This window comes from Alternaria ventricosa (genome assembly GCF_023758065.1).
Source record: "Alternaria ventricosa strain BMP 2768 chromosome Unknown scaffold_4, whole genome shotgun sequence".
Classification (NCBI taxonomy): Eukaryota; Fungi; Ascomycota; class Dothideomycetes; order Pleosporales; family Pleosporaceae; genus Alternaria; species Alternaria ventricosa.
Window position 1 is genome coordinate 785,695 of NW_026055684.1, and position 1,077,587 is coordinate 1,863,281.

The 1,077,587-nt window shown below is 51.0% G+C and overlaps 351 protein-coding genes across 351 annotated transcripts; 171 read left to right on the forward strand and 180 right to left on the reverse strand.

The window, feature by feature from the left end:
• Positions 1–19,308: 19,308 nt before the first annotated feature.
• On the reverse strand, positions 19,309–19,904 carry J4E93_002939 (uncharacterized protein; the record flags this gene model as incomplete). The annotated part of the gene is made up of 2 exons (XM_049340879.1): positions 19,309–19,420; positions 19,480–19,904. The coding sequence occupies 2 exons, from the start codon at positions 19,902–19,904 to the stop codon at positions 19,309–19,311; spliced, it is 537 nt and encodes a 178-aa protein (XP_049201761.1).
• A 1,320-nt stretch (positions 19,905–21,224) lies between these two features.
• Positions 21,225–24,830, forward strand: J4E93_002940 (uncharacterized protein; the record flags this gene model as incomplete). Its single annotated transcript, XM_049340880.1, has 3 exons — positions 21,225–22,737; positions 22,786–23,129; positions 23,181–24,830. The coding sequence occupies 3 exons, from the start codon at positions 21,225–21,227 to the stop codon at positions 24,828–24,830; spliced, it is 3,507 nt and encodes a 1,168-aa protein (XP_049201762.1).
• Positions 24,831–25,476: 646 nt separating this feature from the next.
• J4E93_002941 (uncharacterized protein) lies at positions 25,477–26,721 on the forward strand (the record flags this gene model as incomplete). Its single annotated transcript, XM_049340881.1, has 1 exon — positions 25,477–26,721. The coding sequence occupies one exon, from the start codon at positions 25,477–25,479 to the stop codon at positions 26,719–26,721; it is 1,245 nt and encodes a 414-aa protein (XP_049201763.1).
• A 93-nt stretch (positions 26,722–26,814) lies between these two features.
• On the reverse strand, positions 26,815–28,695 carry J4E93_002942 (uncharacterized protein; the record flags this gene model as incomplete). Its single annotated transcript, XM_049340882.1, has 1 exon — positions 26,815–28,695. One exon carries the CDS (start codon positions 28,693–28,695, stop codon positions 26,815–26,817), a length of 1,881 nt encoding a protein of 626 aa, XP_049201764.1.
• Positions 28,696–30,195: 1,500 nt separating this feature from the next.
• J4E93_002943 (uncharacterized protein) lies at positions 30,196–30,839 on the forward strand (the record flags this gene model as incomplete). The annotated part of the gene is made up of 4 exons (XM_049340883.1): positions 30,196–30,212; positions 30,287–30,337; positions 30,435–30,759; positions 30,807–30,839. 4 exons carry the CDS (start codon positions 30,196–30,198, stop codon positions 30,837–30,839), a joined length of 426 nt encoding a protein of 141 aa, XP_049201765.1.
• A 318-nt stretch (positions 30,840–31,157) lies between these two features.
• On the reverse strand, positions 31,158–32,282 carry J4E93_002944 (uncharacterized protein; the record flags this gene model as incomplete). The annotated part of the gene is made up of 1 exon (XM_049340884.1): positions 31,158–32,282. The coding sequence occupies one exon, from the start codon at positions 32,280–32,282 to the stop codon at positions 31,158–31,160; it is 1,125 nt and encodes a 374-aa protein (XP_049201766.1).
• A 1,401-nt stretch (positions 32,283–33,683) lies between these two features.
• Positions 33,684–35,163, reverse strand: J4E93_002945 (uncharacterized protein; the record flags this gene model as incomplete). Its single annotated transcript, XM_049340885.1, has 2 exons — positions 33,684–34,515; positions 34,568–35,163. The coding sequence occupies 2 exons, from the start codon at positions 35,161–35,163 to the stop codon at positions 33,684–33,686; spliced, it is 1,428 nt and encodes a 475-aa protein (XP_049201767.1).
• Positions 35,164–36,533: 1,370 nt separating this feature from the next.
• On the reverse strand, positions 36,534–37,868 carry J4E93_002946 (uncharacterized protein; the record flags this gene model as incomplete). Its single annotated transcript, XM_049340886.1, has 1 exon — positions 36,534–37,868. One exon carries the CDS (start codon positions 37,866–37,868, stop codon positions 36,534–36,536), a length of 1,335 nt encoding a protein of 444 aa, XP_049201768.1.
• Positions 37,869–38,612: 744 nt separating this feature from the next.
• CSR1 (phosphatidylinositol transfer protein csr1) lies at positions 38,613–39,444 on the reverse strand (the record flags this gene model as incomplete). Its single annotated transcript, XM_049340887.1, has 4 exons — positions 38,613–38,808; positions 38,860–38,966; positions 39,017–39,186; positions 39,249–39,444. The coding sequence occupies 4 exons, from the start codon at positions 39,442–39,444 to the stop codon at positions 38,613–38,615; spliced, it is 669 nt and encodes a 222-aa protein (XP_049201769.1).
• Positions 39,445–40,326: 882 nt separating this feature from the next.
• Positions 40,327–42,056, forward strand: J4E93_002948 (uncharacterized protein; the record flags this gene model as incomplete). Its single annotated transcript, XM_049340888.1, has 5 exons — positions 40,327–40,408; positions 40,462–40,524; positions 40,574–40,622; positions 40,668–40,749; positions 40,794–42,056. 5 exons carry the CDS (start codon positions 40,327–40,329, stop codon positions 42,054–42,056), a joined length of 1,539 nt encoding a protein of 512 aa, XP_049201770.1.
• Positions 42,057–42,408: 352 nt separating this feature from the next.
• On the forward strand, positions 42,409–44,326 carry J4E93_002949 (uncharacterized protein; the record flags this gene model as incomplete). The annotated part of the gene is made up of 2 exons (XM_049340889.1): positions 42,409–42,414; positions 42,470–44,326. 2 exons carry the CDS (start codon positions 42,409–42,411, stop codon positions 44,324–44,326), a joined length of 1,863 nt encoding a protein of 620 aa, XP_049201771.1.
• A 673-nt stretch (positions 44,327–44,999) lies between these two features.
• On the forward strand, positions 45,000–47,029 carry J4E93_002950 (uncharacterized protein; the record flags this gene model as incomplete). Its single annotated transcript, XM_049340890.1, has 5 exons — positions 45,000–45,061; positions 45,131–45,250; positions 45,307–45,523; positions 45,577–46,717; positions 46,776–47,029. 5 exons carry the CDS (start codon positions 45,000–45,002, stop codon positions 47,027–47,029), a joined length of 1,794 nt encoding a protein of 597 aa, XP_049201772.1.
• A 360-nt stretch (positions 47,030–47,389) lies between these two features.
• J4E93_002951 (uncharacterized protein) lies at positions 47,390–47,969 on the reverse strand (the record flags this gene model as incomplete). Its single annotated transcript, XM_049340891.1, has 2 exons — positions 47,390–47,668; positions 47,775–47,969. The coding sequence occupies 2 exons, from the start codon at positions 47,967–47,969 to the stop codon at positions 47,390–47,392; spliced, it is 474 nt and encodes a 157-aa protein (XP_049201773.1).
• A 2,947-nt stretch (positions 47,970–50,916) lies between these two features.
• On the reverse strand, positions 50,917–52,815 carry J4E93_002952 (uncharacterized protein; the record flags this gene model as incomplete). Its single annotated transcript, XM_049340892.1, has 1 exon — positions 50,917–52,815. The coding sequence occupies one exon, from the start codon at positions 52,813–52,815 to the stop codon at positions 50,917–50,919; it is 1,899 nt and encodes a 632-aa protein (XP_049201774.1).
• Positions 52,816–54,495: 1,680 nt separating this feature from the next.
• Positions 54,496–57,744, reverse strand: J4E93_002953 (uncharacterized protein; the record flags this gene model as incomplete). The annotated part of the gene is made up of 2 exons (XM_049340893.1): positions 54,496–57,523; positions 57,581–57,744. The coding sequence occupies 2 exons, from the start codon at positions 57,742–57,744 to the stop codon at positions 54,496–54,498; spliced, it is 3,192 nt and encodes a 1,063-aa protein (XP_049201775.1).
• A 399-nt stretch (positions 57,745–58,143) lies between these two features.
• J4E93_002954 (uncharacterized protein) lies at positions 58,144–58,896 on the forward strand (the record flags this gene model as incomplete). Its single annotated transcript, XM_049340894.1, has 1 exon — positions 58,144–58,896. One exon carries the CDS (start codon positions 58,144–58,146, stop codon positions 58,894–58,896), a length of 753 nt encoding a protein of 250 aa, XP_049201776.1.
• Positions 58,897–61,787: 2,891 nt separating this feature from the next.
• Positions 61,788–64,749, reverse strand: J4E93_002955 (uncharacterized protein; the record flags this gene model as incomplete). The annotated part of the gene is made up of 2 exons (XM_049340895.1): positions 61,788–62,159; positions 62,218–64,749. 2 exons carry the CDS (start codon positions 64,747–64,749, stop codon positions 61,788–61,790), a joined length of 2,904 nt encoding a protein of 967 aa, XP_049201777.1.
• Positions 64,750–65,735: 986 nt separating this feature from the next.
• On the reverse strand, positions 65,736–66,775 carry J4E93_002956 (uncharacterized protein; the record flags this gene model as incomplete). The annotated part of the gene is made up of 3 exons (XM_049340896.1): positions 65,736–66,224; positions 66,274–66,693; positions 66,758–66,775. 3 exons carry the CDS (start codon positions 66,773–66,775, stop codon positions 65,736–65,738), a joined length of 927 nt encoding a protein of 308 aa, XP_049201778.1.
• A 3,646-nt stretch (positions 66,776–70,421) lies between these two features.
• On the forward strand, positions 70,422–71,753 carry J4E93_002957 (uncharacterized protein; the record flags this gene model as incomplete). Its single annotated transcript, XM_049340897.1, has 1 exon — positions 70,422–71,753. The coding sequence occupies one exon, from the start codon at positions 70,422–70,424 to the stop codon at positions 71,751–71,753; it is 1,332 nt and encodes a 443-aa protein (XP_049201779.1).
• Positions 71,754–72,674: 921 nt separating this feature from the next.
• J4E93_002958 (uncharacterized protein) lies at positions 72,675–73,550 on the forward strand (the record flags this gene model as incomplete). Its single annotated transcript, XM_049340898.1, has 1 exon — positions 72,675–73,550. One exon carries the CDS (start codon positions 72,675–72,677, stop codon positions 73,548–73,550), a length of 876 nt encoding a protein of 291 aa, XP_049201780.1.
• Positions 73,551–75,793: 2,243 nt separating this feature from the next.
• J4E93_002959 (uncharacterized protein) lies at positions 75,794–77,560 on the forward strand (the record flags this gene model as incomplete). Its single annotated transcript, XM_049340899.1, has 5 exons — positions 75,794–75,999; positions 76,064–76,222; positions 76,280–76,471; positions 76,521–76,827; positions 76,877–77,560. The coding sequence occupies 5 exons, from the start codon at positions 75,794–75,796 to the stop codon at positions 77,558–77,560; spliced, it is 1,548 nt and encodes a 515-aa protein (XP_049201781.1).
• A 1,386-nt stretch (positions 77,561–78,946) lies between these two features.
• Positions 78,947–80,649, forward strand: J4E93_002960 (uncharacterized protein; the record flags this gene model as incomplete). Its single annotated transcript, XM_049340900.1, has 3 exons — positions 78,947–79,766; positions 79,968–80,399; positions 80,528–80,649. 3 exons carry the CDS (start codon positions 78,947–78,949, stop codon positions 80,647–80,649), a joined length of 1,374 nt encoding a protein of 457 aa, XP_049201782.1.
• A 1,540-nt stretch (positions 80,650–82,189) lies between these two features.
• On the reverse strand, positions 82,190–82,917 carry J4E93_002961 (uncharacterized protein; the record flags this gene model as incomplete). Its single annotated transcript, XM_049340901.1, has 2 exons — positions 82,190–82,639; positions 82,690–82,917. The coding sequence occupies 2 exons, from the start codon at positions 82,915–82,917 to the stop codon at positions 82,190–82,192; spliced, it is 678 nt and encodes a 225-aa protein (XP_049201783.1).
• Positions 82,918–83,806: 889 nt separating this feature from the next.
• J4E93_002962 (uncharacterized protein) lies at positions 83,807–85,052 on the reverse strand (the record flags this gene model as incomplete). The annotated part of the gene is made up of 5 exons (XM_049340902.1): positions 83,807–83,965; positions 84,019–84,032; positions 84,092–84,259; positions 84,317–84,459; positions 84,514–85,052. 5 exons carry the CDS (start codon positions 85,050–85,052, stop codon positions 83,807–83,809), a joined length of 1,023 nt encoding a protein of 340 aa, XP_049201784.1.
• Positions 85,053–85,499: 447 nt separating this feature from the next.
• J4E93_002963 (uncharacterized protein) lies at positions 85,500–86,528 on the reverse strand (the record flags this gene model as incomplete). The annotated part of the gene is made up of 1 exon (XM_049340903.1): positions 85,500–86,528. The coding sequence occupies one exon, from the start codon at positions 86,526–86,528 to the stop codon at positions 85,500–85,502; it is 1,029 nt and encodes a 342-aa protein (XP_049201785.1).
• Positions 86,529–88,718: 2,190 nt separating this feature from the next.
• On the forward strand, positions 88,719–89,893 carry J4E93_002964 (uncharacterized protein; the record flags this gene model as incomplete). Its single annotated transcript, XM_049340904.1, has 3 exons — positions 88,719–89,055; positions 89,108–89,413; positions 89,463–89,893. The coding sequence occupies 3 exons, from the start codon at positions 88,719–88,721 to the stop codon at positions 89,891–89,893; spliced, it is 1,074 nt and encodes a 357-aa protein (XP_049201786.1).
• Positions 89,894–90,254: 361 nt separating this feature from the next.
• On the forward strand, positions 90,255–92,153 carry J4E93_002965 (uncharacterized protein; the record flags this gene model as incomplete). Its single annotated transcript, XM_049340905.1, has 5 exons — positions 90,255–90,284; positions 90,364–90,698; positions 90,800–91,425; positions 91,651–91,679; positions 91,731–92,153. 5 exons carry the CDS (start codon positions 90,255–90,257, stop codon positions 92,151–92,153), a joined length of 1,443 nt encoding a protein of 480 aa, XP_049201787.1.
• Positions 92,154–92,926: 773 nt separating this feature from the next.
• On the forward strand, positions 92,927–94,564 carry J4E93_002966 (uncharacterized protein; the record flags this gene model as incomplete). Its single annotated transcript, XM_049340906.1, has 1 exon — positions 92,927–94,564. The coding sequence occupies one exon, from the start codon at positions 92,927–92,929 to the stop codon at positions 94,562–94,564; it is 1,638 nt and encodes a 545-aa protein (XP_049201788.1).
• Positions 94,565–94,991: 427 nt separating this feature from the next.
• J4E93_002967 (uncharacterized protein) lies at positions 94,992–95,472 on the reverse strand (the record flags this gene model as incomplete). The annotated part of the gene is made up of 2 exons (XM_049340907.1): positions 94,992–95,225; positions 95,287–95,472. 2 exons carry the CDS (start codon positions 95,470–95,472, stop codon positions 94,992–94,994), a joined length of 420 nt encoding a protein of 139 aa, XP_049201789.1.
• Positions 95,473–96,854: 1,382 nt separating this feature from the next.
• On the reverse strand, positions 96,855–98,806 carry J4E93_002968 (uncharacterized protein; the record flags this gene model as incomplete). The annotated part of the gene is made up of 3 exons (XM_049340908.1): positions 96,855–98,010; positions 98,058–98,456; positions 98,574–98,806. The coding sequence occupies 3 exons, from the start codon at positions 98,804–98,806 to the stop codon at positions 96,855–96,857; spliced, it is 1,788 nt and encodes a 595-aa protein (XP_049201790.1).
• A 621-nt stretch (positions 98,807–99,427) lies between these two features.
• Positions 99,428–100,277, reverse strand: J4E93_002969 (uncharacterized protein; the record flags this gene model as incomplete). The annotated part of the gene is made up of 2 exons (XM_049340909.1): positions 99,428–100,173; positions 100,229–100,277. The coding sequence occupies 2 exons, from the start codon at positions 100,275–100,277 to the stop codon at positions 99,428–99,430; spliced, it is 795 nt and encodes a 264-aa protein (XP_049201791.1).
• A 3,021-nt stretch (positions 100,278–103,298) lies between these two features.
• Positions 103,299–104,717, reverse strand: J4E93_002970 (uncharacterized protein; the record flags this gene model as incomplete). The annotated part of the gene is made up of 2 exons (XM_049340910.1): positions 103,299–104,324; positions 104,376–104,717. 2 exons carry the CDS (start codon positions 104,715–104,717, stop codon positions 103,299–103,301), a joined length of 1,368 nt encoding a protein of 455 aa, XP_049201792.1.
• Positions 104,718–105,086: 369 nt separating this feature from the next.
• J4E93_002971 (uncharacterized protein) lies at positions 105,087–106,148 on the forward strand (the record flags this gene model as incomplete). The annotated part of the gene is made up of 3 exons (XM_049340911.1): positions 105,087–105,122; positions 105,174–105,967; positions 106,013–106,148. 3 exons carry the CDS (start codon positions 105,087–105,089, stop codon positions 106,146–106,148), a joined length of 966 nt encoding a protein of 321 aa, XP_049201793.1.
• Positions 106,149–108,369: 2,221 nt separating this feature from the next.
• Positions 108,370–112,365, forward strand: J4E93_002972 (uncharacterized protein; the record flags this gene model as incomplete). The annotated part of the gene is made up of 7 exons (XM_049340912.1): positions 108,370–108,820; positions 108,879–109,491; positions 110,411–110,939; positions 110,990–111,351; positions 111,400–111,493; positions 111,915–111,966; positions 112,019–112,365. 7 exons carry the CDS (start codon positions 108,370–108,372, stop codon positions 112,363–112,365), a joined length of 2,448 nt encoding a protein of 815 aa, XP_049201794.1.
• Positions 112,366–113,796: 1,431 nt separating this feature from the next.
• Positions 113,797–115,172, forward strand: J4E93_002973 (uncharacterized protein; the record flags this gene model as incomplete). The annotated part of the gene is made up of 3 exons (XM_049340913.1): positions 113,797–113,812; positions 113,863–113,954; positions 114,006–115,172. The coding sequence occupies 3 exons, from the start codon at positions 113,797–113,799 to the stop codon at positions 115,170–115,172; spliced, it is 1,275 nt and encodes a 424-aa protein (XP_049201795.1).
• Positions 115,173–115,990: 818 nt separating this feature from the next.
• Positions 115,991–117,306, forward strand: J4E93_002974 (uncharacterized protein; the record flags this gene model as incomplete). Its single annotated transcript, XM_049340914.1, has 3 exons — positions 115,991–116,033; positions 116,091–116,456; positions 116,513–117,306. The coding sequence occupies 3 exons, from the start codon at positions 115,991–115,993 to the stop codon at positions 117,304–117,306; spliced, it is 1,203 nt and encodes a 400-aa protein (XP_049201796.1).
• Positions 117,307–117,460: 154 nt separating this feature from the next.
• J4E93_002975 (uncharacterized protein) lies at positions 117,461–118,973 on the reverse strand (the record flags this gene model as incomplete). Its single annotated transcript, XM_049340915.1, has 2 exons — positions 117,461–118,576; positions 118,626–118,973. 2 exons carry the CDS (start codon positions 118,971–118,973, stop codon positions 117,461–117,463), a joined length of 1,464 nt encoding a protein of 487 aa, XP_049201797.1.
• A 907-nt stretch (positions 118,974–119,880) lies between these two features.
• On the forward strand, positions 119,881–120,780 carry J4E93_002976 (uncharacterized protein; the record flags this gene model as incomplete). Its single annotated transcript, XM_049340916.1, has 1 exon — positions 119,881–120,780. One exon carries the CDS (start codon positions 119,881–119,883, stop codon positions 120,778–120,780), a length of 900 nt encoding a protein of 299 aa, XP_049201798.1.
• A 45-nt stretch (positions 120,781–120,825) lies between these two features.
• J4E93_002977 (uncharacterized protein) lies at positions 120,826–121,769 on the reverse strand (the record flags this gene model as incomplete). Its single annotated transcript, XM_049340917.1, has 3 exons — positions 120,826–121,252; positions 121,303–121,651; positions 121,703–121,769. The coding sequence occupies 3 exons, from the start codon at positions 121,767–121,769 to the stop codon at positions 120,826–120,828; spliced, it is 843 nt and encodes a 280-aa protein (XP_049201799.1).
• Positions 121,770–122,122: 353 nt separating this feature from the next.
• J4E93_002978 (uncharacterized protein) lies at positions 122,123–123,928 on the forward strand (the record flags this gene model as incomplete). Its single annotated transcript, XM_049340918.1, has 4 exons — positions 122,123–122,438; positions 122,485–123,244; positions 123,292–123,529; positions 123,587–123,928. The coding sequence occupies 4 exons, from the start codon at positions 122,123–122,125 to the stop codon at positions 123,926–123,928; spliced, it is 1,656 nt and encodes a 551-aa protein (XP_049201800.1).
• Positions 123,929–124,734: 806 nt separating this feature from the next.
• J4E93_002979 (uncharacterized protein) lies at positions 124,735–126,704 on the forward strand (the record flags this gene model as incomplete). Its single annotated transcript, XM_049340919.1, has 3 exons — positions 124,735–125,278; positions 125,326–126,380; positions 126,525–126,704. 3 exons carry the CDS (start codon positions 124,735–124,737, stop codon positions 126,702–126,704), a joined length of 1,779 nt encoding a protein of 592 aa, XP_049201801.1.
• A 1,713-nt stretch (positions 126,705–128,417) lies between these two features.
• J4E93_002980 (uncharacterized protein) lies at positions 128,418–130,891 on the forward strand (the record flags this gene model as incomplete). The annotated part of the gene is made up of 3 exons (XM_049340920.1): positions 128,418–129,271; positions 129,320–129,989; positions 130,040–130,891. The coding sequence occupies 3 exons, from the start codon at positions 128,418–128,420 to the stop codon at positions 130,889–130,891; spliced, it is 2,376 nt and encodes a 791-aa protein (XP_049201802.1).
• Positions 130,892–130,932: 41 nt separating this feature from the next.
• On the reverse strand, positions 130,933–133,118 carry J4E93_002981 (uncharacterized protein; the record flags this gene model as incomplete). The annotated part of the gene is made up of 2 exons (XM_049340921.1): positions 130,933–131,460; positions 131,520–133,118. 2 exons carry the CDS (start codon positions 133,116–133,118, stop codon positions 130,933–130,935), a joined length of 2,127 nt encoding a protein of 708 aa, XP_049201803.1.
• Positions 133,119–134,702: 1,584 nt separating this feature from the next.
• On the forward strand, positions 134,703–135,814 carry J4E93_002982 (uncharacterized protein; the record flags this gene model as incomplete). Its single annotated transcript, XM_049340922.1, has 2 exons — positions 134,703–134,994; positions 135,042–135,814. The coding sequence occupies 2 exons, from the start codon at positions 134,703–134,705 to the stop codon at positions 135,812–135,814; spliced, it is 1,065 nt and encodes a 354-aa protein (XP_049201804.1).
• A 631-nt stretch (positions 135,815–136,445) lies between these two features.
• Positions 136,446–137,508, forward strand: J4E93_002983 (uncharacterized protein; the record flags this gene model as incomplete). Its single annotated transcript, XM_049340923.1, has 3 exons — positions 136,446–136,815; positions 136,870–137,339; positions 137,401–137,508. The coding sequence occupies 3 exons, from the start codon at positions 136,446–136,448 to the stop codon at positions 137,506–137,508; spliced, it is 948 nt and encodes a 315-aa protein (XP_049201805.1).
• A 596-nt stretch (positions 137,509–138,104) lies between these two features.
• J4E93_002984 (uncharacterized protein) lies at positions 138,105–139,480 on the reverse strand (the record flags this gene model as incomplete). Its single annotated transcript, XM_049340924.1, has 4 exons — positions 138,105–138,648; positions 138,704–139,064; positions 139,118–139,250; positions 139,319–139,480. The coding sequence occupies 4 exons, from the start codon at positions 139,478–139,480 to the stop codon at positions 138,105–138,107; spliced, it is 1,200 nt and encodes a 399-aa protein (XP_049201806.1).
• Positions 139,481–141,826: 2,346 nt separating this feature from the next.
• On the forward strand, positions 141,827–143,724 carry J4E93_002985 (uncharacterized protein; the record flags this gene model as incomplete). The annotated part of the gene is made up of 2 exons (XM_049340925.1): positions 141,827–141,986; positions 142,040–143,724. The coding sequence occupies 2 exons, from the start codon at positions 141,827–141,829 to the stop codon at positions 143,722–143,724; spliced, it is 1,845 nt and encodes a 614-aa protein (XP_049201807.1).
• A 461-nt stretch (positions 143,725–144,185) lies between these two features.
• On the forward strand, positions 144,186–145,486 carry J4E93_002986 (uncharacterized protein; the record flags this gene model as incomplete). The annotated part of the gene is made up of 2 exons (XM_049340926.1): positions 144,186–144,266; positions 144,341–145,486. The coding sequence occupies 2 exons, from the start codon at positions 144,186–144,188 to the stop codon at positions 145,484–145,486; spliced, it is 1,227 nt and encodes a 408-aa protein (XP_049201808.1).
• Positions 145,487–146,795: 1,309 nt separating this feature from the next.
• J4E93_002987 (uncharacterized protein) lies at positions 146,796–147,686 on the forward strand (the record flags this gene model as incomplete). The annotated part of the gene is made up of 2 exons (XM_049340927.1): positions 146,796–147,096; positions 147,277–147,686. 2 exons carry the CDS (start codon positions 146,796–146,798, stop codon positions 147,684–147,686), a joined length of 711 nt encoding a protein of 236 aa, XP_049201809.1.
• Positions 147,687–148,478: 792 nt separating this feature from the next.
• J4E93_002988 (uncharacterized protein) lies at positions 148,479–153,797 on the reverse strand (the record flags this gene model as incomplete). Its single annotated transcript, XM_049340928.1, has 3 exons — positions 148,479–149,443; positions 149,490–150,911; positions 150,962–153,797. 3 exons carry the CDS (start codon positions 153,795–153,797, stop codon positions 148,479–148,481), a joined length of 5,223 nt encoding a protein of 1,740 aa, XP_049201810.1.
• A 1,210-nt stretch (positions 153,798–155,007) lies between these two features.
• J4E93_002989 (uncharacterized protein) lies at positions 155,008–156,824 on the forward strand (the record flags this gene model as incomplete). The annotated part of the gene is made up of 2 exons (XM_049340929.1): positions 155,008–155,503; positions 155,683–156,824. 2 exons carry the CDS (start codon positions 155,008–155,010, stop codon positions 156,822–156,824), a joined length of 1,638 nt encoding a protein of 545 aa, XP_049201811.1.
• Positions 156,825–157,391: 567 nt separating this feature from the next.
• On the forward strand, positions 157,392–158,572 carry J4E93_002990 (uncharacterized protein; the record flags this gene model as incomplete). Its single annotated transcript, XM_049340930.1, has 2 exons — positions 157,392–157,465; positions 157,516–158,572. The coding sequence occupies 2 exons, from the start codon at positions 157,392–157,394 to the stop codon at positions 158,570–158,572; spliced, it is 1,131 nt and encodes a 376-aa protein (XP_049201812.1).
• A 613-nt stretch (positions 158,573–159,185) lies between these two features.
• Positions 159,186–160,314, forward strand: J4E93_002991 (uncharacterized protein; the record flags this gene model as incomplete). Its single annotated transcript, XM_049340931.1, has 2 exons — positions 159,186–159,307; positions 159,423–160,314. The coding sequence occupies 2 exons, from the start codon at positions 159,186–159,188 to the stop codon at positions 160,312–160,314; spliced, it is 1,014 nt and encodes a 337-aa protein (XP_049201813.1).
• An 848-nt stretch (positions 160,315–161,162) lies between these two features.
• On the reverse strand, positions 161,163–161,839 carry J4E93_002992 (uncharacterized protein; the record flags this gene model as incomplete). Its single annotated transcript, XM_049340932.1, has 2 exons — positions 161,163–161,370; positions 161,517–161,839. The coding sequence occupies 2 exons, from the start codon at positions 161,837–161,839 to the stop codon at positions 161,163–161,165; spliced, it is 531 nt and encodes a 176-aa protein (XP_049201814.1).
• A 776-nt stretch (positions 161,840–162,615) lies between these two features.
• On the reverse strand, positions 162,616–165,748 carry J4E93_002993 (uncharacterized protein; the record flags this gene model as incomplete). Its single annotated transcript, XM_049340933.1, has 4 exons — positions 162,616–164,928; positions 164,975–165,209; positions 165,265–165,504; positions 165,555–165,748. 4 exons carry the CDS (start codon positions 165,746–165,748, stop codon positions 162,616–162,618), a joined length of 2,982 nt encoding a protein of 993 aa, XP_049201815.1.
• A 636-nt stretch (positions 165,749–166,384) lies between these two features.
• On the reverse strand, positions 166,385–167,127 carry J4E93_002994 (uncharacterized protein; the record flags this gene model as incomplete). Its single annotated transcript, XM_049340934.1, has 3 exons — positions 166,385–166,630; positions 166,686–166,985; positions 167,038–167,127. 3 exons carry the CDS (start codon positions 167,125–167,127, stop codon positions 166,385–166,387), a joined length of 636 nt encoding a protein of 211 aa, XP_049201816.1.
• A 2,430-nt stretch (positions 167,128–169,557) lies between these two features.
• Positions 169,558–170,161, forward strand: J4E93_002995 (uncharacterized protein; the record flags this gene model as incomplete). Its single annotated transcript, XM_049340935.1, has 2 exons — positions 169,558–169,735; positions 169,809–170,161. The coding sequence occupies 2 exons, from the start codon at positions 169,558–169,560 to the stop codon at positions 170,159–170,161; spliced, it is 531 nt and encodes a 176-aa protein (XP_049201817.1).
• Positions 170,162–170,310: 149 nt separating this feature from the next.
• Positions 170,311–170,863, reverse strand: J4E93_002996 (uncharacterized protein; the record flags this gene model as incomplete). Its single annotated transcript, XM_049340936.1, has 3 exons — positions 170,311–170,505; positions 170,571–170,712; positions 170,778–170,863. 3 exons carry the CDS (start codon positions 170,861–170,863, stop codon positions 170,311–170,313), a joined length of 423 nt encoding a protein of 140 aa, XP_049201818.1.
• Positions 170,864–172,990: 2,127 nt separating this feature from the next.
• Positions 172,991–174,367, forward strand: J4E93_002997 (uncharacterized protein; the record flags this gene model as incomplete). Its single annotated transcript, XM_049340937.1, has 1 exon — positions 172,991–174,367. One exon carries the CDS (start codon positions 172,991–172,993, stop codon positions 174,365–174,367), a length of 1,377 nt encoding a protein of 458 aa, XP_049201819.1.
• Positions 174,368–174,418: 51 nt separating this feature from the next.
• On the reverse strand, positions 174,419–176,231 carry J4E93_002998 (uncharacterized protein; the record flags this gene model as incomplete). Its single annotated transcript, XM_049340938.1, has 3 exons — positions 174,419–174,685; positions 174,736–176,125; positions 176,194–176,231. 3 exons carry the CDS (start codon positions 176,229–176,231, stop codon positions 174,419–174,421), a joined length of 1,695 nt encoding a protein of 564 aa, XP_049201820.1.
• A 1,312-nt stretch (positions 176,232–177,543) lies between these two features.
• Positions 177,544–178,234, forward strand: J4E93_002999 (uncharacterized protein; the record flags this gene model as incomplete). Its single annotated transcript, XM_049340939.1, has 3 exons — positions 177,544–177,714; positions 177,761–178,092; positions 178,144–178,234. The coding sequence occupies 3 exons, from the start codon at positions 177,544–177,546 to the stop codon at positions 178,232–178,234; spliced, it is 594 nt and encodes a 197-aa protein (XP_049201821.1).
• A 2,702-nt stretch (positions 178,235–180,936) lies between these two features.
• Positions 180,937–182,773, forward strand: J4E93_003000 (uncharacterized protein; the record flags this gene model as incomplete). Its single annotated transcript, XM_049340940.1, has 3 exons — positions 180,937–181,093; positions 181,144–182,350; positions 182,401–182,773. 3 exons carry the CDS (start codon positions 180,937–180,939, stop codon positions 182,771–182,773), a joined length of 1,737 nt encoding a protein of 578 aa, XP_049201822.1.
• Positions 182,774–183,076: 303 nt separating this feature from the next.
• Positions 183,077–184,423, reverse strand: J4E93_003001 (uncharacterized protein; the record flags this gene model as incomplete). The annotated part of the gene is made up of 1 exon (XM_049340941.1): positions 183,077–184,423. One exon carries the CDS (start codon positions 184,421–184,423, stop codon positions 183,077–183,079), a length of 1,347 nt encoding a protein of 448 aa, XP_049201823.1.
• A 470-nt stretch (positions 184,424–184,893) lies between these two features.
• On the reverse strand, positions 184,894–186,177 carry J4E93_003002 (uncharacterized protein; the record flags this gene model as incomplete). The annotated part of the gene is made up of 3 exons (XM_049340942.1): positions 184,894–185,522; positions 185,575–186,013; positions 186,079–186,177. 3 exons carry the CDS (start codon positions 186,175–186,177, stop codon positions 184,894–184,896), a joined length of 1,167 nt encoding a protein of 388 aa, XP_049201824.1.
• An 874-nt stretch (positions 186,178–187,051) lies between these two features.
• On the reverse strand, positions 187,052–188,392 carry J4E93_003003 (uncharacterized protein; the record flags this gene model as incomplete). Its single annotated transcript, XM_049340943.1, has 1 exon — positions 187,052–188,392. One exon carries the CDS (start codon positions 188,390–188,392, stop codon positions 187,052–187,054), a length of 1,341 nt encoding a protein of 446 aa, XP_049201825.1.
• Positions 188,393–192,656: 4,264 nt separating this feature from the next.
• J4E93_003004 (uncharacterized protein) lies at positions 192,657–193,232 on the reverse strand (the record flags this gene model as incomplete). The annotated part of the gene is made up of 1 exon (XM_049340944.1): positions 192,657–193,232. One exon carries the CDS (start codon positions 193,230–193,232, stop codon positions 192,657–192,659), a length of 576 nt encoding a protein of 191 aa, XP_049201826.1.
• A 460-nt stretch (positions 193,233–193,692) lies between these two features.
• On the forward strand, positions 193,693–194,427 carry J4E93_003005 (uncharacterized protein; the record flags this gene model as incomplete). Its single annotated transcript, XM_049340945.1, has 1 exon — positions 193,693–194,427. The coding sequence occupies one exon, from the start codon at positions 193,693–193,695 to the stop codon at positions 194,425–194,427; it is 735 nt and encodes a 244-aa protein (XP_049201827.1).
• A 362-nt stretch (positions 194,428–194,789) lies between these two features.
• On the reverse strand, positions 194,790–196,565 carry J4E93_003006 (uncharacterized protein; the record flags this gene model as incomplete). Its single annotated transcript, XM_049340946.1, has 4 exons — positions 194,790–195,352; positions 195,407–195,690; positions 195,740–196,197; positions 196,251–196,565. The coding sequence occupies 4 exons, from the start codon at positions 196,563–196,565 to the stop codon at positions 194,790–194,792; spliced, it is 1,620 nt and encodes a 539-aa protein (XP_049201828.1).
• Positions 196,566–199,192: 2,627 nt separating this feature from the next.
• Positions 199,193–201,380, forward strand: J4E93_003007 (uncharacterized protein; the record flags this gene model as incomplete). The annotated part of the gene is made up of 2 exons (XM_049340947.1): positions 199,193–199,512; positions 199,559–201,380. 2 exons carry the CDS (start codon positions 199,193–199,195, stop codon positions 201,378–201,380), a joined length of 2,142 nt encoding a protein of 713 aa, XP_049201829.1.
• A 1,589-nt stretch (positions 201,381–202,969) lies between these two features.
• Positions 202,970–204,169, forward strand: J4E93_003008 (uncharacterized protein; the record flags this gene model as incomplete). The annotated part of the gene is made up of 1 exon (XM_049340948.1): positions 202,970–204,169. One exon carries the CDS (start codon positions 202,970–202,972, stop codon positions 204,167–204,169), a length of 1,200 nt encoding a protein of 399 aa, XP_049201830.1.
• An 82-nt stretch (positions 204,170–204,251) lies between these two features.
• J4E93_003009 (uncharacterized protein) lies at positions 204,252–206,709 on the reverse strand (the record flags this gene model as incomplete). Its single annotated transcript, XM_049340949.1, has 4 exons — positions 204,252–205,388; positions 205,453–206,188; positions 206,237–206,391; positions 206,569–206,709. The coding sequence occupies 4 exons, from the start codon at positions 206,707–206,709 to the stop codon at positions 204,252–204,254; spliced, it is 2,169 nt and encodes a 722-aa protein (XP_049201831.1).
• Positions 206,710–208,379: 1,670 nt separating this feature from the next.
• Positions 208,380–209,318, forward strand: J4E93_003010 (uncharacterized protein; the record flags this gene model as incomplete). The annotated part of the gene is made up of 1 exon (XM_049340950.1): positions 208,380–209,318. One exon carries the CDS (start codon positions 208,380–208,382, stop codon positions 209,316–209,318), a length of 939 nt encoding a protein of 312 aa, XP_049201832.1.
• A 243-nt stretch (positions 209,319–209,561) lies between these two features.
• J4E93_003011 (uncharacterized protein) lies at positions 209,562–213,082 on the reverse strand (the record flags this gene model as incomplete). The annotated part of the gene is made up of 5 exons (XM_049340951.1): positions 209,562–210,277; positions 210,325–210,588; positions 210,635–211,547; positions 211,591–212,343; positions 212,807–213,082. The coding sequence occupies 5 exons, from the start codon at positions 213,080–213,082 to the stop codon at positions 209,562–209,564; spliced, it is 2,922 nt and encodes a 973-aa protein (XP_049201833.1).
• Positions 213,083–213,573: 491 nt separating this feature from the next.
• Positions 213,574–216,588, forward strand: J4E93_003012 (uncharacterized protein; the record flags this gene model as incomplete). The annotated part of the gene is made up of 2 exons (XM_049340952.1): positions 213,574–213,585; positions 213,634–216,588. 2 exons carry the CDS (start codon positions 213,574–213,576, stop codon positions 216,586–216,588), a joined length of 2,967 nt encoding a protein of 988 aa, XP_049201834.1.
• A 6,652-nt stretch (positions 216,589–223,240) lies between these two features.
• Positions 223,241–224,227, forward strand: J4E93_003013 (uncharacterized protein; the record flags this gene model as incomplete). The annotated part of the gene is made up of 1 exon (XM_049340953.1): positions 223,241–224,227. One exon carries the CDS (start codon positions 223,241–223,243, stop codon positions 224,225–224,227), a length of 987 nt encoding a protein of 328 aa, XP_049201835.1.
• A 71-nt stretch (positions 224,228–224,298) lies between these two features.
• J4E93_003014 (uncharacterized protein) lies at positions 224,299–226,415 on the reverse strand (the record flags this gene model as incomplete). Its single annotated transcript, XM_049340954.1, has 2 exons — positions 224,299–225,230; positions 225,650–226,415. The coding sequence occupies 2 exons, from the start codon at positions 226,413–226,415 to the stop codon at positions 224,299–224,301; spliced, it is 1,698 nt and encodes a 565-aa protein (XP_049201836.1).
• Positions 226,416–228,491: 2,076 nt separating this feature from the next.
• J4E93_003015 (uncharacterized protein) lies at positions 228,492–229,886 on the reverse strand (the record flags this gene model as incomplete). The annotated part of the gene is made up of 1 exon (XM_049340955.1): positions 228,492–229,886. One exon carries the CDS (start codon positions 229,884–229,886, stop codon positions 228,492–228,494), a length of 1,395 nt encoding a protein of 464 aa, XP_049201837.1.
• Positions 229,887–233,964: 4,078 nt separating this feature from the next.
• Positions 233,965–237,489, reverse strand: J4E93_003016 (uncharacterized protein; the record flags this gene model as incomplete). Its single annotated transcript, XM_049340956.1, has 1 exon — positions 233,965–237,489. One exon carries the CDS (start codon positions 237,487–237,489, stop codon positions 233,965–233,967), a length of 3,525 nt encoding a protein of 1,174 aa, XP_049201838.1.
• A 2,153-nt stretch (positions 237,490–239,642) lies between these two features.
• Positions 239,643–241,894, forward strand: J4E93_003017 (uncharacterized protein; the record flags this gene model as incomplete). The annotated part of the gene is made up of 3 exons (XM_049340957.1): positions 239,643–239,710; positions 239,757–239,808; positions 239,858–241,894. The coding sequence occupies 3 exons, from the start codon at positions 239,643–239,645 to the stop codon at positions 241,892–241,894; spliced, it is 2,157 nt and encodes a 718-aa protein (XP_049201839.1).
• A 2,458-nt stretch (positions 241,895–244,352) lies between these two features.
• On the reverse strand, positions 244,353–246,170 carry J4E93_003018 (uncharacterized protein; the record flags this gene model as incomplete). The annotated part of the gene is made up of 1 exon (XM_049340958.1): positions 244,353–246,170. One exon carries the CDS (start codon positions 246,168–246,170, stop codon positions 244,353–244,355), a length of 1,818 nt encoding a protein of 605 aa, XP_049201840.1.
• Positions 246,171–248,091: 1,921 nt separating this feature from the next.
• Positions 248,092–249,165, reverse strand: J4E93_003019 (uncharacterized protein; the record flags this gene model as incomplete). The annotated part of the gene is made up of 1 exon (XM_049340959.1): positions 248,092–249,165. The coding sequence occupies one exon, from the start codon at positions 249,163–249,165 to the stop codon at positions 248,092–248,094; it is 1,074 nt and encodes a 357-aa protein (XP_049201841.1).
• A 1,231-nt stretch (positions 249,166–250,396) lies between these two features.
• On the reverse strand, positions 250,397–252,182 carry J4E93_003020 (uncharacterized protein; the record flags this gene model as incomplete). The annotated part of the gene is made up of 3 exons (XM_049340960.1): positions 250,397–251,353; positions 251,462–251,467; positions 251,565–252,182. 3 exons carry the CDS (start codon positions 252,180–252,182, stop codon positions 250,397–250,399), a joined length of 1,581 nt encoding a protein of 526 aa, XP_049201842.1.
• A 1,671-nt stretch (positions 252,183–253,853) lies between these two features.
• Positions 253,854–254,242, forward strand: J4E93_003021 (uncharacterized protein; the record flags this gene model as incomplete). The annotated part of the gene is made up of 2 exons (XM_049340961.1): positions 253,854–253,965; positions 254,022–254,242. The coding sequence occupies 2 exons, from the start codon at positions 253,854–253,856 to the stop codon at positions 254,240–254,242; spliced, it is 333 nt and encodes a 110-aa protein (XP_049201843.1).
• A 164-nt stretch (positions 254,243–254,406) lies between these two features.
• On the reverse strand, positions 254,407–255,842 carry J4E93_003022 (uncharacterized protein; the record flags this gene model as incomplete). The annotated part of the gene is made up of 2 exons (XM_049340962.1): positions 254,407–254,831; positions 254,891–255,842. The coding sequence occupies 2 exons, from the start codon at positions 255,840–255,842 to the stop codon at positions 254,407–254,409; spliced, it is 1,377 nt and encodes a 458-aa protein (XP_049201844.1).
• A 2,670-nt stretch (positions 255,843–258,512) lies between these two features.
• J4E93_003023 (uncharacterized protein) lies at positions 258,513–260,573 on the forward strand (the record flags this gene model as incomplete). The annotated part of the gene is made up of 4 exons (XM_049340963.1): positions 258,513–259,335; positions 259,389–259,515; positions 259,573–259,984; positions 260,037–260,573. 4 exons carry the CDS (start codon positions 258,513–258,515, stop codon positions 260,571–260,573), a joined length of 1,899 nt encoding a protein of 632 aa, XP_049201845.1.
• A 1,880-nt stretch (positions 260,574–262,453) lies between these two features.
• J4E93_003024 (uncharacterized protein) lies at positions 262,454–263,461 on the forward strand (the record flags this gene model as incomplete). Its single annotated transcript, XM_049340964.1, has 1 exon — positions 262,454–263,461. One exon carries the CDS (start codon positions 262,454–262,456, stop codon positions 263,459–263,461), a length of 1,008 nt encoding a protein of 335 aa, XP_049201846.1.
• A 367-nt stretch (positions 263,462–263,828) lies between these two features.
• On the reverse strand, positions 263,829–266,099 carry J4E93_003025 (uncharacterized protein; the record flags this gene model as incomplete). Its single annotated transcript, XM_049340965.1, has 1 exon — positions 263,829–266,099. The coding sequence occupies one exon, from the start codon at positions 266,097–266,099 to the stop codon at positions 263,829–263,831; it is 2,271 nt and encodes a 756-aa protein (XP_049201847.1).
• Positions 266,100–267,143: 1,044 nt separating this feature from the next.
• On the forward strand, positions 267,144–269,276 carry J4E93_003026 (uncharacterized protein; the record flags this gene model as incomplete). The annotated part of the gene is made up of 1 exon (XM_049340966.1): positions 267,144–269,276. One exon carries the CDS (start codon positions 267,144–267,146, stop codon positions 269,274–269,276), a length of 2,133 nt encoding a protein of 710 aa, XP_049201848.1.
• A 1,530-nt stretch (positions 269,277–270,806) lies between these two features.
• On the forward strand, positions 270,807–271,616 carry APT1 (adenine phosphoribosyltransferase; the record flags this gene model as incomplete). The annotated part of the gene is made up of 2 exons (XM_049340967.1): positions 270,807–271,404; positions 271,456–271,616. 2 exons carry the CDS (start codon positions 270,807–270,809, stop codon positions 271,614–271,616), a joined length of 759 nt encoding a protein of 252 aa, XP_049201849.1.
• A 657-nt stretch (positions 271,617–272,273) lies between these two features.
• J4E93_003028 (uncharacterized protein) lies at positions 272,274–272,843 on the forward strand (the record flags this gene model as incomplete). The annotated part of the gene is made up of 4 exons (XM_049340968.1): positions 272,274–272,316; positions 272,373–272,386; positions 272,448–272,615; positions 272,673–272,843. 4 exons carry the CDS (start codon positions 272,274–272,276, stop codon positions 272,841–272,843), a joined length of 396 nt encoding a protein of 131 aa, XP_049201850.1.
• Positions 272,844–273,257: 414 nt separating this feature from the next.
• Positions 273,258–274,473, forward strand: J4E93_003029 (uncharacterized protein; the record flags this gene model as incomplete). Its single annotated transcript, XM_049340969.1, has 2 exons — positions 273,258–274,027; positions 274,284–274,473. 2 exons carry the CDS (start codon positions 273,258–273,260, stop codon positions 274,471–274,473), a joined length of 960 nt encoding a protein of 319 aa, XP_049201851.1.
• Positions 274,474–274,988: 515 nt separating this feature from the next.
• J4E93_003030 (uncharacterized protein) lies at positions 274,989–276,382 on the forward strand (the record flags this gene model as incomplete). The annotated part of the gene is made up of 3 exons (XM_049340970.1): positions 274,989–275,705; positions 275,754–275,868; positions 275,916–276,382. The coding sequence occupies 3 exons, from the start codon at positions 274,989–274,991 to the stop codon at positions 276,380–276,382; spliced, it is 1,299 nt and encodes a 432-aa protein (XP_049201852.1).
• Positions 276,383–276,476: 94 nt separating this feature from the next.
• On the reverse strand, positions 276,477–277,925 carry J4E93_003031 (uncharacterized protein; the record flags this gene model as incomplete). The annotated part of the gene is made up of 3 exons (XM_049340971.1): positions 276,477–277,633; positions 277,689–277,836; positions 277,896–277,925. The coding sequence occupies 3 exons, from the start codon at positions 277,923–277,925 to the stop codon at positions 276,477–276,479; spliced, it is 1,335 nt and encodes a 444-aa protein (XP_049201853.1).
• Positions 277,926–279,079: 1,154 nt separating this feature from the next.
• J4E93_003032 (uncharacterized protein) lies at positions 279,080–280,428 on the reverse strand (the record flags this gene model as incomplete). The annotated part of the gene is made up of 2 exons (XM_049340972.1): positions 279,080–280,266; positions 280,425–280,428. The coding sequence occupies 2 exons, from the start codon at positions 280,426–280,428 to the stop codon at positions 279,080–279,082; spliced, it is 1,191 nt and encodes a 396-aa protein (XP_049201854.1).
• An 848-nt stretch (positions 280,429–281,276) lies between these two features.
• Positions 281,277–282,921, reverse strand: J4E93_003033 (uncharacterized protein; the record flags this gene model as incomplete). Its single annotated transcript, XM_049340973.1, has 3 exons — positions 281,277–282,239; positions 282,576–282,698; positions 282,751–282,921. The coding sequence occupies 3 exons, from the start codon at positions 282,919–282,921 to the stop codon at positions 281,277–281,279; spliced, it is 1,257 nt and encodes a 418-aa protein (XP_049201855.1).
• An 882-nt stretch (positions 282,922–283,803) lies between these two features.
• On the reverse strand, positions 283,804–286,686 carry J4E93_003034 (uncharacterized protein; the record flags this gene model as incomplete). The annotated part of the gene is made up of 2 exons (XM_049340974.1): positions 283,804–284,163; positions 284,623–286,686. 2 exons carry the CDS (start codon positions 286,684–286,686, stop codon positions 283,804–283,806), a joined length of 2,424 nt encoding a protein of 807 aa, XP_049201856.1.
• A 3,066-nt stretch (positions 286,687–289,752) lies between these two features.
• On the forward strand, positions 289,753–290,881 carry J4E93_003035 (uncharacterized protein; the record flags this gene model as incomplete). The annotated part of the gene is made up of 2 exons (XM_049340975.1): positions 289,753–289,756; positions 289,884–290,881. 2 exons carry the CDS (start codon positions 289,753–289,755, stop codon positions 290,879–290,881), a joined length of 1,002 nt encoding a protein of 333 aa, XP_049201857.1.
• A 212-nt stretch (positions 290,882–291,093) lies between these two features.
• On the reverse strand, positions 291,094–291,758 carry J4E93_003036 (uncharacterized protein; the record flags this gene model as incomplete). Its single annotated transcript, XM_049340976.1, has 3 exons — positions 291,094–291,192; positions 291,257–291,375; positions 291,461–291,758. The coding sequence occupies 3 exons, from the start codon at positions 291,756–291,758 to the stop codon at positions 291,094–291,096; spliced, it is 516 nt and encodes a 171-aa protein (XP_049201858.1).
• Positions 291,759–293,425: 1,667 nt separating this feature from the next.
• J4E93_003037 (uncharacterized protein) lies at positions 293,426–294,248 on the reverse strand (the record flags this gene model as incomplete). The annotated part of the gene is made up of 2 exons (XM_049340977.1): positions 293,426–294,061; positions 294,138–294,248. The coding sequence occupies 2 exons, from the start codon at positions 294,246–294,248 to the stop codon at positions 293,426–293,428; spliced, it is 747 nt and encodes a 248-aa protein (XP_049201859.1).
• Positions 294,249–295,637: 1,389 nt separating this feature from the next.
• On the reverse strand, positions 295,638–296,910 carry J4E93_003038 (uncharacterized protein; the record flags this gene model as incomplete). The annotated part of the gene is made up of 2 exons (XM_049340978.1): positions 295,638–295,657; positions 295,707–296,910. The coding sequence occupies 2 exons, from the start codon at positions 296,908–296,910 to the stop codon at positions 295,638–295,640; spliced, it is 1,224 nt and encodes a 407-aa protein (XP_049201860.1).
• A 2,849-nt stretch (positions 296,911–299,759) lies between these two features.
• On the forward strand, positions 299,760–301,030 carry J4E93_003039 (uncharacterized protein; the record flags this gene model as incomplete). Its single annotated transcript, XM_049340979.1, has 2 exons — positions 299,760–300,335; positions 300,386–301,030. The coding sequence occupies 2 exons, from the start codon at positions 299,760–299,762 to the stop codon at positions 301,028–301,030; spliced, it is 1,221 nt and encodes a 406-aa protein (XP_049201861.1).
• Positions 301,031–301,856: 826 nt separating this feature from the next.
• On the reverse strand, positions 301,857–303,854 carry J4E93_003040 (uncharacterized protein; the record flags this gene model as incomplete). Its single annotated transcript, XM_049340980.1, has 3 exons — positions 301,857–302,840; positions 302,889–303,760; positions 303,812–303,854. 3 exons carry the CDS (start codon positions 303,852–303,854, stop codon positions 301,857–301,859), a joined length of 1,899 nt encoding a protein of 632 aa, XP_049201862.1.
• A 3,372-nt stretch (positions 303,855–307,226) lies between these two features.
• Positions 307,227–309,198, forward strand: J4E93_003041 (uncharacterized protein; the record flags this gene model as incomplete). The annotated part of the gene is made up of 5 exons (XM_049340981.1): positions 307,227–307,382; positions 307,431–307,725; positions 307,775–308,151; positions 308,202–308,427; positions 308,483–309,198. The coding sequence occupies 5 exons, from the start codon at positions 307,227–307,229 to the stop codon at positions 309,196–309,198; spliced, it is 1,770 nt and encodes a 589-aa protein (XP_049201863.1).
• Positions 309,199–312,230: 3,032 nt separating this feature from the next.
• Positions 312,231–314,330, reverse strand: J4E93_003042 (uncharacterized protein; the record flags this gene model as incomplete). Its single annotated transcript, XM_049340982.1, has 1 exon — positions 312,231–314,330. One exon carries the CDS (start codon positions 314,328–314,330, stop codon positions 312,231–312,233), a length of 2,100 nt encoding a protein of 699 aa, XP_049201864.1.
• A 486-nt stretch (positions 314,331–314,816) lies between these two features.
• On the reverse strand, positions 314,817–315,733 carry J4E93_003043 (uncharacterized protein; the record flags this gene model as incomplete). Its single annotated transcript, XM_049340983.1, has 3 exons — positions 314,817–314,858; positions 314,907–315,378; positions 315,432–315,733. The coding sequence occupies 3 exons, from the start codon at positions 315,731–315,733 to the stop codon at positions 314,817–314,819; spliced, it is 816 nt and encodes a 271-aa protein (XP_049201865.1).
• Positions 315,734–316,247: 514 nt separating this feature from the next.
• Positions 316,248–316,697, reverse strand: J4E93_003044 (uncharacterized protein; the record flags this gene model as incomplete). The annotated part of the gene is made up of 2 exons (XM_049340984.1): positions 316,248–316,456; positions 316,553–316,697. The coding sequence occupies 2 exons, from the start codon at positions 316,695–316,697 to the stop codon at positions 316,248–316,250; spliced, it is 354 nt and encodes a 117-aa protein (XP_049201866.1).
• A 375-nt stretch (positions 316,698–317,072) lies between these two features.
• Positions 317,073–318,588, reverse strand: J4E93_003045 (uncharacterized protein; the record flags this gene model as incomplete). The annotated part of the gene is made up of 2 exons (XM_049340985.1): positions 317,073–317,957; positions 318,007–318,588. The coding sequence occupies 2 exons, from the start codon at positions 318,586–318,588 to the stop codon at positions 317,073–317,075; spliced, it is 1,467 nt and encodes a 488-aa protein (XP_049201867.1).
• A 439-nt stretch (positions 318,589–319,027) lies between these two features.
• On the forward strand, positions 319,028–319,979 carry J4E93_003046 (uncharacterized protein; the record flags this gene model as incomplete). The annotated part of the gene is made up of 2 exons (XM_049340986.1): positions 319,028–319,091; positions 319,342–319,979. 2 exons carry the CDS (start codon positions 319,028–319,030, stop codon positions 319,977–319,979), a joined length of 702 nt encoding a protein of 233 aa, XP_049201868.1.
• Positions 319,980–320,224: 245 nt separating this feature from the next.
• On the reverse strand, positions 320,225–321,028 carry POA1 (ADP-ribose 1''-phosphate phosphatase; the record flags this gene model as incomplete). The annotated part of the gene is made up of 1 exon (XM_049340987.1): positions 320,225–321,028. One exon carries the CDS (start codon positions 321,026–321,028, stop codon positions 320,225–320,227), a length of 804 nt encoding a protein of 267 aa, XP_049201869.1.
• A 577-nt stretch (positions 321,029–321,605) lies between these two features.
• On the forward strand, positions 321,606–322,569 carry FES1_1 (hsp70 nucleotide exchange factor fes1; the record flags this gene model as incomplete). Its single annotated transcript, XM_049340988.1, has 4 exons — positions 321,606–321,885; positions 322,045–322,133; positions 322,188–322,338; positions 322,388–322,569. The coding sequence occupies 4 exons, from the start codon at positions 321,606–321,608 to the stop codon at positions 322,567–322,569; spliced, it is 702 nt and encodes a 233-aa protein (XP_049201870.1).
• Positions 322,570–322,758: 189 nt separating this feature from the next.
• On the reverse strand, positions 322,759–323,741 carry BCP1 (Mss4p nuclear export; the record flags this gene model as incomplete). The annotated part of the gene is made up of 3 exons (XM_049340989.1): positions 322,759–323,304; positions 323,356–323,592; positions 323,646–323,741. The coding sequence occupies 3 exons, from the start codon at positions 323,739–323,741 to the stop codon at positions 322,759–322,761; spliced, it is 879 nt and encodes a 292-aa protein (XP_049201871.1).
• A 591-nt stretch (positions 323,742–324,332) lies between these two features.
• On the forward strand, positions 324,333–326,006 carry GUA1 (GMP synthase (glutamine-hydrolyzing); the record flags this gene model as incomplete). Its single annotated transcript, XM_049340990.1, has 2 exons — positions 324,333–325,920; positions 325,969–326,006. 2 exons carry the CDS (start codon positions 324,333–324,335, stop codon positions 326,004–326,006), a joined length of 1,626 nt encoding a protein of 541 aa, XP_049201872.1.
• Positions 326,007–326,737: 731 nt separating this feature from the next.
• Positions 326,738–329,516, forward strand: J4E93_003051 (uncharacterized protein; the record flags this gene model as incomplete). The annotated part of the gene is made up of 2 exons (XM_049340991.1): positions 326,738–327,841; positions 327,891–329,516. The coding sequence occupies 2 exons, from the start codon at positions 326,738–326,740 to the stop codon at positions 329,514–329,516; spliced, it is 2,730 nt and encodes a 909-aa protein (XP_049201873.1).
• A 545-nt stretch (positions 329,517–330,061) lies between these two features.
• Positions 330,062–343,135, forward strand: RO1 (Dynein heavy chain, cytoplasmic; the record flags this gene model as incomplete). The annotated part of the gene is made up of 1 exon (XM_049340992.1): positions 330,062–343,135. One exon carries the CDS (start codon positions 330,062–330,064, stop codon positions 343,133–343,135), a length of 13,074 nt encoding a protein of 4,357 aa, XP_049201874.1.
• Positions 343,136–343,502: 367 nt separating this feature from the next.
• J4E93_003053 (uncharacterized protein) lies at positions 343,503–344,639 on the reverse strand (the record flags this gene model as incomplete). The annotated part of the gene is made up of 1 exon (XM_049340993.1): positions 343,503–344,639. One exon carries the CDS (start codon positions 344,637–344,639, stop codon positions 343,503–343,505), a length of 1,137 nt encoding a protein of 378 aa, XP_049201875.1.
• Positions 344,640–344,828: 189 nt separating this feature from the next.
• On the reverse strand, positions 344,829–345,538 carry J4E93_003054 (uncharacterized protein; the record flags this gene model as incomplete). Its single annotated transcript, XM_049340994.1, has 2 exons — positions 344,829–345,471; positions 345,534–345,538. The coding sequence occupies 2 exons, from the start codon at positions 345,536–345,538 to the stop codon at positions 344,829–344,831; spliced, it is 648 nt and encodes a 215-aa protein (XP_049201876.1).
• A 427-nt stretch (positions 345,539–345,965) lies between these two features.
• On the reverse strand, positions 345,966–347,624 carry J4E93_003055 (uncharacterized protein; the record flags this gene model as incomplete). The annotated part of the gene is made up of 1 exon (XM_049340995.1): positions 345,966–347,624. One exon carries the CDS (start codon positions 347,622–347,624, stop codon positions 345,966–345,968), a length of 1,659 nt encoding a protein of 552 aa, XP_049201877.1.
• An 848-nt stretch (positions 347,625–348,472) lies between these two features.
• Positions 348,473–349,240, forward strand: J4E93_003056 (uncharacterized protein; the record flags this gene model as incomplete). Its single annotated transcript, XM_049340996.1, has 1 exon — positions 348,473–349,240. One exon carries the CDS (start codon positions 348,473–348,475, stop codon positions 349,238–349,240), a length of 768 nt encoding a protein of 255 aa, XP_049201878.1.
• A 70-nt stretch (positions 349,241–349,310) lies between these two features.
• J4E93_003057 (uncharacterized protein) lies at positions 349,311–350,732 on the reverse strand (the record flags this gene model as incomplete). The annotated part of the gene is made up of 1 exon (XM_049340997.1): positions 349,311–350,732. One exon carries the CDS (start codon positions 350,730–350,732, stop codon positions 349,311–349,313), a length of 1,422 nt encoding a protein of 473 aa, XP_049201879.1.
• Positions 350,733–352,111: 1,379 nt separating this feature from the next.
• On the forward strand, positions 352,112–353,097 carry J4E93_003058 (uncharacterized protein; the record flags this gene model as incomplete). Its single annotated transcript, XM_049340998.1, has 3 exons — positions 352,112–352,502; positions 352,551–352,774; positions 353,011–353,097. 3 exons carry the CDS (start codon positions 352,112–352,114, stop codon positions 353,095–353,097), a joined length of 702 nt encoding a protein of 233 aa, XP_049201880.1.
• A 362-nt stretch (positions 353,098–353,459) lies between these two features.
• On the forward strand, positions 353,460–353,941 carry J4E93_003059 (uncharacterized protein; the record flags this gene model as incomplete). The annotated part of the gene is made up of 2 exons (XM_049340999.1): positions 353,460–353,842; positions 353,890–353,941. 2 exons carry the CDS (start codon positions 353,460–353,462, stop codon positions 353,939–353,941), a joined length of 435 nt encoding a protein of 144 aa, XP_049201881.1.
• Positions 353,942–354,312: 371 nt separating this feature from the next.
• On the forward strand, positions 354,313–354,906 carry J4E93_003060 (uncharacterized protein; the record flags this gene model as incomplete). The annotated part of the gene is made up of 1 exon (XM_049341000.1): positions 354,313–354,906. The coding sequence occupies one exon, from the start codon at positions 354,313–354,315 to the stop codon at positions 354,904–354,906; it is 594 nt and encodes a 197-aa protein (XP_049201882.1).
• A 405-nt stretch (positions 354,907–355,311) lies between these two features.
• J4E93_003061 (uncharacterized protein) lies at positions 355,312–356,618 on the forward strand (the record flags this gene model as incomplete). The annotated part of the gene is made up of 2 exons (XM_049341001.1): positions 355,312–356,299; positions 356,422–356,618. 2 exons carry the CDS (start codon positions 355,312–355,314, stop codon positions 356,616–356,618), a joined length of 1,185 nt encoding a protein of 394 aa, XP_049201883.1.
• A 952-nt stretch (positions 356,619–357,570) lies between these two features.
• On the reverse strand, positions 357,571–358,147 carry J4E93_003062 (uncharacterized protein; the record flags this gene model as incomplete). The annotated part of the gene is made up of 2 exons (XM_049341002.1): positions 357,571–357,986; positions 358,051–358,147. The coding sequence occupies 2 exons, from the start codon at positions 358,145–358,147 to the stop codon at positions 357,571–357,573; spliced, it is 513 nt and encodes a 170-aa protein (XP_049201884.1).
• A 644-nt stretch (positions 358,148–358,791) lies between these two features.
• J4E93_003063 (uncharacterized protein) lies at positions 358,792–359,417 on the forward strand (the record flags this gene model as incomplete). Its single annotated transcript, XM_049341003.1, has 2 exons — positions 358,792–358,796; positions 358,889–359,417. 2 exons carry the CDS (start codon positions 358,792–358,794, stop codon positions 359,415–359,417), a joined length of 534 nt encoding a protein of 177 aa, XP_049201885.1.
• Positions 359,418–359,896: 479 nt separating this feature from the next.
• On the reverse strand, positions 359,897–361,731 carry J4E93_003064 (uncharacterized protein; the record flags this gene model as incomplete). The annotated part of the gene is made up of 5 exons (XM_049341004.1): positions 359,897–360,027; positions 360,081–360,904; positions 360,951–361,212; positions 361,268–361,477; positions 361,527–361,731. The coding sequence occupies 5 exons, from the start codon at positions 361,729–361,731 to the stop codon at positions 359,897–359,899; spliced, it is 1,632 nt and encodes a 543-aa protein (XP_049201886.1).
• Positions 361,732–363,500: 1,769 nt separating this feature from the next.
• On the reverse strand, positions 363,501–364,062 carry J4E93_003065 (uncharacterized protein; the record flags this gene model as incomplete). The annotated part of the gene is made up of 3 exons (XM_049341005.1): positions 363,501–363,597; positions 363,646–363,928; positions 363,981–364,062. 3 exons carry the CDS (start codon positions 364,060–364,062, stop codon positions 363,501–363,503), a joined length of 462 nt encoding a protein of 153 aa, XP_049201887.1.
• Positions 364,063–365,195: 1,133 nt separating this feature from the next.
• J4E93_003066 (uncharacterized protein) lies at positions 365,196–366,860 on the forward strand (the record flags this gene model as incomplete). The annotated part of the gene is made up of 1 exon (XM_049341006.1): positions 365,196–366,860. The coding sequence occupies one exon, from the start codon at positions 365,196–365,198 to the stop codon at positions 366,858–366,860; it is 1,665 nt and encodes a 554-aa protein (XP_049201888.1).
• A 596-nt stretch (positions 366,861–367,456) lies between these two features.
• J4E93_003067 (uncharacterized protein) lies at positions 367,457–368,377 on the forward strand (the record flags this gene model as incomplete). Its single annotated transcript, XM_049341007.1, has 1 exon — positions 367,457–368,377. One exon carries the CDS (start codon positions 367,457–367,459, stop codon positions 368,375–368,377), a length of 921 nt encoding a protein of 306 aa, XP_049201889.1.
• Positions 368,378–368,668: 291 nt separating this feature from the next.
• On the forward strand, positions 368,669–370,785 carry J4E93_003068 (uncharacterized protein; the record flags this gene model as incomplete). The annotated part of the gene is made up of 2 exons (XM_049341008.1): positions 368,669–370,468; positions 370,780–370,785. 2 exons carry the CDS (start codon positions 368,669–368,671, stop codon positions 370,783–370,785), a joined length of 1,806 nt encoding a protein of 601 aa, XP_049201890.1.
• A 540-nt stretch (positions 370,786–371,325) lies between these two features.
• J4E93_003069 (uncharacterized protein) lies at positions 371,326–372,315 on the reverse strand (the record flags this gene model as incomplete). The annotated part of the gene is made up of 1 exon (XM_049341009.1): positions 371,326–372,315. One exon carries the CDS (start codon positions 372,313–372,315, stop codon positions 371,326–371,328), a length of 990 nt encoding a protein of 329 aa, XP_049201891.1.
• A 526-nt stretch (positions 372,316–372,841) lies between these two features.
• J4E93_003070 (uncharacterized protein) lies at positions 372,842–375,187 on the reverse strand (the record flags this gene model as incomplete). The annotated part of the gene is made up of 1 exon (XM_049341010.1): positions 372,842–375,187. The coding sequence occupies one exon, from the start codon at positions 375,185–375,187 to the stop codon at positions 372,842–372,844; it is 2,346 nt and encodes a 781-aa protein (XP_049201892.1).
• A 1,110-nt stretch (positions 375,188–376,297) lies between these two features.
• J4E93_003071 (uncharacterized protein) lies at positions 376,298–377,047 on the reverse strand (the record flags this gene model as incomplete). The annotated part of the gene is made up of 1 exon (XM_049341011.1): positions 376,298–377,047. The coding sequence occupies one exon, from the start codon at positions 377,045–377,047 to the stop codon at positions 376,298–376,300; it is 750 nt and encodes a 249-aa protein (XP_049201893.1).
• An 846-nt stretch (positions 377,048–377,893) lies between these two features.
• Positions 377,894–380,537, reverse strand: J4E93_003072 (uncharacterized protein; the record flags this gene model as incomplete). The annotated part of the gene is made up of 3 exons (XM_049341012.1): positions 377,894–379,312; positions 379,359–380,395; positions 380,462–380,537. The coding sequence occupies 3 exons, from the start codon at positions 380,535–380,537 to the stop codon at positions 377,894–377,896; spliced, it is 2,532 nt and encodes an 843-aa protein (XP_049201894.1).
• Positions 380,538–383,885: 3,348 nt separating this feature from the next.
• Positions 383,886–384,235, forward strand: J4E93_003073 (uncharacterized protein; the record flags this gene model as incomplete). The annotated part of the gene is made up of 2 exons (XM_049341013.1): positions 383,886–383,910; positions 383,964–384,235. The coding sequence occupies 2 exons, from the start codon at positions 383,886–383,888 to the stop codon at positions 384,233–384,235; spliced, it is 297 nt and encodes a 98-aa protein (XP_049201895.1).
• Positions 384,236–384,678: 443 nt separating this feature from the next.
• J4E93_003074 (uncharacterized protein) lies at positions 384,679–385,335 on the reverse strand (the record flags this gene model as incomplete). The annotated part of the gene is made up of 1 exon (XM_049341014.1): positions 384,679–385,335. One exon carries the CDS (start codon positions 385,333–385,335, stop codon positions 384,679–384,681), a length of 657 nt encoding a protein of 218 aa, XP_049201896.1.
• A 442-nt stretch (positions 385,336–385,777) lies between these two features.
• Positions 385,778–386,516, reverse strand: J4E93_003075 (uncharacterized protein; the record flags this gene model as incomplete). The annotated part of the gene is made up of 3 exons (XM_049341015.1): positions 385,778–386,011; positions 386,064–386,427; positions 386,473–386,516. 3 exons carry the CDS (start codon positions 386,514–386,516, stop codon positions 385,778–385,780), a joined length of 642 nt encoding a protein of 213 aa, XP_049201897.1.
• A 372-nt stretch (positions 386,517–386,888) lies between these two features.
• J4E93_003076 (uncharacterized protein) lies at positions 386,889–389,188 on the forward strand (the record flags this gene model as incomplete). Its single annotated transcript, XM_049341016.1, has 2 exons — positions 386,889–388,538; positions 388,622–389,188. The coding sequence occupies 2 exons, from the start codon at positions 386,889–386,891 to the stop codon at positions 389,186–389,188; spliced, it is 2,217 nt and encodes a 738-aa protein (XP_049201898.1).
• Positions 389,189–392,200: 3,012 nt separating this feature from the next.
• On the reverse strand, positions 392,201–392,997 carry J4E93_003077 (uncharacterized protein; the record flags this gene model as incomplete). Its single annotated transcript, XM_049341017.1, has 2 exons — positions 392,201–392,885; positions 392,966–392,997. The coding sequence occupies 2 exons, from the start codon at positions 392,995–392,997 to the stop codon at positions 392,201–392,203; spliced, it is 717 nt and encodes a 238-aa protein (XP_049201899.1).
• Positions 392,998–395,774: 2,777 nt separating this feature from the next.
• J4E93_003078 (uncharacterized protein) lies at positions 395,775–397,808 on the forward strand (the record flags this gene model as incomplete). The annotated part of the gene is made up of 2 exons (XM_049341018.1): positions 395,775–397,060; positions 397,121–397,808. 2 exons carry the CDS (start codon positions 395,775–395,777, stop codon positions 397,806–397,808), a joined length of 1,974 nt encoding a protein of 657 aa, XP_049201900.1.
• Positions 397,809–399,072: 1,264 nt separating this feature from the next.
• J4E93_003079 (uncharacterized protein) lies at positions 399,073–401,190 on the forward strand (the record flags this gene model as incomplete). Its single annotated transcript, XM_049341019.1, has 6 exons — positions 399,073–399,256; positions 399,312–399,345; positions 399,394–399,655; positions 399,703–399,829; positions 399,881–400,345; positions 400,397–401,190. The coding sequence occupies 6 exons, from the start codon at positions 399,073–399,075 to the stop codon at positions 401,188–401,190; spliced, it is 1,866 nt and encodes a 621-aa protein (XP_049201901.1).
• A 656-nt stretch (positions 401,191–401,846) lies between these two features.
• Positions 401,847–402,875, forward strand: J4E93_003080 (uncharacterized protein; the record flags this gene model as incomplete). Its single annotated transcript, XM_049341020.1, has 1 exon — positions 401,847–402,875. One exon carries the CDS (start codon positions 401,847–401,849, stop codon positions 402,873–402,875), a length of 1,029 nt encoding a protein of 342 aa, XP_049201902.1.
• Positions 402,876–404,160: 1,285 nt separating this feature from the next.
• Positions 404,161–405,071, reverse strand: J4E93_003081 (uncharacterized protein; the record flags this gene model as incomplete). Its single annotated transcript, XM_049341021.1, has 2 exons — positions 404,161–404,613; positions 404,700–405,071. The coding sequence occupies 2 exons, from the start codon at positions 405,069–405,071 to the stop codon at positions 404,161–404,163; spliced, it is 825 nt and encodes a 274-aa protein (XP_049201903.1).
• Positions 405,072–405,318: 247 nt separating this feature from the next.
• J4E93_003082 (uncharacterized protein) lies at positions 405,319–407,184 on the reverse strand (the record flags this gene model as incomplete). Its single annotated transcript, XM_049341022.1, has 1 exon — positions 405,319–407,184. One exon carries the CDS (start codon positions 407,182–407,184, stop codon positions 405,319–405,321), a length of 1,866 nt encoding a protein of 621 aa, XP_049201904.1.
• Positions 407,185–407,970: 786 nt separating this feature from the next.
• On the reverse strand, positions 407,971–409,513 carry J4E93_003083 (uncharacterized protein; the record flags this gene model as incomplete). The annotated part of the gene is made up of 4 exons (XM_049341023.1): positions 407,971–408,556; positions 408,617–408,841; positions 408,968–409,172; positions 409,225–409,513. 4 exons carry the CDS (start codon positions 409,511–409,513, stop codon positions 407,971–407,973), a joined length of 1,305 nt encoding a protein of 434 aa, XP_049201905.1.
• Positions 409,514–412,325: 2,812 nt separating this feature from the next.
• Positions 412,326–413,903, reverse strand: J4E93_003084 (uncharacterized protein; the record flags this gene model as incomplete). Its single annotated transcript, XM_049341024.1, has 1 exon — positions 412,326–413,903. One exon carries the CDS (start codon positions 413,901–413,903, stop codon positions 412,326–412,328), a length of 1,578 nt encoding a protein of 525 aa, XP_049201906.1.
• An 819-nt stretch (positions 413,904–414,722) lies between these two features.
• J4E93_003085 (uncharacterized protein) lies at positions 414,723–416,394 on the reverse strand (the record flags this gene model as incomplete). Its single annotated transcript, XM_049341025.1, has 6 exons — positions 414,723–414,880; positions 414,934–415,427; positions 415,477–415,915; positions 415,965–416,034; positions 416,088–416,213; positions 416,263–416,394. 6 exons carry the CDS (start codon positions 416,392–416,394, stop codon positions 414,723–414,725), a joined length of 1,419 nt encoding a protein of 472 aa, XP_049201907.1.
• A 1,455-nt stretch (positions 416,395–417,849) lies between these two features.
• J4E93_003086 (uncharacterized protein) lies at positions 417,850–418,652 on the reverse strand (the record flags this gene model as incomplete). The annotated part of the gene is made up of 2 exons (XM_049341026.1): positions 417,850–418,587; positions 418,644–418,652. The coding sequence occupies 2 exons, from the start codon at positions 418,650–418,652 to the stop codon at positions 417,850–417,852; spliced, it is 747 nt and encodes a 248-aa protein (XP_049201908.1).
• A 1,025-nt stretch (positions 418,653–419,677) lies between these two features.
• J4E93_003087 (uncharacterized protein) lies at positions 419,678–420,910 on the reverse strand (the record flags this gene model as incomplete). Its single annotated transcript, XM_049341027.1, has 1 exon — positions 419,678–420,910. One exon carries the CDS (start codon positions 420,908–420,910, stop codon positions 419,678–419,680), a length of 1,233 nt encoding a protein of 410 aa, XP_049201909.1.
• Positions 420,911–422,127: 1,217 nt separating this feature from the next.
• J4E93_003088 (uncharacterized protein) lies at positions 422,128–423,782 on the forward strand (the record flags this gene model as incomplete). The annotated part of the gene is made up of 3 exons (XM_049341028.1): positions 422,128–423,102; positions 423,152–423,399; positions 423,446–423,782. The coding sequence occupies 3 exons, from the start codon at positions 422,128–422,130 to the stop codon at positions 423,780–423,782; spliced, it is 1,560 nt and encodes a 519-aa protein (XP_049201910.1).
• Positions 423,783–424,226: 444 nt separating this feature from the next.
• On the forward strand, positions 424,227–425,405 carry J4E93_003089 (uncharacterized protein; the record flags this gene model as incomplete). The annotated part of the gene is made up of 2 exons (XM_049341029.1): positions 424,227–424,436; positions 424,488–425,405. 2 exons carry the CDS (start codon positions 424,227–424,229, stop codon positions 425,403–425,405), a joined length of 1,128 nt encoding a protein of 375 aa, XP_049201911.1.
• A 168-nt stretch (positions 425,406–425,573) lies between these two features.
• On the forward strand, positions 425,574–426,878 carry J4E93_003090 (uncharacterized protein; the record flags this gene model as incomplete). The annotated part of the gene is made up of 3 exons (XM_049341030.1): positions 425,574–425,577; positions 425,729–425,738; positions 425,993–426,878. The coding sequence occupies 3 exons, from the start codon at positions 425,574–425,576 to the stop codon at positions 426,876–426,878; spliced, it is 900 nt and encodes a 299-aa protein (XP_049201912.1).
• An 830-nt stretch (positions 426,879–427,708) lies between these two features.
• J4E93_003091 (uncharacterized protein) lies at positions 427,709–429,307 on the reverse strand (the record flags this gene model as incomplete). The annotated part of the gene is made up of 3 exons (XM_049341031.1): positions 427,709–427,851; positions 427,900–429,112; positions 429,161–429,307. The coding sequence occupies 3 exons, from the start codon at positions 429,305–429,307 to the stop codon at positions 427,709–427,711; spliced, it is 1,503 nt and encodes a 500-aa protein (XP_049201913.1).
• Positions 429,308–432,282: 2,975 nt separating this feature from the next.
• On the reverse strand, positions 432,283–434,311 carry J4E93_003092 (uncharacterized protein; the record flags this gene model as incomplete). Its single annotated transcript, XM_049341032.1, has 2 exons — positions 432,283–433,792; positions 433,839–434,311. 2 exons carry the CDS (start codon positions 434,309–434,311, stop codon positions 432,283–432,285), a joined length of 1,983 nt encoding a protein of 660 aa, XP_049201914.1.
• Positions 434,312–434,962: 651 nt separating this feature from the next.
• On the reverse strand, positions 434,963–437,215 carry J4E93_003093 (uncharacterized protein; the record flags this gene model as incomplete). Its single annotated transcript, XM_049341033.1, has 1 exon — positions 434,963–437,215. The coding sequence occupies one exon, from the start codon at positions 437,213–437,215 to the stop codon at positions 434,963–434,965; it is 2,253 nt and encodes a 750-aa protein (XP_049201915.1).
• A 1,201-nt stretch (positions 437,216–438,416) lies between these two features.
• Positions 438,417–439,527, reverse strand: NBP35 (cytosolic Fe-S cluster assembly factor nbp35; the record flags this gene model as incomplete). Its single annotated transcript, XM_049341034.1, has 2 exons — positions 438,417–439,366; positions 439,443–439,527. 2 exons carry the CDS (start codon positions 439,525–439,527, stop codon positions 438,417–438,419), a joined length of 1,035 nt encoding a protein of 344 aa, XP_049201916.1.
• Positions 439,528–440,234: 707 nt separating this feature from the next.
• On the reverse strand, positions 440,235–443,533 carry J4E93_003095 (uncharacterized protein; the record flags this gene model as incomplete). The annotated part of the gene is made up of 3 exons (XM_049341035.1): positions 440,235–440,370; positions 440,418–443,380; positions 443,528–443,533. 3 exons carry the CDS (start codon positions 443,531–443,533, stop codon positions 440,235–440,237), a joined length of 3,105 nt encoding a protein of 1,034 aa, XP_049201917.1.
• A 3,284-nt stretch (positions 443,534–446,817) lies between these two features.
• On the reverse strand, positions 446,818–447,972 carry J4E93_003096 (uncharacterized protein; the record flags this gene model as incomplete). Its single annotated transcript, XM_049341036.1, has 2 exons — positions 446,818–446,876; positions 446,931–447,972. 2 exons carry the CDS (start codon positions 447,970–447,972, stop codon positions 446,818–446,820), a joined length of 1,101 nt encoding a protein of 366 aa, XP_049201918.1.
• A 1,170-nt stretch (positions 447,973–449,142) lies between these two features.
• J4E93_003097 (uncharacterized protein) lies at positions 449,143–450,962 on the reverse strand (the record flags this gene model as incomplete). The annotated part of the gene is made up of 3 exons (XM_049341037.1): positions 449,143–450,098; positions 450,154–450,873; positions 450,929–450,962. 3 exons carry the CDS (start codon positions 450,960–450,962, stop codon positions 449,143–449,145), a joined length of 1,710 nt encoding a protein of 569 aa, XP_049201919.1.
• Positions 450,963–453,325: 2,363 nt separating this feature from the next.
• On the reverse strand, positions 453,326–454,375 carry J4E93_003098 (uncharacterized protein; the record flags this gene model as incomplete). Its single annotated transcript, XM_049341038.1, has 3 exons — positions 453,326–453,528; positions 453,578–454,018; positions 454,078–454,375. The coding sequence occupies 3 exons, from the start codon at positions 454,373–454,375 to the stop codon at positions 453,326–453,328; spliced, it is 942 nt and encodes a 313-aa protein (XP_049201920.1).
• Positions 454,376–455,566: 1,191 nt separating this feature from the next.
• Positions 455,567–456,389, forward strand: J4E93_003099 (uncharacterized protein; the record flags this gene model as incomplete). Its single annotated transcript, XM_049341039.1, has 2 exons — positions 455,567–456,002; positions 456,055–456,389. The coding sequence occupies 2 exons, from the start codon at positions 455,567–455,569 to the stop codon at positions 456,387–456,389; spliced, it is 771 nt and encodes a 256-aa protein (XP_049201921.1).
• Positions 456,390–456,735: 346 nt separating this feature from the next.
• On the forward strand, positions 456,736–457,637 carry J4E93_003100 (uncharacterized protein; the record flags this gene model as incomplete). The annotated part of the gene is made up of 3 exons (XM_049341040.1): positions 456,736–456,744; positions 456,809–456,895; positions 456,945–457,637. The coding sequence occupies 3 exons, from the start codon at positions 456,736–456,738 to the stop codon at positions 457,635–457,637; spliced, it is 789 nt and encodes a 262-aa protein (XP_049201922.1).
• A 470-nt stretch (positions 457,638–458,107) lies between these two features.
• Positions 458,108–459,026, forward strand: J4E93_003101 (uncharacterized protein; the record flags this gene model as incomplete). Its single annotated transcript, XM_049341041.1, has 2 exons — positions 458,108–458,554; positions 458,610–459,026. The coding sequence occupies 2 exons, from the start codon at positions 458,108–458,110 to the stop codon at positions 459,024–459,026; spliced, it is 864 nt and encodes a 287-aa protein (XP_049201923.1).
• A 315-nt stretch (positions 459,027–459,341) lies between these two features.
• On the reverse strand, positions 459,342–460,430 carry J4E93_003102 (uncharacterized protein; the record flags this gene model as incomplete). Its single annotated transcript, XM_049341042.1, has 1 exon — positions 459,342–460,430. One exon carries the CDS (start codon positions 460,428–460,430, stop codon positions 459,342–459,344), a length of 1,089 nt encoding a protein of 362 aa, XP_049201924.1.
• A 1,811-nt stretch (positions 460,431–462,241) lies between these two features.
• Positions 462,242–464,267, forward strand: J4E93_003103 (uncharacterized protein; the record flags this gene model as incomplete). Its single annotated transcript, XM_049341043.1, has 5 exons — positions 462,242–462,586; positions 462,635–462,793; positions 462,845–463,627; positions 463,676–463,975; positions 464,025–464,267. The coding sequence occupies 5 exons, from the start codon at positions 462,242–462,244 to the stop codon at positions 464,265–464,267; spliced, it is 1,830 nt and encodes a 609-aa protein (XP_049201925.1).
• Positions 464,268–465,043: 776 nt separating this feature from the next.
• On the reverse strand, positions 465,044–465,787 carry J4E93_003104 (uncharacterized protein; the record flags this gene model as incomplete). The annotated part of the gene is made up of 1 exon (XM_049341044.1): positions 465,044–465,787. The coding sequence occupies one exon, from the start codon at positions 465,785–465,787 to the stop codon at positions 465,044–465,046; it is 744 nt and encodes a 247-aa protein (XP_049201926.1).
• Positions 465,788–467,753: 1,966 nt separating this feature from the next.
• J4E93_003105 (uncharacterized protein) lies at positions 467,754–468,923 on the forward strand (the record flags this gene model as incomplete). The annotated part of the gene is made up of 1 exon (XM_049341045.1): positions 467,754–468,923. The coding sequence occupies one exon, from the start codon at positions 467,754–467,756 to the stop codon at positions 468,921–468,923; it is 1,170 nt and encodes a 389-aa protein (XP_049201927.1).
• Positions 468,924–469,191: 268 nt separating this feature from the next.
• On the reverse strand, positions 469,192–471,273 carry J4E93_003106 (uncharacterized protein; the record flags this gene model as incomplete). Its single annotated transcript, XM_049341046.1, has 2 exons — positions 469,192–470,891; positions 470,940–471,273. 2 exons carry the CDS (start codon positions 471,271–471,273, stop codon positions 469,192–469,194), a joined length of 2,034 nt encoding a protein of 677 aa, XP_049201928.1.
• A 2,692-nt stretch (positions 471,274–473,965) lies between these two features.
• On the forward strand, positions 473,966–476,351 carry J4E93_003107 (uncharacterized protein; the record flags this gene model as incomplete). The annotated part of the gene is made up of 2 exons (XM_049341047.1): positions 473,966–474,114; positions 474,179–476,351. The coding sequence occupies 2 exons, from the start codon at positions 473,966–473,968 to the stop codon at positions 476,349–476,351; spliced, it is 2,322 nt and encodes a 773-aa protein (XP_049201929.1).
• A 311-nt stretch (positions 476,352–476,662) lies between these two features.
• J4E93_003108 (uncharacterized protein) lies at positions 476,663–478,366 on the reverse strand (the record flags this gene model as incomplete). Its single annotated transcript, XM_049341048.1, has 2 exons — positions 476,663–477,789; positions 478,360–478,366. 2 exons carry the CDS (start codon positions 478,364–478,366, stop codon positions 476,663–476,665), a joined length of 1,134 nt encoding a protein of 377 aa, XP_049201930.1.
• A 1,105-nt stretch (positions 478,367–479,471) lies between these two features.
• J4E93_003109 (uncharacterized protein) lies at positions 479,472–480,252 on the reverse strand (the record flags this gene model as incomplete). Its single annotated transcript, XM_049341049.1, has 4 exons — positions 479,472–479,489; positions 479,551–479,738; positions 479,788–479,995; positions 480,055–480,252. 4 exons carry the CDS (start codon positions 480,250–480,252, stop codon positions 479,472–479,474), a joined length of 612 nt encoding a protein of 203 aa, XP_049201931.1.
• Positions 480,253–481,286: 1,034 nt separating this feature from the next.
• Positions 481,287–482,702, forward strand: J4E93_003110 (uncharacterized protein; the record flags this gene model as incomplete). Its single annotated transcript, XM_049341050.1, has 1 exon — positions 481,287–482,702. One exon carries the CDS (start codon positions 481,287–481,289, stop codon positions 482,700–482,702), a length of 1,416 nt encoding a protein of 471 aa, XP_049201932.1.
• A 391-nt stretch (positions 482,703–483,093) lies between these two features.
• On the reverse strand, positions 483,094–484,689 carry J4E93_003111 (uncharacterized protein; the record flags this gene model as incomplete). The annotated part of the gene is made up of 4 exons (XM_049341051.1): positions 483,094–483,448; positions 483,503–483,519; positions 483,574–483,857; positions 483,972–484,689. The coding sequence occupies 4 exons, from the start codon at positions 484,687–484,689 to the stop codon at positions 483,094–483,096; spliced, it is 1,374 nt and encodes a 457-aa protein (XP_049201933.1).
• A 1,823-nt stretch (positions 484,690–486,512) lies between these two features.
• Positions 486,513–488,210, forward strand: J4E93_003112 (uncharacterized protein; the record flags this gene model as incomplete). The annotated part of the gene is made up of 1 exon (XM_049341052.1): positions 486,513–488,210. The coding sequence occupies one exon, from the start codon at positions 486,513–486,515 to the stop codon at positions 488,208–488,210; it is 1,698 nt and encodes a 565-aa protein (XP_049201934.1).
• A 287-nt stretch (positions 488,211–488,497) lies between these two features.
• On the forward strand, positions 488,498–489,139 carry J4E93_003113 (uncharacterized protein; the record flags this gene model as incomplete). The annotated part of the gene is made up of 1 exon (XM_049341053.1): positions 488,498–489,139. The coding sequence occupies one exon, from the start codon at positions 488,498–488,500 to the stop codon at positions 489,137–489,139; it is 642 nt and encodes a 213-aa protein (XP_049201935.1).
• Positions 489,140–489,592: 453 nt separating this feature from the next.
• Positions 489,593–491,241, forward strand: J4E93_003114 (uncharacterized protein; the record flags this gene model as incomplete). Its single annotated transcript, XM_049341054.1, has 2 exons — positions 489,593–489,597; positions 489,879–491,241. 2 exons carry the CDS (start codon positions 489,593–489,595, stop codon positions 491,239–491,241), a joined length of 1,368 nt encoding a protein of 455 aa, XP_049201936.1.
• Positions 491,242–493,152: 1,911 nt separating this feature from the next.
• J4E93_003115 (uncharacterized protein) lies at positions 493,153–494,765 on the reverse strand (the record flags this gene model as incomplete). Its single annotated transcript, XM_049341055.1, has 2 exons — positions 493,153–494,641; positions 494,698–494,765. 2 exons carry the CDS (start codon positions 494,763–494,765, stop codon positions 493,153–493,155), a joined length of 1,557 nt encoding a protein of 518 aa, XP_049201937.1.
• A 453-nt stretch (positions 494,766–495,218) lies between these two features.
• On the reverse strand, positions 495,219–497,056 carry J4E93_003116 (uncharacterized protein; the record flags this gene model as incomplete). Its single annotated transcript, XM_049341056.1, has 3 exons — positions 495,219–496,536; positions 496,593–496,942; positions 496,997–497,056. 3 exons carry the CDS (start codon positions 497,054–497,056, stop codon positions 495,219–495,221), a joined length of 1,728 nt encoding a protein of 575 aa, XP_049201938.1.
• Positions 497,057–497,691: 635 nt separating this feature from the next.
• Positions 497,692–500,325, reverse strand: J4E93_003117 (uncharacterized protein; the record flags this gene model as incomplete). Its single annotated transcript, XM_049341057.1, has 3 exons — positions 497,692–498,335; positions 498,399–499,143; positions 499,204–500,325. 3 exons carry the CDS (start codon positions 500,323–500,325, stop codon positions 497,692–497,694), a joined length of 2,511 nt encoding a protein of 836 aa, XP_049201939.1.
• A 1,085-nt stretch (positions 500,326–501,410) lies between these two features.
• On the forward strand, positions 501,411–502,712 carry J4E93_003118 (uncharacterized protein; the record flags this gene model as incomplete). Its single annotated transcript, XM_049341058.1, has 2 exons — positions 501,411–502,113; positions 502,363–502,712. 2 exons carry the CDS (start codon positions 501,411–501,413, stop codon positions 502,710–502,712), a joined length of 1,053 nt encoding a protein of 350 aa, XP_049201940.1.
• A 528-nt stretch (positions 502,713–503,240) lies between these two features.
• J4E93_003119 (uncharacterized protein) lies at positions 503,241–503,681 on the forward strand (the record flags this gene model as incomplete). The annotated part of the gene is made up of 1 exon (XM_049341059.1): positions 503,241–503,681. The coding sequence occupies one exon, from the start codon at positions 503,241–503,243 to the stop codon at positions 503,679–503,681; it is 441 nt and encodes a 146-aa protein (XP_049201941.1).
• A 1,651-nt stretch (positions 503,682–505,332) lies between these two features.
• J4E93_003120 (uncharacterized protein) lies at positions 505,333–507,553 on the forward strand (the record flags this gene model as incomplete). Its single annotated transcript, XM_049341060.1, has 2 exons — positions 505,333–505,397; positions 505,450–507,553. 2 exons carry the CDS (start codon positions 505,333–505,335, stop codon positions 507,551–507,553), a joined length of 2,169 nt encoding a protein of 722 aa, XP_049201942.1.
• Positions 507,554–509,682: 2,129 nt separating this feature from the next.
• On the forward strand, positions 509,683–511,685 carry J4E93_003121 (uncharacterized protein; the record flags this gene model as incomplete). The annotated part of the gene is made up of 3 exons (XM_049341061.1): positions 509,683–509,986; positions 510,039–510,515; positions 510,568–511,685. 3 exons carry the CDS (start codon positions 509,683–509,685, stop codon positions 511,683–511,685), a joined length of 1,899 nt encoding a protein of 632 aa, XP_049201943.1.
• A 2,719-nt stretch (positions 511,686–514,404) lies between these two features.
• Positions 514,405–514,815, forward strand: J4E93_003122 (uncharacterized protein; the record flags this gene model as incomplete). Its single annotated transcript, XM_049341062.1, has 1 exon — positions 514,405–514,815. One exon carries the CDS (start codon positions 514,405–514,407, stop codon positions 514,813–514,815), a length of 411 nt encoding a protein of 136 aa, XP_049201944.1.
• Positions 514,816–517,336: 2,521 nt separating this feature from the next.
• J4E93_003123 (uncharacterized protein) lies at positions 517,337–517,619 on the reverse strand (the record flags this gene model as incomplete). The annotated part of the gene is made up of 2 exons (XM_049341063.1): positions 517,337–517,484; positions 517,549–517,619. The coding sequence occupies 2 exons, from the start codon at positions 517,617–517,619 to the stop codon at positions 517,337–517,339; spliced, it is 219 nt and encodes a 72-aa protein (XP_049201945.1).
• Positions 517,620–520,289: 2,670 nt separating this feature from the next.
• On the forward strand, positions 520,290–521,709 carry J4E93_003124 (uncharacterized protein; the record flags this gene model as incomplete). Its single annotated transcript, XM_049341064.1, has 2 exons — positions 520,290–521,297; positions 521,347–521,709. The coding sequence occupies 2 exons, from the start codon at positions 520,290–520,292 to the stop codon at positions 521,707–521,709; spliced, it is 1,371 nt and encodes a 456-aa protein (XP_049201946.1).
• Positions 521,710–522,558: 849 nt separating this feature from the next.
• On the reverse strand, positions 522,559–523,797 carry J4E93_003125 (uncharacterized protein; the record flags this gene model as incomplete). Its single annotated transcript, XM_049341065.1, has 1 exon — positions 522,559–523,797. The coding sequence occupies one exon, from the start codon at positions 523,795–523,797 to the stop codon at positions 522,559–522,561; it is 1,239 nt and encodes a 412-aa protein (XP_049201947.1).
• A 971-nt stretch (positions 523,798–524,768) lies between these two features.
• On the reverse strand, positions 524,769–525,417 carry J4E93_003126 (uncharacterized protein; the record flags this gene model as incomplete). The annotated part of the gene is made up of 2 exons (XM_049341066.1): positions 524,769–525,337; positions 525,414–525,417. 2 exons carry the CDS (start codon positions 525,415–525,417, stop codon positions 524,769–524,771), a joined length of 573 nt encoding a protein of 190 aa, XP_049201948.1.
• Positions 525,418–525,578: 161 nt separating this feature from the next.
• Positions 525,579–526,193, reverse strand: J4E93_003127 (uncharacterized protein; the record flags this gene model as incomplete). The annotated part of the gene is made up of 2 exons (XM_049341067.1): positions 525,579–526,036; positions 526,142–526,193. 2 exons carry the CDS (start codon positions 526,191–526,193, stop codon positions 525,579–525,581), a joined length of 510 nt encoding a protein of 169 aa, XP_049201949.1.
• Positions 526,194–526,646: 453 nt separating this feature from the next.
• J4E93_003128 (uncharacterized protein) lies at positions 526,647–527,257 on the reverse strand (the record flags this gene model as incomplete). Its single annotated transcript, XM_049341068.1, has 2 exons — positions 526,647–527,200; positions 527,254–527,257. The coding sequence occupies 2 exons, from the start codon at positions 527,255–527,257 to the stop codon at positions 526,647–526,649; spliced, it is 558 nt and encodes a 185-aa protein (XP_049201950.1).
• A 51-nt stretch (positions 527,258–527,308) lies between these two features.
• J4E93_003129 (uncharacterized protein) lies at positions 527,309–528,025 on the reverse strand (the record flags this gene model as incomplete). Its single annotated transcript, XM_049341069.1, has 2 exons — positions 527,309–527,740; positions 528,017–528,025. 2 exons carry the CDS (start codon positions 528,023–528,025, stop codon positions 527,309–527,311), a joined length of 441 nt encoding a protein of 146 aa, XP_049201951.1.
• A 107-nt stretch (positions 528,026–528,132) lies between these two features.
• Positions 528,133–529,514, reverse strand: J4E93_003130 (uncharacterized protein; the record flags this gene model as incomplete). The annotated part of the gene is made up of 2 exons (XM_049341070.1): positions 528,133–528,782; positions 528,830–529,514. 2 exons carry the CDS (start codon positions 529,512–529,514, stop codon positions 528,133–528,135), a joined length of 1,335 nt encoding a protein of 444 aa, XP_049201952.1.
• Positions 529,515–530,028: 514 nt separating this feature from the next.
• On the forward strand, positions 530,029–532,302 carry J4E93_003131 (uncharacterized protein; the record flags this gene model as incomplete). The annotated part of the gene is made up of 1 exon (XM_049341071.1): positions 530,029–532,302. One exon carries the CDS (start codon positions 530,029–530,031, stop codon positions 532,300–532,302), a length of 2,274 nt encoding a protein of 757 aa, XP_049201953.1.
• A 1,934-nt stretch (positions 532,303–534,236) lies between these two features.
• J4E93_003132 (uncharacterized protein) lies at positions 534,237–534,941 on the forward strand (the record flags this gene model as incomplete). Its single annotated transcript, XM_049341072.1, has 1 exon — positions 534,237–534,941. One exon carries the CDS (start codon positions 534,237–534,239, stop codon positions 534,939–534,941), a length of 705 nt encoding a protein of 234 aa, XP_049201954.1.
• A 3,675-nt stretch (positions 534,942–538,616) lies between these two features.
• On the forward strand, positions 538,617–540,478 carry J4E93_003133 (uncharacterized protein; the record flags this gene model as incomplete). Its single annotated transcript, XM_049341073.1, has 4 exons — positions 538,617–538,934; positions 538,993–539,342; positions 539,396–540,123; positions 540,171–540,478. 4 exons carry the CDS (start codon positions 538,617–538,619, stop codon positions 540,476–540,478), a joined length of 1,704 nt encoding a protein of 567 aa, XP_049201955.1.
• A 1,201-nt stretch (positions 540,479–541,679) lies between these two features.
• On the forward strand, positions 541,680–543,176 carry J4E93_003134 (uncharacterized protein; the record flags this gene model as incomplete). The annotated part of the gene is made up of 3 exons (XM_049341074.1): positions 541,680–541,967; positions 542,021–542,087; positions 542,191–543,176. The coding sequence occupies 3 exons, from the start codon at positions 541,680–541,682 to the stop codon at positions 543,174–543,176; spliced, it is 1,341 nt and encodes a 446-aa protein (XP_049201956.1).
• A 69-nt stretch (positions 543,177–543,245) lies between these two features.
• J4E93_003135 (uncharacterized protein) lies at positions 543,246–544,305 on the reverse strand (the record flags this gene model as incomplete). Its single annotated transcript, XM_049341075.1, has 2 exons — positions 543,246–544,188; positions 544,244–544,305. The coding sequence occupies 2 exons, from the start codon at positions 544,303–544,305 to the stop codon at positions 543,246–543,248; spliced, it is 1,005 nt and encodes a 334-aa protein (XP_049201957.1).
• Positions 544,306–544,908: 603 nt separating this feature from the next.
• On the forward strand, positions 544,909–546,853 carry J4E93_003136 (uncharacterized protein; the record flags this gene model as incomplete). Its single annotated transcript, XM_049341076.1, has 3 exons — positions 544,909–545,040; positions 545,102–545,850; positions 545,899–546,853. 3 exons carry the CDS (start codon positions 544,909–544,911, stop codon positions 546,851–546,853), a joined length of 1,836 nt encoding a protein of 611 aa, XP_049201958.1.
• A 1,383-nt stretch (positions 546,854–548,236) lies between these two features.
• J4E93_003137 (uncharacterized protein) lies at positions 548,237–549,311 on the forward strand (the record flags this gene model as incomplete). Its single annotated transcript, XM_049341077.1, has 2 exons — positions 548,237–548,264; positions 548,326–549,311. The coding sequence occupies 2 exons, from the start codon at positions 548,237–548,239 to the stop codon at positions 549,309–549,311; spliced, it is 1,014 nt and encodes a 337-aa protein (XP_049201959.1).
• A 407-nt stretch (positions 549,312–549,718) lies between these two features.
• Positions 549,719–550,465, reverse strand: J4E93_003138 (uncharacterized protein; the record flags this gene model as incomplete). Its single annotated transcript, XM_049341078.1, has 2 exons — positions 549,719–549,888; positions 549,931–550,465. The coding sequence occupies 2 exons, from the start codon at positions 550,463–550,465 to the stop codon at positions 549,719–549,721; spliced, it is 705 nt and encodes a 234-aa protein (XP_049201960.1).
• Positions 550,466–550,670: 205 nt separating this feature from the next.
• Positions 550,671–551,845, forward strand: RPL9B (60S ribosomal protein L9B; the record flags this gene model as incomplete). Its single annotated transcript, XM_049341079.1, has 8 exons — positions 550,671–550,681; positions 550,827–550,900; positions 550,955–550,962; positions 551,018–551,065; positions 551,119–551,202; positions 551,267–551,328; positions 551,501–551,666; positions 551,717–551,845. The coding sequence occupies 8 exons, from the start codon at positions 550,671–550,673 to the stop codon at positions 551,843–551,845; spliced, it is 582 nt and encodes a 193-aa protein (XP_049201961.1).
• Positions 551,846–552,279: 434 nt separating this feature from the next.
• J4E93_003140 (uncharacterized protein) lies at positions 552,280–553,765 on the forward strand (the record flags this gene model as incomplete). The annotated part of the gene is made up of 4 exons (XM_049341080.1): positions 552,280–552,284; positions 552,575–552,795; positions 552,850–553,370; positions 553,421–553,765. 4 exons carry the CDS (start codon positions 552,280–552,282, stop codon positions 553,763–553,765), a joined length of 1,092 nt encoding a protein of 363 aa, XP_049201962.1.
• Positions 553,766–554,594: 829 nt separating this feature from the next.
• On the forward strand, positions 554,595–555,430 carry J4E93_003141 (uncharacterized protein; the record flags this gene model as incomplete). Its single annotated transcript, XM_049341081.1, has 4 exons — positions 554,595–554,724; positions 554,799–554,850; positions 554,973–555,156; positions 555,263–555,430. 4 exons carry the CDS (start codon positions 554,595–554,597, stop codon positions 555,428–555,430), a joined length of 534 nt encoding a protein of 177 aa, XP_049201963.1.
• A 928-nt stretch (positions 555,431–556,358) lies between these two features.
• Positions 556,359–558,167, forward strand: J4E93_003142 (uncharacterized protein; the record flags this gene model as incomplete). The annotated part of the gene is made up of 1 exon (XM_049341082.1): positions 556,359–558,167. One exon carries the CDS (start codon positions 556,359–556,361, stop codon positions 558,165–558,167), a length of 1,809 nt encoding a protein of 602 aa, XP_049201964.1.
• A 1,409-nt stretch (positions 558,168–559,576) lies between these two features.
• CLP1 (Cleavage polyadenylation factor subunit clp1) lies at positions 559,577–561,127 on the reverse strand (the record flags this gene model as incomplete). Its single annotated transcript, XM_049341083.1, has 2 exons — positions 559,577–560,139; positions 560,296–561,127. The coding sequence occupies 2 exons, from the start codon at positions 561,125–561,127 to the stop codon at positions 559,577–559,579; spliced, it is 1,395 nt and encodes a 464-aa protein (XP_049201965.1).
• A 560-nt stretch (positions 561,128–561,687) lies between these two features.
• Positions 561,688–563,383, forward strand: J4E93_003144 (uncharacterized protein; the record flags this gene model as incomplete). The annotated part of the gene is made up of 2 exons (XM_049341084.1): positions 561,688–561,854; positions 561,904–563,383. 2 exons carry the CDS (start codon positions 561,688–561,690, stop codon positions 563,381–563,383), a joined length of 1,647 nt encoding a protein of 548 aa, XP_049201966.1.
• Positions 563,384–563,888: 505 nt separating this feature from the next.
• J4E93_003145 (uncharacterized protein) lies at positions 563,889–567,282 on the reverse strand (the record flags this gene model as incomplete). The annotated part of the gene is made up of 2 exons (XM_049341085.1): positions 563,889–564,838; positions 564,888–567,282. The coding sequence occupies 2 exons, from the start codon at positions 567,280–567,282 to the stop codon at positions 563,889–563,891; spliced, it is 3,345 nt and encodes a 1,114-aa protein (XP_049201967.1).
• A 2,077-nt stretch (positions 567,283–569,359) lies between these two features.
• J4E93_003146 (uncharacterized protein) lies at positions 569,360–572,656 on the forward strand (the record flags this gene model as incomplete). Its single annotated transcript, XM_049341086.1, has 1 exon — positions 569,360–572,656. The coding sequence occupies one exon, from the start codon at positions 569,360–569,362 to the stop codon at positions 572,654–572,656; it is 3,297 nt and encodes a 1,098-aa protein (XP_049201968.1).
• A 109-nt stretch (positions 572,657–572,765) lies between these two features.
• Positions 572,766–574,417, reverse strand: J4E93_003147 (uncharacterized protein; the record flags this gene model as incomplete). The annotated part of the gene is made up of 2 exons (XM_049341087.1): positions 572,766–573,846; positions 573,897–574,417. The coding sequence occupies 2 exons, from the start codon at positions 574,415–574,417 to the stop codon at positions 572,766–572,768; spliced, it is 1,602 nt and encodes a 533-aa protein (XP_049201969.1).
• A 703-nt stretch (positions 574,418–575,120) lies between these two features.
• J4E93_003148 (uncharacterized protein) lies at positions 575,121–575,937 on the forward strand (the record flags this gene model as incomplete). Its single annotated transcript, XM_049341088.1, has 2 exons — positions 575,121–575,437; positions 575,493–575,937. 2 exons carry the CDS (start codon positions 575,121–575,123, stop codon positions 575,935–575,937), a joined length of 762 nt encoding a protein of 253 aa, XP_049201970.1.
• Positions 575,938–576,169: 232 nt separating this feature from the next.
• Positions 576,170–577,039, reverse strand: J4E93_003149 (uncharacterized protein; the record flags this gene model as incomplete). Its single annotated transcript, XM_049341089.1, has 1 exon — positions 576,170–577,039. The coding sequence occupies one exon, from the start codon at positions 577,037–577,039 to the stop codon at positions 576,170–576,172; it is 870 nt and encodes a 289-aa protein (XP_049201971.1).
• Positions 577,040–577,735: 696 nt separating this feature from the next.
• J4E93_003150 (uncharacterized protein) lies at positions 577,736–579,096 on the reverse strand (the record flags this gene model as incomplete). The annotated part of the gene is made up of 3 exons (XM_049341090.1): positions 577,736–577,974; positions 578,026–578,795; positions 578,843–579,096. The coding sequence occupies 3 exons, from the start codon at positions 579,094–579,096 to the stop codon at positions 577,736–577,738; spliced, it is 1,263 nt and encodes a 420-aa protein (XP_049201972.1).
• A 2,483-nt stretch (positions 579,097–581,579) lies between these two features.
• J4E93_003151 (uncharacterized protein) lies at positions 581,580–583,091 on the forward strand (the record flags this gene model as incomplete). The annotated part of the gene is made up of 6 exons (XM_049341091.1): positions 581,580–581,775; positions 581,825–581,847; positions 581,913–582,141; positions 582,194–582,293; positions 582,349–582,621; positions 582,677–583,091. The coding sequence occupies 6 exons, from the start codon at positions 581,580–581,582 to the stop codon at positions 583,089–583,091; spliced, it is 1,236 nt and encodes a 411-aa protein (XP_049201973.1).
• A 390-nt stretch (positions 583,092–583,481) lies between these two features.
• J4E93_003152 (uncharacterized protein) lies at positions 583,482–584,356 on the reverse strand (the record flags this gene model as incomplete). The annotated part of the gene is made up of 2 exons (XM_049341092.1): positions 583,482–584,252; positions 584,300–584,356. 2 exons carry the CDS (start codon positions 584,354–584,356, stop codon positions 583,482–583,484), a joined length of 828 nt encoding a protein of 275 aa, XP_049201974.1.
• A 593-nt stretch (positions 584,357–584,949) lies between these two features.
• J4E93_003153 (uncharacterized protein) lies at positions 584,950–586,422 on the forward strand (the record flags this gene model as incomplete). The annotated part of the gene is made up of 2 exons (XM_049341093.1): positions 584,950–585,388; positions 585,440–586,422. 2 exons carry the CDS (start codon positions 584,950–584,952, stop codon positions 586,420–586,422), a joined length of 1,422 nt encoding a protein of 473 aa, XP_049201975.1.
• Positions 586,423–586,981: 559 nt separating this feature from the next.
• On the reverse strand, positions 586,982–587,584 carry J4E93_003154 (uncharacterized protein; the record flags this gene model as incomplete). Its single annotated transcript, XM_049341094.1, has 2 exons — positions 586,982–587,325; positions 587,374–587,584. The coding sequence occupies 2 exons, from the start codon at positions 587,582–587,584 to the stop codon at positions 586,982–586,984; spliced, it is 555 nt and encodes a 184-aa protein (XP_049201976.1).
• Positions 587,585–588,131: 547 nt separating this feature from the next.
• Positions 588,132–589,147, forward strand: J4E93_003155 (uncharacterized protein; the record flags this gene model as incomplete). Its single annotated transcript, XM_049341095.1, has 3 exons — positions 588,132–588,166; positions 588,225–588,901; positions 589,122–589,147. 3 exons carry the CDS (start codon positions 588,132–588,134, stop codon positions 589,145–589,147), a joined length of 738 nt encoding a protein of 245 aa, XP_049201977.1.
• A 671-nt stretch (positions 589,148–589,818) lies between these two features.
• On the reverse strand, positions 589,819–595,832 carry J4E93_003156 (uncharacterized protein; the record flags this gene model as incomplete). The annotated part of the gene is made up of 6 exons (XM_049341096.1): positions 589,819–589,875; positions 589,925–591,712; positions 591,760–592,295; positions 592,350–592,422; positions 592,715–595,179; positions 595,229–595,832. 6 exons carry the CDS (start codon positions 595,830–595,832, stop codon positions 589,819–589,821), a joined length of 5,523 nt encoding a protein of 1,840 aa, XP_049201978.1.
• Positions 595,833–597,304: 1,472 nt separating this feature from the next.
• On the forward strand, positions 597,305–600,702 carry J4E93_003157 (uncharacterized protein; the record flags this gene model as incomplete). Its single annotated transcript, XM_049341097.1, has 2 exons — positions 597,305–597,527; positions 597,578–600,702. 2 exons carry the CDS (start codon positions 597,305–597,307, stop codon positions 600,700–600,702), a joined length of 3,348 nt encoding a protein of 1,115 aa, XP_049201979.1.
• A 4,677-nt stretch (positions 600,703–605,379) lies between these two features.
• J4E93_003158 (uncharacterized protein) lies at positions 605,380–606,036 on the forward strand (the record flags this gene model as incomplete). The annotated part of the gene is made up of 2 exons (XM_049341098.1): positions 605,380–605,404; positions 605,486–606,036. The coding sequence occupies 2 exons, from the start codon at positions 605,380–605,382 to the stop codon at positions 606,034–606,036; spliced, it is 576 nt and encodes a 191-aa protein (XP_049201980.1).
• Positions 606,037–606,617: 581 nt separating this feature from the next.
• Positions 606,618–606,985, reverse strand: J4E93_003159 (uncharacterized protein; the record flags this gene model as incomplete). The annotated part of the gene is made up of 2 exons (XM_049341099.1): positions 606,618–606,677; positions 606,752–606,985. 2 exons carry the CDS (start codon positions 606,983–606,985, stop codon positions 606,618–606,620), a joined length of 294 nt encoding a protein of 97 aa, XP_049201981.1.
• A 1,788-nt stretch (positions 606,986–608,773) lies between these two features.
• On the forward strand, positions 608,774–612,045 carry J4E93_003160 (uncharacterized protein; the record flags this gene model as incomplete). The annotated part of the gene is made up of 4 exons (XM_049341100.1): positions 608,774–608,821; positions 608,899–611,125; positions 611,177–611,516; positions 611,571–612,045. The coding sequence occupies 4 exons, from the start codon at positions 608,774–608,776 to the stop codon at positions 612,043–612,045; spliced, it is 3,090 nt and encodes a 1,029-aa protein (XP_049201982.1).
• A 583-nt stretch (positions 612,046–612,628) lies between these two features.
• J4E93_003161 (uncharacterized protein) lies at positions 612,629–614,122 on the reverse strand (the record flags this gene model as incomplete). The annotated part of the gene is made up of 1 exon (XM_049341101.1): positions 612,629–614,122. The coding sequence occupies one exon, from the start codon at positions 614,120–614,122 to the stop codon at positions 612,629–612,631; it is 1,494 nt and encodes a 497-aa protein (XP_049201983.1).
• A 1,375-nt stretch (positions 614,123–615,497) lies between these two features.
• J4E93_003162 (uncharacterized protein) lies at positions 615,498–620,162 on the reverse strand (the record flags this gene model as incomplete). The annotated part of the gene is made up of 1 exon (XM_049341102.1): positions 615,498–620,162. One exon carries the CDS (start codon positions 620,160–620,162, stop codon positions 615,498–615,500), a length of 4,665 nt encoding a protein of 1,554 aa, XP_049201984.1.
• Positions 620,163–620,683: 521 nt separating this feature from the next.
• On the forward strand, positions 620,684–621,774 carry J4E93_003163 (uncharacterized protein; the record flags this gene model as incomplete). The annotated part of the gene is made up of 2 exons (XM_049341103.1): positions 620,684–620,805; positions 620,862–621,774. The coding sequence occupies 2 exons, from the start codon at positions 620,684–620,686 to the stop codon at positions 621,772–621,774; spliced, it is 1,035 nt and encodes a 344-aa protein (XP_049201985.1).
• A 361-nt stretch (positions 621,775–622,135) lies between these two features.
• J4E93_003164 (uncharacterized protein) lies at positions 622,136–622,785 on the forward strand (the record flags this gene model as incomplete). The annotated part of the gene is made up of 2 exons (XM_049341104.1): positions 622,136–622,409; positions 622,469–622,785. 2 exons carry the CDS (start codon positions 622,136–622,138, stop codon positions 622,783–622,785), a joined length of 591 nt encoding a protein of 196 aa, XP_049201986.1.
• Positions 622,786–623,568: 783 nt separating this feature from the next.
• J4E93_003165 (uncharacterized protein) lies at positions 623,569–625,264 on the reverse strand (the record flags this gene model as incomplete). The annotated part of the gene is made up of 3 exons (XM_049341105.1): positions 623,569–624,920; positions 624,969–625,155; positions 625,232–625,264. The coding sequence occupies 3 exons, from the start codon at positions 625,262–625,264 to the stop codon at positions 623,569–623,571; spliced, it is 1,572 nt and encodes a 523-aa protein (XP_049201987.1).
• A 2,606-nt stretch (positions 625,265–627,870) lies between these two features.
• J4E93_003166 (uncharacterized protein) lies at positions 627,871–631,038 on the forward strand (the record flags this gene model as incomplete). Its single annotated transcript, XM_049341106.1, has 8 exons — positions 627,871–627,971; positions 628,025–628,159; positions 628,240–628,962; positions 629,012–629,265; positions 629,610–629,625; positions 629,677–629,704; positions 630,155–630,302; positions 630,581–631,038. 8 exons carry the CDS (start codon positions 627,871–627,873, stop codon positions 631,036–631,038), a joined length of 1,863 nt encoding a protein of 620 aa, XP_049201988.1.
• A 9,160-nt stretch (positions 631,039–640,198) lies between these two features.
• Positions 640,199–641,413, reverse strand: J4E93_003167 (uncharacterized protein; the record flags this gene model as incomplete). The annotated part of the gene is made up of 2 exons (XM_049341107.1): positions 640,199–641,166; positions 641,224–641,413. 2 exons carry the CDS (start codon positions 641,411–641,413, stop codon positions 640,199–640,201), a joined length of 1,158 nt encoding a protein of 385 aa, XP_049201989.1.
• Positions 641,414–641,906: 493 nt separating this feature from the next.
• ATG18 (autophagy protein) lies at positions 641,907–643,390 on the reverse strand (the record flags this gene model as incomplete). The annotated part of the gene is made up of 4 exons (XM_049341108.1): positions 641,907–641,961; positions 642,016–642,886; positions 642,931–643,293; positions 643,345–643,390. 4 exons carry the CDS (start codon positions 643,388–643,390, stop codon positions 641,907–641,909), a joined length of 1,335 nt encoding a protein of 444 aa, XP_049201990.1.
• A 3,889-nt stretch (positions 643,391–647,279) lies between these two features.
• Positions 647,280–649,392, reverse strand: J4E93_003169 (uncharacterized protein; the record flags this gene model as incomplete). The annotated part of the gene is made up of 3 exons (XM_049341109.1): positions 647,280–648,054; positions 648,118–648,628; positions 648,696–649,392. 3 exons carry the CDS (start codon positions 649,390–649,392, stop codon positions 647,280–647,282), a joined length of 1,983 nt encoding a protein of 660 aa, XP_049201991.1.
• A 1,028-nt stretch (positions 649,393–650,420) lies between these two features.
• Positions 650,421–652,257, reverse strand: J4E93_003170 (uncharacterized protein; the record flags this gene model as incomplete). The annotated part of the gene is made up of 2 exons (XM_049341110.1): positions 650,421–650,947; positions 651,000–652,257. The coding sequence occupies 2 exons, from the start codon at positions 652,255–652,257 to the stop codon at positions 650,421–650,423; spliced, it is 1,785 nt and encodes a 594-aa protein (XP_049201992.1).
• A 1,133-nt stretch (positions 652,258–653,390) lies between these two features.
• J4E93_003171 (uncharacterized protein) lies at positions 653,391–655,658 on the forward strand (the record flags this gene model as incomplete). The annotated part of the gene is made up of 1 exon (XM_049341111.1): positions 653,391–655,658. One exon carries the CDS (start codon positions 653,391–653,393, stop codon positions 655,656–655,658), a length of 2,268 nt encoding a protein of 755 aa, XP_049201993.1.
• A 4,251-nt stretch (positions 655,659–659,909) lies between these two features.
• J4E93_003172 (uncharacterized protein) lies at positions 659,910–660,483 on the forward strand (the record flags this gene model as incomplete). The annotated part of the gene is made up of 4 exons (XM_049341112.1): positions 659,910–660,024; positions 660,082–660,119; positions 660,185–660,242; positions 660,302–660,483. 4 exons carry the CDS (start codon positions 659,910–659,912, stop codon positions 660,481–660,483), a joined length of 393 nt encoding a protein of 130 aa, XP_049201994.1.
• A 4,405-nt stretch (positions 660,484–664,888) lies between these two features.
• On the reverse strand, positions 664,889–666,136 carry J4E93_003173 (uncharacterized protein; the record flags this gene model as incomplete). Its single annotated transcript, XM_049341113.1, has 4 exons — positions 664,889–665,108; positions 665,160–665,398; positions 665,449–665,907; positions 665,957–666,136. 4 exons carry the CDS (start codon positions 666,134–666,136, stop codon positions 664,889–664,891), a joined length of 1,098 nt encoding a protein of 365 aa, XP_049201995.1.
• Positions 666,137–669,911: 3,775 nt separating this feature from the next.
• Positions 669,912–671,915, reverse strand: J4E93_003174 (uncharacterized protein; the record flags this gene model as incomplete). Its single annotated transcript, XM_049341114.1, has 3 exons — positions 669,912–670,658; positions 670,717–671,262; positions 671,325–671,915. 3 exons carry the CDS (start codon positions 671,913–671,915, stop codon positions 669,912–669,914), a joined length of 1,884 nt encoding a protein of 627 aa, XP_049201996.1.
• A 2,612-nt stretch (positions 671,916–674,527) lies between these two features.
• On the forward strand, positions 674,528–675,794 carry J4E93_003175 (uncharacterized protein; the record flags this gene model as incomplete). Its single annotated transcript, XM_049341115.1, has 5 exons — positions 674,528–674,648; positions 674,702–674,886; positions 674,936–675,093; positions 675,141–675,399; positions 675,447–675,794. 5 exons carry the CDS (start codon positions 674,528–674,530, stop codon positions 675,792–675,794), a joined length of 1,071 nt encoding a protein of 356 aa, XP_049201997.1.
• A 1,805-nt stretch (positions 675,795–677,599) lies between these two features.
• J4E93_003176 (uncharacterized protein) lies at positions 677,600–678,586 on the forward strand (the record flags this gene model as incomplete). Its single annotated transcript, XM_049341116.1, has 2 exons — positions 677,600–677,945; positions 677,997–678,586. 2 exons carry the CDS (start codon positions 677,600–677,602, stop codon positions 678,584–678,586), a joined length of 936 nt encoding a protein of 311 aa, XP_049201998.1.
• Positions 678,587–679,741: 1,155 nt separating this feature from the next.
• Positions 679,742–681,350, forward strand: J4E93_003177 (uncharacterized protein; the record flags this gene model as incomplete). Its single annotated transcript, XM_049341117.1, has 2 exons — positions 679,742–679,921; positions 679,989–681,350. The coding sequence occupies 2 exons, from the start codon at positions 679,742–679,744 to the stop codon at positions 681,348–681,350; spliced, it is 1,542 nt and encodes a 513-aa protein (XP_049201999.1).
• A 3,282-nt stretch (positions 681,351–684,632) lies between these two features.
• On the forward strand, positions 684,633–686,793 carry J4E93_003178 (uncharacterized protein; the record flags this gene model as incomplete). The annotated part of the gene is made up of 5 exons (XM_049341118.1): positions 684,633–684,994; positions 685,043–685,477; positions 685,528–685,790; positions 685,835–686,398; positions 686,450–686,793. The coding sequence occupies 5 exons, from the start codon at positions 684,633–684,635 to the stop codon at positions 686,791–686,793; spliced, it is 1,968 nt and encodes a 655-aa protein (XP_049202000.1).
• A 1,708-nt stretch (positions 686,794–688,501) lies between these two features.
• J4E93_003179 (uncharacterized protein) lies at positions 688,502–689,462 on the forward strand (the record flags this gene model as incomplete). Its single annotated transcript, XM_049341119.1, has 2 exons — positions 688,502–688,600; positions 688,686–689,462. 2 exons carry the CDS (start codon positions 688,502–688,504, stop codon positions 689,460–689,462), a joined length of 876 nt encoding a protein of 291 aa, XP_049202001.1.
• A 390-nt stretch (positions 689,463–689,852) lies between these two features.
• J4E93_003180 (uncharacterized protein) lies at positions 689,853–690,425 on the reverse strand (the record flags this gene model as incomplete). The annotated part of the gene is made up of 1 exon (XM_049341120.1): positions 689,853–690,425. One exon carries the CDS (start codon positions 690,423–690,425, stop codon positions 689,853–689,855), a length of 573 nt encoding a protein of 190 aa, XP_049202002.1.
• A 658-nt stretch (positions 690,426–691,083) lies between these two features.
• J4E93_003181 (uncharacterized protein) lies at positions 691,084–692,361 on the reverse strand (the record flags this gene model as incomplete). Its single annotated transcript, XM_049341121.1, has 1 exon — positions 691,084–692,361. One exon carries the CDS (start codon positions 692,359–692,361, stop codon positions 691,084–691,086), a length of 1,278 nt encoding a protein of 425 aa, XP_049202003.1.
• Positions 692,362–692,944: 583 nt separating this feature from the next.
• TUB4 (gamma-tubulin) lies at positions 692,945–694,476 on the reverse strand (the record flags this gene model as incomplete). The annotated part of the gene is made up of 4 exons (XM_049341122.1): positions 692,945–693,334; positions 693,383–693,772; positions 693,819–694,413; positions 694,469–694,476. The coding sequence occupies 4 exons, from the start codon at positions 694,474–694,476 to the stop codon at positions 692,945–692,947; spliced, it is 1,383 nt and encodes a 460-aa protein (XP_049202004.1).
• Positions 694,477–694,790: 314 nt separating this feature from the next.
• On the reverse strand, positions 694,791–696,041 carry J4E93_003183 (uncharacterized protein; the record flags this gene model as incomplete). Its single annotated transcript, XM_049341123.1, has 4 exons — positions 694,791–695,357; positions 695,406–695,585; positions 695,633–695,820; positions 695,873–696,041. The coding sequence occupies 4 exons, from the start codon at positions 696,039–696,041 to the stop codon at positions 694,791–694,793; spliced, it is 1,104 nt and encodes a 367-aa protein (XP_049202005.1).
• Positions 696,042–697,426: 1,385 nt separating this feature from the next.
• Positions 697,427–699,394, reverse strand: J4E93_003184 (uncharacterized protein; the record flags this gene model as incomplete). Its single annotated transcript, XM_049341124.1, has 1 exon — positions 697,427–699,394. One exon carries the CDS (start codon positions 699,392–699,394, stop codon positions 697,427–697,429), a length of 1,968 nt encoding a protein of 655 aa, XP_049202006.1.
• Positions 699,395–700,347: 953 nt separating this feature from the next.
• On the reverse strand, positions 700,348–701,402 carry J4E93_003185 (uncharacterized protein; the record flags this gene model as incomplete). The annotated part of the gene is made up of 4 exons (XM_049341125.1): positions 700,348–700,707; positions 700,757–700,892; positions 700,953–701,325; positions 701,378–701,402. The coding sequence occupies 4 exons, from the start codon at positions 701,400–701,402 to the stop codon at positions 700,348–700,350; spliced, it is 894 nt and encodes a 297-aa protein (XP_049202007.1).
• Positions 701,403–701,619: 217 nt separating this feature from the next.
• Positions 701,620–702,567, reverse strand: J4E93_003186 (uncharacterized protein; the record flags this gene model as incomplete). The annotated part of the gene is made up of 2 exons (XM_049341126.1): positions 701,620–702,282; positions 702,337–702,567. 2 exons carry the CDS (start codon positions 702,565–702,567, stop codon positions 701,620–701,622), a joined length of 894 nt encoding a protein of 297 aa, XP_049202008.1.
• Positions 702,568–703,103: 536 nt separating this feature from the next.
• SPE3 (putrescine aminopropyltransferase) lies at positions 703,104–704,197 on the forward strand (the record flags this gene model as incomplete). Its single annotated transcript, XM_049341127.1, has 4 exons — positions 703,104–703,134; positions 703,202–703,382; positions 703,434–703,822; positions 703,920–704,197. 4 exons carry the CDS (start codon positions 703,104–703,106, stop codon positions 704,195–704,197), a joined length of 879 nt encoding a protein of 292 aa, XP_049202009.1.
• A 1,684-nt stretch (positions 704,198–705,881) lies between these two features.
• Positions 705,882–707,825, forward strand: J4E93_003188 (uncharacterized protein; the record flags this gene model as incomplete). Its single annotated transcript, XM_049341128.1, has 1 exon — positions 705,882–707,825. One exon carries the CDS (start codon positions 705,882–705,884, stop codon positions 707,823–707,825), a length of 1,944 nt encoding a protein of 647 aa, XP_049202010.1.
• A 3,039-nt stretch (positions 707,826–710,864) lies between these two features.
• J4E93_003189 (uncharacterized protein) lies at positions 710,865–711,999 on the reverse strand (the record flags this gene model as incomplete). Its single annotated transcript, XM_049341129.1, has 4 exons — positions 710,865–711,190; positions 711,246–711,627; positions 711,683–711,801; positions 711,831–711,999. 4 exons carry the CDS (start codon positions 711,997–711,999, stop codon positions 710,865–710,867), a joined length of 996 nt encoding a protein of 331 aa, XP_049202011.1.
• A 932-nt stretch (positions 712,000–712,931) lies between these two features.
• J4E93_003190 (uncharacterized protein) lies at positions 712,932–714,747 on the forward strand (the record flags this gene model as incomplete). Its single annotated transcript, XM_049341130.1, has 3 exons — positions 712,932–713,144; positions 713,205–713,918; positions 713,968–714,747. The coding sequence occupies 3 exons, from the start codon at positions 712,932–712,934 to the stop codon at positions 714,745–714,747; spliced, it is 1,707 nt and encodes a 568-aa protein (XP_049202012.1).
• A 380-nt stretch (positions 714,748–715,127) lies between these two features.
• J4E93_003191 (uncharacterized protein) lies at positions 715,128–716,545 on the reverse strand (the record flags this gene model as incomplete). The annotated part of the gene is made up of 5 exons (XM_049341131.1): positions 715,128–715,605; positions 715,661–715,757; positions 715,821–716,129; positions 716,183–716,206; positions 716,254–716,545. 5 exons carry the CDS (start codon positions 716,543–716,545, stop codon positions 715,128–715,130), a joined length of 1,200 nt encoding a protein of 399 aa, XP_049202013.1.
• A 4,583-nt stretch (positions 716,546–721,128) lies between these two features.
• J4E93_003192 (uncharacterized protein) lies at positions 721,129–724,904 on the reverse strand (the record flags this gene model as incomplete). Its single annotated transcript, XM_049341132.1, has 3 exons — positions 721,129–721,811; positions 721,861–724,710; positions 724,814–724,904. The coding sequence occupies 3 exons, from the start codon at positions 724,902–724,904 to the stop codon at positions 721,129–721,131; spliced, it is 3,624 nt and encodes a 1,207-aa protein (XP_049202014.1).
• Positions 724,905–725,756: 852 nt separating this feature from the next.
• RPL5 (60S ribosomal protein L5) lies at positions 725,757–726,904 on the reverse strand (the record flags this gene model as incomplete). Its single annotated transcript, XM_049341133.1, has 4 exons — positions 725,757–726,423; positions 726,475–726,628; positions 726,679–726,751; positions 726,896–726,904. The coding sequence occupies 4 exons, from the start codon at positions 726,902–726,904 to the stop codon at positions 725,757–725,759; spliced, it is 903 nt and encodes a 300-aa protein (XP_049202015.1).
• Positions 726,905–727,385: 481 nt separating this feature from the next.
• ARP2_1 (Arp2/3 complex subunit, actin nucleation center) lies at positions 727,386–728,881 on the forward strand (the record flags this gene model as incomplete). Its single annotated transcript, XM_049341134.1, has 4 exons — positions 727,386–727,610; positions 727,670–727,816; positions 727,876–728,667; positions 728,717–728,881. 4 exons carry the CDS (start codon positions 727,386–727,388, stop codon positions 728,879–728,881), a joined length of 1,329 nt encoding a protein of 442 aa, XP_049202016.1.
• A 1,888-nt stretch (positions 728,882–730,769) lies between these two features.
• J4E93_003195 (uncharacterized protein) lies at positions 730,770–731,405 on the forward strand (the record flags this gene model as incomplete). Its single annotated transcript, XM_049341135.1, has 1 exon — positions 730,770–731,405. One exon carries the CDS (start codon positions 730,770–730,772, stop codon positions 731,403–731,405), a length of 636 nt encoding a protein of 211 aa, XP_049202017.1.
• A 15,481-nt stretch (positions 731,406–746,886) lies between these two features.
• Positions 746,887–750,243, reverse strand: J4E93_003196 (uncharacterized protein; the record flags this gene model as incomplete). Its single annotated transcript, XM_049341136.1, has 1 exon — positions 746,887–750,243. The coding sequence occupies one exon, from the start codon at positions 750,241–750,243 to the stop codon at positions 746,887–746,889; it is 3,357 nt and encodes a 1,118-aa protein (XP_049202018.1).
• Positions 750,244–757,514: 7,271 nt separating this feature from the next.
• J4E93_003197 (uncharacterized protein) lies at positions 757,515–758,817 on the forward strand (the record flags this gene model as incomplete). Its single annotated transcript, XM_049341137.1, has 3 exons — positions 757,515–757,692; positions 757,740–758,052; positions 758,103–758,817. 3 exons carry the CDS (start codon positions 757,515–757,517, stop codon positions 758,815–758,817), a joined length of 1,206 nt encoding a protein of 401 aa, XP_049202019.1.
• A 1,982-nt stretch (positions 758,818–760,799) lies between these two features.
• J4E93_003198 (uncharacterized protein) lies at positions 760,800–762,834 on the reverse strand (the record flags this gene model as incomplete). Its single annotated transcript, XM_049341138.1, has 7 exons — positions 760,800–760,989; positions 761,042–761,723; positions 761,774–761,853; positions 761,905–762,113; positions 762,169–762,338; positions 762,391–762,548; positions 762,596–762,834. 7 exons carry the CDS (start codon positions 762,832–762,834, stop codon positions 760,800–760,802), a joined length of 1,728 nt encoding a protein of 575 aa, XP_049202020.1.
• Positions 762,835–768,360: 5,526 nt separating this feature from the next.
• Positions 768,361–769,024, reverse strand: GPX1 (glutathione peroxidase gpx1; the record flags this gene model as incomplete). Its single annotated transcript, XM_049341139.1, has 3 exons — positions 768,361–768,558; positions 768,637–768,902; positions 768,982–769,024. 3 exons carry the CDS (start codon positions 769,022–769,024, stop codon positions 768,361–768,363), a joined length of 507 nt encoding a protein of 168 aa, XP_049202021.1.
• Positions 769,025–770,279: 1,255 nt separating this feature from the next.
• Positions 770,280–771,936, reverse strand: J4E93_003200 (uncharacterized protein; the record flags this gene model as incomplete). The annotated part of the gene is made up of 3 exons (XM_049341140.1): positions 770,280–770,829; positions 770,878–771,864; positions 771,932–771,936. The coding sequence occupies 3 exons, from the start codon at positions 771,934–771,936 to the stop codon at positions 770,280–770,282; spliced, it is 1,542 nt and encodes a 513-aa protein (XP_049202022.1).
• A 4,074-nt stretch (positions 771,937–776,010) lies between these two features.
• J4E93_003201 (uncharacterized protein) lies at positions 776,011–776,451 on the forward strand (the record flags this gene model as incomplete). Its single annotated transcript, XM_049341141.1, has 3 exons — positions 776,011–776,166; positions 776,233–776,363; positions 776,415–776,451. 3 exons carry the CDS (start codon positions 776,011–776,013, stop codon positions 776,449–776,451), a joined length of 324 nt encoding a protein of 107 aa, XP_049202023.1.
• Positions 776,452–776,973: 522 nt separating this feature from the next.
• J4E93_003202 (uncharacterized protein) lies at positions 776,974–777,924 on the forward strand (the record flags this gene model as incomplete). Its single annotated transcript, XM_049341142.1, has 2 exons — positions 776,974–777,120; positions 777,172–777,924. 2 exons carry the CDS (start codon positions 776,974–776,976, stop codon positions 777,922–777,924), a joined length of 900 nt encoding a protein of 299 aa, XP_049202024.1.
• A 416-nt stretch (positions 777,925–778,340) lies between these two features.
• Positions 778,341–779,202, forward strand: J4E93_003203 (uncharacterized protein; the record flags this gene model as incomplete). The annotated part of the gene is made up of 2 exons (XM_049341143.1): positions 778,341–778,377; positions 778,466–779,202. 2 exons carry the CDS (start codon positions 778,341–778,343, stop codon positions 779,200–779,202), a joined length of 774 nt encoding a protein of 257 aa, XP_049202025.1.
• Positions 779,203–780,215: 1,013 nt separating this feature from the next.
• Positions 780,216–781,502, forward strand: J4E93_003204 (uncharacterized protein; the record flags this gene model as incomplete). The annotated part of the gene is made up of 1 exon (XM_049341144.1): positions 780,216–781,502. The coding sequence occupies one exon, from the start codon at positions 780,216–780,218 to the stop codon at positions 781,500–781,502; it is 1,287 nt and encodes a 428-aa protein (XP_049202026.1).
• Positions 781,503–782,645: 1,143 nt separating this feature from the next.
• J4E93_003205 (uncharacterized protein) lies at positions 782,646–783,228 on the forward strand (the record flags this gene model as incomplete). Its single annotated transcript, XM_049341145.1, has 2 exons — positions 782,646–783,134; positions 783,187–783,228. The coding sequence occupies 2 exons, from the start codon at positions 782,646–782,648 to the stop codon at positions 783,226–783,228; spliced, it is 531 nt and encodes a 176-aa protein (XP_049202027.1).
• A 1,221-nt stretch (positions 783,229–784,449) lies between these two features.
• Positions 784,450–786,105, reverse strand: J4E93_003206 (uncharacterized protein; the record flags this gene model as incomplete). Its single annotated transcript, XM_049341146.1, has 2 exons — positions 784,450–784,712; positions 784,770–786,105. 2 exons carry the CDS (start codon positions 786,103–786,105, stop codon positions 784,450–784,452), a joined length of 1,599 nt encoding a protein of 532 aa, XP_049202028.1.
• A 1,165-nt stretch (positions 786,106–787,270) lies between these two features.
• Positions 787,271–789,481, reverse strand: J4E93_003207 (uncharacterized protein; the record flags this gene model as incomplete). Its single annotated transcript, XM_049341147.1, has 3 exons — positions 787,271–788,883; positions 788,952–789,357; positions 789,425–789,481. The coding sequence occupies 3 exons, from the start codon at positions 789,479–789,481 to the stop codon at positions 787,271–787,273; spliced, it is 2,076 nt and encodes a 691-aa protein (XP_049202029.1).
• Positions 789,482–789,726: 245 nt separating this feature from the next.
• On the forward strand, positions 789,727–790,121 carry J4E93_003208 (uncharacterized protein; the record flags this gene model as incomplete). Its single annotated transcript, XM_049341148.1, has 3 exons — positions 789,727–789,781; positions 789,838–789,962; positions 790,017–790,121. 3 exons carry the CDS (start codon positions 789,727–789,729, stop codon positions 790,119–790,121), a joined length of 285 nt encoding a protein of 94 aa, XP_049202030.1.
• Positions 790,122–790,375: 254 nt separating this feature from the next.
• Positions 790,376–792,125, reverse strand: J4E93_003209 (uncharacterized protein; the record flags this gene model as incomplete). Its single annotated transcript, XM_049341149.1, has 2 exons — positions 790,376–790,607; positions 790,660–792,125. 2 exons carry the CDS (start codon positions 792,123–792,125, stop codon positions 790,376–790,378), a joined length of 1,698 nt encoding a protein of 565 aa, XP_049202031.1.
• A 2,883-nt stretch (positions 792,126–795,008) lies between these two features.
• On the forward strand, positions 795,009–796,427 carry J4E93_003210 (uncharacterized protein; the record flags this gene model as incomplete). Its single annotated transcript, XM_049341150.1, has 2 exons — positions 795,009–795,016; positions 795,056–796,427. The coding sequence occupies 2 exons, from the start codon at positions 795,009–795,011 to the stop codon at positions 796,425–796,427; spliced, it is 1,380 nt and encodes a 459-aa protein (XP_049202032.1).
• A 296-nt stretch (positions 796,428–796,723) lies between these two features.
• J4E93_003211 (uncharacterized protein) lies at positions 796,724–797,623 on the reverse strand (the record flags this gene model as incomplete). Its single annotated transcript, XM_049341151.1, has 2 exons — positions 796,724–797,157; positions 797,239–797,623. The coding sequence occupies 2 exons, from the start codon at positions 797,621–797,623 to the stop codon at positions 796,724–796,726; spliced, it is 819 nt and encodes a 272-aa protein (XP_049202033.1).
• A 568-nt stretch (positions 797,624–798,191) lies between these two features.
• Positions 798,192–799,936, reverse strand: J4E93_003212 (uncharacterized protein; the record flags this gene model as incomplete). Its single annotated transcript, XM_049341152.1, has 4 exons — positions 798,192–798,676; positions 798,977–799,402; positions 799,457–799,520; positions 799,829–799,936. The coding sequence occupies 4 exons, from the start codon at positions 799,934–799,936 to the stop codon at positions 798,192–798,194; spliced, it is 1,083 nt and encodes a 360-aa protein (XP_049202034.1).
• A 319-nt stretch (positions 799,937–800,255) lies between these two features.
• On the forward strand, positions 800,256–801,825 carry J4E93_003213 (uncharacterized protein; the record flags this gene model as incomplete). Its single annotated transcript, XM_049341153.1, has 5 exons — positions 800,256–800,286; positions 800,340–800,360; positions 800,418–800,506; positions 800,552–800,789; positions 800,837–801,825. 5 exons carry the CDS (start codon positions 800,256–800,258, stop codon positions 801,823–801,825), a joined length of 1,368 nt encoding a protein of 455 aa, XP_049202035.1.
• A 187-nt stretch (positions 801,826–802,012) lies between these two features.
• On the reverse strand, positions 802,013–803,097 carry J4E93_003214 (uncharacterized protein; the record flags this gene model as incomplete). Its single annotated transcript, XM_049341154.1, has 3 exons — positions 802,013–802,673; positions 802,732–802,897; positions 802,950–803,097. 3 exons carry the CDS (start codon positions 803,095–803,097, stop codon positions 802,013–802,015), a joined length of 975 nt encoding a protein of 324 aa, XP_049202036.1.
• Positions 803,098–803,606: 509 nt separating this feature from the next.
• On the forward strand, positions 803,607–804,668 carry J4E93_003215 (uncharacterized protein; the record flags this gene model as incomplete). Its single annotated transcript, XM_049341155.1, has 3 exons — positions 803,607–803,664; positions 803,723–804,158; positions 804,212–804,668. 3 exons carry the CDS (start codon positions 803,607–803,609, stop codon positions 804,666–804,668), a joined length of 951 nt encoding a protein of 316 aa, XP_049202037.1.
• Positions 804,669–806,027: 1,359 nt separating this feature from the next.
• ARF6 (ADP-ribosylation factor, Arf Arf6) lies at positions 806,028–806,876 on the forward strand (the record flags this gene model as incomplete). Its single annotated transcript, XM_049341156.1, has 5 exons — positions 806,028–806,121; positions 806,168–806,353; positions 806,456–806,602; positions 806,656–806,771; positions 806,832–806,876. The coding sequence occupies 5 exons, from the start codon at positions 806,028–806,030 to the stop codon at positions 806,874–806,876; spliced, it is 588 nt and encodes a 195-aa protein (XP_049202038.1).
• A 1,139-nt stretch (positions 806,877–808,015) lies between these two features.
• Positions 808,016–811,899, forward strand: J4E93_003217 (uncharacterized protein; the record flags this gene model as incomplete). Its single annotated transcript, XM_049341157.1, has 6 exons — positions 808,016–808,295; positions 808,587–809,777; positions 809,825–810,078; positions 810,137–810,910; positions 810,964–811,434; positions 811,483–811,899. The coding sequence occupies 6 exons, from the start codon at positions 808,016–808,018 to the stop codon at positions 811,897–811,899; spliced, it is 3,387 nt and encodes a 1,128-aa protein (XP_049202039.1).
• Positions 811,900–812,433: 534 nt separating this feature from the next.
• On the reverse strand, positions 812,434–814,550 carry J4E93_003218 (uncharacterized protein; the record flags this gene model as incomplete). The annotated part of the gene is made up of 4 exons (XM_049341158.1): positions 812,434–813,884; positions 814,021–814,033; positions 814,092–814,203; positions 814,366–814,550. 4 exons carry the CDS (start codon positions 814,548–814,550, stop codon positions 812,434–812,436), a joined length of 1,761 nt encoding a protein of 586 aa, XP_049202040.1.
• A 2,937-nt stretch (positions 814,551–817,487) lies between these two features.
• Positions 817,488–819,578, forward strand: J4E93_003219 (uncharacterized protein; the record flags this gene model as incomplete). Its single annotated transcript, XM_049341159.1, has 3 exons — positions 817,488–817,998; positions 818,052–818,331; positions 819,182–819,578. The coding sequence occupies 3 exons, from the start codon at positions 817,488–817,490 to the stop codon at positions 819,576–819,578; spliced, it is 1,188 nt and encodes a 395-aa protein (XP_049202041.1).
• A 640-nt stretch (positions 819,579–820,218) lies between these two features.
• Positions 820,219–820,954, forward strand: J4E93_003220 (uncharacterized protein; the record flags this gene model as incomplete). Its single annotated transcript, XM_049341160.1, has 2 exons — positions 820,219–820,242; positions 820,349–820,954. The coding sequence occupies 2 exons, from the start codon at positions 820,219–820,221 to the stop codon at positions 820,952–820,954; spliced, it is 630 nt and encodes a 209-aa protein (XP_049202042.1).
• Positions 820,955–821,289: 335 nt separating this feature from the next.
• Positions 821,290–822,677, forward strand: J4E93_003221 (uncharacterized protein; the record flags this gene model as incomplete). Its single annotated transcript, XM_049341161.1, has 3 exons — positions 821,290–821,374; positions 821,531–822,079; positions 822,133–822,677. The coding sequence occupies 3 exons, from the start codon at positions 821,290–821,292 to the stop codon at positions 822,675–822,677; spliced, it is 1,179 nt and encodes a 392-aa protein (XP_049202043.1).
• A 7,548-nt stretch (positions 822,678–830,225) lies between these two features.
• On the forward strand, positions 830,226–833,176 carry J4E93_003222 (uncharacterized protein; the record flags this gene model as incomplete). The annotated part of the gene is made up of 5 exons (XM_049341162.1): positions 830,226–830,412; positions 830,472–831,196; positions 831,810–831,859; positions 831,915–831,967; positions 832,167–833,176. The coding sequence occupies 5 exons, from the start codon at positions 830,226–830,228 to the stop codon at positions 833,174–833,176; spliced, it is 2,025 nt and encodes a 674-aa protein (XP_049202044.1).
• Positions 833,177–833,294: 118 nt separating this feature from the next.
• J4E93_003223 (uncharacterized protein) lies at positions 833,295–835,379 on the reverse strand (the record flags this gene model as incomplete). The annotated part of the gene is made up of 1 exon (XM_049341163.1): positions 833,295–835,379. The coding sequence occupies one exon, from the start codon at positions 835,377–835,379 to the stop codon at positions 833,295–833,297; it is 2,085 nt and encodes a 694-aa protein (XP_049202045.1).
• Positions 835,380–835,730: 351 nt separating this feature from the next.
• Positions 835,731–838,700, forward strand: LIG4 (DNA ligase (ATP); the record flags this gene model as incomplete). The annotated part of the gene is made up of 1 exon (XM_049341164.1): positions 835,731–838,700. One exon carries the CDS (start codon positions 835,731–835,733, stop codon positions 838,698–838,700), a length of 2,970 nt encoding a protein of 989 aa, XP_049202046.1.
• Positions 838,701–838,783: 83 nt separating this feature from the next.
• Positions 838,784–840,335, reverse strand: J4E93_003225 (uncharacterized protein; the record flags this gene model as incomplete). Its single annotated transcript, XM_049341165.1, has 2 exons — positions 838,784–839,487; positions 839,534–840,335. The coding sequence occupies 2 exons, from the start codon at positions 840,333–840,335 to the stop codon at positions 838,784–838,786; spliced, it is 1,506 nt and encodes a 501-aa protein (XP_049202047.1).
• A 3,045-nt stretch (positions 840,336–843,380) lies between these two features.
• On the reverse strand, positions 843,381–845,178 carry J4E93_003226 (uncharacterized protein; the record flags this gene model as incomplete). The annotated part of the gene is made up of 3 exons (XM_049341166.1): positions 843,381–844,761; positions 844,812–844,849; positions 844,900–845,178. 3 exons carry the CDS (start codon positions 845,176–845,178, stop codon positions 843,381–843,383), a joined length of 1,698 nt encoding a protein of 565 aa, XP_049202048.1.
• Positions 845,179–845,912: 734 nt separating this feature from the next.
• J4E93_003227 (uncharacterized protein) lies at positions 845,913–847,105 on the reverse strand (the record flags this gene model as incomplete). The annotated part of the gene is made up of 3 exons (XM_049341167.1): positions 845,913–846,679; positions 846,733–846,864; positions 846,919–847,105. 3 exons carry the CDS (start codon positions 847,103–847,105, stop codon positions 845,913–845,915), a joined length of 1,086 nt encoding a protein of 361 aa, XP_049202049.1.
• Positions 847,106–847,793: 688 nt separating this feature from the next.
• J4E93_003228 (uncharacterized protein) lies at positions 847,794–849,434 on the reverse strand (the record flags this gene model as incomplete). The annotated part of the gene is made up of 1 exon (XM_049341168.1): positions 847,794–849,434. The coding sequence occupies one exon, from the start codon at positions 849,432–849,434 to the stop codon at positions 847,794–847,796; it is 1,641 nt and encodes a 546-aa protein (XP_049202050.1).
• A 376-nt stretch (positions 849,435–849,810) lies between these two features.
• J4E93_003229 (uncharacterized protein) lies at positions 849,811–851,154 on the reverse strand (the record flags this gene model as incomplete). Its single annotated transcript, XM_049341169.1, has 1 exon — positions 849,811–851,154. One exon carries the CDS (start codon positions 851,152–851,154, stop codon positions 849,811–849,813), a length of 1,344 nt encoding a protein of 447 aa, XP_049202051.1.
• Positions 851,155–851,820: 666 nt separating this feature from the next.
• Positions 851,821–853,470, reverse strand: J4E93_003230 (uncharacterized protein; the record flags this gene model as incomplete). Its single annotated transcript, XM_049341170.1, has 1 exon — positions 851,821–853,470. One exon carries the CDS (start codon positions 853,468–853,470, stop codon positions 851,821–851,823), a length of 1,650 nt encoding a protein of 549 aa, XP_049202052.1.
• Positions 853,471–853,777: 307 nt separating this feature from the next.
• J4E93_003231 (uncharacterized protein) lies at positions 853,778–855,273 on the reverse strand (the record flags this gene model as incomplete). The annotated part of the gene is made up of 2 exons (XM_049341171.1): positions 853,778–854,613; positions 854,664–855,273. 2 exons carry the CDS (start codon positions 855,271–855,273, stop codon positions 853,778–853,780), a joined length of 1,446 nt encoding a protein of 481 aa, XP_049202053.1.
• Positions 855,274–858,913: 3,640 nt separating this feature from the next.
• Positions 858,914–860,240, reverse strand: J4E93_003232 (uncharacterized protein; the record flags this gene model as incomplete). The annotated part of the gene is made up of 6 exons (XM_049341172.1): positions 858,914–859,093; positions 859,139–859,248; positions 859,295–859,651; positions 859,697–859,846; positions 859,899–860,022; positions 860,073–860,240. 6 exons carry the CDS (start codon positions 860,238–860,240, stop codon positions 858,914–858,916), a joined length of 1,089 nt encoding a protein of 362 aa, XP_049202054.1.
• Positions 860,241–860,708: 468 nt separating this feature from the next.
• On the reverse strand, positions 860,709–862,413 carry J4E93_003233 (uncharacterized protein; the record flags this gene model as incomplete). Its single annotated transcript, XM_049341173.1, has 2 exons — positions 860,709–861,095; positions 861,142–862,413. 2 exons carry the CDS (start codon positions 862,411–862,413, stop codon positions 860,709–860,711), a joined length of 1,659 nt encoding a protein of 552 aa, XP_049202055.1.
• Positions 862,414–863,282: 869 nt separating this feature from the next.
• Positions 863,283–864,194, reverse strand: DID4 (ESCRT-III subunit protein did4; the record flags this gene model as incomplete). The annotated part of the gene is made up of 6 exons (XM_049341174.1): positions 863,283–863,414; positions 863,462–863,670; positions 863,718–863,766; positions 863,813–863,873; positions 863,926–864,140; positions 864,189–864,194. The coding sequence occupies 6 exons, from the start codon at positions 864,192–864,194 to the stop codon at positions 863,283–863,285; spliced, it is 672 nt and encodes a 223-aa protein (XP_049202056.1).
• Positions 864,195–864,807: 613 nt separating this feature from the next.
• On the forward strand, positions 864,808–870,422 carry J4E93_003235 (uncharacterized protein; the record flags this gene model as incomplete). The annotated part of the gene is made up of 3 exons (XM_049341175.1): positions 864,808–867,166; positions 867,214–867,568; positions 867,980–870,422. 3 exons carry the CDS (start codon positions 864,808–864,810, stop codon positions 870,420–870,422), a joined length of 5,157 nt encoding a protein of 1,718 aa, XP_049202057.1.
• An 845-nt stretch (positions 870,423–871,267) lies between these two features.
• On the forward strand, positions 871,268–873,017 carry J4E93_003236 (uncharacterized protein; the record flags this gene model as incomplete). The annotated part of the gene is made up of 3 exons (XM_049341176.1): positions 871,268–871,766; positions 871,814–872,494; positions 872,914–873,017. The coding sequence occupies 3 exons, from the start codon at positions 871,268–871,270 to the stop codon at positions 873,015–873,017; spliced, it is 1,284 nt and encodes a 427-aa protein (XP_049202058.1).
• A 532-nt stretch (positions 873,018–873,549) lies between these two features.
• Positions 873,550–875,125, reverse strand: J4E93_003237 (uncharacterized protein; the record flags this gene model as incomplete). Its single annotated transcript, XM_049341177.1, has 2 exons — positions 873,550–873,955; positions 874,008–875,125. 2 exons carry the CDS (start codon positions 875,123–875,125, stop codon positions 873,550–873,552), a joined length of 1,524 nt encoding a protein of 507 aa, XP_049202059.1.
• A 728-nt stretch (positions 875,126–875,853) lies between these two features.
• On the reverse strand, positions 875,854–876,436 carry CYN1 (Cyanate hydratase; the record flags this gene model as incomplete). The annotated part of the gene is made up of 3 exons (XM_049341178.1): positions 875,854–875,875; positions 875,923–876,359; positions 876,407–876,436. The coding sequence occupies 3 exons, from the start codon at positions 876,434–876,436 to the stop codon at positions 875,854–875,856; spliced, it is 489 nt and encodes a 162-aa protein (XP_049202060.1).
• Positions 876,437–877,162: 726 nt separating this feature from the next.
• On the forward strand, positions 877,163–880,749 carry J4E93_003239 (uncharacterized protein; the record flags this gene model as incomplete). Its single annotated transcript, XM_049341179.1, has 6 exons — positions 877,163–877,279; positions 877,513–877,790; positions 877,844–878,598; positions 878,688–879,184; positions 879,232–879,493; positions 879,548–880,749. The coding sequence occupies 6 exons, from the start codon at positions 877,163–877,165 to the stop codon at positions 880,747–880,749; spliced, it is 3,111 nt and encodes a 1,036-aa protein (XP_049202061.1).
• A 336-nt stretch (positions 880,750–881,085) lies between these two features.
• On the reverse strand, positions 881,086–882,184 carry J4E93_003240 (uncharacterized protein; the record flags this gene model as incomplete). Its single annotated transcript, XM_049341180.1, has 2 exons — positions 881,086–882,015; positions 882,071–882,184. 2 exons carry the CDS (start codon positions 882,182–882,184, stop codon positions 881,086–881,088), a joined length of 1,044 nt encoding a protein of 347 aa, XP_049202062.1.
• Positions 882,185–882,454: 270 nt separating this feature from the next.
• On the forward strand, positions 882,455–884,449 carry J4E93_003241 (uncharacterized protein; the record flags this gene model as incomplete). The annotated part of the gene is made up of 2 exons (XM_049341181.1): positions 882,455–882,555; positions 882,607–884,449. 2 exons carry the CDS (start codon positions 882,455–882,457, stop codon positions 884,447–884,449), a joined length of 1,944 nt encoding a protein of 647 aa, XP_049202063.1.
• A 173-nt stretch (positions 884,450–884,622) lies between these two features.
• J4E93_003242 (uncharacterized protein) lies at positions 884,623–885,042 on the reverse strand (the record flags this gene model as incomplete). The annotated part of the gene is made up of 1 exon (XM_049341182.1): positions 884,623–885,042. One exon carries the CDS (start codon positions 885,040–885,042, stop codon positions 884,623–884,625), a length of 420 nt encoding a protein of 139 aa, XP_049202064.1.
• Positions 885,043–888,451: 3,409 nt separating this feature from the next.
• On the forward strand, positions 888,452–889,759 carry J4E93_003243 (uncharacterized protein; the record flags this gene model as incomplete). The annotated part of the gene is made up of 2 exons (XM_049341183.1): positions 888,452–889,676; positions 889,728–889,759. 2 exons carry the CDS (start codon positions 888,452–888,454, stop codon positions 889,757–889,759), a joined length of 1,257 nt encoding a protein of 418 aa, XP_049202065.1.
• Positions 889,760–891,433: 1,674 nt separating this feature from the next.
• On the forward strand, positions 891,434–892,009 carry J4E93_003244 (uncharacterized protein; the record flags this gene model as incomplete). The annotated part of the gene is made up of 1 exon (XM_049341184.1): positions 891,434–892,009. One exon carries the CDS (start codon positions 891,434–891,436, stop codon positions 892,007–892,009), a length of 576 nt encoding a protein of 191 aa, XP_049202066.1.
• A 658-nt stretch (positions 892,010–892,667) lies between these two features.
• J4E93_003245 (uncharacterized protein) lies at positions 892,668–895,633 on the reverse strand (the record flags this gene model as incomplete). Its single annotated transcript, XM_049341185.1, has 2 exons — positions 892,668–895,021; positions 895,069–895,633. The coding sequence occupies 2 exons, from the start codon at positions 895,631–895,633 to the stop codon at positions 892,668–892,670; spliced, it is 2,919 nt and encodes a 972-aa protein (XP_049202067.1).
• A 510-nt stretch (positions 895,634–896,143) lies between these two features.
• Positions 896,144–897,619, forward strand: J4E93_003246 (uncharacterized protein; the record flags this gene model as incomplete). Its single annotated transcript, XM_049341186.1, is given in 3 exon segments — positions 896,144–896,221; positions 896,238–896,437; positions 896,485–897,619. 3 exon segments carry the CDS (start codon positions 896,144–896,146, stop codon positions 897,617–897,619), a joined length of 1,413 nt encoding a protein of 470 aa, XP_049202068.1.
• A 267-nt stretch (positions 897,620–897,886) lies between these two features.
• Positions 897,887–898,632, reverse strand: J4E93_003247 (uncharacterized protein; the record flags this gene model as incomplete). The annotated part of the gene is made up of 3 exons (XM_049341187.1): positions 897,887–898,102; positions 898,152–898,316; positions 898,396–898,632. 3 exons carry the CDS (start codon positions 898,630–898,632, stop codon positions 897,887–897,889), a joined length of 618 nt encoding a protein of 205 aa, XP_049202069.1.
• A 50,029-nt stretch (positions 898,633–948,661) lies between these two features.
• J4E93_003248 (uncharacterized protein) lies at positions 948,662–949,550 on the reverse strand (the record flags this gene model as incomplete). The annotated part of the gene is made up of 3 exons (XM_049341188.1): positions 948,662–949,140; positions 949,186–949,207; positions 949,257–949,550. 3 exons carry the CDS (start codon positions 949,548–949,550, stop codon positions 948,662–948,664), a joined length of 795 nt encoding a protein of 264 aa, XP_049202070.1.
• Positions 949,551–950,715: 1,165 nt separating this feature from the next.
• On the forward strand, positions 950,716–952,146 carry J4E93_003249 (uncharacterized protein; the record flags this gene model as incomplete). Its single annotated transcript, XM_049341189.1, has 1 exon — positions 950,716–952,146. The coding sequence occupies one exon, from the start codon at positions 950,716–950,718 to the stop codon at positions 952,144–952,146; it is 1,431 nt and encodes a 476-aa protein (XP_049202071.1).
• Positions 952,147–954,162: 2,016 nt separating this feature from the next.
• Positions 954,163–955,872, forward strand: J4E93_003250 (uncharacterized protein; the record flags this gene model as incomplete). Its single annotated transcript, XM_049341190.1, has 8 exons — positions 954,163–954,165; positions 954,219–954,355; positions 954,407–954,616; positions 954,667–954,815; positions 954,872–954,909; positions 954,962–955,116; positions 955,175–955,721; positions 955,774–955,872. The coding sequence occupies 8 exons, from the start codon at positions 954,163–954,165 to the stop codon at positions 955,870–955,872; spliced, it is 1,338 nt and encodes a 445-aa protein (XP_049202072.1).
• A 362-nt stretch (positions 955,873–956,234) lies between these two features.
• On the reverse strand, positions 956,235–957,881 carry J4E93_003251 (uncharacterized protein; the record flags this gene model as incomplete). The annotated part of the gene is made up of 1 exon (XM_049341191.1): positions 956,235–957,881. The coding sequence occupies one exon, from the start codon at positions 957,879–957,881 to the stop codon at positions 956,235–956,237; it is 1,647 nt and encodes a 548-aa protein (XP_049202073.1).
• Positions 957,882–959,865: 1,984 nt separating this feature from the next.
• Positions 959,866–960,404, forward strand: J4E93_003252 (uncharacterized protein; the record flags this gene model as incomplete). The annotated part of the gene is given in 2 exon segments (XM_049341192.1): positions 959,866–959,872; positions 959,890–960,404. 2 exon segments carry the CDS (start codon positions 959,866–959,868, stop codon positions 960,402–960,404), a joined length of 522 nt encoding a protein of 173 aa, XP_049202074.1.
• A 962-nt stretch (positions 960,405–961,366) lies between these two features.
• Positions 961,367–962,811, reverse strand: J4E93_003253 (uncharacterized protein; the record flags this gene model as incomplete). The annotated part of the gene is made up of 2 exons (XM_049341193.1): positions 961,367–962,683; positions 962,749–962,811. The coding sequence occupies 2 exons, from the start codon at positions 962,809–962,811 to the stop codon at positions 961,367–961,369; spliced, it is 1,380 nt and encodes a 459-aa protein (XP_049202075.1).
• A 2,320-nt stretch (positions 962,812–965,131) lies between these two features.
• J4E93_003254 (uncharacterized protein) lies at positions 965,132–968,024 on the forward strand (the record flags this gene model as incomplete). The annotated part of the gene is made up of 6 exons (XM_049341194.1): positions 965,132–965,212; positions 965,260–965,385; positions 965,433–965,564; positions 965,610–966,176; positions 966,224–966,410; positions 966,544–968,024. The coding sequence occupies 6 exons, from the start codon at positions 965,132–965,134 to the stop codon at positions 968,022–968,024; spliced, it is 2,574 nt and encodes an 857-aa protein (XP_049202076.1).
• Positions 968,025–968,803: 779 nt separating this feature from the next.
• J4E93_003255 (uncharacterized protein) lies at positions 968,804–969,604 on the forward strand (the record flags this gene model as incomplete). Its single annotated transcript, XM_049341195.1, has 1 exon — positions 968,804–969,604. One exon carries the CDS (start codon positions 968,804–968,806, stop codon positions 969,602–969,604), a length of 801 nt encoding a protein of 266 aa, XP_049202077.1.
• A 2,402-nt stretch (positions 969,605–972,006) lies between these two features.
• On the forward strand, positions 972,007–974,050 carry J4E93_003256 (uncharacterized protein; the record flags this gene model as incomplete). The annotated part of the gene is made up of 4 exons (XM_049341196.1): positions 972,007–972,033; positions 972,086–972,304; positions 972,357–973,397; positions 973,451–974,050. The coding sequence occupies 4 exons, from the start codon at positions 972,007–972,009 to the stop codon at positions 974,048–974,050; spliced, it is 1,887 nt and encodes a 628-aa protein (XP_049202078.1).
• Positions 974,051–974,922: 872 nt separating this feature from the next.
• Positions 974,923–977,382, forward strand: J4E93_003257 (uncharacterized protein; the record flags this gene model as incomplete). Its single annotated transcript, XM_049341197.1, has 2 exons — positions 974,923–975,571; positions 976,451–977,382. The coding sequence occupies 2 exons, from the start codon at positions 974,923–974,925 to the stop codon at positions 977,380–977,382; spliced, it is 1,581 nt and encodes a 526-aa protein (XP_049202079.1).
• Positions 977,383–977,811: 429 nt separating this feature from the next.
• J4E93_003258 (uncharacterized protein) lies at positions 977,812–979,191 on the forward strand (the record flags this gene model as incomplete). Its single annotated transcript, XM_049341198.1, has 1 exon — positions 977,812–979,191. The coding sequence occupies one exon, from the start codon at positions 977,812–977,814 to the stop codon at positions 979,189–979,191; it is 1,380 nt and encodes a 459-aa protein (XP_049202080.1).
• Positions 979,192–979,806: 615 nt separating this feature from the next.
• J4E93_003259 (uncharacterized protein) lies at positions 979,807–980,709 on the forward strand (the record flags this gene model as incomplete). The annotated part of the gene is made up of 1 exon (XM_049341199.1): positions 979,807–980,709. The coding sequence occupies one exon, from the start codon at positions 979,807–979,809 to the stop codon at positions 980,707–980,709; it is 903 nt and encodes a 300-aa protein (XP_049202081.1).
• Positions 980,710–980,784: 75 nt separating this feature from the next.
• J4E93_003260 (uncharacterized protein) lies at positions 980,785–981,996 on the reverse strand (the record flags this gene model as incomplete). Its single annotated transcript, XM_049341200.1, has 1 exon — positions 980,785–981,996. One exon carries the CDS (start codon positions 981,994–981,996, stop codon positions 980,785–980,787), a length of 1,212 nt encoding a protein of 403 aa, XP_049202082.1.
• A 295-nt stretch (positions 981,997–982,291) lies between these two features.
• On the reverse strand, positions 982,292–983,897 carry J4E93_003261 (uncharacterized protein; the record flags this gene model as incomplete). The annotated part of the gene is made up of 2 exons (XM_049341201.1): positions 982,292–983,257; positions 983,304–983,897. 2 exons carry the CDS (start codon positions 983,895–983,897, stop codon positions 982,292–982,294), a joined length of 1,560 nt encoding a protein of 519 aa, XP_049202083.1.
• A 374-nt stretch (positions 983,898–984,271) lies between these two features.
• Positions 984,272–985,912, reverse strand: J4E93_003262 (uncharacterized protein; the record flags this gene model as incomplete). Its single annotated transcript, XM_049341202.1, is given in 2 exon segments — positions 984,272–985,889; positions 985,908–985,912. 2 exon segments carry the CDS (start codon positions 985,910–985,912, stop codon positions 984,272–984,274), a joined length of 1,623 nt encoding a protein of 540 aa, XP_049202084.1.
• Positions 985,913–986,972: 1,060 nt separating this feature from the next.
• J4E93_003263 (uncharacterized protein) lies at positions 986,973–988,137 on the reverse strand (the record flags this gene model as incomplete). Its single annotated transcript, XM_049341203.1, has 2 exons — positions 986,973–987,684; positions 987,740–988,137. 2 exons carry the CDS (start codon positions 988,135–988,137, stop codon positions 986,973–986,975), a joined length of 1,110 nt encoding a protein of 369 aa, XP_049202085.1.
• Positions 988,138–989,795: 1,658 nt separating this feature from the next.
• Positions 989,796–991,202, forward strand: J4E93_003264 (uncharacterized protein; the record flags this gene model as incomplete). The annotated part of the gene is made up of 1 exon (XM_049341204.1): positions 989,796–991,202. The coding sequence occupies one exon, from the start codon at positions 989,796–989,798 to the stop codon at positions 991,200–991,202; it is 1,407 nt and encodes a 468-aa protein (XP_049202086.1).
• Positions 991,203–992,180: 978 nt separating this feature from the next.
• J4E93_003265 (uncharacterized protein) lies at positions 992,181–992,678 on the reverse strand (the record flags this gene model as incomplete). The annotated part of the gene is made up of 1 exon (XM_049341205.1): positions 992,181–992,678. One exon carries the CDS (start codon positions 992,676–992,678, stop codon positions 992,181–992,183), a length of 498 nt encoding a protein of 165 aa, XP_049202087.1.
• A 2,016-nt stretch (positions 992,679–994,694) lies between these two features.
• Positions 994,695–996,360, forward strand: J4E93_003266 (uncharacterized protein; the record flags this gene model as incomplete). Its single annotated transcript, XM_049341206.1, has 2 exons — positions 994,695–994,721; positions 994,783–996,360. The coding sequence occupies 2 exons, from the start codon at positions 994,695–994,697 to the stop codon at positions 996,358–996,360; spliced, it is 1,605 nt and encodes a 534-aa protein (XP_049202088.1).
• A 1,124-nt stretch (positions 996,361–997,484) lies between these two features.
• Positions 997,485–999,410, forward strand: J4E93_003267 (uncharacterized protein; the record flags this gene model as incomplete). Its single annotated transcript, XM_049341207.1, has 3 exons — positions 997,485–998,246; positions 998,297–998,624; positions 999,166–999,410. The coding sequence occupies 3 exons, from the start codon at positions 997,485–997,487 to the stop codon at positions 999,408–999,410; spliced, it is 1,335 nt and encodes a 444-aa protein (XP_049202089.1).
• Positions 999,411–1,000,119: 709 nt separating this feature from the next.
• Positions 1,000,120–1,005,716, reverse strand: J4E93_003268 (uncharacterized protein; the record flags this gene model as incomplete). Its single annotated transcript, XM_049341208.1, has 3 exons — positions 1,000,120–1,000,316; positions 1,000,370–1,000,519; positions 1,000,571–1,005,716. 3 exons carry the CDS (start codon positions 1,005,714–1,005,716, stop codon positions 1,000,120–1,000,122), a joined length of 5,493 nt encoding a protein of 1,830 aa, XP_049202090.1.
• Positions 1,005,717–1,007,435: 1,719 nt separating this feature from the next.
• On the forward strand, positions 1,007,436–1,008,358 carry J4E93_003269 (uncharacterized protein; the record flags this gene model as incomplete). Its single annotated transcript, XM_049341209.1, has 2 exons — positions 1,007,436–1,008,048; positions 1,008,096–1,008,358. The coding sequence occupies 2 exons, from the start codon at positions 1,007,436–1,007,438 to the stop codon at positions 1,008,356–1,008,358; spliced, it is 876 nt and encodes a 291-aa protein (XP_049202091.1).
• Positions 1,008,359–1,009,415: 1,057 nt separating this feature from the next.
• J4E93_003270 (uncharacterized protein) lies at positions 1,009,416–1,011,965 on the forward strand (the record flags this gene model as incomplete). Its single annotated transcript, XM_049341210.1, has 1 exon — positions 1,009,416–1,011,965. One exon carries the CDS (start codon positions 1,009,416–1,009,418, stop codon positions 1,011,963–1,011,965), a length of 2,550 nt encoding a protein of 849 aa, XP_049202092.1.
• A 2,383-nt stretch (positions 1,011,966–1,014,348) lies between these two features.
• Positions 1,014,349–1,014,945, reverse strand: J4E93_003271 (uncharacterized protein; the record flags this gene model as incomplete). The annotated part of the gene is made up of 1 exon (XM_049341211.1): positions 1,014,349–1,014,945. One exon carries the CDS (start codon positions 1,014,943–1,014,945, stop codon positions 1,014,349–1,014,351), a length of 597 nt encoding a protein of 198 aa, XP_049202093.1.
• An 862-nt stretch (positions 1,014,946–1,015,807) lies between these two features.
• On the reverse strand, positions 1,015,808–1,017,727 carry J4E93_003272 (uncharacterized protein; the record flags this gene model as incomplete). The annotated part of the gene is made up of 1 exon (XM_049341212.1): positions 1,015,808–1,017,727. One exon carries the CDS (start codon positions 1,017,725–1,017,727, stop codon positions 1,015,808–1,015,810), a length of 1,920 nt encoding a protein of 639 aa, XP_049202094.1.
• A 1,922-nt stretch (positions 1,017,728–1,019,649) lies between these two features.
• Positions 1,019,650–1,021,206, reverse strand: J4E93_003273 (uncharacterized protein; the record flags this gene model as incomplete). Its single annotated transcript, XM_049341213.1, has 3 exons — positions 1,019,650–1,019,904; positions 1,019,954–1,020,750; positions 1,020,798–1,021,206. 3 exons carry the CDS (start codon positions 1,021,204–1,021,206, stop codon positions 1,019,650–1,019,652), a joined length of 1,461 nt encoding a protein of 486 aa, XP_049202095.1.
• An 886-nt stretch (positions 1,021,207–1,022,092) lies between these two features.
• Positions 1,022,093–1,023,652, reverse strand: J4E93_003274 (uncharacterized protein; the record flags this gene model as incomplete). Its single annotated transcript, XM_049341214.1, has 3 exons — positions 1,022,093–1,022,285; positions 1,022,338–1,023,146; positions 1,023,197–1,023,652. 3 exons carry the CDS (start codon positions 1,023,650–1,023,652, stop codon positions 1,022,093–1,022,095), a joined length of 1,458 nt encoding a protein of 485 aa, XP_049202096.1.
• Positions 1,023,653–1,024,016: 364 nt separating this feature from the next.
• J4E93_003275 (uncharacterized protein) lies at positions 1,024,017–1,025,411 on the forward strand (the record flags this gene model as incomplete). Its single annotated transcript, XM_049341215.1, has 1 exon — positions 1,024,017–1,025,411. One exon carries the CDS (start codon positions 1,024,017–1,024,019, stop codon positions 1,025,409–1,025,411), a length of 1,395 nt encoding a protein of 464 aa, XP_049202097.1.
• Positions 1,025,412–1,026,090: 679 nt separating this feature from the next.
• On the forward strand, positions 1,026,091–1,027,011 carry J4E93_003276 (uncharacterized protein; the record flags this gene model as incomplete). The annotated part of the gene is made up of 3 exons (XM_049341216.1): positions 1,026,091–1,026,157; positions 1,026,309–1,026,592; positions 1,026,655–1,027,011. 3 exons carry the CDS (start codon positions 1,026,091–1,026,093, stop codon positions 1,027,009–1,027,011), a joined length of 708 nt encoding a protein of 235 aa, XP_049202098.1.
• Positions 1,027,012–1,031,765: 4,754 nt separating this feature from the next.
• Positions 1,031,766–1,033,404, forward strand: J4E93_003277 (uncharacterized protein; the record flags this gene model as incomplete). Its single annotated transcript, XM_049341217.1, has 5 exons — positions 1,031,766–1,031,876; positions 1,031,933–1,032,062; positions 1,032,113–1,032,180; positions 1,032,231–1,032,658; positions 1,032,708–1,033,404. The coding sequence occupies 5 exons, from the start codon at positions 1,031,766–1,031,768 to the stop codon at positions 1,033,402–1,033,404; spliced, it is 1,434 nt and encodes a 477-aa protein (XP_049202099.1).
• A 1,786-nt stretch (positions 1,033,405–1,035,190) lies between these two features.
• Positions 1,035,191–1,036,637, forward strand: J4E93_003278 (uncharacterized protein; the record flags this gene model as incomplete). The annotated part of the gene is made up of 3 exons (XM_049341218.1): positions 1,035,191–1,035,452; positions 1,035,505–1,036,243; positions 1,036,295–1,036,637. 3 exons carry the CDS (start codon positions 1,035,191–1,035,193, stop codon positions 1,036,635–1,036,637), a joined length of 1,344 nt encoding a protein of 447 aa, XP_049202100.1.
• Positions 1,036,638–1,038,532: 1,895 nt separating this feature from the next.
• J4E93_003279 (uncharacterized protein) lies at positions 1,038,533–1,040,960 on the reverse strand (the record flags this gene model as incomplete). Its single annotated transcript, XM_049341219.1, has 2 exons — positions 1,038,533–1,040,803; positions 1,040,856–1,040,960. 2 exons carry the CDS (start codon positions 1,040,958–1,040,960, stop codon positions 1,038,533–1,038,535), a joined length of 2,376 nt encoding a protein of 791 aa, XP_049202101.1.
• A 1,020-nt stretch (positions 1,040,961–1,041,980) lies between these two features.
• Positions 1,041,981–1,044,254, forward strand: J4E93_003280 (uncharacterized protein; the record flags this gene model as incomplete). Its single annotated transcript, XM_049341220.1, has 5 exons — positions 1,041,981–1,042,101; positions 1,042,152–1,042,506; positions 1,042,556–1,043,687; positions 1,043,733–1,043,927; positions 1,043,976–1,044,254. 5 exons carry the CDS (start codon positions 1,041,981–1,041,983, stop codon positions 1,044,252–1,044,254), a joined length of 2,082 nt encoding a protein of 693 aa, XP_049202102.1.
• A 2,256-nt stretch (positions 1,044,255–1,046,510) lies between these two features.
• J4E93_003281 (uncharacterized protein) lies at positions 1,046,511–1,048,405 on the forward strand (the record flags this gene model as incomplete). The annotated part of the gene is made up of 3 exons (XM_049341221.1): positions 1,046,511–1,046,592; positions 1,046,644–1,046,873; positions 1,046,927–1,048,405. 3 exons carry the CDS (start codon positions 1,046,511–1,046,513, stop codon positions 1,048,403–1,048,405), a joined length of 1,791 nt encoding a protein of 596 aa, XP_049202103.1.
• A 756-nt stretch (positions 1,048,406–1,049,161) lies between these two features.
• J4E93_003282 (uncharacterized protein) lies at positions 1,049,162–1,050,428 on the reverse strand (the record flags this gene model as incomplete). Its single annotated transcript, XM_049341222.1, has 2 exons — positions 1,049,162–1,050,279; positions 1,050,335–1,050,428. The coding sequence occupies 2 exons, from the start codon at positions 1,050,426–1,050,428 to the stop codon at positions 1,049,162–1,049,164; spliced, it is 1,212 nt and encodes a 403-aa protein (XP_049202104.1).
• A 1,282-nt stretch (positions 1,050,429–1,051,710) lies between these two features.
• Positions 1,051,711–1,063,981, reverse strand: J4E93_003283 (putative Hybrid PKS-NRPS biosynthetic cluster; the record flags this gene model as incomplete). The annotated part of the gene is made up of 4 exons (XM_049341223.1): positions 1,051,711–1,054,643; positions 1,054,702–1,056,501; positions 1,056,555–1,059,769; positions 1,059,885–1,063,981. The coding sequence occupies 4 exons, from the start codon at positions 1,063,979–1,063,981 to the stop codon at positions 1,051,711–1,051,713; spliced, it is 12,045 nt and encodes a 4,014-aa protein (XP_049202105.1).
• Positions 1,063,982–1,066,780: 2,799 nt separating this feature from the next.
• Positions 1,066,781–1,067,923, reverse strand: J4E93_003284 (uncharacterized protein; the record flags this gene model as incomplete). Its single annotated transcript, XM_049341224.1, has 2 exons — positions 1,066,781–1,066,960; positions 1,067,249–1,067,923. The coding sequence occupies 2 exons, from the start codon at positions 1,067,921–1,067,923 to the stop codon at positions 1,066,781–1,066,783; spliced, it is 855 nt and encodes a 284-aa protein (XP_049202106.1).
• A 2,311-nt stretch (positions 1,067,924–1,070,234) lies between these two features.
• J4E93_003285 (uncharacterized protein) lies at positions 1,070,235–1,071,554 on the forward strand (the record flags this gene model as incomplete). The annotated part of the gene is made up of 1 exon (XM_049341225.1): positions 1,070,235–1,071,554. One exon carries the CDS (start codon positions 1,070,235–1,070,237, stop codon positions 1,071,552–1,071,554), a length of 1,320 nt encoding a protein of 439 aa, XP_049202107.1.
• A 486-nt stretch (positions 1,071,555–1,072,040) lies between these two features.
• J4E93_003286 (uncharacterized protein) lies at positions 1,072,041–1,073,336 on the forward strand (the record flags this gene model as incomplete). The annotated part of the gene is made up of 2 exons (XM_049341226.1): positions 1,072,041–1,072,048; positions 1,072,085–1,073,336. 2 exons carry the CDS (start codon positions 1,072,041–1,072,043, stop codon positions 1,073,334–1,073,336), a joined length of 1,260 nt encoding a protein of 419 aa, XP_049202108.1.
• Positions 1,073,337–1,073,365: 29 nt separating this feature from the next.
• On the reverse strand, positions 1,073,366–1,074,612 carry J4E93_003287 (putative secondary metabolism biosynthetic enzyme; the record flags this gene model as incomplete). The annotated part of the gene is made up of 3 exons (XM_049341227.1): positions 1,073,366–1,073,903; positions 1,073,977–1,074,387; positions 1,074,452–1,074,612. 3 exons carry the CDS (start codon positions 1,074,610–1,074,612, stop codon positions 1,073,366–1,073,368), a joined length of 1,110 nt encoding a protein of 369 aa, XP_049202109.1.
• Positions 1,074,613–1,074,994: 382 nt separating this feature from the next.
• Positions 1,074,995–1,076,326, forward strand: J4E93_003288 (uncharacterized protein; the record flags this gene model as incomplete). Its single annotated transcript, XM_049341228.1, has 1 exon — positions 1,074,995–1,076,326. One exon carries the CDS (start codon positions 1,074,995–1,074,997, stop codon positions 1,076,324–1,076,326), a length of 1,332 nt encoding a protein of 443 aa, XP_049202110.1.
• Positions 1,076,327–1,076,744: 418 nt separating this feature from the next.
• Positions 1,076,745–1,077,404, reverse strand: J4E93_003289 (uncharacterized protein; the record flags this gene model as incomplete). Its single annotated transcript, XM_049341229.1, has 2 exons — positions 1,076,745–1,077,284; positions 1,077,351–1,077,404. 2 exons carry the CDS (start codon positions 1,077,402–1,077,404, stop codon positions 1,076,745–1,076,747), a joined length of 594 nt encoding a protein of 197 aa, XP_049202111.1.
• Between the last annotated feature and the right edge of the window lie 183 nt (positions 1,077,405–1,077,587).

Below are 1,077,587 nucleotides of genomic sequence, written 5' to 3' on the forward strand. Positions count from 1 at the left end.
TGCTAGCCTTGCCTTACTATAGCGCGTTTGCGCGTATTATAGACTACTTAACTAGTCTTAGCTTTACGTACAGCGCGGAAAATCTAGTAGTATACACTATCGCGATTATAGTCTAGAAAGCTGCTAAATAAAGCTACTAGCTAGTAGACGTAATAGTAATATTAGGTTTAGTAGGTATAAGTAAAAATGTATGCGCAATAGCGCAAGATAACCTAGAGAGATAGAAGGTACTTAAATGTAAGCTAGCTAATTAAGAGAAAGCTAGAAACGTATAGGCTAACGCAATATATCTAATAATTCTCTTTTCTCTGCGCGAAACTCTATCTTCTTACCTACACTTTACTCTAGAGCTTAGCTTTTAGTATTACACTATCTACTAAAGTCTATATTTATCTACGTAGACTAATTTACTACTTTATAGTTTAGACTTCTACTAAACTTAGCCTATCTACTACCTAAGCACGTAAGTTTATATAATAATACTACTAAAACGTAATATAGAAAGAAAGAAGGCTAAAGACGCAGAAAAATAGATACGCAGAGCACTTGTATTTATTACTAAGTCTAACGTATTTAATATGCTACGTTATACCTATTTAGATCTACCTACGCTTTTAGTAATTTAAGGTAAGTTAGCTTCTCTACACTCTATAGTTAGTTAATTTAATAGTTAATACTTAGGTAATAAAAGTGCACTAGCTAATAGTGCTCTTCTTCTTTATTCTAAAGAGATAAAGAGCCTCTTTCTTACTAAAAATCTAACTACTAAACTCGCGACTACTATAGACTGCATTCGCTAAAAAGATATATAGTTACTACTATTTAATATTAAAAGCTGTTTGCAAGAGAGAAAATATATAAAGTTTAGGTAATTATATATTCTTTTTATAGTCTAAGTATTACTAGAAGACCTAATAAGTATCTATATTGTTCTCTAGCAGTTTTAGCAGATAGTTTTAGATATTAGCTATCTTAGCCTATATCGCGTTTAGACTAAGAATATTTCTTATACGCTTACTTTATTAGTAGAAGCTACGTAGAAGAAGACTGTTTAGTATTAAAATCTATCTAATAATATAATATTCTATAGATAGTATGTTCTAAAGCCTAATAATAATCTAGATATACTACGTTATAGTTATATCTAATAGAATACTGCGCTTAAAAGTGTTACTATGTTTTGCAACTATCTTACTAGTTTCTCTAGTCTATAACTTCTTTGTAACTCTATAAGCTTATTTATTATAGATATAGTTCTAGTTAAAAATAGCTATAAATAGTATTTTATTAAGTATAAAGCTATTTTATTAGAAAAATAGTTACTTAACTAGTTTTAAGATTTACTAAACTAGCATTTTCTTACGCTATACTTAGTTAGAGATAAAATGTTATTTCTATTCTCTTAATCTAGTAATAAGAATAAGTATGTCTAGTATACACAAGAACTGTGTAAAGTAGAAAAAATTACACTAGAGATATACGCTGCGTGTCTAATAGACGTATATATTTATATAAATAATTAGAATAGCCTTTTAAACTATATAATAGCGTATAGTGCTAGCGTATAAAAGATACTTAAAATATAGTAGGCTAATACTTTAAGCGCTAACAAATATAAGGTAAAGAAGGTCTAGTATAATTAATAAAACAAAAGTACTATAGATTATTTATATAGTTAATTTTATTAGTATCTAAACGTATAGTCTTACGTGTACCTAGAGAACAGATTTGTTATAATACCTGTTAGTTACTTATAGAGCACTATAGTTGTCTTTGTAGTTACTTATAATTAGTTCTAACTTAAGCGTACTATTTTTATAGAAACTAAATAATTTCTATATTCTTAGTCTAGCTCTTACGCTTATTATATTAATTTATGTATTAAATTATAGTTGTTAGTAATAAGCTATATTCTATAAGACATCTACTTCTTATACCTTTTTATTACTATCTAGTCTTCTATATCTATCTATTAAGCCTATATTGTAATCTCTATTATTATTAGAAGAGGCAACGTATAGATTATAGACACAAATGCTCTGTATATATATATACCTCTTCTAGTAGAATCTTATATTACGTGTAGCTCTAGCGCAGAAAATCTTAATAATAGTAAGATTTAGACGTATAAGAAGATAGATAGATCTAGAAATCTCTTACTAGTCTAAGAAGAGACCTATACTTTATCTATTAAGTTCTTCTCTTTATATAGTAGTAATATGTAGCTATATTTATAGAACTTCTTAATATTTACAGACTATAACACTAAACTTTACTAGCTGCTATAGAGCTAGTAGTAGTATAGTCTCTCTAGAAGAATACTATTTCTAAAGCGCTTTCTAGTTTGTAATTACTATTTTAATAACCTAGAAGAATATAATATAGAAAAGTCTTATAGACTATATACGTTAAATAAGATAGTGTATATCTAGAAGAAATGCTTATTTTATAAACAATCTAATTAGTGTAATTAATAAGATAAATGCAACAAAGCCTACGTCTCTAATAGATATAACGCACTATAGCTTTCTAATACAGAGTAGAATGTATATAGTGTAGATATAGTAGTAGTAGCATAGCTATTATAAAACTAAGTTATAGTATATAACTACTACGTAGAAATCTACTATACGCCTATACTATATATTCTAATTAAGAGGCAATACTTAGTTTATAAACGTTTAGCTTATAAGTTCTATATATATATAAAATATAGTAAGTTTAAAACGTATAAACTACTTAAGTACTACTACTTATATTATAAGTAGTATAAAAGCTTATAGCTCGCGAGTTAAGAGCACTAGAAGTAAGAGGTAACAGATTGCTAACTTCTGCATTCTACTTTTATATCTAAAGATATAGCGCAGGTTTCTAAAGCTAAGAGTATTACTACTTATTCTATACTTATAGTAATACACTGCTTAGGTGCTAATTATAAAGAGGTAATAGATAGAAGTATACTTATCTAGGTAGTTTTAAAGCTCTGTAATTTATAAAAGACTTTATTATTTAGCTTATACGTAAAATTCTCTTTGCAAGTAATAGAGCTGCTAAGCTATAACTTCTATTATATTTAGTTATATAGTACTATCTTTAAGGTAAGAATTTATACTTCTAAGGTTATAAATATAGAGTTTACGTATACTATACGCACGTAATGCGAAGAAATAGTCTAAACAGGCCTAGTAGGTTTAAAGCAGAGTATAGTGCGGACTCTAAGATAATCTCTCTAATTCTCTAACTTTTACTACTCTACTTCTTAAATTACTTAGACTTCTTATAGTAGCTTCTATACGTAGGTTTAACCTAGATAACGTAAAAAGATTTTAAACAATTAGTATAATAGATAATAAGAGATTATAGCTTTAGAAACTATAGCTAGTTCTAGAAAAGTATACTACGCAAAATACTATTATTTTAAAGTAGGTGCGCTATAACTACTAGATAGTAGCTACGTTTTACTAAGAAGATATAGATAAAGTTAGTAGTCTCTGTTTTAGACCTAAAATATATACTTAACAAAGAGCTTACTACAAAGAATAACTCTAGTAAACTCGCACTATAGATTCTCTATGCACAAGACTACTTTTAGAGAAAGAAAGAGTAGGCGCTATATATAGAATAAGTTAAATAAGTGCATTTCTTCTAAACTTATAATAGTGTAGCGCTATTAGCCTATAATTATAGACTAGATATAATTAAGTAGTTTAGAAAGAGCTAGCTCTAGGTTGTACAAATTCTGCGATTAAACAAATTAAAAGATATATTATTAGTACTCTCTAAGAAGCTCTATAAGTGTGCCTTAAAAGTTTCTAAACGTATTCTAAACACTAGAGAGTCTAGTAGTAAGGCTTAAACACTATACGTATAGTCTAGTGCTAATAGTAATTAGATCTTGTACTAGCTATACCTTCTTAATAGCTAATTAATAAGTTCTCTCTTATATCTTATACAATCTAGTATTAGCTACTTAATCTAATTATCTCTATACTTAAAGAAAAGATAAATAGAGAAGGCTTAGAGAATAGTATAAAAGAGATTTGTAACGCACTAAAATTATTTTACAATACACTTGTTAAGAAAAGATAAAACTATATATAGAAGAGCGTATAAGAACTATATAATAGCTAGTATTTATAATATATATTACTAGAAAAGCTAATATATATATGTAAATATTAGTGCTAGTTACTATTACGCTTAGCTATAACTCTAGGTTAAGGTATTCTAGCTCTGTTATTCTTAGATAGCTTACTTAGATATTAACTATAAGTAAAGTAGAATATATTTAAGGCTATAGTAAGGCAAAGAATTAGCTTCTTAAGACTCTTAGCCTATAATATAGCCTATATACCTAGATTTAATATTAGTCTAGACTAGTATAAATAGAGTAGTTACAAGAGTAGTACTCTTACCTCTACCTCTAGATTAATTATTTCTGCCTTACAAACCTGTTATTCTATTTACTAGTTCTTGTACGCTTAGAACTTAGTGTAGATAGCGTACCTATCTTACGCTTAGAAGAAGGCTGCTAGACTTAAGTAAAGTTTTTTAGTTTAGCTTTATTCTTGCTTCTATTTCTAGACAAGTTCTGCTTTGCAATTTACTTTCTTACTTTTATTACTAGCTTCTTTATTACTTCTAGTTTTTCTTTTTCTTTCTTTCTTATTAACTCTAATTAAGAGGCGATGTAATTATTATAGTAATTATTTATAATCTTGCTCTAAGTCTTATACACCTTTTCTAATATTTAGTAGTAAAGGTTTACTTATAGAAGGCTAAGAATGCTATAAGTAGATATATAGAATCTATCTAGTTTAGTCTCTTAGAATCTGTTCTCTTAGTGTAGTTTAAGTTTTTTAGTGCTATCTACTAGCTAATATAGATAGACTATAGTAGGTAAGAACTTATGCTGCTTTAGAATTTACTACTTAGCTCTAGGCTTATATCTATAAAGGTTAAGCGCGATTACTAGTAAACTTATATAATTAGTAGAGATAAGAGACGCGTTTGTCTACACTTACTTAATAGCAGGAATCTAGCTACGTAGTCTATACATAATAGCGCGCGTCGCGAATATACTTTAGTTCTACGCTTTTCTTAACGTTGCACTTGCTAGCGAGGCGCATAAGAAGACTAATTTACTAAGATAGATTAACTCTGCTATACAATTATTATACTTATATTTTCTATCTAGTCTATTACCTAGAATCTACGTAACCTAGTAGAGTAGTTTCTTATTATAAATAACTTAGTTAATAAAGACTACTAGAATCTGCGTAACTTAGATAATATACTTATAAATAAGTTGCATGCTACGTTTTGTATTTCTATTATCTTAATATACTACGTAGTAGACTATACTAGTCTAGTTCTTAAAAGCTTATTACTGCATTTTAGAGTTAGTTACATTCTTGTCTATACTATCTAGTAGACACCTAGCTTCTTCTTTAAAAAGATTCTACAGAGCCTTAAATAACTCTCTAGATCTAGTAGTCTTACTAGTAAGAACTTTCTTAATATCTCTTGTTATAAGCTCTAGTTTCTAGAAAGTCTTAAGAAGTTTATTAAATAGCGTTATTAATATAAAAAAATAAACCTTAAAGCTTATTCTACTAAGTAGCGTTTACTAATAATGTTAGAGATAACTTTCTATATTAAATTTATAATTATATATCTTCTTCTACTAAAAGTATGTATTATATAAAATTATAGTAGAGTTAGGTTTAAGTTCTAATATATAATGTCTTAGATATTAATACTTTATTTATACTTAATAGTTTTAGGCTAGCTCTAAATCTAGATATTAGCTTAAAAAGTCTTCTAGAAAGGCTGTATTAATAGTATAATCTATATAGGCTTGTATAGTAATATTCTATTCTATAGTCTAGGTAGAATAGAGTAGTCTTTCTCTTATAAGATAGCTAAAAGTTAAGTTAAGTAGAGTAGTAAGAGTAAGGCTAGTGTTAGAAGTAGTAACTAGGCTTAGCGCTACCTTAGGTTAAATAGTAGATATATAGTAACGTATAGAAAGTAGTAAGTAATCTCTAGGTTAAGTTAAGCAGTGCGATAGGTAAGAGTAGACAGTAGTAGAGAGCGTAGTAAGTAGGTTAGATAATATAGATAAAGAGCGTAAAACCTAGCTTAAAAGAGAAGTTACTAAGTTTAAGAGCTTTCTACCTAGTTGCTAGCATACACTACCTAACGCTTATTTTATTTACTATCTAGGTAATAAGCCTTAATTCTCTCTAAACTAACAGCTCTGCTCTTAGAAAGTCTAGAAGAGAGATAATTATTGCGTAGACCTACGAGGTTATATTACTACTATTACTACTACCTCTGTTCTTATATATTAAGCATGCTACCTTCTATATCTTTATAATCTAGAACGTTTAGCTTAGTAAAGGCTTATTAAACTTTAATAGTAGTATAGTAATTAGCGAGACTTTAGTGTAGCTATCTTATAGTAACACGAAACTACTCTAGTAACTACTAAGAACTTAGAGAGTGTAAGAAGCTATTTATATTAGAATAGGCGTAAAGTAGTTTCTATATATTAGCCTATTAGGTATAACTACTAGAACGTTTAAATATAAGTAGCTCTGTTGTATATAGTATATAATCTATAACAGCGTTTAGGTAGTAAATCTACTAGATAAGAAGAGAACTATAAGCTATGTATTTGTTTTATTTATGCTTAGCAAGGTTTGTCTAGTAGTAATTATAATTAACTAATAATATACTAATATTCTTAGAAGAGATTATAATAATAGAGCTATAAATATTATAGCCTTCTAGGCTAAACATATTAAAAAATAGTAGGTAACTAGCGTTATAGATATTAAAACGCTTAAATTTAGATAGTGTAAGAATTAGGCTGTAAGAAGAACTAGCTCTATACTTAGTATAAACAAGAGTAGGCACTACTATAGTAGACATTAGTAGATAACTAATAGTACGAGAAGGTTAGTTTAATAGAAAGAAAACCTTCTTCTCTCGCTTACTCTACTAATAGCGATAATAGCTAAAGTCTACTATTAGGTACTCTTAAGCTAAGATAAAGAGTAGTCTAGACCTGCGTAGAGTACATTATATTATAATATTACAAAAGTACTTCTCTATAAAGTAGCTTAACTCTTAAAATAGTCTCTTAGGCACTATTAGTTATACTATAGTATTAACTTATAATTATGTCTGCAAAGAGCGTTGTAGTTAACTAGCCTAATAGAGATATAGAGTGTCTTAAACTATATAATATACGTACTTAACTTAGTTGCTATCTATATCTATTACGTAGTAATAGTAATAATATAAGAGTATATAGTCTAGCGTAGCGTATATATTTATAGATGTGTAAAATGTATCTAGTAGTTACTTCTTTAGAATAAAATAGAACTTCTTAACTATAGCGCTAGTGTAGTGTTGCTTATATTAAAGCTTATACTAGAGAAAGTTAAATCTTAACGTATAAAGGTTAGAAAGTAGAAACTACGTAATTCTTTAACATAGATAAGAAGCGCTTACTATTTCTTAGTAGTAAAGTACTATCTTATAGTCCTGCTAGTAATAGGCTAACTAATAGTAATCTTCTTATTACTATAAGCTTACTTAAAAGAATTAATTTTATATTATATAAAGACTTAGCGCTGTATTAATAGCTAATAGCTTCTATATTATAGCAGCTCTTTTAGTAGATCTATAGAAATAAGTAACTTAAAGTCTGCTAGGCAGAGCTATACGTTAATAAAGTTAAAGTCTATAGAAGTAATCTCTATAGCTTTAGCTATTCGCACACCTCTCTATATATCTACTATACTAACGTAACCTAAGCTATATTAAGTCTTTTTATCTAGTATAAGATATTTATTTATATTTACTAGAGTTAGGTGCTAATTCTTAAACTTAACGCTAGTGTAGAGGTTTATATAGATACTAGTTGCGCTTTAGACGTAGTTATAGATCTAAGATATTACTTATAATAGTAGATAAATAGGTATTTAATATAGTACGTTGTATAGACTAAGGTATCTATAGGCTATTAGGTAAATAAGAGCTTTGCGAGTAAGGTTAACTACTATATTTCTCTTCTTAGCCTTAGTTTTCTAAGATAACGTTTACGCGTAATAATTTAGATATAGCTTAATAAAACTAGAATCTATAGTATATATACTAATATAAAACTAAGCTAGCTACTACTATTACGTAGTAGTAATATAGACCTAGTGTTCTGCAGTACTAGAAAAGGTTCTCTTACTATTAAAAAGTAGCAACAACAATTTAGTAAGCCTAGAGGTAGTATCTAAGTTATTATAGCTCTTGTTGTACGCCTTATTAAGCTTCTAGAATTACTTACTATAAGTACTATAAAGAGGTACTAACTCTATTAAGTAGTCTACTGCGCTATTAACAGCGCTAAACTTAAATAAGTAGTAGATATGCAGGTAAGTAAGAAGAATTTAAAAGATTTTCGCCTTGTAACGTACTCTCTAATTTAGAATAATTAAGGAATAAAGTTTATTAAGAGTAGAGTAAGATACTATACTAGACTACTAGCGTAGTAGAGGCTATATTAGAAGGTACGTATAGCACTTATAATAGAGCAGTATATAGAGAATAGTTTTATTTACTTATAATTTGCAAAGTGTAGACTTAACTATACGTTGCGCTAGTTCTAATTACATAGTATAGAATTAGTAAGATTAGTATTATAAGTATATTAAGAATATATCTATGTCTACTTAGTGTAACGCTTAATATTATAGAAAAGAGACCTAGACTACTTACGCATTATAGTTGTACTAGAAGAGAAGTAGCTAATTAATTATATATAGTAGGTAAGGTAAGAATTAAATTTATTATAGGCTACTAGTTAATTAAGAATAAGAAGAAAGTAGAAGTAGTTATTAAGTCTGTATTAGATGTGCGTAACTAGATAGACTTTAAGAGGCGCTTTATTAAGAAGAAGTATTAGTATATTATTATAGAAACTAGCAGAGACCTATATACTATATAATAAAGCGTTCTAAATGCGTAGCGTCTAACACGCGTAGTTAAAAACAAGAGTAAAATAGAGTGCGCTAACATCGCTATAGTTAGCCTCTAGAGGTAATTTATAGTAACTAAGTTAGAAAGAGCTAACTATAAAGTAGCGCCTACCTATAAGAGTAGAGAATAATACCTTAATAACTTATTTGTGCTTTAGCGTTATTAGGTTAGAAGGTAGAAGAATGTTCTGCGTCTAGTTAATAAGCTACTAGTTTTAACTATAGTTAACACTCTTACGTGTACATTTAGAGAGTAGTATAAGAACACTAATAAGATTAGTATTTGCAGAGCTAAAATCTATTAGACCTTATTAATAAAAAAATTAATAATATACTACTCTTATAAGAAGTAGAATTACTTTATATAAATATATCTATTATCTTTATAGTACGCTGTCTTACGTTATATAACTATAACGTTTAGTAAGTATTAGATTGTTTAAAGAAGTCTTAAACTAAAGTCTTAGACTTTATATTTAATATCTTTATTAGATACCTTACCTATGCCTACGTTGTTAGCCTTTTTAGTTCTTTATTCTTCTTAACAACTATTAGGTAGTAAAAGCTATACTAGCTAATTAATATAGTTTGTACGTATACTAAAGAATAGAACTAGGTATAATAGTGCTAGATAAGATAGTAAAAGAAAGAGGTTATAAGCAAGAAAGCTACTAGGCTTACACGTCTAGTGTATAGCGTAATAGAGATGCTCTAGATTTATAAATTAGAAAGGCATAAAGCGTTTCTATTTACTATAGGTAGAGTTGTCTTTCTATAGATCTAGAAAGGTATTAAGCTACTAACTACAATCTAAGCTAGATAGATTCTGTTTGCCTAAAGGCTATATTTCTATAATACTCTTAAGCTCTTTAGCTATTAAGAGGTATATATACGTGCTAGTATAGAGAAGAACGTAGAAGGTGTGCTTTATAGAGTATAGTTAATAGGTCTTATATAAGGCTATCTAAAAACAGCTAATTAGAGTATTATTAGCGAGTAGATTTATAAGATAGTTATAGGCTATATACTAGGTACGTTGCGAGCTACACTTAAAGTTTATATAGCTTTACTTGCTCTAAGTAAAGTTTATAAAAATAAGAGTAGAATATTTAAGTCTATTAGTTTTAGAAAAGGCTTACTATTATTCTAGATATAATACTTACTTAAGTCTAGAGTTACTATAACGCTCTATAACCTTGCTAGCTATGTTGCGATTTAGAAGATACTAGAAGAAACCTCTATACTACTAGCCTATAGAGAGTATTTTGTTCTTCTAGTTCTTGTAATTCTTAATAGTATTTAGGTTCTAGGCAGCGAATTTATTAAATACTAGTGCTAGAATCTTGTTAAGCAGCAGCACTCTTAGCTTTATTACGTTAGGTGTTTTGTTATAGATAGTAGTGCTAATAAATATAGGTAATAGAAGAAACTATATAAAATAGCGCCTTGTACCGCTAGGTAGCTTATAGAGTAGTTTTAACTAGAATAACGTAGATTACTTCTAAGTAGAAGATAAGACGCTTATTACTTAAGCTGTAGCGCTAGTTACTTCGCAAAACGTAGTATAGGTAGGTAAGTTAGCGTCTAGACTCTAACTTAGATTATAAGTTACGTATTGTATATATATATACGTGTACGTGCACAATTCTATATAAAGCTTACTACTCTTATACTATAAGTTCTAATATAGCTATATACTAAATTATTTATTCTACGTTTAACACTACGTAACATAGCGCACTACTATCTAACTATTACTACTTATCTTAGCGAAGTAGCTTGTCTAGACTACTCTAATTGCAGCGTATAGCTTTAGTATGTCTACAAAGTGTACTAGGTAATACTTAATACAGAGCCTCTTGCTGCGTAACTCTACGTAGACAATTTTGTAGCTCTTCTAAGTTAGTAGAATAATCTTAAACTTACTTAACTTATTATATACAAGCTCTACCTAGAAGTGCTAATATCTAGTAACTATCTTAAAGGCCTTGTTTAAGCACGTCTCTAACTACTAACCTATTTTAATTTAAAGGTAATAAATAAAGCGCTAGTAGAGAGTAAAATGCATTATAAGAAAGAGTTAGAGAAGTTATAGAACGCTAATATGTATTAAGTAGGTCTACTTCTATTAGATTATAGTACGCTAGATAAGAAGAAGAAGAAAAAAGTATAAGTGTAGCTAAATACTACCTCTTTTAAAGACTAGTGCTATAAGAAGTATTACCTGCGTATAGACACTTATTATAATGCTAACGTGCCTCTAGAATTATAAAGCGCTATTTATTGTTAGCTAAACAGCACTAAGCCTTCTACTATAACTACTTATAACAACCTCTATTAGTCGCTTCTACTATAACTATTGCGTAGCCTTTCTATAGTAAACTATATCTAACTATATACTACTATTCTATAATGTAAAGATAATTAGCGTATAAATAATACAGAAGGTTATAGCGAATAAAAGAGAGAGTGCTAAAGAGGCTAAATTTGCTAGCTATATACTATAGTTCTACTATTCTTATAGGTAATCTATATAATATATAGCTCTCTAGCGAATACGCTTATTATATAGTAAATGTAATATAAGGTACTTTCTATATTTACTATTATATAAGGTTCTATTATTGTTCTTCTACCTTAGTGTATAGAGAAGGTATATAGTAGAGCCTTAATTCTAGCCTATTGTGCGTTTAATTTGTTAAGCTACTAACTACTAAGTACTTCTATAATTGCTTTTAGTGTGTTAATAGCAACTTGTTTCTAGCTAGTCTACTACTAGAGAAACTTCTAGCCTTTCTTGCTCTAATAAAGACTTCTACTACTAGTAATAGCCTTAGCGCTACGCTATATATAGAGTAAAAGGCTTCTTGTATTATATTCTTTATATATATTAATAGTCTTGTTAATAGTATATTCTAGGTCTAAGATTTTAATATTATAATAGGTGTTTTGCTGTTAAGGTATATTACTAGTTAGAGAATAGTAAAGACTGCTCTAGGTATCTGCTATTCTAATACTATTAGAACAACGTCTTATTACTAGTAATATCTATATTATAAGTAAGATATAGCTTAGTCTATATAAAGACATTACTATAAATTAAGACACGTTAGGTAGTATAGCAGAATAAGCCTGTATAATATTAAAGTTAAGACTTGTTTCTTACTTTTTTTATTATAATTTAAATATCTAAGCTACCTATTCTTACCTAGCTAGCTTCTAATAATTAGCTCTATATCTAGATATTTATTTTAGTTATTATAATCTCTAAACACCTCTGCGCGCTATTTAAGAGAACTTAGACTACCTCTTTATATAATATTGCACGAATAAGCTATAAAGTCTATTACTATTCTTATTAGCCTCTATTATGTCTTTAAGATTCTGTATATAGTTAACTAGTTTAGTAACTATAGTTATGCCTTTAAGATTCTATGTATAGTTAGCTAGTTTACTATATATTCTCTATTGCTAACTCTGTATACCTATCTACTTAGCTAGGCTTCTATACTAGATTACTAGTTATTGCTTCTAGAACGCTATTAGGCTAGACTCTTAGAGACTACTCTATTCTATCTTATAGCTATTAACTTTATACAGCGTAAGGCCTAGTAGTAAAGCTATTTCTATATATTATTAAGCTATATCGCACTAGTAGAAGTCTTTCTTATTCTTAACTAATTCTATAACAAGTACTCTACCTAGTAATAGTATCTATTTCTAACTAGAGAGCTAGACTACTATATTAGCTACTATAGTTAGGCTTAGTATACTAAAGTATGCAATTGTATTTACTGCTAAGAAGTAACGTTAAAGAATATCTATAGAAAGGTATATAGAGTACTCTAGTGTCTAATTAAATAGGCGATGTTTGCTAGTACGTTAGTTAAAGAGTTTAAGAAGATAGATAATGTAGGCTATAGAGAACTACTTATTATTAATTAGTTCTTAAAGAACTTAGGTTAGGCCTTATTATTTATAGTTAGATACTAGCATAATACTACTCTTATCTCTAGAGTAGATAGCTAATATAAGGTTAATCTCTTAGTAGATAATTTAGTTAAAGGTTGTGTCTAATAGAGTTCTACTTAGAGCGTAGGTAATAGGTATAGAAGATAGTAACGTAGGTAAGCTTAACTAGTAGTTATTTTAGTCTAGATTATTAGATAGAGAGGTTATAATAACTATAGTTGTAGTAGAATCTTAGTAGAGTATAGTAAGAGTAAAGACTAGAAGAGAAGAGCGTGCTATACTTTTAAGCTAAAGAGATTTCTAGTAAGCTATAAAGTAATTATATTTACTTATAGAGTTGTACGCTTTATAATCTTATTTCTATCTAGTATAAGCTATAAAGAAGTTAATCTATATAAGGTTTATCTTAGAACTAGCAGCTTATTATAGCTTTGTAGTCTTCTAACTTATAGTATAAGCTATAAGAAGGTAGAGCTGTAGAATTTACCTTAGTTTAATCCGCTTACGCACATTCTACTAAGAGAAACTACTCTCTTTCTCTTATAGTGCTTCTACTCTAATAGTTACGTAGGTTTATATAAGAGCTTAGAGTCGCTAAAGTATTTATTAAGTACTATAGGCGAATTTGTTTTATAAATGTAAAGTGCGATAGAGTATATACGCTAGAGTTAAGCTTTAAGCGCTATTACAATATAGGTAGAAGGTATTATAGGCGTAAGTATAATAAGAATCTTAATAGCTATAAAAGCTACTATAATATAGATCTTTATATCTAGCTATAGCGCTGCCTCTTTAAAGATTTGCTTACGTGTCTTAGAAATAGTAGCTAGTAGTAGCTACCTATATTACCTTAGAGTTGTTTAAATAGAGCTGCTACTCTATCTTATACTTACACTTACGCTAATACTAACTATTTATATATTAAACTTAGAATTACTCTAAGCTCTCTTATTGTGTATATACTATCTAATACATGCTTTTACTATACTCTTATATACTAGTAGAAGAAAGCGTTACGCGATACTATAATATAGGCAGAAATAGTAGGTTATTAAGAGAGAAGAGAGGCGTAGATATCTCTTAAGTAAGCTCTTATAAGAGAGAAAAAACATATAGTATTATTATATACTTTAATATAAGTACACGCGTTACACTTATTAGAGTAACTATAGTAGGTGTACAAAATAAAATAAGCTAAATAGTCTTAGTAAATATAATAAGTACCTTGTAACGCACTTTAGAGTCTTAGAAGTTTAGGCTATACTACGCTAGACACTAATCTTGCAGACCTAGGCATTTACTATAAGTATAGTAATTATAACTTATATATTATAAATAGAATCTACTAATAAGCTATATAAAGATAGTAAATTAGTAGAGAGAAAGGTCTAAAGCGCCTAAAGCCTGTATTATTGTTAGATAGAACCTATCTAGTGTCTTACTATACTACTCTCTTGTTATAAGATTCTCTAATACCTACTACTCTAGCATAGTGTTATAAATTTCGCCTATTCTAAACTAGTGCATTTTCTAGATCTTAATCGCTTCGCCTAGTAATGTATTAAGTTTTCTAATTAATATTAAATATTCTTAGTATATTATAATCTTCTTATTATATTACCTTAGTTCTATATAAGTATCTATAATAACTACTATACTTTCTCTTAGACTCTTTGCTTTAGTATAGTAAGCTAACCTTAAGACCTATTATAACTTAATACAGTCTTTAGAGGTAGTAAGAGTAGTACTAGTGCTTAATCTTACTACTTTAAGAAACCTAGTAGTAATACTAATACGCTACTTATTCTTCTGCAAATTTGCTAAAAGAGTGCTAAGTATCTTTAATATATATAGGTAGTAATATAGATTTGTAAGCACTATTAGGTAGAGAATCTTTGTATATATATAGATAGTAAGTTAGTGCTTAGCCTCTACTATAGCGGAGATAGAACTATTAGCGCTAGATAGTAAGTTAATAATGCTCTTATTAAGCGCGGCAACGTTAATACAGCCTATTATCTAGCTATAGTATTCTACTCTTCTAACCTTCTAATTAGGTAGAACTCTATACAATCTCTAGAGCTATAATATCTACACTAACTAGACAAGGCTAGCGCATGCAATAGCAAAGATTATAACTTTACTCTACGTTCTAGGTAAAGAGAATAAGGCTTTAGTAGGCTCTGCTACTTATTAGCACTCTACCTAGGTATTATACCTTGCGCTAACTAGGCGTTTTAATTAGAAACTCTACTATTAGCGGTGTTAACTAGAAGTTCTTTACTAGTAGACTTAGATTTTATTACAGTTTGTAAGTTCTGTAGTAACTAAGACGCTTTGTTTACTCTACTAGCTCTTTATCTACTACTTATAACCTACGTTAGACTTATAAGAGCTAGCGCTTCTTATAGAGATTAGGTAGGTAAGTTATAGCTAGGCGCCTATATAACTATGTCTAACTAATATTATATCTTCTATAGTTTTAGAGTAGGTATTATTATATATAAAAGTTATATTATATTTATAGAAGAGAGAGGTAGCTTACTTAGAACTATACCTAGGTATAAAGGTAAAGTAGACAATAAAGAAAATTTTACACTTAAACTTACCTTTTCTACCTCTAAAATACCTTTACTTCTCTACTTACTTTTACCTACCTATAACTATCTATTATGTCTTATACACAATAGGCACTAAACACACTACGCTCTAGCTAGAAAGACACTACACTAGCTAGTTGCGCTAAGTAACTTAAAGACATAGCTATAACTCTTAGAGATAAGAAGCTATTACTCTATCTATTCTATAAGATCTTATACAACCTTATATAAGAGTTTCTTAAAGATATAGATAAGTAAAATATTAGTAAAAATTCTAGTTTTAAAGATATTAATAGTGTCTCTAACAACTCTTTAAAAGTTCTATAGAGGTAGGTCTAGAGTTAGAAGCACGTATTCGCTAAGTTTAATAAGGTCTCTAATACTAGAGTATAGGTAAATGCATTGTAGTTAGTATATTTCTACTTTCTATTACCTGCGTCTAAGCTTTGCTAATAGAAATAGATCTTTACTATTATTTTTAGTCTTGTAATAGTTATAGATAACTAAACAAAGTAGCTATGTTAGTAATATATACTTATCTATTTACCTACTTAACAAAGCTCTTAACTAGCTACTCTTAATTTGCCTAGTTCTATATTAAAACTATTTATTTATATCTCTATTAATGCTAGTTATAGAATATATAGGTATTATTAATCTTTCTTTATATATGTATAAAGCTAAGATATTATTATAGCTTTTGTAACTGTGTATAGGTAGCTACACAAAGTAATATATTACTATATTATTATCTTAGTTAGATTGTAGTTTCTGCTTTTATTAATATTTATCTTATAAGTAGTAGTCTAGCACTCTTATAGCTAATATTTAGGCTTATATTATAGTAGTATTTACTAATAGCTCTATATCTATTACTTACTTCTATATTCTACTCTATCTACTAGATAATCTTCTTGCAAGAACTTCTTTGCACAATAATATGCCTCTTTATATAGTCTTTGTCTTTATTACTCTTATTACTCTTGCGGTTATATTAGGTACATTTACCTACTCTATACTATACATTATTAACTACCTTAATAATATATCTAGTTTATAAATAGATACTATTATCTTACTTAGAAAGCTCTACTAGACAGACTTCTATATATTAGAGGTTAAACATTAGATTAGCTTAGCGTTTAATATTATAAGTATAGTGTATAGTTTCTAAGTTCTTTATATGTGCTAATTACCTTATATAGACTACCTTTTGTATAATTATTAGAACTATACCTTCTTATATTACTAATAGCCTTACTATTATACTTAATACTATTATAAATACTACTATAAAAGTCTATATAACCTTTGTCTATGTTCTCTACGTTGTTTATAATATCTTTAGTGCAGCTATTAGCCTCTGTTCTACTCTTTATATCTAGTGCTAAGATTCTTAGATTACTAACGTAATCTTTGCTACGTTAGTTCTTGTTATTATTATAATACTCTTGCTCTAGGTTTAGATATTATTCTATATAATTAGGTTTCTAATTACTATAGATATATAGCTTATTATAATAGTTATACGCATAACTCTAAAGTAGATAGTTATCTTAGTAGGTACTGTATGTATTACTAGAACAGCACTTTACTACTCTACGCTTTAATTAGTAGCTCTAAGTTAGTAATAGGTTATACTTAGTTGTAAAGCAGCAATAATAGAGCAATAATAGAGCGATAATAGAGCGATAATAGAGCGATAATAGAGCGATACGAGATGTAAGATATAAGATGCGATGCAGGTAGTCTGTATTAGAAAAACGCTTAGAGAATTAATTATTACTTTTAGTTAAGGTATAATATAGCTAAGGCTGCATTTAATACGTAATTTAAATATATTAAGTATATGTTGCAAGCAACAGTATATATATTTTATTAGCAAACTAATTCTACAGCGTAAACTAGTCTAAAAAGAGTAAGGTCTATTACTAGTATATAAAAAGACGTATTTCTAAAAAAGTTAAAATCCTACGTTTAGAGGTATAGGCGTTAGGTAAACTAAGGCTTAGATTCTTAGCGCTACTGCCTTTAGCGTAGTTAAAGCTTTTAAAATTTAGAGTAGTAAGGCAACTATTCTATAAATACTAATATCTACCTACACTATAGCAGAAAGAATTATAATATAATTATATATTCTTAATAGCTTATAACTAACTAAGCTATAGATTATAAAGTAATAAAATACTAAAATCTTAGCTTACAAAATTGTGCTTCTATATATATACTCTCTATTCTCTACCTCTATTTTTATTTTATAGCTTATAGTAAAATTAGAGATCTAAAGACTTATTAAAGACATAAATAGTAGCTTAAATCTAATACTAAAAGCTATACTAGCACACTAAATAAGCTCTTAACTACGTTACTACTCTTTTATAAGTTTTTCTAGCGTTAGTAAGTCTAAAGCTAATCTTATTACTAGTTATATTGTCTTTCTTTATACCTATATTAATTATATTCTTATACTATATTGCTTATTAAAGCTTTTATAGACTACTCTAAGACTACTACTAAAAAAAAAGCTCTTAGTTAGACTATTCTAGTAATTATTATATAGACTATTATTAAGGCTATTATAGAGGCTATTATTAAAGCTCTTAAGACCTACTTTACTTATCTTATATTACGTTCTAAGACTACTAAGACTATTACTACTATTAATACTATTAATACTATTAAGATTATTATACTACTACTATAAAGGCTTTTAATATATAAACTAAGACCTTCTATAGTTCTCTATTATAGCTAAGCTTTTAAGTAACTTACTAGTAATATATAAGAGTTTTTTTACAGGCTATGCTTACTCTAAAGAAAGTAATAGAATAGTTATTATATTACTAGTATTACTCTTCTTACTTAGAGTAATTTATTAATTATCTATGCTATCTATACTTATAACTTTATATATAAGCTTAGGCTATAGACAGCTCTACTTATAAAGATAAAGGTAGCTATTATATACTAGCGTAAGGCGTTTATTAAAATTCTTAGCTAGAGTAGTAATAAATAAACTAAAGAGAATAAAGTATTTAAGGCCTACCTCTAGTATAATAATACTATTAAATAAATAGCAGCTATATTAGCGTTCTACTATTATAGTCGCCTTTAAGAACTAAGCTATAATAAAGTAGTTATCTTTGTTAGCTTAAGTTATATTATGTTAATAGCTAAAGATTAAATATAGTAAGGCGTTAAAAAGTTTCTCTTCTTAGTAAGGCCTTAAAAGTAATATATTATTAGTCTATATAGAAGCCTTAGTGCTAATAGCAATATACACTAAATATATTAAAATTTTAAAATCTCCTAGCAGTCCTAGGACGAAAGCTAGGCGTCTTTTAACGTCTTTTCACTAAACGGAGTCTGCAAAATCGGGCATAAGGCACCGACAGTATATATATATAGAGATAAGTATAAGGTACAGGGCCCCTGTAGCCTGCTCGCGAATAGGTAGGTTAAATAATGTAGGGCTCAGCGCGCTGAGCCCCTGGCGCCGCATTTAACACGTAAAAACATTCACTTCGCATACCAATCTATGGATACAGTCATCGATTGAAATTCTAGGATCAAGATTGCAATGGAAGAAAGCCGCTCATATGATTCATCTTCATTGCTCACGCGTTGCTATTACTTTGCGCGGACCGACCCATCCATCTCGACGAATAGTCAGACATCCAAGTCCAGCACCACTACTGCGAAATGTCCTCAATCTTGATTTCGCCTGTACCGTTCAAGAAGTCCATCTTGCCAACATCAACGCCCTTCATTCTCAGTATGTCATACGCAGTCACGATGTGGAACCTAAGATCATCAGCAAAACTTCTTTACAAGCCTGAACCCTCAAGCGTATCTTCACTTACCACATGTTCGGATGCGCAAACCTGGTGACATAATCCAGCGCCGGCAGCCTCATCTGCTTGACACCGCCAAATTTGACGACGACCTCGTCATCATGCTTACCCTCGAAGTCCTTCTCCGAGAAGCCCTCAAGATACCTGATAGTCTTCTCGACGCGAGCCAGTAACTCTGGGAAGGTCTGCTCTTCGTCGGGTAGAGTTATGCCTTCCAAGGCGGGGTTCACGCGAGAAGGAATGAACTTGGCGGCGTCGGTGAAACGGTAGACCTGGTAGCGGAAGTCCTTCATATCCGGGTGGATAGACGCAGTGAGGAAGTCATTGGGGTCGGTGGCTTTGGCGTGCTCGTAGCCTTTGTTGATGAAGAAGTGTGCGTTCTTGAGGCCGGCGATGACAGGAGCGATGGCGACCTTGTGGAATGAGAGGGCCATGTTGGGTGGTGGTTTGAGGCTTGAAGAGCGTATTGAAAGGGTGAGGATAGTGGCAGTTTGAGTTCTTGTTGATGAAGTTGATTGATACTAGTAGTTGCCCTGGCGGGGTAGTCGACTATTTATGCTCCACTTCTTTCCATCTCGCACCTTCTCTCAGCCCTGGAGTACTTCGTACATCAAGCTCACTACGCTCCACTTGGCATCAGCACTCCACCGTTCAGCTCGAAGCGGACCAGTCTTACTCGAGTGGTTACACGACTGGCGGTGATTACGGCCTGGATTACAAAGCGGGTGGGTTGCAATCTGGTGAGCCTTGGTGTTTGACCAATCAGATCGTGACGCGATTGACCGGACCCACTTTCGCACCGTCGGCGCGAGGCAGCGACAGGAGAGATACGCGACTGCGGTGAGACTACACACGACGCAGGGCCAATATGTTCAATTTGCGCCCTTTTTTCATTGGGCCATTGCCCTGGTCCAGATATATGAGTGTGCTGACAAAAGTCGCAGAGTTCCGCGCGGTTTAGGCCTTTGGGTGCCTGATACCGATCAAACCTCAACTTCTCTGCGCGAGGAAAGTGCGCCTCGCTTTCCTTCTGCGACGAACATACGGACGAACACTCGTGCGATTTCTTCGCGAAACTCTAAACGCACGTGTCTTGGTGCAGCACGTCCTCGACATACAGGTCAGCTTGAGCAGTCGTCACTACCGATATGGAATGGGGATCGCGCGTGCCGGTAAGCAGGCAGCGATGAGATAGGGCGTCAAGAAGACCTTCCTTGCAGTACACGTGGAAAACCGTTTGGCCTTACTCTGATCAGATTAATTGCTAAGCCAGCATTGGATCGAGCCTGACGAGTGCCAACGATAAAGTCGGTGATCTTGTTCCAAGCAGTCCGCCGGTGGAACGGATTCCTCTAATCTTGAGCCATATGCAGGTGCCAGTTGGTTCCCATCAACCCTACATCGTACAGTCACTACTTCGAATTGTGCTCTGCGTAATGATGGCCGCTTGCTCAAAGTGAAAACTATTCAAGCAAGTAGGGCCCATGAATAGTCGAAAGTTTTGCGATTGACATGCGCAAATTGCTTGCTCTAAGACAAGTAGGTCTTGGGTTTTCTACCTACTAAACATGTCACACGATTGTGTCCCGCTTGCTTAGCAGTTTGGGTCAATCGGTACCGAAATATAATGATGCTATGATGGCACTGAACAGAATCCACCACATCCAGATCTTTACCTTCACTGGCATTAGTTTATCTTCACATCAAGCTCGTTTCTTGATTCTCATTGCACACAACGCCCCAGTCCGATCGATATGCCACCCAAGAAATGCGGCAGCAAAGCCCCAGCAGGCAAACAGCTTAACGACGTGACGAAGTCTGAGTTGCTTGACGAGATTAGAGCACCCAAGTTCACCGGAAGCAAATGCATGAGGTGCGACGAGTTCGACCATGGTCATATCAACGAATGCAACGCCAACGCCAATTCCAAGCACTGGTCAAAGGGTCTTGGTAATTTCGCGGACAAGCAGGCTGTCGAGAAGTTGTTCCAGGCCGAACGTGCGAAGGTCATTGCGGACGGAACATACACTCCTGTCAAGCAAGTAAGCAAGCCTGTAGCGCAGGATCAACCCAAATCCGACAACAAGATAAGGAACAAACCTCAGAATGTTGTGTCTACTATTCCAGAAGACCCCGCATCCAGCAGCGCCCTGGACGAAAAGCCCGCGACACCCGTCAAGAAGAGGACGCCTATCGAGACTGAAAATGTTGGGAAGGTTATCTACACGAAGGACGAGACAAAAGCCGAGAATGTCCAGGGTGATATACCCAAAGATGGCCTAGCAAACGTCGCAACACAGCACAAAGGTTCAGAGCCATCGAAAGGCGAGTTCAAAGTGATCACAAATTATGTGCAAGTGCGCAAGGTACCTTCTCAACTCCTCACATATGCTTTGACCTTCTATAGACCAAGTCGCGACCCACAGAGGCCCAACGCCCGCGTAGAGCTCAACAAGCGACAAGAAATTGGACGCGTATTCGATGCGATGATCGAGAAAGATGTGCTGGAACTGGACCGGAACCGGAAGACATGGGCAACCGACTACAAGAGTCTTTGGTGCGACACTGCTCTCCAGGGTCCTCACGGAGATCAGGAAGAGTGGGATACGGCGAAGTTTGACTGCAAACTCCTTGATGGTCGAATATATGACGACGTATACGCAACTGTGAGGAAAGGTGTAGTCTTGAGCGATATCGACGACGTCCTTCGTAAGGAACACATCACCAAAAGCGCCGACTACATTCGGGCTCTGAATGCTCATGTTGCGGAATGTGTCCGCAAGTACAACGAAGAGAAGGACCAATCGATCACCCAGCTTGGCGCGAACAAGTTCTACCTTGATCGAGGTTTTACTGAAATGGTCGATAAGAACTCCAACAGCTTGGGCTTGCGCGCAGTTCGCGGTTACTACATGTCAATAAGGCCTGGAGCGCTAGGTCCTCTGCTCAACATCAATGCAGCGACAACGGCCTTTTTACCTCCAATACTGGTATCGGACTTGTTGGCTACATCGCTCACTCAAAATGCTATCGAGAAGATGTTGAGGGGCAAGCGCGTTAGGCTCATTTATCAACGACAAGAGTTCCAAGAGACCAAGGACGCTGGATTCTCCATGAACGACGAACTCCCGCGCACGAAAGTCTTTCAACAATTTGGTTTACCTGCGAGCAAGCAGAGGTTCTTCACAGTTCTTGCTAACGACAAAGGCGCCAAGGTTGACGTCAGCCCGACGGATCATGGTACCACCGTCATCCAATACTTCAACAGTGAGATAATCCCAGACTCTCCATGTTATGCCATGCTAACAGCTGTAGACATGAAAGCAGAAATGCCAAGTAGCCCGTCACCTTCCCACCTTCTATGCGTCAATGTCGGCAAGCGCGTTCAATCATCTAGATCAAAAGATGCAGGCAAACCAGCATTTATGCGTCAGCAGACGTTAGACGGCGCTCAGTGGATCCCCGCTTGTTTACTCGAGATCCTGCCTTTTCAACCAATGACAGGGCAAATGAGCCCGAAGCATACTGCCGAGATGATGAGGCATGCCTTACACTTGCCCGCGGAGAACGCAGCCTTGATTGATCAAGAGGGCCTGCGAATCCTTGGTCTCAAAGATCAGATCGAGGATCAAGAAGACACGACTAGCAAGAAGTATCTCGTAAGTTCCAATGGCGCAGATGCTTTTGATCGTTGACTTACAGATCGCCAGGACCAAGGCTTTCAGCTCGACAACAAACTGATATCATTGGCCGCCAGGTCTTTGGAACTTCCCCGTCTGTTGTACGAGAAGCGCGGTGACCCCAAAGTCGAACACACCGTCAGTACACAGCCTCATACAAAATTCCAGCCGCTTATCAAAGTTGACCGGTCAGCTTGGAATCTTCAGGATGCAGCATTCATCAAGCCCGGAACGCTGAACAAACTTCACGTCGTCGGGCTGCCGAAATGTCGTCAAGAACTCAAGTTGGCTATTGTCAAGAAGGATTTCACTGAGCAGTTGTGTACTCACCATGTTCACACCACGCCTGGAGACCATGCTGAACAGTTGGGGGAATTTAAAGGAATCGAAGAAGATCTCAAATCCTGGTTCACCATGTGCCAGCGGAATGACTGCAACCTTCTCTTGTTGGCCGAGAAAGACTTCGACAAATACGCAAAGATCAAGCGGACCAGCGATTTCGAAGGGTACCACACCATCTGCGCTATCGGCAGCAAAATCCAAGATGACAGGAACAATGATCATAACAAGACCGGCAATCGTTGGCAGCATCTCTCCAACCTAGCCCTCAAAGTCAATTTGAAGTTGGGTGGGGACAATCACTGGCTTGACAACGAGATGTTGGATAAGCTACTAGGTGGAGAGGAGTCCAGACGAAGCACCATGATCTTAGGATCAGATGTCACCCACCCCGGCAACGGCTCGAAGACTGGTACGCCCAGCATCGCCGCCGTTGTTGGTACCGTTGATGCTCAATTCATGAGCTATCGCGGTTCGATGAGACTTCAAGCTGGTGGCCAAGAACAGATCGATGAGGCGAATCTCCGCAGTATGGTCAAAGAACGGCTTGAGACTTGGAAGTCGTGTAACGATGACAAGCTTCCGACCAGGATCTTGTTCTATCGCGACGGTGTCTCTGAGTCGCAGTTTGCCAACGTGGAGAAGTCCGAGATCCCGCAGATCAGAGAGGCGTATGTTGAGGCTGGAGGCAATGCCAAAGACCTCAGTGTATGCTTCTTCGTTGTCAGTAAACGTCACCATACACGATTCTACGCTGCCACTAAGAACGAAACATACCAGTCTCGAGAGAAGACCCAGGGCGTGTTCCGACACTTTCAAAACGGCAACATCAAAGCTGGCTTACTTGTAGACAGTGTGGTCACGGCGCCTTATCCCCTGAACTTCTTCTTGCAATCTCACACTGCGATCAAAGGCACCGCACGTTCAGCCCACTACTACGTACTCCAGAACGACACCGACATCGGGGCCGCGAACCTGCAGGAGTTGACCATGATGCTATGCTACACCTTTGGGCGATCGACGACCGGTGTCTCGTACGCAACCCCGGCATACGCCGCGGATAGGTTATGCGACCGCGGCAGATCTTACATTCGTCACTGGGCAGAGGATGAATTTGCCCATCCTATCTTTGAGTACGACACGTACTATGACGGAGACGGAAAAGAGCGCAAGCCCACCAACGTCGAGATCTTATCCGAGAAACGAGTGATGGTTGACAAGCTCTTGCACTCTCCCGAGGTCTGGGGCAAGAACTACCACGACGACCCAACTGACAACAGTAAACCGCTCAGGCTGAACCCGTGGCACCCAAACCTTGACCAGGGTATGTTCTGGATGTAAGAGGAGATTCGGATTGCGCGGCAAGAGGCTATCCGACTATGAATTCCCGATGGGTATGGTGTCTTTCTTTTCTTCGCTTGTATCCTTTGTAGCCGTATGAGTGAGTCTTTCTGGGTTTCCTGTTGCTCTGGTGGTTCATTCCCTATGTTTCGGTGCGTTGCATCTTGTATTTCCGTCCTTTGGTGCTCCTTGTCATCTTCCCGTTGTCGCGTGCTCTTTTTGCTTTACTTAGACTTCGATTCGTACTCTCATTCAATAGACTTGTCAATTCGCTCAAGTATCGTCAAACTTGCGTACTCTGCAGATTCAGGCGCCTCGAGGATCTTGTATCATGTCGCGACGCGACAGCATCGTCGCGATGATGAAAAGTCGGAAGGCTCGCGCGTTGGCTCATCCCACGTTCGCACGAACGGGAAGTTGACGCGTCGTCCCGAGATCGGCAAGCCATAGCTCCCACGCTACATCGTCGCCGTCATCATCAACCTTATAGCCGAATTAGAGATAGGTTTGCCGAAGCAATGAACAAGATGGCTGATCCCTGGTTTCCTTCAATATCCGACGATTTTGTCGTCCTCCCTGAAGACCCATATACACTCGCATCGCATCACGTCCCGTCGCATCGTGCTGCCCTGCCACACCGACCAAAATGACGGACACGAAGACTCCCCACGATCTGAACTGCCTCACCATCGGCGAACTCGAGAAGCTTGCCGCAGAGCGCATGGACAAGCAGACACGCGACTACTACAATGAGGGTGCAGACTCTGGATCGACGCTCCGCGAGAACATTGACGCATACCAGAAGTACCGCATCCGCCCACGCGTGCTTCGCGACATCTCCTCCATCGACACGACCGTAAATGTCTTCGGACACAAGAACAGCATACCCCTCGGTGTCGCACCAACTGCTATGCAATGTCTCGCACACGACGACGGTGAACTGGCGACCGCACGCGCATGCGCCAACAAGGATATCGTAATGGGCCTGAGCAGCTTCAGCACAACCAGCCTCGAAGACGTGAAAGGCGCATTGGGCAACCACCCAGGAGCCCTACAACTCTACCTCTTCGAAGAGCGCACGCAAAGCCAGAAGCTCATCCAACGCGCCAAGAAAGCCGGCTACAAAGCTGTCATGCTCACGGTCGATACTCCAGTCCTCGGACGCCGGAACTTAGAGATAAGAAACCAGTTCAAGCTGCCGAAACACCTCAAAGTAGCAAACTTCAACCGCGATGAGAAGCACGACGAGGGTGTGAAGGTCGAAGAGAAAATCACCTCACCATCCACGGAAGCGAACGAATCGCGCAAACGAAGCGAGATCCCCAGTGCCACCGACAGCAACAAGAGACAGCCGCCAAAAGGTCCAATAAGCTTCCACACCCACGCACCCAACCCAACACTCTGCTGGGAACGCGACATAGCCTGGCTGAAAGAACAATGTTACCCCGAGATGGAAGTCTGGGTGAAAGGCGTCGCGACAGGCGAAGATGCACTACTAGCCTGCCATCATGGCGTCAACGGTATCGTTGTGTCGAATCACGGTGGGCGACAACTTAATGGCGCATTGGCTACCATCGATGCGTTGCCTGAAGTCGTTGCTGCTGTGCATTCACAGGCCGGGAAGAAAATTCCTGTACACGTTGACGGAGGAATCAGACACGGAACGGACGTATTCAAAGCACTCGCGCTGGGTGCGGACTTCGTCTGGGTTGGCAGGCCGATACTTTGGGGATTGGCATACAAAGGGCAAGAAGGTGTTGAACTGGCGCTGAGGTTGCTGAGTGATGAATTCAAGTTGTGCATGGGACTTGCGGGTGTGACAAAGGTTGAGGACATTGGACCAGAGTACCTGGTCAAGATGGATCGAAGTGGATTTGTGAGTCGTCTTTAGAGACTGTGAGCATACCTTGCTAGGTAGCTCTGGATCTACATACTATTGATACGACTTTTGTACATACAAACGGGCTCGGATATGTTACGATACCTACGCCGCCTGTCTCCTACTCTCGATGAAGTCCACGTAGTCGAAGAAACTCTTCTTGTACCTTCGCACTTGCGTCGTGCGGTTCACAGTCTGGATACCAAACTGCTGGTCGTAGTCACCAAACTCCCAGTTGTCGGCCCACGACCAAGCAAACGCGCCAATAAAATTAACACCGTCTTCCCAGATCGCCTTCAGGCCTTCATTCAGATACGTTTGGTAGTACCAGCTCCTTGGGCTGTCGAACTCCTGGTCTGCTTGCTCTTTTTGCGCCTCGGCGAAAACAGGGAAGCCGAATTCAGTGACGGCCACCGGAGAACGCCATGTGTTCCAGAGATAATTCAGGTAGGTGCGGAAATAGCTGGGTGTCAGATAGACATATGATTGACTGCGGTATCCGATGTCCCAGCCAGTGGTGGTGAGAGTGCTCTGAGTTACGCAGTAAGGTCGGAGGGGATGAGTGATGTTGGCAGCGCAGTCAGCGATGGTGTCATTCGGTGGTGGACTGACTACTGTGGCAGTGTACGGTTGGATCGAGAAGAAGTCTGCAGTGCCGTTGACGTATTGTAGATCTTCTTGGCTCAACGGTACGTAGTCGTCAACACTACTCTTGAATGATTCCGGGTAGTCTGTTCCGAGGAAGATAGGGTTGGCAAAGGTAGCTAGCTGGAAGGAGTTGAAGTGATTGGCAGCGTCGACGTCAGCGGGGTCATCTGGATTGCGTGGGACGCCAAAGTTGTCGTTGAATGTAAGCGACATCTTTCCAGTTCCACCAATATCATCGTGGTAGAAGTGGTGGAGTCTTGCATGAGCTTTGATAACAGCATCAATAGACTTTCCGTTCCGCGCACCCAGGAGGGGCTCGTTGAAGGTCCACCAGATTGGCACACGGTCAGCAAAATGTGTCATGACAATCTTTCCGTATTCGACGAAAGCATCCTCCCACGACACATTCTTGTAGCTGCATTGGAAACAAGAGTCCAGATAGCCAATACCTCCAGTTCCGGGCTTGATAAAGACATCGCTGATGTTGTTGTAATATTGGAAAGGAGAGTCGTTGTGGTAAAGCATGACAGCGGGATGCATGCCTTTTTCCAAGACGAAGTTGATAAGATCGTCGTAGTGCGAGAGACCTTGCTTGTTGACTGGTGTGCCTGGTAAGATGAACGGCAGAATTCGAGTCCAAGGAATGGAGAATCTGTAATACTTGATGCCCATGGCAGCAATTCGTTCGATGTCTTGCTTGTACAAGTAGTAGTGTTCGTTCGCGATCCAGTTCGGCGCTTGGCCCGGGTTGTTCAAGGCAGCAACGTCGTTGTGAACGGGTGTCCGTCCCTCATCTGCGACGGCTCCCTCGATTTGGACAGCTGATGCCGCCACGCCAAGCATGAAGTCTGCAGGGAAGGAGTAGCATTGCTGGGGTACCAGTGGCTCAGGTGGTGGCAGAATGAGCTCGCTGGTCGGTACTGGCGTCGGTTCAACTGTTGTAGAGTACATCCCGGTCGTGAAGTTGACCCATGGCACGGTCGTCCAGAGAGCTGTCCAGGATGCGTTTCCGTATGGATTCCCCAGGTCGGTCGGTGATGCGGTGACATTTGAGTTCCAGTTGCCCCATTGTGTTGTCGTCAGATTTGGCACCAAGCTACTGAGCGACGCGTACGGTGGTGCATAGGTAGTAGTGGTAGTGGGAGCTGGGGCAGATGTTGCTGTACGAACAGTCTCGGTCTGTGTGAAGCTGAACTCTCTGAAGGTGTACGAGGGCAGTGCAGTCGCATATGTTTGATTTGCCGAGCATTGCGGTCGCGAGACAGGTCCTTCAGCAGGGACGTAGACTTGCTGAGCGAGAGCCACAGCGCCACACGCAAGAAGTGCTTGAGGCTTCATGATGATGGCCAAGGAGCGCTTGATACATCTTGGTATTCCCTGCGGAGCTCTTTATACCTCTGTGGCTTTTCAATCGGACCGTGGGGCTGATTCTGACGGTGGTACTCATCGTCATCGGCATGTACAATCGCTTGTCGCTTCGCAAAACCTCGCAGCCCTAGTCCCGTCGTGAATTAATACGAAGGGCGTGGTGCGGCCTTGATCCCTTTCCGGGGTTTGGCGGATTGAATTCCTCGGTCGAGTTCGGTCGGGCCCAATTTCGGTAGTGCCTGGGTGCTTTGCGGGGGCTTGCGGGGTCGAGCTTGTTGTGATGACGAGCGGGATGCAACGTCTAAGCTCCAACGTTGCTTTTCATGTCATGAATTGACCAGGCTTATGGTCCTAGCAAGTCTCGGGGTTTCTGAGTGGTCGTTCACGTTGTTGCTTCGCCGGCCTTACGCGAACAAGATTAGCATGTTCTCCGCAGAACATACTTCCAGGGTTTAGATGTTCCCTGTTTGTGCCGGCAGGTCAACGCGTGTTCAACCCTCGGTCTATCATTGCGCGACACCGCCAACTGACAACCGAAACTTCGCGGATGGATGATCGGATGAATCGAGTGCCCATAGCAATGTTTTCTCAGTCTCCGCCAACAGACTTGCTGCCAAGACAAGGGACGAAACGTCTGAGTCAGGTGCATCGGACTAGCTATCACATTCGCTCATGCAGCATCCTGCTCCTGCGATATGTCTTTACCAAACAGCTTGACTTTGAGCTGCTCAATCCGCGTAACATCTCGGTATCAAGATGGGCTCATGTCAAGGACGTGTCGCGCTTTCGACTTCATTTGACCACCCACCTTCAGAACCGAGTTCTTGAGAGATCAAAGAAGAGGGTCTAAAGTTGTGGACTACAGGTGAACTTGGAGACCTGAGGTAGGTTTCTGTTTAATGCATGCATCTGTTCCAACTTTGACCTGTGATGGACTTTTTTCGGTTGTCTGGTCGCCTCGATCCTGACAAGAAAGTGCAGCTCGCGCTGTCAGGATGTCGCGCTGGCCCATTGACTGAGGAGATTCTCGATGAATGGTAGATTTCCATATTTCTTGTTTCGAACGGGCATATGTTGGCACCAGTCAAAGCACAGTCTGAGTGTTTGCAGCTCCTTTCGCTTCAAAGCATGGCGGATTTCGTGGTTTTTGAACAGGTCATGCTCGCAGCCACGACAGGTCCACGAACGGAAGGGAACACGTAGAGATCATGGTTCGTAAAGACACTGAAATATGATAGCGCAAGCGTATAGTTGGAGGTATGGGCATCCCCAAATGTAGTGTGAGCAGTCTTGGTGTTGGTGTTGGTGTTGGTCTCGAGAAGCAAAAGATGACGCTAGCGGGGTCCGTGCGCCCACACGAATTTCGTCGTTGCCAACCCACTTGCCGAACTTCACGACGCTCACGACAACTCCAGCGACGACGCACCCGAAACCCGCCCAAATCGAATATCCCCCCGATAATCTACCAAAATGTCTGGAAAGCGCGGGTACGTAGTCCTCAGCCACAAAATGGGCAGCTTGAGGCTGTCATGCAGAGGAATGCTGGCTAACGAGTGTGCAGTCGAGGTTCTACCTCCGGTAACAAGCTCAAGATGACTCTTGGTCTGCCAGTGTACGTTTGACCCCGATGCGATCGCTCCGCCGAAAACCTTTCCGTTCGCGAACACGCATACAAGGCACACAGGGAATGCAGGCTAATAGATGCACAGCGGCGCCGTCATGAACTGCTGCGACAACTCCGGTGCCCGCAACCTGTACATCATCTCCGTCAAGGGTATCGGTGCGCGTCTCAACCGCCTGCCCGCTGGTGGTGCCGGTGATATGGTCATGGCGACCGTCAAGAAGGGAAAGCCCGAGCTGAGGAAGAAGGTCATGCCCGCCGTCATTGTCCGCCAGAGCAAGCCATGGAGGCGAGCAGACGGTATCTACCTGTACTTCGAGGACAACGCCGGTGTCATTGTCAACCCCAAGGGTGAAATGAAGGGCTCCGCCATCACTGGACCCGTCGCAAAGGAGGCCGCTGAGCTGTGGCCGGTACGTGTGCACCCGCCACCAACAGAATCAACACTAACAACATCCAGCGTATCGCCTCCAACTCCGGTGTCGTCATGTGAGGTGTCTCTTTTCCTGCTTTCGATCACATTCATGGGTTTACGGGCACGGCGAAAATGCATTTACGGGGTGAAGGATTTGGGAGACGACATTGCAACCACGATTAGCAATGGGACGACCTTCACAATACCAGTCAAATGAACATTACGACCAAAACCACACTTTTGTTCCTTATTGCAGTGACGGATGAGTGACATGGCGGCAGTGCGCCAACAGGATCAACAGCACAAGGAGCGCATTGAGGAAACGTTTTGCGATGGTCGGACTCTATTGATAGATCTGACTTGAAGACAGGAAGTACGTACTAAACACACGCACATCTAGACCCTAGGCTCATCGGCTGAGCACGAACTCCTATCGCACGCAAGCATCTGAAAGTCCGCCTCCTCGACAACGTCCTGCGCCCATCGCATCTGTATCATACTTCTCGCCCCAACCTCACGCTTCCTCTGCCCACCCACGAACTTCAAGTTCTCGTTTCCAACAACACCCGTCGTGACAACACCAGTGCTCGGCGCACCGATTCCTTGCACCTGGCCATTGCCGCCCTGCATGACGTTCGCATAGCTCGACGACATGGTCTGTACTCCAGACACGAAGTCCTGGCCGTCGAATTCGCAATGTCCTCCCGCAGGTGTGTTGTCCACTGTCTGCAATGTGTTGACCTGATCCGCGCTCAAACCTGCATCAGCACCGAGTTGCTCATAGGCTGCAACAGCCTGTGGAATGCTACCCTGAAGCAACTGGAGCTCACTCTGTGTAGATTGGAAGTGGATCCTTGTCTGAGACATGACTGTGGCCGCGTTCTGGAAAGCGACTTGTGGCGGCATGCCACCGCAGTTAAGCTCGACAGCCGAGTTGGCGTAGTTTTGCATCTGTGCTGGGATGAAAAAGCCGGACATCATCAGCGATCCGCCCGAGACACCTGTGAAGACGATGTTGGACATGTTGACTGCAACCCGTTGCGGCAATTCGGTTTGGATGAAGTCGTTGACGGCCTGAGCGTGTGCTACGCCATCTGTACGTTGAAGACCCGAGCCTCCTCCCCAGAACAGATTCTTGTCGGGCGCCAGGAGCGCAACACCCATGGTGTTGGCCTGAACAGCTTGGTTTGGCATGTCGAAGAAGCTCTGTCCACCGTCACCGTGGAGCAACACGTTCGCACCCAGGGTGCCGTTCGCCGATGTAGCTGCCGCACCAGGAACGCCCGAAGCTGGAAGGAATTGATCTGCCGGTGCGGAGATCTTGAATCGGATAGGCAGGTTGTTGACCATGACCGTGTCATCCAGGATCATAGAGCCATCTGTGGCTGTAGAGATCCCCTGGGGCACCTGAGCTGCTTTTTGAAAGGCCGTCGCTTGTTGTGCGTTGCCGTTACCGCCGCGGTTGCGTTGTGGCAGCGCCGAAGTGAGAGAAAGCAGCGAGAGAGTGATGAGTCCATACATGATCGCGACAACGAAGAGCTCAATAGATGTAATAGAAATTAGGTTATTGAAAGGATGGACCGGCCAGGAAGAAGAATCGAAAGAAGGGTAGCAGACAAGAGATACCGCACGGCAGTATAGCGGGAAGAGAAGAAAAGAAAGAAGTGTGGGGGATTCCCATACATCTATACTGCATGAACTGCATGCTACAAATCACGAAAAGGCCTCGAGCCTGCGAAACACAGTTTCTTTCACTCCTAAACGCGTACGGGTATAGCCAAGCCTACAGGTCAGAGCTTCGCCTTGACTCCCTTGAGCTTGACTTGACTGATTTCCACCACTCAGCGGTGTGGTCTGGACGAAACTTATGGAAGCTGTGTTTGATGCGCGGATCTTGCAGCAGCTGTGGTTTGAGCTTGGAGGCCTTGGTGTTTCGGGCCGGGGCTTGGCGTACGATTGCAGGTAGCGAGGGTTTACAGAGCTACTTGGAGCGCGCCGAGCGTACGAGAACTGCTATTCATAATTGCATCTAGCTTTAGGCATTGTTGGAGATGTTGCGATGTTGACCGGCGTAAGCGGCAAAAGGAGCATCTCGGTATGGAGGGTCCGTGCACCGCACTGAGGCCGCCATGATCTGCAGGCATGATTCTCCCGCCGTCAGTTACACTTTCGCGTACTTGAACTGCTTCCTTCTAATAAGTTCTTATGATCACTGGATCTATCTCCCGCATGTGAAAAAAGGATACAGACATTTTGTCTCTGTAGTAGTCTTTAGGCCCAAATTGTGAAAAGCCTGGGTACGAACAAACATCAGGACTTCATGTTCCTCACAATCGACGCGCTGTTATGTGAGCAAAAACAATTGACCTCATAACTTCATCCAATACTAAGAGAGGCAAAAAGGAGATCACTGGATGCCACCTGGCCGAATCGCTATAATATTGTTAGTAGTGGAATTTGAACCGAGCGCGGTTCAACTTACAACGACCGATCTTCGCATATCGTAGAATTACAAGTGCGACGCTTTACCACTTAGCCAAGGAGGCAATTGTTGATGACTAATAAAAATTAAATGGTACATATCGACACGTCAAATGTGGGCAAGAGTACGTTGACGTTGTAAGCGAGGTTGTGGGGCGGCAGCGAGAATGACTACGAGTGGAGTTGAGGACTATTCGACTGGAACAGTTAGGGCCACAGAGAGAGAAAGCAATGCAAGTAATGTGTGACCTTAACATTGATATCTGATGGATAATCTCTCAAACAAAACCGCTATGCAAAATGCCTAAAAGTTCATGATAAAAAAAAGGGTAGCTGTGATGCTAGGTGTAGCTTCCCAATCGTTCCTCCAAACGCCACGCTTATGCTCATACAAATGCCTCGCTTCATAAATCGTCAATCTCGAGAATAGCAGGGGGGAATCTAGGCAAGGCCGAAAACACCCCTCAACCGCCTCCAGAGCTCCTTGCCCATGGCCTTTCGGGTATCCTCAGTACGGAGCGCAGCCTCCTTGTTCTCACTCGCCCTCCTGAGCAGGAAGTTGAGACATTCGGTTGTAGTACCCCAAGTCATGCACTTGACGACCTTGGCCTGAGTGTCCGCCTTCATAGTCTCGTCCTGGACCAGAGCCTGAGAGATCTCGTCGGCCATACCCTGGAGTTGGGCATAGGTGAGACGAGGCAGGTTCTCTGGGGAGGTAGAGAGCATTTGCTGGGCGCGGATCTTCTGGGCGGCTTGGACGGAGGCGAGGTTGTGGGTTGCGAGGACAATGTTGACCTTGGGGAAGGGAGTGCCTGGTGTAGGAGCGGGAACCTTGTCGGTCCATTGCTGGCGGACGACGGCATCAGCGAGGGCATCGTAGTTGGCGTCAGTTCCGGCTTTGGTGTCAAAGGTGAGGTGCTTGGGCTCAGAGGTGAGGTAGGCGCCGCGTACAAGCTTGACACCGGCGATGTAGCCTTTCTTTGAGGCGCGCTCAAGGTGCTCGGCCAGGCGCTTCGAGATGTCGCGCAGGTAGCATTGGTATGTGATGTAGAGAACTGCACGACCGTTCTCGGGCTTGTTGTACTTCTCCTGCAGGGCTAGTGTCCACTTCTCGAGTCCACGGTTGGTTGCCTCTTCTTCGGCACCGGGGAGGAGGCTGACACCCTTTGCGGCGGCGGCATCGCAAGCTGCTGTGATGGCATCCCACATCTCAGGGGTGGCATCTTGCTGGTTCTGGAGGAGGTTGAGGGCATGGCGACCGAGACCGGACCATCTATGCATTGGTTAGTATATGCTTCTGTCCAAGCCATCGAGGCAAGACTTACTTCAGTCCAACAAAGTCACCCTCCTTCGCCATATCGACGCTCTGCAACATTCCCTTCCTCCACACCTCAATCTCCATCTTGGTCTCTTCTGCAGTCGGTGCCTTTCCACCTAGAACCTCCAGCGCATACTCGAAAAGGATACCGCCGTATCCAAGTGTACGCGCGAACTCTGTGTTCCTAACAACCTCATCCTTCTTCTCACCGACGCAGTACTGGGCGTAGAAAGTCTTCTTGAGCAAGTTAGACAGCACCGGGTTACGCTCGATGCTCAGGAGGAAAGACTTCGAGTCTAGCATGCGCCGTAAGATGCCGAAGCAAGCATTAAGCAGCAGAGGCCGTGATGACACAGCTGTGATGAGGTAGGATCGGAGGACAGTCTCGGTAGGTAGGCGTCCAAGGACTGCTTTTGTCTGCGCTATTTGCGACTCTGGCTGTGTCGACAGGAGATGTGAGGTCGAAACTTGTGATGAGGCGGGGATGGAGACATTCTGTCGTGCGCTCTGGGAGACGTAGCGCGGCGTCTGTGCAAGGGTTCGGGATGTGTGTGCGAGTGCGAGGCTCTGGAAGCGGTGGAGGTTCTGTCTCCGGATCATCATCTTGGAATGTGGATGTAGTCTGGCGCTCAAGTGGTTGTGTGAAAGGTGGTGTAGTTTGCACTCGGAGTTGGTGAATCGGCACGGGGAATATGTTTTCGGATTTTGCAAACTTGAGAGGGCGAGCAATTCTGGAGGTCTTGTGACTTGCTTTTCATTGTGGTGAAGGCCATATATACCATGGTTGGTACTCTTGGTGCTCCACGATATCGCACGCGATGGCTCGGCTTGCGTCGGATGCGGTCATGTCGCACTAGTGCAGCTTCATTGTTGCTCCAGATGGTGCCAGACTGACGCAGACGCCGGCTTATCGCCCGCGCTAGACGGCCCGATGATTGGACAATGCCGCAACGCGTTCCTGTGGAGTAAACGACATGTCTGGCATTCATGGCGATGAGACGGTGTTGAGGTTTGTTGCCGGGTGTGATGTAATGACCTTTGTAGAGTTCGTGAGAGACTCATCGTGCCTGCTTCCCGTGTAAGCCGGTGACGTAGCATCATCAATCTCCCGTCTGCGATCCCTTGCTTTTGCCATGGCTTTGACCTCCAAGCTGCCATCGTGACCTTCGCAATGCCTGTTACCCCACAGTCGGCGAAATGCACAACCAGCCGCTCCTCACACTAGCGTCATCTTGCCAGCACAGCTCCATTCGCGATCTGTGTTGGGTTTGCCGCCCACGCTGAGAGCCGAGCGTAGCCATGGCGGCATCGCTCAAAGCCCAGGACCAGCCCCCAGCATTCAATTCTTCTGACCACATCATCTCCACTCAGACTCTGGATCGGTACCACGCGCACCGGTATCGGATATTATGGAGAAGAAGCAAATTTTTGTCATGGCTTGATGTTAGCATGGGCGACCGCGAAGAGGGCCGTTCTGGCTGCGGAAAGCGTCGGGGACCCACAATCACCCACGCCGACTATGTTCCAGTCTGGCTTCGCGTCTTTTCCAGCTGATGATACGATACCAGCTTGCACTTGGTAATTTCACTGCGGAGACGCGTCTTGACGAGTGCTTGAGATCCCCAGGTCACCGCATTCTGTTGTGTACGCGTCTGCCAATCCGTTTACTAAACGTCGAAGCTAATTTCCCACGCAAGCGTCAGGTGATGACATTTGGGTCTTGGCCACCAAATTATAGAGCTTATCCCCAAACAAAATTAAGCACTGACTAGAAGCACCTATGCGTCTTCTGCTGCTTCTGGTTCTCCACTTTTCCCCAGAATAGATCCCAATCCAGGTGCTGTCCCAAGCTGGCCCTCTCAGGCACATGGCACGAAAGCGGATAGTCACTGTCCTTTCTTCAAGTTCGCGTTTATAACAATCTATAACACCAAAACTGCTCCTACCAACATGCCACGACAAAGCGACTTTCATCAAACAGCACCAGCTCCAGCTTTCGGCATCTGCGCCCCATCCTGTCCAACCTGCACATCACCATCACCATTTGCACTCTCCTTACTCGCTCCTCCTTCAGCCAACGCTTTGAAAGCGTGGAGGAAGTCATTCTTCAAGTCCTCCCAATTCTCCACGCCCACACTGACCCTTAGCAGCCTCTCGTCCACATCCGCATCGCTCATCCTGCGCCACTCGATCAAACTTTCCACCCCTCCTAAACTAGTCGCATGGTGAAAGAGACGCAGGTTGGAGGGAAGAGACCGTGCCTGTTGGCTGCTCTTCATGTAGATGCTGAAGACGGGACCGAAGCCATTTGGCATCTGCTTCTTCAACCACGACATGTCCTTCTCTTGCAAACTCGCGTGCGCGACCTTGTGCACGACTTTCTTTACCACATCTGCGTCGTCTCCCTTGCCATTGAGTGAGTCTTGCAGCCAGCGAACAAGGTTTTCCGCGTTGCTGCTCTGTCGCTGAACGCGCAAATCAAACGTCCGGAGACTTCGCACGCCGAGCCAGCCCTCTAGACTACCTAGGACTGCACCCAGGAAAATACGCTCAGCACGTAGCGTCTTAGCTTGCTTTAGTCCTTCCGGCCCCTTTGCAGTGGCCAGGATACCGCAAAGCATATCGCTGTGACCACCGATGTATTTTGTACCAGAATGCATAACTACATCTGCGCCCCACAACAACGGATCCTGTAGACCTGGTGGCGCGAATGTAGCGTCAACGCTGAGGAACGCGCCCCGCTTGTGCGCTCGGGCGGCGTACTTTGCTATCTCGAAAGCTTCTCCTGTGGGGTTCAAGGGTGTCTCGAGATGCACGAGATCGCCTTTCCCTAGGCCTGCAGCGTCCCAAGCAGCATCATCGGCATGGAGGTCCACGGTCTTGACGCCGTGCATCTTCTTGTGCAAGTCGATCACGCCATGGCAGCCATGGTAGCCACCGCTGATGGCGATAACTTTGGGAACAATGTTGACGAGCAAGGCATGGAAAGCGCTGAGGCCGCTTGTGTAGCTGACAACATGGTTTGCTAACCCGGATTGCCCATCCAGGTCTTCCTGTTTTGCATCAGGGTAGATCAAAGGCGCTAGGATTGTCTCTAGGCGATTGGTACTGGCCGATGCGAGGCGGGAGTAGATGAGAGGGGTTTGTAGGTCGACAAATTCGCCTTCTTTCGGGACGGGTTGGAGCTCTGATGGGTCGTGCGGATACCGGAAGGTAGTCGATGTGTGAATTGGTGGAGCGACATCGCTGAGGACATTGATGCGGTCGTCGCCATGGACTCCGTGTGTTGAAGGGTGGTATGCTGACATGATGATTGTGGATGTATGACTCCGAGATCTTCAGCAGGCAGATAGCGACGTCTGCAGTATCGCGATCGTGTTGGATGCTGTACGGACGTTAATCTGATGATAATTGACACAGCCTTTTCTCTGTCATGTCAACGGCGACGAATGACCCTATGTTAATGGAGAACACGCATATCACGATGACTAAACGAGTATTGCGACATCACGCCCTATACGGCGAAAATTGCGGACCATGGCCGCTAGATCTAACCGTTCACGCGATTGGAGTGGAGCTTTGCCGGCAATTGTGGACACAGGCGTAGCATGAGCTGGGGAGTGGGTATGAAGCTATGAAGCTTGTGCAGCGCTTGGTGGAGTCTCGAACACCTCGTCGATGTATATGTACTTCAACAGGTACTTGTATACCCGCGAGGTGGCATAGGGACATCACTCAAGGAATGTTCTTCCGCGCGAGCTCTTGTAGTGCGGAATGACCGGAGATATGACGAGTGCGGGGTAAACTTTTGCCCCTCCTCGCGACAAAAAAAGTCGCAGACAGCAGCGCACCTGCGCCGTGAAAGACAGGGTCTGACAAACATATCAGAGTAATCACATGCGCACGGAAATGGGGAATCCCGCTCATCGATAGCCTCTCGAAGAGTTATGGAACCTTGTTGACCATTACTACTGAATCGCAAGCTGTCTATTGCACAAAACTCCTTCTCAGATAGTCGACCATAGTTACATTCCACTCTCACCGCAGAGTATCTACTGGGCTCCGGCATCCGTAATGGTGGGTACACCCTCCTTGTACTTGATGTTGCCGTTGCTGGAGCCGCAGGCCTCGATCGCTCGGACAACCTTGTAGGATTCGACGTCGCCGTCGGGAACGCCACCGAAGACGACGTGCTTGCCGTCGAGCCATGAGGTAACGACGGTGGTGACGAAGAACTGGGAACCGTTGCTGTGACGCGTTAGCCATGACTCCGCTAGTCCGTGGGTGTGTAGAACCTACGTGTTGGGGCCGGCGTTGGCCATGGAGAGGAGGAAGGGGCGGTTGTGCTTCAACTTGAAGTTCTCGTCGGCGAACTGGGGACCGTAGATGCTCTTACCACCTGTGCCCTACTGCCTGTTAGCCAACTGTCCCTGTGGTATGTCGAGGCAAGACTCACATTGCCGCGGGTGAAGTCACCGCCCTGAAGCATGAAGTCGGGAATCACGCGGTGGAACTTTGAGCCCTTGTAGCCAAAGCCCTTCTCGCCAGTGCAGAGAGCGCGGAAGTTCTCAACCGTCTTGGGGACGACATCGTCGAAGAGCTCGAAGTTGACACGGCCGGTTTGCGCTGGAGGTATACAAAGTCAGCAATTGCAAGTAACATGCTATTACAAAGCTGGCAGGAGCTACCTTTGACATCACCTTGGCTAGTGACGTTGCCAGCGTTGTCGACCTCGACGGTGGGACCGGTCCAAGAGCAATCAAAGTAAGCCTTGATGGCCATGTTGTATGCCGAGGGAGTGAAGAAGCGTTTGTTGATAGGAGCGCGCAGTTGGGGACCTGCACGGAAAGCTGAAAGAGCAGAAGCTCTCGGAAGGTGGGGCATGATGCAGCGCGGGGTGTGAGTCTAACCTGATAGGCAGTTAGGTCATGGAGCTTGGCAGTGAATCGTGAGATAGCAGGTAATTTTCTTCTGGGAGATGCTGCAGCTTTGGAGCTGAAGTCCGGTGCCACTTTGTTGGCTGTGAACTCAATTTAGAGCTACCCAGAACTGCTGAATCGCTATGACGACCCAAGGATTGAGGTGTACAGATCCAACGGTGGCAACTTACAAAAGTATACGAGGAGGAATCGGGCCGCTATGCAACACGATATGCAATACGGAAGAGATATAATACAATTGATGGACTACCGACGAGAGGCAGCAGGTGTAGTGTCGGATGGATGACCAGATGGAAAACTTTGGATACCTCAAGCTTGTGCACAAGTCTAGCGCGTTCCCCGATTCGGCGCTTCATCGCTCACGTCAATCGTGGGACTCTGCATGGGACCGGCCCGCTCTGGAATTGATATCCGCTTCTGCTCGCACTGAGAAGAATACCGATGCCCATTGAGTCACGCTATATCCGTATGACGAGTCGTACCATTGTCGAAGTAGTGTTGGTGTCAATTCCCAAAGCCGGCAAGGTCCGAGCTCGCGTCACGTGAATTTGGGCTGCTGTCGGACTGTCTACGGTGCATGCACTTCACAGGTTGGCTTGCTGACAGGGTAAACGCATTCCTGTAATTGAAGACATCTGCATCCTTTCCGATTGATCTTTCCTGTCACACGCACATCCCAAACGCAAGCACCCGATCCGACTTCCCGAAACTCGTGCAAAGCGCCCTCGGGGGTCCGCTACCGAGACCGTGGGCGATAGCTGCCAGCCCAACTACAGTACACCCACATCGCCAAACCGCCAGACTTACGCGCCAGAATTCTGCAATCATGGATCTAAACAGCTTGAAGGACCAAGTGAGCAATCTCACGCTCTACGACCTCAAGGCCGGATTTCGCAAGGCCCAAAATGGTAGGCTGAGGGGACGCATGAAGCCAGCTGGCCAATGCTAACGCGCTGCGCAGCCGTCATGAACTACACGGAGATGGAGGCCAAGGTCCGCGAGGCGACAAACAATGAGCCATGGGGTGAGCGAAACCTCGTGCGCCGCGAAGGCTTCCGCTGACAGATGGCAAGGTGCATCCTCGACTGCGCTACAGGAGATCGCCAATGGAACCTTCAACTAGTAGGCGATGCCTGAGGAGCTGGTGGACCACGGCTAACAGAGCAGCCAACTACTGAATGAGATCATGCCCATGATTTACAAGCGCTTCACCGAGAAGGCCTCGGAGGAATGGAGACAGATCTACAAGGTACGTTGAGCGCTCTGTGCCACCACCGTCGCTAACAGACCCAGGCCCTGCAACTTCTCGAATACCTGATCAAGAACGGTTCCGAACGAGTAATCGACGACGCGCGCTCTCATGTCTCGCTCCTCAAGATGCTACGGCAATTCCACTTCATCGACTCCAACGGCAAGGATCAGGGCATCAACGTGCGCAACCGTGCCAAGGAGCTCGCCGAACTCCTCAGCGATGTCGATCGTATCCGGACTGAGCGCAAGAAAGCGCGAGCGAACCGAAACAAATTTGGCGGTGTCGAGGGCGGAGCAGGCATCGGCATGGGCGGCTTCTCGGGGGGCAGTGGAGGTGGCAGCCGCTACGGAGGCTTTGGTAGCGAGCAGGCAGACTATGGCGGCTACAGAGGAGAGGTCTACGGCGACGGCGGTGGCTTCGGGGGCAACCAGTCTGGCTTCGCAGACACGCAACAGAGGCGCGACAAGTTCGACGAATACGACGAATACGACGAGGGCGAGAGTGCCAGCTCAGCACCAGCACGGCGGAGAGAGCCTACAGCGAGTCACACAAAGAAAGAGGTCAAGAAGGAGGAACCCAAGCCGAAAGCACCTGAGCCAGTCGTCGACTTGCTTGCGTTTGACGATGAGCCCGCGCCCATGTCTACTTCAGCAGGGAAGCAGCCTGTCACTGCTGCAAGTGACGACTTTGGCGACGACGACGATTTCGATGACTTCCAATCTGCGGCACCGGCAGCACCTGCATCCAAGCCAGCTGCTTCAGCTTTCAACGTTGCGTCTCCTGCCTCGACCTCTCACATTACTTCGTCAACCCAATTCGCCGCACCGCAGGCTCAGTCTGCTGCGCAGAACAACAATCTTAGCAACTTGTTTGCGACCGTCTCGCCACCACCCGCTGCGAACAAGATGAGCGCGCCTCCTTCCATGACGTCGAGCTTCTCGCAGCCACCACAACCCACGGGATACCAAGCGGCCGGCCCGAACTACTTCACTTCCGTTCCTCAGCCCGCGCCCCAATCAGGAGCATCTACACCTTCTGTCATGTCACCAGGTGGTCGCATTGGCGGAGGAGCTGCTCCCAAGAAAGCCGGCGGTGACGCTTTCGCTTCTCTACTTGCTGGAGCTGCGCCAAAGAAGTCTTCCACGCCAACACAAAAGGTCACCATGGGGGATTTGGCAAAGCAAAAGACGTCACAAGGACTCTGGGGTGCCCCTGCTTCCGCATCCAGCACACCTGCCCCTGCCGCACAACCATCGCAGTCAGGGTCCAAGCCTGGCGGCGCTTTGGGCGACCTGCTGGGCTAGATGCCACAACAGTGTGCAATTCTTTATTTGTTTAGCTTGAAGATACAAAATGCGGCGTATGATACTATGACAGTCGAGAAAAAGCGTAATAGACGATCTCATATCTGAAAACCGTGATGATGAAGACCGTAAAGACAGTGATGGTTCTCCGCAAATGCGCCTCTTTGATTGGCTGTTACCACCCCCTGCATCACCTCCGCGGCCAAGACGCTGTCGACGCGCGCGCAGCGTGTGGCATGTGAAAACAACAGCACCGTCCCCTTTCCGGACCCGAACATGCATAGATGCAGCTCTCGAGATTTCTTTTCCGCGTCGCCCTGCTGCTATGTCCGATAGCCTTGATTGGCACGACATGGCTGTATTTATACCCCGTTTTTCACGGCTGCGCATTCCCAAAGCCCCCAGCCACGCAGGCGCAAGCCAATGCACCCTTCCGTCTACTATCTCTCGGTGATCCCCAGCTCGAGGGTGATTCTTCGCTCCCCGATCCGAATGCGCTCGTTTTTCCGTCGATCGAGAAGCTCGTACCGAATCTGCGCGATGCAGCCAACTTCACCCACAGACGAGACATCGTAGAGAAAGCAGCAAGAGGTGTTGTCAAAGATGCCGGCAGATGGCTTGAGGGGAAAAGGAAGGCTGTAGATCTGTGGGGCAACGACTGGTATCTGTCGCATATCGTAAGAAGCCTACGATGGTGGACTGAACCCACACACATCAGTGTGCTTGGTGACTTGTTGGGCAGTCAGTGGGTCACAGATGGCGAATTCATGAAGCGAGCAGGGCGCTATTGGAACGTTGTCATGAGGGGATTGGAGAAGGTGCCGGATGCCATCTTTGGTGCTCTTGAAACCGAGAAGAAAGAACAGCCGCCAACAGAACCTAGAACGGAACAAGAGGTTCCAGGACAAGAGGCGATAGACGAGGAGCAGAAACCAGAGAGGAAGGCACTGTGGGGTGGTACAACGGAAGTGTTGGGTGCTGATCAAGACTGGGAGAAGCGCGTCATTAACATAGTTGGAAACCACGACGTTGGTTACGCTGGCGACATCGACGAGTCGCGTATCGAGCGATTCGAAAAGGCCTTTGGAAGTTCCAACTGGGATATCTGGTTCACGCTCCCTGACGCACTGCGCTTGAACAAGACCAACAAACCGGCTACGCAAGACCTGCCCAGGCCTCCGACACTCCGCCTCATTATCCTAAACTCGATGAATCTCGATACACCCGCCTGGTCCTCCGACCTTCAGACCGAGACCTACTCCTACATGAACCACATCATAACCAGCTCCCTTCCAGTCGATGACAAGACACACGCTACCATACTCCTCACCCATATTCCGCTCGAGAAGGAGGAAGGTGTCTGTGTTGACAGCCCATACTTTGACTTCTTTGAGGAAGGTCAAGGGGTGAAGGAGCAAAACATGCTTTCAGACCATGCTAGTAAGATCGTCCTTGAGGGGTTGTTTGGCATGAGTGCGAATAAAGATGCGGAGGGCCAGGGGCAGGGCAGGAGGGGTATAATACTCGACGGGCATGATCACGCTGGCTGTGATGTCGTACATTACATTCGTCAGCCCGGCGTGGACGATTCGTGTCAAGTGGCCCATGTGAAGAGAGAGGAGGCGTACTGGCCAGCGAGCACTACGAATGCGACCATGATTGCTACTTCGATGGATATCGATGGCGTCGACATCAACTTGGTAGCCGCTAACGATACCATTGCCGAATCCGATGTAGCCTCGGACGAGACAGCATCTGAATCTGCACCAGAGCCTACTTCAGAGCCTGAACCTGAACCTCCCGCACCACCGAAATGGAAGGCTCGTCGCTTCCCTCCGCGTCCATACGACATCACCCCGGCCAACGAGTGCACTTCCATTAACGATGTCCCTCACATTCGCGAGATCACGTTGCGCAGTATGATGGGAGAGTACTCGGGCTACGCGGGTTTTCTATCAGCGTGGTTCGATGAAAGCAAAGGCGAGAAGGGCGAGTGGGTCTTTGAGTTTAGCACGTGTGGAGTCGGGGTTCAGCATTGGTGGTGGGGTGTACACATCGTTGACCTAGTCGTGCTGCTCTGCCTATTGGTCGGAGTTCTGGTGAGTATTTACGAACGCTTAGCTGTGGATGGCAGACAGTCTGCGATGAACAGAGTTATGAAGAAGCAGGAGGTGGAGTCGACTAAGACCTCAACGGCTTCGAAGACCATTGTATATTCGACGCGTGAGAGGACGTCTTCGGTCACGGAAGTTACGAAACGAAGGATATAGATGCGTATGTAGGGCCTATAACTATACAGCAGGGCTTCCAAGAGCTGCGTTCTTTAGATCGTCGTACCTGAGCTCAGTAGACTAGTGTGCATACCTAGGTAGACCCTTCGGATACATGGGTTTACCCCGCAATGCAACTCCACGCGCCAGCGTGCAAGTCTCCACGATCGGGCACTAAGGCAAAGAGCGCTATACTTCGATCTTCCCTGCTTCATTCGTCCGCCTCTCGTGCTACCCCAGTATTCTGAGCCCTGTGTCCTGGCTTTCTGTCTCGACAACCAAGAAGATGGACTAGGCCCGAACCTTAAATGCTGCGTGATCGACGTGTTCGGACTCATTCCGCTCTCCTGGCAAATGGAGGCCTACATAGAGGGGGACGATACGTATGCGTGTAAGCAAGATGAAGCAAGTCTTCCAAATGCTTCACATCTGCTTGTGTCATTGGCTCATCCTCAGTAAAATCTACAAGTCGACGAAGTCTAGCTAGGCACAGTAGCCACTCAGGTCCAACACTTTCGGTGTCGTAGAACCATATCCGGTTGCGCTACCGTGCATCGCGGTCACATTCCGTGGCACATAGCTCTGGACTGACTAGGCGACTTTATATGGACTCTGACCTCGTGCTGCGCATCGGGAGTCAAGTCTCCTCTATCAGTCAGTCGCAATATTAGCCATGTCTCTTGAACGCGTCGATTCGGTTGACCCTACAGAGGTGTACGACTACATCATTTGCGGGTAAGTCGACCTCCTGTGAAAGCATCTACAATGTTCCCCGAAATACTCTTACTGACATTTATCCGTCAGTGGCGGCACATCAGGCTGTGTAATAGCAGGCCGTCTCGCCGAAGATCTCAATGCCAAAATTCTTGTCCTAGAAGCCGGGCCCGACAATGCCGATCTTGAAAATGTACATATGGCGGGAGGGTAAGCCAACCCCTTGTGGTTTCGTCTACTTCTTCATGCTGAGTAAATCGCCGCAGATGGAGCCAGAATTTCGACAAAGAGACAGACTGGAACATCGTCACGGAGCCCATGCCTAAAGTCGATAACCGACAGGTCAAGGTCAGCAGAGGACGCTTCCTTGGTGGATCGAGTGGCGTGAACGGCACGCTTTGCATACGAGGCACAAAGCAAGATTATGACGATTGGGAGATGGATGAGTGGACTGGTGATAAGATGTTCGAATACATGAAGAAGGTCGGTTCTGGAAGTACGAAGACCTGGGAGCATGCAAGCTGACCCTAATACAGTCCGAGACCTTCCACGAGAAGGATTGGCACAAAGCCGATATGTCTGTTCATGGCTCGTCAGGGCCTCTGCACATCGAGCCCCACGACCTCGCACCCATATCTGAACGTGTCAGGGAAAGTCTTGTCGACAAGGGTCTGCCTTACCACGCGGACATGTTCTCAACCGGAGAGACGCCACATGGATGTGGCGACGTGCCACGGACAGTGCATCAAGGTATACGAAGTACCGCCGCCGACTTCATCACCAAAGGCTATCGACGGGAGAATATCACGATCAAGACTGAGGTGACTGTTGACAAGCTGCTATTCAGCCAGGATTCCGGAGACCTTGCAGCAACGGGTGTCGCTACCATATCCAAGAACGGTAAGAAGCTCGATTACCACGCGAGAAAAGAAGTCATCGTTGCAGCAGGCGCATACTGCAGCCCACCCATCCTGATGCGCTCTGGTCTTGGTCCAAAGGAACAACTGGAAAAGCATGGTATCGAGTGTCGCGTCGATCTTCCAGGTGTAGGAGGCAATCTTATGGACCACATTCTCTGCTTCATCTTCTACGAAGTCTCGGAACCCAACCTCACGAACGATCACCTCGCATACCACGACGACGCCATGACCTCCACCTACGCGTTATACAAAGAGAAGAAAACAGGCATCTTATCTACCTTCCCTTTCGGCATCTTCGGCTACGCGCGCCTAGACGAGCGCCTCCAAGACTCACCCTTGTGGAAGGATGCTCCCCGTCAACCCGGACGCGACCCCATGGGCCTCACCCCCTCGCAACCAAACATCGAGTTTTGGAACACTGAACTCTACGGTGGACCCAAACAATACGCCGACTTCCCTGTCGATCACAAACAAGCCTTCGCCATGTGTGCCCTGCTCTTCAACCAGCATAGCAGGGGTAGCGTGACGCTGAAGTCGGCTGATCCATTCGAAAACCCCATTGTGGATCATGCGTATCTGGAGGATCCACTGGATATGCTGGTTATGACTGAGGCATGCCGATTTGCGAACGAAATTGTTACGCAGGGGAAGGGGACAAGAAGTCTGATAAAGGGGAGTTGGCCTGATGCCCTAGCGCATCATGGCTTTGAGACTAGAGAGGAGTGGGAGCCGCATGTTAGGGAACATGCTACTACCTGTAAGTCGCTTCCATGTTCATGAACAAAAGTGAAAAGATACTAACGTGGTGGATGTAGGTTACCACGCATCCGGTACCTGCGCGATGGGTAAAGCGGATAACCCCAATGCTGTTCTCGACTCGCGACTCCGTGTGCGCGGTGTCAGGAATCTACGCGTGGCGGACGTGTCTTCCATTCCAAAGGTTAACAATGGGCATACACAGATGGTGGCGTATGGTATTGGTGAGGGAGCTGCGGAAATGATCAAGGAAGATGCTGCTGGGAATCACTTCTTGAAGCTTACTGCTGATGTCAAGAGCATGGCAGTGTAGTGAGCTTGACGTACAAGAAGAGGCCTGGGGAGAGAAAGGATCCATAATAGCGAGGCCTCAACGACATCTAGTTGTCTAATGATATCATTCATCTCCAAGTCGACTCTCTCATGAACCTATGCATCTTCGTGTTTGCAATGTGCTCCGTCTCAAGCGTGTAGAGCCGACCCCTAATAACCGCCTCCGAACCCACCACGGCCACGGTTTCCACCTCGTCCCCTACTGGATTCACCACGAGGACCCGGTGCAAAAGCAGGCGGTGCAACAGGCCCCTGAAACCCTGGCGGCGGTGCCATACCGCGAGTATCGCGCCTCTGCTTGTCAGTCTCATCTCGCTCCAGCAAAAGTCCATCCTATATCTTACCAGTTGGGGTACTTCATCAGCGAACGACCAGATGCCCAAGTCATTCTTCGCTGCTTTTCTTGCTGGGCGACCAACTCATAGGCGTCTTGTAACCCTCGGGCTGCTTGGAGAGGCGGGAGAACAAGACCGCCCCACTTCTTGTAATGGCGGATTAATAGGAGGTCGACCAAGGCTGCGTTGCTGATGATGGACTCGACGCCGGGATGGCAGTCGTCAGGATGGGTTATACCCCAGACAATCTGGTCCATGGCGTTGACGTTATTCTCGATCAGATCCTGATGATTGTTAGTGATTAGTAGGTAGATACGTGGGTGAAGGTGAAGGTGAAGAAGAAGTGAAGTAGTATTGACAACGATGAAATTGAACATGGAAGGAACTTACGATGGCGTTGCTGACGCCCACAACAGTAACGACATCCCGGCCGTGAACGTGGTTTGGAGTTTTTTGCTTATACGTGCGCCAATGTGCTTCGACGCTGCCGTCAGCGTAGGCCTCGAAGTCGTTGACCTGATAACCAGTTGGGCGGTCACTCTCCAGACGGTACACGAGCTCGTTGGTTGAGGTGTTGTTGGACATCTTGTCGTATTTTGTCGATTGTGAGATAAGAGAGGCGGTATTCCAAAAGGTGATGCTGAAAATGGAGATGCTTCCGTTGATATAGAAGGAAAAGAAGAAGCAAGCGTTTGAGGAGGGTAGATTATATACAAGCAAGAACTCCCACCGTTTGGCGCTTGAACAGGCAATCCGCCGTCACGTCGAGAAGACGGAAGGTGAGAGCGTCGGTCACGCTGGATGTTGAGAAGCAAACGCCCTTGCAAGCGACGGTCACCTCGGCTAGAGATCTCAGGAGAAACGCATAATGAGAGGCACCCAAACGTGAAAGAGAGGTCTGGAGAAGGACTTACTTATAGTGTCGTCGTGTCGGCTTAGCAGGCACATCATATGTCACCTGGGAGTATGTGTTGTCATAACTTGACCGAGTGAGTAACTATCCTGATATGTAGCAATCAAGGCAGTCCAAGCGCGTATGTTCCGCCTTACTGGCATCTTCGGAAGGGACGTCAGGTGTTCATTGTGCTAGGTGCCAGGTTTCGTAATCTCTCGTTCGCCACCGCCAAAGGCTCGATCAAATCAGCATGGAGATCTTATATAGCCCGCAGTTAGGTCTGAGCAGTAGGGCAACATTTCATTGCTCAGGTCAGTGCTCGTAGTCACTAGTCACACCGCGGAGACCCTGTGATCCACCTAGTGCGTTCTCTCCTCAAACTCCTTGATTTGACGATACTTCTCGTGTCGAGAGGACCTAATTATATGGGTACATATGGCTCTGAGGATTGCGATCTCTCTCATTTAATAAGGAGTACCTTTGCGTATGTAGTAGTTTTGTATTTCGGGAGTTATAAGTGGCTTGTCTTGCTCTGCGTTATCGCAGTACTATAGATAGGATAGAAGGGAACTAGAATATCGAATCGCACACCGCAGTGAGTCAACGGTCGAGGAATATATAAGGGTACATATGGATTTTGGAAGTTGTAAGTCGCTCGTCTGCGTCGCGTTACCGCAGTACCATAGGACGAGATAGAAGAACCAAAGTATGCATCGCACACTCTGAGTCAGAAGAGGGCAATATAAGATGGTCGCCGCTGCGTCTTCGTTGCTTGCACAACGCACACACAACTATTTCTCTCCTCAAAACCGCAAACACCCGCGATATTTATCTTCCATACGCACTACAGGTCAATCCAAGCCCCCCAACTTCCAAATATTCTCAATATGGTGCGACGAGCAGCAAAACCAAAGCCCGAAATGAGCTACTCCAATTACATCGCTTCCGAAACAAGACTCGCTAGGCTTGAAGTTGACGACATGCCAAATTATGCGGCCATGAGTTATTCGGAACTTTGCGAGGAGATGAAATCGCGCGGGATGTTCCAAGGTGGAGAAAAGCAACGGATGATCAACATGCTTGAGCGTCAGTTTCGAGAGATGCACATGGAACACACGAGAAGGCCGGTTCGTCAGGCTAAGCGTCGTCTTCGTGAGCACCCAGAGATGATGCTTACCAGCGAATTCAAGAGGGATCCTTCCAGAATCTCTTTCACGGACTTGCCTGGTGAGATCCGAAACATGATCTATGATCTCGCCCTCTTCGAACCTCTTTCGGGCGATTTCGCACAAGCTGGAAACTGGGAGATGACTGCCAGCAGTGGTCGCTTATTTCTCTCTCGCTACCGGACATATCATCTGGAATTAGATCTTGGCGAACTCCGCTATGACCGCACCATCTCAGCGTTGCATGTTGTCGGAGCCTTGGACAAGCAGATCCGGAAAGAGGTTCAGACCTTCTTTTGGGCTCAAACCCATATCACGATTGTCCTAGAGAATTATCACCCACAGGGCTACTGCTCCGTCGTTCGCCGGTTCCTCGAAAGAATCGGCCCTCTAGGTAGAAGCGCCCTCGCCGGCTTCACTGCGCAAGCGAGGTATACAGATAATGCGCAAGCGCGGCCCCACGACTATCAGACTATGCTCGCGTTGCTTCGAGAGTGCAAAAACTTGCGGACACTGGATATGTGGCTACCTATGCACATGGTAATGGGTTCCCCCGATCGGACGGCGATGGAACAATTCTTCCTGCATGGTCAGCCTTTGGTCAGTCCTAGCGTCGAGGCTCTTGTAGGCGCATTGCATTCGATTCCGCAGCTTGGCTTTGTGCGACTACACACAGAGCATACGGACAATGTAAGGCACTACCTTCATCATAACGATTTTGACGTCTTCGCACTGACGGGGGTACGTGAAGAGCGCCTGGTCCAGGAAGTCTGCAGGCGCCTTCAGGGGCGTAGAGACGTCGAATTCAACATCGTGGGTAGCATGAATCAGGTGGAGAGTTACGAGGAATGGCTATCACGCAAGGCGGAAGACATACTCTGGTAATGGAGAAGAGCTTACGCTCACTCGGTTTCTTCCTCCTTGTGTAGAGCGTTGTGTAGTTAAGATGACTGTAGCTATGTTTGGCTTCTTCGCGGTGGCAGGTAGCGTGCTATCACCGAGCACGTAGAATGCTTTTTGAGTTAGTTCGAGATATGAAGGTATTGGGGGGGGATAACAAGTAATGATGAAATCGATAGTGGCTAAAGATACGATATTCAGTGCGTGTGCAGATGCTTAGCCGAGGAACGCCGTTGGGGGAATTCTGAGGAAGCTTGTCAGAAACACGCGACGCGGCTGGCAGGGAAGACGCGTCTCGCTTATTAAGCACGCTACTCGCAACTCGCGTGAACAGCATTCCTTTTCTCTCTGCCGCATGTCAACACTTTGGAAATATCATTACATGCTACGCGATTCGCGCACCCAACAGATGACATCTACCGTTACGGTCCGACTGTGATGCGCAGCGGAACAGACAGCACATCGAAGAACAAACAGAGGCATGGGTATCAACAAATACATTAAGCTATCATGACTTTAGGACCGTCTCGTTAAGTCGTCATCTATCTAAGCGGTTCGACAGCGCGCCCCCCTATTCATACCTCAAACCGTGTCCGAACTTGAAGACAGGGTTCTCAGTATCGAACGGCACATCCTCCTTGCTCGCCTCGACCGCCTCGTCGCTCCTCGGGAGATCGAACGGCAGCTTACCCTCCGGACCGCTACCGTCAACGCCGAAGATAACATCGAGGAAGGCTTGCGGGCTAGTACCGTAGTTGACCATAAGGGCTTGGGCTTGCTCGGCAATCTCGGGCACAGCAGCAGGGCGGTCAAGGAAGATATCAACAATGGTGGGGACGGCAGCGTAGATGGCTGCTTGGCGCGCCTTCTCAGTGCTGTTGTACTCGAGAGAGCCAGAGTGGTAGTTCTTCTCGAAACCACCCGGGCGGGGTTCGTAAGGGGCGGCCATGCGGAGGAAGGCGTAGTCGGCTTCTTCAGGGGTTGCGACGACAGTCAGGTCGCGGGCCTCTAGGTAGGTGCTGTTGATACCTTCGACGTAGAACTTGGCCTTGGAGCAGTCGGAAGCCTTCAGTGGGAGAATGGAATCCTTGTTGGTGAGCAGAGTAACGGACTTCTTCTGGGCCTCGTATCCGGCCTCGACCCATTCTTTCTTAGCAACGTTAGCCGCGGCGGCCTCGGGATCCACGAAAGGGTTGTCGAAGAGACCGAGGATGAACTTCTCGCGGAGAAGACGGCGAACCGACATGTCGATGCGCTCCTCACTCACGATGCCCTTCTCCACCAACTCGAGAACGAGATCAGTGCGCTCCTCGCCACCCATCTGGTCGGTGCCAGCGTTGATAATCTTCTCGGCACGCTCGAGTTCAGTCAGGTTCTCCGCACCCCAAGCACGAGCTGGCATGTCTTGTCCGTTGATGACACCGTCGGTGATGAGACCCCAGTCGCTGACGACGATTCCGTCGAAACCAAGCTCGCCTCGGAGAAGGTCGGTGACAATGCCCTTGTTCATGCCAGCGGCGACCTCCTCGTACTTGGTGCCCATAGGCCTGGAGTAGTAAGGCATCATCTGCCTTGCGCCAGCTGCGATAGCAGCCTTGAACGGGATGAGATGATGCTCGAAGTTGTTTCCTGGGTATGTGGCATTCTTGCCGTAGGTGAAATGGCTGTCCTCACCGTCTTCGACCGGCCCACTTCCAGGGAAATGCTTTGAGACGGTCGTCACGGAATCCTTTCCGAACTCACCAGGGCCATGGAAGCCCTTGATGTATGCGACCACAAGCTCAGCGGTCAATGTGGCGTTCTCGCCCATTGTCGTGGTGATCCTGGCCCATCTCGGTTCGGTGGCTACGTCAATCTGAGGGTGCAGTGCAGACCTGATACCGACAGCCTTGTACTCTTGTCGTGCAATGTCCGCAAAGGTGTGGATGAGCTCAGCGTCACGTAACGCTGCCAGTCCCAAGCTTCCGGGCCACTGCGAGAACTTGACTGCAGCGATCTGACTGCCGGTGGCATCAACAAAAGTGTGCCTTGGATCTGAAGAGAGCGTGACTGGTATGCCGAGCCTGGTGTCTAGGGCCATCTCTTGAAGAAGGTTGTGCCACCGTGCAGATTGGCGTACATCGGTTATGGCACCGTTGAGGTTGAAGTGTGTCATGTGCTTGCCTTTGATTGAAAGCGCAGTTGTGTTCGATAGGGTTCCGTTAGGTCCTGGGAAGTTGATCTGCTGGAAGAGCTGTCCGGCCTTTTCTTCCATGTTCATGCGCTGGATGAGATCCTCCACACGCTCATCCACTGATAGGGAAGCATCGCGGTATGGTGCCGAGTCCATCTCTGTTGACCGCGATGTCATTCGTGGGTATGTGCCACCACTTGAAGCCGGAACGCGAATGGCGGTTGACATGGCTGTTGCAGCAAAGAACAGCGTTGTGAAGGTGTTCAGCTTGCGCTGACTGCGGTTGCGAGCGACCATCTTGCCGGTAGTATGAGTTGAGGCACAAGGTAAAGGATGAGGTCGGATGCTACTGACCACTCAGTCGGCGGCCTTGACCCCAGGTATTTGTACTCTGGCTTCAAGGTACCCCGTCACGATGCGTTGCCGACATGTGCGCTACGTCCGAGGGACTTTGAAGCTTTGCTTCTACTTGGGGAAACCTCGGGTAGGCCGTTGTCTTGGACCCGTACCAACAACCAGCTTCTCATCGAACTTGGCGCAGTCGAGATTGCCATTAGCTGGAGCCGACGATTTGCCAAGGCGATGAGTGTGGAGTGCATTGTGGGGGAAACGTGGGTCGGGGTAAAGCCCCCGAAGCTAAGCCCTCATTTCCCGCCGAATACTGGTCCGGCAGATTGGTGATTGGGTGCGCGCACACGCTACGAATGCTCATGACATATAACGAACGGTTCGACACACCCTTTCGAGCTGGTAGCTCAGCTGTCATGTGAGCAAGCAAAAAACTGCGCACCCTTGGTCTGACGCGCAACTCCACATTCCGCCCTTCGTAAATGACTCGACATTCACGATTACGGAGCATTTGAAAAACGTCCGATCCGGGGGCGTACCGCATGCCGGTTACGAGAAGTCGGTGCCTTCTCCAGAATAACTCTGCTGTCAGTGAGTAGAATCCGAGTGAGGATGGTGTGTCTTGGTGGTAAAGGAAGACTATCCCCCCTTTGTCTTCGCAAAGGCGCGTCGGAGTAGACTGCAAATCTCGTCGTAACGTTTGGCGCAATGTTTTCTACGCCCGTACCCGGCCGAAATTTTGGAGCCGCAATCCCGGTACAACGAGGATACCAAGGCCATCATCGCCATGGCAAAGCTAGCCTCCTTAGCACTGTAACCACCGCCATACCACTGCGGAGGTACTCGCTGGATTCCGACACACATCCGCGTACCGCTAGACGAAGTCCAGAAAAGCCCCTCCGTTTCCGCTAGCTCTTCTTTGTCTTGACTCGACCACCCTCTCGGCTTCTACTTCCACTGGTCGGGAAGATGTGCTCGTGCCGACGTGGAGGATATGCACTATGATGCACGTTGTTCCCCGCGGTATGCTTTAGCCAACGAGGGTTGCATCTTGGCTAAAGTTCGGATCGCAGCCCGGCAGTGATGCGAAAGTCTGGAGGGTGGCTCAATGGCACTACTGGGAGCGCGCGCAGGCCCTGGGTCTGCTGGTAATTCCAGTCGATCCGGATGAGATGCCTCTTCATAGATGCGCTTGGTTCGATAGTCAGAAGAACACATCGAGGAGCGAATGATACATGGTAAATAACCCATGAAGATACAAGGGACGACTGAGACGAAGGTAAGAGGCAACAGCAACAGCCTTGCCTGGATCGGTACATTACCTGCGTATCGCTTGCACCACGAGCCATTTACTTTGCACGGTATATTTCTACTGATTTTCCCATGTCAAGGCTGAAATCCGCAAATTGGCATTCTTGGGCGTCGTGGTGATGTTTGGAAAGCTTTGATTTAGTGTAACCGAGTGGCTGGGTGCGATTGTGGGGTTAGCGAGCCGGTGCAGGAAGGTGCGACGTAACGCAACGACAATCACGGCATTATATTTTTGGACGATACGGATATCTACATTGACGAATGCCTCCTCTAGGACATCTAAGCGATTGCGCGCGACACACGGAGTGACTGTGCAGGCTATTTCGATGTACCAAGATCACCCATCATCTGCCTCCTCCGCCCACGATAGAAGCGCTCGAGCATCTTCCTCCTCTCCTCTTGCGTACTGCTTTCCACAAGCAGCGCAAACTCCACCGGATCGTCAAAGCCCATACTCTCCGCCATGCTACAGAACTGCCGCTTTCGCACATCCTCGCTCGGCCTATACCGGTAATTGATCTTGAACTCGCCTTTCGTCGCACTACCAGTAACATGGACCTCGTCGTCTTCAGCGTCGGTCTCATCCCCATCATCCCGATTACTAGATCGATGCTGCGATTGAGATTGCGACTGTGTACCCTGGAAGACGCGTTTGCCCGCAAGATCGATGTCGTTGCGTACCTCCATGGCCTGTTTACCTAGTCGAGCTTCTATCTCGCTGCGTCCGATGACCTCTGAGTTCTCGTGCGTATATTGAACTCCAGCCTTCGCAAGAATTGCGTTGATTGGATCAGGCCCAGTGCGCCTTGTGGCTCTCATCTTGCCCTTGCCACCAGTGGTTGTAGATAGAAGTGAATCAGCGAACTTCTTGATACCGGCGATATTAGCGTCGTCATCAAGGCCGAGATTCTTGTTGGAAAGTATATCCTCATCCTCAGAGTCGTACTGCGACTCATCGACATGGAAGTCATAAGCGTTGACGCCGGCTTTTGATTCAGCAACGTTCGTCTTGTGCATGATGTCGCGAAGCAGCACGCTGTGCTCTTGGAAGGTGAAGAGGTTTTCCAGACCAAACAGCTCGCCCTTTTTGGTGGATTGATCCATCACACCCTTGAAATAGCGACGTTCTTCCGAAGCATTATATCCAATGTTGGCTTGCTGTTGCTTGTAGATCTGACGAGCGTAGACGACCTCCTCGATAGTACCACTTGACACTAGTCGAAATACCTCAACGTTGCGTGTCTGACCAATGCGGTACGCTCGGTCTTGTGCCTGCAGGTCATAGGCTGGATTCCAATGCGGATCCATCACGACAACCTTGTTAGCCGACGTGATGTTCAGACCCACCCCTCCTGCCTTAGTGCTGATTAAGAACACGAACTGGTTGGGATCTGCGTTGAAGTCTGCAACAGCCTGGGAGCGATCTTCGTACTTCATGCTGCCATCAAGGTACGAGAAGTTGTACTTGGTACCGTCGACATCGAAGAGACCTCTAAGTAGCCTCAACAGGCGAACGGAATGTGAGAAGATAAGGACCTTGTCGCCATTCGAGTGCCAGAAGTCGAGCAGTCGCCGCAGTACTTTCCACTTCCCACAGAACTCTCGCTGAGATTGCACCAAGATGTTGTCGCGAATCTTCCAAAGATCGTCGTACGTGTTCGGACAAGCTATCTTCAGTGTTTGGAGATCTTTGGCTTGCTTCTCTGAGTTCTCATGTGACATTGGCACGATCAAGGCCAGGTGATTTGCGAGTTTCTGGAATGTGACCATGCAGGGAAAGATGAAGTTTGACCACTTCTCGCCTTCGATATCGGCGTAACAGCAGGAACCTCTGCTTTTCCCGGACCCACAATCGCACTTTTCTCTCGAAGTGCGTATGTACTCACACTTGTCGCTTTCAAGGAAGGTTCGATAGGCGTCAGCTTGAGTCTCGGTGAGCTGGCAGAATATGACGCGATCGCTCTTCTTCGGTAGCTGGTCAGCGATCAAAGTCTTCATACGTCGAAGAAAGACACTGGGTAGAATATTGTGAACGAGATCCTGAGCTCGACTACGCGAGTCAGCAAGCTGAGCGTTGGTGGCATCGTGAGCCTGGCCTAGCTTCAGCGGAAGGCTGATCTTCTGCTTCCACTCCTGGGCTGACCCGTATGCGCCAGGTCGTACCCAGTTGAGGAGGTTCCAGAGCTCTTCGTATTTGTTCTGAATCGCGGTACCTGTCAACCCAATGCGACACAGTGCGTTGATCTTGTTCATCGCTTTGGTGATCTCGGCGTCTTTGCTCTTGATTTGGTGGCACTCATCAGCGATAACACAGTCCCAATCGATGGTGTTGATTTCGCTCTCATGATTGCGGTATGTCGTGTATGTCGTGATCATAATCTCTAACCTGCCCTTAGCGGCAGCGCCGAGGACGCCTTTCCGATCTGCTTTGTCGGGGCCATGATATTTGTAGACTTCCCACCAGCCCCACTTGGAGAGCTCGTCTTCCCAATTTTGCATGAGCGTACCAGGGCAGACGATGAGAACCCGCGGATACCAATGAGCCTTGCCCAGTCGACGGATCTCTCGCATGCATTTTGCATCGCGCTCAGTGCCCGTCTTACCAAAGGCTGCTGTAAGGAATGCGATGACCTGAATAGTCTTTCCCAGTCCCATGTCATCACCTAGGATTGCACCGGTCTGCTTGACAAACTTTCCATGCAAGAATTGGACGCCTTCAACTTGGTAGTCGCACAACCATTGAGCAATGGGGCCTGGTATGATTCCATGCGACTCGCGGAGTCTGATGTCCTTCTTTTCGCGCTGCTGCTGTACGGAGTCGTCTAGTTTTGGCTTCTCTTCAGTGCCCACGTTGTACCAGTCAACGTCGTGATAACTGGGAGGGTATCGCAGTCCAGATTCGTGCAACTTCTTGAGTGTTTTTTGTCGCGATATGAAGTAGTCAGGAATGGGGTCGTCTAGGAAAGCTGTCGCGCCCTCATCATCGGCTAAGGTGTCGGTACTGAAGCCTGTTGGACCATAGCCATTTTTCTTGGGTGGAGGTCTGCGACCCACGATGCTGGTTGCAGCCGTTGCTTTGCTCTTCTTTTCACTGCGAATTCGGTTGGTTTCAGCAGTGGTACGCTTCCGTTTCTCGGTCTTGCGTCCCGTCCATTCTTTGTGAAAAGCCCTTGGATCGTACTCGGCTTCCAACAACTCATCGTCATCGGTGCCTGAGCTAGTGACATCTCGAGTTCGTGGTTCTGGTTCATCCAATGCATCGTCATCGTTATGATCGTCCTCTTCGTCTTCGTCTTCTGTGACCTCGTCTGTAGCCCTTTGCGACTGAGTCTGGCTCTGAGTCTGGCTTTGGGTTAGGACTACCAAGTATTAGCACATGATCAAAGGTCGAGGAAACATCGACTGACCGTCAATATACTGGGAGAGATCCAAACCTTTCCTAGACGCTTTGATGATGTCAAGATCGTCATCTCCCGCGCCGTCGCTATCACCAAAGCTCTCGCCGCTTTCAGCGATGGCTCTTATCCCTTTTTGAGGATCCTTTAACTTGTCACGACTAAAGGACATGATGGCTGAGATGGCGGGTAGCAGGGGTCGTTCGTGAACGCTGTGTGATTTTGCTCAGCTTATCACTGGTACCGGCGCTTGACAATCGCATATTGGCGCACGGTCCTGATCTGCGGGGATTCTCACGGAAGGAAGCACCTGGAGTGGAGCGTGAAAGGAAGCGCCACCAACCTGGCCAAACACGCTAACACGCTCTCACGTGAAAGCGGGGCGCGACTAGCAGCAGACCCCTGCAAGAACTTCCGCCAAAATCTGGAGCTCGAGCCTGCAAGCCCGCATCATCGCGCGCAATTGCACGCCCTGCCAAAATCAGCTGTCTTCACGAACCACAGTCACGAATCGGCGAACCGCGTCGCGCAATATACAGCCCTACTTTCACAATCCTGCGACACCGCCAAGATGCCGCTAGATACCAGCACCTACTCTCTCGCGCTCCTCCGCCTCGATGGCCGCCGCTGGAACGAACTACGCCGAATCCACGCGCAAATCTCCACGCAAGCCGCCGCCGATGGCTCGTCATATCTCGAGATGGGCAACACCAAGATCCTCGTTTCCGTCACCGGACCCGCAGAAGGCAAACAGAGCGGGCAAAGAGGCGGCGCAGACAAGCAGGCCAAAGTTGAGGTCGAGATAAATTTCGCGGGCTTCAGCGGTGTAGAGCGGAGGAAGAGGAAGAGTGATAAGCGGACAAGTGAGATGGAGCACTGCCTGAGGTCGGCGTTTGAGGGCGTGTTGCTGCTGCATCTCTACCCGCATTCGACGATTACGTTGAACGTACACATCATTTCACAGGATGGGTCGCTGTTGGCAGCGTGTATTAATGCGTCAACATTGGCGCTTATCGATGCGGGTATACCAATGACAGATTACCTGGTCGCTTGCACAGCCGCTTCTTCTGCTTCTGCGTCAGCGGCGGACAACGCGTCTGCCGATGACCCGCTGTTAGATCTCAACAACCAGGAGGAATTGGAGCTGCCGTTCTTGACGGTAGGGACATTGGGGGATACCGACAACGTCGCTGTATGCGTCATGGAGACTAGGGTACGAATGGAGAGGTTAGAGGGTATGCTGGCAGTGGGTATCGAAGGATGCAAGAGGATGCGTACCATATTAGACGATGTGGTCAAAGGATACGGCAAGAGGTTTGGATGAAGAAGAAAAGAGGAATGGATTCTACCAAACTGTCGTCTCAGCACGACGTCTCAGCGCGGCATTCAAGACAACACGCACGCAACGAGTCGGACACAGCGAAACGTCTCGGATGTGGTGTCTAGAAACATCGAAACTGTGCGAGACTTAGGGCGGAAGACTGAATGCGTTTTCATGTAAACCTCGATGGGAGGCAGCGCCGGATTGCTCCATGAAAGAGCAACAATCTTGGAACGACGAAATTAAGATCCATACAGGGCCTTTCACTACTTCTGCTTTTATTCTGACGGACTCCATGTGCTAACCAAGTCATGGTCTATTGCTATACAGGTCACCCGATAACCATACCACACGCCCAATCTAATCATTCCATACTCGGTAAAGCAAATCACACCACATATCGTTCTCGAGATGTTCCAAACCAACACTTCCACTGTAGCGTTTGGATCTATGAGAAGCTGCAAGTTCAACAGTGACATTGATACCAGCACCGATCAAGTCTTCCAACAGCTCAACGACCTGGGCATGCAAATCACCTGGCTGAGTGTCATCTAGCCATTCCACGAGATCCGCCTTCAGGGTAAGCGTAGCCGGTCGCTGCAGTTTATACAGGGTGCGCCAGCCTCCCGGCAATCCTATGGAGTCATCGGATCCCACACGTGCTTCCGAATATGCAGGACGTATTTCGACTTCTACGTGGCGGATATGTCGGGCAGAATTCAGACCAGGCAAACCCCAAATCTCGCTTCCCGTGTTGACGAGACCCTGACAGTTGCCATCAAGCTCGAGGCCGAAGATGCAGCAATGATGCCACTCTTCAGCTAATTCGACAAGTGTTTCATTGCCTACATATGTGATGTCGCGAAGATGTGGGCAGTCTTTCAGTACGCCTTCTGGATAGGGCCAAGATGCCAGGAAGCTACCAGCATCTTGGAAAACTGATGCATAGACCATATTTCGTAGCTCGCGGGGTAACCGCGATTGCATCTCTGTGCACAAGCTAAGACACGATGATTTTGCCCAGTTCTCGACGTGTTTGCGCGCTTTGTCTCGCAGTGTTGCACTCTGCATCGCGTGGCGTTGAGCTTCTCTCAGCATACTGTTGTTGGGATTTATGAGTAGTTGCACTGCAAGTGAAACCGCAGTACTTACCTGGAGACAAGAGCCGGATCGAAAGTCGTATTAGTTTTTGACATGCTGGGGATAGAACGAGTTGCGGAAGTTGATGTATGAAACATGAAGTAACGGGTTGTTCGCAAAAGCCAGGTGCCCAGGTGGAGATCGAGGCTAAGCGTGGCTAGTCTCGATCGGGCTTTGACTAGCCGGAACTAGACATAATCGAGATACCTAGGTGTTTTCTCAAACCCGTTCATATTGAACATGATCCTTTGGAGCGAGTGACCCTGTACCTTATTTCACTGTCGGAGATGCGCCCCACGAACCAGCTTCGACCAACCTTCGCTATCAAGATGTTCCAATCCCACTTTTACAGGCTCCGCTTTGTATACCTTAACAACGACGCCCACGCCGGAAGCAATCAACCGCTTTAACACTGGGAAAACCCTTCTGGACATTGTATTGACGGAGGTCTTCATGGGATCTCTCTTCTCACCATGATAATACCAATCTTCGAAGTAGATACCGATTGTGAAGGTCGCCGGTTGCTGCAGTTTCGCAAGTTGCTCGAAGTCCGATGGCAGAAGGAGCTCGTCCCCAGCTTCCACAGCCTGGTATCTTATGTTGTTCTGACGATCTCCGGGGGTTAGAGTCATGTATACGTGGCGTATCAACCGAGCGGGATCAAGTTCAGGCAGTGCCCAGGTTTGGTTGCCGAATAAGAGAGCCACGGTAGCATCACCGAGGAAATTGAAGACTGAGTGCCGATACCACATTTCCGCAAGTTCAGTAATTGTTTCTTCGCCGAGGAACAACTTGTCGCCGATATGGGGATTGTGGGACACAATGTTAGCTGGATCCGAAAATCCCAAACCGTGTGCATCGTCGTCAAGGTAGCAGGTCTGAGGTTCTCCAAGTAGGGCTTCGTAGACCATATCTCTCAGCTCGCGAGGCAATTTCTCTTGCATCATCAAGCAGAGAGTAAGACACTCAGATTTTGAGTACTCCTCGATCTTTACTCTCACTTCCACTCTACGTCGATAACGCTCGCGAGTCGATTGTTGAGGCTTGGTTGAGAGACGTGCAACATCCCTTAGCATACTACCAAGCTTGTTAGCCACCAGAATTAAGTAATAGAGGTACCAATTACGCCGATATATGTGCTCGATCGGATTCCCTCGCTGATATTGACATTGTGGGCGAGCGACTCTGAGGGCAGAGTTACGTTGGCTAGGTATGCAACGAAGCCGGGCGGCGAGATCAATATATTTGACTGGGATAATGGACAATGCAGTCAAATTGCCTACGCGGGAGCAGTTGGGTGAAGTAAAACAAAGAAAGCACAAGCTACCGGGTGAGTGTCGATGGTCTAGGCTCCAGAGTACGCCTTCCCAAATGAAGCTAGCGCATTTCAAGTGATTGCACGCGGGCAGGAGGCTCATCGTCGCCATGTAATACAGTTTGAAGAACAAGAGAAACTACACTCATTCCCTCGTGAGTTCGTGGAAGAGATCAGAACGTACAAGAAGCCGCCATCATGAGCAAGGAGATCTAATATTCCAAGTAATACATCGCTAATACACCGAACAAAAGCCTGGTATCTTGCGTATATGCGAAAACCCCCACCCAGAGACACACACAATCAGGTCGACATCCGTATCGTAGTTCTGCTCTATCATGAGCCAATATACACGCTTTCGTAGATCAGCCAAATGTATCGCCGCGGCCGTCTTAACATACACCATACACATAGTATCCATACAGAGTCATCTTCCTCATCACTTCCTCACATTTCCCTTGCCATCTCTCCACCTCCCATCACTAACGCAGATGAATTTGACGTTTCTTCCGCGGCTCTTCACGCTCTCTACACCACCAGCTTCAATCCATCGACCGAGGTTCTTGCATTGACTGACGTCGAAACGTTCGAGATCTCTGCAGCCCTCAACGACGGCTTCAACACCAGTGCCGGTGACGCGGACACAACCTCGCACAGAGAGGTTTCGGAGTTCGAGGAGGTGAAGGGATATGCAGCGAAGAGAAGTATCCGAGACGGCGGAGCCACAGAAGGCGAGGTTGAGGTGCGTAAGTGAAGGGAGGCCGAGCGCAAGGACTTCGGTCGCGGTGTCAGACAGGGCGCAGCAAAATGACTGGTATGCGTTAGTAAGGAAATTCTGTTTAACATCAGATGGAAGATAGTAGACTTACGAGATCCAGTTCCTTTAGCCCTTTCGCTGCGTTCGTCAGGTACACAATTGCGTTGTCGGTCAGATATGTGCAGTCTGCGAGACACAGCTTCGTCAGCCGTGGAAACGGATAGACACTCCAGTGTTGGAAGCCAACATCGGTAATAGTCGTGCATCTCGTAAGGTCAATGCTCTCGATGCGGTTTGCTGCATGGACGGCGATATGTGCCATACTGCGATCGGTAATGTGCTTGCAGTAGCTCAGCGTGAGACGTCGCAGCTTCGGACATCCAACAACAGTACCAGGTGGTAAAGGTTGCGGAGCAGGCTGATTAGCACCCTTTCCTTGTCGGCGACCATTTATCTGAGCTTGGTGTTGCGCATGCGCCATTGCCATTTGAGGTGGCATCTCTGGGACCACCCACCCTATAACTCGAGCGAGAAGGTTGTCGCCTACTTTCCTGCAATTGCTAAGATCGACCTCCTCAAGACCCTTCGCCTTCTGCACCATCTCCAGTACAGCTGGTCCAGTGATGTCCCACACGCTCTTCATCCGCCAGATTCTCACGCTCGGACCGCAAGTCTTTGCCAGCTCGGCGAAACCCTCGTCTGTCACGTGGAAGCAATTACTGATGTTGATGTATCTTGGACGACTGCCTACGAATGGGCATATTACGTCTACAAGCGATCGATCCGTGACTTTGCGATTGTATTTGCTAAGATCAAGGTCGTGGAGTATATCCGGCGACTCTGATATCAACTTGTTCCAGTGCGAGGAGATTACACGCAACTTCATCAGCTCGTGTATGTCTAGATTCGCGAGAATCTTAGTGAGCACTTGATCCGACAGTATGCCCCTTCCATATCTACTTGGTCTGTTGACTAGGCGAGGGCGTTTATAGTCGAGTGGCATTTCTGGTGGAGTGGACGCATGCTTCGATATGGAGAACGATGGTGATGGGGAAAGAGGCGAACCACCGGGCGATGGTGACTTGGGGAAATCTGTTTTTGCCGGGCTGGATGGTGAGTCTGGTATTGATCCTGGTGGGGGTGGAGCTAGTGAGCCTCTCCTTGACCTCGACCTGACATTGTCCAAATCGACATTTAGAAATGGGTCTGGATCATATGGTTCCATCATCTTCTCGTCTCTCCGGGTGGGTGTCACCGGATTGTCGATGTCGATGGTGTCATTGAAAGTGACAGTTGGCACACTCTTCTTGCGTCGTGGTGTACGGGGTATTATGTGGTCCGCTATGGCTAGATCGTTGATGTTGGGGGTACTGTTAGCGTCCAGCATGTGTACATCTTCGTCTTTGGCGGTCCGTAACCGCTCTTTCGCGACCGACTCGACCTGTCGGCGTACGTCTGGAGTGCACTTCTCCCAGAGGTGGTTCAAAGTGTCACCGCTGATCATGAGACATTCGACAGCCGATACGGAGCGGACCGTAGCGGTGCGGCGTGGTGCAAGCGAGAGACTGACGACCTCGCCAAAGTATTGCCCGGGCCTTAATCGGGCCTTTACTTCCTGGAAATGTTGCTCGCCCGCGGCGATGGACTTTCGACGACCTATGGGTGAAGTGGTACCGTTCTGCTCCGGTACATTCATGCTGATGACCTCAACCTCGCCTTTCACGATGAAGAAGACGTCACGCCCTTGGGTGCCCTGTTTTATTATGTCTGTGAAAGGATCAAACGAACAGGGCTGCGCGCGCATGCCAATGAAATGGAGAATGTCGTCGGGCAGCTCGGAGAAGAGAGGCAGCTCTTTGAGCAGCGGCCGCACATGAATGCTGCCGCTTCCAAAGGCACTATGGGCAATGGCTTCAGCGAGACCCGGACTGGGAGACTTCCTTTTCTTGAAGGCATTGATCTCGCCTTCGCGTAGAGTGCCGCTCTCGGCCATGATCACGTCGCCATCTTCGCGGTCGCGCTTGCCTGTGATCTGACGCATGGGTATCGCAGGACGCTTGCCTCCCAACTCTGACTTCTTGCGCTGCAGAATAGCCAGTCGTTCCTGCGCCTCGTGCATGATGGCCACTTCCACTTCGGGGAACGCGGGCAGCTCCTTCATAAGGTCCTCCTTGTTCAGGCGCACTACCAGCGAGCGCATGTTGGCTATGATGGTGGCGGTGCGGGGGATGTCCATGAGGATACCGATCTCGCCAAAGAACGCACCGGGCTTCAGCTCCGCGTATGTGCTCTCCTGGTCCCGCGATGTCACACGCACAGCTCCGCGGACCAGCCAGTACATGGCCTTGCCCGTCTCGCCTTCGGTGAGAATTGTGTCATGAGGCTGGTATAGCTGCGGCTTCAGGTGCAGGCCAACCTGGGTGAGGAAGGAGTCGGGGGCTGCCTGGAACAGCGGGAAGGAGCGTAGGCGGTCGAGCAGGTCTAGCGGTAGACCCTGGATTGTCGAGGCGGCCAGCGGGGAGGGACGTATCGGGCGGGCGGGATTGGAGTCGCTGTCGTATGCGCGTACCATGGCAAAGGGATCAGGCACCGGCACGCCGCCATGAGCCCGCACGGGACCTCCTCCAGGCCTGTATCGGCGCATCGTCGTGTTGGTGGCCGGCAGCGGCGCCAGAGGCAAACTTGCCGGTTGGGAAGGAGCGAGGGGCAGGTGTCAGACGGTTAGGGAAGGAGCTCGTGCGTGGTGGGGAAGGGGCGATGCAGTTGTCGGGCAGTCACCAGCTCATGGTGGTGCGTGGGTATGCGCGGTGCAGCAGCTCGAGTGTCTCTGGGTTGCGAGATGATTGCTCGGCGAAGGAGCGAGATGCAGACGAAGCGCGGCGGGTGGGTAGCACAATGACTGAGCAATGCTGCAGCTGGGCGGGCGGAAAGCTTGGGTCAGGGCAGCTCGGGAACCTGCAGTGGGTCGGTGCGTGCTGGCTGCTGTGTAGTGTATAATTTCTTGTGACTGAAGCGTGCTGCTCGGAGAGATGATGGATAGATTGCGGGACGAGGCTTGGTCCCGCAACGCGGTGGATCAGCCTAACCTTCTACTAGGCTTCTCGAAACCGCATGCCAGCCTTAGCTATAACACCGAGCTCAACCTTGCCTCTTATCATGGCTATCAAGCTTGGAAATATCTACACAGTGTCTGCTACACCCGCTTCCGCTGCAAAACTTCTCCACACCCTTCAGAAGCCTTCTGGAATTTCTTTATCGGCAAAAAAGCACAGAGATGTGCCTCGTGTGTCGGCTATTATTACGAACGGCAGCCCACCACCGCACCGACAGTCGGCCCCCTGGCGCCTCCTGTGAACTTCCACCGTCGCGTGGCCCCTCCCCTTCGCATCAGATCACGTCGCAGACATGGCTCGCACGTCGCACGTCATTCCCGCAGCAAACGTTTACTGCTCCTGCATGTCATCCATTTTTCGTCAAATCGTACAAAGGTATCGTGTTCCAGCTTGCGCCATCCCTAACTCCATACCGGAGCCTGAAAATTTCGCCCCTAAGAAATGTCGCGCACGCCTGGCGCCAGCCCCCAAAGTCCCGGATACCTTGTCAGCCCGGGCCCACCATCCTGAAGCATGTCTAGTATCTCCTTCGGTCATCGCGCTCATATCTGTCATCGTACCTATCGTCACGGTCGTATCGGTCGTCCCTCCTGCGATCATTTCTGCGCTTGTTGTCGTCGTAATCCTCCTCCCAATCACCGTTCCTTTGCTGCTCCTTCTTCCTTTTACGTTCGTCCCAATGGCCCGCGGCCTCTTTTGCACCAACACCGCCTATGATGGCTCCAGCAATCGTTGCGACAGTGTCGTACTTCTTGCCTTTGGTCGCTTGGTTGCCTGCTATGCCGCCCACTAATGCGCCACCAACAGTCGCAATCAGACGGCTCTTCATGTCATCACGAGACCGAGAGCGCGAGTTAGACCGACGGCGTCGCGTTTCTCGTCGGCCTTGTCGCTCAGAGCGCGGCGGAGACCAGGATGAGCCTCTACGTTGGGTGCCTGGTCTACCGCCGGCGCCCCCGTATCCGCGTTGTTGACCGTAGTCAGGCTGACTTTGCTGTGGGTATGGCTATTGTTGGTTAGCTTAAGTCTTGCATACTGTTCAGAGTAGAGCGCACTGCTACCTGCATGTCGCGGGTGTCACTCGGTCCGTCGCGACCACGCGGGACTTTAAACCCTGGTCCCGGCGCCCTGTGGTCGTTCTGTTCCGTCTCATAGTACCGATCGTCTGGGCCATAACGGTCTTGTCTGTAGTCTGGCGCATACATCTCTGGGTCCGAGTTGTAGCCGTCTACAATTTTCGGTACAGAGCGAGGCGAAGTGTACTCCTTGTCGGGATGCCGCGAAGCGTTCTGAGCCGGGTAGGACGACTGCTGTGCGTTTTGAACGGGTGGGCCCTGTGCGTTTTGCTGGTATTGATTTGACTGCGCCTGTAGCTTGCGTTTCTTCTTTCCTGGTTTGGGAAACGCCGGAAGACGATCGTAGGTTTTATCGAAGTACTTGTCGGTGAATCTGTCAAGACCCTCGAATCCGAGCTCCTGTTTATCGAGAAAGCAAATCAGCAGGTCGCACGCTTGAGAGGACGTCTGCAGGGCCACGCACCACCATCTCTTCTGCCATAGTGACTAGACCCTTGGGGTTGGTCTTTCCGGTAGATCCGTGTCGGTGTTACGTCCGCGAACCGCTTATTCGGATAGCAAAAGTACTGAATGTGTCGACTGACTGGCATGCCCAGTCTCTTAACGTTTAATCCCGCTTGGCGGGAACCCCATGATGCCTGTTTTCATGCGTTTTTGGTATGACGTAGGGCGGTGCTAGTTGGGAAGAAGCTAGAGGTTTGGCGTAGCGCCGTCGCTCATCAGGAACGGGTGTCGGCACGCCGGGGTCTGAATGCGATCATTGCGCAGGCAAAGGCGTTCTCGCGGCGTTGGCCATGCCGGTCTGGACGTCTTATCGAAAGCTGTATGGCTCTCTCTCAAGCTGATGTTGATGACAACCTGCTATTTCTGTGCGCTACAACAGAAGTCTCTCGCAGAGCCTGGAGCCCAAGGAAACACGGACAAGCTGCATCATCACGCGAAGCACACCACAGTTGTTGCAACCACTTTCTCGTCCTACCTCGACCCATCAACATATCAGTTCCCAAAACCCACAATGATTCACATCGAAACGAAGGCGCGCGAAGTTGAGGAATCAATCGGGTATATCTTCTCTGACAGGCGCATTGCTGTCGAGGCTGTCCAAATGGCTGCTCCGCAGATTGCGCTGATACACAACGGTGCCTTTCTTGGCCTAAATAATAACAAAAGGTTGTCTGTAATGGGCGATGCAGTGCTCGCCAAGGTGCTGTGTGGTGCCTGGTTCGATGCTCGCAATCCGAGTGGTAAGAAACGCTTTCCTTCAGCACATGTACTGCGGGGTACTGAAGATGCCAGGCCAAGTGCTTTCTCAGGCGCAATGGACGCAAATGCGCAACGAATCGTTGAGCAACGATGCGCTGGCGCGCCGGGCACACCAGGTTGGTCTCGATGAATGCGTCATTACGGCTGACAGCAAGCCTGTCGTGTCTCCGAGAATGGCGGCCCGACCTTTGAAGCTGTTATTGGTGCGGTTTATCAGGATGGTGGAGATGCGGCCGTCCAGCGCGTCATGCAGTCTCTCGGTTTCTTCGACCATCAGCTCCTCACGGTAACGTCTCAAATCCTCCTGTTCCCGTTATGAATAGCGATGCTATATTGACTGATGTGCAAACTTCTAGATCCCCGCATAGCTGTGGCTGAGATCTGCTGGACAAGGCAACCCCAAATTCTCTTAACGAATAGTTGGCGTCTCATTCTGCTTCTCACTGCGTTTGCGCCTCCGCGGGGAGACTGGAACGCAAGGAAAAGACGTTCCTGGGGCGCCTCTTTGTCGCTTCGATAATTCGGGGATGTCTCGACCATCAAATCTCAGCCACAGCTGCGCCGCACCCGCTTGGATCTACCAGCCTACGCTCTCGGGTTCCGCTGCGCCATTATCAACGTGTCTTCTGCATATGGTTTCTAATGCATGCAGCAGAACGGCACCCCCTCTGCAGGCACGTAAGCGTTTGCCTGCAGATCTCAAAGATCCAAGGTATGATAGGAAAGAATGATCTGCCTTGTGAGGGACACCTGAGACTAGCATTCAACATCTGGTCTCCCGAAAGTTTTCTTGATGACAAGACCCCTGCATTCAACTGCGATGATGATGGGCAGTCACTTTGTGTCTCTCTAGGCTTGTCATTCGTCCACACAATGATTCAGTAACCAATATCAATTCTTGAACCAGATAGCATTTTTACGCCCACGTACAGCAACTCTCTTCTCAGCATCGTTGCTCCGCAAACAACTCTTAAACGGCTTCCTTCATGAGTGGCCGCTAGAATCTGGATACTGGTACGCTCAAGCTTTCTATATCGAGGCACCATCACCGGCTGAAAGATCGTCACCCCTCCTGCCGCATTTGTCAACGCCAGCCACGTAGTGGTTACACAAAGGACTGCGGGAACATAAAACCGGTCAGCGGTGGTGTGGCAATCAGGCATCAGTGTTAGCCAGATACAAGAAACGCCTTTTTCTTGTCACCCATTCAGTGTTTTCTCATCCAGCCTAGCCACTCATCCCCCCAATTCTTTTTTCACAGGTACAAACACCATCATGCTCATGTCCATCGACGAGAAGATTTCCGGCGTCGAGTCCATCTTTGGCCGGGTCTTCGACGACAAATCCTATTGCGCTTCAGCGATACAGATGCGGGACACTCAGGCCACATACCTCGACTATGGAGGCTCGAACCGGCTTGTTTTTCACAACAGGCGCCTCGAACTGATGGGCGACCGTGTCCTTGACACTGTCTTATGTCAGAAGTGGTTTCAGGCTCAGAACGCGGACGGTAAGTGATACACGAGGTGATCATAGGTTATGCATAGTAATGAACATAGGACATGTCCACCCGATCCGTTCTTGGGCTTCACTGCGCAGTTCTCTTGTGGACAATGTTCCTCTTGGACAGCGAGGCGTCGCGCTCGGTCTTGACGCCTTGATCGTCACCCAAGGTGGAACTGTCGCGTCGAACTCCCCTAAGATGGTGGCTGCAGCTTTTGAAGCCATCATTGGAGCAGTGTTCCTTGATGCGGGGGATCAAGGCTTGCAGGCTGTTCACAATGTTCTCGAACATATAGGGTTCTTCCGTCACCCCATGCTATCGGTAACGTCTTTGCGGCTCCCCATCCTTTGCTTTTGAACACATACAGTCGTGAACTAACGTGCCAAATCCTAGCTCCCTAACATGGAAGACTCCCGGAGGCCCGACAAGAGGAAATCCGGGGTGGCCCGCGTGAAGGGGTCTAGAGCTCTTCTTACTGTCTACTGAGAACACTATCAGGGTCTTTGTCAACTCGTGCAGTTATTGAGGCTAGCTCTACGAGTAGGTACAGACCCTGAGAAGATTCAGCTTGACGGCAGAAGAGCTCCAGACCCCTTCACGCGGGCCACCCCGGACGTCCTCTTGTCGGGCCTCCGGGAGTATATCATGCTGGCTGGAGATGCGAGCTTGCACTGTGGTTACATTAGTCAAGCCTCGGACTGCTGGTGTATACCACGGCATCGTCCTTTTACTAACATCTTGTGATAGAACACCACTCAGTGAGCTTTTCCATCAGCCGCAGCTGAGATGAAAGATCCGAAGCGTGCGCCAGGGTAGTGCGTGAGTTGGACATTGCTTGCATGGAATTCTACCTTGGGTCTATCTCATCTGCACACAAATAAATGCGCGAAGATCTTCAGATAAAACTGCTTTCATTTATCGTTCTTGTCTTTCCATTGTTACTCACTGTATACATTCTCTTATACCAATAACCTGGGCAATCAACTATGTTTGCCCTACCAACGTCCCCTTGACGTACTTCTAGTACGTCTTCAAATGATCGTTGAGCATGCGAGGCGTAGGCTTCACCCTTCTTGTCCTCTAGTGGTGTCGTCGTCGGAAGTGCTGGCATCGGCGACGCCAACTTTTCTTCACCACTTCACTTGCGATCGCTGGATCGCGGTTTCATCCATAACTTGCTACTCACTGGTACCTAGAAGTGCCACGCAGACACGACGAGCCTATCACAATGATTCTATATATCTGCACAGTTGCTTCACTATGCTAAATTGCCAATTGGTACTTCAACTTCAAGGTTCATGTTGCTCTCGCTTGTACGTCTGAATCACAACAACCGAAGCGATACACAGTGACCCACAACATGTCTGACCCATCTCACGATCCGAAGCTATTTGCGCGGATAGAAGAACGTGGGGAACATGAAGCCGGAAATGTGTACTGCCAGAACGCAGAGACGATTGATGATCTCTTCAATAAAGTCATTGGCGCTATTCATCCCGAGGTTCTCGCCGCCATCAAGGCGGGAGGAGCCGATCTTGGTGAGTTCACCATGGACAATATGGACCTTGAGTCCTGGCAGATTGATATTCCCCTCTCACCGGAGCAGACCGACAGCCAGTACCATCAGCTGCCACAGTGGCACGAAGAACGAAATTCGTACAACGAGATACGCTATACACCAACAGAGCCGAATGAAACGAGTCTGCACGATGCTCGTGTAGCCGCCATGGTCGCTCTTGCTAGAACTCGCCAGCATGTGCAAACATCTCAAGGTTTGTTCAATGAGCCGCAGACGTTACCGACAACACCACAACACATTTATCCGCCACACACCCAAGAAAGAGTACCGTGCACGCAACAACAGTCACAGCCACAGCCACAAGACCAAGCCATGCGGGATATATCGCAACAACAGATAGCCGGACGCCCGTTCATGGCATTGCAGCCAACAGTACCAATCTCCGAGCCGATGCAAGATCAATCGTGGCGTCCAAATTTCACACGTCCAAAGACGCCACAAGTAGCAATTCCTGCTTTCTCAAAGGCGCCCACTCAGGTACCACGCGCAATTGCCGCCGCTCCCCCCCAAAGCATGCATTTCGCCAACTTCGCTGAAGCACAACGAGCGGCGGCCACCCGTGTCGTTCACCATAACTATCATCCTCTGGCGAATGACAGCAGCTTTCCCCAAGACCAAGCAGCTCGCAGATTCTACATTCGTCAGCTGTACGACGCCTTCACCGACATAACCCAATGTATCGACAGCGCCACTGTTGCCAATTTCGATCTTCGGTGGGCTACTCTCTCGTCCGGTACCTCACCATACACACCAGCCATGATCACCACGGTCTGCCACGCCCTCCTCTCCATCGCCATCGACCTGCACACCCATGGCCCCATCTCTCTCAATGTCTACGACCAAGGCAAGTTGGAGAACGTGTACAAGTACCGCAATCTCACATTCAGTGCGCGAGTCGACAAGGTGTGTGAGCTGATGCGCATCAGCAAGGCTAGGTGTGGGAATCTGCTCAAATTTGAGGGACTGGAGATGGTGGTTGCTACGGCGCCGTTGCTCATTAGACAGACGAGGAGTAACTATCACCACAATCGGAATAGACAGGATGATCTTGTTGCGGGTAAAGAGACGGAGGCTGGGGAAATGGGGTATGATGACGATGAAAATGAGGATTAAAATGGGTAGTAGTAACAACTTCCGTCCTTCCTCGCAAGATCGCGTCTTCGTCTGTTCCAAATTTAGCTGGGGCGGATCGTTGTACTGGTGCTTCTCTCAAAATGTTGGCATTGTCATGGATTCGTAGTAAAATACATGAACCTTTTATCGTCTCGCAGATTTGTTCGTCTTTTGCTTAGATGTGCTTTGCACATTCTAACGTGACCCGATAGCACACGTCCACTGACCACTGTGGCTACTTCGTGGATGATAGTTTGCAATCGAACGGGTGCTCTTTCATTGAACGATGCGACTTTCGTGGGCTGTGATGTTTGTGGTTGTGATGGTGAGCAACGTCTCTGCCCTGGTGGCCTGATCATCGACGCGTGACGTCACTTTTAGCCAAGACTGGTACGTGCTCCGAGCTGCACGCGTGTTCGGTACGTGGCTTCCCTCTGATTCGCGTTACTGCAAACTGGCGAACTCTCGCAAAGCGATGATCATCTTCGCTCTCGCTGCTGTCCGGAGACTTCGGAGAAGAAACACCAAATCTCGAACTGGAATTCCTAGCTTACTCTGATTTCGCGCACTGCATCGCCTTGCGACGCGACGCACTACCTCTTACGATGACTAGTTTCATGGGCATTGATTCTGGCTCGTACCGTCTTAACGTCTCGCGTGTCTGCTTCATTTGAGAAGACCAGATCAATGCGTTCCATTCACCGCTCGGGGGTGCTGGTGTTTCACAATGTTGCGCTGCTTGCCCCTAGCGTTCACGCGATCATTCCTTCGCCTGGCAAGGTGCCCAGGTGCATTCACACCACCTGCCTCTTATGGTAAAATGCGCCTTCTATTTCAGGTTGAGACTATCAGCATACATCGCCGAGACACAACTCAACCCCAATCTAGGACAGTATCATAGTCAGACACACAGATCCAAAGATGGTACCTCCAAAATCACAGCAACAGCAGGAGCAGGACGCATGGGATGCTCGGAGGGTTTCGTGGCTTCTCCCTGAAGCAAGAGTGTATTCGTCTCCCATGATGTCAACAAACTACGGCAATAACTACGTCAAGTACGGCAACATGAGTCCACATATTGGCTACGCTCAGGATACGCCAGCTGTCAACCCAATATTCGCGCCTCAGTACTCTGCTCAACAATTTGACCAACATAGTGTTGTTGCGCCGCCTAATACTCACCGAGGCACACAGAGCTACGCACACTCTGCTCACCCGTCCGAGATGTATGCTTCTCTTGATGAGGCTATGGCTGCCATGCCGTCACCTGATTGGAGCCCACCCTTCAACGACGACACCCTTCCAACATCAGATGCGCGCCGCCAGCAGTGGGTCCAAAGGCTCCTCGATGCCGTCAACAACGTCAAGTATACCCAAGGCAACAAAGGCAAAGACTTCCAGAAGCGTTGGAGTGATCCCGTGACAGGGCCAAGTAACTACTACCTCTTTCTGAATAAACTCATCCTTTGCTGGAAAATTGAGGATCTAGTAGAGCGCTTGCACCGGTTTGGGCCGTCGGTACTGCATTCCTTCGACGATAATTTCTGGGAGTCAGCAGGGCGAACACGGGGCTGGACGTTCCAACACCGAATGAATCAGATCACAGAACTGCTCGCTGTTTCCAAGACTAGATGCGACTCCTTGCTCGGCGGCAGTACTCTGCAGAACATCGTAGCTAACCCAGGGGAGCGCGCCGTTGCAACCAGGACACAAGCAAGGCAGAATGCGAAGCGTGGTAAGACACTGAAGGTTGGCCGGGTGGCGAAGAAACGGAAGGCAAGAGGGCATCAAGGGTAGGCATTTTCTTTAGCAGTGTAAAGAATGATCAACGGGGTACTTCGTGAGTCTTGGTATCAAGCCTTGGTATTCCGATTAACGGACTTATTTTCCAGTGAACTGTCGTGACGTTGTAGCGAGGAGCGATAGGTTTTTTTCCTGATGCGGAACTGAATACCAGTGAGTCCGATCTTGTCGTGACCGCGATCGGTGTGATGGTCGTGACTACCACATCTTCGTCGGAATACGGCACCGGATAGCCATCATATACTCATCATACTATGCTCAACGCCTTCAACTAGTCCATCTGAATGTTCGCTACTACTATGCCAACGCTTGTCTCGCTCCATCAAGTCGACTTAATATCGCCCAGAAGAAGTGTTTCCGGATCATTCGAGGAAGTCGAACGATCTACATCCCGCGTAGACGCATGGATTTGCGGCCGCGGTCAAAAGCAGTTGCCACATCCGAACTAAGAGCCGCACTCATGCAGGGCCAGGAGCTACCGGGTGGATTCGCACGGCGTGTGATTGGTGTCGCTGCCAGGGCCGTGTTCGGTATTTTCGCCTCCCCATATCCCCGCTGTGCCTAGATCTGTGCCAAGTTAGAAGAGTAGAATGCATGATGCATGCGCAAGTGGGTGATCTGGCTAGAGCGAAAGTCAAGCCAGCCGTTTCAAAATTAGACAGACCCTTATCTCTTGAGAAGGTTAACCATTGTAGGTCTTCCGGTGAAGATGGGGTTGTGGCTTGCGTCCGTTCGAGCTATGCAAATCTTCGGCTAGATAGTGGTAGTTCATACCGAATTCAACTATTGCGAAGGATTTCAATCAGGCACAATCTCGGCGCGTATAGCCAAAGTCTCGGGCCTGGAGCCGGAAGCCGTAAAGCAATGTGGCCTCCGTGGGCGCATGCCATCCTCAGGCCACAACTGTGGATACGATATTATGCAATTGTTACCACGTCCAAGAGTACACACGAGTAATTGTAGTCGTTTCGGCGTTTGAACTCGGAGTCTTGGTGTGAAGGATTTAGCGAGGACACGGGGGGCCTTCCCCCGTCCAAACGTTATCGCCTCCGCCGTCATCCCCACACCTCTCCTTCATCCACCCAATCCTGAGCATCTACCAAACCATATTTGGTCTTTTCGCGCATCAGCAAGGTTGAGGTCAGGTCATGTTAGCCAGCACACCTCTACCGCCAAGACCGGATTGTCCCCGCTCACACTTCACGTCTCGTGCGCGCTTGTTGTTCACTCTGCCGCGTGCGCGAAACATCCAACTACCCGGGGACCGCAAGCCGCACCATCGGGCCTTGCACCAGTGCTTAGTCCGCACATAACACCAAAAACAGTCCAGACCAACAGTTTGACCGGATGCGTATTGTCCGATCACTAACAATAGCTGAAGGCGCGGTGTTGGGACGTTGTCACGGACCTCCATGAACAAAGGATGGGTGTTGAAAGAAGCCCACTCAAGGGCGCTCGGCTGACGACGAAGCATCTTGGCCGTCGTATGTGCCGTTCTCCATCTTGGCTTACAACGAGGCGAGAAAAGCTTCGGCAGCCGCGGCGGCACAGCTCTTCGCTGCGGGGTCAGTCGCCAAGTTTTGTGGCTGCTTCACTGGCTCGAAGCTTCTTTGCGAGCAAGTCTCGCGAGGAAGCTTCGCCAGCGCTTACGGAGCTTGGTCGGACACAAGCACAGAACGGTTTTCGGTGCTACTACGCATATCAACGAAGTTGTTGTGGTGTGGTCGCGCAATCTGTAGTCGGAAAGTTACCACGTTTGCGGGAATTCGAAAGGGCGACCCCATGGGGAAGATGTCAACGGCGTCGTAGGATCGTCACACCCACTTCTTTCCTCCGCTCTGAGAGAACGCACTGATACGTCCGATCCGACCCCGGGACATGTTCTGTTTTGTCACTTGCGCAAAAGCGCTAGCTTGGCCCACCGGAAGGCTTAGTGTAAAATAGCGCTCTTGGCGGACCGGAGATGGTTACATTCACGCAAATCGTCCAACAACAATTCTGCACGGACGGACTTGGCAGAACTTGGCTCGCATCAAGACTCAGCGGCTGACTGACATGGGCGTTGACAGTATCGTTACGAGGCGTCCTGGTCAGCCAAGATGAGTCCGGGTATATATTGAGCTGCCCCGCGCTCGATCTTGAAATCAGCAGTGCGATCGGACTTGCGCCTACATCTACAGGGCAGTCTTCTTACCTTCTCATTGCCTCCAAGCTCAACTCAAGTTACCACTAGCACCATGGCGAGCACCAACCGCCCAGCAGACCCATTGGCAAAGGGTATCATCCCCACCGCCAAACAGAGTCTCAAGGATCTCTTCACTTGGGACCAACGTGTAGTGGTTCGCAATGACTACGGCGAGGAGCACTGCGAGTGGCAAAAGCCAGAGCCTCTCAAGAATCCCATCAGCCTGTTTTCTCAACTCAGCTTAAAGGATTGGCTTTAGTAAGTTCTGACTGTAAGAAGTGCATGTGAGACATATACTGACTTCGTACCTCTACGTCTGCAGCTTCCTTGTCGGATTCCTCGCATGGACTGCCGATGCCTTTGACTTCCACGCGCTGTCAATTCAGACTACCAAGCTTGCCGACTACTACGACACCTCGAACACTGCTATCTCGACGGCCATCACCCTGACACTGCTTCTCCGCTCGGTCGGCGCTGCTATGTAAGTAATTGCCGATGTACGAACTGCATGTGAGACAGACACTGACTTCATACTAAGGTTCGGCGTGGCCGGCGACAAGTTCGGTCGAAAGTGGCCCATGGTTCTTAACATGATCATCCTGGGTCTTCTCCAGGTTGCTACCATCTACGCTGGAACTTTCCAGCAATTCTTGGCTGTACGGAGTCTCTTCGGTCTCTTCATGGGAGGTGTTTACGGAAACGCCATCTCCATGGCGCTTGAGAACTGCCCGTAAGCACATCTGATTAATTACATGAAAGTCCCGTACTGACATTCGCAGGGTCAACGCCCGTGGTCTCATGAGTGGTATCTTACAGCAAGGTTACTCATTTGGTTATGTGCTCGCAGCTTGCGCCAACTTGGGTGTCGGTGGTGCGACCAACACTTGGAAGACCGTCTTCTGGGTCGGCGCCGGTTTCTCGATCGCTGTCGGTCTCATCCGCGTATGCTTCCCTGAATCGAAGCAGTTCTTAGAGGCAAAGAAGGCTGGACACAAGAAGGCGCCCGGTGCCTTCTGGGCCGAGACAAAGCAGATGCTTCGCAAGGAGTGGAAGATGTGTGTCTACTGCATCATCCTCATGACTTGGGTATGATAAGCCGATTATAAGTTGATGGAGTAACGCTAACATCCACCAGTTCAACTACTACTCCCACACTAGCCAGGACAGCTACACTACTTTCATGAAGGAGCAGAAGCATCTCAGCCCCGCAGGTGCTACCCGTGCTTCCATTCTCATGAAGACCGGTGCTTGCGTTGGTGGTACCATTCTTGGATACACCTCGCAATGGTTCGGTCGTCGCCGCATGATCGTTTGCGCTGCCTTGATCTCCGCTTGCCTCATCCCCGCATGGGTCCTCCCCACAACTGAGCGTGGTCTATCCGCTTCTGGTTTCATGATCCAGTTCTTCGTCCAGGGTGCTTGGGGTGTCATTCCCATCCACTTGAGCGAGCTGTCACCGCCTGCTTTCCGATCCTCTTTCGTCGGTATCACCTACCAGCTCGGAAACATGATTTCCTCGCCCTCCGCTCAGATCGTCAACGCCGTCGCCGAGGCCACTATGATCAGCACTGCAAAGGGCGAGCAGTCTCCCGCTTACGGACCAGTCATGGCTGTTGCGACTGCAATCATCGCTCTCGGTATTGCTGTCACTACTGCTCTTGGCCCCGAGAAGAAGGGTCGTCACTTCGAGGAGGCTGGTCCTATCGGTGCCAACATTGAGCCAGTCAAGGATATTGAGACTGGCAGTATGCACAGCGAGAAGGATGGCGTTAAGGCAGTTGAGGTCGTTGACGGCTCCAACCACAACGAGAAGGCTTAAGCATGCCCTTCCACCAGATCTTGTCTGCAGTGCAGAGCATGTTGAGCGGTTGAGCCGCTGGCTGATACCCACAATGATGATACCAAATAGGTCCATATGACCATGAGATATGAGGAATGAATAAGAACATGAACAACGATAATTCCCTCGCTTTCTCGTGCTTTGTGTGCCATGCTCAACCATCATTACTAACACCGCATAATACCTCTCGCGCATTTCACGTAATGTGCTTCATGCTCTCCACATACGCCCTGCGCATGCTCCACCGTAGAACGGAGCAGAGCCTCATGCACTCTTCCCTTCCGCACGTGGTCAGTACCAAGATCGCCCAGATCTGACTACTGTAATTGGGTGGATACAGTACCGGAGGCCTTGTTCGGTTCCGAGTCATGTCGGAGTAGCAATGGTCCGATCGCGGCGTTTGCCTGACAAGGTATACCGAAGCCTGCCAAGTTTACGGGTAGAGTGGCACGGTGGTGGGGGGTCGCGATGTTGTTTTTCCAGCGGAATGTGTCTGCTTTCTGATTGTACTCTCTAATGCTGATGTAATGCTAATAGGTGACCTACAGTGGTAGCGCGAGCTGGCTGGTGGCTAATAGAGTTGGACGGCTTGCCTAATTGCGCCACAGATGAGCTTATCAAAGCCCGCGATTTCCCTATCGCTAATGGGGAGCTTGCGCTCGGGAACTTCACGCTGTCTCATTGCTTGATCTCACGCTCCATCTCTTCATGGTGTATACATCCTCGTCAATCTCTCCCGAATCATGCAACAACTTCTTCAAATGAAGTTGCGTCCTAAGGCGTACTTGCTGCGTGAATAGGCTGTCGCAGGTGCCTTCGTAACAGCTCACCCTGGTCTTTGCTGAATGGAAGCAGATGGTGCGCAAGGAGCGAACTGGGCGTATCTACCTTGCCATGACCGCACATTTAGCCTATTGGCAAGGCAGACATGCGCTCTGCAATGGCGCATGTGGTGTTACGATATGCAGCCAGCTATCGAAGGCCGCGTCCCAGGTCAGCGTGCAGTCGCGGGGGTTGGCAGACTCAGCCCCAACCACAATCAAGCAGCTTACAAGACCGCGTCAACTTATCATGAGCATAGCCTCAAAGAGTCAGGTTGATAGCATTAAGAAGATTTCCTGACGCCCCCGCACTCTCCAGAGACGCACCTGTGGAAACTCTTTGCCCAACCAAGATTTTTGCACCAGAATTGCAACATCGTCAGCCTCTCGTTCATCTACGCGGGATCAAGTGCCTACTTCTATATCTTGTGTCATTCTTATATTGATCATGGAAGTCACAGGCGTGGTCATTGGGGCTGTCGCACTTGTTAGTGTTTTTGAGACTTGTGTAAAGCTCCTGTCACATATCGGTGCGGCAAAATCGATGGAGAGCGATTACATGCGGCTCGAGACGAAGTTCGACTTCCAAAAAACGATCTTACTACAATGGGCGGATCGAGTGAAGCTCCAGGACCAAGAAGAGTATGATGACCGACTTGATGACCCACACATCGGTCCCATGGTCATGCGCGGACTGGAGTGCATTCGTCAGCTTCTCGAAGACGGGCATGCATTACAACAACGTTATGGAGTTAGGCCGGTCAAAGAGGGTGAGACAACTGTATCACCATCAGTTGTCAGTAGCCGTCTTATGTCCCATTTTCGCCAGAAGTCGCAGGCGCTTCGTTTGCGGCGCAAGGATCCGCCGTCTCAACCAGATCTGTCCAAGTTGCCCTACGATCTTGGCTCCGCGGAAGAAGAGAAAGGAGAGCCAAGGTTTGCGAAGATCACCTGGGTAGTCAAGGACAAGGAGCAATTCGAAGGCCTAATCAGGGAACTTTCTGATCTCATCAACGATATCGACCGCGTCGTACCACCCCGTGGACTTGAGGATATAACACGCCACGCTTTGAGCAACGAGATCCAACGACTACACAATATTCCCAACCTCAGATCAATCTTGAATGCTTTAATCGACGATAGCGAAGGACTTGCCGATGTCACAAGGCAAACGATCGATGCAACGTGTAAACAATCAATCCTCAATCGCCTTTGGTTTCGCTTGATAGACAATCGAAAAGACCTCATCTCCGAAGCACACTCCAAGACTTTCGAATGGGCTATTCATCCACCCACTTCAGAGGATATGTGGGACAACCTTGGTGAATGGCTACGATCAGGATGTGGTAGCTATTGGATATACGGTAAGCCGGGAAGCGGCAAATCTACGTTGATGAAATATTTGTATAGCCATCCCAAAGTCACGGAATATTTGCAGCAATGGGCAGGCGATAGAAAGTTGACGATAGCTTCCTTTTTCCTATGGAATCTTGGGAGCGTCGAACAGAAATCACAACAAGGCCTTGCACGAGGGCTTCTGCATCACGTACTGAGTCAGAACCAAGCACTCATTCCAGTCGTGCTTCCACACATGTGGCAAGAGGCTCAAAACGGTGCTCCGGAACTCGGACTTCCTTCGGACATTGAAATGCAACATGCATTCCAACGCCTCGGAACCGAATCAACGAATGGCGCCTATGCCATTTTCATCGATGGTCTCGACGAGTTCACAGGAGACCTTATGAATGGTATCTCGTTTGTACAAAGCTTTGCAAACTTTCCCGATATCAAGATACTTCTCTCCAGCCGGCCCTACGATACATGCGAGGCAGCTTTCTCCGAAAGACCAAAACTGGGGTTACATGATCTTACCAAACACGACATAGAAACGTATATCAACGATACGATACGCTCTCATCGCTATGTGGCAGACTACATGTATGCAAATGGAGCTGTAGTTGATCACTTGATCAAAGATTTGCGAGACAAAGCCGAGGGTGTGTTCTTGTGGGTTGTCCTGGCTTGCCGCACCTTGATTGCGGGGTTCGTAGCGGGCGATAGAAGAAAGGAACTTCAGCAGCGAGTTGATGAGCTTCCACCAAAGCTTAACGCTCTCTTTCGCCAGATACTGGATGGTCTTCCAGCTCGCGATCTCTCGCAAACTGCCAAACTCTTGCGAGTTTGCTACAACAGCAGTTTGCTTCAAATCTCCGATTCGGTCTCCACCTTGGCATTAGCATGGGCTGATGAGAAAGAGATGGACAGCACCGCGATGGGAGGCTTTACACAATACTCAACTGATGAAATGCAGGCACAGTGTACACTATTGGAGCGCCGTCTACGCAGCCGCTGCAGAGGGCTGTTGGAGATACATCGCCACTCTGACGGAGCGTCTCCTACTGAATCCAGCGGAATAGAGACATCTTCTGTGGGTTTCATGCATCGAACAGTGTTCGAATATCTCAGCGACCCAACCGTCTGGGAAATGAAATGTCTGCAGGTGCATGATGATGGATTTGACGCTACAGCGGTCCTATCATATATGTCGTGCTATCTCCTGTACCTTCAAGAAGAGCCAATTCGTACGAAAACAAACCTTTTAAAACAAACCCTGGCGTATGTACAGCATATTGATCGAACATCACCGTCACAAACACCACGCATCCTCGACCGATTCGCACTTGCGCTAACGGACCCGCGTCTTACATCGGGAAAGAGAAAGAGGGAGCAGTTCTTTGACTCCTCGGGCAATCACCTTTCACTATCTCACGCAACTCTAATATTGGCTGTGGAAGCCGACTTGATAGGTTGCATCCGGGAGCAAGACGTGCGCTCATACAACGCCTCTCGGAGACAGCAAGATGTGCGCACATCTAATACCTCGCGGAAGTATCACGATGACCCTGTTGAAAAGTCCCACATACCATACCAGGACGATCCCGTCGAAGGGATCGGTCTACTTTACCCTGACGACCCCACTGAAGGGTCCAATCTGCTGTACCATGCCATCAAAAGTCCTCTGATGCGCAAGTTCGGCATCCATGTACCATTATCGGCAGCCATGATCGCTACTCTCATCGAATGTGGGTGCGATCCAAATGAGAGCGTCCTCGGTAATGCTCATGTGATGACTACTCCCTGGGAAACATGGAAGACGTATACCATGCGACACAACTCCCTCCAGATGGCTTTGCGGGCCGCCGAGATAACAGCATCATTGATTCGTGGTGGTGCAATGCTCAAGCCTCCAACTCCCAACGGTCTTACTGTTCAGACGGCTGATAAAGATTGGCGTTCCGAGATTATCAGTGCGACTGGAGTGTGGTTGGATATAGCGGAAAATTCGACTCAGAAGAGTTTGCATGATTGTGAGAGGTTAAGGGAGTGTTGCAATGAGATCGTACAAGCGGTCGTAGCCAGTCATGGAGTGATTGTGGTTGGCAGCAGGGGACGATTGGCAGTGTAGTTGCTGAGAGCAACGCATGATGCTCTACTCAAGTATTTACTGTTACTTCCTGAACAGACAGTCACAGCGAAAACCTGATAGCAAGACTCAGATATGACTTGGCAGAGTGATTGCGACGTCCTCAAGATCTGCAAGTCGTGCGTAAGGAAAGTTAGTATCCATGACTTGGACCAAACTAGTGGCAATGTAGACTTCGTGGTATGTTCAATTCTGTTCTTGACGCAGGTGCCACGAGAAGGGAAGGTAACCCCAGTTAAAACCTCTCGCCTTACGTCATTACCATAGGCTCGTACCTCACTTCTTAGCCATCTCCGCCTTCCATTACGCGAGGGGCGTCTTGCCGCTCGACCTTCCCAGCGATTTGGTGAACTCGTGAGCGTTGGCAGCGCCTCTCTTGGACCGCAGCGGGAGTGCACGAGGAGGCTTGAGTGTGTCCTTGTGTTCATGAACCACAGCTCCAATCTCAGCCTTCTCCTCATTTTCCTCTGCAACTTCCTTCTCCTGCGCTTTCTCTTCGCCATTGTCGTTCTCCACCACCTCATCTCTCTCTAGATCAATCATGCCAAGAAGAGGATTTACAGGCTTCTCCTCAGTCTCATCCTCATCTTCGTCCTCGCTCTTCGCATTATCTTCGTCTGTGCGTGCCATCTCAGCTCTCTCTTCATCAGTCATACCAGTAAGAGAATCGATGAGCTTTTCTTTAACCTCATCCAGCTCTTCGCGCACCACGGCTAGCACCTCGATCAAAGCCGGGTCGTTTTGGTATCTTGCCTTCACTTACGTTAATGCGTATCTCGAATGCTGTTTACACATCGACATACCTTAAACATGGCTTTGCTGTACATGTCCTCTGCGAACAATCGCCAGTATTCTGCCTCCCTCCATTCGCCCTCGGCGCAGGCAATCAGGAGTGCGTTTTCGATAATCCAGTACCATGATATGTAGCCAACTTGGAGGTTTAACTTCGCTGCTGCGATTGCCTGTTCGGGGTCGACATCAAAGAGATCGCTGGCGGCTTCGTATGCCTCTTCGTTCGTTTTCGGCGGCATTATAGGGATCTTAAGGTGCGCCAGCCCTGGCGGTTATAAGGAGGTTGAAAGGGTATGGGAATGCGGGGTGTAGTGATGCGAGGGAATATCGCGGAGAAAACATCGAAATCCACGCCAAGACCCTGCAAACGCGAGGCGGGTGCGTGCTGCGCACAAACTTTTCCCCTTGATAGACGAAATATCAGAAAATCTCCGCCTGCAGGAAATCTACCTGTACATAAAGTCGATCCGGACTCCAGTCAAATCGAGCCAGCCGAGCATAGCGGATACTTGGGTTTCGCTGAAACAACCATGATCATGATCCGCGCTGGTGCAGATGTAGCAGGCTATGGGGTATATCTGAAGAGATTAGCTTACAGATGGATGAGAAAGATGGGAAAATCATCGTGTGTGAAAGACCAGGAAAGAATGAAGGAGCTCTGGAACGAGATGGAACAAGCAGTGGTAGCCGATCAGCAGGAGGATTGGAGCGTACCGGATTGCAACTCTGATTCCGATTGAAGCTGTGTGCAGTTTCGTCTACGGAGCCTTTGTCTAGCGCAACATCATAAAGTGATACACCTTGATATTGTCAGTCTCTATATCATCGTCAGTATCAGTTGCAGTTAGGCTTGAGCTCGTTCAACGTACCATACACTCAATGACACGCCACGATTGAACCACGGCCGAATGCAAGTGAGAAAGGTTACCTCGGAGACTGGGAAAAGTAAGGAGTAGATGAGTTTCGACTGTTTTTGCTCATTTGAAGTGTGTAATATTGGCAAAAAGACCAAGGAGAGGAGTTATATACAGCTATAGCCAAAAACGCATAGCATATTCAACGAAGACGAAGAACGAGCAAGTCTCTCTAGTAACCTGCAGGCTTCCCCATGCCAGAATTCCCAGATGTTTACTTCCTCCTGTTCTGGCTCATGCCCAGGATCTGGACCATGCGGACGAAGATGTTAATGAAGTCCAACTCGAGCGAGATGGACTCATTGACGGGATCCTTGGGGATCAAGCCGCGCTCGGCCTGGCGCGCATGGTTGAGCACCTTCTGTACATCGTACTGCAGAGAAGTCAGTATACGTTTCAAAGGCATTTCGTGAGGTCTGATCGTACTAATGTGAAGCCACCTGTTGTCAATATTAGCGAATGTCTCATAGGCAATACGGGCGAGGGGAAAGAGGCTGACCAAATACGGCAAGTCCACCATATAGCCAGATGTTCTCGGTGAACATAAGTGTGCGGGCAGCGGTGGCGGGAATGACGAGTGGAGCGAGGCCAGAAAGCGCCACAATGGCCACGCCGCCCAAAAGCGGTGCTCCTAGGTAGAGGTACTTATCCGTCTTTGCAGTCGCACCTGAAGATACGAAGTCAGTATGTGTCTAACATGCACTTCGTACGGGCCACAACTTACCAACGAAAGCGATTGAACCCATCATTCCAGCAGTGTAGAGACCGGCGCGAGCGAGGATGGCAGGGTGCATGAAAAAGAGGGGTGACAGGAGGAGGGCTTGGGTACCGTTGAAGGCAGTCCAGAGGGCGTACTTTTGAACGTAGCTGCGTCGGGTTAGCACATCTAGTCTGCAAAACAATATCGATCTTCACACTTACTTAGACGGCGAGGTAGCCATAGTTCCATACATTGTGCCGATGCTTCCAACCAGACCAACTCCAAGTACCAGCCATGGGTTTGCGCTCATAAGCCTGAAGCTCCAGCCGTTCATGTGCAGCGCGCGGGCAGCAATGCCGATCATTCCAATACCGAGGCCAGTGTGCATGAAGGTGTCGTTGAGGTATTCGCGCTCGAATGGCGGCATGCCGCCATCCTCGCGTGTCTCGCGGTTGAAGATAAAGTTGATGCCTAAAAGGGTGGCACCGAAGATGCCGGCTCCATACAGCATGCGCTGTCGCAAGTCGCCCTGTGCCACCGGGTTGTATGCAGCCTGCTGGTATCCGCGTCGGAACGCTTGCTGAAACTTGGAAACATTGTGCGATGTCGATACCGTGGGCTTTGCGGGGCGGAAGAAGTGCGACTGCTGCTTCAGTGGCGTGTTGTGGAATGCGCGGATCGTGAGGGTTTGCGGTGCTTTCGGCGATGCTTGTCGCAATGTTGCCGTGATGGCGAACGGTCTCCGTAAGAGGGACGCCATGATGTGTGTGTGCCTTTGCGATGTTGTTGTCGATGGGGAGGTGGAAGGCGGCGTGATAATATAGGTGAACGGGTAATGACGTTTTGCGCGGTGGAAAGCGCGAGAAATGCCAAGCCGCCTTAACTCCGAGGCGTGTTCACGCTATTTGCTCGACCACGGGGTCATGCATTTGTCACTTCACAGTCATGATGAAAGAGCCTATTCAGGTGACATATCGTGTGCATTGCTCTGACTAGATTTCGGAGTGGCACACTCAACTTGTAGGAAAGCGTTGGAAGCTGTGGGCCAGACCAACGGCGGTGGTAACACAGCGTAATAGGTTCCTCATAACACTTACACGTCTATCGCGAACTATTCTCTTTCGACTCCAATTCCAGATTGTCCTTCTCTTCGGTTCTCTTGCTAGCAATACAAACGTCACTCTTGCGCCGCGATGCTGCCCTGTACTCAACAGCGTAAGGAAGAGCCTGAACGTCGATGATCCGATGGAGGGTAGTCAGATTTCTGACTCCTCGAGGATGTCCTGTACAGTAGCAAGCTTTTGATACCCATCAAGCTACGATGTGAGTTATGCGTGCTTGGTGCCGGTTGGAAGGGAATGCGTGGTAATGCCGTAATTTCATCATCCCGGCTGTACATCGATGTCAACTTGCTGCGTGAACTTCGCGGCGGTGTCTGGAGCTTGACAGGCATGGGGGCATTGATTTTATCGAATTCTACGACGTGTTCTTTGATGTCGCTGACCGCATCATGATACATCGTAGTGGGATCGGATGTCTTGATCCGGGTAATTCTGGCGGGAATCCGGCGAAGCCCCGGCGTATATGTTTCTGGCTGCTCATCTGGAGAAAGACTTGGAACATCATCCACATCTGGAGGAGGGGGATGTACAGACTTCGGTATCGTCTCAAGTAGATCGAAGTTGAAGTTGAAGCCAGAGAAACGGCTAGGTGACTTCCAGAACTCGTTCGCGATAAGAGGAGGGCCAAGCATGTCTACATCTTTCTGGTATGCGTCCCAACGTCCCTGCGTTTCGCGAGCAGCGCCCTCTGCGCTTCTGATTTGAGACCGCTTGCGGTGGCCGGCGATCGTATGACGCGGGCCAAGGTCCTGGTTGTATATTTGTGAGGCACTTTCGAGCTGAAGGATCCGTGTTTGCATGTCGAGCATTGCCTCTCTCTGTGTCGCTAGCTCGGCCTGAACATTGTGGATAATTTCGATCAAAGTGCGGTTCGTCTGGCGCAATTGAGATTTGGTGATCGAGGTTTGGGATGGCCGCCTTGACCTGGAAGAACGCTGGTGCACGCTCGAGGATTCATAGGCTGCGGCGATGGATCCTTCGGGGCCACTCAACAAGTCCAGCATAGTTGCGCCAGACAGGTTTGCCTTGTGGCTTCGAGATGCGCTGTCGTCATGGTAGAAGGTATGTGCGGCTTTAGGTGTGTTTGTGTTTGGAGAGTTGAGAAAAGTCGCCATCTTGCTGTATGCGTGCGTAAGAAAGCTGGAATGACGACGGTCAAGTAAAGAAAGTTAGTGCTAGTGAGCATGAACGCCTATATTGATTTTGCAAAAGCATTGCGATGTTTCGTCGTTTCCTCATCACCCTCAGACGCCAACCCGTTTCGCCACTGTAGTTAACTTCGCAGGCATGCGATGCTGATACTATAAGGAGTGCCGCCAGGGGCACGGAGCTGATGAGCATTATCATTCGCTCAATGTGCAACGGAGGTGTGGCGCTGGGCTAATCGCGTCACGGTGAGCATGCGAGAAGAACTACAAACGTCGTCAAGACGCTGGTGTCGGGGCTGTCCTGGCGTTGTGGGTTTCAGCTGTCGAGGATCGTGTTTCGGCCAGGAGCGCGGAAGGCACGGCTCTAGCCCTGGAGGCTGCCGAGGTCGCTTGCACAGACCTGGATCGCGACTAGCGCAGTTCTTAGCTCATGGAGAACATTCCGGACTGCGACAGAAAATCGCGAAGCTTATGTCACATTACTATACCTACCGCTACAACTCTAAGAGCAGCAGGTCTGTGTTTTCCGTTGAGGAGTCACAGGCTGCTCCTTCTTTGCAGTGACACCTTGAAACCCATGCCAGGGTGAGCCATGCCCAGGCACTTTCTGCCGGCGCGCAAGAGCGGCTTTACGCACAGATAGAGGACCTGGCAAGGAAGTTCCTGTACTGCCAATATCTCTTGCAGAGCATAGTCGCGTTGTTGTCTTCTTTGGTTGCCTTATGCCGGCTGCGGCAGCAATGCTGACGATCAAGTCTTACGCACCCCGCAATGACGATGGCACGTCTGCATTCCGAGCTCACGATTATGCGAAGACCACGCACCTTCCAAACCTGCGCCTTATCAAGGCTCCCGATACTGCTACCTCAACCGCGCGTACTCGCCTCAAGCACGCTCCTGCTGGTCGCATATTGCCGCTTGGGCTGCCGGATATCCACAGCCTATGGTAGAGGTGCTGACAATGCGCGATCTGCTCACCAGAATCACCTTGAGGAATCTCCGACAATGTAGGTGCTAATTTGAGCGCTGGGGAATGGATGAATATCGTCGAAGAGGGAGGGGTCATCGTCCGAAGGGCACCGCAAGGACAGGCTACCTCTCGGAACTGAGTAGCTAATCTTGAGCGAGTGCTCCGAGGAGTAAGAGAAGCCGGTCTTATGGTATCGACTGCTACAACTCGGCAAGAAGCATGTCACCGGCTTTACGACAAGTGGAAATCATTCCGCGGTGAACGTGGGTAAACGGTCGAGCCATGTACAGAACGCTGCTCTCAGCGACGTGACATGTTCAGCCCCATGTCACATACGGCAGCTGCCAGGATCTGCATCCATCCAGGCACATGAGACACGCACACTCGGCTCCATAGGCCCGACCCGTTCGAAGACATTGTTGGTGCTGAGAAATACGGGTCATGCCATTTGCTCCACTTACGAGCCTGCCGGTTTTCATCAATGCAAAAGTATATCTAGATGGTGTCTTGGCCGCCCGACTATACATGTGTAAGCCCCAGTAAAATCCGACCGCCCTCCCCTCGCTTAGCCGAGACTGGCTAAGTAGATTCAACGATTTTGTATCCGTCTTCAGATGCAGCATCGAACAGCATTCCACCAACCTCGAACCAGAAGGTATTTAGCTGTACAAGCTTGGGGATGCTCGCTTGTGCATTTTTAGATGTATAGATCCAGATTCGCATCATTACGCGGACGCATCACACCGCATTCAACTACCGATCACCACGCGTAGCACTTCCGGTTAATATACGACTGGTCGACATTAGCCACACGTCGTCCTGGAGAGTCGTACCAAGACTACCATGCCGCATGCACTCCGCCGCCAAGATCGGGCACTAGATGAACGCTAATCTAGCTGCGGCGCGTGTACCGAAGCGAGCAATTGCCGCTGCCTATCACAGCAATGTTGATTATGGACCTCATCCTAGACAATCTGTGGAGAGTAGCACACAGCAGGGAACGCAGTTCAGACTGCGCGGTGACGAGAACAGCGACGGCACAGATGTGTAGATCCAGAACGATGTCATTAGCACCTGCAGGAATGCCGCACCAAGGCGCAGCAACCGGAAAGTATAAGAAGGTCGACTACATGGCATCTTGAGATCATCTTGGGCCTCCTCACGTTCACAGAGCATTCGCAGACGTCATGGTTCAGCTCACAAAAGCCCTCACCGCCGTTCTCTTGGCTACCGGTGTTGTGGCACATCCTGGTGGCAACACCAACAAGGAAATCTTGAGAAGGCAGGCTCATTTGGATCACCCAAACCGTCGAAGTGTTCAGGCATGCAAAAGAGATCTCGTCGAAACCGGATGGGTCCGGGAGCAGCACCAGAGGCGTGAGGCAAGGCTTCACGAGCTTCGGGTTGCAGCTGGATTCGCAAAAGAACACGAGTTCGTCCGTCGTGACGTCGCTGAGGTCGAGGAAAGCTACGGTGCTGAGGCAGCATGCACGCTTGATCCTGAGTCCACTGAAGGCCCATACTGTAAGTGAAGAAAGCTGTATCTCTTGAGACAGGTTGGCTTACATACTTACAGGGGTCACCGGTGAGCTCGTTCGCCAGGACCTCTTGACCGGAGAGAAGGGTGCCATCACCCACTTGGACGTCAACATCATCGACACTTCATCTTGCAAGCCTGTCACTGATGCCTACGTCGAGATGTGGGGAAGTAACGCCACCGGTGTCTACACGGGTGTTCAGGCGAAGGGCAATGGCGACGGTTCGGCTACCGCTATCAAGACTAATGCTCTTCGCGGTGTGCAACCCACCGGCGCCAATGGCACCGCTACTTTCATCACCGTTATCCCTGGGCATTACGTCGGCCGCACAAACCATCTTCACAGTACGCTTCACTCCTATCCGCTCCCCATATCTTAAACTGACAACCCTAGCCATCATCCACCATGGTGCTAAGCTTCTTCCCAACAACACCATCCAAGGCGGCACGGTCTCGCACGTCGGTCAGTTCTACATCGAGCAAAACTTCCTGGGTCAAGTTGAGAAGACCTCTCCTTACAACACGAACAAGCAAGCCATCACCACCAACGCAGTCGATCCGCTGTTCAACATGGCGAAGCAGGGTGGCGACGACCCAGTGATGAAGATTTCGCTCATTGGCAAGACTATCGAAGATGGGCTCTACGCTACCATCGATGTCGGCGTCAATCCCCGCGCGAGACAGAATCCTCAACCCGTGAATATGTGGACGGCAGATGGTGGTGTACCGGTCAAAGGAAGCCCATGGACAGGATACCCCGACACTTGCCTGTACTGTGGAATGAGGCCCCCGAAAGAGAAGAAGGACGTTCTCTCCGAGGAGTAAATTGCTAAGAGGAGAAAAGACACCGTAGTGTCGTGGGGCATGTCACATGCGTGGCTGATCCTTCTGACTCTCAACACCGAGCAATATTGTACATACCTAGGTAGCTTAGCTCCCAAGAATCAAGCTGCAATGACTTGTATGAATCCTGGGAGTGCATCAAATGTGACGGCGTAATAAACGTAATGGGCGGTATGTAAAAAGGTGGATCTTGTGGTTCGGGCGGAAGTAAGCCGGCAACTTACAAGCCGTTCTCAAGGGGTACCTGAGTGCCAAGAGCCTAGCACGCGCCGCCCCGCCCGCGGCGTTGGACGCGCCCACGCGTCGTTCCTCCACTCGACCTGCTCAACAAATGCACGCGACCATGTCGACCCTCCCGGTGCTGCCGGCAGATGTACATCTTTTGATATTGGATTATGTAGGCGCAGAGACCCTGAGACGCCTCCCAATGGCCAAAGTGCTAAGTCCAGCAGATCCACTTGCCTTCGCACCTCCAGGCCCTATGTCTGACGTCGAAAGCGCTATGCGACCTCGCCAGGCCTCGACTGTATCGGAAGGTCACCATCAACGTACTTGATCCATCGGAAGTCGCACGGTTCGAGAACTGCATGGCCGCAGGTGCCCAAGCGCATCTTGACGCTACAAGGAGTTTGACGTTGATGGACAGCCTTCCCCCAGCAGAAGCTCCCGAGTTCCAGACCAAGCCGCATCGACGCTTCGACCGTGAAGACAGGTTGACATCTGCTCAAAGTAGCGCGATAGAAGCGATACTAGACTGTTTCCCTCCGGACTGCCTACAATCTTTCCGGTGCGTCCTCGATCTTCGGAATGCTGCACATGCCAGCCTGTCGCATGCTCTCGTCATAACCTCGCGGACTGTCATGTCAGAACTTTACTGAATTGTGATAGGTTCCTCTCGACCCTACCGTTGCCGTCGAATATAGCACGCGAATTTTTCCTTAAACAAATGGGCACATTAACACACGTACATCTAAGACTCGAGGACCTATTTCAATTACAATACCTCGACTGTGTGCGAACTGCGGACCTCTGGCTCCCCCATCCAGAAGAAACCTGGTCGGAATTGGAGGAAGAGAACTTTCTGGACTCCCTGGAGGACATCGGCAAGTATAAGGATCTGGAGAGACTGTACCTTGGAACCAAGTTCGAGAGGTATTCAGACGAAAGCCGAAGACTCGCCGAAGCCTTTTCGTCTCTAGACGAATCGTATGGGCGCCTAGAGAAGCTTCGCCAACTTTCAATCTCCGGAATCCCTCTCGGCATCGATACATACGGGCTCAGCAAGATTATATCGTTTCCTCAGCTCACACATTTGACTCTTTGGGCATGTTCCTGTAGCCAAAGGTTCATCTCCAATTTGGTACATGAGCTCGGCGACCAGGACTTATCGTTGAAACATCTAGGACTGGAGCTAGTCGACGACGACGAGGTGGAAGACCCGGATGATGATACTCCCTACGAAGAGGACGATGACGCCGTCGAAGAGTTGATTAGCCGCTGTCCTGAATTGAAAAGTCTGTGTTTGCAGTGGAGTGATAGGGGGTGGATAGACTTTACGTTGGAGTCCTTCCAACAAATTCTGGCGATTGTTGGACAACAGCTTGTTGTTCTCTCGATACACATGTTGGACACTAGAGGGAACTTAGAGGATAGCGGACCATCATTTTGGAAAGAGATATCTCTAGCATGTCCAAACTTGGAACAACTCGCGTTCAATCTTGACTCTAACATGATGTTAGATTACAAAGGCGGGTTCAGTCCAAAATTGGTAAGATTGTGCAGTATTTGATTTCACGTTCCATCTCTAACATATATACAGTCACCCATCTGCAAATTGACCAAGCTACGCACCCTTCAACTTCGGGAAAGGTGGGGTCACGACTGCTGCAATTTCGGAGAGGAGAGTGACGATGTTTATGGAGACATCGAGCGCCAAGCTCATCTGTTTGCAAAAGATTTCTTTGCGCATCTAGAGAACCAATCTAGCTGTCCATCCCTGGACACGCTCGTACTGGGCATGGAAAACCAGGTCACGAACAGCAAAGAATTACAGGTCAGAAATCGCGGAAAAGAGATGCCGCCCGCGCGTTGCTTCCGCCGAACACGCAAGATTCGTGATGATGAAAGCACGCGCAGCGAATCCCTTCCCATATCTTTGGCAGAGTTCCGAGCGACAAGTGACTACACAGAGGTTCTGGACTGGTACACTGGCTGTGAGTGTCTCTATGCGAACTGCGTGTGAAGATATACACTGACTTTATACACCAATATTCAGGGCAGGGTGACTGCGACTGGATGTGGCGACTACCTGGCAGGTTCAACGATGATTAGTGTGGATTTATCTTCGACTGTGGGAGAGCCTCGCAACCCGGAATACACAAGAATATATGTTCATCCAAAAGAGTCACGCAAAGAAGACTTCGCGATTATTGGTTGGGTTCATCACCTGGTTGGTGGATGCTGAGATGGGTTCGTGGCCTAGATTGGGGTACCCCTCAACCCGACGCCATACTTTGGTAGCCATCCACGGGTACTGCGATGATCCATAGACGAAAGAAACTACCCACAGCTCCGACATACCTACTCCTCTCATCACGACTGCACCTGTTAAGATATGTGGTCTTGTGGAAGCACCTCATACAAGAAAAACCTGAACAGGTCTGGAGCCTACATCGACGCCAGTTTATCTATTTTGTATGCTTCTATGTTGATGTAGGCTGCAGACCTGTTCAGCTTTTTTTCTTGGTTGGTGTGGAAGGATCACTCGAGCAATGATGTTTGTAGTTGGCTTGCTGTCAGTCAAGGGTCACACCAAAACTGGGGTAGTTACGATGCAGGTGCATTCGCGATAGATGATGCGCACACCCCCTACACTTGTAATTTTGCCAACATAACGCTTTCCTACTATTAAAGAGGTCTTTCCCTCCTCCCGCAATTTCCTTTCCTGCTATTAACCATCTCCAGGTCTCCGCAGGCCTTGCTCAAACACCATTTCAAGGATCCAAGCTACCAATCATGTCGATCAAAAGGGTCCTCGTCTACGCGTTCGCGATATCTCTACTCCCTTGCCTAATCACCAGCGCAGCCACACCATCAAAAGAAGAGTCTCGCGTCAACATCAACTTCACCTCCCTCCTCGATGGCTCCTTAGGCTATTTACCCGCACTATGGCTTACTTCCCAAGGCGTTCTTGCCGAACTCCAAACGGTGTCAGAGTACGATCCACTTACTTCTCGGCAGCATCGTACCGACAAGGAAAATGGTGCCGTTACAGGGGCCTTTGTCGGCTCCATGCTTGTACCTTTGGTCACCAACCTCGCGGAATCCGACACTGCCACTCAAGGCATTTGCAAGTCCCTTGTAGCTGGTGCAACCGGTTCGCTTGGCGCTGTCGTTGGGCAAGAGGCCGGCAAGTTACTCTACCCAGCCAATCGCACATCAGCTTCAGAGTTCGAGCAAGCTATCGTTCCTGGCACATTCTTTGGTGGTGTTACCACAAACGCTGCCGGGACTGCGCTTACCAAAACCCTCTGCAAAGGCCTTGTTCCAGGTCTCGAAAAGCTTTGGGAAAATGCTGGAACCGGAGTGGAAGGGCGAGTCGCCGATTCACTTCACCGTGGTTTCCAAGAGGTCGTGACCAGTCGCTTGAGGGAGATGGGTGCCAACCCCGCGCAAGCAAGCCGATTTGCAAGCCAGATGGGAGAGACAATGGGACTGGTCGATCGCACTAATCTGGGCACGGCATTTGAGCGACTGAACCGAGAACTTGTGGCCGATAGCCTGGATCTGGTACAAGCTGCAGGCGCCGAAACAATCGAACGTACGGCAATCCGCGATCTCATCGGACTGAGTCACAACACCTTGGCGGATCTACCAGGTTCTATCCCCGGGATGACACTCCCCTTCGATCCTCCTGCTGAGCGAATGGGAATGGCAACCAAGTTCGCCTCGCAGCTTAAAATGCATTTGGACTTCGCCAAGAAGTTTGATAAGAAGATGCAAAATGGTGCCAACAAACTCCACGACATTGTCGACGACGTGCTCTCCAGAATGAAGTCAGTTTTAGACAGCACAGGAGTTACAGATGCAGCGCGCAAAATGAAGGAGATAACCGAACCTGCCCGGGAGCGCCTCAGAAAGCTCCCAAATCCATTCAAGAAGAACTGCAATCCCGAAAACCCTTCAACGGTCGACAACCAAAACCCCACTATCTGCGCCCGCGGTCTGGTCGATCAGTGCTGCCCAATCTGTCCAACCTGCCCAGACGCCCCAGCTGTCCCGGAACCCCCAGCTGTCCCAGCCAGCCCCGCCCCGGTCGTGGAGACTGTCTACGCAACTGTCTATACGACGCTCACCTTCGCAAATACAATCGTGGATGTCATTGAACAACTTGAATACCTCACAGAGACTATCTCACACCACGTCACACAGACTATCCCACACCACGTCACAGAGACGGTCCAGCAGATCGAGAATGTTCAGGTCGAGGTCCCGCAATACGTCCCAATTCCACAATACATCACACAGACTTTCCAGCAGATCGAGAATGTCCAGGTCCAAATTACGCAATACGTCACACAGACTATCCCGTTCACAGTGACTTACCATGAAGTCGAGCATAAATCCAAGAAGCCATGCAAATTCTGGTGTTGATCGACGCGGTATATGCCTCGGTCTGATCTTGGATTCTGACGGTACGTTATCAGGGTGATGCATTCGTCAGCCCGAATGAGTACCTTTGTTGGCATGCAAGATGGCTGGGGTGTGGTTGGACTGAGGGTTTGGGTGTTTGGTGGGAATACTGGTTGGATGTAGGTTCAGTGATGTGAGGAAGATTGCATGATGCTTTCGTGGCTGCTACGATGGATTTCTCATCGTGATCTCACGAGGAGCCTCTGTCACCGGACGTGTATAGATAAAAAATAAAATGCTTCATTGCAAACATGAACACCAAGCTATGCGTACAACCTCATCCTACCCGTCGCGACTAAAATGCTCACACAAAACTTAAACACCAAACAAATGCTCCATCCAATGCATCCCTTTCTCATCATCCCCATCATCTAACCATACCACTCATTTAAGCCTGAGCAGCTTCCAAGAGCTTCATGTGCTGCTCCGGGTGCGTCTTCTCAACGTTGTTCTTAGCAACCTTCTTCATCATGAAGTTGGCGTCAATGTCAATCTCCTCGCTGAGCTTGCCGCCAGTCACACGCCACTTGCCGCTGATGGTGAGGACACCAACGGGGGGTTTGGCGTTGACGAGGGAGTCGACACCTTCGGAGACGTTGGTGAGGGTGAGCTTGTAGGTTGTCTGATATGGGTCAGTATTGTACCGAGGAAGAAGAAAAGCGGAGAGGAAGGGGAAGTCGTACCTGGCCAATGGGCTTCTTGTCCGTGACGGTGTAGGTGGCGCAAGTAGTTTTGTCGCCGGACTCGAAAGCGTAGCTGACGAGCGCTGGGCAGAGGGTCTTGATCATGAGGTCGTGGTTGTGGAGAGCGGCAATGACGACAGCGGCATCGACACCGTTGAGGGGAGTGGAGATCTGGGAAGTAGGCATCTTGACTGATTGGTTGTTGTGTAAAAATTTGGTAGAGGATTAAAGGAACTGGCCGGCAGTAATAGTGAAGAGAATAGTCGGTAAGGCTGTGATGAGTTGATGAGAGGAGTAGAAGCTTGCTGGATGATGGTCTATCTTCACGGTGAAAGGCAGCAGAATATATACATCTCGCCCTCCTCATTCCTTACCGGTCTTACTCGCGTCTGGAGACCCCTACTCTACTCTCCATGACCCTAACCCGTTGTCCAAAACGTCAAGACGCAGTCAAGATGCATGTCTTACACCCCTGACACGGCATGGCGTCCCTCACTCTACCCCAGCATCCATACAGTTGTACAGCTTACCCACGCATGGCTTGTACTACGCCGACGATCATCCGCCCGCCCAATATCGAAATAGTAGCTACCGAAACGCGTCGTCTCTGTTTCCGAGCGCCCGGATAGGTAATGTCTGTGCGTTGGTGCGCTGGGTTGGGGATGGTGAGGTAGGACGATCCTCGTTAGCCGAGCGATGTCCACAGGGTTGAATCGTGGAGCTGTTACGTGAATACTCTGTGTCTGGCACGTTTGAAGGGACGGATGGTAGAGCGAGAGCTGGAAATAGCTGATCTGACAGTTTAGAAACATCTTTCGAGTCGCGGTCAAACAGAACTGTTTGCACACTGCTTGTCTACCTGTGACGTCTGTGTCCGCGCTGCTCGCTTTCGCAAACGAGGTCGTTCTTCAGCTGGAAACTCTATTGCGCAAGGCGCCTGCAAAGCTCATTGACGCTGTCGATCATGTATAATGCTTACACGCAGATAAGAACACGAACTCCCACTCTCCGGATCTCCAAGGGCTCGGTCACTGTTTCCCCGTGCAGTAATTGGGTACTGCTTGCTAGCAGTGTCGGAGTGTTTCGCTGGTGGGTTCGCAGAATCGACGGGCGCCGCGGGTTGGGGAGCCGTGCTGCGCTAGCGCAAATCTTAAGTCGGCTCGCGTGGGTGTCGCTGTCGCCTCATCTATTTTGAACCGGTTCACTCATCGTTCGTGCGAAAGGCAGTTACATGTTTGCTATTTTCGCGTTTATCGCGTTTCATTATGTGCACAAAGTGCGCATGTATTCGCGTGGCTTCCAAGGTCTGCACACATTCGATGCAGCGCGACCTCTTCAGGCTCTGCATCGGCATGCTGCCTCGGTACCTAGGTAGACTCAAATGACACCCAGCTATAGCACGTGACGGGTCGATTAAGAACACGGAGCAGGTCATGGTTGGTGTCTCAACACTTTGAAGATGAAATGATCGCCCATTGGTCGATCATGATGCATACCTATCCCTAACCTTGATTGTAAACGCCTTGGAGAATCTTCCTGTGCACACAGATACAGAAACAACACAATCGCTAAAGCTTCGACTCCACCACCGTATCCGTCTTTGCCCTTCCGCCTGCGAAGTTCACCCCTTCACTCGGCTCAATCGTCCCACTCTTGTTGATCAGCTGTAGCTTCCTCAACCTTGAGATCGGCTCATCATCATCTCTATCCCTAACATAGAATGCCCAGTCGGCCGTAGGATCAATCTCCGTTTGCGAGTACCCATTGCCCAGCCATGAAAACCTGTTGCCAGTGTATTTGACATCCCAGTCCTCTAGCCTGAGCTCCATGAGCGCCTCAATGTAGTGTAGTGTAGAGCCAGGCCAGAGCGCGGTTACAGGGCCGTCAGCCCCGAGAGATTTGTACCATGAGCGACAGCCGTCGTTCCAGACCGTACGCTTCATGTATTCGTCCTTGAAGGCGACAAAGTCATCGATGGCCTCAGCTCTTGGGGCAAACGTCGATATGTTGTGTGTTTGGAAGCGATCGATGAGCTTGCACATGTAGTCTGCCTGCGCTTCGATAGCACTGAGGACAGGACCGTTGCCAATAGGGCAGTTGGGGCCAAGGAAGATGAGGTAGTTCGGGAAATCGGCGGCGGCGAGGCCAAAGTACGAGCGTGGTTCTTTGGCCCAGGCATCTTGTAGGTTGGCACCAGAAGAATTTATCACGGGGAAACGTGGCTTGAAGGATGTGTTAAAGCCGGTGGCGCAGATGAGCACGTCGATGGGGTATTCGTTGCCATCGTCGCATACGCACCCACGTTCGGTGATGGAGTTGATCTCGCCGTAGACAGTTTGTACGTTGGGTTTTCCTAATGCCTCAAGATAGCCAACGCCTGGTGTCAGTCTCCGACACCCAACATGCCAGTTCGGGATCAAGCGCTCTTGTAAGTACTCGTTGTTAAGCTTCTCGGCCATTTGCTGGCGGAAGTATGCTTCTGTCTCGGAGTTGACGTTTGTGTTCTTGAGGAAAATGCCGAATTGGCCGTTGAGACCGCGTTCAATGTTCTTCCGGTATTCAACCAATACGCCGGGCTTGGTAGCGAATTCGAGCTTTTCGCTATCGGTAAAAACGTGTTGTTCGAGGCCTTGAACTGGTGAAACCCATGTTGGTTCGCGGATGAAGGTTGTGACTTTCTTGACGTGTGGTTGGATAGTGGGGAGAACTTGGATGCCGGAGGAGCTGAAGTGGTCAGTCGCGAAGTCAAAGGTCATTCATATTGCACTTACCCATTCCCAATCAGGCCGACATGGCGACCTCTGAGATCGACGTTGTCGTCCCAATTCGCAGTGTGTAGTAATGTGCCCTTGTATTTGTCCAACCCTGGGATGGCAGGCCATTGCCAATTGTTCAAGATGCCGCCTGCATTAATCAAGATGTCGCAATGATCGTTGACCATTTGACCACTCTCCAGATCTTTGACTTGCACATCATAGCCGCCCCTTTGCTTGTTCCAGATTGCGCCAGCGACTTGGTGTTGCGTCTTGATGTATTTGCGTAGACCGTACTTGCGAGCGAAATCGTTGAAATAGGCAAAGATCTCTTTTGAGCTGGCGTATACAGCGGACCAGTCCAATTTGGGCTCAAATGACCAGGTGTAGTTGTGGGAGGGAACATCGCAAGCGCATCTAGAAGCGAATGTTAGCAAGGTTGGTCGACTGCGCCGCTTCGCTGCAGTCGCTTCGGTAGATCGCGGGGCGAAAGGTGCATCACGCCCCGCAGCAATCAACATGATCTCCACTTACCCCGGATATCTGTTCTCGAACCATGTGCCCGAAACTTCGGAATTCTTCTCGTATACTTGAAGGCTATAATTCGAGAAGTGCTTTTGCAGTTTGTATGCCATCAGAAGTCCCGAAGCACCTGCGCCGATACACACGATGCGTACATGGCGTTGCGCGTGGATGGGCCCACGTAACCGGTGCTGAGCATCAGTCTCTGGCGCAGCCGTTGATGGGACAATAAATCCGTCTGCCATTGTGAAGGGTAAATAACTAATGAGAAAGGCAAATCGCAAGACAAAGTTGGAGATGGATCTTAAGGCAACGCTGCGACCACTCCGAGGCCTTCACCGTTCTTAAACTTTGTTTGCGGCATGTTTGCGCCGCGACTGCTCAGTCCTGGAGAGTCAGGTGCTGGCCTAATGACTCCACGTAGCGAGTCAATTTAGTGTACGCTGAGATCTGGGGTCACGCTAAGTGAGTTGGAGCAGGGTTGGGGTCTCGAGATACGGTGACGATTCGTGATGTGGGCAAACTGTTGGAGAGGCTATTCATGACTTCCCGTCTGGCAAAGCATTTCCGAACGTTGCACAGACGAAAAATCTGGGGCTTCGAGGTCGCGTAATCGTGATGAAGCCGATAGAAGGTCGATTAGCCAATCGTGCAAATGCTTGGGGCAGTCGAGATCCTTTTTCGGGTACGGAGGTTGCGTCTCCCAATTTGCGGGGATCGGGGTGGAGCGATGGGGTGGAGAACCTCTACCGAGATGCGACCGATGTACTCAACATAATTGCATATGTTTGACGAAAAGATTATGTATCGTAGCAAGTGTGCGAAGGAAATGTCGAGTTATCAAGGCGTTGGGCTAGTACAAAGCTTTAGACAATTGTGTATCCCCCGTCCGCGACTAATGTGGCGCCGATCATGTAGCTCGCCGCGTCTGAGTGTAAGAAGGCAATACAGTCGCCGATTTCCTCCATCTCCGAATAGCGGTGAACAGGGACCTTCTTCCTTTCAGTTTCCATCATTTCACCCTGACCCATGTGCTCTTGTACCAAAGGCGTCATTACATATCCCGGCGAAATTGCGTTGATCCGGATACCCTTGTGCGCGAAAGCGAGCGCGTCTGACTTGGTAAGGCCAATAACAGCGTGCTTGGAGGTAGCGTATGCTGTAGCAGGAACATTGAGCGGTGGTGCTACCAGACCATACATGGATGCGACGTTAACGATAGAACCTCGATATGACCGATATGAGTCCGACAGCTTTTCCTGTTTGAGCATTTGCCGAATCTGCGCACGTTGGCATTGCCAGACAGCGATGGTGTTGATAGACATGACTTTCTCGAAGTCGTCTTTCGGGATCTGGTCTGTCGTCTTGATCATGCCACCGATGCCAGCATTGTTCACAGCATAGTCTAGTCGTCCGAACTCCTTGACCGTCTTCTCTATACTGTCATCGACATCTTTCTCGTTGGTGACATCGATCTCGAATGTCTTGATTGAACAGTCGGATGAGAGTTTACGTAGTTCGCTAACGGTTTTGGTGACGGGATTGCGATCCAGCAGCGCGAATGAGCGTACACCCTGTTTCGCAAGAGCGTATGCGGTGTATTGGCCAATGCCTAACGACATGTTAGCTCATTGCTTGTAACTGTTACACAGTCTGGTGGTGCATACCAGACCCAGCACCGGTAATATACGCCACTCCTTTCAGTGTAAAAGCCATGTTCTTGGGTGCAGCGTGTGGATTACGAGCCCTTGCTGGGTATTCAGCTATCGAATGTCAGGTCCGCGGAACGTTGCTCGTGAACAGTGCTGCCGCCACTGTTGCTATTAGCCCAATGTTACGATTCAAGAGCTATCAGCGATGCCCTGCGCCTTGCATATGCACCGTCAGGGGAAGTGTGGAAGGCTGATGCTGTGGAGGCGGTTCTTAAGCGGGGCTACACTCTGGATCGGTTGCGGTTTTCCTGCTCGTGGAGGCGAACACAACCGAGTCATGTCTGCTCTACGATGCGAGGACCTTCTACGTTACATCTGAGCTTGGTCGCATGCTGCGAGAACTGCGAGTCCAGCTCATGTAGGATGCGACCATTTTGTGTCAATGTGACAAGGTGCTATGAAGGCACGATGACCTCGATCGGTCGCCGTCAAACACCTTCAGTATGCTTGCCAAGACCGAGTCATCAATACTGGAAGCGGTCGCGAATGCCGTTGCAAGAAAGTAAATGGGCGCTAATGGTGGTGAAGAACGGTAGAAGGCTTGCAAGGCGGATCGTGATGCACGGATGGCGTGTTGTTCTACGTCATCCTGGGCACGTGTTTGCGTGTTCTAGCGCGGTTCCGTGGTTCGCATCTTTCGCCACCACGGTTCAAGCCCTGCATCCACCCGCACCCCTCCTCGCGATGCGCCTCCGCCATGCCCCCCACACCTCATCGAATCGCGCAAACATCGACCGAACTCAAAAAGCAACACAAGAAACATGGCCCCCGCCTTAACGAGCGCCAGCAGAAGCAGCTCGAACGCGACTTTGAACTAGAACAGCGCGCCACCCGCGCGCGCGAAGCCGAAGAACGCCGCAAAGCAGCAAAGAAGAAGCGCGAGGAGAGGGAGGCCAAGGAGGCGAGGGCGAGGCAGCAAATTGGCGTTGGCCTTGCGACACAGCTGGTTGGATACAGTCATACACAGGCGCAGTTGAAGAATGGCATGGAGGCATTCCTGGGGCTGAAGAAGAAGAAGGACGAAGAGAAGCGCAAGAAAGACTTGGAGCTTATCAAGAAGATGGACGAGATCGCTGAAGAAATTGAGAAGGAGCCATGGGACGACGACGATGAAGACATGGGCCTCGAGCTGCCCAGCGCGAATGTGTCGTGTGGAGAACAATGGCCTGACGATGATCTCGACGACGACACGCTACTCGAAGCACACGATATGGTCATGTCGGATCCAGTAGAGGAACCACAGGCTGTCACACTGCCACCTCCTGCGCCTGCCGTTTCGATCGAACCTGCCCCACCCGCCGCGCCGACCCCTTCTCCTAGACCAGCTGCTGTCAAAGACGACCGCGAGTTCACCCGCACCCATGGCCCCATCAATAAAGCCATCGAGACTGTCTTGGACAAGTTACCCGAGCCTCTGCTCGAGATGCTGTCACAAGATCTTTCGCTTAAGACGCCAGACTGGGACCCGTCACTCGGGCTGTTGCATAAGCTGAATCCAGTGGGCCTACCTCCGCATCGACTGCGAATCAAAGTTGGCTGCATTGTCATGCTGCTCCGGGATCTCAACACAAGCAGTCAACTGTCCAAGAGCCAACACTTGCGAGTCCTAAGGTGCGAGAACGATCGACTGGAATGCTTGGTTCTGGATGGGCAGCTACAGGGAACTAAGACTTTCCTGACGCGGGTTCCATTCATTGCAAAGTATAAGAATCTAGACCAGCACCCTTTTCAGCGGACGCAGTTTCCCATCCGTGTAGCCGTAGACTATACACCGTCAAGCACGCCACGAGACACATCACAATCGGGGTTTAAGCTGCCCTCCATACCTGGTCGTGTGCCACCCGCGGGTTCATTCAAGAAACCGACCCTTCCCGCCGTCAAAGTGAAGCCTCCCACAAATAAGAATCCCGGCTTCAAACTCCCTGGACTCCCGGCCTCAAAGTCAAACCCTTCCGTCACAACTGAACCTACACCAGTCGCGAAGCAGAGCCGGTACCTACCACTACCACCGACAGACTGTTGGGACGACTTTCTCGAAAGTAGCACGCAGATCTCGCGAGAGCTAGCTTCAGAAGCAGCCCCGACGGTAGAAGACCCAGTCAGACCCCCAGCGATCGTATCGCCTCCGACTATTGATACGCTTCCCCCCATTTCGACCCAAGACTTCGACTTTTCTCTAGATGATCTCGATGAAGAGCCGGATGCAAAGGAAACGATATTTGAATCTGCTCCTACTATACAGCATGATCTGCCCGGCATAGTTTCTGTACCGCTCCAGGGATACTCAAATATTACTCGACCCTCACCACAGCCGACGTCTTTGCCTCTTCCTCCGCAATTGGCCACCCCGTTGATGCCTCACATGCGGATGAATAGCCTCCCTACACCCATCGAGTACTCACCGCGTCCTTCTGCGACTGCGAACTCAAGCAGGCCATTATCATCGTCCAAGAAGGTAGCGGGTAAATGTGTCAAACCAGGTCCCTTTGCATCGGGACTCGATGCTGAACTTGCTAAGCTCAGAGCCTCTCAGCTGCCGATGTCCATGTCTGGCCCCAGTGTAAAGAGGAAAGCTTCGCCGATACCTTTGAAGACCCCGGCGCCACCAGTAAAGAGGCAATGCGTACCTATCGCTCACGCGAAAACCTCTCCAGTGGGCTCGGGACCAAGCGTGTCTTTTGACGACTTCTTCATGTCGACGCAGGATGCAGCTTCTTTCTTCGATGATGACGATAATATGAGCTTTGGATCGCCCCCCATTGCAGTATGATTGACGGATTGGCTTATAGATACATGAGAGACGTTGGTTATGGAGTTTGGGTCTTGGATATGATACCCGTTTTGGTTTCTTTTGCTAGATGAATACGTAGATACGCGATTAATGAACCTCCATGTGCTCAGCGATGGCATTCCTCCAGGTTTTCACGAAACATAATACTTGAAGGACACAATTGCACACCGTGGGACAGGCATGGATGTGGACATTATTGCTTTCCTTCGCACGCAGAATAAGCACATGCAGCTACTATAGAATGCCCCAAAACTCTTCTGGCTCCAACCCCCATTTCTTACACAGCTCCCTATACCTCTCTGTATACCCCTCGGCTCTCTTCCTAAACCCTTGCGCAGTCTTCATCTGATCTCTCCCAACTTGATGTCGATGAGCTGAATCCGGACCGTCAGCCACCCTCACGAAACGAGCATACGTCCACAGCTCCGGCAACGGCGTATGTTGCGTCAGACCTTGGCCACCATATATCTGCATAGCCTCATCGATGACTTTGAGAAGCGCATTCGGAACCATGATCTTGCTCTGCGCGATAGCGTATTTACCTGCCTTGTTGCCTTGAAGATCCATTGTATCTGCCGCATTGAGCACAACAAGTCGCATAGCATCGATCGTCATGCGCATATCTGCTATGCGTTCGATATTGCTGTCGAACTCGCCGATGAACTTGCCCCGTGGCTTCTTGCGCGGCTCCATGCAGCGGACGAGCGCGAGTTCGAAAGCACGCTCTGCTTGGCCGATCAAGCGCATGCAGTGGTGTATACGACCTGGCCCCAATCGTCCCTGTGCTATCTCGAACGCGCGGCCAGGACCGAGGATGATGTTCTCGCGCGGCACACGCACGTTCTCGTAGATGTATTCGCCATGTCCCTCCGGCGCCCAATCATAGCCCATGATGGTCAGGTTCCTGACTTGCTTCAGCCCGGGACTGTTCGCCGGTACCACCAGCGTTGTGTGTCTATTCCAGGCGTTCGCGTTCGTGGGATCTGAACAGCCCATCAGGATGAAGAGCTGCATTTCTGGGTTGTACTGGCAGTTGCCGTATAGCTTGCGTCCGTTTATAATGACTTCCTTGTCGGTGATTTCCATCTTTATGCCGACTTGGGTTGCGTCCGATGAGGCGACGTCGGGCTCGGTCATGCTGTATGCGGACGACATGTCGCCGTTCATGAGGGGGTGGAGCCATTTCTTCTTCTGCTCCGGTGTGCAGTACTTGGCGAGGAGTTCGATATTTCCGGTCTCGGGGGCATGGCAGTTCATCGTCTGGAGAGGTGTTAGAAAATGTTCAGGGTGGGTGGATCTGGAGAAGTTTACCTGCGCTGCCCAGTACACTCTCCCCATAATCTCAGCGCAGCATGAGTACTCCAGGTTGGTGAGGCCTGGACTCTCCACAAAATGGTTCGGTAGGAAGAGATTCCATAATCCTTGCGCTTTTGCCTTCTTTCGAAGGTCATGAATAATGGCTGGTGTCTCCCATCGCGTTTTGCTCTCCTTGAGTTGGGCTTTGTAGATGCGCTCGGCCGGTATGCACTCGGTCTCGACCCAATCGTATACCTGCTGGATCTTCTCAATTGCGATCGGACGAAGTTTCGCTTTCACCCACGGCGGTATACGCGAGAAGGCTGGGCTGCTGTTGATGTCGATGTTCGAGACCATCTTGGAGATTCCTAGGTCGTGAGTAATGCTATGGAGGTAAGTGAAGACGATCAAACTTCAAGATCAAACGTCTACGCGTGCATATAGCAGACATGACTCGCTGCACGGTCGATGCCGACGCGTCGCGATATGTGGCCCAGCCGAGGCGATGTTGTTTTGGCGGGGGAGCCGGAAGTCTTTAAGCGTGGGGAGCACAGGCGACGAATGGGGAGCTTGGACCCCTGACGTCTTTACGTGTCGACGTGAGTCGAGATGAACAGCCAGTTGACACGACATGACGCCAACCTTTGTTGGGGCGTCGGGCTTTATACAGCATCGCTTCCGATATGGGAGGGGTTGTTCATTGTTTACACATCAATCTAGGGCAACATGGCTAACGAGGAATTCGCGAAACCATGGCTTGAGGTATGTCAAGTGGAAGGATGTGCATCAGGCTGTTCTAATAAGTTTGCGCAGTTCGAAGAAGAGTTCGGCGAGCGCATGCTCCTGAAGCCGCCGATTTCAAGTATGACCGAGCAGTTCACGCGATACGGTGGCCTCATGGCTTCGAAATATACCTTCCCTGCGCCCGACCCTTCCGTCAAGACCGAGGACACAGTCACCGACGACGGGACCAAAGTGCGCATATACACACCCGATGGTTATACCGGTGGCAAGCCAGTGTGCATGTACTATCATGGTGGTGGTTGGGCTATGGGCGATGTCAACGGCGACGACCCATTTAGCAGAGCAATCTCGAAAGCCGGTGGCATAGTGGTTGTATCTGTTGAATATGGGCTCGCCCCGGACAACAAACATCCTGGGCTGATGAATGAGTGCTACAAGGCCTTTTTGTGGGCATTGGCCAATTCAAAGCGACTCAACACCGCTTATGGCAGGTACCTCACTGCGGGAGTCTCCGCGGGAGGTCAACTGGCTTTTGCAACTGCGCTGAGAGGCCAGCACGAGAGAACAGGCGAGCTTGTTGGTGTTGTCGCCATTATTCCTGCGACTGTCCATCCAGATGGTGTTCCTGAGATACTCCGGGAGGGCTATACATCAATGGAGGAGCATGATCAGCACACCATCAATACCGCGGGGGCAATGCGAGCCTTTTGGGACGCGTTCGGTGCTCCGCCGACTGATGTATATGGATCACCACTACTTCATCCTGGGGTCAAGAACCTGAAGAAGGTGTACATGGTCGTTGCGGGGCAAGATACACTAAAAGATGACGGCGTGCTTATGAAGTATATGCTCGATGATGCGGAGTAGGTTTTCTGTTTCGTTGCAGGTTGTTACTAACGTGGCCGTAGGGTACCTACCAAACTCGACTACTACGATGACTATCCACATTTCTTCTTCGCCTGGCCCTCGCCCAAACTCGATGAGCCGAGGAAGCAGTTCTATGAAGATCTTGCTGAGGGTGTGAAATACGTGTTGTCGGAGTAGCCGTAGCTTGACCATGCACATTTGGCCAACCCATATGCGTCGTCTTGTGGTATAGAAACAGCACCCACAACTCATCTGGGTGGATGCAGTTGCACCTGAGGTACATCGTGACGAGGCGGAACAGGTCACTACCAAATGTTGATCATTAACCTAGAGTAATCTTAGTCTCTTCTCGCTTGTTGCTTTCCCAGTGTTGACTAAACATGCGCCCACACCCAGCTCTGTGTGCAATGTTGTCGTCAGCTCTTTGAATCCACAGCACGTTGTAAAACTCGTACTCCGGGCTTTCCTCGTAACTATCTGCTGAGACATCGAGAACCTCGTCATGTCCCTCGGTCGCATCGATCCGGTAATCGTGTTCATCTATCGGATTCAACTCATCTGAACTATCAATCCACCAGTCGTTGGAGTCGTACGTGGCGTGAAACGGTCGATGATATCGATACATGCTTCTTTGAAACACCTTCTCCTCGAACCAGCTAACTATCTTTTTCCTGGTGATATTACACTGCGAAATAGCGATGAGCTCTATTGCCTGGCCTCTCTTGTACGCTATTTCTCCTGTTGAACGCAGTAGACCCGAGAACCTCGACATTTGGTCCCTGAGAACGACGATTTTAGGCATGCTAGTAAGAGGTTTCTTAGTCAAAAATTGGTTGGCATAACAGTTTAGGAAACCTGAGCGAAATCTTCGGTATGGCTGGCGGAAAATTCCTAGTGTGGCTGCTGGAAAGAACCGTGCGACGGCTACACGAGCTGACATATGATTCAGTGGTATCGACTTCGCTGATACGTTACTTCGGGGCCGTTTGCGTGACACGATCATGGGTCGTTCATCCGATACGACCATTCATCTGTCAAGCATTGCTGGGTCTTGTGCAGGAGTCGAATGTTTCCACTCAACAATATTGTGCAATCTTCCAAATCCTCCAAGCTTCTCGAGACCCAAGGCAGGGCCAAAGCTTCGGGGATCAACAAAGCACTGCTAACCACATCAGGCCAAAGATAGAAGAGTGGATCTTCGAGGCGATAAGTGAAGCGACACATGCAGTGGCTGCCAGAGAAGTGCATAATCTCGTATTGTTGTGGCAAACCGAACAAATACCCGTCTGGAAATGCCGGGGAAAGACGGCTTAAGATACACGTGCATGTGGATAATCTGTCTTCTTGGTGAGAAAGGTCCCGATCGTTTGAAGGGCTCATCAAGTCCGCATAACGACGGAACCCCGTCGAAGTTGATGCAGGAATCTTTGAAAGGATAGTCGGCATAAGTGGGGCCAGAGCGGCAGATCCGGGGCTCTTCTGTGCTTCATGAACATCCAAGTCCCAGACAACCTTGGAACGCACTCATACTGTCAGAAGACCTATTCATCGAGGAAGAGAACGACGCGTGTGCTCAGTATATGCTCTTGGTATGTCCAGGCTCCCTTTGTCCATCTCGACTGGGATAATGTTTAGTAGTTACTCGCAATACACAAAGTCTTGACTTCTTCCTCGCTGCGATGGGCGTGGCGCCAGACTGGCACAAGTGGAGTTGTGAAACTTGACTGCATCCAACAAGTAAAGTGCATCTAGATTGTCGAATGTGGCATGAGGCACGGCAGCCCTCGAGGGTCCCGGTGAGAGCTAATACATTTCGGGCTAGTCGGGTAAACGTGCACGAAGTCTTATCTAAGACAAGCTCAGGGGTTCAATCTCTACCGCGTATCCCTTCGTATGTGGAGGATCGCTTAAGCATTGACACGCACGCTAGCATTTCCAAGGTTTTCTTGGTTCCTGCTTGATCCCATGAGCTATAAGCTAGCCTCAATGCAGACCTCGACAGCAACGTCTCAGGTGTCCCGTTGACCCATTTCGCAAAAATGGCAGAGTTTGACAGTACCTAGGTATCCATGAAGGGGACGTCCGGCTCCTTGGCCATGCTCGAAAACCTCATGGTCAGCATCAATCTCGACAATACGATGTTTGTCCGCGCTCCTGCTAGCGCACGACCCAAGGTAGATAGCTCACCCAAAAAGGGATCCAACTCGTATCCCTTTTCCACCCGTTCGAGCCGACTCGACGCCCAGTTCGGCAGAAATGCAAGATGAACGCTCATATTAAACTGTTCCCCCGGAGCCAAGAGGACTTTCCTTCTCCTCACAGGTCTTTCAACCTCGCAATCTAACCCTTACACTCGTTTCAAAAAATCATTTAATATCACACTCTTTAATCTTTAATAATGTCTTCGATCATCCGCACCGTCTTCGCGCTCAGCGCTGCCGCCGCCGTCGCCGTCGCTCAAGACCCAAACTCCCCACCCCCCAAGCTCGACGCCCCCTGCGCCGATGCCGTTATCTTCATGGCCCGCGGTAACACTGCGCCGTACCATGACTACCGTACATTCCCCTTCGCCGACGCTACGTGCGCCAAGCTAAGGGCTGAGGGCAAGACCTGCGACTACATTGAGGTCGTGTTCCCGTACGGCGGCGACTACTGCAAACAAATTGGCGAGGGAGTCCGCAACGGTCTTGACCAGATCACTGCTTTCAACAAGAAGTGCCCGTGCACGCACCTCATCCTCAATGGCTTCTCTCAGGGTGCCTGGATCATGGGAGATGTCCTTGCTGGACCTGGTGGATGCTCGCAGATCACCACTGGTCTCGACCCTGCCGCGGCTCCTGGTAACGCTAGTAAGTATCCTTGACATAACACACTCGAACATTGGACTGTGCTAATGTGGTAATTTAGTCGCTGCTGCTCTCCTCTGGGGCGATGTCAAGCACGAGGCTAACATGCCATACAACGTTCTCGACGGCTCTGATCTACAGAAGAATGGTCGCGACGCCACCTCTCTTGCGCGCCTGAACCGCTTCGCACCCGTCCTGCGCTCTTACTGCTCTAAGGGAGACCCGATCTGCGCTAACGGCGACGACGTCGAGAAGCACCTGAGCTACTTTGAGAAGTACACCGAAGACGCCTCGAACTGGGCCGTTGGAAAGCTCAATGCCGCCGCTCCTCTGTGTGCCGCTCCCACACCTACGCCCAGCGCTTCTTCTTCTGCCGTCGCCTCGTCCGTTCGCGTTGCCGCTGTTGCATCCTCGAGCGCTGCTGCTTCTTCGAACGCTGTTGCATCTTCGAGCGCTGCTGTTGCCTCTGGCGCTGCTGCCTCCTCCGGCGTTGCTGCCTCCTCCGGTGTTGCTGCTTCCTCTGGTGCTGCTGCTCCCTCTGGCGCTGCTGCTTACTCTGGCGCTGCTGGTTACCCTGGCGTTGCTGCTTCCTCCAGTGTCGCCGCTCTTCCCGCTCAGCCTACATCTCCAGTTTACGTTGCTCCCTTCACTGCTCCCATGTCATACAAGGCTATGTGCGTTCCCCGCATCACGATCAAGTATCACTACGTTTAAGAGTAAGAAGGAAGGAAGATGTAGCGGAGTAGACGTAGTGTCAGCAGTAAATAGGTGTAGATCGATGAAGGCACTATGAAAAAGAACGACCGTCGTATGCGACGTCTGCCCGAACTTTTGGTTTTCGTGCGTGATGAGTGTTTTCCGTCTGCTCTGTCAGTGCGCTGTGAACTCTTGTAGAGCACGATGGTCTAATCTATGAACGTCTAGCCTGGGACGTAGTGTTCGATCACCCATCTGGTTTTGAAGTTCTCATGAGCTCTTGCTGGGGTCATAAAACGTAGGATTGCCAGAACTTGTACATACGACCATAGGACACTTTTGCCACCCACCATCCCGCACCTCGAATCACAACCCGTACACGTAGTGTAACATCTTTTTTTGCCTCTGTATTGTAACTCGCCGTGGACGCACGGCGTAGAATGCAAGACGAAGTCGCGCGAAGTTAGTCGAGCTAGACGTCTGGACCCCGCTTCTTCCTTCCCCGCGCGCCACGCACCCAGCATCCTCCAAGCTTCACCTCTAGCCAAACGTTCTCAGCCAGCGCGCCATGTCGGCCACCTTTTTCCGTATGAACGGCTTAGCTAGGCCAAGTCAGCAACGGTGCTCTCATGGTGTCGGGATGACTCGCAGCACAATCCCTGCAGTCTTTCCTGTTTTGTCGCGCCTCACAACCGGTTGCATACATAGGTAGAGAGAACGGGAAGCGCAGACTAGGTATTTATACTCTTCTTTGGATCCAACATAGTCCTCAAGCTATACCAGAAGCCACGCAAGAGACATCAGGACAATTCCAATCATGAAAGCCGGCCAGTGGGATCCGTAAGCACATAACACCTAGGTAATCCTCACTGAGTATGAGACTGACGAGACATCCAGCAAGCAGCAAAAGGTCGTCGTAAATGACGTGCCGAAACCCACCGAAGCACCAAATCAGTTCCTAGTCAAGATACAGTCAGCGTCATTATGTCATTCAGACCTGCTCATGGCCATGAGGCCCGATTACAACGTTACCTTAGGCCACGAAGGAGTCGGCTACATTGAGTCCATCGGATCAGAAGCCAGTGACAAAGGCTTCAAAGTCGGCGATGCTATCGGGTTCAACTACTTCATCGGCGCGTGTTTCGAATGCGAAGGGTGCATGATCCACAACATGCGATGCGAGACGGGTAACCAGAAACTACAAGGTTTTGTGTCGGATGGGTACTTCGCCGAGTACGCGGTCGTTGATTGGCAAAACGCAGTCAAGCTACCCGAAAACCTCGATATGAGTAAAACTGCGCCGCTGTTTTGTGCGGGTATCACAGCATTCCACTCAGTGGACAGCTGTGAGCTGAAGGCGGGCGATTGGCTGGCGGTCATCGGGTGCGGTGGTCTTGGACAGTACGCGATACAATACGCAAAAGCCGTGAGTATATGGAGGAAGCCGCGCTACGCATGGAAACTGACAGGATGCAGATGGGTATCAAGACCATCGGTCTCGACATAAACGACAACCAACTCGATGTGGCGAAGAAGGTCGGCGCAGAAGCTGTCTTCAACTCCATGAAGAACAAGGATTATCTCGAAGAGATCAAGAAGCTCACCGGAGGCAAAGGATGCCACGCAGCGGCGGTCTACAGCGCATCAAATGCAGCATACGCCGGCGCACCGGATGTCCTGAGAACGGGTGGACTACTCATGGTCATTGGAATCGCACCGAAGGGACTCGACTTCATCAACACTTTCGATTTGACAACGGGACGATACCGCATCAAGGCCGACAGCACGGGTATTCCGCAGCGAATGAAGAAGGCCGTGGACTTCACCGGCAAGCACAGGTATGTTGCTTCCTTTAATGTACCGATAGAGTTTCTGACATTCCGCAGTATACAACCAGAAGTCGAGTTCCGCAAAATTGATGACTTGCCTCAGATGGTGGCGGACATGGAGGCTGGCAAAGCTGAGAAGAGGCAGGTTGTTGTATTCTAGACACTTTATCTATTTAGTACAGCATGAACTCTGCGATATCAACCAAGCGTGAGAACAAGTATCTTCACCACTGTGCCTACATACCGTGAGGTGCACGTACCACTGACGAACGATCATTGGTACAACATGACATTAGGCAGCCTTCTTCGATAGTGCCACTGGTAGTACCGCCTCACACTAGACCCCGCACGCTGAACTTGGCTTGCTCGTCTTTCCTCCGTCGGTTATGCACGGTCACTGTTAGTGGCTGTACTTGTGGAATACACAGGTACTTTACGTCCTAGGAGACGACAACCCCAGAGCCTTCATCTTTATTACACGATCACCAACTACGCGCTAACATGGCCTGCAAGACTATCGATGTAATCTGCCCGCTCTTGCTTTCCATTGTATACGACTAACACGTCAACAGCATGATTTCGCAAACCCCGAGTTTGAGTGGGACGTACAAGAGAACTACCAGCGTCCGTCTATCCTCGCTACTACATGATACTATGTGCTGACGCTTTCTGCCAGCCTGTATAAAGCTCTCCTTCTTCTTTCGCAAACACCCCGACGTGACCGATGAAATCTTCAAGAAGCATTACAACCACATCCACTCCGACCTCACCGTCGCATGCAAGAAGTTCCACGCAGTCAAGATACAACGCTACGTCCAGCACTACCAATCACCAGACCTCAAAGCCAAATTGCAGAGCTTGGGCATGGATCTACTAGACTACGATGCTTGCAGTCAAATCTGGGTGAAGAAGTGGGAAGACTGGGAGGCTTTTGCCGGGAGTGACGAGTACCGGGCTGCGCTCATGCCGGATGCGGAGAAGTTCATGGATCTGGAGAAGGGCATCCAGGTCATGGCTGGGTGAGTCTATCTCTCTTCAATTTCTTTGGCGGGTAATGTCGGCGAGGGTGGTGGTTAGTGTGGACTGATTTGCTGATGAAAAGAGTCTAGGCATGATATGATTTGCTTTGGAAAAGCGATTCCTGATTGCGATGCTACGGATGGGATTACGCGTAGAGTGGATGCATAGTCTGAGCGCTGTCTGGACATAGTCCGAGATGCAGGGTACTAGTCGTTGTAGTGGATTGGAGCGAAAGACTACCATATCTGTTTACCTACACATGATCTCTCTGCGACTGGATAATATTCACACTGAATTATCCCACCATGTCTCTTCCATGCCTTGATGAAGATGCACGGTTTGCCGACTGAGAAACTGTTCAGCACAAACAAACCAGCCCAACCCTTGGCCAATTCCAGGACTTCAACCTCGTGGTGTCACATGTCGGTCTTGTCTAGCTCATGTTCTACAATGCATACTGTATTTCGCATGTGCTATGATAGCCATTGCAGTGGTCTCGACGTGAACGCACGGATGTCGGAAATAAGCTTTCACGCGTAGCTCAGTACCGACGGAAACGTTGTTCCAGGTGAAGACGATCCTCGCCCCTTTATCGCCCAATACCACTTCCAGCCAAGCGCCATGATGTGGCGTACTTCTTCTCCGCAGTCAATTTCGGATACCCACATCCACATCCACTACCCCGGATTTCCAGAATGTGCAATGGAATGCTGAAAAATGAAGGGGAAATCCAACCAATAGAATAGCCTGCTGGCATAATTAGTTGTGCTTCTGTGTATCCGAGATGCGGGGCTGGGGGAAAGTTTAGGTATCGCACCAGTGGCTTGATGAGGTGTGACTTGTGCCTGTCTACAAAATCCAGCGAAGGATATATGCAAGCCATAAGTGGGCTCTTTGCGACGATCCCTCACCCCAGTTACACAAAGTCGCACCTGCATCAGGCGACTTTCCTTTCACCAGACTATCATGGTAGGAACAGCCATCCACGAGAGCGGGCTGCGCCGGCCGTCGGACGAGAAGAGAGACATTGAGCAAATCGAGACCGTTGCAGCGACACCACCACAGACATTCGTGACTTCAGACGCAACCACCATAACGCCAAAGACATGGCTCGTCATCTTCATCCTGTCTTCGACCTTTGGTCTTTCCTTTTGGCCTGTACCCACCACCTCAGCGATGATGTCTCGGCTTGCCATTCAATTCGGTGCTCCGACAGCGAGCGCGTGGTTCATACCCGCTTACACAACAGCGAACGCGATTGGCTTCCTTCTTGCGGGCGCAAACTCTGATCTTTTTGGAAGGAGGTGGTTCTTGTTGTTTGGTAATGCGTGTTGTTGCGTCGGTTTCATCGTGACAGCGACAGCGAAAGGAGCAGACCACTTCACAGCTGGACTGGCTATCACCGGATTTGGGGCTGGGTTTGCGCAGATGGCTATGTGCAGCATTCCTGGTAAGTGAGCTGCGTCGTGTTCTACATGCTAGTGGGTCTGACTGTTACAGAACTTCTACCGAACAAGTTCCGGCACATTGGTATCTGTCTCTCGGACGGTTTCGTCTTCCTCATCGTTATAATTGGTCCTATTGTTGGAAGAGTGAGTGTAGTCCTTCGACCTGCTGGGAAAATAGCTGACATTCGTTCACAGTACGCCATCGACGTCAATGCGTGGCAGTGGGTATACTGGGCTGGTCTGATCGCTCAAGCCATATCCTTCATATCTCTTTTCTTGCTCTACAAGCCACCGAAGCACCCCAAGGGCGTTCCATGGTCCGAGGCAGTCCGAGGCCTCGACTATGTGGGCACTGCACTCATTGTGCCAGGCATCTGCCTTGCGCTTGTTGGTATCATCAACACCACATACAAGCCAAGCTCAGACGTAACCGTCATTGCACCCATGGTAGTCGGGTTCGTCCTGATCGCTGCATTTGGAGTCTGGGAGACGCTCTCGAACACACGCTTCAAACTCTGCCCGCCACACTTATTCCGGAGCCACAAAGGAAGAGAATTCACGGCGCCGTTCATCGTAGCGTTCATCGTCACCATGTTCTACTACTCGGTCAACATCATCTGGCCGACAATGGTCAATGTCTTCTACCTGGGCCCGAACGTCTCGCGGAGTACCGAACTGCTGCTTACACTGCCGCCGAATGTAGGCCTTGTCTTCGGATCACTATGCCTGATGGCTTTCGGCAACGTTATCGGACACTGGAAATGGACATTGATCGGTACCTGGACTGGCATGGTGTTCTTTGGCGCTTTAATGGGCCTTGTCACTCCGTTCAACCAGAATTTGATGATCGTGTTTTGCTGCATCAACGCCTCTTTCTTCGGATGGGCACAGTACGAGTCCATCGCGTTCACACAACTTGGCGTGCCACAACAAGATCTCGGTTTCTCGGGTGGCTTGGCGGGTATGGCTCGTTACGCAGGAGGATCGCTGGCTCAGGCCATCTATACCACTATCCTCACCAACACCCAGACCACTCGCGCTGCTGCGACGGTTCCCGCTGCTGCTGTGAAGGCGGGTATGTCGTTGGAGAACGCGCAAGCTTTACTTGCAGCTTTGCCCCTAGGCGCAGCCGCCATCGCCGAAGTGCCAGGTACAAGTCCAGAGGCACTAGGCGCGGCTTCTTTGGCGTTCCAATGGAGCTATGCGCACGCGCTAAAGATCGTGGCACTCAGTAGTCTGAGTTTTGGTATCGTAGGATTGCTCTGCATCTTCTATTGCGAGGATTTGACACCAAAGATGACGGACAAGGTGGAGGTCTTCCTCGAGAACGACGTGTACGCGGACAAGAACGAGTTCCACTGAGTACCTAGAATAGAATTCTGTAGCTTAATTAATAATCTGGCTGTCCTCACACCGTCTTTTGAATAGCGTTGGACATATCAATAATGCGGTGGTGCTGTGTTGGCTGCGCAAGAGTGTTAGGGGAAGCTAACCTTCTCGCCCGGCGCGTCACGACGTCATGGAGACCCTGAGAAAATGTCTCGGCACGTCTTCTCATCTTTCCTTCCTCCACCACGACATTGTCCTGTGAGCTCCTCATCAGACGTCGACGCGCCACGCACATGTCGCATACACTCAACGGGCCCCTCGATCTGGGATTTCGCATATTATGAATCGGCGACGCGTCCAAAAGAGGTTGGGATGACTCGAAAACGGCTATATTCTCGGGCGCTCCTCGCGGCAACCCCACAGCTCATGGGTACCGGATGGCCCGCCGAGGCGACCGGGCCTCCTTCTGAATTCCTCGTGATGCGACGCGGGATCTTCAGAAGAGCGCTGATGATCTGTAGAGTGTAGAGCGGCTGTTTGAAGTTATGCGCGCGGTAGGTAGCTTACGCACCGGTGTCCGTACTACTGACGTTTAGTACACCCCATGGGCAGTATGGGAAAACTCCCGTAGGAGAGAATCCATCTAGACTTCATGTCTCCACTATCGCAATCCCAATCGCAACCCCACCTTCCATACTGGTCGCCCATGCAAAGAGACAACATGTGGTCTCTACAAGGGCTAGTTTTTGACACACGCCGTGCCGGCGCCTTATCGCTTCGCCCTGCTTATAAGCTTCATTATCCTTGAGGCCTCACTCTTTTCAAAGCTCGCCCTTAGCACGTCTTGAAGAATGTCAAAGTCAGCTGTCGTGTTCGGCGCATCCGGTGTGACCGGTCAGTAAACCCCCCAAAAGACTATAGATGAGCTTCACACCGACAATGATCATGCAGGATGGTCCTTCGTCAACGAGATCCTTTCTGATTATCCCAAGAAGAACATATGGAAGCGGGTTCATGGACTCAACAACCGCCCCCTCGCTCCGAACCAAACGCAATGGCCAGAGGACCCGCGCCTAAACCTGGTCTCTGGCATTGACCTACTCGCGCATAGCCAAGAGAGTCTCAACAAGGAGCTGGTAGAGAAGATACCTGACATCAGAGAGGTGACGCACGTATACTACTTTGCGTACAAGGCGGGCATGGACGTACAAAAGGAGTTGGACGAGGCTGTGGAAATGTTTTCCAAGGCCGTGACAGCTATGGATCAGCTGTGCCCGAACTTGGAATACGTTGTGTTGCAAATCGGCTCGAAGATCTGTAAGTCCTATCCATTCTTTCGAAGGCGTTGGACACCCAAGACTGACATACATTAGACGGCTGCCACCTCCTCGCTGCGCTTCCCTGGTTCGATGAAGTGGCTCCCCCAGGCACCACCGGGCCCAAACTTCCTCCACCGCCGCTCAAAGAATCCTACCCCCGTATACCCAGCCCGTACGCCGAGATGCTATTCTACCACGCGCAGAACGACTGGATCTCCAATTACGCCAAAGACAAGAAATGGAGCTGGATCGAGACTCGTCCCGACCTCATAATCGGCTATGTGCCCAACCAGAACTTCTACTCGCTGGGTACATCCTTGGGCATCTATCTGAGTCTCTACAAGGAGATCCATGGCGAGGGTGCTGAATGCCCATTCCCTGGCAACCAAGGAGTCTGGAAAGCGCTGAGTAACGACAGCAGCAGCGACATGATTGCGCGCCAAACCATACACCTCACGCTCTCCCCCAACACCAAGAAGGGAGAGGCCTACAACGTCGCCGACTCCAAGACACCTTCAAACTGGGAGCAAAAATGGCCTATTCTGTGTTCCTACTTTGGCCTCAAAGCCACTGGGCCTGGTGCCGCTCCCATTGATGTGCGTAAGTTCATCAACGATAACATGGAGACATGGCTGGCAATGGAGAAGAAGTATGGGCTGCAACATGGCCATGTGGACGGTGGTCGTGGACTTCAGATTGCTGAGTCCATGCTCATGACCAAGTTTGACTTTGATCGTCAATTCGATATGACAAAGATGTATTCAACAGGGTTCACAGAGGAGAGGGGTACGAAGGAGACATGGGGAACTGTTTTTGACAGGATGAGGAAGGCCAAGATCATCCCATAGATATGGGACATGACATGACATGCCATCAATAGCGATGGCGTGTGGATACGTAGGATTCTTGAATGCATTACTATATCCAGCGCTCTGATGATGAGAAAGCAAGGAAAGATCTCAAGTACCTATTGAAGGACCATCCGTACAGTCAACCATCGGCTTAGTAGTTCATGTTTATCATAATCGTCTTCGGTTCCGTGAACGCCCTCAGCGCGTGGACGCCGCACTCCCTGCCCAACCCACTCTCTTTGCTTCCACCAAACGGTGTCATGGTGAACATCAAGCTCACACAGTTGACACCGACCATACCCGAGTCAAAGTCACTTGCGACGCGCAACGCCTTGTTGATATCCTGGGTAAACACACCAGCCATGAGACCAAAGTTTGTGTTGTTCGCCAACTGCATGATCTCTTCCTCCGTCTTGAAGGACTTGACGACGGAGACAGGGCCGAATATCTCTTCGCAGTGGATCTCAGACGTGGGATCGACGTCTGTGAAGACGGTAGGCTCGAGGTAGTAGCCTGACGTGCCGATGCGCTTGCCGCCAACTGCGAGGGTGCCTCCGCCTTGTTGGCCGCGCTCGATGAAGCCTTGTACGCGCTTGAACTGGGCTTCGTCGACCAGGGGCCCGATGTTTGTTGATGTCTCGTCTGGGTCGCCAATCTCCTTTGTCTTGTCCTTCATCGCTTGCTTGTACTTCTCGATGAAGGCTTCGTAAATGCCCTCTTGTACATAGACGCGGCTGGCGGCGAAGCAGACTTGGCCTGTGTTGGCAGTGATGGCATTGGCGGTCCAGGTAACCGCGTTGTCGAGGTTGCAGTCGTCGAATACGACGGCGGGTGACTTTCCTCCTAGCTCCAGAGTGACACGCTTGAGGTTAGACTTTGCAGCCATCTCTTGGATCTTCTTGCCTGTGGCGATGGATCCTGTGAAGCTGACCTTGCGGATGCGCATGTGGCTTGCGATCAAAGCACCTGTGCTTCCATCTCCAGAGAGGATCTGGAAGACACCAGGTGGGAAACCGGCTTCTTTGATGAGCGTACCGAGAGCCAGCGAAGAGAAGGGTGTCTTTTCTGAGGGCTTGAGTATGAAGCAGTTTCCTGTGGCGAGTGCCGGGGCTGCCTTGAGGCCAATGGTGCCAATAGGACCGTTCCAAGGTACAATGCCTGCGGTGACACCGAGAGGCTCGTTACGAACGATCTTGAGGAAGCCGTCTTCCTGGGGCCAAGACTCGCCGCCGAACTTGTCGATGAAGCCGGCGTTGTATCTGAAAACCTGATCTATCGTTAGTAGCCACTCTTGAGTTGTTGATAACTGTACACACCTCAGCGCAAAGACCGATCTCGAAAGCACCAAAGGCTGCTGGCGCACCGAGCGAGATTCTTGATAACTGTGCGATGCCCTCTGCGTTCTGCTCGATGAGATCTGCGAACTTATTCAGGATACCTCGGCGCTGATTCGCGCTCATCTTCTTCCATGCTGGGAACGCCTTGTCCGCCGCATCAACTGCAGCGTCGACATCCTGTTCACCTGCTAAGGGCACATCGTCTGCGAGCAGCTCGCCGTTCTTGGGGTTGTGTAGAGTGAGCTTCTTTGGCGATTTCGAGTCAACATACTCGTTGTTGATGAAGATTTGCTTTGGCAGGTTCTTGGCAGAGTATTGTAGTGTCATGATGGGCGAAGTTTGAGGAAGAATTTTGCAAGAAAGCACGAAGGATAGGGCCCAAGAAGGGTATGTTAAACTTGTACTCGAGAGATGGCGCACGCGTATGGAGCGCTGGCTAAGTAATCGAACCTCTTAACTAATGTGGTAAGTCTTGACCCCGGAGGTATGCAGCCTGGTGGCGGTTGCTGTCGGTTGCGCGAACGCATTGCAGCCATAGGTAACACTGCATGAGGAGAAGTTAGCTTGGCGACGACGTGGTGTCGCAAGACCGTGTGTCCGGATGATGGCGATGGTGCTCGCGGTTTGTTTTCCGTGCCTTCGGCGCGTGCACGCGTCGAGTCAGCGTCTCCACTTTCCCCGCATCGCCCCGCGTCATGCTGTGTGACGGCCATGGCGAAGCTGCGTACGACAGCTTTGATTCATGTCTATCACACGCAAAGGTTGAACGAGAGTCATGTCAGATGCTGTAGAGCTAGAGTTCGCGACGACGCCTATGAGTGTGATCCATGTTGCAGGTGCGATCGGCTTTTGAAGTAAAAGTGGAAATGGTCACCGCTGAAGCAAACCGTAACGTGAGGAAGCATGACGGATATGCTTGGAGATATGTCAAGGGATTGCCAATTCATTCATCACTACAAGCTGTCAACTCGGAAGATGCTTTCCTAGTGAATGCGGAGAAGGAACACACGGGACGTGTCTGCGTTTTCTAAAGGCGGCTGCTTGAGCTACTCACCCAGATAGACAGTACCGCACCAATAGTCTATATCACACAACATTGCAATTAACATATCAACTCCTATTGCTATTTTAGTTCGACCTGCTTCCAAACTCCTGATTGTCCCAGATTTCAGACTCTCCTCTCACAAACGCAATACTTCCAAAGTGGGTTTTGACCACGAACGCTTCTCCCAAGATGTCGAAGAAGGTCGCTTTGATCACCGGCGGAGCATCAGGCATGGGCCTAGCTGTTGCAACATCTCTCTCGAATCGGACTCACGAAGACTGGGAACTCCATCTTCTCGACATGAATGCTGAAGCCGGCAAACAAGCAGCTAGCAAGCTGAAAAATGCCCAGTTTCACCAGACAAATGTCACTGATTACTCTTCACTTGTCTCCGCATTCGAAGCCAGCTACAACCCATCTCAAAGGCTAGATTTTGTATACGCGAACGCCGGTATTGTGGAGCGCGACAACTTCTATGCGAAACATGACCTAGATGGTCCACCTCCTCCACCACCAAATCAGCTCAGCGTGGACATCAACTTGAAAGCGGTGATCGACACATCATACCTGGCTTTACATTACTTCCGCAAGGCCATGGCAAAGCACAGAAACTTGGATCCCGTGTTGGTCATGACGGCTTCTTGTGGCGGACTATACCCATCAGAGTTCTGTCCAATCTACAGTGGAGGAAAAGCTGCCGTTATACAGTTCAATCGCGCCATCACTGTCGCATACCACCACGAGGGGATACGCACATTTACTACGTGTCCAGGAACCGTCAACACTGGTCTCCTAAGCCAGGAAGAGTGGAAGTCATTCCCCCTGGAGTACTTCACGCCCATGGACACGGTGGTCGATACGGTGGTAAAACTGGTAGACGGAGGCGATATTGTGGACGCGAAAGGTGTGAAGAAGACTGCGGACGAGCATTGGGGGTTGACAGTGGAGGTGAACGGCAACAACTTCTACTTCAATGCAGGACCGGAGTTTTGCGATGATAACATGCGAGCGATGATGGCGCATACTAGCATGGCGAAGCAGTTAAGTAGATTCGAAGGAGGCAAGAAAGACGGTACGAACGGTGCTTGAAAAGTACGTAGATACACGGCAGATGTCGAATGCAATCCAATATCTTCACAACTTGGAATGGCGTCCTGATGCAAGTCTCATACCGCCATCTACAGCAATGTCTTCCCCATTGATGTACGCTCCTGCTGGGCTACACAGGAATACCATGACACCTGCAATGTCCTCCGGCTCGCCCAATCGCTTTCGCGGATTGTTGTCCTCGAGCTCTTGCTGCCCGCCCAGCATCTCGATCAGCCCGTTTGCGAGTTTCGAGGGGAAGAAACCAGGTGCGACGGTGTTGGTTGTGATATTCCTGGGCCCAAGCTCGACAGCGAGTTGCCGTGACAGGTGGTGGGCTGCCGCTTTGGAGATGCTGTACATGATGGTGCCGTGCTCGCCTACGTGGGGAACGGTCGTGCCGGCTGTGGAAGAGACGATGATGACGCGGGAGGGCGATTGACGGGTACCGGCGCGTTCGAGCAGAGGTGCGAAGCTGTTGGCGTTAGGAGCAGCTCATATATCGTTCCTAGCGGATGCACTTACAGTCGCGCCAGGTTGAAGACACCGCGAACGTTAAGGTCGAGTACTTTCTTACTCGACCAGTCTGGTGTCGGGTCGAACGGCCCTCCCCATGTGGCTCCCGCGTTGCACACGAGGATGTCCAGCTTGTCGTCGGTCTCCTGCACCTTCTTGACTAATCTCTCGATATCCTCTGTGTCCGCGACATTGGCAGCGACGCCGACTGCTGTACCGGACACAGGTAGCTTGTTGAGCTTCTCGACTGCTTGGTCGATGCCTTGCTCGCCTTCGTTCTTGCGCGCAGAGATGAAGACTTTCTTTGCACCAGCGAGAAGAAACGCGGTCGCAGTATGAAGGCCGAGACCTCTTGAGCCTAGGGGAAAGGATTAGACGCGTTCATGTTGGCTATTGTGGTATTGCTTACCTCCAGTGACGAGCGCGACCTTGCCGTCGAGGCTGAACATGCGGTTGAAGTCTTTCAATTCAGACATGATGGTCAATCCCCGATGTCAAGAAAGAGACAGTACGATAGCAGGCGAGAAACAGTCTCGCGATGCGCCATGTTGATGAGCTGTATGGGGTACATACGCGCCTGGGGAGCTCGGTGTGTGGAGTTCGATATCCTCGGGAGGAGCGGACGCGTCTGTGCACCCCCGCGGATACCTCGTCTACCGGCTGCAGCATCAACGCCTCCATGATTAATCCTCACTATAAGCCATTCTCTCATCATGAATGCATCCGACTTCTTCGCTGTGTGGCTTGAGAGCGATTATCGTCGTGTCACTTTCCCCATCTACCCTGATTGAGCCTGACATACTCGTCCACTTCCACCATCACCTGCACCATGCCGTTCGCGTCGCCATTCCCTGTACTTGACATTCCGAAATGCAACCTGCTCGATTATCTGTTTCCTCAAGGAGCAGCGCCTTCAGACACGCCAATCTGGATCGATTCCAAAGATACTGACCAGCACCTGACACCACGATCGTTGCTGCAATGGTCGAAACGACTGGCCTTGGGTCTGGATCGCATGGGGAGTAAACCATGCGAGGTGGTCATGATCTTCACACCAAACCACATCTTCGTCCCCGTAGCCTACCTTGGAATTGTGGGGTCGAAGCGGATCTTTAGCGGCGCGAACCCAGCATACACCGTCTCTGGTAAGTATCATGCAAGAACAGCAGGGATTATACTGACAGCTTCCAGAGATGATACACCAAGTTGCGAATACTGAGGCAAAGTTCATTCTCGCGCACCCAACTCTCATCAAAGCAGCCGTCGCAGCAGCGAAAGGTGCCGGCCTTCCAGAAGGCCGCGTCTTCCTCTTCTCAGACGAGCCTTGCCCACCGGTCGAAGGCTGCAAAGACTGGAGGGACATGCTACCGTCCCCGGCTGAGAGCAAGACATACAATTTCCCGAAGCTTTCAGAACAGGAAGCAACCACCACAACAGCGACGGTAAACTACTCCTCCGGCACCACCGGGCTACCCAAGGGCGTCGAAGTAAGCCACTACAATCTGATTGCGAACCTCGAACAAACCATCTACATAAGATATCTCAACAAGCCATGGAACGCGGATACTCGGCCTCAGGAAACATGGATCGGGTTCCTACCCCTATATCACGCTTACGGGCAGCTCTACACCATAGCCATGGCGCAGAAGCTGCAGATACCTTGCTATATCATGAAGAAGTTTGAGTATGAGGAGTTCCTACGGGTAATTCAAACCCACAAAGTCACACATCTGCAAGTTGCACCGCCAATTATGGTCATGCTCAGCAAAAGACCGGAGACGGCGAAGTATGACCTTAGTAGTGTGACTGATATCCTGTGCGGTGCCGCACCACTATCGAAGGAACTCCAGAATGAGATCAGCAAAAAGGTACAATGCGAGATCGTCCAGGGCTGGGGTATGACGGAGGTTACTTGCGGAGCAATACACGTGCCAGGAGGTACTGTAGATGAGTAAGTACGTCCTCGCTATCTCGCCGCTCGCTTCTAATCAACCACAGCTCCGGTAGTGTAGGTCAGCTGGATCCCAACTGCGAATGCATGCTTCTCGACGATGATGGCAACGAAGTCCCCGAAGGACAGCCAGGCGAGCTCCACGTCCGTGGTCCCAACATATGTCTTGGCTACTGGCGCAATCCAGACGCGACCAAGGAATCCATCTCACCAGATGGATGGCTCAAGTCTGGAGACGTTGCTATCGTGAAGGGCGGATGGTTTTGGATAGTTGATCGAAAGAAGGCGAGTCACTTTTGCCTTTCGACACTCACGATTGGAGCCAGTGCTAACACTACCCAGGAGCTGATAAAGGTCAACGCCTTACAAGTGGCCCCCGCAGAACTTGAAGCCGTGCTCCTCGAATTCGACCCAATCGCCGATGCGGCTGCCGTTGGTATCACGCTTGATGGCCAGGAATGGCCGCGGGCATACGTTACGCTTAAGGACGAACACAAGGGGAAGACAACCGCAGAAGACATTCACAGGCACATGAAGATCAAGGTCGCAAAACACAAGCAGCTTGTAGGAGGCATTGTGTTCGTGGATGAGGTGCCGAAGTTGCAGTCTGGGAAGATCATGAGGAAGGTCGTCAAAGAATGGGCAAAGAAAGACGCTGAGAAGATGGGCAAGTCTAGGCTCTAGACAGCGCTGTACTATAGTTATCATCTGCACGCAATATCAGCGACAGCATATTCTTGATCATTTTGTATCCGAACATGACGCATCTGGCACTCATTCACTTTCAAAGTACCTGCAATGGGATTAACACCAGAGGAGCGTGAACACGACAACACCCGACGCCTGATCATGAGATCACGCGTGTACACTACATTTTGCATGAATCAATGTTCTTTACTAAACTCAGCTTTCATGACATGTCGCTCCTGCCGACTACCCCCGCCTTCCCCACACAACCCAAAGTAGGCAAGCGTGATTTTGTCAGTTTTGAGTTCATACTGGATCGCACCTGAAGGACCCCGCGTAAGTACATCCGCAACCCCTCAGCAGATGCACACCCTTGACACCCATCATGCCGCCATAAGCATCACCGTAGTCATGCATCTCGGCCTGGCTAGTGCAGCAAGGCAGTGCGCGAACCCAGACGCGTTCTCGTACCGGTCGCAGCGCCTGCGAAAACCGGCCTAATCTATGCCGCATGCCATGCACCAACCGGCGTGCGAGGAGGTGTACAGTAAGATGTGTGAAGACATCCGAGGCGCGGTTAAACACTCCAGAGATGTTGGTTCGCCCCGATACAGTGGTCGGGCTGCCTCGCTATCTTCTTTATGTTGATTGAGTAGCATCTTCAAAGCTCTATCTACTGACTCTGGGGCGACATCTCAGCATACTCTTTACATTTCGTCCTTCTCACTTCCCGACTGCTCTCTGTGATCGCGCAACTATCACCCTCCCCTTGATAGCACATATCAGGCTGAGCAATCGCCACGATGGGGGGCTCGGAGATGCCAAACGGACTGAACGTCAACGGTTACGGCCACAACTACGACTACCCACCATCACATGTTGATGGACCGTACAGAATCCTCGATCAATATCATTCGAAGCCAGCCAAGCTGCGAGTGGCATGTGTTGGCGCGGGTGCATCAGGGCTGTGTCTAGCCTATAAGATGGAGAAGATGCTTGAGCCTGGATCTTGGGAGTTGACGCTTTTCGAGAAGAACGCACAGTTTGGCGGAACTTGGTACGAGAACACCTATCCTGGCGTCGCCTGCGACATTCCATCGCATGACTACAACTTTACCTGGGACCCGAAACCCGACTGGTCGACTTTCTTCGCGTCGGGCAAGGAAATACAGGGCTATTTCGAGAACTTCGCCGAGAGACATGGGAGCAAGAAGTACATGCAGTTGAACAGCAGGATCGAGCAAGCCAACTGGAACGACGAGGATGGGTGCTACAGCCTTACCATCAGAAATCCCAAGACTGGCTCGATGAGGAAAGATTGGGCGCACGTCTTGGTAAACGGTTCGGGTGAGTTGCTATAGAGGCGCTGCATCGATGGGTCTAACGAATAACAGGTATTCTCAACAACTGGAAATGGCCAGACATTGAAGGTCTTCACGACTTCAAGGGTCCCGTCCTCCACTCCGCGTGCTGGGATCACAGCGTCGACTTCACAAACATCAACGCTGCCGTCATCGGTGTTGGTTCGACCAGCGTCCAAATCGTACCATCACTTCAAAAGGTCGTCAAGGGGTTGGAGGTATACATGCGAAGTCCGACATGGATATCGCCTCCTTTCGGCGCCGGCGCACTGAACGACGACCTCCAGAAGGGGCAAGACGTTGACCCTGGACAACGGCAGTATACTTTCACCGAAGCCGACATCAACAAGTTCAAGGAAGACCCAGAGTATCACTTGGAATTCCGGAAGAAGATCGAAGCAGAGATCAATAGCTTATTCGGAATGTACCAGCAGAACTCAGAACTCCAGAACCAGTTCAAAGATGTTATCACCAAAGAGATGCACCGCCGCATGGGACCTGGCCACGAGAAGCTGAAAGAGTTCATAATCCCCAAGTGGTCCGTTGGCTGCCGGCGCATCTCGCCTGGCGACGGCTTTCTCGAGGCTTTAGTGCAAGATAACGTAACTCCAGTCTTCGACGGCATTGAAAGAGTCGTTCCAGAAGGAATCAAGACTAAGGACGGCAAGATCCACAAGCTCGACGCCATTGTCTGCGCCACTGGCTTCCAGGTCGCATTCCAGCCCGCCTTCACGGTTCGCAACGGCTCCAACGTATCCATCAAAGAAGACTGGACCACCGGCCCGAACCTCTACATGGGTGTATCTGCTCCTCGATTCCCGAACTTCTACACTATAGTCGGACCCGGCGCGACGTGGAGTAACGGCACGCTCTTGCCGTCGATCGAGACAACCGTAGAGTATAGCACCAAGTGCATGAAGAAGATGCAGAGCGAAGGCATCAAAGCTATGAGCGTGAAGCAGGACGCCCTAGATGAGATCTACGCGCATTTTGATGAGTTCCACAAGACGACAGTGTGGCAAGAAGAGTGCCGGAGTTGGTTCAAGAACGGGCAGATCAAGAACAGAATCTATCTGTGGCCTGGTGCCGTAAGTACCCTCCAGCTTTTATGTTGCGCTTCCTTCCATGTATCCCTGTCCCAATCGACGGTGGTGTCGCGCATACCCGATCTTATGCGCGCATCTCCTATCAACCCCGCACAAAGCTGTTCGCGACTGACTCATTCAATGCAGACGATACATTTCCTCAAAACCATCAAGACACCGCGCTGGGAAGATTACGACTATGTATACAGATACAAGAACCGTTTTGCTTTCTTAGGCAACGGCGATGTGAAGGCGACGGCAATGAAGGACCTGCATGGCTTGAGCCCCTATATTCGCAACTGGGACCACGAATGGGACGTTGACTAAAGGCGGCTGAGCTGACATCTGTCAATGGGTCAGGCGTACCGTCGCTTGTTGGTACTGGATCTGGGCCCGGATTTCGGGTTGTTTTCTTTCCATTGGCATCCAAGCGTGCTGGGCGTTCGCCGTCAGGGTTCATCATTTAATTTCTTTTTCACAAACTGCCACTCTTTGGTTCATTTGCATCGCGCATAGCATGCGTGCCCATCGCTTTGGCAACCCCGAATGGTTTGGAAGAAAGTTAATATTGGTGATTTCCAGCTTTCACGGCAGTCAAGACCCCTCAATCGCGCACGGCTTCTGTCGCAGGTCGCTAGGACCTGGTGTGCGTGTCAAACTAGAGTGACTATGGCTAGCCTGATTGCGTTCATGAATGCAGGCTCGGATGCTCGCTTCCTAGTCCCAATAAGAACGCCAAGAAGCAAACATCACGATGGTTACAAGCTCCGAGACTCCGCCACCCCAATCGCAAGCCCTGACCCCGCTCATCTCGACGTCTTCCGACTCATGTTCCCCGGACCGAAGTCTCACTCTGCCCTAACACGAATCGCGATTTCCCGACTACCGTCGCATAGGGACAACGCCACGCTGCGCTATGGCTTGCAATTGGGCTTTGGGTGAATGCAGAGCAGCCCCAGACTCAGCTCAGATGCGAACTACTGACGCCATAGGTTCATGTGACGATGGCCTCGAAGCGACAGAGTGACTTGTTCCTCCAACCAAGTGATCCGCAATGCACTCCTACGTCAACTGTAGGCTTCTCCGCAAAGATCGGCTCAATGCCGGTTAACGAGCGTGTGGAGAGGGAAATTAAGCCATGCCGTAGGTTTGGCCTTGAGCACGGTGTTCTCGATTCTGCAAGCACTCGCTCTTCTGGGGTCCTCATTCGTCAGATCCGGTACGCAGCTCGTTCCGAGCATGTCGAGCCGACAGCATTACTAGGTACTTGTCATTCTGTTGCTAGATTTACGAAGAAGCTTGCCAAAAGCCAACGTGGTCGCATAGCTTGGAGGCGCCCAGTACAGTGAAACTGCGGGGCCCCACCTCCACGAGTTGAAGGCCTAAACCTCCCCAAAATCTAGCGGTTGACGTTTAGGGCTAGATTAGGCCTGGGTCACTTCATGCTCGTGGGACTCGGAGTTTAGGCTTGAGAGTCGTCTTCGCTGTGCGGTGTGCGACTCCTCTCTCCACAACATCCACAACGCTTTACGACATACTAGTGTAATTTCCTACTGACGTCTGTCTGTGACACAACATCCTCTGTCCATACCAGAAGCGACACCATCGATGGCCAACGAAAGATCAGCAGCAACCGATGATAACATGAGCGAACGGCGCTCAGCGGAACCGGCCTCCAAAGCCGGCAGCAAGCAGGAGCAGAGTACATCGGAGAAAGGTTCTACGAAAGGGAAGTCCTCGAAACCTCGACACAGGGCATCAGTCGCTTGCGCATCGTGCCGAGACCGCCGGATACGGGTAGGTTTTCTCTAGCTGCTTCCACGAAACGTTCTGACGACTTTGCAGTGTGTGGTACCTCCCGGTGAAAAAGAGTGTACGCAGTGTAAACGATCAGGCGTTGAATGCGTCATCAAGAACGACGACGAGCGACGACGGTTCGTGATTTGTCTTTACCAACCCATGCTAAGCTGACCCCTCTACAGACCTATATCGAGGGCATACATGTGCTCGCTCACCGACCGCGTAGCACTACTAGAAACGATGCTGAAGGAACGAGGCGAAGAGTTACCTCCAGCGAATCACCCTCCCAAAACCCGTCATAACCCTCAACCCGACGAAGAAGGCACATCGCCCTCCCGGAAAGCAAGCGAAAACCAAGCGAACAACAACGAAAACAACTCCAGTCCAGGCAGCCAACCAAGCCCCCAAGACGACTATCCCGATTTCGAACAGCACGAGATGAACACAGATAGTCCTCGCTTCTCAAATGGTGATGCAGAAAGCGCTGGCTCGCCATCTATGTTACCACCTCCAAAGAAAGATGGCATGGTCAATCGTCTTCTCTCAACTCGTGGTCATCTTAGCTTTGATCAGCTTAACGGTCGCCTCCGTTATTTCGGTCCAACAACAAACTGCCACGTACACTCTGAGTCTGTCAACCCATTCGGCGCAACCCAAGAAATGAACGAGCAGGCTCGGCGTGCCGACAAGATCATTCGCTCTCTTCCGCTGGAGACCTATGATTACCTCATGGATCTATTCTGGCAGTGTTACAATCCCGTCATCCATGTCCTGCACCAAGATGCTTTTAACGAAGACCGAGAGATGGGCCACACACAGTTCTACTCTGGATTCTTGCATGTCTGTGTCCTGGCTATGGGCTACCGTTTTGCGAACAAAGAAAGACTCGACATCAGAAGAATCGGATTACCGGGCATGGAGAGCACGTTACATCGCGAAGCAAAGTACATGCTGGATCATGAGCTGGAACGACCGGGCGGAATACCGAGCGTAGTTGCATTACTCCTGCTAGGTGATCTCGAGTGTGGCGTCGGTAGAGACAATCTGGGTTGGATGTACGGCGGCATGGCTGTGCGACTGGCTTTTGATATCGGGTACGTACTATTGGAAGATGGTTCGGTGGTGTACTAACGTTTACATAGTCTCCATCTCGATACAAGACTCTCGGGCCTTCCAGAACGCGAGGTCGAGATCCGCCAAATGACTCTGTGGGCATGCGTCATCTACGACAAATACTGGGCGCTGTTCTTGGGTCGCCCGACTTCGATGAAACCTTCAGATCTCGAGATATACAACCTGACAAAGCAATTTGAACGCCTTGGCACCTGTCGACCGGCTGGACTGGGGAAGAGCATGGAGACCATGATCTACGAAGCACTGCTTGATCTTATGGAGCTCGCAGGGAAGATCACCGAGAGCATGGATCCGCATCGCTCGCAAAACGCTTCGTCCGACTCACACACCGCTGTGGATCGAAATCAGTACATGCGCATGGCGGCACTAGACCGCGAGTTCAGCAGTTGGTATGCCAGACTACCCGAGCAACTGCGCTGGACACCAGCCAATATTGCGACAGCTCCATTTTCGTTCTTCCTGTTGCACCAACAGTATCACGCGAGTCTGATTTTGCTACACCGACCGTTCGCATTGTATGAAGACCAAGCGGGTAACGAGACTGGACCTGACGATCATTTCTCCGCGTTGAGCAGGACAGTGTGCACCAAACACGCCATTCGCGTAGCAAGGATATACTGGCAACATCGACAGCGATTCGATACGAAGCAGATATTCGTGACAGGCATGCAACACGCAGTATGTAGCAACCAAAATCTTTCATCTCTCTTACTGACATTCTTCCGTAGGGTACAGCGGCGACCGCCCTCGTAGCAGCCTTGGCATTCATCAAAGACCCCACCTCCAGAGCCAACAACATGCAGTACCTCGAATGTCTTTCCGCCGCTCTCTCGGACATGGCATCTACCTATCAGCCCGCAGAACGGATGTCTACCGTCCTACGCGCGGTTATGGTGGAGCTACGCGGCGGCCCCGAACCCCCGAACTCTTCCTTCAACCTTTACAAGCCCGCATCCTCTACAGTACCTGCGCGAAGAGGCAGCACGATAGACATGGACGCCGACATGAACGAAACCCAGCAATGGGCCAAGAAACGGCAGACTAGCCGCGGAAGGCCCCGTGCAGGTACAGGTGGCAGCAGGAAGATGAGAACGATGAGTATGAGTACTACTATGAGTATGCCATCTGATCAAGGAAGACACGGTCTCAGCATCAAAGCTCCTCCACCACCCCGCTTTGACGACCCTGTTCAGAACAACGATGGATACGTACTGGTGACGCCGCGTTCGGAACTCGGCAGTGTCGGCTGGCCCAGCATTTCGGAGCCTCCTGAGCTGTCTCACAACATGTCTACCCCCTCGACTACTCTCTCTTCTTCCCACATGAACCGCAACTCTGGGGCTTGGATGGGCGCAGACTTCGATCCTCACGATCCAATCTCACAACTTGCTAATGCGCATTTCCCTGAGTTGAGCGCATTCGATGATCTCGGTACGGGCGGTAGCGGTGGTGTCAGTGGTGGTGCAATTGATGGAGTAAATCTGGATTTCATGCCACTGGGAGATGGGAACGAGTGGAGTCTACCCAAAGAATGGAATGGGCCGACTGATATGGATGGTTTGAGTGCTTTTGATATGTAGTGTGTGCTTGGAGCCGCGAGTATATCTGACAAGGAACTGTATTAACCCTCCTTAATATCAATGACCGCGTCCCTTCCCATACTCCCGTTCTTCTCTTTACTATGGTCCGAGTGCTCATCATCGGCCACAACGGTCCCCAATCGGGTTAGCCCACTTTCCCTCCCCTCGCCCATCCTCTCCACCATGCGCTGAATATGCGGATGCGACGGCGCAGGTCTCTGACTCGATCTCCTCCTTCCCATTCCCACCCCAACCCCCATAGGCATATGTTCAGCCCCTCTCAGCCGCAGCCGCATACCCTCTTCCGTCGACATGGTCCGGTCTACGCGCTTTGGGGGGTCCAAGTCTGTGTCATTCGGAACCTTCGATTGCGGCCTCGGTCGTAGCCATCGCCACAGTTCCTTCGTTTTCTGAGCCCATATGCTGTAGCCGTATTTCGTTGAGAGGAAGCCGATGATGCTGAAGAAGGGGATGCAGATCGTTACTAGGACGATAGCGAATGGCGTGAAGTTTGCCGGACTTTCGGGCATGTTCGTCATACCGAAGACTGAAGTCACGAATGTGAGAGGCTGTCAATGAGTTAGTTCTTTCTTTTGCGCGAGATCCGAGAGTTGTTCTGTTCACATACCATGAAGAAGAGATTGACGATGGTCAAGACTTTGATGTTGTACCCCTGGTGCACGGTGACATCTGCCAGCTCGACGGACTTCCTTGACTCTTGGATGCTAGTCCCAGAGAATAACTGCTCTTGTAAAGTTTCGATCTCATGGCGTCTTTCGTTGTTCTCTGCGATGATGGTCCTGAGCTCTTTCATTTCCCGTTCGAATTGAAGCCGCAACGTCCGCAAACGGCGCTTCCAGTGATCGTTGCGCGGCGACTCTTCGAAAAGCGGCCAGAGTGTCTTGTTTTGACCTTCCCAGATGTCGTCGGTGAAACAGTCTTCGAAAGCGTCAATCATGGATTTGATGCTGTTGTTGACGTTGCCTAAGGTTTGATGTGCGTAGAAGTATCTTCGAATCCAGGTAAAGTCCTTGTCCTCGAACAGTCGGGCTCGGCGTAACTCCTCGCTGAACAGGAAACCCAACGGTGGGGTGACTAGGTCGGTGATGCGCTTGTAGATCTCGTCGAATCGCTTCCTCGCGTCCCGATATTCCGTCAGCAAAGCATGCAGGAATGCTTCTGCACCGTTGAGATACTTGTGGCCAGTTTCGAAGGTATATGGCGTTCCGTTTGCTGGTGTCGACTTCCAGTCTGGGAAACTCTCCAGCTGTAAGACTTGCCACGGCGACCAGACATCATGCACCCATCCGAACTGTGTCTTCGCCCGTCTTCCTCTATTACGGATGCGACGTGGTTTGTCGTCATACAGTACAAGCGCAACGACTGCACTGCACCGCGAGAGTGGTATATGATGATCGGATTGGCCCGTTATTTTATCCGCACGCTGCCATTGCATTGGCTGACAGTCATCTCCAACAATGGTGTAGTATTCAAAGTTGAAGAAAAAGGTCCTTTGATGTTTAGGGTTCTGGTTGAAGGCTCGGAACATATGCGCAGATGAAGCTTCTGTTTCGACTAGATGCCGAAAGAGTTCGTCCATGTCAAAGGCATCGTTTAGCGTCAGATGAAGTGCACCGAATAAGATTGGTGAAGGTTCTCGCGCTATGGTGATACGTCCAACCACTGTCTGGTCCGGCTGCTTGCCAACATCTCTCAGTGCGTGCCAAATCTCAGTTGCCCGACTCATGTTGTTCTCAGGGCCGGTCACTTCAATCAGCTCAGGCAAACCGTTGGTTCCGACATTGTACACTTGGAAGTGTGAATAATGGCTCCGATCATCCGCTGGCCCGGGCCCCATGTGGAAGAGATGAGATTGTTTGGTGAGCTTCGCGGGATCAGAGATGATCGATGCCAGAATCTCTCTGCCATGTTCAGTCCAGTTATGCGTCTTCAAATGCTCGCGCAAATGTTCGTGGTCGAACGAATGGGACGGTAATTCGTTTTGGACGAAATAGTCGTCTTCTTCATCGCTGCTGTCGTCAGATAGCGTCGAGGTATCGGCAAAAATAGCATCGCCGCCATGTCGTGTAGATGTGCGGCGAAGTTGCGAGGCGTCGGATGGTTTGAAGGTGTCGTTCGTTGCTGATAAGCTTTTCAGTAGCGCGTCATGGGAGCGCTGGAGCGACTCTAGCTGCTTCCGAAGATCGTCAATCTCTGTCGATGCCATCTGTCGTGTTCAAAGCCGTGTGACCCGACATACAAAAGCTACTTTCGCAATCGAACTTACAAGAAGTTCTGCTTATGTCGTGCAGGATTGTTAGGATCCGGCCCCCACACTAGCGCTGCAGGAAGCCCAGCCTTTCAATTCAGCATTCGAGTTTCCCATCCAATCTTCATCTATGCCAAGGTGGAGCTAGCGTGGAGCTGGGTCCAGAGTCGCGATCAGAAGAGGGGCCATTGGCCTAATTCGTAGATGCACACCGGTCGTATGAAGGAGTTGTGAGGAAAATATGCAGCACGCCTGCTTAGGTTCGCTCACCGCCCTTTTCCAATTGGACATGCTCATGTCGCGAGCCAGTTCAGATCGAGCAATCGAGCACGAGGGCTGTCTCCCACAAAGTAAAGATGATTCCGTGTCGCGGGTACAGGCTCTTCTGGTAGCTCTGCTGCTTTGTTGAGATCTCGGGAGCGGGAAGCAGAGCGGGCGCGACCGAAGCACCGGCACCATCGAAATCACGTGACTACCACAGAGCTGACTTCTAGACTTTTCAGTGTAGTTACATTGTCTTCCTTTTGCCCAGGCGACCGTTATCTCGTAGACGACGCGACCTGACGCGACCTACTTTGCGTCCGAGACGCGTCAGGCCACGATGTCGTTTTTCTTCGGTCGCGTCATCGGCGCTCGCTTATCGATTGCCAAATTTCCTTTGCCCGTGATCTTCGTGACACCAGCCCCCTTCATTGCCCACACGAATTGAGAGGGCATGATGCCTACCCTTTCCACTTTTCTTTCGGTATCGCTGCCTGTGATTCTGGCTGCTCTAATTTACCAGCTAGGGTTGCCGGCTTTCATTAGCGAATACGTACCATCCACATTTCTTCCAGATCTCTTCGTACCCACATACTGCTATAAGTCTGTCAGAACGCTTTCGGCGGAGTTCCCGCATGCCGAGTGCTTTACCATCCACGACGGCAAATTCTCCAGTGTCTTCGTAGACAATGCAGCCCCTGATGCGGTGAAAGAATCCCGCACAGGGTACGTGTATCCTGGTTTTTGGGATGGACACGGCCACTTGATCCAGTTTGGAGAATCTCTAGATTCGGTGAGCCTCTTTGGCGCCGATTCAATGGACGAGATCAAGAGGAGACTGTTGAAGTATAAGGCAGTCCGTCCAGAAAAAGGAACTAGTGAGCAGTGGCTACGGGGCGTCGGTTGGGACCAAGCTCATTTTGAAGGGAGGTGGCCAACTGCAGTACGTTGGACCTAATGAACGCGGACGCGCTGTAGTGACCATGCTGATACTGACACTTCATCTAGGCAGATCTGGAGATAGACGAGGGGTTCAAGGATCTCTATGTTATGCTTGATCGTGTCAGTTCTCGGTACGAAGTAGGAGCGACGCATATACTGACTTCGCGCAGGTTGATGTTCATTGCATCTGTAAGTCAGCCCTGGAAATCGAGGATAAGGTTAATCTAACCCAGGGATTTCATCTTAGGGGTATCTGAAAAGGTGCTTGATCTTCTTCCGTCATTCAGTATACCTCCTGGGGGCGAAGTACCGGCAAAAGGTGTCTTCTGCGACAATGCCATGGATATCGTCCTAGAGTATTACCCAAAGCCCACCAAAGCGCGCAAAACCGAGTTCATTAAGACTGCGATGGCAGAGTTGAACAAACATGGTATTGTTGGGATGCACGATGCTGGCGTAGTGCCGGCAGATTTGGAGCTTTACGAAGAGCTCGCGGACGACTCGGACTGGACTGTGAGAGTCAATGCGATGATTGAATGCGATGTCCGGAACACGTTCTGCCCCGAGGCGGTCAGGAAAGTTTCGACTCCGAATGGCCGATTTCATGTGAAGAGCGTCAAGCTTTTCGGAGGTATGCACACCATGGCCCACTCTCAACAAGTTACTTACAGTTTGCAGATGGGGCTTTGGGCTCCTGGGGCTCAGCTATGATCGAGCCGTACAGTGACAAACCGGAGTCCTCCGGCTCTTTACTTGTCAACGCGACTACGCTGTCACGTGTGACATATGATTGGGCCGTCAAGGCAGGGTACCAAGTCAATATTCATGCTATTGGGGATCTTGCTAACAGGCTTGCGGTTGACGCGTTTGAAGCGGCGTTGAAACGCTTGTGCCCCCACGCTAACCCCCGCGACTGCCAAGCTAAACGTCGTTTCCGCATTGAGCACGCCCAAATCATCCATCCAGATGACCAGCTTAGGATGTCAGAACTTGGTATCATTGCGTCAATACAGCCCACGCACGCGACCTCTGACATGGGTTATGCCGAGAGCAGGCTGGGCCAGCAACGAACAAAAGATGAGGCGTACCGAATGCGGTCGCTCTTACCACTTCGTCCAATCCTCGGAAGCGACTTCCCAGTCGAACCCGCGAGTATCTTCGAGGGAATGTATGCGGCAATCACGCGACGAAGTCCACACACAGGACTGGACCCTAGCGGTGGCAAGGCTGGCTGGTATCCCGAAGAAAGCCTCACTTTCGAACAAGCTCTGGAGGGATTTACGGTAAACACTGCGTATGGCGCCTTCTTAGAAGGCAAAGCTGGTGTCATTGAAGCGGGGGCGTATGCTGACTGGGTTGTTCTTGACGAACAACTTGAATCGCTGGACCCAGAAGCATTGAGGAAGGTGACAGTGAAAGAGACGTGGGTGGGCGGCAAGCGAGTCTATTGACGGTCCGGCCGTGAAGATCTTGTTCGGTAGAGAGGTTGAGCGGCGAGATCTCCCTCTACCGGCCAACGCCTGACACCAGCTCGGCAAGCCATCGATGCAGCACACTCGACTGGACGGCTCGGGCGGCCGACAATCAAAAGTTTTCGAGAAAATTCGAGCGGTAGGTTGCCGGCAAGAGAGGGGTCATCGATCTGCATACTGCTGCCAGGGCTTGAGGCTGCGGGTCATAATGTGTCCCTGCTATTTGAATAACGTCTATAGGTGTGCCTTCAACCCTTTATGCCCAACATGCATTCAACCCCACACGTTGGTACTACATTGAGCATAGATCCCGCTTGTATGTCGGGCCATCCCTAGCACAACTCACTATCCCACACGACCATCAGGGTACTCAGCCAACCAGACAGACGCCATTACCGCTCAATGCGTTTGACACATGGCAAAGGCGAAAAGAGTTTTCCTAGTCTACACATGCACGCTCGTGATGATTATTCCCCCGGGCACAGCTGACAATCACAGTAGCGTATAAAACTTTGCTAAACTGATAGTTTGCATCTTGATCACACACTCAAATACAGCAGTACTACCCGACAACGGAAACAACAAGAAACACGTATACTCGTACCTCAACATGGCGACCATCGAACGTAAGTCCACTGCGGAACTGTCCAAACCCACTACCCCTGTCGGATCCCTTACCGTCACACCACCAATCACACCGAATGCGACCAGTACCGCGGCGCATCAGCTAGTTTCCGATATCAGGGAGATATACACGGTACTCAACGAACTATCGTCATTAGCGCCGTCGGAGCAAGTCAACTCTCTCCTCACACGACTCGTAAACCTCTGCGTCGTACCTTACAGCGCAGAATTTACATCATACTTTTTCCGTATACCTAACGTAGAGAGCCTTTGCTCCAGTTTGCGACCGCTATGTTCAGAAGCCGAAGGAGAGTTGGAGAAGTTCTGGGCAAAGCGCATGCTCAACGATATCAGCAGTAAGTGCGGCGCAATCACGCATCACACTTAACTACAAGTCTAACTTTATCCAGGTACAAACCCAACACCTGAGGATGTTCTGAGATCTTTCCCTTACCACCAAAATTACGTCGATCTCTCCCGCTTGGAATGTTCGACCATAGAAGCGTTCCTCCCCAGCCCACCGACCAAAATCGCTTTCATCGGCTCCGGTCCATTACCCCTGACCTCCCTCTGTTTCCTGGACCGCTACCCCACCGCGCAAGTGCACAATGTGGATCGCGATGCCTCTGCGCTTCAAGTCAGCGAATCGTTATGTAAGCGATTAGGCTATGGCAAGCGCATGAGTTTCGCTTGTGAAGACATTACCGAGGCTTCATCAAATTCTGAATGGCAATCGTGCCAGGTCGTCTTTCTTGCTGCGCTTGTTGGTACGGACACCTACACAAAGCTCAACATACTCAAAAGCATGGTGAAGAAGCTGGCGCCAGGTACATTGGTGGTGGCGAGAAGTGCCCAAGGCATGCGGAGTGTGTTGTATCCGGTATGCTTGCACCAACCTTAAATTCAGTCAGTTTAAAACGTGAGAATTAACGAAAGTACAGATACTGGAGCTGTCCGAAGACCTCCAATCCATCGGTGTCGAGATCCTCGCCGAAGTACACCCGTGGACTAAAGTCGTCAATTCTGTTATTGTTCTACGCGTCAAATGATCACGATCGCGGGTCACTGGTACAAGTCAGCTTGTGGTACATATTTGCTCCGTTTATCAGTTCACACAGTGTATTTGCATACTTTGCGGCGTGTGCGGCACTTCCCCACAACGACATTACGAATCGAAGCGAAAGGGGATTTTACGATCTGTGCATAACACGACTGGCTTTTTTCCCCCGCGATATGTTTATTCGCGCATGTCAACCTCAAAGATGTGACCCTAGTTGTGGATGTCAATGTATGCGAATGGTTCTGGCACTATTTCTCTACAGTGATCGCGTTCTCGTTTCGGTACTTCGTACGAATAGCATGCCATCCTCAAGTCAATTTGCAAAGAACAGCTCTAATTTTGACAGTATATTCATTGTGAGACTAAAGGATGCCAAAAGAGACGGCATTTGGGAAAGACTTGGTGTTAACACAAGTAGATATCTTCGCGTCATCATGAGCTAACTGCTCCACACATATTATAGTCGTTTCATGCGAACAAAAAGCACCTGGGTATCCAACTATCGAGCGGCTCAGCCTCCTCCACACTGGCCTACACTAAAGACGCAAACGAAATCCTGATTTTCGGCCGTTAAAGACATTCCCATTACCGAGACCGGCGAGGTCCTTCTCCATTCTCTAAGTGCGGACTTGCCCAGTCGATTTCAGGGTTATACATCTTGGGACTCCCGCCGCTCTTGGAGTTGGAGCTACTTCCTGCCTCTCCGACATCATTGGTGACAGTGACTTGTACGTCTGTGCTCTTCATGATACCAGAGCCTTTTTGATCGTCGTCTAGAATGGCCCGATCGCTCTCGTCGTCACCGTCGAGGATGCTTTCGCCGGGTAGCCTAGAGTGATAGGCTTTGCTTCCTTGGAAGTTCTTCATGTGAATGCTGTTTCCATGTGCGGCGCTAGAGTTTCCATAACCGTAGTGTGGCGTTTTGCCCGAGCCTGTCAACGTCGAGGGCATGAACTTCTTGAAAAGGTGATCGAATGCTTTGCGGAGCGGAGGGAGGGACGCGATGAGGATGCCGATGGAGAGTTCGGAGCTGGACCAGATGGTCAGGTTCACGCCATCCCACGTTGGGTCTTGCGTCTTGGTGATGGCCTTGAGTTCGATGGTCTTGAAGATTGAGCATATCGTTGCACTACGAGACGTCAGTGGCGGCTCACTTACAGTGACTGTGAACTCTGTTTACTTACGGGATACTCAGCAGGAAAACGATGCGGATGCCCAGTTGAGTTCGACTGTTCAACTGGACGCGCGATAGATAGATCAGGGGCGCAGCCATGTACACTACGTCAGTGATGATGTTGCTGATACCCTGGGTATAGGACAGCGCGAGTGTGCCCTTTGCCCAGCAATGGCTCTCCCCGGTAAACCCGAAGTTCCAGTTCCGTTCCAGGGGTGTGCATCCGAATAGCGTCAAGACCGGTGCAAGGAAGTTGAAGGCAGTCACCATCAAGATCGAGAGCCAAACAATGACCTGATACAATCTGGAGAAGTTCAGGACGAGTAGCCATGCGCAAATAGACCATTTCAGAAAAGCAACGGCAATGATGTCTGGAAGTCGTATGTCAGCAACGAAAAGGAGGGAACGTGAAGTGTAGACTCACTGACGATCTGTGTGATCCAGAGATGATAACTGTATGTTCTGAGATTCGGGAAGACCGTTGGGTCCATGATGTGGCGCCCAAGGCCATTGTTGACGACAACCTGGTTCAGTGATGTCGCTGTGATGTTGAGAGCCTGCAGGACTCATGTCAGCGCCGAATTCCACAGAGTCGGGACGATCTTAGGGCTGGGGGGAGACTCACAGTGGCTATGATCAACAAGTAATCACAGGCAATGAACTTGCGCGATCGCAGTCCGTACACGACTCTCCATACCAAGAAAGCGGTGCTGATCACCGTTAAGCTCCATACCGGGATGAGAATCTTCAAGCGTTGGTCCGGCCATTCTTGTGTACCTGCGTCCATGATGCACTGCAGCGGGGTCGTTCGATCGAGATGCGGAATGGCATGGATCGCAAAAGTCACAATCGGTGAACAAGAGGAAAAAGCAAACAGCCACTCAATGATCGGGAGTGCCCCGGGGTTTTCAAGTATATTCCTTCGCGCCACTCATCTCTTGCGTCGGCCGTTCTGGTTCAAGACGGGCGAAGCGAAAGCTAAACAGCACGGTCGCGGGTGACGGGAGAAGGCCGCCAGATCGATCACAGAAGGTGCACTCGCTCGAGACCGACTTTCGAAACAATCCAACACGGGGATATCTAGCTGTACATCCTAGGGTGACGGTCGCCGAGCTGATCTGGCAGTGATGCCGCATAAATTGAGGCCCCACATGCTGCATATTTAACCCATTGTCACCCAATGAGAACGACAGTCAGGGTGGGCGGGAAATCATGAATCAAGCGTACACTTTAGAAGTACAACCGAACAGGTCACACCATGTAGAGTTGCGATTGTGGCTATGTGTGCGCATGAGAACTTTTGCATAGGGCGACGCATGTTGTAGATCTTGTTGCAGATCCCAGGCCCGCCTACCATGGTCGCAACGCTGGTGGAACACTGAATGGGTGCATTGGTCCAATGGGTCAGAGAGCGAACGTGCGATCTTGCATCGTCTGACGGTTCTCGGGGTTGCCGCATGGACGTTGCGCAATCTTTCGTCTATCGCACCATGAGATGGGAATGGTGGAAGAGGTGGTAGCGAGTGTCAGGCCAAACAGCGCTAGAGAAGCTAGTGCGGTTAGCGCATGAGCTAAATGCAGGGCGAATTCTCCGCATACTGGAACTCACCGGTAGAGCGAACCGAAGCCACCTTTCACGGGACTAGCTGCCTAAGATCTTCTTCTCTTTCTAGCGCTCTACTTAGTGACAAAAAGAAGAATCCATCGAGTGCGCTGCAACATCGCCTTCCCTATCGTCGCCTGCCAAGTGTCGCAATGTCATGTCAACGTGCGGCTGAGCCCTAAGAGAAGGTACTTCATCCTCCTTCCTCGGGCTCTTCTCGTTGGCCCGCATGTGTGGGCCGACCGGCAATCGGCCCTAAGACTCAATGTACAGGGAAGAACGCAGAACATTGAGCTGAAGGGGGCCGGGTCTTTACTACTCCGCGGGCCGCCTGACTCAGTATCCTGACGCAACTCCAGCCGTGCAGAGGGAGTCCGTGGTGCGCCCATGAGAATATATCTTTCCGATATTCATGTTGCATACGGGTTTCGACTACGACAACGTGGAAATCGCCGCGCTGGTATTCCTCACCACGGACGAAGACACCATAAAGCTATCGAAACGGCAGAAGAGAATGAAATGATACGCGGATCGGAAGCTTAGCGGTATGTTTCCTGCAAGCGAGGTGGCCATCGATCCCGAATCGCGTCCACTCTCCGAAATCATGGTACCTGGTTCCCCGAGATGGTCTCAGATGGCGAATCAAGGATCGAGGTCTCTTGGTGGCCTTATTACACTGCATATCCCGCAGCAATGTACCTGCCGTGTTCCAGAGGGGCGGCATCCTTTGCTGCAGTCCTTTGCAAAATCTCCGAAGCCATAATGCGTTCTTACAAAGTGCCTACCCCAGCTTTTTAACATGTACGCCGCTGCCGTCGCCAGAGCTGTAGCTCAAACTCAATCACATGCTGGTCTGGGGCCGAGGACATCTGTCCATGTCTTGTCTCCCGTCCAAAAGTGGGGCGTACCTCCGGCAAGAACACCATGAATCGCTGACTCGGTCCTTCTGTACGATGCGCTCTCTACGAGCCGCAGAGATTTTCATTGGCCCACATCAACATCAGACCACCGAACGTACCTCGCTTCCATGTTCACTGCTGCTGCGGCTGGCCGGTCATGAGCCTGATCTCTCTGGTGGAAGAACGTTAGCACCCCGGCCCCGGACCGCAACGGAGCCCACAAGTCCCTGATGTTCACCGGGAGTCAGGGAGTTGTGATTGCACGATCCGTATGCGGCCTGTTTATAGGTTCAGATTACTGAACCCCTACCAGAAGGATTGAGGTCCGCATTCTAGAACGAATCTGTACATGGCAACCGCCAGCGCCGCGCCACGGCATACAAACAATTTACCAGACTATTGTTCGCCCTCGCGGTATTAGTGGGTCGATCAATTCCTGGATGAATTCGGTAAGATAACACCGCAATGTAGGCTTTCCCACGTGGCGAACATGTTCTCGGCCAATGCGAGCAGCGAGTAAGTACTCTGTTCGGTCCGTATAAAGCATCTAGTGGCTGCACACCCTCACAGGTTCATTGCAGCGCGCATCCAAATTTACTTTCGTTTAAACTTAATATTTTGGACCTTCAAGATGCCTGTTTTCTCTAGGTTAGCCGTTGCTGTTCAGCTCTTTGCTGTAATCCTGTCGCCAGTTCTTGGTGCCGCCGCTAAGCCCCAGTATGACTATGTCATTGTCGGAGGCGGTGTCACTGGATTGATTGTTGCCAACCGCATCACCGAGGACAAGAGCAGTATGTATTTCAGACCCACAGCTTGTCTAAAATTTTACTAACAGCAGCCCCAGAGACTGTCCTTGTCGTTGAAGCAGGTGACAACGTCGATACCGATGCGACCAAGATCCCATACAAGGCCAATGACTTGACCTCTGCGGCTGGTTTGATCTGGGAGAACATCAATTCCCTACCCGAGCCAGCTATCGGCAACACATCGTACCAGGTTGTTGTTGCCAAGGTCCTCGGTGGTGGATCTGTCATCAATGGCATGGTCTACGACCGCGGCTCAGCTGCCGACTACGATGCGTGGGAGGCTCTTGGCAACAAAGGATGGGGTTGGAAGGGAATGGAAGAGGCCTTCATCAAGGGTACCACTTTCCAACCTCCCACTCCCGATGTTGTCAAAGACTTCAACATCACTTGGGATGAGTCGACCTACGGTAACGGACCGTTGACCGTCTCAATCACATCCAACCAATATGAGGATATCAAGGACTACTGGGCGGCGTGGAAGGCCACTGGTATCTACATCCCAGAGGATGGAAACGCCGGCGAAGCCTACGGTCCTTCTTGGTACGCCAACACCATGGACGCGACCACCGGACGCCGCGCACATGCTCGCTACGCATACTACGACCCCATCCAGACTCGCGCCAACCTCCACATCCTCACAGGCACCACCGCCGACAAGATCATCTTTGACAACAAGAAGAAGCCGCTCATGGCTACTGGCATTGAGGTTACTGACAAGACTGGAAAGACTTCCACCTTTTACGCGAAGAAAGAGGTCGTCCTCGCTGCGGGCGCTATCCAGACACCTAAGCTCCTCCAGCTCAGTGGCATTGGTCCCAAGTCCATTCTGAAGGCTGCCGGTATCGACGTCAAGGTTGAGCTCGATGCTGTAGGCTCCAACTTCCAGGACCACCCCTACGCCACCGTTGTCTTCAACACCACTTCCAACTACTTCCCCAACCAGAACTCGCTGATGACCAACGCGACATTCAACGCTTCGGCCTGGGAGCAGTACGTTGAGCGCAAGACTGGTCCTTACACCTACGCCCGCGGTAACGCCCTGGCTTTCATCTCCCTGCCTGACATTACCAAGGACTTCAAGTCTCTCATCAGCACCCTTAACGGCCAGACCGCCACCGACTACCTTCCTAGCATCTACAAGAACAGCAAGAAGCTCGCCAAGGGCTTTGCTAAGCAGCGTGCAGTTATTGCTGACATATTCGGTCGCAAGGATGCCGCCGTGGCCGAGTTCCCCGTTCCCGCGGACGGCTCATACGGTCTTGTCGGTGTCGAGAAGCCCCTGTCGCGTGGTACCGTCTACATCGACGCAAAGAACCCCAACGGCCCTCCCAACGTCGTCTACAACGCCTTTGTCAACCCCATCGACCGTATGGTCATGGCCGCTGGTATGCGATTCTTCCGCACCGTGTGGGCCCGCCCCGAGCTCGCCAGCCACAAGATCTCCGAGACCGTCCCAGGTGCTCAATACACCTCCGACAAGGAGATTTACGATGCCCTGCTTGCTCAGTCGATGTTGTCACCCACCCTTGCTCACCCATCTGGTTCTTGCCCGATGATGCCTGAGAGGGACGGTGGCTGTGTCAACGATAAGTTGATGGTGTACGGCACTCAGCATCTGTCTATTATTGACGCTTCTATCATTCCCATCATCCCGTCTTGCCATCTTCAGGCTACCATGTATGGTATCGGTGAGAAGGCTGCTGAGATCATCAAGTCCAGGTAGAGCGTGGTGATGGATTAAACTTCATTCTTGTATATATTTGGTTACTTTAATGTATCTAGGGACTACATAAGCTATATTCGCATGTAAAAGTCGCATTGTTCAAAATTGCTTTGAGGACTACATTCCTCCGCTCACCTTCTTTTGATGCCGCCAAGTTCAGTGAATACCTCCAGGCCACACTGAGGTCCTGTATTCTCGGGCCCTGTATGCTCGGGCTAGATGATAGTGAAGGACGTAATTGATTCGATGGCGCTTGTCCCAATGCTTCGGTGACTGCTAACAAGCTTCCGCTCGTTGAACGCGTGAGTGGGTCGGCCCCACTAGTGCCCCTCCATCCCACGGTTGCGTCACTACATTCCCAAAAGTTCAGGCTGCGCACAACTACGCGCGACGGCTACATTACCTCCGTCGCAACCACAACTATCAGCTACAAATCTACGTATACGTCGGGCTACGCTATAATGAAGCTACTCAAGAGTCAGATCGAACAGAAAACGGGCGCGGGGTTCGTCACCCTGCTGCCTGAGGAGCCAGAGGACATGGTAAGCGCGTCACAGACTGATTGCGGTGCTGGTAAATTCCAGTCCGCCAGGCGTCATCCTGTTGACTTCTGCAGTGGCACGCCTACAACCTGATCCAAGAACACGATCAAATACGCGCCAAGGCAGTTCGCCGAGTTTCGAAGACGTCTGACGCCGGCTCAACATCCTCGCAACGAATCGCTCTAGACCTCACGATAGCAGTAACCTCGACCGATTTCGATATTGGCTCCGGACAACTCCATGTGTCTGGTCGCGTAGCAAAAGAGAATGAGCACGTAAAGTTAGGGCAACATCACACATTGGATTTGGAGCTAAATCGCAAATTTACCATCGAAAAAGCCGACGGTTGGGATAGTGTCGCGTTGGAACAACTGAAAGAGGCATGCGACGCGTCGAAACGAGCGGAGCTTTGGGCTGTTGTACTGGGGGAAGGTACCGCGAACATATGCATGATCACTGAGCATCAGACAATACTACGGCAAAAGATTGAGGTCTCTGTACCCAGAAAGAGGAGAGGTGGCGTAGACGGGCACAGCAAAGGCATGGACAGGTTCTTCTCAACGACGCTTTCGACACTGCTACGACAAATAGACCTACCGAATGCCTCCAGCACACCCCAAGGCAAGACGCTGCCGCTCCTGCTCGCCAGTCCAGGCTTCGTAGCGTCGGCGTTTCTACAGTACATTAAAGAGGAGGCAACACGGACCACCAACAAGCCCCTCATGGCCCTCATACCCACGATAATCATCGCGCATTCGTCATCGGCGCACGTACACTCACTCAATGAGGTGCTCTCGTCGCCGGCGATAACGAACAAGCTGTCCGACACAAAGTTCGCGCGCGAAACGGCGCTGATGGACAAATTCAACACACTCATGCGACAAGACGACGGCCGGGCGTGGTACGGCCCGCGCGAGGTCGAGCGCGCCGTCGCCAAAGGCGCAGTTGGACGGGGTGGTGGAGTGCTAATGATCAACAACGCCCTGTTCCGCGCACAAGACGTGAAAGAGAGGAGACGATGGGTGAAGCTAGTCGACCAAGTGCGGGATGTGGAGGGTGGCGAAGTCAGGGTGCTCAGCTCATTACACGAGAGCGGGAAGCGGCTCGAAGGCCTCGGAAACGTCGCGGCCATCCTCACCTACCCACTCGAAGACCTGGATGAGGACGATGGGGACGACACAGGCGGTGTTGACGGCGAAGACGGCGAAATGATAATATAGGCGGGCGGATACATGGTCTGCCGAAGTTCGACTTGCACTCCGGATTACTTGCGAATACCTCCAGGCTCTACCCAGATACGACGACACAATATACCCATCATGATTACGTCCGCATGTATCGCGTCTTTGGCAAGTGACAAGGCGGTAAGATTGACATGGGCCCTTGCGCCACCCGCCAGTGAAACGCGACCGTGTACGCTGACCCAGCCCCCTCTAGCGCGCCCTCTGGGCAAAAAAGAGAGGAAACTTGCTGCCGTCGCCGCCCTTTGCTACTGCTGTGGTTCGAACAGACTGAATCTTGGTTGCCTTGGACTCCAAGAAATTAGCAAAAAAATGGTAGCTTCTCTTTGATTGAGCGTGTCATCCTTAGTGCAGGGGCCATGCTAATCTTCTCTGTATCGTTTCAAATTGACCAAATGCCCGAAGGCGAAGAGAAGCCCGTTTTATGACTCTATATACTCGTGCATTGTTGAAAAATCGCGTTTGGGCGAGTTTGGACATGAGACGGTGAAGTGGCGGGATATGGCTCGTGCGCGATCCGCAAAACGTGGAACGTGAGTTCAGGGGTCTCTAGGCTGCGATCGGACACGTGCAGTGACGTCGGCTGGAACTTCATAATGTTGGAATGCATAGTATTGATGGGATGCGACACTACAACATAGGAGCGGTTCTCGTAAGATGAATGCATGCGGTCACAATGAAACAAATCGAAAAACAATATCGCCGCTCCGAAGATAGATTGCTCCCTCGTTTCGCAGGAAGCGTTGTACTGTAGGTTCATCAGATGCTCCTGTCGGAGGGGCCCATGGACATCTGTTCACCAGACACCCCGTTCGCTCGAGCCGGCCGGTTCTTCAGTTAGTCAGGGTACTATACCATGGTGCCATCACGGCGGGTACATCAACCTGTAGTATGCTGCTCAAAGATATCGCCATTATGGTCTTGACGTCTAGCTTTCACTGCCCTGGAGGCGACCTACTCGGCGACACCGTGAAGAACAAAGACACAGTACGCGCTCATTAAGCTTGCAAAACGCCAGATGGCATGTTGAGCGTAGCTATATTACCTTGCGGAGGCTTTCAGAATCACAGATCCGCAAGCACAGGGAGCTGTCGCACTGGCCGCTCAAATTTGGGCCTTAGCCTCTCATCGAGACAGGTGAAGGCGAAGCTACAAGGTGAGAGACAACAAAATGCGCGAGCCGTAGGCATCTCCGCTCACATAAGTAGATGACTGAACAACGAAGTCTGGCTCTCTCTCTCTCTCTCTCTCTCTCTCTCTCTCCTCGCAACTTGTCCAGAACAGTAACATGACGTGCGACATGGAGTCCCAAGACCAATCATCCATGTACATCAGCGACCGCGAAGACGAATACAGCCGCCAGCCTGATTCTGCGTCTCAGCAGCCGCGCGCTGTTGAGCCGCCCACCCCCATATTCTTCTACGATGCCCAGGACGTCTACGGGCAACTCAGCAACATGTACCCAAGCAGCTTTAAGAATTCGATCTTTACCTACGGTCCCCCGAAGTACAGGGAATACTGCTGCGTGGAGCAGTTTTTCCAGCATGCTAAGGCGCTTTGGGCGATGGACACTGGAAGTTCAAGCAACGGTGAGGAAACCAGAATCTGACACTTAACAGGGATCCAGCGACGCGATCATGAAAACATCGGACCCCAAAAGGCACAAAGCACTGGGAAAAGAGGTCAAGAACTTAGATGTTAAAGAGTGGAACAAGGGTATGATGACGTCTTCGTGTTACAATGAAGAAATCGCTAATATGAAGCTGCAGTCTCGTACAAGGTCATGTTGAAGGCAGTTGGCTTGAAATTCACCGTCTCAGAGTCCTCTGATGCTCTCCGCGCAGTCCTCCTCGCAACCTCTGATCGCGAGATCGTCGAGGCATCAAGGGACATGACTTGGGGCTGCGGCTTGACGCTCGAGGAGGCGAGAAAGCACAAGGGCAGCTGGCCTGGAAAGAACCTTCTCGGGAAGGCGCTTATGGAGATACGTCAAGAAATAGTGGACGAAAAGGGACGCCAGACTCGCGGTTTCGCTCCGCCAAACGATGCAGTCGCGGGAGGTGAGTTATACCTTTTCGCATCCTTGTGGTTTACCATCATGAGTCTACACGAAACGTCGATGCTGCTGACGCTGGTTCCCAAAGCTAGTTCGTTGTTACGGCAGATCTCGGAGAACTGACGTACGCGCAGGACAAAGCGAAGGAACTCCACATGATGACACCTCAGAGAATGACAGGAACCTTCTGCGACTCAAGCGGAAGGCAGACTTAGTGAGGCTGCCGCAAGAGGGGGAAAGAGCGGAAAAGAGGACGAGGCAAGAGTAAGTCAACACGAAACTGGTTTTGTTCACACGCATACTGATTTGGCCCTGAGGAATTCGATCTCCAAGGCGACACAGACCGAATCGCCTACCAACACTGGACAAATCCTCGATGAGGGATTGCCTGAAAACTGGTGGGTTCCCAAGTCAGCACGCACAAAGCGATACGGTCGGGTAACGGAACATATGCGCAGATAGGTCACAGCGTTGTTGCCAAATGGACGGGGTAAAAGGTCCTAGGTGAATAGCTCGAAGCTTGAGAGCTCGATGCCGATAAAAGTTCCTCGTGCTTTGTTATGGATGTATGGTTATGACTGTAATCTTAGTGGCGATCTCGTAGTCCAGTATCACGAGTCCAAAACGCACAAGCCTCCATCAAAGCAATAAATGATGACACTCTGAGTACAAATTATGTAAGATGCATTTATGCTAGGATATGTATGTATCATTCCAAAAGAAGAAGGAGAAAGAGAAGAGAAGAAGAAGAAGAAGCGTCAAGCGACGAACGATATCATCATGGTCGTAACCAACAAAAACAGAGAACACCGTCCTAACCATCCATAAAATGCAGAAACAACAAGCAAAAAAAGAAAAAGGTATAACACGGTACCCCATCTTTCACCATCAAACACCGCCGTTGCATGCATGCCGTTACTCATCCCGATAGAACTTCTTGAAGATCAAATGCAAAAACAGATTAACGTTGACTCTGGCGACGCCGTCGCCGGCAGCCGCGCCACCCCGAGCACCTTCGCCGAAGAGATTCATAAATTGGTGGTTGTCGAATTGCGCTTGAAGGAGGCCGTCCAGAGGCACCTCGGCGAAAGCACCGGGGATCATCATGGAGCCCTGGGAACCTTGGATCTCGAAGATACCCGTTTGGTTGCTGGAGATGGTGATGTCCATGCGGTCCCATTGTCGCTCGTGGTATCCAGACCAGGAGATGAGGATGCCCTTCTCGGCCAGGTTGCGGGCGGAGTATTTGAAGGAGCCGAAGCGGTACTCGCGACCGCTGTTCTTGAGTTCACGCTGATGATTGTATTGGCGGGTGAAGGGGAGGAGGAACTTCTTCTTGCCCTTCTTCGATTGTAGCGTTACCATGGCTTGTTCGATGTAGTCGTTGTAGGACTTGAGTTGCGACTCTAGGAAATGTGCCTTCTCGTCGAGTGCGGCCAGTGTGGTGCGTACTCCCTCCAATTCCTTGGCGCGTTGTATACGTCTTCGGTGCTTGGTGCGGATGTCGACCGCGATGGCGTTGAGTAGGTCTTGGTAGTTGTTGGTGTGCGAGATGCGGCCTGCGCGTTGGAGTTGTACCATGTTCTCCAGACAGTATTGCTTGAGTGTGGGGTAGTCAAGATCAAGTACAGAGTTGGAGCCCATATCCTGCGTGTAAGTTGAAGCGGCAGAAGATCGGACTACGTTGCTCTGTTTCCGCGAACGATCTTTCCGTTGCGCGATGATCTCTTCACGGACGAGAGCGTCCCAGCGGTTCTCGTCATCGGGGGTAACCGGCTTGCACATGATCTCGGTGAGGTTGGCGCCGGTTTGGATGCGGATGATGTACAGCACGTAGCGCTTGGTCTCCATGAAGAGGGATTTGATTGCAGAGTCGGGGTCTAGAAAAGTCAGTAAGTGGGAATTGCAAGTGGAGGAAGAACTTACCCTCTTGCTCATGGTACTTGGGGTTCAGGGTCAATGTGATTTCGCTGGAGCTGACGTGCAGAAGCTCGTTCTCGTTGTTCTTGGCGCTACCGAGCTCACGGACAATTTCGCGGAGTGGGTCGTCTTGAGAGGGGCATAAACTTGGTAGATCTTCGATGACGAGGTTGTGAATAGCGAACACGTCTGCGAGCTTGATGTAGAGTGTTGGCTTGGTTCTTGCGAACAGATCGTTGAACTCGTCAATCTCGAACTGAGCTTCAGCGGCACGGACGTTGATCACGTTCGACCAGATGTCTTGTAGGCGGTCGATGGCTTCGGTGATGTAGCTGTTGAGAGGCTGCAGGTAAAGATCGTCTCCACCAAACAGCTTCCCGCAAGCGATCTGACTGAGGACCTTGGCAACAGCTCCAAGGTTTCTGTTCATCACTGGCGACAGGCCACGATCGACCACACCCCAGTGCTGAGGTTGCAATAAAGCAGGCTGGATGTAAGCCTTCCATACCCAGTGGCCGGTGATTTGTAGAAGCTGCTCTTGCGCCTCGTAGGGGAACTTCAAGCGTAGTTCTTCGAACATCTGCTGTGCGATGTACCTTACACCATATGGCATCCGATGGAGCACCTCTTCGAACATCGTAAAGTACTGGTCGGCAACATCGCGAAGATCTTGCAGGTTGTGAATGAAAGTACCACGTGTCTCGGGGTCCTTGAGTGCTACATCTCGCGAGACATTCGGGTCACGACGACTACTTTGGCCGGTACGGAGCTCCTCGTTGTTGATGGCGGAACGATAGATCTGCATCGGGTCGCTCTCCAGGTCCAGGTGCTCATTCTCAATGATGTTCTCACGAATGACAGTCCCAAGAACGTCTTTGAGGAACTTTCGGTCTCGCGGTGACCGGACGTAGTTGGCGAACAATTTGGTCCAGAAGAAGTTGCCACGAAGGTACTCATGGAGGTTCGCGCAGCCCTCAATCTCCTCCTTTAGCGATCTTGTGAGGAGCTTCAACAGCCAGTACTCTTCTCTGCGTTTCTGGGCCAATCCAAACATACTCATGGTCAGCTGCTCGATGCGCTTGCTGTCACCCTCTGCGAGACTTTGTTCACGAACGCGCCTGAAGAGTCTTGCCATGTACTGAGGCTGCGTCTGCAGAACAAAGAAAAGCTCCTGATACTGCTCCAGCTTCCGGCGCGAGTTCTTGTTGAGTGCTTTGAGATCGAAGGGGTCCTTTGACGAGATGTCCTTGCTGCTGAGTAGGGTGCCGACGTTGCCACCGAAGTGCTTCTGGTGCTTGACGACCTCATCAAGGGTGATCTTGTTCTTTACGAGCAGCGCAATCTTAATGTCCAGTTGATCGACGTACTGCTCGGCGAGCTCGTTCTGGCGCACATGCTGTACTACGGTCTTGCGAAGACGCTCGAATTCTGACGTTGCGTTAGTAAGATGTAACTAATGTAAACAAAGAGCGACTTACCAATCTCCTCATCAAAGTCGATGTCGTTGTCGTTAAGCAGATGCACAAAGTTCTTGACAGTCGACACTGGAGGGTTTGTGCCACTAGTCAAGCTCTTGTAGGCTTCACCCTGTTGACGACCACGGATAAAGCTCTGCACCTTGATGACCTTCTCCATGTTCTCCTTGTAGAACTGCTGCTTCTCTGCGAACTTCTGACGGATCATTAACCCGCGCGCCAGAGTCTGTAGCTCGACAATCGCCTCTTCGTGCTCTTCCACTTGACCGAGTTGCATACCGATTTGCATCCTGAGCAGCATACCACGTGCCACGGCTTGAAGATCGACGGTTTCTGGCTCTTGCGCGTTGAGCTCGCAAAGAGTCTCGTACGTCCGTTGACGTTGCATGAAGCCTCGGCAAGCTGATTGGAGGTCTAGAATGGTGGGCTCTTGCGCCTGAAGTGCCTTGAGATCAGAAAAGTGCCTCTGCCGCGAAAGGAAACCGCGAATGTGTGACTGAAGCGAAAGAACGTTGTCTTCTTGTTCGTGCAAGAGCGTAAGGATCTCAGTGACCTCTGCACGCATGGTGCCACCCCTTGCGACAGCTTGTAAATCGGTGATCTGAGGTACTTCGGCTTGAAGCGCCTCATGGATCTGCCTGACAGAGTTTCTCAAGACATTGGCGCGAACTTGGGACTGAAGACCAGACCAATTAACATTCGTGCTTACCAGCTTCTTCTGCATTGCGGCGTCCTTCTTCCTAGCAAGGAGACCTCGGGCAGTTGACTGCAACATTGTAATCATAGATTCGTGTTGACGAAGACCTTCCTGATCGGCACGCAGTGACTGGCGGACGCGCATTGCTCTTGAGACGGCTTGGAGTTGCGCGACCTCAGGTTCGTTCTGTTGTAGCTCAGCCCATTCCCGATCGACTTGCTGACGTAGAAGAGCGCCGCGAATCATAGCCTGCACATGCATAACGGCGGGTTCGGTATCGCGGGTTTGTTCGTATCGGTCGGACACGCGTAGTCGTTCTAGCGCTCCTCGGATGGCTGCTTGGAATTGTCGTATGCCGTGTTCGTGTCGCTCGATCTTCGATTTGGTGTACTGGACTTGCGCTCTGGCCTTGCGCCCACGGAACAGGTTCTGCACCTTCAACACCTGGGCCTCATTGGCATGCCAGAACTGTTCTTCACCCTGGAGCCTCGACCGGACCAGGAAGCCTCTCGCTGCACCTTGCAGAGTAACTGCGAAACGGCGCATGTCCATGCGGTAGGTTGAGATTTGTCGAGCCCAGTCGCCACGGATGCGTGCCTGCAAGTCTACGATGAGGTGCTCATGGTCCCAGAGCTCCTGCATCACCATTCCGAGGCGAATTCGGACGAGAGCACCGCGCATCTGAGCCTGAAGATCGAGGATGATGTCCTCGTTCTCTCCAAGCTCGCGGTCAATACGGTCTTCCTCAGATTCCACTGGTTCTGGCTCCGGCTCCGGTTCCGGCTCGACTTGGAAGTTGGCTTGCATGCCTGAGAAGTTGGGCATACTAACACCAGACTTGTCCAGACCTTTTTGTGTAGCCTCCAACTCGTGGTCCTCGAACTGGAGTTTACCGACTAGATTGCCAATTCGGAAGTCAACAATGCCTTTTCGGAACAGAAGCCATGAGAGCGCGTGAATGCAGTAGATGACCTTGGGCACATTCTTCTTCTCGTAGAGATCGACCAGTTCGAAGCGGAAGAGATCGGGGAGTTCGACTTCGGACAGGAACTTGAAGAAGTGCGCGTAGTTGTTAGAGTGTCGGTACTGTAGCTTCGGGTCGCGGAATATGCGCAGCGGTTGTCCTTTGATTGACTGAACAATCTCTGCTAGTGTTATGCCGTTTCGCAGTGCCTCCTCCAGTTCAACAACAGGCGGGAGGTCCGTCTCGATGATGTCTTCCATCCACTCCTTGGCTTCTCCAATATGACAGAGGTATTCGTAGGCCTGCAAGAACTGGCGCTGTTGGTCCATCCAATTCCGACTTGACCACGTAGACGCCGTCTTTTGTGGTGTTTCTAACCGTTGCAACCTTCTCCGTCCGTTGAGACCCACGACCTGCTGCTCCGGGGACTTGATGGCGAAGTCCTCATCGCTTCCAGCCTCGGCGAACTTGGATAGGGTTCGTAGATGTCCCGTGGATGACTTCTGGAAGCTCTTAAGTTCCGGTCGTTCCAGGTGAGTTGACAGCGGTCGGGACGAGTGGTCGCGGGTGGGCGCGCGTACGGAGTCGTTTCGCGATACTGCTAGCGATAGCGGGCGCGGTTTGGCTGTCGGCGAGGTGGAGCCATCGTACGGGGCGTAGAGGTTTTCGACACTATGTGATCGCAGGTGGCTGGAGCTTCGGGTCGGGCTAGCACTCGCGGGACGCAGGAGCTTCTCTGGCGATGGCGGATTCGAGAATGTTGCGGGGCGTAGGAGCTTTTCGGGCGATGGCGGATAGACGGGCGTCGTCGGTCGCATGTACTTGTCAGGTGACGACGGGCTCTGCTTCTCGGGCGAGGGCGGGTTCGAAGGTGCCTGCTGCAGCGGTCGCAGCGCTTTCCGCATGCTCATAAACGTGTCTGAAGGGTCTGTCTCGCCGGAGCCGAAGTAGTCCTCTGTGCGCGGGCGCGAGAGGGCAGTCGCCTCGCTCAGCCCGCGCCGGTGCGACAGCGAGCCGAAGCCGCTGGAGGCATTGCTCGACTGCGTACTTGATCGGCTCGGGGGATACTGGCCGGAGTGGTTGGAGGAGCCATTGGAGGCGGTCGATGTCTGGCGGAGCGGGGAGGGCGATGTTGCCGAGTGCCCTGGTCTCGAGCGTGGGGCAGTCAGGTAACTCATGGCGAGCGCGACAGTCGAGGGCGTTACTGCGACCCAGTCCTACACCGCATGCGTCGTACAGGACAAAGGAAGATGGTGATGGCGTTGGGGTCGGGGCTCAAGAGACCGTCATGGAGGCCCGCGATAATTACAAGAGATATGGATGCGCCTGCCGCCGAAAACAAAAATCGCGAACGAGATCAAGCGACAGTCTAAAGCCCTGCGACCAAGCGCGCACTTTTACTCTGCACGGGCGAAGAGGAATGGGAATCGGGAAAGGGAAATTGGGTATAGTAGATGAAAGGCAGCGGCGTTGAAACTGGAAGCGGACGTGTGTCGTCCAAGCTTTTGCGGATGTTTACTCAGGCTGCGAGGGCTTGCCGGCCTGTTGTCGCGCCAACCACCCCAAGAAACCCATCTCCAGCCGCGAAAATCATCCATCCCGACTCCCGTCACACGGACCGGGAATCCCTCAAAACAACATCCTAGTGCTGCATCACTGCTGCGTGTACCGTGTTTGTTGCTGCTGGATCGCCATGTCTGGACGAGCCGACCACTTCACTTCACCATCATGTCCTATCCATCGACCATCCCGGAAACCCATGTACGCGTCGCGGCCATGATGCCTGAATTGCAGGGCGACAAGGACGTCGGCGCCATCAACGGCGACAGCCCTACACGTCGCACGGTGAGCCATCGCGTCCTGAACCTGAACCTTAGCCTAGCGCACCCCTTGGAAACGTCCAATTATCGACTCGTCGACCTGTCATTATATGGGAGCTCCCAGTCGGTACCGTGCAAGTCCAAACGTCGCGCCCACCACGTGAGTGTGCTAGCGAGGTAAGAATGAAATGCACTAGATGCTATTGCTAATGAAAACGTCGTACTACCAAAAGTCTGACAACTGCGACCATTGTTGATAAATTCAACATGGATTGTGTATGCGTATTTCACGCAGGTGTCGAGTGCAGTAGGTACAGCCTGCACATCGATCCCCCTTCGGACGCGTCGTCGTCGCGCTAAAAGGCGGGGTCACCTGAAGCAGGAGCCTTGGCGAAGGAGCCCACAGAAATTCTTTCCGCGCCGCCAGTTTCTTCCAACTTTTTTCTTCTTGGGAAAGCCCTCAACTTTCCCCGGCCAGAGTCTTTTGCTGAGCACGACGGCCTGTTTCCTTCCGTGATACCCCTCTTACCCTTCTCAAGTCCCCGAGAAGTTTCTTTTTCTACCCATCATGCCCATCTCCAACGGTGACGCCATGACCAACACGGCCGCCGACGCCTTGGACTACACCAAGGCTCTTGAGATCCTCAAGAACGAGTACCCCGAGCGCGATGGCATCGACATCAAGACGCTCATCGACTCCAAGAAGAACGGCGGTCTCACCTACAATGACTTCCTCATGCTTCCTGGCTACATTGGCTTCCCTGCCGCCGAGGTCGCCCTGGACACCCCAATCACAAAGCGCATTTCTCTCAAGACGCCCTTTGTCTCCTCGCCCATGGATACCGTCACCGAGCACAACATGGCTATCCACATTGCTCTTCTTGGAGGTCTTGGTGTCATTCACCACAACTGCTCTCAGGACGACCAGGCCGAGATGGTCCGCAAGGTCAAGCGCTTCGAGAACGGCTTCATCCTGGACCCCGTCGTTATCTCCCCCAACACCACAGTCGGAGAGGCCAAGGCACTGAAGGAGAGGTGGGGCTTCGGTGGTTTCCCAGTCACTGGTAAGTCAGACTCTACACTTTTATCCCCGTGTTTGCTTTATGATGATTACCTTTTCAATTTAACTTTCGTTCATCCGCAACGATTCCGTCGTACTGTGGAGAAAATGTATCTGAAATGCCTCACAAACACTACGCTTTGTCAAATTTGTCTAGATGTATTCGCTGACAGTTGACTATAGAGAACGGCACCCTCCGCTCCAAGCTCGTCGGTATCATTACCCCCCGAGACATCCAGTTCCATGACAAGCTGGACGACCCGGTCACCGCAGTCATGTCCACGGACCTCGTAACCGCCCGCCACGGTGTTGAGCTCAAGGAGGCCAATGACATTCTGAACAAGTCCAAGAAGGGAAAGCTTCCCATCGTGGATGAGAGCTTCAACCTGATTGCGCTCCTGTCTCGCTCCGACTTGATGAAGAACCTCAACTTCCCGCTTGCGTCCAAGCTCCCACACTCCAAGCAGCTGATCGCCGCGGCTGCCATTGGCACCCGACCAGAGGACAAGATCCGTCTGCAGAAGCTCGTCGATGCCGGTCTCGACATCGTCATCCTCGACAGCAGTCAGGGAAACAGCATGTACCAGATTGAGATGATCAAGTACATCAAGGAGAAGTACTCTCAGCTCGACGTGATCGGCGGAAACGTCGTCACTCGCGAGCAGGCTGCTGGTCTCATCGCCGCTGGTGTTGACGGTCTCCGTATCGGCATGGGTAGTGGAAGTGCTTGCATTACACAAGAAGTCATGGCTGTCGGAAGGCCACAGGCCACTTCGGTGTACAATGTCACCTCTTTCGCATCGCGCTTCGGCGTGCCCTGCATCGCAGATGGCGGTATCCAGAACGTAGGACACATCGTTAAGGGTCTTGCCATGGGTGCATCGGCCGTCATGATGGGAGGCCTCCTCGCCGGTACCACTGAGTCTCCTGGTGAGTACTTTGTCAGCCGCGATGGTCAGCTCGTCAAGGCCTACCGTGGTATGGGCAGTATCGCCGCCATGGAGGATAAGAAGGCCGGTGCTGGCGCTGCCGACTCCAAGGCCAGCAACGCTGGTACCGCGCGCTACTTCTCTGAGGGTGACCGCGTGTTGGTTGCCCAAGGTGTGTCTGGATCCGTCCAGGACCGTGGCTCGATCACCAAGTTCGTGCCATACCTCATGGCTGGTGTTCAGCACTCGCTACAGGATATTGGCATCAAGAGCCTTACCGAGCTTCACGAGGGCGTTGCCAACGGCACCGTCAGGTTCGAGCTGCGCACTGCTAGTGCACAGGCTGAGGGTAACGTACACGGTCTGCACAGCTTTGACAAGAAGCTCTACTCATAGACGATTGAAGACGATATACGGAATGCATTGGGAGGGCGTTAGTGGGTGGTTGGCTGGGTTGCTAGGTTCCTTCATTAGACATGCGACACGAAGACGATTTATGTTCTTATTTTGGAGCAATGGATAGGCCAAAAGCAATGATACCACGAACTATGTTCAATTACGATCAAACTCAAAAAATCGTCATATGTTGAGTGATGCGAAGCGCTGCCGGAGTTCTGACGGCGTGTCGACTCTTGGGCACCCTGTCACTGCTTAAGCTACTTCCTAACCTCGGCACCTCCCCGCGCGTCAACACCAACCACATGCAAGCCACCATGACGCGCCGACCGCCATTGTCGGCTCCTTTTGTGGCCGGATATGCCAAAGCTGAGTTCCACTGCTCTTCTCCTGGCTAAAGGTAGAACAACTGCGTTACGCTCCTACTGCTCTGCACGCCCCGTCGCCGCAAGCTCATCGTTCTCGACATTGCAGGCGAAGCTCGGTGCGCGATCGTCAGCGTTACTACGAACTGCTTCCCATCTGAAGCTTGCTCAACTCTCCAGGACCGGCTTCCCAAAGCGCAACATGTCTTCGCCCGCAGATCATAAGCCGTCGAAGCAGGCGTCCAAGACACCACAGGTTCCACGGCCTAGCTCGAGGTATGCGATTGTCACGACGTCTACCAGTGTCGAGATGCTAACACGTATAGCGTCCTGCTCATCTCCCCAACGAATCAGGTCCTGCTCCTCCACCGCGTATCGAAAGCCTCGAGTTTCGCATCTGCCCATGTCTTCCCTGGCGGCGCCCTATCCAAAACCCACGACGGCGAGATCCCCGACGAAGACCACCCCGGAAGACATCAAGATGGGCCTGCATATCGCATGGCAGCCGTACGGGAGACATTCGAGGAATGCGGCATCCTACTCGCCAAGAGCAAAAAGACAGGGAAGCTGTTCACCGAGATAAGCGACGAAGAACGAGAGCAAGGCCGAAGAGATGTACACGGTGGAAAAATCAAATTCGGAGACTTGTTGGAGAAATGGGGTGCAGTTTCCGATACCGAAGCTTTGATTCCGTTTACTCGCTGGGTAACGCCTCCCAACGTGCCCAAACGCTTTACTACGCAGATGTACATCTATTTCCTACCCCTTGGCTCCGTATCGCCGACGAAGCACGCCGCGCCTAAGGGTACGCCGCCGTCTTCGGGATTGGAAGAGGAGGACGAGATTGTCATACCCAAGCCTACACACGATGGCGGTATTGAGCACACCGCTGCCCGCTTCCTGCCACCTAACAAATGGATTGACCTGGCGCGGCAAAACAGGATTATTCTCTTCCCACCACAGTTTCTGCTTACCTTGCTGCTGGCTCCGTACTTAGCTTCAAGTGTCACATCGCCTTCTTCACCCACACCGAGTCTGGAGGAGCTACAACTCGAGCGCGAGAAGTGTCTTGACTTCCTACAAAAGCCGCGCATGTATGACGGGAAGCCTGAAGTGTCTTTTGCTGAAGCTTGCATATCCCCACTTGCTCTGGGCAAAGGAGAGTACGGGCAGGCTGGGCAGGATGGGGTTGGCGGCGTAGATAAGAACACTGCTGTTTTGGTGCTTGATCGGCCGGGAAAAGAGATTGAAAGCCAGGGACAGGGGAGAGCGGGACTCAGGGAATGGGTTGTTACAACGAAGTTCAAGAAGGAAGGGCCACGGGATGTGGATGTTCGGAGGAGGGAGGAGGTGTTGGGGAACAAGATACAAGGGAAGCTATAGAGTTGATTATTAAACACAGGTAGCATTGCTAGTTCCTAGGTTTCTCGTCGAATCTAGGGTATCGGGAGAGCTTGGGATTTCATCTATGCCTTTCTCGATGTTCCAGCTACCTACAGTACAGTACAGTACAGTGCGTACATAGGGTGATGAAAGCTATTCCATTTATATTGTGCACTCTCCAGATTCAGCTGGATGCCGCTATAATGCGACGGTTCACACCGGAACTCCCGGCTAGTGTTCAATACTATCGGAGGAACCCCAGCTTCTGATTATCCCATCCGGCCAATCTCGGCTATGCAACAAAAGCGAATACCGAAAAGTCGCATCATCGACGTCGCCAACAACCTCTAGGGCTAGATCTACTCCACCCAACACACTAAACCCCACATTCGTCATTATTAATGCCAGCTCCACAAATCTCCGTTTGTGATGTCGGACGACGGACGGTGGAATGTTCAGGATCATATTGTTTGGATATAAAGATGCTTAGAAGCCCCGCCTCGTTTTTGGCTGGTATATTCACCTACATAACTTAACGCCTCATTATACTCTTTATCTATCTTAATTCATCTACACATTTTGAAGAGGAATTTTAACAGAAAGTGTTATCAGAATGAAGGAAGCACAAGTAGCAAAAGACCTCTCGGTCACTATCAAGGATGTTGCTGTACCTGAGCCACAAGCCAACCAAGTCGTCATTAAGGTCGTCTATTCGGGTAGTAACCCCAAAGACTGGTATGTTTAATTCCACAATCACAAATGCTACCTCCACGATCACAACGTTCACGTGACGTTTCTTCCACCACCCCATCTCTTCAATACATCGAACACCCATTAACTCATCCTCCAGGAAAATCCCCGCCTACGACATGAAGCCCAACTTCAACACCGGCGACGACATCGCCGGCTACGTCCACAGCGTCGGCGCCAACGTCTATGAGTTCAAGGTCGGAGACCGCGTCGCTTCTTTCCACGAGATGATGACACCAGGTGGTTCCTTCGCCGAGTACGCTGTAGGCTGGGCCCACACCACCTTCCACATCCCATCTTCCGTGTCCTTCGAGCAAGCAGCGACCCTACCCCTTGCTGCCATGACAGCAGCCATTGGACTGCACCAACGCATGCATTTGCCCGACCCGTGGACTCCGGCGCAAGAACCCACGCCCTTAGTCGTGTACGGTGGTGCGAGTGCAGTCGGCGCATACGCGATTAAACTAGCACAGCGCGCAAACATCCACCCCATCATTGCTGTAGCAGGAAGGGGAGAGAAGTTCGTCGAAGGACTCATCGACCGCTCAAAGGGCGACACGATTGTTGATTACCGAAAGGGAGACGAAGCGGTCGTCAAGGGCATCAAGGATGCACTCAAGGGACAGAAACTGCATTACGCATACGACGCTGTGTCGGAACACAACTCCTACACGAACATTGTGCAGGTGCTAGAGCCCACGGGCAAGATCACACTGGTTCTACCGGGTAAGACGTATGAAGGTATTCCCGAGACTGTGCAGCAGAGCCAGACGATGGTGGGCTCGGCGCACAAGGAAGATGCGGATTACGCGTTCATCATGTTCAGGTATATGGCGAGGGGCTTGGCGGAAGGCTGGTTCAGGCCGCATCCTCACGAGGTCATTCCTGGTGGTCTGCAGGGAGTAGAGACGGGTATGAAGAATCTGAGGGATGGCAAGGCAAGTGGAGTCAAGTATGTTTTCAAGATTGGAGATGAGAAGGAGAAGTTGTAAAGATCAAGATGTAGTAACAATGTAATGAAACCTGGGAGATGGTAGATGTCATCATCTATCTGACACAGTTGGGCATAAGAGATGATTGTGAAACGATGAAATGATGCTGGACCTACCGCCTACATGACAGCCGGGGAGTCTCATTCTACGTGCACTACGTATGCCGGGAGTATCTTAACTGGAATCACAGTTACAAAAGAAGTAGTATAGTAGGCTTTAAAGTATACAGGCTTACTGTTTTTGATATAAAGTAAGTACACATAGACTACAACAGACTACATAGACTTGTGAGCTGGAACACTATTGGGTACAGAAGTTGTTGTTGCTGCCACACCTACTCATGTTCCTCCTCATGAGTAACTTCGACGAAGATGTATCAGACAGCGTCGATCGTAACGACGGCCTCCCAGACCATAGCTCTTTCTGTACGGCGCTCCAATCTTGCTTCATGATGTTTGACAACGAGCTCTTCACCTGCAGTGTTGCGATCTGGGCCTGGTTCTGATCCAATTGAAACTTGGCTCGGATGATGTCGCGGACTTCTGCGCGGGTTGCTGTCGGCCTGATTGTTATCGGGAGTTCACTTGGGATGTTGTCGACCAGCCCGGTTTCTGTTAACTACTCCGTGAGCTCTCGTTGTTTAGGTAAAGGGGAAGTCATCTTCCAAGATACAAGCACTTCCAGGTTCGGTTTGGGCGGCTCGAATGTATTTGCTGCTTGGTCTGGGGCTTTGGCGGTCTTCTTTGTGCCGTCTCGCTCCCGCATCCAATGCGGGACGTGAGCTGTACTCAAACGGACCTCCTCGTCCCACTTGGCATTTTCGAACCTTGTGCTCCACACTTTGGAGCTCAAGACATAATGACGTTGAACGCGCGGCTGTATGGCTCCAAGTCACTCTCGCCGTACTTGAGGTAGGGACCGAAGCTCTTCACGCTCACGTCCGAACGGTCAAAAGCCGGTACTTGCTTTCCTGTCAGGGCCGTGAACGCGCTGACAACCTTCTTCTCCTGCTCCTGGTCGAACGGCCATTGCCCGGACGCAGCCCTCTCAACCTGTCTGCATAGCTGTGCGCATGCGAGGGCGGTTCGTTAAACGGCGTGGATATTATCGCTCTGCTTTGGGTATACGTTGATGGGGCTTGCCTCCGACTTCATTCTATCCTCCTGGTCACGGATATACTCTAGTACGTCCCTCTGGCGCACTTGGATTGCTCCGCGGTCGGTGTAAGAATTGGTATAGCATTCAGCACTAGGCTGGACAGGATGAACCTGCGGAACTCGTCCCGGCGGCCGAACATGGCGTAGGAGCCGACCTGGCCTTCGCCTTTGTGTAATTGTACGAAGGTTTTCGGATCCGTTCCGGGAGCGAGAATATCGTCATTGCCGTCGTTTTTGCGTTTCCGAGCAAACTTGAGCTTCTTCTTGGCGGGCTGACTAGAAGTTGGATCCTTTGGCGTGTCGGCTTTCTTCTTGGGGGCGGCGGCGGCACGGCTCGGGGCCTCTGGGGTTACTGGCTTCGGTGGCATGTTGACTACATCGGTGTCAGTGGGCTGAATAATAACACCGAGGCTTGCTTACCTGTGATGTTGCGGGCGCTGCGAGCTACGTAAGGGCGTTGGATAGCGCGGTCGATGCTCAGCTTGGTGATGCTAGCGGACCCAGCGCTAGGGTCAGAGTGAAGGAAAGTGCGTCAGGCTCTGCAGAACAAACGACACGTCAACCAGACTTTACATGCGCTCCGCTCGGGGAAAGCAAATCAGACTGATACCGTGTAGAAAGTAGCAGGGCCGAGGTTGCTGTTGTCGGTGGTGGAGTTTGGCTCGGTCGCTGAGGTCGCGGTCGTGCTCTATCACCTGGTGAGTGGGCGAGTGGTTCTATTATCCTTGCGAGGTTGTATTGACATGTTGTCATTGCTCCTTAGAAGTAGATATTCATCAGACATAGTTGCGCATGAGAGACGATCATGAAACGTTGAAATGATGCTAGTAACAGGAAAACTACACAATACTCGAGACACGTATACAAGTACATCCCAATGCAATCGCAGTTCAATACGCCCCAGCAACTGCCATAGGCAGGGAGATTACCCAAACACCGACCCAAGCCTTCGTTAATGCTTCTAGATGGAGTTTTCCAAGGTTTTGAGAATGAGACAGATGCACAAGAGAATGACCTGGCGCCAGAACATCGCCAAATCGTAAAGAACAGAATCAACTAGCGAGCAACGAGAAGCGAAAAAGTCGTCAAAAGCCCCAACGGTGGCGTCTCCAACCACCTAATGCCCCAATTAGCAAGAGGTAAATCAACGCCAGACGCTCTTAGAATTAGGCATGAGGCTACCTCTGGACGAAGAACCACTAGTGATCCGTACAGGGGCGCGCGCATTCAAGCTGGGTGGTGCTTCCCGTGGTCGATCGTCACCGACGTTCGCCAAGGTAGTGCGCCTTACAGCGCTCTTCATTATGGGCGTAACCCGTGGGCTGAGTACGCTGTTCTTCCAGTCAGCCTCGTGGACAGACTTGACCATGCGACGTGCTGCACCCGCGGACAGAAGAGAGTTTTCGGTGGGCGGACTACCAATAGTCGCTGCTGTCGGACTACGACGACGATGCGCTCGGTTCACAGGTACAGATCCTCCGTTTGTGGAAGAACGACGCTTGATTGCGTGTCCGATCTGTCGCGCGTCTGATGGCGTCCATTTCTCTCCCTCCGAACTGGAGTGGCCGCTGTCTCCTTCTGGCGCAGGGCCCGACGAGGCGTTCTGTACATTGCTTAAGGATGAAGTGCGAGAGTTGCTGTAGATCTCGCGGAGAGGCGACGCACCGTCGGAATCCGAGCCATATGCGTTGTTGGAACGAGATGTGGGGGATCCGTCCGAACGCTTAGACAGCGCGCCGACTGCAAAGCGCGATGAGCCCTTCAAATCTACAGAGGCTTTTGGTGGTGTAGGGATAGGCGAAGAGCCACCGCTTCCATCGTATCTTGGTATGGGGATGCCTGTCGAGTAAGTAGGTGCTGGCACTGGGGTGGAAGAATGTGTTGGCGTTCCTGCTAGGTGTTCTGGTGTTTTCTGAAATTCCGCAAGTGTACCATTCTCGGTGTCGTCCCTCCAGCGCACACCCCGCTTCGTCTTTGATGGGGACTTCTTCTTCTTCATCGGGGAGAACTGGACGCCCTTCTTGGCTCCTGCCATCAATTTTCGGCGTGGTGATGACTTCATTGGCGAAGATGTAAGATGCGGCGCGTCCGCCAGTGTTGGCAAAGCAATTGGTCGCATGGGAGACGGCTCCATGATGTTCACTGGCTTCCTCCTTTTTGGTGTGCCTCTGTGGCTTGGCTCGAAGAACTCTGTGACTGGCAGGCCACCGTCTGGCCGAATAACCTGCGAAGTCGCGTTTGTACAAGAATTCATAATCTTCGTGAGCAGCTTCCTCGCCGCTTCGACTGCTTGGGCTTCATCCATTTGGGTGATCTGGCTTAGGATTGTGACGGTCTCGATGTGCGCCTGTACCAACACCTGGACGATGGCAGCATCGCCGCCTTTTTCCATATCCAGTAGAGCATTGAGTTGTTCGCGATCTGCGTTTGATTTGAGCAGCTCGTACTCTCTTGTCAGGTTGGCAGCATCATGGCCGTCAGCATTGCCGTCCACCTCCGCCAGCGCCTTCAGTCCAACATGTAGCGCTGTGTCCATTTTGCTTGTCCAGACGGTACGCTCCAATCGCCTGTGGCAATGTTGTCGCGTTTGTTCGAGTTCTGCCGATATTCCGACTGCTGTGTCTCTCATTGCCGTGACTTGGGCGGGCATCTCCTCGTTTTCACGAACATCCTTTACGTTATCGAATGCCGCGATCCATGCCGAAATCATCGAGATGCGCTTTTCTGCCAGCTTCAAGGTTTTTGACATATTCAGCCGATCCTGGCGCTCGGGCTCAGAGTCCGCATAAGCCTGGCGCAAGCGTACCACAGCGTCTCGCAAAATGCCATCCTTCTTTTCGCTCTGCTTCTGGAACTTGACCAAGGCGCTTCCTTCGAAATCCTTCTGCTTCTTCATCAACTCCTCAATCAAATGTCTCTGCTCATCGATCTTGACAAGGTAGTCCTTTACGTGGCGGTTGACATTGTATACGTTCTTGGTGACCTTGGTCTGGATGTTCTTCGCTCGGTTGGCGTACCGCAGGGTGTTCTGCGTCTCATCGAAATGCGCGCTTGACGGACTAACACAGACTATCATGACAGTTTTGCAGTTTCCACCGAGAGAGAACTTGAGCAATCGCGTGAGTTTCGAGTTGCGGTATGGGATGTGGTTGCGCTTTCGGGGGTCGCACAGGGCGTTGATACAGCTTCCCAGCGCGAGTAAGGATTTGTTGATGTTGGCACCCTCCGTCAGACGCTCTCCACGGTTTTTTGTAGCGCTCGCGCGCTCACTACCTGCCAAGTCGATGATGCTGAGGGTAGCCATTGTGTGGGGTTCGTTGACCGAGGCATTGCGGTCCTTGGAGGAGACGTTGATTTGGAGTACGGCGTGGGATCGGGAGGAGGTAGCGTTCGCTTCGGTAGGTGACATGGTTCGGTACTCGTTGCCGCGGACAATGATGTCCATGACTTCTTGGACCTGCGGCTGTTAGACGCTTGTTCGGCAGTATGTCCCTTCTACTTACGCTCTGTGGTCGGTGGCTGGAAAGACCAGCGACAGATACAGCCTGGTTGGCATCCTCGCGGAGCATCAGGGGTTGTTTACTGCCACCCTCCACCAGCAAGTCGCGAATGGTTTCGTTGTAGATCTCCAGGTAAGAGAGAGTGATCTCGGTGACCTTTTCATCTTGTATGTCCTGGATCTTCTCAAACAGTTCTTGCATAGTCAAAAAGATAATGCCGGGCTGCTGCGATGTTCCACTGTTGGAATGTTAGCCCTCTCCAAGTAAGTAACTAGCGGTGTACGTGAACATACGTGATAGTATGCGTCTTTCCACAACCTGTCGCGCCATAGGCAAAGACAGTCGCATTGTATCCGTCCAGCACACTGTCCAGCAGGGGCTTGGTCGTGGCTTCGTACACATCGCCCTGGGAGGTAGTGTCGTCGAAGACGCGGTCGAATGCGAATGTCTGGTCCTTGGATCGCTTGCCCTGGGGTCCTATTGTTGATCGTCCAAACCGCTGAACAGCGTTGTCTTCTGGAGGGTCGAAGATTCTGGTACAAATCAGCCCTCATGCCTTGAAATGATACGTGACATCCCGTACAGGCACTTCTCATCCATGACCTTGATGACAGGCCGGATGCCCTTGTGGAGCTTCGGCGCAGGCAAGCCCGCCAGCGAACCGTCTCCGAGGAACAGCGTTTGGTCATCGTTCCTCGTGACTTGGGCTGCCTCTCGGATAGTGAAAGGGCGGACTCGTACGGTGACGGAGATGGAAGACGCGCCCGCGGCGGCCATGATTGCGCCCAAGAAATGAAAAAAGCAGGTCAATCACACTGCGCAGCCTCCTTTGAAAGCGTGGGGAACAGCCGCGAGCGAGGGTTTGGTGTTGCGGGCTGGAGTGCTCAATGACGATGTTCCAGTCGGAACTTCTGTTATGGGACGCACGGCCGCTGGTAAACAGACAGGGATCTAAATGCGGCAACCACGACCCTGCCGCCAAGAATGCCCTCTTATCCCCACAATTTCCGACGTGGCTGCGACACCACACGCCACATCACCTGTCCTGCCAACGGGCGCACCCGACTGTCTTGCTATCATAAACGCGAACTTCGCCGACTGTGCGATCCCAGAAGAGTACCACCATTATCCTCCTTGTTTGGCAAGCCCAATCCGCTCCTTTTTCTTGTCGTGAGTTGCGTAAAGGGGCAAGTGGAGCATCACACCAGGTGGAGAGTAAAATGAGAGATGCGCATCTCATAAAAGGATTCAACTATCATGCAAACATCAAACATGCGTCCGGCATATCTTCGTAAACTCCATTCCCCGACTAACACCGCCTCCACCTCAAGTCCTCAATCCTCACCACCCAAGGCCCGTTCACACTAATCCAGCTGATCCAATGTCTCGGCCTACATCAACCGCAATCAGTTTCTACTGCTTGGGTGGTGTGCACTTCTGCCACTGCACGTACACGACTTGGGTGAATTTGAGATCGGTAGAGTCAGTGGTGAGGAGGCCAGTGGCGCTGGCGTTGCTGCTGGTCAGGCGGACCTGCGAGTTGATGTTGAGCATGCCGTTGGTGCCGCATGGCGCCCACACGACTGAGGTGCTGTCCGCCTCGTCGTGCTTGAGGTAGTCGCCGTTTGTTGGCCCGTCGAACTTGTACTCAGTCGAAGTCTATTCCGGGTGTTAGCGAATTTGGTTCATGTTGGTAAGGCTAGATAGATCTCACCTGAGCAGTGTCTCCGGAGAAGTAGTAGGTAGACTTGAGAGTGCCAGAGACACCCTTCTGGATGGCGGAGTAGCCACGGTAGTCGGCGGACAAAATGGAGTACTGGAAGCCTCCTGGGTACTCAATATCGACATTCAGCTGGCAGTTCTTGCGCTGCTCAGTAACGGCGATACCGGGACCAATCGAGGCGATGTACGCGTCGAAGATGAGCGTCATAACAGTTCTGTCACTGTTGATCTGGGAGCTCATGGTGCCTTGGGGGCAACCAGTTCCTCCATAGCTGACACCGCGAATCTTGACCTGTGTTGCGTGAGTAGATGGTCTCGGAAATCCCCATTTGAGCTTCTTGTACCTGACCGGGTGGTGGAGCGTCACCAAGCTCGACATTAGGGAACGCAGGGGCTGCTGCCGCGAGAGGAAGGAGAGCAAGGAGCCACTTCATGTTGATAGTTTGGAAAGATGGTCTTCGGAGAATGCTAGATGGAGAGCTGATGATGTGGTAGATGAAACCGAGAGTAGAAGCTGGATGAGGATCATGGAAGGGAATATGGACCAGGTTATATACCAGTCCCTCGGCGCCAGCCTTTTACCTTTGATTGTCTTAACCACTACTGCGGCAACACCATCTTGGGCGATATCTACAATCCGACCACGATAACAGCTGCCAAGTGCCAATGGCACTATCGAGTACGATTGGACCGGCGGGCCGCCCATGCTCATAGGTCCAGAATCGCAGAAGTTGCTCAGCTGAGTTCGTGTTTTCCGCTTAGCTGAAGCATTGTTCCGTCTCCATACATCCTGAGCAAGCCTCCAGGCTAAGTATCGGTATCTGGGGTATGCGATAGTCTAATTCCGCCGTGCATCTCGCTTCCAGCTGCAATTCTAACCCGAATCACAGCAACGGAGCATCTTCATTCGAGCTTTCCGGGCGCGAGGAGATTGAACCCTGAATCGTGGCGGCTCTTTGAATATCGTACGTCTGCGCCACCAGGTGGTGCAGTATGCGTGAAACTCTCGGCATCACCAATGCCAATGTCTTTTGGCGAGGTTTGCTAACATGCGAGTATCACGAATTCTTGCACGACTTGGTGGCGCCGTATGCAACCTACCCGGAAACCGAGTGCCGGCGGTACAGCTGCTGAAAGTAAGAGCACATCCGTCGCGTGGCCATATAGATTCTCTTGATAGCGAATACGAAACCCAGATTCGCGGCCAACGAGGTATACCGTAGCCATTTCATATCAGATGACGGCTAGGGTACCAAATTTTCTTCGCACAAGCGAGTCGCTGTGGGCTCGAGCCGGTTCCTCGCATAGGTTTTGGCCAGCCCAGTGGATGTAGATATGAAAGCGAGATGAGTCCAGCATATTTGCCTGGGGTGCAGAACTCAGAATAGAAACGGCGGGCCTGGATGCTGGGTATAGGCAGTCCATGAAGCTGACCGAGAAGCAAACAAGCTCATCCGGATATTGTCTTTCATCTATAGATCCTGTATGTAATGCAGCAACGGAACATGTGCGGAAGCGAAGACTGAAAATAGTTTCCCTGCCTGGAACGAGCGGCATAGTACTGCGAGGGTATCGTGGACGTCCAATTCAGAAGATCTGGAGAAGTGAGGAGTTCTTGGCGCGTAGATTAACCTTATATTAAAGCTTGTCGTTCCATCGGTGCTCGAGGCCCTGACTTGATCAATTTTAGCGAACACGATTTGCTGCCCTTGCAGATGTAAGGTCTAGAGATGCATCTAAAAATAATATTAGAAGAGTTAGTCAAGTGCATGCATCAAGCAGCTGTTCGACGCACGTGGTGGCTCGGAGCGACGCCACGACCAAGGATGCATCGTATGAGCCTAGATTCAACTACTGCCGGTTCAGCAACGCGGGATGTAACCGGTGCAAGGCTTTCAGGCGAAATAGATTGACAATTGATTACGCGCATCGTGTCAGGGTGATTCGACCAAAGCTGTCAGCCGGACCTGACTTGGAGGGTAGGACTATGGGACTGTCAGTTGAGTGCGGAAACAGCAAGCTGACTGTGTATGCTTGATACACGACATTCGTAAAGCTGTACGTGCAACTCTGGGCTGAGACAGAGTCCGGTACTACAAGAGGGGGAACGAGGAGGCCTCTCCAGGACACTAACGCGAGTGTAATAGAATCCACGTCCCGGTCCCGCCGCCTATACGTCCCGTTTCACTCCAGCCTACTGCGCAGTGTTCTCCCGAGAGCGCAGGATGGGTCCATTGAAACATAGCCGAAATATCCAAGAGCGCGTCCTTCGGAGAGGCAGCTTTACAATCATGAATCAAGTAGCGAAGAAGCACGATATCATGCAAAGAGCAGTGCTGGAGGATTCGAGCCTGTGTTGATGCCGAAAGGCTGCAGAGACATCGGCCGCGACTTGTCCGGGTAAAGTCACGTAGCGGGGCAGGCAGAACGGCGGCACGAGAATCTCGTCAGCTACAGAATGCTTCGACGCGTCAAAGAAAGCGCGCACTGCTGTTGAAGGAGTTTGCAGAGTCGGAATAGGTGATCGATCAGAGACACGGGTTGGGCGTTCCCACCTTCGCGAAGCAGCGACCCCGCCGCCACCCATGTGGCTGAAGCGTGGCCGTGGACCCTTCGATTTGTCACGCCAAATGATGGCATCATCGCCGCGGTCCATTGCCCTTTTCCCAATCGAAGCGGCAAACTTGCGATACATAACAACTCACCATCAAAGTAAATCTCTCCTTCTCATCACATACTTTACTACCACCAAACTGAAGCTCCTCACGCTCTTCATTTTGGTCGTCACGTCTTACCTTTCCATGTCCTTTCTGACCAAATTCTTTCGCCCCTTCAGCAGTATGTCGAATGCGCCCGCGCAACCCATGAACGTGCCTTCGGGCGCGCAAACCGCCACTGTCGCTGCCGGATGTTTCTGGGGTGTCGAGCACATGTACAGGAAAGAGTACAAAGGAAAGGGTCTGTACGACGCGAGGGTCGGATATATCGGTGGTGACACAGACAACCCTGGGTACAGGGCCGTATGCAGCGGGCGCACTGGTCGTACGTATTCTTCGCTTTTGTTGCGCCACGATGCGTGACGTGATATCTGGCCATTAGCTGACTGGTAAAACAGACGCCGAAGCCCTGCAAGTCGTCTATGACCCCGAAAAAGTAACCTACCGTTCCCTCCTCGAATTCTTCTACAAGATGCACGATCCCACCACCTCCAACCGCCAAGGGCCCGATGTTGGCAGCCAATACCGATCCGCCATCTTTTACCACGATGCCGAGCAGGAGAAGATTGCGCGAGACGTTACCGACAAGGTGAACAAGCAGTGGTGGAAGGGAAGTGTCGCAACAGAGATCCTACCTGCAGGGAAATGGTGGGATGCGGAACAGTACCACCAATTGTACTTGGATCACAACCCGGGCGGCTACGAGTGCCCGAGCCACTTCTTGAGGAGTTTTCCGCCGCTATCTGACTAAATTGGGATAAGATATAATGCTATATAGGCGTCCAATCTAGAATGACATGTCTCACGGCGAATGACACCCTGTTCCATATGTGGCGATAAGTCTGAACGCTCATGATGATGATAAAATAGTCGTATATTTATGCTACCGAATATGTCTGTCTATGAAGGTGGCATGACCTCAAACGTCTGCGCTACCTCTTTCTCCCACGACAAGCGGTCCTTGCCAAAGATCTCCGCACCAGGCTTGAAGTTCTTGACACCCTCGTCCAACAATCCTGTCCTTAGGACGATGCTGTCGGGGCCGAGCGCCTCTTGCTCATGGTACACGTGTGAGGTGCAGTTCTTGCAGTAGAACTATGTAGAATCGTTAGTAAATGCTCTTTGATTGACTTCCCTTGGTAGTCCAGGGGATGACATACGCAATGAACACTCTTTCCAGAGTCACCCTTGTATGTGTATTTGCCTAGATCATCACCCTTGGTGATCTTGAGGGCCTTCTTGGGGATGATTTGGTTGAGCGTGTACGTTGAACCGGAAAGTTCTTTGCAAGTGTTGCAGTGGCTAATCAATCGTTAGCTCTGACTTGTGATGGGTTGTCGCTGGAGGAACAGAATGGCACTACTCACCACAGGATGTGTGCCTGCTGATCTTGCTGCAGGGTGGCAGTCCACTCGGTCTGCTTGCAATGGCAATGTCCCTTGAAGTCCGTCATGATGATCCGATTGGTCTCTTTAGAATTCCGTATTGAGTTTAGATGTCAGAGTATGTAAGGGAGGATGGACAACAAGGTATTCGAGAAGCCGGTAGGTATTTATATAAAGCCTACCTTGGACCCAGCGCTCGTTGCTGAGCTGGATTCCCCGCCCCTCCACCCATTTAGCGTGGTCCCTCCCTCATGCGGTTTGGAAAATGCCAGCGTATCGGCAGCTGTATTCTACATCCCGATGCGGGTATTTGTCAAAGAATTGTTGCATTAGCGGCTCCATGGTACATGATACCGGGAATGACGTTTTATGCGCCCACGGTTCATCAGTCGGGAGTTGACGCGTCGACGTGTCCGGCTCTTAACTTCTGGGTCTATGCAAGTCCAGCAACTAGGGCTTGGGCCATGCTGTCTGCGGCTCAGGATTATCTTCCCAAGATAGGAAGAGTGATGATCCGGACGCAATGATCGCATGGGCATGCATGAGGGGTAGCATGCAGACTCGCGTTGCGATCAACAACGCGAGCCACAATGACGTAAGCGGGGCAGCTACCTCCTCTGGCACTGGCTGGAGACTGCATCCGATGAATTGATGTAGAAAGTGACGTAGTGAGAAATGGTCAGACTTTGAGTTCTGGTGATGATAGCGAAGGGCTTGGCGGGATGTAGATGGAAGGAAGGAGCCCCCTTGATAATTCCAAGGCTGGCACGATCGAACGCGTAAATCTCGCGCTTGAGCAACCAACGCGCTCACGCGTCGCTTATACGTACAACATCCGTTCAGATTCTGTGTCGCAATCAAGCTGCTCTTCTGCGATACGATGCCCCAGCTTTTCTCTTATCTTAGGTGTGCAGATGGATGCAGCAGAGCTACACATGCCAACCTCCTCGTCAACACATCCTCACTCACCCTCTGGCAACGGAAGGAACGACGAGATTTAATTACGACCAAGCACTAATGGCATCTGTATGCGCGTGTGCGCCTGAAATGCTTTGGCTACACGGATAACCAGTTGATATCATGAATAACACCCTGACTCCAGCTTCCGACACTTCATCGCGCGATACTATCGCAAAATCACCAGTGCTCAACCACACCTTCTGATGCGACTTTGCTCTGTTTTCCCGTCTCATATTCCTTACCAATAGAACGCGCCCAGATCTACGAAGCTTACTGCGTCTAGCACATAGCTTATTTCCCCGCGTTCCAGCGAAGATCCAGCAGATCGTATACCTCATCTATTCCCGGACCGGAAAACCATCTGGGCGGCTCGGCGCAACGCATGCCGAGCGCTTTATAGTACACGAAATGGTGTCGAAAATCTTCCCGGAATATGTAATAGGAAGGCACAACTTGGTGCAGTTTGAGAACGACTTTGGTCTGTACAATCATGCGTTGGCTTACACCTTTAGGAGCCGTTGTTGTGTTGGCGACACTACCTTTGGATGCTCTTGCTGCAACCTGTTGGCGGGACACGGAATGCAGCGGACCCAGTGAAGCTGCATTCAAAGGTACCTATTCCATCCAAGTCGCACTCCCTTTTACACTACTGATAGATCAGGGCCCTGGAATTCTAATATCTACGCTCCATCATCGCGAACAGTTCGTCCAAGATCAGTTTTTACCATCCGAGACCGTCATCCAGCAAGCTATCCACGTCTCGTCGTTCTCCGCGGCAACGGGACGAACGTTATTTTCGATTTCGGTATTGAAGTCGGCGGTATCACTTCTATCTCATACACAAGCAATGGAACTGGCGCTATCGGTCTCGCGTTTTCCGAAGCATCGACATGGGTAGGTGAATGGTCTGATGCATCGAACGGGAAGTTTGCTGGCCGCGATGGTGCGTTATATGTCAACATTGACACTGCTGGTCCAGGAACATACACGATGCCAGATGAGGTGATGCGAGGAGGCTTCCGGTATATGACGGCTTTCCTTGTCACGGAAAGTGGTACCTACGTCAACGTCACGGACGTGCAGCTTGAGATAAGCTTCCAACCTACGTGGTCAAACCTAGAAGCTTATCAAGGATTTTTCACTCGAATGATGAACTGCTGAATAGGATCTGGTATGCAGGCGCATATACACTCCAGACCAACGCCGTTCCCACCAACACGGGACGTTGGGCTCCCATGCTTGCCGATGGGTGGGCCAACAATGGCACTCTGGGTCCAGGCGATACAATCATCGTTGATGGAGCGAAACGAGACCGTGCCGTATGGCCAGGCGACATGGGCATTGCTGTCCCCTCCACCTTTGTCAGTACCGGAGATCTCGACAGCGTTAAGAACGCACTGCAAGTCATGTTCGATTATCAACATCCGGATGGTTCGTTCCCTGAAGCCGGACCACCGCTCTTACAGCAAAACAGCGATACGTATCATATGTGGACAATGATCGGTACCTACAACTACATGCTATACACGGACGATGCAGCTTTTGTGCAGAGAAACTGGGCCCAGTACCAGAAAGCTATGGACTACATCTATGCCAAAGTCGAAGTTGAGACTTCTGGTCTCCTCAATCAAACTGGCACCAGGGACTGGGCGCGTTGGCAAACTGGATTCAACAATACGGAAGCAAATGTTATTCTATACCACACCCTGCAAACTGGAGCTAAACTTGCCACATGGCTCAACGACAGCAATTCGAACTCTCTGACAAAAACATGGACATCCCGCGCCACTTCACTCCAAACAGCCATCCTAACCCATTGTTTCGACTCCACCTACGGCGCCTTCCGCGACAACGCCACACTCACCACCCTCCACCCCCAAGACGCAAACAGCATGGCCATCCTCTTCGACCTCATCCCACCCTTCTCCCAAACCGCCCAAGACATCTCCACAGCCCTAACAAAAAACTGGACACCCATCGGAGCCGAAGCCCCCGAACTCCCCGGCAACATATCCCCCTTCATTTCCAGCTTCGAAATCCAAGCCCACTTCACCCTCACCAACCCCACAGGAACAACCCGTGCTCTCGAACTCATTCGCAGGAGCTGGGGCTGGTATGCTAACCATCGTAACGGTACTGGCTCGACGGTTATAGAAGGGTATAGAACGAATGGGACGTTTGGGTATAGACAGGAGAGGGGGTATGGGTATGATCCGAGTTATGTGAGTCATGCTCATGGGTGGAGTTCGGGGCCTACGTCTGCGCTTACGGAGTTTGTGGTTGGGTTGAGGATCACGGAGCCGGCGGGGAGGAAGTGGATTGTTGAGCCTAGGTTTGGGGATTTGATGAGGGCGCAGGCGGGCTTTGTGACGGGGCTGGGGAAGTTTAGGGTGGGCTGGGAGAAGGAGAAGGGTGGAGTTGGGTACGAAGTGGTAGTTGAGACGCCTGTTGGGACTGCTGGGGTGGTGAGGCTTCCGGTAGATGGGATGGGTGGGAATGCGACGGTTGTAGTTGATGGGAGAGTTCTTGGCAAGGAGCAGTATCGAGAAGAAGATGGACGTGTGGCGTTTGATCTTGAAGGAGGGGTCTACAGCATACGGGTTGGCATGTAGGGCTGTGCCTAGCAGGGTTAGGTGATGATTGGTTTTATTCAATTGTCATCCTCAATCGACTTCCAATAACTGGTATCGTCCACCATGCTTGTCTAACGCATCTTCCACTCTCTCCATGATAGCAAGGACCTTCTCCTCTTCCAGTCTCCTTCCGACAACTTGTACAGCCACGGGTAGACCAGCCATCTTCTCTGCATCGTAGAGTTTGTATGCGCCTTGTGCGACCCCGTTCAATTTCTTGATACTGAAGTCTGACGGTAGGGCGTCTTTGGTAGGGTCGACGTGTGTTACGGGGATGATTCCTGAGGAGTAGTCAAGCTTCATACAGTTAGCGAAGGCACAGTAGCGTTGGAAAGAAGAATACTTACCAGATTGAACATGAAAGTGTAACCGCAGCTGCTGACTGCATCATGCATGCCGCCATGAGGTACCGCAGGGGTCGCGTTGGGTGGAGTGAGCATAACATCCATGTTCGCTTCCTCAGACCACCATTGGTAGAAGTTCTGCTTGTACGCCTCACGCTTGCTAGCGAGTTGCCAGTACTCGTGTGCAGACTTTGGATGCCAGTCGCGTAGCAATCCAGCCCAGATGTCATCACCCTTGACGTACTTGACGTACAGGTAGTGCGCGTACTTGATGAACTTAGGCAGGCGCATGTAGTAGACCAGTTGCGCTGCACCGAGATCATTCCACTCTCCAGTACGGAAATGGCCCATGAAAGTGTTGCCGCCGTCGCTGAGAAGAAGTTGGGATGCTAGCTTGAGAGCTTCGTACGGCGAAGGAGGCTCGACATCGAAGACTTCGTGACCTTCAGCCTTGAGGGCCTCGACTGTTTGATCCAGAGCGCGCGCACATGCTGGTGAAGGGTCTGCGACATGGTCGGTTCGCATGACGCCTATGCGGAGCTTTGGCTTCTCCCTGAACTCAGTCTCGATATCCTCTCTCCATTCTAGCGGATGGACGGTATAGTCGTATTTCCATGGCTTCATCTGGATGAAGCTTCGCGTGAAATAGGTCAAGTCGTTCAATGTGCGAGCCATGGGACTGAAGACGGAAGGGATGGCTTCCTGACCCGCCATGCTTGTGTTCATGCCGACTTTCGGCCATCGACCCGTCGAGCATCGTATCGAGTAGCAGCCGGAGAAGTGTGCGGGTGCGCGGACCGAGCCAGCGACGTCTGATCCGATGCCAATGCGACTACCACCGAAGGCCAGCAGTGCCGACTCTCCACCTGTTGAGCCACCCGGCGAGTATTTATCGTTGTGGGGGTTCTTGCACTGGCCCCAGACGTCGTTGGTGGATTCGAAGGAGAGAAGCGTGGTAGGGAGGTTGGTCTTGACGAACGGCACGGCGCCCGCATCCTTCAATATCTTGACCATGACTCCATCTTCTGTCGCAGGCTTCCCAGTGTTCCTCGAGTAGCCGACCGAGATATCAAAACCCTTGACTTGTATAGAGTCCTTCAATGAGACGGGAATGCCGGCAAGCGGCCCCTTCAGATTGACCTCCTTCTCCGCCCATTCTTCGGCTTCTGGGAACAGTATCTCCGTTACGCATTTCGTCTTCTCCTGCGCCTTTATCGCGACTTTGCCGTATGTGCGCAGGATATCGACGGGGCTGGTGATTTGCTTGTGGACATCTTGGACGAGCTCCTGGATAGGTTTGCCAAGGATGGAGCGATCTTTCGAGGATAGAGGGGACAGGTACGGCGTGGGGAGTGTCGCGATCTTGGAGGCGCGTTCCGACTGCTTGCGCTTGCTGGTGGTGGAGAGTCAGCTTGTGGCATTGGCCGAGGTGTGGGGTGTTGGAAGCTTGGAGCAACTCACCAGTCGGCCTTGTGTTGTCTGTACTCCGAGAGACCCATCTTGAGGTTGCAATTAGGAAGATGATACAGTGATCATGGAAGAAAGCTTCAGAAGAAGCCCTGGAGCTCTGAGGCCCTCGGGAACGGTTATCAGTCACATGTCGCGTGAGAGCCGCGAGTATGCGTCTGGCTATCTGGGAGCTGTGTCGCCTGGACCTGCCGCATTCGAGCTGACCCGGGCTGGATGCGGGGAGCTCCTATCATTCTCCCTTTCCAACATCAGAGGAACAACCCCCATCTTCGGTGCTCGTACGCGATCTCTCGCAAATTCCTGACTATGAGATGGTCTTGATCGACTTGCACATATGCAGCATCGCGTAATTCGACCAATGGCACGGTGGACGCGCTGTGCTATGACAGCGAACAGCCGTCCAGCACAACTCTTCAGCATGGACGCCTCACTTCCAAAGGTTCCGTTTCTTAACGCTCTTAACGCGGGCAACTATCTGAATCGCGCCTAAGGGTCAACTAACCAATACTTGGGAGGTACCACCAATCCGTTAGCAGAGCATTGACGCACATCGTCGCGTTGTCCTCTCATCAGCGCACGCGTTTCTTCAGCAACGCCATCACCAAAGCACAGAACCATTCCTTCAAACATTGTTTCCACCTTCCTCGCATCTGATTGAGCCTCAACACTTTCCCAGCATAGCTCCCGCGCGCGAGGTAGGGCGGGAGGTCGATGTGGGACCGCGGAAGCTTGAACAACACCCGCAACAACACCTCTCACCCAGTCGATCTAGACGTCAAACTATGGCTCCACATGCTTCAGGTACCGCCTAGATTCTACACACCTGAATGGCTTCCCCAGACTTGACATTTAGGCTCGTCATGCTGTAAGCGCCTACGTGCATCAGTGCGGCAGCTCGGGCCATTTCATGAGATACCGCCGCTTCGCGCTCTCATTGGCTCATCCAGCGACTACTCGAGATGCCATGAAACGACTGTGGTCCAGACACACCATGAGCAAGAATAGCAGCAATCTTGACTATGCCCTTTGCGATCTGTTGTTGAGATCGCAACCAACTCTTCGTTGTATAAGATGTGCTGGACGCAACGTCGTAGTAACTCATCACACACATCATCAACCAGCTCATCACAACTCACTTCCTTTTCGTCTTTTTTCTCTGTTTCCTTATTTCCTTGTTTCCTATCTGGGTCTCATTCATTCTTCACTTTCTACGAAATCACACTCTCTTCTGCTGTGCAGACCGCTATCCGTTCCTTGCTGCCTTAATCGCCTCGTCTGTCTACTTCGACATCACATCCTCAGCCTTATTCACCTTTCGACGACCAACTTCAATCCGCCATTATGCCTGTCCCCAGCTACAACGCCATGCCTTTGAGCAAGATGTTCCTTGGCGCCCGTGTTCTTCAGGCTATCTGCATGATCTTGGTTATTGGCATCTGCTCCAACTTCATCCAGATGATTGTCACAACCGGTGTTGAGCCACCCAAAGAGTTCGTCGGCACTCTGAGCGTAGTATGTACTTTCCTCTACCCTCACTGAATACTTCTAACATCATTAGACATGCATCGCTGCTCTCTACATTATGGTCAGCGTAGGCTACTATTGGTCGCAAGCAAACCTCGGCCTTCTCGTCATGACTGGTGTCGACTCTCTCCTTCTCATCGCCTTCATCGTTTGCGCAGTCACTCTCGGCAAGCCCATGTCGTTCCTTAACTGCTACGTCATCGGCAAGTCATCCGCAGAGATCGATGCCCAGTACGCCAACGCCTTTGTCACTGCTACAGTGGAGAACCTCAACAAGTCCACTTCCAGCTTGGGCCACTGGGCCGGTGTCACACGCAGCAACTGCTTCCAGGCCAAGACCGTCTGGGGTATGGCTATCGCTCTCTGGTAAGTCTTCACGCCACACATAATGCTCGATACATTACTAACACGACTTAGCGTACTCTTCACCGTCTCATGCGCTCTTCTCCCTACTCTCTGGTACAAGAACAACATGAAGAAGCCCGCCAAGACCGTCGAGGACGCCTAAACGCGAGGAACCCCCAATATCGAATGTGTCGAGCCAACGCGACGACTCAGCAAAAAAGGAATGACCTGTCAAGAGCGCTCTCTGCCAGTCTTCCACCCCCTCTACCCACCTATACTCATGTCTTTCCTTATCTTTCTGTCAAAACTATAAAAATAGTCTGCATTGCGAGGGAGTTTGGAGTTGTCTCGGCTTTTTTTCTGTCTTCTTCTTCGGACATTGAATGTCTATAATCCTAATGGATAGTTTTGGGCCTAGTTGCCTGTATCAAACCAATTACACTGACTTTTGTATCACATGATTGTCCTCGCTTTGATGCTCAGCCCTTCCCACTTACCAATGTCGCATTCTTTGCCGTAGCTGCTTGTTTGTCGATTCCGGTAGTGTCAATGTCAAGTGAATTACGTTCTGTTTGGTTGAGTGCCCCTTTGACGACGCGTCCGTTTCCTATTTGAGTATGGTTTGTCGTCTACTATATTTGTCTGTGCAGTGACTTTGAGCTTAGTATTCCATGAACACAGGTGGCTGTATACGCCTATTCTCACCGCAACAACTGATAGTCTGAAACTCTGAAGCTCATGTGATTGAAGACTTGTCAACGCAACTCGGTGAATTCCCCCTCCAACATTCTATAGACGAACACTCGACAAAACTTCACAGAATCAAGATGAGCGGCTATATATACAAGACCTGGGTCGTCCGCATAGCTAATACAACAAGAACAACTCACTACCATCAACGACAAGAAGGCATATCAAATTCCATCATCATCCTACACACGAACTACAGAACTCAAGACCAGCGAAGAAATACACGACGCCCAGCGCGTACTACGAATATCTTAGCTATCACAACCCACAACACGCATCTCAAACCAACAACTCATTTCTCCCAACATTACAAAAGCCAGAATGTGCACTAAACACGCATTCACTTGCGCATTCCCAATGTGTAAGGAAATTGTCGCCTGGGCAACGAGCTCAGCCTGCACCAGCGTCAAGAACCACCAACCACTAAAGTACAGGCCCGAAAATCGAGAACCAGGCTGGTGCGGGAAGTTGGAAGATGGGGAGTCGTATCGAAGCACAAATGAGTACTGCGAAAAGCATCAACAGGGCGAAGACGATGAGGCTAGGAGGAAGAGGATGAATGAGCAAAGCTTTGCACGGCCGCCTATGCCGAATGGCATGAGGCGTTTGATCAATTTCCCCGGCAGGAACTAATCACTGTGAAAGTGATATCTCAGTGGGGCACGGAAATGGTAGGAGTTTGTGGGGTGGTTCATGTTGAGTGTACCAAGTGCAGGCATGGTAAGACTGAGGTCAGGGGGTTTTACCAGCGGGGCGTGATCTTTTCTTGGTTATGTTTGAGAGGTTGGAGACGTTCAAGTACCGGATTGGTCGGTCGTGTATCATAGACAAGACAAAGTGTACGATAAGGAGGAGAGCAGGAAATGGATATGTTGCATCAGATTGGTACCTAGTACAGTTGGAGACCGTCTAGAGTGGTGAAATGTGCCTAATTGCAAGCTATGGCTGGAGAAGAGTCATCTTTTGATGGGTATGTGTGATCACCGACGACGAGTAACCGGCGGCATTTACCTAGGTACGTGGGAGGCTCGTTTGTACTGCTTTTAAGCCCAATTGCAGAGCCCATTCATACGTCACAACCACCTGTTACAGCGAGTGTGCATCACTATCACTTCAACTGGTGGTATACACATGATAGCAATATTCGCAATGATGATCGGCTAGCTTAGATGGTCGGCTGCACCGGCTATTGCAAACCTAGGCATGCCAGTCTCAGAGCCCAGGATGTCAGCACGAGTATAGCACTTGAACGGCATGATCCTGGGAACCCCAGGGGACATAGGAACGACAGCCAAGTATATACCATGGAGATCTAGACTTGTCCGACGGAGATGCATACTTCCACCCCTTGCAAACCGATAGAAATTTCTGCAATCGCATTCGTTCTCGCAAGTTTCGAAATTACTGCATCGGGAAACGCCCGCAGGAGGCGTCCATCGTGTATCGGCGTTCAGCGAACAGGCGGAGGTGGTGAAAAGGAAAATTTGATGCCATCCCATCTGCACGGTTACCAAAGCTCCCTGTCCGCGGCTGACTCGCGCGTTCATTGGCTGTCGCGTGAAGCAAGCCTCACCAACGAGCTGCAAAACATCGCGACTTCACGACGTGCGCGAATGTGAATGATGACCGTAAGACTCGATGCAGATCGTCTGAATGAGCGCATAGCCTCCATGTAAATGGCTCGCACGTGGTGGTTTTCGTAATGGAAATCCTAAAAGCCGAGCATTTGGTGATCACGCGCGAACCAGCGCGTCGGATTGTCAGCGCCTTCATGCACCCGGCTGCAGGCCATTTAGTCCCCGCTTTACGCCATTCGACGCCGTGCTTGTGTATATAGAACCCTGATTCCCATCTTTTCCAGTGCCACGGGAATATCCATCCGCGGGCTTTGAGATCGCGGTTCTTGTTGAGGTAGTTTGGTTGGCCAATTGCTTCTCTGAGGGACCTCAGCTTCGTCGGTACGACGTCATCCCCGGATAATCTTTGAACGCGAGCCGGAGATCTTCAAGACAGCTACTTTTTGCCATATTCCTGAGACGACTTATCCATATTTTATTATTCTGGAAAAGGGGGAGATATTAGCCCAGCATGTCGCTCACGCAACGAGTGACATCGATGGAGGAGCATGAGCCGTGGAGTAGAGAGGCGAGCCCGGACTCTAGGCACCGGAAGATGAGCTTCAACCCAGTCGGCACCTGGACGGAGCAAACGGGCGAAGTGTACGTAGAGCCAACGATAGGCGCATTCGAAGTGCCTAGGTGGAAAAGACTGCGTATGTATCATGATACACGGCATGGGTGTACAGAAGCTAACGTCGCGTAGTCCAGGTCTTCTTCGCCGTTATCTACTGCCTCTTCGCCGCCGGTGTCGTCTTCGGTTACGCCGCGATAAAACCCGTACTTCTCGAAGAAGGTGTCTACAGAGATTACTGCACCAAAGAAGAGCTGGATCAGGATGTACACGTCTGCTACGAGCAGGAGCTCCGGCTCAACCTCATGTTCACGATCGCTGCCGTCTCTACGAACGTCGTCGCGCTTCCCGTCGGTACCATCCTCGATCGCTTCGGACCACGCGTATGCGGAGTAACTGGTGCGATATCTATAACGATTGGCGCATTGCTCTTCGCATTCGCAAAGGAACTGCCTTTCGACGCGTTTATCCCTGGATACTTGTTCATGGCGCTGGGTGGACCATTCATCTTCATCTCGTCGTTCCAGCTTAGCAACACGTTTCCGCAATACTCTGGACTCATCTTGGCGCTTTTGACTGGAGCTTTCGACACCTCGAGCGCGATCTTCTTGATGTACCGACTCATCTACCAAGGCACAGATGGCAACTTCTCGATCAAGAAGTTCTTCCTTATCTACCTAATCGTCCCAGCATTTATCCTCGCAGTTCAGATTCTCTTCATGCCATCGGTATCGTACAAGACGGTTGGTGAACTCGTCACTAGTGCGGAGGAAGAGCAGGTCATCCACGACTCAGACGACGAGATTGAAGACGCAGCAACTGTTCGAAGCCTCCAAGATGCGCGACGAGCACACCGCGATAGCATTGTTAGCGAGATTACGTCTTTGCTTGGCACAAAAGATGGTCAGAAGCAGGCACAAGAAGAAGACAAGAAGAAGAACATTTCAGGTGTGTGGGGTGCGCTACACGGTCGCACCGCCAGCCAGCAGATCCGCACGCCCTGGTTCATTCTCATCACGCTGTTCACCGTGCTGCAGATGACGCGTATCAACTACTTCGTTGCCACGATTCGGACGCAATACACGTACCTGTTCCATGACTACGAGAAGGCTGTCGAAATCAACAACTTCTTCGATGTCGCGCTTCCAGTTGGTGGAGTACTGTCTGTACCGTTCATTGGTCTGCTTCTCGACAACACAAGCACTACTTTTACGATGGCGCTGCTCGTCACCGTTGCTACCACAATTGGTGTGCTAGGCGTGATTCCGGAGACATGGGCCGCTTATGCGAACATTGTCCTCTTCGTGCTCTACCGACCTTTGTACTACACCGCAGTCTCGTAAGTTGTCCCGTCCTCACTCTCAAGCTACTTGCTAACATTTCTGCCAGCGACTACTCCGCCAAAGTCTTCGGTTTCGCTACCTTCGGAAAAGTTTACGGCCTCATCATCTGTCTCGCTGGTGTCCTCAACTTCTCTCAATCTGCTCTCGACGCCGCTACACACAAGACCTTCAAGAATGACCCTGTACCTATCAACGTCATCTTGCTTAGCCTGGCGCTGCTCGTCGGTCTAGCCCTTGTGGCGTTTGTGTGGCGAAAGAGCCATAGGATCCAAAGGGAGAACATTGAAGAGGAGGCTGAGGAAGCAAGAGAGTCGCTTATGCCAGCTGCCAGTGGAAGTCAAGGAGCGAATGGCTATAGGTCGATGAACGGAAGTGGGACTGTCAGTCCTAGTGAAGACAACAGGGGGAGACGGCTGTGAGTATGAAGTATGTGACTCGGCTGCAGAGCAGTGTGTTTAGCGCAGGGATATGGGGGATGTTTGCCTTAGTTCGCATTGGGAGTTCAGCATGGCGAGGCGTTTGGTGGCGTTTTCAAAATGACAGTAACTGAGGAGGTCATGGATGCGTTGGCTCAAAGGTGTCTGTGTGGTCAAAAAGTGGTTCCAAGATGATAGATATTTTGGACCTACTTTTTGACTACACAAACACCTTTGAGAACCTAAACAGATCATGGATACGCTTGCATAACGAAAAACCCAATCACTACAGTTCTCTTTGCTATATCAGCCGCTTTGCGCTATCCCACGTGCGTCACACTCGGCTTCGTACGCAGCCAATTGCTCCATCTTCTTTTCAGCAATTAAACTCATCTCCCTTTCCAAGTCCCCGCTAAGCTCCTCATCTCCCGGTTCATGAAGGGCGCTCCAGTATACCACGTCAACATCCCAGCCTTTCCTGATTCCGTGGTTGAACCAGAACCTCTTTGACGCCCAAGAGTCTAGCATGCGACTAGCCAGAGAGATTGCTTCTTTCTGCTGACTTGGTTTCTGCTTCGCCTCAGCCCTCGCCATGGCTCGGAGGAATTGTTCTAAACGTGGTACGTATAAGGCTTCGAAGTCTTCCAGGGCGAATTTCTCGAGCATAAGGCCAGGACTGACCATGGCGAGCCACCATGGTGGGTCATAAGCGAATTGAGCAGGCATGGTATTCACATACTCAAAATCCAGGACCGCTACGATCTTCAGTGATCCTTCCTCGTACCTAGCGAGCATGTTCTTGGGACGTAAGTCATGGCAATACGGTATGAATGGGCCGTTGTCGGCTTCCGATGGAGGGTAGAATCGCTCAATCAACTGTTTGAATCTGTGGCGTGCGATGAAGCATTTTTCCGCATCCTGAGTACTATGTGCAAGGTTTCGCTGAACTTGGAGATGAAGCAAATTCTCGTCAGCACGGTAATGAAGGAAGGCTTGGGTGCTGGTGAACGCGACTTTAGGAAACTGATCTACCGGGTAGTCTGTAACGACAGAAGCTAGGTTGTTCATGTTTGTGGTGAGGGGACGGTCAGTCACCGTCCACGCTCCCGACGTATCCTTGTTGACAGGTCCAATGGCCGAAAAGTGCAGTCGCGAAATCTGGAGCATGTAGTCGGCTATCTGCTCATATACAAGATCAACTTCTGCTTCTTTGTGATCGTCTTGAAGCTGCTGCAAGAGTTCCGACAGCTCTGTGCCCTCAATATAATCCATGATGATATATGGACTAAGCTGAGAAGGACTTTCCTTAGCCGTTCCCCAGTCACGTATCTTGGGGACAGGTATGACAGTCTTTTCAGCCAGATACTCTAGAAACCGAACTTCATTCCTGACCTTTTCCTCGAGAAACTTGGCGGCAGTTATCCCCCGTTTCGGGAAACGAATGATTACTGTGTCTTCTGTGCCGAAACTTATGACAAGATTGACATTGTATGAACCTTGAAGGTATTGGACAAATTCTCCTGGAACATTGGTCCTCAGCTTCTGGCCTACAAAAGTGACTATCTCTTCGTTCGCGGCTTTTACCTTCGCAGCCCAAGCCGCGAGCTCAGCATTCCCAGCCTCCTCCGCGATTTTGTCAAATTCGGTCTTCATTGAGATCGACAATTATGTACGCGGTGTGTGTCTGTGATATCAAAGTACGCGATTCGAAAGGCAGCTATACGTAAAATGCAAGGGTCGAGGGTAATGCGAGGGTTTGAGTAGGGGAGGCAGCGGTTTCGTGTCGATGGCTGGTGTCAACAAGCGCTAGCCTGATTTCAGTCTAGTGTTGTCACGTCAGGATGTCGCGTCACGGCGTGGCAGTCGCCAGCCATTGCGAAAACCTACCATCCTCATATCTCACGACGAAGATTATGCGCCTCGAACCTAGGGTTCTTCCATTGAAATTTGAAGCCTTCTGGGGCATCTACATAATCAATTATCGCGAGCGCTGTCGGTGGGCGTGACGGGTTGCAGCAAGTGTTTGGCATTATCTGCTACATTGAACAACCAACACATTCCATGCCGTTCTAATACGACCAAGAAAGCAAACAACATTCGTTCTCTCTCCGGAACCTGCGGCTCTACTTCCACGTATTAGCAACGGTGGCCGCGCTCGAGCACCCCTTCGGCACGGTATACACGCGGTTAGCACCTGACTCGTAGGTCACGGTACCACTGCTTTCGACCTTGATGAACTTGTATTCGAAGCTGACACCAGCCGGGAGGTTGATCTTTGTCGACCAAAGCGGGTTTGCGGTGGTGTATTGACTCGCAGATAGCGCAGGCGCAGACGCTGCGTTCCAGCTGCCGAGCTGGGCAATCGAACCAACGATCTTGACAGTCTGGCCGAACGATGTCGTGGTCTTCGAGTTGAACGTCACAGCTACTGTGGATACAGGCGATGCGCACCCAGTAGGTGCCGCCGTCGAGGTTGAAGTCGCCTTCGTCGAAGACGCGGGAGCCTTGCTCGAAGCCGGTGGGGGTGAGCCACCTGAGCCACTGCCAGTAATCTTGATGTCTGCGCAAGTCAGATAAACCTGCGGTGTTTGGAACGAGTTCCACTTGAACGACAGCAGCGTGTGGTTGCTTGAGTAGTTGGGGATCTTGATCTTTGAGCTGACTGTGTATCCGCCTGCGATGCTGGTGTAGCACGAATTGAGTGGTGCGTTGTCGACGCTCCTGCATTTTGAGCCATCATTGAAGCCACCGCCTACTTAGTGTCAGTATCGCGTTACTATCCCGAGATGTTGAGATGTACTCACATGTGAACCAGTCATTCCTCCAGCAAGGCTGACCCTCTTGGCAGTCAGAGTTGTAGCCACACGTCTGTCCAGCGACATCAGTGCACTTCAGCTCACCAGCCTCGAAGCAGTCTTCAGCAGCCTGCTTCTCGGCCTCCGTAGGAAGGTACCCAGGCGTCAGAAGTTTGTCTACAAGAGCCTGATTCTGGCAGATGCGGTAGCTGAACATGCCACCATGGTCACCATTGGCATCGAGGCACCATTGTACATCGACAACATCACCGGATTTGTAGGTGATGACAGGTTGCGAACCCCAGCGAGGACCGGGCTGGTTGTAGTCGACGGATACGCGGGCATTGTAGCCGCAAGGGCCTGAGCGACCCACCGCTGCGGCGTCGAGGTCAGGCCACGCTGTAACAGGTTCGAGGATGGTACATTCCGGGCATGTATCAGCGCCAGACTGTAACGTGTTAACGGCTGCACGGGGTATACCTCTAATGTCCCCAACTGGACGCCATAACTTACCTGGGCATTCAGACCAGTCCTGCTCATAGGAGAAGAGAGATAGCCATGTGCATTTGCACTGGCCACAAGAGCGAGAAGAGATGCAATCTTGGACAACATGGTTGATAGATTTGTCTCTCGAAAGGTCTTGGAGAGAAAAGAAGTAGAGATCGAATCGTGTGCGATTGACTGACCTAGTGAAGGGCATTTGGAAGTTCATCTTTCCTGGCTATATACACGTTTCCCTCCAACATCGCATGATTAGCGGATCTTCGATGGCCTCGATGGACGCGACGATCTCTTGTTCTCGGTTGTAGGCAATCTCCCGGGACGCACATGGATGTTGGGCTGTATTGAACTTCATTGGATCGAAGTCGGCATGTAGGTACCCTGTAGCGCTCGACTGACCACATGGGCAGGTCCCAAGAAGAACGACGATGTCCGCTTAATCACGTTCACGAGTTTCGCGAGCCGCATGGCATTAGCACATCCGGCTCATACCCATGTAGCCCACAAGTACCGTACCCCAGATTCGTGGAACATTACCCGTTAGCTGCATCAACCCGCTCCGGGCACCCGCTACCATAGTGCCTCCGTCTTTTATACAAACTATTACTGAACAATGTAAAGCGCTTCGGTCGTTTGCCGCATCCATCGTAGTCCTCTATATCGTCGACTTTGCCATTGGCTCGCTGTCGGGATGACAGGAACCATGCTAACCTACCTAGGTAGTCACAATAACTAGTGTAACAAAATGATCATGGGGACTTCAGGACGCTTTCCGGCCCGCACCTTAAATTTAAACAGCATGTTTGATGGAAGCTGGGATGCGGGGAATCGAATTCTAGACGATGAGACTAACGAAGAGCCGAGTTGTATCGGCTGCATCATTCTCACTGTCGCCAAGCACCCAAGCAGATTCGCAAAAACACGCTTCGAGCGGGCGCTTACTCAAAGCCCAACTCGCAGTCCATCCCCGTATACTCTCCGGGTCTCAAAGTCCACGTTCCTTACACTCCGCGTTATATGCATCCAACTGCTCCATCTTCATCTCCACAAATGCCTCCATCTCGCCCTTCAGAACATTGTCTAGCACCTCATCACCTGGCTTATGCAGCGCAGCCCAATACACAGCATCAATACTCCAGCTGTCACTCATGGCGAGGTTGAACCAAAATTTGTTAGATGCCCATGAGTCTCGCATGCGGGCGGATAGTAGTGCCACCGACCCACCCTTTTCTTTCTCCTTCTTCTCCATCACCTGTAAGAACTGTTTGATGTGCGGCTCGAGCCTCGCCTTCAATGCTCCAAAATCAAAGTCGTTGTCAATCCAAGTAGTGGGTCGCAGTATTGTAAGCCACCATGGCGGATCGTGGGAGAGCTCTGCGGGCAGAACGGTACAAAATTCAAAGTCCAGTACGGCTTTGATGTTCAACTCTTCGTCTACGATCATGTTCGATGGATGGAAGTCCCAGCAGTATAGCTTGAATGGACTGGTATCGGCAGCGGTAGATAGGTACTGGTCGATAGACTGTTTGAGGCGGTGCCGAGCGATGAAACATCGTCTAGCATGTTCGCGATTCTCTACGGCGTTACGTTGGGTGTGCAAATGAGCTAGGTGCTGATCGGCAAGTTGTCGGAAGTACATCCTCGGAGATGAAATGGTGGTAGCGGGGAAGTGTTGAGTTGGATAATTTGGAATATTCCGGGCCAAGATGTTCATATTATCAGTCAAGGGCCGCTCGCTAACTACCCACTTATTTGAGCCACTCCTGCTTATAGAACCGGCAGCATCGAAGTCCAGTTGATAGATTTGCAGCAAATAGTCAGCTATTTGGCTGTAGGCGTGAAGTACTCTTGGATTGCCCAAATCTTCCCAGAGATCCATTTCGACACCGTCGTCGGTCTTGATAGGCTGTTGCATCTCGTCGATCAATCGTCCGCCTTCAACATACTCCATTATGATGAATGGACCGATATTCGATGGGCTATCGCTGGTTAACCCCCAGCTGTACACCTTCGGCAGGGGTATCGTGGTCTGGCGCAACAATTCCATGACTTGGATTTCATTTCGAACCTTCTCATCCAGGAAAGGTGTTGCCGTTGTTCCCGGCTGTGGAAAGCGTATCACGTATGTGGGCTTCATGTTGACGTTGACGACCAGACAGATGTTGTAGGATCCTTTGAGATAGCCACCAAACTCTCCAGCGACATCACTTCCCACTCGTTTGATGACGAAGTCAACGATCTCTTTCTGCGCTGCGTCAAGCTTTTTTCCCCATGCCTCGAGTAGCAGCTTTGCATCTTCCTGGGCTATTTCATCGTACAACATCATGTCTGCGGTTGGATAGTTGAAAGTAGGGCTGGAAATTTTAGGCTTGAGTGTGCACTGGTGGAGTAAATGGTGTTGTAGCTAGGACTTTAAATGTGGTAGAAGTCAATGCATACGTGCGAAACCTCGTTTCGGGCCGACTATGACACGTCCAAGATTTAATCGATTCAAGTCATAGCGCATTGTTAGATCATGCAACACTGCGGCACGGTAGATGTTACTGCATTATAGCCACACACTGACGCGGTACGAAGCCACCAAGCTTCTCTATCAGTACCAGTAGCTTGTGGATCATGCAACTGTACAGCTACTGTTTGACTGAAAATACACTCTGTACTGCACGCATAAGGTTGAGAAGCATTTGAGGAACAACACGACAAGTTTGACGTACTCAAGCACACGAGGATGATGCATCTAAGATCAACAATATTAGATAATAAAGACAGTCGTTACTGCTATTAAGGCCTCATGATTCAGGACACTGACTGAATAGTGGGGTCAAGTAACTCGACGAAGTCTTCCTGGGCAGTAACTGATCGATTCTCACTCAGCTACTCCGTGGTAAAGGATTCTAGAACTAGAAACCAACAAAAGCCGATGACGACTTGCTATTGTTGTGGGTCAAGCGTAGAAGCGGGAGTGTCATTACCCTGGGAATGATGAGTGTATGGGCCGCCGTACCGTCACCACGCCGTACTTCACAACACTTTCTGCTCCGAGAGTAACGCCGAAGTGCTCGAGAATGCGTCAATGATTGAACTTGTTGTATCTGTTACTTGAAGTTCGAGCCATACGCCTGGAAGTTCAGTCACACATGTGTTTTAACTCTGAAGATGTCCCCTAACAGAATCCCAGGACCACTCGAGGTAATGCAGTGTACATGAGATAGGTCAGCATTTTACTATCGGCTATGGCGCAAGTTACGGAGAAAGTCCTCTCATGCGCTGTTTACGATATAGACCATACGTCTGTAGATCAGAGAATGCCTCGAGGGTGATGTATTTCACATTTTCCTAGCGGTGCGTAGAAGAAGCAAGGCCTTTTGACTCAGCTTGAAGAGTGGGTACACGGCTGCTTTGGGTAGTCGGATCTGAGCCATAAGCTACTGTTTGACACTTCGTTACCTTACCGCAGTGCACTGACGGTTGAGAAAGGAGGACTCAGAAAAGGCTCCCTCAGTCACATAGAATGACTGTAGAGATATCGTATAAAGACCCCGTTGTCAGTCGTTTTTAAAAACCCAATCCAGTACAAGAACCGAAAGAACATTTTCATCACTACGGAGCACCACCAAACCTACAGCTCTTTACACTAAACAAGACTTAACTACTCAATATGACTGATTCCGGCGGATTCCTCAAGGTACCGAACGACAAAGAAACAAAGGAGATGCAGAAATTGTCAGATAGTGCCAAAGAGAAGAGAGACCAACTTCGGAAAGAACGAGAGATGCGAGAATTAGCTGAAAAAGCCGGGAAGGACTCTCAAAATCGTCGAGGAGGTGGTCAGGGCGACGGCTCTTCCCAGGGTGGTGCTTCAACTCAGGCGACCTCTTCCTCTTAGCACGCCATAACCCACGCTTTGACCTACAATATCTGCGTATGTATTATCCCAGTTGTTCGCCTCAAATCTTCAGCTGCACGGAATTCCACTAACGCGAGACGCAGGACTTACACCAAGTATCCAACATACCAGTATGGGGCAACGAGAACGAAGGCTGAAGGATTATGGCACTCGGATCCGCTGGCGGATCCTTTCTTTTAATGGTTGCTGGATGCTTCTTGAGCATGGCACTAGTCACTTTTCTTGGCTTGTAATATACAATTGTAACACACTCCTTTCAAAATGAATATCCTATATCTACCTTGGTAGATTGCACTTTCGAACAATATGCTCAACGAAGATGACCGTGCTGATATCTTGTTCGTATCGCCTGCCTTATTCGAAGTTCATGCAAGCGTGACATCGTAATACGTTACAACGACGGTGAGACTGAATCCTCGCCAATGTACATGCAGTACAGCAAATAATGAACGAAAAAGAATCGCAAGGATTTAAGCACGGCGGTGGTATCTGACTTTGTTGGCAAAGAAACGGATCATGAGAACACGTGCAGTCTTGGCCAATCTTAGAAGGGGTCAATATTGTCTGGTATACATGCTAGACGGCTGTGGATAACGAGTAATCATGCCATAGGGAGCCAGGCTACGACGCAACGACACAGAAAGCTAGGTTGGGGGCTGTTCAACGTATGATGGCTCTTCCTTTATCTCCTACCATTCTTTGGGATGCTGCGAGCTCTCTCGTTCGGCCTATATTGGTCTACTTTTGCTTCGTAATCTATGTTATGAAACAAAGCGTTGATCCCTGTAGCGTAATCCTGGAGTTCTTCAGGAGAGATGTGCACGTCAACCTCAACCTCTTCAGAACTGCCGGCAGCAAAACGGATTTGCATGTGCTTTTGCCCATGACCTCCTCCAAGCTTTGAGCCTTTACAAAGCTCCACAGGCTCTTCTAACAACGTCGCGAAAAGAGGAAGTGGAACACGTATGAAACGATCACAAACAGAAGCATCTGTCGGTCTGTATTCATAGGCATTCTCTCGTGCCGGCCAGAAGTGCCACTTGTATGTCGCATTATCCCAGTAAGTTACTTGTCCATCTTCACCTAGGAATCCAGTGAAGAGAAATGATAGACAAGGAGATGAATGCACAAAATGCTTTACGTCTCGCTTTCCAGATCGAATTTCGCCGCTTCCAAAGCCTACCACGGGGACCTCAAGGCAGGGTAGCAACTGAACATCGGGCTCCGAGCCACGAGCATCTGAACTCTGGAGCTGTAACACTTGTGCGACCAGTATAGCCGTACAGAAACAGAAGCAGCTCTTACATCGACGCAAGACATCTGCTGCCAGCTCCACCCGTGAGACATCGTAATTGATATCCAGGTCTCTGCCACACCCAGTGACTAACGAGAGAAGCGAAAAAAACACGATCGCGAGGGTCTGAGCATTCCTTGTGCCGAAAATGGTCCAGCAGGTGGACTAAAGTCCCACTGTTCTCGGTATCTTGTTTCCAAGTGTAGGAGAGTAGGAGAAACGGCTGGGCCTTGAAACTGGCATTGGAGAGGTAATATACACCCAGCCACCGCTCTAAAGTTTCCAAATCGATGTGGACTGTACCCATCCATACAGATATATGTCGAGCAAGCGCCACCTCTTGTACAATCCATGCGCGATCCCAATATGCGTTGTATCTGATGTGTCTGAGGAGCATGTATTTGCCTTTAAGAAACATACGCCATTCATCTTTGTTGGGCTCGCCCTTTTGTATTATTAACAAAACAGCGAGTATGTCCGAAGTCATGGTTCCAAGCCATACGTTGACGTGTCTAGCCGAGGCGTATATCGTTCCCATCTGGCGAACTTGATGATTACGCTCGAGAACATTGCTCTGATCAATGCATAGCGCATCAATCCAGTACGGTCCTAGAGTGGCAGGTGTACCAAACGCAGATTTATCACGAGCGATGGCGAGGAAATCAAAGAGGTTTTGACGGATAGCGAACACCTTGCCGTCGATCAAGATGTTGCTCGTTGGATCGGGTTTTCCCCACCAGTAGGAAAGGCAAATGTACTCGGCATCGACAGTGGCATGCGTGATGGAGCACTGGATGTAACCTGTAGGCGACAGCGATGGGAGCAGGTGAACCAGTCGGATCGACGGCTTAGTGTGATCGAGAGGATCATGCTTGAAGTAAGCGCTCTCGTTCTGTGTCGCTGTGTGGTGGGCCGTGACGTCCATCTTTTGTCGAGATGGATGCAGCGTGTAGCAGCACGGCAGGTGATGGAAGAGCTGATGTTATAAGGAAGAAAAGGCTGATGGCTTTGAGGATTACAATGCATGAAGCGGGGCTATGCTGACCGAAACTGGATACGCCACGAGGCTGAAGGTGGTCGTGATAGGCTACGACCTCACTGAGGTGAGCTTAGCAATGCAGCGACTGAATGGCTAAGGAAGTGGCTTACAGTGTATGGCGAGTACGCATAGTACTCATTCCTACTTTCCGATCAGCTCGGTCCAGATAGCAGAACGAGGAGCATACCATGGGTGGCTGGAATCTTGTCGCAGTTTGCAGTATACATACTAATAAATCTTGACAAGTAAACACTTGCTAAGATAATGCATATTCCAACCCAGCAAGATCTGAGGAACGAATTGTAGCCATGCCTGGTGAGCACACCGTCTGAACGACTGTCGAGATTCATTCATCCCTCGAACTCCGGTCTACCACCCACATCCATCTCATTCTCAACACCGTACGCATCTTCGAAGCTCGCCAGCTTGACACCCCACATATCTCCAGCCTTTCCAGGTCTTCCCTCATCAACGTCGAGCTCATCTTCACCATCCCAGTTGCCGTCGCCGGGCCATCGGAAGGCTAACACAGCACCATCTTTCAGCCCAGCGCCCTTAGGACATTGCTTGACGTTCGCTGTGCCCGCCTTCGCTCCACCGTTGGCGCTGCCACTGGCTTTCGCTTTGCCTTTGCCCTTGCCGCCCTCCTCTTCCTCTTCGCCAATGTTATATTCCCATTCTCCTAATTCGAAACCCTCGGTTGCGTCGTTGATGTTCACTGGCCGACCGAGCTGGATGTCTGACGCGGATGGAGGTAGTGGTATCGACTCGCCGGTTTCGGGGTTTTTGAAGTCGGTTTCTTGTAGAGCGTCGTAGAGGCATGTCTTAATCGTATCGAAGGTGTGTAGAGGGTCGACGTGTAGGATGACGGTGGTCTTGTGAGCCTTGAGACGAAGCGTCCAGGTCTGCGGTGAAGGTGTCGCCATCGTGATGTGGTGGTGGAGTAGGATAGGGTATAGTCGTTGGACGTGTATTATACGCGTTTAACGGGAATGTCCAGGTATTTGCGGGTGAGGCTGTAGTGAGAAGAGAGAGAGAGACGTGTTGTTGCTAAGGAATGGAGGGGTTCGCGGGGAGGGAAGGCGCGACCTGAACCCTTGCTAGAAATCTTGGCGAGTCGCGCTCACAAGCTCCCACCACCTGTACCTCGCCATATATCTATATTCACGTTTCATAAGACTTACCTTACATCTGGATCTCTTTAAGCGCATCTAAGAGAGCGTGTCAAGCGCATCATTCGCAAATCCTCTGTGCTCTTTACAACCTGACAATCGGACTCGAGGCATCTCCGCACCACCTCCGCACCCGTCGCAAACCTCAGCCAACAATCACCTTCTGAGCGAGGTCACGACCGAAGAGCGCGCCGAAGGGCACCACAATTCAACAATGGCGACAACTGCGCCCACATCATCCACAATGCCACCCCCAGAAATGCTCGCAACACCACCCCAACGGCCTACACAACCCCTCCCCTACGCACCCCGCTTAGGCATGCCCTTCGACCGGCGCCTCCTCCTCACCACCTCCCTCTCCTTCCTCTCCGGCTTCACGCTCGGCTCCCTGAACGCCGGTCACATGGCCTCCCTGCGCTTCCGCGCCGAAAACGCGCACCGCCTGCCCATCTCAAATCCCGGCTGGTACCTGTACCACAAGTCGAAAAACTACTATAAGTGGCGCTACGGCATCGTTGAGGGATTAAGAAAAGGCGCATACATCGCAGCATGGTCATCCGTCTTCTTCATCGTAGAAGAGAGTCTAGATGTGTTCCGCGGTACATGGAGCGCGGGACGTACAATGGAGGAGATGGAGGGTGTGGATGAATTGGACATGCGCAGGATAAACAAGGGGATAGCGGGGAGTAGGGATTTCATATCGAGTGGGCTGGCGGGCATGGTTACAGGTGGGTTGTGGAGTGCGTGGCATCAGTTCCCTGTCTCGACGGCTGCGAGGACGATTCGGCTAGGTCTGCTTGTTGGGGCTGGGTTTGGGCTGGGTCAGGATGGGTTAATATGGGCGAAGAAGAAGTGGGGCGGTGATGGACAAGAAGAGAGTTGGATATATAAGGGTGCGAGGAATAAGATGGTTGAGGAGGATGTTAAGAGTAGTTTGGAGAAGGAGTGAGGTATTGGATTGGGAGTGAGTTGGACTGAAATCAGAGGAGAACGAAACACAGAAGATACCAAGAGGATCAGTATCAATGCGCAGAAGAAGCGCGAGGCTCACACAGGCGAAAGCCATGGTGACAGGGTCAGCGCAGCACGACGCAGCAGCTTCTTGAAAGACCAAACTTCCCAGCGTCGAGGTGTTGTCATCTGATCAGTGACCGAAGAAGGAGGCACAGAAGATAGTGGAGACTGCGCAAAGTAGTAACAACAAACTCATCTCCAAAAAGCCATTTTGTTCTTGATTTGGATATCATTTGCACAGAGTACGTTCTATCGTTACAGTCATGCGCATCGTCTACTTTCTTTTCTTCCACCACCCTACTCCTTGTCAAAGCGCACAGCCGGCTGTTCCCGAATCCAGCTCAAATCGACCTTGTGGCCCAACAGCTCTCTGATATTCGAAACGCCATACTTCATCATCGTCGGCCTCTCCAGACTCAGTCCGAATCCGTAGACACGCATATCCTTGGGCAGACCCATAGGCTCCAGCATCTCCGGCCTGAACATGCCACTGTTTCCAATTTCGATCCACTTGTCGAGACCGACGTGGAACCCGAAGATCTCCATACTGGGCTCGGTGTAAGGGTTGAAGGCAGGTTTGAAGCGGAGGTTTGTCAGGCCCATGTTGGCGAAGAAGTCTTCTAGGAAGCGCATGAGGCCACCGAGTGTGAGACCGAAGTCTGCGATGACACCTTCGATTTGGTGGAACTCGGCAAGATGTGTTGCGTCGACGGTTTCATTACGGAATACGCGGTCGATGGAGAAGTAGCGGGCGGGTCGTGGGTCTTCAGCGAGGCGGTGGAGAGCCCATGTTGAGACTGCGGTCGTGTGGGTGCGGAGGACGAGGCGGAGGGATTCATCCTCTTCCCATGGGTATCGGTCTGTACAGCATTAGTATACTTCCACAATGAACAGGGGATCCGGAAACCACGAACATCCTATTGAGCCAAAGGCGCCCTCTTGGTGGACCTTCCTGACGTCTTGCCAGTATTTCTCAAAGTCTCGGGGCTTCTTTTCCTTCTTTTCGCTCTCGGGTGTAGAGAAGAGACGTTTTGATCCAGCCTCCATACGGTCCATCGTCGCTTCGTTCGCAGGGTCTAACCGCGGCTTGTCGGCTTTTGGTGGATATGAAACGAAGAAGGTGTCCTGCATGTCGCGAGCGGGATGTTGCTGTGGTACGAAGAGAGCGTCGAAGTTCCAGAAACCAGTATCAACATAGCTAAAGAGTATTAGTCGTATGTGAGTATGATATCTGGGTCAATACATACTGTCCTGTAGGCATCTCGACGAAGCCTTGTGAGAAGAAGATATTCCTGAACTCTTGTCTAACCTTGTTCAAGGGATGTAATGCGCCAGAATCTTGGTTTGCGCCGAGCGCAGCGAAGTTGTAGGGTTTGAAGTTGGCGGTCTTCCATGCATCGTTCGTGAGCAGCTCCACAGTCAAGTCTGTGTGTTCTACTGGTATCTCCTTCGCGTACTTGGGCCCCTTTGTGATCGTGTATGTGATGACTTTCGTAACGGTGACGAGCTTCTTCTTCTTCAGCTGAGCGAGGAGTTTGGCGTCGTCGAGGGATTGGGTGTCTTTGATGCCTTGTAGTAGTTCGCGGTTGAGATCTTTCGGTTCTTCGGTCTGGAGGAGGATAATGTCGCTTCCATCTTTCTTTATCCACTTGTTCTTGAACCCATTACCCTGCCCTACACTCGCAACTTCCTTTCCGAAGACGTCCTATGTGTTGTATCAGTCGCTCGTCCTCAATTGATTCATGATAGCATGCGTACAGGTAGGTCTGCGATTGGGACTCTCTCCTTCTCCTTGACATACTGCCAGACCCTGAATTCGTGACTGCCATCCGCTACAATGCCTTCTGATTCTGGTGTGAGGATAACTTTCTCTGAGTCCAGCGATTTGTATTGAACCATGGAGCGGCTCGCTAGCCTGTCCAGCGCAGCCTTGATTTCGGCTTGCGATATTGCGGGGAAATCTTCATTGCTCTGGAGGGGCTCCTTGGTGTCTAGGAGATCGAGAATTTCTTGTGTGAGATTTTGGCCTTTAGTCTCGAGCGGTACGGGCACAGGGCCCCTTGTTCCAGGCATTTTTGCGGTCGTGATAGAAAGTTAATTGCTACAATACTCCAGTCACGAACGTGGGGTTGCTGCGATGAGTCGAAAGTGGAAGGGTCGTCGGAGATTTGAAGGCCCGTTCGGACTTCAGTGCTACTTGATTGGTCCGTCGGCGGCGCAGCCTCGCAGCATCTCCAGGCACTCACCTGCCTGCAGAACCGAGCAATGCAATTGACTGTGCCCTGCGCGCCCAAATTTCTTCTTGTACGTACGTCATTCAGGAAGCACATGTCTAACGACGTCCACGGGCAGCGAGCCATCTTTGAAATTCTACTTGAAGTAGGATAATTTACGTTACGCGATGACCAGGCACAAGTTACTGATGGGCCAGACACTACAGATTCAAGTCCGCTTTCAGATGCGCAAGTGATGATGAGCGAGGTCAATGAGACGATACAGACAGGCTAACAGTTTCAAGGAGATTCCCAACATGGAGGTACACTAATAAAATCGACGATGACATGTTTGTCTTTTGCGGCTCGCGCCTTCAATACGTCCACGAGTCACAGCAACTTGCTTCTTCGACCGTCCTTCAAGACAGTGCGCATCGATGCGGGTGCTAAGTCGACCTGCTTGGGCCTCTCTTCATTCTGCAACTACGCACTACATTTACATCAACCGCGTTGCACTTGTGTCGCCTGGACAGAAGCCTCCGAGATTTCTTGGTCATGCTTATCCGCTATCGGTGCATACAATAGTCCTATGCGCCTTCTCGCAAGCCAAGAGGCGCTGCGCTCTGCTAGCACAACGCTGTAACTTCCTTCAGTCCCCACTAGTTCTCCTGATCAAAGCTCGATCCTGCAGAAAAGGCGCACGCGTAAAAGGCCACGCAAGTTCCGAGTTGCACTTGCACCTCAAACACGCAAGCAAGATCTGCGGTGGTTCTGCCGACTAGCGTGTTGTGCCCACACACCTGGGAGCCGTCACTCTAACCAGTCGACTACCGCGCCTGATTCGCGATCAACATGCGCTGACTCTCGACGGTCGAACAAAACACCAAGAGCTAGATGTCGTCGAGCGTTGGCCTCCGCTCGGTTCCAGAATCGCTTTGGGGAAGTGTTGGAAAAGCGGGCTAGCTGATCCCGAGACCAAGTGCAGATGGTAGCGGGGTGGTTGGTATCGCGGACGTGCGCACATGTTATCGAATGTTATCGAAAGTGCATCGCGATGTCTGTACTATAGGTGGTATTATTCGCCGCGATTACCGGGAATCCTCGACGAGCTGTGGTCACAAGCTATACTCCCCAGGTTTTGGAGTTGGTGTCTCGAAAATACAGTTCGGCATGGTGCTTACGCGCCCGCGCTGTTGCTCCTGGAAACGAGGACCGGTCGGCGTGCTGATGATGTGCGCATGGAGAGGGTTACATCTCTCAGACGGGATCCACGGTTCAACGTCATCGGGTGGGATACCATGTGCTCCGGCGGAGTTGTGCCCTTGTTCTGCAGCAGCAGAGAGTATTGGAACTGTGGGGCCTGTCAGAGGGGCCGAGATGGCTCAACACCACTGACTGCAGGCGATGGACAGGTGACATGCAAATTGACAGCTTCAGCATATGAGGAGGCGATGCAGCAATATTATATCAGCAGCTAACTGTCCAGGCGTCCCTGCCTGCGCTCATTGCCTCGCTGAGCTGAGCCCACTTCGCGGTGGCTCGATGGGGAGGTATTTTTAGCCTAGACTGTTCCGCCCGCGCCGTTCGAAGAGGACGCGTATGCTGGTGTCGGATGCAAGCCTAGGGGCGCTGGCCAAGCCAATCACAGACAACGCCACCTTGTCGCTGCGAACGCCCAGGGGTCAGGGAACGGCGAATTTGAGCATCTCGCGATCTCGTCATTCGCTCAGCTGCGTGTGTCGCGGCAGGGGAAGTGCAGAGTCGCATTATTGAGGACCCATCGCAGGCCCCAGCCAAGTACGTCAAGAGTTGCAAGACGTCAAGAAAAATAGAAGCTCCGCTCGACGTTGTTGAGGCGGGAGGGCAGGCCGTTGCATAGTGTGCTTTGCCATGGCTCATGCAGGGCCCGATAGAGTGAATTGATAGCTGGGCGCCATTTGATTTGGTGGCGGGCTGCACTCGACGATAACGCAGCAGAGGCTTCACGCCGTCGCTGGTGGGAGCGCTGCGACGACGCGGAGGGGGCGGATCGGCTGTGATGGGCAGTATCTGGAGAGTTCTGCACGTCTTGGAGTGGCACCGGTGCGTGGGCTAGCCTATACAGTCCCGCCGTGGTGCTCCAGAAGTCGGTGGTTGACCCTTGTAAGTTAGCGCTACAGTAGACGGCAGGTGCGAGGCAGCGCTAGGCTGTCTGGGGCGAGCAACGAGGGAAAAAGGGTCGGTCGCTCCTGCTCAGCCCGCGCTCTCTCCCCAACGCCCAAGCCATCGCCAGAATCCTGCCTCCGTCTCCAGGACAGTCACTCGTTTCACTCTCCGCTGTCGTCCCAAGTGTCGTGCCTGCTTTGCTCTCGACCTCACTCGCGGCGCCGAGTTGACACCACGCACCTGCATCCCGACTTGCCGAGCGACCTCCTTTGCGCAGCCTCGCCGCAGATGCGATAGGCAACCCACACGCTGCACAGCACATCCGCACACACAATCTCGACAATGGCCTCGCGATTCAATCCCGGCAAGCTGTTCATCCGAACGCGCTTCAACTACGAAAAGGTGCCCGGCCAGGACAGCCAGGCCTCGTCACCGCTGCCGCTCTTCAGCAGCAAGTCATGGGGCAACAAGTACCGCCAGCCCGCCTGGGCCAACCGCCTCCAGCGCCCACGACTCTCGTTCGCGCGTCTCATCACTCTCGCCGTGACGATAGTGCTGCTGGCCTCGATGCTCGGCACGGGTATCTACAGGAGACACAGGTGGAACGCACAGCAACGGACAGGCGATGAGCGGAAACAGTACCACTGGGAACACTACCCTCGGTAAGCATCCAGTCACCTCTCTCCATCCCACACACTAACCGGCTAGATTAAATGGCTTCTTCAACGGCGTTCGCACGCTTGTTCCCTACGGCGACTGGGTGTCAGAGCAGGACTTTGTCAAGTACTCGCAAAGCCCCAATCCCGAAGACAACATCAAGCCCAAGTGGCCGCACATGTCCAAGGAGGACAAGGAGCCGCCGCTGGAGCTACAGCCTTTCGATCCGTACAAGTTTGACTCGCCCGAGTACCTGAAGGAGCACGACGAAGTCAAAACCTGCTACCTCGACGAGGAAGAGAAGATCGACCTCCCCGACATCTACGCTTACCCCGGCATCCCCCAGAACATGACTGCGCCCTTCTTTGGTTCATACGAAGAGATTGGCTTTGACGACAAGAAGTGTTTCGAGCGCTTCGGTCGTCTCGGCCCCTACGGCTACTCGTACTCTCGCGATGAAGGTGGCCTTGACATGGACGGCAAGTCTGAGAAGGGCGGTGCCGACAAGCTCTGGAGCTACGAGAAGAAGGTCGACTACCGCAAGGTCAACTGGGCGTCCGCCATGAAGCGATGTCGCGAGAAGAACGCCCACCGCTTCAAGAAGAACACGACCGAGGAGACTGCACCCGCCAAGAAGAAGGTGCCACGCCACGCCTACGTTCTCCGTACCTGGACCGGCTACAAGTACAGCGACTACCAAATCCTCACTCTGCGCGCCATGATCAACGAGCTCGCGCTGAAGTCCGGAGGCGAGTACGACGTGCACTTCCTCCTCCACGTCAAGGACGATAGCCTCCCTATCTGGTCTTCGGAAGAGATCTACCAAAAGGTCATCGAAGACAACCTCCCCAAAGAGTTCTGGGGCATGGCGACCCTCTGGTCCGAGCAACAGATGCGCATGTACTACCCAGAGCCGTTCCCCAACAACGTCTACAACCACGCCAAGGCTCCCGTTCACTCTGTCTACCGCAGCGCTCACTTCGCAATGCAATGGTTCGCGCAAGCTCGTCCAGAGTACGACTTCTACTGGAACTGGGAGATGGATCTCCGTCTCAGTGGTCACTACTACGAGTTCCACAACAAGATTGGCGAGTGGGCCAAGAAGCAGCCCCGCAAAGGTTTGTGGGAGCGATCATCTCGCTACTACATTCCTGAGCTTCACGGATCCTGGAAGAACTTCACCGAGATGGTTGAGGAGGAGCTCTACAACAGCGACGAGAAGCCTGTCTGGGGCCCACCCAAATTCGAAAACACTGGCATGCTTCCCAGCCCTCCCGAGACCGAGCCCCCGCACTCGTACTCGCAAGACAACTACGAGTGGGGTGTCGGCGAGGATGCGGACATCATCACATTCAACCCAATCTTCGATCCGGCCAAGACCAACTGGGTTTTCCGCGACGACGTTACAGGCTACGATCTCGAGCTCCCGGAACCCCCGAGGAGATGCGCCATCATTACTGTTTCGCGTCTGTCGAAACGCCTATTGGATCTTATGCATCGCGAAACATACCTCATGAAGCACCACATGTTCCCTGAAATGTGGCCTCCAACCGTCGCTTTCCACCACGGTCTGAAGGCCGTCTATGCTGCACACCCCGTGTACTTTGATCACAACTGGCCACTCGAAGCCCTCGATGGCACCTTCAACAAGCCACCCAAGCCCACCGACAGCGTTTTTGGCTGGGGCGAGCACAATCAGCTTGGCAACAGCTTTTACTACAACGCCGGCTTCTCATCCGAGTGGTGGCGAAGGTGGCTCGGCTCCCGCGAGAACGACAAGGGTGGCCCACAAGAAGAGGAAAACGGCACCGGCCGGTTATGCATGCGCAACACGCTGTTCCACCCTGTCAAATACGAAAAGGGATCTGAGTGACTTTCCACGCTTCGCAAATATACCCCTTTAATTGCTGGCTTTCTGGGTTTCCTTGTTTGTCGCTCTGTTTGCCGGCGCCGCAGACGTGCTTGTTGATAGATTCTCCTTCCCTCATTTTCTGACTTTCGCATATTCAGCGCTCACTCTCCCATTGTGGCGTTTCAACATCGGGCGGCGTATCACGGCGTTTTTACTTATGAATGAACATACAGTTCCTAGCCTGTCTTTCCATTTCGTCTCTCCGGCATTGCGTACACCAGCACCGGATTGTCTTATTTTTCTCAATGTATACTTACTTCACACGAACAAAAGCGGTGGAAAGTGTAATTAGCCGTACTCAACGGCGTCCGTTCTTTCAATGGGCCTGTTTGGATCTGAGCGATGGAACCCTATCAAATTGTTGGCAGGCTGATCTGAGGTTGAGGTTGTCTCTTCCTTGCCCAGCTTCACCAGGACGTTTGGAGGTGCCGCATGTGGATATGTGTAGATGACGGGAAACTTGTGCTTGGGTCCTTATTCCTATGGTATAAACCAACCTAAAGCTGGTCACTTGTTGTGGTTGTAGAACTATGAAATGCAATACAGATAATCACATACTATGGCCCATCTCGTGAACTGTACTTGTGGGTAGTTGCTCACCAATGACCCCGCATATAACTTGATACCTGAACATATTGATCGACCGTGATGACGACGAAGTTGACTATAAGCTTCATGCTCTTATGCAGCTTTCAAGATCGTACATTAGCGTTACCATAAGAAAATAATGGAGTCTTTCTTCTCTGGACCCGAGTCTCTTGGCGGACCGAAGCGCACTTTCACCAGCTAATAGCGCGTCGGATCGTGCCTGCACATCATTGTGTGGTAGAGCGGGGATGATCGACTGGGTAAATAGCGCTTGACAACACAATCAAGTTTCTGTACGAGGATCCTGTGCTATGCTACGGCCAGCGCCGGAAAGCTGTGTTTCAATCACTGTCTCGTACGCCATATCCAGCGAGAGGTGTGGTTACGACGCGGCATCGCACGTGCGGTCCCGGCCTAGACGACGCGCAGTCTAGCCTGCCAGACTTCGTTTTCACGTGGCTGGTCCGCATTTGCACTCCCTTAGCCTCAATTAACAACGACACCATACGACACAGGATGCAACGTGAGTAGCAGCCCTCATCAACAATGAGACTGCGAACGCGCAATCGGCATGAACGAGCTCCACATTCACAGCAGCTGCGAATGACACGCTAGCCGATTAGCCTCAGAAAATCCATGCGGGCTAGAACAATGAGGCCGGCGGCGTGGGCGAGTGAGAGGTCTTGGCGCGTGCTTGATCGTCCTTGGCTCTGCGCGTTGGCCCATTGAATTCCGCTCCTGCGCTCGCCATGTAGAAACACGATAACGGGTCGCTGCGACCCTCACTCAATCGTCTTGTCGATAATCTCATTTGACCCTTCTGTGTTGCGCTGTTATGCTTCACTTTGGCTACAAACATCTTTTCCCGCTATAGCGTCATCGACATTGCATCGAGAATACCCCGAACCGCGATAACGAGACGGTAGAACAATGCGCTTCATACCGACAAGGCCCCAGTCACGATGAGACTCCCTGTAGAACTTTTGGTTCTGCTCACGCACTTCCTGCATCTCGGCACCTCGCTTCCTCTCGAACGCCGCAGCACACCTTTCCGCTCATTCCGCGGCCTCACGCCCCTGGTCAACTCCTTTTCCAATGGGCATACCTACGCGCACGCGCCGACCAAATATTTTTACGAATCCACATTCAACAGCCACTACGATGGACGCTTCGCATCGTCCGAGGTGCCCTTCCAGGAACGTATATGGCATCTCAGGCTTATGTTGAAGGCGTACACCGACACGATGGAGAGGATTGGAGTACAAACTTGGATAATGCATGGATGTTTGCTTGGATGGTGGTGGGGCAGAAGCCTGATGCCGTGGGATAAAGACTTAGATTTCCTCGTAGAAGAGGACGGCGCGCGAGAATTGGGTACTTGGTGGAACATGACGATTCATCAGTTCAACGCTCGGGAACTCGGGCTTGAACTCGTGCCGGACAACGAGGAGGGGGATGTCAAGCAGAAAGGAATCCTGCACGGCTTGGAGCATCAGAACGAAGATGCAGAGACGCGCTCGAAGCGTCTGGCCTGGGAAGAAGACATTAGGAAACAGGGCAAGAAATACCTCATAGAGGTAAACCCAAACTACACCAACAAATCCACGTCAGACATCTACAATCACATCGACATACGCTGGATCGATGTAAACAACGGCCTGTACATTGACATCACAACACTCCACGTCGCACCCGCCTCGGAACAGAATTCCATCGCCAACTCTCCGTACTCCAGCACCCATCCCTCAGCCCACGAATCCGATCCTGACGACTTCGACGACGAAACATTACTGTACGTCAAAGATACCCACGCCTATCTCAACACCCAAATCTTTCCCCTCCGACAATCCACACTCGAAGGCGTGAACGTGAAAGTCCCATATGCGTATGAGGAACTGCTGCTAGAGGAATATGGATCGGATGCTCTGATCGAGGATTGGTACAACGGATATCAGTTTAATAAAAAGACCGGGCAGTGGAAGAAGAAAGGGCCGACCGAAGAGCAGAAAGCCTACTTCAGGGAGAAGAACGGAAAGGATTTGGGAAGATTAAGCAGTACGGGAAGAATTGGTCATGGGTGGAAGGGGCACGGTGCGCTTGAGGGAGCGCTGAAAGAGGAGGGTGTACAATTGGATGTTGAGAGGGGGAGGTGGGTTGAGTAGGACAACAAATCCGTGTATAAACATGATTAAGTATAATGTAAGACCCTTCATCTAATCAACCCTCATCGTCTTGAGCCCATGTCTACAGCCTCGCTTTTACGCGCGGTTCCTCTCCAAAGCCCACTTCCCCAAAACGTATCTCCTCATCTTCTTCCATCTTGACTCTACGCTCCAGCTCATCAACCACCCCATCAATCCTCTTGAACGCCCAACTGTGTTCAAACCGCGGATACAACATCGGCCTTTGATCAAACCTGTTATCAGGACTGTAACCCGCTGCGTGGACTGCCGGCGTCACAGCGGCCATCTTATGCCTGTTACTTCCGTAGAAAGTCCAGAACCGTTTGACCAGATCGCCGACTTCCCTTGCACTCTTCCTATCTTGCCAATCACACAGCAGACGCTGGAACATGTCGAAGGGCCCCAGTCGCTCTTCACTGCGCAGCTTGGCGAAGACGAAAAGCTCTTGGTGTGTCATACCGTTTTCCTTGTCGTCGCATGAACCGAAGCTAGCGGGTTCGAGCTCAGCGCGGGGAATGGCGTCGAGGAATTCGTCTAGGATCGGTAGTGTGAAGGCTGTGCGCGCCCAGCGGATGAAAGAGCGAAGTTGGATCTTGGAGATACTTCCGATGGGGCTGAGGTCTGCGGAACTGCAATCGTGCTTTGTCAGGTTGCCCCTGAGGGACTCTTCGACGTTGACGGAGCTCAGCACGAGGAGGCCGCCTCCGCCGGGCTGATTGCGGATGACGGGCAAGGTGCGGGCGAGATAGTATGCTGTGGTTGAGCGGATACGTGCTTGTAGGTTTTGGAGTGCTAGGTTCTCCGCTGGAGAGCCTCGGAAGTCGGGAGTGAAGCCTGTGTACTGGGGCAGAAGGTCTCGTTCGGTTCGGTAGACGGTGTCGATGCACATGCTGATGTGGTGAGCGCCCATACCTTCTGCGAGACGCTGCGCTCGTGAGCGTGTCTCTTCGGATGAGCATTCTGACATGCCCATGTACACTGTGTGCAGAATGCGGTTGCAGAGCTCTTGAGGGGTCTTGGGCAGCCAGTCGTTTGATCCTGTGATGCGCTGGATATCTGCTGCGACCTCGTTTCCGTCTTCAAGGGCGTCGAAAACCAGATAGCACATACTCAAGACCATGACTGAGGTCGAGCAAGAGTCGATGCCACCGCTGAGTGGCGCTAGAAAGCCGACGCATTCGCTGCGGCGGAGGTAATGCTACAAAGTTGAAGATACAAAGTCAGCATATGTCTCGCGTCCAGTTCGTACGGGTATAACTTACCCAGATATAACATGCTGGCCCCATGGCAATCTCTTCTTCCAAAGTGTGAAAGCTTGGGCCCCGGGCGATAGGATGATGATGGTCTGGGCGGAGGGTGGCAAGCTCAGGACGATACAAACTGCATGCCACGTCTATACGGGGTGTAGTGAGATCATCGAGGGGCTCCGAGACTGCTTGTTTCGCCCGATACGATTGTACCTCTTCCAGATCAACGACTGCTGTTACCACCTCGATATTGTGAACCGAGAACCTTGGGCCCTGAGAAACTATCTCTCCGTTCACCAAAATCATCGGGCCACCGTCGTAGTAGGTTTGATCACCGTCGCAACCATGCTGGTTCGAGTATAGGATGACTCCTCCAATGTCTTTGCTGATGTTTTGCAGTGAAGACACTAGGGAGTCGAAGTTTCCGACACCGAAGTGGTTGGCTGCAGAGACCGTCAGAATATCAACGCTTGTCGAGCTCAAGGCTGTTGGAAGCAAGTTCTCGAGCTCAATCAACTCGTCGGATGTAATGGCGCCAATACACGCGCCGGGGGTGGAGAGTAGAGCACTTCCGAAGGGCACCACGCTGGTGCCCTGCACGTCCGCGATGAAGTCTGGTAGGGAGAATACCTCGGGTGGAATAGCGGGATCCCAGGCGGTAAACCACCTCGACTCGTTATAATTGCCGTCAATCCTCAATGTTGTTTTCGGACGTATTGAGACAATTCTACCGTTGTATGCCATCACTCTACTGATGGGTTGTAAGTAGATTACCGGAGCAACGAAGTAGTTTACTTACCAGATGTATCGGAAGTTATGATGCTTGATTGGCATACCAATGTCCACAAGCATATTGTCACAACACTCGTCCGTAAGGATGCCGGTGAGTGCTTCCCAGCAATTGGCGTATAGTTCGTCCTCGTAGAAGTGATCATGACAGCCATAACCACATATCTATTCTTGTTAGCGGGACCAATGGTACAGCAGACGTTCCCAACACCTAGTATGTAGGTAGCCTTTTGAGACACGAGACTCCGATTCAACAGCAAAAGTTGGAGGTTGAGATTGCCGTTGACATATTCTGGGTATGAAAGAAGCCTTGCGAGACATGTTCAACAAAATATGACTTACTTCTAGTTCTGGTCCGGCTCGTAATGTAGCACCCTTAGCTTTCGCTTCGCGGATACTCTGCTTGATACGGGTAGAATTGCCCTCCCAATCCAGAGCCCACTGAGCAAGCGAGCATGATGCAACGACGATCTGGCGACTCATGATGTGATTGCACAAGGCAAGTTTCGCAATCAGGAACTTCAATGGAGTCGGTCGGGGTGGTCTAGAATTAGTTGAGAAGTCGCAGTGAGCGTGGAAGAAAGGTGAGACTGTAAGGTATGCGCTGAAATCAAATAGACGGGAGAAGGAATAGGGTGAACGTAGAATTGTGGATTTCGTTCCGGTGTCGCAATCGAGTCGTGACAATCGCGCAAACTGCCAACAGAACCACGCCGACCATTATCAACTTGGTGAATAGCCATTGTTATGAATGATATTGAGAATCTAAGGGAGAGCCCAGTTCGCGTTAGTGAAGTGTGATGAACCACGATGCCGATGCAAAGGGATTACCTTACAGTCTCGTACCTGCAGCGGTCGCCAAACCCGAGGGAGACCAGCGGATAACACCCCATTTGACGACAACCGAAGAATGGGGCGACGAGGTTTTATTGGATTGTTGGTGGTCTGCAAGGTTTCGGGGTGTTCGCGTAGGCCGAGTCGTAATGTCCAGCCTAGGAAGGACTTGAGGTGTTAGAGACCATGCTTGTCTGAGTAATCCCTTCTCAACCCCCTTTTACAAACTGAGACGGACTGCATGATAACACTTGGCAGGGACAATAATATCTTGATGAAATCTGATCTGTAGGATTCGATCGCCGACATCCTTCCCGTGAAGTTGGAGAGGTTGCCCTGTCTTATGCACAAGGTATGAATCCAGTCGTGTTGGTCAGACCGGCATGATGTGTCAGACGAGAGCCAGACTTGGACACAACTGAAGGATCTGAATGGACTTCCGCTTGTTGCCGACGCGCCAATGCATATGTTGAATAACTGGGGATATGCGTATTCATTGCGGCTGCGTTAGCGACCCGTAGTCAGCCCAGGAGGATCTGTCTGAACCTATTGAGTTAATATGTTGCATCATTGTAGTGGCTGAGTTCATATTCGCTGTTAGATTCGTATCATAGTGAAGTGAAGGATGTCCTTCACTCAACTTGGGCAGGTTTGAACAAAGACGCATGACGTAATGAAGGACGGTGGGACGTTTTCACAGCCAGGTCATCGTCGGAACCTGGTAGCAAACCAAAGTGAAAGATGGATTTGCGTCATAGGCACGGAGTATGCCCGCTGATGCTCATGGCAAAGTGCGCGATGTGGAAAGGCGAAGCTGGGAGGTCTGGGCATGGTGTTTAGTGGAGTTAAGAGCGCGAAATGCGCTAGCTCGGCGCCGAAGATCCGAGTCGGAGAACTTAGCATCTCCGTTCGCAATCTTCATGACACCAGTATCAACAACACTCGCGTCGGCGGCCTTATATCTAGGACGTCGTAAACGTGCGATGCTATTGGATCGATACACGGGCCCGATTGTACTGCTCAACAAGCCTTTGCCTGTTGAAGACTCCCAGTGTCACCAAACTTCAGATGGTTTTACAGCGTAAACTCCGACGACTAGTTCCGTGATCTTTACGATGGCCGCACAGGCGTGGCTTGGTTCAAGAAGCAGCCAGATTAGAATGTCTGACATACCGGAGCAGTTTTAGAAGTATATAAGGTAGGTGTCCATGAACGTTTGTATCTACCAACATACTATCGCCGTCTTACCACTTCTCCAACGACATTTGAATCTATCCACGACATCATTACCCAGCCTCACCAATCACCAGACCTCCAAGATGTCCAAGTCCAAAATCGCCATCTTTGGTGCCACAGGCAACCAAGGCAACTCTGTCGCCCGTGCCATCCTCACCAACCCCTCCCTCTCAGCCATTTACAACGTCCGCGCCTTCTCGCGTTCCATTACCTCATCCAAAATGCAAGACCTGCAGTCCCTCGGCGCAGAGCTATCTGTAGCCGACATGGATGACCCTACGACGCTCCCCTCTGCCCTAACAGGCTGCACACACGTCTTCCTCATAACCACAACGCAATACACCGGCTCCACACGCGAAGTCGAAACACGCCAAGCACGCGCCGTATGCAGCGAAGCCATCAAGCAGGGCGTCAAATACATCATCTTCAGCTCCATGTCGCACCCGTTCAAGATCAGCAATGGGAAGTTGAAGAACGTGGAGCACTTTGACGACAAGGCAGAAATAGAAGAGTATATCCGCGGTTTGCCTGTGCAAAGCGCGTTCTTTGCTCCAGCATCTTTTATGCAGAATCTGGAGGATAGGATGAAACCCCATCCTTCTCCTGCGAATGATGGGACGTTCGTGCTGGGGGACATCCTCCCGGGGGATGCTCCTGTACCGTATATCGACATCACCGAAACCGGGAAATGGGTTGGGGCTATCCTTGCTGAACCAGACAAGTACGCCGGCAAGTTTTTCGCTGCAGCAGAGGCTTTGTATACGCCAGATGAGGTCGCTGAGATCATAAGCACGGTGACGGGGAAGACGGTTAAGCATGTCCAACTTCCAGATGAGGTAGTCAAGGGATTCTTCCCAGAGAGCTTCAGGGAGCAGTTGTATGAGATGTGGGTGCTGAACAGAGAGTTTGGGTATTATGGCCAGGGGCAGAAGGAGGCGGTTCAGTGGGCGAAGGAGCAGGTAAAGGGGGAATTGACTGGGTTGGAGGCGTTTCTGAGAAAGAACAACTACAAGTTGGAGTGATGATACATGATACATGGCGCGACAGGCTGTACTGTAAGGGCGGTATTGGGGGCTGAGAACAATGGATTCATGCTTGTGTAAATCGTTTGCGCCCAGTATAGTATGTCTTGTAGTGTTACACGCCTTTGTACTTCTACCTAGACAGTAATTTCACAAACAATAAAATACAATAACCCGGAAGTCTACATTTCACCACAAGTTTACAAGTACATGTTTTTACGCTTATGTAGACTCCAGCGCAGCTCAGTATCCGTTGTAACCACCCTGCATGTTGGGATCGGCAGGGTAACCCCACATTGCCATTGAGTCCGGGATGAACAGTGCTGACAGATCTGCGTCCGAACCTGTGCCTAAATCGAATTGGGTGAAATCGAAGTTGATATCGAATGGTTGTTGTGCGCCAAGACCCATCATATCTGGAGTAGGCTGTGCATTCATGTTAGGATACCAGTTTGGCATGGCTTGCTGAGAATGCTGCGCGTGGGCCTGTAGAGCGGCCTGAGCTTGTTGTTGAGAACGAGATTGCGCCTGTGCCTGCGCTTGCGTCTGCTGCTGCTGCTGCTGCTGCTGCTGAGAAGCGACATTGTTGCTGCTACCCATTGCGACTTCCGAGAGAAGGTGAAGCGGGGTTTGGTTTGCGGGTGATTGGCGCGTGGAGGGTCGTGAAGTTTGACTGTTGTTTCGAGTAGAATCGTATTCGGGATCCGTTTGTTGCTCGCCAGCGGCACCTTCCTTGATGTGAGCGAACCGCTCTTGGAGGCGCTTTGCAACGAAGTAGAACTTTCCATGGGGCGATTGCGCATCGCGGGAGACAATGGCATTGAACATGGAGACTAGCTGTTCGGTATAGGCCTCGATCTTGAGATCTTCTTGGCAGATGATACTACCCACTTCGCCAGAGCTAGTGACTGATACCCACATCTTCATTAAGCAGACGATCGCGTAAATGGCTCGCACACCTAGATGATGTCAGCGAGTATGTTACAATGAGAACAGGGCATCTTACAGAAAATGACAGGCAGAGTCAGCAGGATGTCAAGTTCGATACTTAGGATGGTGTCTAGGATACCATGTGTAGCAGTCAGACAATCACCTAGAGCACCTATGTGTGCTGGGCCGGCAGGTACATCTTTCTTGACTCCAGATGGTAGAGAGGGCGACAGCGCATCTGAAACGAAAGGGGGCTGTAGATCGGCAGAGCCTTGGTTTTGGTGCAGTGCAATTTCATGCAGGTATAGGTTTGTGACGTGTTCTGCCAAGCGAAGGGTTGCTGCGACTGTCAGTAGATGCAATGAATCATAACCGCTACAACGTACGATCGATTTCACCCAAGGTGGAGTTCTCCTCCCTGAGTGAGCTGAGCTCGTTCTCAAAAATCTTCAGAGCGTAGATGACTTTTGGATCGGAAATGGTGACCTCGACTGAAGGGTCATCCATGCAGAACTCCACTGAGATCTTTTCTCCTATATGGGCCATCTTGACCTGCTGGCAAAGCAGTCTGTCTGAAGGCAATGCCTCGGGCGAGGTCTCAAGTATGCGAACACTCTCCGCCATGTAATTGGTCCAGCGGAGCAGGATTGGTCGTCGCAGAACCATTGTGATACTCATGCAGAGATAGTAACACACAAGGAATGTCCGACGGGCTTCGACACTGCTAGAGTTGGGATGGTACCTTTTGAACGGACCGACGGAAAGTTTCATGACATTTGGAGTTGCTTTCCGTCCGAGACCTAGGTCAAGAGCCATTACGGCAGCGCAATTGACCATCATGTAGAAGTTGTGCTGCTCAAAATGGAGAGGCGGCCGATACCAAAGCACAGAGATGTGTAATGCCTGAACGATTTCGAGCGACTTTTCTCCGTTGCGCCAAATGATATCGGCAAGCTGATCTTTGAGGAGCTTGGTCAACTCGCGTTGCGCTTCTTGCGAGACCAGTTGTTCTGCACTTCCATGCGAAGATCCTGCGAGAACAGCGAGAAAAAGAAGCGGCTTCTTTTCTCGGACTTCACGCGCTGTCGTACCAGGAGGGAAAGGTACCGCTGGGAAATGTGGACAAATCTCGTTCACGTAGCGGAGGAAAACCCGCTCTGCAATGTCCGGTGTCATGAGGTTGTCGATCAGGGTGTTGATGTGCGAATGGTCGGCGTGGATCTTGTTCTTGCTTGTTCGTCGCATTTCGGGGTGCTCTGCTAGATCGCGATGAATAGCATCCATGTCCTCGGGAATCGTCTGAAATGTTAGTTTGGCTTCACATAGCATTGATTCGACTTACAGCGTGCGCATTGTCCAGCTTCCTACGCTTTGGCTCGGGCCCTCTCTGCAAGCTCTGTGCCGGACCATAGCCGGCTGGTATGTCTGGGTATCTGGCCGTCGGCGGCTGCGCCCAGTCGTGTTCGACTGTTCCCATGCGATATTGACCCTCAACCGGCAGGGGCATCGTGTTGGCGTTGGCGTCGGGTTGTGGTATGCCTCCATGGTGCCTCAATTCCGGTACTCCCGACTTCTGCGCGTGTAGTGTAGCTGTCAATGCATCGATCTTGCGTTCGAGCTCAGCGACTCTACTGTCGGCCTTCTTCTGGCGCTTCCGTGTCGGCGGTGTTGTGATGCAAGGTCGGCCTGCTTTTGCGCATCGTCTGCATGATACATCAGGTCGCTCTTGGTCGCAGCGGACTTTTAATCCTCGACATGAATCGCATGCTCGTGGGCGCTTGAGGTCGGCGGGAGATTTGCCAGAACCAGGCGTGTCGTGTTCATGCGCGTCGTCGTGGTCGTCGTGGTCGTCGTCATCGTGCTCTGGTGCAGCCGGCGATGTCTGCGCAAGGGCGGGATCAAGAATGTTCCCTAGTGGGGCGGGCTGCGATAGCTGGGGATGGTTTTGAGCGGTTGGAGATGGCAGGTAGTATGGGTGGCCGGTGTTTTGCTGCTGCTGTTGCGGTGCAGACGCGTATACCTGCGGCCGTGAAGGTGGCACTGAGGCGCTCGAAAAGAGACGAGGGTCCAAATTCTCTGACATCAAGAAGAGCAACTTGAATCTTGAGGCTTAGGTTCAATGACTGTCGGCGTCGGTAGTATAGTGACCGAACTTCCGCCTGTGGGTAAAGTTGTCAGAACCCTCGGCCTTCAGGCGTCAGTGCGTGCGCCAAGCCAAACAGGACTCATAGCTCACACATCAGAGCTAAACACATGCACTGCCGTCTACATTAGCATAAAGATAGGAGTTTGCAATAGTCGAATGTAATGCAGACTTCTGAGCAAGTATTTCCTGCAATTCTACAGAAAGCAGGGATTTAATTCTCCTCTCGAATGAGGCGTCACTGGGAATTAGAGCAATACTTAGGTCGAGGCTCTAGCACAAGTCTTTTGTCACATCACATGTAATCGCATACAACACAAAGTTCGTCAATATTGTAGTGAGTTCATTAAAGAGATAAAGTTCGTAACATCATCAATAACATTAAACCATCCCGTTGAGCTCATCCTGAACTGACGGGTGGGATAATAGCAACCTCATCACCTTCCACGATCTGCTTGTTCGCGTCCTCGGCATCATCTTCGCCAACGTCGACATACTCCATGTTGATCGTCATCGCGCAGCTGCTCAGCACCTTGTCACGAATATCCGGGTACCGCTCCTCCAGCATAGCAAAGACATCGCGAGCTCGGACGGGTGCAGGCAGATGTTCGCTCGTCTTGCCAGTGAAGGTGGAGGCTGCTGCAAAGTACAGGATCGAGAAGTGGCCCGCAGGCGCTTTGGCGGGTGCCATGATGCCTGTTAAGACATGTTAGAATTGTGTCGCGACATCGTGAAGTCCTAAGTGGGAACATTGAAAATTCAATCAGGAAAAAATTTGCTCCGCAGTCTGACGCCGAAGCGACGGTCGGATAATACATGCTATAATTTTGAATACATCATGAAAGGGGATTGAGTGGAAGGAGACGATGTACATACCTTGGGCGCGGTGAGGTGTAAGAAAGAAGGACGGAGGTGTGCGGAGGAACATGTGAGTTCGCGCGGCCATTAGCGTATCTGCACAGACCACTATCCGAGCGCGCCTTGCCTCCGCCGCACTTTTTGTATTGACGACATCATCCACCATTCGCCTCAAAATGTATCCTCGATTTCAGCAGGCTGCGGGCCATGTATGCTTGCGGTGTCAATGGCGATTGCTGAGCCAGCGAAATGCCTCTCGACGAATGCAACTTTCACGCGGGCTTTCTACTTTGAAAGTTTCGCAAACACCACGGCGGGCGCTTCATGTCGCCGGCAGTGTAAGTGATTCGCCAAGGACGTCGTTCAAAAACTGACACATGTCAGCGCTCGCAACTATCCTCAGATACCGTCACTCCCACACCGCCTCCGGAACCGTCTCTTCTTCCTCGACCCGAGGGCGTTGCGATCCGCGAATACCTCGAGCAGTGGCAACGGCAGTTTGGTGGACCGACGGAGGAAGTACTTTCGGCGTTTGAGAATCATCCCGAACGTGAAGACATACAAAATGGCCTGTCGAAGTTGTCGTCTGCGTTCAAGGCCGACGAAGACGCCAGAGAGAACGAGTGGGATGCTGCAGAGGAAGACGAGGGCGAAGAAGTGATCACTATTGGGCTGTTCTTGAAGCCTGGCGACGTGGTGGAGCTTTCACAACCGGGTCGCGAACCTGTGCTTGCTGTGTTCGTGCAGCAATTGAACAACGACAGTCAGTTCTTCTCCGTCAACGGCAGATGGACGCATTCGATCATAAGTCGGGTTTCCTTTGCCATCCAAGGTTGCATCGACCCAGCACTTCTCCAGCCGCTCATTCCATTTCTACCCACGGATCCCGGCGCGGCCAATCCCAAGGGCGAGGTTCATGTCCCACGAGACTTTGCTGCCCCTGTGATAGCGAGTCTTGAAAATATGACTGAAGAAGCCGAGAAGATCTACCGGAAGAATGCTCCAGTCCTAGACACAGCCTATGATATCCTCGCAGACAAGACGAGGACACGTATGATGACACTGACACAGATTGCCAAGTTCCTGCTCGCGCGAGGGTCCCCCGATTGGGTACCAACGCCAGCAGCGCTTCTAGCAGTGCGAAAGGCTCTGAACCACAACGAATTTCGCTTCCGCTCCGATGGCCGTAATCACCGTCTGACAAACATGTTCGCTATCCGACCCAAAACCGATGTTGAGGTCGTGGAAACAGTTCACGAGTGGATCCGAGAATACAGAGAATACCTTGCTCTTTCCGTTAATAGCCCTTCGGAAGCCAGGCGCCAGCGTACCGACGGCGCTACTCATATCATAGATTTCCTGGCCAAGGCCGGCAGGCTCATTACAGCGAGTCGAAAATTACGTGAGCCAACCTACGGCGGCCTTGGGCCCAGTAAGACTTCGGCGACACAGAACGGTTCCTCTAATTTGCACATCACTTGGGGAGAGCCGTTCACAAGCGCTGACAAGCAGATCATCAACTTCCTACAAGCATGGGTACTGACTGGCCAGTTCACGGGTATGGCTGGCCTCCATGCTGCTTGTGCGAGCTTGATCTCAGCGTCAGGTTTCTATGGTTCGGACGTCTTTGGCGATACCGGAGCTTCTGATGACACCCTCAGCAACATCAAACGTGCTACTGGGTTATTGTTCTTACAAGAAATCGGCGTCGTTTCACCGCACGACAATCGAGCGATTTATGACGAGCAGCTCATGCTGCCCACCGTCCGTCTGTCTCGTAATTTGGAGTTACTCAACACTAAAGCGGAGCTAACAAGAAGAAATCCCGACTTTCGGGATTCAATGGCAAGCCTACGTCGTGACTGGGGCTCGACCACCGTGTATTGCATTGACGATGTCGGCGCTCAGGAGATCGATGATGGCATATCGATTGAACGAGTCAAAGACGCAAGCTCTGAGTTCTGGATCCACGTACACGTCGCAAATCCAACAGCATTCTTCGATAAAACACACACGCTGTCTGGCCTCGCCGCGCACATGACTGAGTCCGTTTATACACCGGAGCGATCTTTCCCAATGCTTCCGACTTGGGCTAGTCAAGGCCACTTCAGTCTTGATCGTGGCCGCCCTGTCATCACCTTTAGTACTCGCATCGACGGAGCAGGCAACAAGCTAGAAACAAAGATACAGCATGGCTCCATTCAGAATATCGTCAGTATCACACCATCCGAGTTGGCTACTCTCCTGGGTGATCAGAGCACTACAAACACCCGAAGGATTGTTGTTGGCGGAGAGGTGCCGCGTGGATTGGAACGACCGCCGCCGAGTGTTTCTCCAAGTCAACTCGAAGAACTCCGTGATCTTTATACTGCTGCTCAAGCTCTATGGGCTGCTCGCAAGGCTGCTGGTGGCGTTCGATTTGGCTCTTCAAACGTCAACGCCCGTGTCTTCGAGAGCGCCACTCAGGGAGGTCTAAGTTGGAACGCTCCCTCTCTGGACAGAGCACGTTTTGTACAAGGAGACCCAATCATCGAGGTGACGAACTCGATATCAGAAGGCTTTATGCAGCTCACAATAGGGCCCAAGAACATTGTTGAAGAAATGATGATGCTTGCCGGTCAAACTGCGGCAGCTTGGTGCACGGAGAGGCATATCCCCGTCATGTACAGAGGCACCATTGAACCACCTAGTGGAGATCTGGACCCAAAAGAGCTACAGAAGCTTGTTCAGGACCACTACGAAGAGCACGGAAAAGTACGACCCGATCTCACTGCGCGATGGTCCAAAGCACTCGGCATGGCTGTTGCGCATTCTTCACCCTTGCCACATAAAATCATAGGAGTCCCTGGCTACATCAAGGTCACTAGCCCTCTTCGTCGATTTTCTGATATGATTGCGCATTGGCAAATCGAAGCCGCTGTGCGATGGGAGGCACAATCCGGCAGGAAGTTTGATGGGACCCAGGCTTCCATGTTCAAAGCTCTGCCGTTCTCGCAACGACAAATGCAGGAATCCATTGTAACGCTTTCACCTCGGGAACGGATCATTACCCTAGCCAAGCGTCACTCAACGCGATTCTGGGTCGCCCAGGCAATTCACCGTGCCCTCAAACACAAAGAGGCTACCCTTCCCGATTCCTTCAAGTTCTGGGCTCGTCGCGTTCGCCCAGGGCGTTACGCCCTTGGAGATATACCTGAGTATGGTCTCCAAGCTGTTCTAAGCGGTGACTATAAAGAAGGTGACGAGTGGGAAGTAGCGCTAGACAGGGTCGACCTTTTCACAAGGTTGATCTATGTTAAGCCGATTCGCCTCCTTGATCGAGTCACCGATGCGCTTTGAGCAAGCATATAGTCAAATACATGGTGTAAGTTCATCGTGCAGAGACTGAGATTCCATCAACAAGCACCATCTTTCTTTCCGAACAGACTCTATGTCTGACAGGCGAATAGCTTGGCGTCCCGCGGTGGCGCGAGGAGGCGTTTTTGTACTACAGCGCGGGACGGGCGCTCCGTCAGTGCAGATCGCTCTCAATCACGCACCCGAATCCAAATTGCCAGCCTCACATTCAAAACCATGGTGTGCTGCGAAACAATCATGATAGCGCGCAGCAATCACGTCCGAAGCAATCGAAATTGGCCAATGGAGGCCAGAGCGACAGAGGCGTCCTAGCACGCGCATCTGCAAGCCATTCTAAGCCACTAATGCATTCGCTACGAACAACCAGCATTCGTGTAGATCTGTGGTGTCAAGATCGTGTTCTCCGCTCGGTTATGGAGATGAGGAAGCAACACGGCAAGCAACCCGGTTCGTCGTGCATGCGCGTGCGCTTGAGGAGACCCAGAGGCTCGGGCCGTCAAAAGGTGCGTCAGATCTGTGTGCCGTGTCAAGCTTCCTGTAATGCCCCGACGGTCCCTTCAACCCGCTTGGCGATATCTTTTGTACAACAGCGCCTCAACGTTTGATGAGGACTAGCGTCAGCGCAATGCAACACCACCAATCCGGTAGTTCAAACTTCGGTGAAAGCCCAGCATATCTATCATTAGCGTTCGTCTTTCTTCCAATGACTCGCGGACATCCAATTCAAGAATGAGGCTCCAGGTTCTCGTTTACTTATCACGGCAGTTGGCCTGAAACGATGTCTGTCCTTCTGTCCCTACATAATGTTACCCCAAAGCCTCCTTCATTATCCGAGGTCTAACAGCCTACCAAATCTTCAGTGTATATCTATGGGATCACTTACTTTACTTAAGCAATAGCCGATTGTCCTTGTATAGCTTCTCGGCCAGTATTTATTACGGCGCGACTCAACCTAGCAGAATAATCCTATTCTACCATGGCTGAAAGTGCAGGCGCGCATGTACATATCGCGCAAGACGAGGCCTCGACCTTGGCCGAGACGAACCGGAAGAAGCATCAGGCTCAACAGCCGCGCCAACTGCTCTCATGTACAAAATGCAGAGAGCGAAAGGTCAAGGTCAGTCATACCCATCGATCCGCATTACAGATTGCGATATGTGAGATGCGGACAGTATCCTCGTGATGCACTTTGACTGTACACTGAGCTGACGTAGCATAGTGTGATCGTACAAAACCATGCTCGGCATGTTGCGCTCGTGGCTCTCCACGCGAATGCCACTTCATCGCTGAAGATGGCAACTACGCCCCAATCCAACAGAGTTATGAGCTTCGTAAACTGCGCGCCGAAAATTTACGACTCAAGGAAAGGCTGCGCGCCTACAAGATTTCAGGAGATGATGACCTGGATCATGTGAATTCTTTGGACTCACCTCTCAATGAAGGTACCGTTCCGTCGAGACGGCGAGCTGCGAAACAGAAACGTTTCCAGACTTCTGAGTGGCAGGATAATATCTACTTTGGCTCGCCGGGGCTAGCTACTGTCCTCAGTGATGTATGTATACTCTCACACAGCTTAAACACCAATCTAACATCACAAGTTCTCCTCAACGGATGCTAGCGTTCTGCCATTGTCGTATACAATACCTCGAGCCTCGGACATGTTTCGCAGCCTGCCGACGTATCCTTTCCCGACTCTCTTCGTTGCTGCACCCGATGAATGCATTCCACAGCTAATTAGCTGCCTCCCTGTGAAGGATGAGCTTATGGAGTACTTTGGAGTTTTCCAGCGCCTTATCTGCCCAGTACCTGTGGAGACGACGAGAAAAGAGATCGAAGCTTTCCTCTCCGACGCACGAAAGAACTCACAACTTTATCCGGCTACTTTGGCATTGCTTTTTGGATTCATCGCGCTTGGCGCACAGCACTCAGTCTGGGACAAAAGTGGAGGCCGATGGAATGCTGACGCCATCGAAATTGAGACTCAGAAGGGCAACGTTTACAGTAGGTGTATGCGAGGCTACTAGAATTTAAGCTAACGCTCTTGATCTAGTTGCAGCAGCGATGCAAGCTTTACGACTGGCTTCTTTTACACATAAGCCATCTCTCTCCGCAATCCAGACTCTCCTAATGATCGGAGGTTATCTAACCAACAATGGAAGGATGCTGGATTCATTCGCGCTGTTCGGTACTACGATTCGCCTTGCCCACTCCATTGGTCTTCATCGCCACCCGAAGTATTTAAGTCCCGCTCCCACGAATGAGAAAGACTGCATTATACGACAGAAGGTCTGGTGGCACATGCTCCACTTGGATGAAAACATGTCCATGACCCTTGGAAGACCTCTAGGGATAAGCGGCATTGGGGACAATCCCTGGCCGACCGAGTTGACGACTGACCCGGTCTTATTACGATTCGGCGAGTTCGTTAACCACTTCACGATATTGGCCAGACAAATAATGAGTAGCGACCGCTTGACAAATGCCAGGATTGACGAGTTCACCGACATACTCCGAAGATTACTAGATACGATACCTGAAACGCTTCAGTTTCGTGATACGTGGATGCTTCCTGAGACGACTCTGCCGGAATTATGTGCCATAGCTACTGGTACGTTTCAACACTCTTTTGCTTGTATTTTGGTCATCGTGCTCAACGGGTACGATTTTGCCATAGGTACCTACACCTTAGATTGGCAGTATTGGACACAACTCCGAATAGCGAAATCCTTGGTGGCTTTTCTACTGCGACTCCTCTTACGCCCTAAAGAAGATATCATCTGAAGTATGCATTCGCTCACATGCTGCAGTTTACTTTTCCAATGCTCATACTTACATCGTTCTTCTGAACCAGCAGAAAACCGAAAAGCATACCACGTCTGCCACCATCTCGACTGGCAAGGATAATGTATTATCATTCCAAGCTGTCAACCGCACGTCCTCCTTGGACTTTTCACACGAGATACACCCTACACAGACTGCACCGCGCGGAAGGACGCTGGTACTTGCTTCATCGGAAGCTCTTATCTCTGCTTTCATGTTCTTCCATTACAGAGACCCAGCTGCGCTGATCGATTGGGCGATCGCACAACAGGCCTTTAATGGATGCATGATCCTTCTCTTGGATGCATTAGAATGCCGGACTATTACCACTGGTGCATTCAAAGCGGAACAGGCCTTCGTTGTCTTCAAGGACCTATACGAGAACAGCGTCCACGAGCTTGCAGGGTTGGCTGTGGAAAAGCTCAGTCTTTGCTTGCAGGAGTTACACAGGCTGGTAACACTGCCGTCCGACGTCCAATCGCGTGGACAGAGGCATACGGCTATGCAAGGGGCGCGACACAGTGAAGCAACACGAGCTTCGGCTGCGACTGACACAGTCATGGGTCACACTGGAATGTTTCTACTCGAGGACATGAGCCAACAAACTGCCGCGAACGAAGTCTTTTCCCCGATGGCTTGGAACAATCCCAATATCGCCACCCAGACCGAAGAACATCATCATGCAGGACTACATCGCGGGGCTGCATACAAGAAAGAAGCAACATCACCCAGCGATCATGTCGCCAACGCTCGATACACAGACGGCATGCAGGGCTTGCGCAGATCGACCACGTTGCGATCAGCGTCCACACGATACGCGACTCTGTCTGAGGACGATCACATGCAGCCACATGGTTACACTGCTCCAACCTCGCCTGCAGACTTTTCAATGCTGCATGATCATCAGCTGAAGAATACGATAGATCATCGTAGGTGGCAAGCGTCCCGAGGAGATGAGAGCAGCCGTTCGCTTCACTTATATACCCAATTCCAGAAAGTCGCAACATCAGAAGACTCGCAGAACGACATGGTTTGGCATCATGAATGGAGTCATGATGTATCGGGCGGGATCCAGGAGCGCAGGCCCCAATCCTCCGCATGGCCACAAAGGCATAACTCATGTCCCGCAGTGCCTCCAGTCAACGCTCATCCGCCGATTCTCAGACCAGCTTTCTCCTCACCAGATGATATCGACCGGCCCACAATGATGCGAGGGTCACGAAACATGCCCATCACCTCAGCCGAGCTTACAAACTTTCAACACATCGCATAGTTTCCCCCGAGTTACCGAGGCGGAACCGTACACCCCCTTCACTCCTCGCCGCGTAGCACCGTTACAAATGACAAGCATTGCTGAGGCCACACCGGGCTTTTCGCCGACCGTTCTAGGAGGGTTCTATGGAGAGCAAGGGCAGATTAGATCACAAGTCGTGATATATCCGTCAACTATCGCTGCGTCGTCATCACTCACGCCTATGACAGAGAACATGAGCATGAACGACTGGAACAGATACACGGGTAGCGAAGGCCTTGACTAGGGAAGCATCTGACTGGTACAAAACTGCGTTGACTAGATTGCGAAGGGTTCACTTGCTGATGGAATGTATATTTGGTATCGGACATGAAATGAAGCAATTCGGTTTTACATCACCGCTAGTCAGAGTGAAAGATGTCTCTCTGCATTAGTTGCACATATCCCAACGCCTGGTCCAGCATCTCATCATGTGCACCAGTATACACGATTGCCTCACCAAGACTGTTGGCATTGTCCTCCAATTGCATCCATTTCCTTCTTCAAGCCTAGCAGCTTACCCGGAATCTCGGTTCAGATGGCATCTCAACGCGAAGCCACTTGGAATTATTTGTCAGAAGCTACCCAACAATCTGGGTTGGGTGGCTGTTGCTAATGTTCCTTGGTAGCCGCGCGAGGCTGGATGTACGACTGGTTGGCATGATCCACCGCAATGGTCGTGTGTGAGAAGTCTGGCTCACATAATTAAGATGCCAGTTTGTGTGTGAGAGGATGATCCCGTGCACCGTGGACCCGTTACGCCACGCGCCGCCACGGCTCTACCTGACATCCACACACATCCACAGCCATACATTTTCCCGTCTCCATTCCGCCAATCACAAAACAACCCATCCTCGCATACAACAACATGGTGCCCATGTGTTGGCACGCAATCCCGATAGTCTGGAGTGACAGGCTGTCGGAACACGTCTTCAGGATCGAGGGCCCCAGAGCCGGAACCGCAGTCTCGATATCGGTGAGGTACGCGCGAATGCTACGTCGCACAGCAGCCCACCAGCCGACAGCCACACGCAGCAAAGCGCTCAACGCCGATGATTGCACATGCTGCAGGGCGCCGTCGATAATGTCGCCGATCTCCACTGCTTCGAGCTGCGAAGGCGAGTATGCTGTTCCGAGCATTAGACTTGCAGTCATGCTGATCGACGGAGGAGTTGCTCTGGGGCCAGATTCGCGAACTGCGGTGGCGTGGAGTCATGACTCGAGTCTACACGTGCAACGTTGAGCCTCACTCTTTGGTGATCTGCGTTGTGCGCGTGGATGCTGGGATGTGTTGGTGTGGACACCTCGTGGTTTGCGCTGATCTTTTGGTGGTGGCGGGTGGGAAACGCTTTTCTCAGCTTCCGTCGGGTGTTCGCAATTCCAACGCAGCGCAACGCAATCGCGTCGTCATAGAATGTAATGCAATTTTTGCTGCGGGAGTGGTGTCTACCGGGATGTCTGCACGCGCTGACAGTACGCCTCTTGGACTGCTTTTTTTCCCTTCTGCATTCCACTTGCACTGGTCGGTCCGGAAGCGGTAATCCATACATGGACGCGGGGAAAAGTCGCCGTGTCTTGCCAATGTCTACGTACGATGCTAAGACATGCTTGCATGATCGTGGATTTCGTAGTGTTTCTCCATGTCGGCTGGTCGGTGTAGGTCATGTTGAAGCGGGAGTAGTAAAGTAGCACGGCGTTTGTGTGCTGATATGGCCTGATGACTGCATAGTTTATGTGCAGATAACTAGCTAATGTAGCCAAGACCCTTTCACGATTATGCACGCGCAAAATCTGGTACACGGGTGCGAATGTCGCTAGTATATGTGAGTCTGAACACATACGATACCTCAAGATAACGTGGTGGGTAATAGCGTAGGCTCAAGTCTGAGTTGAATCGGTAGCTTCCTTCCACTGACCCACAGCAACTGGAAGCAAAACCAAGTACACCGCCTACAATGAAGTCGTAGTATTGTTTTTCGAAACTGTGAGGTATGCCTTAAAAGACAGTGTTGAGCATCACGAATGCAATTCGATATTACAGTAGTCCTCAAGCGCTGAGTAAGTCGGTCCTCACTTCCTTGCGTTCCAAAGACTGTACGTGGAAACTGTGTCGCATTCCCAGGTAACAAAGAGAGATAGAGTACCCTGATATACCCAAGCTACAAAGCAGTCACAGTACAGACGCGAAAAGTTTGTGGGTGCATGCCGCTCAACGAGACATAAAGGAGATGGATGGGTTGCCGTTCACCCTGAATGTTTTGGCAAGGCTGAGCTGCTGCCTAATCGTCGCAAGAACGCGGGAAAGATCGGAGTAAGCACGACACCTGATGTTGTTAGTCGGCTGTCCGACAGTGCCGATGGGACTTCTCCTCGTCAAAGAGAATGTTTATAAACTCATGTTTTATCGTGATAATGATGGTAGTTAGAGTGCGCACGTCCGATCCAATTTGCCCGTAAGATAGAATACCACGGCACACCTCTTGGCCGAGTGTACATCACAGAGTCATCATATCATATACAGCTATGAGCACAGAAGAGCATGGAACTACCACTCACGAAGAAGATACCCGCGAATGTCGATACCCCTTGGGAGATGATACTGCAGACACACTGACGCTTCCCGACGGGCGCAAGCTGGGTTACGCACAGTACGGGTCGCCCACCGGCCATACCATCTTTTATCACCACGGACTTCCAGGGTCGCGCATCGAAGCAGCTTCGTACAAGCATATCGCTCTCGAGCTAGGCTTACGGATAATCGCGGTCGATAGACCTGGAATCGGCTTGAGCACGCCACATCCCCAACGAACATTGTTGGATTGTCCAAGAGACCTACGATGTCTCGTCGACCATCTACAACTCGAGAGCTACTCCGTACTGGGTGCATCTGGAGGAGGATCCTACACTCTTGCGTGCGCAGCAGCACTTCCTGCGTCGCAGCTTAAATGCGTATCCGTTGTATGTGGGGTCGGACCAATGGACATCGGCATGAAGGGAGCAGACATCTTGCACCAGCTTGGCATTCCGTACGGATGGAAGTACGCGCCTGCCTTCCTCACGAAGTGGTTCTTAAGCCGCGATGCTTTTGGGCGCATGGATCTGAGCGACGAGGAGCGTTTCCAACGTGTACTTGACCCCTCAAACCTCGCCTCAATCAAGGACCCAAGGGACCGCGAGCTCATGGCAGATGAGGATCTCGTTCGACTGATGTTACGATCAACTCGTGAGGCGAGAGCGCAGGGGTTCGATGGCATAGCGGTCGACGGGAAGGTGATCTGTAGTGATTGGGGGTTCCGAGTTGAGGATATCAGGAAGGATCTGCCGGTGCAGCTGTGGTATGGCAAGGATGACTGTTTCGTGCCTGCCAATCATGGAGTGCAGATTGCAGCGAGACTGGGTAGTGACAACGAGAACGTTGTTTTGAGGGTGGAGGATGCTACACATTCGACGATATCGCAGAGGTGGAAGAGGGCGCAGCTTGAAGCGATGGCCGCCGTGATGCAAGGGTGAAGATGCCAAGCCCATGCTGCCTCGGATGATACCATTCTAGCCTTGCACCTCCGATTATCACGAATCTTCACTCAATCATCAACACCAAGTTCTTCGTCCCGGACGTTCCAACCCGTCCTTCGCACTAAACTCGCTCGTCCGCCTTGCTTGCCATTTCTCCTCTCTTTCACTTGTGTACCTTCAATCTTCCGTTTCTCCGCCGCATTCTCTTCTTTTGGCTTCATGAGCCCGTAGTGCTCGAGCCATGATCTTGCATACTCCCAAAGATCGGTGGCCACTGCCCAAGGCCTTCTCCCGTACACCAATCCGAGTGCGACCACTACGCAAACGGGTATGCCGATAGCCCAAAGATGCCAGAACTTTGGTCGCCCTGGGCGGAAGTCGTCGCCCATGCTGAAGATGCCGGCAAGCAGGGTGAGCGGGAAGACGATGGACGCAAACAAGCTGAGACGAAGGCCGAACTCGCCGTCTGAGACCCCTCTGAATGCCGCGCGAAGGTTGGCGAGATCGTTTGACACCGAATTCAAGGCTTCTGCACGATCGCGCAAAGGCTGCATCCTTGTGTGTATCGTAAGGAAGTCTTTTTGCGCGTCTCGGATCGCCAGGGATGCATTCGCGTCGACACTTTCGCAGCCCAATTGCACGCCTAGACGTTCAAGGTTGAGATACATTGCACGCCAGAAGTGATTCAAGTGTCGACGCATGTAGTTGATGTCTTTGGCGATCTCGTTGATCTTCAGTAGGTCTGCCTTCCATTTCTGTTTACTCAAGTTGTCGTCGATCTGGGCTTGATAGTCATCGGAGAACCATTCACCCCTGGCGATTGTCGTGTTCATGAGCTCAAGTTGGTTGACCCAGTGTTGGGCAACATGTTTCAGGAGGTAGTATGCTGCGTTGGACGATTTCTCGTTCGTTTCCTGGATCAACTCAGGAGTAGCAAGCTTGGTCCAGTAGAACACCATCTCATCCATGGCACTGGTAAGATTCCGCTTCTCCCGGAAAACTGGAAAGTTCACCTCTTTTGTCCCCAAACCGACTTCGGAGAACATCAATGGGGCCAATGTGGAACATCCATTATGGTACGGCCAGCTCTGATGTGAAGTTGCTCGGAGGGCATGGGACGCGCCCCAGTCTTGTGCTCGCCAGAGTGCTGACCTGCTGTCAAACGGCTCTTCGGCTTGTAGAATCAAGCAGTCATCCAAGGTTTTTCGGGTATTGCTATCGAGTTTGATATGGCCCACCATTTCACATTTGCTCCCTGCCTTCCCCGCCCCCGATGAATCATCAGCGAACTTTGTCGATGGTTCTTTGCATGTCGCAGCAAAGGCAGGGTCAACCAAAAGAACCGCTAGAGCCAGCAAGAGTCAGTCACAGTTCAGGAGCCAGGATTGACATGAGAAGCTGAGAAGCTGAGAAGCTTACCATCCCATCCCAAACCATCTGTCTTCCCGTCCGGCAGAAAATTCTGCGACGTCCAGAACGACGCACACCGTCTTACGAAAGCATGCCTTCGGTCAGGCTTGCCTAACGAAGGTATGTCGATATCCTTCCACCTTTCGTACCTCCGGCGATTCACAGCAAACGAGGTCTGCAAGCTCAGAACGTCTATCTTATCGGGATAGAGCAAAGTGCGCAGCTCGTAATAGCGCAAAGTAAATGACTGCCCAGGCACTGACATCGATGGCAATCCTCTATGTGGGATGGACCAGGAGTCCGTGAAATTCCAAGTATTCATCTGCTCGCTGAAGACCAGAGGGTCGACGCCTAGATGGTGGCCCAGTGCATCCACATAGTCCGGTTCCATATCTTCAAGGATGAAGAGCCGCTTGTGTCTCTCCTCACGACTCTTATTGGCTGGCTTCTTCTTGAGGTACTCTCGGAGCGCAGCAGCACTCTCAAAGCCACCTTTTTCCACCTCCACGACGCTTTTGGCCTTGAACTCCAAGCAATAGCATCGGCCCGGCGTACGTTGGTGCTCTTTCTCGTAGTGTTGCCTGACAGCCTTACGGCCGGCTTCCCCCTCATTTGCTAGCTTTTCCAAGAAGGACTTGAGCGCTGGAAATGCATCCTCCAGCGTGTCGAGACATTGCAGATAAGGCTTTCCTTCGAAACGGGGAGAAGGACTGGTACGTTGTCCATTTTGTGCCAACGAGTGGGTCATCATGATAGGATCTTTGGAGAAATCCATCTTGATAGCCGGACAATGATACAATGGGAGCTGACAAATACTTGTAGCGGGCCAAAAGAGAAGGCTGAGATGGAGGACTTGCGCGATCAGCTCCTTTTCTTGACCGGATGCTGACAGGATATAAAGGCGCAGTTAAGCGCTGCGTTCGAATCCCCTCGCGCATGGTGGCTTGCATACCAGTCCCCATGGATTGGATACACTGTTTAAATTATTCGATTACGTCGCTGTTCTCAGCAAGATTTCGGTCTTGCGGCTGAGCATGCTGCGCCCACTGTGGCTGCCTCAGCTGATAACCCCGCATAAACCCAGCCGCCCTTCCACATAGTACCGGAAGCAACGATGCTCTTCATCGACCTCGATCTATTTTTCATAACCCCCTTTTCTCCAGCTCAAGTCAAATCTCAAGTGGTCTATCATGGCGACTTCAACTTCAATTTCGCCGTCAGGTACCCCGGCGGATGACCCAATCTCGCAGCCGCAGAGTATAGCACAGCCTTCTCCCACCGATTTTTTCGAACATAAACCACTCGATCATTCGCAGCCTTCTATAAGGCTGCTAAAGATATCACCAACGCTGTCAGCTGAAGGCCTTATCCGATGTTCCATATCACATACGACCATAGACCATGCGCCCTATCGTTGCTTATCCTACGCGTGGGGCGAACCTGAACCGAAGCAACTTATATTGATGAACGGAAAACATTTTCACGTCCAACCGAATCTCTTCGAATTCCTGAAGATAATTAGAGCGGACACCGAACGTACGACTCACCAATACTGGATAGACGCTATTTGTATCGACCAAAAGAACACGGCCGAACGCAATCACCAAGTCATGTAGATGGGGAGGATATACTCTGGAGCTGAAGAGGTCATCGCTTGGCTCGGAATCGCGTCACAAGAGACAGTTTTACATTATCATGAGAATCTACAGTCACCAGACAATCGTTACTATCATTTCTACGGACGAGAGACTGTGTACGAAGACTTCGCCCATAACCGATATTGGACCCGAGCATGGATTACACGGGAGCTCATACTAGCACGTCGCATCAAAGTTGCAATCGGAACACTCACGTTGACAATTGAGAGGCTTCGGGAGATGCTTCTGTCTAGCCGATCCTTTGGGGCTCGAAGTGAAGAGATCGGCGAGATTATGGCGCTGGATAGTCAAAGACGGAATGCTGTTGGCGAACCTTTAGCAAGCCTTTTGTTGCGATTTCGTGACAAGAGATGCAGCGTCGCCAGAGACAGAATCTTTTCACTACTGGCATTATGCTCCGAATCAGCTGGAATCGAGGTCGATTACGCTTGCTCGATCTTTGAACTAGTGAACTCGATCATGAAGTGCAGTGAGCATACTCTTTGTGCATGCTCCACTGCCGCTATTATGCAAAGCCTCGCGCCTGACATACATGAACTCATGAGCAAAGATGAGTTTAGTCCTCAGCGGGGTCCGTACATAGAGATTGACACGAGTGGGAAACATTGGAACCGTACTGGGTAGCGAGAGGGTTGTAGAGTCCTTAGCCACATCTGTTTCCACGCTTTCGCTGAAGCTGATATGGGATTATCACTTGGTGCGACCTCATTTGGATCACTGCTTGTCATGACGCCTTCAACACCGCCCGCGCTAGGACAAAGAAGCAGAAGGTCTTCTGTGAGACAATCTCCTGGGATTAGCTTTGCCTCGATCGGCCAAGGATTTGGAAGAATACGGGTATCTCTTTGGTACCTTTACCAGAACTACGGCTGGCAGCTTCTGCGAAGAAGTGAACTAAAGCTTTGTTCGAGGTCATGGACTGATGATGGATCCGGGACTTCAGTCCGCGCGGGTTATGGGAATTGGGACCTCAACGCACCCGAATCGCTGCTAGAAGAACCAGGTACCAAATAACAAATGTTACCCCGCGGTTTACAGTAATGACATGGAGACGAATGCTTCTGCATAATATCCTTGTCAATAAGCGTATTAAGATCATTTCACCACGTTATCTCACACCACACGGCCAAGAATAGTGACAACTCTGGAGACCAGACTATCGCTTTAATGTGAACCCTTGCAAACACACTTGCTCACTCCAAGCTTTTAAGGATAGCAGGCAAAACCTCCACCTCCGTGAAATCCCAAATCGTGCTCGAACTCCCCGAAGCCCAATTCGCGCCCGTCCAAAACGTATTTGTCATACCTTGCAGAGCCACAAAACGCTTGTAAAAGCCATTCTTGATCTCGTCGACTGAGACGCTCAACGCGAAAGGAGAATGGTTATTGCTAGCCTTTATCGTCGTAGATTGATTGGCAGGGGGCAGATCAAGTGCATCGCGAATCCTCTGGACCGTGGCGAGAATATCGGAGGTGAAGTAATTGTCCGAGGCTTCCGTGGGAGTGGAGTATTGCACCGAATAGAGGTTGTCAATTTCGGCGGTGAAATAATATGCGCCTGGGAGACCGGGGATGCCGAAGGCGGCCTGTGCGTCGTAGTTGTACATAGAGACGCCCTGGGGGAAACCGGTGTTGGCCACGACTGCATTCCAGTAACCGCTGCTGTTGAAGCGAGAGAAGATGTCTGTTTCTTCCGTGTTCAGGTCCAGAAACTGGTCGAGGAGGGCGACTTTTGGGGGGATGGTCATAAGAAGTTTCTTTGCGCGAATGGTTCGGGTGCCCGATGGGGTTTGGGCGACCAGGGTGACGCATGACGGGCTGCGTTTGATGGATTCGATATTGGCGCATTTCACGACAGAGCTATTGCCCATCCCGAGTGTTTGTTCTGCGGCATCCCAGAGCGCTTGCTGGTTGTGATTTGCTTGCGAGACTTTGGTCTTGTCCTTGCGCGCTGAGACTTGCATGGGATTGAAGAGCTTCATCACGTATAGGGTAGGTTGGGCCAGGATATTGCCCATGCCCTGGAACTGCAAAAAGCCATCATATGCCAGCGCGCCCAGATCGTATTTCCGCAAGAAGTCACCCCAGGGCATCAATAGGTCCTCTGGAACGGGATCGGGGAGGTGGTATCCACGGAAGAAGTCGTCTGGGTACTGTGTGAGAAGAGCCTGGTACTTATCCAGAGCTACAGCAGATGCGTTAGCGTCGACGACGGGCCATGAAGGCCCGACGACCGAATTCCGGAAGTCAACTGCCTTCGGTTGGCCACCAGGCTTGAAAGGAGCGAGAGGAATGTTGAGGGAGTCGAACAAGTGTCGAACGGTGGTGGTATTGACGAGGACTTGGGTGCCGTAATCGAAAGTCTCGCCGGTTGCCGTGTCCTTGTAAGTGTTGGTGTGTCCACCCAGCCGGCACTCTTTTTCAACGAGCGCAACCGATTTTCCAAACTGCTGCAGCCGGACAGCAGCATGAGTGCCACTGGAACCTCCACCGACCACGAGCACGTCGTAATCGTAATCGTTGGCAGCAGCCAAAGAAAGAAGACCGGACACCACGGTCAATAATCCTAGCCGCTGTAATTGTACCATCTTGACAGAGGTGTTGGGGGAAGAAAATGAGAGGGATGTGGTGCGGGAAAGAAAAGAGACGTGACTTTGGTACAAGCGATCCGAGGTCATAGATGAGGCGGACCGAAGACGGGACGACGGCGCTATTCATCTAGTTTCGGCGAATATGTTTGTCGCCTCTATGATGGCCTCGGGGTATACAACGAGAGAGCTAAATTCTAGGTTTGACTAATAGTCTTGTTACTACATCAGCGGCTGCTCTACTCACCGCTTCCTGATTTGTAGTCAACGCCTCCGCGAATGCGAATCCGCCTGGAGCTAACAAACCCCCATCAGTTTCTTGATGCCACATCAATAAGCAAAAACAATTAATCGAACAGCCTCATAGCTGAGTTGCAGATAAACAGAGCCAGCATTGGACGAGCGAGGGGCTCCAGGGGCGTTCGCACGCGTAGCCACGCCTGCTTTCTGGCTTACGCGTCGTCAGCTGGCTTCGAGTATACGAGAAAGAAAGCCTCGTCGGTACGGTTGTTCATCGAGGTGAAACCGCGGGTTGAAGCTGCCACCGAGGAAGCTGGAGACTAGGCGACGTGACGCGCTGAGACACGATGTTAGGAGTGGGTCGGGGATCGCTACTCGACTCGCCTTACCAGCCTCGTGGGGCTAGCCTTAAGACCCACTTCCATCACTCTAGTCCGGTGCCTGCAGGAAGTCGCAATAGACGCCACCGACGTCTTCTGGTAATCGCACTTGAACCACAGAGTGACGTTCCTGGCAATGCTTATTTATAATCACTCACCAGCTCGATGCAGGAAACATCAATTATTGAATCCTTACAACCACATGGAAATGAATGACTCCACGGAAACAGAAAGACCGAGGTTACGACGATGATCACCGTAGTAAACAAAGCCTCAGGTTGTTCCCACTATGGGGTTTGTTTTAGGTGTATTGAGTGTAGTAATACCGCTATGCCATATTCTTCTGTACTCCCATGTCAGGAACGGAAGAGTGAGTCTATTAATGCAGACACTTGCAGCCAAGGATAATGCCTATGATGATAAAGAGGGATAGGGGTATACCAAAAACGCCGATGAAAAAGTCCTAATCCCAAGAGTCTGCGGTGCGCCATGTGTATCTACCGACGGGATATGCAAAGGTCGATCATCAATATAACCACACAGCTACTCCTGCAACTGGTGCGTAGGGCAAGCACCCCGTCCTTTCTTATCCCACCACTCCTTGATACAAGTCTGAGATTAATGTTAGCACCGTACGTTCACACCGCACTGTAAAGGGGAAAGACATACCTCATGGAACTTGCACCAGCAAACCAACCTAGCCATCTTATCCCCAGACTCAAAATCTTCCAGACAGATCGTACACTCGGCCTGTCTGCCCTCTTCATCAACACAGTCCTTCTCAGTCGCGACGTAAGGAAACATGCCACGCGCAGCATGACTCATTCGATTTGCGTTACTGGCGCCTTCACCATTACCTGCACTGCTCATACCGCGGGTGCGTTGAGTGGGCAGGCTGGCAGATGTTTGCGGCGTGAGTGCAGCTGTTGGGCCTGGAGAAGCGGAGTGTAGGGCGATACATTCTTCAATGTGCTGGGTGCGGTCTGAATCGTCATTGTCAGGGCCTTTGGGTGGAAGCTCTTCGCCACAAATGGGACATTCGTCTTCTTCGGGGATTTGGCGGCGAGGCCGGGTTGGCTGGGCATTTTGAGGTTGAAGTGGAGGCGGTACAGGGGTTGACATGGCTTGGCTGAAAGGACTGGTCCCCGAGAAAGATCCGTACCCGAAGTTTACACGATTTTGTGCGTTGCGGGCCCGGTTGTTAGCTACGGTCTGGGAAATGAGAGGTGCGCGGTGATGTGGGTGTTGCTGCTCGATAGCAGATGGCGGGAGAGGTGGCAGCCGCCGCTCTCCCATATGCGAGCCCGCATGATAGCTCACTCTCCTACTTTGATTGCTCTCATTTGTGGGGTCGCGTGTGCCATATGCATGGCTCTGGCTTGCACCACGCGAAGCATCATGTACGCTTGACGACGATCTGTGTGCGCGAGGATGTGGGGGTGGTGGAGGTGGGACCTGTGAAGATCGGTGTGGGATTGGCCGAGAACCATGACCGAGTGAATCGTATCGTGGAGGTGGGCTGAAGTTTGGATCAGGTACACAAGGATTGCAGACGCGGACTTCCTCGCCTCCGCCTAGCGCTGGGTTGCGGAACGGGCCGAAAGTTGACATGGCGCTCTCGTCTTCTCCTGTCAGATCGACGAAGTTTGCGATATTTTCAGACGGCGGATGCACGATGAACTGGCGTGGAATAGTAATACGATGTGGCGAGCATGAAGCGCACACGACTCTCCCGCATTTCCTGTACTTGTTGTCAGTAAACAGTCCAGACGAACGCAACTTGTAGGTTTCCAAGCAGACGAGGCACATGACCCCAAACGTCCCATGGCTGACACGACTGGGACGATGGAGTTGGTGGTACGTACCTGCAATGATGCCTCCTAAGTAAGAATGTAAAGGGTTTCTTGCACACCGGACACTGAGACACCTCGTTATCCGGCTGCCATGGCGGCAGCACAATATCACTTTGTCTCCTCATGGTGCCTGTGTTCGCTTGTGTTGTGACGGGCGGGGTGGGAGGTAATGCGCGGACGGAAGCAGGCGACGAGTCTAACAAGATGGGATCCGCACTCGAGTCGCCCGCGCTTTCCGAGTGCATGCGTATGCTCGACGGCCGCCTCATGGGCGAGTCGGCGGTTGTGAGGCGTCGCTTGCGGTCTGAGCTGCGGGAGGACGACGAGTCGGTGCGTTGCGAGGGGCGGTTTGGGAGGGTGTATCGCGAGGAGGAAGGGTTCGAGCGAGCTTCGGTGGCGGCAGCGGGGTTGCTACTTGCAGGCGGTGGTTGTTGGTTGGCAGTGGATTCGGTACCGTCTCTTAGGAAGTCCATCCATGTTTCGCGGTCCTGGGCCAGGAAGTGTGATGCGACAACGCCCTGTGAATGATGTCGGGAGTTGCTGCCCATAACAGCCTCGCGTGGCCCGTCTATGGTGCTGCTTGCTCCGTCATATTGACCGCCGTATGCGTGTGAGTGGTGTGAATAGGGTCCACTCGGGCGTTGATTGGCGTTCGGAGGCATTTGGGAGAGCTTGTGACGGATCGACGCGACCGAAAGCGGAGGGAGCGAGCCAACAGAGGCCAACTGCGCCAAATTCACTCGCGAGTGAGCAAGGGCTTATGTGATGGTGAACGGGAGGGGTGCTCTTCGTAGAGAAGGTCGGCCGGCTCACGGCGACATGCCGCCACTTGCTTCGGCGTCTGCGTCGCGCGTGGGCTTTGGCACTCCGAGCGTGGATAGCGCTGTTCCTTTCAGTCAGGCTGGAGCCACAGGGCAGCTATCTTTCACCCGCCTGTAAGTCGCGCAGCGTTGGGTTGCGGTGTAGAGGCCGGAGGTGGGTGGGTCCTGCGCGTCGGCTCGGCGAGGGGAACTCGAACCACTCTGCTGTATGCGCCGCTCGTGAAGGTGCAAAGTCCAGAAGATAGATCAGAGAAAAGTCAGGCGGCAGATAGCGCACAACGCGACACAGATTGGTGAGCAGAGAGCCGTGGCTTCTAAGCGTGGTCGGCCAACGTTGGAATGCCTCAGGCGCCACTATGCCGTTATCTTAGCGGTTTCACGCGACCATCTGCGCCGCCACGCCTGCCTTAGCCTTGCGAGGGAACAACGATGCGTCGCCGCATCGTCGTCGGCCCTCTTCACGTGTCAAAACTTTGGAGCGCACATCTGCCATGAATAGTCGTGGATTGACTGAAATTACTATTGTACGTTACTACTCGTGCCTGTGCACTCCGTTCCGCTTGTATATATAGAAAGTATCAAGATAGTATGTAGTGGCCCCGTCTACGCCCTAAAGAGCCCATCGCTCATGTATCCCAACCAACGCCATCAAAATCGCTTTTGAACAACTATACAGCAAGGAAACTCGTAAGCGCACCTTCTGCGCCAAGATCAAGATTAAAATGGGAATCTATCAATCCCAATATGGTATACGGGAAAAACCAACATGAATGAAATGACTTTTTCATCTGTGGTAGCTGCGCCCACTGTGTTGTGTGCTCCCACTGCGACTACGGTCTACAATCTCCGCTGAAGCCTCAAGATGACTTCCCGCGTCATACACGTCACGTTGGACGCTGTCTTTCGTCACGTGGTGCTGGACAACACCAGTGCTGAGAGGTCGCTCCGACGTTCCACCAATCGCTGGGGGCGCATTCAGTTCACTGACACCGTCGTTACGGTATATGCTCGATGCTGCCGATGGCCCAGGTGAGCGCTCTGGTGAAGGCTCGGTGGATCCAAAGGGTAAGCGAATGGGCAGGCCTCCAGGTCCGCCGGGTTGCAGGTGCTGACTTCGTCTTTGACTGCTAGGACTCACTGACGTCGGCACGTCTATAACAGTGGACAGTCGGTCTGGGAGGAGAGCGGCTTCCGTCGACTTCGTACGACGTGAGTTCTTGCGCGGTATTGATGGCACGCGACTTGGAGGTCCTGGTGGTTGCGTAACGCGGGAAGCACGCGACCCGATTCTACTGGGCAGCTCGATTCCGCCAAAACTCTCAATGGGTCCCAGAGCCGGTGCAATAGGCGAAATACGATTCCCTGGATCGTAATCTCGTTCCTCGTCACTCGTGTCTGAGTCGCTATCAGAAGAGTCTCGTCTCCCTCCAGCCAAGGCAGCCGCTGTCGCTACGCCTGACCCTCCTGATGCGTTCCGAGCTCGCGGAGGTGATTCAGGACTGTCCCGATATGGCTCCTGCACGACTGCTGGCGACTCAGCGTCTTCTTCCACAGCCATCATCTGTGGCGGTATACGTGTACTTCTGACCACTTCAAATCCCTTGCTCTTTTCTTTCTTCCGCCCACCCAATAGGTTCAGGCTCTTGAACCAACCTGTAGCCGACGACACAGGACTCATGGGATCTGCAGGCCCTGTCTTCAGCTTTCGCGTAGGTTGAGAAGACAGAGCAGGGCCACGAAGTCCATAGTAGAAGTCTGACTCGCGTACGGAATAGTCAGTATTATTGTTGTTCCTTCTATCAAGATTTGGGTCCGAGTCGTCTCGATTCAACCGCAGATAGGCTGGGGCAGGTGTGCCGGAAGTACGCGACGGGCCTTCGCCGGCTTTGATAGCTTCAGTGTCCAGATTGTCCGAGTAGGGGGCGTCAACAATGTCTGCACTCCCCAGAGGCGCCTTGCCTGGTGCAGCTGCGGTCAAAGAGTCCATGGTATGCTTGCGAGGGCGTGGAGGTCGATAGTACGGATCCGCGGCGTCCATGGTGCCCATCGTTGGCCGGCGAGAGCTCTGGCCCGAAGATCCACCACCTAAGAAAGTGAAGGGCACCGGACCCGAACCTGGAGTTGGACTGACATTTCCGTAGTCGCCCTGACTGAAACCGTCGAATCCAACACTTGCACGTTGGCTGTCTCGGTCATAAGGCCCGTTCAGGAGCACGGCTGAACTGGCAGACATGCTCCGAGATCGACTGTTCATGAGCTGTATGTTCTTGTTCTCATCGTGGGATAACATGGCAGCGTTCGAGTTCAGACTACCACGAGTGTTTCGGTGAACGTTACGTTTCGACAGTTGTCGCTTTCCAAAGACTGCGGTAAGACCTCCTCGTTGATCGGCACCTACGCCACCAAGTCGGGCGGAAACCTCGATGATTGTCTGAAGAGCGTTCAAGAAAAAGCCGAATACCAAAACGATAGCGTGTAGTAACAGAATGATGTATCCGATCCAGCCTTTGGGTGCTTCATCTACGTCAAGCGAGGGTACGAAAGCGACCGAAAGAAGGACGCAGGTGAGTCGGACTGTGGCGAAGAAGGTATGGTAGGCATTCATCGAAGTGTTCGACTGAAACGGCCGGAAGGCATGTAGAGTGAGAATCAGAATAACTTCGCATATAGCAAGTATGATGATTTGCGCGATGCCAGACGGCTGGATGGCGCCGATGGCGATACCACGGATGATGGTGAGCAGGACAGGAATGAAAGAGAATGGAGCCGCATCATCCGAGTAGGTGTTGTAGAGTGGTCCATAGGTCAAGACAGTGGGTAGGTCGTCAAACAAGTGAGCACGAGGGCGTGTGGTGAAGATGAACCAGAATATCCAGGTAACTGATCCGGCGACAATGATCAGCATGATGACGGCTGAGGAGACAACAGAAGCCGGCGAGCGTGGGCCGACTACGAGTTGAAACAAGGATAGCGCTATAATCGGAAGCATGAAGTAGTTGTAAACGACACGGATGATGTTACCGGCGGTGAAGGACCAGTTCTTTCCAGTCAGATCACCATCTTGTGTGTTGGTGATCCAGCGGAAGAGCCAGCGTATGAAGAAGCCGAGCTGTGTAAGCACAATCACACAGGCTATCAGAACGAGTAGGAAGATGGCCATGCACGCCCAGATATCACGCTCTCTACTCATCCCAACGTACTGACCCAGGCGGTTCAGGCCGTAGGTTCCGTTAGCAAAGTAGATGCCGTCAACAAGACTCTGGGAGCCGTTGCCTTGACTGACGAAACTCTGATTGAACAGAAGTAACGACCAACTGGCCTGGCTGACGACGGGCTGGAAGTAACCAGGGTAGTTCAGGCTGAGACTTCCTGCCAAGACGATGAATTGGATGTACTGCAAACAATCCCCAAATCCTGGCGTGACCAAACGCAGCAGATCCTCGTCTCGGCCATAGTTGCTGGTCCAGCGGAAGATATTTGATGTTCCCCATGGACTGCAGGTCGCCGCGAACACGGTTGCAATAGCTACGAGAGCAAGCACGGCAGCCGGAAGGTAGCATATCGCGTCGGATAGTTTTTTGCCGAGGTCTGGTGTAATGTTTGCGGAAATGCAACCAAGAGCCTGTGCGTTGTCGTCACCAGAAACGATGCGCAGTGTCGAGGCCCAAGTCGAGAATGCGTACGAGCTACCGAAGTTATGTGCGACACTGACAGCTGGTAAGGTCCAGAATTCGCTCAAGTTCCCACCAAAGGATGGAGCCACCGGGCAACTTGTGTTCAGTACGGATTGACAAAATTGGGCGGCGGGCGCGTTGTATGCGGAGTAGGACAGGACCTTGTTGTTCCAGAACAAAGTAGTGTAGTGCTTGTGGTTCGGAGCGAGGTTCACAATCTTGCCAAACGTCATATTTGGGTCCTTCCAATTGTCGTCGTCCAACGGTGGGTAGTCACCAAGCTGGGCCTGACCCGAGACATTGCCGTATACAGTGACATTGAGTGTGTGATCCGGACTGAAGTCGGCCCAGACGTATTCGGGGGTGAAGCGGAGGTAGGGCGTTTGTTTGCCGTCGGCCAGGTAGACCCGTGTCAGGCAGTCTTCAAAGTTTACGAATACGGCGCTTGCGATTGGCAGGAAGGAGGCTATGGCGAGGACGGCGAGAAGGGGAAAGAATGCGCGTAGGGCCGGCAAGGTGGATGCTTTCCGTCGCGATCGTGGGGGCGTCTGTGTGGGTTGTATCGAGGGTATCGTGAGCTGTCCAGAATCAGGCAGCCGTGGCGCGTCATCGCGCGAGGTGGTAACGGCCATCATGACGTCCCCCTCTTCATATTCACCCTCCAGTCTGCGTCTCAACGCGATCGTCTTGAGGTTGTGTCGCAAAGATGGGCCGGTGGCGGTCTCCAATGGTACGCGTGAACGTGGCGGTAGAGTTTCGTGGGCGGCGTCGGGGGTGCGGTGGGTGAGCGTAGGTCGGAGCAGTCTGTTGTGGAATGCGTTGGGGCACAGCTGAGGAGTGTACTACGGCGAGCGAGGGTAAGCCTGCTGGGAGTGAAACAGGCGTCAGAGGAAGCTGCGCCGATGAGCTGGCAGGGGCGACGGGTCCCGGGCGATCAGCAGCGGCAGTGCATGGACAAGAAGACGATAACAAAGCGTCGTATAGCGAGTGTACGAATCGAAGGCGGGTGAGGTTGGAGAGCTGGAGCCGGAAACCCAAAGCGTTGGTAGTGAAACTCCTGAGGCGAATGTTTACGGTGGGGTGCAGCGGATCAGGAAAGCCAGGCCATGGAAGCGCGACCAACAAGGCGCTAGCTTCGTATACGGTGCACACACGCTCCTTCCGTTTCGACTCGAGGTTGGCCGCAGAGAAGGTGCGGGAATGACTGTTTTCCCAGCGCCGCCACGGCTATGATGCTGGCCTTAGCTGGCTGCACTGGCGAACAGGGCGGCATCCATCGCGTTAACAGCCCGTACTATCGCCAGGCATGGGCGCAACGTCATCGTCATGCCACTAGGGAGCTCTGTGTAAAGGAGAATTAGGGCCTGTTATGCTCAATCGTGATCCGGACGGAGAAGACGCGCATGTCACGGCATGTGATTGGCCCGCAAACACACTTTTAACAACTTCAGAATGCGGAAGTGCCACATCCCTAGCGCTATTGGCAGGACTGAGCAATATCAAGAGTCGACATTGCATCACATTGCCAGCATCAAGGAATGTTTCCCAGTATTACTACACATCAACATCTTCAGGCCAGCTGCCGCCCGTCTTTTGTTGAGGCCACCTGCTGATTAACGCGTTGTTCTTGCCTTAGAGCAGTGGCGCAGCCAGCAGACTAAATTTAGCGTCCTGCCCACTGTCGATCCAGGTTTCATCCCGCATTCGCAGACCACAATGCGAGTCTTCTGCATTAACATGCCTAATTTTTGAACGCGTAGCTCGGTGCGCTCGCGGTTGCTTCTACACAGTGTTTCTTGACTCAGTCAGACTTGAGCCGTTCTCAGCTGGGGTCTGTGTTAAGTCTCTGTCACGAGACATATTTGACGTGTCTGTCTACTCGTTCACATGCAGTATGTTTGACTGCTGTAATCATCATGTATCGAAAGGACCATCTGCGTCAAGAAGTGGGCGTCGACCAGCCTCTTTTGCAGCCGTTGGTCTTTCCCAGGGGCCGGAGAAGCTATGGTTCTACCCTTGTGTGTGAGTTCCAATCTTGGAGGCTCATTTACTTGTTCCTCGAAGCCAACGGTCCACACGCAATTCGGTGCAGTTGCTTACCACTATTCGTACCATCAAGGTATCATTTCATCAATCTCCTTGCTACGAAGACACAGGGTCGTAACAAAGATTCGCAGACCATCTCAGATGTGTTGATGGCATGGACGCAGAGATGATGCGTTTGGTCGTCCAGTGCGAACGACTTTGCTTGGCGCCAAGCACCGTGGACCGTCTCGTCATCCTGCAGTTCATCGCGGTTCTCAAACAGCCGTCGTGAGTTCGTGTGCGGCAACACAGAACCACTGTGACGGCTGGTCGGGACACGTCTGAACAGATCCGTACTACCCTACACCTTGGCAATCCCTCGCGTTCCTGCCACCCGGATTTCTTTCAGGCCGCACACTGTCTCAAGCTTCATCTGGCAGGTCCTGCAAATACAACATGCGCGTTCCATGGAACCCCGCTCCTATCAGCGATACCATCGTCCAAAAAGCACAAGTCCAACGTCTGCCCAGATGCCGGCTCAATAAAAGTCGGTTAAGCCGTGGAAAGCTTCCTTGGCATATGGCTAATGAGGCAGGTGCGTATCTTCAACCTCTTGGCAGTGATTGTGATGCTCCGCTCCGCATAGTGACGCCGCACCCGATAACCCGGACTACAAATTAGGTCCCAGTAGTCCGGCTTGATCTCACAGAAGTCTCTCCTGCACTTCTGACTTCTTGAATCCGTCTCAAGCTGTGCAGAAAAGATGGCAATCAAGAAGGTGCTCGTGGCCGCTGGCCTCTTGCTGGGGTCTGCTAAAGCCATAACAGTCGAGTAAGTCCAATTGATCTTTACGCACATTCATTCTGACGAAACTTAGGGGCATGCTTGCTGCACCTCGCAGAAGCACTGGTAACTTGAGCCCCAAGGGAGTGCGTCAACCAGCTTGTCTCGTAGAGCGGCCCGATGCTGACTTTATAGGACCGAGCTTTGTTCTCCGAGACGAAATTCAACTGGACGTCTGAGAAATCCAGCACTTCTTGGTACTTCATTGACACCGAGTCTGGAAACATCACCAAGGCACCCTTCGGAAGCGATGCTTCAGAGGTCGTGTGGGTCGGCGATACAGCGGACAGCATTCTCTACCTCAACGCAACCAATGAGGAGATTCCTGGAGGTGTCACTCTATACACGGCTGATCTAAGTGGTGACTCTTTCGAGCCAACTTTGGTGGCATCTCTACATGCTCCTCTTTCTGGATTGAAGGCTGTCAAAACCGAGTCAGGCATCAACTTTGTTGGCAACTGCCTCTCATACGAAAGCAATGGAACTGCATACAACCCTGAGCTCGTTACTGCCCCAAAGAGTCTCGGACAACTATATGACAGTAACTTCGTAAGGCATTGGGATTACTACATCACTGCCGAACGTGTTGCTGTCTTCAGCGGAGTTCTGAACGGCGGCAACGGAAGCTACAGCTATGGTGGCGAGCTCAAGAATCTTCTGTACGGAATGAACTATACTGTGACGCGCCCAGAGAGCCCTGTCCAGGGTTCTTCAAGCGACCCGGGTGACTATGATCTGTCTCCCGATGGTAGCATGGTTGCTTTCCGTACCAAATCCCCAGATCTCCCCAAGGCAAACTACACAGCCAGCTACATCTACGTTGCTCCATTTGACGGATCCGCGGTCGCTGTACCAATTAACGGGCCTGGCACTACTGCCCCTGAGACAGCCCAGGGTGCATCTGGTGCTCCTGTTTGGTCGCATGACGGCAGCAAGCTGGCATACACACAGCAAGATGGCATCGATTACGAATCCGACAAGTACAAGCTTTACGTTGCGGAGATTGATGGTATGAACAGCAAAGTCCGCTCAGTCGCCGAAGACTGGGACTCCAGCCCAACTGGTCTCCAATGGAGCCCTGACGATGTCGACCTTTGGGTCACTTCCGAGTTGCACGCTTCTGTTCGCTTATGGCTTGTTCCCGAGGACGCGCCAGCCGACTTCACACCCGTCAACTTTACCGGTCCCGATACAGTTCTTTCCGACTTCGGTGTTCTCCCCGACGGCAGTGCTTTTGTCTCGGCAGCGGCTTCCTGGACCAGCAGGATGTTCTACAAACAATACCCTGGCCAAGACAAGCATGTTCTTTTCACTGCCAACGAAGTTGATCCCGAGCTGGAGGGTCTCACGCCAGACTCTGTATCGAATTTCTGGGTCACCAACGATGATGGCGACGATATTCAGACCTTTGTCTTTTACCCTACTGACTTTGACCCAAGCAAGAAGTACCCTCTCGCGTTCATCATCCACGGTGGACCACAATCTACTCAGGGAGACAACTGGAGCGTGCGATGGAACTTGAGGACCTGGGCGGATCAGGGCTTCGTTGTTACTGCGACGCAATTCACCGGATCGCCATCTTACAGCCAAGCCTTCACGGATAAGATCCAGGCTAACTGGGGAGGAACCCCGTACACCGATCTTGTGAAGGTCTTCGAGCACCTCCGCGACAACGTTGACTACGTCGATACTGACCGCGCAATCGCCGCCGGCGCATCATTCGGCTGCTACATGACAAACTGGGTGCAAGGCCATGACCTAGGCCGCGAGTTCAAAGCCCTCGTCTGTCACGACGGAAAGATCAACCAAGTAGGTTCCTACGCCACCGAGGAGCTATGGTTCATCCAACGCGACAACAACGGCACGGTCTGGAACGACCGCGCCAACTACGAACTCTGGGACCCTCTTGCCCATTTCGCTAATGCCAGCACACCCGAGTTCATTATCCACAACGATCTTGATTACCGTGTTGTGCAGGCTGAGGGACTGCAGACGTTCAACATCTTGCAGAGTTTGGGTGTGCCATCGCGCTTCTTGCATTTCCCCGATGAGGGCCATTGGGTTACGAGCAGGCAGAACAGTCTTCTCTGGCACAAGTCTATTTTCAACTGGATCAGGTACTACGTCGGATTGGACGAGGAACTGTCGATGGATGGCGTTATCACGCAGTAGTTAGCTTCCGAGAGTAAATGACATTTTCGCCATGCGCAAAGAATGCGATGGGAATGCATTGTTCGGTTGCCTATGACGTGCTTTCTTGTTCGCGCATTATCGTGAGTGCATCTTCAAGAACTAGCTGCTTCGGGAAGGCGCTTTGGCTAGCTTGGCGGCCATTGCACCCTAAGTTCTTTCTTCACACCCTATACAAGAGAAACCCCAAACACTTACCCCCTAGAAGCTACATCGCCTTGATATCCTATTGTTGAGTCTAAGTACTAATGTATGCGGCAGCGCACCTTTTCCTTTCCTTCTTTGTATAAAATCCATCTCACGTGGGGAACATCTCTCCGTGTCGCAACCCGGGCCAATGGGTTACACCGAGCAGCCTCGACTGCTGTCCAGTTTTGGAGATGTCTATGCAGACGTGCAGCCACAATGGTGGCGGCTGATGCCCCGCCTGTAGCTGCTTTTCACCCTCAGCTGAGTTCCAGGCTTCCCCGCCAGCGCTAGGCTTGGTGCTCTCACCTCAACGCAATCCGCTACACACACCTCGCCTACTCCATATCTTATCCACGTTACTCAACTGTACGCGCGTATTTGTGAGCTTCTACTAGCTGTGCTGCGCACTTCGTTAAGAGTCCACTCATCCGTACTCAGCCTTGTCCGCTTCATTCTTACAAACACTGCGCGTCTCGTGGTCTAATGACGACTTCAATTCCATCAAACAAGTACCATGCTTTCCAGCATGCACCCCTAGATCATTCACGATCATCCATCCGGCTCGTTAAGATCAGGCCTGGTCTTTCCGCAGAGGGTTTCATCCGCTGTAAAATATCGCACGCAACAATCGACGCCAGGTATACATGCTTATCCTATCGATGGGGAGACGAAGAGTCTTCTACATCGAGGACTATTCTCTTGAATGGAGGGAGATTCACGATTCGTCAAAATCTATACGACTTCCTGCATTTGGGGTGCACCGAGCATCAGTGGTCACAGGTCACGCAGAGGAAGTACTGGATCGACGCCTTGTGTATAAACCAATGCGACACACGTGAGCGAAACCATCAGGTTGCTCAAATGGGCAACATATATGCTAGTGCGCGACGTGTTCACATATGGCTTGGGAGGACGCCGGACGTTCAGCGCATATCCAAGCTGTTCTCAAGTAATTTCCCAAGAGTCAGCAAGCGGCGCGAACCTCACAGGATGCAAAGAAACATGCAGCTGATTGGAAGACATGTGTTGCACAATGAGTACTGGGACCGAGCCTGGATCGTTCAGGAAATTGTTCTCGCGCGACGCGTGGTTGTGTCTCTCAATGTTGTCACACTCTCACTGGTACTGTTTTGCAGGAGGTTAAGTCAGCATCGTCTCGACCTTACAGGAACGCCTTTCCAGCAATTCGAAGTTTCTCGGCACAGGAATGCACTACAGGTGCTAAGAAACACAAGTCTACTGTCTTTACTTGGTCGCTTTCGCGACAAACATTGCGCTCTACCAAGAGATCGTGTGTTTTCCCTACTCGCAATGTGCCATCCGAGGGAACGGATCTCAGCCGACTACGGCAATTCATGGACAGACCTAGTCGTACAAATTCTTGCAAAGACCCAGCATATACCATGCCTTTGTTCAGCTGCACTTCTAGCGAGAAGTCTTACGCCCTTCGATCGATCAAAGCCAGCCGGTACAGTTCCTGCCGTCGAGCCAATGCTGACGTTTGACATTACGGACGTGTACTCAAAAACCATCAATATGTTATACGAGCAGAAGACGTATGACTCGAGCGACATAAACTTTGGGCTTAAGTGGTCTCCGGAACAGGAGTTCATTGATGGAAGACCTTGTCTAGACGGACTGTTGAGTGCCGTAAGGAGTGTGATGAGGAATCCTGAAGGTTGGGCGGGCACATACGTTCCGCACGCGTTCTATGTGAAGACTGCTTGGCCAGACACAACTTGGGATGCTTGGAAGCGTGATGAAAGGGGCAGAAAAACAAGGCGGAGCTTGGTCAAATTATTGCGCGTCTTCTTGGAATCAGATTCAAATATAGCTTACAGACATCTGTTCAAGCGCATGGAGACGACTTTGTACTGGTTCAACTTCGCACCCGGATGGTATATGAGAGCAAGGGAACATCAAGACGACACTGTCACTCTGCGTGTGTCCCTCAGCGCTCTGGCCAAGCCATCAGACAGTGTATTTGGCACGTCGCTGTGTGGCTGGCAGGGCGACGAGAGCTCTTTGAGTAGAGAGGATCAGTTTTTTAGGCAATTTAGCGTATACCATCCACCAAACAATCGATGAGGACAGATATCGCAACGAAAGCTGTCACTTGCGAGTTCTCTAATGTAACTTCTCCTGTCCGCACCGTCTTGCCAGAGTAGGAAGTATGTCTTGTACATTCCATTAATTCTCTGGGGCAGCCAGTATGTTGACTCCTACACGGCCTGTGACACAAAGTTTCATCTCAAAGTCTCGCCTTCTCCATGCGCGAAGCCGGATGCCTCTCGTCAATCTTCGGCAGCTTATCACTCCACGTCCTCCCATTCCTCATAAACACCCTCCTCCAATCGGTCGGATTCAACGGCGCCTGATCCCACCTCCTGCCTCTCTTCGCACTGACCTTCGCTCGCTTCTCTTCCGCAATACCACTAGCAGCCGCGACCTTCTTTCCTCTCTCCGCACCAAAGTTGCTGGGGATCGCTTGACTAAATTCTTTCGCACTGACTTCCAGTAGCGCCTCGGTATCGGCTTTGATCCGGTCTGCAAGGAGACGGATAGAAGACTCAGCGCAGTGAGCGGCGGCGCGGCGTTGCCAATATTCTAGAAAACGATATCCATGGCCGATCATGCCGCACATCGCGCCTGCTGAATGGAGGAAGTGGCCGTTGCCGAAGGAATCGCCTGCTACAATGCCATTAATGGCCACGCGGGCGTCAGCACCAATGCGCTCAACGAGGCTGAAAGGTTTGGGGCCGTAGACCATGGCGACTCGGCGGAGCTCGTCTGGAGATATTTCCAGGATGAGGGAGGCTTGCGAGATGTAGTAGTCGTAAAGGAGGAGTTGATAGGCTGCGAAGTATTCGGTGGAGTCTTTGCTGGTCCCGGCACCGACAAGACCGCGTTCGACTGGGCATAGTGAGACAAACTCAGGTACCTCGACGATGAGCCAGGAGACCCTTGGGTCGCCTTCGTGGCCTACAGCAATCTGCCGTACCCATGATTCGTTGCCATGCTTATCAAATTCGGAAGCGATACGACGACGCAACCGTCCGTCAACGAGAATATTGAATTGGCCAGCGACGAAATCTGCTTGCGCTACTTTGGCACCTTGACCATCGCCATGGTCTACTTGTACGTCGTGCTGCTGGAAGCCTAGTTGCTCTGCTTCACGGCAGTTGATGCCTGTGGCGACGCTGAACAGCTCCGGGACCCCAAGATCGATGAAGTCGCTTCCTGGTGTGCGGATTCTTTGGAGATCGTTGTGATATTGAACTTCGGTAACCTCTTCGATCCGAATTTGGACGCGACCACACGTCAGATGGACTAGACCACTTCCGTCCTGTACTACGCGGTGTTTTGTGAAGAGGCGACATCTGGGCGTCTTGCTAGCGTTGAGATCGATCTTCTCGAGCGCCTCGAGATAGCGGCGGAGAAGAAGCTGGATGGAGAATGCCGCAGCTTGCCACGTCGAAGGTCCGTCGAGGACTTCTCGCATATCGGTACGTATTTTGGTCGGGCAGGGGTGCTCCGGGATAGAGGGCGGAGGCACAGTGGTGACAGTGCGATGCGGCTTGCCGTTCTTCCAGCGGTCGTCGATGTACTCAATATTATGGATGTTGCCGACCATATGGAGTTCCTTCTCGTATCCCTCGATGATAGCTCCGGGTATGATGTCCCTAGATTTGGTCATGGGATGGTAGAACAAGTCTGCCAGACTAAGCAGTGTTCCATCCAATCTCTTCGGAAGGTTGTCCAGTCCGTATCGATCCAACATCATCTTGTCGATAAGGCCTAGCTGATGGTACATGTCTTCACGAATGTTCCAGTGCACTCCTAGAAACGGGTCGCCGCGAAGCTCAACACCAACGGCACGGCGGCCCATGGCTATAGCCCACAGCATCGCCAGCATGTTTGCGCCTCCAAGGCCGATGGCAACGAAATCGGCATCTTTGACTCCGGATAGCGTGGTTGAGCGACTACCGCCTGGAACTTTGGTGTTCTGGGTCCGTTCTTGAGCTAGGTATTTAGTCGTAGAATAAAGATTGCTATTACTGGAAGCCATTGGGGCTAAAATGAGGTTCAAGTCGAATTGACAAGTGCGAACAAGACGGGCACAGCACTTCTTCAATGGACTTGAAAACCAGCATCCCCGCTGAACCATTCCATGCGGGACGGGGCGTTTACGTTGCAGAGGTGACTTACCGTTCTGGTACATCTGCCCCGTCAAGACCCTGGATGCCTACCATGCTGAGTCTAGGTTCCCCACAGTTGCTAACTCAAGAGGAACTAATACAGTTCGCATCTTGCCCATGATATTGGCGGCGTGGGGCGAGACGCTGCCACATATCGTTTATTGGCGCGACGATATATGTGCCCCTACAAGCGTAAATCCTGCCATGCATGTCCTGCACGTTGTGTGGTAGTTTCGGTGCGACGGGCCTTTCATAAAGTCACCCGTGAAGACCGTTGTGGCATTCCCGTCGGAGCTGTCATGGAAGCAACTACATCTGGCCGTGTAGTATCGATAGTGAAAATCCAATCGACTCTGGCTGAAAACCTGTGCGGATCCTACAAGTGACAACCAGGTGTACGACTGTGACGGTGGTTTTTGAACGCCTCCACGAGCGCACGACGATAGGGTAGCGTGATCTAGAAGCGGGATATTATGAGCTTTGTGCTAACGATGCATGAAGCACATCCGGAGTAAAACCTTCTTTCCCCCTCACAAGGCGGGCTAAGCAAGGCGATGTATTTGTGACAAGCGCCGCAATCAGGTGGGTATGTTGCTCAAGGCCTGCCACGCCATCTAGAGTGGAGCCTTACATCCATGGGTGCAGTAAGCGACGCATGCAGCAATCAATGCACCGTGAAGGCGGGGAGTCTGCCGAGACCAGGAACGATCGAGGGCGCCATCGCGGGGAAGGGATGTTGTTGATTCAGAAACGGATGTGACAGCGAGCTGTACACAGTATACGGTCGCAACTTGTTCGGGCAGCTGGTCGCCAGGGGACGAAGGGTTGAGGGTGACCGGGAGCGACAGAACGGAGATGTGCCACGCTTGGCGCTAAAACACGCGTCCGAAGCACGGAACGCGCTCTTAGCTCGATGGACCCGGCATCGACTGCAACTTCACAACCGAGGCTTAGCTCTTACAATCCCGCGCCCTCGTTCACAATCAGTCGCAACTGTACGTTGCGATGCTTAATAGCGGATTCGACATATGCATCCCTCATCTCCCACGTGGGACACGCCACACGAAGTCGCCACTACTACGCATCCCTTCTACCGTCGGATGTATTCAGTCTCTCAGCAACCGCCTAGTATCTCATATACTTCAACATGCGATCTGTAAACGCCTGGCTAAGCACGAAAATCAGAGGCCATCGCCATTCCGAGCGAGGCCTTACTCCGGTCTTGTTCCGCGGTTCACTATGATGCATAGATGACTACCCACTCGACTCATAACCATCGCAAGCTCCGTCCCTCCTCAAGCTTTACAGTTGTCGACTTTCGAGAGTCTTCCACTATGAGACTGTTGCAACAGATCAGCATCGCGCTCCTCGACCGACGCTTATAGTCTAGACCGTCGTCCGCAACACACCAAGATTACCACGCGCCCGACCCTCCACAACTTCGCTGTTGTGCCTTCCACACTACGAATACAGTCTTGCAGCACGCTGCTATTTCGCCGAATACACGCTCAGCAGGGGTAATGCCGCGCCCTCTATCTTGGGCGACACGGATTCATGTGGACTTAGCAGCTGGAAAGCTAGGGAATTATGGGGACATAAAATAATCAGGAAGTCCTCTGTCGGACTGGATGCCATTGGATTGCATAGGGAATGCCTACGCAAGAAAACCCGGCGGATGATCATCATGGGTTCGAACTTGCGAACGCTCCTACACTCGACAGGGTCTTCCTCTCTCGTACTGACACGGCTCAGAGTGTACAAACGTGTCGTGAAGAGAGAACTTGTCTCGATCTACGAGCGCATGTGTACACGGCATCCATCTCCCGAAGCAACTACCAACGTCAAGGTCTGCTTTTCCCGACCGGTAGGGACAACAGGGTCATCCTTCGGGACAGTCATGGAAGGGAACATTTGCACCAACCTCGCTACGGTATATCCCGCCTCCAGTAGGGCAAATCCTTGACCCAGGCAAACTCGTGGTCCACCATTGAAGGGAAGATACCCGTAGCCTACGTCTTGCAGCAGGGCCCCATCTTCCCATCTCTCGGGGCGGAACTCGAGCGCATCTTCTCCGTAAATGTCTGTTCGTCGATGCATAGCGTATACACAATAACCGACAGCCTCGCCTTTTCGAACCAATATCGGCGATGTACCATCCGGACCTCCTCCGACAGGAAGCGTCGTTGTTTTGAGTGCTGCACGAGAGTTGATTGGCACGGATGGGTAGAGGCGAAGTACCTCCTTCAAAATGAGATCAAGATATCTCATCTTCTTCAAATCCACCCGACTTGGTTGAGGCGCATGCTGTCCGAGGCCTACGACTGTCTCTATTTCCGAACGTAGCCTTTCCAAAACTCTAGGGTGACGGACTAGCAAGCGCAAGGTCCAGGTGAGGCAGCATGCAGTTGTGTCTCTGCCCGCCAGTAAAACGTTGAGACACTGATCGCGAAGTTCCTTCTTGTTCCGAGTTTCTTGGATGAGCGCGTCGATAAACACATAATGCTTCTTGTCCTCGGCTTCTGCTTTCTCGGGTTTCGTGCTCTCCGCATTGTCCAGTGCTCTCTGAATCGCGTCGTCAACGAAGCGATGAGAGGTCTTGCAAGCTTGCCAGAATTCGGGAGTACTCGCAAGCCAGTACAACTCTCCCAGCCTGCCACGATGAGACAAGTAATCCTGGCCCAGATTAAAGGCTGCTGCAAACTTAGACTCTTGTCCAGCAATGTCGCTGCTTTGCAAAGAGCTCAATGTTTTCCCAAAGAGCAGGAACGTTGTCGTGTCGAAGGTCAAGCGAAAGAACAACGGTTGGAGATCAACATTGCTGTCGGCATGAATTTGATTGATGAGGTCTTCGACTGACGTTTTCATCTCCACGAAGTTCTGGTAGCGATTGGAGGTGAATTGGGAACGGAGTAGCTCCCGCGAGTGTCTCCATGCTGCACCGTCTTGGGTAAAAATTCCGCTTCCCATCAATGGAGCAAAATGCTTGGGTCGGAGACCAAGACTGAAGTCTACCAAAACGTCAATGCCTGCGCGTGTCCTAACTACGCGGTTTTGACTAACCTTCAAACTGGGTAGAGAGGATTTCTTCGACGTTCCGTGGTTCAATGGTATTGATACTGCGAGCCCCGACTATGCAGTGTCAATGCCGCAGACTTCGTCGTGTCTTTGATGACTCACGCAACTGCTGTTCATGCGTCGGACCGCTTGAGTCCACCACGTCTAAGAAAAACTGTAGAATAGTCTGCGCTCTTGCATGCTGCCCCGCCTTGAAGAGCAGATCCAAGCCTTGTGGCCACTTTGCTGCCCATTTGCGCGGTGCTTTGCACCCCATTCGCGCCGCATATTGGTCTTCCTCCTGTTGAATATCAGCAGCGCTATCTCCATATTATCAATCACGCCTACATTGCGCTGCCTTCGGCTCTTCCGGAATTTTACAATCAGCAGGACGAGGACGACTAGACACAACGCCGTACTTGTAGTCGCCATGCCACTCAGCTCGATGATAGTAAAGTCAAAAGATCGATTGACGATATGTGGTGCAACTACGGAGCGAATACGACGCTTTCACCGTAATAACCTTGCCCGCAGATTGAAATCTCAAACACCGAGTATCTGGGCAAACGCCTCAGGTTTGTTGTTATCGGCTGACTACATATATCGGTCAGCGCACGGTACCTGCAACAGTGGCATGTTGTTGGCCGTTGGCTGCGAGGCGCTTTGTCCGGTGTTTTGTCCAATGGGAAGATCATGATGAAGCCAACACTAGTGTGTTGGTTAAAGCTTGGCGTGTGACGTGCTCCTTGCCGCAATGACTTTGTTGAAGTAGGCACCGGCGATCGAATGGCTATGCTGCTGATAAGATAACGCAGAATATAATGAGGAGGAGATAGAGATGCAGAAGAAGATATCATGCAGGATGCACCCATCGCCGGGCTATATCGAACCACTGGAACTTCCATCGAAAATTGACTACCTGGCTGATATGACAAACAACAACTACACGCGTCATATTGCCTACTGGAGTTCGGCAAGCGCCAATGCGTTCCTTGAGGAAACGATCTCGCAATGCCGGTCGAGCATCTTGTTCGACATGCGATCAAGCTTTTCTCCTCTTACTCAAAGGCTCCACAAACATATCCCCTAGTTTATACTCCAATTCTTCTTTCCTAAGAACTCGGAGGTGACCGGCAATATCACTACCCATCTTATCACCCGACAAGACCGGACCTAACCGCCTCTGCGATCTCTCAAATTCCGCTCTCGCTTTCTTTCCCAAAATCTCGTAACCTGGTCGCTTTCCCGGGCTGATCTGGAGACAGTCGATCACTAGCTGGTGCAAGACATTGGAATACATCGCATCGTAGCCTGGAACGTCTGTCGATGTGAAGGTAGTACCTTCTGCAAACTGGAACGAAGCTTTGATGCTGTCCTCGCATATCTGATCCGACCTTTCTTTGCCAAGCGTAGTATGCATCAGTTTCCAGATAACCATCCCAAGCGACCAAATATCTGCTTTGGCGTTGACAGGATGATGATGTGCTGCCTCTACGATGATCTCCGGGGCTTGGAATCCTTTGGTGCCCCAATCGTTTCTACCCTCTAAAACATCTGTATATGGTGAGATCGTTTTGACGACATCGTAGTCAGCAAGGAGAGTCTTTGGGTAAGCTAGGTAGGGTTCCTTGGAGGTACTGAGAAAGATGTTCGCTGGCTTGACATCTAAGTGTACCATGCTACCTTTGAACTTCTCCCTGGGCTGGTTCCCACCTCGCTTTCTTTTCTTTGTCTTTTGTCCCTCTTTTCCGACTTCTGGGCCATGCTCTGCTCCTTCCGCCGTTTTGTCCTCGTCGAGCGTCTCTCCACACACCCCCGTGTTTAGGGTACATATGGCATCGGCCAGCGCATGAAAGACCATCCAGATAAACTGCTCGGGAATTTGCTTGTCCAGATTCTCTTCCTGGTAATAAACTTTGAGAAGTTCGCTCAGATCTCCGTGCTCGGCGTAATCAGAATACAAGCGATACGTCAGCGTACCCTCTTGTTGAGAGGCTGCCTGAATGTGATGGCAATGATCACAAAGCTCCAGTTGTCGACTGATGTTGTACTCATCTTCGACAAAATTTAACATTCTCTGCGAGCCGCAACGTATCTTCTTACATACCTTCCTCTAGCTAATGTCAGTAACGTTTGGCGATGTAAGGGTTGATGAAGATACTAACTTTCAATATCCTACCGGTTTCATCGCATAGCACGTACAAGCATACCACTGTGCGCATCTCTCTGGACCCGCTAAATCTAGTACGAGAGTCCATCAGCGTCTTGCACCATTGCCATGCTTGCGTTGCGTTGTTATGTGGTTCGTCGTGGCCCCTCTTCCTCGTCTGGTGAGGTGCTGCTCTACCAGTATCTGCTTCCGTAAGACCAACCCTTGCTATTGCGATCTCGCCATCACTAGGCTCGTAATCAGATTTCTCTGTCTCGTTCGATGCTTCCGGGTTATCGGCCTCAGCGGGTGGCGCTACGCCATGCAACGGGTCTTCTATGTCGCGAACATTATCTTCTGGGGCTGCCGATTCTGCCTGCTTACGGCCTCCATTGATCACTTCTTGGGGACTGTCCCTAGAAGACTCTTCTTCGCTCTCAATCTCACGATCTGACGCATGGCTGACCGCCCCAGATGCGGCACGGTTGATGTATTCCTGTTGCGCCGTGGATGCCGTCTTATTCCATACCCGTGAAAGCACACCAGCCCCATCAATCCCGCCCTTGTACTCCGTTAAGAATAGCAGATATCCACGCCGCGCATCGTCGTTGGGTAGTGCACTGAAAAGCTCATTGTATCTCTGCGTCGAGCCGTCAGGTAAAGCCAGCGGATCTGCCATGTATGTGGTCCAAAGTTATTTTGCGCAGTACCGAAGGTAGCTCTTGTTTTGATCACAAGAACGCAAAAAAGAGGCATTCTTTGATTATATGCTCCTTGTCTTAGGTCGATAATGTATCGAACAAAGGCTCTATACTTCATTGTTCGTGGTGTGTTTGCGGCCACACCCACATCCTGATCTTCGAGTAGCTAGCCCTGAAGACACATCCTACAGACCTGAATCATTCTAGACCATGTGTATAGAACGCAACGATGAGATTCTGTGTATCAGATGATGACTTTCATAAAATCACGGCCAAAGATGTTCGGTATCGGTCGTTCATAATCAGGTAAGAATGTCCAGCAGGTAAATACCTTGTACACCTAGTTCCTGTCGTATGAGGGACACACGAATACACCATAGTGAAGGTCTGTATTTTGAGTGAGCATCAAATTAATATCTGCATCCAAATTCGTCTTGGTTTGGCTCGTGCGGGAGTGATGACTGCCTGGGTGCTGCATCGATCTCCTCGCATACCGATTGACCCTGGACCTTCACTTGACTACCTAGGTAAGAGGGCGTTGCACTTAAAATCATCTGGAACAGCAGATCAGAAGCTAGCTGGAAACGATTTTCAGATTACCTTTGGTGACGTAACACTCATATTAACATGGAAGGCACCTTCCTCAAGGTTGAGCTCTGCTCCCCAACACGGCAAGCGCCCCTCACCTCCAATTTTCCTACGCTAATCGCTCTCTGTCTTCTGGCTACACTTCTGGATATTATGAAGTAAGACACGAAAGTTCGTCTATCGATCAGTGCGAGCGCAACGTTGCCGCGCGGTATTGTCAACGTCGCGCTTTCCATTCGACAAAGATCTCGGTCCAGCCCCATCACTCCTACCCTCCACATCCAGTCATGGCGCAAGAGCAGATGAAGAACACGCGACAGCGACCTCTATCAGGTCCATTAATGCCTTCGCAACAACGACTATTCGTCGGACCTACCCCAAACATGTTGCCGTCCAAATTTCCAGCCAGGTCCGAACGAAATGCAACGGGCGGCCAGGCTTTCCTGCCTCCCATGGCACCACATCACTGGCCTTCTTTTCCGCACCTCAATCATCCATTCGAAAATTCATATCCTGATCTCACAGCCCGACGCCGACAACACCCACTTCCGTTCAGCATGTCGCGCAACGAGCATAACGTCGACCTCAACACTGGCGCAAAAAGAACCGATCTAAAACCACCAGCAACACCAATGCAAGGCAGTGGTTGTGCAAGTCCCGCTGATCAGCGCCATGACTCTCTGATTAAGGGAGACACTATCCACGTCTCGCCCGCACCGCTTCCGACGGGCTGGAACGGTAGTCGTATTCCATCAAACAACGTCCCGAGGAAGGCGCCGCTGGCAGCTCGCTCTCCAGATGACATCTCACCATTCATAGCGAGAAAGATACCGCCAACGAAGCAACAGAGATCTACGAGTCAACCAAAGGCAACTCCCGGCCCCTCACAAGGCAGCCGAGTACGCCAGCAGAAGTCGTTCAATACGCCGCCGTTGGGTACCCCTAAGAGAGGACGACCGCGACTAGACGATGGAGTTCAAGATAATAACGCAGCTGGTGGGCTGAGCAGCCAGGGAAATGATCAAATCGGTCAAAATATCAGCGCGCAGCCTCCCATCGGCATGTTTGCGCCTCCGCAGGTATCGTCCGCAACACCACCGAAACCCCTCAGACCAAAACCGAGGCATAGCTACGTCGTTCCTATGGAGTTGATAGGCACACAAAAAGCCCTTGGTAATTGGTCATTGCTCAAAACTATCGGGAACATTCGCTGATAACATTTCTTCTAGGCCCAGACAACTGGAACGAATACGTATACCTCATGGAGCAGCTCTGGACCGAAGAAATCACCTTTGACGAGTTTGGCGTGCGCACGAAACGGATATTCCAAATGTTCGATGAGAGTATTCGGAAGAGGTTGAACAATACAGTGGCGATGAAGATGATAGTGCCGCGGCTAGAGGAATTACGGGAGAGAGGTCAATCGACTAAGGGTACGGAAGACGTCTAACTTAGGCTCTAGAAGGGCCATCGGCCTCGCACATCATGGTAAGGTTGTGGACGCGGGACAGTAGGAGTCATGCATGCAAGATGCTAGACAAATTCAAGTCTATTCCAGAAGTACTCGGTGGTGCGCGCGTAGACGATCAATCCCAAGAATTCGCGGCATGGCATTCAAAGAGCTGATGACCGCCGCCTTCGCTTGTATCCATCCTCGTACGCTTGCTTCTTCCTCAGTCTTTCCAACCACAAATCGTCCTCACAACGCTTGCCGCTTATCAAGGCCTCATATGTTCCGTTGTCCTTCCAAAGACGGTCCAAGCCCATGTATATGCAGAGCAAGTCACCGTTTGGTACCGTGTAGTTTATCTCGTCGCGAAACTGCTGCGTCGCTACTTCAAGTTTCAGAAGTGACTCTCGGATGGCCGTGGCACTGATTGTGGGACAAGCCGTAGGAGAAGGAGGATTGGCGTTCCGATTGCTAGGGATGAAGATGATGTAGCCGCGTTTGCGGGTTAAGCGTGTCCACTGGAGCATATTCTTGGTGAAGTGACAGCGAGCTAAGATAGTCGCGAGCGGGTGCTTTGAAACTCTCATGTCTGGAGATACATATGTTAGCAACAAGGTACGACCCAGCGACACCGGAAAAGAGACTCACCGAACGAGAACGACCCGTTTTTCTGGACACCCTCGGGGAAGACCTTGCGCATCTTGGTGCAAGGCCAGCATGGCCAGCAATCCGGAGTCGCATTCTCCTTGCCTATCCATTCTTGACCTTCGTTCCTCATCTCTTTCCACTTCTCACATCCTTCCATCTGTAGCAGGCCACTGCCGTCCTCAGGCACAAAGTCCATGGGTCGTGTGACATCACTACCAATGCACGTCCTGCCATCCCAACCCCACAGTCCGTTGGCCATACTCTTCTGGGTGATGTGGTCGCCTCCGTACAGCGTTGGAAAGGAGACTTTGAAGCCATCCAACTTCGCTAACCGCTTGACTGTTGTCATAAACATGTCCAACCTGTCGTCATCGTCCTCTGGAAATACCCACGCGAATCTCCCTAGCACCTCGTCTTTCCAGAGTTGACGGCGCTGGTAGTGCGAGAGTATGAATGCTTTACCCTTGTTGTCAGTAACATGATCTTTGGAATCTAGACAGTCGTCACTGAGAGCAAAGATCATGACTGCGATGGTATTCGCATCCGTGTTTAGATAGGTGTGCCAGAGAAGCGCGGCGTGACCTGCATGTGGTGGATTGAAACATCCGGGGTAGATTATAATACGGTTCTCCCGGCCGCGTTGGAGCTCAGGTCCTGGAGATCTGGTGAAGATGCCCGGCGAGGGGTCGGGGAATCCTTGCATGTCTTCGTATGCGCGGTGGATGTAGTCTTCTAGATGAATCGCCTGTGACTTAGTCGATCTTGCGGTACCTACAGATGAGCTATGCTGGATGTTTGCGGGTCTGGAAATGTCTGCGCCCACAGCCGAGTCGATCTGGTTTAGCTCGACAGCATTATCGTCGTCTCGATCGCTAATTTGCTGCACTACTTGAAGTTTTGTATCATCTCCAGAATCTATGAGATTAGTCTTGTCGAATTGAGCTTTCTCCATGCTCGGCTTATAATACAGAATGCGCGACTACCTTTGGAGTAGAAAACCCAAATGCAGAGTGCGCACAGTGGGAGTTCTTCAAGGTCCGTGCATCGTCGCTCGTAGTGCTACAAGTATTCACTGGCGATGTCATATTAACAGCAGAGGTGAAGCAGGCTCTCATACTATCCCAAGTCGCGATAGACAATATCTTGTATACCCCGTAAGGGACAGCATGGCGCGATGTTGTATCATGAGAACGATTTGCAAGGTCCCGAGTATGGCGTTGACGGAAATCTTCAAGCTTGAAATGATACTCTGTGTGAGTGTTCGAGGGTAGCGCAGTCCAATGGACATGAAAGCTTCGTTGGCAACGTCAGACGAGTGCAAGGAGACATGGTGCAAACCATGGATATTGTTTAACGAGCTCGATCCTTGGGTTATAACTAATAGAAGTACTGCTGTTCACAGCTAGTTCCAGTGCCTTCGTTTCAAAAAAGCTCATCGCTTGGTCGTCCCTGCGATACATTTAGGCGTAGACTACAGCTGAGAATTGCTGCCTGCTCAGATAGTAGCCCTTAAATCAACCATACGCATTCGGTACGCCTTCCGCTTGCGTGCGTACCCATATCAGTTGTTCTCCACAACGAGTGAGGAGCACCGGACGGCAACCACCGTTATCGACTTACCAGCCCACCAATGTACACATCCATAGTCCTACGCAGAAGACTTGAACCTCGAGCGCGAACCCCGGAAGCACTGGACGGGCTTGGGTGTAGTAACAGTTTCTGCATTACTTTTTGGAAGGTTCTTTCTCGATTTTACACCGCCTGGCCGAGGTCTGGAGCATGCAGATAGAGCTGTCAGAAGGCGATAGTTTCAAAGACTGCATTTAGAGCATTGTCGGTCATGTCCGAAATCGATAACGCAGCGTTGCGGCTAGCGGGAACTAGTAGGGCGTCGGAGTAACTTTCGATGAGGCTCGAGTGTGATTAGTGAAAAATCGCTGGTTAGTCGTCCAAAGTGGGCAATCCGGAGGTTGTGGAGAATGACGGCTCCATGGTGTGGGGTATCGGACGATGTCTAGCGTTGCAATCGACCGAGGCCCACTTCAACGAGAGCCTCATGGGTTCGAGACACGAAGTGCATATCGCGCCTATGTAGTGCGAAGATGTTAACAGACGCTGGGAAGACTAGCGATCCGTGAATATGTGTGATACTATGCGCTAAGAAAAAACCGGGAGAATGAATTTACCATTTGCAACCCTGTGACACAGCCGGTAGCCGCGGCTTGCTTCTGCTCGCAGGACGGTACCTGGCTCCTCTGTTTGCGGTAAATGCACCGGCATGCTCGTCGGCCGCGCATTCCATCTGCTTTGTCTTGCGCGTGCAAATGTCAAGGTTGCGACACAGGCACGTGAGCAATGTTCTTGTGGTCTGTGTGCTGACCCGCTGAATCCTGGAGAGGTCTGGAGAAAATTTTGGAGTAGTCTCCACAAGAACGCGTCGCTACGAATGAGACGTGAGCCCACAATTCTGACAGTTGGGCCGGGCTCGATGTCGTCCCAAGCTTTGGCGAGGGCTTGGATTGTTGGGACAAGCAGACTCAAGGTGCCCAAGACATCGCCGCGCGTACGCTATCGACTTCGCTGGTCTCGTCGAGGCTTGCCGCCGACGTCGTTCACTGGCTAAGGCGGCACTGCGATGAGCTTCCTACATCCTCTGGACGTGCCGGGTACCTCTCTCCAGATAGATTGCGATCGTGATTCTGGCGGAGATTCGAATGAGCTGACATTTATAGGAAGGAAACAACGGGAAGGACCTTTGGCGGCATTACAATGGCGCCTTGCTCCCTGCCTCGGTGGTCGCGCCAACATGTGCCGGGATGCAGGCGGCTGGCGGGAAGGGTAACTTGTGCGCCGATCGGAGCTGGGCAGCGTCAGCTTAACAAGCCGCAAACCTCGATCGCACCAAGCACATGCAGCTTGAAGCCTTGCACTGATCACGGGGCACCGAGTACGGGATACCTGCCGCACTACTGTGACGGCAATTGCGCCTCGTGCGCCGTGCGACGCAAGATACACCGGAAAACATGTAAGGGTGAGCTGGCGGCGCCCTTCACCAACCTCGAGTATAGAGCGGGCTGGCGTGACGGTTGCTCGGAAGACAGCCGAGCAATGTAACGCGGTGGCTTGAGCTAGGGGAATCACATGGGGTCGAGAATGCGGAGGGTGAGGTCATAGACGTCGGCCTACGCGAAGCTTTGGGGTGAGGGCCAAGCCCCAGGACTTAAGCGTGGCTAAGATAGCCGCAGCACGCTTGGGCAGGCTTACTCCATGGGGAGAGCTGGAGTGGGGATCCTCATGAACGATAGCACTAGCGCGTGAAACCCCCTCCTCCAAGGCTGTTTCTCAATGGCTGACGCGAGCCAGGATCCCGGGGTGCTCGACCGTCGCGACGGTGGTGCCAGTGAAAGAGAATCTGGAAAAACCTAGGTGCCTGTCGGAGCCTCTTACAGCTGGCGTGCGCCGTTGAGGCTCCACTTTTAGGCCTCCCTCACTCTCCGAACTCCCCCAGGTATAAGATCGGCTGCTCATCTCCCCCGCCATTTCTCTCTACCTCCACTGCTCTCCGCAACTCCTTGCAACTTGTCTTTACTAACTTCGGAGCCTGCGAGACATCCACTCCACCATGGACGCAAAGGACACCGGCGTCAGCCACATCCCTGACAAGGAAGTAGCCTACTCTGCTGAGAAGGAAGCTGCCTATGACCCGGCCAACGAGAAGGAGGCGCACTACACGCCCGCCGCGGAGCACATCGCTGATACAAGCGCGCGCCGCGAATCTGTCGCCCACAACATCATCGAGAACCCTCTAACCCGCCAGTCAAAGGCCGAGTGCGTCAGCGCTGCTGAGCGATGGGCTGCCACCCATGGTTTGGACGAGCACGCCGCCCTCTTCGGGAAGGCCGCCCTTATCGCGCGTGATCCTGAGCGCTTCGAAATGCTCACCGACCTTACCCAGGAAGAGCGCGATGCTCTTATCTACGAGCGCGACCACAAGTGGTTCGGTTCCACCATGATGTGGTACTCGATTGGTCTGTGTGCCATCGGCGCCGCCACTCAGGGCTGGGACCAGACTGGATCCAACGGAGCCAACTTGTCCTTCCCTGAGGAATTCGGTCTTCTCGGATCGGACAGGGGCGAATGGATCATCGGACTTATCAACTCCATCATCTTCTTGACTGCTGGTCTTATCGGCGCTTTCATCGTCGACCCCCTCAACAAGTATCTCGGTCGTCGTGGAGAAATCTTCGTAACCGCCATCTGCCTGACTGCCACCCCCATCGGTTCCGCATGTGCGCAATCATGGCAAGGGCTCTTTGCGGCGCGCTTCATCATGGGAATTGGAATCGGCGCAAAGAACGCCACTGTCCCGATCTACTCTGCTGAGATTGCGCCTCACCGAATTCGCGGTGCCCTAGTCATGTTCTGGCAGTTGTGGGTTGTCATTGGTAGGTTGTACCATCCGCGTTGTCGACGATATGTTATTAACTCCTATTCACAGGTATCTTCCTCGGTTTCTGCGCCAATGTCATCGTCAAGGATACTGGAGCTATCTCATGGCGTCTACAACTCGGTTCTGCTTTCATCCCATCCTTTATCCTCATGGTTGGCATCTTCTTTTGCCCGGAGTAAGTGAAATTCATCACGGTCTACCATATCAAGCATATACTAACAAACGCTTTTAGGTCTCCTCGTTGGTTGATGAAGCATGGCCACATTGCCAAAGGTTACCGATCAATGGCCAGACTGCGCGCACACCCCATCATTGCTGCTCGCGACTACTACTACTCATACGTCATCTATGAGACTGAGCTAGCCGTTGCACGTGGAGCTGGCTACTTCGACCGCATGTGGGACTGCTTCCGCGTGCCTCGAATTAGGCGTGCCAATTACGGTGCTTCGACTGTCATGATTGCCCAGCAGATGTGTGGTATCAACATTATCTCATTCTACAGCTCGACCATTTTCACCCAGGTTGGCTTTACCGATGACCAGGCTTTATACGCCTCTCTGGGTTACGGAGCTCTTCAGGTCGTCTCCACGATTCCTACTCTGTTCCTCATCGACACCAAGGGACGAAGGACCCTCTGCATGTGGGCAAGTACTTCCTGACCTTTGCGAGACTGATCTTGTACTGACTGTGTGCTAGACCTTCCCCTTCATGTGCATCTTCCTACTGGCTGGCGGTTTATCCCTCCTTAACGACAGTGGTAGTCAAGCCTCTCAACTCGGACCGATCGTCTTGTTCATCTACCTCTTCACGATCATGTACTCGCTCGGAGAAGGACCAGTTGCGTTCCAGTACTCTGCCGAGGTTTTCCCTACCATCCAGCGTGAGCAGGGCATGGCTTGGGCTGTCTGCATCAACAACACCTTCGCCGGAATCTTGTCGCTCACCTTCCCTCGCATGGTTTCGGTCATGACGCAGACAGGCGCCTTTGGATTCTACGCTGGTCTCAACCTAATCGCCTGGTTCATGATCTTCTGTTTCGTCCGCGAGACCAAGCAGCTTACGCTTGAAGAATTGGACCAGGTCTTCAGTGTGCCCACCAAGCAATACCTCCACTACGAGATCACCCAGTCGGTGCCTTACTTCATCAACAAGACGGTCCTCCGCCGAAATGTGCCCAAGCCCCCTCCGATTATCGAGAAAGGCTACGCTACTGGCGCTGTCCCGACTGCGTAGATTCATATCCAAACCAGCCAGATGATTTGAAGTTCCGCTTCTACAGGACGCAGGATTATGTAATGCATTCGTTAGTGTAAATAGCACGCGAAGCTCTCTGAGCAAATAATGAATACCCCAGTGTGAGTTGCTCACACGCTTGACTTGATTTAATGTGTAATGTTCCCGTATGATTGAGTCTATGTGTGCTTGATCGAGTTCCATTCTGGAGTATAGCCTAATTGTTCGATGGAACGCGATGCACTCCCTAATACATCATGATCTGTTCCACGTAGACGGTTCGCCTTAAGTAGTCTGCTTGTCACACCCGAACATCGCTATACGCTAGAGATAGCTCCTCCCGTGCATGTCTACCGAAAGTGGGGCCTCACATGGGAAGCTTCAGCATTGGCCACCCCTGCCGATCTTAGCTAGTGCGGAGAGACGGATCTCGCGACTTGTCACCTCTGCAACTCCTCGTACACCATCCATGCTCCATTCGCGACCTTAGGATTTAGATTATCGGCTGTCATCATGTCTCTCATCGAATTCAGAGCTCACACGGTATCGCAGACCGAGCGGGTGTTGGGTGGAAGAAACGTTATGACGATCGGATGACACCTTGAAATGGAAGGACCAACCGGTGATTGATCGTTCACAAACGCACTATCGGCCTTGCAGTCCTGCTTCAGACTTAGAAGACGTGATGCGACAGAGCGGACATACTCCTTCTCGTCAGCCATCATCTTCAATAACTCACGCTGCAATCGTTGGCCCAAGCTCAGACTCCAGCTACAACAAAGACGATGAACAAAGTCTTGTTCCTCGCGACAAGTAACAAAACTACAAAGATACGCGAGCGATACCGGAGGTCCGAGGTTATACAGCTCCCCACGGCATGGTCGTGGTTGCAACAAGGGACCTGGATGCCGAGAGAAACGGAAACCGTGGATCCAGTGTGACACTTCACACCCGAGAACGTGTTACGAGCAGTACTTTTATGACGGTACCCGAGCGATAGAGTCACGACGCACGGCTTCCCGCCGTGCACGATCACATGGCACAACGTACGAAGAGCAGCTGGTGGACATGGCATATCAACGTGGGCTTGACTCCTCGAGAGTTGAACGCGGGCTGACTGGTGCCTATATGCGTCGACTGTGAGTCCTTGGAGATGAGTGAACGAGACTATGAGTCAATCGGGTGGTATAAAAGCAGAAGAGCAGGAGATTTGTGTCGTTCAACATCACAACGTGAAAGTCGTTCATATACACACGTACCACAACCTGTCGTCGGAAGTTTCAGTATAAAATTCACAGTATTACACCTACATCGAGGCAACGCGAAGATGGCTTGGCAACCAAACTGGAATGTCGAAGAAATGAACGCTTTGGTGGAACGGGTCGGGGAACTCAAAAATGAATTAGATTCCGAGATCACGCGTCACGGCGATACACCAAAGTGGGAATACCCAGTGAGGACGATGGAGATGATTCGACAGATGCGTGACCTCCGCGAAGCACACCAAAAGCTTCTCCGTAACGATCTTGCGAAGCTCTTGGAATGGCCGAGTGCACTTATGAGCCATCCTGCCTACTTTTACGAGTCCAGCCCTGGGACAGAGAACTTCCCACGCAGCGAGAATTGGTTCGAACAGATCGGCTTCCACCAATATCACACCACATATAGTTTCTCGAACCGTTGGGATAGGGCGAAATTTGACGTTGCATTTTACGTCCCTGACGATTTGAAAGCTGGAGCCAATGTCCCCGTCATGTGGTTTTTTCACGGGGGAGGGTTTGTATGAGACACTGACTACGTGGAGTCTACTGTGAAACATCGCTAACAAAAGACAGTGCACGGGTGCAAACGACCACATACCTTGGTTTGGAGCGCCCAGTATGTTACACGCTCGGAAGCGAGGAGCGATCATCATTGCTCCTGACTACCCTCTTGGCCCTGAAGGCAACTACGCGGACATTTGTGACTCTATCCGCGACTTTTTGAGATGGTACAAAGAAGATGGATACTTCAAAGACGAGAAGGACGACTCCGAGAGCAATAGCTGGCAGGAGCGGATCATCAAGAAGATCAACAAGAAAGACATCACCATCGACAAAGATCGCGTGTTCGTCGAAGGTGAGAGCGCTGGCGGCCATGCAGCAGTCATGGCATTGTGGATCAACGCCGCCAACGACGGGCCGAAGCTGAGCGTCAAGTCTTGCTTACTGCGTTACCCTATGTTAGTTCATTACGCGCGAGACTTCCCTCCCGAAAACGAAAACAATGGCATGGTCATTTACATGGGCGAAAAGTTTACGCAAACGGATGTCACCCAACGCGCCAAAGACATTGTGGCTGCGATCAACGAGCTAGAGAAATGGGGATTAGTTCCTACACGCAGCAAAGGGTACGCTCCGCAGAACATGTCAGCTACCTTACTCTTATCCATCACCAAGCTATGGCAGTCAGTTTTCCAGCGTAAGCACGGTGAGAAGATTGGAGGGCCTGTCGACCCTACGAACCCCGACTACATGGACTGCCTCGAACGAGTCGATCGATGCGTGGACACCGTCGACCACGACTATCTCCCACCAATCGCCATGTATCACGGTTCAAAAGATCCCAATTGTCCCATCAAATACACGGAAGAGTTCCAGCAGATCCTCTTGAATAAGTACCCCGTATATCGACGACAGGGTGCCTTATCTCTACGTGAGGTCAGTTATCTCAATTGGAAGTATTCATTCATGAAGGTGGGAGAAGGGAGTTCAAAGAAAAGAGAGTTGGCCTGGCAGCCGATGGACGAAGTCGGGCATGCTTTTGATTACGATTTGGATACGGATCGGGAAGAGTTCTTGAAAGCTACATATGAAGATATCGACAAGGTCTGGCTGTCTAAGGATTGAGCCTCGCGGTGGACTGGGCTATAAGTCCTACGGATAGTGAGGAAGGAGATAGCTGAATCTCTAGATATATACACCACTTTCATTGACGGATGTTGGCATGTGCAGGTTCAGTCATTGCATTATCATACTAGAATGAAGCTCTAGGAGCCAAATGTTACTCGGTCTGCTTTTGCTGGCTCTGGAATCATGAATTAGAGGCACACCATGCTTGACCTTTGGTAAAGCCATCCCCTACGTATTCCAGAGGTTTGCCACATCTTGCAACTCAGGTTATACCACAGTGTACAAGTTGCTACCGTCTGCACCACTGAACCAGCTGTTGGAAAGAATCTTCATCCAGACGCCCATTGCCCTCTTTCTTCCCGCACTAACCATACAAGGTCCCCTTAGTACGCTCACTAAACTGCGTCTCGTTATGAAGATGCTGAGTAACATCCATAGTAGTAGTGATATGCTCCCGACTAAGCTTCTCCTCCTTGCGACTAGCCAACAACCTAGCGATCTTGAGGATATTCTTAATCTGCCGTCCATTCAGATCCATACGCGCCAGCTCCGTAAGTTCAGCCTTGGAAATAGTGTGTTCCTGCGACGACGAATCGAGGAAGTTCTTCCAGACCGTCTTGCGCGAGTCGATCGTGAGACCGGGGTAGTCGAGCGAGATGTGGATGCGCGATTGGAAAGCTGGGTCGAAGGTCTGGACGCGGTTGGTCGTGAGGAACATGGTGCCTTCGTAGTACTCTAGGACGCGAAGGAAGATAGAGACGAGTTTGTTGCGCTCGAGCTCGTGGAGAGAGCGCTGCTCCAGGAAGACGTCAGCTTCGTCGAGGAGGAGGACCGCGTTCCAGCGGCTACACATCTCAAGGATGTCTTGCAACTTGGTCTCTACCTTCCTAGGATCGAAGCCAAGATCGCCGGCGCTCATCATGTAGAGAGGCACTTTCATTTCTTCGGCGACTGACTCGCTAGTGAGAGTCTTACCCACGCCGGGTGGGCCACAGAGTAGGATAATCATGCCTTTGCCTTTACCTTCAATCACGTCGTCAAACGTATCGCGGAACTTCCGTTGAGACTCCGTGAAGCCTAAGATGAGCTCTTTCTGGTTCTTTGGGAGCACCAACCTATCGAAAGCGTCGTCTTGCCACTCAATGTCTTTAACGCAGTTTACGAAGAAGTTCAGCCAAAGCTTGTTCTTCAAGCTGTAACCACGAAGGAGAGGTGTGCAGATGAGCTTCTGTTCAGTTGTCAAGGGCACGTGTTTGGCTGCATCGTCCTCGTCGGCAAATGCGCCATCTAATGGCATGCCACTGTCGTCTTCATCTTCGAACTCATCCTGGCCCTCGTCAATTTCTTCCTCGTCGTACTGACCCGGAATAGGAGGAAGAGGTGGCGGGCCCGGATCTTTCTGGTTCAGTGGCGTTACAAAGACCGAATGAGTAGGGTCGAAACGGTTCCAGCCGTAGGTATCGATGATAATCCGACCCTTCACGTTGTACTTGTCTTTGTTCCCGAACCCACCCTGCCTCCATGCGACACCCTGGTATGCCCTATAGTTCGGCCCAGCGAGAGTTTCCGCTTTGACACCCCGTTCGATGAGGCGAGTGCGGATAGCTTCGCCCTCGGGATGGAACTCGATCGGGTACACACGCAGATTGGTGATAGCGCGTGTGCCGGTATAGGCGGCGATAGAAAGGTTGATCTTGTTGGAACCAAATTTGGCGCCATCCCAATCAACATACTTACACGTCAGCCAAAAGCAGGGTGCACCCTTGCAATCCTGTCCATAACGCGTCTCGACTAGAATCATGGCCGTCTCTTGACCGTCCTGTCGGGCAAAAACAGTCGCCCCAGGTTGATACAGCGTCCAGAGATGTTCGTATGTCATAACCTTCTTGTTCTTCATGTCTTGTGATGTATCAATCATGCTCTTGAATTCCGTGGTGAGAGTCTCTTGGAGCAACTCAGCGTGGGCTTTGGTTGTGCGCTTGTCCTCTGTCTCCTCGCCAAGCTTGGCGATAGCGTCCTGCAACTCAGTCCATCGATGAATTAGTGGCTCAAACTTGCCTTGAAACTCAAGACGATTGAGGCCGACAGTGACACCAGGGTAGTTCTTCAGTACACCAGCGAGCAGCTTCTTCAGCAGCGGGCTCTGAACGACAATGGAGTGAATAGACAATACTCGTCGGGGATCGTTGTAGACCTTGACGTTTCGCACGAGTAACGCCCACTTTGCGGTCTCGTCGTTTTCGACGGCTTCCCCAAGGTCTTCGGGGATCTCTTCTTGCCACTGAAAGCGGCCCTTTTTGTCTTCCTTTCCGGAGTACAAGTGCTTTAGGCCGTTCTTCATTCCTGGTTTGTAGAGCTCCTCGTCCTCGGGCTTGTCTTCCGGAATGTCACTATCGGTGGCGCCATTTTCAGCCTGCTTTCGACCTTTACCGTTGACAAAAACGTGCTTGACACCGTTGGTCTTGGCTTTTGACTTGTTCTTTGAGGTTGGCTTATCTTCTTCGGATGATGAAGAGGAGACCGATGGAGAGCGAGCCTCGCGCTTAGCCCTATTGCGTTGCTCCAGAGCCATGAGCTGGCGCAAGTAGGCCAACTGCTCAGCGCGCGCGTCTTCTTCAGTGGGCGAGTCGCACATGACGAACTCTCTTCTTGACGAGTGCTGTTGGGATGGAGTGGATTGAGGCGACTTATTCCCGTCGATATCGGCTTGTTTGAAGTACTGCAACGGTATGCTGAGTGGAAGGGAGTATTAAAAGCCTTGAGTGGGTTCAGGAAGAAGTGAGAGCGTAGTGCAGTAAGAGAAGCTGGGAGCCGTGCTAGTCGAGCGTGAGCTGAGGCTTCGTTTCACCGTATTATCGAAACTGTCGAACGATGAAGTGAGTTCCGGGTCACTCCGATTATCAACTCAAGAGATGACCGTAAAGGAAGAAGGTGAGTGGACTGAGAATGAAGCAAGAAGTACCTCGCAAGGCTATATGTAGACAGCCAAGAAAACCGGTCAGCCTTCCTGTTGCCTGGTCGTGCGGCAATACAGTGGAACGTCTGCCTGCTGCAGGTTTGGTAGCGGAAGCCTTGTAGAAGGGCTGCAAAGTTGTCGATTTCAACTACTATGAGTAGCTTTCACATAGATCTTTACTTACTTGGTATTGAAAGGGCGATGCGTTGGCAGTGCCGTCGGGTCACACAAGGCGTCAGCGGTGGCGTCACTGCAGCTCTTGGATGCCACCAAAGCGAGGAAACGTGTTGCACAGCCTCACCCGAGTTGCTCTCTGCCTTCACCATGTTCGAGCCACGTTTGCAATGCATCATGTCCACTACTGCTGATAGCGAACGCGAAGACGCGACTTCGCCTCCGGATCATGGTGTTTGGACGTCTGCTCGGTTGTGTGAGAGACACGGCTTGTATTTGCAAGCCGATGCATGCGATCGCGCTGTCGTGACAGGAATGGGGAGCCGAATGCAAAGGTGAGATGGGATGGAATGGGAGATGGTCTGCGCGTAGCTGGACGCGTCGCGAGGCAGGCAAGAGATGAAGTGTGGCGGTGCGCCTACCCCGCGACCGGCGTCGGCGTTTGAGCCCCACGCGATCTTTTTCATTCCTCCCATGCGCTGGTCCAATATTTTTGCGCGACGACATAACAAGACATCACGTCAAGCCTCAGGCGCTCTGTAGTCCAATATGACTACTCACATCAAGATCCCCTGCTCGTCCGCCAACATCGGCCCCGGCTTTGACGTCATTGGCCTTGCGCTCAACCTCTATCTCGAACTCGAGGTCACAGTCACCAAGAAGGAGAAATCAGAACACTCGCTCAACTGCAAGATCACATATGAAGGAGTAGGCGCCGAAGATGTCCCGCTCATCGCGCAAGACAACCTCATCACACGAACCGCCGTATACGTGCTCCGCTGCCATGGCGTTCGCGACTTCCCTTCGGAAACACACGTTCACGTCAAGAACCCGATACCACTGGGACGCGGACTGGGCTCTTCGGCTGCGGCCATTGTGGGAGGTGTATATCTGGCGAATGAGGTCGGCAACCTTGGGCTATCGAGAGCGCGCATGCTCGACTACTGCCTGATGGAAGAGCGTCACCCCGACAATGTCGCAGCAGCGCTATATGGAGGCTTTGTCGGCACATACCTCAACGAACTGTCGCCCGAAGACACCGAGCGCCTCGAAATTCCCCTCAGCGAAGTCCTCCCGCAACCTGCAGGTGGTGTAGACACGGGTCTGCGGCCACCCGAGCCTCCCCTCAACATCGGACACTACACCAAGTTTGCATGGTCGCCCGCTATCAAGTGCATATGCGTCATCCCACAATTCGAGGTCTCGACGGCAAAGGCGCGTGCGGTACTGCCTGAGTCGTATTCGCGCAAAGATGCCATCTTCAACATGCAGCGACTGGCTGTCCTGACCACCGCACTCGGTCAAGCCACACCAGACCCCGACATGATCTACACAGCTATGCAAGACAAGCTCCACCAACCCTACCGTCGCGGCCTCATCCCCGGTCTTACCGAGATCCTCCAATCCGTTACCCCACAATCACACCCCGGCCTGCTGGGCATCTGTCTCTCAGGCGCCGGTCCGACCATCCTCGCACTCGCGACCGAGAACTTCGACAAGATCGCAGAACATCTGCTACAAGAGTTCAAGAAGGAAGGCATAACATGCGACTGGAAGCTTCTTGAGCCGGCCGAAGAGGGCACCACTGTGGCACGCCCTTCGAGCACCTCACAGCCAGCTGGCGAGGCGCTAACATACGCGTCGTCAGGCGTGAGCATTGACGCGGGTAACCAGCTCGTCAAGCAGATCAAGGCGTTGACTGCTAGCACAAAACGCCCTGGAGCCGATGGCAAGATCGGTGGATTTGGTGGGCTGCTCGACCTGCAAGCAGCTGGCTACACTGAGGCACCCATACTGGTGGGCGCTATCGACGGTATCGGCACAAAGGTCAAGATTGCCTTCGAGATGGGCAAGCACGACACCGTCGGTATCGATCTCGTCGCGATGAACGTGAACGACCTCGTCGTACAAGGCGCCGAGCCTCTGATGTTCCTCGACTACTACGCTTGCAGCAAGCTTGATGTAGAAGGCGCTGCTAAGTTTGTCGAGGGCGTCGCGAACGGCTGCCGGCAGTCTGCATGTGCCCTTGTTGGTGGAGAGACGGCAGAGATGCCCGGTATCTACCAGGCAGGCGAATACGACGCCGGAGGTGCTGCGATCGGTGCGATCAAGCAGGGCGCAACAATCTTACCGGACACAGCATCCATGGCCGAGGGTGACGTACTCATCGGTCTGGCCTCAAGTGGAGTCCACTCCAACGGTTTCTCTCTCGTCCGAAGAATCGTCGAGACACAAGGCATCTCTTACTCAGACGCATGCCCATGGAGCTCAGGCGAGAACCTCGGAACGGCACTCTTGACACCAACTAAGATCTACGTCAAACCGCTACTAGCTGCAACCCGGCGGGGCCTGATCAAGGGTATGGCCCACATAACGGGCGGCGGCCTGCTAGAGAACATTCCTCGCATGTTGCCAAAGACCCTGACCGCGGAGCTCGATGCAAAGAGCTGGCCGCTTCTGGACGTGTTCAAATGGCTCAAGAAGGCAGGTCGCCTGGATAACACGGAACTTGCGAGGACATTCAACACGGGTCTCGGCATGGTGCTCGTTGTTAGCCAAGAGAACGTGAGGACTACCATGAACCGATTGCAAGAGTATGGCGAGAAGGTCTATGTTGTTGGTAGTCTGAAGAAGCGGACAGATGAGGAGTGCATTGTGAACAACATGGACGTTTGGGGTTAGTGCGTCTTATTCTGGTAGTTCATGCACACATGTAGTGGAGAGGGTTACGACATGTAGGCAGCATGTATAGAGGACAGTTAGTCTGGGCCATCGGGAGCCTCCGCGGTTGCAGCGGCATATCAAACAATATATACCCACCTTTTATCGAGCTTCTAGAGCATGTCCAATCCACCTGAGATGCTACTACCATGGTTCTTCCGACAGACACGCGTCTGCTGCCTCAGAGTCCCTTTGTCGTGACTAAGACATTGTGTGACGAAACGAACCGCGGTTCCAGAGAAGAACTTGACGGTCGCGTCATGCATTCGGTTGACGGGTGTCAACAAGTCGACAGGCGACAAGGCGCTAGGCATTGCCCTATTGGGGTCTTTTAGTGAGTATGCATGCATGCCGCGGGTTAATGTGGAGACAAAGGGCTTGCTCGCTGCGAGGACGCGTAAAGTACTTGCTTGCCTTGGATGGTCTGCGCCGTCGTAGGCGCTTGATAAGTCTAGCATGTTCTCTGTATGTGTTTCGTTGGCTACTGCTCAGGCAGCGGCGGAACGCGATACACAACTTTCTTCACCGTCTACCCTAATCTTGAACAAAGATTGTGTGGTGGCATACCAGCGTGGTACAACAAGCCCAGGATCCCGCTCAACCTTCTAGAACGTCTCACCGCTGCGACAACGCCTTAGTTGCCTTTCGGTTACCACATCCGTGGGGTACTGCACATGAGATCCCCGCTACGCCTGGACGGCACTGGCTTTTGTTGCGAGACAGCGGACGCAGATCATGTTGTTGACATGTCGTGTTTGAGTAATAGATTGCGCGAATCGCGAATCCAAAGCTAGAGAAGGGCTTTCAACAGTAACGCAGCTACTATAGTCGCCCGAACGCATGGGATCCATGGGAGGGCAGGAGAAATTGTTGGGAAGCGGCAGTATGACTCTTACCCTACAGCCTACGTGCTCGTTTTCTGGCCTGGCGTGACGTCGACATGTGAATGCACGTCTTCGTTCGGCATCCCTTGGTTCCGATAAGGGTAAATGTCGAGTCTGGCACATGTTTGGCGCCGCAGATAGTTGTGGGTCAGGGATCAAGGCGATACAGCTGCCCGTGGAGGGCGTGCGATAGGATGGGCGAGTGCGGTGCGGGCGTAGGGAGCTGCCGCATCGAGCAGCGTGGTGGTGTATAGGCAACCGAGTGCGAAGGTGCTGCTGAGCGGCTGAAGAGGAGCGGGCGCCATGATGGTGCCAGGCAGTCCTTCGATTCGCCATACGGGGGTTTCGGTGGTGGGCCTAGGGACTGTGTGGCCCTGCGGACCGTTTTCCAGAGGGGCTAACTCAATTTTTTTTGTCGCGCTGGGTACGCTCAGCGACCACGACGACGCCTGAGTCTGACAGCATAGCAGTGCAGCCCGCCAGCCAGCCCTGACCACCTTACCCCAACCCGGCGCCTGCCCTAGCCCTATCTATCGCATCCGCCCTCCCATACAGACCTGACCCGTCCGTCTTATATCTCGACGCCGCCCCCTCCCCTCGTCCCATCATGTCCGCTCCCCACGACACGCCCGCCCACAGCACCCACCCCATCAACACCACCACACCTGCCGACCCCCCACTCAAGGGCGACGCAACCGCCGCGCACCCTCCCCCGCAGAAGCCTGACCCGACCCTCGAGTCCAACAGCCATGGCCCCTCCCAAGGCGGACAGTCCACCCCCCGTCCCTCCGCCGCCGCCGAACTCGCCCGTCTTAAAAGCACGCTGAAGGGCTCCCTTCGCCAGTTCAAAGACTTCCCCGAACCCGGCATCCTCTTCGAAGACATCCTGCCCATCTTCGCTGACCCCGCGCTGCATGAGGGACTGCTGCGCGGTCTCGAGCTGTCCATTGAGAAGCAATTCGGTGCGACAGGCGCCAAGCCAGATGTCGTTGTCGGACTCGATGCGCGCGGCTTCCTGTTCGGGCCCAGCCTTGCGCTGAGACTGGGCGCGAGCTTTGTGCCCGTCAGGAAGAGGGGCAAGCTGCCGGGTCCGTGTGAGACGGCGGAATACAAGAAGGAGTACGGCAGTGATTTCTTCCAGATGCAGGAGGGCGCTGTCAAGAGCGGGCAGAACGTGCTTATTGTGGACGATATTATTGCGACTGGTAAGTATTATCGTCGCATCAGAGGCGAGATGAGATGCTAACAAAAAACAGGTGGCTCCGCAGCCGCAGCTGGTTCTCTGGTGAAGAAGCTAGGCGGAACTATCATGGGATACCTTTTCATTCTCGAACTCGATTTCCTAAAGGGCCGCGACCAGCTCGACGCGCCTGTACACACATTGCTTTCGGGCCAGGAGGAGAAGATGGAGCAGTAGATGTGTAATACTGAGACGGCTGGTAATCTCCATTTTTGGAATCTCGACTCGATACCGTAAACAATACACAATATAGATGGGGCATAGGATTGCATATGGGCGGCGTTGGTGGTTTGTATAGTCACGACATGTCGCGATGAAAGATGCGCGCGAGGATATCACGATAAATACGTCAAAAGTTTCTTTACTGGTGTACGCACTGTCGAATGAGCATTCCCACACTATATCATTGACACTGAACTAAGCCTTGTGCCCTGCGCAGCATCATAGCGCTGCAATCCCCTCCTTCCCCGTCGCGAAACTCGCCGTCCCCAAAAATTCCGCCCTCATTACCCCTCCATCAACAAAAACATCCCTGCACGCTGCTGACACACGGCGCCCGCCCAAGAGGGAAAGTGGGGTAGCTTCCGATGCCGCTCCCAAGCCCCATCTTATGTCACGGATATAGGGCGGACGCGCTCAATTAGGTGTCCACCTAGCCCGATGATAGCCTCGATTTACCTGACGTAGATAAACGGTCCCATGCTGCTGATACGCACGGCGGTACCAAGAGCTCTACGTGCTTCACGACTTACTACTACTACACCCACGAACCTTACGCGACCTGCTATCATTATTTCACGCTGTAGAGCAATTGACATCAAAGGAATACGAAAGATGTCTGATATCAAGAAGATTCACACCGCTAACGCGTGTCCTCGTACGTTCCAATTGATAGCGGACATGCAGATGGAGAGCTTGCTAACAGAGACACAGCTGCGGGACCCTACGTACGATCCTCCTCTATCGATCCCAACGTATCCGAACACCCGCGTTAACGTCACCGTCTAGACACAAGCCATTGTCGCAGGCCCCAATATCTTCGTCTCGGGCCAGATCCCCGCCGATACCAAGGGCAACCTGATCGAGGGCAGCATCGCGGACAAGACCAAGATGTGCTGCGAGAACATCAAGGGTATCCTCACCGAGGCGGGTGTTGCTATGGACAGGATCGTCAAGGTGCGTTTACGAATATATACGGACAAACAGCCGATGGGGTGTTGACTATGAGACCAGGTCAACGTCTTCCTCGACGACATGGCCAACTTTGCCGAGATGAACGGCATGTACGAGCAGTACTTCTCCCACAAGCCTGCGCGCAGCTGCGTCGCGGTCAAGCAGCTGCCCAAGGGTGTGCCGGTGGAGATTGAGTGCATTGCGTATACTGGTATGAGCTCGAAGCTTTGAGGCTTGGAGCTGATGTTGATGATGCATAGGTTGAACGACGATTCGGTGAAGCAAGGCTGCTTTGGAATACCGTGGATCGATTAGGAAGACTACAAGACATATGTTCAATATGAAGCACACTATCGCTCAACTCATCTTGATCACCAAAGAGCCGACCCGTTGCCATGCTCAAAATTACACGCCAGACGGCCTTCTCTTGCTGATCCGACACGAACTTGGATGGCTTAGGAAGGCTGAATCTTAGCGCCGCCACAAAACACCATGCTAATGTATCACGCTCAGCCTCACTGCACTGCCCCGCACTGGCGTCGTTGTCACCACAACATGTTTCTTCTTCGCCCGAAGGCAACAATCATTAAACATTTGATCTCAATTCTTCCAGCTTATTTCCCAAGATTCTATATTAACGGTAACATGCGCCTTTTGCATGCCTCTGGCGACGACTTCGAACTTGTTGAGTTTGTTCGCTACATGCCAACATACGCAATATTATCACATACCTGGGGCGCCGACGAGGATGAAGTCACATTCAAAGACATATACAAGGGCAAGGGCAAAGGCAAAAAGAAATTCGGCTACGCCAAGCTCCAGTTCTGCGCTGCGCAGGCCGCTAGAGACAATCTCGAATTCTTCTGGGTTGATACATGCTGCATAGATAAGAGCAGTAGCGCGGAATTGGCTGAAGCCATCAATTCGATGTTTAAGTGGTATCGGGGTTCGACAGTATGTTATGTATACCTCTCCGATGTACCCAGCACTGGCAAGCGGTATTTACCGAGACACAAGCAACCACCTTTCAATGGCCATCGATGGTTTACACGTGGATGGACGCTTCAGGAGCTTCTAGCACCAAGGAGCGTTGTCTTCTTCTCCATGGACGGCACAAGAATTGGAGACAGGTCTTCCCTTGCAAAAGAAATTGCACGTGAGACGAGCATTCCTGTAGCCGCATTGGAAAATGGTCCAGACTTTATGCTCAAATATCCTGTTGAAGAGCGCATGAACTGGGCAGAGCATCGACAAACGAAAAGGGAGGAAGATGCCGCGTACTGTCTTCTTGGCATATTCGAAGTTCAGATGCCGCTCATATACGGCGAAGGCAAAGAGAAAGCTTTTGGTCGCCTAAAAAAGGAGATCGAAGATCTGTACGGCAGGAGCGACTGGATTGACATCCTCTTGCATCGGTACGGGCTCCCATCTTTGCAGGTAAGCATATGTACCCAAATATATTATCCGGCTTGAGATCTAACCTTACTCCCAGATCCCTTGGGCTTATATAGGCCACGATGTTGTTGGAGCTGTGAAGATTTTCATCCTTCTCTGTACAATCGTCATCCTTGCCTTCGCGATCATGTACAACCTTCCACTGACGATATGGTTTCTGGGATGGGCTGTGGCTGCGACACCATTCTATCTCTATCGCTGCACCCGGTGGAACAGGCCAGAACAAATCCTTATTTTCTCTCTAGTAGCAGTCATCTGCTACGTGTTAGGAAAGCTCATCTGTCTACAGAGGGAGCTGCAGAAACTGAACGACATCGTATTCGATAACGCAATGATGCAAGGCATAGACCAGCAAAGCATACACGTGCGAGAGATCATGCGGCGCATGCAGAAGGGGGTCATATAGGCCGCTAACCTCTACGCTTTCCTCAGTGTAGTTGGAATGGATTGAGCTCATTAGGGGCAACAAGTCTGCAGCATATACAGGTTCGCTCACAACTGGAGTCTGTCAATTTTGAATCTCGGTAGCCTTTGTGATTGCTTTGCAAAGACTGAACATACCATGATCAACTATTCGGGAGCGATTCCATTCGTGCCGCCGAGGTGATCACTTCGTCGCCCATCAACACTTCTGGGCGACAAGCCCCACGCTATCTACCTTCTGTCTGGGATCAGCTGTGGACGTGTTACAATTGGCCATTACTACGAGCGGGTAAGCAGCGAAAGTGTCCAAGCTTCTTGGGATCGGGAAGGATGTCTGGGGTAAATTTCCGGGTAAAGCTATGTGACGTACATTACCGCATCGGGGGTTGTGCTCAGCAAGCACTATGGGGCATCAGGGTACATTCATAAGATGCATTCGTTCCTTGAAAGCATGTGGAAAGCTCTCATAACTCCATCCGGCGACGTACCATTGTAAACATGCGGGCCCTAATCTTAGCGGTTGCCGCGCTACAACTCGCACTCCAACATGCATCTGCGACAGTAGGCGTCCTCGATATCGACAACCTACTGCAACCAGACCTGCAACAAAACTTACACACGCCCAGCGAAGATCATCCTCATGCGCCATGGTCTCACAAACCGTACTGCGTAACTAGCACCTACCTCCCCACCCTTGGCCAAAAGTACTGCGTCTACACATCCAACACGACAGGCCCACACGGCCTCTCCCTGATCTTCCCTCCAAAATCCGCCCATCTAGCATCGGAATATCTCGACGACAACCCGCTCGATAATTTCCTCGCTCAGAAAGACGCTGAGCGCTTGTACCTAGGCGGCCAACCATGGAAAATCGTCGATATACCCGGAAAAGCGAAAGGCGTCGTAGCTACGCGTAGGATCAAGATGTACGAGACGTTCATGGTTGATCAAGCCGCCGTTGTCGTGGATATGGGAGCGGAGAAAGCTTTAACTGAGGCTGAGAATAAGAAGTTGATGAAGAGGGCTGTAAATCAGTTGCTTGTTCCTGCGATGATTAGGGATATGAGTTCTGCGCATGCGGGGAAGAGCCATGGGGGTGAAAATAATGGAGATGACGAAGAGGGAGGGAGTTTAGAGGAAGCCATCATGAAGACGAACGCGTATGGCAGCACAGTTGCGGAGGTTAGCTCGAGGGCGCTGTATCCGCTGATCTCGGTAGGTCGCGACGCAGTCTAAATAGCAAGGTGTAACTGACTATATCAGCGCATTAATCATGCATGCAACCCAAACTCCTTCGTCCTCTTCTCCCGCGCGGGCGTCTCAATGGCCATAAAAGCCTATCGTGACATTGAGGCCGGCGAAGAGATCACCGTCTCTTGTAATCTCCACCCTCTTCCTTCCTGTTCTTGTGCTAACGCCACCTAGACCTCCTCCTGGGCATCCCATTCCAGAAACGCCAGTCTCTGATAAAACGCTGGGGTTTCAAATGCACATGCAGCCTGTGTAGTCTCCCCACCGACGAACGCCAAGCCTCCGATCTTCGCCGCACAATGATCGCGCAGGCCGAGGAAAAGATTATGGAGCTGGCAAAGGCCTACAAACTCGATGAAGCCATAGTTCTCGCGGAGGAGTCCGTCGAACTGATCAAAGAAGAAGGGGTCTGGTCGATGTTGACCGATGAGTATGCCATGTTGGCCATGCTGTGGTTGGAGAAGGGCGACGGAGAAAAGGCGGAAGCGTATGGCGAGAAGACGCATAGGCTGTTGTCCGATCTGGGGTTTTTAGGTATTGGAGAAGAAAGGGAGGCGTGGAAACTAGAGACCCTCTTGAAGAATATCGGAGGTTTGGGAGGGATGGGTCAGCTTTGGAAGAAGGGCCCTTTGAGGGGGTAAGTTGGACGGTGAATGGAATAGAATGGTTGTTTGGAATCAAGGTGTCAGGTAGGGTGACAAGGGGAAGTTTTCTCCGTGTCTAGACCTGGGAAAACTAAACGCTTCCGTACTTCCTTCTGTAATGACCTGTTGTGTCGATCGGTCCTGATCCGCCCTTCTCCACCCAGCCATCCACCACGGCTAGTCTTCCTTGCGTAGGTGGCACCGGGTTCTCGCCGCGTTCAACCATGGGATGATGGAGACCTACCTTCTGCGACAAAGCGACATGTATCTCATCTGGCGACTTGTTTGCCCATGCTCTCGTGCTCAGATACGAAAGGGGATATAGCGGCATGTTTTCTTCACGACCCATAAAGTCATTGACGAGAGGTGCAACGCGCGACATGATAATGTCAAGATCTTGACGGATTTGCTGGCAGAATGCATCGAGTGGTAGATCATTGACGTCGTGCCCGAAAGGGTCTTCGATCTCACGTCCGATGAAAGCGATACCCAGGATGATGTACGCTGCGACCACACATGCAGGGATGGTGATCCAACCCAAGCTGTTGTAGCATTGGAATGGCAGTAACAAAATGTACAGCCAAGTGACCTGGGATATGGCGATGGAGTACGCAAGTGGAAGCGGTGTGTTCAGGATTCTCTCCGTGCCACACGACACTTCGTCCATGATTGTCAGCGAGTCCAAAGTCTGGGTTTGATAGATACTGTAGTCTCTCAACGTGCCGTTGTCGTATAGAACTTTCATGTACGCAGAGAGGTGAGATAAAATCTCAAGGGGTAGGTCCCCGAGAGGCACGCGCGATTGCTTGACGTGTTTGCGTGGGTTGGGCGTCGCCATGGGCATGCCGAGTAACTGACAAGTCCGCCTGAAAGCGCTCGGAGGGTCGGGCGCAGGCATATCCGCTGCTTGCGCAAAGGTATCCAAATGACCGACCAGGTGCTTCAGATCCTCGTAATGCGTTCCTGGCTCAAACCGCAACTTGTGCTTCACTGCGACAGCGAAAGCCACGATCAGGTTCAGGCAGCTGACCTTGCCGAGCAGATCTTGCTTCCCCAACCCCGCATCAGCACCATGTCTCTCTTCAGCGTGTATCCATATCAGACGAGCCAAGATGTGCGATGCGAGTCGGAGGCGCCCCCAAAGCTGTCGACCTTGGAAGTAGCGGTCCATCGAGGTAGAACTGCGGACGCTGAGGGCCAGACTGACGACAAAGCCTAGTACGGTGATGAAGACTTGGTCGGTTCCAACTGCGTCATGTTAGGATAGGGCTTTGTAGTATAGGAAGGAGAGGATATGGCTTACGGTCATATACAAGCTTCGAGATGCAAGTAACGGCGGTGGCCCACCCGCCTACCAGCAAAACGGGTATAACAAGCTTGGGTGTGATGCTGCCGTGAAGTCGCAGCATCATCGGAAATTTCGAGTGATGGCTGAGGTCGCGCGGCCCCATCTACCGTCCTTAGCAAGTTGCGCGTCCATATACTGCTTGATCCTCTGCAAGTAACATACGAAGTATCCATCGCGAGACGATCTCGGCATGTTTATTCACTCGTGTGAATAGGAGAGATATGAATTGCGGCGATGCGTGATTAGACGAGTGTCGAGGAAGCTTAGGTGAGATAGGATAGGATCTGTGTGGGAGTGTAGCGACATGGCTGTGCGATCGTTTCGACGACGTTGTGGCAGTCGTCTGTAGGAGTAGCAGGTACAATGTGTGGCGCAAAGCTACTTGCCCTTTCCTTCTGTTACATGAAGGTAGCGCCTACCTGCAGATGAAGTAAGTTCGGTGGCATCGGCGTCTTCTTCGAAGTCTGCAAAAAACATTCGTCGCTCGCACAGAAGCAGACGCGTCATGTCATAGGTGGTGATGGGGCTGGCAATGTATGTATGAGTCTGTCCTAGTTGCGGAATTCCGATTTCTCAGTGTCGGTTAGAAGACGCCGTATAACAGCGGCATCATACCCGTGACTGCTGCTGGCATGGCATATGCGCAGCGAGACAGTGAGGAAGTTGTGAGAGGCGTCGCTGGTGGATGGCACGCGTTCCGCTTGCGGTCCCACTTAATGACGTCACGCGCACCGAAGCTCGCGTCAAACTTCGCGCCGACGAACCTCAACTACCCAGATGCTACTCACTAGACGCACCACATCTTCACGATACTCTTACTTCCAACGGAATCGCAGCAAGCGGATTCACAACTGCGATTTATGCTCATGATCCGTAACGAGCCGGCGCGGCACAATCTTGTTATGTACAGCCAGACACATCGGCCGTCAGCCTCAAAAGTTGTATTGCGTCACTGATACTAGGCATAGGACCCAGCCAAAGCGCCCAAGTCTGCAGGGACAAAAAATCTATTTTCAAAAGTATCAAGCCCTCTTTACCACCCGCTCCAGGGGAGAACGCTGTGCACCAAACCTGGTTGCGACGAGCGGAAATCTGAACTTACAAAGGGTCAACCACACATACCATGAGAGAAGCAAAGCAAATATGACCGCACTGAGCATACCATACGCCTTCCCTCACCTGAGGGATCGCGAAATCTCGAACCGAATCAACACCGCACCTCAAAGGTCACTGCGTCTAGGTCCTCCGGGTGCGGCTTTTCTGCGGCTTTTCTACATCGAACGCGTCCTTAGAATCGGAGCGAGTACGCTTGCGACTACTTGCCGGTGTAGGCGCCACTACGATGGTCAGTGAAGTTCATGGTGCCTGATGGGTGACCTACGAAGCGGCTTTTTCTTCCCGGGCTTCTTGACAAGCCGGTCTTCGCGCTTTCGGCCAGCAGTAAGGTCTTTCTGACGCTCGTCGTTCTGTTGGCGGTTGCTCGAGCTGATCTGGAGAAGAGTATCCGGGCATAACACATACTCCTCGACACATCCTCCACGCAAAAGCTTGTCGACACGGCTCTTGTATGACTTCAACACTCCGACAAGTTTCGAGATACGCTCCTCGAACGTGAGATTCCGTGATTTCTCGCAGCGATCGATCATGACAGGATCCAGGATCGAAACGAACCCTGCGCCTTCTCGATAGATGCGTTCAGTTGTTTCCTTGTTCATGTTAGCGCCTGTAATTGCGTGTGCTATAGCGAAACTGACCAAGATATCCCAACAGAGACGCTCTTTCACCCAAGGTTTGTATACTGTATTGGTAGCGATGTTCTGCTTGGGTTTTGTCTCGCCGGCGTTTCCAACCCTGTCTTCGCCCGATTCTTCTACACTCTCTGCCAGCCAGCGTTTCTTGAGCATGGGGCTCGACATCTTGTCCTGGATGTCACTGGTGTCTTGAATGGCTGTGAAGAGCTTACGAACAACTGCTATCCGTTCTTCTTTGGTGTTTGGGAGGGTCTCATCCTTACGAGGTGGCCAGTCCAGTCCCCGAGCTTTCTGGCGGGCTTCAGTGACTTCGGTGAAGTACAAGCCGAACGAGTTCAGTGGCAGTGCTTGTCGCTTGTTCTTCTTCGCATCTACGTTGGTCTTCATCTTTGTCTTGTGAAGCGAATCACGGCGCTTCGTTCCGTTCACCGCAGCGGGAGGTTTCTCTTGCTCTTCGATTTCCAAAATCCTACTCTTAGTCTTCGTCTCTACCTTTCTGGACTGAACTGGACTGTAGACCACGGACGTCTCTTCGGATAGTCGACTCGCACTACTTCGCGGAATATACTCTTTCCACCGGCGATTGTTGTTGTCGCAGTGACCAGCAGAGACTGCGTCTTCGAGCTGCGATTGGCGGAGTGTTGAGGCCATCAAGACTGCACCTTCGGGCGAAGCGTGAAAGGATCGTGGAAGCCCTGTAAGAGGAGGATACTCATGGAAATTCTTGAAAGCAGACTCTTGGCCGTTGTCGTCGTATGACCAGGTCTCGCTGCCCCAATGAGCTGGGTATGGTTGACGATGATATGGTCCGTGCGTTGTCCCGATAGTGCCAGTCTGACCAAGCCACATCGGTGGCGGGCATATAATGCGTTCTGACGAGCCTGGAAAATACTGGGGCCTCTGATGCTGCTGGATTAGAGCGACCTGCGACGCTTCCCACTCATGGGCATGGTGGTCTGGAAGCATCATCCGCGCATCGCCATGATCAATGCCGAACACGTCCCATTCGCCTTGATCGTGGGTGTGATATATACTTGGAGTCTGACTGGATGTGGCAACATCCGTCTGCGACGATGTTGTCACCGAGGACGAAGCGGTTGAAGGAAGCATTTCAACAGCGATGTAAGTGGTGGCTGGTAGTGAATTGGGTCGGCGATATCAATATCGGACTTGTTCACGATGTGGAAATAAAGGATTAAATCAAAGAGTGCGTATATAGAAGTAGTTGTGTTGTCTTATTTGCGACTGCCCGCTGACTAGTACAGGTCGGGTTGGCGCTCTGACCAGTGTGATGTAAGAAAGAGGTACACTGAGCACGACCGCGGCAATGACGAGCACCGCATCGCTGCGTCTGGAGAGCGACCCAGGACTATATTGAATTGAAGAAATTGCGGAAGCTCGATGTATCGACAGCTTCACGTATCTTTACACTGCTCTACAGCCTGCTATATATGTCGTTCCAGCGAAACGACGGCCTGTAGAGAATATCAGGTGGGTGTAAAGACTCTTGCCCCCGTGCTTGAGAAACCTGTGGCCCCTGACTTCTCCGCAAATGGTCACCGGGGCACTGACGTAAAGCCACGTGGGAAATTTCCGATCAATGATGTTGTTCGATGTGACAATTTCGATATAGTCACATTGATAGCTCTAAGCATTGCAACCACTGAACGCTAAGGTAGACACCAAATCGCACTCCTCCAGAACTATATTCGCCTTGCAACCACCGCCGGACATACTTGCCACGATCTTACTGCTACTGCCCAATGCATATTGAGCGCTCTGCTAAGGTCTCTCAACCGTTGGTCCGATCGCTACCCAGAGTTTGGGTGGTAGATCTAGTGCCCATGGTGCTACCTGGGCGGTACCCTTCCTCATACTGGTGCTTCTCAAAACTACTTCCATCCCGAGAATGCACACGGTCATGATAGCGCTTAGCGGGTGGTTCCATCTTGTATCCTCCATCTCCCTCGGCTGGACGCTTCCCGGGCGCTACTGATCCACTGGGTGGCATTTGACGTGGACTAAACGTACCCGACTGGCCACCCGTAGCCATGTAGTTGTTGAAAAGCGACGGCAACATACGTACATGCTTCAAGATTTGTTCCTGCTCCTGAGAAGTTGGATGTCTAAGACCCTGTGGATACGGATGAATCGTGGTCTGCACCGTGCGCTGCTGGTCCGACATAGTCGACCACTCTTCTTCAAACTGCGGTAGATGGCGGAGGGACGTGAGCGGCAAAGCGACGTACTTGGCCACATCCCTACCCAACATGACGTTATCGGCTGCGACTTTCGAATGCCAGAACAGCCGCGCGAGGTAATGTATCCGCTGTGGAAAAGTAAAATCCATATCCTCCGCGTTCAGCGACTCAAACTCCTCGCATCGGCGGAACGCCAAGCCAGTGACACCCATTCTATGGATTCGCATAGCGTTGCTGACGATGATGTGTGCGGTTACCTCGATGTCTCTCGGATCAGACCATGTACCTTCTTTGGAGAACTTGACGGCGTAGGGATATACGTCCGCCACTGTGTCCCATAGGTTGGAGAGGTTGACGAGTCCGAAACATATCTTTTTGACGTAATACGATTTCTCCGCCTCGTTTTGTGGTACAGCATAGTTGCCAGTAGACGGTCGCCATATGACTTCTTCTAGGTAAGATGCAACAGCCGCGCCGGTGGGTAATTCGAGTTCAGCGAACGACGAGATCGAGTAGGGTGGTGGTAGTGGTTTTGAAGGGTTGGGTACAGGATACTGATTATGCATTTGGTTGAGGTCCAGGTCCAGTTGGGGTAGCCAGGAGTTAGGTTGCGCAGACGTATCGGTCGAAAGATTTTGCTTGTAATCGTCTCGATAGCGGGTATACGGGGTTGCGATCGGGCGTGCGGGTGGGCCTGGGTTAAACGGGCGAGAGTCCGATGGAGTTTCCCAGGGTAGATAGCCTGCCTGTGACGAAGGATATTGGTATCGGCGAGGGTCCATAGGTTGGGAAAAACCAGTGGGTTGTCGGTTAGACACTGTCGGTGTGACCCAGCCTTCCTGCTAATACGTCAGTAGAAGCATTTTTAATCTGATAATGCAGATACTTACAGTCTTTGGTGCCTGATTTACCAAGCTGTGACTCATGGTGGGGAAATACGGTTGACCCATAGGCGAGGACACGTTCCTTGACATTTGAGCCACATTTGGTTGGACGTTGGGGTTGTATGCGAACTGCCGTACGTTAGCTGCTGCAGTATTTGATACCCAAAGAGCAAAAACTTACCACGTCATCGGGCGAGAGGTTCTGATTACGTTGAGGATTTGGGCGACTGCCGCTGAAGTCGTTGTGGCCTTGCGACACAACGGAGTGCGATCTTGTGTTCGAGCGCGATATGTCACCTCGATCACTGGGTGCCTGTGCGGGCTCTCTCTTATTATTGCGTGGGCCGACCATTTCGAATGTCTTGTAATAGTTGAGCCGGTGTTGTCTTAACGATGTATTCCAACGTCTTGATGTGATATACGATTACTCCAGGCTACACGCCAAGGCACGTGCCTAGACGCACGGGGAGATGTGGATAGAGATGGATTAGCGTCATATCAAATGACTGATGTATACGGCTTCGCGCGCTCAGTGAGCTTGATTGCGTGATCTGGAAGCGTTGATGTCATAGCAGGTGATTTCGTCATACGTCACCGGTCCTGCAGAGTTGAGATGAGGAAAGTACATGTATCCATCATGATTGTGACTCCCATTCTCGGAGTACGTCCTGGACATGCGCCACGGCCGTGGCTGCCTGGCCCACGTTGTCATGATGCTTTCACTTTTGCTGGTGCCGATTTCATGATTCAAAAGGTGCGTCTAGGGATTTGCCCGTCGAGTATCGTGAACACAACGGGCCGAACGCTGACCTAAGATCTAATCGAACGAGTAAAGTATGAAATATGGAAGTTATCAAGTGGCGAGTGGCCGTTTGGTCAGCGCAGTACCATGGAAGGACTTGAGTTAAAGTATAGCCACGTCAGACTTGAAATCACCTTTTTCTAATCAAGATGCGAGGTCAACCGGTCAAGGTGAAGAAAGAGATGTGATTCCCATAATCCCTGGATTGCTCCCTTGTGCCAATCTAAGTGCCTTGTGTATAGGTAACTACCATGAGCAACCTCGTCAATCCTCAAAACGCATCATCGCTCAACCGCTCAACCAATTGCAGGAGCGCTCGCATATCCACTTCCTCGCCAAAGACCAAAACGCCGACACCAAAGAAACAAAGTCATGGGTATAATATAATCATGAGAAACATAAATCGGTCATCCGTCGTTGGCTTATCGCTCATCACATGACAGCACACCCCATCTTCTTCTTCCCCTTGGCCTTCTTCTCTCCGACCAACACGCCATCCATTCTCGAGCTGCGCCCGGTACCTCCACTCCCACCGAGTAGATCTCCCGCGCTCTGCGACGCCCTGTGTACGCCACCTTGCTGTGGCCCGTAGTAACTCCCATAAGGATGGTTGTACTGCGCACTTTGATCTGTCCTCGGCGGCGCACTGATAGGAAACCTTTGCCCGGCTGATAATTGTTGGTCTGGAGCAGCCAGTGGTGGCAGAGCGTTCCTTGGTTGACTTGAGTTGTTGACTGGCGGTGCAGGGTAGGGCATGCTCATGCGTGGGCTGCTCATAGGTAGAGGACGGCGCTGGACAGCTATGTTTGGAGCTGAGCCGCGGCGGGAGGCTGGAATACTAGGGACGGGTGGAGCGTAGAGGTCGAGGTTGTCGTGAGGCACACGTTGAGTGCGACCATTTGTGGGACGGCGGGTAGGCATGTGGGAAGCGGTGTTTGGGTATGCGGATTGGGGTTGCGGCAAGGGTACATACGACATTTGTTCCGATGGTGATCGGGTACTTGATCGCCTGCGTCGTATCGAGCCCGAAGATTGGGGGCTTGGGTATGTGGATGGATGTAGCAAAGATGGCCGACGCCCTGGATCTGCAGCTGGAGGTGATGATACGTCAACAGAAGATATCGATTGTTGGCGCTGATGGTAAGGGTGCGACGGAGACATCTGGGAGGGATTGATGGTTGCGGACATGTTTGGTAATGGAGGAACGGGCGGTATCGAAGATGACGAATGAGTATGAGGTAATCGTGGTACAGGGGGCGCATCCGGATGGCTCAGGCTGACACTCTCTGCTGCTGCTGCGGTGGTCGTATATGCTGGTGGAGGTGGCACCCAGTTGTCGGCGTCACTTTCGTGTGGCAGCTCTCGGTGACCGTCTGCACGACGGTACTCCAGGGGTCTGAAAGGCAGAGCGCGCAGATGCCGTCGGTTCGCAGGTGATACCGCCGCGACGGTGGCAGCCCTAGCTAGAGACATCTGAGATCGAGGTTGTTGATTGTCATACGGCGCTTCAAACATTGCCTGTGCCTCTTCCGGTGTCAACTCCTCCGACTCATCGGAAGGCAGTGGTGGTCTTGGCGCATTCCGGTTTGCAGAAGTACGCGCTCGCTGAACAGGCGTGGTTCCAATTCTCGATGGTCTTCGTGCAACAGTGTCGTTCCGATCCTGGGCTCTACGCTGTGCCATGGTCCTGGTTCGTACCAATTCTACTTCGCGATCAAAGTCAATCGAGCCTTCCGGTAGCATCTCGCCTGGACAAAGGGGGTCTAAGTCGTATTCAGTTTTGAGCGGCGTCGGTGGAGCGGTTCCCAGGGGCTTTGTCTTGTCGAAGTCCAGGACTATCAGAACGCCCTTGGACCCCAGTGGCGCCCCAGGCACATCGTTCTCATCAGGTAGTATGCTCGAGTTGCCGACCGCCACAAGTCGCTGCACGTTGGCGTTCAGCCTAACCCATCTGAGCACGCATATCTCTTGCAAAGTGCCTGCGTTGTCGTTCGGGATGGGAATGCAAAAGCAAGGCTGAATCGGAGCATCCACCTTAGTCTTTTCGCTCGGCTTGTACTCCCAACCTGGTACTTCGTAAATCCAGATGTTGGTGGTACCGCGCATCCGCAGGGCCACGGCTGCGAGGTCAGCATTAGGAGAGACCGCAGGCATGGCATCGTCTACAAATTCCGAGCGCGTCCACCGTGCGTGATCCGGCAGAAACATCTTCCTCTGTGTGAAGCGTTGGCATGCAATGTCATAGATGCCCCAGGAGTCCTCCTCAGCGTTGAATGCGAAGAGTTCGTTGAACGTCCCGGTGTCCGCATCTGGAAGTAGAGTAGCCTGGCGTGCTATCCTTGCCGTCTCAGGAAACAGCACCGAGCCAGTCCATGCAGCTTCCGGCGGTTGTGGGATTGGTTCACCCTCTTCTGTAAGCGGACCATCGTAGAGACCTGGTAGAACGAACAACGCCGAGCCATCCGACTTCCTCGCATACCCCGTTATGAGCAGTGTGCGGCCATCGTCCGAGAACTCCAATGCATCACCGGCAGGTCCAGAAAGCGTGCGTCGTGTCGTCTCGGGTACTTCTGGCCCAATGGCAATGACTTCGATGCCGAATTTGTTGCCCGTAATCAAGATGCGCGCATCCGGGGATATGACGATAGAGCTAGCCTCGTGCACCAGCATGATGGTCCGCCTCTTCTTGATCTGGTTATCGCCCTCGCCGTGTATCTCGTACAAATCGACCTGTGAAGGTCTCGATAGCACGGCCAATAGGAAGCCGTCTTCAGTGATGTCGATTGCGACCGGTTTGCGCTTGACCTGCAGTGTCCTTGCCCATAGTCGCGGCAGCTGCACGGTCTTGACCAAGAACAGATTCGACGCCGAGTATACCGCTACATATCCACCTTTTCGTGACACATTCACATCGAAGCTATCAGGGAGCGCGGACGAGGACGCAGTGTTGGAGACGAGTTCGAGGAGGGTAAGGCTGGGGGCCGCATAGGACGGAGTGGCAATGGGCGTATCGTCATTCGGCCGATCGTCATAGGTAGTGGCGGATGTCATAGCCGTCGAGTGGCCTGACGAGGAGATAGTGTCGGTATTAGCAATCGACGACGCAGAGAGCAGCGTGTTCACGTGCTCGTAGCCCTCCGAGTCTTCAGAGCTAACCGATGTGGTGCGCGCGCGCTCGTCGTAGGCCGCCCGTTTTCTTTGAGCGCTGCCCTCATCGCTGGCGAAAGCGACGCCCTTCCCCCTTCCTTCTTTTGTGGGCGCCGTGCTGTCGAGTTGCGCGCCCGGGTTGTGATGGTGTGAAGGGCTCCCCACCATGGTAAGTCTGATCGCGCCTTCCTTGGATGGGTAGATGTGGTAATAGCGGGTGCGAAAAGCGTCAAGTGGGCGTCGGATGCGGCTCCATGAGGGTGCCTGTGGTCGGTTGGGTCGTCTTCAGCTGGGACCTTAGCAAGATGGGAGCATTGCGATTACTACTAAGGCAGCTTGGAATGTAGAGGTGTCTAGCAGGCGCTATTGCTGCAGCCAGACACGCTCGGCCAGGGTCACGTTGCTCGTTCAAGCCTGGCCTAAACCCGATCTGCCGCTACGTCCTAGTCCGCTCTCATGCTCCGATGCTATTAACAGCAACACACGGCGCACACAGTCGCCTCGCCCTTTCGTATCCGATAAATCCTGCAAAATATCTATCTACTCCCTACTGACCGCCATGTCGGCCATGCAACATGCAACACGCCGTGGTCTTCGGTGCGACCCTCACTTGTTTCGCGACACGCTGTCACATTGTCCACCCCGGATAGCGCGATGCGACATTGTGGAGGCTGAGCTGTTCTGGCGGACCGCCTTTGGGGCCTGGCTAACTGAGGCTAACACGCTGGCGAATCGTGGAGAGCTGGTTGCCCTAGCCGCGCCCTGACGAAACGCGAGAAGGCTGGTGGGGCAGACAACTGTCGCTACACCCCCTGCAAGGCCATCCTTGACCTCTCGCTATAGGGCAGTATGTCGCCATCTGGGTGTGGTAGTAGTACAGCGTGTTCTGCCTGCATCAGTGTGCCTTTCGAGGTTACAATCACGGACGCCCAGTTGGGTCCTCCAATCTCCGCTACTTGCGCACTCCGAAAGCGGAGAACAGTCTTACCGCGTATACTTTTTTCCACTGGCTGTGAGATTGTCGCATGCGATACTGCAAGTAGAAACTGATGATGATATAAGATCATACGCCATATACGCCGTGTACATGGCTTACTAGGTAGTAAATCTCGCTCGTGACCTCTTTACCGTCAGCGGCACATCATCGTTGCCGGACGCCACTACGACTGGAATAGCAGATCGCGCATCGTCAGCTTTAGTCGAGCCGGGCAAAACGGCATTGGGAGTACACAATGATACATGTGCACGATAAGATAACTGGAGCCGAGTATACAAAATTCCGCTGTGTGAAGATTGTGGAATCATTGCCTGGCTAGGTTCTTAACACCATGCATGCTTCTCACTTGGAAAGGCATGCCACATGCCCGATAGTCTCCCTAGCCCGGTGTCCTTTGGTGGACACTGGGAAAATACAATGAAGTTGCTCTGTGGCATCCTGATTAGTGTTACCGGTGCCGAGGGTGACTCGCGAGGATTCCGGATCCTATTTTCCCAACTCTTCCTCTGTATATTAAGCATGCACCTATCGTGAGATGGAATATAATCTTATCAGGGTTTAGCGATCCCTTCTACTCGTTTGCGCAGATGGTCGCAAATATAACACAACCCGAGCATCCATATTCGTACGAGATTCGACGTCTGTTCACTAGAACTTTAGCCAGTCGATGTAGTATGAGCCTCCGCAGCTGCCAATGGTCGAAGAACGCTTCATGCTGCATGTGCTGAAGGCCTCGTTTGCTCGTTTGCCGTGAGGGGACATTGCGCGTGCCAATGCTTGTGCGATGTTCGTGATGTGAAGATCCGTCAATGCGGCGACTGAGTGCTGGCCAGGAGAACGCACGCAGCTCCTCAATGCAGCAATGGCAGGCGAGCGTGACTAACAGATTTCTGTGACTTAGGTTAGCGACGTCTTACAGTCGCTTAAGAAGCTCATTATGGGTTGAAGTATCGTAGTCAGCATAGCTTTTGTAGCTTTGTGGCTGGAGTAGAGTTTGAGTGCGCAGGACAACCTCCGGCATGAATAAGGAGGATTGGGAGCCAAGATGAGCGCAATGGTGCCCTCACACCAGTTCGCAAGCGTAATCGCATGGAAGGAAGCCGATTCGGCGCTGCGTGAAGCTCCACGAGATGACAATTCCAGAAGCTGGTTGGCGGCATCGCAGGAAAGCGCCTCGGCTGCACATGCAATTGTCGAGGTAGTGGCTAGTGATCAGGGTTCAAGGCTACCACGATTTCGCCCGCCACCCGCGATCGCGCTCGGAATCGCACCCGTCGCTAACTACATCGTCTTTACCATCATCCCAATTTCGCTCTCGCCAAATTCTCGCCAAACATCTGCGCGGAGAAACTTGAAATGGAATTAGCCTGCACACATGCAGCACTTCGAGACTTATATTCGGCGCCCGACGTCAAGTCTTTAGCCTGATTCAGTACAGATGATCGACCCGAAGAGCGACTAACGGTCGGGGCAATGCGACGTTGCGTCTGAATATTCAAACTCTGACAAAATGATCCAGGGAGGCTACATTTGAGAAGTTGGATCGAATGTTCTTTCGCACACCTTCATGAGAAAGTCGGCCAATCAAGACATGAACGTAGATGTTAAGTTTCACTACCACAGCTAGCACCACTATCTCGACCAACATTGTGGTGTGATCGACATACCCAACTGCGAGCCCCTGCAGCGGAAGAACGATCACCTTCAGCCTACATCGTCAGGCACGCTACCTGTCGTGCCTGAAAATTTTACAACGACATGGACACCGCGTGCTCATTGGTAGAGATGCGCATCTCCGACAATTGGCTTTGAACCCAGCCTGCCACGACATGGCCCTAAAGCATATCGCAAGGTATGATCGGTGTCATTTGGGTCAGCGCTCGAAGTTTATTACTAGAGTATGCCCCACGCCACCATGGGCCATGCTTGTTGAAGCTTGACATACTCCTAATATACGCCGCGGTTCCGCTCGATCCACTGTCTGCCTGAAATGAGCATCAATGCCCCGTCACTCGCAAACGACATGTTGACAGGAGAGTCATGGCAGCATCACCACCACCAGATTCTCACTTGATTCCTGCCCCTCCTTCAGCGGCGGCGCTGAGGAGTGGGAAGTCCATTGCCGGTGCGACACTGGCCCTTCAAAGCATCGCTCTGATCGTCTTTGGAGCGCGCATGTGGTCACGATGGATGCCTGTATACAGAATGCAGTGGGACGATTACACCTGCGCTCTGGCATGGGTAAGTAGCAGCTCATGATCTTTAATATATTCACGATATCGGGTCGACTGACAGGATCAGGTCTTGATAGTGGTTAACACATGTCTTCTCCTTGCCGCCACACCGTATGCTTTCGGGCTCCCACCAGATCAGTTCTTCCTGTCAGACGCGATGGCCGCAACCAAGTTGGCGTCTATCTCACAACCAATCTGGGGGTGGTCTATGGCTTTGGTCAAGATATCCTTCTCCCTGATGCTTCTTCGAATCTCTCCCTCGAAATTCATGAAGCGCTTCCTCTGGTCCATGATCGGTCTGCAGATCATACTTGCAATCTACAACACGCTAGCAACACTACTGCAATGTATACCGGTCGAAAAAGCATGGGATTTACTCGGAACAGTTGAAGGCCATTGCTGGAGCAGGACAGGAGTCAGAATCAGCTCGATAACCGTCTCCGTCATCCATATCCTCACCGACTTCATACTCGCCCTCCTTCCCATATCCTTCCTTCGTGGGATTCAGCGCCCTGTTCGCGAACGCGTTATCGTCGGCGCACTCATGGGACTCGGCTTCTTCACGGGTGTGGCATCGATCTTGAAAATCATCGCTGCCATGAACTTTGGCAAAACGGGCGACCCGATGAACGAAAGCATCATCGTCGGCATGTGGTCCGCTATCGAGGAGCTCGTGGGTTTCATCGTCATCTGCATACCGACTCTACGCTCGCCGTTTCAACATGTACTGCGTTACCTCGGCGTCGCCAGTGTTCGGCTCAAGAATCACACCTTCTCCCGCGGCTACGGACGTACACAAGAGTCGGAGGCCAATAGGGACACGTTTCGAAGTCAAAGCCAGAGCCGCCTTGCTACTGTCGAAGGAGACGAAGAGTCTGGCTACAAAATGAAGGAGTTGCACGCGACGGAGGGGTCGGAGGGATCGGCGGACGAGATGCATTGGCGCGCTAGTGGTAACGAGAGGAATACGGGCAATGGCGAGATATGGTGCACGCACGAGGTCGTAGTTCAGCGAACCTCTCTTAGCGGAAGGCCGTCGCTTGACAACGTTCATGAAGGTGCAGATGCGCCTTGGAAGGGAGAACCGTTGGAATTTGACTTGGGCTTGGCAAGCAGGCACTTAAGTCGTTAATGAGGAGAGTTTCAATGGCAATGTTGCTGATCACATGATGGAAGGATGGCAGACGTCTGTTTGTTTATTCCAAGCGAGTGTACGAGCTACATGAGAGAAACGAATGTATAATACCCCTCCCACAAATATCACACACCGTGAGCTACAGAGGACGACCGACCAAATGAGAATCCAAGGTGTTGAACCACGTTCTCAATAGGTACGAATCGCACTCAGTTGCGTCCAGGCAAGCTGCGACCCCTGAGACTGAAGCGGTTGGAATTGATCTGCTCAGCGTTGACGCCAACCTCACAGCGCAACTTGCGATATCCCTGGAAATGCGAAGACACGAAGTCAGTGTATGTTTCACGTATAGTATCTACGGGCATAACTTACCTCCAGCCTATCGAAGGTCAAGCCGCACGTCAGGAATGCCGCGGGGAACGGATAGCACCTTCCAACACGAACATCATTCGTGTCCACTAGATCACCATCGCCGCGGTCGCGGTAGTAAGCTAGATTGCGCAAGCGTATGTTAGCTTCGCAATCCCCCTTTCCAAGTTTCCATCGCACATCAGGGGTGAGTAAGAGGACACTTACTCCAGTGATAGCCCTCGAAGTTCATCTCCAGAATCTCAATGTTGGCAGGATCAGAGTCTTCAGAGCGATTGCAGCCGTCGCCTTCGCAGCGGACGCCACGGCCGCTCGCGTCGTCGGTGTCGGGCCATATCCAATCTAGCACAGTGTCGCAGTTGGCTTCGTCTTGGTAGACTTGCCAGCCTTCGACGTTGTCGGTGATGCCGTTGCCGCCGATGCCTACGCGGTAGATTTCGAAGTCGGCGGTGACGGCGCTCAGGAGAGAGACTGTTGCCGCGAGGGTGGTGAGGAGGTACTTCATGATGAATTGCTTTGATTGAATGAAGAGGTTGGAGTCTGGAGTTGAATTATCTGAGTAATTCTCTTAAATAGACGCAGATATTCATCGTCTTTTATATGCTGGCATGTCCACTGGAAGACTCTTGAGTCCGCTCCGTAAGGGAACTGTCGACCACACCGGTGTTGCTCTTGGCCATCATGACGTCTTCTGTCTCGGGCGTTTTGGGCGAACAATTGGATATCGTTCTCACAATTATTGGTCTCTGCAAGGTCCGGATGAATGTACTGTTGAAGAAGTGGAGTCGTGAGACATGCCCAGGTGGACTGAGCAAATGCCATCGTATGGGAACGACCACGGGAAGCTTGGCTACAAGACAGCTTACGTGATATGTCAAAGGCAAGTAAGAAAGGTTTGCTACAAGGACCTACTCTTAAAAGTCATGCGATAGAGCATCATCCATTCCACATGTACATCTTCGAAAATACTTTGCCAATACCCATCAAACCGTAACTCCAAACACCCAATCTATCGATCCCATTGCAAGCCATAACCTTACTCCAAAAAACATACCATCCAAACAACTACTCTCACCGGTTCAACACCACTCCCTCCCATAAGCCATCTCGCCAAGTCCATCAACGTCCAGAAGTCAGCATGCCAAGTACCGCACATCAACCCGCAAAGGGACACATAACGCAGTTCACACTACGCCTGGCTACACAAGCTTACTATTCGCGCTAAACACTATGCCACAAACGATACACTGGCGGCTCATTGCGGACACATCGACGTCCATTTGGAGGAAAAGGGCATTGCATTAACACACCAAGCCAATGGCTCTGCTGCTTTGGTACAACGGGCGCGGTCCGTTCACTGGATACACCCGCAGAGTATGACTTGGCAGGGCGAATATGTTTTTGGTGCCAAGAATCGTTCGCACGTGTAAGCGTGTATAGGCTTCATGTGCTTCGCGCGTGCACACAGATTGGACTCTATGCCCCTGGGCGTCAGGCAGCAGGTGGGGTCAGAATTACTTGCTCGTCACCATACGGACGAAGGACAAGGAGAAGTATACTTTGGCTTATGAATTCTAGCAGCGTCGTCTCATCATAGTGACAAAGGTTTGGGGCTCGAATGTGTGTTGGATGAGCATGTCTACATGCTAGATTTGCTCAGTCTCAAGGTTAGTAATGCTGAAAATGCTGAGTTGCCAGTGACGAATAATGGGCTGGAGAACTACACATCAAATGTCAGCCCTGTCTACTTCTCGTTTGGCGAGTTAGACTATACTAAGGACGGAACATGGGTAAACGCTTTATGTCTGACATGTCATAATTCCAGGTTTGATGTGCGGGGCTCTTTTGGCTGGAACGCAATATTAGCAATGTCGCTGTTCACTATTCATGAAACATCACGTAGGGGAAAAGTGACTAAAGGGTATAATCGATTCCATTACGCATCACAAAAGGTCCTTTTGGGTAAGCAATCGCGCCAACGACTATGCAAAACACTCGCATTCCACTCTAGTTACAACCGCCCACCACACACACGCACACAATCAACGAACAGATTCGGAACCAAACAAAAAGGCGGTACACCCTATGAGTGAACACCAGGAGTATCATCGAAGAGAAAGGAAACCAATGCTAGTCATAACATAATAACATATCCGGGGTACAGAAATGCGCTTATAGCATGAAAGCGAAAGCGGCAGCGGCACCAGCGAAGCTGAGCGCAGCCTGGACACCGGAAGCAGCGTTGGTGGTAGCCTCAGGGAGCCTGGAGGTGGTAGCGTTGCCACCAGCAGTGGGCATGGGGACGGTGCCGTTGGCGTGGACACCAGTGCTGTAGGCAGGGACCATGGCGGAGGTCATGACGGTGGTGGGGTAAGGAGCCTCGCTGGAGTGGACGGAAGATGGCAGAGGGATGGGGGTGTGGCTAGCGGCGGCAGATGAAGCACCGTATCCGTTTCCGTAGCTGGCAGCGGGGGTAGAGCTGGCGGCAGCGGCGACGCTGCTGGGCTCGATCATGGAGGAAGAGACGGCCTCCTCGCACTTTCCAGCGGAGATACCGAACTGGGTGGAGTACTGGTACTGGCCGGTAACATCGTCGATGATCTGGATACCGTATCCGTTGGGGCCGTTGGTGGCCTCGAGGGTGGAGGCAGGGGTCCAGCTGAGGGAACCGCTGTTGGAGATACCCTCAGCGATGGAAGGACCGAACTTGACGACGTTGGTGGAGGGGCCCTTGAGGAGGAGGACGGAGACGGTGTTGGGGGTAGTTGGCTGCCAGGTGATGGTGAACTGCTCGCAGGTGGGGACAACCTAGTGGGGCGCATTAGCTTCCAGGGTCTTATTTGGTTTCGCGATGCGCGCGCAACGCTCAGGGGTGCAAACATACCTCGTTCAAAGGACGGGTGATGGGGTTGCCACTGGGCTCGCCAACGGGAGCGTGGATCTGGGCAGCGGCGAGGCCGGCGAAGAAAGTGATGATGGTAGCCTTGGAGTACATGTTGATGGTTGTTGTGGTGGTATTAGGTGATTAACCGGGGTAGATGGAGTATTAAGTAGTGGGAGATGGTTGGTAATGAGTGACTGGTTTCTTAAAGAAGGGCTGAAAACAAAAGTCTTCTGAGGGCTGCAAGATATCTAGGCGAAGGTGAGCAGTAGGAAGAAACAAGACAAGAGGGAGTCAGTCGAACTATATCGATTTTCCCATGCACAAACGGTCAATGCAGGTACCCCTGTTGCCGGCGCAACTTAAGATTGGTGCTTCAGTCCCGTGCAATATCCTTCGGAGCCAGCGCTAGGCCGCATTACACCGCGCTTGGGCACGCGTGACGAATGGCACCGCGACGAGGGATTTAGGCAGCTCGTATTGCAGTGGATTGCGGCGTCTTCAGGAGTGCTTGGTGGCTTTACCGGTCAGCTTGTTGGACGCTGGCGCGGGCTATTCCTGGCTGCTTGGAGATTGCTTCTGTCGCTACTGTCTGCGGGTGCCTGAAAGTTAGGAGCGTTGTTCCTGTCAGCCGGCAGACTGTCAGCAATATCGGCGCTTACACAGCCCTAACAGCTGAAGGGCCGACAGCTCAACGCCGAAGAGATGAGAGTCGCATTTCATCGCGGTGTTTGAGTTTGCGGTGAGGCGGTGTCACGATGCGCGGGCGAGGGTTCTCCAGGTTCTCGTAAGCCGTGGAACGCGATCTGCTTGCTTGTGCCCGAGTCGTGCGCTCTAGCTCAGGTACCGTTGCACTGGCGGCCGTCGAGACGCCACTGGTTCACGAACAGGCCCCGAAAAGGGAGAGTTAGGTTGGCCCTTTGTCGCACCTTCGTGCGCTCTGGCTCGACGCATCGCCGTCTAAGCGAGGCTGCACATCACAGACAGTCATCTCACCGTAGGGCAGGTGCGAGCGAGATGGGCTTGGGCCGGGCGCGGCAGCCGCGAACAAGCCCGCCAGCCCGCAAAATCACCGCTTCACCCCATTAAACCTTGACAAAGTAATCCAACTCACGGCATCGACGTGTCACGATAGTGTGCGTTTGTTTCAATTTCTCCATTGCATTGTTGACTCTACTGTTTGTTTATCGTCTCATATTTACATTGCGCCAGGTGCGCCCCTGCCCAGCCAACAGCAAAGTTGCTTTACAGCTCAATTGGGCGGTGCGACGGTGACAGCTGTGTCAGCCGGTACAAGCATGGACAGCCCTACTGTGTGTGGGTGTCCCATTTAGCGAGTGAATGCGTCGTCGGGGTATCTTCGAAGCGGTATGAAATTCGTTACATCATTACTGGTCGGTGTGTCGAGTAGGAGGTGTTGCGGCGGAGCGAGTGTGTGGTGCATGACGGACGGGAAAAAGAGTAGGATCGCGCCAAGTAGACGTTGCATGAACAACGAGGCACTTAGCCACACTGGCCGGGGTCTAGAGGTTGTCAGTTTCATGCTCATGCGACACCAGAAGGAGTACTTACACTTTCGTGCCGTTAGCGGCTGAGGGAAGATACCCTCCTTCAAGAGGTCCTGCATGTCCCATTCGGGTGCGCCCTCAGTCTTCCAGGTCCAGAAAATCCAACCGGTGGCCTTCTCGTAGGCGTCAAGCTGCGCCTCAATGAAGCGACCGACGTTGTACTTGTCGGCTTCTGACAGGCCAGCAACAGTGCCAGTCGACTTGCCGGTGCAGTCACCGACCTTGGAGCCGCCAAATGTACCATCGTAACGCGCACCCTTGTCCTTTCCGTTGAGCCACTTTGCGCAGTCGGTGATGCCACCAGTCCATTCACCAGCGATAGTCCACTTGCCGGTGGATGCCATCTGGTTACCAAAGTCGCAAGCGGTCTTGACGTGGTCGTCAATGCTCATAGCAACAGCAGAGTTGTCGAAGATCTCGTAGTGGTGAGTGTCGAGGAGAAGGTTCCACATTCCAGCACCCCAGTTACCCCACGAAGTTACACCCTGGAAAGCATCGTGGAATGTGACTGCAACGTTCGAGTCCCTCAAGTTGCCCCAACCGTCCATGTAGAATTGTCGGACCGTGTTCATGTCTAGACTAGGGCCGAGAGGCTCGTTGAGAAGCTCGATAGCTGAGACGGCGGGATGCGACGCGTGATCATCGCGGATCTTGTTGAGGACTTTGATGGTGTAGGCCACTGAATCGCCCTGAGTCCAGCCAACGTTGCCGTACTTGCCAGAGTTGTCGAACCCGTTCTGAGATTCGGGTGCGCCATGAAGATCAATCATGACATGGAGACCAGCCTCGGACGCCCAGTCGAGCGCTTCTCCGAGCTTGTCGTACGCGCCGGGCAGGTATGGGTCGCCGTCACGTGGAAGTACGCTCCAGTAGCCGATTGGGATTCGAACGTGGTTCAAACCAGCTGCGGCCATCTGGTTGAAATCGTCTTTGGTGATCCAAGAGTTCCAGTGGTTACGCAGCCTCGACTGAGCTTCCTCCTTGCCGATAGCTGCAACGAGTGTGTACTCGTCCTTTGCGCTGTTGCCCTCGAACATGCTGGGTGTGATCCAGGGCTCGAGGACGAACCAACCGCCGGTGTTGACACCCCGGACCTTTTGGTTGTTGTAATCGAACATTGGTGCGCGCTTGATGGGTAGGAGCGGAGATGCGTTTGTGCTCAAAGCAAGCAGGCCAATGGCCGCCGCTGAAGTCCAGGATCCGATCATATTGAGAGGAGGAGTGTTGTTACTCAACTAACTGAATGCTGTATAACATGCAATTGTACTCGGTAGGAGTACAGGAAAGGTTGTGTAGCTGATGGACCCAAAGTATGTGCAGACCCATGGCATCGGGGGAAGGATCTCCTTTTAACTAGAACAAAGCGAAGACTCACAAGCCGCCAACACAGCAACAAATTCGCCCCAATTTTCTTCCCAGTCATGCCCACCATACAAGCATGTGTTCGCTGCTTCACGACGTAGCGATGATCTCCTTTCCCGGAGCTCTATCCCAGCTAGCCGCGACAGCTACTCTGGCCACCACTAGGGCGGTGTCGGGGAAGGCAACCAAGGCAACCAACCGCAGTACCGCCGACATGTCACGATCGAGCAGTGTCGGAACGATGTGTACATCGTTACTTACTCCGGACACGGAGACATCGCTGGCAAATGACGCGGTGACGCAACAGGTCCAATAGGGGAAGCAAGTCGAAGCTACCCCAAGCCGCTTGACAACCGCCACAAAGACCGGTTCCGCCAGCAAGCTACGGTAAAATGGACCCTGAGGGCCTCGGCAGGCCATAGCATAAAGCAAAAGATCTGGGGTCAGGCGGATCAAAGAGGTCAGATGCAGGGTTGGTGCTTGGCGGAAATTGTAAGGGATATTCAGGTACAGTGTGGTGATTGGAGGACTGTTTGATGGCTATGATGTGGGGATCGGCATGTCTCAGCCACTTAGCTTCCGAGGCGGTGCTCACGCGTTGGAGACGATCTTCGAGAAGCTTGGAACCGCGTCCGAGGAGCGTGGTGATACACCGGAACGTGGACGGTGGGTTCTTGGGAGTGAGTTGGCGTTTGCCAACACCGACTTGTCAAGAGCATGGTCGACAACATGGAAATCCGGTTGCGGCCAAGTTCGTGTAACGCTGCTTCGGGAGTTCCCCGATATTTTCACGGAGTATCCTTGGTATGTACTGAGCATCTGATGTCGTACGTTCGTCCACACAGGGCGGCTTAGGAATGCAGACTGCGCTGCAAGCGGCACCGTTGCGGGGAAGATCAAAGCCAGACCTTCGTTGTGGTTCTGTGATCGGCAACACGTCCACATGCAAAACACGCTGTCCCCGGGCAAAAGGCCCACGAGGCCGAAGTTCTTCCAACATGGTGGAGGTATGATGCCATTATCTGACTCATGGCTTCTCGTGGGCAGTGATCTTTGCCACATGTAGAGGACTGTGGTACCTGGAAGCTGAGACAGGTCTACCTCTGCCTTGCCAACTGGCTAAAGGCGACATTCATTTGTAAAAGCAAGTTGTTTCCTGCCGTGGTGTCCAACATGCGAGGCGAACAGTGTGGCTTGCCAACAGGGCAGCAGGGGAATGAGCCGCCCCCAGAAGCATCGACGTCATCAATCGCAAACGTCTCCTTCACCGTACATTGCCAACTTCCTCTTCTGCACATCACGAGATTCGCCCCCGATACACCGGACGCATATGCAGCTTGCCTAAGTGATGTCGTTACCAGGTTACTGACAAGACACGATTGTCGGGTATAAACGTGCAACGGCGCGCGATCGCGAAAAGCTTGGCTGATGCGGGGAAGGTGGCACGATGCCTTTCCCGGCGCTGGCGAGGTCGGCAGTAGATCTACGAGCGTGATCGCCGGAGCCATGGGAGAGCGTGTGACTGCCAGAAGTTTTCTAGTGACCATCGTGGATGCCCAAAGCTCGCTGAGGTTGATGTACCCGACGAGGATTCGTCTGCCGGCCTGCTAGTCTACCAAGGTGGCAGTTAGCTGCGCAGCGTCATCAGTCATAATACATCGTGCGATGGGGTCCGGAGATGCGCGGGCGGGTTCGACTACTGGAACGAGTTAAGCTGACGGCACAGGTTTGTGGGGTAGTGTGAAGCATCGTGGGAGACTGAGTGAAGTTTGGGTCAAGAGTCGCGTGATGAAGGTAGACAGTCGCCGCGCGGGCAGTGACGGCCTCGGCGGCTTTTAGGCCATGTGACCCAAGACAGGACAGTTGACACAGGATGGCGACTTGATGACGATGGTACTTGCTCGAGTAGTTGGAGGTTCGGCGTACAATGTTGCGCATGCTTAGTTCCAGAGGCATGGAGCAAGTCACGCGGAGGGCGTTCTCGATGCACTGCATGGCCGCCGATTGAAATTACGGAAAGATTTCGCGTGCACAGGCGCTGGCGGCAACCTAACGAACAGAACCGGGTTACTAACAATGCCCACGATACGCACATGTCGGCCACGTGAAACGACATCAACGTCTAATGCCTAGCCAAACTGTATCCCAACTTAGTCCCGACCCATGTAGAAAATTACAAACGCCTCCAGGGCAGGTGCAGCCGGAGACATGTTCGGAGGAGGGCAGGTCCATCTGGGCAATGTCGGCTGAGGTAAGGGCGCCGCAGCCGCCTAACATGCCTCGGTGAGGGGCGATACCTTACCCGCCCGGATTGTTACAATACACAATACACATCACATCATCGAGACAGCCCGATTCGAGGTGAGCTCCACTTGTTCCGTATCTTTTCCGACGACATGTGCTGCCATGAGGCTAACGTCCATCATGGCAGCTGGCCGCCATGGGCAGACATGCCAACCCTGACATAAGGCGAGCATTCGAAGAGTTTCAGGACCAAGACACGCCCTCGAAATGTAACAAAGTGCGCTGTTTGCATTGCGGCTTCGTGCGCGCGAAGAATACAACGCGACAGATCGAGCATCTCCAAGACTGCCAGCGATATCTGACTTCGCCCGAGGCGCAGGCCCATCTTCTCGCGCAGGAGCAGCAGCAACAGCAGCCGCCTCAGCAGAATGGATTGCCTATGGATTCGAACATGGCTCCAGGCCCCAGTCAAATTCTGAGTGGACAGCAGCCCAATCCAAACCTCCAAGTAAATCGGCGCGGTCCGAACAGTAAGCGCACACGCGATGGACAGCCTATTGCGCCAAATATTGCCATGACACCCAATGTTGCGCCTTCTCTGACGTCGCATCTCTTGAGCATCTGCGCGGGACCATTTGCGCAAGCAACACAGCGACCATTCCTATCGCATGCCGGTTGTGGATCGCTAGGCGCAGGACCGCTGTCGCAATGGCTAGTACAAGACGGCCACTATGCGCGAGGCTACATCCGCTTCATAGGGCAGCTGTTGGCCAAGATAAGACTGCCGCAGACGCAGAACTCGCAGTTCCATCCCATGTATCGCACCATGGACCTGCTCATCTCTGCCTTGAACAACATGCGAAGAGAGATGCAGTTCTTCGAGATTACCGCGACCAAGTATGGTCTTGCGCTGGGCATGGAACCGCCTACGCCTATTACGCGCGCCATGCTTGATCTTCTCGTGAGCGCGAGTAGTGCGAGCGCATCACTTTTGGAAGGCATGGTCGTGCTCTGGGCAAGCGAACATGTAGGTCCAACCCAACTCAGTAATGGGCGCACGAAGCTAATGTCTGATAGTGCTATCGCTCCGCCTGGCAATATGCCGCCTCCTTCTCCAATACCCTCTCCAACACCTCCACTGACTCGCATATCGTCGCCCTCCACCAAGCCCTCATACCGAACTGGACCTCCCCCGCCTTCAGCAAATTCGTCGAGGCGACACGCGCACTTGTCGATGAGCTAGCAAACATCACAACCACACGCGATGGCAAAGAGGAAATGTCGCGCTGCGAAGAGATCTTCCGACAGATGTGTTGGCTGGAAGAGCGCTTCTGGCCCGACGTCGACAACATGGGCGATAACAACGAGAGCGCGAGAATGGGTCCACCGATGGGCGGCCCCATGAGCGCAGGCCTGGAGAACAACATGCATAACAACATGCCCAACGGCCTCCCCGTCGCAATCAACGGAAACGGGGTCCACAATCACAATCGAAATAACAGCATGCCAGGCCCTAGCATGAACAACAATGGCGTACCCACGAACATCCACGGTAACCCCGTGAACGGCCGAAACAGTATGAGCGGACCCGTCCGCAACGCGAGCATCAATGGCCCTATTAATGCGGCTATCAATAAGCACGACAGCACACCCGTCAGCGATAATAGAAATCCCTTTGGTATGCCCAATAGAGGCGGTATGGATAATGGACAAGGCTCATAGTCTGAGCACCAGCTCCTTCCCCGCATGGCCGCGTGGAAGCTTCGAAGAGAAATGTTGCATCGTGTCATATTATCCGGTCTTTTCCCCGACGACCCCTACATTAGCGAGGACTTTGACGTTATTAGCCTGGGCGGGGTTTGGGATGAAGATACTGGGTATGTTATTGTTTAATCGTGTCTGGGCTATGGGAGGTATCACGGCGAAGCAATGCATGATTATCGGGTGGAGTTTATCGTGGAGTATCAGATACCCTGGAATGGTCTAGGTATGCGGTGGTACATGGCGTTTGTATGTAGTCCTTGGTGGACTAGGTGGTCAGGCTATGGATTGCGACGCATCATGGGGCAGATTTGACCACACTATATCAGTAGTCTGTATGTTGTAATTGAACTTTCGCTGATTCCCGTCATCCGAAGTATACGCTTACGCATTCTGAATCTTACACATTCGTTGCATTATGTCCGTCTCGGGCGTTATTGCCTAATACACGGGACTATAACAGGAAAGTAATATACTCCAAGGAGTGAAGGCTTAAGACCTTGAATAAACAAACCTTGTTCGCGTTGGGGTGAGAAGACAAGTTTTTCTTTTTTGCTTTGGACGAAACTTAAGCAACCATTACGGCGCTCTTACGGAGGAATGTAGATAATGCAGTCGTGTTGAGATGATGAATGCACTGTATCGAGAATCTGTACCTCACTTGCAATATCGTCCTTGGCATACCAACAGCTTGAGCCATTTCAAAATGGATACAGGTATCGAATTCATATATTGATGCTTTTCCCAAAGATACTCAGTAATGCAAGCTTCCCGCCCAAGTCCAGGTTTATGCACCTCCCCAGCTAGCACCGCCTCCGCCGATACCCGTGCTGCCTAGATTAGAGCTATACCGTCTGAATCCCTTACCCATACCAATCGGTATCGATGATGTCCTCCTTACAATCTTTCGTCGTCTGGTCTGAGAATGACTTCTTGCCGCCTCCAGGGGGTTGATCGACTGCCCTTGACCCACAGACACCGAAGCATTATCTTCGTCATCAGAGGCCATGGCCACGCTCGATCGCGTAGTTGTGAGACTCAAGATATTTGGTGGGTCACCAAAGTCGCCGAATTCTGACTCGGAAAACGCTGCTTCATCTTGCTGCCAGGCTGTTGGCGGTACCCTTGCGTCATGCTCAACCACTTCTTCTTCTGTCTCAATGGCATTTTCCTGGTCGTTGACCTCCTCGTCACCTCCAAACCCTTTACCCTCGACTAGCCAGAAAGTTGGTATAGAGGCGGCAAGCGCAATGGCAGACATTGTCCAGAAAGGTACAATGACATAGCCGCGCTTGACACCCCAGGTAAACAAGCCACCCCCCAAAGTAGGACCTAACGCCCTGCCAAAAGAGCTAAAGCTAGTCGCCAGGCCGTTGACGGTGCCTAGGACACGTAGGCTAAGCGCACTGTTCGTGAGCATGATTGTGCTGGTGGTGAATGAGAATGTGCCAGCCAGGCCTCGGACCATCAAGAGCATGACCATGGCGATTTCCCTCATGACTGGATCTGGAATAAGCGACAGAAACGGTGTGACGAAGAACACAAATGGGAAGATGAGAAAGGCGATCCGAAGGCAGCGAACAACACCAAGGTAGCGCGCAATGGGTGGAAACAGCAGGAATTGACACACAGTGCATGAGATGGCGAATACAGTAAAGATAATGCCGATGCGACGGGATTCAATGCCGAAGCCTCCTGCGAATTTCAGAGGAAGAGATACTGTGGGATCGTCTGCGAGTTGTACAGGGTGATGCATGAACACTGGGAGTAGCTGCACTGGATTAATTTCAAAACTTGGTAAGTGCGCAATATCACGCACCTGATCATATGCTTGGAGGTACATAGCAAGTAGCGTGTACACAATCAGATTAAGCGATGTTTGATATGTCAATACATCTCGATACCTTGGTGCCTTTTCTGGGACAATTTCATGAGCAGCATCATGTTGCGACGTCGTTTCGCTGTCGATTGCTTTATGCTGACCAAGTAGAGGCTCGTACTCTGGACTGCTGTTCTGCTTCTTGGTTGGAAGGCGTAGTACTTTGCGAACAAATGCTGTCAACCGAGCCCCAGTTCTCAGGCCTAGATCTGGGGCATGCTTCTTGCTTTCCAGGGTCTCCTGGAGAAACAGCCAGCCTACTGAAATGCCAAAAGTGAACAATGTGGCGGCCACAATATTAGGCAGGCAGTACGGAAACCTCTCCAGAAAGGCGGTGCCCTTGGGCTTGCGAGGATCTATGCGGAGAGGATTGGCCAAGGCTCCACCGAGTGTAGGTCCAAACGTGGCACCAACTGTCCAGACCAAAGGCATGACACTGAACGCTCTCGGTTGTAGTTCTTTCCATGGACATAGTTCAGCCACCGTAGTGCGCAGAATGCCCACGTACCCGTTCGATAGACCTCCAATAGCGCGTGCGGCTAAAGCCATAGGCAGATTGAGCGAGAAACCCCATAGCAACATTGACCACATGGTGTTGGTAAGACCGAAAAGTATAATCGGTTTCCTCCCATAGCGATCGGATGCAGCGCCCCAGAGGAGGCCAGTGAAGCCCTGACATAGCGAGAAGGCCGAGGACGAGATACCTGCCCAGCGCGCGATGTCATTCTTGGGGATGCCAAAGGACTCCATGAGCTCGGGAACGTAGGGAAAGACCGACGTGAGGGCGATGGGCTCGGCAAACCGGCACAGTGCTGTCGCGAAGTTAGCAAGCGTACAGGTGAAGACGCGTCGAGCGGACGTACAGAGAATGGCCAGCTGCTTGACCGGTAGGCGGTGTTCTGTCATGGCGGCGGCGGTGGTTGTAGAGGATGCATGCTATCCAAAGCTGCAAGGTAAGAGAGAAGAGCAGGAACAGTCACAAAGTCCCATGCTTGCTCCATGCTGAGTCCGCGAAGGGCGTGCACCCCGCAGTCACGGCTAGCCGCTCATGGTCACAGGTGCGCTATTTGCGGTGAGCACGAGTCAGCCATTCGCGCGCGCGATGCACTGCTAATCATTCCGAATCCCGAACGATGCGACCTTCATACTCCAGATGGTTTGTTGTCGCGTGTCTGGTGTTCGGGGTGATCGGGGGATAGCTGACGCGACTGTCGTCATCAGCTTGAAGCTTGGGCGGAGAAGATGCCGCGAACGAAGTTCCAGGGTCTAATCTACTTAGCACGCCAAACATCAAAACCACCTGCTACGTTTGAACACACATCAAACGGCACTCTCACTTCGGAACTCAGACCCCCAGCAGTTGGCAGCTAGTGCAACAGAGACCGTGCGAACAGCTTTTAGTCGAGGCTGCTCGACGCCTGAACCACGCGAATGGCTGGAATTCCACCGATCAATCGGCCGTCCCGTGATGATACACCGATCGAGGTCGTATCGTTATCGATTCGTGAGGTGATTGAACAGTTTGAGTTCTTCATCTAACACAGGGCCGAATCTGCAAAACCTTACCCTACTAAAGTTCAATGCCATTTTCGCCAGAGATAAGTCGTGTCTGGCGACTGCGCTGAGCCCTGAGTGACTATGACCGTCTCTCCGAGGAACATAAATCCTTTAGATCAAGCGGGATGTCGAATGCGATATGGGCACCGACGCGTACAATTCAGATTATGTTACAGCCCTCACAACATTTCTGAGCTTGTCAGTACACGGATCCGAGATAAGAGATGCAAATGCACCTAGCAACAAGACTTTTTGACCAGAATGTTGGGATTTCAAGGAAGATGTAGCCATTCCGTTCGCGGATATAAATGCGAAAAACATTACCGGAGTATGGGTACGGTGATGTACGCTGGGGGAGCGGTGCCTGCGTCGGCGCAGAAGGGGCAGCGCCAAGACGCTAATTGTGGCTTCCTTCTCGTCGCATCGTAACCACCTTGTGAGTGACCTTTCAATCATCAACGGTCAATGTCTAGTCCAAGCTCATTCAAGAACGAGTCTTCTTCTGATGCAGCTACAAAGAACAAGAAGGTCGTCGAGATGTGATGAGTGACTTTGCCAGTGAAGAAGCTGGACGGGTAGCAATTCGAACGTCGACCTCCCATGTCTGTCAAGCTGCCTACGGCCTATAGAGCGGGTTCATATTTCTGAGAGCCATGGGGGGATGTTCATGACCAGGCTTGCTACAAGGCGTCGAGAAGCCGAGGAGAAAAAACCAGGTCAGTCAGACACTCAAATCGTCAAGTGCATTTACCAATATGGGCAAACACCCTTCTTTAGCTTGGAACCAGCTGTCACCTATCATTCAGTCCGCAGGAAGTATCAAGACAAATCTACACCGCAACCCTCTTGCGCTGTAGCGGAGCCCGGTGCTGCTCCCGAGGTCCTTCCTGATGCTAGTGTTTCCATTCCCAACTGGTCGAACATCAAGCCTCGACACTACGAGCGTTCTCACAGATAATACTGGCCTTTCCCTCTCTCATCTGGAAACCTTCGAGTACTGTGCGGATGGCGTTTTCGACAATGCGACCATCGCTCGCTGGCACTGCCTAGGTGAACCGTGAACCGTGATGTGGGTAGGCTATCCCAGGTCCCCATGTATCGGGCCTGGCTTACACACGGTATCAATGCAAACATCACGGACTGGGGCCCGGAGTCGCTGGTAGGCTTCCGTCCCAAAGGACCCAACAGTCAGACCTCTAGGCAAGGCAGAACCGGAGCACCAAGCGTATTTCATGCCTCGGCAAAAGTCCAGCCTGACGGCACGAAAAACAGGTCAGCATGTGCGGGTCTTACAGTCAATTCATCAGTTTTCTATCGGCTCTATCATCGCAGCATGTTGCCTGGCTCAGAGAGCGGACTAGGGTTTGAAGGTCATAATGCGCGCAGCAGAGTAACACTGGCAACGCAACATACGATTTTCTAATCCTAACTGATGCTATCATTGAAGGTATGCAACTCGACTTTGCATAGCTGCCAAGGTTGTTGCGAGCGCCTCATGGCCTGTCGCATCGCCGCCTATTAGGCGGAAGGTTAACCGCGTCCACGTGTGACCACTGTACTAAATCGACAGTGTATCGCTAGTTAAGCGCCTGGCCACACACTTCAACACTGACGACAAGAATTCCATATCGAGGAAGAACCTACTCTGGAGGGGCTCCAACCGTTGTTGCGTTTCGCGACGTTACCTAGAACAGTGCTTCCACGATTTACTTTCATGGTGTGCAACGACTAGAAGCCGATCGGATTTCTATCACAGACGCGAAACCACTTTAAATAAAACCATGGCAGTAAAATGCGCGAGAAACGTCTGCCCGACCTATAACATTGGAGGCCTTGTCAAGGCGTAGTTCCCTTGTGCACCCGTGGTAGTGGCTCATGCCAATACGTATGTCATCGAAGACACACACAGTAGTAACTCAAAGTTCCTCGGTAACTTTCCAGATACCGTTCTGTGGCTTGGTGCGTCAAGCATCTAGAAGCGATCGACACCACCCATCGCACTGGGCGCTACCTAAGGGTTCTGCAAGCGCTCAAGGGCCGCCCTCGATAAGTCTGTGCCAGCATTCCCGCGACGTCCTTCCTAACACTCATAAGAGTCACATTCCACGGCCCAGGTCCTTTAGTCGCACCAGAAATCACCGCGACTACTAGATTTTCATGATTGGGTGTCAGGGCCAACAAAGAGCATTCGAACAGAGGGCTTCGTTGAGGTCTTCAAGAAGCCAAACGGGCCAATGCTATTCCAAAGACATCGAGAAATAGATAGCCAAGAGGCAAGCCTCATGTAAAGGAGAGGAAGAGTGCCGGCCGCACCAATGATGCAAGCTTTATGCTCCGGACGCTAGCGTGACTAGCAAATAAGCGTGCCCAGGTGCGGGGGCCCCGCCGAATGGCACGCCACACACTTCACTATGATCTACAGCTCTCCAAACGGGCGAGACGGCATGGTTGGCGCAGCCTTGTTGGATGAGGGGTGTCTTGACCCTAGTCATTCGACCACCCAGCCCCGCGCAGGCCAGTATGTTACCGCGGCTCGAGTGAACTTAGTGTCGATTCAGTCAATTCATCTCAGTGCCAGATGAGAGACGAGGGACTGGTATGGGGACTAGGACGACATATCGATAGTCCGCCTTGCTAGGGCAGGACAATCATTAAACTACTTGAACGTCCCGAACTTTCTTTCTCCACGACTGCACCTCTACTCAGCTTTGCACCGTCAAGATGCATGAGACGATGAGATCCGGAGACCACTCTTACGAACTCGACAAGAATGGCCAGAGCCAACTCGAGATGGTGGCTACTCGCACCCCGCCTAGCGAGCCCGAGAAGCAGCAGTTGGCGCCCATTACCAGCAGAGCTCCAGAAGTCCACGAGAAGGTGCGTGTAAGACCCTGAGTGTTTGATCGTATACTAATTCACCCCTAGATGAACGCAAGGCTGGCCATGACGCTTCTGTGCATGTCATTCCTCTGGATTGGCTCTCAGATCCCGCTCTTCCTCTTCGGCTCTGTCCTGCCGCTCATCTATCAGGATGTTGGTGGAGTTGATCGATACATCTGGTTCATCATCGGATACCTCATCCCCAATGCGGCTCTCTGCCCTTTTGTGGGCGCATTGTCCGACCTGTTCGGGCGACAGAAGGTGGCTATTGTGGGTCAATTGTGCCTCATAGTCGGGCCGATTATCACGGTGACTGCGCATACCATGAACATCGCTATCGGTAAGTACCGCAACCTTATTTGAAACACCACAAACCTAACGACTCGTAGCCGGTCAGGTCTTCTCGGGAATTGGTGCCGGTCTCAATGAGCTCATCGCACTCGCTGGCACAGCAGAGATCGTGCCCATCAAGGATCGCGGCAAGTACGTCGGTCTTGTCGTGATCACCATCCTTCCCTTCTGCCCATCAGTGTTGTGGGCTCAATTGATTGCTCAACAGAGCAACTGGCGCTACAATGGTATTCTGGTTTGCGTATGGAACTTCATTGGGCTGGTACTCTGTGTCTTCTGCTACAAGGACCCGTCGCGCTTGACGGAAGAGTACACCGCCCGCCATGTCCTCCGCCAGGTCGACTACATTGGTGGCATCTTGAGCACATGTGGTATCACCCTCTTTATGATGGGTCTACAATGGGGTGCATCGCAGGTCAGTATACCATCCGAAGCAGGTGACATCGCAGTACTGACACTTCACAGTATGAATGGGGCAGCCCGCATAACATCGTGCCTCTCATTCTCGGTATCATTCTCATCATTGCCTTCTTCGTATGGGAGGTGTATGCCCCACACCCTATGGTTCCCAGGGCAATCTTCCACAAAGCGAAGCAGACCATGATAGTTATCCTTCTTATCACATTCCTCAGTGGTGGTAACTACTTCGTCCTGCTGCTCTTCTGGCCTACCCAAATCTACAACGTCTATGGTAAGCATGACCTACGACTATCTCTCCTACTACTTCCATACTGACATGAGTCTAGGCGACGACCCGGTTGGCGTCGGAATCCGCTCCCTCCCTATCGGCTTCGGCATCATCGGCGGTGCATGCATCTGCCTCGTCCTCATCCCCGCCACCAAGGGTCGCATCCGCGAATTGATGATCTTCTTCACGGCTATGATGACAGCCGGCACAGGCGCCATGTGCGTTGCGACTCCCGACAACCTGAACGTAGTGTACGCCGTCATCTCCCTAGCATCCATTGGAGTTGGTGGAGTCATTATCCCTTCCTCGATCATTGCGCAGATCGCCTGTCCAGACGAACAAATTGCAACCATCACGGCCATCACACTCAGTATCCGTTACCTTGGCGGTGCCATTGGTTTCGCAGTCTACTCTAACCTCTTCTTCCGCAAGGTCACTATCCACCTTACTGAAATCGTCGCCGAGAAGACGCTAGCTTACGGAGCCATCATCAACCCTCTGTCGGCGGACGGAATCGCTGTCATCACCCTCGTTACCAACCTCATGGGTAATGCCAGGTTCGACGAAGTCAAAGAGATCTTCGCTACCAACCAGGAAGTGCTACAGAGAGATGCATTCCCCGTTGTCCTGCGTGCTTCCCAAGAAGCTTTCGCGTTGGCGTACAGGTGGCCATACTGGATCTCGATCGCTTTTGGTGGTGCTTGCTTCATCTTAAGCTTCTTTGTTGGAAATATCAGGGGCCTATTGACGGCGAAGGTTGCTCATCCTGTTTAAGCAAGGGGGAAGCTTGCTTGTAATGCTTGAGATGTCTGGGTAGTCGCTCTGAAGGTGGTGGGTCAGATGTAGATACAGCAGCTCTCAAATGACATTCGCTTTGTTGAAGATCATGATTGTGACTTGAGAGTTGAACGCACATTTTTATTTGTACTTGCACATAGTGACATCGTCGGAGCGGTCACGCGGTTTGGTGGATGCGTAGCATATTGATAATGTTTCTTGATTAATGTTTAACTTTTATACTTTTTGAGACACATATCTTGTGTGGGTGAATAGCACACCGGGTATATAACGCCACGAGGAATGCCAGCATAACTTCGCCTCCACTAACTTTGCAGCCAAATTTTGAAAAAAGAAAAGAAAAAAACAGAAAGGAAGAGCGGGCTCGCTCAGGTACGCCCAGCCATGCTTAATAATCCACCGGCGACTACTCCAGCGCCCATTATACCAAGTTGCGTCCAGGGCACTTGGCCCACGTAGAGCCAGCTCTTTGAGACGGCGCCGACGAGATAGTCCAGTGAGACAGAGTTGTGTTTCGTATGCCTCGCATGCCGACGACCGGGCGATGGCGAAACGTTTGGAAGTGTGGGATCGTACTTTGGCGGATCGGTCCAGCGTCGAGAGGAGGATTTGGAAGTGACGATTACCGTGTCTGCGGTACTAATGTCTTCCTTTGGGAGGGATGCTTCACCAGCGGATATGGTAGGAAAGGTGAAGGCTGAATTGAGGGTACCGCGTGACTCGTCTTTGACAGAAATGACTTGGTCATCCTCTTCAGTCAATTCGGGTACAGTAGGTTCTGTTGAAGATACAGGTGTCGCATGGCTGAAGACAAAGTCTTGCGTGCTTTGCTCATCCTCGGGTGGTGTAACGACGAGGACAAACTCTGTGTTCTCCATGTTATCCGATGATGTCTTTAGCTCATCGTCGACACCGAAGTTTTCTTGGTCGTCTCCAAAGACTTCATCATCTTCGTCGTCTTCAAAGGCGTCGTCGACACGTTGCTCAAACTTGGCAGTTTGTCTAAACATGTTGAGCGCATCCATGGATTCCGTCCGAGAAATCGTTTTGCGGCGCCTGGATGACATGCTTAGTCGCGCATTGATAGAATTGAAGGCGTTTTGCGCGCCTGTGCTGTCCGCTTTGTTGAAGGTTTCGTAAAAGGGAGTGTCTGGGGGTGAAGAGGAAACATAGCCCTCATCGCCGGGCTCAGAGTCGGTTTCATCCTGACTCTCCGACCGATCGCAATTGTCCTCGTCTCCGAATACGACGTCGTTGAAGTCCAGCTCCTCTTCTTTGTCTGCGGCAGCGAACGGGCGGGTAATGGGAAACTTTGTTTCGTCGTCCTCCACTGATGCAGTGGTTGTAGGCGACATCTCTTCATCCTCAACAGGAACGTTGTATGGCTCGTAAGCCTCTTCATCCCAGCCGTCGTCCAAATCGCTGTCATCATCATCTGACAGGTCGTCGCCAATCTCGGCCTTCTGCTCCTGAGCCTTGAACTGGTGGTAAAAGTTCTCAAGTTCTGTCCTGGAGAACCACTGAAACTGATCAATGTGATTGGTAATTTGATCATCAATCATGCGATCAATTTCCTCGTTCATCTCGCGCTCAGCGTCTTCTACCGCTCCTTCTTCAGGCTCGGCAATGTCGTCGATCTCGTGCGCATTGTCGATGGAAGTGACGATGTTCAAGGGTGAATTACGATAGACCCTTCTAGACGAGAAACCTCTATGTTTCATCTTCCAGTCCCGAAACCCTCTCGCATAGTAAGACCGATGGCCCGGGTTTTCGCTCAATTCTGGATAGGCGGGGACGTCGGACTCTTCTTTACCTTCATAAGAAGGACCAATAGCGTGCGTGATAAGGATGTACCGCGCAGACATGACCTGATGTTCTGGACTGCAGCCAAGTACGGCGATATGCCAGTGCTCAGCTGGCGGCTCAACAACTGGCTCTGCCTCTGCCTCCTGGGTAGGCTCCGCGTGTGACGACTCCTGGATGGCGGGTGGGTCCCAATAGGCACGCTCGTTGAAAATGCGGGATAGCGTGTAGGATTCATCTTCCTTAGTGTCATCTCCAGTGGGAGGGACCTGCAGAGGGCCTAGCTCGGCGGCAGTGGGCGCGGAGGTGTCGGCGGTAGCATTCCAGCTATCCAAGTCGAATTCGTCCTCGTCGTCGTCGGCCCAGTTGAACTTCTGGTTAACACTAGCGACTGTATCGGAAGCCATGATTATTTGTGTGACTGTTTTGGTTTGGTGATCGTAAGTGGTAATCGAAGGATTGGAGATCGTTGTCGTATCAAGTTCAGTGATGGCTGGCGAGATCGCAGTGCGGTTGGAACTACGCGATAATGTGATGGAAAGAGTGACGTAAACTAGACAGTTGCAAATTCGTTCGTGGGTGTGCGATGGTGAGAGTCCACTATTTTACACACTCTTGGCGCTGGAAATGTCCGTGGTGGTGGTGGTCGATGCGCAGTCGTTCGTAAAGAGGGAAACGACGAGCGGGCTAAGTAGTGAAATGTGCAAAGAATGAGAAACCGAAGACATTTTGGCCAGTGAGAACGTTGTGTGGTAACGTCGCGACAGTGGATGACCCTTGATCAAACCAGGGTTCACTCCTCGTGGACTTAGTCATTCACGACCACACTTTGCAATTCACACAAAATGCTTGAAGTGCGATGAGGGCACATGGAAGGGCTTATATTCATACAAGAACTGCTACTACTGCATGCAGGTGGGTATCTAGAATCGAGGTTTCATAGCGCGCCAAAAGAGAAGTCAAGTAAAAGCAAAGATGCTCTACAAAATATGTCTGTGTCGTCCAATGAAAAGCTTTTTGACTTGAGCTTTCCAATCAATTCCAACGCTTCTACCATGTCCCCAACATATGTTCGGTCTGAAGTGGGCCCAAACGCTCGCCGAACCATCGTTCCGGGTGGATTGCGGAGGCAGCGTGAACGGTCCGTGAGACCAGTCGGATCACCCAAAGAGTTCCGACGCAGATCCAGTTCCCCAGCCGACCATCTAGAGGATGCCGTCGATCTTCTCAAACGGATGTCGGCTCGACAGCGCAGCTGGCAACACGCGCCAAGCAGTCCGTGAGAATCGTTTCGTCGCTTTGAGATAGTCGTGGGTAGCCTGCTTTGTCTTTTGGGGTATTTTCTGGAGACAATGCTTCATCTTGCTAGTCCACTTGCGACGCGGCTGCGCGCAACCATCCAAGGGTTCTGACCAACATTCGGAATCGACATCCGAATTAGTGGCGACATGTTCAACAAAATTGGCGGCTTCCTCGTATATCCTCGGAGCCGCATACAGGCGGTTGGCGATGATTTCAGGCCGCATGGGTTCATCATTGTCCGTAACTATCGTTAGCGACGCACGCAGCTGTGAGAACTCTTCTACGTTGCGGTCCTCGGATTCGCTCCTCGTAATGGAGTTCTGAGCGTCTTCAAAGTCGGTTCCGATGCGCTCGGGTGCGTTGGGCCAGCTTTCATCCTCCCACAGCTTCAGTCCACTAGACCATTTTTTGGTAGTAGTAACGGGTAAACTGTGTGCACCCTTCCCATCCCGCACAGTGCCACCTGCATAACCTTGAAAGTGTTCGCTTTTTGGAACAATACCTGCGACAGAAGGACTGCACACTGTCGGCGCGGAGATTTCATAGCCATGTCCGCACTTTTCAGTATCGTTGTCGGGGCTAAGTGCGTTCATGAGCCGAGAATGTTCAGTTCGTGCAGACTGTGGACGACTGGTCCGGTAAGATGAAATGGATGTGCTCGAAGTGCATTTTGAGAACACCGAATTCCGGACGGATGAGTTGGTACTCAGGGTGTCCTTAGAAGGCGAAGTGCGGATTCGAGCCGTGGCTTCGGGTCGATTAGCGTACGGGATATCATCCGCGTCCTTGATCTGCCCTGGCTTTTCAGCTTCATAACAGTTCGTCCCAAATGGTAACAGCGACGGGCCATGTACCATGCTGCGTCCAGTCTCAAGCTTGTATTCCAGCCATTCGCGACGATCAAAGCCTGTGCCGTCACCAGCGCAATGTGTTATTCTGAAGCGCTCTTGTAGCATATCCAGAGCGTCATCCGCTGAGAGTCCCCAACTTCCCTCATCATGTGTGGCGCAAGGGCTATGACCCTCAAAGTCTGGGTCGTAGCAGGGTTTGCGGACGACATTGTAGGTGGTACCGGGAGGTATTAGGCACGAAGAAAGTGACGAGCACGAAGGCGCACGGGTATCTTCAGCGTGAGCGATCAGAGATGCGAGTGAACAGTAACCGCTATGACGACGAAGTCGGGAGTTTTGATTTGGTCCACAGGGGTACGGTATATCGATGTCCTTGGGAGGCGCTGACGTAGATGAGCGGGCATCAGAATATGTACGGCTGGGTGGCGTGATTGACAGCGCTCCTGCCACATCCTCTAATTCTTCGACCTTTTTAGCAAAGGACGAGAGTGCGTTCTCGATCCTCAATTCAAGATCGATGTCGTCGTCTTCTGAGTCAGGGTCGGTATCTGATCCGGCGCTGTCGATGCTGGCGTTCGCGATGCACTGAGCCAGGGAGGGCGCACTATGAGCGCGCACCAAGCGGGCTTGATGAGGTGTCTCAGTACCCAAACCGTGCTTGGTATCCTTCAACTCTGTCGACACCTCGGCCTTGGAAGTCGCAATCTTTCGCATGAAGTCGCGCACCCCACACCATGGGTGATCTGCATCCTCATCCTCGTTGACGTACTCGCGCAGGTCGCCCTTCATATTCTCGTCTAGTATATCGAACTCTTCCTCTTGCTGTGCTTGGCCAAAGAAGAAGACAATCTTGGTGCCAGTAGGGGTGATGTGCTCGTGGCCCATTTTCTTAACGGCCTTGTACTGTCCGACAAGGTAACCTTGTACATCTCGCTTTGTCTCCACGTCCATCAACGCGAAGCTCCTCACAATGCGCGGATAAGTCGTGGAGCGTTCTGCATGATCATTGGCAGACGAATCGAAGGCTGCACTGATCTCGGGTTGTGGGCCTGAATGCCTAGGTTGGCTGGCCGTCCTGTTTCCAGCTCCTGCGTTTGCATGTTTCGCGCGACGGGTCTCAACTGGCGATGCAGGAACTCGTAGTCGCGCCATTTTGTCTGTGAGCTGACCAATATGCTTCCGTCTGTGGTGGTAGAAAACCCGGCGCTCAAAAGCGCGCGGCTTGCATGATGGCAAGCTACTTGGGTTGAGTGTCGAGATGACGTGGGACGAAAGGCGTAGTCGCTCACCACCAGAGTAGGTACAACTGGAGTCGATGTGTACAAAAGCTGTGTGAGCGTTTGAGTTACAGAAGCGGGTCTCTCTTTTGCCAGCGCTCACCATAGCAACGTTGGGGCGGGGCCCGGGCTATATTACCATCTTTCACTTGTTTCGAAGACAATCCGCGTGAATTTCGGAACAAGACTCAAGAAGAGAAGACATTGTGAGGAGACGGGACGAGATGGAATCGCAAGCATGAGACATGTGGTATATCGTGACCAGCAAACAGGTCTTTCATAACGAAGGTCGAATTCTGGATATCTGCTTCGTCTCTGAACTGTGTATAAGTAGTCGCTATATACACGTCAATGACCGGATCTACTGACCGGCAGGTTTCCGGTGCATGACTGTCGCTGCCGCCTATACAACGTTAGTGTACTGATTTCCCATTCACTCGATTGCACATACCTGGTGGTTCGGGAAGATCAGACTATCAGCCAACACGACATTCTCCCTCCGTCCCGCAGCGAATACCACAACCTCTGCGATATCCTCCGGTGTCAGCGGTTCAACGCCCTCGTAGACCTTCTTCGCCTTCTCTTTATCGCCTCCAAATCTGACCACACTGAATTCTGTTTCAACTTGTCCAGGATCAATCTCGATGACGCGTATCCGTGTAGCAATGAGTTCCTTGCGCATGGCGTCGGTGAAGGAGCGCACAGCAGCTTTTGTAGCGCAGTAGATGGATCCGCCTTGGTAGGGCTCGCGGCCTGCGATACTGCCAATGTTTATAATGTCGCCGGAAGGAGTGGATCGCGCTTTGAAGATGGGAAGGATGGCTTGCGTCATGTTGATCAAGCCGGTCACGTTTGTGCTGAACATGGTGTCGATGTCGGCGGGCGAAATATCGGGAGCTTGCGCAACACCTTTTACAAGGCCCCTGGGTTGAATGTTAGCAAACGGTAACGCGTATCCGAAGAGATGGTGCCATACGCGTTGTTGACGAGCACGTCAATGTTCTTGTACTCTTGTGGTAGGTTTCCGACAAAGTTCTGGACTTCCTCCGGCTTGCTGACGTCAAGCTTGACTGGCAGGACCTTGACGCCTTTTGCGAAGCCTTGGATTTCTTGTGCGATCTCCTTCAATGTGTCCTCTCGCCGCGCAGTGAGGATAAGCTTGAGGTCGTCGGGCTGTGTCCGCGCAAATTCGATTGCTGTGGATTTGCCAATGCCAGAAGAAGCACCGGTGATGACGATAGTCTTGCCCTTTAGGCGCTCTGCCATCTTGGTTGACATGTTTGCGGTATGTTGTTGGAGGATGTTCGTTAGCTGGGTGCTTGTAGGTGCGATGCGGGGCCGTAAGGGAGCTTTGGCGAAGGCAGTAGCAGTGCGGAGGAGTTGGCGAGATGACGAAAGATTAGGCATGTACGCCGCACTGCTTTGTAATACAGCAATTGATGTTTGCAGGACGTGGGGGAGGCGATTGGGGATTTGGAGACAGAAGGCAGCGGTCATGAGGTCGCCATCGGCGTATCTCCGAGGCTGCACGAGTCAGACACCGAGGGGTAAGCACGACAATGTGGAGAGCTCTCGCGTCAAGGAGCGACGGCCTGGTCTCAACCATCATACAGTCACACACTGCGAAGAACACATGTTGAGTTGAAATTATTTGATTCATGCCTTTGCCATGTCTCAGGCGGGCTTCATGGAGACGTTTTATCGTCAATCCAAGTCATTATATTCCTCCTCCAACTCCTAACACGCTGAGTATGTGTGCGGGGTATCGAAATCGGCATTCATCACGACGACTTTAGTTGGCGCCCTTCTTCTTGAGCATAGCCTCGTCCTCTTCCCTCAGCTCCTGGTCGATCTTGGCTCCCTTGGAAGGCTCGTTGCCGTGTGCGCGTGCGGGGAGGGTGGCATCTTGCTCGCGCTGGCGGTCCTCGAGAGACTTCTCCTCACCCTCCTTCTCACGCTTCTCCTCGCGCTCGAGCTTGTTGGCGATGGATCGCTCGTCCTCTGCGGGTGATTGTTAGTGAACGGTCTTGTAAAGAGATGACTGATGACGCGGCATATCGACAGAGGAAAATGCACGCGAGGCTGAGAGAAACATACTAGAGTCCTGAGCCTTGTGAGAGTGCTCCTTGCCCTCGTGGAAGCGGGCCTCCTTCTTCTCCTGCTCGATCTCGGCGTTGGACCTGGTGACCTGGTCCTGGGACTCGTAGACCGCACTGTTACCGACGTTGGAAGTTCCAGACATGTTGTTTGTGTGGGTTGTTGGAAATGGGAAGAAGTAGAAGGTTTGTAAAGTGTAGTTTGGAGTGAGAAGTGGCAATTGATTGTGTTTGTTGTTGGGTGAGTGTGTCTTCTCCCCTCTTTATTAAGGGTCTGAAGTTTGCGCAGAGGCTAGGACCCATGATGACGTAGCTGGTAGCAATTACATCATGGTGGGGAAAACAAACACCAACCCATGGATATTTCGGGCGCCAAACGCAAGAAGCCTGATGACATGCATGAAGCCGATGTGGTACTGGGGCTGATGAAAATTGCATGCCTAGATATTGCGATGGCGGAATCCTTTGCTGAGCTAAGTGCGGCCTTGCGCAGAACACAATATGCATCCATCACGCGACAATTATGCGTAGCTCCTCTTCTTGATCCATCTCTCAACAAGTGCCAGCGCTTCTTTTGGCTTGTCCATCGGTACCAGATGGCCTGCTCCGTTCACTGTAGCGAATGCAAACGTGGTCTCTCTCCCGCTTGTAGTCACAGTCTTGACCTCTTTGAACCACCCCACCTCCTTGCCCTGATGTTCCCAGGGCCTCTTTGGCTGTGCGACAAATGCCGGTTGGCCTTTCCATTGCATCGTGCTAGCCCACTGCAAGTTCCCTGCGGTGTTGCAAGCAAGGTCCAAATTACCCTGGTAGAAGAGCACGTCGATGCCATGCTCAAGAAGATACAAAACCTGAGGCTGCATGCTGACTACCGGATCTCCAGTAAGCGCAAAAGCCAGCGCAATATCAAAAGAGAACCCTGTGTAGTTGCCTATAGCTTTGGGTACGCCAAGCGCTTCCCAAACCTTCGGCATGTTCATGTAGTCTTGTATCCTTGGGATCTCTGGGTAGCAGAAATCGTCCTTCGTCTCGCAGCCATCCGTGATATCAAATCTATTGCGACCTCCGGCTCCAGACTCTCCATCGTAGAGGAGAACAACACCTTCCATGCATACGTCGTCGGCTGCGAGGCAGATGGCTGGATCGGGGTTCTTGTAGCACACATCGATAAGCGCCATACAACGAGGGAGGTTGGTAGCTATGATGTCGCAACGGGTCTGGTTGAAGACGGGAGTCTCCACGCCGGGGTTTGTGGTGCACAGCGTTTCCCAGAAACCAAAGTTGGTGTCCCGAGGTGAGACAAAAGCGTTGCCCGTGAAGGTCGACTTGAGATTCACTTGCGGACGCTTAGGATATTCTAGGTTCTTCGTGACAATTTCTGCGCCGAGTGTTGGAACGTAGTGGCCCTATCTTCGATTAGTGAGTGTCTTGCAAGAGTCAGCAACATATTCTTACAGCATAACTCTCTCCTGTAATATGAAAATCGCGATTCAAAAGATCCGGGAAGACTTCGCTCGTAAACAGCTGCAAGAAGTGATGCATATCCTCAGCAGCCGTGAAGCTTGTCGCAGGGAGCGGGATGCCCTCATCGACGTAGCTGAAACCCACACCAGCGGGCTGATCAACAAAGATGATGTTGGCATTCTTGCTCCATCCGTATTCGTTGTGCACGGTACCGTTGCCAAACTCATTGATCGTGCAAGGTCCCAGTTCGCCCATCAGCCCAAGCATGCCTGAGCCACCCGGTCCTCCTGTCAACCATAGCAGGAGCGGATCTTCGGAGGGCTTGTCTTGTGATTCGAAGTACCAGAAGAAGATGTGCTTTGAGCCGATGTCTAACCAGCCGGTGTATTGCTTGGAGCGCGCGTCACAGATAGTGTCGCTCTGTTGATGTTTTATGCGAATCGAATGGTGCTCGGAGAATGGACTTTGGTAGACCTGAAAGCCTTCTACTTCTGGTCTCTCTTGGAATGGGACCTGGGAGAACAAGGACGCTGTTGCAGTCGCGGCGAGCAGACTAGCAATGAAGAGCTTCATGGTTGGCAGGTGTACCCTGATGGGCTGATAGTTGGTGCTCGGCACGAGATGGAAACACCGCAATACGATCAACAAAGTCAATACAGGGTGAAGATATCACAAACACGTATCTATGGTCTGGGGATCACGAAGGAAGCAGGAAGATAAGATGGCTGGTTGCTGACGAAGAGGAGCGGCCTAATGACGCCCGCCTCGGCTGGGGGAGCCCGCGGCGATCGCCCTGTATCGACCAGGGTACACGACATCTTCAACACGACTACTGCACGCGACTAGACACCTCTCTTGGCTAGATTTCGCGACTGGAACGTGTCAACTCGCGCTACCCACACTCATACTTTGCCATTCATATTTTGGACACGCAACTAGCCTCAAACAGCACGCTGGGAGGACTCATCGATCCAGCGCCCATTTCACCAGAGCAACAACTTCTTCCTTCACCATGCCCTACAACAACACCCCGATTGCGCCAAATAAGGAAATCACCGGCCATGTGTCGCTTCCTCGTAAGTAACGACTTGACTGTCTTCACTTGACTCCACCCCCTTCCCCATTGCTCCGACCCTCTGCGTGCCTCTTAGAGACCGCCCTACCACCACGTAGTACTGCTACGACTTACGCCTCTGGTGGCCTCATGACATTGAACGACTTACTGGCTAGCCACCGCTTGTATTGAGCGCAATGTCTTCAATTGCCCACGTCCCCAGTACCCTCGTCTTTCCTCGTAGCAGACAATCAAGCTAACTCACTCTACAGTCGCACGCGTGCAAAAGATAATCCAAGCGGATCCCGAACGTATCACGACCTCCAAGAATGCCGCCTTCGCCATCGCACTGGCCACAGAAATGTTCATTCAGCACCTCGCAACCACCACACACAACGTCGTCAAAGCGGAGCGTAAGCCGCGCCGCAACATACAATACCGCGACGTGAGCAGCGCGATATCGAAGACAGACAACCTCGAGTTCCTAGTCGATGTTGCGCCCAGGACAAGCACATGGGGCACTGTGAAGAAGAAGTTGGATGAGAAGGAGAAGGAGGATGCGAAGAAGAAGGAGAAGGATGGGAAGAAGGATGGCGCGGTGAACGGACAGAAGACGCTGGATGGTGCCTCCAAGACAGCAGAGGGCGCAGACAAGGACACAGAGACGCCTACCAACGGCGCTTCAACAGCCTCGCCTACCCCAGCGAAACCAGACGAGACGCCCGATGCCATGGATGTCGATCAAGAAGTCGAGCGCGTGGAAGACAGCGAACCAGAAGAGGACGCAGCGGCAATGCAGATCGAGATGGAGATGCGCGGCCCGCCTCGTCAACCCACCGCGAGTGCAAGCAAGAGCCCTCAGGCTAGGCGGTCAACAGGTGGATTTACTGCGATTAATGGTCAAAAGTAAATCGGCTCTTGATGTTGTAGGCAGAGACAGAACGGTATGGAAGCGGATATCTTGCATTGCATAACGGCGTTTGCTGGGTATATCATGGGAATGGCGCTCAGCTGTTTGGAAGGTGGGCCGCATTACGGCGTGATTGCCTACAAGTATGCAACTTGAACCAGAAGTGTCAAATATACAAGTGACCGACCGGATTAGACCTCCCTCGAGTGCATCTGATGCAGCTCAACCTCTATCATCTTAGTCTTCTAACCCATCTCCGGCTCCCAAACTTCCACACTCCCCATCCACCCCTCCCTAACTACAATGCCTTCCAGCACGCCTTCCGTCCTCTCCCACTTCACCCCAAACGCCCCACTGTTGATCTTACATATCCTAACCGCCTCAACCCCACCCGCCATCTTCACCAGCTCAAACAGCATCTCCATAGCGGGCTTCGTATTTTCGACAATAACGTCCGCCTTGTCCTTACCCTTGCCATACTTAGCACTCGTAAACAAACAACCGATCCAATGCTGCTTCTTGCCGTCCACAGGTGGTATGAGAAGCGCTGTGCCAGTGGGTACCGGTCTGGACTTGAGGAGGTGTTCTTTGGTGCAGAAGTCTCTGTAGATGACATGGGCTTTTGGATAGTCGTCTTTGAAGGCTTTGGCTATGCCTGATCCCCATACACCTTGGGTGTTGCAGGCGTGGATTAGAAGAGTTTGTGGGGGTGCGTCGAAGATGTCGCCGGGGTGGTAAGTGAGGGCCAGAGTAGGTAGATCAGACGAGCTTGGGGATGGGGAGAGCTTGTTTGAGGGTAGATCTTTGTGTGAGAGGTGGCGCGGTGGTGTAGGCTTGGTTGCGGGTTTTGTGTCTCGCCGCTTCTCAGGTATTGGTGCCGGAGATCCTGATAGCGCCCTCTTGCCTTTGCCTTTATCTTGTGGCTCAGGCGATGGTGTCATGGTCGCTTTTCTGGTCGTCCTTTCGGTGGCTCCCTTGGCTTTTGCTGGGGTGGGAGATTCGGTCATGGGCCCAAAGTAGGACGTGATGGTAGAGTCTTTGGGTGGCATGGTGTGGGATTATATAGTCATGGGAGGTTAATTGTAGTGGTACAACGTGAATTCAACAATGAAGTGAGAGAGGAGCAACTGTTTCCAGACGACTTTCGCGTGTCCGAAGAGGGATACCCTGCTTGCGGCACGCATAGAATCAGGCAGTCGCCAAGACAGTCAAACCAGGGTGCTTACCCAAGGCGCTTGCCGACTTGACTACTATCGTGCATTATGTGGCTGAACGAGGAAGGAAGACTGGATGGTTTTATAACTCAGTATAAATGCCGCGATCTTACCACCTGGGACGCTGACGAGACGCTCGTGTTCTCTTTTGCAACAATTATCCACAATTTAAGTTCAAGTCTGCGAACTGTCTAATAAATGGGATGAATCTGAAGTTGAATATCACAATGTATAGCTCTCGTGATAATGCCCGCCGATGACGCTCAAATCTGGTGAAGGTCGCGCGGAAGGGCGATGGGCCAATCACACGACACCTGACATAACGCTCCTTGCCAAACCGCCAAAACTTCAACATTCCCGACCTAAGCTCTTCCCCATCAACGACACCGACCCCCGCCCATCCGCGTCCACGATGCCCGCCCTCGCCAACACAACCCGTGCCATTGCACGCTCATGGACCGCTCACCAGATGCCCGTCGCTCGGGCGGCCGGCTGCACCGCTCTGCAGACCCGCAACGCCTCGGCTTCCTCGTTCGACAGCCCCTTCAAGGGCAGCCCGGACTCGACCAAGATCCCCTCGTTCGCCGCATACAGGAATAAGGGAGGCGAGACCGGCCCCAAGGTCTTCCAGTACTTCATGGTCGGAACCATGGGTGCGCTGAGTGCGCTTGGCGCGAAGGCGACTGTACAGGGTAGGTCTTCAACATTGCGATAGCTCGATGGAGGGGTGGAAAATGTTGGAAACAACGGAGATGGCATATTTGGAGCTGGAAAAGAGCAATTGGCTATTTTGGGGATGACTTGGATCGCGAATTGATGAAGACCGGACGGCTAACGACTCCGCCCAACAGACTTTCTCGTCAACATGTCCGCCTCCGCCGATGTTTTGGCCCAGGCCAAGGTAGAAATCGACCTCGCTGCCATTCCCGAGGGCAAGAACGTACGTTTCGCAATTCGACATGGCATATCCGGACAGTGGAGCTGATAAGCGCAGGTCATTATCAAGTGGCGAGGCAAGCCCGTCTTCATCCGTCACCGCACCGAAGGCGAGATCAAAGAGGCCGACGACACCAAGTGGCAGTCTCTCCGTGACCCCCAGCCCGACTCCGACCGTGTCCAGAAGCCTGAGTGGTTGATTATGTTGGGTACGTCACCACACACATCGTTATAATGAAGCAGGACTAACAGCACTAGGTGTCTGCACCCATCTGGGATGTGTCCCCATCGGTGAGGCCGGTGACTTTGGAGGCTGGTTCTGCCCCTGCCACGGATCCCACTACGATATCTCTGGCCGCATAAGAAAGGGACCTGCCCCGCTCAACCTGGAGATTCCCGCATACGACTTCCCCGAGGACGGCAAGGTTGTCATTGGTTAAGCAAAGCAATTCTTGGGTGGAGGTGGATGACGGTGATGTCGACTTGTGTGTATAGGAGCGAGCATCAATTTCCTACGGTTTGATTCACATAGATTCGGCTTGTGTCCCTTGCAATGTAACACCAGTTAGAGTCAACCTTCGCCGTCTCTTTGGTTGCATTATTTGGTGAATTCATCTTGCATTGCGTATTTACTGCCCATTCAAGAACGTCTTCACAGCCTCCACGGCACCCTTGAACTTGTCCGCCTCGATCAGCACCATATGACCTTTGGGCTTGACACCCAACTCTTGGAACGCCCTCTTGCTGTCGCTCGCACCCTCATCCACAGGTGTATCGTACTCAAAGCTCGTGTATCCCACCGCATGCTTGTGCAGCACCTCGTCCTCGGGATGGAAATAGAATGTCTCCTCGCCCACATCGGCCTTCTTGTTCTTCTTCTTGCTCGGTGGCGCATCTTCGCTCGGCAATTGACTCTGTATCTCTGAATAGCACTTCGACAGGACGAGGTAGTGCGTAAACGTGTAAGGCTCCTTCTCCTCAACCGCCCATTGTATCTCTTCCAGAAGCATCGTGTACATTGGTGGGACAATTTCGTGGGGCATGTTTATGAAGCGCTCGGTTAGGATGAGGCCGATTTGCGCGGGCGAAGACGATGTTAGGAGGGGTGGAAGAGTAGGGATCGGCGCGGACTTTTTAGAGAGGTAGGTTGTTAGGTCTTGGATTACTTTCTTGTCCTGGTTGGTGTCAGTATGTGTACCGCAAAGCTGTGCATGAGTAGTCCGTACCTTGTGTGTCTCCAGATTCAGCACAGTAAGGAATGCATATGGATCCGTCTCATTGCCGTCAACCTTGACCGTGCTGCCAAGTAGCGGTTGCGACAGTATAATGTCGGCGAGTTCAGAGAGATTGAACAATTGCGAATCAACGTCTAGAAGCTGGCGCAAGAGGTTCTTGAGCCCGTGGAAATCTACTGCGGGTTGCGGATCGAACCATTCAAAGTCGACGTTCACCATGTCCATGTCCTAGCAATTTTGTGAGACGGCGCATTATGAGAGGTCATGAGGAAGGCGCATACCTCGTCGCTGCCGGACTCGTCGTCATCGTTCTGTTTGCGCTTTTCCGACGCATCGGGCAGCTCTTCGGGATCTCTCTCTGACTTTCTTTTCGCCATTGTGTGGGTATGCGATTGGTAGGGAGCTGGGTGGGTGAGGTCACTGGACAGACGCGACTTTGCGCGATCCAAACTACGCCGTTATCGATAAATGAATTTTTGGGCGGGGCCCAGGACAAGCACGGTCAGCCACAGAGCCATACCGCTTCCAAGGCTGTCTTGAGTTCGTACTACGCCTTATATGCGATGATCGACCAATTGGAGACTTCTTCAATACGCGTAGAGTGGTTACACAAAGATGCTCGCGTCATCTGAGTTGTACCTCATGCGGGGAAATTTTAGGCTAGACGTCTACAATACGGTTCATGACAATGTTTCTTGCGATTTCTCGATGATGTATACATCAGAGTGATATATGAGCCCAGGCAACAGTCTGTGCTGCCTGCGCGCTACCATGGAGCAAAGCACAGGATAGCATTTTTCTGTTATCGATAAGATTTTTTTCTGGAAAACCCCGCCAAAACTTTGTGAGAGTCAGTGACCGAGCCCCTCGTACCTCTGCTTTCATATACCCGTCCCTGTCCTTTCTACTTCTTTCTTTCCTTCTATTCCCTCTCTTTTTCACTTCCATCACACTCTTAGTACTTCAAGATGGCGACCGACACCTCCGATCCAATTCCTCCTCACAAGACGTTCGACACCATCCTGGTCCTCGACTTCGGCTCGCAGTACACGCATCTGATCACTCGCCGTCTCCGCGAATTCAATGTCTACTGTGAGATGCTGCCATGCACTACCAAGATCGCCGACCTGCCCTTCACCCCCAAGGGAGTCATTCTCTCCGGTGGCCCGTACTCCGTCTACGAGGAGGGCGCTCCACACGTCGACCACGCCGTCTTCGATCTCGGCGTACCGATCCTCGGAATATGCTACGGACTGCAAGAGATGGCATGGCACTTCGGAAAGAACGCCGGCGTAGTAGCTGGCGAGAAGAGGGAATACGGCCACGCCAACTTGAAGGTTGAGAGCCACGGCGGACACATGGACCAGCTGTTCAAGGACTTGGGCAACGAGCTGGAGGTCTGGATGAGCCACGGCGACAAGCTGAGCAACATGCCTCAGGACTTCATGACGGTCGCGACAACTACCAACGCGCCGTTCGCAGGCATTGCGCACAAGACGAAGAAGTACTACGGTATCCAATTCCACCCCGAGGTCACACACACCAAGCAAGGCAAGGTTGTGCTCAAGAACTTCGCTGTCGACATTTGCGAGGCCAACACCAACTGGACTATGAGCAAATTCGTCGACCAGGAGATCACGCGCATCAGGAAGCTGGTGGGCGACAAGGGACAGGTCATCGGTGCCGTTAGCGGTGGAGTCGATTCGACTGTCGCTGCAAAGCTGATGAAGGAGGCTATCGGTGACCGCTTCCACGCCGTCATGGTCGACAACGGCGTCCTCCGACTCAACGAGGCCGTTCAGGTCAAGAAGACACTCGATGAGGGCCTGGGTATCAACCTCACCGTCGTCGACGCGTCCGACCTCTTCCTCGACCGCCTAAAGGGTGTGACTGACGATCCCGAGAAGAAGCGCAAGATCATTGGAAACACCTTCATCGAGGTCTTCCAAAAGCAAGCCGATAAGATCAAGGCCGAAGCGCATGAATCTTCCAACGCTGGTGAGGTCGAGTGGCTTCTTCAGGGTACCCTGTACCCCGATGTCATCGAGTCGCTGTCATTCAAGGGGCCTTCCCAAACTATCAAGACCCACCACAACGTCGGTGGTCTGCCAAAAGACATGAAGCTCAAGGTGATCGAGCCCCTTCGCGAGCTGTTCAAGGATGAAGTCCGCGCGCTGGGCAAAGAGCTTGGTATTCCAGAGGACCTTGTCTGGCGCCACCCCTTCCCGGGCCCAGGTATCGCTATCCGCATTCTTGGTGAAGTCACCCGCGAGCAAGTCCGTATTGCGCGTGAAGCGGATTACATCTTTATCGAGGAGATCAGGGCTGCCGGCCTCTACAACAAGATCAGCCAGGCGTTTGCAGCGCTTATGCCCGTTAGGGCCGTCGGTGTCATGGGTGATAAGCGCGTTCACGAGCAGGTTATTGCTCTGAGGGCAGTTGAGACGAGTGACTTCATGACGGCTGATTGGTTCCCCTTCGATGGAGAGTTCCTAAAGCGGGTTAGCAGGAGGATTGTGAATGAGGTCAACGGGGTTTGCCGCGTGGTATATGACAGTAAGTCGATAATCTCATCTAAGCCGGACAGCTACTAACACCCAACAGTCACTAGTAAGCCTCCGGGTACTATCGAGATGGAGTAGACATACCGTGTGGCGAGCGTAGGAGTGGGCGCACAAAGTAGATGTAGTCGGCAAACAGGTTTTTAGCAAAAAGGTTTTTAGGCATTTGATACCCCGTATGAAGCAAGATGAAGTACAATACAACATTTCCATTCAAGATTTCAGTCCCATAGCGAAGTGCTGCCGGATCGCTGTGTGAGAAGTGTCATGATAAGGAAGCTCATTTCATAGGAAATGTCAAAAACCCGAACAGGTCTAGAGCCTACATCGACGTTAAGTCACCTACTTTGCATGTTTTAATGTTGATGTAGGCTCCAGACTATCATGTACACACCGCTTAACAACTTTGAGCACCTCCGCATAGTATGGTGTTGGGTTACAAATTTTTGTGCAAGATGGGTGGTGCAAGTAGATCTATAAAAACCACAACAAGACTCGTGTTACAACCGCACGCAGACACCCCGATCTATTCAGGTAAACAATATCCCAAAGGTGCGCAGTACATTTGGTACGTCAAATTGATGCAGTAGAAAACGGCGTATACATTCACGGTACTGCATAGCTATACACCGCAATGAGGTCGTAAGTGTGGCGGTGCAATGAGCGGACTCCCGCGGGCGAGACGGCGATCTGGAGCTGGGATGGAAGGGACCCTTGCATGAGACAGCTCCCCAGTTACGCAACCCAGCCAAATCTCGAAACCAAAATACTTCCCGCTCTGCCACGCGAAGTTATCAACGATTAACGATGCGATGAATCGATCCTCATCCTCGGGCTCACGCGCCCGCCAATCCTCTCAACAACCCACACCCCTCCGTCCCAGTTCCACGCGCCGCCCGTCCTCGCGCCCCAGCCAAACACCGCGTTCTACATCTTTCGCACCTTCTCTCCGGCGGCGCACAACAGGCCAATCGATATTGTCACTTGACATCGACGATGACGACCCCGAAGCTGCGGAAACGACACACGCCGACGCGGCCATCGTCGAAGAGATAGCAGAGATAAAGCGCTACGAAGACTTTACGACCATAGACTGGGTACAAGACGCTGCCCGCGAACAACTCCGACGCAAAGCGCGCCGGCGCGAAAGAGACAACATCGGCGTGCGAAAAGATGGGCGCACCGGGAAAGTGTTTCTAGGCCGGGGACGAGGGAAGTGGAGGAGGAAGATTGCAGAGGCATATGATGCGGGCCAAGCGTGGATTGTTGTCACGCTTGTCGGCGCAGCGATAGGACTCAACGCTGCGTTCCTGAATATCGTGACAGAATGGCTTAGCGATATCAAGCTGGGACATTGCACCACGGCTTTCTACCTCAATGAGAGCTTCTGCTGCTGGGGTGCTGAGGGAGGTTGCCCTGAGTGGAAGCGCTGGAGTGGTTTCTGGCCTGTGAACTATGTACTTTACATACTCTTCGCAGCGCTGTTCTCCTTCACTGCTGCCAGGCTGGTCAAAAGCTTTGCGCCGTATGCAGCTGGATCGGGCATATCGGAGATGAAGTGCATCATTGCGGGGTTCGTCATGAAAGGCTTCTTGGGCTTTACTACACTCTTCATCAAGTCGATTGGCTTGCCGCTTGCTATTGCGTCGGGACTGTCGGTCGGTAAAGAAGGGCCCAGTGTGCATTACGCTGTCTGCACGGGCAATGTGATCAGTAGGTTCTTCGACAAGTACAGGAGGAATGCGGCCAAGACAAGGGAGATACTATGTGCGAGCGCAGCGGCTGGTGTAGGTGTGGCGTTTGGAAGTCCGATTGGAGGAGTGCTTTTCTCCCTGGAGGAAATGAGCAATCAGTTCCCCCTCAAGACGCTCTGGAGGAGTTACTTCTGTGCGCTGGTCGCTACAGCTGTCCTTGCTGTAAGTACAACAACGGGAGATACTAGACTTCTATGCTAATTTGCGCCAGGCTATGAACCCCTTCCGGACCGGTCAGCTCGTCATGTTCAACGTCTCCTACGACCGCTCCTGGCACTTTTTCGAAACACTCTTCTATATCATCATTGGTGTCTTTGGTGGTCTCTACGGCGCTTTCGTCATCAAGTGGAACCTCAAGATGCAGGTGTTTCGCAAGAAGTACCTTTCTGCATACCCCATCACAGAAGCTGTTACTCTCGCTGTCATCACTGGCGTGATTTGCTACCCGAACATGTTCTTGAGGATTGATATGACTGAGAGTATGGAGATACTGTTTCAAGAGTGTGAGGGCGACAAGGACTACGATCAGCTTTGTGACGCGAATCATCGCTGGCACAATGTCACGACACTTGCTATTGCCACAGTGCTACGTACGCTGTTGGTAGTCATCTCGTTCGGGTGCAAAGTGCCGGCTGGTATCTTTGTGCCTAGTATGGCTATTGGTGCAGCATTCGGTCGTATGGTCGGCATCTGCGTCCAGGCTTTGCACGAGTCTTTCCCTGGCTCAGCCTATTTCTCAGCCTGCGACCCAGATGGACCATGTATTACGCCTGGCACCTACGCCTTCCTTGGTGCAGCGGCGGCATTGAGTGGCATAATGCACATCACCGTCAGCGTCGTGGTCATCATGTTCGAGATCACTGGCGCATTAACATACATTCTTCCCACTATGATAGTCGTCGGCGTCACGAAAGCGGTCAGCGAACGTTTCGGCCATGGCGGAATCGCAGACCGCATGATTTACTTAAACGGCTACCCGTTCCTCGACAGCAAAGAAGAACACACGTTCGATGTTCCAGTCAGTCAAGTCATGGCAAGCCGCGTAGTCTGTCTGCCAGCCTCAGGCATGGAACTTCGACAAATGGAACGTCTAATGAACGAAAACGCATACCAAGGCTACCCCATCGTGGAAGACATGAAGACAAAGACTCTAATCGGTTACATTGGCCGCACGGAACTTCGTTATGCGATCGATCGCGCGAAGATTGAGCAACAGGCCCCAGGTCACGCGAAGTGCTACTTCTCTTCATCCTCGTCTGCTAGCAATCCAGGGTCCAGAAGTGCAAGCGGCACGGGTCCACCAGCACCGAACACGACATTTGACTCTATACCGACTACTTCGTCTCAAACATCACTCGACTTCACCCGCTACATCGATCCAACGCCACTCTCAGTACACCCTCGCCTTCCCCTCGAAACGGTCATGGAGCTCTTCAAGAAGATGGGACCGCGCGTCATTTTGATTGAGTACCGCGGCCGTTTGACTGGTCTTGTCACCATCAAGGACTGTCTCAAATACCAATTTAAAGTAGAGGCAGGAGGGTCACATGGTGGTGGAGCAGGCAATGGCGATGAGGGAATGGAGAAGTTGGCTGGATGGGGGAAGGCTGTGGTCAATTGGGGGAGAAGGAAGGTTGGGTTGAAGGAGGTGGGAGAGGTTAGGCTAGCAAGTCCAACCACTGCGGCCGCCAGGGATGGACGAGATGAGAGACGGGAGAGTGGCCATGATGAAAGAGGGGATGGAGCATTCGCAGTGGGGGACGACGATAACAACGACAACGAAGACGGTAGGACAAGTAGGGATGTGGAGCTGGAAGACCGAAGTAGAGATAGATAGCGTTTATTCCCGAACCAAAGCCCGGCCGTTTGCAGTCCTGAAACTCCCGTGCCCGCCTTTCGTACCTGAGATGAAAGGAGCGGGTGGGCTAGCCTTGAAAGTGGAGCCAGCGTTAGCTTACTTTGCACGTGGTGAGCTGTCATTGCTTGTCGCCATTCGACGCTGCCTATGTGGGAGGAAATGGCTGCTAGACGTGCAAAAAGCGAACATCGCAACACCATCTGCAAACAACGCGTCCCCAACCGTTACTACGATTTCCACGCCTTGCGTTGCACTGCATGACCCCGAATTGAGGAGCCAATCAGACGCTGATCACTCCGCTTCCCCTGCCGCTCCCACTAGTCAGGATAAGCGTGTGACGGCCGTGCGCGTCGACTTCGCGTACGCCTACTCAGGAAATATACTGAGACAAAGGCACCACCATCACCGCCGGCGCACCGAGTCCCTTGTTAGAAGCAGCAATCACTCCGCCTTCCGTCCGTCGCTACTCCGCTCGAAGCGCAAACCACATGTCTTCATAGCGACACACGCGATAAACAATCAACATGGAGGGACCCTTGAACCCAGGGGCGCCCAACGGCAGCATACGCACACCCAGCCCCTCGCCACCCTCGATAGACCCCCAGCTCATCGTCGACCATCTGGAAAAGGTGCTCGACGTCAGTCTGGGCGCCTCCAAAGAAGATCTTTTCGCACCCGGCAGTCTGCTCTCGAGCGCCAAGCTGCAGGACACGCTGCAACGATGCGCCCGCTTCGCCTCCGAGGGGCAGTCCGCGCTCTACGTTGTGAAAGACCGAGCCGACGAAGCCCGCATCGATGGCATGGATGGAGCAAACGGCAGGTACCCTTCTGACGAGGAAGGAACCTCCAGACTGACACAAGCAGCAGGGGCGACCCAGCGCTTCACCTACACCATTTCGACTGAGATTACCGCTTCTCCTACCTGCGCAGCATTTGTTGTTATTTCGAAGCGACCGATACCCATAGACCCCGCGATACCCCTTAGCCAGCAGGTCCTTATTCAGACGCTGCCCGGTTTTATACTTTCTAATAACGCTTCTTCGCCCGACGGCACTCCCTATGAGTTTCTTCGTTCTCTCATTCAGTCTGCGGTCGAGCCGTACTTTGACACCTACACCAAGAGCACGCGCGACCTGGCGGGGAAATACAGCAAGGGCGATAACGATGCGAGAACGGGTATTTCGGCGACACGGAAGAAGATTGCGGAATTGGCCGTCAGTCTGGGCAATCTGGAGCAGAATGTCGAAATTCCGGAGCTGCTTCTGCCTCTCCATCCGCTCATCCAGAGTGCGCTCGACGATGCCGCCCAGAATAACGTGAAGCCCATTCCAGAACTCATTCCCCCTTCCATTGCTCAAGACAGCAGCTTCCTTAATGGACTGCAGTCGACGGTCAACGGATGGATCAAGTCGATACAGACAATTACAAAGACATCCCGAGATGTATCAACTGGGACTGCAGCGCAAGAGATCAACTTCTGGATCTCTATGGAGTCAAGGCTGCAGGACATTGAGACTCAACTGGGCAGTCCTGGTGTTAGGCTCACTCTCGACGTGTTGAAGAATGCGAAGCGTTTTCAAGCAACGGTCAGCTTCAGCGCAGATACTGGACTCAAGGAGAGCACGGATCTGGTCCAGAAGTACAACCAGCTGATGCGCGAATTTCCCCTCGACCAGCTGCTATCTTCGACCTCATTACAAGCAGTACAGGAAGCGATACAGGCCATTTTCAGCCACATGAACAAGAAGCTTCGCATTTGCCCCTACCCCGTCCGCCGAGCGCTTCCTCTCGTGGAGGCCATCTCCGGCGACCTCGACAAGCAACTGCACAATCTCCTACACGGCAAGACACTCATGCACATGGATTACCCCGAGTTCCAGGCGATCATGGCTGTAGCTGAGAGCATCTGGCGCACATGGGAGGAGAACGTTAAGGAATTCACCAATGTTGCTCGTGAGGTGACCAGGCGGAGGAACGAGAAGTTCATCCCGATCAAGATTGCAGCTAGGCATAAGGAGACGGAGGAACGCATTCGCTACATTACAACGTTCCGCAAGAACCACGAGCAACTCCAGCGAACCATCGTTAATGTCCTGGGCTCGCAATCTTCCTTGTCGGAAAGCGCTCCCGCTAAGGAGGCGGTCATCATCGAGGAGATCGGTGACGTGGACGCCGTCAAGGAAGTCAAGGAGGCTTACGATGTGCTCAAGGACGTCGATGTTCTAGATGTCTCTCCTGAAGGCACACGACTCTTTGAGCAAGCAGAGCAGAAGTACAACGAGCGTACTTCCCGTGTCGAGAACTCCATCATCGCTAGGCTGCGAGACCGTCTTGGTACCGCCAAGACCGCTAGTGAGATGTTCCGCGTCTTCTCCAAGTTCAATCCGCTTTTCGTGCGACCCAAGATTCGGGGCGCCATTTCCGAGTACCAAACTCAGCTCATCGAGAACGTCAAGCAGGATATCTTGGCTCTTCATGAGCGATTCAAGCGCCAGTACGGCAATTCCGAAGCGCATGCCATGGCGCAGCTTCGCGATTTCCCTCCGGTCTCCGGTGCTGTTATCTGGGCTCGACAGATCGAAACACAGCTGGAGAGCTACATGGGCAAGGTCGAAGACATTCTTGGTAAAGACTGGGCGCTACATGCTGAAGGTCAAAAGCTTCAGGCTGAGAGCAGCATGTTCAAGAAGAAGCTCGACACCAGGCCGATCTTTGAATCATGGCTTCAGGAAGTGGCGAGGAGGAAACTCCAGATTTCGGGACGGCTTTTCCTTGTCAGCAGGAATCGTGCCGCAGGAAACATATTGGAGCTGAACGTCAACTTTGACGCGCAAGTCATTGCGCTGTTCAAGGAAGTTCGTAACCTGACATGGCGCGGCTACCAAGTGCCTCACGGCATCAACAACATCTCGAAAGAGGCCAAGCGTGTCTACCCGTACGCGGTCAGCTTAATGGAGAGTGTCCGCACGTACACCCAGACACTGCGCTCAATTTCTGAGATGGGCGGAGTTGCGCTCTTACTCAACAACTACGTCAACGAGGTTCAAGCGCTCGTCGGTAAAGGTGTCCCCCTCAAGTGGGAGTCTTTTGTTCATGCTTACGATCTTCACGTCCGACAATCTGGTTTCCCTGTTGGCGGTGGTAGCGTCCGTAGTGAGAGCAAGCACGTTCAATTTGTACGTGACTTTGCAGCTACAACGTCACTACTTCAACTCAAGGTTGCAACGCTCATCAATATCAACGCTGCGATTGAGAAGTCGCTCAAGGATTTGGAGACATGTCCTTACACCAAGGAAGCCTTCCAACAGAACCTCGAAACTATCCAGAAGTCCATCGATCAGCTCAACCTTGAGAGCTACGCCAATCTTGACTCTTGGGTTTCTGATATGAATGCGCGCATCGAATCAATTTTGCTGGTCCGTCTCAGCCGAGCTATTGCATTGTGGATTGAGGTCTTCAATAATGTAGATGAGGAAGATCGAACTCGACGCCCAGTCAGTGAAGTCGTCTCGACGGAGGCACCAGAAGTCAAGCCGACTCTGGCGCGGTTGACTCTTGAGATTACTATGCGCAACCAGGTCATTTACCTCAGCCCTCCGGTAGAATACGCCCGTGCAAGCTGGCTTGAGCAACTACAGCAATGGCTCGCCATCATCTGCACTCTCCAGAAGATCAAGGCTTCACGATATGAGATCCGACTTGAAGCGACCAACGACACCTCTGCCAGCCAGTTCTCTGACCTGCCAAGCCGATGCACCGACTCGCTCATTGAAGTTTATGGCGCTGTTGAGGGCAAGCTCCGTGACATCTCATCATACGTGGATGAGTGGCTCCAGTTCCAGTCTCTATGGGACCTGCAGTCCGACCACGTCTACGACATCCTTGGTGAAGATCTTTCGCGATGGCTACAACTACTCCAGGAAATTCGTAAGACTCGCGCTACCTTTGACAACTCTGACATCAGTCGCCAGTTTGGCTATGTCACTGTCGACTACGACCAAGTGCAGGTCAAGGTCAACGCCAAGTACGACCAATGGCAGCAGGAAATTCTCACCAAGTTTGCCAGTAGGCTTGGTCAGCGCATGAACGACGTTTACGTGCAGATAGAGAAGGCGCGTAAGGATCTTGAGATGCAGACCCTGGAGGCCTCATCCACTGCTCAGGCTGTCTCTTTTATTACAACAGTACAGCAATGCAAGAGGAAGGTTCTCGAATGGGAGCCAGAGATGTCCACTTTCCGTCAGGGTCAAGCAACTCTGGCTCGCCAGCGATACCAGTTCCCGTCCGACTGGCTGCAGATGGAACAGATCGACCATGAATGGCAGACGCTGAACGAGGTTCTGGAGAGGAAAACCAAGATTGCGAACGATCAAGCTGACGCGCTGCGCGCCAAGATTGGCGCGGAGGACAAAGTCGTCAGCCAGAAGATTGTTAACATCACCGGAGAGTGGGCAGAGGACAAGCCTGTTGCAGGAAACCTGGCGCCAGCTGAAGCCTCGGCCATTCTGGCCAAGTTCGACCAGAAGCTTAGCCAGCTTCAGAACGAGTCCAGCAATATATCGAAGGCCAAGGAAGCTCTTGGACTACCACCATCTCCAGAAAACGCACTCGAGACCCTGCTGGAGGAAGTGCAAGACTTCAAATCCGTCTGGTCTGCGCTTGGCACCATCTGGGCTAGCATCGACGACCTTCGTGAGGTGTTGTGGACCAGCATTCAGCCCCGCAAGCTGCGACAGAACCTTGACAACTTGCTCAAGATGACCAAGGACATGCCCAGCCGGATGCGCCAGTACCAGGCTTTCGAATTCGTTCAAACCACCCTGAAGCAACTTCTTAAAGAGAACACGATTCTTGCAGAACTGCGGTCTGATGCCGTCAAAGAGCGCCATTGGGTTAAGATTTTCAAGAACCTGAGGCCACAGAAGCGATACTCCGCCATCTCCATGACTCTCGGTGATGTTTGGGACCTTAAGCTCGGCCCTAGCGAAAAGATCATTCGCGATGTCATTACTCAAGCAGCAGGAGAGATGGCACTTGAGGAATTCATCAAGCAGGTCCGCGAGACTTGGCAGAACTACTCTTTGGAGCTCGTCAACTACCAGAACAAATGCCGTCTCATCAGGGGATGGGACGATCTATTCGCTAAGTGTAGCGAGAACCTCAACTCACTGCAGGCTATGCGCCACTCGCCTTACTACAAGGAGTTCGAGGAAGAGGCGTCTTCTTGGGAGGACAAGCTCAATCGCGTTCACGTTCTGTTCGATGTATGGATTGATGTGCAACGTCAATGGGTCTACCTGGAGGGCGTGTTCACTGGTAACGCTGACATCAAGCACCTGCTCCCTATGGAGTCTGCTCGTTTCCAGAACATCAACTCTGAGTTCTTGTCGGTCATGAAGAAGGTCTCTCGACAGCCTTTCGTGCTCGAAGTCCTCAACATCTCTGGTGTGCAGAAGTCGTTGGAACGCCTCGCCGAGCTATTGAACAAGATCCAGAAGGCACTCGGAGAGTATCTAGAGCGCGAGCGTGTATCGTTCCCTCGCTTCTACTTCGTTGGTGACGAGGATCTACTGGAAATCATCGGTAACAGTAACGATGTTATGCGTATTGCCAAACATCTGCGAAAGATGTTTGCTGGTATCTCTGGACTTATCACTGATGAGGACGGCGTCATTCAAGGATTCACGTCCAAGGAAGGAGAGGAAGTTACGCTTCGCAAAGAAATCTCGCTCGTCAAGACACCCAGGATCAACGAATGGCTTGGTGCCCTTGAAGCCAACATGAAGACTACTCTGGCCGAGCTGACGTTCGAAGCTTACGAAGAGTTCGCTCAACTCATTGAGCCTGATGCCATGGACCCTGAAGCTTTCACCAACTACATCGCCAAGTACCCAACGCAGGTGGTCGTCCTCGGAACGCAGATCGCTTGGACCCATGCTGTAGAGAAGTCTCTTTCTGAAGAAGGCACGACCTTGCCTCAGTTGTACGAGAAGCAAGTAAACGTCTTGAAGCTGCTCGCTACCGCTGTTCTGGGCGACCTTGAACCCATTCAGCGTCGCAAGTGCGAGGATCTCATTACTGAGTTCGTTCACCAGCGAGACGTCATCCACAAGCTCGATAAGGTCGGCGCACGCTCACCTACCCATCACATGTGGCTATTATGCATGCGATACATGTATGAGCCTGGCAATGATCTCCTGCAGCGATTGAGGATCAAGATGGCAAACGCCGTTCTCGACTACGGTTTCGAGTACCTGGGTGTTGCCGATCGCCTTGTGCGCACACCTCTTACCGACCGCTGTTTCCTTACCCTCACACAGGCGCTTTGCCAGCGACTTGGTGGTTCGCCATACGGTCCTGCTGGTACTGGTAAGACTGAGTCAGTCAAAGCTCTTGGTGTACAGCTTGGACGCTTTACCCTCGTGTTCTGTTGTGACGACACTTTCGACTTCCAAGCTATGGGCCGTATCTTCCTTGGTATCTGCCAGGTTGGAGCCTGGGGTTGTTTCGACGAGTTCAACCGTCTGGAGGAGCGTATCCTGTCGGCTGTGTCTCAGCAGATTCAGAACATTCAGCTAGGTCTCAAGAAGGGCGCTGAGGACGACAAGTCTCAGATCGAGCTTATTGGTCGTCAACTGAAGGTCAATGGTAACACTGGAGTCTTCATCACCATGAACCCTGGTTATGCAGGTCGATCGAATTTGCCCGACAATCTCAAGAAGCTCTTCCGAAGCGTGGCCATGTCCAAACCCGACAAGGAACTTATTGCTGAAGTCATGCTGTACTCCCAAGGTTTCTCGCAAGCGAAAGAGCTGTCGAAGCAGGTCGTACCTTTCTTCGACAAGTGCTCAGCTGGTCTCTCCAAACAGGCTCATTACGACTTTGGTCTTCGTGCACTGAAGAGTGTGCTCGTCAGCTCTGGTGGATTGAAGCGAGCCCGCATCGCCGCTCAGCAAGACTCTCAGACTCTGGACGAAGCCAGTATGGAGCCTCAAATCATCATCCAGAGCTTACGCGAAACAATGGCACCGAAGCTTATCCGCTCTGATGTCGAGCTCTTGATGGCCATTCAAGAGGAGGCTTTCCCTGGTGTGGAATACATCCCTGCGCCTCTCGACAAGTTGACCGAAGCTATCCACAAGTGCGCCGCGGAGTCGAAGCTCGTGGTCAGTGATTCCTGGTTGACCAAGATCATTCAGCTTTACCAGATTCAGAAGCTGCACCACGGTGTCATGATGGTTGGTTCTTCCGGATCAGGAAAAACTGCCGCCTGGAGGACGCTTCTCTCTGCCCTTCAAGCCGTGGAGGGAGTAGAAGGCGTCTGTCACGTCATCGATCCCAAAGTCATGTCAAAGGAACAGCTTTACGGAACTCTCGACAGCACCACACGCGAGTGGACCGATGGTCTCTTCACAAGCATACTGCGTAAGATCGTCGACAACCTTCGTGGTGAAGACACTAAGCGCCACTGGATCGTATTTGATGGTGATGTTGACCCTGAGTGGGTTGAGAACTTGAATTCGGTGCTTGACGACAACAAGCTTCTCACCCTGCCAAACGGAGAGCGTCTCAACTTGCCATCCAACGTCCGCATCATGTTTGAAGTTGAGACTCTCAAGTACGCCACACTGGCTACCGTCTCCCGTTGCGGTATGGTCTGGTTCAGCGACGATACTGTTGAGGTCGATATGATGATCAAGAACTACATCGAGCATCTTAAGACCACACCGTTCGAAGACCTCGAAGACGATTCGGTCGCTCCAGGTCAGATGTCGCAGAAAACGATGACGACACAGGGTCTCATCGCCGACTTCTTGCACATCAAGCTCACCCAGGACCGATTCATTGAGAAGGCTCTCAGCATGGCTAGGAAGTTCAAGCATATCATGGAGTACACCGACATCCGTGCGCTCAACACACTGTTCTCTCTGCTCAACAAAGCATGCCGCAATGTTCTGGAGTACAATGTGCAGCACCCGGACTTTTCCCTTGAGGATGACAAGATGGAGATTTATCTCGCGAAGAAGTTGCTCGTAGCCTTGGTCTGGGCTTTGGTCGGTGATTGCCCTCTTATGGAGCGCAAAGAATTTGGAGATCTTATCGCTGGTCTTACTGACGTTGAGCTCCCCGCACTCAATGAGACCACTTCGCTCATTGATTACGACGTCAAGCCTGACAAGCCGGAGTGGGATACATGGCAGAGCCAGGTACCGAACGTCGAAGTCAACACTCATTCTGTTACTCAAACCGACGTAGTTATTCCCACGTTGGACACGGTCCGCCACGAGGATGTTCTCTACTCTTGGCTCGCGGAGCACAAGCCCCTACTCCTTTGCGGTCCTCCGGGTTCTGGAAAGACCATGACCTTGTTCAGCGCACTTCGAAAGCTACCCAACATGCAGGTTGTTGGCCTCAATTTCTCCAGTGCCACTACCCCCGATCTTCTCATCAAGACCTTCGAGCAGTACTGTGAATACAAGAAGACTCTCAATGGCGTGCAGCTTACCCCTACCCAAGTTGGTCGCTGGCTCGTCATTTTCTGTGACGAGATCAACTTGCCAGCACCCGACAAGTACGGTACTCAACGAGCTATCTCCTTCTTGCGACAGCTTGTTGAGCACAACGGTTTCTGGAGGACATCTGACAAGACTTGGGTTACACTCGATCGCATTCAATTCGTTGGTGCCTGTAACCCTCCCACCGATGCTGGACGTACGCCTATGGGCCTCAGGTTCTTACGCCACGCTCCGCTCATCATGGTCGATTACCCTGGACAGCAATCTCTTCTTCAGATTTACGGCACCTTCAATACCGCCGTACTCAAAATTATTCCGACTCTACGAGGTTACGCAGACGCTCTCACAAGGGCTATGGTGCAGCTATATGCGGAGTCACAAAAGCGCTTCACACCGGACATCCAGCCACATTACGTTTACTCTCCTCGTGAGCTTACTCGATGGGTACGTGGTATCTACGAGGCACTACGACCACTTGAGACTTTGCCGATCGAAGGCCTCGTTCGTATCTGGGCCCACGAGGCACTCCGCCTGTTCCAGGATCGTCTTATCGCAGAGGAAGAGAGGCAATGGACTGAAGAGTGCGTCCACCGTATTGCGGCTGAACACTTCCCTACCATCGACGAAGAGAAGGCTCTTGCTGGCCCCATCCTCTTCTCCAACTGGCTATCCAAGAACTACGTGCCGGTTGAGCGTGAGCAGCTTCGCGAGTTCGTTAAAGCCCGTCTCCGTACTTTCTGCGAAGAAGAAGTGGATGTGCCACTCATCCTATTCAACGACGTGCTCGAGCACGTACTTCGCATCGATCGTGTCTTCCGTCAACCACAGGGCCATCTCATTCTCATCGGTGTCAGTGGATCTGGAAAGACAACCCTGTCTCGTTTCGTGGCCTGGATGAACGGTCTGAGCGTCTACCAAATCAAGGTCCACGGAAAGTACTCAGGCGAAGACTTTGACGAAGACTTGCGTACAGTGCTTCGACGATGCGGTTGCAAGGGCGAAAAGATCTGCTTCATCATGGACGAAGCCAATGTTCTTGACTCCGGTTTCCTCGAGCGCATGAACACCCTCCTTGCCAACGCGGAGGTTCCTGGTCTATTCGAAGGTGATGAGTACGCTTCTTTGCTTACTGCCATCAAGGAGGGTGCGCAGCGACAAGGCATCATTCTCGACTCACAGGAAGAGCTGTACAAGTGGTTCACGGAACAAATCGTCAAGAACCTCCACGTGGTGTTCACCATGAATCCGCCTGAGGAGGGTCTTTCGTCGAAGGCAGCCACCAGTCCCGCTCTTTTCAACCGTTGCGTGCTCAATTGGTTCGGAGACTGGTCAGACCAGGCTCTTTACCAAGTCAGCTCGGAGCTCACACAATCGGTCGATCTCGACCGTGCCAACTATGTCGCACCGGATAGCATCCCCGTTGCTTATCGTGGACTCACTCTGCCGCCATCCCATCGCGAGAGTGTGGTCAATGCAATGGTTGCTGTACACCACTCACTACGCAGCAAGAACGCGAAGTTGCAGAAGACACAGAACCGAAAGATGTACCTTACCCCGCGTCACTTCTTGGACTTCGTTGCGCAGTACGTCAAGCTTTACAACGAAAAGCGCGAAGACCTCGAGGAGCAGCAGCGTCATCTCAACGTTGGTCTTGAGAAGCTTCGCGAGACGTTCGACAAGGTTAAGGAATTGCGAGCAAGCCTTGCACAGAAGCAGACGCAGCTCACTAAGAAGGATGCCGAAGCGAACGAAAAGCTGCAACGTATGATTGCAGACCAGAACGAGGCGGAACAGAAGAAGGCTGGATCGATCAAGATGCAGGCTCAGCTTGCGAAGGACAAGGAGGAGATCCAGAAGCGATCAGAGGTGGTAAACCGCGATTTGGCGGCTGCCGAGCCGGCTGTGGCGGAGGCACAGAAAAGTGTGCAGAACATCAAGCGACAGCATCTTACCGAAGTCCGATCTATGCAGAATCCTCCTGCTGGTGTCAAGCTCGCTTTAGAAGCCGTCTGCACGATTCTTGGACACAAGCCCGACAGCTGGAAGACCATCGTTTCCATCGTCAGGCGTGACGACTTCATCGCCAGTATCGTACAGTTCGACAACGAGAGGCAGATGACTGCAGGCCACCGCAGGAAGATGCAGAAGGAATATCTTTCCCAAGAAGATTTCACTTTCGAGAAGGTCAATCGCGCTTCCAAGGCTTGCGGTCCCCTCGTACAATGGGTGTCTGCTCAAGTTACTTACTCCGATATCCTTGACCGCGTCGGTCCCCTACGTGCCGAAGTCGAGAACCTGCAAGTTGAACTTCAGAAGACGGAGGAGGGCGCCAAGGAAACCCAGGTCCTCATTCAGAACCTCGAGGAGAGTATTGGCCGATACAAGACCGAGTACGCGGCTTTAATCAGCGAAACTCAGGCTATCAAGACGGAGATGGCCACCGTTCAGTTCAAGGTGGACCGCAGTGTCCGCCTTCTTGACAGTTTGTCTTCTGAACGCGTTCGATGGGAGGAGAGCAGCAAGTCTTTCGATTCTCAGATTGACACCATCGTTGGTGACGTCTTGGTTGCAGCTGCGTTCATCGCTTATGCCGGTTACTACGACCAACAGTACAGGAAAGCGCTTACAGAGGACTGGTACGATCACCTCAAGCACTCCGGAATCAGCTTCAAGCCAACAAATCCATTCACTGAGTATCTCTCGACTGCTGATGACCGCCTGAACTGGCAACACAATGGCCTGCCGGTTGACGACCTGTGCACCGAGAACGCCATCATCCTGCAGAGGTTCAACCGCTACCCGCTTATCATCGATCCTTCTGGCAGGACAACAGAGTTCTTGCAGAACGAATGCAAGGACCGCCGTCTCACGGTGACTAGCTTCTTGGATGATTCATTCACCAAGCAACTTGAGAGTTCCCTGCGTTTCGGTAACCCAATCTTGATCCAGGATGCCGAACATCTGGACCCCATTCTGAACCACGTTCTCAACAAGGAGTACCAGAAAACTGGGGGTCGTGTGCTCATTCAACTCGGCAAACAGGAGATCGACTTTTCGCCGTCTTTCCGCCTCTACCTCTCAACACGCGATCCTTCCGCCAACTTCGCTCCTGACATCTGCAGTCGTACCACGTTCGTCAACTTTACTGTCACGCAGAGCAGCTTGCAGACACAGACACTTAATGAAGTCCTCAAGTCCGAGCGACCCGATGTTGATGAGCGCCGATCCAACCTCATCAAGATGCAAGGAGAGTTCGCAGTTCATCTTCGCCAGCTCGAGAAGCGACTGCTTCAAGCTCTCAACGAGTCGCGCGGTAACATTCTGGACGACGACCGCGTCATTGAAACGCTTGAGACGCTCAAGAAGGAGGCCAAGGAAATTTCGGACAAGGTCTCCGAGACTGCTGGCGTTATGACAGAGGTCGAGAACATCACGAAGGAGTACACCGTTGTCGCTCGTTCTTGCTCAGCTATCTTCGCTGTGTTGGAGCAACTGCACCATCTCAACCACTTTTACCAGTTCTCGCTCCAGTACTTTACTCAGATCTTTGAGACTGTGCTGCGCAAGATTCGCAACTCCAACATCACTGGTTATGCTGCCCGTATTGAGCAGATCGTTACTGAGCTCTTCGTTGACGCATACCGCCGCACTTCGCTCTCCTTGCTCCAGAAGGACCGTGTTACGTTTGCTATGCTGCTCGTGCAAGCGGCGCCCTACAAGATGGACAAGGCACACATCGATCAGATCCTTGACCCCGACCTGAAGGGTATCGATGTGTCAACCGAGACAGAGCGCAAAGAGGAGGCCATGGAGCGTGCCAGCAAGATCCCGATGTTTAAGGAAGAGCTGCCAAAGATTGAAGACAGCGCCTGGGATGCTTTCCTCAATGAAGAGATGGGAGAGCGACATGTACCGCAGGCTTGGCCAGAAGATCTTACCAAGTTCGACAAGCTACTACGAGCTCTCGTCTTGGTCAAGTTATTCCGTGTGGATCGCTTCGTACCCGCTGTCGAGCGCTTTGTCACTGAGGTGTTTGGCAAGGGCATCCTAGATGCCAGCGGCGATCTGGGCGATATTGTGAAGCAAGTCAATGCAGTAACCCCGGTGGCTCTCAGCTCCAGCCCTGGGTTCGACGCAAGTTACAAGGTCGACAATCTTGTAGAGAGGGAGCAAGTCAGCTGCACAAACATTGCCATGGGTTCCAACGAAGGTGCCGCATCAGCCGACAAAGCCATCGCTAACGCCGCCACTACAGGCAACTGGGTACTTGTCAAGAACGTCCATCTCGCTCCGCAATGGTTGCAATCGCTTGAGAAGCGTCTTGAAGCTCTCAAGCCCAACCCCGACTTCCGTCTCTTCCTGTCAATGGAGTCCAGCCCCAAGATTCCGGTCAACCTACTTCGCGCTTCTCGCGTCCTATCCTACGAGCAGCCTGCTGGAGTCCGTGCCAACATGAAAGACTCGCTCTCTTCGTTGGCGGAGAAGGCTATCAAGCCGCCGGTGGAGAAGGCACGTGTCTACCTCCTCTTGTCCTTCCTGCACGCAGTCATTCAAGAGCGTCTTCGCTACGCGCCTACTCTGGGATGGAAGGGCTTCTGGGAGTTCAATGACAGTGACTACGAATGCTGCAGTTTCATCATCGACACATGGGTCGACACCGTCGCACAAGGCCGATCTAACATCGCGCCTACCAAGATCCCATGGGAGATGCTCCGTTACCTCATCACAGAAATGTACGGTGGCAAGATCGACGACGCAGAAGACTGGCGCATTCTCGCTTCTCTCGTCGACGCCACTATGACGCCTGCCGCCTTTGAGGACAACTTCAAGATCGTCAAGGATACTGAGCACAGCGAGGGTCTCGAACTACCTACCTCGACTAGCTGGAAGGACTTCATGGGCTGGGTCAATGACCTTCCCGAGCGCGAGCCGCCTACTTACCTCGGCTTGCCTGCAAACGCCGAGAAGCTGTTGCTGGTCGGTCAGGCCAATGCTATGGTTGGCGGTTTGAAGAGGGTGTTGGATATGCTGGATGAGGGCGAGCAGGTCATGGCTGAGGCGGAGACTGAGGTCGAGGGTTAGTGGTCTTACGATTTGTATTAGGCGTACCCTAGATGAGTGTCGCGGTTTTTCTTTGTTTGTAAGTTTATTCATTAGCTGGGGTTATAAGGCGTTTCAATTCGGGTTGCCGTGGTTCAAGGGGCGGTGCGCTAGTTTACTGGTATACCCATAAATCTCATTGTTTGGAGTCTACTTGAATCAAAAGCCAGTGAATCAATGCATGTGACTAGATGTTGCTAAAGGTTAGGTACATGTAGTCTTCGAATGATCGCTGCTTGACATGAGTTGAGAAGTTTGCCAGCCCAGATGACACTTCGTCAGGTCTTTAGATGCAGCTGCTATAGCAACTCGTTGGAGCGCAGGCTCGCACATGACACACCATGGGAGCTCACCGAGATCCCCTTGCGCCCTCCTGTTTCGCCGACCTCTTGCCCAGCTCAAACGCCATGGCCATGCCACCCCGATTCTCCAACTCCGACTTCCTCTCTTGCAACTTCTCACACTCGAAGTCCGTCCTCTCCTCTTCCAGAGCCTCCCTCTTATAGCGTGCTTGCATCTTCTTCGCTTCTAGCGCTTCCTTCCTCTCCACCATCACCTCCGGTACAGCTGCACGAGCCACCTCGGCTTCCTTGTTGCGCTTCTCAACGGCAGCATGGATAGCGGCCATATCAGTAGCTATGTTTGGATCTGCCATGTCATCCTGTATGCCCCGAGCGCATGCTTGCGCAATGGCGGCGTACTCTTCTCCCTCTGCGTCTGCAAGTCCGTTGATGGCGAGGGATGCGATGGCTTCTTCTTCGGCGAGTTCCTCGACATCCTGCTCATGCTTAGCAATGTTGGAAGAGTAAGTAGCGATGTCCTTGAGAATGCCGATGTACTCATCGACGACTGAGACATCTCCAGTCATGGCAGAAGTAGCGATGAGGTCTTTGGTGGCCTTGGTCGTGAGGTTGTCGTGTGTAGCTACGACAATGTTAGAATTGGTGTCAGAGTCAGAATCAGAGCTCGAAGATTCGCTCTCGATGACGATGGGTCTCTGTCTACGGCGACCGGGAGTGAAGACGGTAGAGATGAGGGTAGTAGTACTCTTGCCCTTCTTGCGGCTTGGCAAGCGCACCTTGGATGATGGCGTCGACGGCGGACTCAGCATGACGGCGTCTGCATCTTGCTGTGGATCAGACTCCGGCTCGAACAATGGGCTCTGCTCTCGCTCTCCTGGCATGTCTTTCATTCCTGACTTCTTGTTACTACCCGTCTTATCCAAGGTGGCTCTCTTGCACTTCGCTACCGTCTTGCTCGGAGTCGCAGGCGGTGGAAGACGTGGGTCGACCTGAGAGAACATGCCATACCTGCCGTTAGTTCCCGCGTTAGGTCGATCGGGATTCGCGGCTGCGTAGTGAAGACGGACTCTGTTGGCCTCGGGGTCGATCTTGGCTAGGGGGCTGTTGTCTTCGGATGCCTGGCTTGATGAGTCGCTGATATCCACCACCCGGGCCTTTTGGGCTCGCGTGTGCAGAGGTGGCATGACGGTGTTCAGTGTTAGGGAGCGGATTTAGAGGATAGAAGAAAGAAATATCATCAAGAGAAGGGCATGAGATATTTATACAATTGAGTGGAGAGGCCCAGCGCATCCGTGGTGACTGCGAGTCGAGGTGACCTCGAATTACTATTGTTTCTGCGAAGGCAAGATATCAATACAACCCCAAAGGGTTCACTATACCGCGAGACGAATGGAGTCTGCGTCACCGCGAGAACCGTTTGCTCCACCATCCTTGCCCTCCGCCTCCACCTCTACCCTCCTGAACGCTACCCACCCACCCAACGTCACAACCTCCGTTTTTCCGTAACATTTGCGCCGGACGCGGTGACTTGTAGAGGCTGGATCTAAAGCTTTGTCCAATTTGGGTGTTTCCCGTTTGCGCTTCTTGCTTTTCGCTTCGTTTGCGTCCGGAACAGGTAGGTCCAGTGGATGTAGCGGTACGTCTCGAATAAGTTTACGTGGTCCAGCATCTGGGTCAAGACCCGGGGCTACAGAGCGATTGACCCGCTTGAGGGGTGTGGCTAAATCGGTCTTGGGTACGTTCGCATCATTGGGTAGTAGTAGAGGAAGAGGAGTGCGAAGAGTTTTCAACTTGTGCGACGGTTCTGCGGTGACGGAAGCGGGGTTTTCCTCTTTCTTGCGACATTTTGGAGCCTGCTTGACCGCTTTCCTTGTTTTCTTGATGGTGGGAGTAGAAGTAACACTAGGCGCGGCAACAGGCGGTGTGTTCACATCTCTTATGGGTGTTTGCTCGAGTCGAGGTGCGTCTGCCGTTGAGGAGTTCAGAGTATGTGGTAGTTTTGCAGGTGAAGAAGCCCTACAAGAACCATAATGCGCTTTCGTCTTCTGCGAGGGTTGGGCATGAGGCTTTCCAGCCACTTCATGTCGGTTTTCAGTAGGACACGCTACTGGCCTGACCGCGGAGTCGAGAGGCAGGCAATCTTGAGTGACTCGCGACGCCACATGACCTACTGGAGGGCTCACCGTCTGCTGTGGCGCAGCGATCTTGCTTTGGGAGTGCAATGAAGCGCTCTTTGAAACACATGTAGACTTCAGCAGCCGATGCGGCGGTGTGTTCGGGTTAAGGAGGTGATTCAGGTTCATGGCGACTGATATTCGAGCTGAATATGCAATAGGCGAACGGGTTGTTAAGAAGAACACCCAGCATGGATGGAAGATAATTCGTATTAAGAATGTATGGGGCTGCATTAAAGCGCCTGTAGACTTGAATCCACAAGACTAACCAGAGTTCCTGTTATTCTGAGAGCTCAACCATGGTCCGCAGACGTGACCGCCCATCGCACGCTTCCATTAGTCACTCTCTGTATCGAGCGTCCTCCGCCTCTTGAACATATTCCTGACCTCAGCCCTACGTTCTTGGATCTCGTCTCTCTTCTTCTCCAACTCTGCGCGCTCTCGTTTCCATTTCTCCTGGAAAGCCTCGAAGCGCGCATCCATAACCTCCAATTCGTGATCAACATTGTTGAGGTCTTTCGTCAGAGCATTTTGCTGCATGACCAGCCTAGTGAGGGCGTCGAACTCTTCGTCTTCGGCCGAGCGCTTTGAGTTGCGCGGCGGGGCTGTGGGTGTTGCATCTGCTTCGGGGCTGGCAGACTTGGAAAACGAGGTCTTCGGCAGCGGCTTTTGCGCTGGTGTTGCATTAGGGATTGTACGACGTGCGATTGAAGGGGCCGATTTACGCGCAACGCTCTGCGGGAAGCGAGGCGCTTTAGGCGTGGGTTCATTGGCCAGCGTCGATTGGACGGCTTTCTCTGGGGTGTAGGAGCTGTCGCTACTCTCATCTGCTATACTGCCATCCATTGGTACGGTACCCGATGATTTGAAGGCGTCAGGTCCCATCTGATCGGAGATGTATTCCAGTGCGCAGCGGAGACGCTCGGGGTAGGCCTTGGTTTCGTGTAAGACGCAGTCCGTAGCGATTCCAGCTGCGATAAAATACCACTTGATCATGAGCGTCAATCTGGCTCGATCAGCTTGTTCGCTAGGACCGGTACTTCTAGGGTAAGTTTTGCTGAAAGGATGCAAGATGCGCTGCTTCCCAGTAGCTTCGGCGGACATTGACATGTAGGTACCACGAGCACTTTCCAGGTAAAATCGGATCTCATGGAAACCCCGCTGCACTAGTCGTACCATGTAGGCATAGATTCTGTGCTCTGTCTTCGCATGAGTTCCGACAAACAGTTTCTTCGGCTGGGCCTCTAGGATGTACGTCTGATCCAAGAATTCCATGTCATGAGCATCGGGAATATTCTCCAAGAGTCGCAACGAGCCGCGGTCAGCAAGGTACACCCATAGTTGTTGCAGGTCTGGATTTCCGTCCCAGCTCATACCATGTGGGGTATCGTACGTGACGGTGCTCTCAGGTGCGTGTCCTACGCCATTTCCGTTGGTAGACAGCAAGCCATTCGGGCTTTCCATGTCTTCCGGCTCCGAGCTTTCCTCCACGGTCTCGCCTGTTTCTCTGGGGCGCTTGTAGGTCTTATGGCCCCCATCGGTCTTCCCATAGGCCTTTCTCAGCACAGAAGATAACCGCCGACTAAAGTCTTCGTTCCACGCATCGATTTTGCTTATATGACCTTGCAACAGGAAATAGTAACGTATGATCATGCTAAGCATCCGCTTTTTGGTCTTCGTTCCATCTGTAAAGTGTTTAAACGGGACGATTAGAGGCTTCGTAATGGCCTCATCTCCGGTGATTAGTGGCAGCGTCGAGGTCGCGCTGTCATCGCCAATGGATCTGAGGCAGTAGCGAACCTCCCAACCACCGCCGGATGGCACCAGATAAGTAAGTATGTTGCGGTTGCCTATGCTACCGATCAACAGACTTGGGAGTTCCTCATCATCCAGTGCAGGTTCAATCCAGGTCAGGGAATCCGCTGGTGGCAGTGCATCCATGCAGGAGTCGGCGCCGGCCTTCGACATTAGCTTTCGAATGGTCTGGAGGGCCATGTTCCGGTTTTCGTTGAAGATGGTAAGTCTCGGAGGAGAGCCGTTTGTGTCGCGTCCCAGCGCATCCAATGTCTGGTCAATTGTTTGTCAAGGGTCACGGGCCTTGTTGCGAGCGAGTCGCGCGGTAATGTTGGCGCGTCTGAGCTACTACGCGTCGCCAAACGCTCGACCCCCTACACTCAGAATATTTAAGAAAGCATGCGGAAAAGTCTGGTGCAAGCTCATCTGAACTATAGTAAAATGTATCGTGTGGACGGGTGTTGATGATAAGGCTAGGAAGATGCAGGTCGCAGGAGCGTTGCTTGTTCCGGGATGGATCAGGCGGCCCACTGACGCTAGCGTGAACACGTGCACGTGCACTGGAGTAATCGCGTGCACACCTTCTATGGCATTCTCAAATGACGACTCATCTCATGATTGTGTGTTTACGCATTCGAATTGCCAGCTTATGAGATTCAAAGAACGTGGCTGCTATTTCTTATCAGCTTCCAGTCATCAAACCCTTTTATATGTTAATTAAATCTGAAATCTGTCATCGAACAGCACAAATAGCTGAGAGTGAGCCGTCTCTGGCGACACTACCACTGATTCAAAAAGCTCTCTATCGGCTCGTCAGTTCGATACCCCTTAAGTGCAGTCTTATGGGGACACTTCCACTAGGCTTCATTTTTTGCTCTTTTTGATTCCATGAGGTGCACTTTCACCTTCACTTTTGAGGCCGAATGCGGCAATGATGTCACACTGCAAACGCAACGCACAGTGACCTCGAATTGAGCTTTGCTAGCTCTATCTTTTTGACCTTCAACCTCAGATTCTTACATCCCTTTACCACCTACATATCCTCCACGATGGCTCAAAACATTGAGTCACTACCCCCCGGCGCCTACACCCACGACGAGATCAACGCGCTCGCGGAGAAACACTTCCCCGACGCCTACAACGCGCTCCTCGACGTCGACGACGTGCCCTGGGAGCGGCCTGACTACGACAGAGTCGGCTTCTCCTCCTACTCGCTCTTCCTGGGCAACGTTGTCCTCGACAACATAACGTACAAAGCCTCGGCATATATGACAAGCCAAGGACACATCCAGTTCTTCCGCCGCAACATCAGTCTTTCGCGACGCGATAACGAACGCCTTTCTCTGGTCAGCCTTTGGGCATTTCTGGACGAGAATTCCGAGCGCCCAAGCATGGATAATCTGAAGGCATTGTGCGGTTTCTACTTCGTTGCCGCCGGATATGCCGAGGTGGTGAATGCGAAGAAGGGTTGGTTCCGGGATTTGAAGATGGCTTGCACCAAGGTCGGTCTCGGCCTTGGAGCATTGGTCGATGAGCCTGCGGCTTCTGGTCTGGGTGGGGAGGCGGAGAGGAATGCTGAGAGGGCCCTAAGTTCGCACGATGGCGACGTTGAGGACAACGTGGATTCTGGAGACGAGACGGACGTCACGGTGGGGGCGGAGATGAGGGGCCTGGGTGCTGGAGTCGACGAAGTCAAGGTTGCACACATCCTGCAACGGCTCCTGATCGTAGTCAAGACCAAGCAAGAGAGCTGGGGTGAACGGATTGAGGCGGAACTGAAGTGGGCCTGGCCAAACTACAAGAAGCACTGGAGATAGGAACACAGCCGGGCTAGGATTTGAGAGATAAGAATACCGCTAGAACGCTGAAAATGACGAGACTATGAAGCTACTGCTGTTGCTCCTTGCACCTTTGCTGTTTGGTCCATTTACTGAACTTGTCCTTCTTCCACCCGCTTTTCCAGGTGAGTGTGACCCTTTCTCCATCGATGTTCAACTTTTGTGGCTCCTTGTGTGTTCCAAAGCGTATACTGCTGCTAAGGTGACACTTAGTCGGCGGGTTCTCGTTCCAGTTCTTCTGAGTGACCGAGGAGTAAGACCACTGCACGCAGTATCTGCTGTTGTCGCAGGACTCTTGGCATGCCTCTGGGGACGCTTCTCCGTTCCCAGCGCGATCCGCGTCCTGATGTTCGCCGCCTTGAAAGAGGATATTCCATCGGTTGTTCGAGGATTCGGAGGATAGGTTGTCCCAGTCATTGCGTGTGTAGTTCAAATCTTCCGGGGTCATGAAGCGATACCACAGATCTGCAAAGCGCAGGGTGGGCTGGTCCGAGGGTCGGTCCTTCTCCAATCTGAGCAGATCACTGCCGATATCCGGTGTGATGTGGTGCATCAACAGGATAGGCTCGCACCATATGGCAGGCGAGAAAGGCACCGTGCTTGGGTCGAATCCAGAGATGCTGGGCCAGACTGTGGTAAAGGTGATTTTCACCTCGGCCTGCAGCGCGCTGGCGACGAGGTCGAAAGCTGTTGTATGGTCCGCAATCTGCTCCCGCCAGTTCTGGATAAAGTCTTTGCGCTTCTTGAACAGCTCCAGCATCACTCCTCGCGAGAGGATGAACGACGTGCCTCCAGCGGCGAAGGGATCGGGGACGTGCGCCGTCGCCGGGGCAGGTGGGTTGCCAAAGAAGTGCTTCGCGTCTGGGTCGTGTTGACTCAGCCAATCGAGTAGGTTCGGTCTGTTGACGTACGTCTCATCGCCGGCGAAGACATACCAGCTGCGGTCTGGCCGGTACTCCCACGCAGATGCCATTGTCTCGAGTATCTTGTACTTGTCCAGGATCTCCATCTCCCTCTTCTCTTCTTCCGGGTCCTCCTTCTTCAACTTGGTCAGGGGTATGCTCCTCCGCGCATAGTCGACCTGAGCGCGGTATCGCTCCAGCTGCTTCGTCTTCTGTATGAAGTCGGATTTGTAGCGCCAGATGACGTCGAAGACGGGCCATCTTCCAATCTGCGTTTGTAGGTCCGAGAACAGCAGGAGCGTGCCGTGGTCTTGTTCGTTGGTGTTGAGGATGAGGGGCGTGACTTTGTTGTAGACGTCGTTTGCGGTCGTGGTGACGGCGACGACAAGCTGGTCATGGTCGACTTGGTGCGGACCGAGGTTGGACTCTTGCTGCGGGCGCTTGCTCGGCGGGAGCTCTTCGTCGTCGTAGGTGCGCGGCCAGCCCTTGACCCAGAAGAAGGCATATATGAGGATGACGCTGAAGACGAGGCGGGCCGGGCGCGGCATGTGCTTCCGGTAAGACGACATGGTCGCTAGCGTTTGCTGTGTGGCATCTGAGGGATTAGTAGCTAAAGAAGAGTACAGAGATCAAGATCGAAGATGCCCAAAACGTGTTTCACCCCATCGCAATGGCCCGATCGATGTTTGAGAAAAAGCGCGTTGCGAACGTCCGCCCGCATTCAGGGGAGCCTAGGCCCGACCGAGACGCGTGGAACAGGCCTGGTGTGGCGCGGCCTCGTATTGCTGAGGGACACGCGTCGCGGGGGCATCAGTGTAGCATGGTTCTGAGATCCGTATCTACACCGTCGACAAAGCCTTTCGCATTCCAAGACGCGACCTACATAGTACAACGGCGAGAGACGCCGCATGAGGCGTTCCTGCCCTCTTGGCGATGCATCGGAGGAACAGCCGCTCATCTCCGACGATCAGCAGATCGTCGCTACGACTCCCTGCGTCTACGATCCCTCTCTTCCTCGTCACATTCCATTAGCTCCGGTACTCCATATACCTTCAGCAGCGCAAACTGGCGATGATTCCGTGGTCGCGATGCTTGTACGGTACGCTCACAGCAGCTGGCCTGTATATCCGATAACACCGAAGCGAGCACGTTCCCCTCACCTGGACCCGTTCGGTGGTCTCTATACAGTAAACGGTGGAAGATCTTGTGGAGTCTTGATGGAAACAAAGAGCCAAGCAGTGATGACTTTGAGATGCGATGCAACAGGTGGTGTTCATGTAGAAGGAATCGATGCTGATCCCATAGTCACCCACCTCGTGAAACCAAGCCATCGAGCGAACTACGTCCGCCTGGGTCAACACGGTTTATTAGGAGGGGCGATTGCCATCGTATTCAGAAAGCCACCCAATGCTGCGACCGCTCGACCAGTTGCTGTTTTCTGCGGCAGACACACAGTATCTGCTTGCTGTGGAAGTGTCAGTGTTTACTCGACATATCCACTTCAGCGTAGCAAACCGCGAGCTGATCATCGATGCGGTTAAAAGCCCTCCAACCAGGCCTTTTCTTGTACGCCGTATAGCTGTACTAAAAGGGGATTGAGTACTGAGTCATTTTTATCGACCGCTCTGCCGAATTCACTACCTTGCACCGGAGTCCGCGGCAGGTTAGAGGACTAGGACTATACCTAATGATCTCGTCAGCTTGTGTACACTCAAGGCACCCTCCTAGCACTTGTACATTCATTAACGCAATTATCAGCTGCCTTCGATCCAACATGGTGTGACACAGCGATTAGTTGTGTGCATTGCCCAGCTGCAGATTGGGACATCGCGCCACGAAAATTATCAAAGTTGCTAATATCACGCTTTCTTCTATATATTAGATTCTCAAAACTATTCAACTATATTCTCAACCCGAGCCATCTATCTGTCTTTCACGTCCAGTCAAGATGTCAAATCAGAACCCGGAGTCGACAAATTCCCGAGAGGAGCGCCCGAAATGGCAGGAGGAAGGTTTCAATTCTCATCAAGAATGGCAAGACTGGCTAAATGAGTCTGAAGCCACTGATAATGCATACGACGCCCAGGCGGAGGCGCCGCCGCCTGATGACAGGGAAGAGGATGAGGGCTTCGACGAGGAGTTCGTTAGCGAGCAAGACTCAGAAGACGAAGACGAAGACGACGACGACGAATCGGAAAGCGGTGAGCCTGGAAAACACGTCGATTCCGAAGATGACAGCAGCTCCGACGAACATCTCGAGGCTGCAGACAACGGAGAGCCTGGAGTAGACGACACTTCAAATGTCGACGAGACTGTGCTCACTTCTATTTACGGCTTCGGTATGTAATGATACATCTTTGCCAGACACAATCTAACACAGTAGGTAGCGCACGACAAGAACAAAGAATATGCTCTCGTCGAGCACTCAGCTCGCGGAGCTCTCAACGCTATCACCATAGCTCTTCAAGACATCATAAACAGGAGCCAGGCCCGACAAGGTGACCCACAGAGTCTTGCGAAAGAGATCAAGAGCGCCTTTGCCACGACTTTACCTACGTATCTAAGCGTCCAGGCAGTGCTCCAAGGTGGACAACAAGTCAGTCTTTCTCAAGTGAGTATAAGAGCAGCCAGCTGACTGAATTAAAGGGTATTGGGCGGCCGCCTCCCCTCAGCGACATTTCTTCGCAGCGTAATCAACCATTTATTGGAACCTCTGCCGCCGTGTCTGTTCCACCCTCTCCGCCTCCGCCACCACCGTCAACGACTAGCGGTCTCGTACCCTCCGCTCCGCAAAGAAATGTACGTTGCATCTCTTAATGATATCTGCACGGCGCTAACATTGTGTAGGGAATCAGCGGTTCCCAGGGAGACGAAGACGTCAACAGCGACAATGAGGAGGAAGTTCAAGAGATAACGACACCACATCCCGACTAGAGCAATTCAGGCCTAAATGAATAGGCAAGTGATTCATGTAAGAGGTGTGGCGATGGAAGCGCCAGCTGTAGTCTGCTGAAGATAGGTGTGCGTGATGAAGAAGTTCACATTGGGTCAAGCTTGAACTTCCAAGATAGATCGAGGATGCGATATGAATACACAGTGTACGGGTGACGCAGTTCCTTTGTAAGTGCATGGCTGTGAAAAGGGTCTGCGTATAGGCCTGATTTGGACGAGCACCTTTCACCGGCAGAGGAATTTTCGTCACCGTTCACTTGACTTTCTCATACATCGGTACTCTCGATCTCAGCACTCTGCATCCTCTTCAACCTCAACGCCGCCAGAACCTCTTCAACATCACCATGGCGACTACTGATGCTGACATCAATGTCACAGGTCTAGGTCAAGGCCCCGTGGCACTTCCAATCCGAGCGCCTTCGCTCGCCATTTCGTCTTCCGTTTCGCCTACTCAGGCACATCCCATCAAACACTACGGCAGCGATGCGAAAATCTTCAAGGCCGCCGACCTCCGCTTCGATGACGGCTCGTTCAACAAGCCTGGCACCAAGGCTTACTACAAGAGCTTTGGGTTCCGCGAGAAGACAAAGGGAACCAGCGATCAAGAGATGAACGGAATGAGGACCGAGAAGCAGTCACTCGTCATGGTATTCAGCAGAAACGCTGTCAGGCGATCTGCTGTGACTGGATCTGTCGCAAACAGAGCACGAAAGCTGAGCAAGAGGCAGTAAGTGCGCTCTTTGGTCCAAATGAGTGAGTCTAATGCCTCCATAGAAAGTTCATGCGCAAGGTCAACAACGACGAGAAGTTTTTCGAGTGGGATTGAGTACCTGCCAAAGAGTTGGAGTACGGGCAGGAGACAACAAGCCCGACTTCCGCTCACGGAACGAGGCCTGACGTCATGAAAGGCCTGGGAAGTTGTTATTGAGCAGCGAGTGTCGGTGTCTGTTCTTACCCAAAATCTGCGGCGACCGCTCAACTCGAGAAAGCTTCACTCGTCTCATGATCATATCCTAGTACCGCGCGTTTGTTTCGCAGTCACGTTCATCAAGGATCGCACGCGATCACAATCTAATACCACTCAGAATCCGGATCCTATAAAGTCTTGTTGCCTAGCTGTGTCTCAAAACCTGCACCTATTACCGCCCTCCTCTTCTTCTTCTACTTCTAACATTGCTTTGCTATACTACATCCATAATGCCTAAAGCATTCAGCGTCCCACATGATTCAGGTGGTCGCCGTACTCCACCGAATCCTCCGCCCACCAGGAAAACCGGTCTTTCTATGGTCGACTTCCAATATCAAGGTCCTCTAGAAGACGACCCTGTTACCACCATAGCCAGCGGTCTCCGCGAGAAACGACTGCGATTCACCAAAAAGATACCAAACGATCACGACAGCGATGTCTGTTCACCAAGGGACCGCCGCGCCGCCCTTGCCGTATTCGACGAAGCCATCGAAAAGATTCGCGAAGAGAACCGCCTCGAGATAACTACAGAGGCCGATTACAAGATCAGGGTGATCTTGGGAATCACCAAAGCGCAACCCTCTGCTTCTGTGTTCCAGAATAAGCAACAACTCGCGCCTATAGATCCCCAGTATGCAGAGCCACGTGTCGAATGGCACGACGATCCGTACAGCTATCATTCGACTTGGAGGTTGCAGCATTGGCGCGAAGACGGTTGGCCTGACTCATTTCCTGAGAAGGCCATTCAGAAAGAACGAACCATGCAAGGGGAGCCCAGATCTTGGAAAGATCAAGACTGGGCTGAGCCTGGAGGACTGAGTTGAGAGTCGGTGATTGTGGTAGGAATAATCATGGTTGAGAGTCCAAGCAGCATAGGTTGTCATCCAGAACCTCCACTTGCTGAGGAATTATCGAGCGAGGCAGGCCTCATGCAGTGATATAGATAAAAGCCCAACATCATGTTGAGATGCACGCGCAGAATCTCTTGTGTCCTGATGTCGACAATGCCTTCAGTTTCTAGTACGCCTTGATGTGACTGAGCTTATACTGGGCAGCTATCGTAGCCCCTCAAGCTGTTTCACACCTATTGTTACCCTAGGGATTAGCACTGTGCGATTACAGAGTAGGTCTGCATGCGAATGAATCCCCATACCATTCGTCCTGAAAAGTCTAGAGTCCATATTCGAAACTCTTGTTCCTCAGTAACAACGCACAACTACCAACCAAACATGCCCCGTCTAAAGAGAGATACTTCACTATGGCGAGCTCGAATGGAAAGGGCAAAGAATCAGACTGGGCCAGGCCATCCGGCTTCGATGTCGGTGTTACAGGTGGCTACTGCTGAAGAAACATTCGCTTCACCCGACCAACAAGACGCCAATTCTTCAAATACGTCCACGACTCATATTTCACAAAGTGTAACAAGATCCAAGAGCCGCCATGGTGGAGCTTCTCCATGGGTCCGCCGTACCACACGCAATGTGAACGAGGTCTCTACTGGCCAAGTCCCAACGGAAGAGGAGCAATTGCAAGCTGCTCTGGCTGAGTCTTTGGCACAAGAACCCGCAAGACCCGCCCAGAAAGACCCTGTAAGAGAGACACGGAAGAGGAAGTCAAAGTCCAGGGGTCCTCTGACTTCGCAGAAAGCGCAGGAATCATTACGTCGACTCCCTGGACAGCACACTGCTCTGAAGCTACCAAAATTAAGAATTACAAACGACAGGATAGTGGTTGTCAGGGAAGTAGACAGCCTAGCACAATCGCTGGATACTGAAAAACCATTGGATGCTTTCGATCTTGAGAAAGCCAAAGAACTCGAACACCAACAGCAACTCCTCTTTCTGTCCAATCTCGAACGACAGGAAGGCTACATACGCCCTGCTCAAGGTGAGCATGAAAGCGCGATGCGAAGCACACTTGCTCACGATGTGGATAACGATGACTTCACTGCTGCATTCATCCTAAGGGCGATGGCAAACAGCGACATCACTGCTGATCCCGACAGCATGGGTTTCGTCCAGAGACTCATGAACCCATCCGCTCCTGGAACGACTTTGGAGTCGACCAACTCCGCTAAGAATGAAAAACCGCGCGAGGTTATACCCCTTCGTCGTTCGACACGAAAGAAACCTGCCGCTGATCCCGAGGCCGGAAACTCGTCTTCAAAGGCCATCGAAACCGAGAAACCAGCACCTGAGCCCTTAAGGCTAGACGAGGGTGAAGGTTTCATGCCATCCGCGGCAACGACTTCAAGTTCAAGTACGACAGTGCTTCCGGACGTCGAGCGGAAGAACTTGACACACTCCTGAAGCCTCCGAGCCGTCCTAAGGCCTTTCCAGCTGATCTTGCTGGTCAGAAGACTTTTCTCAATAAGAGCTTAAGAGTTCTGGGTACCAAACCGAAGGGCAACGCCGCAGATCAGATGGTTAAAGAAATGGAAATCGAACATGCGCAAACACAGCAAGACGTAGAGATGGCTATGGAGGAGGAGGACAGGTGGAATGAGCTTTGGGGCGTTGAGGAATGGGAGGAGTAGACCTTTCTGGGCGATGAGAAGACGCTCAAGTACTGCTAAAGAAATTGTATTTGTACACACCTTTGTGAATCTAGTAAGCAGTTACTCAATTCACGCACCACAAATTAGGCAGCCATTTACTACAGATAATTGTCCATTCATTTCTCATTCACGCTGCTTTTAGTGGTCTGCCTGGCCGTAGGAGGAATATAGTTCGCCGAAAGCCGAGACAAACTTTGTGATATAGTTTCTTGGATATCCATATCCTCTCTGCCACTTTGACTCGGCTAGCCCTCAATGAATCATAAAACCCCTTCATCCGATCCGAAAAGTTGGGCGAAATGTCGGATAATACACTAAATACGCCCACTTTCACGATGTCGAATCGCTCTCAGCAAGATACTGCTGCTACTACCAGGCCTCATCAAAGTTTAAGTCGCATGGGATCGGTTAGGAACCGCATTGCCAGGCCTGATCGAATAGGCGAACGTCATACCGAGCAAGAGCAAGAGGCAGCGAAGGCCATGCTAGTACTGAGAGGACTGGTTTTGTTCTCTGCAGAGGCTCAGGCAGCAGACATACTCCTCAATATGAGCAGGTCTGTCATGATCTACGACAGCGATGGTGAGCGGACGATCGCTGCAGAACCAACCCCGGATACGACACCAACGCGCCACGCTATATCACCTGCGAGTATCGCTATGACGTCAGTGCCCGGCAGAAATGTCAGTACGACAAATATTCCTGCCACTGAGGATGTAAATATTCCAGCTGTGCGGAAGATTACACTGGAAGAGTACATTAGGTTGAGAAAAGCGAAGAAAAATAGGGAAGCACATGAGAATGCTTGACCTTGGACAGTGAGGTAAGTCCGGGTATGATATGGGACTAGGTAGTGTACTTATCATCTACACAGCTTGAGTATCCTGATCCTGAGGCCGACATGTAGTCGCCAATGCCATCCACCAGCGTACTATGCACCACCCTTGGCCAGAGCGGCTGCCTTACGCTCGCGCTTCTCAAGACGGATGCGGGCCGTGCGATGAGTCTTCGTCTCCCCGGCGATTATCCTCCTTCCCCGAGGTGTTGCGGAAAGAGGCGCGGAGGGTGCAGGGGAGTTGGCGACGTAGTCGCTCGCCCACTTCGACAGCATCGGACCTGGCATGGTCGGAGGCCAGCCCTTGACGAGAATGGGGCTGCCGTTCGCCAATGCCCTGACCCTCTTGTCCATCATCTTGTCGAGGCGGTCGTACAGGCGAGATGCTGCGACCCCGGCCCACCACCATCCAACTGTGTTGCCTAGCAGCTCTTGCTGCAGGTCCCAGATGTCCTGGTTTAGACCGCGAAACAGCAGGTCGAAGTCGATTCGGTCCTGCTCGGTGGACTCGCCTGGAGCTTGATGTTAGTATGCGAACAAGGCGGATGTGGACTAGTCAGGGAATCCGCACCGTACAACACCGCTGGGTGGTCTCGATCTCGTTCTCAGGCAGAAACGTCTGCCCTCCGCAGAGGCGGAACTGCTCGTGGAGTTGGGATGCTAGATCCATCATGATGATATTGGATCGGCGAGACGAGTATCTGGAGGAGAGTATCGGATCAGTATGTGAGCCACGAAAATTTCAAGAAATTTTGAGGCAGGCGTGAGGTTGTTGTGGAGGTCGCTTGACGGCGCGCAATTTGCAAAGGTAGAGTTTGCTCTTTTCACCTGAGCACGTCCCCATGGTAACCGCCAGTTTCGTTTGCATTTTGTGCTGTTCGGTCTGAGCTCGTCGCTACGTCCCATCAGTACCTAGTTTTCTATCAGTACCATGCAGAATACAATGTCATGCTGCTATTTGATTGCGATGTTTAGGCGTACTAGGTACTGAGCTTTGCTGAGCTCATTGTTCTTATATGTGCGGCTTTGACAACCTTGGAAGTCTTGCAAGCAGCAAACGTGTTGACCTTACCCTCATACATAACCTTGTTTCTACTTAGCTGAACGACACCCATAACCTTCTTGAAAAGGTGTAGGACCTACACAAGCTTGTACAGATGGCTACCTTCACCCAACCTACTCCACCGATTGACTTTAGACGAGACATAGAAGCTTTCAATCTTTATCACGAAAAATGCACTACCAAACCGATCAAAGAGACCGTTGCACACCTCCTCTACGCTCTGGAGAATACAGAACCCATCGTAGACCGCACCGATGCAGTTTACACGAGATTCCGTAATGCCATGGTGGACTGGAAAATCAGGATCGATAAAAAACACGACGCAGATGCGAATCGATGGTACTTTCACAGAATGAGGATAGACTTCAGGGCAGTAGAAAGCCTGCTCTATGATGTTCCCACCGATTTGGATAGTGCCTTTGAAGGCGATACGGACGACGAGAATTCCGAAGATGGAGACCATGACGATGAGAGCACTGACGACGATGAATCTGAAGTGGACCAAGAAGAAGATACGCTCGCTGTAGCCCAGTCCGAGACTTCGACTGATACCCACGCAGATATTTCGACGCGTATCGACGAAGCGAGGGACGACACTGTAGCTGAGAAAACCCCAGACACGCCTTCACCCAAGACCAAAACGAAGCCGTCTGCGCGAACTACGCGTTTCAGCCGACGGCTCAAAGATCTCGACGCTCTCAGAGCACAAGAAGAAGAGAACATGCATTACAGTCCAAGGCGAAGAAAAGGCAAAGAGTTCAAAGGAGGACCTATCGACCCAGAGAAAGCGCATCTAGGCATCGGCGAAAGAGAACTAGCTGATCATGACGGAAACGTTGTACTCGCCGAACTGGAGAGTAATGTACGAGGCGCGGCTTAAGAGAAAACGAAAGAAGATGAAATCGACATATGAATTAGTAGGGTGAAGAGGATGGTGGGGGTGATGTCGTGCCCAGAGGAAACGATATGAGCGAACAAAGGACAACGGAAAAGGTGGGAAGGAAGGATGACGAAGTTCAAGGTTGAGATGGCGGGTGGCGTGTGCTTGGTGAGCTTAGTGTGGCGCGGCGAATCGAAATGTCGTGGCGTCAAGACCTGAGTTCCGCCACCAAACTTGGAATGCTTGTTGCAACCATCGCGCTGCATACATCAGCTTTCATCATCCTGGTTCTTTTATGACGATTAGATAGACGCGCATCTTCTGAGAATCGTAATCAAGAAAAAGTAATGAACATCAAGCAATCGACATAATCATGGGCATGAAAGTTATTTAGATTTACCGAAGCAACAATAGCTTCGAGCGCGTACCCTATGTAGCGAAGGGCGATGGACAGCGACAGAATATTAACAAGACACAGCCTAAGCAGTGCGCTCGATGGTAGTAGTCTCCATCTTGCCGTGCTCGGTAACCGTTCCGTCGTCGTGGCCGTGGTTGACGGTCTTCTCGACAGCCCTGACAGCCTCGTCGGCGAACTCCTTGTCTTCGAACACTGGGTACAAGTTAGTAATAGCTCAATATAAGTCGTCTTCATCATGTACTTACAGAAAGCAAGCTCCTCGAGCGTGCGGTTGTACGTCTCAGGGTACATAAGGTAGACGAAGCAGAACTCGAATGTAATCCATCCGCAGTAAATGGCAAAGTACTTCCACTGAATCGCGTCAAGAGCGATAGGGTTGACGTAGACGGAGAAGAACCCGGCGAGCTTGCCGAACATTTGCTCGACACCGATACCCATGGTACGCTGGGCGTAGGGGAAGAGTTCGACGAGGTAGGTGTATGTGAGCGAGTTGTTACCGATGTTGTAGCAGGGCGAGTATGCGAAGAAGAAGACGAGCGAGGCGATTTGCGCAGCCTGGTTCTTGGTGCCATTGGCATCGGCGACTTGGAGACGCTGGAAAGCGATGGTCATGGCCATGAAGACCATGGTCATGGATCCAGCGGAAAGCATGAACATCCAGCGACGGCGGAATCGAGTGACGACGAGGGCGATAGTGACACCGTTGATCAAACTCCAGCATTGGTTGGCGATGTTGATGCGCGTCTTGGCGTACTTGGTGGTGTATCCCATCATCTTGAATAGAAGATTTTGGTAGTACGAGATTAGAGTGTTTCCGCTCATCTGGGTGAAGAGACCGAGGAAGCAAGAGATGAAGACACGGCGTCGCATACCAGGTGTGCGAACCATGTCCATCCATGAGCGGCTTGAGTTCTCCATCTCGAGTTTGATTGTGGAACGGATCTGGGCCATCTCGGCTTGTACGAGGATGGAGTTGGCGTCGCCTTCGGCATGATATTTGGTCAAAACGGCGAAAGCTTCATCGTCGCGATCACGGCTGACAAGCCAACGTGGGCTCTCGGGTAGCAGGCTAGTAAAGTCAGTGCGGAACTCTAAAGACGTTCGAAGAAACGTACAAAACAGTGCAAATCTGGAGGATGGACGGGCAGATCTGCAGCAGAGACGGTGCTCGCCAGCCCCAGTTTCCAACCATCTCCGTTGTCTTGATTGAGATGGCAGCGGCAAGGATGGATCCGATGAAGTAAGAGGCGTTGAAGAGCGAGGTCATGAACGGGCGTTCCTTGGGGTAAGCCAACTCTCCGATCAGGGAAGAACCGGAGACAATGGCGAAGAGGATACCGAAACCAAGCAGCATACGTGCGATGATGTACATGCCAACTGATAATGCGTTAGATACGCCGCTACTGTGTATGTGGATGGGTTGTGTACGTACTGTGCTGAGCAAAACCTTGCAACAAAGCGCCAATGACCATAATGACGGAACCAACGAAGATAGACATGCGTCTACCATACTTTTGGCTCAACCAGGGTGCGACCGGAACTGCAAGAATGGAACCAAGCTGGTAGCATGAGGACATGAAACCGATGATTTTGGGTTCGATGCTGGCTTCGCCATCTGAGTCCTTGTAGCCTTCTCCAAAATCTGAGACTGTCAGCCTGGTGAATCTAAAGCTGCAACAATTTTGACTTACATGTGTTGAATGGAACTGAAAATTGAAGTGTGCCGATGAGCTGAGAGTCGAAACCAGAGGTAATCTCAACACCCATGCAGCAGCAGAACAGCCAGATGTACATGATGCGTAGATTCGGTTTCTTCCACCATCGCACCTTGTCCTGCTCCACCATGCGGGTGATGATGGGGTCGGAAGTACCATCCTGAGCTTTGAGGAGACCCATGATGCCGGTGTTGGATGCGCTGGAGGCTGCTGGTGCTCGAGCAGATTGGGGTATACCCTTTATAATACGGCGTGGCCCAAGGGCGGTCCACTACCCCGGCTCTTTACCCCAGATGCTCCGTAGCCTACCTAGGCTAAGGCGGAGAACACGACCGTAATACCGAACCTGCATCTTATATTGGGTAAGCGTCGCGGCGCGTTAGCTGCATACCTTGGCAGCCGGTTAAATTGGGCTTGTTCCTCCAATTATCGGGTGTTAATCATCCCGAACAAAGCTCAGAAGAGCCCGAACGAACGCCTTGCTGCTTGCAAGTGCATTTTTCGAGCCTGTGTTTAACCTGTTGGCTGGTACGTGACCTGCTCTCGTGTTGCACTTCGAAGTTGCAGTGGCACTTTTAGCGAGGCAGCGCCTAGTCGTGCTCTTCCGACGGCACGGACAGGAAATGTTGACCCGACACCGTGGATCTTGTCCTATGGCGAATTAACGGTCAATTTCGCAAGGCACGAACGGATTTGGGGTCCAACTTCAGATTGATGGGACATGAGATGATATGCTTATCATACCACGCCCTGGAGAGGACAGTAGTATTGTCAGGACTTGAAGATCATGTCCAGTCCCATGATACAAGCATCCAGCATCGGCTCATGATGATCCAGAGGCGCACGCACTAAGCGCGAATATCAGGAGGATTAAGCGGTAGCGATGGCTTACACGCGGCAAATGCTCGTGTTGTAGCTACCGAAGCGACAGGCGGGGGTTGATGCACGAATATCACGCCTTGGGACAGCGTCGGGGCGTCAGCATGGCAATCAAATTCGTATAGAGTCCACAACCAACTAGACCAAGCCCGTAGCTTGATGTTCTTGAAGCAATATGTCCGTGTGTGGGTACTTCATCGACGGGAAGCGCGTGGGATTGCTCCGAACATGCACGCGCCAGACAGATAGAGTGAGTGGGCCAGCCACTGAAGCCTTTCCGGGGTAAGTTAGCCCCAATGCATGGTAATCCTGATTCTTGGTGGGTGCTTCATCAATGTCCAACAACACTCAGGAAGAGTCGGATGTATTGCATCCCAGCCAAGCGGTACTTAAGGAAAGAGATCTCCACAAGGCATACCGTCTTGTTGCTGAGCATGAACGGCATCCACGGTACGCGCTTCAACTGTCGGTCAGACTTCCCGGAAACTTGGCGGGTGGTAGTCGTAAATGCAGCGTTGGCCAAGGGCCTACGACCAGCGCTGGCTTCGTTGCTGATTCGCATGGATGCGTGTAAGAGGGAATGATGACTCGTGTTGGGTAGCGCACCGCTTGTTTGCAGCCGACGCATCTTTGGGAGAGGCAACGAAAAAGAAAAACGGCTTAAGTGAGGTGAGATGGGAATATCTGGAGTTGACAAAGTTCTGCAGTAAGTCGATTGCTCCAAGCAGGGTCGATGATCTCCAGATTGGTGGCCGCCGGCATCGCTAAAGGTGGGGCGCTGTCTGTCGCGGTTGCCGCAGGCCCGTCGTGGCAATCATCACCAAAGCTGTAGCTGACATCGGCAACTAGTAGATCAAAGTCAAGAATCTCATTATTCGGGACGCTTTAAGAGCATGTATCATGAACGTGGTATCGGGGGTTCGGACGCACCATACATAACACGAACGCCACGCTGGACATTACATTCTAACCGCAGGTACAAGAGTAGGATTAGGAAAGATATGGGTATCATGAGGTATATGTAAGACCAGTAGCTGGTCTGGGTCGCATTGCGCGACAGAAAGTCGTCGTTTAGACGCCGGCCATGTTCGGCGCAGGAGCGGTGTCATTCCTGGGGGAGCTGCGGATGTGCAGCGCCGCAAGCACGGTCGAAGCAACAAAGGCAACCCTGTGGTAGGTCAGTACACAGTCGCGGGTGAGAATTTAGGTTCCATACCAGTTGAAAGCAGAGAAGACGATCGCAGCGACTCCGCAGCTGTAGAAGGTGCCTTGGCGGCCAGCCCACCAGTTGTTACCCCATCGAGTGGCCACTGCAACGAAGGCTGCGAACCAGAAGATCATAGTAATGAACTCGACTCCGCCAATCGCAAACTTGTGGGCTGCAGCGGGGAAACGAGCTGGTGCGAGAACGAGATATGCGACAGCTAGGAGGGTCCAGATGGACGTGAAGAGCATGAAGGCGACGCTCGCCGGCACCCAGGTGACGTAGGCATCGACAACTGCGGACATGTTAGTGACGCCACGACACCGAGCGGTCTGTGGGCAACATACTGTAGGCTGTAAGACCCAGCACGATGATGCTGAAGACGACTTGTACGCCGCGCAGGCCTAGGACAAGAGCGGGTGCGACCATTTTGATAGAAGAGAGGCGCTACGGCTACGCGATGGATGGCTGCAGGGGCTACGGAGCGGGTAGGCAGATTGTGGCTGCAGATATCTTCGCTACCGAAAGTCGATGGTATTTGTTGTTTGCAGCAGTTGGGTGTAGAGAGTCTCGATGAGGCCTGCAATACAGCGGCGGCCTGGTTCTTTATGCCTCCGCACAGGCTGGCAGGCGATGATGCTGCCACGACCTTGTCCCTTCTTGATTTCCCTGAAACCGACGTCACTCCCAGTGGCGCATGATCAGGGAGCCACATGTCGCGTCGATGATTGGTCAATCGTCGCGATCCCAGCTCTTAGTGCCGCTGGCGATGCGACGTGTTGCACAACCTTCTCGCATCTTCTCCTCTTTGTCCTGGCCTTGTCCATCGCACGACAATCAATTTTCGCGTTCCTTCATCTCAAAATAATCTGTAACTTGACAGCTTTATTTTCGGACGCGTCCAGCGTCTTGTTTCAACGCAAAGGTCCCACGCTCGGTGTTTGGGCAGCGTCGTCAAACATATGTGGCGGTGCACGGTTTCATTTTCCACAGCCTGCGACGTGACGCGGCCAAGGGTATGCCGGCAACACGGCAGATGCAGCGCCGCATCACATATACACCGCCTACTAGACTGCTGGCTTTGTAGTTCTTCAACATTCGCAGTGCGCTGCGAGATGCACAAAGTTGCATTCCATGGCCCAACTCTGACCAATTCATCGAATCGATGCAACGAACAGGGTCAATATCCGCCAACGAACGTACAGCGGCATATCATCACGGGGTCTTGAGGCTATGTGAAGCGTCAGCCTCTATCGAATGATGTTCTCTGACCTATAGTGGTAGAAGGATACCTAGCGCAACCAACATCGCCGCGGCCCGTGATGCAGCAGGTCGTCTAGCTCTAGCAACAGTTTCGCTGTTGCATTGTTGCTACAGCATACCGCGAGGATATGGTCGAAGAGTTCTTGTGCTGTGCACTAGTACCCTGTGACGAGTACAATGAGGCCATATGGTGTTCGCCTGAATTTACAATGCGAGACCTGTTGGACTAAAGTGCACATCCCTGGATTGACCTAGACTTTCCCACGAAAAGCCTCCGCGTGGGTACGAGCAGTGTGGAGATGTCTGACCAAGACTCAGCACCGCCGACTTCGCCTTTCATCCCCAATGACCCCGAGGAGAAAATCGCCATGGCTTCGCGTCACGATAGCATGCTGTCTGAGCAAGGCCTGGAAGTCGCAGAATTGAGAGTGAGAGTCGCCGAACTTGAAAGTTCTTCGGCTCTGGCTACGAACATGCATAACGAAGTTTCTCACGAACTCCAATTCTACAAGAACGAAGTAGCAAAGAAGAAAGATGAGATCTATGACATGACCAGTGCGTCCAATAAACAGTCCAGAGACTTCAAAGCCCTCGAGACCAAAATGGCCAAATTGAGAGAAGACAGTGAGCAGAAGGTTCGCAAGATGGAAAAAGAACTTGACCATGAGAAAGCGACGAAGAAGCGGACCAAGGAGGACCAAGAAGCAACAAACGTGATTGCCCAGCTACAGACTGAACTCGGTGCCAAGGATGTCAGGATTGATCAGCTGGAAGCTCGATTAACCAAAATCAAGGCTCCTCGTGATAACGCGTACCGCGGGGTCCAAAGTTCGCTAACAAACCGCCGCTCCACAGGTATGCATCACGAGCACGGCTGCGAGGAGTACCAAAAACTTATATCCCAGCAGCTTGTGGATGCTCAAGAGTTACTGGCCGCCGCCGAAGCAGAAGCAGAAGGACTTCGCCATCTTGCGAAGGCTAACGCAGATCTGGCTGATGGCCATGCTACGGATCTTGAATGTATCTGGGAACTAAGAGATGAGAATGAGCGATACCGCGTGGAAGTTAGGCATCTCAAAGAAGTCATTGGTAGCATACGCGCCGAACAGCATTTTGCTTCTAGCGACTTTCACGACATCGATCTCGACGACCAAGCCACCCAAACTCTTTCCCTTTCACCATTGACGAACTGCTGTCTGACTCCCGTCGCTCCTCAAGACAACAAAGTCGAGATTGCTGGGAATGTGCAGCAGCTACGTGCCCTGGAGCTGGAGACTGAACGCTTGACCTCAGAAAATCACAGCCTTTCGCCTGAGTGCACCGAGCTGGAGTCAAAGCTGGTGTCTGTCATATCCACGCTGAAGGCTCTGGATGAGGAACAACAGACAAGGAACAGATGTACACTGACTGTCTCCGCACAGAACGTTTCGACTTCTCCACGCACGCCAATTGTCGAAAACAAATCAGTAATCAACCCTGACATGCTAGCTGGACTGGAAGACCTCGGTAAGTCCATCATCAATCTCAGCGACCCACCGTTCAAGACAACCGCTCTTGCTGCTAACACGCGAGCTACACCCGACCTACCCAATGTGGCCTTAACGATTAATATCAAACCAAGCAACAAGCGCAACTACTCTTTGTTCCAGCGCGTCAAAAGCGCCATCTCTTCGACTTCCAAGATCGACATTAAAGGGCCTAAAGAGGTCGCCAATCAATTCATGGCCCTCATGGAGGATGTCGAAAAAGACCATGCGGAGAAGACTAACCGTGTCATCGAGCTGGAAAATACTGCTCAGCAACTACGTGCCAATGCCGCGATTCTGGAAGCACAACTTCGTAGCAAAGGCAAGTGCTCAGATCCCATGCATCGCACGTTGGCCGACGAGCTTGCGGCCAAAAACGAGCAGTTTGCTATGCAGGAACAGCTTTTGGCTACGTTTCGGCACAGCAATGTAGCATAGGCTTTACCTTCTTCACCAAGTCGCCTTGATTGAATAGGTAGATCATTATTTAGCTTTTATCTCGTGAACACGTCGCCCTGAAGTGATTAATATATGAGTAATGAGATGCTGAACTCTTCGATCCGCCGCCCGGTAGATGGTAGACGGCATGGACGCTCTAATAGCCCCGGTCGCTCACGCTGCGCAGTCTGCCCAATCCACTCTTGCTGCGCAGATCGCGCACTTCGCCTGAGACGCGCTTTCCGTGAAAGCTCGAAATGATGGATACCTTTCCACAACTTGCCCGATTGGGAAACTGCTCATCGAGTTCCCGGTGATGTCATGGTAGTGTAGTCCGTGCGCGCCCACGCGTCTTCGACGCGATTGCTTCCACATCATCCGTCGTCACACGCGCATCACGAAGATGCTTCCTTCCAAACCCGCGCGAACACGCGTCTATACAAACTCCGCGGTTCTTCCCGAATATGTAGACGATATCACCTGACGGCAGTAGTGGCAGCGTCGCGTATTGCTGCCATGGGTCATTCGACTGGAGCCTATTCTCCCTGACGACGGTCTACATCTCGCGAACAATGGCATCCTCATCCCCATTTGCAATGGAAAAGATCCAGTGCGCCCGGTTTTACTTCGAGTGGAAGGGCCATCCTATCGACGACCTCGCCACTTTTCGCAATGTTACGCTTGCAGAGCGGCCGGACAAACCAATCGTATATCTGGCTGGGGATTCGTCTCTTGACAACAAGCACTGGGTCGACAAGACTAGTCCTATCCTTCCAACCCAGCTGCCAGGCATTTACGTTAAAGCATTCAAGCACCCTTGTGTTCCGAAGCCAGATGTCGCGTTCTGGATGAACAACGTGGTCGAGCATCGTGCGACTTGTATTAACACGGCGGTAGAAGAATCCATGCTTCGAGATCGAGACGACGTACTCTTACCGCATGACGAGTTCATTCGCGACAACATACGTTCCGACGATGTCTTGATCGTCAGCGTTGGCGCCAACGACATTGCGCTGCGCCCGAACCCTTCCACGATACGACACATGCTACAGCTCGCCTGGCTGACCCAACGCAAAAGCCTAGAGAACGGGACCGCAAGCGCACTGCAGTACTTCAAGCACATGTTCGGTACCAAGACCCAAGACTACATCGCTCGCCTTACCGCCAAAACGAAGCCTCGCGCCGTCATCGTCTGCATGATATACTTCCCACTCGAGTCGGGTCTAGGGCAGACCAGTTGGGCTGATGCGCAGCTCAAGGCGCTAGGATACAACTCATATCCAGGGCAGCTACAAGCCGCCATTCGAGCGATACACGACATGGCGACAAAAGCGATACGGATTGAGGGGACAGAGATGGTGCCTTGCGCACTGTATGAGGTGCTCGATGGCAAGCTGGCCGATGACTATACAGCGAGGGTTGAGCCAAACGAAGCGGGCGGAAAGAAGATGGCTGTTAGGTTCGCTGAACTGCTGGACGAGATTCTGGAGAAGTCGGACATACCGGAGACTGCCTGAGGCATATGTGCATCACTCTCATTTGGCAAAGGATAAGGTTCCTCTACTGGACCCCTGGTTCGACGAATTTGAAACCCGCAATCGTGATCGGTGACTTCTTTCAGAATTGCAAGATGGTTGCATTCCTTGCCTCTTTGTTTAGCGATCGTCTTTGTGAACCTTTCACCTTTATCTCTTGCGCTGCGCCTTTGTTTCGCGCGAACTCGATATGTTCGCTCAACATCCTGTAATGATCGGACTTTGAAGACACACTATCTCACCTCTACCAGCCTTGAAGCAAAACCGACAATCATGGAGAGATACACTTTTGCACGACGTGCGCTCAGCGCGATGCCTCCTACACCCGACGATGTTGTCTTTCTCGCAGCGGTCTTTATTGCATTTGGTTCCGGAGCCTTACTTCTTGACTGGATTCGCCGTGTTCGTGACGTTGGATTGCAGAAGCAGTGGCACGATGCGCAGTCGAGGACCTTGCAGGAAGGGTTCGCTACTTTCGAACAGTTACCGCAGCAGTTGAACGCCATCAACGCCAGTATCGGCGAGCTTCGCGAGAAGGCAGATGGAGCTACCGATCGATTCAATACTATAAGCGATCGTATTAACGATCTCAGCCGAAATATTGGTGCTGGTACTCACGATGCCCAAGGGCCCTCGACAGTGCAGCCAGCAACGGCTGTAAGCTCGGCGGATGCGAACGAGAGTCTTGTGGCAATCAAATCGCACATCAAGAATTTGGAGAGCAAGATGAGCGAGATGTCCGAACAAAAAGACGAGTTAGAGCAGGCCAATGTCGGCTTGAAGGAAGATCTTGAGCGCGCCACCAAGTTCGATGGAGAGGAGCAGAGTGCCGAGTACAAGAGACTGCTCAAGCTGAACGAAGAACTTCAAACTCAGGTCGCCCAAATTGAACATTCCCGAACGATTCTTGAGCAGGAAAAGGGTCGCTCGGCTGCCCATAGCGACCTCGAGATGAAGCAACAGGAGAAAGTGATAAAAGATTACGAGAACGAGATCGAGGGACTAGACGAAAGACTGGCATTGGCTCAAAAAGATCAGACTACGGCGAGAGAGGAGACGAAGCAAATGTCGTCTGAACTCGAAGGATTAGAGAGTAAGCTATCAACGGCGCAGAGCCATCAGGATGAGATGAGAAAAGAGAACGTCCGTCTGTCTTCGGTGGTCAGTGAATTAGAGACGAGCCTGTCCTCAGCTCGAAGTAATCAGCAAAGGATGACACAAGAGATCGAAAACCATGTGGCTGTGGTTAAAAGACTACGAGATGATCTGTCATCAGCTGAGAATGAACGGGACCAGCAAAGGGAAGCAAACGAGAAGCTCGCTGGGCTTCATGAAGGCACGAGACAGTCAGAAGCGGATCAGAGCAAGATCGTAGATGATCTCAAAGAAAAGCTACAGGCAGAGAATCTCAAGAGCGCTGACTTAAAAGTCAGAAACAATGTACTCACCAAAGACATCGGAAAGAACGAGGCCCAAATCGAAATGATGAAAGCAGATGAAGTGCAGAACAAGCAGCAGCTGGACCATCTTACGAGCCAAGTCAAGTCGTTGGAGAGGCAAAAGATGGATCTAGAAGCGACGTTGGAAGAGCGCAGTCAGGCAAAGGAAAGTGAAGATCAAGCCGAGGAGCACAGCGAAGGACTACAGGACAACACGTCTAGTGACGCTTCAGAGCAGATAGACGAGTCGCAGGCAGATATCACGAAGTCAACGACCTCACCTCAGCAATCAAACACATCCGGAACTGCACCTGATGATAGCTGGGTAGAGGTGGCCGGTCAAACCCCCACAGCCCCAGACGGGAGACCGACGACCGATGACGAAAGCGCAGAAGTTGATGAAGCCTTGAGTCCTGTAGTGAATCTACCCATGACACCAGCCGCCGAGGTCAGTGGAAGACCAGCCACAAGAAAAAGCTGGGCAGATGACGATGAACAAGAGTTCGATCCAGAGATCCAGAGCTTTGCTGCTAGAACTGCAAGCTTTCCAAGTGCGCTCCCATCGACCAACTCTCCAGTGCAAGAGAGCCCTGACTCTCCTGCCGCCAAACCACAGCCTACTATCGATACTAGTGTGGGAAACAATGCTTCAGACGCGACCACCCCGCATAGCAGCGTATCGTCACTGCCAGCTGGCACGTCCCCCACGGCTGGTACTGGAACAGCCCTTTGCAAACACTGCAAGATTGACGTCCCGGTCGAGATGATCCAATTGCCCGATGGAAGGCAGTATCCAAACTGGCCGAAGCATTTACAAGAGACAGGTTGCAACATTAAAGCACGGGGTAGCTCTTCTCGGCCGCAAAGCCGTGGAAGCACAAGATCTCCCAGTTCCGCAGGTTTCAGTCCAGGTAGCTTTCATGGGAACTTTACAAACCCTAACAGGAGTAGACCTGACAGCAGGAACAACTACGGTAGCGGTCGGGGGTCGAATCCTTCTAGTCCCATCGCCATGGGTCCCGGTGGTCGTCGTGGGTCTTTTAGTCCCAGAGGAAGAGGTGAAGGTGGTAACAGAGGTGGACATGGTAGGGGTCGGAGCTCAGAGCGTTCTAGTCCCGTAATGAATAGTCCAGGTAGTTATCAGGGCTCTGATAACGGCGGTGATGGAGGACAATACGGTAGGGGGGGTAGAAGCAGACCCAGTAGCGGTGGAGGCAATTGGAGGCCTCGCCGGTTTGCAGATGATGGGAATGATGAAACTTGGTGAAACCCGTCACCCGATAAGGTGAGTGTCAGTAGGGTTCAAGGTGTGATTCAAGTAGCTGTTATGTTTACAGGGCTATCAATGTCGAAAACACGAGTTGTGGGATCAATATGAACTTTTCAGCCAGTACGGGTGTTTAATGCTAGTGGCCAGGTGATATTCCTTGACCGGCCTATTCTTTCTCCCATGTTATGCGACCAGCTACATCCGTAAGCGGTTAAGTTAGGTTAATACTCCCGGGTCTCTCTGCAAAAGGCTTCATACTTCTCTTTCCACTCTTCTACATCCCCTTCTCGCTCTTTGAGCTTGGCTCCAAGCTTATCGTACCGTGCCACGTGCTTACGTAACACAAACTTTAGTTTTGCTACGAAGTTCTTTTCACCCTCATAGGCCTTTTTCCATCCGGCTGCTTCCTCAAGCGCTTTTGCAAGCTGTGCCTCAATATGATCACCGGTAGCCTCCACCGTTTCCTGCTTGGTCTCCGGCGCTGTACTGCTATCTTGGTGTACATGTTCGCTAGTATCGGCTTCGCTAAGGAGACTATCAAGGTTTACGTCTTTTATCTGAGTAGGTGTGGACGCCTCGGTCTTCTCAGACTCATCTGCGCCGTCCTTCTTTTCTTGCGCATCGGCTACCGAAGCTTGCTCCGCAACATGGCGACAAAGCTTCTCGAAGCAAAGCCAAAACTCGTTCTTGAACCCTTCAATAGCGTCGTCGAAGCCCTGCACCAGGAGGTTGTAGCGAAAGAATACCTCGAGCAAGGCCAAGTGCTCATTGTCAACTGCCGTGAGCATAGTAGAGAAAGGCTTCACAAGATCGTACCGGCGCCGCAATACCGGTAGTGCTTCCTCGCCATTAATGTCGACGATCGCCCAAGTACTCCCGCTGAACGGAAACGGATCGGACAGTACTATCTTGTGGTGTTCTAGGTCCCAGAGGATCTCTAGGGGTTTCATCGTTACCCGTGGGTGTTGAGTAGCTGCTTTGGAAGCTTTCTGCCATCCTATGATCGTGCCAAAGTGACCGGGAATACGTTCGTCGAGCTTGAGTGAAGCTATATTCAGCAGTGCTTGCAGCTCTTCGGGGAAGTACTTCAGTGCGTAGCGGTGTCCATCCGCAAGACTGGATACTGTCTTCGTGTGTTGAAACTTCTGGGAGTTGGGGTTTGGCGTGTCTTCGCGCTGTGTCGTCTTCGTAATACGGGTCTGGTCTGTCATGTTGTTTGGCTAGGGAAAGTTCTGTTCGCGCGTTCGGGAGATGTGGCGGTGGTGATAAGCCGTTCCAAGTTGTGTTATATCGCTAATTTGTTTGTTGGTGATTGGGGTCTTGGACGCGCAATGCGACTAGCGAGTGCTAGATTCTTCACTGAAATTTTAGAGATCGCGTTTGTCTCATGAATGAGCGCTGATTGTCACATTTGCTCATCCATCCATACGCCAACACCCACACACAATTACACATCAGCCGAAGAAGCAACAAACAGCCAATGCATATCGTTGATACCTTTACACATCGTACGCTCTTTGCGGTACTCTGTCGATTTGGTGGGGGTGTTACTTCGCCTGGAATGAGATGATGAGGACTAAGACCGAGACAGAATTGTCCAAAACGAGGCAAGTAATGGTAAAATTGCTTGGCAGGAGAAAATGTGAAGTGAAAGTTGGCAGAGCCTTGACTAGTCATTACATTATGGCATTGTTGGAACTAAAGATCACGGGACTTTTGACTCATTTTATAGCGTCTTCAAGCCCTCCATTTCCGTCCCAAAGCCCTCTTGCTCCACTGGTGTCCGCCAAAGCTGTCACCCTTGCGGGCCTTCTCCTCGTAAAGCTTCTTGCTCAGCTGCTTATACAGGAACTTGCCGTTGTTGTGGAAGTTGATGCTGTGGTCACTGTCGGTGAAGAAAGTGTTCTGCATCTTTTCAGGAGTGACCTGGTTGACCATGAGCAGGTCGACCAACGCAGCTGAGTTCTGGAAGTGGACGTTGTCGTCACCGGTACCGTGCTGGATGACAACACCACCAGCGATGTTCTTGAAGCCAGTGGCGTCGTGGACACGGCTGCGGTTGTAGCCTTCGGGGTTGATGTCGGGTGTCTTCATGTAGCGCTCGGTGTAGAGAGAGTCGTAGAAGCGCCAGTCACTAACAGGGGCGGTGATCATGGCGTAGCTGATGATTGGGTCACCGACCTCAACGACCTTGGAGGAGAGGTAGCCACCGTACGACCAACCCCAGATACCAATGTGCTCGCTGTCGATCCACTCGTTCTTTGCCATCTCCTTGGCAGCCCAAATCTGGTCTTCAGCCTCAAGTTCACCGAGGTTAGAGGTGACGAGAGATCGGAAAGCACGACCCTTACGACCAGTACCACGGTTGTCGACGGTGAGAGTTACGTATTCGAGCTCGGGATCAGATGCAATGTAAGCTTTCCAGTTGAGTGCGTTGAAGGACTTTTGTACCTCCTTGGCGTTGGGGCCACCGTACGGAAGGAGAATGAGAGGGTACTTCTTGCTGGGGTCAAAGTTGGGTGGAAGACGGAGCATAGCATCCAGGGTGTATCCGGAAGGGTGCTCCATATCAAGGTACGTAATGTTGGGAAGAGCATAGCCCTGAAGCTTCTCGTAAAGCGCAGTGTTGTTGACGATTGTGCGAATTGGCTCGGTGGAGTTGATAGAGTAGAGCTCCTGGTATGGCACGTCGGGACCGGCGTAACGAGAGACATAGTATGAGCCACCAGAAGAGAACGATGCGGTCCAGAAAGCGGTCACGGTGTCGTCGACCAGCGCAGTCTTCTCACCGGAGAAGCTAACGGAGTACATGTGGGACTCAGCACTGTGGTGCTCGGTGGAGGTGTAGTAGATGAGTCCGCGAGAGTAGTCAACCTTGAGAACGCTGAGAACCTCCCATTCGCCAGATGTCAGCGCAATGGGCTCTCCGCCGCTGACAGGGAAGAGGTAGATATGCGCCCAGCCGCTCATATCAGAAAGATCCATGTAGTACTCGGTAGCGTTTCCGTAAGTGGCGTTCGCGGTCTCAACAGCTCCGATGTATCGAACCTGCATCAAGTTCTCTAGCCATCCATCGGTGCCGTCACGCTCACGAGTGACCTTGGACGACCCGGCTTCAACATCAACGAGTACCAGCTTCTCCATGTCTTGGACACGGTTGTAAGCACGATACATGACCTTGCTGTGCTCCTCGGTAAGCCAGACAACTTCGCCAATGACGAGATCATCCTCTGGGAAAGCATCAATGGGGACATTGGTGTATTCGCCAGACTCCACATCAAGCAAGTTCATGACCACCGTGGGGTTCTTAGTGCCAACCTTGGGGTAGCGGAGCTCCAATTCGTTGGGGTAAACGGGGACGTATTCAGCATCGTCTTCGATGTAGTATGGGATTCTGAATGTGCCAACACCAGTCTCGTTGAAGCTGAGGAAAGCAATCCTAGTTCCGTCGGGGGAGAACCATAGAGTGTAGCGGTCGCCAAAGATCTCCTCCTCGTAAACCCAGTCAGGAATAGCGTTGAAGTAGTCGGGGCCTCCATCTTCCGTGATCTGGGAGATAGTGCCATTAGTGGACATGTACAGGTTGTTGCCCTTGACGAAGACAATCTGAGACGAGGAAACCGGGCTCCATTCGGCGTACTGAATATCGCCGACGGACTCAGGGTCGAGAGATACGGACTCTCCGGTCGCGACATCCATAATCAGGTAGTCGGCGAAGTAAGAGTGGCGGTACTGCTTGGTGTAGTTTACAGCCCACATGACCTTGGTCGCGTCGGGCGAGATGAAGTAGTCCCAGTAATCAGCCGGGACCTGATCAGCCGAGATGAAAGTTGAGGATTCGCCGGTGGCGACGTTCTCGAAGACAAAGTCTCCAGACGCGGCTGTGTAGATGTAATCGCCATCCTCTCCGGTGCCAACCCACGTGAAAGATCGGGTTGAGGGCGTCAAAGAACCTGGAGCGTTTGTGGTCTCATTGTAGCTCAGACGCTTTGTGCCATTACCGAGAGGTTGGTGTGGCATGCGCGGAGGGTCGATGGCGTGAATCAACTGCAGCGCCGCAGCGAGGATCGCGAAAGAGCGCATGGCGACGAAGAACGCACTTGCAGGAAGCAAGAACGATACGTCGGGTAGAAACTCAAGACGAATGCAACGAAGCACCTGTCGTGCTCAAGCCAGGCAACGGACCTTTTTATCTACCTTCCACTGCATCTATCGGTCTAATTGATATGCGCATCGTAGTTGCCGCATTGAGCAGGTGTTAAGCCTCCCAAGGCGCGCTGCGTCCCCGCCAAGAGGCACCAGCAACCGGCATCTCGGATAAACAAGGTCTGAAGTGGACGCCTCGTGTTGCCCGCATCCTTTGCAAGCGGCGCAGTAATGTTGAATAGGAAGGTCAGTGAAGAGTGTAGAGCCTGGCATTCCGTCAAAGAGATTGGGATTGCTTCGTACCTGGGCATGTTGGTGGATAATAATGCCATCTGGGGTTTACCAGGTTTCGGGCACGCTACGGTATTAACGGGGCCGGATGGTCTGTGCATCAGACAGGTCCGACCTTATCGCGTCCGCATTGTTTCTTTCTTGGAGTTAAAACTGGACTGACGACTGAAGCTACCGTTCTATTGCAACTGACCCAGACGTTCATTGCTGTAGTGGTGCCGCAATTCCCTCTTGCTACGTGTGGCCACTTCCAATGTACCTAGCTACATCCTTGTATACATGGGTTTTGCGTATCTGTAGAAATACCGAATAACCCGTGGAAGAGACCCAAATCGCCATCGTTTGGTCTCAGTGTACCTGCCCAAACAATCATAGTCCCTCCGGCATCCTCGTCGGATCGTTTGACCTCGTGCCTGGCACATTCGATATATCTGCCACTCTGCTCGCGACGTCTCGAATGGTCTCGCCGACCTTCGTCTCATAGTCGTCGACGTTGGGGTTCACGGTCCAGTACTCCAGCTTGCGTATCAACTGGTAGAAAGCAGTTGCCAGCAGTGCACCCAGCCCTGGACCAACCCAATAGATCCAATGGTAGTGTGGAAAGCTTCCCTGTACCACACAGACCGCGAAAGAGCGAGCTGGATTGATAGCTGCGCCGGTGTAGGTTGAAGCCCTATAGTTAGTGAGTAACTTGCCCTAGTAGTGTAGTGCTGACTAGTGCTGACTACAGATAGCTGCAGAGCAAACAGGGAAGACTTACATGAGAACGCACGCAAACACTGCCAAACCGATACCGACGGGCGCGATGAATGTAGCCTTGTGTTTTTCCGTCGCCAACATGAAGATGGACACAACGACCTGTGCGGTAATGAACATCTCGATAAAAAGCCCCTGCGTGACTGTTGTGTTCTCTCCCAGCTCAGTGGCTGCCAGAGCACCTTCAGGTAGGAGTCCATAAGCGACAGCGCTTGCTAGGATAGATGCTGCGAGCTGGCTAAAGACGTCGAGAAGACCATCAAGTGGTGGTACGGCGCGGATGAGGACTAACGCCATAGTCACAGCAGGATTGAAGAGTCCACCGCTAATCCTGAAGAAGGTCCAGGCATTCACCGTTACAGCCACGCCCCAGACCGTAGCGATGAGAAGGATCTTAGCAGGATCTGCTGAAGCATCGCCTCCATTGAACTGTGCAGCAGCCGCTGTGTTGTTGATGACGGCCGAGTTGCCGCCTAGTCCGATGAGCATGAAAAAAAATGTTCCCACGAACTCAGAGATCATTGCAATAAATCGGTTGCGAATGCGTAGAGGTACCTTGTCGCGAAATTGGTCGAGAAAATAGAGGTGGCCTTTGCTTGTGGTGACTTCGAGATCTCTATTGCCCTCCTGATTGTGAACGGGGAGTATCGGTAACTTTATGCGACGTAGTCTTCGGCGCCATACTGGCAGCTGTGATGCGTTACTGTTTCGTTTCCCGCTGTTGTGCTCATTGGCGCGTGTCGACGACATGACGAGTGTTGGTATCCAACGTGGAGAAAGAATACCTGACTCGATAGGTGATGCGACAGTACGAAAAGTTTCGGTGTTCAGAACATGTAATAGAAACCTAAATGCTGGTCGTTGTCGATATTCCAGTGGGCCGCGAGCTCAAGGTCGTGCGAGTTGTTTTGGGTATGCAGTGCTTAGTCCCCCGCTGCAACGATAATAGCAGCAGATGCACAATCCCACATCCTTCAGCCAGCACAGGGCGAATGGCATGATGATGTGCTGATGCGCTATCCTCCGCGTCGGTTAATGCGTCCGATGTGACATCATTCGGACGTATGCTGATTCCGCGGGCATTGAAAGACGTTTACACATTCTCGTCCAGATTGATAGAGAAGTGACAGTGCATAGTTAGAAGGAAACCGAACTTCTTGTTTTCAAGCCTGAGCGCCATCGAAGTTGTGGGGAAGAAAGATTGAGGACGCTGCGGCGCGCCCAAGGAGTGTGCGGACCCCCGAGTGACTTTACCGTATTGGGTATAGCTCACTCTCTAGCTCGGACTGAGCCCTGGAGGATAGATCGAGCTGGCGACGTGGTAACCTTTTAATGTAGCATGCCTAAGGGAACTCTACAACTGGTTACTGAGATGAAACAAGGCTTCATCGGGAAATACTGTATATGTATGGTGACAGGCGTGCTTCGTGCGCGTGAGGTAATCTATGACAAGCTTGACGAAAACTGCTAGAGGATTATGAGCTGTGGAAAGAGAGAAGGCCAATGATTTGGTTCTGGAACTGGGTACTAGGCGGACATGTCTCTGAGATTACGCGTACACATTTACGGTATGAGAGTCATGATCGCGGAGCAGAACTACCTGCGCTGCACGTAGTCTTTAACTGCTGCTCGAGCATCCTCGCCACCTTCAATGTACTCCTTCAGTATAGCCGCGGCTTCTATCGCGTGCGCGACTTTCCGTACAGGCGTACCTGGTCGTGTCATATACTCTTCCATGTCGAGCTCTTGAATGATTAGCAACGCGACATATTGCTGGTGTGCTGCGTCCAATTCTGCGTGCTTCATGAGTACCTTCATCTCATCTGACCTAAATCTCCTAAGAAGACCGCCACAAATGCGTGTCAGCTCAACACAGTCGAGCGTAAGGTACTGTGGGAAGTCTGAGACATGGTTGCGAAGACGCTCGAGAAAGGTGGTAGGGTTCTCTTCGTCGAGGAACGATTTGATGCGGGAGTTTTTACTCTCTCTAGAGTGTTTCGCGACCATCTCAGCATCGAGACGCGTCAATGTGCGGCGTAGAGGCTCACGATCATGCAGATGATCTGCAACGATAGCCATGCTGGGTGGGAAGCACAGGGCGCCAGACCTCTTCTCTCGCAATACCGCCAGATTCTTGATAGTTGCCTCCCGACCTTTCCCAGTGTTGCGAGCTCGAACAAGTTCTGGCGCGCATCCGAGCGCGATGAGAACGCGGTTGCTCATTTGCTTTGCGCTTTCCGTAGGAAGTGCACCAAGGAATATGGTCTTGATGTGCATGTCGATCAGTGAGTCGAGCGTTTTCCACGGAACTTCAAGATAGCCTAGTTGCCGAAGTGCGTTATACAAATGGCACATGAAGAACAAGCTGCGATCATCGTTCGCGAAATCGAAACCAATCTCAGCCCGTAGGAACTGCAAGTTGAGAGCTAGCTTTGCCGGTGTAAGGGGATTGTTTTTGCGCAGGAAGTTTTGATCTTCCGATGGTATAATATGTTCCTCGCCAAATTGTAGACGCGCCTCGGTCGTCCCTGCGAGGTCGGGAATTGATACGCATGACTTGATAAGTTGTTCTTTCCTGGCAACACTGAGATCGAGATACTTCCAGATGTTGCGATGGAATCCAGATAGGGCTGCGGCAGGGTGATTGGAGTCGATCGCTCGAAAAATCATATATCGCTGGATATGGCCAGGCCACTCAATGGTCCACGAGAGCAAGGTGTTAAACTCATGTATCTTGTCTTGGGAACGTTCCGGAAACGATATACCATCGGAACGACAGTGGTCGGACTGGTCCGATATGACGTTCGCAAGCCGGGCGACGCGGTGGAAAGGCTCATGCACGTTCGGACTGTGTAGACCCCATATCCCTTCTAGAAGGCTTGCGGCAATGGCTTCCTGGTTTCTACGACTTGGAACAGCGAGTGTGCGGGATACGAGGTCGAGACTTGCGTTACTGAGGCAACGTTTGGTGTTGGGCGGTGGTCCATTTTGCTCCCACCCATCAAAACGTAGTGTCTGAGAACAGTCAGTTTGGGTCCTCAATTAGTCTGTCATGACTAACCATCTCCAGCTGTAGCTCTGTAAGATAGCGTACAAATTTAGCGTCAAATAGGATAAAATCCTTGTACGGATCGAGTCCTAATTGCGGTTGTCTCTTGTGTACCAGCTTTACTACAGCCGGGTATCCTCTACCTTCATATGCAGCGACGCGGAAATCGTAGAGGGCAAGGGCGGTCGAACTCCAATTGTAGAGTGAGGCTAGCTCCTTGAACATGGCTTCGTTTACTTTGTCGTTGTTATGCTCCATGTCGTCTTCGATCTTATACAACAGATCGAGCGCTAGATCTGATAGGAGAGATGTAGTCTCTAAGCTTACATCTTCCTCAGACTGGTCAAAGTACTGCTTCCATAGGTTGATTACCCATGATGTAATTGAATCAGCGTCGTCCTTGAAACAGAGCCAACGCAACCGTGTTTCCTCATCGGAGTCGATGGCCGGCTCATAACGAGCTGATGGTACAGCTGCAGCCGCTCCGTAAGCTAGACCTTCGTCGGGAGGTGTAGTTAGGTTGGCTGTTCTTTGTACACCATCGGTCAGCTCAACGTCCCGGAGGACGTCAAACAGATTACGAAAGGTCAGACCCGTGTCTTGTCGTTTTGCCGAATTATCCAAAGAGGTTTCTTGGACTCGAACAACCTTTCCGATCATGTCGACTACCTGTCGAAGTGTATCGAGAAAGTATACGTGACCGGCGTTACCTTCATGGTCCGGATGTTCGTTAGCGAATTTGGTGGCGTACTCTGTACGGCCTCGCACAGCTTCTTTGAAGGCGTCCCATGCAGGCTTAGACATGACGAGTTCCTGGTCAAGGTTCTCCAGATAGCGGGCTTGGCGAAGTATCTCCTCAGTTGACACTTTGTAGATTGTTTTCGAGGCCTTGATCTTAGGTGCGGGTGCTTGACTTTGCAGTTGCTCCTTCTTCTTTGCTTCTTTGCGCGCTTTTCCCTTCAACCGGCCTGTCTTGATCGAAGTGGTCGTGGGCGTTGCCGCGGCTGAAGCTCCGGAGTTGGTATCGCCACCGACTTGCACATTGCTGCCTACAACAAAGTCGTGTTAGAGGGTACGGTCCGTAGGCAGTGGTGGAAGAGGAAATCAATACTTACCGTGCTCGAAAGCAGTCTCGATGAGCCAGGTGATGGCGACATTGGTCTGCAACTTGATTCTGGCGTATCTACCCATTATATTAAGACTTGATGTCTTATGCAGAATCGTTTTAGAGATAAATTGCTGGCCGTGATATCGATGCGGGGTTGATTATGTCCTAAACGCTTCGGGCTCAAAAGTGGAAAGGTGAGATATACACGTACACCCCTTGGCTGATTGGTCGCCCAGTTCTTTCGGAAACGGCGCACTGACTGTGCAGGCGTAAACGTCTCGTGACAACGGCCTCTAACGGAGTTGCCTTCTGCCCCGCTCCCTTTCTCTCCACATTAACACTAGATTGTACGCACTCGCCACCCAATATGGTCGTAGTGACAAAGGCCAGAGACAGTAGCGAATTATGGATGATAATCGGGGAAGGGAGTCGTCGCTTTCTTTAATACATATGTCTCCGCCCTCGCTTATAAACACTGTGATAGCAAGCAAGCGTGACAATTGCCCAGTGATGGGCCAGAAATAGCGTCAATGTCGATTACCTTAGGATCATGTAGCTTGATGACAATCATACCACATATCATAGCCTCCTAGTATTTGTCATTCCACTCACGAAGCAAAACAACAACCACAGGACTTACTGATAGAACCGTCACCCGAGCAATATGGACGATGTGGCGTATTGAGTAAATGTTACTGACAGGCGCGGGCCGCCATCGCAACGATGTTTCCAGACTTGGACGAGGATAGTTGCTGGCATATGTGCACAGCTCAAGTAAGATGCACATTGAGTAAATCGAGCAAAATGATAGCGATGGCGGTTCAAGAAACAACTGTTCCGAGGTCCACGAAAATGATTGTTCAGAAGCGAGAAAGCGATAAGATGCACTCACGTGAAGCGCGATGGCAAGGCTTCGGAACAGCTTCCATCATGGCGGCAGCCGTACTGTATGAATGCGCAAAGACGCGACAAAGACGTGCTGCAGATGTGAATCGGGTGATGATGGAACGAGGAGTGCCGAAGGGAGACGCGAAGACTATTGATGATTACTAAGCCGAACTTGAGTTGGCTAGCCTCGGGCTTCGGAACCCATGCCCAGCACCTGCCATGGAAAGAACACCAACACGTAGCCACGAGAGCGAAGTCGACATCATACTGCGTCCCTGAATTGAGATGCTAGCAATATACATGCATGCATATCCATCTATCTCACAATGAATCAAACTTCTTACACAAAACGATCGCCGCGTCGGGCGTGAAGTTCAGGTCCTTTCACCACCACCCAACAACGCGTCCAACCAACGTGAGCGCAGTGACTTCGTCTCCTTCGTCTCCTTCGTGTAACCCAGCCGAGTCCCCACAAGCTTGCGATCTAGGTTAATCTTTCCCTGCATCCCGGTATCCGACGCGCGACGTGCAGCTATGTGCATCTCGCGGTCTTTCCGGAAAGTCATTGCGGGCGTTGGCTCGGGGTGATGTGGATGCCGTGTTGACAGGTTCGTCTGGAAAGACTCTTTGCGAGGGGAAGAAAGCCAGATTTGGTGGGCCTCGACGTCGCGGTAGCGTTGCCACGCTGCTCGGGCGCTGGTGTCGGATGGTGTGGTGGGAGACTGTTTACATTCGATTAGTCCGTGTATGTCATGATAACGGTTGTGACCTTCCTTCATCTCAGGAGCTGTAGCATTAGTGAATGCAGGCTTCAAGGCGGTCTTATGAAAGCTTCGAGCTTGAAGCATCGCGACGCGGGCGGTAGAGGAAAACATATTTTTAGGGTCTCTTTAGGCGACTTGTCAGAGCTCTCGCAATGTCGGAGTGTGAAAGGGGATTAAGTGATTAAACATGTGTTGTTGTATTTATTGCAAAAGCCGAAATGTGCTTGTGAATACACAATCGAGGGTGTTTCTTATCAACGTAACCATGGGTCGGCTGTGTGTGTCGACCGATCCAACCCAATGATATGACACTGCATATCACCAGAAGTTGTAGGCAGAGGCTGCATGAACAGAACCCTTTCCCAATACTAGACTGAGAAATGTATGGGGCTGAAGTAAGAGTGTAGGAAGGGTGGTAGTGCGTCTGGGAGTCCTGGAATGCAAGACCTACAAATAATTGGACGTCGACATTTGCAGAAGCCACCTCGTACTTCAGCCTGACGCCATATTCAGTAGACAGTAGGCTATGGAGGAAACCTTCCAAATACCGGTTTCCAGCACATCTCGCATGCATATTGTGCTCGATCGATGGGGAGTTCTGCGATTATGTATGACCATCAGTACTGGAAACATACGGTGTGCATGCATTTCATGCAAGAGTTAACGTCGCTCAAACCACCGAGAGCATCGCAGATGGCCGACTTCCAAATATCGGATATCCTGGGAGTAGTATCTATAGTCTTCTTGTGAAGTGGTTCTTCGCAAGCCCGGTCGGCCGTACCAAGCAGATTGCACAGGGTCGATAAGCCGTGGTTCGGGCAGTCTGCTAGCGGGTTCTTGTCACAACTACAGGGTCTAGAGACTGGTCGAGACGGGTGTAGGTCCTCCCGCTTAGGTAGAGTGGGCGCGTTTCGTCCTTTCATGATGAGTCGAAAGCCTGAGCTGGTGCTCGCAAGTGCTTGAAAGCCAGCAGGGCATGGATGGGGACATAGCGCCTCGAGGACAGGGTACTGGCGAACAGCTTCAAGGAGGTTGGCCATTTTGTCCGCCCTGTACGGGGCTCGTGGAAAGTTCAATCCATTCTACATGCTGGCGACCTCTTAAATAATGTTGAGTAGGCCATAATGTGGCTTAGCTGACTACCAGAGTATGTAGCCATAGTACGCAGTGTTGTGCTTGCTGCTGCCTGCGCAAATCCAAGGTTACCACATGGCTAGAGTGGCTCTGTGTAATCGGATACTGAGGTCGAATCGGACCGAGAGGGCGTCGCAGTAGTAGCAGCAGAATGTATTAAAGGATATGATGTTTAGCGCTCACATGAGAAGCAACAGCGGACCGCGGCATCAGCTAGTGTGATGGTGAAGGGGAAGGGAAGAGAGAAGAGCAACGATGCGGAGGGTAGACTGCTCTGATTGGCTCGGCGCACGTGCCATCTGAAGCTCCACCGGAAAGCATCGCGAGCTTCATGTTCAGTTCCAACCAAACCACGTCACGCGCAAGCAACACGTTGCTACCTCTCGCTCACCCAGCCCGCAATTATCCACCTCGAGTCTCACCGGTCGAAGGGTCTGTCCGAGTTCCTACACCTCCGCGACACAAGCCCACAGCAAGTCGCAACCTTTTCCATATCACACGATACTGCGAAACATTGCGCAAGCATCCTTCGGTCCCTCGCAGAAAGACTTTGAAGAACACGGTCTATGCGCTCTGACGTACCGGCTGAATAACTCACTCCCGCCGAATCTTCGAACCAGCGGTTTTTGAAACAACATCCTCACAATGGCACTAAACGCCTACCTAAACAGTAAGTTTCTCTTCCACAGCTTCCTGCCACATCATCCTCCTAACACATTTTAGAGCGCGTATCAGTCCTCACCCTCGATGGCCGTACCATGGTCGGGCTCCTCCACTCGTGCGACGGCAGCATGAACCTCGTTCTCCAAGAAGCCGTCGAGCGCATCATCCGACCGATAGAAGACGAAGAACCTAGTGAAGAAGTGCCTCTCGGACTATACATCATACGCGGTGATAGTGTGGCGGTGGTGGGCAGAGTGGATGAGGAGATTGACACGAAGATTGATTGGGGCAAGGTGCATGGCGAAGTGCTAGGTGGAACGAGACATACTTGAGCGGGCGAGAGGCAGCGAATCGGGAACGGAAGATGACATACGAGAAAAGACATGCGTAACGGGCGAAGGAATTTAAGGGCACGCCGAGAACGAACGATCTCCGCGGTTTGGGACGACATCAAGCGCCGGAGGGAGAGACTGCGCGCACACCTCATAACGGGCGCTATTTGGATCGGCTAGAGACATACATGCATACACGGAGGAAACGATACCCACGAGAGCGCAAATTTAACGCTGAGTATGTCATCTCACATAACCATTCCATGCGCCTTTGCTGACCTCTCAGAATATGAAATGCATTTGTTTGTATACACATCAAGGTCGTGAAATCGACAGACGGTAGCATACCTATGCTACTTGACAATGACGCCCTGCCATGCGCCATGCTTATGTGAAGTTCCTTCATTGTGACCATCCCTAGTGACTCAATGCAATCGCCCTGCTCACTGTATACTCCTTCCTACGCCCTGTCCAATCCCCACAATATTCTTATGATCGTTAGGGTTTGCAGCAGCTTCGTACATCACTGAAACAGCCTCCTTGTTCAGCTTCATAAAGTCGCCCTTGAACGCCAGATAGCTTATTCGCGTCTCGTCCTCTTCGCCATTGCTCCAGTTGTCCTCGAAGAACAAGCTCAGACTACGCGTAGTGCCAAACTTTGCCCTCTTGACGGGTATCTCCTGCACCTCACTCGTCTGACTGATCTCGAGTATCTGTGTGGGTTCCTTCTCGGCGGCCGTCTCGAAATCGAGCGAGTCTTCGTTAACGAAGACTTTGAGGGTCTTAGGACAGTCGGGGCCGGGGCTTGTACGCAAGATGATGGAGTGTAGGCGGACTTGGCCAGTGAAGGGGACCGTCATAAGGATTTGTTCGTCGGCGCTGCTCTTCAGCTCGGGTTCCGGGTCGAGGCGCTGCGCCCATGTCTTCTGGCAGATTGCGCGGCCGCTGTTGGATTCATCTTCGTTGAGGGTGACGAGCTTGGGGAAGTCGAGTTGTTCGTAGAGTATGTTTTGTAGCGCGGGCGTGATGTCATCGCTGTGGTCGTGGCCGTCGCCATGCGAGTGGTCGTGATGCTCGTCGTGACAGTGTGAGTGCGACATGTTTGCTGGGGATGTCGGGTGCGTTTGCTCGGTAAGGCTGAGGGTGGTGGGGTGATGGCGGGGTAGCTTTGAGCTTTATGCAGAGAGCCTGGGGTAAAGCTTGTTGATGCAATGTCGGAAGGTTCTGGTGGTTTGGAGATGGATGGCAGGAGAGATGGCGTAGTTGTAGGGCAAGGGCTATGACGCAGCGCGCTCGGCGTGTGAAGAGACGGCGAGACTGGCGTAGACGGCAAACATGCAAGACGCCGCATCGTTGTCCATGTTTCGCACACGTGCTCACCATCTGCAGAAACCCGTAGAACAACGTCGCTGATGGAATCCTGTGTATATGCGTAGATTTAGCAAACATGCACCATGCCAAGTGCCACATGGTCCACGCGATGCCAGCAAAACACCCCAACGCCACGCTCTAATGCAATCTATACGCCAATGCAATGTCTCATCATGCCAGCATGGGCTGCGATGCCTGCTCGGCAGCCCTTTCCCTCGCCCTTCTCGCCGCCCTGTCCTTGGCCATCTGCGCCTTCTCTTCGGGTGTGAACTGTGGCTGGGCAATGGGCGCGTCGGGCAGTGCAGGCACGGTGCCGTTGACCTCGGCTTCGAGAGCATCGAGCTCGTCTTCGACTTCGTCTTCGTCTTGGTTCGACATTTTGTTCGCAAGGAGTTCGCTGATTTCCTGTTGCGCGTGTCAGCATCCATCTGGGTGGGAGCGTGGGGATGCGACGCACCTCTTGATAAGCCCGGGCCTCTTCGTTCTCGCCCAGCAACTTCTCCACGTTCTCTATGCCGCCCATCTCCTTGTGTATCTCCTTGAGCACTGCCGTTCCCTGTTGCAGACCAAACAGGACATCCTTCTGGACTAGAGCGAATTCGACATCACTCGTCAGGATCTCGAGCTGCGCTAGCTGAGCATCAGTCTTGGATAAGAGACCCTCTTGGTACTTCTTTCTCCTCAGCGCTAGCTTAGCCTTATTCGTATCGCCTTTGGCTAAGCACTCTTTGGCGATCTCTTTCTCGCGATCGGTCAGGACGGTGATGCGCTTCTGGTACTGTCGTAGCTTATCGCGCTGGTTCTTCATATCCAGGATCGCCCTGGCACGTCAGCAGCGTCTATACAGAGTAGCATTCATGACTCACTTATCCTGGGCTGAAATCTTGTTCGCGCTCGTTGAGTTGCCCATATTGCTGCGAGATCCATGAGTGATGGGAGTTGCGCATGCGACTTGACCCTGTGCCTTGATTGACGTATGCGGGCTAGAGCTAAGCTAAGCTCGGCGCTAGGCTTCCTTATCGATAGCCGTCGCGAACTTTTTTGGTGATGCGACAATCACGCGCAACATTACCGTTGCATACCAATTCACCCTGCAAGTCTCGTGCCGCAGCCCAGTCACCGTTGTATCAGTACCAAGCTTCACTATCTGTACAGACTCCAGAAATTTTCGAGCCTTATCGATTGTCGGGCGCCTAGAAAGGTCCAGCAGTCCAGCTACGCCAGGCGAATACATCGAAGTCCATACCTATCTTCTGACTCAAATCCTACCACCGTAGTTGTCATGGTCTCAAAAGGTCGGCCATCGCTACAGGCAGGCCTTGATAAGGAGGTGTACCAAGTAGTCCGTAAATATCTGGACGAAAAGGGTGAGTCGGCGCTGAAGCTCCGGTTATCCACGGTATACGACTACATACAGCGATCGAACTCCAGCTTGAAGAGGCGACCCAAGAAGCAGATTGAGGACTCTATTGACCGCGTAATTGAAGTTATCCGCGAAGACGAAGAATCCGACGACGAGGATGAAATGGCCGAACTTGAAGGGGACTTTACCATGGACGAGCCAAAGGAGAAGAAGGATCGATCAAGCGATTGGATGAACAAGCAAATTGTCAACCAATGGGCGATCCCGCCTGCTGCAAATGCGGAAAAAAGTGAGAAGAGCAAGAAGCGGGATAGTGGAAAGTCGAAAGAAGAGAGGGAGTCCAAGAGGCAGAAGAAAGCAGGGGCTCAGGAGAACAAGATCGATACTGCCGCTCCTACAGGTGTTACATTAGAAGATATAGGGGGGGTGGAGAAGGTCATGACGCAACTCAAAGAGCACCTGGTTCTCCCGCTTCTCTGCCCACAAGAATACGCCAACCGCAAGATCCCGATACCACGCGGTATACTCCTCCATGGACCCCCTGGATGCGGTAAAACAGTCATAAGTCGAGCCTTCGCTGCTGAAATCGGTGTACCTTTTATTGAGATTTTGGGCCCATCTGTTGTTTCTGGCATGTCTGGAGAATCCGAGAAGCAGGTACGGGAACACTTTGAGAAGGCCAAGGAGGTTGCACCATGTCTGATCTTCATCGACGAGATCGACGTCATTGCGCCTAAGCGCGACAGTGCACAAAGTCAAATGGAGAAGAGAATAGTTGCCCAGCTTCTCATATCCATGGACAGCCTGGCTATGGAAGGCAATAATGGCAAGCCTGTTATCGTACTCGCCGCTACCAACCGCCCTGATAGTCTTGATCCAGCCCTACGCCGAGGAGGCCGATTCGATACCGAAATCAACATGGGTGTACCCAACGAGCTTATGCGACGGTCTATACTTCAAGCTCTGACGCGCGAACCAAAGCTTGCGGAGAACGTCGACTTTGGTGTACTAGCGAAACGGACAGCTGGATTCGTCGGTGCCGATTTGAAGGATCTTGTTAGCAAAGCAGGTACATGGTCTATGGATCAGTATCGACGAGCGCTCGAGAAGCAAGCAGCCGACGCAGAGACTACAATGGACATTGACGGCGATCTTTCGCTCAACGCGGATAGTCGGGTGTACCAATCTATTCGGCGCCTGATTACCCGCGTCAAGGATACGGAAGCTCCACGGCCTGAGGGATTCGAAGATACCGTAATATCGATGGAAGCTTTTGAAGCCGTACTTCCCACGATCACCCCATCATCAAAGCGAGAAGGCTTTGCCACTGTGCCGGACACTACATGGCGAGACGTCGGAGCGCTGGCAGGTGTTCGCGAAGAGCTCGAGATGGCTATTTGCGAGCCCATCAAAGATCCGGCAAAGTTTGCCAAATTCGGTATCTCAGCTCCTACGGGTGTGCTACTGTGGGGACCACCCGGTTGCGGTAAGACGCTTCTGGCCAAGGCGGTGGCAGCGGAATCCAAAGCAAACTTCATCAGCGTGAAGGGGCCGGAGCTTCTGAACAAGGTACGTCACCAAGAACTCTTTCTTAGCATCTTCCACCTCAATAAGGTGCTTTCATGTGATCGTTCCATGCTAACAAATTTCAGTACGTTGGAGAGTCCGAAAGAGCACTACGCCAGGTGTTCATGCGCGCTCGCTCTTCTGTACCGTGTGTGATCTTCTTTGATGAGCTCGACGCCCTCGTCCCGAAACGTTCCACTGAGCTTCACGAAGCTTCCGCCCGCGTTGTGAACACTCTTCTCACCGAGCTCGACGGCCTGTCTATGCGCGAAGGCATCTACCTCATCGCCGCGACGAACCGGCCCGAGATGATAGACGAGGCCATGCTCCGACCCGGACGCTTGGAGACCCTGCTCTACGTCGAACTGCCCAAACCCGATGAGCGCGTGGATATTCTGAAAGCGCTCATTCGTCAACGCGGCGTTCTCAGCGATGAACTCGCCGAGATCGGTCGCCAAGACGTCTGCAACAACTTTTCGGGTGCTGACTTGGAGAGTTTGTTGCGCAAAGCTGGACAGCATGCACTGCGGAGACGCAGCGAGGTCGTCGAAGAGCTGGATTTGATCGAGGCAGCGAAGACGGTCAGGCCGAGTGTCGGCGATGTGAAGAATTACGAGATGCTGAGAGAGCGTTTTGAAACAAAACTCTGGTAGGGCCTGGAGTTACTGTATTTTTGTTGACTTCCGAAATACTATCTGCCGATGTATCCGTCCAGGTACTTGATAATCTACACGTCATCCTCATGAGTCGCCAACGTATCTCTCCAGCTGATGCCAACTATGCGTCCATCATCTGGAAGCCCAATGCCCTGTTGTACCCTTCTCTCGCCTTGAACTTCTTCTTGAACCAGCCTTTCAACCCACGCCCACTCGCTTCGTCATCGTGGTGCTCTTCTTCTTGGCTCTCCTTACAATCGCCACTGGCCCGCCAGTCCTTATTCGGCGCCCCTGGAGTCCCCGGCTCGTCACTCGCGACAACACTGACCTCGCTCTCCTTACTCCGCCTATCCCCCTTGCCACCCAACAATCCGGTCGCACTACCAAACGTGGAGAAAGTCGGGGATCTCTCCATGAATGTCGGAACGAAAGTCGGAGAGAATGGCGGCGACCAAATCGCCCTCCCGTTTCCTTCACTACCACTAAGGAAACTCGATACGGTGGGTGATCTCTCCGGGAAGTTCGACACCGTCGGTGATGTTGCCGCGCTCCATCCAGCGACTTCAGACAACGCGCAGTCGAAACAGCCGCTATTGTCGACAGATTCTTTGTAGCGCAGTTTGTATCTTCGGCAGGAGCGGCCAGTGGCGGGCTGGCGTTCACGGGGTGTGAGGATGGCGCAGTAGTCCCAGCGAAGGAGGCAGGCGTGAGCGCAGTGGCGGTAGCGGGTATGGATTTCGATGCACATGTTGACCGGCGTGTTATTAAAGATTGCGCTATATGTATTGAAATGTCGTAGAATAGCAGCGCGATCTATCCTGGGGATCTGAAGGGCGGGGGGCTAGGCCGTGACAAAATACGTGATTATTATGATGAAGAAGGGGTTAGCGCAATGGAAAGACGAGAAAAGCTGCATCGTCAGGTTATTTCGATAATAACGTAGCACGTGAGAGGCTTGATTGATGTTTTCTCCACATTGGAGTGATTGCGAAGTGGAGTTGTGAAGAGGTGCTTGGTGAGCAAGATCATCGTGAGAGTACTTCCATGCTCTTCGATCTTATGCGCACGAAACGTGCTTTTGCGTTGGCATCTAGGAAGCAACTTCACAGTTCTCCGCTCGTACATAGAAGTCTCGGGCTAGTAGGTAGCAAACGTTATGGAATCGCTTCCCTTCAACATGCGATAGTAGAAAGACCAATTCGGACGCGATTGGTTCAATCTACTAGTACCAAACCTGTATTTCGCGTTAGCATTGCTATAATCGTTTCTTCTGATACCGCGGAGAGTAATTGATCCTCTATCTACTGCATTCAGCAAGTCTGAAAGATGTCGAAGACTGCGGATTTACCACCGAGCCAATCTTCTTTCGAGCCGTGAGTCCTGCTTCCACGGAGAGAGATGGCTCCACGATATGTCTTCTTCGAGTAATTTCAAACCATGGCCGTTGAAGACTGCGGTCGTAGGACCGAGCCAATACAATTGCATACCGCGATGAGAAGCAGCGAGCCCTACGAAACTGCGTAATGATGTATCAGTTTAGAGTAACTGAGACATCCATCGAAAACTGCGGACGCAAGGCCGAACCAATGCTGTACCGTTGTCTCGATTTCATCGCTACGCATCGCGGAAGTAAGCACCGTATGTTCCTTGTCAAAAGCCTGATTCAGTGATAAGACGAGACCGCACGGTTGTTTACCGAACAAATTACTCGTTCTAGAACGTACTAGGCAGTACCTAGGCGGCGCCGTTGGAAGCGGACGGCAAAACCGACGAACGAGAGGCGACCTTCACTATCACTACTTGAACAGGGAGTTCGCATCGAGATCTTGAGTCGACCAGGAAGTGCGAAGCGAAGGTGCGGGTACACCAATGTTGGCGCCCGCCGCAGAGGCCACAAGGCTCCGCGGAATGTCTACCCAAAGCGCCTCTGGACTTTCATGGACCCCAAGGAGTGCAAGTCACGCCATATATCGGAATTACCATTAGAGCCTCAATTCATCTGATATTCGAGTTGCAAAAGATAGATCTGCCACTCCTAAGGTAGAGCTTTACTGCAGCCTTGGAAATCCCCAAAGGATACAGCCAGTGATGGAAGCATCGTCGGCAAATTTGACCGAGCCCTAAAGTGACCAGTTTTCAGATCACGATGCGATGCAGTCCTGGAAGTAACCACATTCAACTTTGCATCACGTATACGTTAGAAGTTCCCATACGGTATCTACCTACAAACTCATGCGAAGCCCAGACAGCTAAGACCTAAGACGTGGTACGTAAGCCAGTAATGCTATCTAGCCGCATTTCCGTGACTTAAGACTTGCTTTAAACTTATATGTTCGCCGTCCATCCTCACGCTGCTTCCGAAAGTGGAAGCTCCGATGCGTCGTGTTGGAGGCAGGTGGCGCAGACGGCGAAAAGCGCCGAATTGGTGGCTGCTAGTGATGCGCAACTCCGTTTCCTTGTAAGCAAGTAGTAATGCGCAATTCTTGGGTGCGTGCGATATACTCCACAGTACTGGAATATGTGTCTTGAACATAGACAGTAGGGATGCGGTGGAGGAGGTTGCCACCGAGCTAATCAGAACGTACGAGGAGCAGTGGATCAGTGCAAGTCTGACCTAAGCATTGCAGCTCTTGCATGATCTCGGTGATTAACATGCATGGGTTCGTTAATGGAAATAGTTTGCGTAGGTTTTGTGTATGCATATCGCAACCGCGGAACAACAAGACCAGCGCGGCCGACCTGTCGTTCGATTCTCGTATGATCTTTCACAGCTCGCGGAGATCAGCACTCATCGTGATGCTGTTGTTGCAGTATAAAGCGGAGACTCAAAATTCATACTTGCATGCCATGACAGGCTAGTGGTAAGCTGCGGGAGGGGCCGGACCACATTGAGCTTGGAGCGATGTAAAGGTTGCGTAAGTGCCATCCGTGCTATCCATAAAACCTAAAGACGTCTTCGTTACATGCCGCTTCCCCTCACTCCGACTCTTTCACAACACGTCTTGTTTTTCAGTAGCGATAATCATATCCTCCCTCTCGTTCGAGCGTCCCCAAGCCCCTCGGCCCCTCAGCGTTCATGACACTCTCTGGATGGCCCATGATAATAGCTTGTCTAGCTCCAAACGACCCACCATCGTTGTCATCGTCCACTGGCACGGTCAAGTCGCCCTCCCTTTCTCCTCCGCCTTCTCCCTCCCATTTCAAGAACTTCTCAAACGCGGCGGTGCCACGGATGCTACCTGTCTTGTCGTATCGCTGAATCATGTTGCGCATATGGCTGATCTCGCGTGCGCAATCTTTACAGACCACCATGTCCCTACTAACATGCGTGCGCTTGATCGGGTTTGCGCATTTCACCGCTGCGAGCTGGTGGTCTGGCAAGGTGCTATAATCCAGTGCCATGGTATAGTTGTAGGACCCCGAGCTTGAGTCTGAAGTTCGGGGCGTTGTCGTGCCTGAGGGGCCAGAAACGGCGCGACGCGAATTCGTCGAGGCATTAGTAGAAGACCGCGAAAGCTGTCCGCTCAACGAAAAGAAGCGTCGCGTGGACGAGCTGCGCTTTGGCGGTGATGTATAGTTTGCTGTGGGCGAAGAGATTGGTGGGGAGTTTGGCCCGCGGAGGGCGTTCAGATTTTGGATCGCCGTGTCGCACAGCGTCCATGGTTGCGTATGCGATTCGCCAATATGGCCGCAACTACATACAAAGCTGTCAGAGAGGCTTCTTCCCACAAGAACCGCGCTCCCATAAAGGCATCGCGAACCACAAGGACTCACCCATTATGCTGAGAATAGTTGTGGTAGCACATGGCAAACTTCGCGATTGCAAAGAGGTATGACGTAATAGCCCAGTATCGAGTTTAAGTGGTGCCGTAGATTGAGGTATGCAGGGGTCCGTGGGGTCGTTCAACAGGATGTAGCAGACCCTGAGATATAGACCGCGAAACTTTTTTTGATGAGTGAATGGCTTTGCACATGACAGTTGTATTATCCGTAGATAAATCTCCAACTGCCAGCTATGACTTATCGCATGCTGTCAATCCGCTCCCGTATCCTGCCACGGTGCCTTGTTTACTGAGTGGAGCGGTGAAGTGATTTGCACAAGGGTTGACTTAGTCACGTGCCGTCGACGTGGCAGTCTGTGGCAAGACGTGATGCTCAGTGTCTCAGATTATAAGCGCTGACCATCCCTGGATGCGCAATTCTCTAGCAATGATACGCCAGGAGAAAGACCCAGCTGTGTACCGCTAGGTCATCGTAAGCGGCTCTTCACCTACAGCGCGGATAGCAAAGTAACTCAAGTGATGGATGTTACAATGTTCCATTGTATATTGTGTTTCTTTTCGCTGAGTACAGGAGTCCATGCCATACTTGGGGTGACCTTCCGACAGCCCTTGCGCTTCGTATTCAATGTGGAAGGCCAGACTGCGATGATGTCATACTCTCGGAGATCTGCTCACGGTTCGCATCGCTGCGCAGTGTAGGCGTCGAGAAATCTTGAATTGTTATCACAGGATTCGGCCCTACGTGAAACAGTGGTATGAGATCACACAGGTTGGGTGTTGTGAAGGAGTGGTGTAGCAGAGTCAATGTGCGAGCGATGATGCCGGCCTAGCGCAAGCGCGAAGCGCTGGCCGCTCTTGCTAATGGATGGACGTGTCTGTTCGCGTCTCCTGCGACCAACACATTCAACACCACTATTCATCCCACCATCAGGCCACGTATCATCGCGAACATCGTCGTTACACACAGCCTAGGGGCGTGCGGTTGGGCACGCTCGAAAGTCTATACTTGATCGTACTGACGCGTCGTCGCGGGGTAATCCCAAGGTTGCGGACGCACCTCCTGAGTCCCTCCGGGATTTCACCAGTCCAATCCGCAATCCCGCTGCGGCCTCTCATGTATCGCCCTGCAGAATCGGAGGAAGACATGCTGTCCCAAATCAAGTCATGAGGTGTTGCGCGACATAGCAACATGTGCGCTTCACAAGACCACGTTCGATCCCGACACCACCTGGGCATCTTGAAAGAGCCAAACTTTACGAACTCCCAATGTTGTGATCGTTCCGTATCAGGCATGCGGAGCCACGGTACCTCGGATAGGCTGTGCTTCGGCTCCTCAAGTATCACGAGCCAGGAACGAGGCTATGACATTGCTGCAAGTATGGCCATGTATGCGTAACATAACCGGCCAACCCGCTTGCTGTTTGTTCTATGCTTTCGATCGGTCTCTTTCGGCATCCTCACTTCGCATCAGCTGTCGGTGTGCTTTCAGCTTACACCAACGCCCCGTAAACTTTAGCGACAATGTGTTGTATAGTATAGTATCAAACCGAATGGCTACTGCAATACACTGACGGTCATTAGTTCTCCGCACTGCGCCATCGGCGAGCACGCGAACCACAGACAGTCAGCACCGAAACCTCGCAAGCCACCGCGGGCTTATCGACTTCCAAGAAACCGCTCTCTCGCCTCATCAAATTGAATCCAGTCGCCAGCATCGAGCCTGTGCAACCAATAGACACTGCTATCCCTCTTCCGCCGAAATACCGATCGCGTGGGTTGAATACACCCAGGGTTCAGGATGTGACGGATCCTGCGATTCGGACCTTGCTCTTTGGTCCCTTTGCTCAGATCGATCATCATCATCATTACGGCACAGGACACGATGAGAGGCCAGACTTGTCCCAGCACGGTTCTGCGTCCTCTGCGCATCACGAGTCTACGCGCTTCGGAAACAACGATTCAATAGGCAGCGTACATCCGAGCTCTACAAGTTCCACAAAGGATGACAATGGGAGCGGGAAAACTGAGAGTGTTTCGCCTAGAAGTCACAGCTCTTCTGGGTATGCGGACACTGACGGCAGCGGCTTCGATGGGGGAGCTAGTGCTGGCTATAGTGATACAAGCGGCAGCGGTGGAGCTGGGCATACCTCAGATGCAGTGTACGATCAGGTGCTCTAAATCCACTCACGCGCGAACCTCGTATCACCTTATCTTGTTGCCCTATTATTGCCCTGCTGAAATCTTGTTGAGGTGCGGGGCATTACTTCCGGTCTCTAGCCAATTGGATGGGAGGCTGTTGTGTAGCATGAGGTTCACCGGTCTCATCAGGCATCCATCAACGAGTAGCCATATATCCGGCGACACTCTCGTCAAACTCTGCTCAGGACATAAGCTTCACGGCTTCTGCGACTACTCCAGCATTGTCATCTGTTCCGACAGTATTCAGCACTGTGATCTTGCGATTCCTCGATTGTGATCTCCTCTGTCCACGTTCAGCCTTGTCGGAGCTACCAAAACGTTCACTCCTTTGCACACTCGTCTTTGAGAAGATGTGTGGTCTTCCCCCTATGCCACCGCAACACGATGTCAGTAGCCAACGATCGCGACGTCCACGCGGGGCAAGGCCTGTGCCAAACCAACAGATGGTTAGACATCACCGCTGCATCTTGAACTCCCAGTGACCCACTAATCCGCTTTAGATGATGTATCAAGGCGCTTGGGATCCAAGCTTGGGTCCGCCACCTGGGTTCGCTCCGCATGCGTACCTTCCAGGTGAACAGCTGCCCGCCGCAGACGACCTAATGGAGGCCGTCGAGACGGGCAAGCGCTGCGACTACCGAGACATATACCGCGTCCCGACCGATGAGGATCCGAACAGATATCACTGGGTGGATGAGAAGCCGCCGGTATACGGTGCTACAGGAGACAAACTTCGGACGAAGAAAGCACGGGAAGCTTTCGCGGTAAACGTCTACCATCGTTTCGACGAGTGCCTAGATGAATGGAGAATCCATGAACTACGAATCAACAGCACGCTCCTTCACGCTGCGCTGGAAAAGATACTCGAAGGTTACCCAGGCTTGACACAGCACGAAATGAAGACGTTTGCACCACCGTTTCTTCCATTCGTCCATCGATGGGAAGCGATGCTTAGCTTCAAGGATAATGTCGAACCAGAGTCGGAGACCGAGCAACATCTTGAGCTACTGCAGGAAGTTCTCGAGCCCCTACTCCAAGAGTCTTTCGAGAAGATCCGCGATGTAAAGATGACTGGGCATATTGCGTTCCGGGACCTGAACTTGGTTCTCATCCCTGGCATGATGGTTATGGACCATGAGACTGACTCGGTCGGGATTGTGAGGTATTGTAATCTTCATTGCCTTCCTCCCCCAGCTCCAAAAACATTCTGGGACATAGGCGTCGATGTGGTTGACTGGGACGGAAGGCGATGTGGTCTCCTTGCTCAACTGAAACGCGTTTTCCAATATCAGGGCTTACGAGCCTTGACTGCGTTGGATGTATCGCCTCTCGAAGGTCTTCCTGATCAAGAGAGTATCCGCGGAAGACTCATCAAGCGAGGCCGTCGGTTCGAAGAACTACGCGGCCATTTCTTCAAAGCCTTTACCGACCAACACGAAGAACGTGTAAACGAACGAATGGTTATTGACGCACGAGCATACCACAAATACCAGTCTGCGATGCCGTTTCCAGAATACGCTAAACTGTCTGAGATAGGCCAGCTAACGTGGGCCCAATCCATGAACCGTTACTCCTCCAGTGTGGCAAGCACCCCGGGATCGCCAATCGAACTCGATCTTTCACCGATGACCGATGACGAATGCCTTCTCGCTGTGCACTATGTCAAGTGTTTCGACATTGAGAAGAAGAAGTGGGAGAAGCTAGATGTGACTAAGATTCACGAGATACCTTGGGCTGAGCATGCTTTCGACAGCTTAGTCCTCGATCAGGACGAGAAGGACCTGGTCTTGGCTCTGGTAGACCGCGATCAGTTCAAGCAAGGAAATCCCTTCGACGACTTTGTAGTTGGTAAAGGCCAAGGCATGATCATGCTGCTTTGCGGCCCTCCGTAAGTAGCCCAGTACGCACGGCCTATGAGACATGTACTGACTTTAGACACCAACAAAAGAGGCGTGGGTAAAACACTCACCGCAGAGACCGTCTCTGAGCACCTGCGTCGTCCTCTCTATAAGCTCGGGGCTGGTGATCTGGGAACGACGGCGCGTGCCGTTGAGGATAGTTTGGAGAACGCGCTGAATCTGTGTGGACATTTCGGTGCCGTCCTACTTCTCGACGAAGCTGATGTGTTCATGGAGGCGCGTACTACGAACAATCTCCAACGCAACGAGCTCGTTTCAGTCTTCCTTCGCCTACTCGAATACTACAAAGGCATCATGATTCTGACCACGAATCGGATGCGCAGTATCGACACTGCTTTCGAATCTCGGATCGATATCACGCTGAGCTACAGCTCGCTTGGAGAAAGTGATCGCCTTCAAGTCTGGCGCAACTTCCTAGCTACTATCAATGCGCAAGATGTGGATGTCGGAGAAGCTGAACTGGAGAAACTGGCAAAGCTCAACTTCAACGGGCGTCAGATCAAGAGCGCGATCAAGACTGCAAAGATCTTGGCGGCGAGGAAAAAGGAACGATTGAGTGCAGAGCATCTCATGGTCGTGCTGAACTTGAGGCAGAAAGCACTCGGTATGATGGATGGTGGGGCAGACGATGACGAAGCCAGAAGGAGGGCAGACCGGGAAGAAACTAGGAGTATGTGGTCGACAGCCACCGACACCGACGCTTCTCTTCCTATCTAGATTGAAGTCGGCCAACTTTGTTCATGGCGATGTTGCCATTCCCAGCACACTGTTGTGTGAGCAGTCACGTTGATCTTGCGAGGCAGGAGGTACCAACCGTTCTGTCATTTGGTGCACATGTCGGCTGTTTCGCGCTTTGGGTGTTCGGCGTTATTCTTCACCTCTCGAGATAGGTCTCATAGGGTATTTTAGTCAATGCCGAGATCACGTTATTTTGCAGTGCGTTATAGCGAACACGACAGTGAGTAAACACGTTTGCCATGCAAGGCTTTCTGTTGCCGAATGATTGTCTATCGATCTGATCTCATTTTGAATTGGGGCCACTCAATGCGGCTCGTGACGCAACTCTGAGTGCGAATGTGAGGATTGCGTAGCGGACATGGATGCCATCAAACATTAGTCTATTCCTTGGGCGACTGCGATGACATAGCCACCTGAGTAGTGCACCACGTGTATAGGGGCGCTACTCTCGCAAGGCCTCCCGCGACTTGACATCTATCTCTAAACCTTAACGCGAAACGAACTTTACATCGCTCGGTTTCTGATATCGCATCGGCAGTCTCATACAGGCTGAGACTTCGTATCGCAAAATTGGTGTGGTTGTATTGCGTATCTGCATCGGATGTTTTCAAGTCGCCAACGCGCAAGCTGCAAGCGAGCCCACCTGCCCAGGGGGGCAAGAGCCGCCCGGGCCGAGGTCCACTGCCGCAGAAAACACGTGATCTACACACAACTGTGCCGCAACACGACAGCAAGATCCCGCAGATATTGGGGCAGGGCCGATAAATGGCCTCATACAAGGCACGACATAATCGCCCTCAAGCCACTGAACACAGCCCGCTTCCAGCGAAGCACCGAACCGATGCAGCGAAACCAATCACGCTCTCATCATGCCGATCCTTCCAAGCCACCAGAATCAGCGGCCCCGGGAAAACGCCAACACGGCTCACTCCCCGGATAAGGTCGGAGGATCTACTGGCGTCAGATTCCGCCTCCGCTAATCTGCTTTTGTTTGAAAACTATCGCGTACACAGGATAAAAGCCGCCGAACCATTATAAATCGGAAACTCGCCAACGCGCCATGCGCTATATGTTGACGAATATCATGGACTGGTCTCGGCTGGGCCCTTGGTGTTGAACATCGGCAGATGCGGGCGGCCCGACCGCCGGTGTCATTACGGTTACCTCGACCTTCTTTAGGTACATATACCCAAGTACTCTTTCGTGGGGACAATACACACGCTCGCTACTGTACGCTGTGATCATGCCTTCTCTCTTGAGTCTCGGAGCGACTGTCGCGCTTTCTGCGACTGGTCTTTTTGCACATCCACTATCCAATGCGCAGCTTGTATCGAGAGCAGAAGACCTTCTTCCAGAGTACGACTATGTCATCGTAGGCGCCGGCGCGTCGGGTCTTACCGTTGCCAATCGACTTTCCGAGGATAAGGGTAGGCTTACACAGTATCCCGGCTTACGGAAAACACTAACGTCGTTCTGTTATAGATGTGACAGTACTCGTTATCGAGGCTGGTGATCTGTAAGTTGCATGAATCACACGCCCATCGCGATGCTGATTTGTTTCCAGCGACCAGAACGAGGACTACGTTACCATCCCAGGTCTTGCAGGCGGCGCTGTAGGAACGAAGTATGACTGGAACACTTCGTATGCTCCGGATCAAGCACTAGACGGCCGTGTTGTCTCTATTCCACAAGGCAAGGTCGTGGGCGGGTCAACAAAACTGAATCGCATGGTTTTTGACCGAGGCGCACGATCTGATTATGATGGATGGGAGACTTTGGGGAACGAGGGTTGGAACTTCGAGACCTTCCTGAAGTACTTCAAAAAGGTTTGTTCTTTTCGGCAGTTTCTTGACATCTTCTGACCAGTGTAAAGAACGAGAAATTCACACCACCAACTGCTGAGATCCAAGCCGAATACGACATCCAGGTCAATCCGGAATACCATGGCGATGAAGGATACATGGAAGTAACCTACTCTCCTTTCTTCTGGCCAACGAACAGTGAGTTTGACGCACCATGTTCATGTGGAAAGATACTGATGACTAGTTCAGAAAACCTTGTACAAGCTACCAAGGAGCTGGGAATCTCCATCAATGACCAGGCGACTGGGAATGCCTTCGGTGGTTATTTCTGCCCACACAACATGGTTCCGATGAACTGGACACGCTCTTCCGCAGAAGAAGCCTACTATGCATCTGCCGAACCGCGCCCAAATTATCATCTTCTCACTGGCCTTCTTGTGACGCGCGTCCTTACGGAAAGCTGCAATGAGACGAATACGGTCAAGGCTACTGGTGTTGAGTTCTCGACTTCTGCAGATGCAGAGAGCCAACAAACCAAGGCCAAGCGAGAAGTCATCCTTGCTGCTGGATCTTTGCATACACCGCAATTGTTGCAGGTTTCTGGAATCGGCGGTGCCTCTCTACTCGAATCCATCAACGTAAGCACCGTTGTTGATCTTCCTGCTGTCGGATACAACTTGCACGACCATCTTTCCGTTGCCGTGGTGAACGTCCGTAAGTAGGCCATTATATGATTCAGCTCAAGAGATACTAACATTGGCGCAGTCAACACTTCCGTTTTGACCAACACCCTGGCATCAAACACCACTTTCGCCGCTCAAGCTCGTGAGCAGTACGATAACGAGAAGTCTGGCCCACTAACCTCCCCGACTGGTGATTTTCTTCTCTTCCTGCCACTTCAAACCTATTCCAACGCCACTCAATCTATCTTGGCTCAGGCAGTCGCAGGCGGATCATCTGCCTCTCTCCCGTCTGATACTCCCGCTGAAGTCGCACGAGGGTATGAAGCACAGTTTGCTTCTCTCAACAAGAAGCTCCGGGCCAACGATTCTGCGATGATGGAGATCATCTGGGCCGACGGCGTCGTGGTGCTCGGACTTCAGCATCCATACTCGCGTGGAAGTGTAAAGGCGAACTCATCCAGCATGTTCGATCGCCCAGTCGCAGATGTTGGGTTCCTACGTAACGAAGTCGACGTTGCACTCCTGCGCGAAGGTGTACACTGGGCTCGCAAATTCGTTGCTACACCATCTATCGCTTCACTCAATCCGTTCGAAGCTGTTCCAGGCAACAATGTCACCGCCTCTGCGGACATCGATGCTTTCATTCGCAGCACCGCATCGACGCTGTACCACCCCGCTGGCAGCTGCAAGATGGGTACTAGAGAGGATGGCGGTGTTGTAGATCAAGAGCTGAAGGTCTACGGTGTGAACGGCCTGCGGGTCGTGGATGCCAGTGTCATGCCCATTCTTCCGGCTTCTCACATCATGACCACTGTGTATGCGACAGCGGAGAAGGCAGCAGATATCATCAAGGAAGCTGCAAAGGGAAGGAATTAAGGTTTGAAAGAAAGGGGTGTTCAAGAGATAGGCCAAAGCAATGTCAATTTTGACGATATCCGAACACCATACTTTATTTGAGAGTGAGCTGTTTTGGTGAGGATGACGATGCACTGAACATGAGGTTACGCAATGTCTCAAGTGTGTGAGAGCGCGTTCCACATGTTGCATCTACGACTGGCGCGCATTACTCCAAATGCTATGATGACGTGCATAAGCTTTCAGGCGACAGTCTGAGCTGAATACCTTTTTTAAGGTGGATGGCTCCCGCCTGAGCAATCATTCCCCGTCTGCGACTGGGGCTAGCTTCTAAAAGAGTAAGCCGCTAACCTCTTCCGCGAGACGGGCAGATTATCTACCCGAGGAGACCCTCAGTCCCTCCGCACTCAGCGTCAGGCCTCCATCTCGAAGCCACGAACTCTCCGCAACCCACCTTCACAGTGAGAATGAGAGTGCATCAGCCCATACTCCGCCTCGATGGGAGTCGCAAGTTTTGTTGTACTGGAAGGCTCGATGAGCATAAGAGTGCGCGCAACAGCAGTCATTATGACCCATCATTCCAGCTTTCATCAACATTGCCCTTTCAGCACCATCGATTGCATCCCAAATAAGACGAAACACAAAAACGCTGACCAGATTCAAACTCGAAACACAAGATGTCTACATCCATTCGCAAAGTCCTGATCTCAGAGTTCGGCGGTCCGGAAAACGTGTCGGTTGTCACAGCCCCCATCCCCGCGCCTTCCCCCAACGATGTCCAAATCAAGGTTCTCTACGCCAGCATGGGTGGTGCAGATATTTCCATGCGACAAGGTGCCTACCCGTTGCAAAGGAAAGCACCATTGACGCCGGGCTACGCGCTTATCGGCCGCGTGCACCAAAATGGATCGGCTTGCACAAAATACCGGGTTGGAGACCTTGTCGCCTGCCTCACAAAATACGATGCGGAAGCCGAGCTATGCAACCAACCCGAGAAACATCTCGTTAGCGTGCCAGAAGGACTCGATCTGCAGCAGGCAGTCGCCTTGGTCTTAAATTGGAACACAGCCTACGGGCTAGCCTACCGCGCCGCTAAGATCTCCGCTGGCCAGCGCGTCTTCATCCACGGTATCAGCGGCAGCGTCGGTTTCGCTATTCTCACACTTTGCAAGATGCAAGGTGCGGAAGTCTACGGGACAGCATCAGCTGTCAATCACGCAGCTATCCGCGAAGCGGGTGCCATGCCCTTCGTCTACTCCGACAAGAACTGGATGCAGGCCATGAAGGACGTGGGCGGCGCAGACGTCGTATACGACGCTCTTGGCTTCGAATCTTGGGACGACAGCTGGAACATCCTGGCGAAGGGTGGTCTTCTTGTGGGTTACGGTGGGAACTTCGACCTGCTCACCGGTGGAAAACCTCGTAGTCAGCCACCTCAGGTTATAAAGCTACTCGCAAGAGGGATGGTGCCTTTCTGCCCCTACAGGACGAGCTTTTACTACATTGATCGCGATCAAAAGACGTTCAAACCGGAGTTAGTAGCCCTTTTCGACATGCTAGAGAGCGGAGCTATTCGGGTGCCTATCAGGAAGATGTGGGCGTTGGAAGAGGTTCCGGAAGCGCATCGTGTTTGGGGCAAAGGGCCGGGTATCGGGGCTGTGATTGTGAAGGTCACTGAGGATGACAAAGTAGGTCGCCAGTCTTGACTGAGCTGATGAGGAACGTCATCAGTCTGATTCTAGATACCCATCCGCTGTACTTCTCGATATATTCGCGTTCATCATTAATGCCTTAGTCCTTTACATGAATGTTATATCTGCTTGTTCCATTCTGTACTCACTCGTGGCCTTCCACACCTATCCGATCCTCTACATCGTTGTGGGAAGTATTTGTCGTCCTTCAAACTATGCGTTGTTAGCTCGTTCTACACGCGTAAAGGACATAAATCCTGCAACTTACAACACCAATTATAGATTTCATTAGCCAGGCTACTCGACGATCTCTCTGCCAGTGCCATGTCTAACGTGATTTTGTGCGTGTGGGCAACCTCCAAAACTACGCTATGAGTAGCCGTGGGCTCCTTCGCGATCAGCTTCGCAAAAACTGGCTTGAGAGCCTGCAGAGTGCGACGTAGAGCCAGGCCTTGGGCCTTGTGCGCCTTTGCAGCGTAGAGCGAACTATTGTCGGTCCATAGACGAATGGTGAGATGAAATCTAGTAGCCAAGCGCTGCTGCGCGTGAAATAGCGGAGCAAATTGGGTGGGAAGCAGCTTGACATTGATAAAGTGCTTGTTATGGGAAAGTAGACAGCCGTCGACTGTGAGACCGCGCAGGACAGAGTTGGCGAGTTTGATATGATACCCGAGTCTGAAGAAGTCTCGCTGAAGAAGAGTCGCGATGCGCAGCGGGTGTTTGACTTCGAAGCCGCCGTACTTGCTATAGAACGCCTTCACTATCTTGGTCGCGAAACAGCTATCCAAGATGCGTGGGTTGAGGAACCGAGGGGTTGGTTTGTACATGAAGGTGGTGTGGTCGAGCGGATAGGCGTAAGCGGTAGGACTCGCGCAGGTAGCCATGTCGTGCATCATATCTTCGGCGAGAAGCTCATCATAGATCATCAGGCGGAGCTCTTGGGGAAGGCGGGAATAGATGATCTTGAAGAAGTCGTCGAGACTGCATCTTGTTAGTAACAGGTGATTAGATCCAAAGGACTGCTCACTCAGCGTCCGCAATACCGTCGCTCATAATCGCGCTGCGTGATGCAGACACTAGTTGATCTTCTGCCATATTTGACTGTGCCTGGTGTGGTGGAGAAAGCCTGACATCCTCAGTGTGATGTTTACAGTTTGTGCTAGTGTGGCGGGGTTTAGGACCGGCCGGAGTGAATACTTCAAGCTCGGATCAAATGGCTGACAACGTGAAAGCAATAAACTGGCCAGAGAAAGTAATATCTTCATATGTCTTCATGTATTCCACACCTTACTCCCACTGTTTACGTCCCCGCAATGTTGCGCGGAACATGCTCGTCGTAATACAATGTTTCTCCGCTCTTCCCGCCCTCGAACAATCCCAACGCCAATCTAGCGACAGCCTCTCCACAGAGCTCAGGGGGTTCCACCATCTCATCACCCATCTCATCCCAAATCCTGAACCTCTCGATCTCGTGGTCCGCCATAACGCCCCGATACTTCCCTTCGACTAGTCCATCGATCATCTTGGTTCGTGTTAACTTCGGGTATACACCCTGTACACTGAGCAGTGGCTCTTCGTGTGCGAGACAAGAGATAAACCGGGTTAACGCGGCTTTGGTAGTGCTATAAGGCATCCATCCATGGTAGGATACTGTGTCATCGCAAGCCGAAGAGAGAATTATGACTTTGCCGCGGCCAGCGTTATGAGGATGCGCTATCCGTGAAGCACGGAGCTTTGGGAGCGTAAGTTGAACCTGAGAACTATTAGCGTATGGAGAGCGTCACATTAGGTCATGTAGCAGTAGGAATGAGCAGTGTAGTATGTCAAGGTGGTACATACCATACTCATCGCGCCAAAAACATTAATGTCGAAACTTCTCTTTACCGCTTGAATGTCGACCGTTTCCAATTTTTGGATTGGTGTAATAACACCTGCACAGTACACCAAAGTATCGAGACCTCCAAAGTGATCGAAACACGTCTGCACCGCTAGCTCGCGATCTTCTTCCACTGTGACATCGCCTTCGACTATTCTGAGACGTTCTCTCTGCTGTTTCGTGAACTCAAGCTTGATGGTCGAATCTATAAGCCCAAATGCAATTACTTTCGCATTTAATGGTAGGTAAGGTGACGACAGTATGGAAAGCGTGGTGGCGTATCCGATTCCGGACGTTCCGCCGACGACGAGGATGACTTGGGGTTTCGAAGTCATGGTGCGTGTAGAAGAAACTTGTGTAACAGTGCGTATATGACGAAGGATGAATTAAGATCAGATGATGTTGGAGGATTGAAGCTTGTGCATTTTGAGACGGCGCGAGTGGAGACATGCCCCGCGCTAAATCCGAAACTGGCAAAACTCGGAGGAAGCTTGAGGGAGGTGCGTTGAACGGCCGCGGCCCCTTTCTCGATTTAACGGTAGCTACATATCACTACAGTCCCGCCTTCGCGCCTTCGCCATTTCATATCAAGCCTTCTTCTGCGGCCTTGATCTGCAACGCCAGTACCCTACTGTAGAATCGTGACAGAGCCAAATTGCCACCCATGAACCACAAACCAGGATGACCGCTCTTCTGCCACATCGTCCTGAACTCGCCTTCGTCGTTGAAACCCCATACATCGCTGACGCGGTCTGCAACTTCATCGCCGAAGATCTTTCGTGCCTGCGTGCGCATGTTTTGGTACCCAGTCGCAAATACGATCTCATCAGCTTCTAGCTTATCACCATCTGCAAACTCGATACCGTCTGGCAAGATTTGCGCAATCTCTTGGCCTTGCTTGACTTTGATCTTCCCATCGATGATAAGCTGGGACGCGCCGACATCGATATAGTAGCCGCCGCCGCGCTGGAAGTACTTGATGAGAAGGCCTGAATCCATCGGTCCACTGTCAAGCCCGAAGCCAGCCGCGCGAAGACCGTCGTGCATTTTCTTGTCGTGGTCGGCTTGGATCTTGGTGACTTTGATCTGCTGTGCTTTCAGAAGCTCACTTGGCAGACTCCAGAAAGTGAGGTCGGCATCGTCGACAGGCGGTGCGTCTTGATCGTACAAACCCTTGTTACCAATGTCGGTGATAGCCTCGGACGAAACCACGCATGTTGTACTGCGCTGTACGATGGTGATGTCGTACCCTTTCTCGAAGAAGTCTTGCGCGATATCATGACCGGAATTGCAGCATCCCACCACGACAGCCTTCTTGCCCTTCGACTCGGGATTTGCGCCTGGGTGCTCGGAGCTGTGGCACAGGCGGTCGCCTTTGAAGTCTCGCATGCCTTTGACCTGGGGGAAGTTTTTCTCACCGGAGTGGCCTGTCGCTTGTACGATGTGCTTCGGATGTAATGTGCGTGTCTGAGTGCTCCCATCGGGCTTCCGGCGTTCGACAGTCACGGTCCACTGCTTCTTACTTTCATCCCACGATGTTGATTTGAGGCTTGTTGAAGTCCATACATTGAGTTCTAGCAGATTTACGTACGCTTCGAAGAACTCCGCGAGCTTGTCCTTGGGGGTGAAGACTGGCCAATGTGCTGGGAAGGGAACGTAAGGCATGTGGTCGTACCATACTGGATCGTGGAGAACCAATTGGCGGTATCGCTTGCGCCAGTTGTCGCCAACCCTCTCATTTTGGTCGACGATCAGCGCGGGAACATTCAGCATCCTTAGGCGCGCAGCAACTGTCAGCCCGCCTTGCCCGGCTCCAAGGATCAACACTGTCGGGTCGATTTCCTCTTTCTCTGCATCACGCGTCTCTTTCCATGTCCTTCTATTAGGATCTCCGCCGTGTTTGACCCCCTTTGTCCTTCGGTGACCCAGTGGCTCTTCATGGCCTTTAAGCTCCTTCAGTAAAGTGTACAATGTGAACACCTTCCATTGCCCATTGTCTTCGGCGAGATTCATTACTCCCTCTCCACGTCCGACGCTCGTCTCAAAAGTTACGAAGAAGTTGATGCCAGTAATATCACCCAGAACATCAATCGCTCCAAACTTCGGCGCGCGGTAGTCTGTGCTCTTGTCCACCTCAATCTTCTCCAATTGCACCTTGCTGGAGTCTAGGTACTTCTTGATGTTCGCACTACCCTTCGACGTCCTGAGATCCCAACTCAACGCTAGGTGATCTCTCCAGTAGCTGTTGTCTTTGGAGAAGAGGTCGGCGATAGCCGCATGGTCCTTTTTCGCAAGTGCATCGTTGAACCGTGTGATGACCTCATTGGCGACCTTGTGTGCATCGACGGACTCATTTTTCGACGAGGTTGGCCATACACCGACTGGTATGTTGACACTGCCAGCCTCAGGACGCTCGCTGGAGCGAATTGAAGTGTCGCCGACTCCCATGTTTGTGGCTTGCTGGATGACGTAGGTAAGGAATTGAGTGAGCAGACAATATCGTGCAACAAAGATGAAGAATAGCTGACAATTGCAGCACAATCACGATCTTTTGGACACGGTTAAAAGGCTCACGACATGTCATCAGCTGAGTGAACGGATTACCATCTTGGTGTGATCCGTATACGCGTGTAGCATGCCAAGCCACCGTGGTGTACCTGGTCGGCAAACCTTCCTCGCTGGGAAGTGCGGGGAAGATCGTGGCGTCGCTCCGGGGAACCAACGTGAGAATCCCCCTTCTACCCGCAACTTTCCATCGCAGCGAACTCCGATGTGCGGATAGTCTCCGCTCGAGAAACATTTCTGCTCGAGCATCGTCCAGTCCAGGCCACGACACGTGGTGCTGTCACGTGTATCGCGAGCTTGCCTACACGTCGGGCCAATTCCATACCTAGGTAGCATCTGCATCTGCTTTCGCTCAACCCATGAGATTGAACTGGCACAAAACGTGCCTACAGCCTCTTCCATCACCCCGATGGCACTGTCCGACAGATGACAGTCATGCATGTCAGCGCCACGTCATGTTGAGTCGTACTTAGGTACGGTACCACAGCTGTGTACTCTTACGTGTCTCGCTCCTTCTTCGGACCAACGGTTGATCTGTTATATTCAACTCTAACAAGTCTATAATTATCGTTCCATCGCACATCTAGAATGCGTAAAACCATGTCTATTTTACCAAACCCACGCTAAATGAACATAAAACAGAACGACATTTCAACAGCGCTCGCGCGTTCAACTCGGCCGCCTTGGCCATCCCCAAGTCTTTTGCTGCACAAGCGCTGCCTCATCATCACTATCCTCTATCAGCCGCTTGGGTACCGACCCACTCCTCATACTCTCATTCCCCTCTGTTATACTCTCTAGACTCTTTTGCCTGCCTAGTCCCCTCTCCTCAATGACAACACCGTGAGACTGTCTCCTTCCATGTCCGCCTGTGATCTCGACTTCCGATCCTCTCCGCTCGTAGAACGGGTTCGGCTCAGTATGCACGATGACCTCCCTCGTCTCCTTGATTTGGTTTCCTGTTGGGGCGAAGCTCGTGACGCGCTGCCCCTCTAGATCGCCTGTTGCTTTTGTATCGACGGTGTAGGAAGCGAAGCTCGCGAGCTCGTGAATCGAACCTCGTGCTTTGTGCGTGTTTGTGCCGCCGGTGCGGTGGCCGGTGGTGGATTGGTTCGACGAGGATTTGAACTCGTGGGCAATGGATGCCATGCCTGTCTTGCGCGACGTCGAAATTGCGATGCGTTTGATGAGGTTGGCCATTGTCATCTCGATGTTGAGTTTGACGAGGTAGGCGAGGGGATGGAATTGGATATATCTGGAAGAATTTGGGTTAGCAAAGAGGATTGGGTTGCTTATACTGGTAGTCAGAACTCACACAAAGGAATTCGGTATTGACATGGCGGCAATGATCATGACGTCCATGAGAAGTGACACCATGACAATTTGCTGGTTGAAACGAACGAGCTTGTTGTACTTGGTGAGACCATTGTTGATGAGGTTCTCTTTCACAGTCTTCAAGAAGTACCAGTTCAACGCTGCGTCGGCAAGGAGGTAGAGGCCTTTCTCAATTCGGTCCCAGTACTCATTGATGAGGTGATACCTGTTAGATCGTTAGTCCAATGCTTGGTGTGATCGAGTATAGTATCTGCGCAAATGCCGTTCCACCACTGCTGAGCCAGACGCGCCCAGACAACAACTGATGTACCCTGTTGGAAAAGTAACCTACTTCTTGTTAACCTGTAACCGTGCTGGTATCCACACATTGAAGACACTGATGTTGATAACAGTGACGAAAATCGCAGTACCGATCATAATCCATTTCGACCGCCGTCGATCAGGCACGATGACACGAATACGGTTGATGATGATCTGCAAAAGCAGCTGGACCTGAATACACCACCAGAACAAGATGGTGAAGTAGAAAGCAAAGCCTGTAGTAATGGTTAGCACGATCCCAAGAAGCTGTGCGCTATCGCTACCTACTTGGCCTTATGTACTTGAGCAAGTGTAAAAAGCTCTCAAGGCCCATTACAAACGAGACGATAAGTTCCAGCCATATCATCCAGACGTAGACGCTCCTGAGGGGTGACCGGGACCCTTTCGTTTGTTTGATAATGAGCCATAGGGCCAGAATGACATTGAGTAATGTCAATCCCCACACAACGGAGGCTATGATGATATCTGCTTTTGTGATGGGCTCGTTCTTGTAACTATCTGAGATGAATGGGCCCCATGGTTGGAACGAAGGCTTATCATGATATTCGTTACTCATGCTGAGCCAGCGTGGAAAAGATATGTGGAACGATGGTGGCCTGATAACAAACGTCGCAAACTTAGCGAACGTGGTGTTGTATACTATGTGCGAGCGGTTGGGAGTGAGCCGTTATGACACAAGCGAAGACCCTTCACATCTTCAGTCCAGACCGACTGATCCATAACGGCAGCTAGGGGGGTTTTCAGGAGATGAAGCGAAGACTTGACAGACCCTCGAGTCAAAATAGAGTTCGACAGAAAGTGGCGTATAAGCCCTGTGTTCGAGAAGGACAGATCCCATTCGTTGGGCGTCAAGCTTGGGTGGATATTCGGAAGGCAAACGAGCGATCCTTTCGTGAATCGTGCCACTAATCCTGTAACAGCAGTGCTGCTGGATCGTAATGGTCCGACCTGCATACGGAACGGGATCTATCCTGCTGGAACGCTAATGCTCGCTTGACAGGGAAGGGCATCCCTTTTGCGGGGTGATGCACGAGTATTGCGCATCCTCCAGGCGATGCATACATGCACTGGAACAACTGGGGAACCACGAAGGAGCAGTACCTTCACTGTGCTATGTTATTCATGGACCGTTAGTCCCTAGCTCGTAACGTGAAGTATGGCGGTGAAGAGTGCAAGATCCAGAGAGCTGTTCTGACACGCGCGGCCGCGAAGTTGGTGCTGTTTCCAAGTTGTCCAGGTCTGATGCCTGTCAAGTTTCCTAGTGGCGTCAAAGGGATTTACCGCGCTGAGGACGATGTTGAGGTGCTAGCAGCTGTTGGCTTACCGGTAAGTATGGCGACTCTTCCGCGTGATGTGATTTGCTCCATCGCAACGCTTTCGATGGACTCAGGCAAACTTGCAATAGACCGCATCGCATGAGAACCATTGCTAGGGGTACGTGATGTTTAGCCCTTGTACTGCAAGCTGCTACGACCAGCGCGCTTTCTGCTTCACTAGATGATGCGATTGAAGCCTCGAGTACTGCTTTCCTATACAGTTGTGGGCCTACGTTGTATCGCTGAAGCTGCACCTGTCATGAGCAATGCAGACCCAACGATCCGGATTTCATCGTCTCCTCATTTTCCATAAGTTCGGTTTAACACACGGCGGTTCGCCAAACTAGCGTCGGTGCGGACGCGCCGCCTGCCATTGTCTTGCGTGCCGTGCACACGTGTCTCGTGCCTTGTCCTGGGCTATTAATTCAGGCCCAATCCGACCTCGACGCGGTCAGCTTGAGCAAAGCCGCCTGGGCGCCTCCTAGCAGGGTCGCCGACTTTGGTTTGGATGAACGTCGGAGGATTGGCAGACTCCGGTCGCAAGGAACATGGCTGCGGATGAAACGTGCACCGAGTGGGCTAGACGAGATTGCCACTTGAGCAAGGCCGGGGAAGTGCCTCCGAGCGAAAATTCAGATGTGCACCGTCACGAGCAACACGACGTGCGGAGTCGACATCCTGTTTCTAATGAGACGGGAACAGGATTGTACATGTCAAAAGCCTTGTCGCTGATCGTCAAAGAGGTTGGGGGGATTTGCGACGTGCGTTAGGCACGCGGGTCCAGGCGATCATTGTGACCCAGCGTTTCGAGATCAACAGCCCCGACCGGTTTGCACCCATTGTGACAACTCAAACAATTGCTGATTACTGTCGCATCGTCATAGGCTATGAATTTTGGAACAATTCGAATCGTGGCGAGACCAGCTTGCAAATTGACGGCGCAGCAAACGCTCCGATGATTGTTCCTCCTCCAGACGGAACGCGCCCCGCCACAACTCTATGCAGACAATAGCCCTACGCCCATCACTGGCTCAACACTATATACGCCACTAACTCTGTTCTAACAGCCACACAATCCGGTCAGCCAAATGCAGGTGCCTGACTTCAGATTTAGTGACGTATACGCCTTGTCGTATTTCTGTATAATCAGACCAAGGAGCAACCATGAGCGCAAGCCACAATAGTCTAGTCGGCATGACACGCCAACAAGGGTTCTACTTCATCGCCAAGTTCAAGATCAACGTATTTAGCGACGCCCAGAAGCCAAGCTGCGCGTTCTTCACTGCCCGAACAGCTGCCCAAGTAGGCACCCAGTAGACGACACGCACGTGAACTACTCCTCTCACCGCGCAGCCCAACATCTACATCACGATCGTCGACTCACACCGCCCTGATCATTCCGTTTTTTATTCCAAATGGCGTACTGTAAATCTAGTCTCCGGTCCTAAGAACATCCACGCTTTGAGAACAACAAAGTGGCATAGCGTCCACTCCGTCGCCATCAAGGTGTGCGCTTTCCGCTCTACCTCGTGCTTCCGCCCCGCGAAACGCTACGTTCTATTCTCCTTCTGTTCTGGCGAGACTTCGATGCATACGCGAGATGCTTGGTATGCTTGTTCGAACTGCGGATGTGTTGATTTCGTAAGTGTTAGGGTGGAGGACTGGTTCAGACGGAATGTGCGTTTGAGGACAGTGTTGGGTTCGTGAAGAGGAAAGTGTGGAGATTGATTGATGATCTCTGCTTCCAACTAAGCACGGGAGAAGGATACATGATACGTTGAAGCAAACGGTATGTTACTTTCGATCTCGAGATGAAGACGGAATGAAGAGCTCTTGACCATCGAAGCCGACGTCCAAGGCACCAAGAGCGTTTATCGGTATCGACCGTTCGTGAGACTGTGCAATTCGAGCATTTATATCGCAAAGTAAGAGAACATGATAATGTTTGAAATGTTTTGTTACATTGGCTTTCCTACTTCTCCAGCATCATGGCATCATCATGGTATCATCAACAACATCAACTACCCACCCGAATCTATACTAATACAACATCTAGATAGTGTGCTTTCCAACACCGCATGTCTGGCCATGGTGAGCATGTCCGCCATCATCGAATCTCGACATAAGTCTGCTCCTCTCGGCGCCACGCTTGCGGAGCGTCATGTTGGCCCTTGGAATACCCTCGAAGCTCAAGGCGTACTTGGCAACTGAGTTGGCAATGCTTTGGGTGTTGAGAAGGTAGGCGTCGAGGGCCAGGTTGTCGATGTCATCGCAAGCCTGGTGGTAGCAGGCGTCGAGCGGAGCACCAGCCTCACCACCGAAGAGTTGTGCTTCCTCCTCGGTCTTCAGCACCTCAGCACCGGTGAACAGACCACCGGAAGGAATACCGTTCTCGAGGAAAGCAGCGTAATCGGAGCGAAGAGTGAAGAGAGAAGGCACGTGGGCCAGACCACGCTCCTCGTAGAACTCCTCGAAGTCCTTCTCGATAGTGTCAGATCCGGCGGCACCGGAGAAGTTGAACGCACTGCCATCACCGTCGTAGATACCGAGGACGTAGTTGGGCGATGCGATCATATCGAAGTTGAGGTAGGCGCGGATCTTGTTGGCCTCAGTTGCGTTACCACCGAAGGTACCGTTGATGGTCTTCATGTAGTAGAAGGAGCCCAGCTTGCCGAACTCCTCTGCACCCCAGAATCCGAGACGGACGGCGTTCTTGATCTTGTACTTGGTAAGGGCAAGACCGGTCATGAGCGTACCAATGGTACCAGATCCGTCGTCGTTGATACCGGGACCGGCAAAGACGGAGTCGGTGTGACCACCGAGCATGAGCACGTTGTCGTGGTCACCTTCCTTGGTCTCAGCAATGACGTTGTAGTTCGTGCGGTTCTCGCGGATGGCATCGATGAAGAGGGTTCCCTCAACTGTGCCGTTGCCGAGCTTGGCTACAATACCCTCACCGGCTTCCTTGGTAATGCCAACAACGGGAGCGTAGTCGCCATCACCACCGAGGGTACCAGAAAGGGGTGTATTGGGCTCGGTGTTGTAGATTATAGCACCGACCGCACCGGCGGTTTGGGCGTTGGCGGCCTTGTCAGCGAATGGACATGTGCCTCGCGAGATAAGTGCGATCTGGCCAGAAACTCCGGCTGGGAAGTCGTCAACAGCGCATCCAAGGTTGTTAACCTTGACGACGTTGGCGGTAACATCTCCAGAGGGACCAAAGGTCATGTAAGCGGCCTCAATCTCTTCACCAGCAACAGTGAGCTTGGTGGTCGCTGCGGTGAAGAGCTCGACGAAAGGCTGCTTGTACACATCGTAGTATCCAGTAGCCTTGAGCGTTTGGTACAGCCATTCGGTGGTAGCGTTGTGACCAGTGCTACCGAAAGCACGGTTGCCACCAGCCTCGTCGGCAAAAGTTTGAAGCTGCTGGGATCCTGCGAGAAGGTCTTCGAGCTTGATATCCTTGATCAGGTCCTTGCGAGAGACAAGCTTCTTGGGTGGCCCATGAGGGTGTGGCTTTCCAGGCAGCTGAGGCTTCTGAGGCTTCTCGGGCTTCGCGGAAGGCTTTGGCTTCGCATCGTACTGTGCGAGGACAGGCGCAGCAAGCGCAACGAAGGGAACGAACCTCATCTTGATGAATAGTAGTAGAAGATGAGCGGGAGAAGAGGAAGTTGCCTTGGGTTATGTCACAGGTACAGACTGGCTCTATATACTAAGCCTCGTATCCATATGGCTGGTCCAGAAAGAGTTCATGGCCCACCATGTTCTTGTAGAACTAACCAATACAGGCAGCTGCTCTATCCATCGGTGCTTCATGGTCGCTCAGGAACCGCAATTTAGCAGGTAAGGGCATGGGGTGGGTCTGTGGAAACGGGTAGCCGGGTGTAGAGCTGGGGGGCGAAGGCGACGCGATTGATGAAAGTCTGCTTGGCTGCGCAATGCTGTGTTGCATGAGGAAGGTAGAATAACCGCGTCGCTGGGCGGAGCTGTCTAGTTCCACGCCGGACGCAACTTGATTGGGAAGGAACAGACTCTGCAGATGGGGCCAAGCCCTTGGCGCGCCAACGCCACAATCAGAAGGAAGGAAACGAGAAGAGGCGATATCACGGATCTGCGACTAGATCCTGCGCGGAGGCGTGTAGCTTGGCGGTTAGTTGCGGTTCGGAGGAAAACGAATAGAGCCCAAAGAGCGAGCAACGGTGACACCGCGACCGCTAGAGGGTGCGAGGTAGTGTTGATACAGGGCTCTGAGCGGTCTGGACATGGTTGTTGATAAGTTTAATCCGGGATCAAGAGGGGAAATGTGTTGTGCCGAAACTCTTTATTGAGCCAATCCTCGCGCACGCGAGGCGGCACTGATTCCGACGATACAGCCGGGATCGACAGTTGCAATGAATTCTAAACTTCTCCCTGCCGCGAGCAATCTCAGATTAACAAGATCCTGCCCATCTATTTCTCGAAACCCTCCTGCATCTTGACAATGAAGACACCACGTTCCATGGTGTTGATCAGGATGTGACCACTCTTGAACAGTGCATAGCTCGACCACGTGCCAACAAAGTCGACGGTACCGCCGCCAGGCATGTCGTCATCCTCCGGGTAAACGTCTGCGCAAAGGTCAGTATAGATGAATGGAAAGGATGATTATAGATTTGCATACCGAAGAATCCGACTTCCTTCACGCCAGCACCAGTCGGGTCGTCAGGGATGCTGCGAACATCCAGAACGCGGAATCCGGTGCCGTAGTTCGATTGGTAAGCAAAACCGTTCGCGACATACTGGTTGTGGTCGATACCCTTTGCTCCGCTCTTGTACAGTCCAGTCTGCTTGGGCGCACGGAGGGATGAGATGTCCCAAATATACGTGATGGGGTGACCAGGAATCGCGGGACCCACTTTGTCGTATTCGTCATATTCGTCATCGAGCAAAAGAAACTGCTGGTTCATGGGGTCCAAAACATTGCCCTGGTGGGTGTATGCCGCGCCTTCGTAAGAAGTGTTAGATAAGATGACCGGGGCCTTCTTGTCGGTCACATCGTAGATCGTAAGAGAGTCCTCGTTGTAGCCGTAGCAAATCTCATGGCCCTCGAATTCCGCATCTGGTCCGCGGTAGATGAGGCATTGCGCATCGTGTACGTAGCCGTCCTCTGATGCACTATTCCGAGTCAGTGATGCTCACGTCCCCAACAACATGTCTCACTCACCAGCCCGGGCTTGTTGGGTTTGAAGGGTCGGTTATATCAATGAAGATAATGCCCGACTTGCACTTGTCAGTCCTTGGCTGGGCACCAACGGCATAGATGAAGTTTGTCTCTGGGTTTGTGACGACGTTATGTGTTCGGCCGTTGGGAAGGCCTTTGAAATGGCCAACGAGGTCATTGGCATTGCTGAAGGTGACAGGAGACGCGGGGTCGATGTCGACCAGCTTCTTCATGTCGAAGATCTGAATGCCATGGCCGACCGCCTCGCTACCGATGATCATCAGGTTGTTCTGGCCACGGATCTCGCGCCACGTGCTGGGCGTAGAGTAGGCGGGTAGACGACCCAAGTACGAGAGCTTGCCCTCTGCAGTGATTTCAGCGAACGCAGCGCCATCTTGTTGTCCGATGGCAACGAATTCGCGACCATCCTCAGATGTCCAGCCTAATGTTGTTTAGCGAAGATCTCAGCAACTTGATCTGTGAACTCTTACCCCATGAAGAAGATCCGACACCGCGAGTGCTGCCGAGCTCGGCGTGCGACAAGAAGTGAAGCAAGTCAATCTATACCGATTCGTTAATGACTAAAAATCGTGATGGATGGTGCATGGACTAACATTTTGGCATCGGAAGACGTCCTGTCCGGCGATTGCGGTGCCGTTCATGCATACCACCTTGTCTTTGATCTCGGCGTATTGAGCAGAGTTGTACATGCCCGCAGCTTCCTGACGTGCCCATGACTCCTGATAAGGGTTAATACAGAATTCGAAGATGCTGGAATGCGGTTGCCACCTTCTTGAGGGCAACATTGTTCTCGTGCCTGATACCAGAGTCGTAAAGCTGTGCGGCTTTGAACTCATCTTTGGGCATTTCCTTTGCCGCCGCAAGGGCGGACAACGACAGAAGGGCGGTGCGTAGGTACATGTTGACTGCGACTTGAACGATGCACAAGATGCCGATGGAGAACCATCATGGGCTCTTCGCACACTTTTAAATGCGTCCCCATGACACGGAGGTGCTCGATATGCCAGCACCCATACTGCAGCACCTATGGCAAACCCGGCAGGTAGACACCATACCTGCCCTTTTGGATGCTACTATCCGTGTAACCATGTAACCATCCATTACACCTGGTGGTACAGATCCGCGATTGGCAGCCGGTAGAGATCATAAGCAACGTGTAGATGAGGACGAATGCCGTGCAGGGTATGACATTGGTGGCTTTAAATGAAGCAAAAGCTTCGTGTAAGGAGCTGTCGACGAGATAGGAAGGAGGCTTCACTAAGCATGTCTTGGCTACAGCGGAAGAAGGCAGCGCCCAGATGCCAAGGTGCAGATCCCAGGATACAGATAACTGCTGTTCCTGGAACAAAGATAACAGCTGCTGTTGTTGAACATTTGGCCAGGCAATGGGATTATCGTATGCAGCTATTCAGTGGGTTATGACCATATTGTTTCGTGGATGTGCCGGCCAACGAGCCTTGTTGGGTGTTGCGCTGCGCATAGAGCGCAGGCGCAGGGAGAGTTGACGGGCGGCCTGTTTTACCGAGGCATGTGAGATGCACCCCATCAGAGGCCAAAGTCAAACAGGTGCTTTGAAGTCTACGCTGCTTCCAAACCTTAACTTTGTATATCTTCAAGGCAATGTAACCTTCTTAGCTCTTTTGGTGTAAAATCATTGTTCTTCGCGGAGATGGTTGTTTAGTTTTCGTGGTTTTCCACCGAATGGGGTGCATGTGAGGCTCAAGCGGCGACGGGCGGGAGCGGCTCCATCGCGTGATTCGGCTGGAAAATTCGCGTGAGAGCTGCAGGCTGTTCACTTGTGTCGATACAACAAGCTCGTTAATGTCAGCAATAAGCTGGCAGGCATTAATAATAGGGCTGAGGGATGAGCGCGCCGGGCCGTAGGGTGTTGGGGCTCTGGCCAGTGCCACAGTGGCCGTTCAAATTTGCTCACTTGCATGCACGTGAGTAGCAGAGATTGACCTCGCGCGAATGCAGCGCTAGAGATCTGGGATGGCAAAGGCAAATGTTCGATGTTCGGGATATTTCGCGATGGAGTTTGCAGTTCACGATGGGTCACAATGGGTCTCAAGTGGGGGAGAGCGGGGCAGCGTTGGGCCGTCACCCGAGCCTGGAACGCCTGCCCACTGAACGGCGCGGGGCCCACCATTGCGTCACCAAACAAAACAATCAACATAGGAGAGGAAGCGGCAGGTAGCAGGTAGCTGTTGTGAATGGGACTGTGTCCACTAAATCTTCATTACTGAATCTATTTAGTCATTGATGTCGTGAATCTGGTCGTAAGCTCTCCCGCAATGGCGGGGAGATATGGTGAAATGTTCATCTTCCTCGGCTCCCCAGTGTCGGACCAAGCACTTACAACTTGGCCTCGACCTTCTTCAGGCACTCCGGGAACTCCTTCCAGTCGTACATGATGGCCGCGCACTTGGTCTCCTCGGTGAGGAGCTTGGCCATCTGTTCCATCTTCTCCTTGCCCTCCTCGATGCCGTAGATGCCAACGTAGCCGATGCAAGGGATGCCCGCGCGCATGGCAGCAGTGGCACCGCTCTTGCTGTCCTCGACGGTGACGGCCTCGGAAGGCTTGACACCGAGCTGCTCAGCAGCGTACAGGTAGATCTTGGGGTCGGGCTTGGAGGAGGGGGGGTCGAGTGAGGTGGCGGCGGAGTAGACGTGCTCGGGAGGGAAGAAGTGGGCGATGCCGGCCTTCTCGATGGAGGCGACGACACGGCTCTTGGCGGAAGTAGAGACAACAGACATGGGGTAGCCCTGCTCCTTGAGCTTGTTGAGCTGCTCGGTCACACCAGGGCACTCGACGGCCTTCTGGCTGAGCTTGAGGGTAACGGCGCCGAGTTCTTGCGCGACAAAGTCCTCCATCTCGGCGTCGTCCATCTTGAAGTTGTGCTTCTTCTGCAGGCCATTGAGCATGCCGCGGAAGTTGTGGCCGACAAAGTCCTCGAGCAATGACTCAGCTGTGTAGCGGTCGGAGATGTTGTGCTTCTCGAGGACCTGGTTGGTGAGGTCGGCGCAGGCCTCGAACGCGAAACGCTCAGACTGGACGAGCGTGTTGTCGCAGTCGAGCATGATGTACTTCGCCTATGCACGTGTTAGCGGGGTACTGGCGGGGTACATGTTAACACCGAAACGCGTACCTTGCCCATGGTTGCGGTTGTGTAGTGTGTAGTAGTTGGGTGGATAGTCGTGGTAGTGGTGTCGATCGACGTGCAAGAAAGGAGTTTGGTAGAGAGAAGTGGAGAATTGGAGTGAGAAGTCGTAGAGGCTGGGGTTTTGTTGAGAGAGAGAGGAGTAAATAGAGTAGTAGCGCCTGCCAGGTGTCAGGGGAGGGCGGTGCAGCAGGGGAGGCGCGTTTACGTCATTGGCTGCTCAGGTGGAGCGTGCCCGGTCCATTGGGCGGACGAAGGTTCGCCGTCGCAGCTCTCTCACCACTTTCCTTCACCTTGGACCCACTATTCCCTTAGCGGATCGCGGGGTCGGTTTGGCGACAACATCCTCCGCAACCCAACAAGACGGATTCACGTATTGTTTTGTTACCTCTATTACCACGAACATCGCATTTTCCATGCGCTTGTCTCACCGCTCGTGGTTTTAACTTTAGGCTGCGAGCTACTGCATTGAGAAGCATGTCACTGCAAGCCCACGTCTTGTGCAACCTCCAAGTACACCGACCAACTCACCCCGCATGGAGGATTCCAGAACCCAACACGGTATGCGGTGTGCGCAGTGGATAGTTCCTGCATATAGGCAGTGATGGGCTTGCATCCCCGCACCTGTCTCAGCGCAGCCTCACCACCTGGTACGTGATTGAGTGGCGCATGCAATGACGATATGTGTACGCTGGTATTACAAGACTATATTACTTGACGCAAGTCATATTGTAATACTATAGTCAGAGAAGCCAATTGCGCAAACGGACCAGGTCAGAAGGCTTCATATCGTAGAATGTACGAACTATGGGTAGGAGCGGTATAAAATAGATATAAAAGAGTGACATGAAGTGAGATCATCGGTACAGAGTAAGAGTCATCAGTTGTAATTGATAGTAAGAGTCATCAGTTGTAATTGATTACTTTTCGCTAGACATGCTCAACGCCAGTGATGCAATATTGTACAAGTAAATTAGTCATTACAATTTCCACCTCGCGGGGACATCCGGACGGCGGGCGATCTATTTCTTAGAGTCCTCCTTGGCCTTCTCAGCCAACTTCGTCGCCTCGTCACCCTTCTTCTGAAGGATGCTGGAGATCTCTGAGATGGTGTCCTTGAAGAGCTTCTGGGCCTCATCGCCGTGCTTCTGGGCGACGTCTTGGAGTTGGCTCAGCTTGGGCATGATCTGGTCGCCTCCGGGGATCTGCTTCAGGTACTGCTCGTAGTCACCGAGACCAGCATCCTTGGCCTTGTTGGCGGCGCTCTTGACGTATGACTCGAGGTCGCCTGTGTCGCCCTTCTCAACAGCAGATTTGACGCGCTCGTATAGTTCTTGAACGTTTCCACCCTTGAGCGCATCCGCGTTCTCCTCGACGATCTTCTTGACCTGGGGGTTCTTGTCGAGGTAGGGCTTAGCCTGCTCCATACCCTTGTCCCAGGCCTCGTCGCCCATCTTCTTCAGCTTCTCAACCTTCTCTTGCACGATACTGCGAATCTTCTCGATGTTGGATGCACTCACGCCAGTCTTGACGACGTCGCTGATCTGCTTCCATGTCCTGTCGACCTCCTTCTTGGCCTCAGGACCGTACTTGTCGCCGTACTCCTTGAGCTTGTCGATGTTGCCTCCGACCTTCTCCTTGAGTTGAGGGTGGTTGTCCATGATCTGCTGCGATGCGTCGCCGGCAAGATCTGCGATACGGCTCATATGCTTGGTGATGACGTCCCAGGTCTTGTGTGCAGTGACAAGGCTCATGTCGCCATTGCCCAGGACCTGGCGCATCTCATCGTATGCTTCGGTGACGATCTGGTCGACCTCCTTGCCATGCTTTGCGCGAATGGCATCTAGGTCATCGAATGCAGAGTCGACGTAGCCCTTTGCACCGGGGATGAAGGCAGCGTAGCTCTGTGCAGCGTTGCGTAGCCATTGCAGCGCCTCGTTGGGCTCGGGTGTCTGCTCCTTGATCTTCTGTGTAGCTGAGTTGACGTAGCCTTTAGCAGTCTTGGAGGCCAACACAACGTCACGGGCGCCGGACTGTCTGTAGAAGATGTAGCCGACTGTGACAGCTGCAAGGGCACCAGAAGCGGCACCGATGGCGGCATGTGAGCCGGCGCCCGCGTTGCCGGAGGTTGCTGACTCGGTGGACTGGAAGCGGGGTTGTTGGGAGCGGAACTGAGGGTTGTTTATCCGCGCAGCTGGGCGGCGAGCACAGCGAGCTGCAAAGCGCGCATTCTGGGTTGCTTGTCTCGAAAACATGACTGTGCTGGTGATTGTGGAAGTCAATTGATTCTATATCAGTCGGAATGCAATTGGGAAGGTAGGGGTAGCTTGCAAAAAGGCAATGTGTGATAGAAGAAAGTTCAACAAGGGAACCAGCTTTAAACAGGTGCAAGCAAACTGCATGCCCGCGGGTTCACAGAGAATGACGTCGCCATGATGATGCGCAGCGCTAAGCCCTGTACAGCGCGCTAAGCCAGCAACGGTCGAGGCACCCACTCAGCGTCATTGGTCTGTCATTGCACTAAGATTTAAGCTTACCTCCCCACGATTTCCCATGTGAAGGGAAGCTAGCGAACAGGTTTCTGCTTAAGTCACAACTGCGCCAGTCCGGTATCGCCTCAATGCATAGGGTGTTCATCGCACTTGTCCCTTAAACATGGTCGCGGACAAGTACACGTTACTCCTTCGTCTACTGTCGCAGTCGTTCCTGTCTGTAATCGCCGCACTCTCCGCAAGATATGGCGACTCTCATCGATGCTGCAATGTTGTCCGTAGTCTTTACAACCCGGCCTGTCACGGCTGTCAAGAAGACTATTACATAAATTTGGGTCGACTTTGAGCCCCTTCGCTGACACCACATCTGTCAGACAGCCCATTGCTTTCGTAAAGGACCTGTGTCAAGCTGCACCTAAGAATGCGGTCGCGGAATGTACGGCATTCCAGGCTTCTCAATTCATGGAACAGATTTGTTTTCGAATGCGCTCGACTTGCTGAATACGAGCCTGGGCTAGAACCTTGGCTGCAGAGTCGCAGGTTCTAGATGTGAAAAAGAAAGCTGTCAGGCCGTGAAGATGCGGGATGACGTTACACTGAATAATACCAATAGAAATGTGGGTGGCGTGGAGCATCAAAAAAGTGTAACCTCTTAGTTCTGCAAAGACTTTAGTGTGAACTCTCAGTCTCAGTGCCGCGGCGGCTGGTGAGGAAAGGGGATGACGTAAGTTAGGCTCAACCTGACGCGATAGCATCGCGCGCTTACCTAGCCCAGCTCAAACACTTCGTCCTCCCCCACAACTAAAGCATCCGATATCAGTTGCTCGAACTCAGCAACAAGCGATAAATTCCTACGACTCCTGCAACCCAAGAGGGATCGGACGCGTGCAAGTCGCACCACGTTGACGCGTGTGACGCGTAACAACCTCGGCAAAGGCAACGACCAGCCCACCAAACCTCTCAACCGCGACAACGCAATAATGACCCCCTCAGAGACGGCGCCTCTACTCCGCCAAGAATCCACGACATCATACGCCCCAGACGAAGAACACGATGACGTTACGGCGACGCGAAACACATTTGCTCGCAATCTTGGTGCACTGGATGGGTTCGCGCTGCTGATAAGCATCGTCATCGGCTCGGGAGTGTTCTCATCGCCTGGGCCCATCGATGCGAACGTCCCATCACCTGGCGCTGGACTGCTTGTATGGCTTGTTGGAGGTGTTCTAGCATGGACAGGTGCTCTGACCATGGCAGAGCTAGGCACCGCCTTCCCTGGCGAAGGTGGGATTCAGCCGTATCTCACATACATCTATGGCGACGTCTTCGGATACATGGCGGCTTGGTCTTGGGTCGTGGCAACCATGCCGGCTACACTCGCGATCCTCAGTATTGTGTTTGTGGAGTCCATATACTCCAGCTTGGGTGTGAACGAGCCAGATCCGCCTATCACGCATAAATTATTGTCTCTGCTTGTCCTACTGTGTGTAACGACGTTGAACTCCATAAGCACCAAGACAAGTACCCGGTTGTCTAGCTTCTTCGTTGCCATCAAGCTATTTACCATCTTCCTCCTTATCATATCTGGCTTAGTGGTAGTCTTCGTCTTTCTTGGGAAGAGCAAGGACTATGGAGGTCACGATTGGCACCACAACAATTGGTTCTCTCCAAGAGACACGGTACTACCCGACGGCTCAAAATTTGACTGGTCGAAAGTGACTACGTGGGAGTCACTTGGCTTTTACAGTACAGCGTTGTATGGAGCCTTGTGGGCGTACTCCGGTTGGGACAAAGCCAACTATGTAGCAGCTGAGCTGCGTCAGCCCAGTCGCCAACTACCGCTCTCCATCAACACGGCTATCCCTACGATCATAGTATGCTATGTTGCCGCTAACGCCGTCTACTACGTTCTTCTCCCTTGGGAGGTCGTATCAACAACAGACGCTGCTGCTGTAGTAAGTAGTTCAAGTTCTTGTTCAACGCATGTGTACTGATATGGTTCAGACGGCTGTTACCCACTTTCTTGGAAAGGGCGTAGCTTACTTCGCTACCGTGCTCATATGTCTTGTCATTGCAGGCTCCGCCCTCGGCAACTCCTTCGTAGCAGGACGAATGACCGTTGCTGCATCTAACAACAACTGGTTTCCGCAAGTTCTCGGCACTGTCGGCCGTGTCGGTACCCTGAAGGTGACTAAACGTGACGATTCGAGCGAGGCCGTAGACACGGCTATGGACGATGGAGAGTCACCAATGTACGTAGACCAGTCACGTCACTCATCCGCCACTAACACCTGCTAGCAACGCTCTCATACTCAACACCGTTCTCTCGGCAGTATACATTCTGCTTGGAAACATGCGCATCTTGCTGACTCTCAATGGTCTTGCTGAGTACGCTTTCTTCTTCCTCACGGTCCTCGGCGCAATCATATTGAGATTTCGGGAGCCTGACCTACCCCGCCCTGTGAAACCGTTCATCCTCATTCCTATACTGTTCGCCATAATCAGCGGTTTCGTCGTAATCAGAGGCGCAGTATTCGCGCCCATTCAAGCAGCGATCCTTGTAGGAATTTGGCTCTGTGGTCTTGTGTTCTACTTCGTCCGGCTTTGGGTGCTAAAGAAGAGGGCTGGAAGATGAGGGGAAGCGACCTATTGGGCATGTACATACGCATGCATGCATGCTCATCATAGCATTTCATGACGTTCAAATTTCGTTGCGCCTCTCGCAAACCGTGTATGTCTTGTTGCTCTAACGGCACCAGGAGTGGCCAGATTTTGTGTGACATTTTCAAGTTGCTGCATACACACCATCGTATCTTAGCAAGTAGGTAGTATGTGACACAATGTATACTCTACTCACACTCTTTTTCTGGTAGTATGCGACACGAATTGAAGCCATCCCTAGCGACGGAGGTTGACAGCTTGCGCCGTCATTCATCCGAACCCCGCCCGTTCCGAGGTAACTCATTAGCGCCAGCCACATCTCCATCAGCTGTACACCGCAGCACTCGCCCAACACGACGATGGCCTCTGTCGAGCATACAACATATCCCCACATTAATCAGATATTGTCGCCGCTGCCATGGTTGTGCGTCCCTACTTTACCGCTGACAAGCAGGTGCTGCCGTTTGAAAAGGTGATCGCACTTGAACGCATTGACAATTGGACATTTCGCTCCATTGTCAAAGCTTACTCACCGACTGGTGGTGAGAACGGTACGTATGGCGGTCACGTGTTTGCGCAAGCTGCATGGGCCGCTGCGCAGACTGTCGATGAAGGATTTCTCATACACGTAAGCTGTAGCAACACCTTCTGCTTGAACCAAAACTGAACGAAACGTTAGAATATTACCGGATGGTTCGTACTAGGGGGCAAGCCGGATGAACACTACACCTATCGCGTGCGAAAGATCCGAGACGGTTACAATTATTGCACACGAAACGTGACCGTAAGTCAGGTCGCAGCCGACGGAGATATGTTCACATGTACCTGTTCATTCAAACGGGAAGAGAGCTCACCCTTCGACATGCAAGAGTGTGTTGACCTGAAAGATGTGTATCGCGACGCACTAGAAGGCAAAGAGGATGAGCCGATGAAGCATGCTGCCGCTCCCAGCAACGACTCTGAACACTTCCGGGAAACATACCTTCCAGCTCATCCCGATCACTTCAACCCCATTGCCGGCTTGCACATCCGCAAGGCCGACATGTCGAAGTACAATCAGAGCCGTCATCCACTCGATCGTAGACAATTGACCTTCTACACACTACGCGGTGCACTTCCGTTGCCTACCGCACCATATCCGCCTCACTTGGAATTCGACCAAAAGCTTACATTGACACGAGAGGCCAACATACATGCCTGTGCGCACTTGTACGCATCGGATCGTAACTCGCTCTTCATTGTGCCAAACCATCTCGACCGGCCTCGGGGTTACAAACGCATGGCGTCATTATCTCACAGCGTCATCTTCCACGTCGGTATCAAGGCCCTCATCATGCCTAATGAACCGCGGATCGACCATCCGAACGCTGACGCGACATTGTGGGAAGATGGCCCGCTGCCACTTTGCAACCTCGAGGGGCACAAGGGCGGTGATAAGGACGGTCGGAAATGGTTCATGCAAGAAGCGTGGCTTACTCGAGCTACGGGAGGCAGAGCGCTACATACTAGCCGTATGTGGGACTATGAGAGGGGCGTGCATATTGCAACGACATTTCAGGATGGTTTGATTAGGTTCAAGGAGGATGCAAAAATCTGATGGGGTTTAAGCGTACGCCCGGGAAGGTTTTGGGTTAGTCCGATCCATTCGAGGACTGACGGTACAGACTTCGATATTTATCACTTGGGAGAGTGAATAGCGCAGATTTAGCTTTTTGCTAGGATGGATCGGAATAGCGAAGCAGATGTGGGAATTTTCTATGAATAGATGGGTAAGCATTCTTTGCGCTGCACGCACTCATCGTCAACTTTCTATCTGCTCAATACAGCTAGAGCAAGGACGGGGCGTACTGCACCCGCTTTTAGCTCGTTTTGTCCAGGAAGCGCACGATGACTCAAGCTGCAGTCGGCGACTTTGTTCAGGCCCCAGGGTGTATGTGAATGTCTCCGAGCTACGAGCCCCTAGCCAAAAGGACACCCGAACATCTCTTAACAAAGTCCACCTAAGAATCCTCCATCGAATCGGTCCAACAAGAAACATGGAGATTTTCAGGCGTACTTCTCGTTACGCGTGTTCTCGTCTACCCCCGCCCCAGCCACAATCCTTCGGTCTCGGTCTTTTCGTCAGCAGTAAGCCATATATAAGTGCCTTGCTGACCTGGTGTCTATTGTATAGTATCACTCAAGATACAAGAGCGAATGTACCATCATCATCATGAGCGAGCCCAACATGAACTCCAGCGAGATGTTCGAGATGCTTGCATCGACCTATGAGGCTGCAACCGGTGGCTGCACCCGCGAAGTTGCCATGCACCTTATCGACATGTTGCCCGCGGTCGACTCGAACTCCGTCGTACTGGACAACGCATGCGGAAATGGTATCGCTGCCCAAGAGCTTTTGTACCGATACCCAGACACTCCACTCAAGGCAGCCTGTGTCGATATCGCGAAACCGATGGTCGATCTAGCACGCCGTGCCCTTCCAACTACATCCCCCGTGGCGGATCTATCCTTCGACGTGATGGATGGGGTCAGTCTGGCGTTCCCTGACGAGACGTTTACACACTCCATCACCAACATGGGTATCATGTTCTTCTCTGACGGAGAAAAGGGTGCGGCTGAGATCTATCGCACTCTCAAGCCAGGAGGAACGGCTGCTGTCACTACATGGAAGTCTACAGGTCATATGGCTGTCGTGCACGAAGCGCAGAAAGCCGTCAAGCCAGACGACCCCTTATTCCGTTGGCCTGTCGCGGACGAATGGCTCGAAGCTTCGCATATGAAGAAAGTCATGCAAGGCGCGGGTTTCAAGGATGTTGAGATGCACGAGAAGACAGTATACTATGCATCGAAGACTGTGGAAGAGACTTGCAGCTACATGCTTGGTATGTGGAAGAATATGGGGCCGAAGTGGACGGATGCAGAGAATGAGGAATTCGCGAAGCAGTTGAACCTTGCTGGGAATAAGGCAGCAGTGAAGATCCAGAGACCATTGAATGGACAGAAGGGTGCGGATGTGGTCGAGGCGGAGGGTTTTCCCTGTGTCGCGCTTGTCGCTGTTGCGAGAAAGTGAGATACACCAACATTTGAGCTGTAAGACAATAGCATGTTCAACTATATAAGCTATGCTGCTTTCAAAAAGCCTTATGTAAAACGATTCGCGTGCTGTTTCGAGTTCTTCCTGACGTGAGAAGACCTGAAGTGATGCTTAAGCTCTATTGCAGCGTAATATAGACGTGCACTATATGCAACCAAAAACAAAGTCTAAATAGCATACCAACTCATATCAGAGTACAAAAAGCTAAGCCTCCATCCATTTAGATGGGGAGGGAGCGGGCGGGAGGGTGTTAGAGCACAAGCTCAGTGACCAACGCTCACCCCCCAAAACACCAAAAAAAAATATCCTGGAGTATCTGACAATGCCAGACGAATGCTGAACAGAGTGGGACTCGAACCCACGCCACTTTCGTGACCAGGATGTCTTAGAAATTGCTCTCTTAGACTTAACGTTAAGAAACCTTAACCTGGCGCCATAACCAGCTCCTAGAAGGCTTGTTAGTATTTGTTATGTTGCAGGAGATGATTGGTAAGACTCACGGCCATCTGTCCGTCACAGGATAACTGCTGTTGATGGAGAAATTCTCAAAATATAATCATATATACCGGTTAACAAGTTGGTGGGGTGGGGGATGAGGGGTCGAAAATTTTCGCGTCTATGGACGGCGGGGTCGGCGACATCGGTAACAACACTGAAAGGCAGATTACAATGCTTTAACCATGCAAGCGTTGTCTTCAACTTGATTGGATTGGTAATGCACGCTGTGTCCAGTCCAAATTCCATTTCATTCGCTTGCTAAGCTTGGAACTTGGAACTATGACCCACGTAACCAATACACCCTACCTTTACAGCTTGCTCTTCAGGCCAAGCTGCTCTGGTCGCCACATTTCGTTCAACAGACGCGTCGCGTTAACCATATCAGGCCTGCACTGATCCAGTGATGTGATGCCTAGCAACCGCATACCCGTCTGCAGCTCATCCGCAAGAACTATCGCATGTCAGTATACTACCCTGGTTAAAACACGACCAAACTTACTGTCAACACATCTTTCGACGCCCTTCGACCCATACGCTCCAAGCGCGTATAGGAAGGGTCTTCCTACGCCGACGGCTGTGGCGCCCAGACACAACGCCTTCAGCACGTCGTTTCCATCTCTCAGACCGCCATCGAGGAAGACCTCTAGTTTTCCCAGCACTTCTGGACAGTACGCTCGAATCTCCAGCAGCGTCATGAGCGCACTCGGCGCTGTGTGTAATTGCCTACCACCATGGTTACTGAGCAGAATGCCATCACAACCATACTCCATCGCAAGCTTCGCGTCCTCCGCACATTGCACACCCTTCAAAACGATCGGTCCATCCCACTCCTTGCGAATCCACTCAAGATCTTTCCAGGTCGTATGTGGGCTCAGTTGGCCTTGTACTGGTCGTCCACCCATAGCGGGTGCGAAAGCGTTGTCGCCGCCAGTCTCCCATTCCGCTGTACTTTCTTCTGCGAGACCCACTGCCAGTGCCTCTTCAGCTTGAAGATAGCGATCCGCCGTTCGCTTCCCAAGGATAGGCGTGTCGACTGTTATCCACAGACCATTATAGCCGCAGCGCTTGACGATGCGCATAAGTTCAATAGCCTTCTTACGGTCGACAGGCATGTAGTACTGGTAAAACAACTGCGTCGTGCTGTTGTTTCCAAGATTGTTCTGCTCATCTTTATAGCTCTGCATGATCTGCTCGCTGCTTTTTGAGCTTGCAGTACTGACGACCTTGTGGATGCCTTTTCGCACTGCGCCTCGGATCATTTCTGGCTCAGCAGCTTCGTGAATCGCGCCCATCGTTCCCATCGGCGAGATGTAGAATGGGTACGGCGAGCTGTGTCCGAATATCTTGCGGCGCGTGTCTACATCTCCGACGTTGCGCATCACACGCGGACGGAAGTTGATGCGCCCCCAGTCATCTATGTTGCCTCTGATCGACGCGCCAGTGTTTGCAGAACCGGACGCATAGACATACGACTTGTGAGGCATGACAGCCTTTGCCGCTGCTTCGAAGTCGGTCGTGGAGACGCAAAGGCTCACATGTGGGATTTCCTTAGAGTTTGGACCGGTTTCAGACGGCTTCGTCGACTCTTCGCTCTTGATCTGGCGTAGCTGGCCAAACGTGTTGGGATCGACGGGGCCAAGGAACGCATCTTTGGGTAGATAGTCCTCTAGATAGCTCAGAGGGTGGTATTTCTTAAACTCTTCTGTCGCGTCCTATCTGATATCAGCTTTCGCATCCATTAGCCGCGCCATTGTACTCACCGACCCGGCATTCTTCAAGATGATCGGTGCACCACCTGGGTGGTCCGCCAGGAAGTTTGTCACGTTATACGCTTTTGAGTCCAACACTATCCAGCAGTCCTTCTTGCTGCTGTGCTTTGCTACTTCAGCTCCATCAATTCGCGACATTGTTCAGATATCTGCGCTGCCCAGTATCGGTGAGATACCGTCTTATGGTTCGGCCAACCGCGGGCCAGGCAATTCAGATTGAGGGGAAGTCGCCGAATCGGGTATACCGCGCCCCATGATTCGGAAACAAGGCCGGCAGCGCCAACGGGTCAGCTGCGACCGAATGCCATCACAGAGGCAAAACAACCTATCGCCATCGTTGCCTCGATGCTTCATACCCAGCTCTTCAGGTCTCGCTTCATGACAGCGCTACCATCTTGCGCTGATCAGCATCACGCTTAATGCTATTGTCTCCCTGGCTCATCCTCGGCTCGTGCCACTCGATGCCCGGGCAGATGGTCGCACACCAAACATGGACGCATTGGAACCATCTTCTAGAACCTGAAAGGTCACTTCGTTCTACTACTTTTCACCAACACAAAGCGGTACAAGTTCGTCGGACGTTTCAATGGATCGAATGGTATCTATTGCGCTCGCAAAAAAGCTTTGTTCGTAACACTGCTATGTATGTACATGATATTTGAATGATTGGACTTTTGAAGAACGTCAGAAACAAACAGAAGGAAAGCAGTGGCATACATTCGTAAAAGAACAGAAAACAAAGCAAGGGAATTTGTCGTCACCAGGAGAACGAGTGTTGAAGGCCACGTGGCTCTTCGTTGGAAGGTTTGCGGAGCGAAGCAAAAAGCGCCAAAAGTTGAGCAGCTTCCATTCCACCTGTCTCTTGCCAGAATGTGGATGACGAAGCTTGCTGCATAGCAAGCTCGTAGCAAGTGTCGAGGAGTGCATTCGTATTCTCCGGCGAATCCTTAATCCTCACCTTCATCGCAATGGCCATGGCAAGGAAGACATGGAAGCGCGCCATCGACATGGATGCGGAAATTTCGACTGCAGGTCGCTGAGTGTTTGGGTAAACAGACTCGCAAAACCGAGAAAAGAGACCAGGAGAAATGGAGTAAGCTTGGTAGTCCAAGGACTCGATGTGTTGTACAAATTCAGTCGTCAGAGTCTCCGCTTCGAAGCGACTAGGAATTGGCGTAGTAACAATTGCGCGACTGCGATCGGTAAAGCTTGATCGTGAAGACGCTGGGCCAGGACTTTCAGTATGGCGGGCTGCGAATATGCCTTGGCGAGGCAATCGCGGTGCTGGAGCCAATGGAAGGATGTCATCTTCAACTTCCGGGATCGGCGACATGGCTTGCTCATTGCTAGCCTGAGACTGAGACGAGGTCGAAGTCTTGCGAGAGTGGGCCCGACTGCTGGTAGTACCCGGTTGTAACTGACTGCTACTTGCTTGAGCCATGAACTCCCAAGAAGGCGCCGTATGCGGTTCGATCGACGACGGCATGGGTTTACTCATCGATGGGTATGTCGAACCGAACTGCGGGAGCGCGGACCCGGGTGGCATGGAATCGGGCGACGAGGCACGCGTGGTACCTAACCATAATGAAGGTACTGGTGAAGACGGCGTGGAGAAGTTGGGGAAAGGCTCACATTCATCTATAGCGATAGAGGGCATGCTGCCACTCCTAGCCGAGAAGGAGCCGAGATCCAGGTCATCGGCTGTGAAGGTTGCCGGTATGGTGGTATCGAGGTTGAGGTGGGGCGAAGGTCCTTGCCAATCGAACGATGTCGGTGTGCTAGCCATAAGGTTCTGGTCGATAGATTCCATACCGTGCATGGGCGCATTGACATGTCTGGCTAGCTGTGCCTCGAGCTGGTGTATTCGTCCTTCTAGCGCTTCTCGATGTTCACTTCATCTCGATCAGAACACGACATCATGTGACCACGCGACGACGCGACGACGCGTCTTAATGGGTGCGAGCACTCACGATGCAACAACTTCTTTTGGTTTTTGTGTTCTCACGCATTGTATTGCAAAACGTTTACACGTCGAGCAAGGCGTCTCGCCGTCGCATCGAATCTTCCTGCGTCGGCATCGCTCGCAGGCGTTGGAGACGGACTTTCGCCTAGGCTGCCAGTCTTTGACAGCACTTGGAGAGAAGCGAGCTGGACCTTCGCCAGCAGGCAATGAAGCTTTTGTCATTAGCGATATCACGGAGCGATATAGGTGCCAAGCTTACTGAAGGGGCACATGCTGGAGGGGAATGTTGAGGATTCCGCGTCGGATACTGAGGCTTCCGAAGATTTGGGTGCAGATGGGGACAATAAGCAGCTGACGATCGCAAGACGGAGGCGTGGGAAAGGAAGCCATGGCGGAGGACGAGATCTCAGTTTGTTTTACGTCCCGTTGCCTGTCGCGGTGACAGACTGAACGCGGTTGAGTAATCGGGTAGACCTGCCCTGATGTTCTGCCGACACACTTTCCTGACACTCTGGCCCTCACCATGACTTGCAACACGCCCGCAAGGCTCCCTGCACGTCTCGACTCCTCATAGGTGCGGACGTGCGACGAGACATGGTTATGCATGTCGCATCGACTTTCCCTCCGCTCTCGACCTTCTAGAAGAGCGTCTACCAGGTGACAGGGCTAAAGGACGGGCACGCGGCCGCCCTCCGCGTTTGCAGCATAAGTGTCGCACAGCCCCCCAGAAGTTCCCACCGGTAAATCCTTCGGACACCTAAAAGAGCGGAATCCGCGGTGCGTTTTCCGCGATCTCGTCACGTCGCATTGTGAAGCACGGAGAATTATAGAATCTTGTCGACGGCTTCTCCTCAGAGCCATGATGGACCCTCTTGACCACAAAGTCCGGTTGTCAAATTCATCCGCGGCTGCCCAAGCAGCTGACAACTGCCGAGAACTCGAAACAACGTTTTTCTTTCGTCGCATCAAGTCCTTGGCACACGGGAAGCTCACTATCAGATGAGTCGAGGAGCGGCGTCGTAGGCGCCATGCGGCACAGGTGACGCGTACACAGTCAGCGCCTGGAACGTCGCATCAAGGACACTCCCATTGATGCTATCGCATTCGCATTGCACTATCTACAGGATCGACGAGCAGAGCTACAGCCCGACTATACGCGACACAATGGACCGTCCGTCGATTGGACACCGGCGCCGATGATACCATTATCATCGATGGCCCAGCCCTCAGTACCAACCCCGTGGTGCACGTAGAAGAGCATATCAGGGTCATGCTTCTTCTTGATCTGCTGAAGCCTAGGGTAATTTGAGCCCCAGAAAGATTGCTGCCAGTTAGGCTCGGCGATGTCGGCCTCATTTCCGTACGCGCCGCCAGTGGGCGTTATCTCACGAAGAGGAGCCATGACCTGAGTGGTGATCTTTTCGACAGTAGCCTGCCATCCAGCAGCGGTTTCTTCAGCGACCGAATTGATGATGACCATCTGGATCTCTTCATTCCGGAATGCGGGATTGACGGAGTTGATATCCCTGTTTTCTTGATCGGCGGGGCGCTGGTGGTACATGGCGACCATCGCGTCATTTTCGACAACGTTCTGGATGGCGGCGAAGGTCTTGTCACGGATCCCGGACGTCTTCCAGTTGTCGGATGTGACCAAGCGATTAGCCGAAATTCCATTGGCGTCACCAATGTGATAATTGAGCCCGCCGAACGTGGCCTGATACGCCGGATAGAAGCTGTCGTAGTAGGTCGTATTGGCGTTCAGCTCAATACCGAGGGCAGCGCACTTCTCGTAAAAAGGTTTGATCAGAGTCTCGTACTCCTCGATCGTCTTGTCGGTAGCGAAGAAAGGACCCATAGACCACCTGTAGGCCCCCGGCGCGAGCTTCATAACATTAAACCAGGAGTACGTTTGAGCCCTGTTGTATACGGGAATGTTGTCGAAGAAAAATCTGAAGGCTTCCCTGAATTTCTCGGCGGTAACGCTCTCGGATGTCATGATGGACCAGGAAGAGGTGGTTACCGGAACTTTACGATGGACTTTGACAACAGCCGAAGTAATGACCCCAAAAGTACCGCCACCGCCGCCAAGCATAGCCCAGTACAGATCACCATTGACCTCTGGGGTGACCGTAACGAAACGACCACTGGCAAGCACGACCTCGAGAGCGACGACCTGGTCTGATCCCACACCGAACAGTTGCATGAGAGGTGAATGACCACCGCCTGTGGAGTACCCGCCAAACACGCCGACCGTTGGGCAGATACCAGCAATGGCAGAGATACCATACTTGTCGGCAGCCTCGTACAACTCAAAACCCTGAACGGCAGCTCCAACCTTGAAGACAGGGCCTTTGTACGTGGAGCTCTCGTAGTCTTCGACATACTTGATCTCTTTCAAGCCATGGGTCCAGATACTAAGCGCACCTTTTCCAACCGAGCGACCATTATAGTCATGGCCCGTGTTACGGATGACTAGTCGGAGGTTAAGATTGCGTGCGAGGTTCACAGCCAACTGGATTTGTGCAACATTGCTGACCTTTACAGCATACTCCGAGTAGCCACCTTGAGTGCACGTCCCATTCGCGAAGTCGCCTGATGCAGGGAGTCGGCAGGTCATTCCATGGTAGAGAGGGTTCATCAAGGCGCCGTTATCATTGTAGCTACATTCGTCAGCTATCGCACAGGTGCGCCGGCAATTCAACATACTATATTTCCTCTGCGTCAAAGTTCTTGACCAGGTTCGCGCACTTGGCAGCATCGTAATTGTTGTACTCAGAATTCTTATAACAAGGCGAAGCAATGGGAATAATCTTTTCCAAAGCACTGCCAAGTAATTGGTCAAAATCGGCCCATGCTGCCTGGCTCGGATACAAGTCGTCGCCAGGCATCGTCTTGCAACGAAGCGCTCTGCGAGCACGACGCGCACGCACCGAAAGCGTAGAGTTTGCGCCGTCACCAAATTCGACAAGCGAAGCATAGTCCGCGAGTTCGGGATTCTGTCGAAGTGCAGCAACGACATTGTCTGTCAGTTGAATCGTCTCGCTTTCGAAAAGAGGGAGTTTTGCAGGCGTGACAATCGCAGCAAGTGTTTCGGCAGCAGGAGGTACAGCGATTGATGCACTCTGTGCTGACACAAAAGCAGCACAGGCTAAAGAAAGAGTGAAAGTCTTGGCCAGCATCTTGGCTGATGGGAAGATCAAGGAGGGACGAGCGACAAAAATATCTGACAGCTCATGGCGGATATATACTTTCCCATCGTGCGTAGGATCTCAACCTGGACGTGAATGCAGCGGGCAGCAATCCGCTTCTGTCGAACGACTGTTTACTGATGTCTTGGACACAGAATCCTTTCAATATAGGTACAGCAGCATTGAACATCTTCAAGGGTCTGCACCAGTCGGATGAAGGATGATGACAGGGATATATCTTCGCCTAGAACATTCAACGGGCGGACGGGTAAACGCGTGCCGGGTTAGTCCTTCCGATGGGACCCTCCGCGGCATCCTGGCAACAGGTGTGGTTATACAATGTGGCCTGTTGTGTCCTCAACGAGAATATGTGGGGCTGCACATGCAGAAATTAATGGCCTCGCCACGGTAAGACAGACAGGATAACTTTTGGTAAACCAACCCAATAATGGGATAACATTACAGACTAGCGACTAATTAACTACTACACATCAGTGCTCTATGCCAAGCAACTCTCGAGGGTATAGACCAAAACAAGAAAGCACAATGAGATCATCCAGTATCTTCCACCATGACTACCACACTTCATCTACCGCTTGAGACCTCTATCCCACGTCCCAAGCGTTCGCCTCATGGTACAGTCTACCACTTCTCGCCACGATCAGCATAAGCCGAGCAATCCAGGGCGGGAATGCTGAAGCCGTAGCCATCAGTCCTGCCCTCGCGATCTTGGTTGCTGATCTCCACCCTAAGTGTAACATCCAGTCCATACGGTCCGCAAAGACCTGAGGGGTTGATACCGCCAGCAGCCGGGTGCTGAGTTCCTGCCTTCTCTTCGCCGAGATGGAAACCCAGACGCATGTTGTCTTTCTTGCCGGGAGCAGCGGAGATCTTGGACGCGGCGGTGTTGTTCGTGTTGATGGAGGGCGCTGAGCCCGGAGGTACACCGAGGGTGGAAGGGGTGGGGATCGCGGATTCGCAGATGATGGCGTAGTTGCGCGAGGGCATCGTTGCGTGGTTTGCGGCGGAGGTCTTGGGTTCGATCTTTCCGTCTTTGCCGTCGCCCTCGATCTGGGCGGTGGAGCTTCCGTTTGTCGCGTTGACGCCTCCGGGGAGAGCTGGGTCGCGGTCGAAGATCTCGAGAAGCGTCTCGTCGGTCTCCTTGTCGAGGTGATGGATCTTGTTTCGGCGGGCAAGCAGGTTCGCGACAGCTTGTGGTGGGGGCTTGTTGGTGATGGCGGAGCTAATGATGTTGGGCATGTAGCGGTGGTCAGCTTCTGCGGGGATCTGGTGTGTCTTGGGGTTGGTGTAGAAACGACCAATGGCTCCCAGATGTACATCTCCACCGAGAATGGTGACACGAGCAGAGAACTTCTTGGAGAATGCCTGCAGGCTGTGGATGAGGTTGCGACGCTCCTCCTTGTGCTGACGCGCGGTGTAGTGATCGTCCAAGTCATCGAGCAAATCGACCTTGCCATCGAACTGGTTGAAGAAGCCTCCAGCGAAGCCAAAGCGCTTGTTCAGGAACTTGATGGGTGCGATCAACGGCGACTGCAGAATGTTCTCAAGCCAGATCAAGCGAGGGTAGGCGATGGGTACACCGAGCAGCAAGATCATGTGCTTGAGTTCTGGGTTTGCGGTAAATTCGGCGTCCAGACGGTCGAAGAGCATCTTGTAGGTCTCGGGGTAGTTGACCTGATGCCTCGTACGCTCTGTTCGCGCATCAATACCAGCAAAGGCAATGCGTGCACCGAGCTGGCAGTAAATGCTGCGACTGCGTTCCTCGACATATGGGCCAGGCTTCGAGCCGATGAGGTACGATGGGTCGCCCTCATCGTTGGTCATGACGAAGGTGCTGTCCACCTGCACCGGATCGGCGGGAGTTGTGCCTTCTCCCTGGCCTGTTACATTGGTCGTCTGAGGCGCGTCGGTTGTAAAGGTACTCTTTGGAGGAGCAAGGTGGTGCTGGAAGAGGAGGTAGTACTTGTGCGCAACACCACCAATGCCTCTGAAGACAGCGCAGTTCATGAAGTGGTCGGTGTAGGAGCCGAAGCCATCGATGATGTCGTGGTCGTCCCAGATGTTGACCTGAGGGATCTGGCTGTTGGCAGTGGAGAAGGGCTTGTGGCCATACCACTTGACGTAGTTATTGTAGTAGTACTCGTCGCAGTCGGCGCGCATCTGCTGGCCGAAGGGGAACTCCCGTCGCTTATGAGGGCTATGTATGTCGGTCCAGGGCTTGAGCGGTCCGTCGACTCGCACTCCGTCGTTGTAGATCTGGTCGCCTCCTCCAATCATGACGTGGAAAGGTCGCTGTTCGTGCATGCGAAGGACATCGTTCCACAGAACAGGTCCGGACCAGACGTCCATGTCGGTGCCAACACTGAAGCCGTTGCAAGAGTGGAACATGATGCGCATGGACTGGGTGATTGAGGGCACGACGAAGTTCTGGGGCTTCTCCTCCTTCATAGTGTCGGTGTATCTGAGGTTCTGGATCTCGTAACGCCATCTTGATTCGAATGGCTGCATAGGAGCATCGATCCTGAAGCGCCAGAAGGCCCTCTTGCTATCCTCGTATAGCTTCTCTCCATGGAAGTCGCGCGCTTCCACACTGAACCTCACGTCACCCATATTCTTGTCGACTGCGCCAGCTGGGAAGAGTGTGAGCTGGGGGTTTGGCTGTGCCTCGTTCGGGTTCTGTTGTCCAGGCGTAGCGACGATGAGGACACTGCCGTGCCAGACAGGCTGGCCGCCTTGCTGGTTGCTTGTACGTCGGTAGTTGAGGAGCGGTCCCATGATGACATCCACTGCACCCGAGGTGCTGATGACTTGAGGACCGGCGCCAATGCCTGTCACGCCACTGGGGTCCTCATGTTGTTGGTATTCAGCCGCCATGGTGGTCGTCGGTCGCGAGCAATGTTCGATAGCGAGAGAGTTGGGGGAGGATATGCGCAGACGCGTCTAAGATGTCTATGGTTCTACACTCCAGTCAGTCTATTGACTCAATTCAGCCAGAGCAAGGACATACAATGGCAATGCGCTCAGGGTCCAAGAGTTGGCTTCAGGCGCAGATGCGATGCGCGCTGCTAGTAATTTCGCGTTCCTGTCGCGACGAAAACAATTGCACGCCCTTGTGGAGCGCGTGTACTACGTAAACGATAGAGGCGGGGGAGAGTAGGAATTTAGAAAGGCTGGGGCCAAAGTGAAAGCGCCTCTAGCCTCAAAGTCAGGAAAGTTGTTGTGCCTGTGATTGATGGCACCGAGGCGGCAGGGATGGTTGCCGCTAGCCGTGTGGGCCATGACATCCTCGAGCCTTCCGCGCTGCACTGTGGACCGCGCAGACACGGGACCTATCTCGATCTTCCGCATGGTCTTACACGCCGTCTCCTGACCAGGCCAGCCATTTTTCTTCTCTTTCTCAGCACTCATCCGCAAATCTTGCATCGACTCGCGCAACATCTATGAGCTCATTATCTTTGTCCAAGCCACAGGCCACCCAACCAAGCTTTCGAAACATGCGCCAAGCACCTGCTACGCGTGCCAAGCATCGTGTAGCGTGATACGATGACGCTGATCAATGGCTGTGGTGTGGCTGCCAGTCCACTCATAATTTCCACTCGATAATCTGCCACACGAAGATCCAACGGGGCGGCGCCATTGTGGCAGTGAATGACGACTCCAAGAGAAGCGAAGTGGCTTTGCATGCGTGGTAACATAGGCTTGCAGTCATTATGAAACCGACCAATCAGTTCTATTCAGCAGTGCGTTCAGTGTGTTGTATGTGTAGGCGGGTGCGCGGGTAATCATTGGAAGGCACTGCCTGAGCAGATGCTTGTTATCGTTATGTTCATCGCTCTCGCTCTCCCTGATCTTCATGTTCCAGTGTGTCAAGACGAACTTAGTGATCTGCGCTGCTTGCGTCAACCACCTTCGTAAGTTCTCACATTATTGATGCGGGCCGAATTGCAAATGCCGTACGATGTGTCCAGTAGGAATGTGTTCCTGCAAAAATATGATGATGCCCAAAATTGTTTGTGCCATCTGGATTCGTTTCGTCCAAGGTTATATTGCTGTATACCGACTGCGCTCTTTCAGGTCACGCTTCTTCCTCATCAACAGGCAATACTTCTTCTCTGCTCAATCCAATCTCCTCCCCAACTCTCCTGACAACCTCCTTGATAGCAGCGCATGCCGGACTATCCGGGTAGGCCGTCAGGAAGCTCTCTCCAAAGTCGCAAGCCATGCCTATCCTTGGGTCCAGCGGCACCCTACCCAAGAAGGGTATATTTTGATCCTTCGCTAACCTCGCTGCACCGCCTGTACTCGCTCTGAAGATTTGAGACTCGTGCTTGCAACCCGGGCATACGAAACCGCTCATGTTCTCCACGATGCCCAGTATAGGTATGCCTGCTTTCCTGCAAAAGTCGATCTCCTTCCGAACATCGAGAAGCGAGACTTCTTGGGGTGTGGAAACGAGGACTGCGCCGTCGACGCCGCTGGCTTTGAGGAAGGAGTTGACAGAGAGATGCTCGTCGGAGGTACCCGGTGGTGTGTCGACAACGAGGAAGTCCAATTCGCCCCATGTGACGTCCATGAGGAATTTCTTGATCAACCCGTTCTTCTTTGCGCCACGCCAGATTACTGCGTCGTCGCGGTTTGGCAACATGAACTGTACGCTCATGACTCCTAGGTTCTCGCTAACCCACACTGGTTCCCACCCTTCTCCGCTAACATGTATTGTCTCTTCTTCCACGCCCATCATCTTCGGTATGCTGGGCCCGCAGATGTCTGTATCCATGAGTCCGACGGTTGATGACGGATTTGATGCGAAGCCATGTGAAAGCATTGTGCTGAAGGTTGACTTTCCGACGCCGCCCTTACCGGAGAGTACGAGTATCTTGTGCTTTACGGAGGAGAGGCGCGCGGTTATGATGGGTATGTCGGGATCGGGGCCCTTGGGCGCGGAGGCGCATATTGACTGGTTGGGACATCCTGCGCAGGAATCTGCTTGACCGGCTGTGAGGGATTCGGGACCAGGGCAGTGTTCTGTTGCGATGGTGTTAGTCGGTCTGTTCTCACAGAGTCGCAGTATGATTCCGGAGGGGTGGCGGGGCAAACGTACCTGGCTCGGGCGCAACAAGCTTTGGCGCAGCCTTGAGAGGTGCTTCGAAATCGACCTGTACAGGCTCTTCTAGTGATGGCGCCATGGTGTATGTGATTTTGACTGTAGGTGTGGACGTGGGTGCTACATGGTCGCGTGCTGGAGGAAAGTCCTAGAGGCTTGATAATCAACATGCGTGACAGGGCTGTACCAGTAATGCTTGGCATTTTGCCCCACGATCTCCCGACGTCGGCATCCGACTACCAGGGTCGCCTTACACAGGCCATACAAGCAATACATTAGGCAGGTTTAGAGCCAACATCGACGTTAGTTTACCTCCTGTGCATGTTTTCATGTCAATGTAGGCTGCAGACCTGTTTGATCTTTTCCGAGGCCAACGAGCAAGGGTAAATCTTAGCAGATGCGCTGCAGACCACATTACCATAGGAATCGAAATTCAACCTTGCCTAGGGCCATGTAGACTTCTAGGTGGTTTACTTCTTACGACAGATTTCGTGCTGCGTTGCCACTGGGATCAACCTCACATGGTTCAGGAAGAAGGAACATATAGCACCGCGGAGGTCGTCACAGAGATTCTGCCTGTTAGACAACCCAAACACAGGTGGATGTATTCTCCAACCATATTTATAAATCTTCGTATCTTGCACTTTTTATGTATTGTAGGAAGCAGTGGATGTTGTGAAGTGTCTATTCATGCAAGCTATGACGTCTAATTCATGATGATCATCCCTATTTGTCGGGAAAAGACCTACTATCCAGTCTGTCGCTATCTTCATCCGAAGTGGTGGATGACTACTTCAACTTCACCATGACGTATGGGATCTCGACGTCCTCTTCCTTCTGGTCTTCAGCTGTTATCTCGAAGATAACATTCTTCTGGTGCTCCGGTACCGGCTTCCTGCTCACGTGCTCCACAAGCTTGCTCATACTGTCTTTTGTTAGTCATGTCTAGGAAGAGGAGGCAACGAAACTTACGTAAGTGGCATCCTATCCTTCAACTTGGATGGAGGATAGAACGATGCGTAAAGCAAACTGACACCAGAGCTGATCATCTGAATTGACAGACCCTTCTTCTCGAAATGCGCGACGAAGTCCTTCAGGGGGATATCATCCACTTCGAAACGGTCCCATAGCTTATCGATCGTAACTTCGCCATCGTGCCCTTGATATGTACCCTTCGGGCTAGCAATGGGCTCACTGAAACCGAAGAATGGCAACGCCAAGTTGATGAAGCCGTTCTTGTATTGCTCAATGTCCGTCTTGCCGTCGATGACCTTGTACAGCTCAAGGTTGACGAGACCGGTGACCAAAGCCGTCGTGGTGGCGATGGCCGGAATAATCTTACCAGCAATGAACTTGGTCTTGTGTCGGTCGGCCTGCTCGATCTTGTAGTTCTCGGCACGGAGGTTGCTGGCAGCAGTGATGAAGTCAATGTGGTGGTTGGAGTCATCATCCTTCTCAAACTCGACAGGCTCAAGCTTGAACCCGGCAAGCGACTTCGGTGCCGGCAATTGGCTGATAATGCTGTCGAGCGACTCGTTGTCGTCGCCACCAGCCTGGTTGGCATTTGGATCTGGCTCCTTCTCGTCGGCCTGAATCTTCACTGTGGGGTCGGGCTGGAAGTCGGGAACGATCATATCGTTGAGAACTTCGATGTAGTGCTCCTTGGACGCATTTGGCTTGATGCCGTAGTTGAATGCGTGTAGGGTGGCAGCAGCTTCCACGTAGGTGAAGTGTGTTGGGTTTGAAGAGTCAAACTTCGATGGGTCCGGCGCGCGCTTGGGTCCCGACCAGAATGGCTGACCGGAGCCTGTCTTGGAGTCCTTGGGGAAGTTGTAGAGCAACTGCGCAATTGCGTGGTTGTAGTTCTTCTCGAACTGATGACGGGCCCAGATGATGCAGTCGTCAAACGACAACGGCTTCTCTGTAACCAAGAATTCCCGCAGGGTCTCCAAAGTCTGCTTCTCGTTACCAGACTGCTTCAGCGATGCGCCAAGATAGTCTGGTTGTGTCAGGTAGAGGTTGACAATCTCCGGACCCTTGACGAACAGCGAATCGAACGACTCCCGCGCCCAGGCAATCGTGTGCTCGATTCGGTTGGGGAAACTCCTTAGTGTGCACATAGGGAACGACTTCTCGGGTGGATCTTGAGATGAAGAGTAAGACTCTGTAATGAACGGCAGGACAACCTGGGTGTTGCCCTTGGTACCGAGAGTACCGCTGTCGAGCAAAGGCTTGCGGAAGAACACACATCGTCGGTCGACGTATGTACGCGCCTCTACATTGTCCAGTGCATTCGTCACACCGTCCAGAGAATTCCAGAACTCTTCGTTGAAGATGTGCTCTGTCTCCGGGCCGACCTTGTCTTGCAGTGTCACGATCTTTCCACTGAGGTCAGGGTTCATAACCTGAACTGCCTTGGCGGCAGCATCGCTCTTTAGCTTACCAACATCTGCTGGTCGGAACAAGAATTGTCGGTTCAAATTGCTCTTCTCGATTTGGTCGTTGTCAGTGACAGTGATCTTTCCATCAGGGCCAGTGCCAAGACCCATCATCGCCCAGTTCTTCAACATCTCGCAACCGATGGCACCCGCACCAACGAGGAACTGCTTGACGTTGCTGAGCTTCTTCTGGTATTCCTGTCCCAATACAGCGATTTGACCGTCGTAGCGCGAGCCAATCGGAGCACACTGCTCTTCCGAACGGGTCGTGGAGGTAGGGATCGACTCTAGCGAATCGAAGTAGAGGAACTGAACGATGGGATGGAACTTTCCAGACACTGACTTCAAGACTTCCTGAGCAGCCATGCCACCAAAGAAGGCAGCGACGGGACTTAGGTCACCACGAGCCTGGTAACTGAGCTCCTTGATGAGCTTCTCATCCAGCTCGACCTTCTCCTCGCCCTCATTTGCGATTTCTTGTGCAATCTTGAAGAGCTCATCCGCATCGGCTTCGTGGTGAGGACGAGGGAACTCGCCCTTGTGGAGGTTCGCAAACTTGTGGATGGCCTGGATACCAACGTGGAGCTGTTGCGGTCGGTCGAACTTTGCGAAGTCGGAGATGAGAAGCTCGGGCTTCTTGAGCTGCTTGCTGAAGGGCTCGAAGTCGATGATCTTGGGCATCTTGACCTGGATGAATTGTCCTCCCTTCTTGTACTCTCCGAGGCCAGATACATCGCCAATGGAGAAGGTGTAAGGCCCCTTGACCTCGATCTTGCGAGGCGCACAGCCGTTGAGGCCCTCCATGCCCTCAACTTCTGAGAATGTGACCCAGTCGCCATCCTCCAGGCCGTGTCTTGTCTCGTCTAATGCCGACACAATACCCTCCTCATCAATGCCGGCAATGATGCCGTTGTTGACATTCTCGCCAGTCGGATCACCGATGGTGAAGTTCTTTCCGAAATCGGTGAAGATAGTACCGAACAGTCCGTATGTGTCGGTAATAACTACGTAAATGCCGTTGTCGTGGCAGTAGTCTGCGATCTTGATTTGATCTTCGAGCCGAGTGTCGGTAAGGACAATGACCTGGAACTGCTTCAACTGCGACAAGTCCGATGTCAGATCTCCTCCGCTGAATTCCTGCACAGGTGTGTATGGGTTGAGTTCGGAGACGCGCGGTACGGTGACGGAGGCACGTGGCTTCCCCACATCGGCGGGAGTGAGGAAGAACTGCGACGAGAGGTCGGCGAGAGCGGCGGGCTTGGGATCGTAGAGTGTCAGCGACTTGACACCGGCTAGGGCGATGTTCTTCGCAATCTCGACACCGAGACCTCGCAGACCAGCAACGAGGACGTTGGAAGAGCCCATGCGCTTCATAGCCTCATGGCCTAGGACATACAGCTGCCTGCTGTAGAGGGACTCATCGATGTCGCCGTTGTTACCGGATGCTTCCTTGAGCTGTTCGACGGCGGTAGCAGGGCTATCAACCTGCATGTTTTCCTTGGATACGTTAGATTGGGACGCAAAAGTGTAAAGTTGGTGAAAGGTGTAGAGTGGCGGAGACGCTGGAGACGCCGAGTACATGGTTGCAAATGCGGACGCGCAACCGAACAAAGCGCAATTTGGTAATCAATGGGGCGCACTTACCGCCATGGCTTTCTCTTTCTTGCTGGGACGAGCGTCCTCGTCGACGTGTTTCCGCTTCCCCAGTTTGCCGACGGTTGTGAAGGCTGGACGCTGTCAAATGTGGCGGTCGCGGGCGCCTGGCTCGAGTGTCGCGGGGTACCTAGGTGTAGGCTGTTGTTTACGGATGAGAAGAAGGACAAACGAGATCAACAGGTTTGTCGCTGGAGTGGGTTGAGTATGGAGGTGTAAATGGAAGGAAGGCAAGGGTTGTAGGCGCAGCAGGGAGGAGGTTATTACGTGAGTACTTGTCACAGCGAAGGTGCTGGAGCTCCACCTAGCGCCATCCCACTTTAATCTTGGCGCAATCGTCACTTCTGCATGGGCCTCGACTCCACTCCTTCACCCCATACCAGTATAACAGCAATCACCTTGCAGTTTACATTAGTGTGAAAACGAAAGTTTGCAGACTCCTGATTTGATGTAGACTCTTGGGCGATTGATTTCCATGGCCTGCCGAAGGCAGATTTCACCCCTCCAACGCTGTGCCTGCTTTAGATTTCCACGCGACTGCGTACTTCACAAGGCATGACCTCCACGTTGATTCCGACTGTCCGTGAAACGCACCTCACATCGCCAACATCAAATCATGATGTTTACCAAAGGTTCACTTCTGATTTGACGTCTCCGAGCCTTGCGTCGGTCAGCTCCGCCACACTACTCCATGGGAGGCGCAACGATACCTACGCACTGGCATCTGTCGCATTTTCAGATGGTATATCTTCTTCGATCGCTTCCTTGCTCTATTTCGTCGTTAGTCTATGGAATTCCGAACAAGCTTATCATAATACTCACGGTATGCTTGTCGTAAACGCCGTTGCTGCCAAAGAGACACCAGGCCAACGGCAAGTTGGAGCAGGCCAAATACGATGGCTGCGATGGTGTCCGCAGACTGGTTGTTCAAAGACATGAGTGTGTAAGGTTACCAGAAAACCTCCTCAAGAATAATGGAGCTTGCGAGTATCTGACGCTGTGGGAATGTGAAGGCTCACATCCTGTCTTATGTATGATTTGACATTGTACTTTTGAGTGCTCAGTTCTCGGAAATCCTGCGAATCCACTGCGGTAAGAGCCTAACAGTATGTCAGTTCCGGAACATCTGGCTGTTTTGTACTTTTGTGTGTGCCATAGCTCAGGCGCCGAGGATACAGAATTGTACTTTTGCTGACATCCATTTGATTGGCTCAGTGTTCCACCGGTCATGCAGAGAGGCGTTTTTCATGCGCATGCAGGCTACCCCGGTGGCTCGCAAGAACTGTACTTTTGTCGCAGCCAATAGCATTCAACTGCAGCTCAGCCTGGTGTTAGGGCCTGGCTCACATATGAACATCGCCAGAACCCCCATTTACTCATGAGTCTATGGGACGACGCTTCCTCTTTTCTCTCTACATTCGTGGAATAGTGAAGGACTTTGTAGTCTATACTTTCTACTCAAGCATACGCATCCCTTTTCTTTGCCTTTCGAATATCTACACTACTATGGCTCTCAGGCAATTGACGCTGATCTCTGAGGACGCCACATTACCACCGCTTCAGCCTCCTCCTCCTCTTCACCCTATCGCAGATGCACGTCCACGAAAGAAGAAAGCGCGAACTCTCCGCGAGACTGACTGGGAGCCATACAAAGACAGGATCATACAGCTGCATCATGTCGAAAAGAGACCGCTCCCGGAAGTCAGGATCTTGATCGAACAAGAGTGCGGTTTCATCGCAGAGTATGTTGGACTTCCTGTACCTCTATCACTCAACGGCATCTAAGCTAATTGTCCCCCTAGGATACGCCAATATAGATCCCGTCTGAGTCAATGGAAGCTCGACAAGAACGTCAAACCGGACGAGATGAAGGCCATTGTCAGACATCGCCAAAAGCGAGACCTCCTCGAGACGAGTAAACCTGGTCTCAAATTTCGCGTCAGAGGTCAAGAAGTCGAACCACACAAAATCGAAAGGTGGATGAAGAGACATGACATCGGAGAGAGCATGATGCATGCTCCCAGCCCTGTCGCTTGTAAGTCATCCTTTGGGGACCGTGTCAGCTATTCAATAGTGACGAAGTGTAGCAACACCTTCTGCTGTGAGTTATGCGACCATGTCCGAAATCGGCTCTCCTGGTATCATGCATGACGTCGATTTGGCAGTCGAACACACTCCTACCACACCTCGACAGAGCATCAGCAGCTCGCTCACTACACCTCGCCAGCGTACGGATAACGCCTTTGAAGTACCGCCATGGGATACCACTAATCCACTGCACGGGCTTCACGTGGTTCAAGTCGATGACGAACACTTGTTCGCACGGTGGGGATATGAGTTCGACACGACTAAGTTCCGTCAGGATAGGGAAGGCGCCAGGGTCCCTATTGGAGAGTCATGGCTCCGGAGTGTACTGTCGGAACGAACCTACATGCTGGTACCTGAGCGTGAAGCAATCGTTTGGTGCAGATACATTATACATGTATGCTTCTGTGCCGATTCATTCTTAACGACCCTACGCGGCTCAGAAGATATTGGTCTGATTATCTACATCTGTCACAGTCCTCATACTCAAACTGTCAGTGTCAGATTCGTAGTTGAAGGTACGCAAGCGAAAACTTTACACCATCAGGCCATGGGCTTCGAGCTTGTGACGAGCGGTGGAGTGCAGACGTAAAAGTTTACTCAATGGGAACCCTGGATGTACGGATTTCACTATGGTCTTCGCAGGCTGCTGAAATGGAATTTGGTCATTGCTGATAAGTTCGTGCTACAGCCCTTCACATGGCCGTCCAACGATGACGATGTAGAAAGGGCGCAGTTCTTCACATCACATTTCGGGCACAGCACGCCCACGAGCAAGGCGTTCTGGTAGACTCGCCATGGAGGCTTCAATGGTAACGTTGAAAGCCAAATGTAATATTCACATTTCCTCTCAATTCCATTTCCGTGTCCATATCCATTGCATTCATATACATCTTCCCCAGCATCCCCATTCCATATCTCATATCCACGCATACGCATATCCTCATTAATCGCATACGTCGGAAAAGTAAAAGTCGACAACCAAAAGGACATAACACATTCGTCGCTTCGCAGTCGTGAGCGAGCTCGCTTCAAACGCCCAAGTAACGCCAGTAGGGCTGACTCTGTCGAAGCCCATTTACCCACGGATAAAACCACCCATGCCATAAGGTACCAGCACGAGGCTAGACACAAGAACGAGAAAGCAAAAAAGACTTTGTACAGTTTTGGAAGGAGATCGGTCGGTGGATAGCCAACTATCGTCTCGATGAGTGGCGTGTTCGGCGTGTGTGGCGATCTGATGAGCTTGCGCTGCCTGTATGGTGATTAGTATCCATATTCCTAAGTGTAATGCGAGCGGGTTACTTACTTGAACTTGTGTAGTCGCTGTACATGTATGATGTTCCACTGACAGTGGTGCTCTTATCGTCGACCTTGTTGTCGTGTCTCCTCTTGAGACCCAACGCAAGCGCGAGACCACCTAGTCCGGCAGCGAGACCCAGACCCTTCTTTCCGGTGCTGTGCTTCTCAGAGCCGGCGCGCGAAGGACGAGCAGGGCGGCCACCTCCGTACCAGGTGCGTCCGCCAGCAGCGCCGCCGCTGTGGTGGTGCTCTTCGATGTAGGTCTCCTCGTGGGTGTGCTTGCGCTTCTTGCCGAAGCCGAAGATGGCGAGGAGGGTGTCGAAGAGGGCGCGAGCGCAGCAGAAGAGGCAGAGAAGGAGCAGCAGCAATATGCCGAGGATAACACCGATAACGATACCGGCAATGGCACCGCCGCTGAGTCCGCCATTGCTCTCTTCAGTTGCGACGAGGCCGCCGCCTGCTGCGCCGGTGGGGATGGGTGTTTGGAAGGGCTGGGTCGCGGTCGGGGTACCGGTGTAGGTAACAACTACGACGCCTGAGCTAGTTGGACGAAGAGGAGCACCGGGTGTTATACCTCCAGAACTGCCGCCAGCGATCATCGCACACTGGCCGGCCTTCAGACAGTACATGCCAGAGTCGCAGCAGATTCCGCCGCAGGGGTTTTGCGAGTCGCTGCATGTCGCTGTCGCTGTCGCCGGTATGTAGGTGCTGCGCGTCTCGGTCTTGGTAACAAGGCCGACCGTCTCAACGTAGGTAGTAGTATAGTATTGATAGTAGCCGCCTGCCGCTTCAGTGTTGGCACCACCGCCGCTGGTGTCGCATTGCGCCTGGTTGGCACTGTCGGTATAGCATGTTGAGCCTGAAGGACAGCACAACCAGCCGCCAAAACCACAGGGGTTGGCGCAATCTTGCTTCTTGATCAGCTGGGAGCTGTTGTGCAGCGAGGCGAACTCGTCAAAGTGGACGGGGTAGGGCTTTGCGAGAGCCGAGGGCAGGTAGGCGAAGGCGATCAGGCCGAGCACGGCGGGAGGAGCGTTGAGAAGCCACATGGTAAAGCGAGCGACTGAGCCTCTCCAAACGCAGCAGAGCAGCGAAGTTTACTGCGAACGGAATAGACAGGACCGTTTGCAGGAATTGGGGGGAAACGACAGAAGAAGCGCGCTGCAATTCGTAGATATCGTCCAGTCGGCGTGGGAGCGGTGAATGGGTGGGTATCGCTGCTGCGGGGTCGATCCGTTGGCTAGCGCGTCTTTCGTGTCTGCTGGCGTGGGTGACTGGCGCCGGCGTGGTACAGGATGCGAACCACGGAAAAGAAGTCAGTGATGATTGAACTCTAGTATGGAAGTGAGAGAAGGGTGGTAGGATGTGTGTAATCGTGCAGGACGAGGTGCGCAAGTAAAAAGGGTACACTTAGAATAATTGTGTGGTTGGAAGCCGCGGGAGAGGCTGGGGTGGTTGGGGACCTTCCAACTCCAACTTCAACAACACCGGGGTTATGCGCTTGCGGGATTTTTGAAACTTGGCTAGACGCGGTAGTGGGAACTGAAGTCGTGTCGTTTTCGTGATGTCAATGACTTCGCTATTCGTGAGGATGTGTGCTGTCTCACGATGATTCTACGGGGTGTCGTACTGTACACAGTGATGTTCAGCGCTCGCTCCGCCTCCGGTTCACCCAGCAACGTCCGTCGCGGCATCACCTGGCCATCCTCCTCGTCTCCGCGCACGTTCACCACCACCACTCGTCATTGCAATTTCCCCCAGAAGGATATGCCCGTGTTGGCCCAAGCTAGGTCCTTGGCCTGATGCGATAGTTCCTCAATCATTCTGCCTCGCGCACTTTGCTGGTTCTGCGCATGCAGCCTGCGACGTCGTGCAGTGGTTTGCCTTAGTTGCGAATAGCTTCTTGGTATTTCTATCGTCTTTCCGCAACATCCGGAGAACTATCATTTTGTCGTTTTGGGAGTGGATTCTAGATTCCAGAGTTCCGGCCGGCTATAAATATCATCCGGTACCTGCAGGGCGCGTGTGATGTGTGGGCCGCCTGCTACGCTGTCAACGGGGCCTTGCGCGCCGCACATGCCAATCACTACACCGTAACTCGACAACAGGTACAAGCTGTGACATTCAACACTACCGAGGATGGAAGGTCACTTCTGACAGACATTGACAACTGGCACTTTCTTTGCCGACAGTTCTGCCACGTCTACCAGAAGATCTTCTCAGCCCTCCCTGTCCAGCCCATACTCTTGGACCATCTTCTCCGCTGCCTTTTGCGCAATCAAATACGCCGTAGCCTGTGAGTGGTTGTTCGTCACAACCGGCGCAACACTCATATCAACAACTCTCAGCCCATCCACTCCTCGAACTCTGAAGTTTTTGTCCACAACTGCCTCTTCATCACTTTCCTTACCCATCTTGCACGTCCCGCAAGCATGCCACACCGTACCCGCATTCTCGCTCGCAAACCGATCCACATCCGCATCTCCCATGGAGTCAGGGCCTAGGACCGTGCGCACGATATGCGGCGCGATAGTAGGGTTGCCTGTCAATTTCGTCCATGTGTTGCGGATAGCTTCGCGGAAGATGCGGACGTCGTAGGGATGCGTGAGGTAGTTCAACGTGATGATTGGCTTGTCGGATGCATTTTTGGACCGCAGTTTGATGGAGCCGCTGGATTGCGGGTTCATAAGAAAAGCGATGAAAGTCATGTATGTATTTCCTGCGTCCAATTGTGTACCCGGCGGCCACAGTATCGAGTTGTTAATAAACTCGTATGCTGGGACTTCGTCTCTGGTTAGGAATTCTTGGAGATCCCGCGGAAGCGCCGAGTACTCTTCATACGACTCCAAGTCTGGCAGTTTGAGGAAGCCGCCCCAGAGCGACGAATGTTGGAGAGCGAATGCGCCGGTTTGGTCTTTTTTCCACGACTCTTGAGCTGCGGCGATGTGTTCCGGGTTACTGTCGAAGGCGTATTTGTCGTTAATTGAGCCTGAAACTTCTACCGTCATGAAGGTGAGGACGTGGTCTTTCAGGTGCTTGCCTACGCCAGGTAAGTCGACTTTGACATCGATGCCGAGAGCTTCGAGTTCAGATTTCGGTCCGATACCGTTGAGAAGTAAGAGCTTAGGTGAGTCGATCGAGCCACCGCAGATGATGACTTCGTTGTTTGCCGTCGCTGGGGTCCTGTCAGTGCTCATTACGTCTCTCGTCGATCCAGATAGTGCACCTACCTTGCCGCCCATCTTCGAGAACGACTCCGGTGACCTTCTTCCCCTCCCATACGAACTTCTCCGCTTTCGCATCTGTCCATATCTCAAGGTTGCTCGGTGGGCCCATCAGATGCGCAATCGCACTAGTACTTCTCCCTTCTTTGCTATAGCTATGCGGAAAGACCATAATGCCCACCGGATCTCCTGAATTGGCGTCGAGAACGACCTTTTCCCCAGCTGCAGCCAGTGCCTCCATCTGCGGCACCACACCCTTCTCGAGCACAGGCGGAAGACCGACCTTCAACTGGCCTTTCGTCCCGTGAGCGTTGGTACTCGGGTCAGCGATATGCTTGTAATCATTTGAGCCGGAAAAGTCATAGTTCTCGATGGCTTGGAAGGATTTCTTAACAGACTCCCACTTCCAACTCTCGTCGTCAACCAGGTCGCTCCAGCGATTGTAATCCTCTCTACTTCCATATAGATACACGGCGAAATTCAAAATGGAACTTCCACCTAGCCCTTTTCCTCGCGTGTACGGAATTGTTCTACCGTTCAAGGCGCGTTCCGGCTCGGAGACATAGCCGTGGTCTAGATCAGGTCGGAGCGCTTGCGCATAGTACCGATGGTAGGGCGCATTGAGGTAATCGCCAGAGGGGCTGCTTCCGGCTTCAAGTAGGAGGACAGACGGTTTACGTGCGGAGTGGGAGAGTCGATGGGCAAGAAGGCAACCTGAAGTTCCGCCTAGCAAAATGTGTGTTAACATTGATTGATACGTGGCAAGTGAAATGAAACTTACCTCCTACGATGATGAAGTCGTACGTTGCTACCATGATCCGAGCTTTGCAGTATCCGATGGGGCCAACTACTGGGTGTCGTGCCTTCCTAGGTCGGGCACACACCCTTCTTTATATGTTTCCTCGCTTCATGCAGTTGCGCTGCACGTCAAATAACGTGCAGCATCCGTAAGGCATGTAGGCCACAGCACACCTCGCTCTGCGTCGGAGAAGCCAATTGCCATGCTCTGTACTTGATTGGTCCCGAGGATTTGGAAAAAAGGCAGGTGCGTGAGCACCATACGGATGATCTAACTTGGGTTGGGCATTTCCCTCGCATGTGAGGCAACTTGCCAAGCTGAATTTCAGCTCGCGACTGCGCGATGGCGGGGTATCATGGATGTAAGCAGCAGTGGGTACAACAGTTCATGCAGATCATAGACATAGCTCGAGGCTAGCTGAACAGGTACTAGACTGATCTCCTAAGACCTGCCTCACCACTCTTTGGGTCGGTTGACAGATTTCACGAAATCTGACGGGTGTACAATGGGGATAGGTGATGGCTACAGAATATCCTGATTCCGCTATCCAAATTCATTTTTAGGCATGGCATCGGTCATTCTCATTCGACAACCGAGTGACCTCGTTGTGTGTAATCATTGTCGACATCAAACTTGCGGGAATGCTATTCCGCAGCCAGTCTGGCTTCCTGAAAACCCTTTTTCCGTCTAATGCAACCTGTGGCTCTCCAATCTTGGCCGAGGATGGGAAGCCCTGCTCGACATCCCGTTGGTTGGCTGAGCGCCCTTCGTTGTCGCCGCTTGATCCTCGTCCGGCTGTAGCGAGACTTCGATGATGGAGAGGTGAGAATCTTGCGAAACTGCGTGCAATTAATGCGCGTAAGTCTGGAAGCGAAGCTGCAACAATGGCAAACGAGATTTGGATCGCGATCAGGATATTGACGGCGCTACCAAAGTATCTCATATCGCCTTCTCGTCGTTTGATGAAAGGAATTTGAAGTAAGGCGACGATGCAAACAATGAAACCCAAGCCGAACACGAGAACAAGGCCAAGCCGTTGCCGGATCCTGAGTTTGGAAAGCTGCCATACGTATGGGATCGGGAGCGCGAAGATCATGCTATCCACAATGCTGTCTCCTATCGCTGCGGAGTAACTGTATAGGGCAGAACTGAAGCACTGGGATCCAGTGAACTCAAGCCAGTTCCTGGTCCACAGCTTGCTGATATCTTCGCACAAGACTATGAGAACCGTCAGGACTTCGATGAAGTGCGCAAGAGCCAGGACAATAAGGACGTAGCAGCATTTTCGGAGCGATGCCATCCCCGGTGGGAAGATTCGGAGGTAGTAGGCCAAGACCGAAAAACGCGTAAATGTAACGGCGAAGATGTACGCCACGCGGCGTTCGAAGATGTGCTGTTACATGTGAGTATGGTGTGTCACAGATAAAATGAAAGTCTTACTTGGTAGAAGGGAACTTCCGACATTCGATCCGGACTGACAAAGTGGTCAGTACGGCCTGCAAAGATCTGTGCAGCATGCGCACTCACCCCTTTCGATCGTAACCCCAGTTCTCATCTGCACTCATGCAAGATATGACGGTACGTGCAAGAGCTGCAGCCTGATTACGATTAGCATGAGCACTACAAGCTTTTCGTAGAAGCGGATTTGATGCAGGCTTCACATACCGTGCCCAGTATGATTAAGATATCATCCGGTGCCATTTTCTTCTTGATCGCTAGCCTTGAGTAGACTCTCAGAATAACGGTGCTCAAAGCTAGTACCATCAAGGGCACCTCCACCGCCAACGCTGTTCTGAAGCCTCTGGCTGCATCGCCAGCATTCACCTCGACGATCGGCTGCGCAATTTTGACGTTTAACGTCTGATCGCCCGGTACTGTGTACATGGCTGGATACATGCAAATTGGTTCCGCGGCAAGATAAGGATAACACCAGCTCGTTTGGTCTGGAACATGAAGGCAAAGTAACGTGTCACCGGTAGAACAACATCAAAATAGAGGATAGAGGAAAGGTGTCCACGGCGGGGCCACTGGATGCTGATTTTGATGTTCGTTCGATGGCCGCCAAGCCTTGACTTCTCCTCCAGCTGACGTGCCCATTGAAGCTTACTGAGCACTTTGCGTAAGCCGCCCTACCAATGAGGAGTCGATTTCAGTTGTGCGCGCATACGACTGCTAGGCTGTGATGCTGACACACGTCCAACTATCAAATGATCGACGTTGCGAAGCTGCAGTGCATTTCAAGTGCAAATTGGCGGTGCCAAGTGGGCGGAGCGGAATACGAGATGCGTGAAATTGAGTGATGACGGCGTGAGAACCGACATGTTGGCTGCTAAACTAGCGGTAAAGAGGCCGATGGACGGCAACTGTGCTGAGTTTACCTCAGAAGATATTGTCAATCTTCTCTGTCTGATCGAAATCGTACGCATTGCCAAATGGCCTATTCAAATAATTCTTGAGCAGTTGCTCACTCGAAACGTACGTGGCCGCGGTCTGCAGACCAGTCTTTTCGGACGATAAGCGTTCAGCGAGCTCTTCCGCAAGTTCGACTTCCATCGAATTTCGATACCATGGCGCGAAGTGTACTGTGAGAAGAAGTCAGTTCAAAGAACCTCACGTCAGCAAGAAACTTACTCATCGCGAGCATAACTCTCGGGTCTTCGCTCAGGTTGGGCTTCCCTCCATGCCAGAGTCTCAGATCGCGAACGATTATGCTACCTTTCTTCACGACTGGCTGAGTGGGTGGCCGCACCTCGCGGCGAGCATCGAGCAAATGCTGCTTGATCCTTCCGCTAGCACGGTCGCCGTGTTCGCCTTCTTGGTCGGCAATAGTGGTACCTTGGTGTGTACCGAGCCAGACCTCCGTGGAGCCGTTCTCTGGCGTCATAGTCACGAGAGGGACATTTATCACGAGGGCGAAGGGAATTGAGGGGTGGTCAAAGTCTGCATCATTATGAATCGGCTGCGAGGCTGGTGGCGATGACGCAGTTGGTGGTAGTGCGGTGTTGCCAGAAATGAAGCGCAATGAAGGCTTAGGACCAAGCGTGGTTGAAGTGACTTGCGTCACGATGGGATCTAATCCAAGGTTAGTATGTGTTTAGAGCGTGGCAGGATTTGCTACAATAGACACCTACTGGCGTAGATCTCGTCACTGAACCACTCCTGGGTCATGGGCGGATCTTGTTGAATGTTTCCTTTGTTGTAGTTGAAGGGACTGTCCTTTCTTGCCTGCAATTCGAGTGCATCCTGGACCATCTTCTTGTTCAACCGGTCCAAGACTGCATGGTCAATCATGTCTTCCAACACCACGAGGCCATCGCGAGAGAGCGCTCTGATAGCGATTTCGAGGTTGCGTTGGTTGAGCCCTCCGGCCTTGACTTCGGACGCGGAAGGCACAATGGAGATAGGCGTTGACGGAAGGCGCGGAGACATGATGGGTCGATGGATGACGCAATGGTCAAGACTGGAACGGTACAAGGAGATGTGTACGACGTGATCGCTTCAAGTGCCACGATACTAGGCCGAACAGTCTCAGACGTAGTGAGCTTTATATGCTATAACGATCTGGAACATGTAGCGGAACAGACGAAAGCGGTATGGGGAGGCGCTAAACCCAGTACAGGACTGCAGCCGTCTGTGGAGAACCTGGTCACAGGCTGCATGTCGTCGTGAGACGCATGGTGCGGGGAGCTTACTCTATGCTTCGAGTACACCAAGAGATGACAAGACGGCACCTCCACTTACGCGGTGAGTAGTCGACGGCGTGTGTTGATGGAGTAGACGGTCCGACGTTCTTGGTTTGAAGCTGGAAACGTTTTCCATCAACGCGAGGTCACGCGCCGTCGGGGTGTCGGCGGCATTTCGATAGTGTCGTCGGTCAGGGATGGGTGGTCAGCGGAGGCACAGCACAACGTCTTCGCCTTGCATCGCTGTGCTCCTGCGTGTTTGCGAATTCAATGTGGAGGTCTCGAATGGGGTTTGTATCGAGTGTCGCACTGCGTCAAGACAACTCCCTCATGTGCACGTAATTACGTACAATGCGTGCCGTCCACCGTCTAGGCAGACATTGGGAGCGCATGGAACTATGCAAACAAAGAAGGCCAGGACAGAAGAGGATTTAGGCAGGCACCGTGGCTCAGCGTCGCGAATCACAGCGTTGGCAGGCGGACGGTTGACCGGGATGGAGTGAGGAGAGATGCGGAAAGCGGCATGACGCGAACCAAGGCAAGAAGCCAGGGCCACCATCCCTCCACATTGTTTCCAGCGCCGGGTCCACCAACTCACCAACACACTCTAAACCGCCGCACTGTTTCAGCGAATATAGCAGTTATTGTGTACTTCTTTTCTGTACACGTTTCCCTTGCAGGATTATCGCACACGTCTTCCATACCTTTAATCATCACCACGCGCTACTACCGCGCTCCTGCGACCATCGCAGTCCACGGACCTCCATCGAACCACGGATACTATCAGCACCGCCCGTCGATCCGTATAAACAAGGCTCTATACTTCTACCGCCATTGGTAACCGGCAGTCTTCGAGCAACATACCAGCTTGACACTTTACGCATACGGCGCACCCGCCCATCACACGACACATACCACATCTACACACATCGCCATCATGCCGTCGCAACGTCGCATGAGGTTCTATGGCATCCTCATTGTCATCACAGTGGTCGTGCTGTTCTATATGTCAAGAGGAGCCCACCAGACACAAACATCCGACTTTTACACAAAAACCCAACAAGCCCTACAAGAAAAAGAATACGCAGAAGCGGCGAAGCAACGCGATGCAGAGAGCGTCGGATCGCGACTCAAAGCCGCCGAAGAGCAGGCAAAGAAGAACGCCGAGGACAAGTACACAGACCACAAAGTCAAGGTGGAAGGGCAGGACCAGAAGAGTGTCGCCGGCCGCGTCAAGATGGACGGCGACAGGGTCCCTGGCGTCGCGCAACAGGGGGGCAAGCCGCGCGATCAAGCAGCCATGATGGAGCATGAGACGCTTGAGGACCACGAAGTCGAGATGGAACTCAATGCCATCTTGAAGAAGAGTCCCAGTATGCTACGCCTCCTCCAATTGAGCCATGCGCAGTTACTAACTTATTACAGTGATCATCTTTTCGAAATCCTACTGCCCTTTCTCGAAGAAAGCGAAACACATCCTGCTCGAGAAGTACAACATCAAGCCCGAACCCTACGTCGTCGAACTCGATAAGAGCCCAATCGGCCAACAACTACAAGCCTTCCTGCACAAGTCGACAGGCCGACGAACAGTGCCCAACATCCTGCTCATGGGCAAGAGCATAGGAGGCGGCGATGACATTGAAGAGCTCGACCAGACCGACACCCTCGTAGCGAAGGTCAAGGAGATTGGCGGCAGCCGCATCACCGAGGTTGAGCATCGCGGCGCCCGTCCGGAGATGCGACGGAAGATGAGAGCGTAGACAAGTCTGCGCTGTTCCCTCCTGCTCTCGGTATGCTTGCAGGCTATTTCTTGCGGCGTCTCGTGGCCCGACATGCTATCTTGTGCATGTTTTCGGGTAGGTAAGATACCCAGGATATTTGTACGGATGGACATCAGATCTCGCCGGTCTGTGTATTGCGATGGATATACCCTTTATAGTTTCAATATCTTGTACCGTTGGTCTCAGTCGTACGTCTTTCCGGTCCAGTTTCCATTTAGTCGTTGCAATCTGTCGTTGCTTACTCGATGAGGGAGGGTCGCCCCTTCCTCGCATGGTGCTCTTTCTCTCACCTTAGACACTCCTGCCGCTTTGCATACGATAAGCCATGTGCAAAGTAAGAGCCACTCGACATTCTCTCACCTCCATGCACCTTCCATCCTCTCTCAAGTCTAAAACAGCAGTCCTTCCACTCTTCTCTGCTTCTTCTACGCAACTCTGAATTGTCGCGACCTTTGCTTTCCAATCTGAAGCTACACTCTAACAACGTAAGTACTAGCCGGTAGCCGTGTCTACCCAAGTTGCTGATATCTTTAGACTTTCAAGATGTGCCTCTACTGGAAGAAGCTGCACACATGTGGCCACCTCTCTGATCGCCCGTACATCGAGATGTGCCGTCCGGGCTTTCTCTCCAACAACGTGTGCCCCGACATTAGCGACGACGACAAGCCTCGCGCGTCGCACTTCCCATGTTACCCCTGCATCAAGCTCGAGGCGCGCGCTGAGACAGAAGCCCAAGTCCGGTTCGAGCAGCACGAATTTACCAAGGCCTACGAAGCTCGCGAGCGCGCAGTGAGGGAGAAGCAGGCAGCGGAACTGAGGGCCAAGGAGGAGCGCGTCCGACGTGAGGCTCGCGACAAGGCCGCACGGGAGCGAGAAGCGGAACAACGTGCGAAGCGCGAGAAAGAGGAAGCTGAGCGCAAGGCTAAGAAAGAGGGTGGTGCCTGGATCGAGACGTCAGTTGGAAAGAAGCCAAAAGGCAAGAGGCACGGCGGTGGCAGTGGCCCTGCCAACGCTCCAGCAACACCATTGAACACCGTATCGACCATCAAGATGGCTGCCGCACCCAAGAACATCAAAGAGCTCAATGGAGGCGCTGGAGGTGGTGAGAGGATGAGTCCCAAGAAGGGTCGTGTTGATCCCGGTGGTAGAGCTGGTACTTGGGGCCCTAAGAAGATCTTGAGCAGGCAAGAGAACGTCGCTGAGGTCAACACTTCCACAAGAAAGTGAGATTAGGGGTATGCAAAACGAAAGTGGTCTTGACAGCATGCTAGGTGTCAGGTTCGTCATCTGTTGCGTCATGCAACTTGCCAGATCTTAAAAGTTATCATTTTATTCACGTTCTTGTCTCATAACCCTCATCGATTTATTTGCCGGTCTGAAATTTGTTATGAAGGGCACGGTGACTTGCCTCTAGGAGAGCAGTCGCATTCGAGGATATTGTCTTGGCACTCAACATGTGTTCGCGTGCTCGTGTGCTCGCGTGCCCTGGGCGGTTTCTCGGTACCGAGTCTAAAACGGCAGTCACCGTGAGGGTGACTGAGGAAGGCACGCCCACGCGAGAACGCTTTCGACCACCGATATCGTCTCACACCGACAAACTTTTCTATCGTACCTCATCGTCTCGCAGCCTCCAGATTTTTCAACTCGCGACACTCAACAACACCCGCCCGAGGAGCACCTCACTCACGCTAGCGATCATGACCTCAGAGACAGACCCCAGCGACCCCAAGGCATCCGAACTTGCCGACCGACCTTCGTCTATGGCCGCATCAGCCTTTCTGGGAATCGCCTGGTTTATTTGCATCGAGCTTAACATCCGCCTACTCTACAGGGCCACACGTCGCAGTCTTTACTTCTGGAGCTGCTTACTCTGCAGTTGGGGGCTGATAGTCCACGGCATCTCCATTATCTTGGCCAACTTCAACAAGTGGACCTCTTACTCGGCCATCGTCTTCATCTATCTCTCATGGCTCGTCTTCGTAGTCGCTCAGTCTTTTGTTCTCTACTCCCGCCTCGGCCTCGTGTGGAGAAACACGAAGAAAGACCGCTGGATCCTCTATATGATTACTACTAACTCGGTCGTCTTTGGCCTTACCACAGTCACGCTCGGAATGATTGCTGCACGTCTTTCGTCGCAAGCACCTGTACCGTACTAATTGATCGTAGCGCCACCCACACTTCATCGCACGACTTGCAAAGGCCAACCTGATCTGGGACAAGGTGCAAGTCGCCGCTTTCTTCATCCAAGAATGCATTATCGGAATGCTATACATCTGGCAAACATCGAAGTACTTCCAGAGCCTCGAGCTCCTCGGCAATTGTCGTCGCACCACTCGAGACAATCTCCGCAATCTGATCGCTGTCAACGTCCTCATAATCATACTCGATGCCAGCGTCCTGGGCTTGGCCTACAGCGATCGCTTCTTCCTGCAGGGCTTCTATAAGGTCGCTGTATATGCCGTCAAGCTGCGCACCGAGTTTACTATCCTGAATCAGCTGAGGCAGGCGCTTGCGGGTGGCTCAACGGGTGCGTCGGGATTTGCTGTGCAGACCGACCAGAGACCTATCGTGATGGCTCCTCTGAAGTCAAACGACGTGGTGGAGGTGGTTGCATAAGAAGACTGGGAAGGTGGACGGAGTGGGCAGATATACGAGAAAGGTGATTGGAGATATAGTATGAGGTCGGAGTTATTCGGCGAGGCCATATGTCTTTCTTCACCTTGCATCGATGTAGCCTGAATCAATACAGCGACTATGCGACACATTCTCGCGTTACATTACGATATCCGGGTAATTCTCAGTGCATTCAATGCGTTTACAGAATAGATTTAAGTATCTTGAAGTACTACTGGCTGCATCATAACGCTGTTTTCGACCTGCTGACATCTACCTTGAAACCTCCTAGCACATCCGACTCAAACACAATCATGGCTAAATGGTACTCTGAGTCGCCTCAGAAGACAATGTCTCCTCTTCTTCAAAACCCGAGCTCTCTTCTTTCAAGGTGAATTCAGGCGGATCTGTCTTCGACTCCAACTCGGTCCATTCCGCAGCCTCAGTCATCTCTTGCTGAGACAACTCTCCTCGGATATCTGCGACCGCATCTTCTGTATCGACGAGGTGCTTGATGTGGAAGATTACCTGGAGTGAGTGGTTTCGATCCCAGTCGCCATGTAGTCCTTTCTTGGCGTGCACCTTTGCTACTGGTAGCCAGAAGTCCTGCCACTTCTTGGAGCCCATGAAGGCGCAAAGTTTGATAAACTCGAACGCTTCTGGGTCTGAGTGGTAATAGCAAAGACTTTTCAACTCGCCCACATCTTCGGATCTGGCTCTACTAAAGAATGTTGCTGGTAGGTGCTGACACCAGTGCTGCACGATATTCTCATCTTTGAAGAAATGGTTAAGAGGCCCTAACATCTCTTCACGGTCGTCTTCCAAAAGATTCAGGGCTTCGACATTGTCACTCGGTAAAGTGCCTGCGAGGTGGGTGTACCAGTGAGTAGCGGCGTACTTCCGAAACGCTTCGGCCGCTTCGGTCAAAGGTTCGCTTTGAGGCTCAGCGAAACTAAGAAAGCATTGCTGTAGTAGACGAAAATGTAGCTCAGCGCTGTTGAAGACCGGGGCATCTTTCACCCTCCCGTTGAGAGATTTGTCGCGGTGTTGAAGAAAATACTCAGTGAGTGATGGATGCGCAAAAGTAACAGTCGTCGTGGAAGGTGTGCACGTAAGCCCAAAAGCGCGTGCAGGATCGTGGACCTTGAGATGACTGAGAGAGATCCCATCCTCTTGTTCGAGATCAAACAGAGGAGTGAAGTTGTCGCGTATTCTTTCACCGAGAGAGGTGCCCGTGCGGCCAGTCAGCGAGGTCTCGAATAACATGCGATCGAGACTTGCAAGAGTCAAGGTCCGGCCAGTGTGTTGGTTGTGTGTTAGGAGTAGTATGATCCAAGACAGCTCTTCACGCTCTTCTCGTGTAAGTACATTGCTGTAGACCTGCAACAACAATGCGACCAGTTCCATGGGATCTTCTGGCGCAGTCTCCAGGCAAGCAGTGATATTAGATGTAGTGGCTTGCCGTTTGACGATCTCGAACATCAAGTCTGCCCATAGAAACCTGCCCGAGGCTGGGATAGAACCCTCTCTCCGATAGAGATCGGCCTTGTTTCATCAGCTAGCAACGGAAGGCGTTGTACGTCACAGTATGTGATCCATTTTCGTGGGTCTTGTTCCTCGGTTTGGATAGTGTTCGAAGGCAAGTCCATAGGGGAAGAGTGGCTCATGATTGATGATTTGGTGTAAGGCGATGAGTCGTTATGTTGGTGTAGGTAGGTAGGTAGGGATGTTGGTTGTGTATACTGGTAATTGTATAAGATGTTGCTTATTTGCGTGTTGAGTGTATGTATGCGATGTGTTCTAAAGAGCTCGATATTTCGTGGCGCAAGGGTGCTTATATAGACAGGTAAGCTTGAGGATATTCAATGTCTAGAAGGTCAGCTACACGTTCGCAACGCGTACATATGTCAAAGAAAAGACCGTGAGCAGCGAGCTTTGATTGGGGAATGGAATCGGGAAACGCTCATAAGAGCACTGCGATGTCCACGAAGCGACATATGAAGCGCTATGCAAACACAGATAACCTGTCCTTGAAGCGTGTAGCGGTGATCGCGGATTTCGACAAAAGCTATGAATTCGCAGATCTCGTATAGGCATCGTTCGGTCAGCTCTTCAATCCCGAAGGCTGCTTGGGCAATGATGAACTGTGACAGTGACAACGACCTCTCTGCTGCGCGTTTGAACGGCAGATGTGAGCCGAGTGCGTCCTGGCGCGCTCGGTGAAGAGATAACGCTTAGCCGGAGAGCTAACCATGACCTCCCTACGAGCCTCTAGGGGAGTCATTTCATGTCAGTCGCACTTGAGCTACCTAGGTAGTGGTGGATACGAAGAGAAAAGTCATCAATCGTGACGTGAGGATGTTTGCAGGTAACCGAGGCGGGCCATGCGATCACTGCAATGTTTCGTGTGGCGTTATCGGGCACAACGCTAAACTACATCTAGTATGGGCGGTCTCCGATAACGAACCTAAGATCTCGAAAAACTGGAGAGGGCGGGCCATGGCAAAAAGATATCTCGGTACCAGCGCACGTTTTGTGGATGGCGAGGTTGAGATTGGTAGTGGAGCTCCGCGGTAATATTGGAGGGTGGGTAGGAGTTTGCAGCAAGCGTGCCAGAAAATGACGGTGCAGCTGCTCAGCCTGCGTAACCCTCAGCCTCAAGCGGAGCCACTGGTCTAGGCACTGCGTAGTGCATCTCTGTTGGTTTCCGTCCATTTGCCGCCGCTTATGTTCTACGATCACAGTGCGACGGAACGGCGAACCTATCACACTATAATCAGCTGAGCTGTTAGTGCATCTTGTTAGTCGCTGTCCAAGATTTATCGCTACACGGCCATGCCGAAGGAACAAAACCATGCAAGAACAGGGCCAGGCAAAGTCGCGCGACAAGGCTACTGGCTATGCCGTCATTAGTCAGTGGCACCCAATGAGATCGGGTCAGCTAAACCTCTGCCGTCTTGGACATGAGGGCCGTTGAACGGACGAGGCTTGGATCAGCACTTAGATCGTAGCGCCTTCATCGCTTAGATCCGTTTCGCCAGTAGTCAACGGTAGCGTGAAAGGGCTACTCGTTCCCCGCGTACGTATAATATACCTTGTCCCACGGTACCGTCCCTGTAAACTGCCATTACCACGAGGCGACTCACTCTTACCCAATCTACGCGCAGTCACCTGACAATACCCTGCCCTTGACAGTAGCTTGCCCTGCCGCCGTCAAGATGGATGTCAAGCAGTCGGAGCGCAGCCCTGCGCACCTCAGCGATGAGGAGAAGATACCCGTCGAGCACCCCGAAAACGCGCGCGCTAAAGTCGAAATCCCCATCTACAACGACGTAGAACGCGTCGACCAAACTGATTTGTCTTTCGCTGCAATTCTCAAGGGCACAGCCGCGAACCCGCTCAACACGTTTGAGAAGAAGGCCGCTCTCATCAATGTCGAGCTTGATAAATTTGGAATGGGGAGATACCAGATATGCATCTGGTTCCTCTGTGGCTTTGGATACTTTCTTGATCTCGCCTGGTCACAAGGTGTTGGTTTGATTGCTTCTGCCATCTACCAGGAGGTGAGTTAGGCCAGACAAAGCGGGTACCGTGAACTAAAGCATTTGCAGATGGGAGTTTCGGACGAACACACTGGAGATATATTTGCAATTGCCAATGCTGGGCTTGCTGTCGGTGCGCTCGGCTTTGGTCTTGCTGTGGACATCATCGGACGCAAGTGGGCTTTCAACTTGACTTGTCTCATTACCTCCGTATTCGGACTCTTGCTGGTATGTTCATGGAGCCACAAATTCGATTACCGGTGATTAACAATATGCCAGGCCGCGCCCAAGTACAACTACCCTGCGATATGCGCCATCTACTTCCTCGCGTCATTGGGGCTCGGAGGCAACATTCCTATCGATGCGACCATCGCGCTTGAGTTTCTACCTCATAACCGCCGCTTCCTTGTCGCGCTTCTTTCCATGTGGCAGCCCATCGGTGTCGCCATTGCCTCTTGCATTGCCTACGGCACCACCGGCCAAGCTAAATGGCGCTGCGATCCCGACGCGCCGGCTTGTCCAGACGTCGAGCCTGGAGTCGCTTGCTGTACCGTTGACAGTAACATGGGATGGCGTTACACTGTCATAGTGCTTGGTTGTATGACTTTGGCCGTCTTTTTCCTTCGGTACTTCGTGTTCACTTTCCATGAGTCCCCCAAGTTCCTGCTTGCGCGAGGAAAAGAGCAGGAGGCTCTCGACGTTCTTCACAGGATTGCGAAATTCAACAAGCAACCAGCTCCAACATTGACTATGGAGATGTTTGCTGCCATAGATGAGGTATCGTCCAACGCCACGTCAAGCGCACGACTCTCCACTGAGGTACCTCGAACTACCCAGGCTACCCAGGCTACCCCCGAGAAAGGCAATGGGCTTCAGCGCCTCAAGGGCATTTTCACCAAGAAGCAGAATGCCACATCGAGTACACGGAGCTCCCCTCGAAGTACCAAGGATACCACAAAGAAAGTCATCAAAGGATTCGGCAAGGAGCTTAAGCGCCTCAAGGGCATTTTCACCAATAAGCTGACCGCCTTCACCTTCGTCTTGCTTGCGCTGGCATACATGGTAAGCAGCATGACTTTCTATCTTTATATTCCCTACTAACAAAAACAGGGAGACTACTGGTCCTTTAACCTGGCGGGTACCTTCCTTCCGCTTATCCTGCTACGCAACAACGTCGACGAAGGCCGAGGAACTGTGAGCGACACCTACGAACAGTACTTGATCATCTACTTCCCTGGTATCATAGGTGCCATCCTGGCACTTGCATCCATTCAGTTGCCTCTTGTGGGTCGAAAGTGGTCATTGGTCTTTTCCGCTCTTTGCCAGGGTATCTCCATGGCAATGTATACTCAGGTGTCTTCGACCGCTGCTTATGTGGGTTTGAACGCATTGGAGTACATTATGCAAACCGTAAGTCTAAATTTTGAGCTCAACGTTTCCAATACTGACATGTGTTCAGTATTTCAATGCGGTCTTGTACGCGTCTGCTCCGGAGCTTTTCGACACTGTCTACCGTGGTAGTGTGAGTGGCATGCTTTCATGTCTCGGTCGTATTGCAGGAATCGTCGCACCCTTTGCGGGTGCTCAGCTCCTGGCCGATCAGAGCTCTGGCATCCTTTGGCTAGGTGCTGGTGGTATTTGGCTATCTGCACTGTTGATGTGCTTCTTGCCTGTGGAGATGAAGAACAGGCAAATGTTCTAAGGAAGTGGGTCAAAAAGATCCCTTAAAAGTCGGCTTTGATACACGCCATCGACCAAAATTTACTGATACCCCATGCATACGCATAATGCAATACAATTCGTACAAACGGAGACACATGCTCGGAATCAATGTTGCCGCGCTGTACCCACACCGATCGCGTCGAAATCCGCTAACCCAGTCGTGTATTGGCGTGCGTTTGATGACGTATCTTGCGCCCCCAACGCTATGATGCCGTCGGCTTTGCCTATCCGCAACACCACCTTTCGTCTTGTGCTTCCATCCTGCATCATGCAGTTTATTGCTTTTCCTGAGCTTGGTGCTCCCATACCTCCGTGCAGATGAAGATGCACTTTGATGTCGGCTCCTTTCTACTTCGGCGTTGTTGCGCGCAAAGGTTACCTTCGTTGGCTAGAAAGCTGGACTTTCATATCATAATGTTGCGGCGCACAACCGTGACCGTCAATCACGCTAGCTTCGACACCGGGAACTCACAAGCCGGCGCGCTTGCCTCGGAGCGCAAGAGCAGCTCTCAGCGCGGCAGTAAACCCGCGACATGTCGATCTAGTGCGAGCCAAGAAGACCTTACCAAGGGCGGCTGCAACTCGTATTCCATCCTACAAAAGTGTTCCAGTAAATCATCTTCTAGTTGAGAGTATACATCATCTTTAGAATTGTATACTTGTTAAGATCTGATAGTATGTATGCAGCACGATGCGAGGAGCAAAAGTACAATTCTTATCTACACGTCTAATGGCTGCAATGCTTCCATACTGGCATTAGTACTCTTCTTGTGCTAAGCTTCTAGGACCACGGATTATTATCTGACCAGGCTCTTCTTCGAGCAGTTTGATGCCCGTCATATCGTACTCCCCAGCCCTTGAGTCAAAACGCTCGTACCAAAGATGCGCTAACCTGAACGAGTCCAGTTTAAAAACATCACTATGCGTGGTCGCATGGTCTTCGCTTTGGCTTACCAGAAGCTCGTTTCTTAGCATTGAAGTGCCATTTCCAAATCGTGATCCGGTAAATTTTTGAAGACTCCGAAAAGCGTCGATGCGATCACGAGTGTTCCGTTGGCAGCTCAGGCGCCTTGGAACCTTCCTGAGCACTGTTGGGCATACATGCGGGTAAGGCTTCCGGCAAGTGTGTAGTGTCGCTATGTATGCCAGGACTTCCTCTTCGACAGAATCTGCGAGGCTCGGTCGCGGAGTAGAGTCTTCGGATGTGTCTTCTTCGGTGCTAGGTGCGTTTGGCTTCTCTAGAGACTTGAACGTCCAGCCTAAATTTTCGTCCCACCGGACGCCGCGGTGGTCATCGTCCCAGTCCAACAAGGCATCTTTCTTTTCGGCCAACTCACCTACTGTTCTGGGCTCGTCTAGTATCAGTCCGTCTGGACATTGCTGCAGAAGTCGCCATGGAAGCGCAAAGACCATGTTTGTGCTGAGTTGGTCCCACTGGCCGAAGGTAGCGCAGCCTTTTTCGATATCTTTCACAATGAAAATGTAGTCGTGGGCTGACATGTTTCGATGGACAATGGTAGACAATGTTGACCGGTTGTGCAGATGCGTGATGGTTAAGAGAGCTTCTATGTAATCATGATATAGCTTGTATAGGCCCACGGGGGTTTGATAGAACGCGGTATGCACGAACAATGGGTTTTCACTCAGCTTGGAATGATGCTGGTGACGATCGTGCGATACTCTCCGATGTTCTCAACACTGTATCGGCACATCTCATTTGGTGATCTCGAAGACCTGCTACACGTCTGACTCGTAATAACCCTGGTAAATGGCTTTTGCGGTAACGATGAGTTCAATATCGTAGCCTCGCCAGAAGAAGGTAGTAGGCTTTCCTGGCTCACGATTGATCGGCTGCACAAGACGTTGCTGCCACACACTACAATGAAGAAATTGAAAAGATGCACTGCAGTCTACAATAGTACAAAAAAATGTGAGATCCCAATATTTAAGCGTAGTGTAGACCTCTAGATCCTTCAGCTCCATGTCGTTGTCGGCACGAGGCTGATTTGTATTCATTCACTTGAACAGGATAGAGCCACCAAGATGTATCGGCAAGATCCATATTCGTTTTCCTCATAGGTATATGACGAGTTGTCAAGAGGCTAAAGCTCACAACAGGCATGGAGAGACACCAATCAATCTACTTAGTGTACCTCATGGAATGCGCCAATTCTCTCTTAATCAGGATGGGTGAAGCAATAGTCTTCGTGGCTTCGCAGTCTGTAACGTGAAATCTGAATCGGCTTGGTGAATGTGTGGAAAAGCATTGGCTTCCGAACGCACAAACACTCAGTGTAACCTAAACCTACTAGGCTAAGCTTCTCGTACCCACGGCCTCTTCATCGACGGTCAAACCACACCCGCTCGACCTATTTCACAGCCACAGGAACACAACTTCAATTCCACGGACTTTCAAGCGCCCATTCTCACATTATATCACCCTGGAACTGTTCAGGTCAAAGCTGACCAGATGAACACTTATACGATGCCCAACCTAGAAGCCCCCACTGCGCCTCCATCCCCTGTAATTCCAGCCGCCCAAGTCAAAGATCCACCACCTCCACCCAGGCGTCAACCACCACCTGTGCCAAAGAAGGCCATAAAGGCCGATAAATCTAACTGTGGCATCTGCTATCAACGAGTAGAGCTAAAGCCCAAACCCAGAGCCAACATCCATTTCAACAAGTGTTGGGATGGTTTAAAAGAGAAGGCAAAAGAAGCGAAGTGTCAAATTGCGAAGAATACCTTGGAGGAAAATGAGATTGGAGAGGGTGACAATGTCTTATCGGAGACGCTGCAAGTCACAAACAGCGCACTGGGGGAAAGAGAGGAGGCATCTTCTACACTGACACCACAGTTCTCGTCAGACCTGGAGAGAACATCCTGTCTCCTTTGCCACAAAGATCTGTGGGGTATGAAAGATCTCGACGCCTTCGACCACCGCTTGATCTGTCTCAAAACCCTCACCCCAACTTGCTGCCCTGTCTGCGAGGTCTCCTTTAGAGAAAAATCCGATCCATGCGATGAGGTCCTCTCATGCGAAAGTAGCGGCTGGCAAATTCATACCATAATCTGGCATCTACACGCTTGCCAGAACGACTGCCATACCTGTCCAGAGGCACAAGACGACTGGACAGCCTTCATTTCTCGTCGGGCCGGTCGTACCGAAGTAGCGCAGAGACTCTTCTGGAAGAATATAGGGGAAAGAAAAGATTGGGGTCTGCGCAAACACCGGGACAGCGTGAAGGCTAAGAAGAAGTCGGGGTTAGCGCGCGAGGGTGGAATATATCGGACAAAAGACTCGCCGTTGCGGACTTCGCAGACAATAGTTCCTGCGCGCGAGTCTCATAGTGAGTCAGGAATCGAAGTGACGAGGGTGGAGAAAGCTGCCGTGGACGAAAGCATTCCCTTTGATCGGTTCAGAAGGTCCAGCTTCTCCGTAATCAAGCTCCCTCGCTCAGCGAAAATGCGCACGGACTACAAGCCTGAGGAAGTGCAAACGGACATACTGCCTCTCTTTGATTCGAAGACATTCTGGAAACAGCTTTCGTACAAAGCGCAGACGCAATTGCTACCTCAGCTTGTACCTAAGCCACTCAACGTCACCTCTCCTACCAAGAAAAAACTACCAGCTGACGGTGCGTTCCCGAAAATCTTCCCAGTCCCTAGCACCAAAGACGAAGCAAAATCGCAGCTTCGAATATTGAGCAATCAGCCACACGCCCTCACTCCGATGACTTCCGCGGCGAACTCACACGCACTCCTTAAAGCACCTCAGCGGCCCACAATCCCCAAGAACAAGGATAAACTCAACGCCTTCCAAAAGAAGTTGTTAGATCTGTTGAAGCCTGTTGCAGATCAAGAAAGTGTCACGCTCCCTCGCAAAGTGCGCCAGTTTCCAGAGATCACCCTGACTTGTCCACAAGAAGAACCCGACAGTCCGCCTGCGTCGGCTTCTTCCCTGCCTATGGAACAGAACCAAGTAGATTCCGTTGTACAATCAGACACGCCGAGCAGCAACAACGCGACGACCAGTCCCGCTACTGCAACTCAAAAGCCTTCCGACAGCACATCTTCACCACCGAACGATAGCCCCTCGACCGCCACAACACCTCAACAAAGCTCTCTCGATACAAAGACACCAGTCCTACGGACTATCGGATCAAGTGAAAATTGGCGTAACTCGCCTCCCGGGGCTCAAGAACGGTTCCGTGAATTGGTAAAAACGAGTAAAGCAAGGCCATACTACGGACGGTCTCCCAATCCGCGGGCTAAGCCAGAGATACTTCCCAACGGCACAAGGTCATCTCCGCATCCGTGGCCGGCCAGCTCTGGTGAGAGAAGGTCCATGACTGCTGTAACGCTACCAGTACGTGGTAGGCCGGCAAATCCTCTTCCGGAAAGCTCGCTACGGTGGACGTTTTACAACTTCCAGGAACTTGACCGGGAGATTGAGGTCGAGACTTATCTGTACGGTCGGCGCGGTGATATTCCAGTCGCCTTGAAGTCTAATATCCGTACTGTTATCGATCCTGCGCTGTCTGAGGAAGAGCAGATGGCGCGCAACCGGGAGTGTTGCCGAGGTATGTTCGGGAGTTTTGCGGAGACGAATGAGGAGGCGCGGAGTGTGGAGTGAGACGAAGGTAGAAGACGTTGAAAAGAGTTCGGGCTCGAGGCGAAAGAGATTCAAGATTGCGCCTGGTCGCTGTGCGAAGCACAAGAAATAGAGTGAATCGTGGATACATGCAGAATAGAAGAATCCTGACTCGTGTATAATAGGTGAAACTATGTATAGTTGAAGAATAACGAGCGTTTCATCATAACATCGTGACAATACTTCTGATCGCGGAAGTGGAAGAAGCAACAGGCGTGGCACACCCATGATGCGCCTTTGAACCCGTGATCTACACCTTACTCTTCTCATCACCAACGACAAACACCTCAGTAGGCTCCACTTCAATCTCATCCGACGAAAACGTCCCTGAGCGACGGAAGACAGCCTCCTCAACTGTATCATATACCATGGTGCCTTTCTTGTTAACGTCTGCCACATTGCGGAGTTGCCATCCGAACCTCGCAAAGCGCTCGCGAACACGGTCATTTAGCCCTACGAGTCTGAACTGCGTGTTCTTCCCACCATACGCTTCGATATCTGCTTTCAAATCTCTCAAATGTGTGAGGCCTGTTGTGTCGATATTATGCATCGCATACATGTCCAGCACAACACTGCGGATCTGGACAGGCTCTTCGAGGATCTCGGCTTTTGTCCGGAGACGCAAAGCGCGGTCTTTGCCAGCGACACTCCAGTTGCGGTTTGCGTGCGCAGCTTCCAACGTCGCCACGTCGCCGGAGTTGAACGTCTGGACTGCGTCAAGGCACTGCGTCTTGATGTGGTAGGCGTTGTAGAAGAGCATAGACTGGTGGATACGGAATACTTGGGTATCGAGAGGAGTGGCATGCGTACCGGGTTGACGGCCGTGAGAAGCTACTTCGATGGACGTTATGCGGTGAACGCGGTGGAAGGCCATGAAGAGGAGGTGGTAGACGATGTTGAACCCGACGGCCGTGCCAATCCCAACTTCTGAAGAGACGAAGAGGGTGAGCCAGAAAGCTAGCATGGAGGTGGTAAAGTCGACGAGTGAGGTACGCCAATATCCGTAGAAGACTTTGAGGGGAACTACAATGTGCCATACTGCCGTGACAATGATAGCTGCCAATGTGGCTTTCGGTATCCAGTATAGTGCTGGCGAAAGCTTGAAGATACTGAGGATGACAACACCACCGGCAATCAAACCATAGGCTGGAGACTTGACGCCAGACTCTGAGTTGACAGCAGTCCGCGACATAGCACCGCCGACCGCCATGGAGGAGAAGAAGGAATTGAAGAAGTTGGTGAAGCCGAGATAGACTAGCTCCTGTGCAGCGTCGGTAACGTAGCCATTCTTGCGACCAAAGGCTTTGGCGATAGCTAGGTGTTCAAGGGCAGCTGCAATGAAGGGTGCAATGCTTCGTGCGAACACCTTGCCGATAAGTGCCGAGTCTGGCATGCGAGGCGTTGCAATGCCATCAGACTTTACCTTACTGAGTGCCCAGACAGGATCGTCATTCTCAAGGTCGATGTCCTTGTTCACTGCGTACGAGATACCAGCGAAGAGAATGAGGACCACAGCACTGCGACCAAGTGCTAGCAGCCATATGGCCTTATTCTTCTTGCCCCAGCGCTGTCCCATCTTCTGCATGAGATAGAGCAGTAGAAGTCCCCCAAGACCCACTCCGCATGTCGGACCGTCGTATTGTGGTATCTTAGCGAAGAGGTCGTGAATGATGTTCGCCGTGCCGGAGCCGACAGTAATGCCGAATAGCGAGGGGATCTGGCCGAGCATGATGACGATGGCAGCTGCGGAGATGAAGCCGCTCAGAACAGGCACGGAAATAAACTCTAGCAGGAATCCTAGCTTGAGTAGGCCTAGCGTCATGGAGTAAATGCCGACGGACATGGCAACGGCGGAAGCGATGGCTTGTGGTGAGTATCCGTCTTGGGCAACATCTGCGATTATCTCCGCCGTCAAGAGACCCATGAGCGACGTGGGACCAGTAGATAGGTCTGTGCGAGTCTTAGTAAAAAGGGCTGCAATGAGTAGCAACGACTTACCCTTGGATGTGCCCATTATCAGGTACAGGAAGTTAGGCAGCCAACTCGACATGAGTCCATACTGTCCGGGGATTGTCGCAATCTTCGCGTATGCCAGGGATTGAGGGATAAGCAGAACGCCAACAGTGATACCGGCCAATGTGTCGTTTAGCAGCCATCGCGGATTGTACTTCGGTAGCCATTGAATGATGGGCGCCTTCTGGAGTAGATATTGGCCTGCCACTGAAGGTGCGGCACGGACGGCCTTCGTGCCATACCGTATCGTCCGCTGGAGGGTAGTATCAGTGGCTATCGCCTCTCGGCTTCCTTGAGCCTTCTTCCTGAGATACTCCATAGTGGTTTCGCAGAAAGTAGGCGAAAACAAAGCGACAAAAAACGTTTTAGAGCTAGGACAGTGCAGCGTTGAGAAATGTAAGGGGCTTATTGAGGGTTACTCCAAATATACTCTGCACATCCTGGGAATTGGCGTTATCGACCACAAGGTAGCGTCCTGTCGATGAAACTGGGTCTCGAAGCCATAGCGCTGTAGTTGAGCCTACTGGATGGGCAGTCAGCACACCCACTCTCAGGTGCTTACCCGCATGGAAACATGCTGGGAACGTCTAGGCGAAGTCGCGTCGAGGAACTGCCAATCATGGCAAAAATATATCAGCATGCCGGCCCCGCGATGTCCAATGAGGAAGTGAACTGCAGCTGTCATGTCTGATACCCTGCTCAAGTCTCGACCTTCCGTCTTGGAGACCGAGGTGTGGGCAAGGAGGAGTGGAGATTTCGACGTAGTTGTGATTCGGCGTTCGTTTCGTAACACACCACTGAGGCGCAAAGACGTAGTCACGCTGTCAACACCAGCAGGGGCCGGTAAGGTATTAGACAAGCGCTTGTCACACTGCCGATATGCCTAAGCAGAGGCAACCCAGGTTTGAGTTGCAACTAGCATCGCCCTCGGGCCTTACTCAAGCTTTTTAGAGATAGCCGGATCATGTGCATCTGACTTAGTGGATTGGCAACGGCCGACTCAAACTGCTTGGTGGAGGACTCTTTGTTGAGGGAGAGATCTTTGGACAAAATTACCCCGCAATACACCTCATCAGCACCGAACTAGCTTCCGTCAGCCACCCCGCGCAAGGCTCGTTGAAGCCGCACACTAGCGCCTTGAATTAAGCTTTGAGTCAAGCTCCACGAATAGAGGGCCAAGCATCCTTGTCGAGTATCTCCCGGACGGAGCGTGTGCCGTGTCAGTGCAGCCGACGATCGAAGGCACGACGAAACGTTCGTTTACGACGACGACGATCACACCAGGCCCAGTCTGCATAATTCGGTAGTTGTTATGGTGGCCAACAGTATGGGAAAGTTCGTGCATCCCACAGATGGTATGACATGAGTTGTCTGGGTTTAGGCATGACGACTAACAAATGTTGCCCCTCAACCAAGAGCGGCACAATCTGGACATACTGGAATGCGCTGCGTTTGCCTAGGCGTTCCTTTGGTGCGCAGCGCCAATGCGCCTCAGTGGCGCGCGTGGTTTGTCATCCTCGCGACATGAAAACATGGAGCATTAGTCGGACGTGCCACGATTTGACAATGGGCGTCGGCAATGCGTTCGTCAGGAATACAATCTGTTGTGGTCACATCGAGCATCCGCATCAAAACGGAAATTCCGGTTTCCGATTTGTAGACACCTCATGCGACTGACACTCCGATAGCCGGATCACACCAATGCGCTACAGATGTAATTTCAGTGCAGCAGATAGCTCTTGCATATCAACAATACTCTAGGAGCCTGCTACGGGTACGCGTATATCTGCACATGCATCCCCGAGCGGGATCAGTTCCCGGAAACGATAGATGCATGCAGTGTGACCGGCGCCCTTTGACCCGATAGGGACAGGCTTCAAGTTCGTGCGAGACGTGTTTCGCTAAGCCGTTTGGGAAGGTGGAGCTCGAGGCACTCTCGCGATGAGTGTAAAGATAGTGTGTGCTGCGATTGCCACGATAATGTTGCATAATGCGCGTTTGCTGCCGAATATGCGTGCACAATTCGTCATGACTTGAAAGCGTGAAACGTGGATGATGTGCTCTGTGTCTTCACAGCGTTCCCCGCATACGTTGGCTTGGCTATTACATGAGGCGGAACCGGAGCGCTGGAGTTGTAACCAAGAGACCTTTTGTAGTCGAGCCATTGCTGACTCTTGACTGACCATGCTTCTCATGTGGTTTTAGTGAAGACTTGATGAGGCTCCATTCTGGCTCGACTGGGAGATGTAGTAGGGCACAAGATATGGTGCCAGTGTGTTGGTGGTATGGGACGAAACAGCCACCATGCCAAACGACGACTCTCAGTCAGCGAGTATCGCATAAAACCCGGACAAGGCGCCTTCCAGCGGTTTAGTCCCTCCAATGACGGTGAAATATCGGAAAGCCGTGAGAAGTCCAGCGGGCGACATGGCAGCCTGGACCGTATGCCGGCACCATCATACTGAATGCGAACGGTGGCAATTGGCTGGTGAGGAAGGCATGTGTAGCGAAGGGGTTGCGATCAATGGCTGAACATGCCGCAACACTGATTGAATTCCGTTTGTCCAGCTCAAGGAAAGACGCCGAGGGCTTTGACTAGGAAGAGAATGACATCATGAGGAAGTCGTCGTGGAAGGTCCTGCAAAGAACCGGTGGGGTAAAGCTAGAACAGGGCGCTGCAGGAGGCCGTTGCATGCCCCTGTCAAGCATCACGCGAAGGAAGGGCGACCCATGCCAGCCGCCTGACGGCATGGACAAGTGTGATAGCGCGAGGCTCGACGGTGCATCACTGAGTGAGAGAAGACGCGATCGAGGTGAAAAGAAAGCGCGTTGTGAGGGAGGATGGCTGGCACGACGCGACGAGGGAGGTGAAGGGTGCCGCGTCGGAGACAAAGACGCAAGCTCCGTCTCCGCGCTAACGCCAAGACGAAATTTATTATCGATACGGCATCATTCCAGCCAGTGCAGAGCAGACGTCCCCGGCGAGAGTTGTATATCGAAGACATTGGAACATGGCGCGCAAGAAGAAGAGCGCGCAGGCTGATGCGGCGCCCAACGGCAGCGCCTCGTCGACGCCGCCGCCCACTGCCAACGGCGCAGCAACCGCGAAGAAGCCGGCCGGCGAGCCCTCGACGTCTGCCCTCATCATCTGCCGCAACAAGTGAGTTTGGGCGGGTACTGCCGTCGTGATGCACAGAGACAATACCCTAATAGCGGGACTATAGGCATTGGCGCTACATCTCTTCGTTCCACGGCCCCTGGCTCCAGCTGCCCCCGGAGGTCCTCGAGTCCCTCGCCCACAGCAACTACCTCTCCCCGCGCCCCCACCCGATTGACCCCGCCGTCTTCTACGACCTCGTCAAGATCCGCAAGGCCGTCGACGAGGCGACCAACCTGGCTGTGCGCGCCACGTCGGGCTTGACGTCGGCCGCCCTCAGCAACAGCCTCAATGGGAACAATAGCATGCTGGGCAATGCCGCCGCGCTGGGGATAGGCTATGGGGGAGGGGGGACCTCGAAGCTGAGTAGGGAGCGGAAGCACCGCATGCGCGAGCTAGCGACGAGCAAGCTGAGTCAGGCATATCATTTGGACGAGATCGCGGCCAGTGTAGCTACCATGCAGAGCGCAAGCACGCTGGAAGACGTCGCGCATCTGGTGCTGCAGCGCGAGCCCAACAACGTCGACGCCAAGTACGTCCACTTCTTCCACGAGAAGATTCCCAGCCGCATGATGGCGCAGTGTACACCTTTGCATACTTTGAATGAAATCATCAGCGAGCGACCCAACGACGGGAGCCCCCTTCGAACGCGCGCATTGACAAGAATCTTCAAGGAGGACTATGTGAACTCGGCCAAGGACCTGAGTGAGGCCTTGAGCACGGCGCGGTACATGATGGCACAGCACCGCGCAGGCAACGATCAGCTGGTGCTGGCAAAGACGCTCCAGGAGCAGTACGGGAGGGATTGGCGGCAGGAAGTCAAGATCCCCGACGAAGACCACCCCAATTCGCTCGAGACACAGCTGCTGTTCCATCGCGCGGGCGTATACTTCACTATAGCATGCGGCCACGTCAATGCTGCCCTTGACGGCCTACAGGCAGCCGAAGAGGCAAAGGCACGGCGCGACGCCCAAATCGCTGAAGGTAAGGAACCAGATCCGATAACACCAGAAGAAGCGCACAGCAATCACCTTCGCCTCGAAGCCCGCAAGCAGGTCCGCCAGAACGCCAAACGCGCACTCCGAGACTATGTTGCCTTCCTCTCACACTTCGACTACACGCCCGGTATCTCCGCTGAGCTCGCCGAAGAGTTCTTACGCAGACTGGGCCACTCGGCGAACGGCAGCCCCAACGGCTATTCGAACGATAAGATCAAGCCGAACATGAACCGCCTCATCGAGCAGACAAACGGCGCCTCATCACCCATCTCCGAAGCCCTCGTTCCTCACCGCGGCCCGACCAAATCCTCCTCTGACCGCGCATCGTGGCCCAAACTTCCTCCACCGGAGATCTTCAAGGTCTCCCAGCTCTTCGATGCTGCCCCTCCCGCCTCTCTACCCCCGTATCCACCGCCTCGCAACTCGTCCGAGTCCGCAGCCTCAGCAGCAGCCACCGCCTTCGCAGACAGCCACGAGAGTATAACATACCACCCCCTCATTACAGATGCCCTGCATAGTCTACTCCTCTGCCATGCGCTTATACAAACACCACCCAAAGAACACCTCCGCCACGCCCACAATGCCGCCCGCCTCGCCCGCGTATGCGACGGCTACCCCATCTTCCTCGCCGCACGATCCCCCGCACGCGCAGACTGGATCGAAGTCCTCCGCAGAGCCGGGAACTGGATTGGCCTGTCAACATCCTGGGAGAACCTCTGTCGACCTGCTCCCCTACCTGGCCACGGAGGCGGCAAGAATGGCTCCACCGACGTAGCAGGAAAGAACGGCATGAACGGCTCCGGTGGCGGCGAAACAGAAGCCCAACGTCGCGAACGCCAGAAACACGAAGCTATCCTCGAAGCCCTAGCCGACGAACGCGTCGTTGACGAAGAGAGTTTCCAACGTGCAGTTCGCGCGCGCGAACGCCGGAACAGAGAAGACGAGGAGGCTGAGAAGAAGAGGCAGCAGTCTCCTCCTAGCGACGCAGAGCCACAACCCACCCCACCCAAGCGCTGGGCGCAAGACGACGGTCGCGAGTATCCGATCAGTACGGAACGAGCGGAAGCCATATCGCGCTGGGTCAGGGATGCGCCGCCAGTGGGCGAGACCAGCGGTGCGAAAAGCAAGAAGAGAACAAAGGGCAAAGGGAAGAAGCCTTCTTTGAGGGCGGGCGGAACAGGCCTGAGTCTTGCGGAGAGCGTCGAGACGACGAGCGTCCAAGACGAGGAGATTGATGACTAGTGCTAGATTTGGATGTTTGAGAGGCCCTTGTGTTGATAACGCGGTGGGAAGGTGGACTATTCTTTTTAAGAACCATGGCTTCGGCCTGATAGAGTTGGGAAGTAGACCGATTTCCTCATGAGCGCTTGTGGATAGCAGATGAATGTCCAAAGTATTCTGATGGTTTGGATTGTCATTCACTTCTTTCACTGAGACTATACTACATGCGGGCTCATAGGCAGCCACTTCCTTTCCCGAAAACCTCCCTTTCCATCGTAGGTGAGCTCATGGCATCGCATAGCTGGGTAGCGAGTAAACCTTCACTTGATCAATCAGTCCGCCATAAACGCCCTCTCTGATCCTCCTATAGATACATGCTCGACGTCCGCCAGATCCATTCCCTCCATCTCGTCGACAATTCTCTCCCAGATCTTTTTCGATTCCTCCACAGATACACTCTCTCCGTCCCACCCGTGCTGCAGGTCCTGTTCCGCAATCACAAACTTATCCTTCTCGCTGTCTTCGAATACTCCGTACGGCGTCTCGGGTGCCGCGTTATGGTTCAGTATGCGGTTGAGCGGCAGTTTATTTGCGGCCAACCAATACGCGCGATGGAACCGCTTGTCAGAAGCCTTCATGTTGGGAGACCACTTCTGTTTGAGCGTGAGAAAACCCGCGTTCATGCACAAGGTGAACCACTTGGAAACACCTGGCGCAATAGTCGTCCAGTGGATCTCGTTGTGCTCATGAGCAAACAATCCATATACGCCGATGCTGGTAGTCGATGTGGCCGGTGGGTCATACTGGAAAGGGTTCGCAGCGTTGTGTAAAACTAGGAGCGACATCCTGTTTCCATTCTTGATGAAGCCTGCTGTAGAATGCGCGTCCCATCTGTTGCTGTCTGAGTGGTAAACTCCTTTGCCCAATTGGTCTTGTAACCAGGACTCAGCAAAATCGAAGCCGGGTCCAGCTTCAAGCTCATATAGAGCGACCGGCCACCTGTACTCGTCGTAGGTGCTCGTAATCTGCTGAGATATAGTCTCAGGGTCGACGATCTTGGGAGGCGGTGGTGGAGGTGCTGCGGGCGTATGCGGTCGATGTTGAGGCATATAAACCAAAGGTTGGGGTTGCGCATGGAATGGTTGTTGGTACTGTGGGTAGGGAGAGATATACGGTGGTGGGTGATACTGCCACGGGTCGATGTAGTGCGTGGGGCCCGGTTGTGATAGATGAGGAGTCGAGTGGTGGTTCACTACCGGGCTGCCTGTGAAACTCTGTTTCTGTCCACGCTTTGATTTGGGTGAACTCGGAAGACGAGGTTTCGAGCGAGGAGGAGGTGCAGGTGTAGACATCAAGTCGTCAATAATTGAAGCCTTGCGTTTGCGAGGCATTGATGCAGGCTCTTTGATCGGTTCGTACTGAAGCGCGGAGGCTTGGGCGGAAATTGTCTTTCTCCTCGCTGCCTGTCAAGCTGTTAGCACGGATAGTAAGATGTCTCAGCACCGCGTTGGCACCTCATACAAGGGAAAAGCTGAACACCCAGGAGCCTACGTCGCCGTTAGGCCACCAACTTCGCAAGCTTTTATCTTGATGTAGGCTCTAGGGTGTTCGGGTTTTCCCTTAAATAGGGTGTTGGCAAAGCATAGCAAGGGAGCTACAAATAGTAAGATGCCTCAGAACTGCATTGGCAAAGCATAGCAAGGGAGCTACATACTAGTGATAAGTTAGCAAGATAACTTAAGAGCTATTCGTGGCGGCTACTTTACCCTCGCCTTTTCTTTTGTACTCGTCCTGCTTCTTCTTGCTCTGTGCGTCTACTGTAATACGGTTGTCGGTTGGCCAATACTGGATAGAGGGCGCTTTCTGAGCAGGCTGAGAGTCGAATATTTGCTGCTGAGGCGAGGGTTGCAGAATGTTGGCAGATGGATGAAATCGAGGGGGTGGAACAACAGTTGACGGATAGCCCTGGATGTTCGATACTGAGGGATGAATATATGCTGGTGCAAATGTGCCGTACGGCGATGTATACTGGACATCGTCGAGGTGATGAAGGGGCGGAGTAGGTGGTCGTTGCCTGTTCGCCCAATGTGGTACAGGCACGTTGTACCGATGTTGCGGCTGGTGGAGAATTTCGGGCTCAGGGGAAAGAGGAGTTGGGATGAAAGTACTTGCCGCAGTTGTTTGTGGAGAGGGAGCGCCAAAGGTAGCCATCGAGTCTTTGCGCGTGGATGCAGCGTCACGCACGTCATCCAAGCTCATAGCCTGAGGCCAGCCGGAAGGCGCGCCATGTTGAGAAGGGTTCATCTGGTGTGCTTGCAGCAGGTTGAATCGAGAGGCTCATATTTGGTGTTGGAGGAGGCGGGCGGGGGTTGTTGACTATTTATACTGCCGTTGCTCGTGGTGACGGTCGTATGGGAGGCAGCAGCGACCAGTGATAGAAGGCACGCTACCCCGACAACAGAAGGGAGTACACCGACAGTGCAAATTCGCGACGTGTCTCCCGCCTTCACCCGACAACTGCGGATAGAGACGCGCACAAAGTGACGGATTGACCACGTTGAGGCTGCAACGTCGCTGCCTGACCTGTTGTCGACGTAATGAGATGGATCAGGAGATTAATGACAAACGAAGGGTTGAGAGATGAGCTGAGAACATTGAGGTAGAGACAGAAGTCTAAACATGGAGTGATAGGGACACCTTTATATAGAAATGCCGCAGATGGAAGCAAGATTGGTGAATGATTCAGTAATACGTTGAGGTGGGCTAACCACACTAAGATTCACGAAACCTGTCTTCATCAACCACTAAAATGATCTTCTTCTCAAGGTGCCAGGCTGTCTTCGAATCAGCTGACCCAAACCAGATTTTAGTCGGGTCAATACGTGCCAAGCTTCGTAGGCAGAAGCAGACCCGTGGAACATAGAGCGAACTGGATGAACTCTGCATATGAAAATGTAATCTTACCCAGATCTCGCTGATGAGTCATATAAAGTAATCCGCCATACTCCCGCCTTTTCCGGTGCTCATTCTCCTAAACACACGCTTCCAACGCCAGAAGAATCGAGACAAAGTGCGTAGACTAGCGGCAAAAACTGGAGATATTGCGCCGCACGCAGCTCGTGAGAGCGGGAAGAGAGAAAGCTAAACCACACGCTTGACCTGTAGACGGGATTAGTTGAGTACTGCTGGAGTGGTAATGGTATGCATGGGTGCTGGTTACCTCGAAGAACCGTTTCAGCCACCACACCTGGAAGAAACCCTGGCCAATGAGTACCATCAACTGGAAGATGCTCCACCACTTGATGCGCGCGTTGGTGCTCTCGGCAGTATTCCTGTGCACTCGCTCGCGCACGATGATGTAGCTCTGCTCGTCCTTGACCTGGGAGACGAGTTCCGACATTGTTCGCACTGGTTCCGTCAGTACTATCCTCTCCAGCTGCTCAGTGTGGTTCCTTACCCTCCTTCTCCAATGGGTCTTGGGGGGCTTCCGATTCGGGGACGTAGACAATGCCGTGTACGTTGAACGAGACCTCCTTCGTGTTCGCGCCCCAGTGCTCGTTGTTGAAGCAGTATGTGTATTTGCCGTCTTCTTTGGCGTCGAAGGAGTGGTCGCCGGAGGATACGCCGCGTTCGTGGACTTGGTAGCTTCGAGAGGGCGTCTCGATCTGTGTATAGATAGTCAGCTATGTGGTTTGGAGGCGGAGTTAGAGTCTCATTGACGCACCCAGAAATCAATCTCCAAATTTCCGCTGCCTCCAAACTCCCGGTCGCCGACTTGGAACGTGACTGTCATCTTGTCGTCCTTGTGGAGGGATTCGTGGAAGCACTCGCGCTGGTGGGCCTTCATTTGGATGTTGTGCGCCGTCGCGAATGACAGCAAGCTGCTCGCCGCAGCGAGAATGGCGAGAGATGGGAACAGCATGGCGGGTATATAGTGATGCTGCTCTGTCGTGTCGAATTCGATGTTTCGTCGAGCGCCAAGCTACGTACACGGAGATGCCAGCTTGCCCGCAATGCAAGGGCCCAGAACGTTAGCGTGCAGATTAGTCAGCCATGGCTCCGTCTCAACTTCCTTCGAATGGCGTCGTGCTCTGTCCTACGCCCGCAACATTGTTGTTCGTTCACAGCCTTCCTAGTGAATTCTGGGTGCGACGCACCGTCTGTTCTAATCTGTTAGGGATCAGTAGATGACATGACAGGGTTGCAACGGGCTGTGCAGTCTGCACGCGCTGACATCCGCAATCCTTGAGGGTCTCGCACGATTACCACTATGCACTAATACAGAACATTGAGGTACAGCTGAGGACCACGGAGATGAATTTTCGTGATTGGGTTACTCGGCTGGTAGCCTGGCTACCTACGTCAGCCAGTTGGGGCGAAAGGTAACACCCATATGTCTTTCATGAAATATCCTCTTCGTTGTCCACACACTTTCTTCTGGATGCGTATTTCGTGGGATAATGTCCTTTATTCTAATTTGGTTACTGTTCCATCATGTACTCTTCTCTTCTGCCGTCGAATTCTAGAGGTTCTGAACCGATCTGTTTGTCGCCAAGACAACCGTCAGTCCGCTCCCACACCCGTCCCCGCAACACCAACGCGTATTCCCTGCGTGCTCAGTCTCAGCTTGCTTTGTTCACCCAATTGCCGCTCATCTCCGTGCGGAGTTTTCATCGCCGTCGCTTACGGACCGCGTCCGTTCTCACGCGCGGCGTCAACACCAGCACTTTGAACTCAGCGCCTGCACCTCCAAGCTACCAGGATGACGGACGCGAATGGCGCTCCGCGTAGGGTATCCATGGCATATATCCTAGGCTTTAGTGACAAGCCGTACAAGGAAGTAAAGCCACCCGCACCCCCGCCTCCGCCGCAACCTAGAAAGTTCGGTCAACCCACTAACATAGTGACTGCCCCCATTGAATACCATGACGAAGCTTGTAGGCTAATTACCATCAGATGTCTACTCCTGGTCGCATCGTAGAGTGGACCGCGAGCGACGGACGAAAAGGCAGGCTCACAGGCACCGGCAAACCACGACTTACTGCAGCCAGCCTTGCGAAGGTACCTTCTGAACAACGGCCGGCAAAGGAGCTAGTAGGCGCGAAGAGTACTCCAAAGAAAGCAGCTTCGGCCAAGCCCGCCACTGATGGAGATAACTTGTGGGGTAACAATGGGTGGGGTGACGCCAATGCAAAGAGCGGATCGAAGAAGTCGAGCTCGAAGAAGGCCTCAAGTAACAAAGGTGATGAATGGGTCGTACAGGAATCGGGCAATGACACAAGCGATCCATTTGCAGCCACTTGGGGCACTACTCCAGACGCTACAGGTGGCGACGACAACAAAGAGAAGAAAGATGAACCCGCAGCACCTTGGGAGGCTACGACTGTCCCGGACAACAACACAGTCCCAGAAGATAATGACAAAAAGGATGGAGAGTCAAATGGATGGACAAAAGAACAAGACGAGAAGCTGATGCAGATGAAGGACGATTCAAAGAATACCTGGGCTAAGATAAGCGAAGAATTTGGTAAAGCTGAGCATGAATGCAAACATCGCTTCAAGGAGATCAAGCCGGGCGATTGGCAACCAAGTGGGGCCAAGCAGGGGGGTGGAGGCAAGAAGGGGAAGAAGGAGAAGAATGCAGATCACAATAATGGGAACAACAAGAAGGATGATAAGAAAAAAGAGGAGAAGAAGGAAGAGGAAACAGGGGATGATGGCGGGATATTTGGTGCCACGTTTGGAGAAGATACGGGTAACGGCAAAGACGAGTCTGGTGACAAGAACAACTCTGCGGACAAAGCACCCGATGCATGGGGTGATACTACAACCTGGGACTTCGCTGGGGGAGATACTGCAGGTACTGGTACGAATGCCTGGGAAACCCAAGTTGGATGGGGCACTGGCGCCACTACGGGTGGTGGAGACGGCGCGAATGATGCTGCCGCGAGCTGGGATAACATCGGTGGAAACAACTGGAATACAGGGAGGAAGAACAACCAGAAAACCAAAACCGGCGGCGGTGCCGGAGATGCGAAAGCTTCAGCACAGAAAGCCCCTTCAAACAAAGTGCCTCCGCGAGCGCCCCCTCAGCCCAATGCCAACAACGGCAACAGCAACAACAACAACAACACCCGCCCCGTCGTCGCTCGTCCCCTCGAACTCGAAGTCAAACCCGACGATACTTTCTCCGCCGATGACTTACGTTTAGTCGCTCGCATCTTACAGCAAGATTGCTCAATGGTATGGAATAGGGTCAGCTGGCGATTCAGGGACAAGACAGGCAGGACGCTCCATCCTGATGAGTTCGAGAAGAAGATCACTGGGCGTCTAGAGGGTAAGGGCAGCCATAATGGTGAGCGGAGGCGGTGAGACTGTGACAAGGTCATGATGAACGGTTGGCGTGACACACGTTATGACGCGTTCAAAAGGCCAAAAAAGAGTCGAATGAGCTCGTTTGTAAAACTATAACTATAGTCAGCTGGGTTCAGAGTTCGCATCTTCTGGTTGTATAGTGATCGATTCACTGGCGCGACCGATGTGATGGTCGGATACACTTGGAACGAGTTAACACCACGTCATGAAAAGTGTGTCAGTGAACTCTTCGTGGTATCTTAAAAGCTATACGACTGAGTCTTGAGTATGAAATGAGCATCTTCAGGCGTAGCTCAAGTAGTATGGAAGAGACAGACCGAATGACTGTCCTCCGCGTTCCAGATCGGTCCTCGAGCATCTCCACTACCATCGGAGGTTGTACTCGCTTCTAGGCACTAGCACTATCCCTCCGAATACACATCTGCTTGAACTCCTTCTCTAGCCCGGGCATGTTCAAGCGATCGACACCCCAACCGCAAGCCTGGCTCTCACAGTGCAATACCAGTGAACTCAGATGACCGAAGACCTTTCCACATCCTTCATCGCGACACACGAAAGGGTGTAGGTCTCCGGAAGCCGACCAACGCTGTACCTCGCGGATATCGACGCGGCCTATGCGAATGGATGCATGCATATCGAGATCCATGTAAAGCGCGGAGTACCACCACTTTCCGAGACAGCGCGTGAGAAGCGCCGGGTCGTTGAAGTGGGGGCATTTGCCTGACTCCAAGTGATTGATGAGACTGGAGTAGGTGCGCATCGGTGCGTCGCAAGCCCAACAGCCAATGTCAGCGGACCTGTGCTTAGTCATGTGCTGGTGTGTTGTCAGCGTGGCAGTCGTGAGTCAGTCGCGTGGCAGATCACTCACAATGTGGTAGTTGCCCTCGTGGTGAGTGTGGAAGCCACATTCCTCGCAAAGGAAACAGTTCTCGAGGTGAATACCCAGTTGGGTCTTTCCAGCACAGTGCTCGCCGCATTGGGGGCAGGCAAGTGCGAATGCACAGCTCTCGTAGTGCTGCGTGAGCTTGGTAAAGCTCGGTAGTATGCGCTTGCAGCCTTCGCACTGGAAGTGATCACTCTTGAGATGTCGTGCAAGCGTTGACTGGTCCGGTCCATCGAAATCGCAACCTGGTTGTAAGCAATGCTTGTGCCCTTACCTTGGTCAGTCAAGTCGTAAAGATGAAGTAATCGTTGAACAAGAGAATGAACGCTCTGACCAGACAAAAAGACACGAGCTCGCAACCAAGATTCCCTCAAACCACTTACTGTTCGTCTGTTCCCAATGCGCGTCGCGCATATCCTGATTGGGGAAGCGGCGCTGGCATGTTCCGCACCACGTATGCTTCGCAGCGGTCTGAAGATGTCGCTCCAACTCAGCGCGAGTCTTGAAGCCGAGCAGACAGGTGAGACACACCCACTCATGGCCGACACTATAGTTATTCTCGAGGTGGTTCTTGAGAGCCCAGTCGTCCTTGAAAGCGGAGAGACAGAGATTGCAATGAACTTCATGATTCGCTGCATTGTCGACGTGGTTCTTGAGACCATTGCGGTCCAAGAAGACGCGCTTGCAAAGGTTGCAATAGTTTTCGTGTCCGACGCTCTGCTTGATGTGACTGAGCAGTGCAGCCTTGTTGGCGAACTTGTACGAGCAGACGCCACACCAGTTCTCGTGTGGATCGTATGCTTTCTCGGGCGTGTTGTCCGGCGAGCCTGAGACGATGCGCTCTTGTCCTTGCTGGGCGCGCCGGCGGTTGAGGATAGCCTTGGTGCGGTCATTCAGCACCTGTGGAGAGCGTCGAACCGGTGGTGCCGGCTGCACTGCAGGAGCGCCGCGCTTCTTGACCTCTTGCCATGGTATCGAGTCATCGGCAATCTGGTTGAGGAATGGGTTTTGGGAACGGTCAATAGCGGGACTGCGGACGGGAGTTTCGCTGCTGTCTGCGCTAGCGAACATCGCATAGCGGTTGCTGCCAGGCGTGGCCATTGCCAGTCCGCTGCAGCGAGGGGAAGACGAGATCGGTGCTTAAAACAATGTAGTATCGGTACAGCTGGTTGTGCCGATAGAGTTGATTGTGCTAGCACGGACAGCCAATAGCAAGCAGCCTGCCCTGAAGGCAGCAAGCGCCTTGTCACGTGACACCGCGATAACAAACGGGCGGAGACATGAACACACACGGATGCGCGCGTAAGCGGCGCCAAAGTTCGATCAAACGTCTACTCGCGTTGAAGGTATCTTCGAAGTACAGGAATGACCATGCAGCTGATAACATTGAACAAGATGACACGATGGCGGAGACGAGGAGACGGTGAGCGTTGAGGAAATGGCGCGATGGACGTACACCTCATTGGAAGCGGACGCGATATCGAGAATGCAGGACGAATAGATGAGTGAGCATGTACTTGCCGAATGGACTCAGTCAGGTCGCGATGCATATTGTCGCGATTTGACGGCGTGAGGTGGTCGAAGCCGTATCCGAAAGACACGAGGACTGAAAGCGAGACAGGGCCTATGTACTCATCCAGCGATGTCTCTACGAGACTAGACCAGGGCAGTCAGACTGAAAGGAATAATGTCAAAAGGGAATATGTGTTTGGATTGAAGGAGGTTGGATGAATGACGCCACTAAAGTTAGTGTGTCACGTCGCCCACGCGCTTGGTGCCGAGGTTTGGCCGGACCTCGTCACCTCGTGTCTGTTACACCAACCAAATTCAATCACCTACACCATCAGCGCCATCTCGGAACCTATGCCCACGAAGAAAGCAAGTGTTCTTTTACACTGCGAGAAGATTACGTGACGAGGCCCCTAAGCTGCTTGCCAGAACAACGCGTCAATTCTTAGCCAGAGCAACACTGCTGCAGATTTTATCAGACGCGTGCTTACTCCAACACTCTATTTTCAATGATGATCGAGCGGTCCGCTCCTTCCAGGGATATCTGCTGCGCATCTTCTCAACGGTTCTGTCGCCCGTCACGTCGAACAAGCGATCTCATTGTCATCCCGTTCCACTATAGCGCCTCGAGCCTCAAACGTGGCCATAAAGAACTAGAGTCCTGTCTCATTCTATTATTGCCTTCGCGGGAGCTTCCCAAATCTAGGTGGGCGCTGCTCACATGAGAAGGTTTGCTTTGCGAGCTCGAAATATTGAAACATTAGACTTTGTTTGTCGCGATGAACTCAATACCAATGGCTTCGCTGACAAGAGGTTGCTACATCTTTCTCACGCCATTAAGTCAACTCTGTTGATCAGTTCAGAATGGGGCAATCCACTTGAAGCTTTCGTCGTTTAACTGCACTCTACAATGCGTCCGACTATTAGCACAGGGATATAGATCCGGTGTATTCACTACGGCAGCTATACGATTGACTTTCTACAGATGCTACATGCCAGAGCTCGGCCCGCAGCTGCATCCTACTGGCTTGCTTCAACCCGCTTCTCAGGTAGTTCTCTTTACAGACATCGTGGTGATTCAACCTGGTGAAAGCTATTCAGCTTCACTCGCACGCGCCAAAGATCATGTCATACGACGTGGAGGGAAAGCGATTTGCCCCACAAGATGTACCTGCTTCCTGTATAACTACGGGCGCGGACTACACCCTCCGAGGACCTCTCACTCTCCGCACAACCATTCGGCTCTACTTCTTTGGCTGGTCTTCTTGTCCTGCACGGAAGAACCACCCAGTTTCATCCAAGCACGTTAGTTTGGAAAAGTGCTAAACGGTACCTGGATAGCAAACCGGTACGGAATACCATCCTTGCACTTTTACGAGACACTAATCACCATCATAAGACTTGCTTCGTATAAGATGCAGTGCATTGATAGGAGGATTCACAAGCGTTCACAAAAGACTGGCCGCTTTGTCGCCTTTGAGCCTCACTGTATCAACCATGCGTGGAACACGGTAAACAGTAAGCCAAAAGATCTCACCAGCGATCAACTGTGCCGTGCGCAAGCGCTTGCCAATGGCTCAAACTACCAACATCCGAGTGAAGACCTGATCAAGCGAATGCGCGAGAGGAATGCTGTCTCTATCACGCAGGCGGAAAGCTGCCTCGCGGACCCCGTACCTCCTTCAGCTTCAACATCGACACGTTCGCGAACTGATGATCTTGCCGGCAGTCCGCCAGCACCCGCCATCGATCCACTCGAGAAGGCTCCTGTCATCCCACAATCACATCCATGCGCGAAACTCTCGTCAGAGAATCGGATGTGGGAAGAGAAAGCAAGTAAAGGCATCGCTCACAAGGGCCTGAGCTTGGACAAAGTCTGGGATAAGAAGACATGGAAGCAGAAAGCCAACAACATCGAAAGATTGAAGTTGCTAAAGGACGATGGGTACGATATCATATCTCTACAGGCCCCGAAGACATCCGCAGATGCAATAATCGAAGCTCTACTGGCTCACGTTAAGGTACGGAAGGGGAACAATCTGGTTCTTGCAGCTTCCACAGTACTACCTTCAACTCCCAGTGAAGAATTGTCAGAACCAAGCAAAGAAGATAGCTATGAGCCCACTCTAGCGAACGATAACGGCACATCGAATGCGGAGCCCGAGGCAGCTGCAGACCCTGTTCCATCAGGTGCGATACCCCAAGGCGTTCCGGAGTTTGAGCACGATGAACCAGAATCGCACTCACATATTCCGCCCCCCGTCGCAGGACTGAAACGCAAGCATACACACGAGGATGAAAAACAACCTGATTGGCACCAAGACAACCCACAAAAGGAACTTCATGAAGCCTACAACAGAGCAAAGCCCAACATCCTTGTCGACTCGCCGTGCACTTGCAGGAACGCTAAGATAGCGCGAGTGTTGACAAGGGAGCAGGTTGCGAATGCCTTCGCACAACAAGCTTTGTTCATATACAGTCGAAAGATTCGTCGTGACATCTTCCAGTATTCCAGAGAGGTGAGAAGGTTGTTTCAGGGCCCAAAGTCAGAAAGATCCCCCCACACTGGTATTGGGTCGTGGAGATCCTCACAGATCATTTTCCAGCCGCCGCCGTCGTCCGCTCACCAATCTCACGACCCGCATGTGTACATCAGCGCGATGGGTATGAAGCTGATCATGTGGGAACTTTCGCACATCGCTCATGATCTTCATAAAGATGGTAACTGGTGCATCGCAGACCCCGACGAGATTGAAGATCGAGAGGGCGATGGATTGATGGAAGCATACAACTCAGTACAGGAAGAATTCCGGTCCAAGATCCGCATTTTCGACACTCCAACATTCCCTATGATCATCGAAGGAGAGATCATGGCACTAGTTGGTCTACTAAGACGTCTTCGTAAGAGCGGTATCAGCTACTATCACAAAGCACATTATGATCCGCAACGGCAGGAGGTGGTCCCATATGACAATGAAACCAAGCAGTTGAGTGAGGCCACCGAGTCTGCTTTGGAGGAGGCCGAAAAGATATTAGAGGCAGGACAGGCTCTTAGTGGCGTAGTCCATATTGGGTGCCCGGAAAGCTCAGACTACCTAGATAGTTTGTTCTAGGTCATGAGCGCACAGAGTATCACATTCACTGTGCCCAGTCTGTAGCTCTACCAATTGCTTGATAAGGAGAAATTATGACGATACGGTAGTGAATGCGACTCGCGGCCCGTGCTCACCAACACTTCAAGCTCTGCACCAAACACTGCCCCCGTTGCCTTGATGTTGCCTTTGAGCACCCCCGCTCTCTAGCTGCTTCTACGGCGAGGTCGCAATCGTAAAATAATTCGATCACTTGCTCCCTCATACTCCTATCGCGACCGCAAATTTGAACCCCAGCTACACCCACAATGCCCGTACGCACCCGCAAAATCGGCGTCAACGACAAGGACAAAACCGCTCTCGCATTCGGCGACGATGACTTCCGCCGTTATTGGGTCTCTGGCCAGGTTGGAGGTGGCCGCAACACCGATTCAAGAGTCGCATTCAACCAACAAGACAACGGGTTCAAGCACCTAAAGCTTACTGTCACAGCGCTTGTCGACACCAAAACCAACGATGCGCCTGACTTTGCCAACTTCGGTCCCGGTGAAGAGGCGAAATACCGCGGGATGCTGCGCAGCAAGCTTAGCCTTGCCAAGGAGTACTTACTCAAGGAGAAGGATCTGTCTCTCGACCCTGACCGATTCGGTGCACGCCACGAGCCCACGTCATTAGCTCTCGCTGCTCCGCCTATCATGATCGACTTCTATTCTCAGCACATGATCCGGCTCCTCCTCGATATCTCAGCACAACTTCGCCGGGTCAACGCTGAGACTCCGGAGGATGAGGTCGAGACAGTCCTGGAGGAGCCAATGAGAGATTACCTGGAGTTCTGGGAGAGGTTACAAAACAGTCTCTCATGGCAGCTTCCCGGGGAAGATCACGAGGCTAGGATGGGCGAGGCAGACAGGGCTATGAATGAGATCTTGGAGAAGTTAGTTGAGCCTTAGCATGTGGGCGGTTAGAGTGACTTGGCAAGTCAACGGGGGATGGATTTACGTTGGTCATGCTTGCAAGAAGACCAGTTGATAACACTCATAAAAGTTGTGAAACCCTTGAGCAGTATGAACGTCTTTGAACGCCATTTTCAGGACCATATGTCCCTTGTACTGCTAATGTGAAGATGAGACACGCTAAATTCGGACTATCTTTACAAGGCATGTCATGATTCAGACGCTTGTTGGCAGACATCTACCCAGAGCTTGTCACCATCCAGTCTTTGGCTTGCAAGTACGATCAAGCGAACAGCTGGTTTGCTGGCTGCTTGAAAGCTTTCGGTATTTAGCTGCTTGATGTCGACACTGATCCTGTAAGTCCATCCTCGGCACTCTGTGTCGGCCTAGTGAGTTAGTAAACAGAGGTAATGAATATGGTCTCTGTTGTCTGGAGGCCACACGCTGCGTATGTCGTCACTGATGCAATTGACTCTTTCTCTTAGCATTTCACAGGCTAGTTCCCAGGCTGCTCTCCTCTATCAATATATTAACACTGCTTTCTGTTCCAAAGGACCATCGTGGCGAAGCTCAACTCGACTCCTCGGCCAAAAAACATTATATCGAAACGCGAAAGTTGTGTGATCTATATCAGAATCCTCACATCGGTGTTTTCGAATTACCACTTCCCTATCTCCGGATATATAGAGGTATGGAAAGCCTCTAATCATTCTGTGACCTGGGCTAACTGTCAAAGCCCTACACCGCGAGCACTCAATATGGCTTCGACTACTACGATACATCCCAACACGCTTGAGGGTGTCAAGGCTTTCTGCAAGGGTCGCAAAGCTCTTGACCTCGTCCGCAGCTTCAGCACTACTCCAATCCCGGGCGCACCGGCAAAGTGGGACGACACGCTGGGAGTTTGTCTAGACCTCGAATGGTACAACCAACCTCCCGACAACCCAATGGAGATCATCAACGAGGGCGGTCTCGTCGTCTTCCCGATGAAGAAGCTTCGGAGTTGCACGAGCCCAGGCGATTTCGAAAACCTCATTCGAAACATCGCGGTACATCACCTACGCATTGTGGAGACGTGTCACATGCGGAACAAGGGGAAAGACAAGTTTGGTATCCCTTTCGGTGATACCGAGCTGAACCCAAGGTTTTGTCAAACGCGCTTTGTTACGAAGTCTGAGGCTCAAGCAGTCCTTGTCCAGTTTCTGAATAACCAGCGCTGCGACGATGGGTCGAAGAGGCCAGTAATCTTCTTTGGTCAAGGATTGAACAATGATGAGCGCCAGCTAAAGGAGCAATGGAATCTTAACACGGCTAAGCTTGACAGCATCGTTCTTACGATCCGATCGCTTGGGGCACTGGCGAGCCACGCCGGTATCGTCGCTGTTCCAGACAAAGAACGCGGTGAGAGCTTGCCGAGGTTCGTCGAGCTTCTTCGTGGGTTCCAAATCGATACAAGTAATATCTGGCTACACAACAGCTCCAACGATGCAGTGTATGAGACAACACTGTTCTTTCTCGTTGTCCTCTTCCCAGTCTTGTTTCCGGATACGGCTGGCAATCGATTCCCGTCAGACTGCACCATCGCCGGTCGTTCCATCAACGATATTTGGATGGATCTTGCAGAGGAGAAGAAGGCTATCCCGCCTCAGACGTGGGGTACCGCTCAGTTCTGTTGGTACTGTGAAAAGGCAGACGTGCATGACGCCGACGCGTGCCCTGTAAAGGAGACGATCGAGTGCGAAATTTGCGCGAAAGCTCCTGGTCCTGAGAACAAGCGCTTCCGCAGTAAGCAGTATCGCTTTGGCCATCAGACTAGTCGGTGTACCCATCAGTTCAGGCACTACATTCCACCCCTGCCTGCATTTATTACCGACAGCCTCGACCACGAAGAGCAGCGTGCTGTCTCGCGAGCCAAAGCTAGTGACGATGTTGCGGTCGGTGGGCGGATTCTGTTCGACAAGCTTCTGGCACCTGGGTACCCAGGCAGGATCGGCGATCGTGAGTTGGATGCCGAGGACGAGCGTCGCGCTGAGGAGGACAAGATGCTGTGGAGCCTGACCGATCCTTCTGACGACAAATTCGCTCTAGATGATGAGTAGTACGGCATTTGACGCGTGTCAATCGAATCGACTGCGGGAGCATATTCGATCGCAGGCTCGGGGCTTGTGGACGAGAGGAGGAACGTTTGCTTGTGTACAGCTGTCTTGTTGTAGTATTAGTGGTCAGCCATGATACGGTGTATAACAACTGTTCCAAAATCTGTTCTCAAGCTCGATCCTTTTCCATGCTTGCTGAGTTGGAGAGAGTGAGCCCTGAACCGCTCTGGCTGCCACCCCTGGTAGGCCGCTGCATGGCCAGTTGGTCGAGCATGAGGCGCTTCATGCTGCCCGTACTGATCGTAGCCTTTGAACAAGACGTGTAGTTTGGGATGAGGAGTGTGGACTGGAGACAGCCGTTCAAATTGTGGCTGGGTAGTGGTGTTACGGCCGTTGATTGCGACGCGTCGCAAAGTTTCGCCAAAGCGATGACGTCACTCTCCCGATGCAATCTTCCCCACGTGACCTCAGCCATCTCCGGACCTCCAAAGCTTGCCCCTTCGTTCCACATAGCACGCGCGAAAGCACTCCCGCTCGCAACACTAGCTTCTAAGAGCACGATTTATTACATGTCTAGCAGACTAACACTATCGGACTTTCGTCGCGGCTTTCCTAAAGTCGGCCATCCCTCTCCAGATCATCTACATTGACAAAAGTGTCGTTGACAATAGCCTCCACCTGATTTCCGAGTTCACTATCAGTATCAACACTTACGCTCTTCATCATCTCGCGCCACAGCTCAATCCTTTGGATATAGTAGACTTCTTTTCACGCCAAGTAGTGTTTCCTGTCACGGTTAATTTCTCCGCACTGCTTGTGGTAGAAGAGAAGTTCGTGTTGATGGTGCAAGACCGTGCGGACCAGCATTTGGGCTTTCTCTGAGATTATGGGCTTCGAACAACTGTCAAACATGATCCTGTACTCTGTGGGATGTGTCCCGTCAAGCTCAAACCCGGGTGTGCTGCAGAGCTCTGGATAAGGGTTGACGAATACATTTGTGTCATTTACTCCCGCTTGTGGGCTGCCGTGCTGTGAGGTTTCTGCCTCGTCAATAGCAGCAGTTTTGATCATGAGAAGGTGTGAATGGAGGCTCCTCAAAATGAACATAAGTTGGCTTTTCGAGATCGGTTCGGGCTCTTTCGCCGGAGCTGTGTGTATATGGGTGATATCTTTCTTTTTGGTGGAGCTGATGGATCGCGGCTTTCGCTCATAGTCACCACCTATAATTGGTGTTCCTTCGATAAGTCCTTGATCGATGCGCTTATTGCGACTGGCGACCAAAGCCATAGCGAAATCCTTTGCCGTGAAGTCTTTCCAAGGCGCATTGCCATATACACTGACGTCTTCGCCCGCCTTTTGTAGTGCTCTAAACATGTTGCTCTTACTAGATCTTCCTACCCATGACCTGGCCGTCCAAGCAGCATCAGGGTCTGTGCCTCGCTCTCTTGATACAGATGGGGCTGTGGCAGAAGGTCTGGATTCCGAAGTGGAAGAGAGACTCAGAGATGAATTAGACTTGTGGACCTTTCCTTGACTTCCGGATGGTGCATACGCTGGCGCATCTTGACTAGTGCTCGACATGGCCGGACGATAGAGTTGGAGATCTAGACACAAGTTCAGCAGAATGCTTAGGGTTGAGAGAAGAGTAGATCAGCACTACGTCTGGTAGGGAATAGTTAGTATATAAAGTGACCGATTATAGTCACGATCCTTCTCTCTCACTGGCTTAGGTCATTCGCAAGACCCCCGTCATCGCAAGTACCAGTAACCACCAGGTTTCAGTCACAGATTGTTGTGTTCTTTCACTGTACTTATTTCAGAGCAGACGAGGCGCTCAAGAGTGGCTTTTTCTACGAAACATGACGCCTCGCGTGATAGCGGCCTCTCTTTCACGAGATCGAGACATGATATCTCTCATCCATATCTAACCTCGCCAGTGCCCTCTCTGAACCAGTCATCGCTAGCCAGTCCTTCTTCCGCAGTCGCATAGTTAACAATCGTACTCTTCGATGTTGTATAAGCATTGTAAGCATCGATGCCGTTCTCACTGCCCACTCCCGAGCTCTTGATGCCACCCCATGGGGAGCTTGGGTCGTTGCGATGATGTGTGTTGACCCAGCAGATGCCACTCTCGATACTCTCCGACACGCGGAAAGCTTGCGAAAGATCTTGTGTCCAGATAGCAGCGCCCAGTCCGAATTCGCTGTCGTTTGCAAGCTCAAGGGCCTCTTCTTCAGTATCGAAGCCTACGACGACAATGACGGGACCGAAGGCCTCTTCCTTCCATATGCGCGTATCGACAATTTTCTTTGTGGTGCTATCCGTCAGTATGGTTGGTGGATAGAAGTAGCCTTTCGAGAAATCGGTATCGTCCAGTGAAGATTTGTGAGTCATTCGTTGGCCACCTGTGACAACCGTCGCACCTGCATCCTTTGCGTCGTTGACTAGTGTCTCAACGTTGCTGAGCTGTTTCGCCGATATGAGGGGACCCATCATAGACTCCACATTCTTTGGTGAGCCCATCCGCCTCACAATGCTCTGAACTTTGGCCTTCAGCTTCTCCACTACCTGATCGACGATGTTGTTCTGCACGATGATACGCGTCGCTGCCACACATGTCTGGCCACTGGCTATGAAGCTTGCAAACACAATGCCATTGACTGCAAGATCAACGTGTGCTTTCTCAAACACGATCAGGGGAGCCTTGCCACCGAGTTCGGCTGTGTAGTGTGCCAGGTTGCGTCCTGCGATGGCGCCGATGGCGCGTCCTGCTGGTGTGCCGCCAGTAACATCTACTTTTTTGATGAGCGGGTGCTCAACAAGAGCCTTTCCGGTCGTGATACCGTCGCCTGGCAATACTGAAAAAACGCCGTCGGGCAAACCGGCCTCTTTCAAAAGCTTGCCAAGCTCAATGCTGGTGAGCGGCGTCAGCTCACTCGGTTTCAGCACGATGGAGTTGCCCGCGGCTAATGCGGGTGCGATCTTCTTGACAGCAATCAACATTGGGTGGTTGAACGGCGTAATTTGCGCGACTACACCGAGCGGCTTACGGTCAACCCAATTGTGTAGTTTACCGACGGTTGGCAAGACAGAGCGCTCTTCGGTTCGTATCAACGCGGCGTAATATTTGAACCATTTCGTAAGAGTCGGAACTTGGGCATTCATCTCACGAATAGCGCGTCCGGTCTGCTGTACTTCCAGCGCGATAAGCCTTGGGAGATTCTTGGTCAGGAGTTCTGCGATTCGGTCGAGCGTATCCGCACGCACATGGCGCGGGGCTCTCGACCACACGCCCGATTTGAAGACTTTGTGTGCAGTTTGGACGACATCCTCGACATCAGCTGCAGATGCAGCATGGTAGTGCGCGAAGATTTCCCCAGTCGCGGGGTCTTCAACGGCGAGTCTGTGATGCTGTTAGCAATTGGGGTGGGTCACGAATGAGGGGTCCCGCTAACTGACTGCTCCGCTCGACCTTCCACCTCTTTTCCTCCCACCCACAGCTTGTATGCGTTTCCCATATTGTTCATAGTATGCGTTGTAAGGAGCAATGTGTGCCGCAAGAGTTTGGGGATGGGTGAGAAGCTGAGGTGAGTGAGTCCTTGGTAGCGGAGGTGGCCGACGAAGAGTGGACCTCACGATAAGTTAGCGGCGGCTAGAGACGTTTCGGCATCCAGAGTACCTTCCAGATCAACCACATGCTGGATGTAGTATCAAGCAGTATCGGGGTTTATTTCAGAGGTATTCAACACCATCGATTATGCTTTTAATACAATAATTTGGGTATCTTTTCCGATTTCGCCATTCTCAGTTGACCACCGTATTATAACAACGCCTAAAGAGAGCCTGCGAGTACAAAGCGGAGCCGAGTGACATTTCCACTATTTCAGGTATGGCGCGGGGCCCGAAAACGGGAGAAGTAATCATCGCCGCCGGAAGCAGAAACAAAGGAACTTTCATTTTGTCCTGATCAACCTGGAAGTTCATGTTAATCCAAGCACATGTCTTCCCTTCTCGTTACCCCTCCCACAGTCCAAATCCCTCTTCACTTCACCCTCAGCCCCATGTGTTTGCAGAAGCTCAATCAACATGCTTCTCTCTTTGCCCTCGAGTCTGACCGCTTTGAGGGCAGACTGTAGTGGTGTGCGTCCGTTCTTCGCCTCAAAGTTCACGTCCACACCAGCTTCAACAAGGTACTTTGCTATTGCAGACGCACCAGGCGTCCTGCAAGCAAGATGAAGAGGCGTTTCTCCATCATGGTCAGGGTTGTCGATCGAGTGACCCAAAGAAGCAAGGTAACGGACGGTGGCGAGCTGCCGTCCTAAGGTTGCGGCATGCATGGCGGAGTAGTACGATGATGGCGCCGGATTGACACGAGTAATATCAGCCCCAAAATCCAAGAGAAGGGTAAGGATGTCTGGCGACATCTCGTACGCTACTCGAATGAAGAAGTACCCGAATTCTGGATGTGTCGCCATCGGGTTTGCGCCTTCCCATATCACCCTCTCCACTTCGGCAGCTGTCGCTTCTGCTGGTATATTTGCCAGAATTCGATCCACCGCCGCCCTTTGGTTTGGCTCCAACTCTTTTCGTTTGCCCTTCGTCACAGCTATCCGATCCGAGGTAATCTTCTTCTGGAAAATGGAGACGTCTGAGCTGGACAACGTTGATGTGTATTTTGATGCTTGTTTTGAAGCGTGTCTCGACGCAAGTTGTAACCGAGTACTCGCCTTTCCTGAAAGATCAGTACACCAGCTGTATGACTTCTTAAGTCGGGATTCCGGTGGTACCAGGGTAGGGCTAGATGCCGCGCCGTCGTCAGTGTAAAATGTACCGCGCGATGGGGTGATGTCGTCCCGGGATGGCGGTATCAGGAGTCGCCTTGGAACAGATGTTTGTTCTAGTGCGGAATAAGAGAGAGTCTGCGCGTCTTCAAAGGACGGAACATTGGCGAGCCATGTGCCGATGCCGTCGTTAGCGCTGTTTCGTGTTGAAGCTTGTTCGTGGGGGCTCTTCCTGCCGCTTCGAGGCTCCTCGCCAAGGGCGGGCTCTAGGGAATCTGGACGTGGGAGAGTAGTCCTCTTTGCTAGTTGTGATGCAGACGGCCCTTCCCGTTTAATAGCTGTGATACATGATCGAAGCAGACGGACAGCCTGTAATAGTGAAGACAGTTTGTCGCGTGCTGTTTGATTCACGTAGATCTCATCTGTATCCGTCTTCTTCAGCAGTTCATCACTTTGCGTGATGAGATCGCTGACATAATTTTGAAGTAACGAATCCATCGTATCCTGTTGGCAAAATCTAAGCCGAGTCAGTTTTCGTGCAAAGCTCAGTCGTTTCTGGCGCAAACAACTTACAATGCAACATAGTCTAGACATAACTCTAGCACCACTTTTGAGGCGTCAAGATCATGCCGTAGACTCACCAAAGGTCCGTCCTTCAGCACACGCCAGTCCTCTTTCGGTTTGCTACCACATGAAAGCTTAAGAAAAGCCTTGTGCAATTTTTCGCAGGTATCATCGCATGAGTCCAGAACTCGCGAAACAGCATCGATCAGAGATACCGGTAACTCGGCCCACTTTGCCGAAAAGTCGTCTTGCGCAATACTCAGCCCAGTCCTGATCACGAGCAGATCACTGTTGATCTTGTTCAGGTCGTGACGAGCATCGCGGAATTTACGAGCAAAGCTGCTGATATCCGGGATGACCTGTTTTGGGCGTTAGCGCGTGTAGGTGCAAAGTTGAACATCTGAAGCGGCTACCTGGGCGATCGAAGTTCCTAGCGCAGCGCATCGGGCAGCGACTGTACTAGGACGCGACATTAGTTTGGATGTGCGTTGACAAAGTTGATGCTAATATGCACTTTGAAAAAGACGTCGAGGGCGTTGCCGGGCTGTCGAGGCTGTCGTGTTTGTTTTGGGGACGGCGATGCCTGTCGGCGATTTTTGAAAGGTGTGTTGGCTTGGTCGGAGCTGACGAGCTTGTCACATCGTGAAGTACTGGCGTACGGCACGGATCTCAAGCTCTTGCGTGCCCGCCGGTTACTTGGTGGCCCACGACGTTGGATGCGAAAGGGGGGAGACACAGATCACGCTCAGTTTACGAACAAAATAGGCTGCGCATTGTTTGAGGAAGGGTTGGGTGTTGTTGGGCTTTGCGTCTCCAGAGCGGTGGCTAATGCAAGAGACGTGCCTCAAATTGCGGGAGTGCAGGTGAAATTCCCCGTCTCTGAGAGCCACCAACGACTGGGCTATGGTGTTGCCATGGCTGGGGGAATAGGAGACCAGTCGCTATTGTGGGTTAGGCGGTAACGGGAGGCGCGCAGGGGATCCCGGCAGTGGAAATGAAGCCGACTGGGCAGGGGAAACATTAGATTGTCGCGTGTGCGAATGCGAGGACATCAATTTCAATTTCGCATCTTTTTTTCTTTTTTGTACATACTTGCTGCACGAACGACTCAGTCAACAATGCCAGGTGGCAAAAATGAGAGGTAATCGACCGGGCCGGGCTCTATCCCATCAGCCTGCGCAGTGAGTCGCACCACGTCACCTTGCCGAACCTCAACACCTCTGAACGTGATGCGCGTCGCGGAGTGCCCATCGAGATACACGCTCGGCGCGTGTCCCAGCTTATCTTCCAGATCCCCCACCCAACTACCTACGATACGATCGCCAACCTCGAGCTCGTACTTGGCTTTACCTCCAATCAAATCGTAGTAATTGACAGCGACGTCGTACGTTCCCGAGGCGAACGTGACATTAGCGGTCGCGACGCCCGTTGTGGAGTTTGATGTGGTGACGATAGCCGTATATCCGGAAGCGGTCTCAAAAGGGCTTACCGCGTAAGTCATGAAACCATCGAGCATCATGTCTTCCGCCTCAATGCGATACGGGTGATTGCCCACGCGCTGGTTCTCGTCCGCTATCTGTGAGAGATTGTGGTAGAATTCGTTGATCGCATCGCGCCAAACTATCGAGTGGCCAGCTTGGAACGTTTGCCTGAACAACACATGTTCATATCGCTCATCGTCGATTTTGCCCTTCAAGGACTCCCATTGCCCGACAAATTCCTGCGCAACACCAGCACCTTCGTAATGGGCATCTGCAGAGGTAGAGGCACGAGGTCAGTATATGTCTCACATGAGTTTTGACAGCCAGAACCTACCATAGAAATGCTGAATCACAGTCTTGTTGGATTTCAGTCGCTGCGTGTACGGAACGTGATGGAACCAGAGCAGTAAATTGTCTGGCGTCGATTCAATATCTTCGTAGATTTGAGCGACCTCGGGCGGGTATTGTCCGGCATTGCCAGTGCCGTTCTTCACGGTGCGGTCCATGCCAATACTGAATGCATCGGCGCGTGTCCATTGACCCCACCCATTACCGTCTTGCGAAGCAGGGTTTGGTCCAAAGTGTGTGTACAAAATGTCAGTCAGTGTCTGGATGCCGAGATTGCCGCTGTAGTTCTCGTACGCGGGCCACGACCTCATGGACATATCGGTGATGGTGTCGAGCACGTCCGGGTCAAAGCCAAATGTCAATCGAATCCAGTCTTGCAGGATGAACTTCGGGTCGACCGACGCGTCCCATGCTAGTCGTCCGTACGCATACAGATTGGACATGGCTAGATGCGAGCCTAGCCATGTCGCATTTGATCCAACTCCTGTCACGCCTGCATAACCACCCAATGGTCGCTTGAAGCGCTCTCCAGTGATGATGTCTTTGACCTTGGATGACTGGTTGTCAGATCTCATGTCAAACTCGAGGATCTCTTTCCATTGTGGAGCCAAATAGACTAAGTGGCAGTTTTGGCCGAGATACTCGGGCGTGATCTGTAGCTCGATAGCAGTGCTTGTGTGGCGCAAGGATCCGAACAATGGCGATGCTGGCTCCCGAACCTGAAAGTCAATCTGTAAAGAAACAGAGATATGTTAGTCTGCGCTTATGTAAAATTGCGTCTGTAGACATACCGGGCCGAATTTGATCTGAACTACTACGTTGTCGTCAAACTTCCCATCGAGATGCTGAAAGAATTCCAGTTGCGCATTCGCCCTGTCGTTATACCAGTTGGTTTCGTTGATGTGATTGTCATACACGAAAGCGCGGAACATAACGACCCCACCGTGGGGTTTAGCTGCCCTCGCGAACATGTTGGCGCCGTCTGCGAGTGTTCGGTTGTAGGTCAATGGTCCAGGCTGTCCCTCTGAATTCGCTTTGACGAGATATCCGGCCATGTCAGGGACCTTGGAATAAATTTGGTCGGTAATGTTGGCCCACCATGCATCGACCTTCGGGTCCAGTGGATCAAATGTCCCCAGCGTAGCATTCGGAGATGCGAAGTTGAGGGATATGCCAAGTTGCACACCCCATGGTCGCATCGCATCAGCGAGTCTACCAAGGCCTTCGACATTGCGATCGTTGAGTAAGGTGGCGTTTGCGTTAACGTTGTTGATAATGGCGCCATTTACACGGATTGATGCGAGCAGGCGAGCGTATTCAGCAACCCGTGTTGTGTTGTCTACGACAAAGCCATCCCGGAAGAATAATGAAGGGCCAGCATACCCTCGTTCGATACTGCCATCCATATTGTCCCATTCATTAGTCCATCGGATGGGTACCTGCGGGTTGTATACGGTAGAGGCAGCCGTGACATCATCTTGCGCGAGCTGAGAAAGATATTCGAAGGCACCATACAGAGCGCCGCGCTCATTCTGTCCAATAATGATGACTTTTCCAGGGGTAGTTGTGCTGAGGAAGAAACCATCTTCGTCCAGGTTCTCGCATTCATCAATACTTCCGTATGCGGCTACGTAGGCGTCCCACGTTCCGACAATGATGGCAGACTGACTTTGGTCTGCCGTCGAGCTGACGTTGAGCTTTCGTCCGATGATGCCCTCTACGCCTCTCTGAAGCTCTTGGCCTGCTGTGTAGACAGGGCTCACTTTCGTGCTGTTCAAAGTGATGATCGCCGGGGGTACCGATTGTGCGCATGGCCCGTCCGGTATAGGAGCATAGCGCAGCCAGCCTTGTGAGCCATCTTCGGCTACAGCAACGCCCAGCACGCAAAATAATATGGTGAGTAGAAGTCGCATGATTGGCGTCAATGGGTCACGATTAACAACCACATACTGGCCGCCGTCCCCAAGATCCTTTATAGGTCACCATACTTTCCTCATGATCAACATGTCATTAGCACATTTACGGCAGCAATTGTCGTGACATCTCCCACCGAGGAATCAAAACGACGTCTAACGGTCGCACCGTACTTCAGCCTAAAAGCTGGGCGCAAGAACAAGATCAGTTAAGCGTGCGGAGGGCGGCTCAAGCTTTACTGGCTGATTGTGGGGATGAATGGCGGGGGTCGGAGAGATCGGCAACAAATGGCTGAGAAAGTCCGCCGACCCGGTTAACAGCCGATGGCAGTGCCCTTTCCGATCGTTGTACGCGTGGACGAAAGCGCCGCAAACTTGATGGTATGCGAGATCGTGTATGGTGGAATTTGATCAGGACGAGAGCGAGGTGGTCGGGTTGCTCGATGTTTGCGCCGCAATCACGAGAGACCTCCAGGGCTATTAGGGTAACTACGACGTCATCAGCCGTTTCGCCCATGCTTGACCGCCTGCAGCCAATAGGCGATTAAACCCTTCTCTTCATTTGCGAACTGAATATGACATTACTCGGTTGAGCTCCATTACTACATGCGCGTGGTGAAGACCTCTCGTGTCCCTACAATCATACCTCAAGGCTTTTTTGAACCAATTGACAGGGCGGCAGCAATGCTGATCGACCAGACTTGTCGAAAATGCCCATTAGAGAATTCTCCTATTATCGTATCTGGATCTAATGACCTTTACCTTGTCGCGATATCTTCTCGCGATAGCCTAGTACACTCTCACTCAAATGTAGGGCCTGGCTCTCACGTACCGCTCTTGTAGCCTATGTTCTATCACTTCATACACCTTAACTCTGACAGGGTCTCTCTACATATAAAGCTCTCATCTCCTTGCGGTCCAGGGTTTACCTCTCATCGTATCCACACTTCATCGGCCCTTTCCCCTCGTCTCTGGCACACTACCTTGTGCGTGCAGCATCACCATATTCATTGGTGGAATACTGATAAACCCGTCAGAGCCCACAGTTACTGGTTCGCGGTGCTAGACTGCAAGTATCCCCTACCATGGGAAATACCAACGTCAACAATCCCATCACTATCGATGAAAGCGTAACGAACTGGTACACACAAACCATTTCCAGGCAGGCACGTTCTCTCATACCCGATGAGTTTGAGAAACTCCCAGCGTTCGAGACCGTCAAGTTCAGTCATCGCAAAAGCTTTGGTCCAGCAGTCGACACCTATTTGCCACAGGACGCTTCCGAGATGGTACTTACTCTGGGCACCTTCGACGCCCCGTATCTGGAGTTGAAGCCCCTGGTCTATATCTACGTGTATGGATTGAAGAATCACCATATCGGGTACTTTTATGTCAAGTCAGACTCGACCGTCCATCGCGTGCAACAGAGCAGTCTCAAGCATGTCGATATCGATGAACCGTTTTGTGACGTCGGAGACCTCTCAGTTGGCAAGCAAACTTTGTGCAACAGAGTACGAGCGATGGCACTTTACTACTTCTTAGCTGCTGGTTACATCGACGAGGTAGGTGACTACAGTCATTTCTGGCTCGACTTCAAACAGGCTTGTGCATGGATCGCAAACAAGGGTAGCCGTCCAAAGCCTCACGCAAAAGTCCAGAAACAGGAACCGGAAACCGTACTAGCTTCTGCTGCGACACTAGTGCCGATTCCAGATAGGACTGACTTAACGCACGGCACTGTCGCATCTCAGAAACGCACCGGCGATGATGAACCCATGCCAGCAGCAGGTAAGTTAAGAAGCCTCTATTCCATCTATCTGGACAAGCTAATAGACGACAGCGAGAATCAAGCGTCGCGACTACAGTCGTATCGTACGAACATGCAATAGCTTGGATCACGCTCAAAGCTAACTGTCGTATAGATACACCCATCACACAGCACCTTACGGCGATCATTAAGCCCAGATCATCCTATCGTGACAGTCAGTGCAGAAGCCAGGCTAGCAAACAGTGAAAGAACAAATGCCCAATTGAGAGCGGAGATCGATATGCAAGCCCGGTCTCCTGAGCAATTCAGAACACTGGTCGCAGTAAACCAGCAGCTCCAAGCACAAGTCGCCGGACTCACAGCTGAGATAGGACGAGTCAAGAACGAAGGCATGTTCAGTCAAAATGCGTACCGCGGCATCCAAGTTCAATACGACGAACTGGCAGAGCGACACGCTAATACGCTCAACAACGAGAACGCTCTTCGCGATCAGCTCAGTCAGATTCAGGCACGTTGCGCACAAGCTGAGAGGCGATCAAAGCTGCTGGAGAAGGAAGTAGATGGTCTCAAGCAAAGGATGAGAAGAGCGGCAGAAGCGTTGGACGCTTCGGCTTTTTGAAAGGTGTAGAATGATTGATTTGGGGGTACTTCAGTATCGAAAGCTCATGGGGTTGATTTGGAAAAGTTCATGTCGCTTACGGTCATCCGTGGGTTTCCAATCCTGGGGTAGTGGAGTTTGCGGGAGTTTGGCAACGGAATTCGGGATGGTGCTTCGTGAAGATTGGCACTGCTTTGCGCGACATTCCTGGTTTCCTTCGGAGAAGGTATTGATCAGACTTTTTTTTATTGAGAATGTTTGACGTCGAGCAGGAAAAGATCAACGGGGCTATGTCTCATCGAGCCATCCATACATGCATTCATGTCTCTCAAAGTCGAGCAGCTAGTCTCTCACGCTTCACAATCATTGCCAGATTTCATCTGAAGCTACACCTTTACCTTTGTCTTGAGAATACTGAGACCCCCAGAAAGTGCAACAACTAGGACATGGAATCCTTCGAAGATCATGCATGCACAGCAAACGCAAACAGCAAACAGACAACGGCTATAACATCATGCTTTCACGCCCATATTCTTCGTCATCTACACCATGAGTTCCACACCTCGCACCACCACTACCAACACCGACGATATCGACAAAATTGTCAGGGTGAAGAACGAATGGAAAGGACTCTACGAATCCCTTGAAGAAAACCCGCACCACGCTGAACTCACAGATCAAGAAGCACGGACAAGGAAGAGATTAGAAGAGGACTTGCTCGTACCGGCTCTCAAAACAGCAGTGAAAGATGCGAAGGAAGCCAACAAGAAGCTGAAGGAATGTATAAGCGTAGTAGGCGTTGTGGATGAGTTGTGGGACGCCAGTGCTCTGAGATATGAAGTTGGTGGGGCTAGAGAAAAACTGGTCAACGCAGTTTGGGATCTGGAGGAAACCCTGTACGAATTGCGGAAGACGCTGAGGTTTGACGGAGGCAGAGTACTGGATAAAGTTATTGATCCGGAGGCAGATGATAGCTCTGAGGAAGAATAGGCCGTTGGCGTTCGACGCGTTTGTTGCGGCGTACAGCTGAGAGACCATATAGTAGAAGTTGTCTTCAATTGAGTACGATCATACTGCATTTCATAGTGCTGAGTTTTCCCGCGCAAATCAAGACCTGACCCAGTCTGAGTCAAAGGCGCACTTTATCCTTTGTTGACACTTTCCGCGGGAGTCGTCAGGCTGCCACATATGCCGCTTGGCTGACCCTCAAGCAGCGCAATGCTGAATTTTACGGCTCTGAACCATGCTGACAAGAAGACATGCGATGATGGCCGTAGGGAGAGGTTTGGTGATGTAGAGACGCGATCGAACGCGTCCGACGCGTTCTGGTCCGCATGGCACGTGGGGGCGCGGGGCAAGCGCGATTTCCAGCCCAGCTCGGAAGCTACGATGCCCTCAACCACGAAGGAGTCTCCAACTGGAATGCAATGTCACCTCTCGCGCGGTATTAAGATATCGCATCTCAGATGAGTTTGGCAACGACTATGTCACACCAGACCGGAAAAGCTACTGCATGGGTCGACTGCGGCTATCCACCTAAGGCGCAATACTCGGGTTCCCACGAACAAGGCGCGACAGCCGCAATAACAACGAACTGCTTCCGAGACTGTGGATACGCTGGTTACCGGTTGCCGCGTTGTCGGTATCTTAACACCTTTTGGCACGCTCGCAGATATGGGGGGGTAGTGCCTTGGACAGCAAGAGAGATCGGATCAGGGAAGACGTGCAGCAGGAGAGCGGACAGCAAGGTACATACGTCTTGCCATCAAGCGCAAATGCGCAATTGGTTGGATGCGATACGAGACGGCTGCCCAGCCCATTCGTTCGATGTCATCGAGGTGTCACAGCGTGCGCCATCACGAACGCGAAGAAGCAACTGCATCGATAGGGTCTGCATATCTAAGCCAGGCAAGGCAGGTGCCGATCGTCAATTTGCAAACGGAAGATTGAGAGCATTAGGCGCGCAGCAGGCCCGAACCAGACCGAGGCAGCCCGCACGGTATCACGACTCCCAGCCTCTGCATTTGGTAAGGCAGCATACAAGCGACACAGCAACGCCGCACTGGCTATCGATGTGTAAAAGCTGGGTGTTGGACTTTTTATCGACCTGCCTCTTTGGGTGCGCCGTTTTATCCGCCACCGGCTTGATCGTGACGGCGCGTCTTGGCACGGCCGCCAGCAATCTGGGCGAGAGCTTTGCGGAGCTTCACGTGAGAGCTGCATGGAGCTGCCCGCCAAGTCTGAGCCACGACTGCGGGACAGGTGGGCCGTATCGCGATAGGACGACGCAGAAACATGCTTTCTACGTTCCCACCGACGGCGAGCTTGTTTGTGCGCCCGCAGCGCTAGCCTGCATCAGGAAGGAGCGGTCGTGAACAGCGCCCATCTTTCCACATGTTTGGTATAGCAGCAACCGCATTACAGGGCGAGCCTGATGCCATCACCGAGTGCGCAGCCAACGAGGAGCGCCATCACAGCCAGGTACCGGTCCCTAACCCCCGCTGGCAAAATATCGTCCAGCCAGGGCCTGCAGCTAGGTACCGAGCAGCTCGTTGTACAAATAAGCTGCCTGCCCTTACTGAGCTTTATCCGACCATCGACCTTGTCCAATTGAGCTTTTACGAAGCTGGTCGCATATAAAATGGCTCGATACATCAGCGTTGCCGCGGCCTTGGCTGCTACCGGCGCCTGTGCCTTTACGCCTGAGTACGTTTACCATCATATTCCGTTGCTTGCGCAATTGCTAACAAGTGAACAGAGGACTCCTCAGCACCGTCCGACGTGGCGTCGCTGACGCCAGTCCCGATGGCTCTGTCGGCCTGTTCTCGTACTCCCAGTATTCCTTCGAGGAGCACGGCAGTGCGGGTTCTGGCATGAACCTCATCGACCTCAAGACCGGCGAGATCACCGAGTCGGGCCTCAATGCCAGCGAGATCAACGAGGTTGCCTGGATTCCCGGCAGCGAGACTGGTATCATCTACATCAATGGCACCAACGAGGAGGTTCCCGGTGGTGTTACCCTGTGGGTTGGCGACATCAAGGACCCCAGTGCCAGCAAGATGGTTGCTTCTTTGGATGCGCCATACTCCGGTCTCAAGGTCGCAAACACTTCGACTGGAGACATGCACTTCTTGGTCAACTGCATGGCTTACCCTAACGGTACTGCTGTCAACCCCGAGACTGAGGTCACCCCGGTGACAACCGCCCGCTACTACTCGGACATCTACGTCCGCCACTGGGACACCTGGCTGACCAAGAACCGCTACAACCTCTTCGCCGGAGCTCTCTCGGCGAACAACAGCTATGCGCTCTCCGGCGCTGGCATGCGCAACATCCAGAAGGGCATCAACTTCACCACCACTGCGCCTGAGACTCCCATCCAGCCGTTTGGTGACTCCAGCGACTACGACATCAGCCCCGATGGTTCCATGTACGCTTTCGTGAGCAAGGCTCCTCAACTCAACAAGGCCAACTACACCGCATCATACACTTATGTTGGTGCTTTCGCGTCTTCCGACGCTCCTATCGCCTTCAATGGCCCAGACTCTGCCGCGGCAAAGGCTGGTCACAAGGGTGCCTCTGGCCTCCCGTCCTTCTCCACCGACAGCTGCAAGCTCGCCTATGTGCAGCAGGATGAGGACTACTACGAGTCGGACAGGTGGCAACTCTACACTGTCGACGTCGCTGTTGAGGGTACCGGTGTTGCTGTCAGCAACTGGAAGGCTCTGAGTGCCGGCTTCGACCGCTGGGTTCAGGGACCCATCACCTGGGCTCACGACGACTCCTCCATCTACGTCACTGCCGATGACTACGCTCGCGTCAAGATCTTCAACTTCCCTGTCGATGCCGACGAGAGCTTCGTCCCCGAGCCTATGACTTCAAACACATCCGTCTCGGCTTTCGCCCTCCTACCTGATGGTTCGCTGTTCGTCGCTGCTACCGCCATCTGGACTCCCAGCGAGTGGTATATCCTTGCCGACGGAGAGAAGAAGACCCTCTTCGACGCGTCTCAGGTCGACCCCAACCTCGCTGGTCTTGGATCCCACACCGTTTCCGAGATCTTCTTCAACGGTTCCAACCCTGAGCTCAAGCAGCAACTCCAGGCCTACGTTGTCAAGCCTACTTTCTGGCAGGAGAACGTAACCTACCCGCTCGCCTTCTACATCCACGGTGGTCCTCAGGGTAACTGGGGTAACAGCTGGTCCAACCGCTGGAACCCTCAGGTCTGGGCTGACCAAGGCTACATCATTGTTGCCCCTAACCCAACTGGTTCTACCGGTTTTGGACAGTTCCTCACCGACTCCATCCAGGGCCAATGGGGTAGCTGGCCATACCACGACTTGGTCAACGCCTGGAACTACGTCAACACCAGCATGCCTTGGATCGACACCAAGAACGGTATCGCCGCCGGTGCTTCCTACGGTGGTTACATGACCAACTGGATCCAGGCCAACGACCTCGGCAACGAGTTCAAGTGCCTCGTCACCCACGACGGTATCTCCAACACCGAGGGTGCATGGGCCTCTGAGGAACTCTGGTTCATCCGCCACGACTACAACGGCAGCATCTGGGACTCCAACGCATACCGCGAGTGGAACCCCCAGAACCACATTGCCAACTGGTCCACTCCCCAGTTCGTCATCCACAACACTCTTGACTACCGTCTGCCTGAGAGCGACGGCCTGAGCTTGTTCAACATCCTCCAGGCCCGTGGTATCCCCTCCAGGTTCCTCAACTTCCCCGACGAGAACCACTGGGTGCTCAAGCAGGAGAACAGCTTGTTCTGGCACACCGAGATCTTCAACTGGATCAACCACTGGTCCAAGGGCGAGCCTTTGAGCGACCTGCCCATCGGTAACTAGATGGGAAAAGTGACGCTCCAGTAGCATTGACGACAACGTTGATGATAATTATTGGTAGACGATTGATGATAATACATTGATAACAATATTCATTTGATCAAATGTCAGTGACGTATGCTCGCGATCCATACTTGCTCTTCATCAGCACCCACCACAAGATGGTCTTATTGAGTGCGCCTATTGAGATCGAATACTAGTTCCGAAATGTAGTAATGTTGCTAGCTGGGTACGCCAATCGCCACTGCATGGTAAAGATCAACCCGCAGTTGACTACAGAACGTTATTGAGCTGCACAGCTATGCGGGGTAGTCGTATATTCATGCCGGTATCTGAATAACATCCATTAGCTGCCAGCACCGATCATAAACCACTGACAGCTGAGAGATGCATAACCCGTGTGAACGTCTACGCTACATGCCCGAGCAAGAGCATAGGCATTAAGCGTCGCTCCCGCTACCCGGCGGCCGGTATCCAGCGGCTTTACTAACCAAGGATATCCGCGTCTGTCCTCAGGTACGGCTACTGCTGTCAGGCGGGACATGGATGGTGGTTTCCCTGGCTTGTCTTGGCCTTTTTGGTATGCGCTCGGTTCTCGGCAACGACGATGTGCAGCGCTAAGACTACAGAAGCCATCCACACAAGACCTTGTTGATAAGCCAGGAAATGACTCGGACGACCCGATCGCATGTGCTTAGTTCGATTCAACGTCGATAATAAGCTTCTAGACACTGTCTTCAATCGAGACCTTGGGAACCGTCAGCATGGCAATGGGGCGTAGAGAAGATAAGAAGCCGCTATTGCCACTTAGCCAAGGCGCATCCTTCATTTTTCTGTGATAGCAGAGAATCCTACTGCGCCCCGTTATGTTGGTGTATGGGTGATCCTCAGAGGGTTCTGTTGGACAGGCCATGCCAAGTAAAGACGGAAAACAGCGGGTCAGGCCATGGGAATGCCAATGTGCCATGCTGCCAGGCGAGGCAAAGCTTCCGCTGATAGCAACGAAGCCTCGTGCCAACGACCATGTGGAGGTCTTCGGCGCTCTTGTCTCGTTTCGTCGCGCTTCTTTTATTGTCAAGGAGATAAGCGTGGCTAGGTGGATGTGCCAATGCTGGTGCCGTCCATAGACGTTTTCGAGAAGCACAATGGGGCGTCCGCGCTAGGTGGATTGGAGAGAACAATGCGACAATTGATTGGTGTGCGCATGGAGAGCGACACGGCGTTCTGCTGCCGGTTGGTCGAGCTGCCTGTTCGAGTTTGGTGGAGTTACATCGCATGCATGCGAAGGCTGTTTCATTGTGTGGGGAGCAGCCGAGGATTGATGTGACGAGGAGGCGCCCAGCGGGACGGAAGGCTCGGCGCCAGCTGGGCAGCGGAGACGCAGCAGAGTTCGGCGGTCATGAGCGACGACACACGCGATCGTCGACACACACTCGCCGGACCGACGTCCTGGCTCTCAGCTCCAGTGCCCTCCTCACTGCAGCAACGAACGGCTTTCCCACGAGCTGTCAGCGCGCATGTGCATGTCGTGTCTGTGCGCAAGCTCTTCGGTATGGCACTGCGGCGTGGTGTCATCATGGCACAGCTCGTCGTCCAGATAAGAAAGAGCTAGGGTTACCCACCGCGTGAATGGCTGGAAAGGAGCAGAACATAGTGTGATCAGCGACGCTGCCAAGTACCGAAGCACTCAATCGACGTCGTCGCATGCGCCGAGATACCCATTTCCCTGGAGCTTGGCTTGCCGAAGCCCTGCAAAGACGGGTGCGAAGCTCTAAATCGTAGTCTTACTTTCGGCATCGCCTACCCGCCCAGCCTTTGCCCAGTCACCGGCTGGTGATAAGACGGGCATTGCGAAATAGTCCCTTGATGCTGTATGGGTCAACCGCCGGCTTGGGCTACTAGCTAGATTCCACCAATTCCTCGAAACGAGGGTGGAGTGTATCCACACAGGACACCTGCTCGAAAGAGAGACAGTCAAGGAATACCAAGACGGCGCTTGGGAGGAGCAGATTTGCCGCTTCTGTGTCACTGTAAGGATGCTATGAGTATAATTGCGCTCGTGTGCCCTACCCTTGCCGTTCAGCAGCAGCTCATTCTTTTGCACCGCCCATCTTTTTCCGTGCCTGCTAATCATGTCGGCTAACGCTGGCTCCAATGCCGTGGACATGGCCATGTCCAACGAGCCCAACAAGGCTGCTATGCCTTTGTACGAAGTCGACGAGAAGCGTGCTCTTTCCGACGACCGCACGCCGTCGACTCTCAGCCACCAGCCTCATGGCGTTGATGTTTTCGAGGCTGACTTGGAGGGCGAAGAGCCTACGGAAGATGAACTGAAGACACTCCGCCGTGTATCTGGAAAGATCCCGTGGACTGCCTTCACCATCGCTTTCGTCGAGCTTTGCGAGCGTTTCGGTTACTACGGATGCCAGGTTTTGTGTATGTTGTCGCTTATCCCTACACAAGAACCAACTCACTGACTTGTTCGAAGACACCAACTTCATTCAACAGGACCTGCCTGTGATTGATGGTGTTCCGCAAACCACTGGCAAGGATCCTCGTTCAGAGGGTCAACCAGGCGCGTTGGGCATGGGACAGCGTGCATCCTTCGGAATCGGTCAATTCAACTCTTTCTGGGCATACAGCACACCCATCATCGGTGCCATTATCGCCGATGAGTACCTTGGTCGCTTCAACACCATCTTCATCGCCATCGCCTTCTCTATCCTGGGTCACATTCTGCTCATCATCTCCGCCATTCCCGCTGTCCTCACCAGCGGCAATGCCATCGGTCCTTTCATCCTAGGTGTCATCACCCTCGGTTTCGGTACCGGAGCTTTCAAGGCCAACATCTCGCCCTTGATCGCTGAACAATACCGCCAAACCAAGCCCCGTGTCATCAAGGACCCCAAGACTGGCGAGCGCGTCATCTCTGACCCCAACATCACGCTCTCTCGTATCTTCTTGTGTAAGTTGTCACCCAATGCGTTGTTGTAAGCAGACCACTAACATATTCCCAGACTTCTACATGTTCATCAACATTGGTTCCCTCACTGGACAGATCTCCATGGTTTACGTTGAGAAGTACGTCGGCTTCTGGTGCGCGTGGCTGCTACCCACCATCATGTTCTGTTTCTGCCCCGTCGTCCTTTGGGTTTGCAGGAACAAGTACATCCGCACTCCCCCCACTGGTTCCGTCCTCATCCGCGCCTTTAAGGTCTTGAAGCTCGCCACCAAGGGCAAGTGGTCTCTCAACCCTGCGACCACGCGCAAGAACTTCAAGAGCGAGCGATTCTGGGAGGACGTCAAGCCCAGCCACCTCGGTGCCAACAAGCCCGGCTGGATGCAGTTTGACGACGCTTGGGTTGACCAGGTCGCTCGTGGCCTACGCGCATGCTCTTGCTTCACCTGGATTCCTCTCTACTGGTTGAGCTACAACCAGATGAACAACAACCTCACGTCTCAGGCCGCCACGATGACCCGTAACGGTGTTCCCAACGATGTCATTACCAACCTCAACCCCATCTCCCTGGTTATCTTCATTCCCATCGTTGACAACTTCCTCTACCCCGCTCTCCGCAAGGCAAACATCCGCTTCACTCCCATTAAGCGCATTGCTTTCGGTTTCATCCTCGCGTCTTTCGCCATGGTTTCCGCTGCCGTTATTCAGCACTACATCTACGCCGAGGGTCCATGCGGCGAATACATGAACAGCTGCGACGACCCAGCCCCGATCAACGTCTGGACCCAAGCCGTGCCCTACATGCTTGTCGGTTTCTCCGAAATCTTCACATCAATCACTGGACTCGAGTTTGCCTTCACAAAAGCACCCAAGAACATGCGTTCGCTAGTCACTTCGTACTGGCATTTCATGTCCGCCTTCTCCAACGCGCTTGGTCAGGCGTTTGTGTCGCTGTCCGAAGATCCGCTGTTGGTTTGGAACTACACGACTGTTGCTATCCTGGCGTTCATCGGCGGTATCCTCTTCTGGTTCCACCAGCGCAAGACTGACAAGCAGGAGGACATTCTTAACATGCTTCCGGACTCCAACTACATGGGCAAGGACCGAAGGCATAGTGTTGCTGGTGCTGAAGAGGCTATCGCTGGCCACAATGTTGAGGCGCATGTTCGCACCTAAATCTAGTCGTGGGCAGGTTTACGCTATACGTCGATGTTTACGAGTGCGGCTGCCAAGAGTGGCTGTGTGTATGGAGCAATTATATGATCGAAGATACCTATCTGGCCTAAAAGCTGGTTGATACACGAGACTTTTACCTAGCTCAAAACTTTCTATATTCTTCTGCTTTTGTATTGTGACATGAAGCACAGCCCACCATGAACTAGCTGCTGTATGTGCTATGTACATGCACGCGTTACCCTATACTGCCAATCCTGTGTCGACATTATATTTCATTTTCTTCGTAAGTCATCTCCGTAATCACGCCTAGCTGATTTAAGGCCAGTGTCTTCAGAAGCGGGGCATTAGTGAGCAGGGACGGCAACCTTCAGGAATCGATAATGCATGACGAAAAACATAGCATCATAAGGCCACGAAGAACCGACTTCAGAGATCATATAGCCGTTGAGGCATGCATTTAAATGCGTTGAGTTACGGAGCGAACTGGTACTTGAAGTAGGATATACGACTTGATGTGCTGAACACCGACACAAAAGCAAATACTTGTGCCTTCTACTGCTATTAGTTAAGCTGTGCTTACGCACCATGGTTCCCAAGTCGTCTAGACTATTTCAGGCTAGTATAGAATCTTCAACCAGGTCGATTTGACGGGAAGAAGCCCTAGTATCCACACCGTGTACGTCTCTAGTCTTCCCACCCATCTCATGTGCGCACATTCACCACCACAGAGCAAAGACAAGAACAACGCTGTACTCACATTCCGTCGTTGTTTCTGTCTTGATCGGACCCCACGTAGACATGCTCACATCTTTCCGGATGGTAGTCGATGTACTTAAGCACGGCAACGATACTGGTGGGTAACTTCTCATAGTCGGCTAACGGTCCGCCCCCTTGGTCAGGCGGAAGAGGGCAACCCGCCTCCATGCAATCATCTAGATCGGCATGAAGATGAGATCCGATCGGACATTTATAAGCGCCTTGGCTAGTAATATTTGCTTCAAAGCAAGAAACAAGCTCAACGTCTTCTGGCGCCACTGGACCTTGTCCGTCCCCCTGTCGTTGTCCCCTTGGACCTCTGGTGGAATCGAGCCATGTATTATGGACGTGATGTTCATCTGAATAGTTATGTCCAGGGAACATATGCGTCTTGAATCTCGTAGTGATGACTTCTTTGTACCTCTTAGACAAGATCCACTGCTCCAAGTCTCCGAGACCAAGGAACTTGGCCTCAGACATAAGTTTATTATATCCCACGTAGTCGAAGCCCTTCTCCCTCGTCCAGAGCAGCGGATATATGCTGGGTCTTTTGATATAGGTGAACAGTATTGGCCAGATCTCAGGGTCCGTATCGATGGGGAGAGAGCCGTCGGGCAACAGATCGATTCCAGCCCAATTACCGCCAAGCAGAGCGTCGAAGTAAGGAACGCTCATAAGGTCAGATTTTCGGATGCGATATTTGCGGCCCTCTACGTCGAGGGCTATGAAATTGCCGTCAGGGATCTGGGCGTTGCGAGGGAGGGCGAGTTGTTGAGGGGCGTGCGCGGCGTGCGAGCTGTGCGAGGCATTCGATGCGTCGATTTCCATGGCGCCGACAGTCGAGGTCATGATCGAGGACTGGGTGGGGAGTGGATCCAGTAAGGACTGAGAGGTCAGCGTGATGGGGACCGATTGATGTGTGAGGTGATGCGAGATGGCAGACCTAGGAAGACGCGTCTCTAGACGCGCCAAGGCTTGCCCCGCTCATGCTGTCCGCTGCTTCCTCTCGGGGGCATGCCTCCACTACAAATCCCATCAGCATCCCAACATGCAAATGGTAAGACCGCGCACCATGTATTTTCGAATGCGACAGTGGATCATATGGCTCTAAACCCCCTCCAGTGAGAACTGAACTACCACCGCGATGCCACCTAAGCGCCTCGCCCAATGAGCCCTGCACGACGGGCAACGCTCAATGATGAGAGCGTTCAAGATTGCCAGTCTACGCGCATCTTAGGCAGAAGGTCTACTGAATTCGTCAGAGACTCACGAAATGTAGCCGCCACGACGCAACCTTGATCGCGACTATGTTACACGCGACCTTATTGGCAGTGTTGATACCTAGGCAGTAGAAACAATCTCAGACTCTTGCTCTGCAACATTGTGAACTTCCCTGTAAGGCTGACCTGGCCACGGGTTCAGATTGGCGGGCTTCAGGACTCGAAGGCCTGTACCGAATTCCACACTGCATTCTGGTTATATTGGTTCATAGTAACGAAGCGACGAGTCCCGTCATCGGCATCGTCAGAATAGAGAAGGACAACTACAAGTATGGCCCCAAGACGTAGCAATTAAGCACGTCGTCTTCGATCATCTCCAGACCGCTCTCTTGTCGCACCCCAATTCGCCTTATACACAGTCTACACACACTTTCCTCTATGATAACCCTTAATGTTTCTTGTTGTGGTCACTTCAATGTCTCGGTGGTGCGACCTCTTTCGCATCCCTTCCATATTTAATGGGCGGATTCAGTCATCGTGTATCTCGTGTGTGTTGCGGGAGTCTCGGTGGTGCGAAACCTGATTCACCGCGGAATCAACACCATTCACTTCCAACACTAAACTAAGACAAACGCCCCACGCGATGAAACTTAAGACCGACCAACTTCAACACCACAGCTTCACTGTCACACAAAATCCTCATACCTTCCCATAACCGCTTCAACTCGCACACCCCAGCAACAATGGACGATATCTGGAGCGACACGGAGATGAGCGAGACATCGCTTACCACCACCGAATCATCACTGCCGTCATCTCCCATCCTGACAGACTACCAAAACAACCTCATCGCCACCTATGCATTCCACAGCGATAGCATCAGCGACCTCATGAACATTGCCGTCGACCTCGAAATCAGCGTGCGACGCGAGCGCGACGAACCGAGCCTCCCATACCTTACTGAGGACTTGGAAAAGACACGAGGGGAGCTGGTGTTGCATAGGGACGCAAAGCGCAGGATTGAGAGGAACCTCAGGAAGGAGAAGGAGAAGTTGAAGATGGTGGTTGGGAATGGGTCAATCGTGGCGAAGCAGCAGTTGAATGAGATGGGCCGTTATATGGAGCTGGACAAGACGATAGAGTGTTTGCGCTGAGAGATCAGTGAACTTTGACGCGCGAACCAGCACGTCTAGAGGGGGGCTACGGCGTCTGGTGCAAGGGTGCTTTAACAAACACGGCAGGGATCAAGTTGGGTCTGGGACTGAGGGGACGCAGTATACAATACGGTTTCATACCTTTCCTTCGGTGCTATTGATACTCTCTCTCGTACGAGCATCAATGGAGGCTCAAGTGAAGGGGGTATACTCTTAACCGCAACGATCGGAACTGGACTACACGAGCAAATGACAAAAAGATTTTGGAGAGTACAGAAGTATACAGGGTATTGTTACACGCAGTACAAATACAAAGATTAACAGCACATGACGCAAGATCATGCGACAGCAAGAGCAGCGGCGCTTGGGGTGGTGCGCTTTTGCTAAACGGTGTCCTCAGCGCCTCCATTCAATACAACGTCAAATCCGAGCATTGGATGCGTCACCTCTCCCCAACACCACAAGCAGATCTTGTTCCCAACCTGTAGCCCACAGGCGCAATGCTCCTTGTGTTCAGCGAATATTGTATCGAGGTTGGACTCTTCCGCCTCGTAACAGGGTAGGCATAGCCAGCGGTCAAGGAATCGATTACGCAAAGTGCACTGACATTGAGAGTCTTGAAGACGGCTTCGGCTGTCCGACCCGTCTTTTGGCAGGCAGTCGTTGCAGAACCATCGTTTCCTTTGCTCTGTTGCTTGGTACAAGGCTCGAAGGACCGGCGAGGGGTGAGCGATGCTTGAAGAAGCTGATGCAGCCAAGGTGTGACTACCGAGATCTAGCTCTAGGAGCTCTTTGACACACTCGGGTATACCGAAACTGTCTTCCTCAAAGGGAACGTCGATGAAACCTTGATCGTGATGCGATGCGCCGGAACCATGCGCTGGACTTTCCCATTCTGGCGCGGAGTGGTCACTAGACATGTGATGTGGGCTGAGAATGGGTATCTCAGAGGGCGATAACAAGATAAAGCCGCTAAAGTTGGGCAACTCATCTTCATCACATGGCGTTTCGTAGATGCTCTGGTAGACGCAGTGGATGCGGCACTCGTCGCAGGTGCTGACTTTACATCTTGAACAGGGTCGACACTCCGTATCGGAATCTTTTGCGCCGCACTTGATATACTCAGTACAGTCATAAGCATCGAAGAAGGTCGACTTCTTGTGACGCTTGTTACGGATCCGTACACCCCTACCAGAACACTTGAGTTTGCCCAGCAAATTCTCCAAGCTACTGGAATGCGGTAGTATGGTCTTGTGCATACTCTTTGAGCATAGAAGTAGCGCCATGAGGTCGTCTGGGTATAGGCTTGATACGATCATCTCCAGTAAACCATATTCGTGGAATACTTCCATGAGAGGACACCGCTGCCTTGACACTGCCAGACTATCCACTCTTGTCTTTTTACGCGCATCCATTTGCTCACCGCTCGATCTCTTGCGCTTTGTATTCTCCATGGCCTCCCGCTCGCGATAGTCTTGATCCCGAGTATCTCGTGGTTCTGCTGTCCTATTGGTGGACACGCGTTGGTCCATCGATTGAGTAGCCATATTAGCCTTGAGACTCCTAAGAAAGATGAGCAAGGAAGACCAAGGACGTCGGTGCGTCAGTCGAAGTCATTATGGGCCAGCAGATGCACCATGAGAGTACCGGCTCATGAGCACCAGCGAGTCCGCGCAATGACGGGAAGCGCATCTCAAGGCGACGTACTTGTCTCTCACGCCGCAACGTGGTTCTAGCCTTCCGCGCCTCAGATAGCGCTTAACAGCTTTCAGTACCTGGATCTGGGTCCATCTTGGCGTTGTGTTGACAATGTTGTGGGGGACGCTGCACAGGCGCGCGGGACGAGATGAACAATGGCGTTGTATTACCAACACCTCGCAGCAAAGTGGGGCGTCTATTTCAGAACCAGGGCGATTCAGAAAGAGCATGAGAAACGATGAGGAATTTTTAGTCTCGTCTATTTTGACCATCGTGGACAAACGGGGAGATGCGGGATTGCGTTCCGGTAGCGGCCGACTGACGAATGAGCATCCATGACATAATGATGCCTCGGTCATTGCTTCTTTCCGTCTCCCTTGACCCTTGGCTCGACTTCGCGATATTGTTCGGATGGATGCGCAACGCACGCGCACCTCTACTTCACCACGGCCTGTCACCGATTTTTACCACGCCTCCGTTGATTTCGATCGTGCCATATTGCCAAACCTTTCACAACGTTGGTTTGCGCGACGCACCGCTACTAAACCATCGTCCAGGCATCCGAACCACACTCACGCGTGCTCAAAGCCTCGAGAGGTCGCAACGCTTACCGCTAGCTGGTCAAAAATATACATCACAGGTGCTTCCGATAGAATGATGGTTCTGCGCGGCGCTTAATTCGGTTTCTTGCATATGCAAACTCGCACCTCTCGAGCTTTGAGCTTTTCTATCGATCATATTCCGAGCCTCCCCCAGTTCCGTCATTCCGATGCGTAGTCACCACCCTCTTTGATCCTATCTCTTGGTCGCATTGGCATGACCCTCATTTCTTCTCATCCGGAATGGAGTAGCAGCAACCGATGTCGAGCACATTATAGAAGGTGCAGTCGCGCTGGACGTAGAAGCCACCCTTCTTGTAACAAGTCGATTTGGTAGTGCAAATGCCCGACGGGTCCGATCTTCCGCATGGGCTGCAGAAGTAGAGATACGAAGTCAGTATATGTCTCACATGCACTTCGTACAGTCAAAACTTACGCTGGGTATGGGTCTTTCGGCGCAGCAAGAGCGATAGAAGCGATCGCCGCGATGATAACAAGGACCTTCATCTTGAAGTCTGATGACAGATGATGCGGTTTCGATCAATGGAGGTGTTGGATTTGTGATCTCACAGAGATTTGTGTAGGTGAGTAAGTTGACGGCTTGGTAGAGATGTCGCTTTGGTTATCACGAAACAACTGTTTATATAGACAGCAGCCTCGTATCTGCGGCGCCACTGACATCGTTGTAGAGTGAGAAGCTCATCGAAATGTCCTGCGTCGCAATCCGAATTTAGCTGGGACTATCTGAGCGACTGCGAACTGCCCAAGGTCTGTCCAATCCACGCATCTCTGCGCCCACCAGCCATCACTCTAAGCTTTGCGTATTCGCAGCAGCGATATCGTCATGTTACAATCTGGGCCAATGTAAACATCCAATCGTGGACGTTGCGATAGCGCTCATATGCCTATATTGCGTTGCAGCGTTTAGCGAGGAATGCAATCTATCTTCCCCGGATTTTCGTATTGCCAGCACTTCTGATAAGTCCCCCACATGCGAGCTAGACATTCTACCATATGAAACGGGTGTACAGTCCTTCCTGGCTCGGATACAAGGCAGATATGACGTCGTCGTAGCATCCAGTACTGAACTCTGTCGCGTCGCGTCGTGGTACCATCGAGGCGGAAGAGCGTATGATCTCATAGAGTACCAAGGCAGTTAAGACGGCACTACTACTGCCTTGGAAATCTACACCGGGTGCAAGTCCGCAGAATCGAGTCGCTCCAGCAAACTACTTCACTACACACGCTCCAGATCTTTCTGGCACAGCACTTGTGGCCCACTGTGGCTACAATTGCAGCCATGTTAGACCACCGTTCGTAGCGCTACGTCGTTCTTGCGGAGCTTCCGCACGCTGCTGCGCATCATTGCGGACTTTGCACATGATGTGGCAATGTATTCGTGGTAGGCCCTTCACGCGCACGTGATGCAACGTCTTGCAAACGGAAAAGCAAGTCTCCTCAGGGCAACGTTGCTAGCAATTTCATCCAGAAGATGAACCTGGACGAGTCACGTCTTGAACAACTACTCCCTGTTGTTCAATCTGCTGTGTCCAGTTGGCTGACAATAATGCGATGGCCTCCAACGCCGGTTCCAATGAGATTCGACATGATCCCAGCCTTCGTAGTGTAGTGTGGCGTGTTTGACGTCGCAAAGCGTGAGCAGGGAGCGCCACCAGTGGTCTAGGCTTTCTGGATAACCGTTTGAGGTGGCTCGAGGTGACGAGATGCATCTCTCCAGTCGTCCCCAACCCTCTCGACTTCACTGCTAACCATCAGCACCATGTCTTTTGCGGGCCTAGAGCCTCCATTATCAGCGGGGCAGCCAAACAATGCTACATCTATACCCACGTGTTTCTTCCAGAGCCTGGATCCTCAATCCCATGGATCAAAGCACGGTCTCAATAGCCAGCGTTAGAAGACTACCGAGATCGTTATGGGATGTGCCGCTGTCTTGTACAATAGTCGGCCGCAGTCGCACGAGGATAGTTCGCGTCTTTGACCTCGGCGCGCGATCCCAAGGCCTGATGCGCCCGCTGTCGGGCGCGCTAAGAAATGGCGCATTGCAAGGTTACGTCACGTACGCGCATCCCATCACCATGTCAGCCTCACACACAGCCTCTACTCACAACACCGGGCGTAGCCGCCTCATGGACGCGATGCTGCGGCTTACAGCAGGGGAACAATCACCACCTTTGCCGAATGCGGACGCGCGATTTAGAATATTCCTGGTCGATCTGCTGGGACAGCGCATTGCATTGCACCCTCAACACCAAAATTTTCATCATCGCAGGCCCGTGTCCAGCGCCATGCTCAAAAGGAACTACACTACGACGCGCTCGGTAAGCTTCTAGAAGGCCAGTAATCGAATCATATAACAGTTCGCTTATCTTTTCCATGCACAGTCGGCGAGTGTTTCCTTCCATGGGGCTTCTAGAAGATAGTTTCTCGGCCTGTTTGTCGGAACGATTAGCTGGCCCAGGGCACCACAGCGGTCAACGGCGGCACTTGGCCCTGATTGGCTGATGTCGCCCCCTCAAGTGGGAAGGATCAACCGACCTGCAGCCGCATCTCCACCTTTTGTTTCCAGCATCAGCCGCATCCATTCCCTACGACATCGTTCTGTATGGACTCTATATCTCTGTGCTTCGTTCAGTCATCCTTTTCTCCCGAAAGACATTCCAGTCCACCTTTCAACAAAGACGCCACCAGTCTGGTGCATGATTCCGATCCATCCGTGTCATGTTGAGATGACGATTTCCCGTGTCTCGCAAAGGCTGTCTATCTAAACGGGCTAGTACCTTGGCCCCAGAATGGCCATGGCCCCACGGAAAGGAACGCGACGAGCGTGTGACCCTTGTTCTGTCAGTGAGTGTTAGGTGCAGGTCAACGCTCGTGACACGACTGACATTATGCTCCCTTCGTCTAGGGAAAGTGCGATGTGATGGCAACCAGCCATGTTCAAGATGCGAAGCCGCTAGCTGGGACTGCACCTACTTGAAAACGCATGGGAAGAGCGGACCAAAAGGACCACGTCGGACCACGGAGGCCGCAATCAGGAGACTGCAGGAGCGGAGCAAGGGGACCCATGATGAGGGGTCAAGGAGCAACAGCGAGACAAGCTTTGATGCTGGAAGCCCAGTGTCTACCGAGCTAACTTACCTGGACCCCATCTCTTTGATGAGCGATGCCGATGGTGAACCCAAAGCCTGGCCGGATATTCTGAGTCCAACCCTCTCTGCCACCCCTCACGAGCCTCAGAGGATATCGATTGCCTGCCTATCGCAATATCTGGACGTCTATTCAGCGCGCGGATATGGGATATGGCCGGTGGTCGATGCAGAGGCTCTTACTGCACGTCTTTTGACTCATCCAGATGATTTGGAAGCTTATGCACTAGCCAATGCGATTAGTGCTGCTATAGTAAGCCAGTTCTCTATGGACGAATCGGGGAGTCCAATGGAGGGTCACTACCGCGTCCCGAGTGGCACATTTGAGATGGAAGCAAAAAAGGCAAGGAACGAATGCGATCATCTGGAGAACGTCACTGTGTTCTCCTTGCTGAGCAGCTTCTTCCTACATGTCTACTCGGCAAACGTTGGGAGGATGAATGCTTCCACAGTGTTGCTTGGAGAGGCCATCTTCAAAGCGCACATCATAGGACTACACAAGGCGAACCACTACGAACACATGACCGCGGAGCAAACGCAATATGCGTTGAGAGTATACTGGCTCCTCTTCATCACAGAGCGAGCTCATTCTCTGCAACACGACGTGCCGACAACACTAAAGCGCGCCCCTAATCTCCCTCGACTGGAGGACCTGCACGATGGATCGGTTACACCTGCATTTGTTCAGCTTTGCCGGCTGTTCAATATTTTGGATGTCACTATAACGGCCGAACCAGCAGCTGCGCGCCATGCCCTGTCATTAGCTCAGCAACAGCTTAGCAGTGATGAGGATCCCCGCAGCCTCGAAAACGAGCTCCAGCGCGCAGACATAACAATGACGCAACAATGGATGCGCATCTTCTTGTGGCAGCATGCACTCAATGTAACGAACCTGAGCAGTCGCGCCAGCCAGGATGAGGAGTTCTCATTCCGCTTTCCCGCCAAAGTCGCTCAAAACGTCCTCAGCAATCTGAGTAGCCTCTCCCGCCAGAGCATTGAGGCGCATGGGCCCGGCATGGTATAGAGTATCTCGCTAGAAAAGTAGAATGTCGCTAACGTATATACAGGAGTCGAAACTTTTCGATGTTGCCAACTCGCTTGCAGACGTCATGATGATTATGCCGTCTCTCAACCACGAATCTCACTTCGACGTTGGACCTAGAGATCTAATCCACTCGCTAGCGCAAGTTCTGGCCTCCTTTCGTGGTGGCAACCCTGCTGTCATTAGCATACTGCAAGAGAAGCTCACTATGCTTGGACTCTCCGCTGGGTCGCCGCAAAAGTTGCTTGAGCTTTCCTCGCCGGAAGAGGAGCACGACGAGTGGCACGACCGCTCCATGTCTGCCCCCTCTTCCTACCCGTCCTTGAGTCCGGACGTTTCGATGTCGCCCTCACTCCAGTCGAGCATGAGCATGGACGGGACGTATTGATCTTCCCGGATTACCGCAAAATAGCTTTGGCAGTATCATGCACAAACGGACAGAATATCCGATTGCACAATGCGTCCGCTCATGGCTATGCAACCAGTCGTGCCCTATCGATTCGGTTACTTAGCGTCCGCCAGACAGGCGCTTGCTCACAAGCGCCTGACCCTCTCAACAAGATGCAGGCTAGCCATGGCATACCGCTCATTATCGAAGAGACCAACATGATTGATGCACCAGGATTTGGCCAACGCCTGGTAAAACGCCCCTCTATTGCTGCAGGAAATCTGCAAAGGTCCAGCAAAATCACTCATCAGTCTCTGCTAAATGAGTGCCTACAAGCCCTGGATCGAGTCGCGCACCATGAAGACAAGAACGACGTCCTGTTGAAACAGCATGGGTATCGCAGTAATGCCACCTCCGAAAGCCGAGTCGCGCATACATATGGAAGGAAAGCACGGCAGATGATGAGCTTGAAAAGGCGTCAAAGCAGAAAGTCAACGCTGAAGTGACGCAAACACGCGCTCGGATCAGAGTCTAAGATGGGCCAGCGGCAGCGCATGTAAATACGATAACGTTATCAAGCCCCGTGACTCCTTGATAGGGTGTTGCTTGGGTCATTCCTGCTCTCTATCTAACTATGAGGACAGCAAGCGTTAGCATTAGCATCACCGCGTAAGCATGTCTCCAACCAGTATAGTACGCAAGCATTGCTCTGAAGCGGGGAAAGTATCTCGACACTCGATTCGGAAATGACACGAAGCCAAAACCGCAGCCTGCTGGTTCTACTATGCAGCCGATCTTCGAATTATGTACATTAGGTTCGCCATGAGCAATCATCACCAGCTCCCTCCCTCATTTCATAGAGATGGGAAGGCCTGGATGACCTGGAGCAGCTGGGCTTTCATTCATTTGCCCGAGACCATAGTCGATCGCCGCGGCGATATCCTGGTTGTTCTTCTCCAGAAACATGAAGTGCCCATTGCCCTTGATACCAATGTCGGCAAGCTTGATCCACTGGTAGTTGGTGAGGCCCATCTGCTTGAAGTACTCGATAAAGCAGTGGTCGTACGTGATGTGCGGACTGGCCTCGCCCGTGATCATGATGTAAGGCACTTTGCCGAGCTGGGTGAGCTTGTGGATGGTGCCAGTCTGAAGAATGCAGGAGCGCTTGGCAGGGTCGTCTGGGCCGACCTCAATGGTAGTAATGGTCGAGCAGTTCGTCACTGGCGGATCGAATTGCAGTGGTGTGTATGTGAGGCCACAAGGCCGCGCCGCAGTACGACCGACGCCAGCAACAGTCGCATTCCCGATCAGAGAAGTATGTGGGATGTTGCCAGGCTCGATGTTGATGTTGGCACGCAGCAGATCAGGGCATGCGTCCGACCAGATAGCTGTGTACGTACAGCCAGCTGAGTGGCAGATGGTGTATGACTGGCCGATCATGCTGAGAAGCTGACATCCAGATGTGCGCATAGTGTTTTCCACGTTCGCGTTCGATGAAGAGATGGGAACGTTGGCGGCAGTGAAGGCATCAAAAGCCGGATCTCCACGAGATCCGTTGCCGGGCCATTGTGTATGCGCCTTTGCTTGTGGGTACTGGTTGAAGGTTTCCGGGGCTGTGAAGCCCTGCTCATTGATCGTGTCTGTAGATCCAAGGCGTAAAGGGTACTTGGAGAGAAGCTGCTGGCCACTTCGGCCGTTGGCAGCGATGTCAACAATGTAGACCTGGTAACCTTGATCAAGATAGTAGGAAGCCCATCCCTTGCGGTTGTCTGGCGTATTCAGCCATTCTGCGCCTGTGTTGACACCCGCGGAGACGAAGACCATCGGGTAAGGCTTGTTGACCTTGCTGGTGGGTGTCAGCTTCTCGACATATAGCTGGTCGCTCCACGTCTGCTGGCCCGGAATGCCGGAGTCGACGTAGCCGCCACCGATGTAGAAAAAGTCTCGCTGGTATGCAGATTCTTGACTGCTGCATTTTGGGCTGATGCTATTGACACCAGTGCAGTCTGTTGGTGGGTCATCTTGGGCCGAAATCTGGAAGGGCAATGCGCCCAGTAGCAAGCCCGAGAGGATGTTACGTGAATGCATGGTTAGGTCAAAACCGTGATGAATGGAACGAATGGACCACGAGTAGTGATAAAGGAGTGAATACGAATGATTCTTGGAGGGGTTTGCGCAGTCATGTCGGCAGCATGCATCCGCTTTCAGTTTGGAGAACGCGCTTTCATGCCAACAGGTCGCGGCATTGGCTCCAGTCGCGCAGACGAGGTATAGAATTGGTCTCAATTTCGGTATGCAACTTCTTAGAGGTACCTTCCGTCCGCTTTTGCGGGCTTCGGGGGAAAAGCGGTCATTAGCTACTATAATTGGCTTAGCGGAGCGGATGCATCCCGCCTTCCCAATCACCCAGACCCTGGCGGCGGGGAATCTCGACATTCTCTCATTACCAGCGGTCTGCACTCTTCTGCAGTGTCTGAACAGCCCTACGAGCTCATTATGTCTCACAAAGGAAAGCAGCTGCACCAAGGCTCGGCGGCGTCCTTCAGCAGCTCATCGCAATGCGAAGCATGCACCACTTTGACACCATGACATCAATCACTCGGACACGGGTACATAGAAGCTTATATATTGAGAAAGCTATCGTGCGCTAACGATATGCCCGGGCTTTCGTAAGATCTAACGTTCATCAAGTTTCAGCCTTTGGCGTATACTCCAGTGTACTCAACCTTCATTCGCAATCTATGCCTAACCCAGATCCTTCGTGTTCCCACTTCACCCTGCAAACCTCTTCATCGAATAATACCTCTTTATGTACGCTAACCATCTCCAGAGAAGTCATTTCCTCATACTCTACGGCGAATCCCGCCTGCCTCATACGGCATTGCCGACCACACCTGTCCGGACGACCTCTGTGAGGCCGTATTCGACGTGGACAGAGATACACTTGCTCAGTTCGTGGAACAACGCACCACTCCTCAGTCTTACTTACGGGAAGGATCTCGGGATGCATCAAGCCGATGCTTACAAAATCGCGGACTTTCGGATTTGTTGTTTGAACTTTAAGAGCGGTGAGGTACTTCTAGCTGCATGTCAGTATCAGGCGTAGAGGATAATAGGATGCCCAGTACCTTTGCTTCAATCCACTTATACAGCTTGTTTATCTGAAAGTACCGCGCTTCAGCTTGCAAGCGATTATACAAGTCGTAGTCGAGGCCGTTCATCACGCTGTAAAATAGCGGGAATACCTCAGGACGACGCATGTAGCGGAGGAGGTGCTCGAAAAGGTCGGGGTCGGCATCTAGGAAGTACGAGCCGTCTGGTTCGGGCGTCCAAGAGTAGCAGTCGGAGAACTGGCGTTGGAAAAGGCCTGACTCTGCCTCCAGCGTGCTGCGCGCAACTCTGAACCTGCGGCCTCCAATGTCGAGCGTCATATTCTTTGGGTAGCCGTCAGCGATGTTAAATCCTTCATCGGTAAGATCGATCAGATTTGTAGGATTGGTAGCTAGAGTGGTCTCAACTTCGCCGTTCTGTCGGCTCTCGCTGTCTTCGGTGCCAATGGGCGCGCTCAAATCATCGGAACTTGGGGTAGCAGTCGCGTTGGTGGCGGAAGTAAGGTCCATTCTTGTACCTAGTCAAAGTCCTGTGCGATTTTATTGTCGTTTTCCACAAGCAGGGTTATATATTTCGACAGTTTGCTGATAGACTCATCGTCAAATGCACCGTTCTTTGTTCATACTAAGCCCAGATAAAGCTACGCCTGAAAGGTTGATCATAGGTAGGGAGCGTTTCCTGGGGTTACGGCAATTTTCCAATCATATCCAACGCCCGCTCCATCCGTGACTCCGGAACGTTTGCCGGTGACTTGTCTTCTACCTCAATAACTTTGTTGCAGAACCGTACTTCTCGGCGATAGCCTTCTGTGCGGCTAAGTACTCCTGTAGCTGCTTTTCCGCCTGGTGTCTCTTGCTCTTTTGCCAATCAATGTCCCGGTATAGCTCGCTATGAGCTCTGCTAATCGTTTTCAGATGACTTCTGAAGACGTTTGTTTCATTCCTAGCGTTGTCGGCCGCTTTTTTCATCTCCCTAGCTTGTTCCCCTTGCCTAGCATGCTCCTCCTTCCACTTCCGGTTCTCCTCTTTGAGCGTCACGAGCTCTTCAGCTTGTTTTGCGATCGTGTGGTTGAGCTGTGCTATGGGTAGCATATCGCGTTTCAGAGCCGCCAGTTCGTTGGTCAGTCGCGCCATCTCTGTTGCCTCTTCTCGATGACGTTGTCGCATCCTGTCTGTGGCAGCTGCAGGATCTTCGATCTTGCGCTTCTTGGACGAAGCTATGTATTCGTCAGCCAATCGCAGTGGGTGAATATGAGAAGCGCGCGCATGATGTCTGCTTCGATGCTTTTTGATCTCGATGCTTAGTCTAATGAAAAACTTACACAGGAACAGATCGCGGTGCGGCTGCAGGAGCGGTTGTCTTGACCGATCCATCTTGATTTTGCGATAAATATCCGTGGAATATTCTGAGAGGAGGTCGTGCGTATTCTTGTGGATTATAAAGTCAATTGTGCGAAAGGCTAGATAGACGAGGTGAAGGTGAGCACGTAATGCACGCACGCGAAATCTTTGACGCCGCTCGCCCATCGCTCCCGTGACAGTGACCAATATGCGTAAGTGTGGTACTGCTATACCATGGTAGCCGTCCATTAGGCTGCCAGAACTCAAACGCATTGAGTCGCTTATCAGTCCACCCGAAGCGATCCAGATGAGAACGGATTCGCCCACAAACAAGGAAGACTGGGCTTACCAAAGTGAGGTTGCGATCCAAGCTGTTCCGCCGTACTTCACATATATGTATGTTGGCGGAATTCACAAAAAGGCTCAAGTACTACATATGAAGATTGCTGTATTGGGTGGTGATCCGGCGACACTTACGGCTGTTACCTATGCCTTGCTCTGGCTCTGAACATATTGTTCCCGCCCCTGCTCGATGAGCTCTTCCAAACGACCCTCACTAAACCCTCCGCTATCCTGCGCACCTTCTTCAGCGCCACTGTACCTCCACCCATACTGCGTCTTGACCCACGCCACATCCCACGAACTCGGCCTAGACCACATAGGAATCATCTCATATCCGAGATCATGATTCGTACTGTCCCTGTAACGTGCTACTGGGCACTCCGCCTGGTTGCCATTTAGACAATTCTCATTACCCATGATGTAGCTGTGGTAATGCATGATACTATCCGCATCGTACGGTGAACCGTGGTTCAGTGTCCAGCCATCCTCGGATTTCCCGTACAGAACAGTGTCAGTGTAGGAGCGGCCGCTGAAGTTGTATCGATCAGCGATTGTGACGTCGTTGCACAGCTCGTCGGTCGTTGTGCTGGGGTCAGATTCACGCGCGCGTGCGAGAGCGGTGCGGTAGTCGGTGAGCTTTGTGCAGTCGTAATGGATGTATCTATCACGGTCTGAGCGTTGTTGCTCGTGCATCATTCCTTTTGTTTGTCAGTCTTGTAACATTCGAGATCGCGGGTTATGTCCAACGTACCCATGACATGCCCGAGTTCGTGTGCTACGGTTGTGACACTGGCCTCTACGTCTATTCACATGTTCAGATCCCAAGGCTTCCCCGGCGTATCACCCATACCCACAGTGGATGCGGCCGCGGCTTTGCCCACGCCATCGTCCTTCCAGATGGCGACTGTCTTGTATGGTACAGCCATATTCCATTTGCTCTCAGCTGGACTGTTGACATCTATGCAGTACCTTGGGTTCTGTGAGAAGTCAACATACTCCGAGAAGATGATCTTGTGGTTTGTACCCGGCGAGGGTCCGCCGCCGAGAGCTGTCATCCATAGTTTGATAGCTGCTTCTAATTTCTCACCATTTGCTTTGCGATGTTCTTCTGTCGGAAAGCAGTACGGTATCAACGCAATGCCTTTGATGTAGAGCTCCGTCCACTTCTTGGGGCCACCACCGCCTTCGTGGCCCCAGAGGGACGAAGAGCCAGATTGCATCCCATCATAACTTGGACCCTCAGTATGGTTAGACGGAGGTAGGATAGCGCATGGACCTGAGAAGATGGGCGATATTGAGGGAACAGACGCCGCTATCGCCTGAATGGCAGCGGCCGCAAAGACCGGGAAGTATCTCATAATGGTGGTACTAGAAACAGTTGGTAAGAGCAAAGGAATGGTGGAAATAGGATGTGTAAAGGAGTCTTTAACGTAAGTGCAGGCAGTTATGTACTCGTGATCACGAGGGGCGATCCGACTACAACGCGCATCGGTCATATTACGCATTCGAGTCACAATGCTCATTATGGTGAAAGAGCATCGCTACTAGAAAACACTCGCCGGACGCTCAAGCCTCGGGTGCAGGGCATTTGTGGCGCCCCAGACTTGCTCGGACTATTTGAGCAACTGTATCAAATAGCAGCACTGGCAACATCTCTGGCAGCCTTCTCTTCCCCTACCAGCTTCGCCCGTTGACGATCCAATTTCATTAGAAAGTTGGGATCTTCACCAATCACTTTACCTCGCTCAACGTATGGATTTCGATCAAAATCGTCATCTGAAGCTTCCTCATTCTCATATTGTATGCCCGCATTCTCGACTGAGTCGATATGGGGTCCTTGGTATGGGTAATTGGTGCGAACCCAGCGGACGTCGCCTGGACTCGGCTTTTCAGCATCATTGATGTACGCTATTCCTTGCGATCTATCCCCAGGCACCTTCCACCTCCTCAATGGGCATTCTTCCGGGTGACCTCCCTCGGCGCACTTTTCGTTGGCGTGCTGGAAGCTGCTATACGACATAATAGAGTCCACGTCGTACTCGGTATCAGCTTTCATCCACCAGTACTGGGCAGGGCTACCATAAGCCACGGACATGGTATAATGGACAGCGGGAAATTGAAACTTCTCGGAGTAGTCTGCGAACAGACAGAGCTGGTGATCCTTGAATTGCGGGAGAGCCTTGCGGGCCCGAGCGAGCGCATCCGAGTAGCCTTTCAACTTTTTGCAATCGAACTCAACGTGTTTGTCGCGGTCTGTGCGCTGGTGCTCGTGACCCATGCCTTGAGCTGTCAGTAATGATCATGATATTTGTTTGTTTGAGACATACCGAGCACATGACCGATCTCGTGCGCAACGACCTGGGCAGCCGTCTCTGGGCCGAGATACAAGCGGAGTTTCCAGGGTTTGCCTCTATCGGCCGCGCTGCCAGCCCCCGTAGTCGCTGTAGCTCCGTTGGTTGACTTCTTTGACAGACTGATCGCCAACGTTGTAGTCGGCAACGAGGGGTTCCACTGTTGTCTGTTTTCGGGTTTCGGATCATAGCACAAGTGATGCTTGAGCGCCTTGTAGTCATACCATTCGTTGAACTGGAGATCATGCCCGTTGTCTCTGCCACGCTCTCCGCCTAGAGCAGCTTTCCAGAGGGCTATAGCTGCTTCGACGCGCTCAAGTAGCCTGGCACGGTCCGTCTCAGAACAGAAGCAGTAAGGAACCAATGATCTACCTGGGGAAACGATGTCGGTCCATTTCTGTGGACCGCCCCAATTGATATAGTTAAACAGTGAAGCACCGCCATACTGGGTCATGTCCTGGCCGTCTGTGGCGTCTGCGGTATCCGTGGTATCCGTGGCATGCGCGGCCAGTTGAGCTTTGACTTGCTCATCAGTGATGGGCGGAATGATGCAAGACTGATCGGGAGACCATAGCACGCTCGACGGTGGGTCCAGCTTGGGGACTACCACAGCGAGCACGCCGCAGACCAGGAAGCTGACCATGGGAATACTGTAGAGCATGGCTGTGATAGTCGGGGTGCTGCTTTCAGTGAGTCGAAGTTCCAGAGGTATCAGATAAGAGAAGAGGATACCAGAGATTCGCAGCTTATGATGATGGAAGGTATGACCGGCTAGCTCGGCTTGGCACAACAACGGGGCTTGGGGTCGTCGTCGATGCAGTAACTATGGAAGTGAATGCTAGCCGATAGTCGCGTGGCAGAAACCAGAAGTCTTCGATCTTCGCATCACTGCTACACGACCGAATGCATTTTACCATTCGGAAGGTTCGTTGGCCACCAGTTTCGACAGATGCGGAGCGGATGGCGGCGGACTTTCGGGATCGTAGTGAAGGTGAGACCGCTGCCTTGCGTTCCAGAGCCAGATGTTGTAACCTTGCCGCCTGAATAAATCTGCATTCACCGAGACGCAGATAAGAAACAGCGCTAACTATATTGTGACCTGCCACTCAACAACAACAGCCCAAAACTTCCCCACAAACCAAAGCCGCAATCGTTGCGCCCACGACTCAGCCAAGATGGCGCACTCTCCTTCCAATTCAGGACTCAAGAACATGCGCGACTTCTTCACGCGCAGCGAAAAGGAAAAGATCCCTCCTGAGCTCAAACAAGCACTGTCGCTACTGCAACTACCCAACTTGGACAGTCTCGAGGAGCGCTTCCTCGCGACCGCTGCCTTTCTAGAGCCATGGACTGTATTCCGCGATTCGATATTCCTGCTTCAACCGGAGGCGGTACCACGTGCAACGGCGATAGCCAGAGAGGAGGGAGAGGAGGGTGTGTCTCGCACAGACCTGTTGTGGTTTTATACACGATTCGACGAAGGTGTACACCGTTATGACCCACGCGCCGACAAGTACAGCGCGGAGTACACATCAGACTCCAGCGTGCATGGAGTAATCGACAAGGGTGATTGGACTGTGGAGGCGTACGAGAAACACCTCTTCGCCTGGTTACTGCAGGTATTCAAGGTCGGCAAGTCGCGCAATCCGTGGAACATCGACTACTTCGAGCTCCGCAACATCTGCACAGCCTGGGAAGCAGTCTTTGTGCCGATCGTCAATGCTGTTCGCGCTTCCTACAGTGTCAAAGGCCGACGACACTACGGTCGCCTCGCGCTTTACATCGAAGAGCGGTGCCCATCTGGTCTCGCTTTTCCCAAAGACAACGTCTTGGTACCTGGAGGAAGCCTGATGTCGCCCACGCCGTACCGCATAATCTCCTTGCCGAAGAAGGTCGTCAGTGATGAAGGCGCAACATTCCACAAGCGTGTCGGCGGTGCTGGAGTGTTCACGCGAAAGCAGTACGACGAGACTGAGAAAGAGCTTCGCGATGTGTACCCTCAGTATGGCGGTTTGGTAGAACGGCCCAAGTTCAAACATAAGATGGAGGAGTGGTTGAATGAACAGCGAGCCCGAGCAGACCGCAGGAAGGCCGCAGAGACGACGGGCGAAATGAGGGCCTTCCAGCCCCAGGTGGTAAAGCGTGACGGTAGCCGGAGCCCAGGAAAGAGCAGCTCTCCCGACAAGGACTGCAGCAGACAAGATCAGGATGGCAGCGAGAGCCCAATTAGACGGTACTCAGATAGCATCCGCCGCTCGCTGTCTCGAGGCATGTCCAGAATGGCGTCAAAGGAGGAGCCGAAGAGTCCGCTGCATGGAGTAACACGACAGATCCATCTACCTGATGAAACAGCAGCTTATCGCCCTTCCGAGCCCTCGTTAACCAAGAGGCACGTGAGTCGCGCCTCAGTCGGATCGTCTGACACGACCATCATCACGCCATGGCCCCGTCCTGATACAGAGCGCAAGCCGTCTAATCCGAGTCTCTACACTCCAACCCACGACTCAGACCCTCTCGTCCTTCCCGATAGCCATCGGCACATACAAATGCGCGACACAGACGAATCGATATATTCGCCCATGGGCCAATTGAGTGCTATACCGCAGCCACTGCACCACAATTACCAGCCTGACATGCGGGTCGCACCAACGGTCGAGAAGGGAAGGGCACGCCCGGATGGACGGGTTCCAAGCTACGAGGGCAGTGGTTGGGACGACGAGATCTCGTTGACAAAGCTCAAAACTGTACGCGAGGACACTGCTAGGGATCCGCAACGCGTTCAGCCCTCAAAGCCGGTCACGAGGCTTCCTGTGCCTATTAAGCCAACTGCATATACCGGCGATCTGCGTATTGCGTCGAACGACATCCATCGCAAGGCGACACCAAACCCTCTTGCGTGGCCAGGTACTTCTCCGCCCAGGTCAGTACCATGGCCAGGAATGGAGCATACCGTTCCGTCCGTACCATCCAGAAGCCCCGAGCGATGGAATAGTATTAGGGGGCTTGCCAGCAATACTCGTCCTCAACGGTTACTGCGCGACGATTCAGACCGCAGCGTTACGCGCATCGTCTCGAAAGAAAATATTCGCTCCGTGCTTAAGGGTAACTCTCGTGATAGCTCAGCAGAAGATCTTACCATGCCGCCTCCCGTACCGATGCTCCCAGGGCAGAATAGAACGATGAGTCCTGCTGGCGCTAGATTGCAGACGTACAACACAAATCTGTTCCCGCGTCGAGAAGAGCGCAAAGGAACTCCTGTCGGTGGGTGGGTCGGTGCGGACAAGAGCAGAGGTGCATATGGCGGTCCTTTTGAGCTAGATATGCTTGATGGGGCGAATTCTGGCCAGGGTGTTCAGAGCAGGACTGCAGGAAGCGATACACGATACCATGAGGAATACCATGGCAGGCATGAGCCTGACGACCGTCGCAGTCTCGAGAAATGGATTTAGGGTGTTGCCGTCGAGACTCATTATGACAAAACGAATCGTCGTTTGGACCCAAATAGCTCTTTGCAACCTTGGATCACATATTGTAGCTGCCGACTTGGCGTTGGGGAATGAGGCATTTGGTTCCGAGATCCTGTGTCACGCATTTCGATTTGCGCGCCTTTTCGGCAGGTGCTGGACGATGACAGACTGTAGAGAGACTTCAGGGTGCAATAAAATTAAACGGTAGAAAATAAAGAAAACTCCGGATGAGATGAACAACCGTCGTGAGGACTAGATTGCGGTCTGTGAAGGGTGATGAGTGGAGGTTTGACGACGCGCAGCACACGCAGCCGCCGAACGAACGCGAGAATGTCACGCTAGCAAATCCAAACTCCGGCACGTGACTGCTCATGAGATCACGTCCTATTAGATGTAGTACATAGCAGAAATGCTTCATCGCCCGAGTATCCAGCATCTGCTCAGCAGGTTACTGGCTTGATTCGTACCCTGACCCATCCCATGGTACGAGACACCGCCCACGTATCCGACAAGTGGGAGCATTACAACACTAAGATTACCGCCTTGACTAACAAGGACGATTATCGAGCGCATATGCTTTATGTGACAAACGCGCAACTCAACAAGTATCCCGATCACAACGTGGAAGCTTCTACTAGTGACTGCCCAGGTGATGTTCTGTGTTGAGGGGAGCCGATGCCACAAGAGAAAGGTGGGGTCAGCCTGGGGTTGTAATCGCTACCAGCCTCTTCACTTACATTTCTGTTGCTCCCGTCTTCGAGTACCCAGGTGCCAACGCCCTCCTATACGAACAATATCTTACATACAACAACGCGCCGGATGCCAAATTGCCAAAACGCAGGCACAAGAAGCAGCAGGTCCCCAGAGGCTCGAGCGCAACCGCTAGTTCGATGACGTCACCGAAGTTCACCGGACTGGCCGCTGAATTGGTGGCACATATCGCGTTGTTCCTTCCACAGGTTGATCTTCTCAATCTAAGCTTGACATGTAAGGCTCTCCGACAGCATGCAGAGTCGGCGCTCTACCGAGAATACGTTCAACCGCATCGTAGTCCACTCTCGTCATTCGTCGGCAGAATCGTAGCGAGGCCAGACATTGGCGAGAAATATGTCCGTAGAGTAGAGTTACATTCGTGGATTACGAGGATCTCGAAACCCCGTCCAAAGCTTATGTCCCGACAAGAGTACGACAAATTTACGAAAGCTGCAAAGGCTGCGCAAGTCATTGATGTCATCGTCCCGTATGAAGCCGCAGGGGCGACCGCAGCGGAAGCTGCTAGCCACCACAACCAGAAATGGTTCCAGGATCTCTTAGCCATCGAAGGACTATCGCTGGACAATCTTCCTGAACCTCCATACGATCCCCCGTACGATCTCTTGTTCTGTCGTACTCTGCGTGCTGGGTACGAAGATGCATTGGTCGCGCTGATGCTAGCTCTGCTACCAAATCTTCGCATACTTGAGTTGCGCGCCTTTCCGACGGACGCTTTGGAATTTCTACTACCTTGGAACTTACCCGCACACGGGTTTCCCCAGCTGGTCAGAATCACAGCGGCCAACGATTGCGCAAATTCATGGCCCTCGTCGTTTTTGCAAGACATTCTGGGCAAAACCACACTAAAAACCCTTGAGCTGGCCCGAGTAAGCTTATGGTACACGAGTCCGGATGGTCCCCTCCAGGTCCCAGGCTTTTCGGAACCCTTGGGATGCACAACACTTACAACGCTCCATCTTCCCAACTCTGCCATCACAGGCGAGGAAATGCAAAAGTTGTTGTCCGCCTCCTCTCGGTTGAAACGGCTTTATTATTCATACAACCCGTACTTAGGCCCTGGAGGTTGTACAGCAGCGGAGCTTGTCACTTTGCTTGAACCTTTCAAGCATACGTTAGAGGACTTGTTTCTCGATATTGTCACCATGCCAATAAGTCTGGCCGATCTGGACGATGAGAACGAGGAAGACGAAGAGCAACGTAGTTCTGACCACCTGATTGACTCGCTGAGTCACTTCACCGCGTTGAGGCGATTGGATACCACTGCTGATGTATGGAGGATGCTGGATGAAATGACTGTTGCGAATGCATACGAGTGGGGTCCTACGGATGTCTCGATCGCAGTATCAGACCGCTGGTGCTTGCGATTACCTCAGCACCTGGAGCTTTTGTGCCTACACATGAACGAGGACAACGCTCCGGCAGATCCCCGCCAACTATATGATCTGATCACCGCCCAAGAGCAGGTGCTACCTGAGCTAAAAGAGCTCTGGATACGGGTTGAAACTAAAGAAGATCGAACCCACTTTATGGACACATTTTCGATGCTCGCGGAAAAAGAAGAGCACCCCCGATTGTACTCACAGTACCCCCTACTAGTCAAAATCGAGCTTGCTTCTGAGCTATCTGGTCCCATAGAAACAACCTTCCACGACTGGCGACACCCCAAGGAAAGGTCTCGTACAACGTGGGGTGGGCATGGGTACGTGCTTGAGCCAGGTAGAGTCCAGACAGACGATGAACACGATACGTGGATACGACAAGTGACTGGAGAAGCCAAATCCTTTGACACAGGAGGTTATTTATCTGAAGAAGATATCGACATAGGCATGCTGGCTGGAGCATGGTGATATACGTTAGACGATGAATGGAGAGTTCCGTCGGATGTTCGATGGGAGTGGGAACTTGCGTGCACCTTCAAATGTGTGCCATGAATATTAGTAACAGTTATATCATCATGGCTGCAAGCGTCGTGCTTGAGCTCATGAGTATTTCTCAATGTCTCGTGGTGCGGTCTTCCTCGAGGCCAGTATTGGCTTGTAACCGCGCGAAGTCGAGTGCGCAGGCCATCGTCTTCAGGCTAAACTGTCGTTACAAATGTCACAAGTCCAATCGAATATGAACGCAGACATGACAAATGTATCGCGCTTTGCAGGATAAAAATATACAGTCTCAGCCATCTCAACCCGCTTCGGCGATGGTGGGACACGCTATACCTGTTCGAGTTACAGCGGAACGCGCTACCGTCATCGATTCACCGCAACCAGCCTATCCAGCGTCGCTCACTCAATTTGGCGTCTCACAACCGTCTTGCCGACATTTGTTCATCTGAATCTCGAATTTGATGCGGATGCGCCTCCTGTCAGACTAAATTAGGTGGACGGGACGGGGCGTTCTCATCTTACGGATCAACAACCGCCGTCACCGCCTGATTCTCTGCCAGCTGCTATCTCATCGCGCAGTATCAACATGGGTAGTCTACTTTCTTCGAAGGTCGCGGATGACTGGAAGAGCGATGCGCGATGCGCCATGGAGGATTCAAGATTCTGCGTTATATGTGGTGGTCCTTTCGATGTCGAAGGCGATGTTTACAATATCGACTCAAAAGACATGAGGTTCCAGGTAAACAGTCCTTTCAGAGAAGCATTACAGGCTGCTGATACGGCGCATATTCACAGTGGTTATACAGACTTCGTCTTCTTGGTAGCATCGCAGATGTATCTGAACATACGATAGCCAGCGAGGGATCCACGTAAGAAGCGGCTCTCATCTATCTACATGCGCTAAAGTCCGAACAAGGCCGATCAACGTTTCTGAAATACCAGGCATCTTCCTCTCCGAGATTGCATCTTTCAACATGGCTGGCTCGGGCTACTTTCGCATTCCTGGCGACGCTGGCCAAGATGATATCTGGCTCGACGCTTTGTGTTATGCATCGGATCACGGAACCTTGTTCCCATTGCATGAATCGTGTATTGCGATCAGTTGTCGAGCCATCGACCACTTCTACTCTAGAAGGAAGGATAATGTGTCGAAGTCTGCTCTCGGAACACTGTATCGTGTGTTGAATGAGCGCTTCACTCAGCGAAAATGCCGTATGGATGAGCCACTGGAGTCATCGAACGACATCTTCGATCTTTGCTCTTCTTCATGCGATTATGGGCCGAGGAGCGCATTAGCTTTGAGCAGGCTAGAATGGTGGGGTGCGAATTATGAAGTAGGTATTCACGATACGTCCTTCAAGCTCTCCATTAATCATTCACAGATGTTCTACACCGATCCCATCGAAGTGGGGGATATCGCCTCTTTCGTGCATAAAGTACTGCAGGGTTCACCACGCTGTAGAGACGAACCAGAGTATACGCCGAAGGCGACGCGCGAACCCCAAAGGTTGGAGCGCTTGCCGACGGAGTTGTTGGATGTGGTGTGCAGCTACCTTCCAATACAGTCGGTCATAGCACTACATTGTACCTCAAAAATACTGGCTCTGCAGATACCATTGGATTCCCCTTTCTGGCGAGACAGCCTCCGGGATGGAAGTCTACATCCGCATGTTTGGGATCTAGACACCAAGTGGATCGAGCAGCATCTTACCACTCCGCATGCAGCGCTTCTGGACCCTACTGCTTGCTGGGACTGGAAATTCGCCGCGAAGCTTCTTGCGAAGAAACGCTTCCAGGTCATCGGAGGCGAGGAGCGTCTACTTGACGTGCCTGACGGACTTTGGAACAGGTGTAGGATATGGGCTACTATCGAGGAAGCGTTAGGAGAGCAAGAAAGAGAACAGTCGGAGTAGTAGCGGACTAGATTCAAAGGCGTAGTCATAAGACTGTCTGGAACCTAAGCAATCGCGACATCAAGCGGCTTCTGACCGTCAAACAGTCCCAAGGAAACGACGCCTGCTCGTGGAGAAAGGTTTGCATAGATGTGCGCCTTCTGCGACTTCTTCCAACACGGTCACCGATCATCGCAACGAACTCTCAAGAAATTCGACTGCCTTTGCGTTCAGGGCTACGCTAGCGAGGCGACAAATTTAGGCCAACTTTCGGCAAACTGCCCGTAGAAGTCGCAAGATGCACTGGTCACAAACAAGTACGCGGCCCGTTCACGCAGCGCTCTCGTCAACGGTTCGACATCTTTTTGCGGAACTGAATGTATCATATACGCAGTACGAGACCGTCCGTACGGCGAAGTAGCAAGCCACTCTTGGTACTCTTTGGTTACGAACTCCTTGTAGGCTGTTTCCACAACTACTGTGACCTCTGGTCCCGGAGTCGCAAGCTCAGTACTGACTGCTGTGCCAGGATTATGAATGATCTTGGCCTAGTCAGCTTGGGTAACTCTCATCCGTCCGGCATGAATAATTGAAGACTTGCCATTCTCTCCTCCGCGACGCCGGCAAGGACATGCGCTCTGCGATCAACGGTGTCGAGGTAGCTCTTGACTTCCTCCGAGTATAAATTCACTGTTTCATCAAGGAAGATGCCGTCCACTCTATACCCACTTTTCTCTCGACCTCTTCTATCATACGATTCGATATCATCAAGGATGTCTTGAACAGGCCGTTTGCAATAGGTTGTACGCACGTAGCCCAAGGTGGTGACGTTCGGCAATGCATTTAGCCGCGGTATCTCCCGGAGATAGTCCTCATTCGGCCACCACGGTGCAGCCCCCGGCCCGCTGTTTGGATTGACGATTACCAGAAACTGAACATCTGGCGCCGCGGCGATGCTGAGAGACGTCAGTGAAACTTCGTGTTAGCGGCGAAGGAAACACTACGCTGTATAGAGAGGACTCCATGCACCCGGATGTGGGTAAATGTAAAGCGGAAGAAGTATCTTTGAACGGAGATCTTGCGACATTGTAACGTGGAAGGGGTAGATGTGTGAAGAGGAAGAGGTGGCATTCCGAATCTTAATGAAGCGCTGACTAACCACAAATAGCAACCCGCGATGCACTACGTCTCTTACAAAACGTATGTCTGTTTACTTACTGCGATAACAATGCGGGCCACTCAGTTCCGCTGGTGGACGATTCTTGGACGTGCATCACGATTAAAGACCACATCTTGGACAACAACGCACATTGGACGTCGGAAGCCGCGCATGGGAAGATCTTCCTCTCGCATGCCGTGTTGGGGGATCTCGCAAGCTCCCGACGTCGGCATCCGACTAGCAGGGCCGTCTTACACAAACACCTTATACAAGGAAAACCAACTAAATAGGTCTACAGCCTACATTAACGTTACGTTACCTATTTCGCATATTTCTGTGTTAATGTAGGCTGCAGATTGCTTCCGCCGAAGGTTTCGGCGGAAGCATGTGCCAAGCCCTCTCCCTCCTTTCGTCCTCCGACGAACATTTACTCAGCCAAATGAATTGGAGCTTTACTCGCAGAATCGAATCATGTATTCGTCCGTAGACCAGTATATGTGCGGCACTTCTCGCACTCTCTTTTACCGCAGCAAATTGTCACCTTGACACTTCCGCCAACGTTATCCTTACTTTCGACCCCAGATGCACACTATGAACGAACACAACTTCCAAACCTCGGTCGCATCCGATGCAACTGCACAATCCGTTGGTGGCGTCACGAAACCAAACAACCTCGCTGAGGGGAAGGCGCAGCAGCAGAACAACGAAGCCGTCGAGGAGGAGCTCAAATCTGAACAAGATGAAAAGCCCGATGATGTCAAAGAAGAATATCCTAGTGGCATACTGCTGGTACCCATCTTGATCGCGATACTCTGCGCAGTCTTTCTTACGGCCCTGGATATGACGATTCTTGGGACAGCCATTCCTAAGATTACAGACGAATTTGGAGGCCTCAACATGGTTTCATGGGTAAGTTTTATGTTCTCAATCTGGGTTATCGGCTTCCTGGGATACTGACATGTCTTAGTATGGTTCTGCGTACTTCATGACGTTCGGCGGTTTCCAGTCCATGTCTGGCAAGTTCTATCGCTACTTCCCACTCAAGTGGTCCTTCCTGGGTGCCATCTTCGTCTTCGAGATGGGAAGCCTAATATGTGCCGTCGCTCCTAATTCCATTACTTTCGTCGTTGGTCGTGCAATCGCTGGTGTCGGCTCCGCCGGCGTAGTGACGGGGGCGTTCACTATGGCGGCATTCGCGGCCGAGCCTAAACGGCGACCAGCTCTGATGGGCATTGTTGGTGCTGTATATGGCCTTTCTAGCGTCGTCGGTCCGCTATTAGGAGGAGTTTTCGCAGACACAGTAAGCTGGCGATGGTGGTAAGTTCATGTTCTCTCATGACTGTTCTGCATACATGCTGATTATGGCGCAGCTTCTACATCAACCTTCCCATCGGCGGCGCCTCTGCAGCACTACTTCTGTTCACTTACAAGACTCCACCACAAGCTGTCATCACTCAAGCGACTTGGAAGGAAAAGTTCTTGCAAATGGATCCTCTCGGCATTGCTCTCGTCATGGGCGGTATCGTTACGTACATCTTAGCATTCGAAAATGGAGGCCAAAAGCGACCTTGGAACAGCAGCTACGTCATCGGCCTATTGGTAGGCTTCGTCGTTATCGCAATTACCTTCGTTACATGGGAGATCTTCAACGGCGAGCGTTCGATGCTTCCATCCCGGCTTCTCCGCGAGCGGACACTATGGCAGCCATCTGCCTTCATCTTCTTCTTCTCATCATCATATCTTGTCTTACTGTACTACCTACCCCTCTATTTTCAGAGCGTCGACAACCGCAGCGCAATCAATTCGGGTGTGCTGAACCTCCCACTGGTCCTCGCGATGGTGTTGGGTAGCATAGTCAGTGGCGGTGTTGTCTCAAAGACAGGCTATGCTGCACCTTTCATGATCGGCGGTGCCTTTCTAGCGACTATCGCTACCGGTCTAATGTACACATTCGACATTGGTACTGGGCTGGGCAAATGGATCGGCTATCAAGCCTTTTACGGTATCGCAGTCGGTTTAGGCTTCCAAATGGCCATCAATACCGGGCAGGCCAATGCAAGGGCAGAGGACATGTCTTCAGCGACGGCAACGATCTTTTGTATGCAAATAAGCTCTTTTCATATGGAATTAACTAATACATCGCAGTTTTCCAAACCATCGGCGGTGCATTCTCGTTGACTGCGGCTCAGTCTGGATTTGTCAATCGCATGATCAATACGCTTGCGAGCACAGCACCGAACGTGAATCCGCTGGCAGTAGTCGGATCCGGAGCGACGCAGCTTCGAAACAATTTCGCTGCAGAAGACATAGCAGGCATAGTGGTCGCATACATGGCGGGCATCAAGGTCGCGCTCGCTATTGCGACAGCTTTGGCTGGTGCAGCTGCCGTGGCTGCCATGTTGGTACCCTTCAAGAAGCTGAACATGGAGAAGGTGCAGGCCGGAGCTGCGTAAATTACATGCGCTACGTCTTGGTAGGACGTACAATGAATTTCCCGCCCTTGCTACCAATGCGAAGCTATCGCTAAGGTTGTGCTTGAGATACCTAGATTGTACTTTTGGTGACACTCGGACATGCATCGCCTTGACACGCTTGAGGCATGTGTGTTGTCTAATCTTGTAATGGCAGAAGGAACCATAGAATTGTAATCCAAACGCGGTCGCTTTCTAGCCGAACCACAAAAAGTCTGTTGCGCATCGACTCAATGATGTGGTGGCTTGCTGGTGGCCTTGCTGATGCCTGAAGGATGTGTTCGGCGGAGAACCTTCCGCCGAGGTCTCGGTGATTGCCCTCACTCTTCCCCTTTCGCCCCTAAGTTACTAACTTCTCCCCATGTCACCATCATCGCATCTGTTTATGATACGATGCCAGCAACAAATTCACTAGATCCAAGCGTGCCACACGTTTGGTCGCTTTGCTCGAGAGGAGGTACCGTGCCCTCAACTCAGGCTACTGTCACCAGCCATGGAAGGCTCACCGGGATCATCCGTCAATGACGCCGACACCACCAACTTCGAGCCTCACAGCAAGCGGCGCAAACTTCGGAAAGGAACAACAAGCTGCTGGCATTGCAAGAAACGAAAGGTCAAATGCACATTCGATGCGACGTCTGACACCATATGTGTAGCATGTCGCCGTCGGAAGGTGCCATGCGTTCTCCAGACTCAGCCGGAAGAGGAATTCCTTGGAGGCAACGATAGCAGTCAAGAAGCATCACTGCTGCGTCCTATAAGAGGCTCAAACAATATCGCCAATGCTCCTGATATTTCATATGAGCAGCTTCTCCAACGCTTGCAAAGCGCAGAAGCATTGCTTGCGCGATCAGAAAATCCAAGAGACGACTCAACAACCAGCTGTGCGCACCTTCCAACACCTAGCTCAGCTGCACTGACACCGGAACAACCTCTTCTACAAACGGCAGACGGCGAGAGCATATCATGCGCCCTATGTCGAGCGTATCCACGGCAACAAGATCTGGAGCTCTTGTGCAAGACCGATCGCAACGCAACTTTGTACAGCTACCAATGTCTCACGACATCCATCGACCCCTCACAAAACGAATCATTGGACATTGCCGATGATCTGGCTACAATTCCTGACAGTTCGCGTACACCCCCAGTCCTGATCGCTAGGCATATGCTCATCCTCGCCCTTATGCTACAGTACTTTCGGTGTAACAAGGGCGATTGCATCTCGGGGGATCCAGGCGTCCTCGCCACTCGCTTGGTGGAAACAGTTGTTCGTTTGGTCGTCACCAAAGACCATCTGATAGGCTGCATCGAAGGACTAGAATGTATCGTTTACGAAGCCACCTTCCAATCCAACGCCGGCAACCTTCGGCGAGCTTGGATCGCCTTCAGAAGAGCCATGGTGTTTGCGCAGCTGATGAGACTGGATACTTCAAGCCCTCCGCCTGTCAAGTATCTGGAGAGTAAGCACAGGGTGGACCCTAAGTTCCTTTGGTTTCGGATTGTTCATATGGACAGCTATCTTAGCCTGATGCTTGGCCTACCTCATGGGGGCCAAAAGATGAGCGTGGAGAACTCCAGTCCTGGGACCAGTGTAAGCTGCCAGATAGATCGAGCACATACTCTCATAGCGTGTGGTATCGTTGACCGCAACCGAGGAGATCCACACCAGAATATCGAGGCTACCCGTAAAATAGACCGCGACCTTCAGAACGTTGCGGCATCAGTTCCTGACAAGTACTGGCTCGCACCCAGTTTTACTGGTCTCCAACCAAATGCAAGAGAGACTTTTGAGGAACTAATGCGGCTTCGAAGTCAGATCTACCAGTACAACCTGCTTCACCTCCTCCATCTGCCTTTCCTCATACGCTGCGCCACAGGATCTGATTTCCACATGTACGCCAAGATCACCTGCATCAACGCGGCCAGAGAGATTCTCACAAGATTCGTCGCATTCCACAACTTCCGGCCAATCTCCACCCAATCGTGCCATACAGCCGACTTCTTTGCGCTAATGGCGGGCATGACAATACTGATCGCGCACATAGACAGCAGACGCTGGACAGATCAAAGTTTTCTAGTTCACCAGCGACCCGGTGATCGCGCGATGGTAGAGCAACTTGTCGAAAAACTGGCACTCGTCGAGACCCAGACGAAGGATCCTCTCACAGGCAAGAGCGCTGAGCAACTTCGCAACTTGCTGCTGATTGAGAGCGACGCCGCGCGTGGATTCAGTCACAGCAGTGAGAGCACGGTTAATCGGCTTGAAGAGGGCTGCGGCGAACAGTTTCAGCTCTCGATTCCATATTTTGGGATCATCAAGATCGGTGCGAACGGCATCACGAAGCAATGGCCGAGTTCTCAAACTTCTACTGCAGCAATGCTTGATGTGCCCTCTTCTTTGAACCCAATGGGTGTCGATGACAACTTTGCTTCCTTCGGTCGGGATATTAATGGCGATCCGTCATCCAACCTGCTGGTACCAGAGCCTGGCACGCAGCACCCTCAGTCGATACAGCCACCATTAGCACTTTCTGATGATATTTTCGACACGTCGCAATATTATCCAGGGTGGGCTGCCGGAACGGACGATTGGGCGCTTCAAGGTGTAGACGCAGCATTTTTTGAGTCACTGATGGGAGGAGTCGGAAGTTGGGATGATACACTACTGGGGAATAGTTAGACATGGTAATAGTATTAAGCTGTGCTTCTGGGTATACATCGTTTAGATTCTGGGCTCCCAATAGATGAACTAGTCGTGTTGCGCCTTGTCCAACAACTCCTTCAATATCTTTGCTGTGCTCCTCATACCCTGCAACGCGTTCTCATCCGGCCCTTGCCCTGGTGTCCACGTCGCATGTGCAAAGTCAATCATCTTGACCTCGGCCAGCTTGGGCACAGTTTCCTCATCGTCCTCATCCTCGTCTTCTGGATGCGCGGAACGTAGCTTCTGCTTGGTATTCGCATACTCGTCTACATCGCCCTCGTAGACCAATAGTATGCTTGCGCTGTACATCCTGCTCTCTTTGCTTTCGAAGACTTCTTGAATGTCCTTCACCTCGCCCAAAAAGTACGCGAGCACCTCCCTGGCCCGGTCAAGCTCCGCTTCTGACTCGGCGCCGGGAAAGATGTAGTCTGTGAAGCCCTCACTAACATCTTCGGCGCTAAACTTGCGTCCATACATTTTGTTGTACACCCAATAGCCGCCCTCCTTATCCGCCTCAACATACTCCTTGAGATCTTCCGGAACCTCAGGTACCTCAGCTCCCTTGTATGTGCGCATGCCTGCTATCCGGAAACCCAGGCTGCCGCTTGTAGTCTCTTTGCTCACAGCATCTAGCCGCGCTCTCTTTTCTGGCTTCGCCGCCTCGTCCCACAACTGCGCGCCAAGCTTCAGATCCAGAACATTCGGCTTCTTGAAGCCGTGTGTGATGTTCTCTAGTACGATGTGGAGGTCGGTCGCGAGCTTCTTGCCATGCAGGCGCTCGATCGTACCGTCGGCCGTTTGTATGGTGCCGCTTTCGACGGACTCGGTAGCGGCGGTCTGGTCGGCTGAGAGGGAGAGCTGACCCATGAAGGTGGGGAGATGGCGCGCGAGGTCTGGGTGGTCGGCGAGGGACTCGTAGAAGTCAATTTCAGCGAGGGTGCAAGGTTTTACTACGACGCCGCCGGATGGGTCGCTGAGCACGCCGTCGCTGTTGTTGTGTTAGTCTGGTACACGAGGCTGACAGGCAGCCGGTAGTGACTTACTGGCCAGCAGCAGCACTGCCATATGCCACAAGTTTTGACGCGTCATATTGTTTGGAGGCCATATTTCTTGGTCGGTACGGCGCGTTTGATCGGGATATCAGTGTTGTTGTACTCGTGGTTGGTGTTTAGGTGGAAGATACATGGTGGGCTGGCCCCACGGGCGTTTCAGGGTCCTTCGCCATGAGTCAGCCAATGCTGTCATCATGAAATTCATGATTCGTGTGCTTCATATCATCCGGTAGCATGAGTGTACGTCTTCTACACGACGCTATTGCTGGGCAGAATCTGGAATTATATTGCAGATATGATCTCGCTCAACTCCCGTAGCAGCATGTCCAAGCAAATGTCGCATACGTTGCAATTAACCAAGTCGACAGCTCACCGTGGTGCTGCCCGCATCCATCAAATCGCTAGCGATGCACTCACCGTATGAGGCGTTTGTATGAACGAAAAGTCTGGAATGAGAAGCTACGACCGCCGGTATGAGGTAGTCGCGCTCTCTCACCCCCAGGGCCAACGCAATCACCCGCGAAGCATCGTTTGCCGCTGCCTCACTAGCGCGCCGACTTCCCATGCCCAATCCTCTCTATATCACCCTCTATAACCTCAAGTCTCTTTCAGTTCGCTTCTGATATTCCCAGTCCTCAATACAGAAATTAGCAACCATGGCAACCGCAATGACAGCACTTTCTGCAGACGCAGGACCTCCCAATGGAGCCTCTACCAACGTCACTGCCACTTCTCAAGTCACCGGCACTGTGCTGGACCACCCAGATGGGGCAGAGATCCGTCGTCAAGTACGTTTCCCAGTCCCCAGTCTCCCGGTAAGCTTTTCAGAAGAACTAATCGTTCTCCAAGGTGGAGTTCTACTTTTCCGATGAAAATCTCCCTACCGACAAGCACATGTTACAGTGCTGTGGCGGGCGTGAGAACATCCCCGTCTCCGTCAGTCGCATCTGTGGTTTTCAAAAGATGCGCAAATACAAGCCCAAGTCCCTCGTTTCTGCAGCTCTTCGACTGAGCGCCTTCTTGGAAGTCTCTGCTGACGGAAAGACCATCAAGCGCAAGGTTCCTCTAACCGGAAAGTGCATTCTGGATCCAGACTACTTCGATGCCGACGACGACAACGACATCGCCTATGCTCCAGGATCCCGCAAGGCCAAAGCTCAGCAGCCCGCCCAGTACCCAGTACCACTACTCCCTCAGGCCAAGATCAAGCACCCCGAAGGAGTGTCCAAGAACATGCTGAAGGCTACCGGATTTGAGAAGGCGTACATGGAGCCTATTCTCACCCCTGCGGAAGCCGCCGAGGAAGAGGAAATGTACTCTCCGGAGAAGTCGTTCGTCGAGCGCATTGAGATTGCCATCCAGCGCTTCAAGCAAAAGCGTCGCATGCATGAGATGTATGCACATGTCTTCAACAAACTCATGCGCTTTGGTGGAGTAGAGTCCGGTCCTCGCCAGTACCAAGGAATATCCAAGCACGACATGAAGGAGATGGGTGCTGAGGAGATTGCGAGGGCCCTCGCCATCCACAACGTACCCTGGGACCGGTCTGATGAGAAGCGGTGGGTTGTTGACTTTGTAGATGTCTGCAAAGCTTTCCTGTAAGCCTACCACCCCAGCCTTGCCTGACGCCATATTGACCATGACAGATCATCTTGGTACCCTGCCCACTATGGCTATGCTTCGCACGCCATCAAGAACGCTTGTCAAGTGCCCCGCTCTTTCTTCGGATATCTCCGCTTTCACCGTGTCTGCCCTGAATTCGACGATCAGCTTGCCATTGCGCTCCAAGTCTGTGACCAGGCCGAGCGGGAGCTTCCCAAGGTCAATTCCGTAGGTCTTGCCCTACCTGGAGACTTCAACAAGTCTGCTAGCGTTGTCTTCGGTGGCGCCCAAGCCGACATATATACTGGCGACAAGTCGTGGGCTGAGGACCTCAAGAAGGAAGGCCTGACTGTTTCCGAGATCGGTATCCGGAAGGAAGAGGCCAGGGTCAAGTTCGGTACTGGCATCGCGGTTCTGGGCTCAGATGCGCAGTACGATATGTTCGAGTCTGGAGATCTGCAGGTTCTCAGCCAAGAGACTGCCTATCTTGAGGTCACCGCCATTCAGCTCCCTGACGACGACACGAAGTCCGCATATACAGAGCAGAGCAAGTCCTTCAAACATAAGCTCGGTCAGCTTGAACCTCTCGGCAAGCTCGTGTGCAAGACCTGGTACACGGACGACTGTGATGAGTGGGACCTGCCCAAGGACAAGGACAAGTATCCCAACGGCAAGCCGCGCAAAGCTGGCGACGGCAAAGAGTACGAGTTCTGGATCGAGGAAGACATCATCAAGGACTGTTTCGTGGGCCTGAAGATGGACGCCAACATCATGCACCTCACCGGCGGCATGACCATCCTCGACGACATCAAGGAGACCATGTGCAGCTTCTACACCTGGATCCCGAATGAACTGTGGATGGAGCGGAAGCCCAAGGAAGTGCGCTGGTTGAAGAAGGGCATGGGTTTCGACGATGACGAAGATGAGGCTGAGATTGATGGCTCGAACAAGGAGAGTGCGGATAAGATCGCTTCCGACGACGAGTTTGACGATGAGTGAACGGGTAGGCGAAGGCAAGCCGGTAAATTCTCGCGGAGATGATGTGATGAAACGGTAGTTCGAGATACTTTGGCCGGGTCTTGTACCCGGCTGCTTAGGGCGATTCAAGGTTTGGCTCTAAAAGTATGATCTTAGGTGGGAAATTCACGATGTTTCTCCAGTTCTGCCAAGGTTCTCTGGAAATACGTAATATATCATGAGATCGATGAAGAAGAACAGTGCATCTCAATAAACTCACGCTACTCATCCTGAACTTCCTCGATCTCAAACGAGTGGCGTTCATCGCGAAAGGTAGTGCATTCTACGCTTGTGCAGGCCACAAGGACGCGCCTGTCCCCATGTTTTGCGTACCTGCGCCACACCTGCACGCCTCAGTTTCACAAGAACGCACTCGCTGGCCTTCAGCCAGGATAACACCGCAACACACAAACCAGGCACATAGCCCAAGGCCGAACGATCCGCAGATAATATCGCGCGACGAAGAAATGCCACGGCTCACGTTTGCATCGGGGTATTACTTGGCCGCGACGACTAAACACCCCAAAGACACTTGGACGACGCCTCAACACCACGCCGTAGGGTCTGGTAAGACGCGAAGTCCCGGCGTGCGGCTACTTCGGCGAGCGGCCTCATTGCCAACACCTTGGCAGCGACACACGCCATGGCTTTCGTTGGTTTGCCAAGGCCACGCCGGCGGATCATGTGGTAATTCCTGACGCGTGTGCTTGTCCCCGGGCCTTTGGTTCGAGGGTGCAACCGTGAAAAGGAGGAGGTGCAACTACGTGTGTGTACCGAAGTAATATCAAAGCGAGATATGCCTGGGTCGGTAGCAGTAGTGCGCGCGGCACTGCGTTGCATGGTGTGTATACCCGCATTATCCGTCTCCCGTCTCGCATTAAAGACGTAAGTGTCGCGGGTTACCCGGCCCTACCTAGCCAGCACATGTGAGACGGACTGGGGACGTGGGAGCTGGAGGAAAGGAGACGCGCAGTGCGTGCGGAGTGGAAAGGGCCAGGGACCGCCAAGGCCTTGAGTGCTCTTAGCAAGCGGAGAACGCAGGCGGGCGTGGCTTGGGTAAAACGTGCGTTACCGCCGCCTTTTGTTATCTGGGTCGCTTCTCCGCTGGCTCTTTTCCCTGGTGTTCGAGCATGCCCTTTTGCGACGAGGCTGCTGTACCACGACGTTGTGGCGTTACCATCACTGCGACCGCGACTGGGACATGAGCGACGCGCCATCGGCATTTGCGAAAGAGCCAACATTACGACTACTGGGCCTGCCGTGATCGACGAACGACTACGCTCGGGGATTAAAATAGGTGGACCTGTGCGGCGGGATATGTCTGCTAAGATGCATGTCGTGAGCGCGATGTTAGAAGCGCGATCAATGGGGTTGCCAAATCGGGCTCAAGTTGGTATGTTCGTCTCCGTCTGCTACTACTAAGCAACGCAACATCGTCGCTGACCACATTGCAGCCCAAAATTTTCTAAACCCTTACATCTACGACCCTTCTTACCCCCTGGCTATAACAGGCGCAATTGTTGTCCTGTTACTCTCCACATACTCCATCTACCAGTATGTCCGCCACAAGGCGTATTTCTTCTGGGCAGCCATTATCGCCATTATCATGCTCGATCTGGGCTTCATATGCCGCCTGGTATCTGCCTACGATGAGCACAGAGAATCGCCCTTCCTCGCCTCGTGGCTCATGATCTTGCTCGCCCCCAGCTTCCTGGCTGCAGCATGCTACACGGCATTCAGTCGCGTAGTGTGGTTTTCCTGTCCAACCCACGCGCTCAACTTCAAGACGCTGTGGTGCTTCCCTAGGTGGATTACCGCCAACTTTGTGTGTTTCGACCTCTTCAGTTTCCTCATTCAACTCGTGGGGGCGAGTCAGATCAGTCGGCAGTACGATGAAGACACGCAGGGGAACCGGACCATTGCTACTTCTGAACGGAAAGCGCTGCCTGGCCGGATCATCCTCATCATGGGTCTGGTGATGCAACTGCTCTGTTTCCTCAGCTTCTCCATCATCAGCATGCGGTACTTCTACATTAGCCGGCATTGGGCCGCACATGACCTTGGAGATTTGCACCTCTGGCGGAAACTGGGGTATACCATCAATCTTTCCTCGGTCCTTATCGCCTGCCGGGCCTTCTATCGCACCATCGAGATACCACACGATCGCAACTACGGGCTGGCATATCTCCAGAGTCACGAATGGTGCTTCTGGGTCTTCGATGCGTCTCCTATACTTGCTGTGCTGGTCGTGTTCGCTGTGTGGCATCCGGGTCGTTATCTGCCGAGAAGCTATACGGGTTGCAGACTGGACAAAGGTAGGGCTGTTAAAGAGAAGGATGAAATCAGTTCGATGAACGGTGGTAGTAGTGGACGGGAGACCGAGCTGAGAGACTTCAAACCCGAGGACTTCCAGTCTGGAAGGGTCGCGACGAACGTGTAAGATTTTGAAACGCGGATGAAGACGTTGTTTGTTCATGATACCATTGCATTTAGCGGGAGGCGCTTTAAAGCGCCATCGGGATGATACCATACTCAATGACATAATTGCATGCCCACTTTGACTGTGTCTTTCGACTTGCTGCTCTTCGCCATGTCTGTGTTGATAGACGTGTGCTTCCTTCTCAGTCCTCTTGCCACTCAGCGTCTCCTTCGTTTGGAAGCACATGTCGCACGACGATGTGCGTTGCTGGTGCAGGCCGCGTGTCGGCTGTTTCCTGTGCCTCGTATTGTAGTTGCTGCATGGCCGGTCATGCTGTTAATTGACCCATGAGCTCGAACGCGTCGTAGGTAGGTAGTCTCGTCTCTTAATTTATATCGGAATGTTCACCAGATGGTTATGTGCTCGCTTCATATGTCAGGCTGGTAGTGCATCCTGAACTTCTTGTTCGCGCGATCAGCCGCTCTTGTCTGGAATTGCTCGGCGTTGAGCTCGAAGACCAGTGGCTTCATGGGCTCCTTGCCTTCTTCGACAGGAAACGGCAACTCAAAGCGGATGATTGTGTGTTCCTTGGGTATAGCTGAGAATGTTAGATACTTACCACTTACCTAGTCTAGCCTACCGGACTTACATTTCACAGCGTTGTTCTTCGTGATGATCTCGAATGTGAATCTCGTATCACGGACGATGATGCCCTCCAAGCCTACACGGCTCACGCAGCGGCTTCTCACCACACTCACAAGCGCACCGTGCATGTCGGCAGTCGCAAGCAGTTGGCCACTTGCGTTTGGCGTGACAAGCACATTCCTCGCAGCATCGTTCAGGCCTAGCACCTCCCTCATGTATCCAATCCACAGGTTGTGTAATCCGTCGTAGATGGCATACTTCTGTTGCTCCTTGGGTATCTCGTTCAGGCACAGTGCACGTTTCTTCGCAGCGGACAGTGGACGAGGCTGGTTCTTGCTGCGTTTCCTGGCGGCTTGTTTGCGCTCGTTGAGAGCGCGGCGGCGGACTGCGCGTGCAGACGGCGTAGGCGAGGTTGCGCGAACGTGGAGGGGGCGCTTTATGACGCGCTCGTGGTAGTGTGACTCTGCAGTCGAGGGAGAGAATGCGCGATGCAGCAACGTCTGCGCAATGTGTAGATTTGCGTCTGCCATTTCGAGCTATGTATCGCAGTAGCAAACTCGTCGAGATGGAAGTTGGTGTTCTTCGACATGACGAGGAAGACGGCGGCACTAGCGCGCACAAAAGCGGGCTAGAGCGGTGGCTCGGCTATCGTTTTGTCCGCGCTGCCTCCCACACAATTTCGACAATTCGACCTCAGCTTCTCGACAACACCGCTAACCCGCAGCAACCGTCAAGATGAAGTACATGTACGTCTATTCCTCGATCACGACTCCCAAACCGCCGCATCGCACGTTTTTTCCTGCCTCCGAACGGTCAATGGACGCCTCTATACCGAACTTCTCCGCCATCAAACATCAAATTCCGGATCCAATGCTGACGTTTGCGCAACAGCCACTCTGAGGAAGAGCTCGAGATCCCCGAGGGCGTCAAGGTCCAGATCAAGAACAGAAATGTTCTCGTTGAGGGTGAGTGCGCATGGTAGAGGACCCCTAGAGAAACAACACTGACATATCCAACAGGCCCTCGCGTAAGCTGCCCGCAATAGCCTCTACGATCCTCGAACCCATTCTTACACTCCACAGGGCAAGCTCACAAAGTCTCTCGGTCACTTGGCGGTCAGCTTCACGCACGTACGTTTGGAACACACACATCGCATCGGGGCCACATGCTAAGACTGGAACAGCCCAAGAAGAACCTCATCAAGATCGAGCTCCACCACGGTTCCCGCAAGAGCGTCGCCACCCTCCGCACTGTCCGCACCCTGATTGTACGTCGCGCGCACCCTCGAGTCTATACTGGCAAGGAAGGAAGGACTGGGCTGACTGGAGTAGAACAACTTGATCATCGGTGTCACCAAGGGTTACAAGTACAAGATGCGTTACGTATATGCCCAGTATGTCGCACCCATCGCACATCTCTTCCGAACCCGCCGCAGAGCATGTCCCATCCGACACGACTTTCAGCGCTCTCCGAGAGGCTGATGCCAGAGCGCTGGGCGCGCCAGATTGGCTCATGCTCGTGGCGGGCCTTTGCACATCGTTGAACATGACTAACATCATGTTCAGTTTCCCCATCAACGTCAACCTGGACAAGAACAAGGAGACCGACTGCTGGGAGGTTGAGATCAGGAACTTCATCGGCGAGAAGCTCGTACGAAGGGTCGTCATGAGGCCCGGTGTTGAGGTTGAGGCATCAAAGAACCAGAAGGATCAGCTCGAGCTGTCCGGAAACGTAAGGACCGCCACGCAACATGGATTGGAGCAATGCTAACCATCACCCAGTCGCTCGAGGATGTCTCCCAAGGTGCCGCCGATATTCAGCAAATCTGCAAGGTCCGCAACAAGGATATCCGAAAGTTCTTGGACGGTCTGTACGTGTCGGAGCGCGGCAACATCGTTGAGGACGCGTAAACGGTTCTGGGGAGTACGGGTTTCTTTACGGGCAATGAGCATCTATGAACTTCTCTGCATCATATGCGGTTGGCGCCTGGGGGTCTAAGATCAAAAACGATGTTCAAACAATACCACCATGACTTGATGGAATCGCGCCGGCACATTCACGATGAAGTGTGAGGTGATGAGAGGTCAATAAGATCAGTACTTGCCAAGAGACATGAACGATCTAAACTCACTTCAACACAACTGCGACTGCTTTTTGGTCTTTGGTGATGTTGCATGGTGTGAGCCCGTGCCTGACGAGTCCAACGTAGCACACTACAGATGAGATCATTTTACGAGTAAGCATGAATCTGATGGTCATTCGGTTCCATCTCTCAATCCATGCACGAAGAGACGCCTCCTGCCTCTTTTGGCCACTGGACTATCCGCGGATGTGGGATTTCCACATGACGTATCCATGGCGGCTCGTCGTGCCTGAACCCCGCATCGGTGCTCGTTGTAGTATCTACCACCGGGACGATGATGAGGCTATCGCCGCAAAACCCGACAATGACAGCTCATTGTAACCTGGATTGGAAAGCAGGTGGTGCAGGCACGGCGAAAGTGCCGTCATGGGGAAATATATGAGCAAGGTGTCGCCCATACAGCTGTTGGTTTATTCACACCTCTGTTGCTTGCCCCACCACAGCGCTGCGAAACATCAAGCACCCCACTAAACACCAATCCGCAACCGATCCATAGATTTGAGACCATGGCGGACAAGCTCGATATTGAAGGGCTCCTCAAGGAGTCCAAGGCTGAATATAAGCGCTTGGGAAAGAGCGGTCTCAAGGTCTCAGTACCCATCTTGGGTGCTATGAGCATTGGAAGTTCCAAATGGCAGCCCTGGGTCATCGAAGAGGGAGAGTCGCTACCGCTGCTGAAGGCTGCATACGATCGCGGTCTGACGACTTGGGATACCGGTAAGACATGTAGAGCAGCCAAATACTTGCAATGGTTACTGACAGCTTATAAAGCCAATGTTTACTCCAACGGTGTCTCTGAAGAACTGGTCGGCAAGGCAATCAAGAAGTACAACCTACCTCGCGATAAGCTCGTAATTCTCACCAAATGCTTTGGCTACGTTGGCGAGGACCCCGGCCTGCGAACCATTCAATACGGCAAAGAGCTGCCTCAGTTGAAAGACTATGTAAATCAAGGTGGTCTCTCACGGCAGGCCATCTTCAACGCTGTCAATGCGTCGCTCAAGCGTCTTGACATGGACTATATCGATCTTCTGCAGATCCACCGCTTCGACCCCAACACGCCTCTTGAGGAGACCATGGAGGCGCTGCACGATCTGGTCAAGAGTGGGAAAGTTCGATACATTGGTGCCAGCTCTATGTGGGCGGTGCAGTTTGCGCAAATGCAGTTCACCGCCGAAAAGAACGGCTGGACGAAGTTCATCAGCATGCAGAATCACTACAACCTGCTTTACCGCGAGGAAGAGCGTGAGATGAACCGGTTCTGCAATGACACTGGTATTGGTCTGATCCCGGTATGCTTCCCTTCCAACTACAAAGTCAATGTTTGCTAATAGCTTGATAGTGGGCACCTCTTTGCCGTGGCCATCTCGCTCGCCCTCCCTCTGCATTCGGCTCGACTACTCGTTCAGAAGGCGAACAAAAGGCCGGTAACCAAACCTCTGGTAACACTGAACGTGACAAGAAGATCATTGCTCGCGTTGAAGAGATCGCGAAGAAGCACGACTGGAAAATGAGCCACGTTGCCCTCGCATGGATCAACAAGCGTGTCGCAAGCCCGATCATCGGCTTCTCCAGCACAGACAGGATGGATGAAGCGCTGGCAGCGAGGGGCAAGGAGTTGACTGAGGAGGAAGAGAACTACCTCGAGGAGCTGTACGAGCCCGTCAGGATTGTTGGGCATTCATAAGCAAGTCATGCAATAACATCGACGATAGCACTCGGAGCCAACAAGCGATATACCAATAAATGTTGCGGTGCCAAATGCGAAGTCACCATCCATCTATATTGCTTTTCTAAGTGAGTGATTATCGAGTTCATATGGATACCTAGGTACCTAGGCAGCCCCAGGCCATCTTGCGGACGTGGACAGTCCAGTAGGATGCTGACATGCATCTCCGCGTGGACCTTGAGCCCTTGCAGTAATCAAGTGGATCTCTGATTAACTCGGACCGCATTGGGGCCCGGAGCTGAGATGATACGCGTCGATGCGCGCTTTGTCCAGACGCCGAGCGGCCAATGACGTCGGTCACGCGATCTATCTCACCACCGTGCCTGATGCTCCGGAGCAATAACACAACAGCAATAGATGCTTGGGAAGGTCAAAGTGCGAATAACGAGGCTCAATTGCTAGCTTCTACACTATCTCGAGCTCTTTTGACCAACATTGTGGAATGGACACGCAGGCTTCCACCGTTGGTTTGCTCCTTCCCCGCATTCTGGGTGATGCTCCCCTTCCCCGCATTGGCCCGACCATTCACGTCTCACGCCGATTGGATTGGACCACAATGTGGTGATCGATCAAGTGACCGTCTCCTGTGCCTGCCGGCGAGAGACTGAGCCCCTCATAAGCTGCGCCCTCCCTCGTTTTCTCTCCTTCCTCACAGCCTCCACTGTGCTTTCGTATCTCACATCACATCCACAGCTCTAAGCAACCATTCTACAGCTTCCCAAGCTCTTTCATCATCTACAACCCCTTCAATCTTCCAGTAGCTTGACTGCAACTGCATCCCATCACAATGGCCGCAGAGACAGAAAACACGCTCCAGAAGGTCGACTCTTTGACCGATCACCAAGATGGCGCCGCTAAGAAGGGCCACCGCAGAGTCAGCTCCATGGCTGCTGATGTCTACCGTATTGAGGATCTAGGTGAGTACCTCTTATGATGGTAGCCCAAATGAGGGGTCGTGCGTGAGCAGCGGGCGGGGCTGACAGAACCTCAGAGAAGGAAGGCAAGAAGATCGAGATCGCAATCGAAACCCAGAAGCTGAACTGGTAAGTGATTCCCCTAATCGCATCATTGCGAGCAATCCGACAATGATGCAGACCAGCTCGTCGCCGTCCGGATCGCTCCGGAAGCCCCCATATCTTGTGCCATGCTAATACAGTACTTCCAGGAAGCTCAACAAGTCGCCGAGCACCGTCGAAGACCCATCAGTCTTGAAGCTGCCACTCACCGAGCCCAAGCTCAAGTCAATCGCCCTGCACTTCCCGCTAGGATTAGAAGTCACCGCACGGAACATGAAGGGTGTTACCATCAAGGATGCACTAGATGCCATCCACAAGCAGTTCAAGAAGCGCGTAAGTATCCCTTGTCATTGGACCTTACCATTGCGCATCGTTGTTGCTATTCCTATATGCCACGTACTTTGAGGTTGGTGCCAAAGCATAGCTAACCCTCCTGTAGGCAGACGACGAGTTCGAGAAGCCATACCTCATGGGCTTTGAGTGGGACCCAGAAGAGTGCTACACCCGCTTCATCGTCCACCAGTCGCCCGTTCCCACAGTAAAGAACGACTTCGGCTCAAGCAAGAAGAAGAAGAAGAACAAGGCCGAAGGCGAGGAGGGTTCCTAAATGAACGACTCGCCCCCTTCCCTGACGTCGACTTCTACACACAGCCTCAGTCATACTTCCGTGCTTCGGCACAGGCATGTGCGGGGTACGGACATGCACTCGGGTGCTGGTCAATCTTCATATCGATATGGGAAGAGCGAGCGCGTCTGCTGCGATGGCGTGTCTGGTATACTGTAGGCCTGCGTAGGTAGGCGGTTTACTGGCTGCGGATATCGAGCGGTGGATGCGTCGTGGAACCGTTCGTGGGGTACTTGCCGAAGAGGCAGTACTCGCTTATGTATGCTCTTGGGCACTCTTTGAGTTTGCTGGAAAGCACTCCATATAATGAGAAATCCTGATTGCCATCATGACATGTCCTCGAAGCTTCCTGTGATGTCGTTTGTAAAGGTTTGACGTTGACTTGGGCGGACCCACCCTACTGCGGGCAGCTCTCCACCACGCTGTAAGCGAAGACACGCGGGCACGTTGCGGCTTCCGCGATCACAATTGACTGCCCCTCCGTATCGTCTATGAACGCGTCTCACGTATGCGACTCATTGGGTGTTTATTTATCGCATCTAGAAGTGTCGCATGCGCGACACGATATATGCCTATGATGGCCGCTCAACTGTCCTCAAATGGGGTAGCAAGTAGCCTTGCATTGGTAGCGCTGCAAGCGCTGGCGTTTCACCACCCTTAGCATAAACCTTTGTCCTTCGACACCGTATTTTGAACATCAACTAATCAGTCTCGCTACCTCATCTAATCATATTTGTTTCTATCCACGCGATCCCAGACGCCTACATACGTAGCCTACGCTCAAACGTTGCGCGTGCAACATAGCCTAGCAGGAGACCTACATACCGCCGCAACAGACCAGCTCCCGGGACCCGTCTGCGTTTACTATCTAACAACCGCGTTCACCAAATCGTATATATATACCGATGCGATGTTCACAAACCTCCAGATAAGACCTGCCAAGACCCGACGCCGCAAGCCTAGCTTGTCTATTCGGGCTGGCGTCTCAAAGCGCAGGGTTTCCACTGTTTCGGCATTGAGTGCGAGCATCGTTCCGTCCGTGAGCTTCATGGAAGGCCTGTTTGGCGACGAGTTCCCCGAGGCCTTTGGGAGCGGGGCCCAGAACAGGAAGACCATCACGGACTTGCCATCGGAACTTCTCGAAATCGTCTGCCAGCACATCTCAAAGCTCGACATCAAGCGACTGCGGCTCACGAGCAAGCATTTGGCGGCCAGCGTGTATCTGCGTATAGATCGCGTCTACGTCTCGCCTAATCGAGCTAATCTGGACTATCTGCATCAGATCATGGCTCACCCGACGTACAAAAACCGTGTGCTCGAGGTTGTCTGGGATGATGCCTTGCTCAATGAGTATTCAACCTTGGATGATTTCCGCCAAGCAGTTCTCGCCGACGAAAGAGAAGTTACTAGGGCAATTGAAAGCCGACTCGAGGAGGCCATGGAGCTCTACGGCGACGAAAACCCTGAGCATCGATCATTATCGGTGGCAGACCTAATCCAGGATGGTCGGCTGACCGACATCGCAAAGGGCATCCTCTTGCGATATGACGACCACTTCTCAAGAGACATTCTGGCTAGAAATGCCACAATGATGAGCATTGAAGACAGCTATACGCTATACCAGGAGCTGTATCGTCAGGAACAGGAGTTTGTGGAACAGCAGGTCGATGCAGCTGCATTACGTGAAGCACTAGCCAGCTTTCCAAACGTGAAAAGGGTCACTACGACAATCGACGTATGGCCTGCGTGGAATGTATCGCCTCGATACAACACGCCGTATCATCGTTCACTGCCTATGGGCTTCCGCAAACCAACTGTCTGGCCATGGCTACTACCGCCTCAAGAGGCAGAGCGTATAAACAGTCAGTGGTACTCACGGACCGCCAAGCTGGAAGATGATGGAAAGTTGTTCCCCAGAAGTTATGGGGTTGTAGTTTCTGCAATCCTCGCCATGCCAAATCCGCGGATAGAAGAATTCGTCATTGAATCGGAACACCAAGCGAGACAGTACCACCACTGCTTTATTGCTAAAGCTACTTCACACAACTACCGAATCACCAAGCAAATGTTTCAGAGAACACCTCTGAAGCACGTCAAGTTGACAGTCACCCCTTCCAACGACTACCTTTACAATGAAGAGAGCTTGACCAACCTCCAGTCTTTATTGGCGGAATTACAGTACCTCGAGCATCTCGACCTGAGTCTCAACGATAAGAGATCAGGTCGGAGTTCGCGCCGGTTTCTGCAGTTCAATCCTATCCCAGAGGCGGCGAGACTGCAGTTGAAAACGCTCACCTTGCGGAACGTCAAGCTATCCCCACAGGACTTGCTCGATCTCTTCACATCATCGGTCAACTTACAGCAAGTCACTTTGTATCATTGTTTCCAGCACATCCCACCACAGTATGGATTCCCTTGGCTTTTCCATAAGCTCAGGAATCATTACCGCGATATGAAAGATATCAGTAAACCGCGCTTTAGCGTCGCAGCATCCCTGTCCGGTCAGTACTCACAGGTTGTGGATGACGAGGTTGATGCCTTTTTGTATGACGAAGACGAGCCCGAGTGTCCTTTTTTGAAGCAGCCTGCGAACAGAGAACCTAATGAGATTAAACCACACATGGGATGGAAGGTATGGGATAAAGACGACAGTGTTAGGGAGCGGATGGCTGAGGTGATTGAGAGAGAGGAGATGCAAGAGAGGGACGAGGAGATGTAGTAGTGTAAAGGGGTCCCACCCGCATGTCAAAAACACCGAGTACTAAGAACTACAAGGAAACTTTGGAGGTTTTGGGTCCCGGTCAGTGTCGAGTATGCGCCTCGGGTGCGCCTCCCGGTGTTCACGGCGTCCGTGCACAACACGTCTGCGTCTATAAAATCCAGCTAGGGGCTCTACTCGGCTCACTCTCTAGCCTGAACTCGCACGCGGCCTACTTCAACTCGAAAACAAACATCTTGTCAGCTCCAAGGATGACTTCTTCAAAGACAACTACTGCGGGTTTCCTCGATCTCCCTACCGAACTTCGACTCCAGATCTACGCCTACATCATCACCTCAATTCCTGCAATGACCTGGCCTACAGAGAGATGCTACTCCAAATGTCTTCCCCTTGTGAACCACATAAAGAAGGTCTTCGTCGCCCAGCGCATTCATTCTTCGCACGATCTTCATAGCTACCGCAGTCTTATCCTCTCGTGCAAGACCGTCTATTACGAGTTCGAGCACGAGTGGCTGAAAGTATATGTCCCATGGCTTAGGAAGGAATTCGATATTCACAACTTCGTGCTCCCGACTATTAGCAAGATAGGCGACACAACACATCTCCGCATTGGCCTTCCACTTCCACGAGACGGCTGGCTCGACTCACCGACTGACATTCGTTACAGTGTCCGCAAGCTTGTCAACAGCTTACCTTCCTTCTGCATCTATCCCATTTCTTCCATTGCCTCGGATCATACACCGCTTACCCAAGAGCAAATCAAGCGCTTCAAGCTAGGCGCAAAGGGGAAGAAGAAAAGCTATTTTCTGCATGCGATGAGATTAGTGGCTGAAAAGATGACACGTCTGGCAACTGCCGTGAACACATTCAACTATTGCCCGATATTTGGGGAAGACTTTCAGAACATTTCGATGAAATGGGCCTGGAAAGAGGTGGTAGTCAGGCGCAAGGAGATGATCGAGTGGAAGGGAGTAGAGTGGCGCGATTATGCTTTCGAAACTTATGCTTTCAAGAGGTTGCCAGATGGGTCCCTCACTCCGCTTCACTACGGCCTATCGGGTCCTTCTTTGACGAATTAATTTGGACTTTCGCTCACGCACGTGGGGTGGACGATGTTAGAAGCTTATGTATATTTCCCGGCTGCGGATCGACACGTACCCTGTATGAGAAGTTGAATCCAGTATTCAAAAACGTACCCCCAGAATATACGTAACACCCACGATGCAACCCGTGACAAAAGCAACGGTTCATACCTTCAGAGCAGACGTCAACATTAGGAAAGATCACCAAGAACGGCCCGACTGTAGGCAAAAGTAGAATAGGGTTCAAGAATATGTTTCCAAATACCTATTTGTGGGCCGCCAGGCAAATATATCAGCGCCAGAATCCCCCATCATTCCTTCTCACTTCTAGTTAAGCAGTCCCTCCACAGGTTCCGGCCAACTACCCAGGATCATGGCATTGCCGGGCGTCTGTCCCGGTAGCGGACTGAGCAGCTTGACCTTCTTCTTCGCCTCATCTACATCCGCGACATAGATATATCCCCTAATACTGCTATCGCGAATCACGCTCTGCGGATCGTTGGGGCTCGCTGTTGTGATAGCCAGCAACTGGTTTTGAAGCGCCTCAGACAGTGTGACCTTTTCGAAGATCTGCCGCTCGACCGTCATGCCGTACTCGTCTACTCCGCTATTTCCTTCTCCCTCGACAACGCGGAAAATATTGAGGTCGGCGGCGTCGGCCATTTGGCTGCTGGGAGCCAGTGTCTCGTCGCCTTTGCCAAAGAAGTACTCTTTGATTTGGGCGTGGCGGAGGGCTTTCATGTATTCTTCGCTTCGATCGACGCAGCCGCCGGACTTGTCGAGACGTACTACGGATACGGTTTCGGATGGGTCGCCGCCGGTGCGGGCTGAGAATTTGCGAGAGAGGTCAGAGTAGAGGCGTTCAGAGCCAAGCGTTATGACGACGTTGACTGTAGTGAACTGTCAGTATGATGATCTGATGTTGTGTACGTACGTTTGATTGCCAGTCCTCTCGGAAATGGATATTGGAACTTGGGTGCATGGAAGTACATGGGCGATGTTGGGAGGGGGGAAAGCTGAAATAGTATGCAAGACATCACACGCACCAGAGAACTCAGAAACAATATGTTCTATGTTGTCGTAGACGCCATTTCTCCCCTGGCTGATGGCGCCTGAGCTATCAATGATGAAGCCAGCCTGCTTGCTGAGCGTGTCCTCCTCCAATCTACTTGTGACAGCAAGTGCCATGCGCGTTACCAACGGCTTGAACACCCTGCCCTCTTCTGGGTCCTTGAGACCATAGTGGTATACCAGCGGCATCTTCACTGGAATGGGACTGGGCCCTGAGATTGGACTGCTGCCCCAGCCTTCTTCAATGTCCACAATGGACGAGTATACAGCTGCTGAAAAAGAGCCTGGTACACTTAGCATACCCTGGCGCGGGTCGAGGTTCACGACCATAGGCTGCCGGCTGGTTTTGACCGCGTAGGAGGTCAGAGTCTTGACAAGTGACGTTTTGCCTGAGTTCTCAGGTCCCACGACAAGTATTCTGGGTCCCATTTCGACGCTGCCAGTGGCAATACTCCTGTCGCGCAGGTTCTCCAGCGCGAAGTGTAGGTTCGCACAACTCATCATGGGCGTCTCTTCCGCGATGTAGTCTGACTCAACCTCTCCGCCGATGTCGAGCTTGCAGCCATGCCATGTGAAGATAGCACCCTTTGTGCCCTGAAACGTGTATACGGTAGATGGTGCCAGCTCGGTGCCGAAAAACTCTGCGGTGCCCGATTGCAGCTTCACCGTGAGTGTCCGCGAGAAGGCTACCTCGAAGCGGTATTCGGTGTTGGCAGCGAGATCTTGCGTTCGTGTGGCTGTCGAGGTTGGGGCATTCTGCGCTTCGGTAGGCTGCGAGGATAGATTGAGGCCTGGTAGCGAGATCATGGTGGATATAGTGATGGGGGAGACGCTGAAGCAGTGTAAGGACTGAATGCGTTGAAGTGTAGATATTCCTATGAGCTGGGTGAGGGGATCAGTCTGCACATTCGAGTTTAAGTGCGCAATACAATAGCGCCTGAGAAACCAGGTAATAGTCACGTATTCGTCCAAGTTGCAGTGACCAGGCGATAGGCGTGAAGCATAGGGACGCGATCAGTCGAGGAAGAGCGCGACGCAGCGAAGCTTGGGCCCTGCGGACTTAACACGAGCTTATTGGCGGAGCTGGTGGGGCGCCTTCCCCATGAAAGCTCCCTGGTCAGTCGGAGGTTCGTCAATCTATACTTCAATTGAAGCTCGTCATCTGTGCATTTCGCTTTTGATGATTCGGGTGCTTTGTCTTCCCTGTTTCACGCCATGTTCAACGTCTTCAGCTGAACGCCCTTTCCTCCGCGCCACGTCTGTCTTTGCATTCCTCGATTTCCAATAGCCATTGCGCGACCAGATCTGGCTACCTTTCGCGATAACTCCAGATCCTCGAATCGTTGCCTGGGCTGCCTCCACCGACTATGAAGCAGTCACTAGCATCTCTGTGCCTAGGGGCTCTTCTCAGCGTCTCATCTGTTTCCGCTGGATTAAACAATGTTAAAGAGCAAGAGCCTCTGAGACCTCCCATTGATCCGCTCAAGTATCGAGCAGCATGCCCAGACTACAAGAACTATGCGATGCGACCACAGTATGTCAACATAAATGTCTAAAAGAGCAGATGCTGATTTATATGACAGTCCGCCGTATAGCACTGGCCCTATGGAACTACCCTTCCAACGACCGTCCAAATACTGCCGAACCTTCGAATCGCCTCTCGTCGAAAAAGTCATCGATGACATGAACGAGAAGATGGTCGACAAGGACCTCGCTCGCCTCTTCGAGAACGCGTTTCCCAACACACTAGACACTACCGTACGCTGGCATGTCGGTGATACGGTCAAGCACAAGACTTCAAAGCGAAGTTGGGACCCAGCAGCTTGGAAAGGAGCGCAGAGTTTCATCGTTACGGGTGACATCAACGCCGAATGGCTACGCGACTCTACGAACCAGCTAGCACAATACCAGCTGCTAGCGAAGAAAGACAAAGAGATACACCAGCTCATTCTGGGAGCTATCAACACACAGGCCGAGTACGTCATTGGATCACCATACTGCAATGCCTTCCAACCGCCTCCACCGAGTGGCCTCAACCCAACCTTCCAGGGCGACGGCGACAAAGTACATCCAAACTACGAGGAGTCATTCGTCTTTGAATGCAAGTACGAACTCGACTCCCTCGCCCACTTTCTCTCCTTGTCGAACCAATTTTACAACCATACCGATTCCACGGAGTTCATCAACGCTCGTTGGCTCCTCGCTCTCGATACACTTCTCGGCGTGCTCAAGGAGCAGTCAAAGCCTACCTTCAACGAGAAGACAGGCGCATACCAAGGCAACGAGTATACATGGCAACGCCAGACCAACATCGGCACCGAAACGCTCAGCCTAAACGGTCTCGGTAACCCTCTCAATGGCGGCACAGGGCTTGTCCGCTCTGCCTTCCGCCCTAGCGACGATGCAACAATCCTCGGGTTCTTCATCCCCGCCAACGCCATGATAGCCGTCGAACTTCTCCGCACAGCCACCATTCTCAAGAAAGCGGGCAAGAAGCACATAGCAACTGAAGTGGAGACATGGGGCGAGACAATCCAAAAGGGCATCTGGGAGCACGGTGTTGTGACGCATAAGAAATATGGCGAGGTCTTTGCGTTCGAAGTCGACGGCTATGGGTCCTCCATCTTGATGGATGACGCCAATCTGCCCTCTTTACTCGCTTTACCACTACTCGGTTTCACAGATGCCGACAACAAGATCTACAAGAACACGCGCAAGATGATACTGGAGAAGAACGGCAACCCTTACTACCTGACCGGCTCTGACTTTGCGGGCATCGGCGGCCCCCACGTTGGCGTGCGAAACGCCTGGCCCATGGCTGTTCTTGTCCAAGCCATGAGTAGCGACGACGACGATGAGATTATGAAGTGTCTTGCTGCGGTCAAGAAAGTAAGTCCGTTGGGACTCATACACGAGAGTGTAAATGTACAGTCTGGGAAGTCATACACAAGGAGTTGGTTCGCATGGGCGAATTCGGTCTTTGCGCAGACGGTGTTGGATTTGGCGCACCGAAAGCCACATTTGCTGTTTGGTAAAGGTGCTGAGCCCTATACTGTTGGTTGAAGGAAGAAGAAGATTCCAAGTAGAGCACGCGTCATCTTAGAAACTATCTCGTTAAGGTTCAATAACGTGTAAGCATTGGATGAAGTGAATCGCGAGATGCAAAACGGCGATGTACAAAGATTTCATTGTAGCCACTTATATCACAAGAGTTCCTTGCCATCTAGTAATCCCCAGCCCCCCTCCCTATCTACGTCATAGATCCAATCAAGGTGTCCAGCCCATACGAAACGCTTCAAACCTAATGGGTATAGTGTGTGTCCAAAGAAAAGAAGACAATCAGAAGAGAAGGGAAAAACTAACTAGGCGATTAGAACAACGTACAAAACAACGGGTAATTAGTATGGGGGTATTTCAGGTCGTGTTCTCGCCAATTAACATGAAGGGAAAAAAGCACACGCTGGTTTCAAAAGATCGCGAAGAGATCCAGGCCGTCGCAAATCGTCGAATTACAATGTCGTCATCCAGGTAAGCAAAGCTCCAGCTCTTATGTGTCTTGTGTATACGCTCAGTTGGTGAAGCTCATTTGGCTTCTCAGCTTCTCGGTCGTTCTCCGTCTTGAGACAGCGCGGTGTCCGTCAGTGGACTTCCCGGCGACCATGTTCGTCCAGTCTTCCCAGTCCGATGCCATCTCTGTGAGTACGTTACCCATGACCTGTGCACTGGCCATGAGTCCGTGTTGCTCGCCCTCTAGAATCCGGACTTCGCATTTGCGCATCAATTTGCCAAGCCATCGGACGTTATCAACTGGTACACGCGAGTCTTTGGATCCGTGGTGGATGACGACGGGCCTGTTGATGTCTTCGTAGCGGAACCCGATGGTCTGCTTGGTTTCGAGACAGACAATCAGATCGGTTGCGGGGTTTGCATTTGCAGTCGCGCGGTCCCAGATGGCAAAAGTGAGGCGTTCGTCAAAAGCGCGTTGGCGTTCAAGTTCAGCCATGCTGAGCATCTCTTGCACGCGTTGTGCTTCTTCGTTATTAGCATCTGGGTTCGTCAAGGTCAGAGTGCTTGCATTCGGCAGCACTTGGTCCATCATCATCATCGAATGCCTGTGGGTGTCCTTCAGGGAGGGGCGAGTTGTCGACTGCTGCGGTGGCACTGGTGAGGGGGCCATACTTTTCCGTCTGGTCTTGGGCGACGTCTTGGGTCCAGTGCGCTGGAGGCTAGCGCTTGTGGCGCTAAGGAAGGTTGAGTTTGCGACCTTGAGTAGAGATGGAGGTAGAGCGCGAAGGAAGCGCTGGGATCGCGGTAGTTGTTGGGTAGGTGGTGAGTCCTGACTGATGCCAATGGGCGCCATTTGCGATGGCGGTATCCAAGGCGCAAGAAGGTGCACTCTGCCACGGATATGTTGTGGCATTCGTAGTGATGTTGCCAAAGCGTAGACAGCTCCTGCAGAGTGGGCCAGCATGGAGAACTTGTTGATTTTCAGAGACTGACAGATCACAAGTACGTCATCTAGTAACTGTTAGCTCATTTCTCTTGAGATGACGAGACGTTTACATACCAGGCCAGCTGAGAGGTGTCCCATTCGGGTCAACTTGGCTACCTCCGATACCAGGGCGATCGGGTGTGATCAAACGCAGCTTCAAAGTAGCTGCGAGCTGATCATAGAATGCCATCACGTATCTAGTCAGGCCCATGCCCACGCAAACGAAGACAGCAAAACCTTCAGGGTCGCCGACTTCTGAGAAAGAAATAATTCTTCCTGTTTGCGGGTGTCGGATCTTCTGGGACAGCCGGGGTGATTCCAGGTATTGGTGTACATCCAAATCGATAGAATCTAAACTTGCAGGACGCTCCTCAATGATCGGATGGGGCGGGCTCTGCACTGCGGCTGCTCTGGTCTTCTCTTCTTTCCGATCGATTCTGTCATTGTGCGCTTTCTCGGCCTTCGCTGGGAGATCAGGATGCGACCACCTCTTGGTGGTACTTGTACGTCTGCGCTGTAGCTGCATACTGTGCGACTCTAACGGAGGGGACACAACGTGCATGGAGCGATGTCGAGTAATTGGCTCTTCGCTGGCCGCACGAGATGGTGGCGCTAGTCTGTTTGTCGAATCTTCATTGACACTGGAGGAGTGTTTGTGCTTGGAAGACTTGCCTATGATGACGGAACTGGTCGCCGCTCGACGCCCGAGCGCAGATCGCCCGCCGACTGCCAAGAGTGAATTTGATCGCTGGGGTACGGAAGAGTCGCTGCTTGACTTGGTTGCTTTAGACATGATGCTTGCAGGCGCAGGCGATCTCGACTGCCGTGGATCTGCTAAGCTCGGCGTCGGCGCAGACTCGTCCAGACTTTGGAGCGCAAGCGTGTAATCGATCGGAAGTGGGGTAAGCTCATCGCCGTCGTTCAACGTCAGACTTCGGTGCCGTGAGTGGCGCAGGCTGCGTGGTTGCGATGGTACCGAGAGGTTATGGCGGTCACTTTCTGCTTTTTCGGCCGGTCTGTCCATCGGCCTGTCCGCTAGCTTCTCGGCAGCTAAAGCAGTTTCTTGTGATATTCCAAGCACTCGATGCGCCTTGGTCGAGTTCTGCACTCTCCTTTCGTCCTCCGACAAGCTTGAAACTGTCGAAATGGGCGAGGACTCCGGACTGGGGATGGATGAAACGCGAGGCACCCTGGGTGTTGTCGCCCCTGCATGTACGTCCACAGGCATTTTTCCGGCTAATTTCTCTCTCCGCATTTTCTGATCTCTTAGTTCTCGTATCCTTTGAGCGACCTCATTCTCTTCCTGTTCTAGCTCGTCCAGGATCTTCTTCTTCCTTTGTGCTTCCGGATCCATCTTCTCTTCCTCTTCGGGGACCATGTCGGCTTTCTGAGACTTTGGACGGCTCTTGTCCCCGGATCGGCGCTTCTTGCTCTTGCGGGCCGGGCTGCCAGTATGCTTCAGGGATGACCCGCGTTCGGGGATGAGTCCGCTGTCTGATGGACTCTCCAAATGAGGGGCATCGACCAGATTGAGACGCAGTCGTCGTGGGCTGTTGTTCCTGCTGGGATACCGCTGGGCAAATCTCGACGATTCAGGCACTGTCTCGTCGAATCGTGCGTCTTCCTTTGCGGACGAGGGCTCTTCGCTGATCGTGTCTTCGTAGGGGAAGAGTTGATGCGCGGCCTTCTTGGAGGGGTCACCGGTCGGTGTGTCGTTCAGATTGTGTACGGTCACGCGTTTCCGTTCCGTCTCTTTTTGTCGTAGTCGCTCGCGCGAGCTCATGTACATCAGGCTCTTGTGGCCCTTGAAGCTCCTCTTGCTTTCCAACGACGACCTCGCGCTTTCACCCGATACCTGGCGCGGCACGCCTGCTTCGACGCTGATGTTGCCAAAACTACTCGCGGACCGGTTCGAATGGGTCGATTGTAGGGAGCACGAGCTACCGCCGCTACGTCCGATATAACTGCTAAGCGAATGCGCTTTGTTCGGTTTCTTGGGCGCGGTCAAAGGCGACTTCCCGGATGGCGGCTTCGACGTCCGGATGACCGGCGGTTCGCATGCGTCGTCGGGGTAGAGGTCGTTCTGGTCTCTTATCGGATTGTGGAAGCTGCTGCGGTCGACCGACGCTCCATCGTGTCCGGCGATCGAGTTCTTCTCCGAGTGGGTGCGCACGCTGGGCGCGGCGGAGGGCGAGAGGCCGTTGCCGTAGCCGACGAGGAGATTCTCGAAGTGGTTATGCGCGGGGATGGATATGGCGGACAGCTGGTCGATCAGGGACGAGATGACCTGGGGCGAGGCGGCCGTGGTGCGAATGTAGTTGGGTGTGCGCTTGGGCGGGCGCGCATCCGATGTTTTGACAGACGATGGCAGAGAGTCGCGCCGCCGCGACTTCAAAGTCTGGGTCGCCGGGGCGGTAGTGGCTGCATCGGCGGCGGCGGGGGGAGAGCGAACGGGTTGCTGGTAATCCATCTGCGCCGCGTGCTGCACGAGAGAGGCCCGTAATCCAAATCGGTAGGCCCTCTATGTTAGGTGTCTGGAATGCTGCAGTCTTGATGATCAGTGCATGGTTGGCTGCAGAGTCCGCGGGTCCGGTAATCATGCGCGTCGCGATCTGGCCGTGGTAAAAGATGGACAGAGAGAACTCCAAACTGCACAGCGCCAAAGAATCTACAAAGTCCAGAAAGATACCAGAAGAACAAAACATCCGCCGAAGAGATGGGACGCCTGTGTTTAATTGCCATCGGGCGGCGGGTGCCCGAGGCGACCTCAGGGATAGTGATGCTCGTCGTTTGCCAGGCAGGGGCCACGGCCTAGTCCCAGTTGAGCAGCCCCGAGAACTCTAACCCCTACTATAGCACATTTCTTATACCTCATGAACCGCCTCTTGGGGTCGTCCCACGTTTACTTCTTGTACCCATTCATCTGCCTTCGTGGACCCTTTGCCTATCATCTATCCTTTGCCGTTGCCATGCGCGGCTGTCTGCGCTTGAACTGCACGCCCGTTCAGCTGCCGGTCCTCATGCACAGTGCACATTACTCGTGCTTGCTCATGCAAGACGACTGATCAGCGTTAGTTCTGGCACCGTTTCGACGCGTCTCAATTATGTTTCTGCTGCTCGTTTCTCCTTTTTCCACTCGCTTGATGCTCGTGCGTGGCCTCATGGCCTCATGTTCATGCTATGAACCATCGCATCCCGCGCCCGTCTTTAACATCCTGTGAGCTGGGACTCTCGGAGAATAACGCACACACCACACAATTTATCTAAGACCCGGGAGCAGCCGGATATTTGCCAGGTTACCCTTCGTCATCTGCGGACCAGGACTTTGAAGCCGAGCACCCTTGCTCAACGTACGTTTAAGAAGATTGCTGTGCCGCCATACACAATACTCAGGCCGTTTCACGGAAGCGGTGCGCGAGACCGCGCAAAGAGGCAACTTGAAGACTGCATGGACGCAGTATCTGTAGGAACGCTGCTACGCTTCGCTATATGTCATAGCCCAGCCAGTCTGACACAGTTGCGGCATTCGAGACCTATGCTCTCATCGGTCTGGCATACATTCTTCCACGACCAGATCGCCAAATCGCTTTGCGCGAGAGTGAGGCCTACACTCTACCCAGCCCGCTGCTGCGATTCTAGCCCTGTGACACTTCTCTGGGCTCACTGGATGCTGCGCCGACTTCGCGACGCTGTATCTGCGAGGCTGCCCTCTTCTGTCTGGCCGACTTCCTCTTTTGCGCGACAATAACACAGACTATGCTGATAACTATAGTCGAAACTGATAACATAGCTCCAATGATAACGAAGATGTAGGATTTGTCCCTCGCCATGTCTTCGGTAATGAGGGCACTCGGTGGTAATTTGATTTTGGAGGGATAATAAAGTGCTGCCACGACCCGCAAGAGGCACATGGCTTCTAATAAGTATGCAACTGGTGCATGCCGTTTGAAGCTTAACATTTCGAACGGTACCGGGAGAAGTACACGTTATGCTACCAGATAATCTCAACTGTTCGCTATTCTGTTCGATGGTCGGCTGCGCCCAGGCTACCACAAGCGCAATGCAAGTCCATCCGCACCTGTTGTCATGGAGACCAAGCCGGGCACCTGACGAATTCTGTGCTCTATGTGACCGTTGTAGACATTCACGCTCTGCTCTCTGATCCATATGTCTGTACGTCGGGGTTGTTATGCTCCAAGTCGTTCAGCACTCCTGGGTCGCGATAGGGCGCTGACGTACGCCAAGCCTGATCATGCCCAAGCAAGCGTGGCCAGGTGCACGTGGACCCGCCGGCAAGCTACAGCGGCTTTACCCTTTCGGCTTACAACACGGTCCTTCCAGAACTACGCATCTTTCCGTGCATAGTCTTCCTTGCACTGTCAGAGCTTGAAGGGTGTGCAAAAGGAAGCACCAGGCTTGAGCCAGCTCTTGTCTCGTGCCGTCCGCATGCGCCACTACACGACCGACAAACGACGCCGTGATCGCTTGACAAGTCTTGCCTTATCACACTCGTTGATAGCTTCTATCCCAGTCACTAATCGCGCATAATGGAGAAATCGAAGTCGAGACTAAGTTCCCCAGAGCGATCCAGCTCCGTCGCGTCCAGGCCTACAGCATCGCGAACTAGCAGTCAGGAGCAGCTGGATGACATCGAGAAGGCGTCGACTGCAGTCGGTAGCCCCCAGACCTCTCCGCTTGAGTTCAAACCCGAAGCCGATCTCGACAAATTACCTGGTCATGGAAAGCCACGAAGAGAGTCGGAGTCCACCAAATTTGGCGGTGAAGAAGAAAATCCCAACGTCAATGTATCGTTCCACAGACCTTCCACTCCATCTACGGTCCATAAAGTCAAGGGCTCCACCTACCAGAATGTCGGAGAGAGCGGGATTAAGAGAATGCACAAATTCTCGCTCTACGAAACCAGTACCCGCTTCTACCTCATTGGTGCCGACATTACCGACAGGCAGTTCCGCGTGCTGAAGATCGACCGGACCGCTGCGCCTGGACATTTGAACATCTTCGAAGACGACATAGTGTATAATCGGCGAGAGATGCATCAGTTGCTCGATACGATAGCTGACGGCAACAAGGCTACAGGAGGAATGAAGTTAAAGTGCAGCACATGGGGTCTGCTGGGATTTATCCGATTCACGGAAGCGTACTACATGTTACTGATATCCAAAAGATCACAAGTGGCTATGTTGGGTGGTCACTACATCTACCAGGTTGATGGCACGGACATGGTACCGTTGACGACTGGATCAACATCAAGGTACCAGAAAGACCGCAATCCGGAAGAGGCGAGGTTCTTGTCAATTCTCAACAACATGGACCTCACACGATCGTTCTATTTTAGCTATTCTTACAACGTGACGAGGAGTTTGCAACAGAACATCATTCATCAACGGACTGCACTTAGTGAAGGCATTTCCAACCCTGAACGCGATTTTCAGGATATGTTCGTCTGGAACCATCATCTCCTGAATCCTGCGCGAGACGCATTGAAGAACGTTTACGACTGGTGTCACCCGGTCATACATGGGTACGTTGACCAATCTTCGTTGGATGTCTTTGGGCGACGAGTGTACCTTACCATCATTGCCCGACGATCGAGGCATTTCGCAGGCGCTCGTTTTCTCAAGCGCGGCACAAACGACCTAGGATATGTCGCCAATGATGTGGAGACAGAGCAGATTGTGTCAGAGCAGACCACGACTTCCTTTCATGCTCCCGGACCACGCCTCTATGCGAATCCCTCATACACATCCTACGTCCAGCACCGTGGTAGCATCCCACTTTACTGGACTCAAGACAATACGGGTGTGACACCAAAGCCAGACATTGATTTGAACCTCGTGGATCCCTTCTACAGCGCAGCGGGTCTGCATTTCGACAACTTGTTTGAGCGATATGGTGCCCCGATATACGTTCTCAACCTTATCAAGGCGCGTGAGCGAACCCCGAGAGAATCGAAACTGCTTTACGAATACAAGCACGCTATCGACTACCTTAACCAGTCGCTACCAAATGACAAGAGAATCATTTATGAGGCTTTCGATATGTCAAGAGCAGCCAAAACCAGAGGACAGGATGTCATTGGCACATTGGAGAACCTGGCTGAAAAGGTTTTGCGGAAGACAGGTTTCTTCCGTAACGGCGACAATGAGTATGATGCGCCTCAAGTACAGAATGGAGTGGCGCGAACGAATTGCATCGACTGCCTAGACAGAACCAACGCTGCCCAGTTCGTCATTGGAAAACGAGCACTAGGTCGACAATTGCAAGCGCTTGGTGTCATATCCGGCAACACTGTCGAGTACGATTCGGACTGCGTGGAGCTGTTTACGCAAATGTTCCACGGCCACGGTGATACTATCGCCATTCAGTATGGTGGCTCGCATCTCGTCAACACGATGGCTACCTACCGGAAGATCAACCAGTGGCAAAGTAGTTCTCGCGATATGGTTGAGAGCTTCAAGCGCTATTACCACAACTCCTTCCTCGACTCCCAGCGTCAAGAAGCGTACAATCTATTTCTAGGTAATTACGTTTACCGCCAAGGCCAGCCAATGCTCTGGGATCTATCAACAGACTACTTCCTTCATCATCAAAACCCACAAAACTTCCTCGAGCGCACGAGACGAGACTATATCCAGTGGTACACACATTCGCATCTTCAACAACGCACACTACCACCTTCAGTCATGCCAGCCCTCCCATCTGAGGAGTCGGCATTCGACTTCATCAGCTTCCGAGATGATTACTGGCTTGAGTACTACCGACCATTGGCTATCTCGTCATATCTCAAGATCTTCGCTTTCCGTTTAGCCAAGCCGCGACCAGGTCTTAGGGATGGAACGTATCCATCTCGTAAGGAGAACATGTCTCCGTTCGTCCCTCGTACAAAGCAACAGGATCACGACGCACAAGGAAGGGACGGAAAGAAGGCTACTCGGAAAGGTGTGACCATTATTGACCCTTCAAGCGAGACTGAGTCAAAGCCCGATCATACCCCGGGCAACCGGAGGAGGGATCTGCACCTGAGTGCTACCTACGCAGAGTCATCAGTCCGACATTCCATCCTTCGAGAATCGCACTTCGAAACCCACCCGCCAGCACCACCGCCGTCGGCATACCAATCGCTAGCCAATTCTATGTCCACATCAACTGGACTCTCATCCACCCTCAAACCCGGTTTCAAGCCCGCCAACAAAGCGCTCGTTCACCAGTGGACATTGACCCAGTTCTACGAGAACAGCATGAACCCATCTGTATCCTACAGCGAAGAGGAAGAGTACGCCCGCTACATCGAACACCCACTTAACCTGCCCCTGGTAGTCAGTAGCGAGATGCCCACCGCCGACGACCCCAGCGCAATGGAATTCTACGACTATCTTTCCATGACAGAAGGCAGCATTCCCGCGCCCAAGAACTTTGATGAAGACGGCGTTCAAATCACCCTCTCCGATCTACCCCGTCTAGATACGGAACTCGCGAACCAATCCTTCGCCCGCCCCATGACCTCCCAGTCCGTCAGCACGCCCTTCTCCCACGCGCCCTCCTACTCGTACCCGCACACGTACAATCTGCATCCACACGTCTACGCGGATGTTCAGCAGCCGCCTCCGCAACCACAGTCTACTGGGAGCAAGTTCCAAACGCCAGAAGAAGATATCGAAGAGTTTGAAGAGTTTCTGCGCGTCAAGGAGAACCCATTGGATGTCGAGGAGGAGGATACGGCGAAGAAGAGATACAAAGCTTACCGGCAGTGGTTGAGAGGTAAGAGCTTCTTCAAACAGAGTAAGGTTGATCCCGAGTGGCAGGCACAGTTACCTGTGAGGTAGATGGGGAGGTTGTTCACATTAGCATAGGGTTTGGCTTTTACTACTTGGAATGCATTTGAAGCCTATTGGCTATGTTCTGTCTGATCTACATGACTCTGCCCGTTTACTCTTACACTATCTCGTCTGTCATACCTGCGAGTACCCCGGCGCCAACGATTCCTCCGTCCTTGGCCTCCTTGAGCGTGACTTGCTTGTTCTTGTTTGATGATGAACCCTCCTCGACAAGAACGTCTATCCATTTCTGGCACGTCTGCAGCCACTTTGGATACTGTGATATAGTCCCTCCAGCGTATGCTATGACCAGTTCCTCGATCTCGCGTTTGCCCTTTGTACTTGCGCCGTTGCTTGGAGATTGCTGCTTGTCAAGCGCGACGTCGCCTACACAGTTCAGCAGTCCAACACAGGCAGCAGCGATGAGAGCGGAAGAACGCTGCTGGACAGCCTCGGCGATATCTCGTATCAGTTCCACCTTATCGACAGTCCAGAAGAAGTCATCTGAGGACTCTGCGTCTGGGTATTTGCTTTCGAGCTCCCCTTGTACGATACGGCCGCCCTTCCGCGCAATGACTTCGGAGAGGAAGCGGGTCGGCAGAGCGTTCTTGAGCATCAGCGATGATGGTATTTGCACACCTTCCTCTTTTGACACGACATCGACAAGCACCAAGCGTACAATCTCGCCAAGATACCGCCCAGAAGTCATGTACTCGAAAGGTTGGAAGCCTGGTGCGTCGCTATTGGCGTCTAGTGTCATGTCCCATGGTGTCTTGATGTTCAGGTCGACTAGCGGCTTGTCGGTACCGCGAATAGTCCACTCTGTGTTGATAACGACAGTTTCGGTAGCATCGGGATTTGGAAGTGCACTCCTCTTGTCGGGGTGCAGATTCTCGGGCTTCATTGGTACGGTCGCGTTGGTGCCCGTACCGACAATGAGACCCATGGCTACGCGGCTGTTTGGTGCCGCTTTAGCTGCATAGGCAAGAGATGCGAACGTTGCTACTGTGTCGTTAGTAATCGCTGCTACCCGTATCCTTGGCAGTTGTGACTTGGAGTGCTTGAGCTGGTCTGATGTAGCATCTGTGTCGCAGTATCGCGCATAGCCAGCCAGAAGCATCTTTCCTAGATTAAGATCCGATGTGATGGCGAACCCTTTGCCCATAGGCAGTAGAGTCGCTTCTGAGAGACGCGTTTGTCTGGATGACCTGTTAGCGAGATGCCGCGGTTCATTTAGGAGCCCACTTACGCCATTGGGAAGCTGAAAGTGATACCGAGCAGAATTTCGTCACCTAGAGGAGACGTGACGTCTTCCGTGGTCTCCTGTTCCTTGAGAGCGTCCTTGACAACCTCAGCGATACAGTCACCAATCCAGGCAAACAGGTCCTCGGCTTGATCCATCTTCAAGTGATCCTCAATCGGCCAATTCTTGTCATGACTCCTCTTGATCCGTGAAAACACGTTCTCCCCAACGGTGCTGCTACGTGTTCGCTCATCCTCTGGGTCGCCATCTGGCTCTCCAATTAGTTCAACGAAGCCGACTCTTAGATTCGTACCACCAACATCGATGCTCAGGAACTTTCCCTTCTCTTTGCCCGTGGGAAGCGCCGTCACGGGTGTGACTAGGAAGTGCTCAGTGGAGGATTTGGCGAGGTGAGTGTAGGTAGCCGAGAATTGGGTCGCTAGATCAAGCAAAGTGCTCGTATTGATGAAGCCGGTCAAAGCTTGAATGGCAGCCGGCGCAGCGTCTTGGTGATCATCCGACGCCATGCTTCGGGTCGGTACCAGGCTCAGGAACGGGTCTTGGGTGACGATGCAGGGCTGCTGTCACATGTATTATGGCGGCGAGAAGGGGATTGGGTGCAGCCTTGGCGGTGGCAGAAGAAGACGATATGTCTAAAGGTGGGGTATTAGAATGTTAGAAAGAGTCATTCCATCATGAGCGAAAGAAGCGAAAGGAAAACGAGAGGCGTAGGATTGCAAGCGTTACGCGCGCAGCAGATCAGTCGTTCATGAGGTAGGATCCGTGTAGCCCCTCCGTAGCTCGGTGTTACATTCGTGTAGAACGCCACACGGCTACAGCATGACGGCTAATTGTTACGCCGTGCTCTGCTGCCTCCTCGGCTCTTTCCACGTGTTGGGCGCGAGAGGGAGATTGTGGATAAGGCGTCACGTCATTGAGGAACGCGTCCTGACAACTTCCTCGACGCTCATAAGATATAGAGTTTAGATTGTTTTGTTTTTGCCTGAGCCCTAGATCCGCCACTCATAGCCGTGACACGTTAGTCGACACGCTATCAGCAGTAACCCGAACGCCTATCAGTCCATCTCTTGCCGCATTCGACTTCGTCCATGCCATCACAAGCGCATCGTATCTAGCAAGCCAGTCCAGACCACCAACCACCTACGACGAATTTCGCCTATACGAGACGCTACATAAGAGCCGCAGTCTGCTCCGACGCCATCCCGCGCAATGGAAGAAAAGGCGCCCCTCCTTCCCAACTCGCACGTCGAGGCAAACGCGTCGCCGCCTGATGAGACCATGGTATCGCGCAAGACGAGGAAGACACGGCTGCAGATGGCGGCCGTCGTGCTGGTCTTCAGTCTATTCTTGCTGGCGCGCCAGTTCACCTGTATGGACTTACATGATGAAGCCGACACCAAAGTGCCAGTAGACGTGCACATCATGTCCAAGTGCCCGGATGCGCGGGACTGCCTGAAGAAGCTCGTCCTGCCCGCCATGGCCAACGTGTCGGATAAGGTTGACTTCCGGCTGAGCATGATAGGAAGGTACGTCGCATGACCCACGCGGAAGGTGCAGACCACGTAGCTGACAAACACGCAGCCTAACAGCAGACGACGGCGTCGAATGCAAGCACGGCCAAACCGAGTGCCTGGGCGACATCGTCATGCTCTGCGCCGCATCCGAGTACCCCGATCCTAAACTCTACCTTGGCTTCACGAACTGCCTCACCAGCGATTACGCCGAAATACCCGCTCGCCCCCTCATCGAAGACTGCGCGCTGGAACATGGCCTAGACTTTGGCGTGCTGAACGATTGCATGAGCAAAGAGAACGGCGCGTATGGCATGGGCCTGCTCAGGGACAGCGCCCAACATAGCAGCGATGTAGGCGTCACAACGAGCTGTACGGTCAGATTGGACAACAAGGTGCGATGTGTGACAGACGGTGGCGAGTTCAAGGACTGCGAGGGTGGATCTAAGCCTGAGGATCTCATTCGGGATATTGAGAGACTATACGACGAGGCGCAGGGTTGGACATATTCTTAAACATATGATTTGGGCATTTCGGGTTCTGGCGTTTTGGTTTCAGCATAGATTGATAGATATACCCAACACACCTCTTTTTTCCGTCACAACACACTCGGCAATGCGAACATCTTCAAAGTCTTGATTTCATAATTTCAATACGCCTCCCATGCGCGGAAGACCTGACCAGTGCAGATGATAACTCCAATGCTAAACATGCACAAAATGCCTCCCACTTCATCCCCACTCTACTCTATTGGAACTCGCCAAACTCGCCATCGTCAAAGCCCAAGTCCTCCGCCGTCTGTTTCGGCGGCGTAAAGTTCGCAGCGTCAAAGTTCTGCCTGCTTCTCCTCCGCTCCTCCTTGACGCTCTTCGCGCTGGGCGGCGGAGGCAGGAACCCAGGTCCTCCACCTCCACTTCCCGGCGGCGGCTTTATGCTGAACAGCGCATCTTGCTCGCTCTTGCGGTCGCCCTCGTCGTTCTTCTCGCCGCCCTCGTGTGATCTCGACCGCCTCCCCTTCAAACCGCCCAGATTTATCGATATTGTCTCGCCAGCCTTGAGACTGAAGTCGCGTTTCGGTTCTTCGGCGACGGGCGTTTGTGCGGATTTGGAGTTACGCGATGATGACGACGCTGCGGGGTTCTGTTCAAAGCCCAGTACGCGGCGGGCGTCTTGCAGCGCAATGCTGAAATCAAAGGCTTCGCTGCGTTCTTCGAAGCCCATGCCCAGTATTGCTTTTCTCCCCTCGCCTACGACGGTGATGGCGAAGAAGCGGCTGCTGTCCAATGCCTGTTCTACTGTTCTCTCGCTTGTGTAGGGCGCTGCGGCAAACAGATCTCCTGTCTTGGGGTCCTCTAGCAGGAGGGTGGTTGTGACCTTCTCCTCCGCATCCTCGTTGCTTTGTTGCTCCTCATTGGACGGTATTGAGGTTTCGACGACGCGTAATCGAGCGGTGAAGATCTGGAGCTTGTTGTTTTCGGCTGTCCAGGTCGATGCCTGGTAGCCTTTGGTAGAGGTTGCGGGCGGGATCTGGTAGATGTGGACTTTGGGCGCGAGGTAGAGGATGCGTTGGATGGCGGTTGAAGGGAGGGGCTTGCCGGTTAGAGGATCGACGTTCATGATTGATGGACTATTGGGCTCTGCGGGGCCTTTGTGTTGTCAAGTTATGCTGTCTGGTAGGTGCGTAATGCTTTGCGACAGTTGTTGTGCTTTGGGCGTCCCCTGGATCTAGAAAGTTGGGGGAGCTATAATCTTAGCGGGGTAGTGCTTCTTCCTTGGACCGCAAATCCCACGACTCTGGATCGCAAATGCCAATAACCTTCGAGGGCGCTCCGATTCAGGGTGGCTGTAATCTCAAACAGCGTTTGAAACGGGCGTGGTCGGAGGGATTGGAGGACATGATTGCCCTCGATTCTTCTCCAGTCGGTGATGCGTTGGCACTGCAGGGTCTCCGCGCTTTGGATGGAGAGACCCCGCCCATTCATATTCGTTGCGGGACATATGCAACCCAGGTAAGGTGACCGCTTAGCGCTGCGGAACATGCGTTAGATCGCCTTAGTTTCCTCCATCTTTTTGGATGTGACGATACGCGATGCTTGTGCGGTCGGTAGCAAGCTTGAGTATATCCGTCGTCACGCGCTTCGGTTGCAGAGTAAGGCGACGAGTCATCTCAATGGAAGTCTATTTTATTGTCATGAGATACGCATGGTTGGTCTATTTTTGAGGTCAACAGCAAATCGACTCTAGCCCGCCGTCCAAAATTATCGTGTACGAGTCAAGTATATACAGGAAGGAAATGAGAGTCGAAAGCCGCGTCTAGATGTAGGTGTAGCAGAAAGGTCCACCCATGGTGCTCATCGCATCACCAACAGTGATGTTTCCGGGGTAGGCGTGTCCGAGAGTCATAGTGTCGGTGAGCTTAGTCGCAGGAGCGGTGGGGTCACCGAGGGCGATGGTTCCGTAGATGGCGTTAGTCCTTTCCGCGGGGTTTACGTTCTGCCATGACCACCACACACGGTCGATCTGGGCGTGATGGAAGTAGAAGTATGGATCACCTGTTCATCGTTAGCCCAGAACAATCGTGAACGGCAGTACGGAATACATACCAGGAGAGGTGAAGAAGTCAGAACCGGGGTCTGCGCCGACGGTAAAGTGACCAGCAGTGTGCACGCCCATGAAGTTGTTGGAAAACGCGTTCTCACCACCTTGCATGTCGTACCAGAAGGTCTTCATGTCAGGGCTGTTCAGCAGTTTGACTACCATCTCATCGTTGGTCCATTGGCTGGAGGACCAAGAAGAGATGTCACGCTTCAGGCAGCGGGGGTTGTATCCAAGGCCACCATTGGCAGGATTGGGTCCGGTGAAATTGATCGGGTTCGGGGGCGTGCAGAGCGAGTCCGTGAAGACGGGACCAAGGTTGACAGACCAATCCTTGAATGGACCAGACGTCACGCAACCTCCGCCAGTGCCCTTGGGGATCTTGATTAGAGGTTCCAGATTGGTCGGGATACCGTAGAAAGTCTGGTTGCTGCAGCCTGCATCACCATTACCGCCCATCGAGGTATCGGAGCCGTCTAGGACAGGGCTCTTCATTGGGTCGTCAGCCCATCGAGGCCAGTTGTAGTATGGCTGGTAGCCCTTGTAACCACACTCGTCACGGAGAGTTTTCTCGTAGGCATAGGTGAAGTAGCGGTGCCATGGTAGGAAGTTGCCAGTGTTGTGAATGGCAAATGTTTGCTTGATGTGAGTAGCAAGAAAGTCATCGTATCGGTTCCGGCAACCCGGGCACTCAGATTCGGGTGTCTTAGGGGGTAGCTTGGAGATACACTGTACGGCCTTGACGTAGTCTTTCTTCTCCGATTTAGTAAAAGTCACCCTGGGTATGTTAGCTAGCAGTAGATAATTGGATTACAACAGACTTACCATTCCTTGCGAACAATGATGTTCGTAGGGTTGCACTTTTTGAACTGGCCAGGCTTCTGTGTAGCCTGGAAGATCTGCTGATTGATGGCAGCAATACCGGCATACACATCAGCCTGCAGGATCTTTGGTCCGGGAAGATTTGGAGAGACATTCTGTCTCTTGTCGAATGTGACAGCGGGAGCAGCCTCTTCCAATGAGGGAATGGCACTGGCTAGTGCTGCAGGTGCAAGCCAGAGGAGTGCAGCGGTACGCATGATGGCGTTTCGAACCGGTTAAAAATGGGTGATCGACTGTCTAGAGGGGCTTGAAGGATGAAGACGATGGAAGGACTGAAACGGTCGAAGACGTTGAATAAGGTTCCGGGTGAGCGGCCGCCTGAGCTAGCGACTACTGTATTAATATTAGGAGATGGGGGAGGCGTAGTCAAAATGTGGCGATGCCCTGGCTAAAGTTTGGAGGCCGCATGCGTGTTCAAGTACTCGCAGGAGGTACCTTACCACTCGCCCCATCTAGTCTAATAACAGTCCAACATAACTGTGCCGTAGCAGATCGTGCTGTCTACAGACCCATCAACTCGGTTTGTTGATTCCGGGTAGCCATTGAGTCAGTTGGGTGGCCCTTGGGCTTATGCCATACTGAAGTTTTATTCGCCCGGTATCCGGCAAGAGTTTGAAAGGGTTGGACAACCTCCTTTGTGCACGATCTATTACCGAATAGGCATCTGGAAAATGCCGAGGTCGCCTCGAAGGATCCGATGAGGCGTTTCCTAAACTCCGCTACACGTGGGTTCGCATGAGTCTCGCCCCTAAATATGAGTGGAAAGAAGATGTACGACCGGAATTGACACCTGTAACTGAATGCAAGATGCGTTAGCGGCTCAATTTGATTGGATGCTGGATTATTGGGGTTCTCGGCTACGGGTTTATGAAGAAAGTCGAAGGATGCTGTAGGCGGCCTGGTATAAGCGGCTGAACGAGGAGCATCTCGAGCCGTGTGGGCCGGTAAATTCATCAAAGATGGCAGTAGCTTTCCACAGAGGGAGGCGCACCGGCACACAGGCAAGTCCCGATAAGAGTGCCGACTGGATGTATCGACATCTTGTTGCTTTCCTTGAAGGGTTTTGCTTCTCGATTCGATGAAGTGTTTTATCCCGGAAGAGAGCGAACACATCGCAGCGCGATCTTAGCAAGATCTTGATGCTTGACCATAGCCAGGTGCCACCTTATTTTACCCGGCCACATCGTGCGAAGCCCGCTGTCCGGGTGCGGAACTCACGGGAAGAGCCCTAGGTTCATGGCGGATAACTTCTGTTTTTTGCTCATGGTCCGATGGAGAGCGCCAGATCGACCAGTCAAGGGCTGGCATAGAAACTCTGATCAACGCTCGTGCTTAGGCAGAACGCATTAAGGTGGCTAATAAAAGTCTTACTCGGAAAGCCTGTCGATGCTGAGGAGGCTGGAGTTCTGGTGCTCCAGCTCTGAACGGGAGGGGAATAAGGTCCACGGGCCGCGAGAAGACGCTATGGCCGGATAATTCCAGGGCATGCCGCGGAGGCGGCAGCGGCAGCGGCAGCGTGAACGTCTAGCGCCCGGCCGACCACCAATCTGTTTACTCATCTCACATGTTACCACCTACATCGCCTGCGGCAGGTCCGGACTTCGCTTACCCGACCTTGCTCGCGTGCCGCGATGGTCGCACTTTCATTACCAATGGCTTTGGCATGCGAAAAGCAAGCAGTACGCATTAACACGAGAATATCACACACCATTGTCCGACGTACTCAAACTGCGTCCTCTTCGCGGCCAATGGGCAAAGAACAGCAATCAAGGTCAGTCGTACAGGAGCGCTGGGCAATATGGAAGGAAGAAATCTCAGACCTGCCGATGACTAGGGTGTGTTCGTTTACAACGTGCAGCAGTCTCCATCTCCGTGCGTAAAACGACAATCGTCTTGACTAAAATCCATGACCAGGACGCCTGATGCCTAGACGTAAACGGAAAGTCGCTACGAACTTCGATAATCCTTCAGCAAGACATCGCGTTCTGGTCCAGCCCGCATTACTTCGATGCGCAGTAAGTGTACCTGCATAGCCTCCAACTCAGGCTATCCTCCGAGCAATATCTGTGAGAAGGCGGGCTACGAAGTCCGTCTCCCTATAGAAGCATTGATCATCCCGAGTCTACATGTTCCTTGTCCACGATCGCGGCTTTAGCCATGAATGACTGACTGGACGGTACGGACCGCCCGCGACATGGAGTCGTGGACAAGAAGAACCGTATTGTCAAAACGTTCCGCGCAGAAGGCTTTTGTAGAAGGCACCCTTCGCGCATGCTGCCACATTTATTTTGAAGCCGAAGATGTAGCAGTTGTGCGGCACATCGAAGGATGAAGGATTAAACTTCGTACTCGCAGAGCCGCTGGTCGCTACGAGAGTGGTCAGTTTGCCATGAGAAACGCCATTCCGGCTATTCGCAAGCTGCACGATCCTGCCGAGCCGCCATGTCGACATTGAAGTGGCGGCCCATGCATGTACGACGAGCTGTTACTGGCCTAAACCAGGACTGTTTGAGATGTATGTTCGCTTGTGTGCGGTTCGGGTTTACACAATGTGCATATGCCTAAGTGCTACTCTGGAGAAGCCCGCAGGAAGCGCTCCTGAGCAATACTCTAATAGTCTGGGGACCTACTTCCAAGACATACGGTCTTGCCATCACTTTCAATCCACGCAACAACCAACATGGAGTATCACGCTCTTGTTGCGAGACAGGCTGAGGGCTGGCCCGTGATGCCAGCGCGATCACCAGAGTACATGGCCGAGAATCAAGCTGGGCGCTTGATGGCGGTGGAAGGTTCGTTGTTCGCACTGTCGACGAGCGCTATACTCTTGCGATTTTATGTGCGGCTCTTCATGCTAAAGACGTTTGGCTGGGATGGTATGTATGATCCATTCGCCGTTGTATCAAACAGAACTGACTGAAACAGATGCTATGATGGCGATTGCATTGGTGAGTCGCCATGCTCATGCATGAGCCTGCTCGAAGGGAGCTGGTTGCTAATCGTCACTCCACAGGCTCTGAGCTCCACAACCCTAGGCTTATTCTTGAAGGTCATTGACCTGGGACTTGGACTACATGCTGAAGCCTTTCCACCCGAGAACGTGTTCCCCTTCTTCAAAGTCATGTACTTCTACTCGATCTTCATCATCGCCGCATACAGCTTCATCAAGCTCTCAATCGGCTTCTTCTTGTTACGGCTCGCGGACCGAACAAAGTGGCGTCCATTTCTCATTGCCATGTTGAGTATGTCTGAATGAGCTACATGGTAAGAGATAGGCAGCTAACATGAGATCAGTTTTCATTGGTGTGTTCACTATTGGTTCGACATTCGCCATCATCTTCCAGTGCATTCCTGTACAAGCTGGATGGGACTACAACATGCGTCCACCCACGGGGTGAGCTCTCCCCCATCTCCGATACTCCTCATGAACGATACTAACATGTCTTCAGAACTGCGAAATGCTACGATTCTGGCATCTTCAAAAACGTCGGCGTCTTCAACTCTTCAGTCAACATCGCCACTGATCTGCTCTTCGCCCTCATCCCCATACCGATGGTATGGAGATTACAAGTTACGATCCAAACGCGCATAGGTCTAGCAGTTATCCTAAGCTTGGGTCTCTTTGCCTCTGCAGTAGCCATCTACAAGACGCCAATGCAGTACAACTTCTTTAAGATAACCGACTGGTCCGGCGATGGAGCATGGTACTACATCTGGCAACAGTACGCACTCTTCCTACGCAGTTTACGCTTCCACTTTGACTGACCCCTCTTACAGAGTCGAGATGCACGTAGGCATTATCGCCGCCTGCCTCCCAACCATGAAACCCCTCTTTGCGAACTTCTTCGGCCAAATGCGCTCTCTCGCCACCAAGGGTCGCACCACTGGCAACAGCACACCCTTTCGATCGAACGGGTACATGAGGCATAATGACATGCGTCCTGGCGACTCTTTTGCCATGCAAAACATGTCAGGAGGCGCAAGGGATCCGTACTCCGAGGATACCGTGCTGGGCAAAGATACGTATACTGTCGAGGCTTCACGAGGAAGGGCCTTGAGTAGGCCCAAGAGTCTCGCGGGCGAGAGTGACGATAGTATCTTGGAGCATGAGGTCAATACTGGAGAAAGGCGCAGTGTGCTTCCTAGGGGTATGACTATCGTGAGGACTACTGAGGTCAACATCTCGAGATAGTAAAGATGTGGAAATTATGTGTAAGCAGTTGGGTTGTCATGGCTGCATGGCGTTACGAGAGATACCCTTCCAAAAGCACGTCGATCGCGCAATGTTTATATGAGTATGTAATAACGGTTATTTGGTATGTAGCACATCTGCTTTGACAAACAATATCATCAGATTCTAGTCTATCGTGTAATCATGTCTATGGTCTTTCTATGTCGTCCAACATTTTCGTCTATGATAATCCTGAGGGATCTGATCCATCTTCACATGGATTCGTCCGCGCCGCAGCCACTGCCGTGCGCACATCATCAGGAGGATTCGGTATCTACTGCGCCGCAGCATAGGCAATCCCAACACCCAAACTCTTGGATGGGTCTTGCAACGATATTTCCGGAATCCTACTTATTTCGCTGTCTGAACGTCGATGCCAGCAGCGCCGCTCTTGTACGCCTCGTAGCCTTCCTTGGCGGCCGCTTGGACAGTGGTCTTTCCCTCAACGATGCTCTTGCACTTAGCCAGGATGTTGGACCAATCCTCGAAGACCGTGAACGGCACATCCTCGCGCGCGCAGTAGCTGATCAGGTCGTGACCCTTCTTGGCGAAGAGCAAATCGGTCTCGCGTGCTGCAGAGAGATCGGATACACCGTCACCGGCGTAGAACATTGTTGGACGGAGGTTCTCGGGCAGGCTCGAGTACTTTCGCAGTTCAATGGACTTGTCATGGCCGAAGCCAGACTCTGGGTGCTTGAACAGGATCTGCCATCCACCCTCCTCATTGATGTTCTTGCCTTCCCGTGGACCGACGTGGTTGCCCAGGACTTGCATCTTGCTTGCATCTGGTCCAACCAGCTTCTCCAAAAGCGCCTTGATGACTGGCTCCATGCCCGAGCTCAGCACTACGACTGGGATGTTGTTCTCCAGCGACCACTCGAAGAAGCCCTTGAAGCCAGGGTCCAGCTTGATGTTGTCGACAAGGTACTGGATACATTGGTCGTAGGGCTTTGTGACGCTGTCCATCATGTCGCGGAAGGAGTCGCGGAAGGAGATCTCGTTGTTGAGGCAGGCGATGTTGCCCGCGCGGCGCTTGTCGCGGCCGTAGCCAATGTTGTCGGTCATGAAGTCATTGGAGTCTTGGAGGGTGATTGTGCCGTCGAAGTCTGTGAAGAAGATGAACTGTGCTTGTTAGTTGTGAGGTACCAATCGTATGAAAAGAGTTATACCTTTGGGTCACTCTTCATGGCAGGCAATTGTGCCAGATCGATCTGTGCTGAACCCATGTTGGAATACTAAACGAGCGACTGTGGTGCTGGTTTACGGTGGAAGTGTGAATGTAGGAGTGAGAAGCACCCCGCCAGATATCAACACCATCTAAAAGATTAGGCAAGGGGCGCTAGGAAACCCTTAATCGGAATGCCGGCAGTCTGCAAATAAGGGACGGGTTGCTAGAGCTGAGAGGGCCAGTCATCGTCATGCCGCAACCCCACGCGCCTTGGCACGTCAGCGCTCGCTGCGACGCCGCCCGCCCGCTTCGGGGGTCCGCATTTTGGCGCATTTTCGTCATTCGTCATCCAGCTCAGGCGCTCTCCATGTGAGGGCAGAGACAAGAATGAGGCCACTGCTTCAGCATGCTTCACGCTCGCTTATCGCCAATACAGTAGCTCCTTCTTCGCGTTCTTTCAGCAATGTCGCCCGCAGCGCATCGTCAGTATGCTGGAGTTACAGGTATCGCACAGCTTCTGGTGCGCCGAGGTGGGATGGAAAGACACAATTGAGCACCAATGTATCCGCGAATCGGTCGCGGCGTGCTTTCACAAGCTCGACAAGATGGATGGAAGAGGGGAAACCACCCAAACCATCGGATCCCATCGCAATGCCACCGCCCGCAGACGACGCGAATCCCATTCAGCAACCTCCAACCAGACTATCAGCATCCACACCATCACCAGAGGATCAAAAGCGACTAGAGCAGAGGCTCAACGCTCTACTGGAGGATCAGAAAGCTATCAAACGAGCAGCAGAGACTTCGGTGGCGGCATTGACGGATGCCCCCGTCCCTGAGGTCAAAGAACCCCCTCCAAAAGAGCCAGAACCACCCAAGAAGGACGAGTCCTTGGACAATATTGCTCGCGTTCCGGACGAACACTTGCCTTCACACCAAGAGAAGCAGAGATGGAGTCTTTCCAAGCGCTTCTCCGAGGCCATGGATGAGCTGCTGCCGAAGCTTGCTGTGGTCACGCAAAAGGTCAACACATACACCGGCACCGACTACTCCGGGGTAGAAGCACTCAGGAGGGAGATCAAAGAGCAAGGTACAATGACAAATCGCCTACTATGGCGATGCGATAGCTAACACCACACAGAGAAACTCGTCAAAGCCCGCCGCTCAGCCATTGATTCCGCCAAACAAGCCCTCGATACCGCCCTTGCCCACCAGGCTACCTCGCAGAAGGAAGTTGTTGCTCTTCTCGAACGCAAGCATTCCTGGTCAAACGGCGATCTCGAACGCTACATGGCTCTCATCCGCTCGGAACACATCAACGACCAAGCCGTTCGCGAGGCCAAAGACGCCGTCGCAAACGCCGAGAACGCGTTGGAGGACGCGCGAGCACAGCTGGAGAAGAGGGAACGTGCACAATACCATGAAGAGCAAATCTGGAGCGATACTATTCGGAGGAACAGTACATGGGTTACGTTTGGCCTGATGGGTGTCAACATCTTCTTGTTGCTATTGAGTCTGGCTATCCTGGAGCCATGGCGGCGGAGGAGGATGGTCCGGGAGATCAAGAACACGCTGGAGGCACATCAGAAGCTTGCGATGGATGCTGCGACACCATCGGTCGGTGCTGCAGCAGTAGCGCCCGCATCAGCCACACAAGGACTCGCAGCGATTGAAGAGGAGATCGACCGGGCTATGGATCATACCGACGCACCTGCAAAAGCCGCGGCGCCTGTAGTATCTGAGGTCATTGAGGAGTCTCCAACAGCTGGTACAAACAATGGATCGTCAGTCGAAGCGGACCTTATCCCAGAAGCCGTCCCCGAAGCAGCTATTGACCCGCTGCCAGCCACCGTAGTTCCAGAAGCTGAGACGCTCACCCCGGAAGAAGAGGCTCTGACACCCGAGGAGCGCATAGCAGTCGCTGAAGAAAGCGCGCCATCTCACGCCGCTCCTCGCTCCAAGCTGGAAAGCTTGCAACAAAAGGCGAGCTTCATAGCACACGACATTGTGAGCGATCGCGTTATTTCGATGCGACGAATCGACTACACGAGCGCCATTCTCCAGGGTGCTGCGGCGGGAGCTGTTATCACGGCGAGTATAATCGCTATGTTGCGACCGAACTAAGGGTCTGCGTCATGTATGAATAGAGCCTTGTATCAAAATGTATATAATTTATCTCGTGAGATGTTGCTATCCGCTTAATTGCTTTACAGCCGTATCGTTCCATCCTCCCTGTCGAGGTCCTTTGAAGTACCCATTGTTCTAAGAACTTGCTAGTGAATTGGGGAACGGTGTATGCCTGTGAGCTCGGTTTTTGGGCTCCACGGTTACTGCTTAGATATAATATCGAGAGAAGAGATGGTTCATTTGCTGAGCCTGAGGCTCGCCCATCCAAGTGGGTATAGAGTATACGTAGGCTGAGCCGAGACGCCTTCTACCAGAGGGATACGGCCGACGATAGTGGGTACACGTATCGCTCGAACTGCACATCTTGGAAGCCGTGGAGATTACCAAGTATGCGGCGCGGTGTCGCATCTTCCCTCCCTAGCCCAGGACACTTTCGTAAGGAGGGACATAGGCAAGGTGCGCCGCCGAGCATTCAGGGGCGTGCAATGATGCTACCCGCTGTTCAGTAGGCTCGGCATAGCAAATGGGAGGAGTATGAGGAAGATGAGGCTTGCACCTACTCGCTCATATCTTCGCTCTCATTTCCGTCGTCTACTCTAGCAAGCACTTCGCTCTCACGCTGTCTCTCTTTATCCGCGGCCTTCTCCACACTTTGTAGCATCGGCAGCTCTCCAACACCATCCCAAGCTCTTGCTCTCTTGATGATATGTTGTGACTGTCGGATGACCTCCTCTTCCGCCTTCTTGATTGTGCCACTAACTCTTACGACTCTTATTACGACAGGTGTATCAAGGGGTTTGGGAAGGTGGGTGATGTATGTGAGGGCTGCCCAGACCATTTCGTAGTGGTCTCGTGGACATCGTATTATGGCCGTGCTGGTCGAGGGGGAGTAGTAGTTGACTGGCTGTGCTTTAGTAAGGCGATTATGAGGCTGAGAGGAGTACGCACCTTTTAGACCCGAAGAGACCATACCCGAACCATAGTCACCAAATAGGTCTTCTACTCCGTCTCGTATCATGCGCACAATGACGCCCTGCTTCAGGGCATCAGGCGTCGGCGAGTGGATCTGGATGACATCTGGGAGTTGCGTCTTGCTCTTGGCGGGAGGCTCTGGGTATAGGAAGTTGACCACTAGGTAGCGATTCTTGACGCGAACCATTTTGAATGAAAGCTATATCTTAGCCGTCTGTGTAACCTGACTGTATGCGCGCGCCGGGCAGTGTGGGGTGTCGAGGTGCAATGCAAACGGAATCACCCAAATAAAATCTGACAGGCAGATCCTTGACGCGACGCGACCGCAACCACCACAATTGAAAGGAGAGCAGTCCTCGCAATTGGTACTCGCGACAATTCTCTCGCACGCGCAAGCAGACGCCAAAGCGATCAAAATCACAAGCCATTCCCCATCTATCCATCCATCCACGGCAAGCGCGTTCCACGCATTAGCGCATCAGGCGTGAACCGGCTTGGCTATGACGCACATGGCTAGAGGCAGCATCCCCAGCTTTAGTGGCTCTCCTTCCGCAGCTGCACCATCACAGCCAACGGCTACTATCACCACTCAGGACCCACTCCATCACAACGACCTAGTCTCTCGAGGCCTCATCGCCCTTTCAAAAGCCCCTTCCAACCCCAAGTCGCGCAAACGAGCAAGAGCACCCCCAGCTAAGCGCAGAAGCCCTGGTCTTCCTCCACCAGCCGTCAACATGGCGTCTTCGTCTTCTTCTACGCCGCTGCTCTAGTACGATATACCTACTACATGATATACACTGTAGATAACATGACTAACAATACCACAGCGCATGCATAGCCCACAACACCACCGTCCTCACCGAACACACCGCCTCGGCCTCTTCAAACGCCTCCTCGCTCGTGTCGCTCGTCCTCCCACGCATCGCCCACGACAAGTCCGCCCATAAGACTATCGATCAATCCAAGTTCTTCATTCACTGCCTCGTCAAGTCGCCCTCCGACTTCCCCAACAACCAGTCGACAGCTGGCGGCCTGACTTTCCTCGTCATTGCTGAGCGCGACCTCGGCCAGCGCATACCTTTTGGTTTCTTGACGAACCTCGAGAAGAAGTTCTTTGCTGAGTTTGAGCCTGGGAGCACGAATTTCCACGACTTGCCGCCGTACGGATGCGCGAGTTTCAATGGCGCGCTGAAGAGGATGATGGTCGAGCAGGGTGGTACGCAGGCCGGTCAGCAGGATGCGCTCAGAACTGCTCAGCGCGAGATTGAGGGTGTCAGAGAGATCATGACGGAAAACATTGAACGCGTGCTGGAGAGGGGTGAGCACATGAGTGTGCTGGTCGACAAGACCGGCAGGTTGGGCGAGAACGCGCGCGACTTTAGGGTCCGGTCGAGGACGCTTAAGAGGCGGATGTGGTGGAAGAACGTCAAGTTGATGGTGCTGCTGACGCTCGTCGTCATCTTTTTGATCTATCTCTTTGTTGGCTTCGGCTGTGGTCTTCCTGGTAAGTTCATTGTGGATGGCAGGAATCCGTGAGCTCACTCGTTGCTTCACGCGACTGTGAGCTCGCACGGATCCCTGCCACCCCCGGTGCCCCTGGTGGACATCTCACGAAGGTGCTCGTTATCAGTGTGTATCCGCCTGCCTCGTGTAGACGGTGACACCCTGAAAGCGAACACCTTCGTAGCGCGCGATCTCTCGAACAAAACGCTAACCAATAACAGGTTGGGGACGATGCCTCGGTCACTAAAGTCGCGCCGACAAAGGTACGAGACGACGGTTATCAGATATGCGGCAGGGCCTTCACGAAGAGCATACGACGTGTTCAGAAGTTTTGATGCGATTACGCAAAGCCTGACGACTTTGCGCGTGGGGGATTTGTTCATTGTATACACCAAGGGCGAGGCGTCTGGCGTCTTCCCTATTATCAGTAGTAATTACTACCTCCATTTCCATTCCCATTCAATATTGTGCCCAATTCCATCGACTCCGTACCATGCAGATCCATTTCCATAATGCCCCTAGTTGGCTTTCCGATGATGCACCCCGATACCGATCCAAGTCCTAACCTCGATGAGGGACCCACCCAACGCCAGAAGAGATCGAAGTAAAAATGAAATAAAGTTCCCCCTCTTAACCCATAATAGAAGAATAACACCGAGAAATGCTGAAGAAAAAATGAAATAGCTTCCCCCCATCCTGATGTTGATAAAATTACATCATACATGTGCCCTTGACCTACGACCAAAACTCCCGTGTAAATGCTTGAGTATCTATCTACAGTATCTGTTGATGATGCTCGTCTATAAGATGGTATAAACCCGAAAGGAAAGTAGGATGAAGCAGAACTTTTTGTTGCTTTGTTCGTTTCCGTGAAAACCGTCAAACGCCTGCCATGAAATCGTGCGCTGCATGGTCTGACTAAGGAGCCATGACCATGGCGAGAAGCGCCATACGCGTGTACAGGCCATATCTCATCTACGATCATGTTAGCGGGAATGTTCGGCTGGAGCGCGGTGAGACTTACCTGTCTGAAGTAGGCCGCCCTAGGGTCAAAGTCCACCTCCTCATTGATCTCGTTGTTTCTGGGCAGCGGGTGCATGACAATCATGTTCGCCTTGGCTCCCTTCAGCAGCTTGTTGTCAATGACAAACGCATCCTTCACAGCCTCGTAGGTGGCGACATCCGGGAAGCGCTCCTTCTGCACACGAGTGCAGTACATGACGTCTGATGAAGCGACGATGTCGTCGGTCAGCTCAGTGGTGACCTTGTTCAGCTGGCCGCGGGCCTTGAGAGCGTCGGTGACGCCCGATGGCATGGGCAGAGACGCGGGCGAGACGAGGTTGATGGTGACATCGTAGTGGGAGAGGAGTTCACAAAGGGAGTGAACTGTTCGGCCGTACTTGAGGTCACCGACAAAAGTGATGTTGAGGCCGTTCACCGTACCAAGTTCCTCTCGGATGGTGAAGATGTCGAGAAGAGCCTGAGTGGGGTGCTCGCGGCTACCGTTGCCAGCGTTGATGATTGGGACATCTGAGAACTTGGTGGCGATGTTGATCGACTCCTCAGAGGGGTGACGCAGCACAATGGCATCGCCGTAGCAACCCAGAGTGCGAATGGTGTCAGCGATGGACTCGCCCTTCTGCGTAGACGACACCAATTCGTTGATGACGACCACCTCACCACCAAGACGCTTCATGGCCGCATCGAAAGAAGCAGATGTTCTAGTCGATGGCTCACAGAACAGGGTGCATAGGACGCGACCCTTGAGGATGTCAAGGCAGCCCTGACGCTGGGTACCAAGACGCATCTCCTGAGCAATGGTGAAGAGCAGATGAAGGTCTGCGCGTGAGAACTGCTTGACCGAGGTGATGTGCTCCCTCTTGAAAGGCGACCTTGCAAGAAGCTGCTGCAGTGACAGCGAGCCGCTGAGCTTGGACATGGGCCCGGAGGACGAGTCGTGCGCTCCAGGGGCAGCAGCGAACTCCTGGAAGTCCACCTTGCTGATCTCCATGTCGTAGTGACGAGCGATTGCCTCAATCAACAACTTCGCGTTCTTGACGTTCGTGACCAGAGGAGTCTGGTAGTCGACAGCCATACGACGGGTTTGGTATCCTCTGCTCATGTAGTTGGCGGGTCGACGGAAGCGGTTGCTTGATGGCAGATTGATGTACAGATCGATGAGATTGTTGGACAAATGCTGAGTCAGGGAGTACTCCTGCTTCTGCTCGTCGTGTTCACCACTGGACAGTACTTCCAAGAATTTCACCGGGATGCCGTGCTCTTGGATGTAGTCGGCAGTTCCGGCGGTAGCGAAGAGGTTGTAGCCCATCTTGTGCAGACGCTCAATCGATGGCAACATCTCTAGCTTGTCCTTGAATGAACCGATGGACAGCAGGATGTTCTTCTTCGGCAGCCTGAAGCCGGTGGCGATAAGACCCTTGATGTAGGCCTCGTACTTGGTACGACCGAAGCAAGCAACTTCACCAGTAGAAGCCATCTCGACACCGAGGACGGGATCAGCACCAGAGAGACGAGAGAAGGAGAACTGAGGAACCTTGACACCGACGTAATCCGCGGGAATGTTGGTAGGTGGGTACTCCGTGACAGGCAAGCCTGACATGGCCTTGGTAGCCATTTCGATCAGGTCAACGCCCATGACCTTGGAGACGAATGGGAAAGATCGAGACGCGCGGACATTGCACTCAATGACCTTGATCTCGTTGTCCTTGGCAATGAACTGGATGTTGTAGGGTCCCGTGATGTTAAGCGCAGCCCCTATCTTCCTGGTAGCGTCTTCGATTTGACGAATGGTCTAAGCCTGTTAGTTTAGTTCACGATTACTTTGTGTGTTCAACATACCTCAGGGTCAAGATCTTGCGGTGGCAGGATCAGCGTAGCGTCACCAGAGTGAACACCGGCATTCTCGACGTGCTCAGAGATGAAGTGGCCAATCATGGTTCCGTTGCGAGCGACGGCATCCATCTCAATCTCCTTGGCATTCTCGATGTACTTGGTGATAACGACCGGGTGCTCCTTGGATACATCCGCGGCTTGGTTGAGATAGTTGGCCAAGTCGTGCTTCGAGTAGACAGTGTTCATGGCCGCTCCGGAGAGGACGTATGAGGGGCGAACCAAGACAGGGTATGATACACGGTCACAGAACTCCATCGCCTCGTCAATGCTGGTAAGCTCCTTCCAGGCGGGCTGGTCGACGTTGATGCGGTCCAACATACGAGAGAACTTGTATCTGTTCTCCGCGTTGTCGATCATCTCTGGAGAGGTACCAAGGATCTTGACGTTCATGCGGTGCAGGGGTAGAGCGATGTTGTTGGAGGTTTGGCCTCCCATAGAGACAATGACGCCGCTGGAGTTCTCCATGGTATAGATGTCCATGACTGGGTAGGAAGTCAATATATGTCTCATGTGCACTTCAGAAAGTCATAACTTACCTGTTTCGACGCTAATGTTCTCGAAATAGAGACGGTCTGCTTCATCGTAATCAGTCGACACGGTCTCTGGGTTCTATCGACTTGTTAGTATTTGAACCCAGCCTGGCGATAGACGATAATGTTTGGGGGGATAAGGAAATTATTTGGCTGTAGCCAGGAGGTGTTCAGTGACGGAGAGAGGGAAGTACGAAATTCCTCGTGATAGCCTGGAGGTATTCGCAGATCTAAGTGGTTTGCGATCGAACCACGAAAATGTTGCGAAAGCACCAGGCTACCTTGTCGTATATCCGGTACAGCTGTTTGGGCAGACAAAGATGCGGGGTAAGATGGCAAATGAAAGTGTAATAGCAAAGGTCAGTACTTACGTAGTTCAACATGACGGTCTTGAAGCCCTGTTCTCTGAGAGTGCGGATAGCGCGAACAGAGCACCAGTCGAATTCGACCGAAGATCCGATACGGTACACACCAGAACCGAGCACCATGACACCCTTGTCGTTGAAGCTAATGTCATGCTCCTTGGCGTTGTACGTCAGGTAGAGGTAGTTGGTCACAGCGGGGAACTCAGCGGCGACTGTATCGATCTGCTTGACGACGGGGAAGATACCAGCATCAACGCGTACGCGACGCACGGCAAGCTCGTTAGAGGCCCAGAACTTGGCGAGTTGGCGATCGGAGAAACCCAACTGCTTAGCCTTCTTCAGCAATGGCATGGTGATGCTGACGGTGTTGTAGCTCGCCATCGACTTCTCAAAGTCACTAAGAGACTTCAGGCGGCTGAGGAACCACTTGTCGATCTGAGTCATCTCCCAGATCTTGTCGACGCTGTATCCGGCCTTCATTGCGTTGGCGATAGCGAACAGACGCTGGTCTGAAGGCGTCTGAAGTTCCTGGTCGATCTCCATCAAAGCTGGAGTCTCGTTGAAACCAAGATTGCTGGGGTCGATCTCGCGAATAGCCTTCTGAATGGCTTCTTCGAACGTTCGGCCAATACTCATGACCTCACCAACACTCTTCATGGAGGAACCGAGGAGGGTGGATACACGAGTGAACTTCTTCAAGTCCCAACGAGGAATCTTGACAACAACGTAGTCGAGCGATGGTTCGAAGCAAGCACAGGTGGACCGTGTGACTGAGTTGGAGATCTCATTGAGAGGGATGTTCAAACCGAGCTTGGCAGCGACGAAAGCAAGGGGATATCCGGTCGCCTTGGAAGCAAGAGCGGAAGAACGCGACAGACGAGCGTTCACCTCGATGATGCAGTACTCCTTCGAGAAGGGGTTCAGTGCGTACTGAATGTTGCATTCGCCGACAACACCGAGATGGCGGATGACGTTCACAGCGGTCGTTCGGAGCATGTTGTAGTCGGTGTCAGACAGAGTTTGCGACGGCGCAACGACAATGGAATCTCCCGTGTGAATACCAAGGGGATCGAAGTTCTCCATGTTACAGACTGTGATGCAGTTGTCTCTGCAGTCTCGGACGACTTCGTATTCGATCTCCTTCCAGCCCTTCATACTGCGCTCAATGAGGATCTGGGGGCTGGCAGCAAAAGCCTTGTTGCAGAGGTCGAGCAGCTCTGGTTCATTGTTGGCGAAACCACTTCCGAGCCCACCAAGAGCGTAGGCAGCTCGGACAATGACAGGGAAGCCAATGTCCTTGACAACGCGCATAGCCTCTTCCACGTTGTTGGCAGATGCAGACTTGGCGCACTTCTCGCCAATCGACTCCATGCTGCGAGCAAAGAGCTCTCGGTCCTCTGTGGTGATGATGGTGTCAATGGGAGTACCGAGAACTTTGACGCCAAGGCCTTCAAATTCATCCTTGAGTTGAATACCAACCTGGAGGGCGGTTTGACCACCGAATGTTACGTAGATGCCGTCAGGTCGCTCCTTCTGGATGATCTTGCGGACGAAGTCTGCGTTCACCGGCAGGAAGTAAACCTTGTCAGCAAGGCCCTTGGAAGTTTGGATAGTGGCGATGTTGGGGTTGATCAGGATGGTGTAGATTCCCTCTTCCTTCAAAGCCTTGATCGCCTGACTGCCAGAGTAATCGAACTCTCCAGCCTGTCCAATGCTCAGACCTCCACTGCCGAGAACGAGCACCTTCTTGACGTCCACCCTAGGAGTGAGCTTCTTGTTCTCCTCAAAGGTGCCACCGGGGAATTCAACAGGCTTTGACAAGACTTCAGATGATGTCATGGCCTTCTGGATAGTGTTGATGAAGACATCGAAGAGGTACTCGGTGTCGCGGGGACCGGGAGTGTGCTCGGGGTGGAATTGCACACTGAAGTAAGGCCTGCGCTCGTGTCGGATACCCTCGTTACTGCCATCGTTGGCGTTAACGAAAAGCTCTTCCCAGCCGTTGGGCAGTGTCTTGGAGTCTACGGCGTAACCGTGGTTTTGCGATGTGATGTGGCACTTGCCGGTAAGCAAGCTGGTGCAGGGGATGTTGGCACCACGGTTACCGAACTTCATCTTGACTGTGTCGGCACCAGCAGCTCGGGCGAGCAATTGGTGACCAAGACAGATACCGAAGATAGGTGTGCGGGCTTCGTCCATGGCAGTCTTGATGTGCTTCACGGTGGACTCCATCATGGCTGGGTCACCGGGACCGTTGGAGATGAAAAGACCATCGTAGTCCTTACCAGCAAGCTGAGGGAAGTCGTAGTCCCACGGAACTTGGAGAACTTCGACTCCTCTCCGCACCAAGCACCTGAGCTGGTTGTATTTGAGACCGACGTCAACGGTGACGACACGTACGGGGCGGCCGGAGGGGTGCTTGAGGGCAGTGGCAGGGTCGGGCTTGTAGAGCTTGGGTTCCTTGATGGAGACTATGCATGTGTTAGGGCAGATCTCTATACGAATTCGCTTATTGTATACCTTCAGCGACCAAGTTCTTCTTGTTGGGGTCGAGCCATTCGATTTGCTCGAAGCTGCTCCTCCAGTCCACCTCATCGTCAGCGAGAGTCTGGGTGTTCACTGCGCCGTTGGTGAGGGTGGTGGAGGAGGGGGATGGTCCAGTCCTCTGCATGAGGCGTCCCAACATGCTTCCCTCCTCTCGGATGCGCTTGGTCAGCGCTCGTGTGTCGACACCGGTAATGGCGGGCACGCCCTGTTCTTTGAGCCATGCGCCCAGCGAAGAGGTGGCCAAGTGATGCGAGTATTCCTCGCCGGCGTATGTAGCGACTACCAACCCCGCAATGTGAATCTCGTTAGACTCGAAGTGGGCTGGGATGCCCTCGAGAAGGTTGTCCATCTCTTCCCGCGAGGGCACACCATAGTTGCCTACTAAAGGGAATGTGATGACCAAGATCTGGCCGCGGTAGGAGGGGTCGGTGATGGACTCGGGGTAGCCCACCATGCCCGTCTGGAAGACAAGCTCTCCGGAAATGCTCTTGTCAGCACCGAAGCTGTTTCCGAAGCAGACATAGCCATCTTGAAGCTCGAGAGCCAAGTCGTGGCTTTGGTCGGGCTGTGGAGCCATAATTGAGGGTATAAGTGACAGCTCTAGGGCTATGGTACCCTTGAGAAGCGAGACTGCCAGGCAATTGTAGAGAAGAGAAGAAATGAAGCCTCAGAAAAAAAAAGTTCGGAGCCTCACAGCAACGAAAAAACGTGAGTAGCCTAGCTGCCGCTGCATGGCGGGGTTGATTGGTCTGCCCCCCACCTTAGCGAATGACGAGTTAGTCGGCCTTTCTGTGGCTCGCCGAGCATTTTGACCAAAACTCTGGTAGTGAAGAAAATATTTTACGTTGATCTCTATCGGAGGAGGGTCTGCTCATCGTGCTGCTCAGAAGCGCTGAAATTGATGTCCTACCAAATCTCCGCCTATGCCATGGATGACCTTACAACGGAGTTGGTAGCCTCCAAGGCTCGAACGGGCGAATGTCACATGCAGTTGCATCGAGATCAGGGCGCATGCAAATCTTCAGCAAAGAATTCGTGGGCAAGGACGCGCATGGCGGTGTGAGACGAAGTGCAGGCATCGCCAAAGCTGCCAATCGCGAGTAGCGGGAACGCCTTTAACGAGGTGGAGCGGCAAATGATCTTCGGAGGATCTAACGGCTCGCTCATGTACGATGGCATCACCGTCTGTCGTGCCTGTGCGCGCAAAGGCATCTGTGAGGATGCGTGCTGCTATCGCAGACTCTGGTGTTGGTGTTTTCGAGTCCGACAGCGGCTGGATGACAAATAAGAACTAGCAATTATCGAAAAGACATGCAGGGCCACAAGCCTCGCCCTAGACGCGAGCGGCAGGGTAGCTGTCAGGGTATTTATCGATCGCGATTGTCTAGATGCCTTTAGATCGCGGGATTCTTGACCGCATCAGACCGCATCGTGGGGGCTCTGAGCAATGACTTTGCATCAGATGAGATGAGGGCGTGATGGTGGGAGACTTGATCAGCTCGTCTTTGGTGTGGTGACAAAGGGCGAGGGCAGACTACCTGCATCAGGCATGTGGAGGAGGATCTGAGGTATTATATGTAGGCAGGCTGCACCCCAGAGTGCTAGCATACCCACTTCAGGGCAATCGTCGCGATGACGACTTTGAAAATGGCGCTTCGTGCCCCGGGCGAGTCTCACATGGCATTCTAGACATGCTTTTGGCGGCGCCCCGCGTTGCAGGGCCTGTCGGCATGTGGTCGACGGGCGCGTCTATTGGCTGCAGACGCGTCTGGGAGAGGGACGACGCGCGATAAGGATCGAGCCTTTCCCTTCTGCATCTTCTGTCGACGGCGACGAGGGCGCATGACGGGCTAGAGTTCGCAGGCGGTGAGGTCGGCGTGGCACGAAAGTAGGCAAGAGCCCTTTTCACGATCCTCTTGCTTGTGCTTCATTTCCCGTGCGTGATGAAACCTAGCACACTCCCCACCCAACTCGCACCCCGTCCCTCTCCCCTACCTACGCCGACGCTGACGAGGAATCCCGTTTCCTTTAGAGGCTCGAGGTAGTGACATGTTCGCCTCATTCTTCCGCCAAAAGTCACGCCGGCCCTCTGAGACGACGCCTCTGCTTGCGGCCATCGACCGCTACCGCCGCCGCCAGAATGGGCAAGATTCGGAAGACGACGAGGATGAGCAGGATGCCATAGCGCAGTATGAAGGCGAGGAGGACGACGAAGACGAAGATCGCCAGCGGGATGGACCCTTACTGCCCGTCTTTTCTTCTGAAGTCTTGGGTAGGCGCACAAATATGCTTGCTTCTGCATCGCACTGACAAGACCCCCAGATCGCATACCCATCTACAACACCACGCATGCGATCCGCATAATCCTCGTCCAGCGATGCGAAACCACGCTATCATGGGACCAGCTGCGCTCCCCGCAGGTGTCGCAGTTCCTCGTCAAGCCCATCCAGCAGCAAATTCGCTCCGACCAGTTCTCGCGCGGTCTCCTGTACTGCTTGCTCGCCAACTGCCTACAGTTTAAGAAGGAAGGAGAGGAGAACCCAGGCAATGTGGGCGTCAGTAAGACGCGGGCGCTCATATGCGAGCTGCTGGCTATGCGCCTGCTCAAAGAGTTCTCCACGCGCGAGCTCATCGATGCCCTCTCCTACGACTTCGACCCGCTCCAGGGTATGATGGTGCAGGGACGCGGTAACAACACCCCTGGCGGCGCGAACTGGTCGCGACAGGCCTACCGATCTGCGCGCATCTCCACTCTCGAGATCGCTATTCGCGCGCAGGCGAAGAAGTTCCTCGCCCATCCTCTGGTAGTACGCCAGCTGGAAGCCATCTGGGCCGGCACCATCGTCTTCCACTCCGCAGCCGACAATCTACACCGGAAGCCAGACTCCCCTCAACAGCGCGGGTACAACACCCGCGATGACGCCTCCCCGCGAACAGGCCCATCTCGTCGCTTGTCGCCCACCAAGCCCGCGCCTCCACTCCCTCCGCCCGCTGCGCTACTCCGCCGTACAGTGACCCTCTACGATCCCCACGATGCCTCCCTCTTCAAGCTCTCCCGTCTTCGTGTTCCCCGCTACCGCAACCTGTTCTCGACGCTTTCCTTCGCCATTATGCTCGGTCTTTTCTTGGCGGTACTGGCGGAGAAGTCAGAGGACATCACTGCCCTCGAGGTCCTGTTCTGGTTCTGGAGTGCTGGATACATGCTTGACGAAGTGGTCGGTTTCTCCGAGCAAGGCTTCGGTCTATACATTATGAGTGTGTGGAACGCCTTTGATCTAGGTATCCTCCTCATGTTTATGGCCTACTACGTCTTACGCCTTTACGGAATTCTCATGCCCGACGTCAGTCGCCATAGTGTTGCCGCCATGGCATATGACGTACTTGGATCTACCGCTGTTCTACTCTTTCCCCGACTCTTCTCTGCACTGGATCATTACCGATACTTTTCGCAGCTGCTCATTGCCTTTAAGATGATGGCCATGGACTTGGTTGCAATTCTCGTCCTCATTGTGATAAGCTGCAGTGGTTTCTTCGTCGCATTCAGTCTGGCCTTCAAGAGAGATCTTGGTGCGTCAGACGCCGCGTACGCCATTTTCCAGCTGGTCATGGGTTTCACACCCGCCGCTTGGGATCTTTGGGGTGAGGTCAATTTCCTCGGCAAGACTATGCTTGCTCTGTTCCTGTTCATCTGTCACTTCCTTATCGTCACTATCCTGATCACGGTGTTGACAAACTCATTCATGGCAGTCGTCAAGAATGCCGACGAAGAGCATCAGTTCCTATTTGCTGTCAACACCATCTCCATGGTCAAGTCGGACGCTCTATTCTCCTACATTCCGCCTACCAACATCATTGGATGGCTATTGATCCCGCTCAAGTACACCATGTCCTTCAAGAAGTTTCTACGCATGAATCGGCTTGTCATCAAGCTGACCCATCTTCCTATTCTGTTCGTAATCTTCTTTTACGAGCGTGTTCTTCTGTCACATCTATCATACGGTCCAACTGATCTGGTTGAACAACGGGGTCGGGCTGAATCCAAAGCGCCTGTGCCTGCGTTCAGCATTCGAGGCCCTACTGAGCTGTTCAGTCCGCGCCTGCGCGAGCCATCCGTCACTACCTTCCAGAAGGACCAGGCACTCGAGGAAGTGTTCCGGCGGCCTTTCCGCGACTCTAGCTTCCAACCGACTCCCCGCTATCCAACACCTAGGAGGAACTCGGGCAATGTCGTCTCCGATTGGATGAGGAAAATGGGCGACGATGATGAGAACGAACCACCTCAGGACGACTCACGATCAGTTTTGGACCGACTTGAAGGGCCCAATCGGCCACATCTTCGGCGAACGAAGACCGCCGGCCAGCCAAGGCGCAGGCACCCACTCGCTACCAGGACTGTGGTTTCTGACCCTGATGACACTGGGACTCCACTGACCCCAGCTATAGCAGAGGAAGAAGAACCAGATCTGAGTTTAGCTATGGTCATGGAGGAGGTGCCGCAGCAGACGGATGCTGATGGAGACGACGAGGACGACGACGCAAGTTCTGATCAGCAAGTTACTCCACGGATTGAGGCAAGTCAGAAAGACAGCAAGAGGCCTCAGACAGGATATCAGTCTTCTGAAGATGAATCCTTCCGTACGCCGATGACTGTCTTGCCCAAAACGCAAAGCCGTACACCTGCCATTGTAGCGTCGCCCTCTGATTCCAGCTTCAAAGCGAAAACGCCTTTGTCACCTAGCAAGAGGCGATCCAAACCAGGACATGCCCGTAACACGTCCACAAGCACGATTCTCTTCAGCCCTGTCAAGGAGAATATGAACGTTTCCCGCGCTCCATCCCCCGAAAAGCGACCAAGGACAGGCGTTCGCAGTGGAACAGCCACTGGTACGGCCACTCCCGGACGTCTCGACGGTTCAAGTGGCACAGGTGCCAAAACTCCAAAGCGTACTAGTGTCCCACCTCTTGCGGCTCCTTCTCGTCCTCGTGCAATCATGCCACCACGCGGGATATCGTCCAACCTGCTGTCTAGAAGCCATGGGGCACGCGAGCCCTCGTTTAACGCCATTGCCCTGGATCTGGCGTCAGATCTTGGAGACAACAACCTCAACCCCAATTTTGGCAACCTCAACGGACTACCTGCATCATTCACCACACAGTTCGAGATGGCTGCTAGGATGAAAGCACACGAGATGCAGAAGGGCAGCGACAACGACTCGGAGTCCAACCGCATGAGCAGGATCATGCTTGCGCGAATGACCACACTCGAGGAAGGTTTCCGCGACATGCTTCAGGAAGTGAAGGGACTCAAGCAAGGCGACAGTCAGATCGGCAGCCGCGGTACGCAATCGCCACCGAATGAGTTGGCTGCCAAGAAGAAGGGCAAAGCGAAGAAGAAAATGAGTATCCGACGAAGTGATGAGGAGCCAAGAATGGGCTCCAGTCTATAAAGAAGTAATGATGCCGCATGTGGCGCACTGCATATCTCGGTGTTTTGATTATTATCTCGCATGGCTTGCGATTGATTGAGTTTGGGTCTGGCATAACTGTTTCGACGATACCCCATGGGTATTTGCATGTCTGATCAGCGGCGTTATTGTCTGATTCAGCGAGCATTGTTCGTGTCTTGCTTTTGTATCATTAGTTCTCGTTGTTTCTTCGTCACAGTCTGATCGTAACTTCTAGTTCAAATACAGTGGTATTGTAACACTATGGCTTGTATATCCTGCGGTAGCTTCTCTCACATCATATGTCACTCGCTCTCTCCGTGCATTCCAATATCACAAGAGTGGCCCCGCCGAGTTCCCTCCTCCTGTCTTTTCAAGGCGTCGCTGGATCTGAGACCAAGGCACGAAGTCAGCGTGAACTCTACACGCGATTTCGAAAGGAAGCTCACCTTGTAGTTCATGAATATGTGCCAGGCAGCCGCGATAGTGGAGATGATGATCATTGCGATGAGGGTGAGCAGCTCGAGAACTTCGCTTCGTGTCCAGGGTATCGGAGACATGGTCATGTAGGCTTGCGGGAGTCGTGAATGGAGTGTGTATGATTGTTTGTAATTGTGGGAAGCGAGATGTCTGTTTACCCAAAGTCAGAGGCTTACTAGCATATATGTACTTACTGTACATGTTGCTATAACCTCTCTCTGGTGGCTATCCATCGTGTCGTTGAGTACCCCGGATAACATATCGATGAGCAACGGTCTTGGAAGGCTGTGTTCTGACTATACCTATTGCGAGTGTCGGAACAAGACGAGGGACACCGCTCAATTAATCGCTAGACCAATTCGAGATGTCGGAAGGATATTCTTGCTCTGATGCTAGGAACCTTTGTCACACAGGTCATGCAACGGCTTCTGTATGGTGATGGCAGGCGATGCGGCGCTAGTGCGGATGCGGTTGTCGGAGTGAAAACTAGGCTACTTTGAGATGTCGGAACCTCGAGCCAAGACGACAACGTGCAAGTGGCTGCAGAATGCTGCGCGTTTGCCTTCTTTTCCATGCGCACTTCGACGGTTGGCTTCTCGCTGACCTGCTGTCAACAATGTCGCTCGCTCCTATAATATGTTTGCATGTGCGCTCTTCAGGCTGCGGTTTTGCTGTTCACCTACACCATCTCTTTCGATTATACGTTACCTCTAGCTGGATCGTGTTTTATCAGCCCCGTCCGTCGACTCTACCTAGATAGCCAGCCTTGTCGACATGGCTGGGCCCACAAGCGACATCCACATGGAAGACGGTGATCCAGCTTCGAATGATGAGAGGTATCTTTCTGATTTCGATGGCTTACATACAGCCTCGATGTATGGAGATTGCTCTGCGACTGGGCTGAACACGAGTTGGTTTGATCAATCGCCTGAATGGCACGATGGCATGTTTCCTCAGTCAAGCACGAACCTACTTCCTCTAGAGCAGTCCTTAGTACCTGAAGGACAAACGCTAGAAGCAGACATGTTCTTCATCTCGCCAAAAGCGAGCCAGTGTGACTATTTGGCTTGGACGTATGGTCATACAAGTACTGAATCCCAAGAGCCTGTGAGTCCTATAATATTCCAGACCTCGAGAGTGTCGGAACTTGAACACAGTCTAATGCCACGATCATCCAGACTCTGGTGGATACGATCACTGACAGCACTTTCTATTCGCAAGCCACCACTTTCCCTTTCCATCAAGACTATCTTTTTGAGGATGTATATCGCGATATCCCGGGCCCGAGCACTGTCGTAGACACGCCCGACTATGACGGTCTCGCACTCGGTACGACATGTCATACCTCCGCTCCCAGCTTCCCACCCGAATTCAACTCTTTTCATACCAATGACCACGACTCCTTTATTCAAGAAGCCTACAACGGCGACTCTGACTTTTTCATGGCACTTGCTGGTAGCGCCGAATACGGACGGACGAGACTACAAAATAATACTACTGATTCGTGGCGTCACGTTGTCCGATTCAATCTTTCACCCGATACGGAGCTTCACTTACCGTCACCACCGGGTAATTTTCTCACACAGCCCACGCCCTCTGCGTCGCCATTTTCATCGACCCAGCCGATGGTCTGGCATATCGCGAATTCTGCTTCCGTACAACAGCCGTTGACTCAGAGGCATGCTTCATCAGCTAAACGCAAACAAATTGTGTGCAACGATTTTGATCGAGAGCTTACGCTACGCGGCTGGGAGCAGCGTATATCAAAACGAGCGAAAATTCCACTATCGTCAGTAAACATCGTTCCTCTCGAAGGCAAAGAGACGTTCCGGGTAGTGAGAGAACGTCGAACGAAGTCAGAAAAGGAGAGCATGCAGGAGCTCGCTCTTCTAGGTGGTTCTTGTACGCGTTGTGAGCACGCAAAGAAAAAGGTACGCTTTCTTCTCCATGACCTCGCGAACGTGGCTAAAGAACCAAAATTAGTGCGAAAAGCAAACACCCTGCACCGGATGTGTCAAGTTCTGGAACCGTAATTACAACAAATCGCTATCTCAGGCAAAGCGAGCTGGGTCCGGATCTGCTGTCAAATACTCCGGTAGGATCGCAGACACCAGCGTGCTCCGTTAGCGCTACTAACAGACATTGTAGTTGTTGCAAAACAGACAAAATGTGCACTGGTTCACATATACAATAAGATGAACGCAATTCGTAATTCTACCTACGACTTTCCAAAGTTCCTTTCGGTTTTGGACATCCTGACTCCGAACGAAAGGGGGTTCCTGCAGTCTGTCTTATCAAGTCTGCCACCAAAAACGATCAAAGACCTCGGATGTTACTCGTACATACTTAGGATCGTCCTCGACACGGTGACTCATCCCTCCCGTTCCCTCGGAACTAATTTGCCAGATCAGCCTTCGCCAAACATTCTGGACACATGCCGCATAGATGCCGGATTTTACTTCAACATGCACACCACTTACAGATCCGAGATAAATGGTCACGTTTCGGGTATGGATGATGACGTAGAGTCGATATACTACGTACCACGGCATCTTGAGTGGAAAGATGATGCTTACTCAATGTCGCTCATTGAGCAGTCTTCCAAACTACCTAGTTTTCTGCAACTACCTATACTCCGCCCGAGTAGCACATGGTACCAGTCCGGACTTTGCCCGATGGGCCCATACCCGGTAGAGCTTGTCGAGATGATTAAGCATGCTGCGCGATGTATGCATACTTTCGACTCATCTGTGGGGGTGCCCTTGGTTGTGTCAAGGTCTGAGCATGCGAGGGACGAGTTAAGGAAGCTGGAAGCCCCGGGATGGCTCACCCGCTCATCCTTTCCTAATGCAGACTCTCAATCGTCTGTCGCTGAGACTGAAGGTGTTCCTCTGGCAGTGCGGGCAGCGGAAAACTATGGTTCCACTCGCATAGGCTTTGACACGATACTGAAGCTGACGCATAAGAGGCTGGAACTAGAGCTGAAGCGAGAGTTGCCTCAGACTGGGAATGGAGTGTGAAACATCTCGATGTGAGTGGTGTGCTTGTAGATGCATGTTGTTTCTCTTTGGCTTGAACTGTAGCTGATAGACTAAGACGATGCTGTCGAATGGCAGACGAACACACTTTGAGTTGCAGTAACGGTGTAGGCTTTCACTCTCAAGCGCTTTCACATCACCCCCTGTCTGCGTCACTTACATCTCTTCATGAGGGATCCTCTGCCCCTCTTTGTTGTTTTGCTCCTCTTCAAGCCTCTCTTCGTTGACTCCCAAACGCCTTTCTCCCTTTTCAATCTCTTCGGCAACATACCTACCATTGTTTCAATCTTCAAAGAACTTAGATTTGCGTTACGCGCCCTGCTTGTCGAAATACTGCGCTCTACTACTCCGCTGACTCTCCAAATTCTCAGAAAAGTATTCTCTATATCGGTGATGACGTCTCAAAAGGACGCTGAGATATGTAGATTGACAAGGGAGGAAAGGATTTGCTGGCCTAGGATCTGTCATGGCTCACGGTGTCCAAGGTTCCATTCCAAGCATGAGCTCGAGAAATTTCATTGTACAAGGTGGTGGTGTGGAACCGTAGTAAGCGTCTGAAGTCTAAAGTCTAGGCTTTATCCCCTGAATATCACTTTGTTCCATTTCCAGGGTCCATCGGTCCATAATGTAGGAACACGCACGTACGTGTTGCGCAAACCGCCTCCCTCCTTGCAGACGAGGCCATAGCCACATCTATATTTGTTCGAACAACATGTGTTCTAGAATCGAGAAAGTGGGTCTAACAGCTAAATGAAGCAATCGATCTGACGTCGAAAGCATGTCGTGCGTTGTGACGCGCGCCCTTCCCCACAGGCACCCTATCTCGCGGGCAATCGGCGCAGGGGAAAGCTAGCCAGTTCCACGGTTCGTACAATGGAGCGATCCGTGGACTTCCATAATTAGTTTCCAAGGCTCAGTTGAACCCTTACTCTTAAGTTCCCGTTTGCACCCTCAATTGCTTGACAGTTTGCTACTGCCATTTTACTAGAGTCAGAAGCGTTAAACGATTGATCGTCCCCGCATCCGACCGACATCTTGCTCAAAGAAACCGGAACATTTACCCCGCAAATCATCGCAAGCCTCACACGACCCTCCCAAGATTACAGCACACACAGCATACGGCACACGGCATACGCACAGCGGAAGAAACAATATGGCGCCAATGAACAAGACACCTAGCGAAGAAGGTACGCACCTCCCTCATCGAGCACTTTCGTGCATTACACGTCCAAATGGAGAAGCACCGACTAACATGCCGTCACCCCCAGAAATCGCAAACACCCTCGGCAACCTTGAGCTCTCAGCCTCGCATCCGCAGAAAACCGCGCAGAAGCCCAAATCCAAGCCCGTCGCAGATAGCTGGGAAGCCGAACTCAGCGGATCGGATACTGAGACCGAAGATGTAGACCTCGGCAAGTCTGCAGAGAAAGGCTCACCACACGATTCTCTACAACCTCTGAGCACCACAACTTCGCGCGATAACCCGCCGAACCCGCCGCCGCCTACACCTGCCAGTCCCACGCAGTTCGAATACCCGGACAATGTTCCGTACAACTTGAACTCCAGTTTGAGCGATAGTGGGAGTCGGAGTTCGAGCAGGGGAGGCCCAGATAAACGACCGGAGAAGACAACGTCGGTAGCCGGGAGGATGATTGCGGGTGCGTTGGGCGTTAGAGCGCCGAAGAGGACTGAGGAGGAGAGGGAGTATGACCGCGTCATGAGGGAGAAGGAGAGGAAGAGGAGGACCGAGGAGAGGGAGAGGGAGAAGAAGGAGGCGGAAGAGAGGGAAGCCAGGAAGAAGGCTGTTTGGGATGACTAGAGCCGTTGAATGCTCATATGCTCAGACTATGCTCGGCATGTAGTTTTGGTATTATTGTACATATAGTCTACGAAAATCTGTAAATTAAATGTAAAAGGTTGGCCCGATCTGGATGAAGCATGAAAGTGCTGGCTTATTATTTTCACTACACATGGGGGTGATTGAGCACCTATTGTATTAGGCATTAGACCGAACCTCTTCTTCACTCAGAATACCGTAAGAATTGATCTTCACCTGCCGCACATTGCAGCTTAGTCCAAGACACGTACATGTAAGTCATGGAATGTATGTAGTGAATTCAATCCTTCTCGCTTATGGCGCACCATGAGCTAATACATGAAGACTCAAATCGCGCCGCAAGGGCGGGCTTGGTAAATCCGTGACGCCCGAACCCATAGTATCATATGTGAAAGCAAAACCCATGCCTCTTTTCCGCCATCGCCGCCGCTGAAAGCAATCGTGTCCTCGTAGGTCTTCGGCAGGTCGCACTCGTGGGTATACAAGGTAATAGCCTAGCCGCTGGGTGTCGAGATTTAGTGCAGATGTAAGGACTTCTGCACAATGTCGCGGAGGGTCGCCGGTCAGCAGCCACCAATCTGCTCCTGGTGGACTTCAAGGGTATCGCCGTCCTGCATGTCGAGCTGTGTCGCGTTAGCAATTGTCGCAGAAGCGCAGCCTTTCGCTGTATGTATATGACTGCAACTCTCTCACGTACCGTGTCTGGGTTGTCCGCGGCTGTTACGCGCTGGCCGTCGAACAGGAATCGCACGCTTGAGATGTTCTTTCCCTGGCGGTCGCAGAAGGCGTTCATGAGCTTGCCAAGGGCAGTGGTGCGCTTGATCTTGAAGAAGACCTCGTTGTTGTTATCGGTGACCTTGATGTTGAGGTGCTCGCTCTGGCCACCGTCTTCAGGCTTCTGCTGCACGTTGGGCGAACCGTTGTCAGACATTTTGAGGCGTGGGAGGTGCGTGGGTGTCTAAGTGAGGTGTTGGGTCGCAGAGCGGTCGAGTAGGGCTGTTCGGCGAGGTCAGTCGGCTATCCAGCGGAAGCGGTGGAGAATGAGGAAGCGCCGTTTTGTCGTGGGGGAGGCTGCTTTATATAGTGCGGAGATAGCCGTACCTTAATACCGGCGCTTTGGTGCTGATTACGTCGGGTGATAGAAGACTCTCGTGAGGCTGGGCAGACGCGTCGGGTGTATGTAGGAGCAGTGGCAACGCGTGAGGAGTTGTGTGCAGGAGGAAAGCGCAACGACGACGAGGTGGAAGCACTGAGAATTAGTGGGGTCTCGCTCTCAAAGCATTGGCCAGCCTTAACCAACCGGCTTCACCTTCATCACCTTTACCTGCACGACATAATTCGTCTCACCTGTCTTTTTACCGATTCGCTATCTTTTTTTGCCTCTGGATTTTTGCTTTTACAAACCTTGCATAGCGACTCTTGCATCGCTGCGACTGTTGGTTGTCTTCACAATGGTATGCTCATGATGTCACGCTTATGGAACCGGCGGCGAGTACCAAATTGACGAGACCCAAGGGAGAAATGGAAAAGGACTTGAGGACAGATCCTCCGTGTCATCCTAGAGCATGTGCAATTCAAAGTGTGTATCTAGTTAACTTGTATCATACTGAGCTAAGTGGTAGACTGCATACAGAAGAATAACTACAACGAGGAGAAGTGCAGAAAAGAGGTACGCATCCATGTCTCACAGGCGGGCCATTGAACACAGAACGACTTTGAACGCGACCTGACCAAGAACAGGTTGATGCGCTATACGAGTGCTGCAACGCCTTTTACAAAGAGCAAGGAGAGAATGCTAGCACTGTGAGCTGTCCGAAATATTCGCTCCTCAGGTGAGTCTCGAGATCCGTTCAACTCATCGGCAGCTCTAACGACACCTCAGACTCAAGATGGAGCAGCGTGCAAAAGGGATATCATAACCTCGAGCAGACTGATGTATACATATCCCCGTGTAATTATAGGCCGTGTAACATAACAAATCAAAACGCCTGGAACTTCTTTCTGCGATTGACAATGAATCCCCTGCCTCTCCATGCAAAAGTTTCGCGTCACTAGCAGTATCGCGACGGGGCACGGTTCTTCTGAAGTGGACGGTACGCAGCGTCGCGTCCAGATGGTATCCGCTGTCGTCTGGCTCATGCATATTGGAATGCCAGCGACAGCCAACATCATAGATATGCGTTTTTGCCAGAGTACATTCATGGGAAAGGAGCTCCTTCGCGAGGCTGGCGCATCGAGATGTATAAGCCGAAATGGCCAGACGGAGAGGTGTCAGGAGAAATTCGGGTGCCGTTCGAGAAAACGCTCGTTAGCTTATGGGATGTATCACTTCCTATATCATCCGCACTGTCATCCCCCACTTGGGAGTCCAGCCAGGTTACCAGAAAGCGCATTGATCTAGGACAGCACGAGCGCGTCATGAGAAACTGAAGATTCCTGACGAGACTCTAAAGGCGCCATCCTGTGAAAACATTGTGCCGAGAGACTCTGGGTAAGGGCAGATTTTGAGTTTTATGTTCACTAGCGCGCCGAAGCTTGGCGACGCGCTAGTGGGCAGGGACCGTCCGCGCGCGACTTGTGTTTTGTGATGGGCTTGGGGCAGTCAACCACGAGCATCGCAGCTCCCAACACGTCATTGGGGCGCGTCTGATCAAGTACCACTGAGACTGTCTCATCGCCTTCTTCCCGCCACTCCGAACTTATACTCTTCCCACCCGCCATGGCTTCACGATCATTATCGCGTCAGTCGCAGCCGACTGCAGCTCAGGTAAGTCATCAGCGAGATTCTGCTGCCTCCCGAGACACCTCCAACTTCGCTCCAATGGGTGCTGACATTTCATTCAGTCCAACAACAACAATGCGCTCCTTTTCGGAACATCCCGAGCCACGAACGGCGCCAAACCCAACGATCCGCTACAACCGCTGCGCGCAATGGCCGAACGTGTAGGGAAAGAGGTGGAGAAGTTCGCGGAACGAGTAGACCACTGGCATGTCCATGGCAACGAATCGAAGAAAGCCAAATACCAGACCACCGTCAAGCTGGTCGGCAAGTTCCAAGACGTTGCGGAATCACACGTGAAGGAGTTGAAGCGAACGACCGAAGCGGAGAACAAGGGAAGCCTCAGCAAGACTGTTCGTCGACAAATACAGACTATGGCAGATGCATCAGACAACCCAGGCCAGAGTCTGTTCGGCCAGTCGTCCCAATCTGTCATTTCATCCATCGAGCCCAGCGCCGCCTCCGTCTCCGCGAACGTTCGAGAATTACGAGAATGGCAGGCTGAGCTTGCGACATGGAAACTGTTGAAGCTGGTCATCGAACATTACAACCCCGAGCCTGGCACCGATTCGGCTGCGGAGAAGCAAGCGCAACTGGAAGAGGTTGGGGGAAGTGCGAGATACTGCAAGAATAGTGAGATCTGGGATCGCTTTCTGCTGGAGGATGACCAGGCGAAAGAGAAGGCGCTCGTCCTTCGCTGGTTGGAACAAACAGCGCGCGACAGTGACAGCGACGTCAAGGCGATTATTACAGGGCTCGAGGAACACTCCGGAAAGGGCGCGCACACATGGACCAGCGGATGGTTGGAGACGAAGACAAAGATCAAGCAGGCGAAGCGCATGGACGACATAGACCAACCTCTGAAGCCGATCAACTCGAATCTCAAGACCTCAGACAGGACCGCGAATCTCGTTACCCAACTGGACCCAGACGCTCCTTCTAGGCAGAAGCGCGCACTCGAACGGAGCGATGAGTACTACGAGCGCTCTCTCTGGATGGTCGCATACGAAATGATGCGACGGGGACTACCCTGGAAGACAATCGTCGACTGGTGCTACGAGCGAAACGAGTCGTGGCGCGGTGTCAGCATTGGAGCTGCGTACGAGGGCCATCCTGAAGGTGGTCCGAATGTCGCTGGGCCGACGGTTGGCTATCTATTCCGCCGCATGTCCTTCTACGCAGCAAGGGGGGCTCGGATACCATACGAAGGCGCTGTATATGGACTGTTGAGTGGAGACTTGAAGCAAGTACAGACTGTCTGCAGGTCCTGGGACGACCATCTATATGCGCACTACAACGCACTTCTTCTCTCGCGATTCGACTCATACCTCCAGAAGAAGCACCCGAATCGAGTGACAGAGAACCTGACTCAGAAGTTTCTGTTTCAGGACGCCGTCGCGAATATCGGAGACTGGGAGAGATCACCGGAGAAGGTGATGGGGCTTCTGAAGCAGCAGAAGAGCACAGCAGCGCAAGCGGTCTCGCCGATCAAACTCATCCAGAGCGCGCTAATTGGCAGGGACGCTGATGATCTGATGCTGAAGGTCGGTGTGGCTATTGCAGACATGTTCGACAAGGACGAGCGACCTCACAGTCTCATCATACACCCAGACTCACCAGAAGAGGACCGAAGCCCAATACCCGCCGGTGATCATCGCACATACCACGCAGAGCCATATTACCAGGCTCTTGCGAAAGATCCACACGCTTTCCGCATTATTGTCCACATCTTCATTATCCTTCGCAAAGGATTGCACACGCTTTTCGAGGACACACAGCAGGACAAGAAATTCCTGGCTATGGACAATGTCATCACAGCTTACATCGAATTCTTGCGCCTCACCAAACGGTTCGATACCATACCACTATACGCCGCGCAACTCATCGACGAACGAGCAGCCTACAGTCTTGCGCGCGTGCTCCCCGATATTAAGAACAGCTCTGAGCAACGGCACTCCGTTGCGCTGATGGAGTCATACCGAATTAATGTCGTCCAAGTCATTTCGCAGAGCTTCACATTTGCTTCGCGGGATAGTGGATTTACGCACTTCACCAACGATGGTTATGGCGTTATCACTAACCCAATCAAGCGGTTCAACATTTTAGAGAAGATTACACTTCCGACCGAGCAGCTGCTATGGCCGGGCGTGCGTGTCAAGCGGACATTTGACGGTGCTGAGATAAGCCCACAAGACGAGGTTGTTATCGATTCGGTGCAATGGTACAGCTATGTTGCAAAGGATTACGAGAATACGTTTGTACACTTGCAGAGCGCGCTAATCATCTTCCTGCGTAAGTCACGTCTAACATGCACAACCAGAAACTTGCTGACATATCATTCAGTCAACGGTCGACTTGCCGCCGCTGAGAAGGTCATCGGTGATCTAAGCGTCGAGACTCTGTCTTTGTCCAGGACAGAAGCCCTGCTCGGCTACCCCTTCGATTTCACAATGCCAGGAGCAGAGGAGCAGGATGAGCAGCGACTGCATGAACACCGTGACAGTCTGTCTACTGCTGACCGAGCTGCCGCTATTCCTATGGCTAAACTGCCCAGCGCAGACCGGCACAGGAGGACGGTGAACGCGCTGCGCCAGAGTAGCACTTCATACTACACACTTCAGCAGATTGTGCGCCTACTAGTCCTCTTCCGCGAATGGCGTGAAGAGGAGCAAACACTTATCCAGTTAGTCAATCCTGTCTTCGCTTTGTCGAGTACACTAATTGACCCTCGTCACAGAATCCGCGCTGAACGCAAGAAAGACGGGGCCTCTGCGAAACACAAGCCCGATACCCAACGCACGAAAGCGCTCCTAGACTCAATATCGAACGTCTTCGACACGCTCATCCCCGCCATCTCCGATGCCTCCGCCGCCGACCCTGAATACCTCACAGATAAGACCTGGGAGTTGATAAAGGCCTACATACCAGACATGATTCTCGCATACCTTTCAGTCCTGCAAGCGGCAGCCTGGTTCCTGAACAAGGACCCCGCGATCAAGGCTATGGAGGTAGCTGTTGTAGTAGCGGACAGGAGTAACGAGTGGGTGCAGAGGTGTCTGCTAGAGACAGGCAGGATGAGCGAAGTATTGGAGTGCCTAGCGGCTGTGTCGAAATGCATGTTGAAGTTGACCGAGGGTGGCAAGGAGAAGGGCATCAAGAAGAGGGGTGGAAAGGGCGAAACGCTTAGGTTGTGGGATCTGGGCGCCCGATAGATTATGTTTACGCGGAGTTGTAAGATATCGAATGGAATAGCGAATCATGTAGTATGCGCGTGCATTGATTTTGGTTCGGCATTAGAAAGCCAAGCAAGCAAGCAAGAAATTACCTCAAGTCAGTACACACACTGTGTCGGTGAGAATGAAGCCTGAGCGAAGCATGCACCAATCGAGAACAAGTATTTGTGGTGTAAAATGAAGCTCTTCCTGGAGCTCACTCTCGAATAGTCATATATCTAATGCAGCGATATATACAAAACCCATACCATGAAGAAGCGAACAGGTGACAATGCCAGAAGCCAGCACCCAAGAAAATAAGCAAACGATGCCTGAGTCCATCAGGACCCGCCCAAAACGCCATTTGGTGAAGGTCGTCAAAGTTCGTGTCTATCCAAAATGCGAGTATGCAATTTTCGCTTTGCGGAACAAAATCATCGCTGATAACAAAGGGAAGGAAAAAACAGGTGGAGAAATCGGCTATGCGATGCAATGCAATAAGATGCCAACGCTGAAGATGCGCGCGTGGAGAAGTGAAGTGTATGTGAGTGTCGTGTGGGTGGTGGTGGCGGTAGAGATGCGCTCAAAAGTCGACACTCCATCTAAACCTAGGATCCCTCTCTGGCGGTCCGAAGTTGCGATCAAATGGAACGTTGACGATGCCCTCTTCCTCTTCGTCCCAATCTCGCGATAGGCTAAAGCCACTGTCGGACATATCTCGTCGCGCTCTTGCTGCCATATCTTCTTCTGAAGGCGGTAGGCGAATCTTGGCTTCGACGAGTGGTGCGGAGACGAAGCGCGAGCTGAGAAGTGCGCGTGGGGATACAAGGTCTTGGAGGCAGTTTAGGGAGGATATATCGGACGAGTTGAGAGGTTCGCGATGTTTAGTGTAGTAAGGGATGGAATCGGGGGTCGACGTCGTGGTATAGCGGTGGTGGGCTGGACTGGGCTTTTCGGGAAGCGGGAGTGCGTTTTCGTCGCTGCCGTCCCTCCCTGAGTTGCTAGACAGAACAGTGGAGAGTGCGGGTCGGCTCTGACGGACGCGGATCACTTTGATGTCTGGAACGACTGCGGAACGAGGTGCGGAGTTGCCTCGGACGATCGTATCGCTGGAATCCCCAGATGAGTGCTGGGTGCTCACTGTCTCGGTTCGCGCCATAGCAAGGTCAACCTTAGTGTCTCGCCTCTGTCTTCGGCGCGAACTGCTCGTGGCAGAAGGCGGCCGAGCTTGTGGAGTCCTGCACCGTGATGGGTTGAAGTACGATCCGTTCGGCGACGCTGAGCGGGCGCCGGGTGTCTCGCCTCGTTCCAGCTTGTTCATCAAGTGCCTTGTGCTGACCTGGCGACCCAGGCTCAACTCGACGCGACTACTCGCGCCACTACCACTCCTACTCCTGTTTCTTGCTCGTTCTTTTCCAGCCATGACACTAGCTTTGGGTGGAGGTTGGAGCATCCATCGGTTGTCGAGGGGGTCGGGAGAGGGGAGACTGACGACAGGAGGATGCAGATCGTTGACGGGTGGTGCGCGCGGGGTGTAGTAGCTGCCGGATCTTGAAGTGCCTGGTCTCCGTATTTGATAGCCGGCGCCTCCGGTCGACGAGCCTGTCATGGTCTGCTCGAGGTTTATTGAGGGCTCGTCATGGCCCCATAGGTCCTCGTCTTCCCTCTGATAGCGCTTGTGGTTCCACGTCTCATCGTCGTCGAGGGTGTCGTCGCTGAGGCGCATGTCACCGGCTTGGTCGACATCGATGCTACTCCCGCCCTTACTCATAGCCGAACCCTGTGTTCCGCGAGTTGGCATGCCCCGTGTGCTGCCTGTAGTGCCCGTGTTGGTCCTCCGCGCCCTTCGTGGAGGTGGTCCTGGGCCCATGGCGATCTCCTCATGCCAGTATATATTGGTCCCAGTGGGTTCGGGGTGGTGGTAGGCGTCGGGCTGCTCGAGTTCCAGCTTCTCCCGCACTTTCCTCGCGGCCTTTGCTGCTTTCCGTCTCTTCCTGCCGTCCGAGTAGCCGGTGCAGGGGGCGCACGAGGCATAGTGGAAGACGGCACTCTGGACGCCTCTCATGAACCAGGCCATGGTGGCGGTGATATATATTAGCCAACCGGTAGCTTGCGAGAGGGTGAGGGCTTGGGAGATGGGGACGCGCGTTGTGGTGTTGGTCGGCGGAGAAGGTCGCAGGCGCGGGAGCACTCGGTCCTGGATGGAGTATGGAGAGTCATTGCCGCTCTCCGTCGTGGAGGCTTCCAAAGGGTGGTAGAGAAAGGGTCAATCGCTGTGGAGCGCCGACGTTTCGTCGCGGGTTTGGGTGAGCGCGGTCCACGGATCCGGTTTCCGGCCGGGGTGGAGAAGCAGTGACGATGCAGGATGGACACGTCTGGGCAGGTTGGCGGCCGGCTCTGGGATGAGGTCTCTTAGCATGCGCGAATTGCCATGCACGCAAGCGATTGCCCTGCGCCTTTATCGAAGCTGCTGATGACGAAGACTAATCCCCAGCTCGACGAGCCCGGTCAGTGATCGTCGTCCGACACGTCCAGTTCCGCCTTAGCGGAAACCCTCCCGATCGAGCGCGAAACGTTGACTTTGTTTCTAGCGCATCCGGGCAGCACATCAATCTCCATTAATAGCTCTACTACACACGCCATGAAACACTGCGAGTTGTCCTTTCCGCTCTGAGCTACACAGCGCAACGGCATACCGACACCTTTGCACCTTCCCTTCGAGGCCAGGCCAGGCCAACAAGCTGCATAACCGCGGCATAACTGCCCCGGCCGTGTAGCTGCAAAGCCCTGCCAACACATGCATAAACTAGCGGGGTTGAGGCTGCTATCCCACTTGGCGAGGCTGCGCGACTGGGGAACCCATTGGCCTTCTTCTGCCACCGTCACGACGTCTGCACCCTGAGACAGGTTGGACCCTTCACCACATGTAACCAGAATTCGTGTCACTTTTCTAAGGTTTGCTGCATCCATACTATCATATTTTAATAAGTAAGCAGTTGCTGAGGCAATGCATACTTCTACCTTGATAACATTCTCAAGCATGCAACACGCACCCCTGATGCTTGTCAAAATCACCTGAGGTCAGCATCGAGGAAAGTACGACTAGCAAAGGAAAAAGCAGATGGTATATTGCTCTAAAGGTGGCTTCGCTAACGCCATGTCATGTTATCATAACGCAGTCCCTCGCGCCCACACTCCAACCTGAAAGCTCAAGGGCCATCAGCCCGAGTTCGACAAAAAGAAGTACAGGGAATATGGTCAGAAAAGCGACCGCAATGCAAGCACGTATGGCTACGTACTGTACCCATGCCAGACCCGCCGTAGCAAAACTGTCCAGAAGCAGGGCGAACCTCACAGCTGCGGTATTAGTTAAGCTGAGCAAACTGCAGGTTCGTCAACATCGTGCCCCCATCTGGCACGCATCAGGGCGATTGAGCAGTCTTGACGACTACTCACTCTCTGATCTGCGCCTTCAATCCAGCATTCTCCCTCTTCAGTCTTGCATTCTCTTTTCGCAGGCGGGCCAGCTCCTCTTCACTCGTCTTCAACCGACGTTCCACCTCTTCGCTAGCCCTTCCCTTGCGAGCGCTGCTTGTCACCCTCTCCAGCTCTTCGTTGAATTTCGCATACAGTGCCTCGTTCTCCAAGTTTACGTCGCGATACAACTGATCCAGGTGCTTGCATCTAGCTTCCGATACTTGGAGTGAAGTTGTTACGTCGTTTGAGATTCCTGAAGTGCGTGCAGAGAGTGTTTCCAACGTGGCTCTGAGCTTCTCCAGAGCAGCAACGCGCGCTTCGGCCGTCCTTGCAGCAGTCCCATTCGTTATCAGGGACGGAGCCGAGCTCTGAGTGGTCAGACGCGGAGTGCTCCTAGCATTTAGCTCTTGACCGATGGCACTCAGTTCGTTTTGTAAAGCTTGCGAAGCTGTGTCGATATCGCGTTGCTGAGTTTGGAGCCGCTCGCGCAACTTTTGAGGGGATTGCATTCTCAGCTTCTTGGGAGGGCTCCCAGTCAAAGGAGTGCTGGCTTTGGTCGGAGATCGCGGAGTCGAGGGTGGTAGTTTGACGGCGTTGCCAGATCCGGTTCTTTCATGCAGACCAGCACTGGTAGTTGGTCGTAGATTCGGGATGGCTGAGCTGTTGGGGAGGTTCAAAGGGTTGGGGATGCCTGAAACAGTCTCGCTTCGCTTCTTCGTAGGACTGTTTGACTTAATGGTGACTTCATCATCGACGTCTGGCTTCATCGTGACCGACTTTCCCCTAATGTGTGCTGGACGCTCCAAGCCGACTGCAGGAGAGTTCTCTTTCCTGTCTGTCCTTTCCACCCGCAGCGGAGAACCTAGTCGGGTAGGGGTGGGTATCGAGGAAGTGTGTTTGTGTAAAGCCATTGTAGCCGCCGAAGGGGCGAGCGGAGACTCACTGATCTGGCGTGTCTCGTGGCGCAATGCAGGATCGGCCTTGCGAGGAGTCTGCGGGGACCACTCGGGTACATCGTCAGCATCCTGCAACGTCTTGAGATCGCTCAAAGAAGAGCGGCGCTTCTTGCGGGGAGGCCCAGTAGTGGGAGGTACCTCTCCAATTGTCCCAAGATTGCCCACGAACGACCGACCATTAGCGTTCGAGTTCGAGTTTGAATTGGCGTTCTCAAATGTAAAGGCGCCGAGAACGGTCGGACGGTCGCGAGAGGACGGTCGCTTCGGCGATAGGCGAGCAGCAGCGTCTATTGAGTTGGAGCGACCAAGGTGCCCGGGACCAGCCTTTCCCATGCTGGGCGACTGAAGGTCTGTCCCATGGCTGTTCTTGCTCAATGAGCGCCAGAGTGAGCCTACCTTGGACTCATTCTCTGACTTGCTGTTCTCGCGTGTCAAGGTACCAAAGCCAAAACGTCTCCGCAGTGAGGTGTTGGAGTTGAGCGAGCCGGCAGCTGCGTAGCGACTCTTTGAGTCCATAGAGCCATGGTTTGGAGTACTGAATCCAGGTGTCTCGGCGGGGAACAGGGCGTCGATATCTTGCACCAAGCGGTCCATAAGGGAGATGAAGTCGTTTGCGTTACCGGCAGGCACCAACATCTCGGCAAACGCTGCTGTGAGAATGCCTCGATCGCCATCGTTGCTGGTGCCATCAAGCAGTTCGGCTAGCAGATTGATGACGGCGCGGAACGCTCGTTGGTTTGGAGGAGCAAACTGGTCGAAAGTGTATTTGAAGAACTCCTCGAACTCATCAGGTGGCATGCTATCTGATCGCATCTGTAATGAGACCAATGTGGCATGCGACAGCACCGGACCCATTCGTTCTTTCCAAGCGACACTCAAAAATTTCTCAAACACTGCGAAAAGTACATCCACAGATGATTGGCCAGCGAGTTCAAGATTGGCAGGGTTCTCCAAAAGCGTGTTGTAGAGTTCGTTGACAACAAGTTCATCGGCGACAGCTCTCGCCCTGACAGAGCGTCCGACAATGTTCCCTTTGCGCGCGTGCAGTGCCAGAGTCAGATTTGCTAAAGTGTCTTCGAGCTTTGAGAAGGGATCGCTTGGGCCGTTGAAGGTGGCGCTTTTCGTGGTGCTGGAAGAGGTAGGGCGCGACATCTCCCCGTCATGGCTGTACGTACGATTCGGCCCAAGTTGAACTGGAGGTGCCATGCGTGGTACCTCTCCCATGGTATGCGCATTGCGTTGGAGTCTACGAGAGCCTCCTCCTTCGCGGCCAATACTACTCACACTGCCACCAAAGAAACTAGACAGCATCTTCACTGGAGAGTGTGGACGGCTCTTACTACCCGTTTGTGGTTCTGCCTCGTACATCTCCAGAGCGAGTGACTTGAGTATCTGTTGGTTTCGCGTCAGATACGCCTCAGCCAGTGTGTGGTTCTTAACGCTGTTCCGCAGTTGGAAATAGTTGGCGAGGCGCTTCGTGAGAACAGGTCGGAACTCTTGGTCTGTTAATTTGTCGCGTGCTGTGTATCCATGGGCCCCGTTTGACTCCAGCAGATAGAGACCATCGCCAAGTATGGTGATGGTAACAGTAAGCTCGACGCCGCTGTCGCCGACCTGAATAGGCTTGGTGAACTTTGACCCTTCGACAAGAATCTGCACTCTCGCAGGCTCGCGTCGACCTTCCACCTGCTGGCCAGCTGCCTCTTCAGCTATAGATGAAAAGAAACTGAGATCGCCTGGCAAGTTTCTAACATCCCATTTGCCGCTCTCTCGCTCCGCCTCCGGAAATCTGCCTTCGACACGAGCTTTGGTGAGCTCCTCGGTAACCTTGTGGCCTTTACCCTCATAGGAGCCTTGCAGGTAGAACATGCGAATGCCAAGCTTCTGGCGTTCTCGACTTCTCGGTCGTCCAGGTTGGCTGGCGAGCGGTACTGGGGATATCATTTGGAGTATAGATCCTTCTGAGTGCTCACTCAGGAAGACGTCATTGAGGCTCAGGTGCTGATGAAACATGAGCTCCGTAGTTCCATCATACGATTCGGCGAATTTAGGGTTGTCGAGCTCGGCGAGCAAGCCACGCGCATTGATCGAACCATCCTCTGACTTTTGAAGAAGCACCAAGAAGTCCGTGAAGAGTACCATGATACCGGACACCGTAGCAGGTCCAGATAACTCCCCGTGATATGGTGGGGACAGCTCTACGCAATCAATGGCTGAGATCATTCGTCCTTTAGGGTTGAATCCCGAAGGCCATGAACTCACCATTTTGCGCAAGCGATCGAACACTCTGATCTGCTGCGCCGTGGGGCCTTCTCTTGTGCAGATATCGGAGATCATATCCCTCGCCTTAAGGAAGATCTTGATGGCAGGATGCCTGAGGGGCAGTTGCTTAATGATGTTGTCGATGTACAGGTTGTATCGTGGCAGGCGCTGGACAGGCTCGATGAGCAAAGATGTGAGTCGCTGCTCGCCCGTTTCGTAGACTCGTTTGGAGAAACTGGAGGCTGTGTCTTTTGTGAAATGCTTCAGCAGCTGTGAGAAGTCGCCGTGGGCCGCCATGTAGTCGGTATAGCAATCTGCAAACTGTGGAAGCCACTCGACAAGAGCCCTGGCGACGGCGGCCGCTCCAGTGACATCTGGTGCGTCCTTCTGTCCACGCAGAGGCGCGATGTAGACATCGTCTGTTGCTGTCTCAATGTCCTCAATCGCTCCATTCTCCGACTCTTCCAGAATTATGCGTATAGCGTCTAGGAACTGCGAATTGACCTCTAGAATCTTGTCCAGACTGGGAGGGAACAGGCCTCGCAGGGCTTGTTCGGTAGGGCTGGAGCTGGAGCTCGACTTCTGCTTGGCCTTCTCACGGAACTCGACCGCTACTGTGTGTACCAGCTCGTCCAGTTTGCTGACATAGTTCTCTTCCGTGTCCAACAGCTCACACATCTCCCGGCGGAGAGTCTCTTTTTGTTTCCTCGAGAAAGATTGTGATCGGTTGAGGGCGGTCGGTTTGGAGGGTGCGCGGCGGAGTTTGGAGGTGGGGAGGAAGGCGCCGTCTCCGAACAGCCTTACGACGGGCGCGTACTGTCCGTATCGCTTTTCGATGAGGTCTTCTTCGAGGTCTTCGAACTGGCCGGACTCGCGCGATTCCAGCTTCGTGACACTTCCCTGCGGGAGGACGACATCCAGATCTATCCAGGAAAGCGTCTGCTCGCCCAACGCATGGCGCACATCTATTATGACATCTGCGGCGTTCTCGACCTTGATCATCCTGGCAGCGACAATGGCGGCGTGCGCCTCGGAGAACAGGCTGGGGGCCATGGGCAGGTTGTTGGAGGAATCATACCGCCTCTCCCAAGCGCTCTTGATCTCCGGCGGCAGCTCGATGAAGTACTTGTACAGGCTGAAGGCGAGACCGCGACATATCTCGTCGCCCTGCTCCTCGCGCGGCAGACATGTGACGGCATTGTAGTATGTGGCTGTGGGCGAGATAATCAGGCGGGCGAAGTTTTGGAAACCGGCCGGGGTGAAGACATGGGCCTGGATGCGCGAATGTGTCGCCTGTGTGGAAGTGGCCGTCGGACCGTAGAAGATAAGCACGGGGGAATTGGAGAGCAGCTCGTCGGTGGTGTAGAACAGCGACAGGTCCTCAGCGGACAGGGCCGCGGGCTCGGGGTTGATGACGACCATGGTGCCAATTGCGCGGAAACGAGTGACGGCGACGGCGGGCAGCAGTCAGACAGTGAATGAGCAATTAGGACGGTGGGTGCATGGCAGGCGGTGTTGTTGTCGTCCGAGTCGGTGGTGCTAGGAAGCCATTGGGGTAGAGAAGGGACAGTGGAGGCGCGTCCCGGGACTAAACAACAACAAATCCCATGGATCTTGTTGAAGCCCGAACCAAGAAAGCGGTCATGCGGCTGCGACCAAGCGCGGGTGGGAAGCTGCAGCGCGAATAACCAAGTGCCACAGGTGCGACACGCCCGAGCATGGGGTTCCCAGCAAGCGGCCGCAGTGACAAGTATTTTTGGCCTGCAAATGATGCCCTTGCAGCGTATCGTCCGATCCGTCTCTCTGCTAGCTGCACATCGCCGCACCCCGCAGTGTCCACAAACAAAAAAGCACCGTCGTCATAGCAGCTGCCGCGATGAGGTACAACAGACTTTGAGACTGTCAGCAGCGTAAATTGGACGTTGTGTGTGTTGAGTCAAGACATGGCCACGCAGCAAGATGAAGGCGGTGTGCCCTTCTCCATTGCACACCAGCAGCAGCACTTCCGCCTGCTCGAGCTGCCCCCCGAGATTGTTGAGCTGATAGACGCGCCGAACCCGCCGCTGTAGGTGCGCTGACCTGTCGTTTCCATGCGGATACCCTTCTCATCATACGCGCTAGGCTCTCCATCAAGTCCCAAGTCCAGTCTGCCGCGTCTGGCACGTCCAACGCGAAGCCTGCATATGCAGTACTCTGTACGCCGAACAAGACCTTCCAGCTGCGCCAGGTCCAAACCTCCAACTCGCTCTACATAGCCCAGCCCGCGCTCGAAGCCCATGGCAACGACATACCCACCCCTGCCACGCGCGCCATTGCGCTGTGCACCGCGACGCTCGAAGCCCATGCATCCACCGCGTCTGCCGTCGCCCTGCTGAGGGAGGCACTGCCGGTATACGACATTGTTGCAGGGGACGTCGACGCGACCAGTAATGGCAGGAGCAAGGCGAGCATGTTCGGCGATGTGCCCTTGTCAGATGGGGAATGCCAGGTTGGATGGGACGAGCTGATGGCATTCGAGGTGGATGGAGGATCATACCAACCCTCGCCCAATGCCCTCTCGCAAGTATGGAGGTCCATCAATGCCGCTGCACTGGCCGAGGGCATCAAACTACAAGCGCAGTTCTTGACCAACGACATCACCAAAGCCGCAGCGGAGGAAGGGCATCCGCCAGGCCTTGTAGAGGCCATACTGGCATACCTATCCACAGAAGACAACGACAAGAACGGCCCATGGTCGTGCCTGGATAGGGAAAAGACTGTCGCATTTACTGGCAGGACATTGCTAGAAGCCAAACGCGGCGCAGACTTCCTCATCGCCGACTTCACCGACACGTGGGAGGACCGTCTGCCCGAAGTATGGCGCAAAGACGCACAACTCAGTGCCATCGAAGGCATCTACGACTTCCCATCCGATACCACAATAAGGGCGAAGAGCAAGGCCGCCGCAACTACAAGCGCAGACAGCTCAGTGGCAGCCATGAAGCCATCAGCGCGCAAGTGGCACGAGAAGTTTGCCAAAACGAGAAAGAAGTAAGCATACCTAGGTAGTCGCGTTGGTGATAGCGCAGTCACGTGGTCCGGCGCGTTATCAACGCGTCTTACCGGGGTCGGGAAGTGCAACTGCCGGCCGCTTGCTAATGCAAATTTCACAAGCCGCGAGTGGTGGCTAATCGCTTCCTCAGCATGCAAGGCTGTGCCACGCAAAACACAGATACCCCAAACTACATCTTTACTTCGTCTTCGAGTGACATTGTTGTTTTCCTCTCCAGCGTATGAAGCGTGTTCAATCTATCGCATCCATTCTCAGAGCCCCACCTCGACTTGCTTTGACATCATCTGCAAGGCAATATTCTACAGTCAGCCCCAGACTGCAACAATCTATCCGCACCGCAAACATGGCGACAATCTCAGGAGATGACGGTCCTACTGCACCAGCCCCTCCTGTAGTCAATGACCCAAGCTCCACCCCTGCGACCAATGAGGAAAAGCCTTTACCCAAACTCTCCGCATCCGAGTTTCGTCAGTATAACAGAATGGCGGAGCACATGAACTATTTCCACGACAACTTCAGGGCGACGTGGAAAGTTCTCTATGGCGCGTGTGAGGCTCAAAAGAGACCCAAGAACATGTCCATCCGCCAATTTATTAGCATGGGCCAGCAATTCTGCCGTTAGTTTTGACCCATCACCCAGCCAGCAGATAACATTCATCTAACCATCCTCATACAGACCACCTCACAGTGCACCACACAATAGAAGAGCAGCACATCTTCCCCGTCTTGGCCAAGAAGATGCCCGCCTTCAAGAAGGAACTCGAGCTTCTCACCCAGCACAAGCAGATCCACAAGGGTCTCGATAAGCTGGAAAAGTACCTTGAAGAGTGTGAGGGCGGGGAGCGAGAGCTGCGATTGGGCGAGTTGAAGGAGATTTTCGATTCGTTTGGCGAGGTTCTATGGCAGCATCTCGATGATGAGGTCAAGCAGTTGGAAGCCGAGAATATGAGGAAGTATTGGAGTTTGGATGAGATGAGACGGATTCCTATGTAAGTTTCCAGGTTGGATTGCGATGAGCGGAGAGAGAGCGAAGGCGAAGGCAAAGGGCGTTCAAGTGATGACGGTATGTTGGATACCTGCAATCTTACAACACTTTTCTTAATGACCTTACCAACCGCCACTTCGCGATGCACTAACATCCCGAATAACCCTTCAAGCTCCTGCGTCCTTAGGCCTCCAGACCCCAAAACGAAACATCAAACGATGCAAAAGACGTTCAACAACCCACAAAACGATCCACATATCCAGTCTAACACACTAGCGCCGCCCCTAGTTCACGCCTCGAAACGGGTGACAGCAGACCAAACGTTCCCTGAGGCAACCTCATGTTCGTTTCGCACTATTGATTTGTTTTGGATTGGGGATTCAGGTACAGGGACCGGGTTGCTGGGAGGGGAGCCGTCACACTAAAATTACTTGTGAGTCTGGGTCAGGGTCCACCGCGTGAGATGTTGCTGTTGATGTAAGAATGAAGAGACGATGTGTGGCGATGAGTCTGTGGGCAAAAAGATCTTGATGCATCGTGAGTGATATGGTGGACAGGAACTGTTCATAGATCGAAAAATGAATACAATGGCTGCTATGGTACAAGTCGTGTAAAAAAAAGGAATAGCCACAAAGCTTGTATAAACTCCCACTATGTACGAAAAAGCAGATGGGTATGATGAACACCAGAAAGAGCTTTTGCCGCCCAGCAGTGTATTAGTACCCTTCCCATCCCCATAAACGCCTTCGCTGTAAAACAACACTGCATCAAACCGCTGCAAGTCCGCACGCTCATTTCGGAAGCTGCAAGCCAATCATACTCCTCTTCTTCAGACTGAGGAAGCGTCTCGGGCTGCGGAATTCCCAGTCAATTCTCGGTGTCCAGCCGCCCTCTCCAACGACGTCGGGTATACTAGGCGCACCGCTATCGCTTCGTTGGTGGTATGCTGGTTCAGGTGCCTCCGGCCCATCTCCTCCTGTCGTACGGCTGAAGACGCTCCTCGTCGGGCTCTTGCTCATGCTGAAATTCGACTCAACCGGGCTAGGGAGTTGCTGCCATGGTCCACCCAGTCTTCGGACGATTCTTGCTTCCTCGCTCTCTCGCCATCGTTGTTTTTGTTCCGCGGTCGCAAAGGTAGCTAGTGTGCTGGTGGACTTGCTGATGAAGGAGGATAGGCGCTGGGAGATGACGGAACTGCGCGCTGATCTATCTGCCGTCTTTGGTACTGCCAGGGAACTACGGGCTGAGTTCCTGTGCAAGTCCATGTCTGGTGGCGCCAAGGAGCTGCGTGAAGAGTTTCCGAGGTCTATCTCTATAATTCTGGGAGCAGGGAGCTCCTCGACCTTCTCGTTGTCTAGCTCTTTTTCTTCGTCTTCGCTGAAAGATCTGGTCGACTTGTTGTCATCTTGTACGCTGTCCGAGGAAGTAGGTCGCGAGTCTTGCATCTCCACGTCGCCCATTCGTGATCTAGCGTAGCTACCAGGCCCCTTTGCGCCATTGGGGATGTGCCAGCGGAGGTCTACGCGAAGTATGGCGTACATGAGTACCGTCTGGATCTCCACGAGGAAGTTGAAAATGTAGAACGGTGCCTTGCCGAGATAGCCTGGTAGAGGTTGTGATCTCGGGACTGGTGTCTGGAAAGCAACACCACAGCGATACCATGCGCCAATAGAGAGGAGTGTGGTGCTAATCATCAGGACTATGACTTTTGTACGAAGACGGCCCATACCGAAATGATCGAGCGGCGAATAGGGAATGAGAAGCGTGAGCATCGTCATCGGCAAAGGTAGTGTAGCGACGATGGCGAGGAAGGTTGCGCCGTATTGCTGAAAGCCGCGGTCGGTAGCTCGAGTTCCTGCGTTGAGGGTGTAAAAGCTCTGAACTGTAGCTGTAATGACAGCGATAAGTGTCAAGCCGATCAACGCGTAGAGAGCTTTGAACACGATGCCAAACGCAGGATGCCAACCCACCGACGGATGTGTCGATCTTACCAGGCGCATCGCAAAAACGAGATTGATGACGAATAGGATAAGGACACCTGCTGAGATAAAGATCTGTGCAGCAATCGCAAGTGGAATGTTGGTTGGATTAGAGACCGATGCGAGTCGTAATATTGATGTTAATATGCGCTCCATGCAAAAGACTTTGGAACAGTTAGCCTCCAGTCGCTCCAGAACGTAGCTATACATACGGAAGATGAAGAGGTTTGGTAAGAACTTGTGACCTCGTGCTCTGTTCTTTTGGAATATTTTCATGTGTACTGCTGCCCCGATCATGAAGAACACCATGAAGACCGTTTGGGCAGGAATATCGATGCGCTTCACTGGAGCTCCACCCAGAGGCCATGCCATTGGAGCATACGGTGGTCCTTGTGATGCCTTTTCAACGTCAGTGACTTTGTCTCTCTCCAAGTTCCAGGCCCATCAGATAAGCCTGTGGGTGGGGTGCACTTACCACAGAAGGTGGCATGCCGCTTTGTGATGCCATGATATTGCTAATTGAGTTTATTCGACTTTTCGGACCTGATTTGCGCCGGCGACAGGCGATGCGTTGGAAATGAGAGTCGAGACTAGTCAATAGTCGGAGTACCAGGACGTCGAAGCAATACGGGGAGCTTCGCGCAGCGAGGCGCAGGCCCACCATATATGTTGCGCCGCACCATTTCAGTCATCACTCCACTTGTGTCAACACGCCTGCAGAACACTTGTGCTATGTTTTGTCCATGCGTCCAAACAGTAGTGTGGTGTTTGATTTTAGTGTCTGAATCGCGAAACCGAGACACCGATCGCTATTTCGGGACTGCCGCTAGAACAACGTCAGGAACCAATGCCACGTTTTAACCACGGCAGCCCTGTACACTACATGCCAATGATCGACGACCAAAATCCGAAGTGCCAAAATCATCCAAATCACACAGACGTCGGTAGCTGGCTTACATGCTCGAATAAGGCGACATCACACCTCAACTGCAAAACAGCCCAACCACACCAATGTTGCGACGCATCAAACGGCTTGCGATGTAGAATGTAGTTCATTATCCTGTCCAACTCTTACACAGATATTTCCCGAGACTGCGAACGTATGCCGTGCACCATAGTCCGCATTCCATAAACATCGCCACTACTACGGAACCGAGGCGTTCCAAGAAGCCCCACGAGTACCCGGACTGTATGCTATAGCTGACACTGTGTACAGTGGTCTATCCCAGATAGTTACCCAGCTCGCGATTTGAAATCTTTGCAGGTTCGAAGGCCTGGCATCTGTCATCGAATGCTGTTAGACATACAAGAGTTCAGTCTACCGAATACCCGGGAGGTATTCGACGTCCCAGTACATATCGCTCTATTCGCCCCAGCTCATTTATGATTTCCAGGCTCACCCGCAGTCTTAATTTGCGTGATCTGAATCATCAACGTCGTCAATAAGGACTGGTAATCTTGCCGTCACTCTCCGTCTCGTGACCGTCCAGGTGTGTTGAGCATCAAAACCGGCTGATCTTGGCGCAACATGTGGGTACTCGATTGAGCTGGTAATAACCAGTCTCAGCAGTACAATCGTTTTCATCATCTTCTTCGTGAGCTTTCTGGAATAGCGTCTCATGGCCCACTCCAGGGACGTGTCTAATATCTGTGCCAGCTTGTAGAACATCCCGGCATCTCGTCAATGTCAGTTGTCTGAGTCCTACGTGGGTTTGGGCGTTTTCAAGTCCTGACGGAGCATTCCCACCAACGATCATTGATGTTTTGTCCACGACTAAAGCATTTGCGGTAGTCGTAGCCCCACCCGCGGATAAAGGTGGTGACCCAGCTTGTAGAAGTAGCTCGCGCTTGATACCGAGCTTCTGTCTCTTGGTCGGATTGGCGATCCTTTGGCGGTTGACACTTTTCTTGGGAACGAGCTTTAGTTCGGAACCAACAAACCCGTCAAAACCATGTCGAAGGTCCGGGCGATATCGCGGCATGTTAATAGAAAGTTGTGTGGGTCTCTCGAGAGGCTCTGTGCGCACTCCCATTGGTTCTGTCCTGGGACGATCGACAGAGTCTGGCGGTTGTGTTGTCTTCGGTATCAGCCCACTCTTCGTGATGACGACGCTGCCTGGAGTCTGCATGCAGGTCAGCAGTGCCATCGTTGACTGTTGTTGACATACGGAGATGTGCAAAGTATTCGCAAGGTGCATTTGACTATCCTCGATAGGGTCCACGACCGCAATGGGAACAGCGACGTCGAGAGCAACATCCTAAAGCCAACAGCGTTAGCTGGCCGTAAACTACCTACAACGAAATCCATGGAAGCTCCTTACACCCGGTAGCGGCAGTCCATCCAGTGTGGTAGTCCGCAGCAAAGCGAGCTCATGTACTGGTAGACGCCGTTTCCGAGTGCTCGAAAGCCCGTTGTGAAGTCCTTGTCTGCTGCCGCTAGTAGAGGCTAGACGCAGGTCTGGTGGTGGTGAACGTGGGATGTCGTATACAGATGGCGCATTCGTGAGACCATCCAAGACAGATCGATCTTCTTCGGTGTTGGTATCTAGCGGCTTGTCGGTAGTTGCAGCTTCCTGACACAAGTCGGTTGTGATGACTTCTGCCTCCGCAGATGATTTTGAGGGCAAGATTGCTGGCTCCCTGCCCGGTTCCCTGACTGACACGTCGCGATGCAATTCGGAGAACGGCGCAGCGGATTCTAACACGTCCAGATCTTGGATAGGCGGTCTGAAACGTGAAGGACGGTCTGGCATCCCTCCCACACATGAAAGAAAGGCGCTCAGCCGCAGACGATTGCCGACGAAATTAGTATCGTGCGCCATGTTGCATGAGACGGCGGTTCACATGTGAGTTAGTACGAGCGAAGGAAGATTTGATCAAAGTCGCATGTCATGCATACGAAAGCTTCGGAGCACGCTGTATGTTGCAGCGAAGTCTAAGGTCGCGGTCGCGGAGACAGATCGTGGCTGCCAAGAGGGACCTGGGCATGACGACGCAGGTCCATGCGCGCGCGGATGCATCCGCAGAATACGCGCTAAGTCGCGAATCTTCTCAATGTTGCGAAGACTGAAGGAAGTGGCAGAGGGCAATCGCACGCTATCATAAGAACCCACCATGTCGATACCGTCCACACCGAGATGGCCTGCAGACGAGACGGGCGTACCAGATATAGCCGGCGACGAGTGCTTCGGAGACCTGGTGGACAAACTGTGCCAGTCAGTCGATGCATGTGAATGCGCAATTGTCCAGTAGCCTAACCCGAGAGTAGGTTCTTTGAGCATAAGATCAAGCTGCCACATACCTTCGAAGATTTGCGTCGATCGCAGGAGGGCCGGGCAGTCCAGCCTCTCATCGCATACCTGTCTACCCAAGTCGACCACCCTGCCCTTGTATCCGCTCTACTGTACGTCGAGGCAACCCACGTCGCTTTCATTGACATCAGATGGTTGCATGCATGAGTGGGGAGCGCTGACCATCTTGAAGGGCCCTGAAGGGACATTTCTCTGCCTTGGAGGAAACCAGCGACGAGCCTGGTGTGAACGAAGCGCGAGGCTATGCATGCGAATTCGTGGCCTGGCAATTCTTGACGAACCTGAAAGAAGCGGACATCATCGAGTCTCTGCTAGTAGAACTCCCGCCTGCAACGACGCCGACCACCTCCAACCCAGCGAACGGTTACCACTCGGGCGAGAACGAACGCGACACCACACATGCAGACGAGCGGTCGCCTTTGCTTCCCGTAGCCAACACCGATTACTTTGGCCACGGCGAATCTCCCAGATCTCGCTTCGGATCGCTGATGTCACAATGCGAGAATCTCAGTGCATTGGAGCTTGCGACTGTATCTGGTGCGAAGAAGTTCCTGTCGCAGAGACCAGTCCAGAAGATTATAAACGGCTTGTGGAAAGGCGACATCGTGTTCTGGGAGACCCTCAGTCTGCACTCAGAGAAGAAGCCCAAAAAGTACAACCGAAAGCAGGCTGATCCCTTCTCCCGGCTACGCGTTCCCTTGTACTTGAAGATTTTCGAGACACTCTTTTTTGCGGCATTCTTAGGGCTGTACTACGCAGTTCTAGTACAGCGAAACAATGCCAGAGTGACCATTCCCGAGATACTGCTCTACGTGTGGATTGCCAGCTTCGCATACGATGAATTTTCGGATTGGTTGGACGCGGGGCAAAGCTCGTTCTATGCCTCGGACTTTTGGTAGGCATACGTTTCTCATCGCCGTGTTGATGGAGGCTAACATCTTTAGGTGGACCTGGGACATCAGTATCGTCGTCGTGGGCTTTGTCTTCTGCATTATGAGGATTGTTGGACTAACTACAGCCAACGCTACCACCATCGATCTTGCGTATGACGTACTCGGACTGGAGGCTCTCTTCCTCGTGCCGCGTATCTTCTCTCTCTTGAGTCTCAATCGGTATTTCGGCACCCTGATTCCGTGTCTGAAAGAAATGACCAAGGACTTCATCAAGTTCCTATCACTGGTAGTCATCCTGTACTTGGGTAAGGCGTCCGACGCTTTAGTAGCTGCAGCCAATGCTCACCGATGTAAAGGGTTTCTAACTACTTTCGTACTGCTGGCTAGAGATAGTAGATTCAATGCGAAGCAGATGGCAAGTTGTCTATCGGGGTCACCGACGTGCCAACTGCTGACTCGTGCAATGTAGAGTTGGATCCTGATCAAGGTCTTCTTTGGGTAACGGAGAACACCACGCCACTGTCGCTGTACTAGCTAATGCCTTCTCAGCTCTAGCTATCTAGGTTTCGGTGAGTCAAGCCTCAGGCGACAGCCAAGCGAAGGTATACACCGATTCTCGTCCACCAGTACTGACGACAGCTGCCTACAGATGTCGCCGAAGAGATGTATGCTCTCCTCCGATCAACAGTGCCAATGGCTTGCTAATGCCTGCATAGCTCGCCGTTCTTCGGACCTCCCGTAATGGTACGAGTCTGACTATTTGGAATGCATCGCATCGCGGCCTGCTGATCACACACTAGCTTGTTTTCGTCACTTTGACAAACATCTTGTTGATTACAAGTCTCATATCGCTTTTGAGCAACTCTTTGAGTAAGGTAATGGGCTTTTCCATTGGTTCTCCAGCTTTGCAACCTCAAATCGCATGCATGTCTATGCATGCCAAGCGCAAAACAACGGTTAACGCCCGACTGGACCGCCTCGTCTCCATTCGCAGTCTCCCCAGAGTGCATTCGCATTGGGGCTAGCACTTGAGTTCTTCCGGTTGGTCTTGCGGGGGTGTGATACAGCCCCATTGGGACTGCAACAGGAGATTTCTCGCAGGCACCGACTGCCCCAACCCCCATGAACAACCGGCTATAGCTTATCATCTCTGGTTATATTACTTTCCAAAGGATCGATATTGACGGTGAACAGGTCCTTGATCATGCGCGAGATGAATATTTGTTCATGTACGTTGGCATGATTCAAGGCAACTTTCTTCAGGCACTGACGATGCAGCTATTCCGTATACGTGCTCGAAGCATCAAGCTCGAATCGATTGACATACTTTCTGCCTCCACTGGTACGTATGTTGTTCAGTGCTATTATTATGGGGAGGTTAAAAGCGGGCATTAAGCGCCGGGTCGTTCAACGCCCAATCGACACAGCCTCGATGACCATCGTGGAAGACGCGCTCAGAACCAACCAGTCAAAGCTTCGTGGCCGGCTCGTGAAGGCAGCATCGTCGGCGGATGCTCTGCCGTTGTCACGTCACTGACAAGCCTTGTTCTGGCGCTCAGGCTTTCTCGACTCAAGGCCGCTGTGAATCCCTGCGAACCCACAACGCAGTGGTATCCACAGCCGTCCTCAACTTTGCAAGGCTGACCGGCTTCCAGAACCTCATTCCGCTAGTCATTCGACCGTTGCGGCTCGTCATCCCCTCCGAGCGACTCAGGAGCGTCCGGATCGTCTTGCTCAAGGCCACGCATCTACCTCTTGTGTTTGCAATCTGGGCTTACGAGCAGCTGACCGGTACCCGTAATCTCGATGTGAAAGTGACATCTTTCAGCGGACCGCAGGCACCAACCCCACCAAAGAAGGCCCTTCGGTTGCCGGTCAACTCTCCACGCCTATTGATGGCGGAAGCACCAAACTCATTTGCGAGGAAGCCCCAGAAGGCCCAGGCACGAGCAGGGTCTACAGAAACCGATGCTCCATTGAAGACACTAGTCCTTAAGCTTTCAACGCAAGTTGAAGAACTTACTGCGATGGTGTCGCAGCTCCAGCAGCAGCGCGAAGCGAGCACATCGGTCGCTTGATGGCCGGCGCTTGCAGCCGCGGAAATATAAGTACATGTTGCTAAGGATGAGCACTGCAAATCCGGTTAAAATTCAAGTTGATCTTATCTGTCTATCCCAAGAGCTACTCAAACAAGCGTGTATGGAATTGAGGTGTTGGTGTCTCACTTTGGTAACGGCATTGGGGTCGCACATGAAAGAACGACTAACGTCAGATACAGGCGGGACATCCTTTGCCAGACTGGCCAGTTTCATGGGATGCGCATCGAGCAAGGGTACAACCGCCCTCTACTCTTGCGCCTCAAAGTCCGGTCGGCGCAAGGATGCCTGTGTTCGGCCCGCTAAGGCCTAGCTACCCGGCTGTCTGGTTCACTTGCACACACCCCGGTCTCGAGCTGCATCCATCGCCCCCCTGCCACTCTTTCATAGCCCCATGAAGCTAACAGGCGCCTGCCGCGTAGGAGGCTCGAGCTTTCTGTTCATGCTGCCCTGTCTAGCATAATTTCAGAATCTGCCTAACACTCAAAAGCCCACTGTTTAACGCAGGCTCCGAGAACGCACTGGCGTAGTATACAAATCAATTCCATCTTGGAGTTAGTCACGCATTGCATCGTACAGATATAACTCGTCCCGGAACGCCCTGCAGTTGGCATCCTCATCCAGCTTCTACCACATCATTTCTATCTTTGCCTGCTTTCATTCCTCGCCAACCTGCTTGACCTCAAAGACTTGTGGACTACATTCATCCCTTTGAGTTCCTTTCATCATGTACTCGTACGCGGACCAGCCCACGCCACCTTTCAACTCGCCTTACCAACAACACACGTCGCAGGCAGGCTCCCTAGTTGAGTCACCCTATCCTTCACCAGGACAACAGGAGCCGCGGCCCAGCTACACACATGGTCTTGGCTTATATGAAGTCCACCCTTCGTTGCCGAACACTCTTCCTCCACCGTCTCCCCCACACTCGGAAGGCTGGGTTGGCGCTCAGTATCCCAACGGCACCTCGGCAGAGGCCACTGCAGATCCCTATCTGTCAGGAGCTTTCGATCACCCAGTCCCTCATTCGCCAGTACCGTGGAGTTCCGCCCAGGACTCACCTCCTACATCTCCAGGCGTGTACAGTCAACGCGCGATGTCTGCTGCCTATTCGCACGATGGCTCAGAGCCTGAGTCTTACTCTAGTATCAAACTAGAGGGTCCTGCATGGAACCCAGCAGCTCGCATCCAGTATGGCACAGAAATGCCAGTTACTATGGGTGGTCCGTCCTTATCAGGGCATCCGCCACTCACAGTAGCTCCCGATCGGCTCAGTACACACATGTACTCCTACGAGAGTGCGTATCGATCACCGGTTGTGGCTGCTTACGATTCGGGATCGATGTACAACTACAGCAACCGTAACCCCGTACAGGCATCGCCAGTAAACGGTAATGCCAATGCACGAGTTCGGACTACACGAGCTCCTCGAACTGCTGTCGCAAAACGAGCTCGCAATCGACGACACACTGATCCCGCTACTGCCGCCTATCACTGTTCTATCTGCGTCGAGAGGGGCTTTGCCAGGAAATACAACCTCAACCAGCACATGCTTATACACGCGGAGAAGCGAAAGAAGCCGCATGTCTGCCCCCACCCTCAGTGCGACAAGGAATTTGTGCGCAAGACAGATCTGAATCGCCACGACCAGAGTGTGCACACAGATATCAGACCTTGGAAGTGTGCCAGGTGCCCTGCAACCTTTCCTCGTAAAGACACGCTTGCCAGGTTAGTAGTAACACGATCATGTGTTCGTTGCAGCTTGCTAACAACTTCTCAGACACGAGGAAGATGGATGCAGTCGCCGCACCCAAGTGCATGCCAACGACGCCGCGTTCACGCGTTCGAAACTCTGATCGATGCACCAACACTTGATGCATGCAGCACGAGAGAACACGTCGGAAGCAGTTTGTTCAGTTGGAAGATTCTACTACGGGTCGTAGCAAACTGTATCGTGTCTAGTTTCAAGGTTTTCTTTACATTGCGTGGGTGGAAATTTGCAACAATGGCGTTTTGGTGCACTCCAAAGAATGTGATAGCAATAGATAAACTGTAGCTACGTGGTCAGACTGCCCTGCTTCATCGCATAACGGCCCCCTCTTGTTTACTAGGCGAATATGATCACGCTCGTTCACACTGAACCATGAAACCTCTGCAATGTAGAAAACTCAAATCATGACCAGCTCGTCTTGCATGCTACCCTAGCAGTCTAGGGAGGCTGGAAGGACGCCACCTAGATCGATCCGACGAGACTGGCTGCAATAAGCCGGCACCGTCCACAACGTCTTTCTGTGCGACCCACCTTAGGCGGGGATACGCCGGGGACCACTACCGCAAGCCACGAAGCGCGGCCCTTGTCAGGTCAAGTTTACATGGATGTGGGCTGTTTGTGAAGTTGCAGGTGTGGTGCATATTAAGCGCCCTCGATGTGAGCAAATTCATGCAGGCCGCATCTGACTGGCCAACGATACGCTGGGGAGGTGGCACGGTGGAATAGCTTGCGGACGGACCCACGATGCTACTAATTAGACGCAGCATGGTCTTTCGCGGGCTATATTACCTGTGAATTCAGTCGGAATCTAGTCTGGGGCAGCTATAGCAACAAGGTCAGTGGACTGATGTTGCTCATGCTAAGCTGGAGCGTTTCCACCACATCACGCACCACTGCCGACCCACATCGCAAATCAATCCCGGAACTTGTCTCTGCTCCTTGTCCGTGTACTCCAGAGGCTAGTCGCGTAGCGTTGTGATGGGCGCTTAATGTTTGGCCGTGTGGCCTTGTCTTATCTGGCTCGAGCCACGTCGGCTCGTTGGTTGCAGCCCTTGAACGCGCTAGTCCCCACACGTCACGGCCGCCAAGCTCTGTCCCACCATGATCCTCCAACGACCTCCCCAATCTGGTCGTTCTCGTTTCGACGCGTCTCTTTTCGCTTACCCTTCAACCCAGACCCGTCGCAATAACGGCGACCTTTGCTGCCTAACCCGGGATTCTGGGTCTGAGCCAGCCAGCAGCTGCACGTTGTTTTGGCCCCTAACATCCTTCCCCTCCTCCGCACTGATACAGGCCATGCGATCAGCGTCTTGCTCGTCACGACGAACTGTGCATGACGACATCAAATCAAAGAGGAAAGGATTGTGCGACAGACGTTCTGCCCTAGGCGCCACTCAGGTGACGCTCGTCCCATGCGAGTGACAGCCCTCATATGTGACGGGACGGGACCTTCACACCCCATTATGGCTAGCCATCATCGCTCGGCCTCCATGCTCCATGCCGCGGAATCAAGGAACAAGTCACCTGTGCCGGGCCGGACAGGACCATCTCGACTGAGACATTCTGCTGCAATGCACATCAGTCGGGTCGCAGTTTGGGCCATTGCAACATCGGCATATCTTTGCAATCACCTCCACACAGACTATACAGTCTGCATGTACAGTATTGCTGGGGATTGACGGTATACCTATACGAGCATCGCTCCATCTTCCATTGGTCAACTCATCAACCCAGTAACATCATGAGAAAGGCTAAGCCTGTTTCCGCCCGGTCCAACAGCGGGTTGTCACTGACGAGCACCAGCCTGTTGTACGACGGCATCGAGTTTCGCCCACTGCAGTGCTCGAATATGCGTAGCTCACACTGCAACGAGAAATCTATCGCTTGAACTCGATAATATACGACCAACTGTGCCGCGCACCCGCCGTGTTCCTGCAGTGAGCTGACCGGAAGATCCACGTGTAATCTAAGCAGTCAGCAATCTACCATGCGACCAGCCGCACCAATCTTACGGGAAGGAAGGTGCATCGGTTGGCAAGTCTGTACAACTAAAGCGAGACCCAATATGCGTGGTTTGCATGGGTCAAACGGATAAGGTCACGGGGACCAAGTTCTCGAAACAATTCTAGGAAGGAGCGTTTCATGACCGAGCACTGACCGACCCATATAGCTCATTGGACGTTCCGTCGTGACAACGCTAGAAGTCTTCGCAGTATATGGGTAAGAGGTGAACGTGGTTTGACATTGCCGCTCATGACACACATTACCTGCTAGGCTGGCTGACAATAACGTCGGTGCAATCCCGCAGGCCTCGTGGCAAGAAAAGATTCTGCCTCCGTCGAAGAAACTCCAGCGACGTCAAAATCCATAGTCGTCTATGTCCCTGCTTATTGCGACACCACACAAAGACAGCCGAATGTTGCTTGTGCAATCTTACGTTCCAAATCTTGGTACAGGTTACTGGAAAACCACACACATGGCACTGGATACACACAGAACGCAACACCACGCGGTTGCCATGCACACACATGTCCTGGCGCCATGTTGTGCGAATCGCGTGCCCCAAAGCGCTAGACGGCGCTTCTAGGTTCCAAGTCGATCGGTAAGGCGTTAAAAAACCTGGAGTTGCCGCGATGCTTCCGCTGCCCGCGCGAGCCGCAAAACCCCTGCTAGCAATTTCTGGTGCCGCGTCCACAGTCCGCGATAGACGCCGGCTCGCTAGAAGTGTGTGCAGTGCAGCTAAAAACAACGTCGAATGATGGGTGCTTCCACCCCCACATGTGCGCTTGCTATGAAAGCATGACATAATTTGACAAGGAGAAAATGAACCCGGATATATTTGCCTTGTGGCTTTACTCCTACTTTTACTTTGCTTTACTGCCCTCTCGTCATTTGGAAAGTGCATGAGGTCACAGCTGATTAGGCCCCCCTTCCAAGACGCTCTTCAGCAAATTCTGTTCTCGCGTCGAGCAGGGGTATAGCGCTAACGGCTTCAATCGATCCGCCGGCTGCAGTGGAGCAGGCCCAGGGCTTATGACAGTCTCCACCCACATACAGCACCAGCCTGACTCTTGCAGTGGCCCTGAGTGCCGAAGCTACACAGTACCCTGCAGAACCAGTGGAGCTATCAATGGGGAATCTGTTCTCACCTTGGAAGCATGGTATTTTGCATAGGTAAGAAAATTTAGACTGCATTCTTCGGTATTAACACGTCCCCTTAATACAGGTCCACTTTGAACATAGGTAAACCACTCCCAGACCCGCACGATCTTTTTCATTAGCTCGGCGTACTGTCTTCATGCTCGGGAACTGAAACGGAGAATTATACCACATATTTCCGGTATCCACTAGAAGCTCATCAGGGTTCTTTCAAGTCCATTTACCAACCGTACGAATTTCCCAAGACGGTTTACTACGTTCGGGTACGGTATGCTTCTTCCCCGGCCAATGGCATCATAGAACGCACGGACAGCGTACCAGATCAAGATGCAAGCCGAACTTTGGAACTATATGACACTAATGTTATGCAAAACCCACACCAAATACCAGGAGATAGGTACGCTTGTGATCCTACTGTAACTCTGGTGACTTGGCAGATAGCCATCCACGATCGAAGAGGAAGGCGGCGAGCTACATACTGTTCGTAGTTAGTCCGCATATCTTGGGCGCGTGAAACACAAACTGCGCAATGGCGGATAGAAAGTCTCAATGTGAGGCTGAACGCTTTTCTGATGCTTACATGCCAATTGTTAAACACAGTAAGAGCATCGAGATATGTGCAGTCTAAGTTTAACTTGGTCCGACGCGAAGCAGTGTTCGAAAGGTCCTATCACTCCAAGCGCTTGGTTCAAGAATACCATCACCCTCACGATGCCGGACTAAATCCTCTAGGCATGTCCGCGAATAATGTTGGCGGCATCTCCGTTCATCTTCACAATCAGCCTCGCCGGGTTCGGGGTCCATCTTCAAACAGTTAGGACGCTTGGCATACCTACGGCCTTTCCCTTGCTTCGGCACTGTGGCAGGATGCCGTCCAATATTGTAGCCCCGTGTCTTGCGACGAATGCAGAATCAACCTTGTCGTTGAGCCTCAAAAGTCAAACAACAATGATGAGAGATGCATATCGTCCGCGTCCCCCGGCCCCCTTTCTGCAATCTTACAACGGTGAGGCACAGCCAGATCGGTGCGGCAACTGGAAACTCCCGCAAGCGTTTGCTGTCCACAAACGGCCGATTCTCCGAGATCGTCGACTTAGTGGGCGCGAAGATGTGCCGCCCGATCATCGTAAACGATGAACGCAAACCGAGCGCAGAAAAGAACCCTCCGCGGGGGATAAGCCTGGATCTCCTCATCTCGCTTGCGGGGAAGCACAACCCTGACTTCCTGCCTGAAAATCGTACTCCATGTCGGTAATCGTATAATCTTCTTCCAATCATCAAGAAGGCCTAGTAGGGATTCTATCCAATACAAGACAAGATGAAAAGTGGCAAAGCTAGTCCACTTTTGATCAACGTCTCCACAACATGGATTTTGGGCCACTCAGGAGGCTGAAGTTTGCCAAGTCAGTGTCTTACTGGCAGACGATTACACGTTTGCCGACATGGAGTACGAGCATCGAAAACACAAATGACCAGACGGCGATGTCGAGCTTTGATGCTCGCAAGCTGCATTGCAGATGACAGCACATCCAGCAGACTGGTAGCGATCTCTCGGCGCTCACACACGCTGTCACACCAATCGATACCAAAGTCCGACCAACGACGCCGGTACGCGCATGTCCACGACTCCCGGCAGGATGCCTCTTGCAGGACAAATTTTACCGAGCTATACAAAGCGTTCCTTGTGGATAAAAAATGCAGCGAAACGAAGCCGAGAGGTACGGAGACCAACACGAAAACCCTGCAGGCCAACAATCCAACTCAGGCAACAGTAGATATGCGACAGCGGTCACACCCGGATCGACTCCGTCTTTGCAATTTCAGATATGGCATCTTCCATTCCCCATCCTGCATATGCCCGTTGCCACAACGTGTGATGAACTGTGCCTTCTCGTGGCCATTGATTACGCGCCAGCCGCCCGCCGATCGGCATCACACCAGTGTTATCAGCAACCGCCCTGCATTTAGCCCTATTTCGGCCGGCGGGATGAGACAAAAAGATGGATATTTGCATAAATCGAGCGGGATGGGTAGCCGCACATTGGCCTGTCTAGGCAGGAGACATGCGAAACAGGTAAGTGACAAGTCGATTATACCTGCTAACATTGGTCTCGAATGGCGGTAAATTTACCTTCTCAACGGTTCAGCCGTTCACGCTTAGACGCCGCGACCTGCGACGGCCCACGGCAGACAGGCCTCAGCAAGAAGGATGCCGGCATCCGAACTTTCCATGTCTGTAGGCTGTCTGCTCCCGTGGTCGACTGTCACTGTGACCGGTCCATGTGGATAAAGATCAATTGTGAGTTTTACTCGCACTTTTCCTACTGATTGGCTCGGAGGGCGAGACAACGTGCCCTTGGCGCCTTTCGGAGTGTATTTAATCAGGGCCGAAAAAAGAGGGGAGATGGGTCGAGAAGACTTCGCAGGATCATGAGGATGTGAAGGTAAGCTTCTGTGCCTCACGGGTGAGGCTGCTTTCTGGAAGCAGGTAAGACGCATCAGCTCTCCGCAGTGGCTGACGCAAAGCGCGACAATCCTCCAGACACCACGCCGCCGAATATCGTCACGAGATTCACCGCACATGTCTTCAGCCCGTAACATCAGGTCAATCACTGAGGTCGTCCTTCGCGTTCCCCGAGGGCACGTGCACCGGAAGCGCACTCTCAGACCCCACGCTATTTGACATCAAACGTTGGGTCCCAGTATCACACCATATGACGCTTGATACTGTGGAAAACATGCTAGATACAGAAAAGTAGGTACTGCGACGCTGCCCAAGTCGACCATGAGCCACCATCGACGAGACATCAGCCGCTGGTTGAGCCCATGGATGATACTCCCACTGTATGTTCAAAGCGAGTCAGTAAGCCACCATTCGCGTCGCGAGTCTGTGTCGGCGCAGAACTAGGGTGACTAGCAGACGGCTGGTAGTGCCATGACGTGAAGCTCGTCTCTTATTCCCTAATCAAGCCTCTAGACAGCATCAAGGAGCTCGCCCATGTGTATAGGACTTTGGGAGGAGCTAAGGAGTAGGCAGGGAGTAGCTTGATTCGCTTCTTCTTCCCCAAAAGCAGTAGATTGTGCGGTGAAACCACATAACCACCTATGTATCTCGTTCCTTGTACATGGGGTTTCCTAGCTTTACGCAGGAGCCTGCTTCTGGTACGATGTGCTTTTGTCATGCAGACAAGAACCTTGGAAGTATCCAGCTGGTTAGACTACTGCACTGACTGCATAGCAAGACTAGAATGTAACACGCCAGTTTGTGACAAGCGAAAAGCCAAAGTGACCAAGACCGTGGCAGCCATCACTGCGAGGGCATGCTTCACCGCCTGAATCTCTGTCTTTGATGACGGCGAGGTAGCTTTTCGAACGACCAGGGCCTGCACAGTGGCGGCCCGGTACAAGCGAGAGGTCTCGCTGCTTCCAATCACAACATCCAGGCTCCTTGCTGTCGTACAGTGAAGGACCATTCCGTGATGATACACTCTATCTTTCATGCATACTGTGTTACACCACAGTCTAGACACGATCATAGCATGCCTTGCAGATACCAATAGATGTTTCGTTGGTCATGGAAACCTTGACTTCGGGTACGGGTAGACATATCTCACAGCCAAGTGACTCTACCTCATCACATACATCTCCGCTTGGTATTGGACAGAAGCTGAGTTATTGCCAGGCAGCAGGAGTCAGTGACGATGTTCACCGGAATGCCTTGAGGCATTTGCGAAGCTTCTGCTGGCGGCTGGAGTCCTAAGGCCAGCATATCGTCTGGGAGACGCCTGCCCACTCAAACTTTACTTCGATGAAGGGCGCATGAGTCCAGGCATCGGTATTGTTAGAAGCGCTGGTCTTGCTTCGCCTGCATTCATCGTTGGCACCTTGAAGTGGGTGTGGACATCTAAGCCCCAGCACTGACGCTCGATGGGTTTCGCTCATGGCATGAACAATCAGAAAGACTTCGATATGGAACTGTCACGATGGGTATTGATGTCTGTCGTTCTAAATATACTACATGTTCATCTACATATCGTACCTGCGCAAGCACCGAGATGCAGTGTTGAGGCGGTGCAGCACTGCCCTGCCTGTGCCGCATGCACGTCAACTACTGCGCCGTATCTTACTGCCGTGTTCATCGTCATTCGTGAATCATCCATCGTCTCTTCTTCACCTATCGCTTCAGGTCGTGAACAAACTTCCGTTGGGTGCTTAGATGAAGTCGCCATCACCAAAGCCACCAAACGGATTCGGCGGTCGTCCACCTGCTCCGCCAAAACCCCCAGGACCTCCAAAGCCGCCCCCGCCTGGGAACATGGAACCTCTCCCTCTGTCCTCCCTCAGTGGATCGCCTGGTCCTAGAGGATCATAACGAGCCCCTGGAGGTGCTCTGGGATCATATCCACCCTGTCCACCTTGCCCACGAAACAGCGGATCATCGAATGTCGGATGCATACCGCCCCCGCCGAAACCGCCAGGTCGTGGCAATCCTCCTGCTAGGTGTGGTCGGAGGGGGTCATTAGGTCCCAGACCCTGTGGATATAAATCATCATGCCCAATGTTGATGGGGTTGTTACCGGGCATGCGACCGGGCTGCCTGTTCATGCCCAACTCGTCGTCAAAGCCGGGTATGGGTTCTGGTAGATGCCGCCCCGAGCCTGGCTGTGCGGCGAGAGGGTCGTTGAAAGGGTATGGTCGTGCGGGCTCCGGTTCGGTGGGGGGCTGCCGTGGGTTTGCAGGCTCCCCTCGTTGTGGTTCTTGTCGATCCGCTGTGGGGGTGCGCTCGCGATCGGTGTTGCCCTCCTCGTAGCCTGGCTTGTTCAGCCCGGGCGCCAGCTTCTGTATGACAGATATCTTGAGGAGCGAGCCGAGGTCGTTCAGCCTGCCTGGCGAGATGAACAGCTCTTGTACCTTCTCCGACACCTGCTCAGTGGATGTATCTTCAGACACGCTGAAGGGTAATTGTGATTCGGATATGTAGTCCTTGGTCGTGACTTCGAAATGTGTGGTCTTGTCATCGCCGAGCGCGAGGGCGTATACGACTGCTTTGCCTCCCAACCTATTGACCTTGACGAGATACTCCATGGCTGATTGCGCGTGGGCGTATCTGAAAGCGTACGCGGATGATGCGTTCCATTCCTTGGGTAGTGACTCGGGGTTTTCGGCGTCTGCGTGCGCTTCTATGAGTTCCCGAGTTATGACGTGCAAAGGTGAGGGTGAATGAGATGAGTGCTTACCTATGCGCTCATCCTCGCCCAGCCCGATCAGGCGGAAGCCAACGGCGAGCATACCGGCGTGTACTGCTAACGCGACGGCTTCGGTTCCGTTCTTGAGCTGTGAAGATTCCCCTTTTGGCAGCGACGTTGCCATGAACAGCGCGAGCGAACCCGAGCTTAGCGGGTTGCCCGTTGTATTTTGGTGTACCATTTTCACGGATCCTAGGTGCGTTGTAGTCGTCGAGGTTTCGCGGAGTAGATGAGAGGGTTTTTAGACGTAGTTACAGCTCGTGTATGTTTTATAGAAGTGTGGTGGTGTGGAGAAGTTCCAAGGTTGATGGAAATAAATGTACTATGGTTGGAGTTCAGGCAGCGGCCAATGACGCGTGGGCGGGGCACGGAATCGCGCTAGAGCAATGCACGATATCTGTTCATGCACGATGCAAGCGCCAGATTCGATAAACTCTCTACTGTACTACTGGCATGACATCACTGTCGAGATCAAAGTTTCCGCAAAAAGCAAGTAATATTGCCGAGCCATGGGGATGCTCAGTATGCACCTATGCGTAAATCAAGACTATCGTGCTACTCCAAAGGCATGTGCGCCAACCCGTGGGGAATAATGTGGGACCAAATACGCCAGAGGCAATGCAAGAAGAAGAAGAGGCTTAAAGGAAAGTGCATCGGGCCATGTGTTGGAATATCTATTCCGGTAAATCCTGTGAGTTGCTTGCTGCGAGTTCGTTCGGTTCAAGAAGGCTGCAGTCAACGTTAGCAGGTATCAGAAGGGCAGTAAGCGAACGGACAACATACGAGTACTGTTTGTACAGTGTACCCTCGCCTCCCTTCTCCAAGTCCACATTGAACACATAGTAGTTTCCTTCGCTGGTAACTACCATGATTTGAGGGCCGTTGTTGTTGAGCGCTACCACGTTCCTAACAGGTCCTGTGGAAGAGCTTGTCGGAGAGCGTGGTATCTTGACCCATGCGAAGTCGCGAGACGGCTCCCAGATCTCTGCTACAGCGCTGGGTAAATATCCGCCGACGGTAGCGGCGAAAGATTTGCCAACGGTCTGCGACGTGCGTCGTATCAAGCTACCAAAGGTGGGATTGATGGCTTTCCGCTCCGGAGACGATACGTCTGCTGTACTGGCACCGAACTCATCCGCTGTCTCTTGGCTCGTTCGGCTGCCGCTACGTGCATGAGATGCGCCCATAGGCTTGCTGGGCCCGGAAGATACGCTATTACTTCTGCTGTTGGGCGCTCCTAAGCGGAAGATATGGACAGTCTCGGTCGCCGACGATACACTAAGCAAGGTCGATGTCGAGTTGAAAGACATGCTGTATATCCTGGCCGGTATTGAGCCTCTCCGAAACTGGTACAGCTTCTGCGCATCGGGTATGGAGAAGACGCGGATGATGGTGCCCTTTTCCGATGCCGTCGCCAGCAGGGTACCATCGCTGTTTAGCGCAATGCATGATAACGGAGAATTGTGCGCCTCAATCACGTTGACTGCCTCCATCTTGGTAGCATCGTATATAAGGACCTCTCCGCTTGTGGGTGCGATGTGATCGGCTTTGGGCGGCGCGTGCGAAGGCGGCTGGAAAGTAGCGGGTGCGGCTTTGGTGGGCAGTGGATACACGAGGTAGTTGTTCTCGGACGATGCTGAGAGAGCGCATATTGCTATATCAGTTAGTACTTGTAGAGTGCTGCTTCCTGCGACATACCATTAGGATTAGGCGACGTCTTCTCCGTCTTGAGCATCTGCAGGTTGCTTATATCGTAGATGTAGAGTTCCGACTCGAGCACGACGACGATGCGTTTCCTGTTCATGCGCATGGCGAGGATGGCTGTCCGGAATGTCATCTCACATATGGTCGAGTGCCTCTTGTCCTTGTCAGTGCGTGCCTGGCCAGAGTCGCCTGTCCGACGAACCTTGGTGTTTTGTATGCGCAGCACGCGTGGCGATAGCGTGAGCGCTACCAGCGACGTGGAGAAGAGCATCTCAAGGCTGGAGACATCTCCCTCACGCGATTCGGACTGCTTGTTGAACGGGTCGGTGGTATATATGCGGTAGCCATTGGGCGTGCCTGTGCGATTAGGTCAGTATATGTTGGGCGGGTAGCAGACAGGGCGCATACCGACGCCTAGATGGCTGTGGTCCTGGTTGAAGGTTACGAAATTCATGGCTGCAGTCTGGCTGTGCCTGCGCGGTTGCGGGTGCTGCGAGGGCTGGGGACTATCCGCGTGATAGCTCGGTGAAGCTGTCGGCCGCCGTTCGCGGGGGTCCAAGCCCTACAAGCGGGTGCGCAGAGGTAATCGCAGGCCCGAGCGATTGCGATGCCGATAGCGATGCGTGGATACGCCGGTGCAAGTGATAGAAAAAGATAGCCTGGGCCTGATCGTAGGTTGCAGCTACCGCCGTCTGACGATGGTTCACGCGCCCATGCAGGGATCCCGAGGTCAGCTTAGCCCCGCGTAGTGGCTGGTGCTCCAAAAATCATTCCTCTCTCAAGACCATGCCCGCACCATCGTGAAGACCAGAACATGGCGAAAGCCGCGAAGATGCGCCCCAAGAAGGCTGCTGCAAAGCGCAAGGGTAACCAGAAATCCCTGCGCGAGAGGAGAGATGTGGATATCATGAACGTGAGGTCCCCAGCCTCTTCCGCCCATAGCATCCTCGTAGCCACTGGACTAATATCAAAGTCAGACGAATGACAGCAGCATTGTGTCCAAGAGAAGCGTTTCGAAACTCTATCTCAGCAATGAGCCTGACTTCTATGAGCCTTTTGTACCAAAGTTCGTTCGACGCAGTACGTCACTCCGAGACCACATGTACGTGAGACATGGACTGATGCCCTTCAGATCCGTTGATCAATCGAGGGTATTGGCTACGAATGCATGCTATTGAACAAGTAGTCCGCCGGTTCCTGGAAGAAGAAAACGGAAAGCCTAAGATTGTGGTGAACCTAGGATGTGGATAGTGAGTAAGACATCCGTCGTCTCGACTCTGAGCACAGTGAGAAGCTACTAAGTCCAGAAAGTGATCCCTTGCCATTCCAATTCTGGCACAGGTATCCGACACTCACGCAATCATCTACATTCGTCGACGTTGACTATCCACAATTGATGCAACGCAAAAGAGATACTATGCTCAGCAATGGTCTTCTTCGGGACGCCTTGCTCAGGACCAGACTCCGCCAGTCCGAACAGCCTGTATATCTTCGTAGCGACAGCTACATGGCTCTAGGATGCGATCTGAAAGACCTTGCCACACTCGAACGACTTCTGCGGGCCGAGTTCGATGTCCCCTCATCTTCAATCCTGTTCGTCGCCGAAGTGTCTGTGACCTACATGCCGCTAAAGGACTCTGATGCTCTCATACAGTGGGCTAGTACTATCGAAGACGGTATGCAGATTCGTCGAACCCTGCTCATAACCTATGCTAACATCTGTAGCTCGCTTCTGTATACTAGGTATTCATTCCTTCATGTGCATGTACCATTTCGCTTATACTGACTCCATACTGCATAGAACAGTACCTTCCGCAGGGCCCAGCTCATCCCTTTGCCAAGACTATGCTGTCTCACTTCGACAAGCTACAAGCATCAATCAACGCGGTTAAGTTGCATTCATCACTAAACCAGCAAGCCGCTCGTTTCCGCAATGCAGGATGGCCCACAATAACCATGGCCCGCAATCTGTGGGATCTATGGTCTGATGATGGCTTTACCCCTCCCACCCTTAGACGCGGGCTGAATGCAGTGGAGCCGTTTGACGAGTGGGAAGAGTTTGCGCTCTTTGGCGGTCATTACTTCCTACTCGTCGCTTCAAATGCAGAGCAAAGTAGACCTTCCGAGTTAGCCTATGGCGAGGCAACAGCCACCACAGGGTGCAGGAAAGCCGCTGATGCGGTAAGTATTATCCTTCACACCTTGAAATTATCGGGTGGTGGTGCCGTGACGCCACGTCGTTTCACAGCAGCTTTCGCTTTAGACAAGGACTCGGTGGCCTTCCACGGAGGTCAAGGGACGCAAGCCCGTCTCGCCGATATGGACACACTGACGCGGGAGGATCACAACGGGGATCGTACCATCCAGCCTTGTGGCTTGCTGCCTGCTGCCCGCGTATGCCATACTATCACATCAATGCGCAACGGTGAAGCGTTGTTGGTCGGAGGCCGCGGATCGCCCACCCAGGCTTATGCAGATTGCTGGCTCTTCAATCAGGGAGCTTGGGCCAGAGTGGACGACCTTGTGCCAGCTCGGTACCGCCACTCTGCTGTTGCTGTTGTATTAGGAAGTGTGGAGTCACCGATCCATGGCGTCTTTGTCTTTGGTGGCAAAGCCAGTGACGGCACAGTACTCGATGCCGAACACTACTGTGCCTTATGGACTGCCAACGGCGGATGGAACAGCATTCCCGTCGACGGACCGCGCCCGTCTGCACGCTTCGCCGCAGCAATGTCCACGATCGATTTTGCTCAAAATTGGGGGTTGCTGACGGGTGGAGCAGACGAGAGCGGCGTGGTCGTGCAAGACGCGGTGTGGGAGTGGTCCATTTCCGCCACACCAACACCTAGACTCAACTTTAAGGACCGCGCCAATGACGTTCGCAGCACCGTGGAGAACTCTGCATACGCGCGTATAGGTGCCAGTCTAGTTCCCTGGAACGATTCTCTGCTGTTGATTGGAGGTGTTTCAAAGAAGCATATCCACTCTCTATCAGACGACTTCCTGCTCTTAACATGCAAGGAAACGACCATCGAGGTGGAGCATCCCAGTATGCAGGCCTTGTCGCCGACGACATGGCCTTTGCTAGTGGGTGTAGGGGCCGTTTCAACCTCTCGAGGCGAGATTGTGCTTGCAGGAGGAGGGGCGGTCTGTTTCTCAATGGGAAGTTACTGGAATGAAGACCCGATCGTCATCCTTCCTGACAATGCGCAAGGGGCCAAGTCGTGGCGTCGCGTTGTGCCGAGTCAGATCAGCGGCACAGCAGGCACAGAAGGCACAGCACAAGCGAACACGACTGAAACGGGACCCAAAGGTCGGCGACAGAAAGGTGGTGTGGAGAAGAGGCCAAACACTACTGCACGTACTACCGAGATCGCAAGGGTAACGATTGAGTCGTCAGATGACTTTGCGAAGCTGGCGGCTACCGCAAAACCGGCCATCATCGAAGGCCTCGATATCGGCCCGTGCACAGACCTATGGACACTTGACTACCTGAAAGAAAAGCTTGGCCCAGAGAGAGAACTCGTCATCCATGAATGCTCATCAGATCGTATGACGTTCAAGGACAAAAACTTCTCATACGTCAAGAAGTCAGTGGCAGAGTTCCTAGACGGTATCGCAAAAGGATCCCATGAATATCTTCGAGCTGTATCTTCAAGCCAGCCAAATAAGCTGCCTACCAAGCTCGAAGATGATTTCCCGACTATATCCGATGACTTCCGCATACCAGACGTATGCGGAATAGTCAAGGAAAACTACCACAGCTCGCCCCTTCGCATCTCAGGACCTGTGACCTTATGGCTACATTATGATGTCCTATCTAACATCCTATGTCAAGTCCGCGGATCAAAGACGTTGTTTCTTTACCCGCCCACCGATGTTGCTCTGTTGGGCTTCCCTCCTGGAGGCTCATCTTCCAATATTGATGTCCTGACTTCGAAGGACCAAAGACTTCGACGCACTCATCCGCACATTGCTTCACTCAAGCCTGGTGATGTCTTATTCATACCACCCATGTGGAGTCATACAGCTACGCCGGAAGATGGCGTGAGCGTGGCAGTCAATGTGTTCTGGAAGGGCCTGGAGAAAGGATACGCGGCTGGCAAAGATGTTTATGGTAACAGGGACCTACAGGCATATGAGAATGGGAGAAGAGATGTGGAGAAGATTGTGAGAGCATTCAAGGATCTACCAGTCGACGTTTCCAAGTTTTATTTGGAAAGGCTGGCTGGTGAGATCCTGGAGCGGTCGGATAAGCTTGAAGAGAAGAGGAAGGAAGTCGTGAAGGAGGACCGACAGTAGATAGTATGTATGCTTTGGCTCGAATACGATGGTGTCAAGCTCTAGTGCTTTTCATTCCATACTTCATTCCATCGCCCCGCATCCAGCTCCACAGGCCCATCACATCGGCCAAACCTTGGTGGTCCAGTGCCTGGTTCAGGTAGGCAAACCCACTCTCGTATACACCCAGGCACTTCATGCTTACTATGACTGACACACAGCAGGGCTTGGTGTTCTTGTAAGCCTGGTACCACAACCTCACCTTCCCACTTCACCGGTTTCAAACCACCATCTACGGAAACGAGTTCCATGCCTTGGCCGCGACTAAGGAACAGAAGACACTTGTCGCGAACGAAGTCGTCCATGCCACTGAACGCCTCATCCAGGATAACGATGTCAGGATTTCGGATCGTGGCGCGCAAGAAAAGGAGTACACGTTGAGCGGAGAACGAGACCTCACCGAACAAAGTGTCGGATGCCCACTCCAGACTCGCACTTCCGTCACCACTGAAGCCAGGTCTGAGTTCAGCTTCAAACCATTTCAAGCAAGCTTCGACTCTCTTCCTCGCTTCATCATCTAGTCTTGGCTTTGTGATTGGCGTATCTGCCCATGCACTCTCCAACACCGTCCTCAATCTGAGTCTCTTTGGAAACAGGGCATGGACTTCCGGACTTGCATGGCCCATTCGTGACTGAATCTCGAAAATGGTGATGCCTGGAACACCGGGTTCGGGCAAACGCGAGCGTTGGAAGAGTTTGACAGGTGCCGAGTATGTTTGTGGGTGATCTGATGTTACGAGCGAGAGAAGCGTAGTTTTGCCAGAACCGTTGGCACCGCTAAATGTAGACATATAAAGTTAGTGTATACCTCACATCCCTTTCGCTGATGAGGATACTTACAAGATACCCCAACGTTGATTGCGATGCACGTTCCAGTGAAGCCCGGATTGAGGTGACCCGTTGACATCCTGTTGCCAATCTCCCAAGACGGAGTTCTGGCCGTAAGCTATGCGTACTCCTTGCATTTCGACGACGGCTTCGCCAATCTCGGGCACAGAATCGTCGGTATCTCGGTGACCATCGCGACTTAGGATTGCCGAATCCGATGATCTCGTAGAGCTTTCTCTTCCAGGCGGAAGTCGTCCTGTTTCGCCTGTCTCTATGCTGACCGAACTCCGCGTCGAGTTCCTAGTGCTTTCAGCTTGCCCATACATCTGCGAATGACCTAGTACCTCCTCCTTTAGCCCCATCTTTTCGACCTTTCCATCCTCTCCTGCGTACACGAGATGCGTAACCCAGTCCGGTATCTCGTCCTGCGGTCTCAGACTGAGGACAATGCGTGGTGCATTAGCTTCTGCGAGCCGATGCAAAACCTTGGAGATGTGCCTTGTGACGATGGGATCAAGTCCAACTGTTACACTATTAGCTCGCTCCTCTCAAACATATGATAGTAGTGCACATGTGGAATCAAAACTCACTAAATGGTGCATCCAAACAAAGCATTTCAGGCCTACTCAGCAGCGCTTTCGCAATCCTCGCCCGTCTGCTCTGCCCATTGCTCAGCATGCTGACTGGCTTGTCGATGAACTTCTCCAATTCTAAATCCCGCATAACCCGCGTCATGTCCTCTTCATCCACGCTCTTTGCTTTTAGTTCCTCTTCACCAGGATTCATCGTCACGATACCGGTTAGGTACCTTTGAACAGTGAAGTCCGTATCTTCTCTCAGAGACTCATACCGTGCCGATAGATAGGCGCCACCGAAAGCCTTCCGCTCAACATCGAAGCCCACATACTCGATGGCTCGCTCTGGGAAGCGGAGGCGTGGTCTTTCCTCGGCGATGGCTGGAGTGAGGAGGTAAGGAAAAGACCGTGCCGTTGGTGGGAAACAAAGTAGTTGACCGCGAAGTATTTGAAGAAATGCGGTACGGATGTCGGAAGATGGGCTCAAAATCGCCCAGTGCTGATTCGGTGTCGAGAAAGATGGTAGAGATAGCGTCAGATCCGGGAACAATGTTGGATTTGAAGACGCATTGTCGCCCTTTGAAGAAGGGTGTTGGCGATAGAACGTGCCATTGGCGATTTTGACAATGGGCGGCGAAGAATAGAGTCTACGTGAAGCGTGGAGACGTGCACATTGCGTGGCTGCAAAGAACAGCGCGTGCGTTCTGCGCATGTCGAGAGATGGGTGTTGCTGCGCTCATGTTGGTGGATATTTGGTCTGGATTGGGTGGTGTTTGCCGCAGCGGAAAAGTGTCCGTGTCCGCGACAAAGTAGGAATGACGTCGCGCGCGGTCGCTGTCTGCCGAGGTACGTGATAGCTGAGGTCCCGCATCGTTATTGCGACGGATGGAGACTTGGCTGAGTCGTTGTCGCGCGAGCAACTTGACATGATCTCTAGTCTGCAGCCTTCGAGGCCAAAGGTCCGCCGCTTTCCATGGTAACCCCCTAACGCTTGCTGACAAGATGTAGCCTCTCCAGCAGTCCTCAGCACCCTCATACGCGCACCAACAGCGACGCGCCGGCCACGCGCCATCCCAACCCCCACAGCAGCCTACGACACAACACTCAGGCTCGCTTCTGAACCCTCCAAGGCCTCGATCTCAAGTCGAAGCCATGCCACCTTTCGGTCCCCCGCAAACACCAGCCACCTTCTTCACACCCGTGTACGACAGCGCGATACGGCATCCCGTCTTCTTCACCCAGAACCTGAAGAAGCCGCCGTTTCCTATACCACAATTCGCTAGTCACGGTTGCAGTCCGGTTGCGAGTGGGTACATAATGGAGCAAAGGAGAGCAGAAGCCACAGGAAAGACGAAGTTATGATCTTGGGTTAACGTTACGAGCATCGACGGCGTTAAGGAGTATATGTAGATTGCATTGGCTTATGTCAAAAGAATGGGAACTGTGCGAATGCTAGAGGGTTAGCACGAGCCCTGTCAGGTCAGCTTTCTTGCTGGCCTGGCACGTGCGATCGACTGAAACACTTGCTGTTTGGATTGCTTTACCCATATATTGTTTGTCTCGTTCTAGTAATGAATGCTACGTATTGTAACGGGTATCTACAGTGGCGAACGCTTCACAAATGTTCCTATCTATTTCCGAAGTTTGCCTGTCGAGACATCCCATCCATGGAAGGTTCCTAAGAAGCCCATGTACCTTTGATGAAATACAAACTCCCTTCCTCTTCATGTATCCGTATCTCTACAGGCTCTGCCGGCCTACGAGATTGCTGGGCAGCAGTGCCGTTGTGATGACGCAGCCCAATGTCACACCTCCAGCAAGGTATAATACGCTGTTGATATCTCTTCCAGCCCCATCGCCCGCATACAAGTGCTGCGCAATGAGTGGGCTGACAATACCAAATAACCTGCCCCAGAAACTCGCGATACCGCAAGCTGTTCCTCGGATGGGTGCTGGGAAGGCCTCAGGCGTCCAACCATACAAAACGGAATTGAACATGGACTGGAAGAAGTATTCCATGACGTTGAAGCCTATGTTCGAAGCTGCAGAGTTGACGCTGCTGAATAGGAAGATCGAGATGCCCATCAATGCAGAAGATACGACCATTGTCCATTTGCGACCAACCCGCGATGCGCGGTAAGATAGAGTTCCTAGCACAACACCGAGCACGCCAGGGAGGTAGATGAAGATGTAAGAGCGGTATGTGTAGCGGAGAGAAAGATCGAGGGCGCCATTCTTCACAGCCAGGATTTGTGGGAGGTAAGTGCCTGCGTTGTATGTTAAGATGTGTTCATCAAGCGAGGCAGGCGTGAAACTCACCAGCAACGGTAAAACCCCAGTAATCGCATATGTATGTCAACCATACCAAAAGCGTCAACCTTGACATCTGAAAGCTCGAGAATAGGAGTTTGAAGCGATCGCCTTCCAGTTTGAGTTTCTCAGTCCATGTAGATTTGAGCTGCTTGACACCACCTCCGAGCATAGGTCCATGACGTCGCTCTGAATCATACTCGTGCTCTAGGGATACGAGATCGTCTAAAACGAGGTCACATTTGGATCCGTTGTATTGAGCCATCGTGTGCAGTACCTCGATGGCTTCGGCATCCTTGCCACGGTATATGAGGAACTTCGGCGACTCTTGGAAGGTGAAGATGACTGATCGTAAGACGAAGACGACTATGGTGATTCCCCCTAGCGTGAAGAGGAGATATCGCCATCCCATATTATCCTCTCTTGAACAACACTGTTCCCCTGTCGCAACAGCGCCACAGGCAGGCAACGCTCGATCTCCTTCCGAAAAGTTTGGACTGCAAGACCAGTTTGGGATGAACCCATAGGCGAGCACGGAACAGATGACAACACCGATGGGCTGGAAGATCGATAACAGCGGAAGAAGGTAACGCTTGCTTTGTGGTGTGGCTTCCAGAGTAATTGTAGTGTCGATGGGAATATTGCCTCCGACACCGAACCCAGTAAACGCTGTTAGAACCAGAATGGCGTTGTAAGTGCTCGGGGCGCCGATGCATGTTCCAAATACGCACGCAATGAAGACTGTCAGATTGAAAGAGGTCTTTCTCCCGATCAAGTCTACGAGAACACCCCACACAAATGCACCGGCTGTGAGTCCGATGGAAAAGGCAGTGGACAGTTTTCCAGTTTGGTCAGCACCAAACCCAAGTTCCTGTTGAATTGGCGATAGAACGAGTCCGAAGGCTTGTGCCCACATCAAATCGATCATGTAGCCAAAGCCGCAAAGTGCCCATATCGACCATTGGTATCGTCCCATTCCCATGAGGTCGATCTCGCGGTTGATGAGCAAGCATTTTTTCTCGTACAGGGAAATACCCTCATCTCCAATTTCCTCCGCCAAAGATCGTGAACGCTCCGGGTCGTCAGTCCTATTGTGGTCAACAGGCTTCTCTTTGTTCTCGCCCAGCAACTTTCCATCTCTTATGATTTCCCCTTCGGTGGGCGTTGTGCTATCGTTTGTGGAATAATTGCGAGAAGATGATGCGATGACCTCGCCAGCGCTCAATAGCGCGTCGCTCTCGCCTGCCCCAGAGCCTCGACGCGACATTGTTGAACTGTTCTCTGAATACTCGAAAGATGACAAAATGTTGAGAGATCCTTCTTCGGCGCTTACCCCTCTTGTGTGTGTGCCATGGGCTTCACATGGGCGGCACCACACTCCGCCGCGGGGGGAGGCTAGGATACGTTGGGCAGTAGTTAAGCGACGCCTGATAAGCCATTTGATTGCGCCGGTGTAGCTTCGGTGTCAGAAGTGTCAAAGGAGCAGTATCCATGGCATTGCGTGCAGACGTTGAGTGCCGGGTGCTAACGCTATGGGGTGTAGACGAGGCAGATCTTGCTGTTCAACACACCTCGTCGTTAGGAATGCTGCAACGGACACGACTGCCGCTCTGTATCAATCCCGCGGAATATTGAAGTTTTCAGAGTAGAAACGTTTCACAATTCAGACCATTCCACATAACCGGAGCACCTTCCGAAAATGGCCGTTTCCGTTCTGGAGCAACAACAATGGTGTAGGCTTACGGTTCAGGCAGCGACGTCGTGTGATGCGCGAAGGGATAACCCTGATACGAAGTGGTGTAAGTAATCATGAAGATACTTGCGCCGAGATGTACAGTTTCTACTTCCATGGCTTTGTTGTTCTCGCAGCTCGTTGCTGTGAGCGTACCTAGGTAAGCTCCTATGCGGTTACGTGATTGATGCACGTTGATAGCGTAGCGAGTCGACAAGATGGGATTTCAAAAACGCATGCTCTTTTGTACTCCAATCTGCGTCAACAACGGCATCGCTCGAATAACGTGCAGCCATAGATAGCGATGCGCGAAGATATGAGTTCCCATGACCTAGGTTGAGTGGGGATGTGCAGGCTGACGCCTCGGCTTCCCCAGTTGGGCGAAGCATCTCATGCAACAGATCGCGATCCGAAATTCGACTCGAATGGACCCAAGTCTGAACGGTGAAGGAAAGGGTGAAGTTGAAGGGGAGAGATCCAGCTGGAAAGCAGAGGCCGGCGCAGGTGTCTCCATCGAGAGCTCCAACTGAAAGGGTCTGGCCCCACTTTTCCATGCAGCCGCCAAGGCCGGCGCGGTGGATCTGTGCGCCGAGATACTGGAACTTTTTTTGCAAGGCATGTCCAAAGACCAGAACTGCATATAACGATTTTCGCCTCATCTATTTGCAATGGCTCCCCGAAGAAAGCGCCAGCGTCTCTCGCTCGATGGAGCTGAAGCCGTCACAGCAACCGCTGACGCCGAGCAACCGTCCACTTCTTCTACAGCGGCGCCCAAAGAAGCTGCGCGCCGACAACTCTTCGTTCGCGGGCTTGCGCCCACCGTTACGACCGAAGACCTTACCGAATACTTCTCTGAATCGTACCCAATTAAGAACGCGCTCGTTGTTCTAGACAAGGAAACCAGGGAATCGAAAAGCTACGGATTCGTAACGTTCGCCGACGTCGAAGATGCGCAAAGAGCGAAGGAGGAGTTGAACAATACGGAGATCAAGGGCAAGAAGATCAAGGTCGACTTTGCTGAGGCAAGACAACGTGAAGGCGAGGAGAAGAGGCCGCGGGCTGGTGACAAGGCCAAGGCAGAGCGCGAGCAGCAGATCAAGGATGCGCAGACGCCAAAGTTGATCATTCGCAATTTGCCATGGACCATAAAGACGCCGGACGATCTACAGAAGCTGTTCCAAAGCTATGGCAAAGTCAACTTTGTCAATCTGCCCAAAAAGCCCAATGGTGAATTGAGAGGTTTCGGTTTCGTCTCGCTACGTGGGAAGAAGAACGCGGAGAGGGCGATACAAGAGCTGAACGGCAAGGAGGTCGACGAAAGACCCATCGCTGTGGACTGGGCTGTGGATCGGGAGACATGGCAGAGCCTGCAAAAGACTGAACAGAAGGGAGACGATACCAAACCTGACGGAGAAGACGAAGACGAAGATATGGAAGACGCCGAGAGCTCTGCTGTCAGCTCGGATGATGACGACTCTGAAGCGGACGATAGCGACGACGACGACGACGAAGACGATAGCAACACCGACTACGAGGACATATCAGAGGATGACGAAGATGGTGGAGTGGAGCTTGAACAAGAGGACACCCGACCGAAGCGTGAGGAATACACTCTCTTCGTGCGCAATGTGCCTTTCACGGTTGACGACGAACGTCTCAAAGAGCACTTCCAGCAATTCGGTGGCATCCGATTCGCGCGCGTCGTGGTCGACCGCGAGACCGAACGACCAAAGGGCACAGGATTCGTTTCATTCTTTGCAGAAGAAGACATGATCAACTGCCTCAAAGGCGTCCCACGCGTCAAGCTACAGAAGAAGAACCTCGACAAGAAGGACGGCTCCACCATCACCGTTACACACTCAGTACTCGAAGACGAAGACGCCGACCCAACAGGCAAATACACCATTGACGGTCGCATCCTACAAATCTCACGCGCAGTTGACAAGAATGAAGCTACGCGTCTGACAGCGGAAGGCGCTGCTTCGCGCTTCAGCCGTGACAAAGACAAGCGTCGCCTCTACCTTCTCTCCGAAGGAACCATTGCCTCCAACTCGCCACTCTACCAGAAGCTCTCGCCCTCTGAAATCAAAATGCGTGAAGAGAGTGCAACAATGCGCCGTAAGCAGATCCAGGAAAACCCATCGCTCCATCTATCTCTCACGCGCCTCTCGGTACGTAACATTCCTCGCAGCATCACATCCAAGGACCTGAAGCAGCTTGCTCGTAGCGCCGTCGTCGGTTTCGCTGCCGATGTCAAGGAGGGCAAGCGACAGAAGCTCAATAAAGAGGAAGTCATCCGTGGCGGTCAAGAAATGCTCGTCGCGGAGAAGATGCGTAAGAAGAAGGGCAAGGGTATTGTCAAGCAAGCCAAGGTCGTCTTCGAGACACCCGCTGGTAGCAAAGTATCCGAAGACACTGGTGCAGGAAGGAGCAGAGGATATGGGTTCATCGAGTACTACACACACCGAAATGCGCTGATGGGTCTTCGATGGCTTAATGGTCACGCTGTGGACTACAAGATCAAATCTGGACCCACGCCAAAGAGCAAAAAGGCTGCTCAAGAAGCACTCGCAGACAAGCGGAAACGCCTTATTGTCGAGTTTGCCATCGAGAATGCCAATGTTGTCAACAGGCGCTCAGACCGCGAGGAGAAGGCCAGAGAGCCACCCAAGTCGAAGGCTGATGGCGAGGCTGACAACGATGATGCCGAGCCGGGTGCAACCACAGGCAAGAAGCGCAAGCGTGATTCTAGCGCTGCGGGTCAGAAGGCGGGCAAGGGCAAGGACAGCGGTAAGGGAAAGCAGGGTACGGGTGCTGCGGAAGCTGGCGCGGATTCCGGTGCAGTCAAGGGCAAAGACGGGAAGCTGGCGCAGCGGACAAGAATCATCGCGAAAAAGAGACAAGCGCGGAAGGCGAGAAAGGCTGGTAAAGCGTGATCGTACTAAACCTCCTTGTTGGCATTAGCGACGGCGTCGATGTTAATGGAAAAGTAATTGTTGTTCCAAGTTCTCTATGAATGTATTCTCTACCGCTCGTCTCCGCGATATCCTTGAACTTTTCGTGATACTGAACATGAAGCACGACCACGACGTCCAGCTTCAGCCCAATCTGTCCCCTGGCAAAGTCTGGACAGTGAGTTTCCCGTCACTTCACAACGCGTACCCACCTCTGCTTGCCGCAGTCTCGTCTCTACCCGCGGAGCCGCTGCTTCGACAGCTCGATTCGAACTCTCCGCTTCTGTCTCAAATCATGCGCGCGCAGCCCATATAGGCCATCTCGATGCAGGTCTTACAGGGAAGATTATCGGTACGACTGAGGTGGGCCCAAGAACAGAAGAGGCGTGCCCCGGACTCGAGACGATGGATGTCGTGATAGACCATGGTATACCCTGGTGATGCATAGCACAGTCTTGTTGGATGTGATATTGCTCCGTTTGTACTCAACATTCACGTATATAGTGGGCTCAAATAACACGTTCCAGCGAAACAATCGTGCCGGCATTAGATGGAATGGACTAAGCGTGTCTGACTGACCGAAGCTTTTTTCCTTCGGTAGAGTGCGCCGAAGTTGGAACATCGGGGTTTCACTTCTCGTGTGGACCTTTGAATGTGGTGTCAGTGTCGACGTTGAAGCGACGACGAAACGATCGGGAGCTTGCATGTGCTGACTCCACTATAGTACCCGAAAGCGGACGCCGCGCATGAAAGTGCGCACAGGCGGGCTCACCCGCCCGCAGTTAAAACTCCGTAGGGGCGCCACGGCTCGTAGACACGGTGTACGTGCAGGGGCGTAGCGATGTTGCTTCAATGTTCTCTTCGAGTCAGTAAACTCGAACAAAGCTGGTCGCACTGCTCAGTGTGAACGTGCAATCGCGCAGTGAGATGCGATCGATCGCGATCGATCCTGTGTATCGAGGACACTCGATCGTCTCTTCCAGTCAGCTGTGGCTCGTCTTGTAGTGCATCATGAGCAGTGTGTATCGTCTAAGGACAAACACGTAACAAGGTTTCTTTACACCATATTTGTCTCCACTACCAGCCTAGCAACTATCTGCTAGTACATTGGGTCATTGTACATATCCAATGTGAGTTGAGAACGCAGTCGGCTCGAGAACGAGCTGTCAGCACAGCCCCTGGAACATGTTTCCCTTGGCTTCGGTGCAGACCGGTTTTGGAGGGCAAGTGATTGGACTTGTTGGAGTTAGTCACTTATCTAGAGTAAGCGCTCATCCATTTGGGCGTACTCCCAAACTTGTTCAACCCATGGTTTTCTGTCGGGTTACTCAAATGTGTGCTATATGGCGTGCTGACTTCGCTTATCTATACCATTTGGGGCGCATGAGAGCCCAGAATAGTCTCCTTCTGGGGTCACAGCAAAGTCGCCGAAAGGTTGGGCGTACTGCATTACAGCATGCTCAAACTCTTCGCGGGCAGCACGGGCTCTTCCCACGCGACGGGACTTGCCGATGCTCTTTTCTGTGGTTTGTATACAGATGTGACACGAGGGTGCATTGGCCTGCAAGGTAGAGGTAAGAATACCCTGGTGTGATGTTCCATGCCGGTTGGAATACCGGTTCCGCGGGAGACCTGCTGTGCTGTCGGCATGCCATAGCCCTTCGAAATGAACACTTCTTCTTGTGTCAAGTCATGGTTGGATTTCGATCAGATGTGTTCTCCAATGACAGTAGATGCATCGCTCTACTGATGCGGTGTCCATGATACCACTCGATTTACAAGTGCGAACGAAAAGCGTTCACGCCGTTGTCCGGGTGACATGGGACGTCCACTCAACGATGGTGCCGGTCACTCGTGTTCAGATGTGCTCATGGCTTGGGGTGTCAAATATGTAGCAGCCAGCGTCTTCCGATGGTGTGGGGGTACAGCGGGGAAGCGGCTAGTGATTGCGAAGTGAGTGGGGAAAGAATCATGCTTACAGCGGTTAGGAAAGTTTTGAGATCGTGTGAACGACAGTTCAACATGTTCTTTGCCGCAATATAAGTGCACCGCAACACGCAAGTTCACTCCCGCATCCGTGTGCTGTTTCCGTAAACTATATCATGCAGCAACGAGCCAAATCTAGTCATCTGTATTGGCTGGCGGGCGATTTCTGTGCATCAAGATCGCTCCTATCCATGCGAGACCTGCAGGTAGCTGTAGCAGGACAATTTTCTCGACTCGAGTACGAACTATTAGTCGGGGAAGCGGATGCAACGAGGGTATGCTGAATCGTTTATGGTTCGCTTCACATATCCCACCCCACTAGTAATTTGAGCGAGAGCGTAGTTGAACGTCCGCAAGCGCTAATAGCTCAAGATGTATCCTGCATGTCAAGGCAGATGCGTATTGGCTTGGGAAACGTTTCCAGTAGTGGAGACGACTGTGCGTGGAGCTGCAGTTGACCTTCGCTGGACTTCCATCGGGACGGTACATGTTGTTGTCTCTCGAACATATCTCGAGCAGATATCGGGATTGGAAGCATGTAATATCGTTCAAGGGAAGTGTCCAGATAGACCGGCCTTCTTTATAGCTTACTAGATTGCAGCAAACCGGCGGGAGTTGTTGTCAATGCAGATAGCGAATGTTGCGGTAGTCTTTTACCAGGTTCTTGAACCAAGTTCCGGGTTCGTGGGACGAGATGCATGAACAGGGTGCTGCGGATGTAGTTTGTATCTGTGCTGCCCGGCATCCTAATGCAGACTGACTCATGCTCACATAGCTGCAGCACCACCCCTATACCTCTTTGTTACGTATGGGCAGTATGCATATTTCGGCCACCCTAATGCAATGTAACAAAGGACTTGTGACGATAGGATTGTATGTGCGCGCCGAGCGAAAATCTTGGGCAAGGTCTTTAATGTGGCGAGCAATCTATCGGCTTGAGAAGGCTTGCGCTTTTCTGTGTGTGACTTCACTGGGACAAGGTATCTCTTTAGTCAATGAGATATCTCAAAGGATGTCGCGGCTAGAGGGATGTGGGGAAAAAGCGTATGGTGATCGCGGTGACGTGGGTTGGTGGCGTATAAAAGGTCGTGACATTCTCCTTGGAAGTGCAACCCCCAGCTTTCCCCAGATTTTCTCCACGGTCTTCTGGAATCCCGTACACCAAACGCTTATTCAAAACCCAGCTGAAACCTGTGTCCAAGATCGCCGATCTCGAGTACGAGACAGACACGCACACGTGCTTTGAATGTAAGTTTGCCAGGTTCCACCACGGCCCGCAAGCTGACAATGGCCGTAGTTCTCGAACACCGGACCGGACCGAAAGTCATACCATCTACGCCTCTGAGATGTGCTTCTACGAGAAGATCAATTTTCCTTGTGGCCATAAGGAGCATCGGCTCATGCAGCACTGCCACTTCGCACGCAACGACCCCGGCCACCAATGTTTTGGGGCTTGGAACATCAGAAGAACATGGAATCAACAAGAAACGAATTGCACCAATTGTGTCAGACAGAGTCAATACAATTCAGCAGTGCATACGACTCCATCAGCGTATACCTTTGCCGGCGGGAGATAACTGGTCCGCTGGCTGCAATTCAAGCCACAGCTACCTCTTGTAGATCAACGGTCTTCTCCCAGCCTGGAGAAGTAAGTGCACCAGCCAAGACCTGTACAAATCTGAAGCGTATGTGGACGGAGAGGCTATCGTTGTTTCTGTCGGGGTTTCGTGAATGTTGTACGCCTGGGCGGTTGTTCCATTGCTTTTGCGGCGAATCTTAACGCTTTGTAATTTCCTGAGTGGAAATTTTGGGTACCATCTTCTGTGGCTACGGCATTCACTGTACACTATGAGTATTGTACCTACATATCACCAAATATATGGTAACAGGCATATGGCCTCGTATGAACAGCGAGTAATTTTCTATGGGCAGTTGCGACATGGTGCTTGATACTACCTAGTTACTGACGGCTCTCCCGAGAGGCGCATTGAAGCCGGCATCAAGACCTGCGAACATGAACTTCACATATGTGATGCCTGATCACGACCCGCGTCGCGTCACAGAGTGGTCAATCGTGGCGTGTGCAATGAGGAAGTTCGTGACGACCCCGGGAAATGACATGAGGCTCGTGCGACTAACCTAGCGCGGCATGGGCGTCGAGCCCCACCTGCCACCAGCAGACAGGCCAGCATCGTGACTTCCCATCCGACATTCTGCATCATTTACACCGATATCTAGACCTCCACCATGTCAGACTCTACAGAGCAGCCGAAGAAGGAGAAGTTTGCGCCAAAGCAACCCGTCGCACTGAACCCGCCGAAGGATGATGTCATTGAACGCGATTACCTTGCAAAGTGTGATGGTACGGCTTCGCAACGACTGGCTGGTGTTTGAGTGGCCAGGCACTGACCATCAGCAGGCACAAACGAGGGTTTACCCACTCTTGTCGCAATCAAGGTAACTATAGCTGCTTTTTTCCATAGTGTTCTCGTGCTCGCGCAGAAAAGGCTGACGATCCTTAGGGTGACGTGTTCGACGTGAGCGGCAAGGAGACGTACGCACCTGGGAAAGGCTATCACGGTTTGTCGCCTGAGTTGCAGCATCAAGTCGTACCACAAACGACTAACTTATCATCCCAGTGTTTGCGGGGAAAGAGCCCAACCGTGCCCTCGGCCTGTCTTCTCTCAAGCCTGAAGACTGCATATCGGACTACTCCGGACTTTCCGACAAGGAGAAACAGGTTCTCAATGATTGGCATACATTCTTCAGCAAGCGTTACAACATAGTCGGACGGTTACCTTCTGATGGTGCTAATCTCTAGACGGCCCATGTCTCCAATCGCCGACTAGCACACACCCTACTATTGGCCCGTGTAATGTAGCAGTTCAAAGCAACTAGGTTCTACTGAGCCAACTGAAAGGCGCTTTTAGTGTCACATGCGATGCACTGAGGATGTGGAGAAGCGAGTTGATGAGACCACAAAGCCTAGAAGCAGACCAAATCCATCACGTTCAGCCTGTGTCCGAGGAAGTGTACTAATTATGGTCGTACGATGATATCAAATCATTCTCAAGCCCTGAGGTGGTAGGCACCGTTTTGAGCATGGTGAAGTACAATGGCTGATAGGGTGCCTGCTAACCTGCCCATATACCCAACAAAACGACACAGCCAGATATCGCTCCGCCTAAGAACCGACCTGACTCTTACCCGTGTTACAGCCCCCTCATCGAAGTTTCACAGTATCGTCGCTAAGATGATGTCTTCACCATTAAAGCAATGAGAGAGTGAACGACCTCTGCAGCGGCCAATACAGTGGTTTCGCCCGGGTTGTCGTAAATGGGAGCCACTTCCACTGCGGCAAGCACATCCAGTCAGCTTCTAGTGCTTTTGCTAATAAGTCAAACGTGCTTGGAAAATACCTACCAACATCTGCCCCGACGACGTCGAGTCCTTCGAGACCGTCCAGAATGGACAAAAGCTCTCGTGTGCTCCAGCCGCCGACTTCGGCTGTTCCTGTAGCTTTTCTCATATGTCAGTCACTTGTGTAACGAAACATCTGGGTGCTGAAGAGAATACTGCCACGTCGAAGACAACGACTTGTGGCATGTTTTGTTTGATGACTTACCAGGTGCGAATGCCGGATCGAGTACGTCTATATCCACACTGATGTAGACCTTCGTTCCAGCGACGCGAGATTTCAGCTTGTCGATGATACCAGCTACACCCAATCGATCGATTGCCCTGGCCTTGACCATCTCAAAACCACATCGAAGGTCGTTGCGCACATCACCTTTCGGTCGTACCACAGGAGCTCGGATGCCCGCATGTATACTAGTATTCCGGATTAAGCCTTCCTCATGAGCAATGTGCAAGAATGTTCCATGGTTGACACCACTGTTTAGTGTATCAGCGGTATGCAGGGTACGCTCTGATAGTTAGACTCACGCATAATGGGAGATACCTCCGCCTGTACTGTGTCAGTTCCTGATCGGATCGGTGAACACTTCGGCTTACCTAATACTTCTGGGTCCCATGTGTCTATGCAGCCGTCAGTGAAGCTCAACAAAACGTGCCGCGAACTTACCGATATGACTGTCGAAGTGTATTACGCTCACTGGCCCCCAGTGACGATGAGTCGATCGAAGGGCCGATAACGTTGTGGTATGATCACCACCTAGCGTCACGATCCTCGGTGTCGTGCGCTCGCTCGAGTTGGTCGCTCTTGAAGACACGATCTTGGCGACTGTTGTCAGACATTTGAACCAGTCATTACGTGCGTTCACCAACCTTGTGCGCCTTATCAAGCTGCTTCAAGGCCGCAGTGTTGTCCTTCCAGGTATGTTAGCTATAGTCTTCTTTGGTCGTTCCGTGAATGTTTTACCAAAAATGTCAAAGGAGCGTCGCCGCAGTCGATAACTTTTGCCCAATCCGCGAAGACGTTGTCGCCTGAGCCCCGTCAGTCAGTACGTTGCGAAGTCGCTTTGTCACAATGATCAGTGCCTCTCGATGCAATGCTGGCTTCATGCATGAGCGAACGGAGCAACATCATCAAGACAGCAAGAAGCTGCGACCAAGATTAGGGTACACAGGACAAATTCTAGCGCATCCATGAACGCCTCGAGAACACAACTTGCCAAGATGACATGGTGTAACAAGTGCCGTTCCTTGTTGCTTCGTTTTGAACAACGTTCCAAGTCCGTGCTTGCGGGATGAACGCCCAAACGCGCGCCCTCATAATACAACATACCTGTATATATCGACCAAGCAGCGTCTGGCGATATCCGACTTGAGCCCTGCCGAATGCCACCCGGGCCGAAGCGCGCTCCAGGCCGTGCCGTAACGCCCTGTCGGCTGTTAGCGCTGGGCTGTTGCGATACATCCGACTCCGATGCGGAGTCTCGCGCACACAATGTAGAGGAGTACATGACCTACAGTGTCAAACGGCGCACCAAGAATTGCGATGTCGAAGGGCTCCACATCCTGGCCTTCTGCTGCTAAACAGTGCACATACGGCAAATTGGCGTATGTCAACAGCCCTGCAAACTTTGCTTGAGTGATGTCCATTTCAAGGTTGCCATGAGCAATAATCTGCTGCGACGGGTAGCCAGAAATTGGTGGAAAGGTAACATCGCGAGCGCTTGCGAAGAGCTTGAGAGAAGATGCTAGTAACAACAACGATTTAGGTGCCATCGTGAACAAGAGGAATCGAATTACAAGCAAAAAGCGAGCAGATCTATCTCAATTAACGGTATATTTAAGCAACGTGCTTATCTCCATTGCGAGCCGGTGGTGATGCCCGCGACCAGTCGCATTAAGCCCTAAATGGCATGTACAGCCGATCGTACCCCTCGATTCGCCTGCAGCTGCTGTCAGTCTGTTACCACTTCCAGAACACACCGACGGCGCCGATGACATGAGATGGGGGTGAGGCTGAGGCTGAGGCTGAGGTTGCGATTGGGTGAGTGTGGAGTATGAATATGTCGGCGGGAATTGGAGTCTGGTATGCGATATGAAGTGTGTACGCGGTGTAGCCTGTAAGAGCGCGGTACTTCCTATGTGTGGATAGCATGGACTTTTTGTGCAAACTCGAGTATGTGTCGGCTACGAAGTTCTACGGTGACTTCAGCCCTCTGAACCCGTAGCCTTAACTATCTTCCGTTTACAGGTTCTACGTGGGCAGAAAACCGAGGTGTAAGGGCTGTCATTCGCGACTACCTGCCATGCGCACGCGAAGAGCTGGCTGCGACGCGTTGATTGGCTAGGATCGGAGCTTGGGTCGCGTACACCTTCCGCTACAGATCGCTCTTTCACGTCAACCACATTCGCGTCTCTGCCTCAACACATAGCCTATTTATCATCACACTCGATTCACAGAAAGAATAGCAAAGAATAAGAAGTGTATCGGTTGTCAGGATGTCGCGCCCAGCAGCGCGTAAGGCCGCTCCTAAGGGGGAATACATCGAGACCGTATGTCCCTCCCGCATTCACAAAACACCGGAAAAACATTATCCATATCTTGCGCACCCCATTACCCCATCCTTGCCATTTCATAACTCCATAACAACCCCAAATCATGAACCCTCCCCACTAACACCACGCCCAGGATTCCGGCAACAAAGTCTCCCGCCGCAGCGCGATCACCGGTACTGCCAACATCACGCTCGGCGGGCGCACCGTCATCATGGCCGACGTGCAACTGCGCGGCGACCTGCACCCCACACGCTCGGCCCCCTCGTCGTCAGGTAAGGACGTGACGCCGACGAGCATCAGCATAGGGCGCTGTACGGTCATCAGCCAGGGCAGTGTGATTAAGCCGCCGAGCAGGATTAGCAGGGGCCAGGTTCATTATTATCCGATGAAGATTGGGGATAATGTTTTTGTTGGTGCGTTTTGTTCGGGTTTCTGATATCTGCTTTCGAGGACTGTCATGCGAGAAGTCTGGGTATGATGTACGTTGTGTTATACTGACCTAATAATGGCAGGACCAAATTCGACCGTTCAGGCTATCTCCATTTCTTCCCATGTACATATTGGGCATCACTGCAATATCGGGCCCTTCGCTATCATTAAGGAAAACGTCAAGATATTACCACATACCGTTGTACCAGCGAACATGGTCATTGCGTCGGGGTCTGTGGTAGGCGGTCAGCCGGCGAGGGTGGTAGGCGATGTAGGAGAGGGATGGGGTGTCAGTGGAGGTGGTGGTGGTGGATTGGGTGTTGGCGGTGGAGGAGAGGAGAAGTGGGTTGAAGGTGGCGATCTGAGGGAGCTCGTTAGAAGTATTAGATGATGGTGGGAGTTGCGCGTGGGTGGAGACGAGATGGGAATGGAGAGATATGGCGAAGAGAGGAATGGGGTGATATCCAGGGAGGGTTGATGCATTCTTCCAGAACATTGCGAAATGCTATTTCTAGTTCATTGAAGCTACCAAAGTACGATACAGGTAGTTCAAATCCCATCTCAAATATGTACAAAGAAAGAAGGCAAAAAGCGCCAAACAATCGAGCGCGAGACTTGCGCAACTCAGCGACTACCAACGATGCTGCATCGTAACTTCCAAGCCAGCCCTCGAATGTCGTTACCTAATCATCATATGGACCGTAACAACCGTAGCGTTCGTATCACTCAAAATCTCCATGGAACGTATACATCGATCGCAGCGAAGCGTCTCCATTCTCTATCCTAGCTATTACCCGCCCGTAGGTGGCCAACGTATTTACATCCATCTACACCATCTCGTTCCCCTTCTGCGCTTTGACCTCCATGGTAGTCAACTCAAACTCCCTCTTTTGGTAGATACCCTGAGTGTCCCAAGAATCGGGAGAGCTCTCGCTTTTCGTATCGTTAAGGGTGGTTCGTCCATCGGAGTAGATGTGCGCTTTGTGCGTGGATTTGGTGCCGATGGTTGGGCCGGGGCCGAAACCGAAGCCGAAAAGGGATGGAGCTCTGTGTGATGTTAGCGTTTTGCGACAACGACAGTACAAGATAAGGATGTACCGGCTGCGTCGCCTTGTTCCTTCTGCGGTGGACGCCAGCTTCTTCGATGTAAGGGAAGTCTTGATGTCCCGGAGGAGAGGTCGCAACACGGGTATACACTGAACAATGATGGTGCCGACGATCTCCGAAGAATACCAAATGTTGGAATGAGCGTTGCGCCAGAAGTACCACTCGTCCTTCACGTTGCCCTCGTCTTTCCAGCCTGTGCGTACAGCAGATACGATAGCAACAAACATCCCCTATTCCAAAGTCAGTAGTGGATTAAGGGGGCATACTTCAAGCAACGCACCAGACTCATGGCAACACAAAGCCCAATCTTTTCCACCTTCCGCATGTCGAGGTTCCACGTGATGACCCAGGGGAAGACTGCGAGGATAAAGTCCATGATGATGTTGTACACGTTGCCGCCTTCCTTGAAGTCGTCCCTAAACTTCGAGTCCAGGCAGAAGTCCAACCGGTACCAGACGTCGTAGGATTCTTTGCCGCAGACTTTTGCCCATTGGAGAATGACCTTGGCAATCATGTATGCATTCATGCTGCCAATGATGAACCATAGTATCCATTGGCCCCAGTTCTTAGTCAGCTTGAGCAAAGTGACGGCGAAGGCAGTTTTGGTGAGCGATTGGTTGATCAGTGTTCCACAGGAAGTAATGTTGATGAGTATGTGCATTCGATCGTCCCATGTGTCGGTCACATAGCCTGTGGCATACTCGGTTGTGATGATGGCGTTGTTGACAGCAAGTAAGACCTGTTACACCATCAGCTACGACTATCTGTAAGCCCAACAGGCGCCTTACCCATGCGACGAGGAGGATGTGGTCATCCCACCAGAGACCGTGGCGACGAGTGACTTTGATCCATATCCGGAGCGCCAGGAAGAGTGATGCACCAGCAAACAACGCCCATAGCCCAATGTTCAACTCGAGTGAAGGATCCACGTAGTGGTGATGCGAATCATCGTGGTTCCGGCGGATCATGTTTTCCCAGCGGTCGGAACGGGATGCGGCATAGAAGCGAAATGAAGGAAACCGTAAAGAGTGAGATGTAGTCGCAGACCGACAAAGTTAAGAAACGAACGAACGAATGCCTCCGGCACTCTACACTGAATGACCGGGGTGGTGGGTGGAAGAAACGACGAACAAGAAACGCCGTAAAGTGCGAAGCGGCACGAGGTCTAGATGACATTTGCGCATCCCCGTGCAAGGATTCCAGGGCTTTCCTGTTGTTAGCATCGATCACAGCCCAGCAAGCGACAATCTGCTTGACATTCCAGACTCGGAGGTTTTGAAATGAGTCCCATCTCGAAGGATGGTTGGTGGAACCACTATGCCGGTAGTGGGCAAGCCCCGGGCGCCGTCGCACGATAACAGCTGTATCTTCCGATGTATCCTGGGGAAGCTCGTGTTTGCTAACTGAGATAGACGTTAGTAGGCGAGCCTCCCATGGCTTGTGCTGACGCGGAGAGGCTCCGTCATTTAGTCTGCTTGGGAGAAGCAAGCAGAAGCTGCTCAGTGCCCTTTAAGCGGTGGTTTGACGACATTCAGATCAGCGATGGTCATGGCTACTGAGATAGCTGCCACACAGTGGGACAACGTCGCACAGATGTGCGAAACATGGCAAATGCCGCGACCGTGCTTGCTTCTCCTGGGTGTGCGCAACGTTCCAAAGTCGTTCCAACGTCGCTCGAAACAGGCCACGTGCGGAAGACGCCACTACGCCCGTGTACTGGCGGAGAATTACGACTACGATTATCCTTGGGGGACGGCTCGATATTAATCGATGCATTGCAAACACCAGGTCAGCTGCGCCGAGCGTATGGTACGGAATGGGTAGGCCCGGGAAGCCGCAGTTATGCCGACCGGTAATGACTGGCATCCCCAGCGCGCAGACTCTGCTGTTGGGTTTATTCGCAGAGTTGAACACGAAATCGATGAATCGCGAGGGAAGGGGTGGGAAAGAAGTGTTTCAGATTGAGAGACGCCGGGTCAGTAGCCGATGCGCTGTTTCGAAACGGGTAAAGCATATCCGGCCGCATGAACGAGGACGTCATTCGATCGTGCGCGCGACGAACACCTCCCTTTTTCTTCTCTATTTCCGACATACCATGCTATAACAAACACATCGGTTAGCAGTATAGGAGGAGCGATGCTGGACGTGACTTCAGAGCATTCACAAATGAAGGTTGCGCGATGATGGTTCCTCATTACCCAAACCCTGGAGCGAAGATGATCGGGCATGTATAGCGTCATCCCTTCTCTTTCGCTCTTATCTCACTTACTGTGCAATTTCTCAAGATGCTCGTTCCTTTTTTCCTACTCCCTCCACTTCGCGATGGTTCGACGTCCTGTAACGCTCCAACGGCGCGCGATCTCAGGTTTGGGTGTAGCGCAACGTGAATTCGAGGACTAAAGGAATCAGAACAAACTACACACAGGCGCATGTCGAGACAGGATCGAGATATTGCATTCACCCTGTTCGCCGGATCTTGAGTTGATCTAGGGCTCGCTCCTTCTTCGACGCCGTTAGAGACCCGTTTCGCCAGGTGCGCATCGCCGTCCAAGCGGCATGCCAGTGCCTCCTCGAAGTCCTCGGATGCGATTGGCTCGTCCGTGCTTGGAAAATTTTGTCGGCAGAACGTGTCTATTAGCCGACCTCAGATCTCTTGGTTGTAGATTTGGGTGGATGGACATGATCTTCAATGTAGCAAGCATCCCTTGTTAAAGGGGTTGAGGGCGCGTGCCTTTGCAACTTGAGAAGGGTGAGCGAGATTGGTTGGATGGTTATGAACCGTTCGCATCGGCAGCCACGCCCTACGACATTTGGGCCTCACCATACCTAGGTATCCGCACTCGTAGTCGCCTGGTTCTATCCAACACGCTGAGGCGAGAACACCTCGCAGATATGAGCGACTCTACAGCAAGCTGTTGTTTCCGTCCGGCAATAGAAGCGACATCATTGGTGGATACGACGACGTTCGCGAAGCTACCCATGGTTACGCGATGATGGGTACTACCACTGCATATTTCTGCTGAACCAAGGGAGGGATTTCGCAGTACTATTTCTTTATGATAAATCTGGAATTATCGTGCAGTCGCCATCGCGCAACAAACCTCTTCTCACACCTCGACAAAGTGAACGCGATTTACGACTACATTCAAAACCCGCTCCAAGCACACGCAGTTCAGCAAAATGGTTCCATGTCCAACGCCAGCAAGCGTACTGCGCTTCGCAACCAGTCATGCCACCAGTTCAACAAGAATGTCACTCTTCTGTACACTTGCAAGGCCATCCACCTTCTCAAGAAGGAGCCTCACCCTATCTCGCGGCTTCCGATCGTCTATCCAGACCTTAGGCCCCTACAAGAAGACTGTAGCATCACCAAAGGATTCACCACCCCGCTTTCAAAGACCGATAACTCGAATCACCCCTTCTATTTCGTCCCCACGGGAAGTTAGGTATCGACACACATCCAAGGTCAAGAACCCCGTGTCCAACATCCACAGATACTCAATCCTCGCTCTACTGCTAGCCCCCAGTATAACGTTTCTAGCCGTCGGAGTATTATATGGCTATGGATTCAGCGAGCCGCCCTCCAAACCAGGGGGTGAGAAAACGGGAAAAGCAACGAGGAAAGCAACGGGGAAAGAAGTGGGAAAGGTAACAGGAGAGGCATTGAAAGACGGACTCAATGACCCTTGGATAACGCACGTTGATGGATGCCGGGTGCGTACCTACAGCCAACCCTGGCTCGTCGGCTTATACATCTACGGAAGCTTGGAGTAAAAATCTGGAAGGGCTTTTTGAGACGCCATCATTGTCCTACAGCGGCTGGACCCGGCATCACCCAAGCGGCCACAACGCCGACGGAAGACTATCAACACCTCACCAAAGACGAGATCCGTGTTCATCCGCAACGACATCCACGTCGAGCTCTCGTTCACATACAATACCAAACCCCGGGAATATTGCGCAACACGCGATTATATCCTTTCTACCGTCGCGTACTGCATTTTGGAAAGGAAGAGGTCTCCTGGGAGTGCAGATTAGACCTCCAACCCCTCGACAGTTAGCTTACATCGCTGCGCTGTGTGCACGCTTTTCGATATGAGTATGCCGCTACCTCCGTTCTCTAAAAGACAGTAGGAATGACCCAGAAGTATACATGGTTTTAGGATTTGGTAAACTTTGGTTCTGATACCAATGTAGTCTGCAGCGCACCTGTTGTCGCCTTCGGTCTATTGTACGATTAGCTAGCAATGGGAGTTACCCAGGAGTCTGCATTGCCTTGATATTGTGAGAACGTTCGCGTTTCTGCTGATGTATGCCAAAGCGCACTTGTTGTTGTCCTAGGTGCATGTCACAATCAATGCGCAATAGAAGTCATGAAGGAGTCTACGTTGCCTTAGTATTTTAACAACTCTCGTTGTGATACTAATGTAGTCGCAGCGCACCTGTTATTGTTCTTGGCCCACGTTACAATTAGGTAGCAATGGAATTTACCCAGGAGACTACATCGCCCTGGGGTAACAAAAACGTTCACTCTTATCCAAACGTCGGCTGCATCACACCTGTTGCAGTCTTCAGTGTCAAGTAGTGAGATTCATCATGGCAGTATCTCATTTTCGTAGCAGCTAAGTTTTGATGTCATATCGAGGGACTACCTCAGTCAAGCATATCGAAATACCGCTGACACTCCACTTTCTGTCGCAGTTCTCATCCACTTTTCCGTTGGGCTTGGACCAAAGCTAGCGCCTAGTTGTCAACGGCAAGCAGAACAGCCTCATACTTGTTCTTCCAGTAGAGAGCATCGCTGCTAGGGGCAGCAGCTCCAACACCATTAGTAGTCTTGGAGACCTTAGCTTGGGCAAGCTCGAGCTCCAGACCCCTGATGACTTCGTCCCTGTCGACGACCTCCTGGCGGTACTGATCGGCCTTCTTGTAGGTGGGAAGCATCTCCTTGTACTCGCTGTAGGAACGCTTCGCTAGCTCAGTCCATTCTAGCACGGTCTTCTCGAGCTCTCCAATCTTGGCCTCCCGAGCACGTGCTTTCTCCTCGTTCATCAAAGACGGAGAGCCGCCAACAGCAAAAGTGGGGCTCTTGGAGGTCTTGAGCTCGTCGACTTCTGCCTTAAGTTTGGCGTTCTCCTCCTTGAGGGACTCGCAGGTCTGTGCGGTCATCCTATACTCTTTCTGCTTGGCGAGAAGGTTAGTGTTCTCCGATTCTAGCTGGTCAACCTCATCGTCAAGACCTTCAAGCTTCTTCAGAAGCCCCTCCACTTGGGTCTTGGTCTTGGCTTCTTCCTTCTTGCTGGCGTCCAAATCGGCGCCGAGGGTGCTGACTTGTTCGGAAAGAGTCGACTTTGCTCGCATGAGTTCGGTAACCTGGGACTCGAGGTCGGCGAGTTTGACGAGACGCTGCTTCAGCTCGGCGTTCTCCTTCTGGCTACTACCAAGGTCGATCTTCAGGCCTTCAACTTGCTTGGTCTGCTCGTTGAGTTTCTAATGACATATCAGTTCAACCTACGCTCAACTTACTTGTCATATCAGTGTCACTTACCGCGAATGCCTTCCCGTGCTCAGATGCCTGGTTGTTGTAGCGCTCGTTCAGACTCTTGTTTTCCTTCTTTGCCTTTTCGGCCTCGAGTCTAGCAGTGCTCTCGCCTCCCTTCAACTGGCTGATCATGGTGTTCAGAGCCGTATTCTTCTGGGTCTCCTTCGCGAGGAGGTCGGCAGTCGACTTTAGCTCAGCGGTGAAGCGATCTGTTGTCGCCTGATCGTCGGCCTTTGTCTTAGCTTGAAGGTCTTGGAGCGCTTTGCGGAGGGTGTCGGCTTCTGCAAGGAGCTGCTTCTTGGACTCCACGAGAGTCTCCAGCTCCTTCTCGAGGGCGTCGACTTTGCGAAGATCTTCCTCCTTTGTAGAGCGTGCTTGCTCTAGCAGGTGCGCGTAGTTGTCGATCTCGGTGCGGAAGTTGCCCTTCTCGAGCGTCAGACGAGAGACGCGCTCCTGGAGGGCATCGATCTCCTTCAGCTTCTCGCCAGTCTGCTCCTTGTGCGCAAGGAATGCCTCTTGGTGCTCGAGAATGAGGTTGTGCTGGATATTGACCTGCGTCGTATGTAAGATTAGTGAATGTTTCATCGGTATGGAGAGTCTTGAGAGTCACTCACCTTCTTGTGCTGGATGTTGAGTTCGTCTTGCGAATCCTTGATGGCCTCATTCACCATTGAGCTGTGGTACAAGCTCATGTTGTCACGCTGCTTCTCGAGGAACACAGGCAGCTTCTCCTTAGCGTCATTTGCCGCAGCAAAGAGCGCCTCCAGCTCATTCCACAGGGCTTCGACAGTCGGATTGGTCGCATCCGGTGACTCTTCCCGGATCAGCTGCAGCAGTCGGCGCGTATTGGTGACCGTGGTCGAGACAGTCCTGATGAACTTTTTGGCGTGCTTGGCGACTTGTTCCTTCAACGCATTGCCTTGGGAGATGGCGAGCTGCGCATCTGGGTTGTTCTGAGCTGCCACGTGAGCGCCACTGTCTGCGTCAGCGTTGTGGTGAGCGTCTTTGAGGGCCACATGGGAGTCGCCGGTGTTGAAGGCAGTGATCTGCTCCTTGGTGGCGATGGTGTTATCCACGGCTGGGGTAACAGCGATAGATGCGGAGGGGTTGATGGACGTGGCCAAAGCTGCCTTCTTCAAGTGCGGAGCAGCATACTTGGAGTATCCGAGAGAGACGGGGCCCATATAGGGCTTTGCGGACGCCATGTTGCGTGATGGATGGAGAGAGGGCGGAGTTCTGTGCTTGATGTGAGCCGCTGTCAATCACTACGGTCGGATGTGAAAGTGAGGTCGCCGTTGCGCACGATGTAGTCGAATGCGACGAGTAAGGGATACGACTTACGATTGACTGTAGACAGCTACGAGATTGCGGGATGGCTTTGTTCGAGAGGGTTGGGGGTGCGGTATTCTGGTTGTTGGGGTGAAGCTGGCGCCGTGTTTGTGGACAGAAGGTAGAGGGCAGTCGCGCTCGGCCTCAGGGCAACAACATAGGCAGGTACCTTGCCACCTAACCGAGCCAATCTTATCGATGAGAGGGATGTCGACAGTCAAACGCGAATCAAGACATATTCGCGGTGAAGTGAGAGATGAAAAATATGGACTACATGGTCACGTGCTAGCAGAGAGAGTCGCTGCCTTCACCTTTATTCACGCCAGCATAACGACCGGCAGGAGGTACGGGTACTTGGCAGTCAAGCTGAAGAACGGAGACGCCTCATACAAGGAAGACATTGAACAGGTGTGTCGAAGTCTACATTTGGCTTAAAGCGAATGCATAAAATATCCAAGAGGGTCTTTCTATCTTTCTTGAACGGGAAGGAGACAGGAAAGACGGAAGGAGGGGACAATGAGATGATAACAAAGAGATCTGGTTGGAAGAGAATTTGAGAGATCGATCTTCGACAAGAAATATGAACCAGGTACCTTCGTCGTTATTAGAGCTTCCACCCGGGCAACAAACGTCTATCATCATATTAGGACGTAAGCTCAGCAAGAGCCGCGGGTGGAAGCAACTCTTCAGACCTACATGTTGGAGTATTGTCACACAATTTTGTCAGGGCGATCGCGGAATGCTGATTACTTGAGATGTAACTTGTGGAGAGAACAAGTCACCCACTCCAGCCCTCCCCGTGGTCCCCACAACCCGCCAAGCTGGACATGCGACCTGGAAACGGGAACGTGGCTCTTGGCTGACTCAGGATACGATGTTGGATCAACGTCCCCTCAAAAACGAACAAAAAATGCTGACAAGGCAATGGCAAAACGCGGCTTAAGCCTCGGTTACGGGACAGAAACACAAAAAGCAAAAGACACGCCATTCTGCTTGCCTGTCAAACCAGGAAGACGGGTCAGATTCCCATTCGGCATGCTGTGTGACGGTCACGTCGGCGTGCGATGGACTGCGGTGGATTGCAGAGGGCACATTTTGATTTTCATCGAGTGGGTTCAGGGTGGAACAGGAGAGTTCCAGACACGCAGGCAGCCGAATACCCGCACAGAGGACGGTCCGCCCTTTTGGGGATGTTGGAACGACGCTAGTTCGTTGTGGTTTTGGACGCTCGTGGAATATGTTGCGGTGGGTCCCTTAGGGGCTCCTCGCCATTTATCCAGGTGGCCATGGGGAACGGCCGCTGAACCAAGCGAGTGGGGGTCGCAGCGAGTTACCTCGGGTGCAGGTGGCTGAAGTGGTTGAAGTGAGGTAAAAAGGGCCGGAGAGGCAGCAATCACAAACATGTCGAGAGAGAAAGGCCGAGTTGAGGCGTCTTGGGTAAGCATTGGAGGTGATGGGGTGGGTCCACTTTCGGAGGTATGGCGCGGAAAGAGCCGCCATCCAGCGTCTGAAACATAGTCGGGATGGCTACCCAGGCCGTCCTGCAGCAGTACGGGCGAGCTGGCGCGCAGGAATGCATCATGACGGAGAAGAAAGCAGGCGCAAGTTGGGCAAGCAGTGCACGAGCCGGCAGAAGGAGCTAGGTATGTTGCACTCGCGGCGGAGGCAGGGCTAGCAGCGTACAGAGGCAGCCCCCTAGGGTGGACGAGTGAAACGCGGAGGCACCGGTAGAGGTCCGAAGCATCAGGTTGGGGAGCAGATGTCGATTCATGTTGGCGAGCGACGGCAGCAGGCTTCCTAGCCCGTGGTTGGACTGGATGCAGCGGGAATCGATCGTCGCGCCAGGTTGCCGTGTCTCGTGGCTTTCATGTCGTCCATCACGTTGCGGGCGCCGATCGCGTCCGCATGGGGGACTGGCATCCGAACGTCGGGCGTGCACGCTTGACCTGCCCTTGGCCGCCGTGTCGCGGGAAGACATTTAATATCATCCTGCCCGCCCAGCTGGGTCACGGCTGCTGCTGCGAGCATGGGCCTTCATCGCGAACGGTGCAGATCAGGGATTCTTTGCCGACACGTTATTTCTTAGGCCAGTCGCATACCGTCCCGGTTGTTCAGTCGTCTGTTAGTGCTGCATAGTGCCTCGTTTGCGTCCTCCTGCCTGTCCATTGAGATACATTTTTTGCTTCTTCGTCCCTCGTTCAGTCGCGTCGCCCACTGCTAGCACCGTACACCACCCACCACCACCACCACCGCTCTACTGCACCCCTCCCAACCTCCGGTAGCGTCTCCCGCTCGCCTCAGATTCCAATCACCTGCACGAGTCAGCCCGCTAGGACCTCAGCTAACACGCATGGTAGGCCTTGACTGCGTCCTCGCTACTGTTGTATGCTCGTAGCCCATCCCTAGCGTGTCGCGACTTCTCCTCTCCATCGCCGCTGCCTCAGCTCCTCCACGACGTCACCCAAAGCAGTTTATGGCACCGGCAATCATGTGCTTCGGACGAAAACCCTCTGCCACCGACCCCGAGTCGAGGAAGAATGTCGAGATCGAAAAGAACCTCCGCGCCGACCGGAAGCGGGCTGAGCGCGAGGTGAAGCTGCTGCTACTCGGTATGCATTGAATGGGCCCCCGGTGATACAGCGTGACTGAGACAAGAGTGCAGGTGCCGGAGAGAGCGGCAAATCAACCGTCCTCAAGCAGATGCGCATCATCAACGCAGGCGGATTCCAGAGCCTCGAGCGCAAGACATGGCGGGCCACCATCTTCAACAACTTGGTCTCGGCCTTCCAGACCATCTACGCAGCCATGCAGGAAGACGACATTGACTTTGAGGACGACGACAACATTGTATGTCCAATCCAATGGCCCCTGCCCATACACCACTAACAGATTACAGCGGTACTCCGAGATGGTCAACTCCGCACCCGACATTGGCACCGAGGAGCCCATGCCCGAAGAGTTCCATACAGCCTTCAACTCGCTCTGGGCCGACAAGGGCGTGCAGCTCACAATCCTCAAGGGCAACCAGTATGCGCTGCACGACAACCTGAACTAGTACGGTCCCTTCCTCCGCCTCTACCGCTCCCCGGCTAACAATTCAGCTTCTTCCAAAACATCGACCGTCTGTTCCAACGGGACTTCCTCCCCACCGACCAAGACATCCTGCGCACGCGATTACGGACCACCGGTATCTCCGAGACCATTTTCGAGCTCGGCAACCTGACATACAAGATGGTCGACGTGGGTGGCCAGCGCTCAGAGCGTAAGAAGTGGATCCACGTTTTTGACAACGTGCAAGTCGTGCTCTTCCTCGTGGCCATTAGCGGCTACGACCACGTGCTAGTAGAAGACCGGAATGGCGTAAGTAACCTTTTAAGCACACACGCTACGTGCACTAACACCACTAGAACCAAATGCACGAAGCTCTCATGCTATTTGAGTCGATATCCAATTCCAAATACTTCGAAAAGTCGGCGCTTATCCTCTTCCTCAACAAGATTGATCTCTTCACCGACAAGATAGCAAGTGGCATGAGCCCAATCCGGAGGGTCTTCTCCGACTACACTGGCGGGGACCGAGATGTGGAGGCCGGCAAAGAGTTCTTCGCCAACAAATTCCGCAACCTCGTCCGCCAGCCCAAGAAGGAGGTCTACGTCCACTACACCAACGCGACCGACACCAACCTGCTCAAGATTACCATGGCGTCGGTACAAGACATGATCGTGCAGCGCAACCTCAACGCACTGATACTATAGTAATCACGGATGGTCGCGTTGCGATCGTCGCCGTCTTACACACAGCCCAGGAGAGCGCTCGCGCGCCCACGCGAAAGCAGGGGTGCACAACGCACACGCGCCCGCGCTGTCGACCCACCTGCCCTAGAACTGGATAGTCCGCCTGGCGGGACCGGAGTAGCAACGGACTTTTAGTGGACGAGAAGAGACGACTTCCACGGCCCTTTCCATTTTATACCCCCGATATCCCTTTCTCCGCTTCTTCATCATCTTCGCCAGTACATGACGATCTCACGACTTAATATCTTGGTCTTGATTCTAGTCTTGATCTTGGTCTCTTTTTCTTCTCTCTTGGTTTGTTTTAGTAAGCGGATACACGCGTTTTGTAGATTGATAGTGTATTGCAGATCTGAGGAGACGAGTATGTCTTGGAACTCGACTGTGGAAAGATACAGAGGCTGACACAATCTCCCTCCCTATCTCGGCTTTGGACAACTACGGTTTATTGGGTGTTGTGTACCTAGTACTCATGCGCAGTCACTCACTGAGAGTGGGCAGGGTCATAGATTGGGGTTGGGCAGTGCCATGTCCAAAAAACATATTACATGGCATTGGACGTGCAGCGGGGAATGCAGAAGAGGTACATTTTGCTGCTGCAGTGTAATATCAACAAACCATCTTACCCAGCTCCGAGACATTCTTCATCTTGACGTACTCCGGTTCCCGTATCTTCCGTTTCCCATGTCGTTGCATATGCAGCCACTTACATAGCCATGTCCCCATGTCTGGGGGACGCAACTACCAACTTACATCATATTTACCCTGATTTACCCACCGCAAGCGAAGGGAGATATGATCAGGATGGTAAAAAGCCGCATCCCGCGGGGTTCGTCAACGCCCATGCATCATGCGCCTCTGCGGCGTGGTTGCCTTACAGACCGAACCAGTCGCTCTCGGTCCGTGCCGCTTCAACCCGGCGTGGGACGTTGACTCGCACGTCGCGTCGCAGAGTGGGAGGAGGGTCTATCCCTCCATAATGAGGGAGTGGCTGAGCTTGTGGCTTGGCCTGGACTTGTGGCGTCGGTTTGTGGTGGAGAGAGATGGGATGTGTATAGAAAGGGTGCGATGAGTTGTAGTGCAGTGCAGTGCAGTGCAGATGTATTGGACATGCGGGGCAGGTGGTCAGGCGCGCACAATGGGATTGTGAGGTCACGCGAAGAGTGTTGGCGGAGTGAGTAGAAGGGTGCTGTTGGTGTGGGCAGGGTGGTTTGTGGAGGGTTGCGAAGTGAGGTAGTGCGGATGGGGGAATCCCTTGCTCTGAGGAGGGGACGATGCCTGTGAGAAGGCGATAGTGGGCGCTTGCTAACACCATGTGTTGTCGTAGGTAGATACTAAGAGGAGGCGGCAGGCAAGGCTGTAAGATGTGCACGTATGGACAAGATTGATTTGACAGTACAAACAGCGCTCTATCATGAGCAGAACAATACCTATCTTATATTGCAGATAGTGACCTCGGGAGTATCAGAGGGTGCATCGAAGCCACAATACTCTAACAGACTCCATTAGAACATATGGGTGAGATGATCTAGACCACACACCGACATGTTGTCACGAGACCTAGGCAACTACCCGTGAACATTCACCGTACTCTCGACCGCTTGACGCTTTTGACATGTGCAATGCTCCCGTGACGGGTGCCGTGCTAGTGCCAATATTGGAATCGGGGAAACATCGGCGCGTGGAGCACCTGCAGCAAGTCCTGATAGCCGGCCCTTGAGCCTCATCAACACCATCGTCATACCCAATACCCCTCCGCCCAGCTGGCCATGTTCTCGCCCGCTGTTGGCAGAGTCGCCCGCTCTGCAAACACCTTCGCTACTGCGCCAGCGACTTCGTATGTCTTCACCCGCTGCGCCCGCTCTGCGCTGAGCACCAGCACGGCGCCGCAACAACCCTTCCGACCCAGTCACCAGCGGCGCTACTCGTCCTCGAAGCCGTCCACACCCCCGAACAGCAAAAAGAAGCCCACGGAAATAGATCAGAATGCGACGGCAGAGCTGCAGGGCGCCGGCAAGAAGTCCAAGGAGACGAAGAAGCTGAAGGAGCCCTCGACGGCTACCACAGGCAACAACGTGCCCTTTGTACCGCCAACAAACCACCTCCGGGAAGACGGTAAGATGCCGCGGGGATGCCCCTCCCCATGCATATGCTGACTTATCGCAGATGTCAAACTATCCGCCTTCTTCGGCCTCCACCGCCCCATCTCCATCTCGCGCTCCTTCCCCAACGCGACGTCGACCGCCGAATTTGACGCCTTCTTTGACGTAAACCGGGCGAATGACGTTCAAAGAATGGAAGCCACCAAGAACGTTCTCGCTGGCTTCCTGGACCGCGTAAACGCCGAGATCGATGCACAAGAGGAGCAGCGAGCCGATGCGATACAATCGGAACAGGAGGTATACCACCTCGATGTTGAACCCACACAGCAAAACGTAGAAGACTGGGCCTCTCGCCTTGTTCCCTTCCGAGCGCCAGCGGCACCCGAGCCGTACGATGCACTAGCGAGCGCGCCTCAGGCCGAGTCACACTCCGCTGAAGGCCTCTCCGCTAGCATCAACCAGCGCATAACCGAAGTACCGCTGCCCGCGCAAGAGAGGAAGCCAAGCACATTTCGCCAGCACGTTGCGCGACGAAGATATGGCATGTACATGATCAGTGTAAAGAGGCAACGGAAGCTCAAGATGAAGAAGCACAAGTACAAGAAGCTCATGAAGAGGACGAGGCTGTTGCGGAGGAAGCTCGATAGGTTGTAGTGAGTACATAGCGTTGGCGTTATAGACATGCATGGCCAGGTCGAAGAGAATAACTTCATGGACTCGCGGACTGCTGGCCTTGGAACATCGATATCGCCTGCGGAGGTGCGAAGCCGGTCGCAGTGACCGGGATTAACACCCGCGGCTTAACGGTCGCCTCCCTACGGTCCTTCGTTTGACAGAAGGCATTACGAATTTACTCGACTCATCTTTCGAATCTCGCGCATTGCCCTGGTGTTTTGAGCAGCTTGTTTTGATCGCATATGACGCCAGACGGGGCCGCTTCTTCTTTCCAAATACCACCGTCAATAACCACCATTACGTGCATTTCCCTTGCATTGTGTTTCTGCCCGAGCATCTCGCTGTTTCTTCATGCATCGCAAAGAGTCTCTGAGAATTCGAATGGAAGTTCAAGATGCGAACGCATTGATGATCGGCGCTGTCAAGCGACGTTTGTTGACGGCGGCTATACTGCGCTCTAGGCGTAGTCCCGTGTCGCAAAGTCACATGAAACCCCACCGCGACTGAGGCCGTCACAACACCCCCAACATCAGGCAGCACGCACGTCAGTCGACTGAGTCGATGCCCCGCACGGAAGCCTTAACAGACGGCTCCTAAGGCGTAGCGAAGTCGCAGCCCGGCAATCATACGTTCCAGCACGCTCAAGAGCGCATGACGCCTTGGCACGAACACCCCTCTGTCATTTTTCCACTGCGTTTTCACGACCCCGCTGTGTTCTGGGCGTCGGATCGAAGGCGGGATACACGTCTTGGGCGCATGGTTGAGACGTCCAAGTGATCCTTCCCCCAGGCATGGCGCTTGGAGGTGAGTCCCTTGGAGAGAGAGTGGCGGGAACGGAGACACAGATGAATGTGATATATAAGCCTGGTATACCTCGCCCACAGCTTGAAGGCCAGCAACTTCGACAACAGCAAAGTCAACAGTAGCATCCAGCAAACTCCCTTCTTTCGCTTCTTACAGCACTTTTTCCATTCTTTCGCCCAGGTCGGCCTTTATATCAACTTCATCTACCTATTACTTACTTCTTTCATTACAAGAGCTAGTCTCTCGTTTTCCTCCACTTTTAACGTTTAACGCATTACTACTATTATCGTTCTTTCGATTCCAAATCACAACCACAACAAATCAGCAAACATGGTTTCCAAGACTTTCATCATCGCGGCTATGATTGCCTACGTCCAGGCCCGTTTCGGTCAGGAGCAAGTCCCCATCGATGCTATTAGTCAAGTTCAAGGTGGCGATGGTGGTGCCGCTGCTACCATTGCTGGTGCGGCCATCTCTGACCTTCTTGGTGGAGCAAACTCTTGCGATAAGGTATGTGCTTCTCCACTTGTTTACCCTACCTCCACATCCCCGGGTCTCAGGCTAACAAACACACCAGCTCGTCCGTGCTGATCAGATCTTCACCGAACTCGGTGGCGGTGCTGATGCCCTTGCTGCTGCCATTGGTATGGTGACTGCGGAGAAGAACACCAACCCCTTCGCTGGCGGCAACGCACAGAACGTCTGTGGCGACCCTGCCCTTCCTGCTACTGCTGAGCTTCGTGGTATCACTCCTCTCATCGACCCTGATGTCGATGTCAACGGTGATGCTGCTGCCCTTAGCGCTAGTAGTGCTGCTTCCCCTCTGGCTGCTGATGGTCTGAGTGTCTTTGATCTCATGGACCAGGCTGGTCTCGGTGATCTCGTTGTCAGCCAGGCTTCGGCTGGTGGTGCCGGTGCTGCCGCTGGTGGTGCTGCTGCCGGCGGTGCTGCTCAGGGTGGCAACCAGGCGGCTGCTGGTAACGGCAATGCCAACGCTGGTAACAACGCCAACGCTGGTAACAACGCCAATGCTGGTAACAACGCCAATGCTGGTAACAACGCCAATGCTGGTGACAATGCCAATGCTGGTAACGGAGCTGCCAATGCCGGCAACGCGAACAACAACGCTGGTAACGCTACTGCTGATGCTGGTGCCGATGCCGCTGCTGGTAACGACAACGCCAATGACAACCAGAACAACGCCAATGCCGGTAACAACAACAACGCTGGCAATGCCAACAACAACAACCAGAATCAGAATCAGAACAACAATGCCAACGCCGGCAACGACAACGCAGCTGACAATGCTGGCAACGCTGACAACGCTGGCAATGCCAACAACAACGCTGGAAACAACGCCAACAACCAGCAAGATGCCGCCGCGGGTAACGACAACGCCAATGCCGGAAACCAGAACAACAACAACGCCAACGCCGGCAACAACGCAAACAACCAGCAAGACGCCGCCGCCGGAAACAACAACGCCAACCAAAACGCCGGAGCCGATGCCGGTGCAGATGCCGGAGCCGACGCAGGCAACGCAGCAGCAGGCGGTGCCGGCGGCGCCGAAGACTTCGGTCTCTGCACGCCCACCATAACCTTCCAAGGCGGCGAGAACGGGCGCCCCGCCGACGAATTCACCTTCCAGATCGCGGACCCCCTCGCGCGCGGCGGCCAAGGCGAAGCCCTCAACCCCGACATCATCACCAACGCGCTCTGCAACCAGCTGACCAACGTGTGCGAAGCCAACGAGGCTGCTGTCGCTACTTGCGAAAGCGCTGCTGCGGCTGTTCAGGGCGGAGACAGGAACAAGGCGCTTGCTGATCAGTTCAACGAGCTTGTTGGGTTCCCTGGTGCGGTTACCAACCCGGATGGTGGTGCGGAGGATGTTGGTGCTGCGGCGAAGGCGAGGAAGATGCGTCGTGGTCTTAGGTTGTAGGAAGGTGGTCGTGATCTAGAAGATGAGTATGAGATGAGAAGATGGGAGTGGGGGAGTGCTCTGAACGAGATTGAGATGCGAGGGAATGAGGGATGAACGGTACACATTTTTTGCTGGATGTCTACTGTTGTTAGAAGTTGGCTCGAATTTTCCTTTTTCTTTTATACTGTATTCTTATACCACTGCATTTGCGTTTACCACGAGTAGATTGATATTGATGAACAAATCTGTTACGATCATTATTGTTTCTCTGTTGCTAGCTTGTGAGATACAAATGATGTCTCTCTGTGTCCTCCTGATCATCTCTTACCTTGTATCAATCGGCTGTTTGTTGGACATTCGCAGCTTTTGTTGAGTGGCTTCGCTGTGATTGCTGGTAGCCAGCCTCTCCTCATCATCTTGGTGGAGGCGACGGAGAGAAGGCGCATTTGGCCCAGACTGGGGCCTGGCCTTGGTTCGAGCTGGTCATCGAAGACGTACTTTGGTGACCTTGGTGGAGGCAAAACTTGAGGGAAGCTGAAGTCTGCATTCCGAAAGACCTCGCCGACGTTCATACGTCTCTCGCTGTGTTACTGGTAGCGGGCGTCTCCTCGTCACTTGAGTGGAGGCAAAGCTTGAGGGATCACAAGATCTGTAATTTGAGATACACTGCCAATATTCCTGTTTTTCTTCGCCGACTTGATAGTTCTAGACTGTTATTCCAGTGGGTGAGGCGTTGATTCGAGACGATCGATATGTCGGCTCTAGATCTGCCTCCTTTGCCTGCGCAGTATCTTGCAGTGAGAGGGGTTATCTGGACGCCGACCGTATTGTGGTTCTGGACTCGTTCTCTTGTTCGCGCAGTATCTGGGTGCTGGAGGGTCGACCCACCGGGTAAGCTAAGCGCTCTTTGCGCCATGTACGTACACCTACATTGGCAGCTGATTCATGGAGCCATCCGGACAACAGCGCAAGCGGAGATTTCCATACGACGTCGTGTGCCATAATCGTGGTAGGAGGCACCTCGAGATGCAATCTAGAGGAGGCTGTGTAGAGATTTGCATTCGCATGCAGGATGCTCCTATTGCAGTGGATCAGAAGTCTTTTGAAATGTCTCGAGATGTAATCGATGTGTGTGTTCAGTGGTAGCGAAAGGAGCTGCACCCTGAGTGTGTCTCGTGGCACCACTTACTCCACGGGAGAAATTATCGGTATCTGTGTTTCTCCTCGGTCGACGGGACCTAACCCACACCCTCACTTCGGTAGACACGCGACAGCTCCAGGAACGGCGAGGTAGTGGCCCAGAACTGAGGGAAAAGCAAGCGGTACCGTTCCCTACACTGTGCCTTGTGGGTTCGATCGAGGCTCCGAGTTCCGTTACTCCGCCTCGAAAAAAGCAAACAAAGGAACATGGCCAGACAATGTCACGAGAAATTCTCCGGAGTCTGGAGTCGTCGCAGCTTGCAAGGTACATGCAAGTCCTACCATACGACTTCTGTTTGCGGACTTGGACGCAAAACCCGACCGAGCGTCTTCACCACACGGGCTGTGCTTAATCTAATGCAGACAGGATGGATACATCCTGTTCCGAGAATCCTCCCCGGCATCCCCGCCCTGCTCCGCCTTTACAATTGTGTGCGCTGCTGGCTGATGGTACGCGATATGCGGTAGATAGCGATGTCACACGCTCATTGGCCATGGGTAGGATGAGGTTACTTGGTGTAGCTGATCTGCAAGTCCGTTGCGATCTGCGCTGCATCTGTCTTCCGCGGAGCTGGTGGGGATGGACGCTCGACTTGCCTACGAAGGCGAGGTGGCTTGCGGAGAGACCCTGAGCTAGAAGGTATGGAAGAAAGGAAGGAGTGTGTGTGGGGATGGTGAGTCTCGCCAGGACCAGGGGAACCATGTGCGCGCTTGGAGTCGGTGAAGTGGAATGAGCTGTTTTGGACAGCGAGACGAGTGTTGTGAGCTGGTTATGATAGCGAGGCAGCTTTGCCGTTCCGAGCAAGCGGCTGGCTCACAGCGATCATGTGTTGGACGATCATTGGGAATTGCAGGAGGCCAAGGCAGAGCTATGAGCGTCGGTAGTCCACGTGTGAAGGTGCTAGAGTCAGTAAATCCCGCTGTCGTTCATTGCTTTTGAGGCGGAATCAGGCGGCAGCCACAGACGCATTGTCATGGCACACAACCCTCCTCACGTCGCATTCGCTTCGATGTGGCGCAACGAGTGCAATGCCGGAGTTAAATGCCTGGCAAAGTGGCTTCGTACGAACTCTAAACGCGAACTTGAGCCGTCGACACCGGATGGGTAGTGCCCGCCCATGGAGTGAAGCTACTGGGACGTTCGTGCCTGCTAGGCCCGATCTGGGCAAGGGGTGTCATCCAAGATGAGGATCAGGTACGACTGCATTGACTCGACCCACCAAACACGTTTGAGGGCTGGCAGAGTGAGGTGGACGATGGTGAAGAGCAGCGGCGGAGAGAAGGGCCGCGGTGGCTGGCTCCCCAGCTAGGCGTGGCAAAACGGCTGCGCCACGGTGATCACAAAAGCTTGAGTGCCCAACAGATGGACTGTTTGGGTGACAGTGTAAGAGATGCGTTCACTCGACATGACATGGCGGCAGGCCATGCAAGTAGTGCAGTGCTCAGACAGCATTACGCAAAACACTAGGTCCGCATGGGCTTAGGCGCGAAAGTGGGTCCCGATGAAAATCGCGTGCGTCTCGACATGCATTCCTTCCACACAGACAACAAAGCCTGTTAGCCTCATTGCGCACGAGCGTCGTCTAGCATGGCACATTATTAAGAGAAACATTTAGCACAGGGCGAGAAGCCAAGGGAAGCTGAGAAAAAAACTTTGAGACGTGCTTGCTGAGAAAAGGATCACCATCGGTCCTTTACTCGGTCCCATTCCCCCGCCATCCGATTCGCACCGCTGCAACAGGCCCTGATGACGACGTAGGTGCTAATCGCGAGTGTGGTTCTTCAGTTCATGGCGAAGTTCCTACCTTACACCTTCTTATATGCCTTTTTTCGCCGATTGAGACGCGGAATACTATAGTAGTCTATGCTTGCCGCTCGCCAACTCCCTGTGGATACCTACTAGATGAATCAGGCCAGCATGACCACTCCGCGACGGAAGGCCTGTGTCGAGTGCCGACAGCAAAAGGTACCTCCCCACCTCAATGCATCGCGACAACGTCCGCAATGGCTTGGATGGTTTACTGATCATTTGTTTGGCAGATCCGATGTGATGTCGAGCAGCACAAGGTACCGCATGACCCATGCGGCCGCTGCAAGAAGATGGGCCTCGAATGCCGCATTCTTCCCACGTCAACCAGGAACCTGCGCCAAACAAAGGCAGAGATGCGACGCGAATTGGAAGAGTTGCGATGGAATATGAGGCAGGGGCAGAATCCCGGCGATGCAAACTACCCGCAATCGACAGCATCACCGACCGTCGACATGCAAAACTACGCTCCGCTTGAACACGCTTCGGGCACATATTCTGATCCTTCCGGAAGGACAGATGCATCAGATTCCATGTCACCAGCTTTCGACTCGCGGCCGCCGACGCGAAAAGGTTCCGATCATCACGGCACGGTACCGCGTGTGATTGACGGCTACCTGCTCGATTCAAAGAAAATTGACGATTGCTTCACCATGTACGTTGACTCAGGATGTCGTTCTTATCTATGCTAACATGACTGCAGTTACTTCACCCAATACCATCCGCTGTTTCCTATCTTGGACCCTTCAATAGGGCCGAATGACTATTATGACCAATCGCCGTTCTTGTTTTGGACTATCGTGGTCACGGGATCGCGGCGGTACTCTGAACATGAAGTCCTAGAGAGGACGAGCCAGCCCATCACCCAGCTCGCGTTCTCTTCAATGGCGCTGCGCACCTCACAAGTTCCGATCATCCAAGGTCTACTAATTCTGTGCACATGGCGACTACCCACCAACTCAATGTACAAAGATACGACACACCTCATGTGTGGATCGGCAGTGCATCTAGCAACACAGATTGGTCTGCACATTGCAGGTGTCGGCCAGGATTTTGCCAGGACGCCGCTTGAGAAGGACCAGTCGCTCAAGGTGCAACGCGCCAGGCTCTGGCTGTGTTGCGTCATCGTTTCCATAAGGTGAGGTGTTCGAAAGAAGTAATACTGTGATATACGCTAACCTTATCTAGAACGAGCTGTGTTGAAGGTATACCACCTCTTGCTGAGTCATTCTTCGATGGCGATGAACAAGACCGTGAAGACATGGTTCCATACCTCCCGTCTGACCTGCAGTTCCTGCACAAAGTCTACATCATCCTCATGCGTGCCATGGTTGCCATGGGTAAGACCAACTTACAATCCATTCATTGTGATGTCCGTGTATTACGATCATTGATTGGCATATTCGACTCGCAACTCCTCAGCTTGGCCCCATCTTCTCCAAGTGAACTCGGTAAGTCTGACCCGGCTTTTTCGAGGCTTGAGCTGACGAAATAGATACCCTGCAACTCAGCTGTGCACGTATTCACGTAATGGCGTTCCATTTCTTCGCCCACCCTACGAACCCTGGACCCGATGCCGAGGGTCTTTCACGATTCTACTCCCTTTGCATCTCAGTTATCCAGTCCGCTTCGACAATGCAGACGACACAAAAGATCTTCCTACCCTCCGTCTCGCAATCATTCATTGACCGAACTATCACTCTGGCTGGATTTACCATTCTTAGACTCGTTCGAAGTCCGCTTGCTCAACATCTGGATGTACTTGCGGGCGAACGAGCTTTCTCACAGGCGTATGATTTCCTTAAGAACGTCTCTTTACAACCAGGAGATATCCATTTCCGAACTGCGCACATCATGAAAGATTTGTGGGGTAGCGACAAGGTGTTCCGTAAGAAGGACGGCCGTGTGGAATCGCTATATCTGAGGTTGAGGACGCGATTGAGCATGAGCATCAGTTACGACATGTTCTGGTACTGGCGAGAAGAGTTCAGCAACATGAAGAATCCGTACGGCGACGAAGTAACTCTTTCGCACGAGAACGTCCAGCAGAACCCACCTCGTAAGCATCGTACGTCAAGTCTGACGGACTCTTAACTAACAACCATGTCAGAATACCCATCCCAACAACAACAACAACAACAACACCCACAGCAACACCAGCAGCAACTTCCGGATACCTCGATGAGACAGCAACAACTCCCAGTGACCAAATTCGACCCCAGTTTGGTGAATCCTCAGATGCAACAAGACCCGTCCGTAATGAGCTTCGATGCCTGGGAAGGTCCCGACTATGGAGTGCCGCCAATGCTTGATCAATTTCCCGATTACGACTGGGCGGCCGGATTTGAGTTTTCGAATGCGGAAATGCCCAATGTGCCGGTTGGTCCTATGAATCCAATGATGACAGCACCAGGGCCTGGAGGCGCACCGAACATGGGATACACCTACGGTTAGATGTTGTAGGGCTTGCGTGAGGGGATAAACCGGACGCGACGGAAGAGTAATAATAGCGGTTTCTCGCCTGGTGCGGGAGTTGAAGCGTTCAGATACCGTATACCTACTCAGATACGCAATGCCATGGAATATACTTTACCCCGATCGTCCATTGAAGACGCCACATACGGTCTACGAAGACCTCCCAAACGTAGACATCTGGATTCGGGATCGCGATCGCGGGATCGGCACACCACTAGACGATAGTCCAGGAACGGATCGCGGTGGCGCAAATTTTTCGATCGCTTCGATGCACGCTGCATCTTCCTGGGAACAGGCGCGACGCCAAAGAGCTGGGGTGGTGTGCCGGCCTGACCGAACGAACTCCGAACGCGATAGAGATGAATTATCAAGGCGTATATGATAACAAAGGGTCTTCGCTTTCCAGTGGGGACAGTCCGACAGGTACAAGACGAACCTTGCAGCAAAAAGCAAAACGTGGGTGCGATCACCTGTAGTGCCTTCTTCGCGCAGCCTGACCCTGATGGGCCACTAGCGGCGCGTTGTGCACCACAATCCAAAGGCGTGTACCCAGGTGGAGGAGGAAAGAGGAACCGACACAAAACACCAAAGACACCGCCATGCCGGCCGTCAGCTCACTTTAAATCCCAGTCTACCCCTCTCACCAACCCCCCATGCGCTCGCTCGCCTACCCAGGAGACTTCGGCATCGGCCAGCATACCGAACGGGGCATTCCATCCTCCAAATCCTATCTCATACGATATCGCCTCCCGCCTCCAACGCGCCGACCATGGACATCGGCGAAACTGAATTTCGCAGTCTTGTCTGACCAGTGAGAAGGGACAAGCATGGCGCTCCTACCGGTCAAACTGCCGGCGAACATCGGCACCACACTACGTCAGCAGCAGGAACAAGGGCTTTGTTGCGGGGGTGGTCACCACCACGGCTGCGGCTTTTCGCTTGGTGTTTTGCGCGTCGTCTCGAGGGTGTGGATATGACGTTTGTGGGTTGCGCACTTTTCACAACTTTGGATGCCATAGGGTTGGTTGAATGTTCATCCGAAAGGAGTTTTCGCTTTCGCCATCGCAAAAAGAAGATATTTGATCAAAACAGATGGCTACGGAGTACTTGGCCGAGGGAGACGGGTCTGCATATCTGCGGCGTAGCTTCTTCTCAATTGAAAAGAAGTGGTGTGGTTACTATTTCTTTACCCTTTAATGCTTATTTTAAGGTTAGCTATTAGATTTTCTATATAAAGGTCGCGTAAGTCTTTAGGAGTCAGGTCCGGTCGGTAATGATTAGATACTGTTCCCCAAATCCGCGGTCGCTTCTCGGGTTGACAGGCTCCCTAGTTTTCGCAGACGGGTGCGTAAGGCCATCGCTTCCGCATCTGGTCGACTATTCGTGGGTAGCCCAGCCTTACTTGTTGCGGCCCGCCACAGTGTATACGCAAGACGCCGAGTCTCAGCGGGCTAAAGTCAGGCTGTCGGGTGTACCTTCTTGCTCGTTTTGATGCCTGACGAGGACATTGTACCCCTTGAATTGATTGAATTTGCTCTTTTTGGTATTAAGAAAGAGTTGGTTGCGCGTACACAATAAAGAGTCGGGTTATCGGCATCATCGAAGCGAAAGAAGAGAAGGCAATATGGGATCCAGCAAAGCAGGACAAACAGAAAGGAAGATGACGGCCGTCGAGAAACTGCGAAGCATGCTCGCGGATCCAAACAAGTTCCTATCCTGTCCCGGAGTATACGATGGTTTCACAGCGCGGATAGCCCTCCAAGAAGGCGTAGACTGTCTATACATGGTACGTCTCCCCCATCTCCATATCCACCAACATCTCCCTCACAATATCAAACAACACCAAACCGATCCAACTAACACATGTCCAGACAGGCGCAGGAACAACAATGTCCCGCCTCGGCGCCGCCGACATGGGCATAGCCACCTTCACAGACATGCTCACCAACGCCACAATGCTCGCCTCCCTCTCGCCCTCGACCCCCCTAATCGCCGACGCAGACACCGGCTACGGCGGGCCCGTCATGGTCGGCCGCACAGTAACCTCGTACATCCGCGCGGGCGTCGCGGGCCTGCACCTCGAAGACCAAATCGTGAGTAAGCGGTGCGGACACCTAAACGGCAAGCAACTCGTCGATATCGAGGAGTTTGAAGCGAGGATTCGGGCTGCGAGGTTAGCGCGGGAGGCAAGTGGCGGTGACATCGTTATCATCGCTCGAACGGACGCGTTGCAAGGATTCGGATACGAAGAAGCCCTCCGACGTCTCCGTGCGGCAGTCGCGCAAGGCGCAGACGTGGCGTTCCTAGAAGGCGTGACAACCGCCTCAGACGCGCAGCGCATATGCTCAGACCTATCTCCCACACCTTGTCTTTTCAACAGCGTACCCGGCGGCGTATCCCCTGATTTCTCTGTCGAAGAATGCAAGGCCATGGGGTATAAACTTGCTATTTTCCCGCTGCTGGCCTGCGAGGTTGTGTATCCCGCGGTTAGGAAGGCGGTACAGCAGATGAAGGCGGGGCATGTGGAGAGTGTGGAGGAGGATGGGAAGAGGTATGGCCCGCGGGAGTTGTTCCAGGTCTGTGGGCTGGATGAGTTGATTGAGTTCGATGTTAAGGCTGGGGGGTTGGGCTATAAGGATGGGGCGTGAGGGGGATGTATGATTGCTGCATGGATATGAGAAGCATTGAGGCTTGGAGAGGCGTTGTTTTTGCGTTGGAAGGAGGTGGAAAATGTGCTGTATACCACTCATCGTTTTGCATTCTGGTTTAGTTTCGAAGAACGTTCATTTCTGTTCAAATATGACTTTCATGGTAATCTCAAGACTTCCATCCCCCAAAGCTACTGTGCAACCATCCTTTATAGAACCACACATATCCACAATCTCCAACACCGCCCTATATTCCTCAAGCCACCTCATACAAGCAAAAAGCTGAACAGGTCTAGAGCCTTCATCAACGCCAGGTCATCTGTTCTGTACGCTTACATGTCAATGTAGGCTGCAGGCCTGTTCAACCTTTTTTCTTGGTTAACGTGAAGCCTAGATACCCCATCTCCTCCCAATCCTCTCAAACGCATTCCTCAAATCCTCGATCTCCCTCCTAATCTTCTCTAACTCCTCAAAAGGCTTACCCTCCACCTGGCCCCTCCTCAGCTCAAACTGGAGCCTTGCAATCTCCCGGATAATGGCAAGGGTGTTGTTGTAGTCTGTAGTCCCATCGTGAGTTGCTGCCTCCAGCTGCCCAAACGCCTTCCTAGAGTTCTCAAGCTTGTTGGCAGACGGCATTGTATGCCGGGCTGATAGGTTTGGTGGCACGTGCGTAACGGAGATACGGAGGGTGGGGATTGTGTCTGTTGTAGTGGTAGGCTGAGTGGGTGGAGGAGTAGGACGGGTGGGCGTAGTGGTTGGTGCCGAGTCTGCGGTGGATCTTGGTTTTGGATCTGATGCTCGTAGACGCGCGTGGTAGTGTTCGGAGATGGGTAGGTCTGCATCGTGATCGCCTTGCTTAGGACCGCAGAAGTAAAGGGTGCGGGTTTGCGTGGATAGGGCGAAGATGGCTAGGGGGCCAACAACTCTAGAGTTGGTGATGGAGCGGATGCTTAACGCGAACATCCTGGGGGAAAGCTTTGTGTCTTGGACTGTTCCTACGAGGTGTTGTGTATTTCTGTTATTGGTTGATTTGGCAGTGAGCGTTGTCGTAGATTAGTAGGCACAGTTGACTTGCTACGAAGGTATTTTTTGCAAGGAGAAAACTGCGTACACTTTATACGTGTAGGAGTGAAGCATTGCTGTTCACTCGTGGGATTCAACGCACTGACCTGTGGTTGTCCATTGAAGTGATTTGGGTCAGCGACAGAGATGCAAGAGAATGACAATCACCACAGCTTTCCAGTCACAGTACCACGGTCCATTAGCTACACGCCTACAACCATACAGTCAGTGGAATGGTTGCCTTGAATAGGCGGTCCTTGGTAGACCTCGAAGGATCGATTAGCATGCGCTCGCTACCATACAAAAGGGATTTTAAGGCCAACCCGCCCGTCACAACATGAAGAATTCAACCAGGTTTATATAGAATAGGCACCAGCACGGAACGATCTACATGGAGCGTTGACCTAAGCTTTTTGCATGTTTGAGAGAAGAACCAGTTTCTTGAAGTTTATGAGAGTAGAGCGCAAAGAAGTGAGCTTATATACCCGGCTCAACACGGGAGAAGGCTCGTACCTCCAGAGATCCGCCAAGTATGACTCTGTCATGGACAAAGAGCTAGCTACTTCATGATACCCTTGCCCTTCGCGGACTCGTCTTTCCAAGGTTGGGGCACTAACTTGAGGCCCTGCTCTGGCCGACGCAGATACACCTTGTCCCTGCAATCCTCCTCAAGCTGCTCAACGGAGTTCTCGCCAATCCAAACCCATTGTCTGCCGTACTTCACAATCTCCTTCTCGTTGCCTTTGCCATCGACGACCGTCTCCCGCTCTTGGAGCTGATGCTTTTCAGTAATATCCTTCCAGCTCTTCATTTTTCCAAAGGCTAGATTGTGAGCATGACCAATAGGTCCGGCGATGATTCCGTGAGCAGCGCGTAATTGTGAGATCGGCTTCGGGTACTTCTCTTCGCGCCTTGAGAAGAACAACAGTTGCTTGAAGTTGTCATCTTCGAACTTCAGATCCCAAACCTTCATCTTTGTAAGATGGGATAGCGGAACGTGTAGTTCGACTGTCCGTCGATCAGCGACCGGACAAGCGTCAGTGATCAGCGATGAATAGTGGTTCGAGACCCAGATCTCATGAGTGAAATAGAGTCCTCCTCGTCTTGCGAAGTCTGTTGGTCCGGTGGACTCCAGTCGTGCAAGGTTCAACGATCCATCTTCGGCTATACATCCTGCGCATCGCCTGAACTCGACGCTCTTGAACAGCGCAATATGACCTTCAGGTGCGTTGGGTACGGTGTACGGCTCGCCTGCTCCTCCCTTCAGATGTACACTTGGTGGGGCTGCTAGCTCTTGTAATATGCGGGCGTTCATATCTACCAGTGCGAGATAATTTGTCTCAAGAATTTCCTCAAGCCACTCGGATAACGACTGAACTCCCCGGATCACACGGTGCTCGTCTTTCATAAGGGCGTCAGAAATTTCTTGCTTGATACCGGCATCTGTCATCTTCTCTTTCCAATCATCATCCTCGTCAAGTATGTCTGCGCATATGTAGACGACGTGTTCGATTACCCATCGTTGTAAGTCGATGTTCGTGTGCGTAATCTGCTGCCTGTGTTGTCTGCTGGCGTATAGTTCTTTTGATTTATCTGGAGTCAGCCCCATGAACTCGAGAGTCTGCGCGGAATCTAGTCGAGTTGGAATAGAGATGTACACGACTTCTTCCGAAGATGAGGACGAGTTGGACGCGTTTCTTGAAGTAGTTGACGATGGCGGGCTTAGGAGGCCGAGGGAGATTTTTCTAGTGCCGTTGTTCTCCCCGCCGACAAGAGACGCGTCTCTGATTTGGAGACGCTTGACGGTGTCTTCTGGGAGCAACAGTGGAGATGACATACTGAGAGAATTGTTGAGGTGGTAAAAGTCGTGGCAGGTCGAGTTAAACAAGTAGTAGTTCCGCTGTGGAGAAGGAAGGTGCGAGGAAGTAAAAGTCTGGTTAGAGGTTATTTATTGCCTGAGAGATAGCGCGCAGTAATTTTTTGCTCTCTCACCTTCACCCAAGGTTCTATAGTTGAGTCACCAGGTCAACCACTCGAATCTCACAGATAATTGAGCGACATTGGATAGGCCAGAAAGTAGACTGTTGCCTAGAGCGAACCAGATTTGAAAAAAATGAAGGCTTTTACCTTTACTAGCCATATGACACCGTAGCTCTTGCGTACAAACTCCGTATGCCTTCTCTTAAAAGTCTGCGCTCACAGAAACTGCAATACCCGTGATAGATCCGAATATGATGACCACGATCAGGACAACGATTGATTTAAAACGAGGATGAACGAACTCCCCACCGACGGCAAATCTGTGACCTACGTCGTGTGTCCGCCAACGCCTCGAAAGAGATTTCAAAGTCGGGTACCCTTGACTCCACTGCACCATCCAATGACGCCGATACCAAATCCAATAATTGCTCAGGTGACTTCTAGCCGACTCTCTTGTCAGCTTCCTCATCCGCAGGCGGCGCCGTCTCTTTAGTTAAGTAATCGGCATCCTCAGCCTCTTCGTATTCTGCAATCAGACCCTGAACGACTTCCTTAGCTTCGTCGAACTCGCCGAGACCATCCTTGAAGGGCACTTCACGCTTATAGCTTTCAAGGAAGGCGTTGCGTTTACGGAGGGTGGAGTATTGTGCGACTATGCGCTTGAAGAGCGTGGCGATGCCCGTGTGATTTGCGAGCATGAGTCCGGAGACGCGGTGCGAAGAGGTCACGTAGGGCGACTTCTTGGTCAGCGCGACTTGAATGGAGGCGGGGCCCCAAGGTATAAAGGTAGCGAGACGTCGTTCGCGGATGCGCATAAGCGATTTGTGTACCTGAGAGTCAATGAGCTAAGTTGGAACGATCAATGGGGAGAGACGCACATCTGATGGGTCTGCTTCTCCCTGGATGATGTTCAGGATGGACATGTAGCAGCTCTTCTTGGTGGGGTTGGTGGAGACCATGCGGTTCTTAGGCTGCAACAGTCGTCTCATGACGTCCAAGACGGTTGTCTTGCGGACTGTCTTGGCCTGCTCTACGTTCTCGCCAGAGAAGGGGGTGTATGAAGTCATGAGGAAGTGACAGCGCGGTGTGGGAATGAGCGATGCGACGATTCCAACGAGATCGTTGTGCATGTATCCGGGGTAGCGAAGGGTGGTGGTACTGGCGGACATGACGGTGGACACCAGCTGGTTGGTCTGCTCGAACGACGGGTTCATAACGTGCAGTCGGTCTGCGGCGATCCTAGTCAAGGCTCCGTTGTCGAGGACAACCTGGGAGGTCAGTATGAATAGATGCAAGTACCACTGGGCAGCTTACCACGGAGTCTGCATTCTGCGTCAGCCTCCTCATGCTCAGCAGACTGTTGTATGGCTGGACCACTATGTCGCCGTCCTGCGTGTTGGGGAAGACACTGTAGGTCTGGATGAGCTTCTTGGGGAATCTGTCGTTGAGGCGTTCGAGCATGTAGGAGCCGAGACCCGATCCCGTGCCGCCAGCGATGGAGTGCAGCATCATGAAGCCCTCGAGCGAGTCGGAGCCGTCTGCCTCGCGATCAATCATGTCCAGGATGTCCTCGTGCACCTGCTCGCCCATGCTGTAGCCCATGCCCCAGTTGTTGCCGGCGCCGGTGCCATCCTTGTGTATGTAGAAGTTTTCGGGGTTGTAGATGTTCTTGTAGGCGCTCGACTGGATCGAGTGGAGGACTCTGGGCTCGAGATCTAAAAGAATGGCGCGGGGGATGTAGCGGGTGTCGTCGGACTGGTAGAAGAATACGTCTTTGCGGTCGCCGCCCTCGGTCGCGAAGTCCTCGAGGTTGCCGTCGCGGTTGATGCCGTGTTCCTGGCACAGCTGCTGCCAGAACTGCTGCCCGACGCTGTTGCCGCACTGGCCCGCCTGCAGTGTTATTATTTCTCTGATACAGATTAGCTACACCATGTGACCGCAGTCTGAGATATACGCGGGCGTACCTAGGCATGGTGGTGGTGGTCGGCGACGTGGTGGGATGCGAACGCGCTCTGGGCGGGGTGCACGCGTCGGGTCGCCAAATGTTTGGACCCTGCCGTCATAGCTCTCTCCACAACACCATTGCCTTGACACCACCGCAATAATCGCTACATTACCACTACCCATAAAAGGTTGTTGTTAATATCCGCGTACACGCCAACCTAGGAAAAAACTGAACAGCCTAGAGCCTATGTTAACGTTAGATCACCTACTTTGCAAGGTTTTAGTTTAATGTAGCCTGCAGACCTGTTTAGTCTTTTTCTTGTACGAGGTGCGTACTTTAATCTACTGCTCCTCCTCTTCTTCCCTTATCCTGACTAACGACTTGCCCTGGAACCCAAAATAACACTGGAACAAGAAGGTATAGATCAAGCAGAAGAAGTTGTACCGCAGCACATCCAGCCACATCAACAACGTCACGCCGTCCTTGGTTCCCTCGTGCCATGACCTCCGAATCTCCAGAAATAGCTTCGGGTCGTCCGTCACCACGCCGTCAAGGCCCTGCCGTATGTCCCAACGCATCCGGCTCTCCGAGTTCACCGTCCATCCGTACACGGGCCGACCGTCGCTCTGAGCTCGCCGTATGAACATCCTGCCCCATGGCGTCATGAGAATGGCCTGGGCCATATTGGACGAGACGTTCGGCACACTGAAGAAATGTGACGCAATGAGTGTTGAGAAGCCAATATGCGAAATCGAGAAGCCGGGCAGATATCGCGAACACAGCGGAAGAAACTTGGCTGCCCAGCATCCAAGGACAATGCGCTTACTCCACGGTCTGGATGGAGCAGCAGGCACGCTGTTGATTGTTTCACCAATCAAGCGCATCACATCGTCGGCATCGTTATCCAGCTGTATCGCGTCAGCAAGTGCTTGTACAACTCGGCTAGTACAACATACCTTGATGTCGAGCAAAACCCAGATGTCTTCCAACCCAGGTTGCGCAAGATATTCGAGCAAATCAATAAGACGAGGCATTGGCTCATGAGGTGCTTGCAGCGTTCTCAGCTTGCTTATAAACTCATAGTCGCAATCTATAACTTTTTCGGGCCTGCCAAAGCATCTTCTCAAGTTTCTATCCTACACAAGAGTCAGTATACGATCGGGGTAAGATCTGATAAACTCACATGCGACAATACGACTACACCATCTTTCGTCAGATGAATGTCGGTCTCAAGAGCATCTGCGCCTGCCTCGACCGCTCCTCTTAACGAGGCCATAGTGTTCTCGGGGTGTTTAGCCATGTACCCTCGATGGGCAATAGCCTGCGGTAGCCGCCTGCCTGACACATCTTTACGCGCAAACGCAAACGTAGCTATCCAGCTGGTCAATTTACATTCGCCACCAGAACTCTGTAGGTTTCCTACCTGCGGGGAACTTGGTCTTCGGGCCGAGTAGTGGCTGCTCTACAATCTTGTCGAGCTGCTTCGTGAGGCTCTCAAACACCGGCGGTACTCCTACAACCATCTTTTTCTTCTCGAGCAATGGTGTTTGCACGTCGAACGCGCTGTCGGTGTCTATCTTAACCTCAGACATGACGATGTGCTTCTAGCGTGGCGGTCCCGAAAGCGGACGGAGCGGAAACTTTGGGTAGCGTGGTATTCGGGAAATGTACAGCGAAGGACAACGAACGAGCGAACGTATGCGCAAGTTCAGCGCGCAAGACCAAGTAAACAAATCTCACGAACAGCGGCAAACAAACATACAAATCTCCCTCTCCACAAGTCCACCCGCAAGGCAAATTTGCGGCGCGGGATCTCTACGACCCATTCCCTACGTTCGGCCGCCGAACGCGCCCTCTCTGGCCGCAACACACAGAAAAATGCGCCGTGCAGCAGGACCCATCAACTGCACTCCAGGATACCGAATCCGTCCCAGAATCAGCCACCCACATTACCGCAACGGGCATAGGTAGCTGCAAATTGCAGACCGATGGAGACACACCCTGTCCCGCATTGGCTGGCAAGCCAGGCTAAGCTTCGTTCCAAGATGGAGCTGTCGAGCTCCGGATGTATCAGCTCCCGGGCGCCACTAACAGTTGGAGTTGCAGGTATGCAACCCCTTGTCTCAGCAAGTTACGTGTCAGATAACGCGATTGTATGATGTGTTATTAGAAGTGGGATTATCCCTTCCTACGCGCTCTTTATGCGTCTGTTACCGCCCATCCGGAGAGTGTGGTCTTCTCGGACTGCGGTGATGGAGGCGCGCGCTGCGAAGGTGTGGTGAAATTCCATCAGATCCGGTGCCGTGGTTGATCTACCGCTAAATGCGCGTGGCGCGTCGATCAGGTCCTGGCTGGCTTGCCTTGCGTGCAGCTGCGCACGCATGCCGCACGGGTTGCTGTCAGGAAGATGACTTTCCCGTATGCACGGCACGTACATATCATCCTGTGTATGCAAGGGTTTTGGTAGAAATTGCGCATGCCGTTGACCGCTCGGGCGTGGCGGCGCGGGCATGCGGATGTTCTAAGATTACCTATCTAATCGCTTCACGTGGATCTTGCGTATCTATCTGGATCCGCCTTTTTTCGCAGACGCGGGGCCGACGCGGTGTTTGTTCGCGCGATGTAGTGGTGATCTTAGTATTCTGGCGGCGTGCCTCAGGCTGAGTCTGAGGATAGTGGGCGGCCTTAACTAAGACCTCTCCAAACGGTCCCAAGGTCTTGCACGCTGACAGTACTGAAGATGCCCGCATGGACATGTTTGACTTCCAGCAGCTGACAAAACAGTTTGAGAAATGGCCTGTATGGTAGAGACCGTTGGCGCACATTGTTAGGGCTGAGATCCCGCTTCCGATTCTCAAAGCCTCGCGACAGCCTGCCAATACACAGTAGCTACTTGATTAGTCGTCGTACTGCCAGTCGTGCATTTTATGGATGCAGCTATCAACCAAGGAAGCACAACAAAAACGACACTTTACACCTAAAAGATATCAAGATCCTCAACCAGCACAGCAGACCCCTCCTTCCCTAATTCTTTTGTCATCTCACCATACATGATGCCATCCAGATAAGTCTCCCCAATAAGCTGGTATCCTCCTTTCTCAAGCGGCCGTAACACCGCGGGTACCTTACACCCCAGAAATACAACAACCTTATCCCCCGGCTCTACAGTAGAAGAACCAACCCCAAGATACCCTCCCTCAGTAGTATAAACAAACCTTTCGTAGCAAACCTGACCAGCGCTATGCTCAAGCGCAGTCCACAGCGGGTGAAACGGTGCTGGGACCGAGAAATCAAATTCGTGCCCTTCCTCTGAGGATCCCACACTCGACGCCTGCGCTTTGTTCTGTGCGTCTATCAGCCCAGCTTCAACATGCTCGTGCAGTTCCACGCCATCCAACTTCAGATTGCGCATACTGCGCCATGCACGCTCGAAACCTGACGCGCGCATGTAGAACGGGAGGGGAAGAGGGAGAGTGTTGTCAGCTTCGTACGGTGCCGTCGTATCCCTCAGCTCATGCCACCGTTTCGCGAAAATGGTGTTGAATTCCCGTGGAGGCGCGCCCCAAGCACCCATACGATTCGTGTGGGCAGTGACTGTCCTCAATAACGCTTCAAACGCACCGACCTGTGTTCCATACGCGTTCTTCTTACATTTCGACTGGCGGAGAGACGTCGGTCTGTCTGTCCACCACGGATCGCCTGCGACGCCATCAACCGTATCGACCACAAGTCCCTTACACCTGAGGAAGATACCGTCTTCCATCTTCTCGCTCGAAATCGTAGCAACAGCAGCCGCGCCACTCGCCGCATCAAAGAACGGCCACTGCTTCCCCGTGAAAAGCGAGCAGAGCATATATTGCGGTTTCGACGGCCCCCAATCGGGCAGCCATGACGGGAGTGCATATGCATATTTCGTCCGCGGTTGCATCCCCGCCAGACAAATGACATAAAGATCCTGCTTCTGCCGTATAAACTCCTTGAGGAACGTGAACCAGATATCCTCCGCCTGGGCATTATAATCCGGCGGACACAACTGCACCAACTCCATCCCAGAGAGTCCTATCTTGGCAAACAAATGATCCCTCGGATCCGTCGCATTCGTCAATCTCGTCATCTGCAGCGTCGCTAACGCGGAAAGCTGTTCTCCTTCTTGTAGTCTTCGGCGCAGACTCATGAGATTCCGCGCTGGATCGAGAACGCGGGGGTTGATATCCACGGCGCGCGTTAAAGCCGTCACGCGTTCGTTCTTCGAAGGCGTGAATTCCATGAAGATGAGGTGGTCGGCTGCTTCGAGGGCGTCAGCGGAGACGCGGCGCGTGCCGCAGATGAAGACTACGTCTTTTGCTAGCGCGAATTCTTGTACTATCCAGGCTCTTTTCCACCAGTTTCGCGCCATTAGGGCTCGGAGACCTTCCCATGTGGGGTATGTATCTGGGTGCATGCCTTCGTTTCCAAGCCATGGGCCGATGCCTTCTTCGTCAGAGCGACTGGCTAGATTGGCGAGGAAGTCCATGGCTAGATTACTCCCTTTCGCCGGCGGTCCCAGCCAAGCCCACACATTCGTTGCGTTGGAGAAGATTTGCCGCATGAGCGTGACTTGGACGTTGCGCTCTGGGATGTTGTTTTGGTCTATACATAGTGCGTCGGCCCAGATACACTGCGGGACCTCACGGCGAATAGACCGCAGTGCCTTGGCTAGATTCTGGTGCAGAAACGTCTCGTGTCCGTCCACATCCACAGACTCGAGTACATCGTTGCTGTCGTCATTGCCTTCAAGCTTGGACGCCCATGTATACGATAGTGCGGCGTAGGATGCTTCGGGGTTGTACACATTATCGTGGAAGACGTGCACTCTGAGTGGAGCTGTTATCGACACTGCAGGGATAAGGATGAGCAGCCGAAACTCGTCCTGAGCTAGAGGTCGGTATTCTAGTAGCGAAGACATGATGGGAGCCGCGGAGCTGGCGGTATGCTACTAGCCCTGGGATGGCGGTGGGTCATTGCTTCTAAACCCGGGTTGCTGGGAAGCTAGGTCTTTAAACTAGGTGGGCATGCGTGGTGTCGGCTGGCTGTTTGCGGGGTGAGGCTCAAGTGCTGACGGGCGTAAGTGGTGTGATGTCACAGATGTGTGTTACACGAGGGGCTGCCTACCTAGGTACATTCAGCCTTGTCAGTGTGGAAAGGTTATGGAACAAGACAGTAGATGAGGCTACAGATGTTGTGATTAGACACACTTTGTATTTTTCCGTTTGTCGACGTGGAGTGGATGGACTATGCTATCGTGACGTTTACCCCACAGTGACTGTGAAGGACCCTGGTACACGGGCCTTCCTGATATGGATTCGAGATATCATGCAAGGCTGAGGTATACCTACTTTCGCCCCCACACTCTGGTGTACAGCTGAGTTAGTCGAAGGACTCTAAGTGCTTTTGAATCGTCCCTCTTCTCTGTACCCGGAGGGATTCGTTGAGTAAATATCCAGGTAGCTTTGACAGCTGCTAGAGACAATAGTGACATGGGTAGACAGTAGCATGCTTGTATGGTATCCGGAATGTCAAAGGGGTGTAGAGATGACGATTGTCTGCACTGCAACCAATTCCGTTCCAAACTGTTGCATGTGCGTTACAGGCACCTGTTTGCAATGTCGTCTATTTGTTCTTATGATATTCCTGACTTTCATCATCGCTATCGGATGCCCACGTGCCGGCAGCCTCCAAGTCTTGCACCGTCGGATGCATCCACATATTCGTTATTTCTCGTTCCACAATCGTGGCATCCCGCTTATCCTAAGTAGCGCTGTCGAATGTTGTCTCTCCAGGCCTGATGTTGGGCTCAATAGCATCCACGTCTTGATACACCACTCCTGTAGACACCAAATGCGCAAAGGCGTCCTCCTCCTATGAAGCAACTTCAAACTTTGGTGTGTACTTTGCGGCGGCACTGGCAAATTCGGCCTTCTTGCTCGCCCAGTCTGCGACTGCCCTGTGCTGTGGGGCGGAGGTTTGCAGCTGTGACTTTAGTTGCTCAGTCTCTTCCTTCTTTCCGAGCAGTGTGTTGAGGACGATGAGGTTTGCGATTGTGTCGGCCGAGGTGCCGTCGATGGAAATGGCTTGTTGGAGAGCGGCTTCGGCTTCTGGGAGGCGGCCAAGGTGGATCTCCGATACGGCCTGTGCGACGAGCGAGTGTGGGGAGGTGGATTGAGCGGTTGTGGCTAGTTCTTCGAAGACGTAGAAAGCGGACTGGTACTTCTCGCCGCCCTGAGTGGTGTCAGTGTTATGGCATGTGACAGTCGATGTAGGGACTTACCTCGCGCATGCCAACCCAACTCTCGGCAATATTTACTAGCAGACTGTCTTGTGCCCATTTCCGTGCGCGCTGAGCCTCTTTTGCAGCCAGATCTGTGCGGTTTTGTTGGAGGTGGATTTGTACAATGAGTGCTACCCTTTTCGCATGTTAGCCATGATTCCTAGGATAGTCCACGCAGAGGGAATGTCCAACGTACGCATCCAAGCTGCCCTGGTGCTTGCTCAGTACATCAAGCGCAGCCTCTGTCTCGCCCGCCCTCTCCAAGACGATGCCCGCGCAAAGCTGCACCGTCAGGTTCTCCTGTCCGTGTTGCTCTGCCAGCTTCTTCGCCTGGTCCACTACGTCTTTGCCCTGCTCATAGTCTGCTAGTAGCTTTACTGCGACCAGATCTGGTGTCTTCTCAGATGCGAGCTCGCTGGAAACGGCTTGTGCTTGGCCCAGCGCAATTTGGCTGCGGAGTTTGAGGACGCGAACAGGCAGCGCGTTTGACGCGGAAAAGGACGACGTGTCGAAATCGAGGACTTGCTGGTAGGCGCCGGCATGGAAGGCCGAGTGGATGTTTATGAGCTCTGGACGGTCGTTAGCGGGGCTTGAGCTGGCGTGGCTGGCGATTTGACGAACCTCCTTCGGGCGAGTAGGGGTCCATGGTGAATGTATGTGTTAGGCGGGTTAATTGGGTGAGCGACAGGAAGATTTGGTATTAATGGGCTGTGGATTGGAGATGCAATGGTGTTGAAGCCAGATTGAGTCTGGCCTGTCTGCTCGGACCCTGGATGACGCTCATTGGCTGTTGCTCCGCAATCCCCATGTAGCAGCCACGATCATGTCTATCTATCCCAAATTCTACATCCACCGGAAACCATCTACACCCTACGTACAGTAAAGGTCATGAACCTTGTACCGGCAGGCACAAGCGTCGTCTTCATCCTCTTCGATAGATCTTCTTCACCAAGCACAGCTTCCGCCTTCCATTTCGTTCCAGTCTCCTCCCCGACCTGCTTCCACAAGCTCGCCCAGGACTCTGGATTGTGCCAAAAAGCAGTCTGCTCTTTCATGAGGTGTGAAAAGCTGCCGGCTTCAGGCTTGCCACCTTGGCGTCCAATGATGAGACTTCCAGCCACTGGCCTCAACAGTTGGACCACGCGCTTAGCTGCTTTGACCTGACCGTCCCAATCGAACAGGTGGAAGAACGAGGCGGCATTGATCATGTCGATCTTGCCGTCTACCTGCTTCAGCTCCGAGTTGACATCGAAGATGTCGGCTTCCATGAACTGTGTCTGCAGAGTTGACTTGTCGAGAAACAGATCATAGCCAAAGCCCCAGAAGTCTGTTTTGACATCGGACGCGTACGTGTTCTCGGAGGGCGCGCCGTTGTGGACCAGCTTGCGGATGTCCTGCCCCATACAACATCCAAGGTCGAGGAATTGCTCCCCCTCCTTGATGCGACTGAGGACTTCCTGGTAGGCTGGGTTCTTCTCGATGGAAAAGTTCAAGAAACCCCAATTTCCCAAGCAAGGATACGGGAACTACAAGATCGTCAGTGCAGCTCGCTCTTGTTATGTATGGCAGAATAGACTCACGACCGAGAATGCTTCATCTCTCACACGTTTGATGTGCGTGACGATGTCCGCTGGTCGTACTTTGCTGTACTTTTCAAACAGATCTCGCGTTTCCGGACTAGGCTCTTCCAATTCCTTCGTGTACCATGGCAGTAGCTCAGGGTCCTTCACATATGCCTTGGTCGCGACAACTTGCTCTACTCTGCTGCGCTCCTCCTGGGCTGGGTCTTGCACTGGGACAACTTCGGTCATGTTTGGGCCGCTTCTGAGTGATACCCAGTGGTAATGAAACTACGTGTTGATCTCATTGTGAGCGTTGCGTCCCGGCTCTTTATGCTCCTCCTATCTGCAGTCTACACCCATTTGCGTGTTAGTATGAACCTTGCACTTGCAGGCTGACGGCCGCCCTCGTTGTCAGCACTGCTTTAGCCACCCTCTACATCAACTCGGTGTCGCATCTGCGCCGTCTGCCCGCGAACATCACGCAAAAAAGGGACGTGGGATGGCAGTATGAAGTGCAGACGTGAGATGGAGATAATGCTACCCAATACAGATGCCTTGCGGCTGGACCTTCCCGGGATGATGGTGGGGGATGGCGGGGCAGGTACGGCGCGCGCGACCAGTGACGTGCATAGGCCTAGAAAATTGTGCCCAACGCAAACACCAGGAAAAACTCCGCCAACCTGAAGGTCCCCATATATATCCGGCGACAGCTCTGTCAATCTTCTGTTTACTCCCGTAGATCACCTTTACTCTATACACCTTTTTCCACCTACAAACCCTTCAAGATGCCTGCCATTGAACACCCTACCATCAAGGGTAAGTAAACTCGACTTTTACAGCAGTCATACAACCACACCCTTTGAATTACTGACATTCGGTATAGATGGCTGGTTCCGCGAGATCTCCGGCATGTGGCCCGGCCAGGCCATGACCCTCCAGGTCAAGGAGGTTCTTCACCACGAGAAGAGCAAGTACCAGGACGTCCTCATCTTCGAGTCGACCAACTACGGCACCGTCCTCGTCCTCGACAACGTCATCCAATGCACCGAGCGCGATGAGTTCTCGTACGTCACAACCGGATGGGAATACGCGGACAATGGTTAATAGTAGAGCAGATACCAGGAGATGATCACCCACTTGGCCATGAACGCCCACCCCAACCCCGAGAAGGTCTTGGTCATCGGCGGTGGTGACGGTGGTGTCCTCCGTGAGGTCGTCAAGCACGACTGTGTCAAGGAGGCTACCCTCTGCGACATCGACGAGGCTGTCATCCGCCTCTCCAAGCAATATCTCCCCGGCATGTCTGTCGGCTTCGAGCACCCCAAGACCACCACCATCGTCGGCGACGGCTTCAAGTTCCTCGAGGACAAGAAGGGCGAGTTCGACGTCATCATCACCGACTCCAGCGACCCAGAGGGTCCCGCCGAGGCTCTCTTCCAGAAGTCCTACTTCGAGTTGCTCAACGGTGCGCTCCGCGAAGGCGGTGTCATTACCACCCAAGGTTGTAAGCCCTCTCCTAGTCCACTCAGTTCACGTCCACTTTTCGACCGCCATGCGCCGGAAAGGTGCTGCTTTGGTCAATGGCTAACATTCTTGTATAGCCGAGAACCAATGGCTTCACATGCCCCTCATTGTCAACCTCAAGAAGGCTTGCAAGGAGGTCTTCCCCAACGTCGAGTACGGTTACACCACCATCCCCACCTACCCCTCCGGCCAGATCGGTTTCATGGTTTGCAGCAAGGACGCCAACCGCGACCTCAAGAAGCCCCTTCGCAGCTGGTCTACCGAAGAGGAGGAGCAGCTTTGCAGGTACTACAGCAAGGAGATCCACGAGGCGGCTTTCGTTCTGCCCACCTTTGCTCGCAAGGCTCTCCAATAAGCGTCTGGCTTGTCGAATTTCTTTTCGTTACGACCTCACTAGATACCACGATATGTGATGAATATCAAAAGACTGTAAAGTCATACCCAACGAAACATCGATACTTCCGACTGCATACGCTCAGGCATGATTCTTCTGCTAACTACTAACCTTCTACACCAAGCCGGCGACATGACAGCCACAAGCGCCTGGTTACTTCTTGCGCTTCGGACCGCACCCCACTTGCCAGCGCACAACAATGCGTCCAGCTTCCAGGACATCGGCAGTTGAGGCTCTCGTACGCTTAGTGAGAAATAGTGCCTGGGCAGGCTGTTATCATGCGCGAGTTTCAGCAACCAGCTTGAGCCCTGAGGCAAACACACAGTCGCTTGCCTGTGAGTGGACAGAAACGACACGGAGACGGGCCCTGCAACCATGTCGGTAGCGGTTATGAGCCCACTTCACCCAATGTTCCACGCGACATGTCCCGTACACGCTTGCCACATTTCCATCCCATGTCTTAGCCATGCGTGGCGTATGAGGTCTGTGGGCCATCGGTACTAACGGCAGCAATGTCATGCAGTCCGCAATCGCCCGGTAGACGTGTCAAAGAGGTCTACATTTAGCGAGGAGTCAGCTGTCTCGTCTAAAACTCTCCTGTACCAGATGAAGATTCGAAGCAACCGATTACTGTTGGCTGCGGACTAAGCCCCGTTGGGTCGTTTCGTCCTCCAAAAGATTTCGCTAGTACAGCCGACAGATGGCATAACTTTTGTGGTGATGCGATTCGTCCTGAATCACGATTACAATTCCCCTTGATTGTAGTACCCGCTGTGGCTTTGTAAACGACGTGTGGATCAAACACGGAGGGTGTCGGTATGATCCGATAACTGAGACCCGTCGGTGAGCGAGCGCTTCTCGACCATGAACCTCAGGGTCATCGAAGGATTCTGTCAATCCAGCGGTGTGGCCATGCTGTGGAGCGTGCCTGCGAAGACAGGATGACAGGAACTTCTGGGCCGTTGTGATCTGTGTCAAGATCGCGGTTTGGGGTGAAGCGTCGTTCTATGTTTGGCAGATGCTCCGGCGTGGACCCACGAGTTTGTGACACGCGAAGTGTCACAACGTTGCCGGCGGGCTAGCCGCTACAGATGGCGGAATCTTTGGTTTGAGGCTGGCGCATGGGATCGTGATGTGGCACTGCTCCATAATGGCGGTGGCAGAGATGTCATTGAGACGGAGAGTGAATATAGTAGGTGTCGCATCGTGCCTAATACCTGCCTCAAGCTGCACCACTGTCTTTCCCCCACCTGCGCCTTCGCTCTTTCGGCCACGACACCGTCGTGCACACTTCACGTCTTCTTCTTCTTCTTTTTTGTACAAGGTCGAGCCGGGCTCTTCCTTCAATATAATCTTTACTTCCACGACGGGTTACACGATCACCGTTAGCAGCCATCACACAACATTACGACTCGCGCCTATGCAGTAGTACAATCCCTCGCTTCCTTCCTCTCCTTTTCATTTTGCCTGGAGCATCTATTACCTTTGACCGAACCGTCTGGATACGTTCATCTTTCGCTGTACATACTTTGCGAACATACTTGCCGCCGCAACCGAATAACGACGCCAATTAATATCGCACTCGCCAACCTGCACACCAAGCGCGCTTAACGAAGCTCGATCACTAAGACAGAATCAAGCGACGATGTTATCGGCAACATACCAGAATGGGGAGCCGTTTAGTCCGGCCAAGGTTCATCCGCTCCTGTCCCCACAGGCGCCCAACTCAAGTTTCTCCGACCTTAACCCCGTCGATGCCGATGCCTCATTTAATAATCCCACCCGCCCAGAGTCTCCACAGCCTCCGCAGACCAGCGTCCACTGCCCCCAGGACGCGCCGTATAATGCATCGGTAGTAACGCAAGAAATTGGCGGTACGCCCGCTGCAACACAAGATCCAGCCAGTCTGACATCGGACGAATCCTCCCGCAACGACGACCCCACCGTTATCACCAAGTCCTCGTCCATCGAGAACCTCTCCGTCCTCCCGCGCGTGCCCTCTTTTGGCGAGCATCGCATCCGGAAGCACCGCAAGAACGCCTGCTCCATCGACTCTGCGATCCCCCGCCAGACCATTCTTAAGGCGTTGCAGTCTCGGCCACCACCATCATCGACGTCACAGTCCATGGACACCGCTATAATGGAGAGCGCAGGGAAGAGTGCGCGCTCAAAGAGCATCACGCACTCGCAACTCGCAAAGGCGCTCAACGAGCTGGAACTGCACTCGGCCGACCTTTCCGCCAGCAAGATGGCTGCGCTCGCATCACCATGCTTCTTCCACAAGAAGTTTGACAAGGCCGTGAACCTTGGAAAGGTCATGGAAGAGATGAGCGATGCCGAGGACGACACGATATCGCATTCGAGGCTCATGCAGACGGCGAACAGCGTCCGTGAGGTCTCGAAGCAGTTGCAGCGCCGACCCATCAAGATGACGGTGCGCAATGTCATGATTGTCACCAAGGCGCGCGATAACAACCTTGTATACCTCACGCGCGAATTGGCAGAATGGCTCATGACGACCTCCCGCTACGGCTCAGACGTGGGAGTGAATGTCTACGTAGACCACAAGCTGCGCAAGTCGAAGCGCTTCGACGCAGCCTCATTGTTGGCCAAGGACAAGCGCTACGAGAACATGCTCCGCTGGTGGACACCAGATCTATGCTGGGAAACCCCTGAGATCTTCGACCTTGTCCTCACTCTCGGTGGAGACGGCACCGTACTCTTCACCTCGTGGCTCTTCCAGCGTATCGTGCCACCGATTCTCTCCTTCTCGCTCGGCAGCCTCGGGTTCCTCACCAACTTTGAGTTCGCACAGTACAGGCCCGCGCTCGACAAGATCATGTGCGAAACGGGTATGCGCGTAAACCTGCGCATGCGCTTCACATGCACGGTATACCGGTACCAGAAGAACGCCGCGGCCCAAGGCTCACCATCGCACATTGAAGCCGAGCAATTCGAGGTCCTCAACGAGCTCGTCATCGACCGCGGCCCATCGCCCTACGTCTCGAACCTCGAGCTCTACGGCGACAACAACCTGCTGACCGTAGTCCAAGCCGACGGCGTCATCTTCTCCACGCCCACAGGCTCGACCGCCTACTCCCTCTCCGCAGGCGGCTCGCTCGTGCACCCAGACATCCCCGCCATCCTCCTCACCCCCATCTGCCCGCACACCCTCTCCTTCCGCCCCATGCTCCTCAACGACAGCATGCTCCTCCGCATCGCGGTCCCCCTCAAGTCGCGCGCAACCGCCTACTGCGCCTTCGACGGCAAGGGCCGCGTCGAGCTCCGCCAGGGCGACCACGTCACCATTGCCGCTTCCCAATACCCTTTCCCCACTGTCCTCTCCCAGCCCACAGAGTGGTTCGATAGCATCAGCCGCACGCTACGCTGGAACTCGCGCGGCGCGACACAGAAAGCGTGGGACGGTGACGAGGACGGCGAGGAAGCTGAGGAGGAGAAAGAACCGGATTTCGACATCGACTTTGACAATGACGACGTTGATCGCGATTCTGGATACAGTGCTGAGGGCAGCACGGTGGATGGCAGGGGGAGTCCGATGAGGAAGGGTGTTGTGCTGCCTTTCTTGTAGGCTTGTCATCCCCTTGCTTGCGAAAGAGGTGGATGTGTATATGACGGACAGGGGAACGTTGTCTATTCTCTTCCCACTGGTCATCCACTCACGCATCATCATTGCTGCTTGGGCGGGTCCCGGTGGTTTCCTTTTTGGTTGTGTATATGATGATCGTTTGGATAGACGTCAGTCACATAAGCATGCATCTTTCTACAGCATTTTTTCTTGTCATTCGCTTGCGTTGGTTTGTTGGTGAGCGTATATTGCGAGAGCTATGATATCCTTAGAAAGCATGTAGAGTCTGGTGGAAGTAGTAGATACTAGATAGTGGTGGTGATGAATGGAGAAGTGGTTGGTTTGGCGACTTTGCCTGCCTCCCTTTGGCTACAGCTTGTTCTTGTTCCTTTACTGCATGTCGCACTATGTCTTTTGAACATCTACCTGATTATCAAGCTTGTCTCTGAGCGCATCATCTACAAGCGCGTCCGCCAACCCGGCGGCCCAGCCAGTGTATGTAGATGGTATACACACTGAATCTCCGCGAACATCTCTTTTATACGCGATTACTACCATAGCCTGTGTGGGGGGATAGATTAGTAACATCCAAGCCGGTTCCTTCCGATGCGTCAAGGTTGGCGGAGTGTCTTCTCTGGAACCGTGGTACTACAACGGAAAACCGCAGAGAACCAGATGACTGTCACGACCGGATAAATATTATCCTGCTGCCTACATGGAATACATAAAAACTCTACAACCAGCTCACATACCCATAATCATCTCCCGAGGTCGTCTTAAGTATCAAAACAACCCAGTCTCATCATAATGTCGTTTCTTCTACCCATGATGCGCACACGCATCTTGAACGCCTCAAGACCACTTTCGCGACAAACGCGACTGGCGTGCTCTTCTGCAACGCCCGTCTCGAAACCCGTTGCAAAACACATCGTCCACAATCCAGCACTTCACTGCGCCACCTGCCCCTTCACAGCACACGAACGGGTCTACCTCAAAGCGCCTCTTACCGGAGGGCCATTCCTGCCAGACGACAAATTAGTCAAAGCGATAGAAAAATACTACCTCACACGGGCAGCCACCGCGCCAACAGACTACTCCGGCGCCGACAGCGAGAAAAACTACAATGCTCGTACCCAGAGCCTCGAAGCTGCCCGCCGCGAAAGGGCGGATTTGATAAAGAAACTCCTCATCAAGCAACTTGCTGCAAAACATGAGGTATCTGAGCGCGAGGCGAAACAGGTTGTACGGAGTCTGGTGCATGATGTTGAAAGCGTCCGCGAGCGGACGCAGCGGCAGGGACGGCGGGAGAAAGGGCAGAAGAAAGAGCAGAGAAAACAGAGGCTACCAGAAGGAGCTTCTCGGAACGGTCCTTCGTTTTTTGATCGTATGCTTGGCTTGTTACTTGGACTGGGTATCTTTGAATGGTTTCGGAATAATTATTTGGATTGCGATGAGCGAAGAGATGGAAGTAGGTCGTAATATGGACGTTGAATGAGACTACCAAGACATGGAAGTCGGTAAAGACGGTGTTCGTCGTGGGATTGGTTGGTAGACTTGCATTAATACACTTCACTCAAATACACTTTGGTCCTGGGTATGCCTGCGCTTGGTGAGCGTTGCAACTGCCCTCTCATAGTGACTGTAACTTCAATTTCTCTGTTCTACCCGTCTCCTATACCTAGACGTAGTCTATCATTTCCATTTATTTGCATCCCACATCCCAGTGTGTTCCTGGCAATGCATGGCTGGAGATTTGCTCAAATGTGAATATATCCATCCAATTGTAAAAGTCCAAAACGGCTGTCGTTGGTATAGTGAACCATCCAAAGTATCGCTGTGGACCAACCCGGGAGTTCTTAGGTACAGCAGCAACAGGGTCGTACTTCGCGTCCGCAACTTTCAGCAGATTGAGGTCAGGATCTTGTAGCACTTGGGCATCCGCTAACAGAAAGATGGTAGTACCCCAGTTGTTACGCTGTAGCCCCCTCATCGGTTGGCCCCCAATTCCTTCCCGATACACTTGCCGGAGGTCTTCCAGTGTCAATCCGTTCAAGGTAGTAGGAAGGGAGCGTGCATCAAGTCGAAACCAATCTCTTGCTTTCGTAACAGCGTCAGGCTTCTTATCCGCCTCCTCCAGTTCAGCGAGACCTTTTCCCACACCGTCGGCGATGGTTTCGAGCAGCTTCGTCCATTGCTCATCAGAGCCAGGGCCATAATATGTTCTGTAAATCGTGTAGCCCCAATGCTCCAGAAATTGTTCCATAAACTGTTTTTTATCCTCTTGCGACTTGTCATCCCAATCTTCAGGGTACGCGTGGAGCTGGTCAACTCTTGGGTACGTGTACAGGTGGTCGACGAACTTTGTGATTTGTTCCATAGTGGCGGGGAAAGTAGAGATGAGGGGTGGCTTGGGTAGTTGTGTACGTATGAGTGAGCGTTGGTAGACGTGCTTGGCTTGTGGAATGGCTGCGTAGGCAAAGGTGAAGTAGTAAATAAAGGCAATTTATTCAGCGCATTAAGACGCTAGTATAGGGTGGTATCTCCACCGCTGAGGCCTTGCGCTAGCATCAGATAGGTGAAGTGGTATGTGGCACGGTCGCTGCTGCCTGCGCAATTGTGATGTGGCTAGAAGGGTCTCGTAGTAGACGTCGTAGTAGTAGTGCGGCACTATGGGCGAAGCTTATGTACGAGGCTACTACATGCGCATGGCTGGGAAATCTGGCGAATGCCGCAGGTAACTGTGGGGCATACAGGAGACTTCTTGATGATCAAGAGTGGCAAATGCGTATGTGTTGGGCACACAGGGGACCTTTCGATGATTACTAGAGTAAAAATATATCTGTGTAGAGCATACGAGGACTTCTCGATGTCTAACGCAGTGAGGAATGTGCATACGAAGTCATGAACGTTGCTTACTGTGTTGAGGTGGAGTGAGGTGAACATGAGGGGAACTGGAAGTTTACGAAACTCCGGGACCTTACGTGAACACTAGAAAACATTGTGCTTGACAAAGATGGTACTCGTGCTACGGGTTTGATGGGATTAAAGCGCAATACCATGGAAGCTTGTACGCCTCACGCCCTTAATCTTGAAGAATTTGACGAGGTCGTTATCCCGCTTTTGCTCGAGCTCTTGGACGTCTTTACCTTGAAGCTCGTCGGAAACGCTTGAACCTAAGGCATCAATGCTATCCTGTGACCAGTCGAACTTGTGTTCCTGCATGTCCTCAACCCAGATTCGGCTTGCAGGTCCTAGATGCTCGAGAAGGTGCTTAAACCCTTCACTGCCACCGCCTCCTCCCATTGCATTCGCCAGGAATGGCCCAACCATGGCCCACCGAGGCCCCAGACTAGTAGTGACGCAAGCGTCTGGGCACCTATGGTCAGCAAACCAAGGAAGACATGGGGAAAACGAGAGACGCACCAAGGTCCTGGGCGGTGACTACACCACGAGCCACTAGGCTGTATGCCTCATTACAAAGGGCAGCTTGAAGACGGTTGGCGACAAAACCGGGTACTTCCTCTTTGATGTGAACAGGACGCCGTCCCACGGACTCGTAAAAGTCCATTGCATTCGAGATAGCTGACGCACTTGTGTTTGAATGTGGGACGACTTCTACAAGTGGCATGAGATGGGGTGGGTTGAACGGGTGGCCAATGAGTACTCGTTCAGGGTGCTGACATTGGCTGATGAATTTCGAGCTTGGAATTCCTGAAGATGAAGAGGCGATGACAACATCTGGTCGAACAGCCGCGTCGATCTCGGCAAGAAGTTTGGTTTTAAGATCTGTCCTTTCGGGCGCATTCTGTGCCATCCTATTAGCTGGTGAACTCGTAGAGCAGCTTATTATATACACTCACCTCTTGCAAAAAGTCCACGTCTTTGTAGTGTCTGCCTAGAGTCGCGCCTACAAACTGGTAGTTCGAAAGAGAAGCGCTGTATGGAGAGTCCGAATCAGCTTGTGGCACACCGGATGAGTCTAGTGTTGCAATTACTTATCATCAAGACCCATGGTCTCTAGCGCAGGCCAGATACTCTCCAAATAGGACGCCAGTTTCTCCTCTGCGCCAGGTGCCGGGTCTGCAACAATCACACGCAGGCCATGAGCGAGAAAGAGACCGGTCCACGATGCTCCAATCACGCCAGTGCCAACAATACCGACAGTACGAATGGACATATTCGAAAGATACCAGAGTTCCAATACTGCGAAGGATGGTTGGAAAGGTCTGTGAGGAAAGATCGGATGGTTACTTGATGGGGGTCATCGTCCCTTTAATGCGATCGCAGGAACTGAATCGACTTTGGTACGTATCGGCCGGGCTGTTACATGGAGGTGTACATGCAGATGGTGTGCCTACACGGTGAGGGCCGGGAAGCTGCGACCAGCGTTAGTACAGGCCTTTCTTTTTCGCACGAAGTTCAACAGCGTCAACATAGTATATCCGCTTAAATGACCTACTGAGGAGTATTGCTTGCAAATGAGCTGCAAGCAGAGTCGCATCGGATCTTCCCATGGCTCGCCCGAAAGGTCGGCCGAGTTTTGTTAAAGAGTTTACGACATCGCACGTTGCATCATGCAAGGTTTGGTCTCCAAACATCATCATCACTTGATAGTAGAACAGACTGAGCACCGTCCCAGCCAATCCATGGATGAGAGCCAATTGGCGGTGCCGAGGCAAGATGGACCGTTAGCCAATGGGACGTTGAGCCGGGAATGGGGCCCAACCGAGGCCAAAGCTCTTCACGTGGTTCGATCGGCTCCCCCGGGCCTCACCCAACGTGCCGATATTCTGTTCTGCAGGCGCAGCCTAGACGCTGCAGCTGGCATCAAGACTTCGACGTTCGAAGATGCTACTACCGTCTACGGGCGTAAGCCACAGCCGCCAATGGAATGTTACCCTTCCCAATACGACTGGTTGCGGATTCCCAGGTATCGTTACACACTGGTTCTTTCTCAAAAAAGCAGTTCATCCATACACTATAAATGTCATCAATGTCTACAGAATTCCTCCCTGAACATCCTTTTACTTCTCAGAGAAGCATTCTCTTCGTTTCCTTCACCACTTAGCTAGTATCAACGTTCTCCAAGCACGATTGTATACCCTCGTCATGGCTGTGCATCAAACGACAAAGGACACCTTTGGCCCTGGAACATTCGTTGATCGCGACTTCATTGGTGTGCCTGCCGATGCGAGTAGGCTGCTGAAACACCTGGCTGGTATCACACCTGGCTTCACGACTGAGGAGGCTGCCCTGAATGATGTCGAATTCTCTGGGGGAGAACTACCCATCATCCCAGGACCCTTGAAATCGCAGGTCTTTGTGCGTACTCATTCCTCACTAAACTTCAAAACTCACAATTTGCTCACTCTCTTTGCGTAGTCCGCCGTTCTACATGCCATGATCGGCATTGTTGCCAAAGAGATCAGCGCACTTAAAGGCATCCAAACGGGTAAAATTCACATCGACACTGACAAGTGTGGTCTGTACCCTGCCACCGTAGCCCTCGTCGACATCGACGGTAAAGGACTCGGTGATGTCAAGACCGATGGCACCCTTACAAAAGCCAGTCTGGATGTCGACAAGGGCTGCGTCAGCAAGAATCACATGTATATTCGCTCGTGGGCCATCTTCCCGACTCGGGATCCTCGCGTCTGGTATCAGGTAATGAGTAACCTCAACGCCCCAGCATTCTTCAGGGCCTACGATATCGACGGAGAAGCCCCCGTTGGCACCAGAGAAGAGGCATATGAGCTGATCAAATCCACCATCTCCAAGTATTCAGCCGCCGAACTTGACATAAAAAACATGGAGAACGGATTTTGCGGACAGACTTGCTTCACACCACAACACTGGGGAGAAACGTCGATGGGCAAGCGACTGGCTACGCATCCTTTGATCGACTACGCGCAGGTCAAGGGCACTTCGGCATTGCCACCCGTACCTTTTCCACAGACTGGTGATGCTCGCCCGTTGGCCGGCGTCAAGGTTGTTGAACTAGCCCGCGTGATCGCTGGTCCAGCAATGGGAGCGGCTCTTGCAGCCCTGGGTGCGGACGTCATCAAAGTTCAAAGCCCCGATCTCCCCGATCTGCAAGTACGAGGCGCTCTACGCTCTATAATTACATCGATCTGACATTCACTAGCCTTTGAGTATCACGCTTACCGCCGGTAAACGTACATATGCGTTGGATCTTCAGAAGGAGGACGACAGGCAAGCCTTGACTGACCTTATGGCGGATGCGGATGTAATAATCCAAGCGTTCAGGCTACGCTCTCTCGAGCGGAAGGGCTTCGGGCTACAGGACTTGGTCGAGATGTCGAGGCAACGTAACAAAGGAATCGTCTACATTGATCTCAATACCTATGGACCGGACGGCTACTACGCAGAACGCCCAGGATTCCAGCAGATTGCCGATGCCGCTTCTGGATGCTCTTATGTCTGTGGCAAAGCTTATGGATTCGAAGACGGTGTCAGTGTGCTCCCTGCTCTTCCCGTTGCCGACATGCTAGCTGGCGCGGTCGGTGTCGTCAACGTTCTCCTTGCTCTACGTGATCGCGCAACTAAGGGCGGATTGTATCACGCCACCTCAGTCCTAACGTCGGTGGATGTGATACAACTGGGAGAGGCATTTGGGTTGTATTCGCCGGATACAGTGAAGAGGATCCAGGACAAGTATGGCTTCAAACCCATGACACCAGACCTGCATGTGGAAGATCTTCTCTACATCCTTGGGGAGGCTTGGTCAAGCCATTCGGACCTTCTGCGCCGTGATGGATACATGATCACTTTCAACGATACGGCGTATGGCAAGAAGCACTCAATATTATCTCCGATCGTTCGGTTTGATAACGATGATGTCAGTCCTCGATGGAGCCATGGACCTGTAGGATATTGTGCGTCAAAGTACGAGACTTGGGCATGATCACGCGTTGGCGATATCGCTCGTTATCGTTACAATTAGATAAAACGACAATCTAGCCAGACTATGGAACACGATGGTCTTACCACTGCCATCCTCATCAAATGACCAAAATTGCTCCTCCTGTAGCGGCTGCACACCATATCCCAGCATCCTTGTGGTGGCACAACCCACTAGTTTCATTGAAGTTATGGACAAGTATACTGTAACCCTAAAGTAGGCTCAAAGCTGCCACAATTGGTACGGGTGACGGTGTCCTGGAGAGCCAGTCAATTGAAGGTATTTCTGTATGGCAATTCGCCGCGATGCGAATGTTTCCAAGGTCGAGTTGTATTGTAATCCTCATTGAAGCAAGTATTGCGAAGACATCAACAAAATCCAAATCACCAATGGCCCCTCTTATTTACGAGCACAGCCTCATCGTCAGTATGGTAACTCTCTGCGACCTCTGTCGCGCCGTCCAAGCTCTTCGTCTCCGGTTCTTCAATGACAATCACCGGTCGGTTCATCGCGCCATAGTTGTCCGTGTGCCCCTTCGAGATCTCCACCTCGACATGTGAAGGCCGTCGACTATCCTTTGGGGATAAACTGGGCTCTGAAGTCACGGTGTATTGTGTCGTGGCCTTGATGTTGCAGTCATAGGCATTGGCGGTCTTGCCGATGTTGCCGAGCTGGACGCTGCCCCGGGTGGAGGCGAAAGTATTGCTATAAGGTTCCGATGCATCGGTTGATGGGTCCTTGAATTCGTGTACTGCACCGGTGCGGTTGAAGTTCGAGATGGCGATGCGTCTAATCAGGTTGGCCATGGCCATTTCGATGTTGAGTTTGACGAGGTAGCACAGCGAGTGGAATTGGACGTAGCTGAGATGACGAATCGTTAAAACAGGACTAGACACAATGGTGAAGAGTGACTTACACAAAGGCTTTGGGAATAGCGGTAGCGGCGATAAGCATAACATCCATTAGAATCGACAGAACGATGATGCGCTGGTTAAATTGTACGATTTTGTTGTCTGAATGTAAGTATGACTGTCAGCACTAACCTTGTAGTGTAGCATGCGCATGAACTGGCTTACACTTTGTGAGACCGTTGCGGATCAAGTTGTTCTTCACCATTCTCAAGAAGTACCAGTTCAACGCCAAATCGATAATGAGGAATAGACACTTCTCAGTGCGATCCCAAGCCGCGCTGATGAACTCCCAATAGTGGCTTATTTGCATCCGGGCTGGGATCCAGATAATGAAGCCGCTGATAATGACTATCGTGATATAGACAGTTACTGCGATGAAGATGCGGTCGCCGTGCATGCGATTAACATCAATAACTCTGATGCGATTGACGATAATCTGGAAAAGAAGCATGACCTGAAAGCTCCAGAAAGTCACTATGCAGAATCAGTACAGTTGTGGTAGGATCAGTTTGATCAATGCGACTTACAAATTGCAAAGTAGAAAGCAAAACCTGTAAACTATCAGCATAGTGTCTTCGAGGGCGCGGATGATACTCACTCGCTGGAATGTGTTTCAGCACATGCAGGTAACCAACAAGACCCAACGCGAAACAAGCCCCTAGCTCCAACCAGGCCATCCATAAATAAGGACTTCGAATCGGAGTTTTTGCCAATTTGGTTTGGTGATAGATCTGCCACAAAGCGAGTATGACGTTTGCCAACGTGAGGGCCCATGGAATGGAAGCGACAAGGACATCAAGATTGGTGAATTCGTCTTCTGTGTAATCGGGTGAGATGAGTGGTCCCCAAGGCTCGCTCACGACACCGGGTCGGTAAGGATCGTTCAACATGGCGTGGACTGGAGGCGCTCTACTAGCAAATGAGTGTTGCTCGCGAACACGAGGCTGGACTGTGTGCTGCTCAAAACACAGATGCTGGCTCATGAGGCATAGTTAAAGGATCTTAAACACCATCTGCGGAGATGCTCCCGAGTTCATGGCTCCGACAAAGTTTAGCCATCCACGATCTTGATGGTATTTGTGGGCGGGAAGTTTAAACATGCACTATCATGATGCTACTTGTGGACGAGAATCGGCATATCGCCAACATAGCGTCGATCGGAACTACATCCGCTGCCACGTGCTGGAGAACGTCTAGAGCGTACTCTAGATAACTTTAAACTTTTGACGAATGCGAAAGTTCCTACGGTGTGCGACTCTGGTATTAGTGTAGAGATGGGACGTTGTCGGAATTCTCTCTTGATGTTTTCAACAGGGCAACAGATGACGACAGGTTAGTGTGGCTGGAGACTTTGGCTTGGGCAGTCGGCATTACCGTCACCGTCGAGTGAATGTCTACATTCCGACCCTACAACCTATCCTAAAGGTGCGCAATGGAAACGTCAGACAAGGTGTGTGATGGGGCGTGTCAGATATCCCTGACTGCCCTGGTTAATGGTAGTATTGCTGCAGCTGCAGCCTCCGTTACACTGCTCCTACCTTGAACGCTCGCCATTCACATGTCACTCGGCATCAAGAGGAAAGCCCGGCAACATGATATTTTCCCCAGCAGCCCAACGACATCATCATGCATTTTGCTAATTACTGCCCCCCTGAAAGTCTTTGTGGCTCAAAATCTACCAAAAAAGCAATTATCAGGTACACCATCGGACCCCCGAGGCGCACTACGGTGGCTCACGTCTCGGCCTGGCACTATCCGGGGTCTTCTTCCAGGACGCACGTCAACCCTGTCCGAATCAGTATGTGCCTGAAGTTTCACGTGGTAGAGACTCGCCAAAGGCAGCCCACTAACGTAGTGTGGCGCTGGAGCATGCGGGTAGACCCTGGAGAACAGTCCGCCTGTGGCTAATTCGTCATGAAACGATGGAGAAATGACCGGTGGCGTAATCGACTGGAAGTCGTTGAAGGACGCAGACTCCGGCTTCCGTCGCTAAACATTTGAGAACCCGTTAGCGGCCGTCTACCAGGACGCCAGAACGATGTACTCCCCCATATGGGCGCGGCATAAATCGCCGAAGGCTAGTGAAGGTAGGTGTAGACGCGTTCACTACCATCGCCAAATGCGTTCTTCGTGTTTCGTATTTCGTGTTTTCGTCAGACCCTGAGCGCCACCAAACTACTACTACTTGCTAAGGGTCTTTCGAAGTACGAAACACGACTGCACCTGGTGCTAATATACCTAGTCGTAGACCCGTTCACGAACCGTCTATTTGAATTTCTCATCTGTCTGTCAATCTCGTGAGTGGCTTTTAAGATAGGTAGGTCCAACTAAGTCAGTCCAGCGAAATCATCGACAACTTCATCGGCGTTTCGACATGCCTTCTTGAACCAGCCACGACAGAATTCTATCAGAGCTGGATATCGCAATCATACGGCATACCAAGGTTCCCATCTTAACAACCGGCCTAGACTAAACCCATGTCCTGACCAGATATAAAGGCGCACTCTATCCACCCTATAATGACAAATGTGGCAGTGCCGTCTTCACGATTGCAACATTGAACACAGATTCGCGATTTTGCAGACATGATGCGTTTTCTGAGATCTTTCGGCGCGGAGGAAACCCCACCCCAGTACATGAACGGCGCCAGCACGGAGCAAGCTCCATAGGGCGCTGGCTAAGGCTTTTTAGTATTTGAGAGAAAGAAGATGGTTTTGAAGTAGAAGAGAGGTCTGCGCAGAGAATAGGGCTTATACAGTGAGTCCCACTGACTTTGCCAGACTATGCTTCAAAGAGAAGTACCGTTCAGATCCATGGAATAGAGCTGAAATCATCGACTCTGGTGTATACATTATCCGGGCAGTGCTTCAAAAGGGTTTATATCAGTGCTGTTGCTGGTTTTGAAGGCGTGACATGGGAATGAACCGGCGGTGTTTTTGGAGCCAGCGGCCTCTCAACCTCTCTTCCAGTGGTGTGGTTTCGCAGGATAACCAGAAAGCCCTCCATGACTATTGCGCGGTTCAACTTGGAATCATGAACATTGAAACTAATCCTCTAAGACCAACCGCGCGCGCCACCACATGAAGAACTCCAAGTTGAGTTTTTCTTTTCCGACATGTTGAAGAATGTAACGACTGGTAAAGGCGAACCATGTGGGCTTGCAGACTTGATTTCGGATGCCGGTCAAGGAAGGGAACTGGAACTCTGAACAACATAGTGTATCTGCAAATGTATTTTTGGTTATGTCTTAGCTTTTCACTGAAGATGGTGTAAAGGAAGAGTTGATTGCACTTGCGGCAGCAAGACTCGTTATATACAGCCCGCACTAACAACAATATAGCTAGCGTATCTAACGTAACGTACTACAGTACTTTTAGAAGTAGTTAGAGGTACGTATAGCTTAATTCTTAAAGCTATACGTACAGCTGTAGATATAGTATAGTCTTTATAAAGGTACGTTATATTTCCTAATTAGGCTTAGCGCCTACTTAAATAGATAAGCGCTAGGCTTAATTAGGTAGCGTACTTAGTAACAGTAAAGTATAGTTATAGTATAGGCCTCTAACAGCTTCTGTACGTACGGCCTAAAGTACAACGTATCCTGTACTGTACCCAAAAGTACTACGCTACATTAGACACGCTGAATATGGCGAGTAGGCAGATTCTGAGGCGGAGCGACATCAAGGCGATATATGGATCATTTAGAGTGTAGGAAAAGGTCTCAACCCCATGACTCCATCTTGTGTCGATTTTGGGCAAACGACTCCCACAACATGGATATCTTCCATGAGAGTTTTGGAAGTAAGTATGCAATAGAAGCGTTGACAAGTCTTCTACATCACTGTTCCGAAGTAGTGTTTTAGGTGTACGGACAAGTCGAACAAGCGAAGCACTCCACACTCCATGCGCAGTGAAGATAGGTCTTCTATGCATCCGCGATGGAGTCTCTAAATCGCCTTCGATTCGGCTCGTTTGGCCTCTCTGACTGTATCCATAATGGCAGTCGAACTTTGCCGACTCGAACAGCACGGACAGGTCATTCGTTCATCTGTGGTTGGTTTTGAAACTCATGTCGGAAGGAAAGAGTCCCGCGCAGACATATCATGGCCGAACTCTTATTTTAGTAAAGATTCCTTCTTCTGTAAGGTGATGAGGAAGAAGAAGAGAACCCAAATGGAGGGTTTATATACTCGACGAGAAGACCAGGGAAAGACGAGCAAGCCATGTAAGAATATTGCAGGCTTTTCGGACGGCATAAGAAGCTTCCCGAAAACCTTTTGTGCAGGCCATGTAAACTTCAGAAGTCGGTTTGATGTCGCAAAGCACCGCCCCTCATGACATGTCGCCTCCAAACTTCTTTTTTGGGGACAGCGGCCGAAGGTCGCTCATAACGCGTCACTCCTTGGTTTTGTACTTTGGGAATTCAAAATGAGGAGAGCACGCCTGTACTATGTGTCAGCGCGCGAGAGCCGAGTTCATCAGAACGCATGACAGGGTTTTTGGAAAATGTAGAAAGAACGCAGACTCGCTCCGGACATAAAGTCCCGTCGAATCATTTTTGGTGCCCACAATGGACTAGAGAGTGATGAAGAGAGAAAAGAGCGGCGCAAGCATAGCTTTTGTACCCGTCGAGCTAGTCTATTCATGGATCGATCCGGGAAGAGGCTCTTCTCATCGGATCTAGAGGTGGGCTATTTTGGAGAGAACCAACAGCACATATCGATTTGGAACCCCTATTTTCGACCCGAGACTCTCTCATACGGTTTTGACCCGCCGTTTTTTTGATAGCACCCTCTTCGAAAGCCCGCAAAGCCGCAGTCTTCCCATGCATAGGTAGGTGTGGTGTTTTTAGAAGAAGTAAAGACGACATGGAAATAAGCGATGAGCTTTTGTGAGGCTGTCACATTGTTATAGTCAGGAGATTTTCCGATTGCCCTGAAAAGCGAATGGAGGGGAGAGATAGTCCACATGACCAAACTCGAGGTGTTTTTGAAAAAAGGTAGAAGAGCAGGACAGCCGGCAGAGCCATAGTACGGCTGGATCGATTTTTTGATAGCACTGGAGAAAGTGTGTGAGGAAGAGAGAAAGCATCTAGGAGGGAGGAAGTGGATTTTATACCCAACACTGCGCCCGAGACCCTGACGTGGAGCACGGGAAGACGCATCCATCCGTTGATATATACAGAGCTCGAAGCTGGAAGCAGAAGAGATGGGTCGTAACGGTCTGAACCAACATCAAAATGACAGTAAGATATAACGAGAATTCGAATGAGACGCCATACAAGGCGCTGTGCTAGCCATCACGGCTCTATGTTACAAATATACAAAGAATGAACACTTGAGCTGCTGGCGAGCGCGCTGCAGCTCCTCAACCACTATACACAGCTCAAGTCGGCAGGTTGGATATTACACTGGTTCCACACCCAATACTCCTTAACCTTCCTGACCTTTCCTCAACGCCCCGTCCCTAAAACTCAATCCTCAATAGCAAAGTCATCCCCACCATCCGCCTCCGCACTCTCCCTACCCTTCTCCCCGGGCGCAAAAATGTCCGGGTTACGATTCTTCAACGCCGCAATCTGACTCTCCTTGAACAATTTGAACTGCTCCGGGTCTTCCTTCTCCAGATTCCTCAACTCTTCAGCATTCTCCACGACGCTGTTGAAAGCCTGTTCCCAGCCTTTGCCCTCAATCATATGCCTCATCTCGTCGCCGCTATAGTTCTGGAAGTATGCGCGCAGGGTACGAAGGTGTTCGGGAAGACCTTGGTCATCTGCCGTACCGGAGATGAAGGAGACGTGGTTTTCGGAGACGTCGGGGGTGGTGGGGCGAGATGGGTTGAAGAGACCGGTACGGACGCGGTGGCCGAAGCGGTGGAGTCGTCCTTCTTCGAGGGACATGTGGCGGGATGCGAGGGAGACGTCGGAGTTGTGGCGCGAGCGCAGGGTAGAGGGTTCGTCTTCGTCGGATTGATCGGCTGTGAAGTCTGTTGAGACACTGTTCTCGAGTGTGGGTACGAAGGAGGTAGGTGGTGAGCTACTGAGTTTGGAGCTCGTAGTGGAAGCAGCATCGGATGGCTGGAGACGTGTCTCTGGGTATTCGTCTTCGAAGCGTTGGATCATGCCTTGGAGTGTTGTATCCAGGAAAAGTAAACGACCTGTCAAGATGTTAGCATATCAACACAATGGGAAGGTGGTGAAGCTTACGGTAGTTCAGGTCATTATCACTTTTCGCCTCTCTGATAAGTGCAGGCTGAATCCTTGACCGTGTGTTTCGCGCGGTCTCCAGAAGATCCTTGGACATGGCTCTGGCCTTGCTCGGCTCTTCAAGCACTGGTACCCTGTTCCTGCTTCTAGGAGTGGAAGTACCACTTGCTGGGACTGACACCCTTCGAAGATCGTTCTCCTTGTGCGAAAGACAGTAGCTAAGCGCCTTCGCAATGCCTGTACCTCCCACAATGTAGTCGTTTTCGGCCGCATTTGACACGTTGTCGGTCTCTTTGTAATCGTCTTCCGTACCGACAAGACGCAGCAGGATATCTGGAATCTCGACTTGCTTGGGCGCTGCTCGAAGTTCTGGCACTTCGTTGATGGATTCAATGTTGCGCAAGCAGTACGCGACGACTTGTTTGGCGAGAGCTTTGATGACTTCGCCTTGTTCCGGAGCTGGGATATCGACATCGACACAGATGAGTGACTTGGACAGTTTGGCTGCTAAGGTGAGCGATGCATAGAGTGCAGCAGCTTCTTCTTGTGTCTCCTCATCGGTGGAGCTTGCGACGCGCGTTATCTCAGGATTCTCGAGGATATTGATGTGTGCGATGTGAGGACAGTCCGGTAGAATCTCCGCGATAGCGATCGCATCTTCCGGCTTCATATCGACATTCATGAGATGTATGCGTTTCAGCTCCTTGAACTGAGGCATGTACTTTCTAAGGAGAGACAGGGATGTCTGGCCCATGAAGAGGCCTCTGTTGTGCGAGAGATCAAGGAATCTGAAGGAAGGTAGATTGATGAGAGTCGGGATAAGAGTCTTGAGAGCGTCCGGAGTGAGATTAGTATCCTGTAGGCACAGCGCCCAGAGTGGGCTGTTCGGGCAGTCCTTGATACTTTCGCAGATCTTGCCCATTAATGATCTCAGGTCGTTTCCTCCAATATCAATGCCCTGACAGACACCAGAGCGCAAGTAGTGCAGGACGTGTTCCAGACCTTCAGCGTCGATGTCGTTCGTCGCCAGACTAAGACGTGTAATACCACTGATGACGCAGCCGTCGATGATTTTCCGGATGCTTGATGAAGTAAGGTTGCATTCAGCCATGGCTAGCTCTTGAAGTTCCGAGCCGCCCAGTCGTTCCGAAATGGCCTTGGAGAATATTTCAGCTACATCTGCCGATTTGGCGTCCTTGATGGGCGATGGCGCCTGTGTGCTGTTCGTGGGCGAGGAAGCCACCTGCGGGCGAGACTTGGGAAACGGTATCATCGACACGTCGACCGCCATGATGGACTTGCACATGTATAGGAACAGAGCGATATGCTTCCAGCCTTCAGCTGTGATCTTCGGGTTGTTCTTAAGGACCAGCTTCTTGACTGCGCATGAGCCTTGCTGGCACAGCCCGTCCTGTGTTCCGTCGTTGGATAGATCACGTCGCTTCGGCGGCTCAGGAACTTTGGCAGCCAGGAGACCAGCGAGTATGACCCGTATCTTCTCGTCATTCAGATCTGCGTCTTCCAAAAACAATTTCTTCACAGGTACGATAGCGAGCCAGTCCGATAGCGTCAAAACGTCAGCCAGCTGCAGCCTCGACCCTGTCAGGTCCAAACAGGTGACGACTCCTGGCTGAACAACGGAGCACGCGCGTGGTGCCGCAAGCTGGTCGCTGATGCGTTTGAGAATGGGGGATTCGCGGAGTTGGCAACATCTTCGGTAGATGCGCAGTGGGTCAATCGTCGGGCGGTCTTGGGCGCGAGGCGTCGGCGCACCAGTTGCAACAGGTACTCCTTCGGCGCTGGCGCTGTCGTCGTCTCTGGTAAGCTCCATAGGGATTGTGCCGTTCTCTTCAGCCTTCTTGCGCTTCTTCTCTTTCCGCTCTTTGCGCTCAGCCTCGGACCGCTTCTTCTTCTCCTTCTTCCGGCTCGGCTCCTGCTTGTCCTCTTGCACGACTGTGCCCTCTGGGTTCGACTCGGAATCGTTGCCGACGACTTCTTGGGCGATGGAGACCACACCGTCTTTGTCCTTCTCCTCCGCAACAGCATCCGGGTTCTTGAGTGCCTCGCCCTCACCGCGCTCCTTCAACTTCTTTTCCTTGCGCTTGGTCTTGTCGTCTGTCTCGACGTCATCCTTGTACTTGGGTCCACCAGCAATCTCAACGTCCACGCAGAATGCCACCTTGCGCAACTTGTTCTGATCCAGTTCCGGGACTAGACATCGCTCCCGGTTGGGGTCGACGTTCATGATCTTGCGCGGGCACATGCCGCCGTTCGGGTAGACCTTGCCAGCGGTGCCGACCTGGGTTCCGGATGACAGGCGTCGCAACACATTTCCGACGAACGAGCTCTTAGGCTGCTGCGGTATGTAGGGCTCGGGCGCGCCATTAGTGCCTCCCGATGCTGCCTGTATGCCGTTCAGGGCGCCGTTGGCCGAGGGTGACGCGTTGGCTGTGCCGTTAGCAGCAGCGGGCGAGCCCTGGGCCTGGGTGTGTGTTGTTGCGGCGGGCGAGTTTTGCGACGAGAACTTGGAGCTGATGCTGTTCATCCACGAGTTGCGTCGCGAGCTGTTCTTCGCGTCGGGTGGCGTCGTGCCGCTGCCATTCTTGTCGGTACTGCCGCGGCCAAGCAGCGCTGGACGCTTCGGTATCTTTTGTGGAGGAGTTGGGCCAGCTGCAGCAGCTGGGGGCGGTCGCGGCGGCGATGCGGGTCTCGTGGGCGCCGGTGTCGGCTCATTATTTTGCTGCTCGTCGTGGCGGGGTCTGGCGGGAAGGCCACCATGCGACGATGTCTTGGGCGGCGCATCTCTGGTCAGGCCGGGCGACGAGGGCGCCTGCTGGCGATGGTGATGGTCTGCTCGGTCTGTACGCGCAACATGTTAGTAGCCTCTCAAGCTCAGGGTTGCGCCGCAAAGCCGAGACGTCTCCACCCAGCAGGGTAAGCGGGCCTCACGTACCTCTAGTCGAGTGATGCAGCCATGATACATCAACGCCGTGAATGTCTTCCATGGCGGACGCGGTATCGCCGGGTGTTTGTACGGCTGTCATTGCGTATATAGCCCTCTCGCCATGCGTCAGGGTTACAAACGGCCTCGGTGAGGCGGACGGAAGTCAGCGGGGTTTCTGCTTCCACGAGAATCCGCCGATTGGAAATGCTGCAAACTCTCTCAGATAACGTGTTCCGTGCGACTTCAACGACTCGCTGCACTCAAGGCTGGCGCTGCGTGATTTCTGGGAGCTGCTCTGTGCGATATTCGGCCGATGCGATGTTATGGCGAACGTGCACTGCAAGCTGTGGGAGCCGGCCGATGACGAAAGGTGTCGGCTGATTGCTTCGGGTCTCCTTCTCCTCTCCACACCAAGCTCTATCGCGTCCTCAATCCTGCCGAACATCATGATCGACTGCGAGGATGGCCTATATATCTGTCTACCCTCTTCCTTGAAACGAGCCTAATCGCGAAATATCCACATGCCTCACTCTGCTGCTGGCTGATGCATCCCGCGGAGCGAAGCGTTGACTACCGACTGTCCCCTCAGTGCTGCTGAAACACCTGACCGTCATGGCCACACAAAAACAGCAACCCGTGCTTGTCTTTCCACATGGTCAAACCCGCGACAGCACGCCATGTGGTGTCGGCCACTACCGACCACACGCGCGTGTCACATGTTGCTATTTCAGAACATTTCACACACGTTGAACAGGAGGGGCACATTGTTTGAGGGGGTATCTTGTTGTGGTAGCCAATCGCGGCTTGCCGTCTCGTCATCTCATTGAGGTCGTGAGGCTAAGTACAGTAGATGTATCCTGCAAAGGCAGGCATCCTTTCCATGTCATCCCCAGACGCCAAAGCCGTGCTTTTGTCATGATAGAACAAAGTAGGAACAAGAGAAAGGAACAGCCTAAGCAGTGATCTCGGCGATCTTGGCCTTGACGCGCTCCTCCTTCTCGGCCTTGGTGAGCTTCTTGCTCCTGTACTTCTGCGACTCGGCCTTCCACTCGTCCTTGGACTTCTTGGGGGCCTCGCCCTCCTCCTTCTTCCAGGGGTCCTCACGGATCTGCTTGTGTGCGTCCTGGTACAGCTCCTCAAGACCATCAGCCTCGATGTCGTCATCGATGTAGCCGCTGAACTGAGACTTGTAGCGCTCCTCGTCGTCGTCGGCGAGAGTCTCCATGTACTCAGCGACGTGACCACCGAAGATGTACTTGCGGAGGGTCTCGGCGTCGAGCTCCTTGCCTTCCATGTCGTATCCGGGGAAGCGGTTCTCGGAGTGGGGGACGAAGACACCACCGTCGGAGCAGCCCTTCATGGCACCGAAGACACGGGCACCGGTGGAGGTGCGGGTGAGACCGACATCCAAGAAGACCTTGAATGGGCGGCGCTCCTCGCCGTCAACCTCGGCGGCCTCGGTGAGGGTGAACTCACCGTCAGCCTCCTCTACACCAACGAAGTCCTCGTCAAGCTCGAGCTTCTTGAGGACACGGCGGGCAAGGAGAAGACCGGTGGCGTAGGCGGCGGACCAGTTGGTAAGACCGTGGGTGATGCCGTAAGCCTTGAGCTCGTGGGCACTGTATTGTTGTTAGTCGAGTGTCTGCAGAAGCGGAGTCGCTGGGACGTACTAAGCAGCCATGAAGACCTTGTCACCGCCAATCTCGGAGTGGACGACTTGGCAGATGATGTCCTTGTTGGTGAAACGGACGACGAGGCGGTACTTGGGCGCATTGTACTTGTTCTTGGCCTGGGTGATCAACCGCTTACGGGCGTAGTAGTCGGCTGCAGATTGTTAGAGAAGTCGCGATTTCGACGTTGGGATCAATACGTACTCTTTCCCTGCCTGCGGCGCTTGTACTTGACTTGGTACCGCGAGAAGTAGGCATCGTTCTTCTGGAGCTTGGACTTTTGACAGAGTCAGCGATTGGCGCTTCAAACCCGCATTCGAAGCATCTCGCAAAGACTCCACTCGACTTTCGTCGAAGCGGGGTTGCCGTGTGGCAATGGAATGGAGGGGTGCATTGCGGGCGCAATTCAGGGCGTACTTACGAAAGGCATCTTGACCTGCTGTTAGTTGAACTGGCTGGAGAGAAAGTTCGGTGTTGCAGAACGACGATATTGAAGTGGGCAGGAGGCGCTCGGACCATGCATTAAGCGATGCGCAAGTCGCGACTTCCCAAAGTTCCCCGGTGGGTGACCATGCGACTAGCAAGAGGTGGGTGACCACATCTGAGCATCTTACAATGTTGGTTCTGAAGTATAACTGCAGAGAGATGTTAACATCTTTGGATTATGGACGGTCTTCGAGTGTAGTGATGTCAATGATTGTATGTATGGGCTATTGAGGAAGAAACCTCTGGTACACCAGACCTGCAGCACCATGCGATGTGTAGCATACCATACATAGTGTAAATCGCTTTTGTTCTCCTGGTGTCACTGGCATACTGTGATTTTATAATCTTGGAGATATCAAGTGCCTGCATCTCAAGTTGTGAGCATCGTGTTGCCCGTTTGAGTGCTCACGGACCCCTGGCCAACCATGCGCCCCGCCAACGTCGTCAACCTCAAGGCAGGCAGCCCCGAGCTACGGCCAGCTTCCAACATCCACTCCTTCAGCCCCAACAACCCTTTCGAGCTTTGCACAGGATGGCTGAAGCTCCCATTGGTATGCGCAGCTGCCTCAGCTATATGTGAAGCTCTACTTACCCTCCAATTAGTCCTCGATGGCGGTACCGGTTTCCTTAAGGCGGGTTACGCCGGACAGGTATGTTCTATATACAGCGGCAGACTGGTCATGGCAAAAGCTAACAGGTCCCTCTCCAGAACTTCCCCGACCACCAGTTTCCCTCAATAGTCGGCCGACCCATCCTGCGAACCGAAGAGCGAGATGGCGGTGACATCCAGCTCAAAGACATAATGTGCGGTGACGAAGCAGCGGCAGCGCGCTCAATGCTTCAGATCACGTACCCTGTATGTGCATCGTCGACATCTCTCAAGCTACCTTGGAGCTAACGCTGTCTTGTCCGTAGATGGAGAATGGTATCGTCAAGCGCTGGGATGACATGCAGCACGTCTGGGACTACACCTTCCACGACAAGATGAAGCTCGACACTACCGGCCGCAAGATCCTCCTCACCGAACCGCCGATGAACCCGCTCAAGAACCGCGAGACCATGTGCGAAGTCATGTTCGAGCGCTATGGATTTGGAGGTGTATACGTGGCGATCCAGGCTGTCTTAGCTCTATACGCGCAGGGATTGTCATCTGGTGTGGTCGTCGACTCGGGAGATGGTGTCACGCATATTGTTCCCGTATACGAAAGCACTGTCCTCAACCATCTCACGCGCCGTCTCGATGTCGCCGGACGCGACGTGACCCGCAACCTCATCGCTCTCCTCCTGCGGAGAGGATACGCTCTCAACCGAACCGCCGACTTCGAGACCGTCCGTCAAATCAAGGAGAAGCTCTGCTACGTCTCATACGACCTTGAATTGGACCAGCGCCTTAGCGAAGACACAACCGTGCTGGTGGAATCCTACACCCTACCTGATGGTCGTGTCATCCGGGTTGGCAGCGAGCGCTTCGAGGCTCCCGAATGTTTGTTCCAGCCGCATCTTGTGGACGTCGAGCAGCCCGGTATCGCCGAGTTCCTGTTCAACACCATCCAAGCGGCCGACGTAGATGTCAGGAGCAGTTTATACCAGGCCATCGTGCTCAGTGGTGGTAGCAGCATGTACCCGGGTCTGCCAAGTCGGCTGGAGAAGGAGCTCAAGCAGCTGTGGCTCACTAAGGTCTTGGGCGGAAACCCGGAGCGACTCAACGTGGGTACACACCTACTATGCCGGCTAAACTCTGCTAACACAGACACAGAAATTCAAGGTCCGCATCGAAGACCCGCCACGGCGAAGGCACATGGTGTTCCTCGGTGGAGCTGTACTCGCGCACATCATGGCCGACAAAGAGAACATGTGGATATCAAAGGCAGAGTGGGAGGAACAGGGCGCAAAGGCACTGGAGAAGCTCGGCGCGAGATGATGCGGAGGAGAACATGCAGCGACATACATCAACCAACAAATCCAACAATTTCACGACACGAGCTACGTACCGCGAATAGCATGAGTGACCCGAGACATGTCGCTGGTGATCTAATACTTGTCACACCTTCTCAAAGCGGTTTTGTTTACCGTGATTTACCTCGGTGTTCCTTAAGCAGCCTCAATCTCCATTGCTTTTGCCTATGCCCATGCTAATGTGCGCGCCGACTCAATGTGCCCGAGCTCCTCCGGCGGCTGTTGGTTTCCACCAGCGGCTGCATTGCTTCATCTACCTGAGCCGCATGCGGGAGATCTACTAAGCGGTGCGACAGTATCACATCTTCATCGCACGTCGATGCATTGACGGGATGCCCAAACAACTGCTCTGATAGCCGCGCTAAGCTCTGTCCTCTGGTGCCCAAGCCAAACTACGTGACGGCATCGCATCGCGGCGAGCAAAGCCGAACCCTCTCTAGAAGAACATCACATACATTAAAGTTCGTGCGCTGGCGTCATCGGTCAGCGCTCAGTAGATGATGGAAGAATTGTGTGTAGGAGCGGCTTCGGCGGCAGTCCCTTCAGGCGGTATTTCCGCATGTTGGGTAATATGGGATTGTGCAGCGTTGTCTGTACCGTGCGAGCGGCTCTCCCTCCAAATAATATCGCACATATATTCTTCGGCGATGTTAGGGTGAACTTCGGGATAGACAAGAAAAAGGCGCATGATGGATCACGATCGGTTCACGTCGTTACATCCAGCCAATATGTGCATACCCTTTTGCGAAGAATGTCGCAGTTGTGCACTTGGCGTCGCGGCCACGGTGTGGTGGTGTCATGTCTTGTAGGCGCTACCGTTTGTCTCTCATCAGACCGTACTTTGAGAGAGCACGCGCGCGGAGCTAAAGGTGCGTCGTGAAAGAGAAAAGACGTTGCTGCAACCTGCCGCAGGGCTCTGCTGCAGATGCAACGGTACCCTATCACACCCACCACGGCGCTGCAGGGCAATGGAGGGAAGTTTGCAATGCTGTGTTCACACCACGCGTTTAGCGCCGGGCATTCTAAGGCGGGCACGTGTTCGGTCTTAATCATGAGCCGGGCATGCTGCACTGCGTCATAACGGACAAGCTGCACAAGCTGCTTAGGCGTGTTGGACGATTCGCATGGCTAGCGAGGCAGGAATTCAGCGCCCCGCCCAAACCGCGAAACCAAGGCCTGCGAGGTGAAATGACGAGGATATAGCGCCTGCGATCATGGCGCGCCTCGCTGTAGCGGCCTTGTCCTCCGTCGGTACTAGCTATGTAAAGGCCGCTGTGTACCAGTTATCCTATTCACTGTTAGATTAGCTTTCAACCCTCCCTCCTCTGCGCCGCCCTCAGACTAGCCGACGCACTGCACTCCATCTTACTTTGATTGTGGACCCAGGTTTCGGGAAAACACACGCGCCATCTGTACTCCGCCATAACCGGCCCGCAGCCACCTGTTGCAACTGATAGACACCGGCTTGGTGTGCTGCCAGTAGCAGGCGCCTGTGCTTCCACCACATCGAAACGGGGTCCACTTGAGCCGTGCATCAGGCTCGTTACCCTCTCAGGAACGATTACCGCACGACGGTGCGCCTTCAAGCGGAAGATCAACACTGTACCTTTCCAATAAGATCGGCTACCATCCCCGAGCCCTGCCACCAAGTCCCAAGCCTTTGCTGGACCCTCCCGCTGCTAGATATATTAGACACCGCCGCTGCTCTGTGCTTTGCTGCCTGCAAGCACGGTACTCCATCTTTCCATTATCCCTCTCCTCGCTGTCATTCAGGAGAAGTTGATATAACAACTCACCGGAGCCGCAACCTTCCTTCCTCCAGGTGAACGCGAGATATACTCGCCACACGTCATATGCGATCTCCGCCAACGTCGCCTTCCCTTTCGCGAGTCATCTTCAGATCCGGTACCTCTCACCAGAACATGTCTTCTCGAACTGCCGACCGCAGCATGCCTGCCATCAGCTCGCCTCTCTCGCCCAGATCACAGCCTCTCGATATTCCTTCACAGGCTCGATGTCGCCCAGCCATGAACCCACGACAGTCCAGCAACACCGGCCCTGCTGCACACCTGAGGCTCCCTTCTCTGCCCCGCTTCCACCCAGCAAACTACGCTTCATCCCAAGGCTCAAGTCATGCAAACACGCCTACTGCTGGTCCTGACAGCCCTAACTCTCCCGCTTCGCCTCGATCATCCAACAGGCAGTACGAGGTTCAGAGACAGATGTACCTCTACCAGCAACAACTCCTTGCCAACACCAGCCGTCAAACCAGGGGTTTTGGACCGAAGCCAACCAGCCCACGTCTGGAGCCACTCGCCAGTCCTGGGGTAGTCACTCCCTTGGAACTCGAAGAAGACGCCGGCGGTTACCTTACCGCTGGTGTGAGCCGTGCCGAAGCCGACCAGCACGTTGAGAAGTACATCCGCGAGGAGGCTCGTCGAAGGGGAGAGTACTCTCCTGGCCGTGCAACCTCCGTTGGTGGCCATTGACTATCCCGCCACCAACAAAAGCAAACACAAACACACCACCACCCAAGCACTGGCACTCGGACACGGCACCGAAACAACTAGCCGCTCTACGCCTTTCTATTTGTCCAGCAATTTCGGAGTTATATCACCCACGGCACGGAGCATCAACGGCGTTCATCATCCTCATCACCATTACAAACAAACAAAAAACCAGCACACGAATCGTACACAAACAATAGACGGAGAACGGATGGAACGGCTCGTTCTAGCAAACACGGACTCGCAACATTCTTCTTCATCAACCACACACTCCAAGTGCTGGAGCGTGGCAACCCGATCGCTTTTTCTCAAATACCCAACTTTGCGTTTTTCATCCTCGGAGTATACAAACGTACCGCATGCATGCATCTCGCCTGTCCATAGCTTCACAGTAAGCGCTCCACCAGTTGGTGTCGAGCTGGGCAGATGACGGGTCTTCTTTTGTTTCTTCACGTAGCTAGCAATGACAATTCAACTCTATCCCATTCATCATATGCCTTTTTCGCCTCCGTGATGCACGCCAACAATGCCTCGATCTACAATCTCACAAATCTCACCCAACAAACACTGCCACCTCCTCCCTCCCTCTCCGCCATATCCAGAGGTACAACCCGAGCATGCCGACCTACCCGACTCATGTCCTCCCTTCCCCATTCTTTCGCCCCCATTAAAAAAACACGCCCCTCCACTTGCCCACCCCGTATATCCTTTGACCCAGCATGCCAGCGCGCGCCGGCCACATTCGCCTCTCTGAAACACGCGATCAGCTGCTAGCCGCCGAAAACAGCGGACGTGTGTACAGACGTGTACTGAGTCGCTCTTACCACCGCTAACGTGATTCCCTGCACTTTCCTAATGTAATCAATCACGGCAATGAGAATGCAGAATATTCCCCACATCACTCCATAGTTACTAGAGGTGCAAGCCAGCGCATCGTAGCGTCGACTAGACCCGTGCGAGCGGACCCTGATTCTTTCTTTGCAGTTTGGCAATTTCCTAATCTCATCCAATCCAGCTTTGCACTGGCAGGTCTAATCACAGGCTACTACTATGTGACTAAGGTCTGCTACCGCTATGGTTGCAGTTGCACTCTCGCTTCGCATCCAGCGGCACTTACCACCATATTTCCGGGTCAATCGTGATTTCAAAAAATCAAGGGAAAGGGATAGTCGAAAAGCAGGTTTAGACGGCCCGTTGACCACATGTTTCGATCATCGCCAACACATGGCCATATATCAGCTGAGATATCGCTGTTCATGTTGATCATTCGGCGGCGACATTGGCGTTGGTCGCCGCAGGCCGTTCGCGTAAACCTGCGTGTGTTTGCGAACAAAGGAAGATGGCCTAACTAGAGATCATCCTTCTATTCTGAATGGGTGATGGGGGATGTGAGATTTGCCAAGCGCAAGGTGCCCCGCAGTGCTGTGAAGGATCTTCATGGTGGGTTGCTGCTTGGGGTGAAGTGTGCCGGGTGGATGATCTTGGCCCGGAAGGGGTTTGGACATGATGCTTTCGAGGGGAACCGTGATTGATGTGTTGCATGTTGCGCATGGGCGGTTGTTTTTGCGGGAATATGCATGTGTTGCGCATATTGTTTGTGTTGTTGAGGTTAGGGCCTTACTGTACACTGTACAACAAATGTGCTGGTAATCTCCTTCTCTTTGTTGTCCCAAACCCACATCTACCCAACCAAAGGTGCACTAGAGATAAAAGTTGGACTGAGTTTAGTTTGCCAGCACATGCTATTTTTGCACAGCCCGCTCAAGATCGCAAAGGAATGCCACAGAAAAACAGGGTCTTTCTTATCGCCGTGTTATTTCGTTTTGGGGCCGGCTTCCCTGCGTCTTTTGATACGAAAGCCGTTGGTTGGTGTGGTGTGGTAGATTTGTGCCCCGTGCGCCTTCCTTCACGGATCTAAGATGCCGAGTAAATGCCATGTGTGTGGGTCAAGAGTTATGCAGGGATTCGGCATCGGTTGTTTGCGAGCTCCTGGGCATCGATGCTGTTGTCAGTAAATATGTGGTGCGCAACGGTCGTGGCACCCTGATGACGCGTGATGATGGGAGTGATGCAGAGAAAGACGCGTGTATGTGCTGGGAGAGCCAGGGAAACCTCGAGATGGAGGAAGTGGTGCGACTGTAGCCTCTTACTCGTGGACCGCCGAGATGATTGCAGATCACGTGCGTGCGCTCATGAAGATCAGGGAAATCATTTCGAAGATACTACTCGCTTGTTCGTCCGTCTTGAGTCGACATTGCAGGAGTTGCATTCGAGCCAATCGCTCGTACTCCAGGGTAGATTAGAGCCGCACCTGCTACTCGTCGTTTGTCGCAAGTCGCTCTATCGTCCAATACCTTGGGTTCGGTTACTATACAACGAGTTAGAGCATGATTGGTGCAGTAGTACGTGCATGTCCAGGTAATGATGAGTAACCGGTGGTATTTTTCAAACTCCACAAGACGGCACACGATAGGTATTTCGTATCGACACTGCCTCCACTTCACGAGGCGCGAGAGCCATTAGTGTACGCTGCCCAAGTCGACTCGCTGAACTCTGTCAGTTGTTAGCATACCGACAACGACGCACGTGGCCGTACGTTTGCCGCTTTTTCACCGCTTACTCTCCCATTGCGCCTCTCACGCCATAATCTTGGGAAATTTGGTTCGAACCGTAGCTAGTGTTATTTTCACGGATGACATGACGACACACGAATCGAAGGCCCAGAAATCGGGTCGTCGTCGGACCCTCGTCTGAGAAAATGTCGACTCGATTGTCGCAAAGAGTCAGGTCCACATCTTACTCCACAGTCTGCGCGATTTGTAAGTCGAACGTAATTCAGGAACGTCCAGGAACGATGGGGATGTGTTTCAGGAACGCCAATCATTTCGCATGTGGAAGGGCTGGAAATCGAAAAGTCAAGATGACGATTGAAAGAAACTACGTCAGCGGCGGTTGCGCTGGGATCTGGGATGCGTGAATAAGGCTATGCCTCATGTGGTTAGATAACCTCCGCTCTCCGCTACCCGTTTGGGTGAAGGATACCTCAAGATGCAAGAGTATGTAAACATCAACAATCTTACCATCGTGATGGTCCGGACATGCACTCCGATGATGCGGCGCTCCACTGGATATCGAAGTCATCTTGACGATGCATCGGGAGTCTCCCTTGAGCCGCCTCACAGCTGAACTTTCTCCACATCATAACGACCACGGAAATCCAGTGCGCACATCAACGAGTATCTTCCACAAACCCCACTTGAGAGCCGCATCATCTGCGACCCCGCAATGCCGCGTGGGCTTTTGCGGAGGGTGTGGTCAGATCCTCTCACCGACTTCTCGTCTTACCAACCCGTCGGCTCGCAGTGCGTCGTCAACTCATGCAACGATTGATCCAGAAGGTTAAGTTCACGTTGCATCGTCATCTTCACCTGTATCTATGCGTCATTGTTGACATCAAGAGGCGGACAAGTACAATCGCGGAACACCGTTGTTTTCCTAGGTGGGCGCGGGCCACTTCACCGCTGGCTTCTCATCAAAGATACAAGGATTGAATGAAAAAGATACACGGAGCCTGCTCAAGAGTCCATCCTAGATGCGGTCAAGCACTACATGCACGGAAACCTTTCTTGTCTAGGCATGGAATGGCGGGGAAACCTGCAATATGCAACTGCGCCAGGTCTCCCATCAATAGCATGAACTCACGCAGGAGACTGTTCCGTCATGGATTATGAAGAGACAGGCGTCGAGAACGTCAGCGTGGGATGTCGACCCAAGAATTGGGAGCAACCGGCAAGGTACCACCTCCATAATGTGGAGGCTGTCAAAGTAACCTCACCAGCACTAACAGCCTTGCTTACGACTACAGCAAGAAAACCCAACCACAGCCCAACACAAATCAATCAGCAATCTTCGATCGCAGTATTCCTACAGTCACATGTACCGCTCCTCCACGATCGCGATCGCCAGCACAGATCAGCCGCGTCGGGCCTTTACTATCGGACCGTATAGGGACCCGCCATGCACGAACGGGACATGGATATCTTTGCGGCAACCACGCGTGGGATCAAGCGTCTCAAATTTCTACGCGACTCGGGATTAGTTTCCTTTGGGTGATCAGGCCGTCGGGCATGCCCGCTTTCCTTGCTGCAACGGTTGCGTGGGGTCCTCGAGGGTTGCAGGATACAGGTCCATGGTGACGCGCGTTGGTTTGCGGCAAGCTCGCTTGTTGGCTGGGTAATCGCTGCTCGATGGTGAGTGAGGTCTCCATATTGATGGATACATATGGAGACTACCTATGTGGATGATTTGAACAATTGTGAGGCTTCAAGAGCAGACGAGCGAGCCGCGCGTGGGTACTGTTGCGGTGGCGAAGGACTTCGATGAGCATCTGGTCGGGTGAGGCGGTTGTGACAGAAAATGACTGTGAGTGTTTTGCATTCAATTCGATGTGATGTGTCGGCCATCACGAACAGATGGCAGCGACGTGCGTGGTTCACAGAACTCTGCTCAGCGAGCGCGTCAGTGGCCTCATCTGACGACGAATACTACGAGTCTGTCTGCTGAATATTTCCGCTCGGTATGAGTGCGTATCGTACAGCCAGCGCAGCATCGTCAGCGCATCAATTCCTGTACGCTGGCAGACTGCTGTATTAATTCCTCTTCAACAGAGTGACCTCGTCTTTCAAGGAGCATTCCCGTCGTAGCCATGCATATATAAGCTTGCCTAAAGATTCGAGTACCTACTCTCTTTCTATTTCTAAAGCAATTACTCTCTCAACCGCGTTCTCATAGCTACTCCTGACAACCCCAATCACATAAAAACCAACCATGGCCCGAAAAAGCTCTCGCAGAAGCCGTCGCACAGAAGACCACCCCGACCCCTTCGCAGGCTACGACCCGAACGACCCCCGCGACTATGTAATGAGTCACACCACACACGACGACGGAACCCATGACTACTCTTCTGGCCATATCGACGCACCAACCCATAGTCGTCGCGGCGGACGGCAGCCGACCTACGACGAAGCCGGTCAAATGGGTTATGCTCACGCGGCTTATGAGAATCATATGGGCGGAAGGGCGGCCGGGTGAGTAGACTCGATTCTTCTTTCGCCATTGTTTCTCGCCATGCTGACTTGTACATCTTACTAGGTATGGGCGCGGCTACGTCCAAGGCGGACGAACCGGCTTTATGAAGGGAAACTATGATGAAATGTATGATGGATATCAAGAGGGTGCCGACTATGGATACGACAACATGTATCAACACGGTGCTTTTCATGGTGATATGTATGGTCGTTATGGGGGCTACGATGACTTCACTGGTGGTGGCATGGGTGGGTATGGTGGGTATGACGACTTCCACGGCGGATATGGGGGGTATGAAGGGTATGGTTACGGGGGGTATGACGACTATGGTGGAGGGTATGACGGGTACAACGATTATGGAGCGTTTGGTGGTTATGGTGACTATGGTGGTCATGGTGGATATGGCGGATACGGCTATTACTGAGATCTCATATGAATAGTCAAGTGCTGCGTTTGGACCGTTAAAGACAGCCCACGAAATTCTTACTCGATATCCATAGCTTCATTTGATAAGCAGACAATCTGATTCCATGTCAATCATTGATCTCCAACATCTGTCATCATTTAGCTCAGGTACTGAGGTGTAGTAAAGCAATGTTTTCTATTCTCTAGCAACGACTGTAGTATGGTTTTCTCCCTTTTTTCTACATGCAAGCTTCGTGATAAGCCCCTGAGGGCAACAAGGAGTGTGAAGAATCGAATGCTACTTCCCCGATATAGTCCATGAAGACCTCTGCACTGCGACCGGAATCCTCATCCTGCTTTGCGTCTTCTATACACCTCTGCCGGGTCGACGTTGAAGTACGATGTCTTGCTGGCACAGATATCGGCATGAGGCCGAGTGTTGGCGCAGACGCATGCAACATAGCACCTGCAGGTAAGACGGCAAGCCAGGTCGCAGGGCGAATCTGATCCAATATCGATATCTGTGCTAACGCACTGGCGATCGCCTTCTTTGGTCCTGCCGACGGAGCGCACTGTGGGTCGGGCGACCCCTTGTGAAGCATCTTGCCCCGTTGGGTGGAAGAGAGGCTCGCAGCCAAAACGTGGTACGTAACCAGTAGGAATAATTCCTACGGTATCATAAGACAAGAGATCAGTCGTATCCGTTGTTGCCAGTGCCTATCTGACTGGCGAAAGCCGTAGAAACGCTACGAGCATCGTCATCCTCGAAGCCACCAAGTCCACTGCGCAGACCACGACCAGCACCGAAGCCAGTGCCAACGTTGGGACCCTGGCGGGTAGTTTCTACGTAGCGGTTGAGACGGTCAGACTGACTGAGGGACGTCGGCTTGTTGTAGTCGTTCAAGCTCAGGCCAGACAGGCTTATACCGCCCGGTGCATCGCTGCGAGTATCGGTAAGCTCGCTAGCGGCGACCGACTCACCAGCAACGCTTGCAGGCGCGCCGTTCTTGCCCTTGCCGTTGGGACGACCAGGAAGAGGCCATGACTCCTGGAAGTTGGAGAACATGGGAGGGTAGTTAGAGGGAACACCGACACCACCAAGAGCAGAAGAGTGGACTGAAGAGACGTCATCTGGGATGTAGCCGACAATTGAGCCGTTGTCGTTGTACTCCTGGCGGGGCTTGTTACCGTTGAAGCCAGCCTGACGACCAGAAGTCATAGCATTGGCGTGCTGGTAGGCCATCTGGTAGCGCTGGGGACCACGGTAAGTCTGCTTCGGGCGGCTGAACTGCAGAAGCGAAACCTGCAAGTTGGTCAAAGGACCCTCAACAAGGCAGTTGCGCTCCTTAAAGTGGAGAAGAAGGTAGTGCCATAGCGGATGCTTCGACAGGACCTTGGGGTTACCCAAAATGACGAGACCGTACTTGGCTCGGGTCAAGGCGACGTTGAGACGACGAGGATCGCTCAAGAAACCAATACCCTGGTGGTCGTTGGAACGGACACAAGATAAGATGATGAAGTCCTTCTCACGACCCTGGAAAGCGTCGACGGAGGCAACTTCGACTTCCTTGTAGTTTTCCTTCTTAAAGCTGCCTGTTGCCTGCATGGAGCTGACTACATAACTACGTTGGCCTTCATATGGAGTGATGATACCGATGTCGCCAGGCTGTACGCCGGCTTTGAAGAAGCGGGTGACAATCTTCTCGACGTTCTGAGCCTCGGTGCGGTTGAGGTAGGATGTTCCAGAGGCTGATATTTCTTCGGCGCCGAGGTTGGACCAGAACATCATGGGGCTGTCGACAACCGGCCAGGGGAAGTCGACATCGCGACGGATGCGCTCCTGCATGGTGACACCGTTCTGAAGAGAACCCTCGTAGAACATGTTCGAAGGGAACTCGGACAGACAAGGATGCATACGGTACTGAACCTGAAGACGAATTGGAGAGCATCCCAGAATGACGAGACGCTCGAAGAGAGACTGGTTGAGACCAGCTGTTGCGGCCTTCTTGTTCATGATGACAGGTCCAAGTTGCTGGTGATCACCAACAAGCACGACCTGCTTACATCCTAGTACCAAGGGAATCATGCACTCTGGCTCGGCTGACTGTGTCGACTCGTCGATGAGGACAGTGCGGAACTTCATCTTGGAGAGACGAGGATCACCAGCACCAACACAAGTGCAGCAGATGACATCGGCTGCGTTCAGAATCTCGCGCTCGGCTGCTCGGGTGAGCTGCTTGAACTTCTTCTCATCTTGGCTGGAGAGTTCACCAACATCGCTCTTCAACTGGTTCAACTTGTTGAGCTCGACGTTGGTATCGTTCATGCGGACCTGCTCGTGAAGAGAGAGGAAGCCAACGGGAGATTCAACATCCTCCCTAGACTTAGCGGTCACACGAACGGTCTTCAACCCAGTAAGATGAATACGTTCGCACAACTGGTCAACAGCGACGTTGGAGGGCGCGCAAACCAGAACTTGACTGCCACTGATCTTGCAGAGATGGTAGATGATAGTGGCAGAGGTAACAGTCTTTCCAGTACCGGGAGGACCTTGGATCAAGCTGAGTGGCTTTTGTAGGACGCTCTTTACGGCATTGATCTGACTGGCGTTCAATTCAGGAAGACCTGGAACGCTGAACTTGCGAGGAATCTGGATCTTCATGGGTGCGGAAGCAACCTCGTGGCCGAGAAGACGATGGAAGATGTATCCCGACACGCTCATCTCATCGATGGCAAAGGTCTTCATGGCGTGTTGCATGCGGTCGAACGAAGTGGCCTTCCAGACGTAATCGGCGCTGAAGTTGTGAGTGCACTCGGTAGGGACAGACTTGTGGTCGCCCTTGGTGCGCAGCTCAATCGTCACCTCATCGGACTGGTTGTTTGGGATCTTGATGACATATCCAACGCCTTCCCAGTGTGGACGAAGTTCTCCTGTATAGCGCAAGCGCATCTCGTCACCGACGGCGAGCTTGACGTCTCCCAGCTCGAGCTTGGGAAGGATGAAGCTGGCTGTGTGTTTGTTGTTTAAAGCCATATCCCAGCGAACGACAAGGTTGTCCTGCGACTGCGACTCCTTCAGCTTGCGATCATAGTCGGCCTCGATCTTGACCAGGGGACCAAAGACGTTCTGGTATTGGAAGGCGTCATCGTAGCGCAGCAGGACCTTGGCGATAACCTCCTCTTGACCAGCACCCTTCTCAAGATCGGCAATTGTAGCATTCGCGTTGTCCTTCCATAGCTCTTCGAGTTTCGCGATCGTCTGGGGACTAAGGTGGCGGGCGCGGAGCTGCTCCTGGTCGGTTGGGGCAGGCACGAGCCAAGGAAGGAAGGAGCGGTCCTCGATGAGCGGCTGCCAACGCGACACGTCCCAGTTCATGTCCTTCTGCGAGGGCATAGAGGCGCATGGCTGGCGACATAGGAGGACGACGACGGTGTCTGATTTGGCGGGGATAAAGCCGAGGAGGAAGACGTTCTTGGTACCGCAGTTGTAGCATTCGAGCGTCGTGTCGCCGAGCGAGGAGGCGGGGTGGAGCTGGACTTCCTTGTGACGGGCGCGGACGAGATGGTTGATGATATGCGAGGAGGACGAGTTGCCACGGGCGCTGCAGAACCACTTACTGCAGGCGAGACACTTAACGACGCTGCCGGCGTTATGAATACCGCAGTACGCGCCTAGTCGGGATATTAGTATGCCTCTCATTCCCTTCCAACCCATCATTACCTACAAGCGTGTGCTGGTAGCTCCACCTCGGCGTCTTCCGCTCGCATAGCTGACTGGCCGTTGCGTCCACCGACTGGCATGCTGGCCATGCTCTCCAAGTCGTCTTCATCGTACTCTTCGTCGTCATCTGCGCGCCGCCTACGCGAAAGCCCACCGCGTGCAAGATCGCCGTCGAGAATGCCCTCGTCTACGTCACCGGCGTTGATGGTGGCAGCCGAGTCGGACACCAGGTGGTTGCCCATGTGCGTGAAGGCGCCTTCCATGATGAAGGTTCGCGTCCAAGGCTCCTGCTTTATTCGAAATTTGTGGGGTCGGGATCAGAGGTTCGGGGGCAGTTGCGGCCGGAGGTGTTGTGGTTGAAGTATGAACAGGTCGACTGCTCACACCATTTCCAGCGGGAGGTTGTGTGGTAGCGCTTGGCGTGTTTGCGCGCGCAAGTGGTGGTGGCGGCGAAAGATTGTGTCTCAAGGTTGCAGCAATTCAGCGGGGTCGGAATGTCGGAGCACAAGGCTTAGCGCGTTTCTTACCGGAGGCATCGCTCTCTCCTCCACAAGACTTTCACTCCGCCATCAAACACCCTAGCTCGGGTCGAGTCTCTTTTCTTTCTCCTTTGTCCGCCTAATACCGCCATTCTATATACCTCGTCAGCTCAGGACCCGCCTCTGTGGCAGTGGCGCTCTGCTAGGTGCCACAACGGCTTTTGATCGTCAGTGAAATCACCTGCAGCAGAGCCGCATTAATGGACCCTTTATTCTAGTGTCAACGTCTTTTGTACGGTTGTGTCGAAACCATACGCCCCTCATGCACGCCATCTTTGGACTTCTCACTTGCGAAGTTCGGTACAGTGCGACCTGAGGAGTCCGTGATTGCTGCTCGATCATGTCTGTAATAATGGTTCACGGGTTTGACCGGTTTCTCATGCTGCAGAAGACATCACTCACATTTATCGCATTTATTCGCTTGTATGACGTCAAACGTGGCAGAAGCTACGATATTCTATCATGGCCTTCCCACATCCGCCAGCTCAGAGGTCTTACCAGTCACCCCAGATGTGGCTTTCACCATGGCCGAGTAAGGGTGCTCGGCTCACGTTACCCGAAGACTCTATACGACTCGAAAAGATAGGTCTTTATGGCTTGCAAAACAGTTCACAAGAGCGATTGAAACCATCGACGACGTTAGCCAACTCCGACACAGCACGAGGGCGACTACAGTTCGTGTCGCATTCTACAAAAAAAGTCCAAGTAGAAGTACAACTTGTCTTGCATACTCCCTACCTGCTAAGATACAATAGTGTGTATGCAGCAACGACATAAATTCTGGCCACCCCTGGTGACAGCGTTCCTACGAAGCGAGCTTTTCCAACCCCCACGCCTGTGTAACGGTACAACGTCAATGTACTGATACATAACGATATATTCCGTCTCCTTACATCGAGCCTGCGTACTGCCGACGCAATACTATGCCAACCGCCGAGCACTATCGCCGGAGAGCATCCGAGTGCCCCACACCTACTCATTGGAAGTGGCGGCAGCCGCAGTATCCACACGGGTAGGCTCGTTGGTTCCAGGAGACAAGGCAACAACGTGCCGCACGGGACTGGCCGAATGATCGATCACCGCTTCTTTACCTAATGCGGGGTGCAGTCTTGCGGCACGACTTGCATGCGCTTCTACCACTGGCATTGCCTTCAAGCCGCATGCGCATACTGTATCAGCCAGCCCGCGATACAGTTTTGGCAAGGGTGATGTTGCTAACAAGCTGCAAGCCACGACTTCACGACTTTGGTTGCCTGGTCTTAGAGAGCATCGCGAGCTATGCTGGACCATGTGTATCGCAAATTCGTAACATTTAGCGACAATGGCGTGCGACCCGAAATACGTAAACAGCGCATGTTACGACTTGGCTGAGGCACGAAACTTCTCCGTATGATGCCGCGAAGCTACGTGTACACGTTTTGGTCCACGCGCAGCTTACTCCGTCGCTTCGCTGGAGGATAAGGCCCCAGACTATTTGATATTACGGCGGGCTGAAGGAACAGGAGTGAAGCAACATGATCGACTGTACCGCGCCAATGATACCTGACGCATTGACAACCACGCCATATGCAGCCGGCTCGAATAGTCGTATCAAAGATAACCGCATCAGCATTGCCGAATGAGCTTCGTACTCAGAATGTCGATCGATACTTGGGCCATCAGAAAGAATCACTCTATGTTTATTGATCACCTTCTCGCGGCACTTGCGGCTTCAAGGGGTGGCCAGATATACCGGCTACCTGGATACATGTTAGTAAGCAGTCTCTTCTCTGACCTACAATGCCTATGGAGACACGAAGATCCCTACCGTGGTACTGCAGAATAATCCGAAGTAGGTTATTTCGTGATTATCGCAATGATAATGCCACGCATCTGCAAGCCTCCTGCTAGTCAGCAGCTTATGCACTACGCTCATCTCTCAATCCAATATTCCCGACAACGCGAAGCGAGAGACGGCACCATTGAGCTTCATGTTTAATTCCACATGCATATACGATCTCACATCGACTCCATCAGGCGACGACTTCCTGCGCCTTCGTCATGCAGGACGCCTCATTCACAAGATCAACAGCCCACCGGAAGATTTCACATCTGACGGGCTATCAGTTCATGCGCAGCCCCCACAAGAAGTACCACGTTGTTCAGCGCCTGGTTCGCATATCCACTGTGGGACCCTGCTTGGTGAAGACTTTGATGAAGAAATCTTGAGTAACCGCGGCTTGCGCCCGCACAAGTTGATCGGCGAATGCGAAAGGCGCGGGAAAGACATTCCAGCCTCAAGTCAATGGCTTGACGTTTGATCGGAGTACGGCGCCACGTGCGGTAAACACCACGCTGCAAGCCTTGTAGTCAAGGAACAGAGTGGATACTCAGCACCTACCACTGAGTCGAGCGCGCTTATCTCACAAATTGCGGAGTTTACCAATTTCGCAGAGTCCTTACATAGAACAGTTACGCCCCGCAGAAGCGAGGTACCCATACCAAACGCCCCGAGGCTCGTGCGAACTCAGAACTCAGCTTAATGCTTACGAGAGAATCGGAGCATCATCTTCACCGATCAGAAATCACGGTGGCACAAATCCGATATGCCTCACGTTTTCGAATCTTCTTTTTTCGGTGCAGCGAACATCCACTCTCAGCCTCGTGCATGCTGCAACCTCCGCAATAGATAGTGCAATCGGTCCTACTCCACGGTCATACAGCATCGTAAACGCAAGGCACAACACCCACCTGCCTTTCCCGCTGCTACATACCCATCACACAGCATACTCGTGACATGTAAAACACATCGGATCACCATCCGAGCAAATAGACTTTCGAACAAATCACGCATGGCAGTTCTCAGCTCCGCATCCACCCGCCTCGCAGGGCAGTCGTACATGAACACGTACATGAAAGCTCGGCCCCGCAATCCTTTCCAAGATTTTCTCGCTCAAGCGACAGTCGCATTCGTGATAGCTCTTGCCAGGCGAGCCATTCACGTACTGAGGGAGTGACATCCACATCGTAAATGTCTCGCATATGTTCTGCATGCTTTCGCATCCACCATCTCCGATGCCCAATGTGTGCCTCAAGCCCAAGATCTCCTCCGAGAGGTTGCGAGCAGAGCGCCAGCAGCGGGAAACCGAAACTCTACTTACCTAACCAACACGTGCCCTTGTCTATGTCTACCTACCCGCGACATGCGTGCCCTGCGTGCGTGCGTACGTGCAGCGAGACTTAGCAACACCTCAGGCCGAAGGAACACTGCGTTGCGCTCGGACACTACGTATTGCGTGCATGCTGTGTAACATACTATACATATATACACATGGCTCATGACTCGGTACATGATCCAAGCCATGCCATCTGCATGCTGCACACTGCTCCGTAGTAATCCACGGCCATAGGTCAGAAACGGGAAGGAACGAAACGAAGGAAGGTGGACGAATGCGAAGAGGAGAGCGCACGCACAGCCGCAAAAGACCAGAGTTCGCGTCACACAGGCACAGCCGCAGCCAGGCAAGCAGCAAGACTATTGAATTTTGACTCGTCTTCGTATACTTGGGCTTGAACTTGGTTGAATACGCCATGGAGGTTGTGTAACGTTACCGCGGTGATCGGATCGTGCCGTCCTGGTCCCGCCCTTGGATTTTGCTTTTTCGCGTGTCCGCCAGCGCGCAGCTGCCAGCCTCGAACGGTTCCTTCCATACTTTCGGTACGGAGGCATCATCACATCATCAGTACAGTAAACACCATCGCACAACTCCATCCATTCGCGCAAGGCCCACTGCCCAAACCCAATCTTTCTTTCCCCTTACCTCACTACTTGCCTCACTTCCTGCCTTGCCTCTCTCCCACTCAATCCATGGCCCAGTCCAGCCTCTGCGCTCAAACCACATCCGCAACACCCGCAAGACCGGATAGTGGCTTTTGCGTTGCCGTGCTCTGCGGGGAACTTTGAACCCACACTTTCGTCCGTCGCGTGTTAGACCTACGAACCAGCAGCGGGCAGCTGTTCGGGCGTGCGCAAGGTTTACCTTTGCTAAGTGCTTCAACCCTACCCGTGCGCCACGCGGTCCAGATCGACGACGGGCTTCTGCTCCTTTTTCCTTTTTGTCAACGCCAACGGATTAGGTGGCTAAGCTTGTGGTATTCTCCGCACGTTAGCTAGAGCGGTACAGTACGATCCTGTTGGTTGCAGATGCAAGTGCATAATGTTGTCATGATGTAGTGAAGACGGGGTGCGGAGCAAGACGTGTTTAGTGCTGCATGTGGAGAGCGAGTGTGGGGTGTGTTGGCAGACAGAAGTCATTCACTCATTTTCGCGAAGAAGCTACTGCAATAGTAAAGCGCAGCTGTAGTGTGCGTGCGGCAGATGGTTAAAGCTTGGAAGAGAACACGAGGTTAGGACGGAAGCTAGCCACGTCAACCACGGCCGTGGTGGCAGGCGGAGGTTAGCTGGAAATGTCATTGTTCAAATTACCATGTCTGCCGTGCGGCGTGCGGCGGCCTTGTGCGGCTCCGAGGAAGTGGTTGAGAGGGAGCGTAGCTCGTGCTCTCGAGACGAAGATCGTGAACGGCTGCGTCGATCGGGCTGCAAGGCCAGCCCGCTCCCAACCCATCGCCCCTTTCTGCCAGTTCCAGTCCAGCCAGTCTCCTGAGCGACGGGAAAAAATATTTTTTTGTGGTCATCATTCACGGTGGTCAGAGCATGGAAGCATCGAGAAGGAGGGTTGTGTGGAAATTTGACTTCCAAATCTGCGCAATCGTGGCGCTGAAGCCGTGTGGTATCATTTCTAAATGTTTGTTGAGTGGTATCTTCCTGATGATTAACCTTATCCCACGCCAATGCCATGCCCATTACCCACAACAAGCCAAAGAGCCAAAGAGTGAACATGCGCCAATGCCCACCCCCTCTTCCTTGCAAGACTAGCATGCAAGACCGGGCCGGCCCACGTATAGAAGTGAAGAGAAAAAGATTGCACCAAACCATGTCCTGCATCGAAGCGAAATTGATCGTCCTCTATCGGAAGGAGGAGACGAAAGAAAGAAAACAACCCGAGAAGTCAACAGCCGACCGTCCATGCGAAAACCCCGCACCGCAGGCTCGGCAATTGAAAACAATGCTATGCAAAGCAGTTTTGATGTTGTCGTAGCGTCGTTAAGAGTTTGCTAACAAAGGAAATAAGAGAGAACCGTAGAAGCTTTGTACAGGTAATGATCGAGCGATGAAGCTCAAGAAGCAAGTCTATGGGATATCGCCAAGATGCAGTAACTAAGGTCAAAGTTTGCTCGCCGGCAAACTATCCTTGTTGGTCCCCCATTGATGAGTATTGCGCCGATGACCGATGTGAAAACAAAGTATTGGTTGTAGAAACGGGTATATGCTAGAAGCGAAGAGTGGGACGAGGCGATCAGTGTCCAAGAGGACACATGATCAACGATAACTTTTGAGTGCCGAGGCCAAGTTGCGGTTCGATGGAGTTTTGATAGCCGTCGGAAGCGGGCCTGCCAACACAATGCGGTTGCGCCAGGACGCGGTATTTTGATTGAGGATGGATCGGAATTGTTTGCCGTGGCCCTTGTCGTGGCGCCAGGCACCAATGGAAGATGCCGAACCGGAACGCCGTAGGAGAGCAGAGTAGAGGTCGGTATGGATGAAATGTATGATACAAGCTGGATCGACGCGTGGCGCGTCGTCAGCTGCAGGCAGTGGCGTCATGCTACGCTATCGCTCGAACGTGCTGGAGCGACTGATGGAGTCTAGGTCGGATTCGCGCGACTCGCTTCCCGCGCGTTGTTGCTCTTCCTTGCGCTTCCTGCGCTCGCTGGGTGCACGGCTGATCAAGCGCCTCACGAAGCTGCGGCTTGCCTTGGTGTTGGTGGGCTCTTGAAGCGGGCTGGCAGGCTCAATGGATGATCCGCAAGAAGCGTTGGCGGCAGGCTCGGGTGCGTCGACAATGTCCTGCTTCTTGATCTTGCAGAAGAGAGTGGAGAAGAGGTATTGCTCGCCATTGCTGTCGTAAAGCGGGAGATGGCGGTAGCCTTGCTGGATGCTGTTGAGCTTGGCCGTGAATGTAGCAAGAGGGGCGTGATTGGTGGTTCGGGCATCGAGCGAGTTCCAGACAGTCCAGCGGACGAAGACAAGGCTGGGGTACCTGGTCGTAACTGTCATATCAATCTCGTTGCCGAACTCGGGGTTGTAACCATTGCCCTCTACGATGCGTGTTCGCTTGCGCAGGGGGTTGCCGATGCCAGAGTGGCCATTGCGAGCAGATGCGTCCTGTCCGCCGATACCGGTGGCATTCGCGCCCATGTCTTCGGCACAGTACATCTCAAACTCAACATACGGGTTGATGTTGGCTTCCTGTCCGAGACCGCGGGGGCGCGGGAGCTGTTGGGCAGAGATGATTTGCACAGTGAACTTGACTTCCTTCTTAGGTGCCTTCCTGTGACCAATGACTGGGGTCTGTGACTCAAGACGAAGAGCTGCTGGCTTCAGCACGTAGCCTGTGCGGTCTTCTCCACCAGCAAACATGGCCTCGTTCAACTGCTGACCGAGGTCATACGTTTGCCAGTTCAGCGCAGCCATCTGGACGCCGCGACGCCAGAACTTGAGAGGGTCGAAGTTCGACGAGTTGATGCGGAAGGCGTGAGGGTAGACGCGCATGAGGCAACGCATGTTATGCTCCTCAAGCAAGTGCTTCTCGCGGGCACCAGGCTTGGTGAGCTTCTCGAAAGCGCGCTCGTTGATAGAGAAGACATGGTTGAAGGTGTTTGCGTCGATGCTGCCAAAGTCTGTGAACTTGACTCCTCGTGTGTAGACACCGAGATTGCCGAGCTCCTTGGTGATGTTGCTGGTCTTGGCCTTCTTCGGCTTACGGCGATCATCTACTACTTCAGCAGTCTCGGCAGTGGTTGCGTTGGGGCTGTCGCTGTCTTCAGCTGAGCTCACAGCTGCAGAGGTGGGTAGCGTGTTGTTTGAAGTTCGCGGCGTTGCCCAGAAGGATGCTGCTCGCTCTGGCGGGCTCATTGAGGGAGGGCTGGAAAGAAGAGGCGAGTTTGGGATCAGGTTGTCGTTCAGTATAACAGGTCTCGACCAAGGAGAGCTGAAGCTGCGCTGTCTTCTGGAGGTGATTTCGCCCATAAGAGCCCTGGTGTCGATTTCGTCACCAGCCGCACGCTTGACCTTGATGAGAATGCGGTGCTTCAGCTCCTCTGGTGAGGGTAGCGACTGTGACTCGAAGTCTAGAGGCTGGAGAACCAACTTGTCGCCAAACTCCTGCATCATGATCTTGACCATGGCAGACTGTTGGACCGGAGAGCAGTGCACCTCAAGCGAGAGGATGACTGGGTAGGGTGATTCTGTGAAGGCGTACTTGTTGATGACCTTGATGGTGTCTTGGAAGAGGATGCTCTTAGTCAAGGTTCGGCCGTGCATGACGACCGGAATGTTGTCGGCGCCATCCCAGCAATCGATCTCGAGGCATCGGCAGCCCTTCTGAAGCGCAGTAATGTACGCCTCAGTGCTTGATTCGCCTGCGACTTGACGGCCGAGCAGGTAGGTGTTGTGGGAGCTGGAAATGTAGTACTCGTTCAATGGTCGGTTGAGTTCCTGTGGCTGGCCGACTGGCTTGAGGATGGAGTTGGCAGCCGAAGTCAGGTACGTCTGGAAAGCGGGGAAGTTCATGGCCAATGGCAGCGGGACCTCTCCGCCTTCGGTCGGAGTAGCAGCCATCCTGGGTCTTGTTGCACGCGCGAATTTCTCAAAGGTGTTGGTCCAGTATTCGAGATCGGCGTTCACGTCTACGCCTTGCTCGCGCTGCAGAAAGTCGAAGAAAGTGTACTTGTCCATCTCAATTTTTGAGCCAGACGTGTAGGTCTTGTAGATGGCCTTGATGTCTTTGCGCTCCTTGAGGCGTCGCACAAAGTACAAGAATTGCGATTGGTTCAGTTTTCCAGCGTCGAGTGTATCGGCTTTCTGGAAGTAGGCGCGAAGGGTGGCTTCGGTGCAGTTGATGTGTAGGCTTCGGCACAGCTCGACAGTGCTGGGGAAGTCGAGTGTCTCGTCACCCTCACCACGCTTTTTCATTGCGCGTTGCCAGACGAGCTTCGCGCTCTTGTCGGCAAAACCCAATAGGCCGGCCATGAGGTCGATGCGGTTGCGCGACACAGACTCGAGCGTCTGAGTCCACATGTTGAAGATGCCAACGTCAGGCGCAATCAAGTGCATTGTCCGTATCCGGCCCTTGGAGCGCGTTGTGTCGGTGTAGACAATGGTAAACCAGTAAGGTGCCCAGTTCTCGGATAGTTGGCACTCTTCGCGGTAGTGCTTAGCTTCCGGACCTGAGCGGATCTCCTTGACGTCGTCGATGTAGAAGGATTTGGAAGGTCGCGAGGGATCCCAGAATACCTTGGCTGATTCCAGATCAAGCCGCAGGTTGATCTCCTTCTTCTCCTTCTTGGTAACCTTTCTCAAAACGGTGCCCTGCTCGAGGCGCGAGTTGCGTACGGGGGCGACGACGGCGGCGTCTGGTATCGAGCTGAAGCTGGGTGTTGGGTGTGAGATGCCGAGGCCGTGGATGGGCTCAAAGGGGTCTTCTACGGCTTCCTCCTCTTCAAAGGCGTCGAAGTCGGAGATGCCAGTGTCGGCGTCGGCGGCAGTCCTGCTGTCGCTGCGGCGGCGCATGATGACGGGGCCGGAGCTCTTGTCGCGCTGCGCAGACGCATTGCCTCGGCGGAAGCGACCTGGAATGCCCTGCGCGCCGCGGCTCACTCTGCGGATCAGGCCCGGTCCCTTTCCTAGGGCCTCGGCCATGGCTGACGGAGAGGACGTGGGCGGCGACTGGACGGGTGGTGGAGGCAGGAGCGACTCGGGCAGGGTGTAGGAGGGAATGGCCGGCAGCGAGGACGAGACGGGCACCATGCCCTCGGGGGTGGACTGCAGGGAGCCATTGAGAGAGCCATTGAGGTACGAGGCCGTCAGCGCGGGACTGGAGCGGGCGGGAATGGTGATGGCGCGTCCGAAGCTGGGCGAGGGCGAGGGCATGCGCGGTCGCGAGATGGCGTCGTGCAGCAGCGACATGGTTGGTTGTGTGGAACAAGCAAGAGGATGTGACGGGGCGGGCTAGTAAATCTTCATGGCGCGGGAGCTGGTGAGGGAGAAGGAGCGTAACGGCGAGCGGGCGCCACTGGGTAATAAAAGCAGACAGGATCAACAGCCTGCTGGGTCCTGGTGGTGCAGCGTAGGCTAGGAGCAGCTTCGCATCGTGAGACTGACGGAATGCGTTTGGGCTATGACGAGTCGGGCTTGGGAAGCGCGCGCTGCGCGAAGATGCAGACGCAGGTCAGCTGGGATTACTGGAGAATTGACTTGCATGCACTCTGCATGGATAATTTGGGATCTGAGTACTCCGGAGCAGTCGTGGGGGTTGCAAGCGAATCGAGTCGGCAGACCAGGGCTTGGAAAATCCGTCAGCGCGCGAGTGGGTGCTGCAGGAAATGCGGAGAAGGGTGTGGTGAGGCGGCGTATCGTCTTTACAGTGTGTCGGTGGTGTGAGGGTCGCGGGCTTGACGTGGACCAAATATGCGTTGCAATTGGGCGTAGTGCTGGATAGTGTGCGAGAGGAGTGGGCTGTAGGGCAGACAGGTAGTAGTATATGGGCAACGGCTGCGCTTGGCGGCCGTCTCTGGGCCAGGAACAGACAAGGCGCTCACCGAATTTTCAGCTAAATCTTACAAGCACACGATTATCCCTTGACTCCTAGTCATTCGGGCTTCCATCCGCCTCCGCTCAATTCGGGCTCCGAGGGCACTTCCCTGTTTGTCTCCTGGCCTAGCGCTCGACTGCGAGAGCCGCGACACTGGTTAAGGCCCCACTGAGCAACGGTGTCCTGTATGACGCAGCCCATGGTTATACTATGGGGTCCGCCAATCATCGCCCTCACCCTTCGTCGCCTGAGAATCACGGCCACGGCGTTCCACAGGCACCCAGCGCCGCAGCATGGCACAATGCCATGACAGGGCAGTGCATGTTTTTCTTGTTCATTGTCTACCGAGTGCATCACAGGGAGCCATCCATCGTCTGACCCATAGCCCATTGTCACAATGCCGTGCCTTCCGGAGAGGGGATGGCATGCCTCTCCGGGCGAGGCAGGCACGAAGAAGCAACCTCCGGCCCTGATGCTGTTCGGTTCGTGTGTCGTCGATCAACTTTGACTCACCGGTATGTTGCGCTGGCCTGTTGAAACTTTGATGCGCCGTCGTCATGTTTGCTACGTCGTGTCTCTGACTGGCCTGGCACAGCAACACGGTGAGTCCGAGTCACACGAAGCAATGAGTGTACTGCATTGCGCCCACAGTCGCTGGAAACAAACCGCCAGCCAGTCGCATCCGCGGTGCAAACGCCCCATGTGTGGCGGTGGAATCCCCCATCTCTCACACGTGGCGCGCGGGCAAGTGAAACCCAAGTGCGAAGCCGGCACAACGGTTCCATCATCATAGCCGGCTTCTGACGGCCGGCGCAGAGTCAGGGATCCGCCGTCGACGCCCTCCAACCTTCTGCTGGCCCCTCAATTTGCTGCACCCGACTCGGCTGCTTCACAATTCCAGCACGTCCCGCTTCTCACAAAGAATGGCGCGACAATGCGGTGCGCCCAATGCTCGTATCCGCATCGCCCTGCCATTGCGAGTCGCGTGATTGTTCCACAAACTTTCCACGGCTTCGAGAAGGAAGGATTCCTGCCCCTGGCGCCCTGCTGCCAATCAAACCACAAACGCCCCCGCACATCAACCGCACACGATGCCAACGTGCCGGGCTTTCCACTTCCGTTACGTCCATGTGACTTGGGGCGGTGTGATGCATCGTCGTCCATCGTTGCGCTTTGTCCAATCGTTTCTTTGATGCGCAGTAGGTATTCTGAGTTGCCGCTTTCATGCCTTGATTCCTTTCATGCCCTGATGTCGTGTCACCGCATTCGGCCCTTGGGCACCAGCGGCCTCTGGTAGCCCCTCGGACGCATATCCGGTAGGCTCGCCGTTGTCGTCGTTGCCGTTCGCTAAGTAAGGATGGCCGGCACTGTGTTGTCACAACTCGTAGGGCTCACCCGAAATAGCGCTGCACGTAGCCCCGCCTGCTCAGAGCCTGCTCGAAACATTTGCAACCATGACATGCATCGCTGGCCAAGATACCATGCATTCAGTGCCCTGTACCCATTCCCCGTGCGAGGGGTGATGCCTCCACATCTTCATATCGCTATCTTCACATGGCTTTCTGCATTGAGCATTTGCATCACTCTGCTGCTCCATGTTTGCGCTGCCGATGCTGTCCGGATGTTGAGCAGCGCGGACGATCGGAATCTTATTGTGTCCATGAGCTGAGCTGAGCGCATGCTACTGGACTGCGACATGAACTGCCCATCGTACACAATCTGCGCCAATGAGAACATGTAGGCCCCATAAAATATTTTGATTCGCTCATGGCAGTAGGTCGCACGCCGATTGTTAGCCTACCACGGTACTACGTTGCGATATCGATAGGTATGAAATGGCGAATCCATGTTACAGAAAGAGCCGAAACTTTCCACCAAATTTCAGCCTCAGGCATCCCGCGTCCGCACTGAGACGGCCAACCAGCATGTACCTTGTCAACGTTTGTTAGGATCGACGAGGTGGAGTGCCCCATCATCGCTCGTCAGGATATCGCAGCCAGAGGAAGACCCTTGCGAATTTCCGCACAATATGCGTCTGTTCGACCATGTTGGATGCTGTGCAACGGCGCTGCCATGTCCATCTAGGTTGCGGGACGTTTTTGTGCTACTGAAGACCCTTGAGGAGATGATGTCTGAGGAAGCGTGGTTCTGCAGAGATGCATGGGACTGCCCGTCGAACACTCTGCGACCCAACATCTTCTCGCCCTGCTTATTCTCGCTCACTCCCTCAACAAATCCACCAAGTCCCAATGAACTGGCGTTGAGGAATGTTGATGGCGTTAAAGCTCTAGATTCCAAGGCGTCATAGCCCGTGCCAGAAGCAATTCGAGGTCTAGACTCGAACGTTGCAGGGCTGACAGAGCTGACGGCACGAGATAGTGGCAGACACCTTGAGGATGAATTCTCCGAGTATTTTGGAACCAGCGGGGATGTCTTGCATGCATGATCATGCATTCCTTGATCGTTATCGTCGGTCTGAAAAACAAACGCTTGCCAATTCCTCTCGTCTTCATCCAGACTTTGCACAGCAGCGTTGACCGGTCTATTCCGACGAATAAGGGCCATGTCGGAGGCATGCGCCGATATTGGTTTTCTTACGCCTCTCTTCAAAGACGGCAAAGAGGCGGAAACGGAGGACGAGCTAATGCGACTCTCATGGCCCTGACCTTGAGTGGCATGCTGTGACCAGTCCATTGCAGCTTCGTTATTGTGTCTCTTGGTGGGGTAATCATGCGGGACGCTGCTTCTGGATGGAATGGATTTGTCGGAGTGGCTTGAACCATCGGAGATTGCGAGATACGTCTTCCAGGGACCCTCATCGACGATTGTATTGGCAGCAGGAACATCAACACCGACTGATTGTTCCCTATCAATATTGTGCTGATGCACATATCCCGTCTTGGACTCACCTGCCGAGTCTGGATCGCCAAAAGGCTTTGTCTCACCGATCTGGTGGCCGTCCGACGCAGTGCGACCACGGGCACCTGCAGTAGAGTTGGAGCCGCTGAAGGCGAGACGAAATGCGCGCTCTTCGCCGTAAGCATGGTGCGTGAGTCGGAAGTCATGCGTGGAGCTCTCGTTGTCACGAGAAGTCATCGTCGCAGGTTGACACTGCAGCTCAAGCGGATGACCCGTGTAGCTCTTCTGCTCAGAGGCACCTGGAGATGGACTAGCTACACTGCGCCGAGCAAGCCCATAGTGCTGAGGTTGTTCACCGGTCGATGGCGCACGGGAAGCAACATCAGCTTGCTCGAAAGCACTAGTTGCTGCAAGAAGCTCAAGGTTGACAGGTGGCTTCGCTGAGCGGAGCTGTGCAAGAGATTCTTCCTGGTCGAAAAGCATGGATTCGGAGGAAGCATGCGATTGCGCATATTGGTCCAATTGTGTAGAGTAAGTGTTTGTCATTGCATCTGTGCCAATCCGGATTCGAATATCATCCGGACGCTGGCGTGGACCATCATCTCCAAGGACTTGGGCAAAGGCGTCATCTGCAAAGTTGTGGACTTCATTCCTGAATTCGTCATTGTCCTTTCGTCTTGGGGCTGCACCGCGTCCTCTTGTCGTTCTTCTGCGCTTGCCGATCTTGCTTTTCTCTCTGCTTGAGCGGAACCGCAGACTGACCGGCTTCGATGGGTCGATGCCGACCCAATCTTGCTGTGTTAAGAGCCTCTTCCTATTCGCCTCGAGTAAGTGCAGTTCCGTATCCACTTCGGAGGCCTTGCGTTTGCCGTCACGCAAGCCTATCTAGCTGTTAGTATCTGCGGTCACTTGGGCAAGTGAGCGACAAGCCATCACTACTACCTTTGTGAGTAAGCCGGTCGTTTGAGTGTGATTCTTCACGCGGCGTTGTCTCACGACGTTCTGCGGTTGGCTGATAGTTGCCTGGCGCGTGCTCACGCTGCGTTCTCTCGCTACGACGTTTTGCTGCGTGCCCCGTGTGTCGCAGAGAGCCTGAGCCAGATGGTGCTATGCCTAAAAGGTAGGAGTCCTCATTGTCTTGCAAATAGCTAGGGCGAAAGGGAGCGACGGGTGTGTTAGTATCGTTTTGGAGCTGTGTCCGCGCCCGGGCAAAATATGCTCTCTGCTGTTGGACCACGCCCGTGTTGGCTTTCTTGGTGCGCTGTAGCGAGCCGCCTGTCCAGTTCATATCTGAACGCGTCGAAGTTTTTCTGGAGCTGTCCTTGATATGCGCGGGCCAATGGAGAGCATATCCTGAGTTGTGCTTGGGGGATGAGCACTTTGCTCGTTGCAGCTGCCCAGGTGCTGCGCGCGCGCTTGCCTACTGGCGATGGGCTGCTCCTTCCCCTCAGCTGCTCCTCTCTCACGTCACCCTCATGAACCCCAAAGTTGCAACACAACTGCAGCACGTCACTCCGCCTCTCGTAGCGCTGGCCTACACATCCTCCTCGGTTAGACTCAGCTGCACAGCTCGAGTGTCTTGCGCGATTCATGCTCGGATCTGTCGTGCCGGCGGCAAAGCGACTACAGATGCGAGGGTCCAATCTCCTGATCGATCAGCGCCTCCTCCATCTTCCCTCCGCAAAACTAGTGGACCGCCGCAGATATGCCGAGACCCTGCGACGGGAACCCCGTGGGTGTAGAAAATCTTCTACATTCATGGCCAGAGGGTGGTGGAGAAGGGACCTAAAAGATCATCGCGCTGCTACACCATCTTCAACACATACAGCAACATATGCGAGGGCCTCCAGTTCTGCAAAGCCGATTTTAGAGCTATCCACAACTCAAAAACTTTGGGGCAACACCTGGGGAAATCGTGGAGAGGTGGAGAAGAACGTGCTCGACGACCAAAGCCCCATACAAAGGTCCACCACCTCCAACGAAACCCCGTTCATCCGTCTCTTTAGAATTCGAAGCCAAAACACCGGTCGCGATAAGTGCGCTTCCTGCATAATGCTGGAGCTACTTCAGATCATTGCTCCTTGCAGAGGGGATTCCGGTCCTAAACGGGTCTTGCGGCATTCTGAAGGCGCCAATGTGCACAGGATGTGTGACTTGACTGGCCGCTAAATCTGTTCTCCCAGACTGACCAGGTACTCGTGTTGCAATCCCAGGTCCCGCCCAAATGCCTCAATCTACATCCACCACCAACCACCTGCAGTCGTCCAGCTTATCACTCTCGAGTAGTTTTTTTTGTCTGCCTCTAAACCAGGTGTTGAGCCTGGTTTTGAGTAAATACCACCCATATCCACAATGGCAGCCCGATCCTATAATGCGGCATGATGGCATACATGCTGTCTGGCGCCGCAATCCGTACTGCACATGCGGCGCCAGTTGCGGTGTACATTCATGTACGGTTACGTCAAGCGCTATGGCCTGAGACTATGCCTGTGGGTACTGGTTCTACTCGCGGCCCACCACATGTAAGCTGGAGAGATATGGCTCAATGCACGCGCCTACACTCGGAACGAAGGTGCGTCAGTCGTCTCATTCGACATGTGAAAGGCAGCGATAAGGGCCGCGCATGGTACCGCAGTCGTACTTTGTCTATATCGATGCGATATTATTCAGTCGAGGTCAGTTTCAATATGGTGACGACGGACGAAGGCTAAGAGCCTAAGACGGATTGGCATGTCTGCCGAGATAGCCTACGTTTGAGCCTCAAGTTGCCTCATCTAGCTTCCGATACTTGGCGAGAATTGTCGGCCGGCTGGTTCTCGCCGGAAACGAGGAGCTGTCGATCGGGGCATGTGGTAGACTTCACAGGGACTCATCAGCATCGCCTGCCCTGAGTCCCTGAGGCTGTTCATTTGCGGACGCCCCAGCCGATTCGAATGGCTGTTCCAAGGCGCCGAAGCGATATGCGAGCTAATCAGATATGACATCACTAGCGCAGAGGACCCTCAAAACTCTGCAACACAGTTCCACAGCAACACCAGCCGCGGCCGTCTACCACATGGCGCGCATGGGACGGCAATACTTTGAGACCGCCTGAGATGCAGGAGGCCCTGTACCGTGACTGTCATACCCACTATTATTGCAACATTACCAGACTACTTGTCGAATGGGCATCGAGAAACATGCCACAATCTCTCACTACATGTCAGAAGCGCACGCCTGGGCACTCCCTACCGCTATCGAATTCCGGTGTTGCAAAAACGTCCCTTGCTCTCAATCTGCCCGAGTGACGCCATAGATCTACGCAATCCCATCCAACAGAATCCCAAGCCATACCCTTATCGTTCAGGGTCCGGCAGATTTACGCAGAAGCGCACTGTACCGTGCCGCTATAGTTGCAGTGGACGTTTGAGTAGTGTAGGGGGCGAAGTAGTGACTACCTTGTCCCTTCGGTATAAAACTCTGGGTATCTGCGCGCAAACCAACCATCAATCCACCTCCACATATCCACATACCCACATACCCACAGTTCTCTCCGCTTCCTTTGAGGGGTTTTCTGGAGACATTACCTATCTATCGGGCTCGCAAACTATAAAGGCTGTCAAACTTCCACCGTTTTCAGACTTGCTCAGACCACAACTATACAACTTCTCGCAACAAACACACGTTGCAAACTTTCCCGAATCCAAACTCCACACACTCAATCATCATGTCGGCACCCTCTCTAGCAGCCCCCTCAACGGGCGTGCGTCGCCTCTCTGCCAGTGAGGCCACCAGCGACAACATCAAAATGGGCCCAACGGTCGTCGTTCCCCCACAACATCTCATGGCTCCGTCGTCAAAAGCATCAGAGATCGCCAGTGCCTTCGAGACCGCCAGGCATCACCTCGATGCTGCCAACACTCCTGGATCTCCTGGCTACACCCCCCCGGAGACTTCAGTTACGGACAAATACGCCTTCGCTTTTGGTATGTCAGTCATCATGGTGAAGCGAGTCTTTTCTAATACATTCTAGATATCGATGGTGTCCTCATCCGAGGTGGACGGCCTATCCCAGAAGCAGTTGAAGCCATGAAGATGCTGAACGGCGAGAACGAGTACGGAATTGTAGTCCCATACATCTTCGTCACCAACGGTGGCGGCAAGACTGAGGCCGAGCGATGCGTCCAGCTCAGCAAGCAGATGGAGATGGAAGTTTCACCCGGACAATTCATTTGCGGACACACTCCCATGAGGGAGATGGCTGAGAAGTACAAGACCGTCCTCGTCGTTGGAGGTGAGGGCGAGAAGTGCCGCATTGTCGCTGAGGGTTACGGCTTCAAGGATGTGTAAGTTCGCCCATGACAACTGTTCAGAACTCAGACTAACATTGCTCCAGTGTTACCCCAGGAGATATCATCAAAGACAACCAGGACACTACACCATTCCGCAAGCTCACAGACGAAGAGTACAAAAACTCGCGAGTTCGCAACTTCGCTGAGGTTGAGATTGAGGCTATTTTCGTTTTCGCCGATTCTCGCGATTGGGCATCGGATCAGCAGATCATCCTCGACCTGCTGATGTCGAAGAACGGTCGCCTTGGAACCCGATCTGCCAACTTCGACGAAGGCCCACCAGTCTTCTTCTCCCACAACGACGTCGTCTGGAGTGCGTCGCACGACCTTACCCGTATTGGTATGGGCGCTCTCCGCGTTTCACTCGAGGCCATGTTCAAGGCTGTCACTGGCCGCGAGCTCAAGACCACTGCCTTTGGCAAGCCTCAGATCGGCACTTTCGAGTTCGCCACACGCCTTCTCACTGAGTGGCGTCGCGACACTCACGGAATCAACTCGGCCCCGTCAACTGTCTATTTTGTAGGTGACACACCCGAGTCCGATGTGAGGGGTACCAACGAGTACAACGAGCACACCGACTCCGCGAACTGGTACTCTATCCTAGTTGAGACTGGCGTCTACCAGCGCGGCACCACACCTCGCTTTGAGCCCAAGGCCATTGTGAAGAACGTCCTTGATGCCGTCAGGCACGGTATGGAGCGCGAGTACAAGAAGGCTCTCCGGGAGAGCATGATGGAGACTGGTGTCCTTGAGGAGTAGAGGTTTCTGACCCTCTTCTCTCTTTTTTCTCTTTGCTTTCCTTTCTGCATAGCACGGCGTTTGGGTAGTACCTCATTTGATTTCGGCAAGAGTCACTGCAGCAGTCGCTATAGATGATAGACATAGCTAGATCGCGCAATAGTAGACACAAACACAATTCATACATGGCAGGCACAAATTGCCTCGTCACTTCAATCAGCCAATCTCTCTATTGCACATCCTCACTTTGATTTCTAAACAAGAGCATCGCGTGTTTCAAACCAAATGACCATCTACCTGGCGTAACTACCGACGTCTGCATTCGCAAGCAAGTAGATCCGGCCTTATTCATCCCATGCCCTCGCCTACAAATGCCTCAACGATAGATCCTACCAAAAAGGCAGCGAGCGAGTGTCGGCGGCAACTTCCGATTCGATCACTCCCACCCGGAATGACGAGGAGCGCAACGCCGCGTTACCCGGCACTTTCCACACGGCGCTCAACACCGCGAAGCTTGTATTGCGAACTGCCAGAGTCGGGCCGAGGTGGCTCGTAGTCGCCGGTTAGTGCGACCAGCGACCACTTGTATTACGACGGCCTCCATGATATCAGCCCACGTCACCAACGAAAAACGGCCGAGAACAGCCTTGCCGATGGGATCGCGATGAGAGAGAGATGTGGAGTGAGACTGTGGGAAGTTAATTGTGGGTGTTGTGGGCTGGACGGATTGTGAGAGAGTCGATTGCGTGACTGTCAATGGATGGCGGAACGTGTTCCGCAACTGTAAGAGGAAGTTGCAGAGACACGGTTAGGTCCCTCATCGCGATTTCGTGTCTGGCTCCACTACGAGAATACTGATACGACGGCATGTGACATGCATAGGTGGATCATGTCCTCGGCACGGATAACACATCTTCCAACGGCCGTGGTGTACCGTATGTAGAGCACAGCACAGCAGCTCGGACATGTTTCGAATCGATCGACGAGGCGACGTTGCAACATGGGCCACATGTGGACCCCCTCATTGCGAGGGGCACACGACGAACGAACCATCCTCATCCCACTTTTGCGCAATCTTATCGTTTCTCCAACGGGTGGATGAGGGACGACCGGCGGAATTGTGTTGCAAACAATTCTGAGACAAACATACGGCTATATTCTAAACTCTCGAGATGAGCCCGACACGACACTGACAGTCTGAGTTCGCGCCTTGACTCATGGCCCTGGACCCCGCGACTCGTTTGACAACAGCCGGCCGCTGACGATCTGGGGTGGCCTTGCAGGCAATGCTAGACGTCAAATAACGAGGAATTACCTTGTGCCTTCTTTCAAGGCTGAAGCATGTAGAGGTTGGGGGGGTAGCTGGTCAAACGTGAGACCAGTGATCCTGATTGACAGCCAATCTGACACTGAAGATCCCGTCTGTCTCATTTTCCCCTTCTGGCAAGTGAGCAGATTTTACCGTCTCCCCGCTGGCTGAGGCGTTTTGGTTCTCGTCGGTCCGTAATGAAGCCTTGCGGCAGGCTGTTCGACCTGTGCTGATAGGTATGCTGGACCCTGCAGTTGAGGGTTGCAGATAAGCGGTCGCTAATGCAAATGGCCGATGGTCCGCTCGGCAGTCAACGTGTACGCTCTTGTACAGAGTTCCATGTGATGGTAAGCTGGGGCTGGGAAATGATTGTCGTACGTGAGGGTGGTACTGTGTGAACCACTAGTCAAGGCCAAGATGTTGGTGAAGGTTTGGCTGAATGGAAGGTCTCTTGCCTTTCTCGAATCCGATTGGCGAGCGTGCGTGTAGAGGACTCAACGAAAACAAAGATCACATTCCATACACGTATGCATCTGTGGATTGTTTTGTCACGCGTCAGATGTTTAGTTTCAAACACCACTCCACTGCGGAGGTCTCAGTGCCAAGGAAGATGAGAGAAATAGATAGTATTGGTATATACGGAAGGAGAAGAATGGATAACGAGGAAGGCTTGGCGATATGTAACGAAGTGCCCTCACTCAGAGCGCTCTTCGTAGGCGTTGAGACTGTAGAACCAGTCCAGCTTGTCTCGTATAGCCTCTTCTGTGTAGTCTGCGTCTTCAATGCCCTTTGGTCGGAACTTGGGCTCCATGGGATCGATGAACATGGTGGAGTTGTCGTAGCCCCATTTCTCAAGATTCGTGACATTGAATGCTACCATCATGCTGCGTGTTGTTAGTATGAAACTTCGTGACTACAGTATCCGAGAAAACTTACTCGTGGTCTTCGTGGACGAGGTTGTGACAATGAAACATGTAAACACCTGCCCACGGTGCGTAGCGAGCCACAACCCTGACGACTTCACCAGGAGCGATCCACACAACGTCCTTCGTACCCGCTGCTTCATATGGCATCACCTCGTTACGATTCCCCGTACGAGACAGCACCTGGAAGTCGACCAGGTGGATGTGAACGGGGTGCGAGGCATTTCCACCTCCGTGTCTCAACTCCCAGATCTCGTCCTCGCCCAGGACAGGTCTTGTCAAGATGCGGTTCTCGATGTCTTCCCAGCCTACACCGTTGACGAGCCACTCGCCGTCGATTCGCGAGAATTTGAAACTCTTAGTGACGTTGGTTTCCGGAGGAGGAGGAATGTAGCGAAGGTCGGATGGTATAGGGTCGTTGTTGGTGCAGTCTGTCACGGTGTCGCCGACTACGAAGCGCATGACGCGATCAGTTGCGGCGAAGTCGAGGTTTCCTACCATTCCGCGCTCGTTGAGCATTGTGATGTTCTTGCCCTGGAAGTCGGCGAAGTCGACGACGATCTCGTAGCGTTCACCTTCGGAGATAGCGAAGCTTGATGTGTTCACGGGGTGGGAGAAAAGTCCTCCATCCGAACCGATCATGGTGAAGTCCACGGTCTCTTCAGTTGCATCGTCTTGGAAGTATAGAACGAAGGCTAGATGCCGTTAGTGAAGTTGCAACTGGAGGATTTGTAGGGCGACTTACAACGGCTGATAGTACCGTCAAGGATGCGGAAGCGATATTTGCGTGGCTCAACATTCATGTACGGCCATGGTTGACCATTTCTGTTTCTGGGTCAGCTAAAAAATTAACTATCCGGAGGAGTGTGCGCATACACATGAATAACATCGCCCCACAGTCCAGTGTTGTTGTTCGTATCGAAAAGTAGCGAGCCATCAGGACTGTATGTCTTCGCGCTCAAGGATAATGGGATATCATGGTCGCCAGTTGGCAAACCGAGGGCTTTTTCATCATCGTCCGTTATGATGTAAAACCCAGAGAGGCCCCTGTATACATTTTCGCCGGTCTGGCGCTCAGTATGGTCCTGTTAAAAGTCAACATGTGGATTACAAGATAGAAGGAGACCAATGGAGACTGACATGGTACCAGATAGTTCGAGCGTTCTGTGCGTTCGGATAGTAGTAGTCTTTGTATTGACCAGGGAATGCGTAGTCTGCGGCCCAGCCATCGAACGGAGCACGGTTGTACTGGCCGTGAACATGGACTGATGAGTTTGTTGGACTGGTGTTTGTATATCGCACTACTGCCTCTAATAACTGAATCAGCTTTGACTTTATAGACAGAATGCAGCCGAGACCTACCTCGCCCTTTTCGCATCATAAATGTCGGTCCTGGTGACGACCCATCATATGTGTATAGAGTAGTGGCTGGTAGATTGGGGTATATTTGTTGGGTGGCAGCCTTGACTTCCACCTCGTAGTAGTCGATAATGGCACCGGTAGTCTCATTGGTGTAAGTGCTACCCACTGTCAGCGTTCGGTCGCTTTCAACATCATGAGTACTTACAATTTGGCCTCCTTCACAGCAGGTACTGGTAGGGGATACTGGAAAATCCATGTGTATTCTGGGCTGTCCCATCTTTCGGTCTTATTGTTTGAGGGTATCGTGTCATATGGTGGTACGCCGGTCGGGCTAGGAACTGGAATGTGTGAAGGTAGAGTTACATTGGCTAAAGGAGTGGCACGTATGCTGTGTATCAAACAGCCGACGAAAAGAAATGAACGAGTGACAAAGGGAGAATGCATCTTGGGAAGGAAACTCGACCAGCCTGCTTCCGCGGATGACGAGGCATCTCGAAAGCTTTAAGGAGAGAGCGATCAAGCATAGTTGTTGACGTATGAGAACAGAACCGATCGTTTGATGAGGCATGGGCCATGTGATAGATCCTGCGTATCTCGCAAAACGAAGGACAGGCGCAGGGACTGTTGTGGCTGACTCCCAAGCATGCGGATCAGTATGTAGTGACTCCTCTAATCGAGCCAGGATCCACCATCTTGGGAAAGGAAATTAAGGAGAGTTGGGTCATCGAAGATTGCATGTTGAGTTGAGTTGAGGAAAGCTAAGAAAAAGAAAGTCAAGGGGGATCTGCGGCGGTACGCCACGAGGTTGTAGTCAGTGTAGTCGGCATCATTAGATCTAGAAATGAGAAGAGCGCTATACTGTTCCTCATCACTCAATACTTGAGCCGGATGTGCGATTACAGCGTGGCGCACGAGTTGATGTCGTGAACAAGGAGCTGCGATGATCTGTGGACCCTTCCCGCGTGCAGATGATGTCTAGGCTGAAAGCGGTAACGCTAATGCTTTCTTTGGCTGCTCTTGCTCCTGACACTGCGGTCTTCTCGCATTGTAACCGCACGCAACACCAGCGCATGCGCAAGACCCTGACACTGCCTTTACATGCGTTCTCTTATCTCTGATCGCCAGTGACGAAGCTTATGGTTGCGTATCAGTCGCTCCCACGTGCCCCTCTTATTCTCGAACAACACTTCGCCAGATGCTGTAGCTCGGCCAAGCAACGCCTTACGGTCTCCACATCTCTCAATCTGACAAAAAGCAGGTTGGTATCTATTCTTGCTGTATAACCGAGCACTAGCATGATAACGAGGCTGAACGCGAGGCCCCGAGTTATTGGCATGTCGCACCTGCCACACTACCACAGTGCTTGTTGCCATGATCGGCATCACGGCTTCGAATACCGCATTTTCTGTGGTGGCACGGCACGCTTTGTACGTCTGGTTCGGGAGATTGCCACCGTTGACGCGGTAGAGCCACGATGCGGCAATCGATCATCGAAATGGGAAATGCACGCCCTCCAGATATCGATATCGCCTGGGTGAGATATATGCACCAGTATCTCATTGCTGACTGTTGTTCTGATGAGGAGCCAGGTCATGCATTAAGAGACCCGGTTTCATAGCGTGAGAAAGTACACGAAGTTGCGACTTTGCAAAGCCTATCGTTCGGTACATATCATTCGGCCGAATGCGCCGCAAAAATCAGCAGTCGAAATACTTTTACATCCTGACTCATCTAGTCAGATTAGTAGCTCACGTACTGACAGTTCTTTTGTACAGCTATCACTGTTGGGTGGTGGCACTCTTGATCGGAAACTATTTCAGCAAAGCCACCCCACGTGAGGGAGAAACAGCAATTTGGAGAGACTACTGCCAGACAGCAACGTCATATCAAACTGAAGCAGTCATTCAAATCTCGGCGTAAAGTAGTGATCGCCTTCGGGCACTAGAGCTTCTCGAGATGCCTAGTAAAACCCATAGCCTCCGAACCCTCCGCCATATCCTCCTCCGTATCCATCATCGTATCCTCCACCGTACCCGCCATACCCATCGTATCCATCATATCCGCCATCGTATCCTCCGTATCCACCATCAAACCCTCCCCCAAATCCACCGTAACCTTCATCATACCCGCCATACCCGCCATACTCATCAAATCCTCCATCATAGTCATCGAAATATCCACCAGGAGCATAGTCCTCGTACCCATCATCATACCCAAACATTCCTCCAACGGGCATTCCCCGTTGAATCCCCCTCGCATAAGCATGCCCTCCCATTTCCACATCATCATATGCATCATGGAAACCCTGGAAATGCCCCATGGGGAATCCTTCTCTCATACCACGTTGATCCCAGCCCGCCTTCTCAGCCCGCTCACGGCCTGCCTTGTAGCCTTTTTTGGGGTGGCGTGGCATATCGCCCGTTGGGGGATCTTGGCCTGGCAGCCAGTACTGTGCCGTGGATGTGCGCCCATTTGTGTCCTCATAATGGTGTGTCCATGGGCCTTCTGAAGTAGCATGAGGACTGGCTGCGAAGGCGCCGTCTAATATGTGTTGCCGGCTTGGTGCCTTCTTCGATTTCTTCGCCATTGTTGATTGACTTGGATCGTAGTTTGTAAGGTGATGTGAGTGATGCTACTTTTCGAAGTTGGAATGTGTGTTGAGGAGAAGAAAAAGTACCAAAGAGCAGTATAAATACTAGCTGTCAACCTTTCTATGACGACGCCAGATGTTGGTGACTCGAGGCTGTGCTGGCAAGATCTTGATGAAGAGATGCTATACGTGTGGTCGAAGTGCGACTTGGCTACGATTACATGATGTGGCATGTTGCTTGTTAGATCAGTCACATTCTTGTTGATCCTGCATTGCCCTTCGTCATTCCTCGTCATACTTCCTGTTTAGTTTGTATCTATGCGAACACGTCGCATGCCTAGATCTGCCTGATCCCAATATCCGTACAGTTTAGTGCTATCGTCAGCGGTTCATGGTGCTCATCATCATCACTCCTCGTTACGATTCTTCTCAACCTCATCGTTTCATTAGATCGCACCCCGCTGAACGCCGCCCATGTGAGCCGCCGTTGTTTATCTTTTTGGTTTCGCTAGATGCAAAGCTCAAAGAGAACTCCAGCGCACATGGAGCAGGCGGGTTGTCTTTTTGTTTATCTTTTAGAATGTTCGCGAGTGAGTGATAGCCAAGATGAAGTAAGATTCCTGGTCTTTATGTAGACTTGGATTTGCGCTAAGCTCATTGCGCAAGTGCATTTAATGCTCCGTAGATACCCATGGACGACTGCTTTAGTGGTTTGGGAAAGAGATGGTATCGTGATAGATTCAAGGCAAGAAGTCCTTACACCATTCTTCGAAGAGTTCAGCTTTTTGGTACAACGAAGGGGAGAAGCGAGGAGCACATGGATGCCGTTGTGGCTGCTTTTTGTTAGAACGGGAGGAGGCCCGGTGGGTGTAGAAGAACGAGAGAGGATCCTGGGAGTGGAAGCTTATATAGTACCATGATCCGCTCGAAGCCGATCGCATCAGATCAAGTTGGTTGATGTTTGGACAAAATTTGGAAGGATAGAAGATCGTTATGTGGAGAAGATGACCCGGACAAGCCATGAGTGCACTTCTTCTTGTAGGTTTTAGTGGGAGTTTTGCGTGCTGACCAGAACGAAGAAGATAGTAGGCATGAACATCTCTTGATTGTGTTTGGAAGGGGAGCGCGCTTTTTGAGGAAGTCACCGCACACGAATCATACGCCGGAAAAATGCTGATTTTGATGTAGCCTGCAAACCGAAAAGGACACATGAGTTAGTCTGGAGTATCAATTTAGCAGTTCTCTGGCTCGATTCCGGCGTCTCAATGTGAACTGAGGACTCACTCGCCCAGCAATCTTCATACGGAGCTCGTCGTCCACATTTCTATTTCGTAAGGCGCCCCCAAAAGGCACTCGCACCATGGAACATTCCATGTGGACTTTTAGAATCGAGGAACCCAAGGTAGGTTTTAGTTGATAAGCAAGAGAACAGGAAGAAGAAAGCAGTATCTATACGCTCTTGGAGGCGAGGAAGACATCATAGCGGCGAATCTGTATTTTTGTAGTCACAGAGACACATGGCTGGGTTCTTGCTAATGTTTCGGTCGATCTCGGACGCCGGGGCAGATATGGCTTGTGTGGGGGTTGTCTTTTGTAGAGATGAAGCGCTGGGAAGGACGCAGTTGCCACATCGGGCATTGTACTCGTTCTTTTTGGGGAGAAGTGGTGGTAGTTGTAGGATAAAGAGAGAGAAACGGCAGGTTGAGGTGCTTTTATACTGCCATGCAGCGGAAAAGACCACATATGACCTATTGTTGCGGTGTTCAACCTATTAGTCTTTGGTATAGTACATTTCATGTACTCCAGAACAGCTTTCATCTACCACCTCTCTCTTGATTTTGGAGGGCGGGTACCTTCCTAATCGGGTAACCTTTTGAAAAGTGTGGATCGCGTGTGTCTACACAGTTACCACCGCGCACCCGGCCCAGTAAGCGTGGCAGAAGGCCAGCCCGCCACACATCAGGTGTGTGAGCGCCCTTTTTTGGTATTCCTCTCAAATGGATTCATTGTGTAAAACAGAGAAGATTTTGAAGGTGAACGTAAAATATAGAGGCGGATATTGATTTGGGCAGAAGAAATTCGCGCAGTCGTGGTGGTCCTTGGTGGACGCATGAGATTGGAAGAGGGCGTTTTGGTTGCCAGTGCATCTATTTGATTGCTACATCATTCTTGACTTTCAGTTCAGGGAACTTCCACCACATATTCTTCCGTCGTGATGTTTTGGAAGTTTCGGCGATTTTGACGTTGGCATCTCGGAAGGAACGGACGGGGCTTCTTTCTCGTTGCATGCGAAAGTACAGAAGAGAGTTGGAGAGACCGACGGACCGACAAGTCCATCGAACTCTTCAAGTTCAGTTTTGTTGTAAGAGAGTAACAGAAGTGTTGTGGAAGGGGTGAGGAGAGACTGTGCGGGAAGTCGCACACCCTTTATGGTCGATGATGTGGAGTCAAGTGCTCAGACCAGACATTTTCCAATTGACTCTCTCTTTTGGTTGAGTGGGGTAACGAAATACAGAACGTCTTTCTCTCATGACTGCCAGCTCGTTCTGTTTCGTAATAGCATCATAGCCCAGAACGCGATCTCTGAACTCAGTAGAAAGCATGCACTTGCTAAGTGCAGGGCCGAGGAAACACTCATGAAAGAGTGTGGCCGCGAGGTCTGTCCGCTGGCACTCGACTCATCAGATTGCATAATCGCGATTTTGGGAATCTTCGAAGGTATATATGTAGACGGGATTAAGGTAATACATAACCCTGTCGTCCTCGGTTTTTCTGGTATCGGCCTTTTTGCCAGAGACGCAGACATGTCGTCTTGAGCCGCAAATTTTGGTGCAGCGATCAAGAAACGCCAGAGGAAGGAACGCACATCGGACACTTCTGCGGCTCGTTTTGGTAAAAGTTACTTTTTGTAGAAGGGTATGATAGAAGGAGTACAGAAGCCCAGCGGCAAGGTTTTATACCTGCATCCGAGATCCGCTAGCGACGTCTAGAGAGCAGAGATGTGAATCCCATGCGCTTGTTGACGTGTACTTTGGAGGACTGGAGGGCGATTTGTGTAACGGGATCTCTGGGGCTTACCATGCCCTTGTAATGTGCGCTTTTTGTACTTTACCGGCGCTCAATATGCCCTTTCCGACGATGCGACGAGGGCGCAAGAAGTACACTCGGTGTATACTACAGCCCTGGCTATTGAGCAGGAGTCAGCACCCATCACCATGGTATCCGCCCGGCCCAAATCACGTATAGCCGCTCCGTTCATAGTGCGATCAATTCCATTCAATGCAAGTGGTATCAATACTCCATCATATATCCCTCCTCCCAGGCCTCAAGCCTCCCCCTCCTTGTATGTGCCACGCCCTCATCACGTCATCATCCACCGCTCATTTACCAGCCAACTCCTTCTCGATATCCGCCTTGAGATCCTCAGGCTTCTTAGTGCTCGCCCACCTGCCCTTGACCTTTCCATCCTTGCCAACGAGGAACTTCTCAAAGTTCCACTTGACACGCTTAAGGCCCATAAGACCAGGCTTCTCGTTCTTGAGCCATTCGAAGGCGGGGTCTGCGGAGGAACCGTTGACCTATGCGCAACAAAAAGAAAGTAATTAGCGTGTGTTCGTTGTATCGCATAAGCCGTAGTTTGTTCGTTCCTTGCTTACATCAATCTTGCCCAGCACGGGGAAGCTAACACCATAGTTCAGCTGGCAAAACTCCTGAATCTCATCGTTGGAACCTGGGTCCTGGCCTCCAAACTGATTGCACGGGAAACCGATGATTTCAAAGTCATTGGGGTGTTTGGCCTTGACGTCCTTGTAGAGCTTCTCGAGGCCCTCGAATTGGGGGGTGAAGCCGCATTTCGAGGCTGTGTTGACGACGAGGACGACTTTGCCGTTGAGCTTGGAGAGGTCGTAGGGGGTGCCCTTTTCTGCGGGGGTTGTTAGTTGCTGCTCGGGAATATGAGAAGGAGATAGGTGGGAGGGAGAGGGAAGAGAGGTGTGACGTACTGTCCTTGGGCTTGAAGTCGAAGAAGCTCGTTGCGGAGGCCATGGTTGTGTAGGATGCTTTCTTTCCTGGTACTGCTTTCTTTACGTAGACAGTCTTATTCTCGAAAGCAGATATATAGGAGCGTGTAGAAGTCGTATAAGCGCAAGGTGCAAAAGTGGTGGTAAGGCTTCGGAGCTTTAAGTCGTGTCGCAAAACAGGTCTGAAGTTCGTCGCGATACGCGGGGCTGTGCGGCTTGTCGCCCCTCCCAATCGAATCATGGCATGTGATCGTAATCGTGATCCTAATAATCCTACGCAAACGCGGAACTCCGTTGACCGTGTTTTGCTTACTCGAAGATTCGGTCTAGCCAGGCACGACTGTTTGACTGGCGGTTTGGGCTTACGCAACAAGACCCTGATGGAGACCCGATCTTTGGCTCTGGCCATCGGGCCTGACAGGTCAGACACAACCTCGGCTCGTCCCACCCACTGCGTATTACGGACGAAAATGCAGCTGGCGGTGGGGCGCCGTTGACGACTTCGGTGATTGCTTGCTACATTTGGGACTTCACGCGATCGGATTCTCTAGATAAACAAAAGGTATTTGGAAGCATGAGGGGCTGCCGAAGTATGCCGGAATTGGTGGGGGCGCCCACGAGGCAGCAGCTCAGGCATCTTCTACTGCCATCAACGGCACGAATGATCACACATGCACATGAAGAGTGATTTTGATAAAACAACAACAGTATAAATAGCAAAACTACGTACAAAAGCAAGAACAATCTCTCCTCCAGCCACCAACGTCCGCGCGGCGGGTAATGATGGCTATACAAGACCGACCTCTTCTCCATGGTCATCCTTCCGAGAACTGACAACTAGCCAAAGAAATACAACTGTACTAATTACACTCCTCCGTTAACATTAGATCAATCTGATACATCAACCAACTCATGCCATGCATAGTGCAATGAGTAGACCTCAGTCCTTCTCCCCCTCGGCGGGGTCGCTGTCGCTCTAAGAGCTGACTAGCTGTCCTTTGGCATCCGAGTCCACGGCTGGGACATGTCCTTGGCTCTGTATCCTGGGTTTTCTCCGGAGTTTGTGGCCATCCAGGGCAAGTGGCATCCATCCGAGACTTGTGGGAAGTCATGGTCCTTCATCCGCGAGGCATGCGGGAATCCATCCGGCTTTCGGAGAACGCAGAAAATCAAACGCGATATGTATGCATTGAAAAAACAAGGGTAGGGGTCCGGCTTTGTGATGACAAACCTGCTGGCGGTTGTCTCTGCAGACGGAGTCTACCAGACGTGTGCTTCATTCAGCCGCCGAAGACATCTCGGTACTGAGTGCAGATGTCGTGAAGGCCGACGACCTCCTTCGTCAACTGGATGTCGTCGCCGAGCTCGTTGGGGGCACTGAGATTGGTCAGAACATCAATGATGTGCTGCTTCTTGCTCAAGAACTCCTTGGTGAGAGCCTCTCGTCGCTGCTGGCGTTGTTGCTCGGCAGTGAGCTTGACAACCTTGACGCGCTTCTCACCAGTCTCCTCGGCCGACGCCTTGCGCTTGCGAGACGCCGACTTGCGAGGAGCCTGTCCTTGGACAGGTGGCGATGGCTCAGTGGTAGGGCCATCGTATTGGTGCACTCTCTTCATGTGGTCGAAGAGGTTGTAGCGACGAGGGAAGCCGTGACCTGGCACAGCGCGCTCGCAGTCGCGGAAGTGGCACAGGTGCGGCCTCGCGCCGTGACCGTGCATACCGTGCGCCTCACGTTCGTGACGGAGGAGGCATGCAGTAGAAGAGAACTGCACACCGACGCAGGTCTTCTTGTTGCAGCGGAAAGGCTTGAGGTGAGAGTCAACGTACTTACTGTTGAACATGTCAGTGCGTGTTGGAAAGGGTGAGGAAGATACATACTCGTAATTGCACTTCAAAGCGGTAGGCTTGTGGGTGCATCCGGCCTTGCCCTCCTCAGGGCAGTGGTACTTGCCATCCTTGTCGGGAGTCTGTTGGTAGAGAGGGTGGCTGCGGGCGACCTTGGTGCGCTCTTCTTCGAGCTTGGTCTCAGCTGCCTCAGACTGGGAGAGGCTGTCCTCGTTGTCTTCCACTGAGTGGGCGACAGACGCAGGCTTGGTGTCCTCAAGAACGTTGACAGTCTGAGGGAAGTGAACGCTGGCGGTGCTGGTCGGTGTGCCGACGAAAGCGCCGAAGCCAGCGTCTTGTGCTGAAGCTCGCCGTGACTCCTCCTGGAGAGAGTATGACGATGAGTTGCGTAGGGTGGCGGGACGCTCTGAGGCATCGTAGGATGCGCTGTGCCATCGTTGAGGCGAGTTGAACATGGTGTCGTTTGTTGGCCATGATGTGAAGGTGAAGGGGTTGTTCTGGAAGGTGGTCTCGGATGTAGCCCACTGTGGTGAGTCGGCGATGGTGGAAGGTGCGAAGCGAGGCATGTTCGCTGGCGAGTAGTGTGTGTAGTCCTGAGCTGTAGAGTAATTAGCATATGTGAGGGGTCCCTCTGTGGCATTCCATGATCCGGATGTGGCTGGTTGCATGTGGCTCATGTCCAGGGTCTCCGGGAATGTGCTGTAGTTCTCCGAGCTCATTGTCGGCGAGTAGATGTCGCTGCCAACAAACTGGCTGCTGATCCGGCTGTCCTGGTGGTGTAGCTCCGGCTTCTGGGCTCCGCGCCGGCTGGCGCCGCTCTGGCTCTGGTATGCGCTGTCCATGCTGCACTCCGAAGCAGTATCCTTGATTTCAAAGAATTCTGCTGTGTGCATGTCCTGGAAGTCTGAAGAGAAAGGAAAGTCCGGTGCGGAAACGACCGGGGCTGGGATTTCCTTCCTCCACTCAGTGATGTTTGAGATGTAGAAAGCACTCTCCGGTGGTGAGTCGAAGAAAGAGTCGCTGGACACCAAAGTTAGTATCCAAACGCGCAAACCTAACATGTTCGTGAAGATGTACAAAGGAAAACGCCATGTTAGTATGTCCGAGGATGCCTGTAGGAGAGTCAGTCAAAGCAGCGCAGGGGCGTCAGTGGTTAGCACGCACCTTAGGAAGCCAGTGATATTGGGGTTGATTGTGGAATAGAGACCTGGTTCCTGGAGAGGTGAGGACGGCAGTGTGGGTGAGCTGAAACATCCACTAGTCCTTTGGCGAGAAGTTGGTGATCCAGTATATGATCCAGTGAAGTCCAGTAAAATCCAATTGGGCCAGTCAAGATGAAAGCGGAGCAAGTCATCCAGAACATCTTGTGCTCCTTCAACAACGTCAAGTTAGTTTCGGATCAATAGGTCGATATGGATAGGCTGAAGCTTCAGCCTACAGTACGTACTTCGTAACATCCAAATGTCTCCAAATCAGTCCATGACCATGGCGGTCCTCATTAGCGTCCAGTGGGAAACCGTGGCAGGGTCCATGAGAAGTCCATGTGGCTTGGGGTGCTGTAGGCAGGTCCATGATGGCTTCATCCTTATGGGCTCCATAGGTGGGGATTGCGTACATTGATACTACCAGTCGTGTGTCGCTAAGCGCAGTCGAACATAACATAAATGAACGACGTTGCTGAGAGTTGCCTACGTTGTCCTGGGGGCGGTGCAGGGTTGCATACCGTTGTTGTTGGTCATCTTCCAGATAGTGCGTCGTAGCGCATGTGACTAGCGCGAGGATCCACTCGTGACTGTTGACCGCCGATTCAGGAGCTCTGCATGATAGCTTTGAAGTCGGGGCAGCGAGGCCTCGTGGTTGTCGTGTCTACAAACACTGCAAGGGCAGTGCGCTACGTCTCTCGAATCCAAGGCTATCCAGGGAAGTATCCGGCATTGGGTTACTGAAGAAAAGTGGCCAAGTGGAGATCCTGTACCAGGGCGGCACATCCGTGGGAAGGTATCCTGTGGCATCCTTTGGGCATCCATGAGGGCTGTAATGGCGGCAAACAAAAACAAACAGTAGGAAAGAAATACATGAGTCTAGCAACACAGGATGTCGTAGTCAAAGGTAAGAAACGCGTAAAGCAGAACATGAGTTGGGGGGAAACCGTTGGGCAGTAAGTACCTGGATAGGGCTCCGTCTGGGCTCCGAATTGTCATCCTGAGCAAGGGCTCTTGTTTGAGAGTGTCGTCTTTGATGGTCGTAGCTAGCAAATTATGCCAGAAAAATCGCTCGAATGTGCTGGTTTGCTGAGGCGATTGCTGATGTCGTGTGTAGGTAGGTGTGTGGTGTTGAGTTGAGAAGAGAGGGAGGAAACGAACGGGACAATAATGTGTGGGAGGGGGTGCGTGTTGACCGGTTGGTGGCTTAGTTCGAGTGCCAACGCATAGGAGACAGCCCCACAAGCATATCCCACGAGTAAAATCCTGTTGCGGTGCTTCGGCGGTACAAAAACCAATGGGCCAAAATCCTTTGGCGGCCGGGCTGGGAAGGCGGCTTTCTTATCAATTTGTGTCAAACGCTAACGTCACAGAGACGGCGCTCGGTTCTCCAGTTATCCTGCACGTCTCGCGACTTACATTGGAAGGACAGGCTTCCGAGTCGGCGAAATATCGATGTCGCTCATGGGTACGAATTGTGGGAATCTAAACTGAATTGTTGCCGGGGGATTGCCGGGCTTGCATAGTGGGAAGCGATCGCCGCTGCCAACCACCAACCGCGAGGCCGGATGGCGGCTCGACAACGCCGCCAGACCTGCAAAATCAGGGCCTGTTGCACCGGAGGTACACAAGATCGTTGTGGTTCTCGTGTAGTCCCGCGATCAACATGAATAAACTTTACCCCGGGGATAATCCTCTCAAATCATGGCAACAACGCAAATGGAGAGGCTGAGCGTTGCGCGCCTCCCGGCGAACGCGCAATAGCAATAACGTTTGATTGATAAAATGTGGTGTATGGGACAACGGTGTCCCTCCCTCCCTTCAGCCGGCTCACCCGCAACGTTCCGCACTGACTGTCCCCTTGAAATCTTATTTATTCATAGGAGAAGGAGATGCGCGCGCACGCCTGCGGCGATAGGAACTGCTTCTGAATCGGACTTCTGAATCGGACTTCTGAATCGGATCTGACAGCGCTTCACGACAAAAATGGCGACACCCGCATACATCACAGTGATACAATCCCACTGGGATTACCTTATCAGGCGTGCGCTGTGGCACAGGCATCGTCGGCGGCTGCTTTGAGGAAACCACGCACAGCATTTAGCCTTGAGACGTTACCAGGCGACACATCGCTTACCCGGTGACGGGTGTCTGGCAGGCGCCTCAGATTGTGGCCTACTTGGTGGCGCATGCTCTTTGCGATGCGGGAATACTGCAAAGTCTATTCATTGTCAGAAAGTGTTCGACCAGAACGTAGACGTGAATAATTGTGGATTTTTTGTGTCAGATAGGAGCGAAAGACATTGCTGATTTCGTTCCTCACTGTCCGAAGACTAAGATGAACTATGCTTTGAAAATTGTGGTATCATCAGGAAAGGGGGAGGCGAAGGACGAATGTAACATACCTTTGGTACCTAGGTACATGGTGGCGTCCTCGTGGACCTGTCAGTTGTCAGGGTCCTCGGCCGGCGACGGCAAGGCGGACGTCGAGGCAAGGCAGTGCAGTCGATGACACGCACTGAGTTTGCGCCATGTGTGAGTGTATGTGTGTGCGGCTGCATTGAAAAGGAGAGTGTTGTGCGACAAAACTCGGACAGCTTGGATACGAGGGAGATTTTCTCTCATCGGCCCGGCTCTTCTGTGTCCGAGAGATCTGCATCAGTACCTGCCAATCTTCACCTGTAAGAACCAGTTTGATACCCAACGGCGGGGAGCCTCAAACTCTAAAGACACGGCACAGGACGCGTGTCGCTTCTACCTCGGTTTCTTTGACTCAGGATGCGCCGGTCGCCGTCGATGTCGCGAAAAGATTGGCGGATGCGTGCATCGAAGAGGCGACTTCTGGAGTGACCTTGGAAGGTGAGGAGAAGTTCTGCAGTGCAAGAGCGGAAGACATTTTCTTCCAGCCTCGCTTATCGAATCGGGTAACGCGCGGTGTTTAGTCAGCCATCAAGCAAGCCATTGACGTCATGCACGTGATTCTGCCCGGGCGAGATTCGATCCCGTCCGCCCCTTGGCCGTGAACTGGACGATTTGCAGGGTCTGGTGGAACGCAACACAAAGCAAGGTGAGCAGTTCGAGAAACGTCCTCTGATGACATCAACAGCGTTCGCAGAAAAAGAAACAACGATGACCTGGTCGATACGGTACTCCGGAGTATGCACAAGAGTCAGGGTACCACCTGGCGATAAGGGTTTGGCAGCTTCAGCGCTCTGCAGCTGAACGGAGTCAGCCGTCTGGTCGAGCTGGTCGAGCTCGATGTGAAGCAGGCCAACGCGCGTATCTGCTTTAGGACTTCTTCTCAAACACACCGTCGACCACGCCGTCATGTTCCCAGTTTACCCCAGGATCAAGCAGCGATCGAAACGAGACCGATCTACTTCCAAAGGCTAGCGCGATCGGTATACTATGAATGGTAGAAGCACGTGACTTAGATCCCCAAGGGTCCGCCGACAATCCAACCGGTTCTGGAATCTGCCAGACTATCTTCGAGACCACGACTGTCAGTCTGGATCGAAGTCACGTTGTGGACTCAATGTGGAGGAGCTGATAGCGGGGGTTCATGCCAGGAAGCCCCGAGCCGTATATGACGCGTATGAATCATCAAGACCTGATTCGCTGGATAAGGACCCTTTGCTCTGATCAGTGAGCTCGTAAGCAGGTTGGCGTCCAGCAACTGCCCTTTCCATGTCATTGTTACAGAAATCAGGGTCCAAGCTGCACGTTTGGAATCCGGGGGAAGTTCAGCATCGTCTGATTGGTACGATCACATATCGTCTGCGTAATGGTCAGGCCACGAGCGATCGTACCTTTGAAGACATTCAGCTGAACAACGGATATATGAAGGTGCTGCTTTCCTTTGAGAAGACGATACCACAACTCAAACAAACACTCAGCTTCAATCAACTAAATCAACCAACTTCCACCTTCTCAAACACATCCACCAGTCCAACTACATCCCAAAATGCCTTCCCCATTCCAGCAGAAGTACTCTTCCCAGAACCACAAGGTCTTTGGCGACAACACCACCCCAGCCATGCCTGAAGCACCCAAGCAGGAGGCCGACCGTCGTTCCTCAGAGTCTTCAGTTGGCTCTTCATACTATGATGGCCGTCGTAGGGTATGTCTATGCACCTTGCGCCCATGCCCATGTTTCCTGATATCAACAGTTGCTAACATCTCTCAGTCTTCCGCAGCTCAGCGATTTGGAAACCTAGAGGCCCTCAAGCGTCGTCAGGACGAAGAGAGCATGGCTCGCAGGCAGTCATTCCATGATGCCTACGGAAAGCCAGGCTTCCTTGGAACTCTCTGGAACAAGTACGTCATATTCCTTGTTCTCAGCCTCGACAATTTGCTAACAACATGTAGCTTTACCCGTGGTCCCATCACTCCTTCTCAGAAGTAGTTTGATTAGCAACTTTGTTGTTTCTTTTGGGTTTTCCATTCAGCATGTTATAGCGACGATTGGAGTTTGATTGAAGCATGCATTGCCGCATTTGCGCAAAAACAGCATAGCGATGGGATTGGTCAGTTTTCAGACGGCCACATGACTTGTACTATACCAAGAGGATGTATTATACTATGAACAAATTGTTCTCATGAGACTTGCACCAGATGTTGTGATGTCTGGCTTAGTAAAAGCTTAGGCTCGTGTGGGGTGACCCACCATGCAACGATTGGTGTTCGCGACAGTGACGTCGGAGAGAACACGTAAATTCACATGAACGCTACCTTCCACCAACTACGCGCAGCCCAAGTCTGCACTATCGTGAGGAAACAAGGACCTCGTAGAAATACAAACAGAAATCACACGTCTTGACCTAAGAAAAAGCGTGTACCAGTTCCTACCCCGCCCACGTCACCTTTTCATTACTCTTGCCTGCTTCGAATCACATCCACCCCCGAGCGCACCACCGCAAACGATACGATGGCTACAAGAACTCGCTCGCCAGGCTTCGGCGACACTACGAGCATCAATCTCAATCGCTTGCTGTCCAGATTAGACCGTTTAGTCTTGGTCGACCCATCACCGCAGTTGCGAAAGTCCACCTACGAGCGCGCACGTGTGAGCGCGGTAAGCTTCACACAATTATACATTCTGTCGCATATACTGATGGTATCGTAGAACATTGAACATGCACGCACCCTACTCCTCAGCCTCGAACACTCTGCCTCTACGATACCCTCCAAATCGAAGAAAGCCGAACTACAAAACGACCTACAACAGAAACGCGAACTCCTAAAGCAACTCAACCAACGGATATACGAGCTTAATCAGCTAGACGACACGGAGTCAGAGGGATCGGTAGACTCCGATGAAGAAGACGCGGATCAGTTTCCCTCGTATGCACCGAGAGTAAAGACGGAAGCCGGGCGCGATGTGTCGACATCTACAGAAGGCAACGAGGCATTCCAGAATGCAGCACAAGGCATCGCATCCGAACTGCGCAGAAGAGGCAAGCCGGACGCGAACGCAGCAGGGACACAGTCAGCATCCGGCAATTCTTTGTTTCCGTCCAAATCTACCTCAAATACAGCCGACCCTTCGCTCGCAAAAACAGAAGCGCTCCTCTCCCACGAACGCAACGAACAAGAAGAGCTCACGACGGACTTGCTCGATATGGCGAGGCAACTGAAAGAGCAATCAATACACTTTGGAAACACGCTCGAAGGGGACAAAGGCGTAGTGGATCGCGCACTTGCAGGGCTAGACAAGAACACGTTGAACATGGATGCTGCCAGCAGGAGAATGGGTGCCCTGCGGAGGATGACTGAAGGCAAGGGTTGGTGGGACAGAATCAAGCTGTATGGCATGATCGCTGGGCTATGGGTGATCGCCTTCCTGATCGTCTTCGTTGGGCCGAAGATTCGGTTCTAAGGCAACACTCGATCTTGCCAATCCATGTCGCAGCCATCAGCCTTGAACAGTCGTATACGAATTGCAGGGGTTAGAATATGTTGGCGGAATCACAGCGCAAGCTCTACTCGACTGCCAGCATCACGAACAGCATCGTACGATAATATACCCATCCAATTCAGTCCATATTCACACCGCTCTACATGCAGTACAGCGCATTGTTACCGTGTCAATGGTTCAATCTTGGATACTCCACGATGGGGCTGTCCGATCTTCACGGCTGAGCCACGTCAAATCTGGACCCTGCGCATCTGCATGTACCCGCTTAGCGGCTCCGAGCTTCATCTTAATGTGTGCTGTCGCTCGACAACAACACAACACAGCACCATCATCCCTTCTCACGCGATTGATATTTTTATAATTGGTGTCGCGAAAAGATGGCCGCCATGGAAATGCACTCATTGGGCGCGCGCTGTACGTACTCGAAGCCTGGCACGTTATGACGAGCATCTACTCTACTGCTCGTAATCTACAATGCGCATTGCCTGACAAACATCTCCAGCACTAAACCACGCGTCCTCTGATACCGAAGCCGAGTACGACCGTCTCCGCGACCTTGCGCGCCAAGAAGCCGCAAAACGATCATCCTGCTTCGACAAAGCCCACCAAGCGTACGAATCCGGCGATGGAGCGCGCGCACACGAGCTTTCCGAAGAAGGCAAAGCCCACGCCGCGAAGATGGACCAATACAACCGTCAAGCGCGCGACTACATCTTCCGGGAAAACAACGCCGAGGGCAGAGTCGCGGGCGATACTATTGACCTCCACGGCTTGTTCGTAGAAGAGGCCGAAGATGTGCTGGAAGAGAGGATTAGGGTTGCGAGGCAAAGGGGAGAAGGCCATCTACATGTTATTGTGGGCAAGGGCAATCACAGCAGGAACCACGTCCAGAAGATCAAGCCGAGGGTCGAGCAGGTGTGCCGCGAATTGGGATTGCAGTATCGCACTGAGGAGAACGAGGGCAGGATCTTTGTCAATCTGCAGGGTGGTGATGTGCATGAGATGCCGCCGCCTCCTCAGGCTCCGAGCTATGGAGGGTACCCTGGACAGCATGGTGGTCAGCACGGTGGTCAACAACATGGAGGTCACCAGCAGCATGGTGGTCAGCAACACGGTGGCCAACAGCATGGACAACAGCATCATGGACAACAGCAGGGTCAGAACGATGAAATTGAGCAGATGGCCAAGAAGGGCTTGTCCAGGTTGCTCAAGAAGCTTGGGTGCTGTACGGTCATGTAAGGGCTTCATTGATATGCTCCTGTGTAGGTTGTTGAGGGTGATATGGAGGGGTTGAGGGACCTTCAGAACACGTTTGATACCCGCGGATTGGATGATGGGATGAGTTTGGATAGGGACGATTCGATGTATATAAGGTATATATTTGGATATAGCAAAACGATAAGAGTATATGAAGCCCTGCTCAAATGTTGCGTTTCCTTGTTCATTACTTCTCTCTTCTTTTCTCACCAGCTGAACCTCTTTCGCATAAGAAAGAGATCCACCATGTAGACAAAAAAGCCGTGCGGACTTCTCGAAGAAAACAGAAAGACACAGGTAGCATCATCAGGAACAGATGATGGCATGGAACAACTGACATGAATTAATAGCAATCCGTTTCAAAGTAAGAAAGAAACGGCGCAATCGAACGCACCGAGAAGTCCTAGCAGGGAGTTCAAGCTCATATGAACTCGGATATGTAAGCCCCACATGACATCGTCTGTTGCTTGAAAACCAGAAGTGCTCCCGAAGATGATGAGAGCATGCTCACTGCAACCTGTATAATGCTCAATCAAGCCGAGACATGCATAGTATACTGTACACAATGGAGTCGGTTGCAACTTGCTGACATCATATCGTACCCTGCCGAGAAGGTTGGTACGACGGAGGCGTTCCCTTGCTTCCGAAGATGCATGTAACGACGTTTATGCGACGGTTCGTGTAACGGGTGACGTCTTGTGTACTGTAGAGACGGATTGGAGAGGTGAGATGCATGGTGTTCATAAGGCTGCATATGCATCTCATCTGAATAGGGAAAATGGCGGGCATGTGTAGTGATACGGCGATGTCATCTTGCCCCGTTCTCTGAATGCAACGGAAGCTTGGATAGATTAGTCTGGTGCAACGAGCATTTCCGATGAAAGTCGCGAATGACGCTCACGGAGCCGCGGCCCGTTCCTCCACTTTCCACGCGCCTCCGCCGCTGAGCACCCTAACATTTCACACCTAAACAACCAACACATAGAGTACACAACATGATGACACAGACGCAACCGCCAGCCATCCCGTCGCCTCCGCCAGACCTCAGCGCCAAACTCCCCAAGCTCATCCCCCGCAAACGCGCCCCCACATCGCGAGAACCGCCGTCTGCCCCTCCCCCACCGACGCCCTCGTTACCCGCGCCGCCGAATCTAGAGAGACATACATACACGCGACCCTCGAGGCGCATATTGAGCCCAGAGGATCACCAACTGTTTCTCAAGAGCAAGACATGCACACTGGTCGAAGCATTCGTGTTCGGCATCGCCGACTCGGTACGCGACCGCAGCATCTTGAGCATCAAAGATGAACAAGTCACAGCCACAGTCAAGACCGTCGTGCAGATACTGTCAGAAGCGGAGAAAGTGCTAGACAGATGCCCACCAGAAGACACAGGCTCGCGCTTCGGCAACCCAGTCTTCCGCACCTTCCTCGACCAAGTGGAGACAGTGTTACCACTATGGCACGAGAAGCTCGGGTTGAGCGACAAGGCGCAGGTCGATGAGATAGCGACGTACCTCCACAATTCCTTCGGAAACAAGCGAAGAATAGACTACGGATCCGGCCACGAACTCAACTTCTTCCTCTGGCTGCTCTGCCTCAATCGCATCGGCATACTCCCCAACACTACCTTCCCCGCGCTCGCCCTCGTCGTCCTCCCCGCATACCTACGTCTCATGCGCCGCGTCCAGGAGTCATACTACCTCGAGCCAGCGGGTTCGCATGGTGTCTGGGGGCTGGACGACTACCAGTTCCTGCCCTTCCTGTTTGGCGCAGCGCAACTGCTTCATCACCCCTATATCACACCGAAGAGCATACACAACGCGTTGGTATTGGAAGAGGAGAGCAAGCAATATCTCTACCTCGACCAAATATCCTTCGTCAACTCAGTCAAGAACGTAGAGGGTCTGCGTTGGCATTCACCCATGCTCGACGACATATCCTCCGCGAAGTCATGGGCGAAGATCGAATCTGGGATGCGGAAAATGTTCCGCAAAGAGATTCTGGAGAAGCTACCTGTTATGCAACATTTCCTGTTTGGCAGCTTGGTGCCGCCGGTTGAGGGTATGAGCACGGAAGAGGAGGCGGGTGTGGAGAAGGAGGAGGAGGAAGAAGAAGGTGGCGAGGTCAAGGTGTTTGATGATGAGACGGGGAAGAGACATGTACACGCGAGTGCTGGTTGGGGTGACTGCTGCGGTATTCGTGTACCGGCTGCGGTTGGCGCGGAGGGTGAGGCGAGGAAAGGTGGTGTGAGGGGCTTGAGGAGGGTACCTTTTGATTGAGTCTCAGACTCAAGAGATGATGAAGAATATGGATGGGGTTGAGTAGAAGAAATCAGAAAAAAAACACTCCATTGATGGTGTCGGGTATACCTAGGTAGACTGACAATCAACAAATCCACACCTCCAACCCAAACCAAAGCTACCATCCAAACCTCCCCCAACAATCCCAAACTCCGCCATCCACCATCCCTACCCTATCATTCCACCCGACTAACCGTCGCAGCCCTCCTCCTTGTCCCCGCCTCCAAATTCAACAACGCAAACCTCTCCAACAAAACCGCCCTCTGCACCACCGTCTCCTCATCTTCCCCGTCCTCCACACCATTCTCCCCTACTCTATCCCCAACCGGGCTCTCCGCCCTCCGTCCCACATACCCATTCTCCTCCAACACCTCACCCAACGCACTCCTCGTACTGCTCTCAAACGCAATGCCAAACCCGCCGCCAGTTCGCGACATGGCTGTTGCGGTGCACAGCCAGTTTTGTGTTGCGGCTGCTACGCGGCTTACGGTTGTGGCGCCGGGTGGGGAGCGGCGGGCAGTGAGGAGGGAGAGGGCTGCGAGCGGTTTTTTGAGCTTGGTGGTTAGGGAGCGGGTTAGTTGGAGGGGTGTGCGGTGCCGGGGTTTGGGTTCGGGGGGTGCAGGTGGGGTGGTGTCAGGGGGGATGGGCGTGCTGGTTTGGGGGCTGGCGAGCGTGGTTGTTAGGGGGGCGGGGAGGGTGAGGGTTATTGTTGGTGTTGGTGGTGGAGATACCTTGTTGTAGGCGGGGTAGGCGGATTGGGCTGTTGAGGTGGTTGAGGTTGAAGTTGAGGCTGAGGTGGAGGGCTTGGGTGTGTCTCCTCCTGCTGTTATTGAGACTTGGTTTCCTAGGGGTATGGAGGGTGTTGCTGTTTCGTTCGATACAAGACCTGTGAGTCTGCGTCTGATGTTTAGGGTGTTGCTGGAAAGTATTGTTGTTAGGGTCGAGTTGGAAGAGAAGAGAAAGCAGTAGTGGGGACTTACAGTGATGGCTTGTTGTCGGAATCTCGATGAGGCGTGTCTACTAGCTGAAGAATTGATGATGGTGTTGAAGTGGTGCGAGATGGTATCGGAGTGGAGAGCTCCAAACGTCGAGGCTGTTGTGTTGATGATGATAGTGATAGTGATGGCGATGGGGACGGTGTTGCATCTGCTGAGGTGGCGAATCGCAGCCGGTTCTGTGCTTCGCCATCTTGACGAACTGGCACCCGCTGAGCTTGTGGTGACGGATATTGACGAGCTCTCAGCAAAGCCGGGTCTTCGACAAGACGATGCTGCTGACTCGAAGAAGACGAAGCCCGTGATGATGAGGTGTGGGAGATTCTCAGCGAACCAGAGCCTTCTACCCGGCGGTGCTGCTGCTGAGCCACCGGCGAAGGAATCGAAGAAGGCGGCGGCGAACGATCTGGCACTGGCTGAACTCGTGGTGATGAAGTGGGAGCTACTCTCTGCGAAGCTGAGACATCTGATACTGGACGAGGCTGTGGTGATGGAGAATGAGGTACTCCCAGCGGAATATACGTCGCAAACCGACGAGACTGCTGCTGAGCCGTCGGCAACGGACTCGAAGGAGGCGAACGTCTTGACCTTGACCTGTCGATACGCAATGGCCTCGGTACGTCGACATCCTTCGCATCTGGTACTGACTGTAGAAGAGGCATGGCTAGAACGAGGAGATGGGTATCAAGTCGCTGAACGCACGCCAATGAAGAAGAGAAGGTGTTGAGAGTCGTTGACAAAGAAATCGTCTGGTATCTGGCGAAAAGAGGAGAATCTTGGGGAACTGAGGTACTAGGTCCACCGGCCCTCTTGTACTGAGTTGCTTACATACTTCAGGGTGTTCTCGTGCTGTAATGGCGAGCAAGTCATGATGCAGGTGTGTACCCTATTGTCTCGTCTTTGAGCTCCGGGGCGTTAGCAGCTCTCCGTTTCCAGTGTTGTTACATTTGGTACTGTTGAGACTCAGGGTCGCCCATGCTGTGCATTTGCATGTGAAAGCGGTGTTCTGAGGCATCTCGATGCTTCCGACCGTAGCGGTCCGTGATCAAAAAAGTTGATGTTATCCTGGAACTTAGAGACACTGCAATCTCGTCTTTACAGGAAACAGCGATTAATTGTGTAGGGAAAACCCGCTCCAGCGCACTGACTAAAATGTCAAGAACTGCTTTCAATCGAGAACAAAGTGGCTGAACACTTACTGATATACCATCTTCTGCCCTCGTAAGTCCTTATCCAAAGAGACCCTTTCTCCTCATCCAGTCTCCACTACCCAGGTTCACGTTAAGGGTCAACCAATGCCGCACCCAACATCCCGATAATGATATTACAACGACACCCTTATCATTGCATCACCTTTACTTCTTCATCTTTCTACTCGTAATAATACTGAGATCGCTCCCTTCCGACCCAAACAGTGCTCCCGTATGCCATTTCCTTTGGACAAATGAGTAAACACCACAGAACAAACGTAGTAAACCAAACCAAAAATTCCATTCTAACATCCGGGGTGACGATATAGTCTACCCTCTGCAACGCCTAAATAAACGCCCATCTATGCATGCTATACTAATATGGCCAAACCAAAGTACGGCAGGCAATGCCAAAGATTCTAACCCAATATTGATGCCTCATCTGCGGCGCGTAACGAAGTCCGAAATGTATCATCCCAGATGAACCACCCTAAATATGCAAGTGCGAAGCACTCTCCCAAAAAGAAGAACAAAAGAAGTTTCACGCAGCCGAAGCCGACAAAGCACCAACATGCCATGACCTGAACATACTCTCCGTCGGCGTTCAACATGATGCCCTTTGCAGCTTCTTCGTCGACTGGCTTTTCAACTTTCTTCAAGAAAGATTGAGGAATTCCAGTAGTACGTTTGGCTTGGAAAACAGGCTTGAAATCGGGATCGTCGTTGGTTGGACGCGCCCATCTAATCATCCAATTCACTAGGCGCCTCTTCCAGCTTATGTCTTCTCTCTTCATCCATCTCCTTGTAACTCGCCCAGGACAGCAGACTAAACGCGCCGATGATGAGAAGTCCTCCAACAATAGCCGCGGGTGTAAGAGGCGAATTGAGCGGCGGGGGTAGAAGCTGGTCGACGAGCGCGACGATGAAGATGGTAAGGAGGGCGGCGACGGAGGAGAGGACCGGCGAGGTGAGGGAGATGAGTGCGAGGAAGGCTCCTGAGAAGGCTGCGTAGAGCGTTAGTATTGCGGTGTTTTGGGGAAGGAGCGAAGGGGTAAACATACTGGCATTGGCCAAAACACTGATTGCCATCATCCACGCCTGCTCTCCATGCGGCAGCTCAAACAGTTCCCATCCCATATAATGCAAAAACGGCAGCGGAATCCACAGCACGCTCAACGTGAACGCGCCGATTAGACTGCCAAACAGGTTCGCGAAAATAACACCTTTGTTCGGTGCGGCGCCTTCTGGTGGGCACGCCAGCCTCTTGTACAGCACTTCGTACAGGCCATACAAGACACTGCCAATGCCAATGACGAGGTTGCCAAAAGCGCGGTTCTCGGCTTCGTGCGACGGGGGCGCCTTATCGCCGCCGGCTCCGCCTCCGGATTTGGAGCCGTGCTTTGCGGGGGACTGGTCGCCGTATGCGACGACGAAGACGCCCACGATGGCGATGGCAACAGCGACGACTTTGGAGGCGCGGACTTTCTCGTGGAGGATGGGGATGCTGAAGGCGTAGGCGAAGAAGGCGGAGCAGTTGTAGATGGCGGTCAAGTCGCTGGCTGTCGTCTGGTTGACGGCTACGTACCAACTTCCTCCTGCGAGTGTGAGGGCGCATGTGATGAAGGCTGTCATCTTGAGCATGTAGCGAACGGGCGAGACTTGGGATTGGCGCGGCGTGGGGTGTAGGTTCTGGTGCTGGACCATGAGGGCGGTTTGGCGCAGCAGCTGGACGTGGCGCCGCCAGAAGGTCGGCCATGGCTCATTCCAGTGCTGGAGTCGCAGCAGGAAGAGAGTTGCGGGCCACAGCACTATCCACGAGCCGTGTGTCATGTACAGCATGCAGTACGGCTTCTCCCATTTCAACTGGTGCTGGATGTATACCGCCGTCTCGGTCTGCACTGTGAAGCTCACCAGACTCAGCGCAAGCAGAAAGGCGGCGTAGGTGTACTTCTTCCGCGTCTCGTGCTTGGCTTGCATCTCGGGATCCCGCTCGTGGAAGTGATGTGTGCTCCTTCCCAACAGCCCGTCGTCCATGTTGTCGTCCTCCGTCTTGCGCCCGAGCAGGGGCGCATTCGCGCGCCCATACTCGGCGTGGTCCATTGAGGGTCTCAGATCTGACGGCATAGCCGCGTCGTGTTCATCCCAGTCGTCGAACTCGAGTTCTGAATTGCCAGGGCTATCTGGTTCTCTGAGCGCAGACTTGCCGTTGGCTTTGCGATGTTGGCGCGACGAAGAGCGTGTGCGAGAGAGTTGGCGGGAACTCGAGCCGGAAGCGACGACGGGCGAGGTACTTCTATTTGGGGGCTCGAGGGTGAAGTCTTCGGAGAGGGTGTGGACGAGCGTCTTGCGAGGATGCGGCGGAGGCTTCTTCCTCAGCGGAATGGACTCAGCAGGCATAAGGTGAGTGGAGGCGCAAGCGAATGACAGTACCGGATGGTAGGTGAGTGGGACCGCTGCACGCGTGTGATAGTCTTGGGCGGCAGGACACTATGCTGTCTTGGATCGTGGTAAGCAGCTGGCGATATCCAGGTGTTCACAATGCGATGCGGCCCCTGCATCCCCAGGTGCCGTAACCTCCGCGAGAACTCCGCTCCAAGAGCCCACTGTCCAATCGCGCGCCAGCTACCTCCGTGCCCACGCGTCCCAGCATGCCCACAAACTTAGACGCTCCCCCTTTCATCTCCATCCTCCAAAGACACGCTCTCCGGCTCCATCACGTCCGTCGTGACGGTTGGGTGTCGACCGCAGTCCGTCTGAGCACGTCATATCTTAGCCTCATGCGCGATCGAGCGAGCCGCCTTGCGTCCAGGGTCATGTGAGAGACCTTGACCCCACGCACACCAACTAGGCACCCATGTGCCAGCAAGTGTCTCGCATTAGCGGCACACTCACGAACCATGAGCGCGGCCGGATGTTTTCGAGATACACGCGGTAACCTAGGTACTTTGGGTTGGAAACTGGGCGCCGTCGTTGGTCGAGGGGAGAGACGCCCACGGGTGGTGGTTGCGAAAACTAACAGAATAGAAGGCGCACAAGACTTGTAGAGATAAGACATGAGTGATGCTCTCATAGCCCGCCTTTGTCCATTTTCGGCTCTTTATTTCTTCGCAAGTGATCCTATTACTGCCTTCAGAGAAAAGACTGGGCATGTGTCTCCCACAAAGTATAACAAAAAAAAAGCTAAGAAGGCTACATCGTCTTCGGTCAAGTACAAACTTACGTTCTTATACCAACGTAGACTTCAGCGCACCTGTTTAGTTCCTTCCTTATACAAGATGCGTTAGAAACCCTGAAAAAAGTCTTGATACTCCAACCGTATGCACCCAACAAGTGCGTACCCACATGGCATGCTTGCGACACGTGAGAATTGATACCACTTGGCGCACGACATCCTCTTGGCAATGTTGATGAAGGCGCGTAGCTTGCGAGAAAGACATATCGCCAAACGGTAGAACAGACCTGAATACATGTATACATTAAGAGATAGATGTCTCGCTATCTTGATCATAAATACTCGTTAATCCACCGAACCAATCCAGCCCAAAACCTCACCACAAAAGCCCTACAACGGACTTCCATCTAGTCCCTCCGCCCGTTCCTGTGTCTCCGCCTCCTCCAACTCCTGCAAAATCTCCGGTAACATGGACTCGACGTCTTCCTCGCGCTCGCCTAGCGCTTTCGCGATGAGCTTCTTGTACGTGCCTTGCTTCTCACTCATGCCTGCCACACTGAGATTGCTCACGACTTCTCGGACGAGCTCTCTCCGCTCAAGTTGCGCGCGGTGGAGTAGGAGGGCCAGTCGCATCTTCTCTGTCACATCAACAGGCGAAGTGTCGGCGTTTTGCTGCGGCATGCTACTGCATAGTCGACGGAGCTCGGCTTTTTGTTCAATCTCAAGTAGGGACTCGGCTTCTTCCACAAGTAACCGCAGTTCTTCTTCTTGCTGCCGATCTGCTTCGTCGTCGTTGAGGTCGATGTGTATGCCATTCGACATGAGCTGGAGCTCGGCGACTTGTTTCCGTACGGCTTCGAGTTCGGCTTGGCGTCGCTTGACTACGCGTTCTGCATCGAAGGATTCTGCCTCCTTCTCTTGCAGTTCGGATTCGTATGCCTCGGCTAGCTCTTTGCACTTTTCTAGCAGCGTTGGCGCAACTTTGTTCATGAGATTTGAAGCGGTCTGTGAGCGGTACTCGATAGGTTCTCGGACAGCCATGCTGGGGAATGGCACCGGGATTAGCGGTCCGCCATCTAGATGTGGGACGTGTCCGTTGAGTCGGTGTTCTGGTGGCGGCGCGAAAGGTGACGATGAAGCTTGCCGTGGGCGTCCATGCGTTCGTCGTCGACTGTTGAGCTCCCTGATCAGATCGTCTGCCGTCTCGCCCTTTTTGTTCATTACGTCTACGGAGACGTTACGTCCCAGTAAACTTCGCACGCATTTCCTCGCCCCGTTCCGCGCAGCAATCATGATCGCCGTGTCGCCATTCTGGTCTACTGCGTTCAGCAACCGCGTAACCTCGTCTGGTATCCATGTTTCTGACAGCTTGTTGATGATGCAGTCGAGATACCACCTCGCGCAAACGTACTTGTTCGAGCTGCTCGTTGTCGCTGCGATGTGGTGGAATACGGTACTTCCAAACCAATCTGTCCGGTGAACTGTTTGCTGAAAGATCTTGACCATGCTGGGCATAGTCTCCTTGTCAAAGTTATTGGTGAACATGACGGCGCGCATGAGGGGAGTCTCCAGGTTGTTCGATAGACAATCAATGCGCGCGCCCCGGTGTATCAATTCCTTCACGACCCCCACATCGCCCATGGCTGCCGCCCAATGCATGGCTGCATGTCCCTTCTCGTCGATCGGGCGGTCCAGATTTATGCTCTGCGGTGGTTCGGGCCATGAGACGGCGGATTCGTGGTCTAACAGCATGAAGTAGTCCAGCAGCTGGTCTGCCCATATTTGGTGTTGCTGATCGAGCAGAGACATCTGGTCCATCCCCCTCTTGCGCTTCCTGTTGCCGCCCGTCGAGTATGAATCCAGCATATCTACGTCGCCCAGCATCGACTCGGAAATGACAGTCTCGTTATCCGGTGTCTCTTCGCGGAAGATCTGCGACCTGATCTGGGAGGCCTCGTACGGCTCTTCGCTAACTTGCGACTGCGCGCTGGTGGTCACGAATGCTGCGATATCAGTCAGCCCAATCTCCCGTATCCATGCTTGACAACGACCAATGAGAGTGACCTCCTACACTGCATAGACTCAAGCGAATAGACGTTTTTACCATTCCGAGCAGCCGCAGCCGCAGTTTGCTTGGGCGGCTTCATGCGATTCGACGCAGCAGTCGCATGCTTGGGCGCAGGAGGAGGGCTCCGGTCGCCGGGGACGTAGTCGAAAATGGCGCGCATCTTGTCCAGGACGCCGTTCCGCTCTGCCAGATGGCGTCCCTCCTCCAGCGGTATCCATGTGCCCTGGTATTTGCCATAACCACCCTGGACCTTTTCATGCACGCCCTTCTGGACTTCGCGCTCGAGGATGCGGGTTCGCGCAGGCTTGTCGTAGTCGGCTACCTTGAGGATGTGGGTCGCGTTGATCCAGTCGTCGGCACGGCGGCGCATGACATGGTTGCCGTTGACATTGCACTCGTAGACGGGGACCTGCAGGCGGGCTTTGTCAGTGCATCGTCGCAATACTAAGGTGTCGCAAGCAGTGGGGAGTGCGCACATTACTGTATGTTGCCGAGTAAATCTTGCCATCGGGCGCGGGGGGCATCTTCACCATTCGATGAGCTGTACAAGGTGTCTTGGGGCGTGTCAAGTGATTTCGTGAAGGCGTGTCTGCGGTTCGCGTCAGACCTGGGGGAAGGCGCGTTGGAGTCCGCGTTCGCGACTGCCCTGCCAAGCGTCGGGGTCATCAGCTGCCTTTGCCGACACCAAGTGAACCTCACCAAGCTCGCCCGCCGACGACCCTCCGCCCACCAGCCCCCCGCGCGCCATTGACGATAAACAACAACCCGGGTCGCCAGTATGACTGTCACAGATACCATCAAGCATGCCGTCGGCCTTGACGGTGAGCCGAGGAGTACGCCGGCCCACGCATCCTACGCATTCAAGTAATAGAAACTGACGGGACCGCAGAGGCTACCCGCGAGGAAATGAGCGCCGCCAAACTACCGCTTCCCTACCGAGACTCATGCGCACATCTTCTTATCCCCTTGAACCGGTGTCGGTACGAGGAGTACTACCTACCATGGAAGTGCGAGGTACGCGAGAATGGATGAAGAAGAGCCAGAGCGGGCGGCTGACAGGAATTCTAGAACGAGAGGCATTCATACGAAAAGTGCCAGTACGACGAGTTCAAGGAGCGGGTCAAGAAGATGGACGAGCTGAGGGCGGCCAAGAACGGACAGCGAAGCAACTAAGGTGTTATGCGGGAATGGTCGATGAACGTGTTAGTCACGAGCGGAGCATGCTGCATGTATATATCAAAGCAGCAAAAATCACGAAGACATCAAATCCATGATCCGGGGACAAATGATATTCTGGACAGAAAGGCGTTGAAGCGAGGACCTCAACTTTGACTTGGATCCCGTACCCGATCAAACGATAGCTGACTCGGAACGCTGAATCGCTCTCTTACTAAGAGTCTACCTCTCTATAAACGCCTCTATCAAATCTACAACCTCGCTTTGGTATCTTTCAGCGCAGCCTTCTCCCTCAGCTCCTTCCTCAGAATCTTGCCAGAAGGATTCTTCGGAATCGCGTCAATGAAATGCACACCACCTTCCAAGCGCTTATGTCTAGAGACACGCTCAGCCAGCCACTTCTTGATATTCTCCGCAGTCTCCGGAGTCGCCTTGTCGGGCGACTGAGGCATAATGTAAGCGCGAGGCAATTCATCGCCATTACTGGAAAAGGTTAGCAGTTGATACAGACTGTAGAGTATGCGGGCAAACTTACGCTTTAACGCCAATAACAGCCGCGTCCTGCACATCTGGGTGGTCCAGCAGCAGCGCTTCCAGCTCCGCAGGTGCAACCTGCAGACCCTTGACCTTAATCAATTCTTTCTTCCTATCAACTATGAAGAAGTAATTCTGTTCATCCACGTATGCCACGTCTCCCGTCTTCAACCACCCATCTTCTGTGAGAGTCTCCTTGGTCGCATCGGGCTTGTTCCAGTACCCCTTCATGATGTTGGGTCCGCGGACCCAGATCTCGCCTCTCTCGCCTTGGCGCGCTTCAACCTTGCCGTCGTCATCTACGACGATCTTTGCTTCGCAGTTTGCTAGGACTTCGCCGACAGAGAAGCTGGACGAGTAGGCAGATGGGGGAAATGTAGTTGCTGCGCAGGTGACTTCCGTCATGCCGTAGCCTTGCTTGACGTTGACTTGGCCGTTCGGCCATAGCCGCTCGAACTCCTCAATCACTTCCCGGCCGAGTGGGGCAGCGCCCGAAGACACGCCCGTCACGGAGCTCAAGTCGAATTTCTTCGTCGCAGGGTGCTTTGCCATGGCCACGATGACCGGTGGTACCAGAACCATGTCCGTAATGCGGTACTTTTGCACATTCTGTAGCATCTCGAGGAAGTCAAACTTGGGCATCATGTAGACCGGTACGCGCTGTTTTACCGCACCGAAACAGAAGATGGCTTGCGCCATCGCATGATACATGGGCAGAAAGCAGAGGTACTTCTTCGTCTTTAGCTTCTCTTGGTAATCGGGGCTGGTGGTCTGGATGTGGATCTGTTGGCTGCAGTTTGCGACGTAGTTCCTGTGCGTTATCATGACACCCTTGGCGACACCAGTCGTTCCCGAGGAGTAGTTCAGCGCAACTATTCGATCAAGCTCTTCTGATGTCTTCAATTCGGGCCATGAGTATGCGTCGCCGCGTTCTGGCGTATCGAGAAGTTCGGTCCAGTGGCGCACATTTCCAAGTTCCGTATTCTTCTCCACTTTACGGCCCTCGAACGTGGCAACACCATCGTCAAAGACAAAGATGCGCTCAGGACTCATGCCAATTTCTTTTGCAGCTGCGATTCCTGTGTCCAAACTGCCCTCTGCGCATATCATGAAGCGCGCTCCGCTGTCTTTCAATTGGTACGCTAGCTCTCGGGCAATGTAGGTGGGATTTGCCCCGGTAAAGACACCCTCTGCCATGACGATACCCATCACCACTGCTGGGAAGAAGAGCGTATTTCCCGAGTAGAGCAACACGCGGTCTCCTGGTTGGAGGCCTGCGCGCTGCAGACCTGAAGCGAAGCGTTTCGCATAGAGACGGAGATCGTGTAAGGAGATGTTGTACTTTTCAGGTTCGCTTGCTGAAAGATAAAACGGTTCCTTCGGTAATTCCACAGTAGGCGAATCAAAGATGTACGTTGGTAGTGAGACCTGGGGTATAGGGAACGAATAGCGGGATTTGATCACCATGGTGGCGGTTCAATGCGCTGGCTGAGGAAACGTCGCAAAGATGTCGAGCACGAGAATCAACTTGTAATGACGGGGTCCACTCTTACCACTCTTGGTTCTTGGCCCACTATTGGTATCCACGATGCGCTCCGTGCCGTAGCCCTTGTTGATGGCTTGCAGAGTCAGACGATATAGGCGTCAACGAAATCCTATTCGGCATCCATCAGCAACCACTCAATCAAGTACACGTACACACAGGAATAGTAACTCACGTTCTACCGATTCCTTCCTCTGCTTAGTGATCCAAATGTCTGAAATATACCAACGACACTTTTCGAGATGGGAAGTCGCGATACATGCATGGTGTAACCCAGCACACCCATCCACCGGTGCTATTACGCCCCGAGGCATCTCTGCTGACGCCACTGCACAAACGGCATGACTAGTCCGAGATAACACATCGGGTAGCTTAATCGCGTTAGTAATGGTCTCGGACGGGGGACGGATGTGAAGGTGGTGAGGTGCGTAAGCGGGGGATTGCTAGTTGTGCCGAGGTAGAAGTCTGGGGTAAGGACGGGGGTTAGCGAGCGGACGTCTGGGCATGCGAGTTGGGATGATTATTCGTCCGTTATTCTAATCGTTGCTTATTTCAAAATCTCCTATTTTTATTCATGTCTATTTTATGCATGAGTACAAAAATCTGGTGTGGAAGTCATGATAAAGGCATGTCTCAAATCAAAATTTAGTGCGCCATGTCAACAGACCATCTCAAGCCATGTTGACCGACGTCGCTATCTTCTTTTCAACTCCAGCAAAACATGACCAGGTAAGAATCGTGTTTTTGGACGGACATCCCATTTGAGGGTTGTCATTTTTGGTCAGACCATGTCTGAGTGATGAGGAAAGAAGAAGTTAGGGGGATTGGAAAGGTACTTATATATCTGAGATGGCGCTAGAGGGCGAGTACATGGGACGAAGAATTTACCAGCGTGACGTCCAACATGCGCTGTCGGCGTGAATGTCGTTCGTCAATGACGCCATCACCTCTTTCAAAACACCATGTCGTCCCGAGGACACCGCACGGAAGTCACGCCTCACGAACCTCAAACGATCGTAGCCAACGACGCAATCGATACCACTCCGATCGAACGCACAAACAGCGTTTGTAGCCTGCAAACCAACCTATCACTCGGCAGTTTGACGTCCAAACGCACTCGAATCACGTCAACCCTGTGCTTTCCAACGCCAAAATACAGCCGTACTACCCACCATGTCATATCCATCAACATCCCTCACAATCCCAATTACAACGCCCGAAAGCAGTGTGATCCGTCGCGCCCGGTTCCCATATTATTCCGCCGAGGCCACATTACGTATCTCAAGGACGTTGACTCGATCTCGCCGAAGTCTCTCGCGGGTTTGGAGGAAACGCTGCTGAGCGCTTTGGTTTTGTTGGCCGACATTATTAATTATCCCGGCTGCAACTCTGTCGTCTGATAATGTATGTGAAAACGTAGGCGAACTTGCAGCAGACGGTGCTGAATGCGTCTCTCTACGCCAGTCTTCGACCATCAATGTCGTATCCCGGCTTGGTGGTGGGAGACTCTGAGATATTCGTAGTGGTGGTGTCGCCCTCGGAGGGCTTGAAGACTGTTCGATAGGACGATAATCCCGAGGTGTAGGCGTCCCCGGCGCTGAAAGAGCTCCGCCAAAAATCTCGTTCATAGATCCCCTTAAAGGCTCTGGGTTTGGTCGTGCATGTTCCTCTTCACTTCCTTCAACGTCCTCTTCATCCTCGTCCATTACCGAAACACGATCCTCGGGCTCGCGTTCATCATCCGAACACTGGAACTGTTCATCGAACATATGCTGCATAACCTCCAGCGCACCCATGAAGATACGGCCGGACCAAGTCTCCAACATATTAGCATGTCTAAGTTGGTCCTCTACACGCCGAGCAACCTCAAGCTCCAACCATGCGGATTCAGCCGCAGCGTGCATCTCACATATCATAACCCATTGAAGGCCCGCCTGGATCCGCGATGCGCATACACGTTTTGGAATCCCGACATAGCATTCCGCACCAGTTCCATGGAGTCTGCGTTGCTCGTCGAAAAGGTTGTCGGTGATCGTCAATAGCTCGGTATAGCGCTTGGTGTCAAAAGAGGCATCACGATCGTAATACGTCTCCTTTTCTTTCCGCGCCAGCGCTTCCGTTGCTGGTGGTAGCAGGTTTAGCTCGAAGAGCTCTTGTCGGCAGCTTGGGCACTTGTTGCGGTTGTCAGTGTAGCCTTCTGTCATGTCACGTAGACATTGGAGGTGCAGTGTGTGTTGACAGGGGAGTTGAGCGAGGCGGGTACTCGGTTCCTGGGAGTCTACCTCCAGGAGCTCCAGACAGATCGCGCAGTTGGAGTCGCTGGTGGCCTCGAAGTCTCGGGCTTGTTGATGGATTCGCTCGTCGAGGAAGTGTTCGAGGCTGGGGAGGTTGTTGGACACCATACTAGCTGCGGATGTGCGATCTGGTTGAGTGTGTTGTGCGAGTGCAATCTCGGTGTGGATTGCAGCGGTGGGCGATTCAGCTTCTGGCGCTTTATATATGGCCTTGTGATTGCCTTCATAGTGAATTGCTATAGGTAGCAGTATATGTGGGGTACACAGTTGTAGCGATTCGCGAAGTGAAATACCCTACCCGCGACATGTACTGAGCATCGCTTTCCCTGTGGGAAAGATCCGATGTACCCCAAGGAGTCTGTATATAAGCTTCCACTCGTTTGCTTCCAACTGTCAAGCAAGCAACACCCCTAACTCAACTCAACCATGTCGATGCAAACTTCCGCTTCAGCTCCTGACCAGCAAGATGGTGTCATACCAGACTTGCCCGCAATGGGGCAATTCATAGCTACAATGGATGGGTCCGTTCAGTACTCCGAGCAGCTTCCCGACTCCTGCAGTATATGCTGGGAAGACTTCAACTGGGACAATGGCGTTGCAGTGCGCCTTCCATGCGGCCACATCTTCCACAATGAATGTTGTCTCAACTGGATGAATTCAGCCAGTGAGAACCGCAACGCCTGTCCCATGTGCCGGACGGTCTTCTGTCTCCATAATGCTCTGACACCCGAACAAATACGCGACAACGAAGAAGAGCACAACGAGGGTGTATACAACCGCGAGGCTTACTACTGGCTTATGGCTTACGCTGACTCATGGTACGATGCAGAAAGCTGGGATGGTCACCCGGATTTTGTGTACATTGTATGCGAAGTGAGGAGGCATTGGCATCGTGAACATCATCCCCAAGCGCACCAGTTCATATGCGACTGGCATGAAGAGATCGGGGACAACTGGCTTGAGCTTGTCGTAGCGAATCATATCCGGAACAGGCTCAGCGAGGACGGTCTTGCTGACTCTTGGGCAAGCCAGGAGCTTGAGGCGAGACGCAGTGGGCTAGTGAACTGTGTGAACTGGATGATTACGGGTTCCAACATGAATGGCGAGGTCTGGGTCCCGCAAAATATGCAAGAATTCGAAGCGAGGGCCGCTGAGAACGCAGAGGGCAATGAGGATCACCAGCAAGAGCAACACGATGACGACCGTCAGCCTGACGAAGATTCAGAGACTCACGAGCGATGGGCATCTGCCCATCCCCAAGAGGACGAGGAAGGTTTAGAGGAAGGCGAAATCCTCGAGGACGCAACCACGGCAGAGTCCTCTGAGCTTCCCCATCCCGAAAGCTTCGAACTTTCCGATTCTGAATCAAATCCAACGAATAGCCGCACAACCGTGCAGGCTATCATAGCACGCAACGATGCTATCCATCGACGTTTCCGGGAAGAACTAAACGCAGAGATTGTCGTAGGAGCCTCACACGAGTTACACGATTTCAGGCACGTTGAAACATCACCCCAAGGAGAAATACAGCGCCGTCATTCCCGCTCCCAATCTCCATCCCCATCTTCACCAACTCCATCCCCACCCTCACCATCTCCATCAACAGACTCCCTCTTCCCCCTCCCCTCACCCGCCTCACTAGCCGACCTCCCTCCCCCACATCCCACAGTTTCGCAACAAGACGTGACCGACACGCGCTCCTGGCTTCGATCAGAGGGCCACACCATTATTTGCGAGATGCACAACGTAGCTTCGGTTGTGTACCAAGGCGATGGTACTTATGATGTGCATGGTTTTGAAGGAGATGATATGGGGGTTGTGAGGGAAGCGGATGCGTATCATGTCGTGGGGTGGGTTGCGATTTTCTATCGTTATGGAGAGAATGGTGGAGATGCTGGTGGCTCCAGGGGTCGGGTGCTGCGTCCCGTATAGTCAAACTTCCTGTGTACAATTTGGGGCGGTTTCGAATGGAAGATTCGGTGAACAGTTTTACTTTCGCGTGGCAATATATCCAGGATTTTATTTGCTTGAAAGCAACGGGGAAGCTTGCAACTGAGTATGTTTGACGTTCCTGTCTTCCAGTGTCGTCCAATTGGTGAAAGAATACGCCAGCCGTGGGTATGCCCCTCCTGAAGCGTGACCGACTTGTGATATCCCCAAACGCCAACGCTATGCATAATAAAAATGCGTGAACCCTATACCTCCCATAATATCTCACAGGAGCGCAACTATGCCTTGTCCTCGGCCTCATCATCGCTGCTCTCCCTCTCTTCCCACCCCACCATCCGTCTCAACACGCGATTTTCCTCACCCAACTCTTTACATCTGCCCCTCAACCCCTGTTCAACCTCACTTTGGCATCGTAGCGCACTCCTTGCGTTCTCCGCGACGCGACTCAACCCGGCCTGCCAGTCTGCATGCTCTAGCCGCAGTGCCATAGACGTCGATCGTTCTTGATCAAGAAGCCCTTGGTAGTGTTTGTGTAAGGCGAGCATCGCGGAGGTTTGCGAATAGGCGTACGGACGAAGTTTATCGAGGAGAAGGGTTAAAGCGGATTCGTAGTCGGTGAGGAGGGCGGAGAGAGATGTATTGGTTGAGGTTAGGGAGGCGATGGTCGTTTGTGCGCTCGAGAGCTGTGATTGTAGATGTGCTACTGTCGCTGCTGTGATGTGTGTTAGTATGTGTTCATCCGAGTCCAGACGGTTATTGCCGTCTAAACCCTCTCAATGCAGACTTAACATACCATTGATCTCTCCATTAACCTCCCTCATGCCCATTCCACCTGCACTTCTCGGATTGAGCCCACCGACCTCACCCCCGTCTTCTTGTGCAGCCCTGCCTTGTATCGCAGCGACACCCTCCACGATACCCCTCGTTTGCGCCTTATTCTCCTCTAGCAATTGACTCAGCTGTTGCACCACCGCCCACAGATGGTTCATATCCGTCTGCTGGCCGCCGCTGGGTAGGCCATTAACCATTGGAACGCCGTTCTGGCCGCCGCCGTTAACTTGCGATCCTGCAATACTGCCGGCTTGTGAATGTGAGGGAGAGGGCGGAGGGCGATTTTGATTGTGCTGTTGCTGGGCGGCTTGTTGTTGGGAGGACTCGAGGAAGGAGAAGTTGTTCATGGCGACAATAGTGTGGGTGGGTGGTGGAGATTAGGTAGCTGCGGATATTGGTGGAGTCGGCGTGCGGCGCGGGCTTGATGGCTTCAGTAGTCGCGCTTGTGATTGGATTGGAAGTATGATGGTGGGATCGTAGGCGCCTACCAAGATCTTCTCAGTGACGCGACACTAGATCGGGGTATAGAATGCTTTTCTGCGTCTTGTGCGGGGTCAAGTTGGTACGGGTTGTGGAGTCTTGAGGCTTGTTGGCGATGCGCTCTGGGACGTGTCCAGATGGCGCTTGCTTGCTTTGGTGCTAGTGGCTTGGCCATACTCTATGGCTTGACTATACCGCGAACGATTGCAGATGGGTATGACTTCTTGGTAATAAGGTATCGATAGTACTAGGTAAAGAAAGCGTGACTAAAGTATGCGAGGGTAAAAAGCAAAAATGTACCACAAGAGGTATTCGCAGCCAGCCCATGCCAAAGAACAACCTCCCCCAATGGTATCCAACACTCCACAATGAGATTCAATGCGAGCCTACTATGACCGAAAGTCCATCCCCCCTGGGAGCTGAAGTGCCAGCCATCTACCTGTCAGGCAGCACATACCTCCTTTCTACACTCATCTCACGATCTGCCTCATCTTCACCTTCAAACCTTAATCTGACGAGATTGTCCACACCATCTCCTTCTTTGCCACCGTCTTCTTTCTTGACCTTGCCATCACTTTGCTTCCAGACAGCCACCACTTCCGCTTTGTAAAAGGTAGTGGTACCTGGGTAGAGGGCGAGAACATTCTTGCCTTTGCTAAGGTCTGGCAATGTGGTGTTTGATGAGGGTGGTGGGATGGGAATCAGGTGGTTGACAGAAGCGCGATAGGGTACTGATGGTGTTGGAGGGTCTGGATCAGCATCGATGATTTCGTAGCGGCGTTGCTTTCCTTCGCCGATTACGGATGTCACGCGGCATAGGATGCCCTCGCCCTCAAACGACATGGACGATGCCGAAGAGCGGTTCTTCGCGTTGTTCCGATAGAGGACCTCTGTCTGCGGCGAAAGACGCGGTCGGATTTCTGTAATAATATCGTCAGCTGACGTGGTGTCTGAAGGGACATGGGATGATGTGTGAAAAGGGCGCTGTGATAGAAGAGATGGTACATGGTGGCATCAGCACATGAAAAGAAGTATGAGATCAGATGAGGTGAGATTATGAGCTTGCCTATCCGACTACAAACCTCGAACAAGCCGAAAGGAAATATGCCAGTGGGTATCGTCTGCCGTCTAAGGTGAACGCCGATAGCAAAGTACAGCTCAACGCTTGGTCTTGTACTTGATTGTGGGCTTGGTTTTGGAAGAAGGAAGAACCATCTTACCCTTACCCGAGTCGTCTTCGTCCATCTTCACACTACCCTCTCTCGCAACAGGCACCGATCCTGCTCTGCTACTGCCCGATTTGGCCACCAGTCGATCTTTCTGGCTGCTGATAACGACCTTTGGGCTGGGACCTCCAGGACTGTCCGCAGCCATGCTGTCGCGGTCGTCGATGTTGTCGTTGTGCTTTCGCTTGCCTTGGCGGTCGCGTCCAGACTTTCCGTGCCCAACGCTGGTGGCTCGTGATGCTGAGGGCGGGGCCTCTTCCGCATGACGGAGGGCAGCCAGGAGTTGGATCTGGGTGGAGACATCATTACCGCCTTCGACCGGTTGGAGAAGGGTCTGTGCCTCGTTTAGATTACGTATGTTGTCGCGCAGAAGGTCTTCAAGCTCGTCATCAATACGGGCTGAGGTTTCCTCGCCGCGCTCTAGCCGGGTTAGCACAGTGAGACGAATATGTAGTAGTTAGTTGGGCAACGAACCCTGACGAGCAGACTGTTCTGCGACGAGGGTGCCGATTTTCTCTTGCAAGGCATCCGACTCTTTCTGCGGCATGTCAGCAAGGGAGCGGATTTAGATGTAGATGATTTAAATAATGCATGCGACAAGGCACGGTCTGTGTAATACCATGCATTTGTCGATGCGTCTGGCATCTGTCTTGATCTGTTCCCAGAGAAGCCGCTCCTCCTCTGGATCTTCTTGGGGGTTTCTTCCATATTTATTCCGGTCATGGCCCAAGTAGCCTTTAGAATCGCGAAGATTACGCGGTACTTCGCTCATGGTGAGGAATGCTGGCGATAAAAAATAGAGATGCAATTGTAATGCTGGTGTTGATGAAGAGAGTATATTCGTACCATGAGTTGATCAACGCGACGTGCGTCAGCTTTGATCGAGTTCCAGAGGGCTCTTTCCTCGTCGAACTCCTCCTTCAACTGACCACGGGGCCTGCTGCGGGCTGCCATATTGAGGAAGTCGTGGCCCGTCAACTCCCCAGCTCTTTTCGTGTTACCTGAGGCGGCGCAGGTAGTTCATGTGGCGGTGTGGAAGCGACAGACTGAGGTGGAGGAAGGGAAGTAGCGGCAGATGATCAACGTTGGGGCATGTAGTCGGCGGGATGCAGGGTAGGGTACGCTAGTCATGGGAGAGGGGATGAGCTTAAACCAACGGCAGGGTGACGATTGTGCGGGACCAAACAAGTGGACCCCGCCCAGAGCTCCTCCGCCAATTCGCGGCATCGCAATACATACGCAACCTCCACACTCTACCAAAATCAGATTCAAGATGCGGAACCCTCTTATCAGACTGGAATGCGGTAAGTCCAGATAGTAAAATGGATCCAAGCCGGCATTCACTAACTATTTCCAGGTGTGAACAGCTACGACTGGGGTGCGTGCCCCGCGTCATCACTCACCTTCGCCCCAGCGGTATGCTGAACCAACTCAGGCAAAGTCGGCAAAGAGTCTGCAGCCGCCAAGTTTCACGCTGCAAACGCTTCAGACTTCTCGATTGAAGAGGAGAAGCCATATGCTGAGGTATGAAATTCCAGCTTGCGATTGACGCGTCTTTGACACGGCCAGCTATGGATGGGCACACACCCGTCGCTCCCTTCCAAAGACAAGGAAACCCAGCGAACGCTTCTCGACCTCTTCGAAGAAAACCAAGCCCTGTTGTCATCAGATATTGCCGAGCGCTATCAGAATAAGCTTCCCTTCCTGTTCAAGGTCCTCTCCATCAACAAGGCCCTGAGCATCCAGGCACACCCGAACAAGAAGCTTGCCGAACAGCTGCATGCAAGCGACCCTAAGAACTACCCAGGTCAGCATAACTGCGGAACTTTCCAACGGAAATACTAACCTCACTAGATGACAACCACAAGCCCGAAATGACCATTGCGGTCACTCCCTTCGACGGCCTCTGCGGTTTCCGACCCCTCGCCGAGATCGCACACTTCCTGAAGACCGTCCCTTCATTGCGCAAGCTCGTCGGCGAAGAAGAAGCGAAGAAGTTTGAGGACACCATCAGCGGCAAGGAGACTTCGGACAAGGAGGAGGATATGCAGGAGAACAAAAAGGCTCTGCAATCTGCCTTTACGAAGCTCATGAACACGGACAAGGACGCGCTATCATCTGCCAGCGAAGAGCTTGTCAAGGCAGCGGAGTCTGAGGGTGACAAGTTCGCTGACGGCGGTCCACCCTCCAACGACGGCAAAGAGCTCGCGGACCTTGTCGTCCGCCTCAACTCTCAATTCCCTGGTGATATCGGTCTTTTCGTCCAGTTCTTCTTGAACTATGTCAAGCTCGACATCGGCGAGGCCATGTTCCTCAAGGCTGACGACATCCACGCCTACCTTTCTGGCGACATCATCGAGTGCATGGCGAGCTCCGACAACGTTGTCCGCGCAGGATTTACACCAAAGTTCAAGGACGTGGACAACCTAACAAAGATGCTGACCTACAGCTATGCGCCGATCAGCGAGCAAAAGATGGAGCCCAGAGACTACTCACAGGTCAGGTTGAACGCACCAGCGTACAGCTCCAACAGCAGCAACAAGCTGTACAACCCACCAATTCCCGAGTTCGCTGTAGTACGGACTGCACTTAACCGGGTTGGAGGGAAGGCGACATTCGATCCGATTGATGGACCAAGCATCATCCTCTGCACCAAGGGCAAGGGAACGATTAGCGTGGGGCCGAAGGAAGAGGAGATCAAGGAGGGCTACGTCTACTTTGTTGGCGCCACAGCTGAAGTCGTCATCAAGAGCGATGTCGATGCCGAGGATGAGGAGGGTGCAGAGGGCCTGGTAACCTTCAAGGCGTTCTGCGAGCTCGAGGACGGCAAGGGTAAGCTATGAGGTATGAGTTATGTGACAAGAGGCTACGAAAACGACGTGATGATCTATCTGACGACAAGAGAAACGTCTTCTTGCTATATTGTATTTGACTAGAAAATACATCTATCATCTATGAGTGGTATCACAATGCTATGAGTCGCTAATTCCAAAAAGATATGGGGGTGTGAGTGAAGGTGTACGCGTCTCTTTATTCCGGCAGACTCCTCATGACACCCTCGAACGCTACCAATGCCATGGCATTCGCCGGGAACGCTCTCAAGAAGCACGGCACGAAACCCCGCCAGTACCCTTTCAAGCCTTGCTCCCGATAAACCGCTTTCGCGGCATCTCTCCACCTCGGAAATCGTCTCTGTGCCAGCGGATCCGTCATAATACGCTGCTTAATCACATCGCTCGGATAGCTCGTCAACCAAAAAACCTGCGCCGACAAACCTCCCGCCCAGAAATTGACAGCGGGAGCAGACAGCGAAGTACGTTGTTGCAACTGCCGCGTAAAAAGGTCGTAGGTTCCCCACCAGAAGCAGAAGAATGTGCGGAAGAGCAGTGTAGCACTGAGACCGTGATACACACCCCTCATTCCATGACCGGTGTATATCTTTTTGAGGCAGTCGATTGGTCCGGAGTACAGACGCGACTTCTTATCCGCTGCGTATTGTACTTGCAGACGTGCCTTGATGTGTTCCACCGGCGCGGCGATGAAAGATACTGTCCATCCTGCCATTGTGCCTGCTAACGCGTGGCCGTATACGGGTAGTTTACGCTGTTGTTCGCCGAATTGGAGGTGTGAGGGGGGGTTGAAGACGCGGTCGTTGAGGACGCGGCGGTAGACGCTTAGGGAGCCTAGCATACTTTGTGGTGTTAGTATAAGGAACATGACGGGGTGCTTGGGACTATGTGTCTGCGTACATGGAGTCCATAAACATCCATCCTACCAGCGGTGGTGTAGCGCCCTTGTATAACCCCGCGAATCCTTCTTTGCGGAGTGTCTGCATCAGACAATCTACCGGGCCACGGAAATGGCTTTTCTCGGTCGTTTGAAGGCGGACTTTTACCGTGTCGAAGGGGTGACCGACTATCTTTGTTAGCCATGTTCAATGCCCTTGCTGGCAGGAATGATTATTTACCAGACAACTTCGCAATTCCGCTGAACACCCCAGCTACAAAGCCGCGGTAGTGTTTGGGAGATTTCTTCGGCTCATCAGACGTAGCTATCAGCGCGGTGGCCGCTGGCTGTGAGTCGCTAGTTTTCAGGTTCAGGGCTGAGGTAGCCATTGTCGCGTCGCTGTTCTCCGGTACAATATCGGAATCATGCCTCCCGACCAAGAAAAAGCACAAAGGGCACTCAACACGTCAAAAGATCACGAAGAAGCGAAGGTAGGGAGAAGCAAGGCCGTCGAACAAGTCAAACCATTATTCTCGGTGGAATTGTCAGCAGCGGTCAATAGACGACTTGCAGGTTCCGCATATCGGAAACGTACAAGCGCCCGCGATGTGGTGACGATGTCGACAGGGCCGAGAGATCGGTGTTCGGACCCCCGAAGCACTAAAACGTGCTGTCTCTTCAGGGCTGGACCCTTGAGATTGGCTTGCCAGATTGGTACGATGGTTCCTTCATAGACTTCCCAGGTTAGCGGCTGCCCCTCCATATGCACTTACGATGGTGTGCGACCGAGGATGGCGCGGTTTGATCTTTCTGCTGCTAATCGACTGCTGTCGCTTTTACTAACTTTGTGACAATTTTGTTGGCGCGCGCGCATTCGATACACGTGTTCTAGGTAACTATGTCGGCGACTACGAGTGCGACTACAGCGCCCGCTGCAGGTGTAGATTCGAAGAAAGGCATGTTGGATGTTTGGCGGGGCGCGTTTGGAAGACGCAGATACTAACGTCGGCGCAGTATGGACGACTCTCATCACCAACACGGCATACCTCACCGGTCTCCTTACCCTCGACTACTCGCTCAAGAAGCACGGCACAAAGTACCCTCTCATCGCTCTGTACACGGATACCTTCCCCGAAGAAGGCCACAAGGCACTCGATGAGCGCGGCATACCGAAGCAACATGTCAAGTACCTGCTGCCAATCAAGTCCAAGGACTTCACGGCGGACCCGCGCTTCTACGATTGCTGGAGCAAGCTTACGCCCTTCTCGCTGGAGGAGTATGACAGGGTGGTACAGCTAGACAGCGACATGTTGGTCTTGCAGAACATGGACGAGCTTATGGATTTGGAGCTGGATGCACCAAGTACGGGCGGCAAGGGCGATAGAGTGTTTGCAGCGAGCCACGCATGCGTGTGCAATCCGCTCAAGAAGCCGCACTACCCCAAGGACTGGTATGTATTCCCCCTCATATATGCATGTGGTATGTAGACTAACACATCTCTAGGATACCAGAGAACTGCGCCTTCACAACCCAACACGCCGACCCCACCACAGCCCAACACACAGGCGCCCCCTCAACCGCCGGTCTCCGCATGCCCAACGGCGGCCTCCAAGTCGTAAACCCATCACTCGCAACCTACAACCTGATCCTTGAGCAGCTCTCCAACGAGGCATCCGGCGACTACGACTTCGCCGACCAATCGCTGCTGGGCGATCTGTTCAACGGCCGCTGGGTTACGCTGCCGTATACTTACAATGCGCTCAAGACGCTGAGGAATAAGGGCGTGCATGATGTGATCTGGAGGGACGAGAATGTTAAGAACATACACTATATTCTTAGTCCGAAGCCTTGGGAGGAGGAAGATGGGAAGTCAACGTGGGAGACGCATCAGTGGTGGTGGGACGTCAATAATGAGAGGAGGAAAGAGGAGAAGAGTAGGGGGATTGATGATGGATTCTAAGCTCTCACGATGTAGTGGGGTCGTTGCATAGTGGTCGGCGTAGAGGTGTAGAGTAGTACGAGAAACTTGGGCGAGCATCTTACGAGAAGCCCTGGAGGCGTTGCATAGTGGTGGGGTAGGGAGAATAATGCCCTGCATAAAAAGTATTTCGCAGCCATGAAGGAAGAATACATTCTATCCAATGAAGATTGCGTTCCGATTATTGAACAGCTCACGTATTGCTTACGAACACCTTCCTTTTCGGTAGCACGGCTTTCTACACGATGTTTTTCAAGTTTCCTTTAGGCTTGGCGCCAGGGTTCCTCCCCGATTCAGTAATCCCTCAAGCTCGGTAGTTATGCTTCTTTCAACACATGGTCCGCACGGTGTACCACGTCATGGTGGACGATACTAACCCTGCATGGTCAGTGTACAGGCCTTGTGAAGAACTATTCGTAACGCGGACCAACATTTGACTGTAGCATTCATGCTCGGGCAGTTGGAGGGAAGATTCGAGCAACAAGTCGCAGAAAACTTGTTGCATCGGCTTATTTCGCCCGAGATATCAGGCCTCGACGATATTTGAGCCGACTATAGCAGAGACTAAATCCCGAAGGAGGGCTAGCCAAACGGGAAGATCGGGATACGTCACGGTAACGCCGTGTGTACAGGCAAGATCCAGTGAGTGAACTGCTGCCAGTTCCCACGCGAACGGCGCAGACCCCACGGCCTCATCAATCTCAGGAGTAGCGCCGCGTACCTGCGTTTGCCGGCATTCGGTGAATCGAACGGCGGCGGCAAAGTCACACGGCAGGAAAGGCTGCTGGAAACTATATGGCTAGCTGCAGCTATCGTGCAGCCAACGCGCATGCAGATGCAGCGAGTAACGCATGCGGAGACCCTTTGCTTCATCTTAGCCAAGATTCGCAATCAAAGGGCGTCGTCGAGCTGTGAGCCCCTTTTCGCCGACTGAGGCAAAAGCAGGAGAGGCGGTGATGGAGGTGTGTGGTTGGCGTGTAGGATGAACCCGTCACGATCAAGCCGTTGGGCGGAGCACAGACGTTTGGCAGCTGCGATCTGCAACGCGCCTGCTGCGGTTTCACTCCTGAGCAGCGTGAAACCTCATTTCATGAACAGCGCCAGCGCCCACGCGAGACCCTGTCCCGAGTCGCTACACATTTGCATCTCCTGTGCCGTCTACATCTTGACGTCTTCTCCCACACACGACCAACATTGACTTCACCTTATCACGTATCACCCATCACGCCCGACCGCTTGCCGTCTACCGTCCTCCGTCGCGCGCACTAGCTATAGCTCGCTTTCGCCGATATACCGCCCACTCGACACCACCACCAAGTCCATAACGCGTAAATCAGCACCATGGGGGGTTCAATATCCAAGATGATGGCCAAGGTCTTCGGCTCCAAGGAGATGCGCCTGCTGATGCTGGGCCTCGATGCCGCCGGAAAGACCAGTACGCACCACCATCACACCACATACACTGTCGCTAACTGCCCCAGCCATCCTCTACAAGCTCAAGCTCGACCAGGACGTCACCACCATCCCGACCGTCGGCTTCAACGTCGAGACCGTCACATACAAGAACACCAAATTCAACGTCTGGGACGTCGGCGGCCAGGACAAGATCCGTCCCCTCTGGAGACACTACTTCTCTGGTATGTTGGGCCGCGGAGGCACGGTTCCGGGTAGGCGAGTCGACATGCACGCGACTGCATGCGCATGGCTTCTACCTCACCCGGCTCCTGCTGATATCTCCCAATGAACAACATGGCTAATCGCAATCACAGGCACCCAAGGTCTGATCTTCGTCATCGACTCCAACGACCGCACCCGTATCGACGAGGCCAAGCAGGAACTCACAAGGATTATCCAGGACCGAGAAATGAAGGATGCGCTGTTGCTGGTGTTTGCGAACAAGCAGGATCTCAGCGGAGGTTCGTAAACTGTAATGTCGAATCTGAGGGAATATTGGACTGACACGATATAGCTATGCGACCAAAGGAAGTCTCGGACCGTCTGCAATTAGACAAGATCGCCAAAGACCACGTATGGAAGGTGGAGCCCAGCTGCGCGACAACAGGAGAGGGTATCTTTGAGGGACTGGTACGTTTCGATCTCCCCAGCATAAACCATTTGCGCCATCATGAACTAACACCTTCACAGGCCTGGCTCTCCAACAACGTCAAGCTACCACCCGGCGCCAAATAAACGTCTTCCTACCCACCGCGATCCGCGCATCCCCGTCTCTCTCTCACACACTGTCCGCGATACCTGAACGACTTGCATGCTCTTCCCTGCATATACCCGGTTTTGTCCTCTTTACTTAATGTCGCACTTACTCTTATCGTCTTGTAATCTTCTTAATTGGGACTTGTACATTAGATATGTACAAATCTTTTTTTGTCTTGTGTAGATCTTTTTCCTGTTGTGGTCCGAAGATGGGTGGCTGGCTGGACTGACTGGTTGGTTGACTGGTTGGGCTGTCTATAAGCAAGCGATACTGATACTCTCTCCGTGTGTTCCTTGAAGTGGTGGTGTGGGCGGAGATGTGGAGTTTTTGACGTCTAATATCTAGGCTGGCTGCGACTACCTTTTCTGACGTCCCTTCCGAATCCGTCCTTGCGGCTTCCTTTCCCCGCACTCATCAACTATGGATCTCTCAACCTCACTACTTTTCCTTCTCTGACATACGCCTTTAGCATTTGCACGTTACGATCACAGCTCACTCTGCCTCTTTGCGGGTAATGGCGCTTGCTGCGATGTGTACGCGCGGAAGATCGTTAGACAAGCAAGCTTCCGCATACTGCTTGCATGGAGGTGAGTTGCGCTCTCAACAAGCCGAGTGTTCTTGACTGAATGAGAACTGACTGTGAATTGAAACACAGCGTCATGAGCTTGGGATCAGCATAGCGGTCCCGATGGCCCTGCAGCGCTTTTAGATCAGCGTGTGCGGACGCGCATTCAACTGTAATCCACTTCAAAAACCACTCTACTGACGTCTAGCTAATTTCGCCGATATCCAAGTTGCTTTGCTGACATCCAAGACTGGCTTGTTTGGTTTGCGTCACAATCAGACAATTCAGTGTGGTTAGGGGCACCCTTTGTCTCTCGAAAACTGCGTCCCAAACACGATTGCGTTGGCTTGTCTTGAGTATTGGCAAGCAATGAGACACTGAGACAAGGGTATATGAAGATGCTGGAGGACAGTGTTGAGATGGACACCAGCGAACGCAGCTGATACCTTGTCTGGTTACTCAAGACAAGAACTCAACCTCAGGGCATCGCGACACTTCTTTCATTCCCCATCACTGACAACTCCTGGTTCCTACCACGCCAACACTCCAGCCATGGCTCAGATCCCGAACCTGACCCTGGACGCAGCCAAAGCCGCACTCACTTCCGACTTCCTAAAGAGGATCAACGACGACATCATGTACGAGAGATGCACCTGGTGCAAACCGGGCCAAGTCAAGAAGAAGAAACACGCTCTCATCGACTGCCCTACCGCCCGTCCCTCGCCCGCCGATCTTACTAAACTCTCGCACGACATCTTCAATAACAATGATCCCGATCAACAAGACTTCGCGGTTGCTTACATTCATCATCGGCAGCTTGAATACCATCCTCGTCCCGATGGAGCTACGACTTTCATGGCTGGACGCTTAAGGGCGCAGATGCCGCCGGCAGTTGTGCCAGTAGCGGCGGCTACACCTGTAGCTATACCTGCTCCTATACCTGCTACATCTGTTCCTCCATCTGCTGTACATACGAATCAACCTACATCTGTGGCACAGCCACCTCCAGCGGTACTGCCGGTTCCTCCTACTTCATTCGCGACTTCCGCGTATTCCCCGCTTCCAGTCGTCCCTCAACCGACTGCTAGTTCCGCAACCCAACAAACTCTAACGGGTATGGCAGCTACGCCTACCGGCCAGATTTCTTCCGGTCTTGCGAACGTTTCTCTTCCGCCAGCTAGCGGCTCCATGACATCCGTGCCAGTTGAAGTCACAGAAGCTCCTGTCTCTAGAAACATGGTGCCGGGCCGACAGCGACCGTTCGGACGTGATATTGCAAGGGACGGAATTCCATTCGGTTCGTCTGAGAACACTGTCCAGAAATTGCAAAAGCTTCTTGGGAACAAGGTCACTGCTCACTTTCCGCCTAGACAGGGATTTGCGGAGTCAACCCATACTGTCTACACAAACCACTACGCCATTGACATTGCTTCTCAGACGATTCTCTATGAATACAAGATCCTACCTTCTATACCTGGAAAGAATAAGAGGAAGATCAGAGCGATTATTGAAGCTGCTATCAAGGACACGGACTTTTTGCAGAGCAACCAGCAGAATTTTGCTACAGACTACTTCGACACCATAATTGCTTGGAAATCGCTCCACACCTCAATTGGGTCAGGTCATCCCAAGCTCAGCGGCGATGGTAAGGCAGGCTCTGAATGGAAACTCAACACCTTCGTGGAGAGCGGCACACAGCTTCCATTGCGGTTCAAGTTCGAGGGAGTTGTCGACACGCAACCGCTGTTCCGGTACAAAACCATCGACCCAGACTATGCCAATGCAGACATACAGCCTATAATTCGAGCGCTGAACATCTTGATATCCAAGTGTTTTGACGAATCTAAAGACTATCAGACAATGCAAACCGGCGCGAACAAGTTTTACCTGAAGGATGCGTATGAGGTTCTTAGCAATGGAAAGAAACCAGGCCCAGAACAAAAGCTTTCGCAGTCGCTTTGCACAATACGAGGATACAGTTACACCATCAAAGCAGGTATTGAGCGGATACTTCTGAACGTCAACGCCGCTACGAGTGCTTTCTTTCTCGCGGTATCCCTAGACCGGGTCTTCACCGACGACTTGGCATTCTCCAACTTCAAGGACCGCGATTTCAATGCTCCGCTGAGAGGCTTGCGCGTCTACATCAACTATGAGAGGGGCGATAAGCTGCAAGATCCAGAAGCTTGGGAGAGATTGAACAGCGAAAAAGGCCGCATAAAGACTATTCAAGACTTGGGCGCGATACTCAGTGTGCAACAGTTCGAACTTGAGTCTGGAGATGTGTGGACCGTTCAAGATTACTTCGAAAGCAGTAAGTAGGCTACAGTATACCTATCATATTCAAACTAACGTGTATAGCGTACGGCAGAACACTTACACATCCTGATCTTCCAGCCGTCAACCTCGGCTCGCGACAAGAGCCCCGATGGTACTGCCCCGAGGACCTCATCCTTCTTCCATATCAGATGTACAAAGGCTTAGTGCCAGACGCAGTCACAGCTGGTATGCTTGATACCGCATGCCATATTCCTTATGATGCAGCAGCTCTCGTCGATGTGGAAGCCCTCGAGACTGTGGAAGTTCCAAGAGACACAACTACCCCACTGACTTTGGTGAGTCAACCCCCAGTGCGTGTATCTAGCGTACTGCTAACAACTCCGGGTTTCATAGGCTAAGTGTCCGGTTATCACTATCGATCCACGAATGCTCAAGGTTCCCAGCGCTCAAGAGCCTTATCCTACGATACAGTACGGCAATGATAGCACGCTTCAGGCTAAGAACAGGTGGAACACAAAGGGCCTAGCACTACTGGACCGAAAACAAAATACCCTTTTCAAAGGCACCATCATTGCGAGCAGCGGTATGTTAAAAGGTTGGAAAGTTTCCCCGGCTTCTTGCACCAAAGATCTACGCCAATTTGCCGGTGGACCAACGACGAACGGAACTCAGACGATTCCAAATTACAGCGTTGCCACAATGCAATTCCCCTCTGGAGAAGTCAAGCCTGTAAACACTGGCTCACGCACCGCTGTGGACAGTGCACTCAAGAAGGCTGCAGCGACGGGTACAAACTTTGCTTTACTGATCCTGCGAAACAAGAGCGCGGAATCATATGCGCATTTCAAGGATCTATGCGACCGAAAATGGGGCTTCCACTCACTCTGCGTCACCCAGACAGCTCTAAACGGGAGCGGTCGAGGTCAGCTCATGGGTAACCTGATGCTGAAGATGAACCTCAAGACTGGTGGCAGCAACCACTGTGTTGCAGACGGAAAAATGAAGGAAATCATGCCTAACACGCTGGTTCTTGGAGCAGACGTCACACATCCAGGCAAGGGATCGATTACTGGCTGTCCATCGATTGCAGCTATCGTCGGGTCCGTCGATGGCTTAGGTGGTCGATTCCTTGGATCCATGAGGCTACAGAGCAAAGACAAGAAAGAGGTAAGTTTTTGTGTGCGATATGGTGAGCTACGCGAAGCTAACGAGTATCACAGATCATCGACGAAGTGAAGGCTATGGTGGTCGAACGCATCATTGATTGGGTCGAGGAACATGGCGGCACCACCCTCCCCACGAACATCCTCTACTACCGAGATGGTGTTGGAGATTCTCAATACAGAGACATCAAGACCACGGAGCTACCGCAAATACAGCTTGCTTTCGACACCGTTGTTACGAGCTTGAAGAACAAGAAGAGCATCCCGAGCACTGCCAACCCAAAGATCAACATCACGGCGATAGTCTGCGCGAAACGTCACAACACACGCTTCTACCCAGGAGAAGGCGACGAAGACAGCCATAACAACTGTCACCCCGGTACCTTTGTCGATGACGTGGTCTGCTCGCCATACTACCAAGACTTCTACCTACAATCCCATTGCGCCCTGAAGGGGACAGCCCGTCCTACGCACTACTTCGTCATCCAGAACGACATGAGCAACAGCGTCGACGATCTTCGTCAGCTAGTGAGTTGGACCTCTTTCCTCGACTGTGACATACTAACCATTCACTAGACGCATGAGCTATGCTACAGCTATGTCCGCGCTACAGTCGGTGTATCCTACGCCTCACCCGCCTACTACGCCGACAAACTGTGCGAGCGAGGTCGCATCTATCTTCGCGACTTCTTCGTGCGAACCGGCAACGGCGAGGCCCGGCGCAGCGAGCTCGAAACCTTCAAGCACAAGAAAGAAGACGAGTTGTCGAAAACTCGTATTCAGCAGTTTGGTGCTGAACGCCTCGCGAACGGTCGCAAGCGGCCGAAGACTCTGGGAGAGTTAGAGATGGAGAGCAAGGACAAGAAGAAGGTCGAGGATGAATGCAAGGAGTGGGTCATGAAAAAGGCGAAGAAGGAGATGTATGGTGGTGAGGATGCACCGGGTAGAAATCCCTGGCATGCGAACATACGCAAGACCATGTTTTGGATGTAGTCGTTTGCGAAGATGAGTCTGGGGAGCATAGTGCTGGATGGCTCGCATTGGGCGGATGGTGAGCGGGTGGTGTGTTTCTCTTCCCTTGGCCTCTTTGTGGATTTCCCTTCTTTTCTTTCGTCTGCTGTTGCGTCGCGTTTTCCTACATCATTGTCATAGACTCTGCTTTCTGCCCATAGATTTCCTTACTCAATAGACTGTTTCATTCACAACCCTATAACGTCTCTCCACAAGACTCATGTTGAACAAACACGGCAACGAACGAGAAGAGCTGAAGAATGATATGACTTCTATTGAAACAAGTCGCTTAACCTTGCGGAAGCTTGACTGAATGATACTAAAGCATTGACATGCAACACTAGATGACCCTTACACTAACACCTCTAGCCATATTGCAGGCCTTCCCTAATCTAAACCACACAAATACAAACGCCTTAGCGCTAGAATGCAACGATAAAGATGAAGAGTCAGGAACCAGAAATTGCGCTAACCCATCGTCAAAATACGTTAAGAATGTATGCAGCGATTCAGTGATCATTTCCACTGACCCTGACTCAGCTTGAGCAGACCCTCTACGCACCCAGCTTCCTCTGCTGAGTTTATACTCGAGCGGCCACTCGCGTCGTCACCGTGCATGAACTGCCGCAGCTCATCGTCCTGTTCGGGGTCGACAATGCTCTTGCCACCTTTCCGCTTGTCCTTGGCCAGCATAGCACCGAGACTTGACGTCTGCGACATCAGATCTGTGTTCTCTCCCAGTATCTTGCGAGCTGCTCGTGAAGCAGGGGGCGTGGCGGCGACTTGGCGGTCTCGTCGTACAGACTTGGGAGCATCGGGCTCCCAGTTCTCCTTGTCACTCTCGGTCTGCGGGAACTCGTCCGACTCGGTGCTTTCGCCACCCTTCTTGTAGTCGGCGTATTCCTTATTGGAGAAGCGACCACTGATGGTGGATGCGCGTTGCATGGAACCGCGGGCCTTCTTGAGTGGACTGCTTTGTACTTTGTGTGAGCTGTGGCGCGCCATCAGCGGGCTGCTGTTTTGGCGGGCCTGGTTCTGTGCTAATATCCTTCGGTTCGCGCGTAGTATGCCAATCGCGTCAGCTGCACTGCCGCTCTCCTCTTGCTCGGCACGCGTTGTCAGGCTGGTTGTTGACCGGCTCTCGGGATCGCACCAGAACTCCCATGCGCGCGAATCCCTGCTCCTTCCGATATTCGATGTTGTCCTTGGTACCTTGGGGCTCGGCTCGCCTCGGGCGGCGGCGGCTAGGCGGTCGTTCAAGCCAGCTGCACTGTAGCTTCGTCGCAGGCCAGCAGCGGCACGGGAGAAGGAGGAGGGTGTCTTTTTCGACTTGGGCGGTGATGGGGTCTTGTCGAGGTCGGTGACGATACGCGCAGTGCCGTCCTCGTTGGTCGCTATCCGTACGAAAGAGTGCTTGCGCTTCAGTGGACGGGAAGGGGTCTTGGTTGCATGGTCGGGTGATACAGAAGGCTTCGGAGGGGCGTTCGGAAAGGTGATGACTTCAGGCGTGTAATCGTCGAGATAGCGGACAAACGACGCGCTGCGACGGTTGGAGATCCATGATGTGCGGTTTTGCGCGGCGCCCTGTGACGATTGTGCAGCCTGCTGCGAGTTGCTGATCTCAGTGGAGGCATTTTCGGTATTTTGAGTTTCAGTAGATGGCTCTGCGACGACTTCATTCGCGTTTTCTGGTTCGTTGGCGGAAAAGGCAGTGTCGATGGTGCGTGGCTCTGGGATCGTTTCGTCGGAAGTGAGTTCTGGCGTTGCGGGCTGCTCGGGTGGGTCAGACCTCGGGCACTCGTCCTGGTCCGCCTCTTTCGGCCCCGGCGCGTTATCGATATTGCGCGCTATGGCTACCGTCTCGTCCTCGGTGGGCGGGTCCGACATGGTGGAAGAAGAAGACATCAGCGATGCCGTGGAAGATGGTTCGAGTGGCCGTGAGCGACGGCGGTCGTTTTGGCGTTTATCTAAAGCAGAGCGTGATCAGGACGTGTTTCGAAAATCATGCGCACAACCAAGCCACACGCGACACTTCGGAGCGATTCAATACAGTCGATTGAAAAGCAAGCACCAGCGACGCGCACAACAGATGAATTGACTTACTTTGAAACCAAATCTAGGACGCGATGTTAGCAAGGCGCGCACACTCGTGACGTGGAGAAATTGGCGCTTACCTGAACTTCCTTCTCGCCAAGCGCGACTTTGCGGACAATTTCTAGTCGTGCGGCCTTGTCTGGCTTCGGGTTCTTGAGATATTCCGACTTCAACACGTCTTCGTCTTCCTTGCTGCAAGATGTCGTGGTCAGCGCTGATGGGGTGATGGAGAGTCGTGCCCGCGGGGTAGGCCGAAGTAGCTCCCGATGGTAGGTTGCGCACGAACCAACGCGTTGAACATGGGTCGACACGGTCGAGATGGAAAGGCAGAACTTTGATGGAATGAGAGCATACCTGGTGCGTCTTCTCTTCTGGCGAGCAAGAGCTTTGTTGTCGACATCTGGTGGCATGTGGTTTGCGACAGTTTCCTGCGAATGCACGAGGAAGGCCAATTGACCACTAAAACTGGCGCGTCTGACGGTGGGAAGACGCGATGACGCAGGCGAGGAAAACGACGGCAAGGGCGATGAGGCGGACATGATGGGATGACAACAACGAATGTTGGTAATTGAACTTGGTGTGATTAGAGAAGAGCTACCATGAAAGAGTGTTATAGTAGAAAGAATAACGCGTTCAATATGGTGGCAGGAAAGTAGTGTGCGAGGCGCGTCTTCAGTCGCGTACGTATCAGATTGGTCCGAGCCGAGCGCTTGCCTATGTCGTGCATACCACTTGACTGAACTTGCCGCCCGTGCACACGACCACTCCAGCCTCATATCTTGTATTATCCATGCAGCAGATTGTCACGCATGCACGGGCATGATGAGGCCGAGAGATTATCACATACCGTCACGTCCAATCTAAGCATCGCTGACGAAAACGCGTGCATCTCATCACTTCGATAGCCTTTCGTGGTTCATCTCGGCGTCTTGCAAGGAACTACGCGAACGCGGGACGACAATTATCTGTTTTGCTTTTCCAAGGTTCTCAGCCCTATCTCGGAACACGTCCAGAAACGCGCGTGAGCAGAGCTCATTGCACAGCAGATTCGTGCAACAATGTTGGCCCGAGGTGTATTACCGCCCTTTTCTCGACATCATCTGCTTCCACGCGAAGTGAAGACGCGTAGGAGTCGCGATGAAAACCATGCTTCTGTTTCCAGGCGCGTAGCACTGACAAAGCTAGCACTCAAAGACGGAGCTAGTACTCAAAAAGTATGGCGGTGAAACACGTCCGCACGTGACGCGCTAACCCTTCCAATCACCCCGCCACATCCGCGAAACACGAGTCAAACAATGCACGGTTCTGCTCATCACAACGTTCTGACACAAACTCTTTACCATCGGTATCCTCCGATGACCTACCCTGCCTGTACGCATCATTGCGACTGCAATCTAGGCAGCGACACGCTACTCAACGACTATCCAGTCCGGCCTGCAGTCTAATGCTCTTGGCGGTAACTCTCACCGTCAGATGGGCTGCACGCTGCTCAACCACCATTCCATCTCTATTCCCGCAGATGCGCATACTCAATTGTCCTCCTTAGCATCTGACCTTTTGCATGTACTTTGGTCTAGTCGCGGTCTCATTGTTCAACCCCTTCCTACCCCACATCCACCGGTGAAGACGACCATACAAGGCAGAAGGTTTTGGAGCAAGAGTCGGAGATTTCCGTGGCCTGATTATACAAATCTCTCGCATCAGGACTGATCGGTGTCTTTCTGCCTTGTACAGTACACTCTGACGATGTCTGTGTTCCAGGAGCCAAGGAGAGTTGCACTGCTCGGACCGAAGCCGACAGAAGATATTCGTAAGACAGCTTACTATCCCGCAACCACGTGCTGCCTGCGGCACTCCTGGAGTTTCAACATTCGCGTATTGGCCATCGAGATCTAGCCGAGTGCCTGTGGCTTTTTGGCGTTCGTGCAATCCTTGAGCCTCACCGGTTTTGGCCCCATTTTCCTATCTCGTCATCACCAGTTACCTCCTAACCTGCCATTACGATAGATGATTGGCGGACGGCTCCCTTGCCCAAATCACAGCTACCAACGGTGTGCTATTCTGACAGCCCTACGAAACAAGAAGACCCGACCGCTAGGTTCCTGTTCGCGTAGGCGAGCTACTGCATCGAGCCTCGGATGGGGGTTTCACACCCGAGAATCTACACTTCGGTCAGAGATACGGTCGCATCGTGGTGTAGGGCTAGCCCTACGGGTCCACTTTCGTACGCAGACTCCGCTTCCGCCGCGAGGATTCTGGAGTCTGAGATCCTTTCGCACGATACAACAGCCACTCTACTACTGGAATGCGGACCGTAATGAACGTTCAGCTAGCACTTCAATTGGTTGGAGCTCACTGCCTAGTGCTATTGTCGCAGGACATGACTATGCACGGTCTCGATGCCCGTTTGGCTTTGATTCGCCGAGGCTAGATGTTTCTTCCGTTGATTTCATCTCTAGTCCTCTGATCGGATGCAGGGCTTAGGCCTCTATTCCTCTCTTCCCGGCCTCTGTCCGCCGTCCGCAACAAGTGTGCTATCTCTTCCACTGTATCACATGTTGGGCCAAGAGTCACGGGCGCTGTCCTGGACAACACTCCAGCGAATCGGCCCCTTATTGTTGACTAGCGAACAGTTGACCCAGCGGGAAAGGCGTCGAAAGCAGGCAACTGTACCCAAGAGGCGAAGGGGTCCGCCGTTAGCCATTCATCATATCTTGTCACGCCAACCTCCGAACACCCATGCACGTTGCAGAAGACGGTGGCAGTCGTTCTCCCTCCGTGTTAGCACTAGACCGGGCTTCAGGTATTCCTTGACATAACAGGCTTTGTTTGTGTTTCTTTACGCTACAAGTCGATCTCATTGGCAGCGTCACTTCCACATAGATCTGTATTGTAAGCGATGTTCCCATATGTGCAGCTTTCCCCTGTTGCTGCAATATTTCAGGCCGACCACGATAACTTGTGCGTTACATTCACCCTTTTCACCGATACAATGGCACCCTTGTGAGTCACGGGCCTTCACAGCGATGTGATGGTGTTGACGGAGGCAGTCTTAAAGCCCAACTCACGTCCGGCTTCGTGCTACACAAGATACAGGAACGAACTTATAAGCTCATACGCCCCAGCATCCCCTTTCAATTTAACAAGCTCAAGCAAAGCAATGTCTGGCAACATGCGCGTCGCAATAGCAGGTAAGGTAGCCATCAAGGGCCAAGCAAACTACGCTCGGGCAACCTTCTTACACTGTTAGGCACTTCTGGTCTAGCGCTTCTGATAGCACAAGAGATCAACAACTCGACGAGCCACCAGCTGATCATTCTTTCGCGAACCGTAAGTACCCTTAGAAGAACCCAGTCCATCTCCCGGGTACCAAGTGATGAACTAACGATCACCAGCATCAAACGAGTCTGATCGCTTCTGGTTACAACTGTCAAGTCGTTGATTACAACAGCCCCACGTCCTTGCAACATGCATTGATGGGTGTCGATACTGTCATCTCGACCGTACTGGGCAATCCCCAACTCCGCCTAATAGAAGCGGCTGTACAGTGCCGGGTTCGTCGCTTTGCACCTGCGGAATTCGAAGGTCAGCCAGTTCAGCGAGGCCAGAACGCGCTCCTCGATCGCGGCCGAAACTCTGCGATGGCCTTACTGCACCACTACCGCACCAACATACAGTATACGGTCTTTGTCTGTGGCATACTGTATGAGCGCTTCTCGGTGAACGGGATGATGTCTCATCGCCTTGGGACTCATAGCGGCTATGGCAACGAGGGAGACTTCATCGCCGACCCACGGCAAATGACTTCGATGGCACCGATCTACGACGCAAATCAAAACCTCTCCTGTATCTGCCTGACATCCGCATACGACGTGGCACAGTTCGTGGTTCGTGCCCTCGACATGCCAACTTGGCCTTCCGAGATGAGCATGTGTGGTGAGCGTATGACTGTCCATGCCTTGGTCGAGGCTATCAGGGCGTGCCGAAGTAAGTATCATCATCGTTTGTCTGATGAATGAACCTTGCTAACATGTCCTTAGACCGACCATGGGCTAGCATCGACTACCAAGCCCCTGCCAGTACGCAGGTGTTCTTTACAACATTCATGCAGTTGCTGACCGACTGCGCAGATCTCGAGTACCAAATGACGATGGCTCAACTAGGAGGAGACACAGCCGGACAGAGGCGGCTCGCACCGCTCCTCGCGACAGCAGAGGGGCGCTATGATTTTGCGGTACCCGCCTACCTCAACTCAGTCTACCCAGACGTGCAGGTCACTCGTTTCCAAGACTGGTTCCTGCGCAACTGGGCCTCGATACCGTGAACCAATACCATTGTGGAGTATCATCCGGTACTATGACGATACTTCCGGGGCCGAAGAATATCCGCACGGGACTGGTCATATTTGGATCGTACACAAGGGTTCGGTTCCTAGGATTTTGACAACCTTTCATGGGGCTCCATGCTCCGTCTTCTCCACTTACGTACTGATTCCATTTGGTTCTCAGACTGCTTATATGTACTAATATTGAGTTGGCGATTGAACTAAGGTCTGTGGGTCGCAATCAAGTTTCGGAGGCGTTGACGATGGGATTCTGTTTGCAGCTTACAATGCAATTATGTTCGTAATTTTATCAAGTCTACAATCCCCAAGCCGTTGCAATTTTACAAGGGTTTGGCATTTGTGAAGTTCTGATCAAGGTTGTGTCGCTTACGCCTGAGACACTACCTGGAACGCCTCCACTGCCAACACCGCACGCGACACGCAGCGGCTCGCTCGTTCCGAAGCACAAGCAACGCTAACTATTTCTGCAGAAGCATACCCGATCTGCGATGATGTGAGGAAGGGTCTTGTCAGAGTTTGATGGTAATCTTCGATGGGGAATTACATCAGGTCGACGTCACCGGTGGGGCAACCGCTCCCCACTGCCATAATAAAACCACGACGCGCCTGAACTCTCTTTTCTGTTCAGTATCACAACCACAACTTCAATTGCATCTTCACGACCAAATTCACATTCTCGAAAACTTTATCTTTCTTCCTATACCCGCAACGTAAGTTTCATTCCAAGAGGTGGTGTGGTGGACGGGTTAAGTTTGCCGTTCCTGGCGCGACGCCCCCAAACCATCCACAAGCACGCGTCTGTCCATGTTGCTAACATATCTTCAGCACAAACACATTCAAAATGGTTTCTTCTCAGCAAGGCTACGCTCCCACCACCGTCGACATGAAGGGTAACACCCAAGCTGTCAACGAGGCTCAGTCCAACCTCCCTCTCCCCGAGCAGCCCCCTGTCGCCTCCGACTTCAACTCTGCCGATGCCAGCACCGTCAACGTTGGCTCCGGTCGCCAAGAAGCCTCTTTCGCCTCCGGCGGTGGTGCCATCCGCGAACCCGCTGTCGGTGCTGGCGGTGTTTCCGGACGTGAGGCCAAGGATGGCCTTGGTGGCATCCCCAACGACGCTGTCTCGCGCGAGGCTAAGGACAAGGCTGGTCTTGCCGACACCACCAACAAGGACTACGGATACCCACAGAAGAACGACCCCAGCTCGGGCGCCAAGCAGTAGAGTACTGCAGGAGGAAGAATAATGAGATACCCGAAGCATCATGGGATTGTATGATTATGGCTACTATCACTGCGCTTAGTAGCAGACTGCAAGAGCAGGCTTACGATGATCAATGAATGAAATGAACGAACAAACAAATATGTCATCTCCTGTCGAATTGTGATGTCTTGATGAAGATGATGATGTATGAATGAATCCCATCGCCCCATGCTAGACTTGGTGCCAACGCCTCACGCGTTTCGGATTAGACTGCGCATGCGACAGCCGCACCAACAGCACCTGCCCGGATGGCCCGTTCCTGACGCCATGTCAGCCGCAGTATGCACGTATGCCCGACTCTAGCATATGTATGGGTGGGCCCATTGCCGCTTTCCGAGCTACCACTGCTACTGCCGTTCGACTAAAGGCGGGGTTGTTTTGAGCACCTAGGTAAGGCTGAAGTAAGGTGGGATGTCTCAATGTGACGACGTCATGACGCAAGTATATCGGGGCTTGAAGTCTGACGGTATACATAGGTCAAGTTTGCACTTGACTTCAGGTACTCATACCACTTGAACTACCACAACTTCCAGAATCCAATCAATTGATTTACTCCAAATCTCAACAATTACAACACAAAAGAACCATACCAAATAACAACATGTCGGCTTCACACGGACAGAAGGTATGTTTTCCGTCTGGATCTCTCATACTTCATTGTTTGTCGCTGAATCATGACCTCATTCAACAAGACGGAGTCGCAGAAACACTCACTAACTTGCTACTCACAGGTAACCACCGACCCCGCGTCTAAGATCCCCGTCCACGAGGGTGTCGGCACCGTCACATCAGACTCTCTAGCAGGCGAGTCTCTGAAGGGCGACGGTTCATTCGGCGAGGGCAACCCCAAGGCCGCAGCAAGCAAGCAGCCATCAGCATCAACCACCACAAACACCCACGACACATCAAACGCCACCAAGCTCGATGCCGCCGTCAATGCCGAGGCACGCGACGCGCAACAAGGATGGAACGAGGAGAAGATCATGAACTCAGGCAAAGGTCTGGGTAAGGAGGCCGGTGTCGGTCCTACATACGCAGTTGCTGGTGGAGGTGCTTCATCAGGAGGCGCTGCCAGCGCTGGCACAGCACCTACAGGTGTTGCTGCTGGAAAGAACATTGACCCCAGTGTTCTCCAGCCCAAGGGTGCCAACTTGACAGAAGACCCTAACATGAGCGGTAACACCAAGTTTGGCGAGATCGGTACAAAGGATGACCCTTCTAGGCAAGCGGAGCTTAAGTTGGCGAAGGCGGCTGCGGCGAGTGCTGCGGTTGAGAACAGGGACCTGGCTCAAGGCGGCGACTCCAAGTTCAGCAACCTGAGTGACACCAACGCTTAGAGTGTCGATGATGCATGGCGACATACATCCACCATAGAGTAATGAGCCTAACGAAAGAAGAATAATGACTTGCAAGCTGTTATCGATGTTCTGGTGTTGAAAGCGACAAACTCGAGGGGTGAAAGCAGCACGTGGCGGGGCCCTCCCAATCGGGCCTCTTCCGCGGGCACGGACGCGGGCCGTTGCAGCAGTTCAAGGTGGCCTTTCGCGACGCGGCATGAACCCCAGCCATCAATGTCGTTCATTATCCCACCCACGCTTCTTTCCTTTACTTAACCGTTCACCGAATCGAAATTGGGTCCGCAGCACCCCGATTGTTCGTTTGACTGTCCACCATGAACGGCTACGGGGATAACGGGCACGACGAGGATCCATTTGGTCCAGCCAAGGGCGGCATTGTGTCCAGTTTCGATGCTTTTCGTAAGTGTTGTCTTTGTACGGGTGTCGGGATGGAGGAAAAATTAGCAGGCAGTTTTAGGTCTCGATTGATCATTATAGGTCGTGATGCGACTTCCCAGCCACATGCGACACCGCGCTTAATCCAAGATGAACCCCAATGCTAACGGACGTCTACAGCTAAAACCAAGAAGACGTACCTCGTACAAGGCCGCAACTCCTCGGCCTGGACCGTGACGCTCATCATAACATGCATCTACCTCGCCTGGTCCGAGATCGCGCGCTGGTTCGCCGGCACGACCACACAATCATTCGCCGTCGAGAAAGGCGTAGCCCACGGCATGCGGATAAACCTCGACATGATAGTAGCCATGCGCTGCGCCGACCTTCACGTCAACATGCAAGATGCTGCCGGTGACCGCACCCTGGCTGGCGAGCTTCTGCGCAAAGACCCAACATCATGGGCGCAATGGACCGGCAAGAACGCCGAGAGCGGGACACACGAACTAGGCAAAGATAAGAAAGTTGGATGGGATGATATCGAGGACGTACATGAGCAGCTGGGCAAGGCGCGGAAGAGCAAGTTCAGCAAGACACCGCGCGTGCGCGGACAGACTGACAGCTGCCGTATCTACGGCAGTATCATTGGAAACAAGGTACAAGGCGACTTCCACATCACGGCTAGGGGCCACGGATACATGGAGTTTGGAGAGCATCTTGACCATTCCAGTAAGTCCAAAGGATCAAGAACCCCGAAGATAACACCTGCTAACATCCACCAGCATTCAACTTCTCGCACATCATCCGCGAAATGTCCTTCGGCCCATACTACCCTTCGCTCGTCAACCCCCTCGACAACACCATCGCCGTAACACCAACACCCCAAGACAAATTCTACAAATTCCAATACTACGTCTCCATCGTCCCAACTATCTACACCGACGACGCTTCCATGATCCCCTACCTTACATCCAGCACATCCGAAGAAGACACGCCCTTCTCAAACATGTTCCACACCACCCACGCCATCAAAACTAACCAATACGCCGTTACATCGCAGTCCCACAAGGTCGCCGAAACTTACGTACCGGGTATCTTCGTCAAGTTCGATATCGAGCCTATTCTGCTGGCGGTGGTGGAGGAGTGGGGTGGCTTCTGGAGGCTGATTGTTAGGCTGGTGAATGTTGTGAGTGGTGTTATGGTTGCGGGGAGTTGGGCGTGGCAGATGTTTGATTGGGCGAGTGAGGTTATGGGCAAGAGACGGAGGAGGGGTGATGGTGTGGGTGTGTTGGGGACACCGTCGGTAGAGAAGAAGAGCTGGGATTAGACGATGGTTTGGGGGGTGGATAGAGGAGGATGCATTCAATGGCGTTTAGGATATGGGGATATGGGTATATGTTGGGCTACTTTTTGTGAGTAAAGTGACCTCCTTTGAACGAATTCATAAGCGCTGCGTACCTTGAAGTATCTGTATTGGCAAAATGACCTGTGGCGAATATTGTATCTTGAGATTGTGGGACTGCGCGATTGCGCTATGGTAGGTGTTGCTTTTCGTGCCTTACAATCCGCCCCCCTTGCGTAGCTGACACTTCTGCATAGAACCCTGGAAGCAGCGCGTACTTCAATCCGTACGATCAGCTCCATCAAATGAGAAGTATCGCCAGTTCAGGAATTAGCGCGCACTTTGACAAACGCTCCAGCCGACCTCTCTCCCACCTTCTCCCTCTTTCATTCGTTGCTTGGCGGTTTGTGCTACAAGGCGCTAGGCTGTATCTCACTTGCTCTTGCACCACCTTCGTCGGTCTTTGATTGTTTACCTCCCCACAAAATACTGACAAACGACCACATCGCTATCTACTCTCTACCTTCTTTGGCAGAGAGTTCTACCACCCATTACTGACGAGCGAACGAACGCACTAAAAACTATCTTTATCGCATTTCAACTCGACTTGACTACACCGCGACTATGGCGTCGCCAACTCGACCGCAAGATCGAGGTGATTCGCGAGATGAAACCGAGGAGGAGCGAAATGATCGGATAAGGGAGGACCTTCGGGCTAGAATGGTAAGTTATGGCTATACGAATGCATGTGAGACATATACTGACTTCGTACCCCTACCTCTGCAGCCTGCTATGGCTGGCCTTGACCGTCGTGGGGAATTGTCGGTCTCGCAAGAAGATGCCCGCGAAATACAGCAACGTTCACAACAAGATACCAGGCTTCGGAACAGCTCGCGCCTGATTCGTGCAAGGGACGCTTACGAGGCTCGCCGCGCTCTCGGTAGTCAGATTGCGCGCGTCGCTCCCAGTAATCCGACCGTCACTGAAGCAGAGGGTCAAGGAGCCGCCACTACACCGCGCCCAGATTCACCTCTACCTGCGCCACGGTACAGGCGGCTAGGTCCAACAGAGAACGCCAATGAGCTACACGTTCCTCAGAATCGACCTGCCACAGAGCGAACTAGATGGTCAGACCCAACCTTGGAGTCGCGTCTAGCGTCAGTCGGTCGTGTTCAGGACATATTGAACCCTGAGCCTGTTCAGACTCGCCGGGCCAAAAGCCATATGCCCACTCTGCGGTCTCAACCAGAGTTCTACATGACCGGAGTCATAGCCGTCGACACTACCGCAGAGCCTCTTCCCGAGAACGCGGAATGTACGATTTGCCTTGAACCTCTCTCAGACGACGTGGTCAAGTTCCACGCTTGCGGCCACATGTTTCATACCGTCTGTGTACAGAGCTGGTTCGATCAGAGCGCGCCGCGTACGGGTGTGAAGCGAGGTACTTGCCCGAACTGTCGACATGAGCTGTACGAGCCAGATCCGCGATTTGGACGTGCGCGGCAACCTGTTGCTGTAGAGCGGACGCCTCAACAGTTGAATGCGTCGCTACGTGGTTTAGAGCGTGAACTGGTGCCTCCGGAGACTCCACAGACGAATACTCCCCGAGTTACTGGTGGTCCCGATCGTGAGTCCCGTCTCGCGCAGTCTATGGCTGATTTCGAAGAACGTGTGAGGGCGCATGATCAGCTTTACGCCCAGCAGCAATTGAATCAGCAGCGACAATTCGCACTCAACAATTCGCGATATCAGACACTTGGTCGTTCAGCGGCCAGTATAGCAATGACTGATGCATTGCGCCGGCCTACTACATCCGCTAGAGAAGCAGAAGCAGGAGATAGACTGTCAAATGTAGACGGGCCGGACGAACATTCTGATGCTGATGATATTCATGGGGTAGATGGAAGGCCGACATTCATCCCGGAACGACCTCCGACATCGACATTTCAAGCTAACGGACTCTCGAATCAACCACGCGAGTCTCGAGCCGATCTAGCAGCACGTGCTATTGCGGAGCGTCGCCCCCTGTCAGAAGTACCAGGCCTCAACACCGGTTTTGCAGCTATCCCACCTCTTTCGCCACAAGAGGCTGCACGACTTGTCAGAATCCGCGAGTTACCAGGGTCAGGGCTTGATCTAGCTACGCGCACTACTGATCAACTCCGAGACGAGCAGGTCATGTTGTTGGATCGTCTCCGTGCGGTACAAACACAGATAGGCCGAAACCTAGAAGCATCTGGAGAGCGTGCAATGAACGCCGCTGAGCGAAGGGAACAGATACGAGCGATGGCCTGGAATAACCCACAAACTGCACATCTATACGGTGGGCCGGCGCCTGGGCCGCAGGATAACACTGCGCATCGGCCGCCGCCAATCGCGATTCCTCGACTTGCCGACCCATCGGTTACTGACCTACGGTCATCTCGCGAGCCTCCTGATCCAAGAGCTATAGGCACAGGAAATACTATATGGTCGACGGACTATCCACCACCGTCAGATATGCGGTATATACTCAACCGCAATCCGGCTTCGAATGGATCGTTAGGGTCACCACATTATGTATATCCTTCCCCTCCAGGTTTCCACCGCGACGTCTCAAGAGTCCATAGCCCACTCTTTCCTTTCTCTCCAGACGGTCCCCGCACCGCCACAAACAGCAACATGCTACACGGACGAAACTTCAACGATGAACGATTTACGTTTCCTGAGTTGCCCGCTTTGACTACACAATCTGATACCGTAGCCGCTACTCAACCTGCTTCTGAAGGCAACCAGAATGTAGCCGCGGAAGACTCAAGGTCAGTACAGCATCCACGTCGCGTATCTAGCACTGTCGTGAGGCACATGCATGATGACTCACTACCCTTCAGGGCCGCATCAACAGATCCTACTGCCTACAGGCAACATCCCCCGGGGCGTCCTAGGCCATCTTCTATTCTTCAGCGAGAACAAGAGGCCGCTGCATCAGATACACATCGCTTTCGTTCTCGTGAAGCACGATCTGAATCGCCCCAAGAAGATGACGATATGACCGAAGTCCCTGAGGCATCAAGCTAGACTTGTTACGTTGGGATATCAGGCATGATAGAAAGAGGAGAATGATGAGCGCGGTTTGGGCGATTTGGGTACGATGGAAGCTTGAGCGCGTTCGAAGAGACAATGCATAAGACCTCTTGAGCTTTGAAGTGGGGTGAAAAGAGAATGTTGATGATGCAGCTAGTGTTAATGATGGGTCGTTGGCTAGCAATGTTGGGCTTACCTCAACGGGGCCATCAACGGTTTGATGTAGACGTCGAACAAGTACAATAGAAATCATTGATCAAATGTCTTGTTTGTCAGCCCCGGTTCCTGATTAACGTCGCAAGCGAAGGCCTGAGGACGCGAAAGCCCAAATCATCGTGACAGATATTTCACCCAAGACCACAGAAGAAGCAGTGAAAGTAGTAGGTCATTGGTCCTGCCCATAGGATCTTACATTGTGAATCTCCACCTAGCCACAGTGTTTTACAGGCACAGTCCAATGCTGTTCACAGTCTAATAAAGAAGAGCCTATATTGTGTGATCCCCGCCGGGTTTCAACAGACAATCTCCTCAACCCACACTCGACTCTCTAGTCCCACCCGATAGTTCCAACCAGCCCAGCCGTGAACATGGACTCCTACGTCGGGTGTAGAACTCCTGAGCCTAGTAATACATCATCGTCTTCTAATGAGCGTGCTGTCCCACAAACCAACACCACACCGCCGTCCAACATGCCCGCTCTGCGCAGCCAAGGAGAGTTCTTCATGACTGGCATCGTTCCAGCAAGTTCTCAACCCGAAGACTCACACTGCTCAATTTGTGCCGAACATCTCGCCGAGGATGTGGTACAGATAGCTAGCCCATGCGGCCACATGTTCCATGCTGTCTGCCTGCTCACCTGGCTCCAAGGCGACGGACGACGAAACCGCACTTGTCCTAACTGCCGCTGTGAGCTATATGCTGCGCCAGTGCCCCAACCGTCAACGAATCTTGCTCCTCCAAGCCGCACCCGAGAAGCTATCATGGAGCAGAGGATACAGGTACAATATGAGACCTTGCGACGTGCGCGAGAAGATCAGATAAACAACCTAAGGGTTTTGGAAAATAACCTAAGATCGACTCAGGTCGCTTTGGGACGAGAGCCTACAGCCACCCGCACACCGATTCCTGCGCAACCGGTAAACTTTAATCATCGCCCCAGCCAGCTCTCAGACACACCAGGGGGCAGTGGGCGATCGCGAAGGGCAACCCATGCTGAGAACTTGGGGCGTCGGACAGATTATACGAACATCGCCCATTGGCGGAGACAGACTGCTCAGGAACGAGAGGATGAAGAGGCCCTCGCAGCACTTGTTATGCGACCGCCCGGTTCAAATCGTGTCGATATCCGGTCTGTGGGCACACCAGATACTACCCGAAGAAGTCGGTTTGAGGATGTCTTGGAGGCAGAAGATAGGAACGTTACTCGAAGGCCGAGACTGGTCGTGGAAAGAGACGCCGAGGGAGTCGAAACGGTGGTTGGTACGTGGCCGCCTCATCGCTCCCTCCATGGTGAGCCTGTAGCCAGCTCCGCCAATCAGACAACGGCATCGGCAAGAGCAGAAGAAAGAGCTAGACTGCAATCTAGGCATGACTTAGCGGTGGCTGAAATGAGACAACTGGAAGCAGCGCGTCTTCAAGATGGGCTCCTACACGACAGTGACGAAGCAGCGGCACTCGAGCGAAACTTGGCAAATCTGAATAGAATCAGGCGCGACAGCATACAGCAACTTCAACAGTTTGATAGACGAGCCGCAGAGGAAGACCGTTCGTCAAATGATTCGGTACCCAGTATCAGGGAGCGCAGACGCCAACGCATGTTAGCTAGACGGGCTGCTGGAGAAGATAGCTCGTCAGATGATTCGAGTCCTAGTATCAGGACACGCCAACGCCGACGCATGGCAGCTAGAGAAGACAGCTCGTCAGATGATTCGAGTCCTAGTATCAGGACACATCAACGCCGACGAATGGCAGCAAGACGGGCTGCTGGAGAGGATAGCTCGTCAGATGATTCGAGTCCCAGTATCAGGACACGCAGGCGCCAACGCATGTCAGCTAGACAGGCTGCTGGAGAAGACAGCTCGTCGGATGTGCCTTCAGATGTCCCCAGCATCAGGATGACACGCGCATTACCAGCTATAGCGAACATACGAGCCACTGAAGAAGCCAGATCTTCAAATAATTCGAACCCCAGCAGCCGAGTTGCTGGTGCCGATGCGAGGTTACATTCAGGCAGAGTGAGGGCAGCACGACAGGAGGAAGAACTCAGGGCGATGCTAGATGAAGCCTCAAGGAGATACACCAGCCAGACGCCAGGATCCTCAGCAAGCAACAACGTTCCTCCACAACCTACGCAGTCTGCGGCTCGAGGTCCCTCCATTAGGAGAGCCGCGCCGCGAAACACTACTAGTGCTAACCCCACGGCACCCGGCACCGCGTCGAGTAGACTAGAACGCGTTCGTTTTGCCGCATACCTAGCCGGTCGTAGCGATGGAGTCCCAGAAGAGGAGGTCGCCGAGTATTACGGCTTTCCTGGTCTGGCTCAGCTGCACGATGAGGCCGCTTTTGCAAACATGTCGAACCTGGAGCGCATGCGCGTTCGCGCTCAAGCTGCTGCTGAGCTGGCCGCTGTGGACATGATGGATAATCGGGATGAGGAGATGTTCGACTTGTTTTGGCGGCGCCATGGCGTTTTTTGATATTGCAGCTTGTTTGACATATTGATGCGTTGTGGGTTTGTTTTGGCTCTTTAGATGGATCCTTGGGTATATAGCTTGCCTATGACAATAACTCTTTCCCTTGTATGTTACTCCCCGGTGTTGTTTTGTTCCTCCCGTGATACTTCCTTTTACTTCAACACCCACTCTCTTTCCCCCTCCCTCACATCCACGACATCGCGCTTGTTTTTAATCCACTTCGCCTCCCCGTACGGCAGCACAACAGCCAAGACCTTCGCCTTAACCAACGCCAACGGCAGCGGTCCAAATAACCTACTATCCCTACTCCATTCCAGATTATCTCCTTGTACCCAGCAGTGTCCTTCTGGCACTCTTATGACTTCTTCTCTTACGCTCGCCCATTTGCCTTCATGATCCACCGCGTTTACATCATCTTCCCCGCGCCCCGGCGTGACAATACTGACAAAGTCGCCCGGCATCCCAATAATGCGTTTGCACCCGCTCTGTTTGGGAAATATGGGATGATTATAGGTTATGATGTCGCCAACGCGGAGGTTGCGACCGCGACGATGAAGCGACGAGTATAGTATCCATGGGTGGCCCTTATAATGGTGGGGGATCGTAGGCACCATGGAGATTCCACTGGTGGAGGATATGCCGCCAATATAGGACGAGCATACGTGGAGGAAGACAAAGCCTTTTGCGACGGTGAGCGCGCTACCTGTTGGTGTGTTAGCAAATCGATTCGGAGAACAGTGTTGCAAGTACTTGCGGCCTAGGGTTTGGGCAAAGCCGGAGCGGTTGAGGGTGCTCCATGGTGGCGGCATTACAATCGGGTCCTGAGCTTTACTATCGCTCTAGCATCTTTTGTTTGTGATGTCGTGCCCGCGGCGGTCCACAATGCTAGCGCGGTATTATTGTTAGGCCATCAGGGAGGTCAAAGATGCTGACTTGCGGTGGTCTTCTTGCATGGGAAAGAGCTATCGGGTTTTCGGAAGTTCCCGTCGGAGGACTTGGCATCGTATTAGCCGACATGCCTTCATCGTCAGTACGGATTCCGCGTCACAACGGGGATTTTGCGTCGCAATGCCCCAGGCAAAGCCACTGCGTGTCACCAACCGTCTTACGTGTTGCTCTAGCCAGCTCTCGTTAGATGTTCTTCACTTGGCCAAACCTAGCAGAAAGCTCCATTCGGAAATTGTCACGAGATTGGAACGGGCAATTGCTTGCTCGTCGGCTTCGCAAGTATAATGACCGAGTAGTGTTGGTATAACCTTATGTTTCCGAAGTTCGGTAGACTTGGCATGTAGTGCCGGTGGAGTGGTTGTATAACATGCAGTACGAGAAAGCAGAAGGTATAGTGACAAAAGAGCAACTGACTGGAAACATGCTTTCAACATCTCTACTATTTCTGTTCGTATCGAACGCCATTGCTGGTTTCGTTGATCCGCGAGACTATCTGGTCAATCGACAACACCAAGACTTGCAGGACTGCCTCCACGCAAAAGCCGTCCCTACTACTCTCAATTCCTCCTCAGATTGGACTTCTCTCACCACCGCATTCAACCTCCGTCTCCAATACACCCCAGTGGCCGTGACAACACCAGAAACTCCACAACAAGTTTCCGATTCAATAACATGCGCAGCTGCAGCTGGCATCAAAGTTCAGCCCCGATCTGGAGGACATTCGTACGGGAGCTACTCTCTCGGCGGCAAGAATGGTAGCTTGACGATCGATTTACAGAATTTTAACGAGGTATCCCTGGATAAAGGCAGGTAGCTTACTCGTTTCTTCATGATCTTTGCTAACAGATCACAAGGTACTGGTATCGTTCGAGCGGGAGGCGGCGTGCGTCTCGGAAACCTCGGACTGGGTGTATACAAACAAGGTCAGGCCGCACTGCCTCACGGTACATACCCGGGCGTTGGCATCGGAGGGCACTATACGCATGGAGGCTTCGGATACTCTTCTCGTCGCTGGGGTAAGTACCGCTGTTTTGCAAATATTTGTATTGACTCTAACTAACGTGATATTGTTTAGGACTTGCACTTGACACGATCGTGGCAATGGACGTCGTACTGGCCGATGGAACTCAACTTCACGTCACACGCACTACCCATCCCGAACTCTACTACGCTCTGCGTGGAGCTGCAGATAGCATCGGTATCGTGACTACCTTCTACCTGCAGACCCAGCCCGCCCCGTCACAGATCGTCAGCTACTCCGTGAACTTCACTTCCGTGCTGAAGTCTTCATCTTCCGTCGCCGACGTCCTTCTCCAGTTGCAGAAGTTTGCCCAATCTTCTCCTCTCATGGACCGTAACATCACTCTTGAGATCTACATGAACATATTTGGCACCTTCGAAGTCCGAGGCTGGTACTTTGGCGACCGCACACATTTCTCCAGCGCCGTACTTCCCGCCATGCTTGAGGGTTTGCCCAAAGCTGACAACACAACGATCGCGACCAGAAACTGGCTCGATGCGCTGCAGGATATCGCAGAAGGCGAACCTCTCGTTGAGCCTTTGACTGGCTACAACAACCACCAGACCTTCTACACCAAGTCCATTGTTACGCGAGAGGCAAAGCCACTTACACGGCGCGCACTGGAGAGCTTTGCTGAGTATGTCATTGGCAAGGGATTGAGCGCAGGGTCCCCGTGGGAGACGTATATCTCGCTGTATGGCGGGAGGGATAGCCAGATTAATGTTCCATCGCCTGATAGTGCGGCATATTCGCATCGCGATTCGCTTTGGGTCTTTCAGGTAAACTTCTCTCCTCTCCCCTTCTGACTACACTTATCAGGCAGTATCCCCTAAGCAGCTAGCTAATCCCGTTCTTGATAGAATATCGGTTCCTCGGCCAATATGCTTCCGCCTTTTGAGCCTGGCATCAAAGCGTTCGTGCAAGGACTCAATACCGCCTTGACAGACGCACAGCCCGATGGCGACTTTTTGGCGTACCCGAATTACCTGGATCCAGAGCTGACACCAGCGGAGGCGCATCGATTGTACTATGGTGCTGCGACTTATGGAAAGCTAAATGCGATTAAGGAAGCGGTAGATCCAAACAAGGTGTTTTGGAATCCACAGGCGATTGGGAACTAAGTACCTCTTCTCTAAGTTTTTAAGTGCCTCAACTCGGCCACAATGTCAACCGCAGTGCGAAATAATTATCCTATTCTTTATCGTATAATTTTGCAGTACGTAGATTATATTCGAAAAGCGCGCACTTTATGCAAAACACCTTGATCTGAGTACAAAACCAAAGCTAGTCCCAAAAGAGCAAGGTCCGTTGCCAGTAAGACCTTAACCCCGATAACGCATCCCACTTCACGAACTTTGCGCGACTTAATGTGAACGCGCAAACATGGGTCAGACTGGAGATGAAGTGATGGGACTGAAAAGCCCAGAGCAGGCTGCTTTGCGGTGAGTGTGTCATGGATGAGATCATTGTGTTCTCTCCCACTGATCATGTGCGAAGGCCTGCACCAACTGGTCTCGATGCGGAAGGGACATTGCAAGATGCTGTAAGAGGTGCTTCCTTTTCCTCTTCATACTATCAACCCCATATCGTTCTATTGTCTGAGTGGTCAAAAGCACGATGCAAATCGCGCGGCTAGTTCCTCTGGCGATTTCTCAATCTCATACCATGTGCCCCAGATGTCGTAATGAACATGGAGCACTTCGATGTATCTTACGATCTTGCATCGCCACTAATACTAATCTCAATCAGACCTGATAACATCTTACCACGACCTCAACTCCTCAACAATCGACATCCTCACCACTGAACCCTCACCCCTACAATTTATGCGCCACGTCGCCCGCAACCGCCCCTTCATCGTCCGCAACGGAGCCAAAGACTTCAAAGCCAGAAGAACATGGAATACCTCGTACCTGAGAACTGTCATGCAAGGTCAAAACGTCAACGTAGCAATCACCCCGCACGGAAACGCCGACTCAGTCGTCTCCCTCCCGTCAGATGGCGCGATATTCGTAAAACCGTATGAGACCGAAGAGCCCTTTGAAGACGTCCTCAACAAGATCCAACGCCAAGAGCAAGAAGAAGACTACAGCGGTCCAACACGCTACGCGCAAACCCAAAACGACAATCTACGTAACGAGTACTCCACGCTCTTCGCCGACGTACCCAAGAGCATCCCCTTCGCGCGCATAGCTCTCGAGCAAGAACCCGACGCCATCAACTTCTGGCTTGGGAACTCGTATTCCACGACTGCTCTGCACAAAGACAACTACGAGAACATCTACGTGCAGATACTGGGGCGGAAGCATTTCGTTCTCTTGCCGCCTGTAGAAGCGGGTTGTGTTAATGAGAAGAGCGTCTTAGCTGCGACTTACACTCCGAAACGGGAGGATGGTGCGTCGTCTAGTGCGCTAGAGAAGGGTGATCTGGTTATCAAGGTCGATGAGCCAGAAGAATATGTTCCTTTCGCGACATGGGATCCGGATCAGCCTACCACGAACACTACACCTTACTCCCAGTACTCGCAGCCACTCCGAGTCACGCTAGAAGAAGGCGATATGCTTTACCTACCCGCACTATGGTACCACAAAGTGAGCCAGAGCTGCAACGAAGAAGGGATCTGTTGCGCAGTAAACTACTGGTACGATCTCGACTTCAGCGGCGCGTTTTGGAGTACTGCGAATTTCGTTCGGAGCGCTGGGCTACTGAGCATGGGAGACAAAACTGCAGTACAGGGACAAGACGAGACACGATCATAGTGTGTATATCAACAAAAGAAACAAACTGTACTACGATTAGGGGTATCTCTAGGATCTACAGTGACAATCAAGTCCAACGCCATGCCGATGCTTCTCTAATTCTCATCTCCGTCTACTGTCAATGCTTGATTTTGACTTTAATGCCCACGCCCCTGGCGCTCTGCCATACACTGTCGCTAACTTTGACGGGCAACTTCCGTCCTTTGAGTCTCTGGTCTATCAACCATAAACCCACGACGAACTCGTATCTGCTCAACCTTCCCACCCCTCTATTGTCTACGAGGTCCCAAACTTCCTCCAATACGTGTGTGGGCAGTCGACTTCTCGTCCATATCTCTTTGACGAGAAGATTCAATACGTCGGCTGATGGGTCATCGTCGGGTGGTGCGTTATCCGGTGAGGGTATGTGACGACCCTTGTTGGCAGCCCATACACCTTCATAACGTTTCCGTTCCCGTTCGGTTATCTGGTCGCGCCATCGCTTTCGTGTCCCTTCGTGATGCTTGTTCGGGTGTTTCCGCCCCTTGATGCCCATAATGCGTGTGCCCTTTTTCTTGTACTTGTCGACCTTGTTGTCTTCCTCATCGGAGGATGACGGTTCTTTGCGCATTGTAGTTCGCAGCTTGCCGGCGCTCTTCGGAGGGGATTGTTTAGGCGGCGAGGGCGATCGGTGGAAGGGCGAGTGGTGATGATGCTGTTTGCGCGGCGGGAAAAGAGGCTCGACTGACATAGGCCGAGGGGCGGGCGAGACGTTGCGAGAATGGGAGGCTAGGGCGGCGCCCATTATGGCGCTCGACAGAGACTCGCCGGTCATGTGCTGGGTAATCTGCTTGACAGATTCTCGCTGGTAGTTGTTATGGTACACTGAAGGCGACCCAGTTCTGTTGGCTGACATTGGTCGACGCGGAGGCGATAGCTTCTGTAGTGGAGCCATCGAGGCTGGGTTCTGGCTCTGGGTGCGAGGCTTGATCTGTATCGGGGCTGAAGGTTGGAGTTTGTTCGCAGCTGGCGCAGGTTCAGTCTTCCGCGCGGTCGATCGTCGCGGTGCAGGCAGAGCAGGTCTAGGCTTCTCGTCCTCCTCCTGGTCTTCTTTGGCTGACTTGAAAGACGTGGGTGTCGACGGTGACTGATAGCTTTCTACAGACGCAGACACTCTGCGGCGCTGTAAGGACGATGACTGCGTTGTGTCCTCCGACTTGGGCCGTGTTTGCCGCGAACCTCTCCGCTTCGGCTTTGAAGGTGGGGACGTGGATGTGTTGATTGCTGCCAACTGCACCGGCTTCTGTTTGATTGGGGGAGACTTGAGAGGGTCCTTCTTGGGTGTATTGAAGTATGCCTGATCGCTGCTGCCATCAGCATATTGTGGGGGCAGCTGGATCTTGTGCTTCGGTTTCGGCTTGACGGGCGGCGGTGTCTGCGTTCTGACTCTCTGTAGGGGTGCATCATCTTTCGGCTCGGGAGGCAGTTTGAACGCACGTTGTGGCTTGGGCGATTTCACGGGGGGTGGTGAATTCTGCGCAACGCGTATCGGTGCGGAAGGCTGCTTCGTGGGTGTGCTGGGTCGCGCCTGCTCAAACATCTTCACGAGCGAGTTCGTTGGCGGTATGGACGTCTCGTCAGTGGCCTTGTGTTGAGGCTCTGGTCGTCGGGCATTGCGCGCAGCTGCAGGTGACTCCAGGCTGTCTCTCCTCTTCCGCGACTGTTGTGTGGGCTTCTGAGACTCGAGTCTCGCAAGCACATTCCCTACGCTGCCCGAGGGAGGCAGTGCATCCCGCTCGTTTGGCTGCTGTTCGCTCATGGCGGGCGGAACAACGGCCTTGGCCTGGGGTATAGGCCTCAGAGGGCTGTGTCGAGCTGCCGCAAGCCGTGCCGCGATATTCGAAGGCGACGAGACGCGGTCGGGGTGATCGTCAGGCACGCCCAGCGACGTCGTGCTGTTCGAATGGGATAGGTTCGGCTTGCTGACGCCTACGGAACCACCGGTATGGTCCCTCCGCAAGGATGCCGGATTGCCTGTGCCGACTTTGGTTGCAGCGAGCAAAGCCCCATTGTCTCCTCCCGTATATGTGTTTACCAAAGACTTCGGTTTCGCGGGAGGTTTGGAGAAGGCTCGAGCGGCACCTTGTAGCGCAGCATCTCGTACGTTGTGTTGGGTATCGCCGGTCGACTGCGGGACCCAGCCCTGCTTACGTGCAGCGCTCATTTACGGTCCATTGGATGGTGAGTAATAATGACGTATACGGACAATTAGGGGACGGTAGTGCGGTTGGAAAAGGTGTTTTGGCGCGACATGAAAGCAAAGAAACGAAGGACTAAAGGGAAAACGAGTGTTGTGGAGTCGCAATTCCCCCAGTTTCCAAGATTAGTATCGTCAGCCTTGTGAATCACGGCGTAGGTACCCACTGGCATGGGTGATGCCTTGGGACATGCGCTAGCTCGTTGCAGCCTGACAGACACGTGATCACGCGTATCGCGGCTTCTAGGCAACCACGACTCTGCCTCCGTATACAAACAACCGCTACACCCAGCATCTCACTCCTCCAATGCACTCAAAATGGCCGAAGACATACCAATGCCGGATGCGGAGGCGGTTAGAGAGAACACGCTCATGTACGGTCATGACGACGAGCTCGACGACAAGTACCCTACCCGGCCGCTGAACCTCCACAAGACGCCCCGGTTCCATACCTTATTCACGGACCTATTCAACCCACTCATGGAAACACAGAAGAGGAAGCAGCCAGCGGGAGCCCGTCGAAGAGTTGGACCTCATGGACACTCCAACCTATCACCACATGAAGCGAAACGCAACATAATCGAAAGATATATTGCAAATTGGCGAAAGGGAGTTGGTAACGACTTCTACCCCGCAATGCGTTTAATGATCCCCGAAAAAGACAGAGATCGAGCCATGTACGGTCTGAAAGAGAAAGCAATTGCCAAGATTTTGATCAAGTGCACCAGCATGAAGCCCAAATCTATTGATGCCGACCACATAACGGAATGGAAGCTACCTAGTGAGCTCAGCTCAGCTTCTAATGCATCTGCGGGCGACTTTCCTGGACGATGCTACGATGTCTTGTCAATGCGGCAGATGAAGACCGAGTACAGCGACATGAGCATCGCCGAAGTCAACAATGCTCTGGATAAGCTGTCACAGGTTGGTGCCGAAGAGGAGCAAGTCAAGATTTTCAAGCGGTTTTACCGAAGGATGAATGCGGAGGAGATGACCTGGCTTATCCGTATTATCCTCCGTCAGATGAAGATCGGCGCTACTGAGAAGACACTCCTCGACATCTGGCATCCGGACGCGGAGACACTCTTCAATATTTCGTCAAACCTGCGGCGAGTGTGCTGGGAGCTCTTCGACCCGGAGATTCGTTTGAAGGGCGAGAGCACTGAGCTGAGCTTGATGCAATGCTTCCAGCCACAACTAGCTCAGTTTCAGGACAAAGTAGGCAACTTTGAGAAACTGGTGAACCGTTTCCAAGCAAATGCGGACGATGACACGTTTTGGATTGAAGAGAAACTCGACGGGGAGCGCATGCAGCTCCACATGATTGAAGATCCAGACGCACCTGGTGGGAGGACTTTTGGATTCTGGTCACGTAAAGCCAAAGACTACGCATACCTCTACGGCAGACACTTCGAAGGCGACGAGGCCGGTGCACTGACACGTTTCATCAAAGACGCCTTCGGAAAGAACGTACGGAACATTATCCTTGATGGGGAGATGATCACCTGGGATATGGATAGGGACCACATCGTGAGCTTCGGTACACTCAAGACCGCAGCTATATCTGAGAAAGAGAACAAAACCGACAAGGATACTGGTCAGCGGCCACTGTTTAGGGTGTTCGATTGCGTCTATCTGAACGACAAATCACTCACACAGTACACGCTACGCGATCGACGTCGCGCCCTTGAGAGTGCCGTCAAGGGCATAAAACGTCGTCTGGAGATCCATCCTTACATCGAAGCGCGCTCGCATACCGAGATTGAACCGGAGTTACGGAAGGTCGTTGCAGAGTCATCCGAGGGTCTGGTGCTAAAGAATCCGCGCTCCATGTACTGTCTCAATCAACGGAACAACGACTGGATGAAAGTGAAGCCAGAATACATGTCAGAGTACGGCGAGTCGCTCGACTGCATTGTTGTCGGCGGATACTTTGGCACTGGGCATCGCGGTGGCGCCCACTCATCCTTCCTCTGTGCATTGCTGGAGAAGGACACGATAGTGGCGAAGAACCCACTGTGTAAATCCTTTTTCAAGGTCGGTGGCGGATTCACCCAGGAAGAGTACGCTGAAATAAGGAGTCGCACGGAAGGTAAGTGGCATAAATGGGAAACCCGAAAACCGCCTCCGTTCATCGAGCTGGGCGGTCACGACTGGAAGCAACACGAGCGGCCAGATCAATATATCCGCCCCTGCGATTCCGTCGTCCTGGGGTGCAAAGCAGCAAGTGTCGAGAATAGTGACAAATTCCGCATGGGATACACGCTTCGCTTTCCCCGCTTCCAAAAACTCAAGAAAGATAAGCGATGGGATCAGGCGCTCTCAACACAAGAGTGGCTCGAAGTAAAGAGCCGAGCAGAGACAGAGGTGAATGAGAAGGAAAAAGAGTTCAAGATCGAGCAATCACGAAGGAAGAAAGTCAGGACAACAAAGAAGCCACTGACTGTCGTCGGCAACGATACCGTCACAACACCATACGCAGGCCCAGCATCCAAAGTCTTCGAAGGCCTCAGCTTCTTCATAATGACAGAGCAAATATCCCCAACAAAAAAGTCAAAAGCAGACCTGGAAGCCCTAGTCAAAGCCAACGGCGGCAAAATCGTACAGCGCGACTCCATGGATAAGAACCTCATCATCGTTGCAGACAAGCGACTAATTAAGGTGGCCTCGCTGGAGAAACGCGCAACGAATAACATCGTCAAGCCCGTCTGGATCCAAGATTGTATCAGGCAGAACGAGTTAGACGCTACTCCCATGCCATACCTGCTTCCGTTTGAACCGAACAGGCACATGTTTTATCTTCATGACGACGATCAACTGGACTATGAGAAGAACGTTGATGAGCATGGGGATTCGTATGCGCGCGATGTAGCGGATGTGGATGAGATGAGGAAGTTGTTGGAGGGTGTGTCGGTGCCAGAGGATGATGAGGCGTTTGAACGAGAGGGGTTTCTGAATCAACTGGACGATCACGGAGAGTCGCTCACGCATCTCAAAACACACATGTTTGGTACGGTGAAAGCTGCCGTTCGGAACGATGAGGGACGACCAGATGGTATGCTGAGAGTACAGCTAGCGAGGAACTACATCCAATTCGGGGGCGGCGTGGTAACTGACGACATAAATGCGGAAGGTGTCACACATTTTGTCGTGCTGGATGAGCAATCTCCGACGAGGGACGCAAATAACAAAATCACAGGACTTGCCAGAATCGTTGGCGTCGCCTGGGTTGAAAAGTGCTGGAAAGAGAGCACCATGGTTGACGAGGAGAGATACCAGTGGGGCTGAGCAGCCCCGCAGATGGAGGATTGGTTAGTCACATTTCTTATGATACCACAAAGCGTTCATAGCAATTCCATTATGTTCGTTTCTCAAAACGAGCTCCCACTCGTAAGACCCCGCTTCCAACCTCTCTTCATCACCTCCCCAGTACTCGTCCTCGTCACCCTAAGCTCTCTCTTCTCGACAACCAGCGCCCCCTTGCTCTCCGTCAACCGTTTCCTCAACTCATCCTCCTCTAGGTAATTCGTCTCATTACCCAACTCCTCCCGTATCGCAGCAGAGTAATCCATAATGCTGCGCAAAAGCCCCGGTCTCCTTCCACTCCTGTACATCATAGACCCGCGTCGTGTATCGAGCCACATACCGACCATGATGCAGACCCAGACGAAGTTGAATATCGATACCATGAAGAGGAAGATATACGAAAAACCCCATTGGTACGTTTCGCTGGGCTTGCAAGATCCGTGGTCCAGCAGGTAGTACCCAGTGTAGGAGTGATTCGCATCTGGCCGTTTCTCAAAGGCGTACTGAGCGTACAGAAGTTGAGTGGATTCGCTGAGCTTTTCGCGGGAGCTGTATTCAAAATATTCTGTATCGAAGATTGCGATTCCAAGGCTACGGAACGTAGATGTCGTCCTGCCGTCAAACACCCAATCTGCTGTGATGTTGCCGTTCATCGTTCCATTGGTTATGTTGGAGCCCCTGCCGTAAATATAGTCGATCGAAAGTACTTTAGCGTCTGAGCTTTGTATCTCGGTAACAGTGGAGCTCCAATCGTCGAACTGCCCCGTGTCTTCATTGTGTTAGATGAGAGTCAAGGCCATTTCTAGCGTACGTACAATGGTGGACGGCGTCGATGAGCGGCTGATCATCCGCTGTAACGATAAGCGGTGCTTCCAAACCCACCCTATCCGCGTCCTCGATCATGTAAATCACTCGCTTGAGCCTGCCCCATTCCATGAGATTGCCATCAAAGTCCTCGACATAGGGCTGGTAGGTAGTGATATAACCCGTCATGGCTGCCATCAACGTTGGGAACGCGATTACATAGAGGGTTGAAAGCAGCATCGAAAAAAGTGCGAGCCAACGGAACAAGCGCTTCCAGGTGCACGCTCCATAAGCCAGGAACTCTTTTCCTAGTACACCGAGGGTGGCCACGGTTGTTGTCTCGAAGGCTACAGCAGCGTATAATTTGTAGGAAGTGTGATGCATCTCCATGTGATATACGAGCCATTCATTGAAGACGCGGTAATTCACCCATGCCAACAAGAGTTGTCCGCCTCTTCCAATGATCAGGTCCCATGCGACATCGATGACCTTTACCTGCGTAAAAGTGAGAGCACCAAAGCTCAAGTTCGGTGTAAAGAAGTAGGAGGAATCCATGATGCGCCATGTTGCTCCGGTGGCTTCTTTCCAAAGGCCGTTCGGGTAACAGTCTCGTCCCATGATGTAGCCCTGCGATACCGTTTCCGCCGCAGCAGCGAGGCCGACAATGCAGGCGAGCGCAAGAGGGAGTGCCAATAAGATGATGGTTACTCGCCATGGGAAGGGTGACCATTTCTCCCAGAATGTCGTTCTGCGATCTTTTTCAGGCCATTGGTGAGGCGAATCGGACTTGGCGTCGCTGTGGTTGTCGGCCATGGTGAGCAGGTCAGCGCTCCTCCGTGCATCGTCATCAACGTCCTGGCGAACGGCAGAGAATTGCGTCGTAGATTTCATTTCTGAAGCGAAGTGGTACACGATGCATACCAAGGAAATAAATCACGAGCGGACGTGGCGGCGTCAGCCTTATCTGAGGCGACTTGTAGATCGGGCGTATTTTCAGGCGTCCTGCTAGTCCGGGGATTTGCGCAAGGCGCAGCGCCCGCATTTGGGGGCCAAATACCTACCAACGAAATTAACTTTTCTTTCCGTAAGGGCTGAGTAACTGGCGGCATGTCTCAGTTAGTTGCAGTAAGTCAATGAGATGGGTGCGTCATAGAGCTTGTTGATGAAATCGCAGCGCCGACGACCAAGGCAGCTGCAACGGTGCGATCATCTTGGAGAGCGAGCATGCTGGGCGGCTGGGTTGTCCGAATGTGTTCGCACGCATGTACAGAGACTGTTTCCTGTCGATTCTGTCTCAAAAGTTGAGCATAGGCATGTGGGCTCATATGCGAGTGCCGTGGTAGAGTACTTGTAAAGTCTCCTGGCACGCCCGCCAACCTGGCCCCAGGGAGGGAAGACCCTCACGCCAAGGCACTAACAGCACAGTACCCACCGGTGGACCAGAGAGACGTGAAAGTCATCAACCTGCAAGTAACCTCCATCATTCTACTATATAACATAAAAATATCCCTCTGAGCGATAGGCGGTCTCACCCCGGATGCGCAATGAAGTATATATTGAGTTCTCGCCGGCACATAGCTAGGTTGGGTATAGCGCCGCGCACCCCGCTCCCCAGCAGGGCAGGTACTGAGCAAGGAGGTACAAAGGCTGATAGCACTTTATATTGTCTCTGGCAAGATGATTCGCTCGTAACACAACCGTCACGCGACAGCCGTCGAACATAATACAATGCCGCGGAGGCAGACTTGCGTTTATCTGTCCCTGCGACAGCAACCTTATACATCCAACCCCCCCTACTGTTGTCGCGTTGCACAAACCAGCCACATGAGAAGCTAACATGGCAAACGTCTGGACAACCCGTACAGTGCTCCTGACAGGCCTCGTCATATCCCTCCTCGGCGCCTTCTACATCTACCAGTCCCCCACGCCGCTCAACTTCAGCATGCCGCATCCAAGTTCTAGCGCAACTAGCATACCCGGATTAGAGTTTACAATGAGCCAAACATCTCGATCTCCGCCCACTCTACTCGTCACGCTCAAGAATTCAAGTCCAGATACCCCTTATACGATCTTGAAATGGAATACACCGCTTGACGCTTCAGCACTCAGCACTGGCGTTTTCACGGTTACTGAGTCGGAAAGTGGGGAGGAGGTGAAGCAGACTGTTTTGCAGGTTAATCGCAAGATGCCGCCACCGCAAGGGTCACTTATTACGATTGCGCCTGGGACGGGGGAAGAAGTTGAGGTCGTGTTTGATAAGCCGTGGATGCCTGAGCTTAAGCCGGCGAAGTACAAGGTTCAAGCAAAGGGAATATGGAAGGGCGTTTGGGGGAAGTATGGGGATGAAGTCACGAAGGAAGAGTTGCATGCTTACGCTGACAGCCCGTTCAGTGGATGGAGGTTTGCGACGGGTGAAGTGGTCATGGAAGTGGAGTGAAGAGATCAAGATGACGAAGCGGATAAGGTGACAAAACACTTTACAGTGTTTGATGCTTCTGTAATGACAGATCCTTGTTCGTTGTTCGTCGACTAGCAGCCTGCTGATAGCCTGACTGCGCAGCAGCGGTTATATACATTCTTTCTCCTCTGTCGCATCGCCCCTTCGCTTCAGCTTCATGGTTTCCATACTGCCACAGTCCAGCCCAGCCGAACCATCACAGGATCTTGCATTGTAGCAATGTCTGCCACAGATACTGCTCAACGTCAGTACCCCATCGCCATCGTATTTTCGAGTTCACATACCTTGCTTGGTTTGCCCATGCGTTCTCTTATCGAGATTCGTGACTTGTTTGACGATGTTGATGAGAAGGCCGATGAGCCGAAGGTTGATGAACCGTGAGATGATGTGCGTTCCATCTTGTGTAGCGACTAAGTATGCGCGTGTGTATATGTTCGTGTGTGTTTGAAACGGTCAAGAAAAGGAAAGACGACTCGATATGTCCAGCAGTAAAGAAAGTGGTACAAGAAGGAATGACTTGATGATACTTCCTCAACCTGGCAGCGTAAACCCAAAATATATACTCAAGTACCTACCCAAACCTTCAGCCCAACTCGCCATCAAGTTTGGTTGATCGCCTCTCCCAGACCATGCCGATCCTCACCTATCGTGTCGCGATACCAATCTACAACCCACCAGCACCAAAATTTCTCTAAACTCTAAACTCTATTCCAACACCCGGATCAATAAGCCACCCAATAGCGACCGCGATACCCATCCAACGCGCCAACGGCATCACCCGCTAGAAACCGTATTTCCGCCTTTCCGCCTCCACGCGAACGAAAAAGCAAAGAGGGACATGCAGATGGGGCCAGGGCCAGCACGTCTAGCTGAGCAATTCTGAAACGCGGAGCATGCGCGCCAACGGCCTACCCCGTCTGTAGTTCGGATTCGGTGCGAGGACCACAACGCGGTTTAGCTTGCGTACATTTGGAGCATGCGAGAGTGGGGATATGCAGGTATGTCTGAATGGAGAAATAGCTGGTGAGGAATAGTGGGGATGGAAATGTCCGCGGAGGGCGGAAGTTAATCATCAGGATCTTTGGTGATGCGTTGGGTTGTTGCGCGATGCGCGAGGTTTGCGACGACTCGTGCAGATGACCCACCGGCATAATTCTTGGTCGGGGAAAACTTCGCACTTTGGGTGAGCATGTTCGTGTTATTGAAGAAAAGAGCGCGCCTTAAACTCAGACTTGGGTTTGATCTTGGTTTGCCCTGATCATTGGAAATGTACTGAGATCTGGTATGCAGGAAAGTTGCGATAGCTTCGAGTAAAGACAAAAACGTTCCAGCACGTCCATCGCACACAGGTCAAGAAAGTGAGGCTACAGTACCCTCACGCAACCCCATCGATTGCCATCTCAATTCCCATCAAGCCCATAAGCTTGCAATACGCGTTTCGCGACGCCCTCCCCACTCCAATACGCCCCCGTCACCGTCCCCAATGCAACAAACGGCGCGCAATGCTCTCCCGCCAACCAAACACCGCGTTCCGGCACGCCTCTTCGTAACGTCTCCACATCTTCGTCACCCTTCTCAAGCCCGACCTGGAAATTGCAGTAGGAGCCGTACCCGGCGAGTTCGTCATTTGCCCAGGCTGTTGCTAGGATGGCTGTAGGGGTGCAGGAGGGGTCTTTGGGATTGTAGTTGGGGAGTTTGGTGTAGTAGGGTGCGAAGAAGGAGTCTAGGAGGGTGTTATGCTTTGATTGGGGATTAGAGGCGAGCAGTTGCGCAATGTGCAGGCTGGTTGGACCAAAGATGTAGAAGAGGAGGGTTGGGTGTGCTGAGCCTTCTGGTAAGGCGGCCAGGTTGACGGCTTCTTGGTCCCAGAATTCGGGGTTTGTTTCAGATGCATAGGTTGGATGTGTCCAGTGTGTGAAGCCTGGGTAATGAGCTGGGTTGACTGGTGAGTCTGTCGCTTGGTGGATGGGCGCCGTCGTTGCTGTTACGTTTGGTTTGTTGAGATCGCGGGACGCGGATGGCGAAGTTGAGTCATTGGTGATGGGCTCATTCCAGAAGGCTTTTGGGAAGCTGATGTACACCTTGTCTAGATGCCCGTACCCTAGACTTCCAACAGCCTCTGTCAGTCGTTTCGGTAATTCTGGAACGAAAGCCCCGAGATTACGCTTTAACCAGCCCAGTGGAGCTGTCATGATGACCTCGTCAAAGGTCATGCTTTGTCGACCTTCAACTTCGACGGTGACGCGTGCATTTTCGGTCTTATCTCCGGACATGATCCGCTGCACTTTATGCTCGAACAGCATCGTCGCGTCCTTCAGTGCCGGCTCCGCGATCTTTTTCAATACCTTGTCGTACGTGGATGCGACAAAGAGGTTCTCGCCGTCGATACATTCTTCAAGCCAGAAGAACTTCAGGCTCTGTCTCTGAACGGGCGAGCCGACGAAAGCGCCCCACATCTCTGCCATTTGGAGTATTGTTTGCTGCTGCTTTTTTGCTTCATCGCTTTTACTGGGAAACATCTCTACGACCTGCTCTTGGAAGTAGTCAAACAAGCTTTTGTCCACTGAAATCGTAGCTGAGGTCTCGTTTGACAACTTCATAGCTCGTTCAATGATGGTCCAGACGCGTTCGGTGTTCTTTGCCGCGTCTTTGTCCGACATGTGGTTCCCTTGGCTGTCGAAGACTGATTGACGGCCATCCCAGTTCATGGTAGTGGTTTTGGTTTCTTTGGCCAAATCCAGTATAGGGTTATCATCGGTGCCATGTATCCAATTCGGGCCACTGCCAGCGCGGTAAGTTTGTAGAAGCTACATTGGAAGTCGCGAACTTACAGGTCAACCCTGTGACCCAGCTCATCGCTTTGACATAACTGACAGCTCATTAGCGTTTGTCAAAATGTACATAGCTGGTGAGACATACTCTCCCGCCAACCCTGTTCCTCCCTTCTAGTATTGTCACTTTAGCGCCCTGCTTCAGCAGCAAATCCGCACATCTCAACCCAGCGACACCAGCGCCGACAACGCAAACATGCGGTATCTTGCCTGCCGCTCTCCGCATCATATTCGCCTCATCCATGTAGCCGTGATTATGTGGCGAAGTAGACAGGTCCTTTGATATTCGAGTCTGCCTCTCGGGCGTCGTTCTATCAGTGGCGATGTCAGCCCTGCGAACTGCGTTCTCGTTGCCAATGTTTCCCATTTTGATAATGTGCGAGCAAAAGTGATAAGACGATTGTATGGGAAAGGATGAACGGGACCAAGAATGAAGCAATCTAGCGTAGCCAAGTTTATGTTGGCAAGCAAGGCTGCCAGATCAGTTCCAGCGATACGCTGATCCGAAAATGAAAGTACGCCGTGGTTGCCACGCTAGTGGCAATGCGTAAACCGCGCCGCAGAGCAAATCATGCTGACTGCAAACGAATAGGATTGAGGAGACGACAGGAAATAATGCTGGAAGAGAGGCTTTTGTTGGCGAGAAGGCTGCCCAGGTGCTATACAAGCGGTAGTCTAGGTGGCACGGTACCTCAAGCGCGTATAGCCGTTCACGTACCTTGGAATTTGTCTAGCCTGGAAGAGGAAGCGGTTCGTCGAGCTTTGGTCTTGTGACAACTGCGAACCAATGTATTGTCTCAGTAATGCCAACGTGATGCTATTATGTTGGAAGTGAGGCGTGATAAGATGGATGTTGTACGCTGTCAGGCGTATGCACGTCAGATCGCGAACGGCAGGCGCGACGCTAACCTTAGTTAGTGCCACGAGGCCGAACCAGGCACATGATTGGACGAAAGAGAAGATAAACTTGAGCGCAACGCTGTAAATTTCTATCTGAAGAGTACACAACGAGTTTTGTCCTCGTACGTGGTGGCATATTATTGCCGTGGTATCATATCTCATCCATCATCCATTAAGATCGTCCATTCCCCCACCTTGCATCTATTTGTCCTTAGAGCCGATGTGAAGCTTGTTCTTCATCTTCTCCTTCAAGTGCGACATCTTTCCACCCTTCTCCTCGCCGCTTGGGGATGTAGTCAAATCGGCAGACTCGGACTTGCGACCTGAGTGCTCTCCAGTCAAACCTGCGGCACCGTCAGTACTACCCCGACTTTGTCCGGGTTCCCGTGTCCACAAACCAGAGGCAGCATTCTGTTTGGCAGCAGCGGCTTCGAAGTTGCTGCTGTCAGAAGGAACGCCTGTTGATGTCCACTCTGGAGTGTCGCGGTTCGCAGAGGCCTTCTCGGCATCAGTCTTAGTGTCGGTACCAGCGCCACCCGCGTATGTGCTTGAAGCACCGGTTACAGAGTCGGGAGCAGTGGTCTTGATGGCGGGATCAGGGCTGGTAGTTGTGGTTGCCGTGGAACCAGGAGCCGCAGGAGTAACATCGCTGGGACCAGTAGGACCAGCACCTGGCGCACCTGAACGGCTGATGTCGTCAAGTGGGGTGTCCTTCCAAAGCTTATCCGTTACTCCAGCCTTGTCCGTGATGCCAGTGGCCTGGGTTGTAGAAGAGGTAGCGCCAGTGTTTGACGTCGCAGCGTCGGGGTTGAGGGGGACGATGGGCATGCCAACGTAGGACGGGTCCTTGCTATCCGAGTAGATCTTGGGGTCGGTCGATGTTTCGGTCATGGTCTCGGTCGGTCCCTTGGTGGTAGGGTCGAGCTTCAGGAACTCATCTGTGCCAGAGGTCTTCTCGGTCGCCTTGGCTGTGCGATACATCAGTATGCTGTTCTACTATCCGTCATTGTCGTATACTTACCATCGTTGCCTTGGTCAAAGGGCTCTGTTACAGTCCCCTTACCGAGCTCTCCAGAAACTGGCTCTTTGCCCGCAGTCTCGTTGTTCGAGTAGTCGAGGAAAGTTCCCTTATCAGCCGTCGCTAGAGGGGTCGCTATGAAGCGGGGTCAGCATGGGTCGTCCAATGCGCGAATTCGTGAGGGCTCACCAAGATTGCCCTGGTCGTAGGGCTGAGTGACAGTGCCCTGACCCTGCTCACCGGAGATAGGCTCCTTGCCGGCAGTCTCGTTGTTCTTGGTCTGGTCGACTGCCTCGTCGGTCTTGGTCTGGTCGCCGTAGATGAGCTTGGAGGCAGCGCCAGCAGCATTGCTTGCGAGGTTGGTGATGGTCTCCATTCTGACTGTGTTTTACAAAGTTCAATTGTAAGAGTAGAGAGGATGAAGTGGGGGAAACTGGGTATCGTGAGTATGCGCGGAGTCAAAGAGTCCGTGTTGGCGCGTTATGAAGGCAGGCACGCGGGCAGTGACGTAGGTTCCTGCCGTGCCTGCGTTTGTCCCTGTTCTACCCAGGATTAAGCCACAGCCAACATCAACACCAACGGGGCAATCTACAGCGAGTGACGATGTGGGGCTCATTTCAAGCGTATACCCTGATTTAACCTCAATCAAGCACGACAATGCCGCCAACATACCAATTAACCTCATACACTACAGCGGCCCGGAGCAGCGTCCAGGCGCTCTCAATGGCTGGCATGTGCGGGTATCTGGACTTAGGTCAAGGCGTACCACCCTAGATCTTGGGCTTCGTAATCGTGATCAGCTTGCTGCCCATGCTGGGAGCTCGAATCTCGGCCGCGCTGGTTGAAAGCGACGCGGCTGGGTTGACGTCATAGCTGACTGCAAACATGTCAAACATGCGTCTTGGCGCGTCTTCGCGTGTGCCGCGATCATGGCCGGCGCCCTGCACATGCGACTCTCTACGCAAGAGTTTCGACGTTCTCACATTGGAGACAAACAATCCAGCACGAATAGACGAACTGCCAGGCGAGATCGCAATTTTGCCCCCAAATGCAGTTCTGCCCTGCTAATCTTCCGTTTCAAATAGACCCCGAATGCCATCCGTCCACTCAATCTCCTCCATATGCTCTGAGCGATCCGCGTCCCACCATCCATCAGACATACCGAATTGCGAGATAGCAACGCATCTGTCGACCTCGCAGGGCCACTGGTCGCACTGCTTGCGCAGGATCTCGTCTATATCCCATAGCTCGTGCATGTCTGCCTCGAAACGCACCGGAACATCGCCGCGCACCACCGCCTTTATAACGTCGACGAAGTCATCGGCTATAGAAGTCATCCCCTGCATGTTTCTCCGGCGTGTCAGTTCTTCAACGCCGTCCTGCCATACCGCAGCTTGGATCATGGCATTGCAGAGAAGCTGATTGGCTTCCTCGGTGGGGCCATGTAAGACCAAGGAGAAAGAACCCGTTGGCAGATCCATAATCCATGGCATGCTTGCTTCGTGTATCCACGCTGCAATATCCTTGAGACAGCGCTTCTCACCGTAGGAACGCTCGCGGCGATTAGGGATAAGCACAGTCCCCCAGATGTCGACGCGTCGCTCTATCTGAAGCCTAGGATTCTCGAGCAAATATGGAACAAGCCCGCGTGCGTGGGTCTGGGAGAGTTCTAAGCTCGTGTGGTTCTGGGAGATTCCTAAGCTCGCGTAATCTTCCTGGATAACAATTTTGCGCACTTGGGCGCGCTTTTGGGGTGTAAGGCGCTCAAGGAATTGAATGGCAGCTGCCGCTGCCGAGAAGTATCTTTTGAATCTCTTGATGCGACCATCACGGCGAGTTCCGAGTTGTGGTGCGGGTGGAACATATTTCGCGACCTTATCAAGGTCTTTTTGCTCCGGAATCCACCAATACGTGGGCTTCCACTCGATAATCTGGTATAGGGTGTCTCTCGTGTATACCGATGGCCGTGAGCGGCTTCCGCTTTGGTCATTGTCATCATCCTCGTCCTCGTCCTCATCCTCGTCTTCCGAAACCGGGTCATAGTCTAATGGAGCACTCGTGTTGGCGGATGGATCGTACTCTCCAAGAACGAGGCGCTCGAATGCTGGATGCCTCGCGATGATCTGAATGAGATCTTGAAGTATAGCATCTTTGACGAGATAATCCAAGCTAGACACATGGTAAAGGCAGCCTTCTTTCAAGGCCGCTCTACCCTCCCTGATAATCGTTTTCTCTAGCTCTTCCACTGCCGTGTTACCTGGATATCTCGATCGCAGCTCCCTCAAGGCTTCTCGTGTGACAAGGGGATATGCATATGACAACATGATCTGGAGGCACATGTTGCGCCCTTCCAGGAGACCGCGGTAGAGAGTGGCTACAGAGCTTGAAGTCTCAGTGCCAGGAATCTGCGGAAGGACGCTGAATCGGAGCGTGTTCGATTCAAACGCCAAACCGTCCATCTCTTGTGCCGCTCTTTTGCAGGTGTAGATCAACGCGATATCGATCTTTTGTCCATTATGTAGCCGAAACTTTTGAGCCGATGGATCGTAGATATAACCTTGCTCTTGATGCGTGTAGTACTCATAGATTTTATCTCGCAGCTCTCGTGGAAGCCGGAAGAGAAGAGACTGATGTTGATTGTTCATGCTGGGTCCGTCACTATGACGAAGAGGGTCTGCGATGTTGGAAGTCTGCATTGCGAGCATGAAGGCAAGCGAACGGTATCGCAAAGGCCTCCTGATAATGTTGAAGCGCTATCGTTCGGGCAGGGTGGAGGTTTTTGTGTGAGGAAACGCGCAAGTTGGTACGTGTCAGACTGATCAAGGGCGCCGCGGAGGATGTAAGGGTGGCGGCGTAGCTTGATTCCGTTGAGCATGCACAGTACGACTCATGTACATAGCAGGTCATTGGCTCGTCGGTTTGATAGCCGAACTTGTGACCCGCGGATTATTGCCAGGTTACCAAATGATCAGTAAAAGTCGTAGCAAAAGTTACAACATTACTGCATTGCTCTGTCTACATAATGGCATGTAGTAATTACAACGGCATGGTCTGCGCGCCGATATAATTCCCTTGCTACTACTACGCTTCTCTGGCCAATCGTCTCCACCCGTTTATTCTATCCATCCATTCGACGTTTTCTTCATACACCTCGCGCGCCGCTTCCCACCCACCATCCGGCTCGTCGAAGTCCTGAAGACGAAACACATCCCCGACATAACGAGGCCAGTCACCATCGTGTTCGCGTAGGATCTTCTCAATATCCCATATCTCGCCCGTGTCCGCACCATCGAAGCTCGCCGGAATTTCCCCTCGCAGCATCTCCTTGATAAGGTCGACAAAGTCTTCGGCTATACCGTCGTCGTTCTGCCAGTCGAACAGTCGCTGCTCTCGCCGAGCTATCTCGACAGCGCCGTCTTGCCATATCGCTGCTCTTACAACAGCGTCACAAAGCTGCTGACTTGCTCCTTTGGAAGGTCCATGCAGGACTAGATTGAAGCACCCGGTTGGCATACCTAACTGGTATACTGCCTTGACCTCGTTGATCCATACTGCGATTGACTCAACTATTGTGCTTGCACAATCGTTGAAATATTCGCTTTTATGCACGAACTCGGTATACCAGACATCGACCCTACGCTCTATACGAAGATCAGGATTCGCAATGCACAACGGTATAAAAGCCTGTGCATGGGCTTTTGATCGAGACACGCTCAGCCGGTCCTCCTGGATAATGATCTTGCGTAATTGCCTGCATATGTTCGGAGAAAGCCTCTCGATAAAGCGAGTAGCTACTGCAGCTGCTGAGAAGTACATGAATGGTACCCAACAGTCGTAAAAAGGCGGCTCTGGAGGCACTTTGGGCCACGGAGGCAGGAACTTCAAAACTCTTTTGAGCTCAGTGCGGTCTGGAATCCACCACGCTTTTGGTTTCCACTGCAAGACAGTCATCTGAGTTTCCTTTGAGTAGCAGGGCGTATCCTCATTGTCGGATTCGTCGGATTCGTCGGAAAAGTAATCCTCATCCTCAGAAGGCAAGTCCTCGTCATCTTCCTGGGGACCCGTCGCCTTTCGTGAATCTATATCGTACTCTCTCGAAGTCAAATAGGAAAACTCCGGATATGTCGCCATGATCTCTACCAAGTCTTGCAGCACAGATTCATCATCGTAAAAGTCTAGGGTCTCCACCGTGGGTAGAAATCCATATCGCAAATTGGTCCTCTTGGTTCTTGAAACCTCTTCCGTTATTCTCTGTACTGCAAGACTCCATGGATATCGTTTCCTCAGCTCTTGCATGACCTCCACCGAGATGAGGCTGTGAGCCCATTGTACCATGTATCTCAATCGACACCCACGGTCGCCGAGAAGAAGCTCGTACATGAATGCGTTCGTGGGATGGCCAGTAATATCTGGCGGACTGAGCATGGTGCGGAAAGTGATGTCGTTCGTTTTGAATGCCACTCCATCCATCTCTTTCGCGATCCTCTTACAAGTGTATCGCAGACTGATTCCAACCGCGTCCCCGTTAGTCGCCCGAAGAGTCTCCGAAGCCGTGCGATGACTGTATCCCTGCTCTTCCCAAACGTAGTGATAATACACCTCGTCGCGTAGTTCTCGAGGAAGACGAAAGAATACCGACTGATGCTGGTCCATGATCGTGGGCTTTTTCGACTGCATCTTGACTTAGGAAAGTTTTTGTATGTCGGAGAAATGTGTCGCGCGAAGCTTTTGATGTTGAGCTGAGAGTGTGTCCCCCATGGTAGCGAAAGGGCGCTGCCAAGGGCGCAAGGGCGATGGCGTACCAGAATTATCTGGAACACAGAAGCGGTACAGCGAATATCAATGCATGTAAGTCTAAGACTCAACAGTACCTCGGTGACTAACCGAATTGTACAAGGAAGATCTGAAAAGAATAAACATAGTTTAGATGGGTGACATACATCGTTATAGAGTGTGATGACTGGAAACGAAGATAAGATATCATAACTTCATCGGCCCGAACGGCTTCCTTGTCACTCATCTTCCCCTTCCATGAGTTTGTTAAGCCATTGCCGACGATGTTGGTGTATTCGGCCCATCCGTCCTCTCTACCTAGTCGGATGCATTCACCTCACTCTGCTCCAGAAGCAGTTCGTATCCCTCCATGTATTCTGCCCAGTCCAGTCGAACAGAGTCTCTGTGTTTCCACGCCCCAAACCGCTCCTCACATGCAGCGCGCCAGCCTTCCGCTGGCTCTTCGAGGTTGCGAATTTCGAAAACATCTTCCAAGTCCTCAGGCCAATCGCCATCTTGATTTCTCAACAGCTGATCGATATCCCAAACCTTCCCCATGTCTGCGTCGAACCGAGCTGAAATCTTCCCTTCCATGACCCCCTTGATCGCATCTGCGAAGCCTTCACCAAGCACGTGGAGAGAGTAGTACCCGTGGAAAGGGTCGGCTTTTGCGATCGTTGCACAGCCTTCCTCCCAGATTGCTACCCTGACAGTGGCATCGCAGATTTGTTGGCTTGCAAGAGGTGATGGGCCGTGTAAGACTAGATTGTAAGAACCAGGCGGCATCCCCAAGACAAACAGTGCCTTTGTCCCATTAACCCACATCCCAATCTCCTTCATTGTAAGTTCGTTCCCTGCACAATGGGTCGCTCTCGAAGTACGGATGAGCGAGGTACGCCATACGTCTACTCTTCTCTCGATTTTCAACTCAGTGTTGGAGATGCAAAAGGGAAGTAGGCCTCTTGCATGACTGGAGGATTCGGGGTCACTGCGCTCATCTTCTAGTATAGTGACCTGGCGGAGGTGGCTACGTGTAGACTCGCTAAGGCGTGAAAGGAACCGAATCGCGACGGCGGCTGCAGAGAAGTAGGATCGCTTTCCTCCCCGTATATGTACCCTGTTGAAAGGATGAAGATCACCGTCGTGAGGCAAAAGCTCTTCCAGTTCCTCAAGGTCATCATTTGTTGGGATAAACCAGCTGTCAGGTTGCCACTGTAGCACTCGCTGCTGTTCTGCCTTGGAAGTGTATACGGGAACATGCTTCGTGAGATAATCCTCGAATTCCCCCCAACGGGTAGCCCAATGCTTAGTTGCCAGGAAAAAGGCCCTCCTCGCGTTAACATCGAAGTCGCTCGCAGTCATGTGCCAGAATTCAGGATCGGTGGACATGATATCCAGTAAATCTCGGATAATTGCGATGGCTTCCGCTGAGTACTCGTCATGATCGACTGTAACAACATCTTCGAACGAACCCCATAGGTCTCCGCCCGCTATGGGTCCATCACTGTCTCCCTCTCGATACAATTCCCTCATCTTCTTGACTGCCAGGTTCGCTGGATGGCGTTCGCACAACTTACGCATGACCTCGGCCGTAACTAGAGGATATGTCCATTCGAGCATGCGACTAAGTATGGCACGCCTTCCTTTACCGATGTAATGACCGAAGATTTGGGATTTCATGAGTTGGTCGGAAGGCCTGGGGAGATCGAGCATCGTACGGAAGGTTATTGTGTTAATCCCCAAGGCAATACCCTGCATCTCCGCCGCTGTTCTTTTGCAGGTATACTGAAGGCTGAGATCAATGCACTCGCCGCCATCCGTTCGAAGTTTCCCAGAGGTGGAGTCGTAGTAGTAGCCGTTTGCTTGGGAGTAGTAGTGGTAGATGTCATCTCGCAGCTCTCGTGGCAAACGGAAGAGGAGAGATTGGTGCTGATCCAACGCGTTCTGTGGTGTCGGGTCCATTGCCATGGTTGAGAGGGTTTTCTCTGGATTAAGCGCTTGCGATGAGACTTCAAAGACAAGACACAGAAGCGGCGTCGCAAAGGCTTTGAACGAATCTTATAATGCGATGGGCGACATGACCTTTTACATGATGGAACGCGAAAGTCGTTACTAGTCTAATTCGTCAAGGGCGCTGCCAAGGGCGCAGCCGAGGGCGCAACGGCGGAGGCAAACCATGGTACCCCCAACCCTTAGAGCGGTATGACGAAAGCCTAATTTTTTGAGTCGTAGAGGGATTTGTGATGGAGAGACTGCAGTCTTCCATTCGATTTGTCTAGTCGTCCTCTTCAAGTAATAATTCGTGTCCAGCATGCCTGGTGGCAGTCGTCACATATATGTCTTCGCTGAGTGCAGGCCATTCGCCAACATGGTCGTCCAGGAGCTGGTTGATATCCCATACATGACCCATATCCGCCTCAACTCTTGCAGGAAGCTCGCCTGTAACCATCTTCTTAACACCGTCCGCAAAGCCTCTACGCATTGGGTAGACGACATAATCGGAGCTGGGACCTAATCTATGCTCGAGTATAGTGCAGCCCTCGTCCCAAATGGCAAGCTTGATGAGAAGGTCGCTCAGCCGTTGGCTCGCTCGAGGTGTGGGCCCGTGAAGAACCAAGCGAAAGGATTCGGGTGGCATCCCAAGCCTCTTGAGGAACTTGGTCTCAACGAACCAGGGCGCAATTTCCTCGATGCCGTCGTCTAAACCCATACGCTCGGATAAGTAGTGGTGAAGAAATACGTCTACTCTTCTCTCAATCCGTAGCTTGAGGTTTTCACAACAGAAAGGGATAAGGCCTCTAGCGTGAGTTTGCCTGTGTGCCAAGCTTATCCTGTCTTCCTGGATAATGATACTGCGTAGATGCGCCCGAGTGGCTGGTGGCAAGCGCTCTAAGAATCGTATAGTCACCGCGGTAGCCGAATAGTACGTGTCTTCCTGACGCCACCCTCGGTCAGACTCCTTTCCAATTGCACGCGGCCGAGGAAGAAATTCGAAGATCGTGTCAAGTTCAGCGTGATCCGGCATTCGCCATGGGTCCGGGCGCCATTCAAGCATCAATGTCTGAATGGCCTGATTTGGGTATTCCAGATCTTCGTGTACAATCCTACCGTCTGTGAAAAGTCAGAGAACAACTCAATTTGACTAGCCGAAGCATGCCTACTGTCGTTTTCTTCAGACTCTCTGGTATACTCTTTGGAAGTCAACCGCCAGAACTCTGGGTAGGTGGATAGGATTTGCAACAAGTCTTGTAGTAGAGTTGTGTGCGCTGTATAGTCTATACTCCAAACTATGCCTTCGTTAAACAGTGTCCCGGAGCTGAGCCAGTGAATCCTGTCGCCCATCCTGATGAACGCTTTCTCGATCTGCTCCGCCGCGGTACTATCCGGATGCAGCTCCCGTAGGCGTTGTATAGCTTCGAGCGTGACCAGAGTATAGGACCGTTCAAACATACGTCGGAGAGGTCGTTCTCGTTTACGGAGAAGATGATTCCATAAGAGCGCGTTCGAGAATTCGCTACCAGGTTCGGGCACATCGAGCTTCGTACGGAATGTAACCCTGTTCACCTGTAGAGCTAGACCCTCCATCTCGCTCGCAGTCTTCTTACAGGTATACTGCAAACTTAAATTGATCGGACGTCCGCTAGCCTGTCGAAGCTTGTCAGACGTGGCATCGTGGTGGTAGCCGTCTTCCTCAAGGACATAGTAGTGGTAGATCTCATCGCGCAACTCCCGCGGGAGACGGAAGAGAAGGGATTCGTTTTGTTCGTTCATGTTGATGAGGCGGTGTTGGTGTTTCGAAGCGTCGCGATGATGAGGGCGGGCAGGTGGTGAAAAGACGTCCAAGCGTTTGTCTAGTGGCTGTCGTGCGCTGTCGACGTGTCGACCGGTAAAGTTTAATCGATGAGCAGTACAAGCCGACGAATTGTAGTGTGTTTCGAAGCAAGAATTTCCCGAAGAACTTTAGATACTGACCGTAGCAATCCCGCTCGCGCGTCTTCACGGTCAGTGTTGTTGGCTGCGAGAAGTTGAAGTTGGTAGGCAAAGGGCGCGCGTGCTTCGAAGGGCGGCATCACCAAAGAACGCGCCCATCATCTCCATTCTCATCTCGCCCGTGGCAGGAGACGGATATTGTATGCGCATACAAGATATACACAATGGTTGGGCGTGTAAAGTTTGGAAAGCGGTGGTTGGAAAGTGGGGCGGGCAGTTTGCCGGCGCCAGGCGGCAGCCGGGTTTCAACTACCCAACCACCCAACCACCCAACCACCCAACCACCCAACCGGTCAACGAGGAAGTAACGAGCACTTGAGTTTGACAGTGACAGCAACGGTTATCGTCACATAATGGTGCAATCGATCGCTTCGACGACGTTCAAACTTTGCTGCCGATTCCATCCGCCTTCCAGAACGACGTGAAACAAACGTTGAACTTTACTCAAGGCTCTGCGCAATGTGTTGTAACACGGCCTCTTCAGCTTACACCCAAACTAAGTTACGAGTGCAATCAATCATCTTAGGATGACAGGTTTCAGCAAAATGACGCGAACCTTACATTCTATTCCTGCGGTAAGACAGAACCAGGTTTAATAACGACGTACGCTTCATAAAGTCATTGTCCCGTCGCCATGGGCTAGGCGATCTATCTGAACAAAGACGCTATTGCTTTGACATCATGCACACAACGACGACCATCGAAGGTAGCGACTTTGAAATGATCTTTTTAGGACGCGGTCATTCTTCACACGCTAGTGAGGGCAACAATGTGTGCTCTTTGGAGCAAGATGAAGGCAGTGAATGTCTCGACCTCTTTCGGACCCTTTCTACAGTAATTTGGGGTCAGCAGATGTGCAATCGGACCAAAACAAGGCATCTGAGCCTTCATTCATCCATCAGTTCAGTCCAGCATTGCGACCTCGGGCGAACAAAGGTACTTACACTCTCTCTACACTCCTAGCTCAACGCTACTTTCCACCTCAGAACCCTCTATCCCCGCAGTCATGGAGGCCACAACCCACAAGCTGTCAACATACCCTCACCTCATTCCCCTGCCTACCTCAGAGACTAATTACCATCGCCGGCAGCCTAAGATCCGGAGTATGTCTGACGTTGACATACAACGACTCCGACGCTCAGACAGCTTCATGAATCACAACTACCATATCAACACCACGCCTACGAGGCCTCGCCGCACCATCTCTGGATCAACTACCCCAGAATCCAAATACAGGCCACACCACAGGAAGGGCGAGCTACGATACGACTTCAGATTCGGCAACGGCTTCGAGCCAAAAGAAGACGCACGCCGCAAACATGCTCGACATAGACGGGATCGAAGCAGCGTCTTCACAGTCGCAAGCGCACACACACTATGCTCGATACCTTCCGAGCCGCCAACCCCTACATCGCCTTCGCAATCTTTCCTAGATCTATACTCACCGTCTCTCCCTCCTTCACCAATCAAGGCTTCAGATCCAGCATATGCGACAGCATCGCACGCCACCCTGACCCCCCTGGAACTACAGGACTGCATAGCTCACGGTCGCTACTGCCGTATTAAAACCTTCCTGCTCGATCTTCTCCACCTTGATCTCAAGTCCTCGTCTTCTGCTTCTACCCCCAGGACCTCAATGAGGACAAGCTGCAGTCACAAGTTCCACCATGGACGGTGCAAGAGGTGCGATTTACCCGAATCTATACTCCCGTACATTGATGGCGGATTGCTAACATCGGGTTTCCATTGCAGGGATTTTGGATGTGAAGAATGTAGTGAAAAGCATGCGTCGGTCCAGGAAGAAGACTGGGCTGAGCGAACACCCTCACCGTTGGATATCTCGGATGAAGCACCACAGATTGATGTAAGTCTCCCTATACCCTCATCTCTTTGCCCCATGGTATCACTAACATATCGCTCCTACAGCCAATCGCTTTCATCCCCATCTCCACCACCCGACCTCACCCTCTTGATACCGGCAGCGACTCAGCATCTACATCGACACCGAGCTCTCATTCCAGCTTCTCCTTCTCCCCATCTCTCTTCGAATCCACGCCACTCCCCCAAGACACCCCAACGAGCACCTCACCGTCAACCAGTCCAATAAACTACTCCCTCCCCATCCCCTACTACCGACCGTCCCGCCCAACTAGTCCAGCAACGCCTTCCCGTGCCCGCGTACCATCCGGCTTCACCGGCTTCACTAGGTACATATCCCCAAGAAGCTCTGAAATCACACCCAACAAGTCAGTCATAGGCGAGAATATCCCCGCAACCGCTGTAGCAATGTTGCAAGCCTCGCCGACTACTATTCACATCCGGCAACCTCTTTCTAGGCCTGGTACCGCTATTCAGACTACCCCATCACCATCACCGCTATCCACACCAGTAACTGAGATCGGGGACCCCCTCGCGGATACGCCGACAACAATTGTCCATATCAGAAGTCCCCGTTCACGGCCCGGGACCGCTGCACAACCATCACCTCTATCCACACCAGTAACTGAAATCGAAAACCCGCTTTCAGAAATCACACCGCAACCCTCGCCCACGACAACTGTCATCCGCCATTCCCCATCACCTCTATCCACACCAACAACTGAAATCGAAAACCCTCTTTCAAATACCGCCGACTTCCCCCTTCCCACCAACTCCTCCCTCCCCAGCACCACCACCAGCCCACCCTCCTCCCCCGACTCCCGCACAACAATCCTCCTCCTCCACCGTGCCCTCTCGACCTCAACCACTACCAGCCAAACAGACACGCACCTAATCCGGACTGCGCGCCTCGTCCTCGGCCTCGCCGTGCAAAGCGCCGCCGGCCGCATTCCAGCCGCCATTGCGGAAAAGGTGTCTGCGCAGCTGTTTCCTGAGGAGGGGCAGGAAGTCATGGGGAAAGACGAGTTTGAGGTGTTTGTACAGGGGGCGGTGGAGAGGGGTGAGGTTAGTAAGGCTAGGGGAGAGCAAATTTTGGAGTTGGTAAATGCGGAGACTAGTTGGGAGGGGGATGGGGATAGTAGTGAGGATGTGAGTGAGGAGGAGGGAGCGTAGAGTCGAGATGTTGCGATTGGTTCGAGGCGCCTGGAGAGAGGGAGTTATTGTTGTTCTGGGAATACCCGGCGTTTATGCTATTCGAGATACCATTAGAAAGTGGGCGCTGGACGCGAAGTCACCTTAGAGACTTGAGAAGAATTCATAATATGTTAATATTGACTCGCTAGACCTCCTTCATGACTCGAAGTCGCGCACTTATTCCTCCCAGAACGCCTTATATGATATCTTGATTCATTCCCAAAACATGCCTTCAGTCCTACCACCAAGACATTCAGTCATCTCAGTCATCGCACCTCCTCATTCTCTGCTCATGCAGTCTAAGACTCTTTACATGGCTCGCTGACAAGTGGTCTAGGATCGCGTCGTTCTACTCGTCCTCCATGCCTTCCAGTAGCGTGTGCTCGAGAACGTCGCTTAGCGTCACCATGCCCTTGAGCTTGCTGTTTTCGTCGATGACGACGAAGCGGTGGACGCGCGACCTGCGGATCGTGTCGTATAGGGTGGACATGTTGTCGTTGAGAGAACAGGTGAAAATGCCGGGGAAGTCCTGGGATTGTTAGAAGAGTAAGTTAATGGAGATGGGGAAACGTACGTCTGAGCGCTTCAATAGCGCGTCGCCGACTGTGAGATTGAGGTCGTCGTATACACCGCCCTTGATAAGTGCAATGACGTCGACGGCTTCAAACACGTTCAGCACCGTACCTGGTGATATTAGCCAAGTTCACCGTAATCCAGCACTGCCACCTACCGGCTCTGTCCAAGATGGGCACACTTGATATGCTCTTCTTAACAAGCATGTGAATGACGTCCATGACCGGTGTGTCCATCGATGCAGTCGCGAGATCCTCGTATGTACCAACATTGAGCTCCTTCAGCGGCTTCCGCAGCTTCTGCGTCTCCTTGACGTTCACGGCGATGAACTTCAATATACGGTATTGAGTAATGACGCTAACGACCATGGTTCTACGTGTCTCGTCATCGCTGTCGACAATGGGGATACGCCGGGCGCGCGACTCGAGCATCTTGCGGCATGCTTCGTATACGGGTCGGTCGGGGTGGATGGATATGGTTTCTATGGGTTTGACGCCCAGAGATCTCTCGATGTCTGTCTGTGTGAGCTTGTGTGCGGTATGCGAAGGCGAGCGCTTACCTCGCAGACTGTTCAGGCGGAACTGGTCGACCCGCGCCAACGCGTCTGGGTTCTGCCAATAGTACTGTATGACGTTTATGTAGTCTGATGTTGTGAGGAGTCCGGCAAAGGTAGATGACTTGGAGTCCCATAGCGGCGCTGAGACGATTCCTACACAGACCGTCAGCTCGCTCTTGCTTCTATATCCAATGTCGGAGCTCACCATTCTGGTTCAGTATGTTCAGACTCTTCTTCACCAGTAGCGCCGTGTCGAAGACGATCAGGCGATAGCTTATAGGAAGGACATCGTAGCTCGTTCTGGCCTTGAGGAAAGCTCTGATGGTTCTCTAGCTCTTGTCAGCTACCGCAGCGACTGTCCGCGATCCAGACTTCATACCAGGCCGTCCAGCTGCTCGCGGTCAACAGCTGAAAGTTGGCGCGGCTGCTCTTTCGGGGGTAAAGGCGCTCGGGACTGTTGGAGCAGGTCCCTCGGCGTCACAAAGGCGGGTCGCGCATCGCTCGGGAGGGCGTTGGTCGTAGAGTCTGCCGTGTCGACGCCCGACATGATTATCGCGTTGCTCCTCGGAGCCGCATGAGCGTGACTCCAGTGATCCAAGCTTCGGGGGTAGATGCAGCGGGAAGGAGGCTAGTAGACGCAGGATTTCTTGAATGCGGTGAAAGTCGGTGCAGGTAGAGGCCCCACGATCGTCATTAGCGCATCGTGGACCTGGAATGTCAATGCGCAAACACGCGGGGCAAACAATGATGTAGCATACAACAGACAACAAATATACACGTATGTCAGGCTCATTGTGACTTTGCTTGCTTGCTTTGATTACATTGAAGCGCTCAGCTCTGAGATACGGCTAACCTTAGGGAATGCACCCGGAAGAAACCTGGTCCCAAAGGATCCCCAGGTACGCTAGAAATCATACACTGCCGCCATCTGTCCATGAACGTTGCACGCCGTCTGCCCTTCCAAGATATTCGCCCCATTCATAGTATCCATATGCCAAGTCGTGACCCATCCACACTATGCGTCGTGTTTCCTGGCTGCCTTTGCAGCGTCCAAGTTGAGCTCAGGACCGGGCTCAGCCTCGGCCTCCTCCATGATAATCTCCTGCGCCGCTGCTTCGACTGGCATCTCTGGCTCGCCGATTGACTTCTTCGCTTGTGCCACGATGGCGTCTGCCTCGGTGATGCCGCCCTTCATGGTCGACTGGTCACCGTCCACACCCATCGCGGCGTCGTTCTTGCGCTGTCGGAGAGCCTTATTGTCGAAGCGAACGACCATACAGGAGAGGTTGTCGGTCGAAAAGCGTGCGAGGGCGTAGTCGACGAGCTTCTTGGATGCTTCTTGCGGATCGTGAACTTGGCGGACTAGGTCGACGGCTTCCTGGTCGGAACAGACATCCCAGAGCTATAGCTGTTAGCAAATGTCATGAATTTGTGACTGCATTACTTACACCATCGCAAGCGAGAATGAGAAACTCGTCCTGCTCGGCCTGAATCACAGTCTCAGTGGTGTACGGGTGTCCAGTGACCAGGTCCTTCATATAGGCATCGCCCAGTGCTCGTGTGACAGCAAGGACGCCGTTAACGCGGTTGTTGAGAATCAAGCCGCCGGCACTAGCAACACGGCGTCCCTCGTTCTCGTCGCTGCCCTTGTGGTCGTAGGAGAGGCGCAGCGCTCGGCCATTGCGGCAGAGGACGATACGCGCATCACCTACGTTGGCGGTGTACAGCACGCGCTGTCGGCTGGCCTCGTTGCGTAACCTCGCCTCGACTTGCTGTTCAGCCGCGGGCTCCACAGCGGAATCGGCAGCCTCGCCGCCTTCGCCTGCATGCTTGATAGCCGATACAGCCGCGGGTGCGAAGAGCACTGAGCCGGTGGACGATTGCGCGTTAGGTACTCGGTCCTCCCACCTCAGAACTGCAATGACTGCGGTACAACCACTGTTCTTCAAAGGAAGCTTCTCCAACTGCTGGTCGACGACGGTGAAGGTCTGATCGAGCAGCTCGGGTATCGGGGTGTTGGGGTTCTTCCGGATTGTCTCTTCCAGGATCAGGTGAAGCTTCTTTCCACACCAGTCGGCAGCAAAGGTTCCGGCGTGTCCGTCGAAGATGGCGAAGTATCCGTTGTCCGTCTCAACTACGGCTTGCGACAGAGGGTCCGACTGAGTGGAGCTGGCGTCGGAGATGGCGCGGGCCTTGTCGGCGGCATACGAGGGTGCGGGGGTGCTCAGGAAGTTGTACAGGTATGCGTGGGTATCCTCCATCGTTCGTCTGCACTTCTTGTTCTTATCCTCTGTGACACCGACGCGGAAGGTAGATCGTGGGCCGGGCGCCGACTCGCCGGCAGAGTTGTTGAGGGAGCCCTGAGGGACACTGAGGGCAGCATCCGACTTGCCCAGCTTCTGCATAGGCGTCTGGGGGGCGGCCTTTTCGGTCATGGTGTTGTTGGAGGTGTTGGTGGGAGAAGAGCCGCCGAGATGTAGCGACTGTTTCGCGCTCGAGAACATGTCGCGGGCACGCGATACGCCACTACTCCGTCGTTTTCTCTCGGTGGGGGCGGAAGCGTCACTGGGTTTGCGATCTATGGAAGCGGAGCCGTTGCTGGTTGTGTTTGTCGGTGCAGCAGCTGCGTTGTCCGTCGCTGGGGCTGCGGGTTTGGGCGCGTCATGGTTGGCAGGGGTGTCGACGGCGGGACTCTCGTCGTCCTTTGCATTGCCAAACATTTTCGAGAGCAAGCCTCCCTGGGCGCTCCGACGCCTGTTACCTGCCAGCTTGGAGGATGGCGCTGGCGTTTGGAGACTGGGTAGTGGCGGCGATGCAGATGGGGCGGCCGAGGCGGCGGCGGATTCGCGGATGAGATAAGCGGGGCTCGAGGGACAAGAATGTAGGAAAGATGTAGACGGATGCAAGGGGAGGAGTCGTGGGAGTTGTCGGTGCTAGGTGTGATGACGTCGAGGGTGTATGGCGGGGCGAGCAGCCGGAAATATCAATTGGCGCAAGAGAAGGCTTGACACTGCGAAAAGATGACAAGGCGCGGGCACGTTCCAGGGTTGAGATTGGACGATCGTCGAGATAGCGTGGGCGGATAGGTAGTGAGTGGCAGACAGCGCGAGCAATGGGAACCCGACTGCTTGTTGTGGAAGTGCGGGGATCAATTGTGCAGGTACTCGACTCACCAAGGCGACCCCGCTAGGTACTGCGCGGGTGTGAATGGAGGCGACGGCGCAGGCCAAATACACGGTCCTGTGACTCTGCTATATCACCAAAGGCTAGCATACCCAAAGCAAATCCAGGGTTTTGGGCTGCGGATCAGCACGATCTAGGCTCACGCGCATGCAGACCGGCGCGCACGGTGGAGCCGGCTTGAATTGACTAACATGTCTATGTACAACCGCCGGCCATGACTATCCCGCAACATGAAAAGCGGAAATTTGAGATCATCAGATCTTCATACGCATATTGCACTGTCTCTTGACGTGATCAAGAGTGAACCCTCTATTCGAGCCGTCGGCCTGATATCAATGCATGCTGACACCGAGCCAAGAATGCTGCGCGGGCATGGCGAAGTTGCTTCTGGTACTAGCACTTCACCTCACCTTCTCAGGCTGTCCAAGCGTGCCTGGAGGTCGTCGTCATCAGGGTCAGCTCCGCCGCCGCCAACAGCCTGCGCCACCCTAGCTTCAGGTACTGCGTTCTTCTGCAGTCCGCTGGGCGTCTCGCCAAGCTATGCGACGTTAGCGATTGCGGTCTTGGTAGTGATAGAGTACTCACAGCCTGGCCAAGATCGATGCCTATCTCATCCAAGACCTGGTTGACGACGTCTTCGCTCTCCTCTTCGTCTTCCATGCCAGTGGCATCGTCTATAGCGTCGTCCATCATCTCCTGCCGCTGGTCCATGATGTCGTTCTCCTTCTCAAACTCCATGGCAATCCGTTGGAGCGCGGGGAGGTTCATCTGCCTGTTCATACTTCCGAGCAGCGCTGCCCATGTTAGACTAGTCTAGTGAAAGGTGTAGATGTATACTCACTTGTGGCGCCCTTCATAGATTGCATCATCTGCTCGTTACTGCGTACGGTCTGCCTGGAGTCAGCCATGTCCGCCCCTAGTAGGCATCCGCCATACCTGTATCCTCAGCGAAATCGCCTGCAGTTGTGTGCGCATCTGGTAGAACTTCTGGATGTATCTTGCGTACGTTAGCCATGTCCTATCAGCAATGCGACAGCGGCTCGGCATACCGCCGTGTGCGCACCAGGTCCTTTGCCTGGATGCGCAGAGGGCCCATCTGCCCATTCTTTGCGCTTTTCTTGATATCTGCGACTAGCTTCTTCTCCTGGTTCTCAAGCTTCACGCGCTCGCGGTCTAGCTCTCGCTGCGTCTTCTCGAGTGCGCGCTGGTGTTTCCGCAACCGTTCCGCCGGCGTCATACGCTTTCCGAAGGCCCATTCTACGATCTTCCAGATTTGTCAGCATGGGCTATGTATACGAGTAGGTATACATACGTTCATGGTCGCGACTAGATTGGGCGAGGTTTGTGGAGGATCCTGGGGTAGACTTGGAGATGTGGGTGCGGCGGGTAGCGCGACACGACCGACCACTTCGTTCAGATTACAAGACTAAAGGAAGAGACCAGCTCTGAACAGGCGAGTGTTTGTACGGGAGGAGATCGGAGACGTCAAGTTGCAAAAGTGGCTGCCTTGCCCGATTATGTCATTTGATGTTCGGCCGGGTTGAGGCGTGGAGGGCAAGATACGCAGACGCAGGTATGGCGATGCCGAGCCTCGAGGGAATTATCTACCACTTGCCCTCCTTTAAGCAAGCGCCATTATAGTATACCAATTCACCCAAATAATTCACTCACTGAACAGCGCCCAGCCAGACGTGCAAAGATTGACGTGAAATCGCTGCACACGTGTATGCCGCGGTAGTGCCCTGGTGGGCGTGTAGCTGTCACGACAGCCAATCCCTGTTTCGGTGCGAGGTGGCGTGTGCACACCAACTCTGACGTTGTCTCAGCATATTCTTTCTCGACACCGCCTCTCTCCACACCAACACATCCGCCCCTCCGCATCTATCACGACATGCGCCCCTCCTCATAGCGCAACCCCCCGAACCACCTCGATGAATCCCGATCGACGCAACGGCCGACCCTCCTCGCCCGGCGAGTCCTCCAGCAGCGGCCGCCGTGGCCAGTCCGACGACTTCGTCCCGCGCCGGAATGCTGGACCAGGATACATGACGGTCGGCGGCGGCAGCACCACGAGCGACGCCGCCGCCCGCCTCGTCTCGATGCTCGACGAGGACTCTGGCTACGGCGGAAGTATGCAAGACGGCGAAGGCAGCGGCATGAATTGGCGGTCTAACATTGGCGAAGACAGGCCATCACCTATGCTGTCTGCCGGGTCAGGGAACGCCGAACACGAACGCCAGCGCAGCCATGTCCTGCAACTGCGCTACAACCAGAACAAGAACGCCCTCGGCCGTGCAATTGCTGGCACCATCGAGACGCTGAAGAGTTTCCAAGAGATGAACCTGAAATGGCCGGCCCACTACCCCTCGGTCCAGGTGGCAGAAAAGCAAAAAGCACATCTCCGCAACGAATCACGGCCCGGCCTGCAGCACACGCAGTCTGCCATGGGCAATTTCGACCCCGACATGCGCTCCCCCGAACGACCGCGAGGACCCCGCCGAGCGGGCACGACGATTGGAGACGACTTCGGCGAATCGAGCTCAGCCGCCGAACAGAAACGCAAGGAGGAGCCCAGACTGGTCACACCACAGCTGGCTCACGACTTCTCCGTCTTGAAGTTGGAACTGCGCATGGGAGGCCGGAACCAGACAGACCTGGTACACTCGCTCGAGAAGAACTCTGTTGCCTCTCTCCTTGACGGCCAGATCCAACAGAGCATACGCCACCTCTTCTCTCTCAAGGAGCGTATCGAAGACACATCGAGCAAGGTCCTGGTTACCGGAGATCTCAACGCTGGAAAGTCGACCTTCTGCAACGCCCTCCTCCGACGCAAGGTCCTTCCCGAAGACCAGCAGCCCTGCACAAGCATATTCTGCGAGGTGCTTGACTTCAGAGAGAACGGCGGAGTAGAAGAGGTCCACGCGATCCCCATCGGCTCGACATACAACCGCAACGACGAGAGCACCTATGTTGTATTCGACTTGAAGGACCTTGAGAAGATCGTCATCGACAACGACCACTTCTCGCAATGCAAGATCTACGTCAAGGACATTCGGGACGTGGATGAATCTCTCCTCAACAACGGAGTGGTTGACATCGCTCTCATCGACGCTCCGGGTCTGAACGCCGACTCTCTCAAGACAACCGCCGTTTTTGCCCGCCAGGAAGAGATTGACGTTGTCGTCTTCGTCGTTTCTGCCGCCAACCACTTCACCGAGTCCGCCAAGAACTTCATCTTCACCGCAGCGCGAGAGAAGGCATACATGTTCATGGTGGTCAACGGCTTCGACACCATCCGCGATCAGAACCGCTGCCAGGAAATGATTCTGAAGCAGGTCGCTAATCTCAGTCCCGCCACATTCAAGGAATCCAGCGAACTGGTACACTTCGTCTCCAGTAACGCCATTCCCATGGGTGGAGGAGGGAGTCCCCCAGATGACGATGGCGACGACGACCCGTCTGACAAAGGAAAGGGCAAGGAAGCAGAGAAGCAGCGCGACTTTGCTGACCTCGAGGCTTCGTTGCGACGTTTCGTACTGGAGAAGAGGGCACGATCCAAGCTGGCACCCGCGAAGACCTATCTCCTGAACGTCCTAGGAGACATGAACAATCTCGCCACTGTCAACCGAGATGTCTCCCAGAGCGAATTGGACCGTGTCACCAAGGAGATTCAGGCGCTCGAGCCCGAGTTTGAAGAGTCAAAGAAGTCACGGACAGAAGCCGGAGAGGCAGTTGATCGTATGGTAGAAGACACAACATCAGACGTCTATGGCCACACCCGGGACACGCTCAACAACTCTATCGCTAGGGTGGCAGAGCAGGATCTTGGCATTGAATACCCTGGCCTCTTCTCAGCTTACCAGTACGCCGAGGATATCAGAGACTCCATGCTCCACGAAATCACTGAAGCGGTTCGCATGTGCGAAGAGCATGCACGAACCCAAGCGGTACAAGGCTACAACGGCATCAAGAACTTGGGTGTTTTGCACCTTGGTAACAATCTGTATGCCGATGTCATGTTCCGCCCAGAGAGGATGTTTAGGAAGTCAGTGCACGCTCTCGCCCGCCAGGTCGACATCGACATCGACCTATGGGACTTCTTCGATGTTGCCAGTCTATGGGAACGACAAGAAAAGGCTGCCGGTGCTGGTATGGCCATGACTGTTGCCGGTGTAGTAGGTGGCAGGTTGGTCGGTGGCGTCGGCTGGCTAGACGGTGCCCTCGGTGCTGCAAAGGTGATGGGTACGAGCAACATGAGGAGACTGATCATTCCCGGTCTCATCGCTGGTGGTAAGCACATCCTTTCGCCGTTATCTGATCTATGCTAACGTCTCTAGTTGCTCTCGGAGTATCATACGTCCTGGCTTCCGTGCCCAAGTCGCTACCTCACCGTCTCAGCGCAAAGCTATCTCAACAGCTGTCAGCGATCGACTACACACACTCCAACGCCCTTCGCATCAGCTCCGAGGTTCGCCGCGCACTCAAGGGCCCTGCTAACGATGTGCGTATCGGTCTGCAGAGGAACGTCGAGAAGCTCCAGTTGCAGAAGGAGGAGACAACGAAGCTCAAGGCGGAAACCGAAATCGCTCGCAAGTACTTCGGCAACCTCGTCCGCAGCAGCAACGACCTGCGCCAGACTGTCCAGCGTGTTGACCTGGAGGCCGCGCCACCAGCGATTAGCAGCCCGATGCAGTAGATGTTATGCCCTTATGCTATTTGAAAGAGTCACGGCTTACGCGTACGACGAAAAGGTTCAGCATGGAGGCGTTTGCAGGTGTTTACGATAGGCCATGATAAAGTAATCTTGCCTGCTTTCTCGGTGTACATAGAATTGACCCAATACCCCTCTTGCCCTTTGGCCGAAATCGATAGATAGATACATCCAAACTCTGAACATGTGAAATGATGATAGTTTTGAAAGCTACTTTTTGCCAAGCTGTCGTGCGTGGACCCTGTACGTTGATAGCAGACACGCGTGAGTCGAGACCTCGGATCTGCGCACGTCATCCGTCCAACGCTACCTACCGTTGCATTCCCGCCTGCCTGCATCCACCCGCTCCATGGCGGCTCATGCACGACCGAAACCGCCCTGATGGAAACTAGAAGAGACCCTCGATCCTTCCTCTTTTTTATAATCCTGCTGCTGCTCATCAACTCGCCCGAACAGCAACAGCCAACCTTCAATGCGCGCACCCGCTACCGAGAGCTCATCGAGCGCGAATACTACCAACTCGATATCCTGAATCGGACGCGATACGGCGATTTCAACCCAAGAAAAGACAGGTGGCTCAATGTCACTGGGCTACGGGATGAGGATGGCTTTGCGTGGGACTTGCTGGACCCAGTGAGGCAAAAGGCAAAGGCGCAGTCTGAGCGACTACTGGGAGATGGGTGGAAGCGCATGCTGGATGGACCGCTGCAGGAGGGGGAGGCTGGCATGCCGGTATACAAGAATCTGTCTGGCTACGTGCAGGGAGAATGGACGCGCTCGCCTCTGAGTCGCATACGGCATCCCAGCGACATGGGCAACGCCTCGGCCATACCCGACGATCCCTTCGGAAACATGGCGGTATACGACAGGAACTTGACCGGTGCAGGTGGGCCATTGCGGATACACGTCACAGAGCTAGAAGACAGAATGCGGAGAAATGCGAACAAGACGATATCAGAGATCAGCGCGAAAGTGGTCATCGGAGACAAAGATAGCTTTGGAGGGAACTGGTGGGAGTTTGTCGCACACGGCGTTCACTTTATGAAGAGTGGAACCGCTGTTCTGACTACTACGAGTGATCGGTTTGCAGGCATCTTCGCTTTGCCTCATCTGCAGGTCACGCCCTACTTCTACTCGACGTCCCAGGAGTTCCTCAATTGGACGATACACGAAGCTATAGAACGGCAAGAGAAGAGAGCTTTCCCGAACTGGAACCCCTGGACATCCGCTGCGGAGGGCAACAATGAAGGCACGTTCCAAGGGCACCACTGCGAGTTTGTCTTGTATCTCCAGGAATTTCCAAGTCAATCGAACGTCGACATGGACTGGCTCGAGCACGAGCTCCGCTTCCCTACTGGCGCTCCTATCCCACACAATATCCCCCACGCCATGTCTATGGTCGGCTTCTCTCCAGATTGTGGTTTCGTGATTGAGTCAAAGGGTCCTCCAGATTTCCCGCCATCGGAAGCCATGCATCTGGTCGGATCCAAGACGGAAGACTTCAATGTCCGCGCGAGACACGGAATCCTCGCCTTTGCCATCAGTCTTGCGTTTCAGCTGTCTTTTACCCTCAAGCAGATGAAGGAGACCGCAACGCCGTCCATGCGCAGCCGGGTCAGCTTCTATACCATTGCTATGATGGCCCTTGGAGATGGCTTCACATTCTTGATACTCATCTTCATGTACTTCTTCCTCGGTACGGCACAGTTGGCGCTCTACAGTATTGCGTTCATAGCGCTTTTCTCTGTACTGACACACCTTCGCTTCTTGATGGATATCTGGTCCGTACAAGCAGCGGAGAGAGCCCGCCAGGAGCGACAACGAAGTCCTGCAACCACCACTGCGACTCCGACTCCGGCTCCCGAGGCTGCAGCTCCGTCACCGCCCACTGACGGTGGACTACCTCTGCCAGCTACTGCCGCTCGACCGCCGCCACGTCCACCTACCCCCATCATCATTGCACCAGACCAGGACGACCCCGACGAAGACCTCACTCCAGAGCCAAACAATACGCCCACCCCGGCCGGCGCTGCGACGACAAATGCGAACCCTCGGGCCGAGCTTGGTGCACTTTACAGTCGCTTTTGCCTTATGCTCATAGTTCTGTTCTTTGTAACAATACATTTCGGAACTGCTCGCACAACCTACCGCGCGATCTACTTCGACGTTATCACTTTCGTCTATCTCTCGTTCTGGGCACCGCAAATCTACAGAAACATCATGCGCAACTGCCGGCGAGCACTACGCTGGGACTACGTTGTAGGAACAAGCGTGGCCCGCATCGCGCCTGTTGCATACTTCTACATGAAAGACGACAATGTGCTGTTTTCAAAAACAGACTGGAGAGCAATGGGTTTCCTCGCAGGTTGGGTGTGGGTTCAAGTGGTAGTGTTGGTGAGCCAGGAAATGTTAGGTCCACGCTTCTTCATCAGAGACGGATGGGCACCCCCCGCATACGACTACCACCCCATTCTGCGCGAAGACGAAGAAGGCGCAACGATGCCTCTCAACATCACGACCTCGACAGACTCACCCACCACAATCGACGCCTCTGCCCCCGAGAGCGAATCCTCCAAAGCCTCTGGCGAATCCAAATCCAAAGGCAAGAAAGTATTCGACTGCAGTATCTGCGCCAACGACATCGAAGTCCCCGTCATACCCGCAGGGGCTGACGAGAACAGCGTGGCTGGGATGGGTGGGACGAGTATGATTCTACAAAGAAGGCAGTACATGGTTACGCCTTGTCGGCACATATTCCATACTGGGTGTCTGGAAGGGTGGATGCGATATCGACTTATGTGTCCGAATTGCAGAGAGAGCTTACCGCCGTTGTAGGCTAGATAGCTTGAATACAGTAACATTCTTCGCATTTTGCATCAGCATCATCAGGAGAGGATCTTGGGATCAGCATGCATACCTGATGATGTAGGTGACGCATGTCTCACTGTCCGCGTAAACAAGTGGATCTTATGCCTTTTAGTGCGTCTGCCAGCTCCACTTTCCGCAGTGGCAGCAGCAGCGCAACGGTAACTGCCACGAGCTCCAGGGGTTTGCACGTGGTTCCATGCCAGCGCGCAGTCGCATACTTGTGACAACTAAAACTAGATACATCGTACATTCACATTGCCACTTTCTACGTCAATTCAGTGTATGTCGGTGATTCCAAGGTGTGCGGCAGTTATTATTAGCACGTCTACGCCACAGATCGCCGCTTAGACGCTAGGTTGTAGGGTACAGCATCCATTACCGGTTCCACAGCTGGGGCTGAGCATCACTCGCTTTCTGCCCCGGTCGGTCTCTGCATACGCAAACCGCAACCCTCAGCCTCTCGTTTCCTACATTCGCTTCGTTGCTGCATTGTGTGCTGGCGTTGGTGCATATAACAACGGGTGCCTGAGTTTTTGGATTAACGTGTTCTTCTTGTTCCTCTTTCGTGTTTCCGAGACGCCGAAGGAACCCCTGGACTTACACAAGGCTTGCGCGAGGCTTGTTCCGGAGACGACTCGTCGCACGCCCCCCAGCTTAAGCAAGGCCAAACCCTTCGTCTACCCCACAACTTCATTGTTCGACAGTGCCGACCTCACCTGTATTGCGCCCTTCGACACGACGTACTCGTGCTACTGTTGCGCATCAAGTTGTGCACATTCGCGCCTTCCTAATATCACAAGTGCCTGCCCATCATGGCGGCCAACGACTACTACGGCAACACCCAAGGGCAGTCGCATGACAGGAACGATGGGCCTCTGCCGCCGATACCCAGCAACCATACGCAACACTCCATCTCGCCCGTCAGCACGCCCTTTGGCGACCGGCCCTACCCAACCCAAACCGCAAGCAGCGGAGCCCTCGGCGGCTACCCCATCGATACATCGTATTCGAATACCTCATACCAGCCTCCCACACAATATAGCTCGACGGCACACATCAACGACCCGTACGCGCGGCAACCAGACCCGTTTGCCGACCAGAACGCAATACCGCTTCAGAACCAACCGAAGATGGATGGCAGCAGTCCGACGCGGTATAATGGTGACCCAGAGTACTATGGCATGGGCGTAGAACCAAGGCGGAGAAAGAGTAAAAAGAAGAAAGGCATGTTCAGTGGGAGGGTGACGTGGGTTGTGTACATTCTTACGGCGGTGCAAGTCGGTGTATTCGTGGGAGAACTGATCAAGAATGGTACGTCTGGCACCTGTCAGTATAAGAAACAGACTAACAACCCCCAGGCATGTTAACAGGCAGTCCCATCCAAACGAAACCCAACTTCAACATCATGATCGGTCCCTCGCCCTACGTCCTCATCAACATGGGCGCGCGCTTCACACCCTGCATGCACAACATCAAGCGCGTCATCGAAGCGCAACCAGGCCCCGTCGTAGCCTGGCCCTGCCCCAACACGACGACCCTCACAGACAACAAATGTACCCTCGCCGAACTCTGCGGCATGGGCAGCGGCGTCCCCGACCAAACCTCCGTCACAGACTTCAAAGACCGCAGCCACGAACCCAACCAGTGGTGGCGCTTCATTACGCCCATCTTCCTCCACGCAGGACTTATTCATATTGGCTTCAACATGCTCCTCCAGTGGACACTAGGCCGCGACATGGAAAAGGAAATCGGTCCCCTCCGCTTCGCACTTGTATACTTCTCCGCTGGCATCTTCGGTTTCGTGCTCGGCGGCAACTATGCCCCCGACGGCATTACTTCCGTCGGCGCATCAGGATCCCTCTTCGGCGTCCTCGCACTCACCATGCTGGATTTACTGTACAATTGGTCTACACGCCGCAGTCCCGTCAAAGACCTCCTCTTCCTCCTCCTCGACATGGCCATCGCTTTCGTCATCGGCTTACTCCCTGGTCTGGACAATTTCTCCCACATCGGCGGCTTCCTCATGGGAATCGTACTGGGTATCTGCATTATCCATTCTCCTGAATCTCTCCGTGCACGCACGGGCCAGAGTGAACCCCCGTATGCGACTGTAGACACGGCTCCTCTAGCTCATTCTGCATCTCTCGGTGCGGACGGAGATGAGGGCAGTAAACCAAAGACTAGCAATAGCAAGATTACGGCGTTTGCGAAACAGCCCGTGGGCTTCTTCAAGGGGAGGAAGCCGCTCTGGTGGGCGTGGTGGCTTGTCCGTGCGGGCGGGCTGGTGGCGGTGTTTATCGGATTTATTCTGCTGTTGCGGAACTTTTATGAGTGGAGGAATACGTGTAGTTGGTGCAAGCATTTGAGCTGTTTGGTAAGTTTTATCCCCCTTCTATCCATGCCCATCTTGGGTTGTATCTGGTGGGGAGTATGGGTTTGCTAACGACATTCTTAATAGCCCATCACAACAAACGGAGTCTCATGGTGCGATATGGGAAGCCTCAATCTCACGACGACGGACGCGCCGAGCAAGAGGAGTCTGAATCCAAGTCATTTGCCTAATATGATGGCGGAGATGGCGGTGGGACGGATCATGTAGATGCGGAAGTGGGTAGTTGAGATAAAAAAAGATGATATGCGAATTGTGTGGTTTACAATCAACGGCCTCTGCACTCAGAATCGATGGAGCATACATACCAAGTATTCAACTTTCATGTCCACCAAAGAAAAAAACCGAACAGGCCTGCAGCCTACATTAACCTGGAAGCATACAAGATAGATGACCTGGCGTCGATGTAGGCTCCAGACTTGTTCGGTTTTTTTGCGTGTATGAGGTGCTTCGGAAAACTGCATTTTTCTACTGCTAAGTTGGGTACCTTTTCTCTATATACCATCATGATCGATCGACCCGGGAGAGCACAGTGAAGCACTCCGATTGGGGGAAATAATAACTAGTGCCACCTTGATAATGCCATGTGCAATCCACCAGATACCGACTGGTCCCTGAGGTAGTCAATCTCGTCTCAGGGTTTTTGTCACCAAAGCCACACACACAAACTCCATCCCATCCCTACCGCACCACCATCACCTCACTTCACCACCGCGATCCCCCGCCCATGCCCCCAATCGTTACACCCTGCCTAACCGGATCCTTCCAATCCGGCGGCGTGGTCACCGCATACTGCAGATAGCTCGCAACCGGCGGCTTGTACAACTCCATATGGCCGGTCTCAGAGTTCTGGATCATAACAGAACGCGTATTAAGGTGATCAGGCCGAATCTTCTCCTCGACGCCCAAGAAGCCGCCGGACATTTGGTCGAGGAAGATGCCGAAGTCGTCCGTCTGGTTGATATTGCAGCGGGCGCCGCGCGACTCGCAGTGCGCCATGAGTGCGGTGGCGTGTTTGAAGTATTTGAGGCACTTGGGGCATTTCATGCGGGTTATGCGGTGATCGCCTAGGATGTGCGTGTTGAGGTCGCTTGGGATGGGGAAGGATTGTCTAGGGTTGGATTAGAGAGGGAAGGGGACTGAGGATGGGATGATGGACTTACTCGCAGATGAAGGGACAGAAGTACTTGCTGACGATAGGGTCATAGAACCGGTCGGGGTTCCAGTCGTCACTCATGGGATCCCAGAAACGATCGCTGAGGAGGTTGGGACCGTGCTCCTTTTCCATGATCTCGTCGTGGGCAGAGATGGAGAAGTCGCTGGGAGGGGCCTTGGGCTTAGCGTTGGGGAACAGGACAGAGCTTGTTGTCTTGCCTTTGCGCGAGCCCCAGACCTTGGTTTGGCGACTGGACGGCTGGGTGTTTGAACTCTGAACGGCCGAATCGTCATGGACAGAAGAGCAACTCTGACCTTGATGAGAGTGTCCGGGAAGAGAACTAGTACGTGCAGGATATCCAGTGACGACAGGAGATCCAACGGCTGTTGAACAATCGGAGTCATTGTCAGCATCTCCGTTAAGAGAGATGCCCTCCATCATCGGCGCGATTGCCGCGTCTACGTCCGGAATGGACTTAGCCTGAGAGGGAAGAGGAGGGTACCGGCCATAGAAGACTGGGGGATCCTCATCTTCGGATTTCTCCGGCTTGATCGCCTCGTACTTGACGTCTCCTATCTCATGCTCGTCGTCTAAAGGATCGTCATCAAGCGATACTCCAGTCCTCCGAACATCATCGTCGATGGCTGCCTCGTACTTGGACGTCTTCTGCAGAAAGCGAGTCAATTGCTGGCCGTCCTTCAACAAATCTGTAATCAGATGTTTGTGAACAATGTGGCCTTGAAACTGGGCTGCGGAAATGACGTCGCAGTGGCCGAACTCAAGATGCTCGATGAAGAGGCATGCGCGGTAGAATGACTTCTGGCAGCCGATGCAAGTGAGCTTCTGGTTGACCTTGTGGTTGAGCTCGATATGGCGCTTGAGACCTGACTTGCTCTTGAACTCGTCACCGCAGACGCGACATGCCAGGTTGTGCTCTTCCGGACGCGTGATCTTATGCATGGCGTAGTCCTCGAAAGTATCAAAGTCCTCATCGCATTTGTGACAGTACTCGTGTTCATCAGTGTGCTTCTTGTGGTTCTTCATGATCTTCTCCGTCTCGAAGGACATGTTGCAGTCTTTGTAAGTACACTTGACGCGTCGGATTGGCTCAAGTGTGGCTGGCATCTTGGCTTGTGGTTGTGATCGACTCTCGTGAGTTCGTGGGGGTGAAACTTGGAGGTACGGGCTTGATTCGTTTCTGCAATGCGCAAAGTTAGTCTCAAGGCAATCAAGAACCGTGGCATCAAAGGTGCGCTCACCTGCGCGTGCGAAATATGTAGGTTGTCGTCTTGATTACGCTTGTGGGATGGGCAGCCCTGGGTTGTATAGTGGTAAAGGTGACGTGACTGCGCAGGCGTCAAAGCTTCTATGCTCTGGGGACCAGCAGCGTACCACGAGATACCAGTAGAGAGTTGTGTGTTGACTTAGCCGATTCCAGGAGTGAGACGTTTGTTTTGGTCGACCGTGTGCTGAAGGAAGAGCTTGGTCGTGGCCGAGCCAATGCAGAAAAGATGGTGGTGTTAGAAGGATGGATTCTTGTAGTTTGAGGTTTTTATGTAGCGAGGGGAAAGCTAGCGGTGTGAGGATGAGTTAGGCAGGCATGACAGGTGAGGGAGATTATGGGCAAGAGCGGTGGGTTTGCGCTCTCACCTAGGAAGCTGCACCATAGATCAACAACAACTCCACCATGGACAACAAGTATGGACCCCATGGCAAGAATCGCAGCACTCCAAACACGATACGATACATGAAAAGAACAATAAGCAATGACTACAGGTATTGACACGAAGAATCACAATTACAAGAGGCTATACTTGGCATGGATCACATCTTTGGTTGCTATTACGATGCGACTAGAATCGCGAGTATGGTAGCCTAGAAGTCTGTCAGTAACCGTCGAGGACATATACACTATCACATACCATTTGCCTCTCAGCGTGATCTTGGCCCACTCGCCCTTGTCATCCGTCTCCTTCTCTACCTTTGTGCTGAACGAGATCGCACTCATGATGCCATCACCAAACTTCTCGTGCATAACCGCCTTGTACGCCTGTCCGTAGTTCTGCACAATCTCGTATAGGCGGTAGATGGTCGGGTCCTTTGGTGGCATGTCGAGCGTGCTGCCTCGGTTAGGGAAGCCTCCAAGCTGCGATTCGAGCAGCCCAGCGTCGATCTCTAGAATTTCAGACAGCTTCTTGATGTCCTCGGCGGATGCCATGGCTTGACCGTAAAAGAGAGCGGCGATTGCTACTTCATCGCGGCCGACGTGCTTTGCGATGGCTTCGAAAGATAGGTTCTTCTTCTTCTTTGCTTCGAAGAGGGTTGGGGAGGAGGGAGGCAGGCGAGGGATGAGCTCTTCCTATGCGGTCGTTAGTGTCGCCCGACAAACATTCGTTTTCTCCTTACGTTCAAAGTAGCAATTGGGTGTTGCGCCATGGCAATAGGCGTTGAGTGGAAGCAACGGGTAGCTGCGAGAGGGACAGCAGGTCGTATAGATCCAAATGTGCGAGAGGCCAACCTGGCAGAAAGCGCAAGACGAGATGAGAAAGCCATTGTAAAGATATAGCAAATTGAGGAGATGGCTATGTCAACGATGTTGTGTAACGACGTGGGCAGATAAGAAGAGGAGCTCTCCAGCTACCGAACCGCTCTCAAGCAGCCGATGATACAAGGGTACGTCATCCATGTACGTCTGCCGCATCTCCATGCGGCCCACAAGTTGTGTGGACTCTGGAGCGGGCGCTTTGTACCATCTAGGAAGCCTCTACTACAGCTCTCTTTGGCGTTCGCAACGCGATATGGTGGTCGGACTGCTACCACCACATGTCGCGCAGCATGGCGAAGCTGTCAAGAGAGGGGGAAGCCCCGTACATAGTGGGGTACTCCAGGGCTATGAGGGGCTACATGCTGCATCCTAGCGCCGGTACGCGCCTGGCCAGCAGAGACGGAAATCAGGGTGCGCGCACTTCATTGGTGTCTGTTTCACATGTTCAGCTCCCACGCTCGGGCTTCCCTGCATTGCATGTGCGTGGTCCGTCGCGCTGAGATGATGACGCGGGGTCAATTCGGCCTCGAGCTCCAACTCTGAATCTCCAGCACACCCCGTCCACTTAACATCCTTCGCGCTGAGTGGCAAACAACCAGAAGCCTCAGTCCGGCACAATGTCTCGCCGAGACGATGATCTGGCATATGGCGACTACCATGGGCAGGAGGGCGACGAGGGAGATCGCGGCCTTATAGGCGACATGGGTCGGCGTTTTGGCTTTGGCAGAAAAGAGGTCAGTACATTCCTTTGAAACGCCATGCGGTCATTTTACGCTCCATGTGTATCGCGCTGTTGAGGAAGTGGAATTGCCCCACTACCCGAAAGTCATAGCGTTGGGCTGCCTCGTCATTCACTGTCTTCGCGTATCTTGCGTTCCTATTCTACACCGCCTAGCTTGCTGCAGGGACAGGACGCGTATCTAGAAGCTTGTCTTGGATCTACAAATTCCTAACCTCAACACCACAGAACAACCAACCCGCTTCTTCATCTTCAAACCAGGGCAGCGGCGGCATGTCGTTCTTCAAGAAGATCCACGACCCTCTCCACGGCTTCGTTTCCGACCTCAAAGATGCCATTTCCGGTGATGATAATGCGCAAAAGCCCCCGCCGGGTACATACCAACAGCAAGGTCAGCAGGGTGGACAGCCACAGCCTGGGCAAGAGTACCATCAACAACACCGCTTCTTGAGCTTCGCGCCTGAACGACATGGCAACGAGACCAAGTGGTATGTTGACGGCTGCAGGTAAGTTTCTGGTATCCATGTGCTAAACACGAGTTGCCAATTGACATGTGTAGCTACATGTACGCTGTCTCCATAGCATTGGAACGCGCCAAAGAGTCAATCTGGATTCTCGACTGGTGGCTGTCTCCCGAGCTGTATCTTCGCCGACCGCCCGCCAAGAACCAACAGTACCGGGTCGACCGATTGCTACATGCCGCAGCGGAGCGAGGCGTCAAGGTCAACATCATCGTGTATAAGGAGGTTACACAAGCCCTGACTCGTAAGTTTTTGAATCCAACGTTACCAGACTATCTTCATTCTCTTTTACCGAGTTCGACGGATAGGTTCACCAAAGGCCTTACGCGGGTCGGCCTAGATGTTATATTCAAAAGTCTTGAAGAGTGGGAAAAGACAGATCCGCTGATTGCCCCTCCTATTACAGTCTCCTCGTCTCACACCAAACACCACTTGGAAGATCTCCACCCCAACATTGGTGTCTTCCGACACCCCGACCATTTGCCAGATGCCGCGGTACTACAGTCTTCCTTCTTCGCATCGATGAAGAACATGTCCTTCACCCCAGCAAAGCTCGCCCAGCTTCCTGGAGACGGTTTAAAGGCGATCTATGGTGCTCACGAGGGTACTGTTATGTACTGGGCTCACCACGAGAAGCTTTGCCTGATTGACGGTCACATCGCATTCATGGGAGGATTGGATCTTTGCTACGGTCGTTGGGACACTAACCAGCACGCAATTGCTGACGCGCATCCCGGCAACATCGACCGAATCGTGTTCCCAGGTCAAGACTTCAACAACGCTCGTATGCTAGGTAAGTCATTGTCGTATTCTGGGACTGTCAGACGGCAGATAGGCGGTCTCTTCTTACGTGAGGCGGTGATGTTTGCTAACACTAAGTAGACTTCCAAGACGTGACCCACTGGGAGAACAACAAGCTCGACAGGACCCAAAGCTCTCGCATGGGATGGTCTGATGTAGCTCTGTGTCTCTCGGGCCCAGTAGTACAGGATCTTCGTACTCACTTTGCCCAACGTTGGAACTTCATCTATGACGAGAAGTATTCTCACAAATCTTCCAGATACACCAGGTTACCAGACACTGGCAGCGGGGCTCAACAGGCACCTTCAACGCAACAGCGAGGATTCGAAGGCGAAGAAGAGGGTGAACGCGGGTTTGGTCGCGAAGAGGAGGGTGAGCGTGGGCTGTTCGGACACGGTGCTGGTGGGCACCTTCGCCAAAAGATGCAGAGCAAATTCGAGCAGTACGGTGGCCAAGAGTATGGATCACAGCACGGTGGACAACAATCGCACGCGGAACACAGCTCCCAGAGGGGTGGTGTGGACTGCCAGATTGCCCGCAGTTCTGCCAAGTGGAGCCACAACTTGGTCACTACCGAGGTCAGTGATGTCTCGGACCAGGAAGAAACCAACTAACGATCTTCTAGCATTCCATTCAGAACGCTTACTGTGAGATCATCAAAAACAGCAAGCACTTCATCTACATCGAGAACCAGTTCTTCATCACCGCCACTGGCGATCAACAGAAGCCGATCAAGAACAAGATCGGTGCGGCCATGGTCGAGCGCATCGTTCGTGCTGCACGAAATGGCGAGAAGTACAAGATGATTGTCATGATTCCTGCAGTGCCCGCTTTTGCTGGTGACTTGAAGCTTGACGAGGCATTGGGCACTCGAGCCATCATGGAGTGTAAGTCTGATTCTTCTTTCACGTATGTGTTATGCTAACGACGATGTCACACAGTCCAATATGACTCCATCAACCGTGGTGGTCACTCCATCTATGAAGAGATCGCCAGAGCCGGATTCAACCCAATGGATTACATCCGATTCTACAACCTTCGCAGTTATGATCGCATCAACTCAAGCTCGGTCATGAAGGAGGCGGAGCAACGTAGTGGTGTCTCTTACACCCAGGCTCAAGAAGGTTACGATGCAGCACACGATAACGCGCGTGGCTACGAAGCCTACCGGCCACCACCCACCCAGGAGTATGGAGTGTATGAGATGGATGGGTCTGGTCGTCCTCCTTCTGGACACCAGCAGTACGATGCTGGCCCGCAGAGTCAGGGTAGGCCCGGCGATTACGACCGCTACCAGCAGGAGGCTGTCAAGATCGGTGGTCGACAAGGCCTTGGCGATGGGCGTTGGGACACCGTCAGCGAATGCTACATGCTCGGTGGAGAGGACATCCGCCGTGTACCTTGGGAGGGCTCTGCTGAAGATGAGATGGACGCTTTCGTCTCTGAAGAGCTATACATCCATAGCAAGCTCCTCATAGCTGACGATCAGATCGTCATCTGCGGTTCAGCCAACCTTAACGACCGCTCCCAGCTCGGCGACCACGACTCCGAGATTGCAATCATCATCCAAGACCCCAAGACCGTTGATTCATACATGGACGGTCGACCCTACCGCGCATCCGAATTCGCAGCCAGTCTCCGCAGAGAGCTCTTCAGAAAACACCTCGGTCTCCTCAAACCCCAAGACATGGAACGCCCAGACGCCAACTACCAGCCCATCGGTGTCCCCAATCAGTACGACTGGGGCTCCCCCGAAGATCTTCAAGTCGCCGACCCCCTCTCCGACGACTTCCAAGCCCTCTGGAACTGGCGCGCCCACACCAACACGCAAGCCTTCGGCAAAATCTTCCACCCCGTCCCCAGCGACGAAGTCAAGAACTGGAAGCAATACGACGAGTACTACTCTCGTTTCTTCGGCCAGGACCAAAAGGCAAAGGAGAACAAGAAGCCGAGCTTGTACAAGTGGGGTCATGTTGTTGCGGAGAACTTCCCCCAGGGCGAGCAGGGTGTCCGTGAGGTTAAGGAGGTGCTGAGTACGATTAAGGGGAATCTGGTGGAGATGCCGTTGCTTTTCTTGAAGGAAGAGGATATTGCGCAGGAGGGTATGGGGTTGAATGCGCTTACTGAGGAGCTTTACACTTAGGTTCGCGGAAAGTAACGGCCTGTGCTTCGATGATTAAGTAGGCTGAGAATGACATCTTTGTATCAAAAGCGCTGGAATTGGATGGAACAGGCTGAGTGAGCGATCACGGGTTTCAAGAAATGTAGTTGCATTGTGCATCATCGACAGGATTATGGTAACGTGTCTAGCTAGCTGCAGACCCTCGCCATCTCTTTTTGTTTCAGAGTAATAGTGTTAATGGCATTATAGTTGATCAATGTGAACAAGATGTTGTGAGCCACAAGGTGGTTCGAACAGTTGGTTGGATTCTGTGGGCACTGGAGGTTTTTTCCTCATATGGTATAATTAGTCATCAACTCACTTGCTCCTCTTGTAGATCTTCTGGAGGAAGACCTCGAAGACCACCTTCTTCAAGCCCTCGCTCTCATCAACTTTGTCGATCTTCGCCCTCAAATCGGTAACGCGCTCCTCTTCCCACTGCTCGTAGAACTCCTTCAGCTTAAGCTCGTGGTACAGCTCCTTGACCTTGGCCTCCTTCTGCGAGTCCTTCTGGCCGTAGTTCTCCTCTAGCAGCTTTCGCTGCTCGGGAGTGACCTTCTTCAGGGCCTGGTTGATCAGCCATGAGCACTTGTTGTCCATGATGTCGGTGCCAATCTTGCCGAGAACAGTGGGGTCAGCAAATGCATCGAGGTAGTCGTCTTGTGCTTGGAAGTATTCGCCCATGGGGATGAGAATGTCTTCGGCGGTCTGGAGGTTCTTAGGGGTAGCTGCACCGGCATAGTAAAGTGCCAATGCGACTGGGAGGTAGAAAGAGTAATAGGCAGTCTTGTAGATGACGATGAAGGTGAACTTGTCGAGACTGAAGTTGTCAAGGTTGACATCGTCCTCGGGTGCAGTCAATAGATCACACAATTGACCGCACTCGGTCTGGAATGTGACCTCGTGGAACAGCTCCATCATGTCTACGTAGCTCTTCTCCTGACGGAAGTGCTTCTTGAGGAGCACGTAAATGGCTGACTCGAGCATGAAGGCGTCGTTGATAGCAATCATGCCGACCTTGGGTGCAAGGTACCAGCAGGGATTGCCACGACGGGTCTTTGAAGAGTCCATGATATCGTCCGAGACCAGGAAGAAAGCCTGGAGGAGTTCGATCATCCATCCGAGCAGGGCAGCACGGAAGTACTCTTCTGATGATGGGTCAAGAGACTTGTTCTGCAGAATTGAAGTGGTGTCGATGACAGACATGCCACGGTTGCATTTTCCGCCGACAGTGTTGTAGTCCAGTGACTATGGACATGGTGAGCGAGCTGGACCCTGGATGCGTTCTTCGGGATATATTTACCTTGGTGAACCAATCAAGAGACTGCTGGGGCAGTTTGTATGATTTGCAGTGCTCCTGCAGGTCGGCCACAATGCGTGGCCATACGCTCTCGAATTCTTTGAGTGTGGTGGGCATCTTAAACGCAGTGAATTGGGTATCTCTGGACAGCAGTGTTCAAGATAGAGGGGCAGTAGCAGATGTAGGGGTGCGGGCGGTGAAGGGGCTAATTTCCGCGGCGCAGCGGCGCAACCTTTAACCGCTCGCCGGGCCATTGTTTGTGCCCCACCCTACCACGACAGGAAGCTCCCCATCAACACGCGCATCGGCGGCAGCGACATCACGCGATAGAGCCCTGAACCATGATCTGAAGCGCGCAGATAGTAATCTCTTCCTGATACCGACGCGATGGGAACTCTATCGCCGGCCGACGAGGCCCAACTCAAGGCCCAGCTCCAGGATGCCGTCATCGGCTGCACAGAGCGCTGTCTCTATCACTCGGCGAAATGGTGAGTAGCAATGGTTAGACAGACTGACTTTTGCATGCTGATATTGACAAGGGCCGCAGAATTACTCGATTCGCTCCCATCGGCCGATGACGAAGGCTCGGACACCGACGTCGACTCCCCCATGTCGGATGCGCAACCGCCGCAGACACCCAATCTCGTACGCAAAGACCCCATCGAAGCACGTCTAGAAGCACGTGAGACGCACAAGTTTCTCCTCGCCAAGACATATTTCGACTGCCGCGAGTATGATCGATGCGCCGCCGTCTTTCTGCCTGGCCCTCTGCCCAAGGGCGCCTCACAGGCACCTGCTACGCCTACAGCAAAGGCGAAGCAGGGAGCCAAGGGAAAGGCGAAGATGGTCACGCCGTCCAAGTCCAAGCTGTCCAACGACACGATGAAGGGCATCAGTCAGAAGGCGCTGTTCCTTGCCCTGTACGCAAAATACATCGCGGGAGAGAAGCGCATGAACGAGGATAGCGAGATGATTCTCGGACCTCAAGATGGAGGCGTCACCTTGAACAAGGAGCTGCCCACGGTATCTGCCGTTCTTGAAGAGTGGTTCAAAGACCTGCCCAACAGCGGGCGACAACCGCAGGGCTGGCTGGAGTACCTCTACGGCATGGTCCTGGCCAAGGGAAAGAACGAGCAGCTTGCTATCGACTACCTGGTCAAAAGTGTCCACCAATACACCTACAACTGGGGTGCGTGGCAGGAGTTGCAAGCTCTACTGACCACCATGGAAGAGCTCAACGCCATCGTCACACGCCTACCGCAAAACCTCATGACTTTCATCTTCCACGTCACTTCATCGCAGGAGCTCTACGTAGTCAACGAACAGATCCACACTTCCCTGTCGCAAATATTGACCATCTTCCCATCATCGGCCTTTCTCAAGACCCAACGGGCTTTACTCCACTACCACAACAAAGACTTCGACGATGCCGAACAGATCTTTTCAGACTTGCTAGTATCGGATCCACATCGGGTCGATCATCTCGACAATTACTCCAACATCTTGTATGTCATGGGCATGCGACCCAAGCTTGCCTTTTTGGCACAGCTCGCCACGGCGACCGACAAATTCCGACCGGAGACATGTTGCGTAGTGGGCAACTACTATTCACTCAAGTCGGAGCATGAGAAAGCCGTCATGTACTTCCGACGAGCTCTGACTCTAGACCGGACCTTCCTTTCCGCTTGGACGCTTATGGGCCACGAGTTCGTGGAGATGAAGAATACCCATGCCGCAATTGAATCATATCGTCGCGCTGTTGATGTCAATCGTAAAGACTACCGCGCTTGGTACGGACTTGGCCAGACGTACGAGATGCTGGAGATGCACTCGTACGCTCTTTTCTATCACCAACGCGCCGCTGCTCTGCGACCCTACGATCCGAAGCTATGGATGGCGGTTGGCCAATGTTTCGGCAAAGTGGGCAAGATCATGAATGGCATTCGATCATACAAACGCGCGTTGGTCGCAGGCTCATACTATGATGCCGGCGTTGGTGCCTCTTTCGGGAGTAGTGAGGTCACTGGTCTTGGTGGAGGTATCCTCGATCCCGAAGTACTCTACCAGATCGCACTGCTATATGAGAGGATAAACAATATGAACGAATGCGCGGCATACATGGAACTGGTGCTTGCGCAAGAAGAAGGGCCAGACTACGAAGAAGTGGGCTCCGATGCCGCCGGCGGTGTTGGCGTCACTGCGACGACCAGCAAAGCCCGGCTCTGGCTCGCTCGATGGGAGTACATGCGCGGCATGTACCAACGGGCCATGGAACTGGCGAACGAGCTCTGTCAAGACGGTGTAGAGGTAGAAGACGCGAAGGCATTAGTGAGAGACATCAGAGCACGTATGGAACGCGGCGGGGGAGACGCGGAAGATTGATTAGACACGGCGTCTCGAAAGTTTGGGCATTTGCAGGCGTACAGGTATGATACCCAAGCAATACTGGATCTCAACATGTATCATATACATTACTACTTGATAGCGCATTGCAGGATCTCGACATATTTCCAGTTCATCATTACACACGTGCTCGGTCCCATGACCCTGAAAGTTCACTTGCCGTACAGATGCACAGTCCTACCTTCGCCCCACCGCGGGTTTCCACCACTTTCCTTCTCCCAACGTTTATCTTCATCTTCCATCTCCCGCATCCGTGCACCTCCGTCCTTTTTCTTGATCCATGGTTCCGTCTTACCGTCTTTGCTGTTCTCTTCGCCCTCTGCGCTCGCGATCTTGCGACTGGCTTCTGCTAGAGCCAAGTCTTCGATTTCTCGCATCCGTAGCTCGGCTGTGATGTAGTTGAGCGTTCGCTGCATGTCGCGTGCATCGTGGCCGCGGCAGTCTAGGATGTAGAGTTGGTGTGTTATCGAGGCTTGCGCGGAGATGAGAGATGGAGTGGGCGAGAGCCGTATGGTGGTGGGTGCCCAGGGGTGGGGATGGGTGAAGGCGTTGAGGATTAAGGAGGTCGACATTGTGCTTGGTTGGTAGTGTTATGCTGCTGTGTCGTGCTGTTGTGCTATGCTGTTATGTTATGGAGGCAGGCCTATGATATGGAGCCTGATGTTTGGATCAGGTATGAAACAGTGGTCGAAGGGCGTGGACGAGGGAGAGCGGGGATTGGGTTGAGTAGGTATGTTATTCGCGTAACTGTGAAGGTTCGCTGACGTGACAGGAACACGGGCAACATGCACGTTGTTCAACGCACAACGTTTCCTCTAGCTGTCTACTGAAAAAGCTTGATTGCTGGTAACTGCGGTCGACAACATGATCGCTGGTAGCTTGTGAACTGTGTATCTTGGCATGTACACCTTATGACGTTTCCCAGATCATTCCGGCAGCCAGCGAACGAGGTATCTTGTCACAACAGGCGTGCGTGGAATCAATTCGTACTGAGGACCCTCAGTGGTGGTTGTGAATTTTGTATGGTACGAAGTGCATAAAACTCTGTTCCCTCCTTCTATTCTCACTATTCTACCAGCCCCGACATTACTTCGCCAACGACAGATTGATCAGACGAAGAAACTCACTTTACTTCCACCTCAAATCGATAACACATACGCTCTAATTACCTACCATGTCTTCCTGGGATGCGCGTGGAGGAAGCGGTTGGTGTATGCCCGACCACCCTTGGCCAAAGGCATTTATCGAGAAGCAGAGCTTGGAGTGGCTTCTTGAGGTACACAACAACATTTATCGCGACATACAGAGGGATCCCTTCTATGAGGATAACGCGGCATTACGGGGTTCGGCTAGCATCATTGAAGAGCATCTTAGGGCGCACGGCGCGGTCATGCTCGGGGAAGGAGGAGGGGTCGGGAGCGTCAACATTCAGATGTCAGCGCCAGTGCCAGTACCAGCGCCAGTCCAGGCGCAAATACAAGTTCAACAGCCGCCTCAGCAGAACGTCTTTGTTCATCAGCAAGTACAACAGCCACCAGTACAACAACCCGCACAGCAGAATGTCGTCTATCACCAGCAAGTACAGCCGCAGCCGCAGCCGCAGCAGAACGTGGTTTACCAGCAACTACAACAACCTCAGGTGCTCAGCATTCCTGCTCCCGTGGCCACACTGACTATGACCTCTACACCGGTGCAGAACTTTGTGATTGGGGGGATTGTAACACCACGCATCGGGTACAGGCGACGCCGTACCAGCTTTGATTGGCGGGGTTATTACGGTGGCGATAGTGACAGTGATGGATATTAAGGCTAGTTGGTACGATGGGTATTCTTGAGTGAAGGCTGGGGGATGGTGATGACGATGATGATAGTGTACTGAAGCCATTCCATAGCTGACGATCTTGAACAATGCATGTTTTACATTCTACGCTTATCTTCTTGGCGCCAGTGCCGATGGTTGATGTTAATCGTGGAATGAGAATGTTATCCCTCGTGTACTGGTCCACGGATATATCAGCGTTTGGTAGATAGAACATGCGTCGAGGTTGTCGCGAAACTAGATAAACTCAGTAAGGTGAGTACAAATATGATTTGATAATTCGACATCTTCGTTCATCATACAGATCATGACATGCCGACACAGGGAATGTTTTCTTCACAGTGATCGCACTCTCTACGTCAAGTTGTGATCGTGATTCTGCACAGCGACACGTTCTGAGGATCAAGTTCATACAGCATGCTGGCAATTGAGAGTTGTGCCAAAGCCCTAGATTCAATGTCTGTTTAGAATATAAACCCCCTCCCTAGAACACCCACTCTCTCTATCAAACACTACATTTTCTAGTTAGTTACAAAGCGCATCTCTATTAACTCCAAGCAAAGCCAACTTGTCCTCTTCGCCACACACGGTAAAACCACTCACAACACCGCTTATACACACTCGATATGTTCCGATCATCGCGCGGACCTGACCCCTTTTTGCACCTCCATCCTTGGGCGTACCATCACTTGAACCCTTTCTCGGATGATGAGCTCGTTGGTCTTTTCAATGCAATCGCCGACTTAATGTCTGGCAATATCTTTGCGGACCTCTTGGAGGAGACTAGAAACAGGATTTTGCGCACCCTTGAACGAAGGGGTAGCAATGCCATGGGTATATTCCCGGGCTCAAGCTTTGGAAGCTTTGGCACATTCCCACGCATGTCGTCATCTCTCTCAATCACACAGACAGCGCCAATGCCAAATGTCACCATCCAGTCCATTCCACCTCCACAGCAAAACATCACCTTCCAGTCCATTCCAGCGCCACAGCAAAATGTCACCTTTGTACCCGCTCCAGCCCCAGCTCCTCTACCGCCCCCAGCAGCGTTGCCAGACATTCATTATGTTACATTATATGGCCCATATGGTAATGTCATCGGAACCCGACTTGAGACGGAGAAAGAGAAGGACGACAGAGAATATGCGGCTTGGAAGGCGGAGCATGGAGCCAAGTAGGAGGCGTCAGGCTACGTTGGGCGAAAGGGGAAAGCACATAGTTTAGGAGGAGGGCAGGATGAGCATGCCGAAGTCGGAATTTGTTGCGCATATGGAAATGTCGAGGGACTATAGCTTGATGAATTAAACACGAAATTCATTTGGCAATAGCGTGTTCGGATTTGACCTCTAAAATGTCACACGGATGTGCGGGTTCAGGCTGCTGTGTATCACCACGCTATGGCGCTGTCGAGCGATCAGCGCTAACATGTGTTGGCATCGCGAGAACTTGGAATGGTACAAGCCCATATTTTAGATACATCTGGCATTGAATTCGTGCCCCAACGTGGTGATAGCTACCTAGGTATAATTATGGACGATCGTGGTGAAGTGTGAGCGAACCTTCCAAGGTCAGGATGCTTAGTAATAATGACATCATCGGCTTTTATTCCTCCCGCGTTCTCCTCTAGGGCTGTTGTGCCTAGGTGGAGAAGCTGCAAGTTCCTACAACCACAATGATCCTACCCTGCTCTTTACATCAGCATCTGTGAACGTTTCGACCTGGTATTGCTTCACCATATCTAGTTTGAAGATTGAGCGCAGCTCACCGAGCCTGGCGCGTCACAACCTGGAATGCCCGCGATGTTTGCGGCAAACACGTATGAGGATGATCGTATCTTCACAGGCCGACGCTTGACATGCATAATCATCGACACAACGTGGGTATTGGAAGCCGCCCTGGGGATTCCATGATTAGGCATCACACCAAGAGCACGCCCGCAGTACAAAACCGTCCTTTTCTATGCGCATGCCCTCACACTCGTACTTCTTGTATTGCTATCTATCATCTTCCTCCTCGCATCATTTTGATATCCCGATTTACCTTTTTTATCTTGCGACATGATCACTTTCCATATTACAGGCCGATTTCGCCGTAAAGTGCTGGATCGTCCGCACCCGATGTCAATTTTTAGGTTGGCAACTTACCCTGACGATGAACTGATCATGGCTTTTCATATCATACTAGAAGAGATAGAAACCTTACGAAGCAAAAGCATCCTCGGCTTCTCGTTCTTTGCTGACGATTTGGTGGAAACCGCTCAGAACATTGTGGATCTGGTGTTCAGGAGTCATGGCGGATGGGCTTTCCTTCAGCTTGGACAGCACCAGCAGTCCTTCCTCCAGCAGCTGCAGCAGAATCACTCTTTCAACTTGCCTCAACCGAACTTCTTCATCAATCAGCAGATACCAGCACCAGCGATGATTGGCCAGGCTCCCACCCAGAACGTCGTAGTGCACTCACATGTAGCTTCAGCTCCCACCCAGAACGTTGTAGTGCACTCGCATGTAGCCCCTGCGCCCGCTCAAATCCAAGGGCCCTCCGAACAAGACAAAAACGAGCTTCATCTCGACCGACTCAACAAAGAAAACGATCGCAACGAGAAGTTGAAGAACAGGTACGAGGATGAACTAGCAGTGAAAGAGCGAGCCAGGTTGGAAGCTGAAGCGAAGAAGACGATTGAGGCAGCGGAGGAGAAGGCTCGTAAGTTAAAGGAGGCCGAGGAAAGATTCGAAAGGAACAAGATTGAAAACAATTTGAAAGAGGACACAATTCTGCGCATTGACGAAGCGAAGAGCAAACAAGACGAACTGGACCGTAAGACGCGCGAGATGACGGAGAGGACAGAGCAGCAAAAGGTTGATGCTGCACGAAGGTTTGAGCGAACACGTCAGGAAGCAGCCGCGAAAAGGGAGCAGCAGAGGCGAGAGGAGGAGAAGCGGGATCAGGAGAGACAGCGACAGCTCGATGCGTCCAGAAACCGAACAAATGACTTGAATAGTCAATCGTACAATCAGCAGCGCATGCTACCGGAACGCGAAAGACCACGAAAGTCCTCCCCGGTTCCACAAAATCGACTCGTTTCTGACGACGACGATGACGACTCCGATAGCGACGATGAAAAGCGGAAAGATCCGTACGAACTTATCGGGCTGCCCGACAGAGGGCACACATCAGTCAAAGACATCGAAACTACCCAACGAGTGTTGAACAAGATTCATCAAAAGACTCTCGATACTGCAATGTCAGACTCCAAGAGACAACATGCTGAGAAACGTATGGTCGAAATCAAGTGGGCAGCGGCCATTCTCTTGGACGAAATGAACAAGAGGGCTTATGATGAGGCTGGTGCTATATTTCCTCATGAGCAGCAGGCTTGGAGGAAGAAGAGTAAGTGAACCTCCCGATCAATGAGACAAAGACTAATCGACATGAGTGTAGATGGCATCAGTGGTGCTGGCGGTAGGAAGTAGATCTCTGGGTAGAGTTTCAAGTTTTTTCCTTGTCTGAGATAGCCATAGTCATGTTCCGATGGTATATTAAGCATTTGATCTGTAACATCACTTTATTATTACAAAAGCGCATCATCAGTAGTGACAAGAGGTTTGCTTGACAATGTAGACGAAGCTGGTTGTTGCCGCCAACACCACAGCAAATATGATAATTCTTACCCGAACGATCATGACAGCCAACGAAGCCAGGCTATTTCTATCAAGCGGTAACTGGTGTAAAAATGTCGATAGTGTTCGTGTTGACAGCACTGTTGTCTGTAGCCGGTAAAATGGAAGGACTCTTCATCATTCCAAGCTCAGAAATGAGATAGACGACCGATGCTTTTGACAGTATAACTGCCCCTTGCTGCACAGCATTTCTACCCCCTTTATCTTACTCTCGCCTAATTTCCATACATCAGAATGTACCATATCGACATGAACAGCCCGCCAACAGCAGGCATTCGAGCAGACCTCGAAAGCCCTGCATTACCTTCCGCGGCACTAGGCGCGAATGGCGGGGCTCTACAGAATGCGTACGAAGCAGAGCCACTGCAAGATTTTGACCACGAGAGGGTCATTTTTGCGTCTTGGGGTCCATACCAGACAGTGGACCAAATGCGCGCCTCACCATACTACACTTGTATCCGACTACCCGTAGGCTCAGACACCATGTTCGCACCTCCTCTAATTCCCGACCCTTCGCCAAGTTGTGAACTTGCTATGGTGGGATCAACTGTAGCTGGATTTGAGAGTCGCGATATACATGCTGATGAAACATAGCCGGAACAGTATGTGACTCTCCACGCCGTTCACCCGGTACCAACGCGATATCTACGAAGCCTCGCGCAAGATCAGTTGGAATTCTTATTCGGCTACTGGACTGAGAAGAGAATTCAGCCTGATGGTGAGCTTGCTAGACGGATGTGTGAGACGGTGGAGGCTATCGGGCAGATCATGCATGAGGAGGAGGATGTATTCATGTGATTGTAGGGCTTATGTTAGGCATGGTTAAGGGTCCGTGTTATCATGTACCGCGTATCCTTAATTGAAACTTCTCTTGATTAGTTCGCTGTGGGCTTCAACTGTCCCATGACGCGTTCCCTCTATTTCTCGATCACATTCGTGGGACGAACTATATCCAGCGACCAAGTCGAAAGGCCATGCTCCCGATATACGTATTGCCAGCGAACAAGATCGTATTCTGGGAAATTTGTCAAGATTGATAGACGCTGCTCCCTTGCGAGAGCACTAGTATGGCGAGTAGCATGAGCAAGCAGCGTGACAAGTATTGGTTTGGTTTGGTTTGGTGAAGTAAACAGTGCCAAGCTCTTGTTGTCAAAAGCCAACGATCATCGAGAGTCCGTCGAGGTAGCGTTCATTGACTTGATTCAGACCAGGAAAGAAACGTGCAAAGCCAGCAAGGCTGTGGCGGCCAACAAACTCTTGCAAACACTTGCATTGTATCAAGAGCTGTTGTCAATAGCAAAGTGGTAGCGGCATGCCTATAAAGTCAGTAGGAAGGCAGCTTCTTGCTCTATACAACCAGCTTCATCAATACCTTTCTGCACCTACAATTATTGCCATACTGCAAAGCGCATCAAAGCATCAACATCGAACATACGTCCATATATCGATACCGAAACACCTTACAACATGAGCAACCCAACCATCACACCCATGCCGACTCCCGGCCCCGAGACTCTCGCGCAGCCCTCGACCGCACGCCCTCTAGTCGAACTTCCGAGCCGCCCTTCCGCGCGTGGCGCATCCAGTGGAGTTGCTTCAGGCACCGCGCCCGGCCTGATCGCGCCCACTCGCCCCATGCAACTGTGGAAGTTTACCTCCCAAGACTTCGAAGAAGTCGTTACTTTGTGGAGCGGCTATACCACCCGTGATCTCGTCGTCGAGTCCCCTTTCTACACCAAGACGACCATTATAGTGGACCCCCGCGCAAAGGCCCAGTTCCCCGACAAGAGCGAGATCACCGAGCGAGTTGTGCACGCTGTACACCCGATCCCTCGCAAGCAGCTTCAGAATCTGGGTCCGGTTTGTCTGCACAATCTAGGCGCGGGATTGGAGGAGGAGCGATGGGATGTCGATAGGTCTCCTGAGTTTAACGATCGTGTGCAGGAGACTTTGGCTCGTATTGACGACGCGTTGGAGTTCATTTTCCGTGTTCATTTGCCGGGTACTCGGATCTTTAGCGGAAGACAGCCTTCTGTGTTGTAAGTTTGAGTGATGATCAGGATGGGAGTTGGTGGGGGGAATTGAGCGAACGTGCTTGCTGCTTTTGCACAACAGCTCGATTGGCGGTACCACGTACTCGATAACAGATAGCTCTAGTGCATAAGCTGCAATCAATGAAATATGGGTCAATTGACCTCTCAAGACCTAAGTTTCGTGAGGATATGCCCCGGACTGGTGTGATTGTTCGCGGTAAGTGTCTACCCAGTGCATGCCACGCGCGTCATTGCGCGCCGGCGCCAGGAGACCGGAAGTACTGGGTGCGATCGCGAAATCTGGTGTTTCAATAGCTGGATCTGGATCTTCGGGAGAGAGCACCAGTAGATGTATCGTGTCTGACGTGATGGTACGTAGTCTCGATGGACCGAGCAGTCGCGTCGACGCGTCACATCCGCGATCCTTCTGAGCCTCGGTCCGCTGCTAGCGCATGCCATCACAGGAGCCACTACCTCAGTCTTATGCGCGAGTTGACGTGAAAGCTATAAATGTGTATAGGTAGAAACCGGTATCTGAACCATACCCACCATAAACCCGAGACGCCTTGTCCTTATTGCCTGTACCAAAACACCCATCGCTGATGCATACCCCTAAAACCCAGAACCTATCCCAGTCCATCCCAGATCATTCCACCCATATACGCCATTCACAAATTGCCGATAACAACCATGAATCTCAGTTTGCCATCCGTCTTCTTGCTTGCAGCTGGGTTGGCACCAGCCAGGGTATCATCTCCGCCGTTATTGATCGTGATTTCGTCCAGCATCAAAGTGCTGCTCTTCCATCCCCAGCTCTGACTGAAATTGAAGCGGTCAGGCGCGCTTTCGTAGATGCTGAGCATCCTTCCGCCCTTGGAGGGGCTATAAATCTTGAAATAGGTTTTGATTGTGGGTCGGCCGTCGACATAGGGAGGGAGTGCGGGTGTGACGGCTCGCGTTTTACGTTGGACTCTAGAGGCGAGAGAGGGGTTGATGTAGGCGGCGGCGTCTGACTCGTCGTCGTCATCGGATGGGTCGGAGTCGTGTTCAGATGGCGAGTAGGGGGCGTTGGCGAAGGAAGGAGAGTCTATGGTATCACCATCTTGAGGTGGTGAAGAAGCCAGGTTTTGGAAGCCCCATTGTGGAATGCCACGAGTGGGTAGACGACTGCGATGGCGGCCAAGACTGCCGCTAGAGAAGAGTGGGTTGCGCAGTCCCAGAGAGCCGAGAGCAGGGTCGGGATCCCCACCACTGCCAGAGGTGTCCTCTTCTGCAGCAGGATCCATGAACGGAACTCGCGTGCTGCGCCGCCGGTCACGTCGATCACTACGCATGAGCATCTCGCGTTCTAGCTGGCCGATACGCTCATCAACTGAACCGTTGTTCTGTTGGCTCAGACCACTGACATGTCCAGTCTCATCTACCTCTCGCTCCTTGGCACGGTGGAGATATACACCCAACTGGATGTTTTTGGCAGAGCGAACTTTCTGGATGTAGATGTTCCACAAAGAGCCTGCGTAGGAAACCGTCCTCGAATAGACGCGTTTCTTCTCTTTAAGGAATCGTGGATTAGGAAACTCAGCCGAGAAGCGGAATGGAGGAAATTCGGTATAAGCGATTGGTTTTGGCTGACCAGCGTTGCCGCCACCAGCAGAGATTGGACGTTGTGCAAAGTCCATGCGAGTATTTGGGTTCGTTAACGTCGACGGAGTAGAGGCAAAGTCGGTGGCCCATTGCGCGTCCTCTGGTTGTATCGTGGCTGAAAGACGCGAAGCATGGCGCTGAAAAGAGTTGGATGTCGTGACAACGGGATCCGCACCGTTTCCCAAGACGATGTTGCAGTCCGAGCTTGGGATCCAAAACTTGCGTGGCTTTCCATTGCCGTCCCAACTATCCGATTCGATGTCGCCTTCGTCAATAGGATCAGCTGACACTTTTTGCTTTCCTTTGTTACTAAGCTCGCTTCCAGTCTTCGTCGCCACATTCGCTTCTTCGGGATCTGGAGTTGATTGGCATAGGCCTAGCTCTTGGGCAGACTCGTCGGTATTCAGCACCCTCTGGCGAAGAGCCAGTTGCTGCCATAGCGCATTGGAGATGACCCTTTCGGGCATCACTGGTAGGCCAAACACGTCGCGAGCATTCCTGATAAACTCAAGCTGCTCGTATTCCATGTGAATGTAATGGATACCTTCGTCTAGCAGCACGAGTATGCGCTCAATGTCCGGTAGAGTGTAGAGCGCAAGCCAGTCAGCCTGCGCGTCGGATGAGGAATGCGCCGTTGTCAGGGCGTTTTGGCGATAAACACCGTCGAAGCGAACTGCCATAAGACGAAGAGAATTGGGTGCTTGTGGGATGGGCCTCTGTCCCCGCTGGATAAGACTAGCCTCGATGGCTGCTTGACGAAGCCGGCGGTCAAGAAGACGCTTGGAGAGTACCCAGCGGTCCCACTCGCTGTCCACAAAGAACCCGTCGGACCCTACGAGCTCACGGACTATGTCACCAGGCATATCGTCCCAGTATTTAAGAGGCATCTCCCAACCGTTCCTGCTTAGCATCGCCTTGGCCGACTCAAGTATGCGGTCTCCAGATCGGCCATAGTAGTTGGAGGTGACCAATCGGATGAGGAAGGCGAGCGTCTCCGGTGCCATCTGTCGCAGGATAGATTCGATCGCGGAGTCGATCAGATCCTGCATCTCTAGCCAGCAGCCAGTCGCGAAGAGACCAATTGCTTCAGCGTCCAATTCTTTCGAGATGTCGACGCCATAAAGTTTACGTATAGCCAACTCGAACGATGCCTGCGTAATGCTGGAATCGATCTCTTCCGGGTGTAGTTTGACTTCCTTGGACCGGCTTTCGAGCCATGGCTCGGAGAGGGCGGTCGTGAAGAAGGGTGCGCGGTCGAGGATGAGGCGGTGCAGAGGATATCGCTGGCCAAAGGCGATGATGGTAATGTCCGAGTGTCGGCCTTCGAGCAGCCCGCGGGTGTAAAGGTGGTCAGGGAGTGGTATGGCTTCGCCTGAAACTGACAATGTTAGCCTGCACACACGAGAATCTCATAGCAATACTCACCTCGCAAATACAGTGGCCCCGTCGCGTTGTTGTAGGAAGGTGCCCTAGTTCCAGGCATGGCTGCGCTCTCGCTAAACAACCTACTGATGTCGGTGCGAACAGAGTGCTCTGCACGCATCAGGTCCAGCGTCGTGCGCCTTTTGCCTTGTTCTTCCAGCGGGGTGTTTGGATCATCGGCGCTCTTTTGGGCTTGGTCTATCCGGGTTTGGAGCTGAACTATGGGCGGTCGTTCCTCTTGACCGTGAGCTCTAGAGGCACGCGATGTCATGCTGGAGTAGTTGGCCAGCGACGGCATCGAGCGCGAGTAGCTGAGAGACCTGGAGTGGCTCACGTGTGTCCTGGGGCTACCGGTGACGTCGGACGGCGCAGATGGTGGTATGGCGGGTACATTGGGCGAGAAGAGGCTGACGTATGGGGTACTACTCGAGCCTGCGCCGCCCTCTGTACGCTCTCCCTCGCCCAACGGCCATGTTTCGTTGCGCTCTAATCCACCAATTTGCGGCTCGTTCTCATGATCGAGGTTGTTGCTCCCGTGACCGGTGGGTGGTTGATGGGCGGGATCCATGCTATGCTATAAGCTGCTTTGGAAGTACATGGGGCGTGGTGGTCGACGACGGCTGGGTATGCGACCGGAGCGGGTGGGGTAACGCAGTGCACGCCGGGTCTAATAACACGGGATGGTCACGTACGCAAAAGAGAGACGGTGAAAGTCATATAGGAGAAGGGAAGATAGCGGTCGCAAAATACGGTGGAGGCTGGGCGCATCACGCTGCCAGCACGGCAGACGCCAAATGGCGATCTTCACTAGGAGGGGTCCGGTGATGCAGTTGCGAACCTGCGGAGTGGGTCGTCGCTGCCGCCTGTCAACGGGCGTGGATATGCAGGGTTCGTTCTTGGCGCGCCGCCGCGCCGTCGAACCACCGAAGAGTCAAAGTCGATGACCTAAACACTTGCTGCTCTTGAAACCTCCTCCCTCCTCCCCAGATGTCGCTGTAATGGCTTCAATATTCCAGGCATTTCCGCAGCTGCGGACTGCCGCTCCACGCCTCTCACGACGCCTCTTCGTATGCAGGCCATGCCTCAATTCGCCGATTCGAGCCGCCGTCTCCGCTTCACGATCTTCATCCCGACCCTCCGTCCTGCAATCGGTGAGGTGGAAATCCACCCAGCCTCTCCGCAGTACCGCGACCATCGAGGGATCCAATGCGGGAAGGGCGATACTGGCGGAAGCTGCGACCAAGACTGAGAGCCAGTCGAGCAGCTTCCCCAAAACAACCTCCAAGAGCGTCGCATACTGGCTGCTGGGCAGTGCTGCGAGCGTTTTCGGTATAGTCGTGTTTGGAGGTCTGACTCGTCTCACAGAGTCTGGGTAGGCAACGACGTCACCTCCTCCACCGCACCTGCTAAGTTGAACAGGCTGAGCATCACCGAATGGCGCCCTGTCACCGGCTCCCTCTGGCCCATGAGCCAGGCCGAATGGGACAGCGAGTTCACCAAATACAAGGCATCACCTGAATTTGCCCAGCTCAACTCGAGCATGGATATGGCCGACTTCAAGCAGATCTACTTTATGGAATGGGCTCATCGTCTTTGGGGTCGCGTCATTGGCATCACAATGCTCGTACCAACCGCCTACTTCATCGCACGTCGCAGGGTAGCACCCTCGATGGCCTGGAAGCTCGTCGGCATCTGCGGCATGATCGGCTTCCAGGGTGTTATCGGCTGGTGGATGGTTAAGAGTGGGCTCAAGGATGACCTCTTTGAACCTGGTAGCCACCCCCGTGTCAGCCAGTACCGCTTGACTGCCCATCTGGGCGCTGCATTCACCGTCTACTGCTCAATGGTTTACACCGGTCTCTCTATTCTCAAGGAGCACCGTATGCTGGCCGACCCGGTCAAGGCGGCAGAGACTATCAAGACTCTGCAGCACCCTGCACTCCGCATCTTCAGACGCTCTGTCTTCGGTCTTACTCTTCTCGTCTTCACTACTGCCATGTCAGGTGCCCTTGTCGCTGGTCTCGATGCCGGTCTCATCTACAACGAGTTCCCGTGGATGGGTATGGGTCTCACTCCACCCAGGAAAGAACTCTTCGACCCCTTCTACAGCCACGTCCCAGACCAATCAGACCTGTGGTGGCGCAACATGCTCGAGAACCCGTCTCTCGTTCAGCTCGACCACCGCATGCTCGCAACAACTACCTTCACTGCCATCATGAGTCTCTTCGCATACACTCGCTTCGGCAAGGGTGTGCGAACTAAGCTTACCAAGGATGCCCACAAGGGTGTTCAAGGCATGGTTCATCTCGTCACTCTTCAAGTCACCCTCGGCATCAGCACCCTGATCTACATGGTCCCTACGTGGTTGGCTTCCGCACACCAAGCTGGCGCTCTTGCCTTGTTGACTGGAGCGGTCGTTTTATGCAGCAGAATCACTATGCCACGCCGCGCTGTCCTTCGCCAGATTATGAAGCCACAGAGTGCGGGATCCCACACTGCTCCTCATATGAGGTCAAGACTCGAGGCCGCCAAGGTTGCCGAGAAGTCATTGTAGTATACGTCCCCACCTTGTACGATATGTAGGTTCGCACATCATATAGACTATATCACCTTTCCTTGGTTCTACGTTCACTCTGTCTTTCGCTTGTCTTTCGTCTTATGACCGCAGTGTATGCGGATGCTTGATATAGACATCAATCCATCGCATAGGTCAAAGGTGAGTATGACTACTGACACCAAGTGTTTGATCTTAATGCTCATACTAAGTACTCGATGGTGGAGGAGCGCAGTCACATCGTCCCAGCTGGAATGCCGGTGAGGACTAGTGTACCGTGTGCTCTGCCTTCTCCGTCGTATGTCCGGCCTTGTTACCGCTGGACACACTCCCTGTCTCTACCATAGTCGCAGGATCGGTGCCGACCGCCTGTTCCCACCCTTCCTTCGCAATACGTCGGCTTCGCTTCACGACATCACCTTCGTAGAATAGCCAGTCGACCTCTTCCAACGTAAGATTGGCAGTCTCGGGATAGCAGAAATACTGCAGAACACGTCAGCGAATGGAAGTTGATATCGTTTCGAATACATACGATCAGCGGTATGAATGCAAAATTCAGTGCCATGAAGATAAGGTAGCCCTTCCACGCCAAGCTATCGAGAAGCGTAGGCGTGACCATAACGACGAAGAAATTCCAGATCCAGTTCGCAGAGATACCGACAGCAGTACCTTTCGCTCGTACATGTAGCGGTAGGATCTCAGGTACATAGACCCAAGGAATGCAATTCATTGTCATACCAAACGCCAGCATGTACTAAAATTTGTTAACTTCTTACTTCCAATGCGACGAGCAGTCTGCTTACAGTGAAGAAGAAAGCGACACTGGCGGACGCAGTGGCTTGCGACACGTCCCCTCCTTCAGACCGGAAGCTCAAAAGGATGGCTATCATCATCACGGAGAAACCGAGCCCAAGAGAACCCCACATCATGGGTTTCCGCCGGCCGGTGCGGTCCAGTGTGAAGGTTGGGAAGAGAGAGCCGATTGGGAACATTAGGTTGATGACGCCTCCCATGAGGAGGGCGAGGTTTCTGTTGAGGCCGACATTGTCTTCTAGGACTAAGGTGATGTAGTTGTTAGATAAAACTAGAAGCTTCTAGTTAGAGGGTAGATTTATATTATAGTAAATATAAACACTACTTCTTAAGTATATAAAAGAGGTAAGGCTTTACTTTACTCTATTATTTTATTCTATATTAATTTATTAAGTTTAATAAGTTATAAGTCTAGAAGTTTCTACTATACTAATTATATCTAATAGAAACTCTCTTAATAAGGTTACTACTAACTTTACTATTAAACATATATTCTTATATAAGATTACTAAGCTTATTAGATAGACTAACTTTACTAAATAAGAATAAGATATTAAGATTATTACCTAATACTTTAACCTCTAGAATATTCTTAATAGTAATAATATAAATATTAATAAATCTAACATTTTTATATACCTATAAGCTATATATAAGAAAGTTAAAATTAATACTTAATCTACTCTAGATAAGTATAGAAACTTTATTATAGAAGTAGAGGTTAATAAAAATAACTCTAAGTTCTACTAGAATATTATAATTAAAAGAGCTAAGAAGTAATATAAGAGTACTCTATATAACTATAATAAATATAATAAAAAAACTAATTAAGCACTTACACTTCTTAGACTCTATATCTTAGACTTTATTTAATTAGTTTTAAATAAGTATACTAATTTTATAGATATCTAAATATACTTTAAAAAATAATATTAACTTAGTAACTACTAAAATAAGTAAATTCTCTATAAAACTATTAAATTACTCTACCTAAAGAACTATAAAAACCTTAATAACTTTTTTAGTTAGCTAGAAGAGAATATTATTTATCTTTAAGAACTAGAGAGTATATATAATATAAGCGCTCTTTAAGCTAAGATCTTCTATTCTCTTACTCTAGAGTTTAATAAAACTATTTAATTTATAAATATACTATATAATAGATAAGATATTAAGTAGTCTTACTTAAATAATATTAAATAATAACTCTAAGACACTAAAATTAATATCTATTAAAATAAAAAAGATTAGAAAGAATAAAAGCCTAATAATAAGAAAAATAATAAAGATTATTATAATAAAAAGAATTAAGGTAAAAAATACTCTATATAAAAATATAGAGAATATAATTACTTTTAAGATAAGTACTTTATTAAGTATCTAGAACTTAAACTAGATTAGATAAAGCTAAAGAATAAAGTATATAAATAAAAAAACTAGAATAAGATATTTAATAAATAAATTAGTCTTATATTTTACTCTACTAAGATTACTAAGATTATAAAAGTCTAAAGCTTCTATACTAACTATTACTTATTTAATATTATAGACTAGCCTTAGAGTTAGAATATACTAAGTATTAATAGAATATTATAAGGCTTAGAACTTAAAAGGCTATATATAGAATCTAGAGGTTTATATAGTAAGTCTAGACTTTACTTATACTTTCTTTATTCTAGCTTAGACTTAGGTAAAGCTTAAGACTATTATATACTCTCTAACTTACTCTTACTATATTAGTTTAGAGAGTAGTATAGTATTATAAAAAATACTTTTATATTAAAGTTATAAGTCTAATAAGTAACGCGTAAAGATAAGTTTATATATATAAAGTTTTTAAACTATATAAAAATTTTACTTATATAACTTTTACTATATCTATATATAAAGTTATAATAACTCTAAACTATATCTAGACTAAAGTTATATTATAATTTTTTATAATTATAATATAGCTTTATCTAAGATCTTACTTATACTTTAATATAACTTACTTTTATTTTTACCTACTTTAAATTCTTTACTTTATAACCTCTATACTAGCTTTTTTTAAAAACTTATTAATTCTAGACTATATTTATACTTTTTACTATATAGTTTTATATTATCTCTACCTAGTTAGTAGCTCTAGTACTACTTACTTTTACTAGTTCTTTTAACACGCGTAATAGTAGCACTAGTATTACTACTACTAGCGCTCTTAGTAGCTAAGATTTAAGAAAGCTAACTAGTTTATCTAAATATAGCTTCTTCTTTAATACTAAAGTAAAAGCTTTAATTAAGTTTAAACTATACTTTAACTAATATATAATAGAGTAAGTATTACTATATAGACTAGTTTAAAGTAGAAAAAGATTTTAATAATTTAGAGTTTACTAAGCCTAATACTAAAAAGCTTCTATATATACTATATATTACACTACTTATAAAGTTTAAAAAGTATAAGTATAAACTTAGTACTAGTTTATTCTATTTAAGTTTCTATAAGAGTTTAGACTATAAGCTAATTTTTTCTAAGTTTTTTTTATTTATTTTATAGCTACTATAAAGTAAAGTACTTAAAGTATACTTTAAAGTTCTCTATTAACTTTAAACTTTACTATATATTTTATAACTAGAACTACTATATCTAGGTATATACTAAGCGTAGAAACGCCTATATTATAAATTCTAAAACTTATAGTACTATATAGCTTATATTAAAAACTATAGCTAAGTTTACTCTATACTTTTATATTCTTTATTATTACTTTAAATTAACTCTTACTACTACTAAGTAGAGCTTTAGTTTAGCTATACTTTATAAGCTTTCTATATAGTAAAAGTATAAAGCTTTATATTCTACTAATAACTAGCTCTCTCTTTTTAACTTCTTTTAGAAAAATATAGCTATCTTTATAGTATTTAAATATAGCTTTAATAATTTTAATAATCTAGTATAATTTATTAATAGCGCTCTAAACATTATTAGTAGTTAGTTTTAGTAGTAGAAGAATATATTTAGTTAGATTATAGTATAGGTTTTAACTTTCTCTATACTATCTATATACTAACTTTTATTAAAACTAACTTTAGCCTACTATACTCTTATAGTACTACTACTAAATTAATTATCTACTTTTAACTAGCTTTAAGTTCTAATATAAAGCGCGCTAAATTAATAATTAGCTTAAGAATAGATATAATTTAGATAATAAAAAGTATAGAGTTACTACGCGCTATACTTACTACTACTTTAACTTTTTTTATAACTACTCTTAAACTACTAGAAATACTAATTACTAAAGCTACTATTATATTAATATCTAACTTAGTACTATACTCTTTCTAAACTTTTATATATAAGCCTCTTCTACTATATATAAGTAGTATAGTACTTTTAAGTACTATACTTTTATACTTATCTTTATATAGAATTCTATAGAGTTTTATATAAAAATAGTCTACTATAGCTCTAAAGTTTATAATATTATTAAGAAAGTTTAGAAAAAGCTAATAAAGAATATAGCTAAGTAGCTTAGTAGATCTAGATTAGCTCTAGACTATACTTTAACTACTAACTCTTTTACTTCTAACTACTTTTAGTATACTATTATAATTTTTTTCTATAAGAATATATTTAAGTCTAATATAAGTAAGAATAGTAATATTTTTCTTTTCTAAATTTCTTCTAACTTACCTTTTTCTAAGAATAACACTTTACTTAATAATAGCCTACTATCTTTATACTATAACTATAATAAATACTATTATAATAAGAAAAGTTTACTAGTTTTAGAACTACTTTAGAACTAGATAGTTACTAATAGTAATTATTTAAAGCTATCTTAGCTCTAGAAAAAGTAACTTTTTTTTAAAAAAAGCTACTTTTATATAAAAAAAATCTATAGTAGTAACTAAAGTAGAAACTACTAAAAGTTAAAAAAAACTTTTTAAGTCTAAGAATAAGTTTATAATAAGTAGTAGTAATCTAAATATATAAATCTATTATAAAATAAAAAAGAACTAAGTAGATTAAATATTTTTCTAGCTTAAGTTTATAGAGTATTTATAGAGCCTACTATTCTTAAAATTTATAGTATATACTAGATAGTATAAGCTTAAGACTATTAAATTAACTTCTTCTTTATAAGCCTAAGACTAAATTTATAAAGTACTTTTTCTTTTCTTATTATACTATACTAGTCTATTATAAGAATATATATATCTCTATATTTAGCTTTAAAATAATCTAAAGTCTTAGTTTTTAATAGCTCTAGTAAGTTAACTTATATTAGTATAATATAGCTAGCTTATTTTACTAAAGCTTTTCTCTAGCTCTAATCTAGAGTATTCTTTACTTAGAGAATCTCTTTAACTATTTACTTACGTAAGTTTCTATTCTCTTTACTTAGATTTACTATAGGCCTAGACTATATATCTATTAAAGGTTAGCTTAGTAGAGAATCTACTATAGCCTATTCTACTAGGTCTATATAAATAGTTTTATATAGATTTTTAAGTAAGTCTAATATAACTATAAGTAGTAATAGTATAGCTATTACTATATACTTAGCCTAAAGCTAGTTAAGCTTTTTACTTAAGTAGTTTATTTTAATATTATATATAGAAAACTATACTTTATTACTAATTTAGAAACGCTCTATAAAATATTATAATTAATTAGTTATTTTTTATTACTATTACTAAGTAAAAGTAATTACTACTTAGGCTAGATTAAGCTCTAACTTTAAGTACTTTATAAACTAGACTATGTAATCTTTAGGCGTATATATAAACTTATCTAGTAATAAAACCTACTATAGTGTATCTACTATATACTTATTAAGTAATAAGTTTAGACTTACTTTAGTAACACTAAAGTTATAATTATTTAAAGCTAGCTAGTACGCTAAAAAATAATCTAGCTAGTTAGTTTACTTAAAAGTTACTATTATATATAATATAGCTTATACCTTTTAGTTTATTTACTTTATACCTCTATTAGTCTAGAAGTAGTAGAATATTAAAAGAAGCTACTTTACTTTAGTAAGTTTATATAAAGTAGTTTAGAAAGCTTCTAACTAGTCTAAGCTATAGTCTATAATTAAGGCTAAGAGAAATTTATAAAAATACTACTAGTAATTATAAAATACTTATATAATATAGTTTAAAGCTATAAAAGTAACTACTTTTAACTAGATAAACTTAGATAGCTAATTAGTAATAATAAGTAAGTAGCGTAGTAAGAACTTATTATAGGCTAGTAGCTCTATTATAAAATTTATTAAGATTTACTACTAGTATCTATCTACTACTAAAATAAGCTATAATAGCTTTTAGCGCTTTTTTTAAAAGAAGTAAACTATATAGTAGTAGTAGTTCTAAATATAGTACGTAATATTACTTAATATACTATTCTAGTAGTAGTTTTAGTATATATAATAAAAGGTAATATTTTTTCTAAAGTACTTTACTAAGCTTAACTTATAAGCTCTCTAAATTACTATTATTATAAGTAGCTTTTAATTTAGTAACTATAAAATACTTCTCTAAAGTAGTGTACTATACGTACTAATAGAGTAGTCTCTAATTTACTAAGTTATATTAGCTTTTAGTAGAAATATTTTTATACTTAAATAAACTACCTTTTATTACTTTATATAGCTAGAATTCTCTACTAAAGTAGTATTTTATAAGCTTTATATATAAAAGTTAAGAAATACTAAAAAGCTTAGTAGAGGTCTATTTTTTATTTAGACTTACGCTATACTTATAGAGATTCTAATAGGTATTATAATATACGCTACTTAGTAGAAGTTCTTTTTATAGTTCTACTTATAGTAGCTTAGCGTATTAGAGTATATAGTAAAATACCTAGAATAATAATATAAGATATACTAAAACTTAGAAAAGTTCTTTATTTAGTAATACTACTATTTACTAAAATTATATATACTAGTAAAATACTCTAAGTTTTTATAGTTAGTAAGAATCTTAAAAGACTTATATATACTAGTAAGCTTTACTAACTATACTTTAAAGTAGTATACTATAGCTAATAATTTCTTATTATAAATAGTATAGTTATACTTTTTACTTATAAAAGCTATAGAGTAGTATATAACTAAGTAGAGAACGCTACTAATATACTATAAAAGGTACCTATCTAAAGTAATACCTAAGTAGTCTATCTTAATAACTATTTAATAAGTAAAGTTCTACTAATAAAAAATAGAGTCTATAATAAATATAGACTTTAGCATTTAAAAAGCTTTATTTTTCTTTAACTTTTACTTAAATAAAGTAAACTTACTTATAAAGTAATAAAAAGAAGTAGCTACTTTAGAAAAATTAAAGATAAAGTTATAGTAAAAATTTATAAACTTAAAAAAGCTATATATATTTATTATAGTTATAAATATATACTAGCTCTAAACTACTTAGAGCTTATTTAGATTTAGATATATAGCGCGTTTTACTTTAATAATATAGCTAAGGTAGTAGACTTTTTTTACTATAAATACGCTTTTCTTAAAGTTTAAGTTAAGTTAAGTATTATATAGTAAAGTAAAGACTTATTTAGCTTTTATAAAGTAGTTAGCTCTACTTTCTTTAGAGTAGATAAGAATATTATTAAGGTACACTATTATAAAATTCTCTAGCGCTTTCTTTAGCGCTCTATTAATATACTATTAAAAGAATATAAGTATACTAGTTAGGCTAAAAAAGTAGATAAGCTACTTAAATAAACTAAAATAAGTATAAAATACTATTTTTACTTTATTACTTTTAGCTATATATAGCTTATAGAATATAGTATAGATATTAACTTTAGTAAACTAATAAGCTTTTAAGAGTATATATAGTATCTTTTTAATTAAAAGTAGTAGATAGTAATCTATAACTATAATCTTATTAAAGCTATAGTAGTTAATATAGAGGCGCTAACCTCTAGAAGCCTTTTTTATAAAAAGAACTAGTAACTTTATAAAAAAAAAGCTAGCTAAGATCTACTTTTTATTAAGTAAGTTTATAAGCTACGCGTATAGCTCTAATAGCTAATTATATAATATTAGATATAAAAGACTTTATAGCGCGTTTTACTTATAACTATATATATTTATAGATAAGTTAATATAATAATTAAAGTAGCTCTAATAAAAAAGTAGTCTACTAGCTTTATTTTTATTTAAAAGATTATAAAACTTAGCTAATTTAAGTAGTAATTTACTTAGCTTAAACTTTATAAAAAGCTAAATACTACTTAATAAAAAGTATAACTATTTATAGACAGTATATATAGTTAAGTTTAATATATAAGATTCTACGTATAGGTCTATATATAGAAGTAAGTAAACTTTAATATTTCTTACTTAATTAGTGCTAGACCTAATTAAGAAAAGAGTTATAAGTTTAATTTATAATACTACTCTCTTCTTAAAAGAGAGTAAGTTCTAATACTTATAATATTCTTTTACTTTTATATAATATACTAGTTATATATAGTTATAAATATAGTTATAAAAAAGATACCTATATTATAAAAGCTATATAGGTTTAAATATAAGTATTACACTAGTATTAGCCTCTTTACTATTCTTTAGTATTCTATTCTTATATTCTCTATAGCTATAGCGCTAGTGCGCTATCTTAGTAACTAGTAGAGATACAATAATTATATATAATAACGTAGAGTATAGTTAGTAATAAGGCTAAGTGCTATTATAGAACTTCTAGTTTAATAGTTAGTAAGTAGGTAGATTAGTACTACCTTTACTATATTAAGTTAAGGTTATAGCTAGATCTAATATAGTAAGTATAAATAGTAACTCTCTAAAAGCTAAATTACGTTATTAAGTTACTTTAATAGATCTCTAGTCTCTATAGTAATATAGTATTAGTAGTAACATTTACTCTAGGTCTTATATATATTAGTTAACTAACTTATAGTAAGTGTTCTTATTACGTAGTAAGATAAAGAATATAAAGGTACTTTTCTTAATTATAAGTTAATATATATATTAAAGTAGAATATAAGTACTTACGCTAAGCTATTAGTAATAATTATTTCTATAGTATAAAGGTTAAGTATTATTATTATAAAATTCTATTAGCTTACTAGAGTCTTAAACTTAGAGTATAGCTTAGACTTTATAGAATAGTAATAGTAATAGTTAATAACTATCTTAGAGCTTCTAATAAGATTTATATATAGTTTCTATAAAGAATTATTAGACTCTTTAGAGTAGTTAGCTTATTAGACGTAGTACTATAATAAGCTCTTACGTCTAGTAGTAAGGTTAGTAAGTTATTTATTAATATAGTAGTTATTAATAGCTTTAATAATATAGTTTTTATTATCTTCTATATTTAGATATATAGTAGCTAGCTACTTTTTATTATAGACTTATTTAGGTAGAGAGTTTTTAGAATAGAAGTATAGTAACTATAAGTAAAATATATTATATAGTTAACTTATCTTCTTAGATAAGTCTAGTTTATAAGCTATATTATTAATAAAGTAGATAATTTTAAAGAAACTATAGTTCTTAAAGTCTAGAAAGTAGTTAGGTTAGATAGTTTATATATTTCTAGTATTAAGTATAACTATATTACCTACTTTAAATAAAGGCGTAGGTAGATAACTATTATTAGTATACTCTACCTACTTTGCTTAAGCCTACTATATTAACTATTAGAGTTCTTTATATAAGTTATCTAGTTAGATAATATAATAGGCTGCGTCTAGAAAAGTCTTTAGCTAGAAACTTTAGAAACTTAGTCTAGTTTTAGCTAAGCTTAGAAAACTCTTCTAAAGTATATAGCTATCTAGAAAGCTTTTTTTTCTAGGCTATTAAATTTATCTATTACTTTTTTAGTACTTACTCTTAGAGTTAGCCTCTTATAATTAAATTTAATTAATATATTAAAAAGGTTTATAGAAACCTTCTTATTATAGATATAACTTTATATACTTTAGTAGAGAATATAGCCTAGTATACTATTACTTTAGTAAGATAGAGTAATAGCTAAAAGTATATTACTTAGTAACTTTAGTCTATATTAGATATAGAAATAGACGCTAATAAGAGATAGACTAAACTTTAGCTAGTTAAAGAGATACTAAGAATATAGACTAAATAGATATTAGTTTTTCTTTTCTTAGATATATCTAATACTAACTAACTTATAGAGAATAATACTACTTCTTTAGAACTACTTATAGAACTAGTAATTACTTAAGAAATACTAAACCTTCTTTATTATAGAATTACGTAACTTAAGAATAATATATAACGTAACTTTTTTTTTCTAAATACGCCTACTTTCTTTTTCTCTTTTACTCTAACTAATATATATACTATAAGAGCTAAATAAGCTAAAGCTAAACTTCTTAGACTATAAAATACCTAAGCTAACTTATTATAATTTATTAAGATTTTAGACTTTTACTTTTTTACTAAAGACTAAAGTAACTACTAAAAGTTTAAACTTTAAATAGTAAATAAGCTATAATATAATAGAGAGAGACTAGAAAGCTAACTAGAGTATATCTTCTCTAGGTTAATAGATAGAGTAGTAAGTATTACGCTATCTTAGATAAGTTATTTTAAGAAGTCTAGTAATATAAATATATTTTAGAAGTTTCTAGACTAGTAGTTCTTAAATAATATATTAGAGAAGAGATTATAAAGAAAGTTAATAATATTTAAGTAAAGTAGTAAAGTATACTTAGATAAATTTAATATAGCTTTTATAAAGCTTACCTTTAATACTAGAGAATTTTATAATAAGTATCTTAAGATATAGTACTTTAGTATCTTAAGACTAAATCTTAGGTAGCTTATAATACCTATAGTTATTTTAAATAACTAAACTATTACGTAACTAATAGATTATATAAGAATTATTAAGAAAAACTAGTACTATATAAAGCTAGAGTAAAACTTTAATAAGTTCTAAACTAAATAATTAATAAGTAAAAGTAATACTATAAATTAGAAGCCTACTAAAGCGTATATAAAAAGAGTTAGTAGAAACTTTTTAAATAAATTACGCGTAAAATAAGTAACTAATAAAAAGTAGATACACTAAAGAAAAAACTACTTATATATATACTATAGTAAGAATAGGTATTATACTATATAATATCTTTTACTACTAGCTATAAACCTTTTAGGCTCTACTTATATTAAGATAGTAAGCGCGCTATACGCTAAAGTAGAAAAGAATAGTAGTAATAAAAAAGTTTTTAACTTAGAAAACTAGACTCTTCTATCTAAAATTATAAGTAGAAAAATAAAAAGTTAGAAAAAGTAGAGAGACTAGTAAAGTTTTAAAGAAAATAGCCTAATAGAACTTTAATAATAATATACTTACTAATTAATACTACTAAAGTTATATATACTATAATTAATACTAGTTATTTTATATTTAGAATAGTTTCTACTAAGTTTATAAAGTAAGCTAACTTAATGTATATAAAAGTTCTCTAATATTCTATAATTAGAATTAGAGGTAAAGTAGAATAGATAACTTATATAGCGTAAGTATTTATAGATATTAATAGTAAAAGAAAGATACCTAGTTATAGAAGATTAAGAGTAAGAATAAATATAATATTATTTTTAGTTACCTCTAGATAGATAGAAATAATATAGTCTTAGCTTTAGCTAAGAAATTATTTTTTATATACTTAAGTAGTACTTAAGTTTATAGTAAGAAAGAAAGAAAACTATATAATATATCTTCTTTTATTTCTACTAGTACCTTTATAGTATAAATATAAAGATTAAGAAAAGATAAAGTAGTATAAGTATAGACAGCCTTACTAGCTAATATATAGAAAGCTTTAAATAGAAAACTAAAAGAGAACTCTAAAGATAAGCTATCTAATTACTTATAATTAAAGTTTTATATATTTATAAAGAAAAAAGTAAATAAGCTAGCGCCTTTATATAGGCTTTTTATTAATTATATAATTAAAATTATAAAAAAAAATAAAAAGATAGTAAAGATTCTATAAAGTCTACTATATAGTATAAGTAAAAAGAAACTTTTTATTTTAAGAAAGAAGTTAACTATATACTTAGACTAGAGGTTTATTAGAGTAAGTAGATCTAGTGCTACTACTCTAGTATTATTTATAAAGAAGCTAAAAAAAAGCTTTTACTTTTACGTAGATTATTATATACTTAATATAATAATAAAGAAAAACTAATATTCTTTTCTCTTAATTTATAAAATACTTTTCTAGATCTTAGAAGCTAAGTAGTTTATAAAAGTAGATATTATTTAAACTTTCTATAAAATCTATATAGCTAAAAGTAATAAATACAAAATAGTTTTCTATATAAGATTTAGCCTTTATAAATAGCTAGTAATACTATTTAGACTTATAAACGCGCTAAGCACTTTCTAAAGATATATTAACTATACACTAAGAGAGTACTTAGATAAATAGTACTCTACGTACTTAGATAATATACTAATATAGTTTTTTAGTTTAAAAAAGAACTATAAGTAGAAAGTAAAGATTATTATTTAGAAACTAAGCGCTGCTAGTCTATACCTAGATATAGATAAGAGTAAGTTTAGCGTAAAGAAAACTAAGTACTTAGAATTTATTATTAAAGTAGATAAAGGTATTAGTATAGACTCTAAAAAAGTTAAAGCTATTAAGAATTAGGTACTATCTATATTAATAAAGAGAATCTAGAGCTTTATAAGTTTTATAAACTTCTATTAATAGTTTATTAAGAACTTTTTCTTAATTATAGCTCTACTTACTAAGCTTACTAGAAAAGAAAGCGTATTCTAATAGAAACTAGAATAATAAGAGGTATTTAAGAAACTTAAGACCTTATTTATTATTAATCTAGTACTAGTAAACTTTAATAAGAATCTAAAAATAGAACTAGAGTATAACGCTTCTAGATTTATAGTAGAAGAAGTACTTTTCTAGTACTATTCTAATAAAGTACTCTAAGTAGTAGAATACTTCTCTACTAAGTATACTACTATAGAGTCTAACTATATAATTTATAATAAGAAACTACTAGTAGTTATAAAGTATCTTAAATACTTTAATATAGATTTAAAGAAAGCTAAAGTCTTTATAGTAATTATAAATTATAAAAACTTAAAGTACTTTTATAAAATAAAACTTCTATTAAAAAGATATATCTACTAAGTAGAGATCTTAAGTAAGTATAACCTAATCTTTAAGTACTACTCTAGAGTAGTTAATAGTAGAGTAAATATATTATTAAGAAAGAATAAAAATATCTTAGTAGGCGTAGTAAATAAAAAAGAAGTCTTAAAGTATTTCTAACTACTTTAACCTATTAACTCTACTAGTAACGCTTTTTCTAATAAAAAAAAAGTAAAAGTAAAAGTATTATAGTGCTTTAACACTTAAAGTCTAAAAGTAATTCTCTTTAATAGAAAATCTACTACTACTTCTAAACCTAAGAAGAGTTAATATAGTTAGCTACTACTAGAGCTAGCTACTTCTAAGCTAAAGAGATAATATAGTTAGCTACTACTAGAGTTAGATAACTTAGATCTAAATAAGTAGTTATAAAGCGCGTAGGTAAATAATAGTAGTTCTTCTCTAAGAGAGTTACTATTACTATAATCTAAATATAACTAGTTTAGTAAAATATAGTAGTAGAGACGTAAATATAGTAAAAGAAAAGCTTACTTCTTTTTATAGATAAATAACTCTATAAATACTAAGAAAAAGCTACTTAAGACTAAGAAACTACTATAACTAGCTATAATTTACTTAGCTTTTACTAGAGATAATAAAAAGAGAGAAAATATAGTAGCTAAAAAAGAAAAAGAAAAAGAAGCTTTATTAGAAAATAAATAGAAAGTAGCTACTTATAAAAATAAAACCTACTATATTATATATAAAGCTATTATAAGTAGTTAATATAAGTTCTTTCTAAATCTAAACTTAAAAGTTTCTTTAGTAGAATACTCTATAGATAAGAAAGAGCTTCTCTAATATTAAGAAAAAAAATAGATACTAGAAGACTTTTTTCTTTATATAAGACTTATTTTAAAAGTTTATAAATCTCTAGTAAGTAGCTATTTAGGTTAGAAGATTATCTACTCTATACTTATATATAATTACTTCTAGCTAAAAATATCTTTTAATATATAGAAATATATCTAGAATTATACTTAATATAGCTATATTAAGCTCTAGAGAGAAATAAAATAAAGCCTTCTCTATCTATTACTACTACCTAATAGAATTTAAAAGAAAGTCTTTATAGATTTTATTATAGGCCTACCTAAAAGTAATAGCTATACTAATCTTATAGTTATTACTAACTACCTAAGTAAGAATATTATCTTTATTCTACTTAAGAATATTAGTATAGAGACTATTTTCTAAGCGTATATTAAGAAAGTAGTTATATACTATTAGCTTCTAAGCGCTATAGTTTCTAACTAAAGTAGCTAGTTTATTAGTAGATTCTAGATAATAATATATATAAAACTAGAGATTAAATATAGAATTTTAATAGCCTACTACCTCTAAACTAATAGCTTAATAGAGCGTATAAATAGTACTATTAAGATATATCTTAGAATATATATTAACTAGAACTAGAATAACTAGGTAAAGCTATATCTAATTATATAAATTATAATTAAGAGAAGAAATACTACCTCTATAGAAGTAAGTCTCTTCTTTCTATAATATAGGTATAATATAAACCTAATCTAGAAGAATAACTTTAATAAGCTAGCCTATAGTATACTAGCTTCTAAAGTATTTACTATTACTATAACTAATAAGTTTAAGAAAGTATTTAAATACGTCTAAGCTAGAATAGCTAAAGTATAGTAGAAATAGAAGAGATAGACTAACTACTATAGATAAGAAGTGCTGCAGCTATAAGTAGAAGATAGAGTATAGCTCTAATATAGGCTTAACCTTATAAATAAATATTTTAGTAGAAAGCTAGACTAGAAGAATAGCTAGTATAAAGTTATAGAAATAATCTTACTATTTAATATAAAGCTTAATACACTATCTAAAATATATTCTATCTTTTATATTAGCTAGTTAAGACTTAACTTATAAAACCTACTACCTAAATAAGTAGTAGATAATCTATAGCTAGAAGCTCTAATAGAAGTAGTAGATAGAGAGCTATAAACTATATACTATATTAATAAAATTATTAGTAAGAGATAGAGAAGAGTAAAATAAGAAATAAAGCTAGAATACTTTATAAGATAGACTAAGTACTATAAGCTCTTATAAAAGCTAGCTATAGCTATAAGTAAAATAGTTACTCTAATAAATTAGAAAACCTTCTTAGTATATACTAGAAAGGTAGATAGATCTTTTCTAATAGACTTTAGAAAAAAAAACTCTAAAGAACTATACTACTAAAGGTAGCGTAACTAAAATTTATTATTAATAAAGTAATAAAGTATATACTCTTAGTAAAAAGAATAGTATACTAAAAAAAAGAGGTAATATTATAGAGATAGAAGAATAAAGATAAGAAAGAAATAGAAAATTATTTATTACCTAAAAGTAGAGAGTATTATAATAAGATAAAACTTTATAAAAAGATAAACCTATAGTAAGATAACTAATAGATAAACTACTAACCTAGATAACTAACTAAAGACGCTAATAATACTTTAATTACTAAAATTATAACTATTAAAGCTCTAACTTAGGCTATTAAAACTTAACTACTTATTATAATACGTCTAAGCCTTCTTTTTCTTAGTATTATTACATTTTTTTTTAGTAGTATAATACTTCTTAGAAGTAGTATAGAACTTCTACTACTCTAGAAACTTAGTAAATATAAAGATATTATAGTACTTATTCTCTAAATTATAATTCTTATATAAATACTTACCTAGAGTTATTATTATAACACATTTAGAGGCGTAGATAATATTATAAAGATAATTAGTATTAAGAATAGTAGAGAAAATAATTATATAGAGCTAGATACTAAATATATTAGTAAAAGTCTTAAAGATAAGAAGCTATATATAAGTTAGTAAGAAAAATATTAAGAAAAAAGTAAAAAAACTTACTAAAGATTCTATAAGCTATATATTCTTCTTAGATAAAGCCTAGATAGACTTTATAATAGAGATAAGCTTAGTAAGAAAAGCTTTAGTTAAGACTAGAAAAAGCTTACTAATATAGCTTTACTTTAAACTTTTAGGTAGCTTTTTTAGATACTTATTAAGAAAAGATAAAAAAAAGTTATAGACTAGGTCTCTTATAAGATATAAAAGTATAAAATTATTATATACTAATTAATAGAACTAGTAGATAGTATTCTTAAGCTTAGAAAGTATTTTAAAAAGTTAGCTATACCTAAAAAAAGTAAAGAAAGAAAAGACTTACTATAGTATATTAGAGCTACTTTACTTTACACTAGTTATAGGTTTTATTATTAGACTTATTAAAAATATAAACTATATACTTATTCTTCTCTTTTTTAAAGAGATAAACGTAGTAAATATAAACTTTAGAAATTATTAGCTTCTTACTAATATTCTCTAAATTACTATTAGTATTAAGTAGTATAACTTTATTAATAGAGAAGTTATAATATAAATACTTTACTAACTTAGTAAACTATTATATAAGTTAGTAAAGCTTATAAGTAAAAGTAAAAGAGTAGAGAAACTTACTAATACGCTAAAGAATTTACTAAGCTTACTAGTGCTATAATATAAGTAGTAAAGTATAATAGTAGTATTAAGCTAAGAAAGTATAGTAGAGGTAAAGTAAGTAAAAAAGAGAGTAATAAAGATAGTAACGCGTAAGAATAGATATAGAAAGTAATATAAGTAAAGTTACTAATCTTATATATAATAAAGATAGAGAATAAGTATAATTAATAGATTCTTATTATAGTATTGTAAGAGAAGGTTATGCTTAATACGTTATAGTTAGATTTAGTGTTCTTATTCTTTGTGCGCTACGCAGCCTTAATAAGCTATTAAGCGCTAGCTCTACGCAACACGTAATAAGCGCAATCTACTCTACTATATATCTTCTCTACCTAAGAGCTTAGCTCTATTAAGCGACTACGCTAATATATATAAAACTTTATTACCTATAATTACTCTCTACTTACCTTAATAGCCTATTAGCGTAGTAAGCTACCTTAAAACTAAAAAAGAGTTATAGTTACTTTACTAACTTATTAAGGCTAGTAGAAGACTTTTTACAGCACTCTATATCTTAGCTTAGTCTAACCTAATAGTAAATAACTAAAGATAACTCTAAGCGTTCTTATTATTTTTCTCTACTAGCCTCTACCTTCTAGCTTCTTAGCCTTAACTATACAGCTAGACCTTAGGCCTTTTATTAAGAGCTCTAATATTACGTAGATAGTAAGAAGAAGACTCTTAAAAGAACTAGAGTCTAGAGAAGAGCTAACGCCTTATTAAGGCCTAGAGAATACTAGGTTAACTATAAGTATGCTATAATAAGCATATAGTAGTAAAGCTAGAGGCGCTAAGTATAAGAAGCCTTTAACGTCTTAGGCTTTTATCTAAATAAGTCTCTAAGTAAGCTATAGCCTTAATAGAGAAGCTACTATTATATTTAAGCTGCTGTTTAAATAAGTCTCTGCGCAGACTATTATAATACTAGAGAAGCTACTCTCTTTAATAGAGAAGCTACTATTATATTTAAGCTATTATTTAAACAAGTCTTTAGGCAGGTAGGTAGCTTATACTACTAGTAGCCTTAATAGCTTAGCGGCCTTATTCTTATAGTCTAAAGCTAATAGCGCGTTCTATACTCTTACCTCTATAGCTTTACCTCTCTAGACGCCTCTAAGAAGGCCTTATTACTATCTAACCTAAGAGATACTCTAGAGGTTAGCGTAATTACTTTAAAGAATTGTGCGTTATAGTTATAGAATTGCAGTATAGAACTACGCTATAGTTACGTAACTACTTGTCTATAAGCAAGACAACACTAGACCTATATAAGGTACTTATTAATAAGTATAAGCAGTTAAGCTAATAACTAGTAAGATACATTATTGCTTATCTATAATTACTTATACGCTTGTCTATAAGCATAACTCTTATTAAGTATATAGCTTAGGTACTAAACTCTTATAGCTTAGTGTGTTTAACTTTATATAAGACTCTAGTATTTAATCTAAGAATTATACTTCTTTCTTAACCTCTTGTAATATTATATTGTTCTACTAAACGTACTATTATATCTTTATACTATTACACTAATCTTCTAATTATACTAGTACACTAACCTATTCTACCTTACTTACTTACTCTCTAAGAACTAACTCTTAGGTTATCTTAGAATAACCTTTACACTTAGTTATAACCTAAGAAGAAGTTAATTAAGAATATAACTTAATAGCCTATAAACTCTTTAGAAAACTTATCTAGGTTTAGAGAAAGATTAGCGTTATAAATAGTAACTCTATTAATCTTTTAAGTGTTATTAATTAGGTAGTACCTCTAATCTTTCTTCTTAACTAAGAACTGAAGATTACTGTATAGGCTCTTACTGTACTTAAGAGTACTACAACTTAGACGCTTCTAGATTATCTTACTAACTTTAGCTCTAAGTTTTCTTAGAATAGAAAAGTTTCTTTCTTTCTATACTTTATAGAGAATAGTGTTAATCTAAACTAGTAGTATAATATCTAGGTAGATGTAGCTAAATTTAGAGAAATTAAAGCTAAAAGCAGCTTCGCGATAAAGAAAAACTTTAATAAGTATAGCTTTCTTACGTAGTAATAGCTAAAGAGCTATCTTTATCTTATCTAGGCGTTTAGGCGTAATGCGTTACTCTCTTAGAAAGGTAGCTATATAGTTCTTAATAAAGCGTTAGAACTATCTTTAGCTTTAATTAGAATTAGAAGGCTATTAGTCTCTTACGCGTTACTACTAATCTAGGTAGCCTTCTATAGTATAGAGCACAACAGTAGAGTTATAAACTAGTTAAACCTTTTTATTCTTAGACTTATATATAGTAGCAACTTTAAAATAGACTTTTATAGTAGCTTAGGCTTTAATATCTTTCTATATATAGTCTACCTTCTGTAGCTAGTAAGTCTTAGACTAGTAGAGGTAGGCTAAGTCTTAAAGTATTTTATTAACTTTATTATTAAGATCTAGGTCTACTATAATAACTAAAACTTCTTTATTATCTTTAATAATAAGTTCTTCTTTCTTAGTATACCTAATAGTGCCTTAAGAGCTGTAGCTAATATATATAGACTTATTAAGTACGTAAAGAAGGTTCTATTTAATATCTTTATAAAGAGAGGCGTAGAGGTCTAGTTGCGTAGTCTTCTCTAGAGGCACGTTAGTGCGCTCTACTACTACTTACTATACTCTTCTACCTTTAGTTAACTCTAGAACCTATTAGAGCTATATAACGTACTCTATTACGTAACTTAATAAGTTATTAGGTCTATAGATAATCTTATTTTAGCTAGTGCTAGATATTAGTTAAAGCTACTACATGTTATCTGTTTCTAGGTCTTTAATATAGAGAGAGGCACTAAGACTAGAACTTAGGCCTCTAAGTCTTTTAGCTAGATTAAAGCTTACGCAATAGTTCTAAGTGTATTATTAGTAGCTTTAATAAAGGTAGCGTTAGAGCTCTAGTCTTTAGAGTAAATAGTATACTATATCTTACTATCTACTTTGTACTAAAAGGTGCACTGCGCGTCTACAAGGTAAGAGTTTCTAAGAATAATAGAACTTAAGAGAGACCTAAGTATAAAGAGGTTAGTTAGAATAATAATATTTCTAATAGCTACTAGCGCTCTCTAAACTATGTCTAAGAAAGACTTAAAGATACTATTAGTAGCCTATATATAGAAAGAAGCTATTTCTATAAGTATAGAAGTAATAATAAGACTTACTACCTACGCAGTCTTTAGTTAAATTATGTTTAGCTCTGCTTCTAAATTAAGAAGAGCTAAGAGTCTAGCACTATTAATAGTAGTAGGTACTCTTAGGTAATCGCAGCGTATATACTTAAAGCTATACTTTTTATTATATTTATATTACTCTAAGGTTATATAGCTATTATTGTTATTATTACTATTATACGTAGAAATACTAGAAGATTTGTAAATATTAGTCTAGAGAAACGTAGGTAGACTGTCTAATTATCTATTAGAGTAGGCAGCGCGTAATCTAGCTTATATAATTATTCTATTTATTACTTTAATAAAGAAGTACTTAGAGTAGCTTATAGTAAGGTTATTAAGCTATAGGTTTATTTATTTCTTTAAGAAGCTATTAGAATTACTATTATAAAAGAGAGCTAGAAGATCTTTAGCCTAGTAGAAGAGCTTACTAAAGCGCTTCTAGATCTCTAGTGCAAGCGCAAATAGATTATTAAGTATTACTAAGATAGAAGTCTTAAGAACTTATAATACTATTACATCTAGGTTAGCTATTAGAGAGTTAAGAAGTTAAAGCTTCTTAGGTAAATTTTTAGAAGCCTTGTCTACGTTAGAATAATTAGTTATATTAATATTATTGTTAAAGAAGACTACCTTAGAGAGATACTAGTTAGTATCTCTATTCTTGTTATTGCGCACTATAGAGATACAACTTAATAGGCTCTTAAGAGCTAAATTCTAAGTAGCGTTATAAGCTAATTAGTTAGAGTTAGTGTACTCTATACTACTAACCTAAAAAATTTCTTTTAGAGCTAGCCTGTTAAGAGCTACCTCTCTTAGAGCTTAGGCGAAGGCTTCTAGTAACTTAAGACTAGAGGCTTTAGAAGAGTTGCTTATAATAATTATATTACTAGTAACTCTAATAGAGCCTTAAGCTAGAGGCTTATAAGAGTTTATTATAGTAAGTAGGTTTATAACAAAGTATTTGTTGCGCTATAGTTATCTTTTAATGCTTTCTACTACTAACTATATAATAGGCTAATTCTTATTAGTGCGAACTTTATCTAATAGCCTCTCTATAGTTCTTTAGTAGAGGCAATTATTAGGTCTAATATACGCCTAATAATTATAAACTAGCGCCTTCTTGTCTAGGCATATAGTAGCTAAGTATTCTTTCTTACTATAGATATAGTAGATTATAGGTCTGTAGAGCCTACTATTATATATTTAGTTATTATATATTAAGTTAGCTTATAGAGAGGTATTCTAACTAGTTATTAGAGCCTAAAAAGTTATTTATAACACTATACTAGCCTAAGAGGTAGATTAGCGGGCATAGCTTAATTCTAATATAACTATTTCTAAGGTAGATTATACTTCTTTAAGAATATTAGAGTCTAAGAGAAGTTTAGATTCTCTTAGTTATTAGAGAAATATTATAAGGTTAATTCTGTTAAGTTTAACTTTTATAAACTTTTTAATAAGATTATCTACTTCTTCTTAAGTTATAGTATATCTAGGTAGTATCTAGACTTCTTATTTACCTTTAGAATAAGTACTTATAGTAGTAGAAGATTAGAGAAGTACTCTATTTAGGTTAAGGTAAGAGAGAGCAAATAGCTGCGCTAAGCTTAATAAGGCTCTAGGCTCTCTCTATAGTAGCTCTATTACGTAAGTCTTTCTAGTAAAGAAGAGATTAAACTTCTCTATTTTAGCTTTATAGAAGAATATCTTACTAAGAAACTTCTTAATCTTATTATACTTAAAGTTAAGAGAGCTGCGTATAGAGATTTTAAACTTACTTAGAACCTTATCTAAATAGGTCTTATTTAAGCTCTTTACTAAGTAGAAGCTTTTCTAGTTACTAGTTACTACGCCTATATTTAGGTAATAAGTAAAGTAAGGTCTAAAGCTATCTAGGTAGCTCTATAGAGAGAGGTTTAGCGTTATAGAGTAGACTTATAGCTAGGCTCTTAATAAGTCTTCTATCTTCTTTTACTAGACTTTATTCTAGGCTCTAAAACGCTTTCTAAGAAGGTTCTAGACTAAAGCCTAGTTCTTATCTCTTTTAGCCTTCTTAAACTCTAGTATACTAGATTTAATAATATTGCGTCTAATCTAGTTATAATAGTTAAAAAGATAAGAGAATCTTTTCTTAATAGTCTATTAGTAGAAGAAAGCCTACTTTTCTAATTTCTTAAGAAACTACATTATATCTTTGCTATTAAAGATAAGCAATATGCTTATAAAAGAGCTAAGTTTATTAATATAGATATAGCTCTTAGCTATAAAGTTAATAGCTATAGTAATAATCTATATTATCTTTTATATATTAATGTTGTAGAACATCTTCTTCTTATCTCTTACTTACGTATTAGAGCTAGTTTCTATACCTAAGATTCTAGTAGAGTTAATAGGCCTATTAGTATTAGTAATATTACTTATAGTTATAGCTTGTAAGGTGTAAGAGAGCTTAGAGGTTCTAGTATTCTAGTAAGAAGCTATTACGCAACTATAAAAGTAGGCTTAGTTAATAAGAGACTAGAAAATAATAGCTATTATTATAGGCGCAGTAGAACTTAATAGTATATTAGTTACTAGTTACTTACAATAGTGTTCTATAGTATATGTTAGCCTTTTTTTTTTTTTATAGCGTTTTTTCTAGCTAAGGCCTTAATAAGGCTAAAATACACCTTAATACTTTATTAAGGCTACCTCTGCGCTTAGCGCCTATAGATATAGTTCTACTAATATCTAAATTTTACTTTCTATCTTATGTTAGCGTTTTATTAGCTTATTATTCTAATATAGTATTTTTCTAAGAGCTATAGTTATAATACGCTCTATGCGTAGCTATTTATAGAGTCTAATACTCTATTAAAGCTATTTAGAACTTATAAGTTTCTATACCTAATACTATTCTATTCTTACTACTTCTCTATAATAGTTTCTATATTTACTACTTCTCTACAATAGTTCTTGTAACTATAATTCTAATATTTACTTCTTTATAGCAACGTTTCTATAACTATAGTTCTACTTATTATACTCTTAGAGTACTATTCTTATATATATTATAGTCTTAATAAGCTCTTAGAGCTTGCGCACTATACAATAATATATTTATAACTATTTTAGGTGTTTTAGCTACTAGAGCGTAACTATATATTACTCTATAGTTTTAATAAGCTATTAGACTACGCGCGCGCGTTACTGCTAAATTATTACGCTAAGTATCTTTCTTAACCTTTCTAAGGTATAGGCTTATAAGCTATTAAATTATATGTTAGTTACTATTTGTAAGAGAAGGTTATACTTAATATGTTATAGTTAGATTTAGTGTTCTTGTTCTTTATGCGCTGCGCAGCCTTAATAAGCTATTAAGCGCTAGCTCTGCGCAACACGTAATAAGCGCAATCTACTCTACTATAGTATAGCTTACTTAATTTTTTTCTAGCTAAGGCGCTAGAATATAGTACTTAGATAGAAGATTTTATAGCATTTATACTTAGAAAATTATATAACTATAGGTTTTATAGCTATATAATATAATACTTAGAAAAAAAAAGAGCTATTATAATAGGCTGCGCTTAGAAAAGTTCTTAGCTAGAAACTTTAGAAACTTAGTCTAGTTTTAGCTAAGCTTAGAAAACTCTTCTAAAGTATATAGCTATTTAGAAAGCTCTTCTTTCTAGGCTATTAAATTTATCTATTACTTTTCTAGTACCTACTCTTAGAGTTAGCCTCTTATAGATAACTAGTTAGTTAGCTTATACTTTATCTATTTAAATAGAACTTATATTAGTAATAGAAATAGATTAAAGTAGCTCTAGATCTAACTTTAGTTTATAGCTCTTAGTAGCGTAGAAAAAAGTAACACTAGTAGTAGTACTAACTATAGAATTAGCTTTAAACTTAGCTATAAGTAAGTATAATACATAGTTATTTTATTTATAGTTAATATATATATAAAGATATTACTTAAGATAGGTATTAGTATTCTCTATCTAGCTATCTATCTATAAATAGAACGCTATTAAATACTTTAGGTAAATACCTAAGCGTTAGTAAAGATACTTCTAGAAATAGATAGTAAATTAACTACTATAATTAGTTACTATCTTATCTAGATAGCTTTTCTCTTTTTAGATATACTCTATAAAAGCTTATACTAGAGTATCTACTATAAGTAATATTATTAGAATAAACTTCTTCTTTTTTATAAAGTAGTTTATAATAATAAGAATATTTATAAAGATCTATTTATTATAAGAGTAAGAAGGTAAGTATATAATAAAGTCTATAGAGATATATAACTAATATTTATATAGTATAGGTAGTAGGTAAAGAAGTTTATATTTACTATCTTAGTAGCTCTTTATATATTTACACGTTAGGTAATTATAAAGATATTAAGTAATATTAGTAGTTATTATAGTAGTAAAACTAGTAATATAATAAAAGGCTAAATAGCTATTAGACTTAAGAGTTAGTGCGCTAGAAGAAGCTAGATCTAAATAGTATTTAGATAAGAATAATAACTATATATATATATATAATATAATTAATTACATTAAGTATCTATTCTAATAGAGATACTACTAATCTCTCTACTATATATAGTAACTAACTAAAACTTAATCTATTTAGTTTTCTACCTTAGAAAAGCTACGCACTACTTTTAAGTACGTATTTTATCTACTAAAAGCTTATTAGAATAATAGTTTAACTAGGCTTTAGAAAAGAGAAGACGTAATTATTATATAATATAATAGAATAAGTAATAGGTAAGTATATAAAATAGAGAATAAGATAATATATAGAATAGTATATCTAAGAAACGCGTAGAAGTAAACTATAAGCTATAGTAACCTAACTATATAGATATCTAAGAAGTAGACGTACTAAAAGACCTCTAATAATATAAATAATTATATAATAATAACTACTACTTAGACTAATAAATAATATAGCTATAATAGTACTACGCTAAGTAATATAAAGAGCTAGATAAAAGGTTTAGACTAGGCTAATTACTTTTTAGAGAGCTATATAGATAGAAAATAATATAATAAAAAGTATATAGCTATATTATTCTACTAAGAATAAATAATAAGACTTAAGAAAAGTTAGAAAAGCTAATATAGTAGATTTTAATTTAAGTATAGCTAGAAAAGAAAAGGCTAAATAATAAAATAGTAGTAAAAAGCTATTATAGTATATAAAAGAGGTAGTAATAGCTCTTTTAGTAAAGAATACCTAACTTTGTTAGTAAGTAAATAGTTAAATCTAATTAACAGCACTTATACGTTTAATATTTACACTAGCTATTATACTATTTATAATACTTATATACTACCTTATATAAATAAGTAAGAGTTAATCTAATAAAGCTAAAGTTAATAAATAATCTAAGTTAGTTACTAAAGCCTCTTTAAAAGCCTAATTTACTAAATAACTATTTTTACCTTTCTAAACTAAGCCTATAAAGTCTAAAGTAATACCTATATTATTCTAGAAGAATATTAAGATACTAGATATTCTAGAGTTCTTAGGCACTACTAGCTAGTAGCTTTAAGTATAACCTCTAGTATAACTCTAGAATAATAATATAGTAAGGCTTCTTTAGATAATAGCTTAGTCTCTCTAGTAGCTAGGTAATTACTCTCTAGTCTATTCTATCTAGCTTTCTTTATACCTATTAGAGATAGTTCTAGTATTTAATAGAACTAATATTACTATATTTCTTAAGCGCTTTAAGAATATATTAAAGTACTATAAGTTTATAGATAAAATAAAGATTAATTACCTTTTAGCGCACTATAAACCTAAGTAAAAAGCTATTATCTAAGCTTTAAATAAATATACTAACGCTCTAGTTACTAAATTCTAGAAGAAGTTTAGAGAGGCTTTTAGAAAGCTCTTTTATACTAATAATAAAGACTAATAAAAAGCTTAGACTAAGTACTTTAAGTACTAGCTTCTATAGTACTAAGCTAGATCTAATCTAAATATTAAGAAGTATCTATAGAAGTTTTAGATTTATAGTAAGCGCTATATTAAAGTATTAACTATTAATAAAAATTACTAAGGTTTCTACTTAGTTAAAAAACTACTCTTTAGGTATACTATAAAGATACTTAATAAGTTTAGTTTAAAGACTAACAATCTAAAAACATTTAACTATACTAAGATTAGTAACTATCTTACTATCTATCTAGAAGTAGAAGAAAAAGCTTATATACTTAACCTCTCTAAAGTAGTTAAGAAAATTATTCTAGAAGTTAAATTTAACCTAGCGTAGCTAATAGTCTACTAGTAATCTTAGTAACTAGCACTAGCCTCTTAAGATAACTATACGTAGGCTTTCTAGCTATCTAAGCTTAACGTCTAGCTCTAAGATAAGCCTCTCTAGCTCTATACCTTCTAGTTGCCTCTAGAAAAAGTACCTACTAATATAGAAGTAGATAACTTAGTTAATAAGATACTTAACCTAAAAATTAATTATACTAGCTTAGAACTAGAACTATAGAAGATCTAGTAGATCTACTACAAAACTAAACTTATAAATAACTCTAATATACGTAGTAAAGTAAACTATTAAGCTAATAAACGCGTAAACTACCTAAGAGCGTATCTACTCTAGAGCTAGAAGTAATACTAGCTAAATAACTAGTATTAACCTTAGTAATAGTAGTAATATAGTAGTTACTAATAAAACACTAGTTAGACATTCTATAATAACTTCTAGAGCTTTTAGAATCTAGAATCTAGATATAATTAAGGTACTATAAATAGATAGGCTCTTAGAGTAACTTTAAACTATTAAGTATATAATAAAAGTAACTATTATAAGTAAAACTATCTAACTCTTTAAGCGTATATAAACAAGAGCTAGCTTTATATAGATAAATAGAATATACTTTAGTAGAGTACGCTAGAGAATCTCTAAGATTATATTAATAATCTAGGCTAAAGACTATAAGCTAAGAGTATTTTAGCTAAGATTAAATAATAATTTCTAAAGAAAGATATTAACTCTCTTATAGTTAATGCCTAGTTTAGTAGCCTAAAAGCTCTAATTAGCGTAAAGAATAATATAATTTTAGTTTAGCTTATACTAGACTCTACTAGAAGCCTCTAAGTAGATAACGTAGAATAATTCTAGAAGCTTTTAAGTATCTTTACTAAAGATAAATTAGACTACTACCTACGTTTAGTAAACTTAAATTAATATAATAATACTATTATAGCTATAACTATTTCTAGAGTATCTTTAGAGCTTAAGAAAGTAGTATCTTATAATCTCTCTAAGGTTTAGAAGAAGATAATACTATAATAACCTAGTAATAATTATATTCTATATCTCTAAGACTATAAGAATAGAGTAAAACACTTTTTAAGCTATTAGGCTCTAAATAAAAAGAGAGTTATCTAATTTAGTAAAAAAGATAATCTTATATAACTAGATAATAGAGCTTCTATAATACTATAAGAATAATTAGATCTAAAGCCTAAGATAACTAATAAGTAACTAAGAAAGTATAAGATTATTAATAAGCTAGAGCCTAATACGTAGGCTATAATTTATAGTATTCTAGGCACCTTAATTTCTCTTTAGATTAGTACTCTTCTTAGTAATATACTTAAAGTCTATAAGACGCTATTTAACTCTAACTATATAAATAAAAAGTTAGATAAGTTTAAAGTTAATATTATTAAGATATTAAGATAATATACTAAATAATAAAATCTATAAGAAGAAGAAGAAGAAAAAGAGTAAAAAGTTAATAAGCTCTTAGACACTATAGTTAATATAATTACCTTTAGTACTCTCTCTAACTACGTACTAGTAGAAGTAGAAGCTAGTAGAGTAGTTAACTACTACAGCCTAAAAGTAGAATACTAGACTAACTAGAAGATTAGCTATATATAATAGTATATTATTATAAATTAAAGCTAAGAATATAATTCTAAGAACGCAGATTATAACTATCTAAAAAATAATTAAGTATATAATTAACTAATAAGTATTAAGCACTTACGCTAAGACTATCTAAAGGTCTCTATTAATATCTAGAGAAACTTTTTTCTCTTCTTTTTAGACTTAGGCGCTAAGCTAAATACTATTAAGAAGAAAGTAGCTAAGAGAGCTATATTACTAATTATATTACTACTAGGTAGTATAAAGGCTGCTTAGATAGTTACTATAAATAAAAGTATAGTAAGCTTTATAGGTATTGTCTAGAGTATCTCTATTATTATAGAGTAGATTAAAGTTTAAATAAACTTTATTATTATAGAGTTCTATACTAATTTAATTATTCTAGGTAACTCTTTTCTAATAAACACTTAGGCGCGTATTAAATATATAACTAATAGATTAACGTACTATTATATCTTTAGCGTAGATAGCTAAGCTAATATAAGATTTATATATACTAGAAGTAATAAGCTTATAGCTTCTAGTCTTTATACTAGATCTATAGTAATAAAAGATATAAAAGTATAGTAGCTAGTACTATACTCTAGTACGTAACTAAAAAGCTAGTAGATAGCGTAGCGTGCGCGTATATAAAAGTAGTAGAAGTAGTAGTAGAAAAGACTAAGAGTAGTAGACTAAGTAGTAGTTAGATACTTATATAACCTATTAGTAAATAGGTTCTATAGAAGAAGTGTAGAGCTTCTAGAAAAGATCTAATAGCGTACTTATTAAGATTAAATAGTAAGTTAATAGGCTTTAGGCCTAATAGAAGTCTACTAATAAAGAATAATAAAGGCTTATATATCTTTAAGATAGAAGACATTAAAAAGCTTTTAGCCTAACTTCTAAGTAATATTATAGATAGTATTAATAATAAAAACACTATAAGGTAAAGTAAAATATTCTTTTAAGTAAAGAATCTAGCTAAGGTAGATAAAAGCTTTATATTAAAAGTTAATATAGTTATAGTGTTGCGTAAACCTAAGCGCCTACCTACTAAGTATATAGTAAGATAGCTAAATAATACTTAGATTAATAGAGCCTATAAGCGTAAAGGCGTTAAAATTAAACCTATTAATAACTCTAGCTAACTAATGTAACCTATTAAGAGGTAGTTAGACTAGAAGAAAAGAGTGTTAGTAAAGTAAGTACTTAATACTAATAGCTAATTAGCTCTATTTACTAAGTATTTTAAGCTATAATACGCTATATTTCTTTAAGACACTTAAATAATATCTAAATATATTTTAGAGATAAAAATCTTATTAGAGTTATTACTAGTAGAAAAGAATATACTTTTAGAGGTTCTCTACTAATAAGAAGTAGTACTAGCCTAAAACTTTAAAGAATTAGAAAGAGTTAGTAGAGATATTATTTCTTTAGTTATTATTAATATAGTACTATATTAAGTCTAGAAAGTTAACTAATTCTCTATTCTAAAAAAGCTTTAGTAGGTTATAATTAATATAATTTAGAACTATATTAATAGAAGTACCTTAGAGTTATATAAGAGCTAGTATTATAACTTATAGTTCTTAGTTACTAAAAAAGATAAAAGGTATTACCTAATTAATAATACTTAAAAGCTTAATAGAGTTATAATTTATAACACTAACCTACTACCTAATTCTAATAAGTTTTTAGAGAAGTTTGCTAGCTACATTATTATAAGCCTACTAGACTTCTTTTTAGAATATAACTAAGTAAAGCTATATAAGAACTTAAGAGATATAATAGCCTTTTTAATACTTTTAGAACTTATATAATAATATACACTTTTAATAAGAATAATAAACTCTCTAGTAGAGTTTATATATATTATAATAAAGATCTATAAAAACTATATCTCTAATTAGTATATACTATACCTTAATAACGTATATATTAAAGAACTAAAGAAGCGCTATAGTAACTATAAAGTAGAATCTAGTATAAGATAGTTTATTACTAAATACCTTTTAAATATTAATAAAGTACTTATAGATATTAAGCGTATAGGCGTAATAATATTAGGCTATAAATCTAACTTCTACTATCTTTCTATAATTATTATTAGCTATTAAATTAATAAGTATAGCTACTACTCTAATAAGAAAAAGGTAGATAAAATTACGCGCTAGCTAGATTATTATAATACTAAAAAAGTCTAAATATTTCTTAGAATCTGCGTTTACTATAGAGTATAAGTACTAGGTTTTACTATTATTATAGCTACTTTGTTTAAGCTACTCTATAAGAATATACTATTTAAATAGAGCCTAGAGTAGAAGTAGATAATAGAATATCTTAAGGTAGCTTTAATAACTACTCTAGCGCTAGTTTCTATTAATTATATAAAGTCTATTTAAAAGATTATTTTTATAGTTAATAGTAGTAAAAAGAGTTAGAGTATAGTTATTATATAGCTTAACCTAAATAGCTATTATTACTTAGTATACTTTAAAAGTAGAGTTTAGTCTACTACTAAAAGAAATTAGAATTTAAGTAAGTATAAGTGTAAGACTTTTCTACTTACTCTAAAAAAGTTTTAGTTCTATATTTATAGAGTAAACTTCTAAGTTAAGATAGATATAAAGATACTTATTATATAGCTTTAATAAAGTATAATAGATTTCTCTAGAGCTTTAATTACTTAGTAGCTTACACTTCTTAATATATAAAAGTTTAATATTATCTATATAGCTAGTAAGAAGAATATTATAGCTAATACTCTTTTAAAAATACTTAAGCTAGATAGCTAGAAGCTACCTAATAAACTTAAGAAAGATATAGAAGACTTTATTAATATACACCTAAATATAGTTTAGCTTATCTTTAGTAAAGCTCTAGCGCACGTATATAGAATATACTAGATAGATTTTTCTTTTAATAATTAACTACTAGTAGATAGCTATAGTAATAAGTTATAAGTAATTATAGAATAGCTTCTATTTTGCAGAAAGCCTAAGTATATATCTACTTCTAAGTTTTATAAGTTTAAGAAAAAAGCGCTCTAAATAACTATTAGAGAATAATATCTTTTTATAATTCTCTTAGAAGGCTAGCCTCTATAAAAAGTAGTTAATCTAGCTAATAAGTAGTATAAGATTATTAGATCTCTTTATAATAAGTCTAGCTACTAAAGTAAAAAAAGTACTTAGTGTAAGGTATAGGTACGCTACTATTAAAAAGAATAGTATAATTAAGTTAAGCGCTATATATAGTTCTACTCTAAGTACTAATTATATATATTAGTAATAGTTTAAAAAGAGCTTTAGCCTATAAAGCTACTAATAATACTATTTATATAGATTACTATTAACGTTATTTATATACTATCTAGCTGTAATATTAAGAAGTTTTTTATTATTACCTAAAACTACCTTTTATAATAGGTAGAAGCTAAGGCCTTAGCTAAAAATAACTTAAAGAGTATTTAAAAGTTTCTACTATATAATATCTTTTATTAATAGAGTATTCTACTTAAAATATTAACTAATAAAGGTTCTAAAAATAAAAGTCTTATAGAAAAGCTTTAAAAGTAATAGAGAATTAATAGAGTTATTTTAAGCGCCTACTACTCTTAGAGATAAAATAAAAACTTATTAAGTAAGAGTACACGCCTATTATAGCTACTCTAAAGAAGCTTTCTAGTAACTAGGTAGATAACTTACCTAATATTCTATAAGCTAACTATATAACTATTAAGTAATTTATAAATAAAATACTAGCTTACTTAGTTTTAGGCTAGTAGTATATCTTATCTATTAAGCTATTTATTCTAACTTAGTAGATACTTCTATAGAATAACGTTTAGAATATACTTACTTTTTTTATAATATAAGCCTACTAGTTTAACTATAAAGATAAATAATTTAAAAAGTTTATTAACTATACTATATATTTTAAGTATAAGAATAAGAACTATTTTAACTAGTTAAGAGTTCTTTAGCTAAGTAAGCTTTTCTTAGATAATTTTATTCTATTAAGAAACTTCTTCTATAAAAATAACTAATCTATACTTACTAAATTTCTACCTAAGTAGAAGAGGCTATTTTATATTTATAGTATTAATAAAAAGAGTTAGTACTAGTTAGAAGAGCTTAATAGTACTTCTTTCTAAAGTTATATATCTAGAAACTATCTAAAGGTCTTTTACTAGTGTATAGTAGCTAATCTTACTAAGATTAATAAGCTAAACTACGCTATAGCTATATTCTCTAATAATAAAACTAATAATATAGATTAAAAAGTAAGTAGTAATAATAATAATAAAACGCCTAAACAGCTTATATATAGCTAAGATATTCTAAATACTCTAGAGTTAACTAAAGTTTAAAGAAGCCTATAGCTAAAAGCTTAACTAGATAACTTATTAGTTAATATAAAGAAGAAATAGAATATAGAGTAAGTATTATTAAGACTTTAGCGCTTACTAGTAGTTATTTCTATAAAAAAACTAGGTTTTAATAGAAATAAATATTAGGTATATATATTATAAGTATTATTTTAAGTAGTTTTAAATATATATATATTAAACACTATAGTTAAGCTCTAAGCTACGCCTATATATATATATAGAGAATAGCTACTAGTTTTATAGTCTATAACTAAGTCTTTTAAGCTACTTTCTACTTTTCTTTAGCTTCTTACTAGAAGTTTTCTAGACTAAAAAGCTTTTAAACTTAGATCTACTAAGAAACTTATTACTATTATTATTATTAATATCTATCTTCTTAGTAGTAAGCGTAGTAGCTTTATAAGCGTAAAAAAAGTATATAGAGGTAAAAGTAAATATAAACTTCTTAATCTTCTTAGTAGAAGTAGATAGCGTATTACTTTTAGAAAGAATACGCTTACACTTAAAAGATAGTAGAACTAGAAAATTTATTAGTATAGCTATAGTAGTCTTAAGCTAAGTACGCTTTATCTTATACTTTTTCTTAGAAATACTCTAGCTATAGTTACTAATATCTAGGTTTTATAGCTGCTTAGCTAAGTTATAATTACTATTACTAATTAGCTTTCTAAAAGTAAGCGTAAACTAAATAGTAGAATTTTTTTTATATAACTAAAAAGTAGTTAGGCTATTAGAGCTATAAAAAGAGAGAGTTAAATAAAATACATAAGAAGAGAGATAGAAAGTAATAGAAAGCTTATCTAGATTAATAAGCTTAGTAAAGAGAACTTTCTTACTTAGAGATTCTAGACGCTTTAAGAAAAAGTTAGCTATTATACTAGTACTAAGAAAAAATATATCTAAAAAGTAGTTAGGTACTTATAGCTAAATAAGTATTAAAAGCTATTACTTTTTATATAGTAGTTTATATAAATACTCTATAGTATTATATAACTATTTAATATAACTAACTAATATATTTTAAATAGTAGCTTAGATCTATATTTCTAATAGCTATATATCTTATTATTACTATTAAGCTTAGTATTTTTACTAAGGTATAACTTATAAGAAAACGCTTCTATAAAGTAGTAGTAAATAAAAGTAGTAACTAGAGGCTTAAAGACTATTCGCTTATAAATAGTACTAAGAGAAAAGAACTTAAAAAATATTAAATACTTATTAAAGATATCTAGAGGCCTAGGCTTAATCTTATAAAGTATATTAGGCCTATTATTAAAGATTAGATAGTAGGTAGCTATAAGAATAGAACTAGCTAGAGTCTCTAACTCTTTAAGGCTCTTAATATATCTATAGAAGTCTTTAACTTATTTATAGTTAAGGCTATTATATACTATAGTCTTTACTATAAAGAGATATAATATTAGTAGAATATCTTTTAGAAAGTAGAAAAAGAAGAGCGTAGACTTACTCTATTCTATAATAAAATTAGATATAGACTTTTACTTTAGTAGCTTATATAACTCTATCTCTTAATTACTAGCTACTTTAGGTACTAGTTACTTTTTTACTAGTAAAGTAAAAAGAGCCTTAGACTTTAAGAAGGTAGAACGCTTATTAGTAGAACTAAACTTCTTACTATTAGAGGTAGTCTCTTAGAAGTTAGATAGAGAAGTAGTATAAAAGTTATTTATACTCTTAATATTATTAGGCGCCTAAAAAGTATTTTATATATACTTATAGTTAGAATCTATTTACTTAATACCTAGTAAAGTTTCTAGGTTAATTTACTCTTAAAGACTCTTAATAGACTTCTTAATATTAGAGTTATAGTTAGATTTCTTTATAAGCTTTATTATATTAGGCTTACTAGCACTAGAAGCTATAAGCTAAGTAGTAGTAGATACTAAATTATCTTTAGGCTTAGGCTTAGTAGTTACTTTAGTAGTAGAAGTTAGCTTAGCTATAGCAGCTTCTTATAATAGAGTAGTAGGCGCTTTCTTAGGTATAGCGCGCAGAAGAGCTTATAAAGTAGCTAGTTATATATTAGTAAAGCTAGTAGAGATTATACTAGCGCTCTTAATAATAGATAGTTTAATAGTCTTTTCTTTAAGCGTAGTATTAATAGCTTTAAAAGATATAGTAAGAGTACGTAGAGCTAGAGTAGTTATATTAAAGTAGAGAAAGAGAAGAGGTAGAAGCGCGTAAGAAAAAGTATATAGTAGATAGAGTATAGAAAAAGTTATAAGTAGTATTAAAGATATTATAAAGAAATTTTCTAGATATATTTACTATCTAAAAAGCTATTAAGCCTATAGTAATAGACTTACTTTTCTTATAAGAGCTGCTACGTAATACTAAATTATAATACTAGAATTTTAAAGCTAGCTAGTATATAATAATACTTTTAAAATATAGTAGTAATATAGTAAGAATAGTAGATTACTAGCCTAAGAAATATAATACATTTTGGAAAGTCTAGAGTTTAACTAAAAACTACTTTACTAGAGTAAAAGTAAAACTCTAGCTAGATATCTTAAGTAGCTTATAAAATTAGAGCTTACTAAGAAGAAAAGACTTTTAGATAAACTATAGAATAGCTTTAAGAAGCTTAAAAAGAGAAGTTTATTTTAGAGAAGAATTATATTATTCTAAAAATATACTTAGTAGCTACCTATACTATAAGAAAAGTAGTAAAAGCTACTACTATTACTATTTTTTATCTTTAGCTTAAGACCTAGTATTATTATAATTAGTAATAAGAAGATTAGAATATTATATTAGAAGAAGTATATCTAAATAATATTTAGGCTCTAAAGCTAAAGAAGAAAAGACTTTCTTTCTTTTAAGTAGAGAAGAAAAGTAATATAGATTTAGGTATTATAATATTATAAGTATAAAAATATAGAATAATAAAAAAAGACTTAGAAGTATATTATAATTTTATTTACTATAAGTATAGAATAGAGTAGATAGACCTAAAAGTTAATTAAAGAAAAAAAAAACTAAAAAACTATCTATATATAGAAGAGCTAGCAGAGCTAGAAGTTATAAAATTAGTAGAAGTTAAAAAAGAAATAGACTTAGTAGTTCTAGTAGAAGTAGTAATAAAAGTAGTAATAGTAGAAGCCTTAGACTTAATAATATTATTACTAATAGAATCTACTTTAGAAGCTATAGCTGCTTTAGGCATAGTCTACTTATAAAGCTAACTATAACTCTTAGAAATTTAGATAGTAAAAGAAGTAGCTTAGTAAGAAATATAGTAAATATAGAAATAAAGTTTTCTAGTTAGTATAATAGGCTTAAGAATACTAGTAGCTAAACTACTATTAGGTCTAATAGAAAGCGTAGCGTCTAGAGTAGATAGGCTAGTAAGTAGATTAGAATTCTTAGGTTAGCTCTAACACTTAGTAATAGTTAATATAGATATACTATTACTTTTACTATAAATCTTTAAGTATAGTAATAATAACTAAATATAAGCTGCGCTAGTAGAAGTAGAAGTAGCTTTAGTATTAGAAGCCTTTTTAGATAAATTATAGCTAAGATTCTTTAGGCTTAGTTAGAAAGCTAAGTTATAACTAGTGTTAATATTACTTAAATAGTATCTATACTAAGTAGCTAAACTATTACTAGCCTAGGTAAATAAGACTTTATTACTCTCTTTAGATATAGTAGTTAGCTTCTTACTAGCTTTAAGATAAGTAAGAATACTTTTAGAAAAACTAGTAATTATATTAAAAGTAACTATAAATTTAGTAGCTATAGTAAAGTTAAGACTACGCTTTACTATACTAGTTTCTAAAAAAATATATTAGTAAAGTAACTAAAAGTAAAGAAGTAAGTATCTAAAAAATAGTTAGTAACTTATAGTAAAATAAGTAGACCTAATAATTACTATACTTTAAGTAGTTAGTGTATATACCTCTCTTTATTAACTTACTATTAAAATATACTTAAATATACTAACTAAATATCTTTTTATAATTTAATAAAGCGTAGTAACTATAGACTATAATTTTAATAAAAAAGTTTTTAGAGAAAAGGTTAATCTTACTAACTAGCTTAGCTCTAAAGTAGTATAATAAGATAAAAGTTTTAAAATTAAAGTTAAACACTTAGTATATAGAATTAGTATCTAAGTAAAAAAACTTAGTAACTATTATCTCTAAATTAGCTATATAAAAGCTACTCTTTATATTAACTTATATATCTAACTAAAAGCTCTTTTAGTTAGTATATAGAATAGAGAAAGTTAAGCTAAGTATATATCTAACGCCTTAGAAGTTATAGAAGATTTCTTATAGCTTCTTAGTAAAAGAGAAACTAATAGTAAAGAACTTCTAAGTCTTAACTAATAAAGCTAGAGATATTAAAATAATATTTAGGTAGAAGATACTAAAGAAGAGAAAAAACTTATACTAGTTAATATACTATTTATAGCTAAAGTTAGAACTATTATACTTATATAGTAAAACTATAATTATACCTTACTTTTTATTTTTAATAGCTTTAGTTAAAAAGAGAATAGAAATATATATTAACTTATTCGAGCTTTTCTTCTTCTTAGAAAAATAAGAAGTAAGCTTTTAAAAAAGCTTTATACTTAACTTAAAAAGTAAATTAGGCTAAGAAAAGCTAAAAAAGTTAGTATTATAGATAGAAAAGAGTAGTATAGTAGTATTAAGCGCGTTAGTTATAATAGTGTTAGCTAGCTTAAGCCTAGCGCTAGTCTTAGCTTTAATTAGAAGCTTAACCTTAAGTAAAGTAAGTAAAGTAGAATTAGCTAATAACTACTTAGGCTTACGTAAAGGCTAAAGTAATAGTATAGTACTATTACTAGTATTTATAGCTATAAGCTAAGTAGTAATAGATATAAAACTATTAATAACTTTAAGCTTAGTAGTTACTTAAGTAGTAGGCGCTTACTTAGTAATAGTAAAAGCTTATAAAGTAATAGTAATAGCCTACTTATTAGTAGTAGGCTTAATAATAAATATAGTAACTAATTTACTTTTAGAGTATACTAGTAAAGTTATTATAGAGAGTAACTAGAGTAGATAAAGTTAAATAAAAGTAGAGAAAAAGAAAAAAATAAAGTAGAGAAAAAATAGTAAGAAGTAATAAGTATAAGAGTAAAGTTAAAGCTAGTAATTATAATATATAAAGAGAAAAGTTATAATATTATTATTTTAATAGCTTAGTTACTAAGCGCTAAAAAGCTTTTAAGTAAAAAGGCAAAGCTACTAGTATATAGATTCTAATAGTAGTATAGTATATATAAATCTCTAAAAATACTCTATAAATACTTTAGTAATATAATAGAGATAGTAGACTAGCTATTAAAGAAAAAGTTAATATTATAGAAAGTTAAAAGCTTAATAGATAGCTACTATAAAAAAGTAAAAGTTAAATTTAAAAAAGATATAAGTTTAAACCTAAGAGATCTTTAGCTACTAATATTAAAAGTAGTTAAAATAAGTAATAAAAGATACTAAAAAAGCTAAGAAATAGGCTATAAGTAAGTAGAAAAGATTAAACTAGATAAGAAAAAGGTTAAAAAAAGTATACTAAAGTAGAAAGAGGCTAAAGAGATTTTATATTTAGATTTCTAGATAGAAGTTTAGTATATAGTATATTTAAAGTAAGTAGATAGAATCTAGTAATAAAATAGATAAAAGAAGATATCTAAGAGCTATTCTCTCTCTTAAGCTTAAGAAGAAGAGAAAACTTTCTTCTTAAGTATAGAAAAGATATAGTAGTAAAACTAGTAATATAATAAGAGGCTAAATAGCTATTAGGCTTAAAAGTTAGTATACTAAAAGAAGCTAGATCTAAATAGTGTTTAGATAAGAATAATAACTATATATATATATATAATATAATTAATTATATTAAGTATCTATTCTAATAGAGATACTACTAATCTCTTTACTATATTATTTTTAGCTAATAGTACTAACTAGAGAAATAGAAATATAACTTATACTTACTACTATATTTTCTATAGAAAGCTTAGTAAGACTACTTAATAACTTTAGTGTAGAGGTAGTCTAAGCTAGAAATATATACCTTATTCTTAAGGTAGAGTAGCCTATTATATAGTGTATAGTTTTCTAGTTTAATATAAATATAGTAGCTACTATAGATAAAATTATATAGAATCTATTAGAGTCTTTTTATTATAGCTTTAATAAGTTTCTTAAGTACTTTATTTTTCTTTTTAGTATATTTATCTTTAATAGCTATCTATAAGTCTTTTTAATAAATAATAAGTAGGTTTTATTAGCTATATTAAGTAGCGTAAGATATAGAAAGAATATTATTATTATAAACTTAGTGTATAACTTACTAATAGCGTTTTCTTTACTTAGTTAATATATTATTTACACTAGTAAGATAAAGTTATCTATAATATATCTAGAGTAGTAGTAAGTAAAGTAAATAGTATAATAACTACCTCTATTCTTTTTAAAGTATATATAGGCTACTTATACTTTTAGATTAACTTAATTAGATTTAAGAAAAGTCTAAACTTAGTATTATCTTTATTTATTATTATAGTTAGATAGTAAGTTATCTAGTCTTCTTATAAGAGCGTTTAGTTTAGTGTCTTACTTACTAAAGTAGTACTTTATATAAAAGTTAAATTCTACTAGAAACTTAGTCTAGTAGACTTACTTTTAGTTTAATCTCTTATTTATTATAAAGGTCTAAAGAGCTTAATAGTTAGATAGTACCTTAATAGAATTCTTTATACTAGTAAGTTTAAAGCACTACTTTTTAAAAGCTTAGATAATAGCTAGTAGTTTCTTATTATAAATCTTATAGTTATATTTAGTAGGCGTTATTTTATAGAAAAGAAAAGTAATAAACTATAAAACACTATTATAAACTTAAGAGAGAATTACTACTATAATAAAGTTTAAAACATTAGTCTCTAGCTATAACTCTAGAGTAGAATTAAAGTAGGCTAATATTTCTATTATTACAAATACTTCTTAAATATAGTAGAAGGTAATAAATATAGTAGAGCTATTAGTTAATAGAAAAAACTTATAAGTATTAAGGTTTTTCTATATAAGCTTAGTAAGTACTTTTACTAAATAGAAAAAACTCTTAATAAAGTATTTATAGAAGTTTATAAATTCTAGAAAAGATTATATATCTTTAATAGTTCTTAGTAAGAACTAGTTTTTAATAGCTACTATCTTCTTAGAGTTTATCTTAAGTTCTTCTATAGTAAGAATAAAGCTAAGATACTTAACGCGCTTAACTTTAAACTTACACTTAGTAGTATTTAAGTATATTTTTATATTCTTAAGTTTTTATAGAATAGTATAAATATAACTTTTATAAAGTAACTTATCTTTACTATATATAAGTATATTATTAAGATATACACTATAGATATTATTAAGATATTCTCTAAGAGTTTTATTTATAAAAGTCTAGAATATCTCTAGAGTATTATATAGACTAAATAGTATAATAAGATACTTATATAGACTATACTTTATCTAGAAAGCTATCTTCTTTTTATTACTATTTTTAATTTAGACTAAGTTAAAGGTAGTAATAATATTAATAATACTTATAATATAGACTTTAGCTATTTATACAAGTATCTTCTTAATTAATAGTAGTATATTTTAATTTTTCTTAGTAACTATATTTAGACTATAATAATTAATATAAATACGTAGTCTACTCTTTAGTTTTTTAATAATAAGAATAGATAAAGTATAGAGTAATATACTAGGTTAAATAAATCTCTTACCTATTATCTTATTTATATATATTTTAATAGCTTTAGCTTTCTATTACATTAAACTATATATATATAGTTAAGAAAGCTTATTAGCTTCTACGTTAATAGTGTAATTAATACTAGGTCTACGTAGTAGTAGTACGTTAGCTAGATAGACACTAAAGATATTCTTTATCTTAGAATATAACTACTTTAGTATAAGCTTTTAGAGCTTTTTATTAGTTATTTCTACCTTCTTATACTTTTTTATATACTTATTAAAGTTATTTTAGAATATTCTAGCGTAATAAGTAATATTATCTTAGAAGACTTTAAAGTTATAGTCTTTATTAAATAGCTTTCTAAGCTTCTTCTAATAGTATAGTTCTACCTAGATAATCTATTTAGAATATCTTTTAGTAGTAAGAAAGATAGTGTATACGCTTATTATTATAATAGTAGTACTCTTATTAGTTTTCTAAGTATAACTATCTAGTAAATACTTATCTTTATATACTATTTTAGTTATACTAGTATAGAAGTAGTTTAGGTAATAGTATAGGCTATTAAAGATTATAGATTAGTTAGAGCTAAAATTAAACTTTAGGTTATAGTAATCTATCTAGTTTATATCTAGAATAAGATTAAAGTATTTTATATTTACTATATAATATAGAATAAAACTTATATATAAGCTATAGGTAATAGTTAGTTCTATAGCTTTAGTAAGAAATTTAGTAGTATTACTATTAGCTAACGTAAAGTAGATAGGTAAGATAGTAATTTACTTTAGTTAATAGTCTTTAATCTACTATTAACTAATAAAGTAAGCGCTAGCTCTAGTATTAATTAGGTAGTTTATTATCTTCTATTCTAGTAGTATAGTAAGCTAGTATTTAAAAGTAAATTAAGAGATAGAATAAAAGCTACTTTTAGAGATTATAGTAGTAGTAGAGATATAGTATCTTCTAGATTATAAAGTCTTAATGCCTAGCACTAATATTACTATAGCTTTAAGTTAATTATAGTATTCTATTATAAGATAGGTTTTCTTAAGTAATTTACTCTACTTTAGCTTCTAATTATAATTTTATTTAAAAGTATCTAAAAATCTAACTTCTCTATAGAGTTAATAATATAACTCTTATTATTAGCTTTATTATCTTTAATATAGGCTTAATACTTATTATTAGAATTATAGCTATTTTTACTAAAGGTATTTTTATTATTAGTAAAGTTAGCGTTAATCTAGTTTAGAAATAAGCTCTTAATCTAATTAAAAGAGATAGCTTAGTTCTTAGTATAGTTAGTACTATAGTGTAACTTATTACTATACTTAAAGTATACTTTATTTTTAAATAAAATATTATATTATATATTAGTGCGTTTAAAAGTAGTAGAGCGCTTAATAGTATAATTAGATCTATACTTCTACTCTAAAGAGTAGTCTAAAAAGAAATACTTATAAAACTTCTAAGTATTATAGTTAGTTAACTTCTTAGTTATTAGAGTAGAGTAGCTATTAATCTTCTTCTAATTAAGGTTATAGTTATAAGCGTAATTTAGAAAAGTAGCTAAAGTCTCTCTATAAACTAAGCTAGTAGTAGTAGAGATAGTAAGACTAGAATAAAGAAAGTAATATATATATCTAATTATTTTATAATTACTCTTTCTTAGTATAGAGTATATCTTTATAAAATATTACTTCTAGGTAATAAAGATTTTACTATTCTTTTATATAGAAGAGTTATTACGTAGTACTATCTTAGCTTCTATTTTCTTCTTATAGGTCTTAGCTCTAAAGTATTTATCTAAAGTATTAAGAATATTAAAGTAGTTCTTTATAGATATAATTTTATACTTAATTAAGTTCTAAGTATTATCTTTAATATAGTCTTTAAGGTAGAGAAGCGTAGAGTAATTATTTACGTAGATAGAACACTTATTTATAGTAGAGTAATACTACTTCTTATAGTTCTTACTATTACTTTTAGAGTCTTTTTTATCTTTAAAGATAGAGATATTAGATAGATAGATAATAACTTCTTTACTTATTTCTCTAATAGCTAATAATACTTAGTTATATAAGCTAAATATAGGTTCTTAGCTTTATTACTTAGAAGTGTTACATAGAGAAACTTATTACTTATTATATTCGTTAGAAATATTATTATAAGCGTAGTTAAGATTATTATAGTAAAAGTAATTAGGTATAGTGTAATAAGTTTAATTAGCTATATCTTAGTGTAGGCGTTTAATAGTGTTATAAGTACGCTTTATAGCGTTTTAACTAGCTAAAGTAGAGAATAGATAGATTTCTTATAAAATCTCTTTAGTAGAAGTATTACGCTAGTGCTAGTTATTAGAATTAGTTTAGTTATAATATAGAATAGTAAAGAGATAGTAGTTAGGCTTATACGCTAGTAACTTATTAAGAATAATATTATATTTACGCTAGAGATAGTTAAAGCTATACTTAACTTTATTATACTTTTTCTCTAAAGCTTTATAATTATAGTTATAGTTTACACGCGTAATAAAGTATTTATTACTTTTCTTTTTCTTAGTAGTAGCTTACTTATATTTAGTAGTAGTAATAACTTATTTATTCTTATATAACTTATAGAAATAATCTACTTTATTCTTTTTATTCTTAAGATTATTTTATAGACGCGCTATCTTATTCTTATAAAGCTTCTTAGTATTCTCTAAATAACTAATAGTCTATTAGTAAAAGTAAATAGCTTTATAAAAGTTATTAATTTTAGTCTAAAAAGTCTAGAGGCTAGCGTAATTAGCAGCGCTATTATTAGAAATAGATTCTTTACTTTTCTTAAGCTTAGATTTAAAGTTATAAATATAGTTTAGCTTCTTATTATAAAGATAGTAAAGTATAGTAGTTAGAGAAACTTTATAAATAGCTTTAAGAATAGAGTAAGCTTACGCTAATAATCTACTAGTAGTTATAATATAAATAAAAGTAGTATAGAACTACTATAGGTATTATTTAATAGCGCTAGTAAGATATATACTATTATAGATAGTAATATAAAGTAAGTTATTATTATTAGTAAAGTTAGTATTAGAGTTAGTAACTTCTAGAGAGTTTTAGCCTATTATAATTATATAAGTACTATTAGCGTTATTATTATTATTAATTTTAATATTAGTTATAAGCTTTAGCTATTATCTACTTTCTAAAGAAATATAAATAACTTTAAAGTCTTTCTAAATACTAATTTTAAGATAGTTCTAATAAATCTTAACTTAGTAGTACTATATATTATAAGTTATAGGCTCTTCTAGTTTAGCGCTAGTTACCTCTTCTAGTATAGAGAGTAGAAAGTATAAGTCTAGAAAGCTACTCTAGTAGCAGCTACTTTTCTAGACTCTACTTAGAGTAGAGTTCTAGACTATAGTATTTTAAGTATCTTATATAGCGCTTATACTACTATAGATTAGTTATAGATAAGACTAGAATATATTAGAGTTTAATAAAGGTATAATAGTTAGAATAAAAGTTACTTTATAATCTCTAGGTATTACCTTCTTAATAGTACTTACTTATTATTATATATCTTAGTATTTAATATATAATATATAGATTTACTACTAACTACTTACTCTAACTATAAAGGTAAGCTAGTTTTTCTTTCTATTATATTATAACTTTAGTAGATAGCTAAGTACTCTAATAAAAAGTGTCTAATAGTATATATTAGTTACTCTACTTTTAGGTGTCTCTAGGCTTATATATTCTATAAACGCTATAGTATTATAATTAGCGTAATTATCTTAAGTAGAGTTACTACTTAATTTAGATAGTATTAGTAATACTATAGCGCTTTATCTAATAGTTTATATAGTTATATAATAGTTTATAATATTACGTAATATACTCTAATATTACGCTTACTTATAGAAAGTAAGTATCTATACCTAGGTATAGAGTAATATAGAATAGTGTAGAGAGTATATATAGTTAAGTTTAATATATAAGATTCTGCGTATAGATCTATATATAGAAGTAAGTAAACTTTAATATTTCTTACTTAATTAGCGCTAGGCCTAATTAAGAAGAGAGTTATAAGTTTAATCTATAACACTATTATAGAGTATAGATAAAAGTATAGATACTTATAATAAGAATTATACCTCTATACCTAGAAATACGCGCTTTATAGTCTACTACTTTAGCTACTTTCTTTATACTAATTATTATAATCTCTAGCTACGCTAAAGCTTAATTATACTTATATACTACTATTCTACTAGTCTAACTTATAGTAAAAAGGCTTTATAGAATATTAAGTATAACACTTTTATAGCGTATTTATAGCTTACTTAGAATAATATTATAATATAAGTTTAGAATTATATAAATAATAAAGTAAGTTAGCTAACTATTAATATTATATTCTACTACAGCTAACTATAAAATAATAGAGTTTTATAAAGAATCTACTATTTAATATAGTAATTATAAAGTTAACTTAAGAAATTAGATACTTACTTTTTTAGTAACTATCTTATCTATTATATAGAAGTACTTATATTTTAAGTTAACTAATATCTATATCTACTTAGCGCTCTCTAAGAATAAAAATACTAAAAAAAGGCTTTTATTTATAGACTAGCTAATATTAACTAAGTAAGTATTAAAGCTTTATATTAGTAACTTTTCTAATAGTGCTACTATAGTCTATCTCTAAGCTAGACTCTCTCTAAAGGTAGTTAGTTTTCTAAATATATTCTTTTTTTATTTAAACTAACTAATTATATAGTAATAAAATATATTATAGCTATATTAGAGTATACTTTTATATAGTAGCCTACGTAACTATACTATATATAAATACCTACTATCTTACACTTATTAAATATATTTATAAAAATCTAGTTTTTTTAGTTAGAGGCTAGACTTTTATAAAAGCTTTTAGATATAGTATTTACTACTTCTATATTTACTATATAGATATTACTATTATAGTTCTATCTTTAGAGCGCTATAAGTATAAAGTAAAAAAGCTAAAACTTTTAAATAAACTTTATCTCTACTATCTTAAAGTCTATAGTAATAGCTTTCTATATAAGAACTACTTTATTATAGTTAGTACGTAATATACTTTAATTTATAAAGACTTCTTTTATATAGTTATTTAAAGTATTATAAAGCTATTCTAGCTTATACTTTCTAGTTTAATAGAGCTTATCTACTAACGCTAAAGTCTAGCTAAAAGTAATAAAAAATTTTATAAAAAACTATTACTTTCTTTAGTATAGATAATCTAGGCGTACTAAAGCTTACTTCTTACTATATATATTACTATAGTAAAATAATAAGTATTTAAGAAACTCTAGTAAGTTCTAGTTACTATACTTACTTATTTTAAAATATAGAGTAACTTACTACTAAACTATAAAGAATAGTTTAGTATTAATAAATATAAACTATAACTTTTTATTTCTAAGAAACTTCTAGTCTATTACTAGCTTATATTTAATTATTACTTTCTAGATTTAAAAGTATACTTTATTATTTTTAAAACGCTCTTTTATTTAAAAAAATCTATACTTATTTATATATATAAGTAGAAAAAAAAAGAAAAAAAAAGTCTATACTAGCGCTAAAACTACTAATAAGCGCCTTTATAGTAGAAGTAGTACTTTTTTTCTATAATATATTATTAAAAAAGAGTATAGTAAGAATTTATATACTTAAGGCTTTAAAGCGCTAGATAAAGTATTTATTTTAAACTTAAAGTATCTAAAATAAAGCGTAGTCTTTTATATAGTCTTAGAGTATTTAGTATAGTTAGCTTAGAATTACTTATAGAGTAGTATTTTTAGCTATTTTTATTTCTTAAGTCTAGCTAGTCTATTTCTAGACTTATATATAGTATATAAGAAAAAAGCTTTATAAATATTATAAACTAGCCTTAGAGTTAGAATATACTAAGTATTAATAAAATATTATAAGGCTTAGAACTTAAAAGGCTATATATAGAATCTAGAGGTTTATATAGTAAGTCTAGACTTTACCTATATCTTCTCTATTCTAGCCTAGGCTTAGGTAAAGTCTAAGACTATTATATCTAACTAGCTAGATAACCTAGACTAAGTAAAAACTTAATTTACTATAGATAAGATTACTTATAATAGTACTAAGAATTATAGTAAAAATTAAGGTAGCTAATTAGAGCGCTTAGAGGTCTTAGATAACTATAATAATAATAAACTAGTTACTATTAATTACTACTAAAACTACTATATTAATAGTTACTTCTTAGACTAGTTTAACTATTATTAGAATTATAATTAATCTAGTATATAATCTACTCTCTATTCTTACTTCTTAACTACCTTTTAAAAAATTAGTATTAATATAAAGTATAGAAATAAACAAGAGATAGTACTAAGAGATTATATACCTATAAAGATAAATATAGTTATAGAAGCTATACTTATACTTAAGAAAGATAACTTATTAATAAATAAATAAGTTATTAACTCTAGAGCTAGTATATATCTATATAATAATTAAAACTAATTTATAAACTTAAATAATATTAAACTAAGATTTATATAAATTACTAACACTAACACTATATTAAGAATAGTTAGAATTAGTATAGTATACTTAGATATTAACCTAGATAATAGAACTTAGAACTATATTACTCTATCTAACGTTATATACTTACTAGATACTATTTATAGTTTAGTATTAGTTTTATAGATTATAAAGTAATAGATTAATAGATTAGTAAATAAATCTCTCTTTTAATTCTAGTACGCTAAAACTAACAAAACTATTATAATTATACTAGAGAATAATAGTCTCTATTAACTAAAGCTTATTAAACTTATAGACACTACTACTCTATAAGATACTACTATATCTTTATATATATTTCTAGTAATTAATTAAAATAAAACTTTAGAAAATAATTTTATATATATAGATTTCTTATTTAATAATAAAGTTTAGAAATATTATTAAAACCTAGAATATATAACTTTTAAGAATATACAAAAGTTACTTAAAATAGAAGTTAAGCTTACTATTACCTATATATAGATTAAAGTAAGAATAGAATAATACTATTCTATCTACGCTGCTATAAAGAATATTACTAAGATACTTTAAGACCTAGTAAGCTATACTACTAGTAAACCTAGAGATCTTCTTTATATTAATGTCTATAGTCTATATAGATTAACTAGTTATAATAGTACTTAAAGTATACTAAATATTATAGATAATATAACTTAATACTTATAGATAAAAAACCTAAAGACTATAAAAACTAATAATATTATTATATAATATACTAAAGAGCTAAAAATTACTAATAAAATTATTATTTAAAGAATATACTATAATAATAGAATTATTATAAATAAATTTACTATCTTCTATAAAGAAGAAAGTATTTATTTTAAAACTATTACTCTATATTAATATTATATAAAAGAAGTAATTAAATACGTAAATTAAACTATATAAGACTAAACTACTATTATTCTTAGAAATAGATAGCTAGGCGCTAATAAACCTATTATATAAACTATTCTTAGAATACTTAATATAAAAACATAAGAATTATTAGAAAATATAACTCTACTAGAAAAACTATAGTCTAAAGTATATTACTATACTATATATCTTAAGAATTATATACTAACTAGAGCTTTAAAATTAAATAAAATACTATATAAAGTACTCTATAGTAGAAAACTAAATATATCTATTCTATAACTATAGAAAGTAAGAGCTTTTGTTTTAATTCTATAGTTATAATATATAAATACTATAATATATTAAATAAAGAAGCTTAACGCTTAAGTATAGATAGATTACCTTATTAGTATTTAAGAAGTATTAAAAATAAAAATATAGAATTCTAATTCTAGAAAGATTTATCTTACTAATATTATAGATATTAAAAGTAGAGAAGTATTTTAAAATCTATAAGATATAATATATAGAAGATCTACACTAGTACGTTTTTGTAATACTAACGCTAATAATAATATAGAATAGTTAGATAGTAGAAGTAAGAATAAAAAGTCTAAACTACTATTCTAGAAATAAAATAAACTATCTATAGCACTTATACTATAAAAAAACACTAAGTATTAAGCTTATACTAAATAACGTAGAGTCTATAATAGAGTTTCTTCTTTTAATAAAAAATATACTTTCTATAAAAAGAAGAAAAATAGATATATTCTTTAAAGTATACTAAAAATTCTAAATCTAAGTAGAAAACTTTTAAAAAGTAAACGCTATAAACTTTATTACTAAAATAACTATATATGTTATAGTATACTTTCTTTTATTAAATTTTATCTAATATATAAAAAATAAAATATTTCTTATATAGATAAACTAGTAGCTCTATTCTATAAACTAGAAGTTATAAAAGAAAAAAAATACTTAGAATATATAGCTATAGAGCTTACGTATAATAGAGAATCTTCTTATTTAATATATATAAAAGAAAATAAAAAGTATATATCTAAGTATATTAAAAAGACGCTAAAATAGAAATAATATACACTTTATAGCTATTATATACTTATCTATAATCTAGACTAACTCTATATATATTATATATAGAAAGGCTATAAATAGTGTACCTATCTAAATAATAATAATATCTCTACTATAAAGTACTATTATCTAGACTTAATAGATATAATAATATAGTAATATAAAGATAGTAATAGTAGACCTACTTATAACTTATATAAAATATAAAATAAAAGTTATTTTTATAATTTATAAAACTATAATAGAAAACTACTTTATAATTACTATAATAAACCTATAGTATATAGTATAATAGATAGTTAATCTTATACTTAATATAGTTATTATTTCTATAATCTTAAAAAGAGAGTTAAATAGATACTACTTAATAGTTACTATAAAAATATATAATATATTTCTAATAATTATATTATTAGTATAAAGATAAAATTACTAAGAATAAAGTTAAAATATAATAAGACACTTATAAGTAAAAAGAAGTAACTTAATATTAGTAATAAAGAAGAGAAGCTTTTAGAGTTTTCTAATACTAATAATAATAAAAAGAATCTAAAGTCTTTTATTAATAATAATAAAAAGAAGAATATAAAGTTTTTTATTAATAATAGTAGTAAAAAAGAGAAAGTTTTAGAATCTTCTAATAGTAAAGATAAAGAAAAGATTTTAGAGTCTAAATTATCTAATAATAAAGAAAGAAATAGTTTAGATTATAAACTAAGTAATAAAGAAATAAAGAATATAGACTCTAATAATAGTAATAGTAGTAATAATAATAATAGTAGTAATAATAGTAATAATAGAGAAAAAAATACTAAGAATTATAGTAAAAATTAAAATAGCTAATTATATTACTTAGAGGTCTTAGATAATTAGAATAACTCTTAAGAATACTAAATAATAATACTAATAATCTATAATAATATAGAAGTTTTAGAAAACCTATCTAAAGTTATAAGTTTTAAAGTTACTATATAATTCTCTAAATAGCTTTTATAGAAAAAGGCTATAAATAAAAAATATAACTTACTCTAGAAGTATAAAGTATAGATCTATATTAAATATTAATAAAACTAAAAACTATATATAGAAAAATAGGTACTAAAATATAAACTTAACTCTAATAGTATAATTAATATATATAAAGCTTAATACGTAGTATAAGGTTTTTAATAATATTATAGTTTAGACTATAATAAAATATTTACTACTATTCTAAAGATATTATCTTATTACCTACTATTTATATTAGCTACTTAATATAGATAGTATATCTATTAAATAGATATTAAAATAGCTTTTCTATATAGAGATATTAAAAAAAATATCTATATAGAATAACCTAAATACTTTATTAAAGAAGACACTATTCTAAAACTATAAAAGATACTATATAGTCTAAAGTAAGCTTCTTAATAATAGTATTAAAAGCTTATAAACTATTTAGTCTTTATAGAATAGAAAGTATCTATATATAATCTTTTATTATACTTTTACACTAATAAGAAGTTAATTATAGAAATCTATATAGATAATATTCTACTTATAAAAGATTCTTTAGATAATATTAGCGTCTAGAAAGAGACTTTATTAGACTACTTTACTCTAATAGATATAGGTCTATACTAGTATTATCTTAGTATTAAAGTATATTAAATAGATAATAAAATTTATCTTTACTAATAAAGATATATTAGATAACTACTAGAAAGATACTAACTAGAAAATATTAGCACTACTTTAATACTATACTTTACTAATCTATTAGAAATTAAAAAGAATACTAATTAGGTATTAAAGAATTTTATTAAGAGATACTAGTCTATAGTAGAAGTACTACTATACTTATTAATTATTATATAACCTAATATAGCTTTTATAGTAGAAGTAGTATTATACTATTACTTAAATCTATTATAGAATTATATAAATGTAGTAATTTAGATCTTCTAATATCTAAAAAGTATAATAATAATAGAATTATTCTATAATACTTATAATAAAACTTAGATAATTAGATATACTAATAGTAACTAGGTAATATATAAAGATATATAACGCTCTACTATAGACTAGGTTATTATATTTAGTATATCTCTAATTATATATACCTTAAGAAGATAAAAGATTATAGCTTAGTTAACTTAGAAAGTAGAGTATATTATAGTAGTAGATCTATTAAATAAAGTTATATAGATATAAAATATTATATAAGAAATTCTAATAAGTCTAGATATTTAAAAGAATATTAGATAAAAGAAAACTAAAATACTTATTAATAATAATAGTACTTATATTCTTACTAATAACTCTAAATATTATTAAAGAGTAAAGTATATTAAAATATAATACTATATACTTAGAGATTATATATAGAAAGAAAAATAAATACTAGAGAAAGTAAGTAGTAAAAAGAATATAGTAGATGTATTTACAAAAGTATTTATAAAGAAGAGATTCTTATTACTTTAAAATATATTAGGTATAAAGTTAATAGAGTAATAGTCTTTAGTTAGTAAAAGTATTAGATAAAACTAGAAGCTTTTAGTTAGAGAGTAGGTTTATATTATAGTAAATATAAATACTACTTCTTAAGTATATAAGAGAGGTAGAGCTTTACTCTACTCTATTATTTTATTTTATATTAATTTATTAAGTTTAATAGTAGTAGATAACTAAATTAATTCTACCTATCTAGTTCATGAACTGCGCGCCGTAGGCAAGCAATACACGACGTCTAGTCTGGACGCGGTCTTTCTTGAGAAGTTGCGACCACTTGTACTCTCCATGCTCTCGCTCGACCTGCAGAGCCTCCAGCACCTCTCTGTTCTCCTTCTCAATCGTTGGATCATCAGGCGTGCCGTCGTATACGTCACAAAGAATCTGAAGCGCTTCTTCGTGGCGACCATGCGCATACAAGTACCGGGGTGATTCAGGAAGGCCAAAAACAAGCACGATGACGATGATGGCGAAGATGACCTGGCATGCAATGGGTAAACGCCACGCGATCGATCCTTCCGTAAACGACATTCCATAGTCGAACCAGTACGCCAGCTCGATCCCCACGCCGACGAAGAGTGGTTCTGACGCCACGAGGCGGCCGCGCTTGTTCGCTTCACACAGCTCAGACTGGTACATGGGCACAGTCGAAGTCTCGATCCCAGTACCAATCCCTGTCAGAAATCTTGCGACCATCATATGCGGCACCGTATACGCACTCGTTTGGAGCGCGCCACCGACCTGTCATGATCAGCCGTAATCCTCACACCACCGCTCATACATCACCTACTATAATCCAAACCATAGCAATCCACATAGCCAGCCTCCGTCCCGTCTTCTCGCAAAACATAAAGCTGAGAATGCATCCCGTGAAGCAACCTAAATTGTATATTGACACAATGATGCCTTCAAGGCCGGGCGAGGGGTGGTCGAAAGTGTTTAGGAAGTCTTCGTTGCCGACGATACCGCTGAAGACGCCCTGATCGTAGCCGAAGAGGACGAAGGCCAGTTGGCAGGCGATTGTTATAGCGGCGCGAAGTTTGAAGCCGCGACCGTACCAGTTGAAATGGGGGGTGTGAAACATCGTGGACGGGGTCTTTTTATCTCACCCTGTGACGAGATGCGATGCGCACGATAGAGGCGATGAGATCCGCAATGGAAAAATGCAGTACCGTGTGGGTTCACCCCATGTATCTATACCACCATCTTCACACCTCACCGCCTACTACCCGGATCATATCACCCGAACGCACGCAACATGCTAGATCTGACCCCGACGTCACAAAAGATGGTCCATCGGCAAAATCGCCGTTATCACAAGCTGCCTGCGCGCATAACTGACGGAGTAATTGCGGGGCAAGGGTTATTCAAGAGGCTCTGGCGAATGATCAAGGCGTAAAATGCCGTTGAAAGCCTTGCCGAGCTATTGGTGGCGTTGTATGGTCGCGTAGAAATGCGCGTCTGGGGTAGGATGGGGTGATCTGCAGGTGCGGAGGTGGAGAAGGGGGGATGACGTCGCGAGGAAGGCGCGGTTGGTGCCGTTTGGGGAAGCCGGTGATGTTGCAGCAGGGGCGGCTGCCATGACCATGTAGTACGAGATGCAACAAGAGCTTGTTTGATCGAAGCGCGAGATTTCCATACATCTGTCGCGATCAATATTGTAGAGCCTATAGTTGTCAATGCTGAAGTGCTGCGAAGTCGGGTTGCTGGTGTGCTTATCTCCGTGCCATCTCCGGAGCGATCCTGCCAAATCTCAGCCGTCACTCCATCCTCTATTCCATCTCCATCCATCGATTTGTTATCACCGATTTCGACTTTTCTGCGAGAAAGACCATATGCCAATGCGTAATGGTTAAAATGACTGGAGCACACGAGCGGCACTCCTACATGGTGAATGCCAACTTAGGCTGCGGATCAAAACAATGGATACACCTGTGTGGCGAACGCTGTTGAGACATATCTAACGACATGGGCCAAACGCGATGTACGCCAACTCGGTCTTTACCATTCTATACACCTGGTCAAACAACCTCAACAAGCGCATGTGGAATTAGATCGATACAAGGAAACACTCGATGAACAAACAATGGGGGGACTTCATTAAGTGAAATCTCCTGCTTCGCATTTCACGCTTCTGCCTACGGAGGAGAAAAGCTTTCTGGTGCCTTCCTCTAACCTTGCGCCCGCATATTATCAACCGGCTTCCAACACGATACACAGCCTAGCTTCAGATCAGAAGTACACCAAATATGGCGGCTCCAATGGGTACAACGACCAAGCAACCCACCTCTAATCAAGATCATCTACAGTCTTTGATTGCCAAGATCCGTAAAGAAGTCCGACGACCGACACAGATAGAGATCTCATATGCAAACAACCTCACTCAGGCTGTCGAAAAGGAAGCTTGGAAAGAGTCTCAGGAAGTTCGCAACAGCATGTTGGGCGTCGCTCAAGATGCTCGGAGGATGTTTGGCCTTCGACCTTTCGATATGTCATTAAATGTGGAGAACGAAGCCGATGGCAAAGAGATGGTTCTGCGAAACGGGGGGAAGCGATCAAGTTCTACGGCACCAGCCCCCAATCCATCAAAGCGCCAACAGCGCGAGCCTATTCGACCACCACGATCACCACATTCTGGAAATACAGATCAGAAATCCGAGGCTCTAGATCAATCCGGTCGCGTCCGTCACATTAAAGAGGAAAACACCGTCACTAACTTCCAGAATGGTCCACACGGCCATGCCCATTCTCAGTCGATCGAGGCTCCATTCGCCACTAGCTTCCTCACCAACAGCGCGCCAATCTATAACCAAAACATCAACAGCGGGTCTGGGCAGCAGAACATCAACGTGTATGGCGTATTCGAACCTCCGCCACCACCAGCTACCGGCGCGGCGCCAACCGAGTACGAGATCCCTACTGAGCCAGAGCATCGCCTAAACCGAGACGCTGGAAAGCAAAAGTTCTCGATCAATGATACAGTTACCAACAAGACGGCCGGCGACGGTAAGCCCGGGGGTCACAACCAGACGTTGAAGGGCCCACATGGCAACACGCACATGCGCACGACAGCGCCAGTCTACAATCAAAACGTGAATACTGGAAGCGGACAGCAAAATATCGACGTCATCGGAAAGATGGACTTTGAGAAAAAGGAGCGGAGAGACCGATCGCGTCAAGATCATGTAGTTGCAGTTGGGCAACCTGCAAACCCACAACCACAGTGGCGCGACGATCAGGGACCAGGTAACCCATACTACGGTCACAGTCCTTCTTACCGGCCAACTGTGCCTCAAGGTCTTGCAGTTGCAACCGGGCAGAACGCAATCCCACTACCACAGCGACGCGACAACCAAGCACCTGGTAGTCCATTCTATCGACCAAACTCGCCTGAGTATAGACCAACCTCGCCGCAGTATGGATCAACTTCACCTGAGTATCGACCAACCTCGCCGCAGTACTCGTATGGACCAGCTTCGCTTCACCGTCGATCTCGCTCACCTCGCCGTCGCGTCGCCCCACATAGTGACAGCGGCGCTATGGATGAGTACCGGGATCGTTCGTACGGGAAGCGTGATGGTCTTCCATATGAGGACGCTCCGTATGATTCAGAAGATGACTGGTCGAGACCAGATGGTGTGGATCGTCCTAGTCCAAGCACTCCGCGTCGCGAACGCTGAGATAAGTGGTATGATAGCCGATGACGATGAGTCTAGAGGGAAATATTACGGCCAGGCATTTTCATGATCTGTCTAGTCAACTGGTAAACATGTTTAGGCCATTTCCATGAGACTGTCGTAACATACATTACCAAGATGACCAAGCTCTCGCATTAATCCGTCAAACCTCTCTGTTTCTACGTGAACGTGATTATGATGGTCTGACGCCTGTTGCAGCTCTAGCCTGGCTTCATCACCAGACTAGTCTACAGCGAGGGCATCTCTAATTGCGTCCTTCATTTCCTCCTGGATTACCTCCGGGATTTGCTTCCTGGTTCGCTTCCCGAATTTCTCCCTCATTTCCTTCATCACCCTCGCGGACGACGTGTCTAGGTGAATCATGTGGTCCTGCAATTGGCACCCCTCTTTCTTCGTCACTGGGCTGGTCTTGATCGTCAAATTCGACACTCTCAGTGCTCGTGGTTTCGATAGTCGACATTGAGTCGCCTTCCTCGCTAGGGTGGTCAGTATGGTCAGAATTATCAGACTTAGGGCGAACAAGTTCGGGAACTTTGTCTTTGGAAGGTACAGGAGAGTAATCACGGTTGGCGCCCCATTGGTCATTAGAAGACATTTTAGTGTAGCCCTGTCGCTGGAATTAATGAGTTGATCTAGCTTGTGGGCTGAAGCTTTGTATTACGCGTCTCACTGTAGCAAACCTCTTCATCATCATGAGAACTCAGGAGGGTGACCAGGGCTCGTGATGATATGATGAGGGTATTGGAGAAAAGATCATATTTGCGATCTTGGTCGTTCCATGGGAGTAGAGATTGGGAAGCCTATACCGGCTTTAATGATGACGAGATCTTGGCCTATGTATGCTGGAAGATATCAGAAGTTCTGTGTGTTGTGTAGCGAACGCGCTTTGACTGCTACCTTGCGGCCGTGTGCTCATCAGCTGAAGAGTAGGAAGAGGTAAGGCCTTCATCTAGACAAGTATCATAAATTGTCTTGAAACCAGGAGGGTAGGATGGGGTTTTTCCCGACTGAACATTCTCCGCGATTGAATCTGGTCTTATGAGAGATACACAACGACCGCTCACCTAGCACTGGGTGTACGCGGCAGTCTGCCTTCATGAAGAGGGTCACTGCTTACGCCTAAGGCCAAGTCTGAGCAAACGCGGTTAAAACGCGGGTTAAATGGGCCACAGCCAGAGTCGCTCACCGAAGGTTACTCCGGTATGCATGAACAGCTTTACAGCTTTTCCCGTTCTCCAGGTAGGAAGCTGGCGAATGGGGGTAATGGTTCCCTGTGTCGCGCATACCGCGGACATTCTGTTCGACAGCACATGCATCGTGCCATATCCAGACCCAGCTACCAGACAGTCGGGACAGAAACATGTGAGGGATATTTTGGGGGGATGCTCGCTCGCATTAAGCAGCCCACACCCCGCGGAGAACGTACCATAAATGTAAAGCTCAACCACCGTGCTAGAGAAGTGACTCCATCCGCTCAAGTCTCTGGGCTCAACGGGAACGGTAAGCATGGATCATGACTGGAAATCAGCAGATCAAAGGACCAGAGTGATGTTCCTGGTAGAACACCCGGTCTCGACACGAGGCCAAGGCCCTATTTCACCCTAACAACGGGCCGATGCTCGGTCGACGATCATCAAGCGCGAAGAATCTTCCATGCCAATACGCCGGCTCGGAGGCCAGGCCTTGGCCCCACGCGGGTGCTATCAGATGGATTAAAACTGGGCGATTGGTACCACGACTAATCAATCTGATAATCGTCGCTTTATCTGATCCACCGACGTACACAACCGAAGATGGGTGCCTTAGGATGTAGGGAATTTGTGGTTCCAGAATTGTATGGCTGCTTGGATGCTAATGCTAGTGCGCAGGGCTCAGGGCCAGCGACTCTGGCGATGCGAAGAAAGTTTTGGAGAGGAAGCTCGTTGTGAAGCTTGGTATGAGCATCTTTATCCCCATGGCGCAACCATGCTAACTTTCATGTGACTAGACATCTTCATCATGGTCAGTACTGTCGCATAACTCGACTACTCAAGGTATCTGACTGTCTTGACTAGGTGTTTTGCTGTGCAGCCTACTTCTTCAACTACCTGGATCGCCAGGCTTTCGCTAATGCCTATGTCGCTGGTCTCCGCGAAGACATCGGCCTCAAAGGCAACGAGTATAGCATCTTGCTGTCGATTTTCACTGCGGGGTCCGTTCAGTGTGCCGATGTGTCACAGCACTCTAGCTGACAGCTTCGCAGTCTCGTTGTCGGCCAGATACCCCATGGTCTCATCATCCAGAAAGTTCGCCCTAGCATATGGCTTCCGTTCACTCTTATCCTCTGGTCTCTTTTGACCATGTGTTCAGCTGGGTGCAAGACGTATTCACAGCTTTGTGCAGTCCGCTTCTTCCAGGGTTTGATCGAGGCCAGTTTGTATAGTGGTAGCGTGTATGTGATGGGTTCATGGTAGTAAGTCGATCGAGTTCCTCTTCATGGGAAGATGCTCACGATGCCCGCAGCAAGCCTTCCGAGATAGCCAAACGGGCAGCCATCTTTACTGCGGTCGGGCAGGTCGGGAGTATGTGCGCCGGTCTCATGATGACGGCAATGCACCAGACGATGGAAGGCAAAGGCGGCTTGAAGGGCTGGCAATGGGTGTTCATCATTGGTACGTGAGCGATTTCGAGGGCCGTCGCGCGCGCGTTGCTGATACATGTGGTTCAGACGGTCTCATGGGAATTCCAGTTGGTCTCTTCGGATTCGTAAGTTGTGTCAGTGCTTGCACCCGAGCCTGAGGACTGATAGTAACCCTAGTTCACATTCCCGGATCTTCCAGAGTCGACCAGAGTCTCATACATCACTCAGGCGGAAAGACAGCTTGCAATGACTCGTCTACCACCTAAGACAGCAGACACCCACAACATCGAGTTCAAGAGCCTCGCGAAGCGTGTTCTCCTAACGCCTACTATGTGAGTAGATACCTGCCATGTTAGTCCAAACCAGGAAATTATACTAACTCCTCTGCAGATACATCCTCACGACGTTCTCAGTCGTCTGCGCCATGCTCGAAGCCTTCGCCTTCCAGGGGATGTTCCTCCTCTGGCTCAAGCACAACAAGTCTCGCTTCTCTCAAACCGCTATCAACACGTACCCTCTCGGAATTCAAGCTGTTGCGATCGTCTCCCAAATTCTGGGCGGAGCCTTCATCGACCACACAGGTCATCGTCTGCCCATGATCATCTTTAGTGGAGCGATGCAGCTCATCACCGCATCGCTTCTGCTCGTGCGAAACCTTCCAGATGCGGGAGTCTTCACAGCGCATTACCTCAGCGGCACGAGTTTCATCGTGAATCCAATCATGTACGGGTGGGCCACAACCATCTGCCAGCGAACAGGCGACGATGCGGTGAGGGGTGTGACCGTGTATACAATGGCTATGGGTGGTCTGATTCTGTACACGTGGTGGGGTATTGTTATGTATCCAGCGACGGATGTACCGTACTGGAAGAAAGGAAGCATCACCATGATCGTGGTGGTCTTTGCTTTCATTGGATGGGCATTTGTGGTCAGATGGGTGAGTGTTGTCCGTCGCTGAGATGTTTGGCGTGTGCTAACGACCCGTATAGCTTGATAGGAAGACGGCGATGGCTGCTAATCGTGAGCCAGCTGAGTCTGGAGAGCATGAGGTGCCGGAAGTGGTTGATGAGAAGACGAAGTCTGGGTAGTGGGCTTTTTCATGGCCCCTCAGAAGCACTGCCTTTTCGGTTCGCGCACGCCAAACCGCTTGACGAAAGGGTACGAGGGCAGTAATGGCTGCAGGCCGCGGTCGCTGATGCGCGGCGTCTTGCGGAAGGGTTGGTTGGTGCTGTGGGCGAAACGCATCACGAAGGGATTCAGGGTCTCGCATGTCATCATTACGTCATCGTCATCTCCGCGTTCCATCGCAGAAAGAATGCACTCAATGCTCCTTTTTCCACAACACTGATCATCCTCATCGCGTCTTTGCTCTAGTCTTTAGCGATTTTGTTCGACGCGTCTACGTATGAATGTCTTTCGACCGCCGCCAGTACGACTAGTAAATGTGTACTCACATCCCTTCACCTACTTTTCGTGCCCAGTCGAGATGCAGCTGTTGTAAGGCAGTATTTGTCGTGTCTTGACGCAGCTCTTGAGTTCGAAGTACATATCTGTCGATTCTCCGACGTCGCTGACCCGTAGCCATTGGAACATCCTCAGAGCGGAGTGTTCTACTTGCCTCATCCACAGCAACGGTAATAGGCTGGCCCGGTTCTTCTCCAGGTTCTTCCTGGTCCTCATCGCGCGGTTCTACACACACATCTCCAAGCCATTCGTCGATCCAGCGCCTCTTCCTAGACGACATCCTCTCTCCAAAATGTTGTGTTGCGATTGCTTTTGTCTGAGCTGGTGCGCCTAGCTCTGGTTTGGACGGCCTTCTTCGAACCTCGCGATCATGCCGATTTGCATCAGAGAGAGCGCACTCCGCCTGCGCATGGCCTCTGTCAGCTTCCTGCATCTTCGCAGAAATCCTACGGCATTTTTCCAACCATATGGGACCAAATTCTTCTTCTAATTGATACGACCTTACACTTGCATTGCCACGTTTCCCTCTCTGGTGAAACATGTAAGTCTTCAATTCCCGATCGTACTGCTCACGGACATCATTAAACTCTCGCTCAACGCGTATTGCCTCTTCCGCCGTTTGGTAGAGCACATCCTGTAATGCCAGCAGGTGGTCGTTGCGAGGATAGTCCTTCCATGCGTTATTCCACGTACTTTCTGGTTCTTCTTGTCGCAGAGGTCTAAATGCCCCGCTATATATCTCTACAATCGGCGGGGGTATCCAGTCCCCAGGTATCTCATCGTTCCAATTGTTCTCGGGCCAATCCAGGTTGAGATCGTCTACATGCTCTCTTGTGTCCAAGATCCGGACCCGCGGATTCTTGTCGTCGCCATCGATGCTGGGCAGAACGCCTATCCGTACTAGAAGATCGTCGAGCAAATCCCAAAGCGTTTTCTCTACGGCCATCGTGCTTACATTCACTGCTTGATGTCGAGCGTAGATATTATCCTGCTCTACCTGGAACTCTTCTCCCTCTTCTTCAAGGTCTCGAATACGATAGATAACTTCCGATTTACGCTTCATCGCCCATTCGAAGGTCTCACGATCATATCCACCGTAGTTGCTCGAAGTCAACCTAATGAGCTCCTGCTGTTCCTCTTCGCATTTTGCCTTTTCTTCTACCATCTTATCATACTTTCGCTGAACTTCGTCCAGCTCGCGATTGCGCAATGCATACGACGAATCGGCGTCACGACGGGCCAAGCCCGCCTTTATTATGGCACAGAACAGCTCATACGTCGGCACGATGCCCGCACGAAACTTCTCTCGACTGCCAACTAATAGCAAACCACTCTCGTTGTGGAAGTCATCCTTGTGTATGATATCTGGCCACCACCAGACCGGGTCAAACGATATGAGGCCTGCAGGAGGGTGTTGTTGCAGGGTGGAAGAAGCTGACGGTATACCGTGTGACAGATGGCTATTTCGCGCTTGTGACTGATTGTGGGAGGAACCCGATGCTAAAGTCCTCATTGGTTTGTTCTTTCCCTCAGCGGGGGCTACATACTGAGGATGAACCTGCTGTGCCAGCCTGAGGAACTTTCCATCTTCCTGAGCTCGGTAGTCGTGATCGGCTTTTCTTTCACTGAACATTGGATGAATTTCAGGAGATAACCAAAGCCAGCTCGACGTATTCTTCCCCTTCTTTGACCGGTACGTTGGTTGGATGTCGTGTGCAGCGTCCTCAGTAAGGCGAAGAAACTTGGAAGGACGCCTCTCAGGATAGGAGACGTTTTTCTCGCAGGAATCACTGACGTAGTCTTCGAAGCCTCTTTTTCCACAAGTTTTCGTCATTTTCGATGAAGACCCGGGGCCTATGCAAGTCGTTATTGGTCGCGTCAGAATGTGTAACAGGCGTCTGTTGACATATAGGAGTAGGAACCTCGCGACACGGCAGCTATGTCAAATCCCCATAGGAGAGAGGCTTATCATTTCGACAACGTTGACATATTAGACGACAAAGACGTGTTGTCATCTGTTTGGATCTACCTTTGTCCCCCTCCCGTCTTTGTTGCTCGACGATCTTACATAAGCGGAGTGGGCACATAGCACAGCACCTCGACAGCTTTGAACACTGTGAATAATAGGTGCGTGTACTCCGAGAGACCTTCTCGAGTTGGGCGCGGACCCGAGTGAAATGGTCTAGCGACCGCAATTCACACTCGTAGGGGGGCACTCTGCCCCCTCTTCCTATATCAATGGCGACTACTCGGGCTACCAAGGCTTTCATCAACACCTCTGGAGTCGCAACCGTCTCAACCCAACTACAGCGATCGACTGGTCATGTTAGAACGAGATCGCCCAAGGGACGACGGCCGTGCATCTGGCGGCAGGCGGCCCAACGACCGCGGTCGACAAGCAGATAGATGGAGACCACCAAGTCCGTCCCGCGATGATATTGATAGGGTGAGGCCTCGCAATCGATCCCCACCAGTCCGAACCCAGGGACACCAGAGACTTTCTGAAGACCAGCGACCTCCTCGGCTTTCAGGTTCGCAGCAAATCCGTTCGATTGCCACTCTGCATGCTGGACGCGACGTGACGAATGTGTTCAACAATCAGAATCCAAACCACATGCCGCTTGGGGTTCGAAGCGACAGCCGCGCCCCATCAACTGCTTTGATCTCGGGAGAACCAACAGTACCTAGCACCGCGCCAGGCTTTGGAGAGGTCCCAAACTATCAGGCCAGGCCTACAGTTAGCATGACGGGATACGAAAACTCTAATACGGGCGGAAGTGGTCGAGAGACCCCCCAGAGGGCCAAGACAGCTTCAACTCGAAATAGCAACTCCGGTCGCTATTCAGCCCCAGACGGACACGGACGTGTGGATCAACACGTTCGAACAAGTCGGCACGCTGTGTTACCAAACTTCACACCATTATCCTTCGGAGACATCGTCGACTTCTGGATGATCAAGCACTGTCAGATCGACGCCGATCAGCGAATGACACAGGACAAACACGGAGAATGGTGGTTCACAGATAAAGGCGTACTCCGCTTCCACCCAAACGAATATATCCGGAATACGTATGGCCGGGATTGGCCGCATGGCTTTTACTTGGAGGCTCGAGACGGCCTCGTAACTGCTACGTTACATGAAGACAACGGCAGGGCAACAGTCCAAATCCTACCTATCTGGACTTATGGTAGTACGGGAGCTTGGAGAGACGCCGCAGAAACCATACCTAAATCTGCAGAATTCTGCGCTTCGCACCTCTCTATCATGAACCGGGACCGAGTCGATGATCGAGAACGATATGAAGCAGATATCAGAGAAGAGCTGGCGCGGAATCCGAACTCCACCCAGACGATCTCACGCGGCATCGAGCATCCAACTCCCAACGGCCATCCTTACGCACCAATGGACTGCGTCGCTGTGGTTAATCGACTCCATCCGTACGATCCGAAGCGCAATTCCGTGATCAGGTTCTCTATGAGTATCACTGTAGACTTGGATGAGCGGGTGCGTCGGCATTCTACACTAGAGCCCGAGAGCAGGATCCGTACCCGAGACATCTACTGGAAATGGCTCATTATCAGCATGATGGATCCTCAAGAGCGCCGTACAGCTGACTATGGCCCGTATACTTGGCTTAGAGGAATGGATCCAAGCTATACCGGGTCGCTACACACACCTGAAATCGGCACCACCAACGCTGCGCCTCAGCAGACGCCGATAGTGCCTCAGCAGAATGGGAACCTGCCCCGTTATACCGGTCCAGCTGTAGCCACTACATCTCCGCAGACGCCAACAGTGCCCCATCACAGCGGAGTTCCGCCACATCCTACTGGTACTACCAACCCTACACCCCAGCAGGGGCCGGGAGCGCCTCATCAGAACGGAGCCCTGCCACCCCCACCTGGTCTAGGTGTGGTCACTCCACCCTGGATGAAGCGCAAGTTCGACGATACAGAGGGAAACCCCTCTGTGGACGCTGAACAGCAGGCCGCAATGGGAGATGCTATCGCAAATGCGGAACACGACAGCTTCAGTACGCACGCTGCTGATTCCACCACGCCACTGGAGCCAGCACCAAAGCGACAAAAGACCGAGGCCAACGCTGATGAAGCTGATACTGATGTTGGGGTAACACCTGGCAACCACCCCAAGTGAGAGCGTGAGAATCGAGAAGACGATCGCCGATTGAACTGCAATTATTGCGGTTATGAAGATATGATATGGCTATGCTTGTTGGCATAGCCTTATCAGTATAGCGACATCGAGTGGCCTTTACAGCAAATGTCTTGATAATTCATGATACCCCTTCCCCTTCATACTTTGTAATCTTATTCTTGCTTGCAGGTCACTTTACCAGTTCCTTCTCTTTCCTGTTATGTCCATACTTTCACGTTGGTAGTCTTCTTATTCATATTTTTGTTTGTCGTCTGTTCGTATCGTTCTGCTGCCGGAATCGTCTTCGTTACTCATCTTGCGCTTGAGGATAAGCTTAATACGAAGTTGGACATGTTGAACGAACATTGTGAAAGACAAAGGCGCGAGACGTTGGGTCGATGAGGTTGTTAGGTGTTTCAGATGACGCGGAGAGAGGGAGAGGGGGAAGGCTGGATCTCTGGGCGAGGAAGGGGTAGATGTCGGTCTGATAATACTCGGTGCGAGTTGTGGGTGAATAGTGGGGAGTGGGGAGGGGACAGGTATCAGATCATGTTCGTGGTAAATGACTTGGGATCGATGAAGTGTGCTCGGTGTGAAAGTAGCAAGAACAGGGGTACCTGTGAGAGATAACTGTTAACATATTAATTCGTTCTCGAGTCCGTAAATGTGTAATTGATACGTATGCGTTACATAAAAGCAGCGTGAAAAAGATCTTCGTAGTACTCGCGATAGTCATGACCCATTATGTTCGCCCCTGCGCCGAACGAACCCAGAAGACTCCAAAGCAAGCAAGCAAGCGGCCAACGACGGGATCTTGATATGCCCATGTAATGTCGTCTAGATGGTATAAACGTGAGGAAGCAAAGCAACGCTAAATGCTGATGTACGATGATGAAGGATGATGAGGACGAAGGAAACGCCAAACGCTATGATAGAGGAGATTTGGTTGGAAGCCGTGGGGATCAGACGGCGACAGTGTGGGCGCGGAACAACATCTTGAGGCCGGAAGGCTCTTTCTCCTTCTTCTTGGTCTTGCTGCTTTCTTTGCTGCTCTCCTTGCCGGATTTGCTGGAGGCGACTTTGCTGGAAGCGACTTTACTTGAGGCAACCTTGCTGGAGGGACGTTTTGAGTCGGAGGTCTTGCTGGTCTTGACGCTGACTTCGGACTTCGGTGCGCGGTGCTTGTGCTCTTTGTGCTCTTTGTGTTTTGATTCGCTGCTGTGCTTCTTGGATCGGGTGCTGCGGCGGGACTTGAGATCGTCTTCGTCAAGTACGCCGGCGGCGCAAAGGGTGCGGGAGGCTTCGGGCGTGATGAACTCGCCGTCGACACTGGTGCCGGAGCTGTTGGCCTCGACGTCTGCGATGCCGCGGCGCCACAGCTCTACGCGGCTGAGCTCCTGGGGCTCGAGCTCGTCGAGCTGGTTGTTGGAGTCTTCGATGGGCATGGTAGCGGCACGCATGGGCATCGCCATTTGCGGCTCAGGTAGGGGTGCGTCGACTTCCTTCTGGACTTGCATCTTCTTGATGATTTTGTATCCGCCGAGTGCGACAATGGTAACGCCGACAGCTACACCTCCAGCGATCATGAACTGGGGGCTGAGGAGCAGAGCTGCAACGGCAGGGAAGCTGCCCTTGAGCGTCATGAGGACACCAGGTCCCATTTTGCCGACGATGGCGCTGATCTCGGCGAGCGTGAGTGATACGGCGGCAAGCGCTTCAGGATTCTTCTGCAGGTTCTCGATCATGGCCGTGGCCGTGTGTTGTAAGCAGTTGGCCTCGTCCAGGAGCAACTCGATCTTGGAAGCCTTCTCTTTCAGCTCGACGTCGTTGTACTTCTTGTCGGGCAGGGGCGGGGGCACATCGCCGTAGCAAAGGTCCATGTCGACTGACTTGGATCGCGACTTGCTGCTCTGCGACGAGCGCTGGACGGCCTGATCGGAATTCCTCCTCGCAATCTCCTTGTTGTGTGCGTCGCCGGCGAGGTCGGCTTCGAAGCGGTGTTTGCTGCTTCGCGGGCTGTCGTTGGCATAGAAGCTGTCGCTGTAGCCGCGCTCCATCACAGGCCGGTCATGGGCCTTGGTGCGATGGGTGTGGGCTTTGGACGCCTTGGAGCGATGCGAGACCTGGGAGCGGGCATCGTCGTCATCCAAACGGATGGCCTTGACGCCCTTGGCGAGCTCCTTCTCCTTCACGGCGGCATCGCGCTCCGCCTTGATCTCCGCCTTGCGCTCGCGGTAGGCGGCCTTGGCCTCCTTGAAGACGTTGACAATGTGCTTGCTCTGGGCGGGGCGTCAGTACGAGTACGGGGCTTATCGGGGGGCTAGCGAGCTTATCGGGCACTCACACTGCTCACGACCTTCCCACTCTTGTTAATAACAGTAATAGTCTCTCCGAGTCCGACGGCCATGGTGACGTAGTAGGGCGTTGTGTTCCTGCAGCAGCTGCACAGCGCGCGGCAAGAGGGGTTTTGTGTGACCTTGAGGCTGGTTGCGGTGAGAATGGTACTTGTGTCCTGGGCCTAAAAGGCGGCGGTGAGCATGTATCAGTCAGTGCTCGCGGAAACGGCAGCTGGCGCAACTCCACAAGGTCCCACCTGGATCACCAAGTCGTCGCGGCCAGGCTGCGACTATAAGGAATTTCAGAGTCACTCCTGACGGCGCTATTGTCGGAACACTACGCGCGGAATGAGGCGATTTCTACCGACCGCGACACGCAGCCATGATGGTGGTGGAGCGCGGGGTGCAACCAGAGTGGCCGAAGCGACCTGCAGCAAAGCCATTCACGAGACTGCCCGCATACTTCGCATCGCTTGTCTGTGACGTCTCGCCCTGGTTCGTGGGCTGCGCTGTGAAGACTCAACCAGTGCAGTCCGGGCATAGTCGCAGCGCGTGTCGCCATGTAACTGGAGGCGCTTCCCTGGCGCCGGCTATGCGGGCAGCGAGACGCTGCAGCACTGAGGCCCCGGCTTCGCCTGCCATTGGTGCGGATGGCTGTCTTGCTTTATTACTGCAGCCATCGTGAACGTGTCGTGACAGCGACTGGACAACTAAATTTCGGCAGCCTCAGTTCTCACGCGTGCTGATGCAACGATGCAGGCCCTGGCAGCCATAACCCGACTGTTGCTGCCCAAACCCCAATCTGGATCCGGCTGGAATCGAGAATTGTCAATCATTGTCCAGTTGGCATGATCGGCTCTAGGTTCAGCCTCCGGTAGCCTTCAGCTGGGAAGGTTGCCCTTACCGCGCCAGCCGTGGCGGTGCTGCTGTGGCGTCTGTGGCGGTGCGCTTTATCATCGCGGCCGAGACTCCAACAGGCTGTCAACGTCGAGCTGAGAAGGTTGGAATTCTGAGACGACTACGCAAGCTGCGTCATATCGAGGCTGTCGTGGGTTTGACAGTCTTGGTCATCGCCAGCAGTGTGGCTGTAGTTTGGTTGGGGTGCCAGGTCCCACGCTCCTTTTTCTCAACCCACTTTTCCCACGTTTTCAACGCAGAAAGGAAGGCACCCCCTGGTGGTGCTGGTGAGGCATTATCGACGATTCATTACCCGCAGGCGATCAAGGCTACTGGTCCCATTTACACTCTACACAGGCATCTCTGCTTGCCGATTTCCCATCCTATCCAATCTTCGGCCGCGCTTCGCAATCCTCAAACTTGGCGGCAGAGTGTTCCAGAATGCACACCGACGATCTTCACTCTATCTCTTCGACCTGCATGCGGCAGCCTCCAGCCTCCCGCGCCCTGATATGCATGTTCCCGTGAGGCTGTCCTAAGTCTCCTTAGCAGCTCGAGCGACTCGAGGCGGGCCACACCAACCGCGTCATTTACAATTGGTAGCTCAACGTCGGAAGCCGCTCTCTACGCGGCGACCACGTATTCGGGCCTGCGAACGGTGAACTATCTATTATTCAGAACTCGCAGACTAGGGAGCGACTGCATGATTGACAGCGCGCCGCCAAGTTGTACGACACGTGCATACGTGACTGCACGCTGGTGCACACATGTTGGCACCACTCTACGCTTGCTGTGAGATATGCTGATATGCCAATCGAGAAAAAGGAAGCAGTGATGCTATTCCATGATCTCAGCTTACTGTGAAGCACACTCCCACCTTGTGATATGGCGTCATTGCAGCGAGATCGCTCGCCATGTAGGGGCGGTGAGCTCGTTACTCAGTGCGAGCAGCAGGGCTCGAGCTGCCCTGAGAGGTCACCGAGCGACGACGAGACGTCCTCAGATATTACGCTGAACGAGGTAGATGAAGCCGACCAACGGCTGCCTCTTTCGAGCACGGTAAGGGAAGCACCGCTATCGCACGGCGCGGGACTTTCTTCTTCTGCCATCTTTCCGTTCCATCTCCTCGCAGGCTGTAGCTCAGCAGAAAGAAGGACCATGTGCATCTTGTCAGCGTCGCTTACATCGCAGGAAGTGAAGACAGCCCTAGGTGTAGGACTAAGAGGTACGTCTAGTTGAGTTGCTGCGTCCATCGGTGATGCATCAGGGCCCCGCAGCCGGCGCTTTTGGCCCTGGACCCTGAATGTGCCGTCATCGCTCCCACCAAGTCGCGAAACCTTTACACGCGACCATGCACTCACTCCAGAGATACAACACCAAGCCGGGCTGACCATGCCAACAGCAGCGCCTCCGCATAATGACGGCATTCTGGAGACGCAGGGCGCAGAGAAGTCTGGCCTAGATGGCCATCGAACGCCGGCCCTCGCGCATCGAATGAAGCACGACAAATCGATCCTCGCGTTAGCAGTGTCATCACAGTACATCTTCGCTGGAACACAGGGCGGGGAGATCCTAGTACGTGTCTAAGCGAGCGCCAGAGGCTCCAGGCTTATGACGTGCAGGTGTTCAGCCTCGATACCTACGAGCGGCGCAGTGTCATACATGCGCACAAGGGCAGCGTGCTCGGCTTGTGTCTGTCGCATGACCGCAAGTGGCTGTTCTCGAGTGCAGCAGATCCGATCGTCAATGTGAGAGAGTCTGGAACGTCCATCGTCGGTGTATGCTGAGTTGTTAGGTCTGGTGCACGTCAACCTTCAGACACCTCTACGCGCTCTGGTCGCCATACGATATCGGAGACATCTTCTGCGTCGCGTACTCTTCCCAACATCGCACCGTCTACCTCGGAGCCCAGAACACAAGCATACAAGTAGGAAACAAGACTGAACAGAAAGTCATGGGCTGACAGTAGCAGTGGTACGATTTGAAAGAGAAAGACACTAGACCGGCCCCGAGTCTGTCATCGCATCCTGCAGAGCGAAAGAACAAATTCTTCGACTCCCTAGGGCCTGGCGGCGCGCAAACCCCGAAGCCCAGCGGGGCAGATGCGAGACCACGCGACGCAGTAGGCGGGCAAGAACTGCAAATCGACAGCCATGACATCTGCCAATTCGCCCACTACGGATACGTACATTGCATGCTCCTGGGCAGCGGGATCATACCGGAGGCACCATCCGAGGAGATTCTGGTCTCGGGTGGAGGAGACGGGCGTATCCTGCTGTGGCGCATAGACCCCACACAGCGTGGTGCCATCACAAGCCTCTACACATTGGAAGATGGAAGGGAAGAAGGTGAATCCATACTTTCACTCGCCAGAGAGGGCTCCTTCCTGTACAGTGGGCGCTTCGACGGCGAGGTCAACGTGTGGGATCTTGAAACCCGACAGCTAGTGCGAAGTCTGAAAGCAACTACCGGTGATGTTCATACCCTGACATTGGGTGCCGGTGTTCTGTACGCTGGTGGTAAAACTGGTGTAATGCAGGTGAGTATCCTTTACTGCTTTGTAAGAACCATTACTAACATAGATAGAAATTCAACGAGCATTACGAAACCATCACGACCTTCAAGGCACACGACGGCCTAATTCTCGCTTCCGCGTTTACCAGATACAACGATAAGCCCACCCTCGTTACCGGCGGCAATGACAATACTGTGGTTATCTGGGAAGTCAGAGATTGTGCGGAGCCCAACGCCGTCTCACGCAGAAGTAACAACGGTTTGTACACATCCGAAACTTTGATTTGCCCAACTAATGCGTTGTGCAGATCTCATGGTGGAGTCATTGAGACAGTTCGTGTCTTTTCGGACCGTGTCATCGCTGCCCAAATATCGCGCTGACTGTCGTAGAGGGGCGTCTTACTTGCGTTCCGTCTTCCAGAATTTTGGCGCTGTTACCGAGATGATCAACACAAGCGAGTACAACCCAATTGTGTTTGCAAAATTCCGCGGCAACCCGGCTACAGCGGCCTCACGCAAGAAAATTCTGTTCTACGGACACTACGATGTTATCCCTGCAGAGAACGAACACCGCAAATGGAAACACGATCCTTTCGAGCTGACGGGTGAGGGAGGCTATTTGTATGGTCGCGGGACGTCTGACAACAAAGGCCCGATTATGGCTGCCATCTACGCGGCTCATGAACTTGCAAACGAGCAGCGTCTGGACTCCGACATCATCTTTCTCATTGAAGGTGAAGAGGAGAGTGGCTCTCGCGGATTTGAAAAGGCTGTGCAGGCCAGGAAAGATCTCATTGGTGATGTTGACTGGATCCTACTGGCCAACAGTTATTGGCTCGACGACCACGTACCATGCCTGACTTACGGACTCCGAGGAGTCATACATGCTACTGTGCAGATTGAGAGCAAGCATCCTGACTTGCACAGTGGTGTGGATGGAAGTGCTTTGCTAGACGAACCGCTCAAAGACCTTGTCATGCTGCTATCGCGATTGACTGCACGACACGGCAAGGTTCAAATCCCAGGTTTCTACGACCCTATTTTACCTTTGACAGTGGATGAAGAGGAGCTCTACACTGAGATTACAGAGACACTATTACGTGGTAACCCAGATCTTGGCGACGCAAGAGAACTAGCACAGTCACTGATGCGTAGATGGCGAGAGGCTTCACTCACCATCCATCGCTTCCAGACTTCTGGTCCCGATAACTCGACTATCATCCCACGCCTTGCTAAGGCTGCCCTTTCTATACGGCTGGTGCCCAACCAAGAAGCGGGCCATGTAGCAGACAGTCTCAAGTCCTTCATGCAATCTGAGTTCGAAGATCTTGACTCAAAGAACCAGCTCAAGGTAACCATTGACCACCAAGCCGAGCCGTGGCTTGGTGATTTCAACAACGAGATCTTCCAGACGCTTGAGCGCGCCATCATGTCAGTATGGGGTCCAACGCTTGGACAGAGAAGAGAGAGCATGTCTGTAGTTCAGCCGCCCGACTACTTCTCGCCATTATCGCGAGCAGCCGCCGAGCCTTCAACACCTACTACAAAAGACAAGCCTGCACCAGCGACATCTAACACACTGGCCAACTCATCCGACCCCGCTCTTGCAGGACCTGTCCCATCATCTGGCACTTCGACGCCGGACCACACTCGAAGCGAAGCAGCGTCTCGTAAGCCTCTGTACATCCGGGAAGGTGGCTCTATCCCCAGTATACGATTCTTGGAGAAAGAGTTCAACGCTCCAGCCGCGCATCTGCCGTGCGGCCAAGCAAGTGATAGCGCGCATTTGGACAACGAGCGCCTGAGGTTAGTGAACTTGTACAATAGCAAGAAGATCTTCAAGGAGGTGTTTCGGGAGCTGCCGAAGAAATGATGACTCTAATCGGAATGTACGTTTGGAGAGCAAGGAACAGGTTCGAGTTTGGAAGGCTGATGTTGGTTGTACCGTGTAAACATCTATACCCTCGAGTGTGGTAAACCACGGCCGTGTCTCTGCGGCGCCATGCTACGTATGCATCATGCAAACCATGTTTTGCACACTTCTATGTACCTTCTGCATACATAGCTTATCAAACTGTACATCCCAATAAACCAATCATGCAACGTCAAAGCTCCAAGACCCTCGGCTTACCCCAATCGCATACCCCGCTGCAGCTACCCACTAGCCGAACCCTTCGGATACCTGCATCTCCATACATCACCACTTGCATGAAGAAACATCTGATGATCAACAGGCTGAAGCGAGCACGAAAAACTTAGTCTGTGCAAAGGCAACTCGAACGCAGCATAGACCAGCAGGCTTGCGCAACGCCGATACCGGCCGCGGATTGATACTGTCGTACGGTTGGTCTGTTGAATTGGAACATCTGTGATTCATAGGGAGGGTGAGATAAGGTCAGGTCTCACGGCATTGCTAGAGGGTTGTTCGTGGACGGTACCTGTTGTTCAAGCTGAAGGTTGCGGATCTCTCGGCTGCTGGACATTCATTCCCTATCAACCTTTACACCAGCATCACCATCGCGATCAAGAAGACCCATTCGCTACCCTGATACCTCCAAACCCTAATAGCAAATAAGCCCGCCATCCATCCACCACCTTCAATCCCACCCAAACCCGCTCGCCCATCCCATCCCATCCCATCCCACCGCCAAAATGGGCGTCTTCTACGAAACCATACCAGACAGCCTCATCACATGGATTAAAGAGCAGCAAATGCTCTGGGTAGGCACCGCACCTCTCTCCGGCGACGGCCACATCAACATTTCCCCAAAAGGAGGTCAGAACTTCGGCGTCCTGAACGAACGAACGTTTTGGTACATGGATCTCACCGGCAGCGGAGTAGAAACACATGCGCATCTGCACGAGCCAGGTAATGGTCGTATTTGCGTCATGTTCATGGCCTTCACCGGCCCCCCAAAAATCGTGCGTATATGGGGCCAAGGCCGCGCCATCGAGAACGGAACCCCAGAATACGAAGCTTTTATTTCTGAGCACAAGGTCGAAACTATCCCCGGTTCCCGCAGCATCATCATGGTAGATGTGCACCAATGCGGCACTTCCTGCGGTTTCAGCGTCCCCTACTACGATTTCGTCGGCCATCGCGACATTCTGAACGAACACTTTAGAAAGAAAGATGCCAAATACCAAGCTGGCGACGAGAAAGAATCGATGGACTACTACTGGGCGTGGAAGAGCCAGCTTAGTATCGATGGGTTACCTGGTATGAAGAGGGGGTATGAGTTCGCGCAGAGGAATGGGGTGCAGCCGTTGAAGAAGATGGTGGGGCCGTATGCGCCTGGGGGGAGGGGCAGGAAGGATGGGGATGGGAGGGTGGAGGTGTTGTGGTTGTTTGTGGTTTTGTTGTTGGGCATTGTTATCGGTGGGGCGGTTAGTTTGAGTGTTGTTACGCCCGAGAGGGTGAGGGCGCTGCAGGAGAATGGGAGGGTGTTTTGAGCTGGTGGGTATTTCCGAGTGGGTCGTTTTTGTTGATGTGGAAAGTGGTGGTGGAAGATAGGAAGCGGAATGTACTGCGTGTTGGAGATGCAGAGAGATCCAATCGGTAAACTTCATGCAACATGTGCAGTATATCTTCTTCAACACTGCCCAGTGCAAGTACTCGTGTGACTTGTATGTCAGCAAATTGTACCAAAAGGTATTAGTCGTGTTGGTGCCGCGTGATAGTCGTACGCTCAAGAGTACTTTCCTGTACTGGTTCCTGGCGAGACAACACATGGAGCGACTAGTGTATATTGTCAAGTGAGCCAGTGATCTCCGCTGGGAGACGTTGCAGGTTGCTCAGGCCGCTCTTGCTGCCAGTAAAGACTGGAGTCAAGGAATCCCAATGTCTGATCATCTACTTGGCGTTACGTGGGAATTAAGAATTGTCATTAGGCGTGCCATGTGCTGCAACACATGTATACGAAGATCCGGCGCTGATGGTGGAGATTGTCGAGTTTGAGAACGGATGGGGAAGCGACAGGCGGCGGGGTCAGACGGGGCGGGATTCAGCCGTGGCTACTACCTCAGCGTTGGGAAGGTGCGAACCTTTCTGTTACCTCACCGTGGCCTTGGCTAGACTCAGCGCTCTGACATGCGCGTGGTACCGAGCACATGGAAAGTACCAGCGTAGTCGATAAACGGACCATGCACTACTCCTCGTGTCCTCCTAGCAGGCTTTAGCCGTTTTGCACCAAGGTAGCCCTGGAGTCGGTATACGGTGCTGACTATGTCTCGGCTGAGCCCGCCTCTTAACAGATGTAGAGAGCCCTGGCAATAACATGCAAGTGCGTGTTAACAAAATCAACAAGCTCAGCGTCGCGTCATAGAAGCGACGGCACAAAGCTTGGGACCAACTGCCAACACCGCTGACGCTTATCCGTGGTTCTGGCGTGGCGAGGCGTTTCAATAAAGCCGGAACCGTAACGGTAGAGTTCCTGCTCACGTGCGGCGTCGCGCTTGCCGGCCGAGGTCTTCATCAAGCTTAATTTAGGCGACGTGTCGATCTTGAGTTCCCCCAATCCCCGTCTTTTACCCTATCAACCTCATCACCGTCGATACGCTCTATTTGCGAAAAAAGGACCGCGCATCTGACCAGGTCCGTCGAGGATAGGCGCGACACCACTCCAGCGCGCCGTATGATTACCGCACACCACTGAGCCCGTATCTCAAAGGGTGGCGTGAATAAGCCCTTGCATACCGCGTCTGGGCAGGAAGCCTCAACCGCTGCCACGGCGTCTTCATATCCGCTGGCCGAGGCTTGTCTTGTCGCTCGAAATTCTTGATGCCGGTACCCGGCGTCGTGGTGTCGCATGTCGCATGTCCGTCCCCTGAGCGTGCAATTACCGTGGCCGCAAATACGATCGGGGTCCGTTGCCCAGGTCTTGGGCAACGCAGAGAACATTCGGGAGACCCGCCTCGACGATAGCCCTGGCAGCATGGCCCTCGGAGGAGCGAATGGTAGCGTTCGGAGGAGGTCTTGGCTGTATGGCGCGATTGGCTAAGCCGTTGTCCGTATCCCAAGCTTCGAGCCATTATCTTGTCTATCTGCAGGCGGCCCCACAGCGTGGTTGTTGGTGGGAACGTCTGGCCTGCATCCCGCCAGCCTCCCTGATGTCTTGCTCGAATCAATCGCTGCGGTCGTCTTCCAGAACGTTTGTATCGACGCTATACCAACGCTATCACCCGCAGATAACCGCGTTTGCGGTCGAAAAGAGCAAGGTCGCTGATACCAGATACCGCGATTGAAGAATGCATGGGCCATGGGCTGGGCCTCCAAGACCGGAGTCGTTGGAGGCGCGAGCTAGTGGCTCTGGGCATTTCTTGGGGACGACTATCGCTACCCCGCGACCACCTGCTTTAGGCAGGAGGTTAGTCGATGGCATGCGACTGGGGCGCCACAGGTAATTGTTATCTTGGAACCAGCAAGCTCTTCTTGTCTCGCTGCTTGCCAGTGGTGGTTAGCAACTTGGCGAGGCTTGAGTAGCCCAGGACGCCTCGGCGATGCGGTGCGAAAAGAGCATCGTGCAGCACCTATCGCGCACGCGCCGAATGCCTTTCCGGGCACAACAGCCGCGGTGGCAATGCGTTTGCTGATGGACAGACGGTCGTGAAGGAGTCGATACGGTGCCTATCCCTGTGTCGGTGTGCGCGCCTTCCTTATCGGGCCTGAAGCTGTAGAGCACGACGTCGGACCCGTGATTCGCGTGCTCAAATTAAATGCACCACCACCCCATTCTCTTTACTCGTCAGGGTCTCTCTTCTCCTCGCCGCACCCCATAAACAATCACCTGGCTGCTTTCCCAGTCACTCAACCACGGTCCACCTTCATTGTCAAACGACCTAGGTGCACGCCCATCATGCCTGTTGGTGACGCCGGTGAAGTCGTGAGTATACTCTCCTCAAGCTGTGTTACACGCCAGCTAACAACCCTTACAGCAAGCTGTCGGCTTGGACCCCGCTCTTATTGACGCTTCTGGTGACCCCACGCGCAAGCACCCCGAGATGCACACAACCTCTGCGCCCGCCTACCTCCACTCCGAGGGCAAGGCCACGCTCCAGGACAGCTACCTCAACGAGGCCGATGACTTTCCCACCGATGAGGAGCTCGCCACGCTTCGCCGTGTGCCCGCTAGGATCCCATGGAAGATCTTCACCGTACGCAATCGCACTCGCAGAGCACGTGAGACAAACACTGACTTGACTTCAGATCGCTTTCGTTGAGCTTGTCGAGCGTATGAGTTACTACGGAACCGTTGCTGTATACTCCAACTACATCGCTAAGCCGCTCACTACGCCCACTGGAGCCGCGCTCAACCCAGATGATGCTGAGGCTCAACCCGGTGCCCTCAACATGGGCAAGCAGGTCGCTTTCAGTTTGACTACATTCAACGCCTTCTGGGTCTACGTCTGCCCGCTCCTCGGAGCCTGGATCGCCGACACCTACCTTGGTCGTTTCAAGACTATTCTGTACTCCGTCTTGGTCGCTGAGATTGGTCACTTGATCCTCGTCGCCTCAGCTGCGCCATCTGTCTTGGAGAACTCCAACACTGCCCTCGGCGTTTTTATCCTCGGTCTCATCATCATGGGTCTTGGAACTGGAACTTTCAAGCCCAACATTGCCCCTCTTATCGCCGAACAAGTTCCTCAGGAGAAGATGCGCGTTGAAACACGCGGTACTGAGCGCGTCATTGTCGACCCTGCTGTCACTGTCACCCGTATCTACAACTGGTTCTACTTCTTCATCAACATCGGTGCTCTGGTCGGTCAAATCAGCATGGTTTACGCTGAGCGATACGTCGGTTTCTGGCTCGCGTACCTGATCCCCACCGTCATGTTCATCATCGCTCTCCCCGTCTTGATCTTCTGCAAGAAGTTCTACATCCTCCGTCCCCCGAGCGGTAACGTTATGGGCCCTGCTTTCAAGCTTCTCTTCAAGGCTCTTGGACGCGGAATGAGCATCAACCCCGTTAAGACTTGGAAAAACTGGAACGACGGCAACATGTGGACCGCTGTCAAGCCTTCCGTCCTTGGCTCCGCCGCACCCAAGTGGTACAACTTTGATGACGCCTGGGTTGATGAGGTTGCTCGTGGTTTCGCTGCCTGCTCCGTGTTCTTCTGGGTGCCTATCTTCTGGCTTGCATACCGCCAGATGGACTCCAACCTGACCCAGATGTGCGCCACCATGAAGCTCGGCGGCGTCCCCAACGACATTCTCTCCAACTTGGACCCCATCGCTATCATCATCATCGTAAGTACTGTCCAATGGTCCAACGCCCAGAACGAATGCTAATCGTACTATAGGTGCCTATCATGGACTCTCTCGTTTACCCCTTCCTCCGCAAGCGAGGTATCCGCTTCACTCCGATCAAGAAGATCACCGCTGGTTTCATCCTCGGAGCTTTCGCCATGGTCTGGGCAGCGGTTCTTCAACACTACATCTACAAGACCTCCGGCTACTACGAGACCAAGGACCCTGAGTACAAGACCGACATCACTGTCTGGGCTGTTACCGGTGTCTACGTCCTCATTGCCATCTCCGAGATCTTCGCCTCCGTCACCACTCTCGAGTACGCCTTTACCAAGGCTCCCAAGAACATGAGGTCGCTCGTTCAGTCCGTCCAGCTCTTCACGACCGCCTTCTCTGCCGCCCTCGCCCAGGCTTTCACTCCTCTTACCGCCGATCCCCACATCGTCTGGAACTACGGAAGTGTAGCCATCATCTCCTTCGTCACCGGTATCGCCTTCCACTTCGCCTACCGGAACATGGACAAGAACGAAGACCAGCTCAACCTGCTGCCCACCGGTCACCTCGGCACGGAGGCCCAGGCTGCTGACATAGAGAGGCGCCAGAGCGTCAACGAGGAGAGGCGCGCTAGCCTTGTCGCTCAAGAGAAGATGTAAGCGGTTTACATCGCGATGTGTTGATGCATGATGTTGTGATTCGCTCATCGAATCACCGTTGAACGATATACCCCTCAAACCTATTGGTTACCGCGCTTAGGACGCTAGTTATGTGTTATGTGCTGATCGCTGGATGCGTCGGCTACTGGTCATGGCTAGTTTACTTACTTTAATGCCAAACATTCACTTCAAACGAATTAATTCGCTACCTTCTCGTGATGTAACCATATAGACGATGACTGCGTCAACCGGGTTGCAATAATCCATGACACTCTTGGCATTCATGTTATGCCCGATCAGATCCTGTCCATCTACATACCATACTCTACAAATAAGAATCTTACCATACAAGGAAGGGATTCGTTCTCCACGAAACGCTAAGAGTGTCAGTAGTCGTTGCGACACAGAGGAGTTGTCGCATCATTCTGAAACGCGTCGTAGCGCGTCGCCCTAAAATGCCCCTCAACACCTAGGTAGCCCCTTCGGATCTCTCTCACATCTACACAGCACTAACCCTCATCTTCCGATTCATATGGAACAGTCTTTACCACGATCGCAAAGCCTCAAATGTCGACTAGTGAACTGCCAACTTCCCACGATGAAGTTGCCGCGCATCTGGAAATGTAGGCACCCTTGATGTCTGACTTCTGCGTTGCTAAAACTGACAGCAATAGCTTCCGATTGCAAGACCTTCCACTAGAGCTTCGCAATTATATCTACGAGTATGCGCTAGAGCCGAGGGTGACTCTCTGGCACAGTTGCTTGTACGACCAATACCGGCCGTCTACTTACCACTTGCCCAATCTCGAGCTGCATCCAGGTATGAAACATGCTAGATCGGCGCTCCTGGTGTTGATGCAATTACAGAAGATATGCAAGATGATGACGATCGATCCGACAGCTTCGAAGAAGATTTAGAAGGAGACAAGTACTTGCAGGATCCCAACTTGTCGATCGCGGGTAGCCCGCGTGATGATGGAAACACCGCCGTCTTAGCGTTCAAGATCTTGATAGCGACGCCTTTACTCGCTGTGTCTAAGGCTACCAATGAGGAAGTCACGAAGGTACTAACCATCACCAAGAAATACTATGAGAGACTTCTGTTGGCGTCCATATATTTACACCGCATCGCATCACCAAGCGCAGCTCTCATTGATCTCTGGGCCAGCTGCGAGTTCGTCCTCCTGCACGACTACGGCAAGTCCATATTCTTCCTGAAAGATCTTCCAGACTCGCTGAAATATTGCGTTCGCCGGCTGGTACTCCCTTATGATTTCCTAAGTGTTATTGCATACTCGCGGTGGACCAAAGAGCAGTCAAGAGGTGGGGCCTTATTCACAAACTGGATCTCAGAAAATTTCCCCAACTTACGGACGGTGGCGATCGAGGTACCAGACGTGTGCGAAGTCATGGAAATGAATTGGAATGAGGCTTCGGACTATCTGTGCGAGATGCTCAAGAACGGCCGTTTGGACACCGTGAGATTCTATTACAAAAACTACGAGAACGGCGTAGATGTACGTAGGGAGACAGATTCCATCTTTTTTAGACACATAACACTAGAGGGATGCGATTATGAAGGGACAGAAGAGGAGGATCGGCCATTACTGACTGGGGTTGAGGAACCCATATCCCCTACCTCACTGGTGTCTCAACTATGGCGCGACTTGCGGGCCTGCCGTGTTGTCAAGATCACGAGATCGCAGGCAATAGCCTAGTACAGCGGCTGCGATACATCTTAGCAAGGCTCCCGATCGTCTTCTTGGTCGTCAGCACACAGTCCAGGCGTTGGTCGTAGTCTCGACGAACTCAGGCGTATAGTGGATCCCCGTAGTAGTAGTAAGGACACAAAAGCATGCAAAGATTCAAAGTTCTAAAGTACGCGCAATTCTTGGAGCTGTGTGACCGTGTATGCTACTTGTGAAAAGACTCGCAAGGCTCGAGCGATGGAACAAGAAGAGGTCCGAGCGTTCGCGAGACGCGTCTCGGCGCGTCGCGCTAGTGCCATCCCCTCCTTCCCCGAGGGCTCCTCTTCCGTTGTGTTCGCAAGCGCAATACCGAAGCCCGGTTTTACACACACCAACAGCAATGCGTGAAGAGACAGCGGAAGCATCGCGGTCTGGGCATGGTGATGCCGCCGCACATCTAGACGTGTTAGAACTCTCCGCCGTACGCGTCGCGCTTCTAAAGCTAACAACATGCAGTTTTCGTCTGCATGACCTACCGCAAGAACTTCGCGATATGATCTATGATTATTCGCTTGAGCCAAGAGCGATCTTTCGGCATACGAACCGTGAAGATCAATGGGAACAAAACCAGGGTTACAACCTGCCGGATACGGATTCTAGCAAAGGTACGCAGGCTCGGGTGTAACTCACGTCAGGACTGACCCTCCCACAGAAGATTGGCTGATGATTCTCGATATGATGTACACACCGGAAGTGGCTGATGAGGATCAGCCAGTTCCCGACGAGCTTTACGAAGTGTTTTGGCATGATCCTAATGGGCGCTCAGGCGTTTTCTCTGACCGCCAAGATGTGATACTCACGTACAAAATCTTCATGTCGACGCCACTACTTCTTGTTTCCAAGGAAGTGAATCGAGAGGCGGAGAGGGTACTGCAGGCCAATAAACGAGGATGGATCAATTACTACAACGAAGTCGCGCGATCCAACATACACTGCCATCGGATCATTAAACCCACCAAGGCTTTCCAGTACCTTTGGTCTCGCAGTCAAGTCGTTCTGGAGAACACTACCGCGGATACCATGTTCTTCCTGCGAATCCTACCGGAGGTCTTGAAGAAGAGTCTTCATAGTTTGATCATCACGAAAAGTTTGATGGATATCGAAAACGAATTTTCGATAGCACTCTTGCAAACCGACGAGGAAAAGGGCGGATCGTTCATGTCAAACTTGATCAAAGAGCATTATCCCAACCTGCGAACAGTAGCTCTTGAGATACCAAGCACGTGGGAAGAGATGAGGAGCAATCTCAACAATGCTTTCAGTGGCTTATGCAATATGCTCAAGAAGGGAGAACTAGACATTCTCAGGTACTTCTTCAAGGAGGCTTGCTATTCTCAATCCGACGGCTGGTTTCTCATAGACGTGGATCTAGAAGGGTGGGAGCTCAGCGATGACTCCGACGACTACGAGGTGGGAGATGACGAAATCTCGGAGCGCTACAAACAACCCCTGGATGGCGTCGAGGAAAGTATTTCGCCTATTTCAATTGGTTCTGAAGTATGGCGCGATCTCGGAATGGAGCGCGTCGTCAAGATCACGAGGTCGCAGATAGCAGCCGAGCGCTATGGCTGCGACGTGTTCTGATATATGTTTTGAATCAGACCTAGGTTGCAGTAATTCATCGCATCGCTCCGTCCTCCAGTCTTTCTCATTGCAACAGTTAGTCAGGGGTGTGTCTATTGGCTGTGCCACACTACTCACCTCGCTCGGCGCCCACTCACTACTAGGCAAACAGATATGTAAGAATTATTTGGGAATATTGTTGCAACGTCGCGGTACTGCTTACAAGCGTAGATGCCTTATTGGTGGTATACGTTGCGAAAGCCGTGGTCGAAGTGTGCAACCATGGTACCGAAAGTCTGCCGCCTTCAGGCATCAAGATCACGTTTTCAGTTCCAGTATGTATATATTGCGCTTGGCTTCCCACTCTCATCTCATCTCTACAACCCACTTCCTGTTTCCAATCATACTCTACAATTAAACTATTGCAGCAACTACCGAAACTCAGACATCATGACTCTTACCATGATTCAAACCTCAACCGGATTCGAAGCGGATCAGCTCTACAACGCCATTCACTACTCAGATTTCGCCTATGACTACACAACGGCGGTTTCAGCCTATTTGAAAGACTTTCCTGCTCTTCCCTCCATTTCGACTGCTGAACACTCCTACGCACCAAGCTCAATACCTACTTGGTGGTCAGATTTCACGCACAACACACTTTTGTCAGACATGTCTCATCCAGTCTCACCACGAGAGTTGAAATCTCTCATCGAAGCCGAATTACGCCAAGGTCTCACGCAGTCAGCTATCCTCCAGCATTGGATGAAGAGATCTGGGAGCGAAATCCCGCTTGGCAGTGCCGCTGCAGCCGCAGCACTCCAAGACGCTATTATCGTGGCCTCTGATGCCGAGTGGTACGAGCACGATGACCATTTCATCACGGAACTCGGAATATCTGTTCTCGATCCGCGTTCCGTGCCACAACCATTTTCCTCATCACCATGGAGTATTCTCACCAGCATGGACAACTACCACGTGCGCATCAAACCACACGCACACCTCACCAACAAAGACCTGTGCGAAGGGCATCCAGATGCCTTTCAGTTCGGCAGCACAACCTTTGTCAGCGTGAACGAAGCGAAAGAAATGCTGCGCAGCGTTTTCACTCGCCGAGACATGTACGGCAATCTTCGTCCAATAATCTTCGTAGGCCACGCTGTCTCAAACGACTACGAAGTCATAAAATCGCGCTTTGGTCTCGACCTTGAAGAACTCGGCACTATCGTCGCAACAATCGACACACAAGTGCTGGCCGTAGAACACGGCCTTGTAAATCCATCCCGCAAGATACGCCTCGCACACCTCCTCGCCGGATACGACATCAAAGAGCCATACCTTCACAACGCCGGCAACGACATTGTATGCACCATGATCGCCGCCTTCCTCATGCTTTGTCCACCCCCTGAAACCCCGCTCAACAAACTCCACTATGTAGACCTCAAAGCGCAACTCCACGACGCGGGCCAAACCGCCATCAAAGAAGGCTGCGGCTACGGCGTAACGCGTTTCTGTGAGAAATGCGATTCCCATCACCACACCGCACCGTATTGCCGCGTGAGCGTCTGGCACTGTGAACACTGCGACAAAGATCCCCTGACGCGCCACATGGCGTGTACACATAATTCGCAAAAATGCGTATACGTGATTAAGCAGGCTGCGCTGATCAAGAAACAGGGTAGTATGGGCTATGGACAGGGTGGGTCGAAGCGCTCGAGTAGTCCTAATGCTGTGCCGTGTGAGTTTTGTATTGAGAGTACAGATCCGAGACGGTATTGTAATGAGAATGCCTATGGGCATAAGACGGGGGATTGTGCGTGGCGGAGGTAGAAATATGAGAAAATAGTATTAAAAAATCCTTAAAACGCGTGTCTTAATTGCATACATGTGATGATTTGCTGCATGTAGGGTGTTCAAATTTGGGATGTAACTGTCCAGGTATCTCTTGCGCATTGTTTCTGCGAGTTGAGGAAGGCGGAAACAGCTCATCTATGAGTGCATGGGTCATCGTCGATGCGTCTGCATTGCATGTAGATACTGGGTCGACCGAAAGTAGCTGTGCGACCCAATTCGCCAGGTCTTTTCCTCGCTGCGAACCATGTCTTGTTGGGCGGGAAGGTGCAGCGTGCCTGTCTTCCGAGGTCAGTGATGTCGCACAGCGTCGAAGCGGTGATGTGAGAAGCAAACGAGCATCCCCTCGTCGCTGCCTTAACGCTTTCCTTTTAAATCTGGCATGTACTCTATGAATGTAGCACCTTCCATTCCGACCACTTCTGTACACTTTTCAAGTGATGATCCCACTCTAGCTCTTTTTGTTCTTTGATTCCTCATTACTGGTACCGACGAGCTTTCAGCTGCTCTGCAACCCCGTATTACCTCGTACATCTGCTCCCATGTTTACGACGCTGGCATGACGCGGATATGCCTTCTCTCACCTTTCACGACATGCCCACGGAGCTCATCGAAGCCTGCGCGGAGTACTTGAGCGATACAGACCTTCTGTATTTCCGCTTGTCTTGTAAACATGCAGACGCAAAAACTCTACGCATAGTCGGCGAGCGCTTCTTCTCCACGTTCCAGACCAACCTCATGAGATCCGACATCGAGAAAATCAACGTCATCGCTCCAGGTGGGCGGCTAGCGAAATACGTCAAAGCCATCCGAATTCAGGACGACGAAGAGAAGGTTACCAGACTTGTACCTTATGGCGATTATGGTACTGACTTGGGTATCAAAAATCGAGATCAAGAGCGAGAGAATACTAGAGACGCGTATCGCATCTGGCCGCGCAAGGAAGCAGGCGTGCTGGGAGTGGACAGGATTGTCGTTACCAAGTTCATGACCATACTGAAGGAAGGTCATCTATCTCTGGATAGTTTCGCCATCTACGACTATTACGATAGTTCAGCGCAGCGCAATACACGATTGGCCACCACAGTCGCTGGAGCAATGATTTCCTACGCGCAACTGGCTATTACTTCGGTACGGATCTCCATTACTGGAGTTCTATCTCAATACAGGACCCTGGTGACCTACAATCTCGACCGAACAAGACAAGGAGACAATGTGGGTCTCAGCTTGCTTCGAAAAGCAGAGGTTCATAGTTCAGGCGGTGGCCCTTCATCAAATTCCCGCTGTAAACAAGCCTTCCACATCGCGCCAGCGTTGGAAGGTCTCCAGTTGGAGCTCTGGGGGCGGGCAGACGCCCTGCTCGCCAATCTGTTCCACCAACCAACGCCTCTCATGAAGCTCAAGACCGTGCGCTTGAAACACTCGGACGATATTGGGAGTCTCTTCAAAGGCATTGCATCGGCGTCCATGGAGACCATGGACAGCATATATCCCTGAAATGTATCTAGGTTCATTTCAAGGCCGACTAGTACTATAGCAGGGGGAATATCACCTTCGAAGTAACTACCTCCTCTAAACAGCCCCCATGACCCCCTCCATCCACGGATAAACAGTCTCATTCGCCTCCGGATACCCCATATGCAACCTCCCCTGCATAAACCGCATCTCCTTTGGACTCCCATACTCCGCCAGCAACATACTATCCTCCACCGGCATACACCCATCCAACATACCATTCACAAGCAACAACCTACAGCTGCTCATCCCTTGCCCTACAACAGCCACGCCATCGCCCTTCCCACTCACGAGCGAAAATTCGTCTTGGCATTTCTCTTTCATCTCGTCAAAGGACGAATAGCCGTATTTCTGGATATACGCTTCCTCGAGACCGAACGGGTATTCGTGTTTGGAGATCTGCGAGAGCCATTCCGAGCCGATGTAGTGGTGTGTTCCGGCGCCGTGGCCGACGCTGCCGAGGAGTTGGGTGCGGTGTGTGTGCGCGAGGCGGATGGCGTAGTAGCCGCCGGCTGAGAGACCCCATGCGATGACCTTCTTCTCGTTCAGATAAGGCGTTTCGCGGATCCAGTCTAGGATGCTGGTGAAGAGCCGGTCTGGGGAGAGCGGGTCGCGCTTGTTGGCGGGGCAGTCGACGGTTGTGCCGGGTATGTCGCAGATTACGGTTGCCCAGCCGCGGTTTAGGTGCTCTTGGGTGCGTTCTGTGTTGTCCGGGCGGTGGCCGTCTAGACCCGTGATGAGGAGGACGGTGGGGAAGGGACCGGAGCCGGTGGGTTTGCGGATGTAGAGGGGGATTGAGGTGCCGTCACCGTTGGAGGCTTGTTTGTGGGGTATTACGACTTCTTCGAGGGGGATGTCCCATAGTTGAGCACCGCGGAAGTAGACTTCTTTCTGCTCTTCGAAGACCTTCTTCTTGAGCTCCGTGCCGATGTAGGGGAATCGGGCTAATCTGTATACAGCGTTTGCGTTTAGATATAGCTTCTTTGCTGCCTCTTTGTCCTTGCTTTCCATCTCCTTAGCTTCCTTCGCTAGGCGTTGCGCTGTTGGCAAGAAAGCGTTGGTGTACGCATCCTCGTAAGGGTCGTTAATGTTGTTGTCGATGAGATGCTTGAAGATAGGCTCGAAGTCTTCGAACTTGCCATCGTGGAAAGGGTAAACGCCTTTGGTACAGGGGAACTTCCAACGTTGTTCCCAAAGTTTCTGAATACTGCCGCGATGTCCGTATTCCTTGGTGAAGAGGTCGCCGAGGATCCAGTTTCCGTTGGGCATGATGCAGAGATTTTGATCGAAGGAGTATGCAAGTGTATCTCCGCGGCAGGTTGCCGTTTGTTTGTATGTCCTCGTCGCGCATACAAGCGTTGTATATACAGCCGTTTCGGGATCGGCGGGGCCGGCTCGCCAGTTGCTTCAGGCCCGTCCGGACGGACCCCCGCAAAATGAACTACGGCTTCCCGTAGTATCCATCAACCAAACGTAAATTAAAACTTCCGATGGAGCTGACGTTGATCTACTGGGATGGTGCGACAAAGTGGCAAGACCCTGAATGCAGGTACAAGGATATGCATTATTGCCCGGGAAACTCTTCTACCTCTTCCTCCTCCGCTTTTCGCTTCACGTACTCTCTGAGAACGTGCACCAGTCTCATCCTACCGTCTTGCCTCTCAAACACCTGCGCGTGGTCTACAGTGGGCCACCAGATCGTCTCTGTGCCGTGGCCTCTCCACTCGGAGTCCTTCCAGGTTCTGTCTTCGCCCTTGAGGTCAGCACCATTAAGGTACTTCCCGATGGTCTCGGTGTCAACTATCAGATCCCTGCCTCCGAGGCTGACAGTTACGTCCCGGTCTTTGAGGTCCTCCTTCCACAGTATGTTTTGTGCCCAGAAGAACTGGCGCGCCAGGGTTTGCGCAACCATCATGTCGGTCGAAGCGAAGTAATAGAGTTGATGCTCGTTCGCGCCTCTCGGTCGACGCGCGGTAAAGTTGTACGCCACATCGGGAAGATGTAACAGGAATGTAACAGGGTCAACGAAGAGCATCGGGCCGATTTTGGCAGCGGTGATGGGGTCCCGAAGAAGGTGGGTAGAGATGACTGAGCCGTAAGAGTGGCTTGCGAGTACGACTTTGTCAAAAGCATGGCGTTCCAAGATCATGTTGATCTGGCGACAAATGTCATCTCTGTCTGGAATCGCCCCAGTGATACGGAAGCTGACAGGCATAATCTCCACAGCAATGATGCCGACCTGACCATCTTGTGCCGCAAGCGGATCGTGCTTGTTTATCTCGTTCAAGAACTCGACGTATGGGTGCAGGCCAATGCCGATGCCGTGTACGAAGAGAATGGGTAATCGCGTCTTCGACGTATGTGGTCGGTACCAGTAACTCAGGTCAGGCGCGGATGAGATGTTGCGCGTGGTGAAATTGGCGAGTCGCGGTGGGAAGATGGCCAGCGAGGAGCGAAGGTGGGTGCGGAAGAGCATGAAGCCGTAGTAGCGCAGACGAGCGGCGGTAAGGGTATCGACTAGCATTACAATCTGTCGCTGTCAGTATCATGTGTATCCTCAAGAACAGCAGACATACCATATACCACAGAAACGGCCGATGCGCCATGTTGACTTGGTCGATAGTCAGGCGCAAGCTCTTTGCGCTGCCCATGCCAGGCGCCAGCTTCCTCACAAGCATCGTCTCTATGCCATCCGCATACTCATTCAGCTCGTCGTCCTCATCATTGGTCTCTTCCGGGTGCGCCTGCCGCCTCTTCCTCCGCTCCTCATCGCTCTCGGTGCCGCGGTTTAGCAGCGCCCACGCGAAGAACTCGCGCACATTCTCGCGTCGTATTTCGCCCGGTCTCGCGCCTAGAAACCACCGGCTGACGTAGTACTCCGGGTGAGGGATCTTATCCCAGCACCGCCAGAAGAGCTCCTTCCTCTCTTCCTTCTCGAGGGGCGGCGGGTGTTGCGCAGAGGCTTGAAGCGCGCGCTTGCGGGGCAGGTAGACGAGCAGCCAGAAGGCAGTCTCTATGATACTCCACGTGAGGAGGAAGCGACGGAAGGCGGTATGTGGGGGCTCTGCGATGCTGAAAGAGACCCAAAAGATGCTGAAGGGCGTGATGGCGCGGAATCCGAGGATGCACGACCTGATGAGCAGGTACTTGGGGACCGTGTTTTCGATCATGGCGATTGTGCGACAGAGTATTAGGGATTAGAAAGTCAACCGCACTCCATCGAAAGGCATTGCGGGGCTATTATCGTTATCATGGTGGAAAGTTGTTGACGGCTACACGGCAGGGTTGCTGCTTACAGCCCGCCGATGACGCAGCTGCCTGCTGCTTTGTCTTAGTCAGCAGTGCATCACATCTCTCGCAACCAGCACCGTATCCGGAAGAGTGTACATTCATCCTATATCGCTCGCATCTATGCTAGACCCAGGGTATCTTTAAGGCGTTCTCAACGGTCAACTGAACTTCCAAAAGCAACTAACATCCTCCCGGCCTGTTCAAAGCGCCGCCAATCCAGCGCCGAAACTCCTGTGCGGTCCTCATCGCTATCTCAATCCTGGTTGTGTCGTCCGTGTCCTCCACGTGGAGGGCATCCACCACGACCGCGACCGAACGAAGCGTTGCCATAGCCGCCTTGGCCGAGATGTCCGCCAAACCCCCTGACAGAAGGGTGTCCTCCACGTGGAGGGCATCCACCACGACCGCGACCGAACGAAGCGTTGCCATAGCCGCCTTGGCCGAGATGTCCGCCAAACCCCCTGACAGAAGGGTGTCCTCCAGGGCCTGGCGGGGCGGAGCCATGTCCACCAGCGGAGTCGAAGTACTGTCGGAGACCGTCATAGCTCATGGTAGGACCAGACGGACGAGTGGTGCCAGGACGTGACATCGGACGACCCCAGTTGGAGTAGCCACGAGACGGGCCCCTGGGCTTTGGTTTCTTGAGGGCCCGGGCGATAGCGTCCTTCTCGCGTCGAATGAGCGCTTTCTTGTTGGCTACACAGATGCAGTGCTCGGTGACGTGTTCCTCGCCTGGCTCGATATTGCACTTGTTCTCTTCGCACTCGTCACAATGAAGGTCCGTGGCTTGGCAATCTGGCTTCATGTGGCCGACAGTGCCGCACTTGAAGCAGTACTTCTCAACGCCACCAAGGCTGTCATCGAAGTTCGCCACACTATGGCGCTCCAGATCTTCGGCCACTTGGTTCATACTCTTGTTTGCGAACTTCTTGCACTTATGTCCGCCCAAAACGATCTGGAATGCGGAGATCAACGTGCGAGCGGCGTCGTTTGCCGCCGTGTGGGAATCACTATGCTCGAAGGAGAACAATTCGACCATACGCCTGAGGCCAACCTGCTCGTTCCTCGGCATCATCCAGTAACCCTTGTCACGAACCAGCAGCTGGGTGTCGATGTAGCGGACCACGGTACCGATTGGCTCCATATCGAAGGCAATAGCCTTGGACTTGAGGTTGTTCAGATCGTGTCCGACGTCGTGGCCGAGAACGACGATGGGGAAGTTACCCTTGAGATCGGGGAAGTAACCCTTGAGGCGGGGGACGTCACTGATGGGTTGTACAAACAGGTCGGTCAGGATCTGACGCGCCTCGGCGAAGGTGACGAACCGGCCTTGACCGAAGCGGTTGCCTTCGACTCCCCGCGATGCTGGATTCTGATTCGGGAGATGGGACGTCTCGATGGTGCGTAGGAGGTAGAAGCGGACTTTCTTCATCAGGTTCTCCCCATGATCGCCGAAGTCTCCAGTGGCCACGATGGGCAATACATCTTGACGACCGAAGGTAGCGATGCCGACCTCGGTGGTCTCGTCGGTATTGTTCGACCAGTGCTCACAGTCAATACAAATGACGATGACATGGTTGGCGAGGTCGTCGGCCTCGTCGGGGATGTTCTTGACGCGCCTGCCGCCGACGCAGTGCTCCCACACTTCAAGATCGCTGGCTTCTTTGAAGCGGGCCTCGAGCGCGATGATCCTGGGGTCTCGAGCATCAGGTGTAGCACTTATACTGACTGCGTTGAAGCTGGCTGCGAGCGCGGCAACCGCGGGATCTTGAGCATCAGGTTGAGTACTTGTGGTTGGGGCAGCGGTGACGGGGACCGGTCCACCTTGGGAGTTCTGGGACATAGCGGTGTCGCTTAAGAGAGGTAGAGTACTGGGATGCGGTGAGTACCCCATGGCGGTGGACGAGTCCGCTGTCTGCAGAGATAGAGGTACGAAGTCAGTCTATGGCTCACATGCACTTCGTATAGTCATAACTTACCTTACGTAGTATGTCGTGCGCGTGGGCAATTTGAAGTCGACGATTTCGTTCGGGTTGAATGTAGTCGCGGGTTCTGGTTGCGAAAAGACAAGTTGAGAGTGCGGCGGAGACCAGAGGGGTAGGTGCGAGAAACGCCAAATGTATAGGTGTAAACGGTGACTAGCCCAAGGTGAGCACGTATTTCATTGAGCTGATCAGTGAGCGTGAGCGATCTTGTGCTTTGACCCGCCCCCGCCGCGCAAACAGGGTCGTGGAGGGGCGGTGGTGAAAGTGAAGGAGGAGGAGTGAAATCTTGGAGAAAAGTTGTTGAGTATATACTCGCAATCTGCAGATGGCAATACTGTCGGCAATGGCTGCGTATTTATACAGTGGGGACTGAGTTCACATGAAGCAGCGGATCATGGGTTTGATGTCAGTCTCCCATGGCTATGTCCACTGGAGCGGATTAAGGGACTTAGTCTAACAAACAATATCCAAGGTACGACCCATGTAATTGCTAAATCAGCCAATCTCGTGCTTCCCAGAGCTACGCATATACACCGATATGTGTTCTCTTCCAGCTAAGATATGCGACATTGCACCGCTTCGATATCCTGCGCCAATCGCACATGACAGCGTCGTGTCGCAATGTTGAAAAATACAGTCACCTACACGCTCTTGTGTTGACGATACTTCTCTTTTTTCGAGAGGACCTGGTTGTATGGGTACATATGGATTTCAGACGTTGTGAGTCGCTCGCTGCGATGGGTCATCACATAGTCACCTACACGAATTCTTGTATAAACTTTGCATTCTTGAACTACTTATAGTGGATTCCACTTCTAGCTTGAACAACTTCGGCCATTCTCAAAAACGCCCAGGCAAAATTTACAAGGTCGAAGTACGAGATGTCCTACTGACAGTGTGGAGATATGCCAAGAAATGCGGTCCTTACAGGGTGTCCTACCTTCTCAGTCTGACACACTACTGTGAACTCTAGAAATCTGCAAGGTCAAGAGCAGCCACCGAATTGGCGACTTTCTCAATCGAGAGAACGACCTCTGGACCTTTCATCGCATACGAGATGCAGCGCTCAGTCATATGAGTACCTTTGGCCTGCTTTCGCTTGTCCGACTGGGAAGAAGCGCAATGGTCGCACTTGACTTTGGCATAGCAGCGCTTGCCTTGGTAGTTGTCCTTGAGATGACCATATTTGCCGCAGCGAAGACAAAAGAGGTTGCTACCCCAGCCCCACTCTTGCTGTTGACTAAGCAACTCGATGGTATCAACAACCTCCTGCAGTGTACGGCCGTCCTCGGGCTTGAAGTCAGTAGGGAGCACCATCTGGACAGCAGCAATGAGCGTCATAGCCGCGTCGTTGCCAGCGGTGTGAGCATCTCGATACGAGAAGCCACACATGCCGACGAGGGTGCTAAGACCAAGCTTGTTGCCGCCCCATGAATCGTAGCCGCACTCCTTAGCCAGATATTGGGTGTCGATGATCTTGACTACCGTACCGAGAGCCATGGCGTTGAAGCCTAAAGTATTGTTCAACATAGACATGTCGCCAGATAGAGCATGGCCCATGACGACAACGGGACAGAAGCCCTTCGAAGCATCTGTATGGTCGACGGGCCACTGGAACATGGCGGTAAGCATTTCCTTGGCCTCGGACTTGGTCAAGAAACGTGTGTTGCCGAAGCGGTTGCTGTGTTACAGTTAGCCGACGTCCTTTGCAATAGGGAGAAAGAGATGGTACTTACGCTTCAGGATCTCCAGGACACCACTTCAAGTTCAACAGATGGGCGTTCTCAAGAATGCGTGCATGATAGAAGTAGACCTGCTTCAGCAGCTCTTCTCCATGCATACCCGGACCTCCCAGCGCGCGCATATCGCGAGAGTCAAACGTGGACGCGCCGATCTCGGTCAGGGCGCTCTGCTTGCACTCCCAGTTCTCGGTGTCGAAGTTGACAACGATCATGTTCTTGGCGGAGGGTGGCACACCATCGAGGCTTGAGAGACCGAGACAGTGCGCGAGGACTGCGCGGCTGGACTTGGTTGCGAGGGCAAGCTCGAGCTGCGCGTTTGTGGAGAGAGGAGGAGGGGAGGAGGAGTCGTTGGAGTCGCGGCTAGGGGAGCGGGAATAGCTTGAGTCGGACATCTTTGTCGATCTCAAGAGCTAGTAATGTCAGTCAGTCTTGTTTATCAAACCAGGCTTCAAAGACTTACAGGTATGATCTGGTAGGAAAAAGGGGTGGTCGACCGCTCAGTCTCGTTGATCAACTTCTCTGAGAGTTGAGACTTTTTCTCAACGGTAGTTCGTTTCCTTCGGCAGATTCCCCACGTATTTATACAGGCTTAGTGATGGGAGTAGGCTCGTGCTGTATCACGATGGTCTAGCACGATGCCAAGGGTGAATGTACGTGATGCAGGGGGGCTGCCTGGGTACTGTGACGTAAAAGGAGGGCCGTGGTTTTGACCGCAAGAGTGAAGAACGGACTACAGCGTGCTGAGTAAGTTGAAACGTCTGTCTAGATGTTGGCACGAAAAGGGAGTTGGTAGGTGTATTGTGTCGAAGTGTCGCTTAACTGCGTCTAAAATCCAACTTCTAAGAATCTGATAAGATGGTGGTAGCGAGAATTTTCAACTTTGGTTGTGCAAATGTATAACTAGAGTACGAATAAGAGACCAACCAGATGCCTGAGAATGGTCTACTACAAACGTAGCCCTGATATGTCATCCTATGGTCGGCATTCGCCGGTACTACCATTCTACATGGCGAGAGGCCAGCCGTTCAAGACTTCAGCAATCCAAATTACCATCTTGAGAAGAGATATATAGCATCGGAAAGCAAAGCAGTGGCAACAGTCGACAATTTTCAAGTCCTTGAGTTTTCTTGTGATGTTTCCGTACCTGTGGCCAAGGAACTGAACCGGATACACTAGTGCTTGCTTGCTCAGCGTGCTTTCTGTTCGACAGTGCTAACGCAAGCTCTTTATAGTGAGAAACACATATTTGTTAGCACAGACGAGTCTTCGTCGAAGTATGGGCGTTTGTTCATACAGCTCATCGATGAAAATCTCAATTATAATCAACTGAGCGGCGCAGTCGAACGACACGCAGCATGATGAGCAACACAGCCGGAATTGAAACGACTGAGTTCGTTGTCATAGCCTGTAATCATGCTAAAGATCTCGCGTGGTTTTCGCCCGGGGCAATTAAGAGCGTAGCATCAGTCGCGAAGTTTGCTTGTGAGTCTAGGTTCACGATACAGTCGTGCGCCACCTGCCGGCGGCTGTCCATCCCCGGCCTAAAATTGCTATTACTAGTTTGATATGTACTTGGGCAGCGTGATCTCAAAGCATATGTCCTATCGGTAGATGGGTGTGAGCGTAGAACTGAGAGCCGCTACAAACGGTATGGAGATGTCATTTGTGGGAATGCAAGCGTCAGATGAGGAATGAGGTTTTTTTGGGTGATGTCATGGGACCAGCCGCACGTGGCGGGCCGTGCGCGCATCGCTGTTCCTGCCCGTCACTGGACGCATCACCACTGTACCTTTATTCCTAGACTCTTGCATGTTCCAACATTGTCTTCTAATGTCTACGACAACGACTTTGACACTTTACTCTTATGCAGCATTTCCTCCATATCGTTCTATTGTACCTTGATTGAAGATCGGCGGCTCTCCACAAGCTTCCCCGCATTCCACCTGCAGCGAGTCAGGCCAACTCCACGTGTTCGCAGCGAAGGTTGCGAAGTACCTCGCGCATGGATACCTCGTCTCCTCTCTCTCGCATAGATACACTAGTATCAGATATGCCGTTGGAGAAAAACAGTAACACCGACGTCGTTCTACGCGACAGACTGAGTGCGCTGCCAGATGAGCTGCTGCTCCACATCTTTGAGGCGGTCGGTTGCCTTTCCAGACGCGACCTCTGCAACGTATCGCGGGTCAACAAACGATGTCACCGCCTCAGTGACGCCGTCTTATATAAGAGCATTCTGTTCGAAACTCCAGAGCTACACCTCACATTCAGCGAGTCATTGAGTCGTCGCCCGCGCCGTGGCTCGGCCATCCATGAAATCAAGCTGGCCTATCCATCTTCGGAGCTGTCGCAACTGGCGCTGGATGCACCTGTCGCCGGCTCATACCTGGACCCCAAGCGCTCAGATAGCCTCTCACGCACGCTATCAATCATGTCAAATCTGGAGAAGCTCGACATTTCCGTTCCCGACGTGCTCCTACACGGCATTGGTACCTTGTTCAACGGACCCTTCGATCTTGCCTGCTTGAAGTCCTGCTCACTATTCTACCAATGCGCCAATGATGCTTACTGGGACCTCCGCGAGAACATACATATCTTCGCCCATCCTACGCTGGAAACGTTGACGATCCGCAGAGCTAAGCTAGACGAGAAGGGCTTCGATCATATCGAGCGGCCACACATGACAGCGCTAAAACAGCTTCACCTGATCGAATGCGATATTAACGACGACTCACTTGGAGATCTCCTCGAACTGCCCGAGGCGCTGGAGGAATTCGTGATGACGCAAACAGAAGAGCCGGAGCCAGAACTGGAAGAAAGCTCTGATAACGTTGGGGACTACATCCTGGCTGCTCAGTCACAGGCCGAGTTTTTGAAGAGCATAACAATCGATCACCCAACGCTTACCGGGCGTAAGGTGCTACGTATGCGCGAGTTTGTAGCGCTCAAGACATTGCGCCTGAACTGGGATTACCAGCTGTTTGGAAAGTCATCTAAGAAACCGCGTCTTCATTCCGTTGGTCTCCCGCCGGTTATGGATACGCTTGAGTTCTTCAACGAACTAGGAAGCGACACTGAAGTCACGGACCTTCTACTGGCTACTATCGAGCAAAAGGATATCGTTGCAAGGAATTGGAAAACTTTTGTTGTGGTTGAAGGCGAAGACGGAGTATCGAGAGAGATTAAAGATGCGTGCAAGAAGGCGGGGCTACAGTTGGATGTCATCGGGGCCATGGATGAGGATACAGAACCGGAAAACGAGTCAGAAAACGAATCAGAAAATGAATCGGACAGCGGATCGCAAGGCAAGTTCTGGGCAAAACCGGATGCCAGGACTCAGATATCGGAAAGTAAATCGGAGAGCGAATCGGAAGACGAGGCAGGCTATAGGATTTACAGAGAGATTGAGTCTGACAGCGATGAGAATATTTCGGGTGCTCGCCGTTTCATGCGATGAGCATTATTTGCCCATCGACTGGGTTTATATGACTGTGTTACGAACATGTTTAGACTAGATCAACGACGTCTTAGAGCCTGGAAATGCATATAGACTGGGATTCATACGCCATATTATACTAGCTCATTACTGCAATACCAGCGTGTACCTCCCTTTCACAACAATTCTTCCGCTCCTTCTCTTATTCACTTTTCCCGTCGTACTTGCAACCGCTCTCTTCTTCTTCGAACGTCTCTTCGCCTGCCTTTTATCTTCCGCGTTATCTTCATCGTCCTGGTTCCTTCGTCTCCTGCTATCTCTCCAGCCCTCTACGTACAGCCAAATCTGTCGCAATACACAGATGAACACCATAACGATGTGCTCTGCTTTGAGCTTTACGTGTGCGGCGGGGATGTAGGAGATGTTTGGCCTAGGGATAGACCCGAGCAGGGTTACTGGTAGAGATGCTATGCGAGCGAGCGCGGTAGTGGTGCTGTTCATCATTGTGAGGGGTTTGCGGTTTTTCGCATACGGTGGATTTAGCGGGGAGAAGTTTGGATATGGCGTAGTATACATGTATGCGTCAACACGTATCCAGAATTCACGGGGGTCTGTATCATGGCAAGGCGTGGAGGTGTTCAATGTATTTCCAAGCATCCACGTACATCCAGCGAGGCAGTGAAGTACACTAGGACTATTCATGTCATATTCCTCCATACCTCATGATACCAGCCAGGTGATGTCGTTCACTCAACAACACGTCAACCGTGGAAGCCCATCATACCTCCTCGTCCCCGCGCTCCACCACCACGTCCTCGACCACGACCTCGATGGCCTCGGTAGCCCCCACGTCCATGACCTCGGCCTTGACCTTGTGGAGCAGGGCGGTAGCTATTGACCCTGTTCCGCATCTTGCAAATGCTGTAATTGACATCCTCAAGCCGAATCACAAAATCGCCAGCCATGACCACCGAAGCAGAAATATCTTCAAGCACATCATTAGCACCAGTTCCCTTCGAAGTTCGAAGACATCTTACTCTCATCCTCAGTGTTACCAGGAACCTCATTCCGCTCTTTCATGTGCTTGATGATGAACGCGATCGCCTCGTCCCTATGACCGGAACGTGTCATATCCGCAAGACGATTGAGCGCGGAGATGAGTGCTAGACCCCAGTTGTGGCAGTCTGGGTCCGGCAGGTACTGAAGTGGGAAGGGGGTGGCCATGGACCTGACTAGCCAATTGGCACCTGCGGACGCCAAAAGACGAGTGATTGTGGCCTTGGTATCTGCGGGGAGGGTGGTGAAGTCGATGAATGTGGGGCTGTTGTCGATGTCGTAGTCCTCGGCTTCATCGTCCGCTGCGTTGGTGTGGTCTTCGGGGTCGGCCATCTGAGTGTCCTCCATCGTGTTTTCGGCTCCGTTGGCGGATATGGTGTTGCCAGTGATGGGGTCCACGGTGATGGGTACAGGGGCGTTGCTGGCGTCGATGAGGTCCATAGTGACGGTTGTTAAGGTGTTGATGTGTCGTGGGCTGTACAATTGATTGATACGAACTTGATTGTTATCAAGATAGCTTGTATCGATTGTCAAGCAGGGGTGTAGGATTGATCGAGGTATAGTAGTCGTGGACCGTATATGTATATAGACTGACAAGGCGCTAGTCAAGAAGTCGCAGTGAAGGAGCCTTGATGGTGTGTATAGGCTAGCGATGCGCTGATCGTAAAGTCGCGGTGACGGGCTCCCTTACTGCGAAAGCGAGACAATGTCGTAGTTCCCCCATTGTTACTCCTATTCCGTGGACGAAATTCGCTCACGAAGCTCATGTGGGTAGCTCTGCTATTATAGTTGCCTAGAATTCGTCGTTTGCTCGTATCTCATTCCCGTGTTCCTTATTACGTTGGTGAGTCTCCTGATGTCTTCATTTGAACATGGCTTGCACGCGCGCAAATGCCGTCTTTTTTTGTTGTTGCGGTTGTTCCATCGTGAAACCTCCAGCTCCGTTGTTTCCGTGATCATTCACCATGGCGTTCGCGGGGAGTTCGATAGGATCGCTATTGTCGACCGGTGGCTATAACAAATCAGCTTCTCATTCCCAACGCGATGTTTCTCTTCAACAATAACACTTACTGCTGCCATATACCCATCAATCTGTTGTGGTTGAGCAAATTCAGGTCTCCCTTCTCCTTGCAACTCCAGCGGTCCATTGTATTTATATTGGTCTCCATGCAGCTCCGTCGGTACATGCCCTTGTCCTGCATACGGTGGTGGTATGATTCCGTTGCTTGGGGCGCCTGGTGGTGCAGTATACTGAACCCCGACGTACGGCGCGTTTTGTTCCTGCATCCTGCGCATAGCCCTTTCGCGCCTCCGCTGTTTACTACAAATCTTCACAAAAACGACTGTGCAGAAGATGCCTGAGACGAACATGATGACAAGAATTATGACCGCTACAGTGCCTTGCAGCGAAAGATTGGTGTTGCGACGTTGCATGGGCGCCATGTCGTCTGACTGTTAGTCGGGATTGAAGATGCGATTGTCGAGTATGAGGGACGCGAGGGGATCAAACTCGAGAATATGTCATGGCGTCTGGGAGGCCTGAGGTGTACTTAACCTCATAGCATGGATGCGATAGGCTGCCTGAAACTCATGCGCGCCTGGGCACAAATTTGGTGCACCGCCATGGACGTGATAGCGGCGCAGCGCTGTTGGGGGCCAAAACGGGTACGCAAGGCTGACCTCTCGGTGCTGCCAAGGCTGGATTCTCCGAGACCGGCAGGTACGGCATGTCTCTATCGAGAAGGATGGGACTTGACGTTGAGGAGATACGAGAAGGAAATCGATCAAATGAGGTCTTACATATGGCGATAGGCCTGAGAGGTGTCCTGCTGTAGAGCCAGACCTGGTTCTTGTGTAGCATGTATCACGTTGTTCAGGTCGAAAACCGCCTCCTTCTGATGGCACTCTGAAGCACTCTCCGGATACCCTCAGAGAGGACGAAAAGTTGTCCAGCTCGATGCTTATCTATCGGATCGTGAGGTTGTCGAGAGCTTAGTAGGGCTCCCGCGCTTCGCGGCGCTTGCATTAGCGTCGATTCAGTCGGTAGATGACGCGCAGTTGGATCCAAGACGAGATGACGTGTGACATCTGACCAGCGCGAAGAATTCAGTGAGCTTGGGAATCGAACGTCGCAAACTCCGAATCTCTCCTGTCGAACGAGATTCGCTATGCTACAGCAACGGTGAGGTGTACTCTGATCGCCAAGCTCGGCTGTGTCTCCCCTCGACCCATGGTTTTCGCGACTACGCGCCGACTCTGCCACAACACCCCACGCACTTCTGCCTGTGCGCCCGCCTATCGTACAATCAACCTACCACACCACGCCGTGTCATCTCAAACGCGCACTTCTCTAAGAGGAGACAATCGTGCGACACACTACAACAGTCTCAACATACAGTCTGAGTATGCACTCGCCGCATAGACACATACGAAGACGTCAATACTACAAGAATCAAAATGGATGAGGACCTCCGTCTTCTCGAGGTATGCAACGGCGCAAGAGTAGACAATGGTGCGACGTCGCTAACGGGAATGCGACTTGCAGCAGGAATACTGCCCCACGATAGACCCCACTCTTCTTTACACGATTTACTCGGATTTCGCAGGAGAGCCGAATGCGATCGATCTTACTAGGCAACTACTCGAACCCCTGAAGTTGACGGCCGACGCCGAAGCCCTCGATTTCGACCCTTCTGGTAGTAGCGGAGGCGCAGTTCAAGGCAGCCCAGATAAACACAGCACCGATGTCGACTCCAACGCCGACTCGTGGACGACGCAGACCGTAGCAACGGACCACTCGACGCTATCGAACGAATTCTCTACACTCAGTGTCAACGGGCGGTCGGGTGGCTCAGAAGGGTCCCTGGAGGATGGATATTACAAGGATATTGAGCAGTCGGACGTCTCCACAAAAGAGCTTTTGCTTGCCGAAACCTTTCCAGGTCTGCGGCTCGCCCAGGTCACGTACACGCTGAAGAAGTGCGGATACGATTATGACAAAGCGACGGATGAACTATTGAACCAAGTCTTCTTCGATGACAGTAGGAAAAGCCCTACTGAAGAAGGTCCAGTCGCGAAGGGTATCGATGCATTCTCAGAGGACCATCTCGTACCGCAAAAAGGCAAGAAAGCTAAAAGCAAGAAGAAGCAGAGACTTTCCTTGGAGGCGGGTACTAGCTACCTCGTTGAATCGGATGCGCCAACCAATCGCTGGCAAAACACGAGTCGAGATGTAGATTTCATAACGTCGCGAACAGGCCTCCCAGCGAAGACGGTATCGTCGCTTTACCACGCGAACGGAACGTCTGTTTCGGCGACTGTGCTAGCCATTGTAAAGAAGGATATCGCAGCGCACAAGAAAGAGGGCGAGCCAGATGCTGCACTGGTACAGGATGCGATCACACTGAATGAGGGCTTCCCATCTATGGATCTAGAGCACGCCCTTGCCATAGTGCGGCTTACTGCTCCTTCGACGATAAAAGCCCAGGAGTTAGCGAAATCCCTCACCCAACAACCTGCTAGCGAGACAGGTGGAAAGGGCGGTATCAAGCTCGACTTACGATATGCTCCTGTCGATCTATCCGACCCTCCCGAAGCCACGAGACTCCCTACTTTGACACCTTCTGTTCGCCCACGCGACGCGATGTCCACAGCTGCTGCACGAAACGACGCATTCGGGAAAGCATCAGGTGCCTACCGCAAGGGCAAGTCGACGCCACTCATGAGGCAAGCAGCCGCGTACTATGCACAAGAAGGCCGTGACCTCAATGCCAATCTGAAAGCGATGAACGCAGCCGAAGCCGACGCATTCGTTTCCACACAATCTGGTCCAACATACCTCGATCTCCATGGCGTTACCGTGGCCGACGCAACGAGAATCGCCAAACAACGAACACAAGCTTGGTGGAATGGCCTGGGCGAGCGCAGAATACCCGAGTGGAGTGGTGCTGGTCGCAGAGGTGGTGGCGAGGCCTACAGGATCATCACAGGTTTGGGCCGACACAGCGAGGGCGGAAGGGGAAAGCTGGGACCTGCTGTCTTGAAGACGTTAGTCAACGAAGGGTGGAAAGTAGAAGCAGAGCCTGGAGAGCTGTATGTCACAGGACTGGCAAGGAGGAGATAGTGAGATTCGATGTTCAGACAAGATTTCGTGTATATGAGGGATGTATGGCGCAGCAGAGGTTGGAGCATGTACAGCGACGGTACCATGTCAGCAGCGTATCACAGCGAAGAGATGCGATTGGATATCATCAAACACCGAATGAAGATACCCTGTTCTGAGTGTTCGCTCTCGTGGCTCTTTCCGTCTCTCGAAGCCAGACTAGCGGCGCGCTAAGGTTTTAAGCTTCTTTGGACCCCACCCGCCATCCATTGCCCCCCGGCTTATTCACTCACGTTCAATCCAGTCGCTCACGAAACCTCCGGAACCTGTCAAAGGCGCTCTCGTACATCCACTGTTCCAGTCGTAAGGCTTCTCACGATCTGCCTTAGTTTCGAAACCAAAACACGCGTACTTAGCCGACACTTAACGCGCCAAGCTGTCGTTTCACGGGTGCTGCGACGGAACCAGCGACACCATCACTCGGAGGACGCGTCGACGATTGACAAAGAACAGAAATCGAAATATCATATGCTGTCACGTCTATCACGGCTCAATGACAGCGCGAGGAAGGCATCGCGATATGATTTGAATTAGGGATTTACAAGGTCAAGCGCTTCCCCAGCCATTCCACGCGACGCCAAGGTACATCTCGCGCTTAAGCTACGAGTCGTCCGCCGAACAAGCAATTATGTTTTGCGTATAGTATGCGGAACCAGCTACACGACCAGTGTTTCGCCTCCGCCCGTTGCAGTACCAAACGACACATGCCCGCGCGACAGCACAACAGCCTAAAGGCATGTGCGTTTTCGTGCACGCAATGCTACAGCGTACCTACCATGACGATCGACAAAACGTTCGAACAAAAGGCTAGAACGCATGCACCGTTTGAGACAGGACATGCTCCGCCCGATCGGGCCTTTCCCCATGGAGGCATGGTATATAGCGAAGGTATTTCCATGCAGTATTACTATTCATCAGTTCGATACTCATCCAGCTTACTCAGTCTTCTTCTCTACTTCCATTCAATCATTCTTCCTTGTATATATCGCTGCTAGTCGGCTTTTATCTTCTATACACGTTCTCTACTTACATCACTGCCGGGCAGCTGATCTTAATTTTCCTCCACATCTCTTCTATTCGCCAATATGAAGTTCGACTCCTCCATCCTTATCGCCTCCTTGGCGGCGACCGCTGTTGCGGCTCCGGCTCAGGAACCTTGCGATCACACTGCCATGGCTAAGCGATGGGTTGACACTACTGGTGGTCAGAAGATGCCTGCACACTACGTCGCTACTGTCCGCAAGCTCTCTTCCGAGAAGGTCAAGAACAAGCGTACACTTGACGCGCTCCTCGGTGGCCTTGGCGGTGGAGCGGCTGCTGGAGGTGCTGGAGCAGGAGGCCTCGGTGCCCTCGGTGGACTCGGTGCTCTAGGAGGTGGTGCCGGTGGTGCTGGTGCTGGCCTGAGTGCTCTGACTGGTGGTGCCGGAGGCCTCGGCGCTCTCACAGGTGCTGGAGCCGGTGGCGCTGGAGCTGGAGCTGGAGCTGGAGCCGGCGGTCTCGGTGCCCTTGGTGGACTTGGTGCTCTAGGCGGTGGTGGTGGTGCAGGAGGTGCAGGAGGTCTCGCTGCCCTTTTCCCTGGTCTCGCCAAGCGTCAACTTGATCAGCTTCTCGCTGGTTTGACTGGAGGCGCAGGCGGTGCCGGTGGCGCAAAGGGCGCTGCGGGTGCTGCTGGCGGTGCCGGTGGAATCGGCGACCTTCTCAGCGGTCTCGGTATCGGTGGCGGAGCGGCTGGCGGTAAGGCGGGTGGTGCTGCTGCTACTACTCCCAAGGCGCCTGCGACTAGTGCTGCAGCCGGCGCTGCGAAGGGCCAGAAGGGTGCCGGAGCTGCTGGTGCTGGTACTCTTACCGTAAGTGCCCTCTCGTCTTGAACTCCATTCCCAAAGCTGACTTGATTCAGGGCGCTGCAAACAACGGCACTGCTGCGGCAGGAGGCGCTACCGCCGCTGGCACTGGCAAGGCTGGCAAGGGAGCTGGCAACTTGAACGGAGCTGCTGGTGCCGGAGCAAATGCTAACGGAGCTGCTGGCACTGGAGCGACTGCCAACGGAGCCACTGGAACTGGAGCTACCGGTACTGGAGCAACTGGTGCTGGCGCTGGCAAAGGAGCTGGTAACGGAGCAGCTGGTGCTGGAGCCACTGCTAACGGCGCTACCGGCACTGGAGCAACTGGTACCGGAGCTGGCAGGGGACAAGGTAACGGAGCTGCCAACGGTCAACAGGGAGCCGGTAAGTGATATTAAGTACCAAACTTCCAATTGTAGACACTGACATATTTAAGGCGCAGGCCGTGGTCAACAAGGTGCCGGAGCCGCCACTCCCCCAACTCCTCCTACCGCTGGCGGCGCGGGTGCTGGAGCTGCTGGAGCTACTCCTCCTACTCCTCCTACAGCCGGTGGTGCCGCACCCGGTGCCAACGGAGCTACTCCTCCCGCTCCTCTCACTTCTGGTGGCATTGCCGCTCCTCCTGCTCCCCCAGCCAACGGAGCTACTCCCCCTACTCCCCCCACTGCCGGCGGCGCGGGTGCTGGAGCAACCCCTCCTACTCCTCCCACTGCCGGCGGCGCGGGCACTGGAGCAACCCCTCCTACTCCCCCGACCGCTGGTGGCGCAGGTACCGGCGCAACTCCTCCTACTCCTCCTACTGCCGGTGGCGCTGCTCCCGCTGCTGGTGCAAACGGTCCTCTTGCCGGTGGAAACACCCCCGCTGCTGGTGGCGCCGCAGGAGCTGGCCTTACAGGAACTGGAGCTACAGGTGCCGGTGCCGCAGGCTCAGCCGGCTCAGCTACCGGCGCTGGCGCAGCCACTGGAAACGGTGCTTCTGGAGCTCTTACTGGTGCTACTGGTGCATCTGGATCTACCAGCACATCTGGCACCAAGGGCACAGGTGCAAACAGCGCTTCCAACGGCGCCTCCGCCGCATCTTCATCTGGCAACGGAAAGGCCTCAGGCGGCAAGGGCGCCTCGTCTGGCAACGCCGACTCTGCTCTCGCCGACTCTCAGGAGGAGGACTAGATCGTTCCAGCGACTATCTAGCACATGCAGGAAGGCGATAGTGTAGGAATGTATGGATAAGTAGATAGATTGTCGGTATGGCAAGTCTTGAATGGATGTGTAACGATACGGATGAGATTGAATTTGGATTTAGATGTGGACATGACTGGGAGGGATTGGGACTTGGAGATTCACGATCACTTATTGGATAATAAAATTTATTTCACGCGAACGTCTGTGTTCTTAACAAAAAACTTGATGGCAATGTGTACTCATGGTCTTGGTCTGCCATGATAATCAGGGGGTGAGCTGTTAACATATAGGTCTATTGCCTTCTCTCTTACTCTAGACATCTGCTGCCTTCGGGGTGTGAGATAACAGCGCATAGTAAATAGAGCGGACAGTTGCAAGCTTTTGTTACCAGCACCAAAACTAATCACAGGCACCTAAACAGATCCTCGTGCGATTCTAAAAGATATCGAATTGCGCAAACTAACTACTGAATCCCTCACTCAGAACGCCGCTTCCCAGAAGCCGAACCTTTGCAATGCATACTAAACCCACACAAATAGTGTCGTTAAATAAAGGCGTTGAATCTATAGCACGTATAGAAAGTGAGAGAACGCGTCTGACGCCTCCCAACAAGGAAACAGACCCCTGGGTATCCATATTCTCTCCTGCCAGTCCTCCACTCACTCAATCGTCATCGCTACACCGCCGGGTGAACAGTCTAGGAAAGATGGAAGGCGCCTTGACCTTCGCGGATGGCTACGCTGAGCTTCTCCCGCAGGATGTCGACGGTGCTGTAGTCGGGCATCTTGAGGTAGTTGACGCATGTCATGACGGAAGGGAGGTAGTCGTCGGATGAGTAGGGTGGTTCACTGGGCTTGCAAACGACCGTGAACATTGGTGTGAGAGCCTTGAAGCCTGGAGATGTGTTAGTAAACAGGGCTTGGTGTATAGTCAACGATGAAACTTACCTCCGATTGGTAGCTTGGGGCTACCGGTGATGAACTGCAAGAAATCCCTACGCTCCTGCGCATCGAATTCGCTCATTGTGGCAAGCAGGTTGCGTACGCTCTTGCTGTCGAGGTTGTAGCCGTGGTCTGCTTTGATGGAGTCCATAAGAGCTGTGGTGTGGTTAGTAACAGTGCTGACGTGGTGGATGTTTCAAAACTTACTTTCAAGCGACCAATCCTCATCCGTCCGACCGAATAACATCACCAACTCATCGGGGGTGAATGCCTTCAGAGCAGAGTATGGGAAGACTTCTGTGAAGCCTGCGCGGAAGGCATCCGCCTGTCGCTGAACACCAGAGCCAAGGGTGAAGTCGATGACCTTCTCTACATACATGTCGACGTTCTCGATTGTGACAGAGGTATCTGCGCCGTTCGGAACAAGCTCGATGGAACCATAACCAGGAAGTGTAAAGTCGAGAGCTAGGTCTTCCACACGGCAATCTTGAATGACAATGTCGTTCAGAGCTGCCGCTTTTGCGGCTGCGCTCAGATTATCGTTGTCAATCTTCTTCTTTGCATCGGCAAATTGCTTGAGCAGAACCAGAGACTTGGCCAGATCTTCATCGACCGCTTTGATCGCTCCAAGAGATGGTGCCACTGCTGCGCTGGAACCGTCACTGATGCGGAAGAATGTTGGGTTGAAGGACACGTCGATGATGCGAGAGTCCAGCATGGAGCGAGCGACGAACTTGCCCAGAATCTTGAACAGCTCGAGACGCTTCTCTCCATTCTCGGTGCTTGCTTCCTCGGTACTCATGGGAGCGGGGTAGAGTCCTCGCTTGCCGAAAGCATATTCGTCCTGATCGCTGGACTCATTCTCCCGCCAAAGCTTCAGCTTCTTCTTTGAGAACTCGCGGGATACGGTGGAGTAAAATTCCAACGTCGGTCCCAAACCAGTTCCAACTTCCTCAAAGTACTCGACCTCCAGGACACTAGCCGAATGTCCGTACAGTTGCATAACTTTCATGGCGGACTCTAAAATTCGGGACCTAGAAATGCGAACCTTCTGGCGTTGGAGTCTACCCAGGAACGGCCGCTCATCCCTATGACGGCTGTCCCGTGAGTCGCTTGTGGGCTGCGAGTTCTGCCATCGCGTCATTGACCTAGAGTAGCCGAACGAAGTAGACTGTAGGAAGAGGTGGCGTGTCTCGAACGGGAAAAGGAATGGATAGAACCGAGCCAGATCCTCGCTCCAACTAGGAAGGCAGTTGCTAGCTACAACGAGAGGCTCTTCTAACTGACGGTTGAGTTTGGCTGTGAGCTTCGTGTTGACGAATTGTGAAAGCGGCTCAGCATTCAGTTTGACCTGTTCCTTGTTCGCGAGTAGGATGTCGTCAAGGTGCGAGTTCAGCCCGTGAAGTATGCTGAGTAATCGCAGAATACCAGATGTGACAGGATGTTGATCAAGTGAGGCCGGCATACCCGAAACGTCCGAACGCGACTCTGGCGGTGGTGTCAAGGAGCTGGGCTCGCTTGGTGGAGGGCCCTGCACCCGCTTGAACTTGATGGTATGAATACCATTCCAAACCGAGCGATGTGGTCCGTCCGCTGGTTGCGCCTGGCTGAAATGCACAGCGCGGTAAATCGTTGTTTCATTTGAGAGTGGCTGGTCGTTCACACTGAATTCGATATGCCAGTCTTGAGGGGTCGATTGTACAGCGGCAGCATATGACAAACCGCTCGCCCCACTTAGATTCTGACGCATGGCAGCCGAGCTTTGTAGTAAGGCGGACAGACGCGACGCTGGAGTCCGGTTTTCGGAAGGTGGCTTTGCCAGTGGTGTGTTCTGTACAGGTGTGGCAATCCGCGTGCCGTCCTCTTCACGAGCTGTTGCTTGTCCTGTCGATGCGACTTCGACACTGACAGCCGATGGATCTGGCATATCCTCATCCAGCTCATCTTCAAGATCATCGACGATCGCATTCAAGGCGCTTTCGTCATCCATGGAATCTTGGTCGGAGAGCTGCGCCTCATCAGCACATTCAACTGGATCTTGGCTGCTGTTCGAGTGAGGCTTGGCCGGAGGTGGTGGCGGGGGTGGAGGAAGCTGCGCCTGTTGACGCCTACTCGATCGACGAGACTTCTCTCGTGTGGCGGAGCTCGGTCCAGGCTGGGATGCATCGGTCGGGGCTGCCTTGGATCGCGAAGACTTCTTTGAAGCACGGTGTGACGAATCTGAAGGGGTGTGGGGTGGTGGCGGCGCGCGTCCCTCCGACACAGCTTGAGCATACATGGCCTCAAATTGATCCCGAGATGGGAACTGGTCGCGAGTCTTAGCCGGGCGTGGCCTATCTGCCAGGCTGATGCGGGGTCGAAGGTAGTCGTCTAGGGCTTTGAATGTAGCAATGGCGTGGATAGACACCATGATATTGCGGTACGTCTTAGGAATTCCCGAATCGTCATCGGCGACAAGCTTCAGCCTCAATTGCTTAGCTAGCATGGAAGTTGCGCTTCCTCGGCTGTCGTACATGTTTTGATGAACAGTAATCACGTCAAAGTGTTCAGACCTGCTCAGCAGATCTTGTAGCTTATGGACCAATACGCTGAAAGGCGTAGCTGGAGACGCAGTGCTCGCGGTCTTGATCTTGCTCTGGCCGTTACCTCCCATGAAGGCTTCCAAGAAAATAGGCCTAGGGTCGACCTTCTTGTCAGATGTAGACATCGAGAACAGCTCCAAGAGCACCTCCACAATCTTCGATGTCTTGAGCTCGAAGCTTGTGATGCTTTCTAACGCATCGCCTTCAAAGTAAGATGCCAGTCTAGTGAACAAGTTCATACAGTCGCTTGTGGCACCATCAGCAACACACTTCTTAATTTCACCAGCAAGCGATTTCAAATCCTCCAGGACCGCAGACGCCTTTTCGCGTATAGGATTATCTGATTCCTTCTCGTGAACGTCGATGAACTTCTTCGCACGGAGTGTGATGATGTCTTCGACGTCGGGCATCGGTAGTGGCTCCCGCTGGTCAGAGGACGACGAAGAGTCTGACTCATCATCCTCGTCTCGGTTCTGGCTGCTTTCGTTGGGTTCATCGTCAGGATCCGCGTCCTCGCCATCGTCGGACTGCATTTCCACGTCGACACCATCGCTCGACTGGGCAGCTTCGCGCTCAGCGTCTTGTTCGGCAGTGGAGATGGTGCTAGCACCCGAATCAGCTGCAGCTTCGATCTCTACTGCTGACTTGGAATCCTTCGGCTTGGTTTCCAACGATTTGCAGGGACGGTTTGCCAATTGTGAGATCTCGGATATAACACCTTCGCGATAGAATTGGTACCGGTAGATGGGCTCCAGGCGCTTGAGCAATAGTTCAGCAGCTTGTAACGCGTATGTGACCAAAGATGGGTGGTCCTGCTGCGTGAAGATCGATGCCAGATGCGAAGCATAGGGTACCGGCCGTAGGGCTTCCTCTAGAATATCGGTGTCCAGATTTGACAACATCTTGAGATGAGCGGTAAGCACTTTCTGGCGTACACTGAGGTTGACAGTACTTGAGTAGGCGTCTGTCAGAGTGGGCAGAAGAATCACGGCGAAGCGCTTAACCTCTGCCTTGCAATCTTCCAACAGCTCGACGCGTTTCTCATTGGTGGTCTTCTTGTTACTGGAAGAGAGTGGAAGAAGGTCGTCGCCTGGGTAGCCGGCATCGAAGAGATCGTCAAGGTACATCAGGCCCTCAGTCGGTACATCGGGCAGCAGTTCGCAAATAACATTCAGCGTCTCGAACACCTGGTCTTTGGGCCGGTGTATCAAGGCTTGCATGATGACGACAGAGTCAATTTTAGCTGCGACGTCCTCAGTGCCACTGGGAGGTGAAACACCAGTCAGGATTTGGTACAGAGTGTCGACCACGTTCATCTTCAGCAGCTCAGCTGATAGGCGCGGGCTTGCCTTGGCGGTGTACGCCAGAACCTGCAAGAACATAGTGTGGATGCTAGGTCCAATGAGATTCGTGCTGCCGGGGAGCAGAAGTCGCAGGATAGCTTTGAGAAGACCTGGGCTGACCAGCTCCTCCAGCTTGCTCTCCTGTTGTCGGAAGCTCTGGACGATCCTAGAGACACAGATGCAGCCCTGCTCCACAACCTTTTGGTCGTTGTTGTTCAGAATATTCTCGAGAATAGGCATAACATCGCGCACAACCGGGAAAGAATCCTCTGGGATGTTCCGACAGCAGTTGGCTGCGGTTGTGACGGCTACACGCTGTGTGCTTGTGGCGAAGAAATCGAGGAAGGTCAAGCACGCTGTAAGACCGCCTTCCCGCACAATAACTCCTGGAAACTCGACTGAAATCTTTTCCAGCGTGCTCAGACATTGTTCGGCCAGATCAATAAAGTTGATCTCGAGCAGCTTGGAGCAAAGGACGGGCACAGCGCCACCGTAAACGACGTTGGCGGTGGCTTGAGGCAGGGCTTCCATCAGGTTGGCCAAGCATCGGCAGGCGAGCAACATAAGCTCCGGGTTCTCTTCCATTGTGAACTCGTTCGGCTGCATGAGCTTGACCAGCTCCTTGACGTAGGCATCGGGGGAGAAGTGGCCGGCGAGGTTGTCTTCTGTGGAGATGAGGAGCACTTCGGACAGCTCTTGCAGCGCAATCAGCTGTATAGACATGTCTGGCGATCGCAGCTGGTCCAGAATGCCCCGCAGGCGCTGTGTGGTACCTGCCATCATGCCGGTGAGCTGCCTAAGCGCAGACAGGCTGTGTGAGTTGCGTCCCAGGAAGCCGCTGGTGAAGGGATCGTCGTCATCGTCGTCGTCTTCCTCATCGTAGCGCTCTCCGTGATCGTCGCCGTTCTCGTCATCGCTGGTATGGTCTTCGCCAGACTGGCGCGTTTCCTCTTCGGGTTTGTTTGCAGGAGCATCGTCCATGGTTGTGTCGTCCTCGGCCTTGTTCGATTTGCGCGAGCTTCGGCGGGAGGTGGAGGGGCTATCGGCGTCGGGCGCGGGGTTTGAGGGCTTGGTCTTACGGCCGCTCTTGGATCGCTTTGAGGGCTGTGGCGTCGACTTCTCGTCGATAGGATCTGATGGTGGGCTGTCTTCGGTCAGCGCTTGCTCGCCGGCTGGGGCAATTGGCACAGACCCAGACGAAGACATGGCGGCTTTGCCTTTGGCCTTCTTGGTCTTGGTGGCGCGGCGTTTGGGAGTAGACTCTGGGTTGTCTGCTGGGTCGGGGCTGGGGTCGCGCGCTGACGTCTTCCTCTTGCGGGACGATGGGGCGGGCGGCGGTTGCGTTGCGGTCGGGGGAGCAGCGGGGGGCGAGGTGTCGTTGGTGTTGGCGGATTGGCGCCTTTGCGAGCGAGTGACTCTGGACGACATGAGATTCTGACTACAGGCTTGTGAAATCGAGATGCGCGCAGACTGTGGCCCTGGTGGGTGCAGCACTTCTGTGGGGGCAGAGCAGAGTGAGACTTGGTTGAGGACCGCAGCAGCGTGTGGTGTTGAACCGCGGGGTGCAGAGTGCTGCAGCAGCCAAGGGTCGGGTGGGAAGGTATTTACCTTTCACGAGGTCCTCTGGAGGCCATCAAGGACGCGCCATTAGGCGTGTGCTCAAGCGAGTGCGGTAGGTGCAAACACACGGGGACCGGTAGCGGCGGCGAGTGTGGCGGGTCTCAGCAAACAGAGCAAACGAGAGAGCAGCTCTGGCCGTGCGATGGGTAATAGAAAGAGATGGTAATACTGTAGTGACGCTGGCGAATACTGGACGTCGATATCCACCTGCATGCCAGAGGGAGCTAATTACGTGACCTGCCTAGCGCCTTTGTTGTTATCGATAGAGCGAGTCGCAGTTGCCGCATCCGACCTACTGGCCCGCGCCTGCCAGAAGCACCGCAGAATAGTGAGGTGAGGTCACCAAGGCGATGAGTTGGCACTCTCTTCCTTTGCTCGATGACTGTGGTGAAAAATCTGTCAAGGTGAGGGAGCACATCTGACCATTGAGGTATCCCACTCAGCCCGACTAGGATGGGATAAGAGTATCGTGGCATGGCTTCAATTGGGTGTCTGAGGACTAACTATACATCACCTTCTTCTATTCTCTACTAATATCTAAATATCCAGGCCAGCTTCATAGGTAACAGATCTAGCTCCTTCCTACTATCTTAGCCGCAGCCCTCCGACGTCGCTCCCACGGTTTCGCATCGAGTAATCAGGCCATTTCTAGCCATCCTTAGCGCCTTCTGTCACGGCAGGGTTACTCAGTACCAAGACAAGCAATCCCTTCCTCTTCACGGCCAAGCACACGGATTGTTCAGCATATGGATCCCACGGCTCACGCCTAATTGCAAAACAGAGTTGGTACCTGTGGGGTCGGGGAAATGCCGACGCATCCACGCGCACGTGAGCTTCCCACTTCTCTCTGAGCAGTTGCAGACTTCGCTTGCCATTTGGCGAGTCTTCGGATGCAAAAGGCGTTTCAATTTTTGCGGCGCAGAGCGAGTGGCGCGCCGGAGTTATGGAGTTATGGCACCATGCACGGCGAGATGTGCGGTCGCAGGGCAGGCAAAATCGTGACCCTGGAAAGCCCCGCCGCCCGCGTTCCATTGCCAAACGGCCGCCTAGAGGCAGCCCTGGAAGTGTAAAAGAGCATGGTACAACATGCCCCCTCTTCCACGGCCGGCTCACCCTGTGCATCTGCTTCCCTATATCCGTCTCACTCACAATCCACTTTCACAGTCTCACCCTATCCGCTTTGTCGCGCCCACTGCCTAAAACACAGTCCGTCGGGTATCGCCTCGCTGCCCCCGCGTCATAACCTGGCTCCTATCGACTCACTTCTCACTACCGCCTAGTCTCGTAGTAGTCTCCCGGTGACCCCGTTTATCGCGGTATTCGTAAGCCTTTCACTCATAAATGCTCCCCTTCCGCCGGCAATTGACTTGGCCTTTCAGTTTTGTCGCGCACATCCCAGCTGCTACCGCAACCCCACCCCGCCGTCACCTCCGCAGTCCATCACTACATAGCCGCCCGCTCACCCCTCCGAGGTCACCCCTCGCTATCCGCCCGCGCATCGCTCCACGCAAAATCGCCGTCGCTACCATGTCCTCGACGGATAACCGCGACATCCTGCTCGACGCCGGGCTCCCGAATACCGAGGCTATGTCGCTCGCCAACTACACATTTCCCAAGGAGAGATTGAAGAAGACGCTATCAAACCCCAAGAAGCAGCCCCTCGTGCTCGTATCATGTGGCTCCTTCTCTCCACCAACGAACCTACACTTGCGCATGTTTGAAGAGGCGGCCGACTACTGCGAGTTCGAGACCGACTACGAAGTCGTGGGCGGCTTCTTCAGCCCTGTCGGCGACGCATACAAGAAAGCCGGACTGGCTTCCGCACAGCACAGGATCAACATGACGAGGATCGCCGTACAGGACAGCTCGACTTGGATCGGCGTTGACCCGTGGGAGCCGCTGCACAAGGAGTATCTCCCAACCGTCAAGGTACTCGACCACTTCGACCACGAGCTTAACGAGGTTATGGGAGGGATAGTGAGCGAGAATGGCGAGAAGCGACGCATTCATGTGGCGCTTCTCGCAGGCGCCGACCTAATCCAGACTATGAGCACACCAGGCCTTTGGGCTCGCGAGGATCTGAGCAGGATCTTGGGTCACTACGGTGCCTTCATCCTCGAGCGCAGTGGTACTGATATTGGTACGTTCCTCCTCACATAACACCCTACAGCCGCTAACATGCTACAGATGATGCGCTCGTACAGCTCCAGCAGTGGAGGGAGAACATCCGCGTGATCCCGCAACTCATCCAGAACGATGTCTCGTCCACCAAGATCCGGCTCTTCCGCAAGCGGGGTAAGAGCATCCGCTACTACATCCCCGACAAGGTCGTCGACTATATCTACGAACACGGCCTCTACAGCGACGACGAGAAGAAAGCAGCAGACAAAGGAAAAGAGGCAGCATCCCCCGAGGCTACAGGGTCCTCACAAAGTGTTTCAGCTTCTTGAACAAGCTCACACGAAACTGCTATGAGCCCTTCGCATTTCGAGAATTGCATGTACCACCACTTCCGACAAAATTGCCGCGCCGCATGCTGCGAACAACGCATATCCGCAATCCCTGGGTGGCAAACTGAATTGGCGTTGTAGAGCGGTACTCTCATTAAATCGTCACGATTACCCGAAACCGGCTTATTAGAGAGGCACGGGTGGGCCTTCACAGGCATGGTTGGCTGAAAAGGGTCAAGGGTCAAGACGAGACCTATGACCATTGGCGCATTGTTTTTGTATATTTCCAGCTATGATACCACACACAGATTTAACAATGCACGATAATCTTTACGAATTGCACCAAGTAACGGAGCGTGGAGGACCACGGGCAGGCTTGTCTATCATTACAGGGGCTATGATGTCATCGGCGGAAGCGAGTTGGCGGCACATCTTCCTTCCCTGCCGTTGCTGATCTCAGGGCGCAGGGACTCAACGGTCTCGTCGAGATTGGGTTATCTGTGATGACGCGATGGCATTCTCGAGGAAATGCTGGGTAGTATGTGACATGCCGTTGTACTCTAGAGGCTGTGTTATGCACTCTGTTTGTGTTTGTGACACAGCCACCAAGGCATGCGCAGCTTTGCGTTACCAAGTACTCCAAGTGTGTGCTGAGAACTTGGTCGCCTGTGATACCCGCCTTGTCAAATATCAATAACCTTCACACAGGACCGACTCCGTGTCCTGTGTCCAAGTTTGTCGCTGTTCCAAGATGGCCATCCAAGCGGCTTGTGGCGCCCAGCGCTCGGCCACGTCAGGCCAGGCCATCAACACCTCATCACCCTAGCAACGAAACGGCATCCCAGCAAGCCCAACCTCGTGCATGTGCCCAGCCGCCGATTATACATATTCGCTACCGATAATCACATGCGCCCGAGTGGTGGCAGACACGACTGAACACATTTTTATTATTTGCGTGCTTTTGCAGCTATCTGATGAAGTGCATCCCAGCCCCACGTTTCTACACCGCGCTTTCGCTTGAGGCACGTATACTTATCACGACCACCCGATCTTTTCGATGAGCGACCGCGAGCGCACTGCGTCGCGAAGACGACCGCAGGGCGACGAACGAAGACGGCGCAGAGAATCACATGGCGACGTAGATCCTGAGCGACGGCGGAGGAGGGAATCCCGCGGTGAAGATGCAGTTTACGATCGGGAAGGAAGACGGAGGAAGGGACACAGGGCGACAGACTCTTCAGGCGACCTACTTCCAAAGCCGCCCCGGCGGTCGAGACACCAGAGCGACACAGAGCAGGAATCTCCAGCACCACGTAAAGCTCAAAGATCGCGGCGCAATTCTACGACAGATGGAAGTGGGAGAGGAAGTCGAGGTTCAGCTCCTCTGAGTCTCGATGCGCTAGCGAAGCTCGACAAGACCAATGCGAAGAAGGCTGGGGGCTGGGGAGCCTACGACTACGACGATGAATACCTGAAAGAGGTCAGGAAGAAGGAGAAGGACCTAGAAAAGGAGCGGATAAAGCATGAGCGAGCGGAGAAGAGGAAAGAACAGCAAGAAGAGGAAGCCAGACGACGCGCTGCAGAGAGCGACGCCGCATTGCTCGAGGAGAAAGCTAGGAAACGGCGAGAAGAGAAACGAAAAGCTGCTGCGTTGAAGCAAAGTCAGACCGATGATGAGCTTGAAAGGAAAAGAGGCGCATACACGGATGATGAACGGGAGGAACGAAGACGCAGACACGAGTCGAAATACACACCGTCAGAAGCCGACGAGCGTAGGGAACGGAGACGGCAAGAGAAGCAACACCGCACAGAACAGAAGAAGCGGCGCGTTATCAGCGGACCCTTGGCCGAAGAGGGTGGCATCGACGACGATTCCGAATATCGGTTCATGATGGAGAAGCGCGGAGGTGCAGGCAGTGGTCCACCAACCGTGTACACAGAAGAGGAGCTGGCACGAAAGAAGAAGAAAAAGCGCATAATATTCGGCATAGTCTGTGTCGTGATCATCCTGGCTATCGTCATACCCGTCGCTGCGCTGCACTCGAGCAGAAGCAAGGATGATGAAAGCTCAGGGAGCGGATCCGCCGCTGCCTCATCGGGGCCAAAGAACGACAATCTAGCCGGGAAGGACCGAAACAGCGTACCAGAAGCGGACCGAGGTGGCATATTGGACCCATGGGCGTGGTACGATACCGATGATTTCAACGTCACTTACACCAACAAACTTGTTGGAGGTCTCCCGGTCATCGGCCTCAATGACTCCTGGGACGATGATGTGCAAGCAAATCCTTCCGTTCCGAAACTCTCAGACTCGTTTGATTACGGCAAGACACCTATTCGTGGTGTGAACGTTGGTGGCTGGCTCAATCTCGAGCCCTTCATTACGCCGTCTTACTTCTCTCAGTATGGGTCCAAAGACAATGTAGTCGACGAATGGACGTTCCTAAGCAAGCTCGGGCCTGCAAAGGCGAAAGACACTATGGAGAAGCACTACTCTACATTCATCAACAAGAAGACTTTCCAGGAGATCAGGGAGGCCGGCATGGATCACGTTCGCTTCCCATTCGGCTACTGGATCGTGCAGACCTACGATGACGACGTCTACGTACCGCAAGTAGCATGGCGCTACCTTCTCCGCGGTATCGAGTACTGTCGTCAAAACGGGCTCCGGGTCAACCTTGATCTCCACGGTGCGCCAGGTAGTCAGAATGGCTGGAACCACTCGGGTCGTCAAGGTCAAATCAACTGGCTCAACGGTACAGACGGCGACAAGAACGGCCAACGTACATTAGATGTCCACCACAAGCTCTCCGTCTTCTTCGCTCAAGATCGCTACAAGAACGTAGTGACCATGTACGGCCTCGTTAATGAACCCCGCAATGTCGAACTCGACACCGAAAAAGTAGTCGCCTGGACACAAAAAGCCATCGACCAAATCCGCGCCGACGGCATCAAAGGCATCATCGTCTTCGGTGACGGCTTCATGGGCCTCGACAACTGGCAAGGCAAGCTGCAAGGCAACGACAACCTCCTCCTCGACGTGCACCAATACGTCATCTTCAACACAGACCAAATTAAGCTCGAGCACCGCGACAAGCTCAACTTCGCCTGCGAAGCCTGGACCCAACAAAGCAAGCGCTCCATGGACAAGAAAACCGGTTTCGGACCTACCATGTGCGGAGAATGGTCGCAGGCAGACACAGATTGCACGCAATACATCAACAACGTCAACACAGGCACACGCTGGGAAGGCACTCTACAAGCCCAAGACGGTAAATCCGGCGCTGTCCTCAAGCCGCAGTGTCCGCTGGAATCGTCGCAGTGCTCCTGCGACCAGGCCAATGCCGACCCGAAGAATTACAGCGATCAGTACAAGAAGTGGCTGTACCAGTTTGCTATCGGCCAGATGGATGCGTTTGAAGCTGGCTGGGGCTGGTTTTACTGGACGTGGGAGACGGAAAGCAGCACGCAGTGGAGTTATAGGCGCGGGCGCGAGGCGGGGATTCTGCCCGATAAGGCGTATGAGCGCGATTGGAGTTGTCCTGGTAATGGGGTTGAGGGGCTGGATCAGTTTGAGGGGTTGGCGGAGAATTATAGGAGGATGTAGACGGGGTGGATGTTGTGTCCGGGCTTCGGCCTGCTTTTTTCATTGAGCATACGTGTAATGAGGGTGTTTTGGTGGGAAGGGGGGGTTATGAAAATGATTTTGTTGTTGTACATAGCATGGTCTTGTGCATTTCCTGGCGTTGATTATGGTTATTCAGTTCATTACATAGAATTCGATGCAAATCATTATCATACCATGTGTCCATCCATCCCGTTCAAGGTCTTCTGTTCGAAACCATCAAACAGTATATAAGCGTCAACGGCTTCCATTATGTAGTGGTCAAAATTCCAGTATACAAAATGACCACTGATTCAGCGAGGCTGACAATGACTCCAGGGCCCCCACATCTCATCTCGTCTCGTCTCACCCACGACGATCAGAGCGTTCAAGGCCCCCTATAACCTTACGATTCATTGCCCCGGGCTGTGCCGCACAACTCACACAACGATGAGTCGACAACGGAGTTATCAACAATTCGGTGCTCATTTGCACATTCCAATTTAACGACGGAAGGCAGCAACGCACTCGGCCACGTCACGCCTGAACGATGCGTACCTTGAACTATTGCGATTGGCAGGAGAATGTTGCGCACGTCGCTATTATAAGGCGGTGCGGGTGGAGCGTGGGAGGAGTGCCATCCTGGCGGGGGATCATGAAGAGGGTGAGGCCACCAAGGCGGTGTCGTGAGGAGGCGGCTGTGTAGGCGGTGCTTTCGGCGAGGTGATGGGTGTTTATATCGTGGATTGCAACTTCCTCTGTCGCGGATCTAGTATTCCATTTCCTCCGTTTTGTAGCGACTGTATCACAAGACAACACACCAACCGCATAATCCCATCCCATTCCATCCCACCTAAATATTCTCACAACAACCACGCCTCGCTACACCCACCATGTCTCCCACCCCTCTCTACCCCCGCGACACCAACTCCTCCATCTTCCAGAACCCAGGCGAAAAACGCGGTTTCATCGTCGTCATCATCCTCTCCGTCCTCGCCACCGTCGGCATGTTCTGCCTCATCATCACTCTCGTCATCTGCAAGAACAAGCGCGACCGGAAGAAGAGAGCGGCCAAGATGGATGCGGAGAAGAGTTTGAATTTTCTGCCGGGCAGGAAGGGGAGGTATCGCAAGTTGGAGGATGAGGATGAGGGCGAGGTGTGGAGTGTGGAGATGGATGATCGGAGGCCGACGGCTTATCAGGGGAGGTATAGTGAGGTATGTTGATGTGATGGGGAGGGGAGGGGAGTGAGGGTCTGGGCTAATGAGGGAATAGGTTGATTTACCGCATCCGGAGAGTGCTTACAGATGATCTTATCACGTCTTGCTGGTGCTCAGATGACTAAGGTGTCTGCTGTACCTACTTGGCTGGTCATTTGGGCGGCAGGCATGTGTAGACCGATTTTCGATATTGGAATACTCTTTACCATTCGCCATCATTCGCCTCCCCTTTGACTTCCTGCAGTTGTTCGCTACCCTATCAACCCCGACTCTTGCTATCAACACTCCGACCAGCGGCCTACTGCCAACGACGGTATTTGAACACTCGGTATCCCTAGCCTCCATCTCAGTCATGTCTTCGCACCGCCAGGGACAGAATAACATTCAACGCCTGGAGGAGGGACTAGAGAAGATGGCACTCTCACGCCCTCTAGCCACGGAGCAGCAGAAGGAAGACGATGGTCCGAAAGCACTACTGGACAAAACATCGATGTCGCAGACTTCAGAAGAGCGGAAATTCCCTCAGGACGATCCAAATGATGAGGATGTATGTACAGCGGAAGTAGACTCATGCTCAAGTCCCAACCTCGAACGCTCCATCCCTTCCACTGCAACCGAGGAAATCTTCAGCCCCCTCCCATCAACAGTCTGGATCATCACTCAAACAAGAGTGGTTTTCTCTACTCTCCGCACTCTCTGCCTCTGCACCTCGTTTTCCACTTCCAAAGCAGTGTTGTACCGCCTCAGAGACGAATTCTCTTCACGGCCTTCTCTCCATATTTCAGAGCGGACGAAGCGCGTGTTAAGGGGGTATTACGTGGTACACGACCATAGTGATAGCGAGGAAGAGGAGAACGGTATCGGCTTTGATGTACTGATGGATGAGACTGAGGGTGTGCTCTATCATGTTAATGCTAGCAGGGCGAAAGGGAGCAAGTGGCAGGGGAAAATACCGGATGGGAAGGTTTTTGGAGACGGTTTTACGGAGATCACTGTGGAGAATGTTCGGCGGGTACTGAGGGGGTGGAAGTAGGGATGGCAGACTTGTACGATAAGCAAGCACGGAAAATCCGTATGCCACGAAGTAAATTCTCAAATCGATATTCATAGGATTGTTGTCTCCATTCTCTTCCTTGTTACAACCCTCATTCCCATCAACAACTGCCCTACTGCCCATCCCTCTCAGCAAGCATCTCCTCAATATGCTTGTTCAACCAATACCTGCCCAACACCTCCCTGCTCATATCCCTCGCGCCCTTGATCTCCCCAGCACACACCTCCGTCTTACACAAGCACTCAAAAGGCTGAGCCATACTCCACTCTGTACTCGGGTAGAAGAACGTTAGCTCATCACCCTCCTTAAGCCCATCTCCCTGTTCGGACACCCTCACTTCCCAGCGCTGCATATCAAACACCAGGCTGGGCTTGCAGCTGTGGTTTATGTAGACGAGGTCGCAGTTCAGTTCGATGTGTAGGTCGCGCGAGGCTTGGACGGAGGAGTAGGCTACGGTCGCTGGTGTGGGGTTTGTGATGCGCGCGAAGACTGCGCCGGGGGGCAGGTTGACGAGGGAGACGGAGCGCGAGGTAAAGGAGCCGGGGTTGTGCTCTACGCGGAGGAGACGGGTAAGGTCGGGTTGGACCCATGCGGGGATTTGGGAGGTGGCCGTCGAAGAAGGGGTGATGGCAGGTTTGGTAGACGATTTTCCGTTCGCGTGGGGGGTTGAGCTGGGAGGAGGGGTCGAGGTTACGGCGGCGGGAGACATGGTGAATGGTTTGGATTCGAGGTTTGGAACGACGGATCTGTGTGTATGAGGTGAGGATGTTAGGTCACTGTTTGCTTTTGCAGTCAGTCAATAAAAGGTCTCTCGCTGGTCTTTAGTATTGTTTCCCCTTCGAATCAGAGTGCCCGGACGATGGGCTCAACTACACGCATTCAGGCCTACTAGGGTCCACATGAAGACGCAGTCTCTTCCTTCGTGTGGGGATACCACGGCTTGTTCCACTCTCAGGCCATCTAGTTCCATGTCGCCGAAGAGGCTCGGTATGTCTTTACCTAGGTGTCTAGGCCTGCTTTGGTTGAACAGTGATCCGAGGTACCTGGGTAAACGTGCCCAATTGCACGTGAGATGGGCTCGTCCATGTATCCGTTGTATAATGGTATTACGCGCGATGCCCAGTTTAAGGCGGCACAGTGAGGATCAAGTGGGCTGGGATATGGTATATCTGTCGTCTGTCGTGCATGGTGGGGAGCTGCTAGTGACGTGGGTTGTAATAGTTTCCAGGTTCTCCGGCTTTGCAGATAGCCTCGGTAGTACGAAAGGCGCTAATCCCGAGATATCGTAGCGTGGTTCTCTAGCACGTGCTGGAGCTCCATGGCTGCCGTGTTGGAAGACATGCACACGGGTCAGTTAGAATAATCATTGGCCCTGAGATGATATACTGCGAGATGAATTCCGGATGGATGAAAGGACAGACTCCGTGAGATGTGCAACATGTATCAACCTACCTAGTTATTCACAAACTTACGTTCTGTGGTCAAAACATTGAGCAATGAGTTGAGCGACGATTCTTCTAATATCTAATCTATTCACTTGTTTGCAGGAACTCTGCGCACAAAACCCAACCTCAAACCTCACCACTTCTCCTCCTAATCTCTCCCAACTCAACATCACCATCATCCACCTCGATTGCACAATCCCCATCCTTACCAATCTCCTCATCGCTTCCCGACCCTTCCATTGGCGTAGCAACCCCCGAGTCCACAGCTCCGGGCGTCGTACACGCACTGCCCCCCGTCTTCTTTGCCTTGAGCCCGTACACGGTATTAAGTTCCTTCCGCATCTTATACTCCTTTTCGCCCCACGTAAGGCAAAATCCTACACCTGCTAGAACCGCGAATACGATCCACACGCACTTCAAACTCTGGGTGAATGCATTGACGATCTCGGCTTTGATGGTGGGGGAAGTAGCTTGCGTGGCGATGAAAGAAGCCGTAGCGCGTTGATACGCCTGACCATTTTCCAATTTCGCGCGAGCAGACGCGGAAGAGATGGTAGGGAGCAAGGAGGCGAAACGGACGTTGAAGATGGCACCGGGTATGGCGACACCGAAGAGGGAGCCTGTGCCACGGAGAAACGCCCAGGAACCTGCGCTTGCGCCGGTTGTCGATTCGGGGAGCTTGACTTGTACGGCGGGTAGCATGGTGCTGATGACTATGCCGAGACCAGCTGCGGTGACGAGCTGGAGGGAGAGCCAGACGCCGATGGAGGATCGCGCATTGAGTAGTGTGCAGAGGCCTAGGCCGAGGGTCGTCAAAGCGAAGCCGATGATGTGCATTGGTTTGTACTTGCCCCAGTAGCTGAGTAAGGGGCCGCCAACTGCGGCGAGGACGACGATAACGAGGGTCGTGGGCATGACTTCTAGACCTGATTGTGTGGGTGAAGAGCCCTTGACTGCTTGAAAGAAAGGCGGGAGGTAGAATTGGAAACCGTAAGTTATGAAGCCGTGCATGGTTGTTAATGCGAATGCGATGTTTGTTGTGCGGTTCGAGAAGACGTGCGGTGGCATGATGGGGTATTGACAGTAGAAGCAGCGTTCCCAGAAACCGAAGCCAATGAGACCCAGGATACCGAAGACCATGGGTGTGACGACAGAGACGTGGGACCAGGGCTTCGGTGCGCCGCCTGTGCTGAGGGCAACGAGAAGCATCAGGACAGATCCCGTGAGCATGCCGCTTCCTATGTAGTCCACCTTCTTCAACTCTTGCCGGAGGGTTGTCCCTGCGGTCGTATTACTTCCACCAACGTTCAACCAGCGCCAGATGACGATCAAGGAGATGGCGCAGACGGGTATGTTGATGAGGAAACACCATCGCCAGCCGTGTTCAGCGAAGACTCCTCCGAGGAGTGGACCGAGTGTAGTGCCAGCGGCGAAAGCAACGTGCTTGATGGCCAAGTACGGACCTCTCTTTCTCAATGGCACGATATCGCAGAGAATCATCTCGGCGAATAGGTCAATGCCACCGGTTCCTAGCCCTTGGACAATGCGTCCAGCGATGAGCACTGCGCCGTTCTGTGCGCCTCCGCAGATAGCTGAGCCCACTGCGAAGACGGCAACAGCGGTCATCATAGGAGTTTTCCTTCCCCACATATCTCCAAACTGAGAGTACAGGGGCTGAAAGATGGTACTCGCGAGGAGGAACGCGGTCGCAACCCAGGAGAATTTGGTGCCGAGATCCAAGGCCTCCGAGATGGTAGGGAGGGCGGTGTTGGTTACACTTCCCTCGAGAGCGGAGAGAAGTAATGGGATGCATATGGCAACGAATGATCGCCAAAAGCCCTCTGATCGCTTCCATTTGGCGGAGGGTGTCTGAGAGGGGAGGGAAGGAGGAAGCGTAGGGCGACTGAGGCGGCGAGAGAGGGTATTGTTGAAGACTTGGGGTTGAGTAGGTGGTATACTTCCCAAGTCCTGTTCCTCAATGACGAAGTCGACTTTTCGCTCTGTTGTAGGTGGTTTCGTTCCCATCGTAGAGTCGGATGAAGACATCTTCGAAGAAGAGTGAACGTTCCCCCGGTATTCCTGGAAAAGATTGATGAGTGAGAATAGCGATATGTAAAAGGAGACCCTGTTCAGTAAAAAATTCTCTCAACAAAGAAAAATAATTCTTCCACCTTGCGACGGTGGTAGCGAGTCCACGTCGCTTCCAGAGTAATACACAGCTCAGCTCAAGTCGTGGCGCTGACCATGTTATATACCTATCTTGTTCGTCAACAAGCTCAACATATCCATACTACCCACTAGATAAACGAAGCATCTCTGATAGTATGTTGCATTACGAATGTGTTGTCGTGTTCGCGCATGATGAGGATGTGGTACCGCGGTAGACGTCCCTCTTTACATCTGGCCCAAACGGCGAGGGCGAATGAGCTCTTATGCGAAGCGACGACCCTGACATATTTCGCTGCAGGAACGCGCAAGTTAGCGGCACCTTCTTGTTGACGGAGATTTATTGTTGTCACCTTCGACCGCTACGGATGCGCGGCTAGAGTGGATGGGCTCATGCCGCATGTGAGCCAGTGGTAACTCACTGGTGATCTCCAGCCACACCCATACTTTGGTTTAAACCGCTTCTAAGTACTGCTTCGTGCGGGTCTTGTATATATGAAGGCTGGGGGCATGGATCATGCAATCTGGAAGGTAGGGCTGCGTCCCGGCGTGCCTCGGGGCATAGTCCGCGAGAAATACTGACCGTCTCTGCAGTCCCGGACTATTCGAACAGCTCGATTCGGTATGGCGTTCTGTTCTCTTGAGAGGCGCGCATGTTCAGCTGACGTACACAGTACATCGCCCAGCCTTGAACGCCACAGCGACCCATTTGTGTCGCATGGCATCGATGCACAGCCCAAACTCTCACCTCCCACATGGATCCACCAACTCAAACCCTGGCAACTGCATCCTCTTCAGATTCGGACAACTTCTCAACAACAGACTTGCAATGCGCGTTGAATCACTGCCATCCCTAACCTAGAACGCAAGTGTACTCAGTCAGCAAACATCTCACACCATCCATGCAAAAACATCACTCACATCCTCAACCCAAACCCCCCAATCACTCCTCCTAACAAACATCTCCACATTCCCCCTAATCACCGCATCCAAATCTAGCCCCTCAAACTTCGGCCACGGATCCAAATTCCCGCCATACGCATGAACCACGGAAAAAGAACGGACTAGTTGGCGATGGGCCGGAGACGTCCAAAAGAGGAGGGCGAGCGGACGCAGGTACTTGAAGTCGGCGCCGTAGAGCGTGATATGCGTGTAGAGGTGGGCGGTTGCGAGGCGATTGAGATGGCGGGAGACGAGGGTGAGGGTGTGGAGGGTGGTTCTGGAGGGGAGGTGGGACAGGATTAGGTCGAGGAGTTCGTCGGGGAGGGATTCGAGGGGTGAGAGCTGTCTATTGAAGGGAGATTGGTTTTGGGTGCACATCGTGGTGTTGATGCTCATTGGTGATAATGACGACTTGGATAATGACGATGATGATTTTAGGTAGGTGTGATGAAGTGGGCGATATAGAATATGAGCAAGAATTACAGAAGAATAATTAGGGACGTATACAGATAAGATGAGGGACATACAGCGTAAAAAGGCACGCGATATACATGACGATGAGCACTGGCGTGGAGCTATGAATATATCCCATGTCATTCGGCATAAGCCAAGACAAGGGTCCATTCAGGTACAATGCACGGCAGTTGCGAATGTCGCGATCGTCTTCGGATATATCAGTCCTCTTTACCCCGCCCCCCACCACTACTACGTACTTCGGCAATCACACAGTTCAAGACATGATAAGGAACTAGGAATTGGTAGTAAAAGAGGTAGTTATTTTCGTCGGATCTATTCAGTTCATAGCCGTATTTCATACTACAGTCTTTTCTCCGCATTTAACCTGTTATCAGCCAACACATCTACTTGAACTCCTTCATAAACTCCTCGTGGAACTTGACAATGCGCCCTGTCCAGTCAGTTCCAGGAGCAAGGAAGGTGGTCCTGAAATGCAGCGTGCCTTCCTTCTGTCCGAATCCTGTACCAGCAACAACGCAGACACCTGTAGCGTCAAGCATGCGGAAGCAGTAGAACTCATCGGGCGCACGACCTTCCTTCTTGGCTTGCTGTACGGCCTTTTCTGGGAGGTGGATAGTGGGGAAGAGGTACATGGAGCCCTGATGTTGATGTTAGGTATGTGATGTGTAGTGGGCATGGAATACGTACCTGTGGCTCGTTGCACTCGACACCCTCCATCTGCTTAAACGCCTCGTACAAAGCATACGCGCGCTTTTTCAGTCCGTTGAAGATGCCATCGTACTCCTCCTTGTAGAGCTCGTAGCTTGGCTCGCCCTCCTTTGGTGGGTTGACCATCATCTCCACAATACACTGGCCCAGCACTGGCGGGCATAGTTGGATGGAGATGAACTTGTAGACCTCCTGCGCGACCTCTGGGTCGAAGCCGATGAGCTCAAAGTAGCCACCTCGGTGACCGCACTCGCCAACCATGCCCTTGGAAACTGAGTGCAGAGAAGCCAGCTCGAGGTGGTCGTACTGGCCGGGTGACTCCTTTTGCAGGTCGCGTAGAGCCTTCTTGAAGGAGATAAACTCGCCAATGAAGACGTTGGTCTGGTAGACCTCGTCGGCGATGACAACGAGACCCTTCTCGGCGGCGAACTTGAGCACGGCCTTAATGTCTTCGGCGGGCAGCGATGCGCCAGTAGGGTTACCTGGGTTGATAACGCAGATGGCCTTCACATCGGTGCCCTCCTTGACAGCCTTCTCGTATGCAGTCGCAATGGAGTCGAGTGATGTGCCCCATGCTTGGTCTTCATTGAGGTAGTATGGGACGCAGCGGGCGTCAAGGACGGAAAGAGTCGCGGTGTAGAGAGGGTACTGGGGGATGGGGACCATGATACCGGTCTCGGGCTTCGCGCAGATGGTGTGGAGGAGGGTGTTCACGCCTGATGAGGCACCGTTGCTGAGGTAGATGTCCTCGAACTTTGCTGGATAGCCATCGCGACCTGTCTCTGTCAGTCCAGTTCTCGTAATTGTATAGTGAGATGCTCACGCTCGATGTACTCTGCGACGCTCTGTCTGATGCCTGGTGCACCTTGACTCTGACTGTATGCGCCCACGCTCTTGACCTCCTTCAGTAGCTTCCTTGCGCGATCAAGCACATCCGACTTGTATCCCAGGCTCTTGAGCAGAACATCCTCGTGCTCCAACAGGCCGGGGTTCTCGAGTATACTCGCGACCTGCCTGAAGAATGTAATTGGCTTCTGGTCTAGTTGCTGAGGGTTTCCGATGTTGGCTGCGATGACAGTGTCAAAGGGAAGGTCTTTGCCCTCGCCCTTTGCCAGCTTGGCGCGGTACTCTTCCGACTTGACGGCTAGTTCACCACGGACGGCATACTTGGCTGCCTTGACGTGCGGGTTGATGTTGCCAATCTGCAACACCTTCTGCGGTGCCTTGGACATGATGCTGCGACTATGAGGAAGGTGCGACGGGGGGTTGTAAAGTTGGGTCGTTACGCGTCCAGCGAGGAACGGAGATAGGGTTTGAGGGGTGGAGGAGGTGAAGGGTCTATACAGGACTAAGGTGGTGAGCACACGTCCAGACTATAACTTAGCTCAGGCGAAAAGTGTATCTCTCAGCGCTACTCAATCCCGCGACGTACTCGAAACACGTAGATGATGTGCGTCAATGGCTGGTCTATATTTTTTATGCTGCGTCGCGTGGTGCCCCACTACTTGTAGCCACTACGATGCTGCCCCTCGGTGGCTCGGCGCGTTGCGGATGTGCCAATCTCTTACGCTTTACTCGTCGCATGCACAAAAGAGCAGTGGGATCAAATACCTCTAGAACCCACGCTGCCACCAAGACGTCGACTGGCCATGGCTGGAGGGCGTAGTAGACAGGCGCATTTCAGAGCCGATGACGGCGACATGTCGATGGACCCTGATTGATGCTTATCGGCGGCTGCTCGAGGCGATGACCCCACCCGCGCGGGTCTCAACCAAGAGCTTGGGTTGGAGCTTGTTACGAACGATGTGATGTAAACGTGGGTGTAGAAATGATTTTGAAGACACGGGACGCCGCGTGGGTAAGTTGTACGATGGAAGGGAGCATTGCTTTTGTGTTATCTCACCGCACCTTCATAATACGCTCGTTGAGCCGCACATGCATCACGGAGATATCGGAGCTAGACCCGTGACGCGAATATGGCAATGCCACCCGGGGAGCCATAACAGGAAAGCGCAGACGGTCATGGTATGCTTTTGCTTCCATTCAGCGGTCTTTGCGCTGGTATGTCTAAGTCTACAATGCCTCAAGATCATTACACATCCACCTCGTCGTGACTGTCTAGCCGCGCTCACTGCCCCTCAGCCTGACGGCTTGACCGTACTTCTGCAGCTTGGTGATAAGCTGGTCACCCTGCTTGACTACGTCTGCGTACTGCTTGTTCTTGTCGTCGGGTCGGTTGGTCTCGATGATACCCTTGACGCGGTCGATGGTGCAGGGTATGCGGTCGGCGGCGATGAAACGAGCGAGGTCCCTGTGTGTTGTTAGTCAAAGATGCTGGAACGGGAAAGATGGATATCACTCACTTGTCAAGGAAGTCAACGGTGACGCCAAAGTCCTTGGCCATGCTCTCTAGGCCGACGACCCTGTACGACTGGAGGAGTTGCTGGTATCCCCGTAGGCGCATCTCCCTCACGTACCAGCCACGGTGCTCGTACATGTAGCGGTCCTGGCTGAGGAAGTTGGTCTCGACCTCACCAAGAGCGCCAAAGAAGGTCTTGTAGTCACCCTCGTACAGGCTCTTGACGAGCTTCGAAAGTGGTGTGAAGTCAACAGGCACCTCCTTCTCCTGTTGTCCGCCGAGAGTGGTGAGGTTGACAAGGGTGGGTACTGGTGTCGCTGTCGAGCCTGACGCATCTGCCATCTCCTCGTCTCCAGCTGTTGGTCCTGCCGATGCCTGACCAGTGATTGCTGAGAGCTTCTCTTCTGAAGTCCCGACGATGGCCTTGATCTCAGGCGCATCTACAACCTTGGACTTGAAGTCAACACGCTTGAGTGACACTGAACCGGCGAGAATGGCGTAAACGACGAGGCTTGAGTAGCTGCATAACTCGTAGCTGGTGAATGTGGACAAGCTGTCGAGCAGTAGTGGGGCGGCCTGCGAGTGTGATCGGACGGTGAGGTAGTGTAGACCAGTGTATGCCTTCAAACGGTTGCGGCGATCCCAGTCACCACCGCTCTCTACCAATGCGCTTGCCCGGTCGATCGACTTCTTGGCCAGTATCCTGTCGCCGAAGAAGAGCGCAACGCGTATTATGGCGAGGACGAGATCGATCTTGGTGCCTAGGATGCCCGTCTTCTCGAAGATGGCCTCGTAGCTGGCAATGGCTTTGTCCTGGGTCTTATTAGTCTTCGTTCGTATGACCATTCGTTCATTCTGCATACCTTGTCGCCTATGCGGTTGTAGAGCTCTGCGCGCTTGCCCCTCGCCGCCTGTACTTCGGTCTCGCCTGCCTTCTCTTCGGCCTCTTCCTCTTCCTTCTGTATCGCCTCGAGCTCCTTCTCGCTCTCCGCCTTTAGGCTCTCATAGAGTTTCTCGTCCCATGACAGCGGAACTTCTAATGAGGGCGTGCGTGTGGCAAGCATCGTCGCTAAGCTGGCAGACGGTCTCCGGTTCTTGTTTGGCTGGTCTGCGCTGCCCTCGCCTTGTGCATTCAGGACGCCATCTACCGGGTGGGCGAGGTACCGGTAGAGCGGCGCCATCTTGTTCTCGGTGATGGCATCTTGGACCGACTTGAGGGCGGATTGCTTGGCTTGTTTGGAGGCGGAGGGATTGGTGAGCTGGAAGATGTTCTGCGACAGCTGGAGGTCGGGGTACTTGGCGAATTGCGGATCACCCATATTGGAGGTTTCTTTGCGGTGTGAGGAGATGGGCGGTGGCGGGTGGTGGTAAAGGTGGACGGGGCGTGACCGTGTGCGATGTTGCTATGATGAATGATGCCCGCCGCTCGACTTCCGCCGACGTAGTAAAGCTCGCGCACGGACAGCCTTTGAGACCAGCGGAAACTAGAACTACAGAAGCTACCTCACTCGCTCCTCCTATCTTCTCAGTCTCTCTTTCTGTTTCCAGTAGAGATTCAATCCCGCCTTTCGCATCAAAACAGTCCCTGAAATATCTCAGCCGAGCCACTGCAAACTACCCATCCTCATCCAACGCGTCGGACTTGGAGCCGGCCTTCAGACGCGTACCCCCAAACTTCACAACATGGCGAGCAACGACCAAGGCAGAAAGCGTGCGCGCTCACCTTCGAGATCTCCATCACGGTCACCACCCCGTCAGCGAAAGCGCCCCGGAGCAGGTGCTCGAGTGTCAGCCGCCGACCGCGAAGCCGCCCGAAAGCGTGCGCAAGCGAGAGAAGAAGAGGCGGCGAGGAGAGCTCAGCAGGAAGCCGCGCAGAGAGGTGTGCACGACGTCGTCAAGCAGCATTACAACGCCGTCCCGGAGCGAGGCCGCGAATGGCGCAACACCGACAGCAAGATCAAGGGCCTGCGCAGCTTCAACAACTGGGTCAAATCGTCCATCATTCAGAAATTCATCGGCGACGAGCGCAATATCAAGGTTCTCGATGTCGGATGCGGAAAGGGCGGAGATCTGGGCAAGTGGGAGAAGTCGAGGAAGGTGGAGCTATACGTTGGATGCGATCCCGCAGATGTGTCGATCAAGCAGGCCAAGGACAGATTCGCCCAGATGCAGAGGAAGAACCGGCGGCTGTTTCACGGCGAGTTCTACGCCAAAGACTGCTTCGGAGAGTGGCTAGGCGACATACCCATCATCAAGGAAGTTGGTATCGATCCTGGAGCCGGCGGCGGCAATGCCATGAGCCAGCGCTGGGGCGGTGGTGGTTGGGACATGGTCACCATGATGTTCTGCATGCACTACGCTTTCGAGAGCGAGTCCAAGGCACGAGGCATGTTGCGGAATGTCGCAGGTGCGCTGAAGAAAGGTGGACGGTTCATTGGGTGCATACCCAACTCGGACGTGCTATCGCAGAAGGTCATTGAGCACCACAAGGCCAAAGGCACGGCACCGCCTGATGTTGACGGTGCCGATGACGACGATGACCGCCCTGCATTCGCAAGCGACGACGAGGACGACTGGGACCCGGAGAAAAGCCTTGATAGCCCCAAGCCCGCCGACACCGAGCACGCGAACGACGATAAGGCAGACGAATCGAAGAACAAGGAGAAGGAAAAGGAAAAGGCACAGGACGAACAAGAGGATGGCGAGGTGGAGGATGAGGGCTTCGGCTTCGGTAACAGTATCTACAGCGTCAAGTTCCCAGGCAAGACACCTCCCGATGGCACGTTCCGTCCTCCCTTTGGCTGGAAGTACTCGTACTGGCTCACTGAAGCCGTCGAGGCGCCCGAGTACGTCGTTCCCTGGGAAGCTTTCCGAGCGCTGGCAGAAGACTTCAACCTCGAGCTGCAGTACCGCAAGCCCTTCAGGGAGGTCTGGGAGGAGCAAAAGGACGATCCTATTCTAGGTCCTCTGAGCGAAGTCATGAAGGTCAGAGATCGCTCGTCTGGCCGACTCTTGACCTCAGAAGAAGAGTTGGAAGCGGCAGACTTTTATCATGCATTCTGTTTTTACAAGGTTTAGATAGGCAGCATTATCGGCGTCTGGGATCTGGCAGGAAAGCCTGGCGTGATGATGGAAAAGTCATCTTCAACGTGTATACTATTTTCATATGGCAGGACAGGTCAGATTCGTGGGTCGGATCTGAAAGGGCTTCCTGATGTTCATACGGCATGTGATAGCCAAACAAGCTCTTGAAATTCTACCTTCGATGCATATTGTCCTCTGTGCTCCTGATATTTACTAATCGCCTGCAACGGGTCGCGATAACGATGCAGCGTAGTAAAGGACTACCCAGATACGCGTGATGGAAGCTCAAGCTATCCTGTAGAGAGATTTTCAATAGAAAAAACATCAGACAAAGCCAATATTCACATGCCACCAATACACGAGTACGCGCGCCCCAGATCACGTTGCCCGTGACGCAGGCGGATCGAGTTGCCGAGGTCGGTCGCGTTTTCCCCGGCAAACGGGGCCTGGCATGGCATCAGATCCAAAGCCCGAACTCCCTGCGCTTCCGCAACCCATCTCCGCATTCCACTACCACACCCCCCATACGTTCCCTCCTTACTCGAATTCACCATCTCGAGAGGCAAGCGCGCGCCCTAGTCCGACGGAAAATTAATACGACGATTTGAAGCTGGACTTCTCTCCTTCGCGATACATACTAAGCGTATTCGCGGGCAGCGACTCGGCCGATAAGATGGTTGCTGATGCTTTGGTTTACCACCCGACGGTGTCGCATTACTTGAAGTTTGTTGCGACGACTGGTATGCTTTCTCTTCTCATATCCCGCATACCCACAATGCAATCCGACTACCCTGCACCATCCCATCTCATTCTACCTCCGAAACCCCCGTCTCACCTTCCCCCGTACCATACATCCTAACATGAACATCTCTCACTAACCATGCCTTCCAGTCGGACGCGACAAAGTCCTCCGCACCCTCCAATACTTCTCCCGCTTCCTCGCCTGGTACTTGTACCGCACGAACCGACCCGCGTCGGCCATCGCCCCGTATGAAGCGACCAAGAAGACCTTCGGCGCGACGCGCAAGTTGATGCGCGTGGGCAAGTTTGTCGAGCACTTCCGCGCTGCGGCTGTAGCCAGCGATGCTAAGAGCATGGATCCCGTGTTGAGGTTCACAGCCGTAGGAAGACAGTTGGGATATGCATTCTACATGCTCTGTGACAATGCTTGTGTGGTAAGTCCACGCACCTCGATACCATGAAACACAACCGATCAGGAAACTAATAAACTCCCTAGCTCGACGCAACATCCATCCGCAAGTCCTCCTTCGCCCCGCGTCTCCTCCGCGAAGGCTACCGCGCCTGGTTCGCCGGCATCTCCTTCTCCATCGCCTCGGGCCTCTACCAATACTACAACCTGCTCCAGCACTCCAAGACCATCACTCAGTCCTCGGACCCGGAGAAGGTGGTGGAGACGAAGAAGCTGCAGAAGGAGCTTAACACTGTTAAAGTGCAATTGGTTAGCGATCTTTGCGATATTACTATTCCGAGCAGCGCGCTGGGCTGGGTCGATCTGGATGATGGTATTGTGGGATTGGCGGGTACGACGAGTTCGTTGCTGGGGGTTTGGGGGCAGTGGAGGAAGACTGCTTAGGTGTGATGAAGTGCGCGGGGATTGTGGGGAGGGGGGAGAGGGGTGGGGAAGATGTGTTGGAGATTGGATGTACGGGATATCTTCAAGTTGCTGTCTGCGTTATTCGGTTCGATTTGCTCAATACTCCTGTTCTCTGCATAATGTCATCATTCGAGACGCATGTGCCCTTCTCTCTTTGCCGTCCCTTGATTGCAATTGTCGGTCTTCATCACTTTTCCCTCGGGCGCTTGGAATGTCCAGGTTCAAAATGCGTTTCCATAAATCGGTTATCAGACGTTAACACTTCACAAAAAGTGAGGTGGCGTCAAAGGCGACTTTGCGATGTTGTACAGCCAGCGTATAAGCATTAGAATACAGATGGTTCGGGGACAGTTGGGAATCGAACGTTATGCTTGCGAGGGTGTTCAAGGGGGCTACAACGCTTCGTGATGTTCGCAGCACTTCCTCTCTGGGCTTCTATAGCGATGTCTCTTTCCCGCTTGCTTGCTTGCTTATTACAGGCCTTGGATATTGTCATCTTCGGTTTGCATCATACTTTGTATTGTTTGAACGAACATCGGCATGATGACAGCTCGCTAAGAGGACTACAAAAATAAGCTTGCGAGCCTGGAGGTCACTTCGCATACCAAGATGTTGTCTGACGCTGGCGGAATCGGAGATCACAACGATCAGCAATGTAGTAGGACTGAAGACTGGTCCACGTCGGGTTCACGCGCCATGGATGTTGGGAGCGACCAGGCGTTTTGTGATAGAACATCTCTTACCATTTTGCGATCTCGTCAATCCGATAGTCTTTACCACACCTGTACATTTCCTCTGAAGGAAGAGGCTCGAATCTGTAGTGGAGAACACAATAGCATACAAGCGCTTCATCGCCAACGCTTTGTTGTGCTTTCTCGCAGCGAGTTCATTGAAGTATCAACGTCGAGCAGGTCATTGAGAATGCCGTGCAAGAACATGATGCGCGCACGAGTGAGCTGGCAGTCAGACTAGAGATAGATGAGGTCGATCTGGCTGGGTCTTTGGAGAAAGCTATATTTTCTTTGGTATCTCTTGGAGTTGCAATATGGTCTCACCTTACGGATAGGTGGCAGCAAGTTACGCATCCCTTCTACAGCAAAGACAAAGCGGATCAATCGAGAGACATTTGGTAGAGTTCGCGGTGCTATATCGGTAGAATGCCGTCGCGTTATGGTTACGGTGGTGGAAACTGCCCGGGTAGAGAAGAGTTGATTCCCTTGAGAAGTGTGAGACGCTACGTGAGTTGTACAACAGAAGATTACCTAGAGGTCAAGGACGATGGCGACGAGTGTTCGGTGGTTTTCAAGATCACATGTGGAGTTACTTCTGTTCTTGTGTGAGCTGTCGCGGAGTCGATTCTGTTCTTGTGTGAGCTGTTCCTGTGGACATCGGCTTACTTGCGTGTGATAGACAACACAGGCACAAGATCAGGACCAGACCAGCGACATCACCTTGTCCTGCTGCGGGATACTGGAACGTAGAAATACACTAGGCTTTGTCGCTACTTTGAGGTTGCGGACTATTGAGCGACCGTGTTTTTAATATCTGTCGGATACTTGGCGGGATTACTATGCAGAAGCAACGAGGTTCATCACGTACAGTTCGCACCGATACAAAACCCGCCGATGTACCGCAGTCGCCCCGACTTCTCCCTACTTTTCACCAAGATAGACATAACGTCACCCACAGTGTAATTGTATGTAACGCCTGAGCGATGATAAGCCCGAAGACAACAGTACCAAGGCGCGGGCATCGCTCAGATTGCCATGTCTTGGCACCGTCTACTTGCACCCTAAATGAGTAGCCACAAGCGGCAACTCACCCCCTTGGGAGAAGACCGTCCCACTGGATGTGGACATCATTCGGGCCATGAATCGTGTAGTTCTGCCGCTTCCGTTGTCACGCAACGTGGACTTTCTTTTGGGTCGTACAGTGGATTATCAAGAGGGGCTTTTGTGGATTCATTCGAGAAGAATCCCGGGCGATGGCCTGTTCGAGGTAACGCTTTGCAGGCCCGCTTTCTGGTGGAGTCCGCGTGGTCAAAGGCTGAGGTAGGTGCAGGATCGATGCCGGAATTTTGTGGGAAGAGGAAAATGGAGCGAACGTATATGGTCGGGTACAAGCGGTATGGTCATCATTGCTGGTCTGAATGTTGTGATAGCCGTTAGCTGTTGGTTGCATCGATAGCTTGGTCTGAAGTCGGCAGCTACTGCCCGCGGAACCATGTTTGATCCTAGTCGTCACCGTTGAGGATAGCCACCGGATCTATGTCTGAACAGGGTCCAGGGCAGCGCGGCCAAAACGGTGAAGCAGAACTGGGGCGCTTGACTGCATCTGCCCTCAAGTTTACGAAGCTGTTTCGGCACGTATACCAGCCGTCGCGCAACGTCCGATTCAAATTTTCCGATGTGCTGTTTCACTGCCATCCATGGATCCTAGAGGCATACCAGGCATACGCGTTCACGTTGGGTACGACGAGTGAACGAAGTTGCAGATACATCGCGGGAGGGTGTTATGCTTTTTTCATTGAACCGCTCTGCAATCGCGAAGGATCCCGGGGGTGGATTGTGATACAGTAGTGGGAGCGATGCTGCGTTCATCGATGGCCTCGAACGGCGGCGCATTATCGCAAGCTTACTTGGGTTCAAGGTATTGCGAGCCTCGAAGCGTTAGCCCTCTTCCCCAATATCTTCACTGCGATAGGAAAGCAAATATGCCGAGGCAGCTGCATTGTTCAGTATAGCTGAGAAAGAGTAATATGGCTTCAGCTAGATAAGGTGTTGCGCCTCATGGCAGGTGGAGGGTGTGTGGCCATGCGACGACGTTGGGCAACTGCCCTGTTGATCTCGGCTGCTTTTTCCAGACCCTGGCCGCTTACCACCACCCATGTGAAGTCACGAACCCCCCTACACCCTCACGTTTCATCGCTTTTCATCTGACCTCATCATGGACCCGGAGAGGCTGCCGGTATACGAGAGCTGCATTTCAAGGTTGCGTCGATGCTACCAAGCGACATTGAGGTAGAAACAGGGCGCGGGGCGTGGTTACGGCTGCGGCGTGGGTTCTCTTTAATCTCCTACCCATAATGCAGCACGCCCTTAGTCCAACTCTCTTATAGCGACACATTCACCGTGTTGCGAAGTCGTAACATGCCAGATCCATGAATCGCTCCACGAGGCCCAGCACTGCCATCAGATACAGTGGGCTGCGCTACAGACTTCCCTTGCCGATATCTGACCGAGGCGTAGTCCTCAAATGTTTGTTGCCCCGAGGCCCCAGGCTGGAACTGCCATGGCGGATAGGAGGTCAAAAAGGAAAGGGACATGGGGACAAAACGGGACGCTTCCTGGAATACCGCCGCGCCGCTACAGAACCATCGTCGCGTCATGCCCCGGTAAAGCACCGTGTCGCCCGCGCGCTCGACTAGAGCTATAACCTCCGCGAAACTGTATACTTCGCGTGCAACTAGACTTATGTTATCATTGGCCGGCTCCAAAATGCGATGCGAACCATACGGCAACACCGAGATCTCCATGGCCACTGTTGTCATGAAGGGCCATGAGACTTTGCAAGCAGGGGGGCTGGCTCTATAGCTGCTCGCTTCGAGTGGTGGATCCCGGAGAGTCGTGAAACGAGTCATCCACCCTTGCGAACCGTAGCTGTTCGAACGACCTGCGACCATTCATTCCACATCATGCTCCTTCATCCCGACGCCACCAACGGGAGCTTCCTTCTCAAAGGATTTGATCTTCAATAGGATCCCCTGGATAAGACAGGCTGCACGCTCGCTCACAGATCCTGGACTCTATTGGCTCGCCTGTGTCCAGCCGGCTTTCTTTCCTTTGTTTGTGATGAAGCGACATTGCGGCACATCTATTGCAGGAACCTGAGCAAGGCTAAGAGAAGAAAAATCAAGAAAGTGGCATATATTCAGCATCTAAAGCAAACCTAAGCAACAAAGTTCTGGGCTATCTGGTTTCAGGCGACCAGGTTGCAAGGCTGTCTTGCGGGGTACCAATCAAACTCGACTGTCGGCAGACTATCCTATTGCCACCATCGCGCGCACTCTGGTCGACTTTTTCTCATCCTGTTCGTGGCTGCAACACAGGTGAACGACAAGCGATCAAACAACCTTCATGACTTGCTTTCGCCCCCCTTAATGTGGACCCTTGCGGCGCCCCCGCGATGTAGTTCGTCGATGAATGTGTAGATGATAGGTCGCCAGCTTGGTCAAACGCTGTCATCTTCGAAAGAAGCGTTGCCAGTTACGCCAGTGTCTAATGTCTCACAAGGACCGAGTAGGAGAAGCCCTTGCGCTGCAACCCATCACACCTATCACAGCAGGGGTTCGGACATGTACAGGCTCACCTGCCGCTAGTTGCACGACCCCGTTTTTGATCCTCCATGCGGGACAGCAGGGGTTGCACCATGTGTCGTAGGGAGGGCAACGCACGCATGTCATGACTTGGACGTTCGGCACGAGAGACCCACCGTTTAACGTATTAGACCACTACACCTCCTCGTCTGATGCAGCCTCGAACGCGGCCTCGATTTGGATCCATTGTAGCACCATCTCTTGCAGGTCCATCTTCCATCTTTCCAGAACGTTGGCAGGACCATGTAATGGAGTTTTATCGCAACTAGCTATACTACCTTCACATATATCCGGATTCGCTAGCCGATACGACGCCCGCTCGCCTCTACCGTAATACCTCCACATCGAGTGCGCAAACATGAGCACCGACACTCCTCTGTTACAAGATCCGAAAAACCATCCAGACAATGCGAACTTGCCAAACGTCAACGAACCTGCGACAATCCTCGGAGTCACTGTTGCCTTCCTGGTACGTGCGATGATTTAGAAATGATCCCATCAGTCGTCATGTACTAAGTCTATCAGGCACTCGCCATCTTCACATTGAGCTTCCGATTATGGTTTCGCATCAAGGAGCGCCTTTGGGGTTGGGATGATGTCTTTGTTGTTCTCGCTGCTACGGCGAGTTTCATCGGAGATATTATGGTTTGCATGAGTATGTTTGTGGAGATCCCACGAACAATGCGGTTGACTAATCACTTACAGTGCCCGAGGATGGTCTTGGGCTGCATTTGTGGACACTTGATGCCGAACACCTAACGTCATATTTCAAGGTACTTCGTTTTGACATAATATTGACTAGCCAAGCTAACGTTGGCTTCAGCACATCTATTCGACAAATGCTGCGTACACCGCAAGTACAACCCTCATCAAGCTCTCCATCCTCATACAATATCTGCGACTCTTTGCCGAAGCCGCGCCCTCCACGACTACCGCTCAATATCGACTCGCACGCCGTATCACCTGGGGCATGATATTGATATGCTCACTCTGGGGGTTGACTTTCTTCATGCTCGCGCTTTTCCCCTGCAACCCCGTCCGGAAGAACTGGAACCCAACATTACAGGGCACATGCATTGGATGGGGCAGCAAAGACCCCGCCGACTTTTTCCACATGTTCTTGGGCCATGCTGTCAGTAATTGCTTACTGGATATCTTGGTTCTTCTAGTACCTCTGCCTTTCGTAACCACGCTAAGGATTGCGGGTAAAAGCCGAGCAGGCTTGGTTGGTCTGTTCAGCTTGGGCTGCGTGTAAGTGGATAATGAGCTTCCAAGATGGCCCCATACTGACAATTACCAGTGTCGTCATCGTAGCTGTCGGTCGCATGATCGCTATGTCTGTTAACAAAGCTGGTACCAAGCCTGTCCTAGACATGTCCTTCCATACACCCATCGTGTACATCTTCGCCGTTCTCGAGGTCAACTTCGCTATCATAACGGCCTCCATACCCATCTTCTGGCCCGCCATAGCAACACTTGCATCGAACAAGATCTTCGTCGTCAACGAGGTACAGATCCACGTCGAACATGTCACAAGAAACGATAGCTTCGACTCCACCGGCGGCATCAGCCTTAGCGACCGAAAGATACAATCGTCAGGTGGAGATAGCAAGATGGGCGTTGTGACTACGATTTCTGATCGAGCACCACCGCGGAAGTCCGGCGAGAAGTCATCCATTCACCATCATCACAAACCAAGCACCGCTTCATCCGTCGGTCCAACCACCGGTTTTGGAGGAGGACGAAAACCAAGCACCGCCTCATCCGTAGGCCGGACAATGGGCATGGACCTCGCCGGCCGTCCCAGTCAAGAATCATCACGCCACCTATACCGCATCCCGAGCAACGAGAACAGGAGCTCAAAAAGCCTGACGCAGAGCGAGGGCGACGACTGGTTTATGGAGATGGACAGGGCGAATTCACGCGGGCAAGTGACGACAACGGTCGAGAAATCTTCGATCCCATTCGAGCACATCAAGGCGTCGGACAAAAAATAAAAAGCCAACTTGTTTAGAGGGGAGAAGGGGTGGGAAGGATTGAGTACATGTCTTTGGTAATGTCTTTCGCGTGATACCCTGCAGCAATGCAATATGCAACACATCTATTTCCTGTACGCAGCACATACATTAGATGAGTGTGTAGTAATGTAGTCATCTAATTCATTCTTCACAATCAACCCATTGGGCACCTTCGTTGAACTTGCTCACGTGGATCGTTCGGTCTTGTTATACACACCCAAGGCGCCGCGGGCCGCAACGATGGCTATCGGTCCGAACTGGGAGCACGATGGAGTCGATGGATACTGTACTGATTCAATCACCGATGGTTCCCCCGCAGAGATGCCGTGTTGGATCTCAATAGAATCGCGCACGGTGCTGTTGTTCGTGTTCGTCCTACTCCCCGCCTGCCGCGCTTTCTCCGTTGTTTGAGCGTTGGAGTTTTGGGTCGAGGGGAGGGTTGTCCGCCAAGGGATGGTTCTCGACCATTCATCATCTCTTTTCACCTACATTCGCGAGAAGTTGGAAAAGTATGTAAGGCTGTGGCGCCGCGTGCGTAAAGTTTAGCTTTACGTCCACAGTACTCTTATCTCCACATGGGAAGCAGCACATGGTTACATGGCTAGTGTACCTACTGCGCAGTCTGCTCGTCGAATACAAACATGCCTGGGCGGTAAGATACTGTACATTCGATTGCGACGCTAAGGTAAACTATCGGGTTGCTGTCCCGATCGAATGTCGTACTTTAGATCGTGTGCTCACATGCCCATTCCCGAGGTCGACGCGGCAGCTGCAGGATAAGCTCTGCGCGGCGTCAGCGGCGTTAGTGCTGCTAACCTGTTTGAGCGACGCGCGAAGGCTTCGGACGCCTGAAGAAAGCATGGCAAAGCTTGAGGCTAGACACAACCTCCCCTTCAATATCCACGAGAAGTTTGGTGTTGACAACCGCTGATTACCGTTATTTCTTGTACGCGGCAATAGAACTTAATCCCGAACGCCACATCATTCCAGAAGGCGAAGGACGCGTAATTTTGGATAGAGTTAAAGCCCCAACGGCTGTCTTGCTCGGCCCCTAGGTATTCCCGGCGGAAATGTGCACACCTGCTTCATAGAGTAACACCCGCTCGTGGGCCTCCAAATCCTACGCCACAAGTATTGGGAAAAGCTTTCTTCCATTGTGAATGGTCAAATGCTTTCGACACGACTGTACCAAACCCGATGCGGCTTCGAGTGTGGGTGATCACAGGGTCTTTTGCAGTGAGTGGCACAACCGCCGTACCAGGGTTGCAAGCAAGCTCAAGCACGAGTGAGAGCCGTTAAAGTTTGAGCGGTCCGCCAACGAAAGCTTATCCTCTGCTTTCACGACGCCTCTCGCTATCCTACCACGCTGGTAATCGTGGCGCGACACCCTGCTTGATCGCATTCGCATTCTGGACAAGCCCCACGCGACACTACAATGGCTTCCGCTGTGGAAACCCAACCAGACCCGTACAACGCGACTGACGCGAAAGGCGACATCGAACGTAGAGGCAGTGTCGCAAAGACAGAGAAAGGAAGGTGGGAAAGATTATGGCCCGTAATCGCATGCGGCGCGGGTCTTTTCAGCGATGGCTACCTCAATAATGTACGCAGAACACAAGTCCAAGAAGCGACACCCCGAGGATTCCCAATGCGACACCAACATTCCCCATCCCAAAGCACCACCATGATATCCAAATGGAGATCTGAACTGCGAGAATGCAAATGCTGATACAGGAATTCTTAGATAATCGGTCCAGTGAATACCATGCTCAAGACAATCTACCCAGACTCGTATGCGAACTCCTCCGCTCAAGCAAATGTCTCGAGTATCACTTTTGCGGGCACGGTCGTCGGCATGTTATTCTTCGGATATACGTCGGATCACTTTTCAAGGAAATGGTCGTTGTTCACGTCAACTATCATCATCATCCTGTTCGCCATCTTGGGTACAGCGTCGTACGGGGCTGGAGGTAGTCCGAGTGGACTGTTGACGGCGCTCGTTGTATACCGTTTCTTCCTCGGAATAGGTACGCCAGACTGCACCTATGTCTTCCTGTCAAACATACTGACATGCGACAGGTATCGGCGGAGAGTACCCAGCAGGCAGCGTCGGCTGCGCCGAATCCACCGGCGAACTCAAGCAAGGCACCCGAAACAAGTGGTTCATCCTCTTCACCAACGTGCAGATCGACCTAGCGTTCTTCATCAGCGCCATCGTGGCGACCGTCGTTGTCCTCGCTACAGGCGAAGACCATCTACGAGCCGCCTGGCGCATCTGCTTGGGCATCGGAATCATCCCACCTCTTTCGCTGCTATACCTCCGATTGAAGCTACAGGAGCCCGAGGCATTTAAACGAGAGTCGCTGGCCAAAGCGAAAACGCCATGGCTGCTTATTATCAAGTATTACTGGTTCCGCCTCAGTATCGTAAGCATCATCTGGTTCATCTACGACTTTAGCGCGTACTCATTCGGTATCTACGCAACGTCCATCTTGGCCAATCTACTAGGCGAATCGGCACCGCTGTGGAAGAGTCTGGCATGGAATATCCTGATCAACTTTTTCTACATGCCTGGTTGCCTTGCTGGTGCTTTCGTTGCGGATCTGCCTTCCATGGGCCCTAAGAAGACGCTGTTCATCGGTGTGACTCTACAGGGTATTATCGGATTCATTATGGCTGGATGCTATCCTTGGTTGAATAAGCCCGAGAATGTCGCTGGGTTCGTTGTGGTGTATGGTGTTTTCCTTGCGCTGGGCGAGTTTGGCCCCGGTGATAACATCGGTTTGGTTGCTTCGAAGACATGCGCAACAGGAATACGGTATGTTACTTTGCCAGATCTTTGAAGCTCCAGTTTCTAACACCTCGACAGAGGACAGTACTACGGTATCGCAGCAGCCGTGGGCAAAATCGGTGCATTCGCTGGCTCCTACGCTCTCGACGCTCTGCAGAAAGCTGCAGGCGATGATGAGATCGCTGCGGGTCGCAACCCCTTCTTTGTGGCTTCTACTCTTGCTTTTGTAGCTGCGGGTCTGGTGTTGCTACTTCCGCATATCGGCCAGGACACTATCGATCAGGAGGATGTACGCTTCAGGGAGTATCTCACGGCCAACGGTTACGATACTAGTAGTATGGGCTTGGGAAAGGTGGACACGACGGGTGCCGAGAGCGATGAGAATGGCGCTGTGCCTGTTGAGCAGACTTACGGGAAATAAGATGGGGTTTGGATGAAGGTGAGATTGCGACGGTGGATTTGTTCATCAAAACGAAATACGCTTCTAAGGGAGTATCAGACTACCATTTCCCCATCTTCCTTTCTCCACAATGCTCATAAGGTCGCTATCCCCCATTTCACTTCCTCCATCACCGCCACATCGCCCCTCCCCTCACGCTTTCCATCCTTCGTTTCGCCTCTCCAAACCTCCTCCTCGCCTCCTCAAAAACTCTCTGCGCCTCAATCACCTCCATCCTCCTCAAATTAAACTCATGCGTCGCCCTCTGCGCTGCCTGGACACGAGGATCTATCCTCGACGCCGGGTACGCGTCGCGCATGTAGGACTCGAAGAGATTACCGTTCCCATTACCATTTCCATTGGCATTGGAATCTAGATTGTCAATGTTGATTTCAGATTGTTGTTTTGGTTGTGGTTGTGAGTACGTGTTCTGTCGTATCGGACACGGTGTATCTGGATCGCCGCCAAATTCCTGGGCTAGGCTATTGAACAGGGGAGTGGAAGACGAGAACGGTGGGACGATTCCAGGGGAGGTAGCTGTAGGCGTGGGGATATCTGCAATGACAATCGGAGGGGGACGAGAGCGGCGCTGCGTCTGGGGTGTGGGAGTCGTAGAAGGAAGTGTTGCCGTTATCGTTGCTTGTGAATCCGGGGGCGTGGGTATATCATCAAAGTTGATGCAGATTGGCGTGCTAGGGTCATTGTTGGTGGTATTTTCATCTTCCGAGATGACACAAAGTTCTTCTTTCAACCGTTTCGCCAGTCTTTGCGCGTCTTCATCCTCTCCCTCCTCAGCAACACTATCCATCTCCTGTCTAATCGAATACTTTCTCTTCCTCGTTTCATCTTCGTTGATCCTCACCGGAACAGGCCCCTGCATCTCCCTCCCCCTAATCATCCTCCTTAAACTCTCACACGCCTTCTTCACATCGCTGATTTCCAGAATAGCAAAGATCTTTTGCGTTTTCCCGCTGTAGGAGCCTTCGCGGATGCGTGCTTGGAAATAGGTGTTTAGTAGGTTGTGCGCTCGGTCTCTTTGGCCGATTGTTAGTGTGGAGAGTTCGTGGATAGCTTGGATAATTGGGGCCGGGAGGCAGTTGATTGGGACGCCGGCGAGGAGCGAGGCTGGGAGGATGGGCTCTTCTGAGGTCGGGGGGTGGATGAACCAGTTTTGTTGGATGGCTTGGATGTGGTTTATGATGTCTATTTGGCATCCTGTACCGGTGAGATTTGATGTGTTCGACATGTTTGTCATTCCCATGTTGCTTGTCGTGTGTGGGCTCTTGGTTGATGAAGGATATTGGGATGCAGGCGCAGTTTGTGACACCATGTCACGATCATAAGATGTGCCTCGACGATGGTTCATAGCTGGAAGTGCTATAACAAAGAGTCGGTACCTACAAAGGTCACGGGGTGACTTCCGGCTTTGTCCGAGTTCAAGTCGAAAAGTTCGTGTCTAGTGGCGCTTTGTCCAGCGGCTTCAGAAAAGTGCCTGAGACTGCGCCTGGCGTAGCAGTGGTTATGTGAGTGGCGAGATTCCTAAAATACACACCATGAGGCGTGTTTCAGATCGACGTCGTCGAAACAGTATTGGAGAATCGAGCTGTGTCCTACAGTGCTCGCTAGGCAGCGACGAGGAAGTATGCGTAGCTGCGACGAGCACCCTCAAGCTTGAAAGAACGTCAGAATTCTGCTGGCACAAAAGTTCAAGGAACCTACATCTATGTGGAAGCTAAGAGTAGGACACATCGTATCATAGCGTAAAGACTACACAGTAGTCGAAGAGAGGCAGACACAGCAGCTTAAAGTCTTGTCAGTGCATTATCTATATCCCGTGATGACTTCCAAACGTCAAACTCTTCAACGTAGCTTCCCGCCTACCGCTTCCCCCTCAGAATATCCCCCACCTGACTGAACGGATTCCTCAAACCCCGCGCACCCCCTCCCCTCCCAGCCGTCGTACCCATCGTCTTTGGCGGATCATGTTTATAGCCACAACTAGGATTCGTGCATCCATTTTGCGAGGTGATTTGCCACCTGCAGAAAGTCTCTGACTGAAGTGGCTTTGCCTGTTTTTCGTTCCTGCTCGCTCCGGATGCATTGATGATATCCTCTAACGATTGTTCGATGCGAATAGTAGGAGGCTGATGTTGGGGGTGATGTGAGATGGGTTGATCGTTCTTTGTTATCCTGCCGGCGAATGAACGGTTTCCTCGAGGGCCAGTTGGTGGGGTATGGTATCCAAATGGCGTTTGGTTATCAAAAGAGGTGGGTTGTTCACCCTTCGTTACCCGCTCAGCAAGTGTCGGTTTGCGCACTGCTGGCGCTGGTGATGGAGCCTGGGCGAACGGATTCTTGCTGTTGCGATTAATAAAGCCAAAAGTCTGGTCTTGCTGCTTAGGTTGCAAGGCAAATCGCCCATCCCCCTTCATCCCCCCACGGAGTGGATTTGAACCACCCGGCAGGTGAATGGAAAAGGGGTTCGCTTGGGAGAAGTTACTGGATCGCGGTGCAGGGATAGGATCGATGACCATCTGGTCACCTCGTGGAAACTGTTTTGACTGGACTTTTGATGCGGTTTCTGTGAGGAAGAAAGGATCGTGGCTGTGTTTACATCTCCCACCAAATTTGCAACTACCGTTCAACCAGAACTTGCATGCGGTGTGGGGCAGCTTGCAACTCTTGCCTAATGTGCAGGTCCCGTTCTTGTATGCTGGGCAAGCCGATTTGAAGTTGCCGTCGCCGACTGACATTCCGAAGAGATGTGAGGGAGCACCATTGGTGATACGTGCATTGAAGGGGTTCGACTGGCCTATACCGCGTGTGATCGACGTTGCGACCTGACCAAAGCTCGGGTGTTGCCGCGAGCTATCAAATCCTCGAGCGTCCATCATTTGGACGTCGTCGTCTTTCGGCGTAGGATGGTGTGAAACTTGGCCGAATGAACCTAGCTGTCCATATGTTCCACCATTGACAGAGCTTCCGAAAGAAGTGCCTAGAGAGCTCTGTGGCTGGTAGAAGCTACTGTTGGCAGTCTGATTGCTACCGAAAGAAGAGTTCATTAAAGTGCTACTCTGTACTGCAGTAACTGGAAGTGGCGATGTCGTAGTGGCTTCGGGCTTATTTTGGGCTGCCTGCTTAGCAGACAGGTTGGTCAGGTCGGTTTTGAGTCTGTTGATCTCAGTTGTTTGTTGCGCAATCTGGTCCTGGTATGATTTCTCGCGTTGAGCCGTTGCTGCAGTTTCTGCGGCCTTCTTCACACTCTCTTGGGCGCGTTCCTTTGCGGCGGTCGTCTCGAGCGACTTGATCTGTTGCTTCAGCTGCTCTCGCTCCGCTTGGGCTCGTTGGAATTCTTCGAGACGTTGCTTCTCTTGTTGACGGGACTGTTCCTCCGTCTGCAGACGCAGGGATTCGGCCTTTTGCGCTCGGTATTCTGCCATCTGCTGTGCGTCAGGGCCGATGCTGGTCTTTACGATCTTGTCCTCGGTTGCTTTCTGCAACGTCTCCATCGTCTCGTTGATCGACGCAGTCGGGAAGTTAAAGCTCACAGGTGGCGGGCTGAGCCAACCTTCCATGTCTTCAATGTTGGTGATCAGATCGCTGAGGAGGTGATGAGGCCGTGAGTACTTTATCAGGTCGCGGAGGGCTCGAAGCCGGTATATTGGCAGCGGTGTGTAAGGCATTACGGTGCGCCATTGCTCTCCTTTGGCGAGGATATAGTATAGGCCATTGAGACACTCGCGTACTTCGATGATGGCTTGTTCGTCGACCTTGAAGCCATTTACCATGACCCTGTCGATGACCATCATGTCATTTCGCACAGTCTCGTAATGCTTCGCAAAGTACTTCACGAGCGCGCCCTTCTTTTCGTTGTTTTGGGGGATGAGAGTTGTCAGACGAGGGATGACATGACGAGCTGCGGCATCCTGCTTCATGCTTCCCTTCAAGGCAGCGTGGCTGAACAACTCGACAAGATCCTCTCGCCAGTCGTTTGCGACGTCGGCAGTATACTGCGAATAGCCGGCGATGTGTAGGCGCGCCTTGTACGCGCTGAAGCACATCTCAGCCATGTACTTGGCGTTGTACTCCTTTTCGTTGGGGCGACTCTTCTTTGGACGCGCTGCGATGGGAGTCGCATTGGGTTCAGCCTAGACGTCTTCGTTAGTACAGAGGGAAGGGATCTGAAGATAAGTGGCTCACCGATTCTGACTGGCTGTTCGCAGTAGCCCGCTTCCTCTTTCCACCAGACAGAGGAACTGCGTATGTTTGGTAGCCAGGGCGGTTGGCGGCCGATGAGTGAGCCATTGCGCTTGGCGATCAGCAATATCTCGATGGATTTGCTGGCGTTATCTGGTGGCTAGTAGGCGTGGTCTCAAAACGAAAGTAGGACTTGGAAAGCAACAACTGTCAAGTGGATGTCGGATCAAATTAGTGTAATCAAGCAGAGGTTGAGTACGGGCTATTGTACACGCCACTAAACCCGAATCAGAAATCGAGTGACTATTACGAATATATTGTGGTAGTGAAGGGGAAGAACTATAGCTACACGTGGTGGTTGGGTCCGTGCGAAGTGAATGTGTGTTGGACAAAGACGTGGCTTGAAAGACCAGCACAAGGGCGACTGAGATTGACTGGTGAATGATAAGCGTCACGATGATTCACATTCGTTCTGCTTTGCGCATACAGTAGCTCTTCAGCTGGACTCGTCATAGGTGAAGGATGAAAATCTAGTGACGATGGGACTACAGTCCAGTCTACAGTGCCGAGACACAGGGAAGAATCTGGGGAAATGACCTGAGTCATAAAACACACTCAAGATAGGGACGTGGAAGACTTGACTTTGGAATGGGAGACGCGGGAGGGAAACAAGATAGGACGACTGTTTTGATAGCAAACCGCAAAGGGGATGGCTTGCTCAGATTCCCCCGTAGGCAACAGGCCAGATGTATGGATGATGGCTCGCATGGTGGCTGTGACGATGTTGTTGCAACTGCTCGACGCGGGTTGATGAAGAGGATCGTTCCTTCCCGAGGCATTCTCATGGTGGTTGTTTGCGTCGCCAAGCCTGAGCATGCTTGAAGCTAGGGATATGGAGACGGCGATAATGTAACGGATATATCGTGAGATGGTTCCATTCGATCAAATAAAAAAGAAATACGCACAGGGTTCATGGATCTCCCTGCCTTGGCGATGAGCGGCCTAGCGCAAAGGTTGGGCAGGCACGGGATGCGGAGAGCAGATCGCGACGGGGAAGAGCGACCGAGGCAGGGTCGTCCCTCACCCCGTCGATGTTTGGCCTCTCCAACATTGGAAGGCATCGCGACCATGCGCAATCCCGTCGCGTGTGTGTCCTGCAGGTCCGCGAAACAGAAGTGCATCCACGAAGACCGGCCGCCGTGCGACAGGTGCAAGCAGTGCGGGCGCGCCGATCGGTGCGAGTTCCCAGGTGCGTCGAAGCTCCTGCCATCCCCTAGAGCGCGTGTTGACAGTCGATAGCGCCAGGAACCAGCGCGATACACCGCAAGCCCAAGCGACCACGGCCCTCTGAAGATGCAGGAGACACGCCGACACCCGTCAACTCGAGTACGACGAGTGTAGCGCCCCATCAGGGCCGCCATGACGCACATCTGCCGACCGGCACCCAGGCGGCACAGCACGCGTCGCCGAATGCGGCATCCGCGCTGCTCGACGGCCTCGATCCCTTTGAGCTGCTGACAGACGAGGTCAAGAACAGCTACCTCCGATGCAGCTACAAGTGGAGTTTCCACCACACGCCGACGTTGCTGCGCAAGATCCGCGACCGCACCCTCGAGCCATGGATGGCCTGGGCGATCCTGGCACTGGCCATCAGGTATGCGCGCACTCACAATGCAGGCAGTCGCACTTCTAACATGACGTAGATTCGTCAAGGAGCCGCCGTCGCCCTTCCGGTCGCAGACTGAAGCCAGCAATGCCTATGCCGCCCACGCCCGCCAGATCCTGCAGCAGGACCTCGAGACGCCCTCGATAAGCCGCGTCCAAGCCCTGTTGATGCTGACGGGCCACGACTGGGGCGCCGGCAATGGAAGGCGGGCCTGGATATACTTGGGCATGGCCATACGGCTCGTCGAAGTCATGGACCTGACGCGCGAGACGGGCATACCGCGAAACCGCGTGCCGACGCGCGAGGAGTTCATCGAGGCGGAAGTGCGCCGACGGACTGCCTGGACCTGCTTCCTCATGGACTCGCTGCTCAGTGGCGGCAAGGGGCGCAAGAGATCCTTGACCGCCGCCGACATGAAGATCCAGCTACCCTGCGAGCGCGAGGACTTTGTCTTCGGGGAGCCTGTATGCACACCGCAGCTAGACAACACACAGCGCATGCCGCCAGTAGCTCTGCCAGTGGGAGAGATTGGCATTATTGGATACAGCATGCGCGCTGCCAACATATGGGGCAAGGTCGCGCGCTGGGCGTGCTCCGAAGACCTCAAGAGCGAACTGCCGTGGGCCTCCTCGTCGCAATTCCAGCAGCTCATATACGAACTCGAAGGCTGGAAGGCCTCGCTCCCGCAGCGCCTGCAGTACGACCTTTTCACCCTCCACAGCCACAATGCCGTCGAGCAAGGCCAAGCGTATTGCTACATGCACTGCATACACTTTATGAGCTACATGTTCCTGCATCGCGCCTACCTGCCCGTCCTGGGACCGCAACAGAACGGGGCGAACCCCGAAGAGACGCCCAACTCCTACGACGAACACCGTGACATGTGGAAGAAATGGGAGAAGACTTCACGCAAGGAGCTGTTCAAAGACTCGGTCATGGTCCTAGACATGCTCGAGGAGATGCGCACTTTCGGCGTGTACTTCCTGAGAGGCCTAGTTCCGTGGATCGGCTTCACCATCTACACTGCAGTCGGCGCAATGCTGTACAGCTTCAACTTCCCCAGTGGTGATGACGATCCTCGCTGGCGGGAGAAGGCGCGCAAGAGCGTCATCCAGGGCTGCAACTTCCTGAAGGAGATGAAGACGCAATGGCCCATGGCAGAAACCTGGGTGAGTAACTCAAAGCATCTAGAAAACACACGCTGACGACCCCAGTATGATACCATCAGGCGCATGCAAGCGTACTACCGCTCGATACTTGGCCAGGACGGCCCGGCATCACCCGAAGAACGACGAGCCTTGCGACATGCCATGATCGACTACGGCGCGTTGCAGCCCTCGCCTGTACAAAAGCCAGCTGATGCTCGAGACATCGCTTCCAGCAGGTCCCCTTCACAGCAGCACAACGATGTACGTGCTCCATACCCCATTCACAAAATTCTGCTAACACACCACCAGCGCAAACCCATGATCGCCAACCTTACCAACCCACCCGTTAGAAGTCCCCTACCCGCTACAAGCCCCATGCCTGCCGCAGCGCCCACGCCCAACAGCTACTCATCAAACTTCTCGTGGAACACGCCTCCAGCGGTGCCCCCATTGGAGGCTGACGAAACCTTCAACCTCGACTCGTTCGAATCATTTGCCCTAACGAATGAAGAATTAGAGGCTATGATGATCAATGCGACACAGGAATTTTGGGCTAGCTTCCCGGGCGAAGTGGGTGTGGGATATTAGGAAAACGTGGTTCGGATTGCTATGATCTGGCGTTAATGTGATGGAAAAAACGGGCGGATTCGCCTGTTATATGTAATAATGGTAATTTTTTTCAAAGCAGCCGTCGTCCGTAGCTTCCTATAATGGACATTATGAGGGCGCATTTGTGGCATATCGCCCCATGATGCAGGTGCGACCTGACTTTCACCTTACCACCTCACAATTGCAAAGATCGCCACATAATTCTCCAAACAACGCCAAACCTTGACAGAAAAGCTTACCACCCATCGCAGATGCTCACAAGACGGGTACCTGAATTCTCCCTCGTTTCGTCACACAGATGCCGTAGGTGCAGGGCGAAGCCGGATAAGTCGGCACACAGGCGGCTTGTTTTGTGGAATGATGGGCACACACCGAACTGGGGTAGAGGGCGATCCACAAGCTTAAGTTGACTACGTCTCGCAACTTCCTGACGCATTCTCTTGCATTTTATTTCGTCAGTCATTTTCCAACAAAATTATCTTGCGCTGTGGTTTGAATGTCGTTGCGGCAACCGGTGTCTTTCGGTCCTTCTCTGGTAGGGAAGAGGAGCTTACCCGTTTGGACTAGCGCGATTTGATTGAAAGAGAAGGGACAAGGGATTTCGACTTTCGACGCGTCACGCTTCCAACGGAATGTATTGGACATGGCGACGCATTCACATCTTCTTTGAGAACTCTCGATCTTAAGAACTCAGGCACCGATCCGCCTGTACCTATTGGACAGGTGTGGGTGATGGCGACTGCAGCGGAATCAATCTGGTCTCCGAACCCCCCCGCGGCGTCCTGATCACCACGGAGGCATCTATAGGAGGCTACACCAGCGGCGATATGATTTACATCGCCGCGCAACGCTGAATGCAGCTGCGTTATCTGATGTGCACATCCCAAGAGACCGGACTTGCGTAGCCTGATGGCAAACACAGCCCCTCGGCATCATCTATACAGATGGTGAGTCCATCATGGAGGTACTTCCTCATAGCGTTTGGCGGGCCAAGAGTCCGCCTCTGTTGGTAAACGGATCCTAGTGTACGCATGATACCACCGAGCCGGACTCTGATTGAGTTGACCCGCAAGTCACAAACTGGTCCAAGAGATGCCATGCAAGGTCCCCTCTGTCCGGTTTGCATTTCAACGTCAATATATCGTCTGACCTACAACAAAGCTACAGCTTGCTTTAAGACCTTGATACAGGAAGTCGCCGACAACTCCAACTACACGCAGGTCACTAACTCTGTACGGCGTATTCCGCGTCTCATACATCAAAGCGCAACACCCTCTCGATGCTATTCAACAGCATCCGTATCAATCTTCGACACCATGTGTTGTGATACAGACACACTGTTGGTCAAAACCGCAACCTCGGCGCTCGCGAAGGATGGACTCGAAAATCGCGCAGGAGCTACTTCCGCTAGACGATATTCCGGAGATGGCAGACCTCACGATGTCAGTCGCGTAGCCATGGGCGTTAATCTCTCGGCTTGCATGCTGGAAACGCCAAGGAGAATCTGTTGCAAATTCTTAGGCGTGCCCGTCAGCTTTCGGACACTGTTCTGGAAGGTGAATTAATGCATCAGCAAATAGGATGCGTGGGAGAGATGCCAGGACCCAGGGCCGTGGAAGGGCCTGGTTCAGCTGGTGGATGGATGTCGACGTCTGACGACCGTTGATGCTACCCACGTTTTGGCGTGCGATGCTCCTATTGGCTGACCTTTCTACACGAGACCACTCCACGCCCGAACGCTACGAGCTTTGCCAAGATGCGGCCAAGAGACATGGCTCTCAAAGTTATCGGCTTGGTAGCTTCAATGAGAGGTTGCGTGCTAAAGGCGCTAAGCTCCGCCATCATTCACCAGAGTTGCTTGACTGCGCTAGTGGGGAGATCTTGACGGCCTTGGCAAGAAATCCGCCATCCTTCTACGCCCTACCCAATCACAGCTTCATTTCGAGCACACGTTTTCTTGGCAAATGCTCTCACGTTGCGGCCTCTGAGTGGTGGCTGCATAGTAGGTGCACATGCAGGGCGTCGGATGTCACCCATCAGTCTGGAATCAATCGAATGGATTGACGCCGTAAGCCAATACGGGCCTTCTCCGCCGCAAAGAGCGACCTGAAGGGCCTCTTTCAATATATATACATGTCTCACGGAGGCCCCTCCCTTGCTTTCGGCATCCCAGCTTCAACTTCAAACAGCCTTCTTTGTCATTGAGCGACTTGTACTGCTCGAGGATCAGTCATCATGGCGCGTCTTACACAGTACAACTATGTCTTCGCCATCGGCACTTTCTTTGCCATGCTCGATGCATACAACAACGGTGCCAGTACGTGCAAATTACTATCACTTCATCATGGTCTAGACTAACACTGTACAGACGATGTTGCCAACGCATGGGCTACCTCAGTGTCTTCCCGCTCGGTCTCCTACCGCCAGGCCATGATTCTGGGTACCATCTTCGAGATGGTCGGTGCTATCACTGTCGGTGCCCGTACCGCTGAGACGATCAAGAACGGCATCATTCCTCCCACTGCCTTCAAGGACGATGCCGGTGTTCAGATGCTCGCATTCACTTGCGCTCTCGCTGGTGCTTCCATGTGGGTTATGGTAAGTGTCACTGTACTAATCGCGTTTGGAACATACACTGACTCCGCATATAGTGGTGCACTAAGCACTCCGCTCACGTCTCATCGTCTTACTCGCTCATCTCTTCCGTCGCTGGTGTTGGTGTCGCCGTTGCCGGTGCTGCCAACGTACAATGGGGTTGGAACAAGGGCAAGGGTCTTGGTGCCATCTTCGCTGGTCTCGGAATGGCACCTGCTGCTTCTGCCTGCTTCGGTGCCATCATCTTCATGCTGATCAAGATGACCGTCCACGTCCGCAAGAACCCCATTCCATGGGCCATCTGGACTGCACCCTTCTTCTTCCTCGTTGCTGGAACCATTTGCACACTTTCCATCGTCTACAAGGGATCGCCCAACCTCGGTCTCAACAAGAAGCCCGCGTGGTATGTCGCAACCGTCACCATGTCCTGCGGTGTCGGTCTAGCCTTCCTCTCCTTCCTCTTCTTCGTCCCCTACCTACACGCCAAGGTCGTGAAGCGTGACCATACCGTCCGCTGGTACCACGTCTTCCAGGGTCCTCTTCTCTTCAAGCGCCCCGCTCAGGATGGCGCCGAGGCTGCCGTTGTTCCCGACTACGCCGTCGTCCAGGAGGACGAAGAGATGAAGAAGCCCGAGCAGAACAACGACTCCGAAGAGGGCATTACCGTCCACGACCACGAGAAGATGGCTGTCTCCACCGACATCGCCGAGCACCAACAACCCAGCTACAAGGAACTCGTTGCCCAAGGTCAAGAGCGCTTCCACTCCAAGCTCCGCGCCAAGAAGGGACCTCTCGGCTGGGCCATGCGCTACCTCCACGAGAACAAGATCCAGACCGGCGAGATCTACGAGAAGAAGAACATGCTCATCACCCTGAAGCGCATTCCCGCCATGCTCGTCGTCGGCGCCCTCTACGGCGTAAACTACGACATCCACGCCGCGCAAACCGGTATCCACGGCACACCCGAAGGCCGCCGCATGGAGCGCGTCTACAGCCACGCAAAGAAGTACTCCAACGAAGTCGAGCACACCTACTCCTTCGTCCAAGTCCTCACCGCCTGCACCGCCTCCTTCGCCCACGGCGCCAACGACATCGGAAACGCTGTCGGCCCCTGGGCCGTCATCTACGGCGCGTGGAACACTGGAAAAGCCTCGCAGACCAAGGCATCCGTGCCCGTCTGGCAACTCGCCGTTCTCTCTGCTACCCTCTCTCTCGGTCTCGTTACTTACGGTTACAACATCATGAAGGTCATGGGTAACAAGATTACTTATCACTCGCCTAGCAGAGGTTGCTCCATGGAGATGGGTGCTGCGCTTACGGTGCTTATCTTCTCGCAGTACTCGCTTCCTGTTTCTACGTCCATGTGTATTACCGGTGCGACGGTTGGTGTTGGTCTTTGCAACGGTACGCTCAAGGCTGTTAACTGGCAGAGAGTGGGTCTGCTGGTGTTTTCTTGGATTATGACTATCCCTATTGCAGGGACTATTGGTGGTGTCTCTTGCGCCATCGTTCTTAACGCTCCTCACTTCGGTTAGATGGGGGTGTTAGGGAAGAAGGGGGATGTTCTGGTTTTTGTGTTTGCTTTACTAAAAGAGGACGGTGGATTGGATTTTATACCTGCTTCCAGAGTTGCGTTTTAGTAGCGGCACCTTTGCATGGTTAGCATGCGAATCGTCTATTCATGCATATATTTCATCAACTTCTCTCGTGCTCCCATGTCTTGATTATCATCTGGAGAACTTGCTACAGACCCACTGACCCCTTGACTCGTTTCTACTGCCTTTGATACCCTTGCGCATGTCATGACTTACCATCCAGCATTTTCGACAATACAGTCTGCATAGATGGGTGCAGTGGGTCGCATGTCTTTGTTTTCTACACGACCACGCCGCGACATCTCGTCAAGGTTAATGAACAAAAAACGGCTTGGGAGAGTATTAGAGAAGTTCACTTTAGGCCATTTTAGGGAAGAACTAATGATGAAGGCAGAGCTCTGGTAATTTGAAGATCATCGCGCCGAGTACTTCCAACCCCGACAACAGTCTTCCTACTTATAGCAGATTCGAGCATCAGAAACTTTGGAAAACTAAAAGAATATACGCGGTATCTAACAGCTAGGCGTTGTACTAATAACAAAGCACCGGGTTCAATGCGCCCGAACTGCCCTACTCTTGGAACATAAGAAGAAAGAGTTGAGAAAGGAAACAATCTCGCTGAAAAACCTGAAAGATCCAAAACGCATCCCAATCTGTAACAACACCCACTATCTTCGAAGCAAGAGGCACTCCAACCTACTGACCACGTCCGTTTCCTCGGCCACCTGGTCTACCACCGCGGCCTCCACGACCCCCACGGATATTTCCATTACGACGCTGCCGGTCTGCATTGATGCGGTCAGCATCGGCTCGAGTCAGGCTGTAGCTTGTCTGATTGTAATTCCATGGTGGCTGTGCTACTTGACCGGAAGGCTGCGCGGTGCCCCGACCCCGTCCTCGTCCAGAGGAGCGGCGGTTGGAAGAAGATCCTCGTCCACGTCCACGTCCACGGGGAGCTGATTGCGGTGGTGCTGGGGTCGGCTCTTGGACTAAGTTTAGATTGCGCAACACGGCTGTGAGGGCTGTGATATCGGGAGCTGGCGGGTCAGGCGACGTGGTCTGGGAAGCGCCAAATGGGGAGTAGGAGCTCGAGGACGGTGGAGGGTTCGACGAGCTAGGGGCGCTGGGAACGGGTGGGTTTAGGACACGGTCCAGGACATCTTGAGTGACATTGTTAAAAGCCTGAAGGACAACCCTCTGGCCTGCAAGTGTTGTGCCATTGAGCTGCGCAACAGCCTCGTCGCGGCCCTCAGCTGTCTGCATCAAGATGATAGCAGACAACATGCGATTTCCTCCGAGTTCAGCACGATCGATACCTTCGGGGCGAAACGGGTGGAGAAATGCCATGACCACATCGTTATCGAGCTCAGGCGGGATGTCGGTCATGAAGAGTACTCGGTTCCGCGTATCTTCTCGGTTATCGAGATCGGGAGAAGGGACGCGATGCGGGGGCAAAACGTCACCCAGATTTTGAAGAACTTGTGGGATCAGTTCAGCAAGATCTGCACGCTTCTGCTCCGCCCGAGCTTTAGCCTGAGCCTCTAGTTCTCTATTCTTTCGAGATTCTTCTTCACGCTCCCGCACGACCTTTTCGTGTTCTTCTTGCAATAATTGGCTCTCCTTTACTCTTGCTTCTCGTGCTTCTCGGAGCCGCACGGCCTGTTCTTCGCGTCGACGTGCTTCGTCTTCGCGAGTGATCCCGAGAGCTGGGAAGTCCGAGTCGGTAAGTCCGCGAGTGCCATAGGGCCGTCCGGGTAAGGCTGAGTCGGGGCCAGAAAGTCCAGGGCGAACGAAACCGTCGTGATTGTCGTTAACTGTGGAGAGATTAGCAAAAAGGTTGCGAAGAGCTTCTCAACAACGAACACTTACCTATATAGTTGCCAGAAGGAGCAGCTTCCACACGCACACGAGAGCCACGAATGTAGTCACTCGTCCATCCTACGGGATGGACATGCCCGAACATGACGTATATACTCGAATTCGCCCCCGTTCGTGGATGAGCAGCGCGAACTTGATCGAGGATCATATGCTGTTGGAAGAAATCGCGGATGTCGTCTTCAGTCGCGGCGCGTGGGACATTGTCTACACGATAGACTCGGTTGCCGGCAGGTCGACTGTATCTAAAATCAACCATTTTCACAGAATATAGCCAGAGTTCCAAGTCTCTTGGAGATTGTTGATGAGAGGGTGGGGTATAGAGAAGGAGAAAAGAATGGGTCGAGGTTATATAGGTAGCGGGCAGGAAGAGAAGGAACAACTTCGGTGTGCGTAAACAGTGCGAGACAGACGTCGCGGCGGGGTTAATGAGTTCCACGGAAGGGCACGCGCGAAGGAAGGGAATGTTTGTATACAACAATTAGTGAAAGAGTCGCGACCAGTTCATGATTGATGAGGCAGCGCGACCCGTGGGTTTTCAAGACCGGTGACAATGAATGTCGAAGGAACGTTGCCATGACAAAGACTGTCCACTTTGGAAAGTCGCCAGTAGAGAAAAAATCCTTAGCCTGGCCATGCGCCGTATACCTTATCAAATTTGAGTTGTCGTGAAAAGCTAAGATCACGAATGTAGATCCTAGCGACTGTGATCCGGGGGCGTCCACCAGCTACTCCACGATATGATAACCCACATATTAATGGCACTTCCTCTAGGTATTGCAGTAGACATGATCGAGATGTCGATTTAACCGGATGATAGGACAGTCGCGAAGTGCAGTGAATTAGATGATGACGCAACGAAAGAAGAAGCTATGTCAATTAGCATCTTCGGTATAGCGGGGAGGTTTTGATGATATGAATGTGCTGCTGCTGCGGTCGCAACCAAGACAGTTGCCCTGTGAAGCAATATTGTGAGGTGCGACTCCAAGTCAGAGGACGCAGGGCAAGGTGAAAGCTAGATGCTGATGTCATCGGCTGGAAATGTGATTACGTCAACCCGGCCCGTGCGCCACCAGCGCCGCTTCTCGAACTCCAAATCTCCAGACGCGCCGAGCACGCGTCAACGATTAACGCGCATCGTGTTCTCATTCGGAACTGCCTCAGATTCCATAGAGTAGGTATGCGCACGAAAACAATATTAATGACATTTCTACCTTGTACCCATTCCCCAAACTATGCCGGAAATCACCAAAGTCTTCTTAACCCAAGCAATTCCACGATGCCTACCCAGGTATCCTAGCTCCCTGATATGTGCTCCCGAGTGAGTAGCAAAGGAAAGCACCCTCCATGACCATCACTACAAGCAGTATCTAGTTCTCTTTGCTCAACAACAGCTTTTGTCCGACCTGCAGCCCACCATGCGCATCGGCGTCGCGCAGGAACTCGCCCACCAGAGGATTCATACCACTCCGAACCGCACCATCCACCCACTCGCCTATGGGCAACGATTCCAGCCCACTACCCGCCTCGCCGCTCAACAGCTCCCGAATACTCTGCACGGGGATAATCTGGTCGCCTGCGTGGTGCAGATACTCGACTCGCGAGTTGCCGTCAGCACCTGTAGTCGCCTGCAAGACCGAACGAGCGATGCCCTCAGTGACGTTCTCGAGAGATACAAGATCTACATAGCCTGTCCAGCGGCTCAAGTCTGGCAGCGCCTTGATCAGGGACCCATACTCGAGGAGGTTAGACATGATGTCCTCAGCTGCATCATCGCCCATGATGGCTGAGGGCCGGTGGATGAACACCGGTAGGCCGATCTGCTGGCTGGCCTTTTCCAGGAAAACCTCGCTGACCCACTTAGAAGCCGCATAACCGTTAGCTAGCCCTGCGCCACCGTCTGGATGAGGTGGGAAGCGGGCGAGCGACTCTGGAGCTAGCGTCTCGGACTTGTTGAACTTGCCTGCCGTAGCAGTCGAGACGAAATGGAGCGGAACACGACGAGTAGATGCGAGCCGCACGAGTTCCTCTGTAGAGGAAACATTGGCACTTCTGAGAGACTGGTATGTCTTGAGGAACGACACGTCTGCACCGTTGTGGATGATGGCGTCTGCTGAGGCTGAGATCGACTTGGCCTCCGCTTCTGTTAGTCCGCAACGCGGAAGAGAAAGATCACCCTTATGCAGTACGACCTTTGCGCAGCTTGCAAATTCGGCCAACTTGCTGACGTCGCGAATCGCAATGCAATGTATCTTGCCAACATCGGGGGCCTGAACTAGCAGTCGGAGCAGAGAGCTGCCCAGGAGACCTGTCGCGCCGCTGATTACCACAGTCTTGGGAGACGTGTGGACCTGCACTGCTACTCCCGGAGCTTGGTGTGTGCTTCCTTCCAGAAGGTCGCTCGGGATCGCGGTTTCAGCCTCCCAGTCGATCGGCTTGTCAGCATCTGAAGATACATCCTGCATCATGGTTGCCATGGCGCCCAGTGTGCTGTTCTCAAACAGCTTCAATAGGGGCAGGCTGGCTTTGAAAGTCTTGTTGATGAGCTGCCGCAGCTCGATGAGCAGCATGGAGTTGCCACCAACGTGGAAAAAGTCAGAACTGGCGTCGATACGATGCACCTCCTGCATGTGCTCCGGCAGTGTGTCTAGCCAGACCTGGACCAGCTTGGATTCCATCTCTGTCAGCTCCTCTGTCGATTCCGATCCCCGCACAGTGCTTGAAATAGCGAGTCCCCGGAGGGCTCTTCTGTCCACTTTTCCGGCTGCATTTAGTGGCATCGAGGAAACAGCGATAATGGCCGCGGGCCGCATATACTGCGGCAGGTCCAGCGAGGCGGCGAGGTTGCCGAGGAATTGGATCTCGCTCTCCACCGAGTTGTCCGAAGGCGACAGCACCGCATGTGCAATCAACAGTGCAGGGTCACCCCGAGGCGTTACTGCCACCATCTTTACACGTCCGTTGGCCGCGTCCAGTATGGACTGTTCGATATCTTGCAATTCGATACGCAGGCCTCTGAGTTTGATCTGCGTGTCTCCATCGATGCGACCGATGATTTCCAAGGAACCATCTGATCTGAGGACGCCCTTATCTCCAGTTCGGTACATTCTAGTCCACCCGTTCTGTGTAGCCACCGAAGTCGGCATAGGGTCGTGCAGGAACTTGCTTTGCGACTCATCGCTACTGTTGATGTAACCCATGGCTACGCCTGCGCCCGCGATGCAGACCTCTCCGGACCAACCGATTGGCAAGACGCTCAAATCTTGATCCACGATGTAGACACCGTAGTTTGGAAGGGTCCTACCGGCTGGAACAAGGCCATCATTGTGGTTCAGCAAGCTCAGATCCAGCTCGCTTGACGACATGGCGCATTCGGTCGGGCCGTAAGCGTTGAAGTAGTGGAAGTCGTGTTCGAAGTGGGCACCGAGCTTACGGAAGCTTTGCAGGAGCTCAGGCGAGAACTTCTCACCACCCGCCGTGGCATATGCCCAGTGTGTGCTTCGAAAAAGGCTAGTCGCGCCGTGCCTGAGCCAGGCGAGATATTCCGACGGGGTTGCGCTGGTGTATGTGATCTTCTCTTCCCGCACAATGTTGGTCACGGCTACAGGGTCTTTGCGGAGGACTTCTGGAACGATGACGAGAGTACCTCCATTGGCGAGCGCCATGAAGATCTGGTTCAGAGACATGTCGAAACCCACGGAACTCTGCTGCAAGACCGTCTCACGTCCAAACCCATGCGTGTGCACCAAGGCCTCTACGTGGTTGCGCAAGCTACCGTGTGACAACATCACGCCTTTGGGAACTCCCGAGGTTCCACTGGTGAACAGTATAGCTGCCGGCTCGCTCGCTCGGGCGGAGACCGGAGGAAGGCTTGACGTCCCATCCTGGAGAAGGAGGATATCCAGAACAGCGACGGAGGGCGCGAGTTCCAGGGTCTCAATCTGGGTAGCCGTTGTAGTGTTGACAAGCAGCGTAGAGCACTTGGACTCTTCCATCATGACGTGGAGCCTCGCTGGCGGGATATTGCAGTCCAAGGGAACGTAGACGGCGCCAACTCGGAGAATGGCAAGCAAGGAAAACACAAAGTGGGGCGACGGCTCCTGGAAGACTGCCACAATCGATCCTGGATTCGTGCCTGCCTTGAGAAGTGCGGATGATATCCTTCCAACATGTTGCTCAAGCTGTTGGTATGTCCAGGACATGCCGTTGCAGCTTTTTACTGAGGTTTCGTCCGGGTGCTTCGCAATCATCTCGTCGATACGATGCGCCAGGGTCTCCGGCCACTTGGAAGTCATTACGGGACCTGCAAGATGTTTTTAGCGCTCCGGGGTCTATGTTAAATGTGTAGACAGCCGACTTACCTTTTCCAAGCTCGATCGCAGTGCTGACATCCTGACTTGAGAATAAGGACACGTCCTGCAAGGTCATGCCGCAGGACCGAGAAAGGTCATTCAACAAGGCGAAGTACATGTCCAGAAGCTGGGATGCATCGCTTTCAGAGTACAGACCGCGCTGCACCAACAGAGTGACGCGAGTTTCGCCCCCTGGATTCTCGATGATGTCCAGAGACACGTCGTAACCGGACCCCGGAAGATCAATTGACTTGACTTCAGCCTCTGCACTATCGAAGCGTCGCTTCTCACTCACACCCTGGCGATAGTTGATGAATGCTTGGAAGAGAGGACTGATTGCTGTCGACCTCTCGCAGCTTACGTTGTCGAGCAAAACATCGAATGGCAGCCTCGAGTGGGACATTGCTCGATAAGCCTTCTTGCGCGTCTCTTTCAGCACCTCCTCGAATGAGTGCTGATTCTCCAAATGGAACCTGAGCGGCAGCAAGTTCAGATACATGCCGATGCTCTTCGCAACTCGGTCGTCCCAGCGGTTGGCGTCCGCCATACCAATGCAAACATCGCTGTCGCCGAACAGCTTGAATAGAAGGACCTCAAATGCGCCCAGATGGAAGTGGAATAGATTTGCCTTCCGCTCGCGACATGCGTCTTGGATCTGTGATGAGAGCTGCGAGTCGATGACGCGACTCACTGAGTTGTGCGCGTATGCGGCCAGTGGGACGCGATTCTTGGCTGCCGAGAATGGAAGAAGAGGGAGCGGCGACGGCGGTGCTGCGAACTCGGACCGCCAGTACTCTATCTCACTTTGCATTACCTCCGATGCCAAGTCCTCACGCAGTTTCTCCGAGTAGGACGAATACTGATACGCTGGCTCAACGTTCAGGTCTTGGCCGTTGTAGGCTTTCTGTAGGTCATCGAGGAGGACCTCCAGACTGATGCCATCCATAATGATGTGGTGGGATCCAAGGAGAAGATAGCTCTTCGTTGTTGTCAAGCTGAGATGCACAATGCGCATGCAGTCGCCGTGCTCGATATCATAGACGTGGTTCTTGAGTCGCTTCAATTCTTGTGCCACGCCCGCTTCATCAGCGAGAAGCATAGTTTCGAGGCGCAAACGCGAAGTTTCGGAAATGCCCTGCACAGGTCTCTGATTCTCATCCACGAAGAAAGAAGTCCGGAAAGACTCGTGCCGTGCTGCCACCTTCTGAACGGCGCTTTCCAGGTTCCCTAATTTTATGGTGCCGTTGACCGCCACGCATATAGTGCTGTTCGCCGTCGTCTGATCTTCCATCAGGTGTTTTTGGAACCAGAACCGGGACTGGCCAGGTGAGATGGGGTGTATCTTGTCAAAGCTTGGCTTGGTCACCTCATTGGAGTCTGCGACCGAGCCAGAGGTAGCGGACGATGCCTCCTGCTTATCCAAGTCGTCATCGCTCAGATTGCTTGGACTGGACGAGTCTGTGCTTGTCTGTGGGGTTCTTGAAGGAGATGGATCAGTGGCATCTGGGGCCGGCAATGGCGTTGCATCCTGAAGCATCACTTCGGGACCAGAGGAGGAGTCGCCCTGGTCTGGAGTTTGGCGGGCTGGCGTGTTGGCCACTGCGTGATCGAGCAGCTCTTGAACCAGACCGCCAGATAAGATCATGAACACAGGCACTTCAGTCTGGAGCTCCTTCAAGAACCAGGAACGAATCTCCACGGCGACCAAAGAGTCGACGCCGAGATCATCAATCCTTGATGCAAGAATCTGGGACGCCTCTTTGTCGTCTGGAATCTGGAGAATGACACGTAGCTTACGGATGAAGCCATCTAGAGACTGTCAGTCTTATGCTGCAGTGCATAGCCAGGATGTGCACGCTTACCTTGCACGATATCGCGAACCTCTTCCTCCGTAGCTGCTTCGACCAGTCGGCTCTTGATCGACGCGTCAGCCGCCCGTTTGGTGCTCTTGCTGTCACCCACCTGGTCGTTTTGAAGGCAGTGCTGGAAACGAGGGAACTTGGGCCAACGGATCATCACATCGTCGAGTCCAGACGTTCTTAAAGCTGTCATGACCTCGGGATTCCGCCCGGAGAGCGGATGGGATGCTAAGACGGCCTCGCCAAAGCAGAGGTGGAATTCCCTCTCGGATAGCAGCAAGAAGCCGACCTTGAAAGAAGCCTCGTGCACGCTACCTAAGAACCCATGATTGCGGTTGATGTATCCCACACCCATGACAGCGCCGATGTGGAAGATAGACGCCGCTAGGCCTTGACTGCGACGCTTGTTCGCGAGCGCCGTCATGAAGGAGTTGGCGGCGCTGTAGGCTGCTTGCCCGCGATTGCCGGCAATGGTGACAGCCGAGGAGAAAAAGACAAAGAAATCCAGCGCATCCGCGCCTCCACGGAAGAGCTCGTCCAAAAAGATGGCCCCGCAAAGCTTGGGCCGTAGCACCTTCGTCATCTTCTCGAGCGGCATCTCTGAGAATGAGACATCGTCGAGAACCATGGCGCCATGAGCGATACCTGCGATGGGCGGGAAGTTCTGACGGATGTGGTCCACAAGCGAAGAGAGCGCAGCCTTGTCAGTAATGTCGTTCGCAAAGACTTCAACTCTCACTCCGTCTTGCTTCATGCTCTCCAGCCATCTGGCATCCATCTTCGGTGAGCGACTCGTAAGCACTATGTTCCGCGCTCCGTGCGATGCCATCCAAGTGCAGGTAGACTGCGCCAAGTCGCTCGTCAGTCCAAACATGACATATGTCTTGTCGCTCTTGAAGTGGACAAGGCCGTCGACCGTGGAAATCTGCACTGGAACTGGGGAGGCGCTGTTCCAGTCCAAGACGGCTGGAGTGGCAGCCTCGATTTCGGACCCACCAACCAGCTGTTCCAATGTTATAGGCGCCAAGTTGGAGCTCAAAGGCTTCGACAGGAGCGTGTCCCTCATAGCCCACTGCACAACCCTGTGGAGTCTTGGGCGGAGATCCTGTATGGCAAAACCACGAGCATGCTGCAGTGCTTGTATCCCTGCGAGCGTCGTCCGAAGGCAGGAGTCGGGTAGAGCGGAGGCAATCATCTCGCCCATCTGCCTCTGTTGGGCATCCTTGGAGCCGTCCACAAACATTGCGACAGCAAAGGGCAGCAAAGACCGGACCTCGCGCTTTTGAGCATAGGAATCAATGCTGATCCACGCGCCGTCAGCGATTGGTGTGGCGGAAGTGGTGAAGAAGACGGTCACGTTGACGAGAGATGCAGCCTCAATGACGCTGGATGCAATCTCTGGAGATGGCTCATGGAAAAGCAGGGTAGAGTCCCTCCGACACACGGAAAGCAGGTTCTCGACGCGCAGCAGATTATCCAGCTGGGAGAGGAATTGAGATTCGCTACCCGCGGGCACTTCAACCTCTACCACGTCTTCTGGATGGACTAGGGCATGCGAGCCATTGGTCGGCGTAATGGAGACGACAGATTTGGCCGTGGCCATGTTCGTACCCAAGACCAGATAGGTCGGCTGAAGAGGAGCCGTAAGCACAGGCGCCAAGAGCGAGTAGGCAACCTTGATCACCACATCCGAAGCATCTTCGACAACACCCTGCCGATTCGACATGGACATCCTGGTCTGGAGAGAACTATTATGAACCAGAGCCGGCTTGGTAGAATCGAGCGAGAGATTGACCGGCGTGGTCTGCGGGTCGATGGCATGGTAAATGGTTCGCTTCGACGCGTTGTATCGATCGTTGATAACGTTTTCGTGATGGACGCGCGCAACCATGAGCTGTCCGTTCTCAAGAGCGAGCTCATGCTCTTGTGTCCACAGCATCTTGTCGATGCTACCGTTCTTTTCCCATGTGGTGCCATAGCGGAGGCGAATGAGTGTCTCCAGAAGTTGTCGAGGATCGGGCTTGGTGCCGTTCTCCAGATCGAGTACTTGCGCAACTAGGTCGGGGATTTCGAGCAGCACAGTTCGTATGAGACCGATCGACATGTTCATATACGGCTCATCCGACCTGCAACCCTGTGTTACCCAGAGGACGGTTCCTTGGGTCTCGAATAGTCGCTGTATTCCCTTGAGCGTCTGTTCTGACAGGGAGCGGAAGATAGGCTCATCCAATTCCGCTAGGCAAAGAATCGCGCTGTTAGGTGTCGTCTTGGCGGAGCCTGTCATATCACCAAGTGTCCGATAGACGGCATGCTTCACCCCAAACGGCTGGATAAGCCGAATGATCTGGCTAATGAGCTGGCTGGTTCCCAACGTCTGACCACCGATGATCACCAGGTCCCATCCCTCTTCGCCAACCGGCTTGTAGGTGCTGAAGGAGGAAAGTGGCTCGCGGAGCAGCGAGACGCGCTCATCGACAGCTTGTGTAACCCAGACGGTCAGCGTTGAAGGGAACACATCGATCTCGGGGGTGGCCGTGTCAATGCCCGAGAAGCCGCATTCAAGGAGCAACTGGTGCCATTCGAGCGTCGATACACCAGGCGACAGCATTCTCCCGTCGTTCTGACCTAGCCACCAACCTGTGGTGGCAGACATCATGAAACCGGTACGGCTCACGTCATTGTTGGTGATCTCCTGCATGACTAGGTAGCCTCCAGGCTTCATGAGCTGGCGCGAATTCCTCAAGGTGCGGCGTAGATCTGTCGTCGCGTGGAGGACTAGCGAGGCCACGACCATGTCGTACGAATGTTCCTCGTACCCTTGTGCCACGACGTCTTTCTCGCAGTCCAGAGTCTTGAATATCATCTTGTCGCTCCCGGCAGAGAATACCTGCTGTGCAGTCTCGAAGAAACCCGAAGAGATGTCGGTATAGGTGTAGGAGGCGAACGAGCGGCCAATCTCTTTCATGATCACCTTGGTAGCTCCACCTGTACCAGCACCGATCTCCAGTACCTTCATGCGGCCGTATCGATGTACAATCTGCTTCACAGTCTGGCCGAGGAAGAGAGACCACTCTCGTAGGCCCATACCGACCTCGTAGAAGCGATCCAGCAGACCGTCCTTGGTCATGTGCTCGAGAATCGTCGTCTCGCCTCTGAGAACAGCCGGAAGGTTGTCACCCACAGCGCGAGCGAGCTGAAGTTCTGTTCTATGTGCCCATCTGCGCGAGAGTCAAGTCAGCATTCCTGATCGAAGAACTAAGGGGGCAGGGGCAAGAAAGAAAGCCCAAACAGAAGGTGCGCTTTGTCATGAGATGAAGATAGAGTGGCACTTACTTGACTTTCAAGGCCGCAATGTCGTCTGCGGTGTCATCCAGCCATCTGCTCTGAGAGTATGGTCTCGTACCGGTGGTAGAAATGACGTGGTGGTAGAACTCGAACATGCACTCAAAATGCCACTCGAGGTTCATGGTTTGTCTGACGTCCTTGGGGAAGGTGCTAGTGATGTTCCTCATGTAATCGAGAACGACCCTTTCCATGACCTCAGCGAACTCGTAGTCCTCAGCCGTGGACCTGAAACCGCCCATGGCCAATTCGCAATCTGGGTTGAGCGGCGCCCAGATGTGCTCGGTGAAGAACTTCTTATCCATATCCGCGGTGGGCTCGGCAAAAGCGACGACTTGAATACCCTCCATCTGGACCAGGCCGGCGCCCTCGTGGGTATAGATGTCGACATCGCCGCGGAGTTGCTTGGAAGTCATCGGGTTCTCAGTCAGGTGCGCGCACGAGTTTACGCTCTTGCTTTCTGCCCCGAGATGCTGCTTGCACAAACCGACATTGACGCGGAAGCTTTTGATCCCAGTAGGAACATGCAGCTGTTGAAGACTGCCATCACCCGGGAAGCAATACGCCAAGAAGATGCCCTGCAGCGCCGTGTCCAGCATAGCCGGGTGTAGGAGCATCTTCACTGGCTCATCATTCTGCGCAGGCACTGAGATGGTCGAAGAAGAGTAGTCGAGCCTTCTCTTGATCGAAGAGAGCGTCCGGAAGTCGCCGCTATAGCTGTAGCCAATGGGCTCCAGAGATGAGTAGAACCGGTCTTCTGAGACGATGGTGAGATTGGGAGGGTCACCTTTTCGAGACGGCAGCCATCGGGGGTGCGAATCTCCTGTCGTCACCCGGATACTACCCGTCGCATGTGTGGAAAGAAGTTCTACTTCTGCATTGGTCGACGCATGATACGAGAAGGAAGCGACGTAACTCTTGTTACCTTCTTCCTTGGCGATGTTGTGCAGCGTGAAGAGTGTCTCGATGCCAGCATCGCTATCCCCAAAGACTAGCGGTTTACCGAGGCTGAAGTCCTGTATCTCTATCACAGCAATGGCTTCATCTGGAGACAGCGATCTAGCTGCCTCCACAGCGGTGGCGATGTAAGCTGTTGCTGGATAGATGACCTGACCCTGAAGCTGATGGCCCCGGACCCAAGGCATCTCACTGAGCTTAAGCAGATTCCTCCAGCGAATCTCGTGCTCGGTCACATCTGTCGTTCTCGCGCCGAGTAACGGATTGTGAGGGTTCTTGGCGCTGGCTACAGCTCTAGACATCCGAGACTCGTGCCAGTAGAGTCTGTCGTGCTCCCAATGGTATGTGGGAAGGTCTTTCAAGAGATCTCGGCTGAGCGCACCGGATGTCGATAGGTCCATCGTGTGGAAGTCGACTGGAGAGGGAGAGAAACGAGACCACAAGTCGCCAAGAGCGTTGCTGAACGTATCGATGTCATCTTTCCCACGGTGCAGCAAGCCCACATACGGCAATGCTTCCGCATCACTGTGGGCACGAAGCGTCTCTAATACTGGTCCCTTCAACGCTGCATGTGGACCAACTTCGATAGCGAAGTCCAATTGGCCTTCTTTGGCAGTGGCAACAGACTGTACAGCCTGGGAGAAGAGAACAGGCCGGAGCAGGTTATTTACCCAGTATGAGCCAGAAAGATCGCAATCGCCCTGCATATCACCGCGCATCTCCGTATTCTCATACGTGCTGGAGAACCACGAAGGACCTCCCGGCGTGTCATGTTGAGGTCGGATGTTGCAGCCCTTTAGGCCCTCGAGGAAACCAGCTGCCACCTTCTCCATGTGTGACGAGTGATATGCTTTGTCGACCTTCAGGACTCTTGCAAACTTCCCTTCGTCTTGGAGAATCTCTCTCGCCTGCTCAATGGCATCGCTATCGCCAGAAAGGGTGACAGCTGTAGGCGAGTTGTAGGCAGCGACGCACAAACGACCCTTGAACATAGGCAGGTCGCAAAGCTCGTTCGCGTCCTCTGCAGATGCGCCAGCGGCCATCATGGCTCCAGGCTTGTCGGATGGACACATGGTCGAATAGTAACCCCGGTAGTACGCGATCTTGACCGCCTCTGCTCGGGTGATGAACCCTTTGGCGTAGGCTGCGGCAATCTCGCCCGAGGAGTGGCCGATGATCGCATGGAAGCTAACGCCTGCGCTGCGGAGAAGATCGTACAGGATAATCTCGATCGTGGTTGTGAGTGGCTGTGCATATGCAGCTTCTGCGACGCGAGATTCCGAGGCATTGCATGTGAGCTGGTCCACAAGTGTCCAACCTGGTCTGTGTGGCTCGGGAAGACGCTGCAGTTCACGATCCAGATCTTCGACTATTGTCCTGACATACGGGCTCTTCATCAAGCCTTTGCCCATAGTTGGCCACTGTGCACCCTGGCCAGTGAACACGCCCAGGATCTGTACTGGTCGCGAGAGTTCTCTCGCACGGATGCCAAAACTGGAGCCAGTACTTCCCTCCGACGATGCCGCCAGTAAGTCGTCAATCTTGGCCCGGAGGTCCTCCGCCGACTTTGCCGATATGCTGGCTCGGATTGCATGATGGGATCTTCGAGCATACAAGGTGTAGGAAAGATCACCAAGATCGACAGTAGGATGAGATTGAAGGTATTTCGAGTAGTAAGACAAGACTCCTCGTAATGCACTGCTAGATGCAGCTGAGAAGCTGAAGGGTGAGAACAGCGGAGTGGAAAGAGTCGTACTGTCCGGTGTAGGGGTGTCAGTGGAAGGCAGAAAGTTCTCGATGATGACATGCGCGTTGGTACCCCCGAAGCCGAAGCTGTTGACACTGGCACGGCGAATACCATCCGCGAGATTTGGCCATGGTTTGGAGCTTGTCGCAATCTCGAGATTAGTGTAGAACGGCTCCACGGCAGGATGAAGTTTGTTGAAAAGCAGATTGGGTGGTATGACGCCGTGCTGTACTGCGAGAGAGGCTTTGAGGAGACCAGCCAATCCCGCAGTACCCTCGGTATGTCCAATGACGGTCTTGATGGAGCCAACGTAGAGTGGATCGCCCTTGTGGGACGTGCTATCGCCGGGGTGGAAGAAGGCTTTGCTGATAGCCTCAGCTTCCTTTGGATCGCCAGCCGCAGTTCCAGTTCCGTGCGCCTCAAAGTATTGGCAGCGCTGATTGGGGTCTTTTGGATCCAGTCCAGCCTTCTTGTAAGTCTGCTCGATGAGATCCATCTGTGCAGAGGCACTTGGCATGGTGATACCTTTCGTTCGACCATCCTGGTTGACTCCACTCTCTCGAATGATGCACTCGATCTTGTCGCCGTCGGCGATCGCAGTGCTGAGGCGCTTCAAGATCACAGAAGCTACACCCTCACCACGCGCATACCCGCTAGCATCAGCATCCCACATGCGGGACCGACTATCGGCCGACAACATGTGTAGCGAGCTCTCGGCAATATACTGCCCCGACCCAAGGATCATGTTAACTCCCGCTGCGACCGCAACGTCCGAGTCGCCGCTTCGCAGCAACTGGACTGCTTGGTGCACCGCGACCAGGCTGGAGGAGCACGCGGTGTCGATGGTCATACAGGGGCCATGCCAGTCGAAGAAGTACGAAATGCGGTTCGACATGATACTTCTAGCCGTACCTGTCGGAGCATAGGTCGGCAAAGTGTCGACATCTTTGTGCAAATGGTCGTGGTAGTCAGCACACATGAGTCCAACGTAGACCCCGGTACGAGAGCCGATCATGGATTCCAGCGGTATTCCCGCCGCCTCCAGCGATTCGTAGACCACTTCCATCAGCAGGCGCTGCTGTGGATCAATGGCGGCTACTTCAACGGGCTTGATATTGAAGAACCCCGCGTCGAAGTGACGATGGTCCTCATCGAGAAAGTACGACTCCCGGACATCCGTCGTTGCGTGGTGGTTCGGGTCCGGATGGTAGAAGTTGTCGATGTTGAAACGATCCTCCGGGATGCGCTTGAGAAGATCGCGCGGATTGAGCAGAAGCTCCCAGAGTTTGGATGAATTGTTCGATGAGCCAGGGAAGCGCATGCCGCTTCCAATAACGGCGATTGGCTCTGCATTTCCATGTGAAGCGTCGCGGTGGGCAGTCATTGTGATGCAAGATGGTCGTATAACTTGGGACACGGTGTTGAAACTCGTCAATGATCAAAGTCGCGCGGAAGGATGTGGTGAGTCAATGTCTTTTGGTCAACTAATGTCTTTCATTCGTACTATCGAACTACACTACCACCCACTAACTTGCATACAAATGCTCACTCAGGGCGGCCCCAACTGTCCTGTGGCGTTCTTGACTTCGGCTTCCCGTCCCAACATCAGCATTCGCGAGGATTGGAGTCGTTGTCTCTCAGGCTGATGTATTTCGGGATCGGTGTCAGACTCGTAAGAACAGCCAGTCCGATTCGGGCCTCTACGTGGGCTCCGTGTGCGAAAGAAGAATCCGGAGCGGATAAAGATGTTGTGAAGAAACTGTAGCCTGGTCGCGTTAGTACCGAGCATGCAACGTCGGTACTTTTCTCTTTCGATATGGGTAGCAAAAATACCGAATAGTCTGCTGGGCCACGGTATCGGTACTATCCTGTAGTAGCGCTGAGGCTGCACCCACTTGTAGTGAAGGAAAATCGTAAGTACCGAAATGATGACACAATATATAGGCGGATAGGTTTTTCTTCCACATTCTTGCCCATTCGACCGTCAGACACGACCCTCAAACATACTCTCTGTTCATCTCTACCTATCCAAGCGAGCACGCAGTTGTGACCAAGTCCAGCGAGGCAGAATCGAGTCGTCGGTCCAGCGGATCATCCAGGCAAGGACACTAGCATCAGGCATAGTAAGTTCATTCATCAATCAGGCAACGTGTGCAACATGCTGACCTTATCTTCAAGGCCTTCTTCACTTTCCTACAGAAAACATGCCGTCAGGACCAGTCATAAGTGACTGGATCTGCAAGTCGCTAGTCTTCTTTCTCGCTATCGCCATGCAAGCGCGCCTGACCACGAAGCTCACGCCCGGTTTCTCTAAAAACCTCGAAGAGAGACTACCTGACCACAATAGAGTGCTGTTTTCATGGTGGCTGAACCCTTCGGATCAGCAGCTGAAAGCTTTCATGCTCGGCGTCAGTGCCTTCCTCTCGGTCGTGCTCTGGGTACCGAGCCTCCGTGGTATCGGGCTGCCAATGGGCGTCGTCTTGTCTATAACAGGGCTTTACTCTGACTTGCAGTTGAAGGAAAGCTTCATTCCGCACACTGCTCTTTTGTTAATGTGCTGCGCTGCGCTGTATCTGGAGTAGTAGAGAGGGGTGTTATGAGGGCCATGGATATTGTGCTGGACAATGTAGCATGCACTTCGGTGACCTGGCGTCATCAATGTAGCTGTGCGCGTGCAATATTTCACTTTGTCAGGTATCCTATCAATAAATCATGAGCTCTTGGCTTAGATCAGCTGTATGTATACCAATCATGTATACCGCCTCTATCCAAAAGTTACGAGTCTTTCATCTTCTAGTAGGAAAGTTTCTTCGAATCAAAGAGCCTCCGGCAGACGGTCCGCTAGCGTGACGCTAGTAGGTGGGTCCCGAGGTCGGGGCGTAAACGATCAAAGCTTCATCCCTTAAACACCCGTGAACGTGTGCAGTCATCCGCTATACAGCTCGTATCGCGAGCACATCGCACGCCTAAAAGGACCTTGTTGAGCATTGAGAGTGGTTCACGATCATCATTTTACACCCGCCTTGGCGATATACTGCGAGCTTGGAAATTGCAATCTACTGCCCCCACCCGTACTCCGCCCTCTCATTCCCGCCCCCTTTGACCCCGTCACCCACATTGTCCTCGTCAACCTGCTCGCCATCATCCATCACAACGCCTTAAGCGCCGCAGTAATAAAGCACAACCAAGCCGGCAGATCTGTAGTCCAAGCTCTGATCCAATTCATCCGAAGCCAGGACTCCATGGAGATAACGACATTACCATTGGGAATGTTTTTCTCGATAGCTGTTATGCGGCGCAGAGCCGTTGGCGCAAACAGCATATGAGCTAGACTGAAGAATAGTCCCCATGTATACCACGTCGTCGAGCCGAACTGATGCCCCGGTATAAGCAGATTGAGAATGCCGAGAAGGTAGCCGACGGGGTAGAAGACGATCAGCACCCACTGCCATCGAAGGCCGCCCCTAGTCCACCAGGCGGGAAGACTAGAGTTTGCTAACGGGCGAATGGGGTCCTGCACCCAAGTTCCGAACATCAGGTGCTCGTCGAGGGCGAACATGAGGGTCATGGAGGATACGAGCGCCGGACTGAGGCGGAGAAGCCGGAGAGCAATCTCCGCGAGTGACATGGCTGGCAGATGGGTAGGTGGGTAAGAATTTAATGTTGGCAGAGTTCAAGGAGCTGACTTCCGTGCTTCCAAATCAAGAAATCCTTGACATTTGCGACGCTTTGGAGATGATAGCTGGAAGGTCACCTTGTTGCTCGCAATTTATCCCTGCAATTGCATCAGTTTTTCTGCTCCCGAAGGTGTGTGGGACGTGTGTTGTGGGAAAACTGGAAAGTCCCGAAAACCTGGGCACGTCTGACCGTCTGACAGCGCGTGCATATCACGCCACTCGGCTACCACGTCCCAGAAAGTCCACCGAAGCCCATTCGGCTCGGATTCCCCCCTTGATGCTGGGTAGCGTCATATTCACGGGCGTGGTGTGTGTTCAGTAATGATTCGTAACACCTGAAGGCGTCTTACAGTATGTGGGGGTATCTTGCCCAGACTGAGTGCCGGAGGATACAATTTGTAAAGTTTACAGAAGGTGATGATACCTTGTCTAGCGTCCTAGTAACGATATGTATGAGGATCTATTTGCTCGCAATGCCGCTCGGTGCTGTTACACATCGATGCCTTTTACACTGGCTTGTACACAAGCTCATGTAGTCTGCGAATCTCCTCCTTCAGCGCCTTGGTCCCTGCTCTATCTGCTGAGCCATTTCCGCATCCTTCACTTTTCAACATGAGCTCGAGGAGGTGCCGGGGGATAACACTACCGCGAGTCTCGCTGTCGCATCCATCGCCATCTGAACCGGCCTCGTGATCATTCGGGTAGCCCAGTAAACGGCCAATTCTGTCTACCATTCTAATTACAGCTTGAATAAGGACAATGATCTGCAGATCTGGATCGGGAGGCAAGGAGACGTCAACTATGTTGAGAAACGAGATCGTAAAGAGATTGATTTGGCGGCGTGTGGCGAGTAACGCTGCTCGAATGGCGGAAAAGGTATTTCGACAGTGATGTAGAAGATTTGCGTGGCAAGATAGTAACAGCAGGCTCGTAGGCATGTCAACACTACTGCTCTGAGACGTCTGGTGCAATACAGCGAAGTCAACACTGCTATCTGTGCGACGCCGTTTCAGCGGCGACCGGCCTGTCGTGTCAGACATGTAGCTTTTTGACTCATCAACGTCCAATCCTTCGATTGGGCTCAGCCAACTACTGGTTACAGTGCTAGACTTGGGATTGTCGTGTGAGTCGTAGATAGCCGAGTGATTGGATCCGACGATGTCGACGAGCAGCCTGTGGTAGGTTTGAAGGCTTTGCGTCATAAAGATGACAGTATCGCAGAGAGTACGATTCTCCTCTGGTGGTGTAGCCAAAGCTGTCACACCCAAACCCGAGTGGATGTTCGTTGACCCGGCCCCTGTAGAGGTTGCGGCCCCCAATTGTCGGGACAGCTGCATATTCAAGTCTGACAGCTCTTGCATTGTCTCTTGGCGCATGAGTGAAAAGCAACCGCGTCCGTTGAGTGGCTCGGTAGAATCGATTGTAGGTCGTTCGTCTTCCGTGAGTGTTGGAATGGACTGGCCCGTGGAAAGATCCATCATCGGAAGGAGGAAGTGTTCGGTCGGAAGATTCATCGAATCGTCTTCGAGTGTGGCTTCCCCAGCGAGTGCAAAGTCGAAGGGGTCCAGGTACTGAACTGTGACACTTTGTAGCGCTGGGTCAATCGGTGTATCGTCGAGATCATGTACTAGCCAAGCGTCGCTGTCCATGGTAAAGTCGACAGCGGTTCTCGTTTGAGATGAATCGTTGAGAAGAGGTGATGATCGCGTGGGTTGGGATGGGTTGTGAGCACTGTCGCTGCTCTCTCGAGACTGTTCCTTGTCTGCCCGTCTCGGTCTACCCATCCGTATCCCGGTATCGATGATACATGTTGCCCCGGCTTTCTGGCACCTCTCACAAGGGGCCTTGGAATTCGAGCTCCGTATGCATCGCAGCTTCTGACCGCGACATCTGTCACATGCCAGCTGTTGGGACTTCTCTTTCTTTGGGGTCTCCACATTAGAACCCGACTTGCAACCCGAGAAGCAGCTGGAAGAATCTAGACGTGGCATGTTGGGAACAAAGAAAGGTCCGCGAGTAAACCATGCGAGGACATGCTAGGTCGGTAGCACCTAGAAAGGTAAGGACGAACGATGGTGATAGTGCGAACTATATGCCGTGACTCCCCAATGTATGGATTGAGGCTAGTCTTCAGCTACAGAAGCAAGTGAGACTCCTCGGCAAGCTTGCGATATTGCTATGACCAGCTTACGTGAGGCTAATGATGTACAGCAGAGAACCTTGTAGAACACGAGGAAGATGATAGGACTGACTCTATTGTTGTCTTATCCCGCAGAATAGGTTCTTATCTCAGGTCCCAGAGCGGCGTGCTGCTGCTGCCAGGCAGAGAGTTGGTGGTGGAGACCCAACGACCACTCAATCAAGAAACCTGCTCTCCCGAGCGTTGAACGAGGAGGAGCCGAATGCTAGCTGAGGTGTGCAGCTGTGGCATAAATGCAATGTGTTAGTGGATGGAAGATAAAGCCAATGTCTCTAAGGACACCCGTTTGGCTCCTCGTCCAAATGGCGGGACATAATGGGACTTGCCGTGAAGGATTCAAGGTCGCCGAGACTTTTGAACTTGCAGGACGCATGGCAAACCATTCGTTCATTAAGCGAAGGCGTGGCAGTACGACCCGAAAGTGCGACCCAACCTTGAAAGCATGCGTTACAGTGCGACCCCAAACGCGGGATACGGCGGCGGGCCGTTGGGCCACCCGTAGGAGCCACCCGTGGGCTGCCCAGGTGGGTGGGGATCTGATTGCGAACTCACGCCAGGGGGCCTCACATGGACTTCTCCGCGACGGCTTGAGTAAGGCTTTATCCTTTCTTCGTCACGCTAATAGCCGTCGTCATCTATTGCGTCATTTGCTCGTTGGATTTAATATGTATATGAGACATGCGGGTGTGCCTAGCTACGATGCTTACGGAAAGTGTTGCGGTAACCATCTGTGGCTGGAGATGTTACTTCGTGCCGGCAAAAACGCCGGCACGCTAACCAAAACAAGGTACGGAATATATACACCGGTGGAAGGCAGCGAGGTACTTACCAACATGTGTCTGCGGGCTTTGTCACACTTGAAAGCAGTAGCTTTCAAGCCACCTGCAGGAAGCCTGTCGACCGAGCTGAGACAATTCCACTTCCAACATCTAGCCGCGGAGGATCGCAAAACCCTGCGAGGTTGAGTATAGCCCACCCAGTAAAACCCTCCGCGGTGATGGCCAGGCTTCTTCCAGCCTTGAATACGTAGTTACAGACAGTTCCTCACATGCAACCCAAGGTGCGAATACTTCCGGACGTTCCATCAACTTCCTGTACCAAGGTTTCAACACAGCCCGTTGCCTACGCATCATCGTACTACAAATCTGGTACCAACCACACGGTCAGCCTATCGCCAAAAAGGTCGAACGATCCTTCCAACTGGCATTCCTGTTTTGTGAGATGACACACCAAAACTCAGCCGCTCCGAACTCGGAGTCAAATGAAGCTTCGGTCGATGCCCAGGATGCGACAACGGAAAAAAACCCACCAAAGTTCCAGAAAGGTCCAAGATTCTGGGCCATCATGGTCGTCCTCTCACTAGTGAGCCTTCTCACGGCTTTGGAGGCCACAGTTACCTCGACGGTTATGCCATCTCTCGTCGCAGATCTGGGTGGGGGCGAAGAATTCATCTGGGTTTCTAATGCATACTTCTTGACCATGTAAGCATCTCTAGAACTGAAGTCTTGTGCTTGAGCGATGAACGAGTAACTGATTCATATAGGACTTCTTTGATGCCCATGTATGGACAGCTCGCAAATGTATTCGGTCGTCGGTGGCCCATGATCATATCAGCGGTCATTTTCATGATAGGGAGTGGTGTTTGTGGCGGGTAAGTTATCACACCCTTGACATCCGACTCGCGATCCAATTTCTTCGTTTCAAGCTCGAAGTCTTTGCTGATGAGAGAATGAATGCGCAGAGCGACCAACATATCCCAAATGATCGGCGGTCGAGTGGTACAGGGGATTGGAGCAGCAGGAGTCGCCGTCCTCTGCGAGATTATCATCTGCGACTTGGTACCGCTTCGAGAGAGGGGAACCTACATGGGCGCCGTGTTTGGCATGGTCGGTCTCGGTGCTGCTCTTGGTCCTTTCTTTGGCGGACTGCTCGTGAGTTACAGCACCTGGCGCTGGGCTTTCTACATGGCTCTTCCCATCGGCGGCGTTGCGGTCGTACTGCTATTCGCCTTTCTGAAGGTCAAATACGACAAATCTCAGACTTGGGCCACCAAGGCTTCGAGTCTCGACTGGCTGGGCAACGCACTTTTCGTCAGTGGTTGTGCCCCGGTCCTACTTGCCGTTAGCTGGGCAGGAGGCAGATATCCATGGTCATCTTACCAAGTCCTCGTACCGCTCTTGCTTGGTTTGGCCACATTGGGGGGCTTCATCGTACTCGAAGGCAATGCTCGCCTGACGCCAAATCCCATCATGCCACTCCATCTTTTCGGTAACTCCATGAGCCTCATCGTCTTCCTCCTCGCCTTTCTCCACGGTATTGTCACTATGTGGGCGCTTTACTTCCTCCCAGTATACTTCCAAGGCGTTCTCGCAGTAGATGCATACAAGGCCGGCATCTATCTTCTTCCCACCATCCTCGCACTTCTCCCAGGCGCTATCGGCGGCGGGTTGCTACTCAGCAAGTTCGGTCGCTACAAGCCCATTCTCGCCACTTCCTTCGCCTTAATCGTCATCGGGTTTGGCGTATTCACGCTTCTGGATGAGTCGTCGAGTGCAGGCGCGTGGGTGGGCTTCCAGGTGATTGAATCCTTTGGCGCGGGCTTCGGCATGGGGGCCATGCTCCCCGCGCTACTAGCCTCTTTGAGCGACAAGGATACAGCAGTAGCGACGGCCACGTGGGGCTTCATGCGAAGCTTCGGCGTTTTGTGGGGCGTGGCCATCGCCGGTACCACCTACACCAACCGCGCTGCGCAGCTGGCTCGCTCAGGTGCCATCAGCGACAAGATGGTAGCTGCTCAATTTATGACGGGCGGCGCATACGCGGCAGCCGAGGTCGACTTCCTTGACACGCTGTTCGCTCAGGTGCGTGCGCAAGTAATATCTGTACAGAGCACCGCGCTCCAGCGATCATGGCAGGTTGCCATCGCCTTTGGTGGAGTGGGCTTCATTGCTGCTGCTTTGCTGAAGCAGGTGCCGCTTAGAAGGGAGAACGACACTGAATTTGGCATGACAGACAGTAAAGACAAGCCCACCGAGGAGGAAGCGAAAGGTGCAACAAAGGCTGAGGCTCCAGCATCGTGATTCTATTACCTGAATGCCAACAGAATGGGATTTGATAGACCAAGGCGAACCCAGCGCTAGCTACAGGTATCGAAGATTGCGGGAAACTTCCCTGCTTCGATGCAAGCCACCGCATACATAGAATCTTTCCAAGCGGAACGAACATTTAGATCCACCGCTCAACGATGTGCTAGTAACAACGATTAGTTGATATACAGAGTTCCAGAGCTTCAAATCAAAGTACACGAGGCAGAATGCATCGCGTGCCACCGTGAACTCCAAAGGACGGCTACTACGCTCCTTCACACGCACCTCGACATGGCCCGGGTTTAAAGTGGGACGATGGCTGCTGATTGGCTAACCACAAACCCTCCTCGGGGGGTTTCCCCACGTGACTAATTCACGCAACAACAGTCAGCCGTGCCTGGTCAAATCATACGAAATCTCTCCTTTAACTCGGTTGGGTTGCATTCCCATTTCCGCGCCTATCTAAGCACTACACCAACTATGCACAAGTCCGCAGTACGCCGCTCCGCATGCGACCAGTGCAGAGCAAAGCGGGTTCGATGCCTTCGAGCCCAAGACAGCACGGCGGCGTGCGCTCGCTGCTGCTACATGGGCGCGCAATGCGTAACAGGCGCCGCCGGTCACCCTGGAAGACCGCCTAAGCAGCGTCATGCCGTCGCCTCGCCCAGAGCCCAACGCACGTCGACGTTGCGAGATGTCAACCACGAAAACGCTCATGCAACTGCGACGTCAATGGTTCCCACGCCTACAAAAGCGAATGAATCCGCCATGCACCTCCCTTCGCCAAGAGACCCTGCTGCTCATGAGCCTTTACCAGATTTCTGGGGTGCGACGGGCGATATCTCCGCTTTCTTCGACTCTTATCCCTCTTCGATGGATCAAAGTCCTATGTCGGGGGAAGACAGCGTCTCCCTAGCGGATCAGCTTGGCACTACATCGCAGTATCAGGGGTTCCTAGGTGCAAACGATGAATTCGACATGATGCTTCGTATGGACGAGGTTCCTAGCACTGGTCTTGATTCGAATATCGGCCCGCTGCTTGATCGTGGGGAGATTTCCCAGGACCCAACGCCACTACCGCAATTCTCCACCGCCGCAAGCTCTCTAGTAATGTTCCGAGAGGAGATAGACCAGCGCATCGCGACAATCGACACATACTACTCAAATGCTACCAAAGTTCAACAGCGTTGCAAGGATGAGGCTGCGGGAAGAGATGTCGAGAATCCAGCAGCTTTACTCCTGACATGCACCAAAGAGTTCACCGGAATTATCCAAAACCTTACGCCAGCGAGGCAGATACACATGCAGACCGAAAATACACTAAACACAGAAACCCTACTCCTAATTTTGTCTAGCTACCTGGCGTTGATGAGGCTCTTCGACTCCCTATTCCAGCGCATCCACAAATATCTCTGCCAGGTTTCTCCAGAATCGTACAAGACCATCAAGGTCAAGTCGGTACTCCGCATTGGCGGTGTCTCTGCGCTTCAAGACATGCCCCTCAAGGCGTATGCCATAGGCATTCTAGACGCAATCCAGGGTCAGGTACAAACACTAGAGTGTTGCATGGGGATTCCAGCAGAATATTGTCTCTCAGGCGAGGCAGTTACCTCATCCACCGCCACCGCTTCGGGTATTTTCTCCAGTGCGCAACGACTCCGGCTGTTTTGGACCGTTATGGCACAGGAGGATGTCAAGTCACTGCATGGAAGCAGCTCGTACGTAGAGTCGATACGAGCCAGTATCAAGGAGTCAATGACATTTCTTGACGACTAGATCAAGTCGGAATGGGCTATCATTACTATCTAATAGTCATACAAAGGATATACTAGCTTCTGCGCTGAGACTTCCTTACGTTGCAAGACTCCCAGTCCGTCAATGACCTTGGCTAATCCGCCCGGGTTGATCTGCATGGGATGTGGCTTCAATCTTTTGGAGTCGAGCAGGGCGGCGAAGCGCTTGATCCACCCATGAAGCCAGTCATGCAGCTCAGGGTTTGCCTTGCGATAGTATCCTCCTGGTAATTCCAACTCTAATCCGGCCACTTCCAAACCCATGACCCAGCTTGGCTTGACAGCCTTCCTCATTGTGGCCATCAGTTCATCCGGCAGAAGCTCAAACCCGATGTATCTACCACCACCACGCCCAATAGCCGCGTAGCACTGGCGGATAGACCTCGCTTCGGTAATGATATCTAGTGCATATTCCAGCGAGTTCTTGGTGTATGCTCGTATATCTTCCCCACACGTTGCCGAGTGGTAGTCAAACGCCTTTTCGGCTCCATATTCTTCCACAAGCTTGAAGTTCTTGGGAGAGCAGGTCGTGATGACTCGATAGCCCGACCTACGAATACGTTAGATCAACCATCATACGCGCACGACACTTCGCAGTGAAAGGGAAACAATGGGTCACTCACATCTTCAACAGCTGCATGGCAAAGGTTCCACTGGCGGTGGATCCGCCATAGACGAGAACAAATTTGGAGTCTGAAGTCGGCTCCTCGGGCGTTCCAGGCAGCTTCATCTCCCACCAGAGCGCCATTCCCACGCTACTGGCCACAGCGCACCCTATCGAAGCCGCCTGCTCCCAAGAGAAGTGGTCGGGAACACGCCACAGGTTGTCAGGCTTCTCCGCAATGTAGTCAGTGAATGCACCCGACCAGGGTCGTCGAGCCTGAGAGGCCATCTGAGCGCCAGCAACGCGGTCGCCAATTTTCAGGCCGCCAGGGGTATTGGAAACAGCGTCGCCAACGCGCACGACCGCGCCTGAGAAGTCGCAGCCGTCGACCGTGTTGGGACAATGTATTCGGGCTGGCATCTTGTAGTCGCTAAAGGGGTAGACGTACAAAGTCAGTATATGTCTTACATGCACTGCGTACAGCCGCGACTTACCAGTGGTTGACTGCCACTGCACTCACCTTGATGAGTACATGGTCAGGTGACATGGTTGGCATGGGCAGGTCAGTGCGGAGGTCAAAGGCCCCAGGTGTCGTAGCTGACTGCACGACAGCCTGCCGCAATGGGGGTAGCGCTGAGAGAATTGATATTGCCATTGTCTGGTACTCTGTAGAGAAGTGCAGTCCCAGTATGCCGATTCCCTTGGATTCGTGGCATGCCCAAGATGCAGCTCACTGCTTTTCACTCTGATAGTAAGCTTACTACATTTTGTCTGCCCAGGCGGACGGAGCTCTAGAGTGGCAGCTATTGGCGCTCTTCGGGAGTTCGGATGTTAAGAAAAGGGAGTCGGGACTTTCCAGAGTTGGCGAAATGCATATCATGGGTTCTCGGGACTTTTGCAGTGCTTGTCAGAAAGCGCGACACCTAGAATGTATGCTCGACCCGTATAATGCAGGTAACAGGTGAGCGAAGTCCGTCATCTCAGCCAACTTACTACCGTAATTAGGTACTAGCTCAACCCCCAGTACTATGTCGAAGATGTTTGGCGGCATCGTGTCTACGACCCTCATCCTTGCGTCGTTCTTCTCTCTCTTCACCGCCGCAAACCTGCATCAGCTACCTCTAGGTTCCTCGGAATTCCCCATTGATGACGACCTGAACCCAAACTGGGACGACGAATCCTGTACCATTAGCAGGAGCACAGCTTTCGAAGTGCTCGACGGTCCCAACAGCTTTTCCTCATCTCCATCTGACCCCATCAACTCGATCAAAATCAGTCCACTCATCAATAAGACCAACTGGGAACAATGGGAATTCGATGGCATGTCCCACACGGGCGTTTCTCTCTTGGCGATAATGTTCTCACGCGACTATTCGATGCACTACTTCGGCAGAGGCAACCTACGAGTGGACTTTTTCGCCAACACTGGGGATGGCAAGCACCACAAGATGCTCGAGTACCTCGAAGAATCTACCATACTGGACTGTCCTGGCTATACCTACGGTGTCTGGAATAGTACGGGTAAATCGTACTCGTTCTATACCACCAAGGACCTCAAGTACAGCAAGCTCGTATTCGATTCGCCAGGCATACGCGGCACATACAAGCTATCAGCCACCACGCCCCCAGTTCACGCCGACGGTTCGACACCAAGTTCAGAGGGCGAGAACGTAGCAGACGCCACGCTACTCTCACCCGACCTCTACTACAGCCAGCCTGTCGCCGGTGGAGAGGTAGTCATGGACAGTGTTCTTGGAGCGGGACAGAAGCTATCATTCAGCGGTAGAGGCGGCTCAACCCGTCTCTGGGCCAAAGATGGCTGGCTTCCGTTAACGGAGAGCTGGGTAGCTCTACGTCTCTGGGCAGGGCCCTACACCATCGCCTACTGGCACGTGGTATCACGCGTGGGCGAAGACCTGGGCAAGAAGTTCACCTCGGCCGTACTGTTCTACAACGACGAGCTTCTAGTAGGCACGCGCGTTGGCAACGTCTCCGAGACCGAGGACTACTTTCTCGACGCGTACAACAGTGGTGGCGAATGTGGAGGGTCGTATCACGACAATAATACCGGTGGTATCTTTGAGTTTGTGTCGCCGGCTCAAGGCAAGAAGTGGCGGTTCGAGACCCAGCACATGTTGATGTGGTTTGAGCTAGGCATCGGTGAAGGCCTGGGTATGAGTGACTTTGCGGACCGCGTTGTTGGCGGCGAAGTTGGTGGGCCGCAGTATGAAGGGCGCGGGTTAACGGAGCAGGCTAAGTTTCCACTATACATTCCTCAATGGGTTGTTTGGCTCTTGTATGGTGTGGGATTCTTGGGGACGAAGAAGGACTATGCCGTTGACTTTGTCAGGGCCTGGTCCCCGTGGTAAATGTGCTAGGAGACCTGATGACTGGTGGCGGACAAGTATTGCTGTAGGCTGGGATAACTTGGGCGTGCGATGCTAGATAGGTTGGGTGGGTATATACCGTATGGAGTGTGGTAATACTTTAATGCCACTTTGCCATCTCCTATTGCAACATCAGTGTTCTTGCCGTACCGGTTTGGAACTGGGCACTAGCGTGTCTGGTACGTCATGATGACGTAGCTCGGCGACCTAACGGCCCTTGCTGTAATGATCCCCTACATGATGAGCAGCAATGGTCTGGACTCACGAACATGAGTTAGGAGAACGATTGACATACCGAAGCCTTTGGGTCGCATGGTAACAAATGGATTACAATCAAGAAGTACAGAATAACGGCGTCGAGTAATTAGACACCTGAGTTTGGGTGAAGGCAACGAACCTTTCATTTACCATCATCTCTGCCCTTCCAATCATACCAAGCCATGCAATAAACCGCCTGACCCCCTTTCTTCAACCCCATGACTCTCAAAAGCCTTCTCTCTCCATTCAGCATACCAAACCCCCAAATCTGTTCCATAACCCACCCCTTCGTCTGATGCACAACGAGATCGAAAAGATGTTCCTCCTCACCCTCCTTCCCCTCCCGTAGAAAATCCTTCGTCAACAACGCATCCAGCGGCTTACCATCATACCCTGTAGCAGTATCAAGACAGATCATGCGAGTCCGAGCAGAAGATGTGCCGAACAGAGACGAGGAATGGAGTTTTTCTCGTCCGTCTAGCCATCGTGTCTCCGTCTCTTCGCTAAGTCCGGCGATTGCGACGGAGGCGGCTTGGGTGAAGATCATGGTTGGGACGCCGGCTTCGTCGACCGAGTGGGCGATTCTCATGGATAGCGTGGCAAGGCTGATTACTTTGCGGATTATCCACGGGATGCCTTGGAAGACGAAGGCGGGGTCGAGCGAGTCGGATAAAGTTTTGTTCTACGGATGTTAGTGGTGGTTGCACGGATTGGGGAGACGACGTAGGGGGTGTCTGGGTTGACTTACTAGCAACCAGGAACCTGCGAGGTCATGCATCGTTACTTCTGAAGGGGCAGCCATCTTCGTTTGGGTATGAGCTTGTTTGATTCGACTTGGCCGGTGAAATGGAGAAAATGGCAATAAGAACCAAGAATGAAAAGATCAGAGATGATTCCGAAACTTCGTCGACGTGTTGCACATGTCAACTGCGTGAAGGGACTGGCCGGACATGTAAAGTGCCGTTTGCGAAAGTCCCGAATTCGG